Consider the following 1,153,433-nt stretch of genomic DNA (forward strand, 5'->3'; position numbering starts at 1 on the left):
AACGTGGTGCACCTAAATTCTAAGTTACACAGTTGAAAAGGGGGTGTGGCCATGGGCAGTGCATAGGCATTTCTAAAACATATGCATGTTGTTATAGAATACACCTGCTCTGTGCCTAATTTAGGCATTGGAATTTACGCCACGTGGCCACATAAATAGCCGCAATTGCATTTGGTTGCATGAAAAGATGCACAGTGTTGTTCTATGTACCACATGGAAATTTAAGCCTATTCTATAAAATGTAGGTATACTAGGCACATTTGTTTCTATGTGGAATATTCAGGCGCCATATATAGAATCTAGGCCTTTATGGCTGCAGTACAAATAGCCTTAGTGTGCAGGAAAAATCCGCATAAGGGTGTATAAAGGCCATTTTCTACCTCAACTTTGTAAAAGGACACCTAAGTGTGCATATACATCCATATTATAACATATGTGCATATCTTCCCCAGTTCCATTCAACCTTCATGCCTGGGAATGCCTAAATGTATAGGGAGTATTTTCACAAAGCACTTTCTATGTAAAAAGCATGTTCTACATATGCAAAAGGCCTCTTATAAGACTGGGTAGATGAATACTCTTGTATAAATATAGGAGAGCCCCAGAAGTAGCTGATTTAAGAAGCTGAAAGAACCACAAGAAACGTTAGAAACATCCCCCACAGTTTTAAAAGGTGTTGACTTCCTTACCCTCCAGGTTGTATGGTGCCAAGGGGAGGGTAGAAAGACCGAGTAGGGCAAAGCAGCGGAGCTGGGTTCCATGCTCTGACGTCAGAGAAAACCAGAGAAGGATAAGGTAGTTCTTCAATAGAATGGACTTAAAGGGATTGGAAGCTGAAGAGAGGCATTCTGCGAGAGAAAATTAATACTTGTTTTTCGTTTTGCTGTTAAGAAGAGAAAATCCTTTTATGGATGGGACATAATGGAACTATGTTGCTATCCAACTGAAGCTGAATCCTTTGCATTCCTTGGTGAATAAACAGATTTTATTTAAAGCTTATATCTTGTCTGGTGAAGAGCCTTTCAGGCAGATGGGAGAGGGAAACATCCTCCTTTAAAAAAACACAATTGTAGACTGCTTTGCAGTCAGTAACCAGCAGAGGGCAGTGCAGTTAGCCAACTGGCACACCCATAGTAACATAGAGGGGCATAATCGAACTGGGTGCCCATCTTTAAAGGCACCCATCTCTAAGGATGGCCCGGCGAAGGGGCGGGGCATCCTGTATTATCAAAACAAAATGGGCGTCCATCTTTCGTTTCGATAATACAGTTGGGGACGGCCAAATCTCAACATTTAGGTTGACCTAAGAGATGGTCAACCTAAATGTTGAGATCGCCGGCCTTAGAGATGGCCGACCTCGGTTTTCGCCGATAATGGAAACTGAGGACAGCCATGTCAAAAACAGCCAAATCCAAGCCATTTGGTCTTGGGAGGAGCCAGCATTTGTAGTGCACTGGTCCCCTCTCACATGCCAGGACATCAACCCCAGAGGGCAATGCAGTTGTCAGGTTTCTCGTGGAACCTCGAGGTTAGTGAGCCCTTGGACCACTGCCGAGGAGCGGCAGCGGCAGGAGAATCACCCAAACACAAGACAAGGCAGAACAGACGTACCGGCAAACCCAGGACTGCAACTCCCAGACGGAGACTGCAGCCGAGGCAACTCAAGCTGGACCAAGCAGGACAGAAAATTAGCCCAAACTTCACCTGCACTTGACCGCCATTCCTCAGGGGTTGAGCCCCTGGGTGCAGGCGGCCGGTAGGACTTAACGGACAGAGCAGGATGGCTGAACCGCAGGAAACAGCAGGAAGAAGAAACCAGACAACAAGCCGGATCTAGGCAGGCAGCAGACAGAAGAATAAACCAGGAGACAGGCCGGGTCTAGGCAGGCAGCAGACAGTAGAATAAACCAGGAGACAGGCCGGGTCTAGGCAGGCAGCAGACAGTAAAATAAACCAGGAAACAAGCAGGGTCAAAGCCGTAACCGGGAAAAACTCAGCAGCACTGCAACTAACTCTCACCAAATGAAACTCCTCTGAGGACCTCTGTTGCAAGGCAAACTAGAAAATTTCCCAGATGATTAATAAAGGCAGCCTACAAGGGAGTTCACCAGGTACGGGTACTTTTTTGTTCCAAAAAACTCCCAAAACAATCTGGAAGGCTGCAAGATCTGGACCGGACCAGAATATCTTCTGGAACATGGGAAACGGCAAGCCATCGGTTCACAGCAGCTACCAGGTCTAACCACCGGGGGGCGAGGTGACTGAGAGCAAGGAAGCTGGGCACAACCGTGACAGCAGTGGACTTCACAAATTGCTCCCAGGTGCATAGCTCCCTTACCTTGGGTGCTGAGCCCCCCAAACCCCCCCCAAAACCCACTACCCACAACTGTACAACACTACCATAGCCCTTAAAGGGTAACAGGGGGGCACCTAGATGTGGTTACAGTGGGTTTCGGGTGGGTTTTGAAGGGCTTCCATTTACCACCACAAGCATAACAGGTAGGGGAGATGGGCCTGGGTCTGCCTGCCTGAAGTGCACTGCAGTACCCACTAAAAACTGCTCCAGGGACCTGCATACTGCTGTGATGGAACTGGGTATGACATTTGAGGCTGGCATAGAGGCTGGAAGAAATGTTTTTTAATTTGTTTTTTTGGGTGGGAGGAGGAGGTTGGTGATCCCCAATTCCCTCCTGTGGTCACCTGGTCAGTTTGGGCACCTTTTCAAGGCTTGGTCGTGAACAAAAAGGGACCAAGTAAAGTCGGCCAAATGCTCGTCAGGGACGCCCTTCTTTTTTCCATTATTGGCCGAGGACGGCCATCCCTTAACCACACCTCGTCCCACCTTCGGTACACTGCCGACACAACCCCTTGAACTTTGGTCATCCCCACGACGGAAAGCAGTTGGGGACGCCCAAAATCGGCTTTCAATTATGCCGATTTGGCCGGCCCTGAGAGAAGGACACCCATCTCCCGATTTGTGTTGGAAGATGGGCGCCCTTCTCTTTCGAAAATGAGCTGGATAGTAACACAGTAAACTCATTTTACATGGTATGTGATACTTTATATGTATACCTGAGTTTGATTTGTCCTTGCCTTTCTCAGGGCACAGACCGTAGAAGTCTGCCCAGTACTGTTCTTGTACTAAGTTCCAAGCAGACTTCTACGGTCTGTGCCCTGAGAAAGGCAAGGACAAATCAAACTCGGGTATACATATAAAGTATCACATACACAGCCCATCACAATACACATGTAAAAAGTAGGCGCACAAAAAAAGTGACCTACTTTTATGTAGTCTGTAGGCATTCTCAGGGGCATGGTTTGGGCGAAGCAGGGGTGGAGTTATGATGTGCAGGCATGTTTTACAAAATATATGCAGAGGTAGAGTGCATGCAGAAATTTATGCATTTTTTAGAGAGGTTATACATTTGTGCATGGTAATTGTGCACTCTTGTGGCTGATCTTGAGAGCCTATTCTATAAAGACACCATGTTACCTTATAAAATATCACAAGATATTAAAACAACATCCCAATGAGATGAATATATTTTTTTATTTTATTTGGATTTTGCTCACAGCTTTTCAGCAGTAGCTTGAGGTGTGTTACATTCAGGTACATTGTGTATTTCTCTGTTCCTGGTGGGCTCACAATCTAAGGGGCCCTTTTACTAAGACACGTAGGTGCCTACGCGCACCCAATATGCGCCAGTTTGGAACAACTGCCTAGCTACCTTGTGGTCTTGACAGCAATTTCATTTTGTACCTGCGTCTAGTAGGTATGCCAGAAAATTTCTGGCACATTGCACTAACTTGGCGGTAATCGGCATTGTACGCACGCTGATAATTATCGCCTGATTAACATGTGAGACCTTACCACTAAATGAATGGGAGGCAGTAAGGTCTCAGGGCCAAAATGGACACACGCCGATTTTCATTTCGCTGCACGTCCATTTTCGGCCAAAAAAAAGGGTCTTTTTTGCAGGCGCATTGAAAAATGAACCTGCATACGTCCAATACATGCATCTACAACAGTGCAGGCCATTTTTCGGCGCACCTTAGTAAAAGGACCCCTAAGTTTGCACCTAAGACAAAGGAGGGTTAAGTGACTTGCCCAAGGTCACAAGGAGCAGCAGTGGGATTTGAACCAGTCAGCTCTGGATGTCAAGACCAGGCCACTCCTACACTCATACTTTTCACATAAACATCTCAGAATCCAAATAGAATTAAGGTTCTAACAGGCTGAGCAGTTACAGGCACAATGGAAGAATCACACAAATGTTGAATATAGCCTGAAACAGAGCCCAGCTCGAAACATGATTATGTTGGCATTATGACTTATGGGGACCATTTCATTTAGAAACTAAGGGTTCCTTTTACAAAGCTGTGCTAGCGATTCTGGTGCGGCAAACGAAATGAAGCCCATAAGGATTGAATGGTCTTCATAGCGTTTGCCATGCTGGAATTGCTAGTGCAGCTTTGTAAAAGGAGCCCTTAGTATTGTTTCTTTTCAAGTATATTTTGAAATACTTTGATATGCTGATGGTATTGAACACATATTTCTGGAAAATAATATATATATATTTTTTTTTAATTTTTAAGAAAATAATATATATATATATTTTTTTAATTTTTAAGAAGAATCAATGTTTACAGTTCATTTCAAGTGAAAGACTAAATAGTGAAATGTCTGATGGTTTTGCTTGCACGAAGTTCCACTTTTGAGTACATATTCTTTTTTAAGTGACCTTCATAAAATAGGCTTAGACACTTTTTTTTAGACTTCTCACATAAGCATCCTCTCATAAAATTACCTCATAACACATAATAGTATGGGCTATGTATCGGTAGCAGTACTTTTTTGCATGTATGCCCCCAAGCAAATTTATAAGCAATTATTTCTGCATGTAAAATGCTTTTTTATGAACAAAAAGGCTTAGACGATTACCCCTTAGATTGTGAATTTAGGACATTACAGTTAAATCACACAAATTAGATTTAATTAACTTCAAGGTTGCAAACAAAGTGGTGATTTAATAGGGACCATATCAATAACTGTTCTGGTATATTAATGACACAATGCTCCAAAATGCTATCATACCTATTTTGTTAAATGGGCTGGAACTTTGTTAATTTCTTATCCACTTTCTTCACCTATTTAGCTTCCTCTGATTCCTCTCATCTCACTTGTCTATAATAGGATGAAAACTAGTAAACTCTCCTTGTCACTGAATTGTTTCGCCTAATACTGATACAAATCTCAGGCACATTGTTGAGTGTTGTACCTTTAAAAAGTTAAGGAATATGTTCCAGTACCTACTTAAAGCAAGCATTTGCATAAGTTGTATGTCAGGGAAATTATGAACCAAAAATATGAAAAATATGCATCAAAATTTTTAAATTATGCAAAAAAAATATTGTTTACACAAAATATTAAATAGAACATGTGTTGAAACATATATAGGTACTGAAATACTTTGCAACAATTTATAAATGCTTGCATCATTTCAAACAAAGTGTAGGGCAATTAGAGTAATTAGCTAATAATTACTCTAGTTAGAGCTTGTGCCTTATCTCGTCTGGATTATGATTTTGCCCTTATGTGGCCCCAAAACAAAAATAAGGCTCTTACGAAGGTCTGATGGAGGAATGCCATGTTTGGAAATGTATTCGAATTTATTAGTGATATATGTATATTAGTATGGCAAAAGAGTTGCAACAATTAGCAGCAAACTGTTATCACAGTATTAATCACAGTGAGGTAGCAATTGCAGTACAACGTTAGATATATCTATATCACAAGAACCAACCATTGAAACGTTTCTATAGCTGGATGTACAGGGCCAGGGGGCAACCAAGATGAGCGCAAGTAATATTTATCAAAAAAAGGATTAGAGTCTTGATGTAACTCCCTCTCAGAAAACTATGCAATTGAATTTTTCTAAAAAATCTTTGTAATTGAACTCGAGAGGAAAATGAATCATACCATTGGGTTGGCACAAAAGCCTAAGGCCAACACTGGTTTCTGCTCTATTGATAATATACGGGAGAACAGACTAAAGATCGCTATTGTTTCACTTTGCCCTGATGTCGAGGTTTGGCAATTTTGGTTGGAACTGGATTCATCTGGTCCCCCGATGCAGTAGCACCTGCTAAGGGCATACCACCTCCACCTACTACAGGTTCTCTCTGAGCATCTGTATTTATTTGGGGATGTATTAGTTCATCCCCCGATGAATTAAAAAATGTGACCCTTTTATTGGGTCTACAATTTCTTTGTGATCTATTGGATTTATCTATCCTGGGGTAAACAAACCCCCGGGTATAGTCCACTTTGTCACAAATATTTATTAATTTTCTGCTGTCTAATCTCAGCACGATATTTCTCCATTTGTTGCAGATGTTCTGCATACAGGGTATCATAGCTATTATCTGGTAAAATCTCCTTCATCTGCCTTAATTTCTGATCTAATTCCTTCTGTTGTTCATCAATTATCTTATTTAAATGATCTATAGATAACATTAGATTTAATGTGCATTGTGATATCACAACATTCCATTTGTTAACAAACTCTTGATGTTCTAAGCACCTCGGTTCTTTATATAATCGTAATCCACATGGAATTCTTTTGACATGACAATATTTCACCAACGCTGCCGACTCTGTTCTAATTAAATATTTGTGAAATTTCTTTATATCCACCCGATCTACTAAAGGGCCCTCTACTGAATTAGAAAATAGTCTATTACCTCCCAATAATGCAGACATTTGCTCCACCGGGAGACGTGACTTGGAGTTCCAGCCAACCGCCTCCATTATACTCCTATCTGATATTACAACAAAATTATAACCAAAGGACTTTAGTAATATTCAGTCTCTAAATGATTATATAAACTCAAATTCACTATAGAGACTCACTCATATTCTCAACACACATTTATGACAACATTGCCTTATTTATAAAAAATTTCTTTAGAAAATTTTCATTATTCCAAATCCAATGTATAATTACAATGTCTCTTAAGTGGTATAAACCACTTGGAAATGATTTAAAGCATTTGACTGTTCAATACTCATATACACCAGTAACAGATTCTTTAGTATCTTTTTCTTAATACAAGAAGAACTTATAATGTCCACAGTGTAAGTATTTAAGCTATATACTTGTGTTTTCAACATTCCAAATGCTTAATAGATGACTTGTAATTTTCTTTAAGACTTTGAAAGTAAGCTTAAGTCCAAGGTAAAATGCTTCCTGATTTTCCTGGGCTAGATCTTTGTAATACAATCTTGACAGTGTTTACAGATGTAAATACAGCACCAATCGATAACCATGAAAGAATTCTCCACCAGCTGTCCATTAGCACTCATTTCAAATGGTCATAGTCTCTAGCTGATATTTCCCATTATGAAAGAATCTCTACATGGGCTCATGTTTCGCTACTGCATCATCAGGAGATTCTATAATACATCATCAATTCTATAATACATCATCAATTTTCCACATTAGAATGCATTCTACCTTTAACACAAAAGGTATATATATCAAATCTTTTATATTTCTCATCTCACAAACCTTATAAAATCACTTCATACTGTTATGAAAAAGTGCAGTGGAGAGTACTGTCGGCTGGTTCACCAAGTATCTTGTCCCCAGGCTCCGGCCTAACTGCCATAAAACACAAGCACATGTGCATTTAAATCTTTAACTACATTGATCCAATTATACTAAGTGGCGTCATGTGTCTAACCAATAGAACTAGATGTTCTGGGATAAGCAATATAAAATGTTTTGTACTTTTTTTGGATCTTGCCAGGTATTTGTGGCCTGGATTGGCCACTGTTGGAAACATGATGCTGGGCTTGATGGACCTTTGGTCTTTCCCAGTATGGCAATACTTATGTACTTATGTTCTTCATGAGGATTTAAAAGATTTTTACAATAATTCAGACCACTCAACCTCTTTATTTAACCCTCCCGGTTCCATAGTGTCCCATTGAAATATAAATCTTTTTTCTGAGCGTACAAGCAATTCAGAAATATCTCCACTACGAGTTAGCCTAATCTGTTGTAATACCACAAAGTGCAATTCCGATTCCAAATGATGAGCTTTAATCCAGTGGTCAACTAAAGGAGCTTCATTTCTGTTACGCCGTAGATTATACAGATGTTCAGCTATTCTCACCTTAATTTTTCTTTTAGTTTGACCAATATATAAAAGTTCACACTGACATTGAATGGCGTAAACCACTTTCTCCAAATTACAGTTAGTTTTACTTCTTAATTTAAATAACTTTTTGTTTACGGATTTTCAATTTCTTTAACATTCAAAGCAAATTGACAATACTTGCACTGTCCACATGGAGAATGCCCAACTGCCTGGGACTGTAAATCCATGGGAGAAATATTACTAACCAATTCTCCCAAATTCTTACTGCATGTATAGGCAAACTTTGGGAAATCCTGAAAATTGGGTAATAATTGCAGTATACTCTAATGCTTACAAATTATTTTACTAATGTTCTGTGTTTATTGTGAATAAGGTAAAATACACACCGGAACAGATCTCTGTCTCGTAGGTTGTACCTGTGGATGATTAAACAACCATTGTCTTTCAGCATTAGAAGCTCTTTTAAGTGCTTTTTTAATAATCTTACTAGGATATCCCCTTTGTTTAAATCTGTCACCTCCATTGAATGTTTATAAAAGTCTTCCTTTCGATTGCATAACCTTTTTAATCTGAGGAACTGACCCTGAGGAATACTGTCTTTTAATTTTTTTGAAGGACAACTTTTGTAATGTAGAAGTGTGTTTCTATCCGTCTCTTTTCTATATATAGATGTTATCAAAGCATTATGTGAGAAAGTTAGGTGGATATCAAAAAAATGTACTTCATGCCCACAGACATGTGATATAAAAGTAATATTACGATTTCTATTATTCAAATGTTCTAAGAATAACAGCTGTTGGATGCCTGTCCAAATAAAAATTATATCATCTATAAATCTCCTCCATAACTTAACTTGAGGAAAATACTGAGATCTATACACAAAAGAATCTTCAAACAAATCCATATAGAGGCAAGCTATTGTTGGTGGCCCCCATTGCAACCCCTTTTGTTTGAACATAGTATTGATTCTCAAACATGAAATAGTTTTTTGTTAGTACCATCTGTTTTAATTCCCCCCCTCTTGGACCTCTTTCTGACTCCAGATCACACGGGGGGCTAAAGATACCTATGTCACATAACAGGTTCTGTATGATTTCTCCAACCTCCATTGCCACCCAATCACAAGGAGGTCTGCTCTGGGTTTGCATTAGGGGCTGTAATCGAATTCTAATTCCCATAACTACTGCTTTCTGTGTTCCTGGATCTAGGTATACTCTGGGCCATTTATGTTCCCAGATAATGCCTAATAAAAATCTGTCTAAGTTTCTCCAGAGACTGAGTGTATGTGATGTGCCTTGTAAGCTAAATGTAAGGTAAAGAGAAGATAGAATAAAGACAGAGATAGGTTTAAATAGATAGATACATTTTATTTCTTACCCAAAGACAAGTCTTCAAGTTGGTACAAATACAGACATCAGACTTTAATCAGGTACATTCAGCAGACAGATTCTGGGTACAACCGGACAGAGCCCTGCCGTCTGACAGAAGCGTTGGGGAGGATTCCAAAGCTATGGCAAATTGTCCCCTCTTTTATACACAAACCTCTCCATAGAAGTCAATGGTGAGATACCTAGCTCTCAATTTCTGAGATGATACTTTCCCACGCAGTCTTATCAGCATGTTTTGGGAAGCGTTGAGATAACAGTTCCACATCTCTCTGTGTCGCAATACTTTTCACACCATCTTAAGAACTCTGTATAACCTCTGTAGCCTTCTATACAAAACTAATAGACTCCATTTTGTTCATCTGATTTAAAGTGACAGTTGTACCAGTTTGTGTTAGGACTCATTGTTCAGACCTGCTTTTTACAGATTCTGAAATATTAAATCATTTACTTGTTATTTGGCCTAGTCAGTACTTCTTCAGTTATTTTAGCTGTTAAAGGTATGTAAATTGACCCATCACTATTCCAGTGGATGGATCCCAAGCGGGGACGCATATTAACTTACAGGAAAAGCAAGTCCTTGCGCAGCCAGTCATAGATTTTTAAACCTAGCTGGTATTTTTACAGCCTGAGTCCTAAAATCTGGCCTTCCCACCCTTCCGGTGGATCCAGTGAGGGTCTCTTGCTGTACTATAATTATACACATCTCAGCCAACTGGGCCAGTAGTTCCACTTGTGATATAGATATATCTAATGTTGATTAAAAAAAATATCGAACTACCTCCAAGGCCTCATCCTGAGGAATGTTTATGTGTAAAGCTGTTACATCCATAGTTACTAATGTTATAGATTCATTATCTAATATTTCTATTTCTTGTAATTGCTGTATCAAATGAGAAGAGTCCCTCACATATGAGGAAAGATTTTTAACCAAAGGTTGCAGAAAAAAATCTAAGTACTGGGACAAAGGTTCCAGTACTGATTTTCTACCCTTATAGGCCCTATGAATCATGATGGTCTTATCATCTATCAATTGTCTTAGGGCTGCTTGTTGAGTTCTAGAAAGATTATGATGTATAAACTTCAAATGCTTCTCCATCCCACAACATCTCAAAGAACCAACCGTTGAAACATTTCTATAGTTTGAACCCTATACTTGCTGTATCTTTTGTTTGAATCCTGATAGGCTTCTTGTTTGTTTAAGCTGTGTGGTACAGCTCAAGCTGCTTCTCTGTGTGGAATCCCTTATCCTGGTTGTTGTTATTACTGTCAGTATCTGTGTCATTGACCTGGTGACTTTTCATTGGAGACTGTGTGTTGTGCCTGGGCGTTGTTTCATTCCAGAACTGTGCTCTGGGTTCCAGTTTGGCCTTGCGGCCCATACATCTGGATTCTGTACGTGTGGGTTCCAGTTTGACCTTGTGGCCCATACAAGTGGTCTATTTCCCTTTCTGGTGGTGCTCTCCAGTCTCCCTGAGTGTGCCGGGCTTCGTATCTCTTTGTCTCTGTATAGCATGAGCTCGATCTGCCTAGGCCTCGACCTGCCCTAGGCCTCGGCCTAGGTCCAAGGGCTCACGATCAAACACAAAAGACACAGGCCAGGATGGACTATGGTATCAGACTAGTTTAGACCACTGAACTTGCAATGTTGCTAACCTAGGATACAGGCACCAAATAAAAGTCTCAGGCCTCATGATCACACAAAAAACAATGAACAAGCATCTATTCAGTGTCTTTGCACAACAACATGTCCTTGGCAAAGTCCATCATGCAGTATGAAGTCGGACTTTGGTTCATAGGCCTCAGTTAGACTAATGAAAGACTTAGGCATACAAACAGGTATGGGCAGAATATATCACTACAAAAGAATGCTTCTGGGAGCAAACAACTCAGGTCATTTATACCCAGTGCCACATTAAAAATATATTGGGCCCTACACAAACATACATTTATGAGACCCCCTACCATAGAGCATTATTTCTTCTTTCTACTTTCCATGCCTCCCCTCATCTTTACTCATGGCCTGTCTCCACCCCACCCCCCATCTTTATTCATGGCCCCTCCCCATATTGCACCTCTCTAGAAGTATCAAGGAAAAGTAGAGAGGCTACTGTAGTAATGGATGTGCCAGCAATAATAGTGTGTGAATGAGCATTGGGACTAGGCAAGCTATGCTTTGAATGGAGTGGCTTCATTTTTTTAAATTATTTATTTATAAAGCTTACAAATACAATCAAGACTACTCTTGATAAATGGAATAAAAGGTACTCACTTCTGAATTATAATAAAATTAAACAGTTCAAAAGAAAAAATATTAATGTGACCTCACTCTCAATAGTTTAAACTCACCCAATAAGATTACCTCAGATGAGTTTAAACTAAAATGGGAAATAAGATACACAAGTATTTAACTAACCACGTACCTCTATTTCTATTAAATAGGGTAGGAAATGTTCTAAAAAAAATTTAAACTCAGAGATGAAAATGAGTTATACAGTAAAATTTAACATTTATTGTTCTTTGTAGATTTCAAGTAGCAGTGTAACAAGATAATTATAACGGATTTTCCACAAAGAAAATTTTTATCAGATAAGTATGAATATGTACTACATAAAACTTTTTCAATTAATGTAGTATGAATTAAAATTAAATCATAAGAATGATACTTTGTGTATATATTTTTGTTTTTATAGGCAGTCCAGTTACTTCAGCTGAAGCAGGTAAGTATATAAACATTTTATTGTATTTGTCTCCCTTTTATTTTTCCTTTACTTCTGTAAAAAAATTTTTTTTTTAAATCTTTGGTTTCTCCATCCTTCTACCACTCTCAAATTATGAAGGCAACTTAGCTGGTCTTCTAGCTTTCTTGTATGGATCTTCTTTCTTGGCCTTTCTTTTAGTTGGGTACCATCCCTTCTCATCTGTGTAACATTGATAGTAGATCGGGTCCAAACACCTACTACGCTAACTCAAATAACTCAAAGGGAGAGAACCTATTCCCTATTTATGAACTTAAATGAAACTTATTCTTTTACTAGCTACCCCAGAAAAATAAATAGATAATTAAGGATCCCTACGCTTTAACCCACCCTTAATTAATCTTTTCAAAATGAATTCTTAAAGAAACTCAAAGTTGGTACCTTTTTAAATAAATATATTAAGCCAGTTTTTAATCCGGTGCTTATTTATTTATTTATTTTATACTAGTAAAAAAGGCCCGTTTCTGACACAAATGAAACGGGCGCTAAAAGGTTTTCTTCGGAGTGCGTAAGAGAGTGTATGTGAGAGTAACTGTCAGCCCACCCCCCTCTCTCTCTGGTGTCTGAGTGTTACTGTGCAGGACGCTGAGCTCTGGCTGTGCTTCAAGGAACTGACCAATCCTATTTTATTTTTAATTTTATTTATTTAGTTTAACAATTTTACAAGAATATACGTATTGTTTCAGGAAAAACAGAGATAGTAAAATTCAAATAAAGAATTCTCTTCCATAAACCAAACTGTTATACATCATAATTTCTACTCTTCCTTAGACCACTACATGTGGGGGGTTAGTATTTAGCCAGGAGAGCATAAAATATATATAGTAAAGAAAAATGGCCTGACTCATATTCTACCCTCTTATCCCATATTAACAGTATGTTCAAACTATGTTGGATTTGCATTGGAAAGCTTTTTCTGTTCCAGAAAAAACTTTAACTGATCTGGTTCAAAAAAACCATATTTTACATTCAAATATTTAGTTAAACATTTACATGGATACGCCAACAAAAAAGTGGCTCCTAATGCCCTGGTTTCTTCCCTCAGTGATAGAAATAATTTTCTCTTATCCTGTGTAGTCTTTGTAACATCCGGAAATATCCAAAGCCTTGAGCCACAGAAAGTCTTCTTAGAATTCTTAAAGTATAGTTTTAATAATGAGTTCTTATCTTGCTCGAAGACAAAAGAAATTAGAAGTGTTTGACGCTGAGATATTACTGACAAAGATTGTTCCAAGAATGCTGTTAAATGCTGTAAACTATGTCCAGCTTCAACTTGAGTTTCTTCCCTCAATTCCCCCTGACTTTTCTTTTGCAAGAAAATATAAAACATTTTGCTCATTGGAGGTATAAGTGAGGGGGAATATTGCAGAATTTCAATTAGATATTTTCGAAATAGTTCCATTGGAGCAATACCATCTACCAATGGGAAATTCAAAATCCTTAGGTTTAAACGTTTGTTATAGTTTTCAATTTGCTCTATTTTCCTCATCATCAACGTTTTATCTTTTATTATAGTCATATTAACTGCTTTCAGCGTTATTAAATCTGTTTCAACTGACTCAAACTTTGTTGTATACTCATTTTTTACTTTCTCCACTGTTTCTGTCAAGGTATTTACTTTACTCACTAGAAGTCTAGTCTCCTGGGCAGTATTCGTCACTATTTTTGTCAGGCCCTGAATAGCCTTCCAAATTGAATCCAACGTTACCACCGGTGGAGTAGATAGCTCCAAAGATAATTCCTCTGCTCGTTCTGGGGCGCCGCCGTCGTTTTCGGGCCTGTCTCCGTCGCCTTCCGATGAGATCAGGTCCAACATCCCCCCTCTCTCACGAGCAGGACACGGCGGGGTGTTAAATTCCGGCGGTGAAAGAGATGTTTCAACAGCCTGGAATGGCGTCGCTCCTTCGGCATCATTCACAGCGGCTTGCACCACGCCGGTTCCTCTAGGGCAGCTCGTGACAAAGCGATCCAGCGTTGCCTGGAGAGGCGTAGAGGTGAGGAGCACCGGCGGTGTATTCCTCACCACACCTTTTCTCTTAGTGTGAGGCATTAGGTTTCTCTCCGATTTGTAATTACAAGAAAAGACTGACCAATCCTATTTAATAGAACGCACTTCCAACATTCTGAAGCCGAGAAACCTCGTGTGGTTGGTCACTTCTGCTTGTGACGAACCCGGAAGTATGTGATGTCAATTCAGGAGATGGATGGATACATAGAGCAGGAATGCCTCAGCCATGCAGTCAGCTTCAGAATGTTGGAGGTGCGTTTTATTATATAGGATTTGTATGCCTGATACCAACTTTTCTTAGATTTCAGGCGTCCAAAATATAAATCAGAGGACTTTAAATTCTCTCTGAAATTTTAATGGCACAGTGTTACTCTGACGTGCTATTATTTATTTAATCTTCAATTAATTTTTAATTTTTATTTCTCTTCAGATAATATCAGCAGACTTCATCAATATTAAACAGTCAGCTGTCACAGTAAAACTTCTCAATAAATTTATAGTGTTTAGAACCTGTTATGATATTAATAATCTCATTAATTCCTAATGATAATAATAATTATTATTATTATTTTTATATCTGAGTCTTTTGTAACTGAGTTTTACTAATTTAGAAATGCTTTAAACTCAGTAAAATTTCTCAGACACTCTCTCCCATTCACTCACCCTTTAGCCAAAATTAACCGCGGGGCTCTTTCAGATTAACTAGCACTAGTTTTCATTCAGACACCATTACATATCATAAATTACAGTTTTACTGAAATTTTAAAACAATGTTTAACTTTTCTGGATGGACACTGTTACATACGTCCTTCCAGTAGCTAAATACCAATCCAACTGACAAAAAACAACTGTTTAGAACACTTGGAGGGGCATAATCGAACGTGAACGCCCATCTCCATGGGCGTTTATCTCCGAGGATGGGTCCGCGAAGGGGCGGGCCAGACCGTATTTTTGAAAACGATAGGCATCCAAAGGTGAGACGGTTGATAATGAGGCTCATTTTCAAAGCACTTAGCCTCCCAAAGTTCTTTGAAAATATGCCTCATTGTGTATCTAGATTTTCAGAAGGCATTTGATAAAGTCCCTCATGAAAGACTACAGAGGAAATTAGAGGGACATGGGATCGGAGGTAGTGTCTTACTGTGGATTAAAAACTGGTTGAAAGATAGGAAATAGAGAGTAGGATTAAAAGGTCAATATTCACAACGGAGAAGGGTAGTTAGTGGGGTCCCTCAGGGATCGGTGCTGGGACCTCTACTTTTAAACATATTCATAAATGACCTAGAGATGGGGGTTACTAGTGAGGTAATCAAATTTGCCGATGACACAAAGTTATTCAAAGTCATCAAATCGCGGGAAGATTGTGAAAAACTACAAGAGGACCTTACGAGACTGGAAGTCTAGGCGTCTAACTGGCAGATGACGTTTAATGTGAACAAGTGCAAAGTGATGCATGTGGGAAAGAAGAACCCAAACTATAACTACGTCATGCAAGGTTCAGAGTTGGGAGTCACGGACCGAGAAAGGGATCTAGGTGTCATCATTGACTCACAATCAGGATTCCGGTCAAACCACAGTATGGAAACGGTACTAGTTACTCTCATAAATAAATTTAAACAAATGATTGCAACTAGCAAGAACATACTCCTTCTACAATTTGATATGTCTAGCGCCTTCGACATGGTCGATCATGGAATACTACTACACATCCTCGAGTACTTCGGAATTGGAGGCAATGTTCTCAAATGGTTCAAGGGATTCCTAACCACACGATCATATCAAGTGACATCTAATTCGACTACATCAGCTGCATGAATACGTGAATGCGGAGTTCCACAAGGATCTCCCCTCTCACCGACATTATTCAACTTAATGATGATACCCTTGGCCAAACTACTATCAAACCAAAACCTCAACCCCTACATATACGCAGATGATGTAATGATCTACATCCCATTTAAACAAGATTTAAAGGAAATTGCCAATGAAATCAACCAAAGCCTACATATCATGCACACATGGGCGGATGCATTTCAGCTGAAACTCAATGCAGAAAAATCCCAATGCCTAATACTCACCTCGCAATATAACACAAACAAATTCACCACCATCAACACACCAAAACTGAATCTTCCAATTTCGGACTCCCTAAAAATTCTCGGACTCACCATTGATCGACACCTAACACTGGAGAACCACGCAAAAAACACAACCAAGAAGATGTTCTACTCAATGTGGAAACTGAAAGGAGTAAGACCTTTCTTCCCAAGGAATGTCTTCCGCAATCTGGTACAATCAATGATACTCAGTCATCTAGACAACTGCAACGCACTCTACGCTGGCTGCAAAGAGCAAATCAAGAAACTTCAGACAGCTCAGAACACTGCAGCTAGACTCATATTCGGTAAAACAAAATACGAAAGTGCCAAACCCCTGCGAGAAAAGCTACACTGGCTCCCACTTAAAGAATGAATCATGTTCTACTACTACTACTACTACTACTACTATTTAGCATTTCTATAGCGCTACAAGGCATACGCAGCGCTGCACAAACATAGAAGAAAGACAGTCCCTGCTCAAAGAGCTTACAATCTAATGTTCAAAGTGTGCACCCTAGTGCACAAAATCATTCACGGAGATGCCCCAGCCTACATGTCAGACATGATAGATTTACCACCCAGAAATGCTAAAAAATCATCCCGAACATTCCTTAATCTTCACTACCCCAACTGCAAAGGTCTAAAATACAAACTAACACATGCGTCAACATTTTCCTTCCTAAGCACTCAATTCTGGAACGCGCTACCGCACAACTTAAAAACAATCTATGAGATAACTAACTTCCGTAAACTACTGAAGACCCATCTCTTTAACAAAGCATACCACAAAGATTTAAAAATGTGAACTCCTATACAGATATCCAGAACTGTCTATCACACTTGCTTGTTAAACTACTATCATGCCTTATCAGTATCATGTTACCAAGATCCTTCTGTAATACTAAATGTACATTCTCTTATATACCTTCACCATTCATGATGTATTGTAAGCCACATTGAGCCTGCAAATAGGTGGGAAAATGTGGGATACAAATGCAATAAATAAATAAATAAAACTTTTGCTCAATGTGCTGCTGTGGCTAGGAAAGCAAATAGAATGTTGAGTATCATTAGGAAAGGGATTGAAAACAAAAATAAGGATATTATTCTGCCGTTGTATCGCTCCATGGTGCAACTCCACCTCGAGTATTGTGTTCAATTCTGGTCACCGCACCTCAAAAAAGATATAGTGGAATTGGAAAAAGGTGCAGAGAAGGGCGACAAAGATGATACAGGGGATGGGACGACTTCCCTATGAGGAAAGGCTGGGGCTCTTCAGCTTGGAGAAAAGGCGGCTGAGGGGAGATATAATAGAGGTCTATAAGATAATGAGTGGAATGGAACGGGTAGATGTGGAGTGTCTGTTTACGCTTTCCAAAAATACTAAGACAAGGGGGCATGCGATGAAGCTGCAGTGTGGTAAATTTAAAACGAATTGGAGGAAATTTTTCTTCACTCAATGCGCAGTTAAACTCTGGAATTCGCTGCCGGAAAAAGTGGTTAAGGTGGTTAACTTAGCGGACTTCAAAAAAAGGTTGGACGGCTTCCTGGAGGAAAAGGCCATAAAATGTTACTGAATGGACGAGGAAATAATACACTATTTCTAGGATGGGCGTGACAAGTTGCTTGTTCTTTTGGCCACTGTCGGTGACAGGGTGCTGGGCTCAATGGATCCTTGGTCTGTCCCAGCATGGTGATGCTTATGTACTTATGTATCTCCAAAGCACTTTGCACAAGAGCCTCCCTCAAGCTCTTGGCTGGCCATCTGTAAGACATTAGCCAGGCCCTTCATGATTCCTGATTCTTTCTCTGTCTCTTTAAATCTTCCACTTGGAGAGACATCTCCCTGGTATGAGTCAGGACATGATCCCTCTGTATCCGCTGCAGTTCTTTTGTTCTTATCCAAACATCTCTCAGTTGGTTATCCAGCCGAACCTTTTCTTGAGCGGTCTTCCACTTGGAGACTTTCATCTGGGTCAGCTGGGTTTGTCTCTGGGCCAGCTGACCTTGAAGTGTCTGCATTCTGCTCTCCAGCATTGTCATCTTTTCATAGTACTCCATACACTGACATGCTCCATGCACACCTTCTCTTGCATTTCTGTCAGCTGTTGGGTCAACAACCCATTCTTTTCTGCCAGCATTGTACACTCTAGCTGGTCTGCTCTCTCTCACTCGCAGGCCCCCTCCTCCCAGAGGTCAAACCTTTGCACTTTACTCTGGAGCCTAGCATTCAGGTCCTCTAAAGCCTGTGTCTTTGCTTCCAGCTCTTCACAATTTTTCAAGACTTCTGTTAGCTGCCCCTGTCACCCAGTGTATTACCACCATGGCACTGTTCCTGCAAACTCTTGCTGCAGCTGCTCTACTTCAGCCTGATTTATTTATTTTATTTATCACATTTGTATCCCACCTTTTCCCACTGATAGCAGGCTCAAAGTGGCTTACAAAAATATTGTAGTAAGTTACAATGCAAGAATAGTTCTCGGTCTGGACTGTCAACAGGTTAACTTTGTCCTTCAACTCCTGGACTGCTTGTTGCTGCTGTATTAGCTTTCCATCCTTGGCTTCCAGTAACTTAACTTTCTTGGCTACCTCCTCAGTCAGACCTTTCTGCATTTCTTTGAACTTATTAGCTGGGACACTCCTCTCCAATTGTCCTTTAAGCTGGGCTTCCTTGCAGTTCAGCTTTTCTACCTTAAGTTCCAGTTGCCAGCACCGCTCAAGTAACTGGCTAACTTCAGCCAAGGCCTTCTGCCGTTGTCCCTCTGCAATTTGGGTGAGTTTCTTTGCCTTCTCCACTTTAGCAAGCAGCCCCTCTGCCTGTTTCTGCAGTGTCTTAGTGGAGGATTTCATACAGGGTTACCTATTCCTGCAGCAGGATAATCTGTTCTGTCTTCTGCTTCAGGCAGTTCCTAAACTCTTATTACCTCCTGTTCTTCCTCACAGTTTAGAGACAGGACTTCCTTGGTCTTAGTCTCTAGTTGGGCTCTCAGCCAATTATTCTGGCTCTGTGATCATTCTCTCTCTCCTCCAATTGCTCTTCTCTGTAGCTTAAGGAGGATTTCCAAGGCCTAGAGCTCCTCAAGCCTTGCTTGAGTTGTATTCCTGCCTCTGCAGGACCCCTTCCCAGGAACTTGGCACTCCATTGCCTTATCTCTTCCACATGCTGTTCAATGGTTTCTTCTAACCCTTTCTGTTCTGCTTCTACAGCAGTGCAGATACTCTGTAGTTCCTCCACATACTTCCCAGCTTGTTGTGTGAGACCTCCCATCAGCTCCTCTTTCTCTCCTGCCATGTCCTATAGCATGCCATGGTCTTCCTCTCACTTTTCTCTTTAACCTTGCAACTAGTCCTTAACCTCTACCAGTTGCTGTTGGAGAGACTTCTTCCCGTACTTGACACACACACTCAGGAGCTTTGTGCAATTTTTTGCTGCAGTGTTGATTTGTATTATCTTATATAATTTAAATTGTACTATTAAGTATTCTGACATTTTATATACCATTGAATCAGAGTAAGGAAGGGGTGCCAGACTTGTGGGGGAGGGAGAGAGGGAGAATTGCTGGACCTGTGGTGGAGAGAAGCAGAAAGAATAGAGAGAGACAGAACTGCGGGAACAGTTGAAGAGAGGGCAAGAGATGCTAGACTTGGGGGGTATGGAGAAGAAGAAGAAGAAGAAGAGAGAGAGGGGGGGGGGAAGAGATGCTGGCCAAATGGAAGGAGGGAGAGATGCAGGACCAAAGGGAAGGGGTCAAGGGTGGATGATGCAGGAGGAAGGGAAGAGAGAGGGGAGAAGTTGGGCACGGGGAGAGATAGAGACGCAGAAAACAGATGCTAGGTTTGGAGGAAGCAGAGGCACAGAGACACAGAGGACCAATGCTGGACACAAAGGGCAGATTAGGGACACAAGGGGGATGCTGAATGTGGAGGGCAGATGCTGAACATGTTGGTAGGATAGGGACAGGGACACAGAGGGGAAACACTGGACAGGATGGATAGGGATGCAGAGGAATAATGCATACAAAAGAAATGTCAAAAGGGCAGAAGACCCTGGCAAGAGAATACATTTTTTAAAAACAGAGAAAAGCAGAAAAGAGACATAGGGACCAAAGTAATGGTCAGACAAAAAAGGTAGAAAATTATTTTCTTTCAGAATTTATTAATTGTAATAAGTCAGCTTTGGGAAATGTGTACCCCTGATATCTTGCATTTCAGTTCCTATTACTATGGCAGGTTTTCTATAAAGGTCTGGAATGTGTTTGCTTTTTGCAGATTTTGTGTACTGGTGCTCTGAAGGAATTCCTCCGCCCCCCTTCCCTGGTCCCCACTACCTTAGGAAAGATAGTGTTATAAGGGTCTATCTTAATTTTTCCACCCAGGGCCCATTCAGTCCTAGCTAAGCCACTGGGCAGAGGCACTAAAATAAAGAGGAGAGAAGATAGACATACACACAAACCAAAGCCTCATAGAGAATGTAAAAAGAGTTAGAAAGTCAGTGGAGAGAATAGCTGGGGAGGACAGAACTGAATTTCAGCCAGCACACAAAAGTTTTCAATCAGCTTCAGTAGAGTGAGGTGGCCATGCATTTATAATAACCAGAATGAAGAGAGAGCATTTGCAAATGTAAAAAAGCCACAATAAAAATCCACCAGCTTGATTTTTAGGATTAGCATAGATATTTAACATGGCACTGATTTGCATATTACTAGCTTACTACATATGGAAGCAAACTAATTTTCCTAGTGCTGGCATTAATCCATGCTGATTTCTGAGCATCAGTTTTTACTGTTTTTTTTAAATCAGCCTCTTAGTGACAGTAGGGATATGGTGGGTTTGCATTAGGGATTTTCATTATTGTATTTGTCATATAATACTATACTGACATATTACGATGACCTTGATGTAAACTGCTTTTGATTCCTATTTTAGGACATAAGGAACTTTATAATTGTAAAAATAAAATAAAAACTTTCTTGCATCCTTGTGCTTCATCAAAGTTAACCACTAATAGATAATAGGGGCACACATTCATTAATGCGTATTTGGTTCAGTAATGCGACTTTAAAAAATAACTGCGTACTAAATTGAAATAATATTTGACTTAGGGGCCCTTTTACAAAGCTGCGGTAGAGCTACCACCAACCAGCCTAATGCGGGAGCCGGCAGTAGGGCCACCCCCAGCGCATTGCCACACACTGCCTGGTTACCACCGGGTTAGCGCGGGAGCCCTTACAGTCACCTACATAGGTGGCAGTAAGGGCTCACCTCAGAAATGGCCGCATGGCAAGTGTTAACTTACCACCCAGCAATTTCCTTTATTTGGCTTTTTACCTACTGTGGTAAAAGGGTCCTTGGTGTGCGGCAAATCCATGTGCCAACGCTACCGAAGGGCCTTTTTTTATCACAGTTTGGTAAAAGGAGCCTTTCATCATTTAGGGGTCCTTTTACTAAGCTGCATAGGTGCCTACATGTGTCAATTTGGAGTTACCATGTGACCTTGCAGTAATTCCATTTTATTTTTTTTAGATTTTGCTCACACCTTTTTCAGTAGTAGCTCAAGGTGAATTACATTCAGGTACACTGGATATTTCTCTGTCCCAGGAGGGCTCACAATCTAGGTTTGTACCTGAGGCAATGGAGGGTTAAGTGACTTGCCCAAGATCATCACAAGGAGCAGCAGTGGGATTTGAACTGGCCACATCTGGATTTCAAGACTGGTGACCTAACCACTAGGCCACTCCTCCACTCCACTCCACATTTTTGATGTGCGTTCGCTACATGCACTGGAAAATAAAATAAATTTTATTTTCTGATGCATGGTTAACGCATGAGTCCTTACCACTAAGTCAATGGCTGGCGGTAAGGTCTCAGACCCAAAATGAATGTGTACCAATTTTGATTTTTCCACATGTCCATTTTTGGCACAAATGTTTAAAAAAGGCCTTTTTTACAGATGCGCTGAAAAATGGAACTGTGTGCGCCCAAATCATGCGCCCACACTAGCACAGCCCTTTTTCGGCACACCTCAGTAAAAGAGCCCCCTAGCATGTTAAGGGGGTAATTCTCTATAGGTTGCCCAAAGTTAGGCACTGGTATACATGTAATATCAAAATAAATCATACTGCAAAGTACATTGCTGGCTAAGTTTGGCAGCCATATTTGGCTGAACGAATACCAGGCCTATCTTTGGCCGGTTCAAACTTAGCTGGCCAGAACTGAATATCGGCTTGGTCGGTTAAGTTTAAACCAGCCAAAAATAAACCAGATATTCAATGCTGGCCACCAGAAATAGCCTGGAATTGACTATCTGGGCTCAGCGCCCGACTGTGGGAGTTAGCCCGGCTACCTCCCGTGGTGTGAATATCAGGCCCTATGGATTTTGTATGCTCAGTTTTTAGAATCCCGACTAAGAGCAACTATGCATGCAACTGCTAATTAGTGCCAATTAGCACCAATTAACCAATTAAAGTAATTTGCATGCACCACTGACACTAATTTACGCAACCAATTTTGCACTCTATGGTGCTCATTTTCAAAGCAGATGGATACCTTAAAAATGCCTAAAAAAAAACCCCTGCTAAAATCCATCTGCTAAAATCGCCAAAATCCTGATTTTGGAAATTCAAAATTTGGATGCATGCTACAATGCATCCAAATAGCAAGGGAGCATGTTCAGGACATGTTTTGGGTGGAATTAGAGAGGACCCAAAAGTAGGATGTCCAACAGCAGTTTTCAAAACATCCATGTCTAAAAAGGATGTTTTTTGTAAATCTAGACTTGTTTCAGTCACATCCAAGTTACAAAAAGGCACTCTGATTGAGTAGCTGATAACTGGAAGGATTGAAATGCCCCTTTGTTAATCCCCCAGTGGTTGCTGCCCCCCTCCCTCTCCCCTGAAAGGAAAACTGGAAAGGAAAACCAGGCTCTATGTCAGCTGCAGGTATTATGGCCATTCTGAGAAGCAGCAAGCAGTCAGAGCAGTAGCCTGGAAACCAGTGGACTGGACCAAAGGGCACAGGTTCAGATCCCACTGTAACTCTAGTCATTTTTTTCCTTGGGCTCCCTCTAGGAACAGAAAATTACTTGCTGCACTTAAAGATATAAAACACTGCAAGCCTGAAGGTTATTGAAGTGGTGTATATTCAGGTACAGTAGGCATTTTTCTGTTCTTGGGGGGATCACATTTGCAAAAAAATGTGTGACAATCTCCGTATTCGAGAGGAGGTGGAACCAAGATGGCCACACAAACCTGACTGCTATCGCAAGAGCTCTGTCTGTTGGTGTTATTCCTCATTGGAACATCATGCCACATACTAAGAGGAAGGGAATGAGTAAGCCCGCAACCTCTGTGGGTTATACTTCGACCCCTATCCAAAAGACAATTGACCGATATGTATACTGCACAGACATTTAAGTCTATTCTATAAAATTTAGGCATACTTTACAAAATTCGCCTAGGCATATTTTTTTTTCTGTGCGGAATTTTCAGGCACAATATATAGAATCTAGCCCGATGTGTGCCCTGTCCATGGTCCACCCAAACTCTGCCCATTTGTTCGCTTACCTTCAAACTAAGCACCACTGCATTTTGGGGCCTTTGTTAACCCATTAGTGCCCAGTGTTCCCAAATATGGGAACATTGGGCACTAATGGGTTAATAGAATACTACTTTGATTGGAGTTTTGGCAATTACACACATAGAAATAGATGGCAAACTCTCCACTCACATCCTGCCAGTAAGCCCAAAGAATCCCCTCTGCCTGCTCAGATATATCTTTAATGCTTCTTGCACTTTGACAACTTGATTTTTGATATTTTTTTTAAACTTTGAAACTATCTTATTGAGTCTCATCCAGTCCCCTCACAACTGACAATAGGTAAGTATCCAAGGATTATGGTACCAGTTTAATTTTTCCCAATATCACTTGGGACACTGGGATAGGATTAAAATCAGTCATCTGTTCTTCCTCTAATCAAATTATTTCCTCTACTTTCACTCCCTCTGATATATGGACATTGACCCTCTTCCGTAAATCTACAATTGTTTCTAAAAAGAAATCACAAAATGTTTTACTTGAATGTATATCCCCTAAAAGTTGAATCCTTTTTTCCACCCCCAATAACCTATTCACCATGCCAAACAATTCTTTAGATGGGTTACTGACAACATTTTTATTGAAAAGACAACTTGTTTCTCTTCCCTAATATATTTTAAATGTTTATGGTTAATTATATATCACTCCCTCCTAACCTCCTCATCCTTTCCTTTCATTCCAGGTCCTGTCTAATCACCTTTTCTGTTTCTTAAATTCTAACAATTATCACAATTACTTAATTGTAAATATGTGTTATTGTAACTAAGATGAAATGTTTTAGTGGGTTATTTATATTAAATCTGTTGTAATTATGACCCTTTAATTATGATTATTTGTCCAGATTAATTTAAAATTAAATTAAATGTTATACCTATTCCCATTAGATTGCATTAGTTGCCCATAGTGACTTAATGCAAGTTTAAGATTCTTATTTAATTCTGAAGGCCTTGCAAAGTGTCATCCCTGGCAATTTACAGGACAAGTTGTGCAATTTATTATCCTTCCCATTCCTTGCATTTGTCACAAGGCTGACTGTTAATTCCTCCTTCTGCAAGTTGAGCTGACTTGCAGAGGGATGCAGGCTCACATTTTTCTATTGCAGCATTGATATGGAAACAGACTTCCAAGAGAGATCAGGCTATTGGACAGTTATCCTGTTTTCATAAGATAAAGTCTTGGCTATTTCAGTTGTATTATTAATTTGTTTGTGATGTATAGACTAGAAATTATTAGAATAGAAACATGACGGCAGATAAAGGCCATATGACCCATCCAATCTGCCCATCCTCTGTAACCCCTAATTCTTCCTGTTCGTAAGCTTCCCACATGCTTATCCCATACCTTTTTAAATTCTGGAACAGTCCTAGAATCCACCACCTACACCGGGAGGCCATTCCACGCCTCCACCACCCTTTCTGTGAAATAGTACTTCCTTACATTACTCCTAAGTCTATTCCCTCTTAACTTTGTCATATGCCCCCTCATTCCAGAGCTCTCCTTCATTTGAAAAAGGTTCTCTTCCTATACATAAATGCCCTTGAGATATTTAAACGTTTCTATCATGTCTCCTCTCTCCCTCCTCTCTTCCAGCGTATACATGTTGAGGTTCATAAGCCTGTTCCTATATTTTTTGCTTACTAATTTCGCTTACTAATTACTCCATCCTGTTTATATCTTTCCGTAGGTGCGGTCTCCAGGACTGCACGCAGTACTCCAAATGGGGCCTCAGTAGAAACTTATACAACGGCACTATCACCTCCTTTTTTCTGCTGGTTATGCCTCTCTTTATGCACCCAAGCATCCTTCTGGCTTTGACCATCGCTTTTTCTACCTGTTTGGAAGCTTTAAGGTCATCACTACTACTACTACTACTATTTAGCATTTCTATAGCGCTACAAGGCATACACAGCGCTGCACAAACATAGAAGAAAGACAGTCCCTGCTCAAAGAGCTTACAATCTAATAGACAAAAAATAAATAAAGTAAGCAAATCAAATCAATTAATGTAAACGGGAAGGAAGAGAGGAGGGTAGGTGGAGGCGAGTGGTTACAAGTGGTTACGAGTCAAAAGCAATGTTAAAGAGGTGGGCTTTCAGTCTAGATTTAAAGGTGGCCAAGGATGGGGCAAGACGTAGGGGCTCAGGAAGTTTATTCCAGGCGTAGGGTGCAGCGATATAAAAGGCGCGAAGTCTGGAGTTGGCAGTAGTGGAGAAGGGAACAGATAAGAAGGATTTATCCATGGAGCGGAGTGCACGGGAAGGGGTGTAGGGAAGGACGAGTGTGGAGAGATACTGGGGAGCAGCAGAGTGAGTACATTTATAGGTTAGTAGAAGAAGTTTGAACAGGATGCGAAAACGGATAGGGAGCCAGTGAAGGGTCTTGAGGAGAGGGGTAGTATGAGTAAAGCGACCCTGGCGGAAGATGAGACGGGCAGCAGAGTTTTGAACCGACTGGAGAGGTGACTAAGTGGGAGGCCAGCAAGAAGCTGATTGCAGTAGTCTAAACGAGAGGTGACAAGGGTGTGGATGAGGGTTTTGGTAGAGTGCTCGGAAAGGAAGGGGCGGATTTTACGGATGTTGTAAAGAAAGAAACGACAGGTCTTGGCAATCTGCTGGATATGAGCAGAGAAGGAGAGAGAAGAGTCAAAGATGACCCCAAGGTTTCGAGCTGAGGAGACAGGGAGAATGAGAGAGCCATCAACAGAAATAGAAAACGGGGGGAGCGGGGAAGTGGGTTTGGGGGGGAAAATGAGAAGCTCGGTTTTGGTCATATTTAATTTCAGGTGGCATTGAGACATCCAGACAGCAATGTCAGACAAGCACGCTGAAACTTTGGTTTGGATGCAAGGTGAGATATCAGGGGTAGAAAGGTAGATTTGGGAGTCATCAGCATAGAGATGGTAGGAAAAGCCATGGGATGAGATTAATGAACCAAGGGAAGAAGTGTAGATAGAAAAGAGGAGGGGACCAAGAACAGAACCCTGAGGTACGCCGACAGGCAGAGGGATAGAAGTAGAAGAGGATCCACCAGAGTGAACACTAAAAGTGCGGAGGGAGAGGTAGGAAGAGAACCAGGAAAGGACAGAGCCCTGGAATCCAAGTGAGGACAGGGTATCGAGAAGTATGCTGTGATCGACAGTGTCAAAAGCGGCGGAAAGATCAAGAAGAATGAGGATGGAATATTGACCTCTGGATTTAGCCAGTAATAGGTCATTGGAGACTTTAGTAAGCGCAGTTTCGGTTGAGTGGAGAGGGCGAAAACCAGATTGTAGTGGGTCAAGAATAGCATACAATCACCCCCAAGCTCCACTCTTCCTTCGTACACTGAAGCACTTCACCCCTTATACTGTACTGTTCCCTCCGATTTTTGCGATCCAAGTGCATGACCCTTCATTTTTTGGGATTAAACCTTAGTTGCCAAATATTGGTCCATTCCTCTAGCTTTGCTAGGTCCTTCCTCATGTCATTCACACCCTCCAGGGTGTCCACCCTGTTGCAGAGTTTAGTATCATCCACACAGAGACAAACAGGACATGTGGGGTATGGAAGAAGCACTGTGGGTTAAACTGGAAAGAGGGAAAGGAAAATGTATCTATATCGGAGTGATATACAGACCACCCTCACAGTCAGAGGAAATGGACAGGGACTTAATTGAAGACAACTACTACTACTACTACTTAGCATTTCTATAGCGCTGCCAGGGTTACGCAGCGCTGTACAAGTTTAAACATGGGGAAGGACAGTCCCTGCTCAAGAGAGCTTACAATCTAAAGGTAAAAACTATGTAGTCAGTGTAGGTATCAGGAATGGGAAGGTGGTTAGGCACCAAAAGCAAGGGAGAAGAGATGGGCCTTGAGTAAGGACTTGAAAATGGGCAGGGAGGGCGCATGGCGTATGGGCTCAGGAAGTCTGTTCCAGGCATAAGGTGATGCGAGGCAGAAGGGGCGGAGTATGGAGTTAGCGGTGGTGGAGAAGGGTACAGAAAGGAGTGATTTGTCCTGAGAGCGGAGGTTACGGGTGGGAACATATGGGGAGAGGAGGGTAGAGAGGTAATGGGGGGCTGCAGATTGAGTGCACTTGAAGGTCAATAGGAGAAGCTTGAACTGTATACGGTAGCGGATCGGAAGCCAGTGAAGCGACTTGAGGAGAGGGGTGATATGAGAGTTTCGGTTCACGCGGTAGATAAGACGTGCGGCGGAATTTTGGACAGATTGAAGGGGGATAGGTGGCTAAGCGGGAGGCCAGCGAGGAGAAGGTTGCAATAGTCAAGACGAGCGAGTGGACGAGGGTTCGGGTGGTCTGTTCAGAGAGGAATGGGCGAATTTTGCTAATATTATAGAGGAAGAAGCGACAGGTCTTAGCTGTCTGCTGGATATGGGCAGAGAAGGAGAAGGAGGAGTCAAAAATGACTCCGAGATTGCGGGCTGAAGAGACGGGGAGGATGAGGGCGTTGTCAACAGAGACAGAAAGTGGGGGAAGAGGAGAAGAGGGTTTGGGTGGAAAGACAAGGAGCTCAGTCTTTGCCATGTTCAGTTTCAGATGCCGGTTGGACATCCAGGCAGCGATGTCTGAAAGGCAGGCCGAAATTTTGACCTGGGTTTATCTGCCTTTATCTGCCGTCATGTTTCTATTCTAATAATTTCTAGTCTATACATCACAAACAAATTAATAATACAACTGAAATAGCCAAGACTTTATTTTCTTATGAAAACAGGATAACTATCCAATAGCCTGATCTCTCTTGGAAGTCTGTTTCCATATCAATGCTGCAATAGAAAAATGTGACAACCGCAAGATAGCTAGGAAAGGGGAAGTACTACTGATTGGTGACTTCAATATGCTGGATGTTGATTGGGGTGTCCCGGCTGTGGGGTCATATAGAAGCAAAGAGATCTTAGATTCCCTACAGGAAGAATTGTTCCAGCAGTGGGTAACAGAACCGACGCGGGATGGAGCTGTACTGGACCTGGTGCTTACGAATGGAGAGTACGTTTCTGACGTCAAGGTGGCAGACCATTTGGCATCTAGTGATCATCGTATGGCATAGTTCAATATTAAAACAGAAGAGAGGGCTCATTCGAGATTGAAGGTCCTGCATTTCAAAGGAACTAACTTTGCAGAGATGGGGGAATTTCTCAAGGAACAGTTAGCGGGATGGGAACAGCTGAAGGATGTAGAACAGCAATGGACAAGACTGAAAAGAGCTATATTAAAGGCAACTAACCTTTATGTTAGAAAATTACATAAAAGTAAGAGGAAAAGAAGGCCTTTCTGGTACTCGAATGTAGTAGCTGAAAAGGGTAAGACGGCTAGCCTTTGCACCTTTTAAGACAACTCAGAAAGATGAAGACAGGAGAGAATACCTAAATAAGCGAAGATAAGCTGGAAAAGCTATCAGGAAAGTGAAGCAGCAAATGGAGGAAAAGATAGCTAATATCGTAAAATTGGGGGGTAAGACCTTTTTTCAGATATGTAAGTGAGAAGAGGAAGTACCATAATAGCATTATGTGCTTATTTACAAAATAACACTTGTGGAATTTTAACATTAAGCATGCGTATGTGCACATATACACATATAAGCCATTATTCTAATCTAGAGGTTCTTAATCTTTTTTTGGTTCCTGCACCCCTTTAACTATCAATGAAATCCTCACACCCTCTTCCTAAACCACATGTCTACTAATGACTACGGATAGCTACATATGTCACTATTAGCTGTTAACATGTAGCTAAAATTACAGAGGTATACTGTTATAATGCCAGTAAATGTCCTAATAAATACCTTTACTGTCTTGAAAGTTTAAATGAATAGCTTCAGATTTCAAGACCCTTCTCTGCATCCCATTTGACCTCTTCTTGCACCCCTTGAGAGTACAAGCACCACTGGTTAAAAACTGCTTTTCTAATCACTTAAGTGTGTAATCAACATGTAAATGTTACCCTGTACTTTACAGAATTACCCCAAAGAGTTAAACTAAAGCATTACTTACCAACACTAGTAAAAAAAAAAGTTCACTAAAAAGGTATTACTTTGTTACTTTATAATTTTAAAAATGATTATTTCTATAAAGAAATCTGTGACAGAGAAAAAACGGAAAAGAGCACTTGAAATATAGGTGCAGAAAAACTGGCATCTAAAAACCACCTAATTTGTGTGGGAAACCTTTTTAAGCAGCTCAATTTTTTTTTCTCCAGTACATTTCTCAGTGCATGGGGGGGGGGGGGGGGGGGAATCATTCCTAATTTCATAAGAAACAGAAGAGAGAATGTGTTAGGAACCTGAGTGGAATGGGGCAGAGCGAGGTATGGGAGAGACAGGCAGCAATCCCACCCCTCTCTCCCCTTGTATGGGGGGGGGGGGGGGCTTCTATCCTTTCACTCTTGAGCACGTTGCTATTCCTTCCATGAGTTTCACTGAATTAAATATTATTTTTTTTTTCTTTCTTTACAATCTGATATCTTACCTACTAAGAATTCTATCACAGGGCTGAGGAGCAGTTGAACTTAGTAATACTTAAGACAGGCAAAGATTTACGCGATTAGAAAAACTCCTAGAGAACTCTCTCACAGACGTTTATACCCCGAACCCGGGCTGTCAGTGAGGAAAGGGAGGGGGGGGGGGGGGGAAGTTATAGGATTCCCACATTCCCTGTCCCAGGCGGTGACGCTCGGTACCACATGACACCGCAAAGTTTTTTTTTTTGTTTTCCCTCCCCAAAAGGCTAGAAAATGGCGGCTTAAGAGTGGAGTTTCCTGCTTTTCGGTTTCCCTTATATCTACTGCGCATCAGGAGTCTTTCCAGGAAGCTGCCGCACGCCGGCCAGTCTCGCTAGAAGTTACTCCGGAGGGAGGGGGCGGGGAGCTTGCGCTCCAAAATGACTCGCTGGGTCCCCACCAAAAAGGAGGAAAAATACGGCGTGGGTAAGAGCCGCCAAACTTTTATTTCTGCATTTCCTTGGCTGTTTTTTTTTTTGCTTCGTGTTTGCGCCTGATGCGCCCGGACTACGGTGGAGGCGCGCGCTCGCTCGCTCGCGCTTTCCCTCAACTTCCCTGGAAGCCGCCGGGCCCCGGGACACTCGGAGTGAGGAGGCTGCGCTGCCTCGTTGTTGCACTGCCGCCTACTTTGTGTGCATCCTGCCCTGGGCTGGCTCGACTGGATGACTTGTTACTGAGATATATCAAATGCATGCATTTTGTTGCCCTTACGCTGTCTTTTTCTTAGTTTTAGGGTTTTAGGATGTGAGCAGCCCCTTGAGAAAGCAAGGAAGAGAGCGCCTCATCTCAGTGGCTTCTTAATATAAGAAAAGGCCGATATGCATAGGCAATCAAGGTTTTCGCTTTGAAAATTAGGTTCATGGCTTTAGAAGCGCCAATATTCTCTATTTTTTTTTTTTTTTACTTGGAGAAGAAATAAACCTTTTCTTTAGATTTCCTGTACAATCGCAACCTACCGTTGAATGTGGACAAGTAACTTTCAAGGCTGTAAAATACTATCGGGTTCTCTGGCATTGTCTATAAGTTTACTTTTTTCATTTTTCGTATCCCGTTTCACAATCCTGCACAGACGGAAGCGGACTGTTTAGTTTACTTGAGGTTTTTATTAGGTACTTTCAGAGAGAGGCACAATCATCGTTTTATTTAGAGTTGCGGTGGATAGACTGAGCAGTACAATGGATAATTTGCATCGGGGCTCCCAGTGCTGCTTAGCATGTCAAAAATGCCGCACTGTAAACATTTGATGCTTGCTGTTCATTTATAACACCGGGGAATGGCTTGCCCAGAAACTAGTGATGCACACAGTGAAATACATTCATTCAAGTTTCCTCTGCTCTATGACCTGTAACGTTTATCCAGCACAGACCGGGAATGTTCTGACAATCACCTTGCTAACTTTGCTGTCAACTTGTTATGTGTACAGTGGCCTACATCCAGGTTGGAGCTTGATGTCGTCTGTGGACAGTAATTCCATCTGCCTTCTGAAAATCTGTCATTCTCCCATCTTTATCTGAGCACGCGCTGCTAATATGGGCAGTCGGGATTTGTGCTGAATCGAGGGCCTATGGTTTTCAATAGTAGTTTTTTTAGGGCCCCTTTGACAAAGCGGCAGTAAGCCCAACACAGGCTTATCGCTCACTAAAAAGGAAGTACCGCCGGGCTACCATAGCAGCCCAGTGGTAGTTCCTACCCCCAGCGTGCCGTCATATCCAGCACTACAAAAATATATTTATTTTTGTAGCACTGGTGTGTACCTGGAGGTAATCGGGCAGTGCCACATGACCATTTCCTACAGAAAAGCAAGACCTAGCTTTTTACCCGCTGCGGTAAAAGAGGGCTTTGGTGAGCATCAAAAACACGCGCCGATGCCAGTGTAGGCTCTCTTTTGCTGCAGTTTGGTAAAGGGGCCCTTAGTATCTTACCTGGTAGGACTATATGTTAAATGTTCAGGCCCTGAAATGCACTGTCCATGCATCAGACAACTCTGATGGAATAGCAACAGTAGACCTAGTTTGCTAGCTTTGTTTGGGGGGGGGGGGGGGGGGGCAAAGGATAGGGAACCAAATTTAATAGTTAATACCACCCTTCATACACAAAGTCAGAGTGGTTTGTATGATAAAATAATAAAAACTTCAGAAAAGAACGCCATTCAGTGACAGGAAAGAATATAACACAATCCAATCGCATGGAAAAATTAAAAGAAAAAAAATCATTAACTCCCAATGTGTTTGCAAGTTCCACCACTCAGCCCACCATCAATCTAATACTCAAAAAGCCTGCTGGAAACAATAAGTAGTGGTCCCTAGGCTATAAGATTTAAGAGGAAGTAAATGTTAGGTTTAATAGTTTGCCATGCTAGTGAAGCCTGAGGCCGCTGTTGTAGCTTGTCTAGTTTATATGTAAATCCAGACCTGGTAGGGAACTTGGATTAGTAGTGGTGGTGGTGAATTAGAATTAACTTTTTTTCTTCCCGTCAAATAAGCATTGATGAGCTCTGCTCTCCTCCATCTTTCCTGGCACACTCTATATTGCCCTCTGTCTCTTCCTGACACACCCTATCTCTTCCTCCCTTTTCTGGGCACATTCTGTTTTCTTCCCCCCAACTGTCCCCCTCCCTCAAACTGCACACTGTTTCTCTCCTGAATGAAATAATACAAAACCTTGCAAATGATTCTCAAGTTTAGCATACTGTAGCAGCACTAAGTCCAGTAACTCAAACTGCATCAACCCTACCTATGAAAATTCAGCATTGCAGAAACTCTAGAACAGCTGTACACCTCCAGTTGGGAAAAGAGAACAAGCTGAATCACTACAGATTCCTACACAGAAGGTCCTTAGTTCAGGGGTGGGCAACATGCTGTCGCCATTGGATTTTATGCAGCCCACCAGACCGTGAGAAGTATTCACAGAAAATGTTATTAACCAGAGTTTTAACCATTTTAATTACTATATTTTGCAAATATGCTCAGAATAACCACTCCAATAGTTTATTTCCATAGTTTTCAATTAAATGAGTAAGTAAGTAAAAGTTTCTCACAGAAGGTCTGTGGAGCGCTGTGCATTGCTAGTTCCGATATTATGTAATGTTGAAGCCCATCAAGGATAGTACTGACATTCCTGCTGCCCTGTGTATAAAGGTTGCCCACTTCTACCTTAGTTGCAGCAGGAAACCAGATCATCACCTAGTGAAAAACAAATATGCAGACAGAAAATAAAATGGAAGACCCAAGAAACCAGACTCGATGAGGCATGGAACACGGAATGGAGAGAAACAGAAATGAATTTCCTTCTGTACTGAAGTAGAGGAGTGTGGTAGTCGTGTTAGTCCACTCTTAAGGTTATCAATAGAAATCAAACAAAATAAAACATGGAAAAGAAAATAAGATGATACCTTTTTTATTGGACATAACTTAATACATTTCTTGATTAGCTTTCGAAGGTTGCCCTTCTTCCTCAGATCGGAAATAAGCAAATGTGCTAGCTGACAGTGTATATAAGTGAAAACATTCAAGCATTACTATGACTGTCTGTCTTTATCGGAACCCTGTGTGTTGGCATCAAGACGCCTGCCTCAGGAGTCTATAATAACATATATAACACTAGCATAAATATATATATCATAAAAATTAAAAACACAAAGTATGGATAAATTAAAAAATATAATGATATTTAAAAAAGTATAGTAAATATAATATTTAAAAATTATTTGTAAAATGGAGAGACATGAAATGAAAGGCATTGTAAAAACATAATAAAACGCCATCTGATTTACAAATCACCTCTGTAGTACAGGTCAGTGTAGATGCCTGGATATACCTGTTTCATAGGTTACAACTCTTCCTGTTTAATATTATTATTTCATTTCTCATTAAATACACTATAATGTAGCAAGAGGAAAACAAATCAAGTCCATATGAATGAGGAGAAAGTGTGATTACAGGAAACAAATGTAAAACAACTGTAGTAATGTTTCAAAAGAAACCTGACTGTGGGCCTCTTTTATCAAGTCTCACTACTGATCCTCGGTGCTGTAATGCTGACAAAGCCCGTTCACTTTGAATGGGCTTTGTCAGCACTGTTGCACGAGAACCACTAGCATGGCTTGTGTTAAGAACCAAGTTACTACTTCCCCCATCTAACTGATCAGTAAACAAAAAAACAGGAAAATCACCTAGCTTCTTTCTCTTAACTGTTCCAACTGAGCTGGATCAAAATTATCAAAATATACATAATTAGAATTAGGAAATTTTAATAAAGAACTTGCAGGGGAACTTCAAATAGAAGCTCGCTCAAACTGCATGAGCACATGGTTTCAAAACTGTTGTGTAACTTGATTTACATCTGGAAATATCTGGAGTATACCACCACAGAATAAGAAGGCTTTCTTTTTTTAAAATATTGATTTCATTACAGTAATTTTCTTTTTCACAGAAGATACTAGAAGGATGGCTTGCTCTGTAATATTGTCCTGAGTAGTTTCTAGGAAATTAGTTGCATTAAAAAATTCATTCACAGCAATATGTCAAATTTGTTGTCCCTTTGGTTCTCTCTATAACTTTTCTAGTAAATAATAAAGGAATAATAATCTTTGTCAGATTCTAATAGTGGTAAGACCTCCTTGATATATTATCTAAACTATATTTCAGCTGATAACAAAGAACATACTGGAACATTCAAATTGTACATTGTTATTCCTACCTTGGGTTCTCCAAAGCCTCTAAATGTCCAGCTGTCTTTTAATTCCTGAAGTTCAATTGATTCCTTGCTTGGAACTTTACATGTTGTAAGTTCCAAGCAAGGAATCAATTGATGATAAAATGAGCCTCTCTCTCTCTCTCTAAATTCAAGACTCTATCTTCAATATATGAAACTACTTGATGGGGAAAAGTCACAAAGTTAAGATACTGGACTTCTCAGTAGATCTTTCAAACCAAAACATCCACTAAAGCACTTTTTTTTTTTATTTTTTTTTTTTGGAGGGGCAAGATTTCAATTGTAGACCCCTAATTCAAAGTCACGGGTTTAAGAGACTTATCTGATGAACTTAATGGTGGTGCCGAGGGTAAGCTAGGGATAGATTGATCTCTTCTTGGTGGAAAAGGAGAATCAGCTTGGGTATCGCTTAATCCCACTGGACTCGAAGAAGATATAGATTCATCCCACCCCTACCTATCTGTGGTTTCAGTCTGGTCTTTTTGGGTTTCTTCCGCTTTTCTTGTTTTGCACAGTAAATGTGGGACTTCCCAAATGTGTGAAGTGATGCTTGAAACACGAGAGTTTGTAGATCCACAGTCAGGCAAGACTTACACTCTCCGATCAAACACAACATGTAAATCTGAATCTGTGATATATCGTATTATCTGTCCCTGGAAAAAGCTCTACGTGGGGCAAACATCAAGGAAGTTGACCATGCACTTAACAGAACATACGAGCAATATACATATTCAGAAGATCACAGCACCTCTAGCAGCACACTGCATTAAGGAGAAACATGATTTTGAAGAGCTGTCATAACCAAACCTTTAAAGAAATTTAACGGCAGTATCTTTTTAGAACAGAATCTTTTTAGAAAAAGTGATTCCATTCGATTCTCATTTAACCATCCATTGCCTCAGGTACAAATACTTAGATCGTGAGCCCTCTAAGGACAGAGAAAGTACCTGCATATAATGTGTACAGTGCTGTGTACATCTAGTAGCGCTACAGAAATGATAAGAGTAGTAGTAGAAGTAGTGTTTAGAACCCCTGGTAGGAGTAGGGTCTTAGCCATTGTATAAGGGTGACCTCTAACTGGTATACCTAGAGGCCTGTTTAAGTGTGCTAAGCGGTTACTCCTGGATTTTATATAGGTTTCCCAAAGTTGTGTGTCCAAATTTGGGTGCACATGCAAATTGATGAGTTTATGAGGTGTCAAGTATTGACAACATTAATTTGTATTTGTCTGTGAATCCACCTTGGAGCTATTCTATAACGCTGCACACCTGAATGGTCTTGCACACAACCCAAAAAGGGGTGTGGTCATGGGAGGGGGATGGGCAGGGGCATTCCCAAAACATAGTTGCAGTGTTGTAGAATGCGGCGGTTGCGTCCCCAACTTATGCACCAGGTTTCAGCAGGAATAAATCCTCATGCCCAAAATTGGGCGCAGCAGTCCACACTAAGCATTATTTTGTAAAGGGCGCTCAGCCCGGATTGCTCTTTCTGGAATAGCACGTAGCGTGGATTTTTCACAGCACCTAAGCTTGAGCATTGTTTACTGATTCTGGCCTGTAATGTCCAGATTAGTGTGCGCTGTTAGAGCTGGCATGAAAACGTGTGCAAATTCATACATTAAGGGCTGGATTCAGTAAATGGCACTGGAAACAATGCTATGCACAATTCTATAAAGGGCATGTGCTTAATGTCGACTCCTACGAAAAACACTAGGCGCTGTACTTACGCCTGCTGAAACCTGGTGTAAATGCTGGCACCCAACTTAAGCACGTTGTGGCCGTATTCTGTAATTCCGCATGCAGCTTTTTGGATCGCCCTTGGTCATGCCTGTTTTGAGTTACACGCTAGTAGAGTTAGCCCCCATGTTATAGTATAACGTGCTTTGGATATAGATAAAGTTATGGTTTTGAAAGCTTATTTTAGGAAAAAGGATTTTCATTTTTGTTGGGGGGTAAGCTCCAAATATTTCCTGATGTTTCTAGAGCCACTCAGGCTAGACGTAAGCAGTTTCTTTGGGTTAAATCAAGAGTATTGGCTCTAGGAGCTAAATTTTTCTTAGTTTCCATCTAAATGTTTGATTTCCCTTTCTGAAGCACAATATGTTTTCTTTGAACCAGATCAGCTGGAGAAGTTCGTGTTAGATAGGGAAGCTAAGTAGTCAGCTAGAGTGACTAAGGGGTCCTTTTACTAAATTGCGTCAGTGTCTACGTGCGCCCAATGCGTACCAAAATAGAGTTACCACCCGACTACCACATGGCTTTTGTGGCAATTTCATTTTTGGTGCGCGTCCGATACACCCGTCTGAAAAATATTTTATTTTCGGACACACGTAACAGATGCACGCCAAGTGGCATTTGATGCACGTAGGTCATTACCACCCGGATTCTTTACCACTAGGTCAATGGCTGACTGTAAGGTCTCAGACCTAAAATATACGTGCGGTATTTTTGATTTTGCCGCACATCCATTTTCGGCAAAAAAAAAAAAAAGGCCTTTTCACAGTTGTGATGAAAAATGGATTGGTGCGTGCCCAAAACCCATGCCTTCACTACTGCAAGCCATTTTCCAGCACGCCTTTGTAAAAGGACCCCTAAGTGTATTTAAAATTGCCTTAATATATAGTCAGGTAACTGATGTTGTTTAGAATTTCTTTTGTGATTTTTTTTTCTTGTTTTATTTGTGACAGCACCATTTTTCTTCTGTAATGTGGACTATTATATTTGTAGTACTTTTTGTTTTTACAATAATTGAAACTTCAGTTAAGAAATATGCAGCCAGACATACGTACACATTTTAATGAATGTCAATTAACATCAATAATTGGTTGTGAGCACCCAGTTATTGATGTTAACTGGGTATTTACTCAGTTTGCTTGCGCACCTTGGGCGCACAATTCTGGACTTCGTATATAGAATGTGGAGTAAGAGTATGCTGTGTTAGTTGTTGGGAACAGGGTGGATTGTGGATGAAAAATGAGCGTAGACTGCACATTGGTAGTTAGAACATGGTAACTTACGTGTTGTCACTTGTGCAGTAAGTGCATTGACATTAAATTTGGAATAAGCAACGTGCTAAAGAACTTTTCTGGTAGCTACAAGGGATGTGCTGAGCAGTAGGGTAGCCAGACCTCAGTTATTGGGTGGGCCAGGGAGTGAACTGGATGGGCATGACCCACTTTTCCTGTCTGCTTGCTACTCCCCCTTGCCCACCCCGCCCCCCTCAGCATTAAAAATAAATACCTTGGCTGGTGGGATTCCTAGGCCTTGCCAACTGAAGAAACCCAAGCAGTCTCATCCTTGTAGCAGCCCATTTGCAGCCGCCAACACCAGCACCGCCCCACTCCAGGCTCCTGTACATGCTCAGTTCAACCAGTATGCACACATGCGTGGGAGTGCCAACTGAACTGAGCATGGGGGGGGGGGGGGAAAGGAGTGCCAGTGTCAGCAGCTAAAATGTGCTGCTGCTGCTGACTGCTCCAGGGATGAGACTGACAGGAGAGGTCTAGAGAGGACTCGCCAGTCTGTTCTGCAACTTCCTTTTCTACGCCTTCCTTCAGCTTCTTCTGCAACTTCCTCTTCACTTGTTCTCCTCTTCAGTTGCTCCAAGTGACCCCAGTTCCTCCTTATGTCTTCTCTCCAGTAGCCCAGAGGTGGGCAAATGTCATTTTCAATTTTCTAATCTTACTGGTGGTGATGAAAGCATGTGACGTGTCTAGAATAAAATGGCAGCAGTTGGTGATGGGCTAGTGTCTAAGAATTGTCAGATCTGTAGGAAGGGACCTCTACTGGCTTTATTAATCCTCTTTGACCCTGTTACCATGTGTTCAAAAATTTGACCATCCCTGCTTTTCTCTTCATTGCCTAGTCCCCATGAGTTGGTAGCAGCAGCAGCTTGACTGCATCAGCTCTTCTGGACAGGCCAGTGGCGAGCAAGCACCAGACACTGGGTTTCTTCCAGGTACTTGTGACCTGGATTGGCTACTGTTGGAAGCAGGATACTGGGCTAGACGGACCATTCTCCTAACCCAGTTTGATCTTTAGGCAGTTTAGCATTCTTTTTTTTTTTTCCTCAGCCCTGAGGAGTCTCCTTTTTTTCATTTATTTTCTCTTTTAGGTTGTCATGACAAAATATGTCTTGAACAATATATACAATTTGTATGCAAATAAGAAAATGCATTAAATAATTTACATGTTCATAAAGGGGTCTAGGCAAGAAAAAAAACACTAAATGGAAACCATAAAACTATGGTTAGAGTACACTCTGATCTTATAATTCAGAAATATTGCCATATCTCTGACATTCATATTCTTGTTCTCTAGAGCCAAGAGATTCTTTTCATGGCTTCTAATACACTTGATTTATTAAGCTTCTTTTCACATTGATATAAAATGAGGAGAAAAAAAATCTTAGTAAACTGGGTCCTTAAACAATTGAATTATTTTTTCATAAGTTTATCTCCTAACAATTTTTTTTTAGCCAGTCCTTTGATAGTTTATTTACAAGACTCCCATGAGAACACTAAGTGGCTTGGGTATGGGACGTGAGGTGGTAAACTGGATGAGAAATCAGTTGAGTGGTAGGTGACAGAGAATGGTGGTGAATGGAACTCATTTGGAGGAAAGAAAGGTGAGTAGTGGAGTGCCTGAGGGATCAGTCCTGGGGCTGATTCTGCTCAGTATATTTATGAGCGACCTTGTCGAAGAGTTAGAAGGAAAAGTTCGCCTTTTTGTAGATGACATGAAGATTTGCAATAGACTAGACACCCTGAGGGAGTAGACGAGAATTGATCTGCAAAAATTATAAGAATGGTCTAATGTTTCGGGGTTAAAATTTAATGTGAACAAGTGCAGAGTAATGCATTTGGGGTGTAGAAATCCAAAGGAGCTCTAAGTGATAGGGGGTGAAGAGGCTGGCGTGCACAGACCGTGGGATGATGGTGATAATGTCTGAATATCTCAGGGTGGTGGAACTGTGTGACAAGGCAGTGGCTAAAGTCAGAAGGGTACTGGCAGCATAGAGAGACAGAGGCATAACCAGCAGAAGAAAAGAGGTGATAATACCTCTGTACAAGTTGTTGGTAAGGTTCCACTTGGAGTATTGTGTTCAGTTTTGGAGGTTGTATCTCACTAAGGACATAACAAATCATGAAGTAGATCAGAGGAAAGTAACACAAATGGTATGGAGTTTGCACCCAAAGACTTGAGAGAGACTTGAAAATCTGAATATGTATACCCTGGAGGAAAGGAGAGATGGGAATATGCTGTTTTAAGATGTTTAATAGACCGCTGAGATTGGATATGGCAAAAAAGGTGGTTGTCCCAGATCTGAAGCATGTACGTTACACTGTTACCTGTAAAAGTGCTTTTTCTATTGATGGCAGTGGCATAGCTAGGGTAGTTGACACCCGGGGCCGGTTATTTTTTTAACCCCCCCCCCCCCCCCCCAAATCCAGTACTAGGCATACCGAGAATACAAAACACTCAGGACCTATAGAGCAATTCTACCATACCATAAACAGTAATTTGTACGAGTCACACAAGAAAAAAGGAAAGCATCTTAAACACTACAGTGAGCACTAGAACATCAATTCACCTACTGTAAAACAAAAACAGACAGATTAGTACAGATCATCAGTCCTGCACAGTCAATGCCAACCGAAAGCCATGTCTTTTTCACAAACACAGATACACCCTAATCCACTATAGAATAAGTAATCATAAACTTTCTATTTAGACAAAAATTAAACTGAACCCCCAATGATAGACTCTGCATACAATGCAACACCACAGAAACAGAAAATGTCCCCTAGTACTGTGCAAAATATAAAGACAGCAGATGTAAATTTGAAAAAAAACTAACAAATACCAATCACCACTTTACAAATTAACAAACAGAAATAAAACAATACCATTTTATTGGACTAATCCATTTGGCTTCCAGAGGCCAAAATCTCCTTCCTCAGGTCAATACAGTATAGTACTGTTACAGTATCCTATCCTGACCTGAGGAAGGGGGTTTTCTTCTCTGAAAGTTAAGTCGAAATGTATTAAAATTAGTCCAATAAAAAGATTCTTATTTACATGTTCTATTTATAAACATTTAACACAGCTACAATACTATATCCTAAAGCAAAAAAATAAAAATATATATTTTATTTACAGTTTGTTGTCTCTGGTTTCTGCTTTCCTCATCTTCTTTTCACTGTCTTCCTTCCATCCAGCATCTGTCTTCGCTCTCTGCCATCCAGTGTTTGCCCTCTCTAATGCCCCTTCCATTCACTGTCTGCCCTCTCTCTCTGCCCCTTCCATCCACCGTCTGCCCTCTCTCTCTGCCCCTTCCATCCACCGTCTGCCCTCTCTCTCTGCCCCTTCCATCCACCGTCTGCCCTCTCTCTCTGCCCCTTCCATCCACCGTCTGCCCTCCCTCTTCCATCCATCCAGGGTCTGCCCTCCCTCACACTCCCCACTTCCATCCAGGGTCTGTCCCCTCTCTCTCTGCCCGCTCTTTTCAGCCCCCTTCATCCACCACATGCCTTGCATCCCCCTTTTTCAGCCCCAGACCCATTCTCCCACCTGCCCCAGGCATGGATCCATTTTCCTTCCTGCCCCCTTGTCAGACCCCAGTTACAGCTTCAGACCCCTTCTCCCCTCTGAGCACTCCCCTCCCCAATCCCCTTCTCCCCTGAGCACCCCTCTAGGCTCACTCACCCTCCCCAATCCCCTTCTCCCCTGAGCACCTCTCTAGGCTCACTCACCCTCCCCAATCCCCTTCTCCTCTCTGAGCTGCCCCCTCCGTTGAGAGCCGACAGCTCTCGTCTCCTGCCGCTACCCTGCTTTTTTTTTTAATCCATTGCAGCGACGCAGGCAGCGCTTCCTGTGTGCCCTGTGAAGGAGAAAATCGCGTTGCTGGCATCGGGCCTTCCCTCATTGTGTCCCGCCCTCAAGGAAATAGGAAGTTACCTCAGAAGAGGGCGGGACAAAACGAGGGAAGGCCCGACGCCAGCGACGTGATTTTCTGCTTCACAGGGCAGACCGGAAGCGCTGCCTGCGTCGCTGCAATGGATTTAAAAAAAAAAAAAAAAGCAGGGTAGCGGCAGGAGACGAGAGCTGTCGGCTCTCGACGGAGCACCCCCCACCCGCCGACACCTGGGGCGGACCGCCCCGCCCTTGCTACGCCACTGATTGATGGACCAGTGTTATGGGAGGCTCTTCCCTTTTTTACCATTTAAAAAAGGCTTTAAAAACACATCCTTTTTGTGCAAGCTTTTCAGGGAATTTAAATGGTGATGTTTTGATGTAGAAGGGGTCTTTTTACGAAGCTGCGGCAAAAGGCAGGTCTTTTTTTTTTTTTTTTTTTTTCAAGAAATGACCATTCGGTGAAGCACTTGCTGTGTGGCCATTTTGGGGGGGGGGAGGGGTGAGCACTTACCACCACCCATTGAGGTGGCGGTAAGGGCTCCTTCGCTAACCCAAAGAACGCTGCTATACTTTGTTTTTTTGCGTTACTGAGATTGTGTATGTTTTTTTTGGAAGGCACTTCTATTAGTTTTCAAGTCTATTCAAAGATGAAGAAGCAGTAGAACTGGAGAATATGAATTGAGGTTACAGAGTGGTAGACTTAGGATTTCCTGATGTTACTCTTTTTTGTTGGCATGCTCTCCTGGTGGAAGTGGTAGAGCCAAAAACAGTGACAGAATTTAAAAACAAAAAAGGTGAGATGAACACAGGGGATCCTTCCACAGAAAGAGAAATGAATCAAAATAAAGCAAATCTTAATTGACCTTCACAGTTTAACCAGGGCATAGAGTGGTGTAACCTTCACAGAGCAGCAGATACAATTCTGGCCGCCTTGGGCAGACTGGATGGGACCATTCAGGTTTTTATCTGCTGTCCTTTACTATGTTACTTCGATCCATATGTTTGCAGTGGAATATTGTTGACCTTGCTGACCCCTTCTTCCAGTAGTGTGTGTTTGTTTCGGGGGGGGGGGGGGGGTGGGGGGTGGAAGGAAGGAGGTAGCTTGACAAGCATACATAAGTAGAACTGATAAACTGCATAGGTGCGATGCTCCATGTCTGCTGCTATATTCTCTATCCATCTAATCATCTCTATTTTTGTGACTGAAGTGTTCTGGCAGCATGGGCAGCTGAATATTTTGGTTACTATTGACTTAGGGATGTCTATTAGGCCACACAAAACATGACAATTGTACCACTTTTTTTTTTATAGTAAGTTTTAACCAACAATCCAAGTAAAACGTTCTTCTACAGAAATTCATCCCAGTATAGTAATATTAACAGTAAAATGAAAAATGAAATACAAATGAAGGTGGTAACCAAACAAGTCCTCAAATTTAAGAGAGACAAGAGATAATCGAAAAAAAATATATAAATTAATTTGGTAATTACTAATCCACAAAAACAAGCAATTAAACCCCTAATGGCTGGAATATCTACTTCTTAACGAGATAGCTAGTAGTACTATTACAATTGGGGGTCCTTTGTCCTAGTAGCAGAACCCTGACCAGTAGCAACATACTTACGACTCAGAAACATAGTTAATTGAGGTGGATCAAAATAAGTATAAGTTTGAAATTGATATTTCACTATACATTTGCAAGGAAATTTCAAAAAGAACAAGCCTCCTAAAACCAAAAGTCTAGGACACATTAACAGAAATTGTCGTCTACTTTTTTGTGTAACCTTAACATTAGGAAATTTGAACTTTTAAGGAACAGAATGTAGACATACAATTTCAGGAGCCAGTCCCTATCGTAGTCCAGACTCATTGTATCTACCCCCTCTTTCGATGATTCTAGGAAAGCTGTTAAGTCCAAACTGTCCTGAGAAATAGACACAAAATCTGCTCCAACACCTCCACCTTTCTTTTTAAAAGCTGGTAGATAGAAAACTCTGGAAACCAGAGGCAATGACTGCAAAGACACCTTCAATACTTCCAACATATATCATTGTAAACCTTTCTTCAGGGGAGATATCGAGGATTTTAGGAAAATTTATCAAGCAAAGATTTCTCCTTTGAACTGAATTATTTCTAAATTCTCAATTTTTGATTCTAAATTTGTCACACATTTCACTAAAGAGGCTGAAAAAGTACTCGCAGATTTACTATCTGTATCCAATGCCTGAAGAGAATTTTGACCAACCGATAAATATGACTCCTGAGAGTCCACTTGTTGCACCAGAGCTATAATCCTAGCTCGATCCAAAGTCATCGGGACAGTTGGGGACTGATCCAACTCCACTATAGTGTTCCAAATTTCTTCCAAAGAAAAAAGCTGTAGGCTTTACTAGTGAAAAGGAAACCCAACTGCTCTGTGTACCGGATATTCCCAATGGGGGAACCAGCCCCTCCTGCATTGTATTACCTGTTTGAGATATCCTACTGCTGCTGGGTAAACTTCCTGCTTCACTCTAGCCGCCGTGTTGTTGAGCCTTGTCACCCATAGGAGTCTCAGCCGTTGCAAGAGCAACTGATGGAATCATTGTCTGAAAACTCGGCACGACTCCCATCATGGTTCTCTCTCTGCCTGGCTGGATCCAGCGGCAGCTCTCGCGACTTGGGACAGTGAAATGCTGCTATCAAGGAGTAGGGAAGCAGATGCCTCTACTCCACCTTTTTGCAGTAAATCCCCGGACAATGGTACTGCAGTAAAATCCTCCTATCTGGTCTGAATCAGTCATAGAGTTGGAGCTGTGGAAGCCACAGGAGTAATTTTCTTGTGTCATTTCTCAAGCATATTGAAGGAGGACGGAGGAGCGACTAAACCGTCCTGCCTCTAGGGCACCGTCTTGTCCCTACCCCTTAAAAAAAATTGTGAGCAGTGGTGATGGTGTTCATACACACCCAGTGTCACTTTGCTGCCAGCATACAGCAGCTCAGTAAACACCGCAGGGAATGTTTGTGATTATTATTTGTTTCAAGTCACAATTCCACCCTAGAACTGTTTTGTAATCAGCAGATTAGGTAAGAATTGGAAAAACGTTTCCACTTGTTATATAGATTTTTAAAGTATTGCTTTGCTGTACTTAATCACTTGATGACAGTAATAACTAGGAATTTATTAGGTAATATTTCACATTTGACTTTAATATTGTATGTATTGATATGTTTGTATAAAAATATAATATGGGCCAAGATTGTTTTAGGATAAGCATGATATTTAACTTAACACTGGAATTCCCTCTGCATGTTGGAGGTCAATAGTGATGATAAATTGAAATCTAAATTACTGTTAGTCGATAAATGACCTCACGAGTGGGGAACAAAAAATATAGAATTTGTACCTAGGTTGTATCCATGTATGTACTTATCTATTTATTAGAAATTACTTCCTTTTTGAGTAAAATTCAACCAAGGTGGTGGTTGTCAGCAAGAAGAAGGACGTAGGCACTTACAATTATAGCAGTAAAAAATATTCAAATAACAGTAAACGTTATGGAATAGTATGCTTTTAGCATGTCAACACTGTGCCTATTTAAAAGAATAAACAGCATACAGTTTAAGTGGGGCTGGAACATGTGGACAGACAAGATAGAATGACAGGAGTTAGAAAACAAGGGTGGCTAACAAGGAAAAAATGCACATGGAGAGACAAGGAGCATGAAAGTGATCTTGTCTAGAATAGGAGTGGATAAGTAAGTTCTTCTACTTATGTACATTAGTGTTTTTCCTCACCTATGTGACTAGCTCGTTAATTACTTCTTCCATTAAAGACTTGGGAGAAGAGCCTAGCTTTCACCTGCTACCTGTACTAGAGATAATCTTGCGATAAGTGAAGCCTTTCTGGAGTGTATTCCAGAGAAGGCTGACTGCTGGGTGTTACATTGCCTGATTGCCTTTGGAGAGGGTATGGTTAGGGATATTGGGAGGACTATAGTGACCTTTCTCTACACATCTCCAAGGTCAAGTACAAGGGCTTTGAAGATCAGACATAGTTTAGAAATGTAGCTCTGTATTGTACTTGTAGCCAGTGGTGTTTTTGCAGAAATGGTGTGATGTGATCATGTCACTTTCTATCAGTCATGCTGCACATTCTGAATCAGTCAGTGCAAACCCTTTGTAGTCGGACCAATGTGTAGAGTACATTACAGTAATGCAACCTTCATGTTATGGCATGAACCACTGTGACTAGGCTTGCCATCGCCATCTCAGTGTATGGAGAGTAACATTGCTGGTTTTGTAGATGGTAGATGCAGTTCCTGATGTTTGCTTTGAACTGAGGGATCAGTGTAAGTGTTGTCTAATTATACTCGAAGGGTATTTTCTTACAGAAATAAAGGGGCATTTGTAACACCTCAAATGGGATTTTGATGTCAGGTATGTGACCGTGTGTAAGAACCAATAGGAGCTCAGTTTTTTTTTACTTGGGTTCAGGCAAAGTTTGTTGTATTGTAGTCTTGATTTGCTGTTAAAAAGGTAGTCAGTTTATTCACGTCTGTAGGTAAGTCTGGTTCAGTGAGTATGAGTAGTTGCACATCTTCCACATAGGTGTAGAATTGTTTCTATCAACTGACTTAGTTCAACTAGTGGCTTGAGGTAGAAATTAAAATGGGACAGGGTCGAACCTTGTGGTACCCCACAGGACAGTTTCCCACGTAGTGGTGCCGAGCACAATGAGTTGTTGCCTATCTCATAGGATCCAAAAAAAGTAAGTACTATGCTACTGATACCTGATTCTGCCAGTCGTGCTAGAATAATTTTGTGATCCACGGTGTTAAAAGCTGTTGAGAAATCCAGCAGTATTAATACTGAGGCGATGCGATGCCCCTGTCTCGAGGTTTTTTTTGTTTTACTTTGTTTTTTTTATATAAACCATCTAGTAAGATTAGAAGGATTGTCTCTGTTCCATAACTGGATATGAATCCTGTCTGACGTGGATCTAGCCAGTTTCTATCTTCTAGCCAGTCGTTGAGCTGAACACAGACTTTGTTGTATAGTTATTAACTGGTAACTTTTTTGATCTTGTCCTTGCCATTACCCTTTTTACTGTTGACTGGTAGTTTTCCAGTAGGAAGAGAGTTGATTTTTGTGGTCTCATCTATGAGGCCCTGCTTTCCAGCTGCATTATCTTTGGGCATGGGTTGAGGGAGCAGGTGGTTGGGCGAAGGCCTCTCAGGATTTTGTCAAGACCCTCCTTTGTTATTGGTTTAAGTGTCCCTTATGTTTGGTAAGGAGAGGGAAAGTTTGTGGGCTCCTGGTTAACTTCCAGAAGACTGGATGAGACTCCCTGTAAATCTTGGTGGAGACTTTTTAAAAATGTTGTTGGCAAAGTTTGCAGCAAATGCATTGTAGTTCAGTTTTGAACGGTAGCATGGTTTTGTTGTGGGAGTTGCAGTAGGCCATTTATTATACAGATAGGTGCTTGGTTGAATTAGGACCCTGTCCATTTCATTGAGGGAAATGTATTTTGGCTGCCATAGAGGCTTAACTGTCCTTATTAAAATGTGACAGCTTTGATAATTTTGGCGCATAGTTGTTATTTTTTTAGGAAGGGGACATGGATGATTCTAGCTCAATAAGCCTTCTTTTACACCTAGTGTAGGATTATTTTCCTCACATTTTGTTTCCCCACAGCATACACATCTAGTTTTGGTCAGGGTTCTTTCTGGAACCCTGTAGTCATGTGCTCTAAATCTTACCCCTATGTTCTACTGAGCAATGACCTTGACTTCTTTTCTACTCTCTGAGAGGCTGTGAATATTGTCCCTCCATCATCCCATATTGAGCTGACTTGTAGAGGGGAAAAGCTTGATTTGGACCAGGAGCCTTCCATGTGGTAGTACACAGACTTTGTTCCCTCAGCTGTGGGGGCTGGCTCATCTCTGAGTTTGGAGCTTAAGAATCACTTAATCACAGAATATAGCTGCAGTATCCTGTAATATTAGGTTATGATTTCAAGTTTTGTGTTCTAACAAACTTTGCAGGTTGAGCAGCCTGACGTTTCAATGCCATCTGTGGCGAAAGTGTTAAAAAAAAAACAAAAAAAACAAACAAACCCCGTGTTAAAGATGCAGAAACATTGAGAGAGGGTGTACCAACCTCAGTTATCACTTCTTAGTGCAGATGATGATGTTTTTAAAAAAAAAAAAAAAACGTATTAATTACTATTTCAAGTAAAAATAAAGAAATCATCAGGACCCCCCCCCCCCCAAAAAAAAAGCAATGTCTTATCACATTATTGTAGATTACAGGAATCTTCCACTTATAGACACACATACAGATATATGCAATTCATACACCACCAGTCCTACATAGCTCCTGCTACTCTTCCAAGACATTTTACGATGTGCCTCTTGAGCTAGTACTCCAAACAGACATACCTGTTTCTGTAAACTGAGGGAGAGAGTTTCTCAGAAATACTTAAAAACCTTTTGTTTTCAGAATATTAATGGAAAGCAAGCAATAATGCAATTATGCTACTGGCATAGGGTAAACGGGCAATGATGAGCTCTATATGTTGTTTAAATCTTTTTTATTAAGAGTATAAGGAATACAATACAGAACCAACGATACATGAAGATACAACATGTGATACAGAGTTTGATTTCTCAATAAATCTGTTGATTGAAATTCCATATGGTGTCTTCTTTGGAAGTCATTAAGTTTAAATCTGCTTATTGGCGTATTATAGGAAACCTATATATTTATTATCCGGCATAAAGCCCAACTAATATCATAGACAACTTGTAATCCTTCCACATTCATCAAATCATTTTCTTCTTTTATCCCTGAACCCCCCCTCCCCCCACCCTTCCTTCCTTGTGGGTTTATATAGTAATCATGTTTAATAACGGAGGTAGTGAACCTTTCACTGAAACTTATCAAAGAAACTACATTACAGGAGATGTTCTCTGATGTCATATCTTCAACAAATGAGTTACCATATTTGCATTTATTTATTCCTCCCTTAATCACCCTCCCTCCCTCCCTCCCTCCCTACATTGTCAACCAACATTAGGGCAGTGTCACAACTCTTTTTTTTGTTCCAAAGTAACATGTTATTAGCTGTCTGTACCTCAGAATATGAACCAGTCTACGCCTTGCTATAAAGTGCTGTCCTACCTGTCACCTTGTCTTAGACTCCCTGACTGATGCAGGGTCAAAGAGTGCCAGATTATGAATTTAGCAGTAAACTTCGCGCTCTAGGCGGGAGGGTGTCCCACAATGGCTCCCATTGCGCCCTAAACCTATGGCCTGCTGAACTGTCCAGATCCTGTACTCCACATCTATCAATTCTCATTTGTTTCACTAATTGGGATCGCCATAGCTGCAGAGGGGGAACTTCTTTTACTCTCCAATATTGCAATATGGCTGTTATTCCAAAATAGATTGCTATCTTTGCAAATGCCCTGAATCCCTCTGTGGGGTCTGCGGTGTAGCTAAAAATATTGAATAAGATAGTAGGTTCCCGCACAAGGGTGCAATGCCATAATTGACCTATCCCTCCTATGACTTGTTTCCAGAATTTTTCAATACCGGGACAGCTCCAAAACATGTGGCCGAGTGATGCCTCCTCATGGCCACATTTAGGACATGCCCCTGTTGTATCAAACCCCGCTTTCCGCGCTCTATGGGGCGAAATATGTGTTCTAAGCATCCACCGATATAGTCGTTCCCTCTGTGGGATAGACAGCCTCTGTTTGTAAATAGATTTCAATTGAGTTCTAAACTCTCCCTCAGTGAGTGTGCACCCTAAATCGTTTGACCACTCATGCGCTAGCCGCCGGAAGTCTATCTCTTCTGTGGAATCTTTGAGTTGCTGGTGGTGGAATTTCAGGGGCACCCTAAGCTGCGCTCCCAGGGTAAACTCCTCCGATAAGACTTCCACCACATCTTCCGTAAGGTCTGTCCAGCCCAGGGAGGCCACATAATGGTGTAATTGATAGTATGCAAACTGATGTGTCTTTGGGATCCCATATCGTGACTGAAGTTCCTGATACGTGTGTATGTGTCCCTCCTCTGTAACTATATGCGCCAAGTATATAATCCCCTTTTTTGCCCATCTGCTAAATATACTGGGCCCTTGGCCTGGGGGGAAAGCAGGATTATCACAAATTGACATCCAAGGGGACACTCGGGGGGAGAAGCGGCGGCGTCTGCACACCCATCTCCAAGTTTCCCTGAGGGATTTCAATAATGGGTGTATCTGAAATGCTGATGTGGGTAAGGGGGTTCCAGAGTGTAATAAGTGACTAAAGTGGATATCCCTGAACATCGAGGTCTCCACTGATGTAACGGAGAAATCCGATGTTCCCCGGTACCAATCGTTTATGTGTCGCATGGAGCTCGCTATTGTTAAGAATTTTATATTCAGTAGTCCCATGCCGCCCCCCTCCCTTGGGGTTGCCATCTGATGATAAGGTATCCTAGGTCTTTTACCCTGCCACAGGTATGCTTGTATTAAACGCTGTAACTGCCTTTCATCTCTATTTTTCAGGTAAAGTGGTAACTGTTGGAAGACATAGAGCCATTTGGGAGCTATCATCATGTTAAATAATGCTATTCTTCCCCAAATAGAGAGTGGCAGTTCCCTCCACATCGACAGTTTACTCCTAGTCATTTCCAATAGTGGGGAAATATTTTCTTTATACAGGGAGGTTCTATCACTTGTAATGTGTACCCCTAGATATTTCAACTTCGCTGTCTCCCATCTAAGTGTGGTTTTTCCTTGCCATTGTAATTTAGTACCTATGTCCATATGCATCGCACAAGATTTGGATAGGTTAAGGCTAAACCCCGATAACACTCCGTACTCCTCTATCAAAGTCAAGGCCATTTTAAAAGACTTTTTCGGATTAGTCAGCACTAGGAGGACGTCATCAGCATAAGCCAGCGCACGAACCTCCTGTTCTCCCAACTGTACACCACTGATTCTAGGGTCAGAATTTAACTGACGAAGTAGTGGTTCCAATGTTAGATCGAACAGTAGTGGCGACAAGGGGCATCCCTGTCGTGTTCCTCTGCCTATCTGAAATTTTCCCGAGAGCCCCCCGTTCGCTGCTATATGTGCCTCCATGTTAGTATATAATGCCTCTATTGCTTGTCTTACTCCAGGAGGAATCCCAATCCAATCTAGCATATAGAATAAAAAGTCCCATCCTACCCTGTCGAAAGCCTTGGTAGCATCTAAGCTTACCAAGATTCCAGGAATCTTCTCAGTTTGGCAGCGTGCCATTGCGAGCAATACTCTCCGGGTGTGCAGCACGGATTGTCTATTAGGTAGAAAGCCCACCTGCGCAGGCTCAATCACGTTGGGTAACAACTTATTGAGCCGTGTGGCCAAGATTTTCGCAAGAAGCTTAATGTCAACGTTAATTAATGATATGGGCCTGTAAGACTCCGGTTCCTCTACTGCCTTCCCTGGTTTCAACAATAATGATATACATGCTATATTTTCGTGCATTGGGAATCTCCCTTCCTGAATTACCGCTTGATGATATTCAAATAGGGGCCGTATCAATTGGGGTTGCAACATTTTATAAAATTCTCCGGAATACCCATCCATCCCTGGTGCTGAATATGCTTTCAGCCCTTTAATCGCTTCTGACAGTTCTTTGGGCAGGATGGGAGCCTCCAAAGTGGCAATATCAGTTTCTTTGAGCCTTGGCATTTGGGCCCTTCTAAGAAATTCCTCCATGTGTGCCTCCCTGGGTGGATGTTCTGCAGTATATAATTGTGTGAAGTGTTCTTGAAATATTTGAAGAATCTCATCTGGACTGTTAGTAATGCTTCCTGTTTTACTTTTCAGGGCTGAGATAGTTCTACCCCCTCCCCTTCTCCGCACCACCCGGGCCAACATGCTTCCCACTCTATCTCCGAATCTGTGGAACTTATATTTTAAGAAAGTCCTATTTTTTACCGCTCTTTCCTGTAATAATGAGTTTAGAGCAGCCTGGACAGACAAATACGCCTCCCTGTTTCCTGCGGTTTGCTGCTGCATATATCGACGCTTAACTTTCTGCAGTCGTTTATTCAGATGTAAAAGGCTAGCTGCATTCTTTCTCCTTTTTCTTGCTACATAGGCAATTATGTCACCCCGGAGCACCGCTTTACCAGTACACCAATACAGTTGCGGGTCAGACTTATGTTCTTTGTTAAATGAATCATATTCTTCCCATTTTTTGACCATGTATTTTAGAAAAGATTTATCTTTCACTAAATGATTTGGGAATCTCCATTGTCTGTGTAATTGGAAGTTGCATGGTGCCCCTAATTCTATCCATACCGGACTGTGGTCAGAAATCAATATTTCTTCAATCTTTGTGTCTCTTATGCACTGGAATAAAGCTGATGATATCAATATATAATCCAGCCTTCCCCAGGTCCCATGTGCTCTGGACTGATGTGTATACTCCCTTGAGTCTGGGTGTAAATTCCGCCATGCATCTATCACTGAGAGGGAGCTTCCAAACTCCTTCAACATCCGAGTGCCCTTCCTACTCTCCATTCCCTTGTGTCCCTCCCCTGAATAATCCATTTTAGGGTCCATAAGCACGTTCATGTCTCCCACAATTATCAAATGCTTGTCTTCATATGGAAGTAACTTTCTGGACAGTTCAGGAAAGAAAACATTGTCAGGGGGGGTGGGTGCGTATACATTTAACAGGTATAATTCTCTCCCTTGGAGCCACACTTTAACCAAAATGAATCGCCCCTTGGGATCTTGCAGTACTGTCTCTACCGTGCAAGCGAGTTTTTGATGTATGCAGATTGCCACCCCTCCCTTCCGCCCTTCGGGGGACGCGTGGATCACCTGACCTACCCATCCCTGCTTGAGTTTTTCATGCTCTGGTGCTGTCAATTTTGTCTCTTGCAAACAGGCAATGTCTGCGTTGAGGCGCTTTAGGTGTGTTAGGATCTTTTTCCTTTTTATGGGAGACGTGATGCCTCCTACATTCCAGGTGACTATTTTACAGTGTGTTACCGCCAAGGCATATTATCTTCATAACAGTATACCAGAAAAAACTCAGCTCCTGGGTCCCAGCCCTTTCCCAGAAGCTGTAGATGTTGCCTCTGCTTTGTGTTTCAATATTCTGATTTTGACATCCTACCCACTCGATGGTCTTGTGTATAATCTGAGTGGAGGACCTGCCCTTTGTGTTTCTGAGTGCCCCTCCCCCTAAGTGTTGCATCCCACTAAATCCCCATTCCCCCCCGCCCATTACCTTTCTCTTGCGAGAACCCTTACCCTCTAGTAGAACTTCCTCTTATTTGTGGTGTAAGACCGCTATTGGCTCATCTCCCCGCGCCTACCCCTCTCTCCCCTTCATAAGAGGATCCCCCCTATCCCTCGGTGATAACGCTAAAGCCACCCCGGTACTACTACCGGAGGGACTCTTCATATAGACAACAACACTACAGTTATAACTTTTTAACCCAACATTTCTTAATCAACATATTCTTTGCTTTAGACTTATCTTGCATATTGTGTCCTCGTCATATGCAGGGAACCATAAACCAGGTTAAGACATTGTTCTTTCTGTTTTTTGCCAAACATAGAGTCAGGTTGGTGCCTCAGCTGGTGCATGTAGTTCAGTTTCTAGAAATTGTTGGGCCTCCTGAACAGAGTGAAACGATCGCCATCCATTTTCATGTTGAATCTTCAATATGGCTGGGTAAATCAGCATAAATCTTGTTTTTCTGTTTACCAGTGTCGTGCAGAGGGGGTGGAACCGGCGACGTTGCTCTTGCACACCAGCCGAATAGTCTTGGAAGATTTTTATCGATGCGCCATCGTACTTTAAGGTGTCTCTTTTCAGTCGAAAGCCTCTCATGATTTCTTCCTTGTGTAGATAGTTGTGGACTTTGATTATCACCAGTCTGGGTCTTTGCTGTCCTGGTTGCCGACGGCCAAGCCTATGGGCCCGCTCTATGCATAGTTCCCCATAACTGTCTGACAGGGCAAGTTCTTTTTTAAGCCAGCTTTCCAAGAGAAGTCCTAGTGATCTCTCAGGAATTGTTTCTGGGAGACCCACAATGCGGAGATTGCATCTCCTTGCTCTATTCTCCATGTCCTCGATCTTGTCTTGCTGTGCTTTAAGTTGCTCCATCAAGCGCGTGACATCTTGAACATTCTGCGCTCCCCTGTCCTCTGCCGTTGAGATTCTACTTTCCGCTTCACCCATTCGTCTCACCGTGTCAGCCATGGTGGATTCTAAACTGCTCATTTGACGTTCTAGCAAGTCAAATCTGGGATTCAATGCAGCGCTGACCGCCATGGTGATCTGCGCAAGTTGTTTTTCAGAAAAATCACCAAGCTTTTCAAGTTTACCTTCTGACATCTTGATCCCAGTGGATGTTGGGGAATTTTTCCCTTTGTCGTACTTAGTTCCGCTTCTAGTTGTTCCTGTTGATTTGGGCCTCAAAAATTGCTCCATGCAGAGGATATTACAATTTCTCTTTAGCCTCTTCGTCACTGATCTTACTTGCTTAGTCCTTTTTGCCCGGGGGTAATTCAGTGATGTTGTGGGTCCAGTTTTTACCCTCTTATCAACGTGATCAGCCCAATTATAAAAGTCTGGAGAGACACTCTCCGCGTTAATCCAGCCCGTTGGTTTTATTCGCTTTATGGGCTCACTCCTATTTAACTGCCCAGAACCAGGCCGCAGACACCAATTATCTATAACACCTGGCGTCGCCTTCTCGTTTCAGCCAGCATGTTGTGGTAATAGTCTTTATTAACTATCCCTACTATGGTGAGACTGCGTCTATGCACGCTGGGGCATGAATTAGTATACTCGGATCTTTATAGATGAGATGTTTCCAGAAAGTCTCTCGTCATATCTGTATATGGTCCCGTTTCTGTGCGCCGAGGGGGGGAGGGAGAAGAAAAATGGAAGCATCGTCGACTTACTCCCGCTTCCTAATGCCCTGCTACGACTCCGATTTCTCCAACAATCATCCCCTACACACTTGTTCTGCTCGCCTTACCGCCGCGGCACGAGTGCACTGCACGCTCTCACTCTGCATCCTTGGCCGCCATCTTGCCACTCCGCCGCGTGCGTCGCGATCCTCTGTCGTTCCCGCTTCTCAAGGCGTGGTGGGTGTCTTTCGGCAGAGTCCTCCGGTGCTGGAGGGCTTTAGGCATCTTTTGGGCGTTGCATGGTAGGTCTGGGGAGCGGGGAAGCAAAGAGCCCGATAGCGGAGTTGCGGAGCTCTTCTAGACCGCGGCCATCTTGCCGCTCGGCTCCGCCGGAAGTCCTGAGCTCTATATGTTAATTCTCCTTTTTATTTCAGTGTTATTCTATGTATTCTCTGTAGAGTTATATTCTCTTCCTGTCTCTTGGATGTTTGAAGTAGAGAGCTGCACGGGATCGGGGTTCGCGAGAATCCTGCGGAACCCACGGGGTTCCCGCGGGGACGGAGGCAGTTCCTGCGGGTTCCTGCAGGGATGGAAGCAGTTCTACGGGCTTCTTGTAGAAGTGTAAGCTGCACCTGCACCAGCCTCTCATCTACCGAATACAAATTTCTTTGAGTGCTGTCTTCTCCTCCTCTTCTTCTTCCTTGCTTTAACAGCACAAATGTGGAAAGTCTTCCATTAAGGAGGTGGTAGAGTCACAAATGATGACGGAATTCAAAAAGGCGTGGGATGAACACAGAGGATCTCTAATTAGAAAATGGAAGTTATATAAAACCTAACCTTAAATGGCTGCATGTGTATGTATGTGTCAAGTGATACTTAGATGGCGACTGGCTGTGATGAACTAGGGCTGATACCGGGCAGACATTTATGGTCTTTGTCTCATACATGGCAATCTGGTTTAGGATGGGCTGGAAAGGGCTTAGACAGCAACTTCAGTGGCTGGAACATGAGGACAGTGCTGGACAGACTTTTACAGTCTGTGTCCCACAAATGAGAAGACGAATAGACTGGAGTGGGCTTCAACGGCAACTCCAGTAGTTGGAACATAAGGATAGGGCCAGATAGACTTCTGTGGTCTTTGTTCCAGAAACATGAAAGAAAGACCATAATCAAGTATATAATATCACACTCGTTGATTTAATGATGAATTGATCATGAGTGTGACTGTTGGCAGAGTGGATGGACCGTTCAGGTCTATTTGCTGTCACTTACTATGTTACTATTAATCCTCTTTGCTACCAGGCTGGTGCACAGACCTCAGCTCTGACACAGGCACGAGAATCAGATGTCACCTGACCTACTGGCGCATGCATGTGGCGACCTCTCAGCACACAGTGCAAGTGAATCAGAGACAAGTCTTACATGTGCGCACCAGAGTGTTCCAACTTCCATTCCTTCCTTGCCTACAGTGCTGTGGCTCAAATCCAGAGAGAGGCTGAGGGAGCTGACCGGAATTTTCTTTTATGTACCATTAAATTCTTACGGGTATGGGTGGGGATGGGTTAAATTCTTGCGGGGACGGGTTGGGATGGGTTAAATTTTTGCGGGGATGGGTGGGGATGGGTAAGATTCCAGCAGGGACGGGCGGGGATGGGTAAGATTTATTTCCCCGTGCAACTCTCTAGTTTGAAGGGAGCATATGATGAATCGTATAAAATATATTCCAAGGTTTTTGAACAGTACTTTAATAACAGAGCATTTCTTCACAAGCTGCTGAACCCCACTCCCCTAGCATAGTCTATAGTTTTGCACTATTTATATTGTAAACATGACTAAATCCTAATCTAAACTCTTATAAGCGAGAGAGAACACATTGAATAAACAACTCTGGCAAAAAAAAAGATATATTTTGACTATTTAACAATAAAAGCCTGATTTTATATATTTTGCCTTGATTAAAAAAAAAAAAAGGAACCATCCAAGACAAGACATTAAAAATGCCAGTAAATTAAAAATCTACTCATTATATTGTTACATTAATTGTTATGTAAGCCACATTGAGCCTGAGCCTGCTTGGGATGATGTGGATTATAAATGTCAATAATCCATATCAACTTCTGCTTAGTGTATGTGAGTTTTGTGATATTGCTTGGTAAAGGTGACTAGGTGTATGATCTCGTATTGGAAATAATGGCAAATATTTAATGTAATCAAAAAGGCCAGTCCTTATATGCCACCTGTAGGAAAGAACTATCCATGAAACTTTCAGTTCTTAAGCAAGGTTTACAGTTCATTATCATTTTCTATGTTGCCTAAATTGACATGCAGAACTAGGTGGTGTATACATTTCCAATCAGAAATGGAAAAGGAACCACAATAATATGAAGGCCAGAGCTCATATTCAAAAGTCAAAGTATAGGGTTCAATTATAACCTGGTAGAAAATGAAGCTTAGATACACTGCCAGAGAGAGAGGCTACACCCACATGACTAATTGTTAAAAGCCTGACCAAAGAGCCAGGTTTTTATTGCCTTAATTTCTTTTGGTGAGGTTATACTAAGTATAAATAGTGGTAGCTCATTCCAGATAGCAGGGCCAAAAAATAAAAAGTAGCCTGCCTTGTGGACTCCAGCCGTGCTTGTTTTGGATAGGGCAAAACCAAGCAGTAATTTATGGAGTGTAAGACCCTGGATGGTATATATGGAGTTGTAAGTAATCTGGAAGGCCTAACTTAAGTGCTTTAAAGGTGAGCATAAGGATTTTAAAGGTAACTCTTTGTTTTATAGGCAACCAGTGATAAGGTTTGTTTCCCCTGTTGACTGCAGCTCTAAAAATGTATGGATCAATGAATTTGTTTGTGTTAATTTGTGCAGCAAGCTGCATGTGAATTCATAGGACTTCTGTACCTGCAGCTTGCCTGGTCTTGCATTTCTGAGGAAATATTTGATGTTTACGTTCAGCGTCCATATTTCACACTGAAGCGGATTTCATGGATTGTAGCTGCCTTTTTATTTTCTAATTATGTGAGTTCATCTCCCAGACACCCGCACCCGATTGATTTTGTAACTTGGAGATGAGTTTAGGCTGCATCTAGAAAACAACCAATATCTAACCCAGAGTAATACATTAAATATAATATGAAGATGTACTTTTTAATTCTTTTTCAAGCAGTTTCTTTGCACAGCTATAATTGGTTTGACCTTTCTATAATCTCATTATCCTTCATGATATAAAGCTAAATTATGACATTGCCCAACAGTTTGAGGTGTAAAACATTGCTTGCATGACTAATGTTGAAACTATGAAAGAAAAGTTTTGTCTTTTCATAGCTGTAGCTTCTTACTCATGTTAGATATTATGGAAGCACTAGTAAAAAAGACCCGTTTCTGACACAAACGAAACGGGCGCTAGCAAGGTTTTCCTCGGAGTGTATTTGTTTGAGAGAGTGTATGTGAGAGTGTGTGTGTGTGGGAGAGAGAGTGAATGTGCAAGTGTGTGTGTGTGTGTGTGTGAGAGAGAGTGAGTCTGGGTGTGAGTGTCTGTGTGAGAGAGAGAGTGTGTTAGAATGAGAATGTTTGTTTGCAAGTGCGTATGTGAGACACAGTGTGTGAGAGAGTGTGTTTCACACAGATACAGTGTGTGCGAGAGAGAGAGAGAGTGTGTGTGAGTGTATGAGACCAAGAGATTGTGTGAGTGACTGTGTGACACAGAGAGTGAATGTGATACAGTGTGAGACATAGAGTGTGTGTGAGAGAGAAAGGCATTGACTGTGTGAGAGAGAGTGTGTGTGTGTGACAGAGATACCTCCCCCCCCTCTCTGGTGTCAGGCCCCCCCCTCTCTCTCTCTGGTGTCTGAGCGCTACTGTGCAGGACGCTGAGCTTTGGCTGTGCTTCAAGGAACTGACCAATCCTATTTAATAGAACGCACCTCCAACATGCTGAAGCCGAGAAACCTCGTGTGGTTGGTCACTTCTGCTTGTGACGAACCCGGAAGTACGTGATGTCAATTCAGGAGATGGATAGATACAGAGAGCAGGAATGCCTCAGCCATGCAGTCAGCTTCAGAATGTTGGAGGTGCGTTTTATTATATAGGATGTTACTGCAGTATAGTGCTTTGCCAGATAAGTCATATACGGCACACTGTTTGAATATATTTGCTATGTGCTGCCAGATTTTTCTTAAGTAGCGAAGTCATTACTATGTTTCATGTTTTGATTATATGAAGTCTAATTAAAGCTTCCTAAGACATATTTGTGTGTAAATAATGGTTTCCTGATATGGCCTGGTTGCCTTGTTTTCCTGCTTTGTATAATTATATAGCTAAATATGCAAATGGGAAAACATTCTCCCTAGAACATGCAAAATCAATATAGAAAAAATTGAGTAACAGCACACCCTCTTCAAAATCAATATCGTTAAATACAAAACCAGTATTCTACACTAATAAGTGATGAGTATCATAGATGTAATCATAGACCTACAACTCTGTAATAGGGCCTCTTATGAGCCAAGCCCGCAACCTCAAGGTCTTTTTTTTTTTTAATCATTTACCTTGAGGTTGCGGCCTTGAAATTGGGATGGCTCATAAGAGGCCCTATAACAAAGTTATAGGTCTGTGATTACATCTATGATACTCATCACTTATTAGTGTAGAATACTGGTTTAGTATTTACCGATATTGATTTTGAAGAGGGTGTGCTGTTATAATCATACACAAAATTGGGTGTCATTTCATTTGTGTTGGGAAAGGAGTAAAGGTTGAGAGAAAGCAAAGGGTTTTTTTATTCATTGGTTAGTATCGCTTGTTTTATGGACAGCATCTGTTCGGATATGCTGGATAGCATTTAATATTTTCTTTCTGGCCTAGCGAGACGCCTTTTCTTTTTTTTTTTTTTTCCCCTCGATTCCGAGGCTGTTACCATAGACACACTCATGTTGATAGGGTAGTACGGAGGACATCCATTCCCTCCTCCCCCCCCCCCCCCCACTTTAACTTTCTGATCAAAAAACTGAGAGTAGTTTTTCTTTAGGACACACTGATGTTGTCATGGAGCCATGCACGTTAATCCTTCCCCTGTGTCCTGCAAGCACTGCTTCTGCATGGTTTTTGGTCTTTGCTGAGCCAAAAAACATGATTAGGATTGGCAAAAGAACACAGGTCTCCAGCTTGGCAGCACACAGCAATATTATTGAGCCATTGCACTGGTTTTCCTTTCCGGCCCCCTCTCCCCCGCAAATGTGAAGGTCCTGTTTATTTACAGAGTATCAACATCATAAAACCCAGACTTTCAACATTAGAACAGTGAAAGGGATGACATTTGTTGCTATTCTGGAATCAACTCTTCATTTTCATTGCACATGGACTCATAATTTATCCTTGAGTAGTTATCACAAGTCTTTATTCCTCCTTTCTGGGTTCTGTTCAGCCATAGGTTTTGTCTCCTTGGCCCAGGATTTAGACAGGGAAGGCTGTCCCAAGGTGTTTCAAAGGCTAAAGGAGAAATTTCTTTTGATATAGTGGGACATTTACATATATATATATATATCTTTAGCTACGGCATTGTGGGTTCTGTTGTTCCCACTAGAGGCTTTGATGGGGAGCTAGGGGATCAAATGTAGGATTTCTTGAGATGGAAATGGGGGAAAACATCTGTTATCCTACCAATAGTAATCAAGTCTTTATACAGTCTTATGTCTTTTATAAACGACTAAAGGCATACCTTTTCAGGAAATATATTAGACAATACTAAACAGGATGTTTACTCCTAGTACATTTTTGAGAGCTAAAGAACTTTTTTTTTTTTAATAGTTCCTAGAAATGGCTAGCTGCTTTAATTCGTACTTTGCATAGAAATATTTGTTTTTTTTTTTTTTTTAGAAATTTCACAGATTATAAGATTGTATTGCGTTGTATCAGAATATATGTGAAACACAAAAGCATTCCAATGACAAGTCTCACAGGATGTGTTCATCCAGCTCTCCCTGTTTCTCATCTAAGCCCACCCCTCCCTTGTCCTGTGAGACTGTCATTGGAATGCTTTGTTTAACTTATTTATTCTGATATTTGTCAATATTTGCTCATTTCTGATCTGAAGAAGAGGGGTTGTCTTTGAAACCGTAGGGACAAAGCATGTAGCGCTACAATCAAGTACTGTTCTACATGATAAACCTGACTTTTCACAGATTTAGGCCATGTCGGTTTCCATGCAGAGGCTTGTTCCTGTAATAGGCCTCAAGCACATTACTGACACATCAGGGCTAACAGAGGCAAAACAATTGTTCACTCAACTTGATTTTACTGTGCTGGGGACCTTCATGGACAAGGGAAAGCATATAAGGTGTCAAGAGCTGGGTCGGTGGGCCCCCAGAGACACAACATTGGCAAAACCCAGATGCAGTCTTTGGTCAGCATGACTGTTCAGTCTCTGAGGAAAAGGTATGGAAACAAAGTAAACAATAGGGGTTGATCTGGCTGTTATCTGGGGCAGTTCACATGAGAGCTGCTATCAGCCTGTCCCAGTCAGCCACATGATGAAGGCTCATTAAAGATATGTGGCCTCCCTGTCTGCATGCTCACCTGCCTAGGTAGAGCTACCATCTGTACCATCTGCTGACCAACCTAAGTTCTCTACTGCTGCTATGTGATCATGAAGTGAAACAACTTGACAGCCTCTGTCTTTGGTCCCTGACTTTCTACGGATCCAGTGTTCGTGAGTCTTATCTGTCAGGTTGAACTGCTTTCTCCTTAGTGCTTGAGGTGTCAGGTGTCCGATGAACTTTAGGATTAGGCTAGTGTGCATTACCTTTGCCTCAATAGGTACATGAAATCATAGTTCTACCATCATTGTGAGTAATTTTGCATAAGTATTCTCTGATTTATATTTGCTGCCATTAATAAAACAGCTTTTCTATTTTTCTAATACCTAAACCTTGGTTCCTTTCCTCTCAGTGTTTGTAATTTGAACTGTTACAAATTTGGATTGCATGAATGGGAAGTTTGTGATCTAATCCTAGAGTGCTAAATTTACCATTATTTGTCATATTTGTACTTCCCTTTCTTTGCCAGCCCTCGAACAAGGCATGGTTATTGTGTTTAGTCCCCGTTGAAAGCTAATCCCAAAAATGTTTTGTTAGTCCAATAAAAAAAGGTATTATCTTTACTATGTTTTTATTTCTTGTTTACTTCTTGTGATATTTTAGGAATCTGGTAGGCCATATGACGAGGGTGAGATATCTTAGCAAAGGGTGTCAATGCAAAAGTTAAGAGCTTTGTATGTAAGGCTTTGTTTGCACAGAGGGCTATGCTACTCAATCTGGAGGAAGGACAGAGAGCCTCCATATTGAGAGTGGTGCAGTATTCTTCATGAGATGTTAATGGGACAGGGCGGGGCCAGGGGTAGTATTGCTGACTAAGGGCAAGTGACAACTTTTTCTGGAGGTTTGGGGTCTGTATATTCAATCCCTATCTCATAGGGTCCTCAGTGGTATGTTGAATGGATTTGGGGCATGAGAAGGATGGAGTGAGTATTGGAGGGCCCAGTAGGAAAATAGAAAAATAGGGGTGGGGGTGCAGGTGAAGATAAAATGTCTGATCACATTGTGTGTAAGGAACTAAGGAACACACATATGCTGGCTGGAGTTGGAGCTTTCCTAGACAGGGACTGTCTCTTTGTGTTGGGTGTTCAGCGCTGTGTGCATCTGGTAGCGCTATACAAATGCTAATAATAATATGGCGCTGAGGTAGGTCTTCAGGAAAGAAAAGGTTATAAAATAAAATTGGGGAAAAATATGGGGAGGAGTTCAATTGGTTGACGCTCATAGAACGGGAAGGTGGGGGAGTTGGGAGAAAACTTAAAATAAATGTCCATATGTTTGGTAGAACCTGTTGCTGGAGTATGCTTTCTTAGCAGATAGTGTATCTGAAAGTTGCCAAAAAAAAAAAAAAAATTAAACAAAACCGGAGGATTGCATGGATCAGTTAAGGCTGCGATTAGTGCAATTGTGCTTGTAAATTGACTGAGTCAATCAGAATATTTAGCTGATGTGCACTGGCCTTTTAAAAAATTAATTCATTGGCTGCACAGTAATATCGTATAAAAAGTCTTCAAAATGCTACATTTGTGGAAGAGAGTACTTAAAACATGAAGTACCTCCTTTAAAGTAAGTAGCCAGCTCAGTTTATGATGCTGTTTCCTGATAATGCTGCTAATGCTCTTGTAGTCAAGGAAGAGTATGAGACAAGCCATTTTGATTAACTATGGAGTCCTCTTAATCTGACTCCTCTTGAGTCTATCAGAGTGGGGAAGCTCAAAACATTCCCTTAGAATCCAGCAAAGATGAAAGTATGAATTTCCTAGAAAGGATTGAAAGTATATGATAAACGTTAGCGCTTCTTTTATGATAAGAAATAACATAATTTTTAAAAGCATATTTTAGTTGTCTTTTCACATAGAAATTCACAAGACATAAACCCCTAATTTATTTGAAAGAGAATCAGGTCTTTGGTAAAGACCTTGAGGGATCCCTGACAGGAATTGCTGAATCAAACGCCCTTTTATCTGAACATGATTACTAAAATGGGATATTTTGTAATTATTTTCACAGTTCTTAGATATTGGACACCTAGAGGCTCATTTTCAAAGCACATAGACTTACAAAGTTCCATAGGTTTCTATGCAACTTTGTAAGTCTAAATGCTTTGAAAATGAGCACCCTAGTCACCTAGTCTAGTTTGAGGGGTTTAGAGATTTTAGGTGCTTTTTTCCTTCATGCGCTACACACTGTACAGCACGAAATAAATCGGACACTTAGGTCCAGTGGGAGTGGACCAAGCAGACCTTAAAGTTTGTAAAAGGGATAATAAAGCTTAGTCAAGATCGGGAGGCGGGGCTGGAGGTTGGGAGGCGGGGATAGGGCTGGGCAGACTTATACGGTCTGTGCCAGAGCCGGTGGTGGGAAGCGGGACTGGTGGTTGGGAGGCGGGGATAGTGCTGGACAGACTTGTACGGTCTGTGCCAGAGCCGGGGTTGGGAGTCAGGGCTGGGGAGGTGAGGATAGTGCTGGGCAGACTTATACGGTCTGTGCCAGAGCCGGTGGTTGGGAGGTGGGGCTGGTGGTTGGGAGGCAGGGATAGTGCGGGGCAGACTTATACGGTCTGTGCCCTGAAGAGCATAGGTACAAATCAAAGTAGGGTATACACAAAAAGCAGCAAATATGAGTTATCTTGTTGGGCAGACTGGATGGACCGTGCAGGTCTTTTTCTGCCGTCATCTACTATGTTACTGTACAATCCTGCTTATAATCGAATGAGGAAAACGCCCAAGTTCCGACCTAAATCGGGAGATGGACGTTTATCTCACAAAAACGAATAACGCGGTATAATCAAAAGCCGAATTTGGACGTTTTCAACTGCACTCCGTCGCGGATGCGGACAACGTTGATGGGGGCGTGTCGAAGGCGTGGTGAAGGCGGAACTGGGGCGTGGTTATCTGCCGATCAGAGATGGGCGCCTTTCGCCGATAATGGAAAAAAAATATGCGTTTTTAGCGAGAATTTAGGGCACTTTTCCTGGACCCTGTTTTTCCACGAATAAGGCCCCAAAAAGTGCCCTAAATGACCAGATGACCACTAGAGGGAATCGGGGATGACCTCCCCAGACTCCCCCAGTGGTCACGAACCCCCTCCCACCACAAAATATGCCGTTTCACAACTTTTTATTTTCACCCTCAAATGTCATACCCACCTCCCTGGCAGCAGTATGCAGGTCACTGGAGCAGTGGACTTCAGGCAGGTGGACCCAGGCTCATCCCCCCCCCACCTGTTACACTTGTGCTGGTAAATAGGAGCCCTCCAAACCGCCCCCCAAACCCACTGTACCCACGTGTAGGTGCCCCCCTTCACCCCTTAGGGCTATAGTAATGGTGTAGACTTGTGGGCAGTGGTTTTTGAGGGGGATTTTGGGGGCTCAACACCCAAGGAAGGGTGCTATGCACCTGGGAGCTGTTTTACCTTTTTTTTTTTTTTTTGTAAAAGTGCCCCCTAGGGTGCCCGGTTGGTGTCCTGGCATGTGAGGTGGACCGGTGCAGTACGAATCCTGGCCCCTCCCACGAATAAATGTCTTGGAGTTATTCGTTTTTGAGCTGGGCGTTTTCGGTTTCCATTATCGCTGAAAAACAAAAACGCCCAGCTCAAAAAAAGATAAATGTCCATGTTTTTTCGAAAATACGATTCGGTCCGCCCCTTCACGGACCCGTTCTCGGAGATAAACGCCCATGGAGATAGGCGTTTCTGTTCGATTATGCCCCTCTATGTCACTGTAGCATGATCATCCAATAGAATATGTAATAAATTTAGGGCTAACCCTGTGGCTCAGGGATGGTAAACATTTTACACTTTTATATGGAAGGTCTGTGGGTCAGTCCCCAAGTTTTTTTTTTTTTTTTGTGCTTTGGTTTGGGGATGGGGGTGATATGGAGGCAGCATTCACACTCGTAGGGAGGGGAACATTTTTTTTTTAAGTCCAAGAAATGTTATTTTTCTATTGAAACATTGTAAAATAAGAATTAAGTTACTCAATGGGAGGCAATCGCATAACAATTGAGTGATTATGAAAATTAATTCTGATTCAACATATATCTACACAGACCCCATCTCCCACTAAGCCATCTATCTCCCCTTCAATCTGTTCAAAATTCTGCTGCATGACTTATATTCCTTCAGTGTCGCTATGCTCATATTAGCCCTCTCAAGTCACTTCACTGGCTTCCTATCCGTTTCCGCATACAGTTTAAACTCCTCTTATTGACTTATAAGTACATTCACTCTGTAGCTCCTCAATATCTCTCCACTTTCATCTCTCCCTATACTCCTCCCCCGGAACTACGTTCACTGGGTAAATCTCTCTTATCTGTACCCTTCTCCACTGCTAACTGTAGACTCCGTTCCCTTTATCTTGCTGCACCATATGCCTGGAATAGACTTCCTGAGCTGGTACGTCAAGCTCCATCTCTCTGGCCGTCTTCAAATCTAGACTAAAAGCCCACCTTTTTGATGCTGCTTTTAACTCCTTACCCTTACTCACTTGTTCAGTACCCATGTTCTATCATTCCCACCTTAGTAATTCCCTTATCCCTTATTTTTTCTGTTTGTCCTAATTAGATTGTAAGCTCTGTCGAGCAGGGACTCTCTCTTCATGTTCACTATAAAGCGCTGCATATGTCTAATATCGCTATAGAAATGATAAGTAGTAATAGTAAGTACAAAGTCTATGCGGTATATGTAGAAGGCATGACCTCTGCAGGCAACTCATCTGTTCTTGCCTAGGCCCACTAGAACCACCAATGGTGATCCCCAGTTAAGTTGGGGGGGGTGTTAGGGGAGATTCTGGAGGTGAGGTGTTTGCCATCAGGGGGCAGGGTTTAGGACCTGAGATCTGATTGGTTGGGGGGTGTTCTGTTGAATGGGAGATTAGACCGGTGGTTATTGGAGGATGGGTGGCTCTGACAGGGGTGTGGATCAGATCGGGAGTATTCATAGGGAGGATCAGAAGTGTAGGGGGAGGAGGGAGGGGAAGAAAGGAGGGGGGACTGGTGCTATGGAACTTGTTTTGACAGCAGCCACCCTTCTGGTACCAAGTCTGCATTTTACCAGCTTTTCTTGATCCTTCCACAGTCTCTGCACTGAAGGGACGGGGCAAAACTCTTTAGCCCTGAGTACATATTATAACCCCCTTCTCCAAACTTTTGCATCCTATGCACATGCCTAGTTTGCTTATGCCTCAATCTAGCCCTGGATGGGAGACCAGTTGTTTCAGGAAAAGCAGTGGCTTATATCTTTGGCCCCTGCCATGGAAAAGCTCATTGGCCATGATGAGCTGAGTCTGTCTACTCAAAGTACAGAAAAAAGCGTAATCTTTCCCTCCACCTGTCTTGTCTACAGGCAGTCTAGCCTTCCTTGTTAAGCAGTTCCCCCAAATTGGGACTAGGTATTTAGCTACATCTTGTGCTACCCATTGAAAATTTTCAGGACTACGGTTTTCAGAAATCTTAGTGCCTGAGGGGTCCTTTTATCAAGCTGTGGTAAAAGGGGCCCTGTTCTGAGTGCTGAGGCACTTACTACAGCCGGTAAAAAGGCCGAAGAAAGAAATGGCCATGCGGTAAAATTTAATTTACTGCGTGGCCATGCGGGGGTGGGGGGAGGATTTTCCACCACCCATTGAGGGGGCAGTAGGGGCTCCTGCACTAACTTGGCGGTAACCAGATAGTGCCAGTTACCGCCTGCAGAATATATTTCTGCTAGTGCCAGAAATGCCACGCACTGGGGTGGAACTACCGCCGACACCAACTTCAGATTAGCATGCAGCAAGCCCACCCACTGGGCTTACAGCTGCTTTGTAAAAAGGCCCCCGAGTTTGGTGCTGGCTGTACTGGCATTCTTTTGATGTAGCTGTCACTTGTTTACTCATCACTTCTGGCTTTAATGAACCTGCTCTAATTGCTGCTGCTTCTCTTATCTTTTTTAATTTTCTTGACAATGGTTATGGGCCAAGATGGATAATTATTTCATTGCCTACTGAAATGGAATGCTTTGCCCATTGAACTTCATTCAATACAAAATATGGTACAGTAAAAAAAAAAAAAAAACATTTAAAACTCATTTATTTCTTCAGGCTTTTGGTTCCTCTGATGTGTGATATTATTTTAATACCATGTAAATTTTAATCTGCTGTATGTTTTAATTTTAGCGTAACATATAGTAATTTTTGTATAGTTTGTTGTGTAAAGAAATAATTTTTATTGTTCTGTCCTTTTATATTTTTTATGTGATTTGTTTTCCACTTAGACTTTTATAGATATAGTGGATTATAAAATTTTTACTATTACTGCTTTAAATCCACCTAAGAAACTACAGGTAGAATAAATCAACCAGTAAGAGATCAAGTAAAAAAAAAAAAAGAGAGATGGGTAATATAAAACAAAATGGCTGAACTACAAGTAAATACAGGTTCAGGAACAGAAAGTCGATTGACATCAGGCACAATAGATGTAATTCCAAAACTAAATTCAAATGATTATCTTAATTGAATGTTCTATATCACTACAATTGTGTGGGAGATGCATTTTCTTTTCTGTTTCTAAATGTGGCAGCAACTATCTGACACTGCAGTAGGAAAAAAAGGCATGTAATATATGGCTCTAAAAGAACAATGTGCCATGGAAGATGTAGAAGTTAGGTCTGTTTAGTAAACTTGGGAACTGCTAAAGAGATTTGTTCTATCAGCAAGATACAATGCATCTACTGGAGGTAACCACAAGGTGACAGCATCTTTTACAATGAAAAAAAGTCGAGCACCAGGAGGCATACTACATAAGTACATAAGTATTGCCATACTGGGACAGACCAAAGGTCCATCAAGCCCAGCAACCCACTTCCAACAGCGGCCAATCCAGGTCACAAATACCTGGCAAGATCCCGAAAATGTGCAAAACATTTTATACTGCTTATCCCAGAAATAGTGGATTTTGCCCAAGTCCAATTTAATAATGGTCTATGGACTTTTCCTTTAGGAAGCTGGCCAAACCTTTTAAAAACTCTGCTAAGCTAACCGCCTTTACCCCATTCTCTAGCAATGAATTCCAGAATTTAATTACACGTGGGGTGAAGAAAATTTTTCTCAGATTCGTTTTAAATTTACTACTTTGTAGCTTATTCGCATGCCTCCTAGTCCTAGTATTTTTGGAAAGCGTAAACAGACGCTTCACATCTACCCGTTCAACTCCACTCATTGTATTATAGACCTCTATCATATCTCCCCTCAGCCATCTTTTCTCCAAGCTGAAGAGGCCTAGCTGCTTTAGCCTTTCTTCATACAAAGCAGAAAAACTTGCAGAACAGGCAAAAGTGTGAGTATAGATAGGCATTATCAAAATATATCATTTCATCACAGGAATACCACCATCTTGTGAGGTACAGTAGAATCTCAATTAGCTAACATAAACAGGATCGGCCTATTGTCGGATAAGTGAAAAAGTCAGATAATATGGAAATCAAGGGTAACCCCTCAAATAATGCATGAAAAACAGACAAATTGTAATATTTTTATTTCTGCATTTGTACCCCACATTTTCCAACCTAGTGGAAAGTTCAGCGTGGCTTACAATTAATTTAGGTCGAGAAGTAACAAATTGAGAGAGTTTTCACGAGCCTGGTTCCAATTATGTCTGATCGTGTGATGTTGTGTGGTGGCTGGGATTTCCTTAGCTATGTGATTTCACCCAAAATGAATTTTCTAAAGAGATGAGCTTTGAATTATTTTTGGAATGTTAAGTAGTTCATTCCTTTTAAGTCTTTTGGTAGAGAGTTCCAGGTCTTGTTTCATATGTATGTGAAACTAGTTGCGAGTGTAGATTTGTATCTTAGGCTTGACATTTGGGATAGTGAAGAGTTAGATAGGATCTTGCATTCTTTTTTGCTTTGCGTGATGGTAGATCTATCAAACTAGCCATGTATTCTAGAGTGAGGCTGAAGATTATTATGTGGACCATCTTGAAGGATATGTGTGCTTTGATGGGTTACCAGTGTAATTTTTGGAGTAGTGGACTTGCTCTTTCAAATCCTGTTTTCCCAAATATGTCTGGCTGCTGTGTTTTATGCTGTTTATAGTTTCTTTAATGTTTGTTCCTTGCATCCTGTGTAGATTCTGTTGCAGTAGTCTACATGGGAGAGGACTGTGGTTTGGACAAGTGTTCGGAATACGTTACTGAGGAATTAGTTGTTTTTTAATGTGCTTGAGTTTTTTCACATAGTGTGGAACATTTTCTTCATGGTGTTTGTAGCTGATCATCAAAGTATAGATTGGTCGAAGATAACTCCTAGAATTTTTAGTTTGCCTACTGTTGGGATGGGTGTTCCCAAGACTTTGATATTTGTGAAACATTCAGTATTGTGTGGCGATGTTAGTATTAGGCAACGTGATTTTTCCCTGTTCGGTTTTAGTTTGAAAGTTGAGGCCCAGGTTTCCATGATGATTATGCTGTCCAAGATTTTGGAAATTTTTTCTGATATATTCTTGAAAGGGATGAATATTGTCACATCGGCATATATGAAGGTACTGTAGCCTTGTCTGGACAGTGATCTGGCTAGGGGCGGTGCCATCATTAGATTAAATAGTATTGGTGAGAGTGGTGAGCCCTGGGGAACTCCGCAGTCAGCTTTTTGTGGGGCCGAGATTGTGGAGTTCATCTTTACTTGGTAGGACCTGGTAATCAGGAATCCATTGAACCAATTGAGCACCTTTCCTCTGATGCCAATTTTATCAAGTATTCTTTGTAGGATGTGGTGGTCAACCATGTCAAATGCACTGGACATATCAAACCTTAATAGGAGGATGTTTTTCCCAATTGAGATTTTTTTTTTTTTTAATTTTGCTAGTGGTGTGATCAGCACTGTTTCTGTGCTGTAGTGAGTTTGAAACCTGATTGGGAGTTGTGTAATATGGAGAATTGTTTATGTAGTCAACTAGCTGGTTGGCCGTTATGTCTTCCGTTTCTTTGGTCATTAGAGGTATGAATGCTATCGGTCTGTAGTTGAAGGTATCTTTTGCTGTCTTTCTTGGCATCCTTTGGGATAGGAGTGAGCAGTATGTTGCCATTTTCTGTTGGGAATCAGCCTTCCTAAACATGAAGCTGAGGTGAGGCGATTGATTGAATCGGTCTGGGGGTGCTTTCAGAATGTAATTGGGACATGTGTCTAGCATGCAGTGGGCAGTAGAGAATTTCCTTTGTGTTACTGTCTCTTTGATGAGTAGGGGTAAGGTCGGCCATGTTCTGTCCACTGGGATTTCTTCAAGAGGTTAATCCATTTCATCTATAAAGATGTCTAGGTTGGTGTCATCTTGTGGTAAGGTCTTTCTCAGATTGAGGATCTTTTCCTCAAAGTATCTGGCCAGTTTGTTTACTGAAAGGAGTTTGCCATTTGTTATTTTTAGTGGTTTGGTATTTAGTAGGTTGTTTTATTAGTTGGTATAGTTTTTTTCTCGTCTCTATAGTTTGTGCCAACTTGTTTTTTTTTTTTTTTTTATAGAACTTCATTTTGGCCTGTCTTATTTTGGTCTTGTATCCTTCCATGCAGATTTATTGGTTTAATTCTTGTTTTTCTGCCAGGCTCTATAGTCTTCTGCAGTGTGTTTTTAATGCTTTCAGGTCTGCATCTTATCAAGGGGCTGTTTTGTGATTTCTTCCAGTTTTATTTTTTATGGGTGCTATTTTGTCTAGTATGGCTGTGCTGCTTCTGTCCCATTCAGATAGGAATTCTTCAGAGTCAGTTGTTGGTGACCATTGAGATTTCATATAGAGCTGACCAAAATTTAGTTGGATCAACTTTCCCTTTTGATTTCTATGGTTTTATTGTTTGTGGTGGTCGGTTCTTGTGTTCTTTCCAGTGAGGGCCAAGTTTAATTTAATTTAAAGTGGTCGGACCATGGAGTTTCGGTCTAGCTGAGGTCCTCTATTTTGAAATCTGTATCTGGAGAGAATCTCTAAGTGAATAGGTTTAGAGCATGGCTTTTGACATGGGTTGCGGTCAGTGTTGGTCTTTGGAAGTCACATAGTTGAGGGAATTCGTAGCATTCTTTAGTGCTATTTTTGCTCTGGTCTTTCTAAATGTAGATTAATATCTCCTATAATCATTGTATTGGAGGTGGCTATACATGTGTGTGAGATGAAGTCCATGAGGTTAGTTTGAGCCATTTTCCAGTTTTCTAGAGATCTGTAAAATAATATGCAGCATAAGTGGTTTGTGATTCTAATTGACACTATTTCTAGTTGTGGTGTTGTGGATTCCTCAGTGGCTTCCACTGTTAAGAGGGATCTGTAGATCAGAGCAATGCCACCTCCTACAAAGTCTACACTGGTTATCAATTAATGCACGTATAGCTTTCAAGATTTGCTAAAACGTACACAGAATTATCTACGGCCTTGCACCGGACTACATGACCGAACAAATTGATCTACCAATAAGAAACACGATGGAAATAACAAGATCATACCTAACCCTCCACTACCGCAGATGCAAGGGCCTGAACTACAAATTGTCGTATGCCTCCAGCTTCTCCTTTACTACTACTACTACTTATCATTTCTGTAGCGCTACAAGACGTACGCAGCGCTGTACACTTGAACATGAAGAGACAGTCCCTGTTCGACAGAGCTTACAATCTGATTAGGACAGAGAAACAGGACAAGTAAGGTTTGTAGGCACCCAACTCTGAAACTCACTGCCAAAAGACCTGAAACTCATGAACAAGTACCCGAACGTCCGTAAAAACCTTTAAAAAAACACCTTTTCAGGAAGTTCCTCCCCTCAGCATCTGCCTAACTTCAGAAACCACCAAAACATATCCAAAATACCCTCAGAAATGGACATCAACAATGCAAACCTCAATCTCATAAATTCAGTCCATTCTACCTCATGCAAACTATGCAATTGCTGATCATTTGTATTACTTTCTTCATCAACTAAAATGAGACCTGTAACTATCTCTTGAAATTTGTAAGCTACATTGAACCTACCAATGGGTGGAAAAATGTGGAATACAAATGCAATAAATATAATAAGTGTATTCTATAATTGGCGCCTAACTCTAGGCGCCGATTATAAAATATGCTTAGCACTGATTTTAACACCATTTTTTTATTTTTATTTTTTTAGGTGCCATATATAAAATCTCCTAAGTGTGCTTATGTATGCAGTGCATAACATGAGAAGAGGACAAAGAAATTACAACTCAGCTTCCCCTTTTGCATTCATCCTATCTCATTTCTGCAGCTTCTGTTTCTGGTTGTGGCTGATTTCCTATGTAGGACTCTTTCCCCTCCTTCCCCCTCCCCCCTCCCCCAAAAAGTGTGCTTCAGGAGTGAAGTAGGAAACAAAGGTGACATTTTAGCAATATAGTGTCAGAAATCATGTGGGGGAAAATATTTTGTTGCTCCTGTCATTTTTGCCCAGGTTTTCTGCTTTTCATAAAGCTACACATATTTACAGTGATAGTGTGAAAATTAGCCATGATTAGTGCATGGTACCTGCATAGCTATTACTGCAGGAGAAGTTACTGCCTCCTGTTTAGGAGGCACTGAGTGCTCCCGCATTAACAACTTGAAAAGCTAAAGGTGGACAAAGCCGTGGGACCGGACGGGATCCACCCCAGGATATTAAAGGAGCTCAGAGAGGGTCTGGCGGGTCCTCTTAAAGATTTGTTTAATAAATCATTGGAAACGGGAGAGGTTCCGTGGGATTGGAGAAGCAGATGTGGACCCTCTTCACAAAAGTGGTGATAGGGAAGAAGCTGGAAACTACAGGCCGGTAAGCCTCACTTCGATTATTGGAAAAGTAATGCAAGCGATGCTGAAGGAAAAGATAGTGAATTTCCTGGAAGCCAATAAGTTGCAAGATCCGAGACAACATGGTTTTACCAAAGGGAAATCATGCCAAATGAATCTCATTGAATTCTTTGACTGGGTGACTGGAGAATTAAATCAGGGATGTGATATAGACGTAATCTACCTAGATTTCAGCAAGGCTTTTGACACGGTTCCCCCACAGGAGGTTCTTGAACAAACTGGACGTGTTGAAGATAGGACCTGAAGTGGTGAACTGGATTAGGAACTGGTTGATGGACAGACGCCAGAGGGTGGTGGTAAATGGAATTCACTCAGAGGAGGGAAAGGTGAGTAGTGGAGTGCCTCAGGGATCGGTGCTAGGACTGATTCTGTTCAATATATTTGTGAGTGACATTGCTGAAGGGTTAGAAGGTAAAGTTTGCCTTTTTGCGGATGATATGAAGATTTGTAACAGAGTGGACACACAAGAGGGAGTGGAAAACATGAAAAAGGATCTGCGGAAGCTAGAAGAATGGTTAAGGTTTGGCAATTAAAATTCAATGCGAAGAAATGCAAAGTGATGCACTTAGGGAGTAGAAATCCACGGGAGACGTATGTGTTAGGTGGGGAGAGTCTGCTAGGTACGGACGGGGAGAGGGATCTTGGGGTGATAGTATCTGAGGATCTGAAGGCGACGAAACAGTGTGACAAGGCGGTGGCCGTAAGTAGAAGGTTACTACACTGTATAGAGAGGGGAGTGACCAGCAGAAGAAAAGCGGTTTTAATGTCCCTGTATAAGTCGTTGGTGAGGCCCCACCTGGAGTATTGTGTTCAGTTCTGGAGGCTGTATCTTGCTAAGGATGTAAAAGGAATTGAAGCGGTGCAAAGAAAAGCTACGAGAATGGTACGGGATTTGCGTTCCAAGACGTATGAGGAGAGACTTTGCTGACCTGAACATGTGTACCCTGGAGGAAAGGAGAAACAGGGGTGATATGATACAGACGTTCAAATATCTGAAAGGTATTAATCCGCAAACGAACCTTTTCCGTAGATGGGAAGGCAGTAGAACTAGAGGGCACGATACGAGATTGAAGGGGGGCAGACTCAAGAAAAATGTCAGGAAGTATTTTTTCATGGAGAGAGTGGTGGGTGCTTGGAATGCTATCCCGCGGGAGGTGGTGGAGAGGAAAACAGTAACGGAATTCAAACATGCGTGGGATAAACATAAAGGAATCCTGTTCCAAGAGAATGGATCCTCAGAAGCTTAGCTGAGATTAGGTGGCAGAGCCGGTGGTGGGAGGTGGGGCTGGTGGTTGGGAGGCGAGGATATTGCTGGGCAGACTTATACGGTCTGTGCCCTGAAAATGACAGATACAAATCAAGGTAAGGCATACACATATGAGTTTATCTTGTTGGGCAGACTGGATGGACCATGCAGGTCTTTTTCTGCCATCATCTACTATGTTATTATGCCGACTGGTTAACGCAGAATTAAGTATAACATGCTAGCTCAGTGATCTCCAACCTTTTTCATGCAAAGGGCTGCAAAGTGGACACAAGAAAGCTCCGGGGGCAACCAAAAGATTTTAGGCTTACACATGTAATTTTAAATAGTACAAGGATATATTTTTAAAAACTCACTTATATTTGGCGTATTAACAGTTGGAAAAATTCACAAATGCATGATTTGATAATGGACGATTTCTTAGCAAAGTAGGCATACTGCTTTGTTGTGGCTAGAAATGAAGTACTTTTGTTCTCTTTCATTGCTGAAAATTCTGTTTTCATCTTCATTTTGGTGTAACTTTGGTTTGGTTTCCATTATTTACTCAACGCAAGTAGGGATGTGACCTTTTAGTATTTTCAGTGGTTGTGTTTGCAGTTGCTGAGGGTGGTAAATGGTAAGGAAATGTGTATGTAGGAGATTGAATGGGATGTGGTGGAGCCACGTAGGGTCTAGTTAGCATTATTAGTTCGCGGTAATTGCTGGGATGCCTATTATGTTCCTGTGGGCGTCTCGGTGTATACCACCAGCTGATTTCTACCGCAAGCTAAAAACGCTGCCATGGCTTAGTAAAAGACCCCCTTAGAAAGCTCTAAGTTTTTTTTTTTTTTTTTTTTTTAAACTTTTGTTTTGTAGGCTTGTATGATTTATTCAGAGTATTTGTGAAGTACTGATTTTAAACTTCCATTCATCCATTCCTACGACTTCCCCACTATAGCTTCGTTTTTTTTTTCTTTTATAGAAGTTTTTGAAGTCCAGTTGATGGTAGCCTTATCCAAATAAAGTAGTTCTTAATGTAGCTGAAGTTCCTTGATAACTCACTTGGTTTTTGTTCTTCCTAATCATGCTTTTGTTTTTGAGTTCAAAGCCTTTTGCTTTTTTGTCTCTGTCTTTGAGTTCAGTGTGAGCTCCAGGGGACAGAACTCTGTTGTGCTTTTCTGTAAAAAAATAGTGGTGGTGATCACTTCAGACATGTGTGTCATTCTCAAAGTATTAAAGCGATATAAAATGATAAAATTCAATATACAAAAAACTCAACAAAATGCCCAATACACACAATTTCCAATAATAAAATTCAATATACAGAAATCAATAATACCCTTCTCATGCTCCACCAAGGCTCTGATTAAAAATTCAATACATTCATTATAAATCAACTCTCAAAGGTATGCTGATATAGCCAGGCACTGATAGGTAATTTTAGTGCTGATTAAATTTATTTTTCAGCACTAAATTAACAAGATATTGGACATTTCTAGCTCTGATGCCCGATTATTATGGCATAGAGCCACTTGTAGATACTAAAACAAGTATTTGTTGTTTTTCACACATTTAGATGAAATAAAAAGTAAAGTTCAAAAAAGTACACTGGAAACGTTATTATAGGACCTTTATGTAACAGTGACCCTAGTCAGGAAATTAGTTACGTTAGGAACTTTGAGTGTGCCTGAAATTTGATCTGCCAACTGTATTGTATCATTTCAAGCAGTCTTAAAAAAAATTGCTTAGCGTTATTGTACTGACTAGAATTCAGTGAGATTCGTTTGGCACGATTTACCTTTGGTAAAACCGTGTTGTCTCTGATCTTGCAACTTATTGGCTTCCAGGAAATTCACTATCCTTTCTTTTAGCATCACTTCCATTACTTTTCTAATAACCGAAGTGAGGCTTACCGGCCTGTAGTTTCCAGCTTCTTCCCTATCTGCGCTTTTGTGAAGAGGGACCACATCCGCTGTTCTCCAATCCCACGGAACCTCTCCCGTCTCCAAGGATTTATTGAACAAATCTTTAAGAGGACCCGCCAGAACCTCTCTGAGCTCCCTCAATATCCTGGGTTGGATCCCATCTGGTCCTATGGCTTTGTCCACCTTTAGCTTTTCAAGTTGTTTATATACACTCGCTTCCGTGAACGGTGCTATATCCGCTACATTCTCATATGTAGTTTTGCCAGTCAATCGTGGTCCTTCTCCAGGATTTTCTTCAGTGAAAACAGAACAAAATTATTTGTTTAGCAAATTTGCTTTTCCTTCATCATTATCCACATAGCAATTCGCAGCATCTTTCAGTCTCACAATTCCATTTTTAGTCTTCCTCCTTTCACTAATATACCTGAAGAAAATTTTGTCGCCTCTCTTTACATTTCTAGCCATTTGTTCTTCCACTTGCACTTTCGCCAGACGTATCTCTCTCTTGGCTTTTCAGTTTCATCCGGTATTCCTCTCCGTGTTCCTCTTCTTGAGTTTTTCTGTATTTCATGAACACCAACTCTTTAGCTTTTATTTTCTCAGCCACTTGCTTGGAGAACCATATTGGTTTCCTTTTTCTCTTACTTTTATTTACTCTCCTTACATAAAGGTTTGTGGCCATATTTATAGCTTCTTTCAGACTGGATCACTGCCCTTCCACTTCTCGTATGTTCCCCCAGCCCATCAGCACCTTCCTTAGGTATTCCCCCATTTTACTAAAGTCAGCATGCTTTGAGTTTTGAGTGGCTGCCCCCAACTTCACTGTTACATCAAACCAAACTGTTTGATGGTTATTGTTGCCCAGGTGGGCACCCGCTCGGATATTTGACACACTGTCCCCATTTGTGAGCACCAGATCCAGCATCGTTTCCTCTCTCGTGGGTCCATCACCATTTGTCTGAGTAGAGCACTTTGAAAAGCATCCACGATCTTTCTGCTTCTTTCCGATTCCACAGATGGTGATGCCACTAGCTATAGAAATTTATTTGTCCTTTAGTTTCCCTTGCATTTAATCCTTTGTTCTTCCTTTGGGCTTAGTTTGCTTTTCTCTCTAACATTTATCTTTTGTTGTGTTGCTCTATGTTTCTGCCTTAGTGTTTTCCTCCAGCTTTGTTGCTTTATTGTGTGAGGGCAGAGGGCCTGTCTTGGATTCCAATGGCTTCTCATAGCCTGCAGCAGGGGCTAAACATTAGTTCCCTCATGCCCAAGTTTCTTCTCTGTAATGCAGAAATATAACAGAGCAATGTGTAGAAGTGCAACTGTGAGCTCAAAATTTTGCAGGGCGTTTTATGCTTCTCAAAGGAAGTCCACAGTTCCTTAGGGATGTGGTGTTCTTCAGATCCTGTTCTAATTTACTTAGCATGCAGAGCTTAGTTCAACCCATAAGATCTCATTAAGTTTCCAAGACTGTGGGAGACTAACAATTTCCTTTATATCGGAGAAAGGGAACATACAAGCCAGAAGAGAATGAATTATGTGTGTCTTAAGGCTGTGTTATTTGAGGGATAGCTTTGGGCAGTAATACAGCCACTTTACTGACCTAGCTTTTATGATTTTATTGTATTTGATTTGGTTTGTTATATTTGTAATATGTTTTAGTGTATGTGATTATGTTTTTTGTTTTCATTGGAATGAACTATGATGCTTTGTGGATAGCAAAATATTAAGTCAATAAATCAAATCAAAGTTTGCCATGGCACATGGACCCAGTTTGGTCCTTCAAAAATAAGAAGGGTAGTCTACATATATATCAGAAGATTTCAAGAATATTGTTTTAGACTTTTCCACCAGAATGTTAATCATAGATATGGGCTTCCTGAATTAGCTTCTCCCACATTCTGTATATGGCACCCAAGATGCACATGCAAATTAACTAACAAGCCCTTAACTATTAGTAATTGGGTGCTAACATCCAATTATTGAAGTTAATTGGCACTCATTAAAATTTGCATGCACATCTGGCTGTTCCCTATCCTGTAAGGCACAGTGCCAAATTCTTCTAGTGTGTAACTCAATAGGGGACAGGACCATGGGCATGTCCAGAGGCATTCCAGAAAGTTGTGTGCTTAGTTAGATGATGGCCTCAGTGTACCAACCTTGAGCACCAGCATTTACACCAGGCTTCAGCAGATTTTAATACTGGCACCTAAAGTTAGGCATAGGAATTGGCGCTAAGCTTGATTCTATAAAGGGTGCGTAACAATTTTTTTCCGGTGGCAAATTTTGAGCGCTATCTATAGAATCCACCCCATATATAAAAATATATTTGGGGTGATACTTAACAGGAGACGTAATGTATGGTTGACCAGAATCACCCAAACATTTCCAAAACATTCGTATTGATTATGCTTGCATTGAAACCTGTGTTTAAATTAGCGCTGAAATAAAACATAATATCCCATCTGCCTCACAGTAACGTGTGTTTTGTGGGGATTAAGTGCACCTCCACACTTCGTGTGGCTTCCTTTTTTAGACTCTGGTGTATGAACACCATAAGATATCAAAAATCAGAAGACGTGCAATTTACATACATTCACAGCAGTATTGCATCCCTGTGACTAGCCAAAGCAGTGGTAGATGTGCATAAAATACCGTTAAGAATGATGCATAATTAGCCAGCAGCCAATGCTACTGTATAGGTTGCTTAGCAATCCTATGGCAGGAACTGGGTATCTGGTTTCATATGTAGGTCACGTACATGTTTATATTTTATATGTTACCAGTTTTGGCATTCTGTGGCCACTGTTGGTGGTAAAGCGTTAATGTTGTGTGGGGAATGGAAATGCTACAGATTATAGTACACTATTACAGCATGTTCAGTTCTATAGTACTTAGCAGGTGATACATGTAAAGGCAGGAAACTAAATGGCCTTTTATCTTCTCACTAGGGAAAACCCTATAATTCCTAAGGTTTCTTGGTAGGGCCTGAAGGAATTGACATACACCTGGAGAAGGCAGATTGCTTCAGTCCACCTATTAAAACAAGACCTGAGGCTACCAAGCTCAAAACCTTTAGAAGACTGGGTGTGGCATGAGATGTGCCTGCCCAGAGGATCTAGAGCGTGCCTTTTCATCTTATATAAGGCCATTATGGCATTAGAACTCATTTCAACCTGCAGCTGTGGATTTCTTCATGGTCAGGAAGGGTGCCCAGCAGACTGGTCTTGGGCCTGCCAACTGCCTGCAAATTTGCCTGTACAGAACTGATTCCTCTGCTTTCATCTCCTGTTAGCCTTGCTTTTCCTGATCTCTATCTTCTTTCTCCTCTTTTCCTTCTATTTCTTTTTTTTTCTTTCATCTCCTTATATAGATCACAATAATAAATTTACAGATTCAAATGCTGCTTCTCCTAATAACAAACTGCTTTTTAAACAGCAGGTTTTATGGAAGGGAAAATGTGTGTGCATTTATACCTGATGAAATCAGCAGTTGTCACCTCCTTCCAGAAGGCAAGGAATTACCTACCTTTAAATATTGTTCATTATTTATGGTATATGTTATTGCATTTTTAGTACCAACTGTATTATTACACAATAATAAAATTGTTGCAAGCAGTTTTGACCACTGCTCAGTAACATTTATTGCAGTCCACACGTATGGCTTTACTGTGTGATAAATCCTTAATACCTAGCATGGTGATGTTGTGGTTTACTAAGTAGACTCCTAATAATTCTAATAATCTTTGCAGTCTTCTAATAATTTTTGCAGTAACAGGGGCATTGGTGCCGGTGGCATGGTTAAATCTTAGCTATCAAAATATAGCTTGTCTATGAAAAGGATAAGTGCAAATCGGTTGTTTTTCTCTTCCAGAAAAAACAGACCATGGGTGTGCCATGAGGTTACAAGGTACTACATTTAAAACAAATAGGAGACAATATTTTATTCACTTAAAATATATAGTTAAACTTCGGAACTCATTGCTGGAGGATGTGGTAAAAGCAGTTAGTATAGCTGACAAAATAAATTTTGGACAAGTTTCTGGAAAAAAAATAGACTTGTTAAAATAGACCTGGGAAAAGCCACTACTTATCTTTGAGGATAAGTAGCAAGCAATCTAGCTATGTTTTGGGATTGTTAGTTACTTGTAACCTGGATTTGCTACGATTGGAAGCAGGATATTGGGATAGATGGACCTTTTTGGTCTAACCCAGTATTGTAATTCTTATGCGGGGCTGGTGTTTGGGTGGTGGGGCTAGTTCTGGGCAAGACTTCTACAGTCTGTGTCCTGAAAATGGCAGATACAAATCAAGGTAAGGTATACACAAGAAGTAGCACATATGAGTTTATCTTGTTGGGCAGACTAGATGGACCGTGCAGGTCTTTTTCTGCCGTCATCTACTATGTTACTATGTATTCTAAGATCCTCTTCAGTCCCCACTGAATGGATTAAAGAACTTAAGTGTTGCCAGACTGGGACAGACAGAAGGTCCATCAAGCCCAGCATCCTGTTTCTATTAGTGGCCAATCCAGGTTACAAGTACCTAGCAAAGATCCCAAAACAGTACAATACATTTTATGCTGCTTATTCTAAAAATAAGCGGTGGATTTTCCCCATCCAACTTAATAATGGCTATGAACTTTTCTTTTAGGAAGCTATCCAAACCTTTTTTTTTTTTTTTTTAAACTCCACTAAGCTAACTGCTTTTACCACATTCTCTGCCAATGAATTCCAGAGTTTAATTACACATTGCGTGAAGAAATATCTCCAATTTGTTTTACATAACTACTTTGTAGCTTCATTGCATTCCCCCTAGACTTAGAATTTTTGGAAACAGTAAACAAGCGATTCACATCTACCCTTCCCCTCCACTCATTATTTTATAATGCTCTATCATATTTCTTTTCAGCCGTCTTTTCTCCAAGCTGAAGAGCCCTGGCCGCTTTAGCCTTTCCTCATTGGGAAGTTGTCCCATTCCTTTTATCATTTTCTTCGCCATTCTCTGTACCTTTTCTAATTCCACCAGCAGAATAAAGATTGATGACAAATTCTGCAATCTTTCATAAACATCTAAAGGCTTTGTTTCTGAAGCAAGCTTCTTCTGTAAATTGACAACCTCCTCAGAATATTGTTTTTGTTTTATTGTAATACTAGTAAAAAAGCCCCGTTTCTGATGCAAATGAAACGGGGGCTAGCAATGTTTTCTTCTGTGTGCATGTGGGAGTGTGTGTGTCCCTGCCCTCTGGCCTCTCTCCCCTCCCCCCCTCTGAGTCCTTCACTGTTACAGAGCCAGCGATTTGATTTCGTGCTCTGCTGTTTTCCTTCACTGACTGTGTTACAGAGAGGGCGGGGCAGACACTCATAGGGAAACCGGATATCTCGCCCCCTTCACACTTCCGGCTGGAGGCTTCATAGAACGTTGGTGTTGCCTTTTATATAGAGAGATGATATGCATATATGGTTGTAACTCACTTAGAGCTGTGGATGGCGCAAGGGATATTTTGAATAAGCAAGCAAATAAACTTGATTATAATAAGGTTATATAATTGCTTTATTACAAAATCAGTTAGAACTTTATGTACATAAACCTTCAGCAGTTTGTTTTCTGAAATTTGAGATTACAGGGCAGAATCACATTTTGATTTTCTTTCTGTTTGAACATCTGTGGTTTTTTTGTCTGTGAAAAGTGATAGTAAATAGGGGCCCTTTTACTAAAGGGCGGTAGGTAGTGTGGAGGGCTGGGAGTAGGCGTGCCCTGAGGTAATCGGGCAGCGCACGGCCGTTGCTGTGTGCTGCCCGATTATCGCAGGAATAGTGCATACGCTTTCATTGCCAACTAAATGGGTGGTGGTAAGGGCTCAGATGGTAATGGCCATGCGCCAACTGTGAAATTAGTGCACAGCCATTACTGACACAAATTACAATTCTGGCATCTTTCTGCTGCACTAGAAAGTGGTCGTAGCGTGCAGAAAACCCATGCGCTAATTGCAGCGCCGGCCACTTTCTAGTGCAGCTTTGTAAAAGGACCCCGTAGTGAGTTACGTTCAGGTAAAGTAGGTTATTTGTAACCCTTAAGGGTTAGGAAATCTAAGGGCCCTGTTTACTAAGCCGTGATATAGGCGCATTAGTGTCTTTAACTCTGGTTAACCATGTATGCGCCTACAATATCCCAATAGGCGCCTACATGGTTAGCACGCGTGCGCTAATAATGCTAACGCGCCTTAGTAAACAGGGAAGTAAGTTTGTATCTGTGCCCCCAATTGCAAAAGCAAGGCCTGAAGTGGTGCTGCTTCTTTATCATTATTTTTCTTTGTAGCATATTTCTTTGTAAATTTGGTTGTTCCCACTGTATGTGCCACTAGCTACATATGTTTTTTTTAGCAGCCTTATAGTTATTATAATAAAGGCTCTGCATTTATTAATCCTTTTGTAAAATACCTGGCAAATATATTGAATATCTTGTCTTGGATGGTCCCCTCCCCCCCTTTTTTTTTAATCTAGGCAAAGTGTATAAAATCAGGCTTTTATTGTTGAATAAAATTCAAAATAGATCTTTTTTTTTGCCTATTTATTCAGTATGGGGATCTTTTACTAAAGCTTAGCATGAGTTATCTGCAGCTGGGCCCATAGGAGTAAAAATGGGCCCTGCTGCAGATAACTTGAGCTAAGCTTTAACAAAAGATCCCCTATGTTTTCTTTCTTTCTCTCTTATCAGAGTTTCGGTTAGGATTTAGTCATGTTTAGAATATAAATAGTGCAAAACTACAGACTATGCTGGGGGGGGGGGGGGGGGGGGGTTCAGCAACTTATTTACATTTGAAGTGAAGAAATGCTCTGGTATTAAAGTATTGTTCATGGAACTTGGAATATATTTTATGATTCATCATATGTTCCCTTCAAACTTGATTTATGAGTGACTCAATCAGTCCACAAAAATATTTTCCAAGAACAATAGGATATGAAGTCGTAGTAGAATTGGCTTCTGTAAAATGTGTGATACATTAGTAACTCTGTTTATGAGATCTGTTTCCTCTCCTGAGACAACTGGCTTAAATGTGCAAATTACAGATGGTTCTAACAGTGATCTGTTCCCTTAGCTCTAATGCTATCCTTTCTTGTTTGATTGAGTTGTCTTTGTCCTGGAGGAGTTAAATACTGCCACTTAGGGCCCCTTTTACCAAGCTACGGCAAAAGGGAGTTTGCACTGGCATCTATGCACCCTTTCCTGGTGCTGAAAAATACTTTGTTTTTTTGTAGCGTAGGTGTGCCTAGCGCTGATCTGTTTGTACAGTTGCATTGCTGTATGCCAACCAATTAGTGCATGGTTAGTGCGTGAGCCCGTTTTGTGACGGCATAAATAAGGGGTTGTACATCACTGGAGTAAAGAGGTTGACAGAGGGGAATTTTCGAAAGAAACGTCCAAGTTGCGATTTGGACATCTTTGCAATAATTGCGAAATCCAGGTGCGAGGAAACCCGTATTTTCAAAAAAAGATGGACGTCCATCTTTCGTTTCAAAAATACTGTCAGACGTCCAAATCCTTAAATTTGGACGTCCCTAGATTTGGACGTCCTTGCATTTGGATGTTTCTGACTTTCGGCGATTTTCGAAACCAAAGACGTTCATGTCAAAAACGTCCAAATGCAAGCCATTTGGACGTGGGAGAAGCCAGCATTTTGTAGTGCACTGGTCCCCCTGACATGCCAGGACACCAACTGGGCACTCTAGGGGGCACTGCAGTGGACTTCATAAAATGCTCCCTTACCTTGTGTGCTGAGCCCACCCCCCACCAAAACCCACTACCTACAACTGTACACCACTACCATAGCCCTTACGGGTGAAGGGGGGCACTTATATATGGGTACAGTGGATTTTGGAGAGTTCACTGTTTCTTCCACAAATGTAACAGGTGTGTGTGTGTGTGTGGGGGGGGGGGGGGGTTATGGCCCTGGGTCCGCCTGTCTGAAGTGCACTGCAGTACCCACTAAATCTGCTCCTGGGACCTTCATGTGCTGTCGTGGACCTGAGTATGACATCCGAGGCTGGCACGACATATTTTTAAAGATGTTTTTTGAGGGTGGGAGAGGGTTAGTGACCACTGGGGGAGAGTAAGGGGAGGTGATCCCCGATTCCCTTTGGTGGTCATCTGGTCATTTCAGGCACCTTTTTGTGCCTTATTCTTAAAAACAAAACAAAAAAAAAAAAACCACGTCCGGGTGAAAACGTCCCAAGTGTTCATCAGGGATGTCCTTGCTTTTTTCGATTATGGATCAAAGACGTCCAAGTGTTAGGCACGCCCAAGTCCCGCCTTCGCTATGCCTCCAACAGGCCCCCTTGAAATTTGGATGTCCTTGCGATGGACTGCAGTTGGAGATGTCCAAAATCGGGTTTCGATTATACCGATTTGGACATCCCTGGTAGATGGACGTCCATCTTGCGATTTATGTCGAAAGATGGATGGCCTCTTTCGAAAATCAGCCTGATAATATCACAAGACACTTAAACTGCAAGGTGTATGAAATATACTCCTGGGTGACGTTCATAAATATGTGCACAGATGTTACAATAAGCAGTGTGTTCACAGATTGCATGTGTTTGACCTAACAAACGAGTGAAAGATAAACAGAACAATAATTTTGCAGTATGTCATTAAGCAGTATTGATGAATAAGCAAACTATTTTATAATAATAATATCTTTGTGAATGTACTATCCTAAAACAATGGGTTTTCCCGTGTGTCAAGGCCATTTTTATCACAGCCAGAAAATGGTCAATTTTCCACTTTTTGAATTAATGGACATTCACTAATGTTGCCATTAGGGCATGGCTGTTGACAAATATTAGCATATGAACCCTTACTGCCAGTGTGCTGTAATGCAGACATGGTAAATTATTAGCAAAGAAACGCCCACTCTACACCCCCTGGATATGCCCCCTATGTAAAAAACAAAACAAAAAACTTTTTTAGAATACGGTTTGCGCACACAGATTGCAAAATTACTACGGGATGCCTAAGCATGTCCCAGGATAAGCCCTGTTAAGCTGTGGCAAGCATACTCTAGTGCTCACTGCAGCTTGGTAAAAGGACCCCTAAGTTTATAAAGGTAATGGGATTTGGTATACCGCCTTTCTGTGGTAAAATCAAAGCATTTTACAATTATATGCAGATATTTTTCTGTCCCTAGTGGGCTTACAATCTAACGCCTGTGTTTACAAAGGCGTGCTATAGGCTTGTTAGCATTTTTAACGCACAATAAATGCTAAAGCGCCAATAGGGACCTGGACCAACTTTGAGATATTATCGGAGAATATCATCTCCCAAACGCTCAAAAGATTTGCCAAATCTCACTTCAAACTAGATATATGCCCAAACAACCTGATGACACCTGCTCCTCAACAATTCATAAACGACATAACAAAACACCTGAATTACATGCTACAAAATGGACTCTTCCCGAAGGAAAAAGGAAACATTTTACTCACCCCCATACCCAAAGACGCAAAGAAAAGTGCTGGTGAACTAACTAACTACAGACCAGTAGCATCCATTCCCTTAATAACCAAATTAACGGAAGGGTTGGTGACCAAACAACTTACAAACTATTTAGATAAATTCTCAATACTTCACGATTCCCAGTCAGGATTTCGGTCTAACCACAGTACCGAAACAGTATTAGTCACTCTCATAACTAAATTCAAACAAACGATTGCAACTGGTAAGAACATACTACTTTTACAATTTGACATGTCAAGCGTTTTCGACATGGTTGACCATGGAATTTTATTATACATCCTTGAATACTTCGGAATCAGGCAACGTCCTCAATTGGTTCAAGGGATTCCTAACCACAAGATCATACCAAGTGACATCTAACTCGACTATTTCAGCCGCATGGGTACCTGAATGCGGAGTACCACAAGGTTCCCTCCTCTCGCCGACTCTATTCAACTTAATGATGATACCCTTGGCAAAATTACTATCAAATCAAAACCTTAATCCATACATATATGCAGACGATGTAATGATCTACATCCCATTCAAACAAGACCTAAAAGAAATTTCCAATGACATCAACCAAAGTCTCCATATCATGCATTCTTGGCCGGACGCATTTCGGCTGAAACTCGGTACAGAAAAAAACCCAGTGCCTAATACTCACCTCGCAACACAACAAGAAAGAATTCACCGCCATTAACACACCAACTCTAAACCTTCCTATTTCAGAAACCCTAAAAATTTTTGGAGTCACCATTGATCGACACCTAACACTAGAGAACCACGCGAAAAACACAACCAAGAAGATGTTCCACTCCATGTGGAAATTAAAATGAATAAGACCTTTCTTCCCAAGGAGTGTTTTCCGCAACCTGGTACAATCAATAGTGCTCAGTCATTTAGACTATTGTAACGCATTATATGCCGGCTGCAAAGAACAAATAATCAAGAAACTTCAAATAGCCCAGAACACTGCAGCTAGACTCATATTTGGCAAAACAAAATTTGAAAGTGCAAAGCCCTTTCGAGAAAAATTACACTGGCTCCCACTTAAGGAACGCATCACGTTCAAAATATGCTCACTAGTTCACAAAATTATCCATGGTGACGCACCAGCTTACATGTCAGACCTGATAGACCTACCACCTAGGAATGCCAAAAGATCATCCCGCACATTCCTTGATTTGCACTTCCCCAACTGCAAAGGTATGAAATACAAACTAATGCATGCGTCAAACTTTAAATACCTGAGCACACAATTATGGAACGCATTGCCACGCAGCTTGAAATCGATCTACGCAAGAATGAACTTCCGCATACTACTGAAGACCCATCTCTTTAATAAAGCGTACCACAAAGATCAACCAATGTGAATATGCACAACTCGCCCATTTATATTCAGAACTGTTTCATAATATCTTCTTGTATACTATTACTTTGTTTTATTATCATCATGCTGACCAAGATCCTTCTGTAATACTAAATGTTTATTTTCTAGCATTCTTCCACTACTCATGATGTATTGTAAGCCACTTTGAGCCTGCAAAGAGGTGGGAAAATGTGGGATACAAATGCAACAAATAAATAAATTGGTGTGTTAGCATTTTATGTGCCTTAACTTTAAAGGCACTTTAAAAGCACTAGTGTGCCTTAGTAAACATTGTACCTGGGGCAGTGGAGGGTTGAATGACTTGCCTGGGTTCTCAGCCTACTTTCTAAGCATTAGGTTACTCCTCCACTGGATAAGTTGAAACTATTGATGTTTTCAATGTCTCATCCTCTTTCTTCCACTTTTTTCACCTGCTAACCCATCAATAAAATAGGCCTTGTCAGTTGAAACAGCTAAGGGGTCTTTTACAAACAATTAGAACACTGTCAGGCTTATTTTCGAAAGAGAAGGGTGCCCATATTTCTACACAAATAGGGAGATGGGCGTCCTTCTCCCAGGGTCGCCCAAACAATCAAAAACCGATTGTTGGGCGTCCTCAACTACTTTCTGTCATGGGGACGACCAAAGTTCACGGTGGCGTGTCGGAAGCGTAGTGAAGGCAGGACTGGGGCATGCCTAACACATGGGCGTCCTCAACCAATAATGGAAAAAAGAAGGGAGTGGAAAAAAGAGTGGAGGAGTGGCCTAGTGGTTAGGGTGGTGGACTTTGGTCCTGGGGAACTGAGGAACTGAGTTCAATTCCCAGCACAGGCAGCTCCTTGTGACTCTGGGCAAGTCACTTAACCCTCCATTGCCTGCCGCATTGAGCCTGCCATGAGTCGGAAAGTGTGGGGTACAAATGTAATAATAAAGGGCATCCCTGATGAACACTTGGACGACTTTACCTGGTCCTTTTTTTTTTTTTCTTAACACCAAGCCACAAGAATGTGCCCTAAATGACCAGATGACCACTGGAGGGAATCGGAGATGACCTGCCCTTACTCCCCCAGTGGTCACTAACCCCCTCCCACCCTCAAAATTTTTTTTTTTAAATATTTTTTCCAGCCTCTATGCCAGCTTCAAATATCATACCCAGCTCCATGACAGCAGTATGCAGGTCCCTGGAGCAGTTTTAGTGGGTGCAGTGCACTTCAGGCAGGAGGACCCAGGCCCACTCCCCCCCCACTTGTTACACTTGTGATGGTAAATGTGAGCCCTTCAAAACCCACTCGAAACCCACTGTACCCACATGTAGGTGCCCCCCTTCACCCCTTAGGGCTATGATAGTGGTGTACGGTTGTGGGGGAGTGGGTTTTGCAGGGTTTTTGGGTGGCTCAGCACCCATGGTAAGGGAGCTATGCACCTGGGAGCAATTTATGAAGTCCACTGCAGTGCCCCCTAGGGTGCCCGGTTGGTGTCTTGGCATGTCAGGGGGGACCAGTGCACTACAAATGCTGGCTCCTCCCACATCCAAATTGCTTGGATTTGGTCGTTTCTGAGATGGGCGTCCTTGGTTTCCATTATCACCGAAAATCGGGGACGACCATCTCTAAGGTTGACCTAAATTTTGTGATTTATGCGTTCCTGACCGTATTATCGAAACGAAAGATTGACACCCATCTTGTTTCGATAATACCGGTTTCCCCGCCCCTTCGCAGGTCGTCCTGAGGGGATGTCCTCAGGAAAACTTGGGCGCCCCTTTCGATTATGCCCCTCATTATCTGCAGCAGGGTCCATATGAATAAAAATGGGTTCTGTGAAAGATAACATGCACTAATCGGAAAAAGGCTCCTTATATATTTGGGAAGTTTTAGGACCTCCTTCATGTAATTTTGAAACCGTTCTTGCATGGACAACAACCTGAATCTAGGAAGGTTTAATAAGCAGATGTTAAAAAAAACCAACAATCTTTTATAACATTCAAAAGTGCTTCTGTTTTGCTATGAAGATCCTTTGATGAAAGAAACTTCTAGTAAACACTGCATGCCCACATTACCCATAGAGATCTCCAGGGCCCAAAGGTTCTGCTTATGGTCTTGAAACTTGGCAACTGCTTTGGGAGAAAAAAAAATGTTGAGTAATAGATTCTAAGGCAGGAGTAGAAGATAACATAATGACAATCCATCAGGGAGATCAAGTTCAAAGCAGCTTTATTAGAGCACCAAAATGAAATGACCCAACATGAACTGTGCTTTCGGCAGATGCAGCCGCCTGCCCCAGAGGTCACTATAAACACAACTCATCTATGAGAATAATTCCTGGTGCAGTAGCAAAAGCCAATGAAGCAGTAGCAAAAGCCAATGAAGCAGCAGTCTCCACAGTGCTGTGCTGTAACCAGAAGGATAGTGTGGCCAATTCACAGGCAACCACTGAGGCAGGTGGCTGTGTTCGCCAAAATATGTCCTGTGTTGAGTCTTTTTGTTTTGGCACTCTAATATAGCTGTTTTGATCTCCCTGATGGATTGTCATTGTGTCATCATCTACTCCTGCTTTGGTTCTTTTGGATTTTCGTAGAGGGTGCTTTCCTGCTTCTGCTGTGGAGTAATAGATTCTACAAGCATAGACTCTATCACTACTTGTCATGTTATCCCTCAAAAGTGATCTACAATGGAGCAGCAGAAGATAAACCTGAAGCCTACCCCTTCACTAGGGGCAAAGCTATGGGAGATAATGGGATTTTTACCAAAAACCTACATTGCAGTAAAAAAAAATCAAGAGAATCACTGGGCAGTAGCTTGACCACCTTCTGAACTTGCTTCAGCTCTCCTGTGCATGTTTGTTCTGTCACTGCTGAAGCAACTCCAAGCAAGTCTGTGTTCAGACATCAACTGTGGTATCTTCTCATCCTGCAGACAAGGCAGAGGTGAGGCCCTGCCAGCCAAGCTAAAAGTGAGACTGAGCTCAGTGGAAGGTGTCTTCAACAACCCACAGCTCCTCCTGGACTCTGCTAGAGACCTAAAGAGATGGCATGCTTTTAGTAGCTGATTTCCTTCTGTTCATCTTGTTCATTTTGAGGCAAATAAGTTCCAAAAGGCAAAATATAAAATAAAAATTTAGAAAGGAGTGCACCAGCATAGGAGCTTAATAAACAGACATACCTCATCTGGCAGCTATCTCGCCCTCCAACCACTTATTGTTTTGAATCTGATCTTTTGAGAGGTTTTGAAATTCTGTGTAATAGACTGCCAAATGAATGCGTTGCAGAGCAAATTTAGTTCTCACTTTTCATCATCATGTGTCTTGTCATGATTAAGCATTAACCATCCTGCTTTATTCCTTGTTTTTTTTTTCTTTCTCATAACTTCCTCTTTGTGGCTCTGTGGTTCAATTTACAGATACTACTGGAAGAACTGTGTACAAGAAATTGTGTGACCAATTATTATATAGATTGTGCATACAACTTAAGTTGTATGCTCAATCTATATAATAATTGGTCACTCTGCTGGGTTCGTTACAGCATGCAAATGAGCTGACGTCAGCTCGCCTCCTGCGTTCCCTCTGTGTCCTGCCCTCGCGGAAAGATGAAATGACAGAAGAGGGTGGGACACTGAGATGGAAGGCATGGGGAGGCTGGAGGCGATGCGAGCCAAGCCTGCTGCCGCTGCAACCTGAGGTAACATGAACGGCTTAAAGGCATGGTGGCAGGAAGGAGAACTACTACTACTACTACTATTTAGCATTTCTATAGCGCTACAAAGCAGGTAGGTGAGAGGAGGGAGAATTGCTGGACATGGAGGGGAGGGGAGGGGCGAATCGCTTGACATGGATGGGAGAGCAGGGCAGAGAAGAATCGCTGGACATGGATGGGATAGGAGAGGAGGGGAGAATCGCTGTACGTGGATTGGATGGGAGGGGAGGGCAGAATCGTGGGACATGGAGGGGAGGGCAGAGAAGAATCGCTGGACATGGATAAGAGGGGAGAATCGCTGGACATGGAGGGGAGGGCAGGGGAGAGAGGAGAAATCGCTTAGACGAGAGCCTTCTTAGGGGATGTTTCATTTTTCACAAAACAGGCTTTGTTGCTTGTATTTTAATATTCTACAAAAAATAAGGTGTTATTTCTGCATTAGGCTTTGTACTCATCTGTGCCCATTATGTGGTGAATAAGACCAAAAATACTATAATGCCTCTGTATCACTCCGTGGTGTGACCGCACTTTGAGTATTGCGTTCAGATCTGGTTGCCTTATCTAAAAAAAGATATAGTGGAATTAGGAAAGGTCCAAATAAGAGTGACCGAAATGATAAAGGGGGATTGAACTCTCGTATGAGGAAAGGCTAAAGAGATTAGGGCTCTTCAGCTTGGAAAAGAGACAAATGAGGGGAGATATGATTGATGCCTGCAAAATCTTGAATACAAGTAAATCAATTTTTTACTCGTTCCAAAAGTACAAAGATTAGGGGAACTTAAGGAAGTTACATGGAATACTTTTAAAACAAATAGGAGGAAATATTTTTTCACTCAACGAATAAGCTCTGGAACTCTTTGCTGGAGAATGTGGTAACGGCGGTTAGCATATCTGGGTTTAAAAAAAGGTTTGGACAAGTTCCTGGAGGAAAAGTCCATAGTCTATTGAGACAAACATGGGGAAGCACCTGCTTGCCCTAGGATTTGTAGCATGGAATGTTACCATGATTTGGGTTTCTGGTGACCTGGCTTGGCCTCTGTTGGAGACAGGATACTGGGCTAGATGGACCATTGGTCTGACCCAGTATGGCTACTCTTATGTATGTGTTTATCGCCCAAAAAGAGTTTTGAGATCAGAGAATGCCATGTGGCTATCATTGGATTTAGTGGCAAGGACACGTACTGAAACGAGACCCTCAACTTTCTCGTGACAGGGTCTTTGATGTGGAATGCACTTTCATGTCAGATCCGTCTGTGTGCTTATTGTGTTCCTTGGTTTAACAAGTTATTGAAGACTAAGCTTTTTGTAACAGCTTAATGCTGAATGATTATGTTTGAATTTGGGAAAGAAGGAGCAGTATTTGATTTATTTTAAGTATGAATGTGTATGTGCTGTTTGTGGTTTTACTGTTTTTATTATGTAAGTTGACTTGGAAACTGCCTAGGAGGTAGATGGTGTACAAATTTAATAAATAAATAAATTTGACAACCTTTATTTCTTTAAATAGCATAATTATCACTACCCCTGATTAATAAAAAGAAGTAGTGAAGAGTTAACTTACAAAAAAGTTTTGAAAAAGTGGTTACAGCAGCAAACTAAGCTAGGAAGTTGGGATTCAAATCTTGCTTCTCCCACTGATGCTCCTTGTGACCTTGGGGCAATCATTTCACCCTCCATTGCCTCAGTCCAACTTAGATTATAAGTCCTCTTGGACAGGTGAATAACTTGTGTACTTGCTTGTAACTTGCCTCAAGCTGAGATTTGGAAAAGGTGAGTAATAAATCTCAAATACAAATACGCAGAAAAATGTTATTTCACAGAGAATGATTTTTGTTGTACAGAATTTCCTCAGAAAATCTGTTCCCCCATGCCAGGCTTGATATCTCCACTCCTCCTCCTCAGCTTCCCCCCCCCCCCCCCCTTTTGCCTTGATCTCTCCTTCACTTCCTCGTAGGGTCAATCCTTCGGTTCACTTGCTGCTATCTCTCCCAGCTCCCAGTTCTCTCACTTAGTTTTTCACTCTTACCACCAAGTTTTCCTTTGTTCTTCACAGACTTGATCTCTGCAGCCAGCAAAGCCCCCAGTTGTCTTGCACTCAAGTCTCCCATTTCTCTCCATAGCTCAGCTTGCTTTCTACCTCTTTCAGGTTCACCATATACCCACAGTTCTATCCTCTCTTTCATCAAATGTAGGACGGTACTGTGTTAGTCTGTTGACTACCATTCTATGCAGGCTCTAGATGCTGCCTCAGGATTCCAGTGCTGAGAACTGTACACTGCAATTTAAAGAAAAATATTGACATATGCCAAATAACTATCAGCCCTAATTTCAGAACAGTTTCATCACTTACAATAAACAGCTTTGTTTTGCTGCCTTTCATGTGTACCAAGAAAGAAATACAAACACAACCTTTTGTGGTGGTTGTTTGCAATAAATGTAAATGCTGTTTTCTGTAATTTCCCTTCCATTGTAAAGTTAGCAGTGTTTGATTACAGTTATCTAGTAATATCACATGAGCAGTTCTTGTACATACTGTGTAATCTGAAATGATTGAGGCTGCATCATTGCTGAAATGTAGGTATATATCATCTTAAGAAGTAGAAAAAGTACATGTAGAGACCCTATGGTCTTTCTTTAAGTATACCTGCATTGACAACTAGGGAGTAATTCTCAAAAGGTTACCTGAAGTGTGTGTGTTAAGCTTGAATTATGTAACAGCAATTGTAACTGCCATGCTGGAATAATAGTATAAATTCGCAGTTACGCTGCTGTCAAGCATATAACTGACAGTGTTCTATAATCTGCGCCTGTAAATTCTAGGCACGCCCATGGCCTGCTCATATCCCTCCCATGTCCACACCCTCTTATCAGTTGCATGCTAAAGAAATTAACACACTAATCTGTTAGAATAAAGACTAAGTGAAGTTACGCACCTAATTGCAATTTAGTGCCAACTCCAATTACAACCAAGTATTAATGCCAGTTAACACCTAATTTAAGTGTAACTCACGGTATTCTATAACCTACATGTGTATTTCTGTGTGCTAAGCATGAAAATGGTTCTGCAGGAATACCATAAGAATAGCTGGGTCAGACCAATGGCCCATCTAGCCCCCAGTATCCTGCTTCCAACAGTGGCCATCCAGGTTGGCAGAATCGCAAGTTACAGGGCTAGAGGCTCTACCACAGCCTCATCCTAGTAATTTTACTATTACCTCGCTAGAAAGGAGGTTCCTCTTTGACCCGTATTACAATTAGGGGAGAAGCTAGATGATGGGAGGGAGATTGGAGGTTGGACCATGGGGAGGGAGAGTTTGTTTATTACAATTATAACCCGTGTATACCTAAGCGGGATACAAGCAAACATACATAAAATATACAAATTCATAATGGGGAGATGTCAGATTATGGAGGGGAAGGAAGGAAGATGCTGGACATGGGGGGAACATAGGGAGACTGACGAGGGATGTTGGTCATGGGAGGAGGAGAGTCAAAGGTGCATGGAGGGCAGATGGAGGATTGTAAAGGGAGATATTGGGCATGACTGAAGGCTGGGAGATAAGGGAAGATGTTAGACACAGAAAGGGAAAAGGAGAGAAGCTATACATGGACACAGATGAGAAGAGAGTGCAGATGCTGGACATGGGGAGAGATGAGGAGATACAAGCACAGATAGTGGACATGTGGGACTTGGGATATGGGAAATTCTGGACATAGGGTGATATAAGAAGATGGAACAAAGAGAGAGGACACGGTGGGGGGCATAGGAAGATGGAGGGGAGATGCTGACATAAGGGGGAGCATAGAGAGATGGGGAACATAGATGGAGGGGAGATGTTGGATATGGGGAAGCATATGGAGACAGGGATGTAAGGAAGAGGGACGATGGCTGGGCATGGAGGGAAACAGAAGGAGAAGAAATGTTGGATATGGGGGCATAGGAAAATGGACAGATATGCTGGAATTTGGGAGGGATCGGGAAGGAGTGTAGATGCTCGATACAGGAGGTAGGAATTGAGAGAGATGAGATGCTGGACTCGGGGAGGGGGCATAGGAAGATGGAGGACAGATGCTGGATATGGGAGGATAGAGAGAGAGAGATAGAGGAGGGCATGAAATATAATAGAGGTAGTGCATGCAGATTTATTAGGTATCCTGAAAACCTGATTGGCTAGGTGTGTCCTGAGGACTGGGTTAAGAATCCTGATTAAAGCATTTAGAATTGTCATGGTATAGGCCAGCCCAGTGGTTGAGGCATTCTACTCCTTTGGCTGAGTAGGCTGTTGATGCAGAGGCAGCATTATAGCTTCCCAAGAGATGCAGTCATGGTTACTGCTGAAGGACTTAGTGGCTGGATTCAGACGCTGTGATTGCACAGTTCCAGAAGGAGCCCTGGTGCATGGTCCCCCTCCCCTGGCTCAGGATATTGCTGCAATGTTCATCCTGTGTGTGTTTGGGGTGGGGACCCCGGGACCCCCAGTAGTTGTGAATGGAGAGTTTTAAGGCATCAGGATCCCAGCTCTGTTTCCAGCTGAGTTGGAAACACTGCTGGATTAAAAAAAAAAATCAGAGTGTTGTGTGGAAGACTTTTCTCACAGTTGACAGATATAGTAAATATAAGACTGTGGATAAGAAAATATTGTTCTAGCAACGGGAAGCAAGTGTGACATAACATTGGTAGTAGCTACAGTGTTTTTATTTATATTTATTGGGTGTTCTACCTAGTGTGCCTTACAGGAAATAAAAGAACACTGCTCAGCTTGAGTACAGTAGACAGTTGCATAGCAATAATGAGGTGAGCCAGCGGGTAAAAAGAAATAAAAATTGAGGCTTGAGATAAACTAAGGTGAAGTCAATTTGAGAGGTAGGCCTCAACTGAGATTGAAGAATGATCCAATAAAATTCTAAAAATCAACAGCTCTACCAGGACGTTACTGTTTTCAATAAGAACTTCCTTTTTAGATAGCTATTATGATAGCAAAGCTTATAAACATTTAAGCAGTAGTTCTTGATCCAGGTGTATTAGCACCTTTGTTAAGTTGTTGATTTTGGGACCAATGTAGAAAGCTATGTAGTAGAGCAGCTGACTGCACGGCATGTACTGCGAGCTTCCTGTAAGAAATTGCCCATGCAATGCAGTATTCAGTGATGGTAAAATTCCATCAGTAATCTGCAGTTCATTTAAAAATGTCATTCTGCTTGCCAGTGCATGAGTGGTGATTAGCTCAGGCACTGACAAGTACAGCAACAAAAAAAAACAAACAAAAAAAAAAAACCCACAACTGCTAACATAGTTTCAGCATCAACCCCCCCCCCAATTAAAAAAAATAGTGGCACCTCCACAACCTGACTGCCCATTCTCGCCCCCCCCCCAAAAAAAAAAGCTTACTTAAAAAAAAAAATCAAAACTTTCCCTGGAATTTTACACCTGGATCAAGAACTACTGCTTAAATAAACGTTTATAAGCTTTACTATCTTGATAGCTATCTAAAAAGAAAGTTCTTTTGAAAACAGTAATGTCCTGGTAGAACTGTTGATTTTTAGAATTTTATGCAAACATTTAACAAAGGGTTGTTTCTAGGTAATGCAGAAACTAAGAAGAATTAGAAAATAGCTTAGCCAGGAACAGTTTAAACTAGTTGTTTAAATTAGTCCTGAGTAAGCTGGACTATTGTAACATAGTTTACTTGGGGGTGGCAAAGAATCTTTTGAAATTACTAAAACTATACAAAACACTGCAATTTGCTTCGTTTTCACTTTAAATATATGTTCCCGTATCATTCTGTTTTATCTACCATATTTTTCGGACTATAAGGCACACTTTTTCCCCCCAAAATTTGGGAGGAAAATGGGGGGTGCGTCTTATAGTCCGAATGTAGTTTTAAAAGCACCGTAATTTCGTTTTGCAAGGTCCCTCCCTCCCTCCCTCGTTTCGTTTTGCAAGGTCCCCCCTCGCTCCCTCCAAATTTTAAAAGAAATTTTACCTGGTCATGGTTGTGGCAGCAGCAGCAGCAAAAAGATGCACGCTGGGCGCGTCAGTCTTCCGTTCTGATGTCTCTCTCAGCTCGCAGAGCTGCCCTGACCACGACCAGGTAAAACTTTTAAAATTTGGAGGGAGCGAGAGGGGACCTTGCAAAACGGGACGGAGGGAGGGTGGGGGAAAACGGAGAGATCGGGGGCCCTGCATTCGGACAAGACGTACCGGACCATAAAACGCACCTAGGTTTTAGAGGAGGGAAAAAGTGCGTTTTGTATGTTAGTATTTATATGTAGACTCGCACATATGAGGCTGCATTTTATATATCATTTTAATTTGATAACATTTCCTAGTTCTAAGGGTGCGCATTATTGGAACTTATTTCAAAAGGTGTTTTTATCATGCAGTAACCCTCTGGTCATCACTTCCGGATAGTATTAGATCTTAGATCTTTATCTAGTTATGATCGTTTTAAGAAACTAATCAAAATTCATTTATTCCAGAAGTATGTTTTGGGTACTGTTAATTAACTAACCCCCCCTCCCATTTTACAAAGCTGCGCTAGTGGCCGCTGGTGCAGTAATGCCAACACAGCCCATTCAAAGTGAGGCTGTGTCAGTAGCTTTCTAAAGGGGGGGGGGAGTGTAAATATTTTTGGGACACTTTCCGATGTATGATCCAGTACTCTTGGTGTAATCCGCTTAGAACTATTTTTGGTAACAGCGGAATATACAAATTGTAACTGTAACAGACTTTTATATTGAAGAAGCAAAAATGCAAAACCTGTCAACTCTTATTGTAAGAGAACTTAATCAAAGTGCAACTGAAGAAAGATAACACAACCATTCAGAAACTAGCATTGGGGAAAGCAGCAGGAAAGTGATTTTTATGAATACTACAAAATACTACTTTATGACCCCTATTATTAACCATTCAGTGACACATGTAATCCTTTGTTTGGGATGCCTATGCACCTCTCTATTTCCCACTACTCTCTCAGTCCCTGCTGTGGATTCTCCATAGGGGGGACAATTTACTTTAGGGCCTAAGCACTATAATATGTGAATCTGACTGCAGGGTGTTTAAAGGGAACAGCAGGGAACTGGGATAGGTACATCTTTACTGAACATTTGGTAGAGTGAAGATAAATAGAAATGCTTCAGGTGCTTGAGTCTCATTTGCAGTCCATTTTATAAGCAGAAATATATAGCGCAATATCTGTCTGTAGTCACTTGGAATTTAAATCAGTCTTTGAACCCACTATCCTTCCTGGTTTTGGGGATTTCCTTAGGGTATGGTAATTATCTGCACCATAATAAATTCCCTTCTCCTGCTAGTGTTTTGCTCCATCAGCGTGTGTCTCTTTTCTTCTTTTTGTTTTGCTATCTGGATAATACTTCCTGTGACCTCGCCTCTGTTCACACTTCTTATAGGGAAGCTATGTATCTTTGTCTTAGATAATCATTTAGGAAACCAAACATTTCTATTCACTTTTTTACCTTCCCAGCGTACGGGTGTATCTAAGAACTCCCATGATAATGAAAACTCAAAGGGGAAACCTGGTATTCTCAATCATGTGACATGACTCTTTCTACTGCAATTCCACGCTAAACTTTTAAGAGTTAAGTTCAAATCAATTAAAAAGATTCAGTAGAGCTATTGGATTCCACTTCTTTTTCTCGAGAACTAGAATTTTACTTAAGTACTAGAGTTTGATAAAAGTTAAGATTTAGAAAAAAAGAGGAGATCCTGTATTAACTGAATGTACTCAGATTATCTGTTGGGAAAATAGGGGAAATGTCCTATCTTTACTACCAACCAAAATAATCTTGATCTTCCAAGCTTAACCAAAAGTTTCACACCTAATCTAGGGTCTCTAGAAAAATGGAGCAGCCATTGCAACAGTTCTTTTGTGGTTCTGTAGCATGATAGGGAATTCCTCTACTTGCTACATCTCTGCTGCAGAGCACACACACTATATTTCTGAATTCCAAGAGCGTCTTAATATCATGCACAAGGTCCAAATACTAGCCACTGACAAAGGAAATAAACCCTAAGGAGATTGCAAGAGCTACTACTAATAAATTGTAACACTAAACTCTTAGCCAACCTGCTAATGAAAATCATAGCTAAACAGGTTTCATGCTAGAGAATTGATACAGTGTCTGGAGAATGATATAGCATTGTATATTGAGCAACAATACCCAGGGCCAGTGTTGAGGGAGGGAGCAAACAAGGAATAGATACCCTGAGCCCTGTGGCTACAAGGGGCCCCCAATAGTTCAGCATCTCTCCCTCACTCCCCCCTCCCCCAAAGTTTTCTTTAAAACATGCCTCTCTTTATAGGGGTTGCCAGCAGCAGTGATTCACGTACAGAACTGCCCCTCTGCCACATCCTGCACCTCTACTGCAATTACTTGTTTCTGCACGGGCAGAATGCGGCACAAGGAAGTATCCGGGTAATGCCACAGGCAGCATATGTGAATCACCACTGCTGCTGGTGACCTCTGTAAAGAAAGTCTACCTTAAAATATGTCTTGGGGGGGGGGGGATTGAGAGAGATGGGGGAGATTCTGGACTTCGAGGAGGGGGTGGAGGTGGAGAGATGATAGGCCAGAGATGGTAGACAACAGGAGGCAGGGAGAGAAGAGAGAGGGAAAGATGTTGGACCCATGGAGGGAAGGAGACATGCTGGATGAGAGAGCAGCAGGAAAGAAATAGGGAGAAATGTTGGACACTGTGGCAGAAGGGAGGGAAGAAGAGATGCTGAACAATGGAAGAGAGGGAGAGATGCGGGATCATAGTAGGGGAAAGTAGACAGGAGGGAAGATATAGGATAGAAAGATACTGGGCGGTGGAGGGAAAGTGATAAGGAACTGTCATGCTACAATAGTGAGGGGAGAAGGCTGTGATGCTGGGCTGCAAGGGTGGAGGAACAGAGGAAGGTGAAATGCTGGGAATGATGGGAAGACTGCTGGGGGGGGGGGGTGGTGGCAAGAAGATGACTGAGAGGAGGATAATGAGAACAGATGCTAGAAATTTGTTAATGGGGAGTAGATAAAAGATGGGAAGTAAGACCAAGGCTGAGCAAACTTCTACAGTCTGGGCCCTATAAATAGCAAAGGCTGGAAGGGGCTACAGCAGCAAACTGCTTTGATGTGTGGTCTGAGGAGTGAAAAGTTAGCTTGTTCAGTGACTAATGTAGGGGGGTGGGGGCAGGAAACTCTCACTTTCTATTATGATGATAAAGTGATAAAATATGTATATATCCTCTTCCTAGGAACTTACAATTCTTGATCCTTATCCAGTATATTAGAGATCAGCTAGAACCTCTTAGTTCATCCCAGTCCTTGAGGACTGGTTTTCAGGATATTCCTAATGAATTAGAGGTTTGTGTGCAAGGGAGATACATACATATAAAAATAACAAAACATAATACAATAATGAAATGTTTTTCTGTAATCTAGAAATTTGCAGTGCCTAGGAAGCTTCTTGCTCTACTCCTTGACCCAGTGGCGTTCCGAGGCTGGCTGACACCCGGGGAGGATCACCAATGTGCCCCCCCCCGGTGAAATTACACCCCCCTGGGTGCATTTTTACCTGCTGGGGGGGGGGGGGTGCCGCGCGCCTGTCTGCTCCGAGTCCGCTCGTTCCCTGCTGCTCCCTCTGCCCAGGAACAGGAAGTAACCTGTTCCGCGCAGAGGGAGCAGCAGGGAGGGAACGAGCAGACTCAGCCGACAGGTGCGCGGCACCCCTCCCAGTGGCGTGCACCCGGGGCAGACTGTCCCCACCGCCCCCCCTTGGTACGCCACTTCCTTGACCTCAATATCTGTGACTTGTAGGATTTTTCTCGGTCTGCTGTGACTGTGCTTTCTCATGCACCATATAAAAAAAATTCTGCTAGATTAGTGTCTATTGTGAGAATTACCAACTAATTGCTATTACATTTTTATATGCCATTTACAAGTTAACAAACTATACAGTTATAATCACCCTACCCACCCCACCCCAAACCCTTCCAGAAAATGTTAAAAAACATTTATCTCAGATTTTTATCCTGGAAAAAAGGTCAAGAAAAAAAATTTAAATTTGTAGCGCTGGAAACTTTGTGATGGGCAATCAAGAATATCGCAAAAGTATTTCTTTCCTTATAAACTCTGTAGCTTGCTTGCTTATTTATTTATTTAACGTGGAGGGGCATAATCGAACGTCGCCGGCCAAATAGATCGCCGGCGGCGCTACAACTGGCTGGAACCGTATTATCGAAAAAAATGGCCGGCCATCTTTTTGTTCGATAATACGGTTTAGCCCGGCTAAATGCCTTGGATGTCGCCGGGTTTGAGATGGCCAGTTTTGTTTTTCAGCGATAATGGAAAAAAATGCCAGCCATCTCCAACCCGGCGACATCCAAGGCATTTGGTCATGGGAGGAGCCAGTATTTGTAGTGCACTGCTCCCCCTCACATTCCAGGACACCAACTGGGCACCCTAGGGGTCAGTGCGGTGGACTTCAGAAACAGCTCCCACATACATAGCTCCCTTACTTTGGGTGCTGAGCCCCCCCAAAACCCACTACCCACAAATGTATAACACTACCGTAGCTCTTAGGGGTGAAGGGGGCAACTACATGTGGGTACAGTGGGTTTTGGAGGGCTAACATTACCAGCACAAGTGTTACAGATGGGGGTGGGGGGGGGTGGGCCTGGGTCCGCCTGCCTTAAGTGCACTGCGGTACCCACTAAAAGTGTTCCAGGGACCTGCATACACGCAGGCTTCTAGGACTTGTTGCTGCTGTATAACCTTGGCACACCAGTTGACACCTGAAGACTAATCTCTTTGAAAAAGTCCTTTATTTGAATAAGCATGTTTACTCACAGTTAACTGCAGATCAGAGGTTGTGCCCCACTGGCAAAGACTCTCCCTGGTACTGAGATTAGCAGTAGGTCAGAGCTGGTAGAATGGTGTACAATGCCCTCTTTCAGCCACATTCAAGGTAAGAACTAAGTTCTCTAACGTGGGTAACACATGAAAGGGATCTAAAACTGCCTTACAAAAATGGCCACTACCTCACGGACTACCGGAAACACAACAGGGCACACTCTGACCCAGTTAGCAGGGGGAAAAGCACCATGGGAGTAGAGCCCACTACCCTACACCCACCACAATGCATTGCTGATGTGACTCTGCAGTGCACCTAACAGAAAAGGTGTCACACTCACCTGAGAGCCAAATCACAAACAGGGAAAGGCTGTCAGAGGATAGAACACATTCTGCTGACATGGAGGTGGGTACGACATTTGAGGCTGGCATACAGGCTGGCAAAAAAGGTTTTTATTTTTTTAGTATGGGAGGGGGTTGGTGACCACTGGGGGAATATGGGGAGGTCATCCCCCATTCCCTCCAGTGGTCTTATGGTGAGTTGGGGCACCTTTTTGAGGCTTGGTCGTGAAAATAAAAGGACCAAGTAAACCCAGCGAAATACTTCTTAACGCTGTTTTTTTTTTTCCATTATCGGCGAAAGCCGGCTATCTGGTAGCCACGCCCATACCCGCCCATGTCCCGCCTTCACTTCGCCGCCGACATGCCCCTTTGAACTTTCGCCGGCGAGGCGACGGGAAAGCGGCGATGCTGTCAAAAAAAGCAGCTTTCGATTATACTGATTTCGCCGCTTTTCCGAGATTGCTGGCCATCTCCTGATTTGTGTTGGGAAATGGTCGGCGATCACTTTCGATTATGAGCTGGATAGTAGCATAGTAGATGACGGCAGAAAAAGACCTGCATGGTCCATCCAGTCTGCCCAACAAGATAAACTCATATGTGCTACTTTTTGTGTATACCTTACCTTGATTTGTATCTGCCATTTTCAGGGCACAGACCGTAGAAGTCTTGCCCAGCACTAGCCCTGCCTCCCAACCACCATCTCCGCCTCCCCCCCACTGGCTCTGCCACCCAATCTCCGCTAAGCTTCTGAGGATCCATTTCTTCCAAACAGGATTCCTTTGTTTATCCAACGCATTTTTAAAATTCTGTTACCATTTTCATCTCCACCACCTCCCGCAGGAGGGCATTCCAAGTATCTACCACTCTCTTCTGTGAAAAAATACTTCCTAACATTTTTCTTGAGTCTGCCCCCCCTTTAATTTCATTTCATGCCCTCTAGTTCGACCACCTTCCCATCTCCGGAAAAGGTTCGTTTGCGGATTAATACCTTTCAAATATTTGAACATCTGTATCATATCACCTCTGTTTCTCCTTTCCTCCAGGGTATACATATTAGTATTTATTTACCACCTTTTTGAAGGAATTCACTCTAGGCGCGGTGTACAGTAAGAATAGATCAAACATGAGCATTAGGCAATTACAGCAGTAAAAATATTCAAATAATACAAAGTATGGCATAGTATACTACAGGGGCGTAGCCAGCCTTCCGTGGGTGAGGGGTCCAGAGCCCGGGGGGAGGGGGCACATTTTAGCCCTCCCCCCGGCGCCGCCCCCCCACCGCCGAAATTGCCGCCCCCCTCCCACCGCGACCCCGCCACCGCTGCAGCCTACCTTTACTTTTGCTGGCGGGGGATCCCACTCCCCGCCAGCCGACGTCTTCTTAGTCGCTTCCCGCTCTTCAATTTGTTTGCTGACGTCCTGCACGTTGTACGTGCAGGACGTCAGACTCAGAGAACAGAACTGTTCTCTGAGTCTGACGTCCTGCACGTACAATTACGTGCAGGACGTCAGCAAACAAATTGAAGAGCAGGAAGGACTGAGAAGACGTCGGCTGGCGGGGAGTGGGATCGCCCGCCAGCAAAAGTAAAGGTAGGCGGCGGCGGGGGCGGGTTCGCCGGGAGGGGGGTCCTGGGGTGAATCTGCGGGGGCCCCGGCCCCCTCAGGCCCCACGTAGCTACGCCACTGGTATACTACTTTAATTCTAATGTTGTCTTAGAACAGTTAGAATAGTTCACCAGTGGTCCCTATTTAGGTATTTTTATAGTATACTACTTACAATGTCAACACAATACGTAATAGAACATTTTAATTGATAGTGAAGGGTATAAGCATAGATGGAACATACAGATGGGTAAGAGAATAAGAAGAGTTAGAAGCTGACTAATTTTAAAGGAAGTTGCACATCATGTCAGAGAGATGGTTAAATATTATCTCAGCTAGGGTAGGAGTGGATAAACATGTCCTGCTGCAGTATGTGTAGCCTGTGTCACTCCTTGTGTGCATGAGTGAGACTAACAAGTTAGTTACTTTTTCTATTAAAGGCCTTGTTGAAGAGTCATGCTTAGAGATAGTTTTGTGTTAAGCAGAGCCTTTCAGGCAGTGCATTCTAGAGTGTGGAGGCTACTCCAGAGAAGGCTCGCTTGCGGGTATCACATTGTGTAATGTCTTTTGGAGAGGGTGTGGTTAGTGATAGTCCTTGAGAGGCCCTTCATGTCCTTGGAGGTGTGGAGGATCATCCTATTCTTCAGGTACGTGGGGCCATTTCCTTTAAGGGCCTTGAAGATCACTTGAAAAACTACACTATTTTGTATCCTTAGGAACTGAGGTAAAATTGAACAAGCACTCTTCACTTGTCCATTATAGAAGGCCCTCCTAACCAGATTATATAATAATATCACAGAACAGACCAATTAAAAAAACAACAACCTAGCATTGCATTAATAGATGAGACTGATGGTTCTAAATGCAACGGAGACAGATACATGAATTCAATTATAACTGTTCATTTACAATTAACTGCAGGTAATCAAATACAGAATCCTCTTAAGAACGTAGCTAACACAGTTGAAATGCACTGCCTACTTAAACAACTCATACTAATGCTGGAGAGATTGGGATGAGAGGGGATTTCTTTCACAGACTGTGACAATACCAAGTGATTTGAACCTACTGACTAGAAATAAGTAACCACTCATAGACTTGTACTTGGAGTTAGATGACAAATCATTGCTATTAAGATATGATAGTACAAACTAGATTTTGGGTACACATATTAAATTGATATACCAGTTACCATGTGTACTACAAAGGCACTATCCAAAAACTGAAAGCCAAAGCAGTGCTTTTCAACTCTCTCCTTCAAGCATCCCTAGCTAGTTATGCATATTAGTGTGATATTCCTGAAAATCTGACGGCTAGGTGTGCCTCTAGGAGAGGGTTGAGAAGCATTGAGCTAGAAGAACGGACCCTTTACTCTTGACAGGATGGTTAACACTGGGAATTCATCATAGTATTAATTAATATGAACAGAATTAAGATGACTAATTGGATTTTGGGAACTTCCTGACAAATCTGTCTTTACTAAAGAACTGTCTGTGGCATTCAAAGTACATAAGTAAAAAAAAATATATATCATAATAACAAAAGAAATCAGGCTGAAATGAACACTACAGAAGGCTCCGGGTACCTGACTCTCCTCTTATATAGATCAATATTTTGATGTATACTCTCAAGACTGGTGGTTCAAAACTCAGTCCTCAGGATACATCTCACCAGTCAGGTTTTCAGGATACCCACAATGAATATTCAGGAGAGATTTGCATACTGTCACAATTGTCAGGAATGGTGATCCCTTGGACCAAAGCCGGAGCTTTGGCAGACAAATCACCGGGGCTGGCACAGACAGGAATCAGAACAGACTGGACTAGGATAAACTAACAGACTCAACATGGCAGGACAGAGATAACTAAACACAATGGATAACACAAGAACCGGATCCAGATGAGGCAAGGAAAAGAAAGCAAAGGGCCAGAACTGGAACCCAGACAGGACAAGGCAAGACTTGGAACTGGATTAAAACTGGGACCCAGAAATGCAAGACAAGGCAAAACACGGAAATAGATTAAAACTGGGTTCAGAAAAGGGCAAGACAAGGCAAGGACTGGATCCAGACAGCACTAGACTGAAAGAGACAAGACAAAGCACAACTAGAAAGGCAAGACAGGGTAGGAGCTAGGCAACAAGAATAACAGAAGCAAGACAATAAAGCAGGGACAGGATTCAGGATTCTCAAACAGGCTTGGCTGGAACAGGATTCAGGATTCTCAAACAGGATTGGTTGGAACAGGATTCTGGAACAGGATTCTGAAAGGGACTTGGCTTAGGAGGGAACTGGGACAGAATTAGCTCAAACATAGAGCAGGAGTAGAACCTGGCTCAAACACACACAGTAACAGAACTTGGCAGAAACACAGCTCAAGAGCCAGGAAGCAAACATAGCAGGCAAAAGATTAAGCAGAGTAAGGGAAAACAAACAAACAAACAAAGAAGCAATGTGCTTACCGGCACCCACAGCTGGAAAGGGAAAGGCCAGGCAGACTGAGAGGCAGCAGACAGAGCTGCATAGTAGAGAAGTAATCAGGGATTATACTGGCTTCTACATACTCTCAGAATAAACTGACAAGAACCGCACACACAGGAAACAGAACAGGGAATACAGAAACAGAGCTTGGCAAAACACTGAACTTGGCTTAAACACAGAGCTTAACTATAGCAAGAGTCAAAAGCAGGGCTAGACTAAAAGTAGGAGCCAAGGGTAGAGTCAAACAGATACAGACATCAAGGGCAGGGTGTGGCTCTACAGCCAGGCTTTCAGGAACAAGGTTCAAAAGTAAACTCACAGAAACAAAGGAAAGCATTGAAACACAAGACTCAGAGAAACGCGGAACAGACCTTCAGGAGCAAGATTCTCATGAACAAAGCCAAGCAGGGAAATGATATAAACAGGTAACACAAGATAAAAGAGACCTCATGCAAAGGGAACGTAGGAAAACTCCCTAGGTCCTTATAAAGGAGTAGGCTGATGATGTCACAAGTAGGAAATGAAGCAGAAGCAGGGAGACCAAAGTGAGGCTTGGCTTACAGGAAGAACAACAATAGGGAAAAAGGCAGACTGGAAGTGCGCAGAGCTAGATACAGAGAAACGGTAGGTCTGAACATAAGGACACGGCCACAACTGTGACACATACAGTGGCATAAGAACATAAGAATAGCTGAGATGTATCTTTAGCTGCAAGGGCAGAATAACCAGGTAAATTGGATGGGACAGATGATCTTTACCAGCCCTTAACTACTATTGTTACTTCTTGTATTTTTATTTTTTTCCCCTGCTTAATGTGTACTCTTTGGTTTATGTTTACTTGTTGCTTCCAAGGCCCTTTCAAAGCAGACAAAATATGGTGATTGGTAGTGGTATTGAATGCTTAGGTGCGCAGTGCTGACTACTGTTGTGCAACTGGTTGACCAGTTTCCTGATAGAAATTCCATAAGACTCATGCAAAACTGGCAGTCTTGAGTGGGCAGCTAGAATTTGCTCTGCTCCTTGTCTTAATATTTCCATGTGTTGAGGCTCTGTCTGTGTATATTCATAAAGAATAAAAAATTAACTTTTATGATTGTTAGTGTGAAATGCTTTTTGCATCCAGACTGAGATTATGCAAGTCTCCTGGTAACTTTCCTGGAGGGATCTTTGAACCCCTAAAATTATTATTAAAATAAAATGGAGTACTTTGAATCCTGCAGATTATAAGATCCAAGCAGAGGCTCAGGAGGGAGCAGGGAAGACATGTTAGATGTAATAAGTTAGTATTAGAGGCTGGCTTCTGCTCACCTATAACCCATCTGGTTTAGCTTTCCCAATTTATAGCTTTATTGTTTTAACTGAAGGCCTTTTGTTTGTCTGTATCAAGTGCCACAAATATATGAATAATACACACGGATTGCACCTTTTTTTCAAAGGAAAGAACGCTTCATGGCAGGGTCTCTAATATTTTCAGTTAATGGGCCAGATAGGATATTTCAAATTACTCCAACATTCAATCGGAACTTGATTTGTGGTTTCTAAAGAGGAATTGAAAGTTCAGACATCAATCTTGCAGTGTTTTGGAGGATATCATAGGGCTGGCTGAGGAGTATCCTGAATTTGGCACCTGTTCTGATTTTACTGATTTTCTTTTTGCCTTATCTTGGTCCCATTAACTAAAATTGTGAGTAAATTGTTTCATTTTCCTTAATATGTTTTGAATTGATGTTTTATTTTCTTATAGATTTTTTTAGTTACATTGTAATAATGTGATTGTACATTTTGAAATTGAAAAAATAAAAAAAGGATATTTGAAATTACCAGATGAGAGGCCAGGGCCCCCCCAAGGAGAAAAGATTTTATGACTGGTGCCCTTTCAGTGTTCACATGCTGGGAAAGGAGAGATAGTGGGCAGGGTTCCCAGGAGTATGGCAGATAACCCTACCCTGATGATGTCAGCCCCTTACCTTTCCCAGCATTTTTTATTAGATTATTTATATACTGCCTTTCTGTGGTACAATCCAAGTGGTTTACATATTTTCAGGCACTTTCTGCATCTTCCTTTTGGGGAAATGGGAGGTGGATGGTGGGGTAATCTGTATGCGTGTAACACATTTGCTCCCACTCACACCCCTGCATTCTCATTCCATACTTACTCACTGAAGAAGCTGTTAGAGTGAAACGGGTCTGGTCGCTGTCAGAGGTCAGTTAAGTGCTCGACTTTGTTTGTTGTAAAATATAAGAATAAGGAACAAGAATGAAGTTCAACCATTGCTGCTTTGTGAAACATGTAATATTTGAACAGAAATTTAAAAAAATAAATAAAAAACGTTAGCGTTTAACTTTAGAAAAGGAGACTATGATAAAATGAGAAAAACGGTGAAAATAAAACTTAGAGGAGCAGCTTCGAGGGTCAGAAATTTACATCAGGCATGGATGCTGTTCAAAAACACCATCCTGGAAGCCCAGGCCAAATATATTCCGCGTATTAAAAAAGAAGGACAGAAGATGACATGACAGCCGGCATAGTTAAAAAGTGAGGTGAAGGAAGCTATTAGAGCTAAAAGAAAATCCTTCAGAAAATGGAAGAAGGAACAGACTGAAAATAATAAGAAACGGCATAAGGAATGTCAAGTCAAATGCAAAGCGCTGATAAGGAAGGCTAAGAGGGACTTCGAAAAGAAGATTGCTTATTATTTTTGCGTATTATTTTTGTGCAGTTTGGGCGTATCTGGGTATTACCAATTGGTGCAGCTGCATTACCTCACGCTAATTGATTCACACAGGATTACCACATGAGCCATTACTGCCACCAAAATAGGTATTGGTAAGTTCTAACGGGTTAATTTAAAAAAATGGCTTCACACTAATGGTGACAGCAAATGGCCATGATGAAAGCAGACTGCCAAGGTGCCATTTTCTACTCCGGTAAATGTGTCTTTAATGTGCAGGAAAAACCAGCATAAGGGTACACTAAGGCTGCTTTATGTCGCATCTTAGTGAAAGGACCCATTAGTGGTATTACACGCGTAATTTACGTGCGCACTCTTAAAAATCTAAACATTTCAGGGCAAAACTTACCCTCATCAAATAGCAGCATTTTTTTCCCCCTGTGTTAATTTTTAAAGTGTAGTTAGGCACATAAGTTTGCTTTGAAAATGGTTACTTGTATGTTACAACTTACACACTTATGTGGACTGTTCGAAAATTATTCTTAGAAGATGATCAAATCGTTGTGTTCAAATTTTTAGTGTGCTGTAGCACATTGTCTTCACAATGTGGTGGTGAAATGAAAAATTGCCACTTCATCAGATTTTGCTGGTCTGTCAGTAATATAAGTATCATGATATATTTACTGTTTATGATAAATTTGTTGCTTTTCCTACTGGTAATGGTGTTATTTTGTGTGTGTGTTTTCTTTCCCTCTAGCACTTTACAATTATGATGCCAGAGGAGCAGATGAGCTTTCTTTACAGATTGGTGACACAGTACACATATTAGAAACTCATGAAGGTGAGTAATCTCTCTGACATATTTCTTACTGTTACTCTGATGGTTCACTGTTTTTCATTTCTATCTATTTTCACTAGAGCAGATGGTGACTAAAGTAGACAAATCTGATTCCTCATGTGAAACCCTTCCTAAAGAGTTTTTTTTTTTAAATTGAGAGGCTGTGTTTCCAGATTTGTTTTTCTTAAAACTTAGTGGTAGCATCTGTTTGGGTGTTTGTGCTAGTCAGTGTTGTTTTATCGAAAGATGTCTCTTGGGCTGTGTATTAAGGCTTCCTTTGCATGAAATCATGGTAATCCAAATATGAATTGAATCCTAAATTCTTCAGGTTTTTTTTAAAGCAGAATTGCAGAGTGTTCTATCCTGTTCCCATGCTTTATTTTTCTTTGAACATTTTTAGCAGCTTAATTAAAATTTTCTTAGAAACATTTTACACAACTTACACATATTAAAATATATAGAGTATATACATCAACACCAGATCTCACTTTAAACAATAATATATATAAATCACTGGAATAGGACTGGAGTTTTCTGGTTAGGATGGGGTGAGTAGAATCAATAGGCAAACAGGCTTCTGGAGAAGTAAAGGAGAAGGACACCAGTAAGTGATCAAACCAGGGAACAGGGAGAGTCAGAAGATGAGCAATCTGTGGCAGAGGAAGAATGTGTAATAACTACATCCAGAGTATGACCAGCAGTATGAGTTGCACTAGAAACTAATTGGATAAAGGTCCAGGTCGCTAAGGAAAGTTAGTTAATTGTAACTGTTATAGAAATCATTGAACTTATATTTTATTATTGTATTCTATTAGTGTTTTGTATACTGCCAACTCTTCCAAAGGATTTGTAGTGGTTAACAAAAGATAACCTACTCAATTGAGAGATTATACAAATTAAAGAATATACACTGTCACAAATCGTCTAGCTACCTGCCTGGGGTTATCATGCGGCCACTTAAAGGGTCTATTCCACCATTTAGAGGGTCTATCCCCAGTACAGCTGAGGTCTGCCTGCACCTGCCACTCATTCTCTACACTAGTCCCTCCTTTGGATGAGTCTCCTGTTCTCAAATTATCCCCAGTGATTTCTAGGTTACTAGAGCTAAACCCCCAGCGGTCCCACAGTTCCCAGAAAGCACTCACAGACCCAACACACAAATCACCAGGGTTCTTTATAAGTCCAGACAGGCAGGGCGAACAAACAAATGTGTTTATTCTCATACAAATATTGAACAGTGGACAGAAATTGTGCAATGAGCAAACAATAACGGGTAACTGAAAATATCAATTGTAACACTAACTAAACATTTGTATACTGTCTAACCAGTACCTGGGAAGATCAGGACTTATAGTTGCTCACAAGTTGTCAAACATAACTGTTTTACAGGGCCTTAGTAAGAGATCCCTGTCTCTTTTTTTTTTTTTTTTCCTGGCTAAGACAGTGGCAAAAGCCAGTACAGTCCAAATGAAAATGAGCTCCTGGGCCAATCAGAGCCCAATCAACAAGTTTTAAAAAATATACTGCTCACAGTATTGTAGATCACTTCTTCACTGAGTGAAACTGAGGGAGCATTCACTTTTCTATAACAGTTTTAACATAAAATATGCACCACCTGCTGGCCACTAGAGAAATGCAAGTCAGAATTAGTTAAGTCAGTTTTACAGGCTTAAAAAACACTGTTCTGTCATATACACAAGTAGGGTAGGCGGCACCTTAGCAATCTGCTTTCATCACACCACACATTCTATATACCCACACCTGACAAATTATCCGAGAAGAAGAGTGGAATTTATGCCGAGGCCCTACCATCACATACTTAATGAGGGGTTGCTGTACAAGCATATCCTCTTTTAAGCATTGACTCTTTTCTTGATGCCTTCTGCCTCCTCATCCCGTAAAAGTCTTAGGTAGACACCGTAGACTTTGTTACGTTGGCACTGGTTCCCTTCCATTGAAGAGAGGGCCCGCCCTTGGAGTTGACGTCTCCCATGCCCTTGTTAGCATGTGACCCAACTACTCACTTTTGACCACTGTTGCAGCTTTGGAATTGGTCTGAAACATACCACTATGTGTTCAATTAGGCTACGATCTACTGGATACTGTGACGAGACCCTACCTTCCTAAAATTGGGGTGGGTGGCATGGGTAAACTGCTGGAGCAGCAGGGCAAAATGGCTCCTGCAAACGCCTCTCTCACTGTCTCTAGTGGCCTCTCCTTTCCCACCTCCCGGATCTCCCCTCTGATTATCTGTCTCTATCGCTCCCCTGCTGCCTTACTACCTCCGATTTCCTATCCTTTTGTCTAACTTGCCTCTTCCTACCTGTGTGCCCTCTCCCGCTCCCCCGGCCCCGCCGTGCCAGGGCTCCACCCATTTGTGCGGCTGCCCTTCCTAATTTTTGGGTCAGCATCCTTTTCATCATAAAATAAACTACAACTGGCAAAATCAGTCCAATATATTTCAGCATATCTCTTGTGGCTTATTGTTCAAGCAAGAGCATCTTCAAAGCTTTCCTAAAGGATAGATAAGATGGCAAACATTTAATTTCCCTGAGGAGCTCATTCCAAATTTTTGCGCATTGGAATGGAAATGAGTTGACATCAATATACCTTAAGGGCCAGATTCTATATAAGGTGTCTAAAAAATCTGCACAGTAAACATTTATACCTTAAACGTATTCTGTAATCGGTGCCTAGATTTAGGTGTGGTATATAGAATACACTTAGTTGATATCCTAGTTCCTAAAACTAAGCACCTCCATTTACACAAATGAAAATGTGGTGTAAATTCCCATGCATAGATTTTTACATACACTGTGCCATATTCTGTAACATGCGTAAATTTGGGAATGCCCATGGAATGCCCATTTCCCTGTCCATCACCACACCCCTTTTGAACTGCGTGCTTTAGAATTTAGGCGTAGTTCATTACAGAATATGCTTAGTGAGTTGTGCATGTAAATTCTAATTATTGCTAATTAGTGCTTATTGTTAGTGCTCATTAGTGATTTAATGCTGATTGGCTTGTTAAGCCAATTAAGTTACGTACGTTGTTATAGAATACGCCTGGATTTTGGCGCAGATCTGTAGTCGTGCTATATAGAATCTGGGGGTAAGTGTATATTTTTAAGGGTGGGATAGCCTATTTATACAGTACAAGAAAAATAAGTACTCCGCCCAGAAGAAGGAAATGTGAGTAAATCAACCAAATCTGAGAGTTCAAGCCTTAAAGTGATTTAAAAACTAGACAAGCTATTTTGAATATGACACACTGTCGAATAGGTTACAAATAAAGATCAATCATAAAAGAAGTTATAGCTTTATGCAGATATGAAGTTTGGTTTTGGAGTGAAGTATACTGTATAGATTTAGTTTGACGGTTTTTAGTTTATTTCAGATTTGATATACCGCCCTTCACAATAAATCAGAGTGTTGTACAAGATAAAACCATTAACAGGAAAGAAACTCCATGGTCATTAAAAAAAAATAGAACAGAAGGAAGGAGAGAGAGAGAGAGAGAGAGAGAAAAGGCATACACTTACATATACATAGATTCCAGTTGCAAACCCATACCCCATGCCAGTCCGCACTTAGGAATTGTAATTATGGAGGCAGCCGAGACCAGTTCCACAACCCAACTTTTCAGGTATCGAACCTTTTTCAATTTCTCTCCATTTTCTGCTTCATCCTTTTCACTCTTCCTCTCTCCTTCTGTCTTCTTCCCATTATAGATTGAAATGATAACAGCGGTTACTATTGTATAATATGAATGATGATATAGTTTGTATCTGATGTAAGGATAACTAATGATTTTCATATATCGTAAATGATCTGATATATTTGTATTGGATGTAAAATCTTTTGTAATCCACCTAGAATTTTGTGGTTAAGTGAAATATAAATGTCCTTATTAAATTGTGAGATTCCTCTTCAAGGGAGATTAAAATCAGGATTAAAAACCAAACAATACAACACCCTATATAACACCTCCAAAAAATCACTCTGTCAAACAAGTACAAGGATGTATGTGATAAAATACAACTAAGTTAAAGAGGAAAAAAATGTTTTTAAAGTTTTCATCTACATATCGTCACACATAATAACAAACTAGTTCAAACATGTTAAGTTTCCATATGCAGGTGGAGTAGCCCTAATTGTTAGGGCAGTGGGCTGAGAACCAGAGAAGCCAGGTTTAAATCCCCCTGGCTCTTACCTTTTGATCTTGGGCAAGTCATTTAACCCTCCATTGCCTCGGATGCAAACTTAGATGGTAAGCCCTCTGGGGACAGAAAAATACTGTAACTTAATAGTAACTCACCTTTAGCTATTACTGAGAAAGGAGTGAGCTACATTCAAAATCCCTTTATGATCCTAATTACAAACTGATATCAAAGACTAATCAGGCATCCAGATCACAAACATAAAATGACACTGGTGTCCTCACCAGAGTCTAATTTAGAACAAGCCTTCCTACCAGTGGCAAGCAAATGCATTGCACAGATAAATGTAACACAATAAAAATCACCGCTGCAGTTCAATGGTCCTAAAATAAACTAGATAGGGAAAAATCTAATTTAATATAGACCTTTTTTATTCCGTTATTCCTAAATAGGATCTAGGCGGATCACAATCAAAATAAAAGATTGGGGTACATTCAACCTCACGTCCCGAATGGAAGGAAGTGTTCTAGTTGCTGAGTAAGAGAGACTGTATTTTGGAGAAAGGTGCTAATCCATATGTAATACCCCATAACATGGGTATTACTGAGACAGCAGTGATAGATTTTTTTTAGAGACCCTGGAAGGATGGAGATCCCTGCCAGTGGGCTGGAGCGAAAGTTGGGAGGCCTGCCCAGGGGAGGTGTTGGCAGAGGTAAAGTGGTTCCCTGTGATGAGTCAAACAAAAAAAGCAAACACTGGGCCTTTCAATATTGAGAAAAATGAAGTCCTTTAATATGACAAAGACCCGACATGGGCTGTGTTTCGGCGTACAACCGCCTGCATCAGGGGTCAATAAAATCCTATTGGTCAACTTGCGAACTATTGCGCAAGAGGTAAATAAAACAATCTGGGTGGAACTCCCGTTTGTGTTAACAGCTCGTCTGTATTCGAAAAGACGCCTCCAATAATGAAAACCGCTTTTCTTCTTATTGTTTGTTTTATTTGCAGATTGTTATTCCTCATGTCATTTGTGGGCTCTTATATTGTTAACTGCCTAGAACCTATTGCTGGAACCAGTGCGGTCTATAAATCTTGAATTAGATTAGATGATAGTTTAGCTATCTATCATTTTCTTTCAGCAACCCAACATCTAATAATTTTTTTTTTAAATATCTGCATTTGACTCCTCCGAAAATAAACAATGAATTCTACATAAGAATAGTCATGCTGGGTCAGACCAATGACCCATCTAGCCCAGTATCCTGTTTCCAACAGTGGCCAATCCAGGTCACAAGTACCTGGCAGAATCCCAAATAATAGCAAAATCCCATGCTACCAATCCCAGGGCAAGCAGTGGCACCCCCATGACTATCTCAATAATATACTATGGATTTTTCCTCCAGGAACTTGTAAAAAAAATGTTTTTAAACCCAGATATGATAGCCACAGTAATCACATCCTCTGGCAATGAGTTCAAGAGCTTAACTATCTGTTGGGTGAACAAATGTTTCCTCCTATTTGTTTTAAATGTATTACCATGTAACTTCATTGAGTGTCCCCTAGTCTTTGTACTTCTTGAAAGAGTAAAATATTGATTCACTTTACCATTTTTACACCAGTCAGGATTTTGTAGATCTCTATCATATCCTCTCTCGGCCTTCTCTTTTCCAAGCTGAAGAACCCTAATCTTTTCAGCCTTTCCTCATATAAGAGGAGTTCCATCCCCTTAATCATTTTGGTCGCCCTTCTTTGACGCTTTTCCAATCCAGCCGAGAGGCATCCATGTGAATTTTGTGCAATGCATTCCGTGTACAAAAATGCTGGTGACTTGCACATCAAATGGAGTTCATTGTCTCTCTCTGAAAATCTTAACTGCTTTTCCTGTGTTGTAAAATCATTGATCCTCTATAATGACTGACCTCCTTTAAGTTTTGTTACTGATTATAAGTGGCATATTTTTGACTATAGACTATTTCCATTACTTGACCTATTTTTATCAATAGAAATCAAACAAAATAAAACATGGAAAAGAAAATAAGATGATACCTTTTTTATTGGACATAACTTAATACATTTCTTGATTAGCTTTCGAAGGTTGCCCTTCTTCCTCAGATCGGAAATAAGCAAATGTGCTAGCTGACAGTGTATATAAGTGAAAACATTCAAGCATTACTATGACAGTCTGACAGGGTGGGAGGATGGGGGTGGGTAGGAAGTATGCATGGGGACATCAAAGCATATCATTGATATTCTAACAGGGTGGGTGTGGATAGGTGAGGGGAGGGTGTTTTATTTTGTTTGATTTCTATTGATAACCTTAAGAGTGGACTAACACGGCTACCACACTCCTCTACTCTTGACCTATTTTCAAATCTCTGATTTTCTCAATTTCTGTTGGCAGGCTAGGTTGTTTCACTGTAGCAAATCTAGCTCTATCATATTAGCATTGTTAGTAAGTAGGCCCCATTGCATAAAACAGGACCTATGGTAAAATAATTCAAATTTAATGTAGGGTAGTATGGTTATAGTTTGATGGGTAAGTAAAGAAAAATTTACATATAGTCATGGATTAATATGAACCTTTTCCACATAGTTCCATAATGAAGCTCAGGGCTTCCTTTTATTTTTATAGTAAACTTATAGTCTTCAGTCCCTAAAATAAAACAAATAGGTATCTAGATGTGAGGCTAAAAGATTATGCATCCTTCACATAACTACTTACTACTACTACTTAACATTTCTAGAGCGCTACTAGGGTTACGCAGCGCTGTACAATTTAACAAAGAGAGACAGTCCCTGCTCAAAGAGCTTACAAACATAAGCCAGAACTTCCCAAATTGTGGCTTACAACCGCAAGCAGGGTTGCGACCTCGGTGGGCACTATGTAGGAATCATTGCTTTATGCCTGCTGGGGGTCATATACTATCAATGGCTTTACCAATTGGGGTCATGGCCACCAACAAGCTTTTGAGCACTGACATAAGCCAATAGAATAATCTATAGTCCCTTAGTTAACAGATTTTGTATAGCTAGTGCTGTTGTAATCAAGACTCTCTGACTTTAATCCAAATCCATATGCCGTTTGCTTGATTATAATAGTACAAATAATAATTAAAAAAAAGTCTCTTAGCTGAGAGTGCAGTATGTAAACCTCTTTCTCCCTGGCATTATCCATTCGTATTTTCCTTCTGCATATATGAATTTAGCAGTCCCCTTTTTATTTATTAGGATTTATTTACCACCTTTTTGAAGGAATTCACTGAAGGCAGTGTGTAGTAAGAATAAATCAAACATAAGCAATAGACAATTACAGCAGTAAAAATATTTAAATAACATACAAAGTATGAAATAGTATACTGCTTACAATGAGGGGCATAATTGAAAGGGGCGCCTAAGTTTCCCTGAGGGCATCCTCACAGGACGTCCCCGTGAAGGGGCGGGGAAACACGTATTATCGAAACAAGATATGCGGCCATCATTCGTTTTGATAATACGGTCGGAGACGCCCAAATCTCCACATTTAGATCGACCTTAGAGATGGTCGTCCCTAGAGATGGTCATCCCTGATTTTCGGCGATAATGGAAACCGAGGACGCTTATCTCAGAAACTACCAAATTCAAGCCCTTTGGTCGTGGGAGGAGCCAGCATTCGTAGTGCACTGGTGCTCCTGACATGCCAGGATACCAACCGGGCACCCTAGGGGGCACTGCAGTGGACTTGAGAAAAAGCTCCCAGGTGCATAGCTCCCTTACCTTGTGTGCTGAGCCTGAAAACTCCCCCAAAACCCACTCCCCACAACTGTACACCACTACCATAGCCCTTAGGGATGAAGGGGGCACCTAAATGGTGGGTACAATGGGTTTGTGGTGGGTTTTGGAGGGCTCATATTTACTACCACAAGTGTAACAGGTAGGGGGGGATGGACCTGGGTACACCTGCCTGAAGTGCACTGCACCCACTAAAACTGCTCCAGGGACCTGCATACTGCTGTCATGGAGCTGGGTATGATATTTGAGGCTGGCGTATAGGCTGTGAAAAAAATTATATATATAATTTTTTTTTTTTTTAAGGGTGGGAGGGGGTTAGTGAGCACTGGGGGAGTAGGGGGAGGTCATCCCCGATTCTCTCCGGTGGTCATTAGGGGCACATTTTTGTGGCTTGGTCGTAAATAAAAAAACGGACTAAGTAAAATCGGCCAAGTGTTTGTCAGGGACGCCCTTCTTTTTTCCATTATGGGCCGAGGATGCCCATGTGTTAAGTACGCCCCAGTCCCGCCTTCGCTACACCTCCGACACACCCCTGGGAACTTTGGTCATCCCCGCAACGGAAAGCAGTTGAGGGTACTCAAAATTGGCTTTCTATTATGCCGATTTGGACGACCCTGGGAGAAGGAAGCCCATCTCCTGATTTGTGTCGAAAGATGGGCGCCCTTCTCTTTCGAAAATGAGCCCAACAGTCAACACAATACGTAATAAAACATTTTAATAGGCAGCTTAGGGTATAAGGAAAGATGGCAGCTTAAGGTATAAGCAAAGGTGGAAGATACAGATAGGTAAGAGAGTTAGAAAATAAGAGGATTAATTTAAAGAAAGTTGCACATGAAGTCAGAGAGATAGTTAAATATTATCTCAGCTAGGGTAGGAGTGGAAAATCAGTGTAACTAGCCATAGTTCTACTGCCAGCTGAAATATTTTTCTTGTATACCTGCTATGCGGCACTCTTCCATACCTGAGACTACATGGTTTTACCAAAGGTAAATCGTGCCAACCGAATCTCATTGAATTCTTTGACTGGGTGACTGGAGAATTGAATCATGGACGTGCTATAGACGTAATCTACTTAGATTTCAGCAAAGCTTTTGACACGGTTCCTCACAGGAGGCTCTTGAATAAACTTGACAGGCTGAAGATAGGACCCGACGTGGTGAACTGGATTAGGAATTAGTTGACGGACAGACGCCAGAGGGTGGTGGTTAATGGAATTCGCTCGGATGAGGGAAAGGTGAGTAGTGGAGTGCCTCAGGGATCGGTGCTGGGGCTGATTCTGTTCAATATATTTGTGAGTGACATTGCCGAAGGGTTAGAAGGTAAAGTTTGCCTTTTTGTGGATGATACTAAGATTTGTAACAGAGTGGACACCCGGGAGGGAGTGGAAAACATGAAAAAGGATCTGCAGTAGCTAGAAAAATGGTCTAATGTTCGGCAATTAAAATTCAACGCGAAGAAATTGAAAGTGATGCACTTAGGGAGTAGAAATCCACTGGAGACGTATGTGTTAGGTGGTGAGAGTCTGATATGTACAAATGGGGAGAGGGATCTTGGGGTGATAGTATGTGAGGATCTGAAGGCGTGACAAGGCGGTGGCCGTAGCTAGAAAGTTGCAAGACTGTATAGAGAGAGGTGTGACCAGTAGAAGAAAGGAGGTGTTGATGCCCCTGTGTAAGTCGTTGGTGAGGCCCCACCTGGAGTATTGTGTTCAGTTTTGGAGGTCGTATCTTGCTAAGGATGTAAAAAGAAATGAAGCGGTGCAAAGAAAAGCTACAAGAATGGTATCGGATTTGCGTTACAAGATGTATGAGGAGAGACTTGCTGACCTGAACATGTATACCCTGGAGGAAAGGAGAAACAGGGGTGATATGATACAGACGTTTAAATATTTGATAGGTATTAATCCGCAAACGAACCTTTTCCGTAGATGGGAAGGTGATAGAACTAGAGGACATGAAATGAGACTGAAGGGGGGGTGGGGGCAGACCCAAGAAAAATGTCAGGAAGTATTTTTTCCATGGAGAGAGAGTGGTGGATACTTGGAATGGCCTCCTGCGGGAGGTGGTGGAGATGAAAACGGTAACGGAATTAAAAAATGTGTTGGATAAACATAAAGAAATCCTGTTCGGAAGGAAGGGATCCTCAGAAGCTTAGCGGAGATTGGGTGGCAGAGCTGGTGATGGGAGGCGGGGCTAGTGCTGGGCAGACTTTACGGTCTGTGCCCTGAAAATGACAGATACAAATCAAGGTATGGTATACACATAAAGTAGCACATATGAATTTATCTTGTTGGGCAGACTGGATGGACCATGCGGGCCTTTCTCTGCCGTCATCTACTGTGTTACTGTGTTACTATATTACTTGGATAAAGAAATTAGACATGAGGTGGTATGGTGTCATAAGGTATGAGAAGCTTGCGTTTGTTGATTGAGTGCTACTTTGTGTCTGTGCTAATTCCTTTTCATTGAGCGATTCAAAAGTAATCAGTTATGAAACACAAAGTAAACTGAAGCATTATCAAAAATAACAATACACATCTAATATAATAAAACGCACCCTCAACGTTCTGAGGACAACGTTCTGTGAAGCCCTGAAGCCATGAAGCCATCTGACGTCACTGAGGCTGTAGGGTTCGTGGATTCGTGGTGTGAAGCCTTCAAGCCAGCCAGCCGTCTCTGCCCCACCCTCGCGACAAAACAAACAAATCGGGAAGCGAAACGTCAGGGAAGGAGGCGGCGCTCCCGACGTCTAGCCTTCCCTTCGCTGTGTTCCGCCTTCTTTTTAAGGCAGAACACAGCGAAGGGAAAGCTAGACGTCGGGAGCGCCGCCTCCTTCCCTGACGCTTCGTTGCCGGAAACGCCACGGAGGTAAATTGAAAAAGAAGAAAAAAAAACCAAAACGATGCATGGATGCGAGGGGGGGGGGGGGAAGAAGAGGGCGGGCCAGGCTGGGACATGGGAGAGAGAGGAGCATGGATGCGAGGGGGGGTCATGGACGGGAGAGAGGGGACTTGCTGGAAAAGGATGAATGGAGGCGGCAGGGGACAGAGGAGCATGGATGGGCATGGATTGGAAGGGCAGGACTCAGGGAGAGGGGAAATGCTGGATAGGGATGAATGGAGGGGACAGATGGGCATGGATGGATATGGATTGCAGGGCAGGCCTCAGGCAGAGAGGGGAAATGCTGGATAGGGATGAATGGAGGGGGCAGGTAACAGAGAAACATGGATGGCCATGGATTGGAAGGGCAGGACTCGGGGAGAGGGGAAATGCTGAATAGGGATGAATGGAGGGGACAGATGGCCATGGATGGATATGGATTGCAGGGCAGGCCTCAGGCAGAGAGGGGAAATGCTGCATAGGGATGAATGGAGGGGCCAGGTGACAGAGGAGCATGGATGGGCATGGATTGGAAGGGCAGGACTCAGGGAGAGGGGAAATGCTGGATAGGGATGAATGGAGGGGACAGATGGGCATGGATGGATATGGATTGCAGGGCAGGCCTCAGGCAGAGAGGGAAAATGCTGGATAGGGATGAATGGAGGGGGCAGGTGACAGAGAAACATGGATGGCCATGGATTGGGAGGGCAGGGCTCAGGGACAGAGGGGAATTGCTGGAAAGGGATGAATGGAGGGGCAGGGGACAGAGGAGCATGGATGGGCATTGATTGGGAGGGCAGGGCTCAGAGAGAGAGGGGAATTGCTGGAAAAGGATGAATGGAGGGAGCAGGGGACAGATGGCCATGGATTGGGAGGGCAGGGCTCAGGGACAGAGGGGAATTGCTGGAAAGGGATGAATGGAGGGGGCAGGGGACAGAGGAGCATGGATGGGCATTGATTGAGAGGGCAGGGCTCAGAGAGAGAGGGGAATTGCTGGAAAAGGATGAATGGAGGGAGCAGGGGACAGATGGCCATGGATTGGGAGGGCACGGCTCACACTCTCTCTCTGATATGCAATGTCGTTCTAACTCTCACTCTCACACACTCTGTCTCACACTGTATCACATTCACTCTCTATGTGCCACACAGTCACTCACACACTCGCTTGGTCTCATACACTCACTCAAACAGAGAATCTGTGTCTCACACACACTCTCTCTCTCGCCCACACACACACACACTCTCTCTCACACTGTGTCTCACATACACACTTGCACACACTCTCATTCTCACAAACACACTCACACCCAGACTCACTCTCTCTCTCACACACTCACACTTTCACTCTGACTCTCAAACAGTCACTCTCACATACACTCTCCCAAACATACACACTCCGAGGAAAACCTTGCTAGCGCCCGTTTCATTTGTGTCAGAAACGGGCCTTTTTTACTAGTTGAAAATATTTGCAGGTAAGACTGCTCCACCCAGCATATCATACCCAATAAAAGCTAAGACATTGCTTCCCAAATTTTTAATCACTACCACACCATTTTAACACTTTGAAATTTCACATGACCCCAGATGATGATGATGGTGAAGATAGCGGACCTCCAGTCTCCTACTTTTCTTCATCCACTTCCTCCTCCAGTTATCCAAAGCATGACGGGTTTTAGCATTAGTAGGCACAGTGTCATGTGGTTCAATGTGTACTTGCAGGACCCAGTACTCTGGGTTTCAAGTTTAACAGGAAAATCCACAGAGTAGGATGGAGCAGGGCCTGTGAATGATAATTCAGGCCCTATGCTGACTGCCACTCTATAGTCCATAGAGTTTCAGAAGGAGGGGGAGCAGGCCTCTTTCTGTAACCTGGATTTGATGTCCTTACCCATGGTTTGAGAACCATAAGGTTAAGGTGAACATTTTTTAGATTGTAAGTTCTATAGAGCAGGGACTGTCTCTCTATGTCAGGTGTTCAGCGCTGCGTGCGTCTGGTAGCGCTATACAAATGTTAATAATAATAATAATAGATGCTGATGGAGATTAATAAGTGCAAGCTGGAGTTGAACAGTCCGGTTTCTGGAGAGCATTGACTCCTTCCAATAACAGTTACAAAAAAGGAACTATATTTCTGACCTGGCTTTGTTCTTCTACTTACACATGTAGTCAAATTTTTCTACCACATAAACCTATAAGAATAGAACTGTTCTTTAAAAACAAACAAGCAAACAAACCCAAAACTTTGCTTGGATTATCTCCCAGTGGAATTTAATTTGTGTGCGCAGGTTTAAGGTATGCAGTGAACATCATAAGCTTTGGATAAGCAATGTATAACTAAGTAGGGAAATAAATTACTCGGTGCCAAACACTCCGTAACAGAATATCCAGACATGTTTCTATATCTGGATGGTTAGAATGTGAATCATTGTGATCTGGCCCTTCTTCTAAAACGTTTGTTAATGTTCACTTAGCTAATGATTTAACCAGAAATGTTTACTATTTTAAATAACTCAAGTACCCTTCCTCCAATATTGTATTGTTTTTGTGCACATAAATATTTAAATTGTTAAATGTATGCACTGACACATCTTTTGAAGGGCAGTTAATTCAGCTAAAAGAACCCAGTGTTCAAAAGTGAATTCGTTGATGTAATGTAGACAGGGAAAACTGTGTTTGAGGAGAAAAGCTAATGTGTCTTAACTAAGCAACATATTTTAATGTGACGTTATTTATAAACTACAGTATCTTTCATATTTCTTTGTAGGTTGGTACAGAGGATATACTTTAAGGAAAAAGTCTAAAAAGGTAAATATTTTCTTAAATAGGAAGTTTACCATTAAAACATAAGACGTGCCATACTGAAACAATAATTCTCTGTTCCTTAAAGAAGGCAATAATCAAAGCTATTTAGCTGGGTAGATAGACCAGTTTGAAAATCTTTGCCCGCTGTTCAGCTAACGCTATCCATTGGCTTCCACAGTGTGTACACTTCTAGCAAGACTGAGGTGAGGAATTCTTGGAGCCAGGAAACAATATGCATGATTTGCAAATCAGTGTGCATTATTTCTTGAGACATGTATGCTCTGCACAGATTGCGGATACAAAGTCTGCTGGTACTTAATGCCTGTGAACCTTATAGACCGTTTTCAAAGGGAACTACCCACTTCAATTTATCTTTTGTACTTCATTCATTCTTGATTGCTCACTTTTTTTTTTTCTTGAGAACCATAAAGTGGGTTACATTCCAATCATAACAAATTGTAATAATACTATTAAGGAAAATAGTAATAAATAATCAGTTACAGCGAAGGGCGACGAAAATGATAGTGGGGATGGGACGACTTTCCTATGAAGAGAGGCTGAGAAGGCTAGGGCTTTTCAGCTTGGAGAAGAGACGGCTGAGGGGAGATATGATAGAAGTGTATAAAATAATGAGTGGAATGGATCGGGTGGATGTGAAGCGACTGTTCACGCTATCCAAAAATACTAGGACTAGAGGGCATGAGTTGAAGCTACAGTGTGGTAAATTTAAAACGAATCGGAGAAAATTTTTCTTCACCCAACGTGTAATTAGACTGTGGAATTCGTTGCCGGAGAACGTGGTACGGGCGGTTAGCTTGACGGAGTTTAAAAAGGGGTTAGATAGATTCCTAAAGGACAAGTCCATAGACCGCTATTAAATGGACTTGGAAAAATTCCGCATTTTTAGGTATAACTTGTCTGGAATGTTTTTACGTTTGGGGAGCGTGCCAGGTGCCCTTGACCTGGATTGGCCACTGTCGGTGACAGGATGCTGGGCTAGATGGACCTTTGGTCTTTCCCAGTATGGCACTACTTATGTACTTATGTACTAGTTCCATAATATAGAACTGTTTCCCTCATTTGAATAATTTATTTTGTCATATATGGATGATATATTAGGTAAACTCCTACTGCTGGTTAGAATATGTATGTTAGTATTGTAAGCTGCCAAGAACTTTCTGGGTTGTGTGGGGTAGTATATAATGTAAGTAAATAAGATGCACAGGTTTGGGAAAAAAAAACAAACCTCTGTGGGCATCATGGCTCTGAGTGCCCCCCATCCCCCATTCCTTTCTGCCAGCAACTGACTCACCAGGGTAAACATCTGCCTTAGGAGCTATTGAATTGACATATTTTTTAAATCTTTCTTTTTTTTTTTTTAACTTTATCTTTATTGGGTGGCAGCTGTGCTACAAACAGCTGAACATAACATCTGCTTTATGGACCATTCAGAATCATACTATAAATCATGGCCAAATATCAGTGGCATTGACATTGTTTCTGGATATTTAGTGCAGGGCCATATCTGGGCACTGGCATTGAAAATCCAAGTTTATGCAGCTAGCGATCTCTTATGCAGTTATATGTGGTATTCAGGACTTAACTGCATAAATGACACCGCATAAAGATAGGGCTGTTATGTGATCCAATATGGCTGCTTAACTTAGGCAATTAAGTACTGAATATTGGTACTTAACTGTATAAGTACCGACTCCAACTCTAGACTGCCCACAAAATAGCCGTCTTTCACTTTAGCGGTTTCTGGTGATATTCAGCGGCACTAACCAGTTAAATGCTGCTGTATATCAGTGGATAGGCCTGGACAAGCAATTAAAACAGCCAGAAGCCATTTGAATATTGACCACTGTATCAACAACAATAATAAAAGAAGCTCTAACAGTATGATAAATCTATTTATTTATTTATTGCATTTTGTATCCCACATTTTCCCACCTCTTTGCAGGCTCAGTGTGGCTTACAATACATCATGAATGATGGAAATACAATTTGTTACAATTTGATTATGGTTTACATGGTGAGGAATTATAAGAAGACAAAGTAATATAACATTATGAGGCAATAAGAACTATAGGATAACAACTTGAAGATAACTTCAAGTGACATGACACATTTCTAGCTATGAGGGAGGGGTTCCATATGTGGTGAAGGTGCGTAAGGTGAGAGTGCAAAAGGAAATATTATGAGACATTTCTAACTATATATAAGGAATTTATGTGTGTTGATCCTTGTGATATATTTTGTCAAAAAGATGGGTCTTCAGTAGTATGCGGAAGTTGGTTAATTCGTGAATCGTTTTCAGGTTGCGTGGTAGTGCGTTCCAGAACTGCGTACTCATATAGGAAAAGGTTGGTGCATGCATTAATCTAGCCTTTAAAGATCCTATGACCCAGCCTATGAACTGAAATCTCGCAAAATCTTCACAGTTTAAGAGAGAAAATTAATATAGAATAAAGTTAAAATAAAGTACTGTTAATATACCTACATCTGAATCCATCCCTCCCCTCCCCCTACAGAAAAGTTATTCCCATCAACCCCTAAGCATACACTCAATCAAAAATATTCTAGTTAGATTATAGATAACTAACCTTGAGAAGACGGACGTGGAACAGAAAACATAGATTTAATTGGGCTCTGGGAGGGGTGGTGTAACATGGTCCAATATTCCAAGCCCAGCAGACTTGATCCGACAACTGATGAAACATATTAGATTAGCCTTTCAGCTCATATGTTAGTTTGCAGAGTTTCTACTGGCTTTTAAACCAAGACTGTAGTATGTAGTGCAGTAAACTCTCTTGCTGGAGAGTTTTAACTAGCCATGGTTTGTATTGTTGTTCTGTGTATTGTAGTAGTGCTACAGGCAGGGGTCTTACCTCTATATCCTAATAATGCCTAACATTCTGTTTGCTTGTTTAGCCACCGCTGCCCACTGAACAGAGGATTTCATTGTATCATCAATGCCGACACCTAGATCCTTTTCCTGGGTAGTGTCTCATAATGTGGAACCCTGCATCACGTAGCTATAGTTTGAGTTCCTCTTTTCCACATGAATCACTTTACACTTACTCACTTTAAGCATCTTCCATTTGGGTGCCCAGTCTCATAAGGTCCTCTTGTGATTGAATAACTTTGTGTCATCAGCAAATTTAATTACCTCACTAGTTATTCCCATCTCTGGATCATCATTTATAAATATATTAAAGTAGTTGTCCCAGCACAGACCACTGAGGAACCCCAATATCTACCCTTGTCCATTGAGAATACTGACCATTTAACCCTTACTGCTTGTTTGGAATTTTTGCATACTTTTGAAGATTTGAGTTTCTTTGAGCTCAAGGTTGTCAGTAAGCCTTGGTGTGGAGGATACATTGATTTACTATTGTTGTAACAAGAACAGGGAATATATATAAAACAATCTTTGCTTAACTTCATTGTCAAAGTTGCTCTTTTTTTTTTTTTTAACAGCTTTTAGTATTCACAGTGTGATGCCAGCATTATTTTTTATGCACCTCTCAGTACTGCCTTTTGTGTAGGGACAGTATCAGTTATTATTTACTTGTTCCAACATGCAGCCAAAGTTGTTTTTCAGTATGATACCTCTTAGTTTTTATTCTCTGTGGAAAAAGATTGGCACTTCACTTGCATGATGTGACAGCAATATTCTTCTGGTCATGATATGTTTTCTTGTTTAGATGTTAAGCCAAGGGGCTTCCTGCATTAAAGGGACCTGACAGGGGCATTCACTGCAACCTGGAATCAAGTGGCCACCGGCTGCCCTCTTCTAAAGTTGGTCTAATCAATGCCAGGACAGTACAAAGCTGACTGCAAGAGTAAAAGCTGACCTATCAAATACTAACCATCAATAAAACACTCTCAAATAGCTGTTTTGTTGCCATATTAAAAAAAAAGTCAAAATAAATATCTTTATTTTAATAGTATGTAATGGACACAATTTATGAATAGCAGCTGTTTGACATATGTAACATGAATTTATGACTGAAGCAGCATTACAGAATCTATTGTGCAGGATGCCATAAAGAACAACACTGAATAAGCACAAATTTAAAAATTGAAATGAAATAAATGGTACCAATACTGAAAAGGAGTGGAGGAGTGGCCTAGTGGTTAGGGTGGTGGACTTTGGTCCTGAGGAACTGAGTTCGATTCCCACTTCAGGCACAGGCAGCTCCTTGTGACTCTGGGCAAGTCACTTAACCCTCCATTGCCCCATGTAAGCTGCATTGAGCCTGCCATGAGTGGGAAAGCGCGGGGTACAAATGTAACAAAAAAAAAAAAAAAAATCCCATATTGCAAATTACCTGTTCCAGACTTGCACACCACTGTAGTTCACTACAGATTTAAAAAAGCTAGCCATATCTAGGAATTACATTAACAAGTTTTAAAAAACTCTTCATTTAATATATATATATATATATATATATATATATATATATTTCCTTAAAAAATGTTCATTATTTTTTTTTTTTGTGAAACTGTAGATCGTGATTTAGAAAAAGAACCCGAATTATAGCTACGTCATGCAAGGTTCCACGTTAGGAGTTACGGACCAAGAAAGGGATCTGGGTGTCGTCGTTGATAATACACTGAAACCTTCTGCTCAGTGTGCTGCTGCGGCTAGGAAAGCGAATAGAATGTTGGGTATTATTAGGAAAGGTATGGAAAACAGGTGTGAGGATGTTATAATGCCGTTGTATCGCTCCATGGTGTGACTACACCTTGAGTATTGTGTTCAATTCTGGTCGCCGCATCTCAAGAAAGATATAGTAGAATTGGAAAAGGTGCAGCGAAGGGCGACTAAAATGATAGCGGGGATGGGACGTCTTCCCTATGAAGAAAGACTAAGGAGGCTAGGGCTTTTCAGCTTGGAGAAGAGACGGCTGAGGGGAGACATGATAGAGGTATATAAAATAATGAGTGGAATGGAACAGGTGGATGTGAAGCGCCTGTTCACACTTTCCAAAAATACTAGGACTAGGGGGCATGCGATGAAACTACAGCATAGTGAATTTAAAACAAATCGGAGAAAAGTTTTCTTCACCCAACGCATAATTAAACTCTGGAACTCGTTGCCGGAGAACGTGGTGAAGGTGGTTAGCTTTGCAGAGTTTAAAAAGGGGTTAGACAGTTTCCTAAAGGACAAGCCCATAAACCACTACTAAATGGACTTGGGAAAAATCCACAATTCCAGGAATAACATGTATAGAATGTTTGTACGTTTGGAAAGCTCGCCAGGTGCCCTTGGTCTGGATTGGCCGCTGTCGTGGACAGGATGCTGGGCTCGATGGACCCTTGCTCTTTTCCCAGTGTGGCATTACTTATGTACTTATGATTTTGATCTAACCTCTAAAGGTAATATCTAAGTAGTGCAGAGGAAGGCAGATGCTGTTTCACATCGGGCTCCTACAATTCAGGTTAAATAATACACTAATTGCCTATTTACTACTCAAATTTTACATACTTCTGCGCAGTCTATGTTAGGGTACCAGTCCTGAGCTTTATTTTGAATTTCCTTCCTTCACTTAGTTCTTTTCTTTTGTTTTGTTTGGATAAATGCAACATTTTGTCTGTCTACACTTTTAAGCAAGTACCCTTTCTCTTTGCTTGTGATATGAGCTGGATCTCCAACTAAAAATGCCTTCTTCATAAATTGGATCAAAGGACATCAGGATCAGAAACTGCAAACTGAAACCATCACTACAATTTGTGGTTTGAAGTTTCATATCTTTAACTTATATTATCTCTAAATTTTTGAGATCTTGCTGAATCTTCCTCTGCATTAAAACTTCCAAATAATTTAACTGGAGTGAAATATAGTCATCTGATGTTTGTCTCTAGTGAACAGAAGTGCCTGTTAAATATTAGATACTGGATTAATAAAACTATTTTACCTAGTTTCAAGATTTAAAAGCACAAAATATAGGTAGAATTAGCTGACTGACTGCATATCCTATTTTAAACAAAAAGCCTGTATCAAAGCAAACAGAACTCCTCTTCCTAGGAAACTGGTATTTCAAAGGGACTCAGACCCTCATCAAGCACTGTCTGCCTAATCAATACTCCACTGTTAATTGCCGCCAAAGGCAAACTGTTTTTTTGTTGTACTGAATAGCTAGAGAGCTCTGTAATCTTACTTTAAACAAGAATATGCTTTGGTACAGTAAAACAAAAATCTTCAGACATCCCAGTAATCTGGAGAAGAAGAAACAATAGATTCCCCCATTCACCTAGAAGACATAAACTCAAGAGGCAAAACTCTTACTAGCTATACCCACATGAATACCTGCCTACCACCATCAAGTAACCCCTAAATCTACAACCACAAACAGACCAGTACTTGGAAACTTGAGCCTAGTAAATGCTAGATCAGACAATACAAATTTTTCTATGATCCATGATGTCATCAGTGAATACCACTTACATACCTTGGGAATAACTGAGACCTGGCTGGATGAAAGTGGAGGAGTACCATTGGCTGAATTATGCCCCACAGGATTCACTAACCTGCACCAACCAAGACAAGGGAAGGTGGGGTGGAGGGGTAGCAGTCCTGATCCGAGACATAGTTAAGCTGCGCAGAGTCTTCATATCCCACCTGTCAGAGTCCGAATGCCTGCTAATCCAGTTGGAAGACAAGAAACCAATGTGACTGCTCGTCATCTACAGAGCACCTTGCAACACCACATCTGTGCAAGAACTGCTGAATCTGGTAACTGAAGTAACCCAGAGCTACCCTAGGTTACTGATCATGGGAGACTTTAATCTTCATATCGAAACTCTAGACACCACTACTGCTGCCTTCCTTGATACAATGGCAACGCTAGGATTCATTCAGGTGATCAAATCTTCAACCCATGGAAAGGGCCATGTGCTAGACTTGGTGTTCTGCAAAGGGGTCGACATCTTGGAACACAAGGCTGTTGGCATAGAGATAACACCCCTATCATGGACTGATCATTTTCTAATGAAATTTTCTATTAAGAACTACATAAAACAGCAGGGCCCAATCAAAGCTTGGAAGGAAATCTGAGACATGAGAAATCTGACTGCTGAAAACTTCCTAGAGGCTTTGTCCTACTGCTATGTGGATGAAAATACGATGATCATGTCAGAACAGGTTGATATCTGGAATGCATGTTTAGCAACGGCATTAGAAGAAGTGTCCCCTCTAAAGAAGGTCCTATTTTCCACAAACGAATGTACCCTGTGGTTCTCCCCAGAGCTATGGATCCTTAAGCATCAAGAACACCAACTTGAAAGAAAATGGAGAAAATCTCTTCTAGATGAAGATAGGCTCAACTAACACATGACACTGTATGACCAGGCTGTAACAACAACCAAAAAACAATATTTTTCTCAACACATAGAACATGCTGCAAATTAAACTAAGCAGCTATTTAAAATAGTAAACAGCCTATTGCAAACATCACAACAGAATCAATCTTCCCAGTCACAACTAACCAGCAATGATTTTGCCACTTACTTTGCCAACAAAATTAAAGGTCTCCATCAGGACATACAGCCAGTCCCATCAAAGCTCCTACCAGCTAATGAAGAGAAGACTCCCCGTTACCTACTGTGCACAGCCATCTAGAACTCATTCAACTAGGTCACAGAGGAAATTCTTGAAAATATCTTTCTACAGCCTTCAACCTGCCCTCTTGATCCCTGTCCAGCAAAGATTGTACAATGAGTGAGCACAGGCCTTATTGAAGGGGCCACTAAAATTGTTAACGCCTCCCTTATGGAAGGGCAGCTGCCAACAACACTAAAAAGAGCTGCGGTGTGGCCCCTACTGAAAAAGAGCTCACTGGACCAGGACAAGCTCAAAAATTACCAACCAGTATCTAACATTCCTTTCCTGGCAAAACTTATAGAAAGGACAGTCTGCAGTCAACTCAGGGACTGACTAATTGAAAGTAATTGGCTTAGACCCATGTCAATCTGGCTTCAGACCTGGGTATGGAACAGAGACAGTTCTTGTGTCCCCTCTTGATGATCTAAACAGGAACTGTGACAGGGGGTCTGCCTCTATACTAGTGTTGCTCGATTTCTCGGCAGCCTTCAACACCATAGATCATAATACCATGCTTGCAAAACTGGCAGAAGTAGGTATCAGTGGCACAGTATTTACTTGGTTCAAATCCTATTTGTTAGGTAGATAACAATCAGTTCTGTTCAGCAACAGCACATCATTACCTTGGGCATTGGACTGTGGGGTGCCACAGGGATCCATACTGTCTCCCATTTTGTTTAATATGTGCCTCAAGCCTTGGCTGAGCTGCTTGAGTCAATGGGCACAAAATTCTACATCTATGCTGATGATGTGCAACTACTCATACCCATTGAACCAGATCTACCCACAGCTCTGCGTAAACTGCCTGCCTAACCACAACTCAGAAATGGACAAACAACAACAAACTTTGCCTGAACCTAAATAAAACAGAGATTATTTGGGTACCAAACAAGTGGACAAATACCCAACTTCAAAATAACTTTTGGGAAGTATGAACTCCCCCTAAAATTATAGGTCAGGAATCTTGGGATACTGCTAAACTCACTCTGATCCCACAAATTGAAACAACCTTCAAAATTGTCTCTATCACCTACGGCTGCTACGAAATCTCTCTCTATATATTAAAAAAAGATAAGTTTGACCATATCATGATTAGACTGCTGTAATGCCCTGTACACTGGCCAAACCAAAAAGAGTTTGTATCAGCTCTAACTAATTCAGAATGCTGCAGCATGACTGATTGATAAAAGGCTGCATGTGGTGTGACCACATCACACCCTTCCTGCAAAATCTACACTGGCTACCAGTACCTTACAGGGCTAAATTTAAAACTTTAATGTTCAAGGTCCTTGGACAAAAATGGGCCAGGGTACTTAAAGAATAAGTTAACCCTTGACACACCTTTAAGACCTATAAATTCCTCTCAAGGATCATCACTATCTGTACCCTCATCAGAAGAAATTGTACAATGTGATACACTACTACTACTTATCATTTCTATAGCGCTACTAGACGTACGCAGCGCTGTACTCGCCAGCGAGCCTTATCAGGAGTAGCCCCCTTGCTCTGGAATTTATTCACAGAGGGGCTACATATAACTCAAGACTACCTGTACTTCAGGAATCAGGCGAAAGCCTGGCTCTTCTCCCAAGTCTTTAATACATAGGGTGACTGACTATATACCCATTCTGCACCTGGACTAGCTTGCTACACATACTGTAACTTAGATCAGTTCCTTATCTCTTGCTTATCTATACAAAGAACTTGCCTTGATTTTAGCTAACCATCAAATTATCCCAACTGACTCTGTACCATTCATCTTGTTTCCATCATATATCTGCTCTTGTTTCCTCAGCTATATGGTAAGCCATATTGTAGAAAATCTTTAGTATCATATCTGTTGAATTTTCTAATGCATGTTTATTGGGTGCATCATTAGTATTATGCTAACTTTGTATTATATCTCTGGTATTTGAATTTCAGTGCTGTTAAATGTGTATATTTTTGATATTGTTTCACAGTAGTTCTATTAGTAGGTTTCAATTTACTGTTTTCAATTTACCTAATTTATTGTATTTGTTTATTCTTGGTTATTTTACTATTGTTATGCTGTTAAGAAATTGTAAGTTTTATGTTAAACTGTACCTGCTCTACACCGCCTTGGGCCAATAAATAAATATGATCCAACACTTTGCAGCTTGAGATAGAAATGTTAAGGAAAACACTTTTCAAATCCTTATTCCACGAGCTTCCTAAACTGTGGGTTGGGACCTCAAATGGTGTCACAAAACCCACTTTTGTGGTATCGACCAGGGTAGGCACCGGGGGGGGGGGGGGGGTCAGGTCACAGTTTTATTTGTCTGTGATTATGAAGTCAAGGCCACAAAAAGATTGATAAGCACTGCCTTATTCCCTTGGCTGATGGAAAATGTAACTTCAAATAATTTGTGTTATGCATAGGCCTAACTAGGAAGGTAATATTATAAGTTGTCACATAACCTGACGCTAAACCAAACAAAATTCTAATCATAAAAATTTATATCTTAAAAAATGTGGCCTTGTGTAGGGAGCCAGTTCAATAGAGGAATTGCTGTATCAAACTTCCTAGCGTTTAACAGATGCCTTGCCACAGTATTCTGTAAAGTTTTTTTTTTTTTTTTTTTTTTTCTTCAGGATAGCTAGTCTGGATAAGATTTCAATAACTTGAATGAGATAAAAGCTCCTGAACAATGATCTTGAAATGATTAAATAAAAATATTTTCTAATATGTCAGAGCTGTCTCAAGTTATAAAACACTGTCCTTACTAATATGGTAACCTGATTCTCCATAGTCAATTATGGATCTAAAATAATATCCAGAACCCTTAAAAAGATTCACAAGGAAATACTGTGTTAAGAATTAATACTTTATCACAAAGAGGGACTGAAGAGAAAGGGCCTGTGTGGAGTATTTTAGGTTTGTCTTTGTTTAATTTCAAATGATAGGGTTGAAAACTAAGCAACTTTCTATCAAAACAGTTTTGAACCATTAATATAACAGCATTCTAGTTAATAATGTAATAAGTAGGGTGTTAATCATTTACATGGATGTAAGTGCTGACTCCCAAATTTGTCAAATATTGACTGAGTAGGCATTATGATGGAAACGGAGAGAGCAGAGAAAATTTACAACTTTGAAAGTCTTTGTTCTCTCAGACCTGTTGACCTACAGTTTTCAGTCCTGTAGTGCCAACTGATAAAACTTGTTTTGCTGCACTGAAAGGCTGTTGATCCACAAGAGTCTTTTAGAGCTGTAGTGCCACCTAGAAGTCTAAGGAGCATCCAGCACCAAGAATGTGCCTTAGCCCAGCAGATCAGAATCGTCATAGACCAAAGAGAAGACAAAACTGCAAGAAATCAAAGAGATCAGACATCTGCCTAATGATCACCTCACTGTCATACGCAAGCTGCACCCACATTACTGTATTGCACTCTACATTGGGCTGACTACAAAAGGCTTACACCAGCTCCAATTGATTCATCAAAATTGATAGAAGGTTGTAAATGATCACGTTACCATTTTTGCAATAATTTCACTGGCTACCAGTAATAATACAGAGCTAAAACTTGCTTATCTACTCCTATCCTAATTATGCCATAATGGGGTTAATTCAAGATTGGTTGCTAAAGTTAGGCACCAAACTATCTTCTGCAAAGCACAAATTCTAGAATAGCAATTGCATGTGTAATTGCTGTCCTAGAATACTAGTGTAAGTTGGCATTTATGTGCCAGCATTTAGCTACGAACATTTATGCCATATCAGTAGCAGGCATAAATGGTTCTGCCTAAATAAAAAGTTAGTGCCTAAGTGCTAGGCATGTCCTCCTTGCAATTACATGCGATAGAACTTGAATGCTAGCATTACAGAATAGGGACTAAGTGCAGTTATGTGTGTAATTGTAAATTAATGGTAGTTAATGGCATCATGCATAACTGCTAGCATTTTATAATCTACTAGTAAAAAAGGCACGTTTCTTAAAAAAATGAAATGGGGCGCTAGCAAGGCTATCATGTAATGGCGATTATGGTTTTAAGGCTCTCGTCAAAGTGATTTTTCCTCTCTCCCCTGCCTGCCCTCCCCTCATGTCACGCGATTCTGACCTCTCCTCCATGTCCAGCAATTCTCCTCTACCCTGCCCTCCCCTCCGTGTTCCGCGATTCTCTCCTCTCCTACCATCCCGTCCGTATCCCGTGATTCTCTCCTTTCCCATCTTGTCCGTGTCCCGCGATTCTCTCCTCTTCTCACATCTCATCTGTGTCCATCGATTCTTCTCTGCCCTATTCTCCCCTCGCCTCCCATCCCCTCCGTGTCCCGCGATTCTCCCTCCCATCCCATCGGTGTCCTGCAATTCTCTCCTCTTCTTCCATCCCATCCATGTCCATTGATTCTTCTCTGCCCTGTCCTCGCCTCCATGTCTAGCGCTTTTTCCTGTGCCCTGCCCTCCCCTACGTGACCCGCGATTCTCCCCTTGCCTCCCATCCGTGTCCATCGATTCTCCCCTGCCCTGCCCTCCCCTCTCCTTGATGTCCCACGATTCTGCCCTCCTCTCCATGTCCAGCGATTGTCCTGTGCCCTGCCCTGTCCTCACCTCCATGTCCTGCAATTCTGCCATCACCAGCGATTCTCCTCTGCCCTGCCCTCCCCTCGATGACTATAAGCAGGTTGGGCTTGCGTCCCGTCTCCTCCAACGTTCCGTTTCCTTCACTTGTTTGCGTTCGTAACATCCTGACGTCAGTTCGCCTCCAGCATTCTCTTCCCTCTCACTGTCCCACCCTCCTCTGACGTCATTTCGTCTTTACGTGAGGGTGGGACAGTGAGAGGGAAGGGAACGCTGGAGGCTTGCTGACGTCAGGATGTTACAAACCCAGACAGCCAGCCAGCCATAGAACGTTGAGGTACAAATTATATAGTAGATGTGTGAAAATAATGCTCAAGACACATAGGTTTACATACGAGATTATAGAAAAAGGAGAATTATGTACTGTTGTTTTTTTGCTGAAATTGCCTATTACTAATGTCCATTGTTCTTGCTGTACACTGAATTAGTTGAATTTCTTCAAACAAGGCAATAAATAAATTCAAATATGTACATAAATACATTTATTTACTGTGATTGGTTGAAGGTGGGCTTAATTTAACTTTTATTGGCCTTATTAAGGCAGTTTTTGGAACTGGAGCTAATTTAGGTTTGGCTTAGAAAGGAAGTGAAGACTTATTCCAGTAAGATGTTTTTTTTTTCTCTTATTACATTTGGAATGTTTCTGTAGCCTAGTGGTTAGTGCAGGACACTCTGATCCTGGGGAACTGGGTTCGATTCCCACTGTAGCTCCTTGTGACTCTGGGCAAGTCACTTAACCCTCCATTGCCCCAGGTACAAATAAGTACCTGTATATACTATGTAAACTGCTTTGAATGCAGTTACAAAAACCACAGAAAGGCGGTATATCAAGCCCCATTCCCTTCCCTTTCCCTTTTCTTTCACACTGAAAGTATAGAATGTTATGTAGATAGTAGAGCACGTTCCTACTTTAATATGTTTTATATTGTGTTCTGTATTGATAGTAGTTACTTTGCTGTGCAGACTTGAGTGGGGCTAAAAATTTTGGAGATTTTATGGAAGGCAGAACAGCAGCAAGTTTTCCTAAACATATGTGTTAGACATCAGAATGTGACAAATTTCATAATGGCGCGAAGTTTTATAAAGTAATCAATCAGGGCTGTCTCGGTGAAAAGTAAATACAAACATTCTATTTCAGTGAGATCCTGCAGACCAACTTTTAGCAAAATGTAATTTTGATTGCTGTGTCTGTTATCTTTGAAAATTTGCTGCAAGGTATGCAGGTACTTCAGCTATGTGGGCTATTTAATTCCCTTCCAGAAATTACTAGTCTTTCTTGGGGCATTTTATAATTGATGTATCTTTATGTTCTATTAAATAATATAGTATTCATAAAAGACTATTACATCCTGGAAATGGTAGGTACCAAGTTGACATCATCATCTTTTACAGTTGACATTGAAACACTATATTGCATTTTTAGAGGTGATTTTGATTTGGGTCTATTCATTGTACTTTTCATAGAAAATGTGGTCTGTACAATGGTATCCTATGAAGGCAAGTGAGTCAGAAAGATCACCTAAGGTCATTTTTCCCCAGTGGTTTAATTTAAGTACAGTAAGAAAGACATGGTAACCAAAATCAGAGACTATAGGTATTTGTTTTCCTGCATTTTGCAACCATGTTTAAAATATTGCATTTCAAAAATATTTGGAAACCTGTTATGTGGTGAAGGTTCGGTTTTCAGATTTCAGTTCTCTTGTATTTGTTTATTCATGTTCCAGACTAAAGAAAGTAATTGCATAGCTTGGTAGTGTGGTGAGATCCTCCCATTTGTTCACCAATCCGGCTGTTTGTTTTTCATTCCTGTAATTTTTGATTACTTTGCTGCCTCGTCTATATAGACTGTTTAAAAGTAAATGCAGGAGGAAAGCTAGCATTGTGCAAAACTAAGATTAAATGTTTTCAGGAGTGATTTTTTTTTTCAGTTTAAGAGAGTTACTACTTGTGCTTTGGATGCCTTGCAGATTCATGCAGCCTTGGAGGCTGATGCACTGCATTAGCATCATATGAATGCAGACATTTTTCACTGATTCAAATGAGATTTCTTTTAAGCAAACTTCTGTATGTAATTTTATAGGGAAGCTGGCAGAAAAGGTTATTACAAATCATTGAGATGTACAGTTGTGTTCAAATTAGGTATTTCAATGAATTATTGGTTTAGCACCAATAAATCTAAAGTGAACAAAAACTGATAGAGCCTCTACGTTCAAAGTTAAACATCGCATCTTTCTGAAAATGTTACCCTTTTTGGCAGAAATAACAGCTTCCAAATATGTTTAGTTTTTCTTTTCTTGCTTTTGGAATGTGTTCCCAGTAGAGATCTGCATGGGAGCAGGGATGGTGGGATTCCTGCGGGTACTGCGGGAATCCCGCATGGATAGTCTCAGATCTGCGGGGATGGACCCAGGTCTTGCGGAATCCCTGTGGAAATACATGCAATCCGAGCTTTGCCTCCCCTCCCCCGAGCCACAGGGTGCCCTTCCGGCACATACCTCAAGCCACCCTGGTGATCTAGTGGCTTCTTCGGGGCAGGAAAGATCCCCAGTCTTTCCAGCTTGCTGTCGCTGATCCTCTCGCTGTTGTCGCTTTTTAAAAATGGCTGCCAAGACTTCCAGTGGTGGCCTCGCGAGACTTCCATGAGGCCAGAGTGGAGGTCTGGAATTATATGCGGGGAAGAGGGAGGGAGGTAACTGTGTTTAAAAAAAAAAGCAAGGTTTGTATCTGTTTCCCCTTCCTCACGCAGCCGTCATTGCAGTACACTCAAAACAAAGAAAGCAAACCTATGAGCTGCTGCATTCAGGTTGTCTTTCTTTATTGTTGGTGCATACGGATGTACACAGAGGAAATATAATAATGGAATGACGTTTCATAGGTAAAGAAGTAATTTGTTATAAATCGTAATCAGTGTGTCATTTGGAGTGGCTGGTTAAAGGGACACCCTAGCACTGTTATTTGTGCAGAGATTTTTTTTCTCCTGGTAAAGGGCCACTAAAACAGACATCATGTTATGAGAATCAGGTGCTCAACATTGAGAGTTTCTATTTAGTTTCTTATTTATGACATTTATAACCCCACATTAAACATGAATTAGGTTGAAACCTGGGAGATTTTAAAATCTTTTTTTTTTTTTCCTGTGCCTACATGAAAAGAAAAAGATGGCATGTGGGAACTTGCTCTTTTTGTTTTTTTTGGATTGCAGTGGAATATTATAAAAATGCACTTGCCTTTTTTTTAAATGCCCAGTTAGGTATACATGCTAATCTGAACTAGAAATGCACAGAAAATACAAGAAAAAAAGTACCAAAAAGAACAACAAGGAAAGGAAAATTATCTATCATATAAACCACATCTTAGGACTTTCTCACTATGCCCTCCCAGGAGGATACAGGCAAATCAAATTGTACAAATTGACTCATCTCATACAATAGCAAGAAAAAAGTGTCTAGGCAGTACTTCCTTAAAGAACAGGTTTGTTCAGGAGAAAAGCTGTGTTTGGCCACGTCAGGAAAAATATTAATTGACTGACCACAAAACGGAATCTGTTTCTTAGGAAAATAGTCCTGAGATGATTCTAAAAATTGGAAAACATCAAGAATATCTGCCGATACCAACTGGTCTATCTCCTCCTCATCTTTGGTTACTTTAGAACCTCTCAGTACATAACATATATTTTATACTGATAAAGAATCAGCCTGAGAATACTGTAAAAATTTCCTTCAAATACGTATCGAGCAGTTCTAATGGAGCCAAATACTGAAGGATTCTATATATGGCGACTAAAGCTGTGTACGCAAATCAGCGCACATAACTGATTTGCGCATACAACTTAATGAGCCAATGAGTGCTAATAATTGACTGTTAACATCCAATTATTTTCATTAATTGGTATTTACACATGGATTTTATTCTATAATGCTCAACGCATAAATTCTATAGTATGTAAATTCAAAGGGGCTTGGCCAGGGGCATTTCATATTTGTACTTTGCCCATGGTCCACCCAAATGCTGCCCCTGTACACACTTTACTGACAAAGTACATTCCTTTATGTCATCATGCCTTCTTTTACGCTGCTCAGTATTTTATAAGAGGACATTTATGTGCATATGTGGCCACAGGCATCTGAAAATGATGTATGAAATCACCCCCACAGGGTTTAATGTCTTAGCTACAGTATATATATATACACACTCACACACACACTATAAGATTTGACAACCACTGATGAATCTCTAGTGGTTGCCAAACTTGAGAGTTTCAGCTAGCTATTTGCAGCTTTCATATGAACTGAGGTAGTTAACAACTGAACTTGCTGTCAAAAATCATACATAAACTTAAGGGAATCATCTGTAATGTGCCCATCCATGAGTTAGTTACTCTTTGCATCATTTAATACTCGGTGAACTCTCCTAGGATGATTTATCAAATGATCTCCAAAGTGCATTCAAACGTTTGAACTATATTGTTACTCATTGGAATTATGCTTGTGCTTTGTCTGACTGGAGGATGATACCCCTCATTTAGTTGCACTGTTGCTTTTTTACAGTACATACACTAGAAAGGATAAAAATGCACTGTGTGACTCCTCTGCTAGGTATCAGGCAAGTTCCCACCCACCAATTCCCCCCGGGAGAAATTCACACTTAAGGGGGGGGACCAAGGATTTTTTCCCCCTTGGTCATTTCCCACCCACCCTAGCCTTTTTTTTTTTTTTAAATATAATTGACTGTAGTTTCTTTCTTGTATCAGGTTCCATAAGTCCTGGTGGTACTTTTTTTTTTTTTTTTTTTACGGTGTTGGAACAAGGAAGTTAGAGCAGTGTACGGTTGTACATAGAGGATGTATAATAAGAGAATAACTTTTCATAGTTAGTAGTTTGTTATAAATCATAATCAGTTTATTTTGAGGGGCTGAATTAGGTTGAAATTTAGTTTGGGGGTGTATGGGGGGCTTTGCCCCCCCCCCCCACATGAACAGCAATTTGAATTTATCTATTTACTTATTTATGACATTTAGATCCTATATTAAACATGAATTAGGTTGAAACCTAGTTTTTTTTTGGGGGGGGGGTGGTTGGGGGGCATTTTCCCCCCTCACGAATTGCATGTCTGGAAGAGGACAGCGATGTGTAAAAGATAATGTTGTGGGTGTGAGGAGGTACTGGCCCCTCAAATGATCTGGAAGAGAAAAAGGAGGAGATTACTTGCCTAGTGTTTTTGTATTTTTGTGGGTTAGGGGTGCGAATTGTCCTCCCTTGTGTGGTGGGAATCAGTTTGGTGGGAATTGTCCTAGGTGGGATGGAACTGTTCAGGTGTGAACTGACCTAGATCCCTCTGATAAGGATTGCCAGAAATTATCAATGTCGTCTTTCAAATTTCTTTTCTGTTCTTTCAGACTTGCAGCATTATCAGAACAGCTGTTGATGGGGTTGTGGCATCGTTATCAGCCTTTATTCACAATCTGGGGTTGTTGACCTTGCGCCCCCCCCCCCCCCCATTTTCTATATGAAGTACTGTGATAGCAATTCTTCAGCCAGGGGCCACAGACCATAGCTCTTTCTGGAACCTGGTACATATGCAGTCTGGGAATTAAACCCTGATCTGCTTTCTGTGTGATGTATTTAGTATAAGCCTTTTGTAACAGATATACAAGCAAATAGAATCTTTTAAGAAAACCTTGGATTTGTTGATGATGTTTATTTATTTATTTGTTAGTTAAATTTGTATCCCACATTTTCCCACCTATTTGTTGGCTCAATGTGGCTTACATAGTACCGGAGAGGCATTTGCAGACTCCGGTGAGAAACAAATACAAAGTGATGTGGTAAGATGAAGTTCATGTGGCATAGCCACATTAGGGAAACGTACATCGGAAATTTAGTACAATGTTTAGCAGACAAGGGGACCCTTTTACTAAGGTGCACGAACAGATCTATCATGTGCTAATGACTAGCATGCGGTGTATATAAGGTGCCCATAGGAATATAATGGGTGTCTTATCATTTAGCACATGTTAATCAGCGGGTGCTAAATCCATTAGTGCACCTTAGCAAAAGGACCCCAAAATTGAAAAACTCATACTTTAGCATGTATAGTTACTCTGTATGTACTGTATATTCTATTCATTATTCTTTCTCCACAAAATTATTTCTTAAAGGGCATATTTCCTGCTTTATATATACACCTGAAAGATGCAACAGTTGAAGGCAAAGGGTGAGTTAAGGTTGAAATTATTTTTAGTAAATAAATATATTTGTTACAGTTTTCAGGTTCAACAAATCGTTTAATGGTCCCCATAGACTAATAATATGGTATTCAGTTTTTTATTGGAAGTTTTTTAATTGGGCAATGGCCTTTATTTGAACTATAAATTCAGCTTAGTAATAATGAGCCCATTTCTGTTCGACGTGCTCTCCTCTTGGGAAATAAGGAGGCATCTGAACCACATCTGTGTGTGTTAACCAGGAAGCTTCTAGCTTCAAAATTGTATTTGTTAGCAGATAATTCAAAATATTGGAAAAATGGGTTGTGATGTTAATCATTTTGTTTGAACCTATCATTATAGCCTTGTATGAATTGTATTATAGGTCATCTGAAACTGACATTTAAGTTAATTAAAAGGATGGTAAACCATGAATAGGGAATAGCAAAGAGAGTAGCTGTCACTGCAAGAGCAACACATGAAAATGTTTTCTTCTTTTGACACTGCTTTGTCTTTAGAGTCGGTTAAATATGTAAATTATCAAATTACTAATCATATGATTACTGCATAATGACACCTCTTTGGTTGATTACAAAATTGCTTTAACATGCTAAAAAGCCTACTAGTTGATTTATGCTCAGATGATGCATAATATATTTAAAAAAAAATCAATAGTGCAAATTGTGGTAACTTACAAGAGAACTTTTCCAGTGCTAGGAATGATGCTATTCTGCAGAATAATTCATTTGGATAGAGAAGAATCAAATATTTTTCTGTATTAAAAGCAACTTAGGAACATGTTTACGAAAGAGCATTAGAATTTTTGCATTTAATGGGATGAATTCTATATATGGTGCAGGAAAAACGCTATTCTATAAGCTATGCTTAAAGTTAGGCGCAGCTTATAGAATAGCACTTACACCCAGGGATGATGCCTAACTTTCGACGCGGCCATTTGCACAAACTAAAATGTGATCCGCCTAAATTGGGCGCATTTTCCCTCGTATTCTATAAGATGTGTAAATGCTAAGAGCGCCCCCGTTCCACCCATGACCCTTCCATTTCCATGCCCCTAAACGTGTAAAATCTAGGCGCAGATCCCACACCTAAATTTCCGCACGTAAGTTCTAATTGAACCTAATTAATGCCAATTGCTGCTAATTAGCTTGTTCAGTTAATTTGCACATGCAAATTTGCATGCACAGTTTATGATAACTTTTATAGAATTAGGAGGAATGTGGGTTAACAGGCAAAATCAATGTGCCTTAAGTACAGAGGTTCTGTGGCAACTTTGAGGGGGGGCATATCCAGCATTCTGCCTATTAAGGTGGTGTTAGGTGAACCCATGTTAACTGCAAGTTTAAAAGAGTAACACGTGCTACCTACCACATGCTGACTGCTATGTGCAGTCCATACCCACTCTCCTCGTACTCTGTTGAGACCCCGCCCCTTCCCACACTAAGCAGTTAGGGGGAAATTCTATAAAAGTCACTCATAAATGGGCGGCAGAAAGCATTATTTTCTGTGCGCCATACCTCTGTTGATACCTAGTGTAAATCCTGGCGCTTAAGTTGGGTGCTGACCTATTTTTCTAGAACACCGTGTGCAGCTTTTTAGAATGCCTCTGAATCACCCGTGCCCCCTTTTGGGTTGCACGCTATGGGATTTAGGCGCCTGGCATTGTAGAATATTGTGTAGCCAGATGCACATGCAAATCCTAATCGTGCTAATTATCAATTATTGGTTGTTGGTATCCAATTATTGATGATGGCTCATCAATTGAGTTGCGTGTGCGTCTCGGTAGCATGCCCAAATTTGGGTGCCATATAAAGAATGTTAAAACCCACACTAAGTGCTTAGCATAACTTAGTAAACAAACCCTTAATTAGGGCTGCACATTGATTACAAATTTTTAATCACACAATTCTTGCAGATAAAATTCTTTCTTGTCTTGCTGCCACCTTGAAGTCCCCCCAACACAAGTTCACGGGGGGGGGGGGGGGGCTGGAGAGCACACACTCACACTACCACAGACCACTTTTTACCGTTTCTTAGTAAAAGAACCCCTAAGTAAGAATAGTGTATCCTGTTGACATAAAAAAAAAAAAAACTAAGCAAAACACAATTTTTGAATTTTTTTCCTAATTCTTTTTAGAAAACATGAATTGATATAGGAAATATCATAGAATTTGGGATTTCTTATATTTGAAATGACTGTACATCTATATATTAGTGCACGTGTTCAGCCAGGGTAAAAATTATAAACAAAAATGCTCACTTGTAAAGAATAAGAACCCAAGAATAAAGCTACTAGACACACAACCTGATAAGACAATCTTGTTAAGTGATTTTTTTTAAAAGCAGCATTCATCCCAAATGATTACCTGGCGTTAGAGTTTGCAGAACATTGGGGAGGAATGGTGAGCCCTGTCCAGCATGCATTTGCATGCTGGCAGGCCCCCATTCCCCCCAACAGCAAACCTGCCAGCGACAGGGGGCTGGAGGTCCGGTGGACCTCCGGTCCCCCCGACGATCCCCTCCCCAGGTTCAGGGAGGGCTGGAGATCCGGTGGGTCTCCAGCCCCCCTAATTCCCCTCAACAAATTAGTCCCTGGTGGACTAGTGGGTGACCAACCAACCCCCCCCCCAGCAACAGAGGGGGGGGGGGCTGGAGGTCCACTGGACCACCGGTCCCTCCCCCTACGATCCCCCCCCCCCCCAGGTTCAGGGAGGGCTGGAGATCCGGTGGGTCTCCAGCCCCCCCCCAGTCCCACAGCAAAGGATCCCTACACACCATATAGGGGAGTTTTTCCCTTATATGGTATATAGCCCCGCCCAGCGCATCCCAGGATACACTGGGCAGGGCTGGGTGCTGCCATATTGCAGCGTCGCAGGAAGAGGAGGGAAGCAGTCTACTCTCCCTCCTCCATCCCACAAGATAAGGGGGTAGGGGGGCTGAACCACCAGGGACCCTTTGCTGGGGGACTGGGGGGGGGGGGGGCTGAAGACCCACCAGATCTCCAGCCCTTCCTGAACCTGGGGGGGGGGGGGGGGGATTGTCGGGGGGACCGGAAGTCCGCCAGACTTCCAGTTCCTGTTGCTCAGGGCAGGGGTAGTTGGGGCCTGGTGGTCCCATGGACCTCCAGCCCCTATGTTTGACAGTTTTGGGCTCTTGACAGCCCAGACCTGTCAAACAAGTGCGGGAGGATTGTGCTGAGCGCATGCTCAGGCACAATTCTCCCGCACTTCTACCCCATGATCATAGATAATTGCGTGCTTAAATTTGCATGCAATTATCTCTGATCATTGCTGCGGTAAAGCCCCGCGCTGTTACGGCACTATTTTAGAGTGTGTGTGTATGGGGGGGGGGGGGGGGGGGGGGTACCGTGTAATCTGTAGGGAACGCAGCTTAAGGGTTTGTATAAAAAAGAACCCAGTAGAGTTGGAGGTTTGATACCACATCTTGAACACGGTTTTTGAGTAATACTATTCTACACTTGCCATTTACAACTAGCTTAATATAGTTCTCTGCAATTTGAAACAGTCTAAGGGCAAGGATTGCACTATTTATTTGCATAAAGATGCAACAACATTGTTTTTGTGCTACAATCTGTATTTTGGATCAGGGGTCACATATTTCTGTGAATACCAAGAAAGACAAATTTTTTGATGTTTGTAGTATATTAGTTAACTGATTTTAATCCATTCTGTTAACATTTTGTAATTTCAGACAAAATGAAACAGTTGTACCAAGTGAAGTTCCATTGGTGCAGGAAGTTACCACAACACTTAGGGAATGGTCCACAATATGGCGCCAGTTGTACATTGTAAGTAGATTTAATTAACTTCCTAATGTTTAAGGAGTGTGATAATATATGTGGTAAAAGCTTTCAGTGTTTCTCAGTAATATGTCTGGGAGAAGGAGTGATTTAGTATAATAGAGCAGCGGGCTGAGAACCAGAGAAGCCAGTCTTCAAATCCTGAATTTCTTGCGCTGCTGCTGCTTCTGACCTTGGGCTGTTGCTTCAGGTACGACTTAGATTGTAAGCTCTCTTGAATTTACGTTACCTGAATTATATCATGCCTTGAGCTCAGGTTTGTAAAAGGTGAGCAATTAAATCTGATCCATATCAAAAATGTCATCTCGCCCTCAGACCAGTGACTGATCTTTTGTTCAGAGCACTCATGTCTTGCCAGTAGCAGTATGGGCATATCTGTCATCAAACTTCCCCAGCTAGCATTTCACATCTGGGTTAAGTTCTGCCCCTTCCATAGAAAAAAAAATGACATGTAGCTTCATCCATACTCTTCCAGCTTGTTGCCTGAACTATGCATCTGCCTGGCTCTAATCACAACCCCCTGACTATCCTAAACTAATAGCCCTTATAATGCCATTTGAAATGGAATCGGAAGCTTATGGCCACACTGCCTTGAGTTTGCTTCATTTTGGAAGCTAAGCAGGGATGGGCCTGGTTAGTACTTGGATGAGAGAAATGGAATCAGAAAGTAACCCGTTAGTTTTGACGACATCTCTGGAAATCTAGAGGTCCAGGTTATTGCTAGTGGGAGACATGACAGAGCAGGGAGTTTTCTCTCCATCTTTCTTTTAATTTGTACTGGCTACAAATTAGTGATAGGGAGAAATCCCATCTTTCTTTCTGACTTTCTAGGAGAAAGGTTTCAGTGAAAATACAAACACCTGTAGCCTCAATATCAGGGTAACACGGTCTGGGCACCAGTTAGCTTATCGCGGGTCGGGCGCTGTCATAGAGGCTGGTATGTACTGTTTCGTTCACATCTAGAGGGTGGGGAGGGGGGTCAGTGACCACTGGGGCAGTAAAAGGGGCAGGGTCATGCCTTAATCCCTCCGGTGGTCATCTGGTTATTTAGGGCACATTTTTGTTACTTAGTCGTGATTGAAACAGGTCTAGACCAGAATGTCTTTTAGCCCTAGAGGTTTTTGCTTTGTTCCATTATGGCAGAAAAATATCCAAGTTCTAGGAACACCCATATCCTGCCCATGACGTGCCACCCTTGTAATTAGATGCACTGCAGATGAACTGCGTAGAAAAAAAATACTTAAAAATGGGTTTTGAAAATAGCCATTTGGACATTTCGGTGCTTTGTGCCACTTTTTGGATGTTTTTCTGTTTTGAAAATGAGCCCCTTAACGAATAGATGTAGCTAGCGCCATCGTATTATCTGCAATAGTGGCATAATAACTGAGTAGGAAACTGCTAGAAACACTTCTAACAGTTAAAGTAGAGGTTTTGCAGTTACTGTGAATTAAACTTTGGCAATAAATGCACAGTAAATGTAAAATCTTACCACACTTTAGTATTTAAGCCTTTTAGGGCTAGTATTAATTTTTTTGGATTTTGCTCACACTTTTTCAGTATTGGCTCGAGGTGAGTTACATTCAGGTGTGCTAGCCATTTCCCTGTCCCACCCCACCCCGGGCTAATTTTATACCTGAGGCTATGGAAGGCCAAGATTACAAGAAGCAGCAACTTCCCTGGTTGTCAGCCCACTAGTCTAACTGCTAAACTACTCCAACAATTCTTCCATCATATCATGCTGATCAATCCATAGACTGGTGGGTTGTGTCCATCTACCAGCAGGTGGAGATAGAGAGCAATCCTTTTGCCTCCCTATATGTGGTCATGTGCTGCCGGAAACTCCCCAGTATGTTCTCTATCTCAGCAGGTGGTGGTCAGACACAGCAGCAGCTCTGGCTAGGTCTCCAAGCCTAATTTTTAGGTTTTGTTGAGTACCTGGGGTTGAGGGCTCTTCTTGAGCAAGTGCAAACCTGGTGGTGCCAGGTCCCTCCTTTTCTCCCCCCTCCCGCTGGCTCCGTTTAAAAAAAAAAAAAAAAAAAAAAAAATTGGACGTCCTTAAGGGCGTTTATTTAAACGTTTATTGCAGCTACTCACTGGGACACCGGTTCGTTACAGCTCGGAGCGAGAAGCAGGTAATTTTTACTTTTTTGTAGCGGGCAGGGGGTTCCCCAATCGATCTCCACGTGGCCTATGGCGTCGGAGGGCGAGGGTGCAAAGAATCGCTCCCCGGACCGCGTGTGCGCTTCTAGCGGGGATGCGGGGGTCTTAAAGTCTGATTCGCCCTTGTTGGGTGTCAGTTTGGAGGCCGGTCAGTGTCCCGGTTCTTCCTCCGGTGCGGCGGTTTTTCCCGCCATGAACGCCCATCCCCCGCTGCTCGCCTCCGCCATCTTGGCCGGCCACTCTGCTCGGACGGCTTCTTCTTGGGCTGCCCTTGAGGTGGGAGACGTTAATGCCATGGCCGCCCTTGATTTGGGCGACGGCAAAAAAACGGCTAAAGTTAAGCGCCGTTCTTCCCGCGCGGCTCCTTCGCGGAGTGTCGCGTCGGACGCCATCTTGGATGCGCAGCATGTTTCTCCCCCGCTCTTGTGAGCGCCGGTTGAGGGTGCGTCTAGGGCTGTGGCCCAGGCTGCTGAAGTGCACAGTCTGGGAGGTTTCTCCTCCGAGTTTATTTTGTTGCTGCATCAGGCCTTCCTTATGCAAAACGCTGCCCCTGCTCCCTTGTCCGATAAAGGGGTTGAGGCCCCCGGAAGTAAACGCCCTCGGGTGGATTTCCAGGCCTTAGAGGACTCTGTCTCCTCTGATGTAGATGAGAGCAGCGTATCTGAGTTCTCCCAACGGTCCTTTGGGGATTCCTTGGAGGAGACGGATTCCCGCTCGGATGGAGCGGATGACCCCTCTGCAGCACGGATCTTTCGCTCAGAGGACTTGCCCAACCTGTTAATGCAGGCCATGAGCATTTGAAGATTTCCTCTCCGGAGGACGTCTCTCCCTCAGCCCCTGTTGGCTAGCCATTATGCTGGGGACGAAGCGCCCGCCTAGAACCTTCCACGTGCATGATGCCATGCACACCTTGATTTCGGCTCAATGGGATGTCCCGGAAGCGAGCCTCAAAGTGGCTAGGGCTATGTCCCGCCTCTATCCTTTGCCTGAAAGTGAACGGGAGGCCTTTCTTTGGCCTACCGTGGATTCTTTAATCACTGTGGTGACTAAGAAAACGGCGTTGCCGGTGGAAGGTGGCACGGCCCTAAAGGACGCCCAAGACAGAAGATTGGAGGCGGCCTTAAGGTCGTCCTTCGAGGCGGCTGCTTTAAGTTTGCAGGCCTCAGTTTGCGGCTCCTATGTGGCCAGGGCGTGCCTGACGATTGTGCAGCGGGCTTCCCCCTCGGATCCTTCCTTGAGGGCTGATTGGCCGGCCCTGGAATCGGGCCTGGCTTATTTGGCAGACTTACTGTATGATGTCTTGAGAGCCTCGGCTAAAGGTATGGCTCAGACAGTCTCTGCGCGGCGGTGGCTTTGGCTGAAGCATTGGTCTGCTGACCACGCCTCTAAGTCCCGCCTGGCTAAGTTGCCTTTTAAAGGTAAGCTGCTCTTTGGGGTCGAGCTGGACAAAATTGTGACCGATCTGGGCACGTCTAAGGGCAAGAGGTTACCAGAGGTCAGGGCTCGGGCCAGTGCTCGCCCCGGTAACTCCAGAGGACGGTTTCAGGAAACCCGTCGGTACCGCCCGGGCAAGTCGGGCTCCTCTGCCCCCTCTTCCTTCAAAAGGAACTTCTCCCCCAAGCAGCATTCCTTTCGCAGAGACCGCCGTCCCGGAGGTGCGCCCTCCGGTCCTCCCCCAGGGTCTCGTACCCAATAACGGGGCCCTGGTCCATGGCCCAGTGCAGATTGGAGGACGCCTGTCCTCGTTTCTGGGCGAGTGGACCAGGGTAACTTCAGACGCTTGGGTGCTGGAAGTCATCAGAGACGGCTACAAGCTAGAGTTCTGCCGACCCTTAAGAGACGGGTTTGTACTCTCTCCCTGCAAGTCTCCGGTCAAAGCTGTGGCAGTGCAGCAGACTTTGGACAATCTGATCCGCCTGGGTGCGGTCGTTCTAGTGCCAGAAGATCAGCTTGGCAAGGGACGTTACTCCATTTACTTTGTGGTACCAAAGAAAGGAGGTTCTGTACGGCCTATCCTCGACCTCAAAGGGGTCAATCGGGCCTTGAAAGTTCGGCACTTCCGAATGGAGACTCTCCGCTCTGTTATAGCGGCAGTGAAGGCAGGGGAGTTCCTGGCATCCTTGGACATCAAGGAAGCTTACCTGCATATTCCCATCTGGCCTCCTCATCAACGCTTTCTGCGTTTTGCAGTCCTGGGACGACAGTTCCAGTTCAGAGCCCTCCCTTTCGGGTTGGCTACTGCTCCGCGGACCTTTTCCAAAGTAATGGTGGTCATCGCGGCCTTCCTACGAAAGGAAGGAGTACAAGTCCATCCTTATCTGGACGACTGGTTGATCCGAGCCCCCTCTTATGCAGAGTGTGGCAAAGCTGTGGACCGGGTGATTGCTCTTTTGAGCTCCCTGGGGGTGGATCATCAACTGGGAGAAAAGCCACCTGCGCCCGACTCAGTCCCTGGAGTATCTGGGAGTTCGTTTCGACACCCAAGTGGGCAGAGTGTTCCTGCCGGACAATCGGATTGTCAAACTTCAGGCTCAGGTGGAGCAATTCCTAGTAGCCTCTCCTCTTCGGGCTTGGGACTATGTGCAGCTGTTGGGCTCTATGATGGCCACGATGGAAGTAGTGCCCTGGGTCAGGGCTCATATGAGACCACTACAACACTCTCTGCTGCAGCGCTGGACTCTGGTGTCGAAGGATTATGCTGTGCGCCTTCCCTTGGACCCAGCAGTGCGCAAGGCGCTGAGCTGGTGGCTGAAGACAGACAAGTTGTCTGCAGGAATGCCTCTTGTGACCCCGGAGTGGATTGTCGTCACGACGGACGCCTCTTTGACGGGCTTGGGAGCCCACTGTTTGGGAAGGACAGCGCAGGGGCTCTGGTCTTCTGCAGAGGCAAAGTGGTCTATCAACCTCCTGGAACTCAGAGCCATTCGGTTGGCGCTTTTGGAGTTCCTCCCGGTACTGGCGTTGAAGCCAGTACGGGTCCTGTCGGACAATGCCAAGGCTGTGGCCTATGTCAACCGCCAGGGAGGTACCAAGAGCGCCCCTCTAGCCAAGGAGGCCATGAATCTGTGCCAGTGGGCGGAAGCGAGCCTGGAACAGCTGTCAGCGGCCCACATTGCCGGAGTCATGAATGTCAAGGTGGACTTTCTCAGTCACCATACCTTGGATCCCGGAGAGTGGCAGTTATCGGCTCAGGCGTTCTTGGACATCATGAAGCGCTGGGGCCAGCCGAGCCTAGATCTGATGGCGTCATCGGCCAATTGCCAAGTGCCGCGCTTTTTCAGCAGAGGACAGGACCCTCGATCCCTGGGAGTAGATGCTCTTCTCCAACAGTGGCCGACACAGGAGCTTCTCTATGTGTTCCCGCCCTGGCCCATGTTGGGCAGGGTGCTAGACCGGGTGGCAAAGCATCCGGGCCGGATAATCCTGGTGGGTCCGGACTGGCCCAGACGTCCCTGGTATGCGGACTTGATCAGGCTCTCAGTGGACGATCCTCTGCGACTGCCAGTGGAGCAGGGCCTGTTGCATCAGGGTCCCGTGGTGATGGAGGATCCCTCCCCCTTTGGTCTTACGGCCTGGCTATTGAGCGGCAGCGTCTGAGGAAGAAGGGCTTCTCAGACAAGGTCATCGCCACTATGCTGAGAGCGAGGAAGCGCTCTACTTCTACTGCTTACGCCAGGGTTTGGCGTACCTTTGCAGCGTGGTGTGAAGCAGGCTCACTTTCTCCCTTCACTACTCAAATTTCTTCAGTGTTGGCGTTCCTGCAAGAAGGTCTGGAGAAAGGCCTGTCGCTCTGTTCCCTTAAAGTCCAGGTAGCGGCTCTGGCTTTCTTCAGGGGCCGCCTGAAGGGTGCTTCCCTGGCTTCGCAGCCAGATGTGGTGCGTTTTCTCAAGGGAGTTAATCACCTGCGCCCTACTCTGCACTCAGTGGTGCCTGCGTGGAATCTCAACCTGGTGCTAAGAGCCTTGCAGAAGCCGCCTTTTGAACCCTTGTCGAGGGCATCTCTGAAAGACCTGACGTTGAAAGCAGTCTTTTTGGTGGCTATCACTTCGGCCAGAAGAGTTTCCGAGCTCCAGGCACTCTCATGTCGAGAGCCTTTTCTGCAGTTCACTGAGGCAGGAGTGTCTATTCGCACAGTGCCTTCCTTCCTGCCCAAGATTGTTTCTCGCTTCCATATGAATCAGCAGCTCTGTCTCCCTTCCTTTTGTAGGGAGGACTACCCAGAGGAATACTCTGCTCTCAAATATCTGGATGTGAGACGAGTCATCATCAGATACTTGGAAGTGACCAATGATTTCCGGAAGTCGGATCATCTGTTTGTCCTGTTTGCAGGTCCTCGTAAGGGTCTGCAGGCTGCTAAGCCTACAGTGGCAAGATGGGTCAAGGAAGCCATTGCAGCGGCTTTTGTGGCCGCGGGGAAGGTGCCGCCTATCCAGCTGAAGGCTCACTCCACTAGAGCTCAGGCGGCCTCGATGGCAGAGGCCAGGTCCGTCTGCTTGGCAGAGATTTGCAAGGCGGCAACTTGGGCATCGGCCCATACCTTCTCCAGGCATTACCGCTTGACTGTGGCTGCTCGGGCGGAGGCCCAGTTTGGAGCTTCAGTGTTGCGGTCAGGGATTTCAATGTCCCGCCCTGGGTGAGTACTGCTTCGGTACATCCCACCAGTCTATGAATTGATCAGCATGATGATATGGAAGGTAAAATTATGTATCATACCTGATAATTTTCTTTCCATTAATCATAGCTGATCAATCCATAGCCCCTCCCAGATATCTGTACTGTTTATATTCTGGTTGCATTTCAGGTTCAAGTTGAGTCTTCAGTTCCTGTTCAGGAGGACTTCGTGTTCAAGTTTTTTCAATTGGATTCTTCAAGAGTTGAGACTAGTTTGTGTTACAGTGAGCTGCTGCATTCCTCTCCCCTCCGTTTTACGGGGCTGGATTGAGACTTAAATTCTGCCGGCGCTCCCTCCCGCTTCGTGCGGTTGTAGGGCAGCTTTGTACCCCTCCCGCTTCGGCGGTGTTAGGGTCAGTCAGCTCCTCCCGCGGTTGCGGTTGCAGGATAAGCCAGATCCCCCCCGCATCGGCGGGTGTGGTGTCCCTCCCCCGCTCCGCGGGGATGAGCTGGACGGATTCCCCTCCCCCACTTGTGTGGGGATGAGCTGGGTTAATTCCCCTCCCCCGTTTCGGCGGTGGTGAGCTGGGCAGAGTGTCCCTTTGTGGGTGTAATTCTCTAAGTGCCGAGTCCTGCGGATGGAGCTTGGATATCGACATACTGAGGAGTTTCCGGCAGCACATGACCACATATAGGGAGGCAAAAGGATTGCTCTCTATCTCCACCTGCTGGTAGATGGACACAACCCACCAGTCTATGGATTGATCAGCTATGATTAATGGAAAGAAAATTATCAGGTATGATACATAATTTTACCTTCTACAGTTAAGGCATCTCAGTACATTACTTCTAAGGATAGGAATGTGAAATGCAGGACTCTGAAGCCACCAGAAAGAAAAATGGTGGATTTAGCCTATCATGTGGAATTTTAATTAAATGCGACTATCTGAATGAAACTTCTGGAACTGTTGGTCAACTCTGCAAAAACCCTTTAACTATTTTTCACTTTTTTTTTTTTTAATTAGCAAGATAATAGAGAGATGTTTCGTCGTGTGCGAAATATGATATATGATCTTGTAGAATGGAGATCACAAATCCTTTCTGGAACACTACCACAGGATGAGCTCAATGAACTGAAAAAGAAGATTACTGCCAAAATTGATTATGGAAACAGGTGTGTGATATCTAATCCCTTGCAAACTAATAGATTGTTCAGAACCATTTTTTTTGGCTAATTGTATTTGTATAATTAACTTTTGTCACAGTATACATGCTTGTGTGTACTGCTCAGCAGTTAAAGCCTTGTGTCCAAAGTCCAGATTTTTTCCGATTCGGGATCTCATGATTAGTGTAGCAGGTAATAACCTTTTTTTGCCATTACAGGTAAAAAGAGAAAATAAGTAGACCTGTAAGGATACTAAGCTTCTTTCCAGTTTGTCCTAGTGTATTCCGTAAAGCACAGTTGCTCTCCGGCTTTCCTTTTCACTTGTTTTGCAACCAGGGATCTTCTTTCCTTGTCTTAGTCACTCTTTGTGCCTCCATCATCTGCCCTGGAAGGTTATTTTATGCTTCCACCACCCTTTCTATAAAAGAAAAAACTTGTGATTTATATGTTTTGAGTGTACCTTAGCCTCATAGGATGATCCCATATCCTAAAACTTAATTTCTTCTGAAAAAAGTTTGCATTTTGTGAATTACTTGTGTTTTTGAGGTACTAACTGTAAACGTGTCTCATTTTTCCTCTCTGTGGTGTATATATTTTGTTTGTTTAATTTTATAGAACTTTTGGGGCAAACTGCCACTTTGGTAGTTTTTTTTTTTTAAACATTTTAGCTCTATGTGTATTATCCTTTCAGATGTATGGCCTCCAGAGTTTGATACTACTCCTGGTAATGTTTTACCGACTATCTCTGGAGCAGGCAATATCACTACCCTTTTTCTACTAGTTACGTTTTTCTATGTAGCCTAGCCTGCCTATTGGATCTGGCCACTGCCTTATCACACTGTTTTATTACCTTGATATAATCAAATATGATTATCTCAATATCTCTCGATATACATAAGTATTTCACTCCTCGTTATGGGGCCCTTTTACTAAAGGGTTGGCAAACGGTATTAGGCTTGCTATGTGCCAATCCGGTACTACCACCGGGCTACCACATCAACTCTGCAGTAATTCTGCCCCCAGCATATGCCATTTCCAACACTGCGGAAATTTGTTTCCATATTTTTACCGCCAAGATTACCACTGGGTTAGCGCAGGATCCCTTACTTCCATCTCAATTGGTGGTGGTAAGTGCTCCCTCCGAAATGGTCACGTGGCAAGTGTGAACTCTTCACAGCCATTTCCCTTTTTTTTGGCCTTTCTTCCCTTTGTGGCAAAAACACACGCTGCCACTAGCACAGGGCCCCTTCTACCGCAGCTTGGTAAAAGGGCCTCTATGTACTTTGCTGCCTGAAATTCTGCACCCTAAGTACATGACCTTTTTTGCCCTTGTACTGCCCTGGTTTTACAGCCTGCTTTACTGACACAGACTACTCAGTAATTACTGTGGATTCTTTTGGATTCATATTAGGTAAATGAGACCTTTATTAGAGGTTCTAAAATCTAAGATACACAATGATTAGCTATATAACTGCAAAAAAACAATACCTATAAACATCACTGGTCCCTAATGTCTACATTCAAGCAATTTTAGGAGTTTCTAGACCAGGAAAAAAAGCAATGATATACTATAATATACATACATCCATCACTGATCATTACGTCATCCAGGCTCTTATCAGCTGGGGGGCTCCGTTCACAGTGAAAGTCAGGAGTTTCTTTGACCAGGAAATATGGTTCTCTGCGCAGTTCGTATGTTACTCACAGACGACCTCCCAGTTTCACTGATAGAAACTCCCTTTTTTATTAGGCTTAGAACTCATGTTCAGAGCTAAGGAAAATTACAGAACGCTTGAGAATTTCTCTGTTTAGGTAAACAAGCCATACTGTCGGAATGTGGACACATGTTTCTCAGTCCAGGTGGCCAGTCTGAACTCGAAACAGGCTCCACCTCTCCCTTCACTTACCAAATTAATTAGAGCTGTGTCTCATCTTCTACATTCCAACTTATTTTCACACAAAGTTAAACAATCATTTTTAAACAGAATTACTTCTAATCAAAAATACAGACCCCAAGTGCACTGGTCAGTCAAGGCAGAGTTGAAAAACAATCTTTAAAATTCACATCCACTACAGCCCTCAAACGTAGCTGTGAAGTATTCGACCACTTCTCAAGATTTCTTAGAATTTATCTGTGAGTCTACTCCCTCACAGATAGCTGCTGTATTGCAAATCTTCCTGTTAACTGCTAACCCCCTCCCCCACACTTTTCTGTGTTAACCTAATGCACAATATTACTTATGAACATATTAATTAGAGTTGGCCCTGATACACTCAACTCATTACTCTTTCTTGTTTAGAATGGGCGACTTAAAAAATAGAAAATTATAAGTTAGTTTAAAATTCTAAATATATTTTGTGCTACCATCCATTTAGGCAGCACTGCTGTATATACAGGTATGAGTGGACTTTCCAAAGTAGATATTTCAGTTATGTATGGTTTTTATGTGGCCTAGCTAGATTTTTAATATGTTTAGCAGCTAAATATTGGTGCTTGCACTTATAAATTATGGGACAAAATTAAGCACTTAGGGGTCTTTTTACTAAGGTGAACTAATGGATTTAGCACGCGCTTATGATTAGTGTGTGCTAAATGATAAGATGCCCATTATATTCCTTTGTCTTAACTAGTAGTAAAAGGGTAGTGATATTGCCTGGAGTAGTGTCAAACTCTGGAGGCCATACCTCTGAAAGGATAATACACACAGAGCAAAAAAGTAGCTAGGGGCCTTATTCTATAACGGTTATGCTTCTAAATTTGCACTTTTAAACTGTGGGCTTACTGCATGCCAATCCAGGAGTGGAAGAGTAGCCTAGTGGTTACATCATTAGTCTTAACATCTAGAAGTGAACGGTTCAAATCCCACTGCTGCTCCTTGTGATCTTGGGCTACAGAATTAGATTGTGAGCCCTCCAGTGACAGAGAAATACCCAGTGTACCTACTACTACTTATCATTTCTAAAGCACTACTAGACATACGCAGCGCTGTACACTTGAACATGAAGAGACAGTCCCTGCTCGACAGAGCTTACAATCTAATTAGGACAGACAAACAGGACAAATAAGAGATAAGGGAATTATTAAGATGAGGATGATAAAATAAGGGTACTGAACAAGAATGTAACTCATCTTGAGGTACTACCAAAAAACATGTGAGTAAAATCCAAAAATAAATAAATACCGCCTCATTTACCAATATGCATAGATATATAAAACTCTTTAATGCAGATTGTTTTTTTTTTTTTTCTGAATGGATTCTTAGATTTTCTTTCATGCTTTTTTTAGAAGAATAAGAACTTGATATTATTAGGTATGAGAAAATTATTTGTTGAATTGTAATCTCATATTGTGACTTTTTTTTTTTAATGGAATGTTACCTTTTCTTCTGATAATTATATTTTTGTAATCTGCTTAAGTAGAGAGGTGTGGTAGCCGTGTTAGTCCACTCTTAAAGGTTATCAATATAAATCAAACAAAATAAAACATGGAAAAGAAAATAAGATGATACCTTTTTTATTGGACATAACTTAATACATTTCTTGATTAGCTTTCGAAGGTTGCCCTTCTTCGTCAGATCGGAAATAAGCAAATGTGGTAGCAGATAATATATATAAGAGAAACATCAAAGCATTACTTTGACAGTCTGACAGAGTGGGAGGGTGGGGGTATGCATGGGGACATCAAAGTATTTCATTGATATTCTAACAGGATGGGTGTTGGTAGGTGAGAGGATGGTAATAAACAGAGAAATACAGCTTTATGGTTTATAATGGGTTAGAAAACCCAGGTCCTTAAGTCCTGTTTGTTGGGTGTCAAAATATTCAATCATTCTTATTTCAAAGGTCTTAAGTTCCTGTATTGTTTTAAAATTACCTTTCAGTATTCTTACTGTGAAATCACTGGTGCAGTGTTCTGGTCTTGTAAAGTGTTGGCCCACAGGGGTGGGGGCTTGACTGGCACCGGCTATTTTCATGTGATGTCTGTGCAGATTGAATCTTGTCTTAAGCATCTGGCCTGTTTCTCCAATATAGCATCCTTCATTACATTTTTTACACTGAATGATATATACCACATTGGAAGATGAGCATGTAAAGTAGTCCTTTATGTTGAATATTTTTCCCTTGTGAATGACTGTGGGGTCTTGTAATCTGCTTAAAACTTTAAATTAAATCAGAAACCGGGGCAGAATATTCTCGATCATTATGTATTGATTAAATATTTCATAAATAGCCAAGTTTTTACATGACTTTGAAATGCCAAATAGCAAGTAATTCCATAGTTCTTAGCACTTACCAGTTCTTTGTTCAGTTGTGGTTTTAGGTTGAGGTTGTTTTTTCTTGATATAATTTTTTGTAAGAGATTGGCATTCCATGGATTATTGGTTGTTTATGCTACATTTTGAGTCCCTATTTTCAGTATTTTGGAGAACTTTCAGTATAATAATGCAATTTATTAATGTTCTTATTTTTACAATGTGTTCTTCCAACTATGCTGTATGCTTGGCTCACCTTTTTTTCCTAAGTGGATCTAGTATAATGTATAACATAAAAGTTACTTATGTGTTTCACATGGCTTTCATGAGTTGGAGTCATTTACTTTTCAACATGGGTATTATTTATTTGGTTTTAACTTCAACTGTTTTTTTTTTGTGTAATTTGCTTTTGTTTGGATTTTATTTTTCATTTTCTGTTTTTATCTACTCTTTGCTTTTTTAAAAAAAATATTGTTTGTGGTATGTATATTTTTTAAGGTGGATGTGAAAAAGCTCCCCCCTTCCTGATTATTTTTCCTGTTGTTTCATGTATGTCACACTGAATGCTTTCTGGTTTTTAAGCAAAATTTAAAATATTAGACAAAAGGAACCTGAGTAAACAAACACATATTTTTTACATTATTACATTATATAAGGAACAATGTTATCCAACACACTTATCACCCATGTGAAAAAGTACCCTCCCCCCCTTAGTAACTCAATCAACCAATTGACCATATTTAATTGATAATTCATCTGATTGAACACAGCCAGGCTTGACTGTAGTTAGCTCTTTTGAATCTAAACCTCACAGTATATTGAGTCTTACAATGAAAGTGAAGTAGTCACCTCAAAATTTCTAAAAAAAAAAATTCTATGCCATGATTGGAGGACATTCCTAAAAAGAAAGAGGAAATAGTTGTTGAAATATGAGCCTATAAAGCATTACAAAGCTATTTCCAAAGCTCTGGTACTCCTGAGAGCCATTATCTCCAAATGGAGAAGACTTGGCCAGTCATGCCTAAGAAGACTTGAAGGAGTGGTGAACCTTCCTAGGCATGACTGGCCTGCCAAAATTACTGCAAGGTTGCAATGACAACTTATCTGGGAAGTTGCAAGACAAGGTCGGTGTTTGACTCCTCTATAAAGAAAGAGACTGGGCAAAAATGGGATTCAAGGGAGAAGTCACAAGGCAGAACTACTATCCAAAAGTAACATTCGTGCTTGACTCACATTTGCAAAAAACACCTAGATGATCCCCAGGCTTTTTGGGATAATATTCTGTGGACAGACCAGCCAAAAGTGAACTTGGAACAACGCAGATTTTATGTCAACATTAAGAATATCATAACAGTCAAACTTGATGGTGGTGTGATAATATGTAGATAATTTGCTACCTCATGACCTAGTAAACTTGCCATTATTGAAGGAACCATGAATTCTGCATTGTACCAGAAAAGGGTCTAATCCATCTGACTGCGAGCTAAAGCTGAAGCGTAATTGAGTTTTGCAGCAAGACAATGATCCAAAACACAAAAGTCTAGATATAAATGGCTGAGGAGAAATAAAATTTAGTTTTGGAATGGCCTAGTCAAATTCCTGACTTGAACCCAATAGAGATGTTGTTGTGCCAGCACCCTAAATTAGTAGTTCATACACAAAAACTTATGACTGTGTTTGAATTATAGCAGTTCTACAATGAAGAGTGGGCTAAGATTCCTCAATAGCGGTATGGGCGGTTACTTTTTCACATGGATGATTTGGATATTGGATAGCTTTTGTTCCCTTAAAAAATGATTCAATAATGTGTAAACTGTGTTCTTTGTTTACTCAGGTTCCCTTTGTCTAATATCACATTTTGTTTAAAGGTCAGAGACCATTCAATGTAATACAGAGGGGCATTTTTGAAATTATGACATCTAAGTGCCAAAAAAAGTTCAACACAAAATGTCCAAAACAACCCCAGTCCATCTTGCTGACATTTTCAAAAATGAAAAATGTTAGGCTTTCCTGTTCAAAAATACGTAAGGTGCCATTTTCCAAAATGAAATTTCCAAATTTTGAATGCCAAAATCCAAGGACAAGGATGTCTGGCAGCATTTGTATGAAAATGGCCACATAGATGGCCTTGCAGAGCAGAGGGGCAGCCTAGTGGTCATTGCAGTGGACTTGAATTCAGGGAACCCAGGTTCATGTTCTACTGCAACACCATTTTAAATGGTGAGCCCTCCAGGAACTATACCTGACTGTATACTACCTCAATAGCCTTCAGGCTTGCAGGTGCCATAAATATTTAGGTTTAGTAGGCATATGTATGTTTCTGGAGGGCTCACAATTTAAAGGATAAAAAAAAGAGCAGAAGTGGTAATTGAGCCTGGGTTCCCTGGTTTTACAGTCCACTGCACTGTCTACAAGGCTACTCCGCAGACCTTCTTTCTGCTGTGCTCAGAGTGCCCATAATACCTGATGCTGTCATAGAACACAGCATTTCTTTTGTTTCTCTTTAAGGTGAGAGCAGTGCAGTATCAAGGGCGGCTGACGCTGCGCACCCCCCCCCGGAGCGAATTCTTACTGCCATACGGAAGCGGGGGATGGGCGGAAACGCTGATCCGCCCCGAGTGCACATCGCTGGGAGCTGCGTCTGCTCCGCTGGTTCCCTGCTCTCTCTGCCCCGGAACAGGAAGTAACCTGTTCCAGGGCAGAGGGAGCAGGGGACCAGCGAAGCCGACACCCCACCCTCAGCGGTGTGCACCCGGGGCGGACCGCCCCCCCCCTTCCTACGCCACTGGGTGAGATTGAAGGGGGACAGCAGCCATGGGGGGATTCATGAGGGGTCATGCCTTAATCCCTCCAGTGGTCAGCTGCTCAATCAGAACACCTTTTTATAACTTGGATGTGATATGAAATAGATCTAGATAAAACATCCGTTTTTGACTTGGACCTTTCATCCCATTCTCACCCAAAATGCCTTCAATACACCCCCTTGCTATTTGGATGCAATGCAGTGTTAAAATGTCCTAATTCTGCCTTTCCAAAATCATTATTGAGATTTATTCAGCAGACGGATGTCTGAAAAGGGCCAAAAAAAATCCTTTTGCTTTGAAAATGAGTGCCATATGCAACAATAAGGGATTTCAGGAATGGGGAAAAAACCACAGCACCTTTCAGCCTTGTATATTGTGAAATGAACACATTTTAAAGAGTGGAGAGACAAACCTTTGTGTGCCAAAAAATGTAAAAATTGTATTTCTAAAAATAAAACACTATCAACAATATGCACTGGTGCTGGTCCATTGGTCTCATTGAGGCTGCTGTCGCTCTGAAGGAAGCATCCTGAGCTTTGCCAAAATCTGGCCTGTATGTGTCATTGGACCGCCAGCGCCTTCTACAAGTCTGTGTGTGTGTGGCTGAGACTTGCAGCAGGAGCTGGACCGGGGGGGGGGTGGCGGCTCCCCAGCAGATGTCACAGCCATTTCAGGTCAGCCCACAGCTGCTGTGCCTTCCAACTTAGCTGCTGAGGGGGAGGGGTTCCAATGCTGCTCCTCCCTCCAGGGTTCCACTCCCTCCTCAGCTTCCAGATTTGCGGGGCGTAGGCCTGTTGTGGGGTGAGTGGCACCACCCAGGGACTATGACAAATTCTTCCAACACTCTTGAGGGTGACCTGGTCCTGGGTGGACATCTCCTGGGTAGGCAGGTCCTAGGTGACCTGGTTGGCAGCTGAAAAGGTACCCTGCGAATTTAAAAGGTTTGTAGTCATGTAGGATCAACACATCCCACATGGCTTGCATAGTGGTGCAGCTGGCTATTGGGAGGCAGGGGCATGGACAACTGGGGGACATGTCTGAGGTGTGGCCCCAATGAGATGACATAGCAGGGAACCTCAGAGGCAATGATATGAGAGCTGTTTGTCCCTTGAGAGGGTTGTCTGGCTTTGGGCATGTAGGATGGGTGCTGGCCCTGCTGGAGAGCCCTGGGAAGGTATTATGGTACTGCGCTGTTGTAAGGATGGGGCCATTGTTACCGTTTTTGTCAGGGATGTGGGGATGTGTACATCCCCATGTCTGTGTGTCCTACAGCTGGCTGGGAGATGGCAGGGGACCCTGTCAGTCACCCATCCTTATGACCACCTCTGCTGGGACCCCAGGCGAATGGCAGTTTACAGATGTCAAGGCTGCAATACATTGTAGTAGATATGGGGCTTGTGGGCACACTGTAATGAGAGTAGCTGTGTACTCAGACCTTGATTGGGGACAGAGCTGTTATAGGGATGCTGTGTCTGTGGTACTTAGCTCAGGCCCTGAGGCACTTCCTCTTGCAACAGATTAGGGCAGAGCCTTCTTGGCAAACATGTCTGTACTGGCACTGGAGCAACTCAAGGTCCCAGTATATGCCGAAGCATCTGCAAAACGCAAGTTAGTAGAGACAAGATTCAGATGATGGGCCTTCTTGGCGTCATATATTTTTTTATGACATGTTATGTAGTGCTCCTCATATAGCCTGTGACAGATGGCTACAGCCAGATTGGTGGTGGTGGGGGGCTGAGAGGGGTGGGTACACAATACATAGGCACAAGTGATGTGTGATCTGAGGTGAACATGGGATGACATGGTGGCCTTTTCTGTGAAGCACGTGCACTGTTGCTGGGAGGTGGGGATGGGCAGTAGAGTAAAGCAGGTGTGCCTTTGGGTGGCTCTGTGTACTTTAGTGAGCTGCTGCCAATGTTCCCATCAGTATGTAGGTGTGGAGCAGAATGATGGGATGGGGGGATAGAATCTGAAAGTATGTAGCCCCTCATTTTAGCACTGAATAGTAGTGGAGGGGGCCTCATAATTACTTGTCATCAGGTCTTCTGTATATTCTGATTAATGCTTTGTTATTCATTCTTATGAAAAATTAATAACATGTATTGTAACAGCAAAGGGACCTCACTGTATGTGACCCTGCCTATGTACGGTGTTTGCATATGAGTGATGCTTTGATCCTGGGGTGCACTACTTCACATTCACCTTCTTAGGATGCCTCTGATGGATCTCCTTCATTGAGATGTTGGTGGGTGGGGGGAGCAGGCGGGGTGCTTTAAAATTTCTCTCCTGTGCCTGGACCACAGGAGGACCAGGAGCTCTGTCTCTGGAATACTGAAATTATGCTCCCTCTGAAGAGACATGACTGTCCACACTGAGGAGGTATATATGCATGTTTGCACGTGGCGGGAACATGCCGCTGTTGATGTGGATATTTTCTTGATGTGGAGACTAGTAGTGTATTTTCGCTTGGTGGAATTTCTATCTCCGAATGTCTATGATGTTTGCAGTAAGTCTTTTTTCTAAACATTTGTGTGTGTGTATTTTTGAATTTCGGAAAACATTTAGTTCATACTTCCATTATGGACTTGCGTCTTTAAATGTGTTCTGATAAATGTTTATTTTGACATTTGAACATCATATTGAAAATGCCCTCTAAATCTGTTACTTTGAATGATCTAATGGGTATTTGTTTAAGGTACACTATTTGTGTTGTGCCAACATCGTGTTTTTCATATCTGTTATGTGGATGTTTTAATACATTGCCTATTTAAGTGGTTTCATATATATTGTTCCTGACATAATAGTCATTGTATCTGTTATATAAATGTTCCCCCATAAAGCCTGTAATAATGTATTATTTGTACCCTGCTGTATAGTTGTATAATTGTTCTACTGGTGGTTTTAATGTGTATATTTTCTGACACTGTATCATATTCATATTATTAGGATTCAGTTTGCCTGCCTCGTTGATTGTATTTATGCCTATTTGATCATTTTACTATTGTTATGCTGTTAACAAAATTGTGAATGTGTCAATCTATACTTGCTATCCACAGCCTCGGGTAAATAAAGACAGTTAATAAATCCCAGCAAATAAATAAATATGAGGCACATTCCTCATTCTTCTCTTGGAATTGGTTCATTCTGTAACTGTACATTCTTATAGATAATGGCCCCGTGCCCATGAGGTAGTATTGTTCTAATAAATCCAGTTTTTTAAAAGATTTTTGAGGCCATTCTACACAAATATAAAGCTATATGAGAGTACTGGCATTACAAGCTGATTGACAGATGTATGTTCTATACTGTGAAAGTACTGTTAAGTATCAATTTCAGTCTTCTTTAGTATTCTTTGCTGGCCATTTCAATAATTTTCGCTGATTATCTTTTCTGCTCCTAGATATTTGTATATACATTTCCTGTCTTCTGTTAGAGAGAGATTTCATTTTGCCTAGTGGAGTGGCCTAGTGGTTAGGGTGGTGGACTTTGGTCCTGGGCAACTGAGGAACTGAGTTCGATTCCCACTTCAGGCACAGGCAGCTCCTTGTGACTCTGGGCAAGTCACTTAACCCTCCATTGCCCCAGGTACAAATAAGTACCTGTATACAATATGTAAGCCGCATTGAGCCTGCCATGAGTGGGAAAGCACGGGGTACAAATGTAACAAAAATAAAATAAAAAATAAATTATGAAAGATAGACTTTGCATATTTGTCTAACCGAAAACTCATCCTGATATTGTGAAAAACTCTTCCTCTTTGGAGGAATTCTGTCAAATTATAATCACAGGAACTATTCAGCTTCAAAGTGTCCACTAATGTATGTGATTTTTATCTGGGGATCATCAGAGGAAGTGGCTTAGTGATTAAACCAATGGACTGAGAACTGAGGAAACTAGGGTTTGAATCCCACTTTTGCCATGGCCCTCTTTGTTATCTTGGGCAAGTCATTCTGTCTAGATACCCACTTAGATTGAAAGCTGTTTGGCCAGTAGCACTTTAAAAAATAAGTATTATTATTAAATATTGTGTGTCTATAGGATTTTTTGCCTGGTAAGTTAACAGAGCCTAATGGATTAAGTGCAAGGCAGAACAATAGTGGTAACAGGGAATCTCTAGAAAATATGCCTTGGTGGATCTTAATGTCTGATGTACTCAGTCAATGTAGGGTTCACTCTGTACATGTTACTGCAATTTATTATCCAAGAGTGTGGGGTGCTTCAAAAGTTTTCTCAAAATAAATCCACACTATATTGAGGGGCTTTTTTTCTCCATAGCTAGTCGTTGTTCTGCTTTAGGTTCTTTCAAGTATATCTTTGTCAGACATTAAATAAACTTTATTCAAGTAAGTAAATCATAAACCATACATTACCGCTTGAGGTGACAGCATCTCCGTCAGTGGCTGGGGAGGCTTGAATTGCAGCCAGGCAGAGAGTCTCAGTGGGCACAAAGGGCCTGGGTTACACGTCTGCTCCCATTCTGAAAACCTCCGCTCGGCCACCCTTAGCTCCTAGCTTTTATACTGACCAATAAACATGATCTCATTCAATTGAATATGGCTGACGTGTAGCTAAGGCGTGACAGTTTCTTAATGCATCACCAGGAACTGGCCAGGTTTCCAGAAATTCATGTGAAACATCATCCCTAGCCCTGAGCATGTTGTCATTCCATTTAATGCAAATTATTTAATTTAATATGATAATGCTATCAATTCCTGTCCTGAGAGTCCATTATGTACTTGAAAGAGAGCATTAAGTATGATATCATTACTGCATTATATATTTTCAATAAACATTAGATATGATAGGCAGAACTCATTATGTACTTTCAAGGAAACATTAAATATGATAACAATACTTAGGCAGAACTCAATATCAAGCACAAACTTTTCCATTACAGTCGTAATAGCTTTATTCAGCAACAGCTGGTCTTTGGTTCCATATATTTCTCTTTATTGCTCTTCCCTTCTACTGTCATAAATGATACAGGCTTTGGACTAAAAGACATATGAGAAGAGACTTGAACTGAATGTGTGTACTTTAGAGCAATGTTTCCCAAGTCGATCCTGGAGTACCCCCTTGCTAGTCAGGTTTTCAGAATATCCCTAATGAATATGCATGAAAAGATGTGCATATAATAGAGGCCTTGTGGGTATCCTGAAAGCCTGACTGGGAAAAGGGGTACTCCAGGACTGGCTTAGGAAACACTGCCCTAGAAGAAAGGAAAACTAAGGGTGATTCGATACAGATGTTTAAATATTGAAAGTTATTAATATGCAAACCTTTTCCACAGGAGGGGAAGTGGTAGAACTAGAGGACATGAGCTGAGGTTGCAAAGGATTGACTTAGGAGTAATATCAGGAAAGGGTGGTGGATGTTTGGAATGCCCTCCCATGGGAGGTGGTGGAGTTGAAAATGATAACAGAATTCAAAAATTCATGGGATAAGCACAAAGGATTCCTATATGGAAAGAGAATGGCATCAAAACTTTGTGGTGCTTAGACTGTAACTCTAATAATTGGAAAATAAGGCTAGTGCTGGACAGGCTTCTATAGTCTGTTCCTCAGTTATGGCTAGACACATCTGAATGGGCTGGAGTGGGCTTCAATTGCAACTTCAGTATTTATTTATTTATTGGGATTTGTTAACCGCCTTTATGAAGAGATTCAGATACAGTTTAACATAAAACTTACAATTTTGTTAACAGCATAGCAATAGTAAAATAACCAAGAATAAACATAAATACAATAAATGAGGTAAATTGAAAACAGTAAATTGAAACTTAATAATAGACTGCCATGAAATAGTATCAAAACTATACACATTTAACACTGAAATTCCATTAGAACATTCAACTAACATAGATATGATTCTAAAGATTTTCTACAATACAACTTACTATATAGCTGAGGGACTAATAGAAGATATATGATGGGAACAAGATCCGTGGTACAGAGTCAGTTGGGATAATTTGATGGTTAATTAAACTCAAGGCAGATTTGTTGTATAGTTAAGCAATAGATACGGAACTGATCTAAGTTACTGTGTATGTAGCAAGCTAGTCTAGGTGCAGAATGAGTGTGAAGGTTCCCCATTTCTTCAGCAGGGGACAAGAGCTGGGCTCAGAAGGCATCGATGCCCTTCTTCAACCTTGGCCCAGGAGCCTGCTCTATGCTTTTCCCCGTGGCCAATGGTGGGCAGGTTACTGACTCGCATTGCCAGGCATCCCGGTCGAGTGATCCTAGTGGCCCCGGATTGGCCCAGACGACCCTGGTACACAGATGTGATCAGGCTTTTGTTCGAACGTCCTTTTCTGCTACCGGCGCAGGACGGTCTCCTGCTGCAGGGGCCAGTCACGATGGAGGATCACTCCCCCTTTGATCTTACGGCCTGGCCCTTGAAAGGGGTTGAGAAGAAAAGGGTATCCAGACGCGGTTATTGCTATGATGCTATAGGCTCGGAAAAGATCCACCTCGATAGCTTATGCTAGGGTGTGGAGTACCTTCGATTAGTGGTGTGCGAGTTCAGGATTGTCAGTGGCTTCGGCTTCAGTATCGGTTATCCTCGCGTTTCTTCAGGAGGCTGTACCAAAATCACTCTGAGTTCTCTTAAGGTGCAGGTGGCAGCTCTGGCATGTTTTAGAGGCCAGCTTCAGGGGTGTCCATCGCCTCCCACCTGGATGTGGTTTGTTTCTTGAGGGGCGTAAATCGTTTGCTCCTTCCTCACATGCCAGTTCTGCCATCCTGGAACCTTAATCTAGTTCTCAAAGTGCTTCAGCATCCTCCTTTCGAACCCTTATCGGGGTTTACGATTATGGATCTCACCTTGAAGGTGATTTTCCTAGTAGCCATTACTTCCGCTCGGAGAATTTCAGAGTTGCAGGCCCTTTCTTGTAGAAACCCCTTTCTGCGTTTTACGGAGGCGGGATTATCGGTTAGGACAGTTCCTTCTTTTTTGCCTAAGGTGGTTTCTCGTTTCCACTTGGGGCACTCCCTGCATTTGCCGGCCTTCAGCCTGGAAGATTACCCTGAGCAATTCCGGGCTCTTCGCTGCCTCAACATGAGAAGTGCTCTTAGGTATTTGGATGTGATGAATGAATTTCGTCTTTCTGACCATCTCTTTGTCCTTTTTGGAGGCAATAAGAAGGGTCATATGGGACACCATAGCCCGTTGGTTGTGGGAGGCCTTCTCTTTGGCATACATAGCATTGGGCAAGCAAATCCCTTTGCAAGTTCGTGCTCATTCTACGCGAGCTGAAGCTTCCTCCTATGCAGAGTCCCATTTGGTTTCTCTGGAAGATATCTGCAGGGCAGCTACATGGGCTTCGATCCATACATTCACTCGTCATTATCGGGTGGATGTGGCAGCTCGTCAGGATGCAGTGTTTCGCTCGTTGTTGATTTCTGCCGAGTTGGGGGTGTCCCACTTACTTGAGGACTGCTTGGGTACATCCCACAAGTCTCTGGATTGTTCTGTGGGACGCCAAGGAAGGAAAAATTAATGCTTGCCTGATAATTTTCTTTCCATTAGTCCTAATACATCAATCCAGAGGCCCCCCCTGGGTTTGCTGTCTGCGAGTTTGTAGCGGTTGGTTAGTTTTTTTTTTCGGGTTCCGTTCTCAATGTTCCTTCGTGTCTTTAAAAATAAATAAATATAGAAGTGGTGGAAGTGGTCTGACAATGTCAGGAGAGTTTTCTATTGTTTTCCATTCCACTGATTTGGTATCGTTCATACTGAGGTTCAGTTGGCTGCACAGGTCCACATATAGCAAACCTCGGAGCTTCTCTCTATCTCCACCTGTTGGTAGAGGGACACAACCCACAAGTCTCTGGATTGATCTGTTGGGACTAATGGAAAGAAAATTATCAGGTAAGAATTAATTTTTCCATATGCAGCCTAGCGTCTTTCTGGGTACTATATCAGGGCCAGGATTCTATTTCGGGACTGTTCTCTATCTAGTTTCCAGTTTGTTTGCTGTTGATGTTTCAAGCCACTGATACTTCTATTATCCTTTTCTATTACTTTTACCTGCTAGCCATTCTTTTTCTATATTATTCTCTGTGGGGGATCCTCATACAAGTTTGGAATTTTTTTTGTTTTAGCTTTAGTCATGGTGCTTTAATTGTGCTAATATTTTCTCCTCATGTCCATGTAAATTTCATTGTTCTATTTAAATAATGGTAGTATCTTTCATTTCTTTTTTTTCTTTTACTTTTTTAAAATTATCTCTGCAACTTTAGGGGTCTGCTATTACTTTAAATGTCTTTTTGGAGGATATGATTGTAAGATAATCTTCTGTTCTGTATGCTTCGGTTTGAGGTTTTGAATCTATCTTATTTATTTTAGATGTACTTAACTCATTGGCGTATTCATTTGTCATTGATGACCTGTGCTCACTTATTTTTTCTTCGATATATTTTTTCCCAAGAAGGAGGAAATAATTTTTCACTGCACTATATCTGATTTTCATGATGTTTGTAGATCGTCCCCTTATGCAGGCTATGGCCTTATTTATTTATTTGTTACATTTGTATCCCACATTTTCCCACCTATTAGCAGGCTCAATGTGGCTTACATAGTACTGTAAAGGCGTTCGCCAATTCCGGTATGAACAAATACAGTAATGTTGTGGTAGAATAAGGTTCATGTGTAACAGACACATTAGGGAATCGTAGAGAGGAAAAGTTCTTATATGTCCATTACGAGCTTTGGTTTCGTTGTGTTGCAAGGTACAGGCATTTAGGTTGGGTCAGTGGGGTATGCCTTTTTGAACAGGTTGGTTTTTAATGATTTCCGGAAGTTTAGGTGATATATGTTGTTTTCACGGCTTTTGGTAACACGTTCCATAGTTGTGTGCTTATATAGGAAAAGCTGGATGCATAAGTTGATTTGTATTTGAGTCCTTATTGTACATTTTACATGTCAAGTTCAACTTGGATAGTCTTTCCTTCTGCTTTTTGACCTGTGCTACATTTCTCTTGCCCATTTGTGTTTCTGGATCTGTTCTTTCCACCTGTATGCCAGTTTTCCTTCAAATACAGGCTTCTTCCTCATCTTCATTTTCTCTCTGCACCAGCCCTTTTTTTTTTCTAATGGTGCTTTTTAAGGCTCTTTCCCCCCCCCCCCCCCCCCCCCCCCACACACACACATCACCTCTCTTCTGTTCTGCTTAGATCTCTCTCTCTCTCTCTCTCTCTCTCTCCAGAAGCTCTCGAGTTACATCTTTTCTTAGATCCTGGATCTTAAATTACATGACATGATCTTAAATTACATGACAGACCTTATAGACTTACCAATAAGAAATAGTCAGATAGTCAAGATCCTACCTAAACATACACTACCCAAATTGCAAAGGACTTAAATACAAAACAACTTACGCAGCCGGCTTCTCCTACATAAGCGCACAACTATGGAATGGGCTCCCAAAACTGTGAAAACAATCCACGACCACTTGAACTTCAGGAAATCACTAAAACCTACCTCTTCAAAAAGGCCTACCCCAACGACCCACGTAACCCTCTTCACCTACCAACACAGCATGACTATGATTGAACAGGACATCACCCAATCTTCATCCATTCCGACCCTCCACTTATACCTCATATGATCACTATACAATTTTGTATTTGTTATCCACCGACTGGGCAAACGCCTTTGACGGTACTATGTAGGCCATATTGAGCCTGCAAATAGGTGGGAAAATGTGGGGTACAAATGCAACAAACAAACAAATAAATTAGCATCAGTTCTTTTTTGCAGCTTTTCCCTTGACAATATTCTTCCTCATCCTAGCTTTTTGTGGTCTCTTGTGTACCCTATTTATTTAAATGCAAGGTTTGTAGTATGTGAATGGCAGTATATCAAGTTATTAAGCCAAACTATAAAGGTAATGGTACATTGTCTCCTCTGTATCTGCAGGGGTCCACATAATCATAATGAAACCTTTTAAGTTTTTCATTAACTTCTTTGATCTTCTCTTGCTTCAGTGGGTGGATGAACAACTTCACCGTGAACTTTAATTACAGCAGGGATGTTATGTTTGTCTGTAGTGTTTGCACTGTCAGTACCACCAGCACTAGCCTTAACTGCTTAAGTTATGGGTGGACACCTTTTTATATCCCTTTTCTTTTTCTTCCTGTCATACATGAGTGTATTTATTTATTTATTTGTTGCATTTGTATCCCACATTTCCCTACCTATTTGCAGCCTCAATGTGGCTTACATTGTTCCGTAATGGCGATCGCCAATTCCAGAATGAGAAATACAAAGTGGTATTGCATTAAAGTTCATAAGTGACAGAATAGATTAAGCAATCAAGAATAGAGAATTCATTTTCGTAGTGAGAAATAAAGTGGTATTGCGTTAAAGTTCATTAGTGACAGAGTGAGAAGTCAGGTATAGAGAGTTCGGTTTTGTCCAATTCTGATATGGGTTTTGTTGTCTGGTATTTAGGATGGATCATTGTGGTATGCCTTTTTGAACAGGTTGGTTTTTAGTATTTTTCGGAATTTAGTTATGTTGTGTATTGTTTTTGTGGCTTTTGGTAGTGCATTCCACAGTTGCGTGCATAAGTAGGAGAAGCTGGTTGCATATGTTGATTTATATTTTAGACCTTTGCAGCTGGGGTAGTGGAGATTCAGGAATGTATGTGCTGATCTTTTGGTCTTCCTGGTTGGTAAGTCTATGAGGTCTGACATGTAGACCGGAGCCTCATTGTGGATGATTTTATGAACCAAAGTGTAGGTTTTGAACGTAATACGTTCTTTCAATGGGAGCCAATTTACTGAAATCTAGCCATGTTGAAGGTACTCGGCAAGGCTTGGCAAGAGCACAGCGATTCATCAGCTTTACTGCAAAATTTAAGATATCCTCTGTTGATCCTGCTTTACCTGTATTGCTTTTATATGCTTTTTAAAAATTCTTATGATGTTATATTATATGTATTTTGCCAGGAGCACCAGGTTGGTGATTTGTTGGGTTGTAAATCAAACTTAAATGAAAGGAGAATGTTCTTGTTTTTTCATATTGGTTAACTATTGGCATTTGCCAGGTAAGAATTAGAAATCTTATGAAGGTGCCAGATCCTAGGGAAAGTTTGGAGCATGGTTTGGGGATAGCATTCTGTTTGAAATGTGAGTATCCTTTTTGAGAGGATTTAATCTTGCAGTATAGATTCATAGCTCGGTCTAGCCGAAATATTTTTTTTGTCCTCTCCTCCTCCCACACACTAAATCCTGGTTAAAATAGTAATTAAGAAATTTCAGCAGCACGGTTATCATGAGATTATCTTGTTTGTGAGGAATGAGTGCATTCTTCCTCCTACTTTTAATGTGTAGAGAGATGGTTAGTTTATGAAAATTTAATTGTGCTTTTGTTTCTAAATAGAAACGAGTGGTTCTGCATGTCATACACTGACAGTTCATTTGCTAGTGATGATAATGTTGAAAGATCCCTGTTTGATTCTGTTCAAAATGTTATTCAGCCTCTCTTTAGACATGGACTGTTTTGCTTCCCAACACAGTTACTTAAATTATTCCTTGTTGGCTGTATTTTGTTATAGAATTTGCCAATGGTGCCAGTTCATACTGCTGTGAGTAGTCTCCGGATGCAGTGTTCAATAAGGATAGAACATCTTGTCCTTTTCTTCCTCGACTGGAAAAGTAATGACTAACCAAAGACATGGCCAGAACAATTGATGCCCGTGAGAATTGCCATGGAACCTTTCAGCAAATATGTACAATAATATAAAAGTTGTTCTCTCCTGTGGTGCTTGTATTTTAGGTTGTGCTCGTTTAAATTATTTAGTACTAAATGAATATTCACAAGGAGTTTTATCTGAGTTAGGTATTCAAGGCAGTTACAGTTATATATTTGAATACTTTAGAAAAAAGAACTTCATGTTTCTTATAAAATGTTCATTATAAAATAAATATACATATACACAAGTGGGTAATTCTATATAGTTCACTGAAAGGGCCCATTTTACTAAAGTGCGTTAAGAAGTGGGCTTAGTGCATTTTAACATGGTGCTTTCCTGTGCCCTAAACCCTTTTCTAATGCAGCCCTATTGTAGGGTGCCATCAATTAGCAAGTATTCTGTTTTGATTTTAAAAAATGTAGGCTCTTGATAGCAATTGCAAGAACAAATTTTGTGCTTAGTTAGCTTCAAGCCAGAATGGAAGGGAAACAGTTTGATGCAGCATGTGTGCTGATGCATTATGGGACTGTTAGCTGGTAAAATTCTCTCAGTGCATTATGGGACAATTTTCTGTTGGACTTTATATGGAAATTTGCCCCTGTAGTAATGTGAGTGAATGAGGGAGGGCCTGGAGCCAGGACAAACCAGAGCCACACAATGAGTGTGCAGGTAAAAGAAAACAGTCTATTGGATAGGTGTCCGGTTCCATTCAACGGTGGGAGGAAAAGTCAAACACTGAACGAGTCTACAACAATATCAGTGTTCTTGGATGGCCAGAGCGTACCTTGCTGTCTCCTAGTTCAACAGCATGCTTTACTTGTATCTGGCCTGGTTCCCCAGAGTTATTAATATAGTGTTTAGCAGTGACTTGAGTCAAACATCCAAAGGTGCAAGGTTCAAAGCTGAACTTGGCCTACCTGACTGAAGCAGTATTACTTGCAGTTCACATGTAGGTGGTGGAGGCAAATGCAGTAGGGCATCCCTGCTTCCCTCTGGGCTCCTTAACCTAGCTGTTCTCTAGGCTTTTGTATTTCTTAGACCATGCCCTCCTAGCTCCACCTCTTCTATGTCACTTCCCCCTTGGATGGGACTGTGGGTTATAAGGTGGCTCTGACACTGTGAGGAAATATCTGTAAGGGGAAGTGGCAGCATCCTATAGACTCCTCATAGCCCTGCAATACTTTAAAGAGTAGCAAATCACCATGACTGGATGGTATACATCCCAGAGTATTGAAAAAATGAACTTGCAGAACTATTGTTAGTAATATGTAATTTATCTTTAAAATCAAGCATGGTACTGGAAGATTGGAGGGTGGCCAATGTAACATCTATTTTTAAAAAGGTTTCCAGAGGTGATCTGGGAAATTACAGACCGTTAAGCCTGACGTCGGTGCCGGGCAAAATGGTAGAGACTATTATAAAGAACAAAATTACAGAGCATATTCAAAAGCATGGATTAATGACACAAAGCCAACATGGATTTAGGGAAGGGAAATCTTGGCTCACCGAGCTACTACACTTCTTTGAAGGGGTGAACAAACGTGTAGATAAAGGTGAGCCGATTGATATTGTGTGTCTAGATTTTCAAAAAGCATTTGACATGGTGGGAGGCGGGGCTGGTGGTTGGGAGGCGGGGATAGTGCTGGGCAGACTTATACGGTCTGTGCCCTGAAGAACACAGGTACAAATCAAAGTAGGGTATACACAAAATTAGCATATATGAGTTATCTTATTGGACAGACTGGATGGACCGTGCAGGTCTTTTTCTGCCATCATCTACTATGTTACTATGTATGTTACCTCATGAAAGACTCCAGAGGAAATTGGAAAGTGGGATAGTAGGTAGTGTTCTATTGTGGATTAAAAACTGGTTAAAAGAAAACAGAGTAGGGTTAAATGGTCAGTATTCTCAATGAAGAAGGGTAGATAGTGGGGTACCACAGGGGTCTGTGTTGGGACAGCTGCTTTTTAACATATTTATAAATGATCTCGATATGGGATTAACTAGTGAGGTAATTAAATTTGCTGACTACACAAAGTTATTCAAAGTTGTTAAATCTCAAGAGGATTGTGAAAAATTGCAAGATGACCTTACGAGACTGGGAGACTTGGCATCCAAATGGCAGATGATGTTTAATATGAGCAAATTCAAAGTGATGCAAGTGGGAAAGACAAACACGTACTATAGCTACGTGATGCAAGGTTCCACATTAGGAGTCACCGTCCAGGAAAAGGATCTAGAAGTCATAGTTGACGATACTTTGAAACCGTCTGCTCAGTGTGCTGCGGCGGCAAAGAAAGCAAATAGAATGTTAGGTATTAATAGGAAAGGAATAGAAAATAAAAACGAGGATGTTATAATGCTGTTGTATCGCACCATGGTGCGACCGCACCTTGAATATTGTGTGCAATTCTGGTCACCATATCTCAAAAAAGATATAGTGGAATTAGAAAAGGTACAGAAAAGGGTGATGAAAATGATAAAGGGGATGGGACAGCTTCCCTATGAGGAAAGACTGAAATGGATTGGGCTCTTCAGCTTGGATAAAAGACAGCTGAGAGGAGATATGATAGAGCTATAAAAAATACAGAGTGGAGTGGAATGGGTAGACGTGAATTGCTTGTTTACTTTTTCCAAAAATACTAGGACTAGGGGGCATGCAATGAAGCTACAAAGTAGTAAATTTACAATGAATCGGAGAAAATATTTCTTCACTCAATGTGTAACTAAACTCTGGAATTCGTTGTCAGAGAATGTGGTAAAAGTAGTTAGCTTATCGGAGTTTAAAAAAGGTTTGGATAGCTTCCTAAAGGAAAAGTCCATAAGCCATTATTAAAATGGACTTAGGAAAATCCACTGCTTATTTCTGGGATAAGCAACATAAAACATATTGTACTGTTTTGGGATCTTGCCAGGTACTTGTTACCTGAATTGGCCACTGTTGGAAACAGGATACTGGGCTTGATGGACCCTCGTTCTGTCCCAGCTTGGCAACACTTATGTACTTATTTGTCTTGAACCTTAGATTCTAGTTGTTATATAGTAAAACAAATTGAACTAGCAAGAGTGGCATGGTAGTTGTGTTGGTCCATCTTTAAAGGTAATAAGTAAAAATAAAAAAAAAACAGAAGATAAGATGATACCTTTTATTATTGGACTAATTTAATACATTTTTTTAATAGCTTTTTAAGACACTACCTTCAGATCAGAAATGAGCACATGACAGAATATATAAAGGAAGAAGGTAGTATTGCTTTAGAAAAATAGTCCAAAGAAATGTTTTCTGTTAGTCCAATTAAAAAGGTATAATATTTTTTGTTTTGTTTTGTTGTATTCTTATTTATTAACTTTCAAGAGTGAAATAGAGCACAAGGATTTTTTGGACAAAATTGTAGAATACCTTCAGTTATGAAATTGTTGCTGAATACCTTTTGTTTTGTTTTTTTTCTTAAATTTATTTATTTATTGCATTTGTATCCCACATTTTCCCACCTATTTGCAGGCTCAAAGTGGCTTACAATATTTCACGGATAATGGAAATGAGAAAAGAATATATATTTGGTGTTATAGAAAGATATTGGGATGTGTGAAGCAGAAGGCATTATTAGACATTACTGGATATATGTGGGGTATTTCACATGTGTTGATCTTTGTGGTATGTTTTGCCAAAGAGATGGGTCTTCAGTAGTTTGCGGAAATGGGAAATAAGGAAATGGGATCATTTTCAAGAGCAGGCAAGATGTATTATAATAAAATTAGTTAAAAGGCAAACTAGAAGATAATTTAACAGGGCACATGCCCACTCATCTCTGTTTAAATATGTTCAGGAACCTGAAAGAAACCTGATCGTAGTAGTTTTCATGTTTGTTTTTCCAGAATTCTCGATCTGGATTTGGTTGTAAGAGATGGAGATGGCAACATTCTAGATCCAGAACAAACCAGCACAATTAGTCTCTTCAGAGCACATGAAATAGCTTCCAAACAAGTAGAGGAAAGAATACAGGAAGAAAAGGTAAGACAAGTCATATGGGGGGGGGGGGGGGGGGGGAGGGGGGGAAGAGGGTTCCTGTCATTTACTAACAGTGCAAACTAATACTACCCAAAGACCTGAAACTCACAGAAAACTACCTACAATTCAGAAAAAAACCTGAAAATGCATATTTTCAGGAAGTCTTTCTCCCCTGGATCTGCCTAATCCCACATCACCATACATCATGAAAAGTTCAGAAATGGAAAACAATAATATTAACCTCTCTCACAATATGCTAATGTATCAACCTAAGCGTTTATTGTACTTCTGTATTATGTACTAGACTTCTACAAATCTAAATTTTGTAACCGCCTTTTTAGCAATATGTAAGCCACATTGAACCTGCCATATGGTGGGAAAATGTGGGATACAAATGCAATAAATAAATAATTAACTGTTAATAAATGACCTGTATGATATTTTTTAAATTTAAAATTAAGTTTTGCAAATAGTTCAGGCTGACAAAATGCTGCTTTAAAGAAATACAGGAAGAATTCTATTAGTAAAGCGAGAAACAAGGAAAAAATATATAATAAGATAAAAGAGAAAAGCTCACTCTTGAATTAGTCCACATTCACCTCTGCAGGAAGGAGTAAAATCATTAGCAAGCTACTGAAAGATATTTGTTTGTGTTGAGGTGCATTCATTATCTGAAATCAAGGGGCCCTTTTACTAAGGTGCACTGAAAAATGGCCTGCGCTGGTGTAGGCACCTGTATTGGACGTGCGTAGGTCTATTTTTCAGCGCACCTGCAAAAAAGTTCTTTTTTTTTTTTTTGCGGCCAAAAATGGATGTGCGGAAAAATAAAAATTGGCGCACATCCATTTTGGGCCTGAGAACTTACCACCACCCATTGACTTAGCGGTAATGTGTCACGCGGTAATCGTCAGCGCGCATACACTGCTGATTACTGCCTGGTTAGCACCACATGGTAGAAATCAATGAATACACTCACTGGAAAATAATGGAACAGGCAAAACTGCCTTACTACAGAGGCATAAATTAATTGACCATTTGGGGGCCCTTTTATTAAGGCGCATTCAAGCGTCAAAATTAGAATTACCACCACACGGTAGCCGGGCGGTAGTTCTAATTTGACGCACGTTGTATGCTCATAGGCGCCTATATGCCCTAGTAAAAATGGCCCCCAAGTGTTCAATTAATTTATGTATGTTTGGACTCTAGTAAAGTAGTTTTGACTGTTCTGCTTTTTCCAGTGAGTGTATTCATTGTTGGCTCAGAGTGCGAAATAAACTATAACAAATTGGGGTTCTGATCCTGTATGGTGTGATATTAAGATTTTATATTTGACTTTGTTTTTCTTTATTACAGTCTCAAAAACAGAACATTGATATCAACAGACAAGCTAAGTTTGCTGCCACGCCTTCCTTTGCCTTATTTGTTAATCTTAAAAATGTAGTCTGTAAAATAGGAGAAGATGCTGAAGTACTTATGTCTTTGTATGACCCTGTGGAATCTAAGTTCATCAGGTTGGTAACTTTTAATGCATTCAAAGCTTGACTTTTTGTTAATTCCTTGTGTGCAACAAGCCAATATTAGCCACCTAATGCACTTTCTAAGTATAAACCAGTTGTGTGGCTAAAACGTGTTTTGTCTGCTGTGGGCACTGAGTGGCCTGTTTACTGAGCTTTGCTAACATTTTTTGTTCCTAATGGGCATTAATGGTCAAAATTAAGGTGGTTAAGGTGAATTAACTTTTAGTGGTATTCTCAGCACTTTGGGAAAGGCAGTCATGCCACTGAGATGAGGTAAATATCTCTATAGTACATTAACATCATGGCAGGTAATATGAAATGCAGTTAGATAACTGCACAGAAAGTCCGAAAGGAGTGGGGAACAACAGATGGCTCTTTCAAGTTAGACCACATGAGCCAGAACAGTATAAAAATAGGGTCTTTATTTGTGGTAGTTGTACTTGTGTACATTTGAAGATTGCACCATGTTAGCGGTCAACACAGTGACAAGCTCTACATCAACTGCAAAAATGCAGTCTCCCCCATTCGACATCCATACTACTGTATATCTCCTAATGGGAGTTTCTACATTAGGTGTTAAATGCCCAAATTATCTTGCTCTAGCAGTTAATGCGTTAAACCCCCATGATAATCACCTAGCACAGTTTAGTAAATAGGCTTCTGAGTGAATTTTCTATAAAGCGGTGTCAAACATACAGCCTGTGGACCTGCCACTGCTGAGCTGTATGAATGTTTTTGAAGCTCTTTGGAACAGGGAGACCTCTAGGATACCATGGGGAGATTGGGAAAAGAGTTTTGAGAGTATTTAGGAGTATAGAAGTGGGATGTGAGTGTGTTAGGACCATGCATTTTATTAATGGGGTAATTTTGCACTGAGGCCCTTAGATACACTCAACAGGATTAGAGACACCCAACGTTCCAGCAGTCAGTTTGGCACCACCTTAGCTAATATTTGATGCCTGATTGGTGTATCCTGGTAAATACTATGGTAATCCATCTAAAACAAAGCCTTTAAGCCCAGAAACAGCTTTGCTTGTGCTTAGGAGATACCTATGGGTAGCTACTGTGAGGAAGCATTTGAGTAATGTTCTAATGAAGTAGAATTTTGAAGGAAAACAATTGTAAAAAAAAAAAAAATAGAAAAATGTATGAATGATAAATGGTGAGAGTAGAGCAATATTGACATTTGAGTGGACCATATATTTTATAGATATTCTAGGGGTGTGTGACGAGCTTTGAACTGTTAATTTATTCTTTGAAAACTGAAGAAAGCCATAGTAGAAATTGGATTTTTCCCTATAATTGAGTGAAGATTCTGGGGAAAACTGGTGGTCACCAGGTGACCTATTGGAAAGAAAAATCTGTAAAATGCAGAGCATTAATAGAGATTTAAAAGTTGGAAAAGGCTGTTGTTTCTAAAGGGTTGATAGAAGAATTCATGCATGCTGCTGTCCAGTGCTAAGGCTGAGTAGAGAATGCTAACTTTAAAGGCTGAACTGTGTTCTTCATATGGTATGCTAAGTGACTGCCATGATCTCTAAAAGATAGGGAGAACTGATTCTTTTCATTTTTAATAGGTAAAATAAACTGCTAGGACCAACTAACTGAACTCAAAGAAATTCATAAAAGAAAACAGTACAAAGTTAGGGTTTCCCTCATTGATTTTATTAGATAGGGTAGTAGGTACTATGTCTTGTGATCAGAAAGAGAGGACATCTTTGAGGAAAGCTGAATGGAAGGAACCAGCCCCAAGAAGCAAAAAACACTCTGTACAGGAAAGTGGATGTGTGTATTTCTGTAAGATTTCCCTGTAGCTCTGGAATGGTGTGACATGGACCTATACTTCTAATTATCAGTTGTTAGGAAGAGATGATTTAGATGCTGAATATGAATTATGGTTGATTCTCAATTTGTTCAGATTTTCTAGTTTTGCAAAAATTTCCTGCAGGTATGGATGAGAATGAGTTTGCTAGTTCTTAACTTTGAGCAACCAAGGAGGCAGACATGTCTTTATTTGTTAACTAAAGACTCCCAGGAGTTCAGACATCTGTGCCTGACGTGGCCATGTTTCGCCTGAAAACCAGCTGCGTCAGGAGCAAAATTACCAGCTGGTGTAAAACTGCAGACTTCACCATGGCTGGTCCAACAGAGAAGTAAAGCAAGCAATGCTCCTGTTTAGAACATAAAGAATAGCCATATTGGGTCAGACCAATGGTCCATCTAGCCCAGTATCCTGTTTTCCAAACAGTGCTGGCAGAAACCCAAATCATGGCAACACTCCATACTACAAATCCCTGGGCAGGCAGTTGCTTCCCATGTGTGTCTCAATAGCAGACTATGGACTTCTCCAGGAATTTGTCCCAAATTTTTTTTAAACCCAGATACACTAACCGCTGTTACCACATCCTCCAGTAAAGAGTTCCAGAGCTTAACTATTCGTTGAGTGAAAAAATATTTCCTCCCATTTTTTTTAAAAGTATTTTCATGTAACTTCCTCGAGTGTCCCCTAGTCTTTGTACTTTTGGAACGAGTAAAAAATCAATTTACTTCTACTAGTTCTACACCACTCAGGATTTTGTAGACCTCAATCATATCTCCGCTCATCCATTTCTTTTCCAAGCTGAAGATCCCTAACCTCCTTAGCCTTTCCACATATGAGAGGAGTTCCATCCCCTTTATCATTTTGACTGCTCTTCTTTGAACCTTTTCTAATTCCACTATATCTTTTTTGCTTGCTTCACTTTTATCTGTAAGTTTTGTAAGTTTATCTGTAAGTCTGCAGTTTTGTAATCTTGCCCTGATGTCCATGTTGGGCACAGATGTCTGAACTCCTGGGAGCCTTTAGGTAACGAAGACTGTGGGGCTTATTTTTGAAAGAGAAAAATGTTCAAAAAGTGTCATAAAGCACCATTTGGACAGATTTCTTCTCAAAACGTCCAGATCGGTATTTTCAGAAACCTATTAGGCAGACGTTTATCTATGCATTTCGTCTGCAATATGTTCAAATCATAAAGGGGGTATGTCGAGGCATTTTGAAGGCGGGCTTAGGATGTGCCTAAAACTTAGATGTTTTACAAACATAATGGAACAAAACGTCTAGGGCAGGGGTAGGCAACTCCGGTCCTCAAGAGCCACAGGCAGGTCAGGTTTTCAGGATATCCACAATGTATATGCAGGAGATAGATTTGCATACCATGGAGGCAGTGCTTGCAAATCTATCTCCTGCATATTCATTGTGGATATCCTGAAAACCTGACCTGCCTGCGGCTCTCGAGGACCGGAGTTGCCTACCCCTGGTCTATGGTGAAAACGTTGTTGTAGACCTGTTTTTATAATGAATAAGGCACAAAAAGGTGCTCTAAATGACCAGATGACCCCCCCTTACACGCCCAGTGGTCACTGACCCCCCTCCTACCCCCTCAAAAATGAGAATAAAAATAATACTCGCCAGCTTCTATGACAGCCTCAGATGTTATAGCCAGGTCCATTAGAGCAGCATGCAGGTCCCCAACAGTAGTGTAGTGGTGGGTGCAATGCACTGTAAGGTGGACCCAGGCCCATACCTCCCTCTTGTGGTGGAAACTGTGAGCCCTCCAAAACTCACCAGAAATCCACTGTACCCACATATAGGTGCCCCCTTCACCCATAAGGGGGCAACTATATGCTGAGTGAAAAAAATATGTGTCTGATTTGTTTTAAAATATACTATTTAATAACATCGTTGTATGTCTCCTTGTCCTTGTAGTTTCTGAAAGATTAAACAATTGATTCACATTTACGCATTCAGTGTTTGTTATTTGATATACTGCCTATATCAAAAATAGTCTAAGTGGTTTTCATAAATTTAAAAAGAATTTTTTTTAAAATGGGGGAGTGAGGAAAAGCAGTAGGACTAGAGAGGAGAGGAGTGGATGAGGGGGATAAACCTCTATCATAATTCTCATTAGCTGTCTCTCTTCTTAAGGCTGAAGATTCATAACATCTTTAGCCTTTATCCTCATATGAGAATTGTTCTATTCCCTTTCTGTGTCTTTTCTAATTCTACTACATCTTTTTTTAGATGTAGTGACCAGAATTGCATACAGTACTCAAGGTGCAATTACACATGGGTTAGTCAGTGACACACAACTCTGAAAATGGTGAATAAGATCAGAGCCCTGTGGGCAGACAGGGCCAATGCAGCAGAAGTAACAGTGTATTGCTTGTGGCAGGGTTCTGGTCTTCCCCAAATGTTGGTACCTCCCCCCCCATGCTTAACCCCTTAACCATGATTGTGTCAGCCTCGTTTGTGCCAAGCCAGTAATTTTCTTACTAAGGGCCCTGTTTACTAAGGTGTGCTAGCATTTTTAGCACATGCTAAAAATTAGCACGTTCTAATGCTAGAGACACCCTTAGGAATATATGGGTGTCTCTAGCGTTAGCACACACTAATTTTTAGTGCATGCTAAAAACACTTGTGCATATATAGTGCGGTTTAGTAAACAGGGCCATAACTGTTATGGTTTTGAAATTGATTTCTGCTGACATCCTGTTTGTTGGTTTATGAAATTAAAGGATTTTGGTGTATTTTGCCCTCTTTTATAGATATCACAAATAGCTTTCATAAAATATAGAACATGCAGTGTCTTATAAAATTTTTATGTTGTCTTCAGTGAGAACTACCTTGTTGGCTGGTCAAGTTCAGGGCTGCCAAAAGACATAGATAGATTACACAACCTCCGAGCTGTGCTCACGGTAAGTCTATGCTTTTTTTTTGTTTGTTTTCCTTTTTGTTTTGCTGTCTGTTTTTATTTTTTCCTTTGTTGATTGGGGGCCATAGAATCTGTCTTGAGCACCATGGAAGCAAGGCGTGTCACAGATTAAAAATGTTAGTTATGTTACAGAGCAAAAGAAATTTCATTTAACAAATATAAATCTGGGACACTAGCAATGAAGCAGTAAATTAATTTCTATGCTCTGCTTCCAAATCTTTCTTAATCAAATTCTACTTTCAAACAGCAGTAATAGCAAAAATTGTGTTTAGGTAATTCAGTAAGAACCCTTCAAAATCATTAATATTCTCTCTTTTTTTTTTCTTCATTTTTATTGTTTTTAGCTCCCTATTGGGAGGAAATTATATATATGGTGCCTAAAAAAAATTGGTGCCAACTAATTTAGGTGCTAATTATAGAATAAGCTTAGTTGATATTTCAGCGCCTAAATCTGCGAGCTTCCATTTACACCATCTAAAACATGGTGTAAATCCCAGCGCGTAGATTTAGGTGCACTGGGCCATATTCTATAACTAGTCACCTAAATTTTAGAACACCCACGAAATACCCATTTCCCCACCCATAGCCATGCCCCTTTTTGCCTGCATGCGTTAGAAGTTTGGTTCACATCATTACAGAATACTCTTAGAGCCCTGTTTACTAAGCCGCACTAGAGGTGCATTAGTACTTTTAGCGCACGTTAACCATTAGCATGCGCTATGTAGGCACCCACAATTATCCTATGGGCGCCTACACAGCGCACAATAATTTTCTGCATGCGCTAAAAGTACTAGCGCACCTTAGTAAACATAGCCCTTAGTGAGTTGTTAACCTAAATTCTAATCAGTGCTAATTAATGATCATTAGTGCTTGTTAAGCCAATTAAGTTACGCTCGGTGTTATTGAATCCGCGCTGATTTCAGCTCCTAAATCTAAGCACAGTATATAGAATCCAAGGGTCTACAGTGTAAAGACATCCTAACTATGCCTACTGTAATCAATATTGGATACTAGTGTTTATCAGAAATCTAACCTCACAATAACATGTAAAATACATACATACATAGGATGAATTACCGAAGAGATGACTAAAAGGAAGAAATGTGTTTTACTTAAGGGTTCTTTTGTTTTGATTTATATAGAAAGAAAAATAGTGAATGTTTACATATGGTGTGCATTTTTCACATTAATACATGGTAACGAAGTTATTAACGCTCAAAGCTTCCAATAACCTAAGGACTTGATGCTTGGAAGTCTATAGAGTTGTTAAAAAAATCTTATGGTTTATTGTATTTAATATATCACCTTTCCTGAGCACATAGCAAGGTAGTTTACAACAGATTAAAAGAGAAAGAGATGCCATATAAAATAGAAAAAAGAAAATTTAGGAGATAAAAGAAATCAATCAGATGTCATCCACAAAGATAAGTTCAGTACGTGCAGGCTGGACCTTGTGACCCAGTAGTCTAAGCTACAATAAAGTCAGTTTCAAAGGCTTTGGTGAACAAGTTAGGCCTTGAGGGCTACTTTGGATTTTTTATACAATTTAGAAGATTTCCAAGGTATATACCAGCATTTATTTGTTTTAATTTCTTTCAAAAAAGCTAATTAGATATTCTAGGACTGATGAAACATTCTTAATGATAGGATAATGTCATCTGATATGTCACGCCCGTAAAATTTCAGAACCAATATAGAAGTGAGAATAGGAATTTGTTTTCTTTTAAATCATAGTTTGTTTGTTTTTATTCCAAACATTGACTAATTTCTTTACGGTTGCAATTTTCTTCATTGGTTTCTTGGGTTATGCCATCGTCTACTATCTCCTATATAATAATTCATCACTCTGCGTCCCTGGCTGGCTGACTGGCTGGCTGAGTTACATAAGTACATAAGTATTGCCATAATGGGACAGACCAAAGGTCCATCAAGCCCAGCATCCTGTTTCCAACAGTGGCCAATCCAGGTCACAAATACCTGGCAAGATCCCCAAAAAATACAAAACATTTTATACTGCTTATCCCAGAAATAGTGGATTTTCCCCAAGTCCAATTTAATAATGGTCTATGGACTTTTCCTTTAGGAAGCCATTCAAACCTTTTTAAAACTATGCTAAGCTAATCGCCTTTACCACATTCTCTGGCTATGAATTCCAGAGCTTAATTACATGTTGAGGGAAGAAACATTTTCTCCGATTAGCTTTAAATTTACTACTTTGTAGCTTCATCACATGCGCCCTCGTCCTAGTATTTTTGGAAAGTGTAAACAGACGCTTCACGTCTACCCGTTCAACTCCACTCATTATTTTATAGACCTTTATCATATCTCCCCTCAGCCACCGTTTCTCCAAGCTGAAGAGCCCTAGCCAGTTTAGTCTTTCCCCATAGGGAAGTTGTCCCATCCCCTTTTTCGTTGCCCTTCTCTTCACCTTTTTGAATTCCACTATATCTTTTTTACGATGCGGCGACCATAATTGAACACGATATTCGACGTGTGGTCGCTCCATAGAGCGATAGAAAGGCATTATAACATCCTCATTTTTGTTTTCCATTCCTGCCCTAATAATACTTAACATTCTGTTTGCTTTATTAGCCACAGCAGCACACTGAGCAGAAGGTTTCAACATATCATCAATGACGACACCTAGATCCCTTTCTTGGTCTGTGACTCCTAATGTGGAACCTTGCATGACGTAGCTATAGTTTGGGTTCCTTTTTCCCCACATGCTGCACTTTGCACTTGCTCACATTAAATGTCATCTGCCATTTAGACGCCTTGTCTCACAGTCTCGTAAGGTCCTCTTGTAATTTTTCACAATCTTCCCACGATTTAATGATTTGAATAACTTTGTGTTGCCAGCAAATTTAATTACCTCACTAGTTACTCCCTTCTCTAGGTCATTTATAAATGTTTTAAAAAGCAGCGGTCCCAGCACAGACCCCTGGGGAACCCCACTAACTACCTTCTCCATTTAGAATACTGACCATTTAACCCTACTCTCTGTTTTTTTTATCTTTTAACCAGTTTTTAATCCACAATAGAACACTACCTCCTATCCCATGACTCTCCAATTTCCTCTGGAGTCTTTCATGAGGTACTTTGTCAAACGCCTTCTGAAAATCCAGATACACAAAATCAACCTGCTCCCCTTTATACACATGTTTGTTCATCCCTTCAAAGAAATGTCATAGATTGGTGAGGCAAGATTTCCCTTCACTAATTCCATGTTGACTTTGTCTCATTAATCCATGCTTTTCAATATTCTCAGTAATTTTGTTCTTTATAATAGTCTCTACCATTTTGCCCGGCACCGACGTCAGACTCACAGGTCTATAATTTACCGGATCTCCTCTAGAACCTTTTAAAAAAATCGGCGTTACATTGGCTACCCTCCAATCTTCCGGTATCACGCTTGATTTTAAGGATAAATTTCATATTACTAACAATAGTTCCGCAAGTTCATTTTTCAGTTCTATCAGTACTCTGGGATGAATACCATCTGGTCCAGGAGATTTGCAACTCTTCAATTTGTAGAAGTGCCCCATTACAACCATATGCAAATGACGTATAAGTAATCGACTCTCCTCCAGCCTTCCCTTCCCTCTTAATTTCCGCATTCCACGAGGGCGGGATACTATGTCAAAGGAGGGCGCGACACTGAAAGAGAAGGCAAGGGAAGGCTGGAGGTGAGCTGAGCCTGCCGCTTTCACTGATGCCGCTGCTACTTCAGGTAAAATGGAAGGAAAGGAGTGCTGTTGTGGGAGAAGAAGGCGGGCAGGTGAGGGCTGGGGTTGAACTGTAACTCGTTGCTTAAAACGGGAGTAGGTAGGGGTGGGGTGAGTTACTGGACATGGAGGGGAAGGGAGAATCGCTGGACATGGATGGGATGTGTGGGGAGGGGAGAAGAGGGCAGGGGAAAATCACTCAACATGGAGGGGAGGGCAGTGGAGAGACTAGACATCGCTTACATGAGAGTCTTCCTAGGGCCCATTTCATTTTTGGAGAAATGGGCTTTTTTTTGCTTTTTTACTATGTTTTTCTGCACTCATAAGCTCTCTGTACTTTCTCATTCTTTGAGCTGTACACTTTTTATGATCTGTAAATTAAGTTCATAAAAAAGCAATAAAATATTTTAATGTTTATTTCTGCAGTTAGATTCAAAGTACTGCATCACTTTGTTTCATCAGTTACTCAGTTAGGTTACATCAGTTGCACTAGTATTACCATGCCAGGATAGTGGATTTTAAATTTTTATTTTTTTTTTATTTTTTTTTATAAATGAACATATCAATTCACCAATTAAGTAAGAGAATTGATAGCCATAATTTTTTTTCTCTTCTCCTGAGAGTTATGTGAAAAGGTTGGCTGTAGTGTAACTGATGCAACATGAAAAATCCAGTAATGTTTTCATGTGGCTCTTTCTAGTTATAGTATATACATGTTGTTCATGTGATAGTTTTATACTTCTGGAGCAAAAAAACATTAGTTATTAAAGCGTTCACATATACCTAGTTTGAACAATAAGAAAGACAAAACCAAAATGGTTGGTATATTTTGTGAGCACTGGAAAAAAAAATCAGAGAGCTTATTGAACAGAGATGAGTTTACCACTTAACGTAGTTCTCATGATAATAAAATGTGTTCTCTTGGCATTGTCTTATTGCTAACATTGATATGTTTCGGAAGATCCAGACTGTATGCACCAATTGGACATTGTTTTGACTAACCAGATGTGGCAGACTGGAGGCAATAAAAATGATGGTAGCTCCACAGCTGATACACTTTGCATGCAGTAGTGTGTCTAGATGTAAATGTTTGGGGCCTCCATCGGGGAGGGGGGGAGCTATATTTCTATACATATCCCCCAACACCCTTCCTCCTTCCACTTTTAAATTAGCAATCTTCTGTACATAAAAGAAACCCTCCCCTCTCTAGCCTGTTTAAACTACCTATTAAATCATCTACTATAATAAAAAAACTCACCCTCAACGTTCTGAGGACACTGACGTCAGTGAAGCCAAGCCACTGACTTCAGTTCCTTCAGGTTCAAAGGTTCGTAGAGGTGAAGCCACCGGGCCCCGCCCTCACGTCAAACGTCATGACATAGAGGGCGGAGCAAACGTTGAGGGTGAGTTTTATTACTGTACCTGTGCTCCGCCCTCGCGTCAAAACGCGAAGACGTCGAGGGCAGCCCAGGAAAATCACTACCCACACAGAGCTACAACGCTAGCAACAGCGGCGGCGCATGAACCAGCTACAACCGTGACGAGCCACGGGGCGGCCCAGGAAAATCCCCACTGTTCTCAGTATATGAGTCACCCCCCCCTCCCCAAAAAAAGCTAGCACCCGTTTCATTGCTCTGAGAAACGGGCCTTCTTTCCTAGGCATTATATAATAGCATTATTCAACAAATTCTTCTATGTGGACATGAAGTTTGGATTCTCTACAGGATTGGTCAGAATCTCAATATAAACCTTGAAGCTCCAGTTTTGTTTCACAAACTCATATTCCCCAACAATGAAGCTACCCCCTAACAACTGGCCACACAAAAAATATTCAGATTATGACAAAACAACTCATGAACAGCACATGCTCCTTCTACTGCCAGATACTTTATTTAAAGCACATGAGTTTTTGCTTGTGTGGTGATTCTATAGCAGTACTTTTCAACCCAGTCCTTGCGGCACTCCCAGCCAGTTGGATTTTCGGGATACCTATAAATGAAGATGCATGAGTTAGGTCTATGAGTTAGGGTATAGATAGTCTATATGGTTTTTGTCTGTGAATGAGAAGTTAGTCCCAGGAGTTGTGGTCAGTAGTATCTTGCTACTAAGAGTGTGTAATCTTCTCAGGATATCTATCTATCTATCTATCTATCTATCTATCTATCTATCTATCTATCTATCTATCTATCTATCTATCTATCTATCATTGCGGTTATTTCTCATAATCTTGTTAGGATATTAGTGCTGTGATCATATATCTTTATTTCTATAGATCTATTGCTGTAATAATCCTTATTTTGTAGTGCACATGTATATTTTTGTAACTTGCTTTGCATTTTTGCCATATTGTTATTTTATATCTATAATAAATAATATACTCCCATTTGTGGTATTTTACCTTTCATTGGTCCAGCCAGTCATCAGAACCTAAGGGCCAATTAGTTACTGAGCAAACAAGTCCAGAATAATTGCTGTTTTGTGATTATATGATATTGAAGTACCTACAATACCAAGGCAGCATTATATGAAAACCTCTCTCATGCATCATTGTGGATATCTTAAAACCCGACTGACTGGGAGTGCCCAGCACTGCTGTACTGGAAGTGAAGACCCCACTAATCCTAAGCATTTTTATTTTTCAAGCAGGCCAGATGGGGGTGGGAGAGGGAGAAAGACACCAGTGGTATTCACGGCTTTGTTTTGTTTTTTTTCTACTATGTGGGAGCAAGATTCCAGCACACCACTGCATTGGAGATACAAAGGGATGCAACTGAGATTTTGGGGGGTGCATTTGCGCTCGCGTGGTGACTTCTATGTTTGCATGCTACCCCTCCCTTTCCCCAGATCATTTTTTAAATAGATAGAAGGTAATAATTTTTCTGGAAATTTTAAACCCAGAGAATCACTCTTAGGGCCCTGTTTACTAAGCAGTGCTGAGGGCATGCTAACATTTTTAGCATGCACTAAACAGTGCGCAGTGAATGCTAAAGACAGCCATAGAAATATATGGGTATCTCTAGCGTTCAGTGCATGCTAATTTTAGGCGTGTGCTAAAAACGCTAGTGCGTCTTAGTAAACAGGGCCATTGGTAAGTTAAAGTGTTTAGGAGACTTGGGGGTGAGGGGGAACTTTGGTTTTCTGTAGCCTCTGTTTTCATTATGTGCTCAGTTTTGGATTGCTCACTAAAGCATGCCTCTATAACCTTTATATATCTGTTCTGCTCTTGGAAATTTTAATGGATTTAGCTCTGGTTTTCTTTGTTATATTGTTCTGAAGAAAAGTTAATATATAAAAGGAACGTAATAAAATGCTAAACTCTCTCTCTAACCTCAGTACCTGTACTCAGGTTGGGTAAATTTATATGTATATAGGTTATATGTATATACTGTCACTTAGATTCTGGGTAATAGTAACAGATAACATTTCTGTGTATAAACTCTACTTTAAAATTACCCCCCTTCAGAGGTAATTTTATGAAGGCTATTTTGAATGTATGTACCTGTCTATTCATATAGACTACCACATAAAATTATTCCCTCTCCCATAAAAATGTGTGTATATTCTTTTATGGAAATTGGATATAGTTTTGTTCAGCACAGATTTTGAATGGAGCCTACTGTTCATGCATACTTTATGCATGAACATTTACACCAGCTCCTAAGCAGGTGTGAAAGCCCAAGGTTGCTTTTTAGCTTTGAATTCTGCAGCTTTTGTGGTGCAGTTTGTAAAAGAGGCTTATAATAGGTGCCTACTTGACTTCACAACCTAGGGGGCTCTTTTACTAAAGGGTTGTTGCATGGCAACCCGGAACTAACGCTGGCCCAATAAGGCCACCGGTGTGATTCCATAATTTCTAGCGCAGTGTTAACCCGAGTTACTGCGGGAGCCTTTACCACCACCTCAATGGGTGGCAGTAAGTGTCGTTCCCCCCCCCCCCCCCCCAGCATTTACTGCATGGCCCTGTCTTTTTTAGGGGCTTGTTATCCACTGGAGTGAAAAGGACCCTGCGCGTGGTAAAAACAGCCCCTGCTGCTACCACAGGACCCTTTTTACTGCAGCTTGGTAAACGGACCCCTGAACTATTTTAAAATTACTCTCCATGAGTGTTGCTGTCTGTGTGTTCTATAGATGCACATATTTTTTCAGTCTGAAATCTGTATTGATGTGTATTTCTATCCAAGTAATTTATGGAAGTTAATGTGTTTAGGACCTTGGCAGCAAAGACCTGAAAAGGGAGAAGATCAGTTTTGTCTGTCAGATTGTAAGAGTAGGTCGTATGGAGCTGAGAGACAATAATACAAGGAAACTAACTTCTGGGTTACGCCGACCTTTTGGAGTAGCAGGTAATCTACGCTCTTTACAGCTGTGCATTGCCAGTTAATGTTCTTTGTTTAATGTAGCACAATTGATTGCAACCAGCATTGTGCAGTGATAAAACTGGATTAAAATGATTCTCCATTCCACTTTAGTTTGATTTCATTATTTTTTCATGAATAACAATAAAAAAAATTCAATATGAAAATAGTAGTTTGCTATAATTTGTGTTAAACTTCATCAGATTCAGCCCCAGTCCTGTGCATAAACCCTGCATTTCGATTTGGAATCCAAGCTAATCGTAGATCAAGCACTGGAGTTTCAGTAATGTGATTTATTTGGTTTGTGAACAGAGGGTAATCTTAATAATAGTAATAAAATTATAGAGGCAACCTTTAATAAGAAGGATAATATGGACAGCTTAATTGAGCAGGATGCTATTACCACCCTAATTGTGTAGGTTGTAAGTATGGTAGTTGTAATTGCTTTCAGAAACAAATTAGCCTGCTTTTAATAGAAATGCACAGAGGACAAAGGATATATTCTGTTGTGAATCTAGATTTTTTTTTTTTGAAAAAAAAAAATCATGCTTTGAAGTTATTTTTGTCTGCTATTCCTCACCAACCTGTAAATAATTTGCTTGCACCTATATATAAGATTCACAAACTGAGGTGATCCTGATCTCTACCAATTATGAACAACCTTAATAAACTCTTTATTTTCAGTTGATGCTTAGTTCAATAAACTGACCTTTCCTGATTTCAGTAATGGATGTAACTGACATTATTAATGGGAAAGTAGATGATGAGGACAAACAACACTTTATTCCGTTTCAGCCGTAAGTACATATTCTGCATTTACAAATTTTCAGTGGTGCTGGAAGGACAATGTGTTAATTGAGATGTCATGATAATTTTATAGGAGAATTGTGCTATTATAAAGGTCTATACAATCTGCCATCTGTCTTCAAGCTTTTGACAGGATGGAATGAGTGGAGCAGTGGCCTGAGAATCAGGGGCACCTGGTTCTAGTCCCACTGCAGCTCCTTGTGACTCTGGGCAAGTCACTTAGGGGGTCTTTTACTAAAGATTAGCTCAAGTTATCTGCAGCAGGGCCTATTTTATTCCTATGGGCTCTGCTGCAGATAACTCAATCTTTGGAAAAGACCCCGTTAACTCTCCAGTACCTGTATATAATGTGTAAACTACTTTGAATGTAACCACAGAAAGGTGGTATATCAAATCCCATCCCCTTTCCCTTAATAATCCATCACAGAGGGTGAATTGTGGGATGAAGCTTTATGATTGTTCTCAGCCACTCAGAACATGGGTTGTGTGTAAGCAAAGGCTTCTGAGATAGTATCTATCTGTTAATGGTTTTGTAGAAATCCCTTGAGTTTCTGAGAGTCACTAAAAGCAGAATGTAGTACAAAATCATTCTTCCTCAAGTCTTATCTTCCTCCAGATGCCCCTGTGTTCTTACTGTGGAAATCCATTTTAAACAAATTCATTCTTTAAAATGACCTAAATGTAGGTTCACATACATCTATATAGCACATGTTAAAGTTTTGAAAGGAGCATATGTTGCCTACATGCTAGAATTATAGCTTGTCCTTAATTCATTCTAGATATGTTCTCCATCTTGCCTTATATTGTTTCTCCTATATGTAAATTTAGTAATACATTTTTTAATAGTTATCTACAGTATCTCTATATACCAAGGTGGGGTTATTGTAGAATATCTTCTCCAGAACTCCATTAACTCAAGGACATGCCAACCATGTCTCACCAAGGTTACACACTTCATTTTATTTTCACTTTTAATAAAATGATTAAGAAATATATTACAAGTCTGAAAGCAATGCACACCATCAATGAGGTATAATATACAAATAACACAAACAATACAAAGCATATATAAAAAAAAATCAAAATATCTCAGTCCTTCTACTGCCCCCCTACCCCATCCCTGTCATTACAGTGAGCAGTTTGCCTTTATTAAGCTTGCACTAATAACCATGTTCTTAATCTACACCATGAGGAAACAAAATTATTCTCATACCTTAATTGTTTTGGCAGTGAGTTCCACGCAGTGAGCACTAACACAGAAAAGGCTCAGTAACTTCTCTTAGTAAGTTGGGCCTGAGAGAATGAAGAAATTAACAAACCTTCTTGTGGGGTTTGCAGTACTGTATAGGAATCAGTTTACCATATTATCCCATTTAACTCACAGTACTCCTGCTGTAGTATGTATCAGCATTAATGTTCTATTTTTTTCTTCTCACCAGTAACTAACTATGATCAAGGCTTATTTGCTTTTTAGTAACTATCGGGCTCTTTTGCTAAGCTGCGTTAGGTACTAATGCATGCCTAACGCAGATTAAAAGGGCTTACTACTGGTAAATTTGCCATTATGTTTTATTTTTTCAGTGGAGGGGATGGCATCTACATTACTGCACGCTAAGGGGGTAGACCCTCCCTAACTGATTAACACAGGATTAATGCATGATCCCTTACCACCTACAAAATGGGTGGCAGTAAATGCTCATGTGCTAATCTTTGATAATCACCATGCGCTAATGACAAAATTTAGTGCATGGCTATTGAGAAAATAGAAAATTGGCTGTTTTCCATCTGTGGGGAAAAATGGCCTTAGTGCGTGAGAAAACCCCGTGTAAGGGCATGCAAATACCAGCTTTTCCTACAACTTGATGAAAAGACCCTTACATTTTTCAGATGCTGACTGCTTCTGTTACATTGTGTAACTAGAATTAATAGGCTTCCTGTTTTGAAGTTTTATACCTCTTTGAAACATTTCTTGTTATACAGATTTCATGGTTACTAAATTTTCACTAATTTGACTGAATGGTGGTGTGCCTTGAATGGTGTACATTTGTTTTCTATTTTTTTTTTTTTTTTTTGCAATGTGAAATGAGCTCTAACATGATCTTTAGTGCAGATAACTGCAGGGATGAAGTTTGCCATTTTTTGAGGTTCAGTAGTGGCTACTAAGGGAGTGTCATAATGAGATGATTCTGTGAAAAGTATCTCACCTGGCCTTTTGTCGGATGCAGTGCTAACCAAACTTTTAGTTGTTTCTCCATTAAAACAGACTTATAATTGTGTGCATTCTAGCAACTTTGTGGCCAGAATGAGTGTTAGCTTTCCTTCTTCTTATGGTAAAAAATGAATTCCTGTTCAGTAGAAGATATATTATGAATAACACGCACTTTGTGCATGGCAAGATCGCTCTAGAGTTACTACTTTACATAGGATGCAGATGATTTGTTATTTCATTTATGCATATCATATTCTGTTCCTCTGCTGCTTGGCTTAGCTATTGCCCATATTTGCTCATCTGTACTTATTCACTTCTCAAAATAGCTGTTAAAATGCACCTGGAAAAGTTGGTGTGGGGTATTTAACTGACTCTTACAAGTACTTTTTCATAGTTTGATTTGTGTGTGTAAAGTAGCATAAACAAATGTATTTGGGTAGTATGTATTTGTCTTGCATAAAGACATTTGAGCTAATATTTTTTAGCACAAATTTGAAGGATAGTTGGTTTTGTATATAGAATACTATGGCCTTTCTGTAATTAAACGCCCATCATATGTTCTGTATTATCACAAGGCTGCAGCTCCTTGTACTCTGGTGGTCTTTCAGGGTCTGTGCTGGTATATTCTCAGATGTCGGCCAAGCAAGGACCATGCCAGCAGGTCTCATAGACTTCACAAGCAGGCATCTTTGTCTAGCAAGGGTAATTCTATAACAGAGCACCCACCACTTGAGCCCATATGGCGTCTATTCATGTTTCCGGGGGGGGGGGGGGGGGGCTGTGCTTGTTGAGAAGTGAGCTATTCATGAGGTCTGGTGGCAAAACCCCTACATGCTGTTTTGTAAGGATGTGTAAAAGTGCCATGGTGCATAAATGGAAGAGCGGGGTGTTCACATGAGTGGAGCATGGGAGGGACATGGGCGGTGCTGCCATTTAGATATGCAACTTACAGTATACTTGTCCTTGCTGTATAACTGTAGGTGCCTAGATGTAAGATGCGCTAATACTAGGTTATGCTAGTGGTACTCGGGTCCTGTTTTAGTATAGACTTTCACCATGCAGTATTTGGGTGCATAAAAGGAGACATCCACTTCTAGACTTACCCCCTAAATAGATCTACAGATTCTTACAGGCTTACAAGAAGATAAATACCTTTACTTCAGGAAGCAGGTGCATTTGTATCCCATATTTTCCCACCTATTTGCAGGCTCAGTGTGGCTTACATTATGCCGCAATGGCGATTGCCATTAACGGAATGGGAAGTACAGAGTAATGCTTCAATTAAGGTACATAAATATCAAGTAAATAAGAGGTAAATAAATAAATAATTCATATCAGAATATGGGATAAAAACAGGTATGACATTCAATGATAACAAAGTGAGAAAATAACCAAATTAAAAGAGTTCAATGTTAGCTTGTTCTATTTTGATAATAAGTAATTTATGGAGGATTCTTTTTATAAGTTTCTTTGAACAAGTTAGTCTTCAGAAATTTCCGGAAGGCTGTCAGATCGTGTATTGTTTTTACAGCTTTCAGTAATGCATTCCATAGTTGTGTGCAGATGTAGGAGAAGCTAGACGCATAGATTGATTTGTATTTAAGTCCTCTACAGTCGGGGTAGTGAAGGTTTAAGAAAGTACGAGATACATTTTTTGTATTTCTTACTGGTAAGTCTGTACGATCTGACATATTATTGGGGCCTCTCCATGAATGACTTTATGAACCAGGGTACAAATTTTGAATGTAATTTGGTCTTTTAGTGGGAGCCAATGTAGTTTTTCTCTGAGGGGTTTGGCGTTTTCATATTTCACTCTTCCAAATATGAGTCTGGCTGCAGTATTTTGGGCTGTCTGGAGTTTCTTAATAGTTTGTGCTTTATTGACTATACACTCATTCTGCACCTGGATTAGATTGCTGTACACACTATAAATTAGTTCAGTTCCTTATCTCTTGCTTAACTATACAAAGAACTTGCCTTTATTTTAGCTAACCATCAAATTATCCCAACTGACTCTGTACCACGCATCTTGTTCCCATCATATATCTGCTGTTGGTCCCTCAGCTATATGGTAAGCTGTATTGTAGATTAGCATCACATCTGTTAGTTGAATGTTCTAATGCATGCATATTACTTGTATCAGTATTATTAACATTGTATTATATCTCTGGTATTTGAATTCCAATATTGTTAAATGTGTATATTTTTGATACTGTTAAATGATCTATTATTGGGTTTCAAGTTTACATCATTTATTGTATTTGTTTATTCTTGTTTATTTTACTATTGTTATGCTGCTAACAAAATTTTAAGTTTTATGTTAAACTGTTTTTGCTGTACACTGCCTTGGGTGAATCTCTTCATAAAGGCAGTTAATAAATCCCAATAAATAAACAAATAAATAGGCTTCTTGCTCTAAGTACCATTATTAATGGGTTAAGAGGTGATATTTTTAACAACCTGTTGATTATTTGTAGAAGCTTTACTTGTTTTGAGGTCAGCATTTCCTGATTGGTATTCTTCAATGTCTCTTTTCTTACCATTCATATCCTTTTACTTATGTTGGTTAATAATTACTCTTTTGCCCCAATTATGAAGTGATCTTTTGTCTTTCATTGTTACTGTGACTTCTAGTTTGCTGTGCCCCTTTGCTTCCTTTTTGTTGTCATGAATGTACTTCAGACTAGCATTGGATGACATGATTGAGCATAAGCATCTGAACATATCATCCCATTTTTTCATCCAGGGTAGCAGGGGAGAATGATTTCCTTCAGACTGTTATAAACAAAGTGATTGCTGCTAAAGAAGTCAACCACAAGGGTCAAGGTAGGTATTCCTTTCTAATATTATAGAGAAAACATAATCTGTTCATAGACATACCTGATAGTCTAAATGAGTAGGTCTGCTGAGATGAAATATTGCCAGATGAGAAATGTATTGTAATATACTGTACAGTTTTTGTTGCCAGTAAATGTGTGTGTGTGGCATGTGGGTTTTCTTAGGGGGGGGAAGAGATAGCAGATGATAATGGATGAGTAGACTGGATAGGCCATATGGCCTTTATCTGCCATCATTTTCTGTTTCTATGTTTGTGTGTGACTGTGTACCTGTGTTTCCTAATTCTCCCAGTAATGAATGTCCATTCATTGCATTTTTCAATCAAAGATTTACTGAAGGCTACTGACAAATTTAGCAATTGCCCTCTAGACCAACTCCATCCTGTTGATATCTTTTTGAAAATTATCTAAATTTTTAGCAGGCTGGGGTCTGAACCAGAGGAAGCATCTATTGATTATTAATTTCTGTATTTCTTTTTCTTTTTTTAATTTCCTTAATCTTGGAATCAAATTTCTTTAACTTGTGGACAAATGGGTTGTAAAGATATATACTTATCATTTTTGTTTCCTAATGTTAAATAATGCCGATTGCATATTCACTTTAAGTGGTGATATATTGTAAAATTTAAATAATTAAATAAAAAAAAATTATCTAAATTTTCAGAAAGCATTTAATAAAGTCCCTCAGAGAGACTCCAGAGAAAATTAAGAACCCATGGGGGTAGGAAGCAATGTTCTGTTGTGGATTAGGAATAGGCTGATGGATAGAAAACAGAGAGTAGGGTTAAATAACCAATCTCTCAGTGGAGTAGGGTGAATAGTGGTGTGGCTTGGGATCTGTACTGGGACTGGTGCTATTTAACATATTTATTAATGATCTGGAAATGGGACCGAGCCGTGATACAATTTGCAGATGACACAAAACTAGTTGGTAACACGCATGCGGATTATGAAATAAATTCAGGGCCATTCTTTTGGGCTGCAAAAACTGAAGGGTGCAATAGGGATTGAATGCAATAGGGATAGGGATGCATTTCAGCTGAAACTCAATGCAGAAAAAAACCCAATGCCTAATACTCACCTCTCAACATAACATGAACAAATTCACCACCATTAACACACCAAAACTGAATCTTCCAATTTCGGACACCCTACAAATTCTTGGAGTTACCATTGATCGACACCTAACACTGGAGAGTCACGTGAAAAACACAACCAAGAAGATTGAAAAGAGTGAGACCTTTCTTCCCAAGGACCATCTTCCGTAACCTGGTACAATCAGTGGTACTCAGTCATCTAGACTATTGTAACGCACTCTATGCTGGCTGTAAAGAACAAATAATCAAGAAACTTCAGACAGCCCAAAACACTGCAGCTAGATTCATATTCGGCAAAACAAAATATGAAAGTGCTAAGCCTCTACAAGAAAAGCTACATTGGCTCCCACTTAACGCATTACGTTCAAAATTTGTACTCTATTTTTTCAGTATTGTATATTATTATTCTTGATTGAATATTATTATGTACATTAAAATGTTATAAAGAAATAATAAAAAAAAAATTTGTACCCTAGTTCACAAAATCATTCACGGAGATGCCCCAGCCTACATGTCAGACCTGATAGACTTACCACCCAGGAACGCTAAAAAATCATCCCGCACATTCCTCAATCTTCACTTCCCCAACTGTAAAGGTCTAAAATACAAACTAACACATGCGCCAACCTTCTCCTACTTGAGCACACAATTCTGGAACGCGCTGCCGCGCAACTTAAAAACGATCTATGAACTAACTAACTTCCGCAAACTATTGAAGACCTATCTCTTTAACAAGACATACCACAAAGATCAACAAATGTGAACTCCTACACGGAAATCCAGTACTGCCTTACGATACCTACTTGTTAAACCATTATCCTTTATCATTATCATGTTACCCAAGATCCTTATGTAATACTAAATGTCTATTTTACTATGTATTTCCACTACTCATGATGTATTGTAAGCCACATTGAGCCTGCAAAGAGGTGGGAAAATGTGGGCTACAAATGCAATAAAACAAATAAATAAATAAATAAGTAGTTCTTTTGTATGAAAAGGACAGGACCTGGGGTGATTGTATTTGATTATCTTAAGGAGGCCAAACATGTAGAAAAAGTGATGGGAGAAGTCGGGAGGATGGTTTGGTAAATAGGGAGAGGAATAGCCAGCAGAAAAAAGGTGATAGTGCTTTTGTACAAGTCTCTAGTCAGATCTCATTTGGACTACAGTATACAGTTCTAGAGACTGCTTGTTCAATTGGATATAAACAGGATGGAGTTGATCTAGAGGGTGGCTACTAAATTGGTCAGTAGCCTTTATCAAAAAGCATATGAGGACAGAAGAGCTCAATTTGTATATTTTGGGAGAAAAGGATGATAGAGACATTTAAAATATTTCTATAGTATATATGCATGAGTCTTCCATCTCTCAATTGAAAGAAAGCTCTGGAATAAGGGGGAATAGAATGAAGGTGAAAGAGAAGATAGATTCAGGAGAATTATGGAAAGGATGATGGATGTATGGAATGGTCTCCCAGTGGAGGTGATGATGAGGACTGTGAAGTCAAGAAGCCATGAAACATGCATAAAGGATCTCTAAGGGAGAAGAAATTGTAGAGTGGTTGGTATGGATAGGCAGACTGGATAGGCTGCATGGCTTTATCTGCTTTTATTTTCTATGTTTCTAAGATGTATTAGTTGTCAAGTTTCTCCTTTTGAATGTGCAGTGTACATTTATATCAGTAAGCAAATATTTAGGGAGCCATTCTGGCATACCTAATAGGTTATTAAAGTATTTGCTTTAATGATATTCCCCCACAAACACATAGTTAAATAATTCTAGTACTGCTGCTTGGCAAGAAGCAATTTTTCGGCTATTCCTTGCTTCAGAATTATTTCACTCCACAGCATTCAATGAAATTTCAGTTCTGTGCCATCAAAAGATTGTTGCAAGAATTAAAAAAAAAAATCTCAATGTCTATTTTATTGTGGTTTTGATAACTGCGCTCTGTTAGTAGTGGTGTGCTGGAGCCGGCTCACACCGGCTCTACAGAGCCAGTTGCTAACTTTAGAACAATTTTGCGAGCCGGTTGTTACCATATTTACTAGACTATAAGCCGAGATTTGGGGGCTTTAAAAAAAAAAAGCCCCAAAATTGGTATCTCGGCTTATAGTCGAGTTTGCACAACTTCTCTGGTCTTTCTCTGCTCCCCTATCTCTGCCCCTCGCAGTGACCACAATTCTTCTTACTGGCTTGCAGCTGTCTCTGAACTTGAAGCTACCATTGTCACAGAACTACGGTAACTGCAAGCTGTGCCAGCGTGGGGCCTTGTGCAACTGCACGTGCTCAAGGCCTACATGGTCGGACAGGCATTCTCAAGGCTCCTCGTTGCCAGCTCCGCTTGCAAATACCTTCTGTGTCAGCGGTAGAAGCTTTGGATATGGAACAACGCACTTTGTTTTGTTTTGCTGGGCTGCTAATCACAATGGTAAGCTGTTTAAAGATTATTTTGTGAGCGTTTTCTGTTATATATGCTCAGATCATTTTGTAATTAAATATACACTTTTTTAATATATTTTATCATGCGGGTTGTTTACCCTATTGAACAGTATTTTTACGAGTACATTTGATAATTTTTAAAAAGTATAATAATAATTGTTACTCTTTGCTGAGCTTGATAAGTGGCTATATTTTATGCGTCAGAAAGTTAATGAAGTGGTAGCGTAGTGCCTATCATCTGGTGCCTATTTGGTGTGACTTGCTATTCAATTATGTGTTCAGTATTATTAGACACTCTTTTTTTTTAGGAGTGAGGATTGCAGTATGAGCACAGAAAACAGGATATTCAGTCTTGCAGATTTTTGGGAGCATTCTTGTTGACATCATATGACGTTTTAAAGACATTTTTTAAAGCAGTATTTTAAGTTCACTAAGGTATTCTAATGCATTTGTTTCATGTAAGTGTATTTTTGCACCTGATTTCAATGTTCTCATAAGAACATAAAATACACTTACATGAAACAAATATAGTAACATATGTTACTATGTTACTATATTTGTTTCATGTAAGTGTATTTTTGCACCTGATTTCAATGTTCAATGATACTCTTCAGTTCACTATTTTTCAAGAAAGTTCAGTAATGGATACTGTAATTTTTCAGATTCATCAATATTCACGGTAGAAGGGTGTGGAGACTTTGATCATTGCTTGATATTGTAAGATACTCCGCCTTCCGTTTTTTGTTCACAGAATTTTTTCTCCCGTAAGTGTGCATTGTTTGGGAGTTTTTTTGACTTCTGTGAGTTTTTTCGGAAGGTGGTAGGAGCTTATGATGTTGGCCATTTCAGTGGAGTCCTAATGAGAGGTTCCCTGGGCTGTTGAGGCTATTTTTTATTTAGGATTTTTGATATATTTACACTCTTTTGCAGTTATAATAGTGTGAATGTTCTCATAAGAACATAAGAGTAGCCATACTGGGTCAGACTAATGGTCCATCTAGCCCAGTATCCTGTTTTCCAATCAGTGGCCAAGCCAGGTCACAAGTACCTGGCAGAAACCCAAATTGTGGCAACTCTCCATACTACAAATCCCAGGGCAAGAAGTTGCTTCCCATGTCTGGCTCAATAGCAGACTATGGACTTGTTCATTTTTCTTACAGTATATTACAACAATGCATTTTTGAATGACCCATTTTGGATTTTGTTTGCTGCTGTTTTGAGTACTTGGTAAGACATGCAGATTGTAAATTGGTTGCTACACACATCCTTTGTACCAATCTTCTAATGTATAATAAAGTTACATACATATACAATTTTTTTGGTTTTGCCAAGCCCTGCCAGCCAAATAAATAGACTTCAGCCGCTCTCTGATGCTTGTGTCAGGCTCTGAGCAGCATGTTGAGACTTCTTGTGCATGTTCTGAGAATGCGCGAGAAGTCCCCGGTGTGCTGCCAGAGCCAGAAACAAGCAGTAGGGAGCGGCGGCAGGTCCAATTATTAAGTTGTGGGGCTCAGCATCCCTGCCAGCAAAGGAATGCCTAGCACACTTGCATGGGGGGAGGAAGAATGCGTTGCCCCCCTCCCAGTCCACCCCTGGGTCGTCCCCCCCCCCAAAAAAAATTGCAGGGCTGGTTACTCCCAGAGAGAGAGAACCTGTTAAAATTTACCAGCACACCTGTAAGTAGTCATTCTTGATATGTAGAAAAGTACTTGATGGGTCATTCAGAGTGTTCAGTTTAGTGTGGGTTTTTTTGTGTGTTAAAGGGGAAAATTTTGCACAGCTTTCCTAGTTGCAATATATGCGGATTCTTTTAGAGTCCATATTTTGAAACGCAGCAGTTTCACCTTGATAAAGCAACATAACGTATATGTGTTAAAAAGCAGCCAAATAATTTGCATGTGCTTTTTTCTTTTGTGCTGGCTGCCAAGATGAGTAAAATAAAATATTTTCTCTATTTTTGAAAATGTGACATATGTATATATTCAGTTTCATTTCTCCAGCCTGAATAGGCCCAAGAGAATGTGGCTTTTTCCTTTGGCTAAATGTATGCATTGTGCTGAAACAAGCATGTACTTTTAGGGCAGAGGAGAGCAGTTTTCAGAACAAGAAGTCAAGGCATGGGAATCCATTTCAGCTTGCTAGATTGTTTTTAAAATTGTTTTGCCATTCTTCTGTAATTGGCATTTTAATTTTAAAGCTCATTGATTTGTTTGTGTTTTACTCTTGTTTGTTTTGATATTATGAATTTTATTAGATTTTGCCTTGAGTCATTGAATCAGAAGAAACGAGCTTCTGTTAGTGGCCTGAAAAGCAATTTCCTTAACTCAAATGATTATTTGTTTTGCAAACCTTTAATTTATAAACTTAAAAAAATGTAATAGTTGCATAATGTTTGTCTCCTTTTCAGGTTTGTGGGTAACAATGAAGCTTCTTCCTGGAGATATTCACCAGATTCGAAAGGAGTTTCCCCATTTAGTGGACCGGTCTACAGCAGTGGCTCGGAAAATGGGATTTCCTGAAATTATTATGCCTGGTAAATGTTGTTTTAATGGAATGATGTAGTTAGGAAAGGTTTGTGGTAATAGTTTGTGAGGATAAATTGAAGTTGCATAAACATGAAATGAGTCGCTGTGCATTGTGGTCAATACACTACCCCAAGACCTGGGGAGAAATGGGAAATTTACATGATTGTTAATTTAGTTGTAATGCAATGGCAGCAAATGACCTATTTATTACAACTCGTACACATCAGCTAAAAATTTAGGGGGTCTTTTACCAAGGCACAGTAGTGTTTTTAGCGTGCACTAATGATTAGCACGCGCTAAATGCTAGAGACACCCGTAGGAATATATGGGCATCTCTAGCATTTAGCACAGACTTATTTTTAGCGCGTGCTAAAAACGCTAGCATGCCTTTTTAAAAGGACCCCTTAATGTATACACCTCAAATGACAAAAGGCAGATGAACTAAACCTTAGGTTATACTCATAGAATGATTGTTCTTGTTGTGCACACATCTGATCTCCATCATGCTTCCTAACTATAAAGTTTAGCTTGCATGTAACCAGTTGAAGTTTTCCCATGTTGACCGCTCAAAATGAAAGGGCTAGCTAGCATAAGGGATTTCATCCCCTGGCACCCTTCTCCAAACAAGTTAAAGGTGTTCGGCCTCCCAGATTCTATCTGCTCCCTTTCCCTTCATCTTCCCAATGCATATGCTGTGATAGGGACCTAATAGCTTTGATTCCTCCTCCATACTTGTGTTCTGATGGGGCTTGGCACCTTGACATCACAGCTTTTCTCCTCTTCTGTCTGCCTGAATGAAATGGGGGCTTGGTGGTGACAGTATCAGATTTGTTTTCTAATTTCTATGCAAAAGAGTAATGAGACCAGCAAGGCACCTCCAATAACAACAGGAAGATGGAAATACAGTGGAAAACCTTTATTACCTGACATGGCACCGTGTTTCACCAAAGTGCCTGTTTCAGGCGTCTTGATATGAATGTTGATAGACTTGAGGATCCTAATCACAGGCTGTCTTTAGAAAGACTCTCAGTGCGAAAAAAATACATTGCAGCCTATCAACATTCATATCAGGACCCCTGAAGCAGGCACTTTGCCAAAACATGGTGCCGTGTCGGGTAATATAGTTTTTCCACTGTGTCTCCGTCTTCCTGTTGTTATTGGAGGTGCCTTGCTGGTCTCACTACTCTTTTGCATGGACTCTCATATGTAGTGGACCACAGTCTCCCGCTTTGGTTCCCTTTCCCTTCTGTTTTCTAATTTCTACACCATCTGATGAAGGCCCATAATAAGAGCAAGAAAGAGCAAGCCACATTCTTGCTTATGAGAGTAGGGAACAAAGGAAGCAAATTAACACACAACCTCAATCAGCTCCATTTTTTTAAATCGTCAGGAGTGGGGTGGGAGTGAAGCAGGCTTGTTCCTTCCATGCTGGTTGTTCAGCCTTGTTGAAATTGTGATAAACTGTTCGGCAATGCCCCTTTTAGGCTAAGCACAAAAATGGCCATGACAGAAAAGAACAAACCTCCTTCCCAGTCTATTGTCAAAATAAACAAATGGCACTTGCTGAACTCTCATCCTTATTGCCTCCCATCCCCTTCCCCCTTCATCTGGAAGGGAAGTTTCATCTGTCTAGTTCTAACTGGACCATTGGCAATGATTGTTGGACTTATGTTGCTGTTGATCCAGTCTTTGCAAGTTAAAATTGATGATGTTAAACCACAATTGGAAGAACATAAGAACAAATTACTATCTATAAAGGATTATGACAAGTTTTTAAGTGATTTTAATGAAAAAGTTAAGTTACACAAGGCATTAAAAACTGCAAAGTATTAAAAAAAACTGCAATGCGTTAAAGATTATTCCAAGGGATATGTATAGCAATGGATGAAGATTCCAGAAACAAAAGAAACCGGGAAGGTTAAAAAATTTGGTCTTTGTTGATGGTGAAGAAAGTAGTGATCAATCAGGGGCCGTTCTGAGCCAGAGACTCTAGCAGAGGGGCCTGGAAGAATTGGGTGAGAGCAGGGAACATGAGTGGCATGAATCAAATAACATGGAGGTGACAGAGGAACATAAGAACATTATTCTTACTGTACACCGCCTGAAGTGAATTCCTTCAAAAAGGTGGTAAATAAATCCTAATAAATAAGAGTAGCCATACTGGCTCAGACTAATGGTCCATCTAGCCCAGTATCCAGTTTCCAAACAGTGACCAATCCAGGTCACAAGTACCTGGCAGAAACCTAATTAGTAGTAACATTCCATGCTACCAATCCTGGGGCAAGCAGTTGCTTCCCCATATCTGTCTCAATAGCAAACTATGGAGGTTTCCTCCAGGAACTTGTCCAAACATTTTTTTGAAACCCAGATTCACTAACTGCTGTTACCACATCCTCCATCAAAGAGTTCCAGAGCATAACTATTCGTTGAGTGAAAAAAATATTTCCTCCTATTTGTTTTTAAAAGTATTTCCATGTCACTTCCTTGAGTGTTCCCTAGTCTTTGTACTGTTGGAACGAGTAAAAAATCGATTTACTTCTACCTGTTTTACACCACTCAAGATTTTGTAGACCTCAATCATCTCTCCCCTCATCCTTCTCTTTTCCAAGCTGAAGAGCCCTAACCCCTTTAACCTTTCCTCATGCGAGAGGAGTTCCATCCCCTTTATCATTTTGGTCGCTCTTCTTTGAACCTTTTCTAATTCCGCTATATCTTGATATACAGCGACCAGAACTGAACGCAATACTCAAGCTGTGGACGCACCATGGAGAAATACAAAGGCATTATAGTATTTTCAGTCTTATTCACCATCCCTTTCCTAATAATTCCTAGTATCCTGCTTGCTTTTTTGTCCACCGCTGCACACAGTAGAAGATTTCAGCATATCTACACTAACACCCAGATCCTTTTCTTGAGTGCTTACCCACAAGGTGGACCCTAGCATCAGGTAACTATGATTCGGAGGTATTCTTTCCAATGCGCATCACCTTGCATTTGTCCACATTAAATTTGCATTTGTCCACATTAAATTTCATCTGCCATTTGGATGTCCAGTCTTCCAATTTTCTAAGATCTTCCTGCAATATTTCACAGTTCACACATTTTTGTGTCGCCTGCAAATTTAATCACCTCACTCGCCATCCCAATTTTCATGATTATTCATTGTGGATATCCTGAAAACCTGAGTGGCTGAGGTGCCTCCAGGATCAGGTTTGGGAACCACTGCTGTAGAGCCTAGTATACATGTACCCTGAGTCAGACCACTAGCTGCCACCATTTCTATGACTGAGATTTCTTTTTCACTGTGGGCTTATAATAGGGGAGAGCAGCATGCAGCCCGTGAGACCTTGGGGAAATATACACAGAAAGCAACATTACTCAAAATCACCAAAACTATGATTAATGTATTTTGTAAATATTTTCAGAATAGCCACTCTAGCAGTTGTTTCTGTCATTTCTAGTTAAATTTTTACTTGCTTAGTTGGAGCTCTATACATTGCCAGTTTCAATACTAAGTAATGTTGCAGCCAGCTAGGGATAGTACTGACTTTCATGCGACCTTCTGTATATAAAGGTTGCCTATCCCTGGCTTATAAGGTTATTTCTGCAGGATCCCTTTTCTAGCTATGTCTGGAAGCTTAAATTGAGTTCGTGACTTAGCTGTTGTATCTAATATTATAGAGCCTATTAATTTTTTTATTTCTAGGAATTCTGCCAAACAGTACTCTAGTCTTTATCATAAGTAACTTGCTTGTTGGCGTAACTAAAGTAACAATGTGTGTTTGAATTAGAGGAGAGTATTGAAATGTTGCTGTAAAATGGAACCTTATTTTGTAGTAACTGTAGGTATTTGATTGCATACTACTTAAAAGTGCGGTGAGGGTTTGCCTATTGCAAATTTTTAATGGTTCCTGTTTCAATTTCATCTCTAGGTGATGTTCGAAATGATATCTATGTAACATTAATTCAAGGAGACTATGACAGAGGCAGCAAAACAACAGCAAAAAATGTAGAAGTTACTGTATCTGTCTATGATGAAGATGGCAAAAGACTGGAGGTATTCCTTGTGTGGTATTAAATCAGTGGTATATTCAAGCATCCCTACTAAGGGATTCGGCATGATGTTTTATGGTGTGTCAGTAGTTTTCTCATTTGCATCTTAGAAGCAATATTCAAATTCCAGGAATAGCATGTATAGAATGTTTGTACATTTGGGGAGCTTGCCAGGTGCCCTTGGCCTGGATTGGCCGCTGTCATGGACAGGATGCTGGGCTCGATGGACCCTTGGTCTTTTCCCAGTGTGGCATTACTTATGTACTTCTAATATTTTTGTGGTATTTAGACTTGTTTGTATTTTATTTATTTATTTGTTACATTTGTATCCCACATGTTCCCACCTATTTGCAGGCTCAATGTGGCTTACATAGAACCATAAAGGCATTCACCAATTCCGGTATGAACAAATACAAGTAATGTTGAGGTAGAATAAGGTTCGTATGTGACAGACGCTTTAGGGAATCGTAGAGAGGAAGAGTTATTTTGTGTTTGTTCCGAGCCTTGGTTTTGTTGTGTTGCAGGGTGTAGACATTTATGTTGGGTTGGTAGGGTATGCCTTTTTGAACAGGTTAGTTTTGAGAGATTTCCGGAAGTTTAGGTGGTCATACGTTTTCACGGCTGTTGGTAATGCATTCCATAGTTGTGCACTTATGTAGGAAAAGCTGGATTCATAGGTTGATTTATATTTGAGTCCTTTTACAGCTTGGGTAATGGACATTTAGGCAAGTTCATGATGATCCTGTTGTGTTCCTGGTTGGTAGATCTTTGAGGTCTGTCATGTATCCCCGGGCATCACCGTAGATGATTTTACGAACTAGGGTGCAGATTTTGAAAGCAATATGTTCTTTGATTGGGAGCCAGTGCAGTTTTTCTCGGAGGGGTTTGGCGCTTTCAAATTGCGTTTTTCCAAAAATAAGTCTGCCTGCCATGTTTTGAGCGGTCTGAAGTTTCTTTATGATTTGTTCTTTGCATTCCGCATAAATTCCATTGCAGTAATCTACGTGGCTTAGTACCATTGATTGTATCATATTGCGAAATATTTCCCTCGGGAAGAATGGTTTCAAGCGTTTTCCACATTGAGTGGAACATTTTCTTTGTTGTAGATTTCACTTGGTTCTCCAGTGAGAGGTTTCGGTCGATTGTAACGCAGAGAATTTTCAGGTTATCTGAGATTGGAAGGGTGCAGCCTGGGATGTTTGTTTTTGGGTGTGTATGTATTGTATTGGGAAGAGATGTTGAGACAGTGTGTTTTATCTATGTTGAGTTTTAGTTGGAATGCATTTGCCCATGAGTCCATGAGGTTCAAGCTGAGCTTGGTTTTGTTGATGATTTCTGCCAGGTCATGTTTGTAAGGGATATATATATTGTGACATCGTCTGCACAGATGGAAAGGGTTGAGGCCTTGGCTGGATAAGGACTTGGCTAGTGGGGTCATCATTAGGTTGAAAAGGGTCGGTGATAGTGGTGATCCTTGAGGTACTCCACAGTCTGCTTTCCACGGTGATGCTATGTTTGAACTCGATTTCACCTGGTATGATCTGGTTGCTAGGAAGCCCTTGATCCATTTAAGTATGTTTCCACTCTTCTCGAAGTAATCTAGGAGTCTTAGTAGTATTTTATGGTTTACCATGTCGAACGCACTGGACATGTCGAATTGGAGGAGAAGTATGCTTTTGCCTGTTGCTATTTCCTGCTTGAATTTGGCTAGGAGAGTAATTAGTACTGTTTCGGTGCTATGTAGGGGGCAAAATCCTGATTGTGATTCATGTAGTATTGTGAATTTGTTTATATAATCATTGAGTTGTTTACTATTTAGGACCTCTGAATAGTAGAATCAAAGGGTCTCTACAGTTCCTGTTGTTCAGGCTATTCTTTATTGTAGCAGAGTAATATTTATTTAAAATTGCCCTCCCATTGCTTAGGGCTCCTTTTACAAAGCCGCGGATTCCCTCAGCGGCAAATATAACAAAGCCCGTAGAAATTGAATGGACTTCATTGCATTTGCAGTGCGGGAGTCAGTACCGCGGCTTTGTAAAAAAAGCCCTTAAAATAGTACCACCCAGAGTGGTATACATATAAGATATTCAAAACCCAGGATCTACAGACTTCTGTTTTTCCACCTACTCTGAATGTTAGGACTATTCTTAAATCCTCCTTAGTCAAGCCATTATCTTGATGTCGTACCTTCATTGTGTTGAGCCTGGTTGTGGATTAAAGATCAATAAACATTATGGCTCTTCCTCCCCCCCCTCTGCATTACAACTCATCATATTACTAAGATATTTTCTCTTATTCTGTGTATCTTGTGAGGAAAACTTAATATATCACACACCAAAGCAGATATAAAATGTTTTTTTCTATAGAAATATATGCCTTGAAATTGGTATTAGATTCTATAAGCTTTTAAAGATTAAAGCGGTTTTTTTTTCATATCAGTCATGCATGTCTAAGTTATACAAGGATGAAAGTGTGTATATATTTAAAGTAATTTTTTTTCTTTGTTTTTCTTTGTTTTTTTATTCTTTTCTGAAAGAATGTAATTTTTCCTGGTGCTGGTGATGAAGCCATTTCCGAGTACAAATCTGTTATATATTATCAAGTGAAACAGCCACGCTGGTTTGAGACTGTAAAGGTATTAGTGACATTTAAATCATATTTGTCTAAGTGCAGCTATGCAGTAAAATAAGAATTTGTACAACATGATAGTCTAATCATAGAAAAAATGTTTATCTGAAGTCTTCCAATTTTGTAAATGCTTGTACTTGTCATTTTTGATGGAGAAAGACTTACTAGTTGTTAACCTAATATTGTAGATTTTGTGTTTTCCTTCATTTTAAACATCTTGATAATACCGTTTTGGCACATTTCATTTGTAACACTCATTTACAGATCAAAGGAAGCAACATAAGCAAAAAGGACAAGATTCATTAAATGGTGCCTAAAAGCCTATTCTATAAGATTTAGGCATGGTTTATAGAATACGTTTAGTCGATACAGTAGTGCCTAAATCTTTGCGCACCCATTTACGTCAATAAAAAAACACGGTGTAAATCCGCACGCGTAGATTTAGGTGCACTGACCTGTATTCTGTAATTAAGTGTGGAAATTTTGGAACGCCCATGAAATGCCCATAATCATGCCCCTTATGTGCTTTACAATTTAGGTGCAGTTCTTTATACAATAGGCTTAGCAATTTCTATGCATAAATTCTGATAATTGCCAATTAGTGCCCATTATTGCTTGTTAAATGCTGTTAAAAATGCTGATTGGCTTGTTGTGCCGATTAAGTTACGCATGTACTCTGTTCGGAAAAGTAGGCGCCATATATAAAATCTTCTCCAAAGGGCATAACGTTTCTATTTCAATATATTTATATGGGATTTTGGGTTTTGCTGCTTTTTTTTTTTTTTTTATAATAGCATGAGGGGTGTTAATTCAGGCATAGTAGTGCTTTATGCTGTAAATGAGTCTAATGTTTGCTTTTGGAAAGATTAGTATCAAAATGTTTCCCCATATCCATTTAGTTGAGGGGAGAAATCACAATTTTGAAATATGGCAACAGCGAATTTGATTTGCATCATTTTTGCTGTATTACCATAGAGCAGTTGACCCAGCTATAGTCACTGAATATATTTGTCTAATGGTGGTGTAATTTGATAAGGGTCACAGGAAGACTGTGACTTGGTTGACGGTCATGAGCAAGGACTTCTGTATCATTGTCAGGTGCTTTAGCTGCTCTCTCTCCCTTAAATAATCATTTATTTTTATATCCTGAAAACTGGGTTTTTTACATAATTTTCAAGGATCAGAACTGAATTTAATATTCCATAGTGCACGAGAGATTATATTCCTATATAAAGGGTTTTCTTTTTTAAAAAAAGTCATGTTTGCTTGTGACTATCACCCTTTGAATAAGTATGGCATGATATCCACAGCCGATTTTCCCATCAGTTCTTTAGCTTCATAAATATGAGCTGATTTGAGGTTTAAAATTTTACAAAATAAGAGGTCAGTTTTTGTTTTATAGTCTCTGTTCTTGTATTATGCGGCCTAAATAGTTTGCTGTACCAGGAAATGTATTGTGGATACAATCAGACCCGATGTAATTGCCCATATTAGTTGATTTGCTCAGCTAGCACAAACCTACTGACCAATCATATAAGCCCTCTGATGCAGTAGAACATTTCTCTGTAGACCTGTGTCAGACCAACCAGTTCTGTATGAGGGTGCCTCTGCAGGCTAAACCATGAGGCTATATATAACCAAACTGGTTTTCTGTTGGAGTTCAAAATTATATGTAATGTACTTGAGGGGGTTTGCTGCAATTCGGCTAACAGCTCATCTATGGTCAGTTGGTCTAAGGATACAGTTTATCTAAAGTCTAATTCATCCCAAGAGACAATTTGTTTAAAATTTAATTTTGTCTAATGGACAATTAGTCTAAAAATTAAATAATCAAGATAAAGATTTGAAGTCATACATTTGTCATGTGACAGATCACTTTTTTAAAGACAATCATGAGAATATGCCACCTGCTTTAATCTAATGAAGGCATTAATCCTACATGGCATTGCCCACAATCTGTGCTTTTAGAACAAAAGTTTGCCAAACAGCATAGGCAAACGTTTGTGCTTTTTAATTTTCTCATATTAACTTCAGTCATATAAGCTTATAAAATTAACTTCCTCCATAGAGTTTGTATGCTAATCTATAATTTCTGCAAATCAAAAGGACTAAGACCTGTATCTTGCTGTACTTTTTTCTTACAAAATTGCACTATTTGCATCGGTATCCTGCCTCCTCTTTTGTTTAGATCAATTGAGCCATTTGATCAATTGTCTCTTAGATCAACTGACCAATAGCCATTGTGCATTTTAGACCAATTGTGTTTTAGAAGAACTGTCATTAGACAAATTGTTGGAGAATCCTGCTTTGAGGGCTCTCTTCTTGCAAAAAAGTCTAGCTTCAATCAGAGAGAGGGGGAGGGCCAGGTATAGTTGAAATTTCATGAAGAAATGGAATTGGGTAGGATAGCTGACTCCTTTTAAGTCTCCCTTTAGGTAAAGTAAATTTGCTTACCTTTCACAGATGTTCTCTGTGGACTGCAGGATAAATCAGCCACACATTTGGGTTTGACATCGACCTGCTGACTACAGTTCAGATCTACTTTTTCAGAATCCAGAGCATTCCTGTATGCTCCCTCTCAAGGAGCCGACACCCTTGCATCTCTGCCCGTACTATAGCTAATTGAATTGAATTTGAACTGAGAGAGGGTTGTGTGGCTGATTCATCCTGCTGTCCACAGATAATGTTCATTACAGGTAAACAATTTTACTTTCTCCATGGACAAGCAGGATAAATTCAGCAACACATATGGGTAAATTGAGGGTGCAAAGATAACTGGCAGTTTAGCTGTCTTCAGTTAAGCCTTGCATCCAGAGTAGAGAGTTGCATGGGGACAGAAATCTTACCCATCCCCACTGGAATCTTACCCATCCCCACCCATCCCCGCAAAAATTTAAACCATCCCAACCCGTCCCCACCCGTCCCCGCAAGAATTTAAACCATCCCCACCCATCCCCGTAAGAATTTAATAGTACATAAAAGAAAGTTCCAGTCAGCTCCCTCAGTCCCTCTCTGGATTTGAGCCACAGCACTGTAGGCAAGGAAGGAACGGAAGTTGGAACTTGGAACACTCTGGTGCGCACATGTAAGATTTGTCTCTGATTCACTGGCAGTGTGTGCTGAGAGGTCGCCACATGCACGCGCCAGTAGGTCAGGTGACATCTGATTCTCGTGCCCGTGTCAGAGCTGAGGTCTGTGCACCAGCCTGGGAGCAAAGAGGATTAATAGTAACATAGTAAGTGACAGCAAATAGACCTGAATGGTCCATCCACTCTGCCCAATAGTCACACTCATGATCAATTCATCATTAAATCAACGAGTGTGATATTATATACTTGATTATGGTCTTTCTTTCGTGTTTCTGGAACAAAGACTACAGAAGTCTATCTGGCCCCATCCTTATGTTCCAACTGCTGGAGTTGCCATCGAAGCCCACTCCAGCCTATTCATGTTCTCATTTGTGGGACACAGACCATAAAAGTCTGTCCAGCACTGTCCTCATGTTCCAGCCACTGAAGTTGCTGTCTAAGCCCTTTCCAGCCCATCCTACACCAGATTGCCATGTATAAGACACAGACCATACAAGTCTGCCAGGTATCAGCTCTAGTTCATCACAGCCAGAGTCCCCATCTAAGCGTCACTTGACACATCCACACACATGCAGCCATTTAAGGTTAGGTTTTATATAACTTCCATTTTCTAATTAGAGATCCTCTGTGTTCATCCCATGCCTTTTTGAATTCCGTCATCATTTGTGACTCTACCACCTCCTTAATGGAAGACTTTCCACATTTATGCTGTTAAAGCAAAGAGGAGGAGGAGGAGGAGACAGCACTCAAAGAAATTGGTATTCGGTAGATGAGAGGCTGGTGCAGGTGAAGCTTACAATTCCACGGGAAGCCCACAGAACTGGTTCCATCCCCGCGGGAACCCCGCAGAACAGCTTCCATCCCCGCGGGAACCCCGCAGGAACTGCCTCCGTCCCTGCGGGATTCCCGCGGGTTCCACGGGATTCCCGCGGGGACGGAAGCCGTGCAGCTCTCTAATCCAGAGGTAACACTGTGGTAAATTGAAGCAAAGGAGACTAGGAAACGCATACATGACAATTAGGTATGGAATACATAGCGAAGGAGAAAGATAAGAGCTGCAGTGAAATGTCCACTCAAGGGAAGTGAGAGCAGCGGTGTAGCCAGAATTAACATTTAGGGAGGGGCAGACTTAACCTGAGGGGGCATTAGGCATACAAGTGTGAGTAGTGCTTGTATACTCCTAAATAATTCCTTAGTGTACACTTGATGACACATTTCTAATTAAACAGTCTATCCTGCACCAAACATAAATATAACTCCTGTTACTGTCTTATCTGTCTATATGTTCCATCGCCACTTATATCCTATACTATCTGTTAAGATGTTTTATTGCATATTGTGTTGACATTTTAAGTAGCGTACTGTTACTTGAATATTTTTACTGGTTATCAAGAGTCAAAGTACTATTTAATAATATGACATAAATGGGGATCTCATTGAATAGAACACTAGAGGTTTTAGATAGTGCTTACAGCTTTTTTTGAATGTCTTAGAGGAGGCAAGGTTTTGGTGTTGTCTTCTGCATAATGGTGTACAGAGCAGTGGTGGACTATGTGTAGGACATCACCTTCTCCTAGCTTTGATGATCTGGGGAGACAGGTTAGTTAACAGAATACTTTTATTTTTCACTCAGATAACATAGTGGTAGCAGTTGTTGAATAGCAAAATGTGCTCAAGTAGTAAGATTAATGAGGGTGCAGTATTATGCATGAATATAACAATCAGAGAGTGAAACATGCCCCAGGAATATACAATGACATTCATTATGCTTTCTTATTTTAAGACATTGGTCTTCAGGATGTTAGCACCCATGGTGAACAAGCACAGACTGGCCATACAACCTGCCTTTATAGTTCCTTGAGAAATGGGACTTCCAAGCTCTGCTGATTGAAAACTCCGGTTCTACCAGGGGTGTGCAGACCAAAAATTATAATTTTGTTTAGTTTTCCTGTGCTATTTTTTTTAAAGTTCGCTTTCATTTTGGGGACAGTATCATCAATAGTTGTCTTATTGCTCAAGTATCAATGATACAGAATTGTTCCTGTTTCTGGTGAAAAATGCACATCCCTGCTAAATATATGGGCAGTCTACATCTTGGCTGGTTCTGGTTCCTGTCCTACTAGGTAAAAAGTCCATGCCCAGAGGAATTAATTCCCTAAAGAACATCTAGTAAGATCTATAGCATGTGTTTGCGAAGCTGGCAAAATGGTCAGTGCCTGCAAAGACAGCAATTACTTGGATTATTGCTTTCCCCAAGGTACAGGGTCAAAGAAACCTGACAGCATCCTTCATAAGAATACAAAAAAAAAAATCTTCAAGTCATATTGGTGACCCATATGGATAGGCATTTTTGTGTGCCTCATGGTAGTGGTGAAAATCTGCAGTTGTTAAATTTTTCTCCTTGTACCAAACTGCTGTGTATGAGAACCTTTTCACTTGCCACCTTTGTGGCTTTTTGTTACATTGGTGCTCCTGGTGAGGCAAGTGGGGGAGGATTGCAAAAGGGCAACATGATGCTACAAGAACATGGCCTAATGATTATGATCAGGTTGAAAATAGACCAGGAAGGGGAAAAAAAGCTTGAGTTGAGTGATTTTTGTTTGCACCCATTAGGAAAAAAGTTCAGGATATCTAAACTTTGATTCAATGGCTTTTGGGAGCCATTCTTTTCATATAGGAACAGCAACATTTGTGACCAGGGAAGGGGGATGAAAAAGATAAGGAGGTTGAAATCAGACAGATAAAGGAATTATGCAAGGCTACAGAGGGTGGAAATGGGTTCAGGGAGAAGCAGCTTGTAGAAAGCCAGAGGAGGATAATGGTGGTGGTGTTAGGTTATGAAAAATGTATATTGTAGTTGACTGTTTTATTTGTTTGACTGAGATACATGTGGAAGGTAAAAACAGGCATTTATGCGGTTAATCTTAATACAAATGAGTACACCCCAGATCTGTCTGCCAGGCTGTTGGCACACTAGGATACAGCATGAAAGCAGCTGTGTTGGCCGTGGTTCAAGACATTAGAAGCCTTAGTAGCAGTGCAAGTAGTGCATAGCTGGATTGATCTGGTAGGCTATGCATTAATTGTGTTGGCCATATCTGTCTAGAAGGCTTACAGTAGCCAGCTAGAAGGGCCAACTTCCAGTGAAGAGTTAGGGCAGTGACTTGATTGAATGACAGACCATGTTTATAATGGATGTAATTCTGTAACGTTCTATCTATGTGAATAGTTCTAAAAGGTGCTTGTTTTCTGAAGGCAACCTAGGTGCATTTATTTATAAAATAGTGTAACGTAGGTGCCTATGTTTATAAAATAGCCACCCAGCAATAACCCTAATGGCCTACAAATATACACCTGCTCTGAAGAATATATAAATGTGTGTACTTGCATATATATTATAAAATATGTATGTGCATTTAAATTCTATCTCCATTCTGTTCAGACTATGCCCTCAGAAATGCCAAACCATGGCATGTATATTTCAGCACATATACTTATATATGATTTATGACTGTACAGTGTGCATTAAATGCTTTACACACAGAAAATCTTTTATAAAATTACCCTCTGTGTGTTGTATAAGCTAAACGTTTTGGAAGATTAGCAAGGCCAAGGATGCAAAAGATATATACGTTAGTTTTATTTTGAATAAAAGTTGCATCCATTTTATTTTTCACCCAGAATGCCTCATGATTGTTAAGTGCATGCACCTTGAAAAAGCTTGGACCAGGGAGCAGCTAGAATAGGGCTGGGGCTGGCCTACAGTGTTTGTTGTTCGACTGAAATCAGTCATCATGTGAGGACTTCTGTCCTGAAGGAAACATTTCTGAGATGTAGGGTTTTCCCATTCATTCTCAAACTGTCCCTTCAAAAACACTGTGCTCTGTTAATAAAATGCATGGTAGGCCATTCAGTTTGCGTCTCTCAATGTGTATTGGCTATGAGGGAAAAAGACAGTTGCAAGTTCAGTTGGAGAAAGCAGTTTTTAATAGTTTGAACAATAATGGTAAAAATGTCCTATACCTAAAATCTTCTATTTGCAGTCCTTCCATTGCTTATAAAGAAACCAAATTCTTACATTTTGTTATGTTATCCTTTTACTCCAGGTCGCAATCCCCATTGAAGATGTCAATCGTAGCCACTTAAGATTTACTTTTCGGCACAGATCATCGCAGGATTGTAAGGATTTAAATGTTATGATTTGTGATAAATATTTGCTTTCCTCATGATCCTATTTGGAGCGGCTATTTTTTTTTTTCTTTCATCTGGGCTGTTTTGGGAGCTCTTAGTCAGTATAGTGACATTGGTTAATTAGCCTGTTTTTTCCCTTTTAGTATCCCCTTGGTTTTGCCTTACCCTATCACTTCTGTCCTTACATGATGTTTTCGTAATGAGCAGCCAGAATATTTTTTGGTCATTTTCCTATGTCTCCGGGAATGTTCATTTTATTTGGGTTTTCTTGGTTGTTTTGTTATTAAGGAAGCAATGTTAAGAGTAATGCCCTCTTTTCAGATAGTGCATAGTATTTGGAGAGGGGGCCTGTTGCCAAACAAAAGAAAACAGAAATATCCCCATAAACTGCCGGATTCTATGTAGCGTGCCTAGAGATCTGTGCTGATATCCAGGCGTATTGTATAACAATGCACGTAACTTAATTGGCTTAACAAGCTAATCAGCATTATAACAGCATTTAACAAGCAGTAATGAGCAGTAATTGGCAATAATTAGAATGTACATGCTCAATTTGCTAAACATATTCTGTAATGAACTGTGCCTAAATTCTAACGTGCAGTTCAAAAGGGGCACAGCTATGGGTGGGGAAATGGGCATTCCAAAATTTATGTGCACAGTTAACAGAATATGGTCTAATGCACGTAAATCTACACACAGGAATTTATGCCACATTTTTTGTTGGTGTAAATGGACGCACATAGTTTTAGGCGCTGGGATATCAACTAAGCATATTGTATATACCATGCCTAAATTTAGGTGCTGTTCATAGAATATGCTTAGGCAGAAATGTTTACCGCATGGATTTTTTTAGGCACCTTATATAGAATCTGGCCCAAAATGTGCTTTATCTTCTCGTAGGGGATATTGTCTCTCTTTTTTGATCATTGACATTTCCCATGTCTTTGCATACTACAGATCAGGAACCAAGGAGTAGGGTGAGGAGTGGATGCTCCTTCCAAAAACACAAGGGAGACAAGAAGATCCTTGTACTCAGCGTTGTATTCAAATACGCCTAAAAGACTCTACATGGCACCGTGTTTTGGCACTGAAACACCTGCCTCAAGAGTCTATGAAATACATATGAAATAACATGCCAAAATATGAATATACGTTTAACAAGAAATATATGCAAATTGCATATAACTTAATATAACATAGAATTGGAACAAGAGTTAAAATAAATAATAAAACAGTCTTATTATTGAGTACACCTGTGAATATCCATAGAGAAACATATCGGGACATACAGATGTGTAAGAGGGTCAAAAAGATCAAGAACAATTTATTGAGAATTAATTATACTCTACATTTATTGAAGCAAAAATGCCTGAAAAAAGTATATCTGGATGATACAATAACGTGTGGTTTATGCACAATCATAAGAACATGTAAGAGAAAGACATGTAGATCTACATGGTCCAAATGTTTATTTAGATAGTATATATTCAGAAGATTAAGGCATATGTGAACGTGAAATGTGACTTCAACAAATAAATACATTTTTAAATGAACAGCATAGGCAAATAATTACATTTTTGTATACTGCATTGGGCAAGAAAACAAGAGATAAAATTGTGGTCTAAATGAATACAAATGAACAACCTCTTCCATGGAAATTAAACTGCTCTACATAGTTGAATAAAAGGCATGTTACATAAATACCATTTTTACCCCAAGAAATCCTAAACATCTAGATTCCACACAACTTGAGAAAAAACTTGGGAGTGCAACAAATATACAATAATGCTTCTGCCACATGATCACCAGATAAATTAGTAATGCAAGAATCAATACGACTAAAAAATGGCTAAGGAAACTGACCTTGAATATGGATGTATAATTGATATGAACAAACTGTGTAACTCAGGATCTATGAAGGAAAAGAACCACATAAGAGTAAAACACAATGTTAGTTCAAAGAACACTACCAAAGGAAACATAGTGAATGAAAGAGAATATGTGCTGACTAACAAATGTGAAGAAAACACTTCTCTAAGTTAAAAAAAAATATTCCCTTAAAGCGAATGGGTTAAAGAACACAAAAATAAAATAAACCGAAGGGTGAAAAGGGCACAAAAATAGAATAGACCGTGAGGATTCTGCAGTCATAAAAACAATAGATGGTGCAAGACAGAGGAAGATGTGGAGAAGAAAATAAACATACCTGAAGTAGAAACAATCCAAAACAAAGACAAAAGTATAAAAAAAAAAAAAACCTTCCACTAGCACCGTTAGGTAAGAATCCTCCATATTAAAATTCGGGAGATTTATACTGTGGCGCAGTGCTTTGAGATTTGGTACTAGTCAGCTAATTGTTCTACATGTACGCTGTATTTCCTACCTCCGTATGTAATTAGAGATACCAAAGAAGATGGAAATACTGAAATTCATGTGCTGTCCGGTTAGATTTCAAATCATTGTAAAGTATACACTGAAATATGAAGAAAATACTATGTCTTAAAAAATGCAAAATAAAATAGAGAAATGTCATCAAATCAGTTATTGTATACCATTAATATCTCCTTTCCAGGGTTCAGTGCGTTTTACATTTTAGATGAGATGAAAACTGATCATGTTAGTGTGAGGTATGAGAACAATTAGAGACTATTGGTGTAATGCATGAGACCAAAAACATTATAGGAAAGAAATGAAAGAAAAATAAAATACAATGAAATAAAAATAAAACAAAATATTGTTCCCGTGAATAAACAAAAATACTATAAAGAATAAAAGCATGTGTAGTCCATAAATCACGTGGAGTGAATGTTTATCAAAATACAATAATAACAATACTGTTTTTGCAAAGTCCTCATGATCTTTGCAAACTACAGTCCATCCTTAATATATTTCCAGAAATTGTCCTTTCTTGTTTTGTATATGGTGTAGGTATGTCCATATGCTTATGGACCACCCTTATTTATCTTAACCTTGTATTATAATCCACTTAGCTGTGACATTGATAGGCAATATATCAAATAAGCTGAAACCTGAAACCTATATGGATACTTTGGTTAACACTGTGAAGATTTGCTTATGTTTTGTAGGGAATCTTATTTTCTGACATTATTTGCTTACTAGGGAATCTGTTTACAAACACGTGTTTAAAATGTGTCCTTAACGTGGATTTTTAATGCAAGGCAGCAGCCCATAGCAAATGCGGGATTTACTAAATGTCAGTAAGCCCCTAGTGAAAACTTTGCACCAGTAGCATATGTTCCTGTAGCTGGCAACATACATATTACTAGCAGTGGGTAACGTGTGCTGCCTACACATACCCCTTTACAGTCCTGAAAGGGTCATATGGCCCTGAATGTGGTGTCCCCAGAAGATATCCTGTCACAAAGCAGAATCCACTTTACAGGTTCAGTTTTGCTTTTTGGCAATAAACTTCACCTTTAGCTGAAGAACTCAAAGCTAGCACCCAAATTGCTCCTGTCCTGCTTTGCTGAAATTCAGAATGATGCCAGCTGACCCTCATTTTCAGGGCAGTGGAGAGCATCAGGTCAATAGACACCATTTTGGATTTTGGGGAGGACAACAGTGACTGAGTATTACTTCTGCCCTTGAGGATCCTTAAGCTTAAGGAAGGGTCATGTGGGAAGGAGAGACTTGAAGGAGATCCTAGGGGCCAGGTGGTTGAGAAGGTGCTTAATTCTTCATCTAAAGGCGGTTTTGTTTTATTGGTGGGAGTTTGAATCTGTAGAGGAAGGAAATTCTGTTCTGGGACAAGAATATCCTGATGGTTTTATTAAGGTAATATTTAAGAACAAATATACCTTAATACTGAATGCATATGGTTGAGAGGGTGCTTACTACTTCATCTAGAGATGGTTTTATTTTATTTTAGTTTATTGGTGGGTGTTGAGGAAGAAAATTCTGTCCTGGGTCAAGTATGCCTTGAATATCCTGATGGTTTTATTAAGGTAGTATTTAAGAACAAATACACCTTAATACTGAATGCATATTGATGTTGACACTAATGCATAGTTAAGTATTCCGTGTTATATAATAAAATAATCAATCGTTTAAAACACATTCTGGCTGATATTTAAAATCTGCTGTCAGCATTGCTTTTAAATTCTTGCCACAGCATTTTAAGTTCTACTGCGATATGAGTGCCAGTTAATAGCCAGATACCGGTGCTGAATATCTAGATATAGAATAGACTGGAGCCACTATCCAGGTACTGCTGATACTCAGATAGCTAGCTGATTAATATAGAACAGCTTTTTTGCTGCTGTCTTGTTAACTGGGTATTGACACTGAATATCGTGGGACCTAGACAGCTTCCAGTTCTGCCCAGGTTCTGGCCCTGGACTCCCCTGGCTATTTGGGTGGTGCTGGGATAGTCTGCAATTATTTTCAGAGGCTTTATCTGAATTATGCCGCTGAAAATCCAGGTATGGGCTGGGCTTTATCTGGGTACTACTGCTGCTACCTGGATGAATGCTTTTAAATATTGAGACATTTGTTTTCCATTTGTTTTTATGTTTTTGTAGGACACTTGTAAATCCATTGTGTTTTAAAACTGAGCAATGTATTTTATGCTTTCTTTTGTGAACAGCCAAAGATAAGTCTGAGAAAATATTTGCTTTAGCCTTTGTGAAGCTAATGAGATATGATGGAACAACATTACGAGATGGAGAACATGATCTCATAGTGTACAAGGTATAGTATTTTGTAGTGATTTGTCATAAATACCATTTAGTATGTGTGCAATATTTTCAGAACACTCAAAATTGAATTGAACATTTCTTATTCTTATTTGCATAACAACAATTTAATTGTTATGAACAATAAGAGTAGTGGAGTGGTACCAGAACTTTAGGAATATATAATTTTGCTATGGGTAAGAGATGGTTGGCAAACATTTTTGGATAGTGAATGTATTAGAAAATGATTTTGATGGTGTATGCCATGATAGTGAAGTAATTGTGTATTCTTGAACAAAATCGATACAGGAGATTAGCTAAAAACAGCAAATGCTATAGGTGAAATTGAAATGGATTCTGGGGGGGGGGGGGCATGAGGATTTTAGGATATTTACTGCAAAATCAGATACTTTTCTACAGAGAATACTCAGATGAAAGCCACTGCAAATGCTACGTATCATACTAAAACCACACCAAAGTCAGCCAACTGATTTCCAGTACATATATGATTCTGTTAGTAAAGAGCATTCCTGTAAACATGAATGCAGAAATAGAGGCTCATTTTTCTTAGTACATAGACTTACAAAGTTACATAGGTTACTCTCTGTTGATGCAGAGTAGGCAAGGTTATATTTTAAAGATGAAGACTGGCAGAGACTACTTATAAAGTTTTTAATATACTGCTGGCAAGTTAATAAAAACAATAGAAGCAGTGCACAAACAAAAAACCTACCCCTTCATGCATCAACATCTCTCCTCCCCCACACCCAAACAAAGTCTGTTTTGTAGATAAAAGCTTTGATGATCACTATGTTGTATCTTATGACTTTGATTAACCACATATTGTATCAATGCTTGCCTTTTTTTCTTTAACAATTTGGTAAGTGTTTTACTCCAAGGACATAGGATCTCACAAGTGGGTGACATCCTCCGATGAGCCCCGGTGTGGATGCTACCCAGCATTCCTACTATTCAAGAAGCTTTTGGTGGGCCTGCACCACCAATGTGTGAGTGCCTTCCCGTCTGCCTGAGTCACGCAGGACCCCTAGTTTCACTTTCTCTATGGAGCTGAGAAGACAGCGTTTGGTAAACTTTGTTTTTACAACTGCACGCCCCTTTCCTCTCTGGACTTTGTGAGTAGCATGAGACGACTTTTAATTTTGGTTTATCCTCTTTCCCTTCCATTTTGTCTTAGGTTTTTGGCCCTTTTGATTTTTTTTCATTGTTTTGTGGCTGGCCATTTTTAGTCCTGAGCTCTCAGCCAGGTTCTTAAAACAGAAAAAAAAATCTTATTTCCCTCTTTTCATTATTGAGCCTTTTGATTTTGCTACAGCTATTTTTCCTGTGATGTCCCATAAAACCGCCAGTTTGTTTAAGCGATACAGAAACTGTAAGACAACCACATCTGTTGGTGACCTGTATGACATATGCCTAAAATGCCTGGGCCCTGATTACAATAAGACCTCTGATTGCCCTCTTTGCGCTCAAATAAAGAAGAAAACTCAGAAAGCTAGAGAGGCTGTTGCATGAGAGGCTTTTCAGTTAACAGAAGTCTGATACAACTGATATTGGCATAGACAGCATCAGTCCCCATGACTTCTGGAGCTGCACCGGATACTGGTGATGCATCAGCAGAGATTTACCCCCCCCCCCCGCCTTGATGTTGAGTACCAGTAGAGACTGCCTGGGCCAAGCATCCTTGGACCCAAGAATGTCCTCGTTGGCAGTGAAGTCTCTAATGCTGGGCACCGAGCATAGGCGAAGAAGCACTGGCATCGGTTTTCCTCATAGTACAGTGCTGGGAGCTCTGGGGAATCTGCAGTGCCAGTACTCAAAAAGTATCAGCACTGGGAGTATTTCTCCCTCTCTTCTGAAGTGTTGCCCAATGCACTAGTCTCCCTAAAGCTGGGGCTCCACTTCCGAGTCAGCACCGACATTTTCTTAGGCCATCGCCACACTGTCACCTGCCCTGCCTTTGGTGATGCCTTTCTGGGGGCAAGGTGGAAGAGGTGGCAGACCTCATTAAGAACAGAATAGATACCATCAAGTCCCTTTCTTGGGCTGCTCCTTCTAAGTCCTCCACATTTTGGAGGCTTTCAGGTGGGATTCAAAAGGGTGCCTACTCCTCTCAAAAGGCGTAGGTTCACATCTGGAGTACATTGGAGCCCTGCTAGATCCCAGTGCAAGCTCGAGCCTACTTGCCTCAGGCGTGGGCAGATGCTGTCATTGCCATTGCCACTCAGATTCAGTGCACCCAGTAGGTCACAGCTCAGCAGATGTCAAAATTGTTGGGCCACATGACCTCTATAGTGCATGTCACTCCCATGACTCGCATCCATTTGTGGAGTGCCCAGTGGACCCTTGCTTCTTAGTGGTGTGAAGCCAAGGGGAATTTTGTGGATGTCATCACGGTTACTTCAGAGTTGGCTCAGTCACTTCTCTGGTAGATGGATCAGCCCAATTTGACCATGGGACTCCCATTTCAAATTCTTCCTCCCCAGAAGGTTTTGACTACAGAGTAGGGAGCCCATGCAGATGGGCTTCACACCCAGGGAATCTGGTCAACTCAGGAGTCTAAGCTGAAAATCAATCTCTTAGAGCTACAGGCAATCTGGAACCCTCGAAAGGCTTTCAAAAATCTCTTGAACCAAATTGTGCTAACTCAGATGGAGAGTCAGGTTGCCATGTACTATGAAATCATACGAGATCCTACCCCTTTTGTCGGGAAGCAGTCGAGCTGTAACAGTGGACCACCAGTGGTGGCATGGTGCTCTGCGTCACATACCTGGTGGGGAAAGACAACTGTCTGCAGACAGACTGAACAGGGTGATGCAACCGCACGAGTGGTCTCTTAGCATGGACATTGCTCACAAGATCCTTCATGAATGAAGCACTCCCTCAGTGGATATTTTTGCCATTTATTTGGACAAGGTCCTTCAGTAGTGCTCCAGACTCAGGTCACGTGACAGACTAGTGGATGACTTCCTCCTGTGTTGGAGAGAAGATCTCCTATATGCATATACACCCATTCCTCTGATATGGAAAACTTTACAGAAACTTGAGCAGGACCTAGGGAACCATGATCCTTGTTGCACCTTAATTGCTGAAGCAGATCTGGTTCTCTCTTCTGGAATTGTCCTCTGAAGAACTGTGGAGGTTTGACTGTTGTCCGACCCTCCTGATTCAGAACAAGGAATCTCTTCTGCTTCCCAGCCTCCAGTCCCTGGCCCTCACACCCTGGATATTGAGAGCATAGAATTTGCATCTCTTCAGTTGCCTGAGAGTGTCTTCAGGATCCTGCTGGCTTCTGGAAAAGATTCTACTAAAGGGTGTTACTTTTAAATGGAGGAGGTTTGTCATCTGGTGTGAGGACAAGGGTCCAGATCCTCTCTTGCCTACACAAAACCTGCTTGACTACCTCCTATACCTGTCTAAATCTGGTTTGAAGACCAACTCTGTAAGGGTTCACCTTGGTGTGACTGGTGCTTATCACTATATGGGAGGAAAGCCCATTTTTGTACAGCCTCTAGTTATTTGCTTCATGAGAGGTTTGCTGTTGATAAAACCCCCTGTCAAACCTCCAACTGTGTCATGGGACCTAAACACTGTCCTCACCCTGCTGATGAAAGCTCTCTTTGAGCTATTTGACTCCAGTCTTCTGAAGCACCTGACCTGGAAGCTTTGTGAGCTTCAGGCTCTAGTAGTAGATCCACCTTAAACAAGGTTTCATCATAACAGAATAGTTCTCCACATGCATCCTAAGTTTCTTCCAAAAGTTGTGTTTGAGTTCCATCTTAATCAGTTGTCCTACCAACATTCTTCTCAAAGCCTCACACCCATCCTGGTGAAAGTGCATTGCACACCTTGGACTGCAAGCGAGTCTTAGCCTTTTATCTGTAGTGGACTAAAGCTCACCCAGCTTTTTCAGTCTTTTGATCCAAATATGATGGGGGCAGCCATAGGTAAACAAGCTTTGTCCAATTGGCTTGCAGACTTCATCTCCTTTGCTTAATGCCAGGCTGACGCTTGAGGGTCATGTCATGGCTCATAATGTAAGAACCATGGCTGTATTGGTAGACCACTTGAGGAGATTTGCAGAGCTGTGATATGGTCTAAAGTCTATGTATTCATATTTGACTGCTGCCGTGAACAGAATATCCAATGTGATAACTGGTTCGGTTAGACAATTCTGCATAATTTGTTTGGTATCTAGGATCCAACTCCATCCTCTCAGGCCCATTTTTCTTCTGTTCCAGGCTGCAGTCCACAAAAAGACTGCATACAAGTTCAAGTTGTCTGGTTTCTGCTTGGCTTTTGCCATTGCAAGACCTCATTGTTTTCGTTGAGCCTGGTATCTAGGGATTCCCACTTGAGAGATCCTATGTCCTGTGGCAGATGTTCTCTGAGGACAGCAGGACAAGGATTCTCACAATCCCTTCCACCTCCCCTAGGAGTTGCATTCTTTTATGCTTTTTGATCCAACTGTGGATCCCACTCAACTGGGGCAGGTGGGAAGGCACCCAAGTATGCACAATGCAGGCCTACCTAAAGCTGCTTGAATACTAGCAATGCTGGGTAACATCCTCATCTATCGGGGGGGGGGGGGGGGGGGGGGGGGGGTTGTCAACCACTTGTGAGAATCCTTGTCCTGCTGTCCTCAGAGAACATCTGCTACACGTGAGTAATTTCATTTTTTCTTCTTCCCTGAAATGCATTCTACAATAGGCAGAAGCAAAGAAACTTGAAGATGCTTCAACATATTTGAGTCTACCATCCACAAAAATAGAACTGGAAGAAAAAGGACACTCTGCAACTGGAAAGAGCATGCAGAACCTTGGTAGCTGCACCATCAGTAAAGATTCCTTCCAGATTTCCACTCTTGTTTGTTCAACCAAACTCACGCAGAATGGTATGTTACTGTTGGAAGCCATTTTCTGTTCTGGGTTGATATGTTGACTGGAATAACTAATGAACAAATTCAATAATTATAATTAAAAAAAAAACAACAACAGGCATTTTGTAAGGAGTGTTTGCTATGATATAAAACAGTTTTTCAGCTCCTTAAAGATACACAAACTTTTAAAAATCTTTTAATGAACTGATTTAATGAATCATTTGCAGTCTGTCAATTTTAAATTTTCCTTCAGTATGGTCCAATTGCCATTGAAATCTTGTGGCAAATCACTGGGAAATAAAATTCATGGCAGATGTTTCAGTGTGGCACCATCATGCATTTTACTGTGAATCATGGTATTTTGAAAAAAAAAAAAAAAGCAGCCAGTGAATTTTCTGCTGTGAACTGCAGTTGATTGATTGAATTGATCTAAGAGAAAAACAAGGCTGGAAATCACATGGTGTGTTTCCAGATCAGATTTATTAGGACATATTTAGGTGTTTTGTTTCTTATGCCCATTGTGGTGTTTGGTCATTTTGACACATTTTCTAAATTAAAAAAAAGCAATGCTACATGCAGTAGACACTAGTTTTGTTAAGAAAAATATGTGTATGTAGGAATGTTTGCTATCTTAGGTATCAATTTTTCAAACTGTAGACACAAAAAATATTGAAGATTGAAGTACAAAACAATGAGATTGTGCTTCCAACTAGAACATTTAAGGGCATGTGAGCTAAAGAAAGCCAACATTAGATGTTCCTAAGGCCAGTCTTCTGCTGGTCAGAAACTGATTCCAATGATGGATTCCATAATGATATTGAGAGCATAGCAGAGCAAAAAAGGGTCATGTTAGAATGGTTGTGGCTGTGTTCTTCACTCTACTATTGAAACTTATTTATGGTTCTTATAAAAAAAAATGGAACTCCACATGAACATTATTGGCTTCTGATTGCCTACATAATTAAATTCTACAATAACCTTTAAAGCCCTCCTAACAGATTCTTCTAAATACTATTTACCATCATGTGCTCTGAGGTCATCTCAACACACTCTGATTCCCCAACCATTGAAAATCAGGCTCCAAATAGCATTTAGCTATGTCACTGCTTCTTTTAGGACTCAGTTCCTTCTTATCGGAGGTCTAGCCTCACTTTTTCCTCTTTCAAATCAGTTCAAATGTGACTCTTTGAGCAGGCATATCACTACATTAAGGGGGCTCTATTTAGAGATCATCTGCTTAGATGGCCCTTGTATTAGAATAGTCACCAGATGCCAGATCATAGAATTTTAATTGTTCCCCCTGAGTGGACTAATGGAAGAAAACAAATGGGAGCTATGAGCTAATGGTTTCAGTAGGCCATGTACCCAAGTTCTCTAGTTGGATAGGACAGAATTTGAACTGGCCAGGGAATGACCCGATATATTTACAATTCATAATTACCTCTTGAGTTCACTCAGTTATTTCAATTAAATATATACCCATTCTTTCATATTTTATTAAATTGAATTTCAAATAAGTGTTAAAAAGAAAACATTTGCAAAGAAACAGCGCAGATAGTTCACCATATTGGCAGATGAAATTTAATGTAGACAAATTCAAAGTGATGCACATTGGGAAGAATAATTTAATCATAGTTATCTGATGTTATGGTCCACTTTAGGAGTCAGTACTACTACTACTACTATTACTATTTAGCATTTCTATAGCGCTACAAGGCGTACGCAGCGCTGCACAAACATAGAAAAAGTACTCAAGAAAAAGACCTAGATGTCATTGTAAACGATACGCTGAAATCTTCTGCCCAGTGTGCAGCGGCGGCCAAAATGCTATGGATTATTAGGAGAGGGATGCAAAATAAGACCAAAAATATTATAATAAAGAGGTTAGGGCTCTTCAGCTTGGAAAAGAGACAACTGGGGGGGGGGGGGGATAGTGCAGTGAGTGGAGTGCAACGGGTGGAGGTGAAACGTTTTTTTTTCTCTCATTCAGAAAGTAGAAAGACCAGGGTACACTCAATGAAATTGTATTAAAATACTTTTAAAACAAGTAGGAGGGAATATATTTTCATTCAAAGAATAGTTAAGCTCTGGAACTCGTTGCCAGAGGATGTGGTAACTGTGGTTAGTGTATCCAGGTTTAAAAAAGGTTTGCACAAGTTCCTGGAGGAAAGTCCATAGCCTGTTATTGAGATGGACATGGGGGAAGCCACTGCTTGCCCTGGGATTGTTAGCATGGAATGGTGCTACTAATTGTGTTTCTGCCAGGTACTTGTGACCTGGATTGGCCACTGCTGAAAGCAGGATACTGGGCTGGATGGATTGTTGGTCTGACTCAGTATGGCTGTTCTTATATTTTAAGGAAAATATACACCAATAAAGATATAGGTAGAGACTTCCGCTTTTACACTACAATAGTCTACAAATAAGGGGAAACCAAGTGAAGTTAGTCTAAGAGATGATAGACATCTTAATCATAAGAAGATTAAGAAGAGTGTGGAACTTGTGCTAACAAAACCTTATAGCCCAAATCATGATGTCATAATATCATATACCTAAGGAATCAAGATGCCACAGCTCCTTTCTCCTTGAGAAACAATTGTAAATGGGAGGGTTCAAAAAAGACACATGTATCATTATTCAAGAAAATCACACATTTGCAAGGAAACTGTCATTGAAACGTAGCACCTAAAGCTAAGGCTCTCTGGTGGAATGCCAGAAAATTTGTTTTTCTTCTTTAGAGTCCATTTAGAAACATCAGGAAAAACATAGGCGCCCGGTATCGGAGGCTTGGGGAGGCTGATCGGATCCTGATGATGACGCTCGTCCCAACTGCCCGCCCTCTTTCCCCCAAGATCCGTTTCCTTTTTTTAAAAATTTACCTTCAGTCCGGCAGCGCAGCGACAGACAGCGTCAGTGAAAGCGCTCCCAGTAAAAGCGCTTCTCTTCGCTCAGTGCCCCGTCTTCTTCTGACGTCATGATGTCAGAAGAAGGCGGGGCACTGAGCGAAGAGAAGCGCTTTTACTGGGAGCGCTTTCACTGACTCTGTCTGTCGCTGCGCTGCCGGACTGGAGGTAAATTTGAAAGAAAAAAAAGTAAAGTGATCTTGGGGGGAGAAGAGGGTGGGCAGTTGGGGCAGGGGAGAGAGTGAGATGAATGGGATGGCAGGGCTCAGGGAAAGAGGGTAATTGCTGAATATGGGTGAATGGAGGGGGGCAGGGGAGAGAGGAGCATGGATGGGATGGCAGGGCTCAGGGAAAGAGGGGAATTGCTGAATATGGGTGAATGGAGGGGGGCAGGGGAGAGAGGAGCATGGATGGGATGGCAGGGCTCAGGGAAAGAGGGGAATTGCTGAATATGGGTGAATGGAGGGGGGCAGGGGAGAGAGGAGCATGGGTGGACATAGATGGGAGGACTGGGCCCAGGGAGAGAGGAGAAATTGCTGGACGTAGAGGAGAGGGGAGGGAAGAGAGAGGACGGAGATGAGATGAGGGAAAAGGAAAAAAGAAGAAAAACTGCACATGGATGGAGAAAATAGGCAGAAGCTGGATCCACTGGACAGTCAAGTCTGTGGAGGACCCAGCTTTTACTTACAGATGTAGGACAAGAAATGAAGAAGAAAGGTGGAAAGTAAAGAAATAAATGGAAAGGAAGCCCTGGAAATGGAGTTAAGAGGACAGCAGCAGAATGGGATACTGGGCCAGCATGATCAGAAAAAACGAAGTCACCAGACAACAAAGGTAGAAAAGATAAATTTATTTTCATTATAGTGTTTGGAATATGTCCACTTTGAGAATCAGGTGCTCAGCATTAAAAGTTTATATTTATTTACTTATTTATGGCATTTTATCCCACATTAAACATGAATTAGGGTGTTTTGTGGCTGTACATGAGAATTGTGATATGATCCCTTGTTTCATATTGTTGACGGTCTGCATTTTCCGTATGGGTGGTATATTGGTGTATTAGGGTCTGCCCAGTGTAATATTTATGGTACAGTAAGGTTCTGAGTGTGTTTTTGCACAAAGTTGTGCATAGTGTTTTGCAGTTGAGCGATTGTGGTTAGTATATGCTTTGAGCAACCACTTTATTCTTTGACATATGATACATATCTAATATCTAAATTTAATAAAAGGTATTAATCGTGACTTTTATTTTTATTTTTTTTCTGTGTTACCAGACAATTATGGATTTAAGCCCCACCCCTGGCCCCACCCCTAACCCCGCCCCCTTTAGCCTCCCCAAACAGTTGGGCCACCGACCGCCTATGAGGAAAAATAAGAACCCCACACACACACACACACACACACACATAAAGTTACGATCTCTCATTCTAAAGAAAAGTCACAATAGTGTTTGTTTGTACTGTAGAAATAAAAAAACAACAAAAATGTAGCATGAGATATTATCTCTTCTGCAGAGGCCTCCAAAATGTTGGTCACGTTCAAACTATTTGAACAAAGGTTTTCCCTGATCAGGTTTCACTAATGAGCTATTGCACTTCTTAGATGGCATTGGAATGAAGTATATGTTATTCAAAGGTGGCAAGGCTGTCTCCTCATATTTAAAAACCTCCTTCAAGAATGTATAAAATATAGTTTTTGTAGTAGATGTGGTGGTTTGAGGAAACTTCAGTAACCTCAAGTTCAATCCTTTATCATAGATCTCTGAGTTTTCAATTCTGTGATATACTATCTTATCCGGTAGTATAGCAGTTTGAGTAGTTTTTACCTGCTGAAGCTGAAGTCCCAAATTCCCCACATTTCCATTAATAGCAGCAGTGCTCATACCAGCATTCGGAGCCAATGCAGGAAGAACTTTAGAAAGTACAGTGTAAAGGGCTTCCATGGCTTGCGAAATCAATTCCAAGGTAATTTCACCTGGTTTGACAAACAGCAACGAAATCTCCAGTGGAGCTGCAGCTTATCTCTCCAGTTCTCTCCAGCTGGCACTTCATCGAACAGTGCTGTCTGTGACGTCATCACTCCAGAGAGAACCTCAACCTTATACCCACTTAGCTCTACCAAGGGGAATGCCCCAGCAAGCACTGGCTGCAATTCTGCTCTAGGAGGCAGAGGAGTATTAGGGCCTGCCGGGCAAAGTGAAACATCGCTCCCAAATCTTGGGTTCTTCTCTCTGCCACGAACGACTGATGCCTGAAATAGCAGAAGTAAACATGCAATTTCTGACTACCTCATTTGAGTTAAGACCAATCAACGAACCGTCTGAATGGTGTTCTTCCCACAACGCTTTGACATATTGCAAGATATAAGCCTCAAAGAGAGAGATCACGCACGTCCTTGGACTAAAGCCCCCTTCTTTCATATTTGTATTCTATTGTAAACCTCTCTGGTGCATCTAAGCTAAAACTGAACTAAACTGACATCCATCCCAATTAGTAAGGAGCCTCTGTCTACCACCCGTCCTCCGGAATCAGAAACCTCCCCGGTCTAGCATGAGCCTCCAACCCATTCTGATTAATGCAATGTACCCCTCAAAGTATGAAGAGTTAACACCGTTTTTTTAAAGAGGGCTGTAATCTAGTTACTCTTTACCACCTCCTGGTAAGGAGGATGGGATTCTGGGGCTGGGGATAGATTTGTCAAGGGAAGGAAAGAATTACAGCTGTTTCAGATTGAAGGAGGGAAGGTGTTTGTACTACAACTTTGTCTTCTGACTGTGATATGCAGGGTTGACGGGCTAACCTTGCCACTATCTCATGGAATGGTGAATTTAGATCAGTAATTAGGCTGATCTATATTTATTGCATTTTTGTAACTGGCTAGTGCCAGGTAGTCCTTTTTAGGCTTCTTGTCCAGGCTCTTCAATGGTAGGGACCTTCCACACAGGCCTACTCTTTCTGGCAGCTTACATACACACTCCCACAAGATGGTCATAAAGCTTCCCTATAGAAAGCTCTACATAAGCATTGCCGTACTAGGACAGTCTAAAGGTCCATCAAGCCCAGTATCCCTTTTCCAACAGTGGCCAATCCAGATCACAAGTACCTGGCAGGATCATAAAGAGTAATAGATTTCATGCTGCCTATCCCAGGAATAAGGAATGGATTTTCCAAAAGCCCATCTTCATAACAGTTTATAGACTTTTCTTCTAGGAACTTGTCTAAACATTTTAAAACCCTGCTATGCTAATGAGTTTTACCACATTTTCTGCCAACAAATTCCAGGGTTTAATTATGTCATGAAGCAATATTTTCTGCCCTTTGTCTTTGTAATTCTGGAAACAATAAACAAGCGATTCATGACTACCTGTTCCACTCCACTCATCATTTTATAGATCTCTATCATATCTCCCCTCAACTGTCTTTTTAAGCTGAAGAGCCCTAACTGTCTTTTTAAGCTGAAGAGCCCTAACCTCTTTAGCCTTTCCTCATAGGGGAATCATTCCATCCTGTTTATCATTTTGTCAGCCCTCTCTCTACCTTTTATGATTCAGCTTTATCTTTCTTTAGATGCAATGACCAGAATTACACAAAATATTCGAGGTACTGTTGCACCTGCAGTGATATAGAGACATTATGATATGTTTTATTCTCCATCTTCTTCCTAATAATTCCTATTGTTTTATTTATTTTCTTGGCTGCTGCTGTACACTGAGCAGAGGATTTTAATGTATCATGAAAGGTGACACCTAAAACCTTTTCCTGGCTGGTGACTCCTAGTGAGGAACTGTGCAACATGTAGCTATAGTTTCTGTTGCTTTTCCTTTATTTTCACTTGCTCACATTTTTATTTATTTATTTTATGTATTTGTAGCATTTGTATCCCACATTTTCTCACCAATTTGCAGGCTCAATGTGGCTTACATTTGCCGTAATGGCGGTTGCCATTTCTGGGTAACAGAATTACAAATAGTATTGTGTTAAGGTGCATACATACATGGTAACATACATGGAACAGATCATGGTATATATATATATATATATATATATATATATATATATATATATATATATATATATATATATACCATGTGCATTGAATATCATCTGCCATTTCAATGCCCAATCTCCCAGTCTTGTAAGCTCTTGCAGTTTCTCACAATCCTGTTGTGATTTTTGAATAACTTTGTGGCATCTGCAGATTTAATCATCATTATTCCTGTTTCCAGGTCATTTATAAATGTTAAAGTAGTGGTCCCAGCAAAGAGCCCTGGGGACTATTCACCTTTCTCCTTTGATAGTATTAACCATTTAAACTTACTCTGTTTTCTAACTTTTAACCCGTTCTCAATGGATAATAGGACATTGCCTCTTATGCTATGACTTTTTTTATTTCCTCTGGAGTCTCTCATGAGGCGCTTAGTCAAATACTTTTTGAAAATCCAGATGCACTCTTATTGATGATCAACCATCTCACATTCTGGACTGCCGTCTTTCTTTCCACTTGGATCCAGCTGGTGCATAAATGCTCTTGTTTCATCCATTGTCACAAGATACAGCACCTTTCCGTCATGGCAGACTCACATGAGAAACAAGAAGCCAAATGGTACCAATGTGGCTTGGTGCACACTGGTGCCATTGCCCCCTGTTGTGCAGCCACGTGCGTTGAATAATCCTGAAACAGAAGAAACTTGCTGCCATGATACTTCAAACTCCTTTCTTTCTGGTAAGCTCAAAAACAATCACTCCTTGTCTTCCCAGTTTAGAATATAGGTGATTGCCAGCCATGGTCTCATATCAGGCTGAAACAGTGGACTTGTTCATACTATAACGGTTCGTCACCTCTAGACCCAGTTTCTCCAGAAGTCATCAATCAAAGATAGCTTCAGTTTTGAAGTCTTTTGCAGGAGTTCTTGTAGTTGATGGGACAGCTGGCCTGTTTCATCCTCTTGGACAAACATTCTTTGTTCCAAGTCCTCCACTCTCCCGGTATGCATCCAGATTTGTCTCTGATTTCCTCCCATTCTGAATACATCTTATTAAGCTTGACATCTTTGGCATCTCCTGCATCAGGTTGCTACCTGCCAATTGCATGGCTTTCTCACCATTTTAGCCTCATATTCCCACACATCCTCTTTGCCTTCTGAGGGTCCAGACATATCCAGCCTCTTCACACCTCTTCAGAGCACATCCAGTCAGCGCATCACTTTATTGGGGTTCTACACAGTCCCACTGAGCGTGGTCATCTACTCTCAGATGTTCTAATAAAGGGTGGACACCAGGGAGCTCCACAGCCTATGTCTGCCCAGCTACCCTGCATCACCATAAGCCTGTAGTAGCAACTCTCTAGATCGACTCTTTGTTTTATGTCTTTTTCAAGCTGCATTTTCCAGAATTGCAAACAGTATATCAAATGAGGTTTCATCAGAGACTTATACAAAAGGATATTATCATTTCCTTTTTCCTGATGCCCCTTCCTCTCCTTATGCAGTGAAATGGCCTTTTAGCTATTTTGCTGTTGGCTTATCTCCCCAGTTTGGTAGCCAAAAGATAATCAAATATGATCATCCATAGATCCCATTCTTCTTTCCTACATGGAAAAACTTTACATAAGTACATAAGTAATGCCACACTGGGAAAAGACCAAGGGTCCATCGAGCCCAGCATCCTATCCACAACAGCGGCCAATCCAGGCCAAGGGCACCTGGCAAGCTTTCCAAACGTACAAACATTCTATACATGTTATTCCTGGAATTGTGGATTTTTCCCAAGTCCATTTAGTAGCGGTTTATGGACTTGTCATTTAGGAAACCGTTTAACCCCCTTTTAAACTCTGCCAAGCTAACCGCCTTCACCACATTCTCCGGCAATGAATGCCAGAGTTTAATTACACGTTGGGTGAAGAAAAATTTTCTCTGATTTGTTTTAAATTTACTACACTGTAGTTTAATCGCATGCCCCCTAGTCCTAGTATTTTTGGAAAGCGTGAACAGATGTTTCACATCCACCTGTTCCATTCCACTCATTATTTTATATACCTCTATCATGTCTCCCCTCAGCCGTCTCTTCTCCAAGCTGAATAGCCCTAGCTTCCTTAGTCTTTCTTCATAGGGAAGTCGTCCCATCCCCGCTATCATTTTAGTTGCCCTTCGCTGCACCTTTTCCAGTTCCACTATATCTTTCTTGAGATGATGCGACCAGAATTGAACACAATACTCAAGGTGCGGTCGCACCATGGAGCGATATAACGGCATTATAACATCCTCACACCTGTTTTCCATACCTTTCCTAATAATACCCAACATTCTATTCACTTTCCTAGCCGCAGCAGCACCACTGAGCAGAAGGTTTCAGTGTATTATCGACGACGACACCCAGATCCCTTTCTTGGTCCGTAACTCCTAACGTGGAACCTTGCATGACATAGCTATAATTCAGGTTCTTTTTTCCCCACATGCATCACCTTACACTTGCTCACATTAAACGTCATCTGCCATCTAGCCGCGCAGTCTCCCAGTCTCATAAAGTCCTTCTGTAATTTTTCACAATTTACTCCCTGTACGTACCTCTCCCTTGGGTTTTTATAGATCAAATGCATGACCTTGCATTTACATAAGTACATAAGTAATGCCATACTGGGAAAAGACCAAGGGTCCATCGAGCCCAGCATCTTGTCCACGACAGCGGCCAATCCAGGCCAAGGGCACCTGGCAAGCTTCCCAAATGTACAAACATTCTATACATGTTATTCCTGGAATTTGGGATTTTTCCAAGTCCGTTTAGTAGCGGTTTATGGACTTGTCCTTTAGGAAACCGTCCAACCCCTGTTTAAACTCTGCTAAGCTAACCGCCTTCACCACATTCTCCGGCAATGAATTCCAGAGTTTAATTACACGTTGGGTGAAGAAACATTTTCTCCGATTTGTTTTAAATTTACTACACTGTAGTTTAATCGCATGCCCCCTAGTCCTAGTATTTTTGGAAAGCGTGAACAGAAGCTTCACATCCACCTGTTCCATTCCACTCATTATTTTATATACCTCTATCATGTCTCCCCTCAGCCGTCTCTTCTCCAAGCTGAATAGCCCTAGCCTCCTTAGTCTTTCTTCATAGGGAAGTCGTCCCATCCCCGCTATCATTTTAGTCGCCCTTCGCTGCACCTTTTCCAATTCTATTATATCTTTCTTGAGATGCGGCGACCAGAGTTGAACACAATACTCAAGGTGCGGTCGCACCATGGAGCGATACAACGGCATTATAACATCCTCACACCTGTTTTCCATACCTTTCCTAATAATACCCAACATTCTATTCGCTTTCCTAGCCGCAGCAGCACACTGAGCAGGTTTCAGTGTGTTATGGACGACGACACCCAGATCCCTTTCTTGGTCCATAACTCCTAACGTGGAACCTTGCATGACGTAGCTATAATTCGGGTTCTTTTTTCCCCACATGCATCACCTTGCACTTGCTCACATTAAACGTCATCTGCCATTTAGCCGCCCAGTCTCCCAGTCTCGTAGCATTAAACCTTATCTGTTACATTCTAGACTATTACTCAAGCTTTGATCCCTCCTCGTGTTTTCCACACCTTCCATGGTGTCTACGTTGTTGCAGAGTTTGGTGTCATCTGCAAAAAAGGTAAACCTTTGAAACAGCTCTTCTGCAATATCTCACCAAGGCACTCATATTATCAAAAGATGCATACTGCACTTGTGTACAATTCCCTTAGCAAGAAATAATTCACTGAGCTCTTGGATGGGAAGGAACATATTGTGATTCAGCCTGAATTTATCTGCTTCCTTCTTGGGAACCGCTGATGATGAGGACAAAAAGCATTATTGGAAAAAGCTGTTTAAGATTAATGCATGCTATATGCTTCAGCATGATCCCAGATTGCAGTTTCATTGCTCTCACTTCCTTCATTGCAGATGTAGAGTTAGATGACATCTTAGAGAAATTACCACAAAAAAGACTCTGAAAACCAAACTCAAAAATATTTCTGGTCATGCTCACCTCTTTCCTTCTATGGCACCTATCTATTCACAGTTTTATTTCCTGCATATTTATCATCATTTTTTCTCCTATCCAGTGGAAGTAGGCTTTTTAGGAGGTAAGTGTATAAGGAGCTGTGCACAAACGTTGATATTCTTGTCATTTATACATGCAAGTGAACACACATAAATAATCTGGCTATGTGGTATTCTCCAACAACAACAATAGCTTCAATAGCATGTAGTTGGCAGCTTTGCAGTCACATGGGCAGATTGTGGGCAGGTCTCATTGCTCCTAACTTATAGAATATTAAATTATGTGCATAGCTCTTGAATCTAGCTGCAAGCATTTACACCAACACTATGGCTGGCTGTCTGGCATAACTGCTTACAACTAAACACATGAATGCATATATAGTTACTAGAGCTCCACGTTAATCACAGTTAACATTGCAATTAATGTGTTATTAGTCACAACTAAAAATTAATGACAGCTAATAAAAATTAATTGTACTGTACAGTGTCCCCCAGCAATTTCTTCCCTTCTCCTTTCCCCCCCCTCCTCCTCCCCCGATATACGGTTCGGCATATCTGCCTCCCCACCCTGCCTAGGTGTACCTTAAATCAGTTCTTCTTTCAGTCTCCAGCAGCAGAGGTACTCATACGTTGCTCGTGGCCTGCTCCAGGACTTTCCTTCTGACCCATCGTACCCCTTTTGATGCAACTTTCTGTTTCTGTGGGGGCGGGATGGGTCAGAGGGAAAGTTCTGGTGCAAGCTGCAGGCAGCCTATGACTATTGCTGCTGCTACTGGGGACCAAGAGAAGACCTGATTTAAGGTACACCTGGGTGTGTGTGTGGGGGGGGGGGATTGAGAGAGGGAGGGAGAGATGCAAGACACTGCAAGGGGGGATGGGGAGGCGCCAAACCAAGAGGGGAGGGGAAGTGGGGGAAGAGATACTTGACCATGGAGGAGAAGAGGGAAAGGAAAGAAGGTTGGAAAGAGAATGGATCCAGAGGTGGAGGAGAAGGGAGAGAGATGCAGCTCATGGGGTAAGAGGAGATGGTGGAAAAAGAGAAAGAATGGACCTGGGAGTGGGGGAAGATAAAGCGATGCACAACTGGAAGAGAGGGAGAGTTGTTGGACTCAGATGGATGGAGTGTGGGAGGGTAGAAAGAGAGATGATGGTCTTGGGGGTGGAGAGAGTAGAGGGAGAAATAATGGACCTGTGGAGGTGGGGAAAGAGGAAAGAGTTTAGTTTCTATCAATTTGATATACTGCCTCAATCGAGGCACAAATCGAGGCGGTTTACATATACTGTACAGGTGCATGCACTTTCCCTGATGGGCTCACAATCTAAGTATATTATACCTGGGTCAATGGAGGGCTAAGTGACTTGCCCAGGATCACACGGAGCTGCAGAGGGAATTGAACCTGGTTCCCCAGGATCTTAACCCACTGCTAACCGTTAGGCAGAATTGGGAATTGAACCCAGTTCCCCAGGATCAAAGTCCACTGCACTAACCATTATACCAGAGAGAGATGTTAGACTCCGGGGGGGGGGGGGGGGGGGGGTGCAAATGGGCGGGAAGGAAGAGAGAGAGAGAGATAAAGGACCTGGGGGTGGAGGGGAGGGATATATTGGTCGTTTAGTCATACGATTAATTGTGCAATTAAACATTTAATTGAAATGCAGCCCTACTAGTTATGCTAATATTCTATAAAGGAAAGTAAGCCCTCTACTTTCCTTCAATAGAATAGATTCCACATAGGTACCCCTTATATAAAATTCTTATTGTACCTTAACTATGTGTAACCTGGGTCATACATACACACACATCGCTCCTCTTGTCCTCTTTCTCCCTTACCCCACCCTCTGGCTTATTCCATACACACCATCCAGCACAGTCCTCCTTGGTTCGAGCAAGGGAGTGGTCAAAGGTCTGGACTGAAGATCCAGGGTTGAGCAGGACTTCATTGGCAGAAAAAAACCCCTCCCAATTAACAAGACATTTCATTCAAACTCAACAGCAGAAAGATGATCCCTTTCTCCTAGTAAAGCAAAAACCAGACCGTGAGCTATGATGGCCAGCACTTTGATAGCTGCATCAGGCTCAATTAGTCCAAAATCTGTGAAAAGAAAATCTGTCAGCAAAATTGCAAAATCATCTATATATTAACTAGTTCAATAACATTGCTTACTCAGTTAAAACTTTGTTCAATCTTGATAGAACGTGAGAGGCAGACACAGTACTACTAACAGTCCCTCTTTATAACCCTTTTTATGATGTCGGATGCTGAAAACGGTGAACACCAATAGGGAAAAAGGTCAACAAACACTGAAACCAATCAAAAAAAGCTGTAGAAAAAATGTGATAATACTAAAACAAATGACACCATTCAATCTTGGCATTTAAGGGCATTAAGAATGAAGGATCAGTGAGAATAAAGTCTGAGGACAATAGGATGCTTAGAAACTGAAGAGGCCTGACCCTATTGACATTGGCCATACACTAGAAAGCTGATGATAATAGAATATCAGGCTATAATGCTTATATATTTCTTTATATTCTTCTGTCTATTTTATTACTTCTATTTTAATTCTGCATTGGTGGTGTGCAGTACAGAGCAGCATATATTTTGCCTTTTTCTTTTAGCATCATTGCCTCTTCTACAAACTTTGTTTCTCTTTGCACAAAACCCAGTGTGTTTCAGTCATGCAAATATTTATTACTTTTATTATTATGGCTTGTTAAAGATAAATGAGGAATGCTATATCTGTGTAACACTTTTACATGTGCATGGATGTATTATGTACCTACTGTATGCTTCAGACCATTATTTCTGTTGCTTGGGATTTTGAATTTATGCATTTTCTTCTGCCTTTTCTTTGCTTCTAGTGGATCTCTTGGGGCTCTTAAAATGGAGATCAAATACAAACTTGCTACAGCAGAATTTGAGGCAGTTAATGAAAGTCGATGGTGGAGAAGTGGTGAAGGTAAAATCTGCAATGAACATGCACAAACCGAGTGTTATCCTGAATGCCTGTTTCCTGTTATCCTACTTCTTGATGAATGGAAGCTTGCCTAAATCGAAGATGTGGTGCAATAAGCTTTCATTCATGCCTACCTGAGAATTTCTGTTCTTTCTGTAACCTCTTCCTCTTCTAATTTTAGTCCAGCCAGTGTAGCAACAGGATCACCATCTCTTACCAAATTCTGAAGCCTCTTCTTCTAGAACCCAGTAACGAGGCATGGAGCCTTGCCTGTAGGTTGTACAATAGTTGGAACTCTCAAGGGGCTGTAAATTCTGCCAATGCAGCATCTCCGACTTTGACTAGCACAAAAATGCAGAGTAGATTCCAGATCTTCTACATGATTGTGTGAAACATGGTTACTGTTCCACCAGCTTGATCCCACAATGAAATTCTAATGGGATTTGTATTGGTTGTACTTTGAAACTGTGAAGGCCATGTGCATGTGAGGTTCAAAATATTGGACTGTTCTGATTGTTTGTTTCATTCTGTACTGAGGGCAATTTTCAAAGCAGATTATCCAGGTAAATTGGTCTGGCTAAAAATGATCCTCGTCTGTCTGGCTTTAAAAGAGGTATTGCTGGGATTGTATATGAGCCAGGGGAGGAAAATGCTGCATGTAGATTTGTGTGTATAGTATTTAGCCTCTCATTCCCTTTTTATACTTGTGTATTTTTATGCTAGCTAATTTTCCAAGAGAAATTGTTCAAGTAGTTTTTTTTTTTTTAAATAGCTACAAAGTACATACATACATACTTTGGAGGCTGTTGAAAGTTGTCCCTGTTAAGAACTTTGTCTTTGAATAGGGCCCTGAAATACACCTCTGAAACAATATGTTTTAAAAGTTTATATGGGAATGCAGATGTTATTAACCTTAAACTTCTGTCTGTGACATCACAATGCCATTTATTGACACATTCTAAACTAGCTTTCCACTAGTGCAGTGCATACATAATCTGTGAGACATAATTACAATATTTAATAGTCCAGTTATCCAATCTCTCTTCCTCCCTCCCTCCCCTTTTATAGACTAATAATATCTTTTTCCCTTTAGTGACCCCACCCTTACCCTCATAACCCCTCCTTGTCTTTCTATTCTTCTACGCTTTCCTTTCCTGTTACTGTGATTTTTTTTTTTCTTTTATTGTTTTTTTTGTTGTTGTTACATTTGTACCCCGCGCTTTCCCACTCATGGCAGGCTCAATGCGGCTTACATGGGGCAATGGAGGGTTAAGTGACTTGCCCAGAGTCACAAGGAGCTGCCTGTGCCTGAAGTGGGAATCAAACTCAGTTCCTCAGTTCCACCCTAACCACTAGGCCACTCCTCCACTCCTTGTTAACCATTTCCTTATTGTTTAAGAAAAGTCAGTATATCAAATAAAGTAAATCATAAACCACTTGCTGTTAAAGTGAAGACAAGCATGAATATTATAATTGTGTTTCACTGGATTTTTTAATTGAGACAATAGTTTTTGCAATTTTTACTTGGCTTATTTTGAAATGCTACAAATGGTTTCCCTCAGTTCTTACAGGATACACTGGATGCTCTTTTTAATATCATGATGGAGAATTCGGAAAGTGAGACGTTTGACACTCTGGTATTTGATGCTTTGGTAAGCAGATTTTGTTGTTTGATTTTAAATAATTTTTCTATGTACCTCTTTAGTTCTGATTAATTCTTCATTTGCTGTACTCTAAATTAACCTGACCAATTAATCAAGATGATCTTGATAAATCTAGTCATATCTTGAACTGCCGAAAACTGCCTTTCTGCTAGAAAAATGTGCCTTGTTTGTATTCGCCTAAAAATGTTTAAAGATGTGGAAAAAGCCAGTCTGCATGACATGTATAGTTTTTTGCATGTTTTATAAAGTTATTCATCATTCTTAAATGGGAGAATTTCCTTGTGGCTAGACAAAAAGTTGGATGTTCCCCAGTTGTGCATTATTTTCCTGTTTAAACATAGAAGAATGCATTTTTTTTTTCTGTTCACAGAATTTTCTATGATGAAACATTCTGTGGATGTAAACATTCATTACATTTTTCTGCACAGGCAGAGTCGGGTTTCTATCATTTTCACAGTGAATGCGTTCCTGTTTCTCTGAAGGAATCTGTGCTTTTTCTACTGGGATTATTTTAGGCTAAAGATGCACCACATTTTAAAGATTTTTGCCAATTTACTTTACATTTTTGAGTGGTACTTCAGAACCATCATCAGCAGTTTGCAATAATACTAATTCTACTAAATTGATATATTTTAAGTAATCATTTTTTTTTCTTATTTCACAGGTATTTATCATTGGACTAATTGCTGATAGAAAGTTTCAGCATTTTAATCCTGTGTTGGAGACCTACATAAAGAAACATTTTAGTGCTACCTTAGCCTACACGTATGTATTTTTATATGATAAAAGCATGTTATTAGTTATTGCTCTTATACCCCTGTTTACTAAACTGCATTAGTGGCTGCCACGCGGCAGTGCCGACACAACCTATTCAAAGTGAATGGGCTTTGTCGGCATTGGCGCATGGCAGCTGCTAGTGCAGCTTAGTAAACAGGGGGGTTAGTGTTCTTCATTTGTAAGATGGAACAGTGTTTCTCATGTTTGTGTAGGTGATCTTCAGACAGTATGGTTCAATTTAAAAGCAGAGGCTGAAGTAGGGCACATACGTTAGGGCCCTTGACACTCAGTACCAGCTTGGTTAAAATAAGAACTAACGTACGGAGGCAGGGCAAGTAGGAAAATGCTTTGCAGACTCTATGACAAGTGGAGAATGTCTTATGGAGATTTTTTAACCCTCTGTATGTGTGTTTGTGTATTTATGTATGTTGGTGTGTTCTTTCTTTGTGTGTCCGAACTAGAGCCTGGAGGACTAGTAGTTTCACTGAAGAGGTTCTTTTTTTTTTTTTTTTTTTTCCAACTCTTTTTTATTATTATAATTTTATCGTACATTGCAATGATACTTCACAGTACAGCTTATCATCTCATTGAACATCTTATGCTAGACCTAACCCTTCCCATCCCATCCTCCCATCCCCCCCCCCCCCCCCCCCCCGTATCATAGTGGTGCTACTTGCTGATCCTGAAATTGTTCATAAGGTTGCCATAGTTTGCCAAAGGCTCCCACTCGCCCTCTTCTGATGGCTGTCAATTTAGCCATTTGATACATAATGTCCAGTCTCTGCAGTACTCTTTGTATATCCGGCGGTTGCTGCTGTTTCCAGTTTCTTGCTATTGCTATTTTGGCGACAACCAGATACTGTGTCGCTAGCCTATGTTGCAGGCCTGTTGTTGATGCTGGCTTGATGTGTAGCAAACAGTTTTCCGGCTTACAAGGATATGGCCGCTGAATCACTTTAGTTATCAATGAGGTAATTGCCCTCCAGTAGTCTGTTATTTTGGGGCATTCCCACCAAATGTGCATAAATGTCCCCCTAGCTCCACAAGTCCGCCAGCATTCTGCTGATACCTCTGGGTAGATGCGTTGCAGTCTCTCTGGTGTATAATACCACCAGTAATATATTTTATAGCCATTCTCAATTGCACTCTGAGCCAGAGATGGTTTGAAGAGATAATGATATCCTCTCTTCCAGCTCTCTTTAGGTATTGTGGTTTGTAATGCTGCCTCCCATCTATTGACATATACTGCTTGAGGGTCAGCATGACTTAACAAGGCTAGGTACAGACGTGATAAACTTCCTCTACCCCCTCCCTTTCCTAACGCAATTTCCAGAGCTGTCTCCCCCAATTCCAATTCCTCTCGTGCCTTGCTAAGCATATAGCTACGAATACAACAGTAAAATACTTGATCTCTGGCCTGCAGCCCATACTCCTCCTGCAATACTGAAAATTCTACCATTTTGTCCTCATCCCATAATTGACCCAGTGTGTGTAGCCCTGCACGTGCCCAATGTTTGAAACTAATCTCCGTCCCTCCTAACGGAAACCCGGGAGCCCTACCTATCCCTGTCTTATGAAAGTATATTCTTTCTGGGAACCAGATCCTCCTAATTTGATACCATGTGGTCAAAATGTGCCTAATCCCTATGGGAACCCTTCGTCCTATATTCCTAAGTTCCTTGTCCGGTGTCCACATGAGATCCCCCACTTCTCTCATCCCCAACCAGGCTCTTTCCCAGTGCAGCCATTTTTTATTAACAGCCGGGTGGGTGCCAGTCAGCTAAAATTCGTAATTGGGCTGCCTGATAGTATAAGAAGAGATTGGGCACTCCCATCCCTCCTCTGTCGCTTGGTTGATACATTATATTACGTTTCACCCTCGGTGGTCTTTTACGCCAAATAAAAGCAAACATTTTCCTGTTTAGATGTGCAAAGAAACTACGAGGAATAGGGATGGGTAATGCCATGAATAGGTATAGAAGTTTTGGTAATAAGATCATTTTTATCGCATTAATGCGCCCCGTCCAGGATATATTTAGGCCTTCCCATCTATCCAGCTCATCAAACAGTTCTCTCACTTTCTGAGGATAATTGGCCTCATACAACTCCTCCACCTTGGGAGTAACCTGTATCCCGAGATATCTTATAGATTTAGTGGCCCAGATGAATGGGAGCTCTGTTTTCAGTCGCACTACCTCCTGCTTAGGAAGTGTGAGATTTAATATCTCTGTTATATTAATATTTACCTTAAAGCCTGACTGTGCCCCATATTGCCTCATTACCTCTATGGCCTGCTTTATGGAAGATTCTGGGTCTGTCAGTGTCAAAAGGATATCATCCGCAAATAGCATCAATTTGTGTTCCCTTTTCCCTCGCACTATCCCCTTGACTCCTTCCTCCCTTCTGATGTTACATGCCAGTGGCTCCATGGTCAGTGCGAACAGTAATGGTGATACTGCACAGCCTTGCCTAGTGCCTCTTTTAAGGTGTATTGGCTCAGAATAGGAACCATTGACTTTCAAGATCGCCAAGGGGGCCTGGTATAGAAGTTGTAACCATTTCAAATATCTCCCCCCCACACCGACCTTATCAAGGGTCGCAAAGAGGAAAGGCCATTCTACTCGGTCGAATGCTTTTTCCGCATCGACCGAGAGAACAACCGCTGGCACCTGCTCATCCCTGGCCTGCTGAATGATATGTTGTAAGCACCTTGTATTATCAAAGGCCTGGCGCCCTGCAATAAAGCCCACCTGATCTTCATGGACCAGTTTGGGCATCACTACTTGCAGTCTGCTGGCTAGTATTTTTGTGAATATTTTATAGTCCACATTTAATAGGGAGATAGGTCTATATGACCCACAGTCCTGAGGGTCCTTCCCTGGTTTAAGTAATAGGGTTACCGCCGCCAGTCGCCACGTATAGGGCAATTCTTGCGCCTGGTCATAAGAATGAAAGAGTCTTAACAGAAGTGGCGCCAACAACGAGGCGAATAGTTTGTAAAGTCTGGCGGGGTACCCATCTGGCCCTGGAGCTTTGGCATGTGGCAAATCCTTAATTGCTTCCTTTACCTCATCCACTCCTATGGGCTTCGACAATCTCTCTCTCTCTCCCTGCGTTAACTGGGGTAGCTCTATCCCCTGCAGGTAGTTATCTATATCCCCGGGGGTAGCGTCCACTCCTGATTTGTAAAGGCTTGTGTAGAAATCATGAAAAGCTTCTTGTATATCCCCTGTTTGCGTGACAGCCTGGCTGTGTTGTGTTTTGAGACTATGGATATGGTTTCGTGTCTTCTGCTTTTTCAGCTTGTTCGCTAGCAGCCTACTTGCTTTATCCCCCATCTCATAATATTCCTGTTGAACCTGTTGTAATTGGCTCGCTACCTCTGCTAGCTGCACCTCATTAAGCTGCATTTTGTATTTGTGGAGCTCACTCTGGAGTTTTATATCCTTAGGATTCATTTTATGTTGTCGTTCTGTTTGCGCTATCACCTCCCTAAGTTCTCTCTCTTTAGCTTCTTTTACTTTATTCAAGTGAGCCTTGAGGGAGATTAACTGCCCTCTCAATACCACCTTTAATCCCTCCCAAAGGCTCGCTGGGTGGACGTCTTCCACGTCATTAAACTCAATATAGTCTTTTATATATTGTTCTATCTTTCCCACATTTTCCGGGTCATGTAATAGAGCTTCATCTAGCCTCCAGTACCTTCTGCCTCCCGCTGCATTTCCACTCCTAAGAGTCAGCCGGACTGGGGCATGGTCAGACCATGTACGAATGTCTATTGCTACCTTCTGTACAGATCTAGCCACCATCCCATCCCCAAGCCAAAGATCTATCCTCGAATATGATTTATGCGATGCTGAATAGTATGTGTAGTCTTTTTCCTGCATGTGTGATACCCTCCATAAATCTATTAGGCCCCACCTATTCAGAAAACTGTTCACCATTTCTCTATCTTTTCTAGCATATCCCGCCTGCCCCTTTGAATTATCCAGTACCGGGTCCAGTGTCAGATTGAAATCCCTGCCCATTAATAATTGGCCTTGCATGTTGTCTTGCAGCACTGCTTCAATTTCTTCTATAAATTTACCTTGCCCTTCATTGGGTGCATACACTGTCATAAATGTATATTGAGTGTTATATAATGCGGCTATCACCAAAAGATACCTGCCCCCCTTATCCGCTACTGTTTTGATAATGTGCCATGGCAATGTATCTGAGAAGGCCACCAACACCCCTCCTTTTTTATGATGTTGTCTGTTAGCAGAGTGGTGTATTACTGGATATCTTTTGTGAACTATCAGTTTCTCATGACATTTTTTTAAATGCGTATCTTGTAACATAATTACATCCCCTTTCATTTTTAACATCTCTGAGAACATACGCGTACGCTTAATTGGTGAGTTGAGGCCCTTAACATTCCAGGTCACACAATGAAACATGTTATACAATGCTTTCCCCCATGACCTAGCCTAGTCAGCAACCACCAGATACTCCCATATTGCCCCCCTCCCTTCCCTCCCCCCTTTCCCTCCCTTTCACACGAAAGACATGTCCCAATCCCCTCTGGATACATGCCTCTAGCTGAGAGGAGCAACGTCTTCCCCCGTCTCTCAGCCCGCTCTGGTTACTTCTCCTTCCCCACATGCTGATTGAGTTCATCGCCGATCTGCTCCAGTGATCAATCACACACATTCTTTCAGATCAGTCTGTTGGTAGCTTCATTTTCCCACTTGCGAGTGTACTTGCTTGCCGGAAATTTGTCGTCGGAGGCGTCCGCGGCCTTGCGAGACCCTTTGCCATTTGGGTTTTCAGGGGCAAACTACTGCTCCTTGCTCATCTTGAGGAGGGTCCTCTGCATTCTCCCTTCGCTTCAGGTATTCCTGTGCGTCTTCCAGTGATGCCGCTCTCCTCTGCTTTCCTTCTTGAAAAAAGGTTAAAGCGAATGGGTATTGCCATTTATATGGGACTCCTTCCTCTCTCAACTGTGCCGTCAAAGGACGGAGCTCTCCCCTTCGTTTAAGGGTTAAGGCTGAGATGTCCTGGTATAATTCAATCGGGTAGCTCTCCCAAGTTATAGGGCCCGCCCCTCTTGCCTTCTTCATCACTTCTTCTTTCACTTTAAACTCTGTGAAACATGCCACTATATCTTTAGGCTGGTTCTGCTTTCGTATACCCAACGCCCTATGGGCACGTTCAAGGCTAATTGTATTTTTATCATAGCACTCAGTCTCAGTAGATAATAATTGCGCTGCTATAGATCGTACCACCTCTTCACAGTTGTTAAATTCAGGTGTCTCAGGCACCCCACGGACTCTTATATTGGAGCGTCTGCTCCTATTCTCTAAGTCCTCAACTTTGTCCAAGAGGTACCTGGATTCATTTTTCCTCTCCTCCAATTGCTGCTCCATAGCTTTCATCGCCTCTCCTTGCTCTTCTTGGCCATTTTCGACCTCCATCACTCGATTTCCCAGCTCAGTGATTTCCCCTCGTAATTCCGCGCTCAGCTGGGCAAAGTCTCTTCGCACTTCTTTGAGGTCCGTTTTAATCTCTTGAAACCATGAGCAGAGCTTCGCTCAGATCTCTGGTTCAACCTCCATTCTTTCAATTGAAGGTTCATCGCGTGCTCGCTCCGCGTTTTCATGGTTCCCGCTCGTGTTATGAGCGCCATTTTGTTCCGCTCTTCCTTTCTGCTGCTGATAGGAGAACGCTGCTAAATCCGGCAGTTTTGCTTTCGCTTGAGACATTTTTCGATTTCGCTCTTTTTCACCTGCCTGTAGCTGCGCTTTTCAGCCAAATTGCGGGGTTAGGAGCGCTAATTAATTGCTTTTTTTAGTGCTGGTCGACGGGAGCTCCGTTTTCACTGCTCCATTCGGTAGCGTGACGTCACTTCCTCCCACTGAAGAGGTTCTAATCATTGCCTTCATTAAAAAAAAATAATGTGGAAACATTAGATGTGATGTTTTAAAGAATTCCTCAACAGTTTAACCATGGGGTGCTACTATCCCATAACTGGTGTTGCTGTGCTTCACCACTAGGAGGCAGTACCTATAGGAACCAGTTGAAAATGACACGATCACTTTGTGTCGCTATACATAGCAACCAGTATGAAAGTCACTAGATTTCACAATAGAATTTAAAACAAAGAAAATAAAATGTACATCTGAATCACTAAGAACTGACCCCACAAGGATAAGGGGGGGGGGGGGGGGGGGTAGGATAGAGATGTGAGGGGTGTGTGATGTGTTAAGAAAAATAAGTAGAGCAAGCTTCATGGAACAGTTTATAACTCCTCTTTGTGCCTGTATTGTGTGGATTCTTTCCAGAATTGTTATAAATGCATAGGTATGGACTGTAGCAGTCTCCGCATTATGTTATCTTTTCTCTTAACAGAGACCACCATGATGCACTACTGCCTCAAATGAGCCACTTATTCAAGCCTTCAATTGTCTTCATCTCATGTTGTATCAAACTATGGGGTGTTATCATTTTTTATTTCCTTCATGCTTAGTTCTTGGTATTCATCTGTAAAAGATGTGGGCTGGCTATTCCACTGGCAAATTCTTTCTGTTGAGTGTGGATTAGCATTTAGATATGTGGCAATTTGCACCAATTGAGGCCAGAATTATTTCTGTTGGTCCATGCAGATTCCACCTCTAAACAGAGCATAGAGTTGGAAATTGGAAGGCCATTAAGTTTTTTTGCTTTAATCCCATGTTTTTTCTATATAGCAATCAGCTATGTTTTTGAATTCAATTACTGTTTCTGTTCCCATCACTTCCCCCAAGAGAGTATTCCAGACATCCACCAACCCTGTCTGTGAAATCGTATTTCTTGACATTACTCCTAAGTCTACCATCCTGCAACCTCAATTCATGTCTTCTAGTTCTATTATTTTCCTGTCTCTGAATAAAATATGTTTGTTTATTAATGCCTTTTGAGTATTTAAATGCCTATATTATATCTTCCAGTCTCTCCTTTCGTCAAGGTTATATAAATTCAGGGGCATTAATACCTCCTCCTGGTTATGCCTACCTCTCTGCAGCCTAATATCCTTCTGGCTTTAGCCACTGCCTTGTTACACTTTTGCCGTCTTGAGATCCTTAGACACTGTCAACCCTAGGTCCCTCTCCTGATCTGTGCTCATCAGCCTTTCGCACCCTTTCACATACAGAGCTCTTTTAAATTTCTACACCCAAAGTGCATCATTCAGACCATTCTTCTAATTTTTGTAGCTGACTTCCCATGATCCACACTCCCTTTGTGGTGCCCACTGTTCTGCAGATCTTAGTGTCATCTGCAAAAAGGCAAATTTTTCCATCTAACTCCTCAACAATGTGGTTCAAAAACGTATTGAATAGATTTGGTCCTAATACCAATCCCAGAGGCATGCCACTATTCCACTGAGTGATCAGTCAACCATTTCCAAATCCATTTCAAAACTTGGGGTCCTAACTTCAGCTCTCTGTTTATTCCTAAGTCTCCTGTGAGGAAATATATCAAAGGCTTTGCCTAAGTCCAAGGTAGATTGCATGTAACATGTGTTCTCTTTCCAGTTCTCTGGTTACCCAGTCAAAAACAATCATGCAGATTTGTTTGGTATAATTTTCTTTTGGTAAAATCATGTTGTTTTGGATCTTGTAAGCTTGCTTTGCACCATAACTTGTTTTTGTTCTTTTAATAGGAAGTTGACTAAAGTTTTAAGAAACTATGTTGACAGTGCAGAGAAGCCTGGTGTCACTGATCAAATATTTAAGGCAATGAAAGCATTGGAGTATATTTTCAAGTTTATTGTTCGATCCAGAATACTTTTCAATCAGTAAGTGTAATAAAATAGAACTTTTATATAAGCGCATATTATTCATGCAAATTTAAATGGACTTGGGGGGGAAAATCCACTATTTCTGGGATAAGCAGTATAAAATGTTTTGTACTTTTTTGGGGATCTTGCCAGGTATTTGTGACCTGGATTTGCCACGGTTAGAAACAGGATGCTGGGCTTGATGGACCTTTGGTCTGTCCCAGTATGGCAATACTTATGTACTTATGAATTGATTTTCAGTTTGCAATGAATTTAATCATTTGGGGCAGTTTTGTATTGCTCATATTATTTGCAATTTTTGCAGGCACTTTTAGCCCATTCTCAATACTGTATAAGCTTACATCAAATATGTATTGATGGATTCAAGCAATAAATGTCACCAACAATAGAGTACCATCTAACAAGCATTCATATATAACATTAAATGGATCCTCAGATATAACATTAAATGGATCCTCAGACAGCCCTTGAACAATATCAATTTGTTATGCTCCACCAGCTCCACGTCCTCATTAGTCCAAATGATTTATGCATTTTTTGTAACTTTTTGTAAAGGATTTAAAAAAACAAATTGTCTTTTCCACAATATTTCATTGACTGATCTTATATATCCAATGTGGTGTTTAGAAACAGCCTCATCTCCCGACGTGAATTTATGTTTCAATATCCTTCATCAGGGTCGAGGCACCATGATTTCAATCAAGCGACTAAACTCGTGGCCATTAGTGAGAAGAACTAGCTACAAGTTTAGGCCCTTGAAATCATAGTGCCTCAACCCTGATGGAGGATTTTGAAACATGAATTCATGTTGGGAGAGGTGGCTGTTTCTATTCAACACATTGAAGATATATAAGATCAGTCAATAAAATATTGTGGAAAACACAAATTTAAAAAAAAAATTCTTTATAAAAAGTTACAAAAAATACATAAGTCATTTGGACCAATGAGGGCGTGGACCTGGTGGAGTATAACAAATTGATATTGCTCAAAGGCTGTCTGAGGATTCAGGTTACCTACTTAATCTACCCAACTGCAGAATCATAACCTACAAAACCATCTAAACAGCAGGAATTAGCTACCTTGGTTCCAAATGTTGGAACTCAATACCAAAAGGCACAAGAAGCATCACTAACTATCTTCAGAAAAGAACTGAAAACCTACCTCTTCAAAAAATTCTATAGCTAACTAGATAAGCTCTCGATGTGCTGTTCACGTCGTAATGTAAAATACTATTATAATGTCACCAAAATGTAAATTGTAAGCAACTTGGAACCAAAACTTGTTTTTGGATAACAGTGGAATACAAAACTGCATAAATAAGTATATGAATGTTTGTTAGATGGGATTCTAATGTTGGTGGCACTTTTATCCCATGTACATTTGCAGCCAGTTTTTAAAGGGAAGCTACCTGTGTTGTTTCCCCTTGGAAATCTAAAAGCTGCAGATCTCATGCTTTCAAAGCACCCACAAACGTTGTTGCTGTTTATGTGAATTACCAAATGGGGTCAAAAAAGTGTGTGCATATTTGAAAACTGAATTATGTGAACTGTTTTAGGCCCACAGGAAAGCCTCTTTGTAACACATAAAAAACTACGTATGCTATAGAAGCGCCTGCTGAATTTTACCCAGGTAGGGGAGAACAGTTTTATCAGACAGCTCAGTTTCTGGGTAAGCCACACTTTGTCCAGGTAAATGGGCTTTGAGAGCTGCTTTTCTCAGCATTTGCTTCTCTTGAGCTGATGGGAAAAGATGAAACATTCTCAGAAGGACATTTGGGAATGAATACATACAAATTTAATAATTTACTTGGTACCAGTGATTAACTCTGTTTTCCAAACTATAACTCTCCCTAACTAGTAGATAAACAAAAACTACTTATGTGAAGAAATAAAATTGAGATAAGACTGAGTTCTCGTAATGCTGCCATAACTGAATTATTAGTGCTGCTGCTAATGTTATGCATGCAAATGTATGTGGTGGTGTTGCTTGGGTCACAGGAGAGCTCAAAAGTACCTGTCACTTCAGGAGCTGCTCCTGCTAACAGAAGAATATATGTAGGAAAATGAATGTCCAAGCTGTGAAATAATAATTGCCAGAAATATATGTGTAAATAGTTTCCCAGGTATGACCAGGAATTGGTTTCAGAATGTATTACATTTGAGTAATGAGTGCAAATCTTGGAAGTAGAAGCTAAATGTTGTTAAAGAACCTTGATGGAGGGTCTGATATTTAAGCCAGGAAACTGAAAAACTTATTGGTGTAATTTGTTTGAAGATATTTTTAATTTGGGGGTTTGGTTGAAAAGTAAGGGAGGAGGCTAGGTTACAAAACAGATGAGGTTAATACCAGGGATAGTGTAATTATGTCTGTTGGGAATAAAGCTTAGGTGGATGAATTTTGGTAGCCCAGTTATACTGAGGTCCCAGATATCTGTGAATATGATAACTCAGTACAGCTCTGGAACTTAGTATATTGCAAATCCAAGTAGGTAAAAGTGAATTAGAGCTTTGTAAGGATACAGACCGTCAAAACTGTGGACTAGAAATCAATAGCATAGCAAATGGAGAAAGGGTTCTGGATATGTACCTACTAGTATGGGTGGCTTCTTTGCTTTATCTTTATTTGTTCAAAGCAGGTGGTTTGCTCATTTGTCTTACTTTTCTTACCTTTCGTGTAACTCAACTAAATACTGTTTTGTTTTGTTTTAATTCAGGCTTTATGAAAATAAAGGGGAAGAGGACTTTATGGAGTCTCTGTTGCAGCTGTTTAAGTCCATCAATAATATGACAAGTAGTGTCTCTGAACAGACTGTCATAGTGAAGGTATGCTTTCTTTAAAAAAAGAAAAGTATAAAATAAACATGGATTTTCTAAATCTGTTCAATTAGAAACTGATTATACTGTATGGCCAAGAACATTTATATGTAGACAGGATGCCCAAGAGCATATTTTATAGTAAATATAATACTGCTTATATTAACATATTAACTATATCTAGAGCAGATGTTCTGCTTCATTTGTAAGTGTGTTGATTTCTAATTGTTAAATTTAAAGCAAATCAGAATTCAGAAGATGGTATAGTAAACATCACAACCTTATCACAAGCAAATATTTTTCGACATAGAAATGTGAACATGTGTATTTTGCACTGTATCTAGACTATAAAGTTAATATTTTAAACTGTTAAAGGAGCATATGTGTGAAATAAAGCAGTAGTGTTTCTCATATGGGTCCTTGAGGACCACCCAGGCAGTTGGGTGTTCAGGATTTACAATTTTGCTTCAGATATATATTGTGCGTATTTTGTGTGGATATCTTGAAAACCAGACTGGCTGAGGACTGGACTGAGAGCCACTATCTGGGGGAACTTTGAGATCACTTTGATGGCCAAGTATTATGAAAAGATTTCTTCTATGTGCTTTCATGCATAAAAGATTCAAGAGACTGTAATACATTGCTCAGGCATTGGGGGGTGGTGCCTATAGAGAGGATAAACAGAGCAGCCAGAGAGCTGGTTTGTGAGATGTTAGAAAGAGGACCACAAACGTGGAAGACTGTAATACACTACATACAGATACACCAAAGGATGGAGTAGTGTCTCTGTGCAGAGGAGCTTTGCTGATGCCCTTTCCTTTGGGAGATGTTCGAACATTTAAAGTATGAGGGAGATATTTAGATACCTCTGTGACATTATATACACAGATGGTAGTCCACCTTCAGTGGAAAGGAAGCTCTGGAATGGGAGGTGAAGATAAGATGAAGGTGAAAGGAGATAGATTCAGGAATAATCTAAGAAAATACTTCTTAACAGAAAGGGTGGTGGATATGCAGAACACTCTTCCAACAGAGGTGATGGAGACTAGATCTGTATCTAAATTCAATTAACCATGGGACTAGCACAGAGGATCTCAGGAAGGAGAAGGGATTGTGGAGCTTAATATTTGGTATGGATGGGCAGATGTTCTTTATCTGCCACCTTATCTGTCTATTTATTGGGATTTTATTAAGAGATGTCATAAAAGGTTGCCATAAAAGCAAGTGAAATGATTGAAGCATAAATACAATCAATGAGGTAAACTTGGAGATGCAAAATTGAATTCTAGAAATAGGAATAACATGATACAAGTGCAATCCGCTTAAGTGCAAGGGTCTGGGACCAAAGAAATACAAGCAGTTAACCAGAGCGTGCACTTAACCATTGTGACCCATCTGATAAACATATGTACAGTACTGTTTATTATACGTACAGTATACAGTCTCCGTTAACTGACGTTAGGCTTACTTGAAGTAATCAGTGATAGTCCTCTGTACACTATTGTGTCTGTGAGTTCCATAGACTTCGTCTGCCAGATGGTAAAAACTGTCATAGCACTGACATCCAGTCGCCTTCAGATAGGCCCGCACGGTGTTGAGACTCTCCAGCGCTCTTGCAAAAGTGACAGCAGGTTGTTGAATTTCATCAGCATGTGCCTCGCTGCTCATTTCATCATCTTTCATCATCAGCCGTTGCCTGTGTGTAGGCACATATCTCGACATCAGTGCTGTCGTCAGCTGTTTGTAGATCATAATCAGCAGCTACGTAGTGATGAAACTCCTCTTCAGTAACACCGGCTGGGATGTCAATAGCCTGTCCATCTGACGCGTTTGCAACAGCTGCATCTGTTTCGTCCCTCTCCACATCCTTAACAAAGCTTTCCCGCTTGTAGCAGTTCACAATGGTTGCCTGTATAACATGATTCCAGGCTTCTTTCTGCATATGTAGGGAATCCAACAGTGATAGATTACGAGCAAGTTCAACAGCACGTTTATCCTTGCCAGTCTGGTCATCCCTAACGCTCATCAGATGATGTAGCACAAGAGCCCGATAATGTTTTTTGAAATTGGCTATTATGCCCTGATCCATAGGTTGGATCAGAGAGGTAGTGTTTGGTGGCAGGAAGACCACCTTGACGTTAGCCTGACATCACTGTGTGCAGCACAATTATCACAAAGCAAAAAAATCTGATGCTTTTGTGCCCGCATTCTAGTGTCTAACTTCTTTAGCCACTGCTTCCAAATTTCCCCAGTCATCCATAAATTTGCGTTAGCCTCGTTTGACACAGGAAGTCGCTTAACATTCTTGAAGCAACGGGGCTGTTTGCTCTTTCCAATGATGAGTGGTTCCAACTTCTCACTTCCATCCATATTGCAGCAAAGGAGGATCGTCAGTCGGTCCTTCAACGTTTTACTTTCTGTAGTTTCGGATTGTTTGCAAGTGTTCCATCAGGAATCGCTCACCAGTGGAGACCGTTTTCATCAGCATTGAAAATGTCATGAGGTGCAAACTGATTCAAGATGGTAGGAAGACTTTCAGCTAGCTGATTAGCTTTCTTCATAAGCAGTGGACCACTGACAGGAAACACTCTGCTCCTGACTGGAGAAAACCACTGAAGAAGAGCATCTTCTATACCCTCAGCTTTTCCCGCCCGTTTACGTTTCCTGTGTGGATTTGTATTGTTTTGCCAGTCTTCTAGAAGCTGATCTTTCTGCTTCAAGATACATGAAATTTGACTGGAATTGACACCATATTCTTTAGCGATAGATGCTTGACTTTGTTTTCTAATTTTTTTAAGAACTTCTATTCGTTCAGCCAGTGTTAAAGTCTTACAGTTGTGCGATGACAATGACGACTCCAGTGTACACTCTAACAACTTTCTTTCGCTTATTCTGCCTGTGGCAGTTAACCAATGAGATTTCAAATTTATCACCCCTTTGTCACGTGCCAATCAGCTTCCATATTCCGTGCGTGCGCTTATGCGGAGTCTTTCCTGCAGAGGAGCGGTCTTAAACCATGCATATAAGCGAATCTTGCACTTACCAATGGTGTGCTAAACCGAAGTTTGTCCCCATAGAAATTGATGGCGCCAAAAATGGGACCGAAACACGGCATGCAGTTAAACAGAACTTGCGCTTATCTGACGTGCACTTAAATGGAGTGCACTGTATATACATTCACTAGCACAGTAGAAGCACCATATATAGAAATATACATGTAAGCAGAGTACAAATTATACCATAATAGGCACCATTCACAATCCCAGCACAATACAAATGAAACATTGTATTAGGTACATGTTAGAACATTCAAATACCATAGATATGGTCCGCATTACTACTACTACTACTACTTGACATTTCTAAAGCGCTGCTAGGGTTACGCAGTGCTGTACAATTTAACATAGAAAGACAATCCCTGCTCAAAGAGCTTACAATCTAAAGGACAAGTGAACAGTCAGTCCGATAGGGGCCGTCAAATTGGGCAGTCTGGATTTCCTGAAAGGTAAGAGTTAGGTGCCGAAAGCAGCACTGAAGAGGTGGGCTTTCAGCAAAGACTTGAATATGGGTAGTGAGGGGGCTTAGCGTAAGGGCTCAGAAAGGTTGTTCCAAGCATAGGGTGAGGCGAGGCAGAATGAGCGGAGCCTGGAGTTGACGGTGGTGGAGAAGGGCACTGAGAGGAGGGATTTGTCTTGTGAGCGGAGGTTTCGGGCGGGTACGTAAGGGGAGATGATAGTAGAGAGGTAGCGAGGGGCAGCAGACTGAGTGCATTTGTAGGTAAGAAGGAGGAGCTTGAACTGAATGCGGTATCTGATTGGAAGCTGGTGAAGTGACCTGAGGAGGGGGTTGATATGAGTATAACGGTTCTGGCGGAATATAAGACGTGCGGCAGAGTTCTGAACAGATTGAAGGGGGGATAGATGGCTAAGTGGGAGGCCGGTGAGGAGTAAGTTGCAGTAGTCAAGGCGAGAGGTAATGAGAGCGTGGATGAGAGTTCAAGTGGTGTGTTCAGAGAGGAGAGGGCGAATTTTGCTGATGTTAAAGAGGAAGAAGCGACAGGTCTTGGCTATCTGCTGGATATGCGCAGAGAAGGAGAGGGAGGAGTCGAAGATGACTTCGAGGTTGTGGGCAGATGAGACGGGGAGGATGAGGGTGTTATCAACTGAGATAGAAAGTTGGGGGAAGAGGAGAAGTGGGTTTTGGTGGAAAGACGATGAGCTCGGTCTTGGACATGTTCAGTTTCAGGTGGCGGTTGGACATCCAGGCAGCAATGTCGGATAAGCAGGCCGATACCTTTGCCTGGGTCTCTACGGTGATATCAGGTGTGGAGAGATACAGCTGGGTGTCATCAGCATAGAGATGATACTGGAAGCCATGAGATGAGATCAGGGAGCCCAGGGAAGGGGTGTGGATTGAGAAGAGAAGGGATCCAAGGACAGATCCCTGGGGGACGCCAACAGATAGGGGGATGGGTGTGGAGGAAGATCCATGAGATTGAACTCTGAAGGTGCGGTGGGAGAGATAGGAGGAGAACCAGGAGAGGACAGAGCCCTGGAACCCAAATGAGGACAGTGTGGCAAGAAGTAAATCATGATTGACAGTGTCAAAAGCGGCGGATAGATCGAGGAGGATGAGGATGGAGTAGTGGCCTCTGGATTTGGCAAGGAACAGGTCATTACAGACTTTAGAGAGTGCTGTTTCTGTCGAGTGTAGAGGGCGAAAACTGGATTGAAGTGGATCGAGGATGGCATGAGAGGAGAGAAAATCAAGGCAGCGGCTGTGGACGGCACGCTCAAGTATTTTGGAGAGGAAGGGTAGTAGGGAGATGGGTCGGTAGTTGGAGGGACAGGTAGGGTCAAGTGATGGTTTTTTGAGGAGAGGTGTGACTACGGCGTGCTTGAAGGTGTCAGGGACAGTTGCAGTGGAGAGAGAGAGGTTGAGGATATGACAGATGGAGGGGGTGACAGTATGAGAGATGGTGTTAAGTAAGTTGGTGGGGATGGGATCAGAGGAACAGGTGGTGCATTTCGAGGAGCAAAGAAGGCGAGCGGTTTCCTCTTCGGTGATGTCAGGAAAGGAGGAGAAAGAGGCCTGGGTTGGTTGGTTGGAGAGGGTTGAAGGGTGGAGAGGAGGAGGAGATGGCTTGGTAGTGAACTCAAGGTTCATCTTTTGCACCTTGTCGCGGAAGTAATCGGCCAGTGATTGAGGAGAGAGCGAGAGGGGGGTGGGAGCAGAGGGCACTTTGAGGAGGGAGTTAAGGGTGGCGAAGAGACGTCGGGGGTTGGAGCTGAGAGAATTGGTCAAATGGGTGTAATAGTCCTCTTTTGCAAGGAATAGGGAGGAGTGGAAGGAGGATAGCATGAATTTGTAGTGAAGGAAATCTGAGTGGGTGCGAGATTTCCTCCAGAGGCGTTCAGCAGATCGGGCGCAGGAGCGAAGGTAACGGATGCAAGGGGTCAGCCAAGGCTGGGGATTAGTACGCTTTGTTGAACGGGAGGTGGATGGTGCGAGGGTGTCCAGGGCAGAGGAGAGTGTGGCATTGTAAGCGGAGACCGCCTTGTCGAGAGACTCGGAGGACACGATGGAGGGGAGGAGATTAGAAATACTAGAGGATAAGGTGAGGGGGGTCAATAGCCTGGAGATTTCTGGAAGTAGTGGTTAAAGTTGGACGGGGCTGGGGGGGGAGGGTGACGAAGTGTGAAGGTGATCAGGTGATGATCGGAGAGAGGAAGAGCTGAAGCATGGAAATTGGAGGGCGAGCCGGTAGAGGAGAGGACGAGGTCAAGACAGTGGCCGTCTCGGTGAGTAGGGGTGGTGGAGCATAGCTGGAGGTTGAAAGAGGATGTTAGAGTGAGGAACTGGGAAGCGTGAGGGTCGGATTGGTCATCAACGTGTATGTTAAAGTCTCCGAGAATGAGGGACGGAGATGAGGGTTCAAGAAAAACGGAAAGCCAGGCATCGAAGTCAGTGAGGAAGGAAGGGAGGGATTTATTAGGGGGGCGGTAAATGACTGCCACTGAGTGGCAATGGGTAGAATAGCCAGATGGAGTGTGCTTCAAAGGATGAGAAGCAGTGAGACTGCGGTAGGAGGAGGGGTTGGAAACTATGGTCTGCAAGTACAGTTGAGATTATAGGAATGGTGGAATAGCCTAATGATTAGATCAGCGGGCTGAGAACCAGGGGAGCCTGGTTCCAACCCACTTAGCTCCGTGTGATCTTTGACAATTCACTTAACTCTCCATTGCTTCAGGTATAAACTCAGGTTGTAAGCCCTCCAGGTATAGAAAATATCAACTGTACCTGAAAGTACATTGCTATGATAGATGCCAGGCTTGCAGGTAGTACATAAAAAAAATAAGGGGTCCTTTTACTAAGGCATGTTAACAGATTTAGGGCCCTGTTTACTAAGCTGTGCTGTAGGCGCGGTAGCATTTTTAGCGCAGGCCAACACTAGAGACACCCATATATTCCTATTGGTGTCTCTAGCATTAGCACATGCTAATTTTTAGCACGTGCTACAAACGCTAGCGCACCTTAGTAAACAGGACCCTAAGTGTGCACTACCAGTTAGCACGCTCTAAATGATAAGACACCCATGGGAATATAATGGGCATCTTATCATTTAGTGTGTGCTAAATCTAGCATGCCTTAGTAAAAGGACTCCTAAATTAAAAATAAAAAAAGTGTAGATGCACAAACTGTGTAGGACATGCACTGTGAAAACAGAACTCTGTTCATGTGCAAACATCAAAATTCTTATAAAATCAGTCATCACTGCTAATTTACAGTAGATTATCTGGTTATTACAGTTTTCTTTTATTCCTTTTCATTAGAATAACCTATTTCATCCCTTTGTGGCAAAACAAATTTTAAAGGTTTTATAGAATAGTTGCTTATATTGGAATTAGGCTTTTACTTAATGCAGCCAAGAAATATATCCTATAAGCTTTATTCACAGCCTTATAGGTAAGGTATGAAACACAAGACAGTAATAAGGTTTCTGAAGTTTCAAGTTTGATTTTATTTGATATACTGCCCTCCAGATGAACCATCAAGGCAGTTTACATTACAAATGAAGACATACTAGAAAATTAAAAAAAAAATGCAAGTAATATCAGAAATCAACAAAAGAAAGGGAAGTTGAGACATGCAGGGAATAGAGAATGGGTACTGTATAGGTGGTGGGATTGAGCATTGAGAGTAGATGGGATGATGGAATGATGTAGGAGAAATGATTAGTTAAAGGGGAAGGGGAAAAGCTATTGGAGGAATGTGATGAAGGTGTGAGAAAGGAAAAGGGGGTAAATAGAGTGGAGAAAGAGAAATTGGGAAAGAGATTTGGATGATGTAATAGAGAGGAAGGATGAAGGGGTGATATAGTAATAATGGAAAACTAGAGGGCAAGAAAAAAATGGTGAGAAGGAGCTAGTTTTGAAAGGAGGCATGATAGTGAGGTAAGAGAAGAAAACGAAAGGAAGTACTGCAAAGAAAAGTGAAAAAAAATGAAAAAGAATATTGAATTGTGAAAAGAAATGGTCCTACAGTAAGTAAAGTGTATTAAAAGATTTAGCACGCTATTAGTAAATGCCCCCCCAACCAACAGAAAATATTCATAAGTAAGTTGCAATATAGCAAACATTTGAACATTTTAAGAACGTTCATGTTGATAGTATGAAGTGTCTAAGAAAAGTGGATTTGGATTTTAAATGTGAGTACTCACGTTTCCAAAACTGAGCTCAAAGCAAATTTCATACAGGAACTGTAGAAATTGACCTGCTCGATGAGGCGGGAGAAATCAAGTTGGCAGCATGCTGAGTCTCTCATGATCGTGAAGTTGGATCTGCTTAGCCTTTCCCCTCTTTCTGAGCTGTTTCCTGCTTAACTTGATGACCTACAAGCGGAAGGGAAAGGTGAGGCCCATTGTAATTGGGCTTGGCGCCTCCTTGGCTTGTGGTGTCTCAACCGAAGATTGATGAGTTTTTGACTCAGTGTGTGGATGGGGAATCAAGCATTGGCCAGGCCCCTGTTATCGGCAGTGTGGGTAGAAGCGCTGATCCGCTTGGGAACGTCAGCATGCACAGTGGATACCCAGCCTTTCTGGAGTGCCTTCCGCTTAAAACGAATCAGAGGAAATTTTTCTTCACTCAACGTGCAGTTAAACTCTGGAATTCGCTGCCGGTTAAGGCGGTTAACTTAGCGGACTTCAAAAAAGGGTTGGACGGCTTCCTGGAGGAAAAAGCCATATAATGTTATTGAATGGATGAGGGAAATAATACAGTAGTTCTAGGATGGGCGGGACAAATTGCTTGCTCTTTTGGCTGCTGTCGGTGACAGGGTGCTGGGCTTGATGGACCCTTGGTCGGTCCCAGCATGGCTATGCTTATGTACTTATTAGGCACTGCGGAATTAGGCTCGGCTGTGAGTCTGAGCCCCTCAAGAATGGAAGAACCACAGCCCACTTCAGAGGAAGCCATGTAGGTTTCTCCAATGGAGAAACCTCCTGTGTCATTAGCCTCTGCAGCTGGGACCTTCCGTATCCCATCAAGGGTGCAAGCTGAGGAACCAACAAAGATTTAGGCAGCTCAATTTACAGGAGAGTTAACTCATGGTACTTTTTGGGGTCTTCTCATCAAACTGGAGTCTACTATTGCTAGTTGCTCATCTGATATTTCCTCTCTTAAATTATCTTGTTGCTCTTTGACTCAGAAGTTTGAGACTTTAGAGATTGACCATCGTTTAAGATTGAAACTTTGGAAAAATCTCTTAGGGGTATCAGAGGTAGGTCAAATATTAGTTAAAGATAGTGTTAATTCTTCAAAAGCTGGAGCAGTATGAAAAACAATTTATACATTTAAATCTCTGGTTACTTAATTTTCCAAAGGTTTTGGGGTTAGAACTCTTGGATATGTTTAAAAATATTTAAATGAGGTCTGGTCTTTGCCACTGGAATCATTTCCCCCCAGTTAACAGGGTGTTTTATTTGCCAACTAAAGTTTTGTGGGAAAAATCAGCAATCAGCTCTGGATATATCGGCCATTTTGGATTCTTCACAAGAGCAAGTCTCAGATCAAGCCACTTGTACAATTTGTGTTTGAGCAGGATTTAAATATGGCCATGCGTTTATACTTTTGTAATATGCAAGGTTTATTTTATGGACAGAGAATATGGATTTTTCCTGATGTACGGGTTCCAGGAAAGAAGAAAAGCATTCCTTGCTATGAGGCAAGAAACTGTTGCACTTGGAGCTACCTTTATGCTATGGTACCCCTGCAAATGCTTAACTGAATATTTGGGTATAAAATATGTTTTATTTGTCCCAGAACAGCTCCGCTCCTTTTTGGATTTGAAGAGGCTCTCACCAGGATGCCTTCCCTGTATTTTTAAGTTTTATTTATAGCTGTCTCTTGGGTGTAGTTTATATATTATACCCCATTAGGTCATTCTGTTTTTTATTTCTAACACTTTTTTTTTTCTTTTACTTTCTCCTCTCCCTAAGATTTGCTTTATTGTGGTCTAATGTATAGTTTTCCTGTTTTTAAGATATATTTTGAAATTAATTAAATTGCCCGCCCAAGAATGCTTACAATCAAGTTTTGTACCTGAATCAGTGAGGATGAAGTAACTTGCAAAGGTCATAATGACTTCTTTTTTTTTTTTTGAAAAACTGAGATTTGAACTCTAGGTTTTTCAAACCCAAGAAGATTTGATAAAAAGAGATGGCATGACATCAAAAAGTTTCTAGAAGCTGCCATCTTAGTTTGTCCAAAACAAACTATCAGCTGCTGCATCCATATTGTCGCTGTTCATTGTTATTTTATCTTGGTTATAGCTAGAAACATGCCAACTTGTGCAGCATGTGCCTGTACACAGAGGAACTATTAGCTTATAGCTGGTGGTTCATTTTTGGCAGTGCAATTACAGCAGAGGCAGCGGCGTGGGGGGAGAGGATGCTGGTGAGGATGGGTGATCCCCTGCTCAGCCCCCAGGAAGTCGGGGCTCCTTGATGAAGGTGCCGAGCAGCATGTGGTCTGCCCTGGTACTGAGGATCTTGGCTGCTATCATGTTCTGGTTCAATGGCTCCAGGGAGAAGCCAGCGGCGTGAGAGGAGGAGGTGTGTGAGCCATGGGCTGGCGAGGAGGAAGCAGTATCAGGATATTGTCTGGAAGACCAGGTGCCTGTGTATGAAGCAAAGGAACAGAGGGTGGAGTGGGCTCAGAGGGAGCAAGGGGACAGGCGTTAGATAGGTGTGAATGAGCGCTGGAGGTGATGCAGGGTATTGAGAGAATAGAGCAATCTTAAACATTACATACACCAAATACAACCCCCGGCTGTCCTGAAAAGAAAGAGCTGCAGTTAAAGGTGCACCCTTTTCACCATTCACAAATGACTCCCCAGACCCTGCGCGCTTCACATCCTCTGCAGTCACAGGGAGGCATTGAACTCCTCTTAACTTCCCTCCTGCTCCGATGCCATCCTAACAGAGAGAATGCAAAGTCTAGGAGGTTTAATAAAACAATATAAATCTCACAAGTTTGCTATTGTTTTCAATTGCATTTGCTATTATTTTGGACAAACTAATATGGTGGCAAACTCCTCCCACTGACTTCATCCCATATAATGGGCCAGATAGGTTTCACCGGAGACAGCATGATCCTCCTTGCTCAAACCACATGCCATACCACACTGCACTGTCATTTGGAAAGGGAAAGAAGAACTTCTAAACTCTGCATTTTCTGAATGATTGCAGTACTATAAGTATCATAAAAATTTAAATTAGCTTTTAAATATCCAAATTTGATAGAAGTTGACTATTTACCTCATGTGTAAAGTATCAAATCATTGCTTAAGAATCTTATTTTTCCTTTCTGTTCAATAAAACTTCATGGAGACATCCCATGTGCATAATCTGGTCTAACATTTTAATTGTGTGAGTAAGGTTCCATTTTGACCAGGTACATTGATATCAGAGCTGATGTGTGGAGTTCTTCAGTTGCCTGCAATAGAAGGAAAAATCAGCATTTGTTCTGTTAACTGGCAGTTACTAGACCCTGTGGTGATCCTACCCCCTTGCACTATTTCCGTGCATACGTGGAAATATTTAACAATCTTTCATTTTAAATATGACCTAGCTTAGGGTTACCATATGGCTCCAGAAAAACTGGATCAATGCGTCCTCTTTTTTTCTGGAGCCATATGGTAACCCTAACCTAGCTAATTACACAGGACAACATGATTTTTTTGCTTCCATGAGATTGGGTTTTTCCTATAGATTTTTGGATGCTGATCACAGAAATGGCATCAAAACCTTTCCATAACGTATGCTTTTTTTTCTAGCAATTTACAGAAATTAGTTAAGAAACATGTGTCAACACGACATCACTAGTAAATGAATGCCATTCAGTTTAAATATGTTATGACATAATTTAGCACTATTTTCATGTATTACTTCTAGGAGAAGCTGATGAGTGTCTGGTTGTTGCATGACCTGATGATTAATTAAATTGAAATTGCAACAGAAATGTATTTGGCTACGTTTGTGGTGAGTTCTGTCTGAAGGTGCAAAAAAGAAACATGACTCCATGGAGAAGGCCTCTGAACTATATTGTGGATATAAAGCTGGAAATCAAGACAAAAGCTGGGTTTCCCATATTAGTTGTGCATCATGTGCAGTTAATATTAGCGCTTGGATCAGAGGATTATGGCCAACCATGCCATTTGTTTCCCATTGATATGGAGAGAGCAGAAAGATTGTTACAGACAGTTATTGCTGTCTGACAAATATTTCTCTCTTTCCTTCAAAAGCAAACTCAATTTCATATCCTAATCTGCCGTCAGCTTTGAGGCCAGTGTCACATGACAGACTTCCTGTGCTGAAGACATGTATACCTTAGACATCGATGATGATAAAGCAGAAGAAGAGACATTGGATTTTGACAGTGAAAATGATCAGATTTTCAACCATCTCAAATGAACGAACCTCATCTAATAACTCGTTCGGGATTAATTTACTTGGACAAATGTTGGCCAAACTCTGTGACTGTAGCAAAGTTATATTCTGATTCAGGGTTGTAATTTCTATTAGATTAACCCAAATTTGTTGAAGAAACAAGTATTTACCTGAAATTTGTTTTCCAGTGTTATTTTTATGATGTGTTGCACTTTAGAGCTATGCTTCAACAGAATTACACACACTGCAGCAAATTAAAATGCATTATTTACTGTACAAGTAAATTGGGCAGAATGCACCTAATTTAATATCTGGGAAGTGTACATGTTTTTCCTTCCCCTTATAAAGGGAAAGTGTTAAAATGCAGATGTCCTACACGCCACTTAATGGTTAACATTTATAGTCGGATTTATTTTGTCACATGAGTGCCCTGATTGAGTTTCATAAGAACATCACTGCAGGCTCTTTGCAGTAGTAATTCTAACCTTTTTTTGAAGTGTATGAATCCAACCCAGTCTCCTTACTCTCAAAACAGAGTCCTTTAAAAGTCAATTATTGCTAATTACTACTTCTGGTGATGGATAAAAGTACAGCACTTAAACCCTCTCCAAGCAGCTGCTGTTTAGACAGTAGAAGTCTTAATAACTTATCAAATACTTCTTGGTAGCTGAAGAAGCTGTCAGGGACTTAATCAAGTTCAAAAAGGTGGATGCCTGATTTCTCTTTCTCTCTCTCTCTCTTTTTTTTTTTTTTTTTTAAACATTTCCAGTGGACAAACCAATAAATAGTCAATGGCAGCATTCACAAGAAACATCAGTGCTCAGAAGAAGTGCAAAATATCCAACAGTAGTTTGTAGTTCACCTTTATTTACCATACCGCATATCTAAGTGGTTTACATTAAAAATCATTTTTAAAAGGGAAAAGCAAAGCAAAAGGGAGGCATAGGTTACATTAATCTAATTAATAAAAAGGGAAGGATTTAATGAGTCAGATTAATCATGCTAAGATACAAAATGAGGACGGGGGAGTGAAGAGACAAGATAAAGGAAGTAATGCCATACGGATAATGTCCTAAAGAGTTAATGGAGACAACTTATGAAGAAAATGAATAAGCTACAATGAAATAACAAGTTTTTAATAGTGCCTAGAATTTTTTCAATGATAATTCAGTAGAAACAAACACAATTTCAAAAGAAAGCAAAAGCCTTACAACAAACAGTAAGAGTCATTTTATATTGAAGATATAGAGGCTCATTTTCAAAGCACATAGACTTACATAGGTTGCTATAGGGCTCATTTTTAAAAGACAAAAACTTCCAAAAAGTGGCTTAAATCTGCATTTGGACTTTTTTCTCACAAAAAAAAGTCCTAATTGGTATTTTCAAAAACAATTTTTACATGTTTTTCTATGAGGCCTGTCAGAAGTGCATTCAAATCACAAGCAGGCATGTCGGTGGCATGTTAAGGGTGGGAATCCAGACTGCATGTAACAAGTCAAGAAAAGTTTCTTAGCGTTTGAATCACATCCGGTGGAATTCTTTCCATAGGCAATACTTGAGATACTACATCACAGCAAGCTGTATTGACAGTTTCATCTAGATAACAGAGAAAGACTGATGGAAAGTGCCAACCCCTAAAAATACTACTGTACCCACATATAAGTGGCACCTACAGCCATAAGGGCTATTGTGTATAGTTGGGTACAGTAGGTTTTTTTTGGGTTTTGAAGGGCTTACCGTACAATATAAGGGAGTAATGGTGAGATGTGCACCTAGGACCTTGTATGTGAAGTCCACTTCAGTGCCCCCTTAGGGCGTCCCAGTGCTATGCTGGGATGCCTTTGTGGCCAGTCCACTAGGAGATCTGCATTCTCCTTCATCCCAGTGGCTTGATTTTGTGCATTTTTCACATATGTGTGTGTGTGTGTGTGTGTGTGTGGAACTACTACTTATCATTTCTATAGCACTACTAGACGTACGCAGCACTGTACATTTGAACATGAAGAGACAGTCTCTGCTTGACAAAGCTTACACCCTAAAGGGGTTAAAAAATAAAAAAAGGTACATTGTCGGTGCAGGGGCTGAAGTGATGATCCGGGGAAAGGATGGAGCGTCAGCAGCAGCGAAGCGTCGGGGATAGCAGCGGGAGCAGCATTATTTGAGTGCCGCTGTTGTGCGGTGAAATGAAGCTCCGGCATGTGGGCTGAATCACTGCAAGCTTTGGTGGCGTCTGGAGCTCTGGCATCAGTTGTTCGGTGTGCAAGAATAGCAGCACAAGTGCGGAGGTGGAGAGGGGAAGCCTGGGAAAGCCGAAGAGCCTGATTGGCCCTGTGTCTGCATCTGATGTTGGCGATGACGTCAGACACATGTTAGGCGTGGGGCCAGGATTTCTTTGTTTTAAAGGAGCCAGCTCATTTTAATGAGCAGAGCCAGTTCCTGCAGAGGAGAGAGTCCGGCGTGGGACAGAGTTAACGGGGAGAGGTGCTTTGGTGCACTTCTCCGTCGTTTTTAATTTTATTAAGTGCAGAGGACATATGATTAGCTGGCATGTGCTGTGAAGTGCCATGAGGAGGGAGAGAAGCAGTGACAGCACAAACCAGATGCTGGCTCGTGATAGAGACGTGCAGCGGGCGTGTGCAGAGGAAAACTTAAAAACGGGATTTTAAAAGGGTATGAAAAAATGTTAAAATGTTATTAAAATGCTATTTAATGTTAAAATGTTATAATTTATTGTGAAATTTGTGTTTTGGAGTTGTTTAGTGTACTTTGTTAGTGCAGGGGCTCGTGTCATTTTATGACATAGTAAAGGTTCTAAACTGTGTGTTTAGGCAGTTGGGAGGTAGGTTTGATGCTGAATAGACCTGTGTTGATGGTCTCTTGTCAGCTGTGAGAAAAAGTCTGTTTTAAAACAGATTAATTGATTTTTAAGAACTGTTGGTATTTGGAGAGTGTGACTTTAATCAATGAATTAATTTAAAAAGCCCCGTGCGTCTTTTAAGGCTTTTAGAGTTGTGGCAGAGAGCTATATGTAAAGCTGCTGTTTTAATAATAAAATAATTTAATTTATCAAACAATATTATCAATAGTTTGATAAGCTGGGGTGGCTTGTTCAGCTAATAATGTCACACTGAGAAATTTTGACAAATGTGTAATCTGGTTTGCGCATTTAAACCTGTCATACTAAAATGGGTTTTGTGAGATACTTTTAAGTGAAAAACCTCCGGAGAACAGAAAAAGTAATTAAATTGATTTAAAAATACAGTGAATTTAGAATAGCTATGAGCTGTTCTGATTCAGAAGATTTTAAAATCTTTGAATTTGTTTAATAATATCAGTAGTTCTGTTAATGGAAGAAAATTATACTGAGACATTTAACATCCTTTTTAAAATTATTTGTGGGAGGGATAGCATAGGGTTAAATAATTATACATTTTTTTACTGGGGAAAGCTAGGTAGGGAAGTAATTTAGAAGTTATTAAACAAGACTCCTTAATCAACTGAATTAGCTAGGGTGTGGTTTTTTTTTTAATTAGTTTAGAGTAGTAGGTACCCTGTTCCTGGTTCCTGTTGTCATCACGTATAAGGTACCCAACGATATAAGAAAGGCGAAGACCCGAAGATATACAAGAAAGCTGGAAGAAATATCTACGTTATCTAATTCAACTATACACGTGTAGAGAGGACTGACACACAAGAGACTAACTAAAGAGACAAAAACATATATTTAATACTTACCTGCTCGTTTGATGAAGAACCTGAAAAGTAAATAAACATAAAGAATCAATTCTTACACATTAGAGGAATTAATTATTAATGTTAAATGCATGTTTAAATTTAAATTTTTGCTTAGGTCAAAATTGATACTTATCTGATAGGTTTCTGTTGTATTCATAACTGCAATGGCTTGGTAGTCTGTAGAGAAACAAAGACATTGTCAAACATAGTAGAAATTTGATGTTAAATTAATAGTTTTGAATAAATTTATTTATCTTTAAAGGTAAAACATCTGCCTGACCGAGGTTACTTATTTTAGATTTATTCCCCACCTATTTTAGAAATAGGAAGGCGAGGCTAGTGACAATATTTGGACCTTTATCTCCGTTTTGGTGGAATATATCTGAGGTAAACATTTGGGTACAGTAGGATATACTTTCATCCTTGAAGGTGAGGTCACATATATAATGAATATAAGAACATAAGAGTAGCCATACTGGGTTAGACCAATGGTCCATCTAGCCAAATATCCTGTTTCCAAACAGTGGCCAAGCCAAGTCACAAGTACCTAGCAGAAACCCAGATCGTGGCAATATTCCATGCTACAAATCCCAAGGCAAGCAGTTGCTTCCCCATGTCTGTCTCAATGGAAAACTATGGACTTCTCTTGCAGGAACTTGTCCAAACCTGTTTTTAAACCCAAATATGCTAACTGCTGTTACTACATCCTCCGGCAAAGAGTTCAAGAGCTTAACTATTTGTTGAGTGAAAAATATTTCCTCGTATTTGCTTTAAAAGTTTCCATGTAACTTCCTTGAATTTTTCCTAGTCTTTGTACTTTTGGAATGAGTAAAAAAAAATGATTTACTTCTACTCATTCTACACCACGACTGGCTCACCTTTATCCACATGTTTATTCATGTCTTCAAAGAAATGAAGCAAATTGGTGAGGCAAAACTTCCCTTGGTTGAACCCATGCTGACTCTGTCCCATTAAGCCATATTTGTCTATGTGTTCCGTAATTTTATTCTTTATAATAGTTTCCTCTATTTTGCCCAGAACTGACAGGCTTACCAGTCTGTAATTTCCCAGATCACTCCTGGAACCCTTTTTAAAAATCGGTGTCGCATTAGTCACCCTCCAGTCTTCAGGTACTTTGGACAATATTAACACAGGTTACATGTTACTAATAGCAGATCCACAATTTTATGCTTGTGTTCTTGAATACCCTTGCATGTATACCATCTGGTCCAGGTGATTTACTACTATTGAATTTTTCAATTTGGCTGAGTACATTTTCCAGGTTCACCAAGATGTCTTTCAGTTCCTCCACATCATCACCCTTGAAAACCATTTCTGGTACAGGCAGATCTTTTACATCTTCTTTCATAAAGACCGAAGCAAAGAATTTATTCAGTTTCTCTGCTATGGCCTTGTCCTCCCCGAGTGCCCCTTTTGCTCCTTCATGATCTAACGGTCCCACAGATTTCCTCGCAGGCTTTCTGCGTTGATGTACCTGAAAAAGTTGTTACTGTGAGTTTTAGTCTCTGTGGCAAGTTTTCTTATTTTCTTTTAGCCTTCTTTATTAATGGTTTGCATCTGACTTGCCAGTGCTTATGTTGCTTCTTATTTTCTTCATTTGGGTCCTTTTTTCCATTCTTGAAGGATAATCTTTTGGCTGTAAGCCTCTTTTACTTCACCTTTTAACCATGCTGGCTGCCGTTTTCTCTTCTTTCCGCCTTTGCAAATACATGGAATGCATCTGGTCTGGGCATCCAAGATGGTATTTTTGAATAACGCCCACACCTGATTTAGTGTCCTAATCTTAGCAGCTGATCCTTTTAGCTTCTTTTTAACCATTTTTCTCATTGTTATGGTCACTCTTTTGAAAATTAAATACAGCTATGGTAGGTTTCCTTTGTGGGTTTATGCCATTATGCCAGATAGTAGCTCAAACTTGATCGTGTTATGATCACTGTTTCCCAGGGGACCCAACACTGCCACCTCTCGCACTATGCCCTGCACACCCCCAAGGACCTGATCCAAAATGGTTCCCCCTCATGTCAATTCCTGGACCAATTGCTCCAAGAAGCAGTCATTTATTACATCTAGAAATTTTATATCCCTGACACTCCCTGATGTAATGTTTATCTAGTCCAAAAAAGATAGACACACTAAGTACGACACCGTGTAGGCAATGCCCATTTTCAAAGAAAAAGGTTAGACTTTTTCTGGTTTGAAAATGGTCATTTTCACTACTTGATTATTGGATGTTTTCAGCAAAACATTCAAAGTTGGATTTAGACGTCATATCGAAAATGCCCCCCTGTGTAAATTTGTAAGCCTATGCACTTTGAAAATGGGCACCATAATGTAGAAAACAAATCTTAAACAAAAGGAAAATGGGGACAACATTGAACCCATCAAGCCATAAGTAATAAGTCATTCTCTAACCCTTGACATATGTGCAGGGGGTGCCACAGAGTTGTTCATTCTCAATTCTTTTTAATGCTTATTTGAGTGTACTGCAACAAGTGCTCTAATCTTCTAAGAGTGCATATTATTATTTTACTGATGATGACATTTCTGTATTGCTCCTGTGGTAAAAACACCACAAGAAGCTTCCACTTTGACAAAGATTTTCAATAAAATCTTTTCAATGCATATTACTAAATGAGTTGAAGATTAATCCAGACAAAACTAACATTATGTTTGTGTGTGGAGTGGGGAGGGGAGGGGAGGGGGAGTGTAAAGATGTGGAAATGCCTCAGCAGTTTAAGTTAAAATTGTCTATGGCTGAAATTCCCCTTCTGTCACATATTACAATTCTTGGTGTGACATCAGATTCCATGGGTAAACATGTAAATGAAACTGTCAAGAAAGCGTTTGTTAAACTCAAACTGTTACAGATCCCTCTCAATTACAGTTTTGTTAGCAGTGATTGAGTCAACTAGATTATTGCAATATTGTCTTGTTAGGTTTGTTGTGTTCACTAATACAAAGATTACAGGTAGCGCAGAATGCAGCAATCAAACTGATCCTGGGGGAAAATTTACAAGTCATGTTGCCCTATTCCTATTTAAGTAACATTGGCTTCCGGTAAGGGATAGAATACATTTTAAGCTTATTAATGTTTTAACATTTTGTATGGTTTAGCTCCATCCTGTCTTTGCAATACAATATCTTTGTATTCTGCTCCAAGACTGCTAAATTCTGCACAAGAAATTAGATTAACAATACCTTCGAACTCAGTATGCGAAAACAAGATCTATTGTAGGCAGTGGCCCAAATTCATGGAACAAATTACTGCTTAATTTAAGAGTGATTAAAAGTTATTGTACATTCAGGAAGTGTGTGAGAGCTTATCTATTTAATCTCTACTATTCAAACAGATGTCAATGCAAAGTTTAGTAAGTTGCTGTATACAATTACATCGTTATAATTTGGGAGTGTGGCCCAATTTTTTTTAACTCTTTGGTGATTGCCTTGAGCTGCATTTAGGTCAAGCAGAATAGAAGTGATTATGTTAGATTAGATTAGAATATGGGGGGGGGGGGAGTAGTAGTTTTTCTGGCCCCTCCCCAAGAACATCCATCTCTTCTTTTTAAGACCACCCCCTCCAAAAGAGTACCTCTTGAAAACCTACCCGTGAGTCCCCCTCCCAATGGGGCCCTCCAAAGACTATCCCAAAAGGTCACCCACCTGCCAAAGATCCCCAACCCCCTCTAGCCCTCCCCCTGAACTAGGTCTACCTTAATGATATCCTGGCGGTCTAGGTTAAGATTTGCAGGAGAGATCCTCATTCACTCTTGCCCATGCCAGATTTGAGTTCTAAATGGGAACTGAAACTTGTAGCAATAGTCTCATGGTCAGGATATTAGTGTAGTACTGTGAAAATACCACTACAGATCATGGCTGCCATTTTGAATCTTGAACTGGCACAGGCAGGAACAACTGAGCCATTGCTTCTGCCTGTTCTACCCTAGATCACCAGGGCATCATTAAGGTGGACCTGGTAGGCATACAGAGGCTGGAGTGGGTATTCAGGAGGAGGGTTCTTCTGGGATGGGAAGATTAAGAATGGTATTAGCTGTTAACATTAATTGCAGATATTAACCAACAGTGCTAATAAATTAATTTGTGGTTTCTCATTTGAATTGCATCCATCTATCTGCTGTTTTCTAGAAGTACTGGAACCATGGGTACTACTTCCTATAGTACTCGGTTGGCCAAGTTTTGCAGATCTACAAAAGACCCCGATCCAAAAACTTAGGACATAAAACCTGGTAATTTTACATCATCTTCCTCAATATGGATGGGCCAGCTCTTAAATCAGATTTCGGATGCTTTTGGTGTAATTGGTCCTTATTATACTGAACTGGTGGGAACTGTCTCCAGTCTATGGACAGAAAATAAATCTTTGAATGACTCTGTGGAGCAGGTCAAGATACGTGTTGGTGAACAAATCAATAGTGTTGCTCACTTTTACTCTAAAATTAAATGTCTTGAGTTCAAAATTGATTTGTTGGAAATCAAGCAGGAAAACTTAATTTTCAGCACTGTTCTGTTATTAGACTCCTTGGTATGCCTGAGATTTTTTTTCATGGCTACAGGGAAAGACTTGAAGTATCAACTAAAACTTGAAAGAGCCATAGGGTAAAGCGAAGGAAATCATTATCTTTGAAAAGTCGCCTGATAGTGTATGTCTCCTTGCAAGATACAGAGCTTTTATTAGTTTGTCAAATCTTCAATGCCAAGACTACTTAAAATTTATCAAGATCTTTCTGTGATCACACTCAAAAAAAAAGTTGCTTTCATCCAATAACTACTTGGTTCCAATCTAACCAAATCAGATATTGATGGTGCTTTCCATTCACCACTTAATTTATTTATAAGAGTTCTACTTTTTTTTTTTTGTTTGTTTCTTTTCATTTTTTTTATATGAACCTATTTTTTATAGTCAGTGTTTCTAGGTGGATCAGTTTGTATAGCTTGTAAATGTGGATATTTTCACAGTATGTGAAACATAGAAACAGAGAAAACGAAGACAGATAAAATCCAATATGCTCATCCATACCATATGCTATCCTTTTTTTCTCCCTTAGTCTATCTAAATTCAAGAGAGCTTGGGACAAGTACATAGGATCTCTAGGTATGCACCACCCCTAGGAGACCGTTCCATGAATTCACCTTTCTGTGATGAAGTATTTCCATAAATTACTCCTGGATCTGTCCACTTTCACCTAGATCCTATGCTCCCTCTTTCTAGAGCTTCCTTTCAATTGAGACTCACTTCCTGTGTGTTTGTCATGGAGGTATTTAAATGTCTCTGTATCATATCGCTCCGCTCCCACTTTTATTCCAAAGTATATATATCAAGATCTGTGTCCCCATATGCTTCATGACAAAGACCACTGACCATTTTAGTAGCTACCCTCTGGACTGACTCCATTCTGTTTATACAGAGGCATTATCAACTTCCTTTTTTTTTTCCTGCTGGTACATTCCTTTCCCTATGTACCAAGTATCCTGTCTTTTGCTGTCACCTTTTTTTATCCATTTGGCAGCCTTAAGATCATCCCAAAGTCCCACTCCTCTTTCGTGCACAGAAATACTTCACCCTCTATAATGCACTGCCCTCTGTACCCTGCCATTTTATAGCATTAAATCTTAATTGGCATATTGCTAGATCTCTCCTCATGTTAGCCATACCATCAGGGGTGTCTATCAGATTGAAGATTTTGGTGGTGGTATGAACGAGGGAAATCTTATCAGACAGCCCTTCTGCATATCACTTAAAAAAAAAGGGTAAAAAAGAACTGGACCAAAAACTGATCCTTGCAGCAGGTAATGTCCATTTCCTCAGAGGGAGCCTCATTTACCGCCACCCTTTGTTGTATTCCTCTCTGTTTCTAACCCAGTCAGTCAGTTTAGGGCCCATACTATGGGCATTCATTTTATTAGTTCTTTGGAGAATCGAAAAGCACATTTTAACCTTTCTTTAATGTTTTATCAGTTCTTTCAGTTAAGGTCTTTTGCTTGTTCAGTTGAATATAAGGAATATTTTCTGCATACAGCTCTCCATATTTATTTATTATCTCATTTATACCCCACATTTTCCCAACTGTGTCAGGCCCAATGTGGCTTACATCACACTGGAAAGGAGGACACCAATGCAGTAAATTAAGCTAATACATCATGAAACCTACATCCTATATAATAATTCTCACCTCCAACATTCTATGCGTCTGCCTGCCTGTGTCCGTAACTTTCTTCACAGATGGACTCCGAAGCCCTAACTGATGTCACTAGACCCATTATGATGTGTCCTATATAATTCTCACCCCCCAATGTTCTATGCGTCTGCCTGCCTGTGTTCGTAACTTTCTTCACAGATGGGCTCCGAAGCCCCGAGGGTTGGCGGTGGGAAGGGGGGCTTGAGAGGGTCACGGCAGGAGGTCCAAGGGACAGGAACTCCGAGGGGGGGTCGGGAAATCGGAGGGAGGGAGTCAGGGAGGTGGGGTCTGGAACTGGGAGAGTGGGAGGGGTCTGGAATTCGGAGGGGGGAGGGGGTCTGGAACTTGGAGGAGGGGGGAATGCACCACCTGTAAAAAAAACTAAAAGACAAAAATGGGGGGACAACCCTGGAACACAGAGGAAGGGGAGCACTGGAACTGGGTGGGAGGGAGGGGCCCCAGGCACACACACTCTCTCTCACAGACACACTCGCACCCAGTCTCACTCTCTCTGTCACACACACACTCGCAGATTCACTCTCTCTCTCTCTCTCACACAGTCACTCTCACACACACTCTCTCAAACATAAACACTCCGAGGAAAACCTTGCTAGCGCCTGTTTCAATTGTGTCAGAAACGGGCCTTTTTTACTAGTAAGAAATAAAGGAGAGGATATGGAAGAAACGAAAGGAACAGGGAAATCAGGGGAGGGGAGAGAAAGGAAGGGAAGGGTGGATGTGTCCAAAATTGTCATTATATTGTTATGAATCAAGTAGTGGAGACGCATGTTGAGTCCTTGGGGTAAGCTTTTCCAAATAACAAAGTCTTTAGAGATTTTCTGAAATTTAGATGGTTGTGAATGGTTTTTATAGCTTTTGGCAAGGAATTCCATACTTGTGAGCTGATGAAGGAGAAGGATGAAGCATATGTGGATAGAATATAGAATCGCACCTGCTTGAAAAGTGAGTGCATAAGAAATATATTTTAAAACTGTGTGGACTACTTGCAAGCTTTTCCCTCTAGGTCTACCAAGATATGCTCAAAATGGAATGGCATCAAGTTTGGGAACATGCAATTAAATGGTCCTGCTTGGCTGATATATGTTGCACCTAGATAAAGTTAATGATGAGATTTTACATATTAACCTGTTCAACTACATATTTGGGAGTTTACTAGATTGGATCTTTGTTGGCATGATTGTTATTTATAATTCAACTTTTTACATGTTTGGTGGACTTGTTCACAAAGTACTGCCCTTTTGGACAATGACTAACAACTGTATATAAAAGATTTTATGAAAAATAAGGTATACATCATGGCTCTGTCTTTTAGGACTTGGGTCTCAGGATTTGTTTTCAGGAATGGAATTAAAGTAGTTTCTTCCTCTAATAATGGCAGCATGGTCATTATGTGCTAGATGATGGAAGAATTTAGCTTCTTCAGCATTCTTGAGTGGTGGTATAGAGCCAAAACAGTTTCAGAACTGGAAAATTTCCTTTCTGTTGAAAAATGGGATTCCTTGGTTTACCTTGTAATTTGATAGGGCTGATCACTTTGTTTCCCCCCTTTATCAAACTTTATTGTACTGCACATTATATATTTTTTCTTTTCTTTTGTTTATAGTGAACATTATTATTACTATTTTTATTACAAATATTTTCATCTCATTTCTGGGCTTAGTATGCTTTCCTCTTTTTTTAGTTGCTTTTTTGTAAGTTGATGGTGAGATAAAGGTCACCCATCGGTGAAAATATTTCTTCACTGAACGTGTAATTAAACTCTGAAATTTGTTGCCAGAGAATATGGTAAAAGCTGTTAGCTTAGCGGGTTTAAAAAAGGTTTAGATAGCTTTCTAACAGAAAAGTCCATAAAACATTATTAAGATGGACTTGGGAAAATCCTTCTTATTTCTAGGATAAGTAGCATAAAATGTACTGTTTTAGGATCTTGCCAGGTACTTGTGACCTGGATTGGCCACTGTTGGAAAGAGGATGCTGGGCTTGATGAACCTTTGGTCCTTCCCAGTATGGCAACACTTATGTATTTATGGCACTTCCCTTTTCTCTTTCTTTGCTTATTTGTGGAAATGGACTGTGATTGAATGTTTATAATCTATTATTTGATATCCTATTCAATTGCCTGCACAGTATATTTTATATTTCTATATCTCTAAAAAAACAATAAAATCTTTAATACATAAAAAGCCATTTACACCTTTTTCAGTATGAGATAGTATCAACCTCCTGTAAATAAATCATATATCTGATCAACTCTGGGAGAGGAGCTGCTAAAGTCTGTAGTTGACCAGTGGTGTGTTCTGATCCATTATGATTTTTGTAGATAATGACTCAAGTAATCATGCTACTTAGAGAATCTGTCTTGCTTTGATAGCACGTTTTATCAGGCACAAGATAGGTTGTCACCTATATTAAAGGGTTATCACACTGTCAGATAGTTAAATGGCTTAGGAAACTCTTATCTGCCAGCAAATGTACTATTTAACTATTAAGCATATTGACAATTTTTAGATTGATTAACTAGCTGAATTTTAAACTCAATGCCTCCCACATATAGGTTTAGAATACTACATTGGGTATCCAGTATCATTTATTTTAATATATTGATGCTAATCATGAGTTCTATTTCATAATGATTTATTTGGCTTTTGCTCAAACCATCTTCAGATGTAGCTCATGATGAGTTCTATTCATGTACATGAGGCATTTCCCTGTCCTGGGAAAGCTCAATCTAATTTTGTACCTCAGGCAAAGAAGGGTTAAGTGACTTGTCCAAGGTCACAAGAAGCTGCAATGGGATTTGAACCAGGCACCCCTAGTTGTCAAGTTCCTTGCTCTAACCACTAATCTACTCTTCATAAGCAGTTAATGGGAGAACTAGTGACCACTAAAAACAGTTGATTGACAACATACACAAATTCCTGCCTTAATGATCTAACAGAATAGGGTGGGGGATGGATGGAGGCTGTGCCATACAGTTCATATACAGCAGATATGGCAGTGTTACCCAAATAGGTGTAGCTGACTGTGGGGGGTCTTTTACTAAAGCTTAGCTCGAGTTATCTGCAGCAGGGCCTATTTTACTCCTGTGGGCCTTGCTGTAGATAACTCAAGCTAAGCTTTAGTAAAAGACCCCCCCCCCCCCCGTATTATCTGCAACGTAGCTAACATATGATAAAGATATTTTCTTCATGTTAACTGAATGGGAAAGTGCTCGGAATGACACCAATGTTCAGTGAGCAGGTTTTGCAGTTACTATGTGCTAATTTTGGCAAATTACAGAAGGTAACTGCAAATCTTCACACACTTTAGTAAAATTAAAATTTCTTCTAGGATACTATTATTTTTATAATCTTTTACAAGGTGAACACGTGTGTATGCAAAAGCATGTGCGACCTTTTCAACGTACTTGTAATGTGTGTCTTTTTTCTTGTTAATCCCTGCATCTCTGATTCAAACAAGGGTAGCCAGCATAGTCCATTGCATAGGGCTTTTTTAGATTGGACTGTACTTTGAAGCAATCAATCTCCCCTCAGGTTCCCGGTCTGTAATTCAAGAAATAAAAGGTTGCTAGGAAATCCAACCTCTCAAACAGTTTATAAATGGTCTTGATAAAATAAATTAACCCTACTTGTATAATGTAGTTTCTTAAATTTACACATGCTTTGAAAGAGAAAAAGGGACTGAGTAAGTATGTGTGAAGAATGCTGTAAGCATATCGATCTGCCAGCCAGTCTCTAAGTGACATTGTTATAACTTTAGTTTTCTAAGAGATGAATAGCTTTTGTTCTAACAGCTGCAAGGAAATGCAATTATGCAAAGCTTTATCCAAAGCATCACGTCTTGTAGTGTTGAAAATGCTCACAAGTGCCGCCACCACTCAAGAAAAAACTACACCATAGGATTAATCAAAATATTCTGTCAGAAACTTGGTTATCAGGTTATTACCCTTTGCAATTGAGAAAAATATGAAATGGTGCAGGAAAAAATAGATTGTCATCGATATTAGGGTGGTGGTATCTACTCTCTGGAATGATTTACCTTTTCTTCTTAAACCGGAATCCCCATAAAGGAATAAATCTGGCCTTAAAGCACTTTACTTTAGGTTGGCCTTTGAATCCTGAGCCCCACATCATCATAATATTAGCACCTAACAAACTAGCTCTATTTGGATATGCTTTACTGGCAAGGGCTTAGTATCTAAATTAAGGTTTCTTTACTCATTTCTGCCTCTCTCATTTTCATTTAGCTTATTTGTTCTACCCTGGATTAGTAACTTTTTAAATGAATGTATTTCTGCCTGCCTTGGCTTTAAACCACTACTTGTATTTATATTCATATTTACTGTTGATGCATATATCAAATTTAGGGCCCTGTTTACTAAGGTATGCTAGTGTTTTTAGTGTATGCTAATGCTAGAGACACCCATAGGAACATATGGGTGTCTCTAGCATTAGCACCCACTAATTTTTTGCACATACTAAAAATGCTAACAGCTTAGTAAATAGGGCCCTTAGTATCTGTCACAAAACACCTAGCCACCTACCTGGGGTTACCCTGCAGCCACTTAGAGGGTCTGTCCCCAATACAGCTCAAGTCTGCCTGCACCTACCACTTGTGCTCTACATTATCACCCTCCTCCCACCAACTGGGTCACAACCACCTCTGGGCGAGTCTCCTGATCTCAAATTATTCCTAGTGATTTCTTGGTTACTGGAGGCCACACTCCCAGTGGTCCAACAGTTCCCAGAAAGCACTCGCAGACCCAACACACAAACCACCAGGATTCTTTAGCAGTCCAGACAGGCAGAGTCGTCAAACTGAAAATTGTTTATTGTCTTAAAAATATTGAACAATGAACAAAAAAAAGTGTAGTCAGTAAACAATAGTAGGTAACTGAAATATGGATGGATTATAACAGTAACAAAACATTTATATACTGTCTAAACAGTACCTGGGGAGATCAGGAAATATGGTGCTCACAGATTATCAGATATAACTGATCACAGGGCCTCAGCAAAGAGATCTGTCTCTCTCTTCTCCCTGGCTAAGACTGGGGAGAAATGCCAGAAAAATCCAAATGAAATTGAGCTCCTGGGCCAATCAGAGCCCAGAACAACCAGTTTTAAAAGTGTACGCTCACAGTACTGTAGATCACTTCCTCACTGAGGGGGTCTTTTACTAAGGCGTGCTCACGTTTTTAGCACGGCTAAAAATAGGCATGCGCTAAATGTTAGAGATGCCAATGGGCATCTCTCAGATTCAGCATGTGCCAAAAACGTGAGTGTGCCTTAGTAAAAGACCCACCTGAGTTACAACTCAAGAAATAAGGCAGTTTTACAGGCTTAAAACACACTGTTCGGTCACAGTGTCCCTTTAGTAAAAGGACGTTAAGCCCTAATGCATGTTTAGCATATGAGAAAAGGCTTACTGCAAAATACATTAGTGTAGCTAGCATAGTCCATTGCATAGGGCATTTCCAGGTCGGACTGTACTTTGAAGCAAGCAAACTTCCTTCAAGTTCCCGGGTCGTTTGATTGGAATGATTTTCCAACTAAGCTGATAGTCTGTAATTCAAGAAATAAAAGGTTGCTAGAAAATGCAACCTCTCAGTTTATAAATGGTCTTGATAATATAAATTAACCCTACTTGTATAATGTAGTTTCTTAAATTTACAGTTGCTTTGAAAGAAAGGGATTAAAGAGTATGTGTGAAGAATGCTGTAAGCATGAAACCTATTTTTTAAATATATTTATAGAGGGGGTTTATCATGAGCAGAGGGTGGGCTGGATGTTCCTTTGTTATAAAGTGTATATTAGTGTAAAACTGTGTTCCTTACCTGAGCCATCCAAAATCTCCATCCTCCATCAATAAAAGTCTAATAGAAAAACTTTTAGCACTTGGAACATCCTCTTAAAGGCATGGTTGTTATTTTTGTGGTTTTTGTGAATACCCTTGAAAACATGTGGGAGAGTCACTATAGTTATAAAAGTTCAGTAATATGTTAGCCATTCCTCAGATACTCCAATACAGATTTTGAGCCTGTTACCTACATAAGTACATAGGTAATGCCATACTGGGAAAGGACCAAAGGCCCATCAAGCCCAGCATCCTGTCTCCGACAGTGGCCAATCCAGGTCAAGGGCACCTGGCAACTTCCCAAACGTACAAACATTCTATACACGTTATTCCCGAAATTGTGGATTTTTCCAAAGTCCATTTAGTAGCGGTCTATGGACTTGTCCTTTAGGAAACCGTCCAAACCCTTTTTAAACTCTGCCAAGCTAACTGCCTTCACCACGTTCTCCGGCAACGAATTTCAGAGTTGAATTACGCGTTAGGTGAAGAAAACATTTCTCCTATTTGTTTTAAATGTACTACACTGTAGTTTCATTGCATGCCTCCTAGTCCTACTATTTTTGGAAAGCGTGAACAGACGCTTTACATCCACCCGCTCCACTCCACTCATTATTTTATATATCTCTGTCATGTCTCCCCTCAGCCATCTGTTCTCCAAGCTGAAAAGCCCTAGCCTCCTTAGCCTTTCTTCAAAGGGAAGTCGTTCCATCCCCGCTATCATTTTCGTCGCCCTTCTCTGCACCTTTTCCAATTCCACTATATCTTTCTTGAGATGCGGTGACCAGAATTGGACACAATACTCAAGGTGCGGTCGCACCATGGAACGATACAACGGCATTATAACATCCTCACACCTGTTTTCTATACCTTTCCTAATAATACCCAACATTCTATTCGCTGAGCAGAAGGTTTCAGTGTATTATCAACGACGACACCCAGATCCCTTTCTTGGTCCGTAACTCCCAACGTGGAACCTTGCATGACATAGCTATAATTCGGGTTCTTTTTTCCCACATGCATCACCTTACACTTGCTCACATTAAACGTCATCTGCCATTTAGCCACCCAGTCTCCCAGTCTCGTAAGGTCCTTCTGTAATTTTTCACAATCCTCTCGCAAATTAACGACTTTGAATAACTTTGTGTCATCAGCAAATTTAATTACCTCGCTAGTTACTCCCATCTCTAAATCATTTATAACTATATTAAAGAGCAGCGGTCCTAGCACTGACCCCTGAGGAACCCCACTAACTACCCTTCTCCATTGTGAATACTGCCCATTTAACCCCACTCTCTGTTTCCTATCCTTCAACCAGTTTTTAATCCACAATAGGACATTACCTCCTATCCCATAACCCTCCAATTTCCTCTGTAGCCTGTACCATATACTGTAGGTCTAAAGTACAGTTGGTAGATGGAATCAGTTTAGACTAATTCATTTGTCTACTCTGTCATTCAATTGCATGTGTTCCCTTTATTTTTATTTATTTTTGGAATGGGATGCAAATGGGGAAGAATGATAACTCTCATTTAAAATCCATCCGCAGCAAGATTGCATGGTGGAAGGCCAGTGTCTGCACAATGAGTGTGCTGTTTCTGTTCCTTCTGTAGCTAACATAGTGAAGGGTCATTTTGCAGTGGGTTGCCAAAGTGTACATTTTATACCTATTTATAAAGGTAACTTGCACATATGTGACTTCATTGTATCATTTCCCTTCGAAAGCTAATCAAGAAGTGTATTAAGTTATGTCCAATAAAAAAGGTATCATCTTATTTTCTTTTCCATGTTTTATTTTGTTTGATTTCTATTGATATCATTTCCCTGAATGCTCCTGCACAGTTTCAGCTGCTTAAGTAATCTTTTCCACATAAACTAAGGTGTTTATGTGTATATTTTGTAAGATATATGCATAAGTATGGAGTAGATATTGAGGAGGGACCTAGTGAAACTTTAAGAATAGTGTAGAATTTGGCAGCTAAGATATAGTGTTAAAAAATAACCCTCCCCCCAAAACAAACAAACAAACAGGTTCATGCATTTAATAACATAAGAATAGCCATACTGGGTCAATCCAATGGTCCATCTAGCCCAGTATCCTGCTTCCAGCAGTGGCAAATCCAGGTCACAAGTACCTGGCAGGAAACCCAATTAGCACCATTCCATGCTACCACTTGCAGGTCAAGCAGTGCCTTTCCCCATGTCCTTCTCAATAACAAACTATGGACCTTTCCTCCAGGAACCTTTCCAAACATTTTTTTAATCCAGATACACTAACTGTTGTTACCACATCCACTGGCAACAAGTTCCAGAGCTTATCTTTGAGTGAAAAAATATCTCCTCCTATTAGATTTAAAAGTATTTCTGTGCAATTTCATTGAGTGTCCCCTGGTCTTTGTACTTCTTGAATAAAAAATCGTTTCACCTCCTCCTACTTCACACCACTCACGATTTTGTAGACTTCATTCATATCCCCCCCTCAGCTGTCTGTTTTCCTAACCTCTTTAGCCTTTCCTTACATGGGAGCAGTTCCGTCCCCTCTATCATTTTTATTGCTCTTCTTTTAACCTTTTTAAAATTCTGCTGTATCTTTTTTTCAGATACAATGACCAGAATTGAACACAATACTCAAGGTGAGGTCGTACCATGGAGCAATACAGAGGCATTATAATATTTTTGATGTTATTTTGCATCCTTCTAATAATCCCTAGCATCCTGTTTGCTTTTTTGGCTGCTGCCGCACACTAGGCATAAGATTTCAGTGTATTATCTACAATGACACCTAGGTCTTTTTCTTGAGTGCTGACTCCTAAAGTGGACCTTAGCATCAGATCTACGATTCGGATTATTCTTCCCAATGTATATAATTTTGCAGTTGTCTACATTAAATTTCGTCTGCTATTTGGATGCCCAGTATTCCAGTTTTCTAAGGTCTTCATTCACTTTTTCACAATCCACATGCCTTTTCACAACTTTGAATAGTTTTGTGTTATCTGCAAATTTAATCACCTTGCTCATCGTCCTGATTTCCAGATCTATTATAAATATGTTAAATAGCACTGGTCCCAGTACAGATCCCTGGGGCACTGCACTATTTACCCTCCTCCATTGAGAAAAATGACAGGTTAACCAAATCCTCCATTTTCTGTCCAATAACTAATTCTTAATCCACAGAAGGATATTGTCTCCTTTCCTATGACTCCTTAATTTTCTCAGGAGTCTCTCATGAGGTACTTTGCCAAACGCTTTGTGAATATCTAGATAACACTACACCAACCAGCTCACCTTTATCAACATCTTCATTCATGCCTTCAAAGAACTGAAGCAAATTGGTGAGGCAAAACCTCCCTTGGCTGAGTCCATGCTGATTCTGTCCCATTAAACCATGTTTGTCTACATGTTCTGTAATTTATTTTTATAATAGTTTCCACTATTTTGCCTGGCACTGAAGTCAGGCTTACCGGTTTGTAATTTCCTGGTTTTCCCTGGAATCCTTTTTAAAAACTGGCGTCACATTTTTAATGACAGGTTATAGATCACTACCAGCAGATCAGCAATTTTATGTTTGAGTTCTTTCAATACCCTGGGGTGCATACCATCCAGTCCAAAGCCAGTCATTTTCCAGCCGGGCTACTGCCTGCCTCTATTCATTCGCCACCAGCTTCTTTGGATCCATACCTTTTAAACAGGATTCCTTTGTGTTTACCTCAACCATTTTTGAATTCCGTTACCGTTTTAATCTCCACCACCTCCTATGGGAAGACATTATATGTGTTGGTAGCACATACTTTTATGTATAGATAACTCCAGCTAATCTAATATGCAGCTGTTTTTATAACAGGACCCCTATGTGAAAAATCCAAAATGATGCTTATCTTAGAGAAAATTCTTCTTTATTGCCCAAGAACATAACACAATATTGGAACATCAGGAATTTGTAATTCAAAGGCACAATGCTATTTAGTGACAGATAATGCAATCTAGTACATGCAATGCTTAATATATACACAAACACTATCACATGCCTTCTTGCAAATGAGTGCAAAACACAAAGTATGTACTTAAGGTGGGTTGAAATGGTGAGGAAGGGTGGAAATCAAACACCGCTCTTCACTAGTTTTATAGGAAAATCTCTCACCTTATAGAATGACATATTCTTTTCATACAGTTTCACTCAACACTCTCTCACTGTATGCAAACAAAATTAAACTCACAAGCTTTCTTCCTCTTTTCAAACTTTGAGAGTTACACACACAGAATTGAATAATCTTTCTTCCTTTGAACACAGTTTAAGTCCTGCTCACCCACCAGCAGGGATAGCTTCTGCTGTCAGCTCTTCCTCATGATTACAATACAGTGAGATAAAAAGCAATCTTCACTTTTCTGTTTAATTGTGTTCAATTTGGGCTAAGGTTTCTGTTTAAAGAGAAGATCCTGGTCATATCAAACTGACAATGTTTCATATGCTTGAGTACAAACTGTATGGATTGGTATTTTTTTTTTAATCTTTAAAAACTGTTGCAAATATTTGCAAAGGGTTGGCAAGATGTTGTATAGTAATTACACAAAGAAAAATTAGGCTTTCCACATCTTTATTTTTAATAAGAGCATAATATTTATATGTGACCCAAAAATGTATTGTAAATGCAAACAATACACTGGGATAAAAAAAAAGTACATTTACTATATGTAGGGGTTTGGATGCTATAATTAGTAGGATAAGAGAAGGAATATCTTAAAATGAATTTACAAATAAAGTATGTTTGCATAAATGATAGAAATGAGAATCAAAAGGAGCTTGTAGGTAGTCATCCCTTCATCCAGAAATAGAACTACAAAGTCAACTTTTAGTTAAGGGCATCATGATAAATTCCCTTAAGTATACAAAGAAGTACCCCAAGGTATATATGGAATGAAATCCAGAATTACATGAGAGAATGACATTTCACAATCTGAATCACAGCTGATCTAAATCACAGCTAGAATAATGAAAAACAAGCAGTTCCTGCTATCTTATATTTGGAGGACTGTGGTTCAATCAATTCCTACAGGTGATTGGAAGGCATTTCTTTAAATTAGTTTTGCTGTATTGGGCTGTGATCAAGAGACAAGTCATTAATCCTGAACAGCATAAAAGACAAAAAATACACAAGTTTTAACTGAGTGGAGCCATCAAAAGGGAGGAAGGAGAGAAGCTAAACTGAATAACTTTTAAATATGATGTTATCCTACTTATTGCGCATGCATTTTTCCATAGCATAGGTAGCTGATTTTGCTTTGTCTGTGACTTTCTCTTGTGTATCTCATCCACTGAGTCCTATCGGTACTATAGAGCAAGGGGGTATGCTAAGGGGCCCTTTTATTAAAGGGTTGCCATGTGGCAACCCGGAACTACCACCGGTCCAATGTGCACTATTTCCAGTGCTACAGAAAATCAGGTCTGATTATCTAGTGCAGGGGTTACCCGGCGTTAATCTGGCAGTGCTGTTTGGGAGCCCTTACCTAAGTGCTCACCCCGAATTGGCTGCGTGGCAAGTGCCAACTTACCACGTGGCCATTTCTTTTATTAAACGAAACAACAAGAGGAGGAGAAGGACCTCAAGATACCATGAGAAACAAAACAAACCAGTCAGGTAAGTCCAAGGAGGAGGATAAAGATACTTTATTGAAAAAGGTAAAAACGACACGACATGGCCGTGTTTTGGTCCGAAGGCCTGCCTCAAGGGTCTTGATCAATCTACATAAAAAACAAATATAATAAAATATGTACACATATAGTAAATGTATCAATTGAATTATATAAAATTAATGAATGGTAAACAGTATGTAAAATAAACGCATGATGCGACACATAAATAAGAACCATTGTGAAGATAGTTAAGTAATAAAACGGGTTATATAGTGGATCATGTTGATTAAACAACATATATAAATATATAAATGCATGATGAAACATTAACATTATAAATACATGATGAACCATTGAAACTGCTAACATACAAATACATGAAACAATGAATGTAAATGTAAAGCATATGATGCAATCAAATAGGTGAAGTTTGATAAATGGTTTTATTTTTTAAATACTAGCGATTTGAATTCATAAACTAGCATCGGGTGATTTTTATTATCTGCAAGTGTGGATTAGCAAATGAAATGAAATAAAATATAATAAAATAACATAAATTTATTTTATTACCCTTTTCACCAACTTTGGTAAAATGGCTTTGCTGTACGGCAAAAATGGCCTCTGCTGCTAGCACAGGGCCCCTTCTATCGCAACTTACACAGTTACTTGTCACAAGATTTCAAGCAATTTTGAAATTAGCTCCAGGAAATTGTGAAATTGGGGATATTTTAAGTCCCTTAATAGAAATACGTTTTGCATTTACAACTGTATTTGGATATATAGTTTTAGTTAAGTCATTCATGATTTAGGGCTTGTTGAGATTTGCCTATCTTTAAAAATGGAATTATAATAGAGGACTGGTTGGCTGACTGGGTCATTGTCAGTGCTATGTACTCTTAGGGTAATCTCTAAAATGGGTTAGTTTTGTACATAGTATGATTTAGTTTAATGTCATATTTTATAATCCACCTTTTCAGTCTAAAGATGTACAGAGTAGTGTACAATAAAAACATGTAAATACAAAACATTAAAATTATACAAACATTTAATAATACACAACATAATAAAGTTAAAGGATCAAAAACAAATATATCACCAGGATTTAAAAAAACAGTATTTTATTTAAGTTTTTTTATGGCTAAATAAACCCAATTTAATATCTTTCTTCCTCAACTACTCCAAATCTAATTTAAAATATTCATGAAATAACCCAAGTTGTCAGCTTATAATGAAATAAGAGATCATTCCACATTTTAGAGAGCTCTATAAAAAGAACTATCTAGGATTCTTAGTTGAAAATATTCCTTGGCTGGGGCAAGATGGCGTCTGAGTGAGACGTTAAGGAAGTAGCTCCGGTCCCAGCTCCTATCTTTTGTACGAGAAATATATTTCCTAACTCTAATGCCCAAAAGGAGAGGAAGACGACGCGCCAGCCCCGCGACGCCAGTCTTACCGGTTGCTGGAACGATGGATCGATTCCTTACCCCGGGTGGAATATCGGGAGCTACCTCGCTGTTGCAGAGTTTGGGGAGAGGGTTGCCAGCTCTGCAACTTGAGCTTGAAACATCACTTAGCCCCGAGCAGAGAGCACCACCTCCTATGCCGGCAGGAAACCCGAGGACGGACCAGGAAACCCCAGAGGAAGAATCTACGGGGCTTCTTGGCACGGGTGCCGACTCGAGAGAAACGCCGACTTCCCCCGCAATGGAGAGTGCGGGTGTAGTAGGAGGATATCCTAATCTTGGGGAAGATCGTGGATCACACCAGAGACAGACAGGGGAAACTTCCACTACAGACCTGGGCCTACTAAGTAAGTCCTTTTTGCCTAAAAAACCTATAGTGATATCCTTAGAAAACATATGGGAAGCTCTGGTTGGTCTTGAAGCTTCCTTTTCGCAGAAGTTTTTACTTCTGAATCAACAACATGATTCTGAATTAGAGAAAATAAAAATGATGGACAATACAATGATAAAAATTGGAAAAGAAGTAGAAAAGAACTCACAATTAATACAAAACACTCAAAAGATACAAGCTGAGCTTATTAAAGAAAATCTTTTTCTACATAATAAAATTGAAATTTTAGAAAATGCTCAACGGTCTAATACCCTTAGATTGACAAATTTTCCAAAGCAATTGTCAATCTCACCATTAATAACTTTTCGGAAGTATCTTACAGAGATACTAAAAATCCCAGAAGGATCACACCCTCCAATTTCAAAAATATATTACATTCAACCCTTTTTTAAGAAACAAGCACAAGAAAATGGAGAAAGACCTGATCAACACTCAGTGAATTTAGACTTGAATTTAACACAAATATTACAAGACGATAAAATAGGAATGACAACTGCTACTCTTAAAGTTGTTTTTATTTTACAACCGGATCGAGACTGGGTACTAAAACAATATTTTCTAAATAAAGACCAACTTTTCCTTGATTGTAAAATAAGAGTTTACCCAGATATCTCCAGAACAACTCAGAAGAAAAGACAAGAGTTCTTGAAACTGCGTTCGAAGGCAGTTCAACTAGGTGCATTATTCTGGTTGAACTTTCCCTGCAAATGTGTTTTAAAACTTAATGCTGTTAAATATGTTTTCTTTGAATCAAAACAATTAAATTCTTTTCTGGAAACTAAACTGGCTGCTCTGCTGGTGACACAGCCAAGCATGGTAATAACATCGACTCCGTAATAGTATGTATATCCGGTTACTCTCCTCAGATGTCTATTTTTTTTCTTTAAGTGATAGATGTTGTTAATCTACCTTAAATATCTGATTTCCTGAGTATTGTGAATTGCCTCCAATTGTTGGACTAAAGATGAGTAATAGTTCATTCCTTAAGAGAAGATAAAGTTTAATTTAATTATTTTTCCTTTATGATGTATTTTGACTTAAAATCATCTTTTCGATTTTCAAATGATATGTTGTAATATATTTGAAAAACTTAATAAACAAATTGAAAATTAAAAAAAAAAAAAAAAAAAAAAAAAAAAAAAAAAAAAAAAAAAGAAAATATTCCTTGGCTGTTGGAAAGGCCAAGATTTTCTATTTTTTGCATTAATGGCCCTGTGCTAACATTGCCATTAACATGCAGCCATTTTTAAAAATTACCTCGTAACCACCTAACCATTTTGTAGGTGGTAAAGGCTCATGTGATATCCCTGCCCTAATGTGAAGAAGAAAGCAACTTTTTCCTTGTAGAAAAACAAAACGTTTTTTTGGAGTTAAATATATTGGGTCAATGGCATGGATATCCTTAAAGGTCAAACATACATTTTTAAACTTAACATGAACTTCCAATGTAAGCCAGAGCAAACAATACGATAATGGAGTAGCTGTGTCCCTATATTTGCTTTGTGTAATCACCTTGGCTGCTAAGTTTCGGACATGTTGGAGCTTGTTCTGCAGCTTTCCTAGGAGTTCAAGATCAATTACAATGCAGTAGTTCAAATGACTTAAAAACTGTCACCTGGAGAACTGCATGAAAATTCTGGGTTCTCAGGAATGGCCTAAGCCCCATCCATTCACGTTTTCAGGATATGTACAATGAATATTCATGAGAGAAAGATTTACATGCATTGCCTCCACTGCATGCAAATCAGTCTCATGAATATTCATTGTGGGTATCCTGGAAACCTGTCCAGGGCCGCTGAGAGACTGAGTCGGGCCCGGGACAGGGCCACCGCTGCCGGGCTTGCGTCAGGGCCCCCCGCAGGATCGTCGCCACCGCTTCCACTGCCCCCTAGGATCGTTGCTGCCGTTGCCACCTCCCACCCACCGCAACTGCAAATACCTTGGCTGGTGGGGATCCCAAGGCCCTGCCAGCAGTAGAGGTTTTTCTCCAGTGCTGCTCTTCTTCACTCTGCCACATGGCCTGCCCCTGCGACTGCTTTTTCTCTCATGTCGCACATGCTTGGTTTCAAAACTGATGATGCGCAGCCTGAGGGGGAAAGCAGCTGCTTGGCAGGGAATGCGGCAGAGTGAAGGAGAAGCAGCACTGGAGGAAGACTTATTCTGCTGGCGGGGCCTTGGTGGGGACCCCCACCAACCAAACCAGAGGCCCTGGCCCAAAGTCCTGCTGTGTCTGCTCCTCCAGGTCCTCCCCAGCCTCCAACTCTCCTGGCGCCAGAGTTTTCTCTCTCCTGCTCCTGTTGGACATGATCACCTGGGTCCCGTTAGGAGCAGGAGAGAGAGTGAGAGAGACCCCAGGGGCTTGGGGAATTTTATCCCCCCTGTTCCCCCTTTTCGACGGCCCTGACCCTGAGTGGCAGGGGTGCCTCCAGGATCAGGTTTGGGAATCACTGGCCTAAGCCTATGGGCCAGCCTTAGCTTAGGCCAATTCACAAATCCTAGGAAAACTTCTAAAAAATAAACAGACTAAAGAAAAAGTGACAGCCTATAAACTCTATTCGTGGATATTCATACTCTTCTAACTTATGCTAATCACAGCACTTGGGCCCATAAGGGATAGGGAAATGGGACTGGATATACCGCCTTTCTCAGGTTTTTTGCAACTACATTCAAAGTGGTTTACATATATTTAGGTACTTACTTTGTACCAGGGGCAATGGAGGGTTAAGTGACTTGCCCAGAGTCGCAAGGAGCTGCAGTGGGAATCGAACTCAGTTCCCCAGGATCAAAGTCCACTGCACTAACTACTAGGCTACTCCGCAACCAGAGGACTAGCAGAAATTTAGAATTAACAAAAATGTAACAAACTCTCTGATATTTGATCAAACATGAAAAAAGCCCCCAATTTCAGTACAGCTGGTTTAATCAAAATAAATTGTCACCTCCTCTTCTGTGTGTCCTTGGACATATCAGAGAAGAGATGAACTTGGCATTCATAAGTAGAGCATTGTTAGAGTGGAAAAACATCTTATGGATTTAATCTCTGTAAGAAATCAGAAGAGTAGAAACTTCAGGGTTGGAGTCTGAATGTTGAAGAAAATCTATTAAATCCAGACTGACCATACCTAAAGAGTGTTTGCACGGCACCTTACTTTTTCCTTTGCCTGTGGGAGTTAAAGGGAGGTACTGATTCAATAGGAACTTTAAACAGTCATCACAAATTCTTATACATATCTATTGCTGATATTATAGGGACACTAGTAAAAGAGGCCCGTTTCTGGACCAAATGAAACGGGCGCTAGCAAGGTTTTCCTCCCCAACACCCCCCCCCCTTCTCCCTTCCTCCCTATGTACCTACCGACCCCTTGGTCGTTCAGACGCCATTGCTCCACGTTCCGCCCTCGGTGTGTGATGCCATTGCTCCACCCTCGACATCACATTTGACGCGAGGGCGGGGCCCGGCGACTTGGCGATTTCAGTGGCTTCACCACCACGAACCCTTCGAATCTGTCTTGAAGGAAGTGACGTCAGTGGCTTGGCTTCACTGACGTCAGTGTCTTCAGAATGTTGAGGGTGAGTTTTATTATATAGGATGTGGGAAGTTTAAGAATCTTAAACTTTTCCATCTGTTAGCATTTCAAGAACTTCTAATTTTCAATGAACAGTGTTAAGGTCGTCTTATACTACAGCAGTCACTTTGTTGTTCTACTTTGTGGTTCAATAGAGTGGATACCCTCGAGGGAGTAGAAACAATGAGATAGGATCTCCAAATGTTAGAAGAATGGTTTAGGATCAGGCAGTTAAAATTTAATAGTCCACCCAAGCTTTCAAATTTAATTGTGAAAATCCAACCAACAGCACAATGACTGCAAAAATATAGATACCCACACTGTCACCAAAACAGATGATTACAACCAAGCACTTTAGAGAGTGGAGAAAAAAAGCCTCAGTAACGCCACTCAGCCAGCCTGAAACACCAAACTATAAGACTTGGGCCCAGCGTACCATCATATGGCTAAAAAAAAACTCCACTCCTTACTGTGTTAAAATGTTCAAAAACGAAAACTGATGAGGTGACAGATGTGTGTATTCATATACAACACAGAATACAGTTCAGTTTAATTCCTGTTCAGTTCATTTCAATTCAATGCAAATCCATGCAATGCACTTCAACAATCCTGGTGAGACAGCACAAAAGCACTTAACTTAGGATTCTTCTATTTTCTTCTCTTATAGCGCTCTGCTGCCCATACCATCACCAGTCAGTCAGTTCATCCAAAACAACCCAACAGGGAGACCCCGTTTCGCACAAGCTGCATCAGGGGTTCCGATCATGTCTGATCTGCTGTCTTGCAAACCTAAGCAAACTGAGCAGGCCATTTCTTGGTGCACATTAGTAAAAGGACCCCTTAGTCAATTGGTTGATAAGGGGGTAGTCACTTTTTTCACATGGGTGATATGGATGTTACATAATTTTGTTCATTATTTAAATAACATAATAATGGGAAAATAGTGTTATGGGTTTACTCAGGTTCCTTTATTCTAATAATAAGTTTTGTTTAAAGTTCAGAAAGTCAGTGTGACATATATGCAATAATAGGAGATAAAAAAAATATTCACGTCACTGTATTTACGTATTGTCATGGTTTTGCTGGTGATGGATGTGAATTGCTTGAAATAACTATAAAATCTAAAAATGTTGGCAATATTTTCAAATTCAAAATTCTGTATGTGTTTGGCAGAATAAAAAATAAATTATAGTTACAATACAGCAAACTATTAAACAGATTAGTGGTTTAATTTTTTTTGATACAGAATTACACCAAAGTTGTTGGAATAGTACACCACAAATAAATGGACCGCTGTCTTCTCATAGTAGGTGCATCCCTAGGACACTCTTCCACTAAAGCTTCCCACTAGCTGCTCTATGAAGACCTGGTTGGCATCACTCTAATTCTGCATGGAATAGCATTTGATCATAGAGTATAGGTATTGAAAAGTGGCATACATTCACAATCCCCATGGTGTGACATTTTTTAATGACTTCCTTTTTGTGCAGGAAAAAGGAAAGGAGGACAGTTCTGTGGTGACTGTGAGCACGTGTAGTTTCATTTTCTACCCTCCATGTCCAACTGCTACCATAATAAGTGAAGGTAGATTGAGGAAAGAGCGAAGGGCTAACCCCACCCCCACGTTGACAATATCTGGCCACAGCCCATCCTCAATGCTATTTCTCTGTTCTCCTTTCTCTGCCTTCTCCGTCTTCATTGTCCTCTTTCCTTTTATCTACTTATTTTCCTTATTTTACCCTCTCTGGCTTTGCTCTGCTTATGTCTTCTCTTTTGAAACCTAGTATAATTACTACTGCTTCTCCTTCTGGTCCTGGCCAGTGCTCCTGTCACACAATTCATTGTCTGCTTAAACAGCCCAATCCTCCTGCCATCCCATTTAAGCTAAAGCTGAGAAGGTAGCTAACATTTCGTTCTTTAGGCTGCCACTTCCTCTGGTCTGACCATGTTACAGCCTCCAGAGGCTGATGTATTGCTGGTCCACAGGGGAGACACTTTTCAAGCCTTTTGTTCCCACTGGCTTATGGGAGCTGATGCTCTTCAGATTGTGTGCCTCCACTATCTTTTGTAAGCTGACATTCTTCTGACCTGCTGCTCTTTCAAGCCCAGGTAAGCCAATGTTCTATTTAGCCATAGAAACACTATTCCAGTCCCCTGTGCCCTTTGGCATGATGTGTTTGTACATCAGTGCCATCTTGACTCCTCTAGCTACCAAATGCATAGCTATAAAGTGTAGACCTCCGAGAGGCATTCTAGAGGTCTAGAGTCGGAGTTTTGCAGCCAAAAACATGATTTCTGAACTTTAAAAATTTTCTTTCTTTTCCATGTTATATTTTTATTAGAACATACCAGCAGGAAATTAAGGCGGAAAATGCCACCACAATATTGTACACACGATACATACCAGCAGGAAATTATGCTGGAAGATGCCTCCACAATATTGTACATACAGTATTTTCCAAACCAACGAACTAAATTGACCTCAGTGGTGGTGGTGTTGCTCGGCTATCACTTTCAGGGGCAGACTGACCATGGGAGCACTATGGCAGTGCCCGAGGGCCCACACCAATAGGGGGCCCACTCTCCCATAGCTTCCATCTAATTAATCAACTTTTGATAGGTGGTTAGAGATCAGTGACCCTTATTGCCCGAGGGCCCAGATCACTGTCCAACCCCCTTTCTGCCTCAATCTAACACCACAATCATCATTGGTTCCACCAATCAGCTAGCCGATTCATTTACAAGACTTCAAAGATGAGTATTTGATAAGATAAATTAAACTATGAATAAAAAGAGTATGTTTTAAAAGGGATATAAAAATTTATAATTGAACTTGGTAGGACCAATGACGATTGTGGTGTGCAAGACTGAGGCAGAGAAGTGATAGCCGAGCAGCAACTCCGCTGAGGTTTGTTTAGTTTGAATAATCGGGGTTGATTTGGAAAATATTGTGTTGAAGATATTCCTACAAGGAAGAATCCTAATTCAAAGTGTGCATTTCCAATCTTTTTCATTTCATAATGTTGTTCTTTCAAATTAATTATCACATTCTATTTAATCATTGTTTAATTCAACCCTACTACTACTACTAGACATTTCTATAGCGTTACTAGGGTTACGCAGCGCTGTACAATTTAACAAAAAAGGGGGGAGGCAGTCCCTGCTCAAAGGAGCTTACAATCTAAAGGACGAAATGACAAGTTGGGGTAGTCTAGATTTCTTGAATAGTGGTTAGGTGCCGAAGGCGACATTGAAGAGATGGGCTTTTAGCAGGGATTTGAAGATGGGCAGGGAAGGGGCCTGGCGTATGGGCTCAGGGAGATTATTCCAAGTATGGGGTGAGGCGAGGCAGAAAGGGCGGAGCCTGGAGTTGGCGGTGGTGGAGAAGGGTACTGAAAGGAGGGATTTGCCTTAAGAGCGGAGGTTACGGGTAGGAACGTAAGGGGAGATGAGGATAGAGAGGTTAGGAGGAGAAACTTGAACTGTATGCAGTACCTGATCGGAAGCCAGTCTTTTATGCTGATATATTCACTGACTGCTTTGTATTGTTAGCTTAATAATATGTTAGATACATTGAACCTGATTTGATTGGGGAAATGTGGAATATAAATGAAATAAATATATCTTGATTTTATATTAAGTGCTGTATTTAAAGGTTTTATTTTTGACCACAATATTGTACAACGTGGAGAGGCATAATCGAACAGGGCACGCCCAAGTTTTCCTGAGGACGTGTTCGCAGGACGTCCCCGTGAAGGGGCGTGGAAACCCGTATTACCGAAACAAGATGGGCAGCCTTACCGCTAAGTGAATGGGTGGCGGTAAGGTCTCAGGCCCAAAATGGATATGCGCCAATTTTCATTTTGCTGCATGTCATTTTTCGTTCCCCCCAAAAAGCCTTTTTTGCAAGTGCACTGAAAAATGGACCTGCGCGTGTCTAGTACATGCATCTATCTACACCTGCACAGGCCACTTGAATATCAACTCAGTGTATTTCATATATACTGTACCTAAATCTAGGCACCGCTTATAGAATACACTTAGTCACAAATGTTTTTTGTGCCAATACAAAGACTAGCCAGATGAGTGCTGTCTTTAAAATCCAGCTTTGCTCTTCTAGGCCCTGATTAAGAACTTCTTAATAAAAGCAGGCACCATCCCATTATCTTCTGCATACTTTCAGCTGCCTCCTTTTTTTTTTTTCATCTTAGACTTTTTTTTTCATCTTAGTCATCAGTTATTCAGTTCTAATGGTCATAAATAGTCAGCTCAGCCTCAAAGGTGAGATTGAGTGCATTTACATTTCAGCTTTCAGGAATTATTTAGGTTGATTTAGTGCAGTGAGGAATTAAATGCTGTCACGTTCTATATTAATCCTTTAATAAGAACATAATTACCATACTGAGTCAGACCAAAGATCCATCTGGTCCAGCACCCTGTTACTAACCGTGGCAGTCCAGGTCATAAGTACCTGGCAAGAACCCAAAATAAATCACAAGATGGCATACAAATGTCTGTCAGTTATAAAGCAGTTGCTTTCCCCGGGTTTATTGTAATGACGGTTTATAGACTTTGTGAAAACTTCTTACTATGGGTATAGGGCTGTTCTACCCATGGATAACTTGCAAATTATCCTTCCCATTTTAAACGTTAGTTGCTAGAGCTAATGGCTTCAAATTAAGTGAGTTATAGCTGCTACCTTTCTCTTGCCAGGGGTGGTTATTTATGATCATAGCACTGCATCATTCACATGGTGTTTTGAAGGAGACTGTAGAATTCATATCGCTGCATTTTGAGGTGTTTGGCATGTGTTTTATTTTTGTCTTTGACTTGTTTCTTCTAAACTGAAGCTTCTAGCTCAATATAGTTTGATACAGGGCAATCTGAGACAGGGAAGCCTTTAAGTTCGGTGACTAGAATAGATTTGTTTTTGTAAATCCCCGTTTCCTCTGTTGATGATGATAGTGATAGCTGAGACAATTCTTTGTAGTTAAAACATCAAAATGTACACATGATCTCACTCCTACCTATAAGCATCCTCATTGCGTCATGACTGGGCAATAGTAATTCTGTTACCAGTAATATCATAAGAACATACTATCCTCGATCCACTTCAATCCGGTTTCCGCCCTCTTCACTCGACAGAAACAGCACTCTCTAAAGTCTGTAATGACCTGTTCCTTGCCAAATCCAGAGGCCACTACTCCATCCTCATCCTCCTTGATCTATCCGCCACTTTTGACACTGTGAATCATGACTTACTTCTTGCCACACTGTCCTCGTTTGGGTTCCAGGGCTCTGTCCTCTCCTGGTTCACCTCCTATCTCTCCCACCGCACCTTCAGAGTTCACTCTCATGAATCTTCCTCCACCCCTATCCCCCTATCTGTTGGTGTTCCCCAGGGATCGGTCCTTGGACCCCTTCTCTTCTCAATCTACACCTCTTCCCTGGGCGCCCTGATCTCATCTCATGGTTTCCAGTATCATCTCTATGCTGATGATACCCAGCTATATCTGTCCACACCAGACATCACCGAAGAGACCCAGGCAAAGGTATCAGCCTGCCTATCCGACATTGCTGCCTGGATGTCCAACCGCCACCTGAAACTGAACATGTCCAAGACCGAGCTCATCGTCTTTCCACCAAAACCCAAGTCTCCTCTTCCTCCACTTTCTATCTCAGTTGATAACACCCTCATCCTCCCCGTCTCATCTGCCCCCAACCTCAGAGTCATCTTTGACTCCTCCCTCTCCTTCTCTGTGCATATTTGTTACATTTGTACCCTGCGCTTTCCCACTCATGGCAGGCTCAATGCGGCTTACATGGGGCAATGGAGGGTTAAGTGACTTGCCCAGAGTCACAAGGAGCTGCCTGTGCCTGAGGTGGGAATTGAACTCAGTTCCTCAGGACCAAAGTCCATCACCCTAACCACTACGCCACTCCTCCACTGTTCCAGCAGACTGCCAAGACCTGCCGCTTCTTCCTCTTTAACATCAGCAAAATTCGCCCTTTCCTCTCTGAACACACCACCCGAACTCTTGTCCATGCTCTCATCACCTCTCGCCTTGACTACTGCAACTTACTCCTCACTGGCCTCCCACTTAGCCATCTATCCCCCCTTCAACCTGTTCAGAACTCTGCGGCATGTCTCATATTCCGCCAAAACCGATTTACTCATATCACCCCTCTCCTCAGGTCACTTCACTGGCTTCCAATCAGATACTGCATTCAATTCAAGCTTCTCCTTCTTACCTACAAATGCATTCAGTCTGCTGCCCCTCACTACCTCTCCTCCCTCATCTCCCCCTATGTTCCCGCCCGTAACCTCTGTTCACTGGACAAATCCCTCCTCTCTGTACCCTTCTCCAACATCGCCAACTCCAGGCTCCACTCATTCTGCCTCGCCTCACCCTATGCTTGGAACAACCTTCCTGAGCCCTTACGCCAAGCCCCCTCCCTGCCCATCTTCAAGTCTTTGCTTAAAACCCACCTCTTCAATGCTGCATTCGGCACCTAACTCTTACCGTTCACTAAATCCAGACTGCCCCAATTTGACCGCTCCTATCGGACTGTCCGTTCACTTGTCTCTTAGATTGTAAGCTCCTTGAGCAGGGACCGTCCCTCTATGTTAAACTGTGCAGCGCTGCGTAACCCTAGTAGCGCTTTAGAAATGTTAAGTAGTAGTAGTAGTAACATACCTATGTCAAAATAAGAAGAACAAAAAATCTTCCTATTTTATAAAGGCAACACAACTATCTATGGTGCTCATTTCCCTTCTGGCTTGATGGGTAGTATTTAAGACTGCTTGAAAAACCAGAGGTTCCTGCATAGTAGCAGTCAGCACTTTCATTGGGCCATTTGGCTGACATGGCTCACATTCTGAAAATACCATCTAATTTTCCAGATCACATTTGTCCCCGTTTTTGTCTTATTTCATTGGCCTTCCTACAAATGCTATAGGTAGTAAAATGCTAAAATGTGTTTTTTTATCTGTAAAATATTTCCAAATGCAAAATTAATTTAGATAGGGACCCTTTTACTAAATCTTGCTAAGCGCTAATGTGGGGAAAAATAGCTTACTACAAAATGTTTTAATTCATTTAGTGGTAATATGTCTGTTGGTGTGCTCACTAATCTTGTGCTATTTATATTTTTGAATATTTTTTGGGAGGGGGGTGTATTATAGGCAGGGAAGGGTTATCCAGCTAGCATATTCACCTTAGCGTGCACTAACTTACGTGGGAGCACTTAGTGCCTCCTAAATAGTGCAGGATGTGGACAAAGAAAAAAGTTCTATTTTAGGAAGGGAATGGACTTAGTGCACAGGAAAGTCCCAAGTTAAAACATGCTAAACCCACTTCTGAGTGCATCTAAGGGCCATATAGCCTTATAAGGAAAGGGGATGGGATTTGATATAACACCTTTCTGTGATTACAATCGAAGTGGTATACATATTATATTCAGGGGGCAATAGAGGTTTAACTGACTTTCCCAGAGTCACAAGGAGCCATAGTGGGAATGGAACCCAGTTCTCCTGGTTATTGGGCCACTCGAGACTAACTTTTAGGTTACTCCTCCACTCCTTTGTTTCTGTTCTCTGTGTTTTTATAGGAGTCAAATGAATTCAGCTTAAAGTAAACCTAAAAAGGATGGATACATCAGTTAGGTTTGCGGTAATGAGGAGATTTTTAAAGTGTGGAGTTTATATCGGGAGTAAAGATTGTGAAGGTTGGACTTAGCTCAATTGTGACAAAAGAAAAATGTCTGTCATAAGAGAGAGCATAGGCTGATGTATTCTAGTAATTTAACAGTCCTGCTTGGTGACTTTCCACATTTACCTATCTGCAAGTCATTCCCATTAGTAAATGACCTCAGTGGGGTTGCATGGGGGCTGGCCTGGGTCTTCAGCAAAGGATGGCTAATCTTCATGGACTTTCCCTCTGATTAGGATAAGGGGTATGCAGCCAAAAATATATACTTATTAGAGACTGGTTGAAAATTCAACTTTGTTCAAAGATCTCTCTAATGTTTTCATATTCCTTAGTTTGGTCTGCTGAACAGTGTCAAGATAAGACAACTCATCATTGGCCAAACAACTTGTAAAGGATAAATTGGACAGGAACTCAACATTGGAGTCAGAATTGAGGTTGGCCAGGATGGCCGGTGGCTTTTTTGATGCCCCCCCCCCCACCTCGCCTTTGCTTTGATTAGGTTCTCACTCTTAATTGCTGTTCCAGAAAAGGAGCTGAGTAAATATCAGAGGATTCTGAAGTTTCATATTTTGAAGACTTTCAGTTAATGATTTTTGTACCACATTATATGTGCTTAATGCATGTGTCATTTTAGGTTGCATTAGTTTGTTTTGGATGGAATGATTAGCTGGCCAAAGCAAATGATAAGACCACTGTTAGGTTTTGCCTTGTTCATTCAGATGGTTACCTTTTCTTTGGATTTTTAGTTTCTAGGGAATTATTTTTAATCAATACATGTCCATGAAATGTTCCATGTGACTGGTATATTTTGAAATTCATTTAGTTACATAACAGTTTATAATCAACTCATCATATCTAAGTGGAATACAAAATATAAAATACCATATTTTTCGGACTATAAGACGCACCGGACCATAAGACGCACCTAGGTTTTAGAGGAGGGAAATAGGAAAAAAAAATTTTCCTTTTTCCCTCCTCTAAAACCTAGGTGCTCTGGTGCGTCTTGTCCGAATCCCTCCCTCCGACTTTGGGATCGCCCTCCCCCCGGCCCTGTCACCACTTCTCCTTACTCACGTCACGCGATCTTCCCTGGTGGTCTAGTGACGTCGGGGCAGGAAAGAGCCCCCTCTTTCCTGCCCAGCGCGCTGCTCTCCATCCTCTTGTATGCAGCCTGACGGTCTCGGCGAGATTCAAAATGGCCGCCGAGAATTGATGTCTCGGCGGCCATTTTGAATCTCGCCGAGACCATCAGGCTGCATACAGGAGGATGGAGAGCAGCGCGCTGGGCAGGAAAGAGGGGGCTCTTTCCTGCCCCGATGTCACTAGACCACCAGGGAAGATCGCGTGACGTGAGTAGGGAGAAGTGGTGACAGGGCTGGGGGGAGGGCAGCCCCGAACTCGGCGGGCGGCCAGCCAGCCAGCCAAATCGCCAAATCTACCTTCGGACTATAAGACGCACCCCCCATTTTCCTCCCAAATTTTGGGGGAAAAAAGTGCGTCTTATAGTCCGAAAAATACGGTATATGAAATCTAAAAATCAGAATATTTATTATTGCATTTATATCCCACATTTTCCCACTGATTGCAGGCTCAAAGTGGCTTACATAAGATCTGTAGTAAGGCTATACTGCAATAAGAACGATTATATAATTTGAGAATACGATATAAAATAACAATTGAACACCAAAAAGGCAAGAGATAGTAAACAGATATGCATAAAATGGTAAAGCAAAGATATTTTATTGAAACAAAACAACATATATCAAAATTAAGTAAGGCTAGAACAAAATCATAATTAAAGCATATCTAAAACTTCATTAAGGGGCCTTTTTACTAAAGTGCGGCAAGACCCTGTGTGGTGATCTGGCACTAGTGCAGGAGCCCAGCAGTAGTGTCTGCCCCCACTGCATGTCATTTGCGGTGCTTCAAAAATATTTAAAAACTTTTAGTGTTGGGGGCTTACCCAGTGATAATTGGGTAGCGTCACACACTTCCTGGTTAGCACTGGGTTAGTTCGGGAGCCTTTACCGCCTCCTAAATAGGTGGTGGTAAGGGCCCCTCCCCCCAAGGAAATGGGCACATGGGAAGTGCTTAACTTATCACATGGCCATTTCCTTTTTTTTTTTTTAAAGGCCTTTTACCTACTGCAGTAAGTGCACATCAAACCTGCTCCCTGATGCCACTGCAGGGGTCCTTTAACTACAGCTTGGTAAAAGGATCCCAAAATGCTCAAACCATAATGTATCATAAAAGAACAAGCCATTAAACAGCCTGAAACAAAATGTCTTTAACCAACGCCTTCAAAGTGAAGAGGAAATGTTTACTGAAAGGCCTGAGAAAATAGAGTTTTTAATTGCTTTTTAAAATGGCCATATCTGTCCTTATTCTGAGTTCAGTAGGTAATTGTACCACTCAGCTGGATCTGTGATAGAAAAGGAACAACTCTTTGTCTCTGCTAAATGTATTTTATGAAAGCATGGTATAGAAATAATGTACCTTCTGAATGAAGGGTTTGATATACTGTAGCTGGTAAATTTTCAGGTGTAGAAACAGCAGCAAAGGTGATCCAAAGCAGGAGGAACAGCTAATTCTTGGGGCCCTGTTTACTAAGGTGTGCTAGCATTTTTTTAGCGTGTGCATAAAATTAGCGTGCACTGTTTAAATGCCCATAGGACTATTGTGGGCACCTGCACAGCGCACACGAAAAACGCTAATGTACCTCTAGTGTGGCTTAGCAAACGGGGCCCATAGTTTATTGAAGAAAGATCGAACTTGGCCAAGTTTTAGCAGCTGCCTGGTCCATCTAGCCCATTATCCTGTTTCAAAAAGTGGCCAATCCAGGTCACAAGTACCTGACAGAAACCCAAATAGTAACAACATTCCATGATACCAGTCCCAGGGCAAGCAGTAACTTCCCCCATGTTAAAGGAATTCTGTCTACCTTCTAACACCCTTCTCCACTCAGCTTAAGGCAAGACAAGTCAGAAATTCATACACGCCTTCTTCTGACAATATGAGATGCAGATTTATTGATGCTTAATATGTGATGAAAAGCAGCAAAATATAAGAAAACTTCTTAAAACCAATGGGAGGGTGGCTCTACCCTCTTGATCACTTTCAGCACAAACTAGCATCAAGCAGCACCACAAACCAGGGATCCTACCAGTTTAGCTATCCTTATGTTCTTACAAATTATTTGGCTTGTGTGTCAGATATCTAAGATACATCTTAGAAATACCCAATGGTGTCTGCATGTTTTTTCTTTGATTAGAACTGTGACCGTGCTTGTCTTTGAAATGTGCGAGATGGCAAGTCAGAGTTCATTATGTATGTTTATTGATGTATCTGCCTGAACATCATGCCTGAAAGAAGACTTTAAGGTCATCTTTAGGTAAACAATTTTCTTTGACTTTGCCTTAACAGATACTCTGAGTACATAATTTCTCCCAGCTTTCTCTGTAATAGTTGTTTTTTTTCCTAATTTGATTCTGTAAATTGCAAAAAAAAAAAATGTATACACATTTTTTTATGCAAACGGAAATCCACCTTCAGTTAAAAGCAATAAATAGACCCCTATACTCCAAAAATAAGTGCCTATCTGTAATCTAGGAAGTATGTCCCATCATAATGTAAATTGGACTTCTGTATATCCCCTTCAGGATCCCCAAGTTCATTGCATAGAAACCAAGCAAAACATGTTTTTTTCCCCCCATTTTCTCACAAATCAGCGGGAGGTGGTGGAGAGGAAAACGGTAGCGGAATTCAAGCATGCGTGGGATAAACATAAAGGAATCCTGTGCAGAAGGAATGGATCCTCAGAAGCTTAGCCGAGATTGGGAGGCGGGGCTGGTGTTTGGGTGGTGGGGCTAGTTCTGGGCTAGACTTCTACGGTCTGTGTCCTGAAAATGGCTGATACAAATCAAGGTAAGGTATACACAAGAAGTAGCACATATGAGTTTATCTTGTTGGGCAGACTAGATGGACCGTGCAGGTCTTTTTCTGCCGTCATCTACTATGTTATGTTAGAATGGACTTATTTCCTTCTGCCATTGCAGCACAGTATAGCCAAATATCCATTTAAATCTATGCGTGATGGCAAAATGGTAAGAGTGAAGAATCATAGTTTAACATAGAAGTAAGGCTGTGGCAAATATGGTTTAATATACTGTTGTTTTGTAAGAATACAACAAAGCAGTGTACAATCAAAAACTATAGCCAGGGGAAAAGAACACCATTTCAAAAATATAAGTAGGTCAGAAGCAATAGCATAGATGAGACTGATAACAACTGCTATAATCCTATAAGCAAAATTTACTTGCCACATGTTGCATCAAATTTCAACAAAAATGGAAAGGCTAGGTTTTCATATAGGAAAGAGAAGACAGAAAAGTTCTGGGTTAAATACTTAGAATTTTAAGGCACTCGGCATATTTTCTAAACACTGCGGAAGTCTCCAAAACACTGTTGAAATTTGTAAGCATTCTGCTGTCCCTCACCCCAGAAAGAATCCAAATATAGTCTCCTTACCAATGAAGTCTAAATCGGAAGAAGTTGAACTTGAAGTACAAGAATAAAACTCCCTCTCTAGATATTCCTTATCTGTATGTTCTCTACACCAGCCCATCTAACACTTACAGGATCTGATAAGTATCTGGGGTAGGGCTAACTTCTTCCACTCCCCCTGTCTCCCCATTTTTCATTATATTTTCTCAGTAAGAGAAAGTAACATTCAGATTTGAAGAAATGGCTACTACTTTATTTAGGTAGTTTGACAGGCAATGCTGTGCAGACACTGAGCTTCTGTTTCTCTACTTATCATTTCTATAGCACCACTAGACACAGCCCTGTATAAGAGAGGTCCTGCTTGACAGAGCTTACAATCTATTCAAGGTAGAAAAACAGTTCAAATAAGGAATTAGGGTGTTATATTTATTATGGGGATATGTGGATTGAACCAGTGAATAAGGAGCTAAGAGTTAACAGCAGCCTCAAAATGTGGTCTTTTAGGCTGGATTTGAATAGGGCTAGAGATGCAGCAAGACATACAGATACAAAAGAACAGAGTCTGAAATTGGAGGAGGAGAAGGGTACAGATAAGAATGACTTACCTGATGAGCATAGTTCCCAAGGAGGGGTGTATGCAACACAAAATTATGACCTTGACTCACAAAGTTCTTTCTACAGGAATACTTTTTAAAAGTTTTTTTGTCTCTAGCAGTCGGTGGCAGCAATTCATACATCCTACTCGTGCCAACCCTGGAGCCTTCTCTCTGATGCTTCCCAACCTATGTGAAAGCAGGAAGTTACGAGAGAGAGAAGGCTTCAGGGTTGGTGCAAGCAGGGTGTATGAACCGCTGCTCCCTGCCAACGACTGCTTGAGACAAGAAAACATACTCCATTCTGGCACAAATCCAGGCCCAACTCTCGTGGCACACCTGGGGAACAGCTGCAGCATACCAATGTGCCATGGTACACTGGTTGAAAAACACTGTGCTATATAGTTCTCTAGGAGAAAAAAGGATTCTGGTAGAACTACCTGTGGTAGCAGATATACCAGTATGCCTGGAATAGACTTCCTGAGCCGGTACATCAAGCCCCATCTCTGGCCGTCTTCAAATCTAAGCTAAAAACCCACCTTTTTGATGCTGCTTTTAACTCCTAACCCTTATTCACTTGTTCAGAACCCTTATTTTATCATCCTCACTTTAATATTCCCTTATCTCTTGTTTGTCCTGTTTGTCTGTTCTAATTAGATTGTAAGCTCTATTCCGCCGCACGTCTTATCTACCGCGTGAATCGATACTCTCATATCACCCGTCTCCTCAAGTCGCTTCACTGGCTCCTGATCCACTACCGTATACAGTTCAAGCTTCTCCTATTGACCTTCAAGTGCACTCAATCTGCAGCCCCCCTTTACCTCTCTACCCTCCTCTCCCCGTATGTTCCCACCCGTAACCTCCGCTCTCAGGACAAATCACTACTATCTGTACCCTTCTCTACCACCGCTAACTCCAGACTCCGCCCCTTCTACCTCGCATCACCTTATGCCTGGAACAGACTTCCCGAGCCCATACGCCATGCGCCCTCCCTGCCCATCTTCAAGTCCTTACTCAAAGCCCATCTCTTCTCCCTTGCTTTTGGCGCCTAACCACCTTCCCCATTCATGTCACCTCCACTGACTACATAGTTTGTAACCTTTAGATTGTAAGCTCTCTTGAGCAGGGACTGTCCTTCCCCATGCTAAACTTGTACAGCGCTGCGTAACCCTAGCAGAGCTATAGAAATGCTAAGTAGTAGTAGTAGTGTCTCTTCATGTTCAAGTGTACATCTAGTAGCACTATAGAAATGATAAGTAGTAGTAGTGTAAGATGAAAGGAGATACTGAAGACCTGCAGAAGGAATGCACTTGTAGTAACTCGGTAAGAAGAGTTAACTGTCCGGGAGGGCTAGGCTGCTGACTGTGTGGAAACCTACTGATTTCTGACAAGGACCTTGTTGTCCCTTTTTACCACATGTTGCCACATGATCATTTTGCTACCCTTTGTGCATTGCACTTCATTTGGGTCCATTCCCAACTTAACTGTTCCACCCCACGCATGACTTTAAAAAAACTTCTATCATATTCTTTTCCAGTAGTCTTTTTTTTTTTTTTTCCAAGCTGAAGAGTTCTAACCTGTTTAGCTTTTACCCCATTTGTCATTTTTGTTGCCTTTCTATGAGCCATTTCTGGTTCCACTGTATCCTTTTCAAGATGGAGCAACTAGAACTGCACACTAGTGCTGTCTGTTTTGGCCAAAACGTTTTCTATACGTACTTACTTAAGTATTGCCATATGGGGACAGCATCCTGTTTCTAACAGTAGCCAATCCAGGCACAAGTATCTGGCAAGATCAAAAAAAAAGTACAATACATTTTATGTAGGGCTCAACAAATCCTGGGTGTCAGGTCACCATGGTGCCTAGAAATGTCATCCTGGGCTTGGGATTTCATATGTCCTTTTTTTTCCTTTCATTCCTCAGCGGAGTCTGCGCTGCATTAGATTTCTTTTTCTCCCCCTGCATGGCGATTAGGCTCTACAAATACTTGGCCTGTACGGTGCAGGGGTTTCAGGAAGTCTCACGGGACTTGAAACTGCAAGACTTCCCCAACTTCCTGCAACTCGTGACGCAACTATCTGCAGAGCTTGATCGCTTTGCAGGAGGAGAAAGAGTTTGAGGCAGCACTGTTGATAATGGCTGGAGGGGGGGCATGAGAGAAATTGGGGGAAGGCTGGGGGGTATGAGAGAGGCTGGGGAGGGGGAATGAGAGAAACTGGGTGAAGGCTAGGGAAGGGGGCATGAGAGAGACTGGGTGAAGGTTGTGGGATGGGATGAGGAGGAAAGGGGAGTGAGAGACATTGGGTGAAGGCTGTGGTGGGGGGGGGTATATGAGAGAGGGGGAGAGAGAGAGACAGACTGGGGAAGACTGAGAGAGGTGTTATGAGAGAGAATGATGATAAGTGAAACAAAGAGGCAATTGCCTCTTTTCTTCACTTGTGTAGCTTAGAGGGTCTGTCAAACATGTTTTGGGAAGGGAGACTATTGACTTCTGCCATGATTAGCAGAGGCACCTTAAGGAACTGATTTACTAAAGTTTCATTGCCCACAGACAAAATTGGGGGGAGGATAAAACTTTAGTAAGCCATTTTATAAAAGAGCTACTTCTAATCTGGGAGGGGATTCCAAACCCCATTCCCCTCCCACAAAAAAAAACTTCACTGGAGACAGCGTTGTAAGGGTGGGGAAGGAGATGCGATAAAGGTCTTAGACACTGGCTCCTAAGAAAATTTGTCAAGGCATGGTCATATGAATTGATTTTTTTCTATTTGATTCAATTCTTTTAGGTTACTATCAATAAATAGAAAATAAAATTAATTTTTCTACCTTTTGGTCGCTTAATTTTTGTAACCGTGTTCGTCCCAGGTTCTAGTTTCTGCTTTTCTCTTTCTTCTCTTAATTCTTTTGCCAGTGTCTCCCGGTCCATTTGGCATTTCTTCTCTGTCCATGTTCATCATTCAACTCCCTTTTGTGTTCCTGCCCTCTGGTGTCCCTGTCCTTATCTTACTGCCATGTTGAGCATCTCCATTCTTGCCCTGTCTAGCAGCACCTCTCTGTGTCCCTATCCCCTCTCCCTATGTCCAGCATCACATCTCTATGTCCCTATCCCTTGTATTCATCCTAATTCCTTCACCCCTCTTGTCCTTCCTTCCCAGGACCAGCATATTCCTTCTTTCTCTTGTCCTCCTTTCCCATTCCATCCAGTAACTGCCCTCCTCCTCTTCCCCTCCAATCCAGCATCTGCTTTGCTTCTCTCTCTCCTTCCACTTATCTTTCCTTCCATCCAGTGTCTGCCCTCCTCTGACCCCTTTCCATCCATCATCTGCTTTCCTTCTCCATATTTTTGCTCTCCTCTCCCCATTCCATCCAGCATCTGCCCTCCTTTTCTGTCCCATTCAATCCAGGGCATCGTCTTCTTTATCCCCTTTCCATCTAGCATCTGCCTGTCTTATCTTCCCCTTCCATTCAGCATCTGCTTTCCTTTTCTCTCTCCTTCCATCCAAGGTGTTATCATCTTCATTCCTTCTCTCCTCCATCCTCTTCTATCCAGCCCCTGTCCCCTTTTAATTCCCTCCCTCCTGCCCCAAAACCCCTAACACTGCTTCTGTAGATGAGCAGCAGCGGCGGCAAAATAAGCTAAACTCAGTGCAGGGCCGAACTCTCCATTGGCGTGGCTGCCGGTCCCATTTTCTTGGATGTCATTTTTTGTTGTGGGGCAGATCCGGCAGCCTGTACTAATACAGGGACCATTTCTGTAGTGAGTTTAGATTCTTTTGTCATCACCGCTGCTGCTCTAGTGAAACTGCAGCAGCAACAACTTGGGTGACTGTGTGAGGGAAGTGGGAAAAATCCAATTTTTTCCCCAAAACAAATCTGTTTGAATTGATTTGAATCATGAATTGGACAGCACTGTTGCATGCACTACTCAATGGCAGTCTCACCAGAAACCTGTACAGATGCATAATAATCTTACTTTTGTTCTCCATCCCTTTTTCAATCTCTAATGTTCTGTTTTGTTAGCTGCAGCATATTGTACTGAAAATTTCAACCTGTTGTCTACAATGACACCAAGATATTTTTCTAGAGTGGTAATGCCTATGAACCCAGCATTTTGTAACTGTAGTTGGAATTATTTTCACCTATGTGCATCACTTTCTACATATCAGCATTAAAGGGGAATGTTTTACCAATCTGTGTAAAACAGCTATTGTACAATAACCCTTAGCATGGACCCTCACTAACAAGTTACTGCACACTAAAACCAACACCCATGCGAGCTACTGTTTAGCCCCATTTCCCAAATCCCTATCAAAGATAATCAGTGGAAGGCTATAGGAGCTAAACCTTCAGGGTGGTGCTTCTCCCTGTATTCACCCTTTTACACTTTAAATCTTATCTGTTCTGTTATCACAGGAAGAGATATACTCTGAATCAAAATGTAAAAGACATTTCTTTTTTAAAAACTTTTATTTTAGACACCAATCAGACAAAGCCAGTTACATTGCAATTTCATAAAACATATATTCTGTAACAAGCAATTGGGTCTCTTCCTTCCTGTGAGGGGAACTAAAGCAAAACTACAGCAAGTCCCTGATCGGCTTTAGTAAAGTTCCCACCTCCTCTTTCTTTAGCCTTAGTTTTATACTCTTCTTTCTTTTATTTCTAGCTGTATATATGCAAAGCTCCACATCTGCTGATTCTCTCCAACCTTCCTGGTTTCTGCTGAATTTGCAGTTAATTACATCTACACCCTACCCCCTTTTCTTGTTTGTTTACTTTCTCAGTTCCATTCCTTCAGAAGTACTAGTTTCATATTTCATTCTTATCTCTAAGCTGCATGTTATACCCTAGAGTCTATAGTCTGTCTTCACCCTTCTGGTATTCTGCTGATGTCTTCACTTGTTATCACTTTCCCTGGCAGGCTGCTATTGTTATCACACAACCTCCTAATGAATCAAAGCTTGCCAAACTCTGCTTCACTCAGGAGTTAAAGAATACACAGATTCAATTTTTCATAACAAGCAGCTATCATACGCACAGAGATTTTTACACTGCTTAGTATGAGTAGGGCAGGGTGCGGGCAGCAACACTGCATGGTCTGCACTGAAAGCTAGTGTGTGTGGGATGTTGCCATACACTAGCTATCACAACTGCCAACAGTACAGCTGTATTTAATGCTCTGAAAAGGTGGCAATAGGTGGAGCCATGCTATTTGACAGCTCAGTAGTGTGGCCACAGCCCATGATAAGCACCCCGTGACAGAAACTCCTTCCCAGCATCCCCCCCATGGTACTTTTCCAACTTCACACTTCAACCCTTACCCTGGCAGTCTATGGGCTGGAACAGGAACTGCCCTCGTCTGCTCCTGCCCCAGAGCTGCTCCTGGGTTCAAAATAGCTGGTATTAGACATTCAGGGGCCCAGGGCAAAAAATGGGGAGGGGGCCCAAAGCTGGTTGTCAGTGTGTTCTTCAGCTTGAGGCAGGTTTGGGGGCCTCCTGTAGTATGGGGGCCAGGGTAATTATCCTCTTTACTACCCCTAACACTGGCCCTGCACCTACCAATATTCTCATGGTACTACCACTAGGGATTCATCTGCCATATAAGGGCAATCGACAGATCCTGTGTACCAATGAGGACTATGTTTAAAGGTAGTTTTTCCTCTGGTGTTTTCCTGAACCAGCTATTCCATGGAACAGTTATTGTGTTTTATCCACCATTATAATGGGAATTATTAAACTGATGAGAAACCCCTCCAGAGTCAGGGAGGGAACGAAGAGTGAGAAGCCCATCCCCAAAGAGAAGCGTTAATGGGAAAGTGCTGAAGGAAATGTTTCTGGTTATTGAATGACAGGGGATGGTATTTGAGGTTAATAAAAACTGTTGTTGTGCAGAGCACATGGTCTTTGGATGCCTTCATCCCCACCAGGACTCATGTGGAGAGGAGAGGGGTGGCTTGGATAGGTCCAGTAACCCAAGGCTGAAAAAAGAAGAGGTTTTTCCCAATAGAAGCTCACATGGATCAAAAATTTTCATATACATCAGCTTGCCCCTTCAGATTAAATGCTAACATTTCATATCTCTGGAGTTCTCTACAAACACTGTCACAGTTCCCTAACAATGGACATTTGTATTCTGCTTAGCCTAGATGTTCAAGGCACATTACAGCAAATTCAAATTTTATAATTTCCCAAAGAATAAAATACAGTGCATTAATGAACAACTATACATAACAGGACAGTATATACTAAGCTATATCAAGATCAGCTGAAGTTTGGCAGTTGACATTAGTTTTATTTTTTCCCTTTACCTCTGTCTTCACCTGATAAACAGAGTGTTGGCTCCTGAAAACTGATGAGGAAATGGTTTCATCTTGTATTATTTGTGTTTGAGCTTTATTTCCAAGCAGTCTAGTCTTTTTCAGAAACATTGTTATTGGCTTGTCTTAATTAAAGGCCTTGCAGTTAAATTTGTACATTGTGTATTCAAACATCAAACTAGAATTCTTCTGATATGCATTTTTGGGGAAACTATGCAAATTAATAATAATTGCTTCATACATTATTCAACTATACTCCTGTGTTGTATTACTGAGTGCTTATATTCTCTCAAAAAGATATACTAATGGATTTAATTAAAATAATTATACTAGATAATGTACCTTGAGCTTTACCCTAAAAAAAATAAATATTAATCATCATCCTTGGAAACATTTCCAGCCATAAAGTCTTTTTCATAGTAACATAATAGACACAGATGAGATCAGGTAAGACCAAATTGGCCTATCCAGTTTGCATAGTTCAGATTCTGCCACTTGAGTATATGAACATTTAAGTTTCCATATGCAATACAAAGCCATTTCTTTTCCTCATTGGTCCTTTTAGGATGTGTTTTCATTAGCACACATTCAGTTTTAGGTGCTTTCAAAATAGCAGTTTGTGCAAAAGTGATTTAATGCTCATTAACCTACACATTAAGACATATAGAGTCAATTTCTTCACATTAAAAAGTTTTAACATGGAAGATTCAAGATGGCGCTTTAGAGGGAAGTTCCGTCTTTGTCGTTTTTTGTTTCATTGTCTGGTCCTTAGCCCATGGTGGATATGGGCAAAAGGAGAGGAAAGGTGAGGGAATCTCTCTTGACCCCCCCCCACCGTTAATCCCACGATGAGGCAAACTACATTGCTGAACTTCAGAGTCATTGCAGGATCTCCAAAAACCTCTTCCCCTTCTCTGGAGGTCACTGCGTCAACATCGACTGGCAGCATAGATAGGGCGTCCTTAAGCCCTGTCGAGCAAACAGCTCCACTTCAGCCTGGGATCGGATCTGTTGTTGTTGACCCTGCCTTGGTAGAGGTGAATGGGGAGTTTGCAAAGAGGGAGTTCTACTCTGGCTGACAGCTTTTAGAGCCTGTAGGAGATTTAGTGCAATGTGCCTCAAAATATTTTCCTGCTAATATTGTGAGTATATTGGCTCAGGCCATGAGCTGCCCTGCTCCTGTTGTTACTTTTCGGAATTTTGAAAAACCAGCTGTTGTGTCTTTGGAAGCACTATGGTATATTAGATATAATATGCATGATTCTATATGTCCTTTAATAGTCGAGAATTGTAAAGATATTAAGATAACTTCTGAGGTCGTTTTGGTCCAAGCAGAAGCCACTGTTCAGCAGTCCTCTTAATTGAATGCTTTAGAATCTAAAGTTCAGACTTCAGAGGGCTTCAGTTCAGCCTCATTGAAAGACAAGAATTTTCTTCTTCATTGTTTGGAATACCTGGAGAACCAGGTTAGGAAATGTAATCTAAGACTGTTCAACTTCCCTAAATGATCTTTAATTGCTCATTTAGATATGGTAAAAAAATATTTGGTAGACTCTGGGAACGGCTAGTGACTCTTTACCTCCCATAACGTGGGAGCAATACATCTGATCCCTAGGAGGATTATCAAGAGAACCTCTCGGTGTTCCTAGAGAGAAAACTATGAATTTGACTGCCTTTCTAGAATCTTCGCTGGAAGTTGTTACTCGGAGAACAATGATGGTGTTTATTTCTGCCTTGGAACCAGACCAGAATGCTATATTGAAACTTTCTTTTAGACATTTGGATACATTGTTTTAGGGGTCAAAAGTGAGGATTTTTCCTGATTTAGAGAGAAACAAATGTGGCACAAGGCCTTCCTAGCCCTTCGGGCTAGGGTGCACGCTTTAGGTGCCAACATTGTTTTACGATTTCCTTGTTTATGTTTTATAGTTTTTGAGTGTAAACCATATCAGTTTTTTGACCCTAAGGAATTAGATGATTTTCTTGTCACTAAAAAAGAACTTAATGTCATTGTATAACCTTTATGCACGCTGTTAGGCAGATGCTAGGGTAGAGGTTGGATGGAGGAGTAGCTGCTTGGCTTAGTATCCAGTTGTGACTATACATCACGGTCTTTTTAAAGACCATCACAGCTAATCGCTGTGATTCCTAAACTCTTACTCTCTGACACAAGTAAACAGACTCTTGATGAAGGCCTTCTGGCCGAAACACAGTGTTATGTTGAGTCACTTTGATTTTCAATAAACACTGTTTTACTCAAGATCATTTGTGGTCCTGTCTCTGGAAACCCTGGTTTTTATTCCCACTCAACTCCTTGATATGATAGGTGCCATAGAATGGGACCCAGTATTGCCAAATTCTTGGAGATGAACAGAGGTAATCACATGGCCAGCTGTGCTAATATAGTCAGACACTGATGATTTTGAAGGATAAGATGCAACAAACCCTTGCTAATGTTGAGGGTAAGGTCTGGGCTGGCTGAAGTAGTTGGTGGAACCACATTTTGAAGCCTGGTGGAACTGAAAAACCAGTGCCTGCTGGAGGAAGTGCATAGAGGAAGGAGGTAAGGAGATGGAGGAAGAGGTAGTAGGAAAGGAAAGAATATGGCTGGAGAGAGAAGGTAGAAAGCAAAACAAAAAAAAGAAAAAAATGAAAATATAGTTAAAAAAAATAACAAGCAAAGTAAGGAACTCAATAAGCTAAACTAACTCTTCACACTCCTCAAAACAAACTATGCAAAACAAAAGGTAAAATGGGGAGAGGGAGGAAATAATCCAAAGGTCTTAGATATTTTTGCCTACCTCCATAAGAAGAGGTGTGGCTGATATCTCACTTGTTTGGGGATGCTGAAACAAGGGGAAGGAGGAGGGGTACAGGGCTGCACAGTAATATCCTCCCCTCTCAGGAACTCAGGTATGCAGTCTTCTTCTTTCTCTTTTCTGTCCCCACCCTCACTAACTTGCCCTCTCTCTTTTGTTGAGAAGACAGCCTCACCAAGATTCTTATACCAGGTGCCTATGTGGCTGAATGAAATTTCAGCTGCATGAAGGCCATTGAAATACTGACGGTTGTATTATGACCAGTACCTTCTGCTTCCCCCCCCCCCCCCCCCTCTTTGCTCTTCCCCTGGTTCAGGATGTAGGCTGGAGCTATCTTTGCTTTTCTCTAACTTAATCGAATACCCAAAGCCTCATCTGTGTGGGGTTTTTTTTTTCCAAGGTTTGTAAAAATCTCAATAGTTACTGAAATTAGGTGTTTGCTTAAAACAAACAAGTCTCATTTGCTCCTTGTACTTTGTGTATTAAGCATGCAAGACCCTTAACCTTCTTGAAAGTTTAGGGTACTGTTTAGGGTTTTAACAACTATTCCATACAGATTCAGTATGTCCTGTAAGCCCAATATGGAATCCATATTGAAAATTAGATCAGTTTTTTTACAACTGAGGCTAAGCAGGCATTTATATACTTATAGTTCTATCAATGATACAGTAATACTGCAAATGACTTTAGATGTTTACATAGTAGTATGACAGTGATGAAAAGGTATGCATATATCATCACTGTTTAATTGCCAATGTATTTTCTGTACATTTTGTTGAATGTTCTAACTCTTCACTAATGTGATCAACTTCACATTGTTATAGCTTCATCTTTAATAAGTTTTCTCTTTAAAAATATTTACCTTATAAAATACTTTCAGTAATGTGACTATTTTCTGTACCCTATTATACAGATTCTGTAACTTGTGTAGCCATTGGAAATTGTGGTTTGGAATTTTTGAAATCCACAGAATATACCACTCTGTTTAATAAAACATACACCCCCCATAAAATAATAATAATAATAATAATAATAATAAAAAAGTCTGGCATCCTGTATCATGGGGACTCTGTTTTTTCTTAGTCTTAAATACAGACTTCTTACTAGTCAGGCTTCCCAACTTAGATCCTGATGGAATAAGGTGCTCTACCTTTCAGTACAGCAGTTTACTCTTGATTTTCCAGTGCTTATCATACTCCATTATGCAGTAAGAAATATTAGTGTCAGAAAATCAGCATTAAGCCATGGCTGTAAAGGGTAGCACAGTGGACATGGAAATTTCAGAATAGTAAATTGCTCCAGACTTTTTTTTTAAGTGCTAAAATCAAGCAATAGGGTCATCTGAGGTGAAGTGTGGCCCTTCACTTTATATCACCCAAGATCCCTGGTGACCTACTCACCTCTAAATGCTGGAAGACAGGAGTAATGCTGCTGCTTTTGTAGGTGGGGGCCTGGTGGGGAGAGTTAGGGGTATTGAAATGTCCAGGGCCCACTGGACCACTGGGGGAATGTTGCAGGGTATGGGTAGGGTATACAGGGTGAAGATTGCTGAGTCTGGCAGGCTGGTTTTTAAAATATCTCTCTGCTCACGTACAAGTGTGACATTTTACTGTTAATGCAGCAAAGGGCTGCATATTGCTGTGGAGCTTTGCTGATGCTACCGAGATAATTTGCATGCAATTAGTTTACTGCATCAAATGTAAAAGCATTTTTATTTTTTTAGCACTTGTGTTAGAGCACTGAAAGCTTAGTGTAGCATTCTGTCCTAAATGTTATAGTTTTGTGTGTATAACTGCTGATACTCTATAAATTTAGCACATAAGTGTTGGGTACACCCCTGACCTGTCCATACCTCCTTGCAGATACGTGCTAAAGAATTTGCGCCCTAAAGTCATATAATATCAACTATGGGAAGTTATGCACTTAACTGCAAATTAGTGCCAATTAACTACAGTTATCACTGATAATTGGTTGGTAGCTGCTAATTGTTAATTAACTTACATGACTGTAGGTATTCTATAACCACGCACAATTGTGCATGTCAAGCGTAAAATTGTGTGCGGGATTAGAGTTGCCTGAATCTTTTGAGTTTTTTTTTTTTTTGAGAAGCTGAGGATAGTCTGCGTGCAAAAAGCAATGCGTTCTCAGAACTGTGGGACAGCAGTTCCATCCTGATGCTGTTGGATGATGTCATCCACACGTATGCCTTAAATTAAATAAGAATCTAACACTGTTTTATAATGATGGTTGTGTTAGTTCAGTGTAATTGGTTATTAAGACGGATCCATTTATGGATTGTTTCCTACCTGTTTTCTAACCATGTGTAAATAAAGAAAATGGTAATGCTTCTCTTAAAATATCCTGATTACTGCAATTAAAGGACAGAAACTGTGAAATGGGTCAGTTAATTTAGCTTAAGAGTGTGATTAATCTGGGCATTGCATATTCTTTGACATACTGTGAGTTTGGTTTCTAATTCAACTGGACAATAATTTATAAATGTAGATACTTTTCTAGACTAGAATTTAGGCTATGCATATTTAGTATGCCATTCATAATCACTGAAGAGAATAATTCAGTTTAACAGTGCATCTTAATATTATCTTGCCAAGATATTTAAGTTTAAGATAATGTAGTCAACCTGCTGAGCTAAACTTTCTCAGTTTTACTTGTTTTGATGGTATTTTGATTTGCAGTATAGACTATTGTCCTATCTGGCAATCTCTTTGCATTCTTGCGAGACTCAATGTATGTTTATCCATGACTTGACAGTTTGGTATCATGAAGTGTTTATGTGGAACTGTTATGAATTTTAGTAAGACTGCACAATAGAGCTTTATGCTTGCTACACAAAACATTCTACATGATGCAGAGACCAGATGACTGACTCAGTCTGCCAGTTGTCTATCTTTCTAGTTGTGTAAGTTCTTGAGCAGATGAGTAAAAAAAAAAAAAAATTATTAAATACCAGCTTCCCACATCTATATCTCTTACACAACATCCCTATTATATTTTTACCACTGCCCATCTCAAGCCTATTTGAATTCTGGGGCAATGTAGCATCTATCAGATCTGCTTGTAGGCCATTCTGGGTATTGTATGTTCAGTACAGAAGTAGAATTGATAATTAAGATGTGCTTTTTCAAGAGTAAATTTCCATGTGTATCTGCAATGTTCAGCTGTTTACACATTTAGACCATCTTTTTGATTAAAAATAAATAAACTATGAGGAAGAAATGACAGCAGCAGCCAAGATGGATGCCTAGTGAATTAGTTCTGTTTCACGGCTGCTATAAAATTGATAGTTACCTCTCTAGAGTAGAAATTTGAGCGGTCTCTAGTGGATTTAGTATTAATGAGCCAGCTAGTGTATAAGCGGATGCAGGTGAAGATGTCCAATATCTGTGAGTTTGCTTATTCAACAGTGAGGCGCGATAGCTGTAAAACACTTAGTGAGGTAAGCAGCTCACATAGTACCTGCCAGCCTGCCTGGAACTGAGAACACAATGGGATGGCTAGACAGAGGATGCATAGCATGGTTCCCTGAATTGACAGGAGTTGGCTAGTATAAAGAACAACTTTGCTAGACTGGTATCGGAGCATGAGGTGGAGGTGGCTGAGCTGGGCCTAGCCAGGTTGTTAGGAAAGTAAATGAAATAAGAGGAAAAGGAGACTGCTTTGATTCTCAAAAGGAGAAGCTGAAAACATAAGGAAGGAGAGGTTAGCTTTCATAAACTATAAGAAATCGCTGAAAGAGGAAGATAGGCAATATCTGGAAAAGCTAAGAGATGCTGGTAAAATAATCAGGAAAGCAAAGATGCAAATGAAAGAAAAAATTGCCTTCCTTAAGTCTCGTAGCTATACTATCTTCACTATGTCCTAATGTAAACAAACTGTGATATCGCCCATCACAACTTGCTTCAACTGTCCGTTACTGCACTCTATGCCTGACTGCTGTTTCTCTGTTACACTGTAGGTCATGTTGACTTGCTCTCTTTGATACCATGTTAGCCACGTTGAACCAAACTTGATTTGGACAATGTGGGATATAAGAACTAATAAATGGAAATGGTGGAGGTTAGGACTCTATCTGAACTGAAGAAAGCATAAGACAATCACAGAGGATCTTTCAGGGAGAGGAAAGGATAGTACAGCTTAGTGAAAGGATAGTACAGCTTAGTAGCTGGTCTGATTAGGGAGACTAGATAGGCCATATGATCTTCACCTGCCATTATTTTCTGTTTTATGTAAATATTGCAATAAAATATTGCAATAAAAACTCATGTTTACAACAGTCTCTACTTACTTTGAAAATATATCCTGTACACTGTTGTCACAATAATGCTGCAAAACTTTTTTTATTGTCTCAGAGCATTTTCAGATAAGTTTACTGTAAGAAATTACATTTAATGGATAACACATTCTCATTGTTTACTTTCACTATACGTGCGCTTACTAATGCGGATCACAAGAGAAACCTGTAGCATACACGTGCAACAATATTTAGTTTTCCAAGGAGGTGATATTCTTATTACTTTAAAGAAATAAAAAAAAAAGACCTTTAGAAAAATATGAACTTATCCAGCAATCTATCCATATCAGAGAATTCTCTGAAGAAACTTGAAAGACACTCCAGCATGAAAAGTCATCACAAACCATTCCAAAAAGGAAGGAAAGAAAGAAAAGTCTCACACACATTTTTAAAAGTGGATATTCCACAAAATTCAGACTACCATATTAGCTCTGCATCAACTAGTTTCTCCCTCCACGGACTTCTTCAAGAACCACCATATTAAAACAAGATACAAGCAAATATAAACAACATTATCAACCATCAATAGAACAATCGGGGGGGGGGAGGGGGGAGGGGGTCACGTGATTGTAGTAGCCTGAGTGGACGTCTTGAAGCTTGGCTTCTCTTCCCCTTACCTTTAATCTGCTGACTTCTTCCAGTTTTTTGCACGAAATAGCCTAAAAAAGAATGAGGTAGTGCTTCTTTATATCTGCTGGAGAGTGTCTGCTCCTCAGCAGGCCATGGTACTGGGTCTTACAGGCATGCTTGCTAAGCTTTGACATGGCAGGAGAAAAAATGAGTTAAAATTTGTGGTGCCTTTTTTTTGGCCAAAAATCCCCCTTGGTTTATTGAAGTAGTATATATGGTACATGGTAACACAGCCTTATTTATTTTATTGGAAACCTGTTTAATTTTGGGTGATCAAAAATGTCATTTTACACTAATTTGTTTTTCGTACTTTGTAGCAAAGATTTGTCACATAGTTTTAGTAAAATGAATATTTAAATGAGTGCAAGAAGGTTTATGGGGGCGGAGGGAGGGAACAAATGTCTGTATATGAAAATATTGAATTATGCTGATAATGTTGCTGAATAGTGTTGATCATTATTTCCTTCTGCATCTGTATGCCAATAAAGATATTTAAAATATAAATGGGTGCAATAAGATCAAAAACTGTGCATACGGACAGAATAGGCTGTTTGTTTATGGGAAAACATGACAAAATTCAGAGATATTTTCATATGGGAATTGCTGTGGTTGTAGCAATCACTGGATGCTTTCTCTTAGTATGAGCCTGATAGACGGTAACTCTTCCTTACAGTTAAGAGACCATTTTGCATAGAATCTTGAGATAAGAATTAAAATGGCTATGCTGCGATGTTCACAGCTTGGCGGAATTTTGTTGGAAAAATAATGGCTATCAGTCCAACAGCTTCCACATAAGGTTGCTGCTACTTATATGTTCAAGTGGCAATATTGCAACTTCCACGTATAATTGCTGACATTTCCACATGTAGTATATAAAACCAAAAAAAAGTGAGGAAAAACCAATTTAGGATACCAAAAGACACTTTATTGTATAAAAACGACCCAACACGGCCGTGTTTCGGCCCTAAGGCCTACCTCAGGGGTCTTGAACAATCTCAGATGATTTAGTGTATGAACATACACTGGTAAAAATTTGCTTAAACGCAAACTTGTTTGATCTCCTCTCTTCTAGAATATAGAATAGCATATGTTCAGTTACCAACTGATTTGAAATGGCATTGCCACAAAAGATCCTCCTCTCTTCAAAAATAACATGTATTCAGTTACCAACTGTTACCAATCATCTGAGATTGTTCAAGACCCCTGAGGTAGGCCTTAGGGCCGAAACACGGCTGTGTTGGGCCGTTTTTATACAATAAAGCATCTTTTGGTATCCTAACTTGGTTTTTCTTCACTTTTGTTTGGTTCTATATCTCACGGTATCATGAGGGTTTTTACCTCCTTTTTTTTTTTTTTTTGCTTTATTTCCACATGTAGTGCCACCAATTAGCTAGTAGAGCCACAGTTGAATTAAGGAGAATTGTTTTCTTAATCTTTTGTGTGAAGTCCTAGCTGAAATGAGCACATTTTAAAAATCTATGCATCACTCTTAGCTGGTAGAAAACCCAGTGGTAAATTTGGTTTAAATATTGATTTGTTTGTGGTGGTGGTTGGTCTGTACTAGAAAGATGGTATATCAATCAAAGTGGTTTACAAATGGTTTAATGGTAAAATCCTTGCATATACATAATAGCAAACAACAAACTATCTAAAAGTTGGACAGTAGCCTACACATACTGGGGTCTTCCATATTGCTGTGTACTCATACATTCCCAACTCTTTATGATACCATGAAAGCTGCCTTAAAGAGAGAGAGAGAAAAAAGTTTTAAGATCCTTCTTGAAGTGATCCAAATGAGTCTCTAATCAGAGCTGTTGAAGGCCTTAAGAAAAAAAAAGAAAAGAAAGCTGACTCCCTAGTAGAATCCAGTGTAGCTTTTGAATGAGATGGAATCATTATAACATGGAGAATACAATGTTGGCCCACCTGTACCACTTCCCTTGAAATCTGTGTCCTGGGGATGTGCATGTGTAAAAATGGTTTTCTGAAAGTGCCATTTACATGTCCATGTGATTGCAAGTGTCAGTGCTTCTAAAATGACTTCTTTAGGGGCTGTGTGAATGCAGTGTGAACACTGAGAATGGCAATGAGTTGTCATTTATTAATTTGCCACTAATGGCCAAATGTTTTTCATGCTGGATACATTTATTGATGTCCAATAGGTAGTACTCTTTTTGTAGCTGGTACACCAAAATAGTTCAATTTGTATGCATACATTGTATTCTGTTTTTATTTCCATTTTAGGGAGCTGCACTTAAGTATTTACCTACTATTGTCAATGACGTGAAATTAGTGTTTGATCCTAAAGAACTTAGGTAAGGTGCATGGAATTATTTTATAAACTTTGTGCTAATGTATGTATTCAGTATGTGTTGGATTCAGTATTTCTCTAAAGATTACTCTGAATAAACTTTAAACTTACGTTTTATATTCTCAATAGGCTCTATCCATAATTCTTTATATAAACCGATTTGCAAATTGATGTGTTTTGCCTTGAACAGAGTGAGCATGTTGCCCTTCAGTGTCTCATTTTCTCTTCAGTTTTTGGAGACAGGAAAATAATTTTCCTGTCTCCCCAACATCTGGAAGTAAATCCTATTTGTTGGGAATTTGCTTTATTGCCTCAGACAGATCATGAAGAAAATGTTCCACTAATGGGCGCCATCATAGTTGGAAACGTTACTATCTGAACTCTGCTCTTTGCTTGCTTGTGCCTCATCTGAATATCTTGGCTTTCGTATAAGTGACAGTATGATTCTTTTTGTTTTAGGTGTTTTAAATATGTTATATTAGAAATTGAAGTTCTTTTTTTTTTTTTTATTCCCTGGGCATCTGTCTCTTGTGAATAGAGGGTTAGAAAGGAAGTGTCAGATAAGACTTTAACCCTTCAGTGCCTCTCAGCTCTCCTACTTGAAGGCACTTGTACATGACCTTAATAATAAGCATCAACCAGATCATAAGAACTAAGGGGCTCTTTTAAAAAGGCATGCTGAGAAATGGCCTGCGGTAGTGTAGATGCGTGTTTTGGGCGCGCACAGAATCATTTTTCAGTGCACCTGTAAAAATGCCTTTTTAAAATTTTTGCCGAAAATGGATGTGCAGCAATTTTGAGTTACTGCTTGGCTACTGCGTGACCCTTGCAGTAATTTCATTTTTGATGCGCATCCAATATGCACGCCAGAAAATATTTTTATTTTCTGGCGCGTGGGCGGTAATCAGCATTTTACACGCGTAGACCATACTGCCCGGTTATTGCGTGAGACCTTACCATTAGGCCAATGTCTGGTGGTAAGGTCTCATGCGATAACCGGGTGGTAATATTTTCTGGCGTGTGTATTGAATGCATGTAAAAAATGAAATTACTGCAAGGGTCATGCGGTAGCCAAGCGGTAACTCAAAATTGACACGCGTTGGGCGCTTGTAGGCGTCTATGCGCCTTAGTAAAAGGGCCCCCTAGACTTTTTAGACTTTTTTCTTATTTAGCTGATGTGTAACAGCATTTACAGTTTTCAGCTGGGTGTATATCTATTGTCCTTATTCTTTCTGAATGCTTTTCAAAAATCCATTTTAATTGTGTTGACTTCAGTTATTAAACTAGAGAGAGAGTTATATGTGGACTGCTGTGTCATACTTATTTCCTTGTGACATCAGTGTACAGTTTTTATACACCATCAACCAATGGCTTGAAATGGTTTACAAAGCAAAAATTAACAATAGCAACATTTTACAAAACAATTTAAAAATCATTAACCTAACTACAGAAAAAAAAAAAACCATGTATTAGTTAGTGTTTTTGAAATAGCCAGAATTTCAGCTTATTACAAAATTTCAAATAATACTGTTCCTTTCTTAAAATCAGTTGAAATTGAATTCTATGATATAATTGCTGCAAAATTAAATAACTTTATATTGGAAGAATTAAGCTTCAAAGGAGATGGTAAAGGAGCTGAAAACTTGTTCTATGGATCAACCTAGTTTTATCTCTGCAGTTCTACAAGGAGCTGAAGGAACAAGACACTCAGGACAATCTCTATCTGAGATTTTTAAAAGTAGGCAAGAAGTTTTGAACATATATTTTCCACATGTATCAGAGAGGGGAGGCATCATCCTTCCCCCATTCTCTTTTGGTGGGCAATACTAAAATTAGGAAGGAATAAATTAAAATATTGGTTCATTCCTGAGCAGTCTTTCAGCACGCATGCAGCCGTGATTTCTGTGGCTGGCTACCTATTTTACAATGTTCTATGGTATGTAGTGCAAACCAAGTACTGTCTTGTTACTCTGTTTAGCAGATAAACTTTGATTAATTACACATTTCTGTACCTAACAAATTAGTTTCTTCGCCTATAAATTTGTTCTATAATGGCTACATCTTAACCCTTTTCTGGACGTGACTGTATCAGGATCAGATTGTGGTAACTTTGCAGTGTGATAGGAAGAAATGTATGTGCTTCTTCTCTCTTATCGACTAATATAAAATCAATTTTGCTAATATATTCACAGCTTCTAGTAATGCAGAATGCAAAAAAGTATTTTCTTTCTCTTATTTTTTTTCCTACTATTCTCTTCATGGTCACATCTTTTAATTTGGCTTTTTCTTGTTTTTATGCTTTACTTAGACCTTTTCTATATTGCCTGATGAGTAACGTTTTCCATTTTAGTTATTATCGAGCCTTTTATGATTTTTGTGTGCTTGTTTCCCCCAACGGTTTAATATCTTCCTTCTAAGGTAAGTTGATGTAGGATTGAATATCAAGCTATTTCTTGCTTCTTGATCTCGATGTTTGCACAGGGTGATTGGTATTCCTGAATACCATGTTAAGTGTACTGGTATAGTCCAAACTACATTACATAGGTATTATGTTCTAGGTGGCTTTCCTAATTCATTGTTTCCAGGTAGTAGGTCATAGTATTTTTAACTGCATTTGGCAGATTCATTTGTAGTATTAATTTCATGCTCTCCCGTTATTCATACTTCAACAACTGGCAGAATTGCTATCTAGCCAGAGATACGTCCGCTCTTCAGCTGTAAATATCTCATTGCGGCACACTTTTCTTGTGTGTGTGTGAGGAGACTGTGAATTTAATTGCACCTGGAATTTTAATATACTAAAGCATATAAGTGTTAGTATGTTGGAGAGAAAGCAACATTTTTTTAAATGAAACTTTAGAGCCTGAATTTGTTTTGCATTGTTTTCCCTTTTGCACAGTAAACTGTTCACAGATTTTATCCTAAATGTGCCAGCGTGCTGTCTGATGCGTCAAAAGCTCTACTGCTTGATTGAAATAGTTCATAGCGACCTCTTCACACAGCATGGTAAGCAAAACCCTGAGTCATTAAATTGTCACATTATTCATTGACTGCAAGCTTCTGCCAGTGTTTGAGTTTTGTCCTCACTGCAGAAGGCAGTAGAGGTTGTAACCAATTAAAGCTGTTCCATTACAAGGACAAGAAGATTTACACTGCACAAGGGATCACTAATTCAGGTTTAGTGTAGGTGATAGATCATTGAGAAATGAAGGGGGGGGGGGGGGGGGTGGGGAGAACCTAGATATTTGTAAGTTAGAATTACTACTATGGGCAATGTGAGCATCTAATATGAAGCATAATGACCAGCAAAAATATTCGGTGCTGTTTAGAATAGAAAATAAATTTTCATTAAAAATATTAGTCTAGAAATTCTTTGGCCCATCAGTTTGCACCTGGGCTTCCAGGTGAATCAAGCCTATGTTTTGTTGTTGTTTTTGCTGTGCTGTGGTGCCATGAGCCTTCATTTGCAATTACAAGTGTTTCCCCCACTTTTTATAAGGCCTCTCAGTCATTATAGTAGTCACACTTGGCCAGAGCCTTTGACCACTCCAGCTCCAATGCAAGTGCACACTGGATTCGACCACTGTTGCATGACGGTTGGGATTCGCTGATCCCCAGGAACTATTAATGCTGCCTCTGTAGCATTTTCCCTGGTAGTTAGAGCAACAGAATAATTGAACCTCTGTCTCTTGCATGGCAGTGTGGCAGCATTGCCATGAGGCTGGCCCCTCAAATATTGCTTTTGTTTGGCCAAATAGCTTGCGCTGCACTGTAAAATTATTTACTTCTGACTACAGCTCTTTCCTGTTGAGCATGGGTAGTGGTTGTGTTGTGTAGTTATGCTTAGAGGCCTTGGTGAGAGGCTAAAACATTACACTGATTTGTTTGGGTTTTTTTTGAGAGGTTTGTTGCAGAGATGTGACATCTCACTCATTTGGAGTGCCACACACGCATACACTGTCAGTCCCTTCTCTCACTTATTAGAGCCTCATGGACACTATACTGATCGTGGTTACTATTTTAATGAGAGGCAAGCCTAAGAGAAGAAAAGCCAAGTGGCCCAATCTTGTGAAAAAATACAAGCAGATCTTCCTATGTACTTTGCCTCTCCCTGCTATATCCCCATTTCCTGTATCTACAAATACACGTGCTTTGAAACATGTGCCACTGAGTGTAGGGCATTTTTCAGTCTGGAAAATGTATACAGGTAAATGCTTAGTTATTTGTGCAAATTGCTTTGAAAATGCTTATTGCTTCCCCTCTGTCTATATCCTTTCAAAGGCACTATAGAAAAGCTTGTTTGGTATTAACATAGTGAGGAGCATTTTTGATATGGCTTCTAAGTTCGACTTTGGACGTTTTGCACAAGACATCCAAAATCCGAATAGGAAAGAAGGTAATTTTCAAAAAAAGGAAAACCTCTATCTTTCTTAATACTATTTCATACAAGGTTTTGAGCTTTGTAAGGTTTTTTTTTCTTCTTTCGTTCACCATTTTTGAAAATGAAGTCCAATGAAAAACATATAAAATCAAGCCTTTGGGATGCAGGAGGGGCCAGCATTATTAGTAGACTGGTCCCCCAGACATCCCAGGAGGGCAGTGAGGCACCCTAGGGGGCACTGCAGTGGATTTAAAATAAATGCTTCCTTATCTTCTCTGCTGAGCCCCCCAAAACCCACCCAAAATCCACTACCCCCAACTTTACACTACTACATTAGACCTTATGGGTGAAGGGGGCACATATATGTGGGTACAGTGGGTTTCTGGTAAGTTTTGGAGAGCTCATGCTTTCCACCACAAATGTAACGGGGGAGGTGTATGCCTGGGTCTACCTGTCTCAAAGTATCGTCAACAACGACTCTGAGGCTGTCATAGAGGCTGGTAAATAATGTTTTTAATCACATTTTGGGGGGTGAGAGGTCAGTGACCACTGGGGGAGTAAGAGGAGGTCATCCCTGAATCCCTTCAGTGGTCATCTGGTCATTTAGGGCACATTTTTGTGCCTTATTCATTCTAAAAACAGATCTAGTTTAAAACATTTTAGTTTTAGTCCTGGATGGTTTTGATTTGTTCTGTTTCATTATGGCGGAAGAATGTCCGTCTTAGGAACACCGAAATCCTGCCCTTAATACTCCCCTGACATGTCCCCTTGAGACTTGGATGCACTGCAGATGAACAGCATAGAAAAACATCAGTTGATTGTGTAGTCTATATGTGTCGCGGCTCTGAGGTCCCGTTAGTGTAGGTGAGCTCTTGAGTTTCCTGAACTCCGCAGACCAGGAAAACCGAGCACCCCGAATCTTCACCCGCGGCGACCGCCGTTCACCGAGGGTTGAGCCCTCAGCTGCGGGCGGCCAGCAGGACTGCTGGAACCACGGGGAACGGCTGGCCTGGTCGGATCTGGTTACAGCGTCCTAGGTAACGTGGACTAGCGGGATGGCTAGCGGACAACAGGAACGTACGCTGACTAGACAGTAGCTAGCCCAACGGCTAGTAGACTTGAGGTACCGCACAGTCTTGGAAAAGGCTAGCCGGACGGCTAGCTGTCTTGATGAACAAACACAACTTGGAAAAGGCTAGCAGGGCGGCTAGCAGTCTTGAAAAACAAACAAACTTGGAAAAGGCCAGCCGGACGGCCAGCAGTCTTGAAGAACAAACAAACTTGGAAAGGGCTAGCAGGACGGCTAGCAGTCTTGAAGAACAATTAACCTTGGAAAAGGCTAGCAGGACAGCTAGCAGTCTTGAAGAACAATTAAACTTGGAAAAGGCTAGCAGGACAGCTAGCAGTCTTGAAGAACAATTAACCTTGGAAAAGGCTAGCAGGACAGCTAGCAGTCTTGAAGAACAATTAAACTTGGAAAAGGCTAGCAGGACAGCTAGCAGTCTTGAAGAACAATTAAACTTGGAAAAGGCTAGCAGGACAGCTAGCAGTCTTGAAGAACAATTAAACTTGGAAAAGGCTAGCAGGACAGCTAGCAGTCTTGAAGAACAAACAGGCTTGTAATCCTCTTGGCAAGACGGCTTCAGACAGGAAAACGGAAGCACTGGTTCCCCTCCGTGCTTCCGTTTAAATCCCCCGCTTGCCTTGCCTGCAGAACAGCTGGCGCCAATCGTCTCCACCCCAGCCGGCCACTGGAACCGGATAGGTCCCTTCATTTGATGGGCGGTGTTCCCAGGAAGATGCGCCAATCCGGCGCGGGTGGGCGGAGCCTCCTCGCTGGTCCTGCTGCAGCGAGGAGGACGCCGACGTCGGCGCCGCCATCTTGGCTGGCGGGTTTCACTCTCCGAGGCCGGCGTTAGTTCTTTCGGATCGCCGGCCTCGGAGCACTCCATCGTCGCGGTGATCCCCGCGGCAGCCCCCACCCGTCGGTCCGCGCTCCCCTGGCGCCTTTGACGACCGCCACGGGCCGCGGGGCGCCAGGTAAGAGCCCGGAACGGGACAGTATCCTCCCCGGAAGACCCCTTCCTTCGAGGCCCGGGCTTGGATGGATATTGAGCATGGAAGGCTTTGACCAGTTCTGGAGCATGAACATTAGCCACGGGTTCCCAGGAATTATCTTCGGGGCCAAAAGATTTCCAGGATAATAAGTAATATAGTTTTCCCCGCCGCCACTTTGAGTCGAGAATCTCTCTTACCTCGTACTCCGGTTCTGGGGACACCTGGAGATCCTTTTCCTGGGCTGGAGGCGGGTGCCATCTGGATTCTCGGAACCTCTTCAATAGCGAGATATGAAAGGCGTTATGTACTCGCAGGGTGGCGGGTAGCCGCAAGCGATAGGTTACTGATCCAATTCGTTCTTGGATGGCATACGGTCCCACGTATCGCTGACCCAGCTTACGGGAAGACCCTCGGAGTCTCAAGTGTTTCGTGCTTAACCATACCTTCTGTCCTGGCTGAAGCACGGGGGCGGGCCGCCGATGACGGTCAGCAAAGAGCTTGTTCTTGGTCGCGGTCTTCTGTAATTGTTCCCTAGCCATTCTCCAGACCTTCCGTAGGTCGGCGACCACTTGGTCCCCAGCTGGCGTCATGGCGGTAGCCGGGAGCGGCCCTGGAACTCGTGGATGTCGTCCATATACCAGGAAGAACGGGGACTGTCCTGAGGAGGAATGGGTACTTTGGTTATATGCGACCTCGGCCCAAGGAAGTAAAGAAGCCCAGTTATCTTGTCGTTGGTTAACAAAGGCTCTTAAGAATCCTTTCAGGGTTTGATTTATCCTCTCAACCATGCCATTGGTTTGTGGATGGTAAGCGGATGAGAAATGGTTCTCCACTCCCAAGGCCTTGCATAACATTCTCCAGAAACGGGAGGTAAATTGGGGCCCTCGGTCACTGATGATCCTGGTGGGCAGTCCATGTAATCGAAAGATGTGCTGAATAAATGCTTGAGCTAGAGCGGCGGCCGTCGGAAGGTTCACAAAGGGAACAAAGTGAGCCATCTTAGAGAATCGATCGATCACCACCCAGATCACCGTATGACCCTGGGACCGTGGTAATTCCGTGATAAAGTCCATGGATATCTCCGTCCAAGGGCTGGTTGGTACGGGCAAGGGTTGTAGGTCTCCTACGGGAGGTCCTCCTATTGGCTTGGTTCGGGCACATATCGGGCAGGAAGTCACAAACTGGAAGATATCTCTTCTCATCTGTGGCCATCGATATTGTCGCGAGATGAATCGGAGCGTCTTGTGATACCCGAAGTGCCCGGCCCATCTTGACGAGTGTCCCCACTGCAGCACCTTCTTCCGATCCGCGGCCGCCACGAATCTCGGGATTTGGGTAAGCTTCCCCGTGGCCCCACTAAGACAATCGGGGTCTAGCATGGGGTGAGTCTCCGTAGTCTCTTCTGGTACCTCAAATGCCCGAGAAAGCGCATCGGCCGGAGTATTCTGGGAGGCTGCCCGGAACACCAGTTGGAAATGGAACCTAGCAAAGAATAATGACCACCGAGCCTGTCGGGGATTCAGCCGCTGGGCCTCTTGGAGGTATAGGAGGTTCTTATGATCCGTGATGACCGTAAACCGGTGTTCCGCTCCTTCCAGTAAATGTCTCCACTCCTGTAGTGCTAGTTTCAGGGCCAAGAGTTCCCTATCCCCCACCGTATAGTTCCGCTCGGCTGGAGAGAATTTTCGTGAGAAGAAGGAGCAGGGTTGACGCCGGCCCTCGGAGTTGATTTGAGAAATGACCGCTCCGGCTCCTAGCGCGGATGCGTCCACCTCTACCGTGAAGGGCTTCGCAGGGTCAGGAGTCACCAGAATAGACGCGGACTCAAAGGCCTCCTTGACTAGACGAAAAGCCGCTTGCGCCTCTGGCGGCCAATCCTTGACCCTTGCGTTCTTACGGGTGAGCGCCGTCAGCGGTGTTGTCAAGCTGGAATAATGGGGAATAAATTGGCGATAATAGTTGGCGAAGCCCAAGAATCGTTGCAAGGCCTTCAGGCTCTTCGGTTGGGGCCACTCCCGAATGGCTTGGAGCTTGTCTGGTTCCATTTGTAACCCTCCTGGGAGCAGAATATGCCCCAAAAATGGTAAGGAGTGCTGATGGAAGGCACATTTACTCAGCTTCGCAAAAAGGTGGGCTTGACGTAGGCGGTGCAATACCGCCCGGACATGGCCCGAATGCTCCCTGGGGTCCTTGGAGTAAACTAGGATATCGTCCAGATATACAATCACCGAGGAATGGAGGAATTCTTCTAGAACACAATTGATCAGACGTTGAAATACCGCAGGGGCGTTACACAGACCGAATGGCATTACCCGATATTCGAAATGTCCCTCATGGGTATTGAAGGCCGTCTTCCATTCATCCCCTGACCGGATTCGTACTAGATTGTAGGCTCCCCGTAAATCTAGCTTCGTGAAGATCTGGGCCCCTTGCAGTTGGTCTAAGAGCTCCGGAATGAGGGGCAGAGGGAACCGATCTTTCACGGTGATGGCATTTAATCCCCGATAGTCAATACAAGGTCTCAGGGTTCCATCCTTCTTGGCGACGAAAAAAAACCCCGCACCGGCTGGGGAGGTCGACGGCTGGATGAATCCTTTCCGTAGATTTTCATGGATATAGTCTCGCATAGCCTTGAACTCTCCGCGGGACAGTTTGTACAATCGACCCCGCGGAGGCACGGTGTCTGTCTTCAGATTAATGGCACAGTCAAATGACCTATGAGGAGGTAATACTTCCGCCTCCTTGGGACTAAACACATCGGCAAAGTCTCTATACTCCGCAGGCAGGGAGCTCCCTTCACGTGGTTCTTCTCCGGGCACCGTATTTAACGCCGGACAGCATCCAGCCCGACCCTTACAACAGGTCTCTTGACAGGAAATGCCCCAAGCTTGAATCTTCCCTCTGGTCCAGTCAATAACTGGGTTGTGGTATCGTAACCATGGTAGCCCCAGAACCACCGGGTGAATGGTCCGGGGTAATACTAAGAATTCGGCCTCCTCCCGATGGTCCTCTCCAACCTGTAATCCTAAGATCGGCGTAATCTCAGTGACCGGTTGTGGAAGGGTAGTTCCCTGGATGGAGGTTATTCGCAGCGTTGGTCTCTGGGGGAGCATGGGCCAGCCCATTTGCTGGAGCAGTTCGAGTCCAATAAAATTACCCCCAGACCCCGAGTCCACCAGGGCCCGGGTCTGAAGCGTGGCCTCCTGCCACCGCAAGGTCACTGGTAGGACGAGCAAGGTCTCCTGTAGGGGAGCGGAGTGCCCCAAGAAACCTCCCCTCAGGGTGCCTTGGGGGGAGCATTTCCCGGCCGGATCGGGCAAGTCCGGAGGAAATGCCCAGCCTGTCCACAATAGAAGCACAGCCCCTTAGACTGTCGTTGTTGTCTTTCGGCGGCCGTCAACCGCTGCCGGCCCATTACCATGGGCTCCTCTCCGGGCTCCGTAGCGTCCCGGCTCGCCTGACGAGAGGCCAACCCTTTGCTCGTCTTGGGGAACCCTCGTCCCCACTTCTGCCGCTCCATCCGAGCTCTGGCTCGCTCCTGGAATCGGGTGTCTACCCGGATACAGAGTGAGATGAGGGCATCCAATGATCCGGGAACGTCCCGTCCGGCCAATTCATCCTTGATTCGTTCTTGTAATCCCTCCATAAAAATGGCCATCAAGGATTCCGGATTCCAACGCAGTTCTGCAGCTGCGGTACGAAACCGGATGGCATAGTCGGCCACTGTACCCTCTCCCTGATGAATCCGAAGCAGCTCCGATGCCACGGAGGAGGGTCTTCCCGGAATATCAAACACCATCCGGAACCGGCGCTGAAATTCGCTATAGTCCTCCAGAATGGGATCCTGTTGTTCGTCCAGAGGAACCACCCAATCCCGGGCCTTTCCTGTACACAGGCCCATAATGTAGCCTACCTTACTGTGATCTGAAGCAAAGGCCTCCGGTTGCATCCGGAAGGCCAGATTACACTGGTGGAGGAACCCTCGACAACCTGCTGGGTTCCCGTCGTATCGTGCCGGCTCAGGGAACCGAGGTCCCACGCGGAACCCTCCCATACGGGGAGCTGCTGCGGCCCCTTGGACCGCAGCGGCCTGGTTCTGTACCTGAAGCGTGGAAAGTTGAGAACATACATTCTGGAGCGCCCCAGACAGGGCATTAAGCTGTTCCTGTTGCTGCTGTAGAACCTTGGCCAGGTCCCGCAGATCCGGTTGTGTCGGCGAGCTCATGGCTTCCGTTTTCTGTCGCGGCTCTGAGGTCCCGTTAGTGTAGGTGAGCTCTTGAGTTTCCTGAACTCCGCAGACCAGGAAAACCGAGCACCCCGAATCTTCACCCGCGGCGACCGCCGTTCACCGAGGGTTGAGCCCTCAGCTGCGGGCGGCCAGCAGGACTGCTGGAACCACGGGGAACGGCTGGCCTGGTCGGATCTGGTTACAGCGTCCTAGGTAACGTGGACTAGCGGGATGGCTAGCGGACAACAGGAACGTACGCTGACTAGACAGTAGCTAGCCCAACGGCTAGTAGACTTGAGGTACCGCACAGTCTTGGAAAAGGCTAGCCGGACGGCTAGCTGTCTTGATGAACAAACACAACTTGGAAAAGGCTAGCAGGGCGGCTAGCAGTCTTGAAAAACAAACAAACTTGGAAAAGGCCAGCCGGACGGCCAGCAGTCTTGAAGAACAAACAAACTTGGAAAGGGCTAGCAGGACGGCTAGCAGTCTTGAAGAACAATTAACCTTGGAAAAGGCTAGCAGGACAGCTAGCAGTCTTGAAGAACAATTAAACTTGGAAAAGGCTAGCAGGACAGCTAGCAGTCTTGAAGAACAATTAACCTTGGAAAAGGCTAGCAGGACAGCTAGCAGTCTTGAAGAACAATTAAACTTGGAAAAGGCTAGCAGGACAGCTAGCAGTCTTGAAGAACAATTAAACTTGGAAAAGGCTAGCAGGACAGCTAGCAGTCTTGAAGAACAATTAAACTTGGAAAAGGCTAGCAGGACAGCTAGCAGTCTTGAAGAACAAACAGGCTTGTAATCCTCTTGGCAAGACGGCTTCAGACAGGAAAACGGAAGCACTGGTTCCCCTCCGTGCTTCCGTTTAAATCCCCCGCTTGCCTTGCCTGCAGAACAGCTGGCGCCAATCGTCTCCACCCCAGCCGGCCACTGGAACCGGATAGGTCCCTTCATTTGATGGGCGGTGTTCCCAGGAAGATGCGCCAATCCGGCGCGGGTGGGCGGAGCCTCCTCGCTGGTCCTGCTGCAGCGAGGAGGACGCCGACGTCGGCGCCGCCATCTTGGCTGGCGGGTTTCACTCTCCGAGGCCGGCGTTAGTTCTTTCGGATCGCCGGCCTCGGAGCACTCCATCGTCGCGGTGATCCCCGCGGCAGCCCCCACCCGTCGGTCCGCGCTCCCCTGGCGCCTTTGACGACCGCCACGGGCCGCGGGGCGCCAGGTAAGAGCCCGGAACGGGACAATATGTTCGCTCTTGTATGAATGTTTCCATCCTATTAAATTATGGAGTTCCTTTCAATTTTTTAATGTATTTTTATTGTAAACCTACATAACTACATAAGTATTGCCATACTGGGACAGACCAAAGGTCCATCAAGCCCAGCATCCTGTTTCCAACAGTGGCCAATCCCCAGGTCACAAGTACCTGGAAAGATCCCAAAACAGTACAATACATTTTATGCTGCTTATCCCAGAAATAAGCAGTGGATTTTCCCAAGTCCATTTTAATAATGGCTTATAGATTTTTCTTTTAGGAAGCTATCCAAACTTTTTAAAAACCCCGCTAAGCTAACTCCTTTTACCACATTCTCTGACAACGAATTCTAGAGTTTAGTTACACATTGAGTGAAGAAACGTATTCTTCTATTTGTTTTAAATGTACTACTTTTGTAGCTTCATTCCATGCCCCTAGTCCTAGTATTTTTGGAAAGAGTAAACAATCGGTTGATGTCTACCCATTCCACTCCACTCATTATTTTATATACGTCTGTCATATCTCCCTTCTGCCATCTTTTCTCCAACCTGAAGAGCCCAAGATGTTTCAGCCTTTCCTCATAGGGAACCCCTTTATCATTTTCGTCACCCTTCCCGGTGCCATTTCTAATTCAATTGTATCTTTTTCGAGATTCAGTGACCAGAATTGCACACAGTATTTGTGGTGCAGTCGCACCATGGAGCAATACAAAGGCATTAAAACATCCTCATTTTTTATTTTCCATTCCTTTCCTAATACCTAATATTCTATTTGCTTTCTTTGCCACCACAGCACACTGAGCAGAGGGTTTCAAAGTATCGTCAACAATGACTCCTAGATTCTTTTCCTGGTTGGTGACTCCTAACGTGGAACCTTGCATCATGTAACTATAGTTCGGGTTCCTCTTTCCCACATGCATAACTTTGCACTTGCTCACATTAAATGTCATCTGTCATTTATTGTAAATGCCCAGTCACCCAGTCTCGTAAGGTCCTCGTATAATTTTTCACAATCATCTTGCAATTTAACAACTTTGAATAACTTTGTATAGTCAGCAAATTTAATTACCTCACTAGTTATTTCCATCTCTAGGTCATTTATAAATATGTTAAAAAGCAGTGGTCCCAGTACAGACCCCTGGGGAACCCCACTAAGTACCCTTCTCCATTGAGAATACTGACCATTTAACCCTACTGTCCGTTTTCTATCTTTTAACCAGTTTTTAATCCACAGTAGGACACTACGAGCTATCCCATGAATCTCAAATTTCCTCTGGAGTTTTCATGAGGTACTTTGTCAAACGCCTTTTGAAAATCCAGATATACAATATCAACCGGCTCACTTTTATCCACATATTTGTTCAGCCCTGCAAAGAAGTTTAATAGATTGGTGAGGCAAGATTTCCATTCACTAAATCAATGTTGGCTTTGTCTTATTAATCCATGCTTTCGAATATGCTCTGTAATTTTTTTCTTAGTTTCTATCATTTTGCCCAGCACCGATGTCAGGCTCACTGATCTTGTTGTAGAAATGGGGGTATATTAAAAATTTTTAATAAACAAACCTATATTGAATCAGCATGTATGGTCCCAAATCCCCTCCTATCACAAAACCCTTGCAGCCACACCTTGAAGTAATTGCAAGCAGGCCCAAATAAACAATATTATAATAATCTAAGTGAATACTAATAACAGAATACATTAGTTGAGAAACATCTATGTTAAAAAAAAATCATCCCCCTCTCCTTTCTTTGCCAGAGTTCATGACAGATCTTTACTACTGCAGAGATTTAAACTTTCAGTGATAACCATCTAACTTGATACATGGGTCTTGTGCAATATCCTTGTACCATATTCTACACCTTCAACTCTACCCCTCGATAAAAAGTAGTAGGGAATTCTCTGTTCATGGATGTTTTACAAACAAAAAAAACAGCACCACGGGCCTTTAAAAATGGAACACAGTTCTTTAATGAATGAGCCTTGACAAAAAACCCCGACACGGGCCGTGTTTCGGTGACTAGCACCTGTGTCAGGGGTCACAGTGATGACGTGGAAAACTTGGGGATTAACTCGAATATATTCCTCTACAATATATTATTCCTTACCCAGCCTGTTTTTCTTCCTTGAGCACACAGTCCACCACAAGTCCAAAGGGTTTAGCCAGTTCTTTCCATTCATACAGTGCCTCAGTTTTCTGTAGGTTCCATTACAATTTGAAAACATCCATATAATACCATACGATTTTGCAGCCATTCTAACCTAGCTGCCCAGATGTCTGATCCCTGCTTAAAGGAGCCAGCAACTGGATATTACCTGCAAATGTAAAACATTTTATGCCAGCTGCCTTAACTAGTACCTACAACTCATGCTTACAAATTAAAATAATAATAAAAAATTAAACAACAAGGGTGATAGTTGCATCCTCTGCAGCACTTCACAAAGGGCGGAATAGTCACATGCAACTTAATCACCCACTTAAACAGCCCAAAATCTGCCTTGTAAAAAGGATGATAACCAGGACAGTACTCTTCTTCCAGTAGCCAGTGTACTCAGCCGATTGCAACAAAAAAACTATACTCAATTATATCAAAAGTCGTACTAAATCTAACAGAATTAAAGAAAATCTATCTCTTTATCCAACCATAACTTAAGATTATCCAAAACTTCCATCAGCATGGTCTCCATTTTGTTACTAATGAAACCCTGACCAGTGAGCATCCAAAACACCTTGCTCATTCACAAACCCCTACAGCTGATTCAGCACACTCTTTTTCTAATAATTTTGAAATTAAAAACACATTAATCATTGGGTAGAAATATTCAACTTTGTACCCAACAGTGGGTATCGTCTAAGCCTTAGCACCCTTTTGTTATTTAGTGGTCAACCTAAGTTGGGGCTTGCACAATGTTTTCTGTGGAATATTTTCTTTTCCAGATGCTGCTTTTATTAAAGCCTTGGACAAAAGGAATTTTGGAAGTGAACTAACTTGCAAGTCTTGCAATTTTTTTTTTTTTTAATTATTATGGCCCAGGGTTTACTTAATCTTCAAAACTACTCCAAAGCATCAATTAAATATAAAAATTCCAGACACTTGAGAGATCTTATGGGTCCTTTTACTAAGCCATGGTAAAACGTGGCCTACAGTAGTGTGGGCGTGTGCTGGGGACCATTGTTTACCACAGCTGGGAAAAGGGCTTTTTAAAAATGGGCATGCACTGAAATTAAAACTAGTTTGCTCCTGTTTACGGCCCGAGCCCTTACCTGCCACCCGTTGACTTAGAAGAAAGGGCTCAATCGCTACCGGCGCGGTAACCATGCAGCGAGCACCAACTGCTGATTGCCTCTGGGAAACACCCCCATGGTAGAAAATAGAAAATGATTTTCTACTACGGGATTTGGCATGTGCCAAACCCAGAATTACTACCGGCACACGCGGTAGCCCGGCGGTACTGCCAATTTGGCATGTGCTACCCACACATTAGCCCTGCCGCACCTTAGTAAAGGGAACAATTATTTAGGTGTCTGTTTTATTTCTTAAATCAGTGAATCCAATGTCCTTATGGCAGTGGTTCGTAAACCTGGTCCTGGAGGCACTCCATCCAGTCAGGTTTTCAAGATAGCCACAATGAATATTCAGAGAGATTTGCATTCACTGTGTTCACCGCATTCAGATCCTTCTCATGAGTATTCATTGTGGATATCCTGAAAACTTGACCGGATGAGGTGCCTCTAGGACCAGGTTTGGCCTTATGGCATTAACTCCAGATCTGTTAGAAAAATACTTCGTTTGATATGAAAGCTGATTGTAAAAAAAAAAAGAAAAAGAAAAAAAAAAGAGTTTCTTACAGCTGTATTGTGTGATAATTTCTTATTCATTTTGCCTTAAAAATGTCCACCGAGAATGTTTTTTGAATTGATTTGAAATTTTATCTGCTTGTACTTACCTAGGAAGTACTGTATTGGGAGAATAAAAGAAACAAATGAAATTGAACATTAGCCATATCTTTTTTTTAAATTTCTTAATGCATTGCTGCAGGGTAAGAATTACAAGTTTTAAGTTAATTGCAGTTTCACATGCAATTAATTAACTGGAATTTTAAAATGAATGCTGCGTAGTCAAGCTATTAAGTGAAAGTAAGAAAAGAAATGCTAGTGGCAACCAAGGCAAAAATAGAGAGAGAGATAGAATCAAAAGGTGGGAGATAAGAATCCAGGTTCCAATTGTGGGAAGTTTGTCATCCCCTAGCAAAAGCCTAATCTTGGCCCATAGTAACTTGAAGCTTGGTGGATAAACCTCCTGTACTGCACAGGTGTTTACCCTGGGGCAGGCTTCTTTGAAAATTGCCTATCTATGGAAAAGGAGCAGAGTTCGGGTGGGCCTGAAAGCACTTAAGAATATAAAATAAACCATACTGAGTCAGACAAAAGTCCTCCAAGCCCAGCATCTGACAGTTGCCAATTGGGATCATAAAAACATGACAGATCTCTAAAAATGTAGATCTGTTTTTCATAGCTCATTTCAAGGGGTAAGAGAGAGTGTTACCAAGTCCTACAGACCAGGAGCTTGTCCAAACCTCATTTGATTTCTGCTATGCCAGTCATCTTAAGCATATCCTCATGCAGATTCCACAGCTTAGTTTTGTGCTGGGTTTTCAATCTGCTGGTTGTTTTATGGAATATCCTCTTACTTAAGTGTGCAGCTGGTCTCTATCTAATCATTTCACCACACTCTTCTGTTATATCCCCTCTGTTATTCTGTCTCCTGAGCTGAGTAGCCTTTCCCTGTGTAGTTGTTCCCTCATCTTTATCATTTTTCCATTACCGTGCATTATTCCATGGTACATCTTATTTTGAGCAAAGAAACCTACTTATGTGCATTAAAGGCATTGGTGAATGGTTACACAGTAGCATGGGTTAATGATGCTAGGTGTTAGAACCAAAATGTCTAACTTTCCAGTCTTATTTTTTAGTCTCTGGTATTTGCATACAGGCAAAGTATATTCTTTGTTTCTATAGCCTGTGCAGCAGTTGATGAGCATAATTTGGAATATGTTTCTATAGCCTGTGTAGCAGTTGATGAACATAATTTGGAATATTTTACCTATGTCTGTTCTTTATTTAAATACAGTTGGGTTATTTTAGCCTTTACCACAACTCTCTATTGGGATATTTTAACTTCAGTATTTTTAACTTTCTTTGAATCGTGGGCTGCTGGGTGATTGTCATATGTACCCACAGATTGCTACCTGCCACACAGCTGTGTAAATATACCTTTCAATATTTTCTAGAACACCCCATTTGACATTATCTCCTGTGATAGAGTGTATAGGAGACTGCCTGTCCCCCTTGAGCACATTCCTTCACAAGTTCACCTTTAAGGGGCCTAGCTTTAGAGTGTTCAACGTGGAACTAATGGTCAGTCAAGACAGATAAACCTCAGATTAGATACAAACCAGAGAGTACCAGGGAAGATTTTCCTTATAACACTTTCAGATTCCTGACCTTAGTGACTAGCCCGGAGCTAGCTACTGAATTTAAGCTAGTATACACTGTTATTGTGGGGTCTAGCAGAAGCCATTTCCTTGTGAAGGTTGTGACTAACTTGCAAGAGGCTACCACACCCTTTTTATTATTATTTGTTACATTTGTATCCCACATTTCCCACCTTTTGCAGGCTCAGTGTGGCTTACATATAACCGTTAACGGTGTTAACCGATTATGGTTTGAACAAATACATAGTATGAATGAATACAAAGTGATATTGTGGTATAATGAGGTATATGTATGGTAGGAAACAGTTGGGGGGAACTTAGAGAGGGAAAGGGGGAAGAAGAGTCAGGTAATGTCCGTTGCAATCTTTGGTTATGTTGTGTCGCAAATGACTGGTATTTTTATGTTGGGTCAGTGGGGTATGCTCTTCTGAACAGGTCTGTCTTTAGTGCTTTCCGAAAATTTAGTTGGTCAAGCGTAGTTTTTACTGCTTTTGGCAATGCGTTCCATAGTTGTGCGCTTAGGTAGGAAAAGCTGGTTGCATAGGTGGATTTGTATTTGAGTCCTTTGCTGCTTGGGTAGTGGGGGTTTATATATGATCGTGCAGATTTTGTGGTGTTTCTGGTTGGCAGATCAATGAGGTCTGTCATGTATCCCGGTGCCTTGCCATAAATAATTTTGTGAACAGTCGTGCAGGTTTTGAAAGTGATGCGTTCTTTGATTGGTAGCCAGTGCAATTTTTCTCTGAGTGGTTTGGCACTGTCAAAACATGTTTTTCCAAATGTAAGCCTGGCTGCTGTACTTTGGGCGGTCTGAAGTTTCTTTATGATTTTGATCCTTGCATCCCGCATAGATTCCATTACAGTAATCTGCGTGGCTTAATACCATGGACTGTACCGGGTTACGAAATATTTCCCTCGTGAAGAATGGTTTTACGCATTTTCCACATTGAGAAAGACATTTTCTTTATGGTGGATTTCGCTTGGGTCTCTAGTGATGTTACGGTCGATTGTTACTCCGAGAATTTTAGGGTAAGGGAAAGAAATATGTACTTTTTTGATCTGTTCTTTTTGGAAAGATTTTTGTTAAATCAGAATTAAAACTGAGGAAATTAAATATGGGTGATTTGAATTAAATAAGTTCTAGATTAGAGGGTTTTTTTTTTTTTGCTACCTCTTATGATTTCTGTTAAGTGACGGGCCCTTTTAAAAAGCTGTGATAGTATGCGCCAAATTGGCACTACTGCCGGGGTAGCGCGTGTGCCGGTGGTAATTCCAAGTTTGGCAAGTGCTGAGTCCAGTAGTAGAAAATATTTTTCTGTTTTTTACCATGGGTGTCTTTCACGGTGGTAATAGGCAGTGTGGCCACATTGGCGCATGCTGCATGGTTACCACGGGGGTAGCCCGTGAGCCCTTACCGCTAGGTCAATGGCTAGTGGTAAGGGCTCAGGCCGTAAATAGATACATGCTAGTTTTAATTTTTGCGCATGCCCCTTTCCTGGTCCATTAAAAAATGGCCTTTTCCCCAGTCTTGGTAAAAAGTGGCCCAGTGCATGCCAAAAAGACATGCCTGCACTACCACAGGCCACTTTTTACTGTGGCTTTGTAAGAGGACCCCAAAGTTAGTGAAAAATGTTACTCACACTGTCACCTCTAGATGTGGACTTTGGACAATGGTGATTGTAATGATTTGGTTTTGTTTTTCTTATGTATATTTGAATTTGGTTTTTATTCTTTTTCTTGCATAATACATTCTAAAAATTCCTAATAAATAAATAAGTTACCACACCTTTGTAAAGAGCTGGCTTCAGCATATATTTGAACATGTTAATAAAGAGTTTTTTGTTTTACTTTTGTACTGTTGATTGTAGAGGCTGACTGAATTTCAGTTTTGGATTCATCACTGAATCATACTTAATCTAAATTTGGGTTTTGGCTGAAAATGGCAGTACATTGTCATCTGAAACTGAAACTCTCTACCCCCTCCCCCCCAACCTTTAAATGCCATGGTGGTCTAGTGGCACCCAGCCCCCCTCTTCAGGCTTGCCTGGGCCTACCTTTTACATGTCCTGGTGGTCTAGCTGCTCTTGCCCCCCTGATTCCTCAGCCAAAATGGCTGCCAGGACTTCCCACAGCAGCCTTGTGAGATCCTGCTGCCATTTTGTGATTGCTCTTGTTTATGCTTGTTCCAATCTTTAGTTGCTCCTGCTTATTCTGGTTCCAGTCTCAAAATGGTCACTGGGACCTCCCATGGTAGTCGCAGATTCCAGCATCCATTTTCATAGCTGCCAAGGAGGTCAGCCTCCCGAGCGGGAGATTTAGGCCCACCAATAGCTCTGCCCCAACCCGTCCGTAGCCTCGCCCTGAACTGCCCGTAGCTCTGCCCTGAACTGTCCACAGCTGTGCCCAAAACTGCCCACAGCTCTGCCCACAACCACCACATTTGTGCCCTGGCACAGCTTCCCTTTCCAGCGATAGCAGGAGACACCTTGTAAAACATCATTTCCCGTTTCTGCCAGACCATCGGCAGCAGGAGATGACATTTAATGAAGGCATTTCCTGCTGTCCCTGGAAAGTGGAAATGGAGTTGTTTAGCGGTCAATGCCGGCATTCCGGTGGGAGATGACTCGTAAAAGCAGGAGTCTCCCACTGAAAGCGGGAGACTTGGCAGGTCTGCATTTTGGGATTGGAACCAGCATAAGCAGGAATGATTGGAGATTGCTCTTATGCTGGGTCAAATCCCCAAATGGCTGCTGGGACCTCCTGGGCCAGTCTCGCAAGTCTGCTGCAGGAAGCCCCGCTAGCTATTTTGGTTGGAGAACCAGCAGGGGCAAGAGCAACTGGGGATGGCTCTTGCCCAGAAGAGGCTACTTAGATCACTAGGGTATTTAAATGTAGGCCTGGGGGAGGTCCTTCAGGTGGTGGTAGGGTGGAGGGGTTGTGCCTGAGAGAACCTACTGTTTAGTGGGTGGGTGAGGTTTTTATTTTCAGATGAAACCAAATGGCAAATTTTGTCTGCTAATTTGGTTTCGATCAAAACCGAGAACCCCAGTTTCAGTTGCCCTCTAGTTGCTTGGCAGTTTCTGTGACGGTTCTATGCCTCAACCTTACTCATGCTATCGCATCCCCCAGACCCATAGGCACACAGGCAACACACATCTGAAGGGTCATAGATTTGAGAGAGTCCCATTTCTGTGGTACAGCCATCTTTTTTTTTTTTTTTTTTCTAAGAATTTTCATAAACAAATTGTATAGAAATGATTAGGTAGAGAAGGGACAGCTTGCAGAACTAGCAAGAAGCACAATCATGCAACCCCTGAACAAAGACATTTACAATCAAGCTCCCGTTCAGGTTTTAAATACACACAAAATTTAACAAGTGAACCCTTAATCCACAATATCTATTCTTCCCAAGTTTTAAAATGCATAGTTTCCCAGCAACAGTATATTCACACTTCCAGATTCCTCACTAGCAGATGTTGGTCCTGTCTCCACACTGCTTCAAGACTGAAAGTGTTTCTATAATTTTTTTCTAATGTTGTTCTCATCTGAAAGTGCTAGTTTTATTATACACTTGTATTACAGCCATGATAGGGGACAGACTCAGAAGTAACCTGAGGAAATATTTCTTTTTCACGGAAGGCCTCCCTTTGGAAATGGTTGAGATAAAAACAGTATCTGAATTCAAGAGAGCTTGAGAAAAATACATAGGTTCTGTAAGGGAGGGCGTGATAGGGAAAGTAGATGGTGTGGATAGACAGACTGGATAGGTCATGTGGTCTTTATGTGCCTACATTTTTCTGTGTTTCTATGATAAGTTCTGAGGAAAGGGAGATACCATATGTATAATTTTCTCAGTTTTTCCATGAAGTATAAGGTTTTTGAGGAAAAAATCATGACTGTTGTAAATTCTTCTATACTTATATTTCTATTTAATTAAATTATCTTGTCAGACGTTTATTATTAGCCATGACTAAAAGCCTAGAAGGAAAATCACCCTCCCTGTTACTGAGTCTGGATGCTGAAAAAGCGTTTGATGGTATCTGAACGTGCTACAAACTTTGTACAACCAACCAAAAGCTGCACTCTTGGTCAATGGTATTAGAGACAAGGAGTTTCCAATTAGGTGGGGAACCCGACAGGGATGTCCATTATCACCTATGCTGTTTGTGCTTTCCCTGGAGCTCCTCCTGCGCCACATATGCGTATCAGAGGGGGTGACGGGGGTGAGATTAGCTGGACAACATATTAAAGTTTTGGCCTATGCAGATGACCTGCTAGTGATAATGCCAGACCCTCCCCATTCCCTGGATTCCATATTGGTAGATCTGGAGGAATGTAGATATATTTCAGGATTTAAGTTGAATTTTAACAAATCACAGGCCCTGTCAGTGGTGGTACATGAGCGAATGCAGGGACAAAAGAAATTCCCCTTTGAGTGGTCGGCAGGCACATTAAAATACCTGGGGGTACTCATACCAGCAGATCTCACACAATTGTACACACTTAACATACAATGCTTATTAAGTGAAACCCAGCAGAGATTTCAAGTGTGGGAGTTACTACCACTAACTTTGTTGGGGAGAATAGCTCTATATAACATGTTTGTTATCCCAAGATGGTTATAAGTATTCCAACTGCTACCATTATTTTTGAAGATAAAAGATGAGCAAAAGTTGAATACTCGTGATGCAAATACCAGTGGAATATGGTGGATTTGGATTAATAAGCATGAGAAACATAACAGTAGCAAGTGGTATGAGACATGTTAACAATTGGTTTCGCTCCACTTTGGATTACTCTAACACCCCAATGGAGCTTCAGTTATCACCCAATGTACCAATGTACATTTTAGCAATCTCCTGCATGTCTCCGGGGGTGCTATACCAAAATTATTAAAATCATCATATATCATGACCACTGCTGAAGCGTTATGGAAATGGGTGTGTCAGTTACACCGTTTTTCACCAAAGGTGACACCGTATCTGTCAATTTGTAACAACCCGGCGTTTCAACCCGGATGTTTATATCCGGCTTTCCTCAAATGGCAAAAAAAGGGATGAAGTACTTGTTGCATGCAGTGACACCAGAAGGCAAACTTAAACCCTTTAAGGATTTACAACTGGAATTCTCAATCCCCCCAAAGACGTATTTCATTACGCTCAGCTGAGACATTATGTTAATACTCTTCCATGGAATGACCTGGCGGAGGATGTTCAGGTCCAGCTATCAACAGCTTATTCCCTAGAGGCACAGCAGAAAGTGTCACTTTCCTTTCATCACCGACACATTAAGGATACTGTTCCAGAGTTAAACTATTTGCGGTTGTTACACGCATGGAAAGAAGACATCCCATTAACGCTGACAATTGAACAGCTGAGAGTACATGTATTGGCCATTCGCAAATGCTCTATGTTCACAGCACATTGGGAAATGCAATATAAATTTGTTCTTTGGGTATTCATAGCCCCTCGACGTGCGTTTCACATGGGAGTGTCGCCGTAGGGAACATACCCTAAGTGTGGAGCAGAGGGAGCCACTTTGGGACACATGTTCTGGACCTGCATAGGGATTGTAAAGTATTGGAAGGATATAATGTCACAAGTGTCTGGAATGTGGAAAACGAGGTGGCATTATGATTCAGCACTCCTGTTTGGATGTCCCTCCTTAAACTTACCATCTCCAAATGGCTTGCAAACTTTTATACGGAAAGCCACTATAGTGGCAAAACAAGTTATATTGGCGGAATGGACATCTAATAGTTACCCCACGGCACAACAGAGTAGAACGCGGATGATTATACTCTCAAGATTGGAGCGGGTGTGAGTGCATGATTTTGTTTCAGCAGGAGGGGCGAAGTTACAGCAATGTTGGAGCCCGTTCTGGAACACATTGACCCCTGAGGCAAGGAGTCGGCTGTTGAACAAAAATACTTTAACATAAAGACCAGGCAAACAAACCTGGGAATGTCGTTATGGTGTTCAATTAAAAGGGACTTGGGGATGGGAAAAGGGGGGCATTTAGGGAAGGTAGAAGAAAGACAGATGTAAGTGCAATAATTTGAAGATATGTCGCTTGTGTTTGATTACCAATAAAAAGATTGAAACATAAATTATCTTGTTACTGGGCTAGTTTTGTGGCAAGTGTTATGCACTGCCATGTGGAGGACTTGGATTAAATTCCCAGGTCAGAACTCTGCTGGGGTTGGGGATAAGAACATAAATGCCATACTAGATCATACCAAATATCTATCAAGCCCAATGTCTTGTTACAACAGTGGTCAATTGAGGTCAGAAATACCCAGAAGCCCCCCCCCCCGCTACTTACATCCAGGTGTAAAGCTAGCCCTCAATTTTCTCTTAGGGGGCGGGGCCTGAGCCCAAAATGGGGGGGGGGCACATTTTGCTCCACCTCCCCGATGCTCTTTGACGCCCCTTGCCATACCTGTTTTAATGAAACCCACATACCTGTTTTAATTGAAATTAAGCATACACGAAACTAAAACCGAGCATGCAGGTGGGGGGGGGGGGGGGGAGCAGGGCAAGCAGCACGGTAGCCGCAAACAGCGCTGGAGGAACGCTTCTGCAGGTGGGGCTTGCAGACTCCCACTAGCCAAACCAGCAGACCTGGGGGGCCCCCAAATCCAGTTTTGGTGGGCCCAGGCCTCCAAGGCCACTCCCCGGTGGCTGCATCATTGCTTACATCCAAGGATAAGCAGTGACTTTTCCAAGTCACCCTAGGTAATGGTTTATTGACCTTTCTTTGAAAAATGTATCTAACCCCTTTTTAAACCCAGTTGTGCTAGCTACAGAGAAGGAGCATTCATAGCTTTTGGAAGAGGGGAGGGAGAAGTAAGGGATCTGTCCTTCCCTTATCCTTATTGATCCTGTCTGTTTGTCCTGATTTAGATTGTAAGCTCTTTTGAGCAGGGACTGTCTTTCTTCATGTTCAATTGTAAAGTGCTGCGTATGACTGGTAGCGCTATAGAAGTGATTTATAGTAGTAGTAGTATCCCTCTGCACTGACACCTAGTGATTAAACTAAGGGCCCTGTTGACTAAGGTGCGCTGGCATTTTAGTGCATTGTAATTCTAGAGACACCCATATATTCCTATGAGTGTCTCTATCGTTAGCACACGCTAAAACCGCTTAGTAAACAGGGCTCTTAGTCTATATTAGCTGGGTGCCACAGTGTGCCTTAGTCTGTAGGTTCAGGCTGAAGATTATTGCTGCAAATGCTGAACTGACAGCCCGGTGCAAATTTTACCGTGCTGTCAATGTTTGTTTTATACAGAACTTATAGCCTGCTGATATCAATACAGTTCACTGCGGGTTACAAAATAAGAAGTGAACACAATGTTCAGACTACAATACAATATGCCCTTAATATTCATAAAATAGAAAGACTTAATTAGAAGATCCCACTTCAAATTTCTTGAACAAAAAGTTCTTCACCATCCTTTTGAATGAATTTAAGCAAGTCAGAACCTTGCCTCAGCTTTTATACCTGACATTCCTAACGGATGGAAAAGATAAGAAACATTGGGCCCTTAAACGATTCGACTCCCCCCCCTCCCCCAAATAATACAGACATCACTTCAAGAAAATAAAAAGGAACCTCTCCCTGAAGCATCCTGTAGACTGTAATGCCTAACTTAAAATAAATCCGAGCCTCTACCGGAAGTCAATGGACTTTCAAGTAATAAGGCAAAAGAGGTTCAAACCTATTGAAAGAATAAATCAAGCACACTGATGCATGCTGGTCTATTTGCAGGTCTTTTGGGGATTTGGTACAGCCCACGCACATAAGGTTACAATAATCAAGAGGAGACAAGATTAATAGTAGCACCACAAGTCTAAAAACAGAGATTTTGAAATACTTCCTAATACAACAAAGATTTTTAAGTTGATATAAAGATTTCCTAACAACCAAATTAATTTGCGGCTTCATACTTAATATAGTATCAATCACCATTCCCAATAATTTGGATTCTGTCACAAAAGTAAAACAGTCTGATCCCACAAGTACTGTATTATGCCGAAAAGGGTGGGCCAAAGGTCACAACCATAGGGAACCTTGTCTTTTCTTTATTAATCTTAAACCTATGTTGCACAACCCATGATTCAATCAGATCCATACACCTTAAAATTTGCACATGAGTTGCATTCCAATTTTCTAAGACCAGACACAACACCAAAATATCATCCACATGTATAAAACTTTGAAACTTTGCTTGCTCAAATACAGCCCCCAAAGATTGTAAAAAACCATATTGAATAAAGTCAGTGAAAGGGGTGAACCCTGAGGAACCCCAAAGGGTGGTACCCAAATTCACAAAACATCATCTCTGCACCTGACTTGGTAGGAATGATGAAACAAGAAACCCTGAAACCACTGCAAAACCCCATGCAGTCCAAAACTTCAGCAATTGTAACAGTAACTCATGGTCCACCAAGTCATATGCGCAGGAAAGGTCAAACTGAATTAAATGCACATTTTCCCTGACTCAAACTAGTTTTACCTAATGCTAAAGTTGCATCTACCACTGTTTCTATACTGTATCGCCTACGAAATCCCAATTGGGAATAATGCAGAATTTCATAATTTAGATAATCCTCCAATTGTCGCATAACACAACCCTATATTAATTTAGTCAATATCTGAATGGAAGCAATGGGCCTGTAATTACTGACAGACTCCGGATTTTCCTTGGTATCTTTAGGTATTGGAGTTAATGCTATTTTACCACCCTCAATTGGAAAAATTCCTATACTTAACTGCATATTCAACCAGTCCGTTAGAGAAAAAAGAAATGGAGCCGATGCATGCCTGAGCAAATATGCTGGGCAAGAGTCCAAAGTGCAAGATGATTTAGCATACCACAGCAGCAAACACCTTGCATCAGCTACATCAGTTTCCTTTAATTGTGACCTCAGTTTATCAACTGGTATAGCAGATGACTCATCATTATAAACCTGAGCGGTGTCTGTAGCTAATTGAAACTTTAATTTAAAATGTCTCGCTTTTAACTCAAAATAGCGTGCAAGTTCAACAGCTGGTGGCCTCTAAAACAAACGTTATCTACCGAGTAATGCACAAAGGGTTTTAACGTGGTGTTAATAAGTAATAAGTAAATGTATTGCAACAAGCTCATTAGTATTCTAATGAGCGTTCCATGTGATGCACAGCTCCAGAGTGCCTAGCTTTAACAAGCAAGATTTTACAGGTGCTCTGAAACTATCAGAGAAGAGTTAAATGGGCAGCTGCAAAGGTTTCCTGTTTTTGCTTTCTACCTCTCCCTTCCCTACCATTCACCGGCACCCCCCCAAAACCAAAAATCCCTTGTGGTCCAATGGACCACCTTCTGACTTTCCCTCATGACCCAACTTCCTCATGATGCCCCCCCCCCCCCCAAGATCTGTTTAAAAATTTTCCTGGTGGTCCAGTGGACCCCCTAATCCTCCCCTTCTGGATCCCCTCAAGCAACCCCCCCCCTTTAAAGTAACTATCACTCCCTGGTGGTCTAGTAACCTCCCACACCCACATGTACCTTGGATCTGCAGGAGGGCAGGAGCAACGCTGGTATCTTCCTGTCTCTGGGCCAGGCCCCCTCAAAATGGTGGCGCACAGCCCCTGTCAAGTGCTGATATGGTGTTTAGCCCCTCCCGGTGCATCCCAGAGGGAGGAGGTGTTGCTCCTGCCTTATTGCCTCTTTCGCATCTAAGGTATGTGGGGGAGGGGTGTGGGGGGATCACTAGACCACTATGGAGTGATGATTACAGTGAGGGGGGTTGAGAGGCGGTCCACTAGACCACCAGGGTTCTTTTGCTTGGGGAGAGTGGGGTGGGGATGTCAGAGTCCACAGTACCACCATGGAATCTTGGGGGGGGGGGGGGGTCAGGAGGCGGTGCACTGGACCAACAGGGATTTTGTGCAAGCTGTCAAATGCATTTCACAATTTCTAGTCACAAACAGCGATCTGTGCATCTCATTTCTATGCGATCCCCTTTCTGCATCGGTCGCTGTTTGTGACCTGGTAATTTTTCCAGTGGCACCCATATTTACCGGGTGCCTCTCTGCATTCACCCCTGAATTAGTAAACACTGAAAATAGGAGAATATCCTGCTAAATGAGAATGAAGGCTTATTGCACTATATGTCCATTAGAGATCAATGATGAACTGGAAGTCCCAAAGGAGCATGGAACTACTGCTGATATTTAAATTTTATGGTATTACATCAGTAGTATTCGTGGCATTCAGTGTTATGATTTGCTAAGAGTGATATGTGGGCTTCAAAGTGAAGGATAGTCTTGCAAGGCTTCGGTTAACAAAATACTGTAAAGTAAGATAAAATATATTTCAGGCTGTTTATATTATCAAAGTGCCTTTGCTGTCTTTGCAAAGTAGAAATCACTTTAACAGTCATTTTGTGTGCATCAGTGTTATATAATTCCAACTGCTTAAACTGTGTTCCATATTTAGCGTTCTTCCCTGTTGACAGAGATGTTAAAAATATCTTGCTAATCAGCCATTGTCTCTTGATTTTTTAAAATGTGCTTTGCTTCCTTAATTCTTGAATAATGTTTGTAGTTGGTACATAGTGCAAAAATAATTTCTGTGTACCTTGCAAACACCTAAACAATGGTAGAATCAAGAAGACTATAATAGTGCATTAGGATTCTCTTCAAGAAAGTAATTGTTAAATTGAAATTGAACAGGAATATTCTGTACACACACAAGCAAGTGGCTTATCGTTTACAACCATGCAGCTGGTCATAGAAACACAGGAACATAACTGCAAGTAAAGGCCAAATGGCCCCTTCCAGTCTGCCCATCCTCAGTAACCACTAGCTCCTCCTTTCCCTAAGAGATCATTTGTGCCTGTCCCATGCTTTCTTAAATTCAGACACAGTTCTTGTTCCACAACCAGCACTGGGAGGCTATTCCACATGTCCATCACCCTTTCCGTGAAAGAGTATTTTCTTAGATTGATCCTGAGCCTATTTCTTCTTAATTTCATCCTATGCCCTCTCATTCCACAGTTTTCCTTCATTTGAAAAAGGCTCACCTGTACATTTATTAGGATTTATTTAACGCATTTTTGAAGGGATTCAAGGAATTCACTCAAGGCGGTGTACAGCAAGTCAAACATAGGCACTAGACAATTACAGCAGTACAAATATTCAAATAATACAAAGTATGTCATAGTATACTGCTTATAATGTCAACATAATATGTAATAAAACATTTTAATAGACTGTGTATGGTATAAGCAAAGATAGAATATAGAGATAGGTAAAAGAATAAGAGGAGTTAGAAATTAAGGGGAATAATTTAAAGAAAGTTACACATGAAGTCAGAGAGGTGATTAAATATTATCTCAGCTAAGGTAGGAGTGGATAAACATGTCCTGCCTTGTGTGTGTGAGACTAGTAAGTTAATTAATACCACAGAAGTATTTAAACATTTCTATCATATCCCCTCTCTTCCAGCGTATACTTGTTGAGGTCTATAAGCCTGACCCTATATGTTTTATGACAGAGACCACTGACCAATTTTGTAGCCGCCCTCTGGACCGACTCCATCCTGTCTATATCTTTTTGTAGGTATGGTCTTCAGAATTGCATACAATATTCTAAATGGGGCCTTACCAGAGACTTATACAAGGGCACTATCACCTCTCTTTTCCTGCTGTTCATCCCTCTCCCTATGCAGATGAGCATCCTTCTGGCTTTGACTGCCGCCTTTCCTACCTATTTGGCCACCTTAAGATCATCAGATACAATTAGGGTTACCATATTTTGTCCCCCAAAAAGGAGAACACATGCCCCGCCCCCTTTCACGCCCTCGCTCTGCCCCCATCACATTTTCCCCTCCCCCCCCTGTCACACACCCCATCACTCCCCTCCCCTTACCTTACTACTGCCCTGGTGATCTAGTGACCTCTTCGGGGCAGGAAAGAGCCCCCTCTTTCCTGCCTGGAGCACTGCCCTGCATGCATCCTTCCTGTTCATGATCTCAGCACCGATTCAAAATGGCCGCAGAGAGTTGAAGTTTTCTGCGTTAATTTTAGAGCACTGTTTAGAACAATGCAAGGAATTTGATCACCTACCCATAAATGAGATCTCATTAGAGACTTATACAGAGGCATTATTACCTACGTTTTCCTGACAGCCATTCCTCTCCCAATACACTCAGGCATCCTTTTAACTTTCGCTGTCTCCTTTTCTACCTGCTTGTCCACCTTAGGATCATCATTTACTTTACCCCCTAAACTATTCAAGTGTACAGCACTGCGTACGTCTAGTAGCACTTTAGAAATGATTAGTAGTAGTAGTATACCTCTTTGGGTTTTTGCAGCCCTAATGCATGACCCTGCATTTTTTTTAGTATTAAATCTTAGCTGCGAAATTCTGGACCATTTTCAAGCTTCATTAGGCCCTTCCTCACACTCTCTACATTATCAGGGGTATCTACTCTATTGCAGATTTTGGTATCACCTGCAAAGAGATAAACCTTGCCAACCCTTCAGCAATATCGCTTATAAAAATGTTAACAAGAACTGGCCAAAGAATTGAACCACGTGGCACACCACTGGTAACATCCCTTTCCTCACAGTGCTGCTGAAAACCTGGTGAGACCACCAAGGTACACACTGCTTGGTGCTGGGGCAAGGCCTGAAGCAGAGACAAAGAGAAGCCAGAAGCTTGTGGGCACGGCCAAAATTCAGTGCAGGTATCTATATAGCTAACCAGGTGTGTACTACCACACAAAAGCCGGTCCTGAAATTGCCTTGTTAGTTTTCCAGGTACAGCACTGAATATTGGCAAATAAGACAATCCTCATAGTACATAGTAACATAGTAGATGACGGCAGAAAAAGACCTGCACGGTCCATCCAGTCTGCCCAACAAGATAAACTCATATGTGCTACTTTTTGTGTATACCTTACCTTGATTTGTACCTGTCCTTTTCAGGGCACAGACCGTATAAGTCTGCCCAGCACTATCCCCGCCTCCCAACCACCAGTCCCGCCTCCCACCACTGGCTCTGGCACAGTCCGTATAAGTCTGCCCAGCACAATCCTCAAATATGCCCTTACCCTTTGTATAACCCCCTAAAAGATTCAGCAAACCTAAACGTCCCTTTATTTCTCAGATTCCAAAGCTTTGTTTAAATAGCCAAGACTTTTGTTTTTATTTGCAGTTTAGGAAAAAAACAACAACGTTTCACATCTATTCAAGGCAGGAAATAAGTTCCAGGCCATAGGTACTAGAACATGCTAGCTATGCTACCTTAATTGATGAGACTTTTAATGTGTCTAATTGATTACCAGACTTTGCATTCTTGTACTGCTGTAATGAAATGGGATGCTGCTAATTTATTCACACTTTTCTGAAACAGACACACAAACTTAAAATTTATATGAAATGAAGCCAATAGCCAACACAGCTTCATTAAGAAAGATGAAATATGATCTTGAAATGGGTACCTGTAAGCAGTCTGGCTGCTGCAGTTTGTGCAAGTTGTAATGATCCAGTGCTTTCTCAGGATTCCCCATATGCATTACATTACATTACATTAGTCCAAAATAAGGAGAAACGTTACTTGCAAAATTATACAGAAATTATCATCCAATAGCAGGTCTTTCAATCTCTTTAAGAACTGAAGTTAAAAGAACAAATTTCTAATCACGCTTCTCACTTGAGGGTGAAAACTAAGATGTGAATCCCACTACCCCTAAGTACTTTACTTCAGAACAAATTGCAGTCTCACAATCAGCTGCTTTTAACACAGTCAGCTTTAAGGTACTGCTCTGTGAAGCTATAAGTGTTCCTGATTTACTCCAGTTCTGAGTCATTTTATGTGTCTTCATCCATTTTGAAATAGCTTGCAATCCATCAGCCACCCTATCTGAGTTGAAAATGTAAAAAATACCTTAAGAGCTTCTTCATATGACCTGAGTACAAAGTAGGAGAATGTAAATATTGAATAGAGAGGATAAAGATGAACTTTGAGGAACTGCTCATTGATAGGTTATCCTGTCTGAACAGTTCACTCCAACCCTAACTTGGGTGAAACAAATGATTCAAAAATAAAAATGGATGAAACCAATCTCTAATCTCAGTTCGTGAAATCTTTCCAATAAAAAATCATGGTCAGTTTTGTCAAAAGCTGAAGCAATATTTTAGAAGTAACACACCATAGGGCTAATTTTCAAAACAGAAAAATGCCCCAAAAATGGCACAAAGCGGCAGATGAACTTTTTTTTGCCAAAAGTCCAAATTGCTATTTTTTTTTAAAACCCATTTTTAAGCCAGTTTTCTATGCAGTTCTTATGCGATATGTCCAAATCAGAAGGGGGCATGTTGGGGGCTATATTTGGGCATTCCCAAAAGTTGGATTCTTTTCTGCTATAATGGAACAAAGCACGAACGTCCTGGGCTAAAAGTTAGACATTCTGGTCTATACCTGTTTCAACCATGACTAAGTCACAAAAAGGCGCCCTATATGACCAGATGACCACTGGCGGGATTAAGCCATAACCCCCTTACTTCCCAGTGGTAACTGATCTTCCTCCCACCCCCTAAAGCCCTCCAGACAGCCCAAAACACAGCTGTCAGGTTGATATTTGGGAAAACACGATTCCAAAGCGCCACACCACTCCGTGAAAAGTTGCACTGGCTTCCAATCAGAGAACGTATCACTTTCAAAACCAGCACCTTGGTCCATAATATTATCTACGGTGAACTCCCAGATTATATGATTGACCTGATTAATCTCCCAATCAGAAATAGTACCAGTTAATCACAGACTTTACCTGAATCTCCACTACCCTAATTGCAAAGGACTAAAATACAAGACAACCCATGCGTCCAACTTCTCTTACATAAGCACACATCTGTGGAACACATTGCCACAAGCTGTGAAAACAACCTACGATCACCTAAAATTCAGGAAATCATTAAAGACTCACCTATTTGGAAAGGCATACCCGACTGACCCAAATTAAATGCCTGAACCCTGCAACACCTCACTATCACAGATTGTATTGGACATTATCAAACTCTCCTACCTTTAACCCCACGTGACTGAATCTTATCTTCTCTATCCTATTACTACTACTACTTAACATTTCTAGAGTGCTACTAGGGTTACGCAGCGCTGTACAGTTTAACAAAGAAGGACAGTCCCTGCTCAAAGGAGCTTACAATCTAAAGGACGAAATGTCAAGTTGGGGCAGTCTAGATTTCCTGAATAGAGGTAAAGTGGTTAGGTGCCGAAGGCAACATTGAAGAGGTGGGCTTTGAGTAAGGATTTGAAGATGGGCAGGGAAGGGGCCTAGCGTATGAGCTCAGGGAGTTTATTCCAAGCATGGGGTGAGGCGAGGCAGAAAGGGCGGAGCCTGGAGTTGGCGGTGGTGGAGAAGGGTACTCAAAGGAGGGATTTGTCTTGAGAGCGGAGGTTACGGGTAGGAACGTAAGGGGAGATGAGGGTAGAGAGGTAAGGAGGGGCTGCAGATCGAGTGCATTTGTACGTTAGTAGGAGAAGCTTGAACTGTATGCGGTACCTGATCGGAAGCCAGGGAAGTGACTTGAGGAGAGGGGTGATATGAGTATATCGGTCCAGGCGGAAGATAAGACGTGCAGCAGAGTTCTGAACGGACTGAAGGGGGATAGATGGTTAAGTGGGAGGCCAGTGAGGAGTAGGTTGCAGTAGTTCAAGGCAAGAGGTAATGAGAGAGTGGATGAGAGTTCGGGTGGTGTGCTCGGAGAGGAAAGAGCGAATTTTGCTAATGTTATAGAGGAAGAAGCGACAGGTCTTGGCTATCTGCTGGATATGCGCAGAGAAGGAGAGGGAGGAGTCGAAGATGATTCCCGAGGTTGCGGGCAGATGAGACGGGGACGATGAGGGTGTTATCAACTGAGATGGAGAGGGGAGGGAAGACAATAAGCTCGGTCTTGGCCATGTTCAGTTTCAGGTAGCGGTTGGACATCCAGGCAGCAATGTCTGATAAGCAGGCCGATACTTTGGCCTGGGTTTCCGCAGTGATGTCTGGTGTGGAAAGATAAAGCTGGGTGTCGTCAGCATAAAAATGATATTGGAAACCATGAGATGAGATTAGGGAGCCCAGGGAAGAGGTGTAGATTGAGAAGAGAAGGGGTCCAAGGACAGATCCCTGAGGAACTCCAACAGAGAGCGGGATGGGGGTGGAGGAAAAACCATGAGAATGTACTCTGAAGGTACGGTGGGAGAGATAAGAGGAGAACCAGGAGAGGACAGAGCCCTTGAACTGAAATGAGGACAGTGTGGCAAGAAGTAAATTGTGATTGACAGTGTCAAAAGCGGGGATAGGTCGAGGAGGATGAGGATGGAGTAGTGACCTTTGGATTTGGCAAGGAACAGGTCATTGCAGACTTTAGATAGTGCCATAACATCTTTTGTACTTGTCCCCTACCGAACTTGGCGAATGCCTTATGGTATTATGTAAGCCACATTGAGCCTGCAAATAGGTGGGGAAATGTGGGACACAAATGTAACAAATAAAGATGTGACAAACAGTATATACCAGCCTCTGACAAATTTAGATGTTATGGCCAGTACTATTAGAGTAGCAAGCAGGTCCCTGGAGTAGCCTAGTGGTCAGTGCAGTGCACTATAGAGAAGGGGATCCAGACCACCCTGATAAGTAGGATCTCCATGTATTTGGTGCCAATAACCTCTTTAACAGTGATCTGATGGCTCCAGGAAGCTGGACCATAGTTCCTCCGATATTGCTGTAAGTGAACGATCTGCTGAAAACAGCATGAGGCCCACTAAAACTGGGAGAGAGCATCAATAAGTTCATTAAAAGCCCTTGGCACATGATTAGCTGATAAAGAAATATTATCTTGTAAACAACTCAAAACAATGAGCCGCAAAACAGCGACCAACAGAAGACGGTGAGCAGTAAGGTGATTAAGTGCTTGCACCACTGCTTCATTATCTGAAAATAGAGCCACATGTTGATTCCTAAGCCATCCTCCCTAAATCCCTAAAGCTACATAAACTGGAAACAATTTGAGAAAACCAATATTGGTCCACCAACCAGGCCATGAATGGGTGCACCATGCCCCCACCAAAATAAGCACATAAGTATTGCCATACTGGGAAAGACCAAAGGTCCATCAAGCCCAGCATCCTGTTTCCAACAGTGGCCAATCCAGGTCACAAATACCTGGCAAGATCCCCCAAAAAGTACAAAACATTTTATGCTGCTTATCCCAGAAATATTTTCCCCAAGTCCAATTTATCTTTCCAATGTTTTTATTGATAGTAAATAAAAACACATTTCCAATTAACAGGCAAATATAGAATACAAAATGCAGATGTGTGATCTTCTTAAACAGAAACTGTCTACCATCAAACCTTTCTTCCGTTTTCTCCCCTCCCCATCTTCCCTCTTACATATCTCAACTTCTTGTATATATATAACTTAATTTATGAATTGCAGAAACCAAAACTGCAATTACAGTGCTACATCATGAAAACATACATAGTATAACCATTAACTAGCACTGCAATATCTAACCATTAAATACATTCCTCCTATGATTACCCCCTCCCCCTCCCATGCTTGTCCTCCCCTCCCCCTCCCGATAGCCCCCCTTCCCCCCTATACCTTCCTTATACCCTCTTCTGACTTATGTCGATTTCAGGTAAATTACCGCCAGAGGGTTCCAGTTTACAAAATATCACATGAAAGCCATATACAGCTGTCTAAACACATAAACTGGTTATTGTCCAACCACGTATACCCCCCTATGTCCCTCCTCCCCCCTTATGTGTGCCTTCTGAGTTTGCCCAACAGGTAAAAAAAATAATAAATTTCCCTTTCAGAGCTTATTGAATATTAAGCTGTGAGCTTTAGGTGACAGTGATTGTATGTAGGGTTCCCAGACCCTACATACCCCCCCAAAACCTTGTAGGTAATCAGAGGCAGCCCATTCACTCCTGCTGTAATGGTTGCCCATACAGAGAATTAAGCCCCACTAGGTGATAGTGAATTGAGTATTTACCAATGACATAAATTAATAATTTTTTTTCTACATCAATTTAGATTCAATTAAAAGGGCATATATCTTGATGTTTTGTTTTTTTCAATTTGTTTTTATGGTGGTCTGCAGTTATAATTTAGGGGTCTTTTTAATTAGGCACGCTAACAGATTTAAGGCCCTGTTTACTAAGGTGTGCTTGCATTTTTAGTGTATGCTAAAAAGTAGCGTGCGCTGTGTAGACACTCATAAAACTATTATGGGCTTCTACACGGTTAGTGTACGCTAATGTTTAGCGTGAGCTAAAAATGCTAACGCACCTCTAGTTTGGCTTAGTAAACAAGGCCCTTAGTGTGCGCTGAGGGCTTCTGTTACAAAGCCACACTAGCGTTTCCTGCACGGCAAATGAAAGGAAGCCCATAGGAACTGAATGGGCTTCCTCTCATTTGCCGTGCGGAAATCGCTAGTGCGGCTTTGTAAAAGAAACCCTAAATGATAAGACGCTTATTATATTTGTATGGGCATCTTATGCACCTTAGTAAAAGGACCCTTATACAAAGTGTAACTATCTTAATATATTTCTGGATTGTCTTTTGTAGGATTCAGTAGAAACTCTAGTAAAACGAAATCCCTAACAGGATATTATCTCGATTGTTTGCTTATAAAATCTATCCAGAAGTCGGTCACTGGAAAATACTCAGAAATTGGCCCATGTCTAACCAGATATGATTGATAATACAATGTTAGGCTGCAGGAAGTCAAGGATAACATATGCTTGATTGCATAAAAAGGGAAATTACATGCAGAAAGGCTGTACTATTATTCTGCTGTTGTACAAGGTTGCATGCATTTCTAGTCTCTAAGATATAGGATGGAATAAAAACAGAAAGCATACAGGGAAGAACAGCTATGAAAATTGATGGAGATAGAATATTTTAAAATTAGGTAATTTGTGAATATATATTTGGAAAAGGAGACAAAGTTAACATATTCTCTGTCTGATACTCTAAAAGTTGCCAAAAATTATGTGCATAAATTTAGGCATTTACATGCGCAGTTTAATAGAATGATGAGCCAATTAGTGCCAATAATTGGCTTTTTTTAACAAGCAATTACACGTATAAAGTTAGGCACAGGATCCTCGCCTAAAATGTATTTGCGGCCCAAAAAAACGGGGTGCGGAAATGGGAGGGTTATGGGCAGATCGGGGCATGGTTTCCAGTTACATATGTAATTGTAGAATAAAGGTACTCCACACATAAATTTAGGCTCAGGCACGTGCACCGCATTTTCGTTGGTGCAAATGGTGGTGGTGCCTAAATTTACACGTGACCTCTCTACATAAGCATTAATTCTATAAACCATGCCAAACTTTAGGTGTGGCTTATATAATACTGTTTAAAGGGGGGGGGGGGGGGGGGGTTGATGCCGATTTTATTTTAGGTGCCTTATAAAGAACTTAGCCTTATATCTTAAAATTAGCCCCATTATTTTCTAACTTCTGTTACTCTTACTTATCTATCTATGAGGTCCTTTTACAAAGATGTGGTAAAAATTGGCCTTGACATGCCCTTAAGTGGGTCTTTCCCTCATGCTAAGGCCATTTTTGCCATGGCCACCCCCCCCCCCCCTCTCGTTTTCTATTTAATTAATGGCTATGTTTTGGTGACATGCCTGCATCAGGGGTCAGCTAGGTAAATGTTCCAGCAAAAGTGAATTGTTCTACTTAAATAGAAATAGATTGATTCAACATATATGCAACACCACATTCGTAAACTTTAATTTGACATGTATCAAAAGAATGAGCAAAAATACTTGGTGCTGCAGGCTTCCTACCACTCATTCTGAGTCCATTATCCAGAGGAGGATGAGGAACCTGATAAATTACCATGGGAGCACTTGCCGCCACCTGTTTTTTTTTTAAGGGCTCCCGCATTATCCATGCACTAACAGATTAGTGCAGGAATGCCCCCTCTTCATCCCGACATGCTCCTTTAAAAATAATATTTAGCTCGTAGTTGGTGCATGCACATGCAAAAACTAACAAGTGATGCTTTAGCGCTTTCCGCGTTAGTCCATTTTTGCTGCGTTAGGCGTGCATTAGCACCTAATGCAACTTAGTAAAAGGACCCTTATGTGTTTCTACCTTAGCTTACACCCTATGAGGCATATTATCAAAGCACTTAGACTTAAAGTTCCATAGGTTGCTATGTAACTATGAGTCTAAGTGCTTTGAAAGGTCCCCAAACCTGTCTTGGGGCACTTCAGCCAGTCAGGTTTTCATGATATCCACAATGAATATTCAAGAGAGAGATTTGCATGCATTGCCTCCCACTGCATGAAACTCTTTCAGGAATATTCATTGTGGATATTCTGGAAACCTGAATTGGTGATGAGCCCACAAAACAGATTTGGGAACCACTGCCCTATGCTGTCTATTGAAATGTTTTATTGTGTATTATATTGACAACTTAAATAGCATAATAAGCCATACTATGTACTGTTGTTTGAATATTTTTACTGCTGTAATTGTCTGTTTCCTAGGTTCAACTTATTCTTGCTGTACACTGCCTTAGGTGAATTTTTTCAAAAAGGCAGTAAAAAAAAAAAAAAAGTAAATAATGTAGAAAGAGTGGGGTAAACTCGTTAAAATTGGAAGAAGAAATTTCATTTGTAGAAAGCATTATTTTTAAGTTTTAGTGGTCTTATTTGCTTTTAACATCAAATGTAATGAATATATGGTATATTAATGGGTGTGACATTTTCATAAATTAATTAAAGTGCAATAGAAACCCTCCAGAAGACTACTTATGATAGCGTGATACAAAATAACTATTTTACTATATAACATTACAGTGATAGTATTAGTTCAGGGCAGAGCATGCTAATTTCAACTTGGAAGAGAGAGGAAATGTACACGAATGTGATAATTAGAGGGATAATACTGGACTATATAATGATACCTGTGGGAGAAAATTATAGAGAAAATGATAAGGAACCTGATAAAATACAGTATAAACCAGTTTAGATTCTGGCAGATTTTTTTGTATTGAAGAATCTGGGAGAAACTTATAGAGAAAGTAAACTACTTTCTGTACGTCGTAGTTGTTGATCTAGAAAAAGTATGTGATTGATACTTGAAGAACTTGTGTACCACTTGACCCCTGAGTACTCAGTCTCTATAAATTCCTGACTGTTATGGCAGTCTGGTTAGTATCTAAAGGCCTGAAGCTTAAGATTACTTGGCGAGTGGCAATGTGGTGTCTCAGTTGCTCCCTAGTAGCCAAGCTGGGTCCAGTGGTTCTGGGCTCCCCTATTCCATTATGTGAGTGCTCCTCATATCGGTGGTTCAGATTACAGCTGTGACTAAGGGACCCAAAAGCTAGTATACAGTAAGTGTAAAGCCTGTGTGATAAATCAGGGGGCATATCCAGCATCTGCCCTACATGGATACATACTGCATGGCACCATGTACCATGTAATGCCAAATAGGAGTGGTACCAGCTCATTCCCAAAGAAACTTAATTAAATCAATCATTGCCATGGCAACTCCCCCTCCCAAAAACACATCTTACAGTACGACTTCTGATCTCTCCTGAAATATAACAAGCCTATTTCCCCTTCCCTGGATATACTTGGGGATTTTCATTGGTAGTTTTGTGGCCCAGGCAGGTGCAGTACTCTTCTACTTTGCCACGGACTGTGCTAGGGATGCAAAATGCCAACATGACCTTCTAGCAGTAGTCTCATAGTACTGTGGCTAGGGGTATCTTGTTTGGTTCCTGCACTCCTTTAACTGATCAATGAAACCCTCACACCCCACTTCCTAAACTACTTGTCCACTAGTGATTACTGACTACATATGTTGCTAATGGCTAGGCACTAGCAGTGCTAACTGCCAACATGTTGATAAAATTACTGTTGATAAAATTACATTAGTACACAGTTATACTACCAATAACTTTCCTAATAATTGTGTTCACTCTGTCTAGAAAGTTTCAATAAATTGCCTTATTTTTCAAGGTCCTTCTCTTCAGCCCATTTGACCTCTTCCTACACCCCTTGGGTTGTGGGCACCACTAGTTAAGAACCTCTGATATAAATAGAAAATCATATAGAAGGAGAAAATCCTTCCATGGACACCATGAGACTACCATTAGGAGTCATGGTGTCCGTTTTGTATCCCAAAGCAGTCCTGGGCTGGAGCGGAGGGGTACTACTTTTACCCAGGCCCACTGAACTATCAAAGAAGGCCCACAAATTTGCTGGGGAGGAGGAGGAATATAGGATTGGGAGTGGGAAGGATTGAGCCGAGGGTGTTGGGTGGGGTGTCAAAATGAGAGATCAGATGTTGGAGGGAGCGGCACCATGGAACCTCCAATGACAGCAGCTGTGTTATAGACTGCTGATTGTACAGTTGCACCTACTGTCCTTCTCTTGAAACAGCAGTAAGCGCAGCCATGCTATCAGCAGTTTTGACAGTGCACAGTACTGCTCTGCATGCTACCTGTCACCAATGGCTACGCCTCTGCCCTGTGCCTGTCATGCCCACTCACCACCATTCCTTGTCTCCCAAGATCTGTGTGTTCTCATTTTTGCTCTTTGTTAAACTATTGATGAAAATTGCATTGCTTCAGCACCTACAGCTGTTTAATGGACATAACACAACTCTTCCGTTCTCCGATTCCCTAATGTGGTAGATACCCCTGATGGTGAGGAAGGACTTAGCGAAGCTTGAGGAATGGTCTGGAATTTGGCAGCTAAGATTTAATGTTAATAAATGCAGGGTCATGCTTTTGGGCTGCAAACACCTGAGGGAACTGTACAGTTTAGGGGGTGAAGAACATTTGTGCATGAAAGAGGAGTGGGACTTGGGTGTGATAGTATGTGGTGATCTTAAGGTGGCCACCCAGGTAGAAAAGGTAATGGCGAATGCTAGGTGGATGCTTGTATGCATAAGGAGAGGCATGGCCAGTAGGAAAAAGAAAGTAATAATACCCCTGTGAAAGACTCTGATGAGATCTCATTTGGAATATTGTGTACAGTTCTGGAAACCGCACCTTCAAAAAGATATAAACAGGATGGAGTTGGTCTAGAGGGTGGCTATTAAAATGGTTGGTGGTCTTTGTCATAAAGCATATGGGGACAGACTTAAAGATGTCAATATATGTGCTTTGGAAGAAAGGCAGGCAGGGGAGATGTGATAGAGATGTTTAAATATTTCAGTAGCATAAATACACAGGAAGTGAATCTCTTTCAATTGAAAATAAGCTCTGGAATGAAGGGGCATTAGGATGAGGGTGAAAGTGGATAGACTCAGAAGTAGCCTGAGGAAATACTTCGTTATGGAAAGGGTGGTGAATGTATGGAAAAGCCTCCCGGTGGAGGTGGTGGAGACAAAAACTATATCTGAATTCAAGAAAGCTTGGGACAATTTCATAGGATCTCTAAGGGAGTAAAAGGGAGAGTAGATGATGTGGATGGACAGATTGAATAGGCCACATGGTCTTTATCTGCCTTCATGTTTCTATGTTGCAAAATATAACTGTATGACTTCTTAATGAATGCTAGCAAGTATGATCATGTGACCCCCTATTTCAGCAGGACGACACTGGCTTCCACCCTATTTATGGATCTAGTTTATTAACCATTACACATTTCATCCATAAGACAAGCACTTTTCCTCGCTCATTCCCTGTATATTTGATTCATTTTTCTTTCGTGATTTCCTGACTCTCTTCCATCTAACCCGTTGAGTATTGTATAGAATAGTTGAGGAGGAGCCCACTGGTTAGTGCAGTGGGCTGAAAACCTGCCCACTTGTGATTCTGGGCAAGTCACTTAACCCTCTTGCCCCAGGTATAAAATCTTTAGATTGTGAGCGCACTTGGGACAGAGAAAGTACCTGCATATAATACAAACATGTAAACAGCTTTGAGTGTACCACAGAAAGGTGGTGTATCAAATCCCATTACCATTTACCCTAAAGAAAAGTAGGCACACATTTTTCTGTATAGAATAGGTGCATACTTACAGGTGCACTGTTATAGAACTGCCCTCTTAGGAGTCATAGTATTGAGACTGTAGATCCATGTCTACTCCCATTGTAAAAGATACAGATTTGGGTCACCACTGCAAGTTTGGAGATTTGCACTAACATTGCTGGATCTTTGGTCCATCTGTTTTCTGTATGTACTTTAGGCCAAACTCTATAAATGGCACCTTAAAAATTGGCACTGAAAAACCTCGTGCTTAGTGTGATTTTATAAGCTACGCCTAAAGTTAGGCTTAATTTACAGAATATGCTCATGCACCATTCTTGCCACTAAAATTTAGGCGCACCGATTTAGTCCACCTAAAATGAGGCCTAAATAAGTTAGCGCAGATCAGGTGTATTCCATAATAGTGTGCTTAGTTGGTTTTTTTTTTTTTACATGCCCACAACCTGCCCATTCCATGCCCATGGCCATGTCTCCTTTTCAGCTGCACGCATTAGAATTTACAAGTACCATGTTATAGAATGTGCCTAGAAAGTTGTGATTGTAAATTCTAATTAAAGCCAATTAGTGCTAATAATTGATTAAGTACCAATTATCGGTGCTGAATGACTTGTTAATTTGAGTGTGCGATTTGGCCAAATTAGTGCACACAACTTACGATGCCATTTATAGAATTTGGCTGTTTGTGAACATAATTTAGTACTAGTATCAAATCCAACTTTGGTTATTTGCATATAGATGATTGCAAACCTCTTTTTGTTCCTCTGTTTTGATTGGCCACTTATCTATTAAGAAATACCAGACAAGTATATAAAGTATAGAGTAATGTGTAAATTTTGTAGCTTTAGTTGGTTAAAAAAAAATCATGTGTACGTATGGGGGGGGGGGGGGGGGGGGGGAGAGGTCATTGTTAGAAACATTTTTTTAGAGGACCCGTTTGGTGTTCGCTCAAGTTTGTAACAGAGACTTTTCTAATAGTAGCAGTATTCTAAAATATTGCTTTATGGCTCACTTGTTTAAATATAAGTAAACAAAAATTAAAAATATCATCACTAAGTGTTCATAACAATGAATGCTTTAAATTGACCTAACGATCTTGTGTTTTGCTTTTTTGACTAGGGTCTGTATTACTGCTGTGTAGCATAATGTTCAACGGCTATTCATAATTTGGCAATGCCTATTGAACATCAGTTTATAAAGATTAATACTGTATTCTCTGTGTTCATTACCATGACATTAATCACTTTAGGCTAGATTTGTGCAGTAGAGGATGAACAGATGCCAAATTATTGTTGTCTGTAATCGCTGTGTATCATACTTATGAGCCATCTTCAGTGTTGTGTTTCAAATGGGAGAATAATGCTATATAGTATAGATTTATCAAGGTGACTCATTAATCAGTGCTGGGAGGTTGAATGTGACAGGGATTCTGATGAAGGTTAAACTTATGTGTTTTGTACTATGATATTCTTTATATATATATACTAGGAAAAAAGGCCCGTTTCTGACACAAATGAAACGGGCGCTAGCAATTTTCCTTGGAGTGTGTGTGTTTTACAGAGTGTGTGTGAGAGTGAGTGTGTGACAGAGAGAGTGAATGTGTGAGTGTGTGTGACAGAGAGAGTGAGACTGTGTGCAAGAGTGTGTGAGAATGAGTGTGTGCCAGGGGCCCCCTCCCTCCCTCCCAGTTTCAGGGTCCGCCCCCCCTCCAAGTTCCAGGGTCGTTGCCCCCCCTCCCCATCCCTCCCAGTTTCAGGGTCACCCCCCTCCCACCCACCTAGTTCCAGGGTCCGCTGTCCCACCCACCCAGTTCCAGGGTCGTTGCCCCCCCCTCCCTCCCTCCCAGTTCCAGGGTAGTTGCCCCCCCCTCTCTCCCTTCCTTCCAGTTCCAGGGTAGTTGCCCCCCCTCCCCCCCTTCAGCCACCCTGCGATGTTTAAGTGAAAAATTAGTGAGCTGTGAGTGTGTGTGTGTGAGAGAATGAGTGTGTGCACCAGGGGCCCCTCCCTCCCTCCCAGTTTCAGGGTCCGCCCGCCCCCCTCCAAGTTCCAGGGTCACCCCCTTCCCTCCCACCCAGTTCCAGGGTCACCCCCTCCCTCCCTCCCAGTTTCAGGGTCCGCCTGGCCCCCCTCCAAATTCCCACCCTCCCAGTTCCAGGGTAGTTGCCCCCCTCTCTCCCTCCCTCCCAGTTCCAGGGTAGTTGCCCCCCCTCTTCCCCCCCCCCCTCCAGCCACCCTGCAATGTTTAAGTGAAAAATTAGGGAGCTGTGTAGTGTAACAAAATGCCCCTGCAACGTTGTGAAGCTGACTCCGTGGTTTCATTGAAGTGAAGGGTTGGTAAGGTTCGTCAGATTCGTCAGTCTGTCACCATCTCTCTCGGCCCTGCCCTCGTGCCTCTAATAGGTCCGTCGCCCTCTACGTCAAAACATGATGACGTCGAGGGCAGCGGACCTATCAGAGGTGCGAGGGCGGTGCCGAGAGAGATGGTGACAGACTCACGAATCTGACGAACCTTACGAACCGTTCACTTCAGTGAAGCCACGGAGTCAGCTTCAGAACGTTGGAGGTGCTTTTTATTATAGTAGATATATATATATATATATATATATATATATATATATATATATATATATATATTTATTTTTTTTTTTTTTTTTTATTTTTTTTTTTAATGAAAAACAAGCTCTGTAAAAATAAATCATTTTGTAAAGTATATCGCAAAAGGGGACACTCAACAAAAGTTATGGCAATGCCGCTAATGATTACTATGACTAGTGCAGTCATTTGAAACTGTATAGGAAGTATCAGTTACATTTCTTATGCCATTTCAAGTCATTTTCTAACAGAAACAGTAAAATCTGTTAACTGTGTGCACTATTGAAAGCATTGCTCTTGAAACAAGTATTTTTAAAACAAACCAAAATGAAAAATCATAAAAATGGCATGAGAAACTAACCTAAACCAAACAAAACGTTTTGCCATGGCACACATCTAATAATTAAATGTCTAAACCAACTGGGGCATCAGTATCACCATGTGGTGCTTCTGGGGGGGGGGATTCCACTCTTATCACACTTGTTTATCTCCAAGCACGAGTGAACAGAGGTCACGGTTTGTATAATTTTTTGTTCTAATTTTCGTTTGTGTTGTATTTTTTAAATTTATTCAGATGGTAAGTAAAGTGCCAATAATACTTCCCTGTTAAGATTATAATTTACTCTCGTCCTGTCACAGTTTTTTTTTCTCCTCTATGATCTACTAAATGCTGCTTTGTCAAAAGCTGCACTCAGATGTATTGTTTTGACATAGGCCAATGTTTTATGAGAGAGAAGTAAATGTTACTTAGCTGCTTCACCTCATTGTTGCATGCTGTATTGATGATTATACTGAATGTTTTTGAAAAGAGGGAGCCAGCAGTTACATTACATTACTTCTTATATTCCACATCTACACTCGTAGTTCAGTGCGGATCACGAAGAATACACAGTAGACTCTGATACTTAACAAATTAAGAAAAGCAAAAATCAGGGTAAAACTATAATTTGATAACACTGCATTAAGGGACCCTTTTACTAAAGGGTGGTAGGGCTACCGCCGCATTGTCATGCAGCAAATTGGACCAACTGCCTCTGCCGTGCTCCAACTCCAGTGCTAGAAAATGCATTTTTATTTTCTAGCGCCAAGTGCTTACCCAGTAGTCAACCAGCCCAACACGCTGCCTGGTTACCGCTGGGTGAGCAAGTGATTTCTTGATAAGTAAATTCACCTGTGAATGTAACATTAAGGTACCAGATAGGGTGACTCCAATGATCTTAATATTTTTCTCAAAAGATAAATGCTGACCACTCAGTATTTAACACATTATCGTTCCACAAAACATTTGGTTGACCTAACAAAAGGAACTTAGTTTTATCTTTATTGAGTTTCAGACAGTAAGTTTTAATGCATATTTCAACAAGTTGAATGCAATCCCTTATTCTAACTGCGGTATCGTCAGCCATCTGAGAAACGGGAAACAGTATTGTTATATCATCTGCATAACTGAAAACCTTAAAACCAGTGGAACTTAATACTAGACCTATAGCAGACATCAGCACATTAAACAGGGTTGATACAAAGGGGTGCCCTGAGGGGACCCCACAAGTAGCACTCAATGACTTGAAATGGTTCCCTTTGAATCTCACATTAGCAGGCTTATTTTCGAAAGAGAAGGGCACCCATCTTCCGACACAAATCGGGAGATGGGCGTCCTTTTCTCAGGGTCGCCCAAATCGGCATAATTGAAAGCCAATTTTGGGCGTCCTCAACTGCTTCCCGGCGCGGGGATGACCAAAGTTCACGGGGGCGTGTCTGCACCATAACGAAGGCAGGGCTGGGGCGTGATTAAGAGATGGGTGTCCTCGGCCCATAATGGAAAAAAGAAGGGCATCCCTGACGAGGGCCGACTTTACTTGGTCAATTTTTTCTTGCGACCAAGCCATGAAAAGGTGCCCGAACTGACCAGATGACCACCGGAGGGAATAGGGGATGACCTCCCCTTACTCCCCCAATGGTCACCAAACCCCTCCCACCCTAAAAAAAAAACAAAACTTTAAAAATATTTTTTGCCAGCCTCTATGCCAGCCTCAAATGTCATACCTAGTTCCATGACAGCAGTATGCAGGTCCCTGGAGCAGTTTTAGTGGGTGCAGTGCACTTCAGATAGGCGGACCCAGGCCCATCCCCCCCCACACCTGATACACTTGTGGTGGTAAATGTGAGCCCTCCAAAACCCACTCGAAACCCATTGTACCCACATGTAGGTGCCCCCTTTCATCCCTTAGGGCTATGGTAGTGGTGTACAGTTGTGGGGAGTGGGTTTTAGGGGGCTCAGCACCCAAGGTAAGGGAGCTATGCATCTGGGAGCAATTTGTGAAGTCCACTGCAGTGCCCCCTAGGGTGCCCAGTTGGTGTCCTGGCATGTGAGGGGGACCAGTGCACTTCAAATTCTGGATCTTCCCACGACCAAAGGACTTGGATCTGGTCGTTTTTGAGATGGGCGCCTTCAGTTTCCATTATCGCCGAAAACCAGGGTCGATCTAAATGTTGAGATTTGGGCGTCCTCAACCATATTATCGAAACGAAAGATGGACGCCCATCTTGTTTCGATAATGCGGGTTTCCCCGCCCCTTCGCAGGGCCGTTCTGCGAGGACACCGTCATGAAAACTTGGGCGCCCTGTTCGATTATGCCTCTCTATATGTCTTGGATGTGAGAAGTCCCTCAAACTAGGACAAAATATTGTCTCCAATGCCATAACTATCTAAGATGCTTGGTAACAGTCATTTAAGATGCCGTGATATATCTTAAGTATGTCTCATAGCTCCAAATGATATCACTAAAATGCCAAACCACATGTGTTCTTAGACAAAGAGCAAAATAAAAGAAATGACAAACTCTTACAGATTAATTCCAGGGATCTAATGAATAGATTGAAAAAAATCCTCCTTTTCATTAAATCTAAAAGGTTCCACTGAAGCATCTTTGCTTCTTTAGCAAAAGAAGAATGACTGTATTCCCTCCTCACCAGTGTGGTAATGGTATTATCTGATCTATAATACAAAAGTGGAGTTCCTCAAAAGCATATCATGCAGAAAATCAGTAGGGGCACTTTCACATTTGTTCTTCAAACAACTATTATGTTCTAGTCCTCGAACCATCCTGAATAGGCACTTTTCTGTTGTAATAAACTGTTGCAATGGATAGGTTTTCAAAATGCAGCAGACTTAAATTCTTGTACAATTTGATAATTTGAATATATAAAAATGTTTTCACTCTTACTATAATATACAATGAAACAGCATACACTCATGTCATGCATTTGTCATCTTAAATATTCTTGGACTTATGGTAATGATCCTGTCCATACAGTTGCTACTGAGCCATATAAGGATGGCACTTCCACTATTGTTACTACAGGGGTGTCCAACCTTGGCCCTCGCCAGTTTGGGTTTTCAGGATTTCCATAATGAATATGCATGAGATCTATTTGCATACAATGGAGGCAGTGGATTCAAATAGATCTCATGTATATTCATGAAGGAAATCCTGAAAACCTGACTGGATTGCAGACCTCGAAGTTTGACAACCCAGGTATTAAAACAAGCTATGAATAGATTAGAAATATTTGGTGCCATAGAGGCCCCCATACCTATGGAACATATTTTTTTAAGTTCTTTCTTATTTAAAAAAAAACACAAAAACTTTTGAGACCAACTTTATGAGCTTCATACTAAAGCCCAACAGAACTGTGGAGTCTTGATCTCCAAGGGTTGCTGTGAGATATTAAAGGATTTCATATGCTAGGTTTGACCACATATGCAGACATAGCTGTGGACAGAGATTGTAAATTTTTCTCATGCTGGAGATCATGAATGTATGAAAGTATTAATGAAAGAAACAGACTCAAGAATGTATCTGCAAAGATTGATAGCGGTTCATATAACAAATCCTTATCAGAGGCAATTGGTCTGGGAGGATAGCCTACTGACTTACCTTGATAGGCCAAAATAATTTTGAGGTACGTGTATGTAGGATCACCTTCAAATATGTCTGGTAAGTAAATTAATGGAAATGCTTCTAAAACATAGGATAGAGAGTTCCTGGAATCAAATGGATTGAAGGACCCGAGGCAGCATGGCTTTACTAGAGGGAGGTATTAGCAGACTAATCTGATTAACTTCGTTATGTAACCAAACAGTTGGATTTAGGGGAAGCGCTAGATGTGGTGTACTTAGATTGCAGTAAAGCTTTTGACATGGTTCCACTTAGGCGACTGATAAATAAACTGAGTGCCCTCAGTCTGGACTGAAAAGTCACTAACTGGGTTAGAAACTGGTTAAGTGGAAGAAGACACAGGATGGTGGTAAATGGAATTCACTCAGAAGAAAAGGATGTTATCAATGATGTACTGCTCCAGAATTTGCACACCAGCAACCCTTAAGTGGACCAATCCCAGTCAGGAAAAAACATCAGCTTTTAGCTTTCAACTGAAAGGAACTTCTGGAATGAGAAGGCATAAGATAAGGTTGAAGGGGGATGGACTCAAAAGTAATCTAAGGAAATTCTTCTTTACAGAAAGGGTGGTAGATTTGTAGAATGACTTCCCAGTGGAGGTTGTGGAGACAAGGACTGTATCTGAATTCAAGAAAGCGTGGGACAAGTATGTGGGATCTCTTAGGAGAGGAAGAGATAGTGGATGATATGGATGGGCCAACTGGATAGCCAAATGGCCTTTATCTGCCATCATTTTCTATGTTTCTCTCTATATATATCAATAGGTGCTGTATTTCTTGTTCATAGTATGTCAGATTCAGAGTTACTGCAGTGCCTTCTTTATACACTAGTTTTATAATTGCTAAATTTAAGGCAATTTCTTCCTTTAAAAACTGTTTATGTAGCTCACCCAAAATGGAGAATCAACAATAAAATAGCATAAAATATAACAAAATTAAACAAATATAAAACAAAGTAGGTATGTCCATCAAAAAAAAGAATTACCTCTGAAAGAGTAGCATCTGGAGCCACGAGATGAAATATACAATGAAACACTCGGGGGGAGGGGTAGTTATTAAAGTGTGTTATTAGTCATAACCCATGCTATTTGCCCCTTAACCCATGCTAAAGGGCAATAATTTGGTTATATTACTATAATGCACAGGTGCCATGGGATAAACAGTAATGAGATACAAAGCATGCAAATGCATGCAAAACACCCCATTACCATAGTATTGAATAGTGCAGCTGCAAGTTGTTGCCCCCCCCCCCCCCCCCAGTTCTCCAGTAGACCACCTGTACCTTCCTCACAAAATCCTTGAGATCTGGTAGAGTCAGAGCAGGAGTGATCCTCAGTCACTCTTGTCCCTGTCAGTGCCAGGTTCAAAATGGCACTGGCGACCCCTAGTGGTAGTCTCGTTGTACTATCGCTGGAGGTCCAACTGTCATATAAGGACCTTTTGACCTCAATTGGTAGCTTGACCCTTGCCCTTAACATACTAGACCTCAAGGATTTTGCAAGGGGTGACTAACCTCTCTGCTACTGCAGGTTAGTTACTCTAATGGGAAGTTACAGTGCGATAGAGGGACGATTTTTACCACTCCTTAATAAATACACCTCTTAGGGACCAACATCCAAGACCAACACCATAAAAAAATTAAGATGAGCAATCTATTTCACTCTTCTAACACCCTTCCAACTCCTAACAAGGACCTAATAATCTCAAGATAAAAGAGCCAGGCTTTAACTTTCTAAAACTCAAAAAATTTGCTTCGAGGCTTTTGTTTTCTATTTTATTGTATTTAAATTTATGAAGTTTTCACAGACAAAACAAATTAAAAATAACATGTAGCTTCCTATGCTTACAATACAATAAATATACCTGGATTAATAGATTTATTTATTTGACATTTATATCCCACTTTATCCTAAACAAGTTGGAGTTCAGTGTGGTTTACAATAAATAGTATAGGATACATAACAAAGAATAATGCATAAGAAAGTAATTTGTTGTAAGAATCCAATTTTACAATACAGTATCATAAACGTACTGGGATAGCTATGGGTCTTTAACATTTAGAATCTATCTATCGAGAGGTATAGATATATAGATACATATTGGTCCAGCCTTCTCCATCTCCAGCCGCACAGAATCATACAGTTGCACTTCTCTGTCATTACAGCTTCATACTTCCTTGTGAAATACACAATAATTCCACCAGTGATTCACATCTAACTGAGAATTATCTTTTCAGTTGCGTATCATTAAATGCATAGGAATGGATGAAAAGTTAGTTCCTTCTTTAGTATGAGTGGACCTTAGTTTGTAGCCAATTAACTTTATAGCCTGAGAAACAAGAAAATATCTCAGTTTGGGGGTGTAGACAGTGGTCCTAAAAAATCATTATAGCATCAGTGTAAATGCTGAGATTATAATCTTGCCTTGTAATTTTGATTCCTTGAATATTTGCAGACTGTTGTATTGCCAAGGCAAGAGGTTCCAAAGCAATATCAAACAGAATGGGTGATAAGGGACGTTTCTGCCTAGTGCTGCGCTGCAAATGAAACATACTAAATAGACAAGAATGAACTAAAATCTGTGGTTTAGAAGAAGCATGTTGGATGCAGATCATTTGGATAAATTTCAGCCCAAAACTGAACTAATCTATGACTGCAAGAAAATAATACCCATTCGATGCATCAAAAGATTTTTCCATATTTAGTGAAAGCGCTAGCAGTGGAGTCTCTTGTCTTTATGCAAGACTCATTAAATCACAAAACAGTCTGACATTTTCTGAAGTCCTCTGCCCTGGTTTAAAGCCAGTCTGACATTTTCTGAAGACCTCTGCCCTGGTTTAAAGCCAGTCTGATCTTTGGATAATCAATGGAATAATTTAACTGGTGGACTAGAAGTTTTAGAGTAAAGCTTACAATCAGCATTAATAAAAGAAATTGGCCTGTGAATAGACATGTGTTGGATCTTTACCTGGTTTGTGTATAACAACTATTCTTAGACAAAAATACAGGAGAGCCACCCCTACATAAAAAGTATCTGGAAGGATCTATGATCCAAGATGGCGTTTTGACCTGACGTGTGCAGTCTGTGCTGGTGGAAGCTTTCCTCTGTCATGCTGAAACGTAGAGGCCAGCTGGCTGCCACAGCCTCTAAGCAGCCCGCCATGCCAACGGCTGGAATTCTTGACTCCTTTTTGCGGAGAGCTGGAGTGCCATTGGGTTTGGAGAGCTGCTTGCAGTGACCAGGTTGAGTGGAGACCCCGGTTTTCTCGCTAGGGCATGATGTCACCTTGAGCCCCGACCATTGAGCACCTCTCCTGCAGCCACAGAGCGCCAGTTCGTTGCTGACAGCGTCTCCTCCTCCGCTACTAGGAAGTGCTATGGTGCTGGATCGATGTGAGGTGGTCTTACATCCAGGGATGGACTCAGGAGTCCAGTCTTCTCTGGACTCCGTCGTCTGCTGTGGGTCCATCTTGTCCTGCAGGTGAACCTTTGGCTGCAGTTGGTGAGCAGGGGATTTCTTCTTTGTTTCAGCAGGTATCTTCTCCACATTTCCTTTCTTTTCTGACTGAAAAACTGGCTGAAGTAACCCTTAATAATTTATGGACTCTAATTGTAAATCTGGGTAAGGCTATGTGCATCCAGGTACTCAAATGCTAGGCCACCCTTCAGGGGACCCATTCCACAATAGCCAGGTCCCCTGCAACCAGTCACAGAATCTATGACAAGGCTGAATTGGTGTGTAGAGCCTGAGCTCTTTCAATAAACCTTGGGGTCCATGGGTCAATTTTAGCAGACAATGGAAACGGTGCCAGTACTCAGTACCCCCAAGTACTCCCTCAAAAAAAGACCTGATTACCCTCCTCATCATAATGTGCCTTCTGAGCGAATGGAATCGCCCAAGCTTGCTTATTAAGCAGCATAATGGATGTCTGTACTTCAGTCATGAAAGGCCAACAAAATGTAATTTTTTTGTATGAATGTGTAGCCTGGTTAGAAAAAAGTATTTTTCATCTTCTGCATCATTGTCTTATCATCCCACTAGCATGCAGTGTTGTTCTCCTGAAGCTTATGATGACAGTACTCAATTATAGCCAAGAGGACTGACTTTTGGAAATGGGTTTGTTCATGAGAACTATATTAAACCTCCAATTTAGACCTTAAACTTTGGAAAGGGATGCTGCAGACAACCTTATTGGGTGGGGAGGGGGTAGGACTGAGGCCAGAATGAGTTTTTGCTCATTGCAGTACCAAAATGAGAGGGAAGATGGGCTGTGTGATATATGGGTTTATATTATTGTTTGTCATATGTGATATGCTTGAGATTGAATTTTGAGGATTTTTGAATTTTATGATATGCTGTTGAACAACAAAAAGGGGCCCCATATAGTTTATCATACGTCATCCATGCAAAAGTGACTTATTCCCTCCCCCCCCCAAAAAAAAAAAAAAAGTCATGTCTTAATCAAGTGAGTTGGGCATGAGGTCTAATGTGTAAGATATTTGAGGTTGGACCCACAATGTTCTAGATAACTTTCCCTAGGTAGGAATGGGGATTTTGCTTTGAAGAATGGTAATGTGTCAACAGTTGGTTCATAAACATTGGAAAGGATTATCCTAGTATGTGCCAGGACTAATTCCACTTGTACCCATCTACCTTCCCTGCCAGTAAGATGGGAAAAAATGGTGAGCAGCAGAGACTTTTTAAATCAGAATCACTACTCCATTCTTTTTTATGTTAGGCTATGGCAAAGGAAAGTGTGGTATACAATTTTCAAGCTTTAAAACCTCCTTATAGTTTAAATACATTTTCGGAGAAACACAATATCAATTCTTTTCAGACCTAGGCATGAATTTTGTTTCTTAATAGGGTTATTCAACCCTTTAGTATTCAGTGACAGAATCTTACACTTGCCCGTCATGAGCAGATATTAAATGATAAATAGCATCAACATGCACATCTTCCACAAAATAAACAGTTACGGACTGGATGAGATATTCAGTCAGGTCAAAATGAATGAATGAAGGAATGAGAGGCAAGAGTGACTCAAAATCCTAAAGCATAATCTTCACACAGCAGGGAAGGAATAAGCTTCACAATGTAAACAACTTCACAATGTTAACAAACTTGTCAGCAGCAAACGTTCTCTTTGTCAGCTACTTTGATCCCCCTAATGGATTAAGGTATATCTTAGCACCTGACTAGAACATAAAAAGAAGAAATTACTCTCATAAAATAAAATATGCTAACATAAATTGAAATATAATTGGGGTCTCCTATCTTTATATCCAACTCTGTGCTAGCTTTCTTTTGTCCCAGCAGTCTCTCATCCAAATCTGCTCCTAGCCATCTGTCTTAATTTATCCCACATGCCAGTACTCCAAATAGGTGCGTACTTGAAGTCTTTATAGATACAGTCATACTGTTCACCACATGATCACACTCTTCAACCATACCATTCACACTATATATCCACAAATGAAGGGAGGGAGCTGCTTTGCACAAATCCACTGTTATGCATGAAACACTGATAAATGACTAAACCTAGGTATAAACCAGCAAAACATCTGACATGGGTTGTGTCCATAGCTCCAATGGATAGTTACCTCAGGCAATGATGAGGGTCTGCACAAAAATTGTTGTTGATTTATTGAAACACACCACAGTACTTGTTCATTGTTCAGGGTGTATTCCTTAAAGTTCCAATCATTCTTAAATATCAAGGGTCAATTAAACAATTGGGGACCCTTGGCAAAACAAGTTTAGTTGCGGATCACCATCATACAAACTCAAGCAGCAAAAAGAAGATACACATCTTCTGTCAAGCTATAAAAATGTTTTCCTGCATGTAAACTGTAATCCAATTTCCCATTATTATAGTAAAATAGTCATTACTCAGTCAATAATATTACACCCCTGAGGGCTGTAGAGTCACACATCCTACTAGTGGAGATATTAATAGTAATCCACATGCAAGCTGGATAAATCATTACCATATCTCATATTAAGTTGTGATTAGTAGGTCAAGATTTGTTTCCTATAGTCAAACGTGGATTTCTTTAGGTCTGGTAGAATTAAAATATTCTAACCTCTTTTGCTGTAGAGGGTCCACATGCGTGTAGCCTGTAGGATTATTAGGACCTGTGGATACCTCAAAACCTCAACAGTAATCGGTTTACAGTACTTAACTGTCACCACTCTGTGCAGAGATTAGGGTTCAATGGTCAGTATTCTTAATGTAGAAGGGTAGGTGCTGGGGCTGCTGCTTTTTAACATATTTATAAATGATCTAGATATGGGAATAACTAGTGAGGTAATTACATTTGCTGACGAACAAAGTTATTCAAATTTGTTAAATTGCAAGAGGATTGTGAAAAATAACAAAAGGACCTTACAAGACTGGGAGGCGGGGCACCCAAATGGCAGATGACGTTTAATGTGAGCAAGTGCAAAGTGATTCATGTGGGAAAGAGAAACATGAACTATAGCTATGTGACGCAAGGTTCCACATTAGGAGTGGAACCTTGTCAAAAGCTTTGCTGAAATCTAAGTAGATTACATCTATAGCACGTTCCTGATTCAATTCTCCGGTCACCCAGTCAAAGAAATCAATGAGATTCGTTTGGCACGATTTACCTTTGGTAAAACCATGTTGTCTCAGATCTTGCAACTTATTGGCTGCCAGGAAATTCACTATCCTTTCCGTCAGCATCGCTGACCCAGTGTGGCATTTATGGGATCGATATTCAAAGTGATATTCAAATTGCTTTGTGGGACTATCTGCAGATATTCAGTGGCACGTAACTGGTTAGTACCTGCTGATGAAGATCAGCACTAACCGCTAAAGCCATAGCTGACAATTTTGTGGGTGGTCTGGGAGTAGTTAGCACTTATGTAGTTAGGTGCCAATATTTAGCACTTAACAATCTAAGGGCCCTGTTTACTAAGGTGCTAGCATTTTTAGCACGTGCTTAAAAATAGCGTGCGGTAACCGTGTAGATGCCCATAGGAATATTATAGGCATCTACACAGTTAGCACACGCTAATAATGCTAACACATGTCTAGCACGGCTTGGTAAACAGGGCCCTAAGTTCTGGGTGAACTGGACTAGGGATAGCCGGTCGCATAAACCCAGATATTCAGTGACTGTGTCTGGACATGGCTAGGCATTAAATATTCAGGCATAACGCAGATCGTGGACAAAAAAAAAAAAAAAAAAAAAAAAAATATATATATATATATATATAAATAAAACACTGACCACCACTGCCTGAATATTATGGTGTAAGAGAGGCTATTTTATAAATGCACATAGACATCTATGCTTATAATATAGGCATTTTTGTTGGAACTTTTACAAAGGTGCCCTGCTAAGAAATTACCCTTATAATAGATGCTAGCTGTGGAGTGTTTTGGCTTCTCATGAGTACTGGGAGGATATCTCGCTCTCAAATGGTCGTGTGGCATAAGTTCATACCTAAAGCATTTCCCTTTACATTGGATAATAAACTAATATGATTGTTTAGCTTTTATTCCTCTTCATATGGAGGATAATTTTATAAAGCATTTACATGCGTAAATGTATATTTTTTTCCACCTTTTATTGTTATTTTTAAGTCCTGCGTTCCCCAAATTAAACACTGTGACATTCAAAAAAAGTTCTTTGATATTCTCCTTACAATAGCCCAAAAACGTATTCTTCCTAATTGGAAAAATTCCAATTTGCTCGCTGTATATTTCTGGTGACAATCACTTTTACAACATCACAAATTTGAGATTGCTATAGCTGAAAAAATGTGAACTGTAATGAATAATTGTTTAATCTGGTCCCCTTTAGAGTCTTCACAGCACTGGCTCAGACTAATTAATTTGACAAGAATTACTTTTATAATGTTCTTTTTCAAATGCCTCCAATGTCACTGTTACTGTTATTATTTGTATCAATGATTACTGTTTTTGTTAGTATTTGTTAAATTGTACAGCGCTGCGTAACCCTAGTAGCGCTCTAGAAATGTTTAGTAGTAGTAGTATTTGTACTTGATATACTTTGTGTTTTTCCTATAAAATTAAGAACATATCAAGGGAAAAAATGCATGGGCTGTGCAAACTGGCAGGATTGCACAGTAAGCAAACACAAGGGTTGAGGTTTGGGCTGGAAATGGGCAGAGCTGCAATTTATGCATGTATTTTATAAAGCATGCATGCAAAATATGCACCATCAGCATTTATACCTGCTCTTGAGTAGGCCTAATGGGCTAGATTCTATATATGGTTCCTGAAAATTCTGTGTGGGAAAAAAAAATAAGCCTAGGCGTATTCTGTAAAGTACCTAAATTTTATAGAATAGGCTTAAATTTATGCATGGTATATATAATAATGCCGAGTGCCTCTCCATGTAACCAACTGTAGTCTCAACCTTTTATGCCATATTTTTACTTGGTGTAAATCCTGACGCCTAAATTATGCATAGAAAAGGGTGTATTCTATAACAACATTTATGTATTTAGAGCAGCCATGCCCCACCCATGGCCATGTCCCCTTTTCAACTATGCGACTTAGGATTTAGTCACACCATGTTACAGAATACGCTTAGGGAGTTGTGCATGTAAATCTTAATGCCAATTAGTGCTGATAATTGCTTGTTAACAACCAATTAACTGTGCTGGTTAGCTAGTTAACCAATTAAGTTACGCGCACTGTTATAGAATACACTTCTATTTCCTTGTGGAAATCAGGGCACCATATATAGAATCCCGGGAAATGTTTGCAAGTTCAATGTAGGTGCAACTACTGCTGCATTTGCACAAAGTTTTTATGAAGTCAAATAGATGCTTATGTAAGCCCGTAAAAATGGGCGAGATTTCCAGCTACCCTCCTCGCCGCCGCTCCCTCCCCCCTCCGTGCCTGGCCCCCTGCACTGACCTGACAGTGCTTCTCACCTCCGTGTGAAAGCGCTGCAGGCAGCAGCAGATTGCTCTGCTGCTGCCTGCAGCTCTTCCACACGGAGTTGAAAGGTGCTGTCAGGTCAGTGCAGGGGGGCCCGGCAGGGGATGGGGGGAGGGTGGAGGTTGGTGCGCGCGATGTTCGTTTCCAGGCGGCAGCATCCGACAGTGACTCCGACTCCGTTTCCCTCTCTGTTCCGCCCTCTGACGTCATCACGTCTTGACGCGAGGGTGGAACAGAGAGGCGATATATCAATAATCTAATAAACTGTTATTTTTCAAGGGCTAAGAAATCATATTATGCTTAAGTGGCTCCAGCATCAGTATTAGGTATAGCTTAATAACAGTACCAAACTTGAAAAATGTTGGAGAAGGAGGGAGATATATATATATATATATATATATATATATATATATATATATATTGGAGGGGGGGAACTGTTCCAGTTTTCTTATTTCATGAACTGGTAATAATGCTGCCACCTTATTTAAGGAAGTCTGGGTATTTTGCCACCATTATTGGTGGTTGCCTTGTATGTATTTGTCTTTCTACAGTTTTTGAATTAAGAAAAATGTTAATACAAAATAAAATGTTGGAGAAGTATCCATGGTGCAATCTAACCCAGTGTTTTATATGCAGACTGCAGGGAGATCCTCCTGCCCATGATGACCGATCAGCTGAAGTATCACTTGGAAAGGCAGGAAGAACTGGAGGCCTGCTGTCAATTGCTAAGCAACATCCTAGAAGTGCTTTACAGGAAAGATGTGGTTAGTGATTTTATTCTTTATCCCTTTTTAGTTTTTTTAACGTATATCCTGATTGCTTAGAATTTTCTCTACAAGAGAAAACTGGAATAATCTTCAGGATAGCAGTTTTATAAAAAATAAATAAATGATCTGTGGAAATTACACGATGTTAAATATTTTCCTTATGTGATAAAGCTAAATTCTAGAGTAAAATATCTCTATACCTGACTCAGATAATTATCAAATGAAATATTCTAGAAAGCAGTACATGTGTTACTCATAAAATGATGAATAAATGCTGTCGAGAGAAAAAAAGCTCATTTAACAGAAAGCCGTCTTCCTTAAATTTAATGGAAAAAAAATGTACTCCGCTTGGTTTCAGCTATGTGCAGCAGGTGAATGATGGTTGAAATTCACTTGACCAGTGTTGAATTTGACTATATGTAGCAAGTCCTAATTTGTGTACCGCTTTGCAAATGTAATATCAAATACAATAATGTACTTACCCTAAATATGAATGCATACAGTACTATGATGAGTTTAACTGGTGTCTTATGTTAGCTTTTTTTGAAGTGCAGCTTTCTAAAGGGCCCTTTTACTAAGCTGCGGTAAGAAATAGCCTTAGTAAACCCTTATGTTGATCTTTCCTGCACGTGTAAGTCAATTTTACTGTGGCTTGCGCTAATCTTAGCATTAAAGAAAATTATTATGGGATCACTTACTGCCACCTATGTGCACTAACCATTCGGGGCCTTATTCTATAAAGGTTATGCTCCTAAATTAGGAGCATAAATTTAGGAGCATAACCTTTATAAAATAAGGCCTTTAATGCATAGTAATTTAGATGTGCTAACTGGTTGGCGCAGGAATGCCCACTTTCAAAAATTACTATACGCTTAGGACACACACATGCTAAAACTAACATGGAATGCTTTAGCGTGTCCCACATTTAAGGCTTTTTTTTGAGGGGGTACTTGGGGGGTATTTAGAATCGGCACCTTTTCTATTGTCTGCTAAAATTGACCCATGGTTCCCAAGTTTTGATGAAAGCGTTCAGGGTCTACATACCAATTCTGCCTTGTCATAGATTCTGTGACTGGTTCCATGGGGCCTGGCTATTGTGGAGTCCCTCAGTGATCACCCTACCCCAGCAGAGTGGCTTGGCATTTGAGTACCGGCACCTTTTTCACTAGAAAAAAATGTACTGCCCACATTAGGCTATTTTTGCTGTGTTAGGTGCACATTAGTGCCTAATGCAACTTAGTAAAAGGATCCCTAAAATGTTCAGCATCTTAGAAATTCCTTTCCCTCTCTATGGTTTATAGTGATACATTACTATTTATCGCTTGTCCGAGGAGTTAATTTGTAAACCTTAGGCTAGGGTTTTTCAACCCAGTCCTTGGGACATACCCCACCAGTCCTTGGGAAATACCCCACCAGTCTGGTTTTCAGGATATCCACAATGAATATGCATGAGACAGATTTGCATGCAAACTTATCTAATGCATATTCACTGTGGATACCAGATTGGCTGGATGTGTCCCAAGGACTAGGTTGAAAACCTCCACCTTAGGTCAAAGTTGTTCACAAACTGGGCAGGCGGCACCTTGCACTCTCCTTTCTTCCCACACAACACATTCCAATGTATCAACTCATGACAAATCATGTGTTGATTTATTTTAGCCACGGCATTGTACTATTTATATATATGTTAAATACATTTTACAGTATCATGCAGTTATATACATGATACAATCAATGATACTAAGCTATGCTGACTACTGCAATGGAATTTATGCAGGATGCAAAGAGCAACTTATAAAGAAACTTCAGACCGCCCAAAACACAGCAGCCAGGCTTATATTTGGAAAAACGCGATTTGAAAGCGCCAAACCCCTCCAAGAAAAACTGCACTGGCTCCCAATCAAAGAACTCATTGCTTTCAAAATCTGCATCCTGGTCCATAAAATTATCTATGGCGAAGCCCCGGGATACATGACTGACCTCAAAGACCTACCAACCAGAAACACAACCAGATCAACACGGACATACTTAAATCTCCAGTACCCAAGCTGTAAAGGACTCAAATACAAATCAACTTATGCATCCAGCTTCTCCTACATAAGCACACAACTGTGGAATGCATTACCAAAAGCTGTGAAAATAACGTACGACCACCTTAACTTCCGTAAATCACTAAAGACCAACCTGTTCGAAAAGGCATACCCTACCAACCCGACTTAAGTGCCTGAACCCTGCAATATAATGAAACCAAAGCTCGTAATGAACACTACATAATTCTTCTTCTCCCCGATTCCCCAATGTGCCTGTAACATATGAACCCTATTCGACTATACCATCACTTTGTATTTGTTTTTCTACTGGGCACAGACTGTAGAAGTGCTAATGCACTACCATCACTTCCCACATCAGGGGTTGCAGTAAAATACATTCCCATCTTTAACCATTGACTTTTTAAATTGATGCCTTTAGCCCCCCCCCCCAATTGCATCAGTCTGGGGTAGGCACCGCCGCATATATATATATATATATATATATATATATATATATATATATATATATATATATATATATATATATATGGCCACAGGGGGGGGATGTCTCTGGGCTCAGCCTCCAATGGGGGCCCGGTGCCTAGGGTCTGTCTCTCTCCTGTTCCTGTTGTGACATGGGTGATTGCGTTAATGTGATAACCCAGTCCTGGCACACAGGAGCAGGAGAGAGACAGACCGTGGTACCGAGCCCTCCTTGGAGGCCATGGAATAGCAAATGCACTGACGCAGCAAGGCAGGAGGGCGGTGGTGGCATGAATGAGGGGCGGCGGCCTGAGCGAGGGGCAACGGTGGCTGTATCCTGAGTTGGGGGGAGGGGCGGCAGCAGCATTAGCTGTGTCCGAAGTGGAGGTGCTTGCTTTGGCGGCCCTGTCCCGGGCCCAGCATTGTGTCTCATATATATCCCACCCTAAATTATATATCCCACCCTAAATTAAACTCTTTCTAGGTGATGTGTAGTAATTTTGTTTAAACAATCGGGGGGGGAGTCAGACAGCAGTACATTGAAAAATATATTTCTATATAATTATATTGTACTGTGTCCAGAAGGGCTGCTCATTATGCGGAATTTCAAAATTAAATAAACGTGTAAAGTTGGAGTGCGAAGTTTTGCTAATCTGTTGATGCGTATTTAGGAGCCATTTCATACAGGCTTCATAAGAATTCACTAAAGAAGAAATAATCATTTGTGATCTGTAGCCTTGCCTGTCTGGCAAAAGAACCAGGAGTGGCACCAAAGTTAAGCTAGGGCTTTAGTATCCTACGGGTTCAGCAGCATTGGAGGGGGAGAGGGGTGACTTGTACTTGACCATGGCACATCTCCCACTCCTCTGGGCAACCCAGTTCTTGAGGACCTGGACCCTTAAATTGTGCATAAGCCCCATGTCACTGAAAATATCCTAATGAAGGGTAGGATTTTTATTTTTTTGTACTTAGAAATATTTGTAGATTGCAATGCTGCCATTTGAGGGCATCATGGGGGTGTAAGGTTGATTAAGCCCTTGCTACCCTAATTAGGTCTAGATGCCCTGCTAGGCCTATTGTTTTAAAGCATAGGGAGACTCCCAAATCATCTTCCTAACCTTTGGCAAGCTGAGGACTGGTTGGTAGACCTTCACTATATCCTGTTGTACACAAATCTATCTAACATATTGCACCACTCAGCCAGTAAACAAACCAGTATAATGGAAGTGTAAAAAACTTCAGCATTCGCTCTTTACTTTGATGAAACATAGGACTTGGCTACTATTCGCAGCTTGCATGTGAGGACATAAGGGTCAAGAGAGTGACAGCATTATAGAAACTGCAAATACAGCTGGTATATATAATATATGCAGTTTCTAACCTATGGAGATGATCTTGCAGTTGAAGCTGTAGAGACCCGGTACTCTTATTACCTGATGAAAAGACCAAGAACGATGACGTTTCTTAAACTGTTTATCATCAAATTCTGTAGAATATATAGGAACAGCACTTGCTTTAACATCCATCTATGTCGCAAAACAACACTCCATGTAACATCAAATTATGCTGAGAGCAAAGCTTACTTCAAACGGAAGCAGTTGGCAGAGGAATCTAATTAGTGGTTAATTAGAATGTAGCGAGATTTGCGTGCAATTGCACAGGACAGTAGATTAATATCTAGCTTACTCTTCATGACGCAACCAGTTTTCGGCAAAGAAATCGGCTCCAGCATGGCATGCGCATGCATGAGTAGATGTGCAGGAATGGTATTCCGTGCATAGTATTTTGAGATATCACTAGTTGTGTGCGGGGCGTACGTGTTTGTGTGTTTTCCCAGCTATTCCAGCTTACAATCTTAACAGTCAGCGCTTTTACCTACGAGAAGTAAAACGTTAAATTTACCATGTATATTTCTTTTGATGGTCACACAGAACTGAAAACATATATTTGTGCAAATACCCTGAATGATAATATGCTGTCCTGAGCTGAATGCAATAACAGCTTCAATGAGCATTCCTTCAGTGCATACACTGAACTGAAATGAAAGCCAATTTATGTAAATGAAAACTGATGTGCTGAAGTAGATGCCCTGCACAAATTCAATGTTTATTTCTTCATTGAATACACAGAACTGAAAACAGGTTTGTGCAACTACAATGATCTGTGCCTGCCAATCTTCCATAGCTGCCTCATTTAATTTAAGTCATGCTCCCAGACTGCATTTTATTCTTCTTATTCATTGTTTATGCTTTCTTGTTAATATAACGTGTCACTGCTATTACCATAAAACGTTACTTAAAACAAAACTGTACAGTGCCATTTCCTCCTCCTTTTATAGTTGCTATGTACATCCCTCCTCACTGAATGTTGCACTAGATTCTCTTCCAACTCCAAGATGGCCACTGATGATAATATATTGAAAGTGATAGCTCTGATGGCCACTTTAAATAACAGCCGGCACTGACATCTCATTTCTCTAGCAAAGGAGATTAGCACTGAGGCTTTATCTCACTCTTTCTGAGTATTTGGCTTTGGCTTTTGATACCATTGTTTATACATAGTACATGGGTTCACGCATGCACAGTCTTTCTAAAGACCTCTTTGTTGTTGTTTTTTTTCACCTAGCAGTATAATCTTAACTCCATTTTCTTATTGTCAGACTCCTGAGGCAGGCATGTCACATGCCGAAACATGTGAGTCGAGCACTGATATTACATTATTGTGTACTGTTCAGCTTCGATTACTGACATTATTTATACAGATTGAATTTTGAGCACTGATTTTATGTTATTTTTGTAGTGTTTTATACACACCTTAACAATAAACTTTTAATCCCATTATTCCTGGGGTTCGTCTAACCTTCCTCTGTTCCCACTTCCTTGTGCATTGCTATTTGTCTCGTGGGACTTTTCTGTTTGTTTACCTTCTGACTTCATGGCGCGACCCATGATCAGATCATGTTTATTCATTCTACTCCACTCCAGGGGCGTAGCCAGACCTGATGGTGGGAGGGGGCCAGAGCCCGAGGTGGGGGGCACATTTTGCTTCCCCTGCCGCATTCCACAAGGGCAAATACTTTTGAGCTTACATCTTGAAGAATCCTCAAAATATTTAATGTCCGATATTCTGAAAATGTTGAGCTCCTAAGTTAGCCTCTTAAATGTGTGTCCTATTTTCAGCCAAATTTAGGAGCATAGCTTTTCATTTGAAAATTCTTTTAAATTGAGGAGCTTAAAAATTATGCTTATAAATTGTAGGCCTACCATTCGCTTGCCTAAATATGAGCCTAATTTATTCATCTAATGCTGAAAATCAGTTCTAAGCTCCTAACTTTGCCTGCCCTAAATCCTCCCATGTTGGCACCCACTTTTTGTGCTCCTAAATTTAAGTTTAAATGAAATTGAAGTAAAAATTTATATGCTCAGCGCTTGTAAATTTTCAAAGAGGCCAATTTATGAGCATAGCTCTCGGGAGCATAAATCCTTTGACTATCAGGCCCAATGGTGTGCTATCTGATTGCATTCATTATAAGTTCTTTATTTTGTATAAATTGTGATCTGTACATTCTTATTTTGACTCTGCTTTTCACACATATTTGAACTGTAACTACTGGGAAAGGGAAACAAAACTTGATATACTACCTTTTTGTAGTGTTTGCAACTACTTTCAAAGCGGTTTACATAGTATATACAGGTACTTATTGGTACTTGGGGCAGTGAAGGGTTACGTGACTTGCCCAGAGTCACAAGGAGCTGCAGTGAGAATCCAGCCCAGTTCCCCAGGATCAAAGTCTGCTGCACTAACCACTAGGGATACTCCTCCACAGGGAATAAACTGTGAGACAGTAATTTTCCTTCTGCCTGGAAATCAGGGTTTGAGGCCTCAGCAAAAGAGAACAAGACCTTATACCCTTTAAATTATCTTGGACACAGTATAAGTCAAACACAAACCTTTTATTTGGTGTATTTTGTTTCCAACTGAAATGCAAACAGATATAACAGAATTTATATACAAATATTAGAGCTTAATTTGTAGACAAAAAAGAAGTGGAACTAGGGGCAGGGCCAGGACCGGAAGTGAACTTCTACACACACAATATTTACTTTGCAGATAGAAAGGAAGCTGGTATGTACATATACTTGAAAATTTATGTATTTTATAAACATTTTTAAAGACTATCAGCAACAGTAGTATAGTTTTTCAACATTATAAACACAATTTTGGACTAATCAGTGTTTTCTCAACATTTACACATTTCATACCACAGTGTTCTTCCCAAAACGTTTTGGCAGCCTAATGACTGGGTAGGGACGCAGGAATATTGCACGCTATTATAAATGTTCTGCCATTTATAAATGCAACCACTCTTTCTGTAGAGGGCAAAAATTGTGTGATTTAACATTAACTGATTTAATAATATCATCTACATACATAAAAAATGAAAACAAAAATAAATATTAATACTGTAAACATAACATATGCATTAAATGTAAACATGCTCTGCATTCACAAAGATCCAACCTCCCCCCCCCCCCCCCCCCCCACACACACACACACCCCAAACAACAGGCAGGACATTTCTCCTTGGAAGTCACCATATAAAAAAACACTGAAATTCTCATGTCGTCTGAGCAATAGCAACATAAATCTCTCCACTACCAGGAACTCTGTGGAATACAAAACCTGAAAAATCTAAACATACATGTAGCAAACCTGTCATACAAAAGCAGCATTATTCCTATGATTCAAACAGAAAGAACCCTTACCTGTGAACAGGCAGCACTACAACTATTACACTGGACCCTAGAAAACCATTGCATCTTCTACTGGTAAAACAGATCAAAGAGAACTGCTATAGATCTCTATGCAATCAGAATACCATACCCTGGTCACAGGCAAAACGGCCACATAGATGCCAGCTCTGTGGATCCAGTGAGTGCTGAGTACCCCCAATATTCAGCAAGCTCCTTCACTTTGTCCAGGGAGGGATTATTTGTATTGTGTGGCACCCCCAATCATTTTCAAACAGTGACTATGCACAGAGAAATCCTCACCAAATACAGATCACAAATTACAAATAGAAACGTGAAAACAAAAATTGAATGAATAACAACAAGAATTGGCAAAATTGGCATTTACCACAACACTGGGGAGAAAAACAAATCATTTCCTCTTTTACTGAGCACAATACAAGGACATCTGTGATGCACACTTCCTAAAACTACATAATGCACTTCATAAATTCAGAATAAAAAGGTTATTCTTTCTCTGCTGTCTAGAAATTTTATTTTTCCAGTCATGTTGGTGCCAATGAGTTTCTCTCTTCTGCTTTCCTGTCTGTCTTCTGCTATCTCTTTTAAGTGGCTACTATCCATTTGTCCTTTTTCCTCACATCTCCTGTCTTCCTTTATACTCTGACATATTGACCTTTCCCTTTTAGCTTTTTCCTCCCTTAATTTTGTGCCTTTCTGGCCACTCAAATTTCACCTCCTTTCTCACCCTTCTGATCTCCATCTCATACTTTTTACTTTTCACCTACATATCTACTATCTCCTTCTTTGTCTCTAGCTCTTCCATTTCCCCTGTTACTCCTTACCCAGTTTCCTATTCCCATTTGTCATCCACTTTTCATTTCTAGATTTTTAGCCTCTGCACTCACCATCCTTTTTTCACTCATCCCCTTGATAGTCCTTCCATGGCTTTTCAAATATAATTCTGTCATGTTCAGCATCTCCCCTCCCTCCAACTTTGTAGCTCATCATCTCCTATCTTTTTCTCCTTCTCTCTACCCCCATTCTTATAGCTTGCCACCTTTCACTCTTGTAGCTAAACATCACTCTCTCTCTCTCGTCTCCTTTTTGTAGCCTAGCATCTGCCTCTCCCTTACCCACAACAGTACAGCTTCTCTCTCTTTCTCTCTCCTTTCCCCCATAGGTGGCCTCCCCATCATTTTCTTTTTCTTCCTCCCATAGTTGGCATCCCCTCTCTATCCCTTTCTTCTCCTTCCCCTAGTCAGCACTGCCCCTTTCCCTCAGTCAGCATATCCCCCTCTAATATTCTTTTCCTTCCCCAATCAACACTTTTTCCACTCCCATTCTTCTCCTTCCCCCATAGTGAACATCTCTCCCCTCCCATTCTTATCCTCCTCCAGTCAGCATCCCCTCTATCCCTTTCTTCTCCTTTTCCCAGTCAGCATCTCCCCCTCTAATATTCTTCTCCTTCCCTCAATCAGCATATCTCCCCCCTCTCCCATTGTCATCCTCCCCCATAGTCAGCATCTTCTCCCCCCTCTCCCATTCTTCTCCTTTCCCCACAGTCATCTTCCCCCTCTCCCATTCTTCTCATTCCTTCCCCCCCCCATAGTCAGCATATCCCCACTCTTTCCTACTTGACATCCAGGATCTCACTGTTTTTCCCTTGCCTCCCAGTCCAAACTCTCTCCTTCACCTCCCCCAGTTGTCTCCTCGCCCCACCCCCTCATGGTCTAGCACAGTGTTTTCCAAGTCCAATCCTTGAGTACCCCTTGCCAGTCAGGTTTTCAGGATATCCACAATGAATATACATTAACTTGATTTGCATACACTGCCTCCATTATATGCAACTACATTTCATGCATATTCATTGTGGCTATCCTGAAAATCTGACTGGCAAGGGGTACTCCAGGACGGTACTTGGGTAACACTGGTCTAGCATGTCTCCTCTCCCCCCACCTAATGGTCCAGCATGTATACTTCTCCTCCCTTCCCCCCACGAGGAAAAGCCAGAATTGCACTCCACCCCATTCTGGCACAAATTAGTATTAAAGCAAAATAGTTTTTGCAAAGTATTCCTTTGTATTTATTGTAAGCAAATTTAACCATGCTGTGAAAGCTCTAAGAGTAGAAAGATGAATAATGGTTTACCTAAATAGTCTTGAAACTTGGCTTGACAAGATTAGAGAGAAGGTGGACTGTATGATTCTTGGTTTCTCTTAACGCTTTGTGTTGACGAGAGTAAGAGAGGAACAGCTTTGTTAACTGGTGCTGACAGTTTATATAACTAGATTCCGACAACCTGTGTGCAAGGAGAATTGAGTTCACTTTAAACTTAGTCTTTGCAGAATTTACTCCTAGGGTTCAGGAGCCAGGTCCCTTTTCTCCCAGCCAGCTCTGCTCTCTTCTCTGGGATCCAACATCTCTGAACCCCTTCACAGTCAAAATGCCCAACTTCAAACTACTGTTTCTTCAACTAACTTTTTCTTTCTTGTCCTGTGTTTTTTCTCTGAAGTTGAAAATGTATCAGTTGGAGCTGGCAACGTCATCTTTGTGGGAGGGACTGAATCAGTCCTGACTGCTGTCATGCTTTCCCTGGTTTTGGGGGTTCACTGCCTATCAACAGTACTTCTTCTTTGATCAGGAAGAGTAAACTCTCAGTCTCTATTAACTGTCTTTCTGTATGATCAGCAACAGGAAACCTTACACTCTGGAAACCAGCAATTCACATTTTTTACATACTTATGAAAAATGGTGATGGATACTACAGACTGACTGAATTTTGATTTACTGCACTGAAACTGGCCCAGAATCCCTTTTCTGCTTGATTTTGGCTGAAAGGTTATTTTAATTTTTGGCCATGTTTTTGTTTTTTTTTTGCTGAAAATGACCATGTGTTTTCGTTGGAAGCTGAAAATCTGTGTTTGTGTCCAATTTGTCTCCCTTCCCTCCCCCTTGGGCTTATCTTACAATCCTTGGTGGTCTAGGGGTGTACTTGAGTGAGGCAGGAGTGGTTCTCAGTTACTCCTGCCTATTTCAGCTATGCTCTCAAATTGACTGCCATGGGGCACCGGCCCTTGCGTTGACCTACACCACTAGACCACCAGGGATTATAAGGAAGTTGTGGGGAGGGGGGGTATTTTTTTTGGGTACTGTGATTGCAAGTACTACCTTTATGTTCTTGCACAATAGTTTATATGGTAAATGGAGTGCTCCAAATAAATGGTTTCATACAAAGTTTTAGCAGAAATTTAAATCTGTAAATTTGGGCTGATAAACTTCTTAGGAATTAGCCTCTTTGTGGAGTTATGACATGAGCTGTTACTCCAACTGAGGTATAAAGTCAGCCACTGTAAAAGCACCATGGTTTTAGTTTGTTTTCATTAGCTGTGGTCCATGTGTTTTAGTTGCTTTTTTGCCTGGAGCTAACATAGTCTAAATTATATTCTGGCTTGGATACTGTGGGTTTAGCAGAGGTATGCAGACCAGTGGCATAGCTACGTGGGGCCTGAGGGGGCCTGGGCCCCCGTAGATTCCAGCCTGGACCCCTCCTCCCGGCGAACCCGCCCCCGCCTACCTTCACTTTTGCTGGCGGGGGACCCCACTCCCTGCCAGCCGTCGTCTTCTCCATCCTGCTCCTGCTGTTGCATGCATTGCTGACGTCCTGCACGTACAACGTACAACGTACAACGTGCAGGACGTCAGCAATGCATGCAACAGGAGCAGGATGGAGAGGACGTCGGCTGGCGGGGAGTGGGGTCCCCCGCCAGCAAAAGTGAAGGTAGGTGGTGGCGGGAGGGGGTCAGAAAAGGCGGGGGGGGGGGGGGTGGCAATGGCGGGGGGGGGGGGGGCGGCGCCGGGGGGAGGGCTAAAATGTGCCCCCTCCCCTCGGGCTTTGGACCCCCCCCTCCCACGGAAGTCTGGCTACGCCCCTGATGCAGACTGCAAGCTCTGACAATCTCTCGTGGCTTTCACTGGTTTAGATTCACACAACCAAACTTGAGTTTTCGGTTTTGGCTGCAGTTTCAATCTTAAAGCCTCCCTCACCCCCTACCCAAATTCCATCCATAATCCACCTCCCCACCCCTACCTTATGTTGTGGTGGTCTAGTGGCCTCTTTGGGACAGGAAAGGACCCCACTCTTTTTTCTGCCTGGCGTTGCCGCTCCCACTCAATGCTGGCGCAGCATTGCCAGACAGGAAAGAGTGGGGTCCTTTCCTGCACCGAAAAGGCCACTAGACCACCAGGGCATGATAAGGTAGGGGAGGGAAGGACACCCTGAGGCCTGCAAGCCAGCCTGCCCGCTTGCCTGCAAACCCGGACAAACGGGCAGGCTGGAAAAACCCGCCCGAATGTCATGCGATGTCCTCCAAAAGAGGACATGTCCGGGTAAAACCGATCATATGGTAACCCTTTTTTTAGGCACTCTGATTCTTTTTATTGAAATCCAACAGATCTTTTGTAATCACAAATGTAAGTTCTGCTCGTCCAGATTTATGTACTCTTTAAACCTCTGCTCACTTAGTTTTCGAACATATTTCCACCAACTAAAGGACAAAGGCTTAAATGGGGTAGGCGACATTTAGATTAGATGTAAGAAAAGGTTAGAGGATTATCCAAAACTGGAGACGTTTTAAAGCAGGTTCAAACTTTTTTTTTAACAGGGTGGGGAGGAAGGGGGACAGGAAATTGAGGTACAGTGGAGCTTGTTTGGAAGATGAACAGGATGACCTGAAGTTCCCTTTTCATGATTCTAGTTGACTGAATGTATTGAGGTTTTTTTCACTTCTTAGAATCTTTCAAAATGTGTCATATAAATATACTCTTACACTATCTCTGTCCTAAATTGATTTAATCTTAATGTTGGCCCCATACTGCTTACTATACTGGTTTACCTTTTATATCTTTTTCTTTTGTTTTTTTCTTATCCTATATAGTCCTCTGCAGGTGATCAAAACCTCTCAAGCTAACTACCTTGTGACTCCCTCTATATCTAAGCTGCACTTTGACTTCTCATGCAATTTTGCTTTTTGTCATCTGGCCTGTGTTCTACGGAATTCTCTTCTGGTTGACTTATACCTTGAGATCTCTTATAAAAATTTAAGTGGATTGTGAAAACCTGGCTCTTAACACAGGCTTTTGCAAATTATTTATAGCCTCGTAAACCTCTCCTGTGAGGTAGAAAACTGCAATTGCCAGCATTCCCATTTGTTCTGTTTGTTTGTCTAAGCAAATTATTTGTGTTAAATTATACTTGTATATGTGTTACCTCTGACTGTTTATTTCCTGCTTCTGTACAACCACCCTGGTGATATTACCAATGAAGCGCAGTCCATCAAATCCTGAAAATAAACGATTAAATGAATGAACAAACAAATAAATACAATGTTTGTATGTTCTGCGTTTTTAGAAAGTCAAAAGTGCTTGTATGTTATTTACATTTTCAATTCATTTTTTCCAGGAAATAGACTAGATTGTGGTGTGGGTACCAAACATTTTAGGTCAATTATTTGAAGATTACTGAGGGGGTCTTTTACTAAGGTGCACTGGTGGTTTTAGCGTGCATTTAAAAATAGGTGCGCGCTAAACGCAAAAGACGCAAATGCATTCCTATGGATGTCTTTAGCGTTTAGCGCGCCCCTATTTTTAATGTGCACTAAAAACGCCAGCGCGCCTAAGTAAAAGACCATCTAAGTGTCCCAATTCAGGGACCAAAGAGAGATGGCTATTAGCCAGTCCAAAGATCCAATATTTTGGTCTAGAAATAGGAATCCGACTGAAGATGACTAAAGCTGAGGTCCCTAAATTTTGACTCTGTTATTGAGTTGCCCATGCTAAGTACCTGGTGCTGAAAAGCTGCACTGAGCGTCTAACCTCATTCCCTTGACTTGGTCCTGAACACTGAATTTAGATATTCAGAATGGGGCATTTTTGGCAAATGTAGATACCTAGCTGTTAAACTTAGGTATTTAGAATTTTTAGATTTTTTTGGCTAAGTATATTAAAATAATAATTTGAATCTTTAAGACTTTGAGTAGTGCCTTTATTACAACTGCAGCACCATCAATCTTCACAGTTCTCTTATCGAAAAACTAGCTTTAAGATACAAGGTGTGTATAGGTATGTGTGTGTTAAAAAAACATGTACTATAGAGTAATAATCTTAGAAATTGCCCAGGAGTATAGTTTAAATGAACTGCTCTCATAGTTGGTTAACTACCAGGTTTGCTTCTCTGCTTAGTTAACTGAGACAGATGGTTATTGCTCTGCTTGTTCTATGGAATAAATATCGTTCTCTGTCTAAAAACAGCTTGTGCAGATCAGCCTGTTTGTATGTTTAAGGGGTATTCTGCCTTTAATGTCTGTCCAGTAGCACTTTGCATTTGACCAGTTTAGTTGTTTAAATATTGCTCATGAACCTGTTTGTTATATGTCACATGGTGGTGATCAGAAGCAGGTGAGCTGCTGAAAATTCTCAACGCAATGAAACATAATAATTTCCCAAAGTAAGCATATCGTCTCATCAGTTTTAGTAATCCAGCTTGGAATAGAGCTCAAATATTTTGGATTTAACTTTGGAGCAATGAAGCATCTCTGGTTCTATGATACTCTTTTATCAAACCCAGCAGGTTTTACTTCCTACAGAAGCAGAGAGGGATTAAATGGGTGACCAGCTCATCCTTGGGAGATTAAAAGCTCAGCAAATTGTTCTTCATAAATACTGTACGGTCTAAATAAATTCTTTTTTTTCCCTTATGAAATTGTTTCAATTAATGTAATTATATAGTGGCATATTTGTTAGTGGGTATAATTAATAAAAAGTCTGTACTTTTGTCCATGTAGTCTTTGACAAGGATCGTTTTTCATCTTGTTAGGAGGCACTGAGGAGGACTGATAATTGGTTTAATTATTACAGAGTAAATGGGATTCATGACAAAAAAATCGAGGCTTGGGGTTTTTATTGAATATCTAGGTTTCCATCAACTTAGTTCTGCTCTCTTCCTGTCTAGGGACCAACACAGCGTCATGTCCAGATAATCATGGAGAAGTTACTAAGGACGGTAAACAGAACAGTCATTTCCATGGGACGTGACTCAGAGCTCATTGTAAGTGACCATTAATATAAACATGAAAAGTCAAATCTTTATCTCTGTTGCTGGCATCTCACTGAGTAATAGGATTTCAAATCCCAGGTATAGAATGAAAACCATCTTAAACCTTTTCAAATCGCTTTGTGTGTTCAGCAAGCTCTGGAGTTTTGTTTAAAATTCAGCCATTCTTTGATAATTATGCCACAGGAATTTAGTTTGATCTTGGTTGTGCTTCAGGCAAGTCTGTAAATATTTGCATTAAGAGGCCCTTTTACCAAAGTTTGATGCATGCTGTGAATGCATCACTGCGCTAATGGCTACCGTATGCTAATAACAGCCAGAGAATGGAAAAAATCTTATGCTAACTGCTTAGTGTGGGTTGCAGTGACTGGATTGGGTGTGGACTGCACATTGAAATTAGTGCTCAATAATTAGCATGCGTTGTCAAATGTGCAGTTAGTATGGGTGCACTTAACTCCTCCTCAAAAGGAGGGATTAGATGCATCTGCGCTAATCATGCTTGGCATTAATACTAGCAGGTTCCACAAGACCACTGCTACAAGTTGCAGAGGCCACATTGAGGCCGGAGTGTGAGTGGGCATTGCTCTCGCCTGTAGGACCCCCTGCATCATCAAGGCAAGAAAAGGTGGGACTTTGGGGGGGGGGGCTGTTGGGGTGGTGGCCTGGTCGGGAGCTTTATGTCTTTGGGAGGAGAGAGAGAGGGGGGAATCTGTTTTGGGGTGGGAGGTGCTCAGAATTGGTGAGGACACTTGCTTCCCCTTGTGCTGGTCTCGGCTGACATTCAGCCAGGGCCCGCATAAGTGTCTTATTTGGGTCACTGTTGAGTATCAACTGGGTCCTGAATAAGATTTGGTGGCCAGCACATGCCAGAATGGCCCTGGATATTCAGTGCCAAATGCTCGTCATGGCCGGACATTGAATATCTGGGTCTAATTCTGCTGGCTGAATATTGACTAGACAATGTTTTTTTAGGGATACAGTACTAATACTGAAAATTATAACTTGGAGTTGAAAGTTTGGGTTCCTTTAGTAAGCCGTGCTAGTAAAAAGGCTTAACACGTCTTAACATGGGAATTTCCATGCTAAGCCCATTTCTAGGGCAGCCATAAATTTGGCCTCTTTCAATTATATCTTTTCCTGGCTGTGCGCTGTTAGCATTAGCATGCGACCACTGAAAACAATTAATGGGGGAGCAGTTACCATCTCCTATTTAGGAGGTGCTAAGACATCCTGCATTAAATCAGCATTATTCAGTTAGCATGTGCTAATATCAGCATATTAGCTGAATAGCACCTATTCTCTGCCTCTGACATGCCCTCTTCCCCTCCCCAATAAAAGTACTGTTCAGTTAGTACACACAAATGCAAATCACTTACCGTTTAATGCAGTTTAGTAAAAGGGCCCCTTAGTAAACTCTATGAATGCAGAATTTTTAAATTGGTGACTTAAACTGCTTATTTTGTTTAAATGAAACTTTTATAAACTAACATAAATGTGGCAAGTTTGCCAGTGGAGGAGTAGCCTAGTGGTTAGACCGCTATCCAGAGGTGGCCGGTTCAAATCCCACTGCTGCACCTTGTGATCTTGGGCAAGTCACTTAACCCTCCATTGCCTCAGGTACAAACTTAATTGTGAGTACTCAAGGGACAGGGAAATACCCAGTGTACCTGAATGCAACTCACCTTGAGCTACTGCTGAAAAAAAAAGGTACATAGCTATAATTGCAGATAAAACAGATAAGGACAGTGTTTCATATTTTTCTCTCATCATTCATGCAGGTGTAAATATAGTGTTAAAAAAAAACCCAAACAAAAACTACTTGATGCTGCTGAGTAGAAACAGAAATGAGATGCTAGAACAAAATTTCTCCCTTCCAGTGTTTTGCATTTTCTGCAGTCAGCATTTTAAAGATTCTGCATGTTGGATTTTTGCCAAGTGTATTCTGCATTTCAAGCGTCTGTATTTCATTGGGTGCAGTGTATATTCTTTGGTTTCTGAAGTTAATTTAATTAGTTGGCATGATATATGTTTATTACAGAAAAATGTAGTTTTTAGAAGCACTGACTGGCAATAGAAACTTTTTGTCCTGCAATGAGTCACTATATTTTTATAGCCATAAAGATTACATTGCCAGTAAAAACTACAGAAGACTCACTGCAAAGACCTGATTCATCAAGGTCGGTCTTATAAAGACAGAATGAGGAAAAGCGTTTGAGTTGACACCTTAGTGAAATCTTGTTTCCAGCTAGAGCATGAACTAGTTACTCTTGTAATTGGTGAGGGAAGGTTCAGAGATCTGAAAAATCCAATAAATAGGCTGTGGATTCTAGAAAGTTCTGATTTGTTTTGTTGTTTTCTTTTACTATTATATACAAACAGATCTTTTCCAGAGACGGGGAAATGGTAAAACTAGAGTAAATGAATTAAGGTTTGTGGGATGGTAGTCTTAGGATTAAGGTCAGGGAATATTTTTTTATGCAAATGGTGGTCCATGCCTACAATACCCTCTCAAGTGAGGTGGTGGAGACAAAAAATGGTGAGGGAATTCAAAAAGGTGTAGAATGAACACAGAGGATCTCTAATTAGAAAGAGGATGTTATAAAAACAAAACTTGTATGACTTCAAGCATGTTGATGTGTTGAGTGGTGGTGCTTACGACTCTGGCTGCGAGGAACTAAGGCCAGTGCAGAGCAGACGTCTATTGTTTTTCCTGTGTATGGCAAGACAAAACAGGATATGCTGGAGAGGGCTTTGACAGCAACTCCTGAGGTCATATACAGTGGTACTGTGTTATTGTGATTCTTATTATGGGCTGAGAAGGTGGATCTTAATATGGAAACCTGCTAAGTAAGTTAACAGTAAAGGCAGAAGTTACTAAACTGCAGTAAGTTATGGGTATGGTGTTTGGGGGAGGGGCTGGTGTTGGTTAATTCAGTATATGCCAAATACAACGAAGATGACAAAAAAGTAAAAACTAGATGTTGCTCAAGATGTACTAAAAGTTTATTAAAACATTCATTGAGTCGACATGAGTCATAAGAACATAAACGTTGCCATACTGGGACAGACCGAAGATCCATCAAGCACAGTATCCTGTTTCCAACAGTGGCCAATCCAGGTCAAAAGTACCTGGCAAAATACCAAAACAGTACAATACATTTTATGCTGCTTATCCTAGAAATAAGCAGTGGATTTTCCCAAGTCCATTTTAATTATGGCTTATGGACTTTTTTTTTTAGGAAATTATCCAAACGTTTTCTAAATCCTGCTAAGCTAACTGCTTTTACTACATCCTCTGGCAATGAATTCCAGAGTTTAATTATATACTGGCCCCCGGATTCTATATAGCGTGGCTAGAGATCCACGCCAAAATCCAAGTGTATTCTGTAACAACACATGTAACTTAATTGGCTTAACAAGCAAGTCAATGTTAATCAGCACTAATTGGCAATAATTCGAATTTATGCGCACAACTCCCTAAGTGCATTCTGTAATGCACTGCACCTAAATTTTAATGCGCACAGGCAAAAAAAGGGCATGGTTATGGGTGGGGAAATGGACCTTTCATGGGTATTTCAAAATGTACCCACATTGTTATAGAATATGGCCCTCTGCGCCTAAATCTATGTGCCGGAATTTATGCCACGTTTTCGTTGGTGTAAATTGAGGCACGTAGTTATAGGTGCTAGGATATCAACTAAGCATATTCTATATACCGCACCTATATCTAGGCACCGCTTGTAGAATATGCTTAGGTGGAAATGTTTTCTGCATGGATTTTCTAGATGAACTATTTAGAATCTGGCCCTGAGTGAAAATTTGTTTTCTCTGGTTTGTCTTAAATTTACTGCTACTTAGCTTCATTGCATGTCCCCTAGTCCTAGTATTTTTGGAAAGAGTAAACAAGTGATTCACATCTACCCATTCCGCTCCACTGAGTATTTTATAGACCTCTATCATATCTCCCCTCAGCCATCTCTTCTTCAAGCTGAAGAGCCCTAGCCATGTTAGCCTTTCCTCATTTTTGTGTCTCTACTTTTTTAAAATTCTTTTTTGAGATGCGGTGTCCAGAATTGTACACAGTATTCAAGGTGCTGCTGTACCATGGAGTGATACAAAGGCATTATAACATTCTCATTTTCTATTCCTTTCCTAATAATTCCTAACATTCTATTTGCTTTCTTAGCTGCCACTGCACACTGAACAGAGGGTTTCAAATTATTATCAACAATGACACCTAGATCCTTTTCCTGAGCAGTGACTCCTAATGTGGAATCTTACATCACGTGGCTATAGTTTGGGTTGCTTTTTCCCACATTCATCACTTTGCACTTGCTCACATTAAACGTCATCTGCCATTTGGATGCCCAGTCTCGTAAGGTCCTCTTGCAACATTTCACAATCCTCTTGCAGTTTAACAACTTTGAATAACTTCCTCTCATCAGCAAATTCAATTACCTCACTAGTTACTCCCATCTCTAGATCATTTATAAATATGTTAAAAACCAGCGGTCCCAGCACAGACCCCTGCGGAACCCCACTATCTACCCTTTTCCATTGAGAATACTGACCATTTAACTTTACTCTCTGTTTCTGTCTTTTAACAGTTAACCATTTTTAATCCACAATATGACATTACCTTCTATCCCATGCCTTTCTAATTTCCTCTTCAGTCTTCCATGAGTTACTTTGTCAAATGCCTTTTGAAAAACCGAATACACAGTATCGACCCACTCACCTTTATCCACCTTTTTATTCACATGTTTATTCATCCCTTCAAAGACGTGTAATAGATTGGTGAGGCAAGATTTCCCTTGACTATCATTGTTGGTTTTGTCTCATTAATCCATGACTTATGTACAGTGGGGGAAATAAGTATTTGATCCCTTGCTGATTTTGTAAGTTTGCCCACTGACAAAGACATGAGCAGCCCATAATTGAAGGGTAGGTTATTGGTAACAGTGAGAGATAGCACATCACAAATTAAATCCGGAAAATCACATTGTGGAAAGTATATGAATTTATTTGCATTCTGCAGAGGGAAATAAGTATTTAATCCCTCTGGCAAACAAGACCTAATACTTGGTGGCAAAACCCTTGTTGGCAAGCACAGCGGTCAGACGTCTTCTGTAGTTGATGATGAGGTTTGCACACATGTCAGGAGGAATTTTGGTCCACTCCTCTTTGCAGATCATCTCTAAATCATTAAGAGTTCTGGGCTGTCACTTGGCAACTCGCATCTTCAGCTCCCTCCATAAGTTTTCAATGGGATTAAGGTCTGGTGACTGGCTAGGCCACTCCATGACCCTAATGTGCTTCTTCCTGAGCCACTCCTTTGTTGCCTTGGCTGTATGTTTTGGGTCATTGTCGTGCTGGAAGACCCAGCCACGACCCATTTTTAAGGCCCTGGCGGAGGGAAGGAGGTTGTCACTCAGAATTGTACGGTACATGGCCCCATCCATTCTCCCATTGATGCGGTGAAGTAGTCCTGTGCCCTTAGCAGAGAAACACCCCCAAAACATAACATTTCCACCTCCATGCTTGACAGTGGGGACGGTGTTCTTTGGGTCATAGGCAGCATTTCTCTTCCTCCAAACACGGCGAGTTGAGTTCATGCCAAAGAGCTCAATTTTTGTCTCATCTGACCACAGCACCTTCTCCCAATCACTCTCGGCATCATCCAGGTGTTCACTGGCAAACTTCAGACGGGCCGTCACATGTGCCTTCCGGAGCAGGGGGACCTTGCGGGCACTGCAGGATTGCAATCCGTTATGTCGTAATGTGTTACCAATGGTTTTCGTGGTGACAGTGGTCCCAGCTGCCTTGAGATCATTGACAAGTTTCCCCCTTGTAGTTGTAGGCTGATTTCTAACCTTCCTTATGATCAAGGATACCCCACGAGGTGAGATTTTGCGTGGAGCCCCAGATCTTTGTCGATTGACAGTCATTTTGTACTTCTTCCATTTTCTTACTATGGCACCAACAGTTGTCTCCTTCTCGCCCAGCGTCTTACTGATGGTTTTGTAGCCCATTCCAGCCTTGTGCAGGTGTATGATCTTGTCCCTGACATCCTTAGACAGCTCCTTGCTCTTGGCCATTTTGTAGAGGTTAGAGTCTGACTGATTCACTGAGTCTGTGGACAGGTGTCTTTCATACAGGTGACCATTGCCGACAGCTGTCTGTCATGCAGGTAACGAGTTGATTTGGAGCATCTACCTGGTCTGTAGGGGCCAGATCTCTTACTGGTTGGTGGGGGATCAAATACTTATTTCCCTCTGCAGAATGCAAATAAATTCATATACTTTCCACAATGTGATTTTCCGGATTTAATTTGTGATGTGCTATCTCTCACTGTTACCAATAACCTACCCTTCAATTATGGGCTGCTCATGTCTTTGTCAGTGGGCAAACTTACAAAATCAGCAAGGGATCAAATACTTATTTCCCCCACTGTATATTCTGTACCATAATAATGTCTACCATTATCAAAGACATTCTGATATTTGGTTTTATTCTGTATTCCTTTCCTAATAATTCCCAACATTCTTTTTCCTTTTTGAACATTGCTACACACTGAACAGAAGATTTCAATATATTGGCCACAATGACACCTAGATCCTTTTCTTCGGTGGTGACTCCTAATGTGAAACCAAACATCACTTGAGTTATAAACATCACTTGAGTTATTCCTAATGTGGAAGAATAGCCTAGGAGTGGAGGAGTAGCCTAATGGTTAGTGCAGTTGCCTGCAAGCCTGGGTCACTGGGCTCAATTCCTACTGTAGCTCCTTAAGACTCTGGGCAAGTCACTTAGCCCTCTATTGCCCAGGTACAAAATCAGTGCCTGTATAGAATATGTAAACCACTTTGATTATAACCACAGAAAGGCAGTATATCAAATCCCATCTCCTTTCCCTATCCTCAATGTGCATAACTTTGCACATTGAGAAGATTAACCATTAAAACAAGTTGTAAAAACGTACAATCTAAGATCAACCGAATGACTGATAGTGATCTTTAACAATTCAGTTGATTCCAAAATGAAATAGTTTTCTTCAAAATCAAAAGTAATAGGCTGCAATGGAAATACAGTAGATTTTCAGCCTTTTCTGAAGTTCACTGGACCAGCACCATGTAGGATTGAATTTGGATTTTATATTTAATTAAGTGTCTTTCCAAATCTGAAACTCAGTGTGAGTTACAAGCAGCTACACAAGTTAATTCCCTTTCCAAGTGGACTTAGCCTAATCTGTACCTGAGGCAATGGAATGTGATGGAACTTGCCCAAGGTCACAGAGAGCATCATTGTAAGAAACAGGATTTAGTCTGTGGCTTCTTTTGTTCTTAGCTGTTATGTTTCCAGATAATGAACCCTTTTTTTCATAGTGAAGGCCTACTATAGACTGACTCCTATTGGGACTGGACAAGGGTAAAAAGGGATCGGCTCTAGTAGGCCTTCGGGTTCTGGAAGGCAGTCCCACAATAAGGCACAAGGGTATTGACTCAACACAAGTAGAGTAGAGTAGGAGCTGCAGGCAGCCAGAAATAAAGCACAGATGGCAATAAGAATCCCATTCACACAAGAAGCTAAACGCTGGACTGAAGCCCACTCATACATGAAGCAAAGCTAGTACTGGAACCCATTCACACAAGGAGCAAGGCTTGTACCAGGACCCACACACACAAGCAGCAAAGGCATCTGTCAGCTGTGCAGTCCTGAGGTCCGGAATCTCAGTAAGACCATGACATCAGCCTCTTTAACCACTAGGCTGGTACGTTTGAGTTTGGTATCATTCACTATTTTGTAGTCTTTCACTGGTACATTATTAAAATGCAAATGGAAGTTTTTTTCAAAAATACTTTAGTTATCTGGCATCATATGATTCATAAGAGATCATAGTCTGCTTTAAACAGGTTAAATACTAGGTAAAAAGCACTTTCAAAGTAGCATTAGTGGGCTTTTCTAGTTTAAGTATAGTTTTTAAAAATGCCATTAAAACAATGCTCAGAGTATAATTAGGGGCTTAGTGGCTGTGGAGTGCTAGGCAAAGGAACTGGGCTTGGTTCCACTTTAAGGTTTTTGTTCTTCAGGTAGGCCGGTGATAGGGATGCTGCAGGGGAAATGTTCACATCCCTGAAGTGTGTGTGTGTGTGTGGGTGGGGGGGGGGGGGGGGGGGGGGGGGGGGGGACCTTAGCGGGAACTTAGTGGCTAGATTCAGTACTCATGATTGTTGAGTTCTAGAAGGAGCCCTGATGCACAGGCTTCTAACCACTGATTGTTGCTGTAAATGCTGGGCTGAGTGGTTCAGGAGGTGGATATAAATTGTGGAAAAATGAACCAAAAGCAATTAATAAATAAATAAATAAATAAAAGCACTCTGGGTAACTCTGACAGAAGGCTCATGGAGCCAGACTAATAGAGGCTGTATATGTTTGAGCTAAAAACTCAACAGAAAAACTGCTAGGCCAAAGTAATAATAATGTGTGAGTAGAATATATAGCACTTGTGTGTTCACATATGCCATTCATTAGTAGATTTTTGTAATAATCTTTTCTTCAGTTGATAATGAGATGCTAACATCACTGGTAGGCAACACCAGGCCTCGAATGCAGCAAACGTCGGTCTTTTAAGATATCCAGGATGAACATGCATGAGATGCATTTGCGTATTCTACCTCCACTGAATGCAAATACATGTTCATTATGGATATCCTGAAGCTCTTACAGCACTCCAGGAGTTGATTTCTCCTGCAATATATTATAATTTAGCAACACTGTCTTAAAGAAAAACACTATGAACTTGAGTGTAAGTGTGAATATTTCATTAGATTCCGAGTTAATAAATTCAGCAACGCAATTCTTTCCAAGGGGTGCGTCTAATTCAGTGCTTTTCTGAAAAGACCTCATAGTAATGAATCAATAATGATTCATTTTGTCAGTGTCAATAAAGTAGTAGGATTCAAGTCAACTGACAATTAATATGTATAGCTTCATGGATCAGCATCAGATTTAGATTTATGCATTAACTTTTTCCTTAGCTGTTAGCAATGTTGCATTAAGAATTTAGATGAGAACATTGATCAGAGTAGATATTATGCCAGCCGGCATAATCACCACAGATCCCCCTTTACTTTGTTTTCCAAGTTTTGTCCATTACTACTGTTTCCAATCAGGCTGTCACTATTTAAGACATGGTATTATTGCTGTATGTGAGTGTTTTGCTTTTCCTGTTACGTATTTTATCTAATTCTGTTGGCTCTGTAAAATTCCCTACAGTGGTGTCATGAATTGATGGCACTTGATAAAGAATACATAAGAAATTGAAAGTGCGCACTCGATAAAGAAAGAGACATCACAGTCCTGGATGGCTGCCTGATACAGGAGCTCCCATATCCCCCGGTTAATAACACAGTCTGCTTCAACGATGCTAATGTTTTGCCATCATAAGACATCTTTTAAATACATTTATCTAAGCTTATAGTGGTTATTGGGAATATTTATTATTTGCTAAGAGGCTCTAGGATGTTTAATGAAGGGGGAGTTAGACTTGATTAATTCTCATGATAGTTTGGATGCCTCTAAATTTTTAGAATCTTCACTAGATTTGATTTCTAAGAGAGCTAATTTGATTACTTTTCAATCTGAGGAGCAGAAGATGACTGTACTAAAAGCATAATTTAATAAGAGAAACATTTGCCTTTTGGTAGATAAGACTATTATATTGTTTTCTGACGTGGCCAAACCTACTCAGTTGATAAGGAAATCTTTCTTATAACTGAAGCCTAGAGCTATACCTGTAGGGCTTCCTTTTTCCTTGCGTTTCCATATGTGATCACGTATGGAAATGATTACTATGAATTCTTGGAGCATACAAGAAAAAAAATGTGCCGGTTACTCAGTTTCTTGCTCAATCAGACACTTATCACAGTACAGGAAAGAGTAGAGTACAGGAAGTTTACCCCCTCTTTATTAATGCCGACACTGCCCATTCAAAGTGAATGGGCTGTGTTGGCATTAGCCCACAACAGCCGCTAAGCGCAAGGCTTAGTAAACAGGGGATTTAGTTTGTTTTTTCTAACAGGAATATTATCATATTAAACATTTTTCCTTTTATTTTACATATTACTTGAGTTTAATCCACCTTGAGCTAGTCTTTTTTTTTCTGTTTTCTTTCAAAATCAGAAGGTTGAGACAGTTTTGCTAAGGATAACCGAACTTCCCTGCCCACTTCCCTCCCCCCATGTAATTTTGAAAGCAAGGAACAGGGATATACAATAAATTCCATTAACAATAAGAATGTACCACTGTAATCCACACAGGAAAAAGAAAATTGTGATTTACTGTATTTATATCACAATTGTCTTTTTCCTTGTGTGGACTACAGTGGTACATTCTTATTGTTGTTGTTGTTATTGTTAATGAAATTTATTGTATAGCCCTGTTCCTTGATTTCAAAATTACATGCATTAACTAGCTAATGTGTGTGAATCCATATTACTGTACATTAAATAAAGCAAGCCCTAATGTTCTCCATGGATCTATTTATGAACAATGCACGTCACTTGAATTAATGTGTTAATATTCACATTAGTAAACAGAACCCTATATGTTCAAAAAAACTTTATTCTTATCAATATTAATCATAGGCTATCATTTAATACAGAGATGAAGAGACAACTGTCAACTTAGGTTTACTCTCTAATTTGCTTTTTAAATATGTATTATCTTTAAAATAGTTCAAACTCCAGCTTATTTTGACGGCTGCATACAATGGCTTTTGGATTAATTTTCTTATTTTTGCATAGATTGAATTTATATTGCAGTAGTTGCCCTATCTTTCAGCCAAAAAGCATTTGTGGTTAAATTGAACATGAAGTGGAAGAGGAAGTGGCCTAATGGTTAGAGCAATGGTCAGAGAATTAGGGAAGCCAGAGTTCAAATCTTAGTTTTACCACTGACACCCCTTGCAATTTTGGGCAAGTCACCTTATCTCCCAAAACCACAGGTACACATTTAGGGCCTTGTTTACTAAGCCACGTTATAGGTGCGTTAACATCTTTAATGTGCGTTAACCATGTACATGTCTACAATATCCCTATAGGTGTCTACACAACTCACACGCTAATTGTAGGCGCATTAAAAACGCTAACGTACCTTAGTAAACAGGGCCCCTAGACTGTAGCTTTTTTTTTAGAGCAGGGACATACTGTACCTGAATACTGTGTGCCATTAAACAGTGTTGTGTATATCCAGTAGCACTATAAAAAAAAGTAACTTTGTCTATATGTAAAGATTGTTTCATGTGCAGAAAAGGGATTACACATGCTTAAAAATAGGTTCACTGAAAGACTGCACCTATTTTTACATGATCTGGCCAAAGGTAATTCTAGAGGCATAATTTTGGAGAAAATTGGGTGGAATTGAGATGTACTATATTTTAAAATGTATGTATATCATGTACACATAGAGGGTAATTTTTTGTAGCATATTGCTTAGATCAACTTGGTAAGCATTCCCCTAAATAACTATTTTATAAAGGCATTTAGGGGAATGCTTACCAAGTTGTGCAAAGCAGCTAATGCAGGTGTTAGTGCAGATATATACTAATGGCTGCTGCTCACTGAAAAAGCCAGCATGGTAAAACTCTCACGCTAGCTGCATAGCGTTGATAGGGTGGCAATTGGGCATGACCAGCATTGAGAGTTAGCATGCAGGTGGCATTAAGTGTGGCCATGATGCCAGCGCCTGTATTTTATTTATTTATTAGGATTTGTTAACCCCCTTTTCTGCAGAAATTCACCCAGAGCACTGTAAGCAAAAATGATCTGGATATAGGCCATAGACAATTAGCAACAGTAAAAATATTTAAGTAACAGTAAATATTATGGCATAGTATGCTTCTTACAGTGTTAGCACTATACACATTAAAACATCTTAATAGCATAGTATGTAAATAGAGGTGGAATATATAGACAGATGAGATAGAGGAACAGGGGTTAGATAGAAATGAATGCATGGTTAAAAAGCAAAGCAAATGTTTAATAATGCCTTTTGTTATATTACTATCATGTATCCCATTACCATGCAACCCAAAATCTTTCTGTAATACCAATTATCTATTCTCTTCTTACTTCCACTATCCATGATTTATTGTAAGCCACATTGAGCCTGCAAAGAGGTGGGAAAATGTGGGATACAAATGCAATAAATAAATATTATAGCTAAAAGAACATCCATCACAAAATGGAAAAATGATCCAAATGAAGATAATAGGAAACAGAATAAGTTATGTGCAAAACACTGATATTTATTTATTTTATTTATTGCATTTGTACCCCACATTTTCCCATCTCTTTGCAAGCTCAATGTGGCTTACAATAATCATGAATAGTGGAAATATATTAGAAAATAGACATTTAGTATTGCAGAAGGATCTTGGGCAACATGATAATGATAAGACATGGTAGTAGTATAGCAAGCAGAAATTTTAAGACAGTTCTGAATATATAAGTGGAGGAGTTGTGTATATTCACATTGGTTGATCCTTGTGGTATGCCTTGTTAAAGAGATGGGTCTTCAGTAGTTTGCGGAAGTTCATTAATTCGTAAATCATTTTTAAGCTGTGCAGCAATGCGTTCCATAGCGTTCCATATGGAAGGTAAAAGGGACATTTTGAAAAGAAGCTTGCCTAAGAGGTAAAAATACGTAACTAAAAGGTTCTTGGGTACATTTGAAGTAATAAGTTGGTAAGAGAATCAGTTAGGATGAAAGAACCACTAAGGAGGGAATTCATCAAAGAGCATTAGGGCCTTAACACGCATTAAAGTAATTAGTGCCTAAATGTTAAGAAGCCAATTTTATATCTATGGGCTTCTCAGCATTTAATTTGCATTAATTCCCTTAATGTGCATTAAGACCCTAACGCCTGAGCAAAGGTCCTAACACTGCTTGATGAATTCCCCCCTTAGTGAGAGTGAATAAAGTATTTGCTTCAGTCTTCATTGAGAAAGATATGGGAGAAGATGCCGAAATGGTCTTTAATGATGATGAGTAAGGGGAACTGAAACATCTCCTGTGAAACCTAGAAGATATAGTAGGGCAAACTGACAAACTAAAAAGTAACAAATCACCTGGACCAGATGGTATATACCAGAGTACTGACAGAGCTATAAAATGAAATTGCAGGTTTATTAACCTAACTTTAAAATCAAGAATGGTACCTAAAGAATGGAGGGTGGCCAGTGTAACCCAGTTTTTAAAAAGGGCACCAGAGATGATCCAGGAAATTGTAGACTGATGAGCCTGATGTTACTGCCAGGCAAAATGGTAGATATTATCATGAAGAAGAAAGTTATATAACATATACATAGGCATTGTTTAATGGTACAAAAACATAGATTTAGGCAAGGGGAGTCATACCTCAGAAACCTGCTATACATTTTTTTTAAGGTGTAAATATATGGATAAAGGGGAGGTAGTAGTAGTAGTTCTTATATAGAACCTACGTGTTCTTTAGTGATCTGCTTTTTGTTGTTGGTGCCACTCCTTTTGTTAAAGTTTACAAGATTCTTCCGTATTGGGTGAAATCATATTTGTGGACAGGTTGGAGCCATATGAATCACATTTGAAGTCATAGGAATAACATGTGGAGTACAATACTGGAGTGGATAAAAGTGCTATGTCAAAGGTGCAATTAAAATGATAAGTGAATAGATTGATGTGAACTTCATTGTCAATATTATTGTTTTCATGGGTAGGAGTATTCATTGGGACTGTTTTGTATGCATTTTGGATTTGAAGGCAAAGATTAATTATTTGTTTGATTATAATGCCCCATTTATGTGAGCCTTCATTTAAACATTTTCATTTTTTGTTATTTTAGATGTTTTATAACGATCACATCAATAATCAATGGTATTGCTTGTTTTCTTTGTCACAAGCAATTAAAAAAAGGAAAATATTAGCATTAGACCACAAATGAGAGAAAACTGAATCCAAATATAGAAAAATAGCAGTGGAAGAGTGGCCTAATGGTTAGGGTGGTGGACTTTGGTCCTGGGGAACTGAGGAACTGAGTTTGATTCCCACTTCAGGCACAGGCAGCTCCTTGTGACTCTGAGCAAGTCACTTAACCCTCCATTGCCCCATGTAAGCCGCATTGAGCCTGCCATGAGTGGGAAAGCGCGGGGTACAAATGTAACAAAAAAAAGTTACAAAGGACAATAACAAATAAGTAAGCAACACCACCAGCTCCTTTTTAATGCGTGCTTCCTTTTAACAATAACTATCAAACTCTAAGAATTTATTCAAGTACCTTCAATTCCTCCTTGACAGAAATAAAATCTAATAGCTGTTTAGAACAAAAGAAAAAAGGAAACATTTTTACCTTCAAACATTATCATATAAACACAAGGAAATTTCAGTGCAAAATTGGCTTCCAGAGCTAAAACCCTTGGCTGCAAGGCCAAAGACGCTTGGTGCATCTCTAGATAAGTCAGGAAAAATGTATATTGTTGAGCCTATAAACTGCTCAATAATGTGAAAATAGTTGCAAAATGTTTTGCAATCTAGCTTGAGGGCAAATGTCACTACTAAAACCATTCTTTGTAAGGGGGGGGGGGGGAGCATGTCAAGATGGCGGTGCACTCGGTCGTGTTGTGAGACGCTCTGAGAACTCTGATCCCTTTTCGCTGCATTTTACCTTTAGAAAGTTTGCATTTTGTTGCCCAGATGCCACATACGAAAAGGAAAGGTTCGACGAGAGTGGGAATCCCGCCTACCTCATCCTCGTCACCACTTCAGCCAACTCTGAAGCGCTTCCTGACCAGAGGCCCCCAATCAGGAACGAGGGTGAAGGCTCCCACAGTAGAGACGACCAGAGAAGGGGAATGTCTACGGGAAAACAAAATATCTTTATCCCCCTCCCCCCAGCTTCGAAGGTGCCTCCATGTCCTGCAGAGACAGCACTAAGGAAGGGAGAAGCGAGCTCCGCCGGAAGTGCTAAGAGTGAGCCCCCTGGTCGGGATCCTGACATGCTGTACAAGCCTCTGGAGTTACAGTCCCCAGACTTATCTGGAGACTCAGGAAAATGTAAGGAGGTGAACTTAGAAAGGATATGTCTTATGTTGAAGAAAATGGATACCTCTATACAAGAATCTCAAGGTGCGGTAAAAGGTTTAGCCTCTAGATTTGGAGACGTACAAGGTATATTCGAAACGGTGAAAGATGAGTTTTCAACAAGAGTTAAAACCTTGCAGCAAGAAGTAGATAAGCTTTGTGAATTTAAAGTAGCTGCAGTAAAAGATAAAATTATTCTTCATAATAAAATTGAACAAATTGAAAATTTCCAATCTAAGAATTATGAATTTCCCAAAATCTCCCGGAACTTTGCCTTTAGAGATGTTTAAAAGATATCTGAATGAGATTTTAAAGATGCCACCTGAAGAATTTCCCCCGATAAATAAGATTTTTTATTTGCCTCAACGGAAAAGTAAGGAGAAGGAAGACGAAGGAATTATAGAAGACTAGTAAAAGAGGCCCGTTTCAGAGCAAATGAAACAGGCGCTAGCAAGGTTTTCGTCGCCAACACCCCCCCCCCTCCCTGGCCAACCCCTTCGTTGTTCTGCCATTGCTCCGCCCCCAATGTCATGAGGTTTGACGCGAGAGCGGGGCCCGGAGCGATGTCCCACCCCCTCTCCGCCTCCCTGCCAACCCGTTCGTTGTTCTGCCATTGCTCCGCCCTCGAGGGCGGGGCCCGGAGCAATTTTAGTGGCTTCACCACCACGAACCTTCGAACATTTTTGAAGGAAGTCAGGGCTTGGCTTCACTGACGTCAGTGTCCTCAGAACGTTGAGGGTGAGTTTTATTATAGTAGATAAGAGTTTGGATCTCAATGATTTATCTGCAATATTAGAACAATCCATGGAAAATATAACTGAGAGAGTGACGCTTTTAGTGTCGTTCGTCTTTGAACAAGATTTGAACGCAGTTTTAAAAACTATACTTAAGGAATTTGTCTGTTATTTGCTGGGGCGAAGATTTGGATTTTCTCCGATGTTACTAAATCCACACAGCTAAGAAGAAAAATTTTTCTTGAAATGAAACAGAAAACCCTAGGTTTGGGTGGAACTTTCTTTTTGGCCTACACTTGCAAGTGTATAGTCCACTTAGGATTAACAAAATACGTTTTCTTCTCCCCAGACCATTTAAAATCCTTTCTAGATTCAAAGCAAGTGAAGCCAAAAGAATAAGATTGGGGGGTAGCATTAAGCCTTGTTTTGTATGATTATATGATAAATAAAAATCTTCTGTAATACGTATGAGGCCCCCCCCCCCCCCCCCCCCCCCGTTAGTGGTCTGAGGAAGCAACCTATATTTTCTTGATGCTAGGGAAGTAGTAATTATAAATTTTCTTTTTTTCTGATGTTATGGGAAGTAGCCCTTATATTTCCATTTTATGTTAATATTGCTGTATTGCCTTGACAATGTATACTGAAACTTGTCATTTATTTTTTGAAAATCATAAAAAAATTAAAAAAAAATCATTCTTTGTATTAAAATTTCTAATGAAAATTTCACGGAACGTATAACTTGCACATTAGGAACAATTCTCTCCTGGTCACCCATTAGACCAGAACCTTTCCCAGGAATATACTGGGCTCAAACAATCATCAGTAGAAGAGCTGCTGTAGATATTTTAAGTATTTCCATAAAAGTTTCCTCCCCAAGTGGATTTATGATATTATTGGGGACTTGGAAAATTTCAAAAAAACACAGATTGTTTCTTCTTAATTGGTTTTCAAAATATTCTACTTTCCGGGATACAGAGTTCTTATCCTTTCACAAGTGCTCCTGCAAGTTCTTGTACTTCACTCATCATAGACTCTAAAGAATTGAATTTAGTAGAATCTTGTTCAGATTCCTGGGCCAAGGCAATAGCAGTCTCAGGGGGGATGCAGCAAGCCGTGAGGTAGAGCCTCAGCTCGACTGCAAAATACCAAATGAAAAATACTGCAGTATTATATAATCAATGAACATGCAAATTTCTGCCTCACTGAAATCGTGCTGCTTATTGATAAATGTCACCTTTCATGTCATTGCCTGAGCAGCGATTGGTTCAGGCACTGACAGGAAGGGTGAGATTTAAAAAAAAAAAACTAACAAACCCAAAACATACTCCTCCCTTCCGAACCTACAATTCTGTTTAGAGACTGCTTTCCCTCCTCAACCTAGCTTAACCTGACCCCATAACCCACAATTTAAAGGTTTCCCTGATAGTCTAGTGGCCTACCCCTCCCTCCCTCCGACCCAACATACTTTCCTCAATCAAACAAAAAAAATTCCTTGGTGTCTAGTGGCCCCTCCCACCTCTGACTCTACTTCCAGCCCACCCTGCCATATCTAACAGGAGAGGTAGGAGCATTGTTCATTCACTCCTTCCTTAGGTGTCAACATCTTGAAAAATGGCAGCGCCCTGTGCTGCACGGTGCATCCTGGGAATGCACCAGATGGAGCCTGTCTGCTATATAAGGGAAAACTTGCTCTTGCCTCTCCTGTTAAGTACAATGAGGTAGGCTCGGGTGGGAAGGGCTACTAAGGACAACCCTCAATGCCTAGTGCAGCCTCCAAACCACTCTTCCTAAAATGTATGAACCTTTTTCTAAAGAATGATAGTTCACTGTTACCAAGCACTTACACATAATAATCTTGGTGTTAATGTACTAGAAAATTTTGCTATTCAAATACACATTTTGCATAAGACATCTAGGTCAGAAAAGAGACATCCAAATTAGTCTGTTCACAATGTCTATTAAGTATATCATTATTGCTTTTCAAATTACAAAATCGTTTACATCCATTGATGGGGAAACAACTGTAGGTAGTTATTTACAGGTATTACTCTGATAAAGTGGAAACCATAAAACTGTTCCTTGTTCTATGTTTCTTTGTTTCTTGTCAAGGGATGTACACAAGTTCTTGAGTGTTTGGCAGAATCTCAGTGAACATGGGGCCATTTTAAAATATTGATATTCTCCTTCCAGATGACCTTTCTCCTCCAAGGCAGCACAGAAGCTGCTGGATTGGAGGTGGGACTTCTATACTATATCCTTGAAGGTTGCCTCTATATACTCCTCTGTCTTCCTCAACTCCTCCAAGTCTGCTACTTTAATCTTCAGAGACTGGAGGAGTTCTCTGAGAATCAGGAGCTCTTTGCTCTAAGTATACATATCACAACCTCTCAACTGGTTGATAATCATACATGTGGCATTTACAGTGGGGGAAATAAGTATTTGATCCCTTGCTGATTTTGTAAGTTTGCCCACTGACAAAGACATGAGCAGCCCATAATTGAAGGGTAGGTTATTGGTAACAGTGAGAGATAGCACATCACAAATTAAATCCGGAAAATCACATTGTGGAAAGTATATGAATTTATTTGCATTCTGCAGAGGGAAATAAGTATTTAATCCCTCTGGCAAACAAGACCTAATACTTGGTGGCAAAACCCTTGTTGGCAAGCACAGCGGTCAGACGTCTTCTGTAGTTGATGATGAGGTTTGCACACATGTCAGGAGGAATTTTGGTCCACTCCTCTTTGCAGATCATCTCTAAATCATTAAGAGTTCTGGGCTGTCGCTTGGCAACTCGCAGCTTCAGCTCCCTCCATAAGTTTTCAATGGGATTAAGGTCTGGTGACTGGCTAGGCCACTCCATGACCCTAATGTGCTTCTTCCTGAGCCACTCCTTTGTTGCCTTGGCTGTATGTTTTGGGTCATTGTCGTGCTGGAAGACCCAGCCACGACCCATTTTTAAGGCCCTGGCGGAGGGAAGGAGGTTGTCACTCAGAATTGTACGGTACATGGCCCCATCCATTCTCCCATTGATGCGGTGAAGTAGTCCTGTGCCCTTAGCAGAGAAACACCCCCAAAACATAACATTTCCACCTCCATGCTTGACAGTGGGGACGGTGTTCTTTGGGTCATAGGCAGCATTTCTCTTCCTCCAAACACGGCGAGTTGAGTTCATGCCAAAGAGCTCAATTTTTGTCTCATCTGACCACAGCACCTTCTCCCAATCACTCTCGGCATCATCCAGGTGTTCACTGGCAAACTTCAGACGGGCCGTCACATGTGCCTTCCGGAGCAGGGGGACCTTGCGGGCACTGCAGGATTGCAATCTGTTATGTCGTAATGTGTTACCAATGGTTTTCGTGGTGACAGTGGTCCCAGCTGCCTTGAGATCATTGACAAGTTCCCCCCTTGTAGTTGTAGGCTGATTTCTAACCTTCCTCATGATCAAGGATACCCCACGAGGTGAGATTTTGCGTGGAGCCCCAGATCTTTGTCGATTGACAGTCATTTTGTACTTCTTCCATTTTCTTACTATGGCACCAACAGTTGTCTCCTTCTCGCCCAGCGTCTTACTGATGGTTTTGTAGCCCATTCCAGCCTTGTGCAGGTGTATGATCTTGTCCCTGACATCCTTAGACAGCTCCTTGCTCTTGGCCATTTTGTAGAGGTTAGAGTCTGACTGATTCACTGAGTCTGTGGACAGGTGTCTTTCATACAGGTGACCATTGCCGACAGCTGTCTGTCATGCAGGTAACGAGTTGATTTGGAGCATCTACCTGGTCTGTAGGGGCCAGATCTCTTACTGGTTGGTGGGGGATCAAATACTTATTTCCCTCTGCAGAATGCAAATAAATTCATATACTTTCCACAATGTGATTTTCCGGATTTAATTTGTGATGTGCTATCTCTCACTGTTACCAATAACCTACCCTTCAATTATGGGCTGCTCATGTCTTTGTCAGTGGGCAAACTTACAAAATCAGCAAGGGATCAAATACTTATTTCCACCACTGTAGGTCAAACCACTGAATAGTCCCTGTTCAGTGCTAGGTTGCTATCTTCATTCTTATATTTATTTATTTGTTAGGTATTTAAAGTTCTTAAGGGAGTAGGGGACATCTAATATAAAGTTTTTCAAATTAATTTGTTGTATATTATGTTGATTTGTCAATGACTAGTAAGAGAACTACAATTATTTATTAGATCAGGCTCACATCATTCATTATTTAAATCACAAATTAACAGTTGTCAAACATCTCCCTCTTTTTGTCCTCTATATGATATGTAAACAACTTTGATTGTAACCACAGAAAGGCAGTATATCAAATTCCATCCCCTTTCCCCTTTTCCATTCATTGGGAATAGCCTGTAAATGAAAAATATTGTGATTTAGGTGGATAGGAGTTGGGTAGGGAGGGAATAAATGCACAAGGATTTCAAAAACCTCTAGGGGACTGTTAAGTATTGTAAGGGACAAGGGGGCCCTTTTAGTTCCAAAGTTGGTGCGTGCAGTTTCCTGTGGTAGAAAATAATTTTCTGTTCTCTACCGCAGGGCTGTTCCTGCAATAATCTGCAGCATGGCCACTTTGACATGCACTGCCTCATTACTATACAAATAGCACAAGAGCCCTTACCACCTTCTAAATAGGTGGAAGTAAGGACGCAGTAAATAACCACGTGCAAATTTTAATATTAGCGCACAGCCATTTACTGCCTCATTTTAAAAAAGGCATTTTTCCTGCTGTGGTTAAAAAAAAAAATGGCCCAGCGCGTGCCAATTTCACATACCAAAACTAGAGCAGACCACTTTTTACTGCGGCTTAGTAAACGGGCCCCGAAACTTGTACAATTCAATTTATAGTCTCTATGCACCTTCAGGCTTTGCCACAATTTTCCAAGCCACAAAACTCATAGGTTGAATCTCTATTTCATCTAAATATTAGTTACTATGAAAAACTTTCCTCTTAAGTGTGATTACAGACTATAAATTAAGTAATGATCTTGGGGTCATGGAGGAAGGATGGGGAAAAAAAAACACACAGCAGCCTGTCTGTTCCTTTGTCATCACTAATACTTTTCATTCAAATTAAAATATAGGGGCCCTTTTCCTAACCTGCTAAGCAATTAGCACCTGAATTAGTATGCCTGGCTGCTAATGCATGGCAGCACATGCTAATACAGCTGCTAATTGCATAATCTAGTACAGGGCAAGAAATGAGTGTGAACTGTGCATTGCAGTTAATACACTGTAACTTAGTTCAGATACATTTTATATGCATATTTCCACATTTTGTTTCTGTGTGGTAACTATATGGGAAAATGCAGGGAAAGGTCCCAAAAGTCACTGCACAGGCTTTGAACTTAACTTACTCAGTAAGCACAAAACGTTACCACATTTCAGTAAAAGGATCCAATAGATTTTATCTACCAAGCTTCTGTCCAAGTTGTATTGCACCAAATCTCCCAGTGAAGCAATGTTCACTTACCAGCAGAGGCGGCTTCTGATCTCACTACTTCAGGATGGATAGGAGCAGGATAGGCAGGTCCAAAAGTAAAAAAAAAAAAACCCTCACCAGCAATTTTGTATTACTGCATCTTCAATATCTGGCAGAGTGGTCTACACTGGTACAGGGCTAGATGGACTTCTGTTTACTGGGAATGCCTGATTTTTGGCTTTTTCGACTTCAGTACACAAGGAGGAGGATTTTTTTTTCCATTGCTGCACCCATAGAATGGGATCTCAGAATGCAGAGGAATTTGGCAGCATTTAAATAACTGTTATGCAAGCAGATGTCTGAATTATGTAGTTGTGATTATAAGACTGATGGTGAATTCAGCTGTATTGTTGTATCTATGTAGTTGTTTTTTTTTAATTTTGTGTTACTTTTTTATTATGTTTGCTTGTTTGTAATCCACTATGGATAATAGTGGAATAGAAATTCTAATAAATGAAATGAAACCGTATGAGGAACATGTTTACTGTAGCAGTGTGCCTCTTGCTCGATCTGTCCCATTCTTCAGAGAAGTCTCCCAAACATATGATCCTTTTAAAAGTTAGACTTCAGGTTTTAGCCTCTAGAGACTGTTTCCTACTGTGCCTTACACTTATGACTTTTTACAGCCGTTGACTCCAGGGATTGATTGGAATGCATTAAGATGTAGTTTCATGAATAAAAATAAAGAAAAAAAAATAGTGCGCTCATTTTCTTTTCCAAAACAAAAGTTTAGATAACTCATTGTAAACAGTTTTGAAACTTTAATTAAAAATAGTATAAAAGACATGAATCACTTATTTTTCACATAAAACAATTGCACTTCCTTCTTGGCACAGGGATCACGTTCTGTTCTTACCTTTTCATTCATAAAAATATTTATTTATATTTTAGATACAAGGATTTGTAGCCCTCTTGTATTACGATATGGGGTTTTTTTTTTCATGAAAGCAAATATATGCAACTATTTTAACTAATCATAGTTTAATTTTCCTAGATGTCTTCATGAAATAAAGTTTGCACTATGCAGTTTCATCATATTAAACCAAAATGTTTTCTCTGTGAAATCATTAGTACTACACTGAACAGAATATGTGGGCTTTGTACTGTGAGATGTCAAAACAAATGTAGGATCGCAGAGATGCCAACTATTGGGCAGATTAGTATGTGGCTGTTCCCCGTGATGGTACCATATGAATTTTGTAATGTATGTCAAAACGTGTGCATCCCCACCACTAGAAAACTTACAGTTCTCTGATGGAAATGTGTGACCTCCTTTTGAGTGACTTGACTAAGAGAGACCCTTTTGCAGCTGGTGGCTCATAATTCACAATCTGTTCCTTTTACTTCGGGATGTGAAATTGAAGAGCCAGAATACCTTGTTAACCGTTTCTCTTTTTGTTTTTGTATATATATATAATTTTTTTTTTTGGTTTTGTCATAAAAACTTGATGTTTTAAATTACTTTGGGTGCTATTCAGTAACACTTTATACAAGCCTTCTGAATGTACCAAATCTATTTTTACAGGCAAATGCATATATAAAGTATAGCTGAATAAAGCCCTTTATTCTGGAAAGTAGAAAGAGGATTGCTAAGTTTCTCTATTATGAGACAATAACATCATAGATTCAGTTTTGATTTTTTTTTCCTTAAAAAGACAATTGTAATTGTGCAAAGAAATGAGTGAAAAATAAATAAGTTCAAAGCTTAATTTACACTGCAGTATTTAACAAAAAAAGATATAATTCTATTAAACGTCAGCTTTCTCTATGTAAAAAAATCTAGAAACTATTGATTCACAACCCCCCCCCCCATATAACTGAATTTATTAATATAGCATATGAAATGTAAATTACATTGAATTGCGTTCAAAATCCATTATTGAAGTTTAGTCATATTTAATTGAAATTGCTATGTACCCCTGACCTTTTATTATAAAGCATACTTCTATTAATAAGATTACTGGCCCCTTGTAGCATTTTTCAGAGGGAATTACAAAACATTAAGAGGAGGCAGAACTATGCTAGCAATCTACCAAATTATCTACATTTTTCTCGAAGAATATGCCAGACCCTTTAAAAAAAAAAAAAATCAGCATTTTGGCATTTGGGGACCAAAAGATTAACAATGAGATCTAAGAAAGCCAAGTATCCCATAGCGTTGACCCTGTCAACTTGCAGTGATTAAAGGCCTTTCCTGGCTTTGGGTTGTTTCTGGCTGCTGGCCCTTTAGAAATGAGCACTAAAGCATGTCATAGTTCCTGGTGATAAAGATGAGAATAAATTAGACGTGTCAGCATGGCACTGAGATGTAATCACTTATTTTAACTCTTATAGCAAATACACTTAGTCATATCATAGAGAGTGTTCATGGTCTCTGACCATTTTGAAAAATTGTGCTTTCTCCAGAATCTTATGTGCTGAAAATTGCACGCATTCTCTGCTCACTGCAAAATAAACTATAAAACTGAAGAATCCCTTGCAAACCTAAGACTTTTTTTCTTCTACTATTATATATGTGTCTGATATAAAATACACACACACACATATATTTATGTATAGCTTGAAAATAATTGTAAATCTCAGCTGTGTATAGATTAACAGCCCAACATTAATAGGTGCAATTATGAAATTTGTGGAACTGGGAAAAATGTTTTGCTTGCTGTCTTTGACCACATAAGTTTACCTTCAAATTTTACATTTCATGTTGGCAAACTGCACGTAAAATCAGTCAAGGTTTAGTTTCATGCCATCCTTCTGTAAATTAGTACATAAGCCTTTTTGGTATGTGTAGTAAGAACTGAGTGCTGCTCATTGGTGATGGGTTACAATTGCTGCTAACCACGAGCATTTTACCAAGATCCCCTTTTCAAATAGTAAAATTGCAAATGGGTGTCAAAGGCCTTTAGCTCCAAAGCTAATGAATTTAAAGAAACCAAAGTTTCCATCTTCCATGCTTTTTTGTTTCTGTTTTGGATTTTTGCTTGGGAGTTGCAGAGTAACTGTCCTGGGGGTAAGGCAAAGGTGCAACCTGAGTTTCCTCAATGGGATGGAGTTTTCTCAGAACTGGCTGTAGTTTGTCTTCTTGCTGCTTAAAATCCAGTTCCACACTAAAAAGTGAAAAAGAATTTATAGTTAACTGCTAAATCACAATTCTTCAAACAGCACAATGTTCAACACTGATAATCAAAATGTATATGTTTTTAGGCTCTTAATTGTACTTGTGGTTTCTGTAGAGTTTATTGAAATGTTTTTAAAGGGGTTCTTTTCAAGAGGAAAAATCTCAAGTTAATACCCGTGCTGCTTACCAGTAGATTCCTAAACTATTCTGGAGAGAGGCTACCAAAATGATTGAGTTGAGACCATATAGGTTCATAATTAAGGACCTAAGGGGGTCTTCAAAGGCAAGCTAGTGTTTTTAGCACGTGATAACTCATGTGCAATAAACGCTAAGATGCCCATAGGAATATAATGGGTTCATAGTGTTTAGCACATGCTAATTTTTAGCGCGCATTAAAAATGCTAGCACGCCTTTGTAAAAGGGGCACTAAGTATGTATACTTCAGAGGAGAGGAGATGTGGAGATTGGGAGAATGATATAATAGAGATGCTGAAATACCTCAAAGGTATAAATAAGGCAGAAGAAAAAATCCTCATAGAAAGGAATGCTCTGGAAGAGTTAGTTCTAAATCTGTACTAGGGAAATCCAAGCCAGTCAAGTTTTCAGGATCTCTACACTGAGATACATTGCATGCAAATACAGTGGTGGAAATAAGTATTTGATCCCTTGCTGATTTTGTAAGTTTGCCCACTGACAAAGACATGAGCAGCCCATAATTGAAGGGTAGGTTATTGGTAACAGTGAGAGATAGCACATCACAAATTAAATCCGGAAAATCACATTGTGGAAAGTATATGAATTTATTTGCATTCTGCAGAGGGAAATAAGTATTTGATCCCCCACCAACCAGTAAGAGATCTGGCCCCTACAGACCAGGTAGATGCTCCAAATCAACTCGTTACCTGCATGACAGACAGCTGTCGGCAATGGTCACCTGTATGAAAGACACCTGTCCACAGACTCAGTGAATCAGTCAGACTCTAACCTCTACAAAATGGCCAAGAGCAAGGAGCTGTCTAAGGATGTCAGGGACAAGATCATACACCTGCACAAGGCTGGAATGGGCTACAAAACCATCAGTAAGACGCTGGGCGAGAAGGAGACAACTGTTGGTGCCATAGTAAGAAAATGGAAGAAGTACAAAATAACTGTCAATCGACAAAGATCTGGGGCTCCACGCAAAATCTCACCTCGTGGGGTATCCTTGATCATGAGGAAGGTTAGAAATCAGCCTACAACTACAAGGGGGGAACTTGTCAATGATCTCAAGGCAGCTGGGACCACTGTCACCACGAAAACCATTGGTAACACATTACGACATAACGGATTGCAATCCTGCAGTGCCCGCAAGGTCCCCCTGCTCCGGAAGGCACATGTGACGGCCCGTCTGAAGTTTGCCAGTGAACACCTGGATGATGCCGAGAGTGATTGGGAGAAGGTGCTGTGGTCAGATGAGACAAAAATTGAGCTCTTTGGCATGAACTCAACTCGCCGTGTTTGGAGGAAGAGAAATGCTGCCTATGACCCAAAGAACACCGTCCCCACTGTCAAGCATGGAGGTGGAAATGTTATGTTTTGGGGGTGTTTCTCTGCTAAGGGCACAGGACTACTTCACCGCATCAATGGGAGAATGGATGGGGCCATGTACCGTACAATTCTGAGTGACAACCTCCTTCCCTCCGCCAGGGCCTTAAAAATGGGTCGTGGCTGGGTCTTCCAGCACGACAATGACCCAAAACATACAGCCAAGGCAACAAAGGAGTGGCTCAGGAAGAAGCACATTAGGGTCATGGAGTGGCCTAGCCAGTCACCAGACCTTAATCCCATTGAAAACTTATGGAGGGAGCTGAAGCTGCGAGTTGCCAAGCGACAGCCCAGAACTCTTAATGATTTAGAGATGATCTGCAAAGAGGAGTGGACCAAAATTCCTCCTGACATGTGTGCAAACCTCATCATCAACTACAGAAGACGTCTGACCGCTGTGCTTGCCAACAAGGGTTTTGCCACCAAGTATTAGGTCTTGTTTGCCAGAGGGATTAAATACTTATTTCCCTCTGCAGAATGCAAATAAATTCATATACTTTCCACAATGTGATTTTCCGGATTTAATTTGTGATGTGCTATCTCTCACTGTTACCAATAACCTACCCTTCAATTATGGGCTGCTCATGTCTTTGTCAGTGGGCAAGCTTACAAAATCAGCAAGGGATCAAATACTTATTTCCACCACTGTATATCTTGTGCTTATTTATTTTGGATATTCTGAAAACCCAACTGGCTGGCGGTTTCCCAAGAGAGGTTTAAATGTTTTCTGACTAGTAGAAGTTATAAAGTTAAAACGAAAGGATCTTATTCCACTGAATGAAGCCCAAATTGTTGAGTCCCTCAGGGCTTGCCCTCATCCTCCATTCTTTTTACCATAATTATGGCACCTCTGGGTAAGAAGCTGGTTTGGGTTTTAAAATTTCAATGTGTGCAGATGATATAACAGTTTTCATTCCTTTTGAAGGCCTTCTGTCGACTGTTGTCGCTACTACGACTCTGAGGATAATATATTGACAAAACTAAGTTCATAGTCTTCAGCAGTACATACAATATGTAGAATGAGAAAAGTTTATTGATCATATTAACTTTCCATTGGAATCTTTCCTTAAAATCTTTAGGGTAATCTTTGACAAGTGTCTTATATTTGAAGAGCCAGGTAAAAGGCTGTAGCTTGTAGAGTATTATGGAAGCTATGTCATATAAGATCAAATTTTAAGCCAGAGTTGTTAAGACTGATTTGCACATTCAATGGATTATGCAAAATTATTTATATGGGCTATACAGATATGATTGTAAAGAAATGTCAAATTCTGTTAAATACGACTGCACAATTAATATTTAAGGTATCCAAGTATGATAGAGCCACACCATTGTTGTTACAATTGCACTGGCTACCAGTACATGCACGTGTTGTTTTTAAACTTTGTTGCTTGGTTTTTCTAAATGTGTATGGTGAAACACTTGCTAATATGTCAAGTCTAATTCGATTATTGGCTAGAAATGTTAGTCCTGTATCCCAGATGGTTTTTTAATTCTTCAGTACCCAGATCCAAAAAAAGGTGGTTTGTAAGAGATTTTTTGCTGCTTCATTTGCATATTTGGTGGCCAGTCATTAGAATGAGCTATACCTATAGAAATTTGAATGCAATCTATGCAGCATTTCAAAAGTTGTTAAACTTTTTTTATTTAGAAAATATTTGAGTTTGAATTAATTAGCTTTTAATGATCTGTACTTGTTTCTGGAATTGGCCCAGTTTATTCTCTTGTAAGCCACACTCAACTTTAATGATATGTGTGGGATACAAATGCCATGTAATATAAAATGTAATGTAACCAGTATTCTAGGAACAAACATTGAAATACAACAGAAAGGCAATGGAGATGGCCAAAAGAGACCAGAGTGCAACCAGAAGTGTCTTTACAAAAAGAAGTTCTTTTATTGGCATCTATTCACATAAATTTAAGTGTACAAATCTCTTGACGAGCTAGTCTGATTACATACAGTGGACTCAACTCAGTTTGTGTTTTTTGTTTTGCTAAATTGCCTACATTATGAGTCCTAACAACACACCAAGAGGGGCATAATCGAATGGGGCACCCAAGTTTTCCTGAGGATGTCTTCTCAGGACGTCCCTGCGAAGGGGCGGGGAAACCCGTATTATCTAAACAAGATGGGCGCTGTTAATATATGGCCTGGCTTTAGATCTGCCACTGGAATAGTGATAGGTAAAGCTATGCAGCCTAAAATAACTGAAGAAGTACTGACTAGGCCAAACAACAAGAAAGTGATTTAATATTTGAGAATCTGTAAAAAGCAGGTCTGAACAATGAATCCTGACACAAACTGGTACAACTGTCACTTTAAATCAGATGAACAAAATGGAGTCTATTAGTTTTGTATAGAAGGCTACAGAGGTTATACAGAGTTCTTAAGATGGTGTGAAAAGTATTGCGACACAGACAGATGTGGAACTGTTATCTCAAAGCTTCCCAAAACATGCTGATAAGACTGTGTGGGAAAGTATCATCTCAGAAATCGAGAGCTAGGTACCTCACCATAGACTTCTATGGAGAGTTTGTGTATAAAAGAGGGGACAATTTGCCATAGCTTTGGTATCCGCCCCAACGCTTATCTCAGACGGCGAAGCTCTGTCCGGTTGTACCCAGAATCTATCTGCTGAATGTACCTGATTAAAGTCTGTTGTGCAAATAAAATCCTTATTCCAAATGATGATTTGTGGGCTTAACTTAATGATGAAAGGCTGTAAGTATAAATGCTTTTGTTGCATCCAGCAGCTATCTCTCACTGCATTGTATAACTTGTAATCTGGTTCCAGTTTGTCATAAGGCTGGTACCTTTTCCTTAGCTCTAGTGTCTCTCTCAGTAGCAACTCCTCTTAGAACTTCACAACCCCCTGATTGCCCCAGTTCTAGGGCTATTTAGGGATGGAGTCAGATTAAGGTCACCCTAGCCTTCTTGGGGAGGGAGCTTGGGACCCCTGAATTCTCAACAGCGCCCATCTTTCATTTCGATAATATGATCGGGGATGCCCAAATCTCACCATTTAGGTCGACCTTAGAGATGGTCGTCCTTAGAGATGGTTGTCCCCGGTTTATGGCGATAATGGAAACCGAGGATGCCCATCTCAGAAACGACCAAATCCAAGCCCTCTGGTCATGGGAGGAGCCAGCATTCATAGTGCACTGGTCCTCCTGACATGCCAAGACACCAACTGGACACCCTAGGGGACACTGCAGTGGACTTCATAAATTGCTCCCAAGTGCATAGCTCTCTTACCTTGGGTGCTGAGACCCCCAACCCCCCCCCAAAAAAAAAAAACTCCCCACAACTGTACACAACTACCATAGCCATAAGGGGTGAAGGGGGGCACCTAAATATGGGTACAGTAGGTTTCTGGTGGGTTTTGAAGGGCTCACATTTACCACCACAAGTGTAACAGGTAGGAAGGGGATGGGCCTGGGTCCGCCTGCCTGAAGTGCACTGCACCCACTAAAACTGCTCCAGGGACCTGCATACTGCTGTCAGGGAGCTGGGTATGACATTTAAGACTGGCATAGAGGCTGGCAAAAAATATTTTTAAAGTTTTTTTTTTTTTTTTAGGGTGGGAGAGGGTTAGTGACTACTGGGGGAATAAGGGGAGGTCATCCCCGATTCCCTCTGGTGGTCATCTGGTCAGTTTGGGCACCTTTTTGAGGCTTGGTCGCAAGAAAAAATGGACCAAGTAAAGTCAGCCAAGTGTTCGTCAGGGATACCCTTCTTTTTTCCATTATCGGCCGAGGACACCCATGTGTTAAGCATGCCCCAGTCCCGCCTTCGCTATGCTTCCGACATGCCCCCGTGAACTTTGGTCGTCCCTATGACAGAAAGCAGTTGATGACGCCCAAAATCGGCTTTTGATTATGCCGATTTGGGCAACCCTGGGAGAAGGACGCCCATCTTGTGATTTGTGTCGAAGGATGGGTGCCCTTCTCTTTCGAAAATAAACCTGCAAGTGTACTTGTATGAGGTGAACAAAAAATATGATCACCTTATAATGCTGAAAAGATCTATATGATAAGCTCTTTCAAATACAAGCTTTTTGCTGTAGAAACAGCAAACAATGCAGAGATTATAGTAGTCAATCGTAGTGACAGCATCTATTCTCAGTGTTGAAACAAAGGAATTTGTATTCTAGAGCATTCTTTCCTCTGATAAGGTTTTGCATATTTTGCCTTATTTATACCTTTGATATATTTAAATGTTCTATCATCCTCCCAATCCCCACCTTTCTTCTCCTCTAGAGGAGTACTCTAGGGCAACTTTGGGAAACACTGTCCTAAAACAAATGGTTGTGGTATGAGATTGCAACCAGATAGACTTGGGACCAGCATGAGAGAATTTTTATTTATTTATTAGGAGTTACTAAAACAAGTAAACCTTGATATAAACAATACATTGTGCTAATGGTATAAAAATAGTAATATGACTAAATGTCAGCATAAAACACAGTCAAAAATTGAGGTAAAGTTGGAAATAAATATAATCCTAGTAATAATATGATAGTGTCAGAAATATGCATGTTAAAACAGCACATTAGAACATTTATATAACAGAAATATGATGTCAGCAGACTATAAACAATATACCATAATAGACATGATAACATAGATATGTTACAACATCAGCACAATACAGTGTAACATCTTAATAGACAAGATGAGTAAGAGAAAAGGGGATCTGGATAAATAAGTGGGTGACTAGACTGAAGACAAATTATATATGGTATGTCACACCTACCAGCAAGCCTTTTCAGGAGTAGCCCCTGCTCTCTGGAACTCTGTCCTAGAGGGGCCATAACTAATTCAAGGCTATCTCTACTTCAGGAACCAGGTGAAAGCCTGGCTCTTTTCCCAAGCCAAGTTTACATCCTTGCTGCACAACCCATAACTAAGACAGGTTCAACATATCTTACTTATCTATCTATCTATCTATCTATCTATCTATCTATCTATCTATCTATCTATCTAGCTAGCTATATAGCTATATAGCTATATAGCTATATAGATAGCTATAGATATAGATAGATAAGTAAGATATGTTGAACCTGTCTTAGTTATGGGTTGTGCAGCAAGGATGTAAACTTGGCTTGGGAAAAGAGCCAGGCTTTCACCTGGTTCCTGAAGTAGAGATAGCCTTGAATTAGTCATGGCCCCTCTAGGACAGAGTTCCAGAGAGCAGGGGCTACTCCTGAAAAGGCTTGCTGGTAGGTGTGACATACCATGAGTTCCTTTGTTGATTATACTGTTAGTGATGCTCTTTGAGAGGATCTTAGAGGCCTTAAATGTGTGTGAAGGGTTAATTTATTCTTCAGGTACTCAGAGGGCCTTAAATTTAGCCCTGTGATACTGGTAGCCAGTGCAGTTTTTGCAGGGAGAATGTTACTGTGTATCTATCAAACGAAGCAGCTCGGCTAGAAACTTCAGACACAGTAGATAATAAATAAAATAGATGACAGCCCTGTGCTGTGGTACCCCATAGTTCAGGGCCAAAGGTGGTTATGTTGTATTGCTGAACACAACTAACTATTGTCTGTGTGACAGACAGGATTTGAAAACCATGCAAATATCGTACCACCAATAGCCTCCTTCCACCAGCTGTGCAAACATAATAGTGTTGAAGGCTGCCAAGAAATCCAGCAGCACTAGTATTGAGGTGTATCTTCTGTCATGAGTCCTGTGGAGATCATCAAGTGGGAATATGAGAACTGTCTTTGTTGCATACCCAGGTCTGAAGCCAGACTGACACGGTCTAGCCATTTTTTTTTCTCTTGTAGAGGCCAGTAGTTTTCAAGCTTGCTCTGCTTGATGGAACTCTTTTTCAGTAGAGGCAGCTGCATAGCCTGTTTTGGTGGTGTTTACATAAGTATTGCCATACTGGGACAGACCAAAGGTCCATCAAGTCCAGCATCCTGTTTCCAACAGTGGCCAATCCAGGTCACAAATACCTGGCAATATCCCAAAAAAGATTTCCACAAGAAACAAGTTTACAAATTTAGTTGACCCTTCAATAAGGCCTCTGCTTGCCAGCTGGACAAGGGTTGAGGGGGCAGGATTTCAACAGTAGCCTTTCAAGATTTCTCTTTTTTTTTTTTTTTTTTTAGTGTCCTGTTACCTTATGGAATGAGGTTCCAGGTGGCTGTTCATAGGATGGTCAGTGTAGGTGGTAGAGGCAGGCATTACAGAGTGGGAGGGGGGATATTTGGGCTAAGTGGAGAGGATCCATTCTTGAAAAGAAATGTGGTGGTGATACGGGGAGCGGGGATGAGAAATAGAAGCAACCAGAAATTAACTACACTCTTCTGCCATTATATTATTCAGTGCTTTTGATATGTTGAATCATAAAATCCTCATACAACTTCTTGATTACTTCGGGACTAGCGGTAATGTATTAAGATGGTTGAAGGGCTTTTTAACCTCCAGAACTTACTAAGTTAAATCCAACTCAATCTTATCACCGCCATGGAAAGCTGACTGTGGTGTCCCTCAAGGCTCCCCTCTTTCCCCTACACTCTTCAACATAATGCTGATTCCTTTGGCCAAGTCCCTATCCAAACTTGGCCTTAACCCGTTCTTCTCTGCTGATGATGTCACTATCTACATTCCATTCAGAAATGGTTTCTGAAATCTCCAATGAAATTAAGCTTGGATTACACACCATGGGTACTTGGGCAAATTCATTTAAATTAAAACTTAATACTGAGAAAACTCATTGCCTTATCATATCTTCTACCTATAATAAGTTTAAACCCTCAACCTTAATCACTCCTGATCCTTACTCTTCCGGTCTCTGAGATTCTAAAAATACTTGGTGTAATTGTGGATCGTAACTTAACACTCGTGGATCAAACAAATTCCACCACAAAGAAAATATTCTTCTCTCTATGGAAACTAAAATGAATAAAACCTTATTTCCCCAGAGAAATATTTCGTAACCTAGTTCAATCACTGATATTAAGCCATCTAGACTACTGTAATGGAATATACGCAGGATGCAAAGAACAACTTCTAAAGAAATTCCAAACTGCCCAGAATACAGCAGCCAGATTAATTTATGGAAAATCAAAATTCGACAGTTCTAGACCCCTTCGTGAGAAACTAAACTGGCTTCCAATAAAGGAACGAATCACTTTTAAAATTTGCACCCTGGTCCATAAAATTCTTTATGTTGATGCCCCAGGTTACATGGATGCCCTTATCAATCTGCCATCTAGGAATTCTTGCAGATCATCTCGTTCATATTTAAACCTACATCATCCTACCTGTAATGGTCTCAAATATAAATCCACCTACGCTTCCACCTTTTCTTTTATAGCACTCAACTATGGAATGATTTACCTAAATCTGTGAAGACCATTCATGATCATCTGAACTTCAGAAAATCTCTTAAGACCAGCTTATTTGGAAAGGCTTACCCTAATGGACCCGTCTTAAATTCATAATTATAGGAACATGACTAATTTATGGACCTCATGGACTCTATTACCCTTCCCCTCTTTTCCTTTGTCCCTTGTAATTACTATCCTTCCTATCCACCTTACTATACTTTGTTTACAGGATTGGCGATTGCCTATACGGACTGATTTTAGCCACATTGAGCCTGCCAATGGGTGGGGAAATGCGGGGTATAAATGTTATAAATAAATATTCTTTTCCCTTCTATCATATAATTTTCATTTCTGTAACAAGATATCTTAAGAGCAGTATGCAATAATAAAGGCATGTGAAACAAAGCAAAGAGACCTAACTTATGGAATTTTCCAGTAGCTCACAGAGGTTGACAATTTTTCAGTCTGTGGCTTGAAAATGCAAGTAAGGAGGCTCACATTTGTAAACTCATATATTGCTGTAGAGATTTGATGCTCCCATGGAACTTGTGTAGTATTTGCTACTAGTTCTGTAAACCATAACTTTTACAAAGTGGCGGTAAGCCCAATGCGGGATTACTGCTCACTAAAAAGGAAATACTGCCGGGCTACCGCAGCAGGCAGGCGGTAGTTCCCACCCCCAGCGCGCCATCAGATCCTGCGCTACAAAAATCTGTCAGCCATTTTGGAAACTTGTTTTTGGATAACAGTGGGATATAAGAATGCATAAATAATAAACAAATATCTATTTTTGTAGCGCCGGTGTGTACCTGGTGGTAATTGGACAGTACCGCATGTTGCCCGTTTACTGTTGGGTTAGCGTGGGAGCCCTTATTGCCACCTCAATGAGTGGTGGTAAGGGCTCCCCCCCCCCCCTTCCAAAATGACTGCACGGCAAGTGCTTTACTTGCCACACGGCCATTTCCTGCAGAAAAAAAAGATCTACCTTTTACCCAGTTGCTGTAAAAGGGGGCCTCAGAGTGCGTCAAAAACACGCACCAATACCAACACAAGCTCCCTTTTGCCACAGCTTGATAAAAGGGGCCCTAGATATGTTAAAGGTGAACTGTACCATTCACTGCTGGAAGCTTTGAATGTACATACATGCAGCAAGAAGCATATGTGGAGGATCTGTTAATGTTTAATTTGTATTTTTGATTCTGTTTCATGGCAGGCCTATTATTAGGTTTTAATTTGCTGTTCTCAAGTTTACCTCATTTATTGTATTTCTGTTTATATTTGGTCATTTTTACTATTGTTATGCTGTTAAAACTGCAAGTTTTATGTTAAACTGTACCTGCTGTACTCTGGCTTGGGTAAACCTCTTCATAAAGGCTGTTGTTAAATCCCAATGAATAAGTAATTTAAGTTGCACAGCCTGATTTTCAAATTGTCCTATAGGTGGTGCAGAAAATATTAGGGCTCCTTTTACAAAGCTGTGCTAGCAATTCTGGTGCAGAAAATGGGACGATGCCCATTCAGATCATATGGGCTTTGTCGCATTTGCCACGCAGGAATCGCTAGCATTGCTTTATAAAAGGAGCTTTAGTGAACAGCAGTAGTAATGAAAATCAGCACTAAGTCTGAGAGCCAGCATGCATTTAAGGCCCTTTGGTAAGCCTGCTCCCTCCACTCAAAATGGATTCCTTTTAATAACAAAACTCAAGTGATGCCAGCCCATGGCCTGTGAGTGCACAGTGGCTCAGATGTTATTGCTGCTGCTGCCTACACTGAGAGTCATAAAGATGATGAGGTGAGGGATGAGAAGAACCATGGAAAGGTCTGTGGCATGGAAAAAGGGAATGAAGAACATGGAGGGGAAGGGGTTTAGGAAGAAGAGAACAGGAAGGGAGAAGGGGCCATAGGGGTAGGGTCAAGAACTGGAGGTTCAAGGTCTTATGAATGTGGTAGAAAACTCAGGATGGGGATGTGAAGAAAGGAAGAAGAAACAGGACAGAGATGACACATCAAAGAAAATCATTGGGATTCCAGTCTTTAAGATGACAGATAAGTTGAAGCATCATTACAGCCATTCCATCAAAATTGCAGTTTTTAAAATGAATTTTGACACTTTTTAAATATATTCAGGTAATCCAGTGAGACAGTTTATAGTATATTTCTTGGCAGTAATGACCTTTTCAGAACAAAAGAAAAGTACATTATAAATACTTAAGAGTAAAAGTTCTAAGACAGTCCTTAAAAAGAACCACATGACTGCATGATATTATAATACGTCAGGTATTCTGAGTGATAAAATATAAATATGTATACATCACAAACCTGCATTTATTGTTGTATATATTCATCTGTGTGCATATATAATCATACTTATTTTTTAATTTCTGTTTTGTTAGAGAAAGAGCAATCCAAAAATGAATGTGAGAGTAATAATATAGGCATACCATCCCTCTTTGGTATGCAGTGGAGAATGACCAAACACGGCACAAGATACTCAAACCCAGGGCTTTTTTTGAGGGGATACTTGGGGGTACTGAGAACTGCCACCGTTTCCATTTTCTGCTAAAATTGACCCATGGTCCCCAAGTTTTAATGAAAGAGCTCAGGCTCTACACACCAATTCTGCGACTCGTTGCAGGGGGCCTGGCTGTTGTGGAGTGGGTCCCTCAGTGATCACCCCACCCCACCCCTGAAGGGTGGCCGGGCATTTGAGTACCTGCACCTTTTTCACTAGAAAAAATGCACTGCTCAAATCTAATCCCGCCCTCCCCTCTCATAAGAAATGGAATTAAAAAGTGCAACAGTCTGTCAGCAAAAACAGTGGCACTACCCCCCCACACCCCCGACACCTTCCCACCATGCAGTAAAGGGCTACCACACTTTGTGGAAGGTGAACAAGTGATTGCGTCATGGAGCATTCAGTGTAGACATGCGGCAAACATAATCCAGCCTTGCTAGCAACTGTAGTAAACTTGGCGTGCGAACTTGTTTCCAGGTTGCCACCAGGGTAATTCTAGTGGCCGCCATGACATGAAAGGCCAATTTGCAAAATTTACCATGCAGCTCTGGAGGTTTAATGTTCAGCAATCTACACCCCAACAAGGACAACAAAAAACGTCCCAGGATCTCCAGTGTTAAGGCAAATACCATTGTCCCATGACCATGTGCCAGAGGACATGGCCACCAAATACAAAGAAACGTCCCTTGCTCCCTACAGCCCCGCCAACAAAGATCAGAACGGTGGGAGAAATGGCATGTAAGTGAACTGGGGTAAGATACCTCATATATAACATTTTATAACCATTTTCCACCAGTGTTTAAATATTCGCTCCCATTCCTGAGTGGAATACCCCTTCCCAAAAGCAGTCTAATGTTGGGGGGGGGGGGGGGGGGGCCCTTGCTGAATCAGAGCCCGGTAGATGCGGCAGATGCACCTCCTACCACTGCTACCATTTTCTGCGGTCCAAGAGAGCTCGTTTGCGGAGGAAAATCAGTAATTTGGCAAAAATGAAAAGCATCTTTCTGGGTTAACCCATACTCCTGTTCTAGCTCAGAAAAAGGCAACAGATCTCCATCCTCTACAAGGCTCCCCAATTGCGTCAATCCCTTAGCTGGCCACCTTTGATTATGTAGGGTCACTTCACCCTGGTGGAAACCTCTTCACGACTACAATTGGTGTTGCGTGGAATTACGCCTGCCCTTGGAAAAGCTGCTTCAGGACCTGTAACCAGGATCCCATTGTCAGGGCCAAAAAAAAAAGGACTGAGCTGCCCAAGCCAGGCTCGAATATCAGACAAGGGGAGCCAGGGAACGTGTGCGAGGGGCACCTCTCCAAGAATATGCTGTTCCATACTGACCCAACTCTTATGGGTATCCTGCTGCCACGCCACAAGATATTTTAATTGAGTTAGTTGCCTTATTTTCTAACTCCTCTTACTCTAACCTATCTGTATGTTCCATCTTTGCTTATACCCTACGCTAAGTATTAAAATGTTCTAGTGTACTATCCACCTTATAATTGAAAGAGAAAAACGCCTAGATTTCGACCCAAATCGGGAGATAGATGTTTATCTCACAAAAACGAATAAATCGGTATAATGGAAAGCCGATTTTGGACGTTTTTAACTGCACTCCATCGCGGAAGCGTACAAAGTTGACGGGGGCGTGTCGGAGGCGTGGCGAAGGTGGAACTGGGGCATGGTTATCGGCCGAGGAGAGATGGGCGCCTTTCGCCGATAATGGAAAAAAAAGTATGCGTTTGTAGCTAGAATTTAGGGCACTTTTCCTGGACCCTGTTTTTTCACGAATAAGGCCCCCAAAAGTGCCCTAAATGACCAGATGACCACCAGAGGGAATCGGGGATGACCTCCCCTGACTCCCCCAGTGGTCACTAACCCCCTCCCACCACAAAACATGATGTTTCACAACTTTTTATTTTCACCCTCAAATGTCATACCCACCTCCCTGGCAGCAGTATGCAGGTCCCTGGAGCAGTTGTTAGGGGGTGCAGTGGACTTCAGGCAGGTGGACCCAGGCCCATCTCCCCCTACCTGTTACAATTGTGCTGCTTAATGCTTAGTCGTCCAACCCCCCCAAACCCACTGTACCCACATGTAGGTACCCCCCTTCACCCCTTAGGGCTATAGTAATGGTGTAGACTTGTGGGCAGTGGGTTTTGAGGGGGATTTGGGGGGCTCAACACACAAGGGAAGGGTGCTATGCACCTGGGAGTTCTTTTACCTTTTTTTTTTGTTTTTGTAAAAGTGCCCCCTAGGGTGCCCGGTTGGTGTCCTGGCATGTGAGGGTGACCAGTGCACTACGAATCCTGGCCCCTCCCATGAACAAATGCCTTGGATTTATTCGTTTTTGAGCTGGGCGCTTTCATTTTCCATTATCACTGAAAAACAAAAACGCCCAGCTCACAAATTGTCGAATAAAACATGGACGTCTATTTTTTTCGAAAATACGGTTCGGTCTGCCCCTTCACGGACCGGTTCTCGGAGATAAACGCCCATGGAGATAGACGTTTTTGTTCAATTATGCCCCTCCACGCCATACTTTGTATTGTTATTTGCATATTTTTTCTGCTGTAATTGTCTATTATGTTTGATTTATTCTTGCTGTACACCGCCTCGAGTGAATTCTTAAAAGAAAAAAAAGCGATAAAATAATAAATAAAATTGTGCTACACTCTCCAGATATTATCAGATGTTTTATGCCCCAGGATAAACCCCGTTTGGTCATCTTTGATAAGTTGAGGCAGGTATTATAGTAGACAGGTGGCCAAGATTTTCATGAAGATCTTAATCAGTCTCCAATAGGAAGATTGGCCGATAGGAAACACACTGGGTGGAATCTTTGCCCGGCTTCAAAATTAAGGTCACTCCGGCCAGCCTCTATGAGTGGGAAACTTATCACTATCTGCCAGGCTTTTAAACATGTGGGTTAAGGGCTTCACCAACAACCCACGGAAACATTTGTAGAAGCAGTTGGTTGGCCTCCATGTCCTTTTCTGGAGAGATCTGAAGTTTAGTACTGGATGTGTTGTCTGTGTATCGTAAGAGGAGAAGGAACAGGATCCTGGACTTCCTTTAAGGGGCTTTCCTGAAGCAAATGGTAATGAGCTCATCAGCAAAGGGATCACTATTGGATCTGGTACTTATGAATGGAGAACCCATATGTAATATGCAGGATGTCAGTCACCTGAGCATTAGCGATCATTAGATGATACAGAGTTGAGGACAATAAGAGTGGTAGGCTTGCAAAAAAACAAAGTGCTGGTGGCTATCTTCTGTATGATTCATGCAATAGCTAATGTATCAGCATTATTTCCTATCCACCATACTGAATAAACTGAAATAAAAAGAAGTGCTTGCCCATATACCTAATACCACAAAAAAAAAAAATCAAAGATGAAAAATAAAGGACTGCATCAATCATAACCTGTGAAACTTTTTAAATTACACAATGCTAAAACTGCTACCTAAAGCCCCACTAATACAATCACCAAACTCCTTTCTTAAAATACTCCATTGTCATTCATGCCAGGGTACAGAAGTAGGAATAGAAGCACTAAAGCTGTCAGGTTCTTGTGGGAAAGTACTTAATATTGTGTTGTATACTCACCAATACAGTTTCTGTCATGTCTATGAGTCTGTTGGGTTCATTTACATTTTGATTTATTAACAGTGCAAACCCATACATAGGCTGGATTATGTTATTGAGCCCTACTTTATATATCTGACTTTTATGGCCTGTAATTTCTTGAAGAAAGCAAGGCGAATGTTTATGTATATATACTCCTAAACTGTATTTTATGATGGTAATTTTATAATAGGAGGGTCTCTAGTTTTTAAAGGCAACCTAGGCATCCATGGACTTTTATAAAATAGGAAAAATTCCAGACCAATTGAAAAGGCCAATTCTTAGACCATTTCAGATAAACTACACAATAAGGGAGGAAAAAAGACTCAGAGCCCACCAGAAGCCACAAATCTCAGGCTTCCAGGAATACTAGGTAAAGTCACCTCATCTGCTGAAAAAAACCTCCCGGTTAAGCTGAATTCAATACAACTTTATATTCGGTACTAAAGTCCAGTTTAAAAAAATATATATTTCTACTTATTTATTTTTTCTTTCAATACTAGAGTCCAATTCATTCAAAATTAATTTCATTAACAAGCCAATCAGTGCTGATAACTGACAGCAAGCAATTATTAGAATTTATGCCTACAACTGATTAAGTGTATTCTATAATGTGATGCGCGTAAATTCTAAGTCGCATAATTGAAAAGGGGGTGTAGAATTGATGGGTCATGGATATTTCTAAAATCTATGGGCCTCTTTTACTAAGGTGTGCTAGCATTTTTAGCACGCACTAAACGTTAGCAACATCCATAGGAATATATGGATGTCACTAATGCTTAGCATGCCCTAAACATTAGCGCACGCTAGAAATACTAGCGTGCCTTACTAAAAGACCCCCTATGTGCATTGCTATAGATTACACCCGGTCCGTGCATAATTTAGGCATCTGTATTTACACCAAGTAAAATGTGGCTTAAATGTCCATGACTAATTTAGTCGTTTCGACAGGCGCTCAGTGTATTCTTTAAACCACACAGAAATTTAGGCCTATTGTATAAAGTACACCTAAATTAAGGTGTATTTTATGGAATACTCTTAGGCTTTTTTTCATTTTGGTGCCAATTTTTCAGGCACAATATATAGAATCTAGCCCAAAATGAGAAAAACCCTTTTAGCAGATCTGTCCCATAGTATTTAAAATGCATATGGGCTTCATGGTGATTTGTGTGTCCTGAAGCCAACGTTTACCTAATTGGATGCTTTGTTTATAGATTTCAGGACACAGGTATCTCTCTGCTTGCATATTATGGGGGGGGGGGGGGGGCAATTTCATGACAGGCCATTAGTTTCCTAACTTGTCCTGTGGGAACCCCAGCCAATCATGTTTTCTGGATATCTACACTATATATTCATGAGAGAAACTTGCATGCAGTGGAATCTACTACTACTACTACTATTTAACATTTCTATAGCGCTACCAGGGTTGCACAGCGCTGTACAACTAACAAAGAAGGACAGTCCCTGCTCAAAGGAGCTTACAATCTAAAGGACAAAAAGTGCAGTCAATCAAGATTGAGGCAGTCTAGATTTCCTGGATAGAGGTACAATGGTTAGGTGCCGAAAGCGACATTGAAGAGGTGGGCTTTGAGCAAGGATTTGAAGATGGGTAGGGAGGGGGCTTGGCGTATAGGCTCAGGGAGTTTATTCCAAGCATAGGGTGAGGCGAGGCAGAAATGGCAGAGCCTGGAGTTGGTGGTGGTGGAGAAGGGTACTGAGAGGAGGGATTTGTCCTGTGAGCGGAGGTTACGGGTATGAGCATAAGGGGAGATGAGGGTAGAGAGGTAGTGAGGGGCTGCAGATTGAGTGCATTTGTAGGTTAGTAGGAGAAGCTTGAACTGTATGCGGTACCTGATCGGAAGCCAGTCAAGGCATGCAAATCCGTCTCGCGATTATTCATTGAAGATATCCTGAAAACCTAATTGGCTGGGGTTCTCCCAGGACAGGTTAGGTAACCACTGGCCTAAGTATACTTACAAAGTCCAATCTCGCAGTCTTTGGTAAGTGGTGAAAATACGTTAAACTGGAACCAAGACTATTACTGCTACACTAATGGCTAACATCAATATTTCCACACATATGTAGCCTTATATGTCTTTTTTCTAATTTATTTTTACTTTTTTTTTTCTTCTTCTTTCTTACTTAGGAGTGCCCTCAGCAAAAACCACTCATTTCAGACAATTACATTTCTTTTGCCAGGTGGCATAGCACTTCTTTCATCGGGCATCTCTTTTTTTATTTTGTGTGTGTGCTATTGCCTATCTAAATACTGCTACAACTTAAAATAATAAATCAATAAATGTGAACTTATCTCTGAATGTTTTTTTCGGCATACACACTAAGTCCTCTCTTCACTCTCCACAGCCGCTATTATCTCCGCATTTTCAGGGGAAGCCAGTCAGCTAGTCGGGCAGTGTGCAATAGCACACACACAAAATTTTAAAAAAGAGATGGCGAAAAGGGCTCCCGCGCTAACCCGGCGGTAACCAGGCAGGGCGCCGTAATGCCCGATTATTACCGGGTTATCGCCACACAAGCCATTTCCGGGGTTCTCTTTTTCCCTCAGAAATGGCGCACGCTCAGGGCAGGACTGCCTCCGGTGGCCGCATTGAGCCAGCGGTAGTCCCGAAAGAGCTAGCGGTAAGCCTGCCTTGGTCTTACTGCCACTCTGTAAAAGGGCCCCCAAATCTTCTAAACCACCTCTTGCTGCTCATATTAAGATTTTTTCCTCTCCTGCTCTCTATCAGTATTTCCAGTGTTCTCTAATCCCACACATTCAGGTAAAACACTGGTTTTATTTTTAAATTGTTAGCAGTGCATATTTGCTTCAATAATCTTTAGAAGAGTTATGGTGATTCCTTTATCACAGCTTCTGCTAAATTGGAAAGTAAGCCGTGTGTATCTGGACTGATGTACAATAGCAAACTTGAAACCATGAATGGTAGCTTTGTGTCTGAGACTTTGAATGTTATCATCCCATTCCAGTAAGATTTTTATTTTAATATACCCAGCCAAATGCATTGTGTTTGCCTCTTTAATACTTGAAGAATTGTAATCAATGCTACAAAATAATTAGGGTTTCTGGTTTTAGGTTTTAATTCAATAAACACCTTTTTATAATGTTATATGTACTGATACAACCCCCCCCCCCCCCCCCAGTACAAATAACATTTCCAAAGGTGTTTATTGAATATACACTGGAAAAACACCACCTTCCTTAGTGTTTTTTCACCTTTCCTTTGGCCTGTTTTGTTTTGGGTCTTTTCTGTGGTGATGACTCCCAGGTGTCACAAATATACATATTTTATTCCAGCAGGAATAGTACCAGCGGCATAATGTTTTTGTAACTTCAAAGAACCCCTGATCAGCTGGAAAATACAGACCTAAATTTACAAAATATGAACACCTAATAATAAAACCACCCGTATAATACAGGTCTTTTTTTTTTTTTAATGTCACATTGCATTAGTATGAAGTAGCACACAGGGTGACATACATCCAAGGGGCTCACATAAGAACTGCGGCAAAGAAGGCCGAAGCCCTAATGACTGGCACACGTTTCAGACCCGTGCTACTCCTGCTTCCTTATGTATAAGCCACTATAAGAAAAATAATAAGATAATGCAGCAAATGCCAAGACAAGGGTGAAAAGAATGAGGTGCAACACAGAACAGCTGATTTAAGAGTCTAAATGCCAGACTGCAAAGGTTATGATTGGACAAAGGAAAAGAATTAAAGGGAGTCGAGGAAAGTGTTGCATTGTCACCTTCATGAGCATTAAAACGTCATCTATGTTTTGAAGGAGAAAATCACTATAAAGATCTGAAAGGAACATGTAACCTGATTTCTATGCCTGTCAGGTGGCCAGTGTCTGTTACAGGGGCTTGTTCTTTTTCTCTTGAAATAGAAATCAGCAAAGCTAAGCTGTGGTATTACTGGTTCTTTTGTGTACTGTCCACTTCTGAATGCACCTAGCCAGCCATGTTTTCAGGACTGTCACAGTGAATATGCAAGAGAGACAGATATGAATGCAGTGGGTTCCAGTATATGCAACTCTGTCTCATGCATATTTATCATAAGCACTCTGAAAACTAGACCAGTTAGCTGTGCCTCCAGGAAAAGCTTAAAAACTGCTCTAAATGTATTGAAATAGTTCCTTAGCTTCAGAATCCATTGATTAATAACTGTGTGCAGCCCAAAAAACTTCCTGTAAACATGGGAAAAATTTTATTTTATATTAAGTTTCATTACAGAGCAATATCATTTGTAGTGTGCACTCTAGTAATTGCATTTGAATGTAAGATAATTCAGCTGTGCAGTTTAAAGATGGCCATATCAGTAAATAGGAATAATAATCATGATGAATATCATTAGTATTTAGATGTAGAGTTTATCTATTGCTTTGTTAGGGGAGAGTTCTTGGGTATGTAGAGAGTAAAACAATTTCTGCCTAAAAAGCCTTTTTTACAGGCAGAGAATGGCTTTTATAAAATTGTATGGCCGCATACTTGTATATATATATATAGTAGGTGCATGGAAAGACTATGCCAACTTTATTCAATGTGTTTAGGCATTCTGGGGGTGTAGTTTAGGTGACACAGAGGCAGAGACGTAATATATGCATATATTTTATAAAGTACACGTGCATATGTATAGAGTACAAACATTTACACGTTTTTTAGAGTATATGTAAATTTGTGCATGGGCATCTGAGCACTGTTGGGACCTAGTTCTCAGTCTATTTATAAAAGCACAATGGAGGGGGGGGAGTGTATGCTGCCTTTATAAATTAGGTGGGTTTTTTTGTTGGTTTTTTTTTTTACTTCTCACTTATACATCCTATTATAAAATTGCCTCCCTGGTCTTAAGATAAATGAAAGAAATCAAACATATAAACGGCAAGTGACCGTACTCACTTGCAAATGCGCAGTACAGACTTCCCTCTCTGTCCCGCCCTCGCGTCAACACGTCATGACGTCAGAGGGCGGAACAGAGAGGGAAACGGAGTCGAATTGTCGGACGCCGCTGCCGCCTGGAAAGGATCATCGCGCAAAACAACCTCCACCCTCCCCCCCAGCCCCACCACTGCTCATGCCCCCCTCCACAGGGAGGTGAGAGACGCTGTCAGGTCAGTCCAGGGGGCCTGGCACAGAGGGAGGCGGGAGCGGCGGCGAGGAGGGTAGCTGGAAATCTCGCCCGTTTTTACGGGCTTAATGGCTAGTGTGACAAAGTCCATTTAGCTGATTCACTTCAATGATGTACTGTTCTCTGGTATAAAACTCTGTACTGACTGTCGGAATGTGAATTAAGCCATTTGTGTTTATTACTCTGTTGTCGCTGTTGGAAGATGATTTTTATTAGGGCCCAATGTACTTTGTAGAATTGATATGCACAAGTTTTCAGGATATGAATATGCATGCGAAAAATTTGCATGCACTGTCTCCAATGAGGCAAGTTCTCCAAGTGTGCATAGCTTGTTTGTTAGTAATGAACCTAAGTCGATAGGTGAGTTCTCTTTGAGGGGCATAATCAAAGGGGACGCCCAAGTTTTGCTCAGGATGTCCTCGGAAAACATCCCGGTGGAGGGGTGGGGAAACCCATATTATCAAAACAAGATGGATGTCCATCTTTCGTTTCAATAATGCGGTCGGGGACGCCCAAATCTTAAAATTTAGGTCGTCCTTAGAGATGGTCATCCCTAGACTTGGTCGTTTCTGATTTTCGGTGATAATGGAAACTAAGGACGCCCATTTCTGAAACAACCAAATGCAAGCCCTTTGGTCGTGGGAGGAGCCAGAATTTGTAATGCACTGGTCCCCCTGACATGCCAGGACACCAACCCGGCACCCTAGGGGGCACTGCAGTGGACTTCAGAAATTGCTCCCAGGTACATAGCTCCCTTACCTTGTGTGCTGAGCCCCCAAAACCCACTACCTACCACTGTACACCACTACCATAGCCCTTACAGGTGAAGGGGGGGGGGGCATCTAGATGTGGGTACTGTGGGTTTGTGGTGGGTTTTGGAGGGCTCACATTTACCACCACAAGTGCAACAGATTGGGGGGGGGGGGGAGAAGGGCCTGGGTCCGCCTGCCTGAAGTGCATTGCACCCACTAAAACTGCTCCAGGGACCTGCATACTGCTGTGATGGACCTCAGTATGACATTTGAGGCTGGCACAAAAGATTTTTTTTTAAGATTTCTTTTGAGGGTGGGAGGGGGTTAGTGACCACTGGGGGAGTAAGGGGAGGTGACCCCCGATTCTCTGTGGTGGTCATCTGGTCAGTTCAGGCACCTTTTTGTGGCTTGGTCGTAAGAAAAATAGGACCGGTAAAGTCGTCCAAGTGCTCGTCAGGGACGCCCTTTTTTTTTTTCCAGAAAGGAAAAGAGAGGCGGAGGCATAGCACTAATCTATCGATCCCACTTTACAACCGAAATCACTGCCAAGTCCATAACAGCCCAACTTGAAATTGCCTCAATCAGAATCTACAGTAAACCTCTGCTTGATCACCTGAGCTGTATCTTGTTTTATAGACCACCAGGTAATTGGAATGAAAGCCAGCCAATCTTCATGGACTTCATTTCAAACACTTGTGCAACCAACTCAAACATACTGATATTAGGAGATATCAACCTTCACTTAGAAGACCCAAAATCTGCCAATGCACGAGAATGCAAGGAATTCCTTCACCTATGGGATCTTAAATGGCCACACATGCAAGCAACCCACGTCAAAGGACACACACTCGACCTCATCTCACATAAATTGGCCACAGACCAAAACCCATTGATAACTGATATTAAATGGGCAGAAACACCATGGACTGACCACTACAAACTAAACCTATCCCTAAACTGGCAGAAGAAAGGCTTACACTATATACAAGAACACACAACCTACAGCACAAGAGGCCAAATAGACCCGAAAACATTCTGGCAACAAATATACAATAGCAAATGGACAACACAAACGGACTCCATACACTACCTCTCCAACTGGGACAAAAGATGCAGAAGCATACTAGATGAAATAGCACCCTTACAAACAAGAGCATCACGAAGACATATCTCAATACCATGGTTCAATGATGAACTGAAAAAACTAAAAACACAATCCAGGAAACTCGAAAGAGCATGGAAAAAACTAAAAGACAAACACATGCTCAACGCTTGGAAACAATTACATAGAAAATACAAATACGCAACAAGACAGGCCAAAAGGTCATATTACAGAACCAAAATAGGACCTGATTACAAAAACACGAAGAAACTATACCAACTTGTAAACAAACTACTAGACACCACCTCGGTCACCACAATCAACACAGACATCCCATTTGCACACAAACTCGCTAAATATTTCAATGAAAAAATTGTAAATCTACGCAACACACTACCTCTCGACAATACTAATATCGAAAACTTCATTGACGGTCTGGACCCAAGCCCTGGAGAATACCCAGCGGACCGAATCTGGTCAAACTTCGCTCTCCTCACCACAGAAACAGTTATCCAAGCGATCCATAAGTTCTCCAACATTCGCTGCAAATTGGATACGTGCCCCAGCTACCTATTAAAATCTGCCCCCGACCGCTTCATAGCAGACCTTACATCCCACCTAAACAACTTACTCCAACAAGGTCTCTTCCCTAAAGAAAATGGCAACATCCTACTCACCCCAATTCCCAAAGACACAAAAAGACAAGCGAACTCACCAACTACTGCCCAGTAGCATCTATCCCACTAGCAGTCAAACTGATGGAAAGCATGGTAACCAAACAACTCAGTGATTACGTAAACAAATTCTCAACCCTACATGAATCACAATCAGTTTTTCGACACCTCCATAGCTCTGAAACAGTACTCATTACACCCCTGGCCAAACTGAAGCTGGAAATAGCAACAGATAAAAGCATACTTCTTCAATTCGACATGTCTAGTGCATTCGACATGGTAAACAATAATATACTACTAAGGATCCTAGCTTACTTCGGTATTGATGGAAACATACTTAGTTGGATCAAGGGCTTCCTAACCACTTGGACATACCAAGTGAAATTAAACTCAAACATATCATCACCGTGGAAAGCCGACTGCGGAGTACCTCAAGGGTCACCACTATCACCGACCCTCTTCAACCTAATGATGACACCACTAGCCAAGTCCTTATCCAACCAAGGCCTCAACCCATTCATCTATGCAGACGACGTCACAATATATATACCTTACAAACATGACCTGACAGAAATCACCAAGGAAATCAAGCTCAGCTTAAACATCATGAACTCATGGGCAAATGCATTCCAACTAAAACTTAATACAGATAAAACATACTGTCTCATCCTCTCATCCCAATACAATACGAACAAACCCACTAGTATAAACACACCAAACTACACCCTCTCTATCTCAGTCAGCCTGAAAATCCTCAGCATTACTATCATCGTAACCTTACACTTGAGAGCCAAGTTAACCTTAGAACTACGAAAATGTTCCACTCAATGTGGAAACTCAAATGAGTGAAAACATTCTTCCAGAGGGAAACATTCCATAGCTTGATACAATCAATGGTACTAAGCCATGCAGACTACTACAATGGAATCTACGCGGGATGCAAAGAACAACTCTTAAACTTCAGACCGCTCAAAACACAGCAGCCAGGCTTATATTTGGAAAAGCGCGATTCGAAAGTGCCAAACCACTCCGAGAAAAACTACACTGGCTATTGATCAAAGAACGTATTGCTTTCAAAATCTGCAACCTGGTCCATAAAATTATCTACGCCAAAGCCCCGGAATACAAGACAGACCTCATAGACCTACCAACAAGAAACACAATCGGTTCATCACGAACATATCTAAATCTCCACTACCCAAGCTGCAAAGGACTCAAATACAAATCAACTTATGCATCCAGTTTCTCCTACATAAGCACACAACTGTGGAACACACTACCAAAAGCCGTGAAAACAATGTATGAGTGGAGGAGTGGCCTAGTGGTTAGGGTGGTGGACTTTGGTCCTGGGGAACTGAGGAACTGAGTTCGATTCCCACTTCAGGCACAGGCAGCTCCTTGTGACTCTGGGCAAGTCACTTAACCCTCCATTGCCCCATGTAAGCCGCATTGAGCCTGCCATGAGTGGGAAAGCGCGGGGTAAAAATGTAACAAAAAAAAAATAATAAATGACCACCTAAACTTCCGGAAATCACTAAAAACCAACCTGTTCAAAAAGGCATACCCCATTGACCCAACTTAAGTACCTAAACCCTGCAACACAACGATACCAAAGCTTATAATGTACTATACATAACTCTTCCTCCCTTTGATTCCCAATGTGTCTCTAACACATGAACCTTATCTGACCACACTAACTCCTTGTATGTGTTCTTCTACCGGAGATATCAAACGCCTCTACGGTACAATGTAAGCCACATTGAGCCTGCAAATAGGTGTGAAAATGTGGGATACAAATAAATAATTATGGGTTGAGGATGCCCATGCGTCCTTGACCCAACACATGGGCGTTCCAAGTCCCGCCACCAACACGCCCAAGTCCCGCCTCTGACATGCCCCCGTGAACTTTGGTCGTCCCCACGATGGAAGCAGTTGGGGACGGCCAAAATTGGCTTTCGATTATGCCGATTTGGGCGACCCTGTGAGAAGGACGCCCATCTTCCGATTTGTGTCGAAAGATGGGCGTCCTATTTCGAAAATAAGCCTGTTTGTGAACTCTGTTTAATCAAAGTGCTGGGTTTGTGGCATGATTATAGCAGTACATTATCTCCTTTTTATCTTCAGGCGTCCACCTATATTTTTAGTTGTCTTAACTTTAAAGTAGTTTTTATAGTTTTATCTCCTTCTGCACTAAGTCCTCAGACATATTTACCATGGCCTATTGCTGCACAAGGGATGTTTTGCACTATTGCTACGATCATCTTTAGAGCATAAGCTATGGGTGGGCACCTTTTTTTTCCTGAGAGATTATGGCCAATATGTAACCTTCTTTTTCCTTCCTACCATTCTTCTACTGTAGTGTAATTTTGCAGAGATTTGGTATAGGTACTCAGAAAAACTTGATGAAAACAATTCTTTCACCCTAAACTGTATACAACTGTCTAATGCATATTCATTGTGAATATTCTGAAAATCTGGCATTGGTTGTCCCTAAGGACTGGGTTGAGAACTAATGGCATGGTTTAATCATTTTTCTTTGTGGAAACTGACTAGAGATTCACAACAGGGAAGTTTTGTGGATTGTTAAATAGCTCTGAATGAGCCTGAAAGCATTTCTGCCTAAAGATTTCTATTTGCTTTTTTTTTGTAACTGCTGTTCTCTACATTCTAGGCAATTCATTTTGAGTACTTCAGAATGATGCTCAAATGATAAGACTCATTTGTCCAAGAGTGGTTTATGTTAACGAATTTAAATGCACAAGCCAAAGTAATTTAGGTAGGCAGGGAAAGGGCACTTCCCTTAAGATAATCACAAAGTGACAAAAGTAGTAAAAGATTTGTTCCTGATGTACCTTTAGAACATGCTAAAATTGTCCCAGATTCTAGGTAGAGATGCAATTAACCACTAGTAACACTGTCACTTCACTAAGCTTGTATATTTAAATTCTTGTCTCGGTATAGATAATGTCATATCAATAAGGCAGCAAAGGAGCTGTGTCATCGTTTCCCAAACCCCACCAACTCAACCTGGACTGCAGCCCTGTAAACCACTGTGAATCCTATTTTGGAACTAATGGTGGGTATATAAGAACCAAGTAGAATAGAACTCCTAGTATCAGTGGTAACATTTGGCTGCAGCTTTATTAGATAAAACATGTAAGCATCAATTTATAATCTCAATATATGCATAGACTTGAGTATGCTTGACCCAGCTACTTAAATAATACAGTGCAACCATAATATCTCCTAGCCCATCATGAGACTAGCAAGGCTCACGATATCTCTGGCACCAATTCAAGGTACCCTGCCTTATAGCAAGAGAGACCAATAGTAGGTACAGCTGGCCCTGGCAAACCCCATCCGGCTGTGGCCAGTTGTTTTTTTTTTTGTTTTTTTTTTGGAAGGTTATTACAGGTGCTTCTTCATAATTGACAAATCACTCCTTACATCTGACAGCATAACCTTTTGCAACAATCATCTGCCCAGGAGTGCATAATGTATTGGTTTCCCTCATTGTATAATGCAAACTGTGATCTGCTTGTTAACCTTATAAAACTTAATTATTGAAATCCTCTTTTTGAGCAAAAATAAAGAGGGATGATGGGCCATTTCAGTGCTGACTGAACAAGAAGACAATGAAGAATTGATCCTACCTTGCCAATCATGTCAGCTGTAAAATTACAGGTCTACCAGGTAGATAATGATCACCTAAGGAAATGCTATCTCAACCCTTCTCTGCTGTAAAAATTGGGCAAGTGGTGCCCATCACATTGCTCTTGAACCTCCTCACTGTAAGCATATGCCTCTAGGGATTAAACTGTCTATCTCTTGCCTAGCATCTCATTGACGAAAAAATATCCAGTGACCAAGACGCCTCTCTTGTACTTCAAGTCCTACAAAAGGTTGAGGCAGGCTACATAGGTGGGAAACATTACTGTTAGAACATAAGAGTAGCCATACTGGATCAGACCAATAGTCCATCTAGCCCAGTATCCTGTTTTCCAAACCAGGTCACAAGTATCTGGCAGAAACCCAATTAGCAACAACATTCCATGGTACCAATCCTGGGGCAAGCAGTTGCTTCCCCCAGGTCTGTCTCAATAGCAGACTATGGACATTCCTGCAGGACTTTGTCCAAACCTTTTTTTAAACTCAGATACGCTAACCGCTGTTCCTGCATCCTATGGCAAAGAGTTCCAGAGATTAACTGTTCATCTAGTGAAAAAATATGTCCTCCTATTTGTTTTAAAAGTATTTCCATGCTTGGTTAGGGCTAGATACAATCCAATTTATCTTGAAGAGTGCACCTTTCAAACAGTGGTGCCACAGTTAGGGAGACTCACTCAGCCATTACAAATTCTATACCAGACTCAAGATAAATAGTGCTAGAGTCCACACCTTGGGGGTCAGCACTCAAGAAAAAGATCTAGGTGTCATTGTAGAAAATACTCTGAAATCTTCTGCTCAGTGTTCAGCCAAAAAAGCAAACAGGATGCTAGGAATTATTAGAAATGGGATGCAAAATAAGCCCAAGAATATTTTAATGCCTCTGTATCGCTCCATGGTGTGACCTCAATTTGAGTATTGCATTCAATTCTGGTCTCTGTATCTCAAAAAAGATATAGTGGAATTGGAAAAGGTTCAAAGAAGAGCGATCAAAATGATAAAGAGGATGGAACTCCTCTCATATGAAGAAAGGCTAAAGAGGTTAGGGCTCTTCAGCTTGGAAAAGAGATGGATGAGGGGGGATATAATTGAAATCTACAAAATCCTGAGTGGTATAGAATGAGTAGAAGTAAATCGATGTTTTACGCATTCCAAAAGTACAAAGATTAGGGGACACTCGATGAAGTTACATGAAAATACCTTTAAAACAAATAGGAGGAAATATTTTTTCACTCAATGAACAGTTAATTCTAAGAATACTCAATAATTGCACGAGGAGTATTAAGTGTTGCATTATGTAAACTAGTTAAAAATCAGTTTCACGAAGATGGCGCCGTGAGCAGGTGTGCTAGAAGCGAGCTCCTGCCTTTTGCTTGCGGAATTTAAATTATATACCTGTTTTTTCCTGTAATGCCGCATACCAAGCGTAAAGGGACGACTCGGGGGATTCCCCTTCACCCCGCGACGTCCACACCGGCAAGCGGAGGTTTGGAACGCTTCTTCCCTGCATTGTCCCGAAGAAGCGGAGCGGAGTCCTTAGCAAGTGGGGCCGGTGAAGCGACCTCCCCGCAGGAAATAGAAGTTTCTCTCTCCCCGCCTTCTACGACGCCTCCTTGCCCTGCAACTGCCTTGAGCGAGTCGGGGTTTCTCTTGGAGCCCGGAAAGGGCTATCCTGGGGAGCCCAGAGGGGAGCCTGGCTCTGTAAAGACAACTGCAGCTGCAGAGGAGACGGAGGTGAGCCTGGGCAAGATCTGGCTGAAGTTATTGGAAATAGAAAAAACCTTGAGACAATCTTCGGATGAGGTAAAGACTTTGAATTTCAATGTACAGGAAGTGAAAGGCTCCCTAGATTTGGCAAAACAAGATTTTACTTTAAAGATTGAGGCCTTAGAGAGAGAGACAAAACAAACAGAAGATTTCAAAATGGCAGTGGTAAAAGACAATATGGAAATTAGAAGAAAACTGGAACAGATAGAGAATTTCAATAGGAGATTAAATCTTCGAATGTTGAATTTTCCTAGAATACTGGGAGAATCTCCAAAAGATCTGTTCCAGAGATATCTAAAAGAAAATTTAAATTTTCCCCAAGAAGTATTTCCTCCTCTGGATAAAATATATTATATTCCAAGCACGATGAAAAAAGTTGGGACAGAAAATTCTATTGACCTACAAAATGTCACAGCCATTTTGGAGCAAACAATTGAGGAATCACCAGAAAGGGGGACATTGATAATTTCCTTTGTATTTCAACAGGATTTAAATGCAGTTATGCGTCTTTACTTTAAATCTACTAATCGAGAATTTGCAGGTCAAAAGATTTGGCTTTATCCGGATGTGACTAAATCCACACAAGAAAAACGTAAAAAGTTTCTATCTATGAGGTCTAAAGTATTGGAAATGGGAGGCTCTTTCCTCCTGGCTTACCCATGTAAATGTGTCATCAGGTTGAATCAAGCTAAATACATATATTATATGCCTGAACAGCTTCAGACTTTTCTAGACACTAAACAACGATAGAATTAGAATTATAAATGGGACTGACGGTACCATAAAAGTTTCACTAATATGTTTTGATTTTGTATATCTTCACTATTTCCTGCCTCCCCACTATTGAGGTCTAAGGAAGCCAATATTTGTCTTTATTTAGATGATTTGTTGTATTTAATGGCTGTATTACACTTTTGCAGTATGATAACTTCTGTAATAAGTATATAAAAATTAATAAAAATTATGAATCATAAAAAAAAAAAAAAAAAAAAAAAAATCAGTTTCACGAGTTGGGGGGGGGGGGGGGGGGGGGGGGGGAAGATGGCGTCCAGAGAGGACGTACGTTTGTGAGTTCTTGATCTCCATTCAAACTACTGGGGAAACGGAAGGGGAAAACGGTGGTATAGACCTCCTCTAACCCCGCAAATCCCATTCCCCGACAGCCGAATTGGAAAGGTTTGGAGTTCAGAAGCTGGAGTCACAGACGCCTGCGCAGGATAGTTCCGACATTCGTTCGCTGGACTGCCCCGCGACCTGGAAGTAATTTACTAGTGGCAGGACCGCAGCAGGAGTTGCTAACTGACAAGTCAAGCCCCTGAGCAGCGGGTTGAGGACCTGCCGCTGTATCAACCCCAGCGGTGCCATCAAAACGGAATGAGAGGGTGGATAGCCCTCTTCTTTACAGTAATCTGGGATTTACTTCCATGGAAACTCGTGGAACTGTTAAACCGGCAATGATAACTCTGGAGAGCCTGTGGGACGCTATTTAGGGTCTGAATAATACCCTAATCCAGGTAACAGATAAAATTAAAGAAGAAGTTTCATCTATAAAACAGTTTCAAGATCTTGTGACCTGCAAAGTTCAAAAAAAATGAAGAAAAAATTGAAGTATTAGATGGACAAATTAAGATTTTGCAGAACCTAACAGGGATGATGATTAAGGACAGGGAAATTCTGGTGAAAAAAGTAGAGTATCTTGATAATCCAAGGGAGAAGGAATAATTTGAGGTTCCTTAATTTTCCTAAAGCACTCTTGATTCCTGCAATTGATATGTTTAAAAGATATTTTGGAGAAGTTCTAGCTGTTCCAACGGAGGGTTTTCCGGTTATTGTTGGAGCTCAATATATCTTGGGAATTAAGGCTTCTATACCAGTACCTCAACCTGAACTTAATATTACTGATTTACTGGAAAATTCATTAGAAGTTGTAACCCACCGGATAACTCTATTAGATTCATTTGCTTTTGAATCGGACAGGAATAATATATTTCGATTATACTTTAAACATATGAATGCTAAGTTCTTTGGTGAAAAAATTCAGATATTTCCTGACTTGAACAGGGACACACAAAAAAGAAGGCGAGAGTTTATGGCCTTAAAACCTAAAATTCTAGCCTTAGGTGGTACATATATGCTGAAATATCAGTGTAGATGTTTGGTATTTCTAAATAATTATGTATTTTTTGATCCAAAGAAAATGCAAGACTATATAAGTGCCAAGGAAAAAGGGAATGTTTCAGCCTGAATAATCCCATGGGAAATATGCTGTTAATACCTGCTAGCGAGCTTAGTGCGCTTTCCTCTCTGATTGATTACTTAAATTTCTTTTAATTTTGTTAATTTACCTATATCTTGCTCTCGCTAATAATTGTGGTCAATATATATTAACTATTTTTCTGTCCTTGTGTACCTTAAATAGGGAAAGGAAAAACATTGTTTGATTACCTTAAAACGTAATCTTTTTTCCTGCATTTGTATAGATATGAATGTGTTACTTGAAAATCCATAAATAAATAATTTTAAAAAATCAGTTTCAAAGATTAAGGTGTACTGTGTGGAATGGGAAGTGTTTAGTATTGCATCCCTCAGTGAGCTGGGATGGTGACGGACAAAGTGTAGAGTCTGTAGCTCTAGATGGGCTTATCCATTTTTGCCTCAGGCCCACTCATCTGGTGGCCAGTATTGAAAGAGGAGGATATGAGGTACAAAAGAAATACATTTCATGTAGTGCCCATTTCAGCATCTCTCCTTCTAGCACTTCCCCATCTCAGGTCCAGCATATCTCCTTCTCCCACAATCCTCAAACTTTGCATGTTTTACTGGCAGCGATGGAGCCAGTCTGTTTTTGTCCAACCCAGGGGCCTTCTCTGTGCTGTGACCTATCTCTTCTGATGCAACTTCATATTGCTGTGTGGATGGGATGCAACAGAGAGAAGGCCACCGGACTGGCCAGAGGCAGTCTGGCTTCATCGCTGCCAGTGAAAGACATGCATGTTTGGAGGGTGAGGGAGCGATGCTGGACCTATGCAGGGAAAGGAAGGGAGAGAGAGAAATGCAGGATCCATGGACAGAGGGGGAGGGTGAAAATGCACCTACCAGGGGCTGAAGGAGGTAGGGAGAGACAGAGAGATGCTGGACCTGGTAGATAGGGTAGGTCCGAAGAAGGGAGAGAAATGGGTGGTGACCACCAGTGATGTTTTGGTTAATCGTAAAATTTTAGTTCTAGTTCTTACTGAGTTACAAAACATATACATTTTATTCTTATTTTATTCTAGTTCTGACAACAATCTTAGGGCCCTGTTTACTAAGCCACACTAGCGTTTTTAGCGCGTTAGTGCGTGCTAACAGTGTAGATGCCCATAATATTCCTATGGGCGTCTACACGGTTAGCACGCGCTAAAAACGCTAGTGCACCTTAGTAAACAGGGTCCTTAATTATAGTTTTTATTCAATCCTCTTCTGAAAATTTTAGTTCTTATTCAGTTCACAAACTAATAAATAGTTTCAGTTCATGCTTTTCTTGATTTTCTTTTTTGAGCAAAAGAGATACAATAAAACATAGCTCTAGTATAAAACCAAATCAATTGCACAAAGAGGTCAGAGCCCTCAAATTAAACAAATATTACATTACATTACAGTTCTGTCTTATATTCTGTAAAAGCCTTCACAGTTCAATGCGGATTACATCAAGAAAGAACCAGAACAATTTGTCCAGGATAACAATACAGTATTCATTACATCAAACAGTATTAACCCACATATTTCCCTCGGAATTTCACATGTACACGGCTTAGTGCTTCTTTCCTTTTTATTTTCCTTTAATATTGAAAAATATCAATATTATTGTGTTCACTATAAATGTTCGAGTTTAGCATTTCTATGCAATTTCCAAGTCTATTTCTTTGTTCAGCAGTTGTCATTCCACACACAGAAAAGATCTTTTCTATATAGGCTTGAGATGTAATGTGTCATAAACTGCACTTCTCTCATTCCAAAACATTCAGCGATATTTGTTGAAGTCTAATTTGCACTTCAACATTTTCTTGAACAGGAGCAGAACTTCTTATCTCTGTAATTTAATCTTCTCAGCAATATAAGTAAATTTGTCCAGTCCTACAAGAGTGCTGGAGGTGCTGACATTTGAACTCTGTGTTGTAACAGTTCACTTTCTGTGAAGGCTTTATTGCAGATTGTTTCCTGTGCTGCCCAATTAACTAAGCATTGTTTTGCAACTGCAAATAGAGGAGTCAATTTAGGAAGCAGCAGAAACAGCTGCAACTAACTGTAGGATAGAGAAGACATGTAGGATGGAACTGGAAGAGGTTTGAAAGTATTGTGGTCAGTGAAGGCACTACTGGGTGTCAAAATCGAGGAAAATCAGCTGAATTATAAAAAATTTCTTCTTCATGCTGCTTGGTATGTTTGACTTTTCAATGTGACACTGCAAATTGAGTAGAGGAGTAATATAAGACAGCATGAATTGCTTTGCAATGTGTCTATTCAGCAAATGGTTGCAACAAACTGCAAAGTTCTCAAACTTTGTCCATTCAGACTGTAGTAACATAGTAACATAGTAGATGACGGCAGAAAAAGACCTGCACGGTCCATCCAGTCTGCCCAACAAGATAATTCATATGTGCTAATTTTTGTGTATACCCTACTTTGATTTGTACCTGTGTTCTTCAGGGCGCACAGACCCTATAAGTCTGCCCAGCACTATCCCTGCCTCCCAACCACCGGCTCTGGCACAGACCGTATAAGTCTGCCCAGCACTATCCCCGCCTCCCAACCACCAGCCCCGCCTCCCACCACCGGCTCTGGCACAGACCGTATAAGTCTGCCCAGCACTATCCCTGCCTCCCACCACCGGCTCTGGCACAGACCGTACAAGTCTGCCCAGCACTATCCCCGCCCCCCAACCACCAGCCCCGCCTCCCGATCTTGACTAAGCTCCTGAGGATCCATTCCTTCGGCACAGGATTCCTTTATGCTTATCCCAGGCATGTTTGAATTCCGTTACCGTTTTCATTTCCACCACCTCCCAGGGAGAGCATTCCAAGCATCCACTACTCTCTCTGTGAAAAAATACTTCCTAACATTTTTCTTGAGTCTGACCCCCTTCAATCTCATTTCATGTCCTCTCGTTCTACTACCTTCCCATCTCCGGAAAAGGTTCATTTGCGGATTAGTATGAAATCAATATTCAATCCAGAAAGACCTTCCTTAATACCTCCTTTCAGCTCAAGACGATTTCTTGACATGTCATAGGTGCTGTTCCACTGTGTAGGGCTGTCATTTACAATTCCTGTACCACACTTATTATAAAGTCTCACTATAGCCACAGAACCTTTTCTGTCTGGCGTGCCTTTATCAGGATATCAACATAACTGTTTTGATGTAGGTTCTTATTGGTCAACGGAATCGAATGTGCCGTAGAAGGCATCCATGGGTACATTGTGTTAGGAAGAATATCAAATCGTCCACATTTTCTTGTGAATTTTCAGAATCACTGATATTAGGACCAACATAGAAGCTGCAGAAGAAAACATCACTGTCTGAATTAGCAACAGGTGATCTACCATTTTCCTCATTCCTATTACCATGGTTTGGTTTGTCATCATGGCTGTGTTAAATTATATGAACTGCTTTAACTATATTTGCACCATTATCAGTGATGATTAACATTACTGTGCCAGGCGTGATATCCCACTATATCAAACTTTCATGTAGGCATTGTATAATTGCATCCACAGTATGTGGATGAAGTAGTTCCTTAAGGTTAAGGATTGCGTGTATAGGTTTTACAGTGTAACAGTGGGAGAAATTCAACAGAGTAGCTGTATGAATTTATCTCTTCTTTTCCAAAGTTTTTTTTTTTGAGCCTGTGTTCATATTCCTATGCAGCTTTTTTTTCTGTTTTAGGTGTTCAGCCAATGAGAGCAGGCCACCTGTAGATTCTGGTAGCGTTTTGTTCGTTTTTTTAAGCAATCCTAGAGATCCTAGGTTGCCCCTTTGGTGAACTTTTGTTTCCTTCACCTGCTTGGAAACTCAGACCTTCTGACACCAGAACCTTCCATAGATTTGGGGAAGTGAATATAAGTGAAGTAGGGGTTTAATTTTTGAGGGATGTTCCTGGTGGCAGCAGTGAACTCCCCCAAAGTAATTTAAGCGCACCTCTAACTATTCATCTCATAGGGAGAGCCCCTATTTTTCCTGCCATGCCTGTACCAGTATTCTGAACTGCAAAGAATCAGCTTGCCTATACCCTCATGGAGCATCACAGGCCTTGTTTTTTGACCAAGGATTCAGGAGTTTTGGGACCAGAACCAGAACTGGAAAAGTTGCTGACTGGCACTATGTGGTGGTATGGGGAACCACTGCACCCCAGAAGGATCCAGATAAAAAAAAAGGGAGATTGTTGGAACCTTGTATACCATCCAGGCTACAACCCTGTGCAAGCTAAGGGACTGGTTACAACTAATGCCTGATTGCTGTGGTCACCAAGTTGGTTGCTATTATTCCATCACGGTACTAGTTAATTGGACTTCAACATCTGTCAAAAGGGAACAGTAATGAACATCTTTAAAAGTATTTTTTCTGTACTGGAGAAGAGAAGCAGAGGACTGATGTACATAAGTTGGCCACTTGTATATGAACTGTTGTGATGTTTTGGGTTTCATCAAATTTTTTTTTGTTACATTTGTACCCCGTGCTTTCCCACTCATGGCAGGCTCAATGCGGCTTACATGGGGCAATGGAGGGTTAAGTGACTTGCCCAGAGTCACAAGGAGCTGCCTGTGCCTGAAGTGGGAATCGAACTCAGTTCCTCAGTTCCCCAGGATCAAAGTCCACCACCCTAACCACTAGGCCACTCCCCCACTCTATTGGAACTAAAGTAATGTTTTGAGTTTGGATCAAGTTGACAATGATGTGTACTAATTTATTTATAGAGCTTTATATCTGGTGATATGCTTGCCTGGCCTGCCAGGATATTTCTGAGCCCAGATCTGGTCCCAAACAAATCAGTTCTTTTTTGTGCCCTTCTTCCCACCATCCCGGGCAGTGACCAGGTAGTTGCCTAGACCACATTCAACAAGCAAGAGGTTGCAAAGGTATCTGGGTCAAAGAAGCAAGCTGATATACCAATAAATGAACAAGGGAGGCCTTTTTAATCCATCCATCAAGGCATATTGTGATTTTTCTGCTCCTAGCAATCTTTTCCTTCAGTTGCTTTGCTAAGACTGCCTTGCTTAGTTTGTTGTATCATCTTTAGGGCTTTGGTATTGCTACAAGGGTTGAATTTGGGATCAAATGTTTTAAGCATGTTTCTAAATTCAGGTGAATCAATAATTGTTATTGGACTACTGGTAGCAATAACCATATCCAAAACTGCTTTCATGCACAAACAATACTAATCGCATTGCTGGATACATGAGGTAGGCCGCCGTGCTTTGAGATTCATGAATTCTGAAACTGTGGAATTCAGGCTTTCTGGATTCTTTTGGGTGCTATTACTGGTCACTTAATTTTTTTATTGAACGACTTCTGTGATTATAAGATTTCAGCTTTGGCTTTAAGAAAATGCCCCACATGTTTTCTAAGATTGGTTGGGTTTCATTCACATTCATTGTAGCTTGTAATCCTAATCATGCACCTGCTTTAATTAGTATTTTCATTGCATTCAAAGAATTCCCACATGCCACTTTCCCTTTTATGTCTGGCAAATAACTTAGAGAGGCTCATTTTATTCTTGACTAGTAAACTAAAATATCACAGATTAAAGCAGTGCTGTGGCCACAGGTCAGCCTCGCTCGATGGCACTGAAAACGCAACTCTCCTCTTCAGCAGTCTGCTGCAGCTCCATGAACCATCAAATGCTGCCAACTGCACATGCTTAGTTTTCAGCGCATGTTCAAAAACAAAGCAGATGCTGGTGTCGGCAGTTCAGGAAGCTGCAGCAGACTGCAGAGGCGGAGAGCAGAGTTTTCAGTGCAACAGCAACGTATCTGTGGCACTGAAAACTGAGCATGTGCAGTTGCCGGCATTGGCGGTATGATCAGGGAGCTGCAGTGTTTTCAGTGCCATCAGGGGAGGTCTTCATCTTGGGATCCCTGCCAGCTCAGGCAGGAGTGGTGGACTGCAGAGGGAAGGCCCAAAGTGTGCCCACTGTCTGATGAGCCAACAGTAAATAGACTGGAAGCATACATCATGCATACTTATGTCACTGTGTAAAATTTTCATTCTTAAGCCATTTTTTATTCAGAAAAAATATTAGTTCTTATTCAGGGGTCCTTTTACTAAGGTGCGCTGAAAAATGGCCTGTGGTGGTGTAGGCACATGTTTTGGTTGAGCGCAGATCCATTTTTCAGCACACCTTCAAAAAAAATGCCTTTTTAAAACTTTTTGTCAAATATTGGACGTGCAGCAAAATAAAAATTGGTGCGCATCCATTTTGGGTCTGACTTTACCGCCAGCCATTGACCTAGTGGTAAAGTCTCATGCGGTAACCGGGCGATAATGACCTACACGCGTCAAATGCCACTTGGTGCACGTAGCAGATGTGCGCCAGAAAATAAAAATTATTTATCGGACGCATGCCAAAAATGAAATTACCACAAGAGCCACTTGGTAGCCGGACGATAACTCCAAACTGGCGCTCATTGGGCGGTTATAGACGCTTACTCGTATTAGTAAAAGGGCTCCTCAGTTTGGGACAGTACATTTTCTTTTTCTATTTCTATTTAGTTTTCATTTTGATAGTAATTTTTATTTTTACTTCTACTTCCGCGGGAGTTGGTGGAGATGAAAACGGTAACGGAATTTAAACATGCGTGGGATAAACATAAAGGAATCCTGTTCAGAAGGAATGGATCCTCAGGAGCTTAACCGAGATTGGATAGCAGAGCCGGTAGTGGGAGGCGGGGCTGGAGGTTGGGAGGCGGGGATTGTGTGGGGCAGACTTATACGGTCTGTGCCAGAGCCGGTGGTGGGAGACAGGGATAGTGCTGGGCAGACTTATACGGTCTGCCAGAGCCGGTGGTGGGAGGCGGGGATAGTGCTGGGCAGACTTATATGGTCTGTGCCAGAGCCGGTGGTTGGGAGGCGGGGATAGTGCTGGGCAGACTTATACGGTCTGTGCCCTGAAGAGCATAGGTACAAATCAAAGTAGGGTATACACAAAAAGTAGCACACATGAGTTGTCTTGTTGGGTAGACTGGATGGACCGTGCAGGTCTTTTTCTGCCGTCATCTACTATGTTACTATGTTGTGAATTAATGGTCAATAATTTTCATTCTTATTATTCTCATTAATGAAAATATCCCTGGTGCCCGCCCAAGTTAACTGGTCCCTCCCAAAATGTTAGGTCAGACGCTATTGCTGCGAATTTAGAGATTCTGCTGTTTGTTATGGCAGTTGCAAGAGATTCACCCTTCACCCAGTATAATTTTGCACTATTAGAACAAATTGTGCATGTTCTAATAGTGTCATGGCTTAATTATTATGCCAGTTGATTTACATTTATGTTTATTTCAGGAAAGGACTAGATGCTTACAGTTGTCAGGAACACTGATGCAATGCTTTTGGTCCATACACAAAATTAAGAGAATAGGAAACAAAACAGCAAGCTGTACCAACAAATTTAATATTTATTGTAAACAGCAAGAATCACCCACAACAGTGCCATGTTTCGCTCTGTGGCTGCTTCAGGGGTACAAACTCAACAAGATGTGGATTTTTAGGCTTTACCTAATCAGGTCAAACTCCTCGCACAGTTCCTTCTTTAAAGATAGGAGAGTCATAGTAATCATGCAGTTAAACTGGCAGCATTCCAAAACTGCATGATTACTCTGACTTGATTAGGTGAAGCCTAAGAACACACACATTTTGTTGTGTTTTTACCCCAAAACAGCTGCAGGGCAAAATTTGGTGCCATGTTGGGTGGTTTTTGAAGACTACAATAAAGGACATCAGGTTTGTTGGTGCAGCTTCCTGGATGATTTTGTGAGCTTGACTATACCTCTGCTTTTATCTATGAGAATATGTGATGCATATTTTGTGCTGTTTTATTAGTTAACAGTCATCCAATATATAGCATTCAAGGCTTTGCTATTTTGAAGGTTTCTATCTTCACTATTCAGCCTCTCCTTCTTTGCCACCATCCATAAACCTTTTGTTTCTGCATCCCATATTTTATCTCTATTCTCTTTCCCTACCCTCTTTCTTTCTCATTTCTCCTACTTCGCATTCTCTTTTTCTTTCCCCATCCATCTTCCCTCTCCTTCTCTAATCATCTCTTTTTTTTAATCATCCCAGTTATCCATGTAAACCCCTCGTAGAAATTTTCTCCTCGTCCTTTCTTTCCCATCCTCCCTTGTTCAAGTCTTTGCTCTCGCTGTCCTCCTTCCTCTTCCTTCCTCTCACACCCCCACAGGCTGATCCTTTCCTTTCTCAACCACCCCCTTCAAATCCCAGGGCAGGTCCTATTTTCCAATTGGCAGAAGGAGGTGAACAGTGCTTTATTCTATATCTGCCTTCTCCTGCTGCCCATGTTAGGCTCTCTGGGATACTAGTGTGTGCAGTTGGAAGTGCCCATTGGGATCGGACTGCAGGAAGAGGTATCTACAGTATGAGGCACTGCCTCTGTCCTCGACTTCTAGCTGCTGTGTATCTGCTTTGGGATGTGATGAATCATGTGACTGCCTATCCACTAAACTTTCTGGTTCCCCACATTTCTATAGCAATTCCTTTGAACAGGGAATAAATGGAAACCTGAGGCCCGGGGTTCTGATTAATACATGCCAAAAGCACTGTGAGTGCAATTTAATTTAAGAGTTCATCAGCGCTCTGAATACCTTTTAATCAGAGTTTTAACATAAAAACTAATGAGCTAATGAGATGCAAAACTATACAAAAATGACTCAGTACATGGAAAAAGATCATTAATTAAAACGTGCAATTGTGAGCATGCACTAGTAAGCACTAGAAAGTTAATGCAAGACTTATTTGTGTACTATAAACATAATCTATTAACAAAAGCTGATGAATACATATCTGCTACAGATGTTTATGCATTTTAGTTCATTGGTCTCTACATACCAGTGCTTCTCAACCCCAGTCCCTGGGGCATACCTAGCCAGTTGGGCTTTCAGGACATGCATTAGATTTGCATACCAAGGAGGAAGTGCATGCAATTCTATCTCATGCATATTCATTATGGATCTCCTGAAAACTCAACTGGCTAGATATGCCCTGAGAACTGGGTTGAGAAGCACTGCTCTGTATTCTTACTGATAAGTAAAAAATCAATTATTTGTAATTTTTTTTACTAATTTCAAATTATACAATCACATCACAAAAATGCAACTGGAAAAAAAAAGAAATTCACAAAATGAAATTACAAAGAAATTATTCTAAACTCCCTCATCCACAATTCTAGCATAGTTTTGATAAACTAGACTGATCGTTTGATCTAAATGATTCACTTGCATTTCCTAAAAGTGTTTAATAAAGTCAAGACCTTTATATATATGGATATAAATATCACAAATAAATAAATACATATTTATATCTATCTATCTATCTGATAGATAGATATAGATATATCTAGGTATATATAGATATATATAAGAATTATCAAATAGATTCTGAGCTTAACCATAGCATTTGTCTCTGCTTTTCATAGAAGACAATGGGCACTGAGCTTTGAGAGATATGCATAGGAGAAAAAAAAATAGTACATTTTGTATTTTTGGCCTTTTCCTGATTTCTCAGATTTTTTTGTTTTGATAAGAACTTTTAATGGCCTCATATTGATTTGACACGTGACAATTCATAGTTAAATATGTATTAAATTTATTTGACAAGCATTTTATATTTTAAGGCATACTAATGAATGGTTATCCCTTTTTGCTGAATGAGGTTGTTTTGCATTTTTCTCAAGAAGCTAATGGTTATTACAAAACTGTTTTCTAATATTTATTACCACCAAAAAAAGAAAAAGAATTACTGTCGTTTCCAAATTAGGATATTTAATTTTGAATCAAGATCATTTTTGCTGTCTCAGCACTCTTTTGCTAAAGAGAAATTTCTTCTTGAAGTCAGCTTTTCAAAATGTTTCTACTAAAAAAAAAAAAAAGACTAATGAGAGACTCACAGTATTAATGTTATCCACACACAGATTCCCATTGTTAAATGGTGGAAGCATTTAGAGAAAATGCTTTTCTGTATATGTTGAAAGATTAGGGGGGCCCTTTTACAAAGCGGGGGTGAGCCCAACATGGACTTACCATTCGCTTAAAGGGAAGTGCCGCCTGGCTACCATAGCAGGCCGGCAGTCATTCCCACCTCCAGCACGCGCCATTTCCGGAGCTAAAAAAAATATTTTAATTTTTGTAACACCAGTCTCTACCTGGTGGTAATCGGGCATTGCCATGCGCTGCCTGGTTACCGCCGGGGTAGTGCGGGAGCCCTTACCGCCACCTCAATTGTTGGTAGTAAGTGCTCCCACCCTGCCTTTTACCCGCTGCGTTAAAAGGGGGCCTCAGCGCACATCAAAAACGTGCCGATGCCTGCGCGGGCCCCCTTTTGCCACAGCTTTGTAAAAGGACCCCTAGATGAGTAATCTATTTCCTGCTGAAATACTCAAATGGTAAGTTCACAGAAAAAGACACATCAATTCAAGAAATAGAATTTTACATGCAGAAAAGCCTTAACTGTTCAAATTGGTTTTAATCTCTTTTCCTGCATATAATAGTCTTTAATTGTACTTTTTGAAATGTGCTGTGCTGCATTAGTATTCTCAGAACGTCATTTTGAGAAAAAATTAATCACATGAATCATTTATACATTCATTTTTTTTCAGTTATGCAGCACTTGACATTACAGGAAGCACTGGGCTAGGCAGAAAGGCAATTGATTCATTGCTGCAGAACAACAGTTTGACCCTATTTAATACAGTGTGGGAGGAAGTGAGTTTACTTGGCTGATAAGTGCTTAAAAATGCCACAGGTTCCTAATTCAAAATCCAAACAGCACCAAATATTGGCTACAAAGAACGGTGTATTAAAATATCACTAATATTAAAAAAAGGTCCTATTCCAATAAAAATCTCCATCAGAGTTAACAAAACATGTATTAAAGTGCATCATCAATGGTTAATAAAGCCTTTGGGAAGAGATCTATCTGATTATTTAACAGCTGATGATCCATTTTAATACAGATGAAGTAAATATAAATAACAAAGATACTTACCTGGAGCAGTAAGTATCCTCCGAGGACTGCAGGATAAATTCCCTGGAGTTGAATTGTATATGTTGGAGACTACCCTGCCTAGGTCCCATGTGACGGTGGCAGGTGGGAATGTGCTCACATGCATGGTGCAGCACTCTGAAAAGTTGTGCTAAACAAGCTGGTAAGCATTCCCGTGTGGTTCTGTTAGATGATGTCACCCAGTTGTAAGAATCTTTATTCTGCTGTCCTTGGAGAACATCCGCTACAGATAAGTATTTTTCTAGTACAGAAATTCCAAACTAGATGACATCATTTCATAATTGCAGTTTTGGGGGGACTTTTCACGCAAAAATCAGGATAAAACTGTCAGCCACTACCTACAACTATTCAGTGTAAAATATTTTTAACCTATGAAAATTATCGACAAAAAGAATTAAGTGATAGATTATATGATATAAAGAGCCAAATGAAATTATATACAGAAAAAAAGAGAATATGTAAATGGTATTTGTATAGAGGAGTTGTTACTTAATTGCTTTAGTTGTGTTAAGAGTAAGAAAGATGTTTTAATCATCTCCAAGTTAAAAGTTAAATGTATCTGAGTATCTGCACTTCTGTGCCACAGACTAAACTGGAGTACTGGAGATCAAAGTCTTAGATTGAGGTGCACTTCAATCTTACCTGCTGACCCTGATGGAGACACTTGTTGGACGTTCTTACAGTTGGGGGAAGGATAATTGGAACATCTGTAAAGAACAGTGCACAAATCGTGACAGAGCCTTGTCCTGGTCTTCTCTCTGTTCTAGAACAGTGATTGACGATGACCTTTTCTTTTCCCAGTAAGGAGGTCTGTAATACTCCAGAAGTTATCTTGGAATCCCATAGTCTTAAAACCTCTGCTACAGTTTTGTCTTAAATATGAGTATTCTATATGCTTATACTCATGGTAAGCTCATAACTGTTTAAATTGACTTAGTTAATAGTGATCACACAGTCTTTAATAAGAGTCTTTTACATGACTTCATCTGTGACAGAGTTTTTGCTTGATTTATACATCAGAGTAATAGTATCAGTCCTTACAACCTACATGTTAGTGATGATGAAGGTCCCTGAAATATCTGGGTTAACAAAATCCAATGGTTTAGATCTTTTTTTCAGCAATGTTTGTCATGTTAATCAGATTTGTTGCCTGCAGTAGTTAGATCTTTTGCTGTAAAGCTGATTCTGGTAGAGTGCCAGGTGGCTTCAGAATTTACTATAATAATTATTTATTTAATTTGATAGACCACATGTGGTTTACAATAAAATCTGCATTAACAGAAGTTGCAAAATATTGGTTAGTCTTATTGTGATATCTTGGCTGCTATGATCATCTTAAAGAAATGTCTCTCGTCATATATGACTTGATAAAATATGGGTAGTGCATATTGAAATCATCTCCCCAAATGTATTTCAAGTTTAGTTGTCTACATGGTCTGTTGGATGCTCTATTATTGCTTCTATTTCAGAAATACGTTAACTTCATATTCCTGCTTAGTTTAAATATGAATATTAGGGGAGGGGAAGTTTTCTTTTGATATTTATTTCGTCTTTTTTATATTTTTGTTACCATTTTTTTTCATAATTACACACAAAAATAATCTTTGTGTTAAGCACATACAGAATATATGTGTGCAGAGAAACTGAACAAAATTGAAATGAATGCAAACCTTCAATGATTATAGTTACTGCAACAATATGTCTTTTGTGGGGATAAGATTAAGCTATTTTTGCAATGGGAAATTGCAAACACTTAGGGGTCCTTTTACCAAGCCATGCTAGAAAGTAGCCGGCGCTACAATTAGCGCATGGGTTGGCTGCGCACTACAGCCACTTTCTAGTATGGTGGAAAAATGCCAAAAGTGTTATTTTTTCAGTAATGGTCTATTTATTTGGCAGTAAGGGCTCACGCGCTAATTCTGCAGTATGGGCAGAGCGAGATCGGTACCCATTGATCACAGCAATACTGTGGGATGCCTCATGTCCAGGGTGGTACTGTTTTGCCATGCGCTACCTATGCGGTAGCCTTACCACCCTGTAGTAAAAGGGCCCCTTAACGACTTACAAGAACACCAGTAGAATTAGTTTATATGGGTATATTAACTCAAAAGTCATTGATGAGAGAAGAGAGAGCAAATGCCCTAGGTCTTGTTTTACCATTAATTTATTGAATGAAATTGAAATTAAATCTTAGAATTTCTTATGGAGACAACTGCATATAGAAAAGTTGAATGATTACTTTATAGTAAATTACTAATGGTCGAAAACCTGTTTGACAGCATAGTGCATATTCTATGGGGTAATTTATGTATCTGGGCACCCGGATGCAATACGGGGCATGTTTACTCTATGATGACATCCGTGCACAAATTCCATTAAGGATACCAGTGTAAGTAGGTAGATATGTGTGTAAATGTAGGCACACCCACTTAATGCCAGTTCAATAGCAAGCTTAAATGGGCATACCTTAATGTAGTGCTTACGTATGTACCTATCCGTTAACCCCATTAGTTCTGCATTTACCACAAATTGTATATTCTTCTCACGACTTTGAATTTCTTTATATTGTTACTATGTAAGCCGCATTGAGCCTGCCATGCGTGGGAAAGCGTGGGGTACAAATGTAATAAATAAAATAATCCAAGCTCAAAGCCAATCAATAAGTACTTTATAAATATTTTAAATGTGAAAGGAACCCTCAGACAAGATGTTACCAACACATTGCCCCCGCTATGTGGTGACTACTGATTTGTATCTTTCATCAGGTCCTTATTTGTGTTAATAAAGCACTAGTGCATAAGAAGCCAAAATTAGTGCTCAATATCTGTGCTACTGGGATCAACTCAAAATTTTTAAGGTCCATATCTCTCTCTCTATATATATCTATCCATCTCTCTCTCTCTCTCTCTCTCTCTCTCTCTATCTATATCTATCTATATATATCTATATATATATCTATATATCTATATCTATATATATCTATATCTATATACAGTGGTGGAAATAAGTATTTGATCCCTTGCTGATTTTGTAAGTTTGCCCACTGACAAAGACATGAGCAGCCCATAATTGAAGGGTAGGTTATTGGTAACAGTGAGAGATAGCACATCACAAATTAAATCCGGAAAATCACATTGTGGAAAGTATATGAATTTATTTGCATTCTGCAGAGGGAAATAAGTATTTAATCCCTCTGGCAAACAAGACCTAATACTTGGTGGCAAAACCCTTGTTGGCAAGCACAGCGGTCAGACGTCTTCTGTAGTTGATGATGAGGTTTGCACACATGTCAGGAGGAATTTTGGTCCACTCCTCTTTGCAGATCATCTCTAAATCATTAAGAGTTCTGGGCTGTCGCTTGGCAACTCGCAGCTTCAGCTCCCTCCATAAGTTTTCAATGGGATTAAGGTCTGGTGACTGGCTAGGCCACTCCATGACCCTAATGTGCTTCTTCCTGAGCCACTCCTTTGTTGCCTTGGCTGTATGTTTTGGGTCATTGTCGTGCTGGAAGACCCAGCCACGACCCATTTTTAAGGCCCTGGCGGAGGGAAGGAGGTTGTCACTCAGAATTGTACGGTACATGGCCCCATCCATTCTCCCATTGATGCGGTGAAGTAGTCCTGTGCCCTTAGCAGAGAAACACCCCCAAAACATAACATTTCCACCTCCATGCTTGACAGTGGGGACGGTGTTCTTTGGGTCATAGGCAGCATTTCTCTTCCTCCAAACACGGCGAGTTGAGTTCATGCCAAAGAGCTCAATTTTTGTCTCATCTGACCACAGCACCTTCTCCCAATCACTCTCGGCATCATCCAGGTGTTCACTGGCAAACTTCAGACGGGCCGTCACATGTGCCTTCCGGAGCAGGGGGACCTTGCGGGCACTGCAGGATTGCAATCCGTTATGTCGTAATGTGTTACCAATGGTTTTCGTGGTGACAGTGGTCCCAGCTGCCTTGAGATCATTGACAAGTTCCCCCCTTGTAGTTGTAGGCTGATTTCTAACCTTCCTCATGATCAAGGATACCCCACGAGGTGAGATTTTGCGTGGAGCCCCAGATCTTTGTCGATTGACAGTCATTTTGTACTTCTTCCATTTTCTTACTATGGCACCAACAGTTGTCTCCTTCTCGCCCAGCGTCTTACTGATGGTTTTGTAGCCCATTCCAGCCTTGTGCAGGTGTATGATCTTGTCCCTGACATCCTTAGACAGCTCCTTGCTCTTGGCCATTTTGTAGAGGTTAGAGTCTGACTGATTCACTGAGTCTGTGGACAGGTGTCTTTCATACAGGTGACCATTGCCGACAGCTGTCTGTCATGCAGGTAACGAGTTGATTTGGAGCATCTACCTGGTCTGTAGGGGCCAGATCTCTTACTGGTTGGTGGGGGATCAAATACTTATTTCCCTCTGCAGAATGCAAATAAATTCATATACTTTCCACAATGTGATTTTCCGGATTTAATTTGTGATGTGCTATCTCTCACTGTTACCAATAACCTACCCTTCAATTATGGGCTGCTCATGTCTTTGTCAGTGGGCAAACTTACAAAATCAGCAAGGGATCAAATACTTATTTCCACCACTGTATATATATATATATATATATATATATATATATATATATATGAGAGTGCAGGTGAAAGGGGATCCGGGAAGGCACAAAGAAAGGGGGTACAGGGAGCTGGGGAATCCCAACGGGGCAGATTTCATGTGCACAACACCCACATTCAGAAAGCTGGGCTACCGGAGGCAGAGAGGTTGGCTGGGATAAGGAAGAAGGGGAGGAACTACCAGTCCCAGAATCCTTCTCTTCCCCACCCGGCTGTGCAAGAGTTAGGGGAGGAGATAGAAGATTGGGAAATGGTCTCTGAGGAAGGTGATGAGGGCCAGCTGGAGAGATTGGGGGCGGGGGAAGTTGGAGAGGAGGATAAAATGGAGATTACTGAAGGGCTAGGGGAGGAACAGATGGAGATTGCAGCCCTGGCTCAAACCCAAAAAGCTGCTGTAAGAGGGTGGCTAGCTGTACCTTGGAGAGACTGATGGAAAACCGGAGGAGAGAGGCTGAGGCACTGGGGGAAATCTCTACTAAAGAGGAAACAGGTGCAGCCTGTGGGAGAGAAAGAGAGCTGGGCACAATTGAAACCCCAGCCTCTCCATTCCCAGGTGGGAATAAAGCTGTGTAACCGTGCTGTAAGAAGGTGCAAGAAAGACTGTGTAAACTGTGTAAAGGTCTGGGCTGCAACCTACCAAGCTATTGGTTTTTTCCCTCTGATAATGTACTGTTCCCTAAGTGACGTAATCTGAGCTAAAGTGAGGTGAAGTTATATGGACTGTTTTTTTGAACCTGAGTTTGAAGTTATATGGACTGTTTTGAACCTGAATTTGACTGTGTTGAACCTGAATTGTGCTCTGGGCTGCTGGCCTAAACAACCTGGAGTGAAGGGTGTTTTGTTTGATTTGAAGCAAGAAAATAAAAGCTCTTATAAACATTGGGCTTTGATTGCTGTGGAGTGAAGGCAACAGTCATGTGGCGGAAGAGGCAGCTAAGCAGGGTCGAGCCTGGCTGGGTCCTGGCTGGGCGACCCAGTCTCTCTCTCTCTCTCTCTCTTGGCTTCACTACATTTGACAAAATTATCTTCTGAACAGTTTTTGAGCCTATTGAATAATGGTGTATCAACATACTTATTTCCCAGAAGGCAAACACCTGAAGCTTCTCTTGTCTGAGGGTTCCTTTCACATTTAACATAGTTTTAAAGTCCTGGTTGGACTTTGATATTGGACTATAGGTTCTGTAGTTGTTTATTTGTCTAATAGTATGGTTGTTGTTTGGATTGGTAGTTAAGTGTGTTACAGTATTCTGTAAGTTGGTTGTGTAAGCTAGAGACATGTCCATGTTCTGCCCATGCTCTGACCATATATATGCCTCTCTTGCATTTACATGCTAAGGCAGTTGTTAAACATATGTTACAGAATACAACTATATTCATAGCTCGAACATCTGAGCATCTGTGTACAGTATACGTGTATATGTGCTAAGCATTCTATAACATACACACAAATGGCACTTAACTTTAGGCAGCTTGTTACAGAATGAGGAAGTTAGTGTACAAATTGAGGACAATATATTATTTTGTACAGATGCAGTTGAACTAAAAATTATAAAAGCAAATTTCTTGAACTGACTTTTTTTGTGGTGAGACAGCAATGAAAAAAGCACCAAAGCCCTCCAGAACTGAGGATAGCAAACAGATCTTTATTGCTAATGGAGGAGTAGCCTAGTGGTTAGGATGGTGGACTTTGGTCCTGGGGAACTGAGTTTCATTCCCACTTCAGGCACAGGCAGCTCCTTGTGACTCTGGGCAAGTCACTTAACCCTCCATTGCCCCATGTAAGCCACATTGAGCCTGCCATGAGTGGGAAAGCGCGGGGTACAAATGTAACAAAAATAAAATTATCAGACTCGGCACAAGCTGTGTTTTGGTATCTATGCCTGCGGCAGGCCCCTGACACAGGCTTAGATGCCGAGACATGGCCTGTGCTGGGTCTGAAAATAAAGATCTGTTTGCTATCCTCAGTTCTGGAAGCCCTTGGTGTTTTTTTTTTGTTGTTGTTGCTCTTTTATATGTTGTGCTTTGGTTTCCCTCTCTTTGTGCTTTCACGTGGTGAAACAGTTCCTTCATTTTAATTCTATTTTCCATTTCTACTGCAATTAAAGCCAATTCTTTTATTATGAGACATTTTTTAAGAAAAAGAGAGAAAAGTGTATAATCAAAATCGCTCTATACAATAAGCTGTGATAGCCTACTAAGGTTAAAGCATAGGTTGAATTCTAGATAAGGCTTAACTTGCACATTATTCATATATTTTTATTATAACTAAATTGATACACATTGAATTTATAGATATATATATATTACCATAAAACTGGTTAAAGCCAGAAGTAGGTTCACGATATCTGTACAAATTTGAACTGTTACTGCATAAATCAGAATTATTCTTGCACTTTCTGAGCTTTTTATTTTTTTGGAACTGGGAATCCTAATTGCTATAAAATTACATATTTGTGACTTCATAATACCTCTTATGAGCTATTCAGTGCTCACCATGGCATTTAAAACATTATTGTGAAATATCATCTGCCGTAACAACAGTAATTCATAGTCCCGCAGAAACGTATCTGTAGTTTGACTGGTGATAATAAGGAATTGAACTAAAATCATGGAATTTTAGACTGCTCTCGGGTGAAATCATTGTTGATAGCTTGCCACTTTACTCCCTAATATATAGTTAAGTATTATAGCCCTCTTTAGTTTTCATCTGTTATTTAACCCTTACTTACTTTTCCATAATTCTCCAAAGTCTGCAGTTGGCATCCAGTCAACATTTTTAAAATCAGACCTTGATTTACAATTTACTCTTCAGAACACTAAGTTATCTTTTGTCTGTGTTTGCCAGAATCCATCCTGGGTGATGTATTATCTTCATCTTTATAAAACCGTTCTAAGAGCCAGAACAACTTGATTGCTAGACTTTGGACTTCGATTTTACAAATACATAGTGTCGCTTTTGTTAAACTCCATAGCATTTGTTTCCTCAACACGGCTGATTCAATCTTTGTTCTTAATTTCTACAGTTGTTTGGTCCTACCTACCTCTTCTTACAAGTTTGTTTCCCTTCAGTTCTATGAATTTGTTGCAAGTTCTATTTTTCACTCCCCTACAGGCAATTTAATCCTCCCTATGAGCAGGTCCATCCCTAGATTATACCAGTCCACATGTAAATTAGCACATTTTGTAATCTACATGCATAAATGAAAGTTCTCCCCATGCTTTACCTATACTCGGCCCTTGTTCAAACCTACTGGCAAAGTACACACCAGCTTTTGAATGCATGAATTTTTATGTCACTTGGTAATTTGTAAGAGACCATGTATACATGTATGTGGCTACATAGTGCAATAATGACTTTATAAAATTTACCCCCAAGCTTACCTTCTAGGGACTCCTCCCTTTTTGTGTTTTGTGCTTTCTCAACTACTGCATAAAATAGTGGTACAATACAATTTTGATGATGTTCCTGAGTGGTGCTTTTGATAAAAGTGTCTTATAAAGTAAATTCAATCATACTATTGCAGTGATGATATATCAGTGGCATAGCCAGGAATTTTCAACAGGGGATGAGTCTCATGCTGCATTTCCCTCCCTCCCTTCCTGGTCCCACAAAGCTCTCGCAGTTCCCTTCCTATCCCCACTCCCCATTTGTACCTTAAAATCACCTCCAATCTTTGCCTGGGCAGTGCCAGTGGCACTCATAGGCTGCTTACAGACTGCAGTGGAGCTTTCTCTCTGAACTGTTCTACCCTTCAGAAATCAGGAAGTTGCATCAGAAGGGGTGAGACAGTTCAGTGAGAAAGCCCCAGTGCAGGCTTCAGTTAGCCTATGAGTGCTGCTGGTGCTCCCCGGGCAAAGACTGGAGGTGATTTTTAAGGCATGGGGGAGGGAGGGAATTGCAAGAGCTTTGTGAGGCAGGGAAGGGAGAGATGTGGCAGGAGGGAGAAGGGAGGGACTGACAAGGGGTGTGTATGCAACACATGCACTTTGAATAGATTCGCTACTGTGATATACTACTGGATAAAAAAATGCATGTTAAATTTGAAAGGTAAAATGAAATGATCCATTTTTTTTGTACATGAAACTGCTACATCCCTTCTTTCTTAATTTGGCTTTCCAAATTAAGTTTTACTAATCAACTGTACAATGCTCTATTTCTCATACTTCTACTATCAATTAGTATTAATATGAATTCATATTTAGTGTAGTAGTTGAAAATTAATTCTGAAAATTAATTTGGGATGCATAAATTCAAGAGAGCAGTGCAAATGGAGGTGGGAAGTGAGGTGGTGCTGTGCACAAAACAGGAGGATCTCTAAGCAATCGTATCTGAGGTTGCAAAACAGAGCAACAAGACATTGATAACTAGAGGAATGCCAGGATGCATAGGATAGAAAAAAGGAGGTGAGAATGTTTCTGTACAAATTACTCATAAGGCTTTAATTGTAATAGTGGCCCTTTCTGGAGGCCATATATCCCAAAGATAAGAGTAGAAGGGCTGTTAAAATGACACGAGCCCTCTGATGTAAAAGGCCTAAATATGTATCTGTAGATGAACTACTCAGATGTATTATTAGTGCACAAGGGGCAAATGTTTTCCAGAGGAAAAAAAATACAGAAAAAGTGGGCATGACCTGAAGCTGAAAGGGTGTAGGCTTCCAGAGTAACACAACAAACTTTTTCATTGAAAAGGGTGGTGGATTAACTTCCACTGGGGGATATTATGAATGGTGGAGATAAAAACAGCCTCAGAATTAAAAAAGGATAAGTATTTTAGATCCTTAGATGCAAAGAACTGAAGATAAAATCAGAGATCAAAGATGAGAGAAAAAAAATGGCTTAGAGCAATGGACTGAGAACGAGGGAATCTAGGTTCAAATCCAGCTTTCCTACTCACACCCCTTATGACCTCAAGCAAGACATTTTACTTCTCATTTCCTTAGACATCCTTTTAGATAAACTCTTTGGGGAATAGAATTATTCTACTTGAATTACTAGTAAGACTGAAAAATGCTTCGAGCATTATTTGAAAAGACTGGCTAAAAATTCAAATCATTATTGAAACAAAAGGGCATACTAGATAGATAGGCCAAGTAGTCTTTATCTGCCATGAAATTTTATTTATTTGTTTATGCATTTTTATATCCCACTATTATCCAAAAACAAGTTTCGATTCAAAGTGGTTTACAATTTACATTTTGGTGGAGTTATAGTAGTGTTGTGCAGTGTTGAGAGGGCATCTATAGTTCGTGTAGTTATTCATAGAGTTTTTGAAGAGATTTGAAGTGAAAAAAAGGCAGTGGTAGCTTTTGTATTCAATTGTAGAGTTTTGATGATATTTATTCATATAATGTTTGAAAAGAAAGCAACGATATCTTTGTGATTAGCTGTAGAACCTTTTGAAGAAGTAGGTTTTCATTTCTTTTCTGTTTACATTTAAATGTACAAAAGGGAAATGTTTGATCTTAACATACCTATAAATAATACATGCACTATTCCTGCATGTGTCACAGTTAGCTGTGTCTTGACCAGTCCGATATGAGAGCCTATAAAGAAAAGAACATGAGATTATTAATTATGTTCAGCTCTCTGAGATATAAGTATTACCTGTTTCATTATTTCTGTGCAATCATTGTTTTAAATCAGATGTTCAGTAGCCATTCTAGCACTGATTTAACACAGGGGTGGACTGACAAACTGATTTAAATCACCAAATAGAAAGTCTTGGTCTAAATGTTTGATTATAACCAGTTTAAAACAATTGTGTACTTACTGGTCAATGTAGTCATTATCCATTTACAACTGAACAGACCAATTACACTAGGGCTCTCATTTACTGACTTGTGTTAATGATTTAATGCACATGAATGCATGATGATTTAAGTGTGCAGTTAGTCAATAGGTCCCATAGCGAAGAAGGGGGTTGTGTTATTAACACATATTAGCAAATGAGAGCCTAGATTTGTTACATCTGACTTCCTAATGTAAAGGTACCCTCTTAAATGCATATTTCCAGTTTATTAAGTGCACAGTATCTTGTAAAATTTGTGGTGATATTTACTAGAAAAAAAATTCTACTCTGCTTCCTTAGGATCATATCTGGATTTTAATCAAATCTTGTATCTGCACATAAGAAGGAAAAATGAAATTTACTTAATATGTCCCCAAACCATCCAGAAACTTGGGTTAATAGTTACTGGGCAGATTAATGTGCTGCAGTCAAGTAATAAATATCCATAATTTGAACACTGGCCAACTAAAGCTCCAGTAGAAGTAGCTATTATGTATATATAATTTAAAAAAAACAAACAAACTGGGTAGACTCTGTATTTAATCATGAGTGTATAATGCCATTCAAGATATAAGTCTATGCCAGTGGCTGTGGTCTCTTTGCTAACCTGTTATGCCCAGTAGCAGAACCCTTCACATGATCAGATTCGGGGCAAAGAATGGGGGCCGGGGAGACTTACTAATCCGGGGTCTCACTATAATCTATGATCTGTTGTAATCTATTTTCATACATTGAAAAGTTACATTTTGTGATCCTTCATATAGGAAGAAACCTTGAAGTCAAAAATATACTGTTTTATTTTCCTTTACAATATTGATTTACACTGAATTGATGGTGCATTTTGCTGAAGCAAAACTCCAGTCGTACTCATAGGCACAAGGGCACACACATACACACAACCTCCCTCATATAACCCCATCACCCTGAGAGACACTTTGCTATGCCTTTTCACACCAATACCCAAATAGAGAGTTTGCCATGTTGTCGTACTCTAATTGAGCACTTTCTATCGTGTTTATTTCAAGGGTTAGTACGACTATTGTACTTTGGACTTTAATGTATTGTTTATGTGGTAAGTAGTTTTATAACAGGGTGCCTAGGCAGGAAAGGCATATAGGCATATATTTTGCACCTGTTTTACAATGACAACATATGCACCTATGTGCCTTTATAAAATAGCTTGCCAAAATTGCTCTTGCTGGAAGGCAGTTGTGAGTTTGTACAAGTATGAGCTGGTAGAAATCTGTGCATATATAGTATGTACAAACTCACTCACCCAATCATTACAATATGAATTATCAACTAGGTGCCTTACAATAAGATTATTACTTTTTCCTGCTATTGGGCAAGTTTGTTTGGAATATATTAGATATGTGCATTCTTTATTGCTACACTCCTACTGCTGAACACCTTATCTATTGAGTTGCGGCTTGGGACTCGCCTTTGACTTTTAGGGAAAAAAACTTAAAACATTTTTTCACACTGGCCTTTGGCTAAATGTATTGTAGGTTGACTGTTTCTATTTTATTAAGTCTTATTTCAGGAAGATTAAAATAAGATCCTTCTGGAACCCTGCAATCATGGTCTTTATCTCTGGCCACTAGATATTAGGACATAAGAGTAACGTCAGGAAATAATTTTTCACAGAGAGGGAAGTAGACACCTGTAATGCCCTTCAGGAGAGGTGGTAGATTCAAAAATGATGAGCAAATTAAAAAATGCATGGGATAGGCACATGGAATGCCTAAGTAGAAAGAAGATGGAAACACAACATGGCTGTTGAGATGTTATTTTGGGAAAGAGTAGTGGGAACTGAGATCAGTGCCAGACAGACTTCTACAGTCTGTGTGTCACAAAAGACTGAAAGAATATTAGCCAAATCGGAGGAACTGAGGCCAGTGCTGGACAGACTTCTATGGTCTGTGTCCCCACAAATGGCAAAAGACAGTTGAAGCTTTGGCAACTCCAGTATTATAGACCATTGTATTGTCACATGCTGCGATTGAGGGTGCTATGCAACTCGGGGGGGGGGGGGGAGGGGAGAATATCTTCACTGGAAGTTGAATGTACTCAACAATACTTGGGGGTGATATGTGGTTATAACCAAGACTCCATCATGTTTGGCTGCCTATATGGTTGGCATGGAAGAGACATGACAACCAGCATTTAAGAATGGGTGATTGGGGCCCACAAAGAGTGGCTGGCATGGTTCTGGCCAACTTGTTGGGCAGACTGGATGGATAGTGTACTGTGCATATTACTGCTGCAAATGGCTAGGATTCCCCAACCTAAGCATCCTTAGCCCAGGCTGTCATACAGAATGGAAGACTTAACTTGGAAGTTCAGTCCAGCTTCTTTGCTATAACTTGAGGGTTAACAAAAAAGCTTTAATAATTTCAATTTTAAATAACAAATCATTGTTTATCAATCATTAATTTTTGTCCTTCTCTTAAAGACAAGAGGAAGTTACCTTGCAGTGTACTAGGATGTGAACCTATGATGAAAGTAAAAAGAAAATAAATGTGTAAGTGGTGCACAAAATTCTGAGCTCTGTAAATAGTCAGTTATCTTTGTTTTTGGCTTGAGGCATTTTATTTTTTGATATGTTGCATGTACAGGCTTTGTCTTGTAAAAACTTCCTTCTGTGTATAAAATTTCATATTGAGTTTCATAAAATAGAAAAATGATTTTTTTAAAATATGATCATTGTGTTTTATATTCTTCTACACTTTAAAGTATCATAACTAAGTCCAACATATAATAAAATATTAATAGTTGATTCATATCTCAGTATCTCCTTCTGCTGATTTTAATCCTTATGCATGCATCTTTCTTTTTATACTCCACGCCTCTTGTATTTTAAATTTGTTTTGTTATAGGCATTTTAATTTCAATATCACAGCATCTTCATTATAGGACTACTTTCCATCTGCTAGATTTCTATTTTATTTCTTTTTAATAATACAACATTGTATTACCAAATTCCCTTATGTGCTCTGGCTAGTTTACTTATGTATTATGAAGTAAAAAAAAAAAAACCCTCTAGTAAAGAATGTTAATTTGGATAAAATGTGTATATGAAGAATGAAGTACAATATGAAAACAATGTTTTTTGCCAGTTAGAATCATAATTGTGAAAATGGAAAAGAAATGTAATATAATTATTCCAAAATTATTCATCCAAAATAAAAAAAGGGGCAAAGATAGAAATGTATAAATTGGAAAATAGAAAAAAAAATAGTAAGGAGATAACAACTACCAAGACTAATCCTGCAGCCAGCAATTATACAGCATTAACATTTGTATTCAATTCTGGTTGCTGTATCCCAAAAAAAGATATAGCAGAATTAGAAAAGGTTCAATGATGAGCAACCAAAATGATAAAGGGGATGGAACTCCTCCAATATGAGGAAAGGCTAAAGGAGTTAGGGCTCTTCAGCTTGGAAAAGAGACAGCTAAGGGGGAGGGTATGATGATATGACTGAGGTATATAAAATCCTGAGTGGCGTACAATAGGTAGAAGTGAATCAATATTTCACACTTTCAAAAAGTACAAAAACCAGAGGACATTCGATGAAGTTACATGGAAATACTTCTAAAACAAAATAGGAGAAATATTTTTTCACTAAGCCCTGAAACCTGTTGCTAGATGATGTGGTAACAGCGGTTAGCATATCTGGGTATAAAAAGGGTTTGGACAAGTTCCTGGAGGAAAAGTCTATAGTCTGTTATTGAGATGGACATGGGGGAATCCAGTGCTTGCCCTGGGATTGGTAGCATGGAATGATGCTACTAATTGGGTTTCTGCCAGGTACTTGTGGCCTGGATTGCCCACTGTTGGAAGCAGGATACTGGGCTTGATGGAACATTGGTCTGACCCAGTATGGCTATTCTTACGTTCTTATGAGAAGATATTCCAAGAGACCTAACCCCTTCACGTACACTCAAAGATTCAAGGAGCTGTTTGAATTCAAAGAAAAGAAAAATTTTATCCTAATGCAAAACCAAACAATTGCAAGGGAATTTTAATTAAAAAAATGTATTCCCAGGGCAAGAACCATTGACTTGTATTTCAAGAATTCCTGCTTTCCCTTCTGGGTAGCTTTGGGATGATCAGGAAAGATAGGAGTAGTTGAACCCAAAAACTGATCCTGGATATGTTTAAAGAATAAGCATGGCAGCAGAAGAGAGGGTCCAAAAGTACACAAGTCCAATAGGCAACACAAACAAAGCACAAAAGGGCCTTCAAAGTTGGAAACTTCAATGAAAAATGACCCGACACGTGCTGTGTTTCAGTGCTCAGTGCCTGCCTCAAGGGTCAATTGGTGAACGTCTCGAATACCAATAAGAAATAGACCGCGTTGCGGTAAACAGACCGTTTTTTTGTCACTTCTAGCGCATAGTAGCGGGTTCTGTAGTCTGAGTATTTAGCTCCAAAGATGACTCCAACAATTTTATGTTAAATTCATTGATTTTTGATGAGTCTGTGATCTGTTTTCTCCCTCCTGGTTCATAGATAACACATATTGGACTCACCAAAGGTGGCACCATATCTTCAGAGATTCCCACATATCTTCAGAGATTCCCAGTAGTTCTTTAAAATACCTCCGAACCAGATCTAAGGGAGATATCAATGGGGACTTGGGAAAATTTAACAACCTTAGATTACTCCTCAATTACTTTTCCGTGACTTCTAGCTTCCGTTGTAAAAAGTCTTTCTTTTCTTTTTTCCATTTCTCTTTTTTCCTTAATCATTGAGGGGTCATTTTACTAAGGTGCGCTAACAGATTTAGCATGTGTTACGTGCAATGGAGCTCATAGTTATACAATGGGCTGTACAGAATTTAGCGTGCACTAAATCCAATGGTGCACTTTATGAAAAGGACCCCTAAATGTTTGAGTGATGTAAATTGAATGCTGTATAAATACCATTAAAATAAATAATTGTGTAGTAGAGAACACCAGAAGTTGATATAATTCAGTTGTTGTTGTTGTTGTTTTTTTTTTTTTGGGGGGGGGGGGTAAGATATGCTAAAGTGCACTAATGTTATTACAAGCATATTAATAACACTGTTAATATGTATAAATTAATTTGTAATTGTTAAAATGTATTAAAATGAGCTGGTGATAATATGTAACCACGAAAGTAGCTCATCTATTAGTATAGTGAGTGGTATATTTTGAATACACATCAACACTTAGGAGTCTGTTTACTAAGCCACGCTAGCAGCTTCTGCGTGGCATTGCTGACACAACCCATTTGAAAGTGAATGGGCTATGTTGGCACTAGCCAGCTGTGCTACCTGCTTAGTAAACCCCAACATTAAATTCTTAAGTGGAGTGGAAGAGTAGTCTAATGGTTAATGCAGCAGACTATGATCCTGGGGAGCTGGGTTTGATTCCCACTGCTGCTTCTTACTGGGCAAGTCACTTAACCACAGAAAGGTGGTATATCAAGTCCCATTCCCTTTCCTCTTAAATCACTTGGGGGGAAGTTATCAAACTTCATTAGTGCTTTAATTCACATTGGACCCCTTTTACCAAGCTGAAGCAAAAAGGAGCCTGCGCTGGCATTGGTGTATGTTTATGACATGCGCTGGGCTGCTGCTGTAGCCCGGTGGTACTTCCTTTTTAGCGAGCAGTAAGCCCACGTTGGGCTTACCGCCGCTTTGTAAAAGGGCCCCATTATTTGCCCCTTAATGTGGCATAAAGGACCCTAACACAACTTGACAAAATTGGCGATATGTAAGTCACAAATGTATGTTTTGCATATCATCACTATGTAAATACCATGACGTAACTTGCAGTGATACACTGCAAATTGTGTCAGAGCCAAAACAAATCACAGTAAAATAACCCCAGGTTTTAGCTAGGGTTATGTTACCACTCGGGAGCATTGGGCTGCAAAGCTATGGTCCAATTCTCCAGGACTGGTAGAGCAGTCCCACCCCCCAAAGGCCTTGTTTGTCCCCCAGCTCCAGACCCCCCCAAACTTAATCCCTGTCCATCGCAAATTCCCAAAAGATCCAAGCTCCCCCCACTCCCTCAAATGTTTCTAGACTCCTTAAAGGGCCTACCATCTTAGACATTGGTGGTCCAGAGGGTCTTTGGGCAGAATCGATGCCAGTTAATCCTGCCCAGTCTGATGCCATCCACAAAATGGTGCCCTTGGCAGTAGAAGGCAAACCAAAAGCGCAACACAAAGGTCAGTTCCCTATGAAAGTAAATCCACAGGTATCCAAGGAGCAGGGAAGTGACATTGGCCAAACCAACACATCAATATATTCCAAAAAGAGAGCAATGCTTTTATTGAATGGATACAAACTGATCAGAAAACATACAGACTTGACACGGAACCGTGTTTTAGCAGCAAGATTCCTGCTTCAGGAGTCAGTATATCTGAAACGTGTTCCAGCAATCATATATAGTTGCCAAAGCCTTATAATACATAGTAAAACTGCTACAGGGAAACAATTTTCACTGCAAAATCTGCCCTGTCGATAATATAAGACCATAGGACAAAAATGGATAGGAATGGGCTGAAAGTTACAATTCATCAAATGAAAGGGAGGAGACACTGAGGTTAGTAACAATAGGCTAGGAAATCCAGCTGCCATTATTAGAGTGACCTCTGGTCCATCCTTTGCTGTAAGTTGTTCTGAATATTAAAACTTAATCCCACATTTGGACTTTGGGTAAAAACTCTGGGTCCTTAATTCAGTGGACTGGGAGTTCCACAAGGAAGCGGCAAGATGGCAAAAAGTATTATGGCTGCACACGTCTTATTCTTTTGTGTGTAGGGATCCAGAGAAGGTTGCCTTCAGGGGCAATGTCTCCAAGTGGGTTATTTTTGCGCATACCATGACAGTAATGAACCTCACTCCTAAGACCCAGATTATGTGGTCTATGATATCAGGCTCTCAGATTTACTGCTAATACTCACTGAAGTACTTGTATTGTGCCAGAGACCTTCAGGACTTCATAAGATGTTACATGTATAGGCAACTTATCCAGCTGTGCTTGGAAATTATTTTTAATGAGGCCTGTGGCATCCAAAACGATGGGAAATGTTGCAATATCCCTATTCCACATTCTCTTGGTCTCATACCATATTTCTTGATACATTAAAGATATTTTCTCTCTGTATGCAATTTACAGAGTAATCACTTGGGAATGACACCTCTGTAAATAAGGCTATTCTAGTGTTTTTCTCTTTAACCACTATATCCAGTTTCTTGGCACTCAGCTTTTTATCTGTTGAAATTGGGATGTCCCAGGTAATCACAAGATTGCTCTGGGAAGATCTAAGGGATACGGCAGAGCCTGTAAGGGATCAATAAGTCAGAGAGATGCCTTGGAAGGCCATAGAGCAAGGCACAGTGAGTTACAATCTTGAATTTTACCCCAAATTAAATTGGCAGCCAGTGTTGTCCCTTCAGAAGAGTGGTGATGTAATTAAACTTCTTTGCACCATAGAGAATGCAGAAAGAATAATAAAGAAAAAGAATTCTATTTTATATTTCTGCAATTTTAACAATAATTCACATACAAATCATAAAGAAAAAAACGCCATCCAAAGCAAATCCATTACATCTACAGATGATGATGATGATCAAAAAACTAAATATAATAATACCATCAGAGCCCACATTACCAGAGCAAAGGGAAAAAACAAGAAATTTATTAGGTAAGAAAACAAAGCATACTCCCCGAAAATGAAGTTCTCAGTGTCCAAACATTTCTATTTGACCCCTGAAACTGCATCAAAACAGGTATAAATGTAAAGATGTTTATAAAATAACATTTTCCGTGAAGAAAATTCTCCAGCTGCAAAGGGCATTTAGTGAAATATATCTGTTCCCTGAGTGCCAGATCAGACATTACAGGGGAACTTCAAAAAGAATGGCCACCCATATCACCAGCATCTGGGTCATTAACTGAAGAAAGGCTTTCTGTTCCAACTGTGTTGAATGAGACACCTGGAGAATATATTGATCATTTTCCAACAAAATAAGTTATGCTAAAACTTAGACATTTTTAAATTAAGATCTTATGTTTTTGAGCACACAGAGGAACCAGTAGAATGGCATGGGATGTTATATTAACAGAAGTGGAATCTCCCCCCCCCCCCCCCCCCCCCCCCCCCCCCCAAGGCTGAAATATCAAGGCTATCTGCAAATGCAAAGGAGTCCATCTCATGCTTTTTTGGGCACTCTTACCGGTTGACCTCAGAGAACACAAAACATGTTTACTCATTGTTGGATATTTAACAGATATTTCTTAAAGACATCTTCCAAAGTTCTTGTTTCAACATTTATTTAGTCTTGGCGAGATTTAGAAAACTCAGATTCTTATTCCTTCAAATATTATCCACATGTTCCTAGTCTGAATGCAAGTTGAAACAATCTTTAATATAGGCTGTAAAGATTCTAGCTGCAGAGCAATACCAGCTACTCATTCTGTCCCTTTGGAGCTCTTTCAGTGACCCGGTGAAGGCTGGATAGATTGCCTTTTACAATTTGAGGCTCTCTGCTAAAAGGTACTATGGTTTTCATTGTGTTAATGATGGTTAAGTTGAAAGGCAGAGTGAAGAGTCTTAACCCCTCTTCAGCAACCTTTGGCCCAATGGACAATCATAGTGTCCATTTTTCTGATTAGAGTGTGGCCTCCAATTCTGAGAGCCTCAGTAATCTCAGGGATCTTCATGATCTTTGGGGGACTTACACCCCTACACCCCCTGTTGCTTCCTCCTTGGGTGCTAGACTAGGGTCTTCTGAAATGGTGTCTCCTCAGGCTGGTACTTCCAGACAGAGACTTGATCTCTCCAACTCAACATACTCTGGTAGATGCTGCAGCCTTAACTTTTATTCAAGCAAGTGTAGTTTTTTTCCCTTATTGGATGTTTGGCTGCTGTGACCAGAATGAGGAGGACTGACTTTTCAAAGCAGACTGTGGACAAATGAACTGATTTAGATAGTAGAATGGGGAATGTTGAACATCAGATGAATGAAGTCTTTGTCTCAACTGGTGACTTTGCAAGGTGTTAGTACTTCTGCTGTTAGACATGCAACTACTACTAATAATTTCTATAGTGCTACTAGGCGTATGCAGCACTGTGTACCTTATTTACAGGTACTTTGTCCCTAGAGGGCTCACAATCTAAGTTGATGTACCTGGGGCAATGGAGGGTTCAGAGACTTGCCCAAGATCACAAGGAGCTGCAGTGGGAACCAAACCCAGTTTGCCAGGATCAAAGCTGGCTGCACTAACCATTAGGCTACTCCCAGGATGGAAACACTGGAAAATCTAAGTAGATTTAATGTCCACAGAAATACTGCTTTGGAAACTTTTCAAAAAGGTCCTTTCTTTATGTATGATTGTCCTTTCAGACTGTTATTACTTACCAGAGTGAGAGGAAAGAGGCTGAGGGAGTTTTGATGCTCTGAGTTCTCCAGATTCTCTGAATTTAACAGAATTTTTAGAAACCTCAAGATTTGATTGGTACCAGGAAAATTCTTGGTCACTTTCCAGTCTGAATTGGGTAAGTCCTTGATTCTGAAAAATGTTTTCAGGACAAAGGAAACTCTCTCTTGTGATTTATCAAGTGCAGGTTTTTCCTGATGTAACATAGTAGATGACGGCAAAAAAAGACCTGCACGGTCCATCCAGTCTGCCCAATGGTCCATCTAACCTAGTATTCTGCTTCTAACAGTGGCCAATCCAGGTCACAAGTACTCGGCAGAAAACCAATTAGTAGAAACATTCCATGCTACTAATCCCAGGGTAAGCAGTGGCTTCCCCATGTCTGTCTCAATAGCAGACTATGGACTTTTCCTCCAGGAGCTTGTCCAAACCTTTTTTGTAAGAACATAAATGTTATATGTTTGGGCATGAGTGAGAGGGAAAAGGTCTTCCCTTTAAGATCTGCTGAGCATTTCCAAGTGACTTAGATTGGTTTCTATCATAGACAAAATGCTAGGCTTGATTGATAATTATTGGCATGAGTACTTAAGGTCTTATGAGCAAATGTTTACCAAACTAGTGCATTTCTTTTCTATTTCTGCTCATTCTGCATTGACTTTATAAAGGGGCCATAGATATCAAAAGCTGGTTAGAAATGTATAAAGATAGTCCAATTAGAAGGTGTCACCCATGATATATTTATAACCTGACAATCACAGTTGTTTTGATTTCAGCAAATGCAGAGAAGTAAGTTCAGTATTTCTACTTAACAGATTTGAATCTAGCTGGTTAATATAACTCTAGGGGGTTGTTTACTAAAGCTTAGCTTGTGCTTTCACAGTAGGGCCCATTTTATTCCTGTGGGCCCTGCTGCAGATAACTGGAGCTAAACTTTAGTAAACAACCCCCTAGAAGGTGTTTGAGAAAGTACAGACCAGGTTTAAAAAAAAAACACCCTTGTGCTCTAAGGCATATTGCTGGTACTGAGCTTTTACTACCTGTTAACTTTACTGATCTGATCTGATCTGGACAACTGTTCTCAAGATTAGTTTAATTGAATTGTTTCAACACTCCCACAGGACTTCTAAACCAATTTAATTTTAATGCCTTTCTTGAAAAGAAAGCCATTACATTCTGAGGGGCAGTTCTGGAGTTCTTTTGAATCCCAGCCCAAATCAAGTTTCAGATTTCTTTGTTCTTTATATACCGCTAAAGGGCTAATGCCATCAAAGTGGTTCACAAAATTAAATATACACAACATTATAAAAGAAGATGGAAAAGAGCTACAATGGTCAAAGGAAAGAAACAGAAAAGAAGGGGAAGGCAAAAGGGCAAGGAGAGAGGAAAGGAAATTGAGAGAGCCATGCAAGATACAATGGACAAGAGAAGTTGGAAGAAACTAAAAGCTATCAGGCAGGACATCATAGTCCCATTCCACAGTCCCAATGGCTGACAAAAGAAGAGTGAATCAGGGATCTAACCCATACATGTCTAAAAAAAAACTACATCTTGAGCGCTGCCTTGAACTCTGAGCTGGATTGCAATTGGCACATCTCATTTGGGAGGAAATGCCAAAGAGAAGGACTAGCAACGGAGAACTTCATTTTCCTTAGGGTGACTAATGAAACCATGCGGGGAATGGGAGCCACCCAAAGTTGCTGGTCCCCTGAATGTAAATTTCAGGCTGGAGTATAGAGCAGCAAATATTAGAATAGGACGCGGGGTTGACCTGATATGAGTCTTATGGATCAGCAACAAAACTTTGAATTGCACATGAACTTGTACCAGAAGCCAATGCTCTTGTCTCAAGAAGTGAGTGACGTGATCATATTTCCATCCACCATGGATCAGCAACACAACTTTGAATTGCACATGAACTTGTACCAGAAGCCAATGCTCTTGTCTCAAGAAGTGAGTGACGTGATCATATTTCCATCCACCAACTGTTAGTTTTACTGCAGTGTTCTGTATCATTTGCTGTCGCCTCAACTCTCTTTGGTTTATGCCAGTAAACAATGTATTGCAGTAATCGATATTAGAAAGGACCAAAGCAACTTTGGAAAAACATATTTTATTCCATTAACATTAATTTAAGCATTTCCTTTAGGTTTACATATTATATACAGGTGCTTATTTTTTTGTACCTGGGGCAATGGAGGCTTAAGTGACTTGCCCAGAGTCGTAAGGAGCTTCAGTGGGAATCAAACCCAGTTGCCCTGTCTTTCAGGGCAACTGGGTTTGATTCCCACTGAAGCACTAGGCTAGTCCTTCACTTTAGTTTAAAATACCCTTATTTCTTCTGTTTATAAGCCAAGAAAAAACCCTTTTTCTTTGGAATAAGCATTTTTAAGTAACTCAGAAAATATTACATAATGAAATGCAGACAATGATATTATTTGTTTTTTTCACTGAAAATAGTTGGAACACAGCTTTATCATAACTGTTTGCAGAAGACTGGTGGTCTTGTGCTGTAGGACAGAGAGAGAACAACATGCCATTTTGCCCTCAACAAGTGCAGTGTTGGATGCTGGAATTTTATTTTCCTGTGACATCAGTGCAGTTGTGATTGGTCTGGTATTTGTAATCTACACTTGATCAGTCCATCGGTCAATTACACTTCTAGCTGAATAAGGAACAGGTGCTGTCTTAAAGTAGTCTGCTGTTCCAAGCAAGATGATTTCTCATCTAAATGAACCTGGCAGTCAAAACAAAAAACATTGTCAGTGGCCACCTGTTTTTTTGTGTGTGTTTCCAAGCAGTCCTATGTATGTAAATGGAGTATTCTAATGATTAGAGCAGCATGCTGCAAACCTGGGAAGATCCCACTTCCACTCCTTTTGATATTGGGTAAGAAACTTAACCCTCCATTTTCTCAGGTATAAACTTAGGGACTCTTTTAATTTTAATTCTGTTGTAGACCAATTAATAGCATTGTCAGAGAGTAATCCAAAATTCTCAATTAAATTAAATAATTTCAGGAACTCAGCTTTCAGGAGAAGAAATATACAATAAATCATCATCAGTATATGCAAAGACTTTTACTGAGGTGTTAGCAACTAGGATACCTTCAATGGCATTAGAATCACGATAGTAACCAACAATGGTACCAAGGCCAAAATAAACAAGAGCAATGACAATGGACATCCTTGTCTGGTACCTCTAGACAATGAAAATGAATCGGTTATTCTTAAGCTCTCTCTGAATCTAGAGAAATTACACAGGCAGGATTGGTCTAAAACGGAATTACTTCCTCTTAATGCCCATTGCACCTCAACTATGTTTCCTTCTATTCCAATTTGTTGGTGCACATATAGTATAAAATGTCTGAATTTAACTTTCAAAACATCTATATCTGACACATTGGAAACTAATATGGCTATAATTATAGATCAGGTGAAAGCTACATGTGGTAGATGGTGCCCGCTACATTTGATGTGGTGGGGACAACTGGAGTCGATTTAGAATTTCTTTTGAGTATGCTTGTCCACATAATCTTTCAACTTCTAGATAACTTATCATCTTTTCTCTAGAAATCTAAAGTGCCCTGCTTAAGCTTTATACAAACTGAAATACCTGAAAGAATTAGAAATAAATTTTCCTAACTTTAAACATTACAATCAAGCAGGACTAAGGAGCACGCAATGAAGCTACAAACTAGTAAATTTAAAACAAATCATAGAAAATGTTTTTTTCACTCAGTGTAATTAAACTCTGGAATAAGTTGCCAGAGAATGTGGTAAAGCAGTTAGCTTAGCAGGATTTAAAAAGGTTTGAATATTTTTTCAAAAGAAGAGTCCATAAGCCATTATTAAGATGGACGTGGAAAATTTACTGCTTATTTCTAGGATATGCAGTATAAAATGTACTGTTTTGGGATCTTGCCAGGTACTTGTGACCTGGATTGGCCACTGCTGGAAACAGGATACAGGGCTTGATGGACCTTTGGTCTGTCCCAATATGGCAAGCTGCAGCCTGCTGGGTGTTGGATCAAGCAAAAGATAATGAATCAAATTGGCTTCCATTAGAACATAGTCTAGCTCATCCAATCCTACTGTAGAAGAGACTTGGCTCTCTACTAAACTTTGGTGTAAAGAGGGGACCCTTCTGGCATTATACCATTTAGACTGTACACTTTCCTTACCCTATACATATTAGTTTGACAGCTCCTGACTACTGGCCTATTTGGATTAACTGTGGTATTTTTCACCTACGTAATGTTATTTGTAGGCAAATCTTACATGTCATTTATGATGATACATGATAGGCTTGTTTTCCCATCTTCACAGTTTAAGTAAACACAGCTTCATTCTTGTCTTCTCATAGCTAATTTCATTACTACCCGTGCTGCTGACACTCCTGAAATTATTTCCATATTATTGGAAGTGTTGATATTGAGAAAAATGGTTCTACAAACTGTTTGCTAAGCTCAGGTCCCTGAAACCACTACCTGTGTGTGCTTATTTATTTATTGGGACTTACTATACTGCCTTTAACTGCCACACTGCAGATCAACGCGGTTTACAATCTAAAGTCCACATAAAAGAAAAAAAAAACTCCTGATTTGACTTATCATGTAAGATATGAGCCCCAGCTAAAACATGGGTTGTTTCCCAATAATGAGGTATAGTAATTCTGAATAATATATTGCAAAGTTCTACAGCTCAGTTACCTCAATTAAATTAGAAGTGTTTAAAATTTGTTGGAAGTAAATACGTCAAATTTTAGTTATCTGTTAAAAGAATAATTTGTCATTTTTCCAGGGGCTTAGTTAATAAAATCAAGTCTTTTGAGTGAAGCTTACAGAACATACTTACTATATTTCACACATTGTTATACATAAATACATTTCTGAAGTCTGAATGGATAACTATTGCATACCCCAGTAACAGACAAGGAAGCAAGCAGGACCGCACACAGGGAATCAGAACACGGGGTTACATTTCACATAAAAGAAGCTAGTTGCTGCTTTTGTCTTACAGAATAGCTGAGGAAAAGGTCTTTGGTAGATCTGTTCTCTTTTTACAACTGAAGTAGGGCTGGGAAAACTTATGTCACCAAAGCTGTTGCACCCATTAAAACTTCTGCCTCTGTGTAGACAGAAAGTGTGATCCAAGGTGCAAGGTAGGTTCCATGTGTAAAATGTCTATAGTTGTATCCCTTATAAGAGAAATAGAGGAACTGAGAGAGGAGGTGGCAAGACTGAGAACCATCTGTGACAATGAGAAATAAATTGATAAAATGCTTCTTGAGGGATGAAGGATTTCCAGCAGATGGGAAGATGAAGCTGTGATGAAAGAGGATGGCTGGGCACAGATCACCAGACCCTACAGAACCGAAACCTAGCTCCACCTTCCCTTGAACTGAAGAACCATTATATACAGTCCTGGGAGGAGATAAGAACATTCCATGAACAGGAGGAACCAAAGCTCAAAACCCCCAAGGTTGGCAGACCAGTGAAGGGTAATGGTGGTTGGTGATTCCTTTCTGAGGAGTACTGAGGCATCCATCTGCCAACCAGATGTCGCAGGAGGTATTCTGTCTGCCTGGTGCTGAGATTTGAGAGGTTACAAAGAGTTTGTCGACAATCATCAAGCCTATTGACTACTATCCAATGCTGCTCATCCACACTGGCACTAATGATATGGCTAGGTATCCCACTGAACATATCAGTGACTTCATGGCACTTGGAAAGAGGATAAAGCAGATGGGTACACAGGTGGTGGTGGTCTTATTAATCCTGCTTGTTGAGGGTAAAGACCAAAGCAGAGAAGCTTTGAAATGAATGCATGGCCACACAGATGGTATAACTCAGAGTGTTTTAGCTTCTGTAGGAGTATTTACCTGAGATCTGTTAATCTGAGATCTGAGAAATGTTAAGTAATAGTAGTAGTAGATCTCACCTTTGCTGGTCTTGGCCTATACAGCCCTTCTGTTATAACAATATGGATTTTACAGCCTGTGCCTGTATGCATCAGTAACCAGCTTTGTCAAAGGACTGCTGAGCATAGCAAGGTGACTTCATCCAAGGACATATTCTGTGTGCAGACTAGCCTGCTATCTCCTGGGAAGATTGGAGGAGAGAGTCACACATGGCTCCAGGAGTATGTGAGCAGACAGGGAGGTTTGCTTGCCATTGATACTAGAACAAAGGCTCTCTTCATGTCCATGAAGCTGGCTGGACATTATTTCACCATATGTGATTGGTCCACAGGTATCATCTGACCCTTGGATACCAAAAAGTTTGGACTGAAGAGAGAAAGAAGAGAAGAGACGACTGGAAGACTTGCAGGTGGATAGAAGACTCGAGAATAGCCAGAGACTGATTTTCCTAAACACCAGTGAACTGCATACCTTGTAACAAATTCACAAGGTTCGCTCAGCTACAGTTTACGGCCTTACTTATGACTGTGTGATCTGTGGCCAGAATACGGATCTCGGACTATATTCCTGGATTGAGACTCGCTGCAGCGTCAGCTGGAGTCTAAGAGGAGGAATCCGCTTCTTTACCATTGGAAGTCTGCCACAGGCTGCAGGGTGAGATAACAGGATTTACTACCTATGGTCATGGGGATAATTAGTTCTTTGCTTTGTCTGTGACAGATGGGTTATGTCATGACTTATGGTCTATGAATTTTGCATAAGACGTGTAGTGTAACTTCTAATGCTAATCATTAGGATATCAGTATTGTGATTGGTTGTGTAATCACTCATTTAGTTAGTCCATTAGGATAATCATATTCCGTTATCTATATTTTGGGTGATAATCTATTTTTATAGCAAGTTATTTTGCATTTTGCTTGGCATTTTGCTTCAGAACTATTTATATATATTTCTTAATAAATAATATATATATTCCATCTGTGGCATTGTTCCTTTTTACAACAACTAGTTAGTCATTGGGATAAAAAGGTATGCTCCCATAGACACGAGTCCAGAATATTGCTATTTAGTAGTGTTCTGACAGCTAAGTACCTCTGGATACCTACACTTCCTGGACCATGGAATTATTTCTAAGGGCTACTGAGCAGAGATGGTGGTCCATCTGTCAAATAAGTTACAGAGGGTATTCCTCAGCAGACTGGCTAACTCATTGAAGAATGCTTTAAAAACTAGAATTATTTTGGATAGTGAGCAAAAAGCTCTTAGGTAAGTGAAAAAACAAATACATCTATAGAAATGGGGAAAAGGCCAACATCTGGAAAGCTGTGTATATTAATAGCCTATAGTACGGGGCCCTTTTACTAAAGCATGCCTAAAGGTGAACTGTGCTGGTATAGGTGCATGTTTTGGACACATGCTGGTCTATTTCCTCAGCATGCATGGAAAGGCATTTTTTTTTGTTGTGCCGGAAAATGGACGTGCAGCAAAATTAAAACCAGCGTACATCCATTTTTGGCCTGAGACCTTACTGCTACCCATTGACTTAGCGGTAAGGTCTTGTGCGTCAATTGCTGATTACCGCTGGGTAAGCGCCACGTGGTAGAAAATAGAAAATATTTTCTACCGCATGTTTTGGGTACGCACCAAAAATGTATTTACCACCTGGTGTATGTGGTAGTTGGGTGGTAGTGCCAATTTGATGCATGTTGGACGCACGTATAAGCTTTGTAAAAGGGCCTCTGTGTTAGATTATTAATAAAGTTCTGGTTCTAGAGGCCATGACAGAAGAGCCTGACTTTAATTTAGTGGTGGTCATAGAGAAACAGTTCATGGAGAACTATTATTGAGATATAGTTATACTAGGCTATAATCTGTTCAAGAAGGGCAGGGTAGGGAGAAAGGGAGATGAAGAATTATAAATCAAAGATAATATTAAAGCAACAGTACTGCAGGACTTATAGGGTAAGGAAGAGGCCCTGGTAGAAAAAGTGGATAGGGATTTAATTGAATACATTGAAATATAGCTATGAAAGGAGACATACTACTAATAGGTGATTGAAATATGCCAGATGTTGATTAGGGCATCCTTGTTGTGGGATCATTTAGAAGTAGGGAGATCCTAGATTCTATACTGAACAAAATAACACACCAATCAAAATGGCCAATCACATAGTGATATTATCGGAGAAAACCCTTCAGAACCTATCGGACCACACGTCCTAGGTTTACAACATGCCAAAAAATGGCCGTTGATAGTTTCTATCATGGGGGTTATAAACTCTTCTCCACTAATTTTTTCTTTTCTTTTTTATGTGCAAATAAAATGCCTGAAAATTACAACTTGAATTACTTCTTCACCATAGTTATACTGGAAGCGCCAAATGCGAGCAACATCTATATACTGAAGCTATAAATACAGCACTTAGCTTCTGTGTCCAACGGCGCCACCGTTTCACCATAAAGTGGCTTCCTCAGGGACTTCTGTACTCACTTGCTTGTAATATTTATAGTGCTTTCCAGTTTTATTCCGTTTGCCCACATCAGAAACAAAATGGTGCTGATGTGGGCAAACGGAATAAAACTGAGTTTTCTCCAATAATATCACTATGTGATTGGCCATTTTGACTGGTGTGTTGTTTTGTTCAGTATAGATTTACTTATTGATCGTACCAGTATATTCCTGCATTCATAGATTGAGTGTGTAGATCCTAGATTCTCTAGAGAGAACTGTTCCAGCAGTTGGTAATCGAACCCATGCAGGATGGAGCCATATTGGACATAGTGCTTAAAAATGGAGAGCATGTTTCTGATGCTATAATGGGTGATCATCTGTCTCCAGTGATTGCTGAATGTATGGTTCAATATTGACACATGGAAAGGGTTAAAAATAAAAATATTTTTTGTCAAGATGGGGGAATACCTCAAGGAGCTGTTAGCTTTATTGGAACATCTGGGGGAAGTAGACAAGCAATGGGCAAAACAAAGTATTTATTTTGAGGGCAGCAAACATTTTTGTTAGGAAGGAAGATAAAATACAGTATGATTTAGAAAAATAAACCCACCTGACAACAAACGTAGAAAAAAATAATTTTATTTTCCATTTAGAGACTGCAGTATGTCAGTTTTGGGAACTGACATCTATATCTTCTGTGTTTATATTTTGCACAGTATAAAAGGAAATCTCTTTCTATTTCTCTGGTACTGCATTGCATGTAGAATCTGGCTCATTCGAGTTTCAGATTAATTTTTGTCTACATATTTCTACATTTAGCTTAAGGTCAGTTTTCCTCTGTTTGGAGAGGGTCTGTGTCCAGAATGTGTTACCCAGGACAGGTATTCTGTTGGTACTTGAGTCTTTAGGGATCTGTAGTAATCCCTCATTTTTGCAAACATTTATTGATGCTGTACGAGTCACTGCAATGTTTAAAATGCTGCTTTTTCATAGGAAGATCTTTGTTGGTACTGTTAAGATATAGTGGATTTGTTCTATAGGTCCTGGGTGATTTTTGTAAGGATATACAGGTATTGCTATTACTGTGATGAAACCAGAATCAGATTTTTTATTTTGTATGGTGAACTCTATGAGGAAATGTGCTTGTTTTGTTTTACATTGCTGAGTGAAGAAGGCTTCTGTGGATGCAAAAAAAATATATCTTTGGCTATATTGTACTATTGTGCATGTTTTTCTGTTTTGAAAATGTATTTTTGTAAAATTAAATAAAAATAAAATAAATATCTTTGTATTTAGTTCAGGGTTGTGGCATGGCCATGAGTTAGTATTTGTTTATATATGAGTTCAGAGTTTGCTGAATACAAACATTGCAAATGTTTTTTTTTTTTGTTTTAGTTCCCTCCAATGTATAGCCTGGAAGTACAGCATTCATTGTGCTGGTTTGTTCTTGGGGCAACTCCCTAACCAGTGTTCTAAATGAAGGGATCGCCTCAGCCTCCTCCCTGACCAGAGGTTTCAGGGACTCTCTCTTTCTGGAACTCTGGGGGAGGGGTGCCATCTCATTCTTTGCCTCAGGCAGTAGACTGCCTTGAGCCATCCTTGAGCAGAGGTGGTGATGGAAGGAGGTGATCTCAGCACACACTGCTCACTTCTAGCTGTTCTACTGTACTACCTCCCAATCAGTCCTTGAACTCTTTTCCCCATATGATCCACAGCAAGTAAAGCACTAAAATGCCTCATTTCCTGCTACCATGGTGCTAAAGTCTTGAGATAAGATTCATGAGATCTTGTGGCTCATACAGTGAGATTTCAGCTCTGCAGCAGACTGCGATGAAGCACTTTATCAGATTCCTGGCTGCATTGAGGGAGAAACTGAAGACTGATTGTGAGACATTGCACTTTGCAGCAGCAGAGCTACAGATAAGAGCAGTCTGTGCCTTGCTCACCTCCTTACAGACTTTAAAAATATTTTAAAAGGCCCATGGGAAAAAAGGGGGGAAGCGAGGAGTCTTCCTGAACCCTCCATAGCACACCTCAACACCTCTCTGCAGACCTGGGAAATCTCCCCTCTACTTCAGATCCAACATGGTTATGTCTCTCCACTGTACCCTCCCATGTCCCTCCTGCAGACTTACAGCTTCCATTCAGGTTACACCCTCATGCCCTCCTTGCAGATCTCAGAGACCTCCCCATATACCTTCCTTGCAGATCACCTTAGACACACCCTTTACCACCAATACAGGCAAAACTTATTTCAGACAAGTGCCCCTCCATACACACACACCCTCACTGTGTACACAACACTCCTCTCCTTTGTCTCTTACACAAATTACCCCCCTCCACACACACACACAACACACGCTGCTGTACAGCTACAGGCACCCCACATAGCACACATCACATACACACACTCCCACTGCACCTCTTACACACAAATTCCTATTACCATACTTTAGCCATCTCACCCAAAATAGATATTCCCACTGACCCAGATACCTCCTATACATCCCACTGCCCTATATACAAAACCCCTAGCCCTGATATCTCCCAAACACACACTATCCCAGATACCGGTCAGTTTCCAAACATATCCTCTCCCATTCAGTTCCCTGACTGGAATGCTAATGGAACCTGCTCCTGGTCCCAATTTGTTTTAGGAAATATGGTTTTATATGGGCCCATCTTAATTTTTCTGCCCAGAGACCATCCAGTCCTAACTACATCATTGTTTTCCACTATGTATGTTTTTTTAACCTAATATCAAATTTTTTTATTGGCTTGTTTGGAAATGTCCCATGTGAATAAATACTACTTTATATGATTTGTGTGGAAAATGTAATGAAGAATGGATATGTTTAAAAATAGATTAAGAATTCAGTGGCATGAGTTGGAGGGGTGAAACTTCATTAGTTTGTTTGATCCTCCTTCTATTATTAAGGTGTTCTGCTGCTCCTGAATTTTCTGCATAAGACATAAAGATGCTCATTTTCAGAGCACAAAGACTTTGTAAGTCTATGTGCGTTGAAAACGAGCCTCAAAATCTTGGTTTTTTAAAAAATCCTGTTTCTGTACATTTTCGTACCGGATTCTTTACAGCTGCTACAGTAGACGCCAGTCTTTTTAAAGACTACTGTACATTTGGTCCATATCATTTTTATATATCAGCCACAGACCACTGTATTTTCCACATATTTTGTACTGAAAACATCATGTTCATGACATTGTAACAAGACTCCTGATGCAGGCTTCTTAGCTGAAACACAGAATCATGTCAAGTCTTAAATGTTTGACTTTTAGAATAAAGAATCTTTGATTGTGAACAGCTCTATTGCATCGTTGTCCTTCATTGCGTCCGGGAGTGTCCTGTTGCACACACTACTCCTTTTTTTTTTATTCACGTGCGTAGTGTTTTTGTTCTACCTTGGTGTTTTGTTTTGGGGTTTTTTTTTTGGGGGGGGGGGGGGTATCAAAATATACAGCCATCAATGTGGCCTAAAAAATGCCAATTAGCTAGAAACAATTGCTAAAGAGCATATTAATAAATGGAATATTAGGGATAAATCAATTATTTATAAGACTTTATTAACCAGACTGGCTCCATCACATGCAGCATTTGTGAAGCTTGCAAGCTTTTACCATTGTATTTTCCCTTCTTAGTCATAGCTTCTCAGTCTGTGTTTTATGTTTATGCTGACCTTAGCGTGTATGTTAATAGAGTATTAAAAGTTGGGCACTGTGTGTATCGCACCTGTATTTCTATGTTATAACATTATAGTTTGGGAGAACATGAGTTCTGAAGGACATATAAGTTATCACATGGTGCTATGAGACCCAGTGAATGGAAAACGTATCCACCCTTTTTAGCGGTCTAGGTATTCTGGACTTGCATGGGTGAGTTATATCTCTGAGTGTGGTTCTTTAGCATAATTTTTATATGCACACTATAGAATAAGATCTGTATCATTCTTTTTTCCTTGGCTTGAGTATTGTGGGTCTGTTTTTTGACAAGATTGCTTTTGCCTGCTCATCTACATCTGTGCTGCTCTTAATGACTAATAGTACAAATATTTTATGCTCACCTCACAAACTTTTTACAATACTCCAATGATGTATTAGAGGCATATCGATAATCAAAAATAGAGTGGTTTTTTTAAATTATATTTTAAAAGAAATAATTGCTGAAAATGTAGAAAATCCATCCAGTTACTCAAAGTTGCACATGGGATACTAGCTTTTTCAATTTGGTACTTCACCAAAAAGATGATGTATTTCACATAAAAAATTATATCCAATTTCCTATATAACTTCCTACATTTTTTAAAAAATATATTTTAATTGCCTTGCTAAAATGGTTTGAGTATTACAGCCTTCTCCTGTCAGTTGATTCAGAATTCAGTGTTCAGTACAAGATACCCTAATGTGGATATGAAACATACATAAAGACCAATAGAATAACTGAGGAGTTTATTTGATAGCTATGTTATTACTGGCACTATGAAATTAGTTTATCATGGCAGCTAGTGAAAACCTGTATCGATCATTAACATTGTGGCTATGTTAAACGGCAATACTAAACTATATAGAGAGGAAAGGTCCCACTTAACTTTCTTTCTGAGAAGTTCAGAGAGACGAGGACATTTCTCTGGTATGTAAGCATTATTTTGCTCTGTGCTTTGGGATTATTTAAAAATCCACTTATATGCAATTTCTGGATCAACAAACTTTAAACGTGACAAAAGGAGAAAAATCTAAGGACTTAGCTTCAACTCCGTTCTTTGAAAGCTAAGTCCTTAGCTTTCCTTTTCTTTTCTTACGTTTAAGTTTGTTGATTTATAAATTGCATACAACTGGAGTTTTAAATAATCTTTTGAAATGGATTTTTATGTCTATGATGAATATTTACCCTTGTTAAAATTATTTTCACCCTGTAAGCTTTTTGCAATGGGTGGAGGTGAGGGCACTTTTTCCCTTTCAAGATTTTTTATACTCCACAAGTTGTTTTGAAGCTTGGGAAAGTACTCTAAACATATGGGAGAGTATCTTTGACAATTAATATGTTACTCTGACTTGTCCTCTTTTTTGTGTTGAACATAAACTGGTTGCCGTGGAGGGGCATAACCAAAAGGGACACCCGTTTTGTTGAAGACGTCCTCACAAAATGTCCCGATGGAGGGGCGGGTGAAACCCGTATTATCAAAACAAGATACACGTCCATCTTTCGTTTCAATAATACAATCGGGGACGCCCAAATCTTGAAATTTTGGTCGTCCTTAGAGATGGTCGTCCCTAGACTTGATCGTTTCTGATTTTCAGCGATAATGGAAACCAAGGACGCCCATCTTAGAAACGAGCAAATTCAAGCCATTTGGTTGTGGGAGGAGCCAGCATTTCTAGTGCACTGGTCCCACTGACATGCCAGGACACTAATCAGGCACCCTAGGGGGCACTGCAGTGGACTTAATAAAATGCTCCCAGGAACATGGCTCCCTTACCTTGTCTGATGAGCCCCCCAAACCCCCTTAAACCCACTCCCCAAAACTGTACACAACTACCATAGCACTTATGGTTGAAGGGGGACACCAAGATATGGGTACAGTGGGTTTCTGGTGGGTTTTGGAGGGCTCACTGTTTCCTCCACAAATGTAACAGGTAGGGAGGGGAATGGGCCTGGGTCCGCCTGCCTGAAGTGCACTGCAGCCACTAAAACTGCTCCAGGTACCTGCATACTGCTGTGATGGAGCTGACATCTGAAGCTGGCATAGAGGCTGGCAAAAATATTTTTAAAGATATTTTTTGAGGGTGGGAGGGGGGTTAGTGACCACTGGGGGAGTAAGGGGAGGTCATCCCCGATTCTCTCCGGTGGTCATCTTGTCATTTCGGCCACCTTTTTGTGCCTTGGTCGTAAGAAAAACACAACCAGGTAAAGTCATCCAAGTGCTTGTCAGGGGTGTCCTTTTTTTTTCCAGTATGTCCATGTATTAGGCACGCCCAAGTCCCATCTTCACTACGCTTCCGATACGCCCCCTTGAACTTTGGCCATCCCTGCGATGTAAAGCAGTTGGGGATGTCCAAAATCGGCTTTCGATTATACCGATTTGGAAGACCCTGGGAGAAGGATGCCCATCTTCCGATTTGTGTCGAAAGATGGGCGTCCTTCTCTTTCGAAAATGAACCTGATAGGGATGTAGGACTATAGTCTATATATCACACCTAAAAATTAGGTGCCAAAATGAAATTCACTTAACCGTATTCTATAAAGTACTCCTTAATTTAGGCATTCTTTATAAGCCTAAATTTCTGTGTGGTTTATAGAATACGCCAGTGCTGGTCCAGATGACTAAATTTAGTCATGGCCAATTACGAGAAGTAAAACCTGGTGTAAATCCCAACGCCTGAATTTAAGCATGGAGCGGGTGTATTTTATAACAACGCACATAGATTTTAGATGTGCCCATGACTCACCTATTCGATGCCCATGGCCATGCTCCCTTTTCAACTATGCAACTTAGAATTTACAGGCACCATGTTAGAGTATGCTTAGCAAGTAGTGTGCATAATTTCTAATGAATGCCAATTAGTGCTGATAATTGGTTCTTAACATTCAATTATCAGGGCTGATTAGCTTGTTAACCTATTAACTTATGTGCATTGTTATGAAATACGCTTCAATTTCCTCGAGGAAATCTCAACACGATATATACAATCCGGGGGATAATGTCTTAGATCTGTTGGCTACTGATGTATGTTTTGCTTTGAAAATCTGTATCATTGGTGAGTTCTTCAGTAGTCTACTGATGCTTCTCTTCTACTTTTAGTAGTTGGATGTCCCCGACGCTAAAACAATCAATGTTGTATTGACTGGTATCCTGGCAGTCCCAGCATGGACCAGGAAGAGAAGCTAAAATTTCCAGTCATCCTTATAGATGATCTGGCTGCGACAGAATAGGAGGATATTGTTGGGGGCACCACATAGAATGTTTGCATGCTATTGGTTGAACAATAAATATTTTCAGTGACAGCCAGCCTGATACATTCATACCAGCTGGTGCAACTAGAGCAGAGTATGCATCCCTAACTTCAACCACACACAATCCCCTGCATCCCCAGCCTTTTTCTCTCCCACTCTTTTTTCCAGTGCCTGCCCCCCCCCCCCCCAGTCAAATTTCTTTTCTGTCTGTTTTTGATCAGACTTATATACTGTCCTCATCCCCCTAAGGGGATCCAAAGTGGTTTACAAGAAAACACAACACCTTAGCATCACAATTCAATAAAATATGATAAAATGCACCAAAGTAGCATAGTAAAACAAATACAAAAAATCCTTATCTCAAACCTCACCAGCTTCTCCCCCCCCCCCCTCCCCAATTGGCCACTACTATCTTTTCATTTCCACTCTATGCTGGCTCTTCTATCAGTTTAAATTCAGGCCCTCATGTCTGAAGCATCGCTGCCAGTGGTGCCCCTGGAAAAGCAGTTTTCTTATTCTTCCAGCCCCATGTGACTTTCAATGAGTTTGAGCTCTGTAGTGCATGAAAACCTGTGCTGCTCTCTGTCTCATGAGAAAAGAACATGAGTTCCAGCTCCATGGGGCTGAAACAAGCTGACAGTCACATTGTGCCAGAAGAAAACAGATGTTCTGGAAGTGGTGCCCAGAGTAAGCCTTTACAGAATGTGAAGTGAAAGTATGTATTAACGGAAGACAGGGAGATGTATCAGTGGGAGCTACCATTGCCTCCTGGGCCTTATAATGAAGAACACTGCATGGAATGATGGTATAAAGTACATGTATTAAAATCAGGCTTGCTAAGCGTGTACATTTTGAATTATTAATTAGATTTATATCTACTGAATCAATACAGACTTAGAGTATCTGTAAATGTATATTGTTCTCCTAGAAATCCTTTATTTATTTTAATGTGGCTAAAGGACGTGCCTGGCTCCAAGTCATTGAAATCCAATCCATTTTTCTATACATGTGGATTCTAACTCAGCCTGTGAAAATTTACCCTTTTTTGTAGATAGCTAGATGTGAAATATTTTTATATTTGTTTCATATACTGCTAAATTAAATGCATATCGAACTGGTTTACAATTAAAATGATATAAAAATGGCAGAATATGAAATAGAAATAGAAGGTGTGGTCTAGGTTACAATGGAAATATTATCAACTTAATAAAGTAAAATTAATGACAGTAATAAGACACAGAAGGAGGGGATGTTACATACAGACAAGACACAGCGCGCAAGCTGCTTTGCCCATCTAACAAATTTAGTCCAGGAAGGCTTGGTGAAAATAAAAAAAAAAATTCAGTCATTTTTAATTTCTTGTGAGAAGTGTCAAGATGAATATCAAGAGACTTCCAGAATATGGGGGCTAGAACTCCTAGTACAATTGAAATATAACTGATGATGAGAAGAAATAACCAAAAGATTATGTTGTGTTGAGTAGAAGCAGGATAATATGGGATGAGGAAACTGAATAAAAAGAATGTTAGTCCTAAATAGAAAACCTGATGGGTAACATCAAGAATCTTAAAATATACATAACATTTATTTTTGTTACATTTGTACCCCGTGCTTTCCCACTCATGGCAGGCTCAATGCGGCTTACATGGGACAATGGAGGGTTAAGTGACTTGCCCAGAGTCAGAAGGAGCTACCTGTGCCTGAAGTGGGAATCAAACTCAGTTCCTCAGGACCAAAGTCCACCACCCTAACCACTAGGCCACTCCTCCACTCAGAAGTCAATGTTCTATCAAAAGGTAGGGGGGATGATAGGATTGTATTTCGTAGCCTGGAATAGCCGCTTTAACCAATGTGATTTTTTGATTAACTGTAACTTTTTAATGTGAGAAACTCTAAATCCTGAAACAGTGGGTTGCAATAGTCTAAACAGGAAGGGAATGAAGAAGACAAGAGAGTGCCATGATCCAAAATAGAGATACTATTACGCAATTGTTTCAATGTAAAGAAAGATTTTTCCATAACTCCTGAGATATGTAGATACAAATTTAAGTGTCTATCAAGAGTGATTCTTAAAACCTTAATGGAGTCATGAAATAGAATATGGACATCACTAAGTAACAATGAATATGAATCAGGAGCTGAGTAAAACCAAGGAAATGTAACACCAATAGCTTTAGCAGTGTTTAGTTTGTCTGTTAATCCAATAGCCAGTTTACAATTTTTCCCAATTTTGAAGAAATTAAGGGTGTAAAATCAGTTTCAGATTGGTTAATGGTACTCAAAAACTGAATATCATCAGCATAAATTATAAATGTGAAGCCTAAACATTGAATTAATAGTACCAAAGGTGCAATGAATATATTGAATAGTATGGCCCCAGCATTGAGCCATTTCATGTCACTTTTTGCTTAAATACCAGAAAAATCATGGAATTTTCCCCCTAGTGTTCAAAATAGTGCTCACTGTTCAGAACGAGTGTGCACTATGAATAGGATACACTCTTTCTATGGAGTGCACACTGTGCCCCAATTCTGCACACTTTCACACATTATTAGTAAAGAGTGTACACTATGGGCTAGATTCTATATATGGCACCTGAAAAAAAATACACCTAGGCGTATTCTATTAAATACGCCTAAATTTAATACTTTATAGAATAAGCCTAAATTTCCATGTGGATTATAGAATACGCCGAGCGCCTATCCACGTTACTAAATTTAGTCAGGGCAGTTAAGACAAGTAAAACTTGGTGTAAATCCCAACTCCTAAATTAGGCACGGAACAGGTGTATTCTATAACAATGTGCATAGATTTCAGAAGTGCCCATGACCTACCCATTCTATGCAAGTGTTTGCGCAACCTTTTCAACCATGCAACTTAGAATTTACATGCATCATGTTACAGAATATGCTTAGACATTTGTGCACGTATATTCTAATTAATGCCAATTAGTGTCAATAATTGTTTAAGTGGCAATTATTGATATTGATTGGCTTGTTAACTGAGGGCCCTTTTACTAAGCCACGTAGGCGAGTATGCGTGTCTACGCGTGTCAGTTTTGAACTACTGCCTGGCTACCGCGTGGCCCAGGTGGTAGTTTCATATTTTAAGTGCGTCCACTAAGCGTGACGGAACTTTTCCAGTGCACTGTGCTTCCCGGGCGGTAATCAGCATTGTACATGCGTAGACCATTAGAACCTGGTTAACGCGTGAGACTTTACCGCTAGGTCAATGGGCGGCGGTAAGGTCTCAGGCTCAAAATGGATGCCTGCCAATTAAAATTTTGCCGCACATCCATTTTCGGCTGAAAAAGGGCCTTTTTTGCAGGCGCGCTGAAAAATGGGTGTGCGTGCAATGCATGCGTCTACACCAGCGCAGGCCATTTTTTGGCACACGTTAGTAAAAGGACCCCTAATTGCATTGCGAGTGCAAATCCAGAATACAACTGGATTTGTGAATCAAACTTAATTCACCCTATATAGAATCTGGGGGTATATGTGAAGTGTGCACACTATTCTGAAAAAGAATGCCCTATTCACAAATAGTACACTCTCTTTCCACAGAGGGCAGACTGGTTAATATTGTCCCCCAAACGGCAAAAAATAAAAATGTTCATAAACAGCATCATAAACCTCAGTGAATGAAAATATTTTGACCGCAGATTCTTATAAGATACAGTGGGCTCCTTTTACAAAGCAGCACTACTGATTAGCGGTACGCTGAATGCAAAGAAGCCCATTCAATTCCCATGGGTTCTTCATATTCAGTGCATGCTAATCAGTAGTAACACTTTGTAAAGGAGCCCACTGTTTGTAATCTCAGTGGTTAAGCCCTAAAAATCCTTTTGTTTTGAAAACTACTGAAAAAAATCACATTAAATTCTGGTTTTATAACCCGCTGCAATCAAAACAGGCAAATATAGCATCTATAAAATTAAAGGAGATATTTACTAGAAAGGAAAGTCTTTAAAAACTTCTTAAACTTAAATGCGCTGCTTGCCTAAGAAAAGAGGGAAGGGAATTCCAAATGAAGACTGCCTGATATGTTAGTGAGCTTTTATTTTGCAAACAATAGGAAAGCTTAATGAACACATTTCTAGTAGATCTACTATGGTTTCTGTTAAGAAAAGCAAAATGATCAATTAAGAAACCCGCAGAATCTCCATGAAATACTAAGTCAAAACCGGGACCTAAATTGTAATCTAGCCTCCACTGGCAACCAGTGTAACTGCAGTAGAAGAGGAGAAACATTTATATTTGTTCACTGAAAAAAATTACTTTAACCGCAGCATTTTGCACTCTGTAACATTTTTAAAGATTTTGAACAGCCGATATAGATAGAATTGCAATAATCTAGTGCTAAAAAATTTAGGACTGAACTAATAAATGAAAAATTGATCATTCAAAATATTTGCGGATAACCCACAACTTTTTGAGTAAAAGAAAAGACTTACTAACCACTTTGTTAACCTGAATATCCAGAGAGAGTTGACTGTCCAATTCAACTCCTAATATTCTTGAAGCTGAATCTAATTTTAGATTGAAATTTCCAGTCTGAACAATAGGCTTATCTTTCCAGAAGGCTAGTGAGCCAATCCAAAGGAACTTAGTTTTCTCTTTATTTAACTTTAACTTGAATTAATGTACCCAGGCTTCAACCGCCTGTAAACAACGCAATAAATTGGCCTCTTGAAGTAGATTACCAGGGATAAAAGGTATCAGCACTGTAATGTCGTCTTTATATATATGACTACAACTGAACTGAGCCCAGATGCTTCGCTATAGGTTGAATCAGAATATTAAACAGGGAGGGTGAAAGAGAAGACCCCAGAGGCACCCCACAGGCCAGCGCCCCATTGGTCTGAAAGATCACCCTGCATCTTCACTCTATATAATCTTGTTAAAAATCCCTGAAACCAAGATAAAATATGATATGGATCCCTAATGAATCTAAGAAAGAAAGCAAGATACTGTGATCCACTAAGTCGAAAGCACTAGATAAATCAAATTGGACTATGATGGAACTCTGACCTTGACTTAACAGGTTCTTAACGGATGTAATCCGAGAGCAGACCACGGTCTCTGTGCTAAAACCCCAGATTCAGCTTTTCAGTTACCCATGTCCATCACTTTGATAAACAAAGAAATGGATGCCACCAGTCTATAATTTGTTAGATCTTGTACATTACCTTTAGGCTTTTTTAATATAGGGGTTAAAACAATATTGTCTTGTGTAGAAGGAAGATTACCTGACTGAAATTGCATATTTAGGGGCCCTTTTACTAAGCCGTGGTAAAAAGTGGCCTGTGGTAGAGTAGGCACGTATATTGGTCATGCGCTAGGCAGTTTTTACTGCGTCTGCAAAAAAGGGAAAAGGGCTTGCGGTAAAACTGAAACCAGCATGCACCCAAACAGCCTGAGCCCTTAACACCAAATGTTGTTCTAGCAGTAAGGGCTCACATGCTACACGCGTGATGAGTGGTCAGCGCACGCTAAGCGCCGATTACCACAGGAAACGACGGGCATAGGATGAAATAAATTCATCCAGGCAGCATGGGCACGTGCCAAATCTGACATTACTGCCAGGGGGGTGCCTGGCGATAGTCTCATTTGGGTGCACACTCCACACATGTAGAGCCTACCGCAGCTTAGTAAAAGGGCCCCTTAGCCAATTAGCAAGAAAACATATGAAACTAGAACTAGGGCATTTCATAAGATAAGAAGGGTATACATCTAGAGAGCAATGAGATGATGCAAACTTCAGTAACCTGATGGTATCAGTGGGAGTTGTCAATTCAAAAACTCTCCACATCGATCCAACGGTCTATTTCATTAAAATTAAAATTAAAATTCAAGTAAGACTCCATATCTTGTTTATTAGGTAAACTATTCCTGATGGAACCATACCTTTTCCTTAAAATAAGTGGCCAATTCAGAAGCAGTAGGAGACCAGTTGTAGCATTATTTGTGCAGTCAGTTATTGAGGTTAATGAATGAACTCATTTAAACAACTTATAGGTATCTAATCTACCTGGATCTAACAATTTAGAAAAATACTCTTTGTTTTAACCAGAAGTTCCTAGAAGTATTAATTCTCAACCACTAATTTTGCCTGTTATATCACAGGATTTTTCTTCCATAACCTTTCAAGTTTCTTACAATCATCAGTAAATTATGGATTCATATTTAGCAAAAATATTTGTCAGTGAAAGATATCAATTTGAGTCTAAATTGGAGAGAAACAACAAGACATTTCTTGACACATGGTTTGGATTTTGTAGCCAAAATCCAGACCAAGACCAATCAGAATTAGACTAGTAAATATTAGATAGCATCTAGTTGCCATATTTATAATGGGTTTATTGATAATTCCTGATTAATCAGTCCTCAGTTGGGGGCTGTTTTATATTTTCATGAGTGGTATTACAGAAGCACTGGGAGGCAAGGTTTGTCTTTTTGAAGATGGTAGGATCGATAACAGAGTGAATGCCACTGAGAAAGTTCATAAAATTAGGCATGTTCTAAGAAAGCCTGAGGAATAGAAAGTTATCCAAGGAAGCAGTGAATGCACTAAATGTCCTTCAAGATGAGCCAAACATACCTAGATATGTATACTCAACAAGAGGAGGGGAGGGAGTATAGAAATCTTCAAGGCCCTTAAAGGAAATGGCCCTGATTACCTGAATAATAGGATGATCCTCTACACCATCAAGGACACTAAAGTCCTCTCAAGGACTATCACTAACCACACCCTCTCCAAAGACATTACACAATGTGATACTTATTTATTTTTATTTATTGCATTTGTATCCCACATATTCCCACCTATTTGCAGGCTCAATGTGGCTTACAGAGTTTGGTTATGACATAATCATTCCATATTATCAGATACAATTAGTATTGTACAAAGATTAAGTAAGGGAAGAGAGAAGGAAAGTATTAGGCAGGATAGAAGGTGGACTTTAATAACTGGGTGGATTAGTGAGGTAGTTTTGTAAGGTTATGGGTTCTCTTTGTAGGCCTTGTTGAAGAGATGTGTCTTCAATGATTTGCGGAATAGCCCACACACTCTGGAATGCACTACCTGAAAGGCTCCGCTTAACACAAGACTATCTCTATTTCAGGAAGCAGGTGAAAGCTTGGCTCTTCAACCAGGCCTTTAATGGAAGTAACTAACTTGTTAGTCTCACTCACACACACAAGGGAAGGGAAATGGGACTTGATATACCGCCTTTTGGAGGTTTTTACAACGGTTTCAAAGCAGTTTACATATATTCAGGTACTTATTTTGTACCAGGGGCAATGAAGGGTTAAGTGACTTGCCCAGAGTCACAAGGAGCTGCAGTGGGAATCAGTTCCCCAGGATCAAAGTCCACTGCACTAACCACTAGGCTGCTACTCCACTCCAAGGAGTGACATGGGAGTGACATTCTGCAGCAGGACATGTTTATCCACTCCTACCTTAGCTGAGATAATATTTAACCATCTCTCTGACATTATGTGCAACTTTCTTTAGTCACCATACTTTCTAACTCTTCTTACTCTCATACCTATCTATATGTTCCATCTTTGCTTTACCCTTCACTATCAATTAAAATGTTCTATTACATATTGCATTGACATTGTTAGTAGTTTACTATGCCATACTTTGTATTGTCATTTGAGTATTTTTACTGCTGTAATTGCCTATTGCTCATATTTGATCTATTCTTACTGTATACCACCTCGAGTGTATTCCTTCAAAAAGGCAGTAAATAAATCCTAATAAAATTTAAATGACTCCAATATATAAATGACCAACAAACAAAACTTTTTCATTGGCCATAAATTCCATAACAAGAGGTTATAATATGACATTCCAGTGGGATAAATTCCAGAGTAAAGCCTGATGGATGACTGGACCAGCCTTCCAGTCTAAGTGGTAGTGGTAACGAGTAACAGAATTAATGAAGGTATGACAAATCACAGAGGCTCCTTGTTATAATGAAATGCCGGGAAACCTAGGGTTTAGGTTGGGTCTGTTGCTCTGCAAAATGAATTAAGTGGAGCAGATGAGAAGGACTCTGTCTGCCATCATCTTATATATTTAATTTTTGAATGAATTTTAATTCATCTGTTTCCCTTCATTGGAAATCTTTCCACATGCCTAAAGTCTGTTGAAATTTTCATACACTATATTAATTCAAAATATTTGGATAGATTTAGCATTGCAATTCTGCTGTACACAAACTTTTCGGTACCTGTTTGGATATTTTGATTATGCTTTTAAATTAGGACCAAAAATCTTATTTCACAGGGTTAGGCATTTAGAACAAAAATTAAGAACATCTGTTTGCCTGAGACATGGATTTAGTCATCATTTCATTGTTGCTTTCCGCACCGACTTGATTGATTTGTAGGTGAACACCTGTATTTAAGTTTTATCACAGTCACCTTTACCATCACTTGCTCCTTAATGTTTTCCGTCTTGCATCAGGGATTTTAAATTAAAAATGTCTCTTCTTTTTCTGATTCAGTACTTCTTTACTTCACATAAAAATTGGATTTAAAAAGAAAAAACAAAGGGTTTCTTTGATAGGCTTTTATCAAATCTGAAATATGGTTAAAAATATAGTGTTGCTTAGGGCTCTGCTTCCATTATGGCATCTTATAGATTGCTGCTTTATCAAGTTTCTAATGTTAAAGCTGGTCAAGGAGGCTGAGGTGAATAACTGTTTGGGATGATCTAAGAAAGCCTGATCCAAAGAATACATGCACAAAAATTCATTTGAGGTGAGAGAAACAGACTTAAATATGTATACTTGACGGGGGTGGGGATGCAGAAATGAAACATTTAAGTACCTCTGACATAAATAAAAATATTTACTGTTTAAAGCTGGAATAGTATGAGCAGGAAGCTAAAGGGAAAATGGTTAAAAAAAAAAGCATATTAAGAAACATTTTGAATTGCACTGCCTTGAATCATGGGTTTTGTTAGTTGACTCATTATTAGTTATGGGTCATGCAAACTAGCTTTGGTAATACAGGTGTAATCTTCTGTTAGATTGGGGTTTTTACTAGGAAGTCCCCATGGAGAGTCAATGGGGGGAGTGACCAGGAGGTCCCTGGGTGGGAGGACGCACAGCACAGGGAGAGTAGTTTTAAAATAAAATGCACAGAGATAGTGCCCTGAGACTGAAGAGTGACTGGGGGGGGGGGGGGGGGGAAGTTTGGAACGAGATAAAGCTAAAGTTATGCCCTTTGGGGGATGGGGTGTCCTTTGGATGTCTGATGGTGCCCTGCCACTGACCTGGAGGAGAGAAAGAGGAATCCCAACTGGGAGAGGTGTGATCGTTGGCTATAAAGGGGAATTGTGGCTCAGCAAAGCAGCAACTGAAAAGGAGTGTGGCTACAGGTTGGCAGAGGTGAGACCCAGCCCATGAGCAGAGATCACAGCCAAGGAGTGCCCATCCCAAAACCAGGGTGGATCAAAAGTGGGGGTCACCGTTAGAGGGAGGTCAGGCTACAGGGGGTCTGAACCTGAGAAACTGAGAGGAGCCACAGCCTTTGGAACACTATTCTCTTGGATAGGCATAGACAGGAGTCTGTAAAAAGTGTGCATAGTCCTCCTGAAAAACATTTGTAAATGTATCTAAAGAAGCGTCTGTTTACACTTTCCAAAAATACTAGGACTAGGGGGCATGTGATGAAGCTACAAAGTAGTAAATTTAAAATGAATCCTTTTTTTCACTCAACGTGTAATTAAACTCTGTAATTCGTTGCCAGAGAATGTGGTAACGGCGGTTAGCTTAGCGAAGTTTAAAAAAGGTTTGGACGGCTTCCTAAAGGAAAAGTCCATAGACCATTATTAAATTGGACTTGGGGAAAATCCACTATTTCAGGGATAAGCACCATAAAATGTTTTGTACTTTTTTGGGGGATCTTGCCGGGTATTTGTGACCTGGATTGGCCACTGTTGGAAACAGGAGGCTGGGCTTGATGGACCTTTGATCTGTCCCAGCGTGGCAGTACTTATGAGAGGGGCACCTGTGAAAACCATTGAGTGACTGTTATTCACTCTTATTGCCCTTTCTCAAAAGCCTTTTGTTTATAATAATCCAAAAAGCCCTGGATGCTTTTCAGATGTGCACTTAGGCATTATAGATTGACCTGTGCTCTTTATAGACTGGTATTTCATAAGAATATCTGCTCCGGGTCAGACCAATGGTCCATCTAGCCCACTATCCTGTTTCCAACAGCAGCCAATCCAGGTCACAAGTACATGACCAAAACCCAAATAGTAGCAACATTCCATGCTACCAATTCCCGGGCAAGCAGTGAGTTCCCCCTTGTCCATCTCAGTGACAGACTATGGACTTTCTTCCAGGAGCTTGTCCAAATCTTTTTTAAACCCAGATATACTAACCGCTGTTACCACATCCTCCAGCAAGCGCAAGTATTTTTTGAGTGAAAAAATGTTTTACTCCTATTTGTTTTAAAGTATTTCCATGTAATTTCATTGTGTGTCCCCTGGTCTTTGTACTTTTTGAAAGAGTGAAAAATCAATTCACTTTTACCCTTTTTCCACCACTCAGGATTTTGGAAACCTCAATCATATCCCCTCTCGGCTTTCTTTTTTCCAAGCTAAAGAGCCCTAACCTCTTTAGCCTTTCATCACATGAAAGATGTTCCATCCCCTTTATCATTTTGGTCACTCTTCTTTGAATCTTTTCTAATTCCGCTATATCTTTTTTGATATACGGTAACCAGAATTGAACGTAATACTCAAGGTGAGGTCACACCATAGAGCGATACAGAGGCATTATAGTATTCTCTGTCTTTTCCCATCCCTTTCATAAAAGCGCATCATTGGCTACTGGTTAATCAACTAATCATTCACAAAGTGGATACTCTTACATCCAAGGCTCTTTGGGTAGGTACTCCTGATTATTTATCCCATCTTATCATACCATACTCCCCAGCTAGGCTGCTACGATCTTTGAATGACTACCACCTGGTTCTTTCTGGTCCCAGACTCGCTCAACTTGAATCTACTAGACAGCCAGCTTTCTTTTTCTCTTGCACCTTTTGTTTGGAATGGTATGCCTTTATCTTTACATAGTAATCTTTCTTTTAAAAAGTTTAAAAGTGAACTAAAAACGTGTCTTTTTTCCTAGGCCTATGGGGATGGTTGTCAGCAGTTGTAATTGTAGATTGGCTCTCCTAGCTTTTACTATGACCTTTGCTCCTTTCCTCTTGTGTGTTTTGGTGTTCTATCCTATTATTATTGTAGTTCTTTTCTTTTTATGTTTAAGTGGATATTTTTAAATTTGTAAACCGCTCTGCTCGCCAGCTAGAGTGGTATAGTAAATGCTATAAACTATAACTTATTCCTAGCAATCTGTTTGCTTTTATGGCCTCCACCACAAACTGGGCAGAAGATTTCAGCGCATTGTCTACAATGACACCTAGATCTTTTTCTTGGGTTCTTACTCCTAAAGTGGACCCAGATAACTGTGATTCGGCCTATTCTTCCCAATGTGCATCACTTTGCATTTGTCCACATTAAATTTTGTCTGCCATTTGGATGCCCAGTCTTCCAATTTCCTAAGATCTTCCTGCAATTTTTCACAGTCTGTCAGTCTTTTGACTACTTTGAATAGTTTTCTGACATCTGCAAATTTAATCACCTCACTCATCATTTTGATTTCTAGATCATTTTAAAAGTATGTTAAATAGCACTGGTCCCGGTACAGATCCCTTTGGCAGTCTACTATTCACCCTCCTCCATTGAAATAATGGCCATTTAACCCTGCCCTCTATTTTCTGACCAATAACTAATCCACAAAAGGACATTGCCTTCTATCCCATTTCACTGTCCCAATGGTAGCTCTGGACACAGCATGAAAATGGAGACAAAATGTATTCATGTATTGTCTGAGTAAAAAGGAGTTTTTGATCAATGCAAGGACCTCTACCTTGGAACCCCCTCCCCCCAGCTGCTTTTTGCCAAGATTCCTTTAACTGGTCTTTCAAGCCCAATACTGCAATGACAACTACGTCTGATGGGTGGTGCTAACTCAGGTGAGTTCAGACTGTCTTGTCTCCTATCTTTTGAGAGTTACAGTTTAAACACACATTGCTTGATAGTTCCAATGTGCATGTCTAGAGCACGAATGGATCTTTTCTGTAGGCATGTTTTTATTTTTTTTTTGGTTGGGTTTGTTTGGTTTTTTTTTGTATGCTTGTTGGACTAAGTGCCTACATTCTGGTACGTGTACATGCCTGTATTCTAGTCATTTGTGAGTGTTATTGGAGCCTAAATGTTGCAGTCATTAAGGGCTGTTATGGTGTCTGACTCAGACTAGAAAACATCCTGAGGTGTTTGTTCCTGCTTTGGAAGTTAGCATGGGAATCCCTACCTCCTGGACACCTGAAGGCAAAAGTAGAGGGCTCACTCTAGCCCCATTCATCTATGAAGGACTTTCAGGGGTGTAAGAGATCAAACCAGTTGTGGTTAATAGAAATCATCTATCCCATAACTATGTCTCTGTGTATGTCATCTTATGATCATGAGGGGTGTGTGTGTGTGTCTCATCAAGTGTTTTTCTTTTTTCACGTAGCATCTCTCTCTGACATGCAGGTATGATAACTGCTGTGTTCCCCAATCTGCCTAGCTATTATATAGCACCTAGTCCTTTTGTCTCTCTTCCTCTGTTTTTGCACATGTTGCTTGCTTCAGTATAAGATATAGCTTGAAGTGACTGCATGCTTTAGTTCTATATTTTGGAATTTTTGTAACTAAAATCTGCAGCTCATACTCTCCAAAGGTGCTGTGATTTTAAGAGTTGCTTGACTGGATTTGGAGGGGTGGTAAGGAAGATGGAGTGAGATGGTAGTGTTAAGACAGAGTCCAGACTTAGGCACATTCTTTGTAGTACCCATGGTGGCTAGCCATGGAGTGGAGGAGTGGCCTAGTGGTTAGGGTGGTGGATTTTGGTCCTGGGGAACTGAGGAACTGAGTTCGATTCCCGGCACAGGCAGCTCCTTGTGACTCTGGGCAAGTCACTTAACCCTCCATTGCTCCATGTAAGCCGCATTGAGCCTGCCATGAGTGGGAAAGTGCGGGGTACAAATGTAACAAAAAAAAAATACAATTGCACAGTAGCTAACATGAAACAGAATCTAGATATACCATGCCTCATGTGATATACTGAATATAAATCAATTATATCCAGTGAGTATGAGCTAATTTTTACTTCTTACTAACATGCCTGCCTTCGGAGATCCAGGAGAAAACCAGAAAGGTCAACTCAATTTTAAAATATTGATGGTCTCTTTTACTAAGCAGTGATAAGCCCAACACGGGCTTACTGCTCGCTAAACAGGAAGTACCGTCGGGCTACCGCAGCAGTACTTCCCACCCATAGCGCACCATCATATCCGGTGCTACAAAAATATGTTTATTTTTGTAGTGCCGGTAATCGGGCAGTGCCATACGCTGTCCGGATAGTGCGGGGGCCCTTACTGTCACCTCAATGGGTGGCGGTAAGGGCTCCCTCCTGAAATGGCCGCACGGCAAGTGCTTTACTTGCCACGCGGCCATTTCCTGCAGGAAAGAAAGACTTCCCTTTTAACCTGCTGCAGTAAAAGGGGGCCTTGGCACATGTGAAAAACACGTACCGATGTCAGCGCAGGCCCCCTTTTGCGCAGCTTGGTAAAAGGGGTCCTGACTTTTTAAAGTGGTTAATAAATTAGCTAAATATATTATAAAGTGATTCAATTTTAATATTGTGGTGTAAAGTGATTCAATTTTAATATTGTGATGTTAGGGTCAGATTAAAATTGTTGGTTGGGAGAAAGATGGATTTAATGTTTTATCTAAGCTTGTCTTCATAAGTGTATGAAAGTGTAGCAGGCAGAGATTAGGAGTGCCAAAGCTCCAGAATAAAAATGTTAAAAATTAAGATTGGGCCTCGCAATTTACTCAGCACAATCTACAAAGCAGCATACAAGAAATTGCATAGTTTAGTTATACAATTACAAAACATCAAAATTATATCAACTATAAAATAACAGCATATCAAAAAATGTATAAATGCCTTATAATAGTTATAATTCTTATAGTAGGTGTAATTTTAAAGACTTTTTTCCTCCAGGTAAACCCTCTTTTACCTACAGAAAAATACTTTTTAGTTTCCAACGTTTTTTTATTGATAGTAAATAAGCACACATTTCCAACTAGCAGGCAAATTTATAATACAAAATGCAGATGTGTGATCTTCTTAAACAGAAAGAAACTGTCTACCATCAAACTTTTCTTCCATTTTCTCCCCCCTCCCCATCTTCCCTCTTACAGATCTCAACTTCTTATATATATATAACTCAGTTTATGAATTGCAGAAACCCGAACTGCAAGTATAGTGTTACATCATGAAAACATGCCTAAAATAACCATTAACTAGCACTGCAATATCTAACCATTAAATACATTCCTCCTATGATTGCCCCCCTCCCCCCCCATGTTTGTCCTCCCCTCCCCCTCCCGATAGCCCCCCCTCCCCCCTATACCTTCCTATACCCTCTTCTGACTTATGTCTATTTCAAGTAAATTGCCGCCAGAGGGTTCCGGTTTACAACATATCACATGAAAGCCCTATACCGCTGTCTTAACACATAATCTGGTTATTGTCCAACCACGTATACTCCCCTATGTCCCTCCTCCCCCCTTATGTGTGCCTACTGAGTTCCCCTTTCAGAGCTTATTGAATATTAAGCTGCGAGCTTTAGGTGACAGTGATTATATGTAGGGTTCCCAGACCGCCAGAAATGCTTTCCGCCTCTTGGGGGAAGACCCTACACCCCTGCGCTCCATTAAGAGAAGGTCATGGAACTTGTTCCTCCAGTGCCAGTAATCTGGTGGAGACTCATTCGTCCAAACGCCCATTATGATCTTCTTCCTGACCAGGCTTGCTTTGCGAATGAGCTGCTGGGTCCCCTTACCATGAAGCCTAAATACTTCATATTTGTCCAGTAATATCCCCTGTGGCGAGAATGGGATCCGGAGATGCACCAAAGATTCAAGATATTGGATTAACTGTTTCCAAAAAGCCTGAATCTTATGGCATGTCCAAAGAGAATGCACCCTCCCCCTGCTCAAATACTTTTATAAATTTACCTGAGAGGTTATACATGTATAAAATACACACAAAGAATGTCCGTGTCTACTTTTATGTGAGCTGAGAATTAGGCATGATAGGACAAAGAGTGTGGGAAGAACATGGACAGGGTCATGAAGATGTAAATGTCACAAGTGAACTAACCTGTGATTGTCACAGGTTATGTGAGGCTTTTTAAAATAAAGGTACATAGACACGTATGTGTCTTTATCCAATAGCTCAAATACATGCCTGTTTGGACTTAATACTTAAGACAGTGCTTCTCAGCCCTCTCCTGGAAGAATGCCTAACCAGTCAGATTTTAAGAATTCCCAAAATAAATATACCTGAGATAAATTTGCATATATTGAAGACTCCTTGTAAGCAAATTTCTTGTGCATATTCATTGTGCTAATCCTGACAATCTGATTGATTATGTGTGCTTAGAAAACCTGTTAAAATTATCCTCGGTAAGTTTAATAATGATTAGCTAAGTTATGTTTATTCATAGGGGAATACAATTATTGATTAATTCTCTAGTTGATATTTTTTTCAGATATAGAGGGGATAGAATGTTTGTTAGTCTAGTGTACCATTTATAAAGATGGGCCAAAAACTTCTGATTGTAAACCCATACCCATGATGAAGACCCTTGAAGACTGCTAGAAAAATGAAATGCATTGGGTTGTCACTATAAACCTAAAGACTTTGAGGCCTAGTTGAGTACCGTTATCATACTTGAAAAGTGAAAACAAAATCAGCAGTCACGAACATGTTGCTTGAGACTGTGCATTGAAGACAGGATTCAGAGTCCCAATAGAACATATAATTGTATGGTGCATCTCCCCTACAACAGCTGGCTGCCTAGATGTCCTTAACAGGGTTGAATGCTGTTTAATGGGTAGAAGAGAATTCTATTATATTTCAGAGTACAGAAAGAGAAAGAAATGTTTTTTAAAGCTTGTCTACATGATTTCTAGTTTGATCTGTTTTTCCCCCCTCAGGGTAATTGGGGCATATGCAAATGAACCTGATTTATAAACAAAATGTATACAGATATAACTCATGAATATGTACGTTGAAAACTAAACAAGTCTGAGGACTTGAAGACTGAATTTGAAAAATCACTCTCTTAGGGCCCTTTTACTAAGCTGCGTAGGCGACTATGCAACCCAACGCGTGTCAATTTTAAGTTACCGCCCGGCTACCGCATGGACCTTGAGGTAATTTCATTTTTGACGCCCGTCCATTACGCACGACAGAAAATAATTTTTTCTGGCATGCGGGCGGTAATTGCCACTTTACACGCGTAGACCATTATCACCCGGTTACCACGTGAGACCTTATCGCTAGGTCAATGGCTGGTGACAAGCTCACGGACCCAAAATGGATGTGCGGCAATTTTCATTTTGCCGCAAGTTCATTTTTGGCAAAAATAAAAAAGGCTTAACAGGTGCGCTGAAAAATGATTCTGTGCGCGCCCAAGACACGTGTGTCTACACTGCCACAGGCCATTTTTCAGTGCGCCTTTGTAAAACGGCCCCTTAGAGACAAGAGCTTTAGCAGTTACCTCCTAGGGAAAGCCAAGAAAAAGGAAGTAGAAAGGGATTCATTTGTATTCCCCTCCCCCCCATGGATTTGAAAATGAAAAGGTGACAAAAGGAATGATTGTTTCATTCCTTAGTCTTCACTCTCAGTCCTCAATGGGCGTTAGCCTTCTTCCTTAAACATAGTATTTTTAGCCAGCAAATTCTTAGTACTTTCTGCAGAAGCATTTGTGGAATGTTTTTTTTCCCGTGGATTCTTTCCCTGTTCTGAAATGGCAGTCAATTAAATCTGTGTACAAGAGATACCATGTTTAAAAATTATTTGTAGCGCAAACTGGCGCATTCAGCATTTAATGCACAAATTGATGCATGCTGTTAGTGTGGGGCTAGACTAACAAGCAACCACCATGCATTGACACTAATTCACACATTCAGGGGGTTATAAAAATGGCTCCAAGAACACACACAAATGACCAGAATACTGGCATGTACACACACAAATGATAATATTTCAGCTACATGCTTTTCTATAAAATGGTGCCCACATGCAATGCCTCATAGTTTGAAAGTAGGAATACACATGGGCAGAGACCAGATGGAGAGTGGTTAGGGTTCATAGATATACATTAGCATCAAATGTATTATTGCGTTGCTTATTAAGTGTTTCATTGGTATTGGCCTAGTGGTTAGGGTGGTGGACTTTGGTCCTGGGGAACTGAGGAACTGAGTTCGATTCCCACCTCAGGCACAGGCAGCTCCTTGTGACTCTGGGCAAGTCACTTAACCCTCCATTGCCCCATGTAAGCCGCATTGAGCCTGCCATGAGTGGGAAAGCGCGGGGTACAAATGTAACAAAAATAAAATAAAAAAATTATACTGACTTTGTATTATATCTCTTATTTGAATATTCTTCCACGCTATCTTATTTATGGTATTGTTTGTGTTGCCCTGACATATTTCCATGTTTACCTCATTTATTGTATTTTTTTATATTTGGTCATTTTACACTAAGTTATTTATGTATTAGGATTTATTTACCACCTTTTTAAAAGAATTCACTCAAGGCAGTGTACAGCAAGAATAAATCAAACATAAGCAATAGACAGAGCAGTAAAAATATTCAAATAACAATACAAAGTATGACATGGTAGTATAATACAAAATATATTAAAAAAGTTATATTAACAAAATTGTAAGTTTTATGTTAAACTGAACCTGCTGTACACTGCCGTGGGTGAATCTTTTAATAAAGACAGATAATAAATCCTTATCAATGTAACTTATAGAATACTATAATTCATACATATTTTCTTATCACTCCAAGCACCTCAATGTATACCAACTCTATAGCTAGTATAAGTTGTCACACCTAAAGTATAGGCACATGTTTGCCTAGCTATAAGGAAATTTCAAGGAAGGGGGTTGGGTTGGTGAGGGAAGGTAGGGCCTGCCACTGGCGGAGTCAAATTTGTAGGCACCAAGAAGGAGCCTATTCTATAAAGGAAAGCAGACTCCTTCATAGAATAACAGCATAGCAGGGCAAATAGGATGGATATTTCAGGTATGAGTGTTTCTACCAGCCATAGAACTGGTGTTAATGCTGGTGCCTAAATTGAGAAAAAAAACCCACATTTAAATTATAGTATTTCTTTATACTTAAAGGAAAGTTCTAATGCATGTATGTTATTTATTTTATGCACAAATTCATCATGCATGTGCAGATTTGTAGGTTAGTGTGCACTTTTTCTTTAGGTGCCCAATGACCTACGCTGTAACAATGCACATCTCTGGTAAGAAAATGTGAAATGTTTATGTCTAAGCTAAGCACCTTTGCATATCTGTTGCCATATCTCTATGCATTTTCATCTGCATATATTTAAATAAACAAGAATAAACTAATCAGAATGACTTCTGATTAGCAAATTACTTTGCTATGCCTTTAAGTAAAATCCGTGCCTACATTTGTTATGGAGTGTAAAAATGATCCATATAGCTTTTTAAAAGAAGGATCTGAAAGAAACTGCTTAAGAGTGTGTACAGAATAGAACATTGAGTTTTTGCTGAAAAAAAAAGGATGTGATTTTATGGCCAAAAATACAATTTAAAAGGTACAGGCAAGAAAAGAGATGGATTGGTACTGGTATTTTTTATATTGATAATAAACTGCAGAAAAGTGCAATGTGGAACTGTCCTATGACTAAGTAAAACTACTTAAGTAAATGTGGTAGGCAGTAAACATCGAGCTACTGACCCTTTTCGAATGAAGGAGGAAAAAAAAACTATATATTTGTCGTACTCTGTAGAGTACAAATATAGCAAAAGCTTTATCACATTTTAAACACCTTATTAAATCCAAGATAAAGTGAAAGTTCCACTGGGGGGGTCTAGGATTTACTTAATAGGCCTCTGTTAAGTGAATTGTTAAACTAAGGTAAACCATCCCTCTAGAGTACACTGACAAATGAAAATAATTTGTAGACTATTTCAGAAGCACAAAGGTTGCAGTTATCAGATAAGAGTAAATTAGTGCATCTAGTTAAACTGCAATCATTTGCACCAGTCATGCAGATCCAAGTAAAGGTTTTCAGTAGTATAATTTTATGGAAGAGGTTAGAGGGGCACACAAGATGACCTGAAAACTTGAAATGAAACCTGTTTTCCTCCTCTGTCAGTTTTTTTTCCCTCTCCATATTCTGGGCAACATTCATATTTTATGCAGTTGGTCTTTTTAAGCACAGTTAGTGATATCAATACAGCAATACATCCTTGCTCTGCTATCTGCAAAGAATAATTATTAAACGATTATGCTAATGCATGCTCTGATCATTTTATCAATATTACTGCATCGCAGGGAAAAAAAAAAGTAAACAGTACTTCTGATGTGGATGTCAACAATAGAAAATCAATTTCCACAGTGATTGCCCATGCACTGCACTATGGCTGCACATTTTATCACATTACAGTTAAAATGTTTTAAGCCTCCTGTAAATGTTTATATATCAGATGATAAAAACTCGCAGACATTTGAAAATAGGCATAAATGTCACTGAGCTTCTTCAGTTAAATGTATATTGTGCAGTAAGAATAAATGTTCTTTGGTTCATGGATAAAAGCTACCCTTTCCCAGCTCCAAACAAACAAAACAAAAGAACTTAATACCATACTAACCCCCCCCCCCCTCCATTTACAAAGCCGCGCAGCATTGCCAACGCAGGCCATTCAAAGTGAATGGGCTGTGTCGGCAGTACTGCACCGCCAGCCGCTAGTACGGCTTTGTAAACAGGGGCCCAAGGCCACCACTTTAAAACTGCCCTTCTAAAATATCCTCTTCCCACCCCCCCCCCCCCCCCAGGATGTGCATGAAACAGGTGGAGAATGAAATGTAAAGATATTCCTTAGGTACAGAAACCCATGCAAGCAGTTAACAAACTTGACCTTGATTCTACACTTACCCTTCTCTGTGAGCTTCTCCTTTCTCCAGCTCCTGAATAACACCCAACAGCACTTTTATTGTCTCCTGGCTGGAGCTTATCAGACCCTCCATGGTCTGAAGCTGTGCTTTTAAGTCTACCACTTCCATGTGAGGCACAATTTGTTGGCATTTGTCACTCACAGCCACTGCTGTCTGACAAGGCTGATTTTCTGCCATAGGTAAAACATTTAACTGAAGGGTCTGTTCATTACATTCAGGTGATTGGCACTGTGCCTGCGTTGAGCAGGCCTGCACATTTACTGTGTGGGGTTGCAGGCCATTAATGTGTACAGTTCCCTTCCTTTCCTCTTCTACTGCCAGGCATAGTGACCACTCAGTCTCTGATACAGAGTTTGACAGCTCTGGGGATGTGACATAGGAACCCGAGGCTGGTAAATGAACAGTAGCTTCTTCTGTTCTAAGCACTTTAGTGTATAGGGATGGATTGGATTCCTCATTGCCTAGAGTCCCTTTCTCATGTTTTGCTTTATCATGCGGCTGGTAACCAGGCTGTTCCAAAGTGGAGTCTGTTGAGTTTTGAAGAGAATGGGGCTCTTTAGTACAGCTGTGCACATCAGTGCTTTTACATGCATCTGCACAGTTACCAATGTGATGTATTTCATTCATGCGTTCATTAATATGTGAAATGAACTCGGCAGTCATCTGATTGACCTTCTTTCTGCATTGACCAATCTCCCCTGAGTTTCTGCTGTCTTTTTTATCCTTGATGTCTACCAGAAATCCGTTGTTTTGATTTTTAAAGGTGTCGGCAGCAGAGGCATTTTTAATAAGGTTTCCTTTTTTGCGATCCAGAGGAAATGTCTGATAGCGCTTTTTCAGGTCCGGTGACGTCTGAACTCCTGTGCTCTTGGTAACGTTAGGTATTGACCTTCGTGCAGGCACTGTCATGTATTTACAATAAGCTGCCTTATAGGAGATGGGCTTTCCGTCTTTTTTGTCGCCTTGCTTTACTGTAGATAAGTGTTTGTCCCGTTGTTCGTTCTGGGCCTCACAAATATCTTTAAATCTCACCTGCAGGGCTTTATTTCTTTTTTTAATTAGCCGGTTGGGATCCAGTGCATATTTCATCTCTACAGCAAGTGAAGCTGCTGACTCAATTTCACTTTCGGAGCCCGTCAGTAAGCATTTGTCACCCTCCTTACTGACCATGATTCCTGCATTTAAAAAATAGTTTAATTAAACTTTTATTATGACAGAAATTTTCCAGACATTTGTTTTTCTCTATTTTTTCCTGGCATTAGCAAACTAGGGGCTCTTTTATTAAAATCTGCAGTTACTAGGCCTAATGCAGGATTTTACCAATCTGTAACTACAAATTTAGGGGACCGTTGTACTACATTGCAGTAAGCGTTGCACTTACTGCACGGATAATGCAAATGACTGTGCAGTAAGTGCAAAGTCTGTGCAGTAAATGTAGGGTGCATAGGGTACAGCCACCATCTGCCCTGCATTATTACTGCACAGGCACTGTGTTGTTATATGCTGTGCCTGATAGTGTCGGTGCTCCTGTGCTATCAAGTACTGCAAGTAATATGGTGCAGGCTGATAGCATAATGGAAAAGCACCCCAAACACCAGGCCATGGTGGTGCTCTCACCCCCCCCCCCCCCCCAATAACTCGGTACCCACCTCCTGATCCACTTCCTGTTGGCAGAATGCAAAAGCACCCCAAACACCAGGCCATGGTGGCGCTCTCAACCCCCCCAATAACTCAGTATCCCCCCGATCCACCTCCTGTTGGCCCACTTAACCAAACCACGAGCCCTGACACTTTAAGTGCCCATCCTCATGCCACCTGAACCTCCAACTCATACCGGCCCTTCCAACTCAATCACTCTCAATCCCTCTTACAAATTTACCGCCCCCCCCCCCCAGCCCCAACAGCAGTTTCCTGAATCCCTCAGTCCAACCCTACCCCCTCGCCAATGAAAAACCTGCGCTGTTACGAAATCCAATCCCCTGCCACAAACTTTCCCCCATGCCCTACCCAGGGGTTTGCTAAGCTACGAGGTCATCCACGGTGGTAATGGTCCTTATCCACTGATGCCCAGGTCAGAAACAACTCTAAAAATGGTGCCTGACCCCCTAGTGGGTGTCTCATGGTACTATGGTAGTACTGCAATACAACTTCTAGGGGATCAGATGCCAATTTGGAGGATGCGCTGACCCAGGTGGCAGCAGAGAGGGACCACTGCTGTCCTGAATGACCTCATAGCTCAGCAGACACCCGGGTAGGGCTCAGTGGGAGTTTGGGGAGTGAGGAAGGATAGGGAAGGGAGATAATTTTCTGTGTTAGGGGGTGGGGTTTCCTCGACAATGGGTGGGGTTGGACTGGGGACTCGGAGAGCTGTGAATTTGTAATGTGGTAGTCAGATTGATTGTGGGGGGGGGGGGTATGAGTAGGATGGACAGTGTTGTGGTTTGAGAAGGATGCTTATGGTGTTGAGGCCCAGGGCGGAGGCCTAACGGTAGATGGTTCGGGAAGAGGGTTGGGAGCACCACAGCATTATATGTAGCAGCTGTTCTGCCAAACTGCCAGTGTAGCTGCTTTTGGGACAATTAGCGCAGTGACGACCTGTGCTCTAGCTATCACAGCTGACTTCACTATGCCTGTCCCTCTTATGCCCAGACCCGACCTACTCCTGTGTTAGGCAGCTAATATGGTGTGTTTAACGCACAGGCCTGCGCTACTCTCTGCCATGTTGAAAACCCTGTGTTAGCTGCTAAACAGCTCAGTAGAAGGGCCTGTTACTGCAGCAGTTCACTGAGGCAGTTATTGGCGTGCATTCCCAGCATTTGCTGTTACAGGTGCCAAGTTAAATTTACAGCTATGACGTGGTACTTTGCTTGGAATTAGTGGGGAACCACCTAGTGTATCTGCAAGCGACGTGACCACATCACAGCAATTTTGCAAAAGCTTCATTGGCGACCAGTACAATACAGGGCTAAATTTAAAACTCTATGTTTGATCTTCAAGTCCCTGAAAGGAAATGTCCCCGAGTACCTGAAGAATAAGATTATCCTTCACACACTGCCAAGGACACTAATGTCCTCCCAAGGACTATCACTAACCACACCCTCTCCAAAAGACATTACACAATGTGATACCCGCAAGCGAGCCTTCTCCGGAGTAGCCCACACACTCTTTAATGCACTGCCTGAAAGGCTCCACTTAACACAAGACTATCTCTTCTTCAGAAAGCAGGTGAAAGCTTGGCTCTTTAACCAAGCCTTTAACGGAAGAAGTAACCAACTTGTTAGTCTTACTCACACACACACAAGGAGTGACTCGGGCTGCACATACTGCAGCAGGACATGTTTATCCACCAGGGCCAGTCAAACCCGGTAAGCAGGGTAAGCACTACAGGAGGGCGTCTGCCTTCAAGGGCGTCACTTTGCAAACAATCAAGCTCTTCTGAGTATCTAATCTCTGCTGCTCATCTCAGTCTGGCTCCAAAGCTGTCAGCTCTCTGTCCCATCCCCTCCCCCCTCCAAAGCAGAGAAATATCCTCCTTGTGTTTGTCAGAGAACCTCACTGCTCCAGCTGAATCTGGCTCTGAAATAACTTGTGGGAGCTCAGCTAACCTCTGTCCTCTGCCCAGAGAGGGCTCAGACAGAGACAGCACAGCAGAGCCTGGACCCTTGTTTTGTCAGAGACTGCTGTTTAGTGCTGCACCTGACCCACCCTTTTCCACCCCCACCCCCAACACAGTAACTCACAGGACAGGAGGGCCAGATGCCTGCTTTCAATTTCTAACCATCACCTATCTCTCATTCCCACTTCAGTAACTCCTGTTAGTCTGTCCAACTCAGATTGTAGAATATGTTAGTTTATGCTGATTAAGTCTGTCCTATCTAGATCCTAAGCTGTGCTCGATGGGAAGGCTATTGTGCTGCATGCAGAGTCTAACTTTTTAGGATTTCAGGTTAATTTTTGAAGAATTTGAAGAGGGGCTATCTCTGTTCTACATGTGTGACTGCAAGGCCAAGTGTCTGAATAGGGATCTGTTTGTTAGATTCTGAAATTTTGATAACACATTGTTTTTCAGAGTTGGCAAGACTGTCTGTTCTCCTAATTCCTGGTCTGTGTGCTAAGTTATTTTTCTTCTATACTGGTGTAATATTTTCAATGATGCCATGGCTGGTAAAAGGGGTGTGTCTACTGTGGGGGCGGAGCCATAGTGATCCCGCCTCTGGATGGGTAGGGGCACCGACTAATAGACTGCAGGAGGGCGCTAGAAACCCTAGGGCCGGCCCTGTTATCCACGCTTACCCTAGCAGAGATAATATTTAACCATCTCTCTGACCTCGTGTACAACTTAGTCACATTACTTTCTAACTCTTCTTACTCTTTTACCTATCTATATGTTCCATCTTTGCTTTACCCTTCACTATCAATTAAAATGTCCTATTACGTATTGTGTTGACATTGTAAGTAGTATACCATGCCATACTTTGTATTGTTATTTGAATATTTTTACTGCTATAAATAGTAAAATTGTGCACATAGTGGAAAAAATACAAAGAAAAGACACACTACAAATGTCTTTGTAAGAAGGGATATTGGACCATGACAGTGTCCAGCAGCTATGTTTCCCTAAGAGTAAAATAGTTACTTGCCTTCTAGTGAGACAATATTTAAGGATAGTTTAGGGCAATTTTCCTCAGGATTCACAGGTTTTTAAGCTATCTAAAATGAATATGTGTGTGACAGATTTACATGCACTGTCTTAACCTTATATACATATGATTTATGCATATTCATTGTAGATATTGTGACAGTCAGATTGATAAGTCAGTACACTATGTTGTTCTTTCACAAAAGGTTTCGGTGTATAATTTGAATAATTTCCTAATGCTATACCATATAAGTGAAGCAGTAATAATGTAGAAGACTTTTGTCTGGCAAATGATGTCAGACAAATATCAGTTAGACGTCAATCTGCTTAGTGATTTCTACCACCCTTAGAAATTGTTTCTTATTTTAGACAGTACATAATCCAATTCAAATAGATTAGTGGAGCAGTGGCCTAGTGGTTAGGGTGGTGGACTTTGGTCCTGGGGAACTGAGGAACTGAGTTCAATTCCCACTTCAGGCACAGGCAGCTCCTTGTGACTCTGGGCAAGTCACTAAACCCGCCATTGCCCCAGGTACAAATAAGTACCTGTATACAGTAAGCTGCATTGAGCCTGCCATGAGTGGGAAAGTGCGGGGTACAAATGTAAATAAATAAATAAATTAGTAACACAGCATGGATAGAGGGAGGGGTACAAAATTATACTCCTAAACCACCACTGATGCTTCCCCCACCAATTGTCCTTTCTCCATTCCATAACAAATCCATAAGGGAGATCAAAATAGTCTGCTAACCCACTCATCTACAGGGAAGACAAAAACATCCCCTAACTCTTGTAACAGTACCCAACAACCGCAAACACATCCTATCCTTCCTCCCCACCCTAGCTAAAATTCTAGTTCTCAAATTGTTTTCACCGGGCATTACTGAGACTCTCCACCCTCCTCCCATCTTCCCTCCCACACCTATGTCAACAACCCTTGGCATTACCCTGTGTACCTTCAGTGATGTGGAGAACCAATGCCTTACCAATAGGTATTATTTTATTTAAGAAACGAAGGGAAAAAAATAAGAGGGACCAGTCTCCACTGCTCACATAACATATATGGGAAAGCACATTACTGCTTAAGGGACTCAACCCAGGCCATCTTTTGGCTATACTGCCTGCATCAGGAGTCCAAATATAAATCCAAATGTGCATATATCAGATGGTAAAGAATTTTACACACTTCACAGTATGCAGTATGGAACCTTAAGCCAGCTTCAAACAATGCGTTCTCAGGCTAGGAAGTCTCCTGGAGGACCCCTTTCTTTCTCTCTCTTGGAGCGCCAAGTCTCCTTGTTCAAGTATTCAATGTACGGCCCCCAGGTCTTCTCAAACTTATCCTGTTATCTCCCCTATACTTTTGTCTCACTGTCCCAATATAGGCTTCTCTTCCTGTTGCCATGATCTTACCGCGATCATTTTGGCACCCATCAATAACAACCCTATCATTGATTCCCTTGTATGCCGCTCTGGGCCCTCCCCACCAATAGATCCTCTAGATTTAATACCCAAACCTTTCCTTTCACCTCCCCAGTTGTTCTGCAACCCTATTCCAAAGCCCTCTACTTCTCCCACACTCCCACCATATATGAAAGAATGTATCCACCTGACCTTAACCCACCCTTTCATATCTACCCTCACTGTCCTCTAGCTATCCACGTTGGAGTGATATATGCCCTATATATCAATTTAAACTATAGCTGCATATATGCTGAGGAGATAGAACAATGCTGGCTGTAAGATAGCTCATCTTCCACTCCTCCTGTGGAGGACTGGGTAGCCATCACATGAGGGGGAGCCATCCTATCATTTACTTTCATCAGTCCTCTATAAATCTTGGATAGCAAACCTTTAGAGCCTATTCCCACATATACCTCGAAGCTTGAGTACTTGAAAGATATAACTTTTTACCAAGTCAGTTTTTATTTCCTCCTTCATTGACTCTCCATCATTCTAAGTTAGAGGTTCTCATCAGGACACACTCACCCAGTCAGGTTTTCAGGATGTCCGTGAGATAAATTTGCATACATGGCCTCTACTGTATGTAAATATTTCTCATGCACATTCATTGTGGGTGTCTTGAAAACCTTATTGCCTAGATGTGTCCTGAGGACTGGACTGAGAACCATTGCTCTAGGTAGATGAGCAAACAAGACCCTGTACTTAATCAAGCATCTGGCTCTCTCCATGTCTTTCTACAAAGCCTTTTCATTATCCAAACAACTACCAAAATTGAGGTTTTTGTCCACACATCTCCCCAGAAATACCGTCGGGTTACTGCAGTAGCCTGGTGGTAGTTCCCACCCCCACTGCGTGCCATTCCCAGTGCTCCAAAACATATATATTTTTTAGTTCCTAAAATATTTTTATTTTTGTAGCTGGCAGTAAGTCCTTCCCCCTGAAATGGCCGCGTGGCAAGCGCTTCACTTGCCGCACAGTCGTTTCTTTAAAAAAAAAAAAAAAATAGAAACAGCCTTTTACCTGCTGCAGTAAAAGGGAGCCTCAGCGCACATCGAAAACACGCACTGATGCCAGCATAGGCCCCCTTTTTGCAACAGCTTAGAAAAAGGACCCCTAAGTTATGTGCATTGTTATAGAATATGCTTCCATTTCCACGTGAAACTTAAGGCACAATTTTATAGAACTTGAGGGATAGCATATAAAGAAAATATTCAACACAAACAAGACTCAATAATGCATTATTTAAAAAATAAATTGATGATAAAACACAGATTAAAATATTTGAATATTATTGAAAAGAACTTGACAATCAAAGACAGTATTATATTTTTTCTCAAGACATAATCAGCATTATTTCTTAACTCCTTAGAGCTAGTGATTCCTAAATCTACCCTGGGAGAACCCAGCCAGTCGTGTTTTCAGGATATCCACAATGAATATGCATGAGCTAGATTTGCATACCAAGGAGGCAGTATATGTAAATTTATTTCTTGAATATTCATTGTGAAAATCTGAAAACCTGGCTGGCTAGTGTTCTCCCAAGGTAGGTTTGGGAATCACTTCTTTAGGGTGTTCACAAGGTCAGTGCCACATGACTTTTATTTTTTAATGTCTGCTGCTATCTGCATAGCCTACCTATCTTGATAATTCTCAAATAGCTTGATCTAGTGATCCAAATGATTATGTTAAAACAGCAGGCAGTGAACTGGGAATCTGCTTTGAAACAGTTATGAAATTTTTACTCTTAATTACAAGTTCCATTAGTATAGCATGCATAGTTGCTAAGCATTACTCTATGAAATGTAAATTCAAATGTGAAAACAACTGCAGTTTGCTTATAAAGGTGCTGGTGGAAGACCTAGTTAGCATGGTTATTAATTCTCCTTGCAGTATCTGAGTAAACATATTCGAATGAGCTTTGGTGTTACAATATCTTGCAATATGGAGGCAAGCTTCAAACTTGAAGCAGTAACACCTTGTTACTACTGGCAAATGGATATCTGTGAGCCATAGGGAAACCTCAATGGCAATGGACATTAACAATCACAGTGTCTATGCCTGGAGCAGCATATAATTAATTTTAAAGGTGGCTAATGTTTATTTATCCAGCAAATAAGAAAATGATGATTGGACCTTTGGTTCCTTACTCCCTCTCTTGTCAGTTTTTTGAATACCAAATGAGGGGGTGTTCCTAAGTGGTGATGATTTGCATGTGAGATGGAAGGGAGGGGGCTAAGGATTTGCTTGCCATTTTTCCTTGAACCCAAGTTATTCAATTGTAGCTTTTTTTTCCCTTTAGTTTTTAAACAGGACCAGTTTTTCTAAAGAGTCTTGAGACTCATCTTTTTTTTCCCAAGCTTACAAGGTATGGGTTGTTCGACATTGGTCAATTTGAAATGTATGTTGCATTGAATATTTAGGTTTGTCTCTTTGTTTTTGTTGCTCTTATATGTGCCAATGTTAACTACCTCAGAACCATGGTGAGTAGGTGGTCTACAAAACAATGGGGCCCTTTAACAGATCGGCGGTCAGCCCAATGCGGGCTAACCGCTTGCTCTTCCAGGACTACCGCCAGTCCAGCTCAGCTGCTAGCGATAGTCCTGCCCCGAGCACATGCCATTTCCGGAAGAAAAAGAAAACCCCCGGAAATGGTTTGCGTGGCAATAACCCGGCAGTAAGGGCTCCCTGCCACATGGCCATGCGGTAAGAGTTCTCTTACCGCATGGCCATGTATGCTGGGGGCCTTTCTACCTGCTGCGGGGCCCTTTTTCCCACAGCTTGGTAAAAGGACCCCAATGTAAATAAAATCAATAAAGTAGTTCTGCCATATTGGATTATGAGATGCCTTTTGTCACATTTTTCTCTCATAATGAAGCACTTCTGCTATAAAGTACAGTAGTAAAATTCCTCATATTTAAAAACATGTTTTTAGTTTGTTTGGACCAATGGTTTTTACAGCGATAGTGTTAAGTTTATAGCAGTGCCTATTACTACAACAGTTCAGGGAAATGCCAGTAGTGCTTTCATTTTGATCATGTAAAATTCATCCTGTACTGAATTATTTACTGTAGTTTACAAAATGCAGGTGGTCCATGATTTTGCTTTGAGAAAATGGGGGAGGGTGGCCTTCACTTGTTTTATTACATTGTTAAGATAGCTGCCTTCTGTATTTAAAGCAGCTATGTTGTTTTTCTATAAATCAAATTTTGAATAAATTTGTGGAACAGCCTCCTAGTGGAAGTGGTGGAGATGAAAACAGTATCTGAATTCAAGAGAACTTGGGACAAGTTAATATGATCTAGAAGGGGGTGGTAGGGAGAATAGATGGCATGGATGGGCAGATTAGATAGGCCATATGGTCTTTATGTGACTATATTTGTCTCTGTTTCTATTGTAGACAGTACAGTAACATCCTTGGTTTAATGAGCTGCAATGAGCAAAAAAAAAAAAGATCCTAGGTGGTAATATAGGAATGAAAAATAGAATATTGTAATGTAATGTCTTGTATTGATTAATGGTGTGAACACACATGACTGTTGTGTGCAATTTTGGTCACCTAGTCTCATAAAGATTATGTGGAACTAGAAAGTTTTCAGTGAAAATGAAGAGGGGTCAGATGAAAATGAAGAGGGATCAGAACATCTCCCTTAGGAAGAAATGTGAGAGCTTAGGACTGTTCATCTTGGAGAATGGCTAAGAGAAGATGATAGTGGGCTATAAAATCATGAGTGGGGTAGAAAATGTAATGCAGCAATTTTCATTTACTCTTTGAAACAGTGCTATGATTAGGGGAAGCTTCATAAGTACATAAGTATTGCCATACTGGGACAGAGCAAAGGTCCATCAAGCCGAGCATCCTGTTTCCAACAGTGGCCAATCCAGGTCACAAGTACCTGGCAAGCCAGTATTTTTAAAACCAATTGAAGGAAAACATTTTTTAACTCAACAACCAATTAATTTGTGGAATTTGTTGTACAGAAGATGTGGTGGAAGCTGTTAATAGTACAAGGTTTAAAGAGGGTTTAGGCAATTTCCCAGAGGAAAGTCCATGAACTAATATTAGAAAGGTGGATTTAGGATAACCACTGAGGGATCCTTTTACTAAGGTGCGCCGGAAAATGGCCAGCGCTGGTGTAGACGTGTGTATTGGATGCGCGTAAGTCCATTTTTAGCGCACCTGCAAAAAAGGCCTCTTTTTTGGGGGCCGAAAATGGACATGCGGCAAAATGAAAATTGGCACACATCCATTTTGGGCCTGAGACCTTACCGCCACCCATTGATTTAACAGTAAGGTCTCACGCGTTAACTGGGCTGTAATTGTCAGCGCGCATACAATGCCAATTACTGCCTGGTTTTTGCCGTGCCAGAAAGGTTTCTGGGGCGCGTAGCGGATGTGCGTAAAAAATTTAATTACCACCCAGGCCATGCGGTAGCCGGGTGGTAGTTCAAAATTGATGCGCAAAGGATGCACGTACGTGCCTAAGCAGCTTAGTAAAAGAGCCCCTGAATTTCCCTACGTATAAGCAACAGAGAATGAATCTGATCTTTGGGATCCTGCCAGGTACTTGTGATTTGGTTTGACTGCTATTGGAACTACAATGGTGAGATTTATGGACCTTTGCTATGAGCTAATATGTGCAGTATTTCTTATTTTCTTAAGATTTATTAAGTTTAAATTATGGTAGATTATTTTTTTATTACTAGGAAGAGTGAATGCTGATTTTGTAGAATATCCTTGTATTGTCATATGGAGGATCTGTGCTTAATTCCCAGCCTGTGTCTTTTGTTCCCCAGTTCATCAGATTTTACAGCTCCTTTTGGTAGCAGTCAATCATCACAGAACAGGAACGTATAGTGCAGGGGTTCTCAACTCAGTCCTCAGGACACACCAGTCAGGTTTTCAAGATATCCCCAATAAATACACATGAGATAGACTTGCATATGTGCATGATGATTTATCTCATTAATATTCATTGTGAGAATTCTGAAAACCTGGCTGGCTGCATGTGTACCGAGGAGTAGGTTGAGAACCTCTGATCTAGTGGCTGGACTTAGGCAGGTTCCAAAAGGAAGCATGGTTTATGGCCCTTGACCGAGGACTGTCTCAATTGCTGGACTGCATTGATGGGGGGATATGTAATAGAGGAATAAACAAAAAAACATGAGAAAAATTCTAGGCTGAGTATCCTTCCTTAAAAAAAAAAAATCCAAGGAAAAAACAAACCTCTTACCACTGGAAAGCACATTTGAGCAACGAAAATGTAGAAGGTAAACCACCACTGTACCCCATGCCAAAAAATACCCTAGGCAATATGTATGCTTTTAATCATGCAAGTTTCTATAATGATTATGTCTCATAATTTATTTTTGCTAGTTCATATACCAATAAAAACATGTGAAGTTAAATTAATGGATTTTTATGTCCATGTATACACTGCAGTATAGTTATGTCTAACACTAATAACTGCCAATGAATTCTGTTTCAGAGTAATTGTAGGAAACTAGAGAGATGCACATACATTATATCGGAACACTACCCCCACCGTATTTTTATTTATCTGTTTGTTAGACCTGTATTGAGGTATGTAGAGAGGAATGAAGGCCAGCAGTATGCAATCTGTGTCTACATGATGCATATCCAGGGATAGGTAGGGTATTTCTAAGGGCACCTACATGAAATGTCCAAAAAGTGCCTATTTTATAAAGGCTGAAACAGTGCACATCAAGTTCTCCAGGACAGACTTCAAAACCAACAATTAATGCAAACAATTCCAAATTATGCTGATAATGCACAATTGTTTAAAGGGACCATCAGAAAACAGCAGCACCTATAATAGTAGCCACTTTCCTGTTAAATCTGATAATGGCATGTGAAGTACCCCAATCCTGTAAAGCACCAGTGACTAAGAAAGGGGCTTGCAGTTTTTGCCCTTGCAAATCAGAAAGTTAACCACAACAACCCCTGAAGCAGACGTAATGAAACAGAGCATGGAGTCAGACTCATTCAGCAGCCATTCACCACAGAATATTCAGATAAGTGTAATTTTTGATGTAGACATGTAGGGCTAGATTCTATATATGGCGCCTGAAAATTCCGTGCAGAAAAAAATACGCCTAGGCTTATTCTTCAAAGTACACCTTAATTTTATAGAATAGGCTTAAATTTCCACACAGCATATATAGAAATATGCTGACGCAGGTCCATGCAACTAAATTTATTCACGTTCAGTTACGCCAACTAAAACCTGATGTAAATCCCGATGCCTAAATTAGGCGCAGAGTGGGTGTATTCTATAACCGCGCAGAGATTTTTGGAAAAGCCCATTCTACTTCCATAACTATGCCCACTTTTCAACTATGTGACTTAGAATTTACACACACTACTGTCTAAGCGTATTCTGTACATAAACTCTAATTAATTCCAGTTGGTGCTGGTAATTGCTTAACATCCAGTTATCATTGCTGAGTAACTTGTTAACTAATTAAGTTATGCACATTGTTATGGAATTCGCTCCTATTTCCACGCAGAAATCTTGACATGATATGTAGAATCCCAGGGGGTAGTGGAGAACATAAATTAATAAGGTTTTTGTAGTGAAAGTTATGATATGCAGATATATCTCATACATATTGTGGTAATCCTGAAAACTCGATCAGCTAGGTGTGCCTCCATGGAGGGTTGAGAATCTGTAATGTAGATGAGCCAAGTAATAATTACCAGCCTGAAATAATAATAATAATCCAATTACTATAGACTGCTTTAACCAGAAGCTCAGGTCTGTTTACAATAAAATAATTTCCTAACAAAAATAAAAATACAGTGGTTTCAGTAAAGAGAAATATTTAGAGCATAGCCAAATTTTAAGATATAATAACAATACTGAGAAACAGCAACAATTAAAAGTGTACTCCTAATTTCAGATGTATTACAGTACATGGGTAGGAAAGTACGACTAATTCAAAAGTTGGCCAAGAAGACATGCACCTGGCTGCTTTTGTAGATTTGTCTTAACAGAATATAGCCCAGAACACAGACGAGAATAAAGTTTTTAGGGCTTTTTGTATATGCCAAAAGGAACTCCTTAACATGCTGAATTGTCAGTGGTCTGTTTCCACAGTAACTGGGTAATTTCAGGATCTAGCTTGTTACTGTAAGAAATGAAATGAAGGACTTTGCTTTTAAAAATGTTCATTTTTACTGTTTTCTCAAATAGAATTTTGCTAGTTTTTACATTTATAACCACTGGTCTTATTAAAATAATTTTGAAAAGCAATGAAAATTGTGATATGCATTACATATTGGTAAATTTAATTCAAAGATGTAAAATCTCAGAATAATAATCTCAGAATAATATTGAATATTTCTATCCTGCCTTTCATATAATAACCAACCAATCCCACACCTACTACCGACCACTTGGTTACTTATTTTAAACAGAAAATCAGACTAGAACTTAACAATACCCCTTCATCTATAGACTATTTCCTCTATTTATAAGATCCTTTACTGCCTCATTCTCAAGCAGATAGAATCTGGTCCATTTTTCATCCAATCGCTACTGATCAGGTCAATCACATGTTACACAAATATGCAAGTTCACATTGTCTGCTTGATACGTGCCCTACTTATCACCTCATTTCAGCTCCTGATTTATTCTTACATCATTTACAGTTGAATTTTACTTTGATGTTGTCTCATAGTTTCTTTCCCTCTGACAGTGGCAATATTATTTGACTCCTGTACCTAAAAATACCCAAACTAGCCTAAGTTTAGTTTCCAACTATAGACCAGTACCCTCAATTCCTCTTCAAGTAATGGAAGGACTTGTCATGTGCCAACTTATGAAGTATCTCCAGCTTCTTGCCACTTTGCATAGTTCACAATCTGGTTTTAGGCCTACAGTTCAGAAACTGTATTTACTACTCTCTTAGATAACTTTAGGAGAGAATTACGTTTTAGCAACAAAATATTGATACTTCAAACTGAAGTATCAAAGGCATCTATCCAGTGACTTTGATAACTATTGGTCATAATATTCTTTTAAATATTCTTGACTATTACGGAATCGGTGGAGTTGTCCTGAAATGGTTTTCTGGCTTCTTAAGATCTAGGTCATATCAAGTCAAACAATCAGGTGTACTTTCTTCCACTTGGTCTCCTAGCTGTGGAGCTGTGGGGTCCCTCAGGGTTCCCCTCTTCCCCCATCTTGTTTAACATTATGATGATACCTCTTGGTAATCTTTTAGAAAAACATGGTCTTTTGACATACATATATGCTGATGATGTCACCATATATATCCCATTCTCTAAGGAATTACTTGACATAACTCACATGATTAGGGATACAACTTATCAAATCATGGTCTTCTAATTTCAAACTAAAACTTAACATGCATAAAACAAAGTTTCTAATTATAACTAACCATTACCATCCTATGAAGCTTGGTAACTTTACTATTAAGAACAAAACCTTCCCTTGAGTCATCAATGAAAATCTTGGGAGTCACAATAGGTTGTTTCCTCACCCTTGAAAACCAAGTCTCTAAGTTGACCACAAGTGTCTTTCACTCACTTTGGAAGCTAAAGAGATTGAGGCCATTTTTCTCTAAATCTGTCTTTCGTACTTTGGTTCAATCCCTTGTCCCCACCAAATTCGACAATTGCAATTCCATCTATGCTAGACTTAAAGGTGGTCTCTCAAAAAATTACAAGCAGCTCAAAATACGGCTCCTCGTCTTATATGTAACATAATAAATGACGGCAGATAAAGACCCGTATGGTCCATCCAGTCTGCCCAACAAGATAAACTCATTTTACATGGTATGTGTTACTTTATATGTATACCCGAGTTTGATTTGTCCTTGCCTTTCTCAGGGCGTAGACTGTAGAAGTCTGCCCAGCTCCCTTTCTGTTACCCCAATTACTGGCGTCATCACCCCATCTCCGCTAAGATTCCATGGAACCATTCCTTCTAAACAGGATTCCTTTGTGTTTATCCCACGCATGTTTGAATTCCATTACCATGTTCATATCCACCACCTCCCATGGGAGGGCATTCCACATATCCACCACCCTCTCCGTGAAAAAATACTTCCTGACATTAGTCCTGAGCCTGCCCCCTTCAACCTCAATTCATGTCCTCTAGTTCTACCGCCTTCCCGTATCCGAAAAAGGTTCATTTGTGGATTAATACCTTTCAAATATTTGAACGTCTGTATCATGTCACCCCTGTTTCTCCTTTCCTCCAAGGTATACATGTTCAGGTTGGTAATTCTCCCCTCGTACGGTTTGCAACGCAAATCCCATACCATTTTTGTAGCTTTTCTTAGCACCACTTCCAGACTTTTCATATCCTTAGCAAGATACGGCATCCAAAACTGAACACAATACTCCAAGTGGGGCCTCACCAACGACTTGTAGAGGAGCATCAACACCTCCTTTCTTCTACTGATTATGCCCCTGTCTATGCAGCCTAGCATCCTTCTGGCCATGGCCATTGCCTTGTCACATTGTTTCTTCACCTTTAGATCCTCAGACACCAACACCCCAAGGTCTCCTGAGTCGAGCTTACTAATTTCTCCCCTCCTATCCGGTATCTCTCTTTGGAGTTTCTGCACCCCATGTGCATCACTCTACACTTCTTGGCATTAAATTTTAACTATCTGTAAACACAGGGGAATATGGCTTTATATCAGAATACAAAATATAAAACATATACATCCAATGCACTCCGATTATGAATATACAAAATCTTTAATTAACAACACATTTTTTAGGGTGGGAGAGGGTTAGTGACCACTGGGGGAGTCAGGGGAGGTGATCCCTGATTCCCTCCGGTGGTCATCTGGTCAGTTTGGGCACTTTTTTGGGATTTGGACCTGAAAAAAAAAGGAACCAAATAAAGTGGACCAAATTCTCGCCAGGGACACCCTTCTTTTTTCCATTATCGGGCGAAGCCGGCCATCTCAAAGCACGCCCCTGTCCTGCCCCGATTTGTGTCGGAAGATGGCCGGCGATCTCCTTCGAAAATAAGCTGGTTAGTACTTGTCAACCAGTGCAATTCACTCAGGCATTTTGTAATATGCTTTTGTCTCCCATGACTTGTCAGAAACCACGCTGAAGTATTTTCCACAAGTCATAAAGCCCTGAGACAATGCTGGAAGCAAACAAAACCAGAATAATGGTAGTCCAGGTAAAAAAAAAAAAAGTAGGGTCTAGAGCACTGTATGAAAATTAGAGCTGTTATAATGTTCTTAATAGTCTCAGGTATGAAGCTTCTAGATGGCAACCCTGAAGGTGATGCAGGAATCCAACACCAATATCAAATAAAGAATCTCTGACCCTCCAGGAATCCAACTGTAATTCACTCTGAACTTTCTACTGATCAACAAAGCCTCACTTTTCTTAAGTTTAATTGCTAGATCCTTCTGGGCTAGCTAGTGTTTCACTTAGACTACCAAAAGAAAAAGTACCAAAAGCCTTCAAAAAAGGAACAAAAAACCTTTAATCATATGCGTTGGTTAACAATCTTTGGGTGGACCCAACACGGTCCGTGTTGCGGTGCAAAGCACCTGCGTCAGGAGTCTATTTTAAACATAGAGACAAGGGTTAAAAATATCATGCATACATTTAAACACATATATATGTTCACATTCCTATGTAAATACATATATATTTCTAAAAAATATATATAAGGAACCATGAACATTGTGGTGAATAATTAGAGCCAGTGGCCTTTAAAAAATAAAAAGATTTTTCAACTGAGATAAACATACTAAATTAAAAACATTGTCTGAAAACATAATAATAAAATTGTATTATTATTTTATTATTATTTTTTCAGACTTAATGTTTTTAATTTGATTAAAGGTTTTTTTGTTCCTTTTTTGAAGGGTTTTGGTACTTTTGGACTTTGTTTGTACTTTGCTCCCTCTCTCTGCTATACATCACTTAGGGGCTCATTTTCAAAGCACTTAGCCTCCCAAAGTTCCATAGAAACCTATGGAACTTAGCCTCCCAAAGTGCTTTGAAAATATGCCTCTTAGACTACCAGCTATTGATGTCTAGGAGTCATGTAAAATGAAGAAGGAAATTGTCCTTTTGCTAAATTTTTTTTTTAGTGTGCTGAGATACTCTGAAATTCATTTAGTATTTAGTTATTTCTAAGTATGTGTACTATGTTGTGTATTATGTACTAGTTGTTGGTTCCATTTTGCCATTGTCAGACAATTTACCCCTAATGGATCTATTACCTCATAACTCCATCGAGTCTCTGGCTCATGAAAGCTTATGTACTGCAACATATTCATTGATCTGATAAAAGGTATCACAATTGATTTGTTAGGATGATGCAGCTACTTGACAGCTGATCCATGGGCAGCAGACAGTTCTATAGAAATTACATTAAAATCAGATACTGTAAGATATTTAGATATACATTCCTGATATCTTCACTTTTTTGAAACTTAACAAGTTTTTACCCTCTTAATCCTGTATCCACACCTACAGAAATAGTCTGCTCATCATTGTAACTGTATAGAGTCAGTCAGGGTTCTTGTGGTAGGGAATCTCCCCCTGACAATAGATAGCAAAGGATCATTGTGTTTTCCCTGAATGATAGAAGAGAGCACTGTTTTACTATTAAAGATAATATTCATAAATTCACTGTTAGTAGGTGGAAGAGTTTCCTGCATTATTTTAGAGGATTGTCAAAATACCAGATGGCTATATTTACTCAATAATGGAAAATGCTGATCCTCTAGAAAGTGGAACATTATTTATCCACGGATCCATTAAGTGGAATCTCTCAACCAGAAAAATGTTGTGGTCCCTGAGCCCTGATCCATTATCTGGAAAAACAATTATCCAAAAATGCATTGTCTTGTATGAGCCATCATCCAGAAATATTAGATTTTATCCATCATCTATAAAAATTCCCATTGTCCAAAATTCTTTTTATCAGAAAACTCCTGTTATCTGGAACACTCATTATCAGCAAGAATCCGTTGTCCCAAAAGGCCATCATTTTGACCATTCCAGATTGAGATAGTTATGTTGCCTTTTTTTGTTGTGCCTTTTTGGACCCAGCAGACGTCAGCTCATGTGAGCTTTCCTCACAATCAGGCTCTCTAGACTGCGGCAAGATTCATTTTTGGACTTAACCATGTTACACAATTATTAATCAAATTGCACTGGCTACCATCAGGCAAGGTTTATGTTTAAACTCTCCTTTCTCATTCATAGATCTTTATATGGTCAGGTACTGTTTAAAGCCTTTTACTTCAGCTTATACTTTTAGGGCAAGTGTTCATTGTTTACTAAAGTTTCCCTCAGTACAAAGAAATTGTTATAAAAGGCAACTACAGAGTTCTTTTTCTTATCAATCTGCTGCAATTTGGAATGATTTCCCTATTGAAGTCAAGGTTGATTCGTCTTACCCTTTTTAAGAAGAAAGTTGAAAACATTTCTTTATAAGAAATTTTTGTTACGAGATATTTCTACTAAATGCATTGTAATTTTTGTATAAAGCAAGTTCTCTCAATTTATTGTAATATTTTAATTAAATTAATATTGTACACCGCCTAGGACCTGTTTGGAATTGGCAGTTTATTTATTTATTTTGGATTTTGCTCATACATTTTCAGTAGTAGCTCAAGGTGCATTACATTCAGGTATCCTGGGTATTTCCCTGTCCCTAGAGGGCTCATAATCTAAGTTTGTACCTGAGGCAATGGAGGGTTAAGTGATTTGCCCAAGATCACAAGGAGCAGCAGTGGGATTTGAACCACCTCTGGATGTCAAGACGAGTGTTCTAAACACTAAGCCACTCCACTCCAATAAAAGCATTAGGAAAATATGATATCTTTTTGAGGCCATCAATCACACTATTCCATTGCTTTTCAATTTCTAGGCAAAATGTTTGCTGCTACCAATACTTGTGGGGAGTGGGTTTTGGGGAGGATTTGGGGGGCTCAGCACCCAAGGTAAGGGAGCTATGGACCTGGGAGGTGATTTAATGTTTTTTTTTAATTTTTTAAAAGTGCCCCCTACGGTTCTGACCGCCCCTTCTCGTATACGTTCCCGTAGATAAACGCCCATGGAGATGGACGTTCGCGTTCAATTATGCCCCTCATTGTCTACCCACCTTCCCACTTTTGCCCTACCTCTTAACTTAATTCCTTATTCACTCCACCCCTAAGTTCTAAAATTAACTACTGCAGCACATTTACCTTAATAAGTTTGTGGGGTCAATAGAGTGCTTAAATGCATTGAAGGTCCAGGGATGCAATGGTGGATTTAGGGGATCAGAATGATGTATTAATTTGGAGACTAGTTGAATGTGACAGTATGTTGAGGGGATCAGTCAGATGAGGTAATGGCTTTGTGGGTTAGCGTGGGACTAATGGAGTGCAGTTTGCAGTATCAGAGAATGTCTTTGTAGGCCCTAGGTGTGCTCAAAGTTGTATGTCTCCAAGATAAATCTGTAGATCTGTTTTCTCCCACAGTAACTTTGACTGAACAGCACTTAATTGAGTAAACATGCATGTGTGTGTGTATGTACGTGTGTGTGTGTGTGTGTGTATATATATATATATATATATATATATATATATATATACATACATACATACATACACACACCCAAATTAAAACAAGGTTACGTTTAATTTAGCAGGTTTCTTTTTTTTTCAGTCATCTGATAATTTTTTGTAGACTAAAACATTTTGTAGACACTTAGGAGCTTTGTAGGCCCTGGAGACTGTGCCTCTTATATCTAGTAGATATTTCAGCCTGCATCAGAGGGGTTCATTAGTGGGTCGAGGTAGTCAGTGAGATGCATGAAAGATTTGGGAGGTGAATGGGATGAGTGGGATTTGGAAGGTCGGGGTGCTCATTAATTAGTTGAGCTCATTAGTAGTGTGTTCTAATGTGTTAATGGTGTTCCACTGATTGGTAGGTCAGTGTGGTGTGTAAGTTTGGGGTTATAGCAGTGTGTGTCAGTTGAGGGTATTAGGAGTACATTCTCATGTTAAGGCCATTGAAGGGTATATCACTGGATTGGGCACTGGTAGAGTATATCACTGGGTTCGAAGCCATTAATAGAGGGCATCAGTGGGTTTGGAGGCTCAGTCAGCAGCTCAGTCCACTGAGACCCTCAAACTATTAATGTACCCCACTAACCTACCAACCTGATCCCCCTCCAAACCCACTACATACTACATTGACCCTCAACATAGTAATGTGCATTACTGATCCTTCCAAATTAAATAATGTAACCCATTGGCCCACAAAGAACCCAATTTTATAAAGGACATGCAGATGGGAATTGGGACATCTGGGTTAGGAGGTGGGAAATTCCACCGTATTTTACAAATACTCTGCATGCATACAATAATTCTGAAGAGACACTTCAATTTTGCAGTAATCAAAATCAGCTCACTCAAGATACAAAACTCTGGGGTCCTTTTACTAAAGCTTAGCATATGCTAAATGCTAAGAAGCCCAATAGATATAAAATGAGTTTCTTAGGATAGACTTCTGAATTCTATATATGGCACACTTCTGAGATGTGTGGAATTGGTACTCATTAACATTGATATTAATTGGCACTCAATATTTGTGCATGTATCTGGGTACACAATATTCTATAAGGCATGGTGCCTAACTCCCATGGTGTGTATCTCAAAAGAGGGCGTTCTGAAAAGTTGCTCGTAGAATTACAGAATACTGCCTAACCGTGCCTAACTTGGGCATCAGCATTTACACCAGGTTTCAGCAGACATAACTCTGGCATCCAAAAGTTAGGCGCGGGATCTGTGGTAAAAGCTATTCTATATAAGGCATGCACCCTTTATATAATAGTGCTTAGGACAGAATTTTTGGGGGGCTCCTAAGTTTCCACTTATTGAATTCCTTCTTTACTGCACACTAAGCATTAGTAAAAGGGCCCCTCTGTGGCTTGTTCTACAATGCAATTATTACTTTAGTTGGAAACAAATGGTGGGCATAAAGGAGGAGATTCTATATATGGCACCTAAAAAATCAGCGCTGAAATCAGTGCCGACTAAGCATATTTTATAATCAGTACCTAGATTTAGATGCTAATTATAGAATATGCTTAGTTGATATTTCAGCGCTGATATCTGCATGCATCCATTTACCCCAATGAAAACCTGGTGTAAATCTCAGTGTGTACATTTAGGTGCATTGGGCCATATTCTGTAACTAGGCATGTAAGCTATGGAATGCCCATGAAATGCCCATTTTATAAGTACATAAGTACATAAGTAGTGCCATACTGGGAAAGACCAAAGGTCCATCTAGCCCAGCATCCTGTCACCGACAGTGGCCAATCCAGGTCAAGGGCACCTGGCACGCTCCCCAAACGTAAAAACATTCCAGACAAGTTATACCTAAAAATGCGGAATTTTTCCAAGTCCATTTAATAGCGGTCTATGGACTTGTCCTTTAGGAATCTAACCCCTTTTTAAACTCCGTCAAGCTAACCGCCCGTACCACGTTCTCCGGCAACGAATTCCAGAGTCTAATTACACGTTGGGTGAAGAAAAATTTTCTCCGATTCGTTTTAAATTTACCACACTGTAGCTTCAACTCATGCCCTCTAGTCCTAGTATTTTTGGATAGCGTGAACAGTCGCTTCACATCCACCCGATCCATTCCACTCATTATTTTATACACTTCTATCATATCTCCCCTCAGCCGTCTCTTCTCCAAGCTGAAAAGCCCTAGCCTTCTCAGCCTCTCTTCATAGGAAAGTCGTCCCATCCCCACTATCATTTTCGTCGCCCTTCGCTGTACCTTTTCCAATTCTACTATATCTTTTTTGAGATACGGAGACCAGTACTGAACATAAGAGTAGCCATACTGGGTCAGACCAATGGTCCATCTAGCCTAGTATCCTGTTTTCCAAACAGTGGCCAAGCCAGGTCACAAGTATCTGGCAGAAACCCAAATTGTGGCAACACTCCATACTACAAATCCCAGGGCAAGCAGTTGCTTTCCATGTCTGTCTCAATAGACTTTTCCTCCAGGAATTTATCCAAACCTTTTTTAAGCCCAGATACACTAACCGCTGTTACCACATCCTCCGCCAAAGAGTTCCAGAGCTTAACTATTCGTTGAGTGAAAAAATATTTCCTCATATTTGTTTTAAAAGTATTTCCATGTAACTTGCTTGTGTGCCCTAGTTTGTACTTTTGGAATGAGTAAAAAAAAAATCGATTTACTTTCACTCATTCTACACCACTCAGAATTTTGTAGACCTCAATCATATCACCCCTCATCCGTATCGTTTCCAAGCTGAAGAGCCCTAACCTCTTTAGCCTTTCCTCATTTGAGAGGAGTTCCATCCCCTTTATCATTTTGGTTGTTCTTCTTTGAACCTTTTATAATTCCGCTATATCTTTTAAGAGATACAGTGACCAGAACTGAACACAATACTCAAGGTGTGGACGCACCATGGAGTGATACAAAGGCATTATAGCATTTTTGGTCTTATTCACATCCCTTTCATAATAATTGCTAGCATCCTGTTTGTTGTTTTGGCCGACAGGATGCTAGGAATTATTTTATTTGCCTCCGTGCAGTGGAAGTTTGGCGCACATCGTTACAGAATTAACTTGTGCGCCTAAATTCTAATCAGTGCCAAATAGTGTTCATTATTGCTTATTAAGTGCTGTTATCAGAGCTCATTAGTTTATTAAGCCAATTATGTTATGAGCGTTGTTATAGAATCTGAGCTGATTTTGGTGCTTAAATGTAAGGGCACTATATAGAATCCAGGGGAAAGGGTTTTTTTGGAAACAAAACAGAACTGAACACAAAAGTAAATGCTTCACCATGGCACAGGAATAATACTGCTGTGAGCCTTCCACAGAAGCTTGTGCGTATATTATACTTAATTTGAGATATAGTAGTCAGGGTGGTTCTTAAATGCCCAAAAGGGACAGCTATGAGCCCACAGCACTTCCTCTATTGACTATTGTGGCACTTGTTAGTTGAAGATATTAATATTAGTATTTTTAGGACAGTGCAAAAATGAAATGCCCAGTACGTGTGCAAAGAAATACGGTATGTGGCTTCATGATATTGAGGTCATGATGATGGCCTTTTGAGCATGCCTTCTTTTAAAGAAGTGCATAAATCCTGAATCACAGCAAGATCATCTTCAGTGTTCGGTCCAGCACTACAGAATGGTTTATACTTGAAAATACAAGTTGAATTGAATTATTTAGGGGTTCTTTTAGTGCACGCTAAATGCTGCATGTTCTATTTTATAACTATGGGCCACATGGCATTTAGTGTGCACTAAGCTTTAGTAAATTAAAAAGAAAGCTTCTTAATGTTTGCAAAGAAATTTAAAAACATGTCTCTTACCAGTGGACTAGAATTGGCCTAGAATGCTTTATTTTAGAGATGGTGAAATGGTTAAGTAGTATCTTTCCTTGTATTGGTTTATATTAATTTATTTTTATTTAGGCTTGTTTTTATTTTACATTTTAAATTGCATTGTTTATTATATATGTGTTATGACTGATTTAATTTTCCATTTATTTAGTGATCAGAATGTACAGACTTTCTGTTCAAACCCTGCTGTTCTCCATCTTCTGTCTTCCCTCTTTTGAATTTAAAACTTTGTCAGAGTGGAGGATAGATAACTCTCAGACGCAGTAACTTTTTATAAAGTTACATTTGTTTAAACCTTATTATATCCCTGTATAAGTTTCTTCTCACCAATGAGATCATTAACAAAAAAAAAAAAACAACCCTAAAAGTTATGCAGGAACCAGATATAGCATGTGGTTTTGTAAGAGGATTTCCCTCAAAGGATCTGTAGAGCATTAAAAATTAATATCACAAATAGATATCTATACTTGGAATGCCAGTCTTATCTACAGTTTCAAGTCATTACCTCAATATATTGAAAATAATGGTTCATATAGCTAGGTAGACCAACTTCAGTGATTCTCATCTCAGAATTTGCAGAATTAGTGCATGTTGTGGGACTGCCCCAGCTAACTCGTTCATATGCAGACCGCGTGTGATTGGCTGCGGAACTGCCTGGAGATTTTGAAGCTGCAGGCTGTGTTTATGCTTCAGCATAGTGTAGCTTTTGGCAACCTGATGCCACTGATTTTCACTGACACACTGTTCACAAGGACAGTGGTCTGCAACAGTGTGCGTAATATAGTTGTACAGCTTTGCTTACATCCTTTTTTCACAAGGAATAATGTATTGCTCATAATAGATTTTTAATTTCTCATTCTAATGCATGCAATTTCTAATGCATATTTGATGGCATTTAAACTGCATTCAGCTGTGGTTAACAGAGTGTGATGGACATCAGGACAAACGCACATTGTGTGTTGCCATACCTAAGTTGTTCTCTGTGTAGCGTCCTGTATCCCGGTCATCACGGTTAGTCATAATGATCTGTTGCTCTTTTCTTATGAACACATGCAGACACACAAGCACTACCTTGAAGCAATCTGTACCAGTGAAAATATTTAAATGACTAACAAAAGCATCCCTCAAAGGTCCAGTTGCATGTTAGCTATAGCAAACATTTTCATGCATTGAACGCAAAGTGTTGTACACAGTTCAAATGCTGCTCCCATAGATTAGTAACCAGATTGTTCCCTTTCATGTCAACTTTATGCCAACTGACTGAATGTATAGGTCCCCGTCTCTTTTTTTTTTTTTAACAATCTAGAATTATATGTTCTACCGGGAATGAAGGCAAGACACAATAACAAATGCTTTGTGAGAATTTCTCAACCAAAACTGTTAGCAAAATAAATCTGCTGCTTTAACATAAGCTCTTTGGGCTGCTGGAGTTTGTGATATATATAGATAGACCGAGTTTGAGAGATGATAGGCACCAGAACTGTACTGTGCTTGCTGAAAGAATCCCACACAAGCCTACACACCTAGTGAATATTGTATTTTTAGAAATGAATTGTCAAAAATAATCAGCATCTGTAAAAATGCCACAAAACAACATTGCAAACGTTAGATTAGATATTTGCTGTTTTGCTATAAGCACATGAAAAGATGCAATTATCCTTGGAAGCAGACCCAGTGCCTGAAAAAAGTCAAAGATGAAGGAGAACCTTTGATTCTAACCTTCCACTATGACTTTTAGTTGTCAGTATGTAGTTCAAAGTATTTTGGTTGACTATCACTGTACAAGTATATAAACTCTTTCCTGAATTTGTATATGATTTACTTAAAAAAATCCACCATGAATTGTTCATGTCATACTTTGGAGATTTTGAGCCACGTTTAGATTTTAAATGTGTGATGCCTGTGACACCAATTGTAAATATGATGGGTAACCACATCTAGAGACCAAGCTGCAGAAATAAATCTCATGTATGCTCTGTTCCCTTCCCCCTCCCCTTCAGGTAAGCAGTGTTCCTTATGCTGTTAATCATTATTCAAATAGGAAAAAAAAAGCAGATAAACGTTCACCCAAAATATTCAAAGCATTTTGAGTCAGTTTCCTGGAGGGTGCATACACATTTATTATTCATTGAAGCTGTTGGGACCTACAAGGTCAAACTAGCCCGCTTCAATTCCGTATTCTCTACCCCCATGTCACAGAGGGAGCACATATGCTATAGGACAGACCCCTTCCAAAGTCATTGCAGACAGTGGGTTGAGCGTCTCTGGATACAAAGGGATCAATTTGTTACTGTCTAAAATTTTTAATAAATGTATAATTTGTAGTCGGTTGTAAACCACAGCAGTCGATGCTGAAGTAGTGTGTTTTCTGGTGATACTTTGACATGTTTTTATTGTCTGTGTTTAGGTAATGAGAAATAGTTTCATTTTTCTGTTCTGTTTTAATCAGACATAACATTAAAAACCCACAAGGTGAACATGAAAGATTAAGCAAATTTTTTAAGTGAACTTTAGCAGTCATGAGATGCATATGGAATTTCAGATTACATACTTAAGTAAAACAACTGTGCTAATCAGTTCTGTTCTGATTTCCTGACAGGTATCTATACACCCAGAAAAATCAAATTAAATATTATACTTGCTTTAACTAGTACACTTCAGCATTTGAATTTTAATTAATTAGAAGGGAAAGAGGTCATTTAATCTCAGTCTAATATGCTTTCATGCAGATAAGCTGATGACTAGGTATAAACTAGTGAGCATTCTGAATGTATTAACTTTTAAATCATAATATATTATCCTTAATATATCCACTTTGTAGCATACTGCAGCAGTAAGCCATTTCTAGCTTTGGAATGCATACTTTATGCAAAATTAAGCTCCATTTTTTCACAAATTCAGGATGTCCTATGCAGATTTTCCTAATGGAATACATCCATTTTTTAGACTAAGGCCGTGTCTTAAGCATAGATGGCGGGGGGGGGGGGTTCCCTCGTTTTTTCCCCATATGTCACAAAAGTTATAAAATGGAATTGACATACCCAAATATCTAGCAGTTGTTGGCCTGTAGTCCTCCGGGATTTATATTCAGAACTGCATTTTCAAAAGTGCAGGTAACTTGATATAATAATTAGGTAATTTTAACTCCTTGACAGAGTACATCTGAGACAGGTGCAAAATCAGACCTTCTCTATTCTGAGAGCATCACTGCTTATAGGATCCATCTTATATCTACATAGTTGCATGCTTTTCTAAGTAAGAAAATGCTTACCTTATGTATCCTTAAAAATAAGTAAATGATGGTAAAGTTCCCTTGTGATGCATTTCTCAATGTTCAGCTCTGCAAGCTTGCGGTAAAATGATCCACTGTTGTAGAGCATCTGCTGCAAAATGTGAAACTAGAAGTCTCCTTTTCTTCCTGAGATTTGGCCACTGCCGTAATAAAGCTGTGTGGCTTTTGTTAATAAGAACTTGGTCTATTTGAGAAAACCCAGAGGTATGGTAAGAGCACAAACACAATAGCTGCTTACACCACGAAGTCCCCACATAAACTGCATGAAAACCATAGAGTATTGCCTTTATTTCATTTCATTTGTAAGGGAAGGAGCTCCACCTAGTGTCTCATGTAAAACAGATGAGACAAATAGTATGACATTTCTTTGCTTCCTCTTTCACTGGGCCTTATTTAAATACTTTTGATGCCTATATGAAACTGTTAAAAGTATACCTTCACATCCCAATACAGATTTATTTTTTATTTGCAAGCAGGCTTAAAAAATAGAACTTGTTTTAGGTTATATTTTCAATTTATCTAAACTTATATTTATATAAGAACATAAGAATAGCCATACTGGGTTAGACCAATGATCCATCTAGCCCAGTATCCTTTTTTTCTAATAGTGACCAATCCAGGTTACAAGTACCTGTCAGAAACCCAAATAATAGCAAGGTTCCATGCTACCAATCCCAGGGCAAGCAGTGGCTTCCCCATGTCTTTCTCAATAACAGACTATGGACTTTTACTCCAGGAACTTGTCCAAACCTTTTTTAGACCCAGATATGCTAACCGCTGTTACTATCTACTGTGCTGGTATATGTCCCTTGACCCTCTTCACCTGATAGGAGTAGCATATAAATCACTGTTTCTCATCTTATCCTATGGATACAACAGCCAATGAAATTTACAGGCTAGCTGCAATGAATACGCACGGGATCAATTTGCATCAACAGGAACTCCAGTGCATGCAAACTATTGATGTGCACGGGTCAAAGAATTTCTGTTTTGGGCTCCCTCCCCCCTAATTTGAGATCCTTTAATGCTTTATCACATTAACATTTTTTTAAAAGTTAATGCTTGTTAAATTAAGTGTACACTAAAGGTATCTTTTACTAACCATTATTATATGTTATCTGCAGTCAGGGCCTGTAGGAATAAAATGTGCCCTGTGGGAGATAACATTTTATTTATTTTTTATTTTATTTGTTACATTTGTATCCCACATTTTCACACCTATTTGCAGGCTCAATGTGGCTTACATAGTACCGTAAAGGTGTTCGCCAATTCCGGTATGAACAAATACAGTAATGTTTTGGTAGAATAAGGTTTCTGTGTACAAACACATTATGGAATCGTAGAGAGGAAGAGAATCGTAGAGAGGAAGAGTTATTATATGTTCATTACGAGCTTTGGTTTCGTTGTGTTGCAGGGTACAGGCATTTAAGGTGGGCCAGTAGGGTATGCCTTTTTGAACAGGTTAGTTTTTAATGATTTCCGGAAGTTTAGGTGATCATAAGTTGTTTTCATGGCTTTTGGTAATGTGTTCCATATATCTGTGCTTATGTAGGAAAAGCTGAATAAGTTGGTTGATTTGTATTTGAGTCCTTTGCAGCTTGGGTAGTGGAGATTTAGGTATGTATGTTCGTGTTGATCCTGTTGTGTTTCTCGTTGGTAGGTCTATGAGCTAATTGGTAGTAAAGCATCTAATTTTTAAAAGATGCACTAACAAATCAGATGAGCACTAAAGAATGGACAGTCCTTCTTCCTCTTCGTCCTCCTCACTATCATCACGTTTATGGACAAATCAATTCCAAATGGTTTTCAATGTAATAAAATGTGATAGTGTCTGGGAAAAGGTGACTACAGTAGCGGATTCACAGTTTTGAGACTGGCCAGTTTTTCCATGTCATGGGTCCGTAAGCAGTCTGTAAAAGTTACATGTTTGAACTTCTGTAACTTTTTTGTTTTTTTCACATAAAAGGATGAGGTTTGGACTGTTGTATTACAGCTTGTTTGCTCTAAAAGGATTCATTAAAACTTCATTGTTTGTTTCTGATACTTTAGTCACCTTTTCCCAGAGATGGTAACAAACAATAAAGATCAAAAAATAAGTTTGTTTGAGCCTTCTTCTGTTTCCCACTTATTTGTGTTTTAAACATACTAAAAATAATACCTTAACTAATAAATTTAATTATTGCTATAACCTTAAATGTTGAAGAAAATATGTTTTCAGATACTTCTTAAAAACCTGAGAGATCAGTTAGGCAAATTTGGGGATCGCTGTGCCTCATTTCCTAGCTTATGTAAATAGTTCAGGCTGTATCTGTAGTTTGTCTAGAAATCAAATCTTTGGGCAGTAACCACACTAGAACTGGTAGCTATTTAGATTATTACATGATTTTGTGCTTGGACCCAGGGAAGGAGAAGGGTCTTGGCCATGAACTGAGTGATCCTGTTTTGTTCATGGTAGAGTACAATCTGGAGAATGCAGACTGACCTAGGTACGGAAAGATACCTTTCAAATGGGCCTACGGTATGGTGAGCAGGAAGGATATATCCTTAACAATATGGACAGGAATAACTGAGCAGACTGAGTAGGTTGGCTGGTCTTTTTCTACCATCTGGTATGTTAATTCATCATTTTACTGTCATATATTGTAAGCAAGCAAGTTAATTATCCACTGTTAAGGAGTAGGTTTCTTTATGGAAAGCTAAAATGTGTATAATTTATGTGGGTTATTGTAGGGGAATAAAACTGGTATTCCTACTTGATAACAGCTACATAAAACAAGGAAAATAAAATTCATTTGTAGTAGTGGTTCATATAGTTTCTGTGGTTGATATGCAGCAGTGCCTCTCAGATATATTCTCCAGAAATGGCTCATTTAGTGAGTTACACATTTGCATATTTGCCAAGCAAGCGTCAGCTGCCCTTTATGAGTCTAGTTTAAAGCAGCACTTCAACACAGCCAAATGTAACATCTACTAAACTGAAAGACTCCTATATGAATGTCAGTCTCAAGGAGGAACCTGTGTAGTGTCAAGAGCTCATGAGCCATAACCAAGCTGTGTAATTCTTGTGTGGGTCCAGTAAAAGGCATCACAACCCTCAAGAAATTCAGTATTGAACATATTCTTCTGCCAGAACTTTGTATAAGTGGTATATTAAAGTGTGATATCTTTGCGGGGGGGGGGGGGGGGGGAGATATAATTATAGATGTGTGTATATCTCTCTGTATATCTATATTTATAGCCCCTCATGGTCAGCATTTAAGCAGGGCTGGAACCGCCAATGTTTTACTAGAAAGAAATCAGTTTTGACCTATTGGTAACCCTGACAGTTTCCAGAACAGGGGCTATGTCTTCCTGACTGACAAGGTAGGATCCCTTCAAGGGGAAAATAAGGCTCATATAAATACCCAGCCCAGGGAAGGATCTTTATCTCTGGTTTAGATCCCTAGCTAAAGCATCATGTATGCAAGGGGATCAGGGTTTTGGTAGAGTGGCTATTCCCCTAACATCAGTGCAAGGGGAACTGAATTATATTTTAGCCTCCAAATTGCAGCACCTTCTAATCCAGTGTTTCCTAAATTCAGTACTGGAGTACCCCTTGTCAGTCAGGTTTTCAGGATATCCACAGTGAATATGCATGAACTTGATGTGCATCCACTGCCTCCATTGTATGCAAATCTCTTCATGCATATTCATTGTGGATATCCTGAAAACCAGACTGACAAGGGGTACTCCAGTACTGAACTTAGGAAACACTGGATTAGAAGGTGCTGCAACTTGGAGGGGTACTTCAGGACTGGATTTGGGACACACAGTTCTCATGTACTTTTAGAACCTTTTTTGACTTAGAGGAGTTGGGAGTGAGAGCCAGCCTCGGAACCTATAAAGCCACTAGATCTTTTTAGGGATATATAGAAACAGGGGACCTCTCTTCCACCACTGCCTGAGAGGAATAGATGCAAGGAAAGGAGGAGAAGTGCTACAAAGCCTAGGTGGAGCAGAACAACCATGAAGGTAAAGCCTCTTAGCACCATATATATCCCTCTGGGGAAAATCAGCTTTACACTAAGAACTCAACTAGAAAGGATAACTTAGAAAGAATCCAAGGACTGTAACCCAGTCTGTAGAATTATCAAGGAGAATTCTAAAGAATGGAGCTGTTACTGTTTCTATTTGCTTAACTTTACTATTATATATAAAAGTGGTATGAAGTGTTGCTTGAAGAGCTTGTCCCAGTTAATTGTCTATTCGAGTTGTAGTAAACCCTTCACAGTTTGAAGCAACCCTTACTGTGAAGGTTACTTTGTTGCTTGAGAAAAAGCATGTGGAGAACATCGATTCTGTGCCAGCTGGTCTTCTAGAACTGCAGGTCTCATCAAGGGTTTTACATAGAGAGACAGAGGAATTAAGATTAGCTTTTAAAAAATATTCACATAATAAAGTACCAAATTTTTATCTAAGCCTTTATTTCAGCTACAGATTGAATGGGGCTAATAAGTATGGTTGAGACAGTATGAGTAGGGGGATACATGGTAGAGACAGCTTAGATGGGAGAAGTAAAGAAAGTGGAAGAGGGGTTGTCTGATGGTGGAAGAGAAAATCAGCCTAATGGTTAGTGCAGTGGCCTGAGAACCTAGGGAACTGGATTCAGCTTCCACTACAGCTCCTTGTGACTCTGGGCAAGTTGTTTAACCCTCCATTGTCCCAGGTATAAAATAACTACCTGTATATGATATGTAACTTGCTTTGACTATAGCAACAGAAAAGCAGTATATCTGATCCCATCCCATCAGTGGAAATGAATTGGTCAAAGGGATTGAGTGGAGGAGTGGCCTAGTGGTTAGGGTGGTGGACTTTGGTCCTGGGGAACTGTGGAACTGAGTTCGATTCCCACTTCAGGCACAGGCAGCTCCTTGTGACTTTGGGCAAGTCACTTAACCCTCCATTGCCCCATGTAAGCCGCATTGAGCCTGCCATGAGTGGGAAAGCGCGGGGTACAAATGTAATAAAAATAAAATAAATATGAACAAATCAGCACCCAATCTCAGTCCCAGTACTCTGCTTTCCACCAGCCTTTCCTACCATTCTCTCTAGTTCTGAATCTTTACTTCAGCCCTTACTTTTCTTTTATAGAATAGGTGCCACATAAGCACCCAATGATAGAATTCTCTTCATAGAGGATATATTTAGGTGCCTACTTTCCTTTATAGAATACTAACATAACAGGCAAAATGTGTGCCTAACATTTATGCACAAGTACTTATGTCAGTCATAGAGCTGGTGTAAATGCTTGCATCTAAATTGCTGAAATGTGTGCATAAATTACAGTATTCTGTCATTTATGTTTGAAACTGTATGCCCTAGCCCCATCTTAATATAATCCATGTATATGCCAACTTGCCACTTATGCGCCACTGTTGATCAGTAGCTGCCAGTGGAAGGATGTCTGATCCCGCTCCAGCCAGGAGCCTGGATGATATAGACTTCACAGCTCTAACAACTCTTGTTAGCATTATTGCCTGGTTTGCTGCAATAGTAGCATCATGTGAGCTTGATATAAGTAGGCTCCACTGTGTACAAGCGTCTGTAGTCCAAAGTTATTAATCATATGAGTCCTGAAGGAGGCGGTTATCTGCCAAAACATGGTTCCATGTTGAGTCCAGTATTTGAATCTTTCTTCAATAAACTCTGTGATCGCCACATTCTGCTGGGATTCTTCTTTATTGGATGGCCATTGTATAATCCATACTTTGTGACTTTTGTTTACATTTCTGTAGGGGTTTCTTTCCCGTCGTGGGTTTGTTTGCCACTGCAGTTAGATGCCTGTTTATAGAATTGCACTTAGGCTGAATTCTGGCCTTTATGTGTGAATGTGCTTGTTGTTATTTTTTGTTTAATTTATAGAAGTCTTTATTGAGCATTAAGAACATAATACAGAACATTGTTAACACAGCTCATAACATCATAATCCAAGTGAGCCAAACACCAGTGTGAATAATTTCAAAGGGTACCTATAGTGTCATTGGTCCCACCATAACCACAATATATACTTCATGTTTTTATACAATTTTGTTTAATACCCTCCCCTCCCCTCCCCCCCGTCTCAGACCAAACATCTACTATCCCGAACTTGCATTCAGAAAAGGCAGCCACACTTTCTGAATGTGCTTGTTGTTATAACCATTTAGACATGTGCTTGTCACCAAAATATTGGGTTAATTCTGTGCATAGGTGTTTTCTGCGGGCAAAGTTTGGACAGATTTGTCATGTATGCATACACTGGCGTTATGTGGTATTCTATAAAGGACATCAATCCCAGAACGCCGATTATAGAATACCATTCGGTGTTGATTTTTTTTTCTTATCGGCGCCAAGTTTTGAGTGCCGTTTACTGAATATCTCATAAATTACACGAATGGTCTCTGTTTCTCATACCTCACACAAACACTATTTGCTTTTGTCTCACCTACATTGTAAACTGCACTGAACCCTGGAAAGGGGATATTAGCGGTGTACAAGAATTGATTTGAATTGAATTTGAGTTGAATCCAGCCTTATAGGGGGCAATTCTGTAAAAGCCCAAATTTGAATGCCAAAATGCAGGGTGCTAAGTGTGAATTCTGTAATGGCATATGGTCACCCAGATTCTGTGATAGAATAGTGCATAAGTTGGCATTTGTGCAGTAACATTTAGGCACTTTCATTTACTCCATGTAAAAGACAGGTATAAATGCTAGCATGTAAATAATGTGCGTAAGTGTGGGACCCACTCATGTTCTTTCCACATGAACGTTCCTGTCAGTTTGTTTGTTGATTTAGAAATGGATTGTTTATGTTTAATAATTTGATATTCTATCCATCTTTACCAGATCAGAGCGGTTTACAAAATAAAATCTAAAAAGAAAAGGAACTCCATAAAAATAGTAGAGCAGGCCTAGCACACACTCCCTATGACTTCTTGAAGAATAGGATGATCCTCTACACACCGCCTAGGACACTAAGGCCCTCCCAAGGACTATCAGTAACCACACCCTCTCCAAAAGACATTACACAATGTGAGCCTTCTCCAGAGTAGCCCCCACACTCTGGAATTCACTCCCTGAAAGGCTCCGCTCAACACAAGACTATCTCTACTTCAGGAAGCAGATAAAAGCTTGGCTGTTCAACCAGGCCTTTAATGCAGCCAATCTTTTTAGTTTCTTTTTAACCATTTTCCTCATTTTATTATAGTTGCCTTTTCGAAAACTAATTCAGCTACACTAGATTTAATTTGCAGGTTCATCTCAGATAGTTGCTCAAACTTGATCACGTTATGATCACTGTTTCCCAGGGTACCCAACACCGCCACTTCTCACTATGCCCTACACGCCACTAAGGACCAGATCCGAAATGGCTCCCCCTCTCGTCAGTTCCTGGACCTGCTGCTCCAAGAAGCAGTCATTTAATACATGTAGAAATTTTCTCTCTCTGGCACTCCCTGATGTAACATTTATCCAGTCAATATCGGGGTATTTCCCAGAATGTCACCCAGGTCTAACAAATCTAAATCCCTCATCCCTGCACCATCGTCTCAATCACACATTGTGACTTTGTTTCTCTGCCTGCCTTTTGGGTCCTGCATGTGGAATAGGGAGCATTTCTGAAAATGCTACCCTGGAGGATCTGGACTTCAGCTTTCTACCTAAGAGACTAAATTTGGCTTCTTCCAGAACCTCCCTCCCACATTTTCCTATGTCATTGCAACCCACATGTACCAGGACAGCCAGACCTCTCCAACAATATTTCAGGACAATAGAATATGTGGTACCTGCTTTTCTAATTTCCTCAACTGTATTGTCCTATAGTATCAGTTAACTCAGAATAAGGTATTAATAATTTCATTATAACCTGCAGATTTGTTTTGTTTGTCTCAGTGAGGCATGCATGCATTTTCCATCTTGAAAGGTATCTGACAGACACAAAAACTAAGCATATTGGTTAGTAACAGAGTCTCATTTTAAGAAGAGATTTCTCATCTCTTCTTAAAATGAGACTCTGTTACTCATGTTCCTATTGAATTTCATGCTTTCTATTGTCAACATGGCACACTAGAAGCGAGACATCTCAGCTGAGCTACATTCAGGGGTTCACAGTTTGATATGACATTGGGTTTATATTATACTTTATTTTTAATACAGCATGAGTCATACCATTATCCCTTGAGAGTTCTGATGCGTTGTTTTTGTGTGTGTCCTGAGCTTGGTTATTCCAAGAATACTTACTTCATCCTACCATATTCAGATCTTGAAAGGGATCAAGACATTTGGATTTACCTCATACCTTTTCAGCAATTCAAGGCAAGTTACATTCAGTTTGAACACTTCCAAGTCTTTTTAGTGCTCACATTGATTTTTGCACTCCGCAGTTCTGTAACTCAGCTTGTTAGTACTCCATGTAGGCAGGGCAGCTCTATTATTAGGCAGAGTGGATATCCTCATAGAATGGCAGGCTTTGGGAAGTAACAGTGCAATGCTGGCATTGCTGGCAAAGCAACCTTTTAAAACTGCTTATCTGCGGGCCTTTCAGCTTCCATGTATATGTACACTCGAGGTCTGTCTTATCTTGCTCCCTCTGAGGGCCTGTTGGAGCTGCCAGGACACAGCAGGTCTTGTGTGCATGCTGCTCTGGTTTCCTTTGTGTTTTAAAAAGACCAAAAACAGAAGAACCAACTCCACACTCCAAAGCAGACACAACACAGTGGAGATCCTTTAATGGATGTCTTCATAAGACAAATGTACTTCAGAGAAAAAAAAATTACGTTATGACAACTATTATCTGCATGTTCTCTTCTAGATAAATCCTTGTTATGCAGCCTTCTTCATTCCTTGGTTATATCATGGTTGGATTATTGCAACTCCCTTTTTCAAGGGTTACCTGACTACCAGTTTAGGAGGTTACAGTTATTGCAAAACATTGTTGTTGCCAAAAATTTAATAGGGTCACTCCGTTATTAATGGAAGAACATTGATTCCCTTTAACTTTCCAAACCATGTTTAAAAATAGGATTATTGCTCGCATACCTTTTCATATAGGTATTCCTGCTTTTCTTTTTGATTTACTAATTCCTTATTTCCCCTCACCCACACTTCAGTCTTCTCAAAATCAATTGAAAGTCTTATTTCCAAAACCCGCTAAGTCCATTGGACTTACAGGGTTTTGGAAATAAGCCCTTCAATTACTGGTTATTTTTACTCATCACCAATTTGTTACATCCTACCAGACAATCTTGCTTTGCAGTCACTGCTCCAACATTTTGGAATGTGCTTCCTATAGATATTCAGGGCCCTGTTTATTAAGGTGCACTATCGTTTTTAGCATGTGCTAAATACTAGAGACGCCCATATATTCTAGTGGGCGTCTAGCATTAGCGTGTGCTAAGAATGCTAGCCTGCCTATAGCGCAGCTTAGTAAATGGGGCCCTCAGTGTGAGCCTTTACTAAAAACAATGTAGAACTGCTTATTATTTTACACAAGCATTCCCATCGACATGTATATAATAATTTTGCCTGCCGGTCATGGAGGTTTTGCTAGTTAGCAGTTTCCCTATGTTTTATGTTCACTGTCTCTTTTCTTGTTTTCCTGCCTCCATTTTATATCTGGATTGTAAAATAAAGGTATGTGTTTATTTATGTGGGTTAATATTAAAAATTTTTCTTTTAGATTATTTTGCGTTCGTGTAGAGTTAACTTGTTTTTGTTAAATTTGAACTTTTATTGTAAATATAGCTTTTCCCTTTTGTGTCCCTTTTTAAAATATATTTTCCCCCATTGATACTTTATTATAAACTGCTTAATTATGTTTTGTTATGGAAAGCATATCAAATGAATTTGAACTATGAGCTACATTGTGTTAAGACACATGTTTTATAAGATATGCTTGTAAGCCCCTGCTCTGCCCCCTGGTTCACCCAAACTATGCCTCCAAGAATGCCTTATGTGGCGCACACATGAGTCTGTTCCACTTTGTTAGATTACATTGAAAATTAATGTATTTCTGTATTTTACTTGATTATAACTGTTTTTATAGTGTCAGCATGTGATTTGCTTGAATTTTTTACTGTCATTATGGAACTTTTTTATGTTTTATGTTTAATTATGGGGTTTTTTTTGGACTGATATTCCAATTAAGATATGCATTCACCAGCAGCTAGGGAACGTATAACTTCATTGTCTGTGGATTTTTAACCCTCATAAAAATAGTATTGAAAATCCAACAACAAGGCCCAATTCTGTTGATGTAAGAAATTAGCAGAATGAGGGCAGCCCCAAAATATTATCTGGATAGTGGCGATTTTCAGCTGAATAAGCCTAAACTAGAGAATGACACAGGGATGGGGACCCACGTAACCATGGGGATGGGGACGGGGACAGAGCCCTTGAGGGCAGGAACAGATCCGACAGGACACATCCCACAGGGATGGGGTGAGGATGGGTACAGAGCCCATGGGGATGGGGACAAACTTTGTCCCTGTGTCATTTTCTACTTTGAAGCCTGTTTATGAACTGGACTATTATGTTTGAGTGGTACAGGTTACAATATTTTGATTTTTTTTTTTTTTGAAGAACATGCTGGCCACAACTTGCATGGGAGATCCTCCTGTACATCCTGCTACCAGTACATCTTCTAAAAGAAGACATCTTGTATTGCAGGAAGGACTGTGGAAGACAGGAGAGCTAGAATGAATCCTGAGATTGTTAATGACTTCTTATTCATCTACAGATTAAAAAATCACAATAGTGCTTCATAGGGCATATTTCTCCCCTCTAGGGCATACAGAACTGGTTGTATTTTGTACCCATGGACATTTTAACAGGGTAAATTAGGGTTCCTTGGGGTAGTAGAAGACAGCTATTGTTGGGGTTGGACGGGTAGAGGGTGGTGGTGGGGAGGAGAGTTATTATAGCTGCTTGCTGCTGCTGTTATTGTTTTCTATTTGTAATTTATACACAATAGTTACACAGCATATTGATCCTTTTCATACTTTAATAGAAAAGTTTAAATATAAAATCATAAGTGTTTGAGGCATCTGCAAATGGGGACAGAACCTGCAGGGATGGAGTCAGATTCTGCTGGGATGGGACGGGGATGAGGACAGAACCTGTAGGGATGAGGACAGGGCCTGCGGGGATGGGAACTGAGACGGGGCTTGCAGGGATGGGATGGGGATAGAGACAGAACTTACGGAGATGGGGTGGGGATGGAGACCGTGTGTAATGTTGCCAGCATGGCTCCTGAATGTTAGCCATTTTTTTTATTCTGGTGTTATTACTTGAACTGTACTTGATTTGTTGCTAGAGGAATATGTTTATAAATATAAAAATGTTGCATGCTAAATGAAAATATTATTTACTAATTTATTTTCAAAATCTGTTCTGTTTACTCTCTTAGTAAGTGATATTGCTGAGGAGTTTGAAGAAAAAAGTTGCTTTTTTGCCAATAACACTAAAGTCTGCAGCAGAGTTGTAAAACCCAGAGGGAATAAACAGAATGAGAAGTGATCTAAGAAAAAACTTGGACTAGTCAAATGATTTGCATTGAACAGTCAGGTTATGCAGCAGAGGTACAGAAGTCTTAGGCCCTGGTTTGCAATATAGGGAAAAAGGAAGTACTAATGCAATATTCAAGAATGGAATGGGGGGGGGGGGGGGGGATGATATTCCAGTACTTAAAATGTATAAATAATATAGAAGGTGCAAATATTTTCCAGTTAAGAAACAAAAGGCTAGAACATGAGATTATGATTTGAGGCCCAAAGCAAGTATACTCAGGAGTCATAATTGAAAATATTTCTTCAATAAATGTGCATTTAGGTGCATAGAATATCCTCCCTCCGGAAATGGTGGAAACAAAACTAGTAACAATTCAAGTGCATAGGATATGCATAGAGAATCCTTAAGTTTATTGCAAAAAGAAGCAAATTGGACTGACTAGATGTTTATTTTCTCTGTTTCTGTTCTATTTGCCCAATTCATTAATGATATGATTCAGACAAATCTCAGGCCACACATTACTTTATACATGCATACACACAAAAATTTACTTTATATTAAACCAGTTCAGGTCTTGTATACATTTTTCATGTAAATCTTATTTTCTCTACCTGATTATTCCAAGTACTACATTAATGTTCTGTAATTCAAAACAAATAATTGCGCTGAGAACGTGTGTAACATAGGGGTCCTTTTACTAAGCTGCGGGAAAAATAGCCCTGTGGTAGAGACAGGGGCCGTTTTTCCCCGCATGTCAGAGCCCTTTTTACTGCAGTGTTGCGTGGTTGGTGTCCTGGCATGTCAGGTGGACCAGTGCGCTACGAATGCTGGCACCTCCCACGACCAAATGGCTTGGATTTGGTCGTTTCTGAGATGGGCGTCCTTGGTTTCCATTATCGCCAAAAATCGGGGATGACCATCTCTAAGGTCGACCTAAATGTTGAGATTTGGGCGTCCCCGACTGTATTATTGAAACGAAAGATGGCCGCCCATTTTGTTTCGATAATACGGGTTTCCCCGCCCCTTCGCAGGGACCTCCTGCGAGGACGTCCTCAGGAAAACTTGGGTGCCCCATTTGATTATGCCCCTCTATGATACACTATGAAAAAAAATAATGATCCTATGTGTAACATTGCCTTTTGAAAAACAAAAAAAGAAACATGGAAGAAATTGTGGACTAATACAAAGAGCTATATGTAAATAACTTCAAACAAAGTGGCTCTCGTATAGTGAAACAAATTAAATGGGTGGGTTTGATATAAATGGTACTCAACATAAATCTTCAATGTACGTAAATAGAGTGGAGCACATTGTTTAAAAAAAGGCTAAGAGGGACACATAAAAAAAAAGGATAATAAGAAGCACATTATAAATAAATATATATATATATATCTGTGCTGGCGCAGGAAACTGAGCCACTGGGCAAACAATGCCCAATGATTAAAAGTGCAGTAAGATAACCCTTACCCCGTGGCCATGCAGCGGTGGAAGGCTTACCACTACCCACTGAGGTGGTGGTAAGTAGTGCTGTCCAATTCACAATTCGAATCAATTCGTTTTGGATGAATCTAATCAAATCGATTCATTTTGGAAAAAATCGGGAGTCCCAAATCGGGATTTCCCTACCTCTCTCCCTCCCTCCCACCCACTGTCACCCAAGCCGCTGCTTCTCTCCCTCCCGCTGTCAAGCCGTTGTCGCTGCTTCCCTCTCTTTTTTCCTCACGCTGTCACCCAAGCCACTGTAGCTGCTGAGGGAAGCAGCAGCAGTGAGAAGATAAACTTACCATAGCAGCGCCCAATCTCTCTCTATTGTTGGCACAGGCAAGAAAGTATCTCTATTGGCGCGCAGCCGGAACAGGAACTGACATCAGGGGGCGGGACCGGCAGTCGAGCTAAGCAAGAAGGTTTAATAGACAGGAGTGGACGTGAGCCTATCTAGTCCACTGTAAGCAAATAAGCCAATTTGGTTAATCTGTGTGTCCACTCCCCCACGCAGCCGTCATTGCCATATGCTCAAACCAAAGCAAGTTTGCCTTTGTTCAATTGCTGCTGCCTGTTTTTTTCTTACCCTGTGTGTTATAATATTAGCATGTGGGCCTCACTATTTCAATCAAGTTAAATTGAATCAAAAAACCATTTTTTTGAAAGAATCGAATTATACTGAATCGAAAATGTTTTGACTGAATAGGACAGCACTATAGTGGTAAGGGCTCCCGCGGTAACCCAGCGTTAACCGGGCAGCACACGGTGATGCCCAATTATCACCAGGTTAGCACTGCGCTACAGAGAAAAATGTTTATGGCGCACCGGAAATGGCACGCACTCCAGCCGGAACTACTACCAGCAGCTGCGTTGGGCCGGCAATAGTTCCGATTTAGCATGTGGTAAGCCCGCGTTTGGCTTCTTATGCTTTGTAAAAGACCTCCTTAGTTACCTGAAATACAAATCTAAATGATTTTATAGAGTTTGGAGGATATCTTACTCTATAGAAAAGTATGTTACTAAGGTGCTTATTTTCAAAGCACATAGACTTACAAAGTAACTTTGTAAGACTATGTGCTTTGAAAATGAGCCTCTAAATCTACTACTGTGTTTGACAAATGGCTTCTTTAGTTTAATGAAATGCCTTTAGTAAAACATAGTTTTAATGGGGGGTACTCATTACTTTCTGTCTTTACAATATTTATGGTGGTTCACTGTGAAAGCATGCTGTTAGGCTGCAGGGTGCAGAGTTATTTGACTTCAGCTGTTAAAATTTTCTGAAAAACTTGAAATTTGCCAAACTGTTTTAAAAAAACCTTTTTTTAAACGATGTGATTTAGCGATGATCATTATCTTTTGAAGGGATCCTGCATGTGATTACTGTAGTTAACCAGATTACCTGCTATACTTGAAATAGTATTTTTGTCAGTCAATTAAAAAGTGTAGGAGTGTTTTTACATGTGTATTTGGAAGGGGCTTCACAAATCCTTTGCTTATGAACCTGGAAGCCCAAAATACATTCTTCAGAACCTATCTTTATATGATGTAGACATCTAACTGTATTGTTCCTAGGTATAGTTTTCAAGAAGCTATGGTATAGTGTTGAACAGCACACAGCTGTCCCTTGAACCTTCCGATACTTGTCAAAAATCAAGAAACTTGGGGGCCCTTTTACTAAGCCACATAGGCACATACATGTGTCCTATGCGCATCAATTTTAAACTACTACCTGGCTACGGCGAGGCCCGGCCGGTAATTTCATTTTTTTCTGCACGTCCACTAGGTGTGCCGGAATATTTCCGGCACACGGCAACTAACCGACAGTATTCGGCATTATTCGTGCGTAGACCATTACCACCCGGTTAATGCATGAGACTTAACTGCTAGGTCAATGGATGGCGGTAAGATCTCAGGTCCAAAAATGGATGCCCGCTGATTTTTAATTTGCCGCATGTCCATTTCTGGCCCCCCAAAAAAGTGGTCTTTTTTGCAGCTGCGCTGAAAAATGGACTTGTGCCCGTGCGATACACGTGTCTACACCAGTGCAGGCCATTTTTCAGCAAACCTTAGTATAATGATCCCTCTATGAATGACATTGGGATTTTAGGAGCGCCTTTGGCCGAAGTCAATGAGTTCCCTACTATGCATTAAGATTTCACACTTTAGACAATATTATAGCACATACCTGTCAAGGAAGCTGTCAGGATGAATTTCAATTTAACACCTTTTGATTTTTCCAAGTTGAAGAGCCACTTTAGTACATATTGCAAAAGAAATTTTAAGGCTGGCCTTTCCTGGTTCAGGAGAGAATTATCTTATTTCCAAATTTTCATATAACAACTTACCAAAAAGATGTCACAATAGATGCAGAGGGTGGTCCACAGTTGCCAGCATCCATAGGTGCAGGAATGTGCTCTGCAAGTACGTTCACAGCTGCCAATGAGCAACCACATGTACCACAGTTGAAAACATATTAAACTGGAGAGTCTCTAAAGTAAATAAGTTAATAACTTATCTTTAGGAAGACTAGAGTCCATGTGCATGCAGTCAAACTCGTTATACAGGTATGTCATCTTGATAGGCCATTCCAACTTAACCATAACCAACAGTATTCTAAATTAGTGGCCAAGAAAACAGGCAGGCAGACAATCCGAAAGATCCAAGATAGGCAACAAAACAGCGGATCAATCAGAATTGTCAAAATTTCAAATTCATTCACCACACCAGAGCATAAATCACACAAATAATGAAAAGTCTGACAAGGCCATGTTGAATCCTCTTAAGGGCTGTGGCAGGGTCTATTGAAAACTGTTAATAAAATACATGGCCCCCTTATTTTCTAGCTCCTGTTATTCTACCTTATCTATCTATACGTTCCATCTTTGCTTATACCTTATCCTGCCTATTAAAATGATTTAGTGCATATTGTGTTGACATTATAATATAGCATTAAGCCATACCCTATATTGTTATTTGAATATGTTTACTGCTGTAATCTGTTGTCTATGTTTAATTTATACTTGTTGTACACTACCTTAAGTTAATTCCTTCAAAAAAGGCAGTAAATAAATCCAAATAAATAAGTAAAAGAATGTTAGCATAAATCATAAGAATATTTAAAAACAAATATACCATAGTCTTGACCTAAAACAGGCAACTAAGAGACATTGGTATAATACACAAAAGCTGCTGCACAGAGGAGAGTTATGAACTATGACGACTCCCCTTTGCTTGTTATTGGTTTTCCAGTGGTTTGCTCATGGATAGCTCTGTAGGGAGTTGAAGGTAGATACTGTAAGTGGTCAGCCTCAGAAGTAGAGCACCACAATTATTGCATTGAATAATAGTTATTCTGACAGTTTGGTTTGATACAGCACAGCTGTATTATATTTAAAAAATATCTAAATTATTAATTGTCCTAGGAAGAACATATAAGACTTCTGGCATCACTTAATCCCAGGTTGCTTTCCTGCTATCTGCACCAATACCAGTAGTCCACCCAAGAGGCAAATTCTGCCATGTAGCTCTTTGTTCTTGCCATGTGGTTTGCTGCCATTCTCTGGGATGTCACTGGGAATAGGTCTGTATCTGGTCATATATGAAGGTTGATAAATTCACATAGTCCTTCCAAAGGGTCTGTTGACATTGCCCAGAGGATCAAACTGAAAGGCCTATCCCTGGGGCTCACCCTCCAACAGCCTGAAGAAGCCAGGAAAGTCTTGCCTTGCAACCTCGGTTCTAGAGCTACTTAGGTTATGCTTGCTGTACTGCAGGGATTCTAGAACCTCTGAGTTTACCAAACCCAATGTGCCCCTTCTGTGGGGTAACTCAGCCCCCTTTCTTCCCCCCATGGTGGTGGTTCTGCTTCTTCACTTCATCTGTCCTCTTGTGCACCTTCAACCCCCCTCTCCCTACTGCTTGCAGCAACTGTTTAATTTTTTTTAGCCATGCCCTCTGTACCTATAACGGGCTACAAACTCAGCAAGTTGCCAAACAGGAGAGCAGAAACTGAATACAGCTGAAGAAATGAACAACAAAGCCTACAAAAGTAATCCTCAATGAAACAAATCATTCCTTAAACCACTCATGTGCATCAAAAAACACCTCTCACACTACCTTACCTAACACCTTTCCATCTAAATCCCCATTTACCTTCAGCCAATTGTCGATTGTATTTAAGATCTTGTAATGACTACATCAGAATAACACTCTGTAAGCCACATTGAGCCTGCAAAAAGGTGGGATAATGTGGGGTACAAATGCAATAAATAAATAAATAAAATAAATAAGTGGTTATGGTGACAGAATTTTAACAGCAATATACTTGAAAGAATGCAAGAGACCAAGGCACCCCTTTTATTGCATCCTTATATCCCATCCTGTTACATTCCATGTACCCAGTATCAGCAGAGTCCGCTTCTGACATGGACTGGCCACAGAGACATGTGACAAGGCCCATTGTCACCACCTGGAAGCCAATAGCTGTGCTATGGTAGTTGCGCAATTGCAGCAAGAATTCTTCCCAACCTGAAACTGTTGTGAGCAGGGGCATATCTGAACTGCGGCGGTAGGGGGGGCCAGGGCCAGAGTGAGGGGGCACATTATAGCCCCCCCCCCCGCCGCCGCTGCCGCCATTGCCGATCCCCCTCCCCCCAGCCGCTGCCATTGCCAATCTCCCCCCGCCGTTGCTGTCACCTACCTTCGCTGGGGGGGGACCCAACCCCCGCCAGCTGAGGTCCGTTTCCTCCTGCCGCTGCCGGCGGCCTTTAAAAGAATTCCTTCAGCTGGCGGGGGACCCCCAACCCCCGCCAGCCAAGCCGAGGTCCTTTCATTTCTTCCACTGCAGTCTGCAAAGCTGGCGCCGAAAGTTTCTTCTGAGTCTGACGTCGCTGCACGTTGTATGTGCAGGACGTCAGACTCAGAAACAGAATGAACAGCGACGTCAGACTCAGACTCAGAAGAAACGTTCGGCGCCAGCTTTGCAGACTGCAGTGGAAGAAATGAAAGGACCTTGGCTTGGCTGGCGGGGGTTGGGGGTCCCCCGCCAGCTGAAGGAATTCTTTTAAAGGCAGCCGGCAGCGGCAGGAGGAAGCGGAGCTAGGCTGGCGGGGGTTGGGGTCCCCTGCCAGCGAAGGTAGGCGACAGCAATGGCGGAGGAGGGTTGGCGGCGGTAGGGGGGTCCAGGGCAAAATCTGCGGGGGCCCAGGCCCCTGTGGCCCCACGCAGATACGCCCCTGGTTGTGAGTACTGCAGGCTATTTTGTTGTTTGAATCTCAAATTGTATATAGCAACTATCAATGCTTTTGTTTGAAATATTCAGTTATCCTCTAATAATCTTCAAATCATCATCATACAAATATATTTTCAGAATGAAGATTTTCATAAGAGAACACATACTTATTTCAAACTTTGTATGTACTTTCTGAAACCTTTTTTTTTCCACAATATAACTCAAACTGATATCTTGCAGTTAAAAATATAAATAAGTTATGTGTAAAAAAAATCATTATAAATGCTATACAGGCTACAGGCACTGAAATGTCAGAGTAATAGTTTTGATTCTAATCTACTGTGCACTGACCAGTGGAGAATATTTGAGGATAATGTTCCTTCGAATGCTATGAGAAACCTGTTAACAGAAACAATTTTTTATGCTTCCAAGGGCTCATATTACATGCATGTGGAGTGATCTCTATGCCTGTTTCAGACATATTTTGTAATTTTATTTTAACCTGTCTAGGTATCAGCCTTAGTCCTTTAACCAACATAAACTATAATAGTATAAAAATCAGTAAAAAGAAATATAACAGTTAATAACTCAAACTAAAACATAATAAAGAGCAAAGCAAGTTCAAACACACAAATTTACCCCTTCAAAAGAACTATTACTACTTTAAAAACTCTGGAAAATAACCAGTCTTTAAATCTTTGCTGGAAACCTAAAGATGATCAAGCATCAGATTCTAAAAATGATGACCTTTACTACTACTATTTAGCATTTCTATAGCGCTACAAGGCGTACGCAGCGCTGCACAAACATAGAAGAAAGACAGTCCCTGCTCAAAGAGCTTACAATCTAATAGACAAAAAATAAATAAAGTAAGCAAATCAAATCAATTAATGTGAACGGGAAGGAAGAGAGGAGGGTAGGTGGAGGCAAGTGGTTACAAGTGGTTACGAGTCAAAAGCAATGTTAAAGAGGTGGGCTTTCAGTCTAGATTTAAAGGTGGCCAAGGATGGGGCAAGACGTAGGGGCTCAGGAAGTTTATTCCAGGCGTAGGGTGCAGCGAGACAGAAGGCGCGAAGTCTGGAGTTGGCAGTAGTGGAGAAGGGAACAGATAAGAAGGATTTATCCATGGAGCAGAGTGCACAGGAAGGGGTGTAGGGAAGGACGAGTGTGGAGAGATACTGGGGAGCAGCAGAGTGAGTACATTTATAGGTTAGTAGAAGAAGTTTGAACAGGATGCGAAAACGGATAGGGAGCCAGTGAAGGGTCTTGAGGAGAGGGGTAGTATGAGTAAAGCGACCCTGGGAAGACCTAACCTTATGAGCAGGTTCATAAAGCCTCATCCTGTCTGAAAAATACTACATAACCAAACTATTGCCTTGAACACAAAACAAAGGAACCCTTTAACTATAGCTTAGTGTGCATGCTAATGGACATTAGTATGCGCTAAGTGCCACGTAGCCCATAGGTATAAAATAGGACATGTAGCATTTAGTGTGCGCTAACGTCCATTAGCACATACTAAACTTTATTAAAAGGGCCCAAAAGTCTCTTAAATCTACATCCAAAATAAATCATCAATTAATAATGCTACCAAAAGGCTGTAGTATTATGATGTGATAATTTAAGTCACCCTCAACAAATAAGCTGTAGTGTTCTTTATACATTGAAGGAGGAGTAGCCTAATGGCTAGTGCAGTGGACTTTGATCCTAGCAACCTGGGTTCAATTCCCACTGCAGCTCCTTATGACTTTGGGTTAAGTCACCTAACCCTCCATTTTCCAAGGTACAAAAACTTAGATTGTGAGCTCTTTAGGGACATAAAAAGTAGCTGCTCATAATGTGTACAGTGCTGCTTACATTTAGTAGCACTATAGAAATGATTAGTAGTAGTAGTAAATTCTGCAGTTGAAATTAGGCAGACTTATTAAGAACAAATTACAGTAATTTAGATGTGAAAATAACATTGCATGAATAATTTCCATCAGGTCATGTTGTTAAAGATAACATGAAACATTTTTATTTCAGTCTCAACTGAAAAATGTAGATGTCACCTCAGAAGAAACATGAGGATGCATTGATATAGTCTAATCAATAATGACATCTATTACTTTTACTTCTGACTGAAGAGAAGCAAGTATATCAGGAAGGTAATCATAGGAGGTATAACCTTCACTGTAGATTTAAAAATTCAAATTGAATGTTTCTCTTTGAATTTTTAGTCATTTCCATACAACCAGAGAAGACCTCCAACCTTTCCGAGATCCTGCTGAAATTGAGCTAGATATTATAAGCATAAATCTCATATATAGTTTCTATAAAAACAGGATAGCTAAGCAAGCACTACCAATCACCAGTCTTATAATCAACAAAACTAAAAATTGTGGTGAAACAAACACAAGTCTAAGGACTAAGCCTTTAGGCACAAACTTAAACCACCATAGGTAATAAATAAATAAATAAAAACAACTCCACACCGTGAAACAGGTCAATAAAGACAGACTCATTGCAATGGCTATCATGCATAGAAACAGTTCAATTCAATGGCAGCTAGAGCCTAACACCACTTATCCGCAATGTCATGCTGCTTCAATTTTGTAAACCTTCTAAAGATGTACTTTAGGATTTATAATTCACAAAGGTGCACCATTGTAAGATACAGCCTGACAGGGAATCTCTGTTTCACAACTGCTGCATCGGGGAAATCCTCTGTTCCAAAGCCACAGCACTAAGCCAGTCAAGGACCCAAGTGTATGTGGCTCCTATAGGTCAAATTCTCTGCTGAATATTGATATCAATCTGATGCAAAAGTGTTGTCTGGCTGATTAGCAGGTTCTTTGCCTGACCTTATTCACCCTGATCAATCCAGCTTTGTCCTTTGGTGGCAAGTGGCAAACAATATGCAACAGAAGTTGCACCTTTGTGGTATGCGCACATTCTCAGAATGAAGTAGCATTGTTGGCTATTGATGCAGAGGAGGCCTTTGATAGGTAGAACTGGCAGTTTTTATGGACAGTTATGCGTAAGATAGGGTTTGGAGATCATTTTTATATATGGATTAGAAGGCTGTATGAGGCCCCAATGACTCGACTACGGGTCAGTGGGGGTTAAACCACATCTTTTCTGATCAGGCAGGGTACCAGACAGGGATATCCATTGTTCCTGGGTTTGTTTTGTTTTTTTGCTATTTCAGTTGAACCCCTGACATAAAACATTCAAATGAACTCAGAGGTTACAGGTATAACGGTACCTGACACTGTGAATAAGGTTGTTTTATATGCAGATGATATTTTGATTTATGTTAATCATCTACAGTTTTTTTCTGTGAATTATTTTGATAGAGTTTAATAAGTGTGAGTCCTTGGTAGGATTTAAGTAAATTTTGACAAATCTGAATTTTGGGGAATAACCTTAGGCCCTGTGGAGGAAGACCACCTGTGACAGAACTTACCATTTTGTTGGGCCAAGGGTCACTTCCACTACTTGGGAGTGCAAATCACTAGAAATTGTACCTTTCTATATCATTATAATTATTCCAAATTGACGAAACAGCTCTATCCCACTAGAAAGGGGGTTGGTTGTTCACTAATTTGATACACCGCCTGATCCTGATCTGAGTGAGAGATGCAGTCATAGATAACTTTACAGTCTTAAGCCAAAAGGTGTTCCATTGTTCTTGTGGCAATACAGAGTCAATATCTTTTTCCCACACCTCATGAAGAGACTTGAGACTACTACACTCAGATTTCTAAAGGTTCTTATACATTCTGGAGACCATGTAATCTTGAGCTACCACCTAGCCACATATCATAAATTGGGGAGACTTGCACGAGTGGTTGATAGCAGCTTGCTCTTCATTAGATATTTATGCAATTGTAACCAATGGTAAAAATTGGATGGAGGAAGGTTATATTGACAAACAGTACTGGAAATGAATCAAGCAACCATCAGAGATGATTTGATTAAGAATGTGGATACTGGTAGATATCCATCATTTTCAGGGAATGGGCATATTGCCAGTTTTTATATATGGATTGGACCATAATGACTAAAGATAAAAATGTGAGTCCAAAGTATGAAAAAGCTTTAACAGTGGATAGTTTCATAGTAAATGACAGCAGATAAAGATCTGTATGGTCCATCCAGTCTGCCCAACAAGAAAAACTAATTTTACATGGTATTTGATACTTTATATGTATACCCGAGTTTGATTTATCCTTGCCGTTCTCAGTGCACAGACTGTAGAAGTCTGCCTAGCATTGTTCTTGTACTAAAAGTTCTGAAGCTAATGTCAAAGCCCTTTAAAATTTACACTCTAGCCAATCCCTATCTATTCAGTCACAATCAGGGCATAGACCGTAGAAGTCTGCCCAGTCTGCCTAGCACTGGTTTTGCTTCCCAATTACACTGCATAGAGAGGGGTATAACCAGAAGAAGAAAGGAGGTGTTGATGCCCCTCTACAAGTCGTCAGTGAGGCCCCACTTGGAGTATTGTGTTCAGTTTTTGAGGTTATATCTTGCTAAAGACATAAAAAGACTGGAATCGGTACAAAGAAAAGCTACAAAAATGGTATGGGATTTGTGCTACAAACCGTATGAGGAGAGACTTGCCGACCTGAACATGTATACCTTGGAGGAAAGGAGAAACAGGGGTGACATGAAACAGACATCTGCAAACAAACCTTTTCCGGAGATGGGAAGGCAGTAGAATTAGAGGATATGAATTGAGGTTGAAGGGGGGGCAGACTCAGGAGTAATTTCAGGAAGCATTTTTTCACAGAAAGGGTGGTGGATACATGGAGTGTCCTCCCATGGGAGGTGGTAGAGATAAAAACGGTAATGGAATTCAAACGTGTTGGATAAACACAAAGAAATCCTGTTTAGAAGGAATGGATCCATGGAATCGTAGCAGAGATTAGGTGGCAACACTGGTAATTGGGAAGCAAAACCAGTATAAAGGAAGTGCTTTGATTTTTGAAGGGGGCTTGTAGCTGAGTAGCGAGCAAAGGTCAAAAAGATATATACAATCTTTTCAAATTTGACCCATCTAGGTAGTTCTGGTAAATCCTGATCCTGAAAACACCACCATGTGTGGTGAAGCAAAAAAACTAGATAATATTTGGAGAAATCGGGAGTGTTTACACACCCAGACATTGTAGAGCATTTCAATGTTTTGGGAGAGATTCTTGGGGGTTTGTGAGTCAATAAGATATGGGACAATTTGATCTCCATTGTCTTATATAGTAGAGGTGTTGCCACACCTGGGAGCATCATCAATACATAATTGATAACGGGCGCAATCATCATTTTGATGGTCTCAACACGACCCCACCTTGTGAGAGAGAGCAGAGACCAATGCTGAGTCAAAGGCATCAACAGTGGTAAATAATCTAGTCCTATTAATGTATCAAAGTCAGTATAAAATTGAATACCAAGATATTTCACACCAGAGGATGCCCAATGAAATGGAAATTGGACACAATCAGCTTTCACACAACAAATTCAGGGGCAAGATATCAGACTTTTCCCAAATTTTTTTTTGTTACATTTGTACCCCGCGCTTTCCCACTCATGAGAGGCTCAATGCGGCTTACATGGGGCAATGGAGGGTTAAGTGACTTGCCCAGAGTCACAAGGAGCTGCCTGTGCCTGAAGTGGGAACCAAACTCAGTTCCCCAGGACCAAAGTCCACCACCCTAACCACTAGGCCACTCCTCCACTCCAATTGACTTTATAACTGGAAATGCTGGAGAAGGTCTCAATAAAAGTCATCAAATGCAGAATCGATTGATGAACATCCGTCAGATAAATAATATCAGCATATAAGGAAACCTTGGTTTCCTGAAATTTGGTTTGGATACCTTTGATCAATGAGTTATGTCTGATAGCTATAGTGAGGGGCTCCAAAGCCAGATCTAACAGGAGAGGGGGACCCTTGTCTGTTGCCCCTTCGTAAGAGAATAGGGGGAAATAATTGTGAGTAAACCCAAATACGTTCCAAAGGATGTGTGTATAGTTTATGAATCATGTCAATAAAATGATGCCCAAGCTTATTGAACATGGTCCTAAGGAAGTATTATTTCACAGAAAGGGTGGTGGAGGCGTGGAATGGCCTCCCGGTGGAGGTGGTGGAGTCGAGGGATAAGCATGTGGGATCGCTTAGGAACAGGAAGTATTAGGGGTTACAGAGGATGGGCAGACTGGATGGGTCATGTGGCCTTTATCTACCGTCATGTTTCTATGTTTCTATGGTCGAAGGTCTTCTCTACATCAAGAAAAATAGCAGCCATGGACTTGGCGCATTGTTTGGCTAGAGTGAGTAACATGGACGACATACAAGGGTTGGAAGTGGAGGGATGATGGGGAATAAAACTAATTTAATCTGTGTGAATTAATTTATGAAGAACTGTGTTTAACCTTGTAGCAATAATCTTGGCATATACTTTTGCCTCCACATTAATTACAGAAATAGGATGATAATCCTTAGACTCTAGTGGATTTTGATCTGGTTTTGGAATCACAACGATCATAGCTTCTGTAAAAAGTATAATGAGTTGAGGAGTCATGCTCAAGATTCTAATAATTTGGTGATAAAAGTTTGCTGATGGAATGATAGAATTCCACAGGGAACCTGTCTATACCAGGAGCCTTGTGAGGCTTATGGGTTTAAGAGCAGCTTCTATCTCATCCAAAGAGAATGGACAGTCTAAATCAGTAAACTCTTCAAAATATAATTTGGAATAAGATAGATCACAGAAAAAAACATCAATCATTGCTTCTTGCACAGAAATGTCAGAAGTATACAATTGATGGTAAAAATCACAAAAAATGTAGACATTAATTTATTTGTAGTGACGTCCACATTTGACATTTTTAGACCAGGTGATCTCTGTTTCTGCCTTTAAGACTTTATTTAAGAGGCCAATAATTGGCTCACTCTGTTATCTTCAGCATAATAATGAGCTGCTCTCCTAATAAGAAAAGAAGCAAATTTTTAGAACATAAACTATTATGTTTAAGTCGCGGAATCTCATTAGGTGGGAAAATGTGGGATACAAATGCAACAAATAAATTATACACCAAAGGCTCCTTAGAGGCTGCAAGTTGCATTTCCAACAACTTGATCTGAGATTTTAACAAACATTTTGATTCTTGTTCAGCCTTATATTTCTTAGGCATATAATTTAAAGTAAACCCTCTCAGCAAGACTTTTATAGCATCCCATTTGGTAACTGTGGAAACTAGAGCAGTGTTGTTGAAGCTTAAATATTCTGCTAAGAACTGTTCCGTAGCAGTGATAAAATCTGCTTCAGCAAGCAAACTAGAATTAAATCGCCATCGAGGTGTGTTTGGGAGAAGCGCCCTCTAAAACTGATTGAAAACAACTATACCATATATTTTGGTGGAGAGTATTGTGGCTGTGAAAGATTTAGGAGGTTGTTTATTAAAGCTTAGCTCAAGTTATCTGCAGCAGGCCCCATAGGAATAATGGAAACTATTTAATAATGCTTACTTCTCTCTTTTTTATTTTTATTTTTTTTCTAAGACTGAACTAGCCCTGTTGTGCCTTCTAGAGTCTACCTGTTAATGCTGTGGCAGGAATTCAAGTTTTAAAACTATGAGGGAAAGGGTATGAAGACAGTTAATAAAGTTTGCTTCTTTTTTTTGTTTTATTCTGTGTTTATCAATAACCTACAATTCCTCTTTTAAACCCAATCATTTAAACCCAAGCACAGAGCAAAATAATGTCACTTACCCAGAGAAATGTCCTCTTCTCTCAGAACTTCTCACAGAGAAATATAGTAGGTGCAATACTTTGGGATGCTTTGCCTCCAAATGTTCGGACATTGAGAGATTTAAAGGATTTTTAAATTGCTTTAAAGACTTTTTATTTCAGCAAGCTTATCAATTGGGCTGAATACTTCATGATGTGCCATATAGTAATATAATTATCAGTAATTCCAGTCCATGGTACGGCGGCACAAGGTCACTTGTTATACATGTATTTTAATTTGTTTTAAAGGTTTCATTGTTTTAATGCTGTATTATTATACAATTTAATTTTATTTGTTATGATTTGCCTGCATTATGTATATAGTATTGTTCTGTGCCTACAATTATTAACCCCCCCCCCCCCCCCGTTTTCTAAGCCACGCTAGTGGCTGCCGTGCACTAATGCTGTCACAGCCCATTCATTTGACTACCTTTTCTGTAAGTTTCTGTGTATACCACACAAATTAGTTATATTTCGTTGTGTTTTATACTGTTTTTGGAAGCGTGAAATAATGCAAATCTTGTAATTGCAAAAGGCAGCCATAAGACCTTTGTGTTCCTTTTCTCTATATACGTTATATAAACTACTTTTTGCAATTACTATTACTGTAAAATTGAAATTGATTTTTTGGAAAATTAGATTCCTCCCTTTGTACTACCAGGAGTTATGTGCCGTATTCATGGCCAAAGCTTCTTGTATCTTGCTGTATGTTCAAATTCTGCTTTAGATTAAAGTTTATATTACAAATATTATTAATATTTAGTGTTAATTGATCACATTATGTTTTCCAAAAGAAGTTAAATATTAACAAGGCTAATTTAAAAAGAAAGATTACATGATCTAAGGGGCCTCTAGCTTTTAACACACACTAAAAATGCTAGCACGCCTTTGCAGAAGACCCCCTACGTGTAAGTATGAATTATAACAAAGAGTGAATACAGAGGAAAGCTAGTTACATATGCATCAGCCTTTTATCATAGTTCCTTTAAGATAGCCATTCTGTTTTTTCAGAAATGCACAATGAGTATGCATGAGATATTTGCATGTACTGTCTCCGTTATACAGTGGTGGAAATAAGTATTTGATCCCTTGCTGATTTTGTAAGTGTGCCCACTGACAAAGACATGAGCAGCCCATAATTGAAGGGTAGGTTATTGGTAACAGTGAGAGATAGCACATCACAAATTAAATCCGGAAAATCACATTGTGGAAAGTATATGAATTTATTTGCATTCTGCAGAGGGAAATAAGTATTTGATCCCCCACCAACCAGTAAGAGATCTGGCCCCTACAGACCAGGTAGATGCTCCAAATCAACTCGTTACCTGCATGACAGACAGCTGTCGGCAATGGTCACCTGTATGAAAGACACCTGTCCACAGACTCAGTGAATCAGTCAGACTCTAACCTCTACAAAATGGCCAAGAGCAAGGAGCTGTCTAAGGATGTCAGGGACAAGATCATACACCTGCACAAGGCTGGAATGGGCTACAAAACCATCAGTAAGACGCTGGGCGAGAAGGAGACAACTGTTGGTGCCATAGTAAGAAAATGGAAGAAGTACAAAATGACTGTCAATCGACAAAGATCTGGGGCTCCACGCAAAATCTCACCTCGTGGGGTATCCTTGATCATGAGGAAGGTTAGAAATCAGCCTACAACTACAAGGGGGGAACTTGTCAATGATCTCAAGGCAGCTGGGACCACTGTCACCACGAAAACCATTGGTAACACATTACGACATAACGGATTGCAATCCTGCAGTGCCCGCAAGGTCCCCCTGCTCCGGAAGGCACATGTGACGGCCCGTCTGAAGTTTGCCAGTGAACACCTGGATGATGCCGAGAGTGATTGGGAGAAGGTGCTGTGGTCAGATGAGACAAAAATTGAGCTCTTTGGCATGAACTCAACTCGCCGTGTTTGGAGGAAGAGAAATGCTGCCTATGACCCAAAGAACACCGTCCCCACTGTCAAGCATGGAGGTGGAAATGTTATGTTTTGGGGGTGTTTCTCTGCTAAGGGCACAGGACTACTTCACCGCATCAATGGGAGAATGGATGGGGCCATGTACCGTACAATTCTGAGTGACAACCTCCTTCCCTCCGCCAGGGCCTTAAAAATGGGTCGTGGCTGGGTCTTCCAGCACGACAATGACCCAAAACATACAGCCAAGGCAACAAAGGAGTGGCTCAGGAAGAAGCACATTAGGGTCATGGAGTGGCCTAGCCAGTCACCAGACCTTAATCCCATTGAAAACTTATGGAGGGAGCTGAAGCTGCGAGTTGCCAAGCGACAGCCCAGAACTCTTAATGATTTAGAGATGATCTGCAAAGAGGAGTGGACCAAAATTCCTCCTGACATGTGTGCAAACCTCATCATCAACTACAGAAGACGTCTGACCGCTGTGCTTGCCAACAAGGGTTTTGCCACCAAGTATTAGGTCTTGTTTGCCAGAGGGATTAAATACTTATTTCCCTCTGCAGAATGCAAATAAATTCATATACTTTCCACAATGTGATTTTCCGGATTTAATTTGTGATGTGCTATCTCTCACTGTTACCAATAACCTACCCTTCAATTATGGGCTGCTCATGTCTTTGTCAGTGGGCACACTTACAAAATCAGCAAGGGATCAAATACTTATTTCCACCACTGTATATGGATGTGCCTCTTGCTTATTCATCCTGTGTGTTTGTTTTTGATAATATTTATTGTACCCTGCTCACTATTGTTTAAAACCCAAATGTTTGTGAACCAAAGTTTTAGCCAATATAACAGTCGATTTAATTTTACATAGAATTATCTTTTTTTATTCTTTCAAAAATATGAACCCCAGATTGGAAAGAAAATTGTAAGATTCACATTAGGATTAAGTTATTGAATTTTGTATATTGTATGGCAAAGTCTTGAGTGATGATGATGGTAAATAGGTAACTCATAGCACTTATGTATAGGCAAAGACTGGTTTTCTTGTTGCAGGAAGTTTATAGATTCATTGAAGTGTCAATGGTATACCAAATGATACAAAAGAACATAAGAATAGCCATACTGGGTCAGACAAATGGTCCATCTAGCCCAGTATCCTGCTTCCAACAGTGGCCAATGCAGGTGACATTAAGTACATGGTAGAAACCCAAATAGTAGCAACATTCTTGCTACAAAATGCAGGCAGGGCACGTAAACAGTTCTAGGTCATATCCACTAGTGCTGGAATTTGAAATGGCCACCTCAGATTGAGAACCCAAGCCTTCTAACCACTAGGCTAACTCCTCCTCAACACATGTCCATTGGATCTCAAGTCCAACGCCTTAACCACTCAGCCATCCTGGTGGCATCATAGCCTGTAATTATCGTTGAGATCCTGAAAATTGATGTTACATATGGGATAAATACCTATTTGCACTGTGCTTCAGTATGGATAAATATCAGTACACCGTTGCCGAAGACCTTATTAACCTAGTATTGTTCAAATATAATATCATGAAAGTGCAAATACTGAGTTATTGGTTTGATCTTAATTGACATCTGACACTTTGGCTTTTTTCCCTATCTGTATTTAGCATAGTATGTAATATAGGTAATTTCTATAAGGGAGATTTTAGATTTAAGTGCTAGAAAAACATCTATTTGAAACCTATAAAGTAGTTGCCAACTTTTTCTTATAAGAATAACCATACTGGGACCGTCTAGCCAATTCATGTCACAAGAAACTTGCAGAAGCCCAAAGAAAAGCAAGATTACATATTACCAATCTCAAAAATAAGTAGTGGATTTCTCCATGTCTATGTTAATAGCACATTATGGACTTTTCCTCCAGGGACTTGTCCAAACTTTTTTTTTTACCCAGATAGCTAACCGCTGTTACCACATCCTCCAGCAACAAGTTCCAGAGTTTAACTACCCCTTGAGTGAAAAAAAATATTTTCTCCTATTTGTTTTAAAAGTATTACTATGTAACTTCATGCAGTGTCCCCTAGTCTTTGTACTTTTTGAAAGAGTAATACAATATTTGCATCTTACATGTGCCTACTTTCCAGGTGTGGGCATTTACAGCAACCATAGAAGTGTTGTAAATGCTTGTACGTAGATTATAAAATGTATAATCTATGTGTATAAATGTGTACTGCACCCATGCTCCACCCAAACTCTACCTTTGTGAACACCAATATAGAATAACACATAGCTGGACAATGGTCATTTACACATGCAAATTAGTAGAATACCAACATTTTCTTATGTTCTTGCTGTCTAAAACTAGGCAGCAGCTCATAGAATTATCCCCAATATGCTGCTCCTCCGGTGCTTTGGTATGGAAGTGGTTGAGTTGATTTTTGATAAAGTTGTTGAATGGTAAAGCCATATGAGATTATGTATGAGAAAAAGTAGGGATGGACTTGTATCTTGAGACCTGAATGGTACCACATGGCCTCCATGCGTTCATTTGATTGCACTGCAACCATTTATAGAATGATCATTTTCAGGTTTAAAAAAATGGGAGCTGATAAACTTTGCACTTTTTTCAACTGAGTGCCCTTGGTCTAGACTGAAAAGTCACTAACTCAGAAACTGGTTAAGTGTAAGAAGACAGAGGGTGATGGTAAATGGGGTTCACCAAGAGGCAAAGGATGCTACCAGTGGTGTACCGCTGGGATGAGTCCTTGGCTCAACTCTTTTTAACATGTTTGTGAGTGATATTATGGAAGGGCTGTAGAGTAAATTTCCCTCTCTGCGGATGATACAAAACTCTGTAATCGATGAGACACTGCTGATGGTGGTGTGGACAGCATGAGGAGGGATCTAACAAAGTTAGAAGAATGATCCAGAAATTGGCAACTAAGATTTAATGCTAAAAAATGCATGGTCATGCGCGTGCATGATTAGAAAAGTGGCATGTTCATGCATATGTGAGCACATATGCATGTAAATGCCACAGTTTTACCTAAGTGATATTCTGTAAATATATGCATATTTTACATAATGTTTATTATACAGGCAGTGTATGCTTCGGCAGGACTCTCACTTACGTGCATAAAGCAGGTCAGAACGGCTGCTGCTGGAGGCATGCACGTGGCTGAAATGCTGCTGTGCACTGTGTGCAGCCTAACCAGCGCCTGAGAACACAAGCACTGATTGGCGGGTCAGAGACTGAGGGGGCCTGGTCTGAGATTGGGTAGGCCTGGGCCCACCCCTTACTACTCCCCTACTTTGTGATCATGTCAGGCTGTGATTCACATGTTTTGCACTCTTCCTCCACCCTGTTCCAGGTGATGAGGACTTTTTAAGTTTAAAAGAGGATTGAGACTCCCACATACAATAATGTACCTGATAATATATATTATACAGGGGAATGGGAGCTATCCTAAGACCTATATAAATTGGGTTTATTTGATTTTTCCAAGATGTATGAGGCCTGTCAATTTCCTTTTTGATGCACAGTAATTGAAGCTGCATATCACCTTTTGCTTATAAATTTTCTAAGTTCCATGCAGGGGGTCAATAAGCGGCCATTGGTCCTGTAGTTATTTCTGAGCAAGGTTGAATTACCTTTAACTTTATATGTATATGTACCTATTATTGCTTGCTGCTGATAAAATAATTCTTATCTTCCAGGGTAATTTTGTGGCATGTATGACAGCCATTTTAAGGCAGATGGAAGATTACCATTATGCTCATTTAATCAAGACGTTTGGAAAAATGAGGACAGATGTGGTGGTAAGCTTGACTCTTATTTGGCTTTCTGTTAGGAATTGCTGGATACAGGTGTAATGGGAAAAAAAAAAAGAAACACATCACTGTACCAAGTTAATTTTACTACAGTGTGTTCTGTAACAAACTGCACCTTGAGATTCAGATCCTTTTGACCTTCTGGCTGAAAATCATCAGCCCAACTGTGACAGAGTAAAGGTATTTTCTTTTTGTTTACTTTTTTTTTTTAATCCTCATTTTGATTGTGCCTGTGTGGATTGCTGCATTAATGAGTGTTTGCTAGATCAAAGGTCTGCTGTGTATTTCATCCTGGATGCAGTTATAAGCCTACTGTGTACTTTGCTAGCTACATTACACTTTTTGTTGCGTGTGTGTGTGTGTGTTTATATGTACTGGTTTATAGTAGCATTAGAGGAATTTTAATTTATTGAGGATTCTTGCTGTAGACTAAAAGTCTGTGTATGTTGGAGGAAGGGGGGCAGGTATGAGAGAAACCTATGTTTTCTGAAGAGGCATCTGTATAATTTTGGAATTTTTCTGTCCCATTTCATGAACTTAATAAGCCTCAGGAAAAATGCAACTGAACGGTAACAACCATATTGCACAGATAAATGGAGAGCAGTGTCTGTGAAGCTAAGAAGTTGATAAATTAATTTTGTAGTCATGAATTTAAGAATAGTGCATGTAATATATTCAGAGTGAATCTGCCTAATTAAAGCAGCATTCCCACCTACTTGCTGCAAAGTTTAAAACTGTAATGAGTAAGAGGCCAAGTGCAGTATAAATAAATGTTCTCTTTCTTATGCCTTTTATATAGATTGGTACTCAGAAATGCTAGGAAAATTATGTTTGAATTTCACTTGCCTAAAATTTCCATGGGTGAACTTACCTGGGATTTGAACCATTTCGGCTTTACATAAGTATTGCCATACTGGGAAAGACCTAAGGTCCATCGAGCCCAGCATCCTGTTTCCAACAGTGGCCAATCCAGGTCACAGATACCCAGCAAGATCCCCAAAATGTACAAAACGTTTTATACTGCTTATCCCAGAAATAGTCCATTTAATAACGGTCTATGGACTTTTCCTTTAGGAAGCTGTCCAAACCTTTTTAAAACTCCACTAAGCTAACCGCCTTTACCATATTCTCTGGCAACGAATTCCAGAGTTTACAAGTTGAGTGAAGAAATATTTTCTCTGATGCGTTTTAAATTTACTACATTGTAGCTTCATCACATGCCCCCTAGTCCTAGTATTTTTGGAAAACGTGAACAGACGCTTCACATCTACCCGTTCAACTCCACTCATTATTTTATAGACCTCTATCATATCTCCCCTCAGCCGCCTTTTCTCCAAGCTGAAGAGCCCTTGCCGCTTTAGCCTTTCCTCATAGAGAAGTCGTCCCATCCCCTTTATCATTTTCGTCACCCTTCTCTGCACCTTTTCTAATTCCACTATATCTTTTTGGAGATGCGGCGATCAGAATTGAACATAATATTCTCATTTTATCATAGTCTCCTATGTATACTTACTTCAAAGCTAATATCAAATCCGATCATATTATGATCACTGTTATCAAGCGGCCCCAGCACCATTACATCCTGCACCAGATCATGCTAGGGCTCTTCAGCTTGGAGAAAAGGTGGCTGAGGGGAGATAAATTCCTCTTGCACTGGGATGACCGATGTAGAAGAGTATTGAATGCCATAGCACCCATCAGAGCAAGGACCAGAAAGCGGGCCGTCGCTGCCCCTTGGTTTAACGATGACCTTAAGAAACTAAAAACCATTAGCAGAAGACTTGAATGGGCATGGAGAAAGCGTCAGGATACTCATCATCTCACTGCATGGAAGCAGTCGCAGAGAACGTACAAATATGCACTTAGGCGAGCTAGAAAACGTTACTACAAAACCAAAATTGGGCCGGAATACAAAGACACGAAAAAAACTCTTCCATTTTGTTCACAAATTAATGGATACCACTGCGCTCACATCATCCAGTACAAACGTCCCATCTGCTGCTAGCCTGGCCAAATATTTCAAGGAAAATTTTGAAACATTACAGAGTTCCCTACCTCAGAAAAATTCTAGCGTAAGTGATTTTATCAATGGCCTGGATCCGGGTACAGTAGAATACCCAGCTGACCGCTCTTTCTCAGTCTTCAAAACCCTTTCCGAGGATCCTGTCAATCAGGAGCTCCAAAGATTCTCCAGGAAGTTTTGCAAACTAGATATTTGCCCAACTTACTTGCTCCAATGTGCTCCTAATTGCTTCCTCGCAGATTTAACACTACATCTTAACTTCATGCTTGGCAGAGGAAAATTCCCGGAAAACTATGGAAATATCTTACTCACCCCGATTCCAAAAGATGCCAAGAAAAAAACGCCACGATCTTACCAACTGTCGGCCGATTGCTTCTATTCCGCTCTTCGTGAAATTAATGGAGAGCATGGTGAATAAGCAACTCAATGAGTACTTAGACAAGTTCAATATTTTGCATGATTCGCAGTCGGGATTTCATCCACTTCATAGCACTGAGTCCGTGCTCGTCACGCTCCTGACCAACTTTAAACGGGAAATAGCAGTCGGGGAAAAGCATTCTATTATTGCAATTTGACATGTCCAGCGTTTTTGACATGGTGAACCACTGCATCTTACTTCAGCTGCTCGATTACTTTGGCACCAGTGGAAATGTATTAGCATGGTTGAAAGGTTTTTTTAACATCAAGAACCTACCAAGTGAACTCCAGATCAAGCTTATCTGGAAGGCAGCCAGCGGTGTGCCACAGAGCTCCCCACTTTCGCCAACTCTCTTCAACATCATGCCGGTCCCTCTGGCCACTGCCCTATCCAAACTTAGTCTTAGCCCGTTTATTTATGCTGATGACATCACTATCTCTATTCCTTTTAAAACAGACCTTAGTGAGATCCATGAGGAAATAAGGCTTGGATTACACACTATGCTCGATTGGGCCAACTCCTTTCACTTCAAGCTCAATACTGAGAAAATCCAATCTCTGAATCCCTGAAAATCCTAGGAGTGATAGTCGATCGAAACTTAACGCTAGAGCAACATACGACTTCTACCATCAGAAGCATGTTCCTCACTCTTTGGAAACTTAAACGTATAAAACCATATTTTCTTAGAGACATCTTTCGCACTTTAGTACAATCACTGGTCATTAGCCGCCTTGATTATTGCAATGGCATCTACTCAGCGTGCAGAGATGTTCTCCTGAAAAAACTACAGACAGCTCAGAATACGGCTGCCAGGCTAATTTATGGTGCATCTAGATTTCAAAGTAGAAGACCTCTGCGAGAGAAACTGCACTGGCTTCCTGTCAAGGACTGTATAACTTATAAAATTTGTGCTCTGGTGCATAAAATCATCTATGGACACCCTAATCAACTTGCCACCAAGGAACTCTCACAGATCCGCACGATTGTACTTAAAACCTCCATTACCCAGTATATAATGGACTTAAATACAAAAGCACCTACGCATCAACTTTCTCTTACACTAGCGCTCATCTGTGGCATGATCTGCCTAAACTGGTGAAACGTACTCCTGATCACCCTACCTTCAAACAGCGCCTCAAGACCTTTCTATTTGGCAAAGCTTACGCACCACTCCCGCCTGGCATCTCTAACTTCTGAACTGTCTTTATCCCGGTGTCATATTAATCACCACTACTCTTTCTCTTTTTCTCTACCTCGTTTTTGCCTTTTCTCCATTATACTTCTAGGACATTAATTGTTTGATCCCTGACTTGTTATGCGTTTATGTAGATTGTTGTAAGCCACATTGGGCCTACCCATGTTTGGGAAATTGTGGGATATAAATGCTATAAATAAATAAATAAGATAAATAAATAATAGATCCAAATTATTCTTGATCCAGCACAGAAAATATTTCTAGAGCTCATTTTCATTAAAAGGCAGTGACCTGCGTCCTGCGGTCCCTGGTTAAAATGATGAAAACTATAATGTAATTTTTCCTAATCCTAACTTCATGGAACCACAGCTGGGCAGGTTTTCAGGAGATTCACAATGCAATGAGGAAATGTGGGCGTGTATTTCTTACATATTGATTGTAAATGTCCTGAAACCCTTGGGGTCCAGGAGGACAGGCATGGAATGCACTGGTGTAGAGCATGGAAGAAAAGCAGTAAGCAGAACTAGAAGATAATGTCTGTAACTCTGGGGTAGTTGTTGTCTGCTAAACAATATACAGAGGAAAGCCACCTAACCTTTCCATCTTGTTTGTGTTGGCAACCTTAAAATTTCAAGTTGACATATATTTACCCTCAGTTTTTCTATCCAGGTCATTAAAAATGATAGCACTGTAAATAGTACTGTCATAATAGTTCTCAGCTAGTTTCAAGGCTGGTGTGCAAACATTGTGGCCCTCTCCATTGCTAAATCAGTTTCTCTGTCCCCTGATAAATGGTTTACTACTCCATGAGCTAGTCTTCCATCCAGACTCAGGCAGACCCATATATACAGTTTCTGCTGTCCATACCCGTCCTGTAGAGAGAGAGGTGATTGCCAAAGGCTATACTCCTCTTCTTAACTCTGATTAACTTTTGCGGGCTCGGACCTCCCTCGATCTGACTCTCCTTCAGCGGTGACCCCACTGTTGGTCCACCCTTGTTTTGGGATGAACTCTCCCTGGCTCCGGTCCTCTACTCCCGGGCTAAGCTCTTTTTCTACCCACACATAGCAACACTGTTTCCCGGTTTCCACTTATTGGAACTGCAACCTGCCTCTCACAATCAGTGGATCTCTTCAATTCTCAAGACTGCCCTCTCTCTCCTGATCAATGGCAGGAGATGTACAGGCAACTTCAGACCTGCAAGCAACTAAAGACCCCCCCCCCCCCCCAAGGGCATAACTTTAGCTTTATCTCCTTCCACACTTCCCCTTCCTCTGGTTACTCTTCAGTACCAGAACACTATTTCTCTGCGTTTTATTTCAAACTACTCCCCATGGACTGGGCTTCCTCCCACCCAGGATCATCCTACCACTCCAGCCCTCTGGCAGGGACTTCCCTCCCTCCAGGGCTCATTCTAGTAACACCCATTCCATGGGATGTTACATACCTAAAACTAGTATTTATTATGGGATCAATATTTAAAAGCACTTATGCAACTAGTGGTGGTGCTAACTGTATAAATGATATTTTAAAAATCCAGGGCACGCAAGCAACCATGGCCATTTAAATTGCTCATTGGCCAAACTTAAAGGGACGAGCATGGCTAGGGATGTCCAGGATTGGGGAAAAAAGTTATTTAAGTAGCACAATAGAAATGGCAGGCATAAAGTTAAATGAGTATCTTATCCATTTAACTACATAAGTACATAAGTAATGCCACACTGGGAAAAGACCAAGGGTCCATTGAGCCCAGCATCCTATCCACAACAGCGGCCAATCCAGGCCAATGGCACCTGACAAGCTTCCTAAACGTACAAACATTCTATACATGTTATTCCTGGAATTGTGGATTTTTCCCAAGTCCATTTAGTATAGGTTTATGGTCTTGTCCTTTAGGAAACCGTCTAACCCCTTTTTAAACTCTACCAAGCTAACCGCCTTCACGTTCTCCGGCAATGAATTCCAGAGTTTAATTGCAAATTGTCAACTGTGCTGCTTAGAATCTGCTTAAAGGAAAGGGATATGCAATTCAGCATTATGCAGTTGGCCTTCTGCTGAAAAGTTCCCTTTATGTTAGTTTTGTTTTAGAACATTGTCCACAAATGTTATATTTGTGTAGGGAGTTGCAGAAAGTCTTTATGGTTGAAAGCTTTGACAAGAGAAACAGATGCTGAAGGTTTTATAATCTAACAACAGAGAGTAGGGACTGACTAGATACACAGCAATGAAATTCAAACTAGGGAGCAGCATAGTGATTTCACCAGAGAGTGATTAAGACCATCCATGATCTGAAGGGTGGTGGGTGGAAAGAGAATCAGCCTGCAAATAACCACCTACGTGTAATCTACCTGCATTCTCTACCTGTTACAGTGCACAGACTACTTGATTCTGATTTTCTTCTGACTTTCTCAATTTTAAGGATCTTTTGTGCTTATTACACGCTTTCTAGAATTCCATTGCCATTGTTTGTCTCCATCACTTCAACTCAGAAGCTGTTCCACAGATCCTCTCCCCAGAGGCATTAACAGTACAAGAATAACTTCTCTGTCATACTTTTATTTAATTAAAACATCAGTATTCCAAAAACGATAAAAATAGCCTTGTTAAAAGTGAAGCTGAAGATAGTTGACTAAATTATCAAATGGGGAAAAAAAAAGAAAACTAAATTTCTTATAAGATGCAGGACAAATATATCACTAAAAATAGCACCTTATTGTAACTCGCTTTTGGCATGAGTTATATCTAAATAATGCTAATAATTCTGTAATGCTGATTCATTTGTTGACAATTGGCTTACATTATTTCTGAGGCAATAAAGACCTGATTCATTGGATGAACTTTGGTTTCCTCCTTTTTTTTTTTGCTTCCTCACTCCTGACTACAGTTAAAAGCATTACGTGATTCGACAGGTTTCTCAGTATAAACCAATGGTTCCCAAATTTGATCCTAGAGGCACCCCAGACAGTCAAGTTCTCAGGATATCCACAATGAATATTCATGAAAAAGATTTGCATGCAATGAAGGATGCCTCCAGGACCGGGTTTGGGTTTCTACCAAGCAACATTATCTGGCTACATTTCCAGTATATTATTTGATCTGGCTTCCCAGGGGACAATTTCCCCTCTCTAAAATCTAAAATTGTTTAACGTGTGGAGGAGTAGCCTAGTGGTTAGTGCAGTGGAATTTGATCCTGGAGAACTGAGTTCGATTCCCACTGCAGCTCCTTGTGACTCTGGGCAAGTCACTTAACCCTCCATTGCCCCTGGTACAAAATAGGTACCTGAATATATGTAAACCACTTTGAATGTAGTTGCAAAAACCTCAGAAAGGCGGTATATCGAGTCCCATTTCCCTTCCCTTCCCTTGTGTGTGTGAGTGAGACTAACAGTTAGTTACTTCTTCCATTAAAGGCCTGGTTGAAGAGCCAAGCTTTCACCTGCTTCCTGAAATAGAGATAGTCTTGTGTTAAGCGGAGCCTTTCAGGTAGTGCATTCCAGAGTGTGGGGGTGATTCCAGAGAAAGCTCGCTTGTGGGTATCACATCGTGTAATGTCTTTGGAGAGGGTGTGGTTAGTGATAGTTCTTTAGAGGACTTTAGTATCCTTGATGGTGTAGAGGATCATCCTATTCTTCAGGTAATCATGGCCATTCCCTTTAAGGGCCTTAAAGATTTATATACCCCCTCTCCTCCTCTTGTTGAGTATACATATCTAGGTGTGTTTGGCTCATCTTGAAGGACATTTAGTGCATTCACTGCTTCCTTGGATAACTTCCCATTCCTCAGGCTTTCTTAGAACATGCCTAATTTTATGTACTTCCTCAGTGGCATTCACTCTGTTGTAGATCCTACCATCTTCAAAAAGACAAACTTTCCATCCCAGTGCTTCTGCAATGCCACTCATGGAATATAAAACTGCCCCCAACTGAGGACTGATTAATGAGGAATATCAATGAACCCATTATAAATATGGCAACTAGATGCTAATATTTACTAGTCTAATTCTGATTGGTCTTGGTCTGGATTTTGGCTACAAAATCCAAATCGTGTGTCAAGAAATGTTTTGTTGTTTCTCTACAATTTAGACTCAAATTGATATCTTTCACTGACAAATATTTTTGCTAAATATGAATCCATAATTTACTGATGATTGTAGGAAACTTGAAAGGTCATGGAAGAAAAATCCTGTGATATAACAGGCAAAATTAGTGGTTGAGAATTAATACTCATAGGAACTTCTGGTCAAAACAAAAGGAGTACTTTTCTAAATTGTTACATCCAGGTAGATTAGATACCTATAAGTTGTTTAAATGAGTTCATTCATTAACCTCAATAACTGACTGCACAAATAATGCTACAACTGGTCTCCTACTTCTTCTGAATTGGCCACTTATTTTAAGGAAAAGGTATGGTTCCATCAGGAATAGTTTACCTTTATTCCCCACCCTTAATAACACAACAACAACATCAAAAGTATAATCAAAGGAAAACAGAGAATTCCATCTGGGCTTAGATGGTCAAGCATCCCTAGAATGGGAGGAAAGGGTTCTTTGTAGCCTGAAGAAGATTTTTCATCAAACTCATTGTAAAGACGTATTTTCCAGAGAATTATCTTTTTTTTACCATTTGCAACTGAAATATCTTCAGATAGAAATTCCAAAAGAGGACTTTAAAATATCATTTGAATGGTTTCTGGGGCCACTTTCTTCTAAGAGGTAAATTTTGTGAATCTGTACGTCATTGACTTCTTCAGTGGAGAAGAAATTAATGCATATAGATGACATGAAATGTATTAATTAATTTATTTTGACATTTATACCCCACATTACCCTGAACATACTCGAGTTCAATGTGGCTAACAGTAAATAAACAACAGACAAGGTTTACAAAGCCATAAACAAAATATCAGATACAGACCATTTCTGGCCAGTTGCAATCTAGGATACTCCATCAATGGATAGAAACCTCTCAAGGAGAGTTTTCAGTCTTTTACGAAGTACCAAGTAATCCGGGCGACCCTTGATTGTCATTGGCAGTGAATTCCACCACTTAGCACCCTGGTATAAAGTCAGCAGAGTGAACTGACTTATAGCACACTCTCTTACAATCTGAAAGATGAAGTCTAAGGTAGACTAGAACCAGAGGTTATATTGCGTAGGGGAATAGTTATTAAGAGCTGCATCTAATCCGGTGTCTTGCCGTATAATATTTGAAAGACAAAAACACATAATTTAAAAATCATCCTGGCTTTAATGGGCAACCAGTACAGCTTGTATAATAATGGAGTGGTTCTGTCAAAATGTGGATGACCTCAGCTTATATAAACGGTATTTATTTTGTTGGGACCAGGACTGGGACCAGAATCCTCCAAAGTCCAGAGAAAGTTCAAGCTCTTCAATCTGTTAAATCCTACTGCAATGGGTAGCAAGGTGTATATATAGTTCCTTCCAATACACATGCGGAAAAGTCTTTCTTTTCTCTACCGTTATCTCAAAAGGGATAAAGAGGGCTCCCTACTCCCTTATGCACCCATCAGGGCAGATGCTTGAGTGGCTTCTGTTACTTGTGCACTCCCTTCTTGACCTATTGTACCAGCTTGGGTAGCACAGTATAATTTCTGTAGACTTTTTGGTTAATATGGCTAAGGCTTAGGCTTGAAGTGTTCTCCCCTTGTTATGGTCAGGGGCTGGGGAGGCAAAGACATTTACTCCGATGTAACACATGGGTTTTTATATTATTCCCTCCCTCTGGTAACAGCATCAAGTCACTGGGTTATCCCCTCTTCTGGAAGAGGCCAGAAAGTTTAAGCACTGTGCAGTACTCTGCAGACCCTTATTGATGTCCAAAAAAGGTAGTCATACTTTGTTTAATAGAAGACCTGGAAATCTATGCAGACAACCAAACTACTTGATTCCAGAAGCCCCACAAATACAACAGGAGCTTGAGACTGAAGCTTGATTACAGACATCGATATGTTTCTATTTCCTGAGTATTGATCCCTGCCAGTTTAATCGAAAATGGGTATAAGATCCTTATCCAGTGGTTTATAAGATAGTAAGGTTAAAAAAAACTGTCCTCAGAGGGGGCCATTCTAGAGGTATTTTACTGTAGTTCAGAATAACTGGAGGAAAGTTTTTAATTAAATAAATAACTAAAATTCAACTGACAAGGCCATTTATATTGCTAGGTCTACTAACTTTGAATGAAGAAGTATCTAATATGTTGGAGAAATAGATTATGCATTGTGATATAACTGTTTATGTTGAAATTGAAACAGCCAGTTCTCCCTCTTTATAGAGTGATTCCATCAGTGTGTTTGGAATATTTATACACATACTAAAGTGTATTTGATTTTTAAGAATAAGTTGCATTTCTTTGATTAGATATGGGAACCATTTATCTTGTGCTCTTAAAGAAAAAGCTAAATTGTTGCTTTTTGTTTTAGCTATTATGATAGTTGTCCCAGTTTTTGGCAGTAGTCCTGTTAGCTCCAAGAATTGGGTGCTTTGTTTATACGTAGGTATGGAGTCCATTTTTATTGTGGGAGGACTGTAACTTTCAAACAACATCTCTGTGGGCTGATGCTTTGTGAGGTTTTTTTTTTTTGTTTGTTTCTTTGAGAATTAAAAACTATGGCGGCTCTCATTAACTTTTCAGAAGCTCCATATCTGAAATGCTGTCTTCCTAATAGGTACAGAAATTAAGTTTACTGATTATAAAAGTGGAGTAGCTGTCATGTGCAAAATCATTTCATCATGCAGCTTCCACAGAGATCATGGTAAACCACTGCTGCTGGGTCATTACTGACTAGTCAAGTGGCCTTGTGTGGTTATGGAGCGAGGTGAAGGGGTGAAATTGAAGAATGTGATGGACAAGGAAGTTAAAGGGAAGAGACTGACTTCTGGGCCGATGAAGGGACTGGGTTGGATGGGAGGGTTCCATTCCATTTGATATAGTTTAGTGTTATATGTTAAATAAGTTATAGCCTTGTGTTTCTACCATCTCTGCATTTGATGTGGTTTGTTCTGAAATGGAAAGGGGGGGAAAGGAGTTATGAATGTCTGTATTAGATAGGTACATGGTTCCATAAGATTGTTTTGTTTGGGAGGGAAGATTATTGCATTGACAATATTTTTTTTATATCTATTCATTCAGTATAGAGTTTAAATACCAAAAATAGACAGCAGAGATTGCCTAACATTATCATTGGAATAAGAATAGAAAAGCCATACTGAGTCAGACTAAGGTCCATCGAGCCCAGCATCCTGTTTCTGACATCGGCTAGTCTGGTTCACAAATACCTTTCAGATCCCAAAAAGTAGGAGTTAAAAGCAGCCCACCTTTTTGAGCCTGCTTTTAACTCTTAATTCCAAGTCACTTTTTCAGTACCTGCATCTGTTTTAATCATTCCCATAATAAGTAATTCCCTAATCCCTTATTTGTCTTGTTTGTCTAGCAGGGACTGTCTCATATGAGTATAATGTACAGTGCTGTGTACATCTAGTAATGCTATAGCAAAACGATAAATAACCCAAACCAGGACTAATAGCCACCAACTCAATAAAAGTGCTTCTAATAGTTCACACCAGTATCATATAAAGAAATATTTTTGTATGTAGAATACCCTCAGATATTTTCCACTATTACTGCAGTCAATAATGCTGCTACAAAGTGGCATATCATTTCTTTCATCGGGTAACTAACAGAATTTTTTTTAGAGAGCAACACTCGCTCATTTTTTCATGCTTCCCAATCACCTTTGTGCTGTAAAATCACTACTTGCTTAAAAATGTATACTTGATGAAAACTATGCACTTATCTTGCCTCGCTGAAAAGTTCATCAATCACCTTCCCCTGAAACCGCCAGACTCCGCGGGTTTCAGTCACTTTCCTCAGGGACAAGGATTAAGGCTGCATAATTCTTTTCTGTTAAAGCTGCATAATTCTTTTCTTCCTCCAGCGAGGCAAGATAAGTGCATAGTTTTCACCAAGTATACATTTTTAAGCAAGTAGTGATTTTATAGCACAAAGGTGATTGGGAAGCATGAAAAAAATGAGCGAGTGTTGCTCCTTTAAAAATTCTGTTAGAGTTACCCGATGAAAGAAATGCTATGCCACTTTGTAGCAGCATTATTGACTGCAGTAATAGTGGAAAATATCTGAGGGTACTCTACATACAAAAAAAATATTTATTTATATGATACTGGTGTGAAATATTAGAAGCACTTTTATTGAGTTGGTGGCTATTAGTCCTGGTTTGGGTTATTTGTGATCAGATGTTACCAGAGACATTGATATTGTAAAATCGCTCTCTGTTGGTGGATAGCAAAATGATAAGCAGTAGTAGTAATAGTAGGTCTATTTCTCATAACTTATTTGATGAGCGAAACACGGACCGTGTAGGGTCATGTTTGGATGGGAATATTAACATTGGAGCTCTGTAAAACATTTAAGCAGTACTCCATTGCACCTGGTTGGATGTAACATATGGAGTATTACCAAGAGTGTGAAGATTTAACGGATTGATTCGATGGATTGATATCTACAGTGCTTCATTTTCATTGACTTGTATGAGCTGTGGAGAATGTGTTGAAGTTTTCTCTACATTGTGTGTGCTAAACAGGAACTATACAGGTGTTGATGTCCCTGTACAAGTCGTTGGTGAGGCCCCACCTGGAGTATTGTGTTCAGTTTTGGAGGCCGTATCTTGCCAAGGATGTAAAAAAATCTTGAAGAAGTGCAAAGAAAAGCTACAAAAATGATATGGGATTTACATTACAAGATGTACAAGAAAATACTTACTGACCTGAACATGTATACCCTGGAGGAAAGGAGAAATAGGGGTGATATGATACAGGTGTTAAAATATTTGAAAGGTATTAATCCGTAAACAAACCTTTTCTGGATATGGGAAGGCAGTAGAACTAGAGGACATGAATTGAGGTTGAAGGGGGCAGACTCAGGAAAAATGTCAGGAAGTATTTTTTCACAGAGAGGGTGGTGAATACTTGTATTGCCCTCCCACAGGAGGTGGTGGAGATGAAAAAGGCAACAGAATTAAAAATGCGTGGAATAAACACAAAGGAATCATGTTGAGAAGGAATGGATCCACAGAAGCTTTGTGGAGATTGTGTGGCAGCACTGATAATTGGAAAGCAAAGCTAGTGCTGGACAGACTTCTACAGTCTGTGCTCTGAAAATGGCAAGGACAGATCAAGGTCAGGTATACATATAAAGTAGAACATACAATGAGTTTATCTTGTTGGTCAGACCGGATGGACCTTACTGTCTTGCTTCTGTTGTGAGTGAGCCCTTAGGTTCCCTGAGGCCCCACAAGACCTCAGAGGACAGCCGTGCACCCCGAATCTTCACCCGCGGCGACCGCCGTTCACCAGGGGTTGAGCCCCAGCTGCAGGCGGCCAGCAGGACTGCTGGAACCGCGGGGTGACGACTGGCCTGGTAGGTAGTCAGCAACACAGTCTCTGAAGGGCAGCTAGCAAGGGCGGCTAGCACTGAGGAGGAACACAGTCTCTGAAGACAGCTAGCGAGGACGGCTAGCACTGAAGAGGGACACAGTCTCTGAAGACGGCTAGCAAGGACGGCTAGCACTGGAGAGGGACACAGTCTCTGAAAACAGCTAGCAAAGGCGGCTAGCACCGAAGAGGGACACAGTCTCTGAGGACAGCTAGCAAGGACGGCTAGCACTGAAGAGGGCCACAGTCTCTGAAGACAGCTAGCAAGGACGGCTAGCATTGACGAGGAACACAGTCTCACTGAAGAGCCACAGTCTCTGAAGACAGCTAGCAAGGACGGCTAGCACTGACGAGGAACACAGTCTCTGAAGACAGCTAGCAAGGGCGGCTAGCACTGAAGATGATACAGTCTCTGAAAGCAGCTAGCAAGGACGGCTAGCAAGGAAGATGACACAGTCTCTGAAAGCAGCTAGCAAGGACGGCTAGCAAGGAAGATGACACAGTCTCTGAAAGCAGCTAGCAAGGACGGCTAGCATTGCAAAGGAACACAGTCTCTGAAGAGCCAAGACTCCGAGATCCACTGCGTCGGCTTCTGACAAAAGAAACGGAAGCACTGGAATCCTCCAGTTCCTCCGTTTAAATCTTGCGCCAATCCGCCCCCCCCCCCCCCCGGAAGAGGAGCCAACCACCTGGTCCTGGCAGACAAAGGAGCGCTCGATTGGCCGGTCTGCCCTGCAGGCGGAGTTTCAGCGCCGGCGCACCAATCCGGTGCGAGGAGGCGGAGCTTCCGCTCCGAGCCAGGGCGACGTCGACGCCGGTGCCACCATCTTGGCCGGCGTGCTCCCTTCTCCGAGGCCGGCGTTCACTCCAACGGGTCGCTGGCCTCGGTCCGACCCGCGGCAGCGTCGGCTGCATCGGAGGTCCGTCTCTGCCCCCCTGGACACCGCGATGCCCGAGGATCATCGCTCCCCCCAGCGGGAGCACAGGTAGGGGCTGGAAACACGACACTTACAGGTCTTTATCTGCCATCATCTACTATCCAGCTCATTTTCGAAAGTGATCGTCGGCCATCTTCCGACTCAAATCGGGAGATGGCCGGCGATCTCCTGAAACCGGCCAAATCGGTATAATTGAAAGCTGATTTTGGCCAGCGCCAACTGCTTTCCGTCACGGAGCCGGCGAAACATCAAGGGGGCGTGTCGTAGGGTAATGAAGGCAGGGTGGGGGCGGGACGGGGGCGTGCTCACGAGATGGCCAACTTCGCCCGATAATGGGGGGAAAAAAGCCAGGCTTGACGAGCATTTCGCCGGCTTTACTTGGTCCTTTTTTTTTCACGAGCAAGCTTCAAAAAGGAGCCCCAACTGACCAAATGACCACCGGAGGGAATCGGGGATGACCTCCCCTTTTTCCGCCAGTGGTCACCAACCCTCTCCCACTCAAAAAAACCCCCCAAAAACCTTTTTTGCCAGCCTCTATGCCAGCCTCAAATGTCATACCCAGCTCCCTGATAGCAGTATGCAAGTCCCTGGAGCAGTTTTTAGTCAGTGCAGTGCACTTCAGACAGATGGACCCAGGCCCATCCCCCCTACCTGTTACAGTTGTGGTTGTAAATAGGAGCCCTCCAAAACCCACCGTACCCACATGTAGGTGCCCCCCTTCACCCCTTAGGGCTATGGTAATGGTGTAGAGTTGTGGGGAGTGGGATTTGGAGGGGATTTGGGGGGGCTAAACAACCAAGGGAGCTATGCACCTGGGAGCTATTTTTATTTATTTTTTTAATTTTTAGAAGTGCCCCCTAGGGTGCCCGGTTGGTGTCCTGCCACCACTACAAATGCTGGCTCCTCCCACGACCAAATGCCTTGGATTTGGCCAGGTTTGAGATCGCCAGCATTATTTTCCATTATGGCCGAAAACCGATGCCGGCCATCTTAAACCCGGGCCCAACCGTATTAGCGAAGAAAAAGATGGCCGGCCATCTTTTTTGAAAATACGGTTGGCTCCGCCCACTTACAACGCAGGCCACGGAGATGGCCGGCGCCGTTCGATTATGCCCCTCCATGTTACTTTATTACTATACAGCCATCTTTGGAATGTTCTGCTGGAAGACTATTGAGATAAGTACTTTTACACTGTGTTAATAGCTTCGCTGATAGGATGGTTACTGGCTTTGTTGCTTTCTTAAGGATTACAATCAGACTTATTTTCGAAAGAGAAGGACGCCCATCTTTCGACACAAATCGCAAGATAGGCGTCCTCACAGGGTCGCCCAAATTGGCGTAATCGAAAGCCGATTTTGGGCGTCCCCAACTGCTTTCCGTCCACGGATGACCAAAGTTCCCAGGGGCGTGTTGGAGGCGTAGCGAAGGTGGGCGTGCCTAACACATGGGCGTCCTCGACCCATAATGGAAAAAAAGGGCGTCCCTGATGAACACTTGGACCACTTTACCTGGTCCTTTTTTTCTTACGACCAAGCCACAAAAAGGTGCCCAAACTGACCAGATGACCTCAGGAGGGAATCGGGGATCACCTCTCCTTACTCCCCCAGTGGTCACTAACCCCCTCCCACGTCCTCAGGAAAACTTGGGCGCCCCTTTCGATTATGTCCCTCCATGTGTTTTGATGCTGTGTGAGTAATGTGCTACAGTGGTGAGCTACAGCACTGTATCTGTGTATAATGTTTTAGAAAACTGCATTGATATATTTATAATACGGGATAAAGATTTTGTAATATGTCATAGTTGTTATAGGAAGAGTATTTGATAGCTTATTTCAAGGGATAAGTGATGGCTCTCTCATGTGTACAGTATGTAGCTAATAATGTTGTATGGACTTTTCTTGTCCAAACCTCTTTTGAATCCCAGTGTTGTTCATCTTGAGCATGTCCTGCAGCAACATATTTCACAACTTAATTATGCATTGCATGAAAAAAATATTATATGATTTGTATTCAATCTGCCGGTTGTTAGTTTCATGGAGTGTCCTTTTGTTTTAACATTGTTTGAAAAGTTAAACAGCCATTCCCTATTTTATGGTTCCACCACACTCTTGGTTTTATTACTTTCCTCAATTGTGTCTTTTATAAATTAAACAGCCCTAACCTGTTTAGCCTTTCTTTATATTGGAGGCGTTCCATTCCCTTTATCATATTTTCACCCTTCTCCAAACCTTTTCTTGTTTTGCTATATTCTTTTTGAGATGGGGGGCGACCAGAGCTGCACACATTACTGATGATGCAGTCTGAGATACAGCAACAAAGGCTTAGAAATTACAGCTGTTCAAATGCATTGTAATGGCTTGATGATGCACACCTAGCAGTGCCTTAAATCACCTGTAACTATAGAAGAGAGGCAGGTGGATATAATAAAGGCATTCAGATAAGAGAAAAGAAAGAAGCTTTTGTCAATGAGTAGACTGTTGTAGGACCAAGAGGACATTTGAGTCCACAGAGGGTGAAATCAGGCATAACGCCAGAAAATATACTTCTAGTGGATACAAAAAAAATTATCAGAATTCAACAGAGCATACAATAAAAGCACATAAGGGGGGCAATTCTGTGAAATAGATTCTAACAGTTATGTTAGCTTGTTCACTTGCTCAGTACCCATGTCTGTTTTATAATTCCCACCTTAAGTAATTCCGTTATCCCTTATTTGTCCTGTTTGGCTGTCCTGATTAGATTGCAAGCTCTGTCGGGCAGGCACTGTCTCTTACATGTTCAGCTTACAGCGCTGTGTACATCTAGTAGCATAAATTAAACTGTGTGTAAATAGTTCACAAGAGAAAATAGATGGGCAAAATCCATTTTAACCTGTCTAGCAGATGATTGGACAGTATATAGATCCCAGACGTTGAAAACATGTTTAAGTCCCATCAGTGGTATACTGTCACACTATTTTTTAAATTCTGCATTTTTCTGTATGTGGTAGGAAACACTAAACTGTAAAATTGAGATCTACATTCATTTTTTCACTAATAGTAAAATGTGATGAACCGCAACTTATTCAGCTACTTTTGCCACCAACTAGCAAATACATGAGACCATAGTTTGTCATAAACCTCCATGCATTCTCTTTGTTTTTGTCATGGTTTCATGCATGCGTGTACCCAGATACCGCCAAACACAGAAGAAATCAGACCTCCACAATGGAAAATCCAAGAGAAGGGCACAGCGAAGGTGACAAAATAGATAATGCCAATCAAACTTCTACTGGACTCAAGAAAAGTTCACAGCAAGAGTTTATTATTCAAAAAAATGGACTCGACACAAATCATGTTTTGGCCACTCTGGCCAGCCTCAGGAGTCCCTAAAACAGTACATAATAAATTATGCTGAGTTATGATTGGAGCGGAGGAGTGGCCTAGTGGTTAGGGTGGTGGACTTTGGTCCTGGGGAACTGAGGAACTGAGTTCAATTCCCACTTCAGGCACAGGCAGCTCCTTGTGACTCTGGGCAAGTCACTTAACCCTCCATTGCCCCATGTAAGCCACATTGAGCCTGCCATGAGTGGGAAAGCGCAGGGTACAAATGTAACAAAAAAAAAATAAAATAAAAAATTTATTATGTACTGTTTTAGGGACTCCTGAGGCAGGCCAGAGTGGTCGAAACACGATTCGTGTCGAGTCCACTTTTTTGAATAATAAACTCTTGGCTGTGAACTGTTCTTGAGTCCAGTAGAAGTTTGATTGGCATCATCTATTTTGTCACCTTTGCTGTGCCCTTCTCCTGTACCCAGATATAGCAGTACCACTCTGGTAGGCAAAGAACGGGAAGAGGTGGAGAACAAACTGGAAACAGAAGGTGCTTCTGCTGCCAATCATGTTTGATATTCTCCCGTTTTGTTTCCCAATTAATTCAGTAGTGTACAGTAATGTGCCCTCGCTACCCAATTAGCGTAGGCCTGCCTACTCTCCACCCCCCAGACACACCTCCCATGCTGGAAAATAAAAAAATGAATATTTTCCAGTAACATAGTAACATACTAGATGACAGCAGAAAAAGACCTGTATGGTTCATCCAGTCTGCCCAACAAGATAAACTCATATGTGCTACTTTTTGTGTATACCTTACCTTGATTTGTATCTGTCATTTTCAGGGCACAGACCGTATAAGTCTTCCCAGCACTATCCCTGCCTCCCAACCACCGGCTCTGGGACAGACCGTATAAGTCTGCCCAGCAATATCCTCGCCTCCTAACCACCAGCCCCGCTTCCCACCATCAGCTCTGCCACCTAATCTCAGCTAAGCTTCTGATTAGTGTGCACTAAGCAGAACACTACCGCGGGACCCCTCAGCTCTTTTAGTGCACGGTAGGCTTACTGTGCTTTAATAAAAGGGCCCCTTGGTGGTGGTTTCTTTTCTTTTTTTTTTTTTTCATAATATTGTTCATGAAAATTGTCAAATTACAACTGAAGTTTATCCATAAGATAAATTACAACATGCGCAGTGTAAAGCAGGTTTAATCCCATTTCTGCATAGATCCTTACTGTTGGATTAGACAGGAGTTAAGTCTTCATTTCCTTTTCATCTTTACTTCTCTACTGAGACTTCCAAACCAGAGTTCAAGTTCAGATGTTGATAGAGATACTAGTTGAATGGAAATTGGACTTCTACGCTGAATTCATTCCACATAAGCTAGTGTCTATCAGGACTGCATTTAAATTAGTCACCGAAGGATGGTTAAATGATTGAAAAGGAACTGATCCAGAGTAAATTCAGTTTTAGAAACTGACCTTTTTTCAGGGTTTTTTTTTTAAATAAAACTTAGCTCGAGTTATCTGCAGCAGGGCCCATTTTATTTATGTGGGACCTGCTGTAGATAGCTCAAGCTAAGCTTTAGTAAAAGACCCCCTTATTGAACTTGTTTGCATGTATTTTATTTTACATTACTGCTTTCCTTGAGCTATACTTTGCCCTGAAGCGGTTGACATCAATCTAATACAGTAAGCAAAATACATCATTATAATTCAATATTTCACTGAATACAATACTATATTAAAAATGTATCTCCTTGATGTGAAGACAGGCTTTTGGGAAGTGCACAGTCTTACCAACATAATTTTTCATTAGAAAGATGTTCCCATATGTGTTCACAGTTATATGATAATTCATTGTTCTGGTACAGAAACAAAAATGGTATATAAATGTTTCAAGTCCAACCTTGGCCATCTGTAAGGAGGTAGTAAACAAATATAACCATCTTCCTTCCTGTCTTTTCTCACTTCCTTCATGCCTACATACACACACATTCAATGTTTTTTGTTGAACAGTAGACACCAGTCATCAATAATGATTTCATGCTTGTCATAAAGAATAATTCAGACTTTGTTTATACTCTTGTAAGTGATATGCTTTAAAACTTCATAGTTCTCAATTCATGTATCAGTTGTTTTGGCAGAATCATGCTTGCCTTATTGAGGGATGTCAGAAGAATTCCTAAATAACAAAAAAAAATGCAACAGAAGTTATGCAGCCAGTATATTTTATCACTAGTTTTTTTTCTTCTTCTTTTCATTCTGCAAAAAAAGCTATTTTTTCAGTCAAGTCATTAATCAAGTGAGTTTTCATCAACCACTTGGTATCAGTTTAGATCAAAAACTGGCCTTTTTCAAACGTTTTTCTCTTTATTTTAGGACTTTTTGATGGAAACATTCATCATGTTCAAGAATCTCATTGGGAAGAATGTCTATCCGTCAGATTGGGTTATTATGAATATGATGCAGAATAAGTAAGTACGGACAAAAAGTATGTTAAAATAAAAAGAAACATCAAAAACGTTCTGGCATTACTTAGGGTGAAAACAAGCCACACAAAATGCAAAAATGCAGTGGACCCCCACCCCCCGATGATGTAAATAGTTCTTTCAATAACTTGTATCAGATTGCAGAATGTTTGCTTACTAAAGAAAGGCAGTCAAATTAATTGTTCCAGTACACAAAACAAAAACAAAGTTCATAAGAACATTGCCAGTTTGAAAATGGTAAGAGGCTTTTGGAATGAAAAGTTTTAACTAAAGGGCAAGCAGACTAGGGAGGTCCACATTTTCCACAGGAAAGAAACAAGTTCAGCAGCAAGGGCTGGAAGTGAAACCAAGTCCAAATGACCAGCCCAAACAGAAGGAAATAGCGTGAAACACGTTTAGCAGCAAATATGCCAATAAACTTGTTCCACGCTCTTTCCTTCTGTTCAGGCTGGTCATTTGGACTTGTTTTTACTTCCACCCCTTGCTGCTGAGCAAGTTTTAACTAAATGCATTACAGTATTTGTGAATGAAATTATTGTAACAGCTTGGTACGGACAGAATGGTATACAAACACAAGAAAGAGGATCCACTTTGCAACTCCAATGCAACAAAAGAGGTGAAGGAAGCCAGCGAAAAAGAAAATTGAAAATCTGCTTTTATTAATAAAGGATATAAATCATGATGATTAAAAAAAAATGAAAACACCATATAAGCCACAAATATATATTACAGACTCAAACTTTTCTTTCTTGTTACAAAGCTTACTCTACTGCCTGACCTACAATGTCTTGGATTTCATCCGTGGGTAAAATAGGCCTCTCGTATAGTCAGGTTCATCCCATTCAAATTTTCATATTTGATCTTTTGAATGTAGTTTCTAAAATTGTCCAATCTTTTATTAAGATCCGCAAAGAGTTCATCATATCCAGTGTTGTCTTTAAAAATTTAGCCTTACTTCTGTATAAGTTAATCTGTTTTCATCTTAGGTTTTGTAGAACATTGGTAATCAATGTGTTAAGAGGTAAATATGCTTTAAGATGTACTGTACTGCTTTTGCCTGTTTTTAATAGTTCTTGTGACCAGGCTATGCTAACTGGCTTTGACTTCAGGTGGCCTACTCTGCTTACACCTGTGATTTGATTAACTGATGAAACTTAAAAGGAAATTTCATTTCAGGATTTTCTTATTGCAATGTCAAGCTATTAACTTAGCACACTAGGGGCCCTGTTTACTAAGCAGGGCTATAGGCGCGTTAACGTTTTTAACGAACGTTAACCATGTGCATGAACCATGTACGTGCCTACAATATTGCTATAGGCACCTACAAGGTTAGTGCGTACGCTAAAAAACACTAACACACCTTAGTAAACAGGGCCCCAGGACTACAGATGTTAAAAGATGCCCCCTTCTCTTAATCACTAAACTAAGCTATTACATCTAATTACCCTATCCTGTTAAGTGTCAGGCAACTTGTATAGAAAGTAGTTTATCAGATTACAGCCATCAGCAGTCAGTTTACACAGGCAAATGGTTAAGCCCCCCCCCCCCCCCCCCAACGAAAAAAATATCTCAAACTTTAAATGGCAGAAAGTGACAGATTCCATCTTTTTTAAAGATAAGATCTATAACTACAGAATTACCCCAAAATAATGTCTAAAACTTGAAGCTAGACAGACTATTCTAAAACATTCTTAGAAGTGCAAAATAGTCATTCCACAGTTTTGAATTGAGGAGTCCAATGCTTGGTTTAAATTTCTTGCCAGTAATGGATCTAATAAGATATACTACACCTTCTTGAATTCCATCCTTATTTTTTGTGTCCACCTACTCCAAAAGGACACTATAGGCACCCTCCATCGATTCCTAGTAGAAAAAAAAATATTTCCTGATGTTGCTCCATATTGTAACTCTATGCAGCTTCATATAGTCTTCTGGTTTTACAGCTTCCTTTCCTTTGGGGGAAGGGGTTCATTTTTTAATCTTTTGATACATTTCAAGTCTTAAAAGTTTGTCATACCTCTGTGTCCCCTTCTTTATGTATAAATAGTCTGTTCCCCAGGATTCATCTTGTGTCTTTAAGTGACGATCCTACACCATTTTTGTTAATATTTTCTAGACTGCATCTAATCTCTCTATATTCTGACTGAGATATGGTCGCCAAAAATTAACACAGTATTCCAAGTGAAGCCTCCTCAACTTCCTGTAAAGGGGGCATTATCGTTTGCGCTTATCAGTTGGTTATGCCTGTCTGTTCATTCTGGCGTCTGTTTTACTGAAACCACCACATTATCATGGTATTTTGCTTTACTGTCTTTCAACAGGTCTGTGCAATAAAAGTATAAAACCAGTGATACTATAGGAAATTATTCTCTATGTATTATAAAATGAAACAAAAGAATGTTACCAAAACAAGACAGAGAAAACAATATTAAAATCATATGACCCTGTTGGAGTTTTTTTTTTAACGTTCCTTCTCTTGGTTTTTGTAATGAAGTTTTCAAGTTGGAGTTAGGTGCGTTGGGATTTCAGTGTTAATAATGGATGAGTTTGCATGGTTGTTTTATTGTTTTTGAGTTTGTATTTTTTGTTTTGCTAACCACCTTGAAAGATTTTATCAGAATGATGATTTATACAATGTTATGAATAAAAGTTCTCATTTTTATTTGTATTACTATCAATATTGGTGATAAGTCTCTGCATCTATTTCATCCTAGAAGAATAGCCTCAGTATTTTTTTCTTTTTCTTTTTTTTTCTTTTTTGTGCTTCCTCTGCTTCAAATTATATTTTCTGCTTTATGTTGGCCAGTGTCCTATTATTTTCCTTAACTGCTAGTTCATTTGTATGTACCTTATGCTAATCTGTATGCAGTTTAGTTTTGCTTATTAATCATTTGCTGTACTAGCTTTCATTTGACACATCAAGACAGCTTACTGTGTTCCAAGGTAAGGAGACTCTCGAGTGATTTACTTTAGTAGAATGAATTTTAAATGACACATGTAAGTTTGCTTTTCTGACTAAAGAATTTTCAAATTGCAGTTTAGATCTGAATGGTGATTATTTTCTAGGAAATTTGTGGTTCTTAATGATACTGAGAAATATTGATAGAGGTAGGCATCGGCCTAAGTTCTGTTTTGTACAAGGAATACATATCAAGTGATGGATCTACATATTTGTATGTTTGGAATACATTGCTGTTCTTGTTTAGCCTCTAAATTTAAAGTGTCAATCTTAATAACTTCATGATTAAGCTTCAATTCTCAACTGATAAGTGTTGTAAGACATGATCAGCTATTTATATGACAGAATGAAAGGGTGCTCTAAACACTAGATTGGGATACATGGGTCCTCAGGGAGAGCACAAAAAGGGGTTTCAGGGTCAAACACTCCTCAAATCCCCCTTTCTCAGAAAATAAATAGGCTTCAAACACTTCCCCGCCCCAGCACGCTTTTTGGTCAGGAGGCAGAAGCAATCCCCTTCTGTTCCTGCTCCTGGTGCCACCATCTTAGAAAATGGTAGCGCTTAATCCCTATTGGTATGTTGAAATGTGTCTCTAGGGTCAACCTGTCAAATAAGGGAGCACATTCTTATGTAGTAGGCTTTCTTGTAGAGGTGCATTACAACATACTAATAGGTCTCGGCAACCACCTTTTTTTTCCAGATGGTAGCAAAAGACACTTAAGTACCATTTGTGCACCAGGGTGGATTAATTAGGGGTGGGGGTGGGGGGACACCTCTATTCAAGGCCTCCCTGTGCCAGATGCTCAAGCCAGGGGTGCTCTGGAACTGACAGCTTCTTTAAAGAGAGGAAGTCTTTTTTTTTTTTTTTTTCCTTTCCTGTCAGTGAAAGAGTTAGTCCTCATTCAGGAAGCAGTGGCTTCTTACCATGGTGGTATGCACTGTTTTTTTCTATCAGCACACTCCTTTTTTATTTTTTAAGCTGTGATAATTTGCATATCTTTAGTTTACTGTAGAGGTTTTCCTCTTGGTCAGGTTTTCAAGATATCCGCAGTGAATATGCATGAGATAAATTTGCATGCCTTGTCTTTATTGTATACAAATCTATTTCATGCATATTTATTGTGGATATCCTAAAAACCTGACTGGCTGGGTGTATCCTGTGGGCTGGGTTGAGAATCCCTGGTTTAGTGCATTACAATTAAAGGTAATCAATAGAAATAAAACATGGAAAAGAAAATAAGATGATACCTTTTTTATTGGACATAACTTAATACATTTCTTGATTAGCTTTCGAAGGTTGCCCTTCTTCGTCAGATCGTAAATAAGCAAATGTTGGTAGATGACAGTATATATAAGTGAAACATGAAAGCATTTCAGTGACAGTCTAACAGGATGGGGGTGGATAGGTGAGAGACAGGAAGAGTCGGGTGGATGAGGGACAGGGAGATATGCATGGAGACAAGAGAGTGACAAAACAGTACAATTTTATGGTTTATAATGGGCTAGAAAACCCAGATCTTTGTTAAGTCCTGTCTGGTGGGTGTCAAAATATTTAATCATTCTGATTTCAAAGATCTTACATTCCTGTATTGTTTTAAAGTTCCCTTTTAGGATTATTACCATGAAATCACTGGTACAGTGTTCTGGTTTTGTAAAGTGCTGCCCCACAGGCGTGACATCTTTATTGGTGCTAGCATTTTTCATATGGTGTCTATGTAAATTAAATCTCTTCTTTAGCATCTGACTTGTTTCTCCAATGTAGCAGCCTTCGTTGCATTTTTTACACTGAATGATATTTACCACATTGGAAGATGAGCACGTGAAAGATTCCTTAATGTTGAATATTTTTCCTTTGTGAATGACCGTGGGGTCCTGTGAAATGTTTTGGCATAGAAATGTTAAGTAGTAGTAGTTTGCAGCTGGATATATTGCAAGGATGTGTGCCATTCTTTTCTTTTTGAGTCTGTATTGGGAGCTTACTTCTAATTAGCTTGTGTTTTAAGTTGGGTGGCTGTTGGAAGGCCAGCACTGGTGGGGATGGGAATATCTCTTTCAGTAATTCATCCTCCTGGAGTAGAGGCTGCAGATCTTTTATGATTTTCCTTAATTTTTCTAGCTCTGGTTTGTATGTCACTATAAGGGAGATTCTGTCTGTGGCTTTTTTTTCTTTGTACTGTAGCTGATTTTCTCTGGGTGTTTTGAGGGAGGAGGCAATATTCTTGGAGATTATTTTAGGATGCAGTCAGGATTTCAAGGTGTCTGTCTCTGTCCCCTGGGTCAGAGTAGATATGGTGGTATCTTGTGGATTGGCTGTAAATAATGGATCTTTTTGTATGTGAAGGGTGGAAGCTGGAGTTGTGGAGGTAGCTGCATTTGTCTGTGGGTTTCTTGTATATGGATTATTGTATATAGCCATCGCTGATTGAAACTGTGGTGTCCAAAAAATTGACTTTTTCTGGGGAGTAGTCTATTTTGAATAGATTGTAGAATGGTATGTATTGAAGGAATTGTAAAATTGTTTCAGAGTTTCTTCCCCCTCAGTCCAAATCATAAAAATGTCATTGATGTATCGGTATTGGTAGAACACTGTACCAGTGATTTCATGGTAAGAATCCTGAAAGGGAACTTTAAAACAATACAGGAACGTAAGACCTTTGAAGTCAGAATGATTAAATATTTTGACACCCACCAGACAGGACTTAACAAAGATCTGGGTTTTCTAGCCCATTATAAACCATAAAATTGTACTGTTTTGTCACCCTCCTGTCTCCATGCATATCTCCCTGTCCCTCCTCCACCCGACTCTTCCTGTCTCTCACCTATCCACCCCAATCCTGTTAGACTGTCACTGAAATGCTTCGATGTTTCACTTATATATACTGTCATCTACCAACATTTGCTTATTTCTGATCTGACGAAGAAGTGCAACCTTTGAAAGCTAATCAAGAAATGTATTAAGTTATGTCCAATAAAAAAGGTATCATCATATTTTCTTTTCCGTGTTTTATTTTGTTTTATTTTTATTGATTACCTTTAAAAGTGGACTGACACGGCTGCCACACCTCTCTACGCAAGATGGAAGATAGTGCATTACAATTAAAACCTTGTGTACATATGTGCTGAAGCTCCAATATATGTGTGTCTAACAAAACCATGATCAGTTAAGTTGGTGTTAGTATATCCATGTTCTTATGTTATGTTCTTATCCACTGAAATCTGCCATTGCTATCTCTACCTGCATCCTCTTGCCAAAGAAATTATTATTCTAAAAGGTTTAGAAGCCAGTAGACCAAGCAGCTTCTAATTTATTTATTTATTTATTGTTTGCATTTGTATCCCACATTTTCCCACCTCTTTGCGGGCTCAGTGTGGCTTACAATAAGATATGAATACAGAGAATACAGTTGATACAATTTGGTTATGGGTTACATTGTACAAGTTATGCGAGATAATCAAATTATCATTAGGAATATCACAATGGGACATCAACAGGGAGACTTTGGGAGGAGATAATAGGAAGTTTAATGGTAGTGTTAAGACATTTAGGCACATGGTTTACCTATTCCTGTAAGTGTATGTATGAGTAATGTGGAATTGGGGGGAATGAGAGATCTTGAGTGGATGTGTGATGCATTGATGTAAGTGAGTGTAGACTCTATGTGTTTTGGTTTTTTCCGTAGATTGACTCAAACAAGTGGGTCTTCAGTAATCTGCGGAAGGATGCTTGTTCGTGGATCGCTCTTAAGTTGCATGGCAGTGAGTTCCAAAGCTGCGTGCTCGTGTGAGAAAAGGTTGACGCGTGTAGCGTCTTGTATTTCACGCCCTTGAAAGTAGGGAAATGGAGGTTGAGGTATGTTCGGGAAGATCTCCTAGCATTTCTGGGTGGTAGGTCAATCAACTCGGACATGTAGGCTGGGGCTTCGCCGTAGATGATCTTGTGGACTAGTGTGCATACCTTGAAGGTGATGCGTTCCTTCAGTGGAAGCCAGTGTAGTTTCTCTCGTAGTGGTGTTGCCCTTTCATATTTTGGTTTTCCGAAGATGAGTCTGGCTGCTGTGTTCTGGGCTGTTTGGAGTTTCCTTAGTGTTTGCTCTTTGCCGCCTGCGTATAATGAGTTGCAGTAATCCAGATGGCTGAGGACGAGGGATTGCACTAGGTTACGAAAGACGAATCTTGGGAAGAGTGGTCTTATCCTTTTCAGTTTCCACATGCAGTAGAACATCTTCTTAGTTGTGTTGTTTGCGTGGGTTTCCAGTGTTATGTGGCGGTCGATAGTGACTCCAAGGATTTTTAGCGTTTCTGAGATTGGAAGGTTTAGGTTTGGTGTGTTTATCGCGTTGAATTCGTTGGTGTTGTGTTGGGAGGTGAGTACCAGGCATTGAGTTTTTTCTGCATTTAATTTCAGACGGAATGTGTCTGCCCATGTGTTCATGATGTGTAGGCTTTGATTGATTTCGTTGGAGATTTCTTTGATGTCATGTTTGAAGGGGATATATATTGTCACATCATCAGCGTATATATGTGGATTGAGGTTATGGTTTGATAGGAGTTTTGCTAGGGGGATCATCATTAGGTTGAAAATAGTTGGTGAGAGGGGTGATCCTTGTGGAACTCCACATTCCGGTATCCATGCCTTGGACGTGGTTGAGTGTGATGTAACTTGATACGAGCGCAGGGTTAGGAACCCCTTGAACCAGCTTAGGACATTTCCTCCAATGCCGAAGTATTCAAGTATGTGTAGTAGGATTTCATGGTCGACCATGTCAAAGGCGCTTGACATGTCAAATTGTAGGAGGAGTATATTGTTCCCGGTTGCTATTATTTGCTTAAATTTGTTCATAAGGGTGACTAGTACTGTTTCTGTGCTATGGTTCGACCAGAAATTTCATTTCTTATGTTGTTTTTTTCCCATATCTTTCACTTTGTGCCTGGGGATTAGTGTGAGCCACAAAAGTATTTGACCCACATAGAATGTTGGGTCTTACTTAGTTCTCACTAGTGGAACATAAGCTTCTTCCTACTATGAAAGAATTGTGGCAGCATAGGATGAGGTGCAGAGTGCTCATAAATCGATTTGGCCAGCATTGTTAAGCACTAGAGCAGTGAAGCTCTTTCTGCTGGCTCTACCAAATCCTACAGCTTTTGCGGGAAGCCTGGACTATCAAACTGCAGGAGTAGATGTTCAGGACAAAGAAGTAAAGGAAGTTTAACTGGTGCCAGTGGTTCAGTGGTGAGCAAGAGTCAGTCTGGTTTTTCGATGATGGGCTTTCCTGCTTTCTTACGAGTTGGGGACTCAATTTGGTCTGCTTTAGTTCACATCGAAGATTCAGTTTCTCAGTGCTCCAAAGGCATTGGGACCCTGTCAACTAAGCTTAAATATCATGAGGCAAAGCAGGAGCAAGAATTGGGTGTTTTCTAGCCAAGAGGGCTGGTAGTTTGTGAGAACAATGCTATTCATCATAAATTTGAGGTATTAGAGAACTAACAAAGAAATATGAATTTAAGGTTTTGTAATTTCCCATAAATTCTTTTAGTGGCACACTTTGCGCAGAAATAATTTGTTGAGACTTCAAAAATTCTAAAGGAACTAGTACTAGAGCAAATGCAGGGACACTTTTGGGCTCATTTTCGAAAGAGAAGGACGCCCATCTTTCGACACAAATCGGAAGATGAGCGTCCTTCTCACAGGGTCGTCCAAATCGGTATAATCGAAATCCGATTTTGGACGTCCCCAACTGCTTTCTGTTGCAGGGACGGCCAAAGTTCAAGGGGGCATATTGGAGGCGTAGCAAAGGCGGGACATGGGCGTGCCTAACACATGGACGTCCTCGACCCATAATGGAAAAAAAAAAAAAGGGCGTCCCTGATGAGCACTTGGACAACTTTACCTGGTCATGTTTTTCTTACGACCAAGGTGCAAAAAGGTGCCCGAAATGACCAGATTGCCACTGGAGAGAATCGGGGATGACCTCCCCTTACTCCCCCAGTGGTCACTGACCCCCTCCCACCCTCAAAAAAACATCTTTCAAAATATTGATTGCCAGCCTCTATGCCAGCCTCAGATGTCGTACTCAGGTCCATCACAGCAGTATGCAGGTACCTGTAGCAGTTTTAGTGGGTGCAGTGCATTTCAGGCAGGCAGACCTAGGTCCATCCCCCTCCCTACCTATTATGTTTGTGGAGGAAACAGCGAGACCTCCAAAACCCACCAGAAACCCACTGTACCCACATCTAGGTGCCCCCCTTCACCCATAAGGGTTATGGTAGTGGTGTACAGTTGTGGGTAGTGGGTTTTGGGGGAGGGGGGGTTGGGGGCTTAGCACACAAGGTAAGGGAGCTAAGTACCTGGGAGCAATTTATGAAGTCCACTGCAGTGCCCCCAAGGGTGCCCGGTTGCTCTCCTGGCATGTCAGAGGGACCAGTGCTTTACAAATAATGGCTCCTTCCATGACCAAAGGGCTTGAATTTGGTCGTTTCTGAGATTGGCATCCTTGGTTTCCATTATCTCCGAAAATCAGAAATGACCAAGTCTAGGGACGACCAAAATTTCAAGATTTGGGTATCCTCGACCGTATTATCAAAACGAAAGATGGACATCCATCTTGTTCCGATAATACGGGTTTCCCCGCCCCTCCATCGGGACATTTTGCGAGGACGTCCTCAACAAAACTTGGGCATCCCTTTTGATTATGCCCCTCTTTGTGATGATGTCTTCCAAGGTGGCCAAGATGCCTGGAGACCCCCTCCAGCTGATAGGTGTCCTCTTTTTAGCTAGTGTGACTGTACAGGACTTCCCATATGTGGTCAAACAGCCTATCAGTTTTCAGTATACTTTGAGGCATATTTTCAAAGCACTTTGGGAGGCTAAGTTCCATAGGTTTCTATGGAACTTTGGGAGGCTAAGTGCTTTGAAAATGAGCCTGTTTATCTGCCAGCAAGATCAAGCATAGCCCTTCTTCCTCTGCTCACAAAGTTTCCGAGTGCAGTTTAGTACTGCTGAATGTCAGTGGATAGCCTTGCACAAGCAATTTAGTTGACCAGGAGCCTCTTCTGGCTGGTTAAATCACTTTGAATATTGATCCGTCAATCTTTTGCTGAACAAAGACAAGTTAAGATTATTTCCCTAGTGCACACCCTGCTCTTTCTGGAAAAGAACAATTGGCTGCCATCTCTAGACCAGAAGGAAGCATCTTTATTTATGCAGATCATTACAAATATCTCCAGTTCACCTTCCGGTAGAAGCATTATCAGTACAAGGTTCTTCCTTTCAGCAGCACCTAGAGTGTTCACAAAATGCTTGACCCTAGTTGTGGTGCAAAGTCACAGATAAAATTATAGATAAGTTCACTGTACCATACAACAAACCTTATGTAACCTATTTGGTACAGTGAACTTACCTATATAAAGTTATAGGTAAGTTCACTGTACCATACAACAAACCTTAAGTCTTCTCTAGCTTTTAGGCTTCCTGGTCAATGAATAAAAATCACATAAAGCTCAAACTATTCTCATCACTCTGTTTATTCAAATATGATTTCCCCATGTTCTAGCAATGTCTGTCTCAACCCTGCTACTTCTAGGTCAGTAAACAACCCTGCTTCTGCAACAGGGAGATCCAATTCCTAACATTCTTAAGAGCCTTGCCCTGACTGCATGGGAATTGAGTGGCAATGTTTAGCGTCCTTCCTTTTTCTAAAGAGATAAAGGATATCATAAGGGCAACAAGACACCCTTTTTTGAGAAGGTCTTAACAACTAAAGTTGAATTGTTTTGTATCTTGGTTGGGGTCTCATGGTCAGAATCCTACCATATGTTCACTGATTTACATTGTTGCTTATTTACCTCATCTTTCCAGTTGTGGACTAAAAACTGCATCTTCGTATTCAAGTAGCTGCTGTCGCGATTTATCATGTACTTAATGATGGAAATCCATTTCTCTCCATCTAACTGTATCTAAAATCCAACATATAACTATCTTTTAAGTCTACATTATTGGCTTGGGAGCTCAGCATACTCCTTACCAGACTCATGGATTTGCCTGTTAAGCCTCTGGGTTGTTGTCTCTCTCTCTCTCTCACACCTGTCTTGGTAAATATTTTTGTAGCCTTCACTTCCACCAAGAGAGTAGACACATTACAAACCCTTGTCCGCTATCCACCATTCACTCAGTTTTTCTATAAGAGTGGTATTGTATATCCTCCACAAGTTTCTTTCACCTATCTTACCAGTTTTGTTCTACCTCCTCATTCTTCAGACACCTGTCAAACTCTGCATTCATTGAACTGTAGAAAATTCTACTCTTCTCCGTACTAGCTTCAAGGGACATTAGGAAATCATCACAGCTATTTGTCACCTTTAACTCTGTCAAAACCATGCAACCGAGGTTCAAAGAGAGCTCTCTCTTCTCGTGTTGCAGATTGTATTTTTTTTTAAGCAGACAGGATTGTAACTACCTGTCTGCCCATCAATTAAAAGTTAAATTGGTTTCTGTAGCCCTTTCTAAAACAACCTCTATTCAGGGTATCTGCAGAGAAGCTGCTTGGGCTTCCCATACAGTGGGGGAAATAAGTATTTGATCCCTTGCTGATTTTGTAAGTTTGCCCACTGACAAAGACATGAGCAGCCCATAATTGAAGGGTAGGTTATTGGTAACAGTGAGAGATAGCACATCACAAATTAAATCCGGAAAATCACATTGTGGAAAGTATATGAATTTATTTGCATTCTGCAGAGGGAAATAAGTATTTGATCCCTCTGGCAAACAAGACCTAATACTTGGTGGCAAAACCCTTGTTGGCAAGCACAGCGGTCAGACGTCTTCTGTAGTTGATGATGAGGTTTGCACACATGTCAGGAGGAATTTTGGTCCACTCCTCTTTGCAGATCATCTCTAAATCATTAAGAGTTCTGGGCTGTCGCTTGGCAACTCGCAGCTTCAGCTCCCTCCATAAGTTTTCAATGGGATTAAGGTCTGGTGACTGGCTAGGCCACTCCATGACCCTAATGTGCTTCTTCCTGAGCCACTCCTTTGTTGCCTTGGCTGTATGTTTTGGGTCATTGTCGTGCTGGAAGACCCAGCCACGACCCATTTTTAAGGCCCTGGCGGAGGGAAGGAGGTTGTCACTCAGAATTGTACGGTACATGGCCCCATCCATTCTCCCATTGATGCGGTGAAGTAGTCCTGTGCCCTTAGCAGAGAAACACCCCCAAAACATAACATTTCCACCTCCATGCTTGACAGTGGGGACGGTGTTCTTTGGGTCATAGGCAGCATTTCTCTTCCTCCAAACACGGCGAGTTGAGTTCATGCCAAAGAGCTCAATTTTTGTCTCATCTGACCACAGCACCTTCTCCCAATCACTCTCGGCATCATCTAGGTGTTCACTGGCAAACTTCAGACGGGCCGTCACATGTGCCTTCCGGAGCAGGGGGACCTTGCGGGCACTGCAGGATTGCAATCCGTTATGTCGTAATGTGTTACCAATGGTTTTCGTGGTGACAGTGGTCCCAGCTGCCTTGAGATCATTGACAAGTTCCCCCCTTGTAGTTGTAGGCTGATTTCTAACCTTCCTCATGATCAAGGATACCCCACGAGGTGAGATTTTGCGTGGAGCCCCAGATCTTTGTCGATTGACAGTCATTTTGTACTTCTTCCATTTTCTTACTATGGCACCAACAGTTGTCTCCTTCTCACCCAGCGTCTTACTGATGGTTTTGTAGCCCATTCCAGCCTTGTGCAGGTGTATGATCTTGTCCCTGACATCCTTAGACAGCTCCTTGCTCTTGGCCATTTTGTAGAGGTTAGAGTCTGACTGATTCACTGAGTCTGTGGACAGGTGTCTTTCATACAGGTGACCATTGCCGACAGCTGTCTGTCATGCAGGTAACGAGTTGATTTGGAGCATCTACCTGGTCTGTAGGGGCCAGATCTCTTACTGGTTGGTGGGGGATCAAATACTTATTTCCCTCTGCAGAATGCAAATAAATTCATATACTTTCCACAATGTGATTTTCCGGATTTAATTTGTGATGTGCTATCTCTCACTGTTACCAATAACCTACCCTTCAATTATGGGCTGCTCATGTCTTTGTCAGTGGGCAAACTTACAAAATCAGCAAGGGATCAAATACTTATTTCCCCCACTGTACATACTTTTTCCAAACAGTATTATCTCAATCAATCTGCAGCCCAGATACAGTTTTTGGCCAGATTGTCTTGCAAATCCTTTTTGCACAATATGATCTCCATCTTTTAAGTTATGCAGGCCATCACCAGGTCAAATGTTTGGCCCTTAGCTCTGGATTCACCATAAAGTGTGCCTCCATTTGCCCTGCTTGTCTACAAATAAAGCAAAGTTGCATACCTATAGCAGGGCTTCTCCATACCCCCCTCCCCCTACCAAAAACAAAAGGGGAGACATGCATAGACAAGATGCAAAATAGCATTAATCATTTCATAACAAACTTAGAAATCACCATAATGTTCAACTCCTGTTCTAGTAGGTATGGGACACCTGAAAGCTGATTGGCTGTATGACCTAATGCAGGACTTCCTGCACAGCCACACTAGCTTTTATATATATATATATATATATATATATATATATATATATATACACACACACACATAAGTGTCCTCTTTCCATATCTGTTATCTATATCTATCAGCTGGTGTCATCATAAAGTGTGGCTGCATTTCCCTTATGACTGTGGAAAACCCCTGTTACAAGTAAGCAGCTTTGCTCTTTTTTTTTTTGCCATCTAAAAGTTCACAAATTGGTGAGAGGGTTGAAGCATCGGCTGAAGCCAAATTGGAGTTTTTAGTCTTCCTAGAAAATATGGTGAAGATGACGGGGATAAAGCTATGTTGCTAGTTACCTTTGTCATTGAACAGGGTAAGAAAATGATTTTTCATTTATTACTACTTTGCTTCCTGGACAGAAGGTCTGGATTTTCCCACATATTTATAAATTCACACAAGTCATGAAGAAGTTTCTGACCCTGGCCCCTACACCAAGATGTTTATTTGCAAACAAGAAGAGGAGCTTCTAAACCTTAGAGTGACAGCTGTAACAAACTCAGTAGTTTGTTTTGGTTACTGATGTGTGCAGTGGCGTTCCGTGCTTGGCTGACACCCGGGGCGGATAGCCGCTTTGCGCACCCCCCCCCCCCCCGGGGTGCAGTGCAACAGGGCGCCCCCCCCCCCCCGGCGTGGAACGGCACCCCCCTGGTGTTGGCACCCCCCCTGGTGGGGACCCTAACCCCCCCCCCCCCCCCGGCGCAGCGCCTCTCACTCCCCCCGACAGTCCCCACCTGCCTACCCGCTGAGCTCCGGCCGGCACCTCCAATCTGCAACGCTGCTGACTTTAAATGAAGAAAACCGTCTCGTTGTTGGCCCTTCACTACTGAGTCCCGCCCTCTGATATAGCTTCCTATTTCCTCGAGGGCGGGTCTCAGTGAGTGAAGGGCCAACGACGAGACGGTTTTCTTCATTTAAAGTCAGCAGCGCTGCAGATTGGAGGTGCTGGCCGGAGCTCAGCTGGTAGGCAGGTGGGGACTGTCGGGGGGATTGAGAGGCACTGCGCCGGGGGGGGGGGGGTGGACGGAGCACCCCCCACCCGTTGACACCCGGGGCGGACCTCCCCCACCGCCCTGCCCTTGCTACGCCACTGGATGTGTGTTGTTTTGTCATAGGGAAACATGCTATACCTCTAACTTTTTTTAGGTGACTCCTTATTTTTCATTTTTTGCTCCCTTCATGGTTCTATTCATAAGTATTTTGTCTTTAATAAATTGCTGCTGTACATCCAGAGAAATTGATACTCATAAAAGCAAAAGTTAGTTGTTAATAAAGAGAGGACTTGTTGAGGGAAGGAAAACTTCACTGTTAGAGTTTCATATAAAGCTGTTTTAATAGTTTTGCATCTTAAGTTGCTGTTTTACAGTTTACTTTAACATCGGTTTAGAACAAGCAAGCAGTGAAAGTAGACCCCTGTTTAGAGTTTAAGCTTGCTATAAAGACAAAAGCTTATAGCAAAAACCTTTTCAGGTACGTTAGAAACAGAAAGCCTGTGAGGGACTCATTGGACCATTAGATCATCAATGAGTAAAAGGAGCACTCAGGTAGGACAAGGCCGTAGCAGAGAGACTAAATGCATTCTTTGCTTTGGTCTTTACTGAGTAAAATGTAAGGGAAGCTATCCTTTCTAGCAATGGTATTTAAGAGTGATGGTACAGAGAAATTGAAAGAATTCTTGGGGAAACTGACATATTTCAGCCCAATTTCTGGTATCAAAAATACAAATTTTTCCTGGTCTTAGTAAAACTACTCAGAGAAGGAGAAGAGAATTTCTGGGACTTAGATCTCGGGTTCTCTCTCTAGGTGGCACTTTCAAGTTGAAATATGCTTGTAGATGTATTATTTCCTTAAATACAGCATTCTATGTATTTTTTCACCCAGAAAAATTGAAGCAGTTTATAATTGCCAAAGAAAGTGGTGGCGAAAGAGATCTGGACATCCCAGAGGGGAGCTGAAACCCCTGGCAGGGAATGATCTCTATCCTCACAGATGTTTTAAGAGTTAATTCTAGAATATGTATTTCCTTGTATCTTGTATATTGTGGATAAGCTGTTTGGTGATTTAAAGTCTATACACCTGGCTATATGAGGTCCTTTTCTCCTTATATATAAGTGGTTATAAGTATTTATTCCATACATACTAGTTAGTAATGATATTTGTGTATTTATGTATTGGAATTATATACCACCTTTTGTTGGATTGTATTTTCTTTTCCAAATTCTGTTAAAGCAGGTCCATAAACTCATGGATATGCAGTTGAGCCTGGCAAATTTCTGGTTCTGCTTAATTGAAGGTTTTTAAATTCAGAAAGGAAACTAGCAAAATGTCATCAGTCATCCTCCTTTCATAGTAAAATTCCTTTGGAAGGAAATCCGCCCACATTCATATTACCATATAGTAAGGAATTAAAAGTCATTTATACTTGACTTTTTCATTTTGAAGTAGATCAGGACTTCTTGAAAAACACTATCCTGGAAACATGATCTCTGGTCACAATTGCAGCTCTTTGAGCTTGCAACCATCTTTATATCACTTCTCATCATAGGTGTCTGTTAAAATTCAGGTCTTGATTTGCTTGGTTGGGATAGAATGACAGGATCTTTGAAAGCTAGAAAGCAGTGATTTGATCTTCTTCTGTGGAGGAACAGATGTTTTCAGTAATTTGTCACAACAGTATTACAGAACCATTCATTTTTACATCAGATAGATAAAACATCACAAATGATTTTCTAGAAGAAGGAATGGAGGAAACCGAAAAGTATGTTTCCCAGTATTTTCTTTATTAATGGAGCTAAACTGAGCCCGATTATTTCTGTAGGGCAGTTTACTGGTATGCTGCTGTTGAAATAAGTTTTAAAGGTGTGTTATTTTATTTGGACAATCAGTTGCAATTGTGACCACAGATCCTCTCTCCCGAGCTAGCGGTTTTTCAAGAAGATGTTAATGTTATGAAAGACAGGAAAATAAATAAATTAATTCCTCATTGTATATAATATTATCTTCAAACCCACACCTTGCCCTACTTGTTCAGGTACTCTGGATATCAGCTCATGTTTCTCTCCATTCCTCAGAAAATCCTCTACAGTGGTCTTAGCTATCACAATCTTCTTATCCTTAAATTCTTCAAGACACATTCCTTCTACAGTCTCGGCAAGTCACTTAACCCTCCATTGCCCACCGCATTGAGCCTACCATGAGTGGGAAAGCACGGGGTACAAATGTAACAAAAATAAATAAATAAAATCTTGAGAGGAGAACATTTCTAATTGAGGCTATTATTGCGCTGTCCATTTTGTATTGGGTGCCCTACCCGATATATATATTTAAAAAAAAATGTAGTTCTTAAATTATATTGGTGGGTAGATTACTTTCCTTACCTTTAATAGATGGGATAAACATAGAAATACAATGGATTCAAATCAAAACTTAAATTGTCTTCATGTTTAAAGAAGGCATAAAAGAGTGTTACCCGCACAGAGTGGCAGGTACTGATCTGGCTGCCTTGTTGGGCATACTGGATGAACCATGCAGGTCTTATCTGCTGCCGTTTATGCTACTGTGTAGCATGTTTGTTTTGCTGAAAAGTATGACTCTTGGCACTTTCTTTTAAGATGCTGGTACCATACCAAGAGTGAAAAATATGGGGAATAGTAAATATCTTGCATTCTTAAATTACTGCAAGTGTTTTATAAACAGATTGGTTTTATTCATCTAACAAATAAAATTCAAGGCACTTTTACCATTCTGACTACACATTTCCAAGTATGACTAAGAACCAGATATGCTAAAGGGATTTTCTAAATCTGCAGTCTCTGCAAAATCATTTACTACATCTGGCCCTAAGTAATTTTAAAAAGGACTTCTTTTTGCCGACGCCGCTGCCTCCTATAGTGTAGACTGAATTGATCACCAGTGATACATGGGGAATTCATGGAATTGTGTTTTTTTTTTGTTTCAGACTTCCAGTTCCTCAAGGCCCTAGATGTTAAGCTATACAACCAAAAGTGATTATACAGTCTGAATCGTATTCTTGCCTGCTTGTTATCCTATTTTTCCCATTCATTCATATTTTGCTAAATTTTTCTTAAGTTCCTAAAATATTTTTATTGTGTGTACTGTTTGATAGAGGATAAATAACTGTTGGCTAGTAAAATATTTCCAGTTTCTACAATATCAACATTAACATGCACTGTGTCATTCTCCACACTGAAGTATTCTAGCCCACCAGATGGTGTTCTGTCTAGCAATGAATGACGATCAGACTTTTCACTTATAAATGAGTTTATAAAAGATGCGTGCTTTTCAGATGTATCACTTTCAAAGCATTTTAACAAAAACTCAAATGTTTTTATGGATGCATTGATTGCTGAGTGTAAAAATAAAAGTAAATATTGTCATTGAAACAGCTTTTGTTGCAAAGGTAAACATGGAATAACAAATGTTATTGATATGTAAATTTTATGAGGAAAGACCATTTCAGATGTTTTTCTCCTGTAGAGAAATTCAACCACTACTCATAATTAGAAACAGACCATTTTCTTTTCACTGCTTTCATTATTGTTTTTTGCCAACTTGTTATTATGCTTGCCTTGTTACATAACAAATTTCCCTCTTTAAAGAATACCAGTCAGGAAAGCAGGGAGACAAAATAAAGGAATAGTCTAACGACTAAAGCAGCCAGCTGAGAACCAGAGCAAAATAAACTAAATACATTTTTAAAACAAATATGACTACAGATTGTTACCTTTCCACATTTCATGCATTTCAGACTTCAGTATTTTGAGACATAACCAAAAAGAATTTATTGCTGTTTATTATTTGGGATCCTGCTTTCAGATGGGGCCTACTTACTAAGCTACTTTAACAGTTAACGTAACAGTTGACTCAGGGCTGGCATTGGGTGGGGGGGTGCAAACAGGGTAGCTGTCCTAAGCCCCGCAGCTCCAAGGGGCCCCTGCTGTCTGCCACCTCTTCCCATTCTTGCCATCCTGATCCAAGGTCCCCCTTCCTTCCCCTCATCTTTCCTGTCTTCCTAACATCGCATTTTGTTGGCAGTAGTGCGGCGGCGATTCTTATACACTGTCAGTGTCTGTCCAGGCACTGTTTCTCTGTCATATTCTTCCCAGGCTGAAACAGGAAGTTGCATCAGAAGGGGGAGGAGTGCAGCAGAGAAACTGCACCGGGACAGATGCTGGCAGTATATAAGAATCACTACTGCCCCCATGGCCGCCTAGAGGGGGGGAGGTGTAAGATTTCCCCGGGCCTGGCCTCTAAGGGGGGCCCAGCGCTGGGGTCTCTTTCTCTCTCCAGCTCCTGACGGGATCTGGGTGATCACTTCCCAACAAGAGCAGGAGAGAGAAAACTCCAGTGCTTGGCCTCTCTGAGAGGCTGGGGAGGAGCAGGCACAGGGCTCAGTGGACTCTTTTTTGGCTGGTGGGGGTCCTCAGGCCCCACCAGCAGAAGAAGCCTTCTTCCAGCACTGTTCTTCACTCCGCCGCATTGTCTGCCCTGCGGCTGTTTTTCCCTTCATGTCGCGTACGTTTGGTTTTGATTAAATTGAGTATGCGCTATTTGAGGGGAAAAGGAGTTGCAGGGGGCAGGGCAGGCAATGCGGTGGAGTGCAGAACAGTGCTGGAGGAAGGTTTATTCTGGGGGTATATGGAATTGTGGTGGAGGGTGGCAGTGGCAATCCTGGGGAATGGTGGCGTTCCTGTGTGGGGGGGGGGGGGGGGGGTCAGCAGCAGCGGCCCTGCCTCAGGCCCAGTTCAGTCTCTCGGCAGCTATGCTTTCCCCCACTCCATGTAAACAAAATGTGATGTTAAGAAGAAAGGAAAGGTGAGGGGAAGGGAGGAAGACCTTGGGTGGGGGTGGTGAGAACAGAAGGAGGTGGCAGACTGTGGGGGCCTCTGGAGCTGTTTTAAAGTAGACTGGGGGAGAGATTTTAGAGATAGGGGGACATGTCATATTGGGAGTTGGGGGAGGATATAGAAAAAAAAATGAAGGGCCTGGGAACAGAGGGGAGGAAAAGAAAGATGTGGCAGACAATGGGGTGGGGGGAAGAAGAGAGAGGGAAAGATGTTGGACCCAGGAGTGGTGGGGAGGGAGGGAAAAGTGGTAGATGAGAGGACAGTTGGGAAGAATGAGAAAGATGCTGGACCCAGGTAAGCAATGGAGGGGAGAGGCAGGTGCAGAAAAAAGGGAGGGTGGGAGGGAGAGATGCTGGCTCATGTGATGTGATATGGGGTGGGAGAACAACAGCAGGAAAGAAGGGGGAAAGTAGCACACATGAGTAGAGATGGGATAGGAAGATGAGTGTGGAGGAAAAGGGACAGGGAGAGGAGATACTAAGCACAAGAATGGAGGAAGGGAGAGGAAAGAAAGGGAAATAGTGGCAATGGCAGAACCATGTGGGAAAGGCCAAGAAGGGGTGACAAGATAATCAGTGAGAGGTGGATAGTGAATACAGAGGTAGTAATGGAGGGTAGATGAAAGATGGAAAGGAATAGCAGGCTGGAGGAGTGAAATGGAAATGGGACAGCTAGGGAGTAAGAGAAGAATATGGAAAGTTAATAGGTAGCTGAAAAGTAAAAAAAAAAAAAAAAGAAGGGTGAAAAAAAAGATGAAATCTGAGTGGATAGAGAGGCAGAAAAGATAAAGACCTAGAAAGGAAAGATAAGAGACAGGTATAGTGAAGAAACAGAACAAGACTGGAGAGAGAAGAAAAGACAAATGGACAAAAGCCGCTAGAAAAAGAATTAGCAGAAGACGTTTGAAGAAACTGGGACCAATATGACGGAAAAATAAATGTCCAGACAAAGGAAGAAAAAAGTGTTTTATTTTGAATTTATTAACTGAAATATATTAAATTTGAGATATATTTATCATAGATGTATTGTGTTCAGTGGCATAGCCAGACCTGGGGGGTGGGAGGGGGCACGGTACGGCTAGGCTGGGCTGAACTCAAAATTGAATGGGCACCGGTTTTCCCCCTGCCCCCCACCTAAATTCAAAATATAAATACCTGAACTGGCAGGGATCTCGAGGTGAATACTTTTTCTTCCTTTTTCCACTCTGACAGCCAGAACTCTTCAAACTCTGCAGCCAGTGGCAGTGTCCCCAAGCTGCTTTTGTCACTGCTGACCCACCCCTATGAATGCTAGGTTTTTCTGCATGCATGAAAACTGAGCATGAATGGGGCCCAGCAGTTACAGCAGCAGTTTGAGGACACAGCCACTAGCTGCAAAGCTTAGAGAGCTCTGGCTTCCGGACCAGAGGAGATGGTCTTCAGATGGCACAACTTAGGGATCCCTGCCAGCTACGGCAAGGGTGATGGATAATTTTTGGGGATCCTCCATGGCTATGCCACTGATTGTGTTCAATACAAAAGGAACTTCATGTCTGTTTTTATTTCTCCAGTGTTGCAGTACTTGCCAAGTTTAACTTCATGGGGTTCCTAGTTCAATTTTGGTGTTCCTATTTCTATGTCTGATTTCTGATTCCTTGTTCTGTATTTGGTGGAAGTGTATCTGTGTTTCGTGTGTGAAGAAGTCATGTAAAGTTTTTTTGTGTGGCAGTAATGGGGGGAGGGGTCCCCCATCCTTAATTTCTGCCCTAGAACCCAGCATGTCTAAAACCAGCCCTGAGTTGACTTGCACTAACAGTTCATGTAGCACTTATGGACATTTCTGCATTAACAGCTTGCATGGAACAAGGTGGAAAATGGGCAAGGAATGCACCGTACATTTAACATAGACCTCCTTGCCATCTACTACATGGTGATCTGTTAATGTGGCAGACAATGCAGTGAGTAGGTGCAATACAGAGCTGATTTCTCCATGCTGGGTTGGATATCACGTTTAGGGGGTCTTTTACTAAGGCGCACTCACGTTTTTAGCACACGCTAACAATAGGCATGCGCTAAACGTTTGAGACGTCCATAGGAATACATTGGCATCTCTAATGTTTAGCACGCACCTATTTTTAGTGTGCGCTAAAAACATAAGCGCGCCATAGTAAAAGACCCCCTTAGTCATTTTTTTTTTAGCTTACTACTTCTGCTGAGATCCAGTTGCAGGGGATGAAAGAAAATCATTCAGTATTGATTTTTAAAGAACCATTAAAAATACTTGACCAGTAATTAATGTAGGACAAAAAAAAAAATAAATGAGAGACCTTAACATGGATTGGTGGGACTCCCTTTCTTTGCCTCCCCTTTTCATAATTCTGATATGAACAATTTCAAAATAAGCAAAGAGCATAATAGAAACAAATTCTATAGCTTGGCTACTGCTGAGCCCCCTGTGTTCTGAGCTAAGATGGTATGTGCTGCTCAGCTAGGAGATCTGCTGTGTTCCCTGCCAGATCCCCAAATCCTCCCTAAGCCAATTCATCATATCCCCCAACTAAGTTGGTTGTTTCTGTGTGACCGTACTTCTCTTACTTGCATGTTTTCAATAGGGATCAGAAAAAGATTACTCCCAAAAAAGCATCATGTAAAGCATTTTGTGATGCCATGTAGTCCAGCAGTATCTCTGCATAGTTTCTTTTAGACACTTAGCTCAAACTCGCTGCCAGTTGCAACAGAATAAAGTGATGGTGCAATCACCTCAGCATGAACGAGAATCTTTGTATTTACAAATATTCTTGTGTTGTTCTTTGCTATGAACATTATTTAACATGGTGAGTGATAAATTAGTAAATAAATAAACATGAGGCTATAACTAAAATTTATTGTCCTGTCGAGTAATGTGCGTATAGAAACTGAATAGCAGAGTGCTGGATAGGGTGGGCGGATAACAGCTCTGGCAGACACAGGAAGAAATGTTTGCAGCTACATCTTTCAGGGAATGCAGAGTATATTGAAATGTACTATCCCTCTAATTCTATGTAAAACGCTCACAACTGTGCTTGAAAATGTGGGTGCGCACCCAAATTGTACGCGCAATTTAATTGCTTGAAGAGCCAAGTTTGGGGATGCTTTCACAAAAGATAAACCTACCAGGTGCAAAAGAATTTGGGGTTGTATGGAAAATGGGCCGATATTTATATATTCTAAAGTTGAAATGTCTGTTATTATAGAAAAGGTTTCTTCAACATAAATGTGTTAAGTGCCCAAACATAGTCGAGGGAGTTTAGGTGTTTAATTTATAAAATTAAATCCAAGTTCAGGTGGTGTTTTAGAAAATTAAATACAAGTCGTGCAGCAAATATTTTAATGTGGGCCCCTTTTACAAAGACGCGCTGAAAAATGACCTGCGGTAGTGTAGACGCATGTTTTGGGCGCATGCAGAATCATTTTTCAACGCACCTGTAAAAAATTGCCTTTTTAACATTTTTGCCGAAAATGGACGTGCGGCAAAATGAAAATTGCCGCGCGTCCATTTTGGGTCTAAGACATTACTGCCAGACATTGACCTAGCACTAAAGTCTCACGCGGTAACCAGGCAGTAATGACCTGCACGTGTCAAATGCAACTTGGCGCGCATCCAAAAATAAAACGTGGTAGCCAGGCGGTAATATTTTGGCATGCTTTGGGCGCACGCAGACACTTGCGCGGCTAAGTAAAAAGGCCCCTGTGTGAGTACAGTTCATCTTTTGTGCTCTATTTACATTTGAAACTAGGGAAGCTGACACATCACCTATGTTCCTGTCTCTGAATTTCTAACAGTCACATAACAGAACGGAATTTCAAACTAGATGTATTGTCCAGTGCTTTTATTAGATGACCTATTAGAATGGAAATCTAATAACTTGTTTCTGAACCTCTTTCATATTATTACCTGTCCCCTCCAGGGCCAGCAGAGGTGCTTATCAAGCTTAAGTTCCCTAGAGTATCATGTGCAATTCTGGTCACCACATCTCAAAAAACATATAGCGGAATGAGAAAAGGTACAAAAGAGGGTGACCAAAATGAGGAGAGGTTAAGGCTCTTTAGGTTGGAGAAGAGACAGCTAAGCAGGAGATATGATAGAGGTCTACAAAATCCTGAGTAGTGTAGAATGGGTAAACATGAATCGATTTTTCACTTGTTCAAAAAGTACAGACTAGGGGACTTGCCATGAAATCACATGGTAACACTTCTAAAACAAAGAGGAGAAAGTATTTTTTCACTCAATGAATAATTAACTCTGGTACTCATTGCCACAGAATGTGGTAAAAACAGTTAACATATCTGGGTCTAAAAAGGGTTTGGAGAAGTTCTTGGAGGGAAAACTAAATTACTATTAAGGTAGAGACAGGGAAATCCACTGAAATCTTCTTACTGTTTAGGAATCTGCCAGGTACTTGTGGTCTGGATTGGCCACTCTTGGAGGCAAGATGAACCTTCGGTCTGACCCAGTATGGCAATTCTTATGTTCATTGTGTTTTTGTCACTTCTATGCGAGATGCGATGGACGCTGGTAGTTCAGTTTGGAATTCTCCGAATTGGCATTGGACCATTTATGATGGTGCTATGTGTTTTTATACTTCGACGCTCCTCCTTTTGTTTTATGTTCCAAGTGAACTAATAATGTATACCCTCATTGGAAGATGTTACAAGACTCCTGAAGAAGGCCTTCCGAACTGAAACTCACAGCCTATGTTGAGTTGCTGTTATCTTGTGAAGATATTTATTAAAGAACTTTAGCACATCATTGGATTGCCTGTCATCTCTACTGTGTTGTGTTTGCTTTGGAGTTTGGAGTTTGTTCTGTTTTGTTTTTGGCTTAATTCTTATTTTCTTACATTCTTATGTGTCCACATATGCATGTATATGACAGTATTCCACTTAAATTCTATTCTTTAAATGTGTGCATATCTTGCATTTCATATATTTTACAGGTAGACATACACATAGGCACGCTCTGGTTGGAGCATGGGCAGGAGTCAAGTTTGCAAATGTAAATTTAAAAACACTGTGTAATGTGTGTAGACCAGTACTTAGATGCTCACACTTATGCTTGTCAGTTTTGAGTGGTATAGAAATTTTTTTAATAGACTAAACTATAAACTGTATTGTTGGCATAAGTTCTCATATCTAACTTGTATGACAGATAGTTCAAAAATTGCACAAAATAACTTTTTTAAGCAAATATGTTTAAAAATAATACAAGTATGTAACATAATTTTTAGTATGAACCTTTGGAGGGGCAACTCAGAGGTATTCTTAAACCTCAGAGAAAATACACCCAGCTTTGTCATTTGTTCCACATTTTCTAATTGTTCAAATATCCATTCAATAGCTTGTTTAATAAATATTTCAATCTGCAAAAAAATTAATTTATGTGTATACCTAGAAGATGTACACAAGTTTTGGAGGGGTTTTTTTTAGTTATTGAAATATTTGAATGCATGTTTAAAAAATAAGAAAATGTGGACCAATGTCAAAGCTCCCTTTCGAAAATTCACACTAAAATGACTTAAATACTTATTGTATTGGGCATGTCTATCTTGTAGGTACATATTTCACCAATTATGCTATAGAGAAAAAATAGACACCTTTTGTGTCTGAACGACCTTCTGAAGTATATTAGAACAGAAATTTCCTTTTCAAAATTCAAATCCTACCTTAAGACATTTCAAATTAGCTTATGGACCCCCTAAAGTATAAATCTGTGTATTTTTAAGCATCGTTGGGCCTGTGGGATAGAGATCAATCTGTCACTTTGCTCGTTTTGCCTCACCTGTCCTAGCTGATTTCCCTCCTTGTCCATTTAGTGTATGACTGAGAACTCTCCCCTATTCAAAAATGGCTTTCCTTTCTCCTGTTTACAAAGTTTCAAATTCACTATTGTAAACCTCTTTAATCAGTTTCTATTTAGTGGAATATCAAATTTATAAATAAACATAAACCTATGTTCCTTTATACCATAGCTAGAACTACCCCCTCTAAGGGTTGAATTCTAGAAATTTCACCTAAAACATTGGCGCAGAAAAAAATTCTTAAATGCTATTCTATAAGCTGCGTCTAAAGTTAGGCACAATTTATCGCATAGAGCTTAAATACAGCGGTCATGCATAAATATAGGTGTGTCAATTTGCTCCAACGAAAGTGTGCTGCAGATGTCCCTGCTTAAATTTATGCACGGAACCCCCTTATTCTAAAATTCCACATGTAGCTTGAATCCACACCCACGCTCTGTCCTGAAAAGCCCCATAACCCTCCCATTTCTGCACCCCCTTTTCTGGGACACGCATAAAATTTAGGTGCATAGATATGAATTGATTTTAATTAGCATCAACAATTGCTTGTTAAAAAGCCAATCACGGGCACTTAGGGGGAGATTCTATATATGGTGTCTAAAACATCGCTGAAAACAGTGCCAACTAGGTTGATTCTATAATTGGTTCCTAAATTTAGGCGTCAATTATAGAATAAGCTTAGTTGATATTTCAGCACCTAAAACTATGTGCATCCATTTATACCAACAAAAACGTGGTGTAAATCCTGGCACATAGATTTATGCAGACTGGGCCATATTCTATAACTACATGCGTAAATTTTGGGATGCCCATAAAACACCCATAACCACACCTCTTTTTACTTGCGTGCATTAGAAGTTTGGTGCACTTTGTTACAGAATACACTTAGCAAGTTGTGTGTGTAAATTCCAGTTGGTGCCAATTAGTGCTCATTATTGCTTGTTAAGTGCTGTTATCTACGCTCATTTGCTTGTTAAGTTACACGCATTGTTATAGAATCTGTGCTGATTTCAGTGTGGATCTCTAGGCACGCTATATGGAATCTGGGGGTAATTATTTTTATTTTTTTTATTTTTGTTACATTTGTACCCCGCGCTTTCCCACTCATGGCAGGCTCAATGCGGCTTACATATACAGGTACTTATTTGTACACTTTTATCCTCCAGTCTATTATCCAAACAGCACAGCCGCACCTTGAATTTACTTCCCTGAGAACAAGAGGTGTAATTGTCTCATTATTCAATTAAATTAGCTGTGCAAATTGGGAGAACGTCCAAATTTGTACATGCAGTTTTTAGCAACTTTTATAGAATTAAGGGTAAATGTGTAACTGGTCTGGCAAATATGTGTGTTTTCAGTGACAGTTATCTTTGGGGTCCTTTTACCAAGCTGCGGGAAAAAGGGCCCTGCGCTAGCGGCAGGGGCCGTTTTTTCCTTGCGCCAGGGCCATTTTTACCATAGTGGGTAAAAAGCCCCCAGACACACCTGGCTATGCGGTAAGAGAACTCTTATCACATGGCCATGTGATGGGGAGCCCTTACCGCCACCCATTGAGGTGGCAATAAGGGCTCCCATACTAACCTGGCAGTAACCGGGCAGCATGTGGCGATGCCCAGTTATCACCGGGTCAAGCCATCACCGGGGGTTTTCTTTTTCCCCCGGAAAAGGCGCTCGGTCTGGGCAGGACTACCACCGGCGGCCACATTGGGCCAGCGTTAGTCCCGGAAAGCAAGTGGTAAGCCTGTATTGGGCTTACCTCTACTCGGTAAAAGGGCCCCATCTGTTTAAATTATACCTGTCTTGTCTGGCCTGAATTTTCAGTCGCAGCAATTAATGCAGTTAACTACATAATTCATTCCAAATATCAACCTCACAGTTTCTAAATACTGTATATACATTAATTTTTGGGTACTCAGTATTAATCTCTTGTAAAATTCCTATAGTGATATACATTTTCAGAAAGAATAGCACACACATCTAAATTTGGGAAAAAAAAGAATGCTTTGTTTCAGTGGAATACTGAACTTATGAGTACACTAACCTGTATGCTTCTTCCCCGGTCAGTGAATGACTAAATAAGGCCTTCTTCTTTTCATGTGTGTGCTGGTACATCTGATATATCTTTACTGTGGCTGGCCTGAAAACTAAAGCTGCTGAAAACTCCTCCTTGAAATGTAATGAGCATCTATCCTATTGACACGCTAGCAGAGGCAAACAGAAGAAAATCTACATTATTACTGTTGTTCTGTAACACAAATAGCAATTTCTGGAATTGCTTTTAAGGTAATGACAGTTTAACTGGCCCATTAAGTTCTTCAGAACTCTGAAATGAGTTTGGTTGTGCACAGCGTCAATGAACCTGTTATGGCCAGGGTTGTGCGTGTTAGACACTGGAATGTTAGTAGACAGAGAAGAAAATTGTATTATAGTTTTCTGCTCCACTAATATTTGTCTCAATGCTGCCATACAAAAAATGCCATAATTATATGCTCCTGATAAATAGAAAATAGCTTACAAGATCAATCTCTGAAGACAGGAACAAATTCAGTACAGTATCAAGAGCTATTAAGGTTTTATTTATTTGGGGTGAACATTGTTCTTGACAAGTCAGTGATTTATTAATTGTTGCAGTTAATACTGCAATTCTGAATTCAAGTTAATCAAGCAATTTTAATGACAGTTTGACTGGTTGTAAATACTTATTAAAAAAAATTCACTTTTTCATTTCTGTGTCCCTGTTATCCGTACAAATCTTCCATCTGCAAACAACAGTGAATATATTATGAAAAGACTGCTTTTTAAAAGCAAATTTCATATTTAGTACAACTTAGCCATTACATGTAATTATATTTTTGTGATTTATTTCGTAGGACTATCTTGTTCTTGAATTTATTGTAGTATCCTTCAGTTCCCCTTGACTTCATCAACCCATAAAGCAGGTCACTTAAGAAGGTATATTATAATGTTTTATGGTTTTAGTATGTACTATACTGACTTCAGTGGTGACAACAACTTGGTTTACAATTGTTTATCGATTATTAATTTGATATATTGCTTACCTTGTGCACAAAACAAAGTGGTTTACAATAAAACAAATTTAAAACGATTAAAGGAACTCCAGATAAAGCACCCCGTAAGGAAATTTGTTTTGTTTTGTTTCTAACTGAATCTCTCTAAAGTTTCCTCACCCAGACAATGACATCAGATCACTGCTTCTTGTGAACCCTGTGCTGCCAGTTCTACTCCCTTATAGAGGGAGTGGAGTGGAAAAGGTAGATATGGAGCGTCTGTTTACGCTTTCCAAAAATACTAGGACAAGGGGACATGCGATGAAGCTAGAGTGCAGTAAGTTTAAAACAAATAAGAGAAAAGTTTTCTTTACTCAGCGCGTAATTCGACTCTGGAATTCGTTGCCGGAGAATGTGGTTAAGGCGGTTAGCTTAGCAGAGTTCAAGAGAGGTTTGGATGGCTTCCTGAAGGAAAAGGCCATAGAATGTTATTAAATGGACGTAGGGAAAAATCCACTATTCCTGGGACAAGCAGTACAAAATGCTTTGCTCCATGGATCTTGTCGGGTGATTGTGACCTGGATTGGCCACTGTCAGAGACAGGGTGCTGGGCTAGATGGACCTTTGGTCTGTCCCAGTGTGGCGATGCTTATGTCTTATGTCTAACTATGGTGGCTGGCAGAGCCTAGGTAGGAAGGGAAGAGAGAATCAGGACATGTATGATCCAAGCAGGGAGGGGGAGAAAGCTGTGATGCTCGAGGAGGACCTGCCTCTATCTGACCCATGAGCCTGTATTGTATTTTTACTGGTGTATGTTCACACATTCATCAGCTCAGTAACTACATCCCTTCTGAGTCTGAAGTGCTGGACTGAAGCAATAGACTCTTTTGCTTGGAGCAATACTCCTGGTTCTTCTACCTGTTCATTGCCCTTCCTAATTAATGAAGCCATTGAAGTGAGTAGTACGAGAAACTTAGTGAAGAAAGAGTAGAATCCCAGAAGTGATCTTCTTCCAGTTCCCACATGACCTCAAAGCTATGTTGGATGCAGTGTTTGCCATGGGAGGAGATGAAAAAGTTCCCCTAATGCAGCTGTGAACCGGAGTCCTCTGTTGTGATTGCTGAAGACTCCACTAATCAGCATATGATTTGAAACAATTTTAACCCATTAAGCAGTACTCATATTTTGAAATATTAAAGCTAAGGGTCTCTCTTATCAAGCCGCGCTAATGCTGACAAAGCCCATTCACTTGGAATGGCCTCTGTTGGCATAGCCGCGCAGGAACTGCTAACGCGACTTGATAACATGCTAAGTATGCACTTGAATGTGATTTTTTTTTTTAATGTGGACCTTGTTGCTGTTTCTTCTATTGTATTGGATGATTTTTTAGTTCACTTAATTCTATTTTAACATTTATAATTGGGAACATTTATTATATTACTGGAGGGGTTTTTTTTGTTGTTTTTTTTTGTAAGCAGTGATTCAAAGTAGGTTCCAAATTGTTGTGTTTGGGCATTTTTTCTGAGGTCTTTCTTCCCCACTTTGGTGCAGTAAAGAACATAAGAATATTGATTTTATTTATTTATTTACGAGATCTTTAAATTTGCAGATATGCTAATATGCCAAATATTATGCCATAAAAGAAGTTCACTATTTTTCTCACATCAAACCTCAGTCTTCGCTTTCATGCGGGCCACTCTCACCAGACACCTCCTGTCCAGTTAACATTCAACCCAAAGTAACTCACTTTTTCCCTTTTTTTTTCCCAATGAAACTTATAAACATTCAATAAAAGAAAAAGGAAATAATAAAAAATAAAAAAAACAAAGGAAGGGGAGAGAGGATAATATTCTACTGCCTGTAAACATCAATCACAGAACATAAAAAACAGGTCCCACTCACTGTTTTGATTTCAATATTGACTGAACAAATGTCACGTCAGAAAATGCTATGAAGGTAAGGTTCCTAGGTGAAATAAATGACTGCTTCATGGAGCAACTGATTTAGGAACTGACAAGAGGAGGAGCTATTTTAGATCTAGGCCTTAGTGGCATGAGGACTTCATGCAGTGGTGTGCTGGTAAATTTTTAACAAGGCTCTCTCCCCGGTCCACCACTGCGTCCCCCCATCCACCTCTGCGCCCCCCCAAAATTGCAGAGCTGGCTATAGCCGGGGGGGGGGGGGGGGCAATGCATTACTCTCTCCCGGAAAAATAATTAAATGATCCCATGGCAGGAGGGCGCCACCACAGACCATGCTTACTTCCCCTCCCGCTCCCATCCATGTCCAGCAAGTCTCCGTCGCCCCCATCCTCCCCTCCCGCTCCCATCCATCCTTTTTTATTACCTCCGTTGAAGTGCCGCATTATTTAAAGCTCTGCTGTCCATCTCTAGCCTTCCCTGTTTGCTTCTGATGAGTTTGTTCCCTCAGTCCCGCTTTTGCAGAAAAAGGAAATGATATCAGAATGACATCAGAAGGCGGGACTAAGGGAATGAACTCATCAGAAGCAAACAGGGAAAGCTAGAGATGGGCAGCAGGGCTTTAAATAACGCGGCGCTTCAACGGAGGTAATAGAAAAAGATGGATAGGAATGGGAGGGGAGGATGGGGGCGACGGAGACTTGCTGGACATGGATGGGAGCGGGAGGGGAAGTAAGCATGGTCTGTGGTGGCGCCCTCCTGCCATGCTTACCTCGTTCACTGGAGCTGGCTTGTCCTGGAGAACAACCGGCTCGCAAGATCTTGCAAAATTTAACAAGCGGATCTTGCGAGCCGGTGCGAGCCGGCTCCAGCACACCACTGACTTCATGCAAGAGGTAACAGTATTGGATCTACTTGGAAATAAGCATCTTAACATGCTAATAATTATGGTAAAGATACTAAGGAAATCTACTTTGTCGGCTTTTAATGTTTGAAAGGGAAGCTATTATAAAATGAGGACAGTGGTAAAATAAAATAGTCAAAAGGACCAGCTGCAAAGGTTAGGAGTTTAATTAAGGCATGTAGAGACTAAGGAAGAGAGAGACTTTGGTACTTAAGGGTGTTGATATGGGAGAACTGAAAAAAATGTCGGTGAACCTGGAAGATGTAATAATCCAAACTGACAAATTAAAGAGCAACAAATCCATCCGGACTGGATGATATGTACCCCAGAACTCAAAAATGAAATTGCAGATCTGCTACTAGTAATCTATAGCCTGTCATTATAACAGTCTACTGTACCTGAAGATTGGAAGGTGGCCAATGTAATGATCCAGAAAAATGGCAGACACGTATAAAGTCACTCCTTTTATACAATCTATAGGTGAGCGCAAGACCCCGATCTATAATGGAAAGTTTATGTAAATAAAATAGCCTCAACAGCCCAGAGAACCTATCATTAGGACTCCACTGAATTGGCCAACATCATGGGCTCCTCCTGCCTTCCGAAAAAACTCAAAGGCATCAAAAAACCTCCCAAACTCGGGGAAAAAAAGATTCTGTGAACAAAAAACGGAAAGCGGAGTATCTTCGATTGTTAAAGAACGATCAAAATATATGCACCCCACTATAGAGAGTACTTAATGGATATAAGAAACTTGTAAATTCCCTTCATAGACCTCTTCATAATATAAACTGGAAAAATTCAATCCATCGCGAACAATGGTTCAGAAAATGGCTGACGTTCAAATAGGACGCCAACATCATAACTCCACCCATTGGATGTTACATCACAGACTGTTGTGTCCAATTATATTCCTTGAGCTTCTCGATTTAAAAATGACGCGCCACAGCTCCATCAGAACTTAAAGAGATAATGTCAAAAATACGAGAAACACAGAGTCTTAATTCAATATAATTGCTAACATCCAATAGAATAAAGAAATTTAAGTATGGGACAGGAAAATTTAGAAAAATGCTTCCCATTCCATGGGTCCATTCAATCCATTCAGATGAGTAGTTTGTAAATAATAAATCCATTTTTGTTCTTTTTGATGGCGAATACGTGAAATGTCACCTCTTCTGCTGTTATTCTTAAGTTGTTCTATAACTAGACATCACAGTTCCCTGAAGTCATGATTTTTATCCAAACAATGTTTAGCCAGAGGCATATGGATTTTTCTGGATTGAATGGCATGTTTATGTTCAGATAATCTTACTTTGATCATACGTTTAGTTTGCCCTATGTAGCGCAAACCACAAGGGCACGTAATCATATAAATCACTGCTTTTGACGTTCAGGAAGTGTGACTCTTCAAAAAAATCCATTCCTGTTTTACCTTATCCCAAAACTTGTTGGTTTCTTCCATCACTACACACATGACACATTCCCCACATTTCTTATGTCCAAACATTTCATCTTGATTGCAATCAATAACTGTTCTAACATCGGAGTGACATAAAACCTCAGATAAATTTGCTCGTCTAGAATATGATATCATACATTTCTGTCTGGCAAAAACTTCATGAGTGGATAATATTTTCCAATTCTTATAGATGATATTGGCAACTCTAGGCGCCAGTGATGTATATTGCATGATACAAACAATTTTTTGATCTTTCTCTTCTTGATGCTTCTGAAGTTTAGATTCCAATAGGTGTTCACGGTGATTGTAAAGAGCTCTTTTATACGCATGCTTTACAATCTTGGTGGGATATCCTCTCTTAATTAATTTGTCTTTTAATCGGACAGCAGAATGTTTATATGTCTGTGAAGTATCGCAAATACGTCTATAGCATAAAAATTGCGCAAATGGAAGATTGTTCCTTATATGCTTAGGGTGCATGCTCTCATAAGACAGAAGAGAATTACGATCAGTGGGTTTCGTGAAAACATCAGTTTCAAGCTTGTCTCTATTTTTAGTGATCTTTACATCAAGGAAGCTGATTTCACTTATATGGGCTGTATGTTGAAATTTGATGGTAGGATGACATGCATTCAAATCTGTCAAAAATAAATCCAACATTTCTAATGTAGAGTCCCATATTATGAAAATGTCGTCAATAAACCTCCACCAACATTTTGCATACTGATATCGAGGAAGTTTATAAATCACATTTTCCTCTAAATGAGCCATAAATAAATTGGCAACTGTAGGTGCAAAGGCTGCTCCCATGGCAATGCCAGATAGTTGCAAAAAAAGTTCTTCATTAAGCAGAAAGTAATTATTGAATAAAGCTAACTTCAGTAACTTTAATAAAAATTCTGTGGGAACCGTCACTGGTTTAGGACGACATTCTAAGGCTTGTTCCATCACCCTCAGTGCCTCACATTGGGGAATCGCGGTATATAAAGATTGAACATCCAGTGTAACCAGAAATCCAATTTTAGTTTGAGATGGTAAAGCTTCTAACTTCTTCAGAAAATGAGTCGTATCTTTAATATAAGACTCAATGTTGATGACTAACGGAGACAAGAAACCATCAATATATTTACATGATCTTTCTAATAACGAATCTCGGGCAGACACTATAGGTCTGCCTGGAGGTTCAATGAGAGTTTTATGAATCTTCGGAAGTAAATAGAATATCGGAATCTTTGCGTTTTTATGATTCAAATAAATCATTTCATTTTTGGTCAAAAAACCTGATTGAAAAGCCCAGTGGTAATTTCTAGCACTTCCTCAAGGAGGCTGTCCGTAGGATCGTTCTCCATCCTACGGTAGGTGTTCGTGTCATCCAACTGTCTATAAGCTTCTCTAATATAGTGTTTTTGAGATATATTATTACACTCCGGGCAATTTAAGATTTTTTTTGATTAGACACGTATAAAGTACAAAATTACTGAGCACATAGAAAAACATGTTTAATTAGACAGAATCAACATGGATTCCGCAAAGGGAGGTCTTGCCTCACCTATTTGCTATAGTTCTTTGAAGCCATGAATAAACATAAGGATAAAGGTGAGTTGGTTGATGTGGTGTATCTAGACTTTCAGAAAGTTTCTAAGTCCCTAATGGGAGATTCCTGAGAAAATTAAAATGCTATGGGATAGGAGGCAATATTCTGTTGTGGATTGGGAACTGGTTGAAAGGTAGAAAACAGAGATTAAGGTTAAATGGCCAGTTCTCTAAATGGGGGAAGATGAATATTGAAATGCTACAAGGACCTACACTGGGACCGGTGCTTTTTAAAAATGGCCTGGAAATAGGAATGATGTCTGAGTTGATCAGAATTTCAGATGTCACAAAACTATTGAAAGTTGTTAAATCGCAGGAGGACCTTATGAGAGTGCCAGTTGTTTATGTATTTATCTCAAATGAGGCTGGGTAGGATACGAATATAGAGGTTGAAAATTGGGGATGAGAAACACAGGTAGAATCGGAGACCTAGAGGAACAAGCATATGAAATGGAGGGACAAAGAGCTGGAAGGAGGAAATGAGCAATAAAATCCAGCAAAAAGTAGATAAAAAGGCAAATAAGAGAAATGGAGAAAAAATGAAACAGAAGATTAAAGCCAGAGAGAGATAAAGAGAAGAAGCAGGGGTAGGAACAGAAAATGGATGTGAGATCCTGGAAAAGGGCTTAAGCATAAACAAGAGGAAGTGGTAAAGAAGCACCAGGAGCAACCCAACTGGAAAACTAAAATGATCAGAGAAAGGTATAAAATATTTTCCAGTTTTTGGAAAATGAAAAATGTCACCTTTGATGATGTTCATTACTTATATTTTGTTCCACTGTCAACAGAATATGGGATTTCTTGAGGCTTCCATTTAGGGACAAGGAATGGGATTTTATATACTGCCTTTCTGTGATTTACATATTATATACAGGTTCTTATTTTGTACCTGGGGCAACAGAGGGTTAAGTGGCTGAGAGTCGCAAGAAGCTGCAGTGGGAATTTAACCCATTTCTCCTGATTCTCAGGCCACTGCACTTAGCCTTAAGCCACTCCTCCACTGCTGTGCTATAGGGATATTTTTATCAATGTGGGCTACTGTTAAGGCATGTTATAACTCATGGATATTTGTTATATCTACTACTACTATTTACTACTATTTAGCTTTTCTATAGCGCTACAAGGCATACACAGCGCTGCACAAACATAGAAGAAAGACAGTCCCTGCTCAACGAGCTTACAATCTTATATACAAAAAATAAAGTAATCAAATCAATTAATGTGTACGGGATGGAAGAGAGGAGGGTAGGTGGAGGCAAGTGGTTACAAGTGGTTACGAGTCAAAAGCAATGTTAAAGAGGTGGGATTTCAGTCTAGATTTAAAGGTGGCCAAGGATGGGGCAAAACGTAGGGGCTCAGGAAGTTTATTCCAGGCGTAAGGTGCAGCGAGACAGAAGGCGCGAAGTCTGGAGTTGGCAGTAGTGGAGAAGGGAACAGATAAGAAGGATTTATCCATGGAGCGGAGTGCACGGGACGGGTGTAGGGAAGGACGAGTGTAGAGAGATACTGGGGAGCAGCAGAGTGAGTACATTTATAGGTTAGTAGAAGAAGTTTGAACAGGATGCGAAAATGGATAGGGAGCCAGTGAAGCGACTTGAGGAGAGGGGTAGTATGAGTAAAGCGACCCTGGCGGAAGATGAGACGGGCAGCAGAGTTTTGAACCGACTGGAGAGGGGAGAGGTGACTAAGCGGGGGGTCAGCAAGAAGCAGATTGCAGTAGTCTAAACGAGAGGTGACAAGGGTGTGGATATTTGTTATATCTCTAGGTACAATGACTTTCCCTGCCAGGTTGATAACTGAAGTGGGTGCGCACTATTACCCCCATATTGTATGGTGCTGAATAAGGAGTTGTAGTTTGACAGCTATCATCTGGGGTTTTTTAAATATATATTATCATTTCCAACAAATTTATGTATTTAGATTTGGCTCACATCTTGTTTTCAATTGTAGACCAAGGTGAGTTACATTCAAGTACAGTGGTTATTTCCCTGTCCCTGGAGAGCTCATAATCTAAGTTTTAAGCTGGCGCAATAGAGGGTTTATTGACTTGCCTGGCTTCCCTTGTTCAAACCATTGGGTTACTCCTCCATTTTAATAAATGGAATGTTGGAAAGAATTAAGTAAATTGTCCATCTGTCAGTATTTGTAGACAGTAATTTTATTGGAAGGACAGAAATCCACCAAATTTGGCATTTGGAGAAGAAAAACATTTTGATAACCAGAAACATCAGATCAATATTTTTAGAGAACGAAGCCTCCAAAAAAGCACCTACTGCTTTCTATGGCAAACTGTTAGAAGCTGTAGAATGCTGACAACTGGCCCTTTGCTAGGATACCTTTCAAAATGTTATGCCTGGCTTTTAAGGCTTATTGTATGGGTGTACCGCAATCTTTTTCTGAAAAATTGGAAGCTCAAGATTCTCTCTTTAACGACAGTCAAATTGTCATCAACTAGGATCCGGGCCTTTAATTATATAGGTCCATCCTTATGGAAGTCTCTGTCTGATGTGGTTAGCAGTTTAAGTGACTACTTCAGTTTTCAAAAAGCCTTGAGAACTTGATGGTTCAAAAAAACGTTTGGTGATTCTTTTTTCTTTTTTTTCAGAATTTTTATTCAAAATGTTTGGTAATGGAAATGACATGTGAATTACAATAACAAATATGAACTTTTGGTGATTTTTAATTCCATCCTCTTCTGAGGTTTTATTATGAATATTGATAGGTGGGATTTAATTTGTTCCATCTGTTTATTATATTATGCTTTTTTTTTTGCTATTGTAAACCACTTTAAACCTTGTGTGTAAGGTGGTATATCAAATTATCAAGTCATCAAATCAAATCACACCACACCTTCTACAAATTATTGCTAGAAAGTATTCTTGAAATGATGCCTCTGCATGCTTTTCATACTTGGTTAACATATGGGGGAATACTTATCCAAAACAATCCATTATCCAGAAGTTATTAGTCCATGACCATGCTGGATAAATGGTGCTCTATTTTATCGGAGGAAAGATTAAAGTAAGTGCACTTTGAATTCAGTATAACTTTTATTTAATAAACTGAGCACGTACATTAGCACTTCTTGTAACCAAGGCAATTTTCCTTTTTCCCCAAGTGCACGTAAGTTTTGGAAACGCTAAAGGCTGCAATAGACACATGTTTTAAAAGCTTATGTGTAAGCTGAAGGGACAAGATGGCCTTTAGGTACAGGTGTTGCTGTAGCATTAAACATAGATGGTGTTCAAAGTTGTTTGGAAAAGACATGAAAGTTAACATTAGAATATTCCACTTTTTTTTTTAATTTAAAGGAAAGTAGCACCTGTTTTCTCTTCAGAAGTAAAAAAAAAAAAAACTGGCTTCCTAATGAGATTCTTAGAGCGTGAATACACAATAAAATTATGTTGTGTTAAATAGAATCTCAGGCCAAACTTACAAATATATGCACAGTTAAATATAGCTACAGATTTAGACCAATGCTAAACTGGTCAAACATTGACAGTAGGTTTTACCTGTGTGAAAATTCAGTTAACGCAATGGACTTTGTTTACCCTGGTCATGTGTATTGTAACGTAGTAGATGATGGCAGATAAAGACCTGCACAGTCCATCCAATTTGTCCAATAAGATAAACTCATAGCATATGATGTAATATAACATATATATTCTTGATCTGGATCTGTCTTTGCCATTTTCAGGGCACAGACTGTACAAGTCTGCCAGGTACTGAACATACACCCCAACTGCTGGAGTTGTGTCGAAGCCCACTCTAGCCTATCCAAATATGTATAGTTCTAATCAGGGCACAGATCAGAGAAGTCTGCTTGACAGTAGCCTTATTTCCCAGTTACTGAAGTTACCATCTAAGCACCGTTAAGTTTTTTTTTTTTTCGATTCTATTCTCTTTCCATGTAGGAATCCTTTGAGTTTATCCAACGTAATTTTGAATTCTGTTAACGTTTTCATCTCCACCACTTTCTGCGGGAGGCCATTCCAAGTATCCACCACCCTCTCCATGAAAAAGTACTTCCTGACATTACTCCTAATTTGACCCCTTTTCAACCTCAATTCATGTCCTCTAGTTCTACCACTTACCCTCTCTGCAAAAGATTTGCTTGCATATTAATACATTTCAAGGATTTAAACATCTGTATCATATCATCCCATCCCTCCTTTCCTCTACAATATACATATTCGGTTCCTTGTGTAAACCCAGAAAACTCTATATCTTCTCATATATCTTTTGGCCCAAACCTCATATCATCTTTGTTCTTTTTCTTTGAACTGCTTCAAATATGCGGCCTCAAAAACTGAACACAATACTCCAAGTGGGGCCTCACCAACGACCTGTGCAAGGTCATCAACATTTCTGCTGGTTATACCTCTTTCTACGCAGCCTAGTATTCTTATGGCTACAGTCACTGCTTTGTCACATTGTTTTGCCACTTTTAGGTCTCTCCCCTGTGTTGTGCTTATCAGTTACTCACCTCCAATCTGGTACATCTCCTTTGGATTTCTTTATCCCAAGTGCATCACTTTGTACTTCTTTGCATTAATAACGGTCAGTCCTTAGACCATTCTTCTAATTTTTGTACTTGTTTTCTAGTCCCTCAGGGTATACACTCTGTTTATAATCTTCTTGTCATCCGCAAAAAGGTAAACTTTTCCTCCTAACCATTCGGCAATGTCACTCACAAATATATTAACTAGAATCAGCCCCAGCACCGATCCCCAAGGCACTCCACTACTCACCTTCCTTTTTTTCTGAGCATGTTCCATTTACCACCACCCTTTGTTGTCTGTCAATCAACCAGTTTCCAATCCAGTTTATCAGTTTGGATCCTAACTTCTTACTTTTCAGCTTATTCATGAGCCTCTTGTGAGGAACCATATCAAAAGCTTTGCTGAAATCCAAGTAGATTAAATCTAGTGCATGTCCTTTATCCAGTTTTCTTCAAAGATTCCAGTCAAAGATTCCACTTCCACTTCTGCATTGCAACATGAGCTCCACTAGTTCCATGTTTTATAACTGTATCATAAAAATGACCAGCTTGAAATTAAATAATTATAGACAAGTCAATATTGTGAATGCACATGGACATCAAACACATTGTTTATTTTCATGTTTTCTTAATGTTTCACTCTTTGTTTTAGAATGGTTGGCCCATATTTGTTGTTTACTATTGTGTATTTATAAAGCCATATGATTGTCTTGTCTTTATACGATAACATAGGGGCTCTTTTATTAAGGCATAATGTGTGCTAATGAAATTAGTGCGGGCTAAATGACTAGAAGCCCATAGGTATACAATCATATTTTCAAAGCACTTAGCCTTCCAAAGTTCCATAGGTTTCTATGGAACTTTGGAAGGCTAAGTGCTTTGAAAATATGCCTAATAGGCCTCTTTGGATTTAACGTGCTCTAATTTGGTTAGCGCATGCTAAGCTTTAGTAAAAGGACCTCCTACATAGGAGCCAGCTCTGTGGGTACTTGAGCACCCCCAATATTGAACAAACTCTTTGATTTGTGTCCAGAAAGAGGTTATTTCCATTGGGTTTAGCACAGTTGGTTCTTATGGCCCGATGGTTCTCAGTACTAAGTTTATTGAGCTTACAAAATTTAAAAAAATTGAAAATGGTTTGTGAAAATATTTCTTTATAATTCAGACCTTAATGACTTTGGGCCCCTGTTTTTTGGTATCCTGGTCCTTTAAGAAATGTAAAGTCATATAAGCAAGCTTTAAACATTTGAAGTAACAGGCATCAAATAAGGAAACACATTGGCAAATTTATTGCTTAGAGTAAGACCTTCTTCACAGTCTATTCTTCCCTGCTGATTGGTAACTAAAGAAAATGTGTTGAAAGGAGGAAAACCCATTGAGAGTAAAATAAAATATCAAACAGAGTTTTGAAGACAAATAAATTTATAATTTAGGCACAGTATGGCAATGTAATGGTTTTAGTGGTCTGACTGCAGATATATTTTTCATAGATGATCTTTGTGTGCAAGTTAAAATAATCATTCATGATGAAGGGGGCAGTGGGAGAAGGTTTCTCAGTCACTGCACAATGTCATTCTCTAGTGGCTTCTACTGGGAATACAACAGAGCCACAGCAGGTGGTTGGCCTAGCACTGGCCCGCTGATGATTGGACTAGATGAGGTGTGAGGTTTAGAATATTTAACAAAAAAAGTATTTAAAAAGATTGGAGGTGAAATCTGCATACATGCAAATGAAGTCCCATGGTGTTGGAACCCCAGTAGTGTGGTTGTGATTGAGCCAGAAGCCTCAGAGCAGAAGGAAACTGCCAAGCTATTTAAAAAGAAATTAGAAAATGGATTAGGCAACTCGCCCTATATTAGCAAATTAGACTGAAACATCTGAGTGAATTAGATTGAAACCTCCAGCCCTCCCATTAATGTAATAAATTAGCACAAATACAAAAAACAAAAAGAAAAAGTCAATATTCCTGTGTGTTCCCAGTTTGTAATAGACTTACTCATAGTAAAACACATCTTTCTATTGGTTTACATCAAAGCAATTTGATAACTTATTTGGATTACTTTACTGCCTATTTTTAATGATATTATCAAAGTAAAGTAATTTGTAACAGGGAACAGTATGCAGAAACTGCTCAAATAAAAGTGTTTTCTAAACTCCTTTGCTTGTAGCTAGAGAGGTCACCATAATGTATGATTTTTCATATTGGATTCAGAAAGCCACTGAAGTAGCCACAGTGCAGAAAAAAAGGAACATCCTTGTGATTTAAGGCTATTTAATGCTCTAGTTGTCCTAAAATAGAATGATATGAGCTCCAGTAGGCTGATAGCACATATCACTAGAGTTCTCAATGCTGAAAATCAAGACTCTGATTTATCACATTTTAGACCTTATTAGATCTTTATTCAGAAAGAAAAAGAACCAGTTATATGGTAGAAAATTAATTTGAAATAAGAATTATGTAGTCTAGTTTTTGCAGTTCTTATAATCCAAGTCAATCTCTGCAGGTGTGATTGGATTTATGATAGATATGGCATCTAATCTGGACAGATGGAACTGCGATGTAACCACTTCACACATTAAGAGTCTAGACTATTTAAAAACATAATTTACAGTATCACAATAAATGTCACTCTAAATCTTTTTTTTTTCTTTCTACCCTGATTCCAGTATTGTGTGTGTTACAGGAGGAGCTGGCAGGAGGAAATAATCTCTCAAACTGTCATGTTTTGTTTAAGATACTTTTTCTGGCAGATTTTACTTGTATGTTTTCATTCGATTTCATTTACATGTGTTCCATAAGTTTCGTTTAATAAGAGACAGACAGTAATTATTCTTAATTATTTTTTATTCTCTTTTAGAGGTAAAAAGCATAAGTCAAATTTAGTATCTTCTGGCTCTTAAAATAGAAAACTAAGGGGTTATCTTTTAATATTTTAAAGAAATATTATTAAACACAGATAGGAAAAAACATTTTAATATTCTCTTGCAAATGGCATGGCAATCAATAATAACCTAAGATACCACTGAGTATATTGTGTATTACTTTACGTAAATTAATTCTGTTAGCTAAGGGGGGAAGTTAAGTGTGGTAAAAGTTGGGCTTTTACGGTAACTTAATTTGTAACTGGACTGGTTAAGCTGTGATAGTTCAATACCACAGATTAGTCACTCCAACAGTATATTAATAACATTGCTTGCCATCAAGCTCTCAAGTAGCGTTATTCACACTGGCTTGGAGCATTGGGCCATTTAGCTATGGTCCAATGCTCTGGAACCGCTTCATAAAGGGACAATTCATACTTCCAATGCCCTCTGCTCCAAACAACCCCCTCCCCATATGTATTCTCAAATACACAGCTCCCCTTCCAATGCACCCCTGCATCAAAGATCCCCCCCCCCCAAATAAGCACCTCTATCCTGTCAACTCGTCAGGGCCTACCTTTAGTAATCCCTGGTGTCTAATAGGGTCAGAGCAGAAGCAATCTACAGTCACTCTTTTCATTTTCTACCCCTTGCAATGATGGCATGACCCCTAGTGGTAGAACTGCAGGACTACTGCCGGTGTCACTAGCACCATTTTGAACCAAGCACCTGCATTAGGCAGGAGCAACTAGGGATCATTTCTACCCCGACTCTACTAGACACCAGGGATTATACCAGGTAGGCCTGGGGAGCCTATGGGGGGGGGGGGGAGAGAGAGAGCTTTTGGTGATTGGAATAAAGCTTTGAGAGGGGGATCATCAGTGTGTGGCTTTGGGGAAAAGGGGTCTCAATGGAGGGCCATCTGGGGGGGAAGGGAGAATGGAGAGAAGGCAGCTCAGGCTATCATTCTGGTTCTTTTAAGTCTAGTGCTCTTGAGATGGAAAAATACTGCTAGCTTTTTACTTGCGGTATTTTTCCAGGAATAACATGGCTTGCAGTTTTCACTACAAGCAGCATTATTCAATTTGCTTAGTACTGTTCTGTTTCGCATATATGTGTATGCTTTTCATCTCATTACTATATGACCCATGGTATGTCATATTAGCTTGTGTTATTAATATAACATGCTTTATTGCCCTTTAATGTGCATTAAGTTGCAAATAATGTACCTTCATAACACATCTTAATAGCCTTTCTCTTTAATGTACAATCCAACAGTCCTGGAGGCAACCAATTTCATTTAATCTTAATACTAGAATGATCTGTACACATTAGTGCATCCTTAAAAATATCTTGATTAAAGAAGTGTTCAAAATCCACCCAAAATTGAAAACCATAATATAGACAAACTGAATATAATTTATTATCAAAAGCTTTGTCTTTTGTTCCAGTTTTGGATGGTGCTGTAGAGGACAAATTAACTACCACTGATTTCTCTTCAGTTGTGAACATGGCATTGCTCTCGTCTTTGACTGTGACTGGTTGTGCTTTTCTCCTCTATCCCTACGACAGTAGTACAAACAGACCAAAGAGTAGAGTGGGTTGGCTCTTCCAAAGGACACAAGGGAGATGCAGCAATTCTTATGTGTGATCTTTTATTGGAAATACATCTTGCTCCAATGATCAAAGGTAAATGCAGGCAGTAGAGGCCACTAGCCCCAGACTACCGACCAAATTTACGAGTGCACCAGGGAATACCACAGAGCTCATTTAAATTATATTTAAATAGAGCTCTTTGGTATTCCACCCAGTATGGTGATACAAGTTGTGTGTGATGCCCAGGGGGAGATTGTGGCCATGTGAGACCGATTCCCAAATTCCACCCATGACACCTGCACGGGAATGGGGTTTATGGGAATTCCACAGGAATCTTCTTCAGGCTGTGGGGCTCCTGTGGGGATGTAATCAACTCTGTGGGGTTCACGTGGGGATGGAAGTAGTTCCTGTGCGGTTCCCATGGGAATGGAAGCAGTTCCTGCGGCGTTCTAGTGGAAGTGTACACCTGTACCAGTTTCTCACCTACCAAGTACCAAGTTTTTTGAGTGCCACCTCCTCCTCCTCTTTGTTTTAACAGCACAGATGTAGAAAGTCTTCTATTAACCCTCTCTGCTCCTGGGCTGATTCACAGGACTCAGCTGACACAGGCACGAGAACACCTGACCTATTGATGTGTGGATCTCTCAGCACACAGTACCAGTGAACCAGAGATGAGCCTTATATGTGTGCACCAGAGTGTTCAGCTTCCAAATTCCATTTATTCCTTGCCTGCAGTACTGTGGCTTGAATCCAGAGACTGAGAGAGGTGACTGGAATTTTTTTTTTTTTGGTACCATTAAATTCTTGCAGGGATGGGTAAGATTCCAGTATGGATGGATTAGATTTCTGTCCCCATGCAACTCACTAACCTACGTACTACAGCATTCTGGAAAGAATAATCCAAAGCATAATTATCTGATTCTAGGTTCCACCTTGGGGGATCAGAGCTCAAGAAAAAGATCTAGGTGTCATTATACATAATACTACTACTACTTCTACTTAACATTTCTAGAGCGCTACTAGGGTTAATACACTGAAACATTCTGCTGAAGGAGTGGAGGAGTAGCCTAGTGGTTAGTGCAGTGGACTTTGATCCTGGGGAACTGGGTTCAATTCCCACTGCAGCTCCTTGTGACTCTGGGCAAGTCACTTAACCCTCCATTGCCCCATGTAAGCCGCATTGAGCCTGCCACGAGTGGGAAAGCGCGGGGTACAAATGTAACAAAACAAATGTGCGGTGGTGGCCAAAAAAGCAAAGAGGATGGTAGGAGTTATTAGGAAAAGGATGATGAATAAGACCGAAAATACTATACTGCCTCTGTTTCGCTCCATGGTGCAACCGCACCTTGAGTATTGCGTTCAGTTCTGTTCGCCATATCTCAAAAAAGATATGGCAGAATTAGGAAAGATTCAAAGAAGAGCAACCAGAATGATAAAGGGAATGGAACTCCTCTCATATGAGGACATTTTAAAGAGGTTAGGGCTATTCAGCTTAGAAAACAGACAGATGAGGCGAGTTATGATTGAGGTCTACAAAATCCTGAGCGGTGTAGAATGAGTAGAAGTAAATAGATTTTGTACTTGTTCCAAAAGTACGAAGACTAGGGGATACTCAATGAAGTTACATGGAAATTCTTTTAAAACAAATAGCCTGCAACTCAGGAATGGGCAAACAACAAAACTTTCTGCTTGAACCTAAGCAAAACAGAGATTGTATGGGTACCTAACACAAGTGGAGAAATACCTGACTTCAAAATATCTTTTGGGAAGTATGAACTGCCCCTAAAATCACAGATCTGGAATCTTGGATTATGGCTAGACTCATCACTCACTCTGATCCCTCAAATTCAACCTTTAAAAATCGTGGCTGTCACCTGCAGCAGCTATGAAATCTCTCTCAATAAATTGAAAAGATGAGTCTGACCACAGTGGGCCATACCATGATAACATCATGACTAGACTACTGTAATGCCCTGTACACTAGTCAAACCAAAAAGAGTTTGCATCGGCTCCAACTAGTTCAGAATGCTGCAGCATGACTGATAGAAGGCTGCAAGTGGTGTGACATTTAAAACTCTGACGTTCAATGTCCTCTCAAGGAGCATCACTATCTGTACCCTTATCAAAATAAAGTGTATGATGTGATACCCGCCAGTGAGGCTTCTCGGGAGTAGCCCCCACATTCTGGAATTTATTCCCAGAGGGGCTATGTCTAACTCGAGACTAACTGTACTTCTGGAAGCAGATGAAAGCCTGGCTCTTCTCCCAAGCCTTTAATACATTGTGTGACTGACTATACACCACTCTGCACCTGGATTAGCTTGCTACACACACTGTAAGTTAGATCAGTTCCTTATATACTTGTACAAAGAACTTACCTTGAGTTTAGCCACCCATCTATTTATCCCAACTGAGACATTACCATCCATTTTGTCCCCAGCTATATATCTACACTTGGACCATCGGCTACATGGTAAGCTGTATTGTAGAAAAACATTAGCATCATGTTATTTGAATGTTCTAATGCATGCTTATTAGGTTTTTCATTAGTATTATGCTGACAACATATAATATCTCTATTGTTTGAACTGTAGTGCTATTAAATGTGTATATTTTCGATACTGTTTCATGGTAGTCCTATTATTAGGTTTCATTTTGCTGTTTTCAAGTTTCTCATTTATTGTATTGTTTTGGGTTTTTTTTGTATATGGTCATTTTTACTGTTGTTATGATAACAAAATAAGTTTTTTTTAATGTTAAACTGTACCTGCTGTACACCACCTTGAATGAATCTCTTCATAAAGGTGTTTAATAAATTCTAATAAACATGTAACAGTTAACATTTTCCTTAGACTAGGGATGGACTGACAATTGGGACAATAGGACAGTGCCCGTGGGTCCACTCTCCGCTAGCCTCCGTCTAATGCAATCACTTTTGATAGGCAGCTAGGAGCCCATGACCATTATTGCCTGAGGGCCCAGATCACTACCAGTCCAACCCTGCTTTAGACACATTATTTGTATATTGTAATGGTTTCCAACCTAGTCCTTGGGACATTACCCACCCAATCAGGTTTTCAGCATGACAGATTTGCATACAATTCCTCCATTATACAAATCTACCTCATGCATATTCATTATGAATATCCTCAAAACCTTACAGGATGTATCTTAAGGATCAGAATAAGAACTACTGGTATATGGTAAAAATAGAGTATATTAATGTTCCCTCGATATACACATTAAAAAAAAAACTTACTATTGCCTTATTATCTATGACTCCCAGTGTTGTTGAATAGTGACTATAGTTAGGCCATCTGGTTTTATGATAAAATTTAAAACCTAAAATAAAGAATTTTAACATTGGCTTAAGGAAAATAAAAACAGTGAAATAGCTGTTTTCAAAGTAAAAACAATCATTTTCTAACAGTATATGCTAATGTATTTAGTATACGTTATCTACAGCAGAGTCCAGTTTATGCACCCTGTTAGTAAATAACTTCCTTAGCATTTTAAATAACAATCTAATTTGATTTATCATTTGTCATGATATACAGTAAAAAAGAATGCCCAGTGTCAACTCACTTCAGCTCACATTCTTCTATTTACAAATATACAGTGAAGAGGCGGTAGTAAAATAGAAGGTCCTGATATAATAAAAGGGGCCGGACTCTGGAACAGTGCAAGCAAGCATTTCTTTGCCACCCATTTTGATAAAAGTTTGCTACAAATATATAAATAAGCTGTTTATAAGAAAACTTTGCACAGGTTCAGGCAAAAAAAAAAAAAAAGATAACAGCACTTGTTGAAGTGTAGCTATCTTTCAAGCAAAAAACAGCCTGCAAAAACATGTTTTAATGTAGATGTTGACAAATTCTGAATTAATGATCTGCTTGCATGACAATCACTGCAGCAGCTTATTAACTCAGAATTTTAGTGAATTTTAGTATATGTGAAATATTCCTTCTTGTAAGGGAGTGTTGAGCTGTTAGTGCATGTTATACACCGATTAACCCTGATTCCTTCTATGAAAAATGTTGTAGTTTAGTATATTGTCCTTTATGCTCATCCTCTGTGGACTTTGACTTGAATATTGTGATGATAATTAGGGTTACAAGGTAATCACAGTTAACTCTGGGGTCCTTTTACTAAGGTGCGCTAATAGATTTAGCACGTGCTAAAGATTAGTGCACAGTAAATGATGAGACGCCTGTTATATTCCCATGGACATCATATCATTTAGTGTGCACTATATCTGTTAGCACACCTTAGTAAAAGGACCCCTTTGTGATTAATGCATGAATTATTAATGCTATTTAAAAAATGAATCACATTGCAGCATCCCCCGTCTTCTTCAAATATCTCTAATGCTCTCTTCCACTCCCAACCTTGGTCCTTTGTGCGATCCAGCATCTTTACCCCTACCCATGATTCAACATCGCCCCCCCCCCCTCACCTGTCTACCTTGAAGGTGGTCTTCTCTTGGTCCCTGTAGCGACACTATTGCACGTGCACTGTCCGCGATCAAAAGAAAAAGCAGAAGACCACCACATGAAGTTAGGAGTACAAGGAAGGCTTTAATTGCACCAAAGAAATACTAAGTCTGAAGTGGCCATGTTTTGCCTACAAAGGCTGCGCAGGGGCATTGACTAGGGGTGTAAATCAATGCACGCTTCCCTCTAGAATTAACTCTCTAGGATTAATTGCCTTCATGCTGTGCCTGTGGTTTCCCAGCAAACAGCTGCCAAGCTCACACTGGGAATCCACAGGGTTTTACACTATGAGCTTGACTGCTGTATGCTGGGAAACCACATGAGCAGCTTGAAGGCAATTTGCCAGTCAGAGCTAAGACTGAAATAGCAAATCACCATCTGTCAACTACAGAAGACTGCACTGCTTTGAACTGCCCACTCCTACGCTGATACTTAAGAATATCCTAGATTCTTGGGAAGGATTCAATGTTCAGAGCACCAAACCCATCTGGAAGGGTGTGTAAAGCCATAATAATAATGAACAACAGGAGAGAATGACCATGAGGAAGCAAAAGCTGAGGTTCACCTATTTGGGGATCTCCTTGCAGTGTACCACAGAGTACACTGCTATCTCCAATATTATATAAATCTTTATGAGTTCATTGTGGCTGGTTGTGCTGAGTAGTGGTGCACATCTCTATTCCTATGCAGCTGATATTTTAGTACTGGTTTCTGTATCAGATTATCTGATTTCTATTTATGCTAATATATCTAGCTGCATTAATAAGATTAGAAGTTGGACTTCTACTCAATTGTCGAATCTTAATGCCATTACTAATAAACCTTCATTAGCTCCCAGTTTAGGCTTGCATCACCTTTAAAATCACCTATTTGATTTTTGAGGCTTTGCAAAGTTTAGTTTATGAGCTTGTGATCAACTTGCTGGAAAAGATCAATGTCTACTCAAACTTTTCACTGAGATCAGAATATTACATTTTCTGGAGGTTAAGGGTTTATGTTTTAAATGTAGTTAGGAGAGCTCTTTCTCTTATCAAGCTGCTGTCAGACCTGTGAGTTCTTGTACCAAGTACAGCATTGCCGAGCCCGGTACTTGGACCAGGTTCTGCTTGGCGGCCGGACAACCCTGGGTTTCTCCTGCGCTGATCGCCGTTCCCCAGAGGTTGAGACCCTAGGTGCAGGTGGTCTTGCAGGGCTTACAAGATGGAGCAGGAAGCGGGGTGATGAACGTGACGACCAAACAGGCAACAGGCAAGAAAATGATCTAGGTACAGGCAAAGTCAGTAGGCAGGCAGGCAGCAGGTCAAGAGAGAAATCCAGGTACAGGCAGATTCAGTAGGCAGGCAGCAGATACGAGAGTAATCCAGGTACAGGCAAGGTCAGGAGGCAGGCAGCAGACACGAGAGTAATCCAGGTACAGGCAAGGTCAGGAGGCAGGCAGCAGACACGAGAGTAATCCAGGTACAGGCAGAGTCAGTAACAAAGAACAAAGTAGAGGAGAAGCACACTACTGAGCAAGTAACACCTACCAAAGTAGAAGCTGAAGCAAGGAGTCTAGGGAGAGCTCAGCAGATAAAGTACTAGTGTCTGATATCAGCAGGGAGAAGGGGCACAGCCATGGGACAAGAGCAGGGGAAGGAGGAACCGGAAGACCAATAGGAGAGAAGCAAGGGAAGCCAGGCAGAGGAAGAGCAGACCCAGGTGGGTGGAAGCAAAGCAATCAAGGAGCCTGGAATCCAGGCTGAGAGAGAGAGCAGAGCCAAGTGCATGGAAGCAAAGCAATCAAGGAGCCTGCAGCCAGAGGAGAACTACACACACACATGGCTCAGGGCTGTGCCAGTCAAGTGTGCGTGTCGACGGGACCCTGCGCAGCCCGAGGACGCCGCTTGCGTTGAGGTAGGGGACATGACAGCTGCTCTTATTTAAATCCACTTACCTTTGAGTATCAAATGGCTGTCATCTTATTTATCTTTTCATAAATATCTAAATCAAATTTGTTTTCATTTGGACTCCTTTCAAATTATTTTGACTCAAATTAATGTCATCAAATCTCTACTGGTCTTGTCAAACCTCTCCAGGAACTCTGGATCACCTCTTGTTTTTTTGTACTCACACTCATAACTTTTGAACTCTAGTATGGGGGAAAAAAATCCAACAAGTGTTGTGCATCAGAGAACCCTTAACATATGAGAATAGCTTTCTTTGTTCACCTTCACACTCTGCCTCTTTGGAGTATGGAGAACAATGTTTATTATGTATTTTGATTGCAGTTGCTATCCAAGAAATCTTAAGAAATTGGAAGTCATTGAATAAGCTCAATATTCATATGTGGTGGACTTCAGTGTGTCATATATAAATATGAATGCCACAACATCTGAGATAAATAGTTGTGTGTGTCATCCACAAGACCAGAATGCATGTCATTAGCCCAGCTGCAGCTCATGATTACTGTATAAAAAGGGGCTTATATCAGATACAAAAAGTGACTGTGTTGACATTTCATACAAGGTGTAGCCCCTGCTGCCTGTTGAACTGACCATCTGAGGAACACTCTGCCATCTGCTGGACATCTACATCAGGTTCTATAGTTGCCATGTATAGATGTTTTAAGTGCTGTGGGGGTAGAGTAGCTAACTGAATTATAATTCTGCTACACCTTGTATAAAATGTCAACACAGTCACCTTTTGTATCTGCTATAAGCCCCTTTTTATACAGTAATCACGAGCTGCAGCTGGGCTAATGACCTGCTTTCTGGTCTTGTGAGTGACACACACATAACTATTTATCTCAGCTGCTGTGGCATCAAGGTCTTAGGATATTGTGCATTTACTCTGAACTATTTCTATGATAAGACTTTTTCCTGTCTTCATTCCTGCAACTTTCTTATTGGTTTTTACTGCTATTATAAATAAATAAGCACTCTGTTTTTATAATACTTGGAGTAAGATCTGTTATTGTGCATTGGGAATTCGGATTTAAACATAAATGGGAACACATTTGCTTCTGACGCTACATTATCTAACATGGCAGAGTCCCATTCTTTTTGTAATCTATACTAAGTGTCAGGTTTCCCAATAACATCCCAAACAGTTGTTATCTGTGTACACCCCACATGTCCATATATCATCAAATTCTGGAGGCTGACTTAAATGCCTACAGTTTGCCACCCCGGGGAAACAGCTCTGGCTACTGTACTTTTCTGGTGCTCCTCTCAGGTACTGTAGCCTCCGTTGCCACTCCCTTAGAGACCTCTTTATTCGGGCCTTTCTCATCACTGTTCTATTTTGGGCATTTAACCCCCTCTCTGCCGAGCCCCGCCCCTCTAACTCAGCAGGCTAGTGCCACCTGCCTTAAGGTAGTTCAACTTCAGCCCCAGTGAGAGGAGTGATCCTATAGACACCCAGCAATGTACTACCCACTCCCTCACACACATGTAGACTATCACAGGGTCATTGCATAAAATGGGCCCAGTGGCAAATAATACATATTAATTGTTAACTGTTTCCATGTATGTTAGCAGATAAGCTACACTCATATCCTGTGATATTACTATATGTATCTAATGATGAATTTAAACAAGAAAAAAGTGTGTACAAATAAAATCAACAGAGCTTTGTGTTTCTGTAGTAAAACCATTTATTCTCAAACAACCCGGCATGTTTCACCAAGAGGCTGCTTCAGGAGTGGTTATAGCATATTGTATTGTATTTAGTCATTTAACCTTGTGGTGCAAAGTGGATTGCAAAATAAATAAAAGAGAACTCCAAACAGATTGAATTATATTGAGAAGCAAGCAGTACACTTTTTAGTATATCTGATTTAAGTAGTCATAGTTCAAGATCGCCGAAATGAAAATATGTTTTGAGTGCTTTGCGGAAAAGAATATAAGGTGTAATTAAACAAATTTCAATAGGTGTACTATTCCATATTTTTGTTCCATGAGATGTAAATGAGCATTCCCATACTGTCTTTAGATTTATCTTCTTTACAGACAGAAAATCAAAAGATAAATTTGGTTTGAATTAAGAGAAGCTCGCCAACTGATTGAGTTCAGACCATAAAAACTTGTACAATAAGCAAGCAATTTTAAATGGATTCTGGATTCTAATTTTTTTTTGTTTTGTTTTTTTTGTTACATTTGTACCCCGCGCTTTCCCACTCATGGCAGGCTCAATGCGGCTTACATATACAGGTACTTATTTGTACCTGGGGCAATGGAGGGTTAAGTGACTTGCCCAGAGTCACAAGGAGCTGCCTATGCCTGAAGTGGGAATTGAACTCAGTTCCCCAGTCCCCAGGACCAGAGTCCACCACCCTAACCACTAGGCCACTCTGAAGCACCTGTTACATTTGTTCACGTTATTCAATTATTTTTATAAACAATAACATTTCATGGAAAAAAAGGAAGAATTAACCAAACTGAATTATCCCAATTTAATGATTAGTCTAGCAAATATATTTTGTAGTAGTTGAAATCGCTTTACTGATTGTTTATTAATAATTCAAGAATGGTAGTAGAACTGCTTGGGCTGTTGTTCTGAATGCTAAAGGACTTAAAGAAGACCTCATCACTCTTAATTTCCACAAATTTTAAAAAAAACATTTTTTTTCACTAGGGGCCCCTTTTACTAAGCAGCGGTAAGCCCAACCCCGGTCACTAAACAGGAAATACCGCCGGGCTACCACAGCAGACTGGCAGTACTTCCCAACCCATATCAGGTGCTACAAAAATATATTTATTTTTGTAACACTGGCCATTTCGGTGGGAGCCCTTACCAAAAAGGGGTCTCAGCGCACATGAAAAACATGCACCGATGCCAACAGGGCATAAAACAAATATATTGTCTGCATATGAGAATGAAAAAAATACCTTCCTAGATGACTCATATAGACATGAAATAATTGAGGTGACAAGGGTGACCCTTGGGGAACACCACAGTTTGGTTGCCAACTTTCTGAAATTCTACCACTGGGCTCATTTTCAAAGCACTTAGACTTACAAAGTTCCATAGTACCTATGGAACTTTGTATGTCTAAGTGCTTTGAAAATACGCCTCTATGTTTCATAACTTTATAATTTCTATTCCCCAAAAATGCAGAAAACCGTCTGAGAACTGATCCTCCTATTCCTATTTAACTCAATCTATTCAAAAGTAGCCCATGATCCATGGCGTCAAAAACCACTGAGATATCAAATTGTAAAAGCACCACTGCTCTACCTATAGCTAGGAATCTTCTAATCTCAGTTATTAAAACAGCAAGCATTGCTTCCATACTGTGTATTGGACAGAATCTATGCTGTGAAGAATGCATATACATGGATTCCTCTAAATAAACTGAAAATTGGGTATATACCTGTAGGGCATATAAAATATAGAAATATAAAAATAGAAATACAATAAAATACATTAATAAACACAGAGCCAAATAACTATATGTTAAATGGGTTACATTTAATAACGTGTTCATCTTAATTACATTTTAAAGTGTATAAGAAGAATATTCTTCTGATTTTAAAAGCCCTTACCAATGGATCATAATATTCTACTTATATTCATGTAAGAGGAATTTCTGACCAAAATCAGCTGTGATATTCAAAGCAAAGAATAAAATATAATCCTACTTTAGAAAACAAATCAATTAAGTCTATTCTAATGATGAATCTTACAATCAATCAATTGATTGTGCCGTCTAACAAACCCATGTTTGCATAGCAGATAATATATAAAAGTCTGGGAAACTTATGAGTTTTTATTAATTTGGATTTAGCTCACACTTTTTCAGTTGTAGCTCAAAGTGAGGTTCATTCAGGTGTGCTTGTTACTTCCCTTACCCCACAGGGCTTGCGAATCTGTACCCGAGGCAAAGTGACTTGCCCAGGGGTAACAAGGAACATCAATGGAATCTGAACCCTGGCTTCACTGGTTCAACCTGCTAAACGTCTAGGCTGCTACTCATCTCCTCACAGAAGTCCATCCTCCCCACCCTTCTGCCAGTCATTGCATATCAAAATAACAGGGTTCTGTGTAGTGTTTGATCTTCTGTCTCCTACTTCTGCATTATTCTCTCGCTGGCTCATGTTTGGAAGTGTCTCATTGTTTGTACCTTTTGGTTTTCTTGAATATTAGCAAATTACCTCTCTTAGTTTTGTTCTCAAAATTGACCTATGACTGCTGAGACCGGCACCTATGTCCATTGGAGCCAATATTTCCAAATTATGCACAATACAATACCCCTCCCTGGACACAGTGAAGGCATTTGCTCAATATTGGGAGTGTTCAGCATCCACTGGCACATACATTGCTGGCTCCTATGCCTGTGCCAATTATGTATTTTGCAGCAAGAAAAAGGATGTTGGCCTAAGGATCCACAGAATCTAGGCCTATCATCACGATAGGGGGGTACCCCTTTACCTTGCAGTACACAGACATTGTGATGTTTAGGGTATCTCTGGCTGCATCTTTGTGTTACCCTTATTTATACAGAAAAGAGATGTTTAACATGCAGAGCCTTCGAATGTAGTCAAAGATTGATCGACTGAAATAAAACCTTCATTATCTTTCTGTCTGACTTAATTGAAATGGCATTATAGAAAATGCCTGTTGTAACCTCATTCTAAATTCTCTACCACTCATGACATTCTGAAATTATCTTCTGGCTGTTTCTGTGTGGTATTCCTGATTGTTCTGTGATCATGTGGCCTGCTCCTTTATCCCCCCCCCCCCCCCCCAATTTTAATCTGATGCCCTGAAAACATATGTGCATGTGTATGATTGTGCATGATATGTATCTAATACATAATCATCAAATCAGCAGTTGATTACTAATGAGCATTTCAGAATTTGTCAATTATGTAACATTTTAACAAGCTAATATAGCAGCTTTGCATTATGTTGTATAACTTGTTCTAGAAATAAACACCAACAAAACATCAAGTGAATAATTTCTGAAATGCTCACTACTGAAGAACTGTAAAAACAATTGCCAAAGTATATTCATGGTTAAATCCTGGAAGAATGGATGTGGGTTTTAGCAGTTATTAAAGTTCACTGTTTTCTATAGTATTGTTATTTGAAACAGCAGGCCCAGGTGCAATAATGTTGCTGTCATCCTTCAAGAGCACCACAGAATCATAGATCCCTCTATAGACATCTCTATTGGTTCATTTTTTAGAGTGTCAATGAGCCTGTGCAGCAGAATTTTGCATATATTGGATAATAAATCTCCATCTACCTTCATTACAAATTCAGCTAATCTGTTTAGCATCATTTTGAATTACTTGGCCGTAAAATTGATGGAAATACCTAATATAACTAAAGCTAGAGAAGATCTGTACTTCAACAAAGATTTTTAAAAAGTCAATCATGTAACAAGAATTATTGAGGAAAAAATTACAGAAGCTTATGCATGATAGCATGAGAAATAATTTATTCTTAAGTAGTAAGATACATTGATCCTTTTCTCTGATTTTTGAAGTATTGCATGTTTAGTTTTGATGGTAGCAGCAATGTTACCAAATTATGCTTTGGACAGTCTTATTATTATTATTATTAGGATTTATTTACCACCTTTTTGAAAATTCACTCAAGGTGGAGTACAGTGAGAATAAATCAAACATAAGCAATAGACAATTACAGTAGTAAAAATATTCAAATAATACAAAGTATGGTATAGTTTACTACTTACAATGTCAACACAATATGTAACAGAAAATTTTAATAGACAGCGTAGGGTACAAGCAAAGATGGAACTTATAGATACAGTAGGTAAGAGAATAAGAGGAGTTAGAAAATAAGGTGACTAATTTAAAGAAAGTTGCATATTAGTTTAGAGAAATGATTAAATGCTATCTCAGCTAGGGTAGGAGTATTTAAACATGTCCTGCTGCAGTATGTGCAGCCTGGGTCACTCCTTGTGTGTGTGTATGAGACTAAGAAGTTAGTTACTTCTGCCATTAACGGCCTGGTTGAAGAGCCAAGCTTTCACCTGCTTCCTGAAGTGAGGATAGTCTTGTGTTAAGTGGAGTCTTTCAGGGAGTGTATTCCAGAGTGTGGGGGCTAATATGGAGAAGGCTTGCTTGTGGGTATCACATTGTGTAATGTCTTTTGAAGAGGGTGTGGTTAGGGATACCCGTTGGGAGGACCTTAGTGTCCTTGGAGGTGTGTAGATGGTCATCCTGTTCTTCAAGTACTCAGGCCCATTTATTTTATTTATTTATTTATTACATTTGTATCCCACATTTTCCCACCTATTTGCAGGCTCAATGTGGCTTACATAGTACAGTAGAGATGATCGCCTATACCGGTATGAACAAATACAGAGTGAGGTTATGGTAGAGTAAAGTTCATATGTGAGAGATACATTGGGGATCATAAGGGTGAAGAGTTACGTTATGTCCAGTACGAGCTTTTATGTTGTTGTGTTGCAGGGTTAAGGCATTTAAGTTGGGTCGTTCGATTATGCCTTTTCGAACAGGTTAGTTTTTAGGAGTTTCCGGAAGTTTAGGTGGTCATATGTAGTCTTCACGGCAGTTAGTAATGCGTTCCATAGTTGTGTGCTTATATAGGAGAAGCTGGATGCATAGGTTGATTTTTATTTGAGTTCTTTGCAGCTTGGGTGGTGGAGATTTAGGCATGTTTGTGTTGATCTTGTTGTGTTCCTGGTTGGTAGGTCTATGGGGTCTGTCATGTATCCCGGGGCATTGCCGTAGATGATTTTATGTACCAGGATGTGCAGACTTTGAACGCAATACATTCTTTGATTGGGAGCCAATGCAGTTTTTCTCATAGAAGGTTTGGCGCTTTCGAATCTTGTTTTATAGAATATGAGCCTGGCTTCTGTGTTTTGAGCAGTTTGGAGTTTCTTTATGATTTGTTCTTTGCATCCCGCCTAGATTCCATTACAGTAGTCTAGGTGGCTTAGTACCATAGATTGTACTAGACTTTGAAATATTTCCCTTGGGAAAAAAGGTTTCACTCGTTTGAGCTTCCACATTGAGCGGAACATTTTTTGTTGTTGTAGCTTTCACTTGGCTTTCTAGTGTGAGATTTCGGTCAATTGTTAACTCCGAGAATTTTCAGGCTATCCGAGATAGGGAGGGTGAAATCTAAGGTGGTTATGTTAATGGGTTTGTTTGTGTTGTATTGGGATGAGAGGGATGAGACAGTGTGTTTTTTTCTGTGTTGACTTTTAGTTGAAATGCGTTCGCCCATGAGTTCATGATGTTCAAGCTGAGTTTGATTTCTTTGGTGATTTGTAGGGGATGTACAATGTGACGTCGTCTGCGTATATGAAAGGGTTAAGGCCTTGATTGAATAAGGACTTAGCTAGTGGGATCATTATTAGGTTGAAAAGGAGTGGGGATCCTTGAGGTACTCCACAGTCTGCTTTCAATGGTGATGATCAGTTCAAATTTGACTTCACTTGGCAACCTTCTATGAGTCTTGCTGCAGCATTCTGAATCAATTGGAGCTGGTGCAGACCCTTTATAGTCAGACCGTTATAGAGTGTATTACAGTAATCCAGTCTTGATGTTATCATGAAATGCACAACTGGGGTAAGATTTTCCTTCTCAATGTAAGGAGAGAGACAGCGTAGTTGTTGTAAATAGTAAAAGATTCAAATCTAAGCAACCTTCAAGAACTGCTAACTGTATTCCAAGGTACATGACTTGTGACTTGAGGAGGAGTTCGTACTTCCCAAAAGAGATTTTAATGTCAGATACATGTCCACTTGTGTTAGGGACCCAGAGAAGCTCAGTTTTACTTGGGTTCAGGCAAAATTTGTTGTACTTAGCCCATTCTTGAAGTTAGACAGGTAATCTTTTTATTCAGGGCTGAAGGTAAGTCAGGTTCAATGGGTATGAGTAGCTGCACATCATCCACGTAGATGTAGAACTGGGTGTCCATTGACCTAATCAGCTCAGCTAGTGGCTTGAGGTAGGTATTGAAAAGAATAGGTGACAGTTTTGATTCTTCTGGTACCCCACACGTCAGCGCCCATGATGGTGATGAGGTGCTGCCTAGCATTATGGATTGTTTCCTGTCAGATAGGATCTGAACCACACATGTACTGTTCCTTTGATACCTGTTTCTGCCAATCATGCAAGCATGATATCATGATCCAGAGTGTCAAAAGCTGCTGAGAAATCTAGCAGTACTAACACTGAGGCAAATCCCCTGTCTTGGTTTCTGTGAAGATCACCTAGTAGGGATACGAGGACCATTTCTGTTCCATAACTAGGTCTGAATCCAGATTGACATGGATCTAGCCAGTTTCTCTCTTCAAGCCAATCACTGAGTTGAACACATATTAAAATGATTGGAGGAGCCAGTCAGACTAGTGGAAGCTATTCTTAAGAACTGAATTACTGTACACAAATATAGTTTAATGTGGAACATGCCTCTTGCTTTACTAATCTGTTAGAATTCTTGGAAGGTGTAAATAAGTACAGTGGGGGAAATAAGTATTTGATCCCTTGCTGATTTTGTAAGTTTGCCCACTGACAAAGACATGAGCAGCCCATAATTGAAGGGTAGGTTATTGGTAACAGTGAGAGATAGCACATCACAAATTAAATCCGGAAAATCACATTGTGGAAAGTATATGAATTTATTTGCATTCTGCAGAGGGAAATAAGTATTTGATCCCCCACCAACCAGTAAGAGATCTGGCCCCTACAGACCAGGTAGATGCTCCAAATCAACTCGTTACCTGCATGACAGACAGCTGTCGGCAATGGTCACCTGTATGAAAGACACCTGTCCACAGACTCAGTGAATCAGTCAGACTCTAACCTCTACAAAATGGCCAAGAGCAAGGAGCTGTCTAAGGATGTCAGGGACAAGATCATACACCTGCACAAGGCTGGAATGGGCTACAAAACCATCAGTAAGACGCTGGGCGAGAAGGAGACAACTGTTGGTGACATAGTAAGAAAATGGAAGAAGTACAAAATGACTGTCAATCGACAAAGATCTGGGGCTCCACGCAAAATCTCACCTCGTGGGGTATCCTTGATCATGAGGAAGGTTAGAAATCAGCCTACAACTACAAGGGGGGAACTTGTCAATGATCTCAAGGCAGCTGGGACCACTGTCACCACGAAAACCATTGGTAACACATTATGACATAACGGATTGCAATCCTGCAGTGCCCGCAAGGTCCCCCTGCTCCGGAAGGCACATGTGACGGCCCGTCTGAAGTTTGCCAGTGAACACCTGGATGATGCCGAGAGTGATTGGGAGAAGGTGCTGTAGTCAGATGAGACAAAAATTGAGCTCTTTGGCATGAACTCAACTCGCCGTGTTTGGAGGAAGAGAAATGCTGCCTATGACCCAAAGAACACCGTCCCCACTGTCAAGCATGGAGGTGGAAATGTTATGTTTTGGGGGTGTTTCTCTGCTAAGGGCACAGGACTACTTCACCGCATCAATGGGAGAATGGATGGGGCCATGTACCGTACAATTCTGAGTGACAACCTCCTTCCCTCCGCCAGGGCCTTAAAAATGGGTCGTGGCTGGGTCTTCCAGCACGACAATGACCCAAAACATACAGCCAAGGCAACAAAGGAGTGGCTCAGGAAGAAGCACATTAGGGTCATGGAGTGGCCTAGCCAGTCACCAGACCTTAATCCCATTGAAAACTTATGGAGGGAGCTGAAGCTGCTAGTTGCCAAGCGACAGCCCAGAACTCTTAATGATTTAGAGATGATCTGCAAAGAGGAGTGGACCAAAATTCCTCCTGACATGTGTGCAAACCTCATCATCAACTACAGAAGACGTCTGACCGCTGTGCTTGCCAACAAGGGTTTTGCCACCAAGTATTAGGTCTTGTTTGCCAGAGGGATCAAATACTTATTTCCCTCTGCAGAATGCAAATAAATTCATATACTTTCCAAAATGTGATTTTCCGGATTTAATTTGTGATGTGCTATCTCTCACTGTTACCAATAACCTACCCTTCAATTATGGGCTGCTCATGTCTTTGTCAGTGGGCAAACTTACAAAATCAGCAAGGGATCAAATACTTATTTCCCCCACTGTATGTGAATAAGGGTGAGATATTTTATATGGTGGGGGGTGAGTGGGTAATTTTATAAAGCTTTTTCCACAATTACAATTTGTTTTGCACATGGAAAAGGGTTTTTATGAAGTTGCGAGACTACTTATGACTGCAAGAAGTATATGCATTGAAAGTGTGCATGAAAATGATGTCTACTTTTAAGAGATCTGTGCATAGGCATTCCCTGGGGCAGGGGGTGATTGGGACAGAGCAGAGGTGGAGTTGTAATGCACATGTATAATGTTGGACATTTGTGCAATATTGGAGCTACTTCAAGCAGCCTGTTTTATAAAGGTGCAAGAGCACATGTGTTGCCTTTATAAAATAAAGCTGAAGAAACGTATGTTCTACCAACTCCATATGCAAGAGCATAAATCATTAATCAATAAAAATAAGGAGGAAAAAGACCTCATATATCCCAACAGTGGCAGCAAGCAAAATATCTTAGTGTCTACATTTATCCGACTCCATTTTTCTCATTGGTCTCAAAAAACACCTCCTTATATACTGTATTTCTTGTCATTATTATGGCATGCATTTTATTTGTGCTTAAGTCATTTAAATATTCACCGTAGTGTCCAACATTATATCTAAAACTGTGAAAGATGATTGGAAAGAGCACTTAGCTTTGAATAAAGTTCCCAACGGGGCTCTCAGTTTCACTTTCTCTTAAGCTTCATCGGGGGACTAAATGCTGAACATCCCATAATATCCTATTAAAAATATACATTGTGTGAGTGCAACCAATAAAAAAAAATGTGCATATTCAAACTGATTTAACCTTTTAAATTGCGGCTCCAAACTTCTAGAAGGCACTCCTCAGTGAAAAGCGAACTGTGTGAAATGAACTACATATCATAATAATGATAAGAAATATGTAAGGAGGTTTTTTGATACCAATGAGAAAAATGGAGTTAGATAAATGTTGGCACTAGGATATTTTGCTTGCTGCCACTGTTGGGACATTTGAGGTCTTTCCTCTTATTTTTATTGATTTAATGATTTATGCTTTTGCATATGGAGTTGGTAGAACATATGTTTCTTCAGCTTTGAGTAGAGACTTGAAGTATGCAATTTTTGCTGAAGTTTGCCTGGTAAATGTATTGCCTTTATAAAATAGGTGCCTTTTTGGACATTGCATATAGGCAGGCTGTTATTAAATTGCCCACATACCCTCTAATTCTATAAACAGCATGCACAATTATGCATGTAATTGTGTGCGTGGTTATAGAATAGTACCACTTAAGCATGAAGCTTAATTGGCCTTTGATTGGTACTTGGTGATAGCTATCAATAATTAGCCTTAACTAACACTAATTGCCCTAATTTGTAGTTACATGGGTGAGTTAGTGTGTATGTAAATTGTCTAGTGTGTAACTACATGGGGGGAATTCAAATGGAAGGGGCATAGGTGGGTCACATTATTTATTATTATTATTAGGATTTATTTACCGCCTTTTTGAAGGAATTCACTCAAGGCGGTGTACAGTAAGAACAGATCAAACACGAGCAATAGGCAATTAGAGCAACAAAAATATTCGAAGAACAATACAAAGTATGGCATGGTATACCACCTGCAATGACAACACAATATGTATTAGAACATTATAATTGGTAGTGAAGGGTAAGGCAAAGTTGTAACATATAGATGAGTAAGAAAGTAGGAAGAATTAGAAAGTAAGGTGATTGCTCTGAAGAAAGTTGCACATGAGGTCAGAGAGATGGTCTTATAGAATAATATCATTATGCGCAAAAGTTGCCACATTTAGGAGCAGTCATTTACCCTACCGTAGACATGGAGTAAGAGGTCGTGCGTAAATGCCGACTTACACTATTATTCTATAACATCAGTTATGCATTTACTTGCAGTTTTAGAATTTGTGCATAGTGCATTTTTGTTGCCTAACTTTCTTGAATTGCTAAGTATCTTATGAGAAATTTCTCAGGAAATTAAGAAAGTCATGTGATTAGGAGGCATTGTCTTCATATGGATTAGTGACTGGTAAAAAGATAGTAAATTAAGGGGCCCTTTTACTAGTTACATTGCTCTTTCTTCTTCTCCCCTCTTCTCAATTTGAATAAAATTATTTAGCAATGATCTCGCTTTTACGGTTGTCTACAAATCTCTGTTTAGTATACAGCACACCAAATTTTTATTGACTGTAATCTTTACACTGCAAATAATAATTGAATGCTAGACCTTCATATGAATATCTGCAAGCAGCTTTATCTATCAAAGCATGGAAGTCTGTTGTAACTTGTTTCACAGTGAATAGAACTTGTGTTTGACTTAATTTACATTGCTGCATGGATAAAGAATGAAATTATAAAACATTCCTAATAGATTTTGTGCAGTTTATAAGTGGAATTGTCAAACTGTGTTAGAGAACATCAGATAAGAATGTTTCATTATTTTTGTTCTAAACTTTGGATTTTCTCTGTATAGTTCATCAAAAAAGCAGAAAAAATATGCTAGAATGTAGGTTATTCACTGTATTTTTCCTTTCTTATTTTTTTATTTCTTTAAAGAAGTGAACATTTTTTCAATAAATAAATTGAAAGAAAAATAATTAGAAGTTAGACCTGTAAAATAAAATGACTCTTATTCTACTTTGGGTTGTACATGAAAACTTTTTTAAGTTAAGAAAGCAACATGCAGAAATACATTCAAAAAGCCACAAAGAGGGTACATCAACTGGTCTCACCTCTCCGCCCCCTGCTCCTTTGAAGCCCATCCCGTTTAAATGATCACTATCAATTATTTTTTTCCAAAATGGAAAAGGTTATTTGGAAGGCCACAGCACTGGCATGAACAATTCAACAACATCATGTAAATACAACAAAATTCCTATTAGGCTAACATCTACAATATTGGCTAACTGTAGGGTAACCCATGAACCACTTTGCTCTGGAGTTGGGGGCCATTTGTATCACCAACCTGCATCTTAACATCTCAAGAAATTGCTGTGGGAGCATATAGGCAATGAGGCAGTGCCATAGCAAGCTTGCCCAATCTCCCATGGCTTCTCCCTCCCATCCCCCCAGCCATCCAATCCAGGGGTAATTATGTGTCTGGCTATAAATCTTGCCTGCATTTACCTTTACAGTTGTGCAAGCACCTCCATGTAAGAGGGGGTTGCCACCATTTCAACCCTTACCAGGGTCTCAATTCTAGAGGGCACCTTTCTTCTTTAAACATAACCTTGCCAGGCCCCCCATATCACTGTGTTCTCTTAGGGTTATTTACTTTATGTGCCATAGCATGTGTAACCCCTATGTAACCACCTAAAATAGCCCTAGTTGAGGGTGGGAGGGGGATCCTCGCTGTCTCTGGTACACCCCTGGATAATAGCACCAGAGCACAATGCCTGTAAACCACTCTGAAGACACTCTCGAACAGCGGAGTAATAAACCTTATTAAACTTGGAAAATGCTACCCTCTCTCTACCCATCCCCATTTGCCTTTCCCCAGATTGGCTTCTGCTGTCCACCTGACTCCTTGCGGTACCCACCTATCTCCAATCAATCTACCTTATTTGTGCCTCCCCTCCCCCATCTTCCAGGCTCAAATCCCACCTCCAAGAACAGTAAAATACCTACAGTAGCATTCGGGCTTGCAGGTGTCTTATATATTCAGGTACAGTAGGTATTTTTCTGTCACTGGAGGGTTCACAAAAACAAACGAAAAAGAGCTGAAATGTGATTTGAACCTGGGTCCCTTGGGTCACAGTCCACTGCAGTAACGATTAGGAGGCTACTCCTCAAGATCCACATACTGCACTGTTAAGAATGTCCATAATATCAGAAGCCGCCATAAAGCCTGGTATCCCTTGGGTCTCAGTCCACTGCAGTAATGATTAGGAGGCTACTCTTCAAGATCCACATACTGCTCTGTTAAGAATGTCCATAATATCAGAAGCTGTCATAAAGCCTGGTATCCCTTGCTGGTTTCACATTCGGGGAAGAGGGAGAAGGACAGCAGCCACCGAGGGGTTGTGCCATAATCCCTCCTGTATTTAGACCTGGTACTTGTCATGTTCAGGTTACAGAAAGGAGCTCTGATTGAGCAGCTGTCCACTGATGTCCATCTTTTTAGATTTGGATGTCCCTTACCCTTCTCTGGAGTTGGACATCCTCCCTAGTCCCTGGCCCCCAACAAGCCCAGGCTATGCCCCCTTGCCATATGGACTTACTGCAGTGTTAGACATCAATATCCTGCCTTTGTAAAATTGGGATTTGGACATCCATGTAGCATGGATATCTAAATGCCAGTTCTCAGATGTCCAAAACAAGAATAGAGCTTCTAAAATAACCACCACTATGTTAATGACTATCCCCTTAAATAGTAGAGGGGGTTTGGGGGATGGGGTCAGGAGAGGGCAAATAGGATAGTTGCTTAGTGCTGATATGTAGTATTAGGTAAATAAAAGCAGGCTTCATATAGGAGTTTCAGTTTTACGTGCCTAAACTAGAGATTCAGATTTTAAAAAAAAATTATTTATGTCTGTCAGTCATTCATGAGAAAATTATAGAGGAGAGTTTCTGCAAGGGCTGTAGTTTTATTGAAATAATGCTGCTTACAATATTATGGTGCTGTACTTTATGCTTTTAGCAACCTATTGCAATTTCTGTTTCACAAATGTAATTTTGTTATGACTAGACAGTACTAGAACAGAAATAGTATCAAATGTGTTACCTTGTAATTGCTAATGTGTAGCCTTGTTTAAATTGGCAAATAAAATAATTCTCATTGGCATACAAAATTGAAATTAGTTCATCATCTCATATATAAGATGGTTTTATTTTATTTTTTATTTTTGCCAAAAATGAGATGTAGGGCCCTGTTTACTAAGGAGCGTTATAGGCGCATTAACATTTTAAACACGCGTTAACCATGTACATGCCTATAATATCCCTATAGGCACCTACATGGTTAGCGCGCACTGAGTGTAGGCGCGCTAAAAACAATAATGCACCTTAGTAAAAAGGGCCCATAAAGAACAAAAATTGTTCAAAGGTTTAATTACAGTATGTAGAGGAGATTGACTCTAACTTGACAATATCGTAAAGCCTAAAAATAAAAGCATAGTCCATCTTGTATTAAACCCGCAAGGTACATGATTCTTTGGGAAAGATTTAAGGGTTTTTGTGCTGTAGTCAAAGCAGAATCCTATTTATATACTGTACATTAAAATACAAAAATGAATGTTAAGCTGGAATAAGTTCACTTTCTGGTTAATTATTACATAGAACCATAATGGGATGTAGTATATAGACCTAAACAGATTTCTGAAAGTGTCAAATACATCTATTCCTTCACATCTCTCTTACCTGGTCATTTTTTTTTTTGTAGGATTTGGGGAGGGAGTTGGTTCTAAATGTAATCAATCACAACATGTTTAAATAATATGCATATCATGAAATTCTATCACTCTATCTCATGCATTTTTTTAATATTGTAAAATCTATTTAATTAGATTTATTTTATGCAAATCTTGTCATTTGTGAATATATGCAGTATAATCTGGTGATGTTTATATTTTCATGCATTACAGCTAAGTGCTTTTATCCCTGGTTTATGTAAGATGATTTGAAATTCCTCAACTGCAACCAATTTTTTAAAAATGGCCTCCTTTACTGAATATTTTTGCTCCTTGAAATTCTGTATATAGTTCACAAGATGGGACTGTAAGGGCACAGACTGCAGTTCTATAATCCATGACCAGTACAGAGGGGAATACCTGCCATCTTCTCATTCATGTTGCAGCTTCTTGACTAGGATATGTTTTCATTTCTTGGATCTGGTCCTACCTTGGGCAGAGGTTAAATTTGACCTTTTGCAACTGAATCTGATTTGCTTGGCTCTTTGCTTCTTGAGTTTGGGAAAGTAGGGAGTAACAGCATAAGAACATAATTATTGTCATATATACTGGGACATACCAAAGGTCTATCAAGCCCAGCATCCTGTTTCCAACAGCGGCCAATCTAGGTCACAAATATCTGGCAAGATCCCAAAAAAGTACAAAACATTTTATGCTACTTATCCCAAAAATAAGCAGTGGATTGTCCCCAAGTTCATTTTAATAATTATCTTAAATGGTCTTAAATTGAGCAATGGTATCATCTTGATTGTTCTATTCTTGGAGGCCCATTTGTGCTTTTGTTTTTGCTGTTCTCAATTGTGTACTTTTGAACCCTCCCTTTTGCTACCAAGTGTGTTTCAGGTTTTCCAGCAAAGACTATAGAAATTTTGATGCAAAGAAAATACTGTACTTAAGCTGAGGTAGTTCAGAACTCCTGTGGTGACCAGAGCAGAGCCTTGATACTGATATCTCAATCAGATAGTCAGTTAGGTTCTAGGTTGGCTACAAGAAAGTGAATAGAGTGCCTGCCTGATGCCTATTCACTGACTTACATGGATGAACTATTTAGATATTACTTTGGACCTTGGACAACTCCCCAAATCCAGGGGAAAAGACTGCCTTTTTTTTTTTTTTACCCAATTTGAGATATGAGTTCTTCACACTTTTGTTTTGAGCTTCATAGGGCCTCTGACGTTTTCCAGAATTAAAAGTTTCAGAAAAGTAGTATGATACTAGATAATGGCCTAGCTGTATTGTTTCAGAGGTAGAACATCTAGAATCTGATACAGTATTCTAGGGGAGGTCTCACCTGTACAAAGGCATGATTACCTCCTGTTCCTGTTGGTTGTACCTCTAAAACGTGCCCTAATATCCCTTTGACTTGTGTCACCACTTAATAAATCTTGTTGGCAACCTTCAGATCATAAGGCCCAGTCACCTTAAGATTTCTATCCTGATTGGTGAACATCAAGATGTCAAGCCCCTACACACTTGAGGCCAGGCCATAAAGAGAACAATTTTAAAAATCAAGTAACCCAGATATAGACCAAATTTAACTACATAAATTTACTGTCACTCAATCCAACTAAAAGTACATTGAGTAAGTAGTTTGAGTAAGACATTGGAAAGCATAACATCTGCATTCGCACAACCACTTTGCAGTATCACAAACAAATGCACTACCACAAAATAAACACAATAGACTAAGGAGGTCTTGGAAAAAACATTGGCCACAGCATTTTTACCTAATAATATAATGTAAATACTTCTAAAATACCATAACATGTTTTATCCACCCCACTATAATGCTAGTCAGTGACAAACTAGCCACTTACAAGTACCAGAAACCATCACATATTAATATTACTAATACTCAACTCACAGTATCTGAGGGTCTTCCCTACACTCATAGCGGTGACACACATGACTGCCCAAAAGAAACATCAGGTCTCTTGAGAATTCATTGCCCACACCTAACCCCCTTCACTACTAGGCTCTCTTCCACCCCCAGCTACAACCAAAGCCTAACCATAAATAACCACAGAGAAGGAAGGACTGGACAAACTCTTCCCAAAACTGACCTCCCAACTGCCCCTCACTTGCCCTCCACCACAACAAAACTCCTTCCCACTCAAACCCCATTCCTACAACAGCCTGTCAAACTCTGCCCAACTCCCCAGCAATCCCAAATACCCATCCTCTAACTACATCCTCGGTACTTTTTAATTCTTAATGCTCTGCAATTCCAGAAGCTTCCTTTTGTCCATTAACCCCTTTAACTTGCCCATAATTTCTATTTTAATTCCTCTGCCTTCCCATTTTCCCTCTTATTATCCTTCCACCCCACCCAGCCCACCAATTTCACATTTGCCATATGAACTCCTGCTCACTACAGCAGGCTCAGCCATGTTATTTGCCCTGGTTTAGCTTGAGGGTACTCTTATGTGTTCTTTGAATTTTCAAAGCTACAAGCATTATTTTCCATAATAAATTTGCCTGTACCAAAAGCAGATGACAAAACTGCTTCCCCATGAAAATTTTCAAAGACAAAGCACAAACGTAAGTCCCACTTCAACTTACTCTGTTCCCACAGTAATTTTGTTCCCACAGGCCCTGTATCCATCTGAAGTTTGCTAGCTTGCAGATAAGTTGAAAATTTCCCCCTTTGGAGTAAGGCTCTTAAATGATTTGAACAGTGTTTTATGTGCTTTAGTAGGCGTGCATAAAATTACCCAGACAAATACACATACCTAATTTTATGTGTTCATTAAGGGTAGAAAATGTTTAATTTAGATATAACTCACCTTTCTCAATAGTTCAATGCACTTATATAGATAATTGTTATTTTCAACTGCACATGATCCTCCAGCTAACACCATTTCTCAATAAATTTAATTTGGTAAAGATTGTATATGCTTTAGTTACCGTCAGGCTACATTACTGCACTTTACTTTTTCAAGGACTGACCAAGGTTAGTCTGAAAAGGCCTCAATTTGTACATAAAACAGAAGCACATCTGATAGCTGGAGAAATATGATTAAACTTTTTCCTCCAATTTTGGCCAAACTATGCTGGTTGTCCATGTTTGCAAGGATTATTTTTAAGTTGCTGTGCCTAGTTTATAATGCCTTTGTGCATGGGTACTCCTAACTATCTTTCTGATATGTTCTATAAACAAGTGTCTCAGCGTGTGTTGCACTCAACCCAACATTGCTTGCTCTAGCTTCCCTCACTGAGTTTAGCCAAATAGAGTTCAACTAGGAGCAATGCTTTTTGCTGTGTTGGTACGCTTTGCCAGTTATGCTTAACAGCATCATAAGTTATGCTGGTTTAAACGGGACACTTTCATTGTTCCTTGCTCTTGAACTGCTGGGTTAGTTCTGTTAACAAAATTTCTCCCCTTTTAAAATAATTTAGTTACTGAAATCTTATTTTTTTATTTTTATTTATTGCACTTGTATCCCACATTTTCCCACCTATTTGCAGGCTCAATGTGGCTTACAAAGATCTGTTATGGCATCGTCATAACAGGGTCAATAATACAATTGGTGTTACAAAGAAATTAGAGAGAGCAAGGGGATCTGGTCAAGGAGTTGTAGAGTAAGATAGTCTGAATAGAAGGTGTTTAGGTGTTGTGTTGTAGTTAATTATAGTTTCTCGTGGTAGGCCTTGTTAAAGAGAGAGGTTTTCAGAGCTTTTCGGAAGCTATTTAATTTGTTTATCGTTTTTAAGTGAGTTGGTAGTGCATTCCACATCTACGTACTCATGAAAGAAAAGCTAGTTGCATGTGTTAGTTTGTATTTTAATCCTTTGCAGCTGGGGAAGTGTAGGTTCAGAAAGGTGTGGGAAGATCGTTTAGCATTTCATTTCATTTCCTGTGAATTCACATTCTGGGATTAGCTTTTGTTCTTTATAAATTCATGTAGACAGATATGTTGTCTTTATAAAATAGAAGCAAGAAATGTCTGTACCCTCCCTGTCTAGGTGCACTGCTACAGAATTGCACTCATTGTGGATAGCGGAGGTATTCTTCTACCTCTTCCAAGACAGTATTACTCCTGGAGGAATTCTGGACAAAAAAAATTGAAAATTGTGCAAAATTCTGCACACTTTATTTGTATTTTTTTGTACAGAATTCCCCCATTTTGACTGCCACACACACTTCTTCAACCTTTTTCCAGCTCCCTCCCATCGCATACACCATCCACCTTTTTCCAACCCCACAAGCACATGCCATCCACCTTTTTTTTTTCAGCCCCTGCACTCCATCTACATTTTTTCCAGATACCCGCCCCACCAATATGCACACACACACACTCCATGCCTCTGTATCTCCGTACCAAGGCGGCAGAAGAGGAAGCAGCCCAACCTGGAGACAGCCAGAAAGGGAATATCTGTGCCGCAAAAGCAGCCTGCACAGAATTCTATGCAGTCTGCGGAGGTGGGGAATTCTGCGTAAATTCTGCATTATGTAGAATTCCAAAAAGAGCACAAAAAAGTGGAAAGAACACAAAAGTCCCATGGGATAAGCAAAGCCAAAAACAAGGAGTGAGAACTGGATCAGGCTCTTCTAGACAGACCATGGACTCACAATGTAGAATTAAAAATGTTTATTTAAGAAGACTCAACACGGTACCATGTTTCCTAGAATTACAGCAGCATTAACTTGGTATACACACTTTTACTCTCATCAACAGTCTTTTTTAAAGACCAGCTCATGTTTGGTTTGAAAGACATATTGTCAAGGATAGCTGTGATTGTCAAATATACGCATCAAGACTCCTGAGGCAGGCACGTATGTGCCGAAGCATGGTACCATGTTGAGTCACCTTAAATAAACATTTTTAATTCTACAACTTAAGAACGATCCACGAGCAAGCTTCGTTCCGCAGATTATTGAAGACCCATCTTTTTGAAACAATTTACGGAAAGAACCAAAACACACAAAGTCCATACTTACTGTTCTTTAATGCATCATATATCCACTTCTGAACTCTCATTCCCGTAATATCACATCACTCATACCTTTACTCACAGAAAGATATATACCATATGTCTTCATGCCTTATTATCGCCCTCTAAGCTCCAATTGTCTCCTTCCAACGTTTCAATGTTTGTGTTCCATTGTAACATTCCTTAACGACACCTCGATTGTCTCGCATAACTCTGCACAATGTAATCCATAACCAATCTGTAACAAATTGTATTTCCATCATTTAACTCATATTGTAAGCCACACTGAACCCGCAAAAAGGTGGGAAAATGTGGGATACAAATGCAATAAATAAATGGTCAGTAAAGTCAGAAATTGTTCTTTGTATATCTGCCCATCTTATTTGTTAGGCTACATTGCATCTAGTCTTTTAATTTGGCTGACTGAATGTGTCAGTTTAGCACTGAGATATGGCACTAGGGTCAGATCTAACTAAAGTAGAGAATTATAGACCTGTTGCCAATATACCATGGCTTGCTAAGGGGTCACCCCTACTCCGCTGATAGTTTGGGGGTCCACCCACAGCCTGCTCTGTTTTTGGTAGGAACACCCACACATCCAGGTGTTTTACTAAGAGAAGAGAGGCAGGAACACAGCTACTCTTGGACAGATGGAAGCAAATACCCTGCTGTGATCAGCCAAGTGCAGACTGGCTGCCTGTCCTGGTATAAACCAGCTCCCCTGTTGGACCTGACACATAGTAATGCTCTGCTGTGTTTTCTGTAATAAAAGTTGGTTTCTTTCCTTAAACTTTGAACTCGGCAGCCTGTCACAGAAGCAGATTTGTAACAGAATTATATCACAATAATAACTTGTTTGTTTCTTATGTTTGCTATAGACTTGTATTTAATAGTTATTTTTTGACACTGACTTGCTATCATTCATTTTCTTTATAAATCAGTATGGCACAACCAAGAAATTAGTTTCTTTCACTCTGCTATAACCTCTGTAAATCTGCTGACCATTCTTTTTGTTCCTCTCAACTATTGTTAAGCTCCTGGTTAATAGAATTGGGTTGTCAGGGACTTTCCATTTCAAAAGTTCTTTTCAGCAGTTAGTTGTATAATGATGATCAAAACTGGAAATCCAAGTCTGTCTAAGGTTTACCACCATGTTTTAAAAGCTGTGGTAAGGAGCTTAGATTTAATCTGACCTGCATTGGAAATAAGTAGCTATGCTGTCAATGTTTCAAGGTATTTTGCACCAGGGCTCAGAATAGATTTATATCTAAATCTAGAACATTAAAACCAAAAGGATCTCAATAGACCTGACTCAACGATGCAGATATTCTGTGGAGCAAAGCAGACCAAGACCAATAGTTTAAAAATTGCAGAGAAGCATAGAGAGCAATTTTAAAACCCATGTCTGCATGTAAAGGTGTTTCTTTTCCTTATACTTCTGAATTGGAATGTAGATATACATACATAAAAAAAACTGTGTAACTATTGCATACATGTGTTAAAACTAACAAAAGCAAAATATGATAGATTAAAAACTTCTGACATTTATGCACAGCAGAAAAACAACACAATAGGCCCCAAGAATTGGTGTGAAGAACTAAATTTATTAGAAGACCCAAAATGGGCCATGTTTCAGCGATGTGCTGGTGTCAGGGGTCAGTTCAATGTGTATTCCAATACAAGTGAATTATTTTATTCACACAGGTGGAAATGAATTGTTCCACCATATATACAATGTCGCATCCGGACGTGTTTAGTGTTGACGTACATTAATGGAACAAGTGAAAATACTTGATACTGTGGCCTTGTGCTGCGTATTCATGATCCAGAAAACCAGCCCCCTATATTCAAAACTATTTAACCGGCTAGCAATTGACACCTGGCCAGTTAAATGGCATTTAGCCGGCTATCCATGAATTTTCAGTCGGACATGGCCAACCGTGACCCACTGAAAATGTGCGGTTAGCAACTAGCCAGTTATATCACCTTATACCCTACACTGTCAATTAAAATGTTCTATTACATATTGTGTTGACATTGTAAGTAGTATACTATGAGGCATATTTTCAAAGCACTTAGCCTCCCAAAGTTCCATAGAAACCTATGGAACTTAGCCTCCCAAAGTGCTTTGAAAATATGCCTCTATGCCATATTTTGTATATGTATGTGCATATATTTACTGCTATCCAGCAATTTTCAGTGTGAGTTTGATGGCTATGTTTGGCTGTGTTAATACCTGGAATATCTTTTGGCCAGTTCCAACTTAACCAGCCGGTGCTGAATATTGGCTTGGCCGGTTAAGTTGGAACCAACCAAAAATAAACGGATATTCAATGCTGGGCCATTTCTGGTGCCCGGCATTGAGTATCCAGGCTCAGCGCTGATCACAGGAGGCTGCCCGGCTACCTCCCACAGTCTGAATATTGGCCCCCAGATGTTTATGACAAGACCCTAAATTATGTTCTAAACATGAGGGCCAAGACAAAGCATCAACAAAAGTGAGACACCTTAAAAAATGAAAAAGAAAAGCTCAAAACTGCATGAGTACTTTGGACACAACAGAAACACCAGATAAAGTCATTAATATCTGTGAGCCCGGCCTACATGTATATAATGAAGTCTACATATTCAAATGAGTAGCCAGCTAATTTCTTGAACTAAAATGTAGGAAAAGAAAGCAGAATATGTGAAATATTAACAGCAATGGCATTTCGCAAAATACAAGTTTTTTAAACCACAATCCAAAAACATTCTTTAAAATAATCCAATCCAAATGTTTCTGATCCATAAATTATCCAGTACAAATGCTTCAGTAAAGAGTTTTCTAGATGCCTGACATTATGGTAACAAGCCTCTGTCAGTGGCTATCTTATCCTTAAGACAACACACTGGAAAGAAATGGGTACTGATGGTCAGCCTTACAAGGGGGGCAGAAAGGAAGGGAGAAAGATGCAAAATAAGCAATCATAAGTATAATAATATATAAAAAGGGAGGAAACCAAGAAAGACTTTACCCCAAGTACCTGTTTATATGTATGTAAACCGCATTAGTTGTATCACAAAAAGCCAGTACATCAAATGCATTACCGTTACCAAGAGGCATATCTATTGGCTATAGCAGGAGAAGTGTTAGGACTGCATCTTTTGATAGACCCTTGATTCTGTGACCAAAGAGAGCACCACCTGAAAACAAGATTACAATAACACGACAAAGAAAAACTTTTTCTTAAAATATTATTCTTCCCAAACCTAGTTAAAGCATTAATATAAAAGCACCCTATCCCTAAGAGGGTTTAATGCCACCAAAACCCCAAACAGAATAAAATAGTTTCATCATAAACAACTTAAAAAAGGTAGTCAGTACACTCACTGGCTGCCATCCCACAGCTCCTTCAGCATCTATAAGAACAGAAGATATGGGGGAATTCTATAAATTGTGCTAAAAAATGGGCAGCAGAAAAGATCAGCACAAAGCACTAATCTAGAATTGGTGCACGCCCTGTATAGAATAGCACAGCACCAGTTCCCGCACCCAACTCTGGGCTCCAGAATTATGCCTGCTGAAATGTGGTGTAAATCCCAAACCCAAATATTCTATAACACTGTGTGCAGCTGAACAGCCATGCCCTGCCCATGCCTATGCCCCCTTTTGGGTTGTGTACTATGGGAATAGCATGCAGCCAGATGTGTTTCTCAAATCCTAACTGGTGCTAATTAATGTCAATAATTGCTTGTTAACATCCAGTTATTAATGGTTAACAGCTCATTAGCCAATTAAGTTGTGCGTGCATTGCGGAAGTGCGCCCAAATCTGAGCACCTTAAATAGAATCCCGTGTATATGTTCACCCCTCCCAACTTCCTTTATCTGTGGCACTGCATTTTGAGCTAATCATAATGGCTTTAAAACTGAAGCTGGCCAAGATATATCATATTACAATAGTCAATATGTAGTAAAACAATTGACTGCACAACCATCCTAAAACCAAATGCTTCCAAGTAATAATGCATTTTCCACAGTAAACAAAGCTTTAAAAAAAAACCCCACATACATCTTAGGTAACTTTAGCCACTTTTGGCCTGAAGGACAATTTGGAGTCAATAATGGCTCCTAAATATTGCACTTCCTTACATATAAGAATAGATTTTCCACTCAGCACTATATAAATAGGGAAACATAAATTGGATCAATATGTACAATCAAGTTTTATTTCAATCTGATATACTGCCCTTTAGTAGGCTTTCAAGCAGTATATAAATACATGTATGCAAATAAATATAAAGAAAGAAAAGAAAATTCGATGTTGTTATAGGAAGGTTTCACACCCCTGTGCCTGTCTTGAAGACAATCCGGCAGGTCTCAAGACAGCTGCTTTCAGTCAAAAGCATCTATAAAAAGGAAAGTTGCCAGTTTTGAAACTATTCATGGAACTTTCTGAACATAAATGGAGAGGGAGAACATTCCAAGGGACTAGCCCATTACACTAAAAATCCAGCTTCACACAAAGTCATAGCAAATACTGTAAGTTTAAAGGAAGTAACTATTAACAGGGACCGAAGCTCTAGAATCAATTACCCCAACAACTCGGGCTTCTGACATCCCTGGAAAAATGTAAGACAGATCTAAAAACACTTCTTTTTTACAGAGGCATACCGACGCTAGTGGGAATGTGACTTGCATGTGCCTGGACTACACAGTTGTTCCTCTGTTTCCTCTCTCCCCTAATTTCTGTGGATATTGTATTTCCCTCTGTCCTTAGCTGCAGTCGTTCTTTGTTCCTTCTTATTCTTCTAATTTAGATTGTATACCACTCAGACATTTACTTGATGAGTAGGATAGAAAGTCTTAAATAAGCTGGAAACTTGAACTTTTGGAGTTGTGAAGAGGACAAAGGGTGAGCGGGTGAATGAGGAATTAGGAGACATGAAAGGTATAACATGTGCCCCATATAATGGCTCTTATATACCAGGAAAAGTATTTTGTAGGAGATCTGATAGTGGAGTGGTAACCAGTGTTCTGCACAAAACAGTGGTGTCAACGTGATCGAATTTCTGAGACCCAGTTATCAATTTTATACCCATGTTTTGAACAAGTTGGAATCTGTATACGTCCTTATCACAAATACCATAGAGAAGTGAGTTGCAATAGTCTAGGCCTGAAATGACCAAAAAGTGAACCAATATGTTTGTGCCTGACTTTTTAAAAAGGTGACATATGTATAAATTAGCCTAAGTTTATACAAATATCATTTCAGCCACTTGGGAGTTGTGTGACTGAAATGATAAGGTCTGATCAAAAGTAACACCTAATATCTTGAGGGATAAAATGTTACAGGGATTCCTGCTAGGACTATATTGATTGTAAGAACAAGAGGATTTTTATATCCAGTTAGCAATCTGCACAATTTCTCAGGATTCAAATTTGTTTGTGCTGTTGCAGCCAATCAGTAATGTATGATAGCCTCTCGTTCAAAGCACCTATTTCTTTGGAATTATTATTGTGTATCCTAGCAAGAACCTGAATGTTGGCAGTGTAAACATACTGTGTTAAGTCTAGGGATTGGATTAGTGTAAGAAGTGGTGATATGATGATGTTGAAAAGCATGGGCACAGGTATGGATCCCAGAGAGACTTCACATGTAAGAGTATAAGACCTTGATCACTTGTTGTTCCAGTGTTCCATGTTGGTTCTGTCTGTAAATATATGTCTGTAATATAAGCAATAACTATGTGAAGAAGCCTGTCACGTAGGAGCTCATGGTCCATGAGGTCAGATGCTTCTGATAAGTCCAGTGAGAGAAGAATAACGTGGTCTCCCTGATCTATCTGCCGTAGAATAAAAGTAGTAATGACTAATAGGGCAGTTTTTGTACTATGGGATCTCCTGAACCCAGTTTGATTTGGGCACAATATATTAGTATTATCAATGAAATCCTCTAATTGGAAAAAAAACGATACATTCTGTCAGTTTAGAGAGAGGGGCATTTTTGATTTGACATCTAAGTCCAACGTTGGACATTTTGCTCAAAACGTCCAAAATTCAAGTGGGTAATCTAGCCATTTTCGAAATAGAAAAATGTCTATTTTTTTAATTTTGTTTTTGAAAATAGCTATTTTCTAGATATTTTGTGCTCAAAACGTTTTTCTTTTTTTTCCATTTTTGAAAAAAAATTGTCCAAGTGAAAAATGCACAAAATCAAGCCATTGGGGTGTAGGAGGAGCCAGCAATCTTATTAGATTGGTCACACAAACATCCCAGGAAAGATGATTTTTGGGAACTGTAAGTTTGATTGGAACAGATTGCTCTTCACTGCCTCCTGATTCTATTTTAAATTGTGTACTAATATTGATTATTAGTGAGAAGTAAATAGTAGAGATACAATTTTGTTTAATGCATTGGATCAAGTTATTATGCCTTCTATACTTGGTATTTGGTCTTTTTTTTTGGGGGGGGGGGGGGGGATTAAGTGGTTCCAGAATTTCAGATCCATCTTTTATTCCTACTGTTTGCAGCAGAACTAGAAGAGTCAAAAAATATCAAAAATGTTATTTTTGCCACAGAATGTCATCAATTGCTGTTTGCCATCTCAATGCATGCCTTAAATTTTAATTAGTAGTAGAAACGTAAAGAAAAAAATTCAGATATAGGAACCAAAGTAACTTAATGCAGCTTAAAAGGGATACATCATCAACAGAGTAATACATAGTTATAGAATCAATATATTTTAATGTACGTTTTATTTGCAATAAAATAGAACTGGTTAGTGACTGACTTAGGAATAGACAACAAGGATTAGTTTTGATTCCAGAGAAAAATTCTCCATTGATTTTATCAATATGTCAAGGATATAAAATTATTCATATCATCAAAGCGAATAAGATGGGTGCTGGCTTGGCTCTGATATACAGGAATTTTTATTAGTTTAAACTTATAGACAACAGAGTAGACAAGACTTTAGAATATATGCAGGCTCATTTTCAAAAGAGTAGACGTCCAAAAAGTGACATAGTCAGCATTTGAGCGTTTATTTCACAGAAACGTCCAAATCAGTATTATCAAAACCTCTTTTTGGATGTCTTTCTCTGAGGTCTGTCAGAAGGACATCCAAATCTCAAGGGGGCGTGCTAGGGGCATTTTCAAAGCGGGACTTGGGCATTCCTAAAACATGGACGTCTTTCAGCAATAATGGAACAAAACAAAGACGTTCAAGACTAAAACTTAGATGTTTTGAGCTAGACTTGTTTTTATAATGAATAGCTGCATTAGGAATTGAACCTACTTCCCCAGGATCAAAGTCTGCTGCAGTAACCACTAGGCTACTCCTCTACTCCACACAAGAGGTGCCCCAAATGACCAGATAACCACTGGAGGGACTCTGCGATCACCTCCCCTTCCTCCCCCAAATCACAAAACATTTTTCCAAACAGCACTTTCAAAAAGAAAAGATAGACTTTTTTTGTAGAAAATGACCTTTCCTGTTCTGATTTTGGACATTTTACAAAAAATGTCCAAATTCAGACTTAGATGTCATGTCCAAAAATGCCCCTTGTGCATTTGACTTGCCAAAAGTAACAAGGAGCAGCAGTGGGAATTGAACCCATGTTGCCAGAATCAAAGCCCACTGCACTAACCATTAAACCACTCTTCCTCTGTTTTGGACGTCTTGCATTCGAAAATGGCCGAAAATCAAAGACGTCCAAATCCAAGGATGTCCATGGTATTTTATAAAACAAAGATGGACGTTCATCTTGTTTTGAAAACGACCTTTTCCCCGCCTCAGAATTTGGATGTTCTACAAAGACGTCCAAATTGCAACTTAGACGTTTCTTTCGAAAATGCCCCTCATGGTCTGTTAATTTTTAAACAGTGATAGTAGACACACAATAGGATTTATTTTAAGCGTCGATGTAGGAAATTTTTATCCTTAATTGAGACAACCTCTACATTTTCCAAGGTTTGTATCCTAAATTCCAAACTTTCAATCTTCGAGGACTGCTGAGCAGTTACCTGCACTTGAATCAAGACCGCTTCGGAAATAACCTTTATATCTTTAGAATTTTCTCTTGTCACATTCAGCAAAGAAGAATGAGTGTCATAAATCATATCCCAAAGTGACTCTAAGGTCACTACAGCTGGTTTAATTATAACCACCAGATGGTAGAGGGGAGAGAGATGTGTTTTCCACCCGAGTTAGAGTACTCACTATTTCAGAAGGTAATATCTTTAAGGTTAATTGAACAGAAGCCTCTTGCTCGTGGGCCATGATCTCCTTGGCTGGCGATGCCTTCCCTCCTTGCAAACCTGGCTCCACAGCATTGGCCTTCCTGGCTGCAAAAACATCAACAGCTTTCTCACTCCCCAGTTGCGGTAGTACCGTGCGTTCAACAGGATTCAAAGAAGCCCCGTTTGCGCTGCTCACCGACGCAAGCACGTCAGCTCGTGCAGAAGGAGACGAAGTCTTCAGGGGAACCGCAGACGTGCAAAGGAATCCAGCATCGTCTGCCCCATCGCTGGGGCCGTGCTAGGAGTCGAGGGATACTCCTTAATCTTCCCTCTCCGTTTGCCCATTGAACACCACGGGCTGGGAGGCACTCTGAGAAGGACACGCTGGAGCTACAGAGGAGCAACTGCAGATGCGACTGCCTCAAATTGCCATCTTGGATCTTGTTCAGACAGTTTTGATTCCTTTACTTGACTACTGTAATTCATTGTACAGTAATATTAGCAAACAATAGTTGAGCTGCTTACAGCTTCTGCAGAATATGGCTGCCTGCATGATAAATGGCTTGGGAAATATAATGAAGCTAGCCCTTTACTGCAGCAATTACGTTAGTTAAGAATAAATGCACGAATAAAATTTAAAATTGTATGTTTAGTTCATAAAAGTGTATATGGGCAGAATTAGATTATGGTAGGCCAATTGTTGCCACCTTTAGGGATTAGAGGACAACTGAGGAGCTAAAAAAACTTAACCTTAGATTTACCTATTGTAAAGAACTTGAAACTAAATCAGTTTGGGAACATTCTTTCTTTTTCCAGGATTCTAAAGTTTGGAACTCTATTCTGGTTTCCTTACAGACTATCACTAATTATAGTTTATTTCATAAAGTCTTAAAATCACAGCTGTTTTAATTAACTATATACTAGAAGTTTTTTTTCTTTTTACAAAATGTTATTCATATCTGTTTATGACATCTTTCTTAATGTAAACCACTTTGAAGACATTGTTGAAGGCATTATAGAAGTATCAATATAGTATAGTATAGTACTCTAGTTTATAGGATTTTTCAAAACAATTCTAGTAGATTGGTAAGGCAAGACTTCCTTTGCTAAATCCATGTTGGCTCCTACCATGAAACTAATAATTTTGTTTTTCAGATTATATCTGTTCATTAAAAGTCTATGGGGCTCATTTTCAAAGCACATGGATGTCTCAAAATGGCAAAAAAAAAAAAAATAATAATTTAAAAAAATCCAAATTGTGATTCTGGAACTGCAGAATTTGGATGGCTTATACTGCAGTTCATCCAAATAGCATGGAGGTGTGTTTTGGACGGGACTAGGAAGGGCCCAAAATAAGGACATCCAACAGTGTTAATCGAATGGGAAGAAACATCCAAGTCTAAAGAGAAAGATGTTTTTATTTAGACCTGTTTCAGTCACTTCCTGGGTACAAAAAAGGTGCTCTGATTGAGCAACTGATCACTGGAGGGATTAAGGCATGATCCCTCATGAATTCTCCAATGGTTGCTGTCCACCTATTTTCTCTCCTGAAAGTGAAAATGGAAAGGAATACTAGGCTGTATGACAGAATCATGTATTTTGGGCATTCTGAACAAAGCAGAAAACAGACCTGAGGAGTAGCCTAGTGCGCAGTGTAGTGAACTGTAAATCAGGGGACCCAGGTTCAATTCCCACGTCAGCTCTCTTTGTTTCCTTTAAATTGTGAGCCCTCCAGAAACAGATATGTGCCTACTGTACCTAAATATTTATGACACCTGCAAGCTTGAAGGCTATTGAGGTGGCATACAGTCAGGTACAATAGCTATTTCCCTATTGCTGGAGGCCTCAGCATTTAAAATAAACGTTGTAGGGGGAATATGAACCTTGGGTGTCCTGGTTTACAGTCCACTGCACTGACCACTAGGCTGCCCCTCTACTCTGCAAGGACATCCATGTGGCCATTTCTGTAAAAATGCTGTCAGACAGATGTCCCTGGAGTTTGGCATTCATATGTTGGACATTTCAATTTGTAAAATGGCTGTTCATTTTTAATGTTCTCAGGTATTTTTGAACAGGAAAGCCTGATGTATTTCCTATTAGAAAATGGCTGTGAGATGGATGTTTTTTTTGGACGTTGTGAACAGGATGCCCTTTCAAAAATGCCCCTTCACGCAAGAGACTGCTGCTGAAAATCAATTATGTTAAAGCCAAGTAATGTGCTTTTGGAAGCTTCCCAGTTAGAATTTGGAATGTTAACCCAAAATGAAATTGAAACAATACATTTTCTTAGCAATTAGCATCTAGAGTATTTAAGATAAAATTCAGTGGGTATGATGGAGGACAGATTGTTTCAGGGGTAGCTTACAAAAGATCTTAGAATCAAGAACAATTTGATTTTTTTTATATTTATTTGGATTTTGCTCACACCTTTTTCAGTAGTAGCTCAAAGTGAACATTCAAGTACACTGGGTATTTCCCTGTCCTTGGAAGGCTCACAATCTAAGAGCCCCTTTTATGAAGCTGCAGCAAAAGGGGGCCTGAACTGGTGTCGGTGTGTGTTTTTGATGCACGCTAAGGCCCCCTTTAACCGCAGCGGATAAAAGGCACTAAGTTTGTACCTGAAGCAATGGAGGATTAAGAGACGACCAAGATCACAAGAAGCAGCAGTGGGATTTGAACTGGGCACCTCTGGATGTCAAGACTGGTGCTCTAACCACTAGGCCACTCCTCCACTCTTATGGAAGACGTTATCTAGAAATACAAGTATTCAGTTTGTCACTTTCTTAATTATTTGGCAGAGTTAAGCAACATCATCCTGAGTTTTAAGAAACAATTTAATTAAAAACAGAAAATTCTATTTTATTACATACAGTACATTGTTTTCATTTTTAATTTCCATTTGCTAATTTTGTTATTACTTAGTTTGAGAATACCTTCATTTAGCTTTTGGAAAACAGGGATGTTTTGTTTTGCTTTGCTTTCAGTTAATACAGGTTTTATTACTTGAACAGTTTTGCAGATTTGTATGCAATTGAGATCCCAGGCTTGCAAAGATGCCACAGCATATATAATTATGCAATTTTCTGTTGAACTTTCAGAGTCTTCTTGCGAGCAATTAATCAGTATGCAGACATGCTGAACAAAAAATTCCTAGATCAAGCCAACTTTGAATTACAGGTGAGAGGAAATTATTATATTTTTAGATTCCATGTTTAATTGAGCTACACTTAGGGGCCCTTTTATAAAGGTGTAGTAGAGCTACCACATGGGTAGTGTGCAACAAATCAGCCCTCCTGCCAGGGTAACACAGGAGCCCAGCGGTATTTCTGAAGTTGGCGCACGCAGTTTCTCACAGTAGAAAATAATTTTCTATTTTCTACCGCGGGGGGTGTTCCCAGTGGTAATTGGCAGTGTAGCCACATTGCCACGTGCTGCCCGATTTACTGCCGGGTTAGTGCGTGAGCCGTTACTACCAAGTAAATAGGAGGTAGTAAGGGCTCACGAGATAAATGGCCTGGCACTAATTTTGGACTTAGCGCCTGGCCATTATTGACGAAAATAGAATTTTTTTTTTTGGCAGATGTTTTAAGAGGTGGCCTAAGCGAATGGGAAAATCACCCACTAAAAGTAACGCAAGCCACTTTTTTTTAGTCCTCCTTTGTAAAAGGGCCCCTTAGTCTATAGTGGTTATCTTATTGGTTGATGTCATTGTTTTTAGGCTTTATTCAAACTCCGATTTAAAAATAAAAGAATATCCTTTCTTGCTATGTAGGGGCTCTTTTTCAATATACTTATTCTGCAGTGAATCTACATTTTGTTCAGTATATTGTATTGTTCATGATATGCTAAGCAGTGCTTAAAAGCAGTAAGAATCAGAGGTGGTATAAACATAATGCAATTCTAATTTAATATTCTCGATACGGCACCCCAAATTGTTATATATGATGACCAAAACAAAGAATGTTTTTCAGATTTAAACAGGTCTTCAAACGTATTCTGTAAAGCAATTAAAAAAAGAGTTCACAGTGAAACAAATGATCACCTACCTGAGAACATATTATTAGGGTGAGGTTCTGTATTGCTTTATTGTATACTTCAGCAATGTTACATCATTATTTACCACTTATCACAGTAATTAATACATAAAGCACATATAAACATAATATATTCAAAAATAGTATGTTTGCTCGTTTCTTTTTATATCAGTGGTTCCCAAATCTAGTCCTGGAGGCACCCCAGCCAGTCAGCTTTTCAGGATATCCACAATGAATGTTCATATGCTACAATCTATCATTGTACAATTATATTATTAATTCCACTTCATTTGTTATATTTCTTAGAAAGACACATTTAACAAAGTTTGAAATCCTGTGGACACCATTATGAAGTTAAAAAACCACAATGCTGTGTGAAATATAATGCTGTGGACGTTTGCAGGAAGTGTTACATGCCTTATAGGGACCCAGCCGTGATTCTAGTCAGGTTTTTATTTTTAAACTTAAAGTTGTCATAATTATTCTCAAACCTCTTGGATATTGATTTCGTCTTTATCCGAAATCTCCTTGGACGTACTACACATGCTGAGCCTCCTTCCCAGGGAATATTAAAGTTCACACAGTTGTTGAAATCCACACTGACTTCACCATAATTGAAAAGTCCTCACAACCGGATACCAGTCAGCATTTTTATGTGTTCCAAAATAGACTATTTTAGTCTATACATAAGTACATAAGTACATAAGTAGTGCCATACTGGGAAAGACCAAAGGTCCATCTAGCCCAGCATCCTGTCACCGACAGTGGCCAATCCAGGTCAAGGGCACCTGGCACGCTCCCCAAACGTAAAAACATTCCAGACAAGTTATACCTAAAAATGAGGAATTTTTCCAGTCCATTTAATAGCGGTCTATGGACTTGTCCTTTAGGAATCTATCTAACCCCTTTTTAAACTCCGTCAAGCTAACCGCCCGTACCACGTTCTCCGGCAATGAATTCCAGAGTCTAATTACACGTTGGGTGAAGAAAAATTTTCTCCGATTCGTTTTAAATTTACCACACTGTAGCTTCAACTCATGCCCTCTAGTCCTAGTATTTTTGGATAGCGTGAACAGTCGCTTCACATCCACCCGATCCATTCCACTCATTATTTTATACACTTCTATCATATCTCCCCTCAGCCGTCTCTTCTCCAAGCTGAAAAGCCCTAGCCTTCTCAGCCTCTCTTCATAGGAAAGTCGTCCCATCCCCACTATCATTTTCGTCGCCCTTCGCTGTACCTTTTCCAATTCTACTATATCTTTTTTGAGATACGGAGACCAGTACTGAACACAATACTCCAGGTGCGGTCGCACCATGGAGCGATACAACGGCATTATAACATCCGCACACCTGGACTCCATACCCTTCTTAATAACACCCAACATTCTATTCGCTTTCCTAGCCGCAGCAGCACACTGAGCAGAAGGTTTCAGCGTATCATCGACGACGACACCCAGATCCCTTTCTTGATCCGTAACTCCTAACGCGGAACCTTGCAAGACGTAGCTATAATTCGGGTTCCTCTTACCCACATGCATCACTTTGCACTTGTCAACATTGAACTTCATCTGCCACTTGCACGCCCATTCTCCCAGTCTCGCAAGGTCCTCCTGTAATCGTTCACATTCCTCCTGCGACTTGACGACCCTGAATAATTTTGTGTCATCGGCGAATTTAATTACCTCACTAGTTATTCCCATCTCTAGGTCATTTATAAATACATTAAAAAGCAACGGGCCCAGCACAGACCCCTGCGGGACCCCACTAACTACCCTCCTCCACTGAGAATACTGGCCACGCAATCCTACTCTCTGCTTCCTATCTTTCAACCAGTTCTTAATCCATAATAATACCCTACCTCCGATTCCATGACTCTGCAATTTCTTCAGGAGTCTTTCGTGCGGCACTTTGTCAAACGCCTTCTGAAAATCCAGATATACAATATCAACCGGCTCCCCATTGTCCACATGTTTGCTTACCCCCTCAAAAAAATGCATTAGATTGGTGAGGCAAGACTTCCCTTCACTAAATCCGTGCTGACTTTGTCTCATCAGTCCATGTTTTTGTATATGCTCTGCAATTTTATTCTTAATAATAGCCTCCACCATCTTGCCCGGCACCGACGTCAGACTCACCGGTCTATAATTTCCCGGATCTCCTCTGGAACCTTTCTTAAAAATCGGAGTAACATTGGCTACCCTCCAGTCTTCCGGTATTACACTCGATTTTAGGGACAGATTGCATATTTCTAACAGTAGCTCCGCAAGTTCATTTTTTAGTTCTATTAATACTCTGGGATGAATACCATCAGGTCCCGGTGATTTACTACTCTTCAGCTTGCTGAACTGACCCATTACATCCTCCAAGGTTACAGAGAATTTGTTTAGTTTCTCCGACTCCCCCGCTTCAAATATTCTTTCCGGCACCGGTGTCCCCCCCAAATCCTCCTCGGTGAAGACCGAAGCAAAGAATTCATTTAATTTCTCCGCTACGGCTTTGTCCTCCTTGATCGCCCCTTTAACACCATTTTCGTCCAGCGGCCCAACCGACTCTTTGGCCGGTTTCCTGCTTTTAATGTATCTAAAAAAGTTTTTACTATGTATTTTTGCTTCCAACGCTAATTTCTTCTCAAAGTCCTTTTTTGCCCTCCTTATCTCCGCTTTGCATTTGGCTTGGCATTCCTTATGATCTATCCTGTTACTTTCAGTTGGTTCTCTTCTCCACTTTCTGAAGGATTGTTTTTTGGCTCTAATGATTTCCTTTATCTTACTGTTTAGCCACGCCGGCTGACGTTTAGTCTTTTTTCCCTTTTTTCTAATACGTGGAATATATTTGTCCTGAACCTCCAGGATGGTGTTTTTAAACAGCATCCACGCCTGATGCAAGTTTTTTACTCTGCGAGCTGCTCCTTTCAGTCTTTTTTTCACCATTTTTCTCATTTTGTCGTAATCACCTTTTCTATAGTTAAACGCTAGCGTACTTGATTTCCTAGTTTCACTTCCTTCAATGCCAATATCAAAACCGATCATATTATGATCACTGTTATCAAGCGGCCCTCGTATCGTTACCCCCCTGCACTAGATCATGAGCACCACTAAGGACTAAGTCTAGTATTTTTCCTTCTCTTGTCGGCTCCTGAACTAGCTGTTCCATGAAGCTGTCCTTGATTTCATCAAGAAATCTTATGTCCCTTGCGTGTACAGATGTTACATTACCCCAGTCTATATGCGGGTAATTGAAATCCCCCATTATTATTGTGTTGCCCAGTTTGTTTGCGTCCCTGATTTCCTTTAACATTTCCGCATCCGTCTGTTCGTCCTGGCCAGGCGGACGGTAGTACACTCCTATCACTATCCTTTTCCCCTTTGCACAACAGCGTGTTTCTCAATATGAATCATCAGTAAACTAAACCTAAAATAAAATCACCATCTTATCATCATAAATAATTTAACAGATTGTAACTCATCATTCATAATTAACAATCACCAGTGTCTGTATCATGTCACCCCTGTTTCTCCTTTCCTCCAAGGTATACTTGTTCAGGTCGGTAAGTCTCTCCTCATACGGTTTTCAATGCAAATCCCATACCATTTTTGTAGCTTTTCTTTGCACTGCTTCCAGTCTGTTTACATGTTTAGCAAGATATGGCCTCCAAAACTGAACACAATTCTCCAAGTGGGGCCTCACCAATGACATGTAGAGGGGCATCAACACCTCCTTTCTTCTGCTGGTTATACCCCTCTCTATGTAGTCTAGCATCGTTCTGGCCATGGCCGTCGAATTGTCACATTGTTTCTTCACCTTCAGATCCTCGGATACCAACCCCCCCCCCCCCTAGGTCTCTCTCCTGAGTCGAGCTTACTAATCTCTCCCATCCTATTCGGTATCTCTCTTTTGGGTTTCTGCACCCCAAATTCATCACTCTGCACTTCTTGGCAATAAATTTTAACTTTATTTTTTTCTGGGGTATCTATTCTTTCTGGTTTTATACAAGAAGTATAAGGAGAACCAAGCAGGAGTGAAGAAATTGAAAAAAGAAGCAAAAGCTGAGGAAAGTTGAGCTGCACAAAAAAAAGGTCACGAACACAAAACTGCGCATACTAGTTACTCCGGAGCAATAACCACATCATAACTAATGCAAAAGAAGACCGGCCCCAAGATAAGTGCATTAATCATTACGTTGAAGTAAATGGTACGGAATGTTGAATGCAAATGTATAAGAACAAGACATAGAGACTTAAGCAAATAAGGAGGAAGGGAGGGCCATGGTGCGATGATGTGGATTGCAACAATATTACTAAGAGAAACTTGACTGGAGTAATATGTGAAAACTGAGCACTGTTATTAATATTAAATAACTTAAATAGGCACTGTAGAAAATTCACAGCAAGATAAAAAGTAAAAAAAATAAGGTACAGCGGTTTCTTTATAATAAATACAAAACATTTTAACTGCCAGACCCTTGACCATTCTTCTAAGTTTTGGAGATCCCTTCTCATCATTTCTACTCCCTCCACATCGTTTCTACTCCCTCCAGGATATCCACTCTATTGGCTATCTTTGTGTCATCCGTAAAAAGGCAAACCTTTTTTTCCAACCCTTCAGCAATATCTCTCACAAATACATTAAACAGAATAGGCCCCAGCACCGACCCCTGAGGAACTTCACTTCTCACTTTCCTTTCCTCTGAGCAGATTCCATTTACCACCACCCTCTGCCACCTGTCGGTCAACCGGTTTTCTATCCAGTTTACCACTTTTGGTCCTAAGTTCAGCCCTTTCAGCTTATTCATGATTCTTCTGTGTGGGACCGTATCAAAGGCTTTGCTGAAATCCAAGTAGATTACATCTAGTGCACTTCCTTCATCCAGTTCTTTGGTCTCCCAGTCAAAGAAGTCAATGAGATATGTTTGGAGGATTTCCTTTGGTAAAGCCATGTTGCCTCGGGTCCTGTAACCTGTTGGCTTCTAGAAAGTTAACTATCCTTTCTTTCAGCAGCAACTCCATTATTTTTCCTACCACCTAAGTGAGACTTACCAGTCTGTTGTTTCCCACTTCTTCCCTGTCTCCACTTTTGTGAAGAGGGACCACATCCACTCATCTCCAATCTCACGGAACCTCTCTCATCTCTAAAGATCTATTAAATTAATCTTTAAGAGGTCCTGCCAGGACCTCCCTGAGCTCCCTCAGTATCCTGGGATGTATCCCATCTGGCGCCATAAAAAATAATATGCAACACTTCACGAATTTGCGTGTCATCCTCACGCAGTGGCCATGCTAATCTTCTTTGTATCATTCCAATTGTAATATATGTGCTGACGAAGTAATTTGCCCAAAAAGATCATCATGTCATGTACAACATGTGAATTAAACAAAATAGATTCATGGAGGGGCATTTTCCAAAGGGCACCTAAGTTGGAATAGAGAAATCCAGCTCATAATGTCCAAAGCAAATGCCCATTTAACATATATTTTCCAACAGGAAATACATCAGGATTTCCTGTTTGAAAATACGTGAGATGGATATTCGTGTACTGAGGATATTCAGCATTAACAATCATTTTACAAATTAAAACTTCCAAATTTTGAACAGCAAAAAAGTAGGGACAAGGACATCTGGCAGCATTCTTATAATGGCAACAAAGACATCCTAGAGGAGCAGCCTAGTGGTTAGTGTTGTGGACCTTTTAAACCAAGGGACCCAGGTTGAAATCCCACTAACTCTTATCTTGTAATTGTGAGCCCTCCGGGATCAGAAATATACACACTGTACCTGAATGTACACTACTTTTAGGTACAATAGGTACTCCCCTGTTTCCGGAGGGCTCACAATATAAAAAGGAGAGAAAGTGGGATTTGAATCTGGGTCTCCCTGTTCAAAGTCCACTGTGCTAACCACTATGACCACAAGCTCTGTAGTTTTAAAGGGAACTTGGCTTTCTTGCACCACCTAATTCTTAAGGTGGGAGATTTTCTCAATAGTTTCAATTCTCCGTGGATTTTGGGTAACGCGTACTAGCCGCTGAACACTATAGATATAGATAGTCAACAAGGGATAGACACAAAGGAATCCTGTTTAGAAGGAATGGATCTATGGAATCTTAGTGGAGATTGGGTGGCGATGCCAGTATTTGGAGAATAAAACCGGTGCTGGGTAGATTTCTACGGTCTGTGCCCTAATCGTGACTGAATAGATATGGAGGGGCTGTAGTGTAAATTTTAAGGGGCTTCACTGTTAACTTTAGAACTTTTAGTACAGGAACAGTGCTGGGCAGACTTTTACAGTCTGTGCCCAAAGAAAGGCAGGGACAAATCAAACTCGGGTTTACATATAAAGTATCACATACCATGTAAAATGAGTTTATCTTGTTGGGCAGACTGGATGGACCGTTCAGGTCTTTATCTGCCGTCATTTACTATGCACTATGTAAAAACATTTCAAATATTTTGTTCTTTTTAAAACCATATACACAAAAACTATTTCTCTGTAGGACAACTGTTTACACTTAAGATTTTTGTTTAATATAAAAAATTTTGTTGCTCATATCATGACAGGAATGAACCTTATTTCTATGCCACAGTTTGTTAGAGATGATCTCAATAACTCAATTTTATTGCTAGTACTTATCTCAACACTTGCATTGTACCAAAGATAGCCGCTTTCTGGAATTCAGAAGTTGTAATATATACAGGCAACATACCGAGAGACCCATTCTTTTTAAACTAGCCAGTTGCAGTCAATACAGCTGTGACAATTTCTGTTTCTTTCTTCCTCTTGGTCTCTGATTGCATGTGTTGGTACTTGCAGATCTTTTCCTTTCTCCACATGGACATAGTATTTGCTTGGTACCTACATTTCTATTAGTAATGTTATTTTTGTGTTTTTCTCTTTTACCACAATGTCCAATTTTCTTGCATCACGCTATATATCAGTGGGAATGGAAATGCCCCAAGTGATCACAACTTTTTCAGTTTCCACAATTCTATCAGGTTTGTGATCCTAGTGTTTCCAGTACCATGATGTTGTAGTGTTTGCACAGTTTCCAGTGGATGAGACATGGTACCTGACTGTGCTTTTCTGTATGCGGGCCTTCTGACATTAGTATGTCACACCCAGTAACAAGATGGGTAAAATAAAAAAAGCAAGAGTAACTTCCCTCTCCTGTAAATCTGTATGTGCTTCCCAGTTCCTTGGCTACCTTTGATAGCTCCCTGTCCTCTCTTATATACTTAAAATTTTGATGCTCCATTTTACCGCCTGCCCACATCTCAACCCAAAAGCCCTTTTGCTCCCTGCCTCTCTTCTCCACTCATAATCACTTCCATGCCTTTTCTTTTATTGCCCCCTTTTGCTGCATATCACTATTCTGCCCTTCTGATGAAGTATCCTCTTTGTCCACAATACTAGCCACCTTTTTTATGATATATCACTAGACCATTCCTGTAGCAGTTCTACTTAGCCTTATGTCTCTTCTATGTTTCTCTTCCATACCACTTAGATCATAAACCCATTGAAGGAAAAAAATCCTTTAATTACTGTATCTGTCTAAATTAAGTTAAGATGTGTGTGTCTGACTTAATGTATCTATCTTTTACTTTCCACTGTTTCATAGAAACAAAATATGATGGCTGAGGAAAACCATATAGCCTATCTAGTCTGCCAATCTATACAAGCTATTCAGCTTTACAATCCTTATCTCTCCCTCAGATGTCCTCTGTGCTTATCTCATATATTCTTAAATTCAGATACTGTCTGTGTCTCTATCCTTCTCCCCCAGGATGCTGTTTCCTTCATCCACTGCCCTTTCTGTAAATTACTCTTTCCTTAAATTACTCATGAGTTTTTCCCCATTCACCCTCATCCAATGGCACCTGATTCCTCTTTCTATTGAAAAAGGCCCATCTTATACCTTGGGGGGGTATCAAATGTCTTTATCGTATTTCCCTATCCCACTGTTCCTGCAGATATTTTCATCTGTCCCCATATTATGATGAAAATCATTGACTATTTTAGTATGGATTGGCTCTTTCTCATTAATGTTCTTTTGAACGTGTGTTCTCTAGAACTTCATATGGTAGTTCAAATGAGGTCTCACCAGAGCCTTATATAAAGGCAATATCGCTGCTGATCATTCCTCTCCTGATTACCACCAGGTACACACCAGTGCTACAAAAATAAATATATTTTTGTAGCGTCGGATATGAAAGTGTGCTGGGGGTTGGAAATACTGCAAGGCTGTTGCGGTAGCCCAGCGGTACTTCCTTATTAGCGAGCGGTAAACCCATATTGTGCTTACCACCACTTTGTAAAAGGGGCCCTAAGTGCTTGCTTTTAAAATGAGCATCACCATATTGTGAACCCCCCCCCCCCCCCCATTCCCCCTGTTATTGCATATATGTCATACTGAGTGGTTTCCCATCATTAAACAAAATGTAACATTAGACAGAGGTGGCCTGAATAAACACATAACACAAATTTTAAATTATTGCTTCATAATTTAAGGACCACAGATATCCAATTCCTATATCACCATGTGAAAAGTAACTGCCCCCTAAACTTAATAACTAGTTGCAGCTCTTTTAGCAGCAAAAAAATGCAACAAATTTATTGTTTTAGTTCTTCATTCTTCTATCCCACAATTATCCAAAAACAAGGTTTGGTTCAACGTGGCTTACATTTAACAGTTTCTAGAGGTAGTACAGTGTATTTTACAATTATAGGCAGTAGGAACAGTAGTGTCACTTTTGATTAACCATAAAATTTCTTGAAAAGATAAGTTTTTATTTCTTTTCTGAACTGGAGATAGTTGGTGATGCTTCTTGTGTCTTTGTATATTGAGTTCCACCATTTGGAGCCTAGATAGCTAAATCCCACATGCTTTTGTGTTTTGGACCATTATCTTGCTGCATAACCCAATTACTCTTCAGCTCCAGGTTATGGACAGATGACCAGATATGCTGCTTAAGAATTTTCTGATACTGTGTAGAATTCATGGTTCCTTCAATAATGGCATTTTTCTACTTTCTGAGGCAGCAAATCATCCGCACACCATCACACTACCACCACCATGTTTGACTGTATGATGTTTTTACTGTGGAACGTTGCATTTGCTTTATATTTGACATAATGGGACCTGTGTTGTCCAAAGAATTTCACTTTTGACTCATCAGTCCATAGAACGTTATCCCAAAAGGCTTGGGGATCATCCACGTGTGTTCTTGCAAATACAAGATGAGCATTGGTGTTACTCTTGGATAGCAGCACATTCTGCCTTGCTATTTCTCCCATGAATCACATTTTTGCCCAGTCTGTTCCTTGTTATGGAGTCATGAGCACTGGCCTTAACTGAAGCTAAAGAGGCCTCCAGTTGTTTGGATGTTCTGGGAAGTTTTGTGACTTCCTGGATGAGTTGTTGCTATCGTCTTGGAGTAATTTCGGCAGGCAAGGCCACTCCTGGCAAGATTTACCACTAGTCCAAGTCTTCTCCATTTGGAGATAATGGTTCTCACTATGGTTTATTCGAGTCCCAGAGCTTTAAAAATGGCTTTGTAACCCTTTACAGTCTGATATATTTCAACACTTTTTTTCACATCTCTTCTGGAATTTCCTTTTATCGTGGCATAATATTCTTAAGAAAGTTTATGGTGACTACTTTACTTTCATGGTAAGGTTCAGCATTGTGAGGTTTAAAGGGCTGGCTGCAGTCAAGCCTGGCTGTGTTTAATCAGCTGAATCTAATTATCAATTAAATGTGGTCAATTGTTTGATTAAGTAATTAGGGCAGCTACTTTTTCACATGGGTAATGTGGATGTTGGATAACTTTGTTCCTTAAATAAATGAAATAATAATTTAAACATTGTGTTATGCATTGACACAGGTTCCCTTTGTTTTTTTTTTGTTCAAAGATCTGACACCATTCTGTGTAATACATTTGCAATAATAGGGGAAATCGGAGAGGGGAGGGAGACTTTTCACATTACAATATCTATATATATACAAACATGGATTGTAAATAATCCCCTAACCTTGATGAGAATGCATTTTAGTTGTTTTGATATATATACATATTTTTTTTCTTTTTTGGTAATTCAAGTTATTGACTGAATCATGCAGTTTATTGGCTGTTATGTGTACTGCCAAGTAATATTCTTTGCCATGGGCAGGGCCAGATTAAAGCGTTGCTGAGTGAGTGGGAACCCTCCGCAGCCCAGCTAATCACTGGAAAGGAAAAGGAGAAACTGAGCTACTGTGTTATTTTATTTATTTTTGTTACATTTGTACCCCGCGCTTTCCCACTCATGGCAGGCTCAATGCGGCTTACATGGAGCAATGGAGGGTTAAGTGACTTGCCCAGAGTCACAAGGAGCTGCCTGTGCCTGAAGTGGGAATCTAATTCAGTTCCCCAGGACCAAAGTCCACCACCCTAACCACTAGGCCCCACTCCTCCACATCCAGGCACTGATATGCCGATGATCAAAAGTGCAAATGTAGTGAAGCTCATTTAAATGAGGTTATTTTGTATTCCTCCCCAGTGATCAGAAAAGAGCGCCCAAAACAAAGGTGCCTTACCGCTGTAAAAAATTATCCCAGGTTCGAGCAGGCATTAGAGTGTTGGAAGAGAGGATTTCCCATGATTCTCATGCTTCTCTCATGATTCTTTCTGCAAAATTGACTGGTTTTGATTGCTGTTTGAAGCAGAAGGAAGCACATGCAAGCCCTTGACCGCTGGTTGTGAGATACAGCAGACCTGAACATGAAGCACAAATTGGCGTTCTTGTCCTGTGGCAAACTTTAAAGTGGCCATGCTTAAAAAAAAAAATCCCAAAGCATCCAGAAAACACTTGTATTTAGGCTTCAGAAAACAGACACCAGTCTGTGCTTCACGTTCAGGTTTTACCAGGCGCGTGCGTACAGGAGCTGAGCTTTACCACTCATCTCTTCTGCACATGCGCTAAGCACAATCTTCCTGCTGAACACCCTAATGCTCAAAGCTATGAATGTGCTTATATTTGCAGCTCGTTAGCTGTGAGCATTATTAGGGCACTGTTCTGTGCTGTTCCGGCGGTATTTTTATAGCACTATTCAGAATAGCCCCGGAGTTTTGTTCATCCGCCCTCTGTCCTCAGCCCTTGTGGTTTAGGAACATCTAAGGTATGAACAACTTGAAAAGCTAAAGGTGGACAAAGCCATGGGACCGGATAGGATCCACCCTAGGATATTGAGGGAGCTCAGAGAGGTTCTGGTGGGTCCTCTTAAAGATTTGTTTAATATATCCTTGCAGACGGGAGAGGTTCCGAGGGATTGGAGAACGGTGGATGTGGTCCCTCTTCACAAAAGTGGTGATAGGGAAGAAGCTGGAAACTACAGGCCGGTAAGCCTCACTTCGGTTATTGGAAAAGTAATGGAAGCGATGCTGAAGGAAAGGATAGTGAATTTCCTGGAAGCCAATAAGTTGCAAGATCCTAGACAACATGGTTTTACCAAAGGGAAATCGTGCCAAACGAATCTCATTGAGTTCTTTGATTGGGTGACTGGAGAATTGAATCGGGGACGAGCTATGGACGTAATCTACTTAGATTTCAGCAAAGCTTTTGACACAGTTCCCCACAGGAGGCTCTTAAATAAACTGGATGGGCTAAAGATAGGACCCGAAGTGGTGAACTGGATTAGGAACTGGTTGACGAACAGACGCCAGAGGGTGATGGTGAATGGAATTCGCTCGGAGGAGGGAAAGGTGAGTAGTGGAGTGCCTCAAGGATCGGTGCTGGGGCCGGTTCTGTTCAATATATTTGTGAGTGACATTGCCAAAGGGTTAGAAGGTAAAGTTTGCCTATTTATGGATGATACTAAGATCTGTAACAGAGTGAACACCCCGGAGGGAGTAGAAAACATGAAAAAGGATCTACGGAAGCTAGAAGAATGGTCTAAGGTTTGGCAATTAAAATTCAATGTGAAGAAATGCAAAGTGATGCACTTAGGGAGTAGAAATCCACGGGAGACTTATGTGTTAGGCGGGGAGAGTCTGATAGGTATGGATGGGGAGAGGGATCTTGGGGTGATAGTATCTGAGGATTTGAAGGTGACAAAACAGTGTGACAAGGCGGTGGCCGTAGCTAGAAGGTTGTTAGGCTGTATAGAGCGAGGTGTGACCAGCAGAAGAAAGGGGGTGTTGATGCCCCTGTATAAGTCGTTGGTGAGGTCCCACCTGGAGTATTGTGTTCAGTTTTGGAGGCCGTATCTTGTTAAGGATGTAAAAAGAATTGAAGCGGTGCAAAGAAAAGCTACGAGAATGGTATGGGATTTGCGTTACAAGACGTATGAGGAGAGACTTGCGGACCTGAACATGTATACTCTGGAGGAAAGGAGAAACAGGAGTGATATGATACAGACGTTCAAATATTTGAAAGGTATTAATCTGCAAACAAACCTTTTCCGGAGATGCGAAGGCGGTAGAACGAGAGGACATGAAATGAGATTGAAGGGGGGCAGACTCAAGACAAATGTCAGGAAGTATTTTTTCACGGAGAGAGTAGTGGATGCTTGGAATGCCCTCCCGCGGGAGGTGGTGGAAACGAAAATGGTAACGGAATTCAAACATGCGTGGGATAAACATAAAGGAATCCTGTTCAGAAGGAATGGATCCTAAGGAGCTTAGCCGAGATTGGGTGGCAGAGCCGGTGGTGGGATGCGGGGATGGTGCTGGGCAGACTTATACGGTCTGTGCCAGAACCGGTGGTAGGAGGCAGGGCTGGTGGTTGGGAGGCAGGGATAGTGCTGGGCAGACTTATACGGTCTGTGCCCAAAAAGGACAGGTACAAATCAAGGTAAGGTATACACAAAAAGTAGCACATGTGAGTTTACCTTGTTGGGCAGACTGGATGGCCCGTGCAGGTCTTTTTCTGCCGTCATCTATTATGTTACTATGTAGAAAGATAGCACTTATCACGCAGTAGGATTCATCAAGGTTCCTAGTACAGCTAACAGGACCCTTTTCAGAGGTACCATCTGAAGGCAGAGCAATTTGTCTCTTACTTCTTATTAATCTGTAAGTGATAATTAACAGCACTGATAATCTTGTCAAGGGAGTGTACCTCTGATTTGCATCTTGCAGAGAGAGAAAAATGTGGCCCCTGTACCTCAATGGTAGGAGCTAAGGGTAAAGGAGGAAAGCACCAAGAGAGACTTGTATATAGTAGCTACAGTTAACTGCTTACTATGTTCTTATGCTTTGCCACTATTGATGTTACAACTGACTTTAAAAGACATTCAGTAAAGGTTTTGTGATTCAGTGAACATACGTACATTGGAGTCAGCTGAGTTATTTTTGTGGAGAACTTTAAAAAGTCTGAGCTATTTATTCAGCCTCCTGGAATATTTTAGTCCTGGCCTTGGTCACAAAACTAATACATTTGATTGTGTACCCATTTCCCACTCCACAGGGCAAGCATTAAGCAGCCGCATAATCCAATACGTGAACACAGGGTTACATATAGATAACCTGCATGTGCAAAACACAGAGAAAACGGACACACAAGGCAACACAGATATAAACACAAACACATGAATGCACATACATACAAACAAGCATACACAGATAATGCACATACACCTGCACATACAAAGAAAAAAGGATCCCATAAACTATGCTCTGTGTGCTTTCCCAACTTGTTATTACAGTACCTGCTAGGGTGAAAGAAGTCATTGCATTCCTTAGCACAAACCTAATGGGCTGATGCTCAAAACTTAATGCCAGCACTAAAGATGATTAGCGTAGGCGTTAGTGTGTCACTCAGTGCTCTAATGGTTTCAGCGCAGACGCTGAAACCATTAGTACAGACTGCACTTAAAGGCAGTCATTTCGTACACTGCTGGAATTCTTTTTTTTTTTTTTTTTTTTTTTTTAAGTTTAGTGCTAGAAAAAATAGTGCCTGGTCCGGGGCATCATTACAAGGGTTGGTTGAAAGAAGGGGTTTCTTAACAACACCTCTTCCCTCTCACCAACCCAACCACCTTGCCCCAAACAGGTTTCCTTGACACTGTGCCCCTATGCCAATAAGTGCCCCACCCTCTAGCATTGGCCTAACCTTTAATAAAAAGTCTCTGGTGGTCTGGTAGACCTCTGACCCCCCTCCAAAATCTTTGAAAAAGCCCTATTGGTCCAGTGGGACCACAGTCAGGCCAGGCCAAGTAGGACCCCCCAGAAGTCTACTCTGGTGGCCTAGCAGTAGCCCCCCCCCCCCTGATTCCATCACACCTGGGAGGAGGGAAGGATGCCTACTCCCTCCTTTTCTGGGCACGTCATCAAAATGGCGGCGCCCCGCCTGGTTTATTCTGGGTTTGCATAGAATGAAAACTCCCTTATATGGTTGTTGGGCTCCACCCAGTTTATCCCAGGATGCATAAAATGAGATGGGGCGCTACCATTTTGATGATGCACCCAGAGCAGGAAGGAGCAGGCATCCTTCCCTCCTATCAGGTATGATGGGATCGGAGGGGCCATGCTAGGCCACCAGGGTAGACTTTGGGGGAAGTCCTGGCCTGGCTGGTGTCCCACTGGACCACCAGGGCTTTTTCAAAGATTTTGAAAGGGGGGGGGGTCAGGAGTCCACTGGACTACCAGGAGTTTTTCTATTTTTTTGAAGGGGGGTCAGGGTTCCACCAGACTATCAGAAATTTTGTTTTACAGGTCAGGGGAGTCTGCCCAATGTTAGGGAAGGGATGTTCTGGGTGGGGGGTGTGTGTGATGCATGGCCGGGCCAGTTTTATTTTTTTTTAACTTTAATAGAGAAGGGGTTGGGGACACCACAGCATGCTTTTTTTTATATTTTTTCCTGTCAGCACCTGAGCCAATCAGCACTCAGGCACTGACAAGAAAATTAGCGCAGAATAGTGAGCAGCTAATTAATACCGTGATTTTAATGTGACATTAATTTGCATGTTCATTATTCTGCGCATGCCATGGCAATTTTGCTGTGCTGGGTTCACGGCGGAATTTGATTCTACTGTGAACCTTTGAGCATTGGCATGTAAGGACATAAAGTAGACCTTTTAATCATGTAGAAGTAGTTGTTATGTTTGTTATTCTCACCCTCCCTTCCCTTGTGTAGTCTCTGAATGACATTCCACATGAGGTATGAGAAACGATTTTTGACATCGGGAACATTTGATCTGAGACTGTAGCTCTTCTGTAGCATGTTAAAATATGAGGCAGATTATTTCCTTGTCATGCTCGAATGGGAATCTTGGCTATCAGATTGTCTGTCCAAATCATGCTTGGATGTGACTGGCGTATCATAGCTGATCTGCTGCCTTTGGTTAATGAAGGGCAACGGCTATAATTTAATACGATAATTCATGACTGGCATCTGTTTGTCAGTTTTTCAGAGGTAGGTGTGCCTATATGCAAACGCTCATGCATGTTTTCCCAAATACTAAATGTCCTTTTATCCCCTGGCACAGCAAATGATTACCTTGGTAGAGCTGTAGATGGAATAGGGATAAACTGGTCTCCCAGATAATACGTTACTCTTGGATTACTGCTCATGCATGCAGTCAAAATGGGGAAAAGTGTGTCAGCTTAAAAGTGATTTCAGTACTGCAGGAAGGCTTAGTAATGAGAAGATTTTCATCTTTATTAGTGCTTGAAAGGGAGAAATAACAAAACATATTATGTTTTATAGTTTACTACATGAGCGAACTAAGCCCCACTGTGTTTGATGTTAGAATGTATATGTTAGTGACAATATTTGCATTAATGTTTTTTTGTTCATCTCTATATCATATTCAGTTACAATTTTTAGTTAGCACCAAATACTTTGAATGTGTTTTATTTCCGTTTGAATTGATTTTGTTTTACATTTCTCATTTCTTTAGATTGAATTTGCAGTGTAATGAGGTTACAATTTTGCTGGAATTTTAACCTGTGTATGTTAAAAGATGTTAATTTTTATTCTTCTTGTTCTTGGGATGGTTCAGCTTTGGAACAATTACTTTCACCTGGCTGTCGCTTTCCTTACTCAAGAATCTCTACAACTAGAAAATTTTTCAAGCGCTAAACGGACCAAAATACTTAATAAGTAAGTTCAATTTATCTCCAGTGCAACTGAATGGAAATGTAAGATCTGCTTGCATTCACTCTAGGAGACCTGAGGTGGTGATAAAAAATATTTTAAAAAAAAGGAACCCAGGCAGTCTGGATTTTGTTTTAATGTACATTTTACATGTATACATATTTCAAAACTTGGTAGTTTTAGCTACACAGAACAAGCATAGGTCTTTTTGATCATACAGGATATCCTTTTTTTTTTTCTCAAAAATTCAGGAATGATTTTAGAGTATCTGGTGAACTGAATATACTCTGTAAGTGCAAATTGAAATAGGGAGGAAAAACAGCAGTATCTATACTTTTGAAGAAGTGAGGGCAATCTGTTTAATTTATGGGGAAAAAACACAGTGTGGGACAATGAGACGAGCAAGAACAGTTGGAACAATTTTAAAGCACTTGTAGTTATAATGCACAACACAGTATGGACAGAGCTCTGGAGTATATGAAGTTGGTTGTCATGACAACTGCCTAATGCCCTTCATCCTGTGCTTTCCCTCCTCCCTGGAAAAGGACACCATCTGCATCTTTTGTTGTAACATAATCAATGCCTTTGATTTTTTTATCCTCTCCTATTCATGCAGTAAGTCCTACTGTAGACAGAAACCATGAGTCCTGTTTACAGGGTACCTAAGTGCTCATTCTGGAAACTCACACTCCAAACATAAAAGGGAGCGGATAGTGATGGGTGGTAGCTTTAGCATATCTCTTCTGCAGTAGGTTACAGTGAAGGGGGAGTATGTGAATAGCTTTTGGGTCTCTCATTCTCCCTGTCTCCTCAGCTCGAAACCTTGGGGTCATCTTTGACTCTTCTCTCTCCTTCTCTGCTCATATCCAGCAGACCGCCAAGACCTGTCGTTTCTTTCTTTACAACATCCGTAAAATCCGCCCCTTTCTTTCCGAGCACTCTACCAAAACCCTCATCCACACCCTTGTCACCTCTCGTTTAGACTACTGCAATCTGCTTCTTGCTGGCCTCCCACTTAGTCACCTCTCCCCTCTCCAGTCGGTTCAAAACTCTGCTGCCCGTCTCATCTTCCGCCAGGGTCGCTTTACTCATACTACCCCTCTCCTCAAGACCCTTCACTGGCTCCCTATCCGTTTTCGCATCCTGTTCAAACTTCTTCTACTAACCTATAAATGTATTCACTCTGCTGCTCCCCAGTATCTCTCCACACTCGTCCTTCCCTACACCCCTTCCCGTGCACTCCGCTCCATGGATAAATCCTTCTTATCTGTTCCCTTCTCCACTACTGCCAACTCCAGACTTCGCGCCTTCTGTCTCGCTGCACCCTACGCCTGGAATAAACTTCCTGAGCCCCTACGTCTTGCCCCATCCTTGGCCACCTTTAAATCTAGACTGAAAACCCACCTCTTTAACATTGCTTTTGACTCGTAACCACTTGTAACCACTCGCCTCCACCTACCCTCCTCTCTTCCTTCCCGTTCACATTAATTGATTTGATTTGCTTACTTTATTTATTTTTTGTCTATTAGATTGTAAGCTCTTTGAGCAGGGACTGTCTTTCTTCTATGTTTGTACAGCGCTGCGTATGCCTTGTAGCGCTATAGAAATGCTAAATAATAGTAGTAAGGGAAATGAAAAAAAAAACCCACTAACCCCCAGATTCTATATATGGCTCGGTGAGTAGCACGCATTAAATTGTGTGAGCAGCCAATTTACTTGTGCTACTCAGTTAAGTTATGAGCCAATCAGTGATAACTGACCGATAACTAATTATCATCACTAACTGGCAATAATTGGAATTTACTCATGCTTCTTTTTGTTGTAGTCTAAAAAGAGACACAAATAAATTCTAATGTGCATATCAGAAAAAGGCATGGCCATGGTGGGCACATTGGGGCTTTACTCAAATTTACGTGCATTGTTATAGAATTTGGAGAAACATGCTTATATTTAGGCGCAGGTATTTATACCAGGTTTTCAGTGGTGTAAATGGCTGCGCCTAAATGTAGGCACATTCCCCAGTCCTATGCACTATTCTATACACCATGCCTTACTTTAGGCATGTTATATAGAATAGCGCTAGGCGCTTTAATTGAACACATCTAGATTTTAGATGTCAGTAACAGAATCTGGCCCTAAGGGTACAAATCTAGAATCTTGCACCTTCATTTAGATGCTGATGCTGCGCACTAAGTACCAATTCTGTAATGGCATCTTTGCTCAAAGATGCTGTTATAGAGCAATAGCGTAAACCCAAATTGGCACATCTAAATTTAGGCTTGCCCATTTATCCAGGTGAAAGGCAAATGTAAATGGGAATGACTAAGTGCACTATACATAGTTTTGGATATGTTACACAAACAAGTTTGAGACATGCCATAGCCCACCCATGCTCTGCCCATATATACACCCTCTAGCAGTTATATGCTATAGCACTTAGGCATAAATATATACAATAACGCCTAGTGCTCTTACGCGTGTAACTGCCAATTTATAGATGTTCACTTTAAGAGTGAAGGAGAGTCAATGGTATACACATACCAGAAGGTGTACAAGGGAAGAGAAAAACTTATTGAGGTAAAGGAAGGGTAGATTTAAAGAAGCAGTAATAGGCAAACTGTTCAAAAAGGCTGTCATGTCCCCTACCTCAACGCTAGCGGCGTCCTCGGGCTGCACGGGATCCCGTCGACATGCACACTTGACTGGCTGCCTGAGCCATGTGTGTGTAGTCCTCTCTGGGTTTGTTCAGAGAGCGGTGGTTGTAATCTCCTTAATTGCTTTGCTTCCATGCTTCTGCTCTCTCTCTCTCTCTCTCTCTCTCTCTCTCTCTCTCTCTCTCTCTCTCTCTCTCTCTGCCTGGCTTCCAGGCTCCTTGATTGCTTTGCTTCCACCCACCTGGGTCTGTTCTTCCTCTGCCTGGCTTCCCTTGCTTCTCTCCTATTGGTCTTCCGGTTCCTCCTTCCCCTGCTCTTGTCCTATGGCTGTGCCCCTTCTCCCTGCTGATATCAGATGCCAGCACTTTATCGGCTGAGCTCTCCCTGGACTCCATGCTTCGGCTTCTTCTTTGGTAGATGTTTCTAACTCTGTAGTCTGCTTCTTATCTACTGGTCCCTCGTTGCTGACTTTGCCTGTACCTGGATTACCCTTCTGCCTGCCGCCTGCCTACTGACTTTCACCTGCATCTGGATTACCCTTCTGCCTGCTGCCTGCCTACTGACTTTTGCCTGTACCTGGATTACTCTCTTGCCTGCCGCCTGCCTACTGACTTGCCTGTACCTGGGTTACTTTCTTGCCTGCCTACTGACTGCCGCTTGTATCTGGATTACTCTCTTGCCTGCCTACTGACTACCGCTTGTACCTGGATTACTCTCTTGACTTGCTGCCTGCCTGGCCGATACATTCATCACCCCGCTTCCAGCTCCGTCCCGTAAGTCCTGCAAGCCACTCGCACCTAGGGGCTCAACCTCTGGGGAATGGCAGTCAGCGCAGGTGAAACCCAGGGTTGTCCAGCCGCCAAGCAGAACCTGGTCCGAGTACTGGGCTCAGCAGCGCTTTACTTGGTACAAGAACTCACAAGTCTGACAAAGGCCGATTATACATAGAACTTTGAGATCAGAATTTAGATGTGCAATTCAGAACTTCTCAATTCTGGTGGTATTTTACAAAAGGTTCTGTTGAACATGGATCCTTTTTTAAAATACATATAAATGTAATACATGTATTGGGGGTAAGTCTACCAAGATGCGTGCCAGTTTTGGCACCCCATTGGTACACGCTAAGTACCAATACTATAACGGGACCTTGGTGGCAAGATTCCACTATAGAATACTATCACAAGCCATCATTGGTGTGTCAAAAAATGTAATGTGCCATCTGTTACACCTGCCATAGACATGGTGTAACTGTTGGTGCATTAATGCAGCAAGGGTGCACGTAACTTACAGGATTCTGTAAGGTATGCACATCAGTTAGCACCCCCCCCCCCCCCCGTTTCGCCGATTGCCATTCACCCTAGCAATTATGCATCAACCAGTTGCTTGTACCTTTATAGAATGGCACTTAGGAGTGGAGGAGTGGCCTAGTGGTTAGGGTGGTGGACCTTGGTCCTGAGGAACTGAGTTCGATTCCCAGCACAGGCAGCTCCTTGTGACTCTAGGCAAGTCACTTAACCCTCCATTGCCCGCCGCATAGAGCCTGCCATGAGTGGGAAAGCACGGGGTACAAATGTAACAAAATATATATATATATATATATATATATATATATATATATATACACACCTAAATACAAAATTTCATGGCAGTGACACATAGTGGTATGTAACTGTATGTGCCAATTCATAAAATTGCCTCCATTAAGTGTAACTGCTGGCACTTTCACATGTAGCTAGTCCCATTTTACAAACCTATATGTCTGCATATAGCTGTGGGTGCAAAACAGCATTCTTTTTGGGGTGTTATTGGGGTACCTGATACTTAGTGTAAATTATAACAAAAATGGGTCCCAAACAAGACTGACATTAGTAAGTACAGTGTCAGGAGTAAATATGCATCATCCCTTATTCCTAAATCCAAGCCCACTGTGCCAAAATAATAAAATGAACTAACTCCACACCCAAATATAATTTTATTTTGTTTTATTATTTTATTTACAATAGCAACAAATAATATAAGAAAGACAGGATTAAAAACAAAGACAATCCTATTACAGAAATAGCTTGGAGCAAACGCAAGTAAATCCCTAGCTAGACTCTTATAAGTTCTAAGTCCAAGAGGGATACGTTTTTCCTGACAGTATTCTTTGAGTCACTGTATGCAACTCCACTTGTATCATGCATTTACTTATTGGAGTGATCAATGTGTGGCAGTGGGCAAAAAATCAAACAGTATGCTAGGAATTATTAGGAAATAGTGAATAAGACCAAAAATTACTATAATGCCTCTGTATTGCTCCATGGTGCGACTATACCTTGAGTATTGCGTTCAGTTCTGGTTGCTGTATCTCAAAAAGGATATAGTAGAATTAGAAAAGGTTCAAAGAAGAGTGGCCAAAATGATAAAGAGGATAGAACTCCTCTCGTATGAGGAAAGGCTAAAGAGGTTAGGGCTCTTCAGCTTGGAAAAGAGACGGTTGAGGGGAGATATGATTGAGGTCTATAAAATCCTGATTGGTGTAGAAGTAAATAGATTTTTTACTTGTTACAAAAGTATAAAGACTAGGGGACACTTGAGGAAGTTATATGGAAATACTTTTAAAACAAATATGAGGAAATATTTTTTCACTCAAAAAATAGTTAAGCTCTAGAACTTGCTTCCAGAGGATGTGGTAAAAGCAGTTAATGCATCTGGGTTTTCTAAATGGTTTGAACAAGTTTCTGGAGAAAAAATCTATAGTTTGCTATTGAGACAGCCATGGGGAAGCAACTGCTTGCCCCGAGATTCGTAGCATGGAATGTTGTTACTAATTGGATTTCTGCCAGGTACATGTGACCTGTCAGCCACTGTTTGGAAACAGGATACTGGGCTAGATAGACCATTGGTCTGACCCAATATGGGTACTCTCATGTTCTTATGAAGAGGAAGAATATGAGATAATGTTCAGGTGTTGAATGCTTGTTAGAAAAGCCAGGTGTTAAGGAGTTGCTTGAAAGTAGCATAGCAAGCTTCTATTTTTTAAATTCAAAACATAGAATGTCCTATAGTTTGGGCTTTTTATAAGCAAATGCAGTGTCCTGGGTAATGTCTAATCTTATACAAGATGGAAGTGGATGTTGAAGAAGTGCTGTTTGAGAGGAGTCTAAGTTGCGGGAGGGAAGATAAGGATGAAATAAATTGGAAATATAATCTAGAGCTGAGGGTTGTAAACCTTTGAAAGCTAGTGTTAATAATTTGTAGTGTCTGCTAAAAGATTTGAATTCAGAAACCTCCAGCTCCTAAATCTAAATATTATTTCAGTCTGAAGCTGTTACCACATCTTACTACATAAATATTGGGAAAGTTGTATGATGCCACATAGATTCAAGAAACTAAGGAGATCCTTAGGTAACAATGTTGTAAAATGAGATTTGTATTTGCCAATCATTTTGGGATAGTGTTTGTTCTAATTATATTGTATGTGTAGGTACCCTGTGCCAACTTTTATGCTTGTAGAAGGTAGGCCAGAAGACACATCCAGATGTAGAAGGAATGTGAATAGGGAAGAGCACTTCCTCCCTTACCTGGAAAAACAGGATCCTGGGACAGTGATCCACTGGAGCAAGAGTTTTCTCTGTCAGTTTCATACTAAAATTAACCTTAGAGGCAGATGTATAGTTCACATCAGCTGTACTTAAGGGTACTAAGGTTTAACTTTAAAACCCCCCAGGAATTTAACAAGAGGAACAATAAAATAAAAGGACCAGTGTCAGATAAGATAATTAAATACTTTCTTTTAAGTACCAAATGTTACTTCAAGACCTGGGATTTCAGTCAGTCAGTTGTCACTAAGCCTGACAAAGAATGTGTTACTCAAAATAAGTTCAGTTCAATAATAATATAGAAGGGGTGATGGGGCCCAATTGGAGTGCTTACAGCTTTCAGACAGGATTCCAAACAGCAGGTAAAAATAGCCCTCTCAGTGATGTATTATATTTGGGAATAGATATGTCCCCTCTGTGACCCTCCCCCCCCCCCCCCCCCCCCACACACACACACACACCCACACCCACACACACACTTTCTTCTGGAGTATTGTACTTCTCTCTTCAAAGAAGTTTGCCAGTTTTTTGTTTCTTCCACTGTCTGAGGAGCACAATATTTATTTATTTAGATTTTGCTCACAACTTTTTCAGTAGTAGCTCAAGGTGAGTAACATTCAGGTACACTGTAACATAGTAACATAGTAAATGACGACAGAAAAAGACCTGCATGGTCCATCCAGTCTGCCCAACAAGACAAACTCATATGTGCTACTTTTTGTGTATACCCTACTTTGATTTGTACCTGTCCTCTTCAGGGCACAGACAGTATAAGTCTGTCCAGCACTATCCCCACCTCCCAACCACCAGCCCCGCCTCCCACTACTGGCTCTGGCACAGACCGTATAAGTCTGCCCAGCACTATCCTCGCCTCCCACCACCGGCTGGCTCTGCCACCCAATCTCGGCTAAGCTCCTTAGGATCCATTCCTTCTGAATAGGATTCCTTTATGTTTATCCCACGCGTGTTTGAATTCTGTTACCATTTTCATTTCCACCACCTCCCGCGGGAGGGCATTCCAAGCATCCACTACTCTCTTTGTGAAAAAATACTTCCTGACATTTTTCTTGAGTCTGCCCCCCTTCAATCTCATTTCATGTCCTCTCGTTCTACTGCCTTCGCACCTCCGGAAAAGGTTCGTTTGCGGATTAATACTTTTCAAATATTTGAACGTCTGTATCATATCACCCCTGTTTCTCCTTTCTTCCAGAGTATACATGTTCAGGTCATCAAGTCTCTCCTCATACGTCTTGTAACGCAAATCCCTTACCATTCTCGTAGCTTTTCTTTGCACCGCTTCAATTCTTTTTACATCCTTCGCAAGGTACGGCCTCCAAAACTGAACACAATACTCTAGGTGGGGCCTCACCAACAACTTGTACAGGGACATCAACACCTCCTTTCTTCTGCTGGTCACACCTCTCTCTATACAGCTTAACAACCTTCTAGCTACGGCCACCGCCTTGTCACACTGTTTCGTCGCCTTCAGATCCTCAGATACTATCACCCCAAGATCCCTCTCCCCATCCGTACCTATCAGATTCTCCCCGCCTAACACATACATCTCCCGAGGGTTTCTATTCCCTAAGTGCATCACTTTGCATTTCTTCACATTAAATTTTAATTGCCAAACGTTAGACCATTCTTCTAGCTTCCTCAGATCCTTTTTCATGTTTTCCACTCCCTCCCGGTTGTCCACTCTGTTGCAGATCTTAGTATCATCCGCAAATAGGCAAACTTTACCTTCTAACCCTTCGGCAATGGGTATTTCTCTGTCCCAGGAGGGCTCACAATCAAGTTTGTACCTGAGGCAATGGAGGGTTAAGTGACTTGCCCAAGATCACAAGGAGCAGCAGTGGGATTTGAACCGGCCACCGGTGCTCTTAACCACCAGGCCTCTCCTCCACAGTAGCTAAATTATCCAGTGTCTGTGTGTTTTCTTTTGAGCTGGTGAAGTCTAAATTATTTCTTGTGTTTCTCAGGTCATGTTTGAATTTCTAAAGCTGACTCTTCTCTCCAGCCTACAGACTCTTCTCCGTTCTCCCAGATCCTCTCTTTTCCCTTCTGGCTGTTGTTCTAGGCCAGATTTTTTTTTTCAGCCTTCTGGGCACACCCAGCCTGTCAGAGTTTTCAAGATTTCACTGTGGGAGTCCAGGCAGTGTATTTTCACTTCCTTGTGGCCAGGGGCGTAGCTACGGGCGGGCCCAGGCCCATCCAATCTCGGCTCGGGCCCGCCTTCCCAGTTTTAAGCTCGGTTGACTTAAAGAGCACAGAGCAAAGCCAAAGCAGCAGCCTTTCACTAATTCATTTCTACCATTGTCGTGCCGCAGCTCGCTCAGCTGATCTCCCAGTCCCACCTACCTTTTGGGCAGACTCGGCAAGGCAGTGAGTTGACTCGGCACTGAATAAACATGGTCGCAGCTCTTGATTTTGTGGTGACCTGCAGCGTGCGTGACATCCTCTTCCTTCTCTGCCCCCTGCATGCTGATGATTCATTCCATCCCGCGCGCTCAGCCTCGTTCTCAGCTCGTCATCTTCTCAACAGGCTAAAAAATAGCTGCACGCTCAGCTGCAGGTGCCGTCGGGACCACGCGGCACTGTCTGCTCCTTCTCCATCCCTCCCCCCCCCGGGCCCGGACCGCAGTGCCACTGCCAGATGGAAAGGCTGGTGCCGCCTGGGTATGTAGCAGCAGGCGCTGCTTCTTAGCTCTCTTACATTGTGCCTTAGTGCAGTAGCATTCCCCAACATCCCAGTAGTGCCCCACGGTGGGCCACAATACACTCTGCCTGAGTCAGCTACAGGAGCCAGGGTGTTCTGCACCATGTGGCAGTTGCAACTTTACTGCAAGCAGCTGCCCAGCACTGCAGGCAATCAAATTTGAAAAAAAAATTTTAACATCATCATGTAGATTTTTTTTTTTGTACTCAAAATACTGGCTGGTGGTGGAGGGATTCTGGGTGGGGTAAGCACTTCACTGCCTAGGGCAAAAAAATGTGCCCTAGGCAGGCAGTGAAGAGCCCAGCTCCACCCAGAAGCCCACCACCGTGACCAGGCAGCGTTTTGATTACTCTTGTAATCAAAATGATGGCTCGAGTCTGGTCTGGTGATGGGCTTCTGGGGGTAGGGGGTAGACTCTTCACTGCCTAGGGCAAAAAAAAAGATGTATTTAGTCATTAAATATATATCTTTTGTCTTAGGCAATGAGGAGCACATCCCTACCCAGAAATTCCCCAACAATAAATTTTAATAATGCCCAGCTTAATTTTTAAAAAGTTGTCTTTCTCTCAGGGTTTTTGGGTGGGGATGGTCTCTGCAGTGCTTAGGTTAAAATTAAAAAAAAAAGTGTAGGCGGTTTTCTCTGGGTAGACTGGTGCGTGCAGAGTTGGGCTCTGCATTGTTGCCCAGGGCATGAAAAAAGTATTTTATACTTAATTCCATAGGGAGTAGGAGTGGGGTGGTAGGATAGGGCTGATGCTTAGCTATGGGATGGATGGGGGGGGGGGGGGGGGTAAGGTAGAGAAGAGAAGGGCTGATACTGAGATATTGGGAGGGTAGGGCGTATGGAATAGAAAAGCTGATGCTGGGCTCCTGGGATGTAGGGGTAGGGTAAGGAAGGTCTTTATGTTTTTCTAATATGTTTTACAATTAATGTGTGTTCAATTGTGATCTGTTTAGAATTGCAGAGATAGTGTGGCATAAAAATATAGAAAATAAATCAATAAATTTCTAATTTTTGGTCCTTTATTCTGTAATTGATGAGGGTTGATCTGTGGTCTGCATGTGACCGAGCAGGTGAGAGTTTCTGCTCGGCAGAATGTGGTTTGTATGGGGATCTATGAGTCTGGCTTGTCTGGGTTTTCCAACGGGATGCGTATTGCTGTTGTGTATATTCACTGCTGCCTTTTTAAAGGTACTGTTATTGGAACTGGTGTTATGGTTTGCAATATAGGCTCTAAGACGCCTCTTTGCAGGATCAGAAAGTATTTGGCATTGAAGGAATTTTGTATTGCTATTATTGAGGTGCTACCACAATTTGAGTACATTGTTACAACCAAACTGTGGCAATTTTATTTTGTCAGCATCAGAATAGAGAGAAAGCATTAGAGCCAAAAGAAGGGAAAAAAACTTGAAAGGTTTTCTTCCTGTTTTCCTTAATCAGGCATTTACATTTGTTATAAGCAAAGTATATGCCATTATAGTAGACATATCTGATCAGGTTTGATATATATATATAGTGCCCACCCATATTAGCTCTGGGCCCAGCCAAAATGTCAGGTCTGGCTGCGCCACTGCTTGTGGCTATACGGAGGCCTGCATGGTATTTCTAGATCCTGGTCAGTGCCATTGCCATTGACTAATTCCCTCGATTTCCTTTGTAAACACTTGGTCAGTAAAGGAATTTCTATATGAGTCCCTTCCTCACACATGTGTGTGTTCTTTATTGCCTTATTTAAAAGGGTCCTTAAGGCTAGACTCTGTAACCAGTGCAATGTGCTGTCTTCAAGGAATTTTTGTGTATCTGTAGTCTTGGGTGCTGGGGATTTCATTGCTCACCTTTGGACAGGGAATTCAAGCAGTCTGAACTTCAGCCTACATTTAAAAGCGAAAAAAAAATTAATTTTAAAAAATGAGTGCACCTATCTAGATTTGGAGGCATGAATGATTTGTTCATTGTACTACTGCATTGCTTTTGCAAAATCCTAATGCGGGTTACAACCATTATATTACTAAATATGCTTTATTGGTTTTATGCATTTTTTTTGTCATAAATCTATTTTCTCTTAATGTATCAGAGCTGAGGTTCTTAATGTATATACTATATAAAGGCAAAAATTTGAAGTTTAATTTACTGTACTTCTGATAATTAAATCTCATTCATTCTTCAGTTCATATTAACTGCCTTATTAAGCATAGAATTAGCCATTATTCTACCTTTAGAATTAATGTTCAGATAAATGCTTAACTTCCTTTCAGTCTTTAAAAGCTTTTACAAAGTTTGTTTTATAGAGCATTGAAATTGTGAGAACATGTATACATTCAGAAACCAGACTTGTCTGGTATGTACCATTGCCTGTTTGTTGGGAGAATGGTTGCTATACTTATAAAATTTTAAAGAGCTAGCATCTAAGTTCGTTACTGAGATACTTTTTACATCGATGTAAGCTCTTTGAGCAGGGACTGTCTTTTTTGTGTGTGGTGTACAGCGCTGCGTATGCCTTGTAGCGCTATAGAAGTGATAAGTAGTAGTAGTAGTAAAAGCTTCCTTCCATGATTTAAATTTCTAATGTATGTAGTACATTCTAAAAATGCTAAGTTTTTCTGGTTTGTTCATCATGGTATGACAAAGCATAAAGATGTGATATAACTAGTCTATTTTATTTTCTTCTGTCATGGAGGCTACATGCCATGCACTGGGATACTTTTCTCCGAGCAGCAAATGCATCCAAATGAGTGATGGTTTCCATACATCCTGGAATTTCAGCTCAGATGTAAAATTCTAAATTTCTCCCCAGGCATTATCAAACAAATTATTACAAAAACACAAATCAATATGATAGCTTATCAATTAGCTGATGTGCATAGTTAAAGTAACTTCTGACTTGTACAACCATACATGTGGATTGTATGCATTAAACCAGTGTTTCCCAACCCTCTCCTGAAGGAACACTAAACCGGGTTGGGTTTCAGGACACCCATAATGAATATACATGAAATATGTTTACATATATACATTGGAGATTCAGAGGCAAGCTCAGCAGGTCTTGTGGTAGAGCCACAGCTCTGTTGCAAAATACAGCATAAAAAACACCACAGCATGCTGAACATTGAAATCACTGCCCTGTTAAAATCACAGCAATAATATACAGCTCATTGATGGATGTCACCTTTCCTATCAGTGCCTGAGTGGTGATTGGCTTAGGCACTGACAGGAAGTGTAACATTTTAAAAATAGCTGCAGTCAAGCATGCCACAGGATTTCTCCTGTCCCGACCCCCAAACAACCCTTGTGTCTAGTGGCACCCCCTGACCCAACCCCCCCCCCCCAAACAATCACTGGTGTCTAGGGCACCCCCACCCATTACCTCTCTAACCCCAACTAAAAAAAACCAAATACAAATTCCATTACTTAGCTTCCCACTATTCCAGAATCTGTGGGATAGTAGTGTCTATCAACCAGCAAGTGGAGTTACAGAAGTTAAAACTGAGGTGAGACATCTCTCTCTTGGTATCCAGTCCAGCTCCTCAGTATTTTCTATCTCCAGCAGATGAATGGACACATTTGTCAGCCTCTGGTTCTGAGTGATTTGCTCCTGGCCCGGTTGGTCAACTGGTCTCCGTTGAGCTTTCCTAGTGGCATGAGTCTTTGGTGCAATAAAGGAATTGTGACAGACTCTCCCTGTGTTGAAGCTTGTGTCACACTCTTTACTTCTTTGGTTTTTCTTAGACTTCACATAGAGGTTTTTTTCCCTGTTTTGCTATGTATTCTGGCTTGAGTCTGATCTGGAGGTCTTCAGATACCTGTCTCCGGAGCCCTGCAGATTTACTTCTTCCCTCCCCTCCCCTATTTCCTGTGGACCCCTCCTTTTCCAGCACAACAACCTTAAAAAAAATATTATTTAAGAAAGAAAAAAAGAAGAAGAAGCAAAGAGATTTACTAGAGAGTGTGGACAGAGTATCAATCCAGAGTCTTTCTCATCCTGGGTAAGACTTGTGGAGACTGTGAGCTTGGGGAGAGCAACCAGCAGTGTTAAGCCCGACTAACGTTTGACTCAGAACTGCATGGAGGGCTGAAAGTTCTATTTGGTGCAGGGGAGAGATCCTGACTCATTGCTTGGTACTGTGTTTCATTCAACTGTGCTGCACTTGTGTCAGTCAAAGTGAATGGTGACTCCTGTGGATCCAGTTAAGTAGTTTTCCTGCCGTGGGACCCAGTGGCCAGTGTTGGGGTGTTGCAGTGCATGCAAGCCGAGCATCCTATGGGATAAGTATATAAGTATTGCCATGCTGGGACAGACCAAAGGTCTATCAAGCCCAGCAACCTGTTTCCAACAGTGGCCAATCCAAGTCACAAATACCTGGCAAGATCCCAGCGATGTGTGTAAATGGTCAGCGGCAGCATGTCTATGGATTTGGCATCTTAAATTAAATGTCACCAAATAGCACACTGTGGGGACTAATCATCCAAGCAAGTAGTTAATGTTTTGATATATAAAAGATGGAAGAATATCGATAAAAAGAAACAGAAGTAAGGGGATGTATATGAGGATTTGCTCCACACCAATTCGCCTGTGCGAGGGAACAATATTGTTCATATGGTTGTGGTAAGCAGTTAATCTGATTATCCCCATGCACTAGATGTTATGCTGTGAATTCCTGCTTTAGATATAACTGTTTGGGACATTAACTACTTGTATGGATTTGGCATAGCATCCGAATATTCCAGGGACTTTGGGCATGAAAACAGGTGCCATTTTGACAGGGCCAACTGGCAGTGATGAACAGCCTTTTATAACACACAGCACGGCCGCCATTTTACAACCTCAGAGCCTGACAGAGCATTCAGCTGTATTGGGATCTTTGTTTATATTGCTCTTATACCAGGCTTATTTACTGAAGCAGCAACAGTCAGTTTCTCACCCCACTGCCCCTCCAGCTCTTATGAGATCTTGTTTAGCCTCATCTTTCCACTCCTGGAGGTCTGTCTCTGCTTCGCCCTCCTTATCTGATGTGGCCTAGATCTATTCAGAGGAGCCATCATTGAAGGAGCCGTTAGAGGGGAAAGGGGGAAATGGGACTTGATATACTGCCTTTCTGAGGTTTTTGCAACTACATTCAAAGCGGTTTACGTACATATATTCAGGTACTTATTTTGTACCAGGGGCAATGGAGGGTTAAGTGACTTGCCCAGAGTCACAAGGAGCTGCAGTGGGAATCGAACTCAGTTCCCCAGGATCAAAGTCCACTGCACTAACCACTATGCTACTCCTCCACTTTAGTTGTTTCATAAAAAGAAGCTCAGTACTCTTATTTCTGAGGCATTGGTGGTGCTTTCCATTAAGGAGCCTTCTGCTTTGGCATCAGGAATTCCATCTTCATCAATCATGAGTGGGTTTGGAGGTCCTTCTAAGGCCTTCCTGATGCTTCCAGACATTCAAGCCCTGATTACAGCAGAATGGGTCTCGGTGGACATGAAACTGAGGGTGGGGAGAGCCTTGGCTCACTTCTATCCATTGGTTCTAGAGGGAAGAGAAAGATTGCAGCTTCCAAGGGTGGACTCCCTCTTTATAGTGGTGACTAACAAGACTACCATATTATTGGAAGGGGGCATTGCCCTAAACTACAGGATAGGAAGCTAGAAGGCTCACTGAAGCAAGCCTTTGAAGTAGCCTCTTTGGGCCTTCAAGTGACAGTATGCAGCTCATTCATGGCTAGAACATGGCCAAAATGTCATCAGCAGTCTACAACACAATACAGGTGTCATAATGCCCAGCTAGAAGCAGGGTTGGCCTACTTGGTGGAAGCTATTTATGTCATGTTATGGGTTATGGCCTGCAGTATGTCTTTGGCTGTCACAGCACATCGGCAGCTCTGGTTACTTCACTGGACAACTAGCTGAACTGCCCCTTCAGAGGAAGTGGCTATTTGGAGAAGATCTGGAAGAAACTAAGCCACAGCGGTTGTCAGAGGACAAAGCTTTTCTAAGAACTGTCATTGGGTACCCTCTAGCAATAAATCTATGTATCGTATCTCTCGTTTGCTTCTTAAATTCCTCTGTAGAAGTGCATAATCTACGTAATCTCAAAAACTAACTGTAACTCCTCTTTTCAGTGCTCCATGGTGAAAGCTATTATGTTTGTTTGTGGAAAATGGAGACATTAGTTAGTAAGCAATTATCTCATTTTATAGAATGATTTTCCTGTTTACATTCATCTCAATTGGATTTTGTGTTCAACACAGCACTGAATCCTTATTACTTATATTGGCATCTATTGTCCATAATTATCTATGTAAGGGAAAGCAACTAGTACTGTTACAATTTGATATCTCCATGGCATTCGACTCTGTGGATCATGAACTACTGAGGCTAAAGTTAAGTGAGCTTATGTCAATATGCAAGGCGAGACCTACATCTATCTGGTGGCGGTGGAAGCAGCCTCCCTCATGAGTTGAGCAGAGAAAAGTCTTCTCTACTTGTCTCAGCTCACATCGCTGGGTCCTTGAATGTGGAGGTGAATTTTCTCAGCAGGCACTCCTTGGACCCGTGAGAATGGTAACTATCCAGCTGATAGTAGACCAATGGGTTTCTCCACTTCTGGTCTTGATGGTGATGAAAAAGAATGCCATAGTGCCCAAGTTCTTCAGCTTTCGGAAAGAACCAGGTTTGAAGGGGATTAATGCCCTTACTGCAACCCTGGCTACACATCTATTGTATGTCTTCCCTCTTTGGCTCATGATAGGCCACATGTTGAAAAGGATCACATTGCATTGGGTTTGAATAATACTCATAGCCCCATATTGGCTGCAGAAGCCATGGTATGCGGACCCGATTCAACTGCTGAACAAAGATCTTCTCTGTCTTCCACAGATACACGGCCTAATGAAAAAAGGTCCTGTGCTCATGGAAGATCCCTGCCCCTTTGGTCTTACATCTTAGCCATTTAAAGAACTCAGTTGAGACAAAAAGGTTATTCTGATTTAGTCATTGCTACCTTGCTTCAGGCTCAGAAACGCTCTACAGTCTTGGCTTATGCAATGGTGTGGAGAACAATTGAGGGCTCGTGTTCTGAATGCTGACTTTCCTTTACTCAGGTCGCATACATCCTAACATTTCTCCAGGCATTTTTTCAGACAGGCTTGGCATTGGGTTCTCTAAAAGTTCAGGTTGTGGCTTTAGGCTGTTTCCGAAGCTGACTACAGAAGACGTCTCTTGCGGCTCACCCTGATATCGTTTGATTCTTGTGGAGAATAGGCCGAGTGGAGTCTTAATTTAGTCCTTCGGGCTCTTCAGAAGCATCCTTTAGAATTCATCCAGATGGCCTCCATGACAGATCTTACACTAAAGACACCATTCTTGGTGGATGTTGTGTTAGCAAGTATGGTTTTGGAGCTTCATGATCTTGGCAAGATCTCTTTCTCCACTTTTTGGAGGCGGGGATCTCCCTTTGCACAGTTCTGATACCACTTTTGGAAGAAAAGAAGTATTTCATTTCAAGTAATCTGTGGAGCTTCCATCCTTTCACATAGAGAGTGAAGAGGCTGAGTATTCTTTCTTGAAGCTTCTTAATGTGCACAGAGTCATCAGATATCTGGAAGTCATGAATGAGTTTCACAACTCAGACAGACTATGCTTCCAAGCCCACAATTGCTAGATGGCTGAAGGAGACTATCGCGTCAGCTTGCGGGGAATGAGGCCTCTTCAAACCTTGTGGGCTTATTCTGTGAGGTGTATAGTGACATCCTGGGAAGAGATTACCTGACTGTCCCCGGCGGATATTTACAAGGTAGCAACATGGTCGACGCTGCATACCTTTGCCAAGCTGTACAGGGTGGACATTGAGGCACATTCAGAAGCCAGATTTGGGGCTTCAGTCCTCGGGTCAGAGGCACCAGGATCTCACCCACTCTAGGGATTGCTTTTAAACATCCCACAGGTTCTGGAATAGTGGGAAGCTACATAATGGAAGGAGAAATTAGGTCTTACCTGCTAATTAGTTCTTCCCAATATTCCAGAGGCCCGCCCGAGGTTTCTGAGATGTTTAGTTGGTGAGAGGTAATGAGTCAAATATTGACTATCACCTTGTGTGATGCTTCCTACATGTCTCTTGTTCTCTGCAAGTTGTATAGAGATGAGAGAGATCTACACATGTTTGCCTGTCTGGTTAGTGTTAGGTTAATGAGTAAGGTTGTTGTGTTTGTTCTGAGTTTATCCTTATTGCTTGTCTATGCAAATACTGATGGAACTGGACTGGATGCCAAGAGAGAGGTATCTCAGCTCAGTTTTAACTTCTCTGACTCCACCTGCTGGTTAATGGACACAACTATCCCACAGATTCTGTAATAGTGGGAAGGACTACTGGAAAAAAATTATCAGGTAACACCTAATTTCTCCTTCCTTATTGTCTAGTGCACCCTACCCTCCCACCTGACCTGCCTTCAAATGTGAAGAACAAAAATGAACTTGGTGTCTAGTCGGGTCCCCCCCCCCCCCCCCGTATACACACACACACACCTGACCATCACTCAGATCCCCTCCTTGACCCCTTACATCTTAGTGAGGCAGGAAGAGATGCTGACCTGCTCCTTCCTCTGGCACCATCATTATCAAAATTGCAGTGCCCTGCCTCGCCCAAGACATTCTGAGATGCAATGGGTGTAACCAGTCTGCCATATAAGGGAATGTTTGCCTTATATGGCAAACTAGTCCAACCCAGTGCATTCCTGGGCAGGGGGCCACCATTTTGGAAATGATGACTTGGAGACAGGAGCAAGTGGGCATTGCTCCTGCCTCGTTCAAGTTACAGCTCGGGATGTGTGGGTGGCACTATATACCAGAGACTTCTTAAAAAAAAAATTCTGGTTGGGCGGGAGGGGATGCCATTAATCACCCAGGGAAATAGTTTTGTTGGAAGGGAGTGGGCTGGTCATGTCAGGGGTGGGGGTGCCACAAGGGAATTTTTTAATATTACAGTGGGGAGGGAAGAAATTGGGTCAGATGATATCATGGGATGGGACAGTGCTGGAGTGGAGCAGACAGGAATGAGATGGGGTCAATGCTGACTGTGAGGCCTCTACACCAGCCTTAGACCTGTTGGTAGGTTTCTGGTATTCAGCCCCCATGGTAGACATCAGCGTATAGCCCTGCATTCTGCCAGTAGCTGATCAGCTCTTTAGCATGCGTTTGAATATGCTATGCACAAATGTCTACCGCAGGAGCACAGAAATCCTTTTCGCATACAGTGGCTATTAACGAGCATTTCCTGCGCTGATGGAATTTTTGAAAAATTAATACCACAAGGGGTTACCCGACAGTAATTGGACAATATTGTGCTAGCATGGGAGCCCTTACTCCCACCTCAATGGGTGGTGGTAAGTGCTCCCCCCGAAAAGACCGCACAGCATGTGCGCACTTACTGCATGGCCATTTCTTTTTTCAACCTTTTTACCTGCTGCAGTAAAAGGGTTCTCTGTGCACAGCCACTAGCACAGGGCCCCTTCTACTGCAGCTTAATAAAATGGGCCCTAAGTGACTTGCTCAAGACAACAAAGAGCTGCTGTGGGATTTGAACCTGGGCCCTTTGCTCTGTCCATTTGGTTATTCCTCCACTCTATTTGCTAATATCAAGCTTTAACATTATTAACACACACTGCTATAGTAGGGCACTTCAGAACATCTTGCCTTTAGACTGTAAGCCTTCTATGGTATATACATGAATTCAGGTGCTGTTGGGACTTGAGCTCAGGTTTGGAGAATTAAACTTAATATTAAAATCCTAATTGATTTTACATATTGCTTTTATTTTTTAATTGTTTTTAAATCAGTTTCTTGGTTTAATGCCTTAAAATGACTAAATAAAGCCAAATACGTTAGTCATATTAATGTAACAAATTTGCATTTTAAGGTATGGCGATATGAGAAGACAGATTGGTTTTGAGATCAGAGACATGTGGTATAATCTTGGTAAGTAAATGTAATTTTTTATTTCTTTCATTCTGTTTACATTTGTAACAGTAGTAATTTAAATTTAAGGCCTTTATTCATTGGGATTTATTAGCCATCCTTATGTAGACATTCACACAAAGTATATGTATTTCATTGGCATTTTAGGATATAGGAAAAAGGAGCAAACGCACCCCTACGAGTAAAAATATGTCAAACAGAAGAAAGTAGGGGAACACCAATTTAATCCCAACTTAAAAATGTAATGCAGTATAATAAAGTAGCTCAGTAATAGGTCCAGACTCAAGCAGTATACCATAAAAATAAGTATGTATAACATAAAACTAAGGGGTCTTTTATTAAGGTGTGCTAGCGTTTTTAGCTCATGTCAAAAATCAGCTGGTGCTAAACACTGATGGCCATTATGTTCCTATGGACATCTCAGCATGAGACCCCTTAAGTCTGTAGATCCATACTCGACACAGATGTGTGTTTTGGCTATAAAAGCCTTTCTCAGGAGTCTTAAGATCTATAAACATTAAAACAGTATAATAACCAGTATATGATAAACATATAATTGTGTAATAACATGTGAATTCGTGTGTAGGCAAAAGCATTTTTCAATGAGTTTGCAAGTGTGAATAATGTACTCTGAGAGACTAGAACATAAAAACCAATGTCACAAATAAGAATTAATGGAGATTATATACAAAATGAGCAAATAAAGGCAAATGAAACCTGTATAAAACAAAAACTAATGGGTAAAAACAGAACATAGATATTAAAAAGGTGTTGATAAGAAGAACTGAGCAAATAAGTGTCACTAAAGTTGCACCTTTTTATATCTATGTTCTATTTTTTACCTTGTGGCTCAATTTTGTATATAATTTCCATTGACTTCTATTTGTGACCATACAAATTGCAAATTTTTATATTCAGTCATTTACCCTTGTAGATGATATTGCTTTGCTTGTTTTTATGTTCCAGTCTCTGTGTGCATTCTTCACACATGCTGACTGATTGAAAAATTGTTTTGCCTACACACAAATTTGATACGTACTTGGCCAGGTATGTTTACTTTTTGGAGTTATTTCTTCATATTTCATATAGCTTGTAAAATCCAAATGCCCTTTTAAATTCTCATAATTTTTATATGGTCATGCTTGATATAAAACTTATTTCTATACCACAGAATACGATATATCCTATTTTTACCCTGATATTAGCGTATGTGTTTTGGGTTTCATGTTCAGTTCAATTGTGATATATTTTTAATGTGATATGTATGATTAACATTTTAACACGACAGTTTCTCTCATATAATGGCTATAGGTACTTTCATAAAACTATAGTTCTGTGAAGTGCACTGAAATTTTTAATTTTTGAAAATTTTTTAAGAAGGGGAAAAAGCCTCTGAAAGAAGCCTAACCACCAACCCAAGAAATTGTTGATAAAAACGAGGGTTGAGGAAAATCAATGAGCTATTTTCTCTTCACTGGCACAAAAAAAAACCCCTTATTTCTTTGTGTAAAAACGCTAGCTTCACAGAACTGACTTTTGGATGGATCCCCGAAAAAAGTGAAAAATTACTTAACTTGATTTTCAAATGTAATGAACAACGTTCAAATGGTCGGTCCGTCACACCGACTTTTGCCAGAGTTTCGCTGTGTGCTGTCTCAAGGCGTGGGAGACCAATAATATCAGAAACGTTCATTACAAGAAGGCTGAACGTGTCTGATATTATTGGGTTGGTGGTTGGGCTTATTTCAGAGGCTTTTTCCCCTTCTTAATAACATTTTTCAAAAATTAAAAATTCCAATGCACTTCACAGAACTATAGTTTTATGAAAGTACCTATTGCCATTATATGAGAGAAATGGTCGTGTTGCATAGTATTAATACTTTCTAGTCCTTGTTGTGATATATACGTATTGATTTACATTTTAATTCACATAAGTTATTGCACAATTGTATGATTTGTATGTTTATTATATACTGGCTATTATACTATTTTAACATTCTGTGACATTTCAGTTATTTGTATTCTTAATTTATATATTTATAGAAGTCATTTTACATTTGATGTTTTACATGTTATTTATTTATGATTCTAGATCCTGAGAGTCCTGAGGAAAGCTTTAGTAGCCAAAACGCAGATCTGTGTCGAGTCTGGATCTACAGACAATTTTATGTTACACATACTTATTTTTATGGTATATAGTGTATGAGTCTGGACCTATTAACATACTACTTTATTATATTACAGTAAATTTTTAAGTTGGAATTGAATTGGTTTTCTCACTACTTTCTTCCATTTTCATTGACATTTTGTATGTCTGTATTGTGGGACCTGTCTTTTACCTTATTTAATTACTTTTGCATGAAAACTTGATTTTTTTAAAAACCATAGAAGGGCATTTTCGATGATGTCTAAATCCAATTTTGAACATTTTGCAAAAGACACCCAGTAGCAAACATGGCCATTTTCAAACCAGAAAAATGTCCAACTTTTTGTTTTGAAAATAGCCATTTGGTATATGTTTTTGTGCTCAGTGCATCTTATCTTTTAGGACCATTTGGGGGGGGGGGGGAAGAAATCCAAGGGAAACATGCACAAAAACAAGCCATTGGGACATATGGGGGACTTGGCCACATAGGCATCCTAGCAGAGCAATGGGCACCCTAGGGGGCACTGCAGTGGACTTTACACAAAAGGTCTTTTACCACCTTATATTGTATGGGGAGCCCTGCAAAACCCAAATGTACAACAGTGTACCTTTTGTACCCAAATGTACACTAATACAATAGCTCTTATGGCTGCAGGTGTCACATCTATGTAGGTTTATTAGGATTTTGGTGGTACTTGGAGGGCTCACACTTTCCACTACAAGTGTACCAGTTAGAGTCGAATATGGGCCTGGTCCCGTACTCTGCAGTCCACTGCACCGACCACTAGGCCACTTCAGGGACTTGCTTGCTGCTCCAATAGGACTGGCTATAACATCAGAAGCTATCATAGAGGCTGGTATGTACTGTTTTTTTCACTGCTTTGGGGGGTGAGAGGGGGGTCAGTGTCCACTTGGTGAGTAAGGGGGTTTATACCTTAATCCCTCCAGTGGTCATTTAATCATTTAGGGCACCTTTTGTTCACTTAGTTGTAACTGAAACAGGTCTAGCCAAAAACTTATTAATTTTAGCCCTAGACATTTTCACTTTGTTTCATTATTGCAGAAAAATGTCTATCTTTTGGTGCCGCCCATGTCCCAACCAAAACATGCCCCCTTGAAATTTGGACCAACTGTGGAGCAAAATGGCTAAAATTGAGGTGTCGAAAATTGCAACTTGGACATTTTTGAGAGGAAAAAATGTTTTTCTATCACCTTATGACACTTTTTTTGATGTTTTTCTATTTTGAAAATGAGCCCCATAATGTTTCTCCTGCCAGCTTGTGGTGATAGGGTTGATGGAACAACTGCTAGCCAAAAAAAGACTAGAAGTACTGTAATATTATTGATGAAAAATAAAGAACTGACACTAATTTTAACTATATTTCTAGGTTCTTCAAAGCACTGGCAATATAAATATTTAATCACACTACAAATATACGAATTGGTGGTAATAGGGTGAGAGGTTTACTGCAATATGTCTGTTTTCAATACAAGCTATTCAGAGAGTAGCCATAAGTAGAGTAGAATTTTCTCAATGAGCGTCTACTGAAATATGGCACAGTGTACGTCATCAGTGGCAACATGGATATGTAAGATGATTCCATCCTATATTATTGTGCAGAAAAGTGTTACATACAGGTTTGAAAATGAGAATTATTTGTACTCTAGCACAACTGGGGAATTTTTCCTTCCACTCATATTATTGGTTATTTTACTATTGTTATGCTGTTAACTAATTGCAAGTTTTATGTTAAACTGTACCTGCTGTACACCGCCTTGGGTGAATCTCTTCATAAAAGCGGTTAATAAATCCCAATAAATAAATAAATTATGTAGAATTTATCATTTTCCATGCAGGCTGAGATGCAACACTTCCAGACTATGGGAATATGAGAAGAAGCAGACAGTCTGGGCAGCTAGTTTTATTAGGCTGACTATGGGAAGAAGAGTCAGCTCCCTTCTGAATAGCAGTCTGAAGCGCCACTAAAAATAATACAGTTACAGATCATGCAGTTGATGAAATAATTTCTGTAATCAGTAAGCTTCCCCGAATAGTCACACTTTTAGGTTCTTCAGGAAGTCCTTTGTATCAGTCACTAAACTAACATGCTGGAGCAGCATATTCCAGAGATGAGGCCCCACAATAGAGCATGCACAATATCTTGTGAATATGAGTTAATGGTGATATTCCAAAAATATATATATATATATATATTACTAAAGTATCAATCTTAACATTAAAAATTATTTTGTTTTTTTAAACTTTATTTGAGATCTTATTAAGGAAATTTTGCATAACTGAAAACTTTGTCCCTGTTATTAAGCAGGTCTTTCACTAAAGACTAATGCATATTATCTGCCATAGCACCCATTTTATTCCTATGGGCCATATTGCAGATAACATGCATTAATGTTTAATTTTTAAAAAGGCCCCCTAAATGAGCTGCAGCATTTTTGAACTGCCTGGAGAGTTTTAATGCTAGTATATAGCAAATCTGTCAATAATGAATTGTAATAATTAAGAGAAGAAAAAAATAATTCCTACAATACTGTGCAAAAGTCCTCAATGGAATATATTGTTATATTCTTCCTAAAAGACGTAGGGACCACTTTGGCAAAAAGTGGCATTAGTGCACCCTTTTGTGGATCATAAGAACATAAGCATTGCCATACAGGGCCTAGCAACATCCCAGAACAACAAAATAGATTTTATGCTGTTTATCCTAGAATATGCAGTGGATTTTCCCAGGTCCATGTTAATAATGGCATATGGACTTTTCTTTTAGGAAATTAACCAAGCCATTTTTAAACCCTGCTAAGTTAATTCTTTTACCACATTTTCTCGCAGTAAATTCCAGAGTTTAATTACCTGAGTGAAAAAATATTTTCTCTGATTTATTTTGAATTTACTACTTAGCAGCTTCTTTGCATGCCCCCTAGTCCTAGTATTTTTGGAAAGCGTAAACAAATGATTCACATCTACCTGTTCCACTCCACTCAGTATTTTATAAACTTCCGTAATATCTCCCCTCTGCCTTCTCTTCTCCAAGCTGGAGCCCTAGCCACTTTAGCCTTTCCTGATAAGGAAGTCATCCCATCCCCTTTATCATTTTCCTCACCCTTCTCTGTACCTTTTCTAATTGCACTATATCTTTTTTGAGATGCGGTGACCAGAACTGCAAACAGTATTCAAGGTGTGGTCGCACTATGGAGCTATACAAAGGAATTACAACATCCTCAGTTTTGTTTCCTTTTCTTTTCCTAATAATTCCTAACATTCTATTTGCTTTCTTAGCCGCCGCTGCACATTCAGCAGAGGGTTTCAACGTATCATCAAAGATTATACCTAGATCCTTTTTCTGGACGGTGACTCCTAATATCGAACCTTGAATCATCACATAGCTATAGTTTGGGTTCCTATTTCCCACGTACATCACTTTGCACTTGCTCACATTAAACATCATCTGCCATTTGGATGCCCAGTCTCGTAAGATCCTCTTTTTAACAACTTTGAACTACATTGTGTCATCAGCAAATTTAATTACCTCACTAGTTATCCCCATTTCTAGATCATGTATAAATATGTTAAAAAGCAGCGGTCCCAGCACAGACCCCTGAGGAACCCCACTATCTACCCTTCTTCATTGAGAATACTGACCATTTAACCCTACTCTGTTTACTATCTGCAGTAAGGCCATTTTTACTGCTGGAGTAAAATGGCCAAATTTTCTATTTTTTTTTTTTTTTATTAACGGACATATGCCAATTTTGCCATTAGCACATGAGCCCCTACTGCCACCCATTCTGTAGGCGGTAAGGGCTCGCACATTAAGCACGCAGTTATCAGTTAGTATGTGGCAATGTAACTGCGCTAACCAATTAGCACAGAACATTCCCACTGTCTACCCCCAGACATGCCTCCTGCATCAAAAAATACATTTTATTTTGTAGCATGTGAGTAGTGTGTGCACATGGTAAAATTACAGAGGGATGCCTGAGCGGCACCCCGTGGACGTCATTTTTGTGCTACGGTAAGCAGGTTGTCATCTAAGATATTTCACTTTGCTACAAATATAGGTGTTTTCATTATCTATAGATATTAACTGACAATGATTCAAGATTTTTGCTGGTCAAAACTACGGTCTTTCTAAAATTTATACTCATTAGTTGATAGCCAATTGGCCGCAATTTTAATAGATTCAAACTTCAGGCAACTCTTCTAGTGCTTCATCAGTATCTCAAGCAGAAGTGCAGTATAATATTGACATAAACTGTTATTAAAAAACAAAAGTCCTAAATTTGCCACCAAGTCATAAAATGGACATCAACAAATGTTTAATAATATAGCTGATATTACTGACCCCTGAGGAACTTCACATTTCTTTTTTAAAAGGTTCAGAAATAGCCTTTCAAGATGTTACAGCTTGGGTCCTATCAGATATATAAGACTGAAACTATTTCTTTAATGCCAGATGCTTTCAAATGCTGACATAAAATGTCATGCAGTACACTTTCAAATGCTGCCAAGAAGTCTAAGAATATGGCAAATAGTACCACCTTAGATTCTAAAGTGATTAACCAATGGTTAAAAAAGCAATAAAGCAGGCCAAAGACACTTTGAAAATAAGGTTTCCATAGAAGCAAAAACTTTTTCAAGTACATTAGAAGCAAAATCTCACGAGGAAGTCATTTGGGATCGTTTTAGATTCTGACTTATTTTATTCATATATCAAGTGTTTTTGTGCAGAAATCTTTCTTTAAATGTAGGTTATTGTGGAAAATTAAATCCTATTTAGAACCGTCAGATTTTAGGACTGTATTGCACCAATTGTGTCAACTACTAATTACTGTAATTCAGTACTGTTTGAGCTGCTAGCATTTACTCTTAAACCTCATCAGATCAACCACAATATGACAGTCTGCCTTTTCACAGGGATGAAATCATAGCAGCATGTTTCATCTGCTTTCTGTTCTTTTAATTTTTTTTAAAGTGATACAGTGAAGTATATTCCTTAAAACTTCAGTTCCTGTTTGTATTGCCATGCTCAACCACAGAGATCCCGGTCTGAGGGATTTATGCTGGTTCTAGAAGCCAATTAAGGCAGTGAAATTATATAATGGGATTTTGTCCATATCAGGCCCTTATATTTGGAATCAACTGCCTATAGATGTTAAATTGCTTACAGACCTATTGGACTTCCGAAAGAGGGTGAAAACTTTACCTTAGCTTTTCTGAGGAGATTGTGATCACATGTCAGTGATTTTATATTATGTTTGAATGTTATGTATTTGTTTTATATATTATGTCTTGGACAGCTTTTGATTGTCAGAGTATAAGTACTTATTAATAAATGAGTAAAAGAGTGCTCAGACAAGATAAGATAACAGAAAATCTCAATGAATCCTTTCCCTTGGTCTTTACTGCAGAGGTTATTTGAGTCGTACTTACTTTGGATCCCTTTTGTGGTGATGATTCAGACCAACTTAAACAAATCATTGTACATCTAAAAGTTGTTATACAGCAAATTGACAAACTGAGGAGTAACAAATCACCAGGACTGGGTGGTTTCAACCCAGAGTTCTGAAAGAACTCAAACATGAAATTAGTATGTTATTAATAATTTAAAACAGCTATAGCACCTGAGGATTGAAAGGTGAACAATGTAACATCACATTTTAGAAAGGTTTCCCGGAATGGTCCCATAATCTATAGGCCAATAACTCTTATGTATGTTCTGCACAAAATGGTAGAAGCTATTCTAAAAAAAAAAAAAAGACAACAAAATTATTGACCGTATACATAGACACAGATGCATGTGGATAAAGATGAACCAGTTGAAACTGCATTTTGATTTCCAGAAGGCATGGGACAGTCCCTCTTGAGGGACTCCACAAAAAATGTCATAGATTGGAGGCAATGTCATATTGTGTATTGGAAACTGGCTAAATGACTGGAACCCAAAAGCAGGATTAAATATTTTTCCAAATGGAAAAAGGTCAACAGCAGAGTGAAACACAGGTCTGTACTAGGTCCTGTGTTAACATATTCATAAATGATCTGGAGAAAGGAGCAATAAGTGAGTTGATCAGATCTCCAGGTGACACAATATTATTCAAAGTCATTGAAACAACAAAGGGTTGTGAAGAATGACAGAAGGATCTTGTGAGCTAGATGCGTGGGCATCTAAATGGCAAAAAGAAATGTAAAGGGAAGTTCTATAACAGGGCACTTACATATATGCACTACTTGCATGTGAAAACGTACAGAATACCAGCACTTCCTTGGATAAGTGTGCACCTACGTGCGTAAGTGGCAGCAAACCAACTGTTATTCTATAAGGGCGCATGTAAGTGGTATAAGGCATAACTGCAAGGGGAGAGCATGGGTAGGACTTGGGCAGAGCTACCACTTACACTCATAACTTACAATATGTTATATACATCAACAGTTATGCCAGATCAATGGAAAGTGTGACTGGAAGCATGTAAATATAAGGCTTGCTGATGCTAGATTAGACTAGTATTCTATAGCAGGATCTTGGCACTCAGATGTTGTAGAATAGGCTCTCAATGCGCAGTACCAGGGTACCTAAAAGGATACCCCTAGTTATAGAATTGCCCCCTTAATATAGACACTCTATCAAAAAACAGGGAAAATCAAACTTAATGAATAACCATTCCACCCATCTAGGAAGTTTGAAAATAGAAAAATTAGTTTGCGGGTGTCTCCCGGATATAATAAAGATTCCAACTCAGAAATCTATAATGATCAATTATTCAAATTGGAACCTCAAAGCTCCACATAGGGAAAATACAAATGTATTGAAACCATCCCTATCAACTCAGGAGTCCGTTATTGTCACTGGTTCCAGTAAGGAGAAAAAGAGAAAAAAACATCAGACGTAAAAACTCATACATGAGAAAAACGAATGAATTGAAAAACTCTTTTCCTCCTTAGTTATCACCTGGTGAAAGACACCAAACACCAAACTAACAACGACTGAGCCCAACTCGTCAATATATTACTGACTATGCAGGTAACCCCTCATATGTTATCATATGTTGGACAACCCTCACTTAATGTCACGGTTGTGCCCAGGTTTCAGGCTCTCAGTCATCTCGCCCCCTGGTGGCCAGACCTGGTGGCTGCATTGGATTGTCCGTGTGCTGTTTCCCGTTCCAGACTTCAGTCCAGTCCGGGTAAATCCTGAAAGCCCAACTGGTTTGCAGCCCACGAGGTTTCTCACCCCCTTGTAAAAGAGTCACAGTTGCTGTCCTTTTAGATCTGGGATAAAATACCGTGGTGCCCATGTTAGTCCACTTCAGAGGCTAATAAACAGAAAACAGAAACTAGGGTAATAACTTTTTACTAGACTAATTTAATACATTTTTGACTACCTTTCCAAGGCCCAGACCTCCTCCTTCAGCTCAGGACAGATTGAGCAAAAGTTGATAATACCAGAACATATAAGTAAATCAATACTTATGTGGCAGAGTAGATTCAGAACATATGGGTGCATCATACATGCATTGCAATGATAGCTGCAAGAGAAAAGATAAAATGTGGGGTAGGAAGGGAGAGGGAGAGATGAATAGGTGATCAGAAGGTGACAGAGGTAGAACTTTGTGGTTTATAGCATTATAGGAAATCCTTATATTAAGTCCTTTCTTGTTAGTCTCACAAATATCTTATTTTAACTTCAAACGTCTTACTTTTCAGGGCCAGAGCACTGCATCAATCTCTTCGTGATCAGATTATTGAGGAAATTTTAAAACAATCCAGGGATATAAGAATTTTGAAGATAAAATGATAAAGACACTTTGAAACTAACAAGAAAGGACTTGAAGTTTTCAGTTTCCTATTACATTATAAAACCACAAAATTCTCCTGCTCTGTCACCTTTTCTGTTCTCTCTTGAAAAAGGAGTCTGTATCCTCCAAAATGCTAGTTCAAAAAATGTATTAACTTAGTCCAATATTGTCATTTATTAACATACACTTTTCTAATTTGTTTATACCTGATGTAGTGGAGGATTAAATGACATGCCCAAAATCACAAGAAATGGCAGTGGTATTTGAATCCAGGCTTCCTTGGTCCTCTGTCCCACTGCTCTAACCATTAGGCTATTGTTAACTGCTTGGTTATTGTTAAAGGAAAGGCAGCAGTAGCGTAGCCAGACCTCAATTTTTGGGTGGGCCTGGGGGTGGACTAGGTAGGCATGACCCACATATTTCCTCTCTGTCCATCCCCCTCCCGTAAAGATAAATACCTGGGCTGGCGGGGATCTCCGGGCCCTGCCAGCTGAAGAATCTGGAGGCCCCCAAGGCTTGAGAAGTCTCATCCCTGCGCCAGTCACCAGCATGGCGGGAAGCAGCGTCCAGCAGCGTTGCCTGCATGCCTGCCTGCCTTTTAAAATAATTCGTCTCCACAGGCTCCGCTGCATTTACTTCTTCGCCCGTCGCAAAGCGCTGCAGTTCGCACAGGCAGCTCCGCTCCCCTTTGCCGCGTCCATCCGGCCCTCTCTGATCCACTTCCTGTAGTGGATACGTAGGGCCAGATGGACGTGGCAAAGGGGAGCGGAGCTGCCTGTGCGAACGGCAGCGCTTTGCAATGGGCGAAGAAGTAAATGCAGCGGAGCCTGGGGAGACGAATTATTTTAAAAGGCAGGCAATGCTGCTGAACACTGCTTCCCGGACCCGGTGGAGCCACGGGAGAAAAGGCAGCGACAGCAGCAGGATGTTGGATGGGCTGGCCTGGAGGGAAAGTGGCTGGGCCTGGGCCCGTCCAGGCCCGCCCATGGCTATGCCCCTGAAAGGCAGTATATCAAATAAGGTAAACCATAAACCATACTCTTCAACCTATAATGAGAAAGTACCATCTCTTAATAAAGGCAAAAAAATGTTTAAATAACTAATCTAGGATGCCATTGTAGGGGAAAAAGCCAAAAGGTAATATTATAGAGAAGCAAGATTCACCACCTCTTTTAGTTCTCAAAGAGAGAGATTAAAATGTAATTATGTTTAACATTGAATTGTTGGTGTTTTGTCTCCCAATTGCACTACCTGTCCCTCATGCATATACAGTAGCAATCAGATTTTGGAAAATGCCTTATTTTGTACATTTTTCATAGAGACCAAAAAAAGGCCTTTTTTTTCCAACATATATCTTTAATTTGCTGCTAGCAGTGAAAAACTCTTTGTGACAGATATAGAACTTTATGACATTGATGTTGTGCTTGATGGATAGCTCTATGTCAGTAGCATTTGTTTTCTGAAACATTGCCTCTGACACTTTCCAGGAGTAATCCAAGAAAACTGTCAACTGAGATGCTGGATGTAGTAACTGTTAAAAAAAAAAAAAAAAAGAAGCTATACATCTGATAAATGCATGCATTTCCAACCCATTAAACATTCATGGCCTGCGGCAGCTCCACCTTTCTCATTTATATTTCTAGTCTAGTCTAATGGTTGGAGCAGCAGGCTGAGAAACAGGAAGCCAGGGGTCAAATCCCACTGACACTCCTTGTGATCCTGGGTACTTAACCTGGCATTGTCTCAGTTACAAAAGGAGCTTCTGTGGGTCTGTTAACAAATGCTGGCTTGTAGATCCACCCATGTATATCTCATGTTGCTGCCACCTAAAAATGTCTGCCAGGACTAGGACTAACAAAATGAAATAAAGGGAAGTGCTGGAAAGAGGATTAATCAGGGAGTAGGGGATAGAGCCCACATTTTCAAAAGAGATGTTCCAACTCACAGGACACCTTTCAGCCTAGGGGTAACCCCGGTTGTAGATTCTTCCTGAGGGCTTCCTGAGACGCCATGAGCATCTTCAGTCATCTGATATGTACTCCACTGAGAACTCATTGGTGGCAGTGTGGTCTTAACCATGCCTCTCAGTCATCATCAACTGCGCCCAATTGGGGCTTTGAAAAGGAGCACCATTCTGAGCCAACTGCAATTGCAAGACCGCACTTCTTCCTGAGAGCTTCCCGAGACAGCACGAGCATCTTCCATCATCTGATGTTTACTCCACTGAGAAGTCACTGGTGGCGGTGTGGTCCTAATCCCACCTATCTCACTGTCATCATCAGCAGCCGATTGGGGCTTTGAAAAGGAGCGACATTCTAAGCCAACTGCAATTGCAAGACCACATTCCTTCTTCCTTAGGGCTTCCCGAGACACCACAAGCATCTTCCATTATCTGATGTTTATTCCACTGAGAAGTCACTGATGGTGGTGCGGTCCTAATCCCACCTATCTCACTGTCGTCATCAGCAGCCGATTGGGGCTTTGAAAAGGAGCGCAATTCTGAGTCAAATGCAATTGCATGACCGTGTTTCTTTTTCCTGAGGGCTTCCCAAGACACTGCGAGCATCTTCCATCATCTGATATTTACTCCACTGAGAAGTCACTGGTGGCAATGCAGTCCTTACCCCACCTATCTCACTGTCTTCATCAACAGCACCCTGTTGTGGCTTTGAAAAAGAATGCCATTTCTGAGGTGCGTAGAAGGGGCATACCTAAGGAGCATTGCACCTTTGTGGGCACTTGGGGTATGATTTTCATTTCCTAACTTCAGTTTTAAGTCTATTACTCATATTGATCTTTAAAGGTTTTTCATCATGCAGTGGCTTTTAACAATATGTTTAGCCCTCTTGGGCATCATGGGTGGTAATTTACCTGATGGTGTTGAGTTCAGTCGAATTCCTGTTGTATATAATGCATTCAGGAAACCTAGGGGTAGAAAACAGCCTAACTTTAATGGTAGATATATGATAAATTGTACCAATATTTGTTTGCAAAATATTGATGTGACTATTGGCCATGGGCGATTTACCAAGTCTAATTTTAGACAAGTTACATCTAATTGCTTTCAGAGGCCTAAGACTCGTTTTCTTTTGGAACTGAACAAACATTATTTGGAACATAAGAATTATTTATCTCCTGTACCTACAATTTATATCAATGCCAGATCCGTGGGGGATAAGGCTTTGCTATTAAGGAATCTTCTGGAATCTTCAGATTTGAGTCTTGTTTATTTCGGTTTACAGAAGTTGATAGTCTGATATTATCCCAGTTATTCCCTCCTGGTTATGATATACTACATTCTCCAAGTCATAGTAATAAATGGGGCAAGCTTGCACTTGTTTTAAAGTATTTTTTTTCATTTATATTTAGTAAGTTCAGGGGTGTTTTCTGAACTGGCATAGATGTTGTACAAATTCTTTGGTGACTCAAATGATGTAGGTCAGATTGCTCTACTTCTCATATACTGTCCTCCAGGATCCTGGACCAAAGCTGAACCTATGCTATTGGAGAGTATTTCATCTACTGTGTCCCAGTTTTCTAGGGTAGTTTTCCTAGGAGATTTAAATTTACACTTAGAGAGAATGATGTTGATATACAATGTTCATAACTTCAAATCATTTTTGAAATTGAGTGAGCTGAATATGTTTGCTGAGGGTGCAACTCATTAACATGGCCATTCTTTGGATTTTCTTACTTCTCAACCTACAGTCCTGATTAGTTCATTTAAGTGGAAGCCTATATCCAGAGAGTAGTATACTTCTGCCAGTGACTGGTAATGTAGATTTTCAGCTCGGAAGAGAAAATAAAATATTTAGAGATCTAGAACAAACTGGAGTTACTGTCTTGGAGAACTTTTTACGGGAGGATGGAAGCATACTCCCGTATTTAGACTTTGCAGGGCGGTGTGCTGGGGGGCCGATGACAAGGTTTGCTTACTACTACTACTACTACTACTTAACATTTCTAGAGCGCTACTAGGGTTACGCAGCGCTGTACAGTTAACAAAGAAGGACAGTCCCTGCTCAAAGGAGCTTACAACCAGTTGACTCACTACATTTATGGGCTTCCCAGGGCGAGTCTATCATTGGCGTTTGGGACACAAATAAGAGAGTTCCTAGCGGGGGATGCAGCTGGGCAAGTCTTGGTGTCATGGTTCCATAAAGCTTTGGGGGGTTATAGACCCAAACGGGAAGTTAAGGAGGTTTCAGAGCGGTGGAACCGGGAATCGGGAGGGAGAATAACCGAGGGGAGAATCCTGGCAGCATTGAAAGGGCACTCACGGGTGGTTCATAGTGCTGAGTTGCAGGAATGCCACTTTAGAACCATACATAGAGCCTATTTTTCTGCCATGCAGGAATAGTGGAGACAGATGTGTGTCTAAAGTGTACAATGGGGAATGCATCTCTCTTTCATGGCATGTGGCAATGCAGGGACATTCAGGTGTTTTGGGCAGCTCTCTCCCGGTTTGTGACTTGGGTCCTGCGGCATCAGGTGAATTTTTCCTTTGAGCGGGTGATGTTTAGCTCGATCATAATGTGAGAACAGGGGTCTCGGGAAGAAAAATCCTTTTTAAGTAAGGCTTGTATATTGGGGAAAAATGTATTCTCAATCACTGGGTGTCAGACAAGGCACCCTCATATTGGTACTGGAGAAATAAACTTCACGAACTTATGTTATGGGAATTGCGGGATGCCAGGTACACACCAAATAGAAGGCAAACATTTATATGGGTATGGGGGGCCTACTTGAATAGAATATCTCAACGATCACGGAGTCAGGTTCTGAATGTATTGGGTTAAATTATGAAAGCGAATGGTTTATGGAGAGTGGTCCCAAAGTTGGAAGTGAAGGAGACAGTGTCAGCTCCTGGGTTGTGAGAGCCAATGCTGAAGGGGGAGGGCTGGGGGGGAGGGAGAAGGTTGGGAGGAGGGTATCTGAGGTTTTGGCTTGGAAGATATGGTTGAGTCAAGGTTAACAAGTTGTCAATAACTAATGTTACATTGGATAAAAGGAGACTCATGGGGAAGAGCGGGTGGGGGGGGGGACTGGAGTTATAATCAGGTATGAGTTGGAAGTAAGTTGAACAGTTTGTGGGGGAATATAATGGGGAGTAAGACAAAGTTTGATGTCATTGTATGGAGTTTATGTGCTTTTGTGGTTGACCACATATAATACTGGTATTGATAGTGCAATCTTTTGTACCACAATTTGATGTTAATAAAAACGTTTAAACATAAGTGGAAGCCTATACCATGGTCTGATCACTTTGTTAGACTTTACTATTTATATTTGTCTGTCAAGTTTATCTAAGCATAAACCTTCTAAATTGATAATGACTAGGGGGAAAATTATTGAGTCTAGTTTTTGGACCGAGTTGAAAGATTCCTTTACCTCCTGGATCAAAAATCAGTTAAGTCTTTTTGGGATGCTAATGTAAACACGGTGTTGGATAAAATTGCTCCTGTCACTACTAAAAATGTCAAGGCAGGAAATCTCCCTAGTTTTCAGAAGAATTATCTAAGTTGAAACTGGAATGCTGACACCTTAAAAAACAATAGAGAAAAAAGCAGAGCTACTGCTGATAAATCTAATTGAAAGCTTGCTTTTTGTCACTATAAATTGAAGGTAGCAGAATCTAAATGCAATTACTATAGCAGTTTAGCAGGTCAGGATATTCTTGACAAAAAAAACTATTCACCTTAGTAAGAAGTTTAACATCCTCTGCTACCGCTGAATATATTCATCAAGTATGTCTTTCTGCTCAAGAATTAGCTGACTATTTCGCTAGCAAGATCATTCAAATTCGATCTGATCTATCTAAAGTTAATCCAATAGAGAAAAATGGTTCAAATTCTAAGCTGGTTTCAAACACAGGTCTATGCTGTATTCAGGGTGTTAGGGGAGATCAGATATGGGATGCTTTTCATCTGTTGAAACTTGAGGATGCAAGGTTGTTGTTGCTGAAATGTTCGCACTCATTGTTTCCTTGATTACTGTCTAGAATTTTTGTTGCAATCCATTCCAACTGAGGCAGCTCAATGAACAGACTTAATGGGCTGTTAGAGTCAGGCTGTCTTCCTATAGATATGGGCAAAATTGTTTTTACACCTTTGCTGAAGGACTTAGGTCTAGATGTAACTTTGACTGCAAATTACTGGCCATGGCTAGTATACCCTTTTTTTTACTAAAATTGATTTCTGGTTCTTTGTTTAGAAGGGTTATTAATATTTGGATCCACTGTTAATCCTAACATAGTGATGCATACTAATGATTTTGTAACTTGACACAGCAGTCCTTCAGCAGAGGCCAAACATGTAAAGGCTATTGAATGTAAACATATCTGCTTTCTATTCTACATTATCTGTATCTAAATAAAATAAATAGTACCAAAGGCACAAAATATTTAACTGGTATGTTGTTATATATTTCCGGTATGTTTAAAAAAAACAGAAAATGTTGAGCTACATAAACTGTAACTTTTTTCTGATATGACTGCTTCTGGAAAAAGATGAGTATAACGTTTAGGCTGTCACCCAGGCTAGCTGAATAAGAATTTAAATGCTATTTTCATATTTGTGCAAAGTTGCAGTTTCACATTAAGAGGCTTCTCTGCTGTGTATTTTACAGTCCTAGAAAAGGTATGGAATTGTAGCCCACTTAATAAAGCTGATATGCCCTCTGATGCAGTTCACACAAATGTTTAATGTGTATGCATGCAAACGTGCTTGGTTTTATGAAATTCAGCTTGAGTGCCTGTTTGATTCCCTATTGAATAGTTCTCTAGTAATTGTACTTACTGCCTGTTCAGAAATATAAATAATATTGTTATCCTTCTGAGGACTATGGATTATAATAAGGATATGAAAACCAGCAAACAGATCAGATGAAAAATTGAAAGAAAAAAAAAAAAAAACCTATCCTACATTAGGGATTTGTGCGCTGTTTTATAATTAAGATTATATATGGAGGGAACCGTGGAGTATGATTCTAATGTTTGATGGTCATGAAATAAACATTTCTTTGTTTTAAGGTCAACATAAGATCAAGTTCATTCCAGAAATGGTGGGTCCAATGTTGGAAATGACACTAATTCCGGAAACCGAACTTCGAAAAGCAACCATTCCAATATTCTTTGACATGATGCAGTGTGAATTCCATTCTACTAGAAGCTTCCAGATGGTAAGGGTAACTGAAATGTAGTCTATAAACAGCAAGACTATAATTTCAGTCTTGAAAAATATCTACTTATGATTCATTTTTATACTAGGCAAAAAGAATTGTTTGTATAAATCTTCTAGTACAGTTGGATATCCACAATGAACATGCATGTACAGTGGTGGAAATAAGTATTTGATCCCTTGCTGATTTTGTAAGTTTGCCCACTGACAAAGACATGAGCAGCCCATAATTGAAGGGTAGGTTATTGGTAACAGTGAGAGATAGCACATCACAAATTAAATCCGGAAAATCACATTGTGGAAAGTATATGAATTTATTTGCATTCTGCAGAGGGAAATAAGTATTTGATCCCCCACCAACCAGTAAGAGATCTGGCCCCTACAGACCAGGTAGATGCTCCAAATCAACTCGTTACCTGCATGACAGACAGCTGTCGGCAATGGTCACCTGTATGAAAGACACCTGTCCACAGACTCAGTGAATCAGTCAGACTCTAACCTCTACAAAATGGCCAAGAGCAAGGAGCTGTCTAAGGATGTCAGGGACAAGATCATACACCTGCACAAGGCTGGAATGGGCTACAAAACCATCAGTAAGACGCTGGGCGAGAAGGAGACAACTGTTTGGGCCATAGTAAGAAAATGGAAGAAGTACAAAATGACTGTCAATCGACAAAGATCTGGGGCTCCACGCAAAATCTCACCTCGTGGGGTATCCTTGATCATGAGGAAGGTTAGAAATCAGCCTACAACTACAAGGGGGGAACTTGTCAATGATCTCAAGGCAGCTGGGACCACTGTCACCACGAAAACCATTGGTAACACATTACGACATAACGGATTGCAATCCTGCAGTGCCCGCAAGGTCCCCCTGCTCCGGAAGGCACATGTGACGGCCCGTCTGAAGTTTGCCAGTGAACACCTGGATGATGCCGAGAGTGATTGGGAGAAGGTGCTGTGGTCAGATGAGACAAAAATTGAGCTCTTTGGCATGAACTCAACTCGCCGTGTTTGGAGGAAGAGAAATGCTGCCTATGACCCAAAGAACACCGTCCCCACTGTCAAGCATGGAGGTGGAAATGTTACGTTTTGGGGGTGTTTCTCTGCTAAGGGCACAGGACTACTTCACCGCATCAATGGGAGAATGGATGGGGCCATGTACCGTACAATTCTGAGTGACAACCTCCTTCCCTCCGCCAGGGCCTTAAAAATGGGTCGTGGCTGGGTCTTCCAGCACGACAATGACCCAAAACATACAGCCAAGGCAACAAAGGAGTGGCTCAGGAAGAAGCACATTAGGGTCATGGAGTGGCCTAGCCAGTCACCAGACCTTAATCCCATTGAAAACTTATGGAGGGAGCTGAAGCTGCGAGTTGCCAAGCGACAGCCCAGAACTCTTAATGATTTAGAGATGATCTGCAAAGAGGAGTGGACCAAAATTCCTCCTGACATGTGTGCAAACCTCATCATCAACTACAGAAGACGTCTGACCGCTGTGCTTGCCAACAAGGGTTTTGCCACCAAGTATTAGGTCTTGTTTGCCAGAGGGATTAAATACTTATTTCCCTCTGCAGAATGCAAATAAATTCATATACTTTCCACAATGTGATTTTCCGGATTTAATTTGTGATGTGCTATCTCTCACTGTTACCAATAACCTACCCTTCAATTATGGGCTGCTCATGTCTTTGTCAGTGGGCAAACTTACAAAATCAGCAAGGGATCAAATACTTATTTCCACCACTGTATGTACATTAAGTTCATGCATATTCATTGTGGATATCCTGAAAACCTGACCGGCTAGAGGTACTCCAGGACTGAACTTGGGGAAACACCGTTCTAGTAGATTAGTTTTGTTTTCTTGGTTTGAGTGCAGAGGTTTAGAAACTGCTTGGGACACAGTTTTGTTCTCAAGTCATATTACCTTAGGTATTTAATTTTTTTGTAGGAATGTTAGAGGGATTCTATTTTTGTTTCTTTTCATATAGATCAAATCAAATTTTGTCTTGGAATGGAAAGGCAGGAGTGAGAAAAAAAATCAGTTTTATAGGTAAACTATTTTCACTGACACGTCTCAGAGAGTGGAATTCAAGTCAAATCTGATTTGACTGATGCAGCTTTAAACATGCACAAATGAAAACAAACAGTAACTAATGTATTGGCCTCTCATTGTGCTACAGCATTTGTCATTGTATTTCACATGGACCCCCTTTACTTGGGCCTCTGTTTACAAAGGCGCGCTATAGGCACATTAGTGTTTTTAACGCACGTTAAACGCTAACGCGCCTAGAGGAATGTAACGGTGCGTATAAAATGCTAACGCATCTTAGTAAATATACAACAGTTGTTAATGTTAATGGGATAGAAAGAATACAGCCATATAAAACTTTATTGAATAAAATGAATGAAAAAAAAAACCCATACAGTTATGCAAACAGTACATTGCCATGTACAGTTTTTTTTAAAGACTACCTGACATGTGAAATGTGTTAGCATTATTCATTTCTATCTGCTGATCTGTTATTCAGGGCCTTGCAGCCGTTCAGCAGCTCATGCGATTGGAATACATGAAAGAGCAGCAATTTCTCATAGCTACTTACCTGAAATAACCTTTATATTGGCCAGAGCCGTACAAGTCTTTTCATTAGTGGGCTGCATGATCAGAAATCTATATGTGCTTTAGTAGTGTGTATTTTCTGTACTGAAAACAATAATAGTGTATAGTCTTTTAGCTATTCAAAAATATGGATTTTTTTTTAGCACTAATGCAGAAGCACTTTGTCCAAAAAATCTGAATCTGAGTCATAGGCCCTGAAAATTAGGATTTTTTTGTATTATTATTTTACTAAAAATTTCTGCAGGCTCTCCCCAGCCTCCCTCCAAGTTTGAAAAACAGATCAATCCAGATCTGTTTTCCCATTGTATGTTTATACTAAGGGCTTCTTTTACAAAGCTGAAAGGAAGCCCATAGGAATTGAATGGCTTTCCTCTCATTTACCGCACAGGAATTGCTAGCGTGGTTTTGTAAAAGAGGCCCTAAGTGAGCACCGCAGTCTTGAGCTCCCACAGAATCTACTTAGCCCTGTGGTGTTCTGTTTTTTTTTGTATGCAGCATGGTAAGGAGGCAGTTAATTAACACACCAGGCCCAGGTTGGCAGCTTACATGCAAACATTTCTTCTGCGACTTTCACTCCTGCTTTGCCCTGCTCTTGTGGGTCCACACAAGTCTCCACATCGAGGTGAAGGCAGTTTCATACCATCAGAGCATGTCAGTGGTTCCTCCTCCCATACAATTCAATGACATGTTTGAACTATTTGTACTCTGTAGTACTTCTGATCATGTGTAGTTTCAACATGTTACTGAACCACACCAGAGGAGGAAGTGCTGGAATGTTCTGGAACAGCAGGTAAAACCCCTAGAAAGCAACAGCACTGAATTGGGAAGGACGAGAGTGCTGCATTTTGCCTGTGCACCACTTGTTCGAAACTCAAAAAATAAAAGTTCCCATATCACTGTGAAAGAAATTCAGATCAGTGCTCAAACCCTTAATTTAAAGTTTTTTTTTATATTTGTGAAGGGAATGGAAAGATAATAACTAGGTAAATTTTTTATTGTTTTGATGCTATACATGAAGACAGATTTTAGAAAGAATAAATCGGAATTGAGGTATCAAGGTCGGTAGTACCCCCTTGCCAGTCAGGTTTTCAAGATATCCACAATGAATATGCATGAAGGAGATTTGCGTACAATGGAGGGCAGTGTATGCAAAGCAATCTAATACATATTCATTATGGATAATCCTGAAAAGCTGACTGGCAAAGGGGTATTCCAGGACTGACTTGGGAAACACTGATGTAGAGCACTACCTAAAATGAGCAATTTTATGAAATTTACGTGTGCCCTGGGAGTAGGTAATAGATCCCAACATTGGTGCTTATAAATCTGAATTCCTCTTCTGAGACGGGGAATACATCTCTATATTTTGGGCAGCCCAACCCATGTCCCCTTGCATATTTGCAGTTTGCATATGTATATCCTTGCTTTCTAAAATCAGGTTCTCTATGTTTATTCAATATGCATGTGTAAATGTGAGGATTTACATGTGCAGGTCAAGAATATGGCTTCTAAAATTATCACCTTAATCTGCCTTATTTATCGACTCCCTCTTTAAATTTTATAAATCTGGCGGTTTCTTCTAAAATGCAGCAAGAACAAAATTAAACCATTCTGTTTTTCTTTGCTGTGTAATGTAATTTGTTAAATGTGATGTATTGGCAGCTCATAAAATCTAGTGCAGATAACTTGTTGTAGGTCTGAATTCCCCATAGCTATGCTAATTAGAGGTTGTGCATGTCTAGCACTATTACATGAAATGGAGAAGAGAGGGTTCCAAGTACAGCAAGAAACCAAAGCAAACAAAAAAGCACAAGTGGGTTCTTTTATTGAAATGACCCAACACAGGCCATGTTTCGGCGACCAAGCGCCTGCGCCAGGGGTCAAACCAAGTTAAATTCTCATGTGTAGATGACTCGCATAGCAATGCCACTATTGAAGAACTCAAGAAAACTTCCACATGGATACTGAAATCCCGCTTAAAGTCGGGAAACAAAAACGCTTCTGAGTGATATCAGTCCTTCAGTCCTGTGCTGGAAAACAGTTGTCCAGAAAACTGCCAGATCTGACTATTACATAACATGCTGTCTGTGAACATCACTTAGAGGTCCTTTTACCAAAGAGCAGTAGGGCTACTGTACGGGTAGCATGCCGTTTTCCACACCAGAAAATAATTTTTGTATTTTCTAGCATGAGGGTGGGGAGTAGGCATGCCCAGCGATAATCAAGCAGTGATGCAAGCTGCCCTATTAGTGCCAGGTTAGCACGTGAGCCCTTTAAATAGGAGGCAGTAAGGGCTGAGGCAGTAAATGGCTGCATGCCATTTGTGAAATTAGCACACGGCCATTAAAGACGTGAATGCAAAAATGTTTTGTTTTTTTTACTGCCGCGTTAGTAAGTTGACTTCAGCGCATGGCAGTTCCACGCTCTTATACTACCGCAGGCCACTTTACCGCAGCTTAGTAAAAGGACCCCTTAATCAGATAAGAATCTGATTTTTATTTAAATCGCAGGTCACCAGTGAAATTGGATTGCCATGTTATAATTTAATTTTCTTCTTTTCGGGGCTTAGTGCAATATTTTGCTTGTTGTTTTCATTTCTGTTCGTTACACCAGGAGTATGAGGAATGAATGGGTCAGTTCATAGCTATGTATATTTTTTGTAGGCAGTGCTATCACGACATCGGGGCTATTCTAGGCTTCACCAAATTAACATTTTAAAACATCTGTCAAGATATTTTGTTTATAGGGCTTTTTATTTCAATATGACAGACCCTTAAATGTGAAGTGGAAAAGTACAAGTTTATGTATGAGTGCCATGCAAAGTATGTATTTTATTATTGTTACCTTTACACCAAGTACACAACTGTTAATTAGAACTTTACCTTGCTTCAGAGGTGGATTGTTGTAAAATTAGCATATTGCTGCATAAAAGCAGCTTGGATAATACTGGAACAGTGTTGCACGTTACTTCTGTGGAGATAGTGTTGGCGTCCTATTCAAGCCTGCTTCTAGTTGCTATAGTGAAAGAATGACAGGTGCTGCAGGGGTGGTGGGGCACTTAGCATGTCCATTTCTGTGCATTAATTACATTTGAATATGGTTCAAATGGTACATGATAGTATAACAGATGGTTAGGGTAATGAGTAGGTTCATGTACAGGAATAGCTAGTCCATTAACAGCATATATAAACCTAATAACCCTTCTCTATTATCTCCTTTCACTGATACCACCCCCCCCCCCCCCTTACCCATTCCCTGCTACCTCTACCTCTTCCCTCCCAAAGAAAGAGTGTTCCTTAGTGGAACTGTTCAAACACAAATATGAATAGCATTCCCAGCAGGGGCATAGCCAGACCTCAACATTTGGGGGGTCTGGAGCCCAAAAGGGGGGCTCAGTTTGTCCCGCCTCCCTGCTGCAACCCCACATACCTTGGCTGGCGGGGGTCTCCAGCCAAGGCCTTTTCTATTAGAACAGCAAATGGGTCCCTTGAGTAGCTGAGTGGTCAGTGCAGTGGAGTATAGACAAGGGGACCCAGGGCCATATCCCACTGTAACTGGTACACTTGTGGTGGAATGTGTGAACCTTCCAAAAAAAACACTAAATACCTACAGTATCTACAAACAGGTGACACCTGCAGGCAATAAGGGCTATTTTGTAGAGGTGTACAGTTGGGTACAGTAGGGTTTTGGAGGGCACACCATACAATATAAGGGGATAACAGTGAGATGTGTACCTGGGACCTTTTATGTGAAGTCCATTTCAATGCCCCCTAAGGTGCACCACTGCTGCTGGGATGCCTCTGTGGCCAGTCAACAAAGAATGCTGCCCCCCCTCCCCCCCCATACATCCCAATGCTTGTTTTTGTTTGTTTTTCTCTTGGGAATTTTTTTTTTCCCAAAAAGGATCCTAAAACATAGACAAACTAAGCATAGACAAAAACATCTAGGAAATGGCAATTTTTGAAACAAAAAGTTGGACATTTTTCTGGTTTAAAAATGTTTATGTTCACTACTGGATTTTTGGACATTTTTCACAAAACATCGATGTCATATCAAAAATGCCCCTCTTTATTGTACAAACTATACATGAAGTGGTTAGGGTATATAAAACACTACAGTATGATTTCAGATTAATTAAATATCTCAGTTATATCGGAATATTTATTTAAATATCTTAAAAATATGATTTTGTTATATGTATAGTCAGTGAATAAAAGACAAGGCTGGGCTTAAAGCTTAACTTTAGTCAAAGGCAAGCTTCTGTACTGAAGCTTATAAAATATTTAAAGTATATTCAAAGTTGTACCGAGGGCTGTGTGAGCGATGTGGCCAAACAGCATGCAAAGGAAGTGGAGGTATCAAAATTCCTTCCCGTCCATTATCTCCATCTCTTGGCTGTGGTGTAGTGAGCAGGGTGGGCGTACCAGGGAGCGTGTCACGCAGGACACGATTCTGACTTGAAATGGTCCTGTTTGTATTTTCTTTCACAGCACAGTGACCAAAACATTGATGAGTCGGCTATGTGAACTGACATTCCCCTAGCAGACCCATCATAATGAACATAATTGAAGCATAGAAAATAATAGCAATCATCAGACCCATAAGTCTGCCTAGTTTTAAACCTGGTATAGTGGTATCAATCCTACTTGGTCTTTGGCTGTCCCTTTTACTTGTTTACCACTAAGGATTATCTTTGCTTATTCCATGCCTTCCTGAATTCTTTCTGTCTACTTCATTTCCACCATCATCACTGATAGCCCATTTCATGCACCATCCTTTAAGTCAGTGGTTCTCAATCCAATCCTGGGGACACACCTAGCTAGTCCTAAGGACTGAGTTGAGAACCCCTGCATTAAGTGAAGAAATACTTTCTGATATCTCTCCTGTTGGGCCTCAAACTATGCCCTGTTCAAAGAATTTTCTATCCTGTGAAAAAACGTTTTATCACTTATGCCTTATTTATCCCTTTGACGTATTTTAATACCATTGTAATATTCTTGCCGCATCTCTTTTGTTCTTATATTGTCATGCTTCCTTTGGGACAGTATTCCTGATGTTGGTCCTGAAGTACCCTCTAGGCAGTCTGATTTTCCAGATATCCACAATGAGCATAAATGACAGAGATTTGCATTCACTGAATCATTTTCATATGAATTTAACTCATACATATTCACTTAAGATATCCTGAATGCCAGACTGGCTTGGTGTGTGCTCCAGAATTGGCTTGAGAAACACTGCCCTAGGGAATACACATTTAGGTCCTCAAGTCTTCACTCATGTGGTTTTTGATACAGACCCTGCATCATTTTGTTAACCTTTATCTGACATATCACTTAACATAATTCTGTAGACTCCTTTATTCTGAATAGTAAATTTTTGAATGGAATATTCCTTGAGCTACTACTGAAAAGGTGTGCATTAAGGAAATATTTTACTAAGCAGCGGTAGAAATCAGCTGGCGGTAAATGCCGAGATGCCCTTTATATTCCTATGGGCATCTCTGTGTTTACCACCAGCTGATTGCTGCTGCAGCTTAATAAAATAATCCCTAAATATTAAATAAATAAATAAATAATACACATGCAAAGGGTTAGGCTATAGGTTATAAAATGCATTAGGTAATATGTGAATTACATTGAATGGTAATGCAATAATCTCCATTACAGCCAGTTTCAATTTTGACACTTTTTCCCTTTTATTAATATTACAGTGCTCTGGTCTGGTAACCCCGTTAAATAATTTCATATTCCTCTTAGTAGTTTTCCATAGAGATGCTTAGTCAAAAATAATGCATTGTTGGCTTACTCAGATATACTCCAGGTGATGTACAAAATAGCAAAGAACAGTAGATACAATCAGGCTTATTTTCGAAAGAGAAGGGCGCCCATCTTTTGACACAAATCGGGAGATGGGCATCCTTCTGTCAGGGTCGCCCAAATTGGCATAATCGAAAGCCGATTTTGGGCGTCCCCAACTGCTTCCCGTCGCAGGGACGACCAAAGTTCCTGGGGGTGTGTTGGAGGCATAGTGAAGGCGGGACTGGGGCATGTCTAACAGATGGGCGTCCTCGAGCGATAATGGAAAAAAGAAGGGCGTCCCTGACGAGCACTTAGCCGACTTTACTTGGTCCATTTTTTCTTACGACCAAGCCTCAAAAAGGTGCCCGAACTGACCAGAAGGAATTGGGGATGACCTCCCCTTACTCCCCCAGTGGTGACTAACCCACCCTGAAAAAAACAACTTTAAAAACTTTTTTTGCCAGCCTCAAAGGTCCATCGCAGCAGTATGTAGGTCTCGGGGGGGGGGGGGGTGTATGTGTCAGCAGAGGCATAGTGAAGGTGTGGACGTCCTTCTTTCAAACATTTTGGACGTCCTGAACTGCCCCCCCACCACCACAGGGATGGCCAAATTGCAAGGAAGTGGAGAGGAGGAGTGGCCTAGTGGTTAGAGCACTGGTCTTGCAATCCAGAGGTGGCCGGTTCAAATCCCACTGCTGCTACTTGTGATCCAAAATCCAAATAAATAAATAAAAGGGGTGTCAGAGGCATAGCAAAGGCTCCAAACTGTGCTCCAAACTGGTAACCACTGAATCAATTTTTGTATCTCTGGTGTATGTTTGTTTATATTTTTTTCATTTATCCCAGTATTTAAGTCCCCTCTTAGCACAGTATTACTTTTAGCACTTAGTCCCCTGAAGAAGCTCATCGACAGAGTGAAATGGAGAGCCCCGTTGGGACAAGAGTTTTAAGCTAAGTTCTATAATCTAAGTAATAGTGCATCTAATATGTGATCTGAAACACAGTTCAGTGTTGGTATTTTGAACAAAAAATTGTCATTAAAAAAAACAAAAAAAAATCAAAAGAGAAAATTTGAATACTTGCGGGAGGAGCACAAGAGGTTTTGACCAATGATATGACCACAGTCCAAGATAAGCTGGCATTATGCTTGTATGCTTGCCGCCTAGCAAAGGACATTTGAGGTCTTTTCCTCCCAGCAGCAATACATTGTCTGATAGGTTATTGCAGGGGTATTGTCATTATTGGTTCTTCAGCTTTTCTATAGAGTCTTGTAAAGTGACATTGCTGAAGTGAGTCTGTTGAATTTATATAGGTATTTTGTGCCATGAAAGTGTGTACTTATATGTGACCCGTGGATAGGCATGTTCAGGGGTGGAGCATAGGTGAAGTTGTGACTTAAGTGCACTGTTTATAAAATATACATAGACTTTATATGAAACATTTATGCCTGCTCCCAAATATGCATAAATATCCATGGCTTTGATCTAGATGTGATTTCTGCCACTTTGCCCCTAGTATTTCTTAAAGACAAATATGCTACTGTGGTAACATAAACAAGAGCGGGCTTATAGCCCAGGTTAGACAGAGCCACACAGCAGTTGTGGTTAAAGGAAAAGAACATTTATTAAAGCTGTTAGTTCAAGGGTCCTTGTTCCATTCACAGGTAGAAGGAAAAAACAACAACATAAAACTAGTCTATAAATTTAAGTGTTCTCATATGGCCTGCTCTTACAGGGCCACTGTATACCTTATTGCCTCTCAGTACAGCAGCACACTTGACTTGTCCTTGGCCTGGTTCCTCAAAGTTACCAGGGAAATCTCTAGCAATTACTCAGGTCAAAGTACAAAATCTGCAAGGTTTCCAGTGGAGCTTGGCCTACCTGACTGTAGCAGTTGTAGTTACCTCTTGGGCCCTTAACCTAACTATGGCCTCAGCTGTTATACTTCCTGAACTATGCTCTACTGGTGCCATCTCTCCCATGTCACTTCCCCCCTAGGTGGAACTGTAAGTTTTAAGGTAGCCCCGACACTGAGGAAGTGCTATCAAGGAAGACTGGCAATATCCTATAGACTCCCTCACAGCTAGAAAAAGGCACTTGGCTTTGACACATAGTTAACATTTCATAATATTATACACCATATGTCCCTCATTCACTCTTTTTGCTACCTCATCAAAGAGCTCACCCAAGTTCTTTTGACAAGATCTCTCCGTTGTGAAAACTTATTCTGTAGTGCTCTGTATTCTACTCAGTTCAATATATTGTACTGGTCTTTTCTTTATTACTGTTTCCTTTGTTTTTGCCCATTATTAAATTTAGACTGACAGGTCTGTAGTTACCTTCCTCCCAACACCTACTCTTATGTAGTCCTTTAGAATGTCTGTTAAAGATACAGTGGTAGGACCGAGTCATGTCCAACTGCCTTTGTTAAGGAATCTTTAATAGAAATGAGTTAGATTAATGATTAGGTGAGATCTCACTGATGAATAAGAAAGAAGAGGCCATTTTAGACAGATTCTGCAGCATTTACACATGTAAATAAATAGTGATTTTTTAAATATAACTCTACTTAAGGTGTGTAGGTCTGTAGTGTGCACAGGTTTGAAGGGTCTATGGTTTGGGCAAGCCCAAAAAGTGTCCATGTATTTCTGATTTTGCAAAGGCAGTGCATGCTTTTTTTTTTTTTGTTACATTTGTACCCTGCACTTTCCCACTCATAGCAGGCTCAATGCAGCAGGCAATGGAGGGTTAAGTGACTTGCCCAGAGTCATAAGGAGCTGCCTGTGCCGGGAATCAAACTCAGTTCCTCAGTTCCCCAGGACCAAAGTCCACCACCCTAACCACTAGGTCACTCCTCCACTTCCTTTATAAAATCTAGATTTTGGCATGTGCACTTGCTTCAAGGCATGCTTGTAACGCTAACTGCTCATTTGGACCTGGGGTTTGTAGAAGTGATTGAAGAGGAAATTGTATTTATCTCTATAGGTTTAAAACCTCCTCTGAAATACAGAATGTTTTCTAACCTGGTTTAATTGGATCCTCTTAGATGTCTGGTGTAGTAAAATCTGGCATTTAAGTGTCAGCACTTATATGTTTAAAAACACCGAGTGATGATGATCTTTTAAAAAAAATTTTCACATGTTCCTTTGTGAAATAACTGATCCTGTTGTATATGCTGCAACCTACACATGTTTATCTCATGTCTTTATGTGAGTGGCTACGTAAAGCGAGCCTTTTAAAATACTTGGGAAATTATGTTCCTTTTCTAGCCTAGATGGCCTGTGCAAAATTGGGCTTATTCAGTCCTAAATTAGGAGGATAAAGGGTGAAAGTCTTAACAGTTCATTAACTTCCAGACAGTGAAGAGGGAAAAAAATAACAAAATGGGACATTCCATAAGAGGAGAAGGGAGTGAATGGCCTGCAGGTCCCTTGCTGAAAGGAGAGGAAAGCCAATTTCAGAATGTCAAAGAAGGGGAATGACAGTCTTAAGAGGGGAAAGCTTCCTAATGCAATATTTTTATCACCTTAGGCTTTGTCTTTCTGCCTGATTAGAATGGAGGGTTCAGTGTACAAAAGACTGAAATATAGGTAAAAAAAAGACATATCACCACAAATTGTCAGAACAAAATTCTTAGTGCAGAGTCTGTTATTTAATATCTTAACAAATCTGAATACTCAGTATGTTTAGGGGCTTATTTTCAAAGCACTTAGGCCTCGATGCTCAGAAGCAAACACAGGCCATTAGCGCTGGACTAGCACCCATTTGGCAGCGCACAATGCTCAGAGGCCCCTACCATGGGAAATAATGAGCTCACCCCAGATCAGCACAAATAGCATGCTAATGTACTCCAAAATATTAAAATGAGGTCATTTTCTATTCCCTGCGATGCTCAGAGAACAGCGCCATGAAAAAGGGTGCCCTTACCACAGAAAACCTTATGCCAGCTTGGAGCTGGCATTAGGGTTTTTAAAGAGAGGATTTGTGCTTGTAGAAGAGAAGAGAGCGGACGGGTGCAGAGATTATCCTGTACGGTTCTTAAGCCTCTGGCATCGTAATAACCCGCTCTGATGCCAAATGCCAACTGTTGAAAATTGGGAGGTTTCCTTCTTTATGCCCCCAAATCTCCCTTGTGTGCATATTCTAGGCACACACCCCCCCTTACTTTACAATGCTCAGTGCTAACAGCATGCATAAAATTTGCATACCATTACCATTGAGCATTGAGAAGTTCTTTTTCGGCGCTGGTTTGGCAGAATTTTCTGGCACAGTTTTGTACAGTGGTGGAGTTTTGAGCATCAGGCTGTTAGACAAAGTACCATAGGGTTAGTATGGTACTTTGTATGTCTAAGTGCTTTGAAAATGAGCCCCTTAATCTCTAGGAAAATAGATGGCTTAATTTTTAAGATATATATGAAGGCAAATTTTAGATAGCAAATGGAGAGGGGAATTCACACATTCAAGACAGGATGTGGGGAATTACCATACTATTTTAGAAAAGGCTCTGTCAAATGCAGATCCTCTTGTAAAATAGGTGCAGGACTGCATGACAAAAATCTTTTCACCTATTAGAAAACTTCATATGATGGATAGATGTGGGAGCAGTTTTCTAAAATTGCTTCTCACTCTGTAACAGGCCCCATTTTCAGAATCTGTGATCTCCCCACCCCCCTCCCCCCATGAAGGAAAACCCTCTCCCGGATGCCAGGTCTCCCCACCATGGCTAAGTTCCCTGATTGTGGCCTCCCATGGCAACCCCCCAATATGTAGCATTCTCCCCCGGTCTCCCCCTCTGAGGCTCAAATATAAAATATGATGCCCCCCTGACACATTCCCTGAGCTTATCAAGGTTCGATGAAGTCTAGCAAGGCGGGAGCAATGCCCACTTGTTCCTGCTTTAACAGTCTTGTGATATTATTGGTAGAGGTCTGAGCAGTCATTTTGGATGGCTGAATCATTGAAGTGGGAATAAGTGAAAATCAACTCCACTAGATACCAAGGATTCGTAGTAAGCTTGGGGATGGGTTAGGGAGAGGGGGGCCTTCCAGGGATGCGATTTCATTTTTTTACATTTGAACCTCGAGGGGGTTTGGACCTGGAGGGATGCAACGTGTAGGACAGTTGCTCGTACATGGGAGGATTCAAGGTGAGGGGGTGGGGTCACAGTCACAGGGGTAGGTTTTCCACAAGAGGTGCCTGCCATCCAGGGTGAATCCAGCATCAAGGTGAGAACTTCCATTCTGTGGAGAACCCAGCAAAGTGGGATTGCCAGCTTTGAGGGGAGAGAGCTGCCTTCGTGGGGAGCCATCATAAGAGGTGTGCTGTCATGGTGGGGGAGGGAACCCGGCATCAGAGGAAGATCTGCCATCTGGACAGGATGGATGCTTTGGTGGGGGGTGCAGGGGATTGAATGTCCATGCACTTATACATGCCTCAGGGCAGCTGTAAATACCAACATCTATCTTTTTCTGAACAGATATGGAGTTGCTATGTGAAATGGAGAATCCACATCAATATTGTAGGCCCATAAAGAATACTCCTTATTCCCATACTACCCACTCCCCTTTGAAATCTGTACATATTTAGCTTCTTCAAATGTGAATGACTCCTGTTCTAAAATAACATTTACGCATCTGGGCCTCTCTAGATGTTTAAATGCTGCCGTTTAACCATGGGGATGTTTCTAAAATATAGGTCTTAATGGAGTAAGCTGGAATTCTCAGTCTGTAGAATGTTCCATAACTCAGTTGCACTTAATATTAAGAACTCCTAAAATTTGAAAGATCTTAAATTTCATTCCTACAGTCTTAATAGATGACCTTTTTAATCAGTTGTTTTACATGTGAAAAGATCCCAAGCTAGTTCTTCATCAAACTCTATGAGGAAATCATTACTCCAGTCAGTTGTGTTTGCATTACACAAGATATATATAGTGACTTCTGAATTGTTGGGGGCAGCAGGTATATAATCAGTTTGTAAGGGCTGTGGCTAAAAATACTCTAGTACTCTCGTTCCCTCTCAACACAAAGTGGGGACCACAGACTGCTAGCTAATGAGCTTGCTTTAATAACTGTAAAATGTTAAGATCCAGCAATATAGAAAGCAGGAGGACACCGGAGAAGAGTAGTTTTAAGAGTTTTTAAAAAGTCCCTTTATTGGTTACTCCAGTATTTAACAAGTATGCACAAGGTAAGACATATAAAAGCAAAGATAAATTGTCCATAAAATTCAAGTAAATTGATTGCAACTTTGGCGATAACACTTCATCACAGAACCAGCAGCAGGTCTCCTTGAAGGAACTTCATTTATCTCCAACATCTCTCATACACATAAAATAGGTGATAGAATGTACTTGTATCTCTCTGGTCTTTATTCCCAGGTTTCTCCCAGCTAATTGATCTTCTTTCAGCTTGGGTGTTTGGTTATAGCTTTCATGTTACAGGGTTATTGTGCTCTTATCCCAGTGGAGATGGTAATATGTTCTTTTTTCTGATAGTATAGGTTCTCTGAGTACAGAATGCTTGCTCTTGTAAACAGGTGCAGAATAAGCCCATGGGTGAGTGAAATATCTCTTGGCATACAGTATATAGGAAGATGGCACTCACCAATGTCACTGCTTGCAGTTTTCTACTCCTTCCCCGATTAGGGGCTATACATGATAACAGCTTCAGTCCTTTGTCCTTAGCTAACTAAGGTTCAGGATCCAGTCTCCCTGTGATAAGACCTTCTGTCTTAGGGCACACTGTGCCTCAGAAGGCAGTTGTGGATCAAACTGACCTCACTAAAAAGTCTCTGCAAAGAGGGAGAAATTCAGTCTCCATAGGACAGCTGGTTAACTTACTGGCATCCCCTATGTAGTTACCATTCCTACTCTTCTCTTAGGGGCCGTTTTACTAAGCCACCTAGATGCCTATCCAACTTATAATCGAAAGTGATCGCCGGCCATCTTCCGACATAAATCGGGAGATGGCCGGCGATTTCTTAAAAGCGGCAAAATCGGTATAATCGAAAGCGGTATTTTTGACAGCATCGCCGCTTCACCGGCGAAAGTTCAAGGGGGCGTATCGGTAGATTAGCGAAGGCGGGGCATGGGCGTGGCTACCAGATGGCCGGCTTTCGCCGATAATGGAAAAAAAAGCAGCGTTAAGCAGTATTTCGCCGGCTTTACTTGGTCCTTTTATTTTCACGACCAAGCCTCAAAAATGTGCCCCAACTGACCAGATGACCACTGGAGGGAATGGGGGATGACCTCCCCATACTCCCCCAGTGGTCACCAATCCCCTTCCAAACTAAAAAATAAAACTAAAAACCTTTTTTCCAGCCTGTATGCCAGCCTCAAATGCCGTACCCACCTCCATGACAGCAGAATGTGTTGTATCCTCCGACAGCCTTTCCCTGGTTGCGATGTGGCTCTGAGGTGAGTGTGACACCTTTTCTGTTAGGTGCCCTGCAGAGAGTCACATTAGCAATGCATTGTGGTGGGTGTAGGGTACTGGGCTCTACTCCCATGGTGCTTTCCCCCCCTGCTAACTGGGTCAGAGTGTGCCCTGTTTTGTTTCCTGTTGTAGTCCATGCGGTAGTGGCCATTTTTGTAAGCCAGTTTTAGTTCCCTTTCCTGTGTTACCCACATTAGAGAAGGTAGTTCTTACCTTAAATGGTGCTGAAAGAGGGCATTGTACACCATTGTGCCAGCTCTGACCTACTGCTAATCTTAGTACCAGGGGACTCTTTGCCAGTGGGGCACAACCTCTGATCTGCAGTTAACTGTGAGTAAACGTGGTTATTTCAAGAAAGGACTTTTTCAGAGAGATTAGTCTTCAGATGTGAACTGGTGTGCCAACGTTATACAGCAGCAATAAGTCCTAGAGGCTGTATGCAGGTCCCTGGAGCAATTTTAGTGGGTGCAGTACATTTGTGGGTAGTGGGTTTTGGGGGGCTCAGCTCCCAAAGTAAGGGAGCTATGCATGTGGTGGGAGCTTTTCTGAAGTCCACCGCAGTGACCTCTAGGGTGGCTGGTTGGTGTCCTGGCATGTCAGGGGGGCCAGTGCACTAAAAATGCTGGCTCCTCCCACAGCCAAATGCCTTGAATTTGGCCGGGGTTTGAGATGGCCGACATAACTTTCCATTATCGCTGAAAAACAAACCCGGCCATCTCAAACCCGGCGAACTCCACAGCATTTGGCCGGGCTAAACCGTATTATTGAAAAAAAAGATGGCCGGCCATCTTTTTCGATAATACGGTTCTGGCCAGCTGTAGCGCTGCCGCCAACATAGATCGCCGGTGATCTATTTGGCCGGCGACGTTCGATTATGCCCCTCTATGTGTGCCCATTGTGCATCAATTTGGATTTACCACCTGGCTACCATGTGGCCCTTGCGGTAATTTCATTTTTGACGCGTGTCCACTATGCACACTGTAAATTTTTATTTTCTGGCGCACGGCAGAAACCAGGCAGTAATTGTCATTCTACATGCATAGACAACTTCCCGCACAGTTAACACATGAGACCTTACCGCTAAGTCGATGGCTGGCTGTAAGGTCTCAGACCCAAAATGTACGTGCGACAATTTTTATTTTGCCACACGTCCATTTTCGACAAAAATTTTAAAAAGGCCTTTTTTACAGGCACGCTGAAAAATGGATCTGCGTGCGCCCAAAACACGAACCTACAGTAGCGCAGTCCAGTTTTTTTGGCATGCCTTAGTAAAAGGGCCCCTTAGTCTCCTGTTTAGGTAGCTATGCTCTTGTTGGGCCCGGCGTTGTAACTGGGTTTTATTCTTCCCTCCTAAACTTTGGTTTGAACTCTTTTGGATCATAATCTTTGAGTGTAACACCTGCTGTTCTCCTTTGATTTACACTTGGTTTTAGGTGCAGGAGCCAGAATGTTCTATCTGCAGCTACAATGATATCATGTTATAACACCAAACTACTTATATTTAACTTTGAAAAAAGCATTAGACTCATTATACTCACTCAAAAATAGTGCTATAATGTAGCGATCTAGTAGATATATATGGTCTTGAAGAAAAACTTGGTATATAAATATTGCCATACTGGGACAGACCAAAAGCCCATCAAGCCCATCATCCTGTTTCCAACAGTGGCCAATCCAGGTCACAAATACCTGGCAAGAACCCCCCAAAAAGTACAAAACATTTTATGCTGCTTATCCCTGAAATAGTGGATTTTCCCCAAGTCCAATTTAATAATGGTCTATGGGCTTTTCCTTTAGGAAGCCATCCAAACCTTTTTAAAACTCTGCTAAGTTAACTGCCTTTACCACATTTTCTGGTAACGTTGAGTGAAGAAAGAGTTTCTCTGATTCGTTTTAAATTTACTACTTTGTAGCTTCATCGCATGCCCCCTAGTCCTAATATTTTTGGAAAGCGTAAACAGACATGTCACATCTACCCGTTCCACTCCACTCATTATTTTATAGATCTTTATCATATCTCCCCTCAGCCATCTTTTCTCCAAGCTGAAGAGCCCCAGCCACTTTAGCCTTTTGGAGTAGCCTAGTGGTTAGTGCAGTGGACTTTGATCCTGGGGAACTGAGTTCGGTTCCCACTGCAGCACCTTGTGACTCTGGGCAAGTCACTTAACCCTCCATTGCCCCTGGTACAAAATAAGTATCTGAATATATGTAAACCGCTTTGAATGTAGTTGCAAAAAACCTCAGAAAGGCGGTATATCAAGTCCCATTTCCCCTTTCCCTTTCTCATAGGGATGTCGACCCATCCCCTTTATCATTTTTGTCTCCCTTCTCTGCACCTTTTCTAATTCCACTATATCTTTTTTGAGATGCGGCGACCAGAATTGAACACAATATTCAAGGTGCGGTCGCACCTTGGAGCACTACAAAGGCATTATAACATCCTCATTTTTGTTTTCCATTCCTTGCCTAATAATACCTAACATTCTGAAGTCTGTACAAGTTGCAGTACCTTTTAAAAGATGAACAGAAGTTGTGTTGTTGCTTGTTAATCTTTGAGATCTCATAGCGAGGTTGAAAGGAAATTTGTCCTAAATCAGAAACGAGATGGAAGAGGGTCCTGCTAGTCTCTTTTTTAAATTGTTTATGAAATCAGTGGTCCCAGTGTGCCATGTCTCTGCAAAACTCATTAGTGCCAGCATGAATAATTTAGCACCAGAGGCATTGGCAAAGCCAGAAGAATGCTAGGGTCCATAGGGAAATGTATAGCCAATATAAACAAGTGGAAAAGGCATGCATAATTTTGTAGAAGGGGGGTAATAGGATTCTTACATTGTAGGTTGAGTACCTACTATACCATCAGTATAGGCTTTACATATGTTGCAACATATTTCATTTATTGCAGTCATGAGAAAAGATTTTTCTTTAAAGAAAGAGCAGTTGGAAGGTGACTGTGTATGTGTGTGTCTGTGTGTGGCTTTAGGTAGAATGGTGGTGCTTAAGGAAGGTACTTTCATACCACAGGACAGGGCCACCGAGAGACTGGCCCGGGACAAGGCCGCCCCTGTGCCCCCCCATGAGGTCTCTGCGCCCCCTCCAAGGTCACTGCGCCCCTTCAAGGTCACTGTGCCCCCCCAAGGTCACTGCCTCTCCGCCCTCCACCCCCTCCCCTCTGTCCGAATTCCAAGGCCTCCCTCCCTCCCAGGGCCCGCCTGCCATCTCTCCCTCCGAATTTCAAAAGCTATCTCCTACCTCGTCCTCGTCGGGGTTGGTTACGGCGACAGCTGCCTGCATGCAGTGAAAAGTGTGCAGGCTCGCGCTTCAGCCTTCCCTTGTTGTCTGTCTCTCAGAGCTGGGAGACAGACAACAAGGGAAGGCTGAAACGCGAGCCTGCACGCTTTTCACTGCGTGCAGGCAGCTGTCGCTGTAACCAACCCCGACGAGGACGATGTAGGAGATAGCCTTTGAAATTCGGAGGGAGGGACGGTGGGCGGGGCCTGGGCCCTGGGAGGGAGGGAGCGTCTGTCCATACCACCCATGGAGTCGGCGTGGTGCCGGGCCCCCGTGGAGGTCCGGGCCTGGGGAATTTTGTCCCCCCCCCCCCCCCTCGGCGGCCCTGCCACAGGATTCTGGCAAATGCCCCATTTCAAACCCCTCATACAAGCAGTATCACAAAGCATTCTGCTGTAGATGCAGACATTAAAGATCAAGGAAGAGTGGGCTTGACACATACACATAGTGATACATTTCAGTAGTGTCCGTATATGTATGAGCTACTACTGAAAAGGTGTGAGCAAATGTAAATAAGTGTGACACTAACTGGATAGTGCATTGTAATGCAGAAACTAATATGTCATGAAAACTCCCCCTGCACCCTTCCAAATCTACCCTTGGCAATTCCCTCACTGCCTTCAAACTGCCCTATCCTTCAAAACTACCCATTTCCCCCCACCCCACCCCCAGTGATTCCTCCAGCCCTTAAAGGTACCTCTGGCAACTCCCTCAGCATCACTCAGATTGCCCTTCACTTCTCACTCCCAAACTACTCTCCCTTCAACTGTTCCACCACCTCCAAAACAATTCCCCTCAACTGCCCCCACCATCAAAACTATCTACAAGGATTACCAACTCAACAGGACTAGGGAAGATTATTTTCAAAAAAGAAAAAAGGGGGCTCATTAGTTTTCCATGAGGCATCTTGATACCAATACCAGTTCCACATGTGCTCTAAACCACAAGGAGCAGGGGAAAGCTCCTGGGCCATAAATATAATGTACATTAAGCTTTCCAATACTTTACCAATTTGGTGACCTGTTTGTATTTTTCAGTTCTTTGGTTTTTTTAAGATAAAACACCAAAGTCCTCTTAGTTATAAGTGGATCATCAAAAGTGTGCTTACCTGAAAAGTTATATCAAAAAACTGTCACCATATTTCCTCACAGATCCAAGGTATTTTTTATTTTCATATCTAATCAAGTCATTTTCGTTACAAATCTTTCAAAAATATTATATCAAAATTATTATATTTTTATATATATTTAACAATTATTTATAGACTTATCTCCATGTGATGAAACAATTGGGCAACCTAAATAAAATAATTTTCCTTCAAACATTAGGTGGAAGGGGGGGGGGGGGGTCTGTTGTGTGTTTTTTTTTTTCTTGTAAGCTCATTGAGCAGGGACTGTCCTTCCATGTTAAATTGTACAGCGCTGCGTAACCCTAGTAGCGCTTTAGAAATGTTAAGTAGTAGTACCTTAGCCTAGTGTTCCAGGGTAATAATTTCATAAATGATTCATTAAAAAATGAATAGACAAACATAAGATATTTTCTTACTGTTGGTGAAAATGAAATTATTTTTTCAACAATCATATCCTCATCCCCTCACAATACAGTCTCTATGCATTTCAGGTACCAAGTGATACAGGTTTGTCTATGGCCCTTGCTACTAATCTATTAAATTGCAGTAGGTGTTTGAACAACTGGGAGTGTGAAAAGGAAAATCATAAAAGTATAAGCATAAACACATGTAATACCCCATTTTATGAGTAATACTAGAACAGTTGTGATAGATTTTTCCAGAGGCCCTGGGGGGAGGAAGGCCCCTGCCAGTGTGGTAGAGAGAAAGTTGGAGGCCTTTCCAGGGGAGAGGTTAGAAGAGTTGCAGAGATAAAGGTGGTTCCCCGAGTTGAGTGACAGCAGGGGTGGAGTTGGAAAAATAATAAAGGGGTTTGAAGTGAAGTTAACGAGGTCTTTGGTTGCCTAAACCCCCAACCAGGACCCTTGAGAGCACTGGGGGGTCTTGCAGTAAAAGAAATAAATGCAGGCTGAGTAAAGGAGTAATTGCTACCCCTATAATTGGGATTTATTTAACCACCTTTATGAAAAGATTCACCTAAGGTGGTTTACAGCAAGATCGAACATAAGTATAAATACAATCAATGAGATAAACTTAGATAGCAAATTGAATCTTAGAAGTAGGAGTAAGAGGATACTGTGTCAGAAGTATAAACGTTAAACAGCATAGTAGAGTAATCATATAATAGAAATAAGATAAATGTCAGCAGGGTACATATGATATCATAATAGGCACCATGGAAAGAACATTCACATAACATAGATATGAAAGTCGTAATGTCAATACAATACAAACAAAACATCTTAGCAGGCAAGTATTAGAACATTCAAATAACAGACATCATAAAAATTATGTTAGCATGTTCCTCCCCAGCACCACCTTTAACTATCCATCTCGGGCCCTAAGAAGAAAAAATTCCCCTTCTTCTTTAGACAAGGTCATAAATTTGCTTTCATGTACAAACATGTTCTCATTCCAAGTGGTTCCTCAAGTACCACTCAACCCAGGAATTTTCCAGTGTGAACTCCCCCTCCCACACACACCCATTGTCCTCTGACGCTAGGATATTCTAGGCGCCACTCAGTTATGACTATTGACTTTCACAAATAATACCATCAGTGACAATTCCTGCATTTGGCAGATGGCCTTCTATAGCTGCAATTAGTCGCAGGCATCCAGTCTTCCAAAGGCCACAACCATGCTTAGTTTCTGCAGTTTCTTAGCAACTTTCCACTTCACATTGTCTTACTTTGTTCACAGAAGTATTCTAAATCCATTTTGAAAGTCTAAGCTTTTCATCCAGTATATGCAGTATTCAGTCTATCTTGTCCCATCCACATATCATTTTACTCAAGGCTCAACATCACAGCCTGACCATACTTACAAATGTTTAAAGGCACAATGTAGATACTATTTATATTGTTTCCTCTACCACAGTTTCTTGAATTCTAGTAGATACAATGCTCTAATCTTCTATGGAACCCCTTCTCAATTGAGCCTCATATTGCTCTACTGGTCTAGCAGTCCCAACTAATTAGTTGGCAAACTGTTCCTCCACTCTAGGTTGATCAGTTTCTCAAGATAACAGTTGCTTCCACCTAACAGCGAAAAGCTCATCTCTACAAACATTTAACAGAGAATGGGTACTACATTTGAGACAATTTCCTTTTTTCCTGGCAACATATCACAAAATACTGCATTACCTTTGAACCATTTGAGAGGGAGGGAATCTTTTCAGATTATTACACAACTGTCTCTCTCACTCAAGGCTGTTTTGAATACTGTGTAAATATAAAGACACTGAGCAGCAGTAAGCTTGGGAATCACACAGTTGCTGTGCCTGGCTCAATCCTGCTTGTCAGTGGAAAAAGCAATGTTGCTTTCCTATAACAGGTGTTTTCTGTAACCAATAGGGTTGATAAAACATGCAATCTCATTCACATCCCCAAGAGCTGTTTTTCTTTCTATAGGTTTAGAACTAGCTGAGGAGACCATTGTGTGTGGGAAGGGCTGCACATGCTCTGGGCTATCCCTGGTATTCTATATAGTGTGACTTTAATTGTGCATTCAAATCCAGTTGTATTCTGGATTTGTGCACGCAACTTAATTAGTTAACAAGCCAAGCAGTGCTGATGATTGCCACTTAACAAGCAATTATTGGCACTAATTGTCATTAATTAGAAGTTATGAGAACTGTCTAAGCATATTCTATAATGCAGTGGTTCCCAAACCTGGTCCTGGAGGCACCCCAGCCAGTCACGTTTTTTGGATACCCACAATGAATATTCATGAGAGAGATTTGCATGCACTGCCTCCACTGTGTGCAAATCTCTCTCATGAATATTCATTCTGGGTATCCCGAAAACCTGACTGGAGTGCCTCCAGGATCAGGTTTGGGAACCACTGTTATAATGTGATACAAGTAAATTCTAAGTCACAAAGTTGAAAAAGGGACATGGAATGGAACAGCTCATGGGCATTTCTAAAATCTATGCACATGGTTATAGAATACACCCAGTCCATGCCTAATTTAGATTTACTTGGCATAACTGCTGCAACTATAGTTAGTCGAGTAGACTGGCGCTCAGAGTATTCTGTAAACCGCATAGAAATTTAGGCTTATTCTATAAAGTATACCTAGGCGTATTTTATTTTGACACTGGTTTTTTTTAGGCGTGATATATGGAATTTAGTCCTATGTTCTTAATTCTGAGCTCTAGCAGAGCAATCCCATCCTTCCACCAATAGATATCACCCAGTTGTGTGTCTTATCAATCCTGCTGTCTATGGAAAACACGCTTTAAATTAAGCAACATTGCTTTCCATTCTCTTGTATACATATCTCTACTGAATATATGTTAGCCTACACCAAACTCGGGTTTGGTCTTTTTGTTAGCAAGGAACCTGTCTTCCTCTTTCTGTTTGCTTCTATTATCATCACCAAAGAGAAAGCTGTGTTGCTATCATTTTATTTCCTTTAATCTACCTCTTTACTTAAAAAATCTTCTAATGAAACAGTTTAAGTTTTGTTTAACAAGATCACTGGTTGTTTCTCAGATTTATATGGCATGAGATCATAATGAATAGCCTAAATTAGATAGTGCAAACACTGAAAGTTGATCAAGCTTAAAAGCAATGGTTTAAACATTTCATACGTCCTCCAAACAATGTATAAGCCATTAATGCCACAGCAGTAAAATAAAATATTAGCCATGCTTATTATCTTCAATTTCTTCTGCTTAATTATAGTTTGAAAATGAGATCATCACTAAGCTGGATCATGAAGTGGAAGGTGGCAGAGGAGACGAACAGTATAAAGTGCTGTTTGATAAAATGTAAGTGTTGATTCACAATAGGATTTATATTTAAATGTAGACAGAAACACAATAATTAGACTACACTGAACTTACAGGCCAGAAATAATTAAAATGTGTTAATGATGCAAAGTGTTTTAAATTGCACCTTAAATCTTCCCCCCTCCCCCCTGTTTGTGGAATTAACCACCTGTGTACTATTTTATCTAGCCTCTTGGAGCACTGTAGGAAACACAAGTATTTGGCCAAGAGTGGAGAAAACTTTGTTATCCTTGTTGTCCGGCTGATGGAGAGGCTCCTGGACTATAGGACAATCATGCATGATGAAAACAAGGAGAACCGCATGAGCTGTACTGTCAATGTTCTGGTAGGTTTATTTTAAAAAAAAAAAGTGAATGCATTCATAGTTCAAGCAGAATTTTTAATTTGAACGTGGGAGCTTTCACTGAAAAGGTCAGCTGTCATACTCTGCTATTCATGTCAGGATACGTTCTGTATTTCAAGATAGTCTATGACAATGTGCTTCATTATATGTTAAAAGGGAGAAAAAAAAGGCTAAGCTGTCTCTACTTACTGTACACATTTATAAACTTGTTTCAGGCTTGCATGTATTTTTATTGCATGCCTTTCTTTAGGAAGTGATTATGCAGTATAATATGCACTCTTCCTGCTAGAGAATGGGAAATGAAAATAAACCTGTTAATATTTTAAGTGTTCATGGTAACAAGGAGTCTGAAAAAAAGCTGAAAACATTTATCTCATGAAGTTGGCCTAGTGTAGTAAATCAGGCCATACAAAAACAAATTTGAAAATGTGGTAGCGAACCCAGCCCAGTGAGACCTGGGTCAGATTACTGGGTATTCTGCTTTCTGGACTGCTGCAGAGGCAGTATCGTATTTTCTGTGGGGCTCAAGCTATAGAGAGTATTCAATAATGACCACTCCTAGTGACTGAATTAAAAGGCTCTGGAAGAAAGCCCTGGTCAGGTCCCCTGGCCAAGAACGGTCACTCCAATGAATGGGTTAAATAAGTGGGGAATAACTATATAATAGAAGAAAATTCCCAGATTGTTGAGAGTGAAGGGTCATGGCGCCAGATCCAAGCCTCAACGCCAGTTAAAATGGAAGTCCAAAAGCAGCAGGAAGAAGCTGCAGGGCCTGGGAGAAAAAAATAGTGTAGCAGGTTCTACAAATGGGGCACCCTTGATGCAGTCAAGAATTCAAAACAGGACACAATTTCAGGCTTCCAATACTTAATATATAAAATTATCCCAGAAACCCCAAGGAGTGCAAGGAAAGGTTTATTTAGACCTCATTTAACATCACCATTTCTTGTCATAATTTGATAAAAATTCCATGATGTAATCCAAAGTTTTTTTGTAGTATTTTACAAATTGTTTCATTAGTATTTGCATAATCCATGTCAAATGGACCCAATACTGTGTAGAGCAGGGGTTCTTAACCCAGTCCTTGGGACACACCTAACCAGTCATGTTTTCAGGGTACTCACAATAAATATACATTTGAGAAATTTGCATAGAATGGGAGGTAGTGCATACAAATTTATCTCTTGCATATTCATCGTGGGTATCCTGAAAACATGACTGGTTAAGTGTGTCCCAAGGACTGGGTTGAGAACTCCTGGTATAGAGCTATATATGTCATTTCCTGCTCCTTGGAGCCAACAATCTAGTTAAGACAGTTTCAGTTAACAGAGGAACCACAATTGGGGAAAGAACAAAATGTGATTACAGGTGGAAATAATTGATAGAAAGTAACTTGGAATTAGTGACACATCAAAGAGTAAAGCTTCTTAAGAATTTATAGAAGAAAAGCCAATGGATTGGTTCATGTGATTCCACATTTTTAAAACGGTTCAACAACACTGCACTCCGAGAATATCGCCTGTATGAATCACTGCTCTCTGCTACCAACCGCTGGAGACAAGAATACCTACTCCATTCTGGCACAACTTAAGCTAGTCCATCTCCCGTGGCACACCTGGGGATCCGCTGTGGCACACCAACGTGCCACTGGTTGAAAAATGCTGACCTAGACTAAATAACATGTAAAACAACCTTTATACAATATACTGTAATTCTAAATCATCACAGACAAGAACAAAGGATAATATTTAAAGTCTCAAAAGTAAAGTAACAGACGGTGTTTGACTGAGAGCAGAACCACTTGGACTGATAAATATGATAATGTAATAAAAACCTTAAGTGCTACTATAAAATATCTAGCTATTATTTTTTGGCAAATAAAATGCTTGAGGAGCACTTTTAAGTCAGATTTCAGATACAGCTACAGTAAGACTGGAGGAGTAGCCTAATGATTAGAGCAGCAGGCTGAGAACCAGGGAAGTCAGGATTCAAATCCTGCTGACACTCTTTATGACCTTGGGCAAGTCTCTTCACCCTCCATTGTCTCAGGAGCAAATTTTGACCACAAACCAACCTGCAGTAAAAGAGTATGTTGCACTGTTTTACCATAGGACTATTTTACCATGTGATTCACTAAACTTTGCAGTAAATTCTGCCACCTCTTAGAACCTATAAGTGATTTGGTAAGTGCAGGGGAGATGGATGGCCAGTGCCACCCTGACTTCAGGAAATTTAGGGATTGAAGGGAGGGATAGTTGAGGATATAATGCTACCTTGACTTGAGAGTGGGAGAATTATCACCAGGGGAGTTTATGGTCTCAAGGACAGCCCACGGCTGTCCATGGCTTGTAGTACTGCTCTAGCGCTGTTTGCAAGATCCAGCTCTGTTGATAAAGTCCAGCCTTGTCTTCAGCCTATAGACTTGCTATCAACTTCAAGTTCTGTGGTTCCTGTCCATGCACCTAAACTCAACAGCAGGTTCCACCGAAGATATCCCTGGAAGCCCAAACCTCCCGTGGGAACCAGGGGAGCCTTGAAGGGGAGGTACTGTCACGATTGTGACTGTATTCCATGCCTACACTCACCTCCGGGTGCCCAGGCCCTATGGCTGCTGTGGACTGTCTTCTTCCTGTTTCCCAAACATGTTCCAGAGTTCATTCCAGTTCTATTCTGATCTTCCAGCATTCCAGACTTGCTTTCCTTCAGCCAAGCCTCACTCTGGTGCTCTTGCAATCAAGCCTCGCCGTGGTTTTCTTCCAGCCAAGCCGTGCTCAGGTGTTTCTGCTGTCAAGCTTCACTGTTACCTGTGACCTCATCTGTAATTGCCTTTATTAAGCACCTAGGAACTTTCAGACTTGCCTTTGCAACAAAGGTCTTCAGATGAGTTTTCGTCTGTGTGTGCTTGTTGCAGTTCCTTTCCTGCTAGTTCTTGCCCTGTTTGTCTTCAGCTTCAGTTCCCTTCCTGCTTGTGCCTGCCCTGTTTGTCTTCAGTTTCAGTTCCCATCCTGCTTGTGTCCGCCCTGTTTGCTTTCAGCTTTTACTCCAGCCCAGCCTGTTCCAGTATCCTGAATCCTGTTCCAGTATCCTGAATCCTGTTCAAGCCAAGCCAAGTCCCTTCCTGCATCTGCTTCCAGCCAAGCCAAGTCCGTTTCTGCATCCACTTCCAGCCAACCCAAGTCTGTTCATGCATCCGGCTCCTGCCAAGCCAAGTCCGTTCCAGAATCCGATTCCAGCCAAGCCAAGTCCGTTCCAGAATCCAATTCCAGCCCAGCCAAGTCTCTTTGAGAGTCCTGAATCTTGTACCAGCCTGTCTGTGTTTAGCCTCGCTTCCTGTTTGGGTGGTTCACCTGCTGCTGCCGGCCCCTGGCAGCGGTCCAAGGGCTCACTACTCTGGATCATTCCTCACAGTTGTGACATGTAGATTCTCTCAAGGAGAAAGTATAGAAAATGGAACTTCAACACATTCCTTAGCTTGGGTGTCCCCACATTTGGGACTGGCTGAGTTCCACTTGTCCATGGAAAACACAAAGTTGCTTACCTGTAACTGATGTCTCTATTGGCAGGAAAATACATTAGTTACATTTAACCCTTCCACTTTTCTTTGGATTTGGTTAGGAACTGTTTGAGTGGAAGGCTATTACGATTGCTGTGCTGCAATGATCTGTTCTTTGACCAGGATTTTTTAAATTGTTTTGGGTTTGTTTTTTTTTTTACATTTTTGTAAACAATATTGTGGAAGGGCTGTCCAGTAATATTTGTCTTTGTAGAGGATACCAAAATTTGCAATAGGGTAGACACCCTTGATGATGAGGATAACATGAGGGAAACAGCGAGGCAATAAACTAGATGGAACCAAACCAAGAAATCAGTAAAGCCTTTATTGTTCAATTCATCAACCAGCATTTATGGCACAAATAAAAGGACTCAAAGACTTGACACAGCCATGTTTTAGCAAATGATGCCTGCGTCTGGAGTTGTACAGCTCTATGTTGTGTGTCAAAAAATATATGGTGGTGATGATTAGTGAACAGCCAACCTTGGCTGTAAAATGCCATGAGGGAATCTAACTGTTGAGAAAGATGTTTGTAAAGTTGGCTATTCACTAATAATTAATGCCATATATTGTTTATGACACATAGAGCTGTACAACAGGCATCATTTGCCGAAACATGGCTGTGTCGAGTCTTTGAGTTCTTTTTTATCTGTGCCTTAAGGAGGTTTGATAACAGGAGATGGTGTGATGTCACAAGGCTGAAGCTGTTCTCCACCCACTCTACCTAGGGTTACCATATGACTCCAGAAAAAAAGAGGATAGAGCCAGTCCGGATTTTACTTCCATTGAAAGCAATGGAAGTAAAACCCAGACTGGCTTAATCTGTCCTCCTTTTTCTGGAGCCATATGGTAACCCAATGCATTCTCCCCAATGCATCCGCCACCCAAAACAGTGAAATTGATACAGCAACAAGTTCTGCCTACTGGTTTCAGCCCATATAATGGGCCAGATAGGCTCATGCAGTCTCCTGTTATCAAACCTCCTTGTGTGCTATGAACGCTAGTTGATGAATTAAACAATAAGAGCTTTACTGGTTTCTTGGTTTGGTTCCATCTACCTTATTGCCTCGCTCCTTCACTCTGTTGTTGCCACATGGGAATTTATCCTTCTAAGTACTGCATGAATAACATGAGGAAAATAACAGAGCCTGAAGACTGGTCCAGAATTTGGCAGTTAAGATTCAAAGCTAAAATATTTAGGTCCATCCATTTGGGCTACAAAAAGCCAAAGGAATGGTACAGTTTAGGGAGTGAAGTACTTCTGTGCACAACAGATAGGTGGGACTTGGGTGTGATCGTATGTGTTGACCTTAAGGTGGCCAAACATGTAGAAAAGGTGATGGTAAAAGCCAGAAGGATGCTTGGATGCATTTGGAGAGGAATGGCCAGCAGGAAAAAGAAGGTGATGATGCCTCTGTATAAGTCTCTGATGTGACCTCATTTAGAGTACTGTCTACAGGTCAAGAGCCTGCATCTTTAAAAAGATATAAACAGGATGGAGTTGGTCCAGAAGGCAGCTACTAAAATGGTCAGTGGTCTTCATCATAAAGTATATGGGGACAATATTTATACTGTGGAAGAGAGGCAGGAGAAAAGAGAAATGTGAGGTGAGTCTTTCAATTGAAAGGAAGATCTAGAATGAGGGGGCTTAGGATCAAGGTGAAAAAGGACAGGGGTAACCTAAGGAAATAATTAAACAGAAGAGGTGGTGAATGCCTTTAATGGTCTCCTAGTGGAGTGGGTGGAGATGAAGACTGTATCCGAATTCAAGAAAGCTTGGGACAAGTAGGTAGGATCTCTATAGAAGAGTAAGGGGTAGTAAATGGTATGAACTGGCAGACTGAATAGACCACAAGTGTTTATCTGCTTTCATTTTTCTCTGTTTTTATGATTGCAAAAATGTTTCTATCTGTACTTCTATTACAAGGCTGATGGAGCCTTGTGATGCATGCTCATATGTGATACTAACCATGTATGTGTAAAAGGCTTTCTAGCTTTATGAAGTGTAGCTAAGGCATTTTCTATTATCTGCACAGATAACATCACCCACAAATGTAATTGACTTATCCTTGTGTCCAAAGAGAATAGCATTTATATGTGAACACCTTTGTTTTATCTGTACTGTATTATATACTTTTTCTTTGGGTGGGGGTTATTTTATAAGCGACTTGAATATGTAGAACTGCATTTTATGCTGTGAAGCATAGCAGTTATATACATGAATAAAAATAGGTACTCAAAAACATGGCATTTACTTTATGCAATGTGTGTGTAAGTGTTCCTGGGAGTGGAGAGTAAGCAGAGTGTGGGCCAATTCATTTGTATTTTACTAATTGCATACCTACGCACTGATTCCTACAGGCATGCACTTGCACAAACTTATCTATACCTTGGTATAGGAATTTTGGAGTAGGCAATTTTATAAAGGCACATAAATGGTTTTCATAAAATGTCTTCAGCATATGCACCTGCTTAGGCCCTTATTATAAAATTCCCTTCTAAGAGTACAGGAACATTAATATCTTGTATTCATTATTTTGCAGCTTCATGCTCCCCCCAAGCCCTAGCTTTCCAGCAGATTTTTTCCTCCCACCCATTCCTTTCCCTTTCCTCAAAACCCTGTCAGTATAAACATATATTACAAATGAACCATAAATTTCTAGAACAGTATGCAATAAAATATGCTTATAAGCGACTAAGGTGTCCTGTATAAAAATGTTTCTTGGATTAATGCTATATGTTTTTTTTCCTTGAATATCTTATCGCTATCTACTCCAAAGTCAAAAGCGTTCAGGTATATCAAATACTAAAGTGCATTCTGTAAAAGGACGATACAAATACACACAGGTATAAAAATGCCACACAGTGAAATCTCTGTAGAGTTGTTGCAATACTAAATTTAGATGTTATAGCATATAAATTTCATTTTAGATTATTGATTTGTATCACTTTGAATTTGTATTTAATCTGAAATGTGTGTGTGTATATTTATATATCAAATATGATCATCCTTAAATATGCAATTACTTTATTATTATTTCAGAATTTCTACAAAGAAATTGAAAGGGAAGAAATGTACATCAGGTTTGTAAATATATTTTGTGGTTACTAAACTTTATTTGTTCAGTTTTAGTAAACTTTAGCAGCTTGTAAAACATGAAAATTTAAAAAATAAATAAACAGTAGCCCAGGCAGAATTTTCAACTCGAAACAGTAAGTGTACAAGCACATAAAGCATTTCACATACTTTGAACTTTTTCTTTGGTCAAGCAAGGAACATTGAAAATGCCCATATTTTTTCTGCTGCTGAAATCTAATCTAATCTAATCTAATCTCTACATTTACAACCTTGGCTGATCTCAAATGGTCCAAAGCAGTCTACAAAAGAGCAAACCAGCACAGTACTACTGAGAAGATACTTCAAAATTTAGCCAGAAAGTAGACTATATCAGAATATGCCAAGACCATGCTAAGCATCCTAATATTCTGTCAGATTTTGATTAAATAAAATGTTTATTAAAGTGTCTGTGAAAAGAAGTATAATAAGTTTGTAACCTAATCTGTGGCAGTAAACTATTCCAAACCCTGCTTGCTTGGAAAGAAAACAGTTCTTCCAAAATGTGCATATAGTAAAGCACCCTTTGCTGTTGGAAAACTAAGCAGCTGTGGTGTCAAAAAGTGGAGCCCTATTTTAGAAGGATGTGGAGAGGGAATTCAGATGTCCCCAGGTCAGAATGTGCACATGTATGGCTTCCTTTGTCCAGTGGAAACAATGATTTAAAAAGCTGCATATGGGGAAAACACACATGCAACACTGCTCCCCCCATATGTGAGTGGGAGCAGCTTTTAAAACATTTAAACATCACTGATCCCCACCACAGTGTCAGAACCCTCCTTCCTGAACTCCCAAAACATCTGATCTCCCCACTGCTCTCTGAACAGTGGTGTAGCCACAGGTGGGCCTGGCTCAGGCCCACTCAACAGTAGCACACGTTTAGCAGTAGCTGTTGGGGATCCCAAGCTCTGCTAGCTGAAAATTTCCCCCTGATGGTAACAAAAACGTTGCTATCCACGATGCTGGCACCTGTGTATGCTCAGTTTTTAGCGCATGCCTGCTGCAGACTAACAAGGTGGAAAGAATCATTTTCCCACCAACTTAGATATTTTTTTGGTGTGGGGGGGGGGGGGAGGAGAACACTTGGTGCCCACCCACTTCTTGCCTAGGCCCACCCAAAATCTGCTGTCTGGCTACGCCCCTGTCTCTGAAAGCACCTTATGCCCCCTGTTGCACCCCCCCCCCCTCAAAAAAAAGAAGACTGACATGAAGGAACTCCTCTGAGGGTCTCTGCTTTCAGACCCCCCCCCCCCCCACAGGTTCCATTCTTGACTGTCATGGGGGTGGGGGTTTCCTGGTGGTGTAGTGAGAACAGGAGTGATTCCTGGTCACTCCTCTTGTTAGGCCAGGAGCTGAGAATGGCTGCTGTAAACCCCCAATGGTAATATTTCAGTACTGTGGCTAGACTCCCTAATTTGGTAGCCTGAACCCTAGTGGTAGTAGCCTAGTGGCTGAACATATAGCCAAAAATCAGTAGCAACCAGGAATCATTCCTATTCCAACTATACCACTAGTGATCCTCTGGGAGTGATAAAGGAACCAGACATCAGTACTGACACCTGCCTCATTTAACAGGCACAATTTTAATTGTCCCTGGGGGTAGGTGTAAATTCCAATGTCTAGGTATTTTGTTGGATCAACATGGATTTCTCTTGTGGAATGGGGAATCCACGTTAATATATTAGCCCATCCAAATCACTCCTCCTTCCTGCCCCCATCACAGCTTGAAATCTGTAGATGATGAGCATCACCATGTGTAAATAGCCCCTATTGTAAAATAGGAGTTCTTGCCCCAGTCCTGGGACAGACCCAGCCAATCAGGTTTTCAGGATACTCACAATGACTGTGCATGAGGTAGTGCATGCAAATTTATATCATACATATTCGTTGTGGATATCTTGAAAACCAGACTGGCATTTTTTTTTTTGTAAGCCTGGGTTGAGAACCCTTGTTCTAAAATAAAGAGTGGCCTATCGGTTAGTGCAGTGGGTTGTGGACCTGCGGAACTGGATTCAATTCCCGCTGCTGCCTTATGGTTGGCAGTGGATTGAGATCCTGGGGAACCAGGTTCAAGTCCCTCTGCAGCTCCATGTGACCCTGCGTAAGTCACTTAACCCTCTGTTGCCCTAGGTACAACAGTAGTGCAATGTACTACTTAGATTGTGAGTCCACTAGAGATAGACCTAGTATCTGTAAAATGAAACTGTAAACTGCTTAGGTCTAAGTGGTATATAAATACTGAAATTAATGAATGAAGGACCTGATTATCATAGTTTTAGGGCTGAATCATGGGGCTATGGCGCTTTGACCAAACCTTTGACTTTTTCGGTTATTACTTCGTTATACCGGATTGGACAGAGGAGTTTGTGCAGTAGCACTCTGTACGTGATTTCTCAGCAAGAAGTTAACTATTTGTCAGTTTGATCTGCAAGAGCTTTTTTCTATATTGGAAATCAATAGACCCCCGACGCAGGCCTTTACGGCCGAAACACAATTCGTGTCGGGTTTGCTTTTATTGATTTGAAATAAAGACCTTATTTAAGAAAACACCACTTGTGAGAGGACTCTTTTGGATCCACTGTCTGTGTGTTTTGGCTTCCAGAAAGATTAAGCACTGTGAAAATAGCATGTTTTTAGTCAAATAAAGTTATGCAAGAAGACCGTTTGTTTTTAATTTTAGTTACTTTGAGAAATTAAGTGGTTTAATTGCTTATCCTAGATTAGGAGGTATTTTATAAATAATTTTCCATGTGTATTGTACAGGGGTATACACATGTAATAAATATACCAAAAGATCGTGCCTCGTTTTAAGTGATCTGCACCAAGGCATTCCTTAGGGCATAGTTGGACAGAGTTGCAATATACGCACGTATATCATAAAACACACAAGTACATTTATACCTTCTTCAGAGCAGGGGTAAACTGATATGACAACTCATGTTTCCACTGGTCATCGGACAAGCCTATGAAGGCATGTAGGGAATTTGGGTGGATCTTTTATAAACACTCAATTTTTTGCTTCTTCTTAGTTCTTCTGTTCAGCAGTTTGTTGTATGGCTCTTTTGATCCTGAATAAAAATCATTTAACTTTAAAATTACTACCATTACTTAAGCTCCAAGAACTGGCTCCAATAGTACACAAGTACCTATCCAAAATTATTCATCTGCTCTGGAAAAGGTGTAAATGTGTGTGCTGATTCTCCACTTGTGTCCACTTATATTATAACATACGAAGATATAACAACTTAGCTTCTGTTCTTCCCAAGCTGTGTCCCTGGGAATACCTACATACAGATCGAGTCAATGTAGGCTATTTTTCCTTGTGCCTACTTTTTATGTGCATATAAATGCCGACTGTACCTGAATATACACGTCTTCAATACCTTTCAGGCTTGTAGGCAGTATCGGGGCAATTCTATAAATTGGCACCTCAGTCTTGGTGCCCCAATGCCATGTGCTTAGTACCAACTCTATAGCAGCATCTTGGCACCAGGATTCCATTATGCAAATCCCTGCACATGAACTTTAAATACCACCATGCTACAATTTAATGAAATATAGATTTACTCCCATTTTGGGGGGGGGGGGGGGGGCGCACATAACAGATGCATGCCAAGTGGCATTTGGTCGTGCATGAGTCTTTACCACTAGGTCAATGGCTGGTGGTAAGGTCTCAGATCCAAAATGGACGCACGGCAATTTTCATTTTGCCACACGTCCATTTTCCGCAAAAATTTTAAGAAGGCCTTTTTTACAGGCGAGCTAAAAAATGGATCGGCGTGCGCCCAAAACCCGCACCTACACTACCGCAAGCCATTTTTCAGTGCGCCTTTGTAAAAGGACCCCTTAGAGTTTAGGTGTACTGTTTTATTGCAGAAATTTAGGGTCCTGTTTTCTAAGATGCCACTAGCATTATTAGCTCATGCTAACGCTAGAGACACCCATAGGAATATATAGGTGTCTCTAGTGTTAGCGCGTGCTAAAAGCGCTAGTGCACCTACAGTGTGTCTTAGTAAACAGGACCCTTAGTGTTTAGATGTTTTGCTCTTCGGCACAAATTGGTTTGCAATATTTTTAGGACCAGTTCTTTTTTATTCTTTCAGGTATTTGTACAAGCTGTGTGACCTGCACAAAGAGTGTGATAATTACACAGAAGCTGCTTACACGCTGTTGTTGCATGCAAAGCTTCTAAAGGTACCAAAAATAATGTTATTTTTCCAAAATGTTTCTATTTCAAGTTAAGGACACTTTAGAGCCTTTTTACCAAGCTGCATCAGCTTTTAATGCAGCAATCAACACAGTCCAAAACCAGCAAGTGAATTAAATGTAACTGAGTAATACTTTGACAGGAGGAAAAAGACTTCAGATGCTCAGTTAAAGTGCTATTGATGCACAGTTTATCACCGAGGAGCTGCTTCATCAGTAAAAAAAAAAAAAAAAACTCCTGTTAACTTTTACTTAATAGCGGTTCATTTTTAATTTTTTTATGTAGTTTTTCATGGCTCGATTTCAGAGGATTAATAATGCTTGCTGGTATCTTTTGCTGCTGTATTTGTGCGGGACTGGTGTTGTTGTGTTGATTAGTAGTCTGTATTGTTGTATTTTTTGTTATTATGGGCCCTAAGCGCAAATTCTATAATGGCAGTTTTGTGTACAACTGACATTATCTGCCTTACACACCTAGCTTTAGGTGTGAGTTATTGCGCTAACTCAATGGCTGGCATAGATGCTCATGCCTAACTAGGCAGTTTGGCATGTAAACACTAGTATTCTATAACTCGCGTATGTATCTGCCTGGCATGCCCCCGACCTGCTCATGCCTTTCCCAGGTCCCCATCACCTTGAATTTGTGCACTCTGGAATTTGAATGCACAACTTACACAGGTAACTGCCCCTAGTTGTATTCTATAACTGCCCATTAGCTCCAATCATAGCCACTATTTGGTTGTTAAGGCCAATTAGCAATTAATTAATGCAGTAAGTTATATGCACAACTGAACTTATTCTATAAGTTGTGTGCGCAAAATTGCACACTAGTTGGAAATTTGGGTGCACAACTTTCTAGAAGTATGGGGAGTAGAGTTTTGAGGTAGTTCCCCCCCCCCCCCCCTGAGTATCCTCTTGCACCAGACTTTTTCTACTTGGGAATCTTTTCTCCATGATACCTTCTCCTGTAATTAAGCTCCAAGTAGAGGTCACTCCTTTGGTGGCATGGGGTTCAAGCTTTCAGGGTTATTCCATACGTTAATAGTTAGGCAGAGAGATGTGTGCAACCCTGGTCCCACTGAAAATAGTTCTGGATGCCAGCTATGCTCTTCAGGGTAAGTACCCAGACCAGGATCCACAAAAATCATGTCTGATTAGATAGCACATGATCCCGGGCTGGACTTAATCCCAGTGGGCCAGGAGGTCTCACTTTTATCATTCCCCAAGAAATCTACTCAAACACCTTCTTTTATTTAAAAAAACAAACCCAAAAAACCCCAAATTCCAACTATACTGAACAGAAAAACTCAGGAACAGTCTTTAACAAACAAATCAGGTGGTAACTTCCAAACATAAAACAGTACAATAGATCCACTAATAGAAAAACAATGTCACTCCCCTCACGTGATGGGTTCTGTCTTTTTCCGCTTGGCAGCACAATCCAAGGGCAGACCACCTCATCACTGTTTCGTTATCCTGCTTCGCTCTCTCTCCCAGTGGGCAGACTTGGTCACGGACCGGACCTCTTTTGTCCATCCAATTTTTGAGGTGTGGTTCCTCTTACCCACCACTTCTTCTGTCCATCTCTCCAGGCTCTCAATCCCTTCTCCTCAGAGGGCCAATTCTCCACTTGTCTTCGCCCCTGCTAGTGGGCATAAACACTACACTGTGCTCCCACAGCCCTCCGTTTCTTTTGCCAAGACAGGATATCCCCTCAGATCTTTGGGGGGGTGGGGGGGTTGGGCTACCAAAGACCCCGTGTAGTTCCAAGCTACCACTTTTATTGCTCAGACTCCTCCACCAATTTAATAATTCTTGCCAATCATCTCTCCCCATAACAATCTTTCATTGCAAACAGTTTAACTCCTTCCCCCTTAAGCAACTGTGCTTTTCCCCAGTGGCATAACATTCCAATAGCCCAGCCCCTTCTGGCTGTTTAATAAGCTTCCTCTTCTAGTAACACTAGGGGAGACCTACTCGTCCAAGAAGGTTTTCCTGAGGGGCTTACATGTACAAAACCTCTGGCTTTTACATTCACTTCACATCAAGACATTAACCAAACTAAAGGGAACTTCACACTAGACATGAGCTAACTAGGTTCAAGGGTTGAGCGTTAAAGAGTCACTACAAATTAAATCCACACAACAGCCCACCAACAGAGAGTTCTAGGGGTTTCTGGCTTATGTAAGGCAAGCAGAATCACTACAGCCATCCCAGGAGGGATGAATGATCAGAATGGTGCTCGCCTCCCTACTGCATTAAACTGGTATGGTCCTAAAACCAGGAGGACACTGGACTAATGAGAATCTTAATAGAATCCTTTCATGTGATAAGGAAATTCTGTAAGGGAAGATGCTAGGAATGCTCTGAATAGTAACTGCAGAGGACTGCAATATGCTACTACATGTGCCAAAGGGGCATAGCCCTTTCTGTGCCCCATAATGTATGAGAGGGACCATTCTGAGGTTTTAAGTTTTCCTTGTTTTTTTTTTTTGTTTGTTTGTTTGTTTTTGGGGGGGGGGGTTGCTGCCTGTCACTTAAAGATCTCCAAGAAAGAAAGAGAAATCCAGAATCTGAAGGGATCAGAATCCTAGCTAGTTTACAAAGAGGGATCAAGAAACCAAAACAATAGTTTATTTCAATACAGTTCTCAAGCTTAGAAAGTCATAACATAATATAGATCTCTGCTGTAGATGAATCTCCCTGGAGAATTTTAGTCTTCCAAGAAGCAGGCACTGCAGAGAGACAAACTCTCAGCAAGAACTATTTGCATAATTAACACTTTACTTTCTAACTTTCTGTTGTTCTACAGAACAAATGCCTCATTGAAGGGACCACTAAAATTGTTAACTTTTATTTTGTGGAAGGGTAGCAGCCAGTGACACATAAAGGGGATTTTGTGTGCCTCCTAGTGAAAAATAGGTCCCTTAACCAGCACAAGCTTGAAAACTAATGGCTGGTATATAACATCCCTTTCCTGGGAAAACTTGTAGAATAGACAGTCTGCATTCAACTTGATGACTGGCTAAATGAAAGAAAGTGGTTAGACCCATGTCAGTCTAGCTTCAGATCTGGGTATGGAACAGAGACAGGTGTATTGTATGTATTTACTTCTATTCCTCCTTTAACATAAATTGCAAAGTGGATTACAGTAATAAATTTCTGCATTCAGAAGGAGCTCACATGCAACTTGAAACAATACAGTAAGAGAATGACATCATAAAAAAAATGATAAATTTTGATCCAGAGTTTCTAAATAATAGGCATGAATTAGTTTGCCATAAATCAACATGTAGGCTGTTCCAGAACCTTATACTTTGAAAGTCAATTAATTTTTCTCTCATAGATTTACGATTAACTCCTTTCAGAGATGAAACTCCATAGAAACTACGACAGAGGATTTGTCTCATTTCTAGTGTTGCTGGGTTTCTCAGTAGCCTTCAGCACTGGGGACAATAATATCGTGCTTACACAGCCGATAAGTATCAGTGGTAAAGTATTTACATGGTTCAAATTCTGTTTGTTAGACAAACAGCACATCATCACCTTGGCCACTGAACTGAGTGCTACCATGGAGATCCATACTGTCATCTATTTTATTTAAATATCTGCCTCTAGCTGAGCTGCTTCAGTTGATGAGCACAAAATTCTGTATCTATGATTTCTAGCTACTTATACCCATTGAATCAGATCTACCCACATCTTTGAGTAAACTGGCTTCCAGTACCCAACAGGGCCAAATGTAAAACTATCTCTGATTTTCAAGACCCTTAACCTTTATAGAATAAGGCCCATTTTGGCTATGTTTCTAAATGTACACTCCTAAAATTTATGCTCCTAATTTTGAGCATAATTTATGCTCCTAAATTAGGAGTATAATCTGTTTTGGAGCATAGAGTATGCTCCTAATTTAGGAGCATAAATTTAGACTGTAAAATTTAGGAGCATATATATAGCGCGCCTAGAGATCTGCGCCAAAATCGGCATGGATTCTATAACAATGCGCATTATTTAACAAGCTTAACAATCTAATGAGCATTGGTAACAGCATTTAACAAGCAATAATGAGCACTAATTGTCACTGATTAGAATTTAGGCACACAACTTGCTAAGTGTATTCTGTAACGATACGCTCGAAACTTCTAACATGTACAGGCAAAAAGGGGCATGGTTATAGGCGGGGAAATAGGCATTTTGTGGGCATTCCAAAGTTTATATGCCCAGTGCGTCTAAATCTACACGCTGGAATTTACACCATGTTTTCGTTGGTGTAAATGGATGCATGTAGATTTAGGCGCTAAAATATCAATTAAGCGTATTCTATAAATCTAGGCACCGATTATAGAATACACGTAGTTGGTATTGATTTCAGCGCAGATTTTTTAAGTGCCATGTATAGAATCTCCCCCCTAACCTTTATGGAATAAGGTCCAATATGCCAAAGTACCTAAAGAATAAGTTAGCCCTCTACATGCCTTTAAGGCCTTCAAGGTGTTCTCAAAGAACTTGAACAGTTTTATTTAATATCTACTTCAAGACTCTAGCCGAGCTGCTTCAGTTGATGAACACAAAGTTCTATATCTATGCAGATGATTTATAGCTACTTACAAATATCCGCATAAACAAATGGGGTTTACACTTTCCACAAGACTGGAACATGATGAAAAACAGGGTGGAAAGGAACAAAGTCCAAGAGATCAATCCAAAACTTTATTTGGACCCTACACGGTCCGTGTTTCGGCTTAAAAAAGCCGCCTTCAGGGGTCAATCGATGAATGCTCAACTGAGTATCGATTGATAATGGAGCGCATAAATATCTGTCACTTACTCAAGATGTATCTAACATCCAACCGGAATAGCTTCAAATTGTGTCGAAAGATGGGCGACCTTCTCACAGGGTCGCCCAAATCAGCATAATCGAAAGCCGATTTTGGGCGCCCCCAACTGCTTTCCGTCATGGGGATGACCAAAGTTCACGGGGGCGTGTTGGAGGTGTAGTGAAGGCGGGTCTTGGGTGTGCCTAACACATGGGCATCCTTGACCCATAATGGAAAAATAATGGCGTCCCTGACGAGCATTTGGACAACTTTATCTGGTCCTGTTTTTCTTACGAAAAAGCCACAAAAAGGTGCCCAAACTGACCAGATGACCACCAGAGAGAATCGGGGATGACCTCCCCTTACTCCCCCAGTGGTCACTAACCCCCTTTCACCCTCAAAAAAACAACTTTAGAAATATGTCGTGCCAGCCTCAAATGTCATACTCAGGTCCATCGCAGCAGTATGCAGGTACCTGGAGCAGTTTTAGTGGGTGCAGTGCACTTCAGGCAGGCAGGCCCAGCCCCCCTTACCTGTTACACTTGTGGTGGTAAATGTGAGCCCTCCAAAACCCACCAGAAATCCACTGTACCCACATCTAGGTGCTGCCCTTCACCCATAAGGGCTATGGTAGTGGTATACAGTTGTGGGTAGTGGGTTTGGGGGGGGGGGGTTGGGAGCTATTTATGAAGTCCACTGCAGTGCCCCCTAGGGTGCTCGTTAGGTGTCCTGGCATGTCAGGGGAGCCAGTGTACTACGATTGCTGGCTCCTCCCACGACCAAATGGCTTGGATTTGGTCGTTTCTGAGATGGGCGTCCTCGGCTTCCATTATCGCCGAAAATCAGAAACGACCAAGTCTAGGGATGACCATCTCTAAGGTCGACCTAAATTTCAAGATTCGGTCGTCCCCGACCGTATTATCGAAACGAAACATGGACGTCCATCTTGTTTCAATAATACAGGTTTCCCCGCCCCTTTGCCGGGACATCCTGCTAGGACGTCCTCGGGAAAACTTGAGCGCCCTTTTCAACTATGCCCCTCCTGATCTTCTATTGTCTCTTTTGCAACCTTGCTATCAGGATGCGCTACCTTCCCTGTTTTGGTGATATCCTTGAAAGATACCTTGTTCCGAACCAAACATTTTTGAACGACTGTCGGCCTTCCCCCAGTTTCTATTTTAAAAGCTGCTCTATCTCCTTTTTAAATGCCGATGCCAGCACCCTGGTCCCACCCTAGTTAAGGTGGAGCCCATCCTTCCGGAATAGACTCCCCCTTCCCCAGAATGTTGCCCAGTTCCTTACAAATCTAAAACCCTCCTCCCTGCACCATCACCTCATTCACGCATTGAGAATCCAGAGCTCTGCCTGTCTCTTGGGCCTTCACATGGAACAGGTAGCACTTTGGAAAATGCTATCCTAGAGATTCTGGATTTGAGCTTTCTATCTAAGAGCCTAAATTTAGCTTCCAGAACCTCTCTCTCACATTTTCTTATGTCATTAGTACCCACATGTACCAAGACAGCCAGCTCCTCCCCAGCACTATCTAAAATCCTATCTAGTTGACACGTGAGGTCTGCCACCTTCGCACCAGGCAGGTAAGTGACCAGGCGATCCTCAAGTCCACCAGCCATCCAGCTATCTACATGCCTAATAATTGAATCACCAACTACAACAGCTGTCCTAACCCATGCCTCCTGGGCAGAAGTTCCTGGAGACACATCCTCAGTACGAGAGGATATTGCATCCCCTGGTGTGCTGGTCCTGTCTACAGGATTACTTCCAGTTCTAGTAAAATGACTGCCTGTGTAACTGAAACTCAGGAATGGTAAAACAACAACAAACTTTGCCTGAACCCAAATAAAACAGAGATTATTTGGATACCAAACACAAGTGGACAAATACCTGACTTCAAAATACTTTTTGAAAAGTATGAATTCCCACAAAAATCACAGGTCAGGAACCTTGGGATACTGCTAGCCTCATCACTCACTCTGATCCCACAAATTCAAACAACCTTCAAAAATTGTCTCTCTCTCCATACATTGAAAAGCCGAGTCTGACCCATAGTGGCCCATGCCATGATAACATCACGACTAGACTACTGTAATGCCCTGTACACTGGCCAAACTTAAGAGTTTGTATCAGCTCCAACTAATTCAGAATGCTGCAACACGACTGATATAAGGCTGCAAGTGGTGTGACCGTATCACACCCATCCTGCAATAGCTACACTGGCTACCATTACCTTACAGGGCTAAATTTAAAACTCTATGTTTGATTTTCAAGGTCCTCAGACAAAATGGTTCAGAGTACTTAAAGAATAAGTTAGCTCTTTACACACCTTTAAGGCCTCTAAGGACCTCTCAAGTATCATCTCTATCTGTACCCTCGTCAGAAGAAATTGTACGGTGTGATACCCACCAGAAAGCCGCCTGAGCAGAAGCCCAGAGGAGCTAAGTATAACTCGAGACTACCTCTACTTCAGAAAGCAGGTGAAAGCCTGGCTCTTTTCCCAAGCCCTAAATACATAGGGTGACTGACTATGCACTCATTCTGCACCTGGATTAGCTTGCTTCACACACTGTAACTTAGATCAGTTCCTTATCGCTTGCTTAACTATACAAAGAACTTGCCTTGAGTTTAGCTAAGCATCAAATTATCCCAACTGACTCTGTACCACGTATCTTGTCTCCATCATATATATGCACCTTGGTCCCTCAGCTATATGGTAAGCTGTATTGTAGAAAATCTTTTACATCATATCTTTGTTAGTTTAATGTTCTAATGCATGTTTATTATGTGTATCATTAGTATCACTCTAACATTGTATTATATCTCTGGTATTTGAATTCCAATGCTTTTAAATTTGTATATTTTTGATATATTTCATGGCAGTTCTATTAGGTTTCAATTTACTGTTTTCAAGTTTGCCTCATTTATTGTATTCGTTTATTTTGTGTTATTTTATTATTGTTATGCTGTTAAAATTGTAAGTTGTAAGTTAAACTGTGCCTACTGTACACTGCCTTGCGTGAATCTCTTCATAAATGCAGTTAATAAATCTCAATAAATAAATGAGACAGATTTGCATACAGTGGAGATGGGTATCGTGAAATCATGACTGGCATGGTGTGTCCCAAGGACTGGGTTGAGAACCCCTTGTCTAGGTAGATAGCTGGGACAATTAGAAGGTAAAGACTTGGCTGAAGTTACAGTGAGTGTGGTTTAGAGCTTGGGTTGTCTCAATCCTAGTCTATTATTTTAACCACTAGGCTACCTGTCTCTAATAAATAACCATTATGCTATCTGCTTATGCCACCTGTTGACAATATTTTGTTAAATTTGTATTAAATTATCGTTGAGATTGGCTGTTTTAGTTTGAATGTATTGATTTCTTAGCATACTGACAAGTGGTTGTCCCATCACTATATTCCAAGTCTCAATGGATAAATAATACATTTGAGTTCCAAATAAGATTAGGCATGTTTATGGAAGCTAAATTAGTCAGACATTAGCAAGTGATGAAAGCATGCAGGGCATAGCTCATGGAATTCTTGCCAATACCTCTGCATGTTTTACGTGTAGCTGTTCTGGTTCTATGTATGTTTGAGAACTGGAAGGGCTAGAAAGGGGTGGTTTCACTTGAGTGCTACTCAAACATTCTATTAGCTTGGGGAGAATACTAACATGACACCATGTGATAATATATCAAGCCATTATTTTAAAACAGGGAGCCCATAGGTAGGCAGTGACAAGTAGTGTCTTTATAAAATACTAGTGTAAGACTCCTAACATTATTTGGCAGACTGACCTTGCTCTTTGCATCCCAGGATGTACCATGTGTGGTCAGGCGCCGCCACTTTGAAAGAAGGTAGTGGCAAGGCAAGAGCGAGTGGGCATCACTTCTGCCTGAACGAGAGGAAGGGGGTTGGGGTGCTACTAAACACCAACAAGAGGGGGGGGTTCTAAGTTGGGAGGGGGCAATGAAGGAGTACTGCCACTAGATGCCAGGAATTTAAGTTGGGGAGGGAAGTAGGTCAGTCATGTCAGGGTGTGAGTGATGTAGCTAGACTCTAGGGAACTTTTTGTTATTGTTGGGGGCAGGGGGATCAGTTCAGGGGGAGGGAGAGTGTACTGCTAGGCACCCACTCCTCTTAACCAAGCCACCTGTGCTGTCCTGGACCTCAGGAAAAATTGTGTGAACATCAAAACCCACTGTTTCCTTTCATTCATTGTAGTGGAATGCTTAATTGCCTCATTACCATCCATATAAATGGGATTCGCGGCCACGCTTATATAGAAGTTAACACCCGTGCTCAGCCCCTCTCTATCTTTCTCGGCATGTAACATGGGCGTACATCCTATGGTAACCGTGCAGTTAGACTTGTGGTATCTCTCTGCATTGGCCACTAAATTAGTAATATTTGGGTTAACTATGTTAACGTGTGTACTGTATCTCTGCTGCAAAGGGCTGTCAGAAGTGATACACCCAACCCTGAAGGGTGGGAGGATTATCTTGAGCAGCATAGATGATCTCTGATTCCAGAAAATCATACTAAGAAATTTAGACAATCATAAGCCAACAAGGGAACTTAGCCTTACTTTGCATGATCATCAGGGGAAGCTGGAGAGGAGATAACAAACAAAAAGGAAGTCTCAATATATTCAAATCACATTATTGTTTACATTTGTTTTACCTTTCCTCCAAGCAACAATTCTTTTCCATATATTTTAGCTCTTAATTTCATATGCCCAGGTCATAATTACAGATTGGATTACAGCTTGTTGGATGCACTGATAATGGCATAAGTGAATGTGTTACAGACTTTCTATCAACATAATCCTGCTACCTGTATCTGTCGGACTGTGTGGTAATAACAGTACAATATGACCTTAATCCTTTATACGAGGAAGACAAACTCAGGGGTCCTTTTACTAAATCATGGTAAAAAGTGGCCTTCGGTAGTATAGGTGTGTGTTTTGGGCACACGCCAGGCCAGTTTTTACCCCGTCTGCAAAAAAGGTCTTTTTTTTTTTTTAATGGGACAGGAAAAGGGTATGCGGTAAAACTGAAACCAGCATGCGACTAAAATTGACCTGAGCCCTTAATACCACCCATTAATCTAGCAGTAAGGGCTCATAGGCTACTTGCGCAGTGATCGATTGGCACGCACCAACTGCCAGTTACGTGGAAAGGCCATGTGTGGGAGGAAATAAATAAAATAAATCATCCAGGCGTGTTAGGTGTGTGGCAAATCTGAAATTACCGCTGGGGGGGTGCGATAGCCTGGTGGTAGTCTCATTTTGGCACGCACATAGAGCCTAGTGCGCCTTTGTAAAAGGGCCTCTGATACAGTGAGCCCATCAATAGAATCTTTGACTTTTTTAGTCTCTACTAATCACTGATAGAGTGATAACTGACCTTAGGGTTTACAACAATAAATAGAGTTCAGTCTCCCAATCACACATTCATTACATTCATTCAGATTTTATATCAGCACTTTTTTTGTTTGTATAGATTTAATTTGGTGCATGCACAGCGAAGCATTGTGTGAATTAGCATTTGCTGCACAGAAGTAAGAGAAAAAAAAGAACCTATGTGAGATGAGGTTAAATGTCATTGTGTGCCCTGAATAAGATTACCTTTTTTATCACTTCCTCTAAACTTTTTTTTTTTTTGATGCAGTGGTCAGAAGAGCCATGTGCAGCACACCTTACTCAACGAGATGGATACCAAGCAACTACTCAAGGGCAACTGAAAGATCAGCTGTACCAAGAAATTATTCATTACTTTGACAAGGGCAAGGTAAAACTCACAATAAACATAAACACTGCATTGTTTTTTTTCACATATATGTAAGCATAATTTTCAAATTTTTTGGTGCATTAAATGACTTTCAGCTAGCACTTGATTTGTTGTAAACAAAGATTTGAAATATTTGATGCTATCATCTAGCTAATGATGAAGACAATTTTATTAGAGGGTGCCTAGATTAATAAGGCAAGAAGGCGTCTATGTGTCTTATTTACAGTGTTTGCACACCTGCCCGCTCCCTTCCGTTTGTGCACCCATGTTTCCCCCCACCCCCCTTAGCTCCCCTCGCCTGCCCCCCCCCCCAGCTCCCCGACTTTCCTTGAAATCTTTAATTTACCCAAAATTGCGGCGAACTGGCAGTAAAAATAGCTGGCAGGCAGACAGGCTTGCCTCATCATCATTTTCCTTCCCTCTCAGCACATCCTGCCTTCCTCTGATGTAATTTCCTTTCTGCGAGGGTGGAACACGCTGAGAGGGAAGGAAAGCGACGAGGAGGCAAGCCTGCCTGCCTGTCAGCTGTTTTTACTGCCAGTTTGCCGTGACTTCGGGTAAATGCTGTGGCGTAGGAAGGGGGGGGCGGGAGGGGTGGTTCCGGTCGGGGGGTGCCAGCCCCGTTGGTTCCCTGCTCCCTCTGCCCCGGAACAGTTACTTCCTGTTCCAGGGCAGAGAGAGCAGGGAACCAGCGGGGCCGACGCAGCTCCGAGCGATGTGTACTCGGGGCGGATCGGCCCTCCGGCAGGTAAGAATGCACTCCGGGGGAGTGCGCCATGGAGGGGGGGGTCGCGCCGTGCTGCACCCGGGGGGGGGGGGTGCACAGCGGCGACACGCCCCGGGTGTCATTAGCCCTCGCTACGGCACTGGGTAAATGAAAGATTTCAAGGAAAGTCGGGGAGCTGAGGGAGGGCTGGGGGGGCTGGGGTTTGAACGAATCGCTGGACATGGAGGGGAGAGAGGAGAATTGCTGGACATGGAGGGGAGGGCAGGGGAGAAAGGAGAATCGCTGGGCATGGATTTGAGGGGAGGGCAGGGAAGAGAGAATTGCTGGACATGGATAGGAGGGGAGGGCAGAGAAGAGAGGAGACATACTGGACATGGAGGGGAGGGCAGGGGAGAGAGGAGACTCGCTGGACATGGATGGCAGGGGAGGACAGAAGGCAGAGGAGAATCGCTGGACATGGATGATAGAGATTTGCTGGACATAGATGGCAGGAGAGGACAGGGGCAGAGGAGAATCGCTGGTCATGGATGAGAGGGGAGGGCAGGGGAGAGAGGACACAGGCTGGACAAGGATGGGAGGGGAGGATAGGGAAGAGAGAATTGCTGGACATGGATGAGAGGGGAGGGCAGGGGAGAGGAGAATCGCTGGACATGGATGGCAGGGGAGAGGAGAATCGCTGGACATGGATGGGAGGGGAGGACAGGGGGCAGAGGAGAATCACTGGACATGGAGGGGAGGGCAGGGAAAAGAGAATTCCTGGACATGGAGGGGAGGGCAGGGGAGAGAGGAGAATTGCTGGACATGGTTGGGAGGGGAGGGCAGAGGAGAGAGGAGAATTGCTGGGCATGGAGGGGGGAGGGAGGGCAGAGGAGAGGAGAATCGCTGGACATGGCAGGGGAGGACAGGGGGCAGAGGAGAATTACTGCACATGGATGAGATGGGAGGGCAGGGGAGAGAGAGGAGACATACTAGACATGGATGGGAGGTCAGCGAAGAGAGATTCGCTGGACATGGATGGAAGGGGAGGGAACGGGAGAGAGGAGAATCGTTGGACATGGATGAGAGGGAATGACAGGGGATAGAGGAGAATTGCTGGACATGGGAGGGAAGGGCAGGGGAGAGGAGACATGCTGGACATGGATGGAGGGGAGGGAAGACAGGAAGGAGATGCACATGGATGGGAGGGGAGGACAGGGGAGAGAGGAGAAATGCTGAATATGGATGGAGAGGAGAGCAGGAGATAGAGGAGAATTGCTGGACATGGATGGATGGAGGAGTTGGCCGGGATAGAGGAGAAATGCTGGACTTGGATGGAGGAGAGGAGAGAGAGAATTATTGCTTTTTATGGATACAGGGGAGGGAGGAGAAGTGCTGGACATGGATGGAGGGGAGGAAAGAAAGAAAAAAGAAGAAGATGCACATGGATGGAGATGAGGAAACAGGAAGAGAGGAGAAAAACTGCACATGGATGGTGAAAATAGGCAAAAGCTGGATCCACGTTATACCTCCTCCAGTCAATTCCACGGAGGAGGACCCAGCTTTTACTTATGGATATAGGGCAAGAAATGAAGAAGAAAGGAGGAAAGTAAAGAAATATATGGAAAGGAAGCCCTGGAAACGGAGTTAAGAGAACAGATAGAGAGCAGCAGAATCAGAGACTGGGACCAATATGGATAGAAGAGCAAAGTCAAATCCAAGAAGACAGGAGAAGCCTCCACGGAAAGTCAAAGCAAATCAGCAAAAGTAGAGGCTGACAAATGCGCAAACCAATAGGGAGATGATATAAAAAAACAGTTTATTCGCTTTGGCGTCGAAACAAGGACCGTGTCGGGTCCTTGATACGAATATTCTGAATAAACTGGTTTTTTATATCATCTCCCTATTGGTTTGCGCATTTGTCAGCCTCTACTTTTGCTTAGAAAAGCAAAGTCACCAGACAACAAAGGTAGAAAAAATCATTTTATTTTCATTTTAGTGTTTGGAATATGTCCAATTTGAGAATTTACATCTGCTGTCTTATTTTGCACTGGGTATACTGGACCTGTAACAGCTTACAGAAATTATTTATAATGGGAAAAAATCATGCTATTTTTTCTCCTATACTAGTATAATATTTTCAATCATTCTGTTTATATGCACCATGGCTGGTATAAGGGGTGTGGCTGATGTGGGTGTGGTTATAATAGGGGTGGAGTCATGTGGTGACCCCGTCCATAATGAGTACCAGCACCTTTTTTTCTACAGAAAAAGCACTGCTTATTTAAATAGTAGCACAAATCCTGTAGAATTCACAGCTAGATTGAAGGCATGGACATTATACATGCTGAAGAGCAGCTGTACATAAATGTATGTGCTAGATAAAAATACACACACAAATCATGGCTCCACCCAAATAATGTCCCAAGCAAGCTTGTAGCATACATACTTTTAGGCATGACCTAATTTTATGAGAGCCTTTTACACACCTAAATCAGCATTCTGTGTGCAGAAATGGTTTTTAAAATTTCCCTCAATAAACCCAGAAAAGTCTTCTTAACTTGATGGTTAAAAATACAAAAGCATGTCATCTTAGCTGGAAAATAGGAATAAAATTATTAATTTTTTAAAGGGCTCTTGGTGGATAATTAATTGAATTGCTTCATGTGAAATTGTATATTAGTATAATCTTTTTTTCAATTAAAGCTATCTTCAAGGCATTGCCAATGATCTACTTTCAGTTTCTTGGTTGCAGTCACTGACTTCAAGGCAGGTTCAAGAAAATGTATTGAAATCAATCTAAGAGAATCTTCTGTGATGAAAGCGCTATCATTATTACCAACAAGAATAACTCTGAGTTAGAGGCATATGACAAAAAGCACTCATTTCACGTTATCTCAAATTAAAACTAAATTAAAGCTTCTCTTCAGGAAATATGTTTTAAGTACTATAAGTACATGGATCTATTAAAAATGATGTACCAGTAGAACATTTTTATGTTCATGCAAGTAATGACCCAACACCTTATATTTTTCTCAACAGTAGTAAAGGTTTATTTAGCATTCACTATAATGCAATATGAAACAGATATACAACAGTGAGCTGGCATAATTTAAAATTCATGCTAAAATGTAATAAATGCCCACTGGCAGTAGTTCTTCCTCCAGCGCGCACCATTTCCAGTGCTGCTGGATTAAAAAAAAATGGGTTAGCTGGTGGTAATCAGGCAGCACCGCACGTTGCACGGTTATTGCTAGGGTAGTGCAGGAGCCTTTAAATGCCCCCTCCCCCGCATGGCCACATGGTAAATGCAAGCTTACCTCATGGTCATGTGTTTTTTTTCAGGCTTTTTACCCGCTGCAGTAAAAAGGGCCCTGCACACGGCAAAAACTGCCACTACTGCAGGGCCCTTTTTACCATAGCTTGGTAAAAAGACCCCTTAGTGATAGCAGATAAAAACCATGCAGGTTAGCACCATTTATTCTGTCTCTCTTTTTTATTATTATTATTTATGTGAGTTGTTTTTTTTTTTATTTTGAGCATCAGTATTCTATGCTTTTATCTTCTCTCAATAGGGATCCTCTGTGTATATCCCATGCTTTTTTTGAATTCTTTTACTGTTTTCATCCCCACCACCTTCCGCAGAAGAATATTGTAGGTATCTGTCACCCTCTCGGTGAAGAAATATTTCCCAATGCTACTTTTCATTTCCCCCCTTACAGTTTCATTTAATATAATCTAATTTTATAGTATCTCCATTTTTGGAAAGGGTTTATTTGTTCATTTATATCATTCAAGTATTTAAATGTCTATATCGCATTTCCCCCATCCCTTCTCTCCTCCAGGGTATATATATTCAGATCTTCTTCTCATACATCTTTGGCGGAGACTCCATACCATCTTGGTTGCTTTCCTCTCAACCACTTTATGTCTTAACATAGTAGTGGATGGCACAAAAACACTAGCTTGATCCATCTAGTCCAGTGTTTCCCAAGTCGGTCCTGGAGTACCCCCTTGCCAGTCAGGTTTTCAGAAGATCCACAATGAATATATACAAGTGATTTGCATATACTGCCTCTATTGTATGCAAATCTATTTCATGTGTATTCATTTTGGATATCCTGAAAACCTGACTGGAAAGGGGGGTACTCCTGGACCGACTTGGGAAACACTGATCTAGTCTGCCCAGCAAGGTGGCTATTCATGAAGCAAAAATTTCTAATTGATTTTAGAATTTAATTAATTTGCAATAGATTACCCTAACAACATAAGTGTTTATCTGCTGTCATATATTCAACCTAGTTCCATTCCTGCTGCAATACCTCTCACCATTTCATAACTAGAAATTGTTTTGCTTATCTCATACTTTCTTTAATTAAGTTACTACTCCGTGCAAACACCTTAACTGGGGAGGTTCTTCCATGCATCTGTCACCCTTTCTTTAATGACATATTTCCATCAGAGTTCGTCCCTTTCACTCATATTATTTAATTTGTGTTTACAACCTTTAAGATAGTACTTACTAATTTAGGAGTATTTTATGGGTTTCATTCAGATGACCTGCAGCAGGTTGTTAGAGTTTTAGACTCCCCAAATGACACTGGATATGTTGAAGTGTTGTCTTTTAGTCACTGATGATTTACTGAAGAAGAATAATTGACTTGCTTTAAATATAAGAAAGACATTTTGGAATGTGGTAGGCAGGATAGTCCAAATCAGTTTTCTCCACTTTCAATTGGACTAACTGGGTGTGGAAAAAAGAGGTTTAGGGGCCCATTTACGAAGTGGCGGTAAGCCCAATGCAGGTTTACCGCTCACTAAAAGGGAAGTACCGCCAGGCTACCTCAGCAGCCTGGCGGTAGTTCCTTTTCCTAGCAAGCGCTATTTCCGATGCTACAAAAATATTTCTACTTTTGTAGGTTGGTGTGTACCCAGCAGTAATCACTGCCTAGTTATTGCTGGGTTAGCGCAGGAGCCCTTACCGCCACCTCAATGGGTGGTGGTAAGTGCTCTCCCCCCCCCCCCCTAAAATGGCTGTTCAGCAAGTGAGGAGGACAAGTGAAGTTCAGCAAGCAGAATGACTAGTTGCTGAGTGTTGCTGGCCAGAATAATATGCTTTATGACAAGTTTGAAATTTTTTTAATGAATCCTAATTCTTATTGGAAGCCAGGGTTGAGCTACAAGGAATGGGGTGGCATGATCACATTTCTCAGCATTATAGATTGCTTAACAGCCGTAGTTTGAATCAATTGGATGCATTTAAGTGAGTATAGGGGGACCCCAGCTAACAAAGAGTTACAGTAATCTAATCTGTTAGGAACCAGAGCATGGATAAGGGCTCTGAGTACATTGTCTTCAAGGAAACGATACAGTGATTGGATTTTACACAATGCAAGAAATTACTTATGAATGACTGTGGAAATGTGAGGTTCAAATGAGAGTGAACTATCAGAAAGGACCCTGAGAGAACGTATAGAGTCTTTGATGGGAATTGGAATAAGTGGGAGTGGACATCAAGATCTAGATAATTATAAGGCTTAGACATAGAGAGATTCAGGATCAGTTTTGTTATCAGAAATCCATAAAGACATTTGGCCAATCCTACCATCAAGTTTGTTGGAAATAGGCATCCAAAGCATCAGCTGTTCATTGTCGTCTGTATAGAGATAGGAAACTTGGTCCCAAATTCTGAATCAAAGTAGGTAAAGGAGCCAAGAACAGTTGAGGATGGGAAACAAGTTCAAGCCTTGAGGGACTCCATACAATAAGGGAAAGGTGGCAGAGGAGTTATCGATCAACACTTTGTAAGATCGAGCAGAAAAGTTCAAACAGAGCCCGTTTAAAACAGTACCATGGATGCCCATGTTCCTCAATCTAGCTAAAAGAAAGAGATTTTTTACATTAAAGGCAGCACTGAGCTTAAGCTGAATAAGAACCCAGTCCAAATGATGGATAATATTGAGCAAACAGACCAGGGTGAGCTCAGTGCTGTATCCCTCTTTGAAACATTACATTTTCAGGTGAAACACAATACTGGAGCCCCAATAATCATAAAATTGAGCAATAACTTCCCTTGCTGCTAATTTAGCTAAGTGGCTATGGGGCAGAAATTAGAATGGAGGCTGTATCAGAACCTTCATGCTTTAAGTGTGTACAGATTATGGACTGTTTCCATAGATGAGGAACTGTACTTGTAGAAAGACTGAAAATCATGTCCAGTAAAATGAGTGAGAGGGAAGGGGAACAATCCTTCCGTAACCAAGAGGGTGCTCCACATATATTGAACCTAGGGGATGAGAGGCTGTGATCTGCTTATTAAATTGGCCTTGAAAAATCATTGTGAAAGATGAAAAAGTGCTAAAGCTTTCCAAGGTATCTGGGGAAGTGGGGGAACCCAATAAAGGGGATAAAGGAAGAGATGGAAAAGTGGCAGTTGTGCAATTAGAAGGGTCCCTTAAGAGATACTATCTTGTCCATCAAGAAAAAAAGTAAAACAGTTGGCTGAAAAACGAACGGTTGGCAAAATTTAAAAATGAACAGAACTTAAGGGGCCCAATATTCAGACCATGGGAGGCAGCCCACATAAGTGCCACGACCCGTGCTGACCCCGGATATTCAGTGCCGGGCCGTTTCCAGTGTCTGGCATTGAATATCCACTTGACCAGCTCAAACTTCATCAGCTAAGTGAATATTCAGCACTGGCCAGTTATGTTTATAGCAGCCAAAGATAGGACTGCTATTTGGGTGATCCAGTTTACCCGCTAAACTTAGCTAGCCAGCACTTGGATATTCACAGATAGCCGGTTAGCTGCTGTGGGCTAACCGTGAATATACAGGAGAGATAATCAGCTCTCTTTCACTGAATATTAGTGATTAGCCAGTTAAATGCTATTTAACCGGACAGGAGCCATTACTGGCCAGTTAACTAATCCTGAACATTGGCCAGAAGGTGTCCACAGACAAAAACAACTGCTGGAGATAGTTGGTGGCGGTCAAAATCTTCTCAGAGAGCTATGGCTTCTTACTCTGGAGGATAGCTGTGTTATAGGAAGTTTGGAGGCTACAATATTGAAGAATGTCATCCAGTGAGTGTGTCTTCCTCTAACGACATTCCTAATGCCATTGTTCCTTTCTTTGGTAAGACTCACCTTGCATAGAGAAGAAACGGCAGGACCAATGGGAAGATGCTGCTAAAAGTATAGTACAGGAATAAGTCATTTACTAACGGGAAGAGGCTTAAACAGCAGAGATGCTGAACACCAACTAGTCAGCACAGGGATCAGAAGCAGTGCCTTAAGTTCAGTGTCTATAACTATTGGGCAAGGAATGGAAAAAGAGAATACCAGGGACATGCAGAGGAGCAGAACCTGTTCGTTTGTCACGCTCCTTCAGCATGCTGTCAAGGTGCATACCAGCGGCAACCACGCACCGCAGTCAGATGCAGATTTAAGTGGGGAAGGCATCACCTTGACAATTGGGAACAAAGTAGGTGGAGTCACAGTGTCTGGACGGGAATTGGTAACAGGTTGCAAAAGTATACAGCACATTAAAAACATCAGATACAAAATTCACTTTAGTAACACAGAGTGAGCAAAAGCTCTTTTGACAATCAGGTGTAAAGTGAGTGGAGTCACAGCCCCTGGAATAGGAACCACTAACAGGCTTGTCAAAGTAGGCAGATGGGAACAAGGTATACAGCACATTAACAGTATCAGACACAAAATTAACTTTTAACACAGAGTGAACAAAATTAACTTTTAACACAGAGTGAACAAAATTAGTGAGAGAATTAGTTATAAACCTGTTCAAGTACATTAGCAGAGTTCCTTCTTTAGCCAGGTTGAGGCTTTTGGGGGCCAAAGACGAGGACATGTTCAATTGTGGGACCTAAATTAAGAGAAGAGTTAACCATTTAGGGTTTTGAAAAAAGGTCAAAGCTTTAGTTATTTACTTTTTTGGCTAAAGCTTACATCCGAGTTTTGAATAGGGGGAGGGGTTATACTGTGATTTTTTTTGTTTTTTTATTTTAATTTTTTGTATTGTTTTATATTCTTTGTTTTTGTTGTCTTTTACTTCATGTATGTTCTTTTGTCATCTGCTGAGATTAGAGAATTGGAGCCTTATATATCATGACCTCTTATTAGGTAACTCTAGTCCTTGAGGCTATACACTAGTCAGGTTTTCAATATGAATGTGCATGAGATAGATTTACATACATTGCAGGAAAAGCATGCAGATATGTCTCATACTTAATCTTTATTAATGTTCTGAAAATACAATCAGTGTATAGTCCTTGATAACTGGAAGTTCCTCAACCCCCCCCCCCCCCCCACCTTGTTCTAGAGCACTCTTTTCTCTGACAAACTTTACATCTTGTGCATTATTGATATTTTTAATGCATTTAAGATGTCTATCCAGTTTATTTTCGAAGGAGATCGCCGGCCATCTTCCGACACAAATCGAGAGATGGCCAACCATCTCCTGAAGCCGGCCAAATCGGTATAATCGAAAGCTGATTTTGGCCAGCTCCAACTGCTTTCCATCGCAGAGCCGGCCAAAGTTTCTGGGGGCGTGTCAGAAGGGTAGCGAAGACGGGACGGGGCGTGCCGGGGCGTGCTTAAGAGATGGGCGCCCTCAGCCGATAATGGAAAAAAGAACGCTAGCCTTCACAAGAATTTGGTCCACTTTATTTGGTTCCTTTTTTTTCAGGTCCAAGTCCCCAAAAAGTGCCCAAACTGACCAGATGACCACCGGAGGGAATCAGGGATGACCTTTCCTGACTCACCCAGTGGTCACTAACGCCCTCCCACCCTCAAAAAAATAACTTTAAAAACTTTTTTTCTAGCCTCTATGCCAGCCTCAAATGTCATACCAGCTCCCTGACAGCAGTATGCAGATCCCTGGAGCAGTTTTTAGTGGGTGCAGTGCACTTTCAGGCAGGTGGACTCACGCCCATTCCCCCCTACCTGTTACACTTGTGGTAAATGTGAGCCCTCCAAAACCCACCAGAAACCCACTGTACCCACATGTAGGTGCCCCCCTTCACCCATAAGGGCTATGGTAATGGTGTAGAGTTGTGGGGAGTGGGTTTTGGGGGGGATTTGGGGGGCTCAGCACCCAAGGTAAGGGAGCTATTTTAATGTTTTTTTTTGTTTGTTTTTTTAGAAGTGCCCCCTAGGGTACCTGGTTGGTGTCCTGGCATGTCAGGGGGACCAGTGCACTACAAATTGTGGCTCCTCCCATGACCAAATGCTTTGAATTTGGCCAGATTTGAGATGGCCGGCCTCGGTTTCCATTATGGGCAAAAACCGAGGCCGGCCATCTCTAACTCGTCCATCTCTGACATTTGGGTGGCCCCAACCATATTATCAAAAAAAAAGATGTCCGGCCATCTTCGTGGCGCCGTCCTCGGAGATGGACACCCTTAGAGATGGGCGTCCCCATTCGAAAATGCCCCTCTATATCATCCCAAATGATTCTTGTCTCCTGCAGGATGATAGCAGCCTCATTTACTAGCCTGTATTAATTCTGCTAAAGTGCAAAAAGTGAGTTAATGCATGTTACGTAACACAAAGCAAAAAATGTAAAAACTTTCCAGAATATTATCACAGCTGAAAAGTATACCAAAACATAGATCACTCTGAACATAATAGTGAAGAGACGCCTTCAGTGTAAATCTATCACACAGAAGGGCTTATAGAACTTTTAAGTCAATTTATTTGACTTGGTTATTCACGCCCATATGCACCATCACAGACAACTCTTATACGTGCTCAACCTATATGCCAAAATCAAACTAAGTGAAAGTCTGTTCTGTAATGGTATAATTTCTCAGTGTTTGATAGTCTGCTAAATACTATAAGTTCACTGTAAGTTCGCTGTAAGTGATGGAATCGCTTCAGTGGCTGCAGTTTTCCAATAGTGGCATAAACAACAATATAAGTAATATTCAAACAAACGCTGTATGACTTATCTTTTCAAAAAAGGACGAGTACTTTTCAACAGAGAACTCCATTTTGTTAAATCTTCCATAAGGAACAGTCACATTCAATGTGAAGGGACATGTTTAAATCTCCTTCCCCAACTCTGCATATTTGATACAAGATGGCAGATCCATGCATCATTATTCTGTATGGGACCTATTTACTAAGTGCATTAATCACATTGATATGCATTAATAAGTAAACTCAAGATAGTGAATAAATTCCTAAGTGCTGTATAATGTAATCCAGTGAGATGGTAGATACCAGTTGACAGTATATTACATGGAAAATAATCTTGGATAAATTTGGAAACGTTATGGTTATGAAGAGTTTTTGTAGCAACTATGCCAAATGCAGTCACCAAAATTATAATCTAAAACAACTTGGTGCCACTAATGTTAATTAAAACTGACTATTACTTTAGCCTATATATAATGGCCTATTTAGTATTGCGGATAATTTACATATAATTTTCAGTTTACTCGTGTTACTAACCAGCTGGAACATTTGTACCTATATTTTAACCTTAGTTTAAATCTCATGGCTCCTCTTTCTCACTAATTATACATGCATGAAGCTTTATGGCCCTGATGTGTTGAGTAGACTAACCAATTATTATGTATGCTAATAAGCAATTTGTGAACAGCAGGCAGAATACCGGCTGTTTACATGCATTTGTTCTGTAAGACATTAAACTTAATGCTTTTTTTAAAGGTACCAGGATACTTCATGTATGGACTGAATACTTCTTCATAATTTGGCTACTCACTATCATGCAGACAAAGAGTCTGCTTACCATGGTCAAGTACTTACAGTCACTATTGTGGGAGTTTTTAAAAATAGTTTTCTACCTATCTTATAATGCAAAATGTTTTAAAAGAAAACTATTTATTTTCTGTGTACCATTCATGAAAAGCTCAGGGTAATATGTCTTTCAAATTAGAGCATTCACAGGAGCACTTGTGAGCATACAAGAAATGGCAGACTAAGAGACCTTCTCTCCATAAGGCACATCAATTGTTTTTAGCATTCTGTTGTACTCCAAAATCTGTCCTTATTGTGAATTCTGCCTACTAAAATGTTGGCAAGTAAAATGGGTAAAGCTGATGAAGCTTTCACATTGCTATCTGCTTGAAGCATTCTAAATAGGATTCTGGCTACCTAGAGAAGATGGTACCCAGCAAAGGTGACGGCTCCCTTGGTCAAGTCATATCTTATTACAAGTGAGTTATACACAGCAATGTTGGTTGCGATTAAAGTTCTGATTCTTCTCAATCTTGTATGGTATTATTTTTTTAATCCTATATATCATTTCTATATCATGTCTTTTTTTATCTTTAATCTAATCAACAACCACACTAGCAATCCACTTCATTGTTATTCAAAATCACAGGTATCCATTTCACTGAAGTGGATCAATTCCACATCTAATAACATATACTGCATGTAACTCCAGTTTATATACTGCTCCAGATTAAATAGTCAACATTGTTGTAAAACTTAAACGTCAGTTGCCCCTTTTCCTTCTTTGTCTCCTGATTATCCGATTGTGTGCATCTGTTTCAAGCCATCTGCTCAAACCTGTCATCAGGGACTTCAGCTAAAACAAACACAATAACACAGAAAGGAGCTAGTATATACTACCTATTGAATATCCCTCCCAAATTTCCCCCTCCCCATCATCATTGCATCTACTTTCATACCTTGTTTATGGACACAAACCCGGGAGGCACTCCAATTCAGGCAGTGGGAGCAATGGCATGTTTTGTAATCTATAGGATAAAGGTGTCCATGTGACTTATGGTACATAGGTCAAACATTTAAGTAATATTAAATTAAAATGTAAGATAGCACCGTTGGTGCAACATTAGGTCACTGCCCCACATAGTATATAAGATCTGCAATTTTTAGTGTTGATTCAAATGGATCAGAATAGAGAGGGTAATGTGTTGCAAAAAAATGATGCGATTAGAACATAAATTGATATTTAGTTGGAATACGGTGGCTCTAAAGGGCCTTAATAAAGAAGTTGAGTGGCCTGTGTGCTAGGGGGCATGACAGTCTAAGTAGATCAGGTTGTTTTCAGTAGTGTGCATGTATAGATGTTCCAAGGGAACTGACACCATTGCTCCCACTGCCTGAATTGGAGTGCCTTCTGGGTTTGTGTCCATAAGCAAGAGAGTTACATTAAGGTATGAAAGTAAGTGCAGTGATGATGGGGAGGATTTGGGAGGAATATTCAATATGTAGTATATACTATCTCCTTTCTGTGTTATTGTGTTTGTTTTAGCTAAAACCTCTGATGACACGTAATAGCGAAACACAGGACTGTGTTGGGTTTGAGTAGATGGCAACAATGAAGTGGATTGCTAGTGTGGTTTTTGATTAGATTAAAGAAATAGACATATGATATAGACATGATATATAGGTTTAAAAAATAATACCATAGAAGATTGAGAAGTCAGGACTTTAGTCTCAACAAACATTGCTGTGTATACACATTTGTTATAAGTGGATATGAATGTGGTACATTTGATTTTTAGATGGGGAATGTAAGTTTGGGATGAATGGTTGATATTTTAAGCATGTACTTGAGATTTAATTAAGAAAGGAGACATGCGAGTTTTAAGAAATGTGTAACGATAATTTTGATATATAAATTGAATAAAGAGAATTAAATAGATTGGTTACTTGAGGTTTAGTTAGTTTAATGAGACAGGTTTGCAATAATATGAGAATTCTGGGACTTCCCAAAGGATGCAAGGTTGGAAACAGCGCAACCAGGCTAGTTGAATATTTAGTTTGATAAGCCCCTAGTTAGAGAAGGGTATATTGTACTTCATCACAAGCATCGGAGGGTTCGCAGTATCAATTGTCTGTGTTTGTGAAAACTTTACGATACCCCCAGGCGCTCCTTAATGCATCCAAGACTAGTATTCTAATAATACTAGAAGGATGGAAAATTCAAATTGTTTCAGACCTTGCCAGATCAATGGCTTGCGAAGGAAGCTGTTTTTAGCATTGCTGCTGAGACTGAAGACCAGAGATGCTGGCTTTGGCTTACTCTATCCAGCATGGATGTGCATCACATGGAACAATATCACTTGCCATATTCACCAGCCCAATGACTTAAAGAAATTCCTGGAGAATGCAGTAGCGTGGTTCTTTGCTAATCCACTTCAGCATGAATTGCTTGTCTTATGTTAGATTGTGAACAATGTCTGAAATTTGAAATTTTGCAAAGGAAGGCACAGCTTCAATATTAATGCAGTGCAGAAGCTCAAGACCCTTGATCAGATGAGGCCTGGTTCTGTAGTTCTACTTGAGGTCATGGGGATCACTTTTTCTGTTTGTTTGGGTATAAATGGTTTTTGTGTTTGCATGTTAGTATGTGAATGACAGATTATTTGCTGGATATGCAGGATATTTATCACTCCCTAGATGTCTGATTTTGGCTGATCTAAAGGAAATGTTAATATACAAGGGGTAAACAATCCTATTAAGTGAACAAAGATTGTGGCCTATCTTAAGTGCCATAAAGTTGATTTTGCCCTCTTGCAGGAAATATATCTGGGGGAAAGAAAATCCCAGAATTTGGAAAGGGATTAGATGGAGCATCATATTTATTCCCTAATGAAAATAAAACATTGGCTTAGATGCAATTTTTCTATTTTGAATGTCATGCTTATGATTTTTATGTATTGACCTTTTAGTTATCCCTGGCGCAGTCCAGTGTTTGGGGAAAACATAGCCTCATTGGGTCATTTTATTTGAGATCTCCAATTGCTTATTTGCAGACAGGTCTCTTAAGGACAACTCAGACTGCTGTTCTTGAAAGGTTTTTATTTCACCTTCTCTGTCTACAGCCTGGAATATAAATTTTAATCCTTTGCTCTCCCTTAGGTGGTAAACTTTGGATGCAGAGACACTTGGATGCATGATTTTATCTATTTTACATAGAAGTGCATATATGTTGATTGACTTGTATATCTGTATTCTATTGTATAGATTATTTATCTATCCCTGTTGTTTTCTTATGATTTCCTAGATACCCATTTTAAATATCACCACAGTATTTTGTGTGAGGTGGTGTTAGGGTTGTATAAGTCATGTTAAGGGCCAAATAACGTGACTTAAGGCCCTAACGCTGCTTGATAAATTCTCCCCTAAATTGTTAGTGCAGACCCACTCTAACATTTAGCATGTGTTAAGATAGACTTCTCGGTAAAAATGACTTGCTAACTGCTTAACAAGGCACTACAAGATGAGGCAGTAAGTTCAGCAGTGCTACTGACACTCCAGTAGCGCATACTAATGCAGGATCAGGCCTAGGACATAAATAAATACATGGCACAGACACGTTCTGTGGCAACACACTTCCCCACAATCGTCTATACATCCCACCCCGATGCCCAACCTCCCCCAAATCATAATGTGCCTCCAGACTCTCCCTTATAACTCCCCCCCCCCCCCAATGTTCAAGCCTAAAATTTGACTAGGCCCCTTGATCCCTACCCTCCCCCACCCCTGATCTCACCCAGTGGTCTGTCAGTGGTGGTTCAATGATGCCATGTGGGAGAGATTCCCCCTGTACTACTGCTTAGGCCAACACTATCCTTCAAAATGGCACCTTTGCCCCCTACTGATAATCTTGCTGACTGGCATTACCAAATCACCATTGACAGATCCCCAGTTGAATTCCTGGACTTTTTGTGTATGATTAAATGATTAAACAGCAGAGAGGGAAACCAAAGTACACTCATATAAGAGCACAAAAACCTAAGCAAAGGGACGGCAACTCAATTTTATTCAGTAGACCCGACCCTGTCCATTTTTCATCAAAACTGCCTGTGTCAGGGGTCTTAAAAATGAAACACAGTGTCCAAAAATACAATGGGACAAAGCTCAATCTGAGGATGCTGAAGCAAACGCCAATAGTAAATTTTAGTACAGTAGGGTATCAAGTATACCAACACCACTGCTCTACTGGGAGCCGGTAGAGAAATTAGAAAGCGGTTTGTCCATGATAGGAGTGTTATCTCAATACTGCTATCCCGGTATTTTGGGATATTAACCCCTTTGTAGAATACCAAGTCTAGTATGTGACCCCTTTTCATTAGTTGGCAAATTGATCACCTGGGTGACTCCTAGTGCTATCATGGGTCCAGGAAGACAGTTGTGGTGGTATCTGGGGTTTTAATATGCAGATTGAAATCTCCCATGATCACCATCCTAGCATAATTCAGGGTCACTTGTGTAGTCAGATCAAGGAGTTCTTGCATAGATAATGTGTTGTTACGAAGTGATCGGTATACCATGAGCAGCCAGATTGGTTTCTCCTCTTTTAGCTGGATTAAAAGAGATTCTGATTCATTTAGCTGGGGGATGGTGATTCTGTGCAGTTTGGTTGTATCCCAAGTCTAGACTTCTACCCCTCCACCCCGTCTTCTTGGTCTTTGTTGATGTTGGATGTTGAAACTTGTTGGGCATAGTTCATCCAAACCCCACTTTTGGCTAGCCAGATTTCACTTATTCCTAAGATGTCAAGATGTTGTTTATGAATGACATCATGGATCACTGACGATTTCTTTGCAGCTGATCTTGCATTCACCAATCCTATAGTTCCCAAGGGTGGGCTAGGTGTGACAATAAGGTGATATTTTAAGTACTGTTATTTAGGTGTTTGACCTCTCGCAGTTTTGTCTTCTGGGATCCCCAAGCTCTCTTGGTCTCCTGGTCCAAGACACATTCCTTGTGACAGAAGTTCTTTAGGCAGATTTCACTGGGTGGCACTGCAGTCCACTCTGTGGATCATCAGTCTTACCAGTTGGCAGTGTAGGATTAAAGGCTTTAAGTAATCTAAGAGAACAGACTTTTTTTTAAAAGTTGTAAATTCAGACCAGGCCTGGGAGATCAAAGGCTTCCAGTAATTGAGAAACAAATGACTGTACTTTGCACTTCTATGTGAATATTTTTGGACACAATGAGAAAGGAGGTTGATGGTGGACTTTAGTTTTAACAGTATGTAACAGATTCAGAATTTTAGAAATAGTTATGTAGTTAAATAAAACTTTAGCTCACAGATTGTAGTTATTCACTTTGTAATTTCTGATTCTGATACCCTTGGATGGTCCAGTTGAGGCATGTTACTGTAGGTGCTTTCTTTTGTTGTCCAGGAGGAGGGTTAGATGTAAATATAGATACAGCTCAGATCACAGGACATGAGGAGAGTTGTATGAAGGGAAGATAAGTTTCCTTTCTCCAGACAAAATCAACGAGAGAAGTTTAAAGTAAAAGTGAGGACTGGTACCTTAACACAGACTGAGCAGAAGTCTGTAAAACTTCAAGTTGTAAATAAGCAAAAGTGTATTATTTAATCTAAGTTGTAGGGGCCTGATTTGAACACAGCCAGCCCACCCTTAAAGTTGTGGTTAAGAGATGAGGGAGTTCACTATTTCACTGTTTGAAGTTGATTGAGTATTGTTTACTGATTTAAGTGAAAAGTTTTCTCAAGTTTGGATCTTTACTTGGAAGTAACATTAGCACATGGTCATTAATTCAAATAATGGAAAATCGGCCATGTTACTGCTGTGGTAAAAAAATAGCCTAAGCATGCAGAAAAGACCTGCATAAGGGCGTGCTAAGGCCACTTTTTACCACAACTTAGTAAAAGGGCCTCTTTTCTTCTTAAGGTACAATAAATGTTCTTTACGTTTGATGGGGCTACCAATTCCCTTAACATTCAGGGAAAGAATATTAAGTAAATGAGATATCATAACATAGGATATGTGGAAAAAATATTAATAGAGAATTATAACAGTTGAATTTAGGAATCAGAAAAGCAGATCAGTGGCAATATACATTGATGAAAGTTGATAGTATTTATAACTAGAAATGTAAAAAAGAAGCATGTAACCACAACCACACCCTCTCAAAGAGGATAAATGAGGGCAAGGTGCGGGAGGAGTGCAATACAGTAGACACACAGGCATCACATAGGATGACAATAATAGAGAAATCATTTTGTCACCAGTCAAGTAGTGGCCATTGTTCTTCCAGATATTTTTCCAACAAATTAGGATTTGGTGGAATTATGATGAGTCACCTTAATGGTCATTGGAGTGAAGAGACCATATTTAGCACCCATAGATTTTAGGTGCGCTCTCAGCACCAGAAAATGCTTTATATAAGAATAGCCATACTGAGTCAGACCAATTGTCCATCTAGCCCAGTATCCTGCTTCCTATGGTGACCAATCTAGGTCACAACTACCTGGCAGAATCCACAATAGTAGCAATATTCCATGCTATTGATCCCAGGGCAAGCAGTGGCTTCCCCCATGTCCTCTCAAGGACTATCACTAAGCACTCTCTTTCCAAAAGACATTACATGATGTGATACCCGCATTCTTGTAATCGCAAACGGCTCTTACGAAAGGAGTATAACAGGCTAGTTCCTGGTTAATATCCAAAAATTTGTCTAGAGGAGAGGAGACCCAAGAGGGTTCAGCTACACTCTTTTTCTCAGAGTGCACGTTTCACATCAGACTATCTGAGATTATAAAGACCCCTGAGGCAGGCCTTTTGGCCGAAACATGGCCGTGTCGGGTCATTTTTTATGCCAATAAACAATTTTCTTGGTATCCTCATTCATTCTCCTCACTTTTTTGTCTCATACCCGCAAGTCAGCCTTCTTCGGAGTAGTCCCCACACTCTGGAATGTGCACTCTCTGCAAGGCTCTGCTTAACACAAGACTATCTCTACTTCAGGAAGCAGGAGAAAGCTTGGCTCTTCAACCAGGCCTTTAATGGAAGAAGTAACTAACTTGTTAGTCTCACACTCACAAAGAGTGACACTGGCTGCACATACTGCAGCAGGACATTTTTATTCACTCCTACCCTAGCTGAGATAACATTTAACCATCTCTCTGACCTAATTCGCACCTTTCTTTAAATTAGTCACCTTACTTTCTAACTCCTCTTACTGTCTTACGTATCTATATGTTAACCATCTCTCTGACCTCATGTACAACTTTCTTTAAATTAGTCACTTTACTTTCTAGCTCCTCTTACTCTCTTGTTCCTTCTTTGCTTATACCCCCTACACTGTCAATTAAAATGTTCTATTATGTATTGTGTTGACATTGTAAGTAGTATACTATGCCAAACTTTGAAATTGTTATATTAATATTTCTACTGCTGTAATAGGCGGTAAATAAATCCTAATAAATAAATAAAATGTCTATCTCAATAGCAGACAATGGACTTTTTCTCCAGGAACTTGTCCAAACATTTTTTTTTAAACCCAGATATGCTAACCGCTGTAACCACATCCTCTGACAAAGAGTTCTAGTGTTTAACTAGTCATTGAGTGAAAAAATATTTCATCTTATTCATTTTAAAATTATTACCATGTAACTTCATTGAATGTCCCCTAGTCTTTATATTTTTTGAAATAGCAACAAAAAAAATTAACTGTTATCTGGGTTTTTAAAAGATTTAGACAAGTTCCTGGAGCAAAAGTCCATAGTCTGCTATTGAGACAGACATGTGGGAAGCCACTTCTTGCCCTGGGATCAATATTATATTGGGATTCTGCCAAGTACTTGAGACTTTGAGTGGCCACTGTTAGAAGCAGGATTCGTCTGACCCAGTATGGCTATTCTTATGTTGTTATGTTAAGCCCAACATAAGAATTACTAAAACTAAGAAAGAACCAAGTTAGTATGTAAAAATATCTTGATGTCTTACTGCCTTAAATAGTGTACGGGCTGATTCACTAAAATATAGTAACCAAGGCTACTGGTACTGTAGGTTATTGGGAAGGTTAATTGCAAATAGGGCTGATGCACTAAAATACACACTGTTACCCGCAGTAAGAGCCAGTGCTTTAGTGAATCAACTCCATAGGAAATAAGAGGAATTTTCTTATTGGAGGATGTGGGTTCGAAATGTTCTGGCTTTTGTTTATTACTGCTAGTCACTTTTTTTATAAGGGTGGGGGGAGTGAAGAATGGGTTTCCAGAAGTCTTTTGCTTTCCTGTTTTTGCTGCTTCATTCTCTGTGTGTCTTTCTTCTGTCCCATAATACTTACAAAAAAAATCCTTTCTGGCTTCTCTTTATTTTTGCTTTGCATAAAATCAGAAAACAAAAGTTGTTTAGTTCCTGTATGTTTCTTGAAAGGTCTCCTGTTGAGTTTTATGACCTCAGTCCAACCTTCTCTGCTGATGAAGCTGCCTTTCAATTGTTTGTGCCTACTTTGGTTAGCCAAAGCCAAGTGATTTTAATAAAGTCCTTAATCCACGAACTTTATGGCAAATGACAGGCTTTAGTATAATTAGATAAAAACAGGAAACAGAATGTCTGCAAATAGAAACGTTTAACCATGTAGGGGGTTTAGTCACTGTTCAAGTACCTATGAAGTGAAGAAAAAACTACAATACTGACATCATTGTAGCTGATAAAAACATACACAGAAAAACCAAGTTGTTTACTTTCTGTAAATGTATAGAAAAGCACCCACTTACACATTTTTACTAATTCTGCCTTTCAGAAATACATATATAGAATGCTATTAATACACTTCAAATTATATTCTACAAATTCTATTCTACATAGTATGATCTGCAAGTTTTCTTGTAAATTTCAGCCTGATGAATGCATTAAATTGACTTTCTGGAGACATCATCCAATTGTAGCTCAGAGCAGGTAATCTTAAAGGGACAGTTGGGGCCCCTGTGGTGGCAAGACCCACTTGGTAGTGAAATCTCAATAATAGTCTACTTACCCTGCAGTGTTTACATAAGTAGAAATACAACTCAGATAGTGTTGGTGTTGTCTCTAAGAATCTTCAGAGGTACTAATAGTGCTACTGAAAATTCATGACTATGGGATTTTTATAGTAGTGCCCAATATATGGATGTCCTTTTCAATACTGAGTTCTGAGTTTCTTAAGACATTACCTGCACAATATCTGAAAAAAGGTGAAGATCTGTTTTTGCTTATGGAAGAGACGTCACGTTACTGATAGAAGGACAGGGAGTTGCCCTTCAAAAATATGCTTTCTGATCTATAGGGAGAACCTCAGATTTGCTCATAGTTACTCTCAAAATGGAAGGCATCAGACCCAGCACCGACCCAGTAGCTGATGGGTTTTTTCATATGGAAGATCAACTTTTGGTGCCATAAAGTTGATTAGTTTTGGGAGGCTAGTGAATTTTTTTCTTTCTGAGAATGACTGTGACTCAGTCCATTAAAATGGACTGTTGACAGTGGATGCCTACAGTTGCCTTTGAAACACTTGTTACTAATGGGCAGGCTGTGACAGGTGGGTCACTCAGCAATTCTACAAGGGAATCAGCTAGTGGATACCTTTTGCTCAGCGTTTTAAATGCCAAGAAACTGTCTCTGCAATTCTTCTTTAAAATTCTCTCTCATAGAAGGCTGATTTACTAATTTGGGGAGTAATATTAAACGCGTGGTGGTTCATTTTCTTTTAATGCTGGTCACATGGGCTTTATTGCTGGGCTGAACCCAGATATATCTGGGTATTTGGCAGCTGCTAAAATCTATTTGGGTACTGCCAATATTCACCACTGGCACCCGGATAGTTTCTGGGCATGTAGAGACAGCTATTATGATGACCTAACATTCCCAGATCATTATCCAGCTCTTGATTTGGAATATTGATGATATTCTGATAACTTCCAACTTTGCCTAAGCTCCTCCCCTTAACCACACTGGCACTACCCAGATACTGTCAAAGAATCGTTCCAAATTTTCAGTAGCACTATATCTGTATAACTGATGCTAAAAATCTGGTAATGACCCAGAGAGCAAGACTTACCTAGTTATCCACTGAATATCAGCCCCTTAGTTGTTTATAAGAAAAACTTATATATCCACCAGTTGTTATTGAAGGATTGACTTTTTTGGAATCTCTTGAAGAAAGGCTGAAGCTAGACCTCAGAAGATGATGTGACATGTACCCTGGACAGGAAATTTCATTGTATTTAATAATTTATTAACCATCTTCCTGGCCTCCAATCTGAGCCCATTCAAAGCCATGTACAAACCAATTTTTAAAAAATGCATCTCATCTAATGTTCCTATTTATATTCCACCAAATCCCCATCAGAGCAGAAAACGAATTACAATAAAGAAACCAATAAATTTAACTGGGAATTACAACTCTCTCTCAAAGTTACAATACTGTAAAATATGAACAATGTTAGGCATTCAATTAAGTAACAAATTTTTGAAATACATGCATATAACATAAAAATAACTCAGACCCATAAAACAATATTCACATATGTTATGTACTGACTGTGTCACATCCCTCATCCCATCAGTTCACCAGGACAAGGCACTCCCTCAACTTACATTTCTCTGTCTGACTCCCAACTACTCAGTTACAATATGCATCAAATTGGAACTACCACCCAGGTACTGCGTGCCCTGGGTGGTAATTCCATTGTTGACGCACGTCCAAAACACATTGTAGAAAATATTTTCTATTTTCTACCGCATGGCGCTTACCTGGCAGTAATCGGCAGTTTACACACGCTGACAATTACCGCCCAGTTAACATGTGAGACCTTACCGCTAAGTCAATGGGTGGCAGTAAGGTCTCAGGTTGAAAATGGACGTGCGCTGGTTTTAATTTTGCCCCATGTCCATTTTCGGCCACAAAAAAAGGCCTTTTATCCAGGCGCACCTACACCAGCGCAGGCCATTTTTCGGTGTGCCTTAGTAAAAGGGCCCCTGTGTCTTTCTGCCAGCGTAAACACAGCTCAACATGCAAATAATTATTAATATTTGGCCAAAAAAGCCCAATTAAAAAAAAGCCTCCCCTTTTTTTAAGATAAGGGAAAATACTGTCTTCCCAATCTTAAATAATATAAAACCTCACTGAGAGGAAGTTTTACTAAGTTGCAATAAGCGCTAGTGTGCACTTATTGCCACTTAAAATGGCCTACTACAGGACATGCTCAAGCGTCCTGCGGTAAGTTTTGGATCTGCACACACAAACCATTCACTGCAAACATTTTTATTGTTTTTTATCTCAGAGGGGGCAGGTCTGGGGATTGACAGTAGGTGTTTTTGTGCAAATCACATTTACATTTCCATGAGCTTATTTGTGCAGGATTAGCGTGTGAGCCTGTACCGCCTACAAAATAGGTGTTGGTAAATGCTCACGCGGTAATATCTTTAAATGGCTGCATGCTAATGGCAAAACTACTACATGTCTATTAAGGCACAAAAAATAGAAAACCATCCATTTTCTGGCAGGAATAAAAATGGTCTTGGTGCACTGAAAAGACACTTGTAAGGGCACACTAAGGCCATTTTTTCTGCAGCTTAGTAAAAAGCGTTAGTGTTTAACTTTAAAAAAAGGAGACAGTGATAAAATGAGAAGAACGGTGAAAAAGAAACTTAGAGGAGCGGCTGTGTGGGTCAAAAATTTACATCAGGCATGGATGCTGCTCAAAAACACCATCCTGGAAGCCCAGGCCAAATATATTCCGAGTATTAAAAAAAGAGGACGGAAGACCAAACGACAGCCAGCATGATTAAAAAGTGAGGTGAAGAAAGCTGTTAGAGCTAAAATAAAATCCTTCAGAAAATGGAAGAAGGAACCGACTGAAAATAATAAGAAACAGCATAAGGAATGTCAAGTCAAATGCAAAGCGCTGATAAGGAAGGCAAAGAGGGACTTTGAATAAAAGATTACATTGGAGGCAAAAACACATAGTAAAATTTTTTTTAGGTATATTAAAAGCAGGAAGCCAGCAAAAGAATCGGTTGTACTGCTAGATAACCGAGGAGTAAAAGGGGCAATCAGGGACAACAAAGCCATAGCTGAGAGATTGAATGAATTCTTCAGTCTTCACCGAGGAAGATTTGGGAGAGATACCGGTGCCAGAAATGGTATTTGAAGATGACAAGTCAGAGAAACTGAATGAATTCTCTATAAACCTGGAGGATGTAATGGGGCAATTTTACAAACTGAAGAGTAGCAAATCTCCTGGACCGGATGGTATTCATCCCAGAGTACTGATAGAACTGAAAAATGAACATGCTATTGTTAGTAATATGTAATTTATCCTTAAAATCGAGCATGGTACCAGAAGATTGGAGGGTGGCCAATGTAATGCCGATTTTTAAAATAGGTTCCAGAGGAGACCCTGGAAATTATAGACTGGTGAGTCTGACATCGGTGCCGGGCAAAATGGTAGAACTATTATAAAGAGCAAAATTACAGAGCATATTCAAAAGCATGGATTAATGAGACAAAACCAACATGGATTTAGTGAAGGGAAATCTTGCCTCATCAAGCTATTACATTTCTTTGAAGGGGTGAACAAACATGTGGATAAAGGTGAGTCAGTTGATATTGTGTATCTGGATTTTCAGAAGGCGTCTGACAAAGTGGAGGAGTGGCCTAGTGGTTAGGGTGGTGGACTTTGGTCCTGGGGAACTGAGGAACTGAGTTCAATTCCCACTTCAGGCACAGGCAGCTCCTTGTGACTCTGGGCAAGTCACTTAACCCTCCATTGCCCCATGTAAGCCGCATTGAGCCTGCCATGAGTGGGAAAGCGCGGGGTACAAATGTAACAAAAAAAAAGTAGCTCATGAAAGACTCCAGAGGAAGCTGGAGAGTCAGGAAACAGGAGGTAATCCACTGGATTAAAAACTGGTTAAAAGATAGTAGGGTTAAACGGTCAGTATTCTCAAAGGCTGATAGTATCTGAGGACCTGAAGGCAACGAAACAGTGTGACAAGGCGGTGGCCGTAGCTAGAAGATTGCTAGGCTGTATAGAGAGATGTGTGACCAGCAGAAGAAAAGAGGTTTTAATACCCCTGTATAAGATGTTGGTGAGGCCCCACCTGGAGTATTGTGTTCAGTTTTGGAGGCCGTATCTTGTGAAGGATGTTAAAAGAATGGAAGCGGTGCAAAGAAAAGCTACGAGAATGGTATGGGATTTGGGTTACAAGACGTATAAGGAGAGACTTGTTGACCTGAACATGTATACCCTGGAGGAAAGGAGAAACAGGGGTGATATGATATAGACGTTCAAATATTTGAAAGGTATTAATCTGCAAACGAACGTTTTCCGGAGAGGGGAAGGAGGTAGAACTAGAGGACATAAAATGAGATTGAAGGGGGGCAGACTCAAGAAAAATGTCAGGAAGTATTTTTTCACGGAGAGAGTGGTGGATGCTTGGAATGCACTCCTGCGGGAGGTGGTGGAGATGAAAACGGTTACGGAATTCAAACATGCGTGGGATAAACATAAAGGAATCCTCCTCAGAAGGAAGGGATCCCCAGAAGCTTAGCCGGTGGTGGGAGGCAGGGCTGGTGGTTGGGAGGTGGGGATAGTGCTGGGCAGACTTATACGGTCTGTGCCAGAGCCGGTGGTGGGAGGCGGGGCTGGTGGTTGGGAGGCGGGGATAGTGCTGGGCAGACTTATATGGTCTGTGCCCTGAAAAAGACAGGTACAAATCAAGGTAAGGTATACACAAAAAATGGCACATGTGAGTTTATCTTGTTGGGCAGACTTGGTGGACCATGCAGGTCTTTTTCTGCCATCATCTACTATGTTACTATCCAGCTTATAATTGAAAGTTTTCGCCGGCGATCTTCCGACACAAATCGGGATATCGCCGGCGATTTCGCAAAAGCGGCTAAAAGCGTATAATCGAAAGCTGGCTTTTTAACAGCATCGCCGCTTTCCCGTCGCCTCACCGGCGATAGTTCAAGGGGGCGTGTCGGTAGATTAGCGAAGGTGGGACATGAGCGGGCATGGGCGTGGCTACCAGATGGCCAGCTTTCGCCAATGTTAGTTAGTGGGGTTTCCCAGGCGTCTGTGTACATAAGTACATAAGTACATAAGTAGTGCCATACTGGGAAAGACCAAAGGTCCATCTAGCCCAGCATCCTGTCACCGACAGTGGCCAATCCAGGTCAAGGGCACCTGGCACGCTCCCCAAACGTAAAAACATTCCAGACAAGTTATACCTAAAAATGCGGAATTTTTCCAAGTCCATTTAATAGCGGTCTATGGGCTTGTCCTTTAGGAATCTATCTAACCCCTTTTTAAACTCCGTCAAGCTAACCGCCCGTACCACGTTCTCCGGCAACGAATTCCAGAGTCTAATTACACGTTGGGTGAAGAAAAAGTTTCTCCGATTCGTTTTAAATTTACCACACTGTAGCTTCAACTCATGCCCTCTAGTCCTAGTATTTTTGGATAGCGTGAACAGTCGCTTCACATCCACCCGATCCATTCCACTCATTATTTTATACACTTCTATCATATCTCCCATCAGCCGTCTCTTCTCCAAGCTGAAAAGCCCTAGCCTTCTCAGCCTCTCTTCATAGGAAAGTCGTCCCATCCCCACTATCATTTTCGTCGCCCTTCGCTGTACCTTTTCCAATTCTACTATATCTTTTTTGAGATACGGAGACCAGTACTGAACACAATACTCCAGGTGCGGTCGCACCATGGAGCGATACAACGGCATTATAACATCCGCACACCTGGACTCCATACCCTTCCTAATAACACCCAACATTCTATTCGCTTTCCTAGCCGCAGCAGCACACTGAGCAGAAGGTTTCAGCGTATCATCGACGACGACACCCAGATCCCTTTCTTGATCCGTAACTCCTAACGCGGAACCTTGCAAGACGTAGCTATAATTCGGGTTCCTCTTACCCACATGCATCACTTTGCACTTGTCAACATTGAACTTCATCTGCCACTTGCACGCCCATTCTCCCAGTCTCGCAAGGTCCTCCTGTAATCGTTCACATTCCTCCTGCGACTTGACGACCCTGAATAATTTTGTGTCATCGGCGAATTTAATTACCTCACTAGTTATTCCCATCTCTGGGTCATTTATAAATACATTAAAAAGCAACGGACCCAGCACAGACCCCTGCGGGACCCCACTAACTACCCTCCTCCACTGAGAATACTGGCCACGCAATCCTACTCTCTGCTTCCTATCTTTCAACCAGTTCTTAATCCATAATAATACCCTACCTCCGATTCCATGACTCTGCAATTTCTTCAGGAGTCTTTCGTGCGGCACTTTGTCAAACGCCTTCTGAAAATCCAGATATACAATATCAACCGGCTCCCCATTGTCCACATGTTTGCTTACCCCCTCAAAAAAATGCATTAGATTGGTGAGGCAAGACTTCCCTTCACTAAATCCGTGCTGACTTTGTCTCATCAGTCCATGTTTTTGTATATGCTCTGCAATTTTATTCTTAATAATAGCCTCCACCATCTTGCCCGGCACCGACGTCAGACTCACCGGTCTATAATTTCCCAGATCTCCTCTGGAACCCTTCTTAAAAATCGGAGTAACATTGGCTACCCTCCAGTCTTCCGGTACTACACTCGATTTTAGGGACAGATTGCATATTTCTAACAGTAGCTCCGCAAGTTCATTTTTTAGTTCTATTAATACTCTGGGATGAATACCATCAGGTCCCGGTGATTTACTACTCTTCAGCTTGCTGAACTGACCCATTACATCCTCCAAGGTTACAGAGAATTTGTTTAGTTTCTCCGACTCCCCCGCTTCAAATATTCTTTCCGGCACCGGTGTCCCCCCCAAATCCTCCTCGGTGAAGACCGAAGCAAAGAATTCATTTAATTTCTCCGCTACGGCTTTGTCCTCCTTGATCGCCCCTTTAACACCATTTTCGTCCAGCGGCCCAACCGACTCTTTGGCCGGTTTCCTGCTTTTAATGTATCTAAAAAAATTTTTACTATGTATTTTTGCTTCCAACGCTAATTTCTTCTCAAAGTCCTTTTTTGCCCTCCTTATCTCCGCTTTGCATTTGGCTTGGCATTCCTTATGATCTATCCTGTTACTTTCAGTTGGTTCTCTTCTCCACTTTCTGAAGGATTGTTTTTTGGCTCTAATGATTTCCTTTATCTTACTGTTTAGCCACGCCGGCTGACGTTTAGTCTTTTTTCCCTTTTTTCTAATACGTGGAATATATTTGTCCTGAACCTCCAGGATGGTGTTTTTAAACAGCATCCACGCCTGATGCAAGTTTTTTACTCTGCGAGCTGCTCCTTTCAGTCTTTTTTTCACCATTTTTCTCATTTTGTCGTAATCACCTTTTCTATAGTTAAACGCTAGTGTACTTGATTTCCTAGTTTCACTTCCTTCAATGCCAATATCAAAACCGATCATATTATGATCACTGTTATCAAGCGGCCCTCGTATCGTTACCCCCTGCACTAGATCATGAGCACCACTAAGGACTAAGTCTAGTATTTTTCCTTCTCTTGTCGGCTCCTGAACTAGCTGTTCCATGAAGCTGTCCTTGATTTCATCAAGAAATCCTATGTCCCTTGCGTGTACAGATGTTACATTAACCCAGTCTATATGCGGGTAATTGAAATCCCCCATTATTATTGTGTTGCCCAGTTTGTTTGCGTCCCTGATTTCCTTTAACATTTCCGCATCCGTCTGTTCGTCCTGGCCAGGCGGACGGTAGTACACTCCTATCACTATCCTTTTCCCCTTTGCACATGGAATTTCAATCCACAGTGATTCCAAGGAGTGTTTTGTTTCCTGCAGAATTTTCAATCTATTTGATTCAAGGCTCTCGTTAATATACAATGCTACCCCTCCACCAATCCGATTCACCCTATCACTACGATATAATTTGTACCCCGGTATGACAGTGTCCCACTGGTTATCCTCCTTCCACCAGGTCTCAGAGATGCCTATTATATCTAATTTTTCATTTAGTGCAATATATTCCAACTCCCCCATCTTATTTCTTAGGCTCCTGGCATTCGCATATAGACATTTCAAACTATGTTTGTTGTTCCTAAGTACAGTATTAATTGGCAATCTTTTGTCTGATTTTTATTGTTATTTAAAGATACCCGATCTACTACAATCTCTTTTGCAACCTCACTATCAGGATACTCTATCTTCCCTGTTATGGTGATATCTTTGAAAGATACCTTATCCCGAACCATGCACTTTTGAGCGACTGTCGGCCTTCCCCCCATTTCTAGTTTAAAAGCTGCTCTATCTCCTTCTTAAACGCCGATGCCAGCAGCCTGGTCCCACTCTGGTTAAGATGGAGCCCATCCTTTCGGAATAGGCTCCCCTTTCCCCAGAATGTTGCCCAGTTCCTAACAAATCTAAAGCCCTCCTCCCTGCACCATCGTCTCATCCACGCATTGAGACTCTGGAGCTCTGCCTGTCTCTTGGGCCCTGCGCGTGGCACAGGTAGCATTTCAGAAAATGCTACCCTGGAGGATCTGGATTTCAGCTTTCTACCTAAGAGCCTAAATTTTGCTTCCAGAACCTCTCTCCCACATTTTCCTATGTCATTAGTACCCACATGTACCAAGACAGCCGTCTCCTCCCCAGCACTATATAAAATCCTATCTAGGTGACGCGTGAGGCCCGCCACCTTCGCACCACGCAGGCAAGTCACCAGGCGATCCTCACGTCCACCAGCCACCCAGCTATCTATATGCCTAATGATCGAATCACCAAGTACAACAGCTGTCCTAACCTTTCCCTCCCGGGCAACATTTGGAGATATATCCTCGGTGCGAAAGGATAATACATCCCCTGGTGGGCAGGTCCTGGCTACAGGAGTACTTCCTACTTCACCAGGGTGATGCTCTCCTTCTAGGAGACCTCCCTCCTCCAAGGTAGCACAGGGGCTACCTGACTGGAGGTGGGACTTCTCTACAACATCCCTGTAGGTCTCCTCTATGTACCTCTCTGTCTCCCTCAGCTCCATCAAGTCTGCTACTCTAGCCTCTAGAGAACGGACACGTTCTCTGAGAGCTAGGAGCTCTTTGCATCGGGCACACACATATGACACCTCACCAATTGGGAGATAATCATACATGTGACACTCAATGCAAAAGACTGGATAGCACCCCTCTCGCTGCTGGACTGCTGACTCCATCTTAGTGTTTTTTGAGTTTTGTGCTGGGACTGCTGCTTTTTAACATATTTATAAATGATCTAGAGATGGGAGTAACTAGGGAGGTAATTCAATTTCCTGATGACACAAAGTTATTCAAAGCCGTTAAGTTGAGGGAGGATTGTGAAAAATTACAAGAGACTGGGCGTCCACTGACCAAGAAAGGGTAATTAAATTTGCTGACAACACAAAGTTATTCAAAGTTATTAAATTACAAGAGGATTGTGAAAAATTACAAGAGGACCTTACGAGACTAGCAAACTGGATGTCTAAATGGCAGATGACGTTTAATGTGAGCAAGTGCAAAGTGATGCATGTGGGAAAGAGGAACCCAAATTATAGCTGTCATGCAAGGTTCCACATTAGGAGTCATGACCAAGAAAGGGATCTAGATGTCGTTGATGATACATTGAAACCTTCTGCTCAGTGTGCTTTTGCAGCTAAGAAATCAAATAGAATGTTAGGTACTATTAGGAAAGGAATGGAAAACAAAAATGAGGACATTATAATGCCTTTGTATCGCTCCATGGTGCAATTGCACCTCGAATATTGTGTTCAATTCTGGTTGCTGCATCTCAAAATAGAAATAGTGGAATTAGGAAAGGTGCAGAGAAGTGCGACGAAAATGATAAAGGGGATGGGAAGACTTCCCTATGAGGAAAGGCTGAAGTGGCTAGGGCTCTTCAGCTTGAAGAAAAGGCAGCTGAGGGGAGATATGATATAGGTCTATCAAATAATGAGTGGAGTTGAATGGGTAGATGTGAAGCGTCTGTTTACACGTTCCAAAAATACTAGGATTAGGGGGCATACGATGAAGCTACAAAGTAGTACATTTAAAATGAATCAGAGAAACGTTTTCTTCACTCAACGTGTAATTCAACTCTGGAATTCATTGCCAGAGAATGTAGTAAAGGCAGTTAGCTTAGCAGAGTTTTAAAAAGGTTTGGACGGCCTCCTAAAGGAAAAGTTCATAGACCATTATTAAATTGGACTTGCGGAAAACCCACTATTTCTGGGGTAAGCCGTATAAAATGTTTTGTACTTTTTTGGGATCTTGCCATGTATTTGTGACTTGTATTGGCCACTGTTGGAAGCAGGATGCTGGGCTTGTATTTGTGACAAAAAAAGAAAATAATATATATATAAAATGAAATATGTTAAAAATTATAATAAAAAAATCACACAATAAGAAACTGTGAGAATAACATATTGAAATAAAATAAAAACAGGGTAAAAAATGTCTTGTACCTGATGTAATAATAGTGTATACTGTATAGAAACATTGAAAATATCAGACAATGAAGCCACCGGAACTTTCCTAAGTTCCTCAAGAGTATGCATGGTGAAATAATAGAAGCTAAATAAGCAGGTATTCCAGTGCAAAGCGTGCAACGAGTCAAGGTCAGAAATTTGTGTTGTATTCCGAATTCGATTGGAAGCCAGTGATGATGATAGAAAAGAGGGGTAAACTGATCCAAAGCGATTTGCATGTGACAGCATGCATGTGATGGCATTCTGAATTGTCTGCAGTATTTTGAGTGAAGAAGAGTTAATACCAGCATAAATCAGGTTAGAGGAATCCAAACAAAAAGCTAGTAGGGCATATAGGAGTGTGGTAATCTGAATCTTCATCAGTATAATCTCGTATTGGATGAATGATCTGAAGGGCATTAAAACAAGATTGTGAAATGGTAGAAACTTGAGTTCAAGACTCGGTTAATAATCTAAGGGCTCTGCCAACTGTGTAGATGCTCATAATATTCCTATGGGCATCTACATAGTACACATTAATTTTTAGCATGTGATAAAAACGCTAGCGCACCTTAGTAAACAGGGCCCTAAGTGAATACCAAGATAGCAAAAGGAGTCTATGAGAACAACGGGGGATCCTCAAATATCTGATGAGGCATTAATTCTAAGGGGATGTCCAGTAATCCAAGATCCAATTGTCTTCATAAGTACATAAGTACATAAGTAGTGCCATACTGGGAAAGACCAAAGGTCCATCTAGCCCAGCATCCTGTCACCGACAGTGGCCAATCCAGGTCAAGGGCACCTGGCACGCTCCCCAAACGTAAAAACATTCCAGACAAGTTATACCTAAAAATGAGGAATTTTTCCAAGTCCATTTAATAGCGGTCTATGGACTTGTCCTTTAGGAATCTATCTAACCCCTTTTTAAACTCCGTCAAGCTAACCGCCCGTACCACGTTCTCCGGCAATGAATTCCAGAGTCTAATTACACGTTGGGTGAAGAAAAATTTTCTCCGATTCGTTTTAAATTTACCACACTGTAGCTTCAACTCATGCCCTCTAGTCCTAGTATTTTTGGATAGCGTGAACAGTCGCTTCACATCCACCCGATCCATTCCACTCATTATTTTATACACTTCTATCATATCTCCCCTCAGCCGTCTCTTCTCCAAGCTGAAAAGCCCTAGCCTTCTCAGCCTCTCTTCATAGGAAAGTCGTCCCATCCCCACTATCATTTTCGTCGCCCTTCGCTGTACCTTTTCCAATTCTACTATATCTTTTTTGAGATACGGAGACCAGTACTGAACACAATACTCCAGGTGCGGTCGCACCATGGAGCGATACAACGGCATTATAACATCCGCACACCTGGACTCCATACCCTTCTTAAAAATCAGGCAGTGTGATCGAGGCCAATCTGAAATAGAATGCAAACAGCTTTGTAGTGAAGAAAGATCGATATAATCAGTGTCATGGGAGGAAACGAATAAGATGATGTCAGCATAGAAATATAAAGAAAAGTAATGGTCTTGGATCAGAGTAGCAAGTGGGCTAGCAAAGATGTTTAAAAGGAGTGGTAACAGTACTGAATCATAGAGTGAATTGCAGTGGTAGAGTGAAGGGCTTGGGGGGGGAGGCTCTTATGTTTACAGAGTGATAAGAAGCTGTAAAAGACTGCAGAATTATGAGCCTAATTTAATAGTCAATATGAATTAACACACATTTAATGCAAGCCCCATTATTCTCACTGGGCCCTATTTTCTATGCTCATAGCTCACACTAGTTGCATGGGTTAAAGTGTGAATCCTTTTTTATCAGTTTTGAAGTGTTTATTTTGTCTTCTACTCCCAGATGGTTCTAAATTTGCATTTTAATACTGTAATCATAAGTTTATCAATGCCTGGTTTCAAGAAATGTTCTTCCACAGAAGTGTTGCTTTGCTCTACTTTGTGTATTCTTGGGTCCATGTGGGATTGTTCTTGTCATTCAAGCTTCAGCCTGTTTGCATCAGAATTTTCTGTACTGGATGATCTTCCTTTAATTTAGCATAAATTAAATACAGAAAAAGTGAACAGGGATGCTACTTTGGTAAACGATATCACACAACCTCCAAAATGTCTTAGCTAATGAGGCCAAGACTTGACTGGAGTATTTTTCTTTGTTTTGTTTTACCTTTTTTTTTTTTTTTGCTACACCAGATGTGCCTTTGATGAGGTATTAAGTTAATTGTCATTCTGTAGTACCAATTATAATGTAGTTAAAGTCATCTTTAACTATCTGTTGTAATATTTTTTTAATTTCCAAGAAAGAATCATGAGAGAAATATGCAGTCTTTTTAAAGTTGCAATGCACAGTTCTGCCACACTGAGCCAGATTCTGTAAATGACACCCCAAGATAGGCATTGAAATTATGCGCATTAAGGTAGTATTCTGTAAAGTGTGCTCTGCGCAGAACAACCTTTACAGAATACTAGCTTAGGGGTCCTTTTAATAACCCACAGCAAAATGTGGCCTGCGGTAGTGTGGGCGCGTGTTTTTGGCATGCGCCGGGCCAGTTTTTACCGCATCTGGGTTAAAAGGGCTTTTCTTCACTGGGCTGGGAAAAGGCCTGTGGTAAAATTGAAATCAATGCGTGCCTAATTATGGCCCGAGTCCTTAATGCCACCGATTGATATAACAATAAGGGCTCATGTGCTACATGTGTATTGACCATTTGGCACACACCAACTGCCAATTTATGCCAGAAACGCCACGCGTAGTAGGAAATTTTTTTTAATGTGTCCCAATGGTATGGGCATGAATCAAATCCAAAATTACCACCAGGGGGATGTGCTAGCCTGGCAGTACTATCATTTTGGCACATGTTGCACACGTGCAGAGCCTACTCGCCTTTGTACAAGGGCCCCTTAGGGGTCCTTTTACTAAGGTGCGCTGAAATAATGGCCAGCAGTAGTGTAGGCGCGTGTTTTGGGCACTCGCAGATCCATTTCTCAGCATGCCTGCAAAAAATGCCTTTCTAAATTTTTTGCCAAAAATGGACGTGCGGTGAAATAAAAATTGGCACACGTCCATATTGGGTTTGAGAACTTACTGCCAGCCATTGACTTAGCGGTAAGGTCTCGCACGTTAACTGGGCGGTAATGACCTACACGCATCAAATGCCACTTGGCAGACGTAGCTCGCGCGTGTCAGGAAAAAAAATTATTTTTCGGACACGCGTAGCGGATGCATGACAAAAATGAAATTTACCACGAGAGCCACACCGTAGCAGGGCAGTAACTCAAAATAGGTGCACATTGGATACACGTAGGCACTTACGTGACTTAGTAAAAGGGCCCCTTTGTGTGTATTTCATGCCTACCTTTGGACTTGAGTATTTACGCCTGCGAAAGGCTGGTGTAAATGCTCACCCCCAACTGGTGGCAGTAGTGTGTGCAAATGCAAGTATTCTCTCTAACATCAGGCCTAATTTCTGGGAACAAACCTACCCACCAATGCCACGCCCATGGCCATGCCGCTTTTGGAGTTGTCTGCTATGAAATTAGGTGCACATGTTATAGAATAGGGCAGAAGGCAGATTCATACGTAAATCCTAATTACTGCCAATTAAAGTGCTTGTTAACACCAATTATCGACTGCCAGTGCCTAATTAGCTAATTAGTTTACACATGCATCTGTGATGCATACCTAACTATGGGCAACAACCTATATAGAAACCGGTGGACTCTGTATACTGAATCGTAGCATTCTAGAACATTAGAATGCACCTTTGAAGTTACCTTTGAGTGGTTATAAGATGAGCAACTAGAAAATAAATTTGTCACCAGAGGGTTTTTTGTTTTTGTTTCTTTTATTTAATCCCATCCAGCTAAGCACTTGATCATTTTCAGAACAAAAAGTACATAAGTATTGCCATACTGGGACTGACCAAAGGTCCATCAAGCCCAGCATCCTGTTTCCAACAGTGGCCAATCCAGGTCACAAATACCTGACAAGATCCCAAAACAGTACAAAACATTTTATACTGCTTATCCCAGAAATAGTGGATTTTCTCCAAGTCCAATTTAATAATGGTCTATGGACTTTTCCTTTAGGAGGCCATCCAAACCTTTTTTAAACTCTGCTAAGCTAACTGCCTTTACCACATTCTCTGGCAACGAATTCTAGAGTTTAATTACACGTTGAGTGAAGAAACATTTTCTCCGATTCGTTTTAAAATTACTACTTTGTAGCTTCATCGCATGGCCCCTTAGTCCTAGTATTTTTGGAACACATAAACAGATGCTTCATGTCTACCCGTTCCACTCCACTCATTATTTTATAGACCTCTATCATATCTCCCCTCAGCTGCCTTTTCTCCAAGCTGAAGAGCCCCAATCACTGTAGCCTTTCCTCATAGGAAAGTCATCCCATCCCCTTTATCATTTTCGTCGCGATACATTTTTGTTTTCCATTCCTTTCCTAATAATGCCTAACATTCTATTTGCTTTCTTAGCCACAGCAGCACACTGAGCAGAAGGTTTCAACGTATCATCAACGACGACACCTAGATCCCTTTCTTGGTCATGACTCCTAATTGGAAGCTTGGATGACGTAGCTATAATTTGGGTTCCTCTTTCCCCCATGCATCACTTTGCACTTGCTCACATTAAATGTCATCTGCCATTTAGACACCCAATCTCCCAGTCTCGTAAGGTCCTTTTGTAATTTTTCACAATCCTCTCGTAATTTAATAACTTTGATTAACTTTGTGTCGTCAGCAAATTTAATTACCTCACTAGTTACTCCCATCTCTAGGTCATTTATAAATATGTTAAAAAGCAGCGCTCCCAGCACAGACTCTTGGGGAACCCCACTAACTACCCTTCTCCTTTGAGAATACTGACCATTTTAACCCTGCTCTCTTGTTTTCTATCTTTTGACCAGTTTTTAATCCACAATAGGACAGTACCTCCTATCCCATGACTCTCCAATTTCCTCTGGAGTACTTCATGAGGTATTTTGTCAAATGCCTTCTGAAAATCCATATACACAATATCAACCGGCTCACCTTTATCCACGTTTGTTCACCCCTTCAAAGAAATGTAATAGTTTGGTATGGCAAGATTTCCCTTCACTAAATCCATGTTGGCTTTGTCTCATTAATCCATGCTTTTGAATATGCTCAGTAATTTTCTTCTTTATAATAGTCTCTACCATTTTGCCCAGCACCGACGTCAGACTCACCGGTCTATAATTTCCAGTGTCTCCTCTGGAACCTTTTTTTTTAAATTGGTGTTACATTGGCCACCCTCCAATCTTCCGGTACCACGCTCGATTTTACATTTGCTCAACCAGAGTACATGAAAGAGTTGAAGTGAGATAAAATAAACTGGTGTAATGAATTTATCATTTTTCATGAGTCAGTGTTATAAAAGTTATTCTCAAAGAAAGTAGCACATGAAATTGTGATTTAGTGATCCAGTGCTGTCATTCTGTAGTACCAATTATAATGAGTGGAGTGGAACGGGTAGATGTGAACCGCTTGTTTACTCTCCAAAAATACTAGGACTAGGGGGCATGCAATGAAGCTACAAAGTGGCCAGTCCAAGTCAGAAGTACATGGCATATCCCCAAAATGTATATTGCATTTCTCATGGCTCATTCAAGGAATAACATAGTAACTGACGGCAGATAAAGACATGCATGGTCCATCCAGTCTGCCCAACAAGATTAACTCATTTTACATGGTATGTGATACTTATGTATACCCAAGTTTGATTTGTCCTTGCCTTTCTCAGGGCACAGACCGTAAATGTCTGCCCAGCACTGTTCTTGAACTTTCCATACCTATTCAATTATGATCAGGGCATAGACCGTAGAATTCTGCCGAGCACCACTTTTGCTTCCCAATTACTGGCATTGCCACCCAATCTCCGCTAAGATTCCATAGATCCATTACTTCTAAACAGGATTCCTTTTTTGTTTATCCCACTCAAGTTTGAATTCCATTACCGTTTTCATCTCCACCACCTCCCACAGGAGGGCATTCCACGTATCTACCACCCTTTCTGTGAAAAAATACTTCCCGACATTATTCCTGAGTCTGCCCCCCTTCAATCTCAATTCATGTCCTCTAGTTCTACCACCTTCCTGTCTCCAGAAAAGGTTTGTTTGCAGATTAGTGATGACTTTCCTAAGTCTACCAGGAAACTCGTTCAAACTTCTTTTGAACCCAGCTATGTTGGTCATGACCACATCCTGTTGCAACAAGTTCCACAGCTTAAGTCTGTGCTGTTCGGGTGGGGGGGGGGGGAACTTTCTTCAGTTTGATTTCAATCATCTAGTCCTTAATTTCATGCAATATACTCTTGTCATAGCATTGCTCAAAAGTTTAATTTGGTTCATTGAGTATATAATGTTTTTCTTATTTATTTATACTGAGGTTAATTGCTTCTAGCCTTTATCAGATAATAACATTTTTAATAAACATAAAAATACAGTTTATTTTTCTGAGTTTGTCAGCTTCGCTTGAAGTAAATCTGTAGTCCTCAGAAATGAGAATTTTTTTTTTTTTTTGCAACCTTACAAACTCTTTTAACATGTGTAATTTATGTTCCAGTTCAAAAACAGTTGCAACTTGAATATTTTACTTTTACTAGATTTCAAATACTTCATCATTGGCAATGAAACATTTTTGTTATAAATTATATTTTCCGTGAAAGAGATCTGTGTAAGAAATGAGCACTACCTACCTCTAAAAATACAACAAACAGTCTAAGACATGGTTAGGTATGTTTCTCTATGTGCGCAAATGAATTGCCTGAGGACTGCAACAGCTTTAGGTTCCAGAGAAGTCATGTTTTATATAAATTGAAATGTTGTAGTTTCTTGATTCCGATGTCCTTGATGATTTGAGGTTCTTAACAGAACCCAGTCGAAAACTGTTAAAACCATTTAGAACTAGTATAATAGCCTGTCATTAAATGAAAGGAACAGTGACTAGAAGGGTATAAATTCATCGTCCCCAGCTGTTAATATGTTGTTACCAGGGTCTTAGTAGGTGATGCTGCTGCAATGAAATATGTCTTTGTGCATGGGTTGAGGGTAGCCCACTCTCTCCTCCTTGTAATCTCCGCTCCCCTATTCTTATCGCTTAATTCTTGTTCCCCCTTTCCTCTATTTCACGTTCTCATCCTCATTCCACTCTAATTCTGTTGCTCCAGCCCCATCTTGTTTTCCTACAATTTTTCCACTTCATCAGCTGCTAGGACCTCTATTTTCTGCCAGCCGTGGAAAGCATATGGTGCTAAGGCTGCAAAGAGTCTAAAGTACAGTAGCAAGGTTCTTAGTATGGACCATAGTACCACAACCTTAGGGGCCTTTTAATAAGTTGCGTAGGCAGTTATGCGTGCCCAGTGCGCACCAAATTGAAGTTACCGCCCGGTTACCGTGTGGCCCTTGTGGTAATTTCAATTTTGGCACGCGTCCACAAAATATTTTTTATTTTCTGGTGCACGGCATCTCTATGCGTCTAGTAGCATTTGTTGCGTAGACCATTACCACCCAGTTACCACGTGAGACCTTACTGCTAGGTCAATGGCTTATGGTAAGGTCTCAGACCCAAAATGAATGCGCGGAAATTTTCATTTTGCTGCACATCTGTTTTCGGCAAAAAAAAGGCATTTTTTGTAGGTGCGCAAAAAAATACTTTTGCGAGTACCCAAAACATGTGTCTACACTACTGCAGGCCATTTTTCAGCGCACCTTAGTAAAAGGACCCCTTAATATTTTTATATTGGTTACCTGTTGCAGGAGGGGGTATCGTAAGATATTTGTTCATAGTATGGATCCAGAGTATTTGTTTGTGCCATTTAACACACCACCTTGCTCCTTACATTCATTGGGGGAGTATCTGTTGGCTCATCCATTGCGGAACATGTTACGGTTAGTTAAGGCCAGAGCATGTGCGTGTTTCTATTCTGTTGTGTCACTTGGAATGAAACACTGCCCTCCCTTAGAATGATACAGTTTAGATGGGTAGTCAAAACGTTGTTACTTTTTTCAGCAGTATCTTTGTTAAGTTAGAAGGCCTAAAGGAGCCTCTGGTGATCGGCCATGTTTCAATCCATTTGTCTGTCTTGTTTTATTCAAGTTTGTTTTATGTATTTATTTTGTTTTATTTATATTCTATTGTGTGACTTTCTATGTAACCCATCCTGAGCATATTCAGGAAGAGAAGCTAAATATCAGATTAATGGGGTTTTTTTCTAAGCAGTGGTAAGCAGCTAGCACTAGTTTCACTGCATGTTTATTTATTTATTTTATTTATTACATTTGTACCCCGTGCTTTCCCACACATTGCAGGCTCAATGCAGCTTACATAGTAAATTACAATCATATGTTAGATATTAGCATGAACCTGTGCTAAGGGCTAATGTATATTAAACCAGTCAGGGTGCAGTAAAAACCCTGTACTAACTGCTTAACTGAATTAGAGTATGTTGGAGGCGGGAGAGGAGAAGCAGGTATGGAGGTATAATGGGAGGTGTGGGGATTTGGGGGCAGTGAGGATTTGGTGGTGGATCGGGACCAGATACAGAGGAAGGGATGGGTGTGGCTGGGGGGGGCTAACATGTATGAGCAAGGAGTTGAAGAGGTGATACACAGAAACAAGGCAGGAAATGTGAGGGTCAAAAGGTTCAGACTGGAGCGAACACCCAGAGGTAACAAAGCACTTACCAGCTCTCCACTATTTGTCACCAACGACCATATCCACCTCTCCAACTCTGCAAATTCACACATGGCTCCAAAGACAGGTTTAGCTTTACCTTAGATGCTTTTAAAGCAGGTCTGATTCCAGATGTTTTTCTTTCCACCCCCAGGAAGTAGTTTTGGAGGCATATTTTCAAAGCACTTTGGGAGGCTAAGTTCCATAGGTTTCTATGGAACTTTGGGAGGCTAAGTGCTTTGAAAATGAGCCCCTTGCTATCCAATATTGCCCCCCCCCCCATTTATCATTTAACACTGCCCATTTCACGCCTTCTTTTTGTGACTATTGGACTTGGTTGTTGTTTTTTTTTATATTTGATTATTTATTTATTTATTGCATTTTTATCCCACATTTTCCCATCTCTTTGCAGGCTCAATGTGGCTTACAATACATCATGAGTAATGGAAATATATTAGAAAATAGACATTTAGTGTTACAGAAAGATCTTGGGCAACAAGATAATGATAAAACATAATATTTGAATAAACAAGCAGATATTGTTAGATAGTTCTGAATATATGTGTATATTCACATTGATTATACGGTTTAGATGTTTTTCTGTGTGAAACACGTATATCTGCTAGTTATGCCATTTTTAATTTTTTTTTTGCTTTGATTATGAACCCTTATGTCTAATTTAGTAAATTCATATGTAAGAAAATCAATGTAAAAGCAGATTTGATGCCATTGCATTGTACATATCAAACAGTACATGACTATTTTATGCTTTCAAAGGTTTAATGAATCCCAACTGTGTCTTACTCAAGAATTAATACCTAATTTTATTGTTTTTACACAGATGTGGGAAGAGGCCATTGTCTTGGGTAAAGAACTTGCAGAACAGTATGAAAATGAAATGTTTGACTATGAACAACTCAGTGAATTACTGGTAGGTTTATTTTAAATATGTGGAGGGGCATAATTGAACAAAAACGTCTATCTCCATGGGCGTTTATCTCCGAGAACGGGTCCGTGAAGGGGCGGACCGAACCGTATTTAAAAAAAAAATAGACGTCCATGTTTTATTCGACAATTTGTGAGCTGGGCGTTTTTGTTTTTCAGTGATAATGGAAAATGAAAGCGCCCAGCTCAAAAATGAATAAATCCAAGGCATTTGTTCGTGGGAGGGGCCAGGAGTCGTAGTGCACTGGTCCCCCTCACATGCCAGGACACCAACCGGGCACCCTAGGGGGCACTTTTACAAAAAAAAAAAAAAAAAAGGTAAAAGAGCTCCCAGGTGCATAGCACCCTTCCCTTGTGTGTTGAGCCCCCCAAATCCCCCTCAAAACCCACTGCCCACAAGTCTACACCATTACTATAGCCCTAAGGGGTGAAGGGGGGCACCTACATGTGGGTACAGTGGGTTTGGGGGGGGGGGTTGGACGACTAAGCATTAAGCAGCACAATCGTAACAGGTAGGGGGGGGATGGGCCTGGGTCCACCTGCCTGAAGTCCACTGCACCCCCTAACAACTGCTCCAGTGACCTGCATACTGCTGCCAGGGTGGTGGGTATGACATTTGAGGGTGAAAATAAAAAGTTGTGAAACGGCATATTTTGTGGTGGGAGGGGGTTTGTGACCACTGGGGGAGTCAGGGGAGGTCATCCCCAATTCCCTCCAGTGGTCATCTGGTCATTTAGGGCACTTTTTGGGGCCTTATTCGTGGAAAAACAGGGTCCAGGAAAAGTGCCCTAAATTCTCGCTAAAAACGCATATTTTTCTTCCATTATCGGCGAAAGGCGCCCATCTCTGATCGGCCGATAACCACGCCCCAGTTCCGCCTTCACCACGCCTTCGACACGCCCCCATCAACTTTATCCGCATCCACGACGGAGTGCAGTTGAAAACGTCCAAATTCGGCTTTCGATTATACCGCTTTATTCGTTTTTGTGAGATAAACGTCTATCTCCCGATTTGGGTCGCAATATAGGCGTTTTTCTTTTTCAATTATAAGCTAGATAGTAAACCATGTTACATAATGGAGACTATGAATTTCCTATATTTATTTTTGATTATTTTTCTAGTGACATAGCAGTGCTTAAGTGTATTGAACTTTTGCCTCACATTTTTAGAAGCAGGTTATGGTGGGATAGTTATACTTAACTTGTATGTTGACATGGCTGTTGGACTGAACGTCAAATGTTTGAAAGAAACATCCTGAAAATAAAATCTTTTGCTTGAGCAGAAGTGTGCCAATAATTAATGGAAATTTATAGCCGGATTTTTTTGGGGGGGGTTAAACCCTCTTTATTTAATCACGTGTAATACAAACACAACATGTGGAGAATTTCAACAGAAGAACAACAATCCCCACTCTATCCAAACTCAGGTTACGGAGTCTCATTCTGCCCAGCCAGCCAAGCAGTCCAGTTCCCCTTTTTCTTCCAGTGCTTATCCTATAGGTTGTCATATTCATTGATTTTAGGCCTTTTAGCGAATATGACAACTTTTCTATTAAGACAATCTCAAACACTTGCCTGGGCCAGTGGACTAACATAGGAATCCCTTTCTAAAATGTTGCCAGTGTATCACTTGCACTGTGTATCATATGATTTGACAGCTAATGTTCTTTGGCAAGTATTTCTTCCTCCAGGATCCAAGCAAGCAAACGCCTGCAGTAAGCTCCACCTCCTTTCCCAGAGATAGACCGATTTCCCTTCATACCTACACTTAGAATTGCTAAACACTTGAGAAGGACCACCATACGTAGAGGTGATCCCCTCATGCCCCACATCTCTGCCCATATAAAGGAGACCATTTACCATTTGTACATAAGAGGGGATATCTATAGATACAGTGTAGTAAACAAATCATTATTTCCATAAATCTACTATACATGGAGATGAGCTGCCTGCCAGAGGACAGCCCAGTCTGACATGTATGGAGGCTTGCAACTATTCATTCCATTTATCCATCAGCTTTTGCATTTGATTGGATGAGAGAGGTCAGCATCTGAAATAGTTTGTATATAATAGAAATTGGTTCAGCCTTAGGGCACCAGACAGAGTTATTTGTCTCCAATAGGGTGGGCTCCCTATATTTCCAACCTGGGCGCTAAACTTCACCAGGGTGCTAAACTTCACCAGGGTGCCATCACCTGCAAATATACCCAAACTCCTCCTTCATTGAACCAAACTCCACCAAGTTCCCTTCTTTCTGTAGCTGTGACAACAATTGTTCCAACAATTGAGCCCACATTCTTCCTGGACATCAATCAATAGGAACAATTGAGCCCACGTTGTTCCTATTGACCCATGTCCAGGAAGAATGTACAATAGAAATTTTTTTTATTTTTAGCCGGGAACTATGGAACACAAAGCCCCACCCTGATTTTCAAATGCCACACTCCCAAAGAATTCCCCAAAACAGGGCACCACCATCAGCTTCCCTGGTGAAACCACCAACAATAGCAGAGTAAAACCCTCCATCTGTGCCGTATCTAACTGCACCCAACCTGCCTCCCTATCTTCTCTCGAATAGGCTTCCAAACCCGCTAACCTCACAACTCAGTAATATGTCTCCACAGTTGGCAATCACATCCTCCACCTCCTTTGGCCTTCATAGTGTTCCAAAACTAATGCCACAAAAAACTAGACATCCTCTCACTGAGCTTGTGAAAAACTGATCGGGAAATAGAGCATGAAAGATGCTGGAATAACTACAGCAACCAGGGAAGAATGTTCATCTTTATTGAGTTAATCCTACCCCACATCAGATAGATCATTTGAGGCTTCTAGATCTGATTTAACTTGAAGCAGAACTGGAACATAATTAATTATAAATAACGCCTGGTGCTTGTGTAAGACCCCCACTGTTCCAAGATAAGTAAACTTTGAAACCTTGCAAAAGAAATGCAGAACGTGTGGAACCATCTTACCAGAACCCACCCACCATTTCTCTGCCTTCTCAAAATTCATGTAGTACCCTGACAGAGGCAGCAATCCAGGAAACAAGAGAAAAAGCTACCAAAAGAACCAGCCAGTGGCTGAATAGTCAAAAGTTTATTAAAAGCAATCTTTAGTTTAAAAAAAAAAAGTGCTTGTATGAATCTACCATGTGTTAATAAAAGATGCATAAGTTTAAATATCTAGGGGTGGTTGTAAGGATCAAATATCAAAAGTTGTTTGAAAAAAAGACTTCTTTACATTAGAGCATAAGAATAAATAGTGGCTTTCCTCATGTTTATCTTCATAGCAGATTATGAGCTTTTCTTCCAGGAACTTTTCCAAACTTATTTTAAACCTGGCAATGATTTCCAGAGCTTAACTGTTCATTGAGGGGCCCTTTTACTAAGCTGCTTAAGCTTCTACATGCGCCCAACATGCACCAAAATGGAATTACTGCCCAGCTACCATGTGGCTCTTGCATTAGTTTCATTTTTGGCGCGTGTCCGAAAAATTATTTTCGGATGCACGTATGGGACGCACACCAAGTGGCATTTGACACACATAGGTCATTACTGCTCGGTTACCATGTGAGTATCACTTGGTCAATGGCTGGTGTTAAGGTCTCAGACCCAAAATGGACGTGCGCCAATTTTGATTTTGCCGCACAGCCATTTTTGGGAAAACTTTTAAAAAGGCCTTTTTTATAGGCGCACTGAAAAATGGATCAGCACTGCAGGCTCCCCTCCGGCTTCAGCTTCTCCCTTCGCTCTTCACACAGTGAGTGTCCCACCTTCGTGGAAACAGGAAATGCGTCATCGCGAAGGCGGGACACTCACTGTGTGAAGAGCGAAGGAAGAAGCTGAAGCCGGAGGGGAGCCTGCAGTGCCCTCTTCGTAACGGAACTGATGCCGCTGCCACCACGGGAAGTAGAGGGTTATGACGGGGGGGAGGAGAGGAGGAGGAGGGCTGCCGAGGGCGGGAAGGAAGGAGGAGGAGGGTTATACCATCGAGGTGCCTATGGCAGGAGGGGGGATTTTGGGTGCAGGGGGGTGCCTAGAAGCAGCAGAGCACCCCCCCCCTTGTGCTGACACCCAGGGCGGACTTCCCCCCCTTGCTATGCCACTGGGTTGCACAGGGTTTTTATTTCTGTCTCTAGCAGGTGGGAGGCATCCCATGCAACCTCCAGTGGTCTGGTAGGATTTTGTTTGGTTAAACCCTTTTGAATATTGAGTGGTTTGATTTTAGCTAGTTCATTAGTCCTGTTGGATCTTTAGTCTGGAGGGCTTTATGCTTCATTAGTGGTTCTCTGATGAGCAGTTCATTTAATTCCTAGGAGATTTTTTTCCTTTTAATTGCCTTTCTTCTTCAGCTTTGTTATGATAAATACTGACAATCCAGGGGTTGCAGGAGGTTCTTAAGTGATAATATCACAGCTCAGTAGTTCTCAGTCGCTACCTGCTGAAAAGACAGCACAAATTCAAGCATCTGGACTGGTCTGGGGGGACAAACCTATGCTATAAATGATGAGTGGTTTATGGGCTGGTATGGTGGGGCTCAAGGAAAGAAAATTAGCAGGTAAGAACTAATAAACCCATTCTTCCTATCTGAGATTGATTTTTTTGATTGCAGTGAAGGCAATAAAATTATCTCTTTATAACTGCACTCCATAAAAGCCCAAAATTATCTTCTCAGGTACCTGCACAAGTTAATAAATCTTGTTTTTTCACAAAGTTTCCTAGATTCTTGCTGCAAATAGTAACAGAGTGAGGCTAAAAAAATCTTCAACTGCTCAAAAATCACAGCTACACATAGATATGCCAGTCTTTCAGGCAATTCAGGAAGAACAATGGCCCTGGGCATGTGATCTTCAAATGTGGGGCAGTCTCAGAACCGGGCAAATCCTGCAGGACCAAACTCACTGTGATTGTTACCCAACAAACTGGTAACAGAAAGGCATCTATGGGGTCCACTACCTTCATCTCCATTTCTACCACACAGAAATTTCTGGCTTTACATTTGTGTTTAAGCATTAATGAATAAGCAATAATATTTTTTTTAAAAAAGAAAAATGCTCTGTGGTTGGAGCAGTTGCAGATGCAGCTCTCCAACTAGCAGCCATCTTGCATCACATTTTGGCAAATGTTTGAGTTGGCTATATTGAATTACACTTTTGATGTTCAAGATCCTCCAACATATTGAAACTTTTTGAACAGAGTACCTAAAAGTATGATTCTTCCAATGAAAGTTTCACAAATTATTTTTTGCCATACAGTATACTTACCCAAACACAAATAGCGAACAAACAGATACTAAGTGAAAAAGGGAGAGGAAAAGGCCTCAGAAGTCTGTGGTACGCAATACTTCATACAGCACCCTTCAGATCTATCATCGGCCAAGAAAACCTCTACTCCTTCTTTTAACCACAAAATTCTTTTTTTTAATTATCACTTATAATGTACGTCTATATTTTCTATATATTTATAAAAGGCACATTTATCTTCTTTTAAATCTCCCAGTGGGAACCTGTTTCACTCAATGACTTCTTCATGGGTATTATGTGCTCAATATATCTACAAAACAAAAATACAGTCCATTGCAATATTAATACTATACCTCAACTTAGCATGTCACTATGCTAATTCAAATTTCTTACTTGTCACCTCTTCTTTCATATTTGTCGGCGTTTGAGCCCTATACAAAATGGCGCCTGCTTTTAACTAGAACGTCATTCCACACACCAATCAGATCTGCTCATCTATTTAGAGGACCGACCAAATTATCAATACGTAAGAAAACAATGTAATATATGGAAAGCATCAAATATATCATAAGAATGCCATCTACTCTTCTGCCACATTTAAACTAGTGGGCTCTAAAGAATTAAATTTAAAAATCCATTTCTGTTCATGCTGCAATAGTATCCTTGCTCTATCAGCTCCCCATCTCGTGGACAAAACTCTGTCAATAACCCAACAGCGAAACACATCAAAAGAATGCTTATATTTCAAACAATGCACTACCAATGGCATACCTACTCGTTAGTAGGCTATGTTAAACCGATGTTCATTTATTCTAATAGTCACTTTTATCACGGCCTTGCCCACTTAGAGCTTCTTACAGGGGCATTCTAATACATAGACCACAAAATCAGAGCAACAAATTGTATATAACGCAACTTGTGCTATTGAGTCCTAAAGTATTGCCAGATATAAAAGAGTGAATATCAGAGGAAAATCAGTTGTGACATAAGAAATCAGGTAATTGTAAGACCTGTGTGGATGGTTGAATGCAAAGAATTCTTGAATCCAATTACAGGTCATGTGTTTAATTGCATTATGATACAAATTGTCGCTCTGATTTTGTGGTCTATGTATTAGAATGACCCTGTATCAAGTTCTACTGGGCAAAGACCTGATAAAATTGAATATTAGAATGACAACATCATAGCCCACCAGCAAGTAGGTATGCCATTGGTAGCGAATTGTGTCACAGCTGTGGCCATGCCCCACGTCCAGATTCACCTTTTTTCCAATAATCTGGCTCTGTGATGTCTCTGGACTGCCTTTTTTCCTGCATGGCTGCTTCTGCTGCAAGTTTCCCTGTTATCCAAGCCTTGCTCTGGTGTTCCTGTTATCCAAGCCTCGCTCTGGTGTTCCTGTTATCCAAGCCTCGCTCTGGTATTCCTGTTATCCAAGCCTCATTCCTAGTCATGACATCATCAGCAAAGTCCTTTATAAAGCACCTTTCATGCTTTGCTTTTGCAACAGATCTCTTAACCTTGTCTTTGTGTTTCCTATTTGGATCCAATTCCTGCATGGCTTTATTCCTGCATGTCTTGATTCTTGCCTAGCTTTCTCCCTGTGAGTCTTGTCTCTGAATCTTTGTTCCTGTGTGGCTTGCCTCTGAAGCAATGTACCTGAAATCCTTGCTTCTAAACCTTGATCCTGAAGATTTACTTCTGGTGGGTTGGTTGTTAGCCCTTTACTTGCTGAATCTGTTGTTTGAGTCTGTGTGAACTGGTCTTCCGTTTAGCTGGGCTTTCTAGCACAGCCCTGAGCTGTCTCTCTCTGTGGTTTCTGAGTCTGTGTGAGCTGCTCTTCTGTTGATCTGTGCTTTTTAACACAGCCCTGAGCTATCTCTCTGTGTGATTTCTGTTGTTTGAGTCTGTGTGTGTTGCTGTTTCATGTAGCTGTCTCTTGGTGTGGTTTCCCTTTAACCCTTTGCTTGCTGAATCTGTTGTTTGAATGTGGAGCTTCTCTTCTGTTTAGCTGTGGTTTCTAGCACAGCCCTGAGCTGGCTTTCTGTGTGGTTTCCCTTTAACCCTTTACTTGCTAAATCTGTTGTTTGAGTCTGTGCGTGGTGATAGAGCAAGGAAATTGTTGCAGCGTGAACAGAGATGGATTTTTACATTGAATTCTTTAGAGCACACTGTTTTAAATGTGGCAAAAGAGCGGGTGGCATTCTTATGATATATTTGATGGTTCCCATATATTATATTGGTGTTGATTTGTATAGGACTGAAATGACTACAAATATGAAAGAAGAGGTGACAAGTAAAAAAAAAATTGAATTGATAGTGAGATGCTAAGTTGAGGTATAGTATCAAGATTGTAATGGATTGTATTTTTATTTTGTAGATATATATTACCTCTGAAGAAGTCATTGAGTAAAATGGGTTTTCATTGGGAGATTTAAAGGAAGATATGTGTGCCTTTCATAAATATATGGAAAATATAGAAGTAAATTAAAAGTAATAATTTAAAAAAGAATTTTGTGGTTAAAGGATGGAGAAGAGGTTTTTTTGGCTAATGATAGAAATATTGTCTATAGGGTGCTAAGTATGGAGTACCACAGACTTCTGGGGCTTTCTCCCCTCCCCTCCCCTCCCCTCCCCTCACTTAGTATCTGGTTGCTTGCTATTTGTGTTGGGTTTTATAGTATCAGTCTTTAGTGAACGAGCTTTTTATTTTTAGGAGTTCATACAATATACTTAGCATTACTTCAGCAAGGGAGAGAACCTATATCACAAATGGTCAAATGAAAGTGAAAGGTTTGATTAGAGGTAATAATTGAATGTGTATGTTGTATCTTGGTATCATTTAAATTATACTGAGTTATGAATTAAAGAGCAACTTGTCTGGAATAAAATGTATTTCTTAGCGGAAACTGTGATCTTTATTTTTTTTTACAGAGAAAACAAGCCCAGTTTTATGAAAACATAGTGAAAGTGATAAGACCTAAACCAGACTATTTTGCTGTTGGATATTATGGCCAAGGATTCCCTACATTTCTCAGGGTAATGTTTAATTCAGTTTTCATGAGTGATAGCTGGATCATTAACTTTACAAAGATTCTCTATACCTTCCAGAAAAGATTTTAACAGCAATATTGATGGACTTTCCATTTAATTTGTAAATAATGATGTGGGCTTTGGTATTTAATAGAGTGATTCTGTGTTATGTTTTCCTTTCTCTGTCTAACTTTCAGCAGACATTTACCACAAGGGTTTTCTTCAAAACATTCTTTCATCGTGAGAAAATTAGAAATGGGAATCACTAGCCAATACGCTTAGGGGGTCTTTTACTAAGGTGCTCTAGCATTTTTAGCACATGCTAATATTTAGGGTGTGCTAAGCATTAGTGAAGTCCATATATTCCTATGGACATTGCTAATGTTTAGCGCACTCTAAATATCATTGCACACTAAAAATGCTAGCGCGCCTTAGTGAAACAGGCCCTTAATATCCAACTTGACACACTTTCCCAGTGACCAATAGTTTGCCCCTGGTTTATTATCAAAAGACAAAGACAGTAATCACGTATATCAGTTGGTTGAATAGCAAGCTGTTGTGAATACATATTTCTCTGTTTTCAATGAATGGACTAGTTTAGTAGGGATGAGAAGGTGGGCAAAAGAAAAGGGTTTAAAGACTTTTATGATGGCTTTAGTTATATTTAATCTTGACTCAGTAACCTTTAACCATGTTGCCTGTACAGCTCTGCTGCATCAACTTATAGCTCTGTTGAATCCCTTCATATTATTCTAATAGCACACGAGAACTGAGTGTATGTGGCCCAAAAAATGCTACAAATCTCATAAACAAAAATATTAAATTAAATGAGGAACCTCAGAAAACCACAGCAGCTAATAGGGGTCAAAAAGCTGTGCTGTACAAGCACCCCGATAAATACAGTCCCTGACCCAAAATGGCATTTTCTGCATTAGAGTATGCAAATTGTTGCATTAATCAAGTTACCATGGGCTGTGCTATTAGTGCACTCAAAAAGCAACATTAAACAGCTAATGCAGCTTAGTAAAACATTGTTTTAGTATCCTTAATGGCAGACTAAACTACTGCTTCACCATGCTGACATGGAGGCACACCTAACTAGTCTGGTTTTAAGTATATCCCTAATGCATATGCACGGCATGAGTTGTAACTTGGAAAAAAAATAATTGCATACATTGGAAACCAGGTGTATACAAATCTATCTTAAGCACAACCATTGTGGCAGCCCTGAAAACTGAACTGAATAGATGTGCCTGCAGGAGAGATTTGGGGAAACGGTACATTAAGAGATGTTCACTGAACACTTAGAGCAAATTTCTTATAGCACACTCATTAAAAACACAGCATTACTACTGAAGTATTAATCTAATGATATTTATAACATGCATCTCCTATGAAACGTGTGAGTGAAGTAAAACCTTGCAGTTCCCTTCCTAACTGATCCAAAGTCAAAGGATCAGATTGACTAGGGATGAGAGAACATTCTCTCAGTTCTTGAGAAGGCAACAATCATTGCAAAGTCCAACTTGGCACAGTTTTCAGGAAAATGGAAATGGGCAAGATCTGTATGGGTACGATGCCTCACTCTATATCTAAACTTCTGAATACTGAATCAACACAATAGCAATACACCAATCAGTTGGTTCTTTCATCTTTTTCCATACATCGACTGGGTACAACTAGATGTGTACTGCCTTTTCCTTCAATGGCCTCTAGAATAAAACCAAGGAAGAGCAGTAGGAAAGCTGTGTGGTTGGGCAACCTACTGCTAAATCAATGCTCCTCAGCCCTCTTCTGGAGACATATTTTGTCAATTGGGTTTTCACAATCATTACCATGAATAATGTTTTGCATACATAAGTCATCCATTCTATTCAAATTGATCTCATGCATATTCATGGTTGTAATCCTGAAAATCCCACTGACAAGAGGTTCCTCCAGGAGAGGATTAAGAAGTGCTATGAATTACCTAAAGAGTGCTGTTTGGCAAGCTAAAATGCAGAGTAGATTCTTTTTTCTTATGCATCATGAAAGATAGCATTTGAATATACATTTTCACTTTAAGCTTAAAAGTGTTACTGCTTTTTTATGCATTGATTTCTCATCAGTGCTGAATTAATTTCTCTAATTTGTTTCCAGAACAAAGTGTTCATTTATAGAGGGAAGGAATATGAACGCCGCGAAGACTTTGAAGCAAGGTTATTAACACAGTTTCCAAATGCAGAAAAAATGAAGACAACATCTCCACCAGGCGATGACATTAAAAATTCCACTGGCCAATGTATCCTTGAAATGCATTTCAGTGGATGGCCTTAACCTGGTCTGACAGATGAGAGAATATTATTGGATGCTCAAACCGTTCACTCTTGTAATGTTTTACTAATATTAAATAGAAAGGCCTAGGAAAATGAAAATGATAAATTGCTCAAGAAAAATTTTAAATTGAGATTACTTATGTCTAAAATTAGTTTTTTCTCCATTATTTCTTAACCTTTCTATTCAGATATTCAGTGCTTTACAGTAAAACCTATACTTGAGTTACCTCCAAAGTTTCACAATAAGCTAGTATCTGAGCAGATTTTAAGGTAACAAAAGTTGGGTGATTTTTTGAATGTTGTTCTAATGGTACTGAATCATACTTCTGGACTGACAGTTGAAGACTGAATTTATTATTTCTGTCCATCTGGATAATTTTATTTAACAAAAAATACTTTGTTCTAATACCTATCTAGCAACCTATTTACAAAGCCATGTTAGGTGTTAATGTATGTCAACTCTTAAAATGCACTAATTGCCATCTTCATATTAGAGGGCGTAGAATAGGAAGTGGCATGGCAATTCAAAACATGAATCAATTAATGGGGGATTCTATAACTAGGTGCAACGATTTAGGCACCTAGATGCCATGCACTGAATGCTAATTATAAAATGAATCTGGGCACCAAGATGACATTATAGAATATTAGTGTTAGTCAGAATTGAGGCGTGCCCATTTATGCCATGTCAATAGCAGGAATAAGTGAGTACACGTGGCAATTTAGACATAACTTACGGTAAGTGTTATGCTCAAATGTTGGTCCTACCCATGCTTGTCCCCTGTGAATGCCCTCTTACATCTACTATACAAATATGCCCGATTGCAAATCGACTTACTACTAAACAAAACAACAAGATCTGCTCTCAGCGAAAATGACTACTTATGGCCAAATGTTATAACACAATAGTGGAAAAAGCCTCAAAAAGCTTCTAGGTCTTGAATTGACCTGAAGAAGCTATATCGGGCCGAAAAGACCCTGCTTTCATCACAGGTATAAAAAACCGCTACTGCTGCACTATTAGAATATTGTCAATTTTACTTAATTTTTTTTATATAAATTATTAATTGTACCCAACTTATAATAATCTCTATGTTAAATAAGCACCACACTTATCTTTACGGTGGGTGCTTCATAACAATGGATAGCGTGAAAATGCTGAATTCTTCTCTCTCCACCAGTGCGGGGCCGACGATGGCCAGCATTTCGCAAGGCTGCTTCAGGGCCTCTAACGCAGTATCTAAGGAAGAAATATTTGACATTAAAAATCACGCTAAAAATAAATCAAAAACAAAGAAAATCATAAGGAAATCACACACATACTTGGAAGAGAGGTCAGCTCAAATACTACGCTTTCCTAGCAGCTTACTGACGGGTCAAAATGGCTGCTTTATGGAATATCTGACGTCAGACGCTATTGGGTCAAAAACGCCAATAGGAAAGCACTAAAAGAAATGACTCCACTCAACCCGGTGATTTAAACCTGTCGGGTGCAGAGAACGTAATTTAAATATCCATTTTTGCTCACATTGCAAAAGAATTTTCTGATAATCTCCACCTCTTTTAGTCTGATAAATAGATTGAAGTACCACACATCTAAGATCTTCAAAGGTATGTTGATGGGTATTGCAGTGCATCGCTATTGGAAGCCCGATCCGGTTAGTGCGAATAGAGCTTTTGTGTTCACTCAATCTTGCTGTTAACATCCTCTTCATTTGCCCTACATAAATCAGATTGCAGGGACATCATAGACAATATACCACACCACTTGATCTACAGTTGGTGCATTGTTTTAATACGTATGTCTTATTGTCAGTGGGATTCGTAAACACACGAGTCTCGTCCATAATCAAACAGTAGTTACAGTCACCACATCTCCAATGACCATTCATCTCATCGGAAGGTCTGATGGTAGATGGCAAAACAGCTGGACAGAGATGTTCTTTCAAAGTCAAACTCCTGCTGTATGCTAACCTCAATTTGGTGTTCTCAAAACATGGTAATGTATTAATCAAAGACCAATGCTTCTTCAAAGTCCTTACTATTTTCGGAGAGTCCATATTATACTGGGTGACATACATGATGTGATCATCTGAATCGTTCAACCTATCGACCTTTGGGGTCAGTAACAACTCTCTGGTATTCCATCTCGCTCTTTTATAGGCTTTCTGAAGTATATATTCAGGATAACCTCTCTTCGCTAGTCTCTGTGACAATCTTTTAGATTGCACTCTAAACTCCTTATTAGTAGAGCATATACGCCGATGTCTCAAAAATTGAGAAAACGGTAAGTTGTCTTTTAAAGATCTCGGATGACAACTGTCATAATTTAAAAAAGTGTTCCTATCCGTTGGTTTATGAAATACAGTGGTACTGATCTCTCCATTAATGTTAGTGATTAATAATCCAAAAATGAGATCTGTGTTGCATTTATCTGTGCTGTGAACTTAATCCGCGGATGGCTTCTATTCAAGACAGACACAAACTGAACAAGATGTTCTTCATCGCTAGTCCATAGTAGGAAGATGTCATCAATAAATCTAACCCAAAGGGCAACATGTTGATAGAGCTCAGTTGTGTAGATGAACGTCTGCTCAAATGCCCTCATATATAAATTTGCCACTGATTTTTTATGCCTGTGATGAAAGCAGGGTCTTTTCGGCCCGATATAGCTTCTTCAGGTCAATTCAAGACCTAGAAGCTTTTTGAGGCTTTTTCTGCTATTGTGTTATAACATTTGGCCATAAGTAGTCATTTTCTCTGACAGCAGATCTTATTGTTTTGCCCTCTTACATCTACATGCTCAGTGATTTATGTGTGTCATTTATAGAATAGTTCTCGCCTAGCATGCGTATAAATACACACCTACCTATGTAAGTGCTAGCATTCTATAAATTAAGTAAGCAATCAATGTGTAAATTTAGGCACCATGTTATTAGGGGGTAATTTTATAAAGCCTTTTTTACGCATATGTAGTCTCTTCTAAAATTCTGACTGGCATAAAAATGTACATTGAGACATGATAGAATATGCTTTTGCATAAAGGGCATATACAGGTGGATTTGTTTAAATGTACTACTTTGTAACTTCATTTTTTTCATGTCCCATAGTCTATTTGCTTTTTAGAAGAGTAAACAACTGATTTGTGTTTACCCATTCCGTTCTTCTATGACTTTATAGATCTTTGACATCTCTTCCCTCATTTGTTTTTTTTTCTCCTTGCTCAACAGTTCTAACCTATTTAATGTGTTCTCATGGGGGGGGGGGGGGGTCATTCCATCTCCTTTATCCCTCTTCTTTGTACTTTTGCTAATTTCCACTATATTTTTTTGATATGTGGCGAACAACATTGCACTCAGTCCTCAAGGTGCAGTCACACCATGGAGCAATACAGGGCATTATGATATTTTCCACTCCTTTATTAATAATTCCAAATATTCCATTTTTTCTTCTATTTTATTTTTATTAAATATATTTCCAAAAATACATTTGTAACTGAAACACAGCAGACACAAGGAAATAATCTAATCAACAACTTTTACTCTCTTTTGAAGTTAAGAGAGTAAAAATATAACATTCTACCCGTTCTTGTCCACAGTAAGGAGAGCCCAAGGCACAAACCAAAGAGAAACTGTTTTCTTCAATAAGATAATAGGCTGGAATGGTTTCAAGGGAATGGATTATCTGTTGTAAAGGGGTAGATGTTACTTGTGAATCAACTTGAGAAGGCCAGTGTCCAGATACTCTGGAATACTAAAATGTGAGCAAGTGGGCAGACTGGTAGAATACGAGCTTATGGGATTGCAACTTTATAACACATTTACAAGGGGGGAAAAAACACCTAGACATACCCAGGGGGCCTCAGTGCCAAAACTCTTTGGCACTTCTTCTGAGTAGCCCTTGCTACATCAGGATAGATTCTGCCTTATAATTTAAGAAATTAACCTCTCTGTTTCAAAAACATAACCTTTAATACCCAGTCTCCATCTGGCGGAAGATTTACAATCAGAGTAAAAGAAGTAACATCTCGATCCTTCCCTTCTACAATTTGTGCCACACTCAGTGCATCAAAGGATATATTACTACCAGGAAATACAAGGAGATCAATAGTATGCTTAGTAAATGAGGGCAGACAGTAAATGCTCTTGAAAACAGCAGACATGATTGTTAAGGAATCTTAAATATTTCAAAGAAGTAATGCTTCAAGGTCAGTAATGGTGCTATAGAAGGCACTTTGGAAAGATCAAAAAATGCAAGATCTTGAGAGTTTTCCAAATTCTCAAATCAATGATGGATACTTAGATTATTCTGTACAATGGTAATCTAGCATTCAGAAATCTGATATACTTCCAGTCTCATTTGATGCAATTTTGATCTAAATGACTCTCCAAAGAAGCCACACTCTTCAATCAACTTTGATGTCTCTGAATAAATTTGAATTTGAGAAGACAAAGATACTTCCTTGTCAACCCTGCAGACCAATCCAGCTGCTGACGCATGGATTATACTTGGCTACCAGCAGATAGAGACTGACAACACAACATCTTTCTGACCCTGTACATAAGCACTGTGCCACCCCTCAGCCAGCCAGTACGTTCTCAGTTTCTAGCAGATGGCAGGCAAGCAGCCTATGCAGTCAGCAGCCGGTCTGATAGGCCTGGAAGGGCATAGGTTCTTCGAGGTTAGTTGGTGTCTGGTGCCAGTAGTTTTTTTTTTTAATGTCTATTAGAGTTTTTTATTGGAATTAAAAAAAAAAAAGAGAGACCCTCTTCATGACTGTTCTTGTCTCTCTCTGAGCCCTTGCTGTTAGGGTAATTGGCCTGTGGGGGCCTCACCTTCACCCTGGGGTGTACACGGAGGTGGCCATCCCCCCCCCCCCCCCCCCTTGGCCCTGAGTTCCACTGGGAGCCTTGAGTGCTTTCTTGCACTTAATAGCAGATGCTTCAGAGCAGTAGTGAAAAACAAACCACTAGGACAACAGAGGCACACAGGGTACTTACCATCTATAAGTCCCCTTTGTATGTATTTTTATGTATATATTCTAGCATTTCTGCAATACACTATTTTTTATGCAATTTATGTTCATCACACATTTAACTTTTTATACCTGTTTTAATTTTTATCTTTAGATTTTACATTTTTGTTTTATGTTTGTTTCATTACCATTGTTTGGTTTTATTTCATAGACTCCTGAGGAAGGCGCTTTTTGTGTATATTTAAATAAAGAGATTGTTCCTAACTCACGTCACTTACTGGTGTTGTTGAAGAGCCCACTCCTCCTACTCACCCCTTTCCTCATACTTACCACCTGTGTGCTGTGTACTTATCTGAAGTCCAGGCTCAGCAGTTCTGCGGGGGATTGGAGACACCCGGTGCACATTACCAGCTTGGTGGAGAGCCAAAATCCACAGTCTCACAGGAGGGCCCTGTGCAGGAGGCTTCAGGCACTCAGGACACTGTTCGCTCGGCCACTGGAGTAGGGTCGGTCTCAGGAGCAGACGCAGTTTTGGTGGGAACAGATGCCATTGCAGGGCCTTCCCTAGATAAGGATGTCAGGGCAGGGTCTTCTTGCACACCTGAACACCTGCCACAGCTGATGCAGCAGAACTTTCTGTGGGCCTGGACTTAGCTGTAGGAGGTGGTCAGGAGTGAGTTTCTTGGAGTTTATTCCAAAGTTCTATCTGGGCCTTCTACCAGGCTTGGAGGTTGGGGGACCCTGGGGGGGGGGGGGGCCTTCGACAGGAGCAGGCCCTGTTGGCCATACTTCTGCTCCAGATCCACAGCTTTACCAAGCATCTCAGGTTGGATTTTCAAGAGAAGGCTCTGAAGGATTATGGATCTGAGGATGGCTTCAGTGATCCGGAGGAGGAGGACCCGACGCTTCCAGATCTTGGTGATGAGCTACCCCCTTCGAGGGAAGATCATTCTGTGGCTCGCATTTTCCATTCGGTGGAACTTGCAGAGCTCATTTCTCAAGTCTCCTCAATGCTCAAGTTTGAGGATGACCCTTGATGAGGGACGCCATCTGGAAAGTGGACCCACCTGATCAATGGAGTTTTTCAGCCTCCGAATACCTTCCCCATGAGACAGGATTTCTGTGAGATGGTGCATGTAGAATGGGCATCGCTGAATACCCCTTGTGGTTTGGGCTATGGCCAGATTATCCTGTGCCAGTCATGGACCAGGAGACATTGAGGAACATAATCGAATGGGACGCCCAAGTTTTCATGAGGGCGTCCTTGCAGGACAGCCCCATAAAGGTGTGGGGCAACCCGTATTATTGAAACAAGATGGGTGTCCATCTTTCGTTTCGATAATACGGTTGGGGATGCCCAAATCATGAAATTTAGGTCGACCTTAGAGATGGTCGTCCCCAGTTTTCGGCGATAATGGAAACCGAGGACGCCCATCTCAAAAATGACCAAATTTGGTCATGGGAGGATCCAGCATTTGTAATGCACTGGCCTCCCTGACATGCCAGGACACCAACCGGGCACCCTAGGGGGCACTGCAGTGGACCTCAGAAAAAGGTCCCAGGTGCATAGCTCCCTTACCTTGGATTCTGAGCCCTCCCAACCCCCCCCCCCCCCCAAACCCACAACTGTACACCACTACCATAGCCCTTAGGGATGAAGGGGGGCACCTACATATGGGTACAGTGGGTTTGTGGTGGGTTTTGAAGGGCTCACATTTACCACCACAAGTGTGTAACAGGTGTGGGGGGATGGGCCTGGGTCCACCTGCCTGAAATACACTGCACCCACTACAACTGCTCCAAGTTCCTGCATACTGCTGCGATGGACCTGAGGCTGGCATAGAGGCTGGCAAAAAAGTATTTTTAAAGATATTTTTTAGGGTGGGAGGGGGTGAGTGACCACTGGGGTAGTAAGGGGTGGTGATCCCCGATTCCCTCCAATGGTCATCTGGTCAGTTCGGGCACCTTTTTGAGGCTTCGTTGTGAAAAAAATGGACCCAGTAAAGTCGGCCAAGTGTTCATCAGGGACGCCCTTCTTTTTTCCATCTCCTAAGCACGCCCCAGTCCCACCTTCACTACACTGCCGACACGCCCCCGTGAACTTTGGTCGTCCCCGCAATGGAAAACAGTTGAGGGCACCCAAAATCGGCTTTTGATTATGCCGATTTGGGCGACCTTGCGAGAAGGACGCCCATCTCCCGATTTGTGTCGTTAGATGGGCGCCCTTCTCTTTTGAAAATTCACCCGATTGAGGCCTACAATGGTGGATGCTCTAGTTATGGTGGTCACCAAGAAGACCACAATCCCTGTGGATGGGGGAGCAGCCCTTAGAGACTCCCAGGATAGGAGATGGAATTGTTCTTGAAGAAGAGATTTGACTTTGGCGGCTTGGCTGCTAGGGCCTGTTTCTGCTGGTCAGAATGGGTGCTGGATGACCCTTATGAGGATCTCACCTTGGTGGACCAAGAGGCAACTAAGTTGAAGATGGGATCTTCCTTTTTGGCGGATGCCCTTTATGATTTGCTGTGGGCCTCGGCCAAGAACATGGCTTTGGTTGTGTCCGCCACCACTGAGCTCTGTTCTCTACCCTTTAAAGGCTCCATGCTCTTTGATAAGGAGCTTGACAATCTAGTTAAGGGTTTGGGGGAGGCCAAGGTTCCGCTTTTGCCAGAGGATTGGTCCAGGGTGGAGGGGTCGCTCCTCTATGACCCACAGGAGCCTGCGAGATGCTCGGCACTATAGGCTGGGTAAGTCATCCAGTGCACCCCAAGGCCAGTACTTTCAGTGGTGCCATTCCTTTTGGGATGGTCATGGGGGAGGCTGTGTGTCAGGATTCCATGCAGTGGGACAGTCCCATGCTTCATAATGAAAAGTTATGAAAGTGTCTTGGACCCTTTGTCTGTCTCCTCCACTGGTCTTGCAAACATGGCAGCAACATTTTTATCAGAGGTGGGCCTGGGTTACTACATACCGTTGGGTCCTCAAGGTGGTGAAGGATGGTTATGCCCTGGAATTTTTCCGCTTCCAGAGCTGTTTTTGGAGTCTTCATCTCAGTCTCGGCTAAAGATCGCCGCTGTTCGGTCAACTCTGAGTCAACTGCTGTCATTTCAGGTGGTAGTTCCGGATCCACAGCAGGAGTGCGGTTCTGGCATATATTCTATTTATTTCGTGGTCCCCAAGAAGGGAGGGTACCTTCCATCCCATTCTCGATCTGAAGTGGGTAAATAGGGCCCTGAAGGGACCTCATTTTCATATGGAGATGCTTCAGTCAGTCATAGAAGCAGTCCAGCCCGGGGAGTTTCTCATGGCCCTGGATCTCACAGAGGCATATCTTCATATTCCTGTTCATCTGTGCCACCAGTGATTCCTATGTTTTCTTGTTTTAGGGCAGCACTTTCAATTCTGTGCCCTCCCTTTTGGGTTGACCATGGCGCTTCGGACTTTCTCCAAGGTGATGGTCCTGGTGGTGGTAGCTTTGAGGAAGGAGGGCATCCTTGTGCATCACTGATACCTAGATCCTTTTCCTAAGTTCTGAACCTAGCATTGTGTAACTATTATTAAATTATTCTTCCCCATGTGCATCACTTTGCACTTGTGCACATGAATTTCATCTACCAGTCTCCCAGTCTTGCAAGGTCATTCTTCAATTTCTTGCAATCCGCTTGTGATTTAACAGCTTGGAATAATTTTGTTTTGCCTGCAAATTTGATCTCTTGAGTCAATGTTTCCATTTCCAGATTTTATATATATATCTATTTCCCAGTACAGATCCATGGGGCACTCCACTGTTCACCTTTCCCCGCCTTATTGGGCACACTTGATGGACCATGCTACTATGGGTACCCAGTCAAATGAGTCCCGTTTAAATAATTTCGTCTTTAAAGCCTCATCAAAATAGCCAAGAGACAATATAGCCCTGACAAAATAACTCGTTTCAAAAAAGACTGTGTGAATTGAGTTCACGACATATCAAAAATGCCCTCCTATATAAAGGCTCCAGTCATTATAGTTTCCGACAAAACAGCCCATTTAGTTTGTTTTTTTAGAGAGCATCTTCTTTTTTCAGGGGTTGTTTTGTCAAGGTCTGTTTTGTTATTAGGCTGTTTTGGTGGAGCTTTTTTGTCGGGTCTCTTTTGTCAGGGCTATTTTGTCGGGGTGCCGCTACTATGTTAGTGTGTGAGTTGAAATACTGTATGCTAAATTTTAACACAGCATTCTAACAGAACCTTACTGTATTGAAGCCATGGAATTTCTAGCCATAGAGCTACCATACTATTTTGTTTCCTGTTGAATTTATATCCTGTTTTACGTAATGCACTCTTTAACATATAGCATCACCCCTCCATTAATTTGATCCATTTGTACCCAGGTATATGCTATCACTGCTATTTTTTCCATCTTGTGCACCTGCTATAAAATTGAGAAATAGATTAGCCTTGCATTTGCCTTCTTTTAAAGCAGTTAGATACAAACAGATGTTTCAGTCCTCATTCTCTGTTATAGTGAAGTTTTGGAATGACTCTCTGACAATCTCAGATGGCGTCTGAGTGAGATGTTAAGGAAGTAGCTCCGGTCCCAGCTCCTATCTTTCGCAAGAGAAATATATTTCCTAACTCTAATGCCTAAAAGGAGAGGAAGACGACGCGCCAGCCCCGCGACGCCAGTCTTACCGGTTGCTGGAACGATGGATCGATTCCTTACTCCGGGTGGTATATCGGGAGCTACCTCGCTGTTGCAGAGTTTGGGGAGAGGGTTGCCAGCTCTGCAACTTGAGCTTGAAACATCATTTAGCCCCGAGCAGAGAGCACCACCTCCTATGCCGGCAGGAAACCCGAGGACGGACCAGGAAACCCCAGAGGAAGAATCTACGGGGCTTCTTGGCACGGGTGCCGACTCGAGAGAAACGCCGACTTTCCCCGCATTGGAGAGTGCGGGTGTAGTAGGAGGATATCCTAATCTTGGGGAAGATCGTGGATCACACCAGAGACAGACAGGGGAAACTTCCACTACAGCCTTGGGCCTACTAAGTAAGTCCTTTTTGCCTAAAAAACCTATAGTGATATCCTTAGAAAACATATGGGAAGCTCTGGTTGGTCTTGAAGCTTCCTTTTCGCAGAAGTTTTTACTTCTGAATCAACAACATGATTCTGAATTAGAGAAAATAAAAATGATGGACAATACAATGATAAAAATTGGAAAAGAAGTAGAAAAGAACTCTCAATTAATACAAAACACTCAAAAGATACAAGCTGAGCTTATTAAAGAAAATCTTTTTCTACATAACAAAATTGAAATTTTAGAAAACGCTCAACGGTCTAATACCCTTAGATTGACAAATTTTCCAAAGCAATTGTCAATCTCACCATTAATAACTTTTCGGAAGTATCTTACTGAGATACTAAAAATCCCAGAAGGATCACATCCTCCAATTTCAAAAATATATTATATTCAACCCTTTTTTAAGAAACAAGCACAAGAAAATGGAGAAAGACCTGATCAACACTCAGTGAATTTAGACTTGAATTTAACACAAATATTACAAGATGATAAAATAGGAATGACAACTGCTACTCTTAAAGTTGTTTTTATTCTACAACCGGATCGAGACTGGGTACTAAAACAATATTTTCTGAATAAAGACCAACTTTTCCTTGATTGTAAAATAAGAGTTTACCCAGATATCTCCAGAACAACTCAGAAGAAAAGACAAGAGTTCTTAAAACTGCGTCCGAAGGCAGTTCAACTAGGTGCATTATTCTGGTTGAACTTTCCCTGCAAGTGTGTTTTAAAACTTAATGCTGTTAAATATGTTTTCTTTGAATCAAAACAATTAAATTCTTTTCTGGAAACTAAACTGGCTGCTTTGCCGGTGACACAGCCAAGCATGGTAATAACATCGACTCCGTAATAGTATGTAAATCCGGTCACTCTCCTCAGATGTCTATTTTTTTTTCTTTAAGTGTTAGATGTTGTTAATCTACCTTAAATACTTGATTTCCTGAGTATTGTGAATTGCCTCCAATTGTTGGACTAAAGATGAGTAATAGTTCATTCTTTAAGAGAAGATAAAGTTTAATTATTTTTCCTTTATGATGTACTTGTTTTTGACTTAAAATCATCTTTTCGATTTTCAAATGATATGTTGTAATATATTTGAAAAACTTAATAAAGAAATTGAAAAAAAAATAGAAAGTTTCTTAAAACAGGGTTGTTTGAGAAGTTCCTGTTCTAGTTACCTACTTAATTTTAGTTTTGTTAATATTAACTGTAAATTCTCCACTTATGCTGGTTTCTTATTATCTGTACACCGCATAGAACCCACAAGGACATTGCGATATATAAATACTTTTTAGTTTAGGTATTACAATGCCACTTTCATTATCTTCCCCCTACCAGTCGTTGATGATGCCTCTTCTTTCAGTACTGATACACTCTAACTCTGTTCATTTACTGAAATAAAGATATTTTTGTGGTTCAATCCACAGGGGACAGCACAGTGCATGTTCTTCCATCAGAATTTTAACACAGGAGCTGTCTCCTCCTAACATTTTGGCCTGAGAACTGGTTTCATGGTGATCAGGAAATATGCAGTATTCAGACTCGTAGAAGAGTTTAGGGTAATTACAGAAGTTTCTGCTATCATGAGTTGAGGGATTTGTGCTCCCTTGACATTCTGCAAATCCCAGTCAGTAGATTTTTTTTCCAGTTCACTCAGTTCTTAGCAATAAGGTAATACTTATATTACTTTAAGAAAACACTATTAGGATCTCCTGGAAAAAGATGTATTGCATGATACTCCTATGGGCGTAAACTAGCCAAGTTTAGGAATATGCTGAAAAGCTGGAAATTTTCATTACTGGGCAGGTGCTAATCTGATGACCTGATTACTATTCTGCCTCTATATTTTCTTCAATTAAGCCTAATTAAGGGCTTCCTTTTCTAAGCTGTGGTAAGTGCTGGCACACGCGTCCTGCAGCTTAAAAGGGTTTACTGCGGGATGTGGTGAGGCATCCAGCTGTAGAAGCCCAATGTGTGCACATAACCCACACACTAAAACATTTTTCTTTATTTTTTCTCAGAGGGGGCATGTCTGAGGGCAGAGAGTAGTCATGAGAGTGTAAATCAGTGCAGCCATATTACCATGCACTGATTAGTGTGTGAGCCCATACCGCCAGCAAAATGGGTAGTGGTAAAGGCTCACATGCAAATTTTTGGTAATGGCTGTGTGCTAATGACTTTAGCGCATGGCCTTTATTCAGAAAATGGAAAATCGACCATTTTCCTGCTGCTATAAAGCAGATGCAAGGGTGTTGTGAAGATGATTGGCAAGGGCTTAAAAGCCCAGAGTGATTTCATACTAGATCCCCAAAACTTCATATAGTGCCTGATTATACTGCAAAGGCATTAAAGACCATTCACTTGTCTTGGTATGGATTCTTTATGGTTATCAGTAGGGTTGCACATTTAATGGCCTTTAATGGAAGAAGTAACTAATTTGTTAGTCTCACTCACACACACAAGGAGTGACTCGGGCTGCATATACTGCAGCAGGACATGTTTATCTACTCCTACCCTAGCTGAGATAATATATAACCTTTTCTCTGAACTCATGTGCAACTTTCTTTAAATCAATTACCTTACTTTCTAACTCTTCCTACTTTCTTTCCTATCTATATGTTACATCTTTGCTTTACCCTTCACTATCAATTATAATGTTCTATTACGTATTGTGTTTACATTGTAAAGTAGTATACAATGACATACTTTGTATTGTTTTTGAATATTTTTACTTCTGTAATTGTCTATTGATTATGTTTGATCTATTCTTACTGTACACTGCCTTCAGTGAATTCCTTCAAAAAGGCGGTAAATAAATCCTAATAAATAAAAAATAATAATATCGCGATTAACACACTAAATGTTTAAAGTGAGTTAAAACTTTCACACACATTAAAGGTCAGCTCTCTTTCACCCACCCACCTACAATCAATCCCGCCTTACTCACCTGAGTTGCAGGGACCAACTGCCAGGTCAGCCCTGTTGCTGTGGCAAGATACAGCTCCTTATAATGTGAGGAAAGCACAGCCACACATCCACAACCCAGAATTGACTGCTGAGGTATGAGCACACAGCACTTTCGGACCGGGGCAAGGTAGGAGAAGCTCTGTGCAGTGGCGTTGGGGCCCAGAAGAGGTTGGCCATTGGAGCAGATGTAATGCATTCTTTCACAAATTCTGCTTCTACCTGTCCCCATCTGACTTTGCCTTTAACTCTGAAGGCAGGCTGTGTCTCTCAATCGCCCAAAGTCAGTCTCTCTCTCCCCCCCCCCCCCCCCCCCCCCCCCCCCGGAAACAGGAAACATAGTAAATGATGGCAGATAAAGACCTGTATGGTCCATCTCGTCTGCCCAACAAGATAAACTCATTTTACGTGGTATGTGATACTTTATACCCGAGTTTGATTTGTCTTTGCCATTCTCAGGGCACAGACCGTAGAAATCTTCCTAGCACTGTTCTTGTACTAAGTTCTGAAGCTAACGTCGAAACCCCTTAAAACTTACATTCCAGCCCATCCATATCTATTCAGTCATGATCAGGGCGTAGACCGTAGAAGTCTGCCTAGCACCGGTTATGGTTCCCAATTACCGGCATCAACACCTAATCTCCGCTAAGATTCTGTGGATCTATTCCTTCTAAACAGCATTCCTTTGTGTTTATCCCATGTTTGTTTGAATTCCATTACCGTTTTCATCTCCACCACCTCCCACAGGAGGGCATTCCACATATCCACCACCTTCTCTGTGAAAAAAATACTTCCTGACATTACTCCTGAGTCTGCCCCACTTCAACCTCAATTCATGTCCTCTAGTTCTACCGCCTTCCCATCTCCGAAAAAGGTTTGTTTGCGGATTAACGTCTTTCAAATATTTGAATGCCTGTATAATGTCACCCCTGTTTCTCCTTTCCTCCAGGTCAGGTCAGCAAGTCTGTCCTTGTATGGTTTGCAATGCAAATCCCATACCATTTTTGTAGCTTTTCTTTGCACCGCTTACTGTCTTTTTGCATCTTTAGCAAGGAAGTTCCATCAGAGGAAGCAGGATGCTACAGAGAGAGAGAGAGAGACTTCAGCATTAAAGGCAAGGTCTAAGGACAGAGGGGACAGGTAGAAGTAGCATAAGAGTGAGAGAATACAGACTGCATGAGGGTGGGAAGGAGTGTGAGAAGAGGAAAGCAGAGGTGTCAGGAGGAGGAAGAGAGAGAGAGAAAAAAAAGAGATGCGGGAGGGGAAGGAGTGCTTGAGAGGGACAGATCCTAGATATAGGGAATGGAAAAAAACAAAGGGACATCGTGCCCATGGAGTGGAGGGGAAGAGAGGGAAGAAATGGTACCCATTCAGGGGAAGGGAGCAAGATAGGATGGGAGATGGTGAGTGTAGGGAGGAGAGGAGATGGTGCCCAGGGATTGGAAGGGAGTAATATGGGAGGATATGGTGCCCATGGAGGGGAGGAAGAGGAGAGGAGAAGAGATAGTGCCTGAGAAGGGGAAGGGACAAAGATGGGAGGACATGGTACCTATGGAGTGGAGGGGTGGGGAGGAAGATGGGAGGAAATGGATGGTGCTCATGGAGGGGAGGGGTGGGGAGGAAGATGAGAGAAGAGGAGATGATGCCCGGGAAGAGGAAGGGAGGAAGATGAGAGGACATGGTGCCCAGGGAGAAGAGAGACAGGAGGAGATTATGTCCATGGAGAGGAAGAGAAGGGAGGATATGGTGCCCATGAAGGGAAGAGATAGAAACTAGATAGATTTGAGCAGGAAGAAGAAAAATGAGAGAAAGTTGAATGTGAAAGATGGATATAGGGCAGGAAGTGAAAGAAGAGAAAAAAAAAGAAATAATGAATAGACAGGAGGTCCAGGAAACAGTTCAGAGCACAGGGAAGCAGAACCAGAGACAGTGGACAAGATAATTAGAAAGATAAAATCACCAGACAACAAAGGTGAGAGAAATTATTTTATTTGTAGTTCAGTAATTGAAATATATCAGTTTAGAGAATTTATATCTGGTTTCTATATATTTCACTGTACAGGAAGAAATATGAGGAGGCACTTTAATTGATTAATCTTACGATTAAAAATTTAAAATGATGTGCAGTCTTAATTTTCAGGTCATATTACCTCAGTTTGTGGCACAGAAAATAAAACTTTTTCCTTCAGATACTGATCACTGAAATATAACAGGAAAATCTATTGTCCATGAATATTAGTTCCTGAAAAAGTCAAACTGAGCCTTGAATTCCTTTAGATGTTAGGTCTCTTGTAAGATATCTTTGCACCTTACAATTAAACATACTGAGAGTCATTTACTAACAGTTTATTTGCAAACTTGCTGTATCTCCTTGCACATCTAATACCACAAAGCAGCATACAGACCAATATAAAATTAGCATACACCAATGCCATTAATGTATATATTTTTTAAATTATAACTTGTTTTATTTTTGTTAAAATTTATATTATGAACTAAGCATCTACTTCTACAGAAAAAAAATAAATTTTCAATAAGAAAATGAAAAAAACTATAATCCTATTTAAAGAAATCATCATCAATTAATGCATATTATTTCCTACAGGGTCCATTTTATACAGTGGATCCTGCAGCAAATGATACACATTCATGGCATTAACTGTTAGTAAATGAACCTTATTTTTATGGTATCTTCTGTATACTCTGATCTAGTATACTCAGATGAGATCTCTAAACCACATCCCTTCACTACTAGTGCCATTTCTTTTAAGTTCATTACTTGATGTAATTCTTTTTTAACACATTTTGAGCTCTGTTGATGGAAAATGTGACACAAATAAATGATGATGCTGGTTTCTTTTCACCTAAATGCAGTTTTACTTATATCAGTTAGATTGCAACAAACATTAGCTGACATAGTTTCAAAAGAATACAATAGATTTGTCTGTTTTGGTTAATGAATTTAGAAATAGCATATGTAAAACTACTTATTTGAAAGAGGGCAACCCAAAGCCTAAATAGTGTGATCTGAGAGAAAACTTATCTAAAGCAGAAAGGTTTTCTGTGTTTGGAGAATTAAAGAATTGATGGGAGTAACTGGCCAAGAATAGTTTGTCAAATATCATTTTTTATGTCTCCTGCAGTGTGAAGGAAAGCAAGTATGAACATTGAATTCCACTGTAGCATCTATCTATGTATATATATATTGATGCTGCTTCAACACAAAAATATGTTGCTGAAAGGCATGAGTTTCTCTAGCAGAGGCATGTACTGTACGTGTTCCTGCAGGATGAAAGTTACAGGTTCGCACCAAAATATTAGTGCAAGACAAGTTGAACTGCAAAGTACATTTCACCCATTTAATAGCAATCCATAATTCTGGTGTACTCGTGATAACAACAATTTTCCTTTTGATGAAAATAATCACACACTTTTACTTCTGTTTTATGGCTTCTCATGATGAAAAGTAAATTAAGTGTTGGGTCAGGACCATATAGCCTTAAAAGAAACCCATACATCTTGTTTTTCACTGCTCAGTAAATCAGAACTATATGCAGAAAAGTGGTAATAGCTGCCCTCTGATCATTCTAAACATTTGTTAAGTCATTAAGAGCTCAATTCTGTAAAGAAAAAAATGTGTGCTTGTTGAGTGCCATTTATAGAATAGTGCTTAGTGCCCAGATCCGTACCTAGTTTTGGGCACGAGGATTCACACCAACTGAACCCTGGTGTAAATTCCACGAATTCTATAACATTGCACGCAAATCGTAGAAATGCCCCGACTTACCTGGGCCCCTCCTATTGCCACGCCAACTTTTTGGATCTGTGTGGGAAAATTTACGCGCACATCTTTATAGAATAGCTCCTACAAAGATGAGTGCTTATATTCCAACTATTGCCAATTAGCGCCAATAGTGTTAGTGCCCGATTATCAGGGCGTTAAATTGGGTTCACAATTTGGATTTATGCCCAGGTTTATGCACACAATTTTAGTGCTATATATAGAATTATGGGATAATTGTATAAGTTAAGCACATAAGTATTGCTGTACTGGGACAGACCAAATGTCATCAAGCCCAGTATCTTTTCAACAGTGGCCAATCAAGGTCCCAAGTACCTGGCAGGATCCAAAAGAGTAATAGACTCCATGCTGCATATCCTAGGTATAAGCAGCAGATTTTCCCCAAACCTGCCTTAATTGTTTATGGACTTTTCTTCTAGAAACTTCTCCAAAACGTTTTAAAACCCTGCTATGCTAACAGCAAGAAATTCCAGAGTTTAATTATTTATTGAGTGCAAAAATATTTTCTCTAATTTATTTTAAATGTACCACCTAGTGATTGTACTTTGGAAAGAATAAACAAGCAAATCAACTCTAACTCTTCCATTCCACTCATTATTTTATAGACCTCTATCATGTCTCCAATCAGCCATCTAAGCTGAAGAATCCTAACCTCATAGGCGCCCTGTATAAGAGGCTTGGGGAGGCTAAGCCTCCCCAGCCCGCCACTGCCCCGCCCCCCGCCTCCGCTGCCGCCGCACCTTTAAATATTACAGTTTTGCTGGAGTCGCGGGCAGCCGGCATTGAAGACATCGGCAGGCTTACGCCGGTTCCAGCAACCTTCCCTCTTCCCTCGTTGCAAGTCGGATGATGGCTCCGCCCTCGTAGAGACAGGAAATATGTCAGAAGAGGGCGGAGCCATCATCCGACTTGCAACGAGGGAAGGGAAGGCTGCTGGAACCGGCGTAAGCCTGCCGATGTCTTCAATGCCGGCTGCCCGCGACTCCAGCAAAACTATAATATTTAAAGGTACGGGGGGGGCAGGAAGGAATCAGGGCAGACGGGAGAGGAGAGGAGGGTTGCTGCACATGGTGGAAGAAGGGGAGAGGAGGGTTGCTGGATGGAGGGAAGGGGAGAGGAGGGTTGCTGGACATGGTGGAAGAAGGGGAGAGGAGGGTTGCTGGATATGGTGGAAGAAGGGGAGAGGAGAGTTGCTGGATGGAGGGAAAGGGAGAGGAGGGTTGATGGACATGGTAGAAGAAGGGGAGAGGAGAGGGCAGGAGAGAGGAGGGTTGCTGGATGGAGGGAAGGGGAGAGGAGGTTTGCTGGACATGGTGGAAGAAGGGGAGAGGGCAGGGGAGAGGAGAGGAGAGGAGAGTTGCTGGACATGGGTGGATGGAGGGGAGGGTAGGGGGGAGAGGAGGGTTGCTGGACATGGAGGGGGAGGGAGGAGTGAGGAAGGAGATGAGATAACAGAAAAGGAAGAGAGTAGAAAAACTGCACATGGATGAAGAAAATAGGCAAAAGCTGGATCCACTGGACAGTCAAGTTTGCGGAGGACCCAGCTTTTACTTACGGATGCAGGACAAGAAATGAAGAAGAAAGGCGGAAAGTAAACAAATAAATGGAAAGGAAGCCCTGGAAACGGAGTTAAGAGGACAGATAGCAGCAGAATCGGATACTGGGCCAGCACAATCAGAAAAACAAAGTCACCAGACAACAAAGGTAGAAAAGATCATTTTATTTTCATTATAGTGTTTGGAATATGTCCACTTTGAGAATTAGGTGTTGAACATTAAAAGTTTATTTACTTATTTATGACATTTTATCCCACATTAAACTTGAATTAGGATGTTTTGTGGCTCTACATGAGAATTGTGATATTATGATCCCTTATTTCTATATTGTTGACGGTCTGCATTTTCCGTATGGGTGGTATATTGGTGTATTAGGTTCTGCCCAGTGTAATATTTATGGTACAGTAAGGTTCAGAGTGTGTTTTTGCACAAAGTTGTGCATAGTGTTTTGCAGTTGAGCGATTGTGGTTAGTATATGCTTTGAGCAACCACTTTATTCTTTGACATATGATACATAGCTAATATCTAAATTTAATAAAAGGTATTAATTGTGACATTTATTTTTTTTTTTTTTTCTGTGTGTGATCAGACAATTATGGCTTAAAGCTTCACCCATGGCCCCACCCCTAACCCCGCCCCCTTTAGCCTCCCCAAACAGTTGGGCCACCGACCGCCTATGCCTAACCTCATTAACCTTTCCTCACAGGGAAGTCATGCCATCCCCTTTATTTATTTACTTTATTATCAGCACTTGATATACTGCAAATGATCCCTGAGTCAACACTGCGGTTTACATTTTCTATTACAGGTACTTTGCACTGTCCGTAATGGACTCACAGTCTAACTTATATATTGTTCCTGGGGCAACAGAGGGCTTAGTGACTTGCCCAGGGTCATATGGAGCTGAAGAGGGAACTGTACCTAGTTCTCCAGGTCCACAACCCGCTGCACTAGCCATTAGGCCACTCCTCCACTCCTTTATCATTTTAGCCACCCTTCTCTATACCTTTTCTAATTCAAATATATCTTTTCTGAGATGCGGTGATCAGGGCGGGAAATAGACAGCACTCCCACTTAATGCACATAACTAATACTGTAAGTTATACGTGTTCCTGATGCACTAAGGTCCTACATCAGAATCCTATCTCCAGGTTCAAAATGTGGGACCATCATTGGGCAGCAAGACATCCTGGGCAGAAATTGTTCTCAGTGCCCAAACTCACCTCCCTGACACTTAACTGTGCCTCCGACTGCCTCCATGTTAAGACACAAAAAAAACCCCAAAACAAAACAACCCAATTTACAACTCAGGGAGCCACCAATACATGTCTGGGAGGTAGAGGGAAGAGAGACAGAAGGCACCCAGCCTGACTCTGGGCTCCCATAGTGTAGGCCTGGATTCAAGGAGTGCAAATGCACATGTCCAAGGGTGGGCAGAAAAGAAACAGAAAAGTGCTGGAGATGCAGGAATTGACCAGCATTTTCTACTACTACTTATCATTTCTATAGCGCTACTGGACGTACGCAGTGCTTCATACTTGAACATGGAGAGACAGTCCCTTCTCAATAGAGCTTACAATCTAATTATGACAGACAGACAGGACAAGTAAGGGATAAGGGTTAGGACAGACAGGACATATCAGGGATAGAGGACAGTTGAAGGTTTAGGTTTAGGAGTTAAAAGCAGCATCGAAGAGGTGAGTTTTTAGCATAGATTTGAAGATGGCCAGAGATGAGGCTTGTCGTACCGGCTCAGGAAGTTTATTCCAGGCATACGGTGCAGCAAGATAGAAGGAACGGAGTCTGGAGTTAGCGGTGGAGGAAAAGGGTGCAGATAAAAGAGGTTTGCCCAGTGAGCGGAGTTCCCGGGGAGGCGTGTAGGGAGAGATGAGAGTGGAGAGGTACTGAGGAGTTGCAGAGTGAATGCATTTGTAAGTCAGTAAGAGGAGTTTGAACTGAATGCGGAAACGGATAGGGAGCCAATGAAGTGACTTGAGGAGAGGGCTAATATGAGCATAACGACACTGGCGGAATATTAGTCATGAAGCAGAATTTTGAACAGATTGAAGAGGAGAGAGATGGCTCAGTGGGAGACCTGTGAGAAGCAAGTTGCAGTAGTCTAAGCGGGAGGTGATCAGAGTGTGGATGAGGGCTCTGGTTGCATACTCAGAAAGGAAAGGGCGAATTTTGGTGATGTTATAGAGGAAGAAACGACAGGTTTTAGCAGCCTGTTGAATATGTGAAGCGAAGGAGAGGGAGGAGTCAAAGATGACCCCAAGGTTACGTGCTGGTGAGACGGGAAGGATGAGCGTATTATCCACGGAAATAGAGAAAGGGGAGAGAGGAGAGGTCGGTTTAGGTGGAAAGATAAGAAGCTCAGGCTTGGTCATATTTAGCTTCAGATGGCAGTGAAACATCCAGGCAGCAATGTCAGACAGGCATGCTGAAACTTTGGCCTGGATGCCTGCTGAGATTTCTGGTGTAGAGAGGTAGATCTGGGAGGAGTCGGCGTAAAGATGATACTGAAAACCATGGGATGAGATCAGAGTACCAAGCGAAGATTTGCCGATGGAGAAGAGTAGAGGTCCCAGGACAGATCCCTGAGGTACATCAACTGACAGCAGGATAGAAGAAAAGGAGGATCCACCAGAGTATACGCTAAAAGTACGTTTGGAGAGATAAGAAGAAAACCAAGAAAGAACAGAGACTTGAAAACCAAGCGAGGATAGCGTATTGAGGATTAAGCTGTGATCGACTGTGTCAAAAGCAGCAGATAGATCAAGAAGGATGAGGATAGAATAAAGCCCTTTGGATCTGGCCTGGTGCAGGTCATTGGAGACTTTAGTAAGTGCCGTTTCGGTTGAATGACGGGGGCGAAAGCCAGATTGAAGTGGATCAAGAATTGCTTTAGATGTTAGGAAGTCGAGGCAACGATGGTGACCAGCACGTTCAAGCATCTTGGATAGGAAAGGGAGGAGGGAGATGGGGCGATAGTTGGAGGGACAGGTAGGGTCCAATGAGAGTTTCTTTAGGAGTGGTGTTACTACGGCATGTTTGAAGGCATCGGGAACAGTCGCAGTGGAAAGTGAAAGATTGAGGATATGACAGATGAAAGGGATGACAGTGGGTGAGATAGTGTTGAGTAGATGAGTGGGAATAGGGTCAGAGGAGCAGGTGGTTAGTTTTGAGGAGGAGAGAAGGAGTGTAGTTTCGTCTTCAGTGATTTCAGGAAAGGAAGAAAAGGAGGCGGGGGTTGGGGGGTTGAGAGAATGGACTAAGGGAGGGAGAGGTGGGGGTGAACTGGTTGAGAATTCAAATTTAATCTTGTGGACCTTATCGTGGAAGTACTCAGCTAGAGTCTTGGGAGAAAGTGAGGGGGGTTGGAGGAGAAGGCACTTTGAGGAGAGAGTTGAGAGTGGCAAAGAGGCGTCGAGGGTTTGAGCCAAGAGAGTTTGTCAACTGGATGTAATAATCCTGTTTGGCGAGGAAAAGAGCAGACTGGAAGGAGGTCAGTAAGAATTTGAAATGTATGAAGTCAGCATGGGCACGAGATTTTAGCCAGAGGCGTTCGGCAGAGCGGGCGCAGGAATGTAAGTAGCGGATTGTAGAGGTCAGCCAAGGCTGGGGTTTGGTACGTTTTACAGGACGAGGCATGGGAGGGGCGAGAGTGTCCAACGCAGAGGAGAGAATATAAAAGGCAAGTGACCGTACTCACTTGCAAATGCGCAGTAGAGACTTCCCTCTCTGTCCCGCCCCCGCGTCAAGACGTGATGACGGGGTGAGGGGGGCGGGACAGAGAGGGAAACTGCGCGGAAGGGGAGGGAGGGAACCACGGACGTCGCTACCGCTCCCCCCCAAGGTAGCCGCTACCGCCCCCCCCCCCCCCCCCCCGGAGTCGCCACCACCCCCCCTTCACCCGGCCCTGGCCCTCTCTTCGTTATTCAACTTACAGCAGCGCCGAAACAGCAGCAAGCAGCTCAGCTTCAGCTCCCGTCGGCCTTCCTTCCCTGCCTGTGCCCCGCCCTCGCCGACGTGACGTCACACGAGGGCGAGGCACAGGCAGTGAAGGAAGGCCAACGGGAGCTGCAGCTTGCTGCTGTTTTGGCGCTGCTGTAAGTTGAATAACGAAGAGAGGGCCCGGGCCGGGTGAAGGGGGGAGGGGGTGACTCCGGGGTGGGGGGGGGGCGGTAGCGGCTACCTTGGGGGGGAGGGGACATGGGAGGTCTCAGAAGGAGGGGGGGGCCTTGGAGCTGGGAGGGCTGGACTGAAGGGGGCCTTCCAGCTGGCTGGGAAGAAGGCACGGGGGGGGGGCAAGGGGCCTTGGAACTGGGAGGGAGGGAATGGGGCCCCTTACAGTTGTGAGGGAGAGCAGGGGGCCTTGGAACTGGGAGGGAGGGAAGGGGGCCTTGGGAGCTGGGGGGGAGGGCCTGGGGCCTTGGAACTGGGAGGGAGGGCGGGCAGGGGGTCTTGCAGCTGGGAAGGGGGGAGGACTGGAGCCTTGGAGCTGGGATGGAGGGACAGAGGGGGCCTTGCAGCTGGCAGGGAAGGAGGATGGCAGGGGTCCTTGCAGCTGCAACGGGAGGGGGGCCTTGGGAAAAAAAACATTCCAATACGCGCCCGTTTTAACGGGCTTAACGGCTAGTAGTGTTATAGGCCGAAACAACCTCATTGACGGACTTGGATACCATAGCGGTAGAGAAGAGATTTGAGACATTGGAGGATAGGGTCAAAGGGTCGATAGCCTGAAGATTCCTAAATGTGTTGCTTAGGATTGGACGTGCCTGGGGAGGAGGGTGTTTAAGTGTAAAAGTTATCAGATGATGGTCGGAGAGGGGAAGAGGTGAGGTGCAGAAATGGGAGAGTGAGCAGTTTGAGGAGAGGATAAGATCGAGACAGTGGCCATTCTGGTGAGTCGGGGCAGTGGAGCACAGTTGGAGATTGAAGGAAGATGTTAAAGCAAGAAACTGAGAAGTATGAGAGTCAGAGGGATCATTAGCATGAATGTTAAAATCCCGTAGAATGAGAGAAGGAGATGAGGGTGCAAGGAAGAAGGAAAGCCAGGCATCAAAGTCGGTGAGAAAGGAAGAGAGGGATTTAGCCTCCCCCTCAGCTTGACACCTTGGATAGGCACCTGTCTTGTCCTTTTATAGTGAAGGTCTTATTTAAATATATACTTTTTTCACATCCTGCACCACTAGCAATTGATTCAGATAATCTGGGGATCAGCTTTTCCGCTTCTCAACACTCTTATTTCCCTCTTTGTTTGTAGATCTCCTGGTCCTAATCATGCACTCATAGCTGACGGCTTTAGCCAAAGATCTAGTTTTAAAAGCTGCACTTTCACCTTTCAAAATATTGATGCCAGCAGCTGTGTTCCATCCTGGTTAATATGAAGCTCGTCAGTTTAGCGCAGGCTCCCTTTTCACCAAAATGTTGCCCAGTTCCTAACAATGTTTAGCTGTCAGGCAGCTGTCATTCATCCCTGGAGGTTGCTGCAAGAAATGGGAAGGAGCTGCAAGAAATAGATCTATTCTTTGGGATTCTGCTAGGTACTTGTGACCTGGATCGGTAGCTGTTGGAAACAGGATGCTGGGCTTTGATGGATCTTTAGTCTAGAGTTCTTATGTTTAGATGCACATGTATAGGGGAGGCAGGGTTCGGGCAGAGAGGGCACTTTGATTCATAATCTTGGATTTCCAAAAGCATTCACACAAGCTTTCATAGAGAAGTGTCTAGCCAAATGGCATATACAAATCTATGTGTAGCAGCTAAAGCTAGTGAGATGTTGGGCATCACAGAGGCATAACCAGCGAAAAATAGGAAATAATGATGCCCTTATGTAGGTGTTGGTGAGGCCTCACCTGGAATACTATGTTCAGTTTTGGAGGCCATATCTCAGAAAGAATACAAGGAGGCTAGAGATGGTTCAAAGAAAAGTAACCAAAAATGTTGTGGGTTCTACAGCTGAAAACTTACAAGAAGAAACATGGGAACTTAAATATTTATACCACAGAAGAGAGGAGGGACAGAGGAGATATGATGCGGAAATGTAAATACTTAAAAGGTACTAATGAACAAGAAAAAAACTATTTCCCACCCCCCTCACCCCCAAAACAATAACATTTCTTAACACTAGGAGGCACATGAAGCTGCAAGGAGGTAGACTTAGTAGCAACATCAGGAAACATTTTTACCCCACGGGAAGAGTGGTGGATGCCTGGAATGGCCTGCCAGAGAACGTGATGGAGACAAAAATAGTGATGGAATGGAAGGAGGAGTGGGTTATTCATAGAGGATTCCTGAAAGATGAAAGGATGGAAACCAAGTCTTGAGCATCTCAGCTCAGAATAGCACTGAAATGACTAGTGTATGCAAGAAGATTTGGATGAATTATGAGACAAAGGGATTTCCCAGTGTGAGCAAACATAGATGTTCCCTTGTGCCCACAGTTTTCAGATGTATCCTAAAGCATTAAACTGCACAACTTGCAGAACTCCACGAAGGGTATTGTTTTAATTACCCCTCTCTAGACCCCCACTGGACCATTGCCCACAGAGGTGAAGAGAGGGTTTCAGAAGGCTCAAAATAAGTCTCTTAAATATGGCCTCTGCTTTCTGACTCTTAACGTCTAAGAGCATCTTTGTGTATCTGCTCTCCCACATAGTGAGTTAATAAGTAGGAGTTTCCTTGCTTATGTGGATAATATGGAGGATACCTTATCTGTGTAGGTGTATTAGGAGAAATAAGTATGTAACCAAGAAATAGATACAGACAAGGGAGATAGGTGTTAAAATTGATCTTTATTCTTACCCAGTGCAACTTCAATCAATCCGGCACACTCATCAGTCAAAGTCTCAGGTTGACCGACCGTAGTTCTGCCCTCTGGGTAGAGTTGGGGAATTCTCCAAACTCCTCCCAGATTGGCATTTCTTATATACAGTTTTTCACTCCTTCGACCCAATGGGCATACATATTGTAATATGTGAATCATATTTTTCTAACAGTTAGCTTAACCGCAGATCGGAAGCCCATCTCCCCCCCCCCCCCCCCCCCCCTTCTACCTATTTCTCAATAACTGTCACATCCTGAGTTGTAAACAACTTGTCTAAAATGCAGAGACAAGTATCCATTTTGTTAAACAAGGACTCCATTTTCTTGACCTAACTCCTTACTATTCCAGCCATTTATTCCTTCACCTTGGCCCTTACACTGTATTTGGATGTCACACCAGATCCTGATAAGGCTTGCCAGCTGGGCCCTGCTTCAGCAAGTACTCAGCTGCAAAGCCATCACCAGATTTTCTGGCCTGGTCAGTGCTCCTTAGCAGCCTAGGCTTTAGAGCTCTGCCCACCACTATTCCAGTGGAAGGGTCTCTAGCTGTAACACATATTAACAGTATATAGTTCTGTGTATATCCTTTTAAAGACACAAAACCTCAGGGATTTGTAAAGTACAATTAGCTAATCTTTTCAATCTGTCTTAAGTAAAAATAATTTTTCTTCTTTGAAATGTGCTTAATATTTTGCAGTTTCTACAGAGTGAACGAGGTCCTTCGGTTCCAGTATTCAAGACCTGTACGAAAAGGAGAGAAAGACCCAGACAATGAATTTGCTGTAAATATTTCTTTTTTGTTTTGAGTATTTAAGGGCTTTTCTCATATAACTTGACCTTGAAAAAAGTATGACAATAGTTTTACATTTGAAATTTGCTGCCTACAAGCATAGGGACAAAGACCTTTTTATTTGCCAGACTTACAGCCCATTCAGAAAACCATCAAGGTACAATACAATATATAAAAGATACAGAACACATAGATATCAGACTGCCTGATATCATCAACAGATAAGCCAGGAAAAGAAAATTAGAGAGAATCTGAATCGGCACACAGAAAAGTCAGGTTTTAAAAGCCACTTTAAATCTTGTGAGTGAGGGTTTAGTGTGAATATCTGCTGAAAGCAGGTTTCAGAGGGCTGGAGCTAAACTACTGAAGGCTGTAGAACATGTGGTGTCTTATCAAAGTTTGGTGAAGGAATAACCAAGCTTTATTAGCAGAATGCAGTAATCTAGGTGGTCGATATGAAGTTATTAGAGAGGACAGATATGAAGGTGAGAAAGCCAAACCCTTAAATTGTATCCTATAAGAGATCAGGAGCCACTGTAGTTGTATAAGTAAAGGAGTCACATGATCAAATTTGCGTACCTTGTAGATTAACCTAGCATCTGTATTTTGAATTTGCTGAAGATGCGTCAATGAATAGAGAGGAACTCCTGATGGCAAAGAAATAAAATAATCAAAGCATGATAAAACCAAAGCTTGATCTGTGATTTTCAGAGCCTTGATATCCATTAGAGGTGTCAAAGAGCGGATTTTGCAAAAAGCAAGTAAAGACTTCTGAATCAATTGGGTGATGTGAGGATTGAATGACAGGGAACTATCAAAAGTAATGCCAAGAGACAACAAAGTACCTTTCAGAGGTATGGGAGTGAATGAAATGGAAGTTGAACGTTGTCATGCATGATTCATAATCCTTCCAATTTGGAAGGATTCAAAATTAATTTAAACTCTGGCAACCAAGACACAACGCGAGATAAGCTAGTTTCTAATCTTTGCTGGAATAAATCATCCTTTTTTTTAACTTACCTGTGAGCTTTCCCTAATTCTCAAAGCAAACGTTTGTGAGTACATTGGCTTTAAACGCTATAATGCATGCAAAACACCTGTTTATTCTTATGGCAGAATGTTGCTGGCAAGTCATTCATAGATTTGAATATGCAATCTACGTGCATACTTTTTCATTTCTCACCATAAACCCACTCCTGCCAGAGAATACCCCCTCTCAATTTAGCAAAAATACACTCCTAGGTTCAATGAAAATGGAGTAATATCTGATGGTGGCCAAAAGTTGGCCACCTAGATTAGACTCTGTGCCTTGGCTGAATTTGGCCTGTAGTTTTCATTGTGACCATTGCAAGTTCTAATGGACTGGAAGCAAATGATCTCTATGGCAAATCTAGCTCAGATCCTCCCTGTGGCGGTTCACAACCCACTGAAATCTTGCATGAACTGGCTCGGAAGTATGCCTGTCCATCAAAAAACAAAGTATATCCACAGGGCGTAGCTGTGAGCAAAAACGCACTGTCCCTTACATATCTCTCACACTATCCACCACATCATCCTTAGTTATAGAGAGTAATTTGGGGTAATAAGTACACCCTGATGCCATTTGCTAATTAATGCAACTGCAGTTTGTATTGGTAACGAAGTAATCTATCTGTAAAGTTTGTAAGTTATTTACTGCAAAGTGCTTTTGTCTTGTTATTGTTTTTCTAACACTACCATACAGTTCTAAATGCATGCTAAATAAAAAAAAACTTTGATACCCTGGTGTGCCTGTTGTAACATGCTTTCTTAATTTATATTTACAGAATATGTGGATTGAGAGGACTACTTATTCAATAGTATATAAATTGCCTGGAATTTTGAGATGGTTTGAAGTAAAAGCTATTTCTATGGTAAGAAAAGATAGGACACACTTTAAGAAGATTATTGAAATAACTTGTCCATGCGTTTAAAACAAGTATAATAATAATCCATGCATAATCCATCTATATAAGACCTGCTGTAGTTGTTTGATTTCCTTAGGAAATTTTGCTATTCATTGACTATGACGAGGTTAGAGTGGTCTAAAGAGGAGAATTAATTATACCTGTGACTGTAATAGTAAAGGTAGAAATATTGAATGATGTAAAAGTATTAGTAAATATTGATTTTCTTGGTTTGTGCTGAATAATTTTCTTTTGATGAAATAAACATATTTAGGTGAAAAGGAACGTCAAAATGAATATAAACCTAGGCTTACTGGCTTTGCTTGTTTCACTTGCATATCTTTGACACAGCATATTTTGAATTTCTTGCCACTGATAGAGAAGAATAGGTTAATGAGAAGCAGTGTTGTCTTATGATTTGCCATTCTGGAGACTTAAAGGCTTTGTGCATTGGCATAAAGAGTTTGAACCTTTAATTTTGGATCATTGGCATGAATCTACCTAAAGCATATGTAAATGTGGTTGATGGGGGCCAGCTCCATAACTGAAGCTGCTAAGGTGTAGAAGACCATGTGAGTCTCTGACTGATGAGGCCAGCAGGCCCTTAACACACTGATTACCTACTGAGCCTGAATTGCAATTCACTACTACTGAAAATGCAAGAGCTAAATCCCAATAAGAAAATAAGTGCCAAGAAAGGAGTGAAGATGACTGCAGTACTGTGGTGACCCCTACCAACCATAGATAGCATTGCAAGTAAATCTGAGAAGACTTCCCTCTACCCTTCATAGTTGACAATTGTTTTTGCATTCTCTGGAGTTGCATTCTTTACTTTACTTAATTTTGGCACTACCATTATCACTCACACAGTCCACTTCTAACAACAAATTAACAAAATCCAGAACATAACAAATCACACAAATTCAGATATTGAGTGGAGTAATATTTTGGCCACAGCTTTATTTATTCACATGAGTAATTAATGTTCAATTAAAATCAACTAAAAATATATAAACCCAAATGAATTTAATCCCTTGGAGATATTCGGTAGCGAAACAAGCTCATAATCAGCACTATATTTTATGTAACACACATTGATAAGACCCACGGTGTCATAGCATCAAACCTCAACTCGTGATGGTACCATTATGTTTTCAATCATCATTCCCAGTTTCAATCTCACATCTGCATTTGAGTCTAAATAACCTACTTCCACCAAAGCAGTGACGGCCTCCGGCTAGTCACTGTTCCTCCCAAATTGAAGCTGTGTGGCCAAACCATCCCTCAAACCAAGATTTAATCAAATCTTGAATAGAACTAAGAAAAATATCTAAACCTATGTCAGATTAAATGCACCCCATCCATTCTGTAAAGTCCAGGGTAATCAGCTATAATCAATTCATGAGATAAAATCAACTCACCAATCGATGAGAAAAACTTGTACACCTCACCATTCACTCTATGTCTCAACTGCTTAATCGCCAGAATATTCTTTGCACCTTTCTAAACTCAGCGTGGAATTATCTGAGACCAACAAAATGAAGCTTTAGGAAAATCACACATACCATTCAACAAGTCACACTTCATAGCCCGTATCAAATCTACCCCTTTAACTAAACATAACTCATTAACCCCCTCCCCCATGAATCAAAATTAATACAGGTGAGGAGAAAGGTCTGGCTTGAAACAGAGTAGGCAGAAGTTGGTACAAATTCATGCCATGAATTCCCAACCATTAAATATTGACACCTTGCTCCATAAGTCCCAAATTTCATGCCCCAGTGAGACTCTATAGCATGCTTGTAAGCCCAAAAGTAATATGAATGTCTACAAATCCAGACTGAACCTGAAACAGAAAATGGCAAAAACAAGAACAATTAGTAAATCAATTATTATGATAATTTCCCCTCACATAAACGTTAAATTTGTTAGATTGCCAACAACCCAAGTGACAAATCAAATCATCAGAACCCTCATGAGCTGCTGCATAGGAAGCAGCTCTAATTCTAAATGAATGAGTACCATGCTCAGAAGGATTACACCCAATCACCACTAAACCCTTTTTCAGAACTGCTGCAAACTGAAATCTTGTTAAAGGAACACAATTAGAATGTACCCACCAATATAACCCACCTAATGGTCGAATAGCCTGATACACCGGAGCCAGTCGCAGAGGACTAGCTATTAAATTTGGACTCTCCCGCAGTGTAGTCCAGATACCTTTACCCTCTTGATCTGTCTTAGAACAATGAAACCATAAATGAATACAATTCATGTCAAACCACACATCATGGAATAACAATCCAGTGCTCCCGCAAGCCATGTTGAGAGGAAGCAACAAGCTCACTAATATGACATGCAGCAAAGAATGCAATTGTGAAACCAATTGAAACAATGAAACTTCAAAAGAAGATAAACAGATGTTTGGCAAAACTTCTAATAGCTGCACCAAGTTTTCATATAAAATCGGCAGCATCACCAAACGAAGACAATATTGAAATCCCGAAAGGGCATACTTGCACATTAACTTCTTCACATAATATGCAGAAGTAGGATCCACCAATCCTTTATCTTTAGACAAAAATGCAATACAAGCCATTCCAAACAACCAACCCTTCAATTTTGCAAAATCCAAAAATTCCAACAAAGTGACAGAAATAGGTAAACTACACAGAAAGCTACAGGATTCCAAAAATTGCAGAAAATGTATCCAACACAAACCATAACTCTTCCACATGTTAAGTGCCAATGTCTGCCCACTTCAGCAATTCTCTACTGCTTCCCGAAAGGAGATCCATAATGTTTCAGGCATCGTCATAGGCAATAAATCTGCAGCAGGTGCCAACGCCCAAAAACGAACCCACTGCGAACAAGAAAGGAAATCTACTAATTGGTTGCAAACACCAAGAACGTGACGTGCAGAGAAATGCAAATTAAGTTGTAAACATCTCAACACTAATCAATCTCAATGCTATCAAAAATGGGCATTTAGCAGATTTTCTTATTAATGGCATGTACCACAGCATAGTTATCAGAACACAAAATTACTCTTCTATTCTGCTGTCTGTCTGACCAAATCCACAAAGCCACCCAGATAGGAATTAATTCCAACAATGCAATATTACTGCACCAACTACTCTCTTGTAAGCAGTCTAGCCATGATTCAGCACACCATGATCCACCAAAGTAAGCTCCAAATCCCCATTCACCTGAAGCATCTGTGAAGAGTTGTAAATCAAGATTAGAGACTGCCTCCCTCTACCAAAAACAGACACCATTAAAGGAATTCAAAAAAAGAATACCATAATTTCAAATCTGCACAAATAGTTCTGGTAACATGCACCTCATGATGTGATCTCTTAAGACCTCTAGACATCAAAGCCAAACATCAGGAAAAAAAATCTCTCCATAAGAATAACACGAGCCGCAAAATTAAAATGCCCAACCAAAGACTGAAAATCTTTTCCTTCATCAAGGTTACACTAATGCAATCTTTTAAAGCAGTGAATTTTGATAAAGGAGGCCTAGACTGCACAAGCAGAGAGTCTAGCTCTATACCCAAAAATACCAAACAAGTAATAAGCCCTTCAGACTTGTCCATAGCTAATGGAACGCCAAGCTCTGAAGCTAAATAATGAAAAGCAAACATCAAACTTGCACAATTACTTGAGTTTGCCAATCCCCCTAAAAGGAAATCGTCTAAATAATGAACAATCGAATGCATTCCACTCGCTTGCTCAACTACCCAGTGCCGAAAAGTAGCAAAAGCCTAAGTATGCACAAGAAATTGCACACCCCATAGGCATGCATTTATTGAAGTAATACTGCCCCTGAAATTGAAAACCAAGTAAATGAAAGGAATGAGGGTGTACAGATAATAAATGAAAAGCACTTTGATATCCGCCTTTCCCATTAATGTACCAGGACCCAATTGTTGCAAAAACGATATAGCCTCATCAAAATATGCATATTGCACCACACACATAACTGAGGATCAATAAACGAATTAACACTCTTACCCTCCGGATATGATAAGTTGTGCTTTAACCTATAAGCACCTGGCTCCTTTTTTCAGATCACTCCTAATGGAGAAACTACAAAATCACCCAAAGGAGGCACCGAAAATGGGCCAGCAATCCTCCCAATCTAACTCCTTCTGCAACTTTTTGCTAACAACTTCCAAGTGTTTAGCATTAAAGGAGGTCCATCAAAAGGGATAATAAAACCTTCAGAAAATCCAGTCCAAAGCAAATATCCATCATTTTCCTTAGGATAGAGGAAGGTGTTTTAATGAGCAAACCCACTTCCGCCTCAAAACCCATGACCCCTCCCCAAGAAAGCCAAGGTTGAACACCTAAAAATTAGATGGGCACCTGAGCACTGACTACAGGAATGTTGTAACTGACAGCTACTATGCCCACATCTCCCCACATTATATTGGAAGCACACATTGATGTTAGAATTCCCTTGTACAACCCCACTATTTCCTGCTGTTCCGGACAACCCATTGTGTGAGGGCCCAAAACCGCGCCCTCCAACACCACTTGGCAAACAGGAAAGCCCACTAACTGCTGAGGTATTAGAAGCAAAGATTCCTCCCTGAAAGGGCCACAGTCTGGAAGGAGTTATTTCTGCTAACCATAGGTCAACATTTCGAACTCCCCTGGCCTCCGACTTATCCTGTGTTAAACATTTCCTGAAATGCTCATCCTTAATTGAGCTATTGCCAACCACCATATGTTTTGTATGCATGCAGTATAACATCTGAATACTTTAACAAACCTGGGTATAAAGAAGGCTTATTCTCACATAAAACACTCGCCAACACATGGAAACCTAATAACCAGTTAACAATAGTCTTAGGCACCCTACTCTTTTTTTTCCCCTCTTCTCCTTTACTCCCTTCCTTTTTCTTATCACCATTATCTTCATCTCTAGCAATTAAAGCAAAAAAATCGATAAATTTGCCATGCAAATATTTTGTTGCCATTTTTGCAAAATAATACCATTGAGAGGAGCTATCACACACAATGTATGTCCCTCCCAAGAAACGCTAGTAGACTGCTAAGACTGTTCAGCAGAAGCCTAGAAAGGATGAACCCTAACATCCGCACAAACATCAGATTCAGATGACAGCAAAGAAGTACAACCAGAAGAATCCCATGAATCAGAAGACTCCCATATTCGTTTAGCCTCACTGGAACCACCTCTCTGCTGCCGTTTTTCCATCCGCATATGCCTGATTACATGTCTGAGCTGCTTCAAAAATTTCCTGTCATTCAAACTCAGTCTTAATACACTGTCCCATCTATCCACTGGATTATGAAGTCTCAAGTACAGCAGGCACCCCTTCCCTCCCATTTTCAACCAAAACCCCCAAAGCTCTCTGAATAGACTGGAACAACTCACCATTATGAATCCACAAAATCTCCCTGCTCTGTTGCGGAAGTTGAAGGTCCAGCACCGACTGTGCTAGTAACACCACTGACTGTGCTAGTAACACCACTTGAAGAATGGCCACACTCAGCAACAGACTTCCTAGCGTCAAAAGGGGGCCAGTGTCAGCGCGTGTTTTTGACCCTTTCCAAGGCCCCCTTTTACCACAGTGGGTAAGAGGTAGGTCTTGCTTTTCTGCAGGAAATGGCCATGTGGCAAGTAAAGTACTGCTTATTATTCGTACAGTATACAGTCTCTGTTAACTGACGTTATACAGTCTCCGTTAACTGATGTTAACTTGAAGTAATCAGTCATAGTCCTCTGTACACTATTTTGTCTGTGAGTTCCATAGACTACGTCTGCCAGACGGTAAAAACTGTCATAGCACTGACATCCAGTGGCCTCCAGATAGGGCCGCACAGTGTTGAGACTCTCCAGTGCTCTTGCAAAAGTGACAGGAGGTTGTTGAATTTCGTCAGCATGTGCCTCGCTGCTCATTTCATCATCTGTTTCATCATCACCTGTTGCCTGCGTCTAGGTCCATATCTGGACATCAGTGCTGTCGTCAGCTGTTTGTAAATCGTAATCAACAGCTACGTAGTGATGAAACTCCTCTTCAGTAACACCGGCTGGGATGTCAATAGCCTGTTCATCTGATGTATTTGCAACAGTTGCATCTGTTTCGTGCCTCTCCACATCCTTAGCAAAGCTTGCCCGCTTGTAGCAGCTCGCAATGGTTGCCTGTGTAACATGATTTCAGGCTTCTTTCTGCATATGTAGGGAATCCAACAGTAATAGATTATGAGCCAGTTCAACAGCACGTTTATCCTTGCCAGTCTGGTCATCCATAACGCTCATCAGAGGACGTAGCACAAGAGCCCGATGATATTTGAAATTGGCTATTATGCCCTGATCCATAGGTTGGATCAGAGAGGTAGTGTTTGGTGGCAGGAAGACCACCTTGACATTAGACAGCCTGACATCATCACTGTGTGGAGCACAATTATCACAAAGCAACAAAATCTGACGCTTTTGTACCCGTATTCTAGTGTCTAACTTCTTTAGCCACTGCTTCCAAATTTCCCCAGTCATCCATGAATTTGCGTTAGCCTCGTATGACACTGGAAGTCACTTAACATTCTTGAAGCAACGGGGCTGTTTGTTCTTTCCAATGACAAGTGGTTCCAACTTCTCACTCCCATCCCTATTGCAGCAAAGAGGATCGTCAATCGGTCCTTCAACGTTTTACTTCCTGTAGTTTCCTGGTATTTTTGGAAAGCGTAAACAGACGCTTCACATTTACCCATTCAACTCCACTCATTATTTTATAGACCTCTATCATATCTCACCTCAGTTGTCTTTTTTCCAAGCTAAAGAGCCCTAGCTGCTTCAGCCTTTCCTCATAGGGAAGTCATCCCATCCCCTTTATCATTTTCGTTGCCCTTCTCTGCACCTTTTCTAATTCCACTATATCTTTTTTGAGATGCGGCGACCAGAATTGAACACAATATTCGAGGTGCGGTCGCACCATGGAGCGATACAAAGGCATTATAACATCCTCATTTTTGTTTTCCATTCCTTTCCTAATAATACCTAACATTCTATTTGCTTTCTTAGCCGCAACAGCACACTGAGCAGAAGGTTTCAACATATCATCAACGACGACACCTAGATCCCTTTCTTGGTCCGTGACTCCAAACGTGGAACCTTGCATGACGTAGCTATAATTTGGGTTCCTCTTTCCCACATGCATCACTTTGCACTTGCTCACATTAAATGTCATCTGCCATTTAGACGCCTAGTCTCCCAGTCTCGTAAGGTCCACTTGTAATTTTTCACAATCCTCCTGCGATTTAACGACTTTGAATAACTTTCTGTCATCAGCAAATTTAATTACCTCACTAGTTACTCCCATCTCTAGGTCATTTATAAATATGTTAAAAAGCAGTGGTCCCAGCACAGAGCCATGGGGAACCCCACTAACTACCCTTCTCCATTGAGAATACTGACCATTTAACCCACCTCTCTGTTTTCCTTTAACCAATTTTTAATCCACAATAGAACACTACCTCCTATCCCATGACAGTTGCGCGATGACGATGACTCCAGTGTACACTCTAACAACTTTCTTTTGCTTATTCTGCCTGTGGCAGTTAACCAATGAGATTTCCAATTTATCGACCCTTTGTCACGTGCCAATCGGCTTCCATATTCCATGCGTGCACTTATGCGGAGTCTTTCCTGCAGAGGAGCGTTCTTAAACCATGCATATAAGCGAGTCTTGTACTTATCAGTGGTGCGCTAAACCAAAGTTTGTCCCCATAGAAATTGATGGCGCCAAAAACAGGACCGAAGTATGGCATGCAGTTAAACAGAGCATGCGCTTATCTGACGTGCACGTAAATGGAGTGCACTGTACTGCCTCCACTGTATGCTAATTTATATCATACATATTCATTGTGGGTATCCTGAAAAACATCACTGGCTGGGTGTGTCTTGACTAGGTTGAGAACCCCTGTTATGTACAGAACAGTAGATAGTAACTTGTGGCAAAGTTTGATTGAGGTCCTGATTCACTGAGACTTCCTCTATTCTGTTCCTATTAAAAAAAAAAGATCTTGAAGAATCAAGCTTTAAATGCTTGCCATTAATGGGCATATTATGTGAGACATTGCTAAACAGAAATTCTACTATACTTTGTGACATTTATGTTAATTACTTAGAGTACAGCCAAATGCCAACTCATATCTTACCCTTTTGTTTTCTTTTAGATTGAAATCAGTCCACTGGAAAATGCAATAGAAACAATGCAGTTGACAAATGAAAAGATCAATAATATGGTTCAGCAACATTTGAGTGATCCAAACCTACCCGTTAATCCTCTTTCTATGCTGCTAAATGGCATTGTAGATCCTGCAGTAATGGGAGGCTTCACAAATTATGAAAAGGTATATCCTAAATGATATATTCTGCCTTCTCTCTCTCTCTCTCTCTCTCTCATATATGTGTGTAATATCTGATTTATTGGACCATTTTGCTTCCTTCCTTGAGTGATCTTTCAAAACTAAGGGGTCCTTTTACTTAGGTTTGCTGAAAAATGGCCTGCGCTATTGTAGGCGCGTGTATTGGTCACATACAGGTCCATTTTTCAGCGCGCCTTTAATTCATTTGGAAGGATAAAATCTGTTTCTTAAAAAATAACCAAATAACTTTCATTTCTTTCTTATCAAAATCCAGTTATAGTGACCCGAAGTAATATTTTTAGATAAAAATGATTGATAAGTTGCATCTATAGGCATGGAACAAGGGAAATGTTGCTGGCACTGTTTGAAAAAAAGCACCTGTGTATTATCATTTTTGGGTAGTTCCTACAATAACAATAGGCATAGCCACCGAGAAGGGGGCAGGAGGGGCAAAATTCCCCGGGCCCGGGACTCCAAGGGGGGCCTGGCACAGGGGTCTCTCTCTCTCTCTTTCCTGTTCCTGACGGGATCCAGGTGGTCGCATCCTGACAGGAGCAGGAGAGCGAAAACTCTGGTGCCGGACCCCCTTGCATTGCCTGACTAGCAGCTGCTGGGCCCTCAGGCCACGCATGCTCAGTTTTGAAACTGAGCATGTGTGACCTGAGGAAAGCAGCTACAGGAGCAGGCAATGCTGGGCAGAGTAAGGAGCTGCACTGTCTGCAGCTGGCGGGGCCAGCCAACGTACTTTGGGTGGGTGGAAGGGAGAGGGATGGTGACAGCAATGACTGTTTGGGGGGGGGGGGCAGCAGCAGCGATGACGATTCTGCCCCGGGCCTGGCTCAGTCTCTCAGTGGCACTTACAATAGGTATCACATAATGCAAACAAATGGGATTTTCAGAAGCTAGTACAGCTTACTAATCAGTGCATCCTTTATTTGTAAAAGAGTTACAATACTACAGTTTTAAACTGCAAAAGTATTGTTGTGCAACCATATAGTAGTTTGGCCCAAACTGTATTTGAAATGAACTGTGTGTTTTCAATAGCGTAAAAGGCATGTTATACGTTACTGTATTTGTTCTTAATTTTGCTGTAGGTGAACATTTTAACTACTTTTTTCTAGGGAGGCAAGATGAATCAGCCACACAAGTGGGTGATGTCATCCAATGGCTTCCAACACAGATGGACTCCCAGGGTATTTTGAAAAAGCCTAGAAAGACTTCCCTGGGCATGTATGAAAATTCCTGCATACATGCCATTTCATAGAACACCCCTCCCCCCCCCCCCCATACTGTCTTGTCCATGATGACTGTTAGATGTGTCACTGTTATATAGTTCATAGTGAGATAAATTGAACTCCTATCCACATTACAAGCTTTTTGATTGGTTTCTTCAGACTTTCTTCAATCCTAGTAGAGGAGTGTGGTAGCCGTGTTAGTCCACTCTTAAGGTTATCAATAGAAATCAAACAAAATAAAACATGGAAAAGAAAATAAGATGATACCTTTTTTATTGGACATAACTTAATACATTTCTTGATTAGCTTTCGAAGGTCGCCACAGACAGAATCCCCCTTGTAGTGACATACAATCCAGAGCTGGAAAAACTGAGGAAAATCATAAGAGATCTACAACCTATACTCCAGGAGGATGAATTACTGAAAGAGATATTCCCATCCCCACCAGTACTGGCCTTCCGACAGCCACCCAACTTAAAACACAAGCTAATCAGAAGTAAACTTCCATCACAGACTGAAAAGGAACAGAAGGGCACACTTCCCTGTAATTTATCCAGTTGCAAACTATGCCAAAATATTTCACAGGACCCCAAAGTCATCCACAAAGGAAAGATATTCAACATAAAGGGATCTTTCACTTGCTCATCTTCCAATGTGGTATATATCATTCAGTGTAAAAAATGTAACGAAGGATGCTATATTGGAGAAACAGGCCAGATGCTTAAGACAAGATTCAATTTACATAGACATCACATGAACAATACTGGTGCCAGTAGGGTTCCCACGCCTGTTGGTCAACATTTTACAGGACCAGGACACTGCACCAGTGACTTCACAGTGAGAATCCTGAAAGGTAACTTTAAAACCATACAAGAACGTAAGACCTTTGAAGTCAGAATGATTGAATATGTTAACACCCAACAGAAAGGACTTAACAAGGATCTGGGGTTCCTTGCCCATTATAAACCATAAAGCTGTATGTCTCTGTTGATCACCCACCCCTCACCTATCCACACCCATTCTGTTAGAATATCAATGATATGCTTTGATGTCCCTATGCATACCTCCTACCCACCTCCATCCTCCCACCCTGTCAGACTGTCATAGTAATGCTTGAATGCTTTCACTTATATACACTGTCAGCTAGCACATTTGCTTATTTCCGATCTGAGGAAGAAGGGCGACCTTCGAAAGCTAATCAAGAAATGTATTAAGTTATGTCCAATAAAAAAGGTATCATCTTATTTTCTTTTCCATGTTTTATTTTGTTTGATTTCTATTCAATCCTAGTAAAATTCCTTAGTTTTTATTCTTCTTTTCTTATGTTTCCTTGCTGCTTTGATATAGTCACATGGTCTGAGTTTTTGTTCCTTTTTTCATTGAAACAGCAAGTCTGTAAGAAGAGAATATAACGTATTCTACTTCAAATACTCTCCACTCAAATTTATAAGACTCTGCAGAGCGTAGAACCACAGCATGCACTGTATAACATATATTATTATTTCTATATAAGAAACCATTCAGTGTGTCACCATGCGCACAACCAATGTGTCACATATGCGGAACAGAGCTGTTAGCTACTTTCGCTAACAATGGTGACCATACTCACACGGAAAACAAATGCAGAGTGGAAGAAAATCCAATCCAAGAAACCAGTCAGAACTCACGGAATGAGAACTCCAAATAGACTCCAGTAGTATCATATGCTCAATAGAACATCAGCATATCGACCCCTGATGAAGGCTTTATAGCCGGAACACTGACCGTGTAGGTCCTAATAAAGTCTATTTGGAGTTCTCATTCCGTGAGTTCTGACTGGTTTCTTGGATTGGATTTTCTTCCACTCTGCATTTGTTTTCCTTGTTGGATTTGTGGAAGGTGTGAACCCCTTCTTTTTCCTTCAGTGACCATACTCACACATCACTGTGACTTCTTTTGTGAACATAATTTACCATAAATGTGTGCAAACTTCAAAATTATATGTATCTATGCCCATAAAGCAATTTAATGTGCTAAATCTTAACATGTCCAATTTCAAAAATAATCACAACTCAAAAAACAAAATCAAGATGAATCGTGTATCACTTATAGCACTTAGCTGTGGCAACCTTCAAATAGACTGCAGCTGTATGAGATGCCCCATTTCATATTTCTTCATCAGGAGCTATGTGGAGCCAAAAAATTAAGTTATGTCTTCACACATTCTTTTCTTCCTTCAGTCTAAATTGCGGGCTTTTTTCACTGGAGCAGCCTTTGTACCTGGTCTAAGAATCGGACATAAATCAGTTAATAATTTTTAAAAAAATGAGTTTACTTAGACCAGATTAAAAAAAGAAAAAATATATCACTATAATAACCAGATCGCTCTATATCTATAATAAACCACAAAGGTCAATAAGATGAGGGAAGAGTCTGTTCAAAAGAAAAAAAGCAAATATCATCTTGTTCAACATGATGAGAGATTAATGCCATAATTGCATAATTATTTTATTTGTCAACACTTACATTCCACATACTTTAGTCAGCAGACATCTGTATTCATTACATGTACAAGACAGTGCAATAAAGACATTAAAATAAAGCATAACACTATTAAAATCCTGTAGATAAAACCCAGGCAGAATTCATTGTTTGCAAAATGCTTGATCAAATAACCAGCCCTTCAAATGTGTGTGAAAATATCCATAATCATCTTCTAATCTTAACTTAATATGTAGACAGTTCAAAACTGCAGGATCAGCAACAGAAAATGTAGACCTCAGCATACCAAATGAAGTTCCTTAATTATTGGAACTTTCAACTGCCTGCATTTACCACTGGTCAGACCAATCTGTTCCACATCAGACATTTACAATTAAGACTTTTCTACTCTGAATAAATGCTCTTAATTGTTCTGGTTCAAAAATATAGGTTTTAGCCTGTAACTGTATAATACTTTTCTGAGGAATCATATAAAAGTATACCGTACGAATGCCAATAATTTGGGGCATAACTGAAGATATTTCTTCTAAGCTCTCTCATGGCTAAGCTGCAATAAAATCATCACATATTATTACAGATCAGTTTACCACAGGAGTCGCTAACCTTCGGTAACTCCGCAGAAAATGAATAATGTAGCTTGCAATCAACTTCATTGCATTATTTTTCCTCCTCAGAACATCAGGCCACTGCCACATTTTCCCAATGCTCTGGACAGTATTTTGAAAGTGGTCAGTGCAAAGATATTCACATGCAGGTCCCCCAGAATTGAGCTTTCCAAAGGCATCTTGACTGCGAGACTATCATTATGGGTCAGCTTATGCCATTTTGAGTCCAGTACCAGAGAGGGAAGAAGCAACTGGGGATCAACCTTGCCTTCATCTCCTAAGGGTACATGAGCTTTTGGCATTGCTGTTTCAGTGCTGGCATTTCTATGCCACTGTCACAGCACAGAAATGTTGACCACAATAATTGTGGCTGCACTGGAATTTTGGATGTAGCTGAAATGTTTGCTCCTCTCACCAGTGCCAGACCCCAGTGCCACCAGCTGCCTCTCACCACTAACTTCTGGTTCTTGAGAGCATGCTTGCTTGCTGCTGTGCAGCCGGAGTAGCAAAGGGTCTTTGAGCAGCAGGGAAATGTGGGCTGCCCCAAGTGGTGCCTGTGAGGGATGGTTCTTCAGGTAGCTTGTTCTGCCCTCCCTCACATGCACGTGAATGGGGCAGACTACATTTCCCTTCTGTTCAAGGCCCCCTGGCTGTTCCCAAGAACTGCCTCAGCTTCACATTAGTGAGCAGACATGGGCCCTACTCCCAAGAACCAGAGTCAGTTTTGAGAGGCAGCAGAGGGGAGGGGAGTGAACCAGGAATAGCCCCCCGTACCGCACACTGTCCCTTTAGCCTCCTCAAAACTCACTTCCACTGTCTGGGCAGGAGAACTCTGTCAACTGCACAAGATATATGGCATTTACCTGGCATGTTGCGCATTCCACAGTCTGGTCCTAAACTGTAGACAACCCCTTCTGGTAGGTAAAATAGCCAGACACAGAGGAGAATACAAAACAAGCAGCCAGAGGAGTAGCTAGCACTTCCCACCAGCAGGGTTTGGCAGCATGAAAAGTATTTGCAGTGGTTCAGCACACATTTATTTACAGTGGAATTAACTCCTTCCATATTTCCCCCAGTTCTCCCTCATGGTAGCCCAGCTGCTATCATGTACAAGGGTGTGGAATGAGGTGCCACTGGTCTCATATGAAGCCAGTAAATCCTCATCCAACATCAGCACATGATGCAGCTAAATAAATATCAGGAAAAACCGTGGGGCCTTCTGCTTCCACAGCTCAGCGGACACTTGTGCTGCTAAAGTTGTGAGGCTAGAGGCATAGGGTGCAATGTTGGCTAAGGATATGAGCTTTGGTGACCTCCCATGGCATTGTGGTAGAGAAACCATTTTGTTATTAGTGTAGATTTCCTCAGAGCTGCATGTTCTGGGATATGGATATTGTTGTGGTTGCTGGTACGTAGTTAGTCAAGGTCATTCTTATTTTGGAACATTTGCGCATGGATCTGGTGACTCTTGCCCCCCCCCCCCCCCCCCCCCACCCACACACACACATTGTTTTTGAAGGCAGGGGGATGCTTATTTTACATTGGCCTCCACAGTCACCACTGCTTTTGTAAAATACTGCCCCCAACCTCCATATGCAGACATAGTTGGTTCTTTCCTCACAAATTCACTCTGTCTTAAATAGGACTCTGCGTGGGTGGTGCTTCCACTTACAGTTAAGTTAAGAAGATAAGAATAGCCATACTGGGTCAGACCAATGGTCCATCCAGCCCAGTATCCTGTTTCCAACGGTGGCCAATGCAGGTCACAAGTACCTGGCAGAAACCCAAATAGAAGCAACATTCCATGCTACCAATCCCAGGGCAAGCAGTGATTTCCCCATATCTGTCTCAATAGCAGACTATGGACCTTTCCTCCAGTAACTTGTCCAAACCATTTTTTAAACCCAGATATGCTAACTACTGTTACCACATACTCTGACAAACCAACTCCAGAGCTTAACTATTCTTTGAGTGAAAAAAATATTTCCTCCTATTTGTTTTAAATGTATTTCCATGTAACTTTATTGAGTATCCCCTGGCCTTTGTACTTTTTGAAAGAGTAAAAAATCGATTCACTTCTACTTGTTCTACACACTCAGGATTTTGTAGACCTCAATCATATCCCCCCCTCAGCCGTCTCTTTTCCAAGCTGAAGAATTTTCCAAGCTTTAGCATTTCCTCATATGAGAGGAGTTCCATCCCCTTTATCATTTTGATTGCTCTTCTTTGAACCTTTTCTAATTCCACTATATCTTTTTTTGAGATACGGCGACCAGAACGAAACATAATATTCAAGGTGAGGTTGCACCATGGAGCGATATAGAGGCATTATGCGCGTCTTTTCCATATTTAGGCACCCGCAGGTACAACAAGTCTATGGCTGGTATAACTGAAGGCACCTAGATTTTAGGTGCCCCAATACTGGATTACATTATTATTATTATTGTATAATAGCATCTGGGTGCCCAGGTACGGATTATATGATAGGCTCTCAACTTGCGACATTGGTGCACCTAAAAGGAGGTGACCACTTATAGAATACCTCCTATATTCTGAAGAATCTTTGTATCATATGAGAATAGGGACTTTATCAATATCTCAGCAATGTAATATGTCCTTCTCCTTTTCTTCTTAGATATCCCACACACCCCCCCCCCCCCCCACCCCCGTCATTTAGTGCTTATGGTTAAATAATTGCTGAAAGGCAAAGAGGACAAAACTCGTCTTAGAGATTTGTAACTTCCTTTATAACAGAGGTGTAGGGACCAATCACAATTGCAATGTCTCAGGTAGAGAACAGGCAGAGGGGAAATATAAAAATGACAATTAATGGTAATTTAGCACTCTGGAATTGGTTAAGCAACAAACTTCCCCCTCACAGATCCAAAATCATTATAGTCCAAAATAATCACTGAAAGAAAAGGACCCAAGGCTCAGGTATTATAGGAATAAAGCCAGAGAGAGAATTCCCCTTGTAGTGACATACAATACAGAGCTAGAAAAATCATAACAGATCTAAAGCCACTACTCCAGGAGGATGAATTACTGAAAGAGATATTCCCAGCCCCACCAGTGCTGGCCTTCCGACAGCTGCCTAATTTGAAACAGAAATTAGTGAAAAGCAAACTCCCAGTACAAGCCTAAAAAAGAACAGAATGGCACACATCCCTGCAATATACCTTGCTGCAAACCTGTCTAACACATTTCACAGGATCCCACAGTTACTCACATGGGGAAAAACATTCAGTATAAGGAGATCCCTCACATGTGGTATATATCACATCCTCAAATGTGGTATATATCATTCAGTGCAAAAAGTGTGAAGAAGGGTGCTATATTGGAGAAACAAGTCACATGCTAAAGACGAGACTCAATTTACATAGACTCAATATTTAACATTTCAATGCAAACCAGGATGCCACCTCTTTGAGATGGTACTTTACAAAACCCAAACATTGCATCAATGATCTTATGGTGAGAATACTAAAAGGAAATTTTAAGACCAGTGAAGTCAAAATGATGAAATATTTTGACACCCACCAGATAGGACTTAACAAAGCCCTGGGCTTTCTATCCCACTATAAACCATAAAATTATACTGCTTTGTCACTCTCTTATTAGCCATTTATCTCTCCCTGTCTCTCACCCACCAAGCTCTCCCCATTTCTCATCTAACCCACCCCACCCTCTTCCTATGAGGCTGTCATTGGAATACTTTTGTTCTTCACTTATATATGCTGATATTTGTCAGTATTTGCTTATTGCCGATCTGAAGAAGAAGGGTTACCTTCAAAAGCTAAACAAAAAATGTATTGTTAGTCCAGTAAAAAAGGTGTCATCTTATTTTCTTTTTTTATGTTTTGATTTATTTCTGTTTATTATCTTTAAAAGTGGACTAACATGGACTGTACATGATAACAGCCAGATAAAAACTGATGTTTTTCGGAGTTCTTCTTATACCCTTTTCTCAGGATTTGAAGAGTCATACTGACCAGGACTAAATCTGGGTTTTTCCAACATTTTGTCCCAGTTGACGCTGTAGCTGTTTTTCTCTTGACCATGATGTCCCCAACTCAATAAACAAAGTTGTTATTAACAGTTATTTTTTACCTCTCATTAGCCTTGGTGTGTCAGCAGTGTGCTTGAGGCCTGCTTCATGAAAAAGCCTGAGCATGAAGACTGACACTGACCTAAGTCTGTTCATTAAAAAGTCAGGTTCACAACATAAATTAGTGCCTTTCCTATAGTCCCTACAGAGGTATTTCTTTTATAGAGTCTGTGACAAGTCATCCAGAGCAAATATCCGTACCCATTTCTTCCTCAGAAATTTCAGAATTTCCAGACTCATTGATGTTTCCAGAATGTAATCTCTGTCTTCAAGGAAGTGTGTGGAGGATGGTGAGGCAGGATAGATAGGCAGAATGAATGGACAGCATTGTTTTGGTTGATAGTTTGCTTATCTCTTTATTTTCTAAACAATACTTCATAGGATTAGAGTAGCCCACTAGAGCTACTCAAATAATAACCTTCTGCTCAAAAATGGATAAGTATTTGATATTACTGAAAAAGTGTTAGATACCTATCTTAGGTTGTCACCTCAGAAGCCAGCACAGCAGTGAAAACGGGGAAGTCATGTCACAATTCTCAATTCTTGCTTAGAAATGATAACATTTTATAATTGTTTAAGACAAAAACAAATATCAATTTTATCTTCAAACACCAAAACACAGGTACAAGGAAATCAAAGCACAAAACTAAGACCCAGCACCAGGGATCTAGAAGACAAAACCAAAAACTCATGGCACTTCTGAGTCATTTAGACAAATCAGGAAATATTCTAATTTTTGATTGCCAAAAACAGTTTATTCATATATTGAAAATACATTCTATGGACTGCATCCTAGTCCATTTCCAAGCCAAATGTCACTACCAATGTGAATCTTTGCATGATCATCTCCAAAGATGACTCCAAAAAACTCAGATTCATTATAGAAGATTACCCTTGTTTGGGTGTTACAGAAATAGGTCAACCCAATATTGATATAAAGGGCTCTCACCAACAGTGGTAATGATTCTGACAGCATCTTCAAAAAGGTTCGTATATATTTCTGAACCATATCCAAAGGAGCCACTAATGGGGACAGGAAAATATTCAAGATTCTTAGAGCACTTTTCCTCATTTGATTTTTCAGAAATTCGAATCTCTTATGTGCCACAAGTTTGTACTTAGAACTCCATGCAGCTCTTCCGCTTCTGTCACTTTTGTTTCTAACCTCTTCTGAATTCCACAGAGATTGCCTGAACACCACAGTATTTTAAGATAAATGCTCATTACTCATGGTTTAAGATCATTATTAGGAAGAATAAAGAAACTAAAATTAAAAGATAGGGATAGGCTTATGAGGAATGTGGCAGAATATTTATCATCAATGTGAATGGTTGGAGTCACCATCTGATGGTTCAATTCTTATTTAAAATAATATATGCGATAAGCAGTTTTAAATTTGCTGTAGGGAATGCTGTTCTGTTCATAATTGATAGTACAGCAAAATTGTATGCACAAAAATTAGTAAAATGGTCTGTTTGACATTTAAAATTTTATTCAAAGAACTGTAGAGTAATGCACTTGGAGTGTAAAAATCCAAAGGAACTATATGTGATGGGCACAGAGGCTGATATGTACAGTCAGGGGAGAGGGACCTTGGGGTGATACTGTTTGAGGATCTCAAGGTGGCAAAACAGTGTGACAAGGGGGAGGCCAAAACCAGAAGGATGTTAGGTTGCATAGAGAGAGAGGTATCACCAACAGAAGAAAGCAGGTGCTAATACTCCTTGTTGATGAGGCTGCACTGGCGTATTGTGTTCAATTTTAGAGGCCATATCTCACTAAGGACATAAAAAGACTTTGAAGCAGTTCAGAGGAAAAATGGTATAAAGTTTGTGCCAAAAGATACATGAGAAAAGACTTGATCTGAATATGAATAACCTAGAGAAAAGGAGGGACAGGGGGGAGATTGATACAGACATTTAAATACTTGAAGGGTATTAATATGCAAACAGATCTTTTTCAGAGCTGAGGAAGTAGTAAACCTAGAGGGCATGAATTAAGATTGCAGGGTGGTAGTCTTAGGAGTAAGAAGATGGTGGTAGATGTGTGAAATTAAAGGGTCATGGATTTGATATATATCGCCTTTCAGTGGTACAACCAAAGTGGTTATTTGCAGGTGATTGGGACAAAAACAGTGACCAAATTTTAAAAAATGGGTGGGATAAACACAAAGATCCATATATACTATAGAAAGGGCATGGAATCAAAGCAAAATTAAATGACTTTCACATTTAAACAGGACTGCACAGACCAGCAGGTAAAACTCTGGACATCTTGTTGGGCAGATTTTGTATGAACCACAAGCTCTTTGCCTGCCATCACTTACTATGTTATTAGCCAATACAATGGTTTATTGTTGCTGTGTTTACTAACCTGCTTTTTGTGTTGAGCAAGTCAAGACAGTTTACAGACTAACCCCACTATTTACAAAGCTGCACGGCAATGCCGACACAGCCCATTCAAAGTGAATGGACTGCGTCGGCATTAGCGCATGGCAGCAGCTAGCCCCATTGCATTGGATATTTACCTAGATAAAATGGTCCAGCTGGAAATTGTCTTCATTGACTTTTGTTTAAAGTACTTGTGGCAGGTCAGTGAAGGAAAACCGTGTGCATTCATTCAGATTTCAAATCTATCAATGTTGTTTTGCCCCCCTCTGCTACCCAGAATGTAGCTGCCACTAGTGCACACCAGTGTGTGCATGCATCCAGTGTGCTCTTCCACATTTCTGCATGTTTTCTGCACACAGTCCATTTGCATTCAATTTGCTTGATGCATCAGGGATACGTTTTTTCTTTTATGCACTTATTAGGAAGCCTGTGCTGAACTTTCACATAGAGCTCTAACATACATCTTTTGGCATCTTCACAAAGTCCATATTAAAGAGAAAAAAAAACAAGTCATATATTCATGTGCATAAACATGTCAGCTGCTGTATTTATTGATATATTTAGCTAAGTAGATGGATATTTTATTGTGATAGTTTTGTTTTCTTGGAGTTGTTTCCAGACTAATAGCTAGCACTGTCTTTTTAGCTGGATAGGAAGTAATGATTAGCATGATGTCACTGGCCAAATAGCTTCACTGAACACGTAGAAAAGTGTCAGGTCTTACTAGGCAAGTAGCTGTGGTCTCATGTTGTTATAACTTGTCCATAACTCTTGGTAAAAACTGTGTAATAGTTAATATAATGGTGATTGGTGGTAAGAAAAAATTCCTATTATCATTCATGAGTGAACAAGGCTTTTAGATCCGAGTGATCTATAGATTTTCAATACTGTGTAACTGGCCTTGTTTTCTGAATGGATGGTATTTTTTCTTTTTGTAAGGCTTTCTTTACGGAGAAGTACATGCAGAGAAACCCAGAAGACCATGAAAAGATTGAAAAACTAAAGGACCTGATAGCATGGCAGGTAAGATTGTCTTATTCAAATTTCTCAAGGGTCGAGTGGCAAAGAGATATAGTATGCTGTCAGTTCTGACAAAATTCAGCCATCAAACTGTTCACCCTTGTGTATACATTTCTATGGCATTCAGACTGCCTTAGAACCAGAGCTAAAGTTCAGCTTTTCAAGTGTGACATAGTTTGTCATTTGATAATCCCACAAGTGACTAACATGATTAACCCATTTTCTTTTCACAGTCTTCTATCAGCAATGTGAAGATAAGAAAATAAATTGTAAAGGTCACTAGTAAATTTGTTTTAAGAGGAGCTAGCCTGGTGGCTCAGTGGCAGTGCTTTTTGCTGCCATGTAGAAGGCCTTGGTTCGATCCCCATGTAGGTTCTTCCAGTCCCCAACTTATCTGGTGCTGGAGAGGCAGCTTCCACCACCCCCTGTGGTGAGAGAGTTGTATTGGAGTAGCCTAGTGGTTAGTGCAGTGGACTTTGATCCTGGGGAATTGAGTTCGATTCCCACTACAGATCCTTGTGACTCTGGGCAAGTCACTTAACCCTCCATTGCCCCTGGTACAAAATAAGTACCTGAATATATGTAAACCACTTTGAATGTAGTTGCAAAAACCTCAGAAAGGTGGTATATCAAGTCCCATTTCCCTTTCCTTTTCATATCTTAAGGGTACCTCCCCCCCCCCCCCCCCAAAAAAAAGGAATGTGGATAAAAAAATAGACATGGCCATTGTATAAAGTGAATAAATTATATATTTATCATTATGCCTGGTATTTATTTATTTGTTTGTTTGTTTGTTACATTTGTATCCCACATTTTCCCACATATTGTAGGCTCAATGTGGCTTACATAGTACTGGAGAGGCGTTTGCCGGCTCCGGTGAGAACAGATACAAAGTGATGTTGTGGTAGGATAAAGATCATGTGGCACAGCCACAATTAGGGAATCGTACAACGGAAGAGTTGAGTTATGTCCATTATGTACTTTAGTTTTGTTGTGTCGCAGAGATCAGGCATTTAGGTTGGATCAGCAGGGTATGCTTTTTTGAATTGATTAGTTTGTGATTTCCGGAAGTTTAGGTGGTCGTGCCTCATTTTCAAGGCTTTTGGTAGTGTGTTCCACAGTTGTGTGCTTATGTAGGAAAAGCTGGATGCGAAAGTTGATTTGTATTTGAGGCCTTTGCAACTTGGGTAGTGCAGATTTAGATATGTCCGTGTTGATTCTGATGTGTTTCTAGTTGGTAAGTCGATCAAGTCTATCATGTATCCAGGGGCTTCACAGTAGATAATTTTGTGAACCAGGGTGCAGATTTTGAAGTCAATGCGTTCTTTGATTGGGAGCTAGTGTAGTTTTTCATAGAGAGGCTTTGCGGTTTCATATCGTGTTTTTCCAAATATAAGCCTAGCTGCTGTGTTCTGAGCGGTCTGAAGCTTCTTTAAGGTCTGTTCCTTGCATCCTGCATAAATTCCATTGCAGTAGTCTAAGTGGCTTAGTACCATGGATTGTACCAGGTTGCGAAATGTTTCCCACGGGAAGAATTGTTTCAAGCGTTTGAGTTTCCACATTGAGTGGAACATTTTCTTTGTTATGGATGCTACTTGGCTCTCTAGCATTAAGTTATGGTCTATTGTAACGCCGAGGATTTTCAGGCTGTCTGAGATAGGAAGGGTGTAGGCTGGGGTGTTGATAGTTGTGGGGTTGTCAGCACTGTGTTGGGATGAGAGAATGAGACAATGAGTTTTAGCTGAAATGCATTTGCCCATGAGTCCATGATGCTTAAGCTGAGTTTGATTTCGTTGATGATTTCAGTCAGTTTGGATTTGTACGGAATGTATATTATGACATCGTCGTAAATAAATGTATAAAAAAGTGGGAGTACGACCAAGGAAACCAAAAACTGGAAGATGTTCTTAAAAAAGACTTTATTAAAGGTTGGAAGACTCGACACGTCGTGTTTCGGCCGTCAGGCCTGCATCAGGAGTATACTACCGATAGAGCGAGCAGCGCCTCCGACGTACTTTTCCTAAAACAGTCTTTTTAAAGACTTGTATATTTGCATCAGATTAATACGATATCTCTGAAGAATCAACTTTACTATTTTTCATCAATTTACAGCACAAGAGATTTGATGCAATACTTTCGGAGGATTTTCATTGTCATTGCTCTTCAGTATCCTACATAGCAGACTCCTGATGCAGGCCTGACGGCCGAAACACGACGTGTCGAGTCTTCCAACCTTTAATAAAGTCTTTTTTAAGAACATCTTCCAGTTTTTGGTTTCCTTGGTCGTACTCCCACTTTTTTATACATTTTTGTACTTTTCCGTGGGGTGCTCGAGTTTTCCACCTGTTGGTGGATCTTCTCCTATTATGACATCGTCTGCATATATGAAAGGGTTAAGACCTAGGGTGGATAAAGACTTGGCTAGTGGGGCCATCATTAGGTTGAAGAGGATTGGTGATAGTGGTGAACCTTGTGGTACTCCACAGTCTACTTTCCACGATGATGATATGCTAGAGTTTGATTTCACTTGGTAGGTTCTTGTAGTTAGGAAGCCCTTGATCCAGCTAAGTATGTTTCCACCAATCCCGAACTTATCTAGTAATCTTATTAATATATTGTGATTTACCATGTCGAATGCATTAGACATGTCGAATTGGAGGAGAAGGATGTTTTTGCCTATTGCTATTTCCTGCTTGAATTTGGCTAGGAGAGTGAGTAGTACTGTTTCAGTGCTGTGGAGAGGGTGAAAACCTGACTGTGATTCGTGTAGTATTGAGAATCTCTTTATATAATCTGTAAGTTGTTTGGTTACCATGTTTTCCATCAGTTTGACTATTAACGGGATCGATGCCACTGGACGGTAGTTAGTGATTTCTTCTGATTTAATGGCCCTATTAGTTTACATAAGACTGCTGAATATGCAGTCCTTAACTTAAAAGGATAATGTAAATGTTTGAAGTTAAAATTGCATAATTCTACAAGTTTCACTAAATGAATACATTTACCTGGCTTGTGGCTGAATATCGCAGCTATCTGCATAAATTTTGGCCCTACCTAAAACATCCTTGGAGCCACTTAATTCTAAATGAATAAATTTTGACTGAATATCGAGCTGTCTAGCCAAAATATATCCATTAATTGCATTGAATTTTTATTAACAAAAGCTATTATTCGATTAACATTGACTGCATAAGTGCTTTTGAATATTAACCTTGACAATAAGGCAAAGCTCTACAAAAAAAGAAGGAAAGAAAAGTAATACAAAAGTAACACTCTATTAAAGACCAAAGCCCTGACATGATCTGTGTTTCACAAAATTATGCAGCGGAGATGAAATAAACATATGCCCTTCGTCTCACAAAGTTCATATTAAAGAAGAAAAACAAGTCATATATTCACATATTGCAAACATGGGTAACATTCTGACCTATCTGCTTCAAATACGTAATCCCTCAAACTAAAGGTAGGAGTTAATCAATGACATAAAGAAAACTCCTTTTGAAAGACTAATCAGCTGTGATTCTGACCAGCCATCTTCCCCAAAGGATAAAAAAGGTGAAATATGTTCAAGATAATGGTGATTTATATTGATGAGCATTCAGTGTGCACCTTGTTAACAGATCAAAGGGTTCTAGAGCAAACACTTGTTCAATTGGGTATTCATTTTGTTTTTATCATTATTATTATTAAGACATCATGAAAACCTGTAGTTATACTGCTATAGAAGTTGATAATCTTTTGATAATATTGAGTTTTCAGAATGTTAAGTTCAATTGATTCACTAATGGGGGGTTTTCAGTAATAATAAAGTTGCTGCCTAGAAAAGGTGAAAATGTAACTAATATTTACTGTAATGGTCTCAGCCTTAAGGGCATGGTGGCCCATCTAAGGAACAGTGTTTTTTTTTTTTTTTTTTTGTTTTTTTACAGAAATACCTACATAAAAGAAAACAAGGTCAGGAAATAAGTTGTAGGTGATGCCTTTTGTCAGACTAAATTCATTTGTGGCTAGGTTTCAACAGCTGTTATTTCACCAGGACAGTGCAAATATTTCTAATCAGGATCACCAGATCCATCTACCATCCTTCTCCCTCACACTAAAAATAACATTGTTACTACGTCGTCAACAACATTGAGCTACCTCCTCACATTCCCGAGCAACATCATTCTTAGATCATTTATACAGTACTGTTTCTTGATGCGACAAGGAGGTAGTATGCTGATTTGGATCACTGGCCTCTTGTCATCACCTGAGATAGTATCTTAATCTTTGTCCAAAACCAACCCTTTCATCTCCAGACCACCTAATGGTCCCCAATATCTTCCTTATAAAACTATGGGCCCTCTAACCCATTGACAGGACCCGGCTTCCATTCCACGCATTCCCAGCCATGTCCAACTGCTGCCCTCCTCATTTTCCATTCACCAGTGCTACCAAGGCCATCCCGTTCACCTGGTCTATGTTGCCAAAAATGCTGTAGATCAAGTAATACTGTGAATGATATTGGCAGGAGATAGACTTGTTTTCTTGTGCTGGTGGCTGGAGGGAACGTGGGGACTCGGTCCAGTGAACTGATGATGGAAGAGAGGGTTGTGTGGAAGAGGGCTCTGGTGTGATGGCTGGAAGGATTTGTGAAATTTTCTGTCATGGTAGTTAGCTCTGTTACTTTGGACCAGTTTATGTAGAGATATATAAAAAGAATGATATGTAACATTCTCTTGCTTTGCAAATGCCAATCAATAAAATATCATTAAGTTAATGAGCCAGGTGTTAATTCCCTTTTTAATTTACACAATTTGAGAGTAATTGCAACTTCCACTTGCAAGTGGTGACGTGCCCACATGTAGCTGTCATATTTTAAAAGCCTAGACATATAAGTGCAGCGAAATAATTAGGGATGCTGCAATTTTCATTTTTCTTCATATTGGAGAAGGAAATATACCACAAATGATTAAGCCCTCATGTAAAGCCCTGGCTGAAACAAGCACTTTTTACATTCTGTGCATGCTTTTGAGCTAGTCTAAAACCTGATATTAAATGGAGAATACACATGCAGATTATTGGCCTTCCCAAAAGAAGCTCAAACCATGCTCCCTTTAAATCTCTGCGTGGTATAGACCTCCATATAGAAATAGTAGCTTTCTGAAATTGTCATTTACACATCTAAATGCAAAACTTTGCACATGGAAATGGTTCTAAAATAATCCCCAGAGAGTCCTACATGTCTCTATATAACAACCTTATAAAACTTGCCTCAATCATGCCTAACCACTGCTCACTTGCCCTGTCCTTTTTATCCTCACTTCTTTATTCCCTTACCCTTAATTGTTCTGTCTGTCTGCCTGTCTTATCTAGATTGTAAGCTCTTTGAGCAGGGACTGTCTTTTTGTGTATGGTGTACAGCGCTGCATATGCCTTGTAGCGCTACAGAAATGATAAGTAGTAGTAGTAAATATGCCCTTATACCTGCTTAGGAGCATAATTTGCAAATATCATGCATACTTCCTAATTCTGCCCAAACTCCTGCATGCAGGTCACATAAAAGTAAATGTCTTTTTGTTGCCACTTGTAAAGTTGCACATGAAATCTGTGGGATAATTTTATAAGAAGTTGTTTACACACAAGAAAAAGTTCAGAAAGTTACCTCCTATATTGGAAAGTTCACCCGCAATAACCTTAATCTAGCTTTGGTGTTTTAGTTGCGACACGAAACTTTCCACTGCAGTATAATTTCTAATTTTGAATGCTGTGGATCAGGATTAGCTATCTTAGGTCCTCGAGGAGTCTGGTTTTGAGGGTTAGCCAAACTATGTAAATTACTTGTAAACAAGGTATGCAAGTACATCCCATGAATAGCAGGGACTAGAGTTTGACAACTGTCTGTAAACAAAGGCAGTAAATTGACATCAGAAATATTGTGTCTTAAATCCAGCAAAACCTGAGAGCTTGTAAAATGCAGAAAACCTCAGTTGACCATAATAGTATTGCTGTACAAAAACTAGTTTGGTCTGCAAAAACTATATTGATTTTTCTTGCAAGCTTTTACAGCAGATTGGATTTGAGGAGCTTTATGTCCTATTGAGAAAACTAATTTGCTCCCAGGAGAGTAATTTCATGTCAGCATTATGTCATTGCCCTTAATAACTATATTAAAAATGAATTTTAATGGAACTTATGTACAAATATTACAACAAAATTCATCAAATTGATAGCAACCTACAATTATGTTTTACTGGCACTAACATTAAGAACATCAAATAAATATATTTTAATACATTTAATAACACTGATTAAATATGCCCACAGTATTTTAGCCATAGTTATAAAGAAGGATAAACTCAGAGAATTAGCAGAAAAGAATACTTAAGAATATGGGATGTGCCATGTCAGGCCAGTGCAGTATCATATCTCTGGCAGCAGCCAGTCCATGTCATTAGAAAGTATCAGGCATATTCCAAAGAACAGATTTATTGCTCACTGTTAGCTCCTAGGAATTTGATATGGCTGTCTCCAATCTAACTGAATAGTAACTATTTCGGACTTTTTCCTAGGAATATGGTTAAACTTCTTTTAAGTCCAGCTATCCTAGATACCTTGGTCAGATCCTCTGACTGTTCACTGAGTGAAAAAAACACTTTCTCCAACTTCTTTTAAATCTTCTGCCAGTTAATTTCATGGAGTGTCCTCTATACTATTTGAAGACACTCATGATCTTATAAAATTCTATCATATTCCCTCTCAGTTATCTTTTCTCCAAGCTGAAGAGCCCTAACCTGTTTGTTTTAATAAAGTTATTCCATCCCATTTATCATTTTTGTCACCCTTCTTTGTACCTTTTCTAGTTCTGCTCTTACCATTTTTTTATGATGGGAAGATCAGAACTACACCATAGTTCTGTACAGAAGTATATCTATAATGACACTCGTAATTTTAGTCTTTCTTTTTTTTTAACAATTACTAACATTCTATTCTATTTTTTCACTGTCACCACAAATTGAGCTGTGGATTTCAAAGCATTGTCAACATCAACTCCAAGATTCTTTTCCTGGATGACAATTCTTAATATGGAACCCAGCATTATGTACCTATAGTTATGATTATGTTTCCCCATCTGCATCACTTTGCACTTGTTAGTATTAAGGGGGGTAGTTATTAAGGTATGGTTTAGTTTACCATATGATTGACTAATCTTGATATCTCAGTACTGGAGGCTAGTCATTCCCTTAGCACATGAATAACGTAACTTGCAATCAAGCTCACAAATTGGGCTATACTGCCTGACACTTGACATACGGCATTTTGACATCTAGCAGTAGTACCACGAGACTATTGCTAGAGGCTGCTAATAGTACCACAAGACTACTGCTAGAGGCTGCTAATGCTTTTTGAACCCGGCGCCAGTAGGGACAGGAGCAACTGCAGATCACTTCTGCTTTGTACCCCTTTGACCCTTGGGATTTACATAGGTAGGCCTGGGGGAGGCCTATGGGAGGGGTGGAGGATTGTTGCAATAGGGTAGAAGGCTCGTTGAGGTCTTGATATGGGGGGGGGGGGGTGACAGGGAAGGGGGAGGTTATTAATTTTTGACCAGTCCCTGATGCTCCCAGCCAGGGAAAATAGTGGTGTTATTTTTCCAGGAGAAATGTGCTGCTTTATTTGATATACATAACAATGAGGTGTTTTGCATGCATCTGCATGTTTTGCATCTCCTTACTATGTATCCCATGGTAACTAATTTTAACAGGGTTGATATTTAAATGGACAGCAGAGCCTCTTGCCTGTTCAATAGCTTGTGCCTACCTATCTGTTGATTTTAGTGGCACTGAACCGGACAATGCTGCTAAATATTGGCACTCCAACCATGTTGGAAGTGGGCAGGTGAGGGTTGGTATAGGGGGCAGAGCCTGTAGTTATGGAGGAGTTGGCAATAGCTAACCAGGCATGTAGGACCACATAAAATTAGTCCTAATATTGCCCTGTTAGGTATGCGGGTGCTGGCACTAAAGATTGGCTGGCTTCTGCATAACTTCCAGGTCCCAGTCTGCAGAGTAGTGTTCTCCCCTCCCTCACAACAACCCCTCCCCCTTGACATGCTTTTCACCCCAGCACAATCACTGACCCCCTCCATCTCCCCATGCCTACCTTAGTACATTGTGACCCAATGGGGTGATGGGGGCAGAATCAAACCTTACTCTCTCCTGCCCCTTAGCAGCTCCATTATAAAAAATGACCACCACAACCTCTAGCAGTAGTCTGTCTCACACCCCATTGGATCACCAGGAGCGAAGTTAGGCCCAGGGGTGTCCTGTTCTAATTAGGGAGATGGGGGTGGGGTGGGAAGTAAGGTTAGAAATTGTATGTGGAGGGGTGGGAGGCAGCACATAAACACTCTGCCTGCATAGGTCCTGGCTGATATTCAGCTGGGGCCCAAATATGTGTCTTATGTAGAACCCAGATGAATATCGGCTGAGACTGGCATAAGAGCGAATGGACTGTCCAAGTCCAGATGTTGATATTCAATGCCGGTGCTTGGACACAGCTAAACGTTGAATATTAGAGCCTAATTCTGCTCAGCATTTTTTAAAACAACTACTGTCTGACACCATTTGAATATTGATCAAAATGTGTGTTAAGGTAGTATAACGTATATTATTTTCATTTGCAAATTCTATATAGTGCAACTAGAGTTGTGCGCACCAATCTGGGCATATTCGAATTTGCACGTGCAACTCAATTTGTTAACAAGCTAATCAGTGCTGATAATTTGATGTTAACAAGCAATTATCAGCACTAATTAGAATCTACACGCACTACTTGCTGAGTGTATTCTATAAAGTAGACTGCATAAATTCTACCACATGGATCTCAAAAGTGGACCTGACCATGGGAGGAGCATGGGCGGGTCATGGGCATTCCTAAAATTTACGCACAGTATTATAGAATAACCCTTTCCACGCTTAAATTTAAGCATGAGCATTGACACCAGCTCTTCATTGGTGTAAATGGCTGTGCCTATGTTTGTCATGTAGACAGCGCTATGCGTATTCTCTACACTGTGCCTAACTTTAGGCCTAGTTTATAGAATAGGATGGTGCTTCGCATATTTTATACATTGTGCCTAACTTTAGGTGTGGTTTACAGACTAGGATGGCGTTACGCGTATTCTATACACTATGCCTAATTTTAGGCGTGGTTTATAGAATAGGATGGTACTCATATTCTCTACACTGTGCCTAACTTTAGGCCTGGTTTATAGAATAGGATGGCGCTATACATATTCTATACACTGTGCCTAACTTTAGGCATATGCAACAATTTTTTCAGTGCCAAATATAGAATCAGGCCCTTAATATGTATTAAGGGGCAAATAACACATGTTTTGGCTATAACACACCTTAATAATTTCATTTCACATATAGACACCAAGCTCTCCAGTGTAGCAAGTTCCTTTTGCTGTTCCTCAGTTAGGTTGTATTTCTACTACACTGAATATTTTTGTATCTTCTACGAAGGCGATTGAGTCACTCTTTTTTCCTTATTCTAGGTCATTAATGAACTAGTTAAGCAATAGTAGTGCCAGTTCAGTCTATGAAATTTAGTAGAATGCTTCATACCAGAAGGCAATAGCTTTCAGATGAAAACACTTATGTATTTCTTAAAATAATTTTATAGTCATTTAAATAACCAAAATCCCATGTTGAAATTGTATATGACAGTTTTTCTGTAACTAGCATAAACGTAGTTCTATAATGTCGCTTTTTTTGTTGTGCTAAAATTGTGATATTATACAGGTGTAAAATGCAATAACATGTCATTTGTGAAACCCATGAGGTGCTCATACATTAATTTTTATAGATCGTATCTCTGAATATTACCAAATCCATACCCACTGTCAGTGGAAAACGTTATATAAATTCCATGAGTGTCCACATATGTATGTATGCAGAGGAGGTGTTTAGCACAGCCTGACTGAAGATGCTTTGATTTTTCAGTTTCAGTAGTCTGTTTCAGAAACGATTGTGGTTTACTGTTCCACTCCCGTGTAATTAAGCATGTGTACCCAGTCATGGAAGAATGGTTATATATAACCATTAACCAATCTCACATTAATCTCACATTAACATTGGTTATATATAACCAATGGTTATATATAACTATTAACCAATCTCACATTAACTCTCTTCCACAGTCACATCACAGCTCTTGGGAATGCTCAGAGGAGTCTATAGCACTAGAAAGCTTCAGTCTATATATATAGTGCTATAGACTCCTCTGAGCATTCCCAAGAGCTGTGATGTGACTGTGGAAGAGAGTTAATGTGAGATTGGTTAATAGTTGCTCAGCAACAAAGTGCTAGTATTTATATTTTGAAATAAAGCAGCAGCAGTCCACATTAGCTATAGGTTTCACAGCTAAATGTAATAAATATTGATGACATACATTGCATGTATATAGCATTACAACAAAAATATTAATTTTTTTAATTTGGGGCCTGATTGCTAAAGCTGCGTTAGCTTTAATTTGACAGTTAATGCCTCCTAAAAGTTAACACAGTGTCATAGCAGTTAATATATGTATCTGCTATGTTAACAGCTAACATGGAACCGGGCAGAAAATGGGCAGGAACTGTGCCTTACAGTTGATTTGGAGCTAGTTACTGCACATTAACAGTTAACACTACTAGAAGGAGGGAAGGAGCTAAGATGGCAGCTGCAGCATAGTGCGGCTATTAACACACTTTTCGTGATGTTGAAGAAGGAGGAGAAAAATGAGGGTTTTTTTCTCTCAGAACCCTCAACTCAACCTTCTGTTTCTGCATTCGAACCGATGGATACTTAGGTTTGGCATGAAGGGCTGATTTCTCCGGGTTTTGGAGTCGCCAGCTGTCTTAACGCCATTGTCAGATCTATCTTAGACGTCCGATATTCGGTCACCCCCACCTCATTAATTCTCGTCCAGCTCTGTGGGTCCTTCAGTGGAGAACCAATGTGTTTCTCTGGATTCTAGCATCATATGGGGGAAGGCCCTGGAGCATATGAGGAAGTGATCTGATCACCTCTGGGTCATCAGCCTTGGATATGGCATCAGAGGTAGTAGCATGTCAAAGAAGGAGAAGGGACTGACTGTTCCTGACAGAGGCAGCTTGACTTTGACGATGGCACCATTTGAAATACAGCTTCAGAGGCCTCTAATAGTTACTCTTGAATCGATCTTGACTGTAGTCTATGACCTGGTTAAGGCACTGGCAGTGCAATTTGTAGCAATGAATGCCAATGTTCAGGTCAATTCAAACAATATAGACTTACTAGGAAAAAATGCCCGTTTCTGAAACGAATAAAACGGGCGCTAGCAAGGTTTTTCCTCAGAGTGTGTGTGCGTGAGAGTAACTGTATGAGAGAGAGTGAATGTGCGAGTGTGGCGGGCTTTGCGGGGTTTGAGCGTTGGTGGGGGTAGGGCGATACAGAGATAGAGGGTGAGTGTGCATCTATCCATGTCCTGCATGACAGTGTGTGTGTGTGGGGGGGGGGGGGGGGGGGAGATTGACAGAGGGGGGGAGGGGCGGGTGTGTGACAGATCATGTGTGTCACATAGAGATCGTGTGTGTGTGTGTGAATGTGAGAGAGTGTGTTGCGAAGTGGTGGGTAGGGGGCAGTATGTGTGGGTGTGTGACTGCATCCTGCCATGTAATTGCTGCTGTCCCCCGAATAGGCAATGTGGTTTACAATTCTGTACTTCCTGTGTCAGTTCAGTGTGTGTGTATGTTGTGTGTGGTTTTTGTTTTTTTGTGGTTTGGTTTACCTGTGGTGTAGCATCTGCTGTCCTTTTGTCTTCCCTCAGTACAATGTAGGGCCAGGTGTGACGTTGGTGTTTGCAGCTGCAGCAGAATGGCGTTTCTGGCCCTCTGTGCCACAGCTGCAGTGTAGTGGTACTTGTGCTGGAACGTCCTACAAAGAAGGCTGCATTTGGGAGTAGCGTCGGTCCCAGCCTGCTTGAGGCAGGCTGTTTGGGAGAGGGGAGCTGTCATCGGCAGGGGGATCGGGTTGCATCCGTGTGAGTTGGTGGGGGGAGGGGTGATAGAGGCTGGAGGCACGTTTGTGGAGCGAGCTGGATCCTATAGAGAAAGCTGCAGTTGGGAGTAGCATCGGTGAGAGCCTGATTGAGGCAGACTGTTTGGGATATGGGAGCTGTCGTGGGCAGGGGGATCGGGTTGCGTCCGTGCGAGTTGGTGGGGGGAGGGGTGATAGAGGCTGGAGGCACGTTTGGGGAGGGAGCTGGATCCTACAGAGAAGGCTGCAGTTGGGAGTACCATCGGAGCGAGCCTAATTGAGGCAGGCTGTTTGGGAGACGGGAGCTGTCGTGGGCAGGGGCATCATGTTGTGTCACTGTGAGTTGGTGGGGGGAGGGCTGATACAGGCTGGAGGCGCATTTGGGGAGCAAGAAGCAGGCTAGCCCTGGGGGGGGTGGAGATTGTTATCTATATTAATAATTCTCACCTGCAATTGTGAAGGTCACAGTGTGGCAGGGATGCGACGTCCTGCTTTCAGCAAAATGGCTCCGCCCCCAACATAACGACGTTGGACGCGAGGGCGTGACAGACAGACAGAGGCTTCACCACCATGAAGTTACGAACCCTTCACGGAAGTGGCAGGAGCTTGTGGCTTCAATGGAACGTTCAGGTAGCGAATTATGTCCGGATGGGGCGTGTCTGGGGCGTGGCTGAGGGTGGCTGTATGAGTGACAGTGAGAGTGAGTGGTGCTGACAGGCTACACACAGTACAGGGCTTCAGTGTTTCCCTGCCACACTGTGAGCTTCAGAATTTGAGGTGAGAATTATTAATATAGATAAGAACAGCTTTTTTATCCCACTAAATTTCCCCTCAAAGAATCAAAGCAGGTTACAGCAAATGAAGCTGTATATGGACATTGTATCATACTTCTAGATATTTCTTGAATAAGAAAGTTTTCAATGACTTCCTAACAGATAGCTTGACGGAGTTTAAAAAGGGGTTAGATAGATTCCTAAAGGACAAGTCCATAGACCGCTATTAAATGGACTTGGAAAAATTCCGCATTTTTAGGTATAACTTGTCTGGAATGTTTTTACGTTTGGGGAGCGTGCCAGGTGCCCTTGACCTGGATTGGCCACTGTCGGTGACAGGATGCTGGGCTAGATGGACCTTTGGTCTTTCCCAGTATGGCACTACTTATGTACTTATGTACTTATAGTAATCTAAAATACCCCTAAGTTGAGTGGGAAGCTAAATCTAAAGAATAGTGTCTGCAGATAGATCAACTTAGTGATGTTTAATGTACCAGAGTGATATGATCCAATGGAATGGACATAAAAGATCTTATAAACTAGGCAAAAGGTCTTAAAATCAACTCTAGTGTGAAAAAACCAACTTTGTATGATTTTTTTTTCATTTTGCTGGTTATTAGTTTCATGGGATGTCCTCTTGTCTTTGTGTTGTTTGATAGGTTAAACAATCATTTTCATATTTAACTGTCCCACCACATTCATGATTTTATGAATTATCACATACCCTCTTTTGTCTTTTCTCCAAGCTGAAGAGCTGTCCTCTGTGTAGCCTTTCTTCATAGAGGAGGTTTTCCACACACTTTATTATTGTCGTTACTATTTCTAGTTCTACTGTATCCTTTCAGATGTGGTGACCAAAATTGCACAGTGCTCAAGGAATGATCGCCCCAGAGATCATCTCAGTTTTGTTCTCCATTTCCTTTTCGGATAATCCCTAACATTTTGCTTGCTTTTTTAACAGCTGCAGCATACTGGGATGAAAAAGTCAGTGTATTGGGGGTAAATTTATAAGCAGCCACCAAGTTTTAGGTGGCAAGAACATGTGCAAATTTTAGTCATTTAGATGCGTAAGTGGCCACTCACACATGTAAATGGTCTCTTAGAGATTACCAACCAGCAGAAAAATACACATTATGTTTTGATTATGTGTGCTTTGCTGGCAAATGTGTGTATAGATAGAATTTGAATCGCGCATTGAAGGATCGTGCAAATACATTTATAAATTATAGTATTCTATCATTTACATGTGTTGTGGCTAGCATCTAGGTGTGGCTGTTTACACCAGCTATATAGGGCTGTTGTAAGCAATCATGTTATAAATATAAGCACATTTTCTTCCACTTTTGCCAGTATTCTGTAGAGAAAAGAAGGCACCTAATTTTCTTCATTGAATAGGTTTAAAATTGCATCTCCTTACCCTCTTATCCTAGACATCCTGTTACAGAATTACCCTCATTGACCACAGTGACTCCAAGATCATTTTCGTGGGTGGTGACTCCTAACTCAGAACCCTTGTACCTCTAGTTGGGTTTATTTTTCCCTCTGTATATCACTTTGCACTTGTCTATGTTAACTTTCTTCTGCCAGGTAGATTCCCAGTATCATAACATCCTGTTTATTTTAGTCATTTGCCCTTCTGCCTCACATACAGTATGGTAGGTAGGAAAGGTAGTTTCTCCTCATACTAAATGCATTTTCCACATGATTACATATCCTTGTTCTACTTCTAGCACACATCTTTTACAAATGATAAGTACTCTTTATGCCATTCCAACAGTAAGTGGCACAAAATAGAATAAACTCATGCTGCATATTAACATATAAACATATAAGACAAGATCTAAAAGATCGTAATACTTATCTTTTCTCCTGGTTCTCAAACGTATGCCTTTTGCCTCTTCGTTAAATAATTCTGCAGATTTTTCAGTTACCCCAGAAAGGATGCAAGAGGAAAGCTGGATTTTTCACGCTTAAATAATCCTAGCTCAGTAAAGTAATATAGCTACATTAGAATGCATCTGCGAAAGAAATAGATATCTTGTCTGTTATGCCTTTCCCTATATTACAACGGCAAGCTTGAAACTTAGGAAGCGTATAGTATATTTTATTTATATAGCCTCTTAGAAAAGATTTTGTTCATTTCCTATTACACATTAGATGATTTCAATCAGTGCTCAGGTGACACAAATCTCTTGCAATTTTTTTTAAAGAATAGTTAGCATCTTAGTTGTTAGGTTGGGGAAAGCCTTTTAGATTCCCTTTCATATAAATAATATAGGGGTCCTTTTACAAAGGTGCGCAGAAAAATGGCTTGCGGTAATGTGTGCGCGGGTTTTGGGCATGCAGCTTGCCTGTGAAAAAAATGCCTTTTTAAATTTTTTCCGAAAATGGACATGCGGCAAAATCAAAATTGCCGCGCGTCCATTTTGGGTCTGAGACCTTACCACCAGCCATTGACCTAGTGGTAAAGACTCGCGCAGTAACCGGGCGGTAATGACCTACGTGCGTCAAATGCCTCTTGGTGCATCCATTATGCGCGTCTGAAAATAAAAATTATTTTTTGGCCATACATATGGGCTGTGCGCCAAAAATGAAATTACCGCAAAAGCCACGCGGTAGTCAGGTGGTAACTCCATTTTGGTGCAAATTGGGTGTGCATAGACGCTTACGCGGCTTAGTAAAAGGGCCCCACAATTTGGAGTTAGAACAGTGGATTGGCTGGTGCTGGACTAGACAAAGAAATATTTGTCTTTGGCTTCAGGTATAGAACTAATGATGGGTCTTTCTGGCTGTGGGAATGAAAATGTCTCCCTTAAAATATGTTGAAAGGTCAGCTACACCTCCGCATTATGAACTAATTATAAAACGCTATGTTGGCTGGGATTTCTTTTCTTTTTTTTTTTTGACAGCAGGCTGAGCACATAAGTGATGGTTCTCATTTTTAAGCCAGAATAAATGTGGCTCTTCCATTAAATCTTCAAAAAATGTGCAGTGTCTGAGTGGAGGTGTTCTAATGTGAATAAACCATACTGTTAGTTCTTGTTAGGATTGTCTTTAAGCAATGCCTAAGGTCAAAACATTTTCGGAAGGCAATATGATAGCTTACAAGTACCAGATGTTTAGCTTTGGAATGACTTTGGTGAAGTATGGTATTTGAGTCTTATATTTATATAACGATATACTACAGATTATATAAAGGTACAAGTTCATTCATCAGAGAGCTTACAGTCTAAATGGGTATTCAGGTAACACAAGATAGTGACTTGCCCAAAATTACAAGGATGTCAGTAAAATGAGCAAATTGTTTTCAGCTCATTACTGTAAACAGTAGAACCTTCCAGCCTTTATACTAAATGTATTTTGTATTTCCTGTGAAAAATGAACTTAAATTTGAGAGTGATTTGAAAGACCATGGCTAAAAAAAAAAAAAGTAGTCTATGGAACAGATGCGAAAAAGGATAGACTCTTTTGCAGCTATCTTTGTCCTTTTCTAAGGATGGTAAGAGTAGGTATGGAGGCTCATTTTCAAAACACATAGACTTATAAAGTTACACAGCTTACTAGCAGGCTCATTTTCAAAAGAGATAGACGTCCAAAAAGTGACATAAGTCAGCATTTGGACATTTATCTCACAGAAACGTCCAAATCAGTATTATCGAAACCTCTTTTTGGATGTCTTTCTCTGAAGTCTGTCAGAAGGACGTCCAAGTCTCAAGGGGGAATGCCAGGGCTGTGTTCAAGACGGGACTTGGGCGTTCCTAAGACATGGATGTCTTTCAGCAATAATGGAACAAAACAAAGACATCCAAAACTTAAACTTGGACGTTTTGAGCTAGACCTGTTCCTATAGCAAATAGCTTCAGTGGGAATTGAACCCACTTTCCCAGGATCAAAGTCTGCTGCACTAACCACTAGGCTATTCCTCTACTCCACAAAAGAGGTGCCCCAAATGACCAGCTGACCACTGGAGGGACTTGGGGATCAGTTCCCCTTACTCCCCCAGTGGTCACTAACACCCTCCCACCCCAAAAAATGTGATTAAAAATATTACTTGCCAGTCTCAGATGTTATACTCAGGTCAATTAGAATAGCATGCAGGTCCCTGGAGTAGTTTAGTAGTGGTGCAGTGCACTGCAGACAGGTGGACCCAGGCTTCTACCTCCCCCTACTTGTTACACTTGTGGAGGAAACTGTGAGCCCTCCAAAACCCACCAGAAACCCACTGTACCCACATATTGGTGCTCCCTTCACCTGTAAGGGCTATGGTAGTGATGTACAGTTGAGGGTAGTGGGTTTTGGGGGGCTCAGCAGACAAGGTAAGGGAGCAATGGTGAGATGTGTACCTGGGAGCATTTTATAAATTCCACTGCAGTGCCCCCAAGGATATCCTATTGCCTCCTGGGATGTCACTTTTCTACTATTCTACCCGATGCCAAGCTTTCTATTTTTTTTTATAACATCTGAGCCTTGTGTCTATTGTTTATCATTAGATTTGGACTTTGAATTCAGATCTATAGATGAAAAGGAGGTTTCATTACATATATCTAAATACCAGAGGTGCTGTTTTTCCATACTTCATAGCAAGAGTGTACATTCCCAAATTACCTATCCCAATGCAACTGAAGCTTTTATCTCCTCAGTGCATGTAAATGGTTTCATCCCTGTGTGGCTTCTTTGATGCCATATGAGGCTTTCTTTCCAACCAAAGCTTTTACCAAACTCAGGACATGTAAATGGTTTCACTCCTGTTTGTATTCTCTGGTGCATTGTGAGGTTTACTTTCTTACCAAAGCTCTTACCAGACTCTATCCATGCAAATGGTTTCTCTCCCGTGTGGACCTTCTGATGCACCTTGAGATTTACATTACAGCCCAAGCTTTTACCACACTTAGAACATGTAAATGGTTTCACTTTATTGTGGATTTTCTACGTTTTGCATTTGGATGTATTTGTTTGAAAATGAACCAAAAAATAAAACATCCAAATCACAAAACATTTTTCCTAACATCATTTTGAAAAGGAAAAGATACTTTTATTTTTTTTGTAGAAAATGACCTTTCCTATTCTGATTTTGGATGTTATACAAAAAACATCCAAATTCAGACTTAGATGTCATATCCAAAAATACTAACACTATACTACATTTTCCTCTCAACAGAATGATATAGAAAATCAGTATATTATTGGAGTATAATCTGGAGGAAAAAAGAGCCTCACAAAGCTCCTAGACAATATATCAGTCTATTGGAGCTAAAACGGATCTTAGTCTGATCCTCTGTTCATCATTGGCTCTAAAAAAAACCTCCAAGAAAGCATATTAATCATTGCTCACTGACAGATTTAAGAAGATAGCTGTAGTGACAAATTTAATAGTTCCATAAAATTTTTGCTTCACAATATATTCGAACTTAGTGCAAAATAAGCACTTATCTTTGACGCTAGAAGACTTCAGACACACTTCTTCAGACGCTCCAAGCCAACGTGGCCAGCGTTTCGTAAAAAAACTGCTTCAGGGCTTAGGTAGCGCTAGTCTTATGAAAACCGCTTTAGCGATAGTCTCCTGCACTATGCAATCCAAAAATACCCCTTGTGCATTTGACTTGCCCAAAGTCACAAGGAGCAGCAGTGGGAATTGAACCCATGTTGGCCGGATCAAAGCCTGCTGCACTAACCATTAAGCCACTCCTCCTCTGTTTTGGACACCTTGCATTTGGACGTCTTTTGTTCGAAAATGGACCAAAAAAGGGAGTCCAAATCACCGGACGTCCATGGTATTTTTGAACACAAAAGATAGACGTCCATCTTTTTTGGAAATGACCTTCTTTTCTGTTCGGAATTTGGACGTTTCTTTCGAAAATGCCCCTCTATGTAACTTTGTAAGTTTGTGTGCTTTGAAAATGAACTTCATTGTGTCCTGCTTACAAGAGTGACTTCAAAATGGATAAATGAGGAGGGGGGGAGGAAGATGAGAAAGAGGTAGGAAGGTATATATGTAGGAGAGGAGGAAGATGGAATAAAAGCATCAGAAGGAAAAAATACTCAAAGAAACAAAAAAAGATGAAGAAATGGTTCATTTCGTATAATTACCTGTCAAGAAATGAGCCCTTTCCAAAGAAAAGGGAACTGTAAAAATTGGGAACATGTCATAAAGCTGCAAAGAGGTAGACTCAGTAGCAACATCAGGAAATATTTCTTCATGGGAAGGGTAGTATATCCCTGAAATAGCTTCCTGGAGAAAGTGGTTGAGTTAAAAAAAAAAATTGTGAATGAATTCAGGAATGAGTGGCAAAAGGATGGAAACCAGTATTAGTCACTTCAACTTAAACAGCAGTGAAATAGACGGGAGTAAGCCACATGGAGTGACAGTTACAACTCTAACACCTTACTGGTGCATGAATATCCAACTCCCAATTTTACAAAGCTGGGATGCGAACTAAAACCTGTCCATATGGCAGTGGGATGTGGTCTGGATATGTTGTGAGCAGGCCTAGGGTAGGCCTAATAAATGGATTTTCAAGCTCTAGTGCAGAGGGGGAATGAATATCTATATCTCCAATGTTGGGCATCAAAATCTAAACTGTCTAAATAACAGAAAAGTGTTCCTATTGAGCGGCACTCAACTACAGGGATTAGGAGAGTCCACCTTCTTAATCGTGCAGTGGATGATTCCCCTTCCCCCTCGAAAACAAAACTAGAAAAGGAAACAGCTCTGTGATAGCTTTGGGAAAAGTAAACATTTATGTTTCTAAAATGGCTGACATAAAGGTTTATGTTGCCATTTCAGAACATGAATGGCCATGTGCCGTCAAAGGAATATTCATGTTCTAGTTTTGCCCCCTTGATATTTTATACATCCATTTTTTTCTAAAACGAATGTTCTGCCATATGCAGCTAGTGCACAGATGTGCGTTTCCCCATGCATTTTAAAACAGGATCTACATTGGCAGATCTTGTTCTTTGAAACTAGTGGAATATGAGTTGTCCCAACCTAGATGTCTGGTCCTATTTGTATGTCCTTTCTAAAATGCTACTCATACACCTATGTTTACTAAGGTGCGCTATGGGCGCATTAGCATTTTTAACGCTTGTAAATGGTTTATGTGCGTTAAACGCTAATGCTCCTATAGACATGTATAGGTGTGTTAGCGTTTAACGTGCCTTAAATTTAAGGGTACATTAGAAACACTAACGCACCTTAGTAAACATACTCCATAATATCTTTTATTCAATTTAGGTGAATTTTCAGATGAAAACTTAAATCCTAATTTTGCAGAGGTCATCTAGATAGAAAAAGACATTTACAGTTAGCAAGGTATTACAAAATGGTTATCTAACGTGCAGCCTTTTGTAATATACCTATAAGGGCAAGAGAAATACATGTGTATTTTGATGGTACGCTCGGCCTGAGCAGCTATTATACAAAGGAACACATTCAAACAAAACAGCATCCCCTGGGGCTTTGTGCTGCCCGTCTCATCTTCCGCCAGGGTCGCTTTACTCATACTACCCCTCTCCTCAAGACCCTTCACTGGCTCCCTATCCGTTTTTGCATCCTGTTCAAACTTCTTCTACTAACCTATAAATGTATTCACTCTGCTACTCCCCAGTATCTCTCCACACTCGTCCTTCCCTACACCCCTTCCCGTGCACTCCGCTCCATGGATAAATCCTTCTTATCTGTTCCCTTCTCCACTACTGCCAACTCCAGACTTCGCGCCTTTTGTCTCGCTGCACCTTACGCCTGGAATAAACTTCCTGAGCCCCTACGTCTTGCCCCATCCTTGGCCACCTTTAAATCTAGACTGAAAGCCCACCTCTTTAACATTGCTTTTGACTCGTAACCACTTGTAACCACTCGCCTCCACCTACCCTCCTCTCTTCCTTCCCGTTCACATTAATTGATTTGATTTGCCTACTTTATTTATTTTTTCTCTATTAGATTGTAAGCTCTTTGAGCAGGGACTGTCTTTCTTCTATGTTTGTGCAGCGCTGCGTACGCCTTGTAGCGCTATAGAAATGATAAATAGTAGTAGTAGTAGTAGTAATTTTGCAACTTGCACGTATTAACTGGCAGATTTCATAAACCTGGACATCCAGGAAAAGATGTCTTAGGAGTTGAGTGAAAAAAAACAGCAGAGAGGTTGACACAGTTGCTCATTCAATTTGTGGTGCAATCCTTAAGTCCAAATGACTTGTTAACTTATGCTAATGTCTGTCTTGGGGCAGGTGTAAATACCATTGTCCAGATGTTTTTTTTAAATATAGAAATATAAAATCAAAAGTGCATGTGTGCTTTGCTAGCCCATTTACAACCCCCCTCCACCACCTAAATTTTCAAATTGTGGACTAAACATGTAAATAGATTTCTAAAATCATTATTTCCACATGTAGAGAATTTTCATGTGTAAATGTTGCACAAGCTTATGTATCAACTTCTATTGCTTATTTTCTTCCAGCAAGGATTATTGTTGCAAAATTCTGAGGCCCTGGAAATTCAAAACAACTGTGTACGAGATTCGTTTTCCAGGGCAATGCTTAGAGAAAAGTAAAATTTTATTTTTCTCATCCTGCTTAGATCCCATTCCTTACTGAAGGAATCCGAATTCATGGGGAAAAAGTAACTGAAGCACTGCGACCTTTCCATGAGAGAATGGAAGTCTGTTTCAAGCAACTTAAAGATAAAGTGGAAAAGCAATATGGGGTCAGGACAATTGTAAGTATTAAACAAGAATTTTAGAACATGCTGTTGAAATGGAAGTAAATTCAGATAACCCTTTCTTCTACTAGTACAGTTTCAGTTTTTCTTTTTATAAGTTATGTACTGTACATTTTACCCTTCAAATAGAGATGATTTATATTGAGGGGAGGGTGGTCACTATTTTTTCATTTCTGTTAATTTGGTTTGGTTTGGTTTGGTGACATGAATGGAAGTAGAGCATGGAATTTTGCAAGAGACTCCCCTCTTAGGGCTTGGAACCTACACAGAGGTGAACTTTCATCCTAAAGAAAGCCAAAGTGCTGCCCTAACCAAATGCTTCATGAGCTATAATGGGTATATTCAAGAAATTTGTTAGCTTTTAATAGTTTCTGCTGGCAAATCATATTACATGAACTCATTAAACAATGGTTATGCTGAGGACTGCAGCACAATGCAAACAGGAAACTGGGTTATGATGGAGATGGAGCTAAAATGGTGGCATCTAGAGAATGTACAACTATAGGTAGCAATTCATAATTTGGCACTTCCAGTTATGTGCACCAGTGCTGCATCCTGACCACCAATTCTATAATGACATTTATGTTCCAAGATGCCATTATTAAATACTAGCTTAAACTCAATTTTGCACTCCTAAATTTAGATGCAATCATTTATGCCAGGTCAATGACAGGTGTAAATGGGCACACACCTAACTGCATCATGAAAAACACGTAAAAGTTAACTGCTGGATTCTATATATCGCGCCTAGTGTTCTGCGCCTAAATCTAAGCATATTCTATAACAACGTGCATAACTTAATTGGCTTAACAAGCCAATCAGCATTAACAGCACTTAACAAGCAATGATGAGCACTAATTGGCAATCATTAGAACTTACACGCATAACTCACTAAAGGGGTCTTCTACTAAGCCATGTAGGTGTCTACAAACGCCCAATGCGGGCCAATTTGGAACTACCACCCAGGTACCACATGGCCTAGACAGTAATTTCTTTTTTTTTACAGGCATCCAGTACACGCGTTGGAAAACTTCTGGCGTGCGGCGCTAACCGGGCGGTAATCAGCAGTGTATACATGCTGACGATTACTGCCCGGTTAACACATGAGACCTTACCGCTAAGTCAATTGGTGGTGGTAAGGTCTCAGTCCAAATTGGACACGCACCAATTTTTATTTTTCCGCACGTCCATTTTTGGCCAAAAAGAAGCCTTTTTTCAGGTGTGCTAAAACAATGGACATGCACGCGTCCAATGCGTGCATCCAGTACAAGCGACTACACCAGCGCAGGCCGATTTTCAGCGCACCTTAGTAAAAGGACCCTAAGCGTATGTACACATCTAAAAAGGGGCATGGTTATGGGCAGGGAAATGGGCATTTCATGGGTGTTCCCAAATTTATGTGCATTGTTATAGAATATGGCCCAGTCCATGTAAATCTACATGCAGGAATTTCCACCACATTTTCATTGGTGTAAATGGATGAACATAGTTTTAGGCATTTGGATATCAACTAAGCATATTCTATATACCGCACCTAAATCTTATAGAATACACTTAAGCGAAAATAATTTCCGCACAGATTTTCCAGGTACCATATATAGAATCTCCCCCAAGCGCCTGAGTTGGTGACGTGCAGATGTTTTGCCCCCATGTGTTCCCCGCATCTATATGCTTTATTTTAGAAGAGTGTGTAGTGCACTTGCATATGTAAGTGCTGATTTGTTTGGCACTTAATGCACCCAAGGCACTGATAACATTGCATGTCTTGCCCTTTTAATGTAAGTGTTCCTATACTGGAGTTTATAGCTAGTCCTGGCCAATGATATACAGCACATCATACGCACTGCCCCACAATCATTAAGGTGCTGATAAAAGTGCACTTAACCTTCAAAATAGAAAACTTATCTTTTTGGTGCTGTGCAGTTCGTGTGAGGCGTGGTTACACCCCAGCTGGCTGGTTTAAAGATGTGAAGTGCATATGGTGTGCCAGAATGACAATATGTAATTTCAGGGGGGTTTTTTTGGATCTATGATTACGTTTTGCACTGTGGGCAGAAGAATCGCTAAAAAATAGCGTTTTCCTTGTTGCCACAGTTGTACGAGATCTTTTTTCCTCCTTGTAATGTCACTATTCACTGGTTGGGTTTTGAGTAGTATCTACAATTGATTTCAGTGAAGCAGATCTGTTTTGTGGTTTATTTTGTATTACTAGCCATGAATAAATGTGTCCATTTTGAAAAATTATCATGCGTGCACTAACTACCATCCATTTTGTAGGCGGTAAGGGCTCATGCGCTATCTATGCGCTAACCAGTTAGTGTGCCGTAATATAGATGCAACACCCACTCTCTGCCCAGTCACATTCCCTCAAAAAATACTTTTTAGCATATGCACATTTGGCAGTTATCATAGGATGCCTGAGTGCATCTTGCAGTATGCCATTTTAAGCTGTTAGGTGCACAGGTTGGTCAATACGGAATTTTTATTTTAAATATTATTTGTGAAGAAAAGTTATTTATGGCACACAGCTTTTTTTCTTTGTTCCACAAATTATCATTAAATCAGTTCACGTTAAATTATGCAATTATGTTTTGCCGTGGATTGAACATTTACTTAGTCTACGTGTTTGCAGAGATAGAGAGGTTGCATTTATAAATAATAGAAAATGTTATAATACTGTGTAGTACTTCCCCACCCCCACCTGGCTGGCAACAGTTTCTCAGAAGAACATTGGCAAGGTCATGGCCTTAGACATCTACCTGGGTGTTATTATCTCAACAGTCTGACTCTAATCTGTTACAAGGTTTGTCAGCAATGATGGAGTTTTATCACTTATGTCTGTCTTATGCACAGCAGACTACCAGCAGTTGACTGAGTGGAAAATATACCTGTGATTAAGCAGCAGGAGATAAATAGTTTTTGCATGAATGTTTTCAATTATTTTTGGAATATATCAGTTATTAATGACTAACAGAGCCTACATAAATATTCTGAACTGCAACAGTCCATTTGCATAAATGACACTTTTAGAATATTTTCTCTTTATACACCATTCTGTGGACTTGACTTCTCAAAAATTTTCAGTTAATGTGCATTGTGTATTGCCATTCTCAGTGTCTCCGATTCTGAACTAATTTTTGGCTTGAAGGTGAAATAGAGAAAAGGTTCACATCTGTACTGTGTAAAATCAGTTTCTAGCTAGTGTGTATTTTCTGTATATAAAAGCTCATTTAGGGGCCCTTTCACTAAAGGGTTGCCACGCGGCAAGCCGGAACTACTGCCGGCCCAATGCGGATGACGGCGATAGTTTCACCCCCCCCCCCCCCCCAGCACACGCCATGTCCACCGCTAGTGGAACTATTTAAAACATATTTCCGCAGAGGGTTACCTAGCGGTAATCGGGCAGCATTGCACACTACCCGGTTACCGCCAGCTTAGCGTGGGAGCCCTTACTGCCACTTTCCCCCTCCCCAAAATGGCTGCACGGCAAGCGTGAACTTACTGCACGGCCATTTCTTTTTCCAGCCTTTTTACTCGCCGCAGTAAAAGGAGCCCTGGTGCACGGCAAAAACAGCTGACACCGCTAGCTCGGGGCCCCTTTTACTGCAGCTTAGTAGAAAAGCCCCTTAGCAAATCATGTTGTTAGAAATGTGCATCAAAGCAACTATATTTTCTGGCGTATCCCATTCATAGAAGGAAACTGTACATTTGAAAATAAAGGTAGTATAAAGTAATTAATACAAAGTGTTCTGCAGTATGTTGCAAATACAATTACATTTTTCTCCGTATAGCCTTCAAACGTTGATGATAGACGAGGAAGTCGACCAAGGTCTATGGTCCGATCCTTCACAATGCCATCATCCTCGAGACCTTTATCTGTTGTATCTGTATCCTCTCTATCCTCTGACAGCACACCTTCCAGGCCTGGATCTGATGGGTAAGATGGCTTATGCCATGGTTATATTATTATTTAACCTGATGGCTTACAGCAGCCTAGCAAGCCACACACACTGTATTTGCTTCACAATGTATAAGTGTACCTTTCAAAAAATGTTTTATATACTTCTCATTATTCCATAAACATTGTTTGGTAGGTTGTGGCACTAACATAGGTGCTATTATTTTTTGTTGGTATACAAATAACATGTGTTTTCGCTCTTATGAATACTAAACAATCACATATGCATGTGTAAAAATTCATTGGAATGGGTTTAAAAACTTTATAGTCATGCTAAGCAAGCAGATATGTGTTTATGTAAATTGTATATCAAAACTCTTTAAAGAAAGGTTGTAATAAGACATGGTTTGTGTGTTAGTCAGAGTAGACTGGCAGTTGAGGCTGGCTAGGACTAGTGCATTTTTTCTAGCAAACAAGTGCCGGTACTCAAATGCTAGGCCACCCTTCAGGGCTGGGGTGATCACTGAGGAACCCACCCCACAATAGACAGGCCCTTTGCAACCAGTCACAGAATCTATGACAAGGTAGAATTGATGTGTAGAGCCTGAGCTCTTTCATTAAAACTTGGGGACCATGGGTCAATTTTAGCAGACAATAGAAAAGGTGTCAGTACTCAGTACCCCCAAGTGCCCCCTCAAAAAAAGCCCTGGCCAGGACAGAAAAAGATACATAGCATTCTAATTAATTAAAAATCTTTATTAAGCCATTGCACTAAGAACACAATCATATAATCGTGTAACAAAGAACACATATGTCAGCCAACTATATAACACTTTCATGCAGAGTACATTATTCCTCAGTGTGTTGCTAAGGGGAAGGGTGCAGCTATATGCAAATTATTGAACTTATAGTGAGAAAAACAGTCCCTGTGAGCATTTGTATATGTAAAATATTTATAGTGGCTAAGGGAAAAGATCAGAGTATCTTTAAAGATACATATTGTGCAAGGAAAATATTGACATTTTTGGTGATAAGGCAAATGCTTCACCCTGATAACCTAGAGAGGGCAAGTGAAGTGGCCCTAGGGGAGCTGTGTGAGTTTCAGTGATAGGCTGATGTATGGAGTGATGGGTTGCTGTATAAGAAAAAGGGGTTGGATGATTATTAGAACAGGGTCTGTTTGAAAAGAAAATTAGGATAGAAGAGATTTTTCTGCTTCTCACTCTCTGTTTGAGAGAGAGGGGGCGAAAGTTTCCTATGGGTTGCATAAGGCTGAAATTACAGGGTTTGGCCAAGAGAGGGCAGGAATTCAAAAGGATCCAACATCTCTGTCTCTCCCACTGAGCACCATCTCTCTTCCCTCCCTCCCAGCCACTGTCCAGTATCTCTTTTCCCTCCTTCCCTCCTTGTAGCCACTTGCTTGCAGTGTTTTGTATAGGCTGTGTGCCGCCAGTTGGCCTGGAGAAGCAGCAAGTTATATCAGAAAGAGGTGGGATCCAGCGGAGAGAAAGCTCCGGTCTTGGCAGCCTATGCAAATTACTGCTGTAGACTGGGGGGGGGGGGGGGGGAGTGCCAGACCAATGGGTAAAAGGGAGGAAGAGAGAAATATTGGAAGGGGGTGGCATTCGGACACTGCCTGTTTGCCCAGATGGTCAGTCAGCACCTGCATACCATAATACATGTTTTTTGCAACAAGGCCAGGCAAACTGTTGAACCTTTTAAACCCAACCATATACGAACAGGCTTAAGATGGCATGGACATACTCTATTCCTAGTATTACTTATGCTCAGAAAAAGAAAAGCTAATTACACCTCTTACCGGGTCAGAAGTTGAGGTAAAACTTAACAACTTCTGACCCAACCCCAGAAATGTACTTGTGCATAGAATGTACTTACAAATAACAAAATTTAATATTGTGCTTTAAAAATAGAATTCTGCGAAGAGAGTAGTAACTACTGATTATTCATAGAGATAAACATCCACAACAGACTAAGCCCCTGCCCCTTCCCCCTTTGCATTTACACATTAGAAGAGTCCAGCCTGCTAGATTGAATGGCAGCTCAAAAATGCCTCAAAGAAGAATTCACTCAAACTTCAAATCAAGAAAATAAAAAGTCTCATATTTTTTTCCTTCTTGGATCTGTTAGCCAGTCAGGTTTTCAGAATATTTGTAATGAAATATATTTACACGCTTTTAAAGTAGTACTTGCAAGTTATGTCATATATGTTCATTAGGATTATTTTGAAAACCCAACTGGTTATGGAGAGGGGCCAAGAACCAGGCTGAGTACTAAAGCTTTAGAGAATTCTTATGTAACTTAGTAAATGACACAAAGAGGGGCATAATCGAAAGGGGCGCCCAAGTTTTCCTGAGGACGTCCTCGCTGGACGTCCCTTCGAAGGGGCGGGGAAACCCGTATTATCAAAACAAGATGGGCGTCCATCTTTCGTTTCGATAATACGGTCGGGGACACCCAAATCGTGAAATTTAGGACGACCTTAGAGATGGTTATCCCCAATTTTTGGTGATAATGGAAACCGAGGAAACCCATCTCAGAAATGACCAAATGCAAGTCATTTGGTCATGGGAGGAGCCAGCATTCTTAGTGCACTGGTCCTCCTGACATGCCAATACACAAACCAACCACCCTAGGGGGCACTGCAGTGGACTTCATAAATTGCTCCCAGGTGCATAGCTCCCTTACCTTGGGTGCTGAGCCCCCCAACCTCCTCCCCAAAACCCACTACCCACAACTGTACAACACTACCGTAGCCCTAAGGGGTGAAGGGGGGCACCTGCATGTGGGTACAGTGGGTTTCTGGTGGGTTTTGAAAGGCTCACATTTGCCACCACAAGTGTAACAGGTAGGGGAGGGATGGGCCTGGGTCCGCCTACCTGAAGTGCACTGCACCCACTAAAACTGCTCCAGGGACTTGCATGCTGCTATCAGGGAGCTGGGTATGACATTTGAGGCTGGCAAAAAATATTTTTAAAGGTTTTTTTTAGGGTGGGAGGGGGTTAGTGACCACTGGGGTAGTAAGGGGAGGTCATCCTCGATTTCCTCCGGTGGTCTTCTGGTCAGTTCGGGTTCCTTTTTGAGGCTTGGTCGAAAGAAAAAATGCACCAAGTAAAGTCACCCAAGTGCTCGTCAGGGACACCGTTCTTTTTTCCATTATCGGTCGAGGACGCCCTTGTGTAAGGCACGGCTCAGTCCTTCCTTTGCTATGCTTCCAAAATGCCCCTGTGAACTTTGGTTGTCCCCGCGATGGAAAACAGTTGAGGATGCCCAAAATCGGCTTTCGGTTATGCCGATTTGGGCGACCCTGGGAGAAGGACGCCCATCTCCTGATTTGTGTTGAAAGATGGGCACCCTTCTCTTTCGAAAATAAGCCTGAAAGTGGGGAGGAAAATCCTCACGTACAACAAAAGCAATGGACACAAAGAGTGAAATACCTTGAAGGCCCTGACTGCATACCACCAGTTCCTAATCCAGTCAGACTTATAACGAGGGCATTTAGTTTGAGTGGAAGGCAACAAAGAATAGTGGTGCAAAGAAGGCACCTATTTAGAGCCTATTCTATAAAGCAAGCAGGTGCCTCCTTTCCTTCATAGACTACTAGTGTAACAAGAGTTGTTTGACCCCTGATGCAGGCTTTAATGCCGAAACACGGCCGTGTCGGGTCATCATTTAGCTATCAATAAAGACTTCTGGATTTCCTCTTCAACTTGTCCCTCACTCTTTGTGTCCATTACATAGTAAATGACAACAGATAAAGACCTGAACGGTCCATCCAATCTTCCCAACAAGTCAAAGCCAAATTTGGTGAAACCATGTAGAAAAAAAAAAAAAAAAGAATCCGGTTGCCTTTTAGTAAATATTTAATTGATCTAAAGAAACGACACCTTCCTGCAGGTTTGTGCTCGAACCCCTTCTGCCAAAGAAGATGCATTCTAGATCACAAGATAAGCTGGATAAGGATGACCCAGATAAAGATAAGAAGGAGAAGAAGAAGGAAAAGAGGAACAGCAAGCACCAAGAGATATTTGATAAAGAATTTAAAGCTACTGACCCATGCCCGCAGCAGTCTGAAGCAGTGATCCTCTCAGAAACAGTAAGTCTAACCAAGATACTGGTTTATTTTATTTAGGGGCCCTTTTACTAAGCCGCATAGGTGCCTAAGCGTGCCCAACATGTGCCAATTCAGAACTACCACCAGGCTACCACGTGGCCCGGACAGTAATTTCATTTTGTACGCACGTCCCCTATGCGTGTCAGAAAATATATTGTATTTTCCAGCACGTGGTGCTAACTGGATAGTAATTGGCATTGTATGCACGCAGACGATTACTGCCTGGTTAACGCGTGACACCTTACTGCTAAGTCAGTGGGTGGCGGTAAGGTCTCAGGCCCAAAATGGACACGCGCCAATTTTTATTTTGCCACACGTCCATTTTCTGCCCCAAAAAAGGCCTTTTTTGCAGGTGCACTGAAAAATGGACCTGCTTGCGTCCAATACACTTGTCTACAACAGCGCAGGCCATTTTGTTTTCCTATTTGTAGTCTAGGTCAGTGGTTTTCAACCCAGCCTTCAGGGACTACCTGGCCTGTCGATTTTTCAGGATATCTACAATAAATATGTATGAGATATTATTACCATGTACTTTCTCCATGGCATGCAAATATCTCTCATATGTATTCATTGTGGGTATCCTGAAAACCCAGCTGGCCAGGTGGTCACTGAGGACTGTGTTGGAAACCACTGGTCTAGATTTTTCCATTCACTGTTAATGCAAGGATTGGAATTAGTTCTGATCTTGGTTTCACTGCCTGTCTTTGGCCTTTGTTCAAATAGAGCTGCCTAATAAGATGAAACTTTTTCATCATTATCGTTTGTGTCCTTGACTTTTAAAGTGAGTATTTCATTTTTATTGGGACTGATTTATCAATAGTTTTCATGCATTCTGTTTCTTGGGCAAAAATGTTTTGATAATCTGGCCTCCTGGCATTTAATGAGTTGCATAAATTTGTAGTAACTTTTATGGGTCATTTTTTTTACTAAAATGTACAACAATTTGCAGTTACCCCAGCTTAAAGCGGGATTTTACCACACACAGTACCTGCAAATTTTATGCCGGTACCTTCTGGGGGTATTTTTATTGTAGATCATGTGCTAAAGTGCCCATCAGTGCACAGTACCTGCCAAGAGTAGTGTGCAGTAAATGTAACACGCTAATTGGCTGAAGCTTCCATCCCTACTTTCCACCCATTCCACGCCTCTTCAGGTAAAACATCTGAAAAGTGCAGTATGATGTGGTTTAATATGCAGAAATAGGAAACTACCACAAAATACTTTAACGCAGTCACATGATAGTCTGTTTCTACATATTAATCTACATTAAGGGCTTAACCCCTTTAGTGAAAGGGCCGTTTAAAAAAATTCCATATCCACTTCAAGAATCCAGTAGGGGTTTTGGTTTTAGGTTTTAACTGACAAATTCCAATAAAATATTACCAATGCAAGACAAAAAAAATTGTTTATATAGATGAACACTGGAAGAACACCATTACCCCTAGTACAGAGGTTTATTTATTTTTTTATTTGTACCCCACATTTTCCCACCTATTTACAGGCTCAATGTGGCTTACATAGTACCGTGAGGCGTTAGTCACCTCCGGTGATGAAACAAATACAAAGTGATGTTATTATCAAAGAGGTTCATGTGTTACAGACACATTAGGAGAATCATAGAGAAAAAGAGGTTGTCAACTGTTACAGATGTGGGAACTCCTTTTCAACATTCAAAAGTTTTAGGGACCCTCAGCCTGTCCCCCCACCCCCAAGCTTTCTAGTCTCTGTGCCACCCCACCCAACTCCTCCCCCATAATATAAGCCAATGAAAAAGTTGCAGCATAAAACCCAACATGGCCATGGTCTACATTAGGGATCAATAGACGGCATATAAAACTGTATGGAAAATGTGTAGTTAAGTAATGCCTCTAATATAGCAAGAAACAAAAGAAAGTCTTTCACAAAGACTGTATGCTTTTTTGATCAGTATAAACAGACAAGGAAGCACACAGTCTTTTAAGGAGACTTTCTGACTATTGAATAAGAGATTTTGTCTCTTAGTTCTCACTGGTTCTCATCTATTAACCCCTGATGACAGTCTGTGGGTGAAACATGGCTATATTGGGTTTTATGTTGTAAATTTTGTATTCTATGTTGTAAATTTTTAATTTATTTTTACTAAGTGAATTTATATATTTATTCTGTCTCCTCCCCCCCCCCCCCCCCCCGGTTAATTTTTTGTTTCTTTATTCTTTTGGTGCTGTTTTTTTGTTTGTTTGGGGGGGGGGGGTGTTATTTGATTTGCTGGTGAGTTACAGCACCTACTTTCCCTTTTTTTTTCTGTGTGTACCCCAATACAATTGGGACAATTGCTATATCCTCGCGTCATATTTTCTTGGCTTCTGATTATATTTGTTGGTACTTGAAGATCTTCTGTATCTCCACATATAGCATAGAATAGTTACTGACATTTTGCTAGCTTGTTAAACATTGTCATGGAGAATGTTTACATCCCATGCTCACAAACCCTCCAAATACTGAATTCAATTTTAATAAATATCAAAAAACTACATGTTAAGTAAAAAAATGCAAAAAACAAAATACAATGTATACTATATAGTAAATTTTCAAAAAAACACAGCATTTTGGTTCAAAAACATATTGAAACAATTGTGCATTTTTTTCAAAATATATTTTGTTTTTCACATTTTGCACTTAACATGTCGCTACCTCCAATATTAGCCCTTGAGCTTAAGCTAGGGGTGGGCCACCTTTTTGAATATTACTTTTTTCTTCCTATCATACTGGAATTGTAGTAGTCACCTTACAGAGGTTTACTAGCTTTGCACTATATGGCTTTTCTGTATTAATCTTGCATGAAAACACCAGCCCTAGGTTAGTGCAATAATATGAAAAATTAGCTAATAACGTGCGCATTTCTAATGTTATAAATACATAATACAGCATATCAACTGTTTTTGTTTTCTGTCCTATAACATTTTAGCTTGATGGCTGAGTAGCCATACTGTGTGCTTCCATGTGGAAGATATGAGTTCAGTTCCCAAGCTCAGTGTCTACTCCACAGGTCTGCTAGGATTGTGGTTGCTTGAGAGGCAGTGTTCACAGGTTTAATTCATTGACTATGTCATTCATACAGATCAGCCCACTGAGACCTCAGAGACCGAAAAGCCAAGTCATCAACGTTACTGGAAGTGAAAGACGTTTTTCTGCCTCTCCATCAGCACAAGCTTCTCCACAAGTACCACCACCTATCACCCCGAGGGCCAAGCTTTCCTTCAGTTTGCACCAAAGTAAGTCTGAAACTTGAAATTCATATGCTGGCTTTTTTCTACAACTTTATTATTATTGTTCAAACATAGGTCAACAAAGAAATGATAGGTGAGACTTCTTGTTGGACTAACTTCTTGCCTTGCAGACCAGCTCTCGGGTATTGTACTCCTTTTGTTATGCTAGTGCAAAATGAACCAAGTATCATGTTACCTTAATAAGTAAATTGTTGGTTGGATTTACAATATTTGTGTTTGTTTTCAAATCTGGAAAGTGGAAGAATAGGATGATGTGAATAGAATGGTCAGTGACGGGTATACTAGCCCTTAAGCTTAATGTCTGCAAAGACTTACTAAGACGTGACCACCCCAATAAACTAGTGTAAGTCCTACAAAGTCTTCAAAATTCCAGGATCTTCCCAATTCCTATTTAATTTTCCAATATATGATTATTTCCCAATGTAAGAATTTTTCTGAGGGGAAGGAAAAGATTTCAGAAGCTCAGTTGCAAAAAGCAGACAATTGTAAAACTGAACCAAAGCATCACCAATCATGAAAACCTTCCCTACTCAAGCTATTTTTCAAAAAGCTTATAGTGCTTATACACTGTACCGGCAGCAAAAAGAATGTTTAGCAGCAATTTAACTCACGTGGCTGATGCTCGACAAAGCCCTCCATTTCATTTTTCAGCTTCCTCAGGAGCAGCAATTCAAATGTTATTAACAGCCTCTTGAACTGCCATCTACAAAATAAGGAAAGGGTTAGTGAAAATTCATAATGGATTCCCGAGATTGATACTTATGATGATTGGACTCCACCGCTTTGTCTATTTGTGCATCAAAGTTAATGCTGCTCAGAACACTCAAAATGGCATTGCTTATTTCAATAAAACGCTGTGATCTTACAGCCAATTCTCATCTAAAGTACTGGGAATGGTACAACCATTGGTTAGTGGAGGACACCCACCAGTTTTCTAAAAGAAAACCTTCCAATCAATGGACATGTTTAAACCTGCAGGTTGCAAGCTATTAAGTTTAAAAATCCAAAGTTGTTCCAATGGTAATAATTTTTCCCCCATCTCCCCCTTCTGTTCTCCATCACATGGTCAATCGCATAACACTGTAAATCTTCAAGAGTGGAAATAAGTCTCACAATGAGCCACCGTGGGTGCTTCCAGTGTCTTATGCAAAAGACAGAAACGATGTTCATTCATCCTGATTTTCAATGCCCTCGTGGTTTTCTCAATTTACAGTTTTGGGTATGGACGTTGTACAGCATATTCTACAAGAGAACTATACAGTCTGTGTGATGTTTCAATCTATATACTTGTTGATCCATGGAATTCCTAAAGTCCCCGACTTGTACTGTAATTTGTCAGTGGCTGCATTTAAAATGACTTGCAGAATTTACTACCTCATCTACTGGAGCCCAATGCCTCAAGGATTCATCCAACCAGTCCTTTAGATTTCTGCCCCTCGAAAGAGCCATCCTTACCTTCTGATCACTAAAAAAAAAAATGGTGGGCTTGAACTATCCACCGATCTGCCACTGCCACAAACAGCATTCATTTCTTGCCCTGGGATTCAGCAAACTGCAGTACTGGGATCCCGCAGCTTTCTGAATCTCACAGAGAATGAAGGGGCGATAAAAGACGAACTTTTACCACACCTTGATGAATTTCCCCCTCCCCTAAATACCTCTATCAGTCCTTTTGACAGATGTCTGATAGTGAATAATGTGTTGCTCATTTTTCACAGAAAATTATGCAGGCCTAGTTGAAGGTTCTTTGCCATCGGTTCTGAAACATAGTAGTATAAGACCACTGCTGAAGAAATCTAATTTAAGTCCTGAAGCTGTTACTAATTATTACCCTGTTTCAAGCTTATCCTTTTTGGATAAAGTGGTCAAACAAATAGTCTAGGGACAGCTTCAGGATTTTTTGGATAGGAGTGCAGTTTTAGATCAATATCAGCATGGCTTTAGGCCAGGACACAGTCTGGAAATTCTATTAGTGCTCACTTTAAACGTAATACTTCTGAAAATGGAAGACATGGGGAAGGATGTATGAAGTGAATTGTCTATAATGGGCAGCAGGTCACTTGTACCTATGTTTACTAAGTTGCGCTATGGGCATGTTAGTGTTTTAATGTGTGTAAATGAGTTACGCGTGCTAAAAGCTAATGCACCCATAGAAATGTATAGGGGCATTAGCGTTTAACGCACCTTAAATTTAAGGGCGCATTAGAAATGCTAGTGCACCTTAGTAAACATACCCCTTGACATCCATCAGAACTAGATCAGAATTTATTTATTTTTTTATTTCCGAATGAAAGTGAAGACCTATTTAATAAATCTTTTAATACAGTGATGTGAAAAAGTTCCCCCATCTCCCAATTTCCCCTATTGTTCCATATATGGCACACTGAATGGTTTCTGATCTTTAAACAAAATGTGTTAGACAAAGGGAACCTGAGTAAACATATACCACAGTTTTTAAATTAAACCCTATATCACCTACATGAAAATGTAACTGCTCCCTTAGTTAATCAACCAACTGACCAGATTTAATTGCTAATTAGATTCAGCTGATTGAACACAACCAGGCTTCATTGCAGCCAGCCTTGTTGAATCTAAACCTCACTATATATTGAACTTTACCATGAGAGCAAAGTAGACAGCATAAGATTTCTACAAGAATGCAATGCCATGATCAAAGTACATTCCAAAAGAGATGAGAAAAAAAGTTGTTGAAATATATCAGTTTGGAAAGAGTTACAAAGCCATTTTTTATAGCTTGGGAACTCAATATCACAGATTAGATACCCCCCCTCAAGCCCATAGTTCCCTTTACAGTGCTTTGCCCTTGGGCCCAAAAGCCCCCCCCCCCCCCCATCCCATAGGCTCCTCCCCTGGGCTTAACTTCTGAAATTCCCTAGGGTCTCAGTCGTTCCTGCCAGTGCCAGGTTCAAAATGGCAGTGGTGACCTTTAACAGTAGTCTAGGGGTCGAACCGTGAGATTGGAGCTAGGGGTCACTGGCACCATTTTGAACCTGGCGCTGGCAGGAGCAAGATTGACTGGGAATCATTCCTTACCCCGCTAGACACCAAGGAGTTTCACAAGGTTTGCAAGGGGAAGGGACCTACAGAATGGTTGGGGGAGGGGGCTTTGGGCTTAAGAGGAAGCATCAGTAGGGGAGGGTATGTGCATGGGGACATTGGGAGGGGATTATATATTGGGGTTCTTTAGGAGAGGAGATGTGATATGGGGTGGCAATTGGAAAGGGGGGGAGGGAGGCAATTCACATTCTGGCCCTTTTAAGAAGTAACCTGGAAGCTTCTGGCCATGGCTTAGTAGCCATACTGTCCAGGTCAGGAAAAATAACACCAGTTTTTAGCTAGCATCAGTTTTCAAGGGATAATAACAGCTTACAGCATCCCCCTTCTGGGATGGTTGCAATGGTTCTGCCTGCTACTTATATAAGTCAGAAACCCATGGAGAGTACGTTTGGAATGCTGTGTAGATTTACTAATAGAAGGAGAGAGCAAGTGAGGTTCAGGCTGATTACACGCTCGGAGCAATTGAGACTCTATTCCATATCAAAGACCCCTGAGGCAGGCAAAAGTGCGCCAAAACACGTTCCATGTCGGGTCTATCCATCAATTAATAAACAAGAGACTTTGACCATCTCAATCCTGAAGGCCCAGTGTTGCTTTTTTGTTTCTGTATTATTTTGTATGCTGTTTTACCCTCTCTTTTGTGTCCAGGATAAAAACATTAACAGTTCCATTCATTGTAGTTGCGGTACTTTTACTCACAAAGTATTATATTAGGCAGTAACTTTTTTGCTTATCACTACTTTTTAATGTGTTCTTCACTGGTAATGAAATAGTTATTACTAAAGAGGGCTAAAGCATGTGAAGGCATCCTGAGAAGAGTTTTTAAACCTCAGCACAGAAAGACTACCTCAAAGAAGTATTTGTTATGCATTTATCTTCAGTAAAGTGAATTGGAGCGCACCATATTAATCTCAGTGATTGTAAGGACCTCTATGCCAGGGTCTTGAATGGAAATCCCTTCCCATGGGAGAGAACCTGCTCCTTTGGATAAGAGTGTGCATGCACTGAATGGAGTGGGAAAAGGACCAGGATTAAATAAATGTTCTGTGGGAGCCCCGGATTGTGAATCTGCAACAGGGACAAACCCCTTAGAAAAGCATAAAAGCTACTTGATGTGACAGCATATGAGGGTAATTTTAGGAAGCTTTTCAATCTATAAACCTGTTCTACATGTAGAAAAGAACTTTTATAAAATTTCATAGCTGCCTTTTCACAATAATTTTGCTAATGCCTTTTCAGGCTATTTTAGCATGCACACTAACCAGTCAATATTCAACTGGCAGAAGTCAGCATTTTTAACACTGATTACCATGGGCAGAAGTAGGCCCCAGTGTTCAATCCGGCATGTTCTGGCCACCAGAACTTATGTGGGTCCTCGCTGAATTTCAGTCAGGACCTGCATAAGCGGAACCAGATGTCCTCAGTCCCTCTGAGTCCCCCTCCCTCTCTTTACCCCCTGATGGCAAGAAGAACCCCCAGCAGAGTTCCATGAGATTGCAGCTAGAGGTTGCAGCAGAATTTTGAGGCTGGACCACAATGGGCAGGTGTGAGTGGGCATCATTCCTGCCCTTAGGGCCTTCTAGACCACCAAGGCTATCAAAGTTAGGCATGGGGATCCTACAGTGGGTGTAGGGGGGTCGGGAGCGCTGTTCCCTCTAACCTGAATGGAAGTCCTCCAACTGCATTGCTGCCAGTGGGGAGGCAGTGCTTCAATATTGTGTTTTCAATCATTAGAGTAGGTTCCCTGGAGTCCTGCAGTATTGAAAACGTGATAGTGAAACAGCACCCCCCAATGGCAGCAGTGTATGTGGATGACTCCTGCTCAGCTTAGAGAGAACATTGGTCAGGAGTCTGGTTATGGAGCTCTTCTTGTCTTGGGGGGGGGGGGGGGGGGTTAGAGGAGGATCAGGATCTTGGGGAAGGATGTAGTGTCAGAAACTTCCCAATATCCAGTGCCTGTGCCTGTAGATCTATCCAGGCAAAGATAGGACAACATAAAAAGCACACCTATCTGACTGGCTAGAAATGCAGGCACCAGCACCTGCATAACTACTGGCTGTTCCCCCAACTCTCTCCCCCTAATGCTCCTTTCCTATCCAGTTAAGTGAATTTTGGTTGCCAGCCTGCTGAATGCAATTTAAGTGGGCAGGAGCCTCTCCTGCCTTCTTAAATTGCTTTGAATATTGACCCTTAAGTTAACAGTGCATACTGCACTGTTTTGGGCATGTGTTAAACAGTCTTAGCAAGCTTTGGTGCATAGACCCCTTTGTATTGTAACATTCATTTATTTCTGTGTTCTTCAGTGCAAGGCCCAGTGGCAGCCCTCATCATCATTCTGGATTTTTTCCTGCTACTTCCTGCCTCTCTACCCAAGCTCTTGGCAGAAAGGGGGAAGTGGATGCTTGTTGTAGGACAAGTCATTTCTCAATTGTTGAAGAGAATGTATTTGGAAATGCCCACCTCCTTTAGGATACACATAATAAAAAGTTTGAAGGCAGGCTGGTGGGGTGTATTTCATTGGCACACACTGTTCAGCAGTGTTGAGGCCTCACATGGGGAAATATTTGGTGGTTCTACTTATTTCTTGTATTTATTTATTTATTTTAATAAATAATATACCACCTAAACACTTAGGTAGTTTCCAATAAACATACATAATAACAATAATCAGCACATAACATACATTCAGAATTCTGCATTTAAGTTCACATAAACCAAACTGGCATTACATTATCAAAATCTTAATAAAATACTTCTACAAATAACTGTTCATTTGGATCCAAAGTACCCATGACTTAAAAATTAATGAAGTCCACTAATGTATTTATTTACTTGTTCAGGCTTGAGTAACTTTGCAACAAACTAATATGTTTTGTGTATGGTTTAACTTATTGGCTATGAGTTTTACCTCACATAAATGTTGATGACAGAACAGCTCCTTCAGGCATATATATAATAAAGATTTTATGTGCAAAAGTACTTGCATGAGATTGAATTAACTTACTACTTTATACCCCTAGCTCTAGTGGTGAATGGCTTCATAAATAACTACTCTATTCTAATGCATACTCTTTCCCTTCTATGTTAAAGCTGTGCTTTTATACTGCAATATTAAAATGTTATTGTGAATACCACATAATGGCAGCTATTTAAAATACATTTATTGTAACATCATTATAGTTTTCTTAATTCTGAATACTATCAGTCAGGGTATATGGTTAATTATGTGTTTCATTTCTGCATGTAACACAAACCTGTCCTTCATCTGGATTTTTGTCAGCAATTGAATGTAAAGAAAAAATTTGAGTGACGTTATGTGCATGGAAAACTTAACATCCTGTTAACATTTTGGAAAAGAAAAGACCTTTCCTCCAACTAGTGAAAAAAAATCACATTTAAAAGTTCTGTTATATATATTTATCACACTGTATACTCTGTGTGTGTGTATGTATGTATGTATACATATATATATATATATATATATATATATATATATACACACATATATATATATATATATAATATATATATATATATATATACACACATATATATATATATGTAAGTTTGTGTATTGTGCCACGGAAGTAATTCTGTAAATGTTTGCCAAACTTTAGGCCCCCAGTTTCTATCTGTAAGCCTGTCCTATAAAAACACATATGCCATGTCATAGAATATTAGCAAAAACTGGCATTGGTGCACCTAAATGTAGGCTTGTGGGTTTACACCAGGTCTATGGCTGGTGTAATGTAAATTACAAGGTCCGTTTACTAAGCTGTGGTAAAAGGGGGCCTGTGTTTTTCTTTTTTTTTTTTTAAAGAAATGGTCATTTGGTAAGTGAATCACTTACCTCATGGCCATTTCGGAGGGGAGCACTTACTGGCACACATTGAGGTGGTTGTAACAGCTCCCATGCTAACTGGGCAGCAATTACCACCATGTAAACACTGGTGCTTAATAATAGAGTAGTGGTTAGGTGCACTATTGCCATTTACACGCATAAAAGTTGGTGTTCACTGTAACCATTACCCGTTCATTTCTCCTTCTCTTTCCTTTCCACTTCCCCCTACTGTGTCTGCCCCTCCCTTGCCTTCCATTGCTTAGGTTTGAATGACTTGGCTTGAATGTAGTTCCTTTCATTTTATTGCTCTTTGTTTTTTTTTTATTACATTATAAACCGCCCAGTTCTGCAAGTCAGCTTTCGTGATATAGCAAGTTTTAATAAACTATAAACAACAGCTATGTACGTAAATGGCAGCATTCTATAAATTTATGCACCCAAATGGCCTTTGAATTTAGGGGACTTATTATACAATGAAGGGGTAAACAGATACCTACCACCACTGAATATACAGGTATAAGTTGATGGGGGGGGGGGGGGGGGTTTACATATAAGTTATACTTCTGCATGCAAGCTACAAGTAGAAGTGGTGCATATTGGCCTTCTAGAAGAAACAGCAGTGACCAGCCAAGTGAGCATATGTCTGGTGGCTATACATATAGTTTGTGTGGCTCAGAAGCAGAAAACACAGGTATAAAGTAGTGCATAAGCTGTAAGTAGAAGGCCAATAGTCAAGAAAAAGAAAAGGAGAGTCCCAGCAGATGTCAAACCAGAAGAAACAGTGGTGACCAGGCAAGAGTGACCCAATGCAGCAGCATCTTGACGCAGTTGTTTTAGAAAGCTTTATGAGAGACTTCTGAAGTTTCATCTTGGCTATACATTTATCAGTTTTATACAGTTTTATGACACAGCAGACTCCTGACGCAGGTGGCATCTGCCAAAACACGGCCGTATCAGGTCATTTAGGAATTTGACTGCAATAAACTTTGGACATTTAAGTTTGGACTCCTTAGCTGTCATTTCATCACACTTGGCTGGTCACCACTGTTTCTTCTGGTTTGACATCTGCGGAGACTATCCTCCTTATTCTCGAATATTGGCCTTCTACTTACAGCTTTTATGTCTGACTCTGTCCACTACTTTATACCTGTTTTTCCTGCTTCTGAGCTAGACATAAACTGTATATATAGCCACCAGACATAAGCTATACTATAGCTCCCAAATATTGGTAAATATGTATATTGAGCACCTCCCCTGGAATTCTCAGACACACCGCATAGGTTCTGTGTATAATGCTGAAAGTATAAGGGATTATACCTCTGGCATTAACCCCCAGATTCTATATAGCGTGACTGAAATTGCATATTCTGGATTTGCGCATGCAATTTAATTACTTAACAATCCAATCAGCGCTGATCATTTTCACTTAACAAGCAATTATTGACACAAATTAGCATTAATTAGAATTTACATGCCCACCTTGCTAGGCGTACTCTGTAAAGTGGTGCTTATAAATTCTAATGTGCATTTCCAAAAAAGGGGGCATGGAATGGGCAGACTGTGGGCGATCCAAAAATCTAAGTGCACGGCTATACAATACATCTGGCTGTGCGCCTAAATTAGGCGCCAGTATTTGCACCAAGTTTTACTTGACGTAAATGGACGGGCCTCGATTTAGGTGTGGTTCACAGAATACACCTAGGTGAAAATATCGGTGCCGATTATTCAAGCACCATATATAGAATTAAGTCCTATATGTGTAATTCCAACAGTAATGTTTTTTAAAAGGCACTTAAATGTGAGGCAGTACCGAGAGCAAGATGCACTAAACTAAACGAGCCTTTAACAAACATGTTTTAAACTGTGGCATGCACTAAAGGCCATTTTCCGACGGCGGTGGCAGCTAACGAAAACAGAATGCAGATGAGCAAATTGTGCAGAAACCCTATTGTAATGAGATGCACTAACCTTTTCCGATTGCCTTAACGGTGGAAATCGCCGGAAAATTTAACGAGAGGTTGTACCTCTCGTTGGGGCTGTGCTAGATCGAAAAACTGCCAAAAACGTATGTCATATAAGCCGCCCGAGGACGCCGTACCGCTCACCTCCCCGTTTTTCAATCAGCTGATATCGGAGAGTGCAGTTGAAAGCGTCCATCAGAAAAATAGCCTTCCATTTTGGCCAGGTTTTCAATCAGCTGATATCGGAGAGTGCAGTTGAAAGCGTACATCACAAAAATAGCCTTGCATTTTGGCCAAATAATAAAAACTTCCTTTTTGGCCATGCTTCACTCAGCTGAGAGACCTGGAAGTCTCTGAGCCAATCACAGCGTGTTTAGCTGAGCTAAATGTGCTGTGATTGGCTCAGAGACTTCCAGATCTCTTAGCTGACTGTGAAGCACGGCCAAAAAAGACATTTTTATTATTTGGGTGTGAATAATGGCCAAAATGGAAGGCTATTTAATGTGATGCACGCTTTCAACTGCACTCTCCGAAATCAACTGATTGAAATGGGGGTGAGCGGTGCGGCGTCTCCGGGCAAGGTGATATCATAGGTTTGGCAATTTTGCGCATGCGCTTCCTATACCGCTGGCGGAGATTACACCAGATTAACAATACTTTCATGCATCCGACGTTTGAATCCCGCGCTGAACATGTGCGTCTTTTTTTTTTTTTTAGTGCATCCTTCATTTTTTCTAAAACGGTAATGACTTTTACGTTTTCGGTTGTTTTACGTTTTGTTATGCATCTTGCCCCAAAAGTATTAAAGGGCATTCTGTAAACTGGAGTCCATGTTTACACTTCCCTTGCACAAAGAAATCTTTAAAATATTAGCATATGAAAGTGCCAGCAGGGCCCCTAAGTGCTGTTCTGTAACAGTGCCCATAAGTGGCCTAGGGCCCTGTTTACTAAGCCACGTTATAGGCGTTTTAGCATTTTTAACATGCATTAACCATGTATACGCCTACAATATCCCTATAGGCACCTACATGGATAGCGCGCACGCTAATTGTAGGTCCGTTAAAAATGCGAACACGCCTTAGTAAACAGGGCCCCTAGTGTGTAAATGCAAGAGGTATATACATGGGCGGGGCTTCCAGTTATGCATAAAACTTACAGAGTACTGTAAATATGCACAACCCTGCTGTGCATTTACCTGCCTACAGTTACACCAGGTCTAGGGCTGGTTTGACTGCGGGCACATAAATGTAGGGTACGCTGATGCTGGGTTATGCTACAAATTATTCAGTAGTAGCTCAAGGTGAGTTACATTCAGGTACTCTGGGTATTTCTCTGTCCCAGGAGGGCTCACAATCTAAGTTTGTACCTGAGGCTATATATATAGATAGATATCCACTTGAACAGTAAGTTAATTGATAGCCTATATTTGATAATGGTTGAAAGATTGACATTTTTGCTATAAAGGAATATGCAGGCAACCCAAGGCTTAATGCATCACACATTCTGAGGTTGCTATTTAAAACAAAATAAGGCTAGATAGGGAATGGAAAGGGGGATTAAGACATCCAGGTTGGGATACGAGCAGATGTGCACATCAAGGTCTCATCACATTCAGTGAGAGCAGCAATTTTAAAAGTTCCACATTGTGTGGGTGGTGGGAGGAAACATATAGCTTTCCTTCAAATGTGCATGGGAGCAGCTTTTTAAAAGCCCTGCAACAATTAGTAGTCATCTACTTAACTGGTGGATGTCACCATCATCTCCCCCCCCCCCCCCCATTCCCACCTGCAGCGAGGAACTCTCTCTTCCAATTCCCCCCACTCTCTGACAGCAAGGAACTTCCCCTTCTGTTCTTCCCATTCTCTGACAGTGATAACTCCCTATCTAACTACTGTAGCAATAACCCCTGGATTGGCTCCTCCAAGACAAGGCTTAACCCCTAGCATTAGAGGTCATGGGTGTTATTTTGAACATGGGACTCTGATAGAGCAGAAGTGATCAGACATCGCTCCTGCTCCCTACTAAAAATACCAAGAACTCCCAGTAAGAGCTGGGAGAGGAGCTGGAGGTATTGGGAGGGAAACTTATTGCTTTTGGGAGAGATCAGTATGGAGGGTTCACTGCTTTCAGGGACAGGAAACTGGAGAGTGGTTTCTTGCTAATGGGAGAATCATAAGGGAGGGTTCCTTGCTATTGTGAGGGGGCATCAGAAGGGGGTTATTTCTGTTGGTGGAACACCAGAAGGTGGGATCTTTGCTGTTTCGGAGGTTGTGGGCTTGTGGCTTCAGCCTTTGCACTTGCTTTTCAAGAAAACACTTGTCTGCTTCAGGGCATGTATAAATGCTGATGTACAGAATTTTATAATATCCATGTAATTTCCCCATCTAAAATGGGGGAATACAGTTTTATATTTTAAGCCCATCCAAACTATTCCCTCTCCATGCCCTAACCTTGCCTCCTTGCAATCTCTGAACTGCATGAATCACCATATGTAAATAGTGACTTTCTAAAATGGCTATCTCAACATATATGCATCTGTATGTTTAAAGATTGCTGTTTACACTTAGGGATGCTTCGAAAATAATGGCCTGTATGTGGCTAATCTTATTGCATAAACAGTTTTGTGTGAATACTTGGAGCCATTAATTGCATAACTTGTGACTGAGCGTGTCCGTGTCAAATCATAACTTAAGCAGTTATGTGAAAGAGGGCCAGGAAGCGTTCCTTGAGCATGCCAGATAGTTAATAGTATAGTTCCTCTAGCATTATCTGGATAACTTTATTCATCTAGTTATCTCAAATATAAATGCTGTCCTAAAATTACCCTCATAATTTAACCAGTTAGCTTTTAGACCACATTCTCAGTTGTCTTAATTACAAACTGTGGCTAAAATTCTGCTGCATATTGGTCTTTGTGTTCATTCACACCCCTCAGGTTTGCACGATTATATATACTCTTTAGTCATGCCTTGATGGGAAAGTCCAATGAAGTCTTTATGAAAGGTGTACATTTTAACGTGGCAAGAACAGGCCTTTCCATGATAGTGTCTTTGTCAGATATACTTACCTCATGATAAATTCAAATATATTAAATGCATGTAACCCTGGTTCCCTCCAGACAGCCCTAGAAGCCGGTTAAGCACTTTGTGTCAGGCACCCGGACCAGGGCGTACAAAAAGTAATGCCCCTTTCTGAGCTGGGTGCAGGTCGAGTCTGGGGCTGGGTTAAATCCCGGTAGGCTGGGAGGGGGGTATTTGCTACCACTTTTATAGCTTTCACACAGTCCAGGAAAAGAATCCACTCTCACACCACTGGTTGCTTTTAATAATAGTGAACTTACCAATAGCAAAATCAACAGGTAAAATTGAAACAGTCATTTACTCTCATTCCCTCAGGGCACTTCCAGGACACCAGACAAATGGTAATCCCTCAGATTCAGTCTTAGTTGAAGTCCATTCAGCTGTTAACCCGCCAAACCCATTCCACAGGGCAGGACAATCTGGGGCTGCAGCGTGTCTGCTTCCTTGCCAGACAAGTGTCCCACTGGGCTTTTCCCTTGCTGCTGGACTGTAGTCAGGACCAGATCTCCCTGTCCATCCTTCTTCCCCAAAGGTGCAGTTTCTCTCACCCACATCCAGGCCTGAACAGGTCTCTCCCTGTTCCGCTTGCAGGGGGCTATTTTCTCTTTCTCTCCCCTGGAGCCCTCTTACTCCAACCTCTGCTCATTTAGCAGAGATTACTCATTCACAGCAGCCCCTGCTTATGGTGCCGGGTAGGATACCCCCTCACCCCACGGGTCTTGGAGGGGATTAGGGCAACCAAAGACCTTGTGCACAAAATGGCAGACACTTTTATTTCTCTTCACTCCTCCACCCCCCCTGTTTACATCTCATTGTACAATACAGTTTTTCCCATCTCCCATTACAGTACCAGAACTGTACCTTGGCACATCCACCACATGTCAGTCTGCTGGGTATACACCAACTCCCACTCCCATTACTCCTCCCAGCCCCTGGCCAAGAGCCAGACATGATTCAGTAATCCCTTGGGAGAACTCACCCAGATCTCACTCCATCACTGGTTCTCCCCAGGGAATCACTTGCAGAAATAGAAAATCTTTAAGAATGAATGAAATGATGCAAAGTACTAAAGAAATGTTTTCACTATTGGCAGGTATGGAGCTGAATGGCATGTCGATTACTGAAATAACAGATATCCCTCCTCCCTTACCTCTCAAAGGCAGCATGGCAGACTATGGAAACCTCACAGAAAGTCAGGAATTTACTACACCTTCAACACCTCCACCCCCACCTCAAAGGGTAAGCTCCTCCTGAACAGTATTTGTTTTTCCTGATTGTATGTAAGTTGGCCAGCAGCAGTTTTCGCTGCTTGACCTGGTTTCTAAATGTACAAGACAATGAGCAATAAGAAATGTCAGAGAGACCATTCTAAATGAGCCATAAACAAGAAAAGATAGATTTGGGATTAGAAAATGTAACAGACAAACAAAGTATTGTTAGATGTGTTGGATGGACACTTTAAAGTGACAAGAAATAGCCTTAGCAGCAAATTAGCTCTCACGCTGAACAAATTCTGTTTCTTGGGAAAAAAAATAAATAAACCATGTCTTGGGTAGCATCCCCTGCTTTGTTACAACCATTATTCAGCAATCGTCCCCACAGGCGCTCATACTCCATTTTCTGTAACCACTTCCCTGCTATGTTTTCCATCATAGAGGTTTCTCTAGTTACAGAAAGGCATTGACTTTTATATACTTTCATTAAGAGTTTCATAGAAGATTTACATTACAGATTATTAGAAAAACAGAAGAAATAATGATTCTGTAAAACACAGTATCTTTGTGTCTGTATTACTATGTGGAAAATCAGAGAGTGGATGATAGATTTATTCTTCTGGAGCTACGATATAAATTGTGAACAGTGATGCTGTGAAATCACAGTGTGTGAATATTTAGCTGGTGCTATATATAAGTCTGTATCTGTCCTAATATCCACTATAGAGGTGGAAGGGGGAAAAGATTGTGGGGGGGGGGGGTTTATTGACCCAGTAGCTTTCAGCTCCTTCAAGATAACGATGAGGATCTTGTGCCACAAGCCTTCATTCACATCTAGCCAGGGATTTTTATTTCTCTTTTAAATCCCCCACAACCCATGACAGCATACCTAATCTAGTTTTTGAAAATCCTCGGAAATATATGCTCCTTGTGTAGTATGAACTTTGTGTGATAATGAATCTCTCCCTCCCTTCCCCAAAGGGACTGTGAACACTGCTGCTGCAGCAATCCAGCAGGCCTAGGGTATGGAAGAACCAACTCAGAGATCAAACCAGGGGCCTTCCTTATGGCAGTTGAACAGCAGTGCTACTGAGCCACCACACAGTCATTGCCATGTTGGTGAAAAATGGCCAGCAGGGAAAAGGAAGTGATAGTGCCCAGTTAGACCTCATTTAGAGTACTGTGTACAGGTGTGCAGACCACACATTCAAAAACATATAACAGGATGCAGTTGGTCCAGATGGCAGGTACTGTATTGGTCAGTGGTCTTTTGGTAATGGTGCTTATATTCCACCAACCTCCATATATAGGTTCAAAGCGGATAACTAGGACTAGGGGGCATGCGATGAAGCTACAAAGTAGTAAATTTAAAACGAATTGTAGAAACTTTTTCTTCACTCGACGTGTAATTAAACTCTGGAATTCGTTGCCAGAGAATGTGGTAAAGGCAGTTAGCTTAGCAGAGTTTTTAAAAGGTTTGGACGGCTGCCTAAAGGAAAAGTCCATAGACCATTATTAAATTGGACTTGGGGAAATGTCACGGTCTCAGGCTCTCGGACATGGAAAATAGTTACAATCATGACAGGAAAATCCACTATTTCAGGGATAAGCAGTATAAAATGTTTTGTACTTTTTTGTGATCTTGCCAGGTATTTGTGACCTGGATTGGCCACTGTTGGAAACAGGATACTGGGCTTGATGGACCTTTGGTCCTTCCCAGTATGGCAATACTTATGTACTTATGTACAAATACAATCTTACAGAATCACAGGATATAAAACTATAAAAGAAACAACGTAAAATTGTAGCCTGATATAAACATTTTTCAAACAGATGTGCTTTTAAACACTTACAGAATAACAAATATGAAGAAATTGTCCTAAGTTTCATAGGTAGAGCGCAACCTGCTGAAACTGCTTGAAAAGGAAAAGATAATGACACAGCTTTTTTATACATAACTTTCACAAAAGAAGCATAATAAATAAGGCATAATGAAGATGGGGATAAGGTAAAAGAAAATACAGAAAATAAATACTCTGAGCATGTACCTCTAAACATAAACCCAATATACTAATTTTAAAAAGAGCATAAGTCTTAATAGGCAACCAATGGAATTTTCTCAATGCAGGTGTTACATGATTTGACCTTTCTTGTCCCATAATCATCCTAGCTGCAGTGTTCTGTATCACCTGTAGTCTAGATGCCAAATTAGCTGAAAGAGAACAGTATAAACCATTGCAATAGTCTAGTTTTGCCAAAATCATGGCCTGAACCAAAATTAGTGTTTTCTTTCAAAAAAAGGAGCAAATCTAAGACAGTGTAATTTATAAAGAATAGATTTTTAATATGTGAAACTTTTAAGGATAAGGAAGTATCCAAATAAACACCAAGTATTTTAGATGTGTTTTCCATCTTTAACTTAAATCCATCAGAGACAGACAGTTTTGAAGGTATATTTCGCCCTACATGATCTAACCAGAGCAGCTTGGTCTTCTTGTTTCTGTTAAGTGCCTATATTTTTGCTATGCAAGATGAAATCTGGCCTAAAGGCAGCTGTAATATATCGTGTATTGGTATCGACAAAAGCATATCATCCACGTATGAGAAAACTTTGATGCCAGCAAAAGAAAAATAATGGCATAAAGATGTCATTCATATATATATATACATACATACACACATAATAGGACCAGTGATAAATGAGAGCCCAGAGGCACTCCACAAGGATCTTATAATATCTAGAAGTCAAAAATCCTTTCATCCAGGTTAGAACATTGCCTGCAATCCATAATGAACTTAATGTGAACAAAAGGATGTCATAATCTACAGTGTCAAATTCTGTAGTAAGATTAAACTGCAAAAGGATAGTGTATTTCCTATATGCAAATAAAATCTTTATCTCAGAGATGATGACTAATAATACTGATTCTGTTGAGTGATATGGAGGGGCATTTTCAAAAGAAACGTCCAAGTTGTGATTTGGATGTCCTTGCAAAATGGTGAAATCCAGGGGCGGGGAAACCTGTATTTTCGAAGCAAGATGGACGTCCATCTTTCGTTTCGAAAATACCGTCAGAGACGTCCAAATCCTTAAATTTGGACGTCCCCAGATTTGGACATCCCTAGACATGGACGTTTCTGACTTTCGGTGATTTTGAAACCAAAGACGTCCATTTCAAAAACGTCCAAATGCAAGCCATTTGGGCGTGGGAGGAGCCAGCATTTATAGTGCACTGGTCCCCATGACATGCCAGGAAACCAACCGGGTACCGGGACTTCATAAAATGCTCCCAGGAACATAGCTCCCTTACCTTGTGTGCTGAGCCCCCACAAAACCCACTACCCCCAACTGTACACCACTACCATAGCCCTAAGGGTGAAGGGGGCACCTATATATGGGTACAGTAGGTTTGTGGTGGGTTTTGGAGAGCTCACTGTTTCCTCCACAGGTTCCTTAGATATCCATGGAAATCATCTGAATATCGGCGGCTGGGACGCTGAGCGTGGTTTAAGCGGGCAGGAGCCTCTCTTCCCCACTTAAACCATGCTAAATATCCACCCCTACATTTTTAGGCATATACTGGTCATAATGATGCATGAAATAATCATAGCTATACTTTTAATTAAAAAATCAAGGATTTTTGCTTCTGACACTTGGCATAACGTATTATCTTTCAGAACTGATTATATGAAACATTACATTATTGCAATTAAAAAATTAGGCTAACAGAGATGATCTAATTAAGGCAATCTGTGTTAAAGATCATCTATGCAGTACTGTATATTTCATAGACTCACTGCTTTTCTCTTTGTTCATGGCTTATGAAGTTTGATCCGTTCATTCTGAAAAGGGCAGTACTTCTGATTAGAGCTGAACAAGTAGCCCTATTTCTCACTGTTCGGTGTCCTTATGATTAGTGACACTCTGTACAAAGTCATTTGACACTGGCTTTCATTGCACAGTTCTTTCCATCTTCTGCTTTAATTTAGAGTCCTTCTCTCTGTGAAACCCTGCACTATTCCATTTGTCAAAGCTAAGATTGTGAGTCCTCTGTTGTGCAAGCCTGGGCATGACAAGATACTTGCAAAATGCAATGCATGCCTTATTTTTAAGCGAAGGCTTGGAACTTTCTGTAGAAATAAGAGGAAAAAAACAAAGAAACATATCTATGTTAAATTGACTAGAAATATTGCTGTCTGTTGTACATAAGGTTTCCATGTTCCTTGAGGTACAGATAGGTTTTGATGTAATTGTGACCTGACACTCTAATATGCTAAAAAGCATATTTGTCACCAAAAAGAAGAGGACTCGTAATACTAACTACTATATCAGAAATGTAAACTCTCCTAAGCAACTTTAAAGGGATCATATGAAAAGGGAACTGTATTCTGTGATTCCCACTACCCTATGATGGGAGCCAAGCATAAAGTGGTGCACCTGTTCCTCTTTCTTCCCGTAGCCCTACTTGTTTGGCAGCAGCAGGAAAATATATGGTTGGCACAGGGGAAGATAGGGAGCATAGCAGAGTATTAGCTTGTGGTCTCCTTCCTGCTGCCATAATTGATGCTGCTCTTCAATTTTACTTCCGCCCTGATATCCACTAGTGCAGGGGTAGGCAACTCTGGTCCTCGAGAGCCGCAGGCAGGTCAGGTTTTCAGGATATCCACAATGAATATGCAGTAGATAGATTTGCAAGCACTGCCTCCATGGTATGCAAATCTATCTCCTGCATATTCATTGTGGATATCCTGAAAACCTGACCTGCCTGCGGCTCTCGAGGACCGGAGTTGCCTACCCCTGCACTAGTCTGCCCTCACAGTTTTGCCAATTCCACAGACAATTCCTGCTACAGCATTGGAGACTACGCTATTATCTGTAACAGTCACCTGTAGTTCCCTCAACAATCGGCAATATCAATGTGCATGAATGGCAAACATGTCCATGATATGTCAGACACATCTCTGCATCATTCCAATTCACCAGTCTCCTACCACTGAAAAAACACTTTCTTGATCCAGGTAGACCTTCGAGCTCTCTTCAATATCATTGATCATTCATTATTCTTTAAGAAAACGAAGGGACATTGGATTAGTATGCAGTGTTCTGAGATGATTTTGGTCCTATCTTCCTTAGTATTCATTTATGATTCTGTATGGTAAGGATCAATCTGTGGCTTATCAGATATCCTACAGTGTTCCCCAGGGCTCAGTTTGGCCCCTCTTTTCTCCCCAGAATTTTCCCTTGTGTAAAATTGTATCCTTTCCTTTCCTATTTTTCCTTCTGTTCCTTATCTTTCTCACTGGTTGCTTTGTTCTTGTCACATCCCCCTCTCCCAAGTTATTTAAAAAAAAAAAAAACCTACAGGAAAAGTAAAGATGCTCAATATATTGGCCACTATCCCTTGCGTTCCTTCTACATCTAAAACACACACATACCAAAAAAAAATCAAATTCCTGGTAAAAGAGACTACTCTTCCTGATGCACAAAAATACCTCTTTTCACACACTCAAAAAGTAAATAGAAAATCCAATCAGGCTAAAAAAAAATAACTAAAGACCAGCATTGGCTCCAAAACAGTAACAGCTGGGCTGGGCTTTAAGGGGGTAATTGTGTAACAGGATACCTATATATTGGCCCCCATTCTGTAAAGGAAAGTAGGCACTTTTTTTCCTTTCTAGAATACTAGCTGAACCCCATAGAGCTAGTGTATTTGCTTGCAACTAAATGCCGCAGATATGTGCGCAACTTACAGCATTCTATAAGTTATGCACCCAAGCGTGAGTCCTGCCCATGCTCCATCCAGCTTCTGCCTCTACCTGTAAAATATATGCTATGTAAGATAGCTCCACTCCATATCTTCTCATCCCATGTTCAAGGCTGCTCTGAAGACTTGGGGCCCTGTTTACTAAGCCATGCTGTAGGCACGCTTTTTAGCGTTTGCTAAAACTTTGCACGCACTAACGTTAGAGACACCCATAGGAATATATGGATGTCTCTAGCATTAGTATGTGCTAAAAAGTTAGGTCGCCTACAGCACAGCTTAGTAAATAGGGCCCCTAGCTTTTCAGGCAGGTATTTGTCACTTTGGATAGTAGTTAGGATCCCCAGCTGTCTCACAGCTTCTATTGTCCTATGGATTACTATGTTTATTTATTGATTTAGATTTTGCACACACCTTTTTCAGTATTAGCTGAAGGTGAGTTACATTCAGGTACACTGGATATTTCTCTGTCCCAGGAGGGCTCACAATCTAAGTTTGTACCTGAGGCAATGGATGGTTAAGTGACTTGCCCAAGATCACAAGGAGCAGCAGTGGGATTTGAACCGGCCACCTCTGGATTGCAAGACCGGTGCTCTAACCACTAGGCCACTCCTCCATATGTTGTGCTATACACTACCCCTCCCCCTTTTTTCTTTCATATCCATTTTCCCCATTTGGTTTATGTTCAGTTTTAATTATTAATTATTGTAAACCACCTTGATGTCACTTTGAAAATCTGGTGTTATAACAAATGTTCATGGTAAATAGGTAAAATAAATACAGAATAGCATTAAGACGGAATTTTGGCATTTGTACACACATGGGCACACACATGTACTTATATACCATTATTCTAATCATGCACACAATCAACATGTAAATGTTGGTGCCCACATTAGAGAATTACCCCCTAAATTCCAAATCCTTACCTCAGGGGTGGTTGACAGCTATCCTAGATTGAGGCTCACTGCTCCTAAAACTTAACAAAAACCACCAGTCTATTAGGGAACCTAAAGATGATCAAATCACCATGTAAAAATGACATTTATAAAACACAATAAAAAATATAAAACAAAAGCTAAAAATAACATTAAAAATTTGATTATTTATGGAATTAATCATTAAAAACAATAGACTAGAACTAGGATGTTTTTTTTAATGGTAACGCTTTATCTAGACTTGGGAAGAGTAATATTTTAAGAAAAAGTTTTTCTTTTCCTTTTTATAGCAATCTTGTTTTTAGCTGGTGCTCTTTGTGGTCATAGAATCAAGAGTCCACTGTAGCATGTGGTTTTAATCCTTTTGCCGCTATAACCAATATTTTGGAGATAAATTTGTCTTGATTTCCCCCTTTTTGATTTATCTGTGTTTTCCCACTTATGATTGCTCATTTTATTTTTTAAACCCCTTTTTTTTTCTACACCTATCCGATCCCTTGTTAGGTACCATCCCTTTCTAGTGTGTTGTCTCAGGTATGTAAGAGCCCTTTTGCAGGCTTATTGCCAAAAAATGTCTGGCATTTTAAAGACTATTTACAAAAGCATTCTGACTGAGCTATTTATAGATCAGAAGCATTTGGACCAGATTATTTTGAACACTACTACTACTACTATTTAACATTTCTAAAGCGCTACCAGGGTTACGCAGCTGTACAATCTAACAAAGAAGGACAGTCCCTGCTCAAAGGAGCTTACAATCTAAACACCTTTTTTAGACTATGCTTTAATAAACTTGTAATTTGTTGTACCCCTGTTAATGTTAGCAATCAACCTATGCCTCTGCCAATTGATGTGCAGTGGGATTTGCTATTCCAGTTTTATGTTTGAAAGTACTCAAACTGTATGATGTTGGTTCACTATAATAGCCATATATATTAACTAATACTAATAATTCAGTGATCAATATCTAATGATAAGCATGTGCCTTTAATCCAATAAGGGTAAAGTTTGATGTAAGAATATATGAAAAGCTATGCTGAATCCGATCAAGTCCATCAAACTCAATATCCAGTTTCCAAAAGTGGCCAGTTCAAGTCACAAGCACACTGCAGATCCCCAAAAGTTGATCTGTTTCACATAGCTCATTTCCAAGAATGAGCAGTGGTTCTCTCAAGTTTATCTGGCTATTAATTTTTAAGGGGCTTTTCCTCCAGGAACTTGTCCAGATTTTTTTAACCCTGCTAGGTTAGTTGCCTTTGACCCACATCCTCTAGCAACAGATTCCACGGCTTAATTATGCATTGCTTCATTTAAAAAAATACTTTCATGATTTTTTTTTCAGTCTGCATTCTAATGGTCATTAGTTTTATGGAATATTCTTTTGTTTCCATTATGTATTATCTACTGATTAAACAGTGAATAATACTTAATGGAAAGGGGGAGAAAGAGCTGTGGGAATGATAGGTTGCTAAATGGTCATGCTAGCAGCTTATAAATGTTTTCATGCTCAGATGAAAAAATAAACAACCATACCTTATGTAACTGTTCTTACTCATGATTTTGCAAACTTTGAACACATCCCCTCACATTCATCTTTTTTCCATTCTGAAGAGCCTTTTAACTTTTCATGAAGAGGGTGATCATCCTCTCATCATTTTTGTCACCCTTCAACAGAACTGTTTCTAGAAAAGGGGTAACCAAAACATAGTAGCATAGTAAATAACAGTAAGACCTGCATGTCCGTCCAGTCGTGGCATATAGTATTCAAGGTGCAGCCACACCCTGAACTATAGAGACATTGGGGTCCTTTTACGAAGGCACAACCAAAAGTGGCCTGTGCTGGTGTAGGCTCGTGTTTTAGACGCACGCTGGTCCATTTCCTCAGCTTACCTGGAAAAAAGACATTTTTTTTTAATGTGCTGGAAAATGGACGTGCGGCAAAATGAAAACCAGAGCGCGTCCATTTTTGGCCTGAGACCTTAGCACCACCCGTTGACTTAGTGATAAGGTCTTGTGCACTAACTGGGCGGTAAGCATCCAGTGCGCATCAACTGCTGATTACCGCCGGGTAAGCACCACGCGGTAGAAAATGTTTTGGGCGCCACCAAAGAAGGAATTACCTCCCGGGGCATGCGGTAGCCGGGTGGTCGTGCCAGTTGGATGTGCATAGACGCCTATGCGCCTTTTTAAAATGGCCCCTTAATGATTTCCAAGTTTTGTTTTCTGTATAATCCCTGGCATTCTGCTGCTTTTTGGCAGCATCGGCACATCAGGTTGAAAATTTCAACACATTGTCTGCAGTGACTCCAAGCTTTTTATCTTGGGTGGTAACTTCTAAAGCAGAACGTAGCACTTTGTATGTGTAGTTGGGATTAGTTTTCCTCCCTTATATGGTAGGTAAGTGCTACCCAGCGCATCCCAGGATGCACTGAGCAGGGCACCACCATTTTGTTTGTGGTGCTGGAAAAGGAGGGAGTTCTGTTCCCTCCTCCTACTGTGAGGTGCAGGGGGGTGAGTGGGGACCGCTAGACCACCAGGGCAGGTAGGGGATGGGTTTGGCAGCCCACTTGGGCCACCAGGGATTTTGTTCTGGGAGTTGGGGGGGGGGGGCAGTGGAATTGAGATCCACTGGACCTCTAGCCCTCCTACCCTCATGTCAGGGGGGGTGGGGGGACAGCAGCCTACTGGACCTCCATCCTCCCTTTTGCTATCTGGGGGGTGGGAGCTTGGGGGGGCACTAGGCCATCAGGGCCTTGCTTTTCCTGGCGGGCAGCTAATGATGCAAGGGGGCCAATGGACCCCTAGGACACTGTGGCAGCCCGGACTGCCTGACTCTGATGGGGGGAGGAACAGAGATTTAACTCTAACACCAGCTCTGAGCTGGCTTAGGGTTAAGGCACTATTCCGCCCCTACGATCAGAGCACTGTGCTCTGATCATAGGGGCAGAATACTGCAGAGCTCATTTAAATGAGCTCTTTGGTGTTCCTGCACCCTCGCGCCAGATGCCATTTGATCATGGGCGCTGTGTAAACATGGGCGCTAGTCTGCCACTAGTGGCCTCTAGCACCCGCAGTTACTTTTGATCATCTAGGCCTAAGTACTTTGAAAATACACCTCTATAACTGTGTATATGGTCAGTAGTTCTGGTTTTTTAGTATAGCATTTTTACTGAAACTGATGGAAGACTCTACTGTTCTGCAGTCTCCCAGATCACCCATGAGCCCCTTTAACAATTATTAACATGATACTGGCTACAGTCCACTCTTGGCTATAGGTTGCAGATCACTATTTGTTTTCTGCAGCCCTACCCCCGGTCTTTCATCCGTGAACACAGAGCTAAAATAATTGTTAAGCAGTTCAGCTTTATCCTTATCTTCCACATATTTCTCTCCCCCAGCTTTGAGCCTCGCAATGCTATTATGGCACTTCCTCTTGTCACTTACATATCTGAAAAAGGTTTTATCCCCCAATTTTACCGTATTAGCTATCTTTTCCTTCATTTGCCGCTTCACTTTCCTGATAGCTTTTCCAGCTTCTTTTCGCTTATTCAGATATTCTCTCCTGTCTTCATCTTTCTGAGTCATCTTATAGGAGGATTGTGAGATTTCTTGAACTAAATGGGACCCGAGGCAGCATGGCTTCACTAGTGGCAGGTCGTGTCAGACGAATCTGACTGTCTTCTTCAACTGGGTGACCAAACAGTTGAACGTAGGAGGGGTGCTTGAAGTGGTATACTTGGATTTCAGCAAAGCCTTTGACACGGTTCCGCACAGGCGACTGATAAATAAATGAGTGCTCTTGGTATGGGACCTAGAGTAACTGATTGGGTTAAAAATTGGTTGAATGGAAGGAGACAGAGGGTAGTGGTAAATGGAGCTTGCTCTGAAGAAAAGGATGTCATCAGTGGAGTACCGCAGGGATCGGTCCTGGGGCCGGCTCTTTTTAACGTCTTTGTGAGCGATATTGCGGAAGGGCAGTCTGGTAAGGTTTGTCTCTTTGCAGATGATACCAAACTCTGTAACAGGGTGGACACCCTGGAGGGCATGAATGACATGAGGAAGGACCTAGGAAAGCTGGAGGAATGGACCGATTTGGCAACTAAGGTTTAATCCCAAAAAATGCAGGGTCATGCACTTGGGTCACAAGAATCCGAGGGAATGGTACAGTATAGGGGGTGAAGTGCTTCAGTGTACAAAGGAAGAGCGGGACTTGGGGGTGATTGTATCTGATGACCTTAAAGCTTCCAAACAGGTAGAAAAAGCAACGGTCAAAGCCAGAAGGATGCTTGGGTGCATAAAGAGAGGCATGACCAGCAGGAAAAAGGAGGTGATAGTGCCGTTGTATAAGTCTCTAGTGAGGCCCCATTTGGAGTACTGTGTGCAGTTCTGGAGACTGCACCTACGGAAAGATATAAACAGGATGGAGTCGGTCCAGAGGGCGGCTACAAAATTAGTAAGCGGTCTTGAACATAAAAATTATAAGGATTATGCCAGGTACTGATAACCTGGATTGGCCACTGCTGGAAACAGGACGCTGGGCTTGATGGACTGGGACAGACCGAAGGCCCATGTTGTATATTCTTAACTCAACAAATAGAAAAATGCCTATGGGGTGAGCAGCATGTGACTGTTTAAAAGACTTGGGGGGGGGAGGGGCTCATTTTTGAAAGACAAGAACATCCAAAATAGTGTCATAAAGCAGCATTTGGATGTATTTCTTCTCAAAACATCCAAATTGGTATTTTCAAAACCTATTTTGCAGACGTTTATCTATGCAATTCGTCTTCAGTGCATCCAGATCACAAGAGGTATGTTTCAGGATGGGATTTGGACAGGCTTTGTGCGTTCCTAACACTTGGATGTTTTGTAGCTATAATGGAACAAAACAAAAACAAAATGTTTAGATCTAGACCTGTTTTTAGAATGAATAAGGCAAAAAAGGTGCCCTAAATGACCAGATAACCAGTGGAGGGAATCAGGGATGACCCCCTTATTCCCCTAGTGGTCACTGATCCCCTCCCACTCCCAAAAGATGTGAATAAAAATAGTGCTTACCAGCCTCGATGACAGCTTCAGGTCCCTGGAGTAGTGTAGTGGTTGGTGCAGTAGACTATAGAGAAGGGGATCCAGGCCCATAGCTCGCTCTACTTGTCAAACTTGTGGTGGAATGTGTGAGCCCTCCAAAACTGACCAAAAACCTACTTGTACCCACATATAGATGACCCCTTCACCCATAAAGGCTGTTGTAGTGGTGTACAGTTGGGGGTGGTGGGTTTTAGAGGCCTCAGCAAACAGTGGAGGAGTGGCCTAGTGGTTAGGGTGGTGGACTTTGGTCCTGGGGAACTGCGGAACTGAGTTTGATTCCCGGCACAGCCAGCTCCTTGTGACTGTGGGCAAATCACTTAACCCTCCATTGCCCACCGCATTGAGCCTGCCATGAGTGGGAAAGTGCGGGGTACAAATGTAACAAAAATAAAATAAATAAATAAGGTAAGGGGGTAACGGTGAGATGTGTACCTGGGAGCTTTTATATGAAGTCCACAGCAGTGCTCCCTAGGGTGCCCCCTTGCTTTCCTGGGATGTCTGTGTGACCAGTCTACTAAGATTGCTGGCTCATCCTACATCCCAGTGGCTTGATTTTGTGCGTTTTACACTTGGATTTTTTTTTTTTTTTTTTTCAAAAATGGACCAAAAATATAAACACACAGCACAAAACCATCTAGCATGTGGCCATTTAAAAAAAAAAGATAGATGTTTTGCTATTTTGCAAATGGCTATATTTCCTATTTGAATTTGGGACATTTAGGACTACATTCTAGATATCACGCCTAAAAATTCAGTGCCAAAATGAAATTCGCTTAAGTATATTCTATAAAATATGCCTTAATTTAGGCGTACTTTATAGAATAAGCCTAAATTTCCACATTGTTTATAGAATACTAGCCGTTCAGCACGGGCTAGTATAGGAAGGGGGGGTTGAGAGGCCCCCCACCCCGCGGCCGAGTTCGCCGCTGCCGCTCCCCCTCCGAGTTGGGCCCCCCCCCCCGGAGCCGTCGCCACCTTCCACCCAGTCGGGCCCTCGCTCCGCTATTGAAACAGCGAGGGCACGCAGCACAGAGCTCTACTGCTGAGCTGCCGTGGCCTGCCTTCCTTCTTCTCTGCCTGTGTCCCGCCCTCGTGTGACGTAACGTCGTTGAGGGCGGGACACAGGCAGAGAAGAAGAAGGAAGGCCGACGGCAGCTCAGCAGAGCTGTGTGCTGCGTGCCCTCGCTGTTTCAATAGCGGAGCGAGGGCCCGACCGGGTGGAAGGTGGGTGGCGGCGGCGACTCCGGGTGGAGGGAGCGTTAGCGACGGCGGTGTCCCTCGCAAATGCGCAGTAGAGACCCTCTCTGTTCCGCCCCCGTCATCACGTATTGACGCGGGGACGGGGCAGAGAAGGTCTCTACTGCGCATTTGCGAGTGAGTACGACACTCGCCATTTATATATATTGATTCAGTGCCAAAATGAAATTCACTTAAGTATATTCTATAAAGTATGCCTTAATTTAGATGTACTTTATAGAATATTCTATAAACAATGTGGAAATTTAGGCTTATAGTGAATGCCAGTCCATGCGACTAAACTTAGTCACAGCCAATTGCGCCAAGTAAAACCTGGCTTACATCCTGATTCCTAAATTACTCACAGAGTGGGTGTATTCTATAATAACATGCATAGATTTTAGAAACACCCATGACCCACCCATGCCATGCCCACTTTTCAACTATGTGGCTTAGAATTTACATGCAGCACATTATAGAATACACTTAGACAGTTCTGCACATAAATTCTAATTAATTCCAATTAGTGTTGATAATTGTTAGTATCCAATTATCAGTGCTGATTAGTTAACCAATTAGCTTGTGTGCATTGTTATGGAATACATTTTGATTTCTGCACGGAAATCTCAGTATGATATATAGAATCTCACGGTTAGTGCAAAACATCCAAAGTCCAACTTAGACGTCATATCAAAACTGTCCCTCTTGGTATATTAAATAATAACAAATCATTCTCACATTATGCTCTCCTAAAGTTGAAAGGTGTTAATGTATCAGAATTTGTGATAATTGTGTCCTAAAGACAGTCATGAAATCATGATGGTACATCCCATGGATTTGAACTGAAAAGTAAAATCTTTAAAGAAGTAAATTATGCTTTAAATAAAAATAGAAGTGAAAAGGGTTCTGAGTATACTGAGGGGTCCTTTTACTAAGGTGCGCTGAAAAATGGCTTGCAGTAGTGTAGTCGCGGGTTTTGGGCGCACGCCAATCCATTTTTCAGCGTGCCTGTAAAAAAGGCCTTTTTTTGCCGAAAATGGACGTGCGGCAAAATCAAAATTGCCACTCGTCCATTTTGGGTCTGGGACCTTACTGCCAGCCATTGACCTAGCGGTAAAGAATCCTGGCAGTAATGACCTACATACGTGAAATGCCACTTAGCGCGCGTCCATTATGTGCGCCTGAAAATAAAAAATATTTTTCAGACAGGCATATCGGACACGCACGAAAATTGAAATTACCGCAAAAGCCATGCGGTAGTCAAGCAGTAACTCAATTTTGGCGTGCATTGGGCGTGCTTAGACACTTACACAGCTTAGTAAAAGGACCCCTAAGTATTTTCAAGCAAAAACTTCCTTGGTAATAGCAATCTGCCTCACTTTGTTTATGTAGTTACGCAGATCCAGCAGTAATCAGAACACAGCAGTATGTGTTTGTATTCTACAGTCTCTTTACTTTTCAAAATAGCCTGGAAGAAGTTAAAGCCGTTTTTTTCTATAAAGTATTTGATTACAGAAATTTGACTTTAACTTGTCATATGAGGAGAACTGATAGTCATCTCTCTAGTACTTTTTTTTTTACTTGCATTAATGCATGAGATTTCCCATTAATTTTTAAATTTGTGCATGCCCTATCTTCTTTATATAGTCTGTTGTGGAACATAGTGCTGTGTGTAGAATAATGAAAACTCAAAAATAATGCTTCAGTCGTAGCTGCTGTCACTCTAATTTTACCATCCAGATGATAGAACAGGCGTATGTAGGAGAAAGCACTTAACAGATGTCAAGATCCATTATCAGGCTCATGGGGGGGGGGGGGGGGAACTATACATATTCAAGGGTTTTATAGAATACATTTAGATGTGACTGCAGTGCATTGCAGCACACTGCTTAACTCCTCAGTTCTTGTGCCTGAAGCTACGTGATATAATGCAAAACCCATTATAATCAAACCATCCCCAACAAAAGTTTGGTAGAAGGCAGATAGAGATATCCAAGTGAGTGTTCATAAGTGAACTTATTCTGTGGCACTGAAGGGGTAAGTCAATAACATTTGTTTTTTGAAAAATTTGTCATTGTCAGCAGTAAGAGCTAGAGATAGTAAGCTAACAACCAGCAGCAAACCAGAACTGGCAATGATCAATTTCAAGGGACTGATTTCAGTGATAAACTTGCCTTTTACATTTTTCAACACCTTGTATTTGATGGAAAGGGTGAAGGGAAGAACACAGACTATGATGACCCTAATGCATTCATTTAGACTCTCCTGGAAATACTAAAGAACTACTGTAGAGGGCAGAAAACACACTGGATGTCCCATTTCTGACCTTGGTGGGCAATCTTAATTTTTAGCCGGGTCAGAGCAATTTGCCTTTTCGAGTCGGACAGTCAAGGATATGCAAACATGGGACACCTTATAAAAGAGGGTAAAGGACAGATGAAATCAAAGTGAGACTTAACCATCAACAACATGCTGTCCTGTATGCAAGCAAGATATTATTATAATGTTCTTCAACATCAGTATGGGGAAACATGGGGCTTTAGTAGCTGAATAGGATAAAATGGTGTGGTAGCCATATTAGTCCACTTTTAAAGCTAATGAATAGAAAGAACACAAGAAAAAGGAAAGATTAAATGATACCTTTTTTATTGGACTAACTTAATAAATGTATTGACTAGCTTTAGAAGGCAATACATTTTTTGCACGTTAGAAATGAGCAAAAGATGACAAATATAAGTGTGTACATAAGTGAAACATAACAGCATTCCAGTGACAGTCTCACATGGAAAGGTAGATGGGGGGGAGAGAAACAAAGATCTGGGATTTCTATCACATTATAAACTGTAAAATTATACTGCTTTGTCACCCTTCAGTCATCCATCCATCTCTCCCCAAGTCCCATCTGGTGGGTGTCAAAATATTTCATCATTTTAACTTCAGGAGTTCTTAACCTAGTCCTTGGGATACACCAAGCCAGTGGTTCCCAAACCTGGTCCTAGAGGCACCCCAGCCAGTCAGTTTTTCATGATATCCACAATGAATATTAATGAGAGAAATTTGCATGCACTGCCTACAGTGAAGGGATGTTAACCGTTACATTAATTCTTGTCTTTATTTATTTATTTATTTGGATTTTGCTCACACCTTTTTCACTATTAGGTCAAGGTGAGTTTCATTCAGATACACTGGGTATTTCCCTGTCCCTGAAGGGCTCACAATCTAAGTTTGTACCTGAGGCAATGGAGGGCTGCTCCTTGTGCCCAAGATCACAAGGAGCAGCAGTGAGATTTGAACTGGCCACCTCTGGATGTCCAAACCAGTTCTGTAACCACTAGGCCACTCCTCCACTCCTTTAGCATCTGGTCTGTCCCCCAACATAGCATTCTTCTCCACATTTTGTGCATTGAATGCTTTATACTACATTTGAAGAACAGCATGAGTAGGATCCACTTATACTGAATGTTTTTCCCATGTGAGTAACTGTGAGGTCCTGTGATATGTGCTAGCACAGTTTACAGCTTGGTATATTGCAGGAATGTGTGCCATTCTCTTATTTTTGAGCTTCTGTTGGGAGTTTGCTTCTCACTAATTTTTGCATCAGATTAGGTGGTTGTCGGAATATCTCTTTCAGTATTTCATTCTCCTGGAGTAGCAACTGTAGATCTTTTATGATTTTCTCAGTTTTTCAAGCTATGGATTGTATGTTAGTAGAAGGGGGGAGCTATCTTTGTGGTTTTCTTTTCTTTGTACTGCAGTAGGAAACATGACCTCCTAGCAGTAGTAGCACAAGACTGTTACTAGGGGCCAACATTTTGGAGTCAGCCCCAGCCAGGACAGGAGCGACTGGGTGTGCTCTTGCCCAAGGACCTCTGAACCATCAGAGAAACTAATGGTAGGTCCTTTTGGGAAGTAGGGAGCTTACATAGGAGGGGTTGGGTCCTTAATCATGGGGGAGTTGGGGGGTCTGGAATCAGCATCGTGACCCCTGTAAACTCCAGCGAGGAGCATCAGGCCGTGGCTGTGAGGCCTGATTCTCCTGGCACAGTAAAATAACTCCAGCTTTTGGCTAGAATTATTTTACCATGATTTTCTGCCCATAACACAAGGTGCGTTATGGTTTGTACATAGTAATAAGTTGCTTTAAATGCATTTTCAAGTTTTGCATCTCATTACTATACAGCCCATAGCAACCTAAATGCCCTAACGCAGCTTGATAACTTCCCTCCTTAGGCTATAAATGTAATCTAGGAAACTACAAGTTGAATTAGAGTAGAATTCTAGCACACAGGGAGATGACCATTCTCTCCAAGGGCAAATGGTACTCAGAGCCAGTAAGTTTATAAGTATTATACTGCTCTTAATGATAAAGGTGATCCTACAATTTTGGTTTATAGAAAATGAACCACTCCTCCAGGCGTGGAAGCAGAGAATGTATGAAATGGCCTATTTTGAGCTGAGGATGTACAAACCTGGGTTGATGTATTATAAGCAGATATGCCACTACTAGCTAAAGAAAAATCCTAAATAATTGGGATGTTAATGCGATGGGTTTCTTTCTTCTTTCTGGCTTCCCCTCCCCCCACCCCACACACAGAACCCCAAACAGAATCACAAAACCCACATTTCCGGTCTCAGCCTGTGGGCTCTCTATAGGTGTATCTTTATTCAGCACCTCTTGATGAGGCACACAATTTTATTTGGCCATGATCATAGGGTCATGGCTACAAAAAGATTGACAAGAACTGGCTTATACCAAAGTAGAACCATACTACACACAATATTTAACTGGATAAAACTGGGATGCTTATGAAGCAATGATTTTGAGAATGGTGACGTGTGGGTGAGTGAGGGGTGAAAGGATGGTAGGAGTGACTTAGGGGAAAAAAGCAAAACATTTGCATTGAACTGGGATATAAACCATTAAGAGATAAGTGAGCAATGTGATATTTGGTTGTTGGAGAGCATTCAGTTATATGTTGGCTATCGGATGTTGATTTGTTAAAGTATATAAGGGTCAAGCAAATAATCCATACAGTGTAATCTCAGTAAACCACAATAAAGGTATAAATAAAAAAAATTATATAAACATTTTCTATTATAATTGCACATGAAAATAACTGATTTCAGAATCAGGGCATGAGTGAGCATTACCTTGTCCAACTTTTTGTTTTTCAGCAACTTCCACCTCCATTGCCAAGCAAGACACCACCACCTCCCCCTCCAAAAACTACCCGCAAACAAGCCTCATTGGACTATGGTATCATGCAGTGAACAGCAAGAATTTCTCCAAAGATAAAGCTGTAATATGTCATGTCTTACATATTTTAAAGTATATAATATTTATCTCATTTGAGCCTGCAGTATCTAACATTTAGTGCAATCATTTTAATGTTGTGGAATTTATTTCTAACAGAAAATCAGCCTGCTATGAAATAAGAAAACCTTTTGAACTGCAGCTGCTAATTTATCAGAGTAAAGTATGGGGATGGAATGCTAATAAATGCAGCACTGGTTCTACAATATTACATTTTAATAATGGAGTAAGACTTTAAAATGCATTAAGTTGTAATTGGCTCATCATTGTATAGATGTGTGTGTCTGTGTATATATACATATATACATAGACACAAAATTGTTTTTAGATTGTTTTAATGTTTCTTTTATCATAATAGTACCATAAAGTGTCTGATTTTCAGTATGATGTAATTTTTAACTGCAAAAATTGTATAAATATCTGTTTTCTTTAAATACTCTCTGAGATTATCCATTATTGAGAAAAGTGTAAACTAATTTCTTAATGTTTCCATTGCCATTTTGTTATTTTTAATTATTTGCATTTTTGTTGCAATCATTTTGTACACTGTTTTAAATGCGTCACTGACTTCAAGCAATAAAAACAATGTCCCTGGAAACAAAAAAGGAAATTTTTGAAAATTTGTTAATTGAATTGCTTAAATTGTCTCCTTTGTTAGAAAGTTGAAAAGGTAGTCCAACATTGACATTCCAAAATTGGTTCTAGCTTTACAGTAATTTCTTCAAAATTATCATGCCATTGTTGCTACTAGGTCCTTGAAAGGTTTATTGCAACATCTTTATACTTGACTAAATTTTCTATGTGTGTATGCATGTATATGAAAAGATCAAGATTGTACAAGTTCATGGTCAAGCCTATTCACAAATAATCATTAACCAAGAAACCTGTAAAATACCAGGGCAGTTTCACTTATTTTGGCAGCATTATGTCTATTGATGGTAACATCCAGAGCAGAGGTTCTCAACCTGGTCCTTAGGACGCACCAAGCCAGTCAGGTTTTCAGGATATCCACGATGAATATGCATGAAAGGAATTTCTATGTCCAACTGGCTGGGTGTGTCCTGAGGATTGTATTGAGCACTCTGATCTAGAGTGATGCTAATTTCATCTCAATGATTTGGAAGCACTCTAGTAATGTAAAATTTGAAGAAAAAACTTTAAAACATTTTATCAACACTCAAGCTTATACAGAAAATCTCCCACTGGTATATTTATGGAAAAAAGAACATGACAAAGTTTGGACATGCAGTTACATAGCCAATTAGAAAGTGTGCCTTTGCTGCCAGCAGCTCCCATCCGGTTAGGGTCAAAAGAAACAAAAAGCTGGATGGGCTTTCTAAGGGCTTTAATATGATCCAGATGGAAAGCCAAAGTTCTCTTGTAATCCAGAATATGAAATGCATTTTCACCATATATATATATATATATATATATATATATATATATATATAGGCTCATTTTGAAAGCACTCGGACAAAGTTGCATAGAAACCTATGGAACTTTGTAAGTCTAAGTGCTTTGAAAATATGCACATATATCGTGTTAGTTCTGTTACTAAGATTCAATTTGCCATCTCCAAGTTTACCTCATTGTTTATATTTATGCTTATAGAAACATAGAAAGATGACAGTAGTTAAGAGCCAAGTGGCCCATCCAGTCTGCTCATCCTCTGTAACCAATAACTCCTCCTTTTCCTGAGAAATGCCTTTTTTTATATTTTTGCTGAAAATGGACGTGTGGCAAAATCATAATTGGTGTGCGTCCATTTTGGGTCTGAGACCTTACTGCCAGCCATTGACCTAGCAGTAAAAACTCACATGGTAACTGGGCGGTAATGACCTATGCGCATCAAATGCCACTTGGCACACGTCCAATACACGCGTATGAAAATAAAAAATATTTTTCGGTCTTGCACCAAAAATGAAATTATCACAAGAGCCACGTGGTAGTCGGGTGGTAACTCTATTTTGGCATGCGTTATGCGCGCGTAGACGCTTACGCGGCTTAGTAAAAGGTTCCCTGAGTTTGCTAATGTATAGGGCATTAAAGCAGTCCAGCTGTGACATCATGGCATGGACCACCATAGTCACACTCATCTTTCCAATTAATGGAGAGAGATTTTGTAGTTGCTGCAGGTGACAGAAACCTTTTTTTTTTTATGTTTCATAATTTTTATTAGTTTAAATTAAACTTAAACAGAAATATACTGTTAAGTGAAAAACAGCCAAAAAAGAAAACATTTTACATATTCCATTTTCATTATACGTCAATGGCTTCCTTAGACCTCAAAAGTTGGGGGGGGTTAGAATAAGTGAAGATACCTTTACTTTAACAATTTCAATAAATTTAAAGGAAAATAGTGACACCGCAATCTCAATCCTATTTATTATCTCTAACGTTGTTTTGAATCTAGGAACAACTTAAGCTGATCTGGAACATAAAAAACATATTTAGTACTATTAAACCTCACAATACATTTACATGGATACACTAACAAAAAGGAACCTCCCAATTCCGTTGTTTTTAACCTCATTGAAAGAAACTGCTTTCGCTTTTGTTGAGTCACTTTTGTTACATCTGGATACAGCCATATTTTTTCTCCACCAAAATTGTGGTCTGTTGTTTTAAAGTAAAGTCTCATTACTGCGTTTAAATCCTGTTGAAAAAGAAAAGTTACCAACAAAGTCGCTCTTTCAGTGGCAGTTTCTATTGACTGTTCCAAAATCGCTGTTATATTTCCCACATCCAGTTCATGTCCAGATTGAACCTTTGTTACCTCTTCTATTTTTCTTATCGTGTTAGGTATAAAGTAAATTTTTTCTAATGGTGGAATCGCTTCTTGAGGATATTTTAAATTTTCTTTAAGAAATCTAGCAAATAAATCTTGGGGAGACATCCCATATATTTTGGGGAAATTAAGCAAGCGCAGGTTCAATCTTCTATTATGATTTTCGATATTTTCAAGTTTTCTCCTAATATCCACATTGTCTTTTATCACAGCAACTTTAAATTCATTAGTTTGTTCCACTTCCTTTTGTAAACACTCAATTTTCTGTGAGAAATCTTGTTTAGTAATTTCAACAGAGTCTTTCAATTCCTGAATCTTATTTCCTAGGGATTTTACCTCTTCAGATGAATTTAGAAGGGTTTTTTCCATTTCTAACAATTTCAACCATATTGTCCCCAGATTGACCTCCGTTTCTTTCCCAGCTGATTTAGCTGTTATTGTTGAGTCAGTCACCCCACTAGGACCGCCAACTTCTACCCTTCCGGTGTCCGTCGGTTTCTCCTGCCGACTCACTCCAATGACAGAAACCTTTTTAAAAGCTGTTTACATTTATGGGATCAAAGTAGGCGATGAGTCTTGCAGTATTGCAAGATTCCTCGGTGTTGATTTTAGGGGGCATTCATATTTCCTAAAAGCTATTTTGAAGTCAGGTACGTGTCCCCTTCGGTTAGGAACCCACAGAATATCTGGTTTGCTTGGGTTTGGGCAGGTTTTTTTTTTTTGCCCATTCCTCAGTTGCAGTTTGACAGGCAGTAAGTTTACTCAAAGCTGTGGGTATCAGCATAGATATATAATTTTGCGTCTGTGATGTCCTGTTGCTGATCAGAATGGATTGTGGTCTAACATGTAAATACCTGCTTCTGCCAGCCTTGTAAGCACAGTATTATGATCCAAATGCCAAAGCACTCTGTTGTAAAATTTTGTGTAAGGTAGGCTAATTACTAGAGGCAATACCTGCTTAACCCATTTGGATTTCTTCCAGTGTGGATGCTAAATTAGTGATCCTCTGCTGAGGAAGTAAGGTTATTGCCCAAGCTGTGTCTGGCATAGCTGCTAAAACACCGATTGCTGTGATGGCATTATGTGAGATATGGAGCAATTTATAACAAACCCTAATAAAGAGAAATAAAGCAAAAAATAAAATAAAAAAAAGTCTAACAATACATTTTCAGGGCAATTCCTGAACTAGGTGCTAACATTCATGCACGTAGTGGGGGAAATTCTATCTATGGCGCCTTAAAAATCAGCACCTAAAAACCACGCAGTTAGCATGATTCTACAAATTACATCTAAAGTTACTTATAGTTTGTAGAATATGATCGCGCATATTCTTGCAACTAAAATTTAGGCACACCCATTTAGGCTACCTAAAACCAGGCCTAAATACCTGCACCTAAGTTAGGCACAGATCAGGTGTATGCTATAATAGTGCGCATTGGTTTTTTGAATCTCCTATGGCCACACCCCCTCTTCGACTGTGCGCATTACAATTTATATGCACCGTCTTATAGAATACACCTAGAAATTTGTGTGCATTAATTCTAATTAAAGCCAATTAGTGCTAATTAGTTAAGTGCCATTTAGCACTGATTAGCTAGTGAATTATGTCGTGCGCACAATGTGGTCCTAATTAACTTATTTTGAAGCTCTTACTCTCCTGTTTGGGCTGGTCATTTGGATTTGGTTTTACTTCCACCCTTCGTCTGCTTTGCTTGCGTTTCTGTGGGAGACATGGACTCCCCCTTCTTCCTGTTCAATGCTAGGCCATTTCTGGTGACCAGCGTTGAGTATCTGCTTTATTTTTGGCTGACTCAAACTTAACTGGCCAAGTTTATATTCAGCGCTGGCCAGTGAAGTCTGAATTGGCCAAAGATATTCCAAGTATTGACACGGCAAAATATGGCCACCAAACTCATACTGAAAATCAGCAGATTGCCGGTTCTATCTCGTGATATAACTGGTTAGCTGCTAACTGCAAGTTTTCAGCAGGTTGTGGCCAGCCATGTCCTGCTGAAAATTCACAGATAGTCAGTTATGTGGCATTTCCTTTATACGTCAGGCTCCTACCTTTCACCTTTCATGTGTCTAAGACTAGGCACCTCGTTATGAAATTGTCCCCTTTATGACTAGTTTTTCAAGGCCTGAACCACCTTCCACAGGTCAGGGCTATCTAAGAAACAGATGACTATCAGAATATAATAAGTGAAACATAAAAGTATTCCAATGACAGTCTAAAGAGGAAAGGATGGGATGGGGTAGGGGAGAAGTGAGAGATGGGTGAGTGATCAAGAGGTGACAAAGCAGTATAAATGTATGGTGTATTGTGTGATAAGGAACCCAGATTTTTGTTAAGCCCTGTATAAGATATAATCATAATAGCACATCTTTTTGCCTTCAATTCCAGGTAGAATCATTTCACTAAACCGGAATGGGTTACTTCCCACACCGCTTTCAATCATTACCACTCTATCCTTTTATGAATCTATATGATTTTCTTGTGTCTGTGGGTAAAAAACCTTAGCCTGATCTGTTAAGAAATTCTCTGCTTGCCAAAGATTTGTAGTTAGTAGGAAATAAAATAGTTTCAGTAGCATTTATCTGGTTCTATATACAAGGGAGTGCATTTTTTTTTTTGTAAATGCTGTTTATAGTTTCAGGTTTTATGCTCCCCCATGAAATCAATATCTGCTTTGTCTGCACAATTCCTGATTCAGAGGACATTGCCACTACAGAATAAAAGATGCTTACCAGTTAGATTTAAAAGCCTGACAGGTAACAAAAGGGATGGTAGATAGAGGAACCTTACCTTCAAGCTTGTTAAATTAATATTATGATAGCATATATCAGTGTTCCCAAGTCGGTCCTGGAGTACCCTCTTGCCAGTCAGGCTTTAAAGATATCCACAATGAATATGCATAAGATTGATTTCTATATACTGCCTCAATTGTATGCAAATCTCTTTCATGCATACTCATTGTGCATATCCTCAAAACCGGACTGGCAAGGGGGTACAAGACCGACTTGGGAAACACTTGCATATCTGATTCTCCTTAGGACACTTGAGGGGGTCTTTAAATACTTTGGGGCCCTTTTACTAAGCTGCATAAGCGTCTACACGTGCCCACGCACACCAAAATGGAGTTACTGCCCTGCTACCGCGTGGCTCTTGCAGTAATTTCATTTTTGGCGCACATCCAATACACTCATATGAAAAACAATTTTTATTTTTGGGCACGTGCATTGGGCATTTGACATGTGTAAGTCATTACCGCCTGAGTCTTTACCACTATGTCAATGGCTGGCGGTAAGGTCTCAGACCCAAAATGGACGCGCGCCAATTTTCATTTTGCCGCACGTCCACGTTTGGCAAAAATTCTAAAAAGGCACTGAAAAATGATTCTGCGTGCACCCAAAACACGTGCCTACACTAACGCAGCTAAATTTTCAGCGCACCTTAGTAAAAGGACCCCTTTGTTTCTGATACAAACAGATGGCAGTTATTTTTGTGCATTATAATATCTTACCTGTTACCTCAGTGCTAATGTTTTTAGTACTGAAGCAGGTTCCTGGAAAATACATGGTAATTCTAACATAAGGGTGTCTGCATTTATGTGCCCCTTGTGTATATAAATATATAGAGTGCTGACACTCACAAATGTAAGTGTACAAATTACCCATGAAAGTACTAGCAGGGCACCTAAGTGTACGTAAGTGGCATAGCACGTAAATGCAAGGGGGCATATACATGGGCTCCCACTTATATACACATCGGGCCCTGTTTACTGAGCAGCGCTAAGGACACATTAGCGTTTTTAGTACATGCTAAATGCTAAGTCGCCCATATGTTCCTGTGGGCAACTCTAATGTTTAGCACATGCTAAAATGCTAGTGTGGCTTAGTAAACAGGGCCCATAATTTACAGAGGGATCCTTTTACCAAGCTGCAGTAAAAAGGGCCCTGCGGTAGCAGCGTGGGCCATTTTTGCTGCGTACCAGGGCCCTTTTTCCCTCAGCGGGTAAAAAGCCCTTAAAAAAAGACATGGCCATGTGGTAAGGTTATTCTTACCGCGTGGTCATGCAGAAGGGGGGAGCATTTACCACAACCCATTGAGGTGGCAATAAGGGCTCCTGGCGCCGGGTTAGCACCATGCTAGAAATTATTGAATTATTTTCTATAGCGCCAGAAATGGTGAACGCTCAAGTCGGAACTACTGCCAGCAGCCGCGTTGGGCCACCGGTAGCTCTGGGTTGCCATGCAGCAACTCTTTAGTAAAAGGGCCCCAGAATGCTTTACGGGGCCCTTTTACTAAGCCGTGTAAGCCTCTATGCATGCCCAACATGCGCCAAAATGGAGTTACTACCTGGCTACTCTTGCTGTAATTTCATTTTTGGTGTGCGTCCAAAAAATAATTTTTATTATCAAATGCGTGCCAAGTGGCATTTGATGTGCATAGGTCATTAGCGCCCGGTTACTGTGTGAGATTTTACCACTAGATCAATGGCTGGCAGTAAGGTCTCAGACCCAAAATGGGTGCACACCAATTTTGATTTTGCCACATGTCCATTTTCATCAAAAATTTTAAAAAGGCATTTTTTGCAGGCGCACTGAAAAATGGATCTGCCCGTGCCCAAAACACACGCCTACACTACCGCAGGCCATTTTTAAGCACATTACTACTACTACTTATCACTTCTATAGTGCTTCAAGGCATATGCAGCACTGTACACCATACACAAAAAGACAGTCCCTGCTCAAAGAGCTTACAATCTAAATAAGACAGGTAAACAGAACAACTAAGAGGCACACCTTAGTAAAAGGGTGCTTACAATCTAAATCAGACAGCTAAACAGACAGAACAACTAAGAGGCACATCTTAGTAAAAGGACCCCTAAGTTATGTGCATCCATGCCACATTTACACAACTGCAGTTATACTAGGTCTATGGTGTTGTAACTGCAGGCATATAAATGATAGATGCGTCGATATCAGGTTACATCAGTATTCTATAATGGAATCTGGGTGTCCAAGCAGTATTGAGACATATCAATGAAGGTACCCAATTATAGACTTGACCCCATACTGTGCAACTTCTGGAACTGAGAGAAAAGGATGCCCAGAAAAATTAAAAGAAAAAAATGGTCACTTTGCCAATTTATTCAGTCTTAGCAGTATGAGAAGTGGTGACCGAGGAATCCTTCTATGCGTGTTTTATGGCCTGTCAACTCATGAAGAAAGCTGCAGCTTTTCTAAGTGGTGAATTCATGCACAGAAAGAATGTAGACATGCTGGGAATAATTCTATGAAAAAGAAAAAAAAAAGGAAAATTAACGATTGTTAGTGGATATAAGCAGGATGACAAGGAGCAAAGCAAGTGTTTTACATAATGCAAACTCTTCAAAATCCTATTTACAGTTTTGCACGATAGATTTGCTGTTTTATCACAATTGGATTTTATAATTATGCTAATGTTTTCCGGATCACACAATCCTAGAGTAAATTTTAGAAAGAATCATTTCTTTTGGACTTTATAATGGATTTGACGGGATTCTTGTTTATTATTGTCGACATTTTTATAGACATATGAAGCACTCCATTGGCAAGATAAGTAAATTTTTGTATTGAAGTGGACTTATATAAATAAGATATTTACATCAGAGAATAATACTGAAAGAGTCTTTGAAATATCCAGTCAAATACTGATTTAAGACCAACAATTATAATTTGGATTCCCCAGATGGAAAAATCAAAAGAAATCCTCAAGTATGATGATCCACTAAATCAAGATATAACTACTGGAGCTCCAGATCTTTGTATTTTCTATAATAACTGTAATTTTGACTACTGTTCACAATTTGCTGATATTTTATAAACTAGGCACAAACATCGCAATTCTGTACAAGTTATGCCCCTGTGAATGTCTAGCGCACTCTGGTAGCCTCACATATTTTTATGCATGTATGCTTGCTTCGTTCCCTGAATGATATTTGTCTGGTACTTCCAGTCCCTAAATCTGCCCAACTTGAATGTACTTGTCGCGGTGCTTTCTTCTTTCCTGACCCTTTCTTCTGGAACTTTCTTTCTCTGTTAGGGCTGAACCATCTTTTAAAAACTTTAAAATTATATTGAAAATCTGGTTATACCAACAAGCCTATGACAGAACCTTCTGAGGGGGTTTGCACTCACGGGGCTATCACTGACTTTTTCTCTCTTCTCTTCCCATTCCCTTCCCTCATCCCTTCTTCCTGATTATGCCCTTTCTTCTCCCGCTTTTTTAGCATGTATGTTTGATTCTTGTACTTATTGTATGAATGAGGAACATCTTTCTTGTCTTAAAATGGAGTTCCTTTCTTACTCTTGTTTTGGTTTTATATTATTTTATGTACGCCGCTCAGGTCTGCTAGTTTGTTCGAGTCGTATATTAAATTCTAATAAATAAATCAGCTGCACAATTTTATGTAAAAGACCTTTTCCACTTATAAAACCAGCTTCATGCATGGAAAAACCTTTAGAAAGTTACCTGCTTAAGGAATCCTTTTACCAAGCTATGGGAAAAAAGGCCCTGTGCTAGTGGCCTGGGGCCATTTTTCCCGTGCGCAAGTGCCCTTTTTACTGCAGCGGGTAAAAAGACCCTAGACACATCGCCATGAGGTAAGAGAACTCTTACCACATGACCATGCAGTGAGGAGGCGATAAGGGCTCCCACGTTAACCCAGCGATAACTGGGCAGCGTGCGGCGATGCCCAATTGCCACCGGGTTATTGCCATTCAAGCCATTTCCAGGGGTTGTCTTTTTCTCCCAGAAATAATGTGCACTTGGGGTGGGACTATTCCGGTGGTAGTTCCGGAAGAGCGAGCAGTAAGCCCGCATTGGGCTTATCGCCGCTCTGTAAAAGGGCCCCTTAGTGTGATACAATGGAGTGTTTCCCCTTTCTTCACATGCAAATCCAGGGAGTGGTATATGTTGGGTATGTGTTAGTGGTTGGGTGGGGGAAGGGGTTCTGCAAGGGGATCTGTGTGGTGGCTGTAGGAATGTGTCTGTGGTTGGAAGTATGAGGGTTTTCTGTACCTGGGTCATGGGAAGTTGACTGTGGAGATAGGGATTTGGATATGGGAGGAGTGGGAGTGGAAGTGTGCGTGGATGCAGGAGGGGGGCACAGTTGCATGTGAAATAATAAATGTGTGTCTGTGCAAGCAACTTGTGGTATATACTCATCCACTCCATCCCTCTAAAATCCTACATTTTTCCCGTGCCCCATCTGACAATCCTTATCCTCGCTTCCTTCCCCACCCAAACTAGGCAGTAAAACGTGTTTCATTCCAGCTGCCGCATGCCTCTCTTCAGCATCCTTCTCTGCTACTCAGAAAACTTTTAGGGGGATGGAGAGGGGCCTCAACTCCCCATCACTCCACAGATAAACCTCAGTCCACTGCTGAGACATCTTTGGGGGAGGAGGTGTCTGGGCCTGGGCTCTCACTATCCCATTGCTGCTTCTGCAGCCCAATACTGATTCTTTGAATGGGGTGGTTCCTGGTCTCTCCAACACCGTGCTGTTTTTGTACCCTTCTGCATCTTCCTCCATCCATCCAAACAAGCACAAATATACAGAGGGACAGACAGACAAAAAGAGTGCTGATGCTTCTGCCAAATGCATCTAAAAAGGAAAGGATGGGGAACAGAGAAGACAAAGAGTGAGCATAGGAAATTCAGCAAATAGTATAGGTAAATGTAAGAATTTGCTTATAGAAGAAATCAGACATAGGTTCCCCCAATCCAGGAGCATGCAGCAGGTCTGAAAATTTATGGATGGATAGTATGTCCAAAGACAAAAATTATAATAGTGGAAGGTGAATGAATAAGTCATTAAATCAAAAGTGAATGAAAGAAACAGCCTTGGTTATTGAAGACAGAATTCCTGCAGGAATATATTTTAAATTCAATAAATAATGAATAAAAAAATATTAATATCTAAGTCTTCGATGTTGAATCTTATATAATGTTATATCAGAATTATCAAAATTATCATACAATGGCAAAGAACAGCTTCCGAAAAGTTCACTTGTAGGTTCGAGGCTTATACTAACTTTTCAATCATAAACAAACAAAAGAAAACCTTCCCTATAGAAATGCAATGCTGTCTTCTAAGATTTCTAAGGTAGACCCATTATTTTCTCACTCTTGCTCCACTTAGAAATTTCCAAATTTTGTAGAGCTATTTCCAAAAAGCAGCATTCTTCAGAACTAGACAATTTTTAACAGCACTATACACGCTCCATAAATGAAGTCAGTTGAAGATCAATAAAGTAAGGTAAGCAGAGCTAAGTTGCAGAAACAATACTCAATGCTCCTTCCAATCTGCACATTACTTACCCCGCCCCCCCCCCCCCCAATACCATCTCTCTTTCTCTCTCTCTCAGAGGCGTTCCTAGGGGGGCTGACACCTGGGGCGGATCGCCGATATGCCCCGCCCCCCGGGTGCAGCGCCCCCCCCGGATGCAGCGTGACCCCGCCCCCCCAGCGAAAGGACACCCCCACGTGAAAGAACCCCCCGCCAGGGTGCACGCCGCTTGGGGGGGGGGGGGGGGGGCCGCGCCGCGCGTGTCTGTCCGTTGTTCGTTCCATGCTCCCTCTGCCCCGGAACAGAGGGAGCATGGAACGAACGATGGCCAGGCGCGTACGGCACTTCCCCAGCGGCGTGCACCCGGGGCGGACCACACCCACTGCCCCCCCTAGGAACGCCACTGCTCGCTGTCTCTCTCTCTCTCTCTCTCTATATATGTATATATATATATGCAATACTACTACTATTCATTATTTCTATAGTGCAGAACACAGGTGCTAACAAAGGCTAATCACAAAGGACTGCAGAAACACAGGGACATAAGTCCATATATGCAACTTATGTTTCAACAGTTTTTATTGATGACAATAAACATTATAAACATGGTTCATAAATTCAAACAGCTCATTAACCTAATAACAAGTCACTGTTGCATACATACATCATAACTGCTTCATCAATATTTTCCATCATCATTTTCTCCCCCCCCCCCTTCCCCCCCCCCCCCCCCGGGGGTTGACATCTTTACAGTGATCATTTTTAACTTCATAGCACCTAATCTTTTTCAATATCTATTACAGGACTATACCCATTTACATCCTGAAATGCTAATCTCCCAAACACCCCACTGGTTAAGGCGTTCCAAGTCTATTTAGTACCGCACTTCGTGCTTTATGGGATATGTTTTGCAAGTACTTACTCCATATTTTGATAAACTCCTTTCTTTTCTTTGAGTTACCAAAAGCCGTCCTAGCCTCCCAAAGCATCAATTCATGCATCCTATTTCTCCAGTACCAAAAGGAAGGTGGAACTTCCTGCATCCAGTGTTTAAGTATGCATTTTTTCCCCACTGCATATGCCTTACATAAAAATAGCCCTATATAGCTGTCTGTTATCCCATATGCATCCCTTTTGTTCAACAACACTCCTCTCCAGGAGGGGAGCAATCTTTGCCCTATGATCTGCTCGATATACTTCTGTATAGCTCTCCAGAATATTTTTATTCGAGCACATTTCCAGAATGCATGCAAAAAGGTATTATTTTCTCTATTACATTTGGAGCATTGAGCTTCGCCTATCCAACCCGCTCTTGCTGCTTGGTTTTGTGTTATGTATCCCCTGTGTATTACCCTATATTGACTCTCCTGTAACTCTGCCCCACCTACTTGATATGGTATATCATTTATCAGTTTTGCAAAATTTATTCCTTTCAATTCGTATCCCAAATCCTTACTCCATGCCTCTTTAAGTATCTCATAGGTACGGGGGGGACTCAATGCTACTAAAGCTCTATGTAAACTCGATATTGATACCTGCCCGTGTGCATCTCCCTTTAAGAATTCCCGAAGTCTACAACCAAGCCTCGCGCCTATTGCTTCTTGGTCCATACTGCCCCAGTAATGATGTAGTTGTCTGTATGAGTAATGATCCTGGTTTGCTAAAGACATTCTTTGCTGCAGATCCTGAAAGCCATACAACCCTCCCTCCTCATTAACTAGATGTTCGAGTAAGGTAATCCCCGCCCTTGACCACCTATCAAATATACCTTTCTCCATACCGGGTGGAAAGTCCCCATTTCCTTTAATTGGTAGCTGATCGCTAACATTGGGGTTTTGCTTCCATATCTGCATGAGCAATCGCCATATGCTTCTCATTGGCCTTAACAATATACTTTTTCGGAGGTTTAATGGTAAGTTTTTTGTTTTGGCCTGCAATATAAAATTCAAGTGCCAAGGCTCAAATAGTGTTCTCTCCCAGCTAGTCGGTTGGTATTGAGCAGCCAATCCCTAAGATGTCTCAACAGGCATGCTTGATTGTATCGTTTTATACAGGGTAATCCCAGTCCCCCCTGTGTCCATCCATCATACAAATATTCAAAGCGAACTTTTGATTTCTTCCCCCCCCAAAGGAACTTTCGGATTATTCTATTTAACTTTCTAATGTCCTTACCCAGGATATGCAATGGTAATACCTGCAATATGTAGAGCCACCTTGGGAATATAATCATTTTGAACATATTGATTCTGCCTATTAATGACAGAGGCAAATGATTCCAACTCTCCAAAGAGCTGCTGGTGTCTTGTAGCAGCTTTTCTATATTGATCTTATATAGTTTAGTTATATCCATAGTTAAGCGCACTCCCAAATATCTGAACGATTCCGCTGCCCATTTTAATGGTAATTGTCTTTGCCAATCTCTAACTTGGGCTCCCTCCCTCTGCATAGCTTCAGACTTCTCTAGATTGAGCTTAAAGCCTGAGAAGTCGCCATACTCTGCCATACACTCGATGAGGGCTGGTAGTGATTCCTCTGGCTGAGTCACATGTGCTAGTAAATCATCAGCAAATGCTGCTATTTTAAAAGTTTCCGTGCCCATCCTAACTCCCCTTACATCAGGTGTTTGTTGGATATTCCTAATCAATGGGTCTAAAGTTAATACAAATAGTAAAGGTGATAGTGGGCATCCCTGCCTTGTTCCCCTACAAATGGGAAAGGGAGGGGACAATATTCCATTCGCCCACACCTGGGCTTGTGGAAGATAGTATAATGCTCTAATTGCCTCCTGAAAGAACCCTGTTATTCCATACACATCCAATATTCCAAACATAAAGTCCCATACTACTCTGTCGAATGCCTTTTCAGCATCGAAGCTGACCAGCACCGACGGCGTGGCCCGTTCCGCTACCGCCTCCAAAGTTACCAATATCTTTCTCACATTTTTTGTGATATTTCGCCCCTGTACAAATCCCACCTGTGAATCTTCAATAATATCTGGCAGAATTCGCGATAAACGATTTGCCAAAACCTTGGCAAATAGTTTAGCCTCATAATTAAGTAGCGAAATTGGCCTATAAGATTCTGGTTTCTGTGTGTCCCTTCCTGGTTTTGGGAGCACAATGATCTGAGCTGTTCTCAAGGAGATAGGCATTTGTTTTTCTTTCACTATGGCATTAAACATCAATGTGATGGGTAACACCACTTCATCCCTCATCATTTTATAAAATTCTCCTCTATACCCATCTGGGCCCGGGGCTTTCCCCAAAGGCCTCTGCTGTATTGCCCATGCTACTTCATCTTCCATTATGGGGGCATTTAACATTTCTTGGCTCTCTATATCTATTCTCGGAAGATTTTGTCCCTCCAGATACATTTCACTATCCAGCGGGGGTGGATCAGGGACATCATACAGCTGCCTGTAATAACCTTGCAAAATTCTGTTTATTTGGGTATCTTTGTTTTCTAAAGTTCCATTGGCCGAATATAATGCGTTAATTTTTGGAGGTCCTTGCCTTGGATTTGCTAACCTAGCCAACATCTTTCCCCCTCTGTTAGCATATTTATATAATTTATATTTATAAGAGCCATAGTTGTGTTGGGCCTTTCTATGAAGTCTCTCATTAAGGGTCTGCTGCAGTTCCAAGAGTTGGGCTTTTAGTGTAACAGTATGTTGGCGTCCATACTCCCGTCTTACCCTTGTTATTTCCTTCTCTAGCCAAATCTGTTCCTTCTCCCTTGCCTTTTTTTGATGGCTAGTATACGCGATTATCTCTCCCCTAAGCACAGCCTTTGCCGTGTCCCAATAAAGTATAGGAGTTGTTGTATGTGCCTGATTGGTGTCTTGGAACTGCTTATATTTTTTGATTATAAAATCTCGGAATCCCTGATCTTTGTATAACCAAATAGGGAACTTCCACTGGAACTGTCTAATCTCTCTCTCCATAGGCTCCCATACGGTCATTACCATTGCATGATCTGATATTTTAATGGGGCCTATTTCTGCACTACATATTTTAGTAAATATTGTTCGAGATATAAATATGTAATCAATCCTCGACATGGTGGCATGTGCGCGAGACAAGTGAGTATAGTCTCGCTCTACGGGATGCAGTGTTCGCCACACATCCACCAGGTCCAGGACCTCACTTAACACCTCCAGTCCTCTTGATTCCATCCCTGCTTCTCTTCTTCCCCCCTGTGATCTGTCCAGTGTAGGATCCACTACTGCATTAAAATCCCCCCCAACTAGCATGGGTGTTCCTTCAAAACTTGTTAACTGACGTAAAAGTTGTTTGTAGAAAGCTTTGTTATACGTGTTAGGAGCATATACATTACACAGAACCACTGGTTGACGTTCTACAGTTAAATGCACAATTACAAATCTTCCCGCATCATCAGCTATTACTTTATGTGTAGTTATTTGCACCCCTTTCTTGATTAGAATTATGACTCCCGCTTTTTTTGCTTGCGCTGGGGATTCATAATATGAGCCCACCCACCAACGGCATAGTTTCTCATGTTCCTTGGCATTTAAATGTGTTTCTTGAAGTAATGCTATTGACACCTTTTGCCTGTGGAGTGCCCGGAGTATCTTCTGCCTTTTTATCGGCGAAGAAATACCTCCCACATTCCAGGTCACTACTTTAAGGGCCATTAAGTGATATCGTAAGGTTGCTGTATTACTACCTTGATTCTTTCTCTGATTAAGTGGGGAGGGCATCCCAGCCTATACCCCCACCCCCTGTAGTTGACCCTGTTCCTACATGGATGTTCAACTCGTGTGTCCCCTACTATATTGCCTGTATTCCCCTGTTCTTCTGTTACCATGAAGATTTTGTTCCACATTAACCCTCTCCCCCTTCCTCCCCCACCCTCCCCCCTACTACCCTTCTCCCCCATATTCTTATTGGCACCTATAGTGCTGTACTTCCGTGCTTCCGACCAGGGATCCCTCTTGACCAATCCCTACTTGTGTGTCGTTTATCCCCTCCCCCCTCAGTTTACCTTATTAACTTTACAAACAGTATCAACATCTTCAAAACTTTTTAACTCTGCATCAAATAGTCTCTGGTTTCCTCACCACTTCTGCTCTTCCTCTTACTATTGTACCAGTCTCTCTTTTCTTGTCACCGCACTACTCAGGTTTTACTCGACGTTCCAGGCCTTTCATCCTCCAGCCGGTCCACGAATGCTTGAGCGGCTTCCACCGTGTCACAAAATCTGACTGAGCCATTGTGCTGGATTCTCAATTTTGCTGGATATAATAGACTGAACCTTATCTGCATTTTGTGCAGTCTCCCACATATTTGCGAATATTGCTTGCGCTGGAGGGACACTTTGGTAGAATAGTCCTGGAAACACAGTATCTTATGTCCGTCCACCTCCAGCTTCCCTCCTTTCCGTATAGCTATCAACACATCCATCTTATGTTGATAGTGTAGCAATCGCAATATGACCACTCTTGGCCGTGTATTATTCTCTCTTCTTGGACCCAACCGGTGTGCTCGCTCTATCTTAATTGGTCCCGCGGTACTCTGGTTAGTCAAAAGCTTGGTGAGCCATGGCTCCAAAAAACCTCTCAGTTCCGCCTCTGGTATTGATTCTGGTATGCCTACCAGCCGAAGATTATTCCTTCGAGATCGATTCTCCAGGTCGTCCACTTTGTCTTCCAAGGTTGTCACCATTGCTTGTAAATGCTCGATGGATTTTGATGCCTCCTGCGTGGAGGTTTCCACTTCTCCCAGTCGCTGTTGAACCTCCTGGAACTCGTTGGTAAACGTGGTGATTCTTTGGTCCATTCCTTCAAGCTTGTCAATTATTTGCTGCAATTTATTGTTCATAGTTTCCTCCACCGCCATTTTTACCTCCGTGACAATTTCCGTGGCCCAAACAGAGCTCACTGTTGGTGACGGTGGGGAATTTTTGTCCGCCATCTTTGTACCCCCGTTCTTATTCTTCTCCGGCTCTCTCCTGGAGCTTCTGGTAGCCATACAGCAATGCCCGGGGCAGCTACAGTCTATTCCACTGATTTAATACTGTTTTTGTCTCCGTTTCTCAGCTGCAGAGAATTAACTCGGCTTGTTATTTGTGCTGGATACTGTTTTATTATTCTTGGTCTCTATGCTAAGTATTCCTCTGTCTCTTTATTTTTCAATTGCCACATGTTCATTTACAGGGATTGGTGCAGTATTCCTTGCTCTTGTTTCCCCACGCTTCTCTTCACACTATCTCTCCGCCATCTTCTCCTTATAGCATGGTACCTTATGCTCCTTTTGCCCCACGTTCTTGTCCGTCCTCCGCCGTGCTCTCATCTGGTTGCTTTTAGCTGCGGTCTCAATCGCCCGCTCCCGAGCACATCAGCAACATCGGCGAGACCTTTCTATCTTTTAGCCTCCAGGTCTCCCGCCCGCATCGAGCTAGGTGTTCCGCTCCCCGCGTCTCGCCGGCCTCCTCCGGCCCCGGCTCCACGTGGTTTCGGTCGGGTGGGTGCGCGATCGCCGTTTTTCGCCGCTCCGTCTTCACCAAGCGGCTTCGCGGTTCCCAATTATGAGCCTGGGACTCTCCTCCGCACTACCCCGTCTTCTCCGTCTTGTTCTGGGGGCTTGGGCTGTTGTAATCAGAATGATCCCTGGTCGTTGCCTGCAGGAGCTCACCTTACAGCGGCCATCTTGGCTCGCCGCTCCACCGGAAGTCTCCATATATGCAACTTAATAATATACAGAACAACTGGAGTGCCAGCATGGTTAAAGGGAGAAGTGAAAGAAGCTATTAGAGACAAAAGAACATCTTTCAGAATATGGAGAAAAGATCTGAATGCATCTATTTGCACTGGCAAATTAGATGCAAAGCATTGATAAAGAAGGCCAAAACAGAATATGAAGAGAAGCTTTCCTATAGTAGTAACTTTTTTCAGGTATATCAGAAGCAGAAAGTCTGTGAGGAAATCTGTGGGACTGTTAGATCATCAAGGAGTGAAAGGGGCACTCAGGGAGGACAGGGCCATAGCAGAGAGGATGAATTAATTATTTGCCTCAGTCTTTACTGAAGATGTAAAACATCTGCCTGTACCAGAGATGGTTTTCAAGGGTGATGATGCAGAGGAACTGATGTACTGAGCCAATCGACAAATCAAAGAATAGGAAATCACCTGGATAGGATGGTATACACCACAGGGTACTAAAAGAACTCAAATATGAAATTGGCTCTGCATATTTATGCTGTATTTCTTTTCAGCAGGGGGGGCTATGGAAGACATACAAAAAGGTTGCCCAGGGCACCATAGGTGGTTAAAGTGACCCTGAAGTGAATCTATAACTCATCGTCATTGTTTACACTGTGACTCTGGGGAAACCATATTCTCACAGATGCCAAGTGCACAGCAGACAGACTTAAACATCATGTTGTGTCCCAGGCCCTCAGTTTTTTTTCCTGGCTGGAGGGGCCTTTAGAAGGTAATATAGGTGCCCCTGCAGTTAGTGCCATCTTCACTCACTTCCTACAGCCACTTCAATATCATATGTGTCAGCATAGGAGCCAGCTCTGTATTGAGCAACCTCCTTCACTGTGTCCGGAGAGGAGTCATTTGTATTATGTTTGGCACCTCAATCATTTAAAAATGTTGGTACGTATGTTTGTCACCTTGAGTTATTGTACAATTGTCCCTCCCCTTGCTGGAGGGAGTGCAGCTAGGACATGTGTTCTCAACTGCCTATGTTAAAATATCTTCTCATGTTTCTTCAGACCTTCGCTCCCTGCAGTTTTATATCACAATTCTCCATCACTGAATCCACCCATTGAACCTTCAACCTTCCTATACCACTGAAGGCTGTCAGAACTTGAAAGTGTGATCCCTGTTTTATTTCATACTTCTATGGGTTGATGTTCAGAATCTAACACTGGTGCTAGAGCCGATTAGCGCTGAATTAGAGCTGATGTTAATCTGTGCAGAATGTTCAGAGGGCTGCAGCACAGGAAAGAGTGGCCACACCAAAGATTAACACACATTGTATTTAAATGTAGTCAAAACAGATAGGTAATTTGCTATTCGCTCCCAATGCTCTGAGAACAGCGCGCAAACCCTGCCCTTACCACTGGAAGCCTAACGCCAGCCCAGAGGTGTTTGAAGAGAGGATTTCAATTTTTTTTTCAGCTTAAAATCTGTCAGTTTTGATTTATTTCAGAAGGAAGCCCATGCAAGCCTCTAAGTTCTGGGAATGAAAAACAAATGTGTGCAGGTCAGAGCAAACCCGAAAGTGGAAACACACATTGGTGCCTGTTTTCTGCACTTAAAATAAGCCTTTCAAGTGACTTAAAAAAAAAAAGGTTTACATTTAAAGGTGCAGAAGAATGGCACCAATGTGTGCTTCACTCTCTGGTTTGCCTGGGAGATGAGGAGTAGCCTAATGGTTAGTACAGTGGGCTGAGAACCTGGAGAACTGGGTTTGATTCCCACTGCAGCTCCTTGTAACCCTGGGCAAGTCACCTAACCTTCCATTGCCCCATGTACAAAACTTAGGGGCCCTTTTACAAAGGCATGTAGTTGCCAACATAAGTCCAATGCAAATCAAATTGGCACTATCACCTGGCTACCAAGTGCCTCAGGCAGCAATTTCATTTTTGGCATGGTCCCAAAATACGTAGTAGAAAATATTTTCTATTTTCTACCACAGGCTTCTTACCCAGCGGTAATCAGCAGTTGGTGCTTACTGCATGCTTACCGCCCAGTTAGCACGTGAGACCTTACCGCTAAGTCAATGGGTGGTATTAAGGTCTCAGGCCAAAAAATGGACACGCGTTGGTTTTCATTTTGCCACATGTCCATTTTCCGGCACATTAAAAAAAAAAAACCTTTTTCCAGGCACGCTCAGGAAATGGACTAGCGCGCATCCAAAACACACGCCTACACCAGCACAGGCCACTATTGGGTGCCTTAGTAAAAGGGCCCCTTAGTTTGTGACACCACAAGGGATAGAAAAAGGGCCTGCATATAATACATGTAAACTGCTTTGTTTGTATTTATTTAGATTTTGCTCACACCTTTTTCAGTAGTAGCTCAAGGTGAGTTACATTCAGGTAAACTGGATATTTCTCTGTCCCAGGAGGGTTCACAATCTAAGTTTGTACCTGAGGCAATGGAGGGTTAAGTGACTTGTCCAATATCACAAGGAGGAGCAGGATTTGAACCAACCACCTCTGGATTGCAAGACCAGGTGCTCTAACCACTAGGCCACTCCTCCACTCCTTTGTTCCTTCAGAAAGGTGGTATACCAAATCCATGACCCTTTACAAGAGCTGTGCTTACCGCAAAACCCTTCTGCACATGCGCCAGGCACATTCCTCTCCCTTACTTTCGGTCTCACAGCGTGCATACCATTTGCATACCATTAGTGTTGAGCATTGGGGAGCTACACTATGGCACTGTTCCTGCTGTATGGCTCAGGTGCTGTTCCCTATAGCGTGACCCACTAGTGAGCACACCCTAAGCATTGTAAGCCTTTCATTATAGGGGTTGCATCATGTTTTATGAAGGGGGGGAGTTGTTTGTTTCTACTTAATATAATGGAACCTCCTGTACCTCAGTGGGATGTATAAAGAAACACAGGAAAGGGGTGGATGGGTCTTTAGTGAGAATAAAATCAGGTCAGACAATCAGGGAAGTTGGGATGGATGGGATTTAAAGTCTAAACAAAAGAATCTCTTAGAACAAAAGCAACATATTTAGTATCTCTATTTACCTGCCATAATTTAGCTAGTTATGGGAAGAAAGGGAAGAGAGCACATTTTTACCAAATGACTAGGATGTCTGCACTTACATTAATTAGGCTTAGCTATACCCTGTTTAAATATTGACAGCTACTTCCACAGATGTGATTGACTGAACCATACACTGTTTATGTATAAACACATTGAAAACAATAAACAAGCCAGCACAAGAGAGAGAATTAAGCTGAGGAAGAGGGTAAAGGTTGTAAGTACTTCACTAAATGGAAGCATGGATAATTGCACTGGATCGCACAGCAGCTGCTTTTTCAAAAGGCATAGGTAAATTTGATTCAGTAGTTTGGATCTAGGCCACAGTGCTGTCAGATAACAAAAAGAACTGAAACAAGCTTGGAGATGTCTAATTGCATGCTTGCTTTTTTTTTTCTGTTACTGAGGATATGAGATGGCACAAGGAGAAAAAGGAATCTAGGTACAGATGCACACAGCAAAGATGAAAATCTAATGGCCGATGATCAGAAGCAAACACAGGCAGTAGAGGTTGTTAGCGCCATACTAGCACCTGCGTTTGCTACCACCCCATGATCAGAGCCCCTGAGCGCGTGAAACAATGCGTTCTTGGGCTCTGAACGCAACTAGCATGCAAATGCATGCAAAACATGGCTCTTAGCGCAATTAGCATACAAATGCATGCTAAATCTATTCCTCCCCAATGATCAGCAATCAGCGCACCAAACATTGGCTCGCTGGCTGCGGCAAATCCTATGCCAGCTCAGAGCTCCCTCCTCTTCCATCGGCGCTGCCTCGAAAATGGTGGCACCCAGCCCTGCCCAGTGCATCCTGGGATGCACTGGGTGGGGCTTCACACCATATAAGGGAGCCATTTTCGAGGCGGTGCTGATAGAAGAGGAGGGAGGCCACCTCCCTCCATCAATGAAAGTAGGGGTGGGGAAGGGCTGCTAGACCACCAGGTGGAGGTGGATTGACCCACGGCCCACTGGGACACTAGGGACATTTGAGGGAATGCTAGGGGGGTTGGGAGGCTAGAAACCCACTGGATCTCCAGCCCCTCTGAACTTGTGTCGGGGGGTCGAGGGGACCGGAGGTCCGCCGTACCTCCAGCCCCCATTTCGCTTGGCTCGGGGTGGGGTACTGGGGGGTCTGGTGGTCCCATGGGCTTTTGATAGCACAGACCTGACAAAGTGCAGGATGATTGTGCCTGAGCGCACTTCTACCTCATGATCAGAGAGAATAGCGTGCTTAAATTTGCATGCTATTATTTCTGATCATAGGGGCGGTAAAGCCCCGTGCTGTTCCAGAGCTATTTTTAGAGCGCTGTTTGGAACAGCGCGGGACTTTCAATCATCTGCCCATAAGATAGGCTGTACAAATACTGACAGCTCAGAAGCCACAGATGCCTGCATCTCAGCTGGGTGTTCCACTCTATATCTCCCATGTAATCCGCAGCTTTTAAGCTGCTAAGTGGTAGAGAGCTTGCAGCAAGATCACAACCTTTGTGAGGTATTTGATAATGTTAGCAGCCAAAGTCAGAAAAGAAGGGTAGTAAGTTGATTTGCACAAAATGTGAGAATGGTAAATTTCACCTTAGAAGACTTGGCCACCCTCACTAAAACTGAGCCGATTAATAATGTGCCATGTTCTTTGAGTGGGAAGAGTGTTTTCAGGTGTATTCTGTGACAGAGAAGTGCTATGTATATGAAGGAGGATTTGGTTGGTTTGGGTTACCCTGATAAGAATAGCTAAATCCCTATGAAAGCTGTTATTAGCAAAGAACATTGTAAACTGCTTTAGCAAGAGTTTATGCTAATCTGAATAGTCAGCGTACTTGAATTAAAGCTTCAGAGTATATCAGCATTATATTTGTGTAAGGCAAAAGCTTATTTGGCTGAAACAGAAGAGTGAATTTGTCTTAGTTATTTTATATTATACTGTGGAAAAGAAAATTGAATAGAAATTGATTCATTGAAAGTTTAGGCTAGTGTACATCTAACAAATGTAATTCCTCCACTTGAGTTGACTTTGAGTATTACAGTAACCAATTGAGGCCCTGAAAACTAGAATACCCCATTTTTCATTGTGTCCGATATAAGCTGTTATTTCTATGCCATTACAGGACGTACTGCTCTTATCTTGAAGCTGGATGGCTTGTCGAAGAGGCACTCTGTAGATTTTCCTGATCCCAATCCATTCCATCTTCAGGCTGGATAGGTTTATTAGATCATTTATCTGGTACTTACAATGTACATATGTTTTCACTATCCTTAAATCAGCTAGTGATACACATTTTTGTTTTGATTGGATGCCCATTATTTTGACAGTGAAATGTAAAAGGCAGTAAGAGAAACCTTTTACTGAAATTCTAAAATGCTGTTTGAGTGTCGTAGCCTCAGAGTTGTTTTGATGGCATATGAAATTTTGTAATTTCAGGGATACTAGTATCCCTGTTGGCCATTGAAGGAATATGAAAGGAAGTGTTTTCTGCAGAAAAGGAATATAGGGGAGGATATGGAGATTTATTGTGATGTATTATTGAAGTATATAACATTGTGCAGAGAGATGGATTTTTGGTTTTTCTTTTCGTCAATCTTCAGGAGAGGAGTTCCTGGTATAATAGGAGCTGTGCCCTATTCGCCAACCCAGTTGAAGGAGCAGGAAAGAGCAGAGGTTCAGCATCCCTATTTCCCTGCTCAGGAAAGGGCTGGAGCTCAAAGCCTGAAGTAGCCAGTCTCCAGGGTGTGACGTCCAGGGATCTGAAAACCTTTCTGTAAGGGTCAGGAGTCACTCAGGGAGTGCCTAGACCCACAGAATAGGATCCTGAGGGTGAAAGACACCAATGGATTGAAAAGGTAAAACTATAAAGGGCAATTCTAGGTGCCCCTTTGCATGCATTTATGCACCAAAATTTAGCACTTAATGCACATCAGTGCCCTAAACACTATTCTATAAGTGTGCACATAAGTGCTATACCCTGCAAATGGAAGAGGCCATACATGTGGGTGAAGCATGGGTGGGACTTGGAATGTAGGGCACCACCTAACCAACCTTTTTTGTGTGCATATGAGGCCTGTACAAAGCCAAGGGCTTATATTACAAAGCACTATGTACTTGTCACATAACAGTTTTTGCCATGCAGCAGTGTGTGACAGGTTGGTCTGTTTGCTTCTCTATGGCATACCAGTTTCAACTGGCCTGAAGATTCTTGCCTGAAGACGGCCTTTATCTAAGAAAACTAGCCATGAAGGACAAAGCATGGCATTCCTCTACAACAGGGATTCTCCACCCAGTTCTCAGGACACACCCAACCAGTCAGATTTTCAGGATACCCATAATTAATATGCACGAGATAGATTTGCATGCAATGGAGGCAGTGTATGCAAATTTATCTTATGCATATTCATTGTAGATATCTTGAAAACCAGACTGGTTTGGTGTGTCCCGAGGACTGGGTTGAGAACCCTGGTCTACAACATTCAGTCCCTCCAAGTTGAAAACACCTTACCTTATGCTTCCACGTGGGGTGTATCTCCTGAACTGGTCCTGTGAACCTCCACAATTTCCAATGCATTCAATCAAGATGATTGTTTTGCAAAAATGTGGAATCTACTGATTGCTCCACAGAAAGCAAAACTGCAAGCCTGTAAGCTTGCCTTGCCTTAGGAACATTGCCATTGCTTTTCTTAAGGCTTTTGCCCAGTGCATTCATTGAAGGACATAAGTGCATATTCATTTTGGGTTCAAATTTCTTTATAAAAAAATGTAAACAAACAAAAAAAATATATATGACAAAATTGAAGGCTGCATACTTATGCAGCAGAGAGATTAGCATCCAACTTTTTCCGTTTATCTAAATGAGATTGGAGCACCCCATTTTTTCTGTAGCTGCCACTTCACATTTCTTATAAAAACAAACAGGATTTCACCACATAATAACATAAAACTCTGATGCTTCAGTGCTATTTTTAACAGAAAATTCAATAAGAAAGCATCAGTTTTAGACAAACCACCAGTAAGGGCCACTGGCTTCCAAATAATTAAAGGAAAAGGGTTCTTAAATGCCTAGTAAGCCCGGTGGCGTAGCCAGACAACCAATTTTGGGTGGGCCTGAGCACAAAGTGGGTGGGCACAAAATTTTCTCTCTCCCCCAGCCAGCACTTCCCAACTCAAAATATAAATACTTTAGCTGATGAGGATCCCCAATCTCCGTCAGCTGGGGGCCTCCACCAGAGAGGGCCAGAACTCCTCCCCGTCAAGCCCAGCAGGCAGTAGCAACTCCTCGAGCCACTGATGCCAGCACCCCATACGTGCTTAGTTGTCAGTGGCTCCAGGATGCTGTCCCCATCTGCCAAGCTCGGCGGAAGGCAGCTCCGGCCAACCCCGGAAGAGATCCCCAGCTGGCAGGGCTTGGGGATCCCCACTAGCCACAGCAAGGTTCAGGGCTACTGTTAACCATGCTGGTGACCAGGGCAGAAAATAAAGAAGCCCCTCCCCCAATTCCCTCTCCTCTCCAATCTCTTCATCTGCCGTTAGTCACACTGACAGATCCTCACAAATTACAGAACAAGGGATCACAAATTAGAATTAAAAATATGTAGCCAAAATTGAACTGGGAACCTCAGCATGCACTGCAACACTAGAGAAAAAACAAAAGTGCATTTCCTTTTCTACATAACACAATAAAAAGACATCCACTATGCACATTTCCCAAAGCTTTTTTTGAGGGGGTACTTGGGGGTACTGAGTACCGGCACCTTTTCCATTGTCTGCTAAAATTGACCCATGGATCCCAAGCTTTCATGAAAGAGCTCAAGTTCTACACAACAATTCTACCTTGTCATAGTTTCTGTGACTGGTTGCAGAGGGCCTGGCTACTGTGGGGTGGATCCCTCAATGATCACCCAACCTCTGAAGGGTAGCCTGGCATTTGAGTACTGGCACCTTTTTTGCTAGAAAAAATGCACTGAACATATTCCATTTAAAACATTCAAAATAAAATGATTGTTCTACTTTTATTGTCTGGACATTTTATTTTTCCATCATGTTGGTTCCAATTTCTCTTTCCCGCTTTACTGTCTGTCTTCTGCTAATTCTTCAAGCGGCTGTCCATTTGTCTCTTTTCTCCTGTCATTTCATTTCCTCACTACACCTGCCTCTGAAATATTGATCTTTCCATTTTAGCACTTTCCTTTTTTTTTTTTCTTTTCTGCCTCTGTACACTCAAATTTCATCCTCTTTCTAAATCTTTTCCTTCTTTTTTTCTTTTCAGGTATCTATCACATTTCCATTTCCTTTCACCCACTAGCTCTCCCATTCCCCATCTCTCTCCTTCCCAGCCTATCATTCCTTTCCATCTTCAATCTACGCACCATTACCATATTTCTACCCCTGTAATCACTGTTCTCTTATTTATTTCCTTGCCATCTCCACTCTCTGGGCCTCTCCCACATGCTTTCCATCATTCCCAGTGTCTCCCTCCCTCCACCCTTCCAGCCCAGCATCTGTTCCCTCTTTCTCCCATCCTCACCCTCATAGCCTGATATCTCCCTATCCCTTTTATGTCCCACCACCAGCATCTTCCTATCCCATCTCTCTCCCCTCCCCCATTGTTCAGCATTTTCCCTTTCTCTACCATCCATTGTCCATCTTCTCTCCCTGGATCCATCTTCCCTCTTTCTCCCCTCCCCCACTTGTGCATCTCTCCTTTCCTCTCCTCTCCTCCACCTTCATGTACAACTTTTCTCCCTCTCTCTGCCTTGAGCCCCTGGTCTAACATCTCACTCTCCCCCCCTCCCACGCCACACTGCATCTCTCCATCCTTCCTTCCCCTCACCTCAATGCCATGTTCAACATTTCCCCTCTCATCACTTTTTTTTTCTCTCTGGTCCTTTACCACTCCTATGCAGCCTTTCCCTCCCTCTCCCCATCCCATCCCACCCCACCCATATCCAACAATTCTCCCTCTCTTTCCCCTTGCAGCATCTCTCCATCCCTCCCCCCACATCAAATAATTATTCCTCCACCCCACCTAGCACTACCCTGTCTCACTCCCTCATCCCAACAGTGCTCCTGTCTCTCCCTCTCTCCCTGACCCCTCAAGCCACCTGCCAGCATGCTGTAGGTTTTTTCTCTCCCTACCCCTCCCTCCAACCACCCGCTGACATGCTGCACCTTTTTCCCCTCCCCCCCCCCCCGCCAGCCACCCGCTGCGGTTTTTCCTCCCAGCCACCCGCCGGCATGCCATAGGCCCTCCCTCCCCTTCCATCCCTGCTGGGCAGTGCCGCGGTCCAGCTCTGCACCTCTGCAGTGGAGCCCCATGGTGCCACGTCTGTCAGCACGCTGCCGCTACACGACTGCTTCCTTCCGGCCGGCCTCACCTTCTCTGATACTCTTTCTGAAGAGGAGGGGCCAGCACAGAGGAAGCACTCATAGCAGTGTACAGATGGCCCTGGCGCCGCGCGGCTCCGCTGAAGCAGCGGAGCTAACACCACTGCCGGACGGGGATGACAGGGGAGGGAGCAGGGAGGGAACAAAACCTGCAGTGCTCCGGCGGGTGGCTGGGAGGAGAAAAAGCTGAAGTCGCGGTTTGGTTGTCTATGAGGTGCACCGTTGCTGGGTGGGCCCAGGCCCATCCAGGCCTACCTGTGGCTACGCCCCTGAGAACAAACATACTACAACAGCAGTATACTCTGACCTGAAGAAGGTGGTTTTGGCCTCCAAAACCTAGTTAATAAAGGTATTTAGTCCAATAAAAAGGTATTAACTTATTTTCTGTGTGTTTTTTTTTAATTTATTAACATCTAAGGTGACCTAACATGGCTACCACATTACTTCATCCTAAATTTAAAATAAAATTATTTTTTCTACCTTTGCTGTCAGGCCATTTAATATTTGTTGTGTTGGCCCCAGTCTCTGGTTACTGCTTTTCTGTCTTCTTTTAACTCTCTTTCCAAGGATCTCCTCTCCATTTGTCATTTTTTTTCTCTTTCCTTCTCCTTCTCACTTCCTCCACTACATCCAACTCCAATACTGATCTGTTCCTTTCTGCTTATTTCCATTTTTTCTGCCTCTCAATCCATTCAGATTTCATTCATATTATCTGGTCTTTAATCTACATCTTTGTACTACGTCTACTTACAGCTTTCCATCTCTTTCCCTCACCCTGACTTTCTCATTCTCCTTCCTCTTATTCCCCAGTCTTTCATCAACTCTTTAATCTCTTTCTCTCTCCCTGCCATCTAGCATCTTCTCTCTGACTCTACCACCAGCCATCCAGTATCTTCTGTCTTTCCCTCCATCACCATTCAGCATCTCCTCTGTCTCTCTCTCCTTTGTATCCAGCATCTCCTCTTGTCTCTCGTCAGTCTCTCTCTCTCTGCAATTCATCATCTCCTCTGTCTGTCTTTCTTCCCTTGCTATCCAGTATCTTCTCTCTTGATTCTCTCACTCTGTCCGGCCTCTACCTTCCAGAATCTCCTTTCTGTCTTCCTCCCTTGCCCAACCATTCAGCATTGCCCCATCTCTCTTTCTCCCCTGCCCCTGCACCATTCAGAACTGTCCTCTCTCTCTCTGCAGTATTGCTCCTGTCTTTCTTTCTCTCTCCTCATGGAGTATTGCCTCCATCGCTCTCTCTAACCACCATCCAGAATCCAATCATAGCTTATATTCTGCTATATCTCCACAAGGATTCATTGCAGATTACAATAAAGAGACATCTCAATCAGATGGAATTACAAAATGACTTACACTAAAAGAACTACATAAAACATTCTAAACTGAATCAATAAGAAAAAAAGCTTTCAATTGTTTTCTAAATAAAAGAAAAGAAAAAAAATAAACCTTTTCTGACCAGGAATGCTATTCTATATTTTTGCTGCTGTCTCCTCTTCTCTCCACCCCCACCCAGCATTGCCTGTCTCTATCTTCCCTTCTGTAATTCTGTCTCCCCCAAGCAGTATTTCCGGTCTCTACTGTCTTTATCTCCATTCCAACAAACTTTGCATCTGCCTTTCTGCCCACTCCCATCCAGTATTGGCCTGTGTTATCAAACCTCCTTGGTCTTACCCCAACTAGCACGGCCCCTGTTTTTTCTCTTTCTCTCTCCCCTCCCATCCATTTCTGTCCTCCCCTCCCCAACCACCACTACTGTGCAGAATCTTTTGGCTCCCTTCACCTCTGCTGGGTCAGTGCAATAAACAAGGAGTGAAGACATGCGGGACCATGACTCTCTCTGCTTCCTCTGCCTATCCTGGAAGTTTACATCAGAGGAGGAGGGACAGGCAGAGGAAGCATTAGCAGTACAGGAAGAGTCACGGTCCCGTGTGTCTTCACTCTGTTTATTGCACTGACCCAGCAGAGGTGAAGGGAGCTAAAAGGTGTTACAAGGCAGAGACAGGATAGAGAAGTGACAGAGGGCAATGCAGTACAGGAAGGCAGTGGACCGGCGGGCAGGAAAGGTTACAATTGGGGCACCTATGGTTAATCCCTTTGTGTGTATGTGATCTTTCCTATTTAATTTTGTAGTTCCTTTCTTCTCTCTCTTGGATTAGTATGTAAACCGTTTTGCCCTGCTTGACAGTTAAAGTGGTATAGTAAGTTTGGAATAAATAAATATAGTCATAGTTAACACCAAGATCCACGTTCCATTTATCAAACAATAATTGGACATCTTTAGGGGGGTAGATTAGCGATAAAGCTTTATGAAACTGTGAGGCCGACATTCTGTCATCATCATGATCACCCAAGAATTGGCAAAGCTCCTGTCAAAAGATTATATGAATATTCATAAGTGCTAATGAACATTGGTAATGGTGGGCCTAATAATATGCCAAGAAGTCTCCAGGATGTTTTCCCGTGGTGGCAAGAAGATCCATATAAGTTTTGACATACCATCTGGATGTGTTAAATGTGAGAGTAAGTTTATGCCTCTTTCTGCCTAGTGTCGAAACACCACAGTATAGAGACCAGGCAAGAACTGATCATTATCCAAAAATGGGAGAAATATGCTAACACAGGAGTTTTGTCCCAAGAGATGATTGATTTCCGTCGATAGGGCATCATAGGTACCAGAAGGACAATGAGATGAAACTCTCTGGTTAAGGCCCTTATCGGAAGGTGCAAAAGATAATTGAAAGTATAAGGTTGCAAATATTCATGCTCTGATAAGTAAGCAATATTATATTTCTTCAAATCCACTAAACCTAACCCACCATGCTTCCAGTTTCCATATAAGCTCTCCAACTATACCTTTGGCTTCCTACCGCCCTAACAAAATTTAGATAACACCCTCTGAATCTGAAGGAGATCTTTTTTCAAGAGTTTCAGTGGAAGTACTTGTAAGACATAGCGCCGTTTAGGAAAAATGACCATACAATATAGACTTATTCATCCACTCAGGGACAGGGGCAGTTGACTCCATTGTACAAACCGACGATTCATAATGTCGAGTAACTCCTGTACATTGGAAGAATATAGCTGGCAAAGATCAGCAGGAAGTAATAACACAATTCAATTCTGAATCCTGTATAATAATTTGCACCTCCAACGTTCCATCGCTGTCTGGCTGCCTGGGTTCGTAACATCTCATGACATCAGCCAGCCTCCAGTGTTGAGAATACTGCCTGACCATAGACTTAAATGGTCAGTCATTATTCTTAACGGAGAAGGGTAGTTAGTGGGATTCCCCAGGGGTCTGTGCTGGGACTGCTGCTTTTTAACATATTTTTAAATGGTCTAGACATGAGAGCAACTAGTGAGGTAATTAAATTTGCTGATGACACAAAGTTATTCAAAGTTGTTAAATTACAAAAGGATTGTGAAAAATTACAAGAGGTCTATTTTACAGAAGGCTTTTGGATAAGTGGAATAATGTAGGTTGCTGCTTCTTCCTTATTCCCATGGTTTAATTCTAAGGGTTGCTTGAAAGAAGACCACTTTAGTATGAAACTGAAGATTGTTATAGAGAGCAGGCTTTGTGCCTTAGGAAAGCTTGAAGATAAGATTTTATTTCTCTTTGTTTTTAATTTTTGTTTCACCAGTAGCTAAGGTTACATAAGTACATAAGTATTGCCATACTGGGAAAGACCAAAGGTCCATCAAGCCCAGTATCCTGTTTTCAACAGTGGCCAATCCAGGTCACAAATACCCGGCAAGATCCCAAATATGTACAAAACATTTTATACTGCTTATCCCAGAAATAGTGGATTTTCCCCGAGTCCATTTAATAACGGTCTATGGACTTTTCCTTTAGGAAGCCATGCAAAACTTTTTTAAACTCCACTAAGCTAACCACCTTTACCACATTCTCTGGCAACGAATTCCAGAGTTTATTTACACGTTGAGTGAAGAAAAATGTTCTCTGATTCGTTTTAAATTTACTACATTGTAGCTTCATCGCATGCCCCCTAGTCCTAGTATTTTTGGAAAGCGTAAATAGACGCTTCACATCTACCTTTTCAACTCCACTAATTATTTTATAGACCTCTATCATATCTCCCCTCAGCCGCCTTTTCTCCAAGCTGAAGAACCCTAGCCGCTTTATCCTTTCCTTATAGGGAAGTCGTTCCATCCCCTTTATCATTTTTGTTGCCCTTCTCTGCACCTTTTCTAATTCTACTATATCTTTTTTGAGATGTGGCGACCAGAATTGAACACAATATTCGAGGTGCTGTCGCACCATGAAGCGATACAAAAGCATTATAACATCCTCATTTTTGTTTTCTATTCCTTTCCTAATAATACCTAACATTCTATTTGCTTTCTTAGCTGCAGCACCACACTGAACAGAAGGTTTCAACGTATCATCAACGACGACACCTAGATCCCTTTCTTGGTCCGTGACTCCTAACGTGGAACCTTGCATGACATAGCTATAATTTGGATTCCTCTTTCCCACATGCATCACTTTGCACTTGCTCACATTAAACGTCATCTGCCATTTAGACGCCCAGTTTCGTAAGGTCCACTTGTAATTTTTCACAATCCTCCCTCGATTTAACGACTTTGAATAACTTTGTGTCATCAACAAATTTAATTACCTCACTAGTTACTCCCACCTCTAGGTCATTTATAAATACAGTGGTGGAAATAAGTATTTGATCCCTTGCTGATTTTGTAAGTTTGCCCACTGACAAAGACATGAGCAGCCCATAATTGAAGGGTAGGTTATTGGTAACAGTGAGAGATAGCACATCACAAATTAAATCCGGAAAATCACATTGTGGAAAGTATATGAATTTATTTGCATTCTGCAGAGGGAAATAAGTATTTGATCCCCCACCAACCAGTAAGAGATCTGGCCCCTACAGACCAGGTAGATGCTCCAAATCAACTCGTTACCTGCATGACAGACAGCTGTCGGCAATGGTCACCTGTATGAAAGACACCTGTCCACAGACTCAGTGAATCAGTCAGACTCTAACCTCTACAAAATGGCCAAGAGCAAGGAGCTGTCTAAGGATGTCAGGGACAAGATCATACACCTGCACAAGGCTGGAATGGGCTACAAAACCATCAGTAAGACGCTGGGCGAGAAGGAGACAACTGTTGGTGCCATAGTAAGAAAATGGAAGAAGTACAAAATGACTGTCAATCGACAAAGATCTGGGGCTCCACGCAAAATCTCACCTCGTGGGGTATCCTTGATCATGAGGAAGGTTAGAAATCAGCCTACAACTACAAGGGGGGAACTTGTCAATGATCTCAAGGCAGCTGGGACCACTGTCACCACGAAAACCATTGGTAACACATTACGACATAACGGATTGCAATCCTGCAGTGCCCGCAAGGTCCCCCTGCTCCGGAAGGCACATGTGACGGCCCGTCTGAAGTTTGCCAGTGAACACCTGGATGATGCCGAGAGTGATTGGGAGAAGGTGCTGTGGTCAGATGAGACAAAAATTGAGCTCTTTGGCATGAACTCAACTCGCCGTGTTTGGAGGAAGAGAAATGCTGCCTATGACCCAAAGAACACCGTCCCCACTGTCAAGCATGGAGGTGGAAATGTTATGTTTTGGGGGTGTTTCTCTGCTAAGGGCACAGGACTACTTCACCGCATCAATGGGAGAATGGATGGGGCCATGTACCGTACAATTCTGAGTGACAACCTCCTTCCCTCCGCCAGGGCCTTAAAAATGGGTCGTGGCTGGGTCTTCCAGCACGACAATGACCCAAAACATACAGCCAAGGCAACAAAGGAGTGGCTCAGGAAGAAGCACATTAGGGTCATGGAGTGGCCTAGCCAGTCACCAGACCTTAATCCCATTGAAAACTTATGGAGGGAGCTGAAGCTGCGAGTTGCCAAGCGACAGCCCAGAACTCTTAATGATTTAGAGATGATCTGCAAAGAGGAGTGGACCAAAATTCCTCCTGACATGTGTGCAAACCTCATCATCAACTACAGAAGACGTCTGACCGCTGTGCTTGCCAACAAGGGTTTTGCCACCAAGTATTAGGTCTTGTTTGCCAGAGGGATTAAATACTTATTTCCCTCTGCAGAATGCAAATAAATTCATATACTTTCCACAATGTGATTTTCCGGATTTAATTTGTGATGTGCTATCTCTCACTGTTACCAATAACCTACCCTTCAATTATGGGCTGCTCATGTCTTTGTCAGTGGGCAAACTTACAAAATCAGCAAGGGATCAAATACTTATTTCCACCACTGTATGTTAAAAAGCAACGGTCCCAGCACAGAGCCCTGGGGAACCCCACTAACTACCCTTCTCCATTGAGAATACTGACCATTTAACCCTACTCTCTGTTTTCTATCTTTTAACCAGTTTTTAATCCACAAAAGAAGACTACCTCCTATCCTATGACTCTCCAGTTTCCTCTGGAGTCTTTCATAAGGTACTTTGTCAAATCCAGATACACAATATCAACTGGCTCACCTTTATCCACATGTTTGTTCACCCCTTCAAAGAAATGTAGTAGATTGGTGAGGCAAGATTTCCCTTCACTAAATCCATGTTGACTTTGTCTCATTAATCCATTCTTTTGAATATGCTCTGTAATTTTGCTCTTAATAATAGTCTCTACCATTTTGCCCAGCACCAAAGTCAGACTCACCGATCTATAATTTCCCGGATCTTCTCTGGAACCTTTTCTAAAAATCGGTGTTTCTCCGACTCGTCAGCTTCGAATACCATTTCCGGCACCGATATCCCACGCAAATCTTCCTCGGTGAAGACCGAAGCAAAGAATTCATTTAATCTCTCCGCTACGGCTTTGTCTTCCCTGATCGCCCCTTTTACTCCTCGGTCATCTAGCGGTTCAACCGATTCTTTTGCCGGCTTCCTGCTTTTAATATAGGTAAAAAACATTTTTACTATGTGTTTTTCCCTCCAACACAATCTTTTTTTCAAAGTCCCTCTTAGCCTTCCTTATCAGCGCTTTGCATTTGACTTGACATTCCTTATGCTGTTTCTTATTATTTTCAGTCGGTTCCTTCTTCCATTTTCTGAAGGATTTTCTTTTAGCTCTAATAGCTTCCTTCACCTCACTTTTTAACCACGCCGGCTGTTGTTTGGTCTTCTGTCCTCCTTTTTTAATACGCGGAATATATTTGGCCTGGGCTTCCAGGATGGTGTTTTTGAACAGCATCCACGCCTGATGCAAATTTTTGACCCTCGCAGTCGCTCCTCTAAGTTTTTTTCACCGTTCTTCTCATTTTATCATAGTCTCCTTTTTTAAAGTTAAATGCTAACATATTTGATTTCCTATGTATAATTACTTCAAAGCTAATATCAAATCCGATCATATTATGATCACTGTTATCAAGCAGCCCCAGCACCATTACCTTCCGCACCAGATCATGCGCTCCACTAAGGACTAGGTCTAGAATTTTTCCTTCTCTCATCGGCTCCTGTACCAGCTGGTCCATAAAGTTGTCCTTGATTTCATCAAGGAATTTTACCTCCCTAGCGTGCCCCGATGTTACATTTACCCAGTCAATATCGGGGTAATTGAAATCAGCCATTATTATTGTGTTGCCCAGTTTGTTTGCATCCCTAATTTCCTTTAACATTTCTGCATCTACATTAGGAACTGTAGATTATAAGCTTAAGTAGAGAAATAAAGAAGCAATGCAGAGTCACATGCATTAAATGAAAAGTGCAGTGTTATCAGTTACCTGCCAGCTTGAGGTCAGGCTAAAGGGAATGACATTGAGCAGGTTTCCTACAGGAAAAAAGCAGCCCCCACTTTCCCTGAATAAATTCTTTTAAATAGCCTGGTTCATATACAAGACAGACTATCAGAATAAGATGCCAGGAAAGATTTCTTATAATAAATGCTTTTGAAATCAAATAAAGGGGCTGTAAATGGTTGAAATTTTTTTTTTCAAATGCAGGCACCACAGTCATACCCTCAATTCTGGACACCAATCAACTGCTTTTTGTTTTGGTTTTTTTTGCAGTTTATCACTAAGAGACATGTAAAGGGCAATTCTATAATCTAGGTGCCTGCATGTAAACACTCCGTGCACATGTGCAGGTGTAGCTTAATGGTTAATGCAGTGGCCTGAGAACTAGGGGAACAGGGTTTGATTTCCTGCAGCTCCTTGTGACTCTGAACTAATCACTTAATCCTCCAGTGTGCCAGGTACAAATAAGCAAGAAGTAACAGGGCAGTTATCCGCAAAATCCAATGTGGAAGCAAAGCAAATCAATAGTAGATACAAACAAAACTCTATTCCAGTAATACTGCTGTGTGTCTGTGAGCATTTTGACAACTGTGTAGTGATTGTGCTGGTTTTTTATCTGCTATGGTCCAAAAGGATATTAATTTGTTTGGTGGTGAAGAACTTTCTATATACCACATAGCCCCTGACGCAGAACTTCTATGGGCGAAGCATGACCTGTGTCAGGCATTATATTGGTTTGACGTTCTACTGTTGATCTGCTTTGTTTGCTTCCATATAACGTGTAAACTGCTTTGATTGTAACCACAAAGAGGTGGTATATCAAATCACATTCCCTGCCCCTTTAACCCCCAATTCTATAAAAGTTGCCAAAAATTACGCAAATAAATTTAGGTATGCTTCCAATTTGTCCGTGCAATTTAATAGAATAATGAGGCAACTAGTGCCATTCATTGACTTTTTAACAAACAATTATTGGCACTAATTAGATTTAACTGGAACTTAAACTCATAAATTTACGCATGGCCTGAAAAAGGATGTGTGGAAATGGGAGGGTCATGGGCATTTCGGGATGGATTTGGGGGTATGGTTTTGAGTTACGCACATAATTGGAGAAAAATGGTACTCTACGTATAAATTTAGACTTGGGCATTTGCACCACTTCTTTATTGGTGCAAATGGTGTGAGTCAAATTTTATGCACAACCTCTCCGCTTAAGTTTTATTCTATAAACCACTACAAACTTTAGGCATGGCTTAAGCCATATATAGAATCCAGCCCTACACATGTAGAATACTGGCCCTTGTGTGTGTGTGTGTGTGTATGTATACACATACCTGCAAAAGTGTCAGCAGGACACCTAAGCACTATACTGCATATACATAACTTACAAAGCACTTATTTGCAAAGGGGGCACCCGCATGGGCAGATGATGGGCACGGCTTCCAATTACATGTTTAACAAGTTATACAAAGGGAGTTATAAACCCATGGAGACAATGACTATACAAAATGCTGGAAAATTCCTAATGTACCTGTGGGAAGCATGACAAATTTGGTAAGAACCTATTCTGAGGAGGGTCCTATTGAATTTGGAACCTCCTAGCTCTATTGCTCTGCATAGATTTCCTGGCCTGTACTCATTGATCATGTTCCTGTGGAGTACAGCCTGTAAGTTTTATCTATAATAAATAATAATAAAACAACTTTTATTTTTAACCCGCTGTATCTAATACAATCTAAGCAGGGAACAAAAAAGCATGCATAATAAAATCTGACTCATCAAACAATAAATAATAACAAAACAAAATCATACTTGATTACTGATTAATACAAACTTATCCAAACTATAAAACAAAACAGTTTAATTCCTATAATAATCCATATTCTTGAGTAAACAAATAGGTCTTTAAATAGGGTAATGTTGTGCATTAAACGACGCTCCAAAGGTAACGCATTCCATAATTTAGGGCCAGCCTCATAAAATGCAGCAGATCTTATATTTTTCTAAACATGCCTGCTTAAATGATGGCACCAAGTAACTGTTTCTGAGAAGATCTTAGGGAGCGAGCAGGTTGATAATGTCTAAGAGTGGCGCTAAGTGTCGGGGAAATACAACCGTTCATAATTTTAAAAACTAATGGCAACATTTTTAATTCAATTCAAAATTTTACAGGAAGCCAATGAGTTCAAATTATAGACAGCTGATAAACACGTCTTTTTTCATTCTGTCTCTTTCTCCTGTCTGCTACCTCTGCTGTGTTGTGCTACTCATTTTCCCTAACTTTTGTGACTTCCCTGCTCTGTTTTCATCTAATCCAGGTACGTTTTATGTGTAGTTTACTGTTCCCAGCTTGTAAACTGCCTTGATGTTATTTTAAATTTCAAAGTGACAGTATATCAAATACTAGATTAATAAATATAGTGTACGCCTTTTCAGTAGTAGATGAAAGCAAGTTACATTCAAGTAGAGTAGTTATTTCCCCTGTATCTAGAGCAGGGTTTCTCTACCCAGTCCTCAGAACACATTTAGCCAGTCAGGTTTTCAGAATACCCACAATGAATATGCATGAGATAAATTTGCATACAATGGATGTAGGACATGCACATTTATCTCAAGCATATTCATTGTGGGTATTCTGAAAACCTGACTGGCTAAATGTGTTCTGAGGACTGGGTAGAGAAACCCTGCTCTAGATACAGGGGAAATAACTACTCTACTTGAATGTAACTTGCTTTCATCTACTACTGAAAAGGCGTACACTATATTTATTAATCTAGTATTTGATATACTGTCACTTTGAAATTTAAAATCCTGAAAATCTGACTGGCTAGGTGTGTCCTGTGAACTGGGTTGAGAAACCTGATCTAGAGGGTGAACATTCTAAAAATGCAACTCTAAAACTGGGTGTGCATTTATGTGTACAACGTGTGCATAAGTGCACAGAAAAGTGGCACTTATGCATGTTATTCTATAAGATAGCATGTAAGTGTTTTATCACATAACTGCAAGGGGGTGTACATATGGGGGGACCATGGAAGGGCATGTCTCCAACTAATGTGCATAACACATAGAATACTATAAGTTACGTACATTGCATGGTACATTTATGCCTGCCATTGATCTTGTGTAAATGGTTGCACCTAAATTTAGGCACAGTTCCTAACTACATATGTGCTTTCATTTACACTATGGAATCAGGGTACCCAGATGCCATTATACAATAGGCACACCCTGGCAGCATTGTGGCACTTCATTGGAGGTACCATTAACAATTTCTCCTCATACTCAGCCTTTCTGGATTAGAAAAATTGAAACACTGAAACACAGAAAAAGACAGGCCATATGGCCCATCCAGTCTGCCCATCCATACCATCTGTTATCTCTTTCTCCTTCTAAGAGATCCATGTGCCTGTCCCATCCTTTCTTGAATTCTGGTACAGTCTTCCAGGAGGCTGTTCCATACATCTACCGCCTGTTCCGTAAAGAAATATACCCTTAGATTATTTTTGAGTCTATCCCCCTTTAACTTCATCTTATGCCCTCCAGAGCTTCCTTTTAGTTGAAAGAGACCTGCCTCCTGTGCATTTATGCAAAAGAGATACTTAAATGTCTCAATCATATCTCCTCTCTCTCATCTTTCTTCCAAAGTATACATATTGAGGTCCATGAGTCTGTCTCTATCTGCTTTATGATGAAGTGCACTGATTATTTTAGTAGCTACCCTCTAGACCAATTCCATCCTGGTTATATCTTTTTGATGGTGCAGTCTCCAGAACTGTACACAGTACTGTAAATAATGCCTTGCTGGAGACTTATACAGAGGTACTATCACCTCCTTTTTCCTGCTGGCCATTCCTCTTCCAATGCACCCAAGCATCCTTCTGGCTTTGGCCATCACCCTTTCTACCTCTTTGGCCACCTTAAGATCATCAGAAGTGATCACCCCCCCCCCCCCCCCAAGTCTCGCTTTTTGAAGCACAGTAGTATTTCTCCTCGCCTAAATGGTTCTGCTCCCTTGGGTTATTGTAGCCCAAGTGCATGATCCTGCATTTTTTAGCATTAAATCTTAGTTGCCAATTTAGGCAAATAAGGATACACCCAGAACCTGGGCCCTAACTCCTATCACTCGGGCTTCCATCCATTTCAATTCTTTCTTTGATTCAAATGTGAAACTGGTGGCAACTCTTCTCTCGTTATTTCTCCTTGAGGACAAGAAAAGATCTCATTGATGTGCCCTCCTTTTCCCTTCCTTAACGCACCTTGTGTTCTGGGATTCAGGTGGATTTCAGGCTTACAACCTCTCTCCATTTTTAGTAGAAATAATAGGCATCAGTCCTAGCTTTTCCGTTCTCCACCACTTCTCCTCATTTACCTTTTTGGTAGAAGATTAAGATCCTGATGGACCCCAGGGCAAGAAACAGCCCTATCTGTATACCACATTTTCCCTCCTGACTGGACTCCTCTGAGGGAAGAAGAAAGAAAACTTTGCCTTCCTCTCTGCTGTACACCCAATATAAGAGGAAGACAAGGGCTCCTCTTTAAATTCCTATTTTTCTAGTTCTCTCCAATTCTTGAGGATTTACTACTATTGGGTTACTTCTCCAGAAAAGACCAACCCTTCATGAGTGCAATCGCCACTAATCTGGAGCAGGGATCCAGAATGTTCCTCCTGCCACTGCCTAGGAAAGCAAAATATGGTGTCCTACTACATTTGGGTCTATATTTTAAAAATGCTGTAAGTTTTTAAATGTTGGCTTCAACATTGAAATATATATATATATATTTCAATGTTGAAGCCAACATTTAAAAACTCCACTCCAGATCATGTACTGAATATATATATGAAATAAATGTTTATGTTTATGAAATGGCTGACATAAAAAGAAAATGCATGCTTATAGTAGTATTTATTGAGATTTTTAACCACCTTTATGAAAAGATTCGCCACAGACAGTGTACAGCAGGCATTGCTTGACATAAAACTTACAATTTCGTTAACAGTATAACAGTAAAATGACTAAATATAATCATAAGTACAATCATTGAGGTAAACTTGGAGATGGGAAAACTTCACGTCATCACGTGCCACTTCCGAATTATTGGGGGTGCTTGAGCAGCACGGCACCCACGGAGTCGGCGCCTATGGTAGTGTAGCAAGAGCCAACAGCCACATTACTGCTCCATGCACCCACTTGATTGGAAGGGTGGTGGGGGTGATGCCCCTCAGTGGGTGGGGGTGTGATGTGTTTCGAGGGGAGGCGCTGCAACGATCTGCCCCAGGTGGCAAACAAGCTAGGTACGCCACTGATATGCATTCCTGTTGCTTTTAGACACCTACAGTTACACCAGGTCTATGGCTGGTGTAACTGCAGATGCTTAAATGTAACCCGATACCGGGTTACGCTAATATTCTGGAACAGAATCTGGGTGCCAAGATGCCATTATGGGCTCTCATTGCGTTGCATCAGGATACCTAAACAGTGGTGTCAAATATAGAATTGCCACCTATCCGTACAGCTGATACTTAAAACACATAGTTGTATGGATAGCGGCTGAAAATTACTGCTATCCTTATAGCTGGTCAAAATGCCTCTGCTAAGCTCTGGCAACATGTGGATTGTACTGGAGTGGTCAGAAAAATATTTCAGTGGCAATATTTGTATAATTCCATTGAAAATGAACAGAAAGGAGACTTATCTGTGTATCAATGGCCACTGTAAGGATAAGTTATTTTGAATATTCAACGCAATGTTATAACTGCAAATGAAGGCACCTAGCATCCGACTCCAGTTCTGGTTTTGACTGAGCTGGAAGCATGAAGGAAGAAGAAACTGACAAGCCAAAAAATAAGTACTTTTCTGGGCACTCTCTCAACCAGGTGATGGTCTTCAGCATGACTAGGCTTATGTAAGAAAGTGAAATCTCAGATTTACAAGCCCAGCTTTGCTGCAGTGCAGCTAATAAAGAACATTACCTGATAAAAAAAAAACCCGATAAGCATCAACCCTAATGCACCTACCTATCGCCAGTCAATACAGCTGTCAGCAAACTAACATAAATAAATGTCTTGCATTTCCCTGGGGTCAATCATTACACATGCCGCAAACAAAACAGAACACAGACTCTCCTGTTTTCTGCTGAGACATGCAGTGCTTTCTGCAGCTTTCTATTGCCGACACAAAGTGAAATAATAACCAAAAAGCTTTTAGATATATGGAATGAGTGGCTGGGTTCCCCCCTTGGATGACTTTCTGAATTATTTTCAAGTAAGGAGTTACAATCTCATACCAGCATGTATATATAGTATAGTTTTCATTTGACTTTTCCTCCCTCTGCTGATTTTAAAATGCGTGTTATTTTATGTGTCAAGCAATTTTGAGTAGATGCATTCTTTTTAAAATATAAATTCATTTTGAAGCCAATTTGGGGAAAAAGTTAAAAGCAGTAGTAGCGAAAAGACGTTTTGAAAATACAGTAATTCAATTGGCAAACAGACCAGCTAAAACACTGAGATTTCCTTTTAATTAGTGCTCAAGTTATAAAAGGTTGAATGTCATAGGGGCCCTTTTATAATGCCGTGGTAGATATACTGCAGCGTTGTTGCACGGCAATCCGGCACTATTGCCGGCCTACCACAGGAGGCAGCGGTAGTGTCACACCACACACACCATTTCTGGAGTAACAGAAAATCATTTTTGTTAGCGCCGGGTGGTTACCCGATGGTAATCGCTGCCCAGTTAGTGTGGGAACCCGTACGGCCTCCTAATTAGGTGGCGGTAAGGGCTCTCTCCAGAAATGGCCACACGGCAAGTGTGCACTTCCTGCACAGCCATTTCCTTTTTTTTTCCCTTTTACCCGCTGCGGTAAAAGGGGCCTCAATGTGCGACAAATCCATGTGCCGATGCTACTGCAGGGCCCCTTTTACCGCTGCTTGGTAAAAGAGGCCCTTATTTTCTAACTTTTGGGATATTGATGTCATTTATTAAGATATTTTCACAGAGTTTACACCATTTACGGGAAAAAATGGTGTTAACCCTGCAAAAACAAAGAAACACCGAAAAATAGAAAATGGTGGCAGATACAGACCATATGAATTATCCAGTCTGCCCATCCATAACATCTACTACCTCTTCCTCTCTCTTAGAGATCCTACATGCCAGTGGCATAGCCACCTGGCTGTTTTGGGGAGAGAGGAGGGGAGCAAGTCCAAAGCAGGTAGGCATCAGATTTTCTCCCCACTCTTTGCCCTGACTGAATCCAAGATATAATTATAAATAACTGAGCTGGCGGGGATCTTCAAGTCCCACCAGCTGAAGATCTCTGGTCCCATGGCCAGGGCTCTCCAAGTTCTTCAGCCAGCGGTGGTGTCCCTGAGCTGCTTCTGCCACTGTGCCACCACCGCTGCTCCGTTCCCCCATGCATGCTCAATTTTCACAAGTATCAGTTCTAATTCTAGTGTCAACATACACCACTAATTACTCAGATTCTTTATTTAAATACTAAGGACCCGGTATTCAGTGCTATTTAACTGGCCAGGAATGGTTGCAGGCTGGTTAAATTGTCCTTAACTGGCTAAGCGCTAATATTCAGTGTGAGATAACCGGTTATCTCTGCTGAATATCAGTGCTTAACACCTACCCTGTGCCAAAATCAGTGCAGATTCTATAACAATGCACACAACTTAATTAGCTCAATAAGCTAATGAGCACTTAACAAGCAATAATAAGCACTAGTTGGCACTGATTAGAATTTAGGCGCACAGCTTGCTAAGCGTATTCTGTAATGATGTGCGCCGAACTTCAAATGCACGCAGGCAAAAAGGGGAGTGGCAATGGGCGGGAAAATGGACATTTTCATGGGCACGTCATCTTTAAACCATGTTCTTTTCAGACTCTTTCAAGAAACTTATGGATAATTTAATAACAGTTGGTCAAGACAATTCTTCATCACTGGAAACATTCGAATAACATCACCGTACATACAAGGTGGCAATTGGTTCTCCGCACTCATAAATTTTACGCATGGCCCAAAAAAAGGGGACGTAGCAATGGGAGGATCATGGGCATTTTGGGGGGGGGGGTAGTTTTGAGTTACACACGTAATTATAGAATATAGGGCTCTGTGTATAAATTTAGGTACAAGCATTTGCACCGCATTTTCGTTGGTGCGAATGGTGGCACCTAAATTTACCCGCGACCCTTGGGCATAAGCAATATTCTATAAACTGTGTCTAACTTTAAGTACGGTTTATAGAATAGCACTTTTTTCAGTGCCAATTTTGTGGCGCCATACAGTGGCGTAGCTACGTGGGGCCTGTACAACATGCAGGACGTCAGCATGCAAGGAAGAAGACTTTTCTCTGCCAGACAGTGCCGCTGCGTTCTACGGGAGAGGACGTCGGCTGGCGGGGAGTGGGGTCTCCCGCCAGCAAAACAGAAGGTAGGCGGCGGCGGGGGAGGGTTCGCGGCGGGAGGGGGATCGGCAGAGACGGGGGGGGGGCGACAATGGTGGCGGGAGGGGGGCGGCGGCAGGGGGGCTAAAATGTGCCCCCTCCCCTCGAGCTGTGGACCCCCCTCCCACGCAAGTCTGGCTACGCCCCCGGTGCCATATATAGAATCTTGCCCATTATGTCTAATACTGAAAAGCATGCATCTGGAAGGGGGCGTTATCTGGCAGTATTTTGGGGCAAGACTAGAATAGGCCTCAAAATAAATGTGGATTCCCCATTTCATGTCGGGATTTACACCTGCTACCCAAGATGTCTAGGTTTCAGCAGCCCCCTGGAGAGGTCGCCCCCCTTAATCTCCCATTGGTCGATATCTCTCCAAACTGCTAAGGGATATCAAACTCTGTGATAACTTAGGAAAAATAAATGTTTATGTTTATGAAATGGCTGACATAAAAAGAAAATGCATGTTTATAGTAGTATTTATTGAGATTTTTAACCACCTTTATGAAAAGATTCGCCACAGGCAGTGTACAGCAGGCATTGCTTGACATAAAACTTACAATTTCGTTAACAGCATAACAGTAAAATGACTAAATATAATCATAAGTACAATCATTGAGGTAAACTTGGAGACGGGCAAACTGAATCCTAGTGATAGGAATAGCATAATACAGTGTCATATATATATATATATATATATATATATATATACATTAAACAGCACTGTGGTGCAATCATATAATGGGAAATGATGAATGTCTGCAGAATACAATGATATCATAATAGGCAGCATAGAAGAGCATTCGTATGACACAGTTATGATACTTAATGATGTCAGCACGATACAAATGGAACCCTTTAATAGACAATACATTTAAACATTAATATAACAAAACCACTGCTTACCTGTACTTATCGAAAACTAAGATGGACCCCTATAACACCAGCTCTCCCAACATAGCAGAGTCTAAGGGGGGTGGGGTAGGGAGGGAGAGAACCTTCCAAGCTCCAGCAATCAAACCCTGCAATGCATCTAATCCATACCTATATAGAAAATCTGTTATAATAAAGCAGCACTAATATCCAGGACTCAAATACCAACAACCCTACCTAGAATACCGCTATACTTGCTGCTGGAAAAACAGAACAACCAGACTGCTACAGATCCCTACACAGAAACTAAACATTAGCGGAATACCTCAGTTCTATCGCTCCTGCAGAATACAGACAAAGCCTCAAACACAGAATAAGCAACCACAAACTAGAAATAGGAACTGCAAGAATCAGGGGTGGCCCAAGGCACTCTGCCACCTGAGGCGAGGGCTGAGATGGCACCCCCTTCGAGGATTACCATATGGCTCCAGAAAAAGGAGGGCATATTGATCCAGTCTAGGTTTTGCTTCCATTGAAAGCAATGGAAGTAAAACCTAGACTGGCTCAATCTGTTCTCCTTTTTCTGAAAAAATAAAAATGCTAAACCAGGGTCCCTGTTAGAAATGGGTACTGATGAGAGAGCAGATATGATTAAACAAATAAGTGAATCTAAAACAATGATAATATTTGTGTAGGAGTAATCTCAGAGGAAATACCTCACCCAAGTAAGGAAACGCCACGCGATTTAAACCTCTAAGGGTGGACAAGCTTCTCAATCATTGATATACTCCTTTTTCTGAAGCCATATGGTAACCCTATTCCTCCCAGCTGTGGTCTGGCATTTCCCCCATTCCTTCTTCAACCCCCTTCCCCGAGCCTACCTTTGTTTGCCAAAAGGTGGCGATAGCAGCGAATTTCATGGGCTGCCCTGCTGCTGGCACTGACCTCTCTACAGCGGCCCACCTCTGAGGAAATAGAAAGTTATGTCAGAGGCAGGCCGCAATAGAGAGAAGAGGCCAGTGCCGTTGGCAGGGCAACCAATGGGAATCGCTGTTGCTACTGCTGCTGCTAACTTTTAATAAACCAAGGTAGGCTTGGAGAAGGGGATTGAAGAAGGAAGGGGCGAGATACCACTCCCTGAGGAGTGCCGCCGGAGGCCCTCACCTCAGGTGGCCTAATGGTGGGGCCACCACTGCCAAGAATTCTGAATGCAATGCAATGCTGGAGAAAAAGGAATGCATTTTATTCTGTACTATGTAAAATACAAAGTTATCAGGACTACACATTTTAAAAGCTGACATATTCCACTTACTTACTTGAAAATAGAATATATTCTACTTTTGTTGTCTGAGCAATCTGCTTAGTCCCAGCCTCTCTTTTCAACTCTTTTTTTTTTTGTTTTGTCTTCTTTCCCAGGGTCTCATTTTCATTTCTTCGCTTTTTTCCTGTCTTCCTTTCCTCTCTACATCTGTCTATGACATTGATCATTCCCCAAAACCTTTATCTCTATTTCTCTTTTGTGTGCATCACTACTTAGCAGATAGATTTAACCCCTCATTCTCCCCTTCTCACACCCTCTAGTCTTCAGTTTCCCTCTTTTCACATCTCACCTACCTAAGAACTTTCTATCTTCCACTCCTACCTCTCCCCAGCCCTCATGTATCTTCCTCCATGTATCATTCCCTCACCAGCCCTAGCTCATTACCTGTCGTTTAACCCCCTCCTGGAATCCAGCCCCTTCCTTCTTTCTCTTACTTGCTACCTGGTTTCCTAATTCCCTTCTCAGGTCTGCCCTTTTCATATGTTCTTTCCAGTGACTCTCAGCCCTTTCCCATCTTCTTTCACCCCTTTCTCTTTCTCTCTTCCTCCAGTTCTACCTTCCCTCCTTCTACAATTTTCCCTTCTTACCCCCTTTCCTCCATTCTGAGCCCTTCTCACCACTTCCCTCCCTCTTTCTTTCCATTCTGACCCCTTTCCTCCAGTCCAGTTCACTCTTCTTCTTCTCCATCCCTACCTGCACTCTGAGCCCCTTCTCATCCTCTGTTTTCTCCCATTGCCCATTCCTAGTCTCTGAATCAGCTCCTAGTCCCCTCATCCCAGCCCCAACATCAGACCCATCTTCAAGCCCCAAGCACCTTCTCTTACCAGCCTCCTTGTCAGCTCCACCTCTGTGTTAAATCCCTTCCCTCAGTCCCCTTTTTGAAGTCCCAGTATTAGAACCCTTCTCCTATAACCATCCCTTAACATCTTCCCTTTCTCCCATCCCCAGCTCCTATGTTAGCTCCAAGTCACCTTCTCTCAGCCCTCGTATCAGTCCTTTTTCCCAGGCCTGGTATGATCCCCCTTCTACCACTCCACCATCTGCCAACATCAGCCCCCTTCTACCATCTCCAGCTGTGTTTCAGCCTTCAGATTTCTTCTGCCATTTTTAGCCCCCATGTCAGTCTGCAGCTCTCTCCTAACACCTCCAGCCCCTGTGTCAGCTCCATCCCAGCATCAGTTCTAGGCAGTAGTTTGTTACAGTCTTAGCCAGAGGTTCTCAATATTGCAACTCCTCTCTCCCTCCCCACATAGGGAGTAACACCCCCCCCCCCCCCCCAGTGATCCAACATTTCTCCCTCTCTCTCCTCCCTCCATCCCTCCTGTTTTCCAGCATCTCTCTCTCTCCCTCCTCTCTGCCTCCAGGTCTGGCATTTCTCCCTCCACTTCCCCCTTGCCCATGGTTCAACATCTCTCCCTCCATTCCCTTTCTCCCTTCCCACCTTTCTCCCTTCCCTACTGTGATATGGCATCTCTCAACTTCTACCTCCCCCCACCCCATGTCTACCTTCTAACCCCTAAAGGTCGCTAGCAGCAGCAGCAGAACTTCATACCCACTGCCTGCAGCCTGACACGAAGCCTTCCCTCTGATGTGTCCAGCCCATACAGAAACAGGAAGTTGAGTAGGAGCCAGATGATTACCCATTATACAGTAACATCAAACACACTTTCCACTGTAAAGAACATCTCACCACAAAAGTTCCAATCACAAGATCCTGCTCCACCATGCAGGAGACATCTTCAACGAATGAGAAGGCATAACGGTGTTGCATGATCTGCCTCTTACCAAAAACTTGCATTGTAATTCTTTGAACTGATGCTTACTTTGTAATTTGCATCTTTATAGCATCATTGGCTGCTAAACCTGTTTGTAATAAAATAGGTAATATAGCTTCCTTAAGTTTATGTTGTGAGCCAGACTATCACATTTCACAGAGCTGTAAATTAAGGACTAGCATACTGCAGCTATTCATGTGAGATATAAAATGGATTTATAACATTTACAAATTGTGTGCCATCTTTTAATACCTAATTTGTTTTTTTACCTTTTCAGTGCTGTAGGAAAGCTAAGCATTTAGAAGGGCATGAGCTAGATGGGGTGGGTGTGTATAGTATATATAGGGACACCGGTCCCGAGCATATGGTTAACATTGGACTGAGAGGCCACCCACTTCCAATGCCTCCTCATGCATGGCTAACCAGGAGGGAAGCTAAATTGCTTCTATTTGAATTTGCAGATGGTGTGAATTTTGTGGGCCAGGGGTGGTTGAGAGTAGGCTGGTTGAGAAGTGGATTAAGTTAATTAAGAACAAGTTTGCCTCTGAGACCCAGGCTTTTCCCTGTTCCTCAGATGCATGTTCCTGCCTACCCACCCTATCAGCTGAGGGTTGGCAGTAGATAGATACTAATTTAAGTGTTTTGGGAGAAGTATTGTCACAGCCTGGTAGTGGGGAGGGGGGAAAACACCTAAGCATTTAAGTTAAGAGCATTGAATTGTACTCGGCAGTGCTAAATTGTTTCCGTATTTGAGGACACAACCAGTGTTGCAATGTGAAGGTCCATGCAAGCTTTCTCTGTCCCTAGGTATGGCACGGCAGGCCCAGAAGGGCAATGATGATTACTGCTAACTCTTAATGGTATTCATGGCTATCCAGCTGTTATGGTGAGTAGACCAGGGGAAGGCAGTTTGTTGTTAAGTTGCTATTCCTTATATACGTCAGCTCAAGTGTGGTTTTTATTTGCTATATTTCAATATACAATAAATGAAGTTGCAGCCAGTTCTTACCATAAACATGTTCTCTTGTGTCCCTCTTTAATATTATAGGAGTTCAATGTAAACTATGTGTTGAGAAATGTCCACGTGGAAATCAGCAGCACTATTTTAGAACAGCAGGGATGCATATGTAGTTGCAATATAAAATACACATTGTCTTGTCCCACCTTGGTGCTTGCAAGTGTATGGAAGTAGCTCATTTTGGTACATTGCCCTTGAAGGTTCCATGAGTAAGGGTCACTTGGGAGCTTCTTACATGTGCCTTTATGTTCTCAAGATGCAAATGGCACAGACTGCCCTGTGGAGCCTTGTTGACGTGTCAGGTCCTGTGTATTCCAGTAGCCACTGATGGGCATTTGTTAGAGAGCACCAAAACTATGGCCAGGAGAGAGAGGTACTTTCAGATGCCAAAAGAGATATTGGTACATCTGGTGTTCTCTAGCAAGGGTACCCCTTCTGCCCTGATAGGCAGAGCTTGGGCCATTCTGTAGCACGGTGGGTTCAGGAGTGTATTTGGATGGCTCCGGCAAAGTAAGCAGAAATAACTTAACCATGAACCTACTTGAACACCGGCTACATAACCATATAGCAGAGAGATGACATCTACAGGGTTGTCAGCAAAGTACAAAAATACCAGGATCCTTCTGCAGTCCTCCAAGAGATTCTTCCCCTCAAGTGTAATACTACCTCTGGGTTTTGAAAACAGTAGGGTAGGCACATATGATCACAAGCCAAGGTCTCCTAGGTGCTGCTCATATGGATATAGTATCACAAAACAATGGGAAAGTAGTTGAACTTATGAGACAAAGCTCTCACAAATACACAAATTCCATCTATTCCAACAGTATTGTGAAAAGATTGGTTCATTTAATAAATATTTTTTGTGTGCTTATAAGTATTCTTAAGGACTAGCACAGACCGACTTGTTGTCCACAAGTTGTTAATCATTGCACATTTTTATTTTTTGTGTGCCTTATCATGCATTCTTAATCATAAGACTTAACTTAAAAAATGCCACTTAGCTTAAATGGTCCTGGGTCCAGACGTGGATCATGTTTCGCTGGACTACTGTTTCAAGGGACCCAACTCTGAAGTCTCATATTGGCTGTAAAGGTCCTTAAAAACCAAAATTAAAAAAACCAAAGAAGACTCTAATAATCTCCAAGTCAATTGTCCCTGTCTTCTATACATTCACTTCATTAGCTGGAGAGGATATTAAGGAAAAGTCTTACTGCTTGAAGCATTCATCAACTGACACAAAATGCTGTGGCAAACCCAAAAGTCAGCTGCTCCGCTTTATATCTATGCGGAAGCTCATCACGGACTAAGGGGTGTCTAATGGAAAATGTGTATTATTGTAGAAAACTCACAGATATGCCTACCATTCCACTTCTCTGTTAAGGCCATGTGATTCTATGGTGTTCCACTGAAAGATCCAATATTGTTCAAGTTGCCACAGTTTTTTATAAATATTGCCACCCCGCCTCCTGCTATCCACAGTTTCTAGTACTATATATTTTAAATCATCAAGCGTATGATTTAATGACAACCACTGGGACACCAAATGCACTTGTGTATTAGCAGTTCGTACTGTACTTAAATGTTCAGTTATTCTGTATTTCACAGCTCGAATCATGTGTCCAATATATAATTTCAGACATGGATATTGAACTGCATAAATCACGGTCTCCGTAGTGCAATTGGTAATTGACTGTAAGGTATATGTTTGAGACCTACTGCATGTTGAAACTGAGTGGTGCTTATAGCATGTGCACATACACTACATTGACCACCACAATTCTTGTGGCCGCCCATAACTTCCTCCTTGATGGTGACTGGTTCAATAAATTGAGACCTGTTTAACCATTGGGACTCTTCCTATTGGGCTGGCTTGTTTGCTCTGCATGCTAGGCTAGTTGCACCCCTCCCCTCCTTCTTTCCACTGGGTCTGTAGAGTTAGTCTGCAACATATCTCCTCTGTGTACTGAAGCTGCCTTTGCTGTATTTTGCTGTATGACCCCTTTCAAGCTACTGTGATGATATCAAGATTTTATCAGTGTAAACGTATAAACAGCATTACCCTCAGCATATTGTTGTATTACTCCTAGCTTTTCTGTAACATGGAGAGGAAGCTGCTGGTAGACAAACTCCGAGTTGCAAGCAAAAACTCTTGTCCAGTACATCTGAACTTGTTTGATTACTGCATTAAAGACGATTTTGGTTCAAGAGTCTTCTCAGAATGATGTTCTTTACTCTGGTTTAAGCTGCATGCCAATCATACCCAGTGAGCGAGCAGAACAACCATTTTTACCCAAAAAGGATATCTTTGAATAGTTAAAGGGAGGTGCTTTATCAATGGTATGCATCGCTTCCATTATTTATTTATTTGCTGCATTTGTATCCCACATTTTCCCACCTATTTGCAGGCTCAATGTGGCTTACATTGTTCTGTCATGCCGATCGCCATTCTGGAGTGAGAGATACAAGTGGTATTAAATTAAAGATCATGAGTGACGTGGTAGATTAAGCAATCAAGTATAAAGAGGTCATATTCGGAATAAGAGATAAAGTGGTATTGCGTTGAAGTACATTATCTGTTGCATGGTTCAGGTGCCAAGGTACTAGAGGCCCATGCTAACATTTCATAGGGTATGGGCAGTCTGTGAGGCAAACATCCAAAGAGTGGGTGAAGGATGGGACTAGTATATGCACATAACCTCTCCTCTTCCCCCATTCTCTATCTCTGTGGCTAACACTCTCATCCTCCCTGTCTCATCAGCTTGTAACCTTGGTGTTATCTTTGACTCCTTCTGTGCACATATTCAACAGACTGCTAAAACCTGTTGTTTCTTTCTCTACAATATCACCAAAATTCATCCTTTCCTTTCTGAGCACACTACTAGAACACTTAACCACATTCTTATCACTGCTCACTTAGACTATTGCAACTTACTTCTCACAGGTCTCCCACTAAGCAATCTCTCTGCCCTTCAATCTGTTCAAAATTCTGCTAGTCCTCTTATTGACTTACAAGTGCATTCACTCTGCAGTACCTTTGCCATATACATTGTACCCAGAATCTGTGTTAACAATGTAGGAGGCCCAATGATTGCTTGCAGACCTGATCTGGTTTTTGGCCCTCAGTTCTGTGAGAGGAAACACAACCAAAGAAACGTCACAATATCCCCTTTACAGCATACCATACATATCCTTGTTACTCTCTTCCTACACATGAGCCTGGTCCAATATTCTTGCCATGGGTGAAGTGGCAGCTTCGTGACCAACCTGGGCAGCTGATATACAAACATGGGATTTGCAAGCTATTCCAAAGCTGTAGTTTCATCTAAAAATGTGGCTCTGAGGTCTGGGGAGAGGTCTCAATAACACCTATCAGAGATGCAAGAGGACTCTGATAGCTCCTTCACTGGTAATGCTTTAACCCAGAAATCAGGTGTACCAGGGATGCATGTGGACAGCCCTTTCTGAAATATATGTTAACTGTGTGCATGCTAGGGAAAGGCAGTCATTAACAATGACAGAGGAAATTTCAATGGCTTTTCCTCTGTTGATTCCTATCATTGGCAAAGAAAAATAGGCAGGGTTTTGCTTGCCAAAGACAGGTTTGGCAATGGCAAGAGGCAAACCTGTGATCCAAGACCCCCCCCCCCCCCACCCCCAGTGCATCCCCCACCCCTATCTGAATCCCTGGTGGATTAGCAGGAGTCTGTTGAGGCAAGAGTGATGCCCATCCAATATGGCATTCACAACATTTCGAGAAAGAGTAATCCACCTAAGTGGATGAACACTAGCTCCCACGTGAAAATAACAACACAGAAAAAGAGTGGGAAATGGACCAATGACTCCAGGAAAATGGGAGATAAATTTTAAAGAACCACTTTATTAAATGACTCGACACAGACAGCTGTGTTTTGGCCAGAAGGCCTGCCTCAGGAGTCTAAAAACAATAGATATTTGAAAACATAAATTCAAATGAACAACAAATATAATAAAAATAATATAATAAAAAACAATAGTAAGTATTTAAAAAAATAAATTCAAATAAGCAACAAGTATAGTAAGAAACAATAGTAGGAAATCATGCATCAGAAAATTTTCAGTATATATCTAGAGTAAAAGTATATATATAAAAATATACAAAATTATAAATATATATAGAAACATGATATTAACAAAGATATATATAAATAATACAGAATGATAAAAGAATATGAATTTGTATGGTCTAAAAAAAGAGATATAAAATGTAGTAAAAGGTACATATATATACATATATAATATAATTACATGTCCATATGTGGAAACTCTATATGGTATAACAGATAAAAGGCAGAACATGCTTATATATTATATTGCATTAGTGTGCACAAATATAAATCTGTGATTAAGACAAAGAAAGTCAGGAATATATATGCATATAAATATATATACATACACACATATATACATGCATACACTCATACACACATATATATACATATTATATGTATATGTATCTTTAATTCAAATTAAAAGTTAAAAAAAAATATATATACTGAGGATATTTAATTATCAAAAAACTTTTTTTATATATATATGGCCATGTTCACAGCACATTTATAGAGAGGGTGTAAGATAAGTAAATGTAGAAAGTATGGAATGCAGTGAATATAAAAAAAATATAATAAAAAAATGATGAGATTAGGTGTTTCTATGAGGAAAATAGAATGACCGACCTTGGTGATCCTTGTATTCTCAAATAAGAACTTGAGGTCGAATAGTCTATAAAGAAAAATAGAAAGGAAAGAGAAAGCGTCATTACTCCAACTGAGGTTACACCAGAAATATATTGTCCTTTAAAGATGTGTCCACGGGATTTTACGTTGTGAATCGGGAAATGTAGGGCAGAAAAGTATGCACGGTGTTTAGACCAGAAGTATGTGTCCACGGGACTTAACGTTGTAAATCGGGAAATGTAGGGCAGAAAAATATGCATAGTGTTTACATTGCACTGCGTTGGTGGTTTAAATAAGAAAAAGTAGGTCAGGGAAGTATACGCAGTGCTGCAACTGAACAGTGTTTGTACCTTCGCACGGCGTTCACGGTACAAACGGAGCAGCCAAATGGGATCGCAAAATCAGTGACTATGAACAACTTCGAGCTAAAAAGTGAGCATAATACAAGTATGAAAAAAATATATATATACACATTACCATATGTCACTATGAATGTCTTCCGTAGGCGAGCAAAAGAAAAATATTTACAGTACCTTATATCACTCTGAATATCTTCCATGAGCGAGCAAAAGAAGACGTATTTACCTTGAAAAAGACCTTTATAGTATTTTGTTGGCGCAGCGTCTCAATACACTTGTAATGACTATGGGGAAAAAACGTATACTATAAATACTGTGTTTGGCGCCAAAAGGTAAAGGAAGACGTATTACGTAAGTACGTTATTTGGATGAGTCATGATCATGTGATATTTGATGTGATAGATTGACATAGAAAGTGCTCAATCAGAGCGTCCAAAAAACGGAGGATTGGCATAATGGTAATCCAATAGTGAGTATAAGCAGGGTGGTGGATGCACAGGAAGGGTCTTGGATCACAGGTTAACCTCTTGTCATTGGCAAACCTGTCATTGGCAATCAAAACCTTGCCTGTTTTTCATTGACAATGACAGGAATCAACAGAGGTGTTGGCATAGATATTTTGGGCTCTGCTAGAAAACTGCCCAAAATAAATGCAAGAAAAGTTAAGAAAGTTTGTGCCTGGACAATGTTTATAACCTAGTCAGGACTGAAAAGACCTTACCTACTGGAGATGAAATGGGACCAATACAGAGGTAGGATTTGTTTCTGTAAAGGTCCCAACCTGATGGAATAGTATCCCAAGAGGGCTCCAGATGGAAGAAGTCATTAAGCATTTCCAGGAGCTGCTAAAAACTTAGCAGCTAAAATTCAGTCTGCAATGGTCAATGTTTTTAAATGCTGGCCACCTCAGGTGTTACTAGGCCTGGATATTCAGCACTGGGCTGTAATATTCGGTTCTTCAGTGACTGCTGGACGTTTTCCGGATACAGTTTGTATTCAGCTCTGGTATATGGATAACTGTCCAGCCAAGCTGGGATAGCTTTTTCTCTAGCCTCACCCGGATAACTATCTGGATACCAGTGCTGAATATTGGTAGCGTACAGATAGCTTCCAGCTCTGCCCTTCCTTCTGGAACCCTTTTTAAAAATTGGAGCTACATTGACCACCCTCAATCTTCCGGTACTATGTATCATTTTAAAGATAAATGACATATTAATAACAATGGCTCTGTAAATTCATTTTTTTGAAAATGGCGATTTGGACATTTTGGACCAAAAAACGTTCATCTGCCACTTTCTGCTACTTTTTAGAAGTTTATCTGTTTTGAAAATGAGCCTCTAAATCAGCTTAGCATATTGTTCTATGACTTGCAACTGGTACTCATGATTCCTGAAATTAAATGTTTACCTGACTAGAAAATATAAAAATTATTAGGCTACAAGAGGTGCAGTTAGTAAGTCTAGAGCTGGTTAAACAGTAATACAGCTTCAGAATTCTTAGGATCCAGTGTGCATAAAGCATTTTCAGTGTCAGCAGAAATCCAGGTAATCCTATAACAAAGAGGGTAATTTCAAAGGGTAATTGATGTCTTTTTAGCCTAGAACTGTCAGATTGTATTGAATAATAATAATAAAAAAAGACATCTGACAAACTTTCAGTTAGAAGAGAAATTTCAAAATTGATCAGCTTCAAGCTCTGCATTTTAACAAGTTAACATTTTACATTATGTGAACTATCAAGAAAAGAAATAAAAAGAAATAAATGAAAACACAATGGAAACAGCATAGGCTGATTGTTTCTCATTGAACTAACAATACATTTCTTTCTTTCTTGTTTTAATTTACTTTTGGGTAACCATTTTATTTTTCAGTTAAACAATTAGGCTTCCTGATGTTGCTCCTTCAGTTGGTTACCAGCAGTTCAATGCAATAACACGTAGGGCTCCTTTTACTAAGCCACGATAGTGATTCCCGCACGGCAAACGTGACAAAGCCCAAAGGAATTGAATGGGCTTCGCCACATTTGCCGCGCCAGGAATCACTGCTGCAGCTTCGTATAAGGAGCCCTTAATGCTTAACATTGACCATTTCCAAATATTTCTTGACTAGCTTTCAGGAGCGAACACTCGCTTCCTCAGGTCAGAAGAAAATGAACAAAAGATGACAATGCTAGAAAATATAAGGGGCCGCGTAAGTGCTTATTGTTTATTGATGATTCTTTTTTGGTGCACAGTATGTAGATTTTTACATAAATATGTCTCATGATGTCTATTACTATGCAATACGAGACCTTCTTTGTATAATTTCTTATACACTAGTTTATAGTTTGTTAAAACTTGCTATACCGCCACAGCTAGCTTGCCAATCTAGGTGGCTTTCAAACCAGAATCAAATTTCAAAGTAGCAAAGGAACTATAATGTGCATATGCTGATTCTAGTTCAGATATGATTCAGTTAATTTGTCAGTTACTAATATAGGAAGGATACTGATGTTTCAAATTATTTTCTAGTCCAGTAGACATTATAATAGTGTCAGTGGCGTTCCTAGGGGGGCTGACACCTGGGGCGGATCGCTGATGTGCCCCGCCCCCGGGGTGCAGCGTGACCCCCCCCCACAAAAGAACCCCCCTGGGTGCACGCCGCTGGGGGGTGCCGCGCGCACCTGTCCTTCGTTCGTTCCATGCTCCCTCTGCCCCCGGAACAGGAAGCATGGAACGAACGAAGGACAGGCGCGCGTGGCACCCCCCCAGTGGCGTGCACCCAGGGCGGACTGCACCCACCGCCACCCCCTAGGAACGCCACTGAATAGTGTGACTGTTGAATCTATACAGGAAGCACTATACTGCTGCGACGGACAGTTTTGGTATTTATACCTTCATATGTTTGATGTCGTGTTATTTTACTAATTATTTTTTATTCTTCTGTGGTATTTCTTGTTTTTAATTTGTTGTTTTATTTCTGTACTTATGAACTATGAACAATGTTTTATACCCCTAGTTAGTTCCCTCCAAAATTAATCCCCTTCCCTGATTATAATACTGGTCAAGGGAACTCTGTTGGGCTGCTTCTCCTTTCATGTCACTTTCTGGTAATAAAGCATGAAGACCATCAAGAGCGCTGAAGGCGGGGTTTGGTGACTCTGGGGCGTGCCCCAGATGTGGACAGTTAGTTGCAACACTTGGTCACATGTTTTGGCACTGCCCTAACATAGCGGACTTCTGGTCCCGGGTACTGGCTGAGACTCAAACTTATTGGAGTCGCACCATACAGAAGCACCCATTGCTGCTCTTTGGAGTCTACAAAGAGTCGGCACCCACAGTTCCGGGATTCACCTCCTTCCTCAGACGAGCAGTGTTGACTGGGAAAAAGACTATACTATTGAACTGGCGAGAAACAGTAACCCCGCCAATAAGCGTTTGGAGGACGCAGATGATTGAACTACTAAAACTAGAAAGATGTGGAGTTAAAGACTTTGCTTCCAAAGAGGGCAGGAGTCTAGAGAAAACGTGGGCAAACTTCTGGGATACATTGCAGCCAGCAGCAAGAAGCAGAATATTGAATTGAATACGTTGTTGGACAGGGTCCGTGTGACTCAGACTCCTTGTAAAGAACAGAAACAGTTCGGGGGGAATTGGGGGGGGGGGGGTACGGGGGGAAGGGGGGATTTTGGGGAGGGATCAAGGGATTCGGATAGGGAAGGATGTTGGGAAGGTTCCTTGTACCTGTTTTGGAATGTTTTTGCAGATGGTTTCTTCATGACATGTCTTGTTACTTTTGAAACTTAATAAAAATGATTTAAATATAAAGCATGAAGAATGGAGCAGACCATAAAGATATAATATAGTTGTAAAAGTGATAAAGAGAAGTTCTGACTTCAACAGCCCAAAATTCCTTTCTGTGACTGCCCTTGTTTGTCGCCAAGTTGGAGTGCTCCTGTGCTTCTGCGGGCGGGGGGGGGGGGGGGGGTCATCACCATATCTCGAGGTGACAGCCTCTATCACTTGTGGGGGGAGAACACAGTAGAGACAAAAGGTAAGTCCAAGGTGGTGTGTGAGGATAATATGCACAGAGAAGAAAAGTGGGAAGTGGACCAATGACTCCAGAGACTGGGACTATTGGATGAAAATGGAAAACTTTATTACAGACTCAACATAGGTCTGTGTTTCGGCCACAGGCCTGCCTCAGGAGTCTAGTTTGCTCAGTGGATAGAGTTACGTTCATGCGCGACGGCGTTTGAAGTTCCAAGGTCTTTCTAAAGGCCCCCCATTATTCAGTGATATCACATCTGAACGCATACTACAGAGACTCCTGGAGCAGGCCTGTGGCCGAAACACAGATCTGTGTTGAGTCCGTAATAAAGTTTTTCATTTTCATCCAGTAATCCCAGTCTCTGGAGTCATTAGTCCACTTCTCACTTTTCATCTTTGTTTATTGGTTACGTGGGATTTTGTTGTTCATCCACCCTGGTGGATTCCTATGTATGTCTCATCTGCCCGCAACCTTGGTGTCATCTTCGACTCCTCCCTCTCCTTCTCTGCGCATATCCAGCAGATAGCCAAGACCTGTCGCTTCTTCCTCTATAACATTAGCAAAATTCGCCCCCTCCTCTCCGAGCACACCACTCGAACTCTCATCCACTCTCTCATTACCTCTCGCCTTGACTACTGCAACCTACTCCTCACCGGCCTCCCACTTAGCCATCTATCCCCCCTTCAGTCCATCCAGAACTCGGCCGCACGTCTTATCTTCCGCCTCAACCGATATACTCATATCACCCCTCTCCTCAAGTCACTTCACTGGCTTCCGATCAGATACCGCATACAGTTCAAGCTTCTCCTACTCACCTACAAATGCACTCGATCTGCAGCCTCTCCTTACCTCTCTATTCTCATCTCCCCTTATGTCCCCACCCGTAACCTCCGCTCTCTAGACATATCCCTCCTTTCAGTACTCTTCTCCACCACCGCCAACTCTAGGCTTCGCCCTTTCTGCCTCGCTTCACCCCATGCTTGGAACAAACTCCCTGAGCCCATACGCCGGGCCCCCTCCCTACCCATCTTCAAATCATTGCTCAAAGCCCACCTCTTCAATGTCGCCTTCAGCACCTAATCACTACACCTCTTCTCAAGAAATCTTAACTACCCCAACCTGACATTTCGTCCTTTAGATTGTAAGCTCTTCTGAGCAGGGACTGTCCTTATTTGTTAATTTGTACAGCGCTGCGTAACCCTAGTAGCGCTCTAGAAATGTTAAGTAGTAGTAGTAGTAGTATCCCAGGATAATATGCACAGCAGAACTGGGTCCTGGTGCTTCCTGGCCTGAGTTAGCAAAAGGTAGGAGAGGCTCTATGGAGAGAAAGAGTAAGTATGAAAGGTACTAGCCATCCCCCGATGATCTTGCCACTCAAAGCAATGATAAGCATGGACACACATCAGTAATTATACTGAAAGGAATTGCAGACCACCTGCATGTTTAGGACTGAAAAGATGTTCTGTTTCTGTATATGTCCTCCTGTCCTGTGGATGCATATGGTAGTCTCTGACAAAGATGGAATATGTGCCAGCTCATAAAACGTTGCTATGGTTGCACATACCTGCTACACTTGCTCAGGGAAGGCAATATATTCATTGTTTCACCTGAGAAAAGCACTAAGGAACTGAACTATGCTGAGGGTGGAGAGAGAAAGAGGGCCAGACATGAGAGGGTGAGGAAGTAATGTGTAAGTTGAAAGGAAAATAGAAGTGAGCAGAGGACAACAAACTATGAAAAGGAACACTGATTGGCTATGAACAATTGAGCAAATCTCCAGCATCAAACACTTTTTTTTCTCATGAGCCAAAAGGCAAGTTTCTGTCCTTCCATGCATTATTCATAACAAGTATAAAATGAATGCCTGCTTTTAATGATGTAGGCACGTAGGTGTGGTATAAAATATATAGTAGGTGCCTATATACCTGCTCCTCCAAGCCACAGCTTTTGCATGTACATGATTCTCCATATCATTTCCAATGTATGTCCATATTACCTCCTTTAGAAAACAGTGCTTAACATTCCCCTTTCTATATGTATGTATATGTTATTTCAATGCACATAATGTATATAAAACTTCTCCCTATATTTGCATACATTTTTCTTGGTATTTCTTAAAACAAGGACGTTTCTGAAATCAAAACATAAGAAGTCTGATAAGTTAAACCAACGTGCTGAAAGTCTGCTGCTGTCACAGGCACACAGGAGTATTCATTAAACATCTCTAAGTACCACTACATGCAGACAATGCTTTAGTCTGTCTAAATTGAACTTGCATTTTCATTACTTTTCCTATCCGATCTTCAGGCTACAGTAGCCACATTTATTATGTTTAGCAAATGCTGTGAATTCTAGCTGCTCTGGTGATGAATAGAAAATGTTGCAATTTTAAACATAATTATAAATAGTGACCAATTGGCTGTCCTGCATTCTCATGTCTTGTTTTGAAAATTCTCTGACAGGCTTATTGCCCAAAGGATACAATGCAATCAGCTTGCAGGGCACTGATATAATTTCTTCTAGATACTCATAATTGATGTGTTTTTGCCCTCTACTGAATGTCAGAGGTAGACATTCTTATCAGGGAAAGTGACTTAATCAAGCTTTCAGTGGCAAGAGTGCAAAAATATTCTTATTCAAGCTAGAATATTCATTTAAATTTTAAACAAATAGGTTTCTACTAGAACTAATTTATTTCCAATGGTTATGCCTATCACTTCCGTGGATCAACAGACAGGAATAAGAACAGTGATTTTTTTTTCTGTTTGTTTTATATAGTGTGACTGCCACATTTATTTTAAAACTTAACAGGTTGATCTGTAAGGGGTCATTTTTGGTGGTCATGGCTCTGCAGAGTTTCCCTTTGAAAACTTGTGGCATCCACCCAAGGTCTTTAGCCCACTTGCAAAGCATCATCTGAAAGCTATGAAAAGCAGGTGCAAGAGAGATCCCAAAATGAAATCTCCATGCCTGATTTCTCGGGCCCAAATTGGCCATGGCCCCAGTTCAGTTATATTTCTGGGCAGAGGGCCTGGGACAATTGCTCCTTATGTATTCATCGAATCCTGTCTTCTTTGTTGTCTCACTACGTCTTTTGTTGCTGTTGCATATCTGTTCGGCTTGGACTTCCTTCCATTGTTTTGTTTGACTTCTCTACATCAGAGATTTGTCATGGCCATTCAACCAGGGGACAAAGTGCTCAGTTTCAGTGAAGAACTTTTACAGAAGCTTTTACAGAATTCATCCGCCTTCATGGAAGACGAGTCCACAGAAGATTCCCTTGCAGATACGTGGTTTCGTCTTATCAACCTTAAGAGAAACATTATTAGAAATGAACTACATTATATGACACTGACTACTGCAGGACTAAAAGAATCACATGAGGCCTCAGGATTCTTAAAGTACCTAATATGTTTACCGAAGATCAGACATTTTTAGACCAATGGTGCACGATTTTAAATAAATGTTCTCTAGATCTCATGATTTTTTTAGCCGAAACCTTGAATAAAAGAAGTGAAGTTTCGAGTCATCTCTACTCATGTCCTCCTTGATTTGGTGAATTAAAGCTCCTTGTGTATGCATCGGATTCTGCCTTCTTTGCTACCTCACTACTTCTTTTGTTGCTCTTGCATACGCGTGAGGCTTGGACCTCCTTCCGTTGTTTTGTGTACCTTGCGTCTCAGCCTGCGATCCGGTCCTGGAGTACCTCTTGCCAGTCAGGTTTTCAGGATATCCACAATGAATACGCATGAAAGAGACTTGCATATAAGGGAGGCAGTGTTTGCAAATCAAGTTCATGCATATTCACTGTGGATATCCTGAAAACCTGATTGGCAAGGGGTACTACAGGACTGGACAGGAAACACTGCATTAGACTACACCTCAGTTCTGCATGGATGTCTATTAAGAAGTTAATTTTAAAAAGAGTGTATTACCATGAACATCCATGGTTGCCTCAGTACCTCTTTTGTTGAAAAGCAAGGTACCCAGGTTCAAAACTTGCGTCAGCTCTTTGTAATTTGATTTTTTTAAAAATCCTTTAGGCAGTGCGTTCTTTCTAGCAAAAAAGGTGCCGGTACTCAAATGCTAGGCCACCCTTCAGGGGTGGGGTGATCACTGAGGGATCCACCCCACAATAGCCAGGTCCCCTGCAACCAGTCACAGAATCTATGACAAAGTAGAATTGGTGTGTAGAGCCTGAGCTCTTTCATTAAAACTTAGGGTCCATGGGCCAATTTTAGCAGACAATGGAAAAGGTGCCGCTACTCAGTACCTCCAAGTACCCCCTCAAAAAAAGCCCTGCCTCTAGGGGTCTTTATACAAAGCCGGGGTAAAAAGTGGCCGGAGGTAGTGTGGGCGCATCTTTTAGGCACACACTGGGCCATTTTTTACCGCAGCTGGGAAAAAGGCTATTTTTTAATCGGCCAGGAAATGGGTCTGCACTAATATTAAAACTAGTGCACACCTATTTACAGCCTGAGTCCTTTCCAGCACCCGTTCACCTAGTGGTAAGGGCTCATGTGCTACCCACACGGTAACCATGCAGCGTGTGCCAATTTGGGCACGCTGCCAATTACTGTCAGGAAGGCCCCCCCCAGTAGAAAATAGAAAATTATTTTCTACCACAGATTTTGGCGCATGCCAAAATCAGAATTACCACCGGATGCATGCATTACCCCAGCGGTAGTGCTGATTGGATGCACTCTACCCGTGCATTGGCCCTCCCATGCCTTTGTAAAAGGGCCCCTTAGTGACTGAAAAATACCTACTGTATCTGAATGTATAAAAATCCTACAAGCATGAACGTTATTGAAGTGGTTGGTGTACATTCTGGTACAGTAGGTATTTTTCTGTCCATGGAGGGTTCACAATTTTAAAAAAAATCACAAAGAGGTGATGCTGAATGTGAACCTGAGTCCCTTGGTTCTCAGCCCACTGCTGTAGCCATTAGGCTTCCCTTCTGAATGAAACATGTCCATGTTCGTTGTTTTACCCCATTCATAATTTGAACATTTTCGTTTGTAAAACGAATGTTCATGTTCGACGTCACCAGTACATGGATATACATTTCTCATGTGTTATAGAGCCCTGAGCCGACAAAGATAACTACAATAATGCATTAATAAATATTAGAACATATTTCTTTAACAAGTGAGAAGCATTAAAATATTATTGTTTGGAAACACCAGTGAAGACAATGGTGCTTAATTCTTGATGGAATAAGTTGAAACTATTGAGTTGCATTGCTGAAGTCTTGCAGAGAGTCATTAAACAATTCTTTTCCTTCCGGTGAAATTTGAGATTGTGGATATTAGTTTTGTGGATCACTGGTTATTAATTCAATTTTTCCATTGAGAAGAAGTTTATCTAGGGATAAATATAGTACAGAGATTCTGAGACCTGATTTTTGTGGTGAGTTTACATAAATTTTGACTGCAAGCCTATGGATTTCTGTTTTGAAAATACTTGTTTTTCTGTTTCAGAAATATGCTTTGAGAAACATGCCACAGCAGAACTGAGTTGCGTTAAAATGGCTCATGAACTTGTGATTCTCTGAAGTAAAATTATTCTTGCATGGTTAGATAGTTGATAAAGTGATGCTAGAAATTGTTTGCTGCTAATCTATGGTTTTGATTTATTGAAGGTTATCCTACGTTTTGTGTCTTTCGGAAAGTCCCTTGATAAATCAAGTCCTATGTATTTTCAAATTTTCTTGCTGGTTGGTAGAATTAGATTGTTTCTTTCATTATGCACATAAATCTAAGCTTAATTAGAAACATTGCCAGGGTTAGTATTAATTGAAAAAATATTCCTGCATCTATCTATCTATCTATCTATCTATATATTTGAATAAAAAGATGAAGTACAAATACAATTATGAGGGCAATTTCATAACAGGATATCTAAGCAAATTTTCCAAAAAATGCTTATTTTATAAAGGCCAGATCACAAATCCCCATATCCATCTGGTATCCAATACACATATCTACAAACCAAAGGAATCAAAGTCAATCACGTAACTTAGTCAATAATGTGAATACACAGTATAATCATTTAAAATGAAAATTAAACACTTAAGACCCTCAGAAATATAACTCACTCATGCAGCTTACTAGAAATCTTGTAGCTAAATAGGGTGGACAAGTGTTTTCATTCATCGGGTCCTTCGCACTGCAAACCAAAGTCCTTAACCGACGTTCCCTTCACAAACAGCAGTGTGGAAGAGCAAGCAAACTTGAATGAAAAAGCACTAATATAGCATAAATCAATATAGCAATAATCTTTTTACACAAATAAGTGTCTCTTGATTGGCAGCATGAAGATAAGTACATGTTTTAAATTTTTTCATTTGGAGATTCTGTAGTAGTAAGACCTGCAAGATCTGTAGTGAAGAACTAATTTTGAAGGACTATTGTTGCATTTTGATATTTTATGTGTGTAAAAAGATTATTGCTACATTGATTTATTCTATATTAGTGCTTGTCCACCCTCTTTAGCTATCAGATTTCTGGTAAGCTGCATGAGTGAGTTATATTTTTGAGGGTGTCAAGGAGAAGCCTAATGGTTAGCATAGTAGACTTTTATGCTCGGGAACTGGGTTCAATCCCCATTCCCACTGCCACTCCTTGTGACTCTGGGAAAGTCACTTAAGCCTCCATTGTCCCAGGTACAGAATAAGTACCTGCATATAATATATAAACCACTTTGACTGTAAACACAGAAAGGCAGTATATCAAGTTTTATCCCCTCCCCCTTTAATTTCAATGCTAAATGATTACATTGTGTATGCACATTATTGTATAAGTTATATGACTGACTTCGATTCCCTTGGATTGTGGATATTATTTTATAAAGGCAACATAAATGCCTATGTGGTTTTTATAAAATAGGCTGCTCCAATGCATCCTGACCCCCTCCCTCCAAGAGGCATACAAATTATCCTGAACAAATTTGCACTTTCTCTTAAGATGTAAATTTGTGCATCTATTCCAGTGGTATACATGGTTGGTGTTGCTGGCAGGGATATCCAAGCCCTGTCAGCTGAAGATGTCCTCTGCCTGAGCCCCCCCCCCCCCCCCCTCCGCTCATGCCATCTGAGCAGCAGGGAAATGAGTTGTGTGCTTCCAGCCCCCTGGGCATAATCAGTTCATGCGTTATATATGCCAGACTTCACCTCTTAAGCGAATTCAGTCAGTGCAAAACACTGCATTACGGATCTTGTCACATGCTTCTACGTTTGATCATATCACTCCACTGTTTATTCGCCACCACTGGTTGCCTATAGAATATTGTATTCATTTTAGGATCCTTGTTCTGATATACAAGACATTCAGCCCTATCTGGAGCAAGGTCGGTCTCCATCTGGTTCCCCAAACAAAGGATCAGATGAATAATACACTAGGGGCCTCTTTAACTAAACCACGCTAGCGGTTCCCAGTGCAGCAATTTCGACAAAGCCCATTCGCTAGCCTACACTACATTTTCAGACTCCTGAGACAGGTGCCTAGGTGCCAAAACACAGCCGCTGTATTGAGTATTTTAGTGTTTTCTTAATACATTTTTGCATACAAAGGATCTTCATTTTTTTTTTACTGAGCCAGAAGTCATCACTCCCTGGAAGTGGAAGGCATGTGAGGCTGGCTCAAAATTTGGACAGTAGTTTATAAACCATTTATGAGGGAAGTTTTCAATGTGAGCTATTGTTAAGACATTTTATTTTACCACTAACTCATGCTGTTTAGCAAAAGTACCATTTTATATAGTTTGACCTACTTATTAATAATTGGGGTTAACAGTAAAATACCATCTTAATGGTAACCCATGTTGACAACTTGCCCTCTTATGGATTGGGTTTAACTCACATCTTTTTTCATTTGTAGCTCAAGGCCGAGCTACAGCATTCATCGCCTACTTTTTTTTTTTCTTTTCTGGAATCCCCATAAACTTTTCCATGGTTTCTTTTCACAACCCCAGTAATTTATTTTCAACAATCTCACTTTCTAGGACATTGTATACACGTACTAGATGAACAGTATGATTGCATTTTGGAAACAATTACTTGCTGACATCTGTTTTAAATTAGTTTTTCTTAATTCCATTTTTTATTTTGTCTGTGGTAGGGCTCAACGAAAACAATTTGCGTTGACACTGCTTCTACTATGAGAAGGTATTGTTTATCATCTATGTTTTATTTTGTTTGCCTAAGCTGGGAAATAAGACTGAATAAATCAAAATGAATTATCATATGGACTGCTGACATGGCATGGCTAAGATAAGTCATAAAGAAGAAAAGTTCATATACTTCTTTCTAGTAAATATATTGCACCGCTGTTTTACTGTGGTGAACTGTAATTATTATTGATGCTGCTACTACCGCTTAGCAATTCAATTGTACTACTAGGCATTCTGTTCTCTGAATGTATACTGTGGGGCCCTTTTTACTAAGCTGTATTAAGCAGCTAGCACTGGTTTTGCAGTTCATGAAACCAGGGGCGGCCCAAGACAATCTGCCACCTGAGGGGAGCGATGAGATGGTGACCCTGGCCCCCCCACTCCCCCGAGTCCAACATCTTAACCCTTCACAGTTCTCGCTCTCCCAACTCCCCCCCCCCCCCCCCCCCCACAGTCTGGCATCTGCCTCTTCCTTCCTCAACCCCCTTCCCTGATTCTACCTTCCTTTTTTGTTTTCCAAAAGTCATCATCGGCAGTGATCTCCATACGCTGCCCTGCCACTGGCACTGGCTTCTTCTTTGTACTGTGGCTTACCTGTGAGGAAACAGGAAGTTGCGTCAGAGAGGCAAGCCATAGTACAGAGAAGAAGCTGGTGCCAGCGGCAGGGCACTGTATGGAATTATTGCTGCCGCCAACTTTTGGAAACCAAAAAGAGAAAGTAGACTCAGGGAAGGGGGTTGAGGAAGGTGGGGGGGGGGGGGGGGGAGAAGCCAGATCACAGCCGGTGTGGGGCAGTGGAAAGGAATGATGCCGCTCCATGAAGAGTGCCGTCTGTGGCCCTCGACTCAGTTGGCCTAATGGTAGGGCTGCCACTGTATGAAACATTACCATGAAGCCATCCTGTCTAACATGCATTAAAACAGCCAGTGCAGTGATAAACCCATTCTACTGCTTAATGCAGGAATAGGCGGTGTGTGGGTGTCACCAGGGCACTGAGGAGGAGTGATCTGCTGTGACAACTAGAGCAACTGCTCACTAGCTGTCACAACTGCTGATAGCATGGCTGCTTTGGGCTAACCCAGGAGGACTACTCTTATGTTTTTATGTTCACTTTGCCATCTCATGATAAGGTGGTAGGTGCAGCTGCATTATCAGCAGTCCAGTAGCACAGCTGCTGTCATCAGATATTCTGCAGTGGTGCCCCTCCAACACCCAATGACACCCCCCCCCCCCCACCAGGGGCGTAGCCAGACAACAGATTTTGGGTGGGCCTAGGCAAGAAGTGGGTGGGCACCAAATGTTCTCCCCCACTCCCCCAAAACCACTACCAAAAAATATCTCAGCTGGCAGGAAAATGCTTCTTTCCACCTTGGCAGTCTGCAGCAGACATGCGCTGAAAACTGAGAACGCGCAGGTGTCAGTATCGTGGAGAGTAGCGTCTCCGTTACCATCAGGGGGAAGTCTTCAGCTGGCAGAGCTTGGGATCTCCACCAGCTACTGCTAAACGTGTGCTACTGTTGGGTGGGCCTGAGCCCTAAGTGGGTGGGCCCAGGGCCGCCGAGAGGGGGGGACAAGGGGGACAAAAGTCCCGGGGCCCGGGCCTCCTGGGGGGCCCGGCGCCGCCGCCGCCGCCTGGCCCGCCCTCTGTCGCTGCCTGGCCCACCCTTCGTCACTCCCAGAACTAACCTTAAGCCTCCTTTCACTTTGCAGCAAGCAGCAGCAGGTCAAGCCACTCCTTCCTTTCATGTCCCGCCCTCGCGGACGTTACGTGGAGAGGTCTGCCCTGCCCTGCCGCTGCTTGCTGCGAAGTGAAAGGAGGCTTAAGGTTAGTTGTGAGGGCCCGGCCCGATAGCGGGTGGACGGGGGCCCGGCGACCTCGGGTGGGTGGGCGGCGGGGGGGCCCGGCGATCTCGGGTGGGCGGCGACCTCGGGTGGGGGGGCCCGGGGGCGGCCTTGTCCCGGGCCCGGCTCTGGCTCTCGGCGGCCCTGGGTGGGCCCTGGCCCACCCAGACCCACCTGTGGTTACGCCACTGCCCCCCACTCTCTGATCCCCCTCCCAACACCCCCAGCACTCCGTTTTTCATTCTTCTACTGACACCCCCCTCAGTATCTGATCCTTCTGCTGACACCCCCAACACCATTCAGTAGCTGGTACTTCTGATGATACCCCAACACTTCCCAGTAGCCAATCCTCCTGCTAATAACCCAAGTATATGACCCCCCCCCCCATATCCCTTGGTATAAGAGCCTTCCTTTGGGTTGTAATCCCATGCCTGTCCAAAATTCCACCCCTTGAGCTCCCCTAGGACTGACCTGTTGCAAGGTTAGAATACTCCTCCTCTGCTCCTGCCCAGGACAAAATGGCTGCCACAAACCCTAGCGGTAGTCTCTTTATATGGAAGGATGATCTCCAGCAGTACAACTGTGAGAAAACTGCTAGGGGTTATGGTGGCCATCTTCAATCCTAGCGTAGTCCCAGAAGAGAGAAGAGGGGGACTGCCATTTTGAACTGGAGTTGGGATAGGCAGGATCCACTGGGGTTCACTCCTGCCTGTCCTACTCTAGACCATCAGGGCATCGTTAAAATAAGCCCAGGAAGCCTACAGGGAGATGGTTGTCTTTGAAAGAGGAGATGCTTTTGGTAGAGGCTTTAGGAGGAGGGTGGATACTCTGTGGAGGTCACTGAGGGGCTGTTTGGGAGGGGGTTGTTCGTGGAGTGGGGTGGGTTTTCAGGAGGGGCAGATGCTCTTTGGGAGGGTGATGCTCTTGTAGGGCTTTGGGGGTTGGGGGAACCAGCTAAACTACCCCCCCAAAAAAAAAAAAACTTCAGCCCACTAACCAGATAGCTAATGTAGTGAAGTTTTGCTGTCCTAACTTTACCCGTTAGTTACCCAGGAAGCAGGCTGAATATCGCTACTATCCTGATAACTACCCAGATAGTGCCTTGGTGGTCAGAGGGGCACTCAATGACACTATACAGACAGAGTTTAAAATTTTGGTTAACTACAATCAAAAATTTTAATCTGGTGATTAATTATGATTAAAAGTTTTTGAATGAACAACAGCTATATTTTACAGTTGGCTCTTGCCAAGATACAATTGCAGAAAGACAGTCATTAAGAACTGAAAGGTATGGATGCATTGGGTCTGTATACACAATCAACTGGATGTCATTTGTGAAACAGTGCCTTTTGGTACCAAAGGACTAAACTAGAAGTACCAGAGGGCTCAAAAAGAGATTAAAGAACATTAGTGAAAGCACTGTGCCCTTTGGCACTCCACAAGATAGTAGATAGTTTTGACATAGTAGAATTAAAAGATAATGCATAAAAATAATTGCCAACAAAGGAGCTAAACCACTGTAGGACCACCTCTAATTTCAAAATTTCTCAAGCAAGACAATAATAGGTCATCGACCACCAAATCAAAGCCCCTTAGAGAAGTCATGGAAAATACTAAGATCATATTTATCCTTATGAAGAAAACCATGAACTTCACTCAGAGAGGCTACAAGACTATGAAGCGCTTTAAAACCCAACTCACTCAGGGAAGAGGTTGAGGAAGAAAGGGGGGGGGGGGGAGATGCCAGACCGTGGCCGTGGTGGGGGGAGGGAGTGGGGAAAGAGAGAGAGTATTAAGGGAGAGATGTTGGACTCAGGGAGGGCTATAAAGAAGGGAAGGAGGGAGATATGTCAGACAGGGGTGGGGTAATGGAAGGGAGGAAGGGAGGGAGGGAGGGAGGAAAAGATGTCATATTTAAGGGAAAGGGAATGCCCTCTGCGATAGAAAATAGAAAAATATTTTCTACCGCAGGAAATAGCGGTGCTAACTTTGAAATTACCTCTGGGCACCTGCACTACCCTGGCAATGGTGTCGATCTCTCATGTTCTACCCGTGCATTAGCCCTACCACTGCTTAGGAAATGGGCCCCTTTATGCAGTTAAGTCCTTCAGATCCCAGAGGTCTTCAATCAAAGCCTGGCTACTGAATACATCAGTGCCTGTCCTGTATTCAGCATCCAGTCTTTATTTATGATTCCTGAGGCTCTATATCTTAAAACAATAGTTTACATACATGATAACTTATCAGTACCACTAGCCATGGGATTTACTGGCTATCAGTTTTTGGATTTCTAGTTTAGGCTGAAATGCAAAATGATGATCTCAGAACAAAACATACAGCAATGGTTTGTTTTTCTTTTCTAAAGAGTCATTTTAATCTTATAAACTTTGAGCTTTTTTACTTTGATCCTGACTGCATTGAGTGGAGGCATTGTTTTAAAGTGTCATTTAGGATGGTAATAAAATGTGTATAAGCCTAAAAGAAAACCATTAAAATGTTCCCTTTAGGCATAGAAGATAGCATGGCATTGCAGAGGTTAACTGGAAAACATAATTCAGTTCTCCTATTCCCAACTCACCATGTGACCTTGAGCAAACCATTTCCATGCTGAAACCTGGACTGAGACAGTGACATAATAATGTAAATTATGTTGCACCGTGTGGTAAACATTGATACCAAATGAGCTTTGTTATGTACTCTCAAAGGAGGCAATAACTTTCAGTTGAAAAATAAATTTCCCCCCTAATATCAGGGTTTTATTCTGAGTTATGCACACTCAGTTCCTCTTTAAGTCCCTTGAGCCTAGAGTCTGTTAGACAGTGAAGACTGCGTGAGCATGTGAACTCTGATAGATTTCACGGAGTTCTGAAGCATTGCTACCAGGGAGTTAAGGCCTTTTGGGCGCATGTTGAGTTTTGAATCATAAAAGTTTAATTTGAAAGTTATTTCCTATTTTGTTGGCATAGGATATTATGTGCTGCTGGGGAGTATTTCAGCCTTCCTGATTTTTTTAAATACAGTATGTTGACATTTATGTTATTGCTGTGGTTAGTCTTTTCATTTACTATAGGAAGTGGAAAAAAAGTTATTCCAGATTATTATTTTTTAGGGCTGCATTTTAATCACAGGTAACTAACTCTGTGATTAATGCAGTAATCATTAATTGTAATAAAAAGTAATTACAATATAGTATGTTCTTTCTCCTCCAAACATCTCTTCTGCTCTTTTCCACTCCCAACTCCTGTCCTCAGTATAATCCAAAATCTTTCCCCCATCTGCTATTCAACATCACCCCCCCCCCCCCCATGCCAGTCTAACTTAAAGGTGGTTTTCTGTTGATCCTCACCAGCGGCAGCATTGCACATATGCTGCCTGCAGCCTGGTCCGAAGCTTTCCCTCTGACTTGTCCCACTCAGGCAGAAACAGGAAGTGATATCATAGAAGGCAGGATGGGCCAGATAGAAAACTTTGGAGCAGACCACAGGCAGAATATATGCAATGCTGCCACTTCTGGGGACCGACAATACCACCTTTAAGGTAGATCTGCAGGGGGCATTGAGAGAGGGGCAGATTCTGAATCCCTGGGTAAGGGAGGGGCATAAGTTGCACACCCGCAAGAAGAACTGGAGGGGCCACTGATGGAAGCTATGACTGAAGCAGTGAGCTCCAGCAGCCACAAGAAGAGCTTGGTGCTGCTCATCACCAAGTTTCTATCGCTGTTCATGGGGGTGGAAGGGAGGGAGGGAGGGAGGGAGAGGTGCTGGACAATGAGAGGGAGGGAGGAAGAGAAGAGAAAGAGAGAGATAATGGACCTGGGAAAGATGAGAGGGAGGGGAAGGAAGAGAAAGGGAAAGATGTTGCCTCTGGGGATGGGAGGGAGGGTGATTATCAGTCCTTTAGTGAAGGGAAGGGGGATGGGATTTCATTTACCAACTTTCTGTGGTTACAGTCAAAGTGATTTACATATTATATACAGGTATTTATTTTGAACCTAGGGCAATGGAGGTTTAAGTGGCTTGCCCAGAGTCACAAGGAGCTGCTGCAGCAGTAGTAAAAAAATAAATTAATTAAAAATACCATTAATTGTGCTCTTAATAGCAATAAAAAGATTTTTATTGCAATTAATTAAAATTTTTAAGCAAAACGCAGCCCTATTATTTTCAAGTTGAGACAGCTTTGTGGTATAAGGGCATATTTTCCTGAAGATCATTTTAGGTTGTTTGTTCAACTACTGATCACTACTACTACTGGAACTCCTCTCATATGAGGAAAGGCTTAAGAGGTTAGGACTCTTCAGCTAGGAAAAGAGATGGCTGAGGGGGGATATGATAGATGTCTACAGAATACTTAATGGTATAGAATGGATAAATGTAAATCGATTTTTTTACTCTTTCAAAAACAAAGACTAGGGGACACTCAAGGAAGTTACGTTGTACTACAGTACAGTCTCGATTATCCGTCCTTCACTAATCCGACCATCTGGCGTATCTGACAGACCTCTCCCCAGTGACATCATTGCGTTGCCTTTAAAAAGCGTGCAGTTTCTCTTCCTGTTTTCCAACTTCACACACTGCAAGGGAACCATGATTTGCAGCTGATACTCCTTCGTGCACCCCTCATCCGAGTTAAGAATCATGTGGCTTCTCTTCCTGTTTGTGATTTCAGTCTTTGCTTTTACGCATGAATTTTTGGATCTGGGACCCCACTTTTGTAGTGAGGGAACCATTTTTAGATTTGAGATCATGCTTTTGCAGAAATTTTTGGACCTGCCCTATCTGACCCGAGAGCTTTTCCTGCCAGGGATCCATTTTTGATCTGAGGTAGTGCTTTTGCAGAGATGGAACCATGGTAAGTTTTTTGTGCCCTATGAATTTTATGTAGTACCATATGTATATTCCTGTTTACTCATTTATATTTACAGCACTTTCTTTATTCTTACTCTCATTTATTTATAGTACATTTCTACCCCACATTTTCCCATGCATGCAGGCACAATGTGGCTAACATAGGATAAGTAAAAATGACAATACAATAAAAGAAATAGTAAGAGACAAAAATTAGGCAAGGAAGGGGAAGGGGGCATAACAGTTTCAGGGGTATGTAAGTGGGGCTATTGATCTGTAAGAGTGTAAAGGGAGTAGACCATTCTTAGATCTGGAGGGTTTCCATTTGCAGTTCTACTGTCTTGAGACATGGGGTTCTGCTTGGTTCTGTTGTCATGATTTTTGCTTCATACGGTGCTGTTATTGACTAGAGAGGACAGCTTGAGTGAGGCTGAACATGCAGTGATCTTGAGAAATAGGGCTCTGCTTGGTTCTGTATTTCTGTATATGTAGTTGATAAATTTGGTTTCCCTTGCTCGGTTCTGTACCTGTACAGTTCTGTATTTCTGTTCACATTGTCTGCTTTACAATTGCTGCATATTGCTCTGTATTTGTGCTCAAATTGCCTGCTGTACAGTTTTCTTTACATTGCTGATTAGTGTTAATAAACAAAATTTTAATTAAAGATACACTATCCCTGTTCTTTATGCTTACAGTTATGTTGTCCCTACATTGTTTGAGGGGTTCCCATTGTTTTCCGTATTATCCGACTTTTCACTTATCTGACACTGGACTGATCCCATTTACGTTGGATAATCGATACTCTGCTGTACTTTTAAAACAAACAGGGGGAATATATTTTTTCCACTCACTGAATAATTAAGCTCTGAAACTTGTTGCCAGAGAATGTGGTATCAGCAATTAGTGTATCTGGGTTTTAAAATGGTTTCTTGCTTTAGTATCCTCTTTCAATCTTCAACTGTGCTCCACTGCCCCCACTCACTAGAATGGCCACTGTCTTGATCTTATCCTCTTCTCAAACTGCTCACTCTCCAGTTTCTGTGCCTCAACTCTTCCCCTCTCTGACCATCATCTGATAACTTTCACACTTAAACACCCTCCTCCCCAGTCCCGTCCAATCTTAACCAATACATTTAGGAATCTTCAGGCTATTGACCCTTCTACTCTGCCCTCCAGAGTTTCAAATCTCTTCTCTACCACTATGTTATCCAAGTCTGTCAATGAGGCTGTCTCTTCCTATAATACTATTCTCTCCTCTGCTCTAGATACTCTCGCTCCTCCCATTTCCCATTCTGTAAAATGTACCAAACCCCAGCCTTGGCTGACCTCTAGAATCCACTACCTATGTCCCTGTGCCCGCTCTGCCGAACTCCTTTGGCTGAAATCCCGTGCCCATGCTGACTTCATACATTTCAAATTCTTGCTGACCTCCTTCCAGTCTGCTCTTTTACTTGCCAAACAGGACTATTACATCCAGTTGACAAATTCTCTTGGCTCAAACCCTCAACGTCTCTTTGCCATACTGAACTCTCTCCTCAAAGTGCCTTCATCTCCAACTCCCCCTTCACTTTCTCCCCAGACTCTGACTGAGTACTTTCATGATAAGGTTCACAAGATTAAACTTGAATTCTCAACCAGGTCACCTCCACCTCTCCTTCCCTTAGTCCATTCTCTCAACCCTCCAACCCCTGCCTCCTTTTCTTCCTTTTCTGAAATCATGGAAGAGGAAACTACACATCTTCTTTCCTCCTAAAAACTAACTACCTGTTCCTCTGATCCTATTCCCACCCATCTACTTAACACTATCTCTCCTACTGTCATCCCTTTTATCTGTCATATCCTCAATCTTTCACTTTCCACTGTGACTGTTCCTGATGCCTTCAAACATGCCGTAGTCACACCACTCCTTAAAAAACTTCATTGGACCCTACCTGTCCTTCCAACTATCGCCCCATCTCCCTCCTCCCTTTCCTATCCAAGATACTTGAACGTGCTGTTCACCGCCATTGCCTTGACTTTCTTTCTTCTCAAGCTATTCTTGATCCACTTCAATCTGGCTTTCGCCCCCGTCATTCAACTGAAACAGCGCTTGTTAAAGTCTCCAATGATCTGTTCCTGGCAAGATCCAAAGGTCTGTATTCTATCCTCATCCTTCTCGATCTATCTGCTGCTTTTGACACTGTTGATCACAGCCTACTCCTTGAGGCGCTGTCCTCACTTGGATTTCAGGGCTCTGTTCTTTTCTGGTTTTCTTCTTATCTCTCTCAGCATACCTTTAGTGTATACTCTAGTGGATCCTCCTCTACTTCTATCCCACTGTCAGTTGGTGTACCTCAGGGATCTGTCCTGGGACCTCTTCTTTTCTCCATTTATACTTTTTCACTTGGTACTCTGATCTCATCCCATGGTTTTTCAGTATCATCCTTAAGCTGATGACTCCCAGATCTACCTCTCCACACCAGAAATCTCAGCCGAAATCTAGGCCAAAGTATCAGCCTGCCTGTCTGACATTGCTGCCTGGATGTCTCAGCGCCATCTGAAACTAAACATGACCAGGACTGAGCTTCTTATCTTTCCCCCTAAACTAACCTCTCTTCCTCCCCCATTCTCTATTTCTGTGGATTACACTCTCATCCTTCCTGTCTCAACAGCTCGTAACCTTGGGGTCATCTTTGACTCCTCCCTCTCCTTCTCTGCACATATTCAGCAGACTGCTAAAACCTGTCATTTCTTTCTCTATAATATCACCAAATTTTGCCCCTTCCTTTCTGAGCACACTACCAGAACTCTCATCCACACTCTTATCACCTCTTGCTTAGACTATTGCAACTTGTTTCTCACAGGTCTCCCACTTAGCCATCTCTCTCCTCTTCAATCTGTTCAAAATTCTGCTGCACGACTTATATTCCACCAGTGTCATTATGCTCATATTAACCCTCTCCTTGAAGTGACTTAAGGAGAGGGTTAATATGAGCAGTCACTTCACTGGCTTCTTATCCGTTTCCGCATACAGTTCAAACTCCTCTTATTGACTTATATGTGCATTCACTCTGCAGCTCCTCAGTACCTCTCCACTCTCATCTCTCCCTATATTCCTCCCCGAGAACTCCGCTCACTGAGTAAATCTCTCTTATCTGCTCCCTTCTCCTCTACCGCTAACTCTGTCCAGACTCCGTTCCTTTTATCTTGCTGCATCATATGCCTGGAATAGATTTCCTGAGCCAGTACATCAAGCTCCATCTCTGGCCGTCTTCAAATCTAAGCTAAAAGCCCACTTTTTGATGCTGCTTTTACAGTGGTGGAAATAAGTATTTGATCCCTTGCTGATTTTGTAAGTTTGCCCACTGACAAAGACATGAGCAGCCCATAATTGAAGGGTAGGTTATTGGTAACAGTGAGAGATAGCACATCACAAATTAAATCCGGAAAATCACATTGTGGAAAGTATATGAATTTATTTGCATTCTGCAGAGGGAAATAAGTATTTAATCCCTCTGGCAAACAAGACCTAATACTTGGTGGCAAAACCCTTGTTGGCAAGCACAGCGGTCAGACGTCTTCTGTAGTTGATGATGAGGTTTGCACACATGTCAGGAGGAATTTTGGTCCACTCCTCTTTGCAGATCATCTCTAAATCATTAAGAGTTCTGGGCTGTCGCTTGGCAACTCGCAGCTTCAGCTCCCTCCATAAGTTTTCAATGGGATTAAGGTCTGGTGACTGGCTAGGCCACTCCATGACCCTAATGTGCTTCTTCCTGAGCCACTCCTTTGTTGCCTTGGCTGTATGTTTTGGGTCATTGTCGTGCTGGAAGACCCAGCCACGACCCATTTTTAAGGCCCTGGCGGAGGGAAGGAGGTTGTCACTCAGAATTGTACAGTACATGGCCCCATCCATTCTCCCATTGATGCGGTGAAGTAGTCCTTTGCCCTTAGCAGAGAAACACCCCCAAAACATAACATTTCCACCTCCATGCTTGACAGTGGGGACGGTGTTCTTTGGGTCATAGGCAGCATTTCTCTTCCTCCAAACACGGCGAGTTGAGTTCATGCCAAAGAGCTCAATTTTTGTCTCATCTGACCACAGCACCTTCTCCCAATCACTCTCGGCATCATCCAGGTGTTCACTGGCAAACTTCAGACGGGCCGTCACATGTGCCTTCTGGAGCAGGGGGACCTTGCGGGCACTGCAGGATTGCAATCCGTTATGTCGTAATGTGTTACCAATGGTTTTCGTGGTGACAGTGGTCCCAGCTGCCTTGAGATCATTGACAAGTTCCCCCCTTGTAGTTGTAGGCTGATTTCTAACCTTCCTCATGATCAAGGATACCCCACGAGGTGAGATTTTGCGTGGAGCCCCAGATCTTTGTCGATTGACAGTCATTTTGTACTTCTTCCATTTTCTTACTATGGCACCAACAGTTGTCTCCTTCTCGCCCAGCGTCTTACTGATGGTTTTGTAGCCCATTCCAGCCTTGTGCAGGTGTATGATCTTGTCCCTGACATCCTTAGACAGCTCCTTGCTCTTGGCCATTTTGTAGAGGTTAGAGTCTGACTGATTCACTGAGTCTGTGGACAGGTGTCTTTCATACAGGTGACCATTGCCGACAGCTGTCTGTCATGCAGGTAACGAGTTGATTTGGAGCATCTACCTGGTCTGTAGGGGCCAGATCTCTTACTGGTTGGTGGGGGATCAAATACTTATTTCCCTCTGCAGAATGCAAATAAATTCATATACTTTCCACAATGTGATTTTCCGGATTTAATTTGTGATGTGCTATCTCTCACTGTTACCAATAACCTACCCTTCAATTATGGGCTGCTCATGTCTTTGTCAGTGGGCAAACTTACAAAATCAGCAAGGGATCAAATACTTATTTCCACCACTGTAACTCCTAACCCTTATTCACTTCTTCAGAACCCTTATTTTATCATCCTCACTTTAATATTCCCTTATCTCTTGTTTGTCCTGTTTGTCTGTCCTAATTAGATTGTAAGCTCTGTCGAGCAGGGACTGTCTCTTCATGTTCAAGTGTGCAGCGCTGCGTACGTCTAGTAGCGCTATAGAAATGATAAGTAGTAGTAGTGATCAGGTGTTCATGTTTTTTTTAGTGGCGTTTGAATTATAATTCTTCTAATAAATATTTTGTAAGGAATAATTTGTTATGTATTTAGTGTCTTAACATTATCTTTAATAATATCTTATTTTGAATACTTAGGATTATATTTAAGGTACATAGGACAAATTGGTTTTCCTTAAATACTAGTTAAAATTTAATGCCAAGAAGTGCAGAGAATGCACTTAGGGGGGTAGAAGTACAAAAGTGATGTACCAAATAAGAGGAGAGAGAGACTGATAAGCACAGCTCAGGAGAAGGACATTGGGATGATGGTGTCTAGGGATCTCAAGGTGACAAAACAATGAGACAAGATACTGGCCATGGCCAGAAGGATGCTAGAGAGGGGTATAACCAGCAGAAGAAAGGAAGTGTTGATGCCCCTGTTCAAGTCATTGGTGAGGCCCCACTTGCAGTATTGTGTTCAGTTTTGGAGGCTGTATCTTGCTAAGGACATGAAAAGAAGAAGCATCTAAAATGGTATGGGGTTGGTGTCAGAAGATGTATGAGGAGAAACTTGAGGACCTGAACATGTACACCCTGGAGGAAAGGAGAGATAGAGGTAATATGATACAGGCATTCAACTATTTAAAAGGTATTAATCTACAAACAAACCTTTTCCAGAGACAGGAAGGTGGTAGAACTAGAAGGCATGCAGGGGCATGCGATGAAGCTACAATGTAGTAAATTTAAAACGAATCGGAAAAAAGGTTTCTTCACTCAACGTGTAATTAAACTCTGGAATTAGTTGCCAGAGAATGTGGTAAAGGCAGTTAGCTTAGCGGAGTTTAAAAAAGGTTTGGACGCCTTCCTAATGGAAAAGTCCATAGACCATTATTAAATGGACTTGGGGAAAATTCACTATTTCTGGGATAAGCAATATAAAATGTTTTGTACTTTTTGGGGATCTAGCCAGGTATTTGTGACATGGATTGGCCACTGTTGGAAACAGGAAGCTGGGCTTGATGGACCTTTGGTCTTTCCCAGTATGGCAATACATATGTACTTATGTAAGTTCCTGAAGAAAAAGTCCATAGTCTGCTATTGAGATAGACATGGGGAAAGCCACTCCTGATACTGAGCTAGATGGACCATCAATCCAGAATGACTATTCTTATGTTCTTATATTCACACAAAGGGATTACTGTATTTGCAGGCATGCTTTCTATTGTTATGCAAATAATCCCTAACTTTCTATTATATTTTTGTCCACTGCTGCACCCTAAACTTAAGATTTCAATGCACTAGCCACAGTGACTCCATGGTCCTTTTCCTAAATGGTAACTCCTAATATGTAATCTAGCATTCAGATCACAGAAAGGACCAGGTTTGGTAAGGTTCCCACTAAAGAATAAACTGAATGGTAGTGTGGCTCTTGATTTGAAATGCTGGGAAGGGGAGAGGTAGGGAGAAGATACTAGGGGAAAAAAAGGCAGAGGGCAGAGTCTCTGGAGATGTGGCAGATAGACTGATGGTGGTGAGCGGTTTTTTAGCTGCCAACAGTTTTATGTCCTGATATTCAATGCCAGGCCATGTCCGGGCACCAATATTGAATATCTGGGTATGTGTGGACAGCTAGCACTTATCCAGTTAAGGCCAACATTCCGCTCTTAACGAGATAGGTGACTCTGGACAAAGATAGGACTATGTTTTACGTGATCCAATCTACCTGACACTTAACCTCATAAATGCAGACTCTGCCCAAACTCTGCCCCAACTCTGCCCCTGGACCACCCACAATATAGGCGGTTTCAGCTTAAGCAGTTAGAGGGTATATCCAGCAGTACTCTGCCTCTGCTGCCTAGTTAAATTGCTTTGAACATCGATCCCTTTCTGTCTTAAAAAGTAATGACTCTGTGCTTCCTTGGAAGTCCTATTCCTACTTTCCTCCCTTCCGAGCCCCTACCCCAGCTGTGGCAGCAGGAGGGAAAACATTCCACTGACGCTGACTAAAGTGGTGACGGTCCCGGCACTGATTCAAAATGGCCACCGAGAGTTGACGCGGCCTCGTGAGACTGCTTCAACTATCAGGGGCCATTTTGAATCTGCGCAGGGACCGTCACCACTCAGCATTGCAAGGGGAACAGAATACAGGGCAGCACTCTAGGCAGGAAAGAAAAGAGGTCACTAGACCACCAGGGCAGTAGAGTAAGGTAAGGGGAGGGGCGGCTAGGACACTCTTAGGTGGTTGTGACGGGGGCAGGGGGTGAAAGGGGTGGGGCGATATGTGATGGGGCAGGGTGGGTGTGGCAGGGGCGGGGCATTGCAGGGGGCAGGGCATGTGTCCTCTTTTTGGGGGGGACCAAATATGATAACTCTACACATGTGACTTTAGGAGAAATATAGGTGGAGGGTCATCAGCCTTTCATTAGGAGTTCAGGAAGTGCACCAGCACAGAACAAGGACAACTGTGCCAGCTGGTATTTTTCTAGCATTATCTACTAAGTTACTACCAAATGTCAGTATGCAAGGTGCTAAATGTAGCATCTAGAACTAGACGAAAACAATAATTCACTAAACCACTTAAGTATATTTGCTTTCACAATTTAGTTTTATGAAAGCAAAAGGCTAGAGAGAAGCAGCTGTTAACAAGACACCGGAACACAATAGTACTGTGTGACAGAATGGGAACTTGAAAGCCATTTAAAATCTCTAATGGAAATGTCATGTTTACTACATTAGTTGAACTGACAATAGACAAGGACGATTCAGATGAGTATTTCTCAACTAGTTGTACTGGAATAAAAGAATGCTAAAGAACAAGCTCACCAAAACTGATTTCGTAACAGTACAATTCAGTGTGGAGGCAAGGTATTTCAAGAGCCTGCTGTGCTAGGCATATACCTGATCAGTAGTGATGACAGCGTTAAGTGCTCTTCATTGCAGATAAGGAAATGAAGACCTAGGACAGGGGCCCTCGGCCCTCACCAGGTCAGGTTTTCAGGATTTCCCCAATGAATATGTAGAAGATCTGTTTGCATGCAAATATGTCTGGTGCTTATTCATTGTAAATTAAAGAATCATTGACATGCAATTAAATATTTTACTCTTAAATCCTTTATTAATGCTCAATTGATACTTTAAAACGTAATAAAGTCTTATCCTCGCTTTGCTGTCCTCTAACTGGCTGAAATACTCAACTAAATATAAATTATTTCACTTAGTATATATCACAAATACATGTCCTACATTAGATGAGAAAATACTACCCTTAATTTTAACACGAAATAGCTCAGTCTTATATAATCCCACTCTGGGATTTTTTAATGTATAATAGTTGTTTGATGTCTGTGATGTTCTTGGTTGATCTTGTACTGCACTTCAACAAGCCCTCCAATGTTTCATTGACCCACTGTACTGTCTGGAAGTTCTTAAAGTAATATCCTGATTCCAAAAGAATCCATTCAAAAGAGCAAGTAATGTTCATAGATGGTGGTTGATTCATAAGAATGATCAACCTGATCAATGTATCACATGTATACTTTCGTACTATTCACAAGTCCACCAACTTCAGTAAATCATTTGTAAGCATTGGGGTATTTTATCCTTGCATTCGGGATTTGAGCAAATCCTGAGATTTTCATTTACCAGGGGTAGGAATTTCAAGGAATTGATGAAAGGAAGAAAAAAAAGAGATTTTAGAAAGCCCGGGGCACTACAGTTGCCAACACTGTGTTTATTGCTTTAATAACAAATTCAAAATAACAGTCTCAAAATATTCATGAAATTCACTGCTTGCCTCAGTGGCATAACTCATTGGTGTTCAAGACTTGCAACAGCGAGACTTTACAACATCAGCTTCACCATTGGCTTTGCAGAGAAAAGTATTTTTGAAATCACTATCATAACTTAATCACTCATATAATCTTGGCGATTTTACCAAATTTAAATGCTTTCATTTAATTTTTTAGATTGATACTCATCTGAATTAACATTCCACTGCCGGGTCGGGGACATAATCCAACATGACTCATGCTTTCCTGAACTAGCTTAACCAGTCAGTGTTTTTGATCTCAGCAAGATGGCAACCATGTTTTTCTGGGCTAAATTAATGTACATTTGTCCTTTAGATTGTAAGCTCTTCGAGCAGGGACTGTCCTTCTATGTTAAATTGTACAGCGCTGCGTAACCCTAGTAGCGCTTTAGAAATGTTAAATAGTAGTAGTAGTAGTAGTAGTAATGTCATCCACTCTACTTATAAATTTAAACTCCATGGAAAAACCGTATTTAGCTTAAATATCCACCATTGTTCTCTGTAATTCAAATGTTTTTCCTTACGTATTACCAGGGCTTTTTTTGAGGGGGTACTTGAGGGTACTGAGTATCGGCATCTTTTTCATTGCCTGCTAAAATTGACCCATGGACCCCAAGTTTTAATGATAGAGGTCAGGCTTTACACACCAATTTTGTCTTGTAATAGATTCTGTGACTGGTTGCAGGGGGCCTGGCTATTATGGAGTGGGTCCCTCAGTGATCACCCCACTCCTGAAGGGTGGCCTAGCATTTGAGTACCGGCACCTTTTTTGCTAGAAAAAACACACTGCATATTACTATGATGAAAGAACCAAAGATCCTTACTATGGATAAAGTTTTTGTTGAAAAATGGACTGCGATTTCAAATCACTGTAGTATAGACCTGATGGTTTTAATTATAGAGGCCACAATGGAAACTGAAGTTGATTTGAAAGTAAAGATTAGTAAAATGGAAGAGGAGTTCCATAATAAATAAAATACGGAGGAATATGACAGGCAGATGGCTGATTCGAGCTCTGCTGTGGATAAGGTTCGGAATCAATTCGTCAAGTTAACTGAAAAGAGATGAACGAGACTTTCAATTAGGGAGAGTTTACACATGGAATAAGAAAGAACAAGATTATGATGGCAAGAAAATGGTTGCCTTTGAAGGTTCGTCTGGTGACTCTGATTATGGTGTTGAGTGGCAGTGGTCATCAGAATGAGAAATCTCTCACTGAGACATGACAACCAATGGAGGCTGGTATGAAGAAACCTAGAGGAAAAATGGGTCCAAATTGGAAGTAAAGACATGGAAAAAACAGAGATGACAGTAGTAAATATTTTGGGAGTACAGCTGTCTGAATGTCAAACCCAGTTGTTGAATTTAGGTTTGGGTTATGTTCCCAACAATCGGGTATAAAAGGCTGTCCTAATGTTATCCAGCGAGCTAACCGAGCACTGGTCTGGACATGGCCTGGCATTGAATATCCAGGGGTAATTTAGCCTGCAGCTGTAAAGTGGCTTAAAAATTGCTGATCGCTGCAGACTGAATATCTGCTCCAGGATTCTTAAGACACATTTCAAGAGAAAGGGTGTCCCCTTTTTGTTGATATAAACAGCAGGTTTTCCCTGATTGTATCTAAGATGACTCAGTTAAGGAGAAAAAGTGTTCTTCAACCGAAGGATAGGAGTCTTTCATTGGGTGCCACTCTATTTATTTATTTCCAGTTCCTTTGCAAGTGTCATGTCAATGATCAGGGAGTTAAATATGTGTTTTCTGACTCAGACCAACTTGAGAGATTTCTTTTGGGCAAAGAGGTTACTTAAATCCTAGATAGGGGATCTTAATGTTTGAGTCTGCATATAGCTAAGCTGTGATTTGGCTATTCAGATTTCCTTTGGTGTCCTTTTTAATTTTTTTTCTTGGCTTTTCTTAATGTGGACTATGTTTATTTCCATTTTGTTGTTGCTGGTTTTGTTTATGTAATTTCAAAAATGCTTAAAGAAAAAAAAAAAAAGAAACATACACATCAGGTCATTTCATTTGCCAAATGGCAAATAATATTATCGTTATGTTTGTGGTCTGGGTTAGAGAAGGAATGAGGATGGACCAAAAAATGAATTGGGTAACGACAATATTAACCTCTGTCTACATAAGTTATACCATTATAGGTCAGCACCACTATCCTGATAATAACTGATGCTAAATAAATGGATAAAGTGGTCAGCTCTGAAATTTATAGTGGTAATATCCAGTCTGCTATCCGGATAATTTAGGACAGGCTTCTGTCTGTCCCTAAGTTACCTGGTTTAGTTATTTAGATAGCAGACTGAATAGTGTCACTGTCTAGATAAGTTCTGAGACTGCCCTGGCTCTGTCCATGCTGTCACCCAGCACTATCCACATAGTGCTGAGGCGGTCGGAAAGGATATTTTGTAGCACTGCAGAATACCTTGGTTAGCAGTATTTATCTTGATAGTAGGTGCTGTTAGCTGGTTAAGTGCTTTTGAATATTCAACTGTTAGTTTAGGCTTAAGCTAAACAGAGAGTGCCAGCATAGTCTCTGCACTATCAGAATATTCAACGCTCCTGCCTATATAAACAGTAGCATTGAGTATATGGATTTAGTTAAATGCTTAGACTGCGCCGGCTGAAAACTGACCCCTTCCTAAGCTGCTCATACCTTAAGATGGCTCAAAAGCAGGGGTGAAAAATTACAAGTTGGTGCAGGGCATCACAGTACTTTCAGCCAACCATGCACAACAGGAAATAAAGCTAAATAACAGCCAGGCTGAGCTTTCAAAAAATCGTGTTAGCTGTGTTACATTAAGTTCTATCCCTATCACTCTTACTATTAGCTGTGACATTGATTTTTTATGGCTCTGCTATGCCCCATTTTCCATTTCTTGTAAAGATTGATCCTCCTTGTATCAACAAATAAGCACTTCTCATACTTTCATTTTTCTTAAAGACAATCATTTCTCCTTTGAAATTTTTTTTCCCTTTTTGATAGGAATCTTTCTTTGATGGTGTCAGCCCTCCCGTGTGACAGCATTCTTTGGATGAAAATTATTATTGTGATCAGTTATCCCTGAGTGGAGGAAGGACCCCGCTAGAGGGCTGGAGTAGTAGGATGTCCATGGGTGGGAGGAAGCCCAGCCCATGGGGAGTAGTTTGAAATAAAAAGCAGAGAAATAGCACCCTGGTACTGAAGAGTGGAGGGTGGGGGAGTTTGGAAGGAGATAAAGGTTGGATTTATGACCATAGAGTGTCTTTGGTTGCCTGCAGGTCTGGAGTTGCCTGATGGTCCCCTGCCATGAGACCAAGAGGAGAAAAGGAGAATCCTGAGTGAGGAGTGTGACCACTGACTGTAAAGGAGGGTTGTGGCTCCTGAAAGAGGCAACTGGGAGTCTGTATGTGCAATGGGTGGGCAGAGGAGAGACCCACCCCAAGAGAGCTCGGTCCTGAGACCAGGGTGAATCTAGAGAAGGGGTCACCACTGGAAGAGGGTCAGACCAGAGGAGGGTCTGAGCCCACAGAGATACAGGGATGGATGAGTGAGGTGAGATTGACCCTGAATGTGAAACTGAATTAAACTGAACTGAGATCTATTTTGTGGCCCAGGGCCAGAGCTAGTATACGGCTGAGCCCGGGTTACACAGATACGTAACAGCAGAAAAACTGACATTTGTATTGGATCTGAAGGCACTGGATGTGTGATAAACTGCAAGTACCATCTGTGCTTTTCCATAAATATAACCTGAAATAACCATTAATTTTAACTGAGAATGCTGTAAATAAACAAAAAAAATCATCTATAAATAAGACTAATAAACTATTCAGATTTAAAAATTCTGTATAAAGAAAGCAACCTAAAAATTCTGTATAAACAAAGCAACCTACAGAAATTCTGTATATAGAAAGCAACCTACAGAAGGCATCTATCACAGGACTGATAATACCAATGTATTTAGAGGTATTCAGTACTGAGATTAATATGTTCAGTATCAGCCATAGACACAACCTTCAGAATTTTGTCAAAATTTGACCATTTTCCATTAGAATAATGGACCCCAGGTTGAACATAAGATATATTGATATATAACTCCCAACCTGGATTGTTTTCATACTTTGCTTAAGAATAGAGAGGACATAAAAATATCTCATATTGTTCTCCAATCAAACTTGAGTTCAAACATCTGAATGAGATGCTTATATTTTTGCTTGACCAAGCTTGCAATATGTAATGCACAATGAAAATTTCTGTACCATGTTATCTGTTAATTTGGAAATCAACATGCGTTAACAGCAAAGGCGCTATTTCTACTGGTAGTGTGGCTCTCACTTTAAGTGTTAGTGGATGTTAAGGTGGTGATTTTAGAAGCTGCATTCCTGTCTTAGATGTCTGGAAACTGGCAATTTAGATGTCCATATTTTAGGGACATCCAAATCCAGATTTCATAAAGCCAGGATATGGATGTCATCAAATGCAGTATGTCTATATGGCAAGGGGGAGTGGTCTGAGTATGTGTTGGACGGGACTATGAATAGGATTACCATACATCTGGATTTCCCGGTAAATGTCTTCCTTTTCAGGGACTGTCGGAGATCTGGGTGTTTTTTTTTCCAGCCAGCTCATTTGCCCAGGTTGGTGGGTGGGAGGACAGATGAGCTTGCCTTCTCCCCTCCCCCAGCCTACTGTAGCGCACCCTGGTGGTCTAGTGACCTCTTCGGTGCAGAAAAGAACTTCACTCTTTCCTGCCTGCTGACGCTGACCTTCTCTTTGCTACCTCTTCTTCTTGAAAATGGCTGCTGAGACTTCAAGTGGAACATTCTTAGCCATCCATATAGGTCTGAGGAATAGTCTATTGGTTAGTGTAGTACCCTGAAAAGCAAGGGACTTGGGTTTGAATCCCACTTCAGTGCTTTGGGTTTATTTATTTTCTTGTTTTAATTGTGAGCCCTTCAGGGACAGAAATATACCTGACTGTGTAAGAAATCTGCAAGCCTGAAGGCTATTAAAAGTGTAAATTCTAGTAGAGTATGTATTTTTCTGTCCCTGAAGGGCTCACAATGAAATTACAAACAGCTGAAGTGGGAGTTGAACCTGGATCCCATGGTTCTGAGCTCATTGCTATTCTTATGCTGTACATGAATGTCTGTGTAGCCATTTTATAACCTGGACATGTCTATGCAGCCACAAAGACACCCCTGTCCCTTGTTTTGCCATATTTAAAATTTGGACGTTTCAGTTTGTGAAATGGCTGTTCATGCTTGATGTCACCAGCACATGGATGTCCATTTATCATATATTTCAGATCAGGCTGTATGTCAGCAGATCATAAGGGAGGGAAGATCCACCAAAAGGTGGAGAACTCAAGCACCCCACGATAAAAACAATAATGTACAAAAAGTGGGAGTATGACCAAGGAAACCAGACACTGGAAGACGTACTTAAATAAAAATTTATTAAAGATTTGAAGACTCGACACGTCGTGTTTCGGCCGTCAGGCCTGCATCAGGAGTCTGCTGTACAGAGTACTGCGGAGCAATGACGATGGATGTACACTGAAAGCTTTTCAGCAATCTCTTACATGGAAGGTTGCTATGAAGTAATGGGGTTAAATCCTCAAAACTGGCTTGGTAGTCTTAAAAAAGACTGTTTAAAGAAAATTCGTCAGAAGTGCTGCTCGCGCTATCAGCACTTCTGACAAATTTTCTTTAAACAGTCTTTTTTAAGACTACCAAGCCAGTTTTGAGGATTTAACCCCATTACTTCATAGCAACCTTCCATGTAAGAGATTGCTGAAAAGCTTTCAGTGTACATCCATCGTCATTGCTCCGCAGTACTCTGTACAGCAGACTCCTGATGCAGGCCTGACGGCCGAAACACGACGTGTCGAGTCTTCAAATCTTTAATAAATTTTTATTTAAGTACGTCTTCCAGTGTCTGGTTTCCTTGGTCGTACTCCCACTTTTTGTACATTTAGCAGATCATAAGTACATAAGTAATGCCACACTGGGAAAAGACCAAGGGTCCATCGAGCCCAGCATCCTGTCCACGACAGCAGCCAATCCAGGCCAAGGGCACCTGGCAAGTTTCCCAAATGTACAAACATTCTATACATGTTATTCCTGGAATTGTGGATTTTTCCCAAGTCCATTTAGTAGTGGTTTATGAGCTTGTCCTTTAGGAAACCATCTAACCCCTTTTTAAACTCTGCCAAGCTATGGATGTCCATATGTGAGTTACAGGCATGGATGTCCATATTCTGAATTGAATGTCCTTTTTAAAATCTGCCACCACATGTCCTAAAATTCTTAACACCAAGTTTTCCCTGGCCATAGCAACACTCCTTGGATCACTCAAACTTTGCACTTCTGCCTCTACTGTCTCTAAACTATACTGGATCACAAAAAGAGGGAAACCAAAGCAAAAAATCCAAACAGCAACAAAAAAGCACCAGGGGCCTTCAGAACTGAGGATAGTGAGCAAATCTTTATTTTCTGACCCGACAGGATTCCAAGAGGTTGTGGCACATTACTTACTCTTTTAGAGTTCCTTATAAATCTCTTGATTATAAACAGGAAATTTGGGTAAATTGAATGGCCAATTTGTCATAATGAAACAGATTTTAAGTGAAAAACAACATGAGTCTTAATTTCACATTGCACAGCAACAGAAATTGCAGTGGTAGGCAGTTCACATTTTAATCACATTTTGCCTAGGAAACACATTCTCAGGTTATTAGGGTGCAGTAAAAATGTGTAAATTTTATTCATCACAGACTGTGAGATGCAAAGGTTTGTGTTAATTATATTCTGCACTGACATGATTGCAAATGAAAAGGTGTACTGACATTTCTCTTAATTGCTTATATTATTTACTTTCTTAAATAGGTAGGATCCCCAGTAACACTGATCTCTAAAACATAAAAAGATAACATAGAAAATGGCAGCAGAGAAAGGTGACAGGCCAGTCCAATCTGCCCATTAACACCAAGTGCTCATCTCTGCAATCTTTTGCTCTCCACCAGAGATCCTCTGTGCATGTCCCATGTTTTCTTGAATCCAGAAACTGTCCTTGTTTCTAACATCTCCACTGAGAGGTTGTTTCATTGGACCACCACTGCTTTTTAATAAATGTTTTCTTAGATTATACCTTCATCCTATGACTTCTCATTCTAGAGCTTCCTTTCCATTCAAAGAGGATGGGACTTGATATACTGCCTTTCTGTGGTTACAATCAAAGTGGGTTACATGTTATATACAGGCACTTATTTTGTACCTGGGGCAATGGAGGCTTAAGGGGCACTTTTACTAAAGGGTTACCACATGGCAACCTGGAACTACCGCCGGTCCAACGCGGGGACGGCGGTAGTTCCATCTCCAGTGTGCACCATTTTCGGTGCTAGCAGAAATATTGAAAAATATTTCCGCAGGTGGTTACCCAGCAGTAATCGGGCAGTGTCGCACGCTGCCTAGTAACCGCTGGTTTAGCGCGGGAGCCCTTACCGCCACCTCAATTCGGTAAGTGATGCCCCCGAAATGACTGCATAGCAAGTGTGAATTTACCACACAGCCATTTCATGTTTGACTAGGGGCTGCTGCTTTTGCAGGGCCCCTTGTACCACAGCTTAGTAAAAGGGCCCCTAAGTAGCTTGCCTAGAGTTACAAGGAGCTGCAGTAGGAATTGAACCCAGCTCCCCTGGTTGTCAAGCTGCTGCACTAACCATCAGGCTACTCCTCCTTCCTCCTGTCCATTTATACCACTGAGGTATTTCAATGTGTTTTGTCATATTTCCTTTATTCTGCTTGTCCTCCACAGTATGCATATTTAGATCTGTAAATCTGCCCTTATATGCTTTATAATGAAGTCTTGCAAGGTCACTGCTTGAACTCTCGGCAGCCATTTTAAATCGGTGCCAGGAGAAAAACAGTCTGCAGATGCACCAGGCAGGAAAGAGGGGGCTCTTTCCTGTCCCGAAAAGGTCACTAGACCACCACACTAAGGTAAGGAGGGATGTAAGTGAATGGAGTCATGTGGGTGGACGGAGGCTGGAAAATTGGGGAGGGGATCTACATGGGGGAAGGAGAGTGAATCTGGCTTTCTTTTGGTGGGGTCAAAGTGACAGGGGGCGGGTGCAACAGGAGGCAGGACAGGGATGTGACAGCAGGCAGGGCATGTGTCCTGCTTTTTCTTAGGGCAAATATGGTAACCCTATTCAGAGGAGAACTCTCGTGGTGCAGACCCCACCACATCTGCCATTTTTTCATCATCACATGTCTGCACCTTTTCTTATCTGGCGCCTTTAAAGGACATAATGAATCCCAACGCAGTAATAACTCTGTCCATAAAGGCAGAACCAAGTCTCTGTGGCAAAGTCAAAGTAAGTAGAAAACTGCCTGGTTACATAAAGTTAGAAGCGGGGAGTGTCCGGAGCACTACAGACACATGTCCACACCGCTCACTCCATCACGTGATCTCTCATGCATATAATTTGTATGTGTACTTTAGCAACTTAGGTGCAACCATTTATACCATCTCTATGGCTGGTGTAAGTTCTCACCAGTGTGTATTTTACCTGTTGTGCTAGTATTTTATAAAGCCTAGTGGGTGTCTACTGTCCCTTATAGAATAGATGCTCTCTTGGCACAAAACTTTAGGAGCACTGTTATAGAATTGCTCTCCTAGTGCTGTACATAGAACAGAGGGGGTGTGATTAGGGAGTTGGGTGGCAACAACTACTTATATAGCATATATGTAAAGGAACCTATATATGGCCTATGCATGTAGATTATATATTTGTCTTGGATGTAGATAAGCTACATATAATTTGGGATGCCCCAGACAAATGTATAATCTCGTATATCTCCACAACCCCCTACTTGTACATGTAGCTTACCCATAACGGTGCCAATATTTAGTGTTTCTATATTTACCTTATACATATAGCCACACTTCCATATTCAGTGTCTATACTTGTGCAGCACAGCTCTATAACAGGGCGTCTAGGAGTTGATCCTACACAAAGAAAGTGCCAACTTTCCATTAAAGTATACTAGCTAAACCAAGAATATAAACATCTACAATTTAGGCCTGATCACTTATGCAAGCCATAGAGCTGGTGTAAGTGATCACACTTAAATTCAAGAGATAGGTGCATAGCTTATAGTTTTCTGTAAGTTATGGGCTGGATTAAGTAAACAGCGCTCAAAATTCAGCGGCAAATAAACTGGCGCTGAACGGTATTCTATAATGGGCATTCCAGGGTGGGAGCTCTTTAAAGAATAATGTGTAGCACTGGGATCCGCACTCAGCTTGGGCTTGAGGAGTTACACCAACTGAAATAATGTGACATGTGGTGTTCACTAAAAGATGTGTTGTCCTATTTACGTCGTAATGATGTACTTTGCATGCTTTGCAACTTATGTATCACGTGGGAACTAATATTAATGTTTGGCATGTATTAATGCCGTTTAATGCATGGTCAGGGGCAAATAACACATGTTAGGGCTGCAATGCACTGAGGCCCTGATGCTCAAAATTAAACACAGGCGCTAGAGGCCATTAGCGCCATACAAGCGCCCAGACTTACCTGCACAGAATGAGCAAACTAGCATGCAGACGAGCAAAGCAAGTAACATGCTAATTTAGTCAAGCTCATGTTAGTGAGGTCATTTTGTATTCCTCCCCAATGCTCAGAAAAGAGCACCCAAAACAAAACTGCCTTACCACTGCAAAAAATAACAGAAGGTCGGAGCAGGCATTAGGGCAGCGATTCCCAAACCATGTGCCGCAGCAAATTATCAGGGGTGCCGCAGCGCATCGCTCCCTACTTTCCCCTACCGCAGGTCCAGCATCTGCTGCTTCCTGCTTCTTCCCACGCAGCCACTGCAGTGCTTGCAGCTGCAGGGACTTCCCTCTGCCACATCCGGCCCTTGCAACAGGAAGTAGCATCAGAGAGGGCTGGACGCGGAAGACTGGAATGGCCCCGGAGTGCCTGTGTGAATTGCGGATGGCCTGAAAATGTAAGCTGCAAGCACTGCAGTGGCAGTGGGGGAAGGAGGAGAAAGCGGCAGCGATCCTGGACCTGCAAAAAGGAAGTTAACGAGCAATGCTGGATTTAAGGAAGGCAGAGGTGTGCTGGTGCGAGAGGAGGGGGGCTGCAGAGAAAGGGAGACCCATGTGGCTGGGGGGGGTGCGGAGACCCATGTAACTGGGGGGGGGGGGGTGCTGCGGAGGCCCATGTGGCCAGGGAGGGTGTGCTGTGAACCGAAAAGGTTTGGGAACTCCTGCATTAGGGTGTTGGAAGAAAGGATTTCTCATGATTCACATGCTTCTCTCATGATTCTTTCAGCAAAATCTGCGGTTTTGATTGCTTTTGGAAGCAGAAGGAAGCCTGTGCAAGCCCTTAAGCACTGGTCATGAGAAATAGCAGACCTAAGCGAAAACACACATTGGCATCTGTTTTCTGAGTCTAAATGTAAGCGTCAAAGCTAAAAAATTTTTTTTAATGCTTATATTTATGCCGCAGAAAGTAGACGCCAATGTGTGCTTCACTTATCAGGTTTTACAAGGCACACGTGCATAGGAGCTGAGTTTACGACAGAACTCTTCTGCCCATGAGTCAAGCACAATCCTCCCGCTGATCTCCCTAATGCTCAATGCTATTAGTGCTGTATTAGCCTATATTTGCATCTTTCATTATCATTGAGCATTAGGGAGTTGTTCTGCACTGTTCTGGTGGTATTTTAACGGCACTATTCGGAACAGTGCCAGAGTTTTGAGCATCGGGGCCTTAACAACTACCCCTTTAAATATCTACCTGGATGATGTGCTCAGTGACTGAATGCAATTGAATGCTCCATGCTCTATGAAAATTCAACTTTAGTGGCTCCCTAGAACCTTTGTACCACAATGCTGACGAGCAGACTGTACTGTGCATGACAAGACATTTTTCTTAAAATGGCAAAAGTTTAAATGAAGTCATCATTTTCTTTTATCACAATGACAGTATGTACATTTTAATGCTATTTTCCCAGTTAGCATGAATAGAAGACCGTGCAGAGATCAATTAGGCACGTCAAGGTGGGACTTGGTGGCATTTTCATTCCTGAACTCTCTTGGTATAAAATAGTCATTTAAGAAAGCATGCATGATAATGGTGAAGATTTTGATAACAAAAGTGTGTTTGCAAGGGATGCCGACAATTACAATGATCAGGTAAAAGTACTAGCTATATAATTTTGTTGCTATCTTTTTAACATACTACCTATAGCATATCCGCTTTTGTTACCCTGATAAAGTGTCATCTCATTCAAATAATTTTATTTTATTTTCAATTAATTTAGTTTTTGACAGTTCAACATGGTAATCATTGCCTTCTATCATGGCTGCATATTTCTATATCTCTATTCAGTTATATATATATATATATATATATATATATATATATATATATATATATATATATACTTTGATTCCTTAAGAATAACAGATTACATTGTCTTTTCTTACAGTTTGCCACAGCTAAACTTTGTTATAATTCTTTGGATTTCAACCATGCCTTTCTGGTGCTGCCCAGCTGTCTCTACGGTAAGCCTTAACTTCAGACGTTCATTTTATCATATAAAGATGCTGAAATTCAATTTTCTGTTAGCTGATTCCAGAGCATGTTACAGTCCCTCTGAAGGGAATAAGATTTCTGAAATCAGTTATTGCATGAAGGTTGCTCGAAAATGTTTTCTTTAATCTGGTGCTGGAGCCGAAGGTTTATTTCCCCTTTCTGGTTCCAACCCCACTTTAATTAAACCAGAGCATAAACTGACTGAGAAGGGTCAGCAGTGAGAATATTACATTAATATGTACGGTAAAGCTGTATGTTTTTAATTAGGTAATGAGAATTAAATAAGCTATGAACTAACCTCTTAGGATATCTGAGCACTGTATCATATAATCCCAGCAACATTTTTCTTATATTTCTGTAATTACATATATTGCAATTGTATTTTTGGAGTAAAAATATCACATGTACAAAAAATGCCTATAATTATGAAACACTTCTAAACAGTTGCAAAGGAAACAGCTCTGCCTTTATCCAAGCCATACTGTGCAGGCATAAATAAAATATTAAACGCACATCTATATTTTATGCTATTTCATTTGGAGAATTTCTATTGTGTAGCGTTATTACTTAACACTCTTAAAAACCTACCACCAGAAAACCTACAATAACCACACAGCATGCTAGCATGTTCAGAGATTAGCTCAAAGCAGAGTGTAGAGTGAAACATTTATTTTTTAATTTCCATATTTGTAAGGTTTATTTATGACATAATTCTTTTGTGCTGTATTGTACTGTCTGTGAATATGTTTCAGTTCCTTCTTCTTATTTGTAGTGACTCGAGAATAAAGTTAACGTAAGCATATATTCTTTGAGTAAGCTATAGGGCTACCCATAGTATTGTCAGTAAATACCCAGGCAGTATCGATAACAGTATTTTTAACACATAGAGCCTGATATTAAAAAAAAAACTTACCCTCCTGTTTACGAAGCCAAATGGCAATGCCGACACAGCCTATTCAAAGTGAATGGGCTATGTTGGCATTAGTGCGCAGCAGCTGCAAGTGCGGCTTAATAAACAGGAGTCTTAGACATTTAGCACCATGCCAAACCTCCAAGTGCTTTTTTTTCTAAATATCAAGTGCATTATACATATAGCACTATACGTAGATGGGGTAATTCTATAAAGAAGGTGCCAACATTTATATCTTTTTATATTTTTACGTCTTTTTGTTGTTATAGAGTGGAGGAGTGGCCTAGTGGTGGACTTTGGTCCTGAGGAACTGAGTTCAATTCCCACTTCAGGCACAGGCAGCTAGCTCCTTGTGACGCTGGGCAAGTCACTTAACCCTCCATTGCCCCATGTAAGCTGCATTGAGCCTGCCATGAGTGGGAAAGTGCAGGGTACAAATGCAACAAAAATAAAATAAATAAATTTGACCCCTGATGCAGGCACTCTTTGTGCCAAAACACAGCTGTGTCAGGTCATCTTGCAGATAGTATTGATGCTGGTAATAAAATATTTTCTGGTTCCACCATTGGATCGGATGCTCCATTTTCATCTTGTCCTTGCAAAAATTTTAGATGCCAAATTTGCATGTAAATAATTAGAATACCAGCATATACATATTTAAATGCCAAAAATGTGCCTAAGTACTGTTCTACATATATGCACATAGCTTGCAGAGTGCCTATTTTAACAAAGGGCATGCAAATGGGTGGAGTCTAGGTGGAGCATGTTTATGTTTAATTAAGATTTGATATACCTCATGGGCATAAGAATAATATAAATTATGTATGTATACGTATATAACCACCTAGCTGCCATATGGCGATTGACGGTATATCAAGTAAAAGGAAATATATCTCCCACATTTAGGCATGAGCATTTACACAAGCTCTATGGGTGGTGTTGGTGCTCATGTCTAACCACATATGTGTGAATATACCCAATTTTGCCAATAAAGGAAAGTAGGTTCCAGTCAGGCACCCTCTAGGTGCCTATATATAAAGCAATGTTATAGAATTGTCCTCAACTTGCATATGTATAGAGTATAGGGGACACTAATTCTTTGTATAGGTTATGGGCTAGATTCAATAACTAGCACTCAAAAATTGACGCCCAAAAAAATCAGCGCTGAATGGTATTCTATAAAGGGCACTCCAGGATGGGCACCCATTATAGACTAGTGTATAGAGCCAGAATCCATGCACAATTTGGGTATGAGCATTTATATCGATTGAAACCAGGTGAAAATCCCGGCATGCAAGTTGGGTGTGGATCCTCCAAATTCTATAACACTGCCCATGTCTCTCCCATCATTACAACCCTCTTTTCAGATCCACATGGAAACATTTAGGTGCTATTTTATAAAGGGCCTGTAAGCGTAGTTCCATGCAGATCTGCCATTTTTGGGCCATTTCAGAGCCTTGCTTCCATTATAACACTTTTCCGTCCCAGAACATCGGCGCAGAAACAGTACATAATGCTAAGCACCAATGACTTGTACAGGGGCATCAACACCTCCTTTCTTCTGCTGATTATACCCTTCTCTATGCAGCTTAGCATCCTTCTTTCTGAAGCTACCGCCTTGTTGCATTGTTTTGACACCTTGAGATCCTCAGACACCATCACACCAAGGTCTCTCTCTAGAGCTGTGCTGATCAATCTCCTTCTATCTGGTACATCTCCTTTGGATTTCTGCACCCCAAGTGCATCACTCTGCACTTCTTGGCATTAATTTTTAACTGCTGTTATCTTAACATCGGTAAATAAATTGAGATAGTAATGATTTTCTAAATATTTGCAAATATTTTGATAATCAAAAAGTTATTTTTTAATTTTTTAGTGCTCAGTGTATATAAAGTGCATACCACCTGAGGTGCTATCACCTACTCATGCACTGTTTAATGATACATCATTGCACCAACCCCCTACCCCCTTGCATATGTCCACAACTTGCAATAACATATCACTGTTTTTCAAATCTGTGCTCTGCACTAGTACTGATATTCTGATACCTTGATGTATTCAATTACTCCGTCTGGAAAATAATGATTTGAAAAGTCACTTAGCTCAAAAATCAGCTGGGGTTTCTGTATGTCCTATCGTGACAGCGGTTATTTTGACCTCTTGTGTGTTGTGAAGCTTATCCACAATGTCTCCGTGTTATAGTATCCTATTTGTATTCCCTTCTCCTTCTCAACACAGTGCCAAGTTTCGCCATCCAATGGCGTCTTCAGGAGAAAACAAGTGAATGAAAGAGGCTTCACAGTTCTGTTTTCATACACACACAACCCTGCACACCTGGAGGTGCAGTTAGTTTTCTGATACTTTATGAAAAAAAGCCCAGATTTGTGCAGCAGTGAAAGTTCTTAAAGGATCCTCCAGGCCTGAATTGAAGACACCCAGGCCCAAGACAGAGCATAAATAAAAAAATGGTTAACCCCCAAATCCCTGCCCCTTCTATTCACAAATCTGAGGGCTGGTCTGGAGATGTTAGGGGCAGAAGTTATCCTTACTCAGCCCTCTCCCAACAGTTAAGTAGCATAGACTGACCCCTAGCCGTAGTCTCACTGTACTACAGCTAGAGGTCAGGCTAACAAAGGGGCCCTTTAACTAAAGGCAACCCGGAACTACCGCCGGCCCAGCACGGGAGTTGGCAGTAGTTCCACCCCCAGCGTGTGCCATTTCTGGCACTAGAGGAGCCATTGAAAACATATTTCCATAGGGGATTACCTGGTGGTATTCGGGTAGCGTCACGCTCTGCCTGGTTATCACTAAGTTAGCATGGGAGCCCTTACCGCCACCTCAATGCCCCCCCCCCCCCCCCCCCCCCAGTGGCCATGCGGCAAGTGAGAACTTACCGCATAGCTATTACATTTTTTGGTTATTTTTCACATGCTGCGATAAAAGGGACCGTGGCATGCGACAAAAACATCCACTGCCACTAGCACCAGGCACCTTTTACCGCAGTTTAGTAAAAGGACCCCAAACAAAGGTGTACTCCTTCGTAGCCTGTCCCATAGTAGTAGGGGTGTGAAGTTCAAATATATTTGTTTTTTTTATTATTTCCTGTGTCATTTATGGGAACTTTTTATTTTATTTATTTTTCTTTCAATATTTTTGTTACAGGAGCAATATCATTGATAGAGTAACCTCCTTCTGAAATAGTTTGTTCTCTTTCAAAAGAGGCCACACTTTTCACAAAGAGTTCACACTGTGAAGACAGCACCCACTTTCAGATGAGTGCACACTATTATCAACACGCCAGTGGCGTAGCCACAGGTGGGCCAGGGCCCACCCACTTAGGGCTCAGGCCCACCCAACAATAGCACAAGTTTAGCGGTAGCTGGTGGGGATCCCAAGCTCCGCCAGCTGAAGACTTCTCCCTGATGGTAACGAAAACACTACTCTCCACAATACCAGCACCACCAGCTGAAATATTTTTTTGCTGGTGGTGGTGGTGCTGGGGTGGGGGGGAGAGAGAACACTTGGTGCCCACCCACTTCTTGCCTAGGCCCACCCAAAATCTGTTATTTGGCTACGCCCCTGCAACACACAAATGAAAAAAGGACATTTTGATTATTTGCCTGTCCTTTCAAGCAGAAAACAGCAAGAAATGACACTGGCAAATTAAGGAGCTGATTTATGCAGTTCAAACAGGGCCGGTGCAACAGAAGAAAGAGCAATGCTGACAGCATTTAGCGCTCCCAAACATTGGTGCCTTCCTACATGTTTACCACGCTTGATGAGGAGGACATGGTATTTATAGGCCACCAACTCCCAACTGGTTTAATCGGGTTACAAACAAAGGCGGAGAAAAGGTGGCTGAGGGGTATATGATAGAGGTCTATAAAATAATGAGTGGCGTAGAACGGGTAGATGTGAAGCATCTGTTTATGCTTTCCAAAAATACTAGGACTAGGGGGCATGCGATGAAGCTACAATGTGGTAAATTTAAAACGAATCGGAGAAAATGTTTCTTCACTCAATGTGTAATTAAACTCTGGAATTTGTTGCCAGACAATGTGGTAAAGGGAGTTAGCTTAGCGAAGTTTAAAAAAGGTTTGGACGGCTTCCTGAAGGAAAAATCCATAGGCCATTATTAAAATGGACGGAGAAAATCCACTGCTTATTTCTAGGATAAGCAGCATAAAATGTTTTGTACTTTTTTGGGATCTTGCCAGGTATTTGTGACCTGGATTGGCCACTGGAAACAGGATGCTGGGCTTGATGGACCTTTGGTCTTTCCCAGTATGGCAATACTTATGTACTTATGTAAAGAAAGCAGGCTTAATACTAAATAGTTTTTACCTTTTTATAAAAAGTAGGCGTAGTTTTAATCTCAAGGGGCAATAGATTCCAGGTCTGGACCAACTGATATATAAGGTGTGTAAGTGACAACATGGTACCTAAAAGCACACCAAGAACTCTGGAAACTTACCCTCTGATTCTATATATGGTGCCAAGATTAGATCTGCATGCAAATTAATTAGCTTACAAGCCAATTAATTGTCAACAATTATTGCAGTTAATTAGCAATAATTGGAACTTGCACGCACATCTCCCTGCGCCCATGTGCCTAAATCCCCTAGCGCACAACTCAATAGGGGCTGTGTCCAGAGGAGCATTCCAAAAAGTTGTGTGCAGGATTATACAATAGCCCCATTTGCACACCAAAATGCATGGATTTGGGTGCCGGCATTCACACCAGTTGTCAGCTGAAGTAAATACCAGCACCCAACTTTTTGTGTGGAAATGGACTCTAAGTGCTATTTGGAGCATCATTTATAGAACACTGCTTCTTGCCAATTTTTTCCGGTGCCAAAATCTTGGTGCCATTTATAGAATGCCCTCCTTACTGTGTTGCGCTGGCCCTGCTATTTATAGGCGCCTAGTTATAGAATTGCCCCCTCGGTGGCAGATACAACAGAAGAAGCTATTTTACAAAAGAACATGTTCAGATATAGAAGATCATTACTTGAGGCTTTTCACCTGTAACCCCACTCCCCCCACCCACAGCCCTACATCAAAGCCCAGCTTGAAACAAGAAGGTAACTGACAGTTATGTGCGACTCATAGAAGGTATAAATGCTGATGCTGAAATGTTGCTAGGTATATGTGTACTGCCAATCTAAAACATGGAATACATTTACACTTTGAAGACTTGCCCATGCCATGTCCATCATATACCTCCTTTATGTGTGCACCACCTGCATATACTATAAGTACCTCTTTTTCTAAAAATGCTGCTTATATATGTATTCCTAATCAGCTTTTGTACTTGTAAACACTGTTCTCTCTAAGCTGAGCAGGAGTCCTCCAACTATATTGCTGCCAGTGGGGGGCAGTGCTTCAATATTATGTTTTCAATCACTAGGGACAGGCAGATTCTCTGACATCCTGTAGAGCTTGCCTGTCCCTCACTATTGAAAATGTGATAGTGAAACAGCGCCACCCACTGAAAGGACTGTAGGTGGAGGACTCCCGCTCAGCTTAGAGGGAACAGTGCTTGTAAATGGCCCTTATCCCTTCTAGAATAATCTTTCTAACAGGTTAGTCTCTTTGGTCATGGTCATAATATAAATGTGTGTTGTGTGGCAGTGTGTTAATTTTTCTCCCTCTAGTGTTATATATATATTGTTCATCTCTGCTAGAAGACCAAGAAGGGGCTGTCCTCAGATGCCCAGACCCTACACTCAGTTCTTAGCCAAAAGGTGAAGAAGCATTATTAAAATTATTCCTGATGTTCAGAGCTATAACCTAGGTTCTGTTTCTTGCCAGCTCTCCCGGAAGTCTGATTACTGTATCATCCTGCTGAACAGCTGCCTGGCTGAGGCCGACAGAAGTGAAGAACTGGCTTTCCTGAAGCCTTTCCTGGAGAAGTCCTTCATGAAAAGGTCTTTCCGCAATGGCGTTGGAACGGGAATTAAAAAAACTTCCTTTCAAAGATCAAAATCCTAGCAAAGTGTCACTCGAAGCATCCACTCATTTAGCATGTATAGAAACGTTCTTAATGAATTCACCCAGAAATCACTTGTCCAACATTTCTGTGCTAAAACAAGAGACATAGTTTGTGTATTCATGTCCTAGGAAAAGGCATTTATCTTAAGCAGTGCAAACAGTGGCACAGATGTAGTTAATGGCTTATGATGGAAATTCTTCACATAGCTATAGGTCAGCCTGTTAATAAACCAAACCTTTAACACACCATTCTTAACATAAAAAGTAATGTTGACTGGTTCAAACATGGTCATACACCTGCACCAGTTCTGGTGTTATTTTAAGTATAAGATGGTCTTTCCGTTCCTTATCGGAAGCTATACACTCTGTCTCTAAATTAAAATAACATAGAAGCGCTAACCTGGAACAATTGCACTGTATGTTAGGCCTAATTTTGTTTTAATTTAGTTATTTAAAACAATTTAGCCAGAAAGCAAACTCTTGAGAAGAGTCAACTCATTTTGCAATGCATCCAGGGAAATCATACAGAGTCAGTGGAGCACTGCAAGTCCCTTGGCCTCAATTAATTAACGCAGCCGGCAAACTTCTGCTGTGATGTACCCATTTGCTGCCTGTTTGTTTACTTAAAATTATGCTGATCTTGTAATAAAAGGTTTAGAAGATGTGGTCTTTAGCTATATCAAGATAAATGTGTTTTTCCCAAAACTATTTATGTTCTTTTAATAGATCTGCCTCACATCATACAGAAGAGTAGCTTGTGAATTTGGTTTTTGGACACTGCTCAAAAGAGAGAAATGCAGCTGAATTGTTAAGAGTGTGTAGGTACTCCCTTCCCCCTCCTACTTAAATACTAATATGTAAGTAGTGTGACAAGTGCCAGAAATTGAGGCTCAGATGCAGATAGTCTCCATAACAATATCTGACTGTCTGGTTTTCGTGAGGTAATGAGAACATAGTAAGTTCAATTCACCATGCTGAAGTGGCAGAAGCAAAAGGAGGTCCCCTACGGCAAACAGCCTGAGGAAGTCTTCCACTAGTAGGAAGCGCAGCTTGATGTTAAATGTGGACGTTCAGCAGCAGTAGGATTTAAGCTTCAGCAGCCACGATGTTGTTAAAAGATCAGTGATGTATTTTATATATGTCGTCAATGTAAATTAGACTTAGATATTTTAATCCAATATGCTGTTTTCATTAAGAAACCCTTTTACTAAAGGGTGTTAAGCCCTAACGCACGGTTAGCATGCCAAAGAATGCTTACTACAAAATACTTTAACACATTTTGCAGTAGTCTGCCTGTTAGTACATGCTAATCGCATATTATTATTTTTTTTTTTTTTAGGGAGGAGACATGCCATGGGTGAGGAGTGGGCGTGGAAGCATTATCCAACTAGTGCATTCCAATTCGTGTACTATAACTGGATAACACAGACTAAACGCAGGAGCACTTGCACCTCCTAAATAGGAGTCAGTAAATGCTTCCGCAATAATTTTTTGCAGGTCCTGCATGCTAATAGAAAAATTAGCATGAGACCTGCAAAAAAAAAAAAAATCCAGGCCTAAATCCTGCTACTGATAACCTGGGCTTAATGTTAAGCTCAGATCTTAATGCATTTCAGTAATATTCCAAAATTATTTCTAACTGAAGAGCTACCAAATGTACTGCGTTACTAGTAGAATGGCATGATTCCTATAACCGAAATTACATTATATAATACATAAGACTCTCACTGTGGATACAATATTTAAGTCAAATGAAGTCGCGCTAATGCTCTAGCACCAGTAAGGCAGTCCTTGGGTTGGAAGTGTTGTAGCTGCCATGGCAAGGGCATCCGTAGTGGGTCTCTTCTTGGGCAGTTAGTCGAGCAACTGCAGTGAAATCAACCACACAGAGGTAATTTTATAGCATGTCAAATAGGTTGGAAATCCAAGTAGACTAGTATATTGAGAAAGACATATAGGTGTCAATGTGTCTTTGTTAAATAGCCTCCAAAACCTGCTCAAGAGCAGGTGTAAAATGTATATGGGTGACATACATACATAGCCATGTATCTTATATAGGACATGTACATTGTGATTCCACTCATAGTAGCTCCTGAACCTACCTACATGTAAGTCATATAATAGAACGTACAGCCAGTGAGATAGTTTTATAAGAATCCTTCTACATGTCTGAAACAAGATTTATATACAGAAAGACCTTTAGAAAATTACCTGCATAGAGAGCAAGAGCATAATTTGTGCCAGAGTACATGAGAATGTAATACAAGAGCAGCATGGGTCTGCTTCAAATAGCTCTGTAAAGGGTTGTTTGGGGTTTTTGTTTGTTTGTTTGTTTTCCTATGATTTTTAAAAAATTAATATTTATTTTTTTGCAAGCTGGAATAGAAAGGTTTGCAAGTCACTTGAAAACAGTACATCAAGAATAAATAACCTTACCTAACCTAGAGGTATTTCTGTTAATAAACGGTAAATAAAGCCTTACAGACTGGCAATGGAGGATCCCGCATCCTAGACAATGAAAGCAGAAATAATGATTACTGCTTCTTTCGCCAAATACAAATCTTATTTTCTTAACCACTAGATTAGCTAAACAGAATATATATAATCCATGTAAAATTTTTCTTTGGCTATTAAATTCCTGAAACATTCTATTTTCAGTCCTACATTCCATGACTTTTCATTACAAGAAATACTTCCTGTTTGTCCCTGTTGAAAAAAGTATTTCATTAGAAAAAATGAAGGAACAATAATATTGTACTAAGTTGTTATCATTTCTGGAAACCTATCATAGGAATGGAGAGTGTTTTTGCACATTTAACAATATGATTAATTCCCAAACAACAGTTTTTGATTTTCATTTGACTTAAAATGAAAACAACATGTTACATGTTCACAGGGTACACAATAGAAACCACCAAATTTTGTAAAAGTTAATAGATTTTTAACCTTAAACCTTTTACAAAAGTATATGAAACCTTTGCTGAGCAGTGGCACAAGGAAATTTTATTTAATGGAAACAATTGAGAAAGACAGACACTGTTAACATTCTATGTTGAGATTTTCTGTCTGATGGTTAAATTTCATAGATGAATGCTAAGAATAATCTGTAAGTAACATGTTAAGCTGGGTGAAGAAATAAATTGACTTTCTGATCATACTGATCACATTTTCAAATTATTCTGGTAAAATACACATAAAAATGAATTACAACTGAATTGTGCTTCCTGCTTTGTATGACAAGATTTGTGCAGTCATCAAATCCAATCTTTGATTACATCATTATTATTCTCTGTCAATCAAATTCAAGTACTCAATCAATTAATTAGATGCATCGGAAGAGTGTAATGTACCGAGAGAAGCACAGGGACCTTTTACTAAAGTGCGGTCATTTTTTGTCATTAGTGTACTCTAATGGGCTATCTCGTGCTAAAGATATGAGTGCAATGAGGGTGTTATCAAGTGACAGAGATGGTATTGGTTTCTTTATTTAATGATGATAGCCTTAGCTTAGATAGCAGAAATGATATTTTACTTATTTTGTTAGATTTGACTGCTGCATTTTATACTTTTAGTCATCAATTATTATGCCAAATATTAACAGATTTAGGGGGTTGTTTACTAAAGCTTAGCTCCAGTTATCTGCAGCAGGGCCCAGAGGAATAAAATGGGCCCTGCTGCAGATAACTCGAGCTAAGTAATCAGGGGGGTTAGAATTTGGTGTTTTCTTGGATATCATCGTTCCTGTCAGATCTCAGAAAGTATGTTGGGAAGGTCAGGAATTAGATGCTGTTGCTATGATCTGTGGGTTGCCACATAGATTAAATTTGTCATTTTCATTTTTTTAATTCGTAATTGAGCCCCACTGGTTCTTAGAGCATTTTGGATTATCCAGCCACCTATTTGCTGATAGATTCTAGTTATGGGTTGAGGTTGTAGCAAGTCAGATTGAAACCCTATTATTAGTAAATATATGCTTACCGGAACTGTCACATTGGTTTAAAAGGCCAGAACTAAAGCTTAATTTGGAAAAATCTCATGATGTGTAGTTTAGTAGGAAAAAGAATGTACCATATGGTGCCATCCATCAAGGTTTCCCTCTAGTAAACAAAGAAGTTTACTCAGCGTGTAGTTGGACTCTGGAACTCGTTGCTGGAGAATGTAGTGACAGCAGCTGGCCTTACGGAGTTTAAGGGGGGTTTGGACAGATTCCTGAAGGAAATGTCCATTGAACATTATTAAATTTTATTTAATTTTTTTTTTTTTTTTTTTGGGGGGGGGGGGGGGGGGGGGGGGTTTGCCGGGTTCTTGAAGCCTGGATTGGCCGCTGTCGGAGACAGGATGCTGGGCTTGATGGACCCTTGGTCTTTTCCCAGTATGGCGGTGCTTATGTGCTAAGTTATAAAAATTGTGGGTGTTTGGCTAGATAATGCTCTCTCCTTAAATGATCAGATTGCATCAGTTTTCAGTCTTCATTTGCAAGCTTAAGGCTTCTTAGACAGTTTATAGTTTATTGAGACTTACTAGACCACTCTAGCAGTGAGGACAGAGCAGAGTGGTGTACAGGCTAAAACATTTTTAATTAGAAAGGAAAAGGAACTCCAATTGCTAATAGGAAAGATGTACATTCACACATAGAGGATAAAAACACACAGGGTAAAATTAAAGTTAAAAATCTATTTGCACTAATTGGTGCTTCCTGTCAACCTGTCTCCCTAAAGGCTTGCCTGAAAAGCCTGTCTGTCCTTCAATTGATCAGAAGGATTTAGCCATATTAATCCATGCATTTGTTGTATCAAGGCTATATTATTGTAACAGTCTTTATTGTGGGCTTCCAACATATCAATTAAGGAGGCTACAATTGTTCAGAATACAGGGGCTCATCTTCTAATAAACAGGAAGATCACTGAACATATTTCCCCAGTTTTGGTGGATCGTCATTGGATACCAGTGGAGTATTGAGTCCTTTTTAAGTGTCTCTGTTTTTTTGTGCTTTATGTATGGAAGGTTCCTCATGCTTGCATGAGTTATTACATTTGTATGAACCTCCAGCTGGAAGCATTCATTGCAACAGGCTTTACTGTCAGTGACTGATAATGTAAAATTGCAATCTACTTGTTTGTAACTTGAGTAACATAGTAGATGACGGTAGATAAAGACCTGTACGGGCCATCCAGTCTGCCCAACAAGATAAACTCATGACATATGGTATATAATACTTCTTAGGTATAACTGGTCTTGATTTATCCTTCACTCAATGAAAGTGGATATATATAGATATTTTTTTTATACCGAGCTTAATAAATAAGGGGAAATGGCCTCAGAAAGTCCATGGTAATACAGCACCCTATGGACTGGTCTGTAGTGCGCTAATTAAAGCAATACTCTTCAGACCACATTCTATCATTGGCCAGAAAAGCCCCTTAAACTTGCCAATTTCAACTTTAATTACTTCAATAATATCAATAAAAGCAACATGTTCAAACTATGGAAGCAGCAAGGAACAGAGACCAGTTCAGGAACAGGGAGAGGCTCTGGGACTGAGAGCAGCCAGGGCAGGGAAGGGGCTGAAGAGAGGCCACATATGGAGAAGGCTCAGGACAAGCAGCCAGCATATTACACAGAGGCTCAAGCAAAGTGTGGGCAGAAAAGTAGGGGATGAAAGAGCAGGCAAGGGAGAGCCCCTTTATGCCAGCCAGTCAGCCTGCCATACAGGCCAGTAAAGCAGTTTTAGCACCACAAGCAGCCACTCTCAGCTGTATGGCAAACAGAGTCTCAAACTGGCAGCAGCCTTCTTGAAGGCTATTGCCAGATCTGTCAGCATCCTGAGAGTGGTCAAGTGCTTGATGAGTCACATCACATACCTAAGAATGAACCTGAATACCATCCATCCATACATATGCCAGAGGCACCAGAGGAAGTGGACTATGTCCCATGGCCATCTCTCTACTGGTAAAGAGGCTTGAAAATCTTCTGGGATCACAGTATCTTTAGGGCCTACCCAAGGACCTGGATATAGCATTTGAACCAGCAGGTACATACTTCTACACAAAGAGAAAGAAGTGTACACCACATCCTAACTAGACATTTCTTGGGAGAGGGGCGGCAAGGGGACTATGTTGGGGGACCTTCTCTGAAAATAAAGAGGGGAGCCCAATGCTATGTTCTACAAGGGAAATATGTAATATTGTATGTGAATGGATGCTGTTATAAGGAAAATATGATGATGTCCATTCTGCAATTGCACTATCAAAACTAGTCCCTCACAACTACACCTACATACTCCAAACTTGTCCCACCACCTAAAACTTGCCAGAGTGCAAGTGCTCCCCTCCCCTGTTACCTTTGCCAAAGATATATACAACATGTCAAACCATGATTATCTGTCCTTAACTAGAACAATGGCAGTCTCAAGGACATTTCATTTCATTTAATGCTAGTAAAAAAGGCCCATTTCTGACACAAATGAAACGGGCGCTAGCAAGGTTTTCCTCGGAGTGTGTCTGTGAGAGTGTGTGTTCCTGGGGCCCCTCCTTCCCACTCATTTCCAGTGCCCCCCCTCCTCCGTGTTCCAGGGTCGTCGTCCCCCTCCCTCCCTCCGAGTTCCAGGGTCACCCCCCTTTTAAAAATTTTTGTATAGGTGGTACATTACCCCCCTCCTCCCCTCTCATCCCCTCCTCCAAGTTCCAGACCCCCCTCACTCCCTCCCCCCGAGTTCCAAGCCCCCTTCCTCCCTCCCCTCCGAGTTCCAGACCCCTCCCACTCTCTGAGTTCCAGACCCCACCTCCCTGCCTCCCTCCCTCCAATTTGCAGACCCCCTCCCTCTCACCGAGTTCCAGAGCCCACCTCCCTGCCCCCCTCCCTATGATTTCCCGACCCCCCCTCGGAGTTCCTGACCCCTGGACCCCCCTGCTGCGACCCTCTCAAGCCCCCCTTCCCGCCGCCAACCCTCCGGGCTTCGTAGCCCATCTGTGTAGAAAGTTACGGACACAGGCAGGCAGATGCATAGAACGTTGGCGGTGAGAATCATTATATAGGACACGTCATAATGGGTCTAGTGACATCAGCTAGGGCTTCGGAGCCTATCTGTGAAGAAAGTTACGGACACAGGCAGGCAGACGCATAGAATGTTGGAGGTGAGAATTATTATATAGGATGATACTTGTATACTATTTATCATAACATTTCTAGGCAGTTTGCAGATATATATTCATAATCGAATTAATCACACATCCCATATCCAAATTGGGAACCAAAAGAAGGGCAAATCTGCAGTCTTTCACACAGTACAGAAAGTGATCCTGAAATGTATACCCTCTATGGGGGGGGGGGGGGGGGGGGGGGGGGGGGAGGAACCCATATGCAAGCAGATATTAGATAGTATATGGAAAGGGGAGTTTGCATATCCAGGTCAGGATGTGTGGAATTCCCATACAATTTTATAAGAGGATCTGCCAAAAGGGTCTTTTACTAAAGCTTAGCGTGTGCTAATTACCGTGCTCTAAATGACTAAGAAGTTCATAGGTATAAAGTGGGCTTCTTAGTGCACGCCACGCTTTAGTAAAAGAGTCCCAATGTGTCAAAAATGCCTTTTCCCCCAGCTGATCCCCCGACCCCTAACAGTAATACTGCAATATTACCACTAGAGATCTTGGCATCCATTTTGAGTGAGCCAAGCATTGCACTCACCCCACTAGACCCCAGGGAGCACTGGTAATCCTAGAGATGGGATCCAGGGTGGAGGAGGGTCTGCTGTGATGTGCCCATTTGACCCGCAGGGCCTTCCTTTTGACACTTTTTTTGAAATATACTCCAGAAGAATAATGTAAATATCAAATTTCTATTTATTGTAACAAAACATACCCCAACATATACACATTCCCTTTTGGTCTGGGCAAAGCTCAATCCTGCTTACACACCTTATGTGCCAAGTTACTCACACACATTATACATCTTCACCATCACATGATAATATTTTGAACTATATTGTCCACACATGTCATACAGTTCTTCAAAAGTTCTTAAATATCAAGGCCTCCTAATATCAAAGAACAACTATCCAAGAATAAAAAAGAAAAAAATGATGATTCCTCTTCAATCTGCGCAGTGGCGTAGGAAGGGGGTCGGTCCGCCCCGGGTGCACGCCGCTGGGGGGGTGTCGGCTCTGCGCTGGTGCACTGCCCTCTCTGCCCCGGAACAGGTTACTTCCTGTTCCGGGACAGAGAGAGCAGTACCAGCGCGGAGCCGACATACCCCAGCAACGTGCAGTCGGGGCGGATCGGCCCTCCCGCCCATCCCTTGCCGCAGGTATGCGCTCCGGGGGGGTGCGCTCCAGCGGGAGGAGGGTGCGCCGTGCTGCTATGGCTCTGAATCTGCGCCCACGATCCTACTAACGCACAGATCTAAATCTCTTTATATAACCCAGTTCAACGGTTTCCTTTTGACAGCCATTCTCTGAAGCTGGCTTTTTTAAAACTCATTTCTCCATTTGCAGCTCTTCATCCTTTCACTGCCCAGCCTTTCTTTCCCCATTGTTTTCCTGATGTAATAAGCTGCATTATCCTTCAACGCAGCAATTTACTCTTCCATTTTCCCATGCTCATCTTACTCCCTCAATGCAGTAAGGCTTTTAGTGTCGGAAAAATCTGCAGTAAAACCATTGCGCTATAAGGTGAGCATGGTTGGCATGAGCATTGAATGCAAACCCACTAAGGACTAAATTCTACATATGGTGCCTAAAAAATTGGCGCAGAAAAAACGCGCTCAGCACTATTCTATAAACTGTGCTTAAAGTTAGGCATGATTTACAACTACTACTACTACTTATCATTTCTACAAATTGGGCACTCGGCACACACTCAGACGTACTCCCATTATATTAAATACCAGCAACAATAGTCTGATTTCAACAAAAGTGGAATTTATTTTGGCCGCAACCAGGACTTCAAACATTGTATTTGTAACATAATCCATACACTATTACTTCAATTGCAATATTTTAAACATTTAGCTCCTGCCTAGGTACACAGCCTTTTAACAACTGCTATTTGTTATTACCCCACAGGTGGGCCATCCAAGTACCCTGTGTCTCCTCTCTGTGCTTTATCTCTGAGCACCCATTGTTCTTTGGGTGTATCCCGTAGAAGGATGCACCTATACTTCTTTCAAAACACCTGATGATCTTGGCCTCCCGACTGTCCAAGTCGAGAGACAAGCTGTGTCACCTTTCATTCTGTCATATTCCTGCTAACATGCGGGCATATCTTTATTTAATTACATTTCAACATTATTCCAAAGATTTAACATCAAACTTATAACTGCTATCTGCTCAGATGCTGTGTACCCGGCGCTGGCAATGTATAACTGAACATAGCGTAATGCCCGGCCTCGACAACTACCGCTCTGGCCATAGGGTGGGTGGGCTGGGTCAGCGCAGCTCTCTCTGTGCTCATTAATCTCCAACTGCCACTACCCTCCTTTCTTTCTTGCTTTTCAAACCCCCTTTCATGCTCCTCCCATATTTTCCTTAACCCTTTCTTCACCCTGATTGTTCTGTATACTGTCTGTACTCATTTACATTGCTAACCCAAACATCCCTCCCCTTTCCTTGTCTTCCCTAGCCTTCAGCCCATTTGTATACGGCCTCCCCTTAATGGGTTTGCCTAGGTCTTAGCGCTACTAGATGATTTATAGAATAGCACTTATGCCCGGGAACCGTGGCCATTTACACCAACGGAAAAGTAGTGCAAATGCTGACGCCTAAATTAGGCACGATTCCATCTTATTTTATAATTATATGTGTACCTGAAAGGAACGCCGCCGATCTGTCCATGATTCTCTCATTCCTCGGCCCCTTTTTTGATGCATGCTGTAAGGAGGAGGTAGAGGGAAAGCAGAGAGGAGCTGACAGGGGCAGTAAGCCAAGAAAGGAAGAGCACTCTCTGCCGGGAAAAGGGGGTAGGAGACTTGCAAGAAAGGAAGAGAACTACAGAACCCAGCAGCACTTGCAAGGGAGGAGGGAACATGAGAGACAGCACTCCAACTCCCAGCAGGCAGAAAAGTCAGGAGGTGATTGGGAGATGGAGGATAATCAAGTGGAGGAGCAGCACCTGGGAGAGAGGGTGGGGGAAGACTCCATGGAGTGGGAGGAGATTGAGCTAGAGGAGAACAGTGAAAATGTCATGAAGGAGGCTGAGCAGGAGCAAATGGAGTTCTTCTGCTCAGGACAAAGGTTAATTACCTGAAGAAGGTCAGTCTGGACATTTTTGTGGGAGGTTGTCAGAGTGTTGGTGTCTGACAAGCGAGGGTGGAGAAAATGCCTCTATCTCCTAGGCAGTAGGAGAAAGTGAGTAGAGGAATTGACTGATTCAAAGGTTTATTTCAAGTTGTTATGGAGTTCCAAGACTGACTGTTCGGAACTGTTGGGGATTGTTGGGTGGGGGGAAAAGGGAAGCAAAGTGCACAGAGACCAGCAGCTGTAGTACAGAGGACATACTATTTTCCCGCTGGTTGTGCTCTGGAATAAAGTACTCTGCAGAATAAATAGTACTGTGAATTACTTTTTGCAAGTGAGCAGGAACAGTTCCGCTTAAGAGATGGATTAGCCCCAATTGTGTGGGCGAAGAAGGACAGCTCGGAGAGGTGCTAAGTTGTGCGCAGACCACACGGAGAGGTGTTGAGCGGAGAGCGGACAGCACGGAGAGGTGTCGAAACAAGAGCAGACAGCACGGAGGGGTGCTTGCTGACAATGCATAAAATTTAATTAATTATAATTAGTGCCAATAATTGCTTGTTAAAAAGCAATTATTGGCGCTAATTAGCTTGTTCAATTAAATTGCAAGCAAAATGTTTAGCACTTTTTATAGAATTCGGAGGAAAACAGGGAATTGCTCCCACTGTAAAAACTGGTGCTGAATTTTGGCATGTTTCTTTCTCTTCTATAGGGCAGGATCTTTACTTGAGCTTGGCACTCAAGTAATGATCCTATACAGGAGCAAAAGGGTCATTTGATGTGAGATCTTGTAGACAGGCACAGTAGCTACCCCACTCCTAAGGTTGTATGGACTATAGTATCCTGAATTCCAAATATAAAAGAACAGTGGTAGCCAAAGAAGTTGCAAGCAGATTAACTGCTTATTTTTCTTTTTTTTCTAAAACTATTCCTAGATCAAACCTTCAGTATCCTGAGCCAGACACCTCAACCCAGGGCACCTTGAAAAGGAAGGCCCTCAAAACAGACAACCTCCATGGGGCTAGACACAGCCTACACCAAAAACATTTACCTGGTCCAATAAAGGCATCCTTCTGTTCCTGCTGCCATCTTGACAATGCTTCCCGAAGTGCCTGGGCCAGGGGGATGGGGGTGTTGAGGGGGGGGGGGGGGTCTGGGACCACTGGCCTACCAGGAAATTTTTTGAAGGGTGGAGGTAGGGAGCATGGGTCAGGAAGTCTGGACTGCATTAACAGGAAGGAAAACATCCAGCTGTAGCAAGCAGCTGCAGATTACTGTGGCAATGTGAACTGTTTTCTTCCAGTGCATATTTTTTTAGCACTCAGGTAATTTGCATGCTATTAGTTTACAGCGTGTGCACTTGAATGCTATCCACTGAATCTTAATGCTGCATTTTAACTGACTACTTATTACACCGACCAGCCGCTGTTTTCTGGCCGTCACTCATCCTTCGCTTCCTATCAGTCTTCTGCTTTCCTTATCTCTCCTTCCTTCTATTTGTTGCTTACTAATCACCAACTCATTCATAGCTCTTTCACCTTCTTTCCCATGTCCCTCCCTATCTTCCCATCTTTCTCAATTGAACTCCTTTACATCATTACCTCCTGTCCTTCCTGTTGCCAGTCAGAACACTTTATATCTGGCAATCCTAGTCTGGTAACAATCCAGAGCCAGCCCCAACCAATAGGCAAGACTAGGCAGTCACCTAGAGCTGCAACTTCATGGGGGCAGCAAAGAATAGCTGCTGTCAAAGCAAAACAATAAGACCTGACAGCCACACAAACTTGAAGAACCATCAGCACATACTTTAAAACAGGGGCGTGGTGGGAGGGGGCCAGAGCCCAAGGTGGGGAGGCACATTTTGGTGTGCCACCCCGCCACCGCCCCCCCCTCCACCACCTCCTCGCCGCCCTGCCGCTCCCCACCCACTGCCACAGCAAATACCTTGACTGGCGCTGGACAAGGCTTCAGTTGGTGGGAAATGGGGGACCTCCGCCAGCAAAACCAGGGGCCCAGAGGAAAAATGGGGGGCCCAGGCCTTCATGGTCCCACGTAGCTACGCCACTGCTTTAAAATGCATTTTTATAGGATTATGTTATGATCATGAAGTCCTTCCAAAGGAAGGGGGTTTTGAGAAACAGAAGGAAAATGAAATCTCTGGTTGAAGTGATGAGATTCTCTATATCTGAGATAAATTGTTTGAGAGAGAGAAGGGGAGCTTTTTAACTGACATATTCTGTTTTTGGCAACTGTGAGTGAAATGTAACCATTTGAAAATTGGTACATTACTGAGCTAGGGGAGAGGTAAACAGCAAAGTGGGCTCCACTGGATATGTAAATTGCTCGCTGTAAGGAAAAGCATACTAACGATCAACATTTGCACACTTTGGGGATGATTATCTATTAAAGTTGGTGAATAAAGTTGGGATTAATAAAACACACGCATAAAACAAAGGGGATCAGGGAAGCGCATTTTGAGGCGCTTGGAGTATTATTCTATAATCCGCATTTAAAGTTAGGTACAGTTTATAGAATAGCTCTTACACCCAGAAATCGTGCCTAACTTTAGGTGCGGCCATTTCTACCAACTGAAACCAATCTTCATGCCTAAATTAGACACATTTCCCCATTATGCTATAATTACCCATGTAAATTTTGGAACACCCCCATTCCACCCATGACTCACTCATTTCCACACCCTCTTTTTGAACGTATGCTTAAAATTTAGGCACAGATATTTTAATTAAATTTAATTCGTGCCAATAATTGCTTGTTAACAAGTCAATTATTGGTGCTAATTAGCTTGTTATGAAATTAAACTGCACATACAAATTGGGCACACACTCAAATTTGTGCACGCAATATTTAGCAATTTTTCTAGAATTTAGGGGTAAATGTGTAAGCTCGTCACAGCAGAACCAAAGGATGGTCATTAAGTGACCTACCAACCAGGGGCGTAGCTATCATGGAGCCACAGGGGCATGGGCCCCCGTAGATTTGGCCCTGGACCCCCCTGCCACGACCCTCCCAACCCCCCTTCCCGCCGCCATCGTGTACCTTTGCTGGCGGGGGACCCCAACCCCCGCCAGTCGAAGTCCTCTTCTCGGCTGCGTGGCGTTGCTTGCTGAATGATCTGATCAAGTTTCTGTGCGTACGTCTGACTTCCTGCACATTGTACGTGCAGGACGTCAGACGCACGCACAGAAACAGATTCAAACTTGATCAGATCATTCGGAAACGCCGCGCGGCTGAGAAGAGGACTTCGGCTGGCGGGGGTTAAGGACCCCCGCCAGCAAAGGTACACGGCGGGAAGGGGGGGTCGAGAGGGTTGCGGAAGGGGGGGTCAGCAACGCCGCGTGGGTGAGAAGAGGACTTCAGCTGGCGGGGATTGGGGTCTCCCACCAGCAAAGGTACGCGCTGGGAGAGGGTTGGTAGCGGGAAGGGGGGTCGAGAGGGTTGCAGCGGAGGTGGGGGGAGGGTGAAAGTTGGCAGCGGGCAGGGGGGGTCGGCAGCGCCGGGGGGGCGTCGGCGGCGCCGACCCAGCATCTTTCAGTTCCAACAAAAACCAGAAGTACAGCAGGTTTATAAGCTAAAAAGTCATAGACCTCAGTGGCAACTTGTTTCAGAAGAGCCAGATCAACTCTTAGCTGCCTTGCCTCCTCACTAGTCTTTAATGACTTAACCCATTAGTGCCCAATGTTCCCATAATAAGCTCCCACATGGGAACGTTGGGCACTAATGGGTTAATGCTATAAATTTAAATTTGCTTTACTACTTTAATTTGTTATATTTTATTTTTATATATTTTACTTTTTTGTGTTTTCCATGTTCTATTTTCCTTTTCTTTTTCTTTCTACTTTAAAACAATTTAACTTCCAAACATTACAGTGCTTAACTTATATCTCATAGCATTATAGCTTTATATCACTTAGCTTTTGTTTCTTGTTGTAAACATTAGGACTGCTAGCCGACATGTGGCATGTTTTGCTCATGCTGCATCAGGGTACGGTCCACAAAATGCGAGCCATGATACAACACATATATGCTACATGTTATATCATGGTACGCATTGTGTTAAGCAGCTTCCCTAGGGTTTACCATGCGGTAGACAGTAATGCAGACTTCTGCGGTTAAAATCCCTGTGTTAGCAGCTTAACATGAGTGTGGATGGGATCTGGGCGTAACATGGGTGGATGGAGTCGTTACTATGTGCTAGCTGTCAGGAATTTTGATAATGCAGCTAAACATATAGAGGGGCAAAATGGAAAGATCGTCCAAGTACAAATTAGGGCGTTCTTACGATAACGTCCAAAAATAGACCTGTATAATGGAAAAATAGTGTGGGCGTTTTTCGATAATCGATTATCCCTGTAAGAAAACAATCAAATGACGAGCGCATAAGCGTGACTAAATTGGGCGCCCTAACACGGTCGACTATTGCAGGTGCAAACGACCAAATCACGTGGTGTGTAAAATAATGTACATAGGTGTATCGCAAGTACAGTACATGTTGTTCAGGCCATCCAGGTACGGAAATATATGACGAACGCATATATGTGTCAACTACAGACATATCATGCTGCTCCACCCATACATTCATCATATGTGCCCATCTGAATGTGCGGATCTGCATGCACTGTACACCTACTGAACATGCAGTAAATGTATATTGTGTATATGTGAAAAGGGTCGGGTGGGGTGCGTCATACTCATCTATAGAAGCCACGTTTCACACTCCTGCAGGCATGTGCACGTCAAAGACGTCTATGCTTACGAGGGCGTCCACGTGCTGATAGGGGCCATATATGGAATGGTCATCCATATATGGAGCTGTGCGTGAAACGACGTCCCTCACGCAAGGTCGTCTATATAAGGCACTTCTTTTCCAACACGTGGAAAAATGGCACACCGGCGAGAGCCCAATTTTGGCGAGGAGGAGAGCTTGCTGCTCGTCCGGCTGTGCCTAAGGCACCGGCATCGCCTATTTATCCAGCACCACCACCTGCCCCCCAGGCTGCAGGCCATGCGAGCCTGGTCCCGCATCCGGGAAAGGCTAGAAAGGTAAGGTTATGGCCCAACCCCCCTCCCCTCCTGTACCTACACATATAACAGCTCTGTCATCAATGTTACCAGCAGTAACTGGAGTGTCCATGCAAGGATCATGAGTAATATAGGAACATGCACAATCACTAATAATTTGTATGTTATTGAAACGACCACCATTCCCACATCCCTACAAGAATGTATTTCGTTAGGTTAGGTATGTGACTATGCTATTAGTGTTATGTGACAATTTCGTTAGCTATGTGAAGGCCACATTTTCCAACCCCTCTTTGCAGCCAGTGGGTTACAACGCCTCCGAATAGTGGAAGCATGAGACCAATGAAACCTATACCATACTTTATAACATGGTCATGATAACACATATTAAAGTAGTTTAACAAGCATACATTATAATGTATACAAACGGTACTGTCTGGCCTCATGCCCACCTCTCTGGCATCATCTGCATAGGAACCAACTCGGTGGCTGCTGTGGGTGCTTGACCACCCCACCCCCAATATCAAATATGTATGGAGGGAGGGGTCATCTCCACTGGGGGTTCCACCCCCCAAAATGGTAAAAAGGTGGCTCCTATGATTCACTACCAATGGAGGTGCCCCCCCCCCAACACTGTAGACCCTCTCTCTCTGGTATGTGAATAGCAAATGAATGTGTGCAGAGGACAAAAAGGACCAACACCCCTGACCCCTGCTCTACAAACTTATATCTTACAGACGCTTTGGAGTCCACCGGGACCTCGAGTCCCTGCGGAGGCGGTTCCGCAGGGTGAGGCGGGAGAGGCCCGACGTCATCCGGGCGGTGCGAAGGCACCTCAGGGCTCGCCGTAAGTATTCAAAAAACAGGACACCTGTATACAGATTACTACATACATGTCATGAATAAAGCAAATGTGTTGTACAATATCACTTCCCATGTGCCTAATAGCCACCTAGTAATACCATATCTGTCCCAGATCAAGGATGCAGGTTGCAGGGGTTCTCCCATGAGCGTGCTTGCAACGTCCGACCATCCCCCCGAGATGAATGAGATGATATGCCACACTTTACTATTCCCCTTATTGTGGTGGCTGATTACTGTGTCCTGGTACAGCTGCCTGAGGCCCTACTTTTACTGTATGTTATGGCCTAAATCACATAAAAGAATTGTGCTCAACACCCTTCCCACTGGCCCCCCCCCCCCCCCAATAACTCCTACAACAACTGCCCATCAACCCCTCGTTGCATCTCACAATGCAAACATGCTGGTCAGCAATGAATTTGGTATGGCAACATGTCCTGCGTGGTGTGTGTCAGAGGAGGGTCCAGGGTTCTGTTTCATGTCATCTGATGCAGCTCATTCCCCATGGGCATAGGCTACGCCTTACCACACCCTGCCCCATCCCCTGCCTCACGCCACCCAGCTACTGCACTATGCAAGCCATGGTGTATGCACTGATCTCAATCACACTCCTTTTACATACACAGGGCTCCACCAGCAGGAAGCTGAGCGGGAGGATGAGGAGGGCCACCACCTCCAGGAGGAGGAGGAGGAGCAGGAGGAGGAGGAGGAGCAGGAGAGGGGGCACCAGGAGGAGGAGGAGGAGGAGGAGGAGGAGCAGCAGCCAGGCCAGGAGGCGGCCCACCAGGATGACTCGGAGGACTCGGAGGAGGGAGTCCTCATCATAGATGAGGAGGACAGTCATGAGGACCCCTCCCCACCTGCAGCGCCATCGCCTGGCCCACCTCCATCCCCTGGGCCAGCTTCCGTGTCCCCTGGCCCACCTCCATCCCCTGGGCCAGCTTCTTCCGTGTCCCCTGGCCCACCTCCAGCCTTTGGGCCTGCCACTGTGGTGCGCCTCCTGCAGCAGCTGGTAGATGGCCAGCAGCAAATTATAGTTGGCCAGCAGCAACTTCTAGTTGGCCAGCACCAGCTGCTGCAGGAGGTGACAGCCCTACGGCAGGGCAATGAGCAGCTCCAGGGCCCACTAAGGGTACTGCTGGGGCTGCTCATTGCCCTGCTACAGAGGGCCTTACTAAGAGGGCGTGGCCGCCCTTAATTTAAATAGGGGGGGCCTGTTGGGGTTGTGTGTGTGGGGGGAGGGAATTGTTGGGGTTGTGTGTGGGGGGAGGGAAATGTTGGGGTTGTGTGTGTGGGGGGAGGGAAATGTTGGGGGTTCTGTGGGGGGTGGGGGAGGGAATTGTTGGGGTGTGTGGGGAGTTGTGGGGGGGAGGAGGGCATTGTTGGGGCTTATTTTGTAGGGGTGGGGGTGGGGGGGAAATAAATGTTTCTGTTATTATAATATAACTATCAGGGTGTGTGTGTGTGTTTGTCTCCCTTGTGCATTACATATCACCAAATGGTGCTGTTGAGTTGAGAGGAAGGAGGCAGCAATATGCATAGCATTAAATGTGCTGTGTGAATGAGAAGGTGATGTATGTCTGAGAATGTTGGTCATACAGAACGCCACCTGTTCATTCCAACCTGCATGGCCATATGTGCAGGGGGGTTGGGCCAGGGAGGCTGGATGGATATTTGTGTTCATGAATAAAAATGGCCAGCCAGCATCTCTCTCTCCCTTCCTCCCTCCCCTCCACCATACTGACCCACAATACAGAGTGCCATCAATAAGAGATTAATAGTGTACCACGTGTGATCTGCCAGGTACACACTTCCACATAACTCCAGGTACCACATACACAGTGTTTGCTGTCTGATGGACACATATCCGTACCCACAAGCCACATTGGTGGGGGGGGGGGGGGGGGGCCAAGAAGGACCTACAAACAGCTGGCTCATATTTTCACATTGAATACATCAGCTATGGTATATAATGCTGAGGAGCAAAAGGGAAACAATGGGAAACCCAATAGATGGATGGTTACTTCATCACAGTTGCAATGTAATACTTGTGTTAGGGAAGGGCACAAAAAAATGGTGCTCATTATTTGCAGCTGTGATGACACTTTCTCCAGTAGTCGATCAAGGTGTGTTACATTCAAGTATTCTGGGTTTGTGTCAAACTTTGTCTCTGAAGTGACTTGCCTTAGGTGGGATTTGAACCAGCAACCTTATGATTATAAGGCTGGTGCTCTAACCACTAGGCCACAGCAGCCACCAGGTTTTAGCCACCACCAGTTACTTTGGGTTGGTACCTGTACACACACCCCTCTCCCTCACCACCACCTCGATCATTTTGTCCAGGCTACCGATTAAAAACAATGTAATGTGCATGTTCCCTACCCTACTACCTATGGAGCAATTTAGGAAGGTGTTCCATAATGTGCTATACACATCCATTGCATTAATCATTCTCCCCTCCCCCGCCTATGGACCTTGAGAATGGGTGGCCACTTCATAAATGGGGACTGGGGTACACCACATAAACAAGGAAGATGGAAGCTACCGGGAACCAATACAGCACCTCCAACAGCTGGCCCACACCACTGAGGACCTGCCAACCCCACAGTACAGTGCACAGGAACCTGGTGAAAAGAGAGCTACCTAACATCTGACTCCAGACTACATACATACAGTGAATGCACACTCCTTGACTATGAGCACAAAGAGAAGAGGTGGCAGACAAATGAGAGCTTACCATGAACGTCTGTTTCAAGACTGTGTAGTGCGCCTTTTATCTTCTGGAACATTAGCTGCACATCTCCCTGATTGAAATGACCCTCACCGAGGGGTGTTTGATTTGGGCCGACTGTACTAAATTCGTGGCCCCCACACACTGCCTGCTACAACTAGGCAGAGAGAATGGGAGAAAGAAAGGGAGCATCAGGGGATGTGGAAGACAGGAAACGGAAGGCGTGGTGGCTGAGGGCCAACAATAATTCCCCCCCCCCCTAAATACACAGGTGTACCCAAGCATACATTGCTAAACACATACCTTCATATAAGTGAGGGTAAAACCCTGTAACTGATTATTACGAACATCGGGCAAGGTCTAAGTGCAGGAAATGGCAGGTAAAATGGCAATGAAGAAAGGGAAGGCAGATACTTATCTACTCATAATCGAAAGCATGTGTTCCTAATCGCTATCTGAGCTGGGCACGCTTAGGAATTATGTGTATAATTGAAAAAGTAGCGCCCAAATCAGAAACGCCTATTCCCCCGTCTCAATGGGCGTTCTTGGCGCCTATATAAACGCCCACTCCGTATTTTCCAAAATCCCATTGGTACAATGCCACCACGCATGCCGCCGACCCGGAAGGGTAATTTTCTCGAGGCAGAGGTGGAGCTCCTGGTGCAAGAAATTGTACAGCGGCACCGGAGTCTGTTTGCTCCCACAGGGCAGAGGCTGGCAGCCACAGTAAAGCAGCGGGAATGGGAGGCAGTACGGGACAGCCTGAATGCTGTCTTCCATGCTGGGAGAGACGTGGAGGACTGCAAGAGGAAGTGGCGGAAGCTGAGGAGGGATGTTCGCAGGAAGGCAGGGGCCAATCCCCCAGGCAATGACACTGCCAACCTTACACCAATGGAGCTGATGGTGTACTCCCTCCTACCCCAGGAGGGCATCCACGGGATTGGCTCCATGGACACCTCGGGCCAGGCTGAGGACTCAGGTAGGTGTTTCATTATGCAGTTGGGGTATCTGTTGTGCTGCACTACACTTGTGTTGGGGTCAGGGGGAGGGAGGTGAGGAGTGGGGGGCAGGAGGAGGGAGGTAGGTGTGGGGGGGGGGAGTATCTCTGGCTGTCTTTATGTATATTAACAGCCCACCTTTATGATGCTGTTGTGACCTGGTAACCCCTACTCCCTAGCTCTCTACCCTTACTCCCTATCCCAACCGTTGTCATTGGGTTTCCTCTTACCTGTCCTGTGTGCCCATATTTATTGAATTAATTGTAAGCTCTATTTGAGTAGTGGTAGTGGTCATGTGTGTTATAGGAGCAAGCAGACAGGGTGGACAGGGTGGGTGCTGTGTGTGTGTGTGAGCACCCCCAATAATGAGGAAAGATCATGTAGCTGTGCAGGGAGGAGGGTTGGTCACTGGGCTTAGCACCCCCAATACTACTTTCCAGTTGGCTCCTATGGGTGTGTGTAGGTTACTACTGTGGCAGAACTTGGGGGCCGTCCTTCCCTACTACTCCTCTATTTTCCCATTACCAACCTGTGCCTAGTTCCTCCTGTGACTTCTGTGCTCTACTGAGTGTGGGCCACATGCATTCAACTGAAGGAGCCTGTAATGGGGGTCATAAAGCAGTTCTATGCAGTTTAGCAAGTCAGTAGTAACACAACACATGCTGCAATGTTGTTCAATTTAACATTTATACAACTAACAGCTTGAGCACAACGTTGTGAGTGGTGTCCTTCTCTTGGCTGCTCATCCACCACCTCTACCCAGCTGCCTGCGGGGCTCTCTCTTTCGTACCCGTGTCAATTCCATTCCTCCTCACCAGCTCTTTGCTGGGTCATCAGGTTGGGGGACATACCAATGTATATGAATGCTGAAAGACAAAAGTGGGTTATTTGCACCAACACTATTCCTCACTCTTGTGCTATACAGGTGAAGACTCGGAGGAGGCCGGCCCTAGTGGCCTGCAAGGCCAACGCCCTACACCATCCGTCCAGCCTGAACCTCCACAGCCTGCAGCACCAGCAGTCCAGCCTCCACCACCTGCACCAGCTATGCATCCTCTGCGTCCACCACCACCTGCACCAGCTGTCCAGCCTCTGCCACCACCACCACCACCTGCACCAGCTGTCCAGCCTCTGCCACCACCACCTGCACCAGCTGTCCAGCCTCTGCCACCACCACCACCACCTGCACCAGCTGTCCAGCCTCTGCCACCACCACCTGCACCAGCTGTCCAGCCACCGCCACCACCTGCACCAGCTGTCCAGCCTCTGCCACCACCACCACCACCTGCACCAGCAGAGGCCGCACCTCCAGCACCGGAGGACTTTGTTGAGGAGGAGGAGGAGGAGGGCCCAGCTCCCCGCCAGAGGCCATCTGGCCAAAGGAGGCAACTCCTGCGGCTGGCCACGGAGCTACTCCGCCACAACGTGCGCTTGGAGGAGTACCGGCAGCAGAAACTGGAGCTGCAGCGCCAAGCACTGGAGGCACAGCAGCGAGCACACCAGGAACTCCTCCAGGCGCACCGTGAAGGCCACCAGGAGGTGCTCCAGCAACTGAGACGGCTGGAGCAGAGCATCCAACACCTGCGCCCTCAGGGCACCGCGCCTACTCCAGCCCCCGTGCTGCTGGAGCAGCCCCTGCCATCAACATCCTCCTCCACTGACCACCAGCAACCACCAGCTAAGAGGTGGGCATTGCGCTCCTCAGCCTCCGCACCCACTCCTGCAGCACCCGCGAAATCTGCTCCCATTCTGGGTCCTGTGGCCAGACCACTACAAGCAAGAAGGTGGCCCGATTTCCACGGTGCAGCCGAAGCCGCAGGCTGCCGTGGGGATACGGAGGAGGACACTGGGAGCAGCAGCTCAGAAGAGACTTCCCATGCAGCACCAGCTGCAAAGGAAGGGCGTGGGAGGGGTAGGAGGGGACGGGGGAAGGGAAGGGGAAAATGATGGGACATGCTGTAGGGTGAGGGTTGGTGGGAGGGGGGTGGGTGTGGGAGGGGGGTGGTGGTGGTGGTGGTGGTGGGGTTGACCAAACACATATGCACTGTATGTACAAAATAAATGTTCACTTACATTCACCTAAAACTTGTTTCAATGAGTCTTTGTCTTGCTCTTACGCCAAGCTGGTAGGCATTGAGCTCTGCTCTGTGGGCTGGGGGTGGAGGGGGCTCCTCTTCCAGCTCATCTGGGGCCTCTTCTGGTGGTGGCTGTGGCTCCTCTGGGAGAGGCTGTCCTCTGCGCTGGGCCAAATTGTGTAACATACAGCACGCCACAAAGATCTTGGCCACCTTTTCTGGACTGTAGAGCAGCTCTCCTCCAGACCGGTCCAGACAGCAGAAGCGGTTTTTCAATAAACCAAAGGTGCGCTCAATGATCCCCCGGGTGCTGCGATGTTTCCTGTTGTAGGTTTCTTCTGGCCCTGGTTGTGGGTGGATCAGGGGGGTCATAAGCCATGTCCTCTGCGGGTAGCCTCGGTCACCTTTGCGGAAAAGCAGAATGAGATAGATGAGTGTGTATCGCTTGGAGCAGGTACAGGGGGGGGCGGGGGGATTTGGATAGTGGGTTGTGGTGGAGGAAGCCAGGGCGGAGGGTTGCCCAGTGGAGGAGGTCTAGTATGGGTGGTACATGCATGTTGCACTTACCTAGTAGCCATCCACCAATGAACTCCCCTCGCTGGAACCTGCGGAAGATGCCCGAGTGCTGTAGGATGTAGGCATCGTGGCTGGAGCCGGGGTACCTGGCACACACGTCTAATATCTCCCCCTGGGCATCACATACAACTTGCATGTTCATAGAATGAAATGCCTTCCTATTTCTGTAGGTGGCTTCGTGTGCCCGGGGGGGTCTGAGGGCTACGTGTGTGCAGTCTATCACACCGATGACCGAGGGGAATCTAGCAACAGCATAGAAGGCGGCCATGTTGTTGTGCAGGGCCTGGGGGGTGGTGGGGAAAGTGATGTAGTGTGAGGTGTGAGTTATGAAGGCATCCAGGAACTGGGTGAGACAGTGTGAAATAGAAGCCTGGGTGAGGCCTGTGTTAGCAGCTAATACGGATTGAAAACTGCCAGTGGCCAGGACAGAGAGAGCGGAAGTGATTTTGAGGTGGGCAGGGATGGGGTTACTCCTACGTGTCTGGGGCTGAAGGAGGGGTGTCAGCTGCTCACACAGCTGACGAATGGTGGCCCTATCAAACCTGAACCTTGTTAGACACTGCTGGTCAGTGAGTTGTAGGAAGGTGGTGCGGGGCCTAAACACTCGGGGCCGTGAATACCTCCTGCGGTGGGTGGCCTCTTCGTGTAGCATGCATGCCACAAGTGCATTAAGTGCATCCATATCCCCACCACCAGTGCAAGTATTAGGACTAGTAGTCAAACAAACAGCAACACACACAGATCTGTCACTTCCAGCCACCACGCCCTCTGGCCACTCACTCGCCAAACAGTACAGGCACACAGAGACAAACGGAGGTCAGGGAATAGAGTATACACGTGGGAAGAGTGAATGGGGAGGGATAGGGGGAGGGGAAGGGGGCGATGGAGCAAAGGAGTAGGAGTAAGGAACGGTGAAAGGGTAAGACACAAAAAGAGGCAGGGCACACAGACGACCGTCACAGGTACTCAGCACGCTCAGCTTTCTCTCTGCAACCACCACTTCAGCTCTTCCACCAACAATATCGCCACTCTCCAACTACACACAATCGCTAATGGGTCTAAAGACGATTTCCTCCTTGCTCTGGTCGCTTTTATTTCGGGTCCATCATATTACGCCCATCTTCCCGCTCAACCAGAGCCATTTCGCTATTCGTTATACGTTGTACCCGTCCACGTCGTATCACCGCCCCTAACACGCCCCCGACACGCCTCTTATTTGGACGTTTTTACGTCCACGTACGAGCGACACGGACGCACTGAAACATTGCTTTCAATTATATGGATTTACTCGTTTTTGTGAGATTAACGTCCATCTCCCGATTTAGGTCGACTCTTGGGCGTTTTTTTCGTTCGATTATAAGCAGGATTGCCACCCCAAGAAGATGTGGTAAGTGCAGCTGCACTACTGGCAGTCCAATAGTGCAGCGTGCTGCCAGTCATGGTGCAATGGCTATTCCCATCCCCCAACACAAACTCGATTCCCCCCCCATCAAGTCTCCGACACCTCCTGATTCCCTAATCAAGTCCCCAACATCCTCCAATCCCCCACTCAAGTCTCTGACACTCCTTGATCCTCGAACATCAAGTCTCCAACACGCGACACCCCCTGACAGCCCCACTCCATCACAGTTCCTGACACCCCACCCCATCACAAGGCCCAATACCTGGGCAGAATACCAGCCACTATTGCAGAACCCTGACTCCCTTCCTCAACACAAGCCTGAACCTGTTTGGGTTCATCAGTGCCATTTTGGATTCAGGTGCCTACCCGGGTGGCAGCAAACAGAGATTGCTGCCATGTGGGATTCACTATCCTACCAATGCTGATCCCCAGGTAAGTGCTGGAGGGAGGGGGCATGTTTTGCTCAAAGGGGTGGGTCTTCATGCAGGAAGCAGGATATGAGTATTGGAGGCCCCTGTGATGAAAGGGGGTAAAAACCTCTATTTGGGGTGGCGAGGAGGTGCTGGGAAGTTCAAGTTTACGTAGGGGCAGTGGGGGAGAGAGGTCAGTATTGTAACTAGGGACGAGATGGGATGTGGGGATTATGTTAGGAGGTGTCATGGACTTGGTGTTCAGGGATTGGAGGCTGTCAGAGATTTGATTAGGGGAATTAAAAGTGTTGGAAATTTGATTAGGAGTGTTGGGACTTGATTGGGGGATCGGGGGTGTCAAGGACCTGAGTTGGCGGGGATTGGGATGTGATTGGGTAGTGGGAACTTAATGTATAGGGGATTGGATGACAAGCAACTATGTGGGGGATGGTGCAGCCCTGCACCAGTGCTTTTAATTTATTTTTGTGTAGGTCTGCACCATCTGGTACCACTTGTAATGCGGTGCTTCTATGGTATCCTTCTGTTCTGTGCCATAAATGCACGGCAAATGGTGGCCATGTCCCCTGCATTTACCACACAACCTTTGCACTTACTGTATGGTGGTAAGTGCAAAATTTACTGCACTTTACTAAAAGGGACCTCTGTTTTTTGTTTTTTTTTTTAAGTATGTTCTATTGTTGTTTCAAAATTGGAAATATACATATATTTTTCTGGCTCACCCTAAGCACGTCTGCAACACGATCCCTGGAAAACAGTGTATGCTGCAGACCTACACATGTATATCCATGTATTTCTCATTTTGATATCTATATGCTGTTTTTTTTTTACAGATGTAAAAGGCATGAGAGTCTTCTACAATGACCTCCTATGTGTGCATTTCTCAGTTTAAAAATGGCAATAATTTAAATCAGCAAAGTGGAGCAGCTACAGATTTTGATTTAAAGTTTTTTTAAATGCTATCTGCACAAATTATAATCAAAGAGTTCATTAAACAATCTGATATAAGGTTCCATTATTTACTTGGAGGATTGGATCTCAGCCATTATAATGATGTGTCATTAGTGAGTTTTATGATTACAAAGCATCCTGTATATTAAAATAGAGTTTGTCAAGGCTTCCTAATTTGCTTTTATTTGCATACAGATGGGTAAATTAGGGGCAAAAACTATGCATAATGTGAAAAAAACTTCTCCTGTCACTTTTAGCTCTAATCATAATTTTGAAAACAGGAAAAGAGCAGAAATGGAAGTGTATATTAGCTAATATTTTCATTACAAAATATGAATGATAATGGCACTTTTTCTAAACCATTTCCTACTTGTAAAGCATGTTTTACATGTAGGAAATGGGCTTCATAAAATCCCATGGGTTAATATGCATGTACAGATATGTTTGCTGATGAACAAGCACACATTTATGAGAACCGTGGGGTTGTATTTCAGCAGAGCTGGTGTGGAGCTGTATAATATGTGGAAAGTTGCATGTGCCTTGGACGCAGGTGTCACTTTTTGCAGGACCATTTGTGTGCTACTGAACATTATATTCTAGGAGTCTGTTTTATAAAGGTCACATACAAGCATACTGTTCTGTATAAAATAAGCACATTTTTCACACAAAGGCACTTTTCAAAGCCATTTATGTATGTAAGTAGCCTTTACAAGGGCAAATTGTGTGTCTGAAAAATGACATCTCTCAGTACACAAATTTGTTTATCATTTTGTCAAGCAGACCAGTGAGCTAGACAGTAGGACCCTAGAAACACATTTTGACCCTGCCTGGACACTTCACAGAAATTAGATTTTGCACTGCCTTACACCATTGAGGACACTTTCCCACTAATTCTAGAAAGTGGTGTGCCCAAATGTATGACTAGCCCCCCATATTTGCACACACAAGTTATAGAATAAGGTCACTAGCTCACATAACTAATTCAATAATGAGCCAATAGTTGGTGTTAACTATTCAAAGTTGTCAAAACGAATGCAGATTGTGAAAATTTGCAGGAAGACCTTAGGAAACTGGAAGACTAGGTATCCAAATGACAGATGAAATTTAAGGTTAGGGCTCTTCAGCTTGGAAAAGAGATGGCAGAGGGGGGGATATGATTGAGCTCTATAAAATCCTGAGTGGTGTAGAATGGGTAGAAGTGAATCAATTTTTCACTTTTTCAAAAAGTGCAAAGACCAGGGGACACTTATATGGCAACTTCATTAAACAAATCTGAGATACCATGCATTAATCTAAAATGAAAAGTAACTTAATTACTACTATACAGATATTCATGACGTGTCCACTGAGTTGTTGTGGTCCTGAGTGCAGGAGCATTCTGGGCTACTGAGAGTTCTGAAAGGATCATCACATTAACAAACATCATTGTTTGAAGTCAGGTCTGCTAGGGGACCATGATATTCCTTCACTCTAGTCCCCCCCCCCCCCCCCACACACAACAATGATAGGCTTCCGTCGCCTCAATAACTCTCCACATCCTCCCCTCCCAGAATGACAATTTTCTATGGCTCACTCGCACACTCTGCCCAGCACTCTTAATCACAACAACATGATTTCTGCCCTCCCCCCAACAAAAAATGACAGATAAAGGGGGCTGATTTCCTCCCTGCAGGCCGTAACAGCAAATTAAATGTGTCACAGACATCCTTGATACATAAGTGCAATAGGGGAGTAATGACACTGTACTCTTTCCAGAAACGTCCACTATAATTGTGCTATTTCTGCTGATAGTTATAGCTCTATAATTTAACCTAGGATGTTCCCTATCTCCACTATTTTACATGCTTATATGGCAACTTCATTAAGCAAATCTGAGATATCATGCATTAATCTAAAATGAAAAGTAACTTAATTACTACTATACAGATATTCATGACATCTCCTTCCCGTAAACCACAAAGGTCAAAGAAATTTTCTTTCATGATATAATTCCAAACTCACTGAATCATTTTGATTGCTATCTGCTGGGCCCTGTGCAGCCTAAGTAATTTACTTCTCCTAATTTGCCATCTAGAACTGAATGTGTTGCTATATTCCACAATTCAGATGCAAACTTTCCGGTAACTGGTGCCAGAATACATTCTACAACATTATATGCCGTAACACTGCTGACTTCATTTTATCATTTGCTTCACTGAACTGTGCTGTGTAAGTACAATAATTGTAACATATAGTTCACTGTTCTGTTTATTGGTCTAAACTTTTATTCCTATCTAAATTATCAACTTGATGAACCTGATTTGTGACCAGAAAGGAAGAAGAAATGGGTAACAATGAGAAACCCAAGGATAGTGAAACATCCAAACGATCCCAGAAGAATATTTTGAAAGGTCTCCTGTTTTGAAAAATCCATCTTCAGGCGTCTAGATAGTGGTGAGCATATTATCAATATGCATGTAATCAGACATTGTAACCTACCTTGACTTTTAGCCGTGGAATGAGTTATCATCCTCATTACAATATGCATAATCCCTATTATGCCTTCTTAGGTATGCAAAGTTGCTCTGATAACAACTACAGCATCTGTAATTGAACAATGAAGTACAAAAAACATGCTCAATGAATTTATGTCAATGCAAGCTAAGGGCAAGCAGTCAAGAATGCACATTCATACTTCATACAGCAGACGACCTCATTATGGGGCAATTCTATAACTGGGTGCTCCATATTAGGCACCGCAATGCAACGTGGGGAGCACCAACTCTATATTGGCATCTAAGCATCCAGAGTCTATTATAGAATCCTGGTGTAAGCCAGTATTGGCACACCACTTATGCTGTAAGTATTTTGTAGGGAGGTCAGGGAAAGGGTTTATTTACAATGGAAGGCCAATTGCACAGAAAATCCACTCATTCAGCACTCCTCTTTCTTTCAATAATACAGTCCAGTCCAGAATTTAACTTCTGAACCAACAGGTTTGCTTGAACTTGGATATTTTAAAGCTTTGCTCACTCTTGGACCCCCCTCCCCCCAACCAGAGGAAAGCATCTCTGCCAATACTTCAAAAGTAGGTAGGGCTCTCAGAGCCTTGTTTGATGCAAAGCAGGTGGTCCTTTTCCCAATGAAAATTCAGCTACTAGGGTTCTTTGTCCCTGTAGATGTTTTGGGACCCGCCTCTGGTCTTTTCCTGTCCTCAGGGCTTGATCTTTTAACTGCTTCTCTCTTTCTATTCCATTTCAGATTAGACCAGGAGCTACTGCAGCAGCTGGATAGGCTCTGTTACTGTCTTCCCATTCCCTCGCTCCCCAAGCCACCAACTTCTCCTTACTTCAGTGGTGCAGTGACCATGGGGCAGAAGCCAAAAGTCAAGGGATTTGAAACTATTTGAACCAGTACAGGTTTTCTCTCCAAAAGCTGTGTTCTTCTACTACTGTCAATCACAGGTAGAAGAAACAATCCCTTATTCCAGAATCTGTGGGATTATTCTAAAGTCAAATAGTCAAGAAGCAATTCTCACATAGAGGCACTAGAGGTCTCTGCAAACCCTTAAGGGAGCAGAACTTGAGAGTCTCTATATGTGATATACTTATTTGGTTTGGCTCCATATGAGATCATGAGGAAAGAAAAAGCAAGACATTTATAGACAAAGGTCTGTTGAATTCAAACATAGCTCCAACAAATGCTTAATAAGGTTTAAACCATAATTAATCTCAGTCTTACATTGTATACTTTTATCAGAAAATAAAACTTTCTCCATGTCTGTACTCCACCTTAACTGATTAAACATTCTATTGCCTATACCAGTAGAACACAGATGCCTCATATGGCATAGTAGACCTTTCACTTACCCCAGAAAAGCTACACTCCATTTATTCAATGTTAGGATAGTCTGACAACTCACCTAAGATTAAACCAGATCACAATAGCAGCAGAAATATAGGTGCAGTACAAAGAAAGTTCCCTATTTGCCAAAACCTGTTCTGCTAAAGGGCATGTTTAACAAAACAGCTGTTTTGACAGGATCAAAAGGTAGGAAGCCTCTAGTGTGGTTCAGTGAGCAAAGCAGGTATGCTGAATAAGGGTCCTCATTAAGGTAATGGGCATAGTTGAAACACTTTTGTTAATATGATAGAGGAAGTCAACACAGATTAATCATAATTGCCTACAAAAACAAAGCAGCCCATGATACTCCAGGTATATTTTGCTGTTTAAACTATTTTACTGTCCTCTTTTAAGGGAGGAAAGGAAATATATAATCCTAAAATAGAAATAGCGCCTATGATGAAAATTCTAGCACCACTTAAGTTTCATAATTAGTTTCAGCACTTGTACAAAATTTCATCTCCAGGATCCCACACTGCTAAGGCTCTGCCTTAGTATATGAGCATCATGGCAAGAGCCAGGAAAACTGGCTACCAACTGGCTGCCAGCGAATGATGGTTGCAAAATTTCTGGATGTTCAGACTGTGATAAGACTTATAATTCCAACAGTTTAACTTCTTAGCTTCGTGGATGATTCAGGACCACATGAGTACAGCAGATAAGTCATTTCCACAATATGATGGGATAATCTTATAGAAAGCCATTTGTACTTCCTTCCTCCTATTACATAAGTATTGCCATTCTGGGACAGATTGAAAGTCCATCAGGCCCGGTTTCCTGTTTCCAACAGTGGCCAGTCCAGGTCACAAGTACCTGGCAAGATCCCAGAAAAAAACTATATATTTTATGCTGCTTATCCTAGAAATAAGCAGTGGATTTTCCCCAAGTCCATTTTAGTAATGGTCTATGGATTTTTCCTTTAGGAAGCCATCCAAACCTTTTTTAAACTCCGCTGAGGTAACTGCTTTTACTACAGTCTCTGGCAATTAATTCCAGAGTTTATTTCAGTACAGGAAACCAGGCATGTAGTGAAGCTTAGCCTCCAGAAAGGAGATGAAACATATGGAGACAGATGATTGATTTATACAAATTAAATCTTGTAATATGTTCTTGTGGCTTCTGTGGAAGGACAACAATTTCAGAGAATTTGGGAGAGGTTTTGGGACACACTGCAACCAGAAGCACGCAGCAGACTATTAAACTGTTAAACGTTGTGTAATACCCTCGCAAGGTGTAAGGTTTCATACGGACGATCTTAATTACAGGAGGGGGATCACTGGGAGGAGGGGGAAGGGAAGGGGTTTTGGGAGGGGTAGGGAGGCAGAAGGGAATGGGAATTATTGGTTGTACATGTGATGGTTTGTTACACGCATACGTTTGTTTGGAAATAATAAAAATGACTTAAACATATTTTCTTTTGGAATGAGCCAACAAACAGATAATGCAGACTTGTTATAACTTTCACCTTAACAGAAACGATGTGAGCGCAGTAAATGTCAGAAGAGTGGTGGCCATATAGCTTAGCACAGAGATGGAAAATAAGAACTATGGTCAGCCTAAAACTCCTCAGGTACTTTCTGATTGACAATCTCTCCTGATAAGCACATTAAAATTAAGAAATCTATTTACTATGCTTTGTCAGGTGTTTTATGTGATTTTAATTGTACATTAAATAAATCCTACATTAACACCTAGCGTGGAATTTTATGGTAATGTAGGGAAGAGGCTAGGAAAGGAGAAAGGAATGCTTACTACAGTAATATCGTTACCATAACATATTTTAACTGAAAAACTGGCGATTAACATGGAGCAGTTAATTATCCTTTCAATAGTGTTATTTTCTGTGGCATAGTGTCAAACCTCGGCCTTCGTCCAGTCGGGTTTTCAGGGTTTCCTCAATGAATATGCACACGATTTATTTGCATACAATGGGAAAATCCTGAAAACCCAACTTGATTGCAGCCTTCGAGGATCAAGGTTGGACACGCCTGTGTTAGTGGTTTGTTCTACTGTTAACCTCCCCCATATGACGATGACTCTCCCAAACATTACTGCAGAAGTTTTGCACTGAGCTTCTACTCAAAGATTGTCATTAATGGAGGCTCAGTGCACGATCTTACTAAGTTTTAGTAATTAGGGCCTAGATTCACTAGCAAAAGGCAATTCTATAAATTGAGCAGTCACACATATGTGTTCATTATCAGGGGAATTCTATAAATGGCACATGCAAATTTGGGTATGTGCCCAATTTGCATGCACAATTTAAGTAGGTAACAAGCCTATTAGTACCAATAGTTGGGCACTAGCAATCTGTTATTAGCACTAATTGGCAACAATTTGGATTTACATGTGTATCTTGCTAAGAGCCATTCTATAAAGATGCATGCATACATCCTTTAGCGCACAGAAGAAAAGTGGGTGTGGCCGTGGGAGGGGCATGCAAGAAGCCAAAGCAGGAGTAGAGGATGACACAATGACCAATCCACCAGGGAGATGTAGTTCAAAGCACATTTATTCAAGCACCAAAACGAGAAGACCCAACACATGTCTTAGTGCTGACCTGTGAATTGCCCACAGTGCGTTGCTCTCCACACTGCAGTGCTGTGGAGGTTGTTGCTTTTATTGACTTTTGCTGCAGCACCAAACATTACTCTCAATTGTCTCAGTGTTTTAAGTTGTGTATATTGACCCCTGAGGCAGGCGGCTGTGTCCACCGAAACATGGCCTGTGTTAGGGCTGAGGGGAGATATGATAGGTCTACAAAATCCTGAGTGGTATAGAATGGGTAAAAGTGAATCAATTTTTCACTCATTCAGAAAGTACAAAGACGAGGGGACACTCAATGAAATTGCATGGAAATACTTTTAAAACAAATAGGAGGAAATATATTTTCACTCAATGAATAGTGAAGCTCTGGAACTTGTTACTGGAGGATGTGGTAACTGTGGTTAGCATATCTGGGTTTAAAAAAAGTTTGGACACGTTCCAAGAGGAAAAGTCTATAGTCTGTTATTGAGACAGACATGGGGAAAACCACTGCTTGTCCCTGGGATCAGTAGCATGGATTCTTGCTACAATTTTGGATTCTGCCAGGTACTTTGGCCTAAATTGGCCACTACTGGAAGCAGGATACTGGGCTAGATGAACTATCAGTCTGCCCCTTATATTCTTACATTCTTTTAATTAGCTCTGATGTTCTGCCCTTGTGGTGATGCTACACACTATAAAACTTCTGGAATCAGGTGCTGTTGCTACTCACTGGCTGACTGAGAAGGTGTCGCAATGAAAAGAAAGAGCAGGGTCAAAACTACTGCCATTACCTATTACTGCTTTCTAGTCTAGTATTGGAATGCATGCTGCAAGTGGCACTGGCTCTTTAAAAAGGGCAAGAAGGATTCCTGAAGCATGTCTCTTGACGAGCTCTGTCTTGACATTTCTTAAAATACTTCATGCAAATGGAGTACAATAGAATAAAGTAAAGGAAGGGCTGTATGCTCATTGGGCCACACTGTTCTTTCTTTGCCATCATTTACCATGTAACCATGTGTGGCTGTGGCCTGGTTCCCATGATTTTCATGGGTGGGGGAGGGGATGGGGCAGAGGGGATCAAAACATAATTATGATAAATGCCTTACTATAAATGATAATGAGAGTTATGCAGCAAGGTTCACTTACAGTAAAATTCTCTACATTAGTATAGAAAAAGATTTCTAATGCCCGATAGTTGGTGTCTCAATAGATTATCAAATGGTATAGTGCAAATAATGAGTACAACAACTGTGTGATGCTGGTATTTTATGAACACGTGTTATAATATTGCCCTGTAAGTATTTCTGCTTTAAAATCTCCTTTATGTTTTAATGTTGCTTTTTTTTTGTTCTGTTTCCTAACTGTAGTAACCTCAGGGACTTCCTAGGAGTTTACCTCCTGATATTGGTTTTTATTACAGTAGCCTTCTACAATATAGTAGTATAGTAGTTGATGACAAGTAAAGACAAAATGGCCCATCCAGTATGCCAATAGGTGGCTCGGGTTGTAACTGCAGGTTATGCTTTTGTGAGGGGAGCCTCAAAACAAAAGAGAATCCCATCCCCTGGAGCTTACAAAGAATTGAGTATCAAGTTTACTGGATTCCTGGAGTGGATTCCTTTGAACCAGGTCAGAGAAACCCCCCAAGAAGTTGCCGGACTGAATCATCCCCCTCCCACCAATAACAGACCTCACTTCTATTGGCTGTTTTTGAGCTCTGAGGAGCTCTGAGGCCACATGAAAAATTCAGTTGGGAACCGAGAACCAAGGAGGGCACTACAAGTGCAGTTCAGCTCCAGAAACTCACAGGACTCTTGAAAGGCAATTCTATAATTGAGTGTGTAAATGCACTATGCCCTACTCCGGTGGTTCCCAAACCTGGTCCTGGAGGCATCCGAGTCAGTCAGGTTTTTTAGGATATCCACAATGAATGTTCATGAGAGAGCTTTGCATGCACTGCTTCCACTGCATGCAAATCTCTCTCATGAATATTCATTGTGGATATTCTGAAAACCTGACTGGCTGGGGTGCCTCAGGAACAGGTTTGGGAACCACTGTCCTACTCTATAAGATAGCACTTAACTGCAAGGGGTGTGTATATATGGGTGGAGCATGTGAGTAGCATGGGTGTGTCTCCAATTTATGCACTCAATTTATAGAATCCTATAAGTTATGCATGTTGCATTGTACTCTTAAATGCACCTATTTACATCAGCCATAGACCTGGTAGAAGTAGTAATGTCTAAATTTAGGCAAGCCGATGTAGATTTATGCTAATAATCTACAATGGAATCAGGGTTCCAAGATGCCATTATGGAATAGGTGCTCCCCATGGTGCATTGATATAGAACTGCCCCTGAGCCACAGCGGTTCCAGCAGAGTAGAGCTACTACAGAGCTCCAACCAAAGAAACATATTTTTTCACTCAACTAATAGTTAAGCTCTGGAACTCTTTGCCGGAGGATGTGGTAACAGTGGTTAGTGTATCTGGGTTTAAAAAAGGTTTGGACAAATTCCTGGAGGAAATGTACATAATCTGCAATTGAGCAATTGCTAGCCCTGGGATTTGTAGTATGGCGTGTTGTCACGATTTGGGTTTCTGCCAGGTACTTGTGACCTGGCTTAGCTACTGTTTGGAAAACAGGATACTGGGCTAGATGGACCATTGGTCTGACCCAGTATATGGCTACTCTTATGTAAACACGTATTTGCCTACAACAGGAAAGAAGAAACCAGAAAAATCAGAGGGACTTCCACAAAGACTCCTCATCAGTTAGAGAAGGTAAACTGCACAAACCTCACTAAAAAATTGGAAGGAAAAATGAACTACATTTGGAGCCATTCAGCCCAGGAGGGAATTGCCATCCAATGCCGGGCTCTGCAAAAGTTGTTTCAGCTCTTGCCTGAAATAAATCACTGATTAATGTTAGATGTTTCAGGATACTGCCTAGGAACTAATACTTCCACCATGTTATACTGGGCCCCATCAGAACTGTGAGCACCCCCCTATAGTATATTTCACTCATTTCTTTTATTTTTTTACTCACCCCTTTTTGGCAGCATGATAGATGGTTTAAGGCAACACTGCAGTCCTTCATAAATGCTGCAAGCCTACCTCAGTATTGAAACTAAATCTTAATGCTTTATGTTAATGTCTTTATCTGATTGCTTATATTTTCAGTAAAATTGTTTGTTGTTCTCTGACAAATTCTGGGGTGCAAAGTGGTGTGCCACAGAGCTCAGAGAGCTCCTGTCTCTTGATATCAGCCATTCCCACTTGAACAGGCACAAGTTGCAGAACCCTGATTCCAGGTACAGTAGAGCTCATTCCTTCAACACCAAATTTCCAAAAACCTGAAGGTGTGCTAAGGTCTGCCTCCTGTGAGGCATAAGCAGCTGCAGGTAGAAAAAGGGCCACAGGAGTTACATTCATTTAGGATTGAACTGCCCTCACGTCTTCTTAAAAACAATAATTTCACTGCTGCTTTCAGCTGAAGTGCTCAACGATTGGTTTATACCCTCTGTTTATATCCCACTCCTCTTTGAATTCCACCACCTTCTCTGAGAAGGAATTCCAGGTATCCTCTACCCTTTCTGTGAAAAAAAATGTTTTCTGACATTGCTCCTGAGCCTGCATCCTTGCACTTTAATAGCATTTTTCCTAGTTCTACAGCTTCCTTTCCTCTTCCTTTGTTTCTTGTGCATTTTATTTATTTATTTATTTGTTGCATTTGTATCCCACATTTTCCCACCTTTTTGCAGGCTCAATGTGGCTTACATTGTTCCGTCATGGCGATTGCCATTTCCGGAGTGAGAGATACAGTGGTGTTACATTAGAGATCATGATTGGCGTGGAGGGGCATAATCGAACGGAAACGCCTATCTCCATGGGCGTTTATCTCCGAGAACGGGTCCGTGAAGGGGCGGGCCGAACCGTATTTTTGAAAAAATGGACATTTTTGAGCTGGGCGTTTGTTTTTTTTAGCGATAATTGAAACTAAAAACGCCCAGCTCAAAAACGTCCTAATCCAAGCCATTTGGTCGTGGGAGGGGCCAGGATTGGTAGTACACTCGCCGCCCTGATATGCCAGGACACCAACTGGGCACCCTAGGTCAGTGCGGTGGACTTCAGAAAAAGCTCCCACATGCATAGCTCCCTTACCACGGGTGCTGAGCTCCCAACCCCCCTCCCCCAAAACCCACTAACCACAAATGTACAACACTACCATAGCTCTTAGGGGTGAAGGGGGCACCTACATGTGGGTACAGTGGGTTTTGGAGGCCTCCCATTTACCAGCACAAGTGTTACAGGTAGGGGGGGATGGGCCTGGGTCCACCTGGCTGAAGTGCACTGCAGTACCCACTAAAAGTGCTCCAGGGACCTGCATACATGCAGGCCTCTAGGACTTGTTACTGCTGTATAACATTGGCACACCAGTTTACACCTGAAGACTAATCTCTCAGAAAACGTCCTTTATTGGAATAAGCACGCTTACTCACAGTTAACTGCAGATCACAGGTTGTGCCCTACCACTGGCAACGAGTCTCCCTGGTAGCGAGATTAGCAGGTCAGAGCTGGCAGAATGGTGTACAATGCCCTCTTTCAGCCACATTCAAGGTAAGAACTAAGTTCTCTAACGTGGCTAACACATGGAAGGGATCTAAAACTGGCTTACAAAAATGGCCACTACCTCATGGACTACCGGAAACACAACAGGGCACACTCTGACCCAGTAGGCAGGGGGAAAAGCACCATGGGAGAAGAGCCTACCAACTACCAACATTGTGAGACTGTAACACAAGCTAATGAAATCACGGAGCCCAGTACCCTACACCCACCACAATGCAATGCTGATGTGACCCTGTAGTGCACCCAAGAGCCACATCTGACCCAGGGAAAGGCTGTGACAGGATCGAACATATTCTGCTGTCATGGAGGTGGGTACAGCATTTGAGGCTGGCATAGAGGCTGGAAAAAAGTTTTTAAAGTGGGGGTTTTTTGGTGGGAGGGGGTTAGTGACCACTGGGGGAGTCCTGGGAGGTCATCCTCGATTCCCTCCAGTGGTCATCTGGGCAGTTGGGGCACTTTTTTGGGACTTGTTCGTGAAAAAAAAAGGTCCAAAAAAGGTGACCCAAAATCGCGGTAAAAACGCCTTTTTTTTCGATTATCAGCTAAAGACGCCCATCTCTCCTCGGCTGATAACCACGCCCCAGTCCCACCTCCACCACGCCTATGACACCCCCCCCCCCTTTATTCGTTTCCACGACAGAGTGCAGTTGGAAACGCCCAAAATCAGCTTTCGATTATACCGATTTGGGTGCCCACAGGAGAAAGACGCCCATCTCCCGATTTGGGTCGAAATATAGGCCTTTTTCTCTTTCGATTATAAGCTGGATAGTAGATTAAACAGTCAAGTATAAAGAGTTCATATTCGGAATTAGAGATAGAGTGGTATTGTGTTAAAGGTCATTCATGATACGCATTTAGGCCCTCAAGTCTCTTCTACTATGTCTTCTTGAACAGACCAACCGTCATTTTTGGTTTTCTTTCCTCTGGACCACCACTAGCATCTTTATGTACAAACAAAATGGATTCCTGGTTCCTTGATCTACCAATAATTCACAGCTGGACTCTATAGTTATCCACCTAAAATAATGATTTTAGGACTTCTGATGCAGGGAATCATGCTAGAATTCTTGAGACATGTGAAGGGGCATTTTCGTTATGATGTCTAAATTCGATTTTGGACTTTTTGCTGAAAATGTTCAAAAATCAAGTGGCGAACAGCCATTTTTGAACCAGAAAAATGTTTACCTTTTTGTTTCAAAAATGGCCATTTAGACATTTTGTAGACATTTGTGCTCAGTGCATTTTTCTTTTGTGGCTACTTTTGAAAATTCTAAAATGGCCAAGGGAAAAGGCACAAAAACAAACCATTGGGATGTATTGGGAGGGGGAAGCATTCTTATTAGACTGGCTACATAGACATCCTAGCAGAGCACTGTAACTTCCTTGAGTGTCCCCTAGTCTTTGTACTTTTGAAACGAGTACAAAATCGATTTATTTATTCTCATTCTTCACCACTCAGGATTTTGTAGACCTCAATCATATCTCCCCTCATCCATCTCTTTTCTAAGCTAAAGAGCCCTAACCTCTTTATCCTTTCCTCATACAAGAGAAGTACCACCCCGTTTATCATTTTGGTCACTCTTTCTTGAAACTTTTCTAATTCCGTTATATCTTTTTTGAGATACGGAGACCAGAACTGAACGCAATACTCAAGGTGCGGACGCATCATGGAGCGATACAAAGGCATTATAGTATTTTCAGTCTTATTCACCATCCCTTTTCTAATAATTCCTAGCATCCTGTTTGCTTTTTTGGCCCACTGAGCAGAGGGTTTCAAAATGTATCATCATCGATGACACCTAGATCCTTTTCCTGGGCGGTGATTCCTAATGTGGAATCTTGCATCACATAGCTATAGTTCAGGTTCCTCTTTCCCACATGCATCACTTTGCACTTGCTCACATTAAATGTCATCTGCTATTTGGATACCCAGTCTCATAAGGTCCTTTTGCATCCTCTTACAATTTAACAACTTTGAAAAATGTTGTGTTATCATCAAATGTAATTACCTCACTAGTTATTCTCATCTCTAGATCATGTATAAATATGTTAAAAAGCAATGGTCCCAGCACAGACCCCTGGGGAACCCCACTATCTACTCTTCATTGAGAATGCTATGAGAGGCATAATTGAACGGGGCGCCCAGGTTTTCCTGAGAGCGTCCTCACAGGACATCCCCGCAAAGGGGCGGGGAAACCCTTATTATTGAAACAAGATGGGCGTTCATCTTTCGTTTCGATAATACGGTCGGGGATGCCCAAATCTCAACATTTAGGTCGACCTTAGAGATGGTCGTCCTTAGAGATGGTCATCCCCGATTTTCAGCGATAATAGAAACCGAGGACGCCCATCTCAGAAACGACCAAATCCAAGCCATTTGGTCATGGGAGGAGCCAGCATTCATAGTGCACTGGTCCCCCTCACATTCCAGGACACCAACTGGGCATCCTAGGGGGTACTGCAGTGGACTTCATAAATTGCTCCCAGGTGCATAACTCCCTTACCTTGTGTGCTGAGCCCCCCAACCCCCCCTAAAAACCCACTCCCCACAACTGTACAACAGTACCATAGCCCTAAGGGGTGAAGGGGAGCACCTAGATGTGGGTACAGTGGGTTTCTGGTGGGTTTTGAAGGGCTCACATTTACCACCACAAGTGTAACAGGTAGGGGGGGATGGGCCTGGGTCCGCCTGCCTGAAGTGCACTGCACCCAGTAAAACTGCTCCAGGGACCTGCATACTGCTGTCAGGGAGCTGGGTATGACATTTGAAGCTGGCATAGAGGCTGGCAAAAAATATTTTTAAAGTTTTTTTTAGGGTGGGAGGGGTTAGTGAGTACTGGTGGAGTAAGGAGAGGTCATCCCCGATTCCCTCCGGTGGTCATCTGGTCAGTTCGGGCACCTTTTTGAGGCTTGGTCGCAAGAACAAATGGACCAAGTAAAGTCGGCCAAGTGTTCGTCAGGGACGCCCTTCTTTTTTCCATTATTGGCCGAGGACACCCATGTGTTAAGCACGCCCCAGTCCCGCCTTCACTATGCTTCCGACATGCCCCCATGAACTTTGGTCGTCGCCGCGATGGAAAGCAGTTGGGGACGCCCAAAACTGGCTTTCGATTATGCCAATTTGGGCGACCCTGAGAGAAGGACGCCCATCTTCTGACTTGTGTCGAAAGATGGGCGTCTTTCTCTTTTGAAAATAAGCTTGTATTTAACCTACTCTGTTTTCTATCTTTTAACCAGTTTTTAATCCACAATAGGACATTACCTCATATCCCATGACTTTCTAATTTCCTCAGGGGCCTTTTATGAGGTACTTTGTCAAATGCCAGCCAAAAACAACGAGGAATTATTTGTCAGTTACAGTTGGCATATGCAGTCTCTTCTAACGTGATGTACGGCTGTTGTATAACCAAGTTATTTTCTGGGTTTGCTCCCTTTCTCCCTATAGATAGATTTTAAAGTACCAGGGTCCCATGGGATGTCAAGTCCAAAGACCCACAATCTTGTTAAAGATCAATTTTCAACTGCAGGGATGCCATATAACTTTAAACTGCTCAAAGTTATATGTGTACTATTTTCAGCAGATAAAACTGCTGACTGCATTATCAGTTTTGATTATCAGTCTTGTAATGTATTGATCTCCAAAACGTATTTTTCTTAGGACACTGCCACCACATAAGGTCCAAACACCAGTTTTTCTGTATATTTTCCAGCACCCATTAGAAATACTGCTAAGCAGTTTATTCAACCCAGCTGCATATTTTCCAGTACACTAGTTACAATAGATATTTTGGGCTAATTTATGTTTCATCTGTTCTCACTGATTTTCATCATAATTTATATTCAGCTTCAACTCCCATCTATTTCTATGTTCATTAGTACAAATATCCAACTGTCAGAGCAAAGCATATATCTTTGAGACCAGACAAAGATCTCCTAATATTCATTCTGAAAAAAAATGATTTTCTCTAATTTCTTTGGTATGCATATGATGTAACAAATTGAATATACAGATATAAGTGGATCTGTGGGCTGTGGCAGTTTTAAATTCTTCTCTATGTTTATCAGAGCTAATAAAAAAAAAAAAAAAGTATTCACAGTTACCAATTGCCTATGTTCTCCAAGGTTAATATCATCCCAGCATCATCCATGAATTTGCTTCTGGAGAAACATCAAGTTGTTATGAATTGTCAACACCAGTGATTTCACTAATACAGAACTGTCATTAACAGTGGTGTAGCTACATAGGGCCACAGGGGCCTGAGCTCCCCCCAAATTTCCTCTAGGTCCCTGGTTTTGCTGGTGGGGGTCCCCAGCCCCTGTCAGCTGAAGCCTTGTCCAGCGTCGGTCTCCAGCCATGCTCTGTCTTCCCCTCATGTCCGGCATGCTCCTTTTAGTGAAACTGAATTTCACTAAAAGGAGCGAGCAGGATGTGAGGGAAAGACAGAGCAGGGCAGGCAATGCGGCAGCACTAGAGACCAGCGCTGGACAAAGCTTAAGCTGGAGGGAGTTGGGGACCCCCACCAGCCAAGGTATTTGCTGCGACAGGGCGGCAAGGTGGCGGGGGGGGGGGGGGGCGGCAGACCAAAATATGCCCCCACCTTAGGCTCTGGCCCCCTTCCAATGTGAGGTCTGGCTACGCCCATGGTGATTAACATCCCATATCCCTGGAATAAAATCAATAAATGATTGCATTCTATACCTATAAATTCTAATTGGACAAGAGAGGCTACTGCCCACTTAAATTGTATTGTACTGAGAGGGTCGGAAGGAAATTTTCAGTGACATTTACGTAGCCAGTGCCGTTGAATATCCCCTCTGACCACAGGGGCACTCCTTGGTTAGTATGGCAGTGGTAGAGGGAGTTATGTGGGTAACAGGAATAGAGGCGAAGAGAGACGAAAGAGAGGGGATATGATAGAGACATTTAAATACCTCAGTGGTGTCAATATACAGGAGGTGAGCCTTTTTCAAATAAAGGAAAACTCTGGAATGAGAAGTACATTGATTTTTTTACTTGTTCCAAAAGTACAAAGACTAGGGGACACTCAAGTAAGTTACATGGAAATACTTTTAAAACAAATAGGAGGAAATATTTTTTCACTCAACGAATAGTTAAGCTCTGGAACTCTTTGGTGGAGGATGTGGTAACAGTGGTTAGTGTATCTGGGTTTAAAAAAGGTTTGGACAAATTCCTGGAGGAAAAGTCCATAGTCTGCTATTGAGACAGACATGGGAAGCAACTGCTTGCCCTGGATTTATAGTATGGAGTGTTGCCACGATTTGGGTTTCTGCCAGGAGCTTGGCCACTGTTTGGAAAACAGGATACTGGGCTAGATGGACCATTGCTCTGAACCAATATGGCTACTCTTATGTTCTTATGTATTAGGAAAGGAATGAAAAACAAAAATGAGTGTTATAATGCCTCACCTCATCTCAAAAAAGATATAGTGGAATCAGAAAAGATAAAGAGAAGGGCAACAAAAATGATAAAGGAGATGGGATGACTTCCCAAATGAGGAAAGGCTAAAGCAACTATAACTCTTCAGCTTGGAGAAGAGACGGCTGAAGAGAGACATGATAGAGGTCCATAAAATACTGAGTGGAGTGCAACAGGTAGACATGAATTGTTTGTTTACTCTTTCCAAAAATACTAGGACTAGGGGGCATGTAATGAAGCTACTAAGTAGTAAGTTTACAACACACCGGAGAAAATATTTCTGCACTCAACATGTAATTAACATTTGAACCCAGCACCATAAGGGGCAGAAGTAACTTTCCCGTAGATATCATGGAAAGCCCAGGATAAGTAATGCCTTCATGGGGAGTAGGAGATGGGGACACAATGGCAAGGGGGTTTCTAATGACTTTGTAGGTGGGGGTGCAGAGGCAGGGGGGTTTTCTCTTGTGTTCAGGGGGGTGCATGTTTCTAGCACCTATCACCAGCCGCTTTAAGAATATTCTTTGGAGAATCAGGCTGCACATTCATGGTTATGTCCTGTGCAGGAAGAATAGTGAAGCTTGCAAGGTTAATCACAAGTTGCATCATTCAGGGAGTCACTAATCTGCAGTACTCAGTTACTGCAGGTTAATGATTCCTGTGGTAAACTAAGCTGTGGTAAAATGCCAGCTTTTCCCACAGCTTAGTCATTTCTTCCCTAAATTTTAAAATATCAGACTCTATCACTGGGACAGACCAAAGGTCCATCAAGCCCAGCATCCTGTTTCTAACAGTGGCCAGTCCAGTTCACAAATACCTGGCAAGATCTCAAAACGGTTCAACACATTTTATGCTGCTTATCCCAGAAATAAGCAGTGGATTTTCCCCAAAAATCTTTCCCATGCTGGGAATTGAACCCAGGCCACCTGGATGAAAACCAGGAATCCTAACCACTAGACCACATGGGAGAGATGCTTACACCCTGGTAAAATAACCTATTGTTGAGCTACTTTACCATGTGAAAATTTACCATGGGATTCACTAACCAAATTATTTGGCAGCCTGATCCCTAGCAGTAGTACATTGAGACAACTGCTAGGAGGCAGAAATGACCATTTTGATGCAGGTTGCTGCCAGGGCAGGAGCACCTGCCCCCATACTACCCACCAGGGAGACCCTAGTAGATAGCACAGGAATTGGAGGAATGGAGGAACTTTGAAAACAGACCAGAGTGAGAAAATGGTTCTGGACTAGGGGACTTTTGAGAAGAAATTGGAGGGGGTGGAAGCATTTTTTTTTACTTACCACCAACCTCTTTAATTTGCTCCCAGAGAGGAAAGTTAACAACACCTTTGAAGATGTTGTTAACTTTCCATGAATAACACAGTTTAAGTTTAATATAAGCTGAATTATTCATTTTGAATAATAATGAACTGTTTTGCATGCATTTTTATGCTTCACAGCTTATTATTATTTGAAACTGGAAATCCAACAGTTGCTCAGGAGTGCATGGTTCAGAGCAAGGGCTCTAAGCCCACTCTTTTTGATACACCTATCCAATAAAGTTTTCAGGATACTGTTAATGAATATGAATGAGATAAATCTGCATATACTATCTCCATGGTATGCAAATCTATTTCAAACATATTCATATTCAAACACCTGACTGGCTAGGTGTTCCTGAGGATTGGGTTGAGTACCCCTGGGTCAGAGTGAGGTATTTTTCAAGGATACTAACTAAACATGAATATTCAAAAATGCCACCTTTGGCATTGACGGGCTTTGCAAAATATTATATATATGTTCAGCCAGCATGACACTCACGACATTTATTTATTTATTTTACAGCACTTATACCCCACAATTTCCCACCGCTGGCAGGCTCAATGTGGCTTACAACATTTAAGTAACAAACAGGCGAGTACAATAAATGGAAAGGGATAAGTGGGGCGGAAAGGTAAAGGGATAGGAAAAAAGTAGGTAAGTCCACAAGATCACTAGAGGGGTCAGAGTCCAGGAGTCAGTGAGGCAAGACAGGATCTTTAGGGTAAGGTTGCCCAAATAAGTAGGTCTTGAGAGACTTCCTGAAAGTCAGATGATCTTGAACCGTTTTTACTGATTTAGGTAATGCATTCCACAAATGAGGACTGACATAGGAAAAGGTGGAAGCATATGTGGTTTTATACTTGAGTCCAGAACACGCAGGGTAATGGAGGTTTAAGTAAGAATGAGCAGTTCTAAGTGAATTTCTTGGTGGTAGGTTGACTGCTTTCCTAAATTAGGCATGGAGCAGGTGTATTCTATAACCCTGCGTGTAGATTTTCAGAATGCCCATGGCCCACCCATTCCATTCCCATTGCCACATCCCCTTTATGGCAGCATGCATTAGAATTTACACGCGCCATTTTACAGAATACGCCTAGCAAGTTCTGCATGTAAATTCTAATTAATGCCAATTAGTGTCAATAATTGTTTGTTAAGTGGCAATTATCAGCACTGACTGGATTTTTAAATAATTAAATTGCATGTGAAAATCCATAACTCAACCAGATTTGCACCCGCAATTTCAGTCACACCATATAGAATCCGGGGTAAACTCAAAATTAGGCTCATAAATCTAGGCAAACAAATGGTAGACACCAAAATTAAGATGAATTTTCAGCTGAACAGTTATGCTTCCAAGTTTGTCTGAAAATAGGGAACAAATTTAGGAGGCTAACATAGGAGCATGCATTTAGGGGCTAGACATTTTCTGAATATTGGCCCTAAGATAAAAGTTGTCAAGCAAAGGAGAGTGGGTGAGATGAGAAGAACTGGGAAGAGTAGGGAAAAGGAGAGCACTTGTACATTAGGTTTGTCATGGTAACTATTTTTAATTATGTTAATTCTTCATTTGGCCACAAATGTTTTAAAAAAACAATTTTAGCTACAAAAGAAGAAGGGATAGAACAGAGCCCTTCCCACTGATCCAACTCATCAATTCCAATTAAAATATTCTGCCTTATTCCTGACAGAAAGGAAACAAACCAACATCATATGGCACCAGGCACCATCAATGCCCAACGCTTCTGAACGATGAACGACAATAGTATATGAAAAGCATATGATAAACCTAGGAGGACAATAACTGAATAGCAGCCTCTGTCTAGATTATTATGCACGTCATCTAGTAGTGCTTCTAGGGCAACTTCTGTAGTAAATCCCTGGCAAAAACCCAAATGACAAGGACTAGAGCTTGGCCTAACAAGAATGATTGATCCCTTTCCTTTTTTTTCCTCCCTATATTCCTTATGGGGTGAGATGGGTGAATGCAGAGGAAGAAACATTGCAAAACATTTATATATTGGAATTTGCCTCATTTGTTAGATGTGTATGTATCTGGGATGACTGTGTCTTCTCTGGGTTAAAATGGAGTTCCTTTCTTAATTCTATTTTGTTTTTACATTATTAACCACCTAGACCTGTACTGCAAATGGGACAGTATAGAAAATTTGAATAAATGAGAAATGAATGAACATGAAATGATCCAAAAAAAAAAAATCTGTTTTCCAGAATAGTATAATATTCATTTGGTGATGTTAGCAGAGTTTCCAAAACCTCCTCATTGTGAAGAAACCTTTCAGCACAAGCTATAGTAGAAGAAATCAGGTATGTGCTGTCTACTGAAAGTGCCTAATTTCAAGCAAACATTTCTGAAATGTTATCCCTGCATTTTATTCTCCAAAATTACTTTTTAAAGTTGCACTTCTTTACTTAAAATTAAATGCACTAGGGTATTAATTATCGCATTTGACTAGAGGTGTCTCGTTGACTCCATTATCACTGATAGCTGATTTCTGCACATTTTTGGATGTGGGAATTAGATAGCAGATCTCACGCTAAGTAAAAATAGATGCATGCCACATAATCACAATGCAAGTAGGATGGCAAAAATAATTTCAGTCATGAGAATGCCATTTCTGTATCCTATAAAATCTAGCACAATGATTTTCATTTTGAAACTTTTGACACTGCTAATAAACACGAGGTTAACTGCTTAATATCTAAACCAGAGGTTGATATGGTAATGTCTAGTTCAAAATGTACTGCTGACATGGGCCATGGCTTCTTAGAAACACCCAGAATTTGCCTCTCTCTTTTGATGTAAATGTTGTTGAGTGATCAATACTATAACAAGTTGAAAATTGTACAATTACTGTGTGACATAATGGCAGGTTTCCCCTTCTCCTCCATTGACAGATGAAGCATGTCTGCATGATGAACACAGTGTAGTAAAGTGTTTTTCAGTTAGGAAGCAGGGGATGTGTGGGTTGGTATAGATAGTAGATATGGGGTGTGAATAGTGACTGATACTGTATGTGAGGTTCATGTGTACCAGTTGTATAGGGGTTAGATTCTATATATGGCGCCTAAAAAATCAGCACCAAAACCCCCCATTTAAGTGGAATTCTATAAGCCATGCCTAAAGTTTGGTGTGGTTTATAGAATTGTGGGAGCAAAGGGCCCCGCAAAAAACACTATATACAGCACTACACACTAACATGGCACCTGTTCAGCACTTCCAACCTGAACTTTAAAATACAGACTTTAGCTAATTCCATCTTTCACTGCTGAAGCCTGTTGCTAAGGCCTGTGAATATGTGTGTAGTCAGCAAAGAGCCTTGCAATACAAAAACCTCTTCAAGGACTGCCAGCCAGTTAGCCAAGGATTCCTGAGCTGACATAATGACTGGGAAGCAGAGCAGTGGCGTAGCCAGACGGCCAATTTTGGGTGGGCCTGAGCCCAAAGTGGGTGGGCACAAAATTTTCTCTCTGTCTCTGCCCCCTTCCTCCCCGCACTCTCCACATCTCCCCCGGCACCTCCCAATTCAAAATATACTTTAGCTCATAAAGATCCCCAAGCTCTGTCAGCTGAAAATTTCCTTTGAAGACAGCCACAAATCCCTTTTACCAAGCTTGGCAGGCAGCAATAGCAACAATGCCTTGAGTCACCGATGCTGGCACCCCATGCATGCTTAGTTATCGGTGGCTCAAGGATGTTGCCGCCATCTGCCAAGCTTAGTAGAAGGGAGTTTTAGCTGCTTTTAGAGGAGGTCCTCAGCTGATGTAGGTTGGGGATCCCCACCAGCTACAGCAAGGGTCGGGACTAGTGTTAGACATGCTAGGGCCCAGACTCTCACCAGATACAGAACAAGGGATCACAAATTAGAAATAAAAATATGTAGACAAAAATTGAACTCGGAACCTCGGCATGTTACAGTGGAGAAATAAAATCAGAAATATATTTCTTTTTTTCTACTGAACACAATAAAATGATATCCGCTGTGCACATTTCTCAAGCTAACAAATTTCAGTTAATAAATTCAAAATAAAATGTCTTTCCTACCTTTGTTGTCTGGTCATTTTATTTTTCCATTATGTTGGTTCAAGTTTCTCTTTTCCACTTTCCTGTCTTTCTGTTAATTCTCCTTCAAGCAGCTGCTATTCATTTGTCTTTTCTCCACTCTCATTCCATTCCCTCACTACACTGACATATTGATGTTTGTTTCATTTTAGCTCTTTCCTATCTTTTTTCTTTCTTTCCTGCTCTCTGTCCACTAAAATTTCATCTTCTAATCCTTTTCCTTTTTACTTTTCAGATACCTATCTGATTTCCATCTCCTTCTTTCACCCACTAGCTCTCCTATTCCCCCATCTCACTCCTTCTCCAGCCTTCCATCTTCAATCTACTCCCCGTAATCACTATCATCCTCTTGTTCATTTCCTTACCACCCCCTTGGCCTTCCACATGGTTCCACCATCCCAGTGTCTGCCTCCTTCCAACCCTTCTAGCCCAGCATCTGCTCCCTTTTTCTCCTCTCTCCACCCTCTATCCCCTCCTAACATCTTCCTGTCCTTTCGCTCTTTCCTCTTGCCCCTTCCCCCAGGGGCCAGCATTTCTCCCCCTCTTCCCTCCCACCCACATTCCAGCATTTCTCCCTCACTGTCTTCTACCCCTGGATCCATCTCCCTCCTTCTTCCCCCTCCTCCGCCCTCATGTTCAACATTGTTCCCTCTTTTCCTCTTCTCTCTCACCCTTGCATCCCAAGTCTAACATCTGTTTCCCCCTTTGCAGCATCTCTTCCACCACTATGTAACATTTCTCCTTCATCCCTCTCTCCCCTGTGCAGTACTTTTTCCTCCCCTCCCAAGTCCAACATTTCTCCTTCTTTTGTCATTCACCCCTCCTTCCCTCCCCACCCTACCCTACATCCAGCAATTATCCCTCTCTCTCCTCCCATATCCCAATAATGATCCCCTTTCTTCTACTCTCCCATGCATGTCTCCCTCTCCTACACCCCCCCTGCATCTCTCCCTATCCTCCCTAACAATTTCCCTCACTCCTACCCCCTGTGTAGCATCTCTTTTCTTTCCCTCCCTTCCACTCCCATGCCCAAGCAGCCCAACAATTTTATCTTCTCTCCAACTCCCCCTCCATGCAGCATCAGGAGCATCACGGCACCAGCACGTTTCAAAGGGTTGCTGGCAGCATGTAAGAGAGAATTGCTGTACTGCTGCTGACTGACCCAGAAGCCAGCAGCCAGCAGCAGTGATTCTTACACGCTACCAGCAACCCTTTGAATCGGCGCAGCAGAAGAGAGAAGGCAGCTTCGGTCCCTGCATTTTTTTCTTCGATCATCGCCGGCAGTGCTGCCATTCACACAGGCAGCTTTCGCTCCCTTCTGCCGCGTCCATCCGGCCCATTCTGATGCACTTCCTGTGTATGTAGGGCCAGATGGACGCAGCAAAGAGGGGGCAGAGCTGCCTGTGTGAATGGCAGCGCTGCCGGCGATGATCGAAGAAAAGAATGCAGCGCTGGCGGGGAAGACAACGAATTTGTGCAAGCGAGCGAGCGACGTGGGCAGGCGGGCCTGGAGGGAAATTGGGTGGGCCTGGGCCCACCCAGGCCCACCTGTGGCTACGCCCCTGAAGCAGAGTGCAACCACATGTTGCTGCTGTGATAAAGCTTCTCGCTCAGAATGTCTCTGTGCTAGCACAAATGTGATACAATGCTCTGGTTCTCTAAAACACTGTTGGAGAGTCCCAGGCCTATTATTCTGGACTTAGTGACACCTTTGCACCCCAGAAAAGCAATTGTTTACCTGAAACACTGACCTTGTGGTTCAAGTGCCCTTCGCTGTGGTGCCAGTGGGACAATATTGTGGCCCCCTAGAGCCACAGCATTGGAGACAATGACTTTCCCATTTCTGCATCCCTGTTTTGAGGCCACATGTAAATTTTAAGCACATAAGTCCAAATTAAATCTAACTTTTGCCAAAAATTGCTTGTTAAAAAGCCAGTTATTGGCACTAATTGGGTCACTATTCTATTAAATTGTGCAGACAACTTGGGAGCGTGCCTAAATTTGTGTGGCCATTATAGAATCAGGGTGATGATGTGTATATTTACACAGAGTAAGTTTAGCTGTTTATCTGTGGAAATGTGTGGGTGGGATGTAAGGGCGTGGGGTGATATATGTGTGGGTATGAGAGTGTTGGGGTGTGTGAGTATGCCATATGTGTGTATATGTGAGGATGGGCTTAATGGAGGGATGACAGTGTGTTAGGGGATGGATGTGTTGGGTGTGCATGAGTAGTTAATGTGTTAACTGTGAGAGGGAAGTGGATAGGGCCATGTGTGTATAGGGTGTGTGGGGATGGGACTGTATACGTGAGGTATGGGGGTATATATGGATTTGTGTTGTGGATGTGGGTGTGTGTTGGTTTTTTTCCCCACCTTTCTACACTCAATTTGTCCCTTCCATGTTCCTGAACTATTCACCTTCCCTTCCCAGTGTCAGTCTCTCTCCTGCACTCTTCATCTTTCCTTGTCACAGCCTTGCATTTACCCCTCACTTCCCTCCACACAGCCTAGTCAGTCGACTATGAGGGGAGATTGTGTCTGTTGCTCTGAAAATCTTTGCTCCTAAATACTCCCAACCCCAAGAGCATCCGCCCCTTTCTGAGGACCCCCCCCCCCCAAGACATTTCCCCTCCCAAGGATCTTCCTAAAGATCACCTGAAAAGCACCCACCACTTCCAATGATCCCCTCCACCCCCTGTAGTCACTGCCTTAAGCCTATCTTAAAGATGCCATGGTGGTCTAGGGTAGGACAGGCAAGAAAGATCCCCAGTTGCTCTTGTGCATGCCAGCTCCAGGTTCAAAATGGTAACTATGACTTCTAACAGAAATTTTGTGGTACTACCTCTATGGGTCAGGATCCTAGTAGTAGTACTGTGAGACTACTGCCAGAAGTCATGGCTGCCATTTTGAACCTGAAGATTTCATGGGCATGAGCAACTAGGGATTGCTCCTTCCTACTGTGCCCCAGATCACAAGGGAATTGTTAAGGTAAGCCCGGGGGGGGGGGGGGGGGGGCTGGAAGAGGGTGGATGCTCTTGGCAAGTCTTTGGAAGGGGGAAATTCTTCTAGGGGGTAGGGGCTTACCACCGGTCATGATATTCATTGTTCCAGTGTCCTTTGCTTTTAAGATAATCTGTGCTCTCCTATCACTCCCCTGCCACCCTGCCTTACACTCTTTCACTCTTCCCTATTACCTCCTTTCATGCCCTCCCCCTCCCTTCTTACATTCTGTCCCATCATGGGGGTGGGTATCATGGTGATGAGGATAAGTGTTGTAGGGGTGGGGTGGGAATAGGAGGTATGTGTGTGTATGGTGCATGTGGCTGTGGGCATGTAGGCTTCTCTTTCTTTTGCACTGAACCCTATTTCACTGTTGATTACTAGAAGAATAAATTCCCTAGAGAGTCACTGGGGGGAGTGACTGGGAGGTCTCTGGGTGGGAGGAAGCCTAGCCCAAGGGGAATAGTTTGAAATAAAAAGCAGATAGATAGTGCCTGAAGAGTTATGGTGGAGGGTGTAGAGGAGTTTGGAAGGAGATAAAGCTAAGGCTAAACCCTTTGGGGGGGGGGGGGGTCTTTTGTTGTCTGATGGTCCCTTGTCACTGACCTGGAGGAGAGAAAGGGGAATCCCAACTGGAAGAAGTGGGATCATTGGCTGTAAAGGGGAGTTGTGGATCAGCAAAGCAGCAACTGAGGAGGAGTGTGGCTACGGGTTTGCAGAGGAGAGACCCAGCCCAGGAGCCAGGGATTGGAGCCAGGGACTGCCCATTCCAAGACCAGGGTGGATCCAAAATGAGGGTCACTGCTAAAGGATAGGCATGGACAGGAGTCTGTAAAAAGTGTACATAGTCCTGCTGAAAAGCATCTGTAAATATATCTAAGGGAGATGAATACAGGAGTTCCCCTGGGGGAATACCAGAAGAATTGTGGTTTTAAACAATTGGCATTCAAGGTTGGAGAGTTGGTATGGTTTGATGTTCCTGATTTTGTGAAGTTGAAGAATAAACAGTTTGAGTTTATAAATGACTGACTCCAGCATGATTTTTAGACTTGAAAAAGTGTAAGTGTCGCCTGAACCTGCAGATCACCATCCCGGAGCTGGAACACCCACCCCAGCCTGACCTGTAGGATTCAATGGCCAGCCTTGTTCACAGGGTTTCCTTGGGGAGAAGAGGGTAATCCCACCCACTAACCTTCTTTCCCCAGGTGAAGGCACCGAGCACCAAGTGAATAAGGGACCGACGGAGACTGCCCTCGGGAGGCTCCAACTAGGTCATACCCCGAATCTAGGACTATCCAGGACAGGGGCGTTACACAGTTTTATTCCCCCCCTTCTTTCCCTCTCTGTTATGACACTCACTCCCAATCTTCCCTGCCCTTAAGCACTCTCTCATTTCTCCTCCTCCTCCCTGTCTCACTGTACTTCTGCTTTTTCTTTCCTGATCTCTAACACTGCCCTTTTTCTTATCTTTCTTCTCTCACCTGCCTCTTTCTTTTCTTTTTCTCATCTCTAAACACGCCTCTTCTCTCATGTTGCGTTCTCTCACCCCTTTTTCCTTCCAACCTGATCCCTCCACTCCCTTCTTTTTCCTACTTTCTAAAATCACCCTCTCTTTAATGCTCCATCTCACCCCTCCCCACCCCTCCCCTTTTCTTGTCTCTAATCACCCATTTCCTTGTGTTCCTCCTCCTCACCCCTCCTCGCTCTCTTTTCCTCCTCTCTAATCCTTGTCCTTTCATTAATGCTCTGCCCCCTTGTCCTTCCTCTCTCCTTCCTTCTGACTCTATTCCTTTCTTTCCACCCTGCCCCTTCTCTCCAAGGCTTGGCCTAATTTCACTGGCAGGATCTGAGGTCTTTTGCCAGCTTTTCAGCATGCAGCTCTGGCTCCTCTTTGCCGGTGGAACTTGGGGACTCCACCAGCTCTTTAGTGCTGCTTTGCCTCCTTCCTGCCAATGAGGCTTGGGGGGCCCCTGCTGGCTCTTCATCAGCACCAAATCCTTATAACTGCTGCTCCTCTGTTGTCAGTGGAACCTGAAAACTTGACCTGAGGACTCCCTCTGCTCTACTGAAATAGACCCATTTATTTGTGCATGTGCCAACAAACAGACATGTACAGATGGACAGACAGATGGATAGATTATACCTCCCAAATAGGCACCATCTGTTCTGCCCCCATGTTCATGGTGGCAGGGGTGCATTGTTTTGAATATTTAATATGAGTATTATCTGTATTCAATTGCATTGTTTGTGTATAGTTTGCACTGTATTTTAGGGCTACTTTCCCTATAGTTTGCAATATCCTGTGATTGACTCATTGTGAGCTTTTCCTATTGGCTGTTAGCTCTGAGCTAGGGTCAGCCCTCCCTCTCTGTTCCTGCGGGCTGTGCGAGAGAGCCCAGTTTTCCTTTCATGCTTTATGATCAGCAGCTATTCTAGGGCTGATCCCTCCTTAATCTACTGTAATTCCATCAAGATTTGTCACCATCTCCTCAAGTCATTTCACATTTATTTTCCCTGAGTTTCTCCCCCTTATTCTCCTTTGAGTGCTACAGCTTTTCCTCTCAGCTGGGCTGAGGTTCTAGCCATCTCCTTGCCTCTGAGGTGGCTAGATACAGACTCTATATGTAGAAGGCAACAATTCTCTTCTAAGCATCTGAACTGTAAATTGGATATTCTTTATTTTGAGTACTACTATAAGAACATTTGCTTAAGAACTGAGAATCTACTAGTAAAGTCTCTACTTGGGGATGGTTTAGCTGGATGTTTAGCTACACTGTACTTTGCCTAGAACAGCACACCATCGCTTAAGCAAAATACGCCAAATAAACTCCTGTATCACTTCTCTCCTCAGTGATTAGCATGCTGACACTGTGTCAAGTCAGAGAACTTAAGCCAGTGTGAATTGCCACCTAATTATGTGATTGAGTTAACATCCTTTGGCTAATATTACTAACATGCCACAACACCTGACACAGAGCAAAAAGTTCACTATATTTCAAACATGAAAGTAAATTTAAGACTGTGAAGCGTGAAATCGAAATGACAGCCCACATCATTAAATAAGGCAGCAGAGTTCACATTGCTAACAAAAATATATCATTTACAAACCTTGCTGAAAAATATCAATCAGAATACACAGTCAGTCTGCTATTAAAGTCTCCTGTAGCCTTTCCCTTGCAGGTGAAATGAAATGCAAAAAAAAGAAACACTTTCATTATTGAAGGGATGTGCTTCCTTGGCACAGACAGATTATTTTAAAATGGCATCGGGCACAATTCTATTTTGAAAAGATTTCAGAAAGTGAAAGATATACTAGTGGAAAGGTCAAGCTAACATTACATTTATGGTGTGATGGCCATCCAATATCATGACAGATGGAAAGGAATACTGCAAAGATAATCAGTCAAATTACTTGGTGGTAATTAATGGTAGGGGTCTGTATTCTTATTTTACCTGTGGTAGGCTTGAGTGCTGCCTTAGTTTCACATTATTCTTGCATTCAGGGTTAAGCTATAATGATAATTTTCAAACACATTTACCACATCCTCCAGCAAAACATTCCAGATCTTAATTGTGCATTGAGGGAGTCTTTTACTAAGGTGCGCTAGCGTTTTTAGTGCGCACTATTGATTAGGATGCGTTAAATGGTAGAGACATCCATAGGAATATATGGGCATCTCTCGAGTTTAGTGCATCCTAATTTTTAGCATGCGCTAAAAACGCTAGCGTGCTTTAGTAAAAGACCCCGGAGAGAATAGATATTTGCTCAAATTTGTCTTAAATGTGCTACTTTATAACTTTATGGAGTTTCCCTAGTCTTTGTATTTTTTGAAAGATTTAACAACTAAATCACATTTACCTGTTCTATACCACTCATGATTTTATAAATTTCTTTTATATCTCATCTCAGCTATCTTTTCTCCAAACTGAAGAATTCCAAATGGAAGAACCCCAAGACTTACAGGAATGCAACAAATAAATTTAAAAAACAAAACTAACAGCAACTTAAATTAATCACATCATAAACCCAGTTCATAAATAACAACGGGGGTCTTTTACTAAAGCTTAACTCGAGTTATCTCGACCACCACAGGTCTACAAGTTAGAGTAGAATATGGGCCTGGGTCCCATTCTTTACAGTCCACTGCACTGACCACTAGACTACTCCAGGGACCTGCCTGCTTCTTTAACAAGACTGGCCATCATTTCTGAAGCTGTCAGAACCTGGTATGTACTGTCTCTGCTTAGTGAAGGTCCGCCGAGGCGGGGGAACACTGAGATCCCATAACAAAATAACAGAAAGAGAAAATGAGTGCTAAATAGACCAGGCTAACCAGGAACAAACGAGGAGACTTCAGTTTCTGATGTACAGTCTCTGTCACATCTTAGGGCGATGGGAGGGGGTCTGTGACCACTGGGGGAGTAAGGGGATTATGCCTTAATCCCTCCAGTGGTCATTTGCCATTTAGAACACCCTTTGGTCACTTATTTGTGATCAACACAGGTCTAGCCACAAACATCTTTATTTTGGCCCTAGACGTTTTTGTTTTGTTGCATTATTGCAGAAAAAACGTCTATCTTTTGGTGCCTCACAGGTCCCACCCACAACATGCCCCCAACAGAGTGCCTTGAAATTTGGATGAACTGTGGAGAAAAGCATCTAAAATCAGAGTACTGAAAATCACAATTTGGACGTTTTTTTTTTTTTTTAGAGAAAAACATCCATGTACCAACTTATTACTTTTTTTGTTTTGAAAATGAGCCCCCAAAGTGTGACAATATTAGTAGATTACTATAGGCAACATACTAAGGTGTCCTTTTACTAAGCAGTAATTTCATTTTTATTTTCAGATGCGTGTATCGGATGCTCGCTAAGTGGCATTTGACACGCGTAGTTCATTACCACCCGGTTACCGATCTTTACTGATATAGATCAATGGCTAGCGGTAAAGACTCAGACCTAAAATGAACTAGTGGCAATTTTAATTTTGCCACACATCCATTTTTGGTAAAAATGTTTAAAAGGCATTTTTTGACAGGTGTGATGAAAAATGATTCTGTGCGCACCCAAAGCACACGTCTACACTACCGCAGTCCATTTTTCACCGTGCCTTTGTAAAAGGGCCCCTAAAATTGCTACCTGAAAATAAACAGCCAGCATAACATTGTAATTTGAACCTTAGCAAATGACATGGCAAGCATGGCTTTGGCCATGTCATGTCCCCAATTTTCACACCCAGTCATTGCTCCCATGAAATACCCAATTTTGTGCTATTATGTCATCCTTAAGAAAGTCTTAGGACAGCACTACCTCTCCCATTAAGTCTTTGTTTAGCTCGAATGAGAAATGTTCTTTACTTGCCTTGTAGATGCCTGATATCAACAGGATGGAGGCATATAGAATTTGTTCATATTCATGTCTTTATAAAAATGATACATAGCCTTCCACATGATTTTATGCTTCTCCAATTTTTCTCTTTTGTATAGAAATCTACAAAGGGAAATAGCACAGGGAATATATCCTCTCAGATTTGTGCAATATATGCTAAATAAGCAGTAAATAACATCATTGAAAATGCAATTATAGTCAAACCCAGCTAATTAGTGTTTGCATTATATGGGATAAACATAAATCTTTTATGGTAACCAGCCTTTGGACTGTCTGAACTGTGGTTAATCTAAAGCACTATTATTGGAATAAAACAGAGTTTATAAATTAGTATTGGCCGTGTATATTATAGCAACTTCTTTATGCCATGAGATTTCACAAATTTGTAGTACAGCAAGAAACTGCAAAACTATAGCAGCAGAGTCTGTCATTATGGGGTCCTTTTACTAAGCCGTGGTAAAAAGAGGCCTGCGGTCTTGTGGATGCGCGCTGGGCCATATTTTACTGCATCTAAGAAAAGGGGGCCTTTTTTAAGCGGCCGGAAAATGGACGTGCGCTAAAATTGAAACCAGCATGCAGTGCATGCCAACTGCTGTTTACTTCCGGGTAAGTGGACCACAGTAGAAAATAGAAAATTATTTTCTACTGCGGGATTCGGCGCATGCCAAATTCAGGATTACCAACTGGCTCATGTGCAAGCCAGGCGGTAGTGCCAATTTGGCATGTGCTGTACGTACATATGCCCTCCTGCACCTTTCTAAAACAAAGTAACATAGTAGATGACGGCAGAAAAAGACCTGCACGGTCCATCCAGTCAGCCCAACAAGATAAACTCACATGTGCCATTTTTTGTGTGTACCTTACCTTGATTTGTACCTGTCTTTTTCAGGGCACAGACCATATAAGTCTGTCCAGCACTATCCCCGCCCCGGCACAGACCGTATAAGTCTGCCCAGCACTATCCCCGCCTCCCAACCACCCGCCCCGGCACAGACTGTATAAGTCTGCCCAGCACTATCCCCACCTCCCAACCACCAGCCCCACCTCCCACCACCGGCTCTGGTACAGACCTTATAAGTCTGCCCAGCACTATCCCTACCTCCCAACCACCAGCCCTGCAACACAACACAACACAAATTCAGGAGGAAAATCCCCTTGAAGTTCTCCCCCCTGTGACGACCCAGGCAGGTGATCAATTAAAATATTTGAGATTATATATTCTCTATCACCTCTACATATTATATCCAATTAATGTAGCTCCATTGTTGACAGACAGAGATCTTGCAAAAAGTGGCATAATTTACCAATGATATGGTGGGGTAGGACACAATTGCTGAAGTGCACCTTTCTAAAAGGGCCTCTATGTTTTTAAGCATAAGAATGTAAAAGAATATCATCAGGGTCGCTAGTTACATTGAAAGATAACCAGACGTCTGTCAAATCTATCCTTCTTCGTGCCTAACACTTAAGTGGTAATGCAAAGCAAGATAAATAAAAAAATAATCCCCCCACAATGTTTCTATAGCCAGTTCTGCAGTGCAGTGAAAATAAATGTTCTATATCTGTGAACTGTTTAAGTCCCTGAATCAGTAATTTTCCTTTCAGTTCAACTTTATCATATCCACTGATCCCTTCTTCAGATTCAATTTTTCCCTGAAGTGATTTAATTCTGTAGCCATAACCATTTTCACTTCTATTATGTTCCAAAATTTCATTATTCAGTGAGTAAATAATTTATTTGTGTGAAGATTGTAAAGTGTATTTTCTCTTATTTTGAGAAGATGCCCCATTATTTGGTTTGATGCTCCTGGCATAAACATATTCCTGCAAGTTATTTTTCATGTCTATTTTTCATGTAAGTTCTTCAATGGCAAGCTTCTTTTCAAAGTCTCTCTTGGCCTGCCTTATCACTGTTTTACATCTAACTTGCCAATAGTTATGCTTATTATTTTCCATTTTCTGAATGATGCCCTTTTGCTTACACTGCCTCTTTAATATGACCATTAAACCAATGCTGGCAGTCACTGGATTTTCTTATGACCTTTTTAAATGCAAGAAACATATTTTACTTGGGCTTCCAAAATGTCCTTTTAGATTATTTTTTTTGTAATTTTGTCATTTTATCATACTCTGTTTTAAAAATAAACACTACAGCAGTAGCTTTTCTTTAGTATCTTCTTTTCTGTGACTATGATAAATGTAATTGTATTATAATCCTATTCAAGCAGTCTCACTAGTGTTACCCCTCACACCAGGACCCGTGTCCCAGTCCTGTGACTGCAGATTGAGGTACTTATGTGTGTGTTGGGGGAGGGGAAGAGAACTTGTGCAGAGGGAGTATGACTTTGGGGGGGGCCCAAGGAGGTCAGGGGGTGTGCTGCACCAGCGCTACTGGACTGTCAGTAGTGCAGTTGCACTTACCACCTCCTCATGAGTGCCTAAGTCATTATGACATGGAAGGTCTACTGCATAATAAACCCCATGTTAGGTGCCTAACGCAGCTTAATAAAAGAGCCCTATGCCCCTTAGAGAATTTACTCTATAGCATTTCCCAATAAGATGTTTGCCAAATCGATATTCAGACAATTGAAATCTACAATTATTATTGTGTTACCAAATTTGTTAGCCTTCCTAATTTGTTAGCATTTCACTGTCTGTCTCTTAATCCAATCCATTTCAATGTCTCTTTCTTAATCTTTTTTTGTTTTGTATTTACAACTTGTATTGCAGTTAGTTATCCATTGCCTCACCTAAAGGAATAATTTCTACTGAAGCTGAGGTGAACAGGCCATATCCAGAAGCACTCTTATGCTTTGGCCACAAAAGGTAACATCTGACCCAAATACATGCCTTTATCCACTTCACAGTTAACAAACACAGCAAAAATATTCAATGTTGGTATCATCATGGGAAGGCCAACAGATCCAAGTATCTCTAGTAAGGACAGGATCAAAGCCCCATTCTTCTAAATTCTCTGCATGTCTCACAGATGGTAAATAATACATTTTAGAAGCTGAGATTGCCTTCTCTTCTGGTACTGAAGATATAAAGGCGGCTGGATTTTAAAGGCTGTATTTCTGAGGGCATTAACTTTAAATATTCAATTCAATACTTGTATACTGCAAATATCCCCGTTCCAGGGTTCAGTACGGTTTACATTCTAGGTGAGACAAAAGCAGATAGTGTTAGTGTGAGGTATGAGAAACATGAGAGACCATTGGTATAATGCATGAGACTAAAAACATTAAAGGAAAGGATAATGGATGATACTAGGAAGAAGTCATGGTGGATTGTTAAGAAGCAGTCTTTGGGAAGAGCAGTGGCATTCCTAGGCTGGCTGACACCCGGGGCGGATCGCTGATGCGCCCCCCCCCCCCCCCCCGCGGGTGCAGCGCGGCCCCCCGACGAAATTACACCCCCACCCCAGTGCATTTTTACCTGCTGGGGGGTGCCGCGCGCCTGTCGGCTCCGAGTCCGCTCGTTCCCTGCTGCTCCCTCTGCCCCAGAACAGGAAGTATCCTGTTCCGTGCAGAGGAGCAGCAGGGAGGGAACGAGCGGACTCGAAGCCAACAGGCACGCGGCACACACCCCCCAGCAGCATGCACCCAGGGCGGACCACCCCCCCCCCCCCCCCCCCCCCTTGTTGTGCCACCTGGGAAGAGCAATATGTATTAAGAAGCAAGCGAATGTTTACAAATTTTCACTTTATGGGCACTGGATCACCAAAGTCACTCAGCAGCGTTTTTTCATCACACTTGAAGGACAATTTTCTTGCCAATATGGAGCCTCTTTTCTAAAGATAACCTCCCCGATATTCAATGCTATTTAACCAGCCAGGAGTGGCTCCTGGCTGGTTAAATAGCACTTAACCAGCTATTAGCAAATATTCAGCAGGAAATTGCCGGTTATCTCCCACTGAATATTTCCAGTCAGTTCTTAGGGGGAGATTCTACATATAGTGCCTTAAAAAAATCATCTATTGACTCTAATACAGGCACTGAGGGAATAGCCAGATAGGCTTATGAACAACAATTCTATAATGGCTGAACAGTGCTCCTAAACTTATTGCAAAGCCAGATTAATGCACCTACTTATGACTTATGGCTGGCATAGTGGGTAGGCCTAAGTGTACCATGCAATGCATGCGTGTATTATATAACTTGAGTGCATTGCTTGGTGAAACGCCCATTCTCTGCCCACATGTACACCTCCCGGACTGTTGCACGCCAAGAGGCCCTTTTACTAAACTACAGTAAGCACTAGCGCATGCTTACCACAGATTTAAAAAGTTTACCACGGGACATTCTGAGGCATCCTGTGGTAATTTTACAATCTGAGCACAGAAACCACAAGCTAAAATTTTTTTAACATTTTTTCTCAGAGGGGACATGTCTGGAGTGGAAAGTAGGCATTTCTGTGCTAATCAGTTTGCGTATCTGCATTACCACTCAATAAGCCCTGGATTCTATATGTGGCAATTAAGGTTGAATGCAAATCAGCGCACATTGCTGATTTGCTTGCTAACTTAATTGATTAATGAGCCAATCAGCGCCAGTAATTGGATGCTAACAACCATTTATTGGTGTTAATTGGTCTTAATTGGGATTTACACTGAGATCATATTCTATAACAATCCACACGTAAATCCTAGGACATGTATTTTGGGGGAGTTTCGGTGGTGTTCCTATGAATTACGCACATTCTTATAGAATATGCCCAATCTGCACCTAATTTAGGCACCAGCATTTACGCCTGTTTTCAGCAGGTGTAAATGCAGGTGACTTAAGTTAGACATGGATTAAGTGCTTAGGCGCCATTCTATAAAGTGCAGATGCCCTATATAGAATATCGCTCAATGCATAAGTTTTCTGTGTTAATTTTTCAGCACAATTTACTGAATCTAGTCCTAACTGATTAGCACGTCAGCTCTTACCGCCTACAACAAAGATGGCCATAAGGGTTCACGCCCTAATTCTTGTTAATGGCCAAGTACTAATGACAACATTAGCATATGGCTATGAATTCAGAAAATGGCAGTGGTAAAATGGCCTTAACACGTGGCAAAGACCAGCATAAGGGCGTGCTAAGGCCACCTTTTAGCGTAGCTCAGTAAAAGGACTCCTAAGTGAGTTAGACACACTGTGTACAGAATAGTGCCTTGCATTTACATACATAACTGCTAATTATTGGCATCATTAATGCATGTAAGCACTCATCAGTGCTGTATAGTAACTAAGTAAATGTAACTAGTTACTGTGCTTAAGTAAATATTTTGTTAATTTTATTTGTAAAGAAGTAGAGGATAACATTTTTTACTTTTACTTTTACTGAAATAATAATTTCACCAATTTTTACTACTTTTACTCAGTTACATCTGATGCTTGCAGTTAAAAGTAAAAAGTAAATGCGGAAGGGAGATGTAAATGACAATTCTTCAGTAAACCAAATGAAACAGCAAAACTGAGAACAGGATTTTGTTATTGCAAACCTCATCATGTAAACAGTGGATCAGTTCATATTCAATATTGCTGTTCAGTGAATATAGCCTATAAGAACAAGTGGAGTTGCCTATGTTTGTTGAACTGGCTACTGGTCTCCAGCCAAACAGAACAGTAATGAATTAGGTTCATTTAATAAACCAGAGATAAGGCTGAAGCTAGTAGCAATTCTTAGTGCACAGACAAATGTCTTTACCACAACAGAACAGAAAAAGGCACAAGTTGACCTCCAGGAGTTGGACATTGAGAGATTCTTTATTGAGAAGACACAACATGGGCCGTGTTTTGGCAACCAAATGCCTGCATCAGGGGTCACAACAAAATTGCAGATAGCTCAAATCATTAGAAATATGCAGATCCTCCACACAATAGCACACAAACAATGCGTACCGCTTCAAATCAGAAGAATGGAAACTCGTGTAAACAGCTTCAATCTCTCAGTCCTGTATTCTCACAAACTGCTGTCAGAAAACATTGCCAAAATTTAATAGCGGGCAAAGATATGACTGCTGTTTATGCAGCCAAATTTGCCCACTAAGCATAGCCAGCCAGCACTTGAATATTTATGGATAACTAGCTATATCATGCTAACCATGAATATTCAGCGGAGATAAATGGTTATCTCCTGCTAAATATTAGTGGTTAGCTGGTTAAGCGCTATTTAACTGGCCAGGAGCCGGTCCTGGCCAGTTAAATAGTGCTGAACATTGGGAGAGGGGCATGTCTTTATCAGTAGTTTATGTTGACAACTATGGCACTAAGGACCCTGTTTACTAAGCATACTATTATAGAATAGGTGCCTGGATTTTGGCACGGATCTCTAAGCACACTACATAGAATATGGGGGATGGGGTAAATTCTATAAGTGGCACCTAAAATTTGGCACTGAAAATTTTATGTGCTGAGCGCTATTCTATAAATGGTGCATGTCCTTTATAGAATAACGTTTAGGGTATAAACCACGCTAAGAGCAGCTTGCTGGCACCTAAATTCTGCTGAATCCTGTATTTACATGTGAAAAATTTTGGAATACCCCCAAAACGCCCTTAGCCACGCCCCCAAAATTTATGTGCATTAGAATTTATGCACAGATCATTATAGAATACTATTTGCATGTAAATCCTAATTAAGGCTAATTAACACCAATGGTTGGTTGTTAGCAGACAATTATTGGTGATGATTTCTTTTCTACCGCTGGGACCGTTGCTAGTAGTAATCAGCAGTGCAGACACATTAGCGCACAATAATTGATTACTGCACGAGTAGCACGGAAGCCCTTACCGCTAGGTCAATGGGTGGCAGTAAGGGCTCCAGCAGTAAATAGCTGTGCGTAATTTTTAATTTTAATGCATGGCCATTTACTGCCCTACTACAAAAAGTCCTTTTTCCCAATTGCAGTAAAAAAAAAATGGCCCAGTGCGTGCCAAATTCACGCGTCCAGACTACTGCAGGCCACTTTTTACCGCAGCTTAGTAAAAGGACCCCTTAATGATTTCAATGACTGAGCTTTCCTTTGTGTCATGATTGCAGTGTTTATATACTTTTTACCATTAAGATGCAAGCTTACTGTGATGTTATGATATAAAGTGTAATTTTATGGTAATATCTGTTGTGCATATTTGTAATTTTGAAATACACATCACTTTCTGGGAGATACAAGTTGTTAATTATAGTGATAACATTAATGAATGAGAAGAAACGAGTGATTATTATAATTCCTTTCTTGAAGAAGATTAGAACTTTTATGATATGAAGGATCAAAAGCTGGATTTGAAACAAGGCACTATCATTATCGTAAGCATATATAGTTTACCTTTAAGGTGCTTCATATCTCAGTGCATTTTGACAGACCTCATTAGTTTCTGGTGTTCAAGCCTAAAACCTAGTCTGCACTGCCCAGCTGAACTCATTAATGCAAAGTGTCATGCAATCCATTGAAACTCAACAAATGCTTCTAATTATAGCCTGAAAGCATATTTTAATAAGACTACATTTCTCCTTACTACTTCTATCTTAGAGGCAATAAACATTAAGCAGTAATTAATCAAAAAGGTTTAGTAACTTTCTTGCCAGCATTTATCTGGTATCTATTTGGTTAAGTTTCAAAACAAAGACAGCTTTGACTAGAGGCAGTGTGGTAGATTAAATAGAAATGCTGCAGTTTGGGACCTGTGACAACTTTTTTTTTCCTTACTAGGGCTCTAATTTGGCTGTCTTTGCAATTTTTCAAGTGAATGCGCGTGCTTGTTTTGATAAATAATGAGTAGAAATGTGCATGGGAAATATTCATTTTGTTTGCCCTTTTCTGTCATTTTGTTTCATTCTTTTTCTAAATTATTTCACTCTTTCATTTATTTTGTTTCTAATAGCAGAAGCACTTCTTCCTATTTTGAACAACAGCATTGGGATTGCAATCCTATGGACCCTTTTAAAGAGCTACAGTAAGCACTAACTAGGGCTTAGCACAGTAAAAATAGCTTACCGTGAGGTACATTGAGGTGTCTTGCAGTAGTTTTTAGACGTGCGTATGCATAACTACATTGCTGCATAACTGATTAGCACGTGCTTAGCATGTAAGCCCTCACTGCCTACATAACGGGCTTACACGCTAATGGGAAAATTAGCAAGTGTCCATAAATACAGAAAATAGGAAAATCAGCCATTTTATCCCAACAGTACAAATGGCCTTTGCGCTTGGGAATGGCCCGTGTACAGATGCGCTAAGGCTACTCTTTTCCATTGCTTGATAAAAGGGCTCCCTAGTTTGGTGAAATTTGCAAGCAGGCCTCAACAGAAGAGACAGCAGAACCACAAGGCATCAAGAGGCAGACAAGGCAGACAAATTGTGGCACAAATCCCTTCTGATCTGATGGATGTAGGAAATATGGCACAAAGAAGACAGCCTTCTCAGTGCCCTCGCGCACCCAGGTTCTTCAGATTGAAGCTCATGCTTAGGATGGTGTTTGACTAATACTGGCCCATGGTTCGCTGGTGTCAGAGCTTTTTGTATCTGGGCCATTTTGCATGCAGCCTAAATTTGGTGGTATACTCTATCAAAGGCTAACGATGAGATGAGATGAACAGTAATCCAAAAGGCATGTGTGGGGGGAGGGGGGTGCAAAGCAGCAGAATCACCAGCAATAATATCTCAAGGCACCAAAACAGAGTCAAAGAGAACCAACAACAGTGGCTTGTCAGAAGGTTGGTTGTTGAATCTAGCTATAAGAGCAGAAGCTTGATTGAATCTTCCAATAAGCAAGAGGTGGTGTGGTGAACTATGCTTATTTGGAGCAAGCCAAAGAAACCTCTGCAGGTGTTCTGTTATGGCCCTGTTGTAGTTTACCTATTGAACCAATGGGGAAATGGACTGGGAGTCTGGTTTGGGATATGTGACATATAGAAGTTCACTTCAATGGTGTGGCACAGATATCAAAGTCTGATGAAGGCTGAGATTAGTGGATGGTTTAAGTTTCCACTAGTAGTTCACAGCTCACCTGCATCCAGTCTTACCCTATATGGGTTGTGCCCAACATAGATATTAATGTCCATGGAAGGCTAAATAGAGGATCAGCTCAAAAGTCAGTAAATACTATGAAGACAGAGCATGAAACTATACCATAGAGGTAAACAGGTAAAATTCATGCCATATGCCCAAAGGTACAAACCAACAGTACAATCATTCTTATCGGGAGAGTTTATCCCTTTCTTGCTTTTATCAAGGTACCAAAATAGGCATAAACAGCATCAATACTGGCATCAACAACACAAGGCACTATGAGAGGGGCAAAGTATCACCAACAATAATGGAAAGACTGCAAGAACCATGAGAGGGGCAAAGCACCAGTAGCTGCATGAATACCCAAAGGCACCAAAAGAGGGGTGAAGCAGTACAAAAAGTGGCAAGAACAGCCAAAGGCTCCAAAAAAGAAGAAAGTGACAGAAATTATGCTATGAATAGCCCAAGACATCATGAGAAGAGCAGAGCTTGTGTATAGTGGCATGTACTGCAACATTGTCTGAGTGCTCCTTTCAAAAACTATCACCAGCTAAAATAACTGTTTTTTGTGTTTTGGTTTGTTTTTGGTTTGTTTCAGTTTTTAAATATACAATTGCAAGAAAGATCTTGAGTAAAATGATATGGTAGCCAACAGACTGGAATACAATTTTAAACAAAAGAACACATATTTCACCCCCACATGATGAACAACACAATAAACTAGACTACTACATAGAAAGTTTCAGACAGAGTGAAATCACAACTATCCAGAAATCAAAAGAAAATTCTGTACAACCTCTCTCTAACAGAAAGAGCTGCCATAAAGAACCTACAAAATAACCAAAATATTGTCATCAAACCTGCAGACAAAGGAGGTTCTGCAGTGATTATGGACACACAAAACTGAAGGACACAGACAGCTCTCAGGCAACTCATACTATAGGAAACTGACTGAAGAACCCACAAAGGATTATACAAAACAGTTGAAAATTTTTTTCAAAACACTTCCAAAGCAAGTAAAGCCACATCTAAAAGAACCCATACCAAACCACCCTTCTGTGGACATATTATACATGCTACCTAAAATCCACAAACCTGGAAACCCTAACAGACCAGTCATATCTAGTATTGGAACACTTACAGAGGAAATATCTGGACTTATAGAGGGGATTCTTAAACCGTTTGTGCAAATGACAAACAACTTCATAAAAGACACCATAGACACTGCAAATCATGGGCACTGCTATGGGCACCAGGATGGCACCACAATATGCTAACCTCTTCATGGCAGAACTGAGACATTTTTTAATACATATCCGACTAAACCCCACAATACTATCAGTATATATATATTTTTTTTTTGTTACATTTGTACCCCGCGCTTTCCCACTCATGGCAGGCTCAATGCAGCTTACATGGGGCAATGGAGGGTTAAGTGACTTGCCCAGAGTCACAAGGAGCTGCCTGTGCCTGAAGTGGGAATCGAACTCAGTTCCTCAGGACCAAAGTCCACCACCCTAACCACTAGGCCATGATGACATTTTAATGTTAATCCCCCTAATGGCTTAAAATATATATTTTAAAATTTATTATTTACCTGGAAAGGTGGTCTTGAGGCAGCTGCCTCAATTTTGGGCTGTTTAGGCCCCTCTGGTGTCCTGTGAGAGTCCCTGGTGGCCAGTGGTTGTATTGGTAGCCAGGGCTAAGGGAGTCTGGGATTCCAAAGATGTCCCTGGGGTCCAGGAGTGGAGGACATGCCAGGCGTGACCATTTTCTATGCTATCCAGAACAGCTAAGAAAGTGGTCGACTTTAGCCTACGCATGTCTCCAGACTGTGCACGATTTTTGCGCAGCGATGGTGCCCTCAAGCACGACTAGGCTCAAAACCAATCTGGGGCTTGATCTTTGCATGGCCCAGCTGGAGTTCCAGGGAGTTTCATGGTTTTTGCGGTTTTTTTAGTTGGTGGCTCTGAAAATGCTGGGAGTACGTTGGGACCCAAACTAACAGTGGTCACCAGGTGAAGGGATCCCGGGGACTAAGGTAAGGAGTCTGGTGGCCCAAGGTTTTGTTTTGGTTTTTTTTTAATTTGTGTTTTTCGGACTCATTAGGCTGGGGGGGGGGGGATAATTTGTGGTTTTTTTGACTCATTGGGCTGGGGATAATTTTTAGGTTTTTGTTTTGGATTTTTTTTGTGGTTATGGGTTCCTAAGATCCTCCTGTAGTGGGGTAGTAGGGTAGTGCTTTGAAATTTTGGAAAAAAAATTTTTTTAAGGGAAATGAGAAGGTTTAGGTATTTCTGGCTTTTATTTTTGTTTTTCGTTTAGTCGGGAATCATTTGGGGGGTATATGTGGGACTTTATTGAGTATTTTTGGAGGGGACATCTGTGGTACTTTGGAGTTTTCAGGGTAATTTTTGAAAAAAAATATGTTAATGCCTATGTATGTGGAGCAACATTTATGAAAAAGAAATATGGAATATGGCATTTGATGGGGTCTCAGAGAATATGTTTTCAGAAGCAAATTTTGTGGGAATTTTTGAGTTAAATTTTACAAAAATGATTTTTTTCCAATTGATTTTAATGGAATCAAAATGGAGACTTTGGACCTTTCAATTAAAGTTCCATAAGTTTCAAAGTTTTGTGAAAGGTGATCCAATTGGCCTCCAGAGGTCAGCTGGTGACTCCAAGACCTTGTCTCCCTTAGCAACAGCAGCTGAGGCTGAGGCTGAGGCTGAAGATCTCTGAGAGGTTGGATGCATGTTTGTGAGCTCTGTGTGACAGAGAGGGTTTAAGCTTTAAAAAGCTGACAGCTGTTTTGGAAAGTCAGTAATCCTGATCCTGGGGGTTTGAGGAAACACTAGTGATTTTCTTAAGAGAAAAATAATTTTATATTTGGTCAATACTGGGCAGTGCTGGGAGAAAGTGTGGAGTGTTTGGCACTGTGACAGATGCCCTGTGAAAGGTGAAAGAGAGGTCACAGAAGAAGAGAAATTAAAATTTTCTTTCAGAACAGTTTTTTTTTAGATAGGCCTACAAAACCTAGGTTTGGCCTACAAGGCCAAAGTGCTAACTTACTAGCCAGGTGAAATAGTATTGAGTAGCTTTTTTTTTTTTTAAGGTTGTCGAAGCTTATTTAAATGGCTGAGGTGAGAAACCTGAGTAGGGTTTTTTTTTTTTAATTATTCCTTCTATTATAATTACACAGAATTTGGGTGCAAGGAACCTGAGTGAAAGGTATTATACAGGTGTAAGCCTACTAAAGTGGCATAAGTGTATATGTGTATGCAAAGTATGCAAGCATCCTGGAAGAAAACCTGTGCCCTTCCTAGTTTAGGGAAGAAAGTAATAAAATAGGTTCCTAAATTAAGGATCTTTGTTTAACGTTTTTTTTTTTTAATAGCTAGAAGCCCAAATGATTCTCTGATTCATACAGAATGTGTAACTGCATAAGACAGGGAGTTAGACTCTTTTTTTTTGAGTTGTGTTTATCTAGAGTAGTAGGTCAAGGTTCCTGAATCCACACCAGAACAGGAGTGAAGCAAAGGGCCCCAACATTTCAAGAAAGACCAAAGCCTAAGTCAAGACAGATACCAGTTAAGTGAATACCTGCATGTGTAAGAAGTGGGACTTTAGGGTGTATGTGACGTTTATTTACGTTTTACTTACCTGAAGTGTTGAAGTCCAGTTTCAGTAGGGGGACACTGGGGTGGCCTGTAAAATAAAAATATCACAAAGAATCATTTTCTTGGAAAAGAGGAGAAGGAAGTTCAAGAATTTGAGGGGTTAAAGGGACAACGTAACTGATAAATATTTGTACTTATCTGATTGGAAGTGTGCCAGGTTAAATGCTTATGTTTTCATGAAGTCGGTTCTTCTAAAGTCAACTGAAAAATAATTTGGCTAATTGAAAGTATTCTTTAATCTCTGACATTCTGTTATTACATTTTACAACTCTAACATTTTGACCTCAATACATTCTTTGCAAAACAAAACTGGTGATAGACTCTTTTTGAAAAAATCCTGTAATCTAGTTTATTTCCTGCATGATCCTGGTTAAGTGTACAAGGATAGTGACTCTGAACCACCTCACCGAATTGGAGCAAGCGTGATGTAATTGGCCATGACTACTGGGTAAAAGTAGAGCTTGCATGCTCTTTGAGTAGGGAGGGGTTCATTATGATTTGGACTGAGGCAGAAGAGACTCTCAAATAATTTTACAGTTCTTTCAATACATACCATCCTACAATGAAATTCAAAATAGACTACTCTCCAGAAAAAGTCAACTTTCTAGACACCACAGTTTCCATCAACAAAGGTTATGAGCTAAAAGAAAATCCTTCAGAAAATGGAAGAAGGATCTGACTGAAAATAATTTAAAAACAACATAAGGAATGGCAAGTCAAATGTAAAGCACTGATAAGGAAGCAGAGAGGGACTTTGAAAAAAAGATTGCGTTGGAGGCAAAAACAAATAGTAAAATATTTTTAAGAGCAAGAAGCCAGCAAAAGAATCGGTTGGACCGCTAGATCACCAAGGGGTAAAAGAGACACTGAGGGAAGACAAAGCTATAGCGGAGAGATTAAATGAATTCTTTGCTTCGGTCTTCACTGAGGAAGATTTGAGAGAGATACCGGTGCCAGAAATGGTATTCAAAGCTGACGAGTCAGAGAAACTGAATGAAATCTCTATAAACCTGGAGGATGTAGTGGGGAAATTTGACAAATTGAAGAGTAGCAAATCTCCTGGACCAGATGGTATTCATCCCCGAGTACTGATAGAATTGAAAAATGAACTTGCGGAACTATTGTTAGTAATATGTAATTTATCTTTAAAATCAAGCATGGTTCCAGAGAATTGGGGGATGGCCAATATAATGCCAATTTTTAAAAAGGTTCCAGAGGAGATCCTGGAAATTATAGACTGGTGAGCCTGAAGTCAGTGCCAGGCAAAATGGTAGAGACTATTTTAAAGAACAAAATTACAAAGCATATTCAAAAGCATGGATTAATGAGACAAAGCAATATGGATTTAGTGAAGAGAAATCTTGCCTCACCAATCTATTACATTTCTTTGAAGAGGTGAACAAACATGTGGATAAAAAAGAGCCGGTCGATAGTATATAGGTATTTTCAAAAGGCGTTTGACAAAGTAATCACAGGGTGTTGTGCTGAGCGTAACTGCTCAACTTTTATCTGAGCCCAGTTCCTGGGTAACACCAGAATCTGTGGTTGAAATGAAGCATTTCCCTTGGTGCGCTTTCCAGGAGTGAGAGCCAGTGGAAGTGCATCCATATGTGCGTGAATGTGTGGGTCACTCTGGTGGCAGTTCGCCTCCATGGCGTGCTGTGCCTTAGGCTTGCTTCTTTTGGGTGAATTAGACTCTGGTGTAGAGGAATGTGCTTGCTCAAAATCTGATGACGTTTCTAAGTCAGACTGTGACTGCACTTTGTGAACCAGGGTATGCTGCTCTTTGCTGGACAGAATCTTTGCCGATGATGTGACTCAGCTGGCTCTCCCCACCATCCTTCCTTAAACCCTTTTCCAGGTCTGTGGCTTTGGCCTGCATGGTCGCTGCTTCTTTTTCTTGCTGGAGCTACTTCAAGACAATGTCTAACTCTGCCTTCTTGGGTTCAGTGGCGGTGGCAGTGGTTTCCACTTTGGCAGCTTTAGCAGCAGCTGTATCAGCATTGGCTTTAACAGCATTAGCAGCAGCCTCAGCTGCTGCTTTCTTTTCTTCTTCTAATTTAAGTTTCTGAAATTCTATGGTAGCCTCTTGTTTACTTTAAAGAACTTTAAACACTTTTGATTTTGCAGCCTCAGCCTTGGCTCAGACCCGGAGAGCTCCTGTACTGGTTGTAGACTGACTAGAATAGCTTGTTCTGTGTGCTTTTAGAGACCTAGAACTATTAGAATTTCTAGAATTATGTCTTGAGCTGCCAGCAGGGGCTGTGTGTACTTCTATGTCTTTCATTGCTTCTGGCACCATGGCCTGTTGTGTGAGATCTGTGGTCTGTGTCTCTGTCTTTAGGCGAGACTATCTGAAATATTTTTTCTGCTTAGAAATTGACTGATTTTTGCTGGTACTGGTTATAGGCTATTTGCAGCTGCTCAATGTTAAGGCCTCCACCTTTATATTAAAGCTGACACTTGCTTTATATTTTATTTGATATGCATCCACTACTGATACATTCACTCTACAAACAGCTGCATTAGAGGCCTTAAGCAATGCACTATTAACTCTGCTTCACTTTCACAATGAGGAATGCTTATAATTACTCTGTACAGACGTCAGTAGTGCAACTCAAGCCTTAGTGTTTCACTTTGAGAATTAAGCACTCAGTTTGTCAGGGGCAGCATCCCGAGCTGGAATTGTGCCCTATGCAACACACCTCCTAGTACCTCTGCCCCATCCACTGCACCACGGGCACCGCAAGTGGAGACAATGGACACCTATTCTATACATTAGTGTATACAATTGAGGCTCCATTCTATATATAACACCTAAAAAATTGGCGCTGAAAAAGAAGTATGTGTAAATTTAGGCATACTTTTTAGAATATGCCTAAATTTTCTCATGGTTTATATAATACGCTGAGTGCCCGTCTGCATGACTAAATTTAGTCACGGGCAGTTACGCCAAGTAAAACTTGGTGTAAATGCCAACACCTAAATTACGCATGAACCAGGTGTATTTTATAACGCACATAGATTTTAGAAACATCATGACCCGCCTTTTTCCATGTCGATGGCCACAACCCTTTTCAACTATGCGACTTAGAATTTACGCGTATTACGTTACAGAATACACTTAGGGGTATGCTTACTAAGGTGTGTTAGCATTTTTAATGTGCCTTTAAAGTTAAGGCATATTAAACGCTAACGTGCCAATACATTCCTATAGGCGCGTTAGCGTTTGATGCGCGTCAACCATTAATACATGTTAAAAATGCTAATGCACCTTTGTAAACACAGGTCTTAAACAGTTGTGCATGTAAATTCTAATTAATGCCATTAGTGTCAATAATTGCTTGCTAATTGGCAATTAGCGGTGCTGATGGGCTTGTTAACTAATTAAGTTGCATGTGCAAATCCAGAATTTGACTGAATTTGAACAAGCAACTTAAGTTGCACTATATAGAATCCAGGGACATGCGTCTAAATTTAGGCGCCCTTTATAGAATTGCCCTTAAACTGTGCTAGAGTCAGAAAACAACAAGGCTGTCGATCCGCCAAATCTAATACGGAAGATAAAACAATGAGGCAGACCTTGTAAAAAAAACAATGTCTTTATTAGTAGATTAAAAGCTCCCAGATATTCAACATAAAATGCCCAACATGGCCATGTTTCGCCAGTATAAAAATGGCTGCATCAGGGGCAGTGGGTCACCAGCTGGTATAAAACTTTTTCAAAATCCAGGCTGGTGTGGCTGTTAAAACATAGAAAGTTAGATTCTGGGAACAGTCTCTAATACACTGAAGTTCCTCACCTAATACACTAAAGTGCACAGAAATACGTTAGTACAGTGGCCTACTAATTAGTTGTCAATGTAGCAAATATCACTTTCAGGGAAGATTTTTTGCTTACCATCCTGGTATAACTGTCTCACATTTTGTACTTAGGGCAAAAATATTTACATAGTAATCTATTAAATGGTGGACCAGGGGAGAGAAAAGAAGCACTACACTGCAGAAGCTTTACTCAGATATTGGATTGGGCAGCGATTCCATATGTGTACACCCATCTTCTCACTGCACAAAGTTATTTTATTCCGTTGGATCCCAGTCTGTACTCAGCAAAACTTCAAAACTCTTTCAGGGCCAGTATCAAAGTCTGATTATTTGATTCAGTGAGCTGCTATATGAGATATTTTTCAAGAGCCCAATTATAATTGACTTGACCCCTGATGCAGGGGTAGTGACATCAAAGCATGGCCCAAGTTGGGTCTATTAATAAAGGACTCTTGACTATCCCATGCTTGCTGGCCCTTGGTGCTATATATATATTTTTTTTCATTTCTGTGTGTGTGCTTTGACCCTTTCTTCTGTCATTTGACTGGGTAAATAAAGATCAGCATGGTCATCCAGTCTGCCCATAAAGATGGCCAGGGTTGTACCTGCAACTCCGGGCGGGTTATCCCTTCTTTGTCTTTAGAGTTGTAACTGACACCCAGTGCACCCTTTGCCCCCTTTTAAAAAAATAATTCTTTAAAGTGTGGAAATTGTTTAAATATTATTCTGAATAGAAATGCTCAATACTTTTATTCTATCTTCATGCTATATAGGGAACTTGTATGTTTATCCCATGCCCTTTTAAATGCTGTCACTATCTCTATATTTCCAAAAATAGGAATAAAATGGGGGGAAATCCATCTCTCTCACTCAATGTGTAATTAAACTCTGGAATTTGTTGCCAGAGAATGTGGTAAAGGTGGTTAGCTTAGCGGGGTTTAAAAAGGTCTGGATGGCTTCCTAAAGGAAAAGTCCATAGACCGTTATTACATTGAATTTGGGAAAATCCACTGCTATTTCTGGGATAAGCAGCATAAAATGCGTTGAACTTTTTTGGGCTCTTGCCAGGCATTTGTGACCTGGATTGGCCACTGTTGGAAACAGGATGCTGGACTTGATGGACCTTTGGTCTGTCCCAGTGTGGGACTTATGTTCTCTCTCTCTCTCTCTCTCTCTCTCTCTCTCTCTCTCTCTCTTTTATTACTATAAATATTGGGCTCCTCAAGTTATAATGCTGATCCACTTATGCTGTCAATGGTTTAGCATCAATTGCAGGGTAGGATCCATGATGGATAAAGCCTGAAGTGAAGATTTTTCTTTAATCCAAGAACTACATATAGATAGCACTGTCCTCTGCTGCAAAGCCACTCTTGTATCATTTACAGCAGTGGTTTATCTTGTCAAGTAGCATTTCCAAACAGTTTAACCCAACTCAAGCAACCTTTTAAGGGATAATAATATCATTGTCTGTATCTGTAAGAACTCAGATTCGTGGACAAAACAAAACTGAGACGTCTTTGCTCTTCTTTTCATTCCTGTGAGATAGGAGAGGCAGCTCATCATTTCAGTTTTTCGCTATGCAGATGAAGATGGATTAGGAGGACAATGAGAGCAGTATCGTTTAGCAAATGAAAATACTGCCACCAACTGGATAGGAAATGGCTCAGACTCAGAATTTATCAAAATGAAAGCAGTCCTTTTATCGTGCATGTTTCTACTTGCCGGTAGTCACATCTAAGTACCTGTATCTTTTCTTTCAAACAATGTCTTCACAAAATTCATGGCGGTGAATAGAACAGGACACTATGCAGAACAGAAGTGAATAGCTGATCCAGTTCTGATTTTTCCCTACATCTAGGGACCTTCAATTTTATCTTGTCTTTCCTGGGAGTTTATTAGGAAAGGAACAGAAAGAAGAGAAATTCAATGGAAATAAATAACTCCCATTATTTTCCAGGTGTATATTGGAGTTTATTTTGGTAGACAGAAGTAATCAACATCATTCTCATACCTCTTCCCCCCCCCCCCCCCCCCCAACCAGCATAAACATCATCTGCTCTCCACATGCTTATGTAATTCTCTCTCCCCTTCCACATCCTGCCAGAATACTATTCCTCCCCCCCCCCCCACCCTTGCATCCCAGCATCATCTGTTCTCCCTCCTTCCTTGTGGTGCCCTTATCCCTTCCAACATCCCCTTCCCCCTTGTGTCCTTTACATCAGTGTGCAGGGCCAGGCAGCACTTCTTACCTACTAGGGTGCCTTCTCCTCTGTGAACTTCCCTCTGCAGATAGAACCACACAGGACTGATAGGTCTGGCAAGGTGAAAAGAAGCAGTAGTAATAGCTTTGAGGCAAATTACTTACTGATTCCTCTTACTGCTGGCTGAAAGGACTAATGCAAGTGGTGAAGAAGGAGGGAAGGATGACTGTGCTGCCATGGGCATAGCCATGGGGGGACCTTGGGGGCCTGGGTCCCCCAATTTGTGTCCAGGACCACTAACTGGCAGGGGTCCTCATGCCTCACCAGTGGAAGTGCTCCTCCATTCATGACCACTGCTGCCGCACCCCCCCCCCCCCCCCACACACACACACACACTGGACCTCCCTGCCACCATGCATGCTCAATTTTCACTAAACTACGCATGCGCAGGGGGCAGGGCCCTCCCGCCCATGCTAGGTTTCATGGAAACCAAGCATGTATTGGAGGGAAGGCCCGCATGTAGGTGACAGAAATCGCAGGTGGGAGCAGTATTACTGCTGGCAGGGTTGGGGACCGTCACCAGCTCAAGTATGTGGGGGTTGCAGGGGGGGGGGCAAAGAGCAGCGGCATAGCAAGGCAAAATTTTGTGCCCCCCCCCCACACCTTGTGCTCTGGTACCCCTGAAATTCGAGATATAGCTATGTGCCCGCTAGCAGCAGCCTGGCACACCTGAAGATGGGAGACTGCTACTTTATCTGGGTGAAGATTGGTTTGAAATGGTTTAAATGAAAAATTAAAGACTTTGCCCACTGCACGTGGGAAGGTGCAGTCCTAGCTTTCTTAGGAAATTCAGGGGTCCTTTTACTAAGGCACGCTGAAAAATTACTTGCGGTAGTGTAGGCACAGATTTTGGGCATGCGCCAATCCATTTTTTTTAGCATGACTATAAAAAAGCCTTCTTTTTTTGCCAACAATGAATGTGCGGCAAAATCAAAATTGTCGCACTTCCATTTTGAGTCTGAGACCTTACCGCCAGCCATTGACCTAGCGGTAAAGAATCCAGGTGATAATGACCTATGTGCATCAAATGCCACTTGGCATGCGTCCGTTATATGTGCCTGAAAATATTTTCAGATGCGCATAATGGACGCGTTCCAAAACTGAAATTGCCACAAGAGCCATGCTGTAGTCAGGCGGTAACTCCATTTTGGCTCGCAGTGGCCATGTGTAGACGCGGCTTAGTAAAAGGGCCCCTCAAACCTTTAACTCCATGCTTGCAAAGAGGCAAAATAAAGATTGGATCGGCTTCTTTAATTTGATCTGAGTGAGATAGAACTCCAACCAGTGAACAAGTGAGTTGATATCCTTTTCTGGTACAAAATAATTTACTTATGGTACACTGTCAGGTGAATTTTCGAAAGAGAAGGGCGCCCATCTTCCGACACAAATTGGGAGAAGGGCGTCCTTTTCACAAGGTTGCCCAAATTGGCATAATCGAAAGCCGATTTTGGGTGCCCTCAACTGCCTTCTGTCGTGGGGATGACCAAAGTTCACGTGGGCGTGTCAGCAGTGTAGCGAAGACGGGACTGGGGCGTGTTTAGGAGATGGGCCGATAATGGAAAAAAGAAGGGCGTCCCTGACGAACACTTGGGCGACTTTACTTGGTCCATTTTTTTTCACGACCAAGCCTCAAAAAGATGCCCGAACTGACCAGATAACCACTGGAGAGAATTGGGGATGACCTCCCCTTACTCCCCCAGTGGTCACTAACACCCTCCCACCCTCAAAAAATCTTTAAAAATACTTTTTTGCCAGCCTCTATGCCAGCCTCAAATGCCATACTCAGGTCCATCGCAACAGTATGCAGGTACCTGAAGCAGTTGTACTGGGTGCAGTGTACAGGCAGGAGGACCCAAGCCCATCCCCCCTACCTGTTACACTTGTGGTGGTAAATGTGAGCCCTCCAAAACCTACCAGAAACCCCCTGTACCCACATCAAGGTGCCCCCCTTCATCTCTAAGGGCTATGGTAGTGGTGTACAGTTGTGGGTTTAGGGGGGGATTTGGGGGGCTCAGCACCCAAGGTAATGGAGCTATGCACCTGGGACCTTTTTCTGAAGTCCACTGCAGTGCCCCCTAGGGTGTCGGTTGGTGTCCTGGCATATTAGGGGAACCAGTGCACTACGAATGCTGGCTCCTCCCATAACCAAAGGACTTGGATTTGGTCGTTTTTGAGATGGGCATCCTCGGTTTCCATTAACGCCGAAAACTGGGGATGACCATCTCAAAAATGACCTAAGGACGACCATCTCTAAGGTCGAACTAAATTTCATGATTTTGGCCTCCCTGACCATATTATTGAAACGAAAGATGACGCCCATCTTGTTTCGATAATACGGGTTTCTCAGCCCCTTCGCGGGGCCGTCCTGCGAGGATGCCCTCATGAAAACTTGGGCACCCCGTTCGATTATGCCCCTCTATACAGACAAGTGGGAAGCTACAGTAAACCATGGGAGCAATTTTGGAAACCTTTCTCTTTTTGGGTACAAATCTTTCACAGCAGACATTGAGCACTGAGGATGTTAAGAAGCCATCTTTTTTGCCTTAAATACAATAGTCTCAGTAATAATAGGAAAGGTAAAAATGAATGCAAAGACAATGGCAAGAAGAACACAATGATATATAGAAAAGTGCAGTCCCTAACATGCCAGCATTCAATTCAACAAATAAAGTATTCAGCATGGAGATGATCTGATTTTTCACTCACAATGACAATCTAAATGGTAAGCCCCATCCAGGTATTTCCTGGAGGGGAAAGACAGCTTGTTCGCATTCACTATCCACAATCTTCTGACAAAATACAGATTAATAAAAATTAAACCCTGCTGAGTTCAATTTCTTCTTTTACCCTTACCATTACAGAAAGGCACTCAGGAGTGAGCAGAAATAAAATGCACTAATCTATTCTTTGGACCTCTTTTCTTTTCTGACAAAATGATACCATGACCCTGGAAACCCATACAAAATCCAATGAAGCTTGTGTCATCATGTGACTTTTCTGCGATCATTGTGTTGGCTTTTAAGTGGTTTTTATCATTCTCGTCCTCCATCCGACTGCTTTGGACTAAGGAGGCAGATTATGCTCATCAGTGAAAAAAACATCCTAAACATTATTGTATGAATAACCTTCTGCCTTGTATCTCATTTTTATTTTGAACTACATTTTATTCCTTACACATGAGCTGCAGGCAACCCTGGGTGTGGAGTTGAGGCTTGCAATTGTCACTCACCTTTTCATATTGAGTAAAATGGTGTGGTAGCTGTATTAGTCCGCTTTTAAAGGTAATAAATAGAAATAAATCAAAATAGAGAAAAGAAAATAAGACGATAACTTTTTTTATTGATGTATTAAGTTAGTTCAATAAAAAAAGGTATCATCTTATTTTCTTTTCTCTGTTTTGATTTATTCTAGTTATTACCTTTTCATATGAAATCTCAGGTTCCAATCTGTAACTTACACAGCAGTGGCTATGCAAAGGACCTAGATTTCCTCCTAGGTCAGGTCTTCCGTTTCCTGAGACATTCAGGACTGGGAATAAATACTACAAGGCATTGCTTGCAACCCATCATGGGAATCGCAGTTATTGTGCAACAGTGACATCTAGTGGCCAGAGTGAGTTGTGAGGAATATAAATAGTGGGGGGGGGGGGGGGGGGGGGGGGGAGAAATCACTGGGTAGTTGCAAATTGAAAGCTCACAGCATCAGATCCCAGCTCAGGTTCCAACTGAACAACAGGTTCAAAAGAGCAAGCAAAGAAAATATAGTGCTTACACTACACAACACAGAGAGCTATTCCAGGGCAAAACACTGAATGACAGAAAGGTAATAGAGAATTTGAGAAAAGACTATTTTTTTTCACTGTGCTAGCTGACTGCACAAAGATGGTGGCTGCTGCTGTTGAGATCTGTAAGACGCAACTCCAAGCTTTTGCACCTAGGTGAGCTGCCCTTTCTCCTCTTTTTCTGTATTCTTACCAGTTAGGGAGACCATAGGAAACACTTTGGTATTCTCTGAGAAAGTGCAGTTAACAATTCTGTGTGACTAAGGGAAGTAATTCAGGAAGTGCCTTTGCTGTTGGGATATAGGGGAATGTCTCTCTGATTTGAGTGACACATATCTCCCTCAGCTCTGGGATCTGGTGAGTGTGTATTTCCTGTAGGGTTGAGACATAGACAGCATAATAGGGTGGGCCACAGGGGCCATGGCCCCACCAATATTTTGCTTGGGGACAGGTCTGGAGATTGATTTGTTTGGCCCCTCCAACTAGAAGTATATTCCAGCCACCTGTTTTGTAGAGGGTTAGAATAAAGAAGCTGGTGAGGGTGCTGCTGGAGCAGATCCGAGTGATGCTCTGGAGAGAGAAGTGGACTCGCTGGCCCCCATTTCCTCTGGAATTGTATGTGGTGAGTAATCAGAGCAGCAGGTGAAGATCTTGAGAGTGAGAACCCTGTGAGTGGAAAGAAGATGTTGGGCTGGGAGGATGTTGCAAAAACAAAGAATTCAATACTGGTAAAACCTGCTGCTATTTTACTTGAGAAAATCTGGCAAGCAATAGTGACACTAGATAACACCCTGGTAGATAAGGTTTTTTTTTTTTTTTTGTTTTAATTTTTTTATTTATTAATTTTCTCAATTCAACAAGTTTTTACACTTGAAAAAGCAACTCAGATAAGAAAACATTCAAAATAAAGATACATTATTTCAAAGTAATTGTTACTCTTCTTTAGACCTCAAATTTCAAGGGGGGTGTGTATCTAAAAGAGAAAGAAGACAATCTCACCAAAGCAAAGAAAAAAATCTTAAGGAAATTTGCTTAACACGCTATCCTATTCAAATACATATTTGTCTATCTGTTTGGGAATTGACGATTAACCAATTGTTTTCGCATTTACAAATGTCTTCAATTGTTCCGGTTGATAGAAAACATACTTGAGATCAGCATATTTAATAACACATTTGCAGGGATAGTTTAACTAGAAAGAAGCACCCATTTTTATTACTTCAGATCTCATTGAAAGAAACAGTTTCCTTCTTTCCTGTGTTTGTTTGGTAGCCCTATCAGATCGACTCTACACCTGTCTTTTAGATTGTACACTTGTCTCTAGATTGTACACCTGTCTTTTAGATTGTAAGCTCCTTGAGCAGGGACTGTCCTTCCATGTTAAATTGTACAGCGCTGCGTAACCCTAGTAGCGCTTTAGAAATGTTAAGTAGTAGTAGTAATGTCTGGAAAAATCCAGACTTTCTTCCCCCGGAACAAAGATTGTGTTTTTTTAAAGTACATACGTTGCACTGCTTCCAAGTCTTGTTGAAATATGAATGATGCAATCAATGTAGTTCTTTCAGAGTCTTCATTCAAGGTCGTTTCCAGTATCTCAGATATATTTAACTCTCCTTCTTCCTGATGTTTCCGTGGAATAACTTGTTGAGGAGTTTCTGGTGGTTTCTTCGTTTGTATGTAGTATATTTTATTTAATGGGGGCATAGTTTCAGGGGTAAAGTTCAAAATTTCTTGTAGATATATTTTAAAGGCATCATATGGTGTTATCCCCATTTCCCTTGGAAAATTCAAGAATCGTAAGTTCAACCTGCGATTATAATTTTCTAGCTGCTCTAATCTATGGTGAATAGAGAGATTGTCTTTTATAACCGTGGTTGAAATCTCTTGTACTTTAGAAACGTCTTGTTTAATAGCATTTAGTTGTTCTGATGTTTCCTGTTTTGTTGTATTAAATGCAAGAGTTAAATTTTCAACAGTACTTACAAGAGTTTTTATTTCGGTAGATGAGCTGGCAATTGTCTTTTCCACTCTCTGGAGAGCTTCCCAAATGCCTGAGATTCCTCAGAATCTAGGCCTCCTGTAATGTTCGCCTCTCCTGTTCCTCGTACCAGGGTCAAACTCTCAACCACTTCCGGGTTGAGCTGTTCCCGCCAGAGAAGGCGATCTTCAGGGAGCAGCGGCGGATAGACCTCCGGAGGGGAGAGTGATACTTCAAGCCCCAGGTCGCTAGGGGTGTCTTCTCCCATAGCGGCAGCAGGGCCCCTCGCGGTAGATTGAATAGGCGGCCTTACGGTGTAGCGGTCGAGCGTCTGCTGAAGTGGGGACGATGTCCTGGCAGTCGAGGCTGCTGCCTTGACTATCCCCTTCCGTTTAGTATGGGGCATTATGAAGGAAAAGAAAAAGTAAGTCAGCGAGCTCCAAGAACGCTTCACCTGCAGCTCTCAGCGTGTTGCCATCTTGACACACCCGCAGCCCCTGGTAGATAAGGTTTATGGTTCCTTGGGGAGCCTGACTTAGTGAATGGCAAGGGTGGAAGAACTGTGCTAGAGTATGGGAAAAAGTTTGAACCTTTTGAACACAAGAAACATATTTTGGTTACAGGCACTCAGCCGTTAAAAAAAGCCAATTTGACCAAAGATCTTGACCATAACATCAGCATATTATCACTGTAAGGTTTCCAAATAATTCCAGTAAAGGCTATTCTACAAACTAGCACCTAGAGATATGCGCCACTTACACTCATCTCATTAAAGGCACTATGACTTGACAGGCAGGTACCTATGTGCACTAGGTGTTATCTATTAGATAGCATCTAAGTGCCATATCGCCTTACTGCAAGTTGACATACACATGGGTGTGTCTCCCAATTATTCATGAATCAACCAAAGAGTAGGGCATAGGTGGCACTTCCAGAAACCATGAGGAAGACACACAAGACTGTTGTGAAAAATATTTATTGCGAATACACCAAAAGGACTCAACACAGCGGCTGTATTTCAGCGCCTAAGCGCCTGTTTCAGGAGTCTGACCGATCTGGTGTAAACAAGGTCAAGTGAACTTCTGTGTAGCAGGATAAAATGTAAGGCTTTAATTGCCATTCAGAGAGTTTATATAGCTTTTGTTCCCTGTGTGCCGCTCTGTTATTTTACATTTTCTCAGCGATCAAAGCTTTACGTTTTATCCAGCCACAGAAGTTCTCTTGACCTTGTTTACACCAGATCAGTCAGACTCCTGAAGCAGACGCTTAGGCGCTGAAACACGGCCGCTGTGTCAAATCCTTTTGTTGTATTCCCAATAAAGATCATTCACAACAGTCTTCTGTGTCTTCCTCGTGGTTTTTGGAAGTGCCATCCCTGCCCTACTCTTTGGTTGATTCTACTACAGTCGTCGGGTTAGCTGTTCCTTCTTCTCCTGTGGGTGCTTTCTCTTACTCACAGTAATGCATGTAATTTAAAGAATACTATAGACGATGTACGTTACTTGGTGGCTTACATCTGCCATTGACATGGCATAAGAGGGTGCACCTAATCATGGGCATAGCAATGCCAACCTTACACTAATATCCTATAACAGAATCTTGTTGCCAAGATGTCTTTATAGAATTGGCGCTAAGCTCATGACATTAGGGCACTTTGTCTGAGGTGTCAATTTATAGAATCTCCCCCATATTGTTTAAATGGAGATGTGGTGATCAAATGATCTGAAAAACACATTCCTGTATAAATTGGCCTCATTTGGTGTCACGGTTGCCAATATTCAAATAGATTTATACATTGGACAGTAGATAGCCAACACATTTTTGTTTAAATATCAGGATAATATCGGGCTGTTTGCATTACTAAGTAGCCAAATATTATTCATACATTGGCTTGCTGGGTTTGAGGTAGGTCTGGGAGGGCTAAAAAATTATCTGGATAGCAGTGATACTTAGACATTAAAGCATAATTTATACATTTTGTTTAGATCTGCTGAATAGACCAAAATGTAAAGGATAGTGCCAGCATGGTGGCCCCACCCTTTAAAGGCAATAAATTTGGCTTCGCTCAGAGGTGTGGACCTTCTTGAAAGACTTTTACAAACATGCATAGAATATAATTATTTTTATTTGCCTAATGTGGTGAGAAATTGTTTGCCAGAACTTTGCGTAAGTTGTCAGTGTGGGTGAATCAAGCCCCATGTATTTTGAAAACTAACTTCAAACGAACAAACTCTTTACTTGTACTGAAGCAGCTAATGTAAGGCCCCATATACATTAGTGTTATCCCTAAACTCAAAGCAGTATACACTATGAAAACTTTACACTAAACAGGTATACTGTCTGCTGCTTTTTAAGACGTCCGTGCATTTAAATCTTTTTTTTTGTAGTCTTTCATTTTCTTGCTGGTATTTCTCCTTCCAAAGACCATCATAGCTGAGGATTTGTCATTTGGATACACAAAACTAGAAGGCCATGAGCAGGTTGATTAGATAGTACAATCCCACATTCACAGACCTCATAAGTCTGCATGTATTGGAAACATAACCAACCCTTCTTATAGGGAGGAGAAGCAATCGGGCATAAAGCAAGGTGCCATACTTTGTATTGTTATTTGAATATTTTTACTACTGTAATTGCCTATTGCTTATGTTTGATCTGTTCTTATTGTACACCGCCTTGAGTGAATTCCTTCAAAAAAGCAGTAAATAAATCCTAATAATAAATAATAAAATAAGTCACAGAGGACTACTACCTCTTACCTTAACCTACTTTGATCTTCTGAAACTGGAATCATAGGCAAGTTCAAAGCTGATGTCAATCCAGTCCAACAACACAGATACATTAACATACAAAATACTAGCTCCAGTCTTCAATCATCACAGTGTTTGAAGGCTAGAGTTGTTTTTTTTTCTTAAGGGGTTAAAATCTCCATGGGATCTGATAATGCTGTTCGTCCTGAAATATCATGACAGCAGGAACATACTCTTAAACCAATTAACTTGCTTTTAAAAATGAAGCTGTAGAATCCAGTGATAAGAAAAATTATGCACCAATCTTGCAGACATGAAACAAAATAGCCCAAGAAATATCTCTAGTGAACTGGACAATATCTAATATACTTCCGAGGATTAAAATAGGGTGCATTCCTAAAAAAAAAAAAAAGGGCACTTTGCTGTTCTGACTTTTATTGAACACACAAACTTTACCCTCTCAACACCAAATCAGTTTGACACTTTAATATTATCATGGCTTTAAAAAATTCATGCTATTGGTTTCAGCAACAGATAGTGATACATTATTAAATGATTTCAACCATTCTGCAAGCACGCTGGTTTCAGTGCGGTGCATCAATGTCCCTTGGGTTCTTCTAGATTTATTATTCAACCCAAAGAAACATGTGCCACATCTTTCCGGTGCATGCCTGATGTATGTTCAAATTAATCATTCTCATTGGTTGATTCCCAGAACTTTTTATTTCCCTGTTGATCTCATTTTCTAGTCAAACAAAATTATATAGATGGATTCCCGAAATATTTACTTTCCCCTAAGCGTAGTTTGCTCTGGAAGTGCTCCAGAGTTTTGATTTATCAGAAGAGGACCTCAGCATGGCAAATTAACTTCAGAAAATGAAACCATTTGCTTGCTGACCATAAAAATTCTTAATGCTAAACTTTGGGTTCTATACAGCTCCAACTGGTGTGATTAATCACTATTGCCAATTCCACCAGAATATCTCTTTATATTTATAATAACTCAATTTTTATATTTTTTTATTATGCAGTGCTTAGAATTTGCTCGAGTGCCTTTATTCCATAAAAAATGGATTCGGCCCGTAGCAACCCTCCATCATAGCACCAGTCCCGCCTACCACCAGAGTCTCGAAACTCTGTTCTATATGTTGCTGGATTGTGAAGTAAATCACTTATCTGTATGAGGATTGCTGGTTGCTCGCTTTTATTTTCATCAGGTTGGTTCCGGACCTTCACCCTTGTGTTCTAGTGTTGAGAAGATAAAATTTTTGTCTTTATTCCCGACGTGGGGCCACATTTTACCATCTCAGTGTTATCAAGGGAATGTAACTGATCTGTAAAGAAATTGATATTTAAGATATGAATTTCTTAAATATGAAATGCTATACAGGTATATCTTAGTACAACAAACCTAACCTATCGTTACTTTAATCTCATGCAGTAGAACATAATTTTTGGCTTACCGAGACGGGTCACTTGACTGACTTCACCCTGTCTTAACGAACCGTGTGTGCGCCTTTGGCGCTTATATAGTACGAAAGCACTCAGCTGATTTTAATAGGATAATTACCCATGAAATGCTAATCATTCAATTATAGTGTTAACCATTCCACTTATTTGTTTAAGCCACAGAAATATAAACTTTTGTTCTTATTGTATATGCCTCGAAGTGATATCACCCCCCCCCCCCCCAGCGCAGTTGGATTTGCATTAATACTACATATTTTAAATCAGTTATAGCGTGGCCCATTTCTTGCTAATGAGCAACCAGTGGTGTATCGATCTTGTTCAATCTGATGTTGCTCAAATGCTCCCCTATTCTTTGTTTTACTTTCCGTTTCGTCTGACCTATATACCATTTAGAGCAGGGGCAGGATATGGCATATACTACTTGGGCTGTGTTGCAATCAGTACGAGATCTTAAATCAAATCTCATTCCTGTGACAGGGTTGGTAACGTGAAGTTTGTATTGCATGAGAACAATATATGCATTGATGACAGCTGCTATGCCCTCCTGTTCCTTCCAACTGTTGAATAGAGGCCTTCCTGAATACAGATAAATATTCTCCCATGTTTTTTGCCCTATTATAGGCTATTTGAGGTCTCTCTCTAAATTTGGAATGTAATTGTAGGATGGGCCAATGTTGATGAATAATACAAGTGATCAGTGGGTGAGTATGTTAACACGCATTGAAGACTTCTTTGCTGTATGCTGTTTCTAGAATCGGATCGCAGCAATCATTCCCATACATCCCAATGCCTTCTTTTTGTGTGTTTTTTCCTTGGCCATTTTTTTTTTCTGAAAATGGTCATAAACGAAAAACGCACTGAGCACAAAACATCTACAAAACATCTAGGAAATGGCCATTTTTGAAACAAAAAGATAAGGTTTTTCTGATTTGAAATGGCCATCTTCGCCACTTGATTTTGGAAGTTTTCTTCAAAACATCCACAATCAGATTTAGACATTATATCAAAAATGCCCCTTCATGTCATTTTTGTTATCATGTTTCCTTAAAATGTTTCAAAATTTTGAAATTAAAAAAGAAATTCTGAAAAAGTAAGTAGTTACTGTTTATGAACGAAAGATGCAGACAAAGGGCCCGATTCACAAAAGATGTTTTCTATCTTTGCGCTTGTGGGAGAAGCTCAGTGATTTGGGTCTGTAATATATACAGCTTTCACTATCAGGACCTGCCACATGCATGTGCAAGATGGAAGCCTGGAGGAACTGGAATCTCTCAGAGGAGGAAAGTGACCATCTGGCACTTCTAGAGCTACAAAATGAGGAGTGCCTCTTCAGGAAGAGAAGGTGACGGGTACCCCAAGCAGCAGCAAGAATGGTCTGGGAGGTGATCTGGAAGACCCTAGCAAGGTAAGGACCTACACTGCTAACAAGCCCTCATACCCACCACACCTATATGATATTCTGCAAAGCCACACAGCTAGCAAGATATTGACAGTACATGTACCCAGCTGCAGACCTCAGAGATCACAGCACAATGGCAGGGTGGCCAGTACACATGCAGCACAATCTAGCTACCATGTGCACAGCGACACCCTTAGCCAGAATGCTACCATGCACACCTGATGATGGCATCCACCTGACCCACCTCTGGCCAGCTCACCCATAATGTACAGGCCACCATACCCAACCAATAATATTGTGAAAGCAAATGATAGTTTGGTCTGGAGGCTATAGCATATCAATGATTGGGCGGTGGGGATGGTCCGCCCCAGGTGCAAGCAGCAAGGGTGTGTGTGGAGCAAATGTATGGCTGTTGGCTCTGATAGTCCCCTGCTCCCTCTGATGTCAACTTCTTGTTCTGGGACAGGAGACTGGCAGAGCTGACAGCCACATGCCTGTTCCGTGTACCTCTTTGGAGGAGGGGGTGCTCCGCCTTGGGTGGCATCTGAGGTACGCACGCCACTGTCAGGGCGATATCTGTCATATGGCTGTACACATCATCCCAAATCCTCAATGTGCTGCCACAAGTGTGTCATTCATGGGCTGGATTCCCCTGCAGCATGGAGCATCATGCCATAATGAACACAGCCCTGGCCCAACTCATACCTAACAGCCTCAAAGATATATGAGATACCCCAGCATCTGGTCTGGCCCCTGTATAGGGAGATCCTGAAACTGTGCTATGGGAGGGTTGGACAGACATCTGCGGCTACACTGGAATAAAGCCTGTGTCATCTCCCTCCTATCTTACAGACTCTTTGGAATCAACAGGGATGTTGAGGCACTCAAGCCATTACAGGGCAATCCGGAGGACCAACCCCATTCTTGCTGGTGTGCATCAGGCATTGCCTTCAACTGTGGAGAGGTTTGTCCCTTCAAAACACCCCCCCCCCCCCACCCACACACACTCCCTACATCAGCTCTTCCAATAAACCTGGCCCCACCCCATGCTGCTGCAGCATCTACACCTGAACTGTGACCTGGTGGACAGCCAAGATGTCAGCCACTTCTCCCTGGCTTTATTCAGGTCACAAGCCACATCATCCTAGGGTCTTATCATGTGCATGACCACATCTCGGATGAGCTGCTACACAGGGATAATATCAACATCATAAAGTAGCCAAGCAGTACCAAATACCAAATTGTATCCACACTATTCACATGATCAAAAGCCAGCCCACATGCACTATCCACTCCGATAAGCAGTTGTATGTTGTAAATGCGCATGACTTGTATGGAGCAGGCTCTGGGTATGTGACAAACATCAATATGTAGGACTCATGCAATCCCATGGCCATTGTTAGAGGTCATGATGCTACCTGCCAGGGCTTGTCAGCAGAGGTGCATTAAGCACATGAGCCCCATATAGGACCCTCTCCTGCATTTGGAATCACACTGCAGCTGTCAGGAGTGCATGGCTGGCCTCCCCCACCAGTACCTGAGAAATGGGCAACCAGTATGGGGGCTCAAATCTCAGAGAACATTCATATGACTGATGAATTAGCCCACCCCAAAACAAAACAAGAGCATTACATTCCAATCAGAGCCAATTTTGATATCAATAAATCTGCTATGCTGATTTATGTAGGCGGCCATGCTGGTTCCAATCTTAAAATGGCTGCTGGGACCTCTAGCAACAGTGTCGGAAACCTTTTTGACCTGGAGCCAGTCATGCGCAAGAGTGAATCAATTTTTCACTCTTTCAAAAAGTAAGAAGACCAGGGGGACACTCACTGAAATTACATTGAAATACTTTTAAAACAAATAGGCGGAAATATTTTTTCACTCATAGAATAGGTAAGTTCTGGAACTCACTGCTGGAGAATGTGGTAACAGCATTTAGTGTATCTGGGTTTAAAAAATATTTGAACAAGTTCCTGGAGGAAAAGTCGATAGTCTGTTATTGAGATGGGCATGGGGGAAGCCACTGCTTGCCCTGGGATTGGTAGCATGGAATGTTGCTACTAATTGGGTTTCTGCTAAGTACTTGTGACCTTGATTGGCCACTGTTGGAAGCATGATACTAGGCTAGATGGGTCATTGGTCTGATCCAGTATAGCTATTCTTTTGTTCTCCTGCCCTCAATACCCACCAGCAATAAGGTGCGAGAGGGGGGCTGCACATAGTTTTGGTTCCAGCTGAAAATACACAAGCATGTCCAAAGAAGAATCAGTGTTGAGGGAAAGTTATGGGTTTTTGCATGAATAGATTGGGTATATAAAAGACCAATCTAAAACATGATGGATGTATCAGAGGAATATTGAAGGACCGAAATAAGGGTTTTGGATCTTATCTAATGTGCCACAAGGTACAGTGATACAGAAGGTCCCTGGTGGCCCCACAGGACAGTATTTTGAGCCATATACATATAAAGAAGTAAAAGCTAATATCGATGAGGAGGAAATAATATAGGCACTCTCAGGAAATGCATGAAGGAGCACGATATGCTATTTTGACACACTCCTTCAGCATGTAACAAGGTGCACACTGACACCACACAGAATAAAGCAAATGTAAAAGAGAAACCAGTGATGTCACCTCTGGGATGATTTGGGGGCGGAGTTCGCTTCTGAGTTTGCAGTGCTATTGGACAGCAGAGAGAGAGTCAGGGGAAGCAGGACACTCTTTCACAGAATATGTTACACACTGCATCCATCCTCCTTGTGTTTCTGGACCAGGATTTGTTTAGCTTTCTGGTGTCACACTTGTGAGTTCTTGTACCAAGTAGAGCACTGCTGAGCCCGGTACTCGGACCAGGTTCTGCTTGGTGGCCGGACAACCCCGGGTTTCACCTGCGCTGACCGCCGTTCCCTAGAGGTTGAGCCCCTAGGTGTGGGCAGCCTGCAGGACTTACGAGACGGAGCTGGAAGCGGGGTGGTGAACGTATTGGCCAGGCAGGCAGCAGGCAAGAGAGTGATTCAAGTACAGGTAAGTCAATAGGCAGGCAGCAGGCAGAGTAATCCAGGTACAGGCAATGTCAGTAGGCAAGCAAGAGAGTAATCCAGGCACAGGTAAAGTCAGTAGGTAGGCAGCAGGTCAAGAGAGCGAGTCAGGTACAGGCAAGTCAATAGGCAGGCAGCAGGCAGGGGAGTAATCCAGGAACAGGCAATGTCAACAGGCAGGCAGCAGGCAGGGGAGTAAACCAGGTATAGGCAATGTCAATAGGCAAACAACAGGCAAGAGAGTAATCCAGGCACAGATAAAGTCAATAGGTAGGCAGCAGGTCAAGAGAGTAATCCAGGTACAGGTAAAGTCAGTAGGCAGGCAGCAGGTCAAGAGAGTAATCCAGGTACAGGCAATGTCAGTAGGCAGGCAGCAGGTCAAGAGAGTAATCCAGGTACAGTAGGCAGGCAGCAGGCAAGAGAGTAATCCAGGTACAGGCAAAGTCAGTAGGCAGGCAGCAGGTCAAGAGAGAAATCAAAGCACAGGTAACGTCAATAGGCAGGCAGCAGGCAAGAGAGTAATCCAGGTACAGGCAAAGTCAGCAATAAGGGACAAAGTAGAGAAGAAACAAACTACTGAGCAAGTAACACCTACCAAAGTAGAAGCCAAAGCATGGAGTCCAGGAAGAGCTCATCTGATAAAGTGCAGGCATCTGACATCAGCAGGAACCAGCAGGGAGAAGGAGCACAGTCATAGGACAAGAGCAGGGGGAGGAAGAACCGGAAGACCAATAGGAGAGAAGCTAGGGAAGCCAGGCAGAGGGAGAGCAGACACAGGTGCATGGAAGCAAAGCAATCAAGAAGCCTGGAAGCCAGGCAGAGAGAGAGAGAGAGAGAGAGAGAGAGAGAGCAGACACAGGTGCATGGAAGAAAAGCAATCAAGGAGCCTGCAACCACCGTCTCTCTGAAAAAACCCATAGAAGAACTACACACCCATGGCTCAGGGCTGTGCCAGTCAAGTGTGCATGTCGACAGGATCCCGCACAGCCCGAGGACGCCACTTGCATTGACGTAGGGGACATGACATCTGGGTCATGAAGTACCAGTTCTTGTAATCAAGGGCAATGAGAATTCAATGTCTTCATCAATTCCATACAGGAATTATTTTTCCAATGTGAGAGTGGAATATGGTCACAAAAGATTGCAATTCCAAGGTATTACTACTACTACTTATCATTTCTATAGCACTACTAGACGTACACAACGCTGTACATTTCAACATGAAGCGACAGTCCCTGCTCGACAGAGCTTACAATCTAATTAGGACAGACGAACAGGACAAATTAAAGAGATAAGGGAATTATTAAGGTGGGAATGATAAAATAAGGGCACTGAACAAGTGAGTAAGGGTTAGAAGTTAAAAGCAGCATCAAAAAGGTGGGCTTTTAGCCTAGATTTGAAGACAGCCAGAGATTGAGCTTGACATTGCTGCTCAGGAAGTCTATTCCAGGCATATGGTGCAGCAAGGTAAAAGGAACGGAGTCTGGAGTTGGCAGTGGAGGAGAAGGGTGCAGATAAGAGAGATTTACCTAATGAACATAGTTCCCAGGGAGGAGTGTAGGAAGAGAAGAGCAGAGAGGTACTGAGGAGCTGCCGAGTGAATGCACTTGTAAATCAATAAGAGAAGTCTGAATTGTATGCGGAAATGGATAGGGAGCCAGTGAAGTGACTTGAGGAGAGGGCTAATATGAGCATAATGTAATGGTGCATGTACATTGTATTCTTACAATGTACATGCACCATTAGGATGGACCCTTTTCTATTCTTGCCCTATATTGCTACCTTATAAGAAAGGAGGAATTTATATCATATAGATGGATAAACTGACTCCTCAGATTGGGCAAAGAACTGTCTCAGACCTTTATAGATACCTTCTCTAAAGCAGAGCTGCCTTGTAACTAATAAAGGTGAATTTGACAGATGAAATAATTGTCTCTGGGAGTTTTCCTACACACTTGTAATTCCAGAAAACAATGATAGCCACTTGTCTTCCTGTGAGAGAGCAGTTTTCTCTATTCAACATCCACAAATTCACAATATTCTTTCAGGACTTCAGTCCAGATAGTGTAAATGTGGATGTAGCTGTAAATTTTCAGAAGAATGTTCTGTGTCCACATCATGTGTGTCTGCCCCATGATAGACACAATTGTTTAAAATGTGTCCTGGGCAACCCATACCAATTAAAGTTCTTGACTACATCAACTTCTTTAGCTTAGTGAAAAGTGCCTTCCTTCTTTATCTCTCTAGAGTCCAACAAACACTGTATTGCAGCTGTCACTGGCAAATGTCACACATTTCTCCAGCAAACGGCTCCTTGTCAGAGTATCAGTCACATAGTCCACAATTGTATTTGCAGTCTCATTGGATGTGTAAACAGTTGAAAATAATAAAGGTTTTTTTTTTTTTGGTTTGTTTGTTTTTACCTGGAGGAAGTTGGGCTGCTGCCCAATGTTAGAGCCATGGCTAAAGGGAACTCCACACATCTTACATGACCTCTTTAATCATTTTGTCTTCCTTGAATAGGGCTTTAAGTTCCAATCATTACTTGACTTTGTATTTCCCTGCAGTCAAAGATGTTAAACCTAAGTTACTGACATCTATATTGGGTTACCACCCCTAGAGTGACATGTCTTATATAACCTCCCTATCAACCCACTCATTACTTTTACCTCACCCATTTCTATTCTTCTATCACCTTCTCCCACTACTCCAACCAGAGTTACACCTAATCACACTGACCACCCTTCAACATCTTCAGTCCTTCTGTGACTGTACTCTTGTGCTTGACTGCTTAAATATTTTAAATTTAAATGCTTTACTTTTTGTCTATTAGATTGTAAGCTCTTTGAGCAGGGACTGTCTTTCTTTTGTGTTTGTACAGCGCTGCGTACACTTTGTAGCGCTCTAGAAATGTTAAATAGTAGTAGTAGTAGTAGTAGTAGTTATCAGAGAGCATCTATTTGGAATATTCTTCCTCGTTCTTTAAGGAGCTCATCTAATTATTAGGGCTCTTCTGCTTGGAAAAGAGACGTCTGAGGGGGGATACGATAGAGGGCTTCAAAATCCTGAATGTAGTAGAAAAGATAAAAGTGAATTGATTTTTTTTACTCTTTCAAAAAGTACAAAGACTAGGGGACAATCAGTGAAGTTAAATGGAAATATTTTTAAAACGAATTGGAGAAGATATTTTTTCAATCAATGAATAGTTACGCTCTGGAACTTGTTACCAGAGGATGTGGTTACAGTTGTTAGCATATCTGGGTTTTAAAAGGGTTTGTACAAGTTCCTGAAGGAAAAGTCCATAGACTGCTATTGATATAGACATGAGAGAAGTCACTGCTTGCTACTATTTGGGATTCTGCCAGGTACTTGTGACCTAGATTGGCCAGTGTTAGAAGCAGGATACTTGGCTAGATGGACCATTGGTTTGACCCAGTATAACTGTTCTTATGTTCTTATTATTTTACCATGACTTGAAGACCCATCTATTTTAAAAGAAATGTCTCTAATTTTGTAAAGTATGTTTTACTAATGTTGTTGTAACATTGTAGGAATGGCTATTTAATTCTTTTGTAATCCACCTTGGACTAATTTGGTAAAGAATGATATTTCTCTATGTCAGTATTAGTCCCGTCTCTCTTACTTCCATTTTACACCCTCACTTATGCTCCCAATCCATCAACACACCACCCCCACTCACACTTACTAATTGCCAGGCCCTCATTATCCCCTCAAAATTTCCATGCAGTATCTTCCATCCATAATTCCCCGCTGTGCCCCCCCAACACCTTGTCACTCAACAACCAAGTCCCTGTCATCTGTCCTGTTCCTCTTCTCTCCCCCTTCCCAAATCTCATCCATCTTCTGCTCTGTTCTTCTTCCCCGAATCCCATACTGAGTCCCATCCATTTTCTGCTCTTTTCCTCTTCTCCCCCTCCCCCCTCCCCATCTTGAAATCCACCTGGGACAAGAATCTGTAAACTACTCTGGGTTAGCTTGGGCTGAAGGTTCTGGTGACAGCAGTGGGTTTCATAGTAGGCATCTCCTTCCTCTTTTGCAACATGACCAGGCCTTGAGATTCCAGACCACTCAGTTTGAATGGTGGGGCTTTGTGTCTAAAGAGCTCTGCACAGCTCAAAAATCATCTGTGTCACCTGTTCGCCCACATGCCTGAAACAGTTCATGTTTGAACCATGTAGAGCCTGCTATGAAACCCACTGTCACTACCAGAACCACAACCAAATCCAATCCAGACCAGCTTACATGCATGGCTTGGTTCTGACTGAGGTGGCGAAGGGGTTACAAACCCATTCTGGGGGGGGGGGGGGGGGTGGCAGTTCCCACTCTGAGCCATTCCATACAGATGCCTATGACAAAAGTGACTTCAAAAAGCATAAAATATGCAGTTTGCTAACAAAATGGGGACTATCAACATTTCAAAATTTAAGTAAATGAGGCCTCAAAGCTTAGAGACCATCGGTCTGACCAAATGTGTCAGTTTTCCTAAAGGAATTTCCAGATATTATCATTGGCCTTAATATATCATCAAACTCCAGAAAAAAGAGAGCAACCAAAAAAACTTTCAAAAACGGAGAAAAAAGTTGCTCGCCAAAAACCCCCCCAGAGAAAAATAGCCAAAACCCATACAGTCTGTTTTAGTCATCAAAAAACAAAAATGTCCACTTCAAATCCCCAATAGTCCCAATAAATACCAGGACAAGCAGTGGCTTCCCCTTATTCAACTAAATAAGACTAAGGACTTTTCCTCCAGGAACCTGTCCAAACTCTTTTTTTCCCCATATTTTTATTAAAGGTTTTCAAAGTACAACAGGAGCAAACAGTACACAACAGAAGCGAATACACAAAAGCAAACTAAAACACACACAAAAAAAAACCACACCATGGCATCTAAGGGAAAATATAAGAACATTCCATGACAATACCTAGAGGCAGAGGTCAGGTAGTGCTAAGGGAAGCCTGACAAAACAAGTCTAATCGAGCCCAAGTCTTCAAGACAGACTTCACTCTATGATATCTATGGGCAAGAATTAGCTCATATTTCCTGATGACACAAACGTAGCTCCACCATTCATTATAATTCAGATTTGCATTATTTTTCTGTCCAAACTCTTTTTAAACCCAGACATACTGGGTAGAGCTTAACTATTCATTGAGAGAAAAAAACATTTTCTCCTATTTGTTTTAAAAGTATTTCCTTGTAATTTCATTGAGCGTCCCTGGATCTTTGTACTTTTTGAAAGAGTGAAAAATCGATTCACTTTTACCCATTCTTCTCCACTCAGGATTTTGTCCACTTCTATCATATCCCCCCTCAGTTGTCTCTTTTCCAAGCTCTAGCCTTTCCTCATATGGAAGGAGTTCCAGCCCTTTTATCATTTGATCTTTGTTTTTTGAACCTTTTCCAATTCCACTATATCTTTTTTTTTTTTTAAGATGTCAGGGGGAGAGCAGGAAAAGAGTAAATGTGGCTGTGAGAGAAGGTTGGATAATAAAAGTAAAGAGGAATTTATGGTAAAGGCCCAAACATACATGTTTGCCCAGGGCCCAACATAGTCTTAATCTAGCCTTGCGTGTTTTTCCGCCTGTGCTCACAGAATTTTACATTCACAGATTAGGCAAAGAATGGCAATTATAAAGTTTCACTTTTACTGTCACAAGAATGCTTAAAATGAAATAAGCTTTTCCCCACTGTGAAAGGCAGCCTGAAAGACAATATAAATTTGTAGCACTTTGTAAGTAAATGCTTTTTGTGGCTTCTGATTATAGTAGTTAGCACAGAATCACCACTGGCACTTCTATTATTTCTATTCACTCAGAGCAGTGAAATAGAGATTCAGCAGACCACCCAAGTCCTTATAGCTTTCATTCCCTTCTCCACCCCCATCCCCCCTCCCCCACCCCATCTTGCTAGGTTTCTGTGATCCTTGGTTTTTCTCTAGGACTATTGCTGGCTGTAATGACTGCATTTTTCTTCTGAAGTGAAAACAATTTTAACATTTTTTTTTCTTAAATAGCATCAAACTGTACTTTTATATTTGAATCCAGGTGGCATATTTGCTCGAGAGCGTTTGATCATCTTAAATTCTTATTTTAAACACAAGGGTTTCTCAACTCCTGTAACTATGGATCAAGGAATGGCAGCAAACATTGGAGCCAATATTGAGAATATTCCTTGTATGTGTCCAAGGAGGAGTTATTTTCATTGGGCTTGGCACCCCCAATAATTTTGAAAAGTCAGCTCCTATGGCAGCAAAGGTGTTTTTCACTGATATAGTGCTTGCAGCTGCAATTGCAAAATCAGTTCAACCTCTGGTCATCCTGTGTGATCCATGGATGAAAGGGTCTTATCGCTGGCCAGCCCAATGCTCTAACATACTATAAGGAGGTGCTGATGGCTAAAGTGCAGAGATGCGAGTGCAAGAGACAGAGGGGCAGTGTAGGACTGTGGACTCCCCTTACAGCACTCTCAGAATCAGCAGCACCCTGTCAACTAGCTCTGTCTCTCCATCTATGGTCATTGCAGGCCATCCCTTCAGTCATGGTGGGCACACAAAACTCTACTCTGGCCAGAATTCACTCTGCTGGGTTTTCTTGACTTGCCATCGGAGTGACGAGAGGACTAAGTGCTTAGCTACATTTCACATCTTTCAGAGTTTCCTGCCCATTCTGAATATCAGTGGCCAAGCCTTTGGAGGTTCACTCCACTGAACTCATCCACAGTTTTTGCCCTCAGCACCCTGCTGTATTGTCAGACTTGCTGATGCTGTTGCTGCTTAGCCTCTCTTTGCTGCCCTGCCATTGACTCCACTGAGATGTTTTCTGCTCCCCTCCCCCCCAATTAAAAAAAAAAATCTTCACCCTTGCCCCTTTCATAGTGGTTGGCGCTATTCATACCACTGTCTGTTCTAATTTGCCCTTCTGTAGAAGTCTTATGTTTATACAATTATTGAGGCTGCTTTGCCCAGCTCCCAGGGTTTGGGGCTGTTAATTCCATTATGAGTATTTGCTTGTTTCCTGGTACCTTGGGATATTCATGTCACTGTGCTACTTCTCCCCTTTTTTGGTAACGTAAGAACTGCCATACTGGATCAGACTAAGCTTCATCTAGCCCAGTATCCTGTTTCCAGCAGTGACCAATCTAGGTCACAAGTACCTGGCAGGATATCAAAAAGTAAATAGATTATTTGCTGTCTATCCCCAGGCTTTTCCTGAATCTACCTTTTTAATGACAGCTTATCAACTTTTCCTTCAAGAACTTTTTAAAACTCAGCTACACTAATTGCTTTTACCATATTCTCTGGCAATGAATTTCAGAGACACTGCGTTGAGAGAAAAAAAAAATCTATGATTTGTTTAAAATATACTATTTAGTAACCTCATGGCATGTCCCTTAGTCTATGTACTTTTTGAATGAATAAATAACTGATTCTCATTCACCTGTTCTATTCCAATCATAGTTTTATAATTTCCTATCATATTTTATTTCTTTACACCTATTAAATGTTTGACTCCACCAAGCTCAATGGCATCATACGACAAACAAACATAACATTTATCTAAAGGAAATATCGTAACAAACATACAAATAAAAGCATTCAGCTTAAAATATACAAAACACGTAAGCCGCATTGAGCCTGCCATGAGTGGGAAAGTGCGGGGTACAAATGTAACAAAAATAAAATAAAAAATAAAACAGTCCAGCCACCCTTCTTCATGCCTATAATTTAAGGGAAATACATTTTTTTTTTATTGAGAAACAACTACACAATAACATGCTGCAACATATAATTCAGCTCATTTCCAGATACAAATGCAAACTATCTGTATAACAGTAAACCATGTTTCTATGTTTATCAATTCTTCCCTAACCCCCCATACATACCTGTGATTTAATACTGCTCAAATCCCAAGTTTTCATTTGCTTTCTAAAGCTACGATAACCATCTGGAGTATAGAAAGCATAAGGGAGGGAATTGCACAAACTTAGGACATGGCAGGAAAACATTCTAGAAGCTATTTCCACCAATTTTGGCTGAGGAACCACCAAAATCAAAGCCAACTCCAGCCTATCCGAATCTGTCTTGTCGTTTGCGGGACACAGACCATAAATGTCTGCTATCCCAAGTCTTTGTAATTTCCTCAGGAGTATTTCATGGGGTATTTTGTCAAACAGTTTTGAAAATCCAGTTACACAATCTCTCAAATTCTATAAATGATGCTCAAAATTGCGCACACAAATTTAGGCATGCACCCAATTTATTTGAGTCACAAGCCAATTAGCGCCAATAATTGGGCACTAACAATCAATTATTGGTGCTAATTAGCATAAAGATGCATGTGTGAATTTTTCAGCATGGAACTAAAAACTCATGGCCATGGGAGGGCATGAGCAGGTCAGGGGCACTCACTACAGATGCACGCAGTATTCGAGAATATGGGAGATCGCGTATAATTTAAGCACAAGGATTTACACCAGGGTTAGTTGGTGTGAATCTGAATCGAGGCGCTAAGCACTATTCTACAAATGGCATCCAACTTGGAGTGCTGTTTATAGAACTGCATTTCGTGCTCATTTTTTGGCATCCAAATTTGGGAGCCATTTACTGAATCTAGTCCAATATCAATAATAGAGGCAATAGAAATATGAGACTGAAATGAGAAGCAGGGGTCAAATATAGTGTCCAAAATCTGTTTTGTACCTTTCAAAGGAATAGGTAAAACTAGAATGTAAGGAGCGAGAGAGGGAGAGATACTAACATTGAACGGAACACCCTATGACAATGAGCTTTGGTGTTCAGTGTGTATGTGAGTGAGGTGATTCCATTGGGGTTCAGTGAGCAGACCAGCATTCTAAATGACATCAATATTCTAATTTCTTATGAGGTGCTTGAGTAAATGGTTTATGGTTTATTTCAAATTTGCTAAAAAAAAAAAAAAAAGGTTTATGCAGTGTACAAATAAAAGTAAAAAAAATTAGGAAAGGAACACCAGTTTATAATAGGAGAGTAAAACAATCCAATCTTACTAGCAAAAGTCTCAAAAAGAAAGCTATACACACTCATAATGTCATACCCACGCAAAACAGCTCACATCCAGGCTACAAGCACATAATCCCAAAACAGGCTAGTTCCGCTAGTCTCAAGATTGAAAAACCTTCATAAATAAATGAAAATGCACAAAATTTCATTTGACAGCTCCACTCTAATTTGCCTATGAAACGTTGCTCTTGAGGGCATTTGCTAATTGGATCCAACAATTTTTTCCCTTGGGTACAGTGGAGTAAAGCACCAGAGAAGAGGTAAAGCAACAATGGAAAGAAGACTTAATGCATCCAGAAAAATAAAATCATATAGAAGAGTAAGATTGACATCTACCAAAAAAACACTATTTGCGTGGTAGACCTCATTAAAGGACCTGTTTACTAAGGTGCGCTAGCGTTTTTAGCACATGTGAAAAATTAGCATGCGCTAACTGTGTAGACACCCATAGGAATATTTTGGCCATCTACGTGGTTTGTGTGCGCTAAAAATGCTAACGCGCTTCTAGCACAGCTTAGTAAACAGGACCCTAACCTTGTTGTGTATTGTGACCCATTCTTTTCCCTTGGTATAAGGGCATATTGTTTGCCCCTTGCAAAGAGATTGGCATGGTGTGCCTTGATCTCCTTGACAAGGAGCTCAATCTCTGCATCACAAGAGTAAGAACATAAGAGTAGCCATACTGGATCATAGCAATGGTCCATCTAGCCCAGTATCCTGTTTTCCAAACAGTGGCCAAGCCAGGTCACAAGAACCTGGCAGAAACCCAAATTAGTAGTAACATTCCATGTTACCAATCCCGGGGCAACCAGTTGCTTCCCATATCTGTCTCAATAGCAGACTATGGACTTTTCCTCCAGGAATTTGTTCAAACCTTTTTTAAACCCAGATACGCTAACCGCTGTTACCACATCCTTCGGCAATGAGTTCCAGAGCTTAACTATTCGTTGAGTGAAAAAATATTTCCTCCCATTTGTTTTAAAAGTATTTCCATGTATCTTCCTCGAGTGTCCCCTAGTATTTGTACTTTTGGAACGAGTAAAAAATCAATTTACTTCTATTCGTTCTGCACCACTCAGGATTTTGTAGACCTCAATCATATCTCCCCTCATCCGTCTCTTTTCCAAACTAAAGAGCCCTAACCTCTTTAGCCTTTCCTCATTCGAGAGGAGTTCCATCCCCTTTATCATTTTGGTTGCTCTTCTTTGAACCTTTTCCAATTCCGCTCTACCTTTTTTGAGATACGGTGACCAGAACTGAACGAAGTACTCAATGTGCGGTCGCACCATGGAGTGATACACAGGCATTATAATATTTTCAGTTTTATTCACCATCCCTTTCCTAATAATTCCTACCATACTGTTTGCTTTTTTGGCTGCTGCTGCAGAAGATTTCAGCGTATTATCTACAATGACACCTAGATCTTTTCCTTGAGTGCTGACCCCCAAGGTGGACCCTAGCATCAGGTAACTATGATTCAGATTATTCTTTCCAATGTGCATCACCTTGCATTTGTCCACATTAAATTTCATCTGCCTTGGATGCCCAGTCTTCCAATTTCCTAAGGTCTTCCTGCAATATTTCACAGTCCGCACATGTTTTAATAACCTTGAATAGATTTGCATCATCTGCAAATTGAATCACCTCATTCGTTCAGATTTCCAGATAATTTATAAATATATTAAATAGTACCGGTCCCAATACAGATCCCTGCAGCACTTCACTGTTCACCCTCCTCCAATGAGAGAAATGACCACTTAACCCTACCCTCTGTTTTCTGTTCAATAACCAATTCCTAATCCACACCAGAACCTTGCCTCCTATCCTATGACTCTTTAATTTTCTCAGGAGTTTCTCATGAGGAACTTTATCAAAAGGTTTCTGAAAATCTAGATACACTACATCAACTGGCTCACCTTTATCCACATGTGTATTTACGCCTTTGAAGAAATGAAGCAAATTGGTGAGGCAAGACTTCTGTTGGCTGGACCCATGCTGACTCTGTCCCATTAAACCATGTTTGTCTATGTGTTCTGTAATTTTATTCTTTATAATAGTTTCCACTATTTTTTCTGACACTAATGTCAGGCTTACCAGTCTGTAATTTCCCGGATCACCCCTGGAACCCTTTTTAAAAATTGGCGTCACATTAGCTACCCTCCAACCTTCAGGTACTATGGACAATTTTAACAACAGGTTACATATTACTAACAGCAGATCAGCAATTTCATGCTTGAGTTGTTTGAGTACCCTTGGATGTATGCCATCTGGTCCAAGTGATTTACTACTCTTTCATTTGTCAATTTGGCTCAGTACATCGTCAAGGCTTTTTCAGTTCCTCCACATCATCACCCTTGAAAACCATTTCTGGTACAGGCAGATCTCTTACATCTTCTTCCCGAAAGACCGAAGCAAAGAATTCATTCAGTTTCTCTGCTATGGCCTTGTCCTCCCTGAGCACTCCTTTTGCTCCTTTGTGATCCAGCGGTCCAGCTTTCTGCTTCTGATGTACCTGAAAATGTTGTTACTGTGAGTTTTAGCATCTGCAACAAGTTTCTCTTCATATTCTGACTTGCCAATTCTTATGTTGTTTCTTATTTTCTTCATTCGGGTCCTTTTTCCATTCTTTGAAGGACAATCTTTTGGCTGTAATAGCCTCTTTTACGTCACCTTTTAACCATGCTGGCTGTCATTTTCTCTTCTTTCCACCTTTGCAAATACATTGAATGCATCTAGACTGGGCTTCCAAGATGGTATTTTTGAATAATGTCCAGGCCTGATTTAGTGTCTTAACCTTAGCAGCCAATTCTATTAGTTTCTTTTTAATCATTTTCTTCATTTTAATATAGTCACCCTTTTGAAAATTAAATGCAGCTACAGTAGATTTCCTTTGCGGGTTCATCCCAGATAGTAACTCAAACTTGATCATGTTATGATCACTGTTTCCCAGGGGACCCAACACCGCCACCTGTCGCACTATGCCCTGCATGCCACCAAGGACCAAATCCAAAATGGTTCCCCCTCTTGTCAGTTCCTGGGCCAGTTGCTCCAAGAAGCAATCGTTTATTACATCTAGAAATTTTATCTCCCTGGCACTCCTTGATGTAACATTTATCCAGTCAATATCAGGGTAATTGAAATCACCCATTATTATAGCGTTACCCAGTTTGCCAGCTTTCCTAATCTTTGTAAAAATTTTCTTCATCCATATGTTCGTTCTGACCCAGCGGACAATAGTATAGCCCAACGAGAATACTCCTTCTTTCACACATGGAATTTCTATCCATAATGATTCCACACTGCTATCTGTTTCATGTGGACTGTTTATTTTATTTGACTCAATTCCCTCTTTAACATACAGTGCAACCCCCACCCCCAATTTGATCCTCTCTATCATTGTGATACAATTTGTCTCATTGATTGTCCTCCTTCCACTGAGTTTTTGAGATGCCTATTATATCTACCTCATCATTTAGTGCTATATACTCTAACTCTCCCATGTTATTGTTTAGGCTTCTAGCATTTGTATACAGGCACTATTGTGTTTCTTCTTTTGAGCTACAAGCTGCTTAGAAGTTGAAGGGGATAATGTGCATCCTTTATCCTGCTCTCTCATTAAGCAAACCTGGCTTACTTTCCGCATTGTTGAAACCTCTCTACTGGGATTCCCTAAATGTCCTGTTTCAATAGTATCCTTCAAGGATACTCCACACTGAACCATGTGCTCCTGGGCGACTGTCAGCTTTCCCCAGCATTCTAGTGTAAAAGCTACTCTATCTCCTTTTTGAAAGTCAACCCAGCAGCCTAGTTCCATCCCGGTTAAGGTGGAGCCCATCCTTTCAGACCAGTCTCCCCCTTTCCCAGAATGTCGCCCAGCTCCTAACAAATCTAAATCCCTCAACCATGCATTGAGACTACGGAGGTCTGCAGGCCTTTTGGGTCCTGCGTGTGGAATGGGGAGCATCTCTGAAAATGCTACCCTGGAGGATCTGGACTTCAGCATTCTACCCAAGAGCCTAAATTTGGCTTCCAGAACCTCCCTCCCACATTTTTCTATGTCATTGGTACCCATCTAAGATCCTGTCTAGGTGACACATGAGGTCCACCACCTTTGCATCAGGCAGGTAAGTGACCAGACCATCCTCATGTCCACCAGCCGCCCAGCTATCCACATGCCTAATGATCGAATTACCAACTACAACAGCTGTCCTAACCCTTCCCGCCTGGGCAGAAGTTCTCGGAGATATACCCTCAGTGCAAGAGGATAGTGCATCCCCTGGTGGGCAAATCCTGGCTACAAGAGTACTTCCTACTTTACCAGGGTGATGCTCTCCTTCTAGGGGCTGCCAGACTGGAGGTGGGACTTCTCTACAACATCCCTGTAGGTCTCATCTATTTACCTCTCTGTCTCCTTCAGCTCCTCCAAGTCTGCTACTCTAGCCTCAAAAACCACTGATAAGGGACAACATGCCTTCTTAGCTCTGTTAATAATGCATCTATTATAGTTTCACTGCCATACAAGCTACAAAATCCTGATTGAGCTGGATCTAATATCTAATAATCAGACAAATACAATTGGAGCTGATTTGCCACTGCTTTTTCAGTTATTTTTGCCAAAACTGAAATATTGGCTATTAGGCAATAACTGGAGCATTGATGCACATCAATCTTCTTCCCTTTTTAATTGTGGGGTAGGAATTATAGTCAACATAATTGGATGGAAGAAAAAAGATCTCAGAAGCCTTTGCAGACAATAACATTGAAATATCTCATCAGATTAGGCTGAATGTTTCTCTCATTGGTCATTAAAAACAATTTCCAGAGACATTTTTGTGTAATCTTTCATGTGCTCTGATTCTTGCACACGCTATCCATGTTTCTAATAAGTGTGCTTTTACATCTTTTTTAAAGTCTTAGTATTTTTATTAAATGTTTAGTACAAACAGAAAAACTAGAAACAGTGAACAATATTAATAATAAAAAGAGGGTGAGTATTGATACATTTAAAGCACTTGCATATAACACATGATAGAATAAAAATACATTAAGGCATGTTCAAATGGGATATTAAAGAAGACCATTTTTATAAGTTACATAGTTCTGCAGTTTCTTGGAGATGTAAGTTTCATACTTATAAGTAGAACACACTAAGGGCCTTGTTTACTAAAGTGCGCTTGCGTTTTTAGCTCGTGCTAAAAATTAGCACGCGCTAACCATATAGATGCCCATAGGAATATTATAGGCATCTATATGGTTAGCGTGTGCTAATGCTTAGCGTGCACTAAAAACGCTAAAGTGCCTCTAGCACGGCATAGTAAACAGGGCCCTAGGTTCCACCAAGCCTTATAATTAACTTGATCTAGGGATTTCCATGATGCAAAAAATTATTTTTAAGGCATGAGTAATCAATGTGTTCAAAAGCAAACATTCAGATTCTCTTGAGGATATTTGTGACTCTGGGCAAGTCACTTAACCCTCCATTGCCCCATGTAAGCCACATTGAGCCTGCCACGAGTGGGAAAGTGTGGGGTACAAAAAATAAAAAATATATATACCACCTTTCTGTGGTTACATCCAAAAGTGATATATTATATGCAGTACAGTTATTTCACTTTATTCTTTCCTCCTGAAATTAATTTAGAATAACACATTTTTTATCTTCCTTTATCATTTGCTTATACAGTATATTTCAGATAATCAGGACACTGGTTAATTGGGGTGGCTGTTTATTTGGTCCAAAATCAAGAGAACAAAAACAAAGCACATTTATAAGGGGAAAACGTTTTGCTCATTTGGAACACTGCGCTGTTTAATTGGGCCAGTAGAGTCCACAGAATGTCATTAATACTGTATATCACTTTCCCATTAAGCATAAATGGGCCACTGTGTTTGCGTATACGTGTTACTGCAGGGTGTGTAATGTTTCACCTGTGGCATGTGCATTAAAAATGCCTAGGAAAGATCTAACACTTGCAGACAAAACTGACTTGTTTGAACAATTGGAAAAACAACCGCCAAATACCATTCAGCACCAACTGGCACAGATTACTGGAGCGTCAAAATGTACAATAGCGGACGTTGTACAACAACAAGAGAAATTGAGAAATGAATGGATATTACATGAGAGATAGGGAGGTTCCCAAAAACAGAAGCGTGAAGGTAAGGATCCTGATGTTGAAGAGGCCCTGAATCAATGGTCCTTGATTGCAGTGGCGTAGCCAGACGGCCAATTTTGGGTGGGCCTGAGCCCAAAGTGGGTGGGCACAAACTTTTCTCTCTGTCTCTGCCCCCTTCCTCCCCGCACTCTCCACATCTCCCCCGGCACCTTCCAATTCAAAATATACTTTAGCTCATAAAGATCCCCAAGCTCTGTCAGCTGAAAACTTCCTTTGAAGACAGCCACAAATCCCTTTTACCAAGCTTGGCAGGCAGCAATAGCAACAATGCCTTGAGTCACCGATGCTGGCACCCCATGCATGCTTAGTTATCGGTGGCTCAAGGATGTTGCCGCCATCTGCCAAGCTTAGTAGAAGGGAGTTTTAGCTGCTTTTAGAGGAGGTCCTCAGCTGATGTAGGTTGGGGATCCCCACCAGCTACAGCAAGGGTCGGGACTAGTGTTAGACATGCTAGGGCCCAGACTCTCACCAGATACAGAACACGGGATCACAAATTAGAAATAAAAATATGTAGACAAAAATTGAACTCGGAACCTCGGCATGTTACAGTGGAGAAATAAAATCAGAAATATATTTCTTTTTTTCTACTGAACACAATAAAATGATATCCGCTGTGCACATTTCTCAAGCTAGCAAATTTCAGTTAATAAATTCAAAATAAAATGTCTTTCCTACCTTTGTTGTCTGGTCATTTTATTTTTCCATTATGTTGGTTCAAGTTTCTCTTTCCCACTTTCCTGTCTTTCTGTTAATTCTCCTTCAAGCAGCTGCTATTCATTTGTCTTTTCTCCACTCTCATTCCATTCCCTCACTACACTGACATATTGATGTTTGTTTCATTTTAGCTCTTTCCTATCTTTTTTCTTTCTTTCCTGCTCTCTGTCCACTAAAATTTCATCTTCTAATCCTTTTCCTTTTTACTTTTCAGATACCTATCTGATTTCCATCTCCTTCTTTCACCCACTAGCTCTCTTATTCCCCCATCTCACTCCTTCTCCAGCCTTCCATCTTCAATCTACTCCCCGTAATCACTATCATCCTCTTGTTCATTTCCTTACCACCTCCTTGGCCTTCCACATGGTTCCACCATCCTAGTGTCTGCCTCCTTCCAACCCTTCTAGCCCAGCATCTGCTCCCTTTTTCTCCTCTCGCCACCCTCTATCCCCTCCTAACATCTTCCTGTCCTTTCGCTCTTTCCTCTTGCCCCTTCCCCCAGGGGCCAGCATTTCTCCCTCACTGTCTTCTACCCCTGGATCCATCTCCCTCCTTCTTCCCCCTCCTCCGCCCTCATGTTCAACATTGTTCCCTCTTTTCCTCTTCTCTCTCACCCTTGCATCCCAAGTCTAACATCTGTTTCCCCCTTTGCAGCATCTCTTCCACCACTATGTAACATTTCTCCTTCATCCCTCTCTCCTACTACTACTACTACTATTTAGCATTTCTATAGCGCTACAAGGCATACGCAGCGCTGCACAAACATAGACGAAAGACAGTCCCTGCTCAAAGAGCGTACAATCTAATAGACAAAAAATAAATAAAGTAAGCAAATCAAATCAATTAATGTGAATGGGAGGGAAGAGAGGAGGGTAGGTGGAGGCGAGTGGTTACAAGTGGTTATGAGTCAAAAGCAATGTTAAAGAGGTGGGCTTTCAGTCTATATTTAAAGGTGGCCAAGGATGGGGCAAGACGTAGGGGCTCAGGAAGTTTAATCCAGGCGTAGGGTGCAGCGAGACAGAAGGCGCAAAGTCTGGAGTTGGCAGTAGTGGAGAAGGGAACAGATAAGAAGGATTTATCCATGGAGCGGAGTGCACGGGAAGGGGTGTAGGGAAGGACGAGTGTGGAGAGATACTGGGGAGCAGCAGAGTGAATACATTTATAGGTCAGTAGAAGAAGTTTGAACAGGATGCGAAAACGGATAGGGAGCCAGTGAAGGGTCTTGAGGAGAGGGGTAGTATGAGTAAAGCGACCCTGGCGGAAGATGAGACGGGCAGCAGAGTTTTGAACCGACTGGAGAGGGGAGAGGTGACTAAGTGGGAGGCCAGCAAGAAGCAGATTGCAGTAGTCTAAACGAGAGGTGACAAGGGTGTGGATGAGGGTTTTGGTAGAGTGCTCGGAAAGAAAGGGGCGGATTTTACAGATGTTGTAAAGAAAGAAACGACAGGTCTTGGCAATCTGCTGGATATGAGCAGAGAAGGAGAGAGAAGAGTCAAAGATGACCCCAAGGTTTCGAGCTGAGGAGACAGGGAGAATGAGAGAGCCATCAACAGAAATAGAAAACGGGGGGAGCGGGGAGGTGGGTTTGGGGGGGAAAATGAGAAGCTTGGTTTTGGTCATATTTAATTTCAGGTGGCGTTGAGACATCCAGACAGCAATGTCAGACAAGCACGCTGAAACTTTGGTTTGGATGCAAGGTGAGATATCAGGGGTAGAAAGGTAGATTTGGGAGTCATCAGCATAGAGATGGTAGGAAAAGCCATGGGATGAGATTAATGAGCCAGTACTTTTTCCTCCCCTCCCAGGTCCAACATTTCTCCTTCTTTTGTCATTCACCCCTCCTTCCCTCCCCACCCTACCCTACATCCAGCAATTATCCCTCTCTCTCCTCCCATATCCCAATAATGATCCTCCCCTTTCTTCTACTCTCCCATGCATGTCTCCCTCTCCTACACCCCCCCTGCATCTCTCCCTCTCCTCCCTAACAATTTCCCTCACTCCTACCCCCTGTGTAGCATCTCTTTTCTTTCCCTCCCTTCCACTCCCATGCCCAAGCAGCCCAACAATTTTATCTTCTCTCCAACCCCCCCTCCATGCAGCATCAGGAGCATCACGGCACCAGCACGTTTCAAAGGGTTGCTGGCAGCATGTAAGAGAGAATTGCTGTACTGCTGCTGACTGACCCAGAAGCCAGCAGCCAGCAGCAGTGATTCTTACACGCTACCAGCAACCCTTTGAATCGGCGCAGCAGAAGAGAGAAGGCAGCTTCGGTCCCTGCATTTTTTTCTTCGATCATCGCCGGCAGCGCTGCCATTCACACAGGCAGCTTTGCTCCCTTCTGCCGCGTCCATCCGGCCCATTCTGATGCACTTCCTGTGTATGTAGGGCCAGATGGACGCAGCAAAGAGGGGGCGGAGCTGCCTGTGTGAATGGCAGCACTGCCAGCGACGATCGAAGAAAAGAATGCAGCGCTGGCGGGGAGGACAAGGAATTTGTGCAAGCGAGCGAGCGACGTGGGCAGGCGGGCCTGGAGGGAAATTGGGTGGGCCTGGGCCCACCCAGGCCCACCCGTGGCTGCGCCCCTGCATTGTAACAATATGAGGTGTTCGTGTGTGTGTGTACCAATTTAAAAAGCAAGTCAGGAGTTAGCAAGAAAACTTGGTTGCAATGATTTTAAAGCAACAGATGGCCGGTTGTCACGGTTCAGGATAAAGTTTAAGACAGCATATGGTGAGAAAGACAGTGCTGATTCTATAGGTGCTGAACAATGGAAAGCCACAAAATTTCCACATTTGCTTTGTAAATTTTGAGCAGATGACATCTACAATGCTGATGAAACAGGGTTATTCTACTGTGCCACACCGGATGGCTCCTTGACCTATAAACACACAACACTGGTGGGCTCAAAGAAAGTGATGGATCATGTCACAGTGCTATGCTGTTGCAACATGTGAGGAACTGATAAACGCAAGCTACTGGTTACTGGAAAAAGTGCAACGCCTTGATGTTTTAAAGGGATTGATATGCAAAGTTTATCTGCTCTGTATGCTAAAAAAAAAAATGCATGAATGACATCTGAAATTTTTAGGAACTGGTTAATGAGTTGGGACATTGAATTACTAAGGAAGTCTAGGAGGATTGTGCTAGTCCTTGATAATTGTGCAGTGCACCCACACATTGACTTTGAAAAATATCCAAGTGGAATTTCTATCTCCCAAAACCACATCTCTGGTGTAATTGATGGATATGGGAATCATAAAAAATGTAAAGACCTTATACCGCTCTAAACTAGTAACTTACATCCTTGAGGCTGTTGAAGAAAATTTGCTCACATCTTCGACAGTTAAGGAGATCAGTGCAATGATTGATCTTTTACAAGCAGTGCAGTTTATTGATGATATCTGGCAAAATGTTAGCATCACAACCATTGAGCATTGTTTTGCTCACTGTGGGTTTAAACACCATGAGTTGGACACACAGGATACAGTTGAAAATGTTACGGAAAATGAAAATGATGTTATTGAAGCACACCACATTGAAAACTATGAAGAGTTTTCATCCATTGACAATAATCTTCAGTGTTACAATGAAAAAGAGGGTGGTGAGGATGAATCGTTGAGCATATTTCAGCCAGACGTCTAAGCCCAAGACTTCAGAAAATCAAGAATCTGAAGAGGATGACGTAACTGAGCGTGAACAAGTGACAAACCAGGATGCCAGGAGATTTATTTCTGGATTAAAACTTGATTTCATGCAGGAAGGCAATTAAGGCAGTCCTGTTACTGCTCTAGAGACCTGTGCCGAATTTGTTCAGCTGCAGTCAATTAAGAGAGCTCATCCAGGTATGCTCGATCGATACCTCTAACATTAATACTTTGTTTTCAATGTGCAACCTTTACTGTGTTACAAAATAAATGGATTTTTTTTTACTTTTACTGTACTGTTTTCACTGTGTACTTATCAGTGCTATGAACTTTTGTTTCCTTTAGTTCAACTTTTGTATTGCAGAATAAAAGAAAACATTTTACCTTTATCTGGCGCTTGTAATGTACTCTTTTTTTCATGGTACCCTGACAACATTGTTTATCTAGGGCAGCTGCTTAATTGGGACAATGTACTGAAGTCCCAATTAACTGGAATCTACTGTATATCTTAATTGCAATTATGTCTCACCTTGAGCATTGTGTTCGATTCTGGTCTCTGGATCTCAAAAAACATATAGTGGAATTACAAAAGGTTCAAAGAAGAGTGACAAAATGATAAAGGGGATGGAACTTCTCCTGTTTGAGGAGAGACTAAAGAGTTTAGGTTTCTTCAGCTTGGAAAAGAGACAGCTGAAAGGAGATATGATTGAGGTCTACAAAATCCTGAGTAAACTAGAATGGATAAAAGTGAATCAATTTTTCACTCTTTTAAAAAGTAGAAAGACCAGGGGACACTCAATGAAATTACATGGAAATACTTTTAAAACAAACACAAGAAAATATTTTTTCACTCAAAGAATAGGTAAGCTTTGGAATTCTTTGCCGGAGGATGTGGTAACAGTGGTTAGCGTATCTGGGTTTGAAAAAGATTTAGACAAGTCCCTGGAGGAAATGTCCATAGTCTGTAATTGAGATGGACATGGGGGAAACCACTGCTTGCCCCAGGATTGTGGCATAGAATGTTGTTACTAATTGGGTTTATGCCAGGTACTTGTGACCTGGATTGGCCACTATTGGAAGCAGGATACTGGGCTAGATGGACCATTGGTCTGACTCAGTATGGCTATTCTTATGTTAATTTGTTGACACCATGCTTTGTTACTGCCATCAGTTGCGCTGTCTTGCAAATTCTCTCTAATGTTTTACACTCTCTCTTTTCTTTTTCTTTTTTTAAATCTAGTTATGCCAAGGTCAAGCTTTATGTCTTGAGGTTTTCAACATCCCCAAAAGATATTCTCCATTGGACACTTACCCAACAGATTAAGATTTAGGGTGGCTCAATGGATCGACTGTATCAAGGGCAGTTTACAAAGTATCATTCAGCTTTTGGGAGTGGAGCAGGAGCTTAATTATTAGTGCAGTGGACTGTGAGCCTAAAGAATTAGGTTTGATTCCCACTGCAGCTTCTTGTGACCCTAGGTAAGTCACTCCATTACTCGACTTTGCACTACTAGGACACTGAGTTATCCTGCAAGCGTGACACCTCTGGACCTGCAGCCTCCCCAAGAGGGAGGGGAAGATCCTTCTTCACTATCATTAGGTTGTATACGTACAAGCTCTGTTATTGCTAGGTGATCCATTAACTTCTTTACGTATATTAATTATGTCATATGCAAATTACATTTTTTCTTTGTCTGGCATTGGACACTTTTGAAAATACTGGAAAGACTTGGGCTTATAAAAAAAATTCTCAAACTTAATAGGCAGAAAACCAAGGTGGTCTGGTTTGCAAACTTTGATTCCTTACCATGCAGCTTGTTAGTGGGAAGGTTTTAGAGACTGAAAAAAAAAATCCAAAGTCTTGGGTGTAATACATGCCCTTGTTAAAAAGTTTACCTTTCAGCTCCAACAACTTAGAGCTATTTGTTCAACTCTTAGACCTATGTTTACTAAGCGGTGCTATAGGCACATTAGTGTTTTTAACGCGCGTAAATGGTTTATGTGCATTAAATGTTAATGCGCCCATAGAAATGTATAGGTGTATTAGCGTTTAAAGTGCCTTAAATTTATAGGTGCATTAAAATTGCTAACGTACCTTAGTAAACATAGTAACATAGTAGATGACGGCAGAAAAAGACCTGCACGGTCCATCCAGTCTGCCCAAGAAGATAAATTCATATGTGCTACTTTTTTTTATTTGTACTGTCCTCTTCAGTGCACAGACCGTATAAGTCTGGCCAGCCCTATCCCCACCTCCCAACCACCAACCCTGCCTCCCAACCACCAGCTCTGGCACAGACCGTATAAGTCTGCCCAGCACTATCCCTGCCACCCACCACCAGCTCTGGCACAGACCGTATAAGTCTGCCCAGCACTATCCCTGCCACCCACCACCGGCTCTGGCACAGACCCTATAAGTCTGCCCAGCACTATCCCCGCCATCCAACCACCAGCCCCGGCACAGACCGTATAAGTCTGCCCAGCACTAGTCCCGCCTCCCAACCACCAGCCCCAGCATAGACCGTATATGTCTGCCCACACTAGCCCCGCCTCCCAACCACCAGCTCTGCCACCCATTCTAGGCTAAGCTCCTGAGGATCCCTTTCTTCTGCACAGGATTCCTTTATGTTTATCCCACGCATGTTTGAATTCCGTTACCGTTTTCATCTCTACCACCTCCCGCGGGAGGGCATTCCAAGCATCCACCACCCTCTCCGTGAAAAAATACTTCCTGACATTCTTCTTGAGTCTGCCCCCCTTCAATCTCATTTCATGCCCTCTTGTTCTACCGCCTTCGCATCTCCAGAAAAGGTTAGTTTGCAGATTAATACCTTTCAAATATTTGAACGTCTGTATCATATCACCCCTGTTTCTCCTTTCCTCCAGAGTACACATGTTCAGGTCCGCAAGTCTCTCATACGTCTTGTAACGCAAATCCCATACCATTCTCGTAGCTTTTCTTTGCACCGCTTCAATTCTTTTTACATCCTTAACAAGATATGGCCTCCAGAACTGAACACAATACTCAAGGTGGGGCCTCACCAACGACTTATACAGGGACATCAACACCCCCTTTCTTCTGCTGGTCACACCTCTCTCTATACAGCCTAACAACTTTCTAGCTAGGGCCACCGCCTTGTCACACTGTTTCGTCACCTTCAAATCCTCAGATACTATCACCCCAAGATCCCTCTCCCTATCTGTACCTATCAGACTCTCCCCGCCTAACACATACGCCTCTCTTGGATTTCTACTCCCTAAGTGCATCACTTTGCATTTCTTCGCATTGAATTTTAATTGCCAAACCTTAGACCATTCTTCTAGCTTTTTCAGATCCTTTTTCATGTTTTCCACTCCTTCCGGGGTGTCCACTGTGTTACAAATCTTAGTATCATCCGCAAATAGGCAAACTTTACCTTCTAACCCTTCGGCAATGTCACTCACAAATATATTGAACAGAATCGGCCCCAGCACCGATCCCTGAGGCACTCCACTACTCACCTTTCCCTCCTCCGAGCGAACTCCATTCACCACCACCCTCTGGCGCCTGTCCGTCAACCAGTTCCTAATCCAGTTCACCACTTTGGGTCCTATCTTCAGCCCATCCAGTTTATTTAAGAGCCTCCTGTGGGGAACCGTGTCAAAAGCCTTGCTGAAATCTAAGTAGATTACGTCTATAGCATGTCCATGGTTCAATTCTCCGGTCACCCAATCAAAGAATTCAATGAGATTCATTTGGCACGATTTCCCTTTGGTAAAACCATGTTGTCTCAGATCTTGCAACTCATTTTCTTCCAGAAAATTCACTATCCTTTCCTTCAGCATCGCTTCCATTACTTTTCCAATAACCGAAGTGAGGCTTACCGGCCTGTAGTTTCCAGCTTCTTCCCTATCACCACTTTTGTGAAGAGGGACCACCTCCGCCGTTCTGCAATCCCTCGGAACCTCTCCCATTTCTAAGGATTTATTAAACAAGTCTTTAAGAGGACCCGCCAGAACCTCTCTGAGCTCCCTCAATATCCTGGGGTGGATCCCATCCGGTCCCATGGCTTTGTCCACCTTTAGTTTTTCTAGTTGTTGATACACACTCTCTTCCGTGAACGGTGCTATATCCACTCCATTCTCAAATGAACTTTTGCCAGTCCATCGTGGTCCTTCTCCCGGATTTTCTTCAGTAAAAACAGAACAAAAGTATCTATTTACCCCTTAGTATTCAGTTTTAGAATTAATTCTCAAGCAGTATTCAGCATATCTGGATTATTGCAATTCTTTATATGGAGGTATTATAGAAAGCTGCTGAAGAGATTGCAGCTGCTCCAAAAGACATCTGCTAGGTTACTCTTTAGAAAAAGTAAATTTGAGACAGTATCTCCCCTGTTTAGAGAGCTTCACTGGCTCCCAGTTCCCCTTATATATGTTTCAAAATGTCATACCTGTATTTTGTTTTTAAATCCCTTGCAGGCCAAAATGCAGTTGGAATAACAAATTATTGTCTTTTGTTATCAATAGAAATCAAACAAAATAAAACATGGAAAAGAAAATAAGATGATACCTTTTTTATTGGACATAACTTAATACATTTCTTGATTAGCTTTCGAAGGTTGCCCTTCTTCCTCAGATCGGAAATAAGCAAATGTGCTAGCTGACAGTGTTTATAAATGAAAACATTCAAGCATTACTGTGACAGTCTGACAGGGTGGGAGGAGGGGGTTGGGTAGGAAGTATGCATGGGGACATCAAAGCATATCATTGATATTCTAACAGGGTGGGTGTGGATAGGTGAGGGGAGGGTGATCAACAGAGACATACAGCTTTATGGTTTATAATGGGCTAGGAACCCCAGATCCTTGTTAAGTCCTTTCTGTTGGGTGTTAAAATATTCAATCATTCTGACTTCAAAGGTCTTACGTTCTTGTATGGTTTTAAAGTTACCTTTGAGGATTCTCACTGTGAAATCACTGGTACAGTGTCCTGGTCCTGTAAAATGTTGACCAACAGGTGTGGGAACCCTGCTGGCACCAGTATTGTTCATATGATGTCTATGTAAATTGAATCTTGTCTTAAACATCTGGCCTGTTTCTCCAATATAGCATCCTTCGTTACATTTTTTACACTGAATGATATATACCACATTGGAAGATGAGCAAGTGAAAGATCCCTTTATGTTGAATATCTTTCCTTTGTGGATGACTTTGGGGTCCTGTGAAATATTTTGGCATAGTTTGCAACTGGATAAATTACAGGGAAGTGTGCCCTTCCTACCCACCCCCCTCCTCCTACCCTGTCAGACTGTCACAGTAATGCTTGAATGTTTTCACTTATAAACACTGTCAGCTAGCACATTTGCTTATTTCCGATCTGAGGAAGAAGGGCAACCTTCGAAAGCTAATCAAGAAATGTATTAAGTTATGTCAAATAAAAAAGGTATCATCTTATTTTCTTTTCCATGTTTTATTTTGTTTGATTTCTATTGATAACCTTAAGAGTGGACTAACACGGCTACCACACTCCTTGTCTTTTGTTAAAATCCAGTAAGACTTTTTTTTTGTTAAAATCCATCAAGTGGAGGAGTGGCCTAGTGGTTAGGGTGGTGGACTTTGGACCTGGGGAACTGAGGAACTGCGTTCAATTCCCACTTCAGGCACAGGCAACTCCTTGTGACTCTGGGCAAGTCACTTAACCCTCCATTGCCCCAGGTACAAATAAGTACCTGTATACAATATGTAAGCTGCATTGAGCCTGCCATGAGTGGGAAAGCACAGGGTACAAATGTAAAAAAAAAAAATCTCAAACTCTTATTATGTTGTTTCCAAGTTGTAGAGGGGTTAAATTAAAAAAATATATATTTGGCTTCTTCTTTTAAATATTTAGCTGTTAAGGTTTGGAATGTGATGCCAAATTTTGTAAGATCGACCTTTTCTTATTTTTTTATTTAGGAAACTTTGAATGTGCATATGTTTTCCACCATAGGCACAGATTAATTGTTTCCTTGATTGTAATCCGTGATGAATTCAATTGGAGATTGTAAACTGCCTAGACATGCTTTTTGATGGTTAAATCCTGAATAAACCTGATACTGCAGAATATAAACCACCCATAGCATAGCATAAGTCAAGGGTAAGCTTGTGTTTACTATGAAGACAAGTGTTTTCACAATAATATAAAGAAGTGTTTATTATATTTCCCTGAGCTTCCTAGCATTGGTGCATAAATCTCACATTCTAATTACCTCTGGTTTTATCTTTGGTTGTTCTATTTGCCTTTAAATAAATTAACCTTTATTTTTATAATAATTGGCCTGTTTCATTGCTTGTCAGTATTCAGGAGCTTTAGAACTCAGATTTGCGTGACCAGAGGGGCATAATAAGTAAATAACTAATTCCAGAGTGTGTACCATTACACTTATTTTGTACGTCCCTCCTTTCACATCACCAGTGGGAAGTAGTAGCCTGTATTGCTCCTCTACACATCTTAGGTTTCAGAACCTCCCTGGCTGTTAGGCCTCTCAAGGAGAAACAGGATTTGTGAGCCCTTGGACCACTGCCGTAGAGCAACAGTGGCAGGCAAAACCCCCAACCAGTACTGGGCAACACACCAACACGGCATGGAACTGCAGACATAGATAAGCAGGCAGGGATACAGGACTGGAACAGACTTCACCTACACTTGACCACCATTCCCCAGGGGTTGAGCCCCCAGGTACAGGTGGTCGGCAAGACTTACAGGATCCAGGAATACACACAGGGGAAAGGACTCAAAAGCAAGCTTGACTAACAGGACCAGGAATCAGGACACAGAACTGGGGCTCCCCAGGTAACAGGACTCAGCAACAAGCTTGCACAAACAAGGACTGGAGGGAAAGGCAGAGGGAAACAAGAACACAAAATAGACAGACAAGGCTAAACCCAAAGCTGGGCTTCAACTGCCACCTAATACCAGAAAACAACAGAAGGCTGAACACTAGGCAGCCACCAACACACAGGGAAATAAAACAGAAAGCCCACAAACAGACAGAACACAGAAGTAGAAGGCAAAAGCCTACAAACAGAACACAGAAGCGGAAGTGCAGATGCACATCAACTGACCTATAGTGATGCAAAGGAAAGCCTGAAAGTTCCCAGGTGCTTAATAAAGGCATTACAGGTGAGGTCACCAGCAGGGTGGGGCTCAGCAACATAAGAGCAGAGCACAGCCTGGCTGGAACAGGATCCCGAAATAGACTAGCCTGGAGTGGAACGGATTTCAGGATTTCCACCCAGGCTTCAGGATTTCCACACCGATTTAGCTTGACTGGAGGAACCCCAAAGCAAGTCCGACAGGAACTATAGTCACACTCGTGACACTGGCCTCTGCCTACTCCTTTAGTGGAGAATCTTCAAGCCCTTAGCAGTATAGGCACCAGAAGTAATAGGCCTATTTACCACGTCACTTACCCTGCCAATGAATTATTAAGCATAAGGAGTGAGGTTGAACCTGCAGGAACCAGAACCCATAATGTACTGGATGCATAAGGGCAGAGGCCCCTCTGCATCCCTTCTAATCACAAGTAAGGAGAAGGTTAAACTGGGCTTTCATTGTGATTTTTAGCAAAGCAACCTGACCACAAACCCTATGGTTCAATAACATTGTAAAGTTGAAAGATTACAGTAATTATTGGGTCCCAGTACTGCTGATAGGATCCAATCAAAGAGTCACTGACTGAACTCAGTCTCCTTGAGGCTGAATACTGTTGTCAGCCAACTGTGAGTGATAACCAACTGTTTAACAAACTGGTAATCTTGTCAGAGTAAACTGAAAATCCTTCCACTCCTGCAGCAGAAGTGGAGATATGGAGAACTGTTTACTCCCTGTGGAGGTTATAGGAGATAAACAAAGGGATGCACTACTGATAAACAAAAGTGAAGTGCTGGAAAGACATTATTAATACTTTTACTGTTCTGTTTGCTACCTAGTCGTTGCCTTTGCCACTACATTATTTATAAGTGACTTTGTAAAACATCAAGTAAACGTTGATTTGAAGTTGGCTGATTTATTGAGTAGATGTATATAAAAGTCTGAACTGCGTATTTGGCCTTTTGAATCATTCCAGTCCTAGCTTGGTCCCAACAATCAATAAATTTGTTTGGGTACCTGGTTCTTACCACTTGGGGCATGTACTAGGGAGCTGCCTAGGCAATCACCAGAACCCAGGGTTACAAAAACAAACAGGAGCAATTGTTCTTTCTCTCAGCTGATAGTCTTGAAACTCATTATCAGATGATGCAGTAAACACAGCTTAGCTGAGTTTAAAAAGGGGAAAGCCACTGTTTATCCCTGTGGGATAAGTAGCATGGGAACTCTGCTTTTGGGATCCTGCTGAGTACTTAATTGGACTGGCCACTTTTGGAAACCATTTAAGGGGCTTGATGGACCTTTGATTTGACCCAGTATGACAGTTCTTA

General features: G+C 41.1%; 3 protein-coding genes and 2 non-coding genes across 6 annotated transcripts; 2 read left to right on the top strand and 3 right to left on the bottom strand.

Moving 5' to 3' along the window:
• The first annotated feature begins 30,733 nt into the window (after positions 1 to 30,733).
• Positions 30,734 to 937,445, top strand: DOCK1 (dedicator of cytokinesis 1). Its single transcript, XM_030202953.1, has 52 exons — positions 30,734 to 30,930; positions 109,860 to 109,943; positions 123,512 to 123,552; positions 141,918 to 141,973; positions 145,692 to 145,788; positions 153,597 to 153,745; positions 176,366 to 176,501; positions 177,852 to 178,009; positions 182,668 to 182,749; positions 190,699 to 190,834; positions 191,571 to 191,643; positions 196,609 to 196,688; positions 202,646 to 202,771; positions 206,696 to 206,820; positions 209,353 to 209,451; positions 216,640 to 216,712; positions 221,331 to 221,434; positions 226,144 to 226,327; positions 240,105 to 240,202; positions 241,762 to 241,851; positions 242,528 to 242,628; positions 250,322 to 250,456; positions 253,173 to 253,281; positions 321,223 to 321,293; positions 324,189 to 324,295; positions 378,862 to 378,989; positions 393,266 to 393,361; positions 573,037 to 573,138; positions 592,887 to 592,981; positions 674,254 to 674,332; positions 691,169 to 691,269; positions 710,120 to 710,178; positions 727,167 to 727,315; positions 751,269 to 751,354; positions 751,544 to 751,700; positions 758,315 to 758,355; positions 762,490 to 762,580; positions 773,096 to 773,215; positions 813,703 to 813,792; positions 821,982 to 822,086; positions 824,220 to 824,361; positions 824,584 to 824,665; positions 850,279 to 850,363; positions 852,177 to 852,263; positions 860,504 to 860,680; positions 872,454 to 872,537; positions 893,930 to 894,067; positions 897,862 to 898,007; positions 901,884 to 902,082; positions 905,198 to 905,351; positions 918,420 to 918,565; positions 936,737 to 937,445. Exons 1-52 carry the CDS (start codon positions 30,885 to 30,887, stop codon positions 936,830 to 936,832), a joined length of 5,595 nt encoding a protein of 1,864 aa, XP_030058813.1. The 5' UTR covers positions 30,734 to 30,884; the 3' UTR covers positions 936,833 to 937,445.
• On the bottom strand, positions 417,637 to 515,764 carry INSYN2A (inhibitory synaptic factor 2A). Its single transcript, XM_030202954.1, has 3 exons — positions 514,575 to 515,764; positions 469,362 to 469,433; positions 417,637 to 417,820 (listed from the first exon to the last, which is right to left on the bottom strand). Exons 1-3 carry the CDS (start codon positions 515,762 to 515,764, stop codon positions 417,637 to 417,639), a joined length of 1,446 nt encoding a protein of 481 aa, XP_030058814.1.
• LOC115471464 lies at positions 680,416 to 680,518 on the bottom strand. The gene has a single exon (XR_003942350.1). It is a non-coding gene; the product is annotated as a U6 spliceosomal RNA (small nuclear RNA).
• A 70,469-nt stretch (positions 937,446 to 1,007,914) lies between the features above and the next one.
• NPS (neuropeptide S) lies at positions 1,007,915 to 1,036,898 on the top strand. Of its 2 annotated transcripts, none has more exons than XM_030204926.1 (3): positions 1,007,915 to 1,007,966; positions 1,029,647 to 1,029,722; positions 1,036,478 to 1,036,898. In XM_030204926.1, exons 1-3 carry the CDS (start codon positions 1,007,923 to 1,007,925, stop codon positions 1,036,655 to 1,036,657), a joined length of 300 nt encoding a protein of 99 aa, XP_030060786.1. In that variant the 5' UTR covers positions 1,007,915 to 1,007,922; the 3' UTR covers positions 1,036,658 to 1,036,898. The 2 variants fall into 2 exon arrangements, with proteins under 2 accessions (XP_030060786.1, XP_030060787.1); XM_030204927.1 differs by lacking the exon at positions 1,007,915 to 1,007,966 and adding an exon at positions 1,009,190 to 1,009,277.
• Positions 1,036,899 to 1,079,321: 42,423 nt separating this feature from the next.
• On the bottom strand, positions 1,079,322 to 1,079,393 carry TRNAE-UUC. The gene has a single exon. It is a non-coding gene; the product is annotated as a tRNA-Glu (tRNA).
• Between the last annotated feature and the right edge of the window lie 74,040 nt (positions 1,079,394 to 1,153,433).

Source organism: Microcaecilia unicolor, chromosome 5, assembly GCF_901765095.1.
Source record: "Microcaecilia unicolor chromosome 5, aMicUni1.1, whole genome shotgun sequence".
Taxonomy (NCBI): domain Eukaryota; kingdom Metazoa; phylum Chordata; class Amphibia; order Gymnophiona; family Siphonopidae; genus Microcaecilia; species Microcaecilia unicolor.

What these genes read in the sequence shown, in the direction of transcription:
- DOCK1 (XM_030202953.1), top strand. Translation starts at nt 30,885, where the DNA reads ATGACTCGCTGGGTCCCCACCAAAAAGGAGGAAAAATACGGCGTGG. An exon ending in TATGGCGCCAGTTGTACATT is followed by an intron (nt 145,789 to 153,596) that starts GTAAGTAGATTT and finishes TTTTTTAATTAG; the next exon opens with CAAGATAATAGAGAGATGTT. An exon ending in GACGTGACTCAGAGCTCATT is followed by an intron (nt 393,362 to 573,036) that starts GTAAGTGACCAT and finishes CTTATCTTCCAG; the next exon opens with GGTAATTTTGTGGCATGTAT.
- INSYN2A (XM_030202954.1), bottom strand. Translation starts at nt 515,764, where the DNA reads ATGGTCAGTAAGGAGGGTGACAAATGCTTACTGACGGGCTCCGAAAGT. An exon ending in GGAGAAGCTCACAGAGAAGG is followed by an intron (nt 469,434 to 514,574) that starts GTAAGTGTAGAA and finishes TTTTCTTTATAG; the next exon opens with GCTCTCATATCGGACTGGTC. An exon ending in AGTGCATGTATTATTTATAG is followed by an intron (nt 417,821 to 469,361) that starts GTATGTTAAGAT and finishes TTCACTTTTTAG; the next exon opens with TGTGGAACTGGATTTTAAGC.
- NPS (XM_030204926.1), top strand. Translation starts at nt 1,007,923, where the DNA reads ATGCAATGCTGCCACTTCTGGGGACCGACAATACCACCTTTAAG. An exon ending in CCGACAATACCACCTTTAAG is followed by an intron (nt 1,007,967 to 1,029,646) that starts GTAGATCTGCAG and finishes CTTTTCTTACAG; the next exon opens with TTTGCCACAGCTAAACTTTG. An exon ending in GCTGCCCAGCTGTCTCTACG is followed by an intron (nt 1,029,723 to 1,036,477) that starts GTAAGCCTTAAC and finishes GTTTCTTGCCAG; the next exon opens with CTCTCCCGGAAGTCTGATTA.